At 34.9% G+C, this 969,303-nt stretch overlaps 41 protein-coding genes, 1 long non-coding RNA gene and 1 other non-coding gene across 91 annotated transcripts in view; 17 read left to right on the plus strand and 26 right to left on the minus strand.

The window, feature by feature from the left end:
• Positions 1 to 11,362: 11,362 nt before the first annotated feature.
• LOC106067283 (multiple epidermal growth factor-like domains protein 10) lies at positions 11,363 to 17,742 on the minus strand. Of its 6 annotated transcripts, none has more exons than XM_013226459.2 (6): positions 17,569 to 17,739; positions 16,154 to 16,279; positions 14,318 to 14,458; positions 14,007 to 14,147; positions 11,875 to 12,006; positions 11,367 to 11,684 (listed from the first exon to the last, which is right to left on the minus strand). In XM_013226459.2, the coding sequence occupies exons 1-6, from the start codon at positions 17,639 to 17,641 to the stop codon at positions 11,434 to 11,436; spliced, it is 864 nt and encodes a 287-aa protein (XP_013081913.2). In that variant the 5' UTR covers positions 17,642 to 17,739; the 3' UTR covers positions 11,367 to 11,433. The 6 variants fall into 6 exon arrangements, with proteins under 6 accessions (XP_055884849.1, XP_055884848.1, XP_055884847.1 ...); XM_013226467.2 differs by having other exon boundaries at positions 11,369 to 11,687; positions 16,154 to 16,210; positions 17,569 to 17,738; XM_013226452.2 differs by having other exon boundaries at positions 11,369 to 11,687; positions 17,569 to 17,738.
• An 8,163-nt stretch (positions 17,743 to 25,905) lies between these two features.
• On the plus strand, positions 25,906 to 33,142 carry LOC106067305 (galectin-7-like). 2 transcript variants are annotated; one of them, XM_056030876.1, is made up of 5 exons: positions 25,906 to 25,976; positions 26,194 to 26,205; positions 27,218 to 27,318; positions 29,784 to 30,003; positions 30,409 to 33,142. In XM_056030876.1, the coding sequence occupies exons 1-5, from the start codon at positions 25,962 to 25,964 to the stop codon at positions 30,517 to 30,519; spliced, it is 459 nt and encodes a 152-aa protein (XP_055886851.1). In that variant the 5' UTR covers positions 25,906 to 25,961; the 3' UTR covers positions 30,520 to 33,142. The 2 variants fall into 2 exon arrangements, with proteins under 2 accessions (XP_055886851.1, XP_055886852.1); XM_056030877.1 differs by lacking the exon at positions 26,194 to 26,205 and having other exon boundaries at positions 30,409 to 30,574.
• LOC106066780 (adhesion G protein-coupled receptor E5-like) lies at positions 30,313 to 50,577 on the minus strand. 2 transcript variants are annotated; one of them, XM_056030875.1, is made up of 21 exons: positions 50,337 to 50,577; positions 49,713 to 49,989; positions 48,533 to 48,814; positions 44,176 to 44,214; positions 42,590 to 42,687; positions 42,081 to 42,260; positions 41,248 to 41,419; positions 40,895 to 41,032; positions 40,628 to 40,700; positions 39,604 to 39,727; positions 38,998 to 39,047; positions 38,657 to 38,771; positions 37,880 to 37,980; positions 37,338 to 37,440; positions 34,371 to 34,518; positions 34,111 to 34,180; positions 33,731 to 33,797; positions 32,781 to 32,866; positions 32,387 to 32,513; positions 32,087 to 32,128; positions 30,313 to 31,938 (listed from the first exon to the last, which is right to left on the minus strand). In XM_056030875.1, the coding sequence occupies exons 2-21, from the start codon at positions 49,927 to 49,929 to the stop codon at positions 31,846 to 31,848; spliced, it is 2,325 nt and encodes a 774-aa protein (XP_055886850.1). In that variant the 5' UTR covers positions 49,930 to 49,989; positions 50,337 to 50,577; the 3' UTR covers positions 30,313 to 31,845. The 2 variants fall into 2 exon arrangements, with proteins under 2 accessions (XP_055886850.1, XP_055886849.1); XM_056030874.1 differs by having other exon boundaries at positions 30,313 to 32,128.
• Positions 50,578 to 56,882: 6,305 nt separating this feature from the next.
• On the minus strand, positions 56,883 to 108,764 carry LOC106064004 (adhesion G-protein coupled receptor F1-like). Its single transcript, XM_056031178.1, has 27 exons — positions 108,699 to 108,764; positions 105,982 to 106,279; positions 104,496 to 104,726; positions 101,997 to 102,035; positions 100,602 to 100,739; positions 98,416 to 98,592; positions 94,798 to 94,980; positions 90,198 to 90,386; positions 89,629 to 89,850; positions 77,931 to 78,035; positions 74,941 to 75,038; positions 73,689 to 73,874; positions 68,344 to 68,515; positions 68,050 to 68,187; positions 67,801 to 67,873; positions 67,326 to 67,443; positions 65,819 to 65,868; positions 65,585 to 65,699; positions 64,867 to 64,967; positions 64,165 to 64,267; positions 63,395 to 63,542; positions 62,517 to 62,586; positions 62,137 to 62,203; positions 59,876 to 59,961; positions 59,117 to 59,243; positions 58,321 to 58,362; positions 56,883 to 57,991 (listed from the first exon to the last, which is right to left on the minus strand). Exons 2-27 carry the CDS (start codon positions 106,196 to 106,198, stop codon positions 57,902 to 57,904), a joined length of 3,285 nt encoding a protein of 1,094 aa, XP_055887153.1. The 5' UTR covers positions 106,199 to 106,279; positions 108,699 to 108,764; the 3' UTR covers positions 56,883 to 57,901.
• A 4,539-nt stretch (positions 108,765 to 113,303) lies between these two features.
• On the minus strand, positions 113,304 to 128,712 carry LOC106066994 (uncharacterized). The gene is made up of 17 exons (XM_056028249.1): positions 128,311 to 128,712; positions 126,698 to 128,164; positions 124,763 to 124,931; positions 124,418 to 124,555; positions 124,170 to 124,242; positions 122,897 to 123,014; positions 121,877 to 121,929; positions 121,644 to 121,758; positions 120,826 to 120,926; positions 119,882 to 119,984; positions 119,044 to 119,191; positions 118,789 to 118,858; positions 117,705 to 117,771; positions 117,362 to 117,447; positions 116,971 to 117,097; positions 116,454 to 116,495; positions 113,304 to 115,712 (listed from the first exon to the last, which is right to left on the minus strand). Exons 1-17 carry the CDS (start codon positions 128,440 to 128,442, stop codon positions 115,620 to 115,622), a joined length of 3,102 nt encoding a protein of 1,033 aa, XP_055884224.1. The 5' UTR covers positions 128,443 to 128,712; the 3' UTR covers positions 113,304 to 115,619.
• A 158-nt stretch (positions 128,713 to 128,870) lies between these two features.
• On the minus strand, positions 128,871 to 133,389 carry LOC129926509 (dermatopontin-like). The gene is made up of 3 exons (XM_056031019.1): positions 133,044 to 133,389; positions 129,852 to 130,118; positions 128,871 to 129,135 (listed from the first exon to the last, which is right to left on the minus strand). The coding sequence occupies exons 1-3, from the start codon at positions 133,243 to 133,245 to the stop codon at positions 129,089 to 129,091; spliced, it is 516 nt and encodes a 171-aa protein (XP_055886994.1). The 5' UTR covers positions 133,246 to 133,389; the 3' UTR covers positions 128,871 to 129,088.
• An 8,809-nt stretch (positions 133,390 to 142,198) lies between these two features.
• LOC129926235 (uncharacterized) lies at positions 142,199 to 142,819 on the minus strand. The gene has a single exon (XM_056028819.1). The coding sequence runs from the start codon at positions 142,817 to 142,819 to the stop codon at positions 142,199 to 142,201; it is 621 nt and encodes a 206-aa protein (XP_055884794.1).
• A 447-nt stretch (positions 142,820 to 143,266) lies between these two features.
• Positions 143,267 to 160,947, minus strand: LOC129926146 (mucin-2-like). Its single transcript, XM_056028244.1, has 9 exons — positions 160,794 to 160,947; positions 156,705 to 156,859; positions 155,537 to 155,667; positions 150,493 to 150,620; positions 148,505 to 148,659; positions 147,408 to 147,541; positions 146,425 to 146,558; positions 143,670 to 144,578; positions 143,267 to 143,510 (listed from the first exon to the last, which is right to left on the minus strand). Exons 1-9 carry the CDS (start codon positions 160,849 to 160,851, stop codon positions 143,365 to 143,367), a joined length of 1,950 nt encoding a protein of 649 aa, XP_055884219.1. The 5' UTR covers positions 160,852 to 160,947; the 3' UTR covers positions 143,267 to 143,364.
• Positions 160,948 to 169,711: 8,764 nt separating this feature from the next.
• On the minus strand, positions 169,712 to 196,588 carry LOC106067003 (asialoglycoprotein receptor 1-like). Of its 3 annotated transcripts, XM_056029609.1 has the most exons (9): positions 195,778 to 196,588; positions 190,383 to 190,793; positions 182,913 to 183,067; positions 182,262 to 182,395; positions 177,081 to 177,214; positions 175,786 to 176,061; positions 174,395 to 174,531; positions 174,138 to 174,158; positions 171,106 to 171,202 (listed from the first exon to the last, which is right to left on the minus strand). In XM_056029609.1, exons 2-7 carry the CDS (start codon positions 190,441 to 190,443, stop codon positions 174,503 to 174,505), a joined length of 789 nt encoding a protein of 262 aa, XP_055885584.1. In that variant the 5' UTR covers positions 190,444 to 190,793; positions 195,778 to 196,588; the 3' UTR covers positions 171,106 to 171,202; positions 174,138 to 174,158; positions 174,395 to 174,502. The 3 variants fall into 3 exon arrangements, with proteins under 3 accessions (XP_055885583.1, XP_055885582.1, XP_055885584.1); XM_056029608.1 differs by lacking the exons at positions 171,106 to 171,202; positions 190,383 to 190,793 and adding an exon at positions 169,712 to 171,017; XM_056029607.1 differs by lacking the exon at positions 190,383 to 190,793 and having other exon boundaries at positions 171,105 to 171,202.
• Positions 194,036 to 201,697, plus strand: LOC106067017 (microtubule-associated proteins 1A/1B light chain 3A-like). The gene is made up of 4 exons (XM_013226124.2): positions 194,036 to 194,285; positions 196,581 to 196,636; positions 197,708 to 197,814; positions 198,385 to 201,697. Exons 1-4 carry the CDS (start codon positions 194,198 to 194,200, stop codon positions 198,548 to 198,550), a joined length of 417 nt encoding a protein of 138 aa, XP_013081578.1. The 5' UTR covers positions 194,036 to 194,197; the 3' UTR covers positions 198,551 to 201,697.
• A 1,771-nt stretch (positions 201,698 to 203,468) lies between these two features.
• Trnac-gca (transfer RNA cysteine (anticodon GCA)) lies at positions 203,469 to 203,540 on the minus strand. Its single transcript has one exon. It is a non-coding gene; the product is annotated as a tRNA-Cys (tRNA).
• Positions 203,541 to 203,797: 257 nt separating this feature from the next.
• On the plus strand, positions 203,798 to 215,670 carry LOC106067322 (cysteine-rich protein 2-binding protein-like). Of its 3 annotated transcripts, none has more exons than XM_056031002.1 (18): positions 203,798 to 203,890; positions 206,072 to 206,198; positions 206,352 to 206,466; positions 207,185 to 207,316; positions 207,469 to 207,611; positions 207,876 to 208,015; positions 208,612 to 208,909; positions 209,098 to 209,223; positions 209,458 to 209,740; positions 210,352 to 210,472; positions 210,702 to 210,782; positions 211,525 to 211,614; positions 212,163 to 212,275; positions 212,742 to 212,834; positions 212,958 to 213,076; positions 213,765 to 213,813; positions 214,319 to 214,451; positions 215,454 to 215,670. In XM_056031002.1, exons 2-18 carry the CDS (start codon positions 206,081 to 206,083, stop codon positions 215,625 to 215,627), a joined length of 2,328 nt encoding a protein of 775 aa, XP_055886977.1. In that variant the 5' UTR covers positions 203,798 to 203,890; positions 206,072 to 206,080; the 3' UTR covers positions 215,628 to 215,670. The 3 variants fall into 3 exon arrangements, with proteins under 3 accessions (XP_055886977.1, XP_055886975.1, XP_055886976.1); XM_056031000.1 differs by having other exon boundaries at positions 203,804 to 203,953; XM_056031001.1 differs by having other exon boundaries at positions 203,804 to 203,894.
• An 8,244-nt stretch (positions 215,671 to 223,914) lies between these two features.
• Positions 223,915 to 264,155, minus strand: LOC106066828 (uncharacterized). Of its 4 annotated transcripts, none has more exons than XM_056029319.1 (25): positions 263,914 to 264,153; positions 258,588 to 258,628; positions 247,995 to 248,072; positions 247,800 to 247,869; positions 247,049 to 247,186; positions 246,797 to 246,887; positions 246,257 to 246,351; positions 246,048 to 246,110; positions 245,531 to 245,586; positions 245,115 to 245,163; positions 244,821 to 244,923; positions 244,575 to 244,681; positions 244,372 to 244,413; positions 243,756 to 243,842; positions 242,387 to 242,644; positions 241,410 to 241,533; positions 240,873 to 241,136; positions 240,192 to 240,320; positions 239,845 to 239,936; positions 239,054 to 239,155; positions 238,004 to 238,141; positions 237,477 to 237,530; positions 235,425 to 237,147; positions 230,991 to 234,604; positions 223,915 to 228,361 (listed from the first exon to the last, which is right to left on the minus strand). In XM_056029319.1, exons 1-24 carry the CDS (start codon positions 263,986 to 263,988, stop codon positions 230,994 to 230,996), a joined length of 7,590 nt encoding a protein of 2,529 aa, XP_055885294.1. In that variant the 5' UTR covers positions 263,989 to 264,153; the 3' UTR covers positions 223,915 to 228,361; positions 230,991 to 230,993. The 4 variants fall into 4 exon arrangements, with proteins under 4 accessions (XP_055885294.1, XP_055885295.1, XP_055885296.1 ...); XM_056029320.1 differs by having other exon boundaries at positions 231,107 to 234,604; positions 263,914 to 264,152; XM_056029321.1 differs by lacking the exon at positions 238,004 to 238,141 and having other exon boundaries at positions 263,914 to 264,155.
• LOC106066848 (DNA repair and recombination protein RAD54-like) lies at positions 252,604 to 281,747 on the plus strand. 4 transcript variants are annotated; one of them, XM_056029324.1, is made up of 22 exons: positions 264,195 to 264,315; positions 265,227 to 265,299; positions 267,529 to 267,618; positions 268,665 to 268,784; positions 270,132 to 270,192; positions 270,645 to 270,780; positions 270,880 to 270,949; positions 271,943 to 272,020; positions 273,416 to 273,463; positions 273,873 to 273,941; positions 274,073 to 274,166; positions 274,810 to 274,934; positions 275,363 to 275,513; positions 275,774 to 275,880; positions 276,809 to 276,881; positions 278,440 to 278,589; positions 278,759 to 278,869; positions 279,075 to 279,198; positions 279,344 to 279,422; positions 280,057 to 280,236; positions 280,385 to 280,548; positions 281,397 to 281,747. In XM_056029324.1, the coding sequence occupies exons 2-22, from the start codon at positions 265,297 to 265,299 to the stop codon at positions 281,596 to 281,598; spliced, it is 2,235 nt and encodes a 744-aa protein (XP_055885299.1). In that variant the 5' UTR covers positions 264,195 to 264,315; positions 265,227 to 265,296; the 3' UTR covers positions 281,599 to 281,747. The 4 variants fall into 4 exon arrangements, with proteins under 4 accessions (XP_013081397.2, XP_055885299.1, XP_055885298.1 ...); XM_056029323.1 differs by lacking the exon at positions 264,195 to 264,315 and adding an exon at positions 264,451 to 264,586; XM_013225943.2 differs by lacking the exons at positions 264,195 to 264,315; positions 265,227 to 265,299 and adding an exon at positions 252,604 to 252,622.
• Positions 281,748 to 281,805: 58 nt separating this feature from the next.
• On the minus strand, positions 281,806 to 284,154 carry LOC106067035 (dnaJ homolog subfamily B member 1-like). Its single transcript, XM_013226142.2, has one exon. The coding sequence runs from the start codon at positions 283,773 to 283,775 to the stop codon at positions 282,738 to 282,740; it is 1,038 nt and encodes a 345-aa protein (XP_013081596.1). The 5' UTR covers positions 283,776 to 284,154; the 3' UTR covers positions 281,806 to 282,737.
• A 2,211-nt stretch (positions 284,155 to 286,365) lies between these two features.
• LOC106067046 (WD repeat domain-containing protein 83-like) lies at positions 286,366 to 334,387 on the minus strand. Of its 6 annotated transcripts, none has more exons than XM_056029331.1 (10): positions 296,268 to 296,793; positions 295,871 to 295,936; positions 295,626 to 295,746; positions 292,549 to 292,773; positions 291,860 to 291,972; positions 289,583 to 289,715; positions 289,199 to 289,307; positions 288,890 to 289,004; positions 288,520 to 288,656; positions 286,366 to 287,213 (listed from the first exon to the last, which is right to left on the minus strand). In XM_056029331.1, the coding sequence occupies exons 3-9, from the start codon at positions 295,696 to 295,698 to the stop codon at positions 288,528 to 288,530; spliced, it is 897 nt and encodes a 298-aa protein (XP_055885306.1). In that variant the 5' UTR covers positions 295,699 to 295,746; positions 295,871 to 295,936; positions 296,268 to 296,793; the 3' UTR covers positions 286,366 to 287,213; positions 288,520 to 288,527. The 6 variants fall into 6 exon arrangements, with proteins under 6 accessions (XP_055885306.1, XP_055885305.1, XP_055885302.1 ...); XM_056029330.1 differs by having other exon boundaries at positions 286,366 to 288,408; XM_056029327.1 differs by having other exon boundaries at positions 286,366 to 288,656.
• LOC106066854 (uncharacterized) lies at positions 330,091 to 333,737 on the plus strand. The gene has a single exon (XM_056029326.1). It carries the CDS (start codon positions 330,808 to 330,810, stop codon positions 332,716 to 332,718), a length of 1,911 nt encoding a protein of 636 aa, XP_055885301.1. The 5' UTR covers positions 330,091 to 330,807; the 3' UTR covers positions 332,719 to 333,737.
• A 2,704-nt stretch (positions 334,388 to 337,091) lies between the features above and the next one.
• Positions 337,092 to 361,562, minus strand: LOC106067063 (protein O-linked-mannose beta-1,2-N-acetylglucosaminyltransferase 1-like). Its single transcript, XM_013226168.2, has 18 exons — positions 361,410 to 361,562; positions 355,856 to 355,993; positions 354,733 to 354,829; positions 354,090 to 354,205; positions 353,912 to 353,977; positions 353,035 to 353,148; positions 352,420 to 352,537; positions 349,752 to 349,850; positions 348,109 to 348,236; positions 347,768 to 347,838; positions 347,234 to 347,309; positions 346,036 to 346,161; positions 345,382 to 345,440; positions 344,923 to 344,995; positions 344,714 to 344,842; positions 344,367 to 344,557; positions 343,743 to 343,857; positions 337,092 to 343,502 (listed from the first exon to the last, which is right to left on the minus strand). Exons 2-18 carry the CDS (start codon positions 355,982 to 355,984, stop codon positions 343,251 to 343,253), a joined length of 1,959 nt encoding a protein of 652 aa, XP_013081622.2. The 5' UTR covers positions 355,985 to 355,993; positions 361,410 to 361,562; the 3' UTR covers positions 337,092 to 343,250.
• A 65-nt stretch (positions 361,563 to 361,627) lies between these two features.
• LOC106066864 (nucleoprotein TPR-like) lies at positions 361,628 to 403,544 on the plus strand. 3 transcript variants are annotated; one of them, XM_056030197.1, is made up of 62 exons: positions 361,628 to 361,812; positions 373,387 to 373,491; positions 373,733 to 373,806; positions 373,899 to 373,995; positions 374,084 to 374,187; positions 374,346 to 374,459; positions 374,758 to 374,808; positions 375,605 to 375,697; positions 375,846 to 375,926; positions 376,087 to 376,174; positions 376,273 to 376,341; positions 376,495 to 376,563; positions 376,657 to 376,751; positions 377,467 to 377,559; positions 378,015 to 378,119; positions 378,235 to 378,342; positions 378,546 to 378,673; positions 378,898 to 378,999; positions 379,125 to 379,209; positions 379,325 to 379,390; positions 379,724 to 379,902; positions 380,000 to 380,078; positions 380,919 to 381,062; positions 381,321 to 381,494; positions 381,922 to 382,062; positions 383,418 to 383,528; positions 383,618 to 383,690; positions 384,061 to 384,153; positions 384,818 to 384,912; positions 385,262 to 385,414; positions 385,820 to 385,954; positions 386,079 to 386,153; positions 386,373 to 386,450; positions 386,991 to 387,101; positions 387,214 to 387,332; positions 387,449 to 387,596; positions 388,186 to 388,323; positions 388,886 to 389,070; positions 389,223 to 389,285; positions 389,395 to 389,436; positions 389,536 to 389,577; positions 389,750 to 389,951; positions 390,083 to 390,250; positions 392,135 to 392,408; positions 392,505 to 392,647; positions 392,958 to 393,055; positions 393,601 to 393,836; positions 394,285 to 394,386; positions 395,008 to 395,203; positions 395,300 to 395,351; positions 395,616 to 395,777; positions 396,415 to 396,453; positions 397,152 to 397,217; positions 397,464 to 397,590; positions 397,735 to 397,886; positions 398,209 to 398,306; positions 399,090 to 399,172; positions 399,279 to 399,374; positions 399,679 to 399,763; positions 401,512 to 401,579; positions 402,119 to 402,193; positions 402,584 to 403,544. In XM_056030197.1, the coding sequence occupies exons 1-62, from the start codon at positions 361,659 to 361,661 to the stop codon at positions 402,895 to 402,897; spliced, it is 7,095 nt and encodes a 2,364-aa protein (XP_055886172.1). In that variant the 5' UTR covers positions 361,628 to 361,658; the 3' UTR covers positions 402,898 to 403,544. The 3 variants fall into 3 exon arrangements, with proteins under 3 accessions (XP_055886172.1, XP_055886173.1, XP_055886174.1); XM_056030198.1 differs by having other exon boundaries at positions 395,616 to 395,768; XM_056030199.1 differs by having other exon boundaries at positions 394,297 to 394,386.
• A 2,233-nt stretch (positions 403,545 to 405,777) lies between these two features.
• On the minus strand, positions 405,778 to 461,268 carry LOC106067069 (inositol hexakisphosphate kinase 1-like). 6 transcript variants are annotated; one of them, XM_056030200.1, is made up of 6 exons: positions 461,140 to 461,268; positions 457,284 to 457,403; positions 428,625 to 428,849; positions 413,870 to 414,022; positions 412,734 to 412,909; positions 405,778 to 411,625 (listed from the first exon to the last, which is right to left on the minus strand). In XM_056030200.1, the coding sequence occupies exons 3-6, from the start codon at positions 428,839 to 428,841 to the stop codon at positions 411,134 to 411,136; spliced, it is 1,038 nt and encodes a 345-aa protein (XP_055886175.1). In that variant the 5' UTR covers positions 428,842 to 428,849; positions 457,284 to 457,403; positions 461,140 to 461,268; the 3' UTR covers positions 405,778 to 411,133. The 6 variants fall into 6 exon arrangements, with proteins under 6 accessions (XP_055886175.1, XP_013081641.2, XP_013081636.2 ...); XM_013226187.2 differs by lacking the exon at positions 461,140 to 461,268 and adding an exon at positions 458,742 to 459,037; XM_013226182.2 differs by lacking the exons at positions 457,284 to 457,403; positions 461,140 to 461,268 and adding an exon at positions 443,360 to 443,757.
• Positions 461,269 to 464,428: 3,160 nt separating this feature from the next.
• LOC106067122 (replication protein A 32 kDa subunit-like) lies at positions 464,429 to 471,245 on the plus strand. 2 transcript variants are annotated; one of them, XM_056030201.1, is made up of 9 exons: positions 464,429 to 464,538; positions 465,141 to 465,301; positions 467,367 to 467,428; positions 467,545 to 467,652; positions 468,378 to 468,491; positions 468,917 to 469,114; positions 469,310 to 469,405; positions 469,574 to 469,668; positions 470,286 to 471,245. In XM_056030201.1, the coding sequence occupies exons 2-9, from the start codon at positions 465,286 to 465,288 to the stop codon at positions 470,365 to 470,367; spliced, it is 771 nt and encodes a 256-aa protein (XP_055886176.1). In that variant the 5' UTR covers positions 464,429 to 464,538; positions 465,141 to 465,285; the 3' UTR covers positions 470,368 to 471,245. The 2 variants fall into 2 exon arrangements, with proteins under 2 accessions (XP_055886176.1, XP_013081715.2); XM_013226261.2 differs by lacking the exons at positions 464,429 to 464,538; positions 465,141 to 465,301 and adding an exon at positions 466,576 to 466,609.
• A 905-nt stretch (positions 471,246 to 472,150) lies between these two features.
• On the minus strand, positions 472,151 to 483,394 carry LOC106067114 (uncharacterized). Of its 2 annotated transcripts, XM_056030911.1 has the most exons (4): positions 483,075 to 483,394; positions 482,749 to 482,984; positions 477,026 to 477,394; positions 472,151 to 473,627 (listed from the first exon to the last, which is right to left on the minus strand). In XM_056030911.1, exons 3-4 carry the CDS (start codon positions 477,193 to 477,195, stop codon positions 472,772 to 472,774), a joined length of 1,026 nt encoding a protein of 341 aa, XP_055886886.1. In that variant the 5' UTR covers positions 477,196 to 477,394; positions 482,749 to 482,984; positions 483,075 to 483,394; the 3' UTR covers positions 472,151 to 472,771. The 2 variants fall into 2 exon arrangements, with proteins under 2 accessions (XP_055886886.1, XP_055886887.1); XM_056030912.1 differs by lacking the exons at positions 482,749 to 482,984; positions 483,075 to 483,394 and adding an exon at positions 477,970 to 478,184.
• Positions 483,395 to 493,223: 9,829 nt separating this feature from the next.
• LOC106071242 (U6 snRNA-associated Sm-like protein LSm4) lies at positions 493,224 to 498,482 on the minus strand. The gene is made up of 5 exons (XM_013231295.2): positions 498,263 to 498,482; positions 496,678 to 496,719; positions 496,479 to 496,577; positions 495,195 to 495,369; positions 493,224 to 494,489 (listed from the first exon to the last, which is right to left on the minus strand). Exons 1-5 carry the CDS (start codon positions 498,263 to 498,265, stop codon positions 494,377 to 494,379), a joined length of 432 nt encoding a protein of 143 aa, XP_013086749.1. The 5' UTR covers positions 498,266 to 498,482; the 3' UTR covers positions 493,224 to 494,376.
• A 263-nt stretch (positions 498,483 to 498,745) lies between these two features.
• Positions 498,746 to 505,252, plus strand: LOC106071240 (uncharacterized protein C8orf76-like). 3 transcript variants are annotated; one of them, XM_056029454.1, is made up of 10 exons: positions 498,746 to 498,899; positions 499,835 to 499,981; positions 500,289 to 500,448; positions 501,394 to 501,506; positions 501,786 to 501,876; positions 503,408 to 503,579; positions 504,084 to 504,156; positions 504,360 to 504,419; positions 504,587 to 504,628; positions 504,998 to 505,252. In XM_056029454.1, exons 2-10 carry the CDS (start codon positions 499,874 to 499,876, stop codon positions 505,160 to 505,162), a joined length of 984 nt encoding a protein of 327 aa, XP_055885429.1. In that variant the 5' UTR covers positions 498,746 to 498,899; positions 499,835 to 499,873; the 3' UTR covers positions 505,163 to 505,252. The 3 variants fall into 3 exon arrangements, with proteins under 3 accessions (XP_055885429.1, XP_013086741.2, XP_013086744.2); XM_013231287.2 differs by having other exon boundaries at positions 504,571 to 504,628; positions 504,998 to 505,139; XM_013231290.2 differs by having other exon boundaries at positions 498,748 to 498,899; positions 499,850 to 499,981.
• Positions 504,634 to 517,592, minus strand: LOC106071239 (trafficking protein particle complex subunit 12-like). Of its 3 annotated transcripts, none has more exons than XM_013231285.2 (14): positions 517,531 to 517,592; positions 514,646 to 514,813; positions 512,430 to 512,597; positions 511,824 to 512,301; positions 510,585 to 511,216; positions 510,346 to 510,462; positions 509,524 to 509,776; positions 509,200 to 509,312; positions 507,327 to 507,399; positions 506,866 to 506,939; positions 506,564 to 506,662; positions 506,369 to 506,466; positions 506,166 to 506,253; positions 504,634 to 505,738 (listed from the first exon to the last, which is right to left on the minus strand). In XM_013231285.2, exons 2-14 carry the CDS (start codon positions 514,808 to 514,810, stop codon positions 505,496 to 505,498), a joined length of 2,601 nt encoding a protein of 866 aa, XP_013086739.2. In that variant the 5' UTR covers positions 514,811 to 514,813; positions 517,531 to 517,592; the 3' UTR covers positions 504,634 to 505,495. The 3 variants fall into 3 exon arrangements, with proteins under 3 accessions (XP_013086739.2, XP_055885428.1, XP_013086738.2); XM_056029453.1 differs by having other exon boundaries at positions 514,655 to 514,813; positions 517,198 to 517,573; XM_013231284.2 differs by having other exon boundaries at positions 517,198 to 517,573.
• Positions 517,370 to 521,567, plus strand: LOC106071241 (protein mago nashi homolog 2). 3 transcript variants are annotated; one of them, XM_013231294.2, is made up of 5 exons: positions 517,370 to 517,394; positions 519,981 to 520,039; positions 520,166 to 520,276; positions 520,356 to 520,438; positions 521,397 to 521,567. In XM_013231294.2, the coding sequence occupies exons 1-5, from the start codon at positions 517,379 to 517,381 to the stop codon at positions 521,494 to 521,496; spliced, it is 369 nt and encodes a 122-aa protein (XP_013086748.1). In that variant the 5' UTR covers positions 517,370 to 517,378; the 3' UTR covers positions 521,497 to 521,567. The 3 variants fall into 3 exon arrangements, with proteins under 3 accessions (XP_013086748.1, XP_055885431.1, XP_013086746.1); XM_056029456.1 differs by lacking the exons at positions 517,370 to 517,394; positions 521,397 to 521,567 and adding exons at positions 517,784 to 517,941; positions 520,574 to 521,327; XM_013231292.2 differs by lacking the exon at positions 517,370 to 517,394 and adding an exon at positions 517,785 to 517,941.
• A 5,733-nt stretch (positions 521,568 to 527,300) lies between these two features.
• Positions 527,301 to 535,281, plus strand: LOC106066873 (translation initiation factor eIF-2B subunit beta-like). Its single transcript, XM_056029825.1, has 13 exons — positions 527,301 to 527,530; positions 529,394 to 529,480; positions 529,647 to 529,763; positions 530,389 to 530,422; positions 531,046 to 531,063; positions 531,299 to 531,348; positions 531,497 to 531,593; positions 531,746 to 531,808; positions 531,918 to 532,051; positions 532,877 to 532,937; positions 533,277 to 533,336; positions 533,488 to 533,624; positions 535,101 to 535,281. Exons 1-13 carry the CDS (start codon positions 527,454 to 527,456, stop codon positions 535,183 to 535,185), a joined length of 1,020 nt encoding a protein of 339 aa, XP_055885800.1. The 5' UTR covers positions 527,301 to 527,453; the 3' UTR covers positions 535,186 to 535,281.
• A 229-nt stretch (positions 535,282 to 535,510) lies between these two features.
• LOC106067136 (Krueppel homolog 1-like) lies at positions 535,511 to 553,333 on the minus strand. The gene is made up of 4 exons (XM_013226280.2): positions 552,951 to 553,333; positions 541,253 to 541,372; positions 540,205 to 540,349; positions 535,511 to 539,966 (listed from the first exon to the last, which is right to left on the minus strand). Exons 1-4 carry the CDS (start codon positions 553,252 to 553,254, stop codon positions 539,186 to 539,188), a joined length of 1,350 nt encoding a protein of 449 aa, XP_013081734.2. The 5' UTR covers positions 553,255 to 553,333; the 3' UTR covers positions 535,511 to 539,185.
• Positions 553,334 to 553,701: 368 nt separating this feature from the next.
• On the plus strand, positions 553,702 to 564,672 carry LOC106067153 (plasminogen activator inhibitor 1 RNA-binding protein-like). Its single transcript, XM_013226298.2, has 7 exons — positions 553,702 to 554,032; positions 559,215 to 559,389; positions 559,494 to 559,691; positions 559,795 to 559,866; positions 560,047 to 560,121; positions 560,216 to 560,444; positions 563,512 to 564,672. The coding sequence occupies exons 1-7, from the start codon at positions 553,819 to 553,821 to the stop codon at positions 563,746 to 563,748; spliced, it is 1,200 nt and encodes a 399-aa protein (XP_013081752.2). The 5' UTR covers positions 553,702 to 553,818; the 3' UTR covers positions 563,749 to 564,672.
• A 3,548-nt stretch (positions 564,673 to 568,220) lies between these two features.
• Positions 568,221 to 596,181, plus strand: LOC106067164 (UDP-sugar transporter UST74c-like). Of its 5 annotated transcripts, XM_056029973.1 has the most exons (15): positions 568,222 to 568,384; positions 573,000 to 573,067; positions 575,441 to 575,621; positions 576,071 to 576,104; positions 576,828 to 576,914; positions 577,191 to 577,258; positions 577,906 to 577,977; positions 581,017 to 581,085; positions 581,360 to 581,462; positions 581,823 to 581,915; positions 583,309 to 583,455; positions 585,845 to 585,927; positions 586,769 to 586,874; positions 586,969 to 587,004; positions 595,906 to 596,181. In XM_056029973.1, exons 3-14 carry the CDS (start codon positions 575,512 to 575,514, stop codon positions 586,981 to 586,983), a joined length of 987 nt encoding a protein of 328 aa, XP_055885948.1. In that variant the 5' UTR covers positions 568,222 to 568,384; positions 573,000 to 573,067; positions 575,441 to 575,511; the 3' UTR covers positions 586,984 to 587,004; positions 595,906 to 596,181. The 5 variants fall into 5 exon arrangements, with proteins under 5 accessions (XP_013081779.1, XP_055885948.1, XP_013081772.2 ...); XM_013226325.2 differs by lacking the exons at positions 586,969 to 587,004; positions 595,906 to 596,181 and adding an exon at positions 587,305 to 587,419 and having other exon boundaries at positions 568,221 to 568,384; XM_013226309.2 differs by lacking the exon at positions 586,969 to 587,004 and having other exon boundaries at positions 568,226 to 568,384.
• A 2,291-nt stretch (positions 596,182 to 598,472) lies between these two features.
• LOC106067185 (mesoderm induction early response protein 1-like) lies at positions 598,473 to 607,131 on the minus strand. Of its 5 annotated transcripts, none has more exons than XM_013226336.2 (11): positions 607,039 to 607,130; positions 605,437 to 605,467; positions 604,959 to 605,089; positions 604,186 to 604,432; positions 604,011 to 604,090; positions 603,775 to 603,901; positions 602,884 to 602,984; positions 600,597 to 600,678; positions 600,418 to 600,512; positions 599,904 to 600,031; positions 598,473 to 599,780 (listed from the first exon to the last, which is right to left on the minus strand). In XM_013226336.2, exons 1-11 carry the CDS (start codon positions 607,045 to 607,047, stop codon positions 599,111 to 599,113), a joined length of 1,701 nt encoding a protein of 566 aa, XP_013081790.2. In that variant the 5' UTR covers positions 607,048 to 607,130; the 3' UTR covers positions 598,473 to 599,110. The 5 variants fall into 5 exon arrangements, with proteins under 5 accessions (XP_013081790.2, XP_055886400.1, XP_055886399.1 ...); XM_056030425.1 differs by lacking the exon at positions 607,039 to 607,130 and adding an exon at positions 606,621 to 606,665; XM_056030424.1 differs by having other exon boundaries at positions 600,418 to 600,678; positions 607,039 to 607,131.
• A 255-nt stretch (positions 607,132 to 607,386) lies between these two features.
• Positions 607,387 to 638,656, plus strand: LOC106066883 (dynein axonemal intermediate chain 4-like). 4 transcript variants are annotated; one of them, XM_056029731.1, is made up of 25 exons: positions 607,387 to 607,601; positions 608,230 to 608,395; positions 609,734 to 609,844; positions 611,069 to 611,157; positions 613,309 to 613,388; positions 617,571 to 617,752; positions 618,632 to 618,739; positions 618,875 to 618,944; positions 620,079 to 620,138; positions 622,054 to 622,203; positions 624,514 to 624,635; positions 624,814 to 624,916; positions 625,152 to 625,184; positions 629,437 to 629,573; positions 629,740 to 629,826; positions 631,000 to 631,077; positions 631,729 to 631,802; positions 633,167 to 633,321; positions 633,564 to 633,690; positions 634,081 to 634,168; positions 634,534 to 634,662; positions 634,823 to 634,920; positions 635,179 to 635,254; positions 635,373 to 635,450; positions 637,967 to 638,656. In XM_056029731.1, the coding sequence occupies exons 1-25, from the start codon at positions 607,561 to 607,563 to the stop codon at positions 638,084 to 638,086; spliced, it is 2,562 nt and encodes an 853-aa protein (XP_055885706.1). In that variant the 5' UTR covers positions 607,387 to 607,560; the 3' UTR covers positions 638,087 to 638,656. The 4 variants fall into 4 exon arrangements, with proteins under 4 accessions (XP_055885706.1, XP_055885707.1, XP_055885708.1 ...); XM_056029732.1 differs by lacking the exon at positions 625,152 to 625,184; XM_056029733.1 differs by lacking the exon at positions 620,079 to 620,138.
• Positions 638,657 to 639,241: 585 nt separating this feature from the next.
• LOC106067202 (NADH dehydrogenase [ubiquinone] 1 alpha subcomplex subunit 7-like) lies at positions 639,242 to 644,985 on the minus strand. The gene is made up of 4 exons (XM_056029735.1): positions 644,828 to 644,985; positions 641,412 to 641,461; positions 641,124 to 641,261; positions 639,242 to 639,671 (listed from the first exon to the last, which is right to left on the minus strand). The coding sequence occupies exons 1-4, from the start codon at positions 644,897 to 644,899 to the stop codon at positions 639,587 to 639,589; spliced, it is 345 nt and encodes a 114-aa protein (XP_055885710.1). The 5' UTR covers positions 644,900 to 644,985; the 3' UTR covers positions 639,242 to 639,586.
• Positions 644,986 to 651,221: 6,236 nt separating this feature from the next.
• Positions 651,222 to 825,892, plus strand: LOC106067211 (glutamate receptor ionotropic, NMDA 2B-like). The gene is made up of 20 exons (XM_056030454.1): positions 651,222 to 651,536; positions 692,026 to 692,820; positions 776,911 to 777,125; positions 780,897 to 781,061; positions 785,748 to 786,005; positions 787,324 to 787,589; positions 788,399 to 788,535; positions 789,345 to 789,493; positions 790,300 to 790,546; positions 791,014 to 791,190; positions 792,349 to 792,495; positions 793,925 to 794,058; positions 799,122 to 799,272; positions 802,741 to 802,876; positions 803,785 to 803,936; positions 804,986 to 805,111; positions 805,417 to 805,487; positions 821,290 to 822,565; positions 823,096 to 823,260; positions 823,637 to 825,892. The coding sequence occupies exons 2-20, from the start codon at positions 692,167 to 692,169 to the stop codon at positions 823,718 to 823,720; spliced, it is 4,710 nt and encodes a 1,569-aa protein (XP_055886429.1). The 5' UTR covers positions 651,222 to 651,536; positions 692,026 to 692,166; the 3' UTR covers positions 823,721 to 825,892.
• On the plus strand, positions 665,960 to 676,607 carry LOC129926236 (uncharacterized). Its single transcript, XM_056028822.1, has 3 exons — positions 665,960 to 666,193; positions 670,787 to 671,494; positions 674,697 to 676,607. The coding sequence occupies exons 1-3, from the start codon at positions 665,960 to 665,962 to the stop codon at positions 676,605 to 676,607; spliced, it is 2,853 nt and encodes a 950-aa protein (XP_055884797.1).
• A 3,772-nt stretch (positions 825,893 to 829,664) lies between the features above and the next one.
• Positions 829,665 to 835,773, minus strand: LOC106067232 (fibrinolytic enzyme, isozyme C-like). Its single transcript, XM_013226383.2, has 6 exons — positions 835,648 to 835,773; positions 835,231 to 835,388; positions 833,459 to 833,677; positions 831,110 to 831,317; positions 829,964 to 830,080; positions 829,665 to 829,796 (listed from the first exon to the last, which is right to left on the minus strand). Exons 1-6 carry the CDS (start codon positions 835,679 to 835,681, stop codon positions 829,735 to 829,737), a joined length of 798 nt encoding a protein of 265 aa, XP_013081837.1. The 5' UTR covers positions 835,682 to 835,773; the 3' UTR covers positions 829,665 to 829,734.
• A 3,180-nt stretch (positions 835,774 to 838,953) lies between these two features.
• Positions 838,954 to 851,226, minus strand: LOC106066903 (chymotrypsin-like serine proteinase). The gene is made up of 6 exons (XM_056029571.1): positions 850,995 to 851,226; positions 850,044 to 850,189; positions 844,496 to 844,702; positions 842,686 to 842,896; positions 841,480 to 841,596; positions 838,954 to 839,079 (listed from the first exon to the last, which is right to left on the minus strand). Exons 1-6 carry the CDS (start codon positions 851,056 to 851,058, stop codon positions 839,027 to 839,029), a joined length of 798 nt encoding a protein of 265 aa, XP_055885546.1. The 5' UTR covers positions 851,059 to 851,226; the 3' UTR covers positions 838,954 to 839,026.
• A 3,166-nt stretch (positions 851,227 to 854,392) lies between these two features.
• LOC106066913 (fibrinolytic enzyme, isozyme C-like) lies at positions 854,393 to 861,214 on the minus strand. The gene is made up of 6 exons (XM_056029572.1): positions 861,062 to 861,214; positions 859,495 to 859,640; positions 858,952 to 859,173; positions 857,802 to 858,009; positions 856,051 to 856,167; positions 854,393 to 854,560 (listed from the first exon to the last, which is right to left on the minus strand). Exons 1-6 carry the CDS (start codon positions 861,090 to 861,092, stop codon positions 854,493 to 854,495), a joined length of 792 nt encoding a protein of 263 aa, XP_055885547.1. The 5' UTR covers positions 861,093 to 861,214; the 3' UTR covers positions 854,393 to 854,492.
• An 8,393-nt stretch (positions 861,215 to 869,607) lies between these two features.
• Positions 869,608 to 873,646, minus strand: LOC106066924 (fibrinolytic enzyme, isozyme C-like). Its single transcript, XM_056029570.1, has 6 exons — positions 873,501 to 873,646; positions 872,725 to 872,882; positions 872,036 to 872,257; positions 871,156 to 871,363; positions 870,657 to 870,773; positions 869,608 to 869,770 (listed from the first exon to the last, which is right to left on the minus strand). Exons 1-6 carry the CDS (start codon positions 873,532 to 873,534, stop codon positions 869,709 to 869,711), a joined length of 801 nt encoding a protein of 266 aa, XP_055885545.1. The 5' UTR covers positions 873,535 to 873,646; the 3' UTR covers positions 869,608 to 869,708.
• A 9,273-nt stretch (positions 873,647 to 882,919) lies between these two features.
• LOC106067220 (neurotrypsin-like) lies at positions 882,920 to 888,909 on the plus strand. Its single transcript, XM_013226373.2, has 6 exons — positions 882,920 to 883,043; positions 883,506 to 883,732; positions 884,962 to 885,183; positions 886,772 to 886,970; positions 887,653 to 887,766; positions 888,675 to 888,909. Exons 1-6 carry the CDS (start codon positions 883,004 to 883,006, stop codon positions 888,776 to 888,778), a joined length of 906 nt encoding a protein of 301 aa, XP_013081827.2. The 5' UTR covers positions 882,920 to 883,003; the 3' UTR covers positions 888,779 to 888,909.
• Positions 888,910 to 899,169: 10,260 nt separating this feature from the next.
• Positions 899,170 to 909,570, minus strand: LOC106067241 (chymotrypsin-like elastase family member 2B). The gene is made up of 6 exons (XM_056030298.1): positions 909,365 to 909,570; positions 907,584 to 907,732; positions 905,450 to 905,677; positions 903,237 to 903,471; positions 900,511 to 900,645; positions 899,170 to 899,271 (listed from the first exon to the last, which is right to left on the minus strand). The coding sequence occupies exons 1-6, from the start codon at positions 909,429 to 909,431 to the stop codon at positions 899,204 to 899,206; spliced, it is 882 nt and encodes a 293-aa protein (XP_055886273.1). The 5' UTR covers positions 909,432 to 909,570; the 3' UTR covers positions 899,170 to 899,203.
• Positions 909,571 to 930,522: 20,952 nt separating this feature from the next.
• Positions 930,523 to 938,825, plus strand: LOC106067263 (uncharacterized). Its single transcript, XR_001217701.2, has 3 exons — positions 930,523 to 931,412; positions 931,571 to 935,910; positions 937,916 to 938,825. It is a non-coding gene; the product is annotated as an uncharacterized LOC106067263 (long non-coding RNA).
• Positions 938,826 to 955,251: 16,426 nt separating this feature from the next.
• LOC106067250 (fibrinolytic enzyme, isozyme C-like) overlaps positions 955,252 to 969,303 on the minus strand; it is a 33,813-nt gene continuing 19,761 nt past the window's right edge. Inside the window, exons 6-7 of the mRNA XM_056028823.1 lie at positions 957,496 to 957,606; positions 955,252 to 955,316 (exon numbers count right to left, since the gene is read on the minus strand). Coding sequence (XP_055884798.1) covers positions 955,252 to 955,316; positions 957,496 to 957,606 — 176 coding nt within the window. The remainder of the gene's footprint in view (positions 955,317 to 957,495; positions 957,607 to 969,303) is intronic.

A 969,303-nucleotide genomic window follows, 5' to 3' on the forward strand; every position in this document is an offset into this window, starting at 1 on the left:
TGAGTCTTTGAACTGACCAGTGTATTTTGAACTAAATCTCTATAATGTTTAACTAATACTTGTGTTGTTGTTCTATTACTGAATTACTCAAGAGGAGTGTGCCACTGTTATGGGAAGAGTGCTTCGATAATGAGCTAAGTAGACTTTATTTATTTGTTATTAATAAGTTGGTTCATGTAAATATTATGTCTACTTAGTCTCTTATCCTTTCCTGTATGGTTTTTTTTTTTTTGTAAAAGACATCTTTTTTTTTGGATACGAGACAGTAGTGTGTCTCATGGATGACGTCATTTCATTGTTAGTGTATTTGTTGTATTATTGTAAACCATCGTTTTGGTTTTTGAAATAAGACACTACTGTACCTCTGTGATGGTGGTTCTTAAATTATTTTAACCTGAACCTGTTTTACTACTTTAATTTGTTTCATTATTTCATTTTCTTTTGTGAGCCTCTATTCCCATCCACACATTCCATGATCTTTTCTTTTGTTTCTAAATAAACTCTATTTTTTTTGTTGCAACTGAAATCTCAGTATTATTGTATATCTATAGGCTATAGTCAATAACCTAGATAATATAATTTGGGACCACAAAGTACCACTGGCCTAACTTGCCAGTACAGCAGAGGTCACTGGTCTTATGACCTATCCTAATACTAGGTCACACAAGCCCTTGGATTTTGACGCCTAGGTTAGTCTACTTATTTCTACTACTACATTAACCAGTGGAAGCACTACTTGTTCAGTTGCTACTTAGAAGTTAATTGATTTGATGGTGTGAAAAATGGCTATGATCCTATCACTTATCTGAACAAGTTGGGAAAGAAGTGAGAGGGGGAGGGAAGAAGGGGTTACTGGAGTGCGAAATTTATTTTTTTAATTTTTTCTTTAACTTAATAACTTTTGTTATATTATATCATATGACAACTCAATAAAAAATATATATATTGAATGTTGTCTAATGTTTGCGGGTTGCCATGGTAATGGCGGCCATCTTGAAAATAAACAAAAATTAGTTCATATAGGAAAATTCTAAAATTTTTCAAAATAGATAAATTTCAAAGCTAAAAATACGTACACCTTAAAGTATAAAGGTGGCTGGAAGGAGCTAGCTAGATTTTATACATTTTCCCTTAGTATTGTGCATTTTAAGTTTTTTTTAAAAAAGGGTGATTTTTTTTCCAGTAAAATGCATCCACATTTTTTTTTCCAAAAGATCATATATTAAAAACTTCTTCAGCTAAAGTCATTAAAACTAGCTGATTCTCTCTATTATTTATCTCTGAATATGTGTACCAAATTAGACACATTTATCTCTATTAGTTCTAGAGATTTTAGAAATATGTTACAGGGGGGTCACACAAAAATACATTCACTCAAAAACAGTGAATTTGTATAAAGAAAAATATGGAAAATAGTGTTCACCATGCATCATTAAAATGCTTTTTTTCAATAAAAAATGCTATTTTTTAGAAAATTTTTGGTGCCAGTTCATAAAATACATGTCCACCTATTTAATTACACCAAAATTGAAAAATCGATTTTTTACCCAAAATTGACTCCAGTAACCCCATATTATCTGAGTTAATTAAAAAGCTGAATGAACTGGATTCGAACTCGAGTGCTCTGACCTCTTCGAGTTTACATAGTAACCACTGTACGGAAGGGGTGCTATAGTGGGGCTTATATTAGATGTTTTTATAGTTATGAAAATAGATGGTTTTATAGATACCTATTGTTGGTTTCAAACTTTAAAGAAAAAGTATAAAGGGGAACTTATTCAACTTACACAACCACATCAATCAAGTAAAATTTCATTTCTTTACATTGTTCAATAACAAGCAAAATAATTAATTACCTATAGTTATTTAACTAATTTGTTACTTTTTTTATTGATTCTTGTGTTGTCAGGTACAAGAAATGAGCGTGCAAAGTTTCAACTTGATCCGAGATTGGGTGTGGTGGAATAACGAGTACAAACTTTTTACCAGACAGAGTGAGTTGGTAGAAGCTTTGTAAAAAAATTCATCCGATTAATAACTTTCAATATTATTCTCATATCGCGTGTTAAAAAATGAATTAAGATTAACTAAATCATCATTCAATATTGAGTCATGGATAAAATAATCTGTTGCTTCCAACGATGGAGTTACTTATAGCCTGGCGATATGATAGTGTTTATTACACTTGTAGCCTGGCGATATGATAGTGTTTATTACTTGTAGCCTGGCGATATGATAGTGTTTATTACTTGTAGCCTGGCGATATGATAGTGTTTATTACTTGTAGCCTGGCGATATGATAGTGTTTATTACTTGTAGCCTGGCGATATGATAGTGTTTATTACTTGTAGCCTGGCGATATGATAGTGTTTATTACTTATAGCCTGGCGATATGATAGTGTTTATTACTTGTAGCCTGGCGATATGATAATGTTTATTACTTGTAGCCTGGCGATATTATGGTGTTTATTACTTGTAGCCTGGCGATATTATGGTGTTTATTACTTGTAGCCTGGCGATATTATGGTGTTTATTACTTGTAGCCTGGCGATATTATGGTGTTTATTACTTGTAGCCTGGCGATATGATAGTGTTTATTACTTGTAGCCTGGCGATATGATAGTGTTTATTACTTGTAGCCTGGCGATATGATAGTGTTTATTACTTGTAGCCTGGAGATATGATAATGTTTATTAACAAGCAAAATATTTAAAAAATCTTTGTCAAAACAAAGCTTATCTAAGGTGAGAAAGACATGAAATCGTTTTGTCATCGACTATGAATATTTATGCGAAATTAAAGCTTCATCTGACATCAAACAAGGAACTTGAAGGAAATGAAAACTCGCAGGGAACTTGATAAATATAGTCTTCTACACATAGATCAGATCAGTTGTGTGTCTATGTCCTTGTTTATTCGTTTAGCAGCATTATACCAAATCTAAACATCCACTTCATTTTCTTAAAATTGCTATATTTGTTATATGTTGATTCGATTCATAACAAATATTCTGAGCAAAGCTGAGTATGTTATAACCAGGTATCTATCTGGAGCTGAATTAGTTCATAGACTTCGGTAAAGACATGATATTGCTTGTGAAGATACTAAAGTTTGACTTTTAAAAACGATTAACAATTTATACTTCGCTGTGGACTGTTTACGTGATGGCGTTCTCTAGTTATACAATTAGGCTTCAGTTGATTTATAAATTAAACATGTCTAGCATTCAAGGAGCTTGAACTCCGTATCTTCAGTTTGTCAGATAACCTTTTTTTTTATACACTTGGCTTCTTGGCCAGATACACGAGTCAAGACAAAGTCATTTGCTTCACTTTGTGTCGTTACTCTTCTCATATGTCTGGAACATTAAAATATTATTGCTGTGCCTGTACTAATGTTTATAATGGCCATCCAACTAAAATTCATCAGCTATTGTTTATGTATTATGGTGGAGAAAATCTGGTTAATAAAAGTCAAACAAATGTACACATTTTTAAACATTTCATTTGATGACTCGACAATTGAAACGAAGTACGTGAAAATTAACATCTTTTTTTAACACTGGCACTTTTTGTATATTTAGGTTCTTCAAGCATTGAACAGTGAAGTGGACACTTCAATGTACAGACATGAGTGCTTGTCATTGACAATGTCATTTTAAAACTCATTTTATTATGGAATGCAATAATTATCAAAAACTCTTACAAAGAGCATTGTGGTAGTGTGTAAGCCTCGTCATCAAGAAATGTTTAATTTAGTTTTAATCTGAAAGTAATTTCTCAGGGGTTTTTTTTAGAGCTTAACTGTAAAATATATAGCTATTTTTCAGAGGCAGTGGGCCAGCACACAAAAAGGCTACTAGTAATTGCAGCATTCCTATTTATAAAAGTTCTTTTGTCGAATTAACAGTATAAATAATAACTCAAAAATGTTTTCATAAATAATAGATTTTATCCATATATCATCTTCTGGCCAGCTTCGAGCACTTATCCAGAGAGTCTCTTAAGCAATTAACTGACAATATAAAGCCTTATCTTTCGTAAAATTGTATAAAATGTTTCACCCAGACAGACAGAAAGACGGAATTAGTGAACATAAACTTCATAAGAAAAAATTTAATATTTTTATTAGTGTCAATCTTTTGACAAAATTTAAATAGGATGAGATAAAATCAAAAAGAAATAAAAACAATTCAAATATTCCTAAAGATTTCTGTCGTAAGTCTGAAACTGAGCAGTTGATTAAGAGAAGAGAGTTGATGTGAAACATAATATTACAGCACGACCAAACCGAAAGATCAGTCCACGAGCTTACGTACAATCCTTTATTATCATGATTTTGTTATTGTAAGCAGTACGATTATGATTGTTTTGGTGTAAAATAAAGAACAACAAGGAAACAGATTGGGATTAAAAGTAAAAATTGTGTTCCTGCTTTTCCCTATGTATTCTCAGATTGTTACCTCTCTGCATCAGATGTGAAAAAATAAGCAGGTCGCAACATAGTCATGTGAAATACTGCACTCATCCTTAACCTTTGGAATCAAAGACATTGCCATTGTCAATATTATTATATATTACCTCACTTAAACTGTATTAGAATAAAGTGAGATCTTTATTTTATGGCCTATGCCATTTGTTTTGTGTTTATAAATAGTCATAAGGCAATGTAAAGGAAATGATTGGCTTATCGTGCTACTGCAAGGCGTCTGTCATGAGTAGAGAATCTTGATTAAAGTGATTACTCATTATCTCAGCAAACACATCTCATGAGTATCAGCAGGACCGGCCTTAGGCATAGGTGACCTCAGATTGGTGGGGGGTCTAGCACAGTGTAAAGCGATGTGTAAAGTGGTGTGTAAAGGGATGTGTAAAATGATGTGTAAAGCCAAAATAGCATAGCACTTCGCTTTCGCGAGCTGTGTTCCACCTGGTTAGAATTCAAAATTGAAATGCACATGTTAGAAATTAAGTAATTTTAAATAAGTATAAATTGATACGTGTATAAATGTTCTTGTTAATTAAGTTTTAAATTAATTGTCGAATCATAACTATATCTTTATACAAAGTTAATATCTGTCAGATAGTACTTTTAAACACGTCATTTCTCCTATTCTCGAATCAAGTTGAAACTTTGCCAAATTATTTCTTGGCAAAGACAATATATGAATAAATTTTAAAAAGTAACCAGTTAGTCAATTATTTATAGGTATTTATTTTTTTTTATCGAAAATGGTGAAATAATATTTACTTTATTGAGAGAGATATTTGTAAGTGTGGAGTTCTTCCCATTAGATAAGCTTTTGTTGTTGTTGTTTAAATACTTGTATATTTTTTTTAATTTGCTTGTTTTTTTTTTTAGGAGAGGGTCAAAAACTTAAGGGAAAATGTCATAAGATTTAAAAATATATGTAGACATTTATTATTATATTTTAATAACAAATTTAAACAAATACGTTGTGCAACTCTATAACTATAGTATTTTGACCCTAGTTCGTCTTAATCTGCTTCATACAGCGAGTTTTTTTTTTAAATATGTATGCCTGTCACTCTTCTTCTCTGGCACGGCGTTATCAAAGCCACTGTAGAATTATAATTTTAGAGCATCTGAGTTAAGAAACTCTTGAAAAATTGTAAGTAAGCTCACGAAATCGAATATTGTTTACAATCTTCGTCCTGTTGAGGCTTGGACTAGGAAGTAAACAATCTTTAACTCTTAAAGAACGTCCGAAACATGTAAAAAAAAAAACAAGGCAATATTGTGGTGATGTATGTTTCTATGTAGGATAAAAGTTATAAAAATGAATTAATAGGACATTCTGAATGAGCTCAATGATCTACTGGACATTTTTAGAGTTCGAAATTGTGTTTACACTAAATTTCAATCAGCAGACGCAAGAAGTAGTCAATCATAAAAATTCGTAATTTTATTAAATTAAATCTAATTGCACGTATTAAACAATTCAATATTTGCATTGTGAGGGAAATTGTTATTTTTAATTATTATTACAAAAAATGTGGCGGGTCGGATTAAAACCTTTCTGTGTGCCGGAGTTAGCCGGGGCCGTTTGTTTGCTCATCACTGGTCTACATTTTAGAAATTAAATTTGAAACTATCTTTAAGGAGTAAGCCATTTTAATAAGATACACATAGAGCGAGTAATTAAAATAGATTCTCAAAAGATTATATTCTGAAGTGATGCGGTCGTTGTTATAGCTTCATACTCAGAGCAAATCTTTATTTGAGATTAACTTTTTAATATGTTGTACATGTGTTATATGAAGGAGAACAATCACCATCAGATATTGTTGTCTTTACAGCCTCCCAATCCACTATGGAAGCACTTAACAGCAGCACCTCCAACAGTCCAAGAGAGTTGACAACACTCATTGTGATAATCCATCAGATGATGCCAGAATTAAATGTCGATATTGTCATTTCTCGTTTGGATCGTTAGGGGTTACTCAAATAAGAACACACTTATTGGTAGATAAACTTCAACTCCAACTCCAGCTCTCCATGAAAAAAAAAAAAACTTTAATATTCAATATAGCACACAATGACAGCAACACTCTCAGGAAATATTCATACACAAACACCAGTCCAGGAAGTAACCGTCCAACCTTCCTGGACCGGGAACAAGACCCCACTGCCTATAGCACTCTCTCTCACATTCAAAGAAGACTAAAACATTCAGTTCATAACACGTGCAAACAGAATCATCTATGGAACAACCAGATAGACCTGTTAACTACCTCACCCTAAGGTCAATATTAGTCAACAATCACAAAGAGGAGTGGCTCAACCAATGGGCTTCAGGAAACACAGGCAGAGTCATGTACAAAGACTATGCCTAACAAACTGGACAGTATTAACTTCCTCACCCGCAAAGAGCAATCTACAATCTTCCAACTAAGGACAGGGCACACACCTCTGTTAAATTACCATGTGAACAAAATAAATTCCACACAACTCCCCCTTTGCAGACACTGCGGCGCCCACCCTCATGAAACCGTAAACCATATCCTCTTTGAATGCCCCTTCCTAATTCACCTTAGGCAGACCCTACTTCCACTACAGCCCAACATAACCAACAGCCTGTATGGCAGTGCTGAACAACTGAAGAAAACAGCACACTTTTTTTCCTTGGCACAGTCTGCAAAAGAGCTGACAGCTCAGCAGCAATAAAGCTGGCTAGACGTAGAAGAAGAAGAAGCACATGTGTTAACAAGCAAAATAAAAAAAAATACTTAAAAAAAAAAGGTTATATTTAGTGTATCAATTAGTTTAGGCCAGTCATGTAATTAAATTTGTAATAGATCTAGACTAACATTAATAAATCTGTGTGATTAGAGATACTTTTTTACCAATTGTTTTTGTTTAGCGCAATTTCATTCTTTTAGCTTTCTCACTGTGCTACGATTCTGTCACTTATCTGGACCAGTTGGAAAGGGGTAGGAGAAAGAACGGGGTATCGCTTAATTATTAAATGTATTTTTTTAAAAAAGGGAACGACCTGAATTCGAATTTTTGGGCTAAAGCCTTCTCAGATTTCTTGAGCCAACACGGTAACCATTCTACTAGCGAAGAGTCTTGTAACATGGAAGTTTGTATATTTATTTATTGTTTCTATTTTATGTTTGTGTTTACTAAGCCTCAAATAATTTATTACCCATAGTTAATTAACTAATTGGTTAATTTTTTAAACTGATTCTTGTGTTGTCAGGTAAAAGATATAGTGCAAAATTTCAGCTTGATCCGAGATTGGGTGTCGGAGAAATAATGTGTACAAACTGTATAAATAGATCTAAAAGCATTGGATAACCAACTCGAGAAAAAAAAGTAACATTTTCATCGAAGCCTTTTCCTGTCCCAAGAAGTAAATAGATCGTGTGTCTGACTGATTCGAACAAACTGGTCAGTGTAAGGCTAGTCTAGACTACGTGTAGTCGGACATGATAAGACAACCAAGCGATAGTGTTTGTTGTGTGTTGAGTGGTCAGACGAGAAAATACACACTGCCGTGGTTGTAAATCTACTTTCAACACGCATTTTTTTCTTTGCATACAAGATCCTAGATATAACTGCATAGACGAAGATAATTTTTTTTTACGAGCATGTTAACTTTGTTGTATGGTTTCTCGTTATACAGAAGTCAAAAGATTAAATTAAGCGTATTTGTGACGTCACATAGAAACCCGGTGAAAGTCTGACTGTTTTGGATGCGCAGGAAAATTACGTTGGAAAAACATCAATTACTAAGTTAGTATTGCAAATAAAAAAAAAGAAGAATATATTCATTATCTGTCAATCAAAACATATATCAAAAATTGTCAAAACCATCAGAGTTTCCCTTTAGGCTTTGTAAAAAGATTATATTAGCATGTCTTGAATTTGATCTGTAAAGGGCCATATAGCACACTTGTTAAAACACAAATGAGAGTCGAAGTACAATCACATTTACTTGTTCCCTCTCCTCTATTCATCTTGATCCGAGAATGAGAAGTTGGAAAAATAATGTGTACAAGATTCCACCCAGACAGACAGACGGAGTGAGCTGATATAGGGTTCGTCAAACTAAAAACAAACATAAGAATCAAATATGACAGTAAAACAATTCGGAATAGCATACACGATTTGAATGGTAGTTTGTTGCGTACTGTGTTGGAATTTCTTTTATTACTTAGCTTTTATTATAGCTCCATATCACCCCTTGTTTCACATTAAGTAAACTTGAAAAGTAACACATAATATGAGCACTGGGGTACAATAAATAACTATATATATATTGATAATGTTGTCTCTTATTTTGTACATTTTAATAGCTATATTGGTAAATAGGAAATATATAGTAGCTAGGAGATTTATTGTTCCATTGGTCAAAATCAGTATATGTTCTTGTCATCTCTCGACATAAGTATTTCCCTAAAATGTGTTAAACTTGCGTTAAATAAATGGTAATATGCGAGATTTATCAGAATACAATCAAATCCAATCAACCGGAGCGCAGGTTATCGGGCAAGCCATTATTGAAAGTTAATCTAAATCCTAAAGCAGTGTTTCTCAAACTTTTACCTGTGGTGCACCTGAGAAACGGTGTAAGGTCTCACAGTGGGCCCAGGATGTTAAGCGTCCTAAAATAAGCCTTGTCTTTGGTTCTAGTATATGAAAGCTTGTAATGAAAAGAACATAAAACCTATAGACATATAATTATAAGACAATTTTTCAGTTTTTCTTACATTTTTATATTTATAATATATTTGGAGACCAAATGCACGTAATGAATCTTCACATTAAAGCTGGTCCGTTACGTCTATTGATTTTCATTAGCTATGAATGAAAAACTGTTATGAAATGTTTACACCTAGAAGTGGTAAGTTAACAATATGCGAAGAGGCTTATAGCATTTTTTTTCGTCGAATAAAATATCACTAGCTAAAAAAAAATTAAGTGTTTTGTACACTGTAGTATTTCGTAAACTCTGTCTTCTGTCTTCAATAGAATCTCTTTCAATGAAAAGTCCGTCCGTTCTTTGATTCTGTCTTTCCATCTCAGTCTACCTCTTCTTTTTCCTGGTACTGTTCCCTGCAAGAGTGTCTTTGCTAGCACTGACGACCTCATAATAGGACCATATACAGTTTCAGTTTTCGTTTCTTTTAACCGGTCAGCCCGCCATCTTGGGGCCCCATGTCTGTGGGGATCCTGTTTCTAACCACTTCAATTCCCTTTTCCTCTATATCAGTGATGCCCAAAATACGGCCTGTTGGCCAGATCCGGCACGCGACGTGCTTCCATCCGGCCCGCCGAATCGTCCGCACAAAAGATAGAAAATCCCCCCCCCCTAAAAAAAATTTTCAATATGTATCTTTACATACGTTTGATCCCTCGCTTTTTTTCTACTGGATTACTACCAAGGCATTTAACATTTGTGCGTTCATGAACTAGGACTATAGAAACTACTAGGAAAAGTGAACGGATCTTTACTTTTGTGTAGAACATGATACCATTTCTAGCCAACAAAATAGAAACAGAACTTACGCCATTTTTGGAAGTGTAAAGAGAAATTTCAACTCTCCCACTACTTCAATGTCGATCCTCGGGTTTTAAATAAAATAGTTTCAGGTCAATTTCATTAAGTTTTTGTATCTTTTCAATGCATCACTTCTCCATATCATCTATTTTAAAATGAGTTTCTGTAAATTCGAATCAAAGGCAGACAACTGTGAAGAAATTGTTTCTTTCTTTTTCTCTCTGTTACATCCCTTTGACCACTTATATCCGTCTGGGCTAAATGCTTTAATGAACCTGTGAGAGTATGAATGTCTATTTATATTGTAGTAACATTAGCGGCCCTAGGGGGTGGCAAATGGGGCAACCGCCCCAGACTCCGCGCCTGAGGAGTGCCCCGCGATCGTAGATTTCTTTGTCACCTTCAGCTTCTCAATCCAAATCAGTTCTCATGAATTAGACTAAGACTGCTTTATTGATCGTTATGGAAATTTGTTGTGCTGTTTATTTCTGTAATGAAGAAAGGGTATTATATATGAACTAAACCATTTTGTATTAGGTGATTTTTTTTCAAATTAATTTTACTTAAAAAATAAAAAAAAATAAAAAATCTAGTTAAAACCATTTAAAACCTAGAAGAAAGCTGTTTCTAACTATTTGCCGCTGACATTGACGTCCTGGCCCTACAAACCAATGCAAACAAACCTCAGAAGTGATCACGTTGAATATAAAATCCCATTAAAATATTTTGCAAACCAGCATTTATTATGTCTTACTTTTATTATACCTAAGCAGATATCACCATACTTTCATAGTTCTACTTTCACTATAGAAAGCCTATATCTCTCCAGCTGCAGGCTATTTGTTGTCTAGTATATGGGAAATAGCGTGCTGTTCTTATGAATGGAACTCATTCACCAAAACGAACGATCACGTGATAATATTGATAAAACAACGAAAAAAAACTGTCACGTGATAACCATTGTTAATTAAAATTATATCGTAATTTGTATAGAAAAGATAGGGAAGCACGTGGCTCAAAATTGTTTGTTTACGGTTGGAGAATGAGGTCTATTGTTCCACCATACCACGTAAAGTATTTTGTCATGCTGGCTTGTTGAGTTGATAGGGACCATTTATGTGGTGGAATCATTCAGGGCATTGTTTGAAAAAAAAGGATGTTTGACACATTCTAAAATGAGAAGGTGTGTCGTCAATTATTCTATAAAGAATAAAATATGTACCTTTCACACTTCAAACATAGGGATGGCACTCAAGTCCAATAACTCTGTTTAAAAAATACGGGGATAATTTAAGCCATTATTAATTCCCTTGAGATAACAAATAACAATTTTTTTTTATTAAAACAAGTATGTAAACATTTATTTTCTTCTATATCTAAAGACAATTCTGTAATATTCTTTCTCAATTTTGGTAAGGATGTTCTTCCAGTTCTGATTGATTCTGATTATTCACGTATTGATTCATGTCCGAACTGATCACATCTGGCTGATTATAAATGTTGCAAACTCTCGTTCGACGTCTTCCTAATAGACTGCGGCGTAACACGAGTATTCCAAACACAATAGCCACTGCTACAGCCAAGGATGCTACACCAATTCCAAAATGGACAAAATTAAAACTGTTAGATGTCTCTTCTTTTCTTCGTAAAGGTACTGCTAAAGGAAATAAAAAAAAAAAAGGACATTTTATCAGATAACATAAAATTAACATCTCAATATCATTTCTATTCACACTGTTTCACACTATTTATAGTTTTGTTTTTTACTTTCAAGATTGTAAACAAAACATGATCAAAAGAGACAAACTCGTGAGGTTAAAGTAGTGTAGAAATAGTGGACCTGCCTTTCTGACAACTTTCTCCTTCATATCCAGGTCTACAAGGTGAGCAGTGACCATCTGTACTATCACATGGATGTAAACAGTTTTCAGAACAATTGTCTTGACAGTCGAGTCCATACAGTCCAGGAGGACAAACTAAACAAATGTAGATATAAATATTTGCAGTTAAATTGAAACTTAACAAAATAGCACAGGTGGAAAGTTGTGACGAATTTTAAACCTATTTTACAATTTTTTTCCTTTTTTTTTTGTCTCTCACATGTGTGTCTGCATCATTGTGAGAAACTGCTAAGAATCTTCATTTGAAATAAAAAAAAATATCTCACATAATAAAACAAAAATTAAGTTTAAAATTACTAATCGGAAAAAATGATAAAAGTTATAATCTTTCTAGAAATGAACCGATTTAGCAATTGGAATCTTTTTTTTTCTCTGTCTCTCTTTCTCTGTATGCCTCTCACTATCTCTCTCCCTCTCTTTCTCTCTCTCGCTCTCATTAAGTTTTTTATAAGTTATATCTAGAGTGCCCTCAAATTATGTTACACGCCAACGTCTCTAGCAATGGCTAACGAAGACCATTCCCCGTTTGTGGTTTCAAGGGCCAGATGAGAGGGTTCGCAAAGTCCAGGACATCCAGCCCAGTGCGTGGGTGCCTGTGCATCAAAGTATACAGAGTATGCCGGTACGAAAGACGCGCTCAATAAGCGTCGTGGGATGTCGAACGTAAGTTTCCGGAGACAATGGTTCGCTGAGGGCGGGCGTACGGGAGCTGAGAATAACGGTCCCTGACCACCTCTCCAATACCTTCCAGGTATGCGCGGCAGTGTGACGAGAGCATAAGCTAGCCAAGAGAACGAGCTCTAGGTGGGTAGCAATGTCTCAAATGGTGAGACCCAAAGTCTAAATGCACCCCAGAACTCCCCCAGTTGGAGAACTAGTACAAAATTATCTTCGAAATGTGAATCTGGGCATGACTCGAAAAAGAAACCCCGATGCGACGTGGTTGTTGGGTCCATGGCCGGAAAATGTGCCACAAACAAAGAATGGATGTGTGCTTGCACCTACTCAGTTTGGCATATTCTTCTCCTGCCTACTGCATTAGGCTTACAACGACATCAACGAAGGTGTTTTTCCTCCTACAAAAACCTCTGAGTGGTTCTTAGGTGTGTCCAAATTAAGGTAAAAAAATATAAAGGTACTAATCAGGTAACTCCTCTATGCTGATAGAGCTAATATGTTTGCTGACATACATACATGGATACTCCTTATAATTAGCTTTATATATTAGATAATTGGGCTGTGTGGATGAGCGGTAAAGCGCCTGGCTTCTCTCCCGGGTGTCCTGGTTCGAATCCTGGTGGCGAATGGGATTATGGCGTTATGGTCGAATCTCATTTGTGGACCATTGGGGATGGCGCTCAGTAAACACAACTCTGCTCAAGTCGGGTGTCAAACCTCGTATGTAGCCATGCCAAGCCAAGTTTAAGCGTACTTAGCCTCTCGACCACGCTTCCCACTATGTTTGGGGATCTTTGGGCACCCCTGAGTCCAACCAGCTCAAATGGGTACCTGACATTAGTTGGGGAAAGGTAAAGGCGGTTGGTCGTTGTGCTGGCCACATGACACCCTCAAAAACAGAAACAGTTGACCTTCTTTACATCATCTGTCCCATAGATCTCAAGGTCGGAAAGAGGAACTTTACTTTACTTTATATTAGATAATGTAATGTATATAATAAACAAGAAAAATGTTTAAAAAATACTTTTAAAAAAACTAGGAAACTTATACGAAGTGTAATTGTATCAATCAGTTTGGCTCAGTCATCTAATTAAGTTTGTAATAGATCTAGACCAACAACAATTAGAAATATTTTTGACCAATTTGTTTTTGTCTATCGCGCTATCAGACTTTTAGCTTTCTCACTACGCGAATACACTATCACTGGTTTGGGGGGGGGGGGGAGGATATCTGGGTGAATTTTACCGTAATCGTTTTGTTGTTGTTGTTTCTCATGAACATAAAGCATGAATGATATAAACACAATACAATTAGTTTCATGGACATAGTGTGTCATTTTTTTTCTGCATTTCATCATTAAAAAAGAAAAGTACAGGTAAGATTGTGAACTATTTTACGTGTTTGACATTGAGGCCCAAGGTATCCAGCTTTACAAGCTCCCAGGCAATCTCCTGTTAGTATGTCACAACTTTGGTTTGAGTCGCAGTTTGGACTGCAGTTACTTAAACAATTCTTTCCCCATGTTCCTATTTTACATTCTGTATGAAACAAAGAAAACATGTTCTAGATAAAACTAACTTGGTAATACTTGGTATTGAAATTGAGTAGGAAAACAAAAGTTACAATAATTGAGATTTAGGTGTCAGTGATGTTTAATATAAACATTTTAAAAATATTTCAATAGAGTAAAATAGTTTTGCTATCATACTTGTTTCACATTTAGGTCCATAGAACCCAGCTCTGCAATCTCCCAGGCAATCTCCTGTTGTTACGTTACACCTTTTGTTGGAATCGCAGTTTGGACTGCAATAGTTTTTGCACTGCTCCCCCCACATGCCTTTTCTGCACGCTGTTAAAAATAAGTATTCAGATCTAATTAGATTAACTTTTAAAACCAAACAAATCCGTTGTGTTGAAGATTATATGCTACTAGAGTAACTAGAGTGAATGTAGCTTAATAACTAGAAGCCCAGTTTATTTTATTCAAAGCCTTTAGTATTATGGCAAAAAAATAAATAATGATCAATCAAATATAAAATATAGAATTTGATAACAACGCAGCCATGTGTATCTTAATTGTAATCAATTGCATTTCACTTAGTATCTAGTCTTTCAGTTTGTACTGTGTTGTTTAATTTCATATTTTTGTCACAAGTTTAATAAAGCCATAAATGTAATTTTAAACCTAGATCTAGTAGCTTAAAATGTGTTTCATAAGTTTCTCTCCAGCATAAATGTAGTTTTAAATATAAATCTACTAGAGATGAAGAAAAGTTATTGCAAAGTTAAAATAAAAACTATTTTTACAACTCTTGTTCTTGTGCATACAACAGCAAAAAGCTTCTACCAACATTTGACATAACTATACATTTAAAGTCCTCTATAACTAAAGCTTGGGTACAAGCTCGTTCTATACTGAAATAATATTTTTTAAAAGACATTTATCATCATCATCCTACTCCATTTGATGGACGACTTGAGAGGTTCAAATCCTCTCTTGCAAAAGCCACAAAAAGAAACTCTGCTGTTTTTCTTAGTGCATAAATGTCCCCATAAAGTTCGAGGATTTGTAGTTTCCCAGACCTGTCGAGACTATGATCGGAAGTCTGGGGCTGTTAAAAAGAATATGAAGCAAGGTTTCTTCTTTCTCCCACCAGTGGGGTGCTGTGAGTCAAATTTTGGCCTGAGTCTTGAGAAATATGAGCCCAAGGGGCAGTGGCCTGTCCTGTACTGTGCTATAATAGCTTTATCAGGTTTGGGAAGCCTCCACCGCGGGAAATGCTGTCAGGGCGCTTATGTGCCACAGACTCCCCGGGCTGTTTCGGACTTGATCCAGTACTCAAACCACTTTTTCATTTCTAATTTTTTGGATCGTTGCCTGTGCATGATGCAAACTCACAGCCTGCTCTTTAGGTGGTACTAGCTCTGCCTGGTTGTTGATGTAGTCTTCAGTGGTGTTGCCACTCACACCTATCATGTGTCGGCTGTCTACACACACCATTACCCCTATCTGTGTCACCACCAGGTATATTACAATATTTAAAAAAAAATAGCACTGGGCTTGGAGACATTGGTGGTCTCCATTGCTAGTACTTGAAGGTCATAAGATGAATGCCCTTAGTGAACACTTATGCTACAAGTTTCAGGTGAATGTCAGGGACAGTGGGGGAGACACCAAGCGATGAGGCGGTGAAAACGTTGATAGAGAGGCCAGCTTTATCAGCAAGTCTCTAGTGAACTGATGCATACAAGACTTCATTCGGATACGTCTGCTGCATCTCTATATTCATTGACTAGTTTTCTAACTAGATGGAATTCATTCAGTCTTTTGCATCGCTCAAAACAAGTTAGTACTGACCCTTCCCTCCTAAGGTTTAGTGGACCTTCATTAGCCATTATTTCAGCCGCGTTTACATAAAGGTTCCACAGACACATTTTAGTGCTTGGGACTGTATTTTAACAAACTGTTCAAGAGCTGAAAGATATTACAATAGCAACAAAAAGTGATGTCTAAAGAAACAAAAAAAAATAATATTCTACTTACCTTCTGTACAATATTGTCCAAGATATCCAGACTTGCACAACAGACATACACAAGAATCTGAATAACAACTTTTACAGTTAGTAAGACATTGATTATAACATTTTCCGAAGTATCCATACTCACACACTGAAATAAATTGACATCAATTATTTATTGTTCATGAAATATTTATGACCCTAAAATACAACGATTGGATATTAACATGAGGATGAAATGACGATCAATTAGAAGTAATTAATAAAGTGTCTGAAGTGAAAATGATAATCCTGAAATTGTCGCGTATAAATTAAAATATACCTAGTCAAGGGTAAAATAAACTTAGTATATTTATGTCCAGTACGGAAAAAACCGCACGTGCGAGTGTCAAGAAATACCCATGACGTCATAACATCCGGTGACATCTGGCGCGGAGTATTTGGATGGGCTATAGTAGGGGTTCTCAACCTGTGGTTCGCGACGATTTCCCAGGGGTCGCCAAAGACCATCGAAAAAAAAAGGATTTTTTTGTCTATTCTTCTATTGATGTGTATGTGAGCAAGGGGGGGGGGGGTCGCGGCAGACTTTGAGATTGTAAAAAGGGGTCGCCGAGCTTAAAAGGTTTAGAACCGCTGGGCTATAGCACTTGGCTGTGGTTGAGTTAAGAAGATGATTTGGAAGAAAGCGGGATTTATATTTACTTGTGGAGGAGATTTTATAGAGATAAGACGTATTTGAGTTTTGAGTTGTAACTTGAGGTGACAAGTCTTGTATTTGATTAGATCTAGTATTTATCTGAATATATTTTATTATTGAGCTTTGAAAGAAGATATTCATCTGCTACAGTTTTATTTCTGTACATACAGTATAGGCCTACTATTGTGATTCCAAGTCTTGAATTAAAGTTCTGTATTTGAATTTAAAAAAAGGATCTTCGTTCATTGAATCTCTAGAGCATATTTAGATCTAGAGATATATCTACAGAATCCTCGGCATCACAGTTACAATTTATTAGCACCCCAGACGAATCAACAACGAATTCAATTAACAAGAGAGAAACTTATAAACTGTGACATCTGGCACTGTAACTGTGATAGAAATAGTGTCAGATAAGTGTTACTGGGTTCCCTAACAGTTTCTATTTTGAAATGTTATAAAAGTGTGTTGAAAATAGTTCACATGTTTCGGCTGTACCTTCCTTCCTTATTTATTAACATTTCGTATTCTACTGTCTTTAGATTGAATTCAAGTTATATATGTTTGCTTAAGCCTTTCTTTGTAGTTACATTAGAGAACTTTGAACGTTTTTATCTAGTAACGACATTTACCTTTACTTCGACGTTAATCTTCAATTATACCGTGAAAGAGAAAATGTGTCATTTCATAAAGAAGTACCTAAAACAAAACAGCATTGATTTAAAAATAATAAAATGACATACTTCCTAAAGTGATTCCAAAGTAAAACCAGTGAAGCCTAAAAACCATGTAATATCCAGAGAAAAAAACTTTCATTTTGAGCAAGGTCTATTGAAAGAAATTGTCGACATTTAAAATTTTAACAACTATACGTTTAATTGGATTAGTTTCAAACAAGGAAGTAGATTATAAAGTGTGAATGCGACAACACATGCACCGGAAGCTCAAAATTGGAACCAGTGAAATCTGCCCATGTGGAGTGTCACAAGAGAATGCTGACCACGTCCTCCAAAACTGCTCTCTTTACCAAGAGGCCCGTATAAGACATTGGCCCCAAATCACTCCAATAGAAAGAAAACTATATGGAGAGCTCCCTGATTTGGAAACCACTGCGCAGTTCATCTCATGTATTGGTCTAGTCATATGAACACTCCAACATAACAATGAGAACGAGGAAGAAGAAGAAATATAATATTGATTTTATTTTTTTTAATCCCAATTTCTTAAATAAAAAAAAAAATTAAATTAAATAGAGCTCTATCTCCACTTTATAAAATTTAAAATATTTTGTATCAAGATGAAATCACTAGATAACTACTACTATTACTACTAAAAAAAACTACAAATTAAAGTCATTGAGTCCACTTACATAAGCTGTGTATCTACAAGTGACATGTGATTAAACACTGGTCACTGAAGTGGCCACTACACGTTTACATGCAATAATTATATATTTGCTATTATAATATTACTTCAGACTCTTTGCATAGTGTAAATGAGTAGCCCTAGTTACTTCAACATATCTATACATTCGCTTAAACAGGATTCTTTCACGAGAGAGGGGGGAGGATAGAGCGGGGTAAAAAATGTTCCATTGTTCTATAATCTAATATTTGTTAGTTATTTGAAAAAAAACAATCGCTCTCTAAGTTGTGTAAAGGAGGCATTGTCTTTTTTTAAAGTGTTGCAAATGTTTTTCTTGCCTAAATTCCTTTCAACAAGAGTAGTGCATGAAGTGAAACTAGTGTTTCCATGCAGGGATGGACGGGCTATACCACTATATGGGCAACGGTGCACAAAAAAATAATAAATGTCATTCCCAAATATAGCAGACGTCACGCAGACTGCCTGCTCCGGCTTGACCCAGCACCTTGCAACTGCACAAGCCTTCTCAGGACCTACAGCATTTCTAGCTAGTTTACTCTGAGGAACCTGAACTGACAACACAGTGGAACCATTCATTGATGTTGATCCATTTATAGAATCTATTTTGAAATGTTTCTGTGCATTCGAATCTGAGACAGACACTATGTGAGCATTTTCTTTGGTTACATCCCTTTGTGGGAGACACCTAATCTTTGTCGGGGCTAAAAACTTCTATAAATCTGTGAGACTATGAATGCATTTATAATAAACTTCTATAGTCAAGTGTATATATTATTTCATATTGCTAAATATCTTCCACATTCTAAATCAATTTTATCTAATTATAAAGGTCCTATTATAACAGCTGTTTTAATTGTATACTAAAAATTGTGCTTAATCTCATTCTTTAGACTAAGTTACTTATTTTCATGCTGAATGTTCCAACCGCAGACGATGTTTTCAGAAAAAAGCTTTGCCGATTTAAGAGAAAGAAGGCAGGACCATTTTTATAAAACTTATATCATCTCACTTTGTCTGCCTGTTTGTCTGTCTGTCTGGTAATTTGTTTTACACCTTATATCTCCCACACCCAATCTTGGATCAAGCTGACATTTTGCATAATTGTTTTTTGTACCTGACAAAACAAGAATAAAAAAAATAACGAGTTAGTTAATTAATTATTTATATTTAATTATTTTGTTTGGTATCGAACAAAGGAAACAATTTACTAGTCAGGTCGGCGGTTAATGTTGAATTAGTCCTGTCTATACTATATGTAGAGAAATAAGTCGTCTCTTTCAAGTTTGTAACTAATGACATAAAGCTAAGAAACCTTCTATTTTCATAAGTACCTCGCTGGCACAGTGGTTAATGTATTTTTCGTAAGAATCTTTACAGAAAAATAATCCACATTAAAAAATGGCATTAAGGTAAATTTGATTGCAAATATATGTCCGCCTTAAGGACAGTGTGTTTTTGGTAAATTATTTCTATTTTTTTCAAATATGTTTTCTTATTAGTTTGTCTCCATGTCGAAAAATAAATAAGAAGCAGTATATTGAATGGTAGACCCATGTGCCTGATGTTATAAAAACTACAAAAAAAAGTTTGAATACTTTTTTCAACAGTTATTAATGCCTTTAGACATCATTTAAAAAACTTTTCAGAAATTAAAAAAACAAAATCTTTTCTAAAATGTGTTTCTGTGGAAGTCAAATCAAGGGCACAGAACTATATTGAAAAAGTTTTTCTTTTCTTTGTTCTTGTTACATCCCTTTGTAAGAAACCAATACTCTCTGGACAAAATCTTCAAAGAACGTGCATGATTATGTATGTATTTATAATCTTGCTCCAGCTGGAATAACCTGCCCAGTGTGCAGCCGAACTTTCCTGGCTCACACATAGGTCTTACTAACCACATGAGGAGGCACAAAACCCCAGTGCAAAGCCCTCCGCCCCCTGGAGGACAAAAGTGGTCATCATCGAACCACGATGGACGAACTATATATATATATTTATAATTGAGATAAATGCAGGAAGACAACAGAGAACACATTTAAGACACAAAGAAAAGACATTGTAGAAGACAGGGACAGAAAACAAAGAAAATCATAGACCTCCGGCGGACAAAGGCTTTGGCTGCGTCAGCTGTGGAACAATTTGCAGGTCGTAACTGGGTTTGCGTGGCCACACCCTGCGCTCAACCTTCAATCTTCGGAATCGAAGAAATTGCCATTATTTTGAAGTTAGAGATAATGTACGTATCCGAAAAACAAATATTCACAAAGGTCAAAGTGACCAAATAATATTTTGCTGTTATTGTCAGAAACGTCTAGGGCAGTTTCTATAAGACAACTTTAGAAATTTTTAAGCAGTTTTATTTCAGAACCAAGTTTTCCATTCTACTGAGAAACTATGACCACTTGATTTCCTGTTCCACCGCTCTAACCATTGACCAAGAGCCACAGATAGATGAGATCTAACAAATCGCTGCAAATTCTAAATGTCACTAAATCTAAGCCTGGTGTAAGACGTGCGGTATTTAGAACAAAATTTAAGCCTGATGTAAGACGTGCGGTATTTAGAACAAAATTTAAGCCTGATGTAAGACGTGCGGTATTTAGAACAAAATTTAAGCCTGATGTAAGACGTGCGGTATTTAGAACAAAATTTAAGCCTGATGTAAGACGTGCGGTATTTAGAACAAAATTGAACTAAGCCATCAAATCGTACTAAACGTATTTTATACATACTTTGACTGATTCCCAAAAAAAGTTTTCGTCAACTGACCGGCCCATTTTCACAACAATAAAAAAAAACATTAGACATTTACAGGCATTCCTCAAGGGTTCATGGTTTGATCAGCAGAGAGAGATATAGAAAGAAAGAGAAAGAGAGAGAGATAGAGAGAGATAGAGAGAGAAAGAGAGAGATAGAGATAGAAAGAGAGAGATAGAGATCGTGTGGGGGGCCCTTAGCCGTATGGGTGGACGATTTATACCGTATCACATCACGCTAACGGGCTCGTCCGTCTCTAACGCTGTAACAACAACAGAACATGACGTAGGTGCTGTTGGTCTACTATTGGCCGCTTCACATTATATACTGTATTGCAGGGGTGGCCAACCTTTGGAGTTCGTGCGCCAATTTTGTTCAGTTATTCAGATGCGCCATACTCATTTTTACTTCCTGTAAGTCCTTAAAGTATTTAATGATTTGATTTGATTATTTCTAATTGTATTATGAAAAATATATGAACATGGCAGTTTTAAAGAATTTTATCTCTTACAGGCAAAATGACACAATTAAGGAGACTTTCGACTTTTCAGCAGATCTGTCATATTAAGATTGGAATGTATGTGACAGAGATTTCTTCCAATTGGAAGCTGACACTTGCGACCTCAGTTTAGTTTTGTTCATGTAGGGAAATGATTGCTTACATCTGTATCAATGGCGTAGCTATGGTGGAGTTGGTAGATGGGTGGGGGAGAATTTGAAAATCCCCCCCTCCCCCTCGCTTAAAGGGAGGCCCCAAATGAATGTTGGAAATTATTTTTGTTTTACATTAAATATTTAATATAACCCCGTTATCTCATGTCATCATGTCGACTATCAAAATGCAGGGTCCCCCTAAAGAGGTCAAGCTCACGGGCCCCCCCCAAATGTTGGGCAATACATAGCTACGCCACTGATTTGTATGTTGGTCCGAAATGGCAGGCATAGCTTGCAGCTCAATGTTCACAAGTTACGATTGTCAAACTTTAAGCATTAGAAAAACAGTTGAGAGTTAGGAACAGTTCATCAAATTTTTGGTCCATTTGTATATTACTAGACATCTTGGAAATATTTCTTTGAGTTTTAGTAAGTGAAAAAGGTGCCTTTTCTTGATTTTTTTTTTCTCGGTGGCATTAGTGCACTAATTGTAAATGTACGATGCGCCACTTTTGGCGCATGCTCCATAGGTTGGCCACCCCTGCTAGATTGTAGTTGTTCTCCAAGAACAGAAGCAAATAAAAAGGGACAAAACTCATGCACTACTTATATTATGTCTCCGCTCTTACTCTGAAAATTGAAGCCAATTGGACGTTCTTTAAAAACAAAGTGTCTTATAAGAGCTACAGTGGTACTTACACTTTCGCACACTCGACTTTTGCGGTTTTCAAAAGTTTTCAAAAATTAATTAAATTTGTTTTTAACAGGATGACGTGGTTTTTCTCACGGCCACAAGATCTGCATGCACAGTAGCCTACCGAACAAGCTGTACAAACACATCAACTGGTTCACTACAGGCTAGGTTACAGTACAAACACATCAACTGGTTCACTACAGGCTAGGTTACAGTACAAACACATCAACTGGTTCACTACAGGCTAGGTTACAGTACAAACACATCAAATGGTTCACTACAGGCTAGGTTACAGTACAAACACATCAACTGGTTCACTACAGGCTAGGTTACAGTACAAACACATCAACTGGTTCACTACAGGCTAGGTTACAGTACAAACACATCAAATGGTTCACTACAGGCTAGGTTACAGTACAAACACATCAACTGGTTCACTACAGGCTAGGTTACAGTACAAACACATCAACTGGTTCACTACAGGCCAGGTTACAGTACAAACACATCAACTGGTTCACTACAGACTAGAGGTTACAGTACAAACACATCAACTGGTTCACTACAGGCTAGGTTACAGTACAAACACATCAACTGGTTCACTACAGGCCAGGTTACAGTACAAACACATCAACTGGTTCACTACAGACTAGAGGTTACAGTACAAACACATCAACTGGTTCACTACAGGCCAGGTTACAGTACAAACACATCAACTGGTTCACTACAGGCTAGGTTACAGTACAAACACATCAACTGGTTCACTACAGGCTAGGTTACAGTACAAACACATCAACTGGTTCACTACAGGCTAGGTTACAGTACAAACACATCAACTGGTTCACTACAGGCTAGGTTACAGTACAAACACATCAACTGGTTCACTACAGGCTAGGTTACAGTACAAACACATCAACTGGTTCACTACAGGCCAGGTTACAGTACAAACACATCAACTGGTTCACTACAGGCTAGGTTACAGTACAAACACATCAACTGGTTCACTACAGGCTAGGTTACAGTACAAACACATCAACTGGTTCACTACAGGCTAGGTTACAGTACAAACACATCAACTGGTTCACTACAAGCTAGGTTACAGTACAAACACATCAACTGGTTCACTACAGGCTAGGTTACAGTACAAACACATCAACTGGTTCACTACAGGCTAGGTTACAGTATAAACACATCAACTGGTTCACTACAGGCTAGGTTACAGTATAAACACATCAACTGGTTCACTACAGGCCAGGTTACAGTACAAACACATCAACTGGTTCACTACAGGCTAGGTTACAGTATAAACACATCAACTGGTTCACTACAGGCTAGGTTACAGTACAAACACATCAAATGGTTCACTACAGGCTAGGTTACAGTACAAACACATCAACTGGTTCACTACAGGCTAGGTTACAGTACAAACACATCAACTGGTTCACTACAGGCTAGGTTACAGTATAAACACATCAACTGGTTCACTACAGGCTAGGTTACAGTACAAACACATCAACTGGTTCACTACAGGCTAGGTTACAGTACAAACACATCAACTGGTTCACTACAGGCTAGGTTACAGTACAAACACATCAACTGGTTCACTACAGGCCATGTTACAGTACAAACACATCAACTGGTTCACTACAGGCTAGAGGTTACAGTACAAACACATCAACTGGTTCACTACAGGCCAGGTTACAGTACAAACACATCAACTGGTTCACTACAGGCCATGTTACAGTACAAACACATCAACTGGTTCACTACAGGCTAGGTTACAGTACAAACACATCAACTGGTTCACTACAGGCCAGGTTACAGTACAAACACATCAACTGGTTCACTACAGGCTAGAGGTTACAGTACAAACACATCAACTGGTTCACTACAGGCCAGGTTACAGTACAAACACATCAACTGGTTCACTACAGGCCATGTTACAGTACAAACACATCAACTGGTTCACTACAGGCTAGGTTACAGTACAAACACATCAACTGGTTCACTACAGGCTAGGTTACAGTACAAACACATCAACTGGTTCACTACAGGCCAGGTTACAGTTCCAACTAAGGAATCCTTCTCATACACTCTCAACACTTTTATTGCAGACTAAAGTAACAGTATATTTAATGTATACGTACCAATTCTTTTTATACTGTAATGCGATATAACAGTACTGTATGACACCTTTATAAAATTACTGAACATTTAATGAGTTTTTAAAAGCATGTAAAAGTTATTAATGAAATGGGAAATGGTTATCTAGAGGTTTTAAGTGTTAGGGGATGTCCTAGGATACTGTTCATAACTGAAAATAGTGTACGTTTATGAAACTAAATACCGCGAAAATCTGACGTGCGGTCTAAGAACGTATCACCATAGGAAATAAACGATTTGGATTGGTTGCTTCCACCTAGGTGTTTTTATTGATGTTAAGTTGAACTGTCAAATGATGATAGCCTCTTAGAATCGGCAGTTCATAAGATGCTGTCTTTACCGAAACTGAACAGTATTTTGAAACCAAAAATGTATGCTAAGAGCTTACATGATAATTGGTATCATAAAGATAGTGGGAAAATATTGACTAACAAGTCCTAGTTTATGAGAACTGATTTGGTTTTTGAAGTTGGTGAAAATAAAATCTTCGATCGCGAGGCCCCCCTCTTGCGCGGGGCTGGGGCGGTTGCTCCACTTACCACCCCTAAGGCCGCTACTGGGGCAGATGATATAAAAAATTCATCTGTTTCTATGGCAGACGGTTAACGAGGGTGTCATGTGATCAGCACAACGCCCAACCGCCATTACTTTCCCCAACTCACGTTAAGTACCCGTTAAGGTTGGATAGATTCAGGATCGACTAAAAATTCCGAAATTCGAAATCTCAATTTTCACAACGATTCGAACCCCAGACCCCTTAGTTCGGAAGCCAAGCGCTATACCACTCAGCCACCATGTCCGAAGGCCGTGAAATTGTGGAAAAGAACTATTCATCTTGATCTGTTAATATTTTGTTTCAGCTTTTATTTTTTTCATGTTAAATACAATGACAAAACAGTCTGGGTTTTTTTTTTTACTTGTTAATCTCAGGTTCTAATGTAGCACTGTGTTCAACTCTCTCTGTACAGCATTGTCCTAAAAGAAATGTTTGCTACTTCCAAAGTGTAGAGACACAAGCTGATAAAGGTAATGGTTAAAACCTAATTATAGTTATAGAAGCATATAAAAGGCGTACGTGAGTACACATCCGTGTTGGTTGAACTTTTAATAATTAAAACATCGGTAATGAACCTTGACACAGTGCTACGTAGTTTCCTGGCTACTTGTATTCAGTTTTTAACCAATACCTGAAGACCGTTCACATATTTAACAACTGTCATAGTCACTGCCTGGTGACACTGCCATTGTTTCACACTGACACAATGACGTAGATGGTACACTTATCTAGCATTGACCCAAATTGCTTTAGGTGTAACCCCACTGGGCGTAGGAGAACTTAAGTGACCACTTGAAACACTGACTTAAAGACAAGTCAATGTCGGGTATAAAAGACTGTACTATTAGCAGGACTTTCAAGGTCTGGTCTAAAGATAAAATTCACACACACAAACACAAACTCATTATATACCATTTATTTTCTCTAGAATGAGCCATTTTACTGTAAGTAATAAATACATTAATGAATTAAACAACAACAAATAGAAATAATACATTATTTAGGTAGCCCAAATGTATGATTAATTATGTTATTGTGTTAATGGTAAATACAAATGTGTTATAATCTTGTATTCATTTATATTGTTTACATCTCGTAACCTGCTTCTTATAATTGTTATTACAACTTGTATAATTACAATTTCCCATGACTTTGTTTCAGTGCTGCAGCCCCGTGAGTACAAACAGTTTTTATTTTCTCAACATCTTATGAACTAAACCAATCATTCGTCTTTCAGTAAATAATAAACCAAATTTTTGAACTGGAATATTTTTTATATAAATAGGACTAAAAGGTGTTAGAATGCTGGAGGGACCGGAAATTTACACTTTCTTAAAATCGTACATTTTTTCTTTATTTCAATGATTTAATGTCAAACTCGTTTCGAAAACGATCTTCGGGTTGACTGTCATTCGAGTAAATATTAGGTCACACAAGAGGAGTGCAGTGCAAAATAATTATATTTTGATTTCATAGAACTATAGATTCCTTTTCTTATACATTGACTTTGCACAGTTGATATAGAAGCAAGGGTAAATACTTCGTTTTGTAGGTGGAATTATTCTCTCATGGAAAGTACTAGTACTTTTCGCCATGGACACATTGACACTAATTCGTTTGAAAGGTATTTTCTTTACTGCTGGCGATGGGCTGTTAAATTTTGCCACGTTCAAACATAGCCATTTGGAAATCCTAAAGATTTCTTATGCAGAAAGTCAAACGGAGGTAACTCTCAAATAACGAAATCAAATAACAGCTGAAAGGCCAACTCTATAAGTTTGTCGACGCTGATAGCGAATGTCGAACAAGAAGTTTAATAATAACGAATGGAACCGTCGAATGTCGTCAAGATAAACCTCTACGTCTATAAAACCTGCCTCTTGATGAAGCCGTCGAAAGTAGCTATTATCCCTAAAAACCTAGTCTCGTATTTACTAGTCGAGTTAGTGTCTCTATGTCAAAACTTTCCCTTGCTATGAAACAAATAACAAATTCCTAATCGTGACATAACAATAAGACGAATTTTTACAAATATCTATTCATTTATATTATGTATGTTAGTCTAAGAGCACGTATTTATCCATATGTGCATATATGGACCACATGAATGGCAACTGTAGCTTATATCTATATTATTTTAGACATTAACCCAATGTTATTTACTGTATTATCTTATTCCATGCAGTGTACACCATTGAACGTACCATACACCGCACCAATCAGCTGCACATTACAGAAAGGAAGATCTATAACAATCTGTGGAGTACCACGCTGTGGCGCTACCAGGCAAGTTCACTTGTACACTTCATTTTCATTTCTTTTAAATGTTAATAAAGATATTTTTTTACTTTTTTATTCTTTATCTGAATAAGTAGTTGAGTAACAGAGAACTATTGAGTCAGTCTAAACGAGTGCTTCTAAAATAGGGTTTAAATGATTGAAATAAGTTTCTAAAATTCCACAGATTTAAATTTTCAAGTTGTTTAATCATGTTTCACTATACTATACTCCGGTTATTGATTTGTAAGCGTAATAGGGCGCTAAATAAAAACAAAATCTTTGCGAAAAATGATGTTCTTATGACCTCGTACTAGGATTAAGCCATAAGACAAGTGACCACCGTAAGTTAGTCCAGTGGTACTTTGTGGTCCCATATTATATTACCTAGGGCATTAATTATAACCTCTAAATTTATAACGTACTGAGACATATAAGTAATGGACTTCACAAAGTCGCAACTAAACAAATTATATAGGATTTTATTTACAAACCAAAAAAAAACGAAAGATCATAAATAAATACGGAAATAAAGGTCGTATGATCATAAGCCAACTCAAACTAAATAAAACTACCCTTTTCAGACCTTGTGGCTGATGATGTCAAGGTCATCTGTGTTAGGCCAACAAAAGAATATAAAATATGGAAAATCCCAGTTAGTAGGCTAGGCAGCCTACTGGTCTAGGCTAGGCAGCCTACTGGTCTAGGCTAGGCGGCCTACTGGTCTAGGCTAGGCGGCCTACTGGTCTAGGCTAGGTGGCCTACTGGTCTAGGCTAGGCGGCCTACTGGTCTAGGCTAGGTGGCCTACTGGTCTAGGCAAGGTGGCCTACTGGTCTAGGCTAGGCGGCCTACTGGTCTAGGCTAGGTGGCCTACTGGTCTAGGCTAGGTGGCCTACTGGTCTAGGCTAGGCGGCCTACTGGTCTAGTCTAGGCTAGGTGGCCTACTGGTCTAGGCTAGGTGGCCTACTGGTCTAGGCTAGGTGGCCTACTGGTCTAGGCTAGGTGGCCTACTGGTCTAGGCTAGGCAGCCTACTGGTATAGGCTAGGTGGCCTACTGGTCTAGGCTAGGTGGCCTACTGGTCTAGGCTAGGCAGCCTACTGGTCTAGGCTAGGTGGCCTACTGGTCTAGGCTAGGTGGCCTACTGGTCTAGGCTAATTAGCCTACTGGTCATAAAAGTCAACGACCGTCCTCACTGAGTCATGCTATTGTCTCAATAACTTACATCTCATGATAACACTCAAACCTAATCTGGTCGTTAGAGTATACACCATACAACCTGTATGATTCATATAGGGGACAATATCTTTTTAACTAGAGACTAAGTAGATATATATTTAGAGTAACCAACTTATTAATAACATGAATAAATACAATTTACTTACCTCGATGTAGAAAAAAAAAACACATTTCTGACACAGTGGTGCACTCTTCTAGAGTACCAAATAATAAGGGCAGAGCACAACACAGAGAGATTTATATCAACATCGTTTAAAATCATATGCACTGGTCAGCTTACAGTCTTAAGAGAAAGTGGCAATTGAACACGTGAAATAGGGAGTTAAATCTCTTAACACAACATATAAATACAATTATTTCCCCTTTTTTCCCAATTCTCTTTATCCTTGCTGTAACAAAGTTTTATTCCTGCCCGGTATCTAGATCAAGAAATCAACGTGGGCACTGTGTGCACTACTATTTCTTGTACACATATGAACGTTTGGAACACTCTCTATAAAATAGTATTGTTAAGCAGCACTACTTTCGAATTAAAGATGACCGAAAATCTCCGTATTTTACGAGGCTGTGTCCTACATTTATCATGCGCCAGTGAATGATTGGTGTCATACAAAGTCTTAAATGTCAGATGAAACAATACAATTGTTGCTCGCCAGCATCATCTTTATTCAGAGAGCACTTACCAACAAATAATTACACAACAATTCAATAACTAGACCACAGGATTGAGTATAACATATCCGTACTATGCATAGTAGGTCTTACAGCTAGGAACAGGCTATCAGCAAAATATTCACGTTTCTCTTCTAGAGTCTAGATAAGGACACACTTATGCAGAGAAATTAAGTGAGTCTTACACCGACAAAAGGTAATCATTCATAAATTTTTGGAGAGCACTCTAGGCTGGACAGTTATCATTGAACGAAGCGGACTCCCCAATGTCTACATGTCTTTGCATAATTCGTGCTCGGCATCATCAGTTGATATGTTGATCAAATCCAGAAGATCAACATATTAAACTAAATTTTGTTCGTATGAAACAAATGGTGCAGCATAAGTCTAAGTTCCGCTAACCTGCGCCAAAATAAATAGATCAATTCCTATTATCATCTCACATGTCTATTAGAGCCTCCAGTGTTTCTTATGTTATTCACGCTCTAAAACCAGAATTGTGTCTCCCCCAATGCGACACAATAAAAAATTGTTGAATAACATTTGAATATATATATCCTTCAGGTTTAGCGTTAACCTTGTGTGTGGAAGCAGCTTTGACTGTGATGACGTGGCCTTCCATTTTGACGTCCGCTTCAACTATGGTCTAAGCCAGTGTACAGTGGTCAGAAACAGTCGTACATGTGGACACTGGGGGACAGAGGAAGTGTGTGCCCCTTGCTTCCCTTTCAATGTGAATGTCCCATTCGAGATGAGAATATGCACCAAGTCGGAAAAGTTGAAAGTAAGTTGTTCACATTCTAAACAGTTTCTAAAAAGCTATTTTTTGAACAACATTTTACGTACGATGGATATTATAATAATTGTTTCAGAATATTTATCGTTAAAAATATAATTGCTCTCATTTTTTTGATGATGTAATTCAAGCGTTAGAACTGTTTTTATTTTGTCTCAGAAGATCACTTGAAATAAGAAACGACAGTGTAGTGACAGCCTTTTTTCTAAGAGTTTTCAGACTGATTTCCATATAAGTATTCTAGAAGTCACAATTTGCTACTCCATAGTCAAAGTAACAACAAACAAGAGTGAAATATTTATTTACCAATCTATTTATTTTTAAAATATTTATATAAAGAAGTTATATGAAAATTTATGACTAATTTTAGAAAAAAAAATATGTGTGTTTCAGATATATATTAACAACAGCCATTTCATCGATTTCAAGTACCGCCTTCCTGTTCAGAGAGTCACGTTCTTGCATATTCAAGGAGATTTGAACCTGACACAAGTTGTTCTTTAGAAACATAGTACATAGATAGGAAACATATGCACATTATGGTGCACACGTGTGAATATGTTTTGATGTTTTTAATCAGACTGGATTGGTTGGAGATTATTGAGAAAGAGAGAGTATGTGTGTGTGAGTCAGACACTGAGGAGAGAAACTTGAAAAACAAAATAAGAGAGAGAGAGAGAGAGAGAGAGAGAGAGGAAAAGTTGCTTTTCTTAACAAAAGTATTGAATTCATATATTTAATATTTTTATTATTGTAAATTATGTAGAATCAAGTAAATTATAAATGCTAAAATAATTACTCAAACTTTGAAGTCAGTAGAAATTATTCCCATAAAATATATACATGCTATGAATACATAGTTCATTTCACACATATTTAACTATAAATTACAATAATATACTTTATGTCTATACACCTATATCAGTCATCTGTGCATTAATAGCATGAACTATTGGATTCATCACATTTATGTCTGTACATTCTAGTTGTCATATATATATATTTAGTAGTCATATATATATAAGGAGAAATCTGAATTAACAAAAAAAAAACAACTAATTAAATAGAATTTATAATAAAAGGTCATAGACCACATAGGATAAAGAAAAATACAACGTTGAATAATGTAATATCTATAATATAAAGCAAAAAGTAAGGCATATGTATGTAGGCCTATGTATCTTATCTTATCTTATAAAATACAGACGTTACTTCAAAAAAGATAATTACGTTCTACGCATTATGCATCTAGTCATGCATGTCAACCAATGACTTAAATTCTGCCAAGTCATTGGTTTTCCTGGCTGGCTCAGGCAACCCATTCCATGTTCTTAAAGCACTAGGGAAGAAGGAGTATTTGTATGAATTTGTCCTAGCATATGGAACGAGGAATGTGCCTGTTATGTATGTATGTATGAACGTTAGTATGTATTTGCCAATTCGATCAGTCTTGAAAAACCTTAGCTTAAATGTTCCTTGGATACTAACGGGAAATATAATGTATCCTTACAACAAACGGAAGACTCTCAACAACAAAAAGTTGCCCAACTTAATGAAAGTATTCATGGGAGCTTGGTCATATAGACATGTTTGGGTTACAAGAGATCACGCATGCGCAGAACAGAAAATCTCACAATAGTGTTTGTATATATGTACGATACATTCGTCTTCACTCTACAAATACATAAGTTTAATCTATAAAGCGTGGCTGTTTATGTGTAGAATGCCTAAAAAGGTTTGTTGCGTTAAGGGCAGAGACTTTTAAAACTTTGAAAGCGCTATACTCATCTTGTTTGTGTCTATTCAACTTAATACAAAAAAATGGACATTTCAAAAAGTAGAAGTCGTTAAAGCTTTTTTGTTGTCATTTTCCATATTTCTGGCTATTCTCTGTCTTCTGGTGTTTAAAATGGCCTCGAGTATCTGTTTAGAATTGAACAGTAATTGTATCTTAAATAATGACTAAATATAAAAGAGAACATGGTGACATAAGTGATATGGTACACTTCATAATATTTGTCCGAGGTCTGTGTACATTATAGTACTTGAATTTCTTAGAAGATTGAATTACCTGTTTATTTTTCACACAATAGATGACACAGATAAATAAACCCTGTTGGAAAAAAATAAAACTTTAATTAAACTTCCTAAGTCCGAATATTGCCAACTTCATAACATAATGAAATGATTTAATAACTTTTATACAAAAAAATCTCATGAATGTTTTTTTTTTCATTTTCCTGATATGTGTACCAATGTGTTGTACCGACGTTAAATGTCTCTCTATGGAGATCCCAGTGGGTTACAAACTTATACCAATATCATTAATAGCAAATTTTTTATCCATCGACATATACCAAACGTTACTCACCTGAAAAGTATTGAACATGACGAAAAGGTATTGTATTGGCAAGAGATCAGTCAGGAGAGACAATAGGCCGAATGTCCAGGTGAGGCCAAATAATGGAGTTAGAACCATAATGGTGCGAGCTGCTGACCTGAATTGAAAATAACTTGTGATTTCAAAAGTGTATTTCATTATACAGGTCATATGAAATGACAGTATGCTATTGTAACATTTTTGTCACCAAAATGTATTCCTTTGCTGCTTGTTAGCCTCAACATCAAACTAAAACATAAATAATGAAATATATTGATCTATTGGAATGTCACTATTATCCCTGCCATAATACGACACATAAGACTAGTATCTAAGACATGATTGTGTATAAAGAGTGCAGCGAAAACCAAAGAATTGAACTTACTGTGCTCTCTCAGCGTGTGTTTTGTCTGACATAGCTCGTGTGGATTGAATTGTCTTAATGATAACACTTAGAACAGCAGAGTTGACCTGTCAAGTACACAGTACGTAAAGAAGACTGCTTGGTCGAGTGGTGTATACGCTTTCGGACTGTCGATGGTGCCGTGTTTAAACCTTGTCCGCTGCCATAAATTGCGTGTCCTGCGGGAGGTTTTCGACTAGCAATGTCCGAAAATTATCCAATAAACAAAATGTCCATTGTCTTAGTATTCAAAATTAAGTAAAATTAGTTTTGTTCTCATTGACAAGAAAAGTTTTGAGAGTGTTGACTGATGAGTGCATAGTAAAAACAAGCAAAATAAAAAATATTTTTTTTATAAAAAAGCTTTTCTTAGGGGAAAAACTCCAGAGTTACAACTGTATTTCTCAATAATGTACAGTGTATTTCCCTTTTTGTATATCAAACAAAATAAAATATTTAATTACCAATAATTAATTTGGTTAATTGTTGTTGTTTTTTTTATTAATTCATAATACTTGCGTAAAGTTTCAACTTGATCCGAGAATGGGTGTGGGAGAAATAAGGTGTATGTTTTCTAAGGGGACAAAACCCCACGTATGTAGCCATATCTCTTAATGCCGAATGATTAATTTCACTTGTTGGTATCAAAGAAATAATTCATTACCAATAATTAATTTAATTGATTGATTAATCTTTAATTAATTTATGTTTTGTTAGATGCAATAAATAATTGTGTATAGTTTCAACTTGATCCGAGATTGGGTGTGGAAAAAAACGTGTTAAAACTTTTACAACACAGATATACTTGCATATATATATATATATATATATATATATATATATATATATATATATATATATATATATATATATAAGACTGTTGAAACAATATGTTACTTTATTTAATTACTTAAAGGCAACATAATACTTACAAGCAAGATCAATATGACTGGACCAAGGAATGACCAAATGAAACCTTTATTTACAGACAACCAGCAACTGGCAAAAATATAAATCATTTGAAATGCTTCAAGTATTTGAGAACATGAGAGGTGCATGCACATGAACCTTTAAAATAAACATTGACTAGAAAAACAATAAAACTTCCGTTTACAGAAGACCTGTACACCGTTGTCGAATGTGTCTTTAGCTATAAATGTAAATTTATTATGTTTCAAAAGAAGTGAATAAATAATGTATTACAATGCCACTAAAAGGTTCTGAATTAAACAAGATTACCTTAGTATAAAACGGAATAAATGCATACATCATATTTATTTTTGGAAAAAAAGCAATAGAATTAGTTACTTACTAATTAGACGTTCCATATCCTTCGGCTTTGTTCACTAGGGCTGTGACTCCAACGATTAGCAGAGGAGTCACTGAAATCATGAAATTTAAATGTTTGTACCAAGTTTCAAAATAGACATCTAGCCCCCATTCCTCTCTCTCTCTCTCTTTCTCTCTCTCTCTCTCTCTCTCTCTCTCTCTCTTACACACACACAAATTAATCTAGCGACACATGAAAGTTAAAAAATTCTAACTTTTTAAAATCTTTAAACTTAAACTAACTGTAAGTCACAGATAACAATATTTCCATGCGTGGCTGTCCTGACATATTGAATATATATTTATAGAGAGCCAGGCCTTGACTTAAGAAGTTGAAGAAAACACAAAGTAAACTGTAGTGAAGAAATATAGCGATAAACTGGCAGAGGTTCTGAAAAAAAAATGCAAAAAAAAAAATCTATGCCCATTGTTAATTTAAAAAAATATCATTATAAATAATAGAGGTTTACTTTTTTAAATCTAATTTTAATGAAGTCTTATTTCTTTGGACAAATCCTTATCTCTATAGTCACTCAAAGCAAATTGCCTTACAAATGACCTTTATGAATTATCCCAGAAATGAGATGAACACCTTGGCATTACCTATGGTTGGAGTGATGTCACCCACACAGCACTCTCGCCCCCCCCCCCCAGTCCAACTACTGGCTGATGTGCAAAGGAAAGCCAGGTTCTGTCAGAACAATAGTAAACCAATAAAACAGCACTGTGTGCTGGAAGTTGCCTGAGTATCATGTGAACTCACAGATTTGTATTCAGAGCATTCCTTCTACTAGGTCCTTATGGCTATTTGAAGCGAATAAACTATATTAAACTGAGATACCTTCTAGAATTATGTTACTTTATTATCAGTTGAATCAATTTAGAAATTGTACTTGCATTTCAAGTGTATCGGGGCTTGACTGAACTATGCGATAAAAATGTTGATTATAATTAAAACGTTTTAGCTCTTGTTATTTTTACATCCATTTTTAAGACTAAGACTAAGAATGCTTTATTGATCTTTTCTCATCGAAAAACAACACAAAAGAAACATACACATGAACAGACACAACATAAAGAGTTCATTCAGTGACTACACATAGACATCTTGGTCCTTTTCATGTTTCCTGATCAATAGAGTGGCGTTGATAGAGTCTGACCGAGTGAGGTACGAACGAGTTTTTGTACCGCTCTGTTCTTGTTTTGATTGACAGCAGTCGCGACGACCTGACATAGCTCTGATGGAGCGGGTGACCGTTGTCTTCCAAGATTTTTTCGATTTTTCTTAGACACTTTTGTTAAAAAAATTCTTCTAAATATGGTAATGTTATGAGAGTGATTTTAGATGCCCTTTTTTATGATGTTTTCTAGATTGCGCAACAGTTTAGATGAAGCGTTGCCTTGCCAACAAGTTATTCCGTATGTTAGCAGATTTTGTATAGTCGCGCCGTAAAAAGTATCTAGGATCTTCTTATTTAGTTTAAAGCTATTGAGTTTGTATTTAAAAAAAAAACAGTCGCTGGGCTGTTTTCTTTGTCAGAGTTCCAAGGTGGTCTTCTCACGAAAGCTTGTTATCAATGATAAAGCCTAGATATTTAAATGCCTTCCCTTGTTCTATACATGTAGTGTTTATGTATATGCCTTCACTTCTTCTATAGATGTAGTGTTTATGTATATGCCTTCACTTGTTCTACGGATGTAGTGTTTATGTATATGCCTTCCCTTGTTCTATAGATGTAGTGTTTATGTGTATGCCTTCCCTTGTTCTATAGATGTAGTGTTTATGTATATGCCTTCCCTTGTTCTACGGATGTAGTGTTTATGTGTATGCCTTCCCTTGTTCTATAGATGTAGTGTTTATGTATATGCATTCCCTTGTTCTATAGATGTAGTGTTTATGTATATGCATTCCCTTGTTCTATAGATGTAGTGTTTATGTATATGCCTTCCCTTGTTCTACGGATGTAGTGTTTATGTGTATGCCTTCCCTTGTTCTATAGATGTAGTGTTTATGTATATGCATTCCCTTGTTCTATAGATGTAGTGTTTATGTATATGCCTTCCCTTGTTCTATAGATGTAGTGTTTATTTATATGCCTTCCCTTGTTCTATAGATGTAGTGTTTATGTATATGCCTTCCCTTGTTCTATAGATGTAGTGTTTATGTATATGCCTTCCCTTGTTCTATAGATGTAGTGTTTATGTATATGCCTTCCCTTGTTCTATAGATGTAGTGTTTATGTATATGCCTTCCCTTGTTCTACGGATGTAGTGTTTATGTATATGCCTTCCCTTGTTCTACGGATGTAGTGTTTATGTGTATGCCTTCCCTTGTTCTATAGATGTAGTGTTTATGTATATGCCTTCCCTTGTTCTACGGATGTAGTGTTTATGTGTATGCATTCCCTTGTTCTATAGATGTAGTGTTTATGTATATGCCTTCCCTTGTTCTATAGATGTAGTGTTTATGTATATGCCTTCCCTTGTTCTATAGATGTAGTGTTTATGTATATGCCTTCACTTGTTTTATAGATGTAGTGTTTATCTGCAGTTTGTGTATCGTGTGTTTTTTCTTTCTGAAATCTATTAAAAGTTCTTTAGTTTTTGTTACATTCAGTTCTAGAAAGCTGTCATTGCACCAGTTTGTAAACTCTTCTATCGAGCTTCGATATATAACCCTTCTGAAATAAGACTATGGAGGTATTATTAGCAAATTTAATGAGTTTAACTGAGTCATAGATGCTTTTTATGTCATTATTTTAAGCTTTTCTTATCTAGTACTTCATTTTAAATCAATGTCTACCAAGCAATGGTTCTCTCAACCATCTTATACCGATCTTAGACATAGGTTCTATACAGAAAGCAACTAAGTCTACTTGAATACTTTCACCAAAGATGCTTGTGCTCCATCATGGACATACGGTGGCAAGACCGCACTACAAACAGCGATGTCCTTGCGAAAGCTGGTATGTACAGTATAGAGTACCCCAAACGAAACGCTTTACAGACCAGCTTAGGCGCCAAGTAGGGTGTATTAGAACGAGACAGATGGAGGTCGCTTACACGGATACACATTTGAGAACAAAAAGAAAATCTGCCTTATTATTATTATCATTTTCATTATTATTATAATTATATCATTAATATATTTGTATTTAAGTTTTCTCGATTCAAATTACTTATCTAATTAATTAGCTCTTCAAAGGTTACCTGATCATTAGTTTTGTCAATGCCGACCAAGAAGACCAAGTAACTAATCAGCATACAGACACACAGATTCACGAGTAAGACTGACCGCTCGCTTTTAACGTACCTAAAAAAAAATACCATAGCGACTTCAACGCCAGATACATACACCAAAGTAAAACTGTCAATAATATAATTTTAAAGATAGATGTTATTTTTAAATAATTTCATTAGTGCAATTTAACTTACGATATATTTCTTTAATAGTCATGAGTTCAAACAGATAATATTACACTAATAAGTCACTAATAAGTCACTAATAAGTGCTTTATTTTTTTAAGTAATGAAAGTAAATTACACCTTTCAGACCTTGCAATCTATGGGGCAGATGATGTACAGGTCATCTGTTTCTTTGGCTAATGGATAACGAGCAAGGTTGTCATGTGACCAGAACAACGACCAACCGCCTTTTCTTTCCCCAACGAATGTCAGGTACCCATTAGAGTTAGGTGGACTCACGAAAGCCCCAAAAATACAACTGAGTAACAGTATTGTAAAGAACATACCTCCAGAGATAAAGGTAGACAACTATGGTAATAATTAGACACAGTATGGACACAGAGCAGCCAGTGATGGTCAGTGCAGTCAACGCTTGATATTCAGCTAGCTGTATAGATTTAAAAAAAAAAGGGAGGGGGGGTAGAAGTCTTCAGAGAATGACAAAGAAACTAGTCACCGCATTGTTTTGTAATGAACACCATTAATGTGCCTCTATAGACATTGTCTACATGTGACACAGACATCTTAAGATATATTTTGACTTGTTTAACTTTATAATTTTAAGAACTAGAGAATTTGAACATCTTGAATCTATAGTTCATCGAATGTCTCAGTTATATTTTGATATCTATACTCAATTATGTTTCTATTATATTCAAGACTCCATCTAAGAGAACAAAGAATATTGGTCTCCTAATGAACCTCATTCACCAATCGTAAACAAACAACATTTAGCCACGTGATTCTATATATCTTCTATACAAATTATGTAATCCATAGTGACTGACACGTGATACGTATTTTTCATTGTTTTATCAATATTATGACGTTGCTAAATGTGTTTATTTACGATTGGTGAATGAGGTCCATTGTTGTGCTTTAAATACAAGCACGGAATGGAATGATAAATGCGACGTTTTATAAACTAAATCTCACAGGTCTGCGACAATTCTAGTCTCACTGTTCTAGCAAACAAGTAATAAGACCATTAAAAAAAACACTAGAAATACATTTTTAAGAAATTAAAGGGCCTCTAACCATATTCAGTTGTAAGAATGAATTACCTGCTTAGGTCCCATCAACACTGCAAAGGAGGTCAGGTGATTACATTTACATATAATTTGGTCATCTGTAAAGCTCTCCGTTAAACAACCTTTTCTTGACCAGGTCACATGACCACTGGAATTATAGTAACAAATTTGAATTTAGTCGTGCCTTATTAATTACTGTCTATTATTCAAAAAATAACTTTCTTTTTTTACGTCCGTATTTTTGCAACTAAAATCAAAGATTTGTTTCTATTTAATAAGCAGGGTCCGATTTTACAATACCAAAGAAATAGTTCTAAAAATAGCTCAATTCTCGGATGTTTATAGCTACCAAAATCAAAGATAGTTCAATTTACCTGACTGACGTGTGGAGATAGACACATGCTGGAGTCACGTGGCTCTCCAACTGAAATAGGGCAACGGGTCAAGGGTTATAAAACACAAAAGTAAATTAAAGTTTCTTTTTCAGATCTTTCTTCAACTAAAGCCAGGTACTCAGTCAGGCTCGAAAGCCACTCAGTCAACGCACCCCCTTTAGAAAAAAACACATTTTTTTAAAGTTCTTAGTTTTTCAAAAACCTTGCATAAAATAATTTAGGTCCTTTAACAAGACCATGCACTATGGGTAGTGGGTATAACCCAGTTTCTTCTGTCCTAACACTAATCGGATTTTGTTTTCATTAATAGATAAATAACCGTCCTTAGCGTGAACCACACAAAAAGATGACCTTTACATCATCTGCCCTATGAACCGCAAGGTGTCAAAGGGAAACTTTCTATAGATAAATAAACCTATCAATTATTTCGATTATGACCAAGACCCATCAGAATATATTATCGAGTAAAAAAAAAAGGTTATAAAGTTAAAATAAATATTAAAATGCTCAAGATCATGTACACTTGAGGAAATGTATATATCTTAACTGTCTTTTAACATGAGAGCCATCCAAAGTCCGGGTTACCTGTGTTAAATTGGAGACTCCAAATGTCAAAGTCAAGGGCGATTTTAAAGTTATGCCCTGATCAGCGTCCACAGACACTGCTATGATATCCGACACAATTTTTAGGGCTGAGATTGTCCTGCTTCTGTTGGTAGCAATCAAATTATATCATTAATTATTGACATAAAGTGTTCTAATTAGTTGAGAGTTAAACTAAGGTACATAATACTACATATTATATTGAGAGACTCAAGCAAGAAACTGGGCCCAAAACGTTCTTAAAGAAGAAAAACTATATGCAGAGCTGCCTGATCTAAATACTAATTCTGAAACATATAACTAGTTAGCTGAACCCTCAAACATGCTGAGAATGTACCAGATGAAGAGCAATAAAACAATGTTTTACGTTGTACTTGTTTTCGTATAATGAATAGACAAACTAATACTATTTGTTAGTGTTCTGGGATACACGAAGTAACTCTAACCGTCAAGTTTTTTAGTGAAAAATGTTGCAAGGCAGTAATTGTACTATATAAGTGAAGTCTAACTCTTTTCAGGACATGTCGAAAAATCCAATCGAATGTTTCAAAAGCGAGAAATTATTTTTATATAAAGTAAAATTCTTCAAGACAAGTTTTCATTTATTTCTGTTTAATTTTTTAATGTAATAAAAATATTCTATTTTCATGTATTTTCTCTCGGCTATGGCCAAATTTCGATTCACGTTGCCCCCGCTGCGGGAAAGAAGAGGAAACCGTGCCTCATATTCTGTTTGACTGCCCCAGACTTGCTGATCTCTGTCTCGACTGGTCTGGGAAACCAAAATTGTTCGACCTGTATAGTGACATGTACACACTACGCAAGACAGCAGGGTTTCTGTCCAGGGCTTTTGCAAGAGAAGATTTGAGCCTCTCAAGCCCTCACTCTAATGGAGTTTGATGATGATGATAATGATGATGATATGATGATGATGATGATGATGATGATGATGATTTTCATGTATTATTCCCATTCTGGCACTCAATAAATTCTCTAAATAACGTACGTGTTGGTCCTAGAGAGTTGAGGCTCACTAGACTCTTGACGTTTGATCACTAGGATTGAATAACTTGTAATCTCTGTAGGATTATAATTTGAGATTTCGGTTAAAATTGGACTGTTTAATAAGTACATACTATTGATAAGCATCATCACCCATGTCAGTGTGTGCATTTTATCCATTTATATTACTTTCAAAACATGCATATTTCAAGGACACTTATTTCTAAAATTATAACTAACTTCTGAATTCATATGCATTCTATAAACTTACCAGCTAAGTCATCAAAAGAATCTTTCGACAAAACGATTGTATTCTTAGTCTCACGTATCCAGTTATCAAACAGATTTGAGACAGAACGATTGGATGTTGGAAATTGTACATCTTGGCTTATGGTTCCTATTTTCACACCTAAAAATAGAGTTTTTGTAATTTTATTTGTCATCACAGTACTACATCTGTTTAAACAATGAGAGCTGTAAAGATTACGTAAATGTACCTAAACTTCTGGTCTGCTGTATAAGTATGTTCGTCTGCCCAACGTGAATTCAAACAAATGAAAGATTCAAGGGCAGTTGTAGAAAGATGTCAATTTGATCTCATAAAAAATTGCATCATCCACCTACCTATTGATTTCTTGACGGAGACGAAATCATTGGTTTGATTTGACCTCAGTGTGAAGACCACACTTTCCAATGATGTGACAATTGAGTTGATAGTGTCATAATCCTCGTCTGGAGTGTCTGTCATATTATCTTGCATACTAAATGTCACAATGTCAGCCAGAGTGACAAGTTGCTATACGAAGAGATATGAATTACTAAATGCCTGAATCGTGCAAATTGACAATATTTTTATAAGAATAATAATAACAATAAATATTATAACTGCCAGAGGGCACAACTGCTTAAAGAATGCCACACCAGATAATTCATAAGTAGACAAAGTTTCTCTCAGGCAAATCTTGAGCATCTATAATAATGAAAATAATAATCTTCAGATTTTAAAATATATTTCTAGCAAAATTCTTGCTATCAGACAGAGTCTTGTGTGTTGCCGCAAATCTTCTGTAGACCCTAAATGTTTCTCTATGGTGCATAGAGTTTGTCTATCAAAAATCTTCAGGAGGACAAACAGAAGGACAAAACTACAGTGAACGCAAACATGTACAGGGAGGTGGGGAAGTCAGTTATATAAAGCTATGATTATATTTGATGAAACATGTTAGTAAACCAAAGGCAGTAAAACTACTAAGCTGTTTTAAGAATCCTATTATTCAGAACAAGCGATATATATATATATATATTTATAGATAGATAGATAGATAGATAGATAGATAGATAGATAGATAGATAGATAGATAGATAGATAGATAGATAAGATAAGATAAGATAAGATAAGATAAGATAAGATAAGATAAGATTACATTGTTTTTTAAAACTATAATGTTGATATTTACATCAAATGTTGTATTGTCTACAGAGAAATCAGAGTCCGATGTTTTTGTTCTAAATGCAGAGAGAATGTCTACAATAGTGTTGGTAATATTCTTCGGAACTTTGATTCCGTTGTCCACAAAATACTCCATATAGTCTGCCACATAGGCAACTGTTTCCGTTAAATGGCTTGCCAGAGCATCCTGAAAAAAAATGTTTAGACAAAGAATATTTAAATATGTGAATAATTAATCCAATAGGCTCTAAATGTGATGAAATAAAAAAGTATCATGTTTAGCATAACTAGAATTAATAAGACTAAGACTAAGATTGTTTTATTGATCCATGTGGAAATTTTTGTTTTAGTTTAAAACACACTAAGACTATTTTCTCATATTAAGACAACACGTGGAAAGAAAGCGTTCGTAGTGTCGCCTTCTTCTGTTTCAGTAAACTTTACAAGAAAAGTGTATATAAATGTATGTATAACAGGTCTAATCTAATTATTCATAAATCAAAGTTTGTTACGTACCTTGTCAGAGAAGTTCTCTAACTGTGAAGAAACACAATGTTTTTGTTGAAATGTCAGTTCACTCCCTTGTTCTATTTCTGTCACATTACATTCCGACTCTGAGAATATTAAGAAATGACAAGATCATGTGAGTCTGTATCAATCAATGTAAGTCAGATTTTTTTTTATTTTCATTTTCAGATTTTTAGGGACATAAATGGCTTTACCTACTCAGATAGATCATAGACAAGTGATATATTTTGGGGGAGACACAAAATAGAGCAGTGAGATTCATAACAAACAAATATTCACACTTAACTAGAGTAACACCTTTAGTAAAATCACTAAATTTAGAAAGCCTTTAGGACAGAACGTTAGTAGGCAAAATGGCAGTTATACATAAAGCACTGAACGATAATCTTCAAATACAAAAACAAAATTTAATAAAATACTCTGAAAGACACAAAGATAAAGGCACATTCCTCGTCCCATATGCTAGGACAAATTTGTACAAATACTCCTTCTTCCCTGGTGCTATTAGAGCATGGAATGGGTTGCCTGAGCTAGCCAGGAAAACCAGTGATTTGACAGAATTTAAGTCATTGGTTAATATGTATGACGCGTAGGACGTAATCATCTTCTTTTTTGAAGTAACGTCTGTATTATATAAGATAAGAGAGGGGGGGGGCGATAAGATGTGATGACACAGAAAAATCGACCTTTACAATTGACCACATTAACTACATAGTCCTCAAAAAGTTATACTTGTTGCTTGGAAATAAAAAAAAAATGAACATAGATCTAATAACTTTTAATTTTACTTTAGGGTACAATATTTCGTCCGATTGTAATTAACAGATCAATAATTTTTAGAAATGTATTTACATTATATTTTTAAGAAATGTATTTTCTATTAGTGTCATTGCTGCATATATATTAAATCAAAGACCTACATTTCTATGGACGTTTATCTTTATTATTCTTTCCATTCTTCAGTTCTTGTACAGTGGGATCTATCAACCAATCAAATAGTAGGTACAGCTGTACTTCTGGCCTACTTATGTCAACAGCTAAAACTCTTGTCAACTCTCCAACTAATAAAGATTTCTTTCTTCACTCTGGAGTCTATCGTCAGTACTAGATGTTAATAAGTGGCAGTGGCGGACATAGGCAGAACTTTTGTGGAGGCCCTTCCCCTCTTCAAGTTTCAATATCAATGCACGTATTAATTTTAATCAATCTAAAAGAATGTCGTACAATGTTGGTGTAAACTGTTTCACATGTTTCGGATGTTCCTTCAGAGTTGAAGATAGTTTACTTCCTAGTCCAAACCTCCCGCAGGACGAAGGGTGATGGGAGCGGGCAGAGTTTGAACCCGTGACCATTGATAATCCAAATAACAGTCCAGCGCGCAAACCGTACGACCAGGCAGCCAGTTGTAAAGAAAGAACTAGAGTACTTGTACATTTAATTTCGTTTCCTTTACATTCTTATATTAAATATGCACATTTAGTTTAAAACACTATAATTTCTTAAATGTGGAGCTCCCTTTAAAGCCGAGGCCCGTGTCTATGGTGAATTGTATTTATTTAAATAGATTTACGTACTCAGTTTGTTCAAATTAGCTTGACGGGGTTCGTCTTCACCTGTAAGATAAAGATATAATGAAATGAGAACTGGACCAGACAACACAGACTGTACCAAAGAACTGGACCACACAACACAGACTGTACAAAAGAACTGGACCAGACAACACAGACTGTACAAAAGAACTGGACCACAAAACACAGACTGTACCAAAGAACTGGACCAGACAACACAGACTGTACAAAAGAACTGGACCACAAAACACAGACTGTACAAAAGAACTGGACCACACAACACAGACTGTACCAAAGAACTGGACCAGACAACACAGACTGTACCAAAGAACTGGACCAGACAACACAGACTGTACCAAAGAACTGGACCACACAACACAGACTGTACCAAAGAACTGGACCAGACAACACAGACTGTACCAAAGAACTGGACCAGACAACACAGACTGTACCAAAGAACTAGACCACACAACACAGACTGTACCAAAGAACTAGACCACACAACACAGACTGTACCAAAGAACTGGACCAGACAACACAGACTGTACCAAAGAACTGGACCACACCACACAGACTGTACCAAAGAACTAGACCACACAACACAGACTGTAACAAAGAACTAGACCACACAACACAGACTGTACCAAAGAACTGGACCACACAACACAGACTGTACCAAAGAACTGGACCAGACAACACAGACTGTACCAAAGAACTGGACCAGACAACACAGACTGTACCAAAGAACTGGACCACACAACACAGACTGTACCAAAGAACTGGACCACACCACACAGACTGTACAAAAGAACTGGACCAGACAACACAGACTGTACAAAAGAACTGGACCAGACAACACAGACTGTACCAAAGAACTGGACCACACCACACAGACTGTACAAAAGAACTGGACCAGACAACACAGACTGTACAAAAGAACTGGACCACACCACACAGACTGTACAAAAGAACTGGACCACACAACACAGAATGTACCAAAGAACTAGACCACACAACACAGACTGTACCAAAGAACTAGACCACACAACACAGACTGTACCAAAGAACTAGACCACACAACACAGACTGTACCAAAGAACTGGACCACACAACACAGACTGTACCAAAGAACTGGACCAGACAACACAGACTGTACCAAAGAACTGGACCACACAACACAGACTGTACCAAAGAACTGGACCAGACAACACAGACTGTACCAAAGAACTGGACCAGACAACACAGACTGTACCAAAGAACTGGACCACACAACACAGACTGTACCAAAGAACTAGACCACACAACACAGACTGTACCAAAGAACTAGACCACACAACACAGACTGTACCAAAGAACTAGACCACACAACACAGACTGTACCAAAGAACTAGACCACACAACACAGACTGTACCAAAGAACTGGACCAGACAACACAAACTGTACCAAAGAACTAGACCACACAACACAGACTGTACAAAAGAACTAGACCACACAACACAGACTATACAAAAGAACTAGACCACACAACACAGACTGTACAAAAGAACTAGACCACACAACACAGACTGTACAAAAGAACTAGACCACACAACACAGACTGTACAAAAGAACTAGACCACACAACACAGACTGTACAAAAGAACTAGATCACACAACACAGACTGTACAAAAGAACTAGACTCGTTAGGTTTAAACAAAAAGTCTGTAAACATTTGTAAGTAGCACTAGGAATCGATACCAATATAACAGTGTTGTATGTAATGCATTTCAAGACCAAAACGGAACCTTTCCATTTCAATTAACTATAAACAAAAAAAGTATTTGTATGATCAAAACTTTTGCTTTCATGCTTCAGAATTTCCTGATTCTCCCAAAGACTAAACAATATCAAAGTAAATAAATATGAAATTGTTAGGGCACGATGAGGAATTGGTTATTTGTTTCGTAAATAGGGGAAATTTTGACTTAGAGACAATGACGCGACTAATAAAAATAAGACTAGAATTTTATGGAATAGTGAAATATAAACAGACTACTTTTGACGGTCTTAGAGAGAGAGAGGCAGGTTTTAGGAGCGTAGAGATTTAGCTTGAAGACATTCGACAATTCACCATTGGTATTATTAAACTTCTTCGACATTCACTATCAGCGTCGACTAACTTATCTTTTCCTCTGTTATTTGATTACGTTATTTGAGTGTTACCTCCGTTTGACTTATACGTTATTTGAGTGTTACCTCCGTTTGACTTATCTGCATAATACACAGCGCTGAAGTACCTAACAAAATATATTTGTCTTTATTTGTTTTAGCAAATGCTAGACAATATATTTTCCCTTTAGTATCACATTTAATAAAAGTATGTTTTTCAAAACTCAATATTGTAAATCGATTTTTCTAACGACTGCTATATTCTTAAGTCATTAGGAAAATGTAAACTGCCAAATATTATATTGAAATATCGTGGCGACAATAGATAATTGTAAGTATTGCTAGTTCCAGTAAGTACGGTCTCTTCACCTAATGAAAACTTTCAACATATTTTTTTTTTATAAATAAATTTCATTAATCACTTTTTGTAATACGCAAAATCGCAAACGAAATGTAGTAGAGAAATTTTACATTTAAATTATCTATCTTCTATATTATAAAGTAGAATGTGTGGTGTATGTATGTATGTATGTATGGATGTATGTTACTTATAGACATCAAAACCGCTTGACCAATCTTGATAAAACTAGGCAGGAATGTTCCTTGGGTACCAACTTAGACCGTAGTGTATGTATTGTAGCCCTAAAACAAATTTAAGACCCTCAAAAAAAATAAAGTTGTCCAACTCTATTACAGCTATAGTATTTTATGGATCTAGGCCATGTCTACAATGTTGACATGAGAAAAGATAGAAAGGATTTAGACCTAGATCTAATTTTAAGAAATACACTTTGCGCAGATAGTTTTTTACTTTGACACATGAAAATACAAAAGAAGATCCATTGATTTCATTATATAATAAAATTAACCTTCAATTTTGTGTTTCAAAACATTTTTTACATTAATTAGTTCCTTATATCTGTGATTACAGATTTCCTGATGAACATTCTTTCATTAGACAATTCCGTAATGAATCGCGTACTAAATATTAATTCGTTTAATTGTTTACTTTATAATCCCATCCCTAGATCTAAAACTCTAATTCAACTCTAAGATGATAAAACTTCTCTTCGAACAGATAGTTTTATACTTTAACACATAAACATATTAATTAAAGTCCATTCATTTCATATTTTGATCAAATAAACATTCAAATTTGGTTTTCTAAAGCTACATTCGTTTACGAAAGCTGCGAAGCCGAGTTGAGATAGGCCTAGATCTATATTCATTCATGAATCGTGTACTAAAAATTATTTCGTTTAATTGTTCACTTTATAATCCCATCCATTTAACAAAGCTATCGCTCTTTTCGTTTTTAATAGATAAGAATGTATCGACTTCGGGTAAACCCATTTTCTCAAAACTAATTTTATTTTCGTAGCGAAAGAGAAATAACGTGAAAGGATCATTAGCTACGTTTAACATACATCTAAATCCAATCCACTAGATTATCCAAAAGCATTTTTTACATAAATTTGTTCCTGATATCTACAGATTTCCTGGCGAACATTATTTCATTAGACATTACCAAATGGTTACACATTAACACATCTCTCTACTGAGTCTATTCCTAGGCCTAGGTCTAAAACTCTTATTGAACTCTAAGATGATAAAACTTCTTTTCGCAAAGATAGTTTTATGCTTTAACACATAAACATACTAATTATTGTCCATTCATTTCATATTTTAATCAATTAACATTCAAATTTGTTTTTCTAAAGCATTTTTAATATATTCGTTCGCCGTTCGCTAAAGCTGCGTAGCCGTGTTGAGATAGGCCTATATTCATTCATGAAAAAAAGTTCACGCATGCGCAGCACAGAATGAACTCAATAGTCTATTAAAGCTCTAGATTAGTGTAGATTTAGATCTATGTCTACCTCAAGATCTACTTTATACTTTATACACATGAACATACAAAATTTAGTCTATTCATCTCAAATTTTAATCAAATATATGTAGGCCTACAAGCAAATGTTTTAATTTTTAAAAAAAAATGGATTTAAGCCTATTAGCTATTCTGATTTGATAGCTTCATTCACACTATTTTTACATAGACACATTCGCTTTACTTATTACATTATTATTTCGTTTAATTGTTTACTCTCACCCTCAGTGACTATATCGACAGTAATGCGCAAATAAAGACCCGCGGGTCGCGGGTAACATATGTCTAGTTACCTATAAAAAAAACAAAAACAAAGAAGACCTACATAATGTGAATGTCCATTGTCTGTCATTCGACTGATCTAAATGGTGGCTGTAGATATGCTTGATGGCCTGTCCTTCTTTTACATTTAATTTCATCTCTTGTTGAAAATCGTGGATGAAAAACGTTTCGTGACATCTTTGGAACTCGCTATCCTTGACCTTACAGCAGAAGAACTTGAACCTTCTGTCAGCTTTGTCATTGCTGTATTCACTTCCAACACCGGACAAAACTTGACTTCCTGGACATGTGTAATTTAGGAGCTTGTCAAAGATATTGACATAATCTGGACACAGAAGTATTTGACATGAGTTTAAGGTTGCTGTATTTCGAAAGGAAACAGCTTGTTAAGACTTAACCAGCTAAATATTAATATTTACATTTTATATTTTCCCAAAAATAATGAAGGCTTACTTATATTACAACAGAGTAATACAATTAGACAATTAATTACTGGTACCTCATTATTTTGTTAAATAGCAACAAGGGAAACTAATACTTCAGTATTCACAGATACGGCTAAATGTGTTGGGCTTAGCTCCCTTGAATAATTGTTAACGCTATTTCTCACTCACCACATTCTCCGATCAAGTTGATACTTTAAACAATTATTTATTACACCTAACAAAAAATGAAACATTAAACAAAAATACTCAATTAGTCAATTATATTTGGTAATTCAATATTTTGTTATAGAATAAGGAAGTTAACATGTACATTATTGGTAGATATAGTTTTAAGGATGGAGTTCTTACCCTTTTGATAAGCTTTGTTGTTTTTTGTTTTTAAAAATTATTTTTTTATATTTTGCTTTTTTTTACGCTCCTCCAGTTTCTAGAGTGACATTTAACACACAATTAGGTCTTCGCTATAATATATTATATAGTGGGGATCGGTTCTAATGGATTCAAGACACTGGCCTCTCAATGGAACCACGAGATCTTGACGAGATCATTTTATAAATAGTTTCCCTCTCACGTGCTAAAGTGTAATAGCAATGTATAAGTTCTGAAGGTACCGTGAGGAACCCAGGAACATACAACAGTTTTATTTCGAAATCATTCAACTGTATAAAGTGATCTTTGAATTTCATATAATCTACTGATTTTTTTAATTTGAAAAGAAAATGAAGAGGGAATAGAAATTCCAATTAATTCAAACATTTTTCAGCGTATTACACTTACCAGATGGCGTACAATCCATAGTAGATCTGACAGAGCGGCACCCTATCTCAAAACTCCTGTCTTTATGTCCACTGCTGTACACACTAGATATTTTATCAATAATGTGGTTTGCTGGGCAGATGAAGTTAAAATATGAATGAAACCCGCTGGCGAAGTTTTGACTGTCCACTATACTGACCAGTACGGCCAGATGAACCAGGAGCATGTTTATATTCATGTTTGACAATTGTTTGTTGTTGTTGTTGTTTCTTTGACAAGGAAAGATAACTGAATAAGTCTGAAAAAAGAAGTTAATCATTAAAATTATTTAACATAAGAATAAATATTTTTAAAATTTTTAAAAAAATCTGTTTAATTTCTGCCATTGCAAAAAAAATGCAACCAAAAGTTTATATTATCACTTCACAGGTGAAGAAACATAACATGTTGCTCCGACAAAGATTATTTCTCAACACCCCAATTATTAGAGTCAAATTTTAATCAAATGTTCTTCTACATATTAGCTATTATAATTAACATTTCAAGAATTGATAAAGGACCAAACTTTAACTAAATTAATATTCAATATATAAATATATCATCACCAGAAAGGTTATGTGTGTTCTAAGTGTTAACGAATCTTACCTTAAGATTAACACATTGAAAAATACGTTTTTAATGACACTTCCTTCACATACAGACACAAGTAGAATAGATGTCTTTATTGTAGAGGAGGGTCTTTATTTCGATGAATCTTTTCAATTATAAAATAAAAATAAGATTTCTTCACAGCCTTTCGTCACGTTGCACAAGCATAAGCCATTTATGGGCTGAGGTCTATTTGAGAGAAGCTACTGTAGCCATAGGGCACCAGGTCCTGGACACCCAGCCAGTCAATCCCAATGACACAAATACAATTTTGATTATCATCAGGTCAACCTAATTATAATAAAAATATGTCTCTATGGAGTATATATTAGGTCGATATTGTTCCGGCATTGTTATTGTCTATTGAAATGGGAATTGGGGAAACGCCTCATGTTGATGTCACTTGAATAGAATTCCAGACACAAAGCGATGAGAAGTAACATTTTTTAGTAGAGGGGAGAGAAGTGAGAGTCACAAACAATGAATACTCCCTAGGATCAATAGAATGTAACCACTCTCCTCTTTGTTTAATGTTTCATTGAAAAAAAATATTAATTAACTATAAGTCTGAAATTTTTTATCGCGATGTTACCACACTAACATTTATATGTTTATATGATTATAAAGATTACCATGTATACAATTCTTGGAATACAAATTAAACTTTATGAAAGTAAATAATTATATAGGCAATGAAAGGAATATATATTTATATATCCACCTATACATAGAGATGGGAATCGAACCCAACTTTTAAAGTTCGGGTTCGGTTCGGTTCGGTCAGATTTAAATTCGAGTTCGGTTCGGTTCGATGACGAGTATAGTTCGGGTTCGGTTCGGTTCGGTCAGGTCTAAAGTTCGGGTTCGGCTCGGTTCGATGTTATGATATAATGTAACAGCAAAATTAAGTTATAAGGTTTAATGCAATTTATTAGTTAAAACACTTTCTTTTGAATTTTTACATAAAACAAATACTTTACAACATATAATAGGCCTATGGGCAATACTTTTTCCAAAACAATGTTGCCTACATACATTTTAAGCGTTGTAAAAATTTCTTCATGGAAATAGAAATGAAGATGCTACAGGTTTTCACTCAAGTCGGCAAGTGGTTTAATTCCGGGCGTGACTCGGCGCTAAGCGTATTCTAACCTTTTTCTCTTTGTAAGAAGAGAGAATTTTTTAAAAAGGCTAATATCGATGTGCTTTCTTTCAGAACGCACTATTCATCATAATAAAAAAATAAAGTCGAGGGCCATATTAAATCTAATAATAAAGAGGCAGACCTGGCCAATAGAATTATGCAAGGGACATTCTAGGTAGGCCTACATATTGCGCACGTACTTCTATAATGGGCGTGATCTTTTTAAAATAAATATTCTTCGTGTAAAGATGTCTCTATCGAGGATTTTTTTTCACACATAAGTCGTCACTTTAATAAATTGCAATATACGGAAGAAACTCGACTATTCTGAGACAAAAAAAATGCAGAAGAATCACACTAGCGGAGATGTTTTAAAATGTTTTCTTTAAAATGTTTTGACCCACATTGTGCATACGCGCCTCGCAAAAAGCAGTCTACAGTTGACAAGGTCTTATTAGAAGATAAAATGACATCTCCACTTAATATATTTTAATTTTTAAACATGTAATTATACTAATATTCAGATAAGTTACACTGAAAATAAATCATTTTTTTCGACGCCCCTTTTCCTTGTTAGTTGGTCGTTGGTTTGTCGCTTACAAACAGCTAGTACAATTAAACCAATAAAGGCGTTTTATATTTTTACCGGTAAGGATAGTATAGAGGGACTTCTTACGCTGGGCAGGGAACGTATCCCGTATGGGAGACAAACGTATGCCAAAGGCAGTCTTTTTTGGTGAGCTAAAAGGTGGTCGACGTAACAGAGACGCCCCACGGAAACGCTTCAAAGATTAGCTCATGCGTCAACTTTCCTTAGCTGACATAGAAGATAGCACCTGGTTGCATGCAGTCTCAGAACGAGTCAGATGGAGTTCACTCCCGAAGGTCGCGGGATACACATTTGAGACTAAAAGAAAATCCGCTGCCGAGGACAGACGCAGACGCGAAAAGAAAAAACTAAATCGACCACCTGCGGACAGTGGTTATGCTTGTCCTGGTGTGGCAAAATATGTAGGTCACAGCTGGGACTACGCAGCCATGGGAAAACTGCATTCCTCACTAATCTTCGGACTCGAAGACACGCTTTATTATTATATTTTTAATTAATAAACTTTAAAATAAATTTCTTATGTGAACAACTCAATATAGCCTAACTGTTATTACAATAGTCACATATTGAACTTGAGATAGAGATGTAATATTAATGAAATATACTGATATTTAAACAAAATCTAGGTTACCACAAAACAACGTCTTTACTCTTTCATGTCTCAAGATTGTTTGCCGTTTCACATTTGCATTATGCTAATTTCATCATCTTCAATGCATAAACACAAATCAATCGCTTAACCTCTTCTTACCGCCACCAGGAAACACACACACACTCTACGACAACCCTTTTTGTCAGGATGTTGCGTCTCCCCATCTCCCAATTCAAGGTACTCGCCATCCCCACCCACGGGGGAAGACCCAAAGTTTGAGAAACGCTGCATTAAAAATACTGATCATTAATGCAAAACAGAATAATGGTACAAATATTCAGAGGCGTAGCTAGGAATGTTTCATCATTTGGGGGCCCGGGAGGGGCTTGACCTCTTTGGGGGCCCCTTCATTTTGCGTAATATTCAATATTTATTGTAAAATCCACTCATTTCGGGCCCCCCTTAAGTGAGGTCCAGTGTGATTTTCCATTTCTCCCCCTCCTCCCTTACCCTTGCTACGCCACTGATAATATTCCTAAATAAAATCACAATTTTGTAAAAATAAATCACTAAATAGAAGATAATTAAAATTTATTTTAAACTAGAAAACAAATGAACTTATTGTAGACTTATACATACACTCTCTAATCGGCGACAAATATTCTACTCTCAACTAACAACCAATATTACAAACAGCCCGCGAAAATTCAAGGCCAGAGGGGGAGTCGGCACGTAGGGAAAAACCCATGGGAATCTTAGCGCGCCGCTTTTTGTTCTTTTTAAAGTTTTCAAAATACCCCCCCCCCCTCCCACGTTTTCAAAGTATAATGGAATCATTAGAATTTAAATAAAATATGTAAATTTTTAAATTATTAATAATCCAAAAATATTATAAAAAAAAAGGATGTACAAATTGCAAAATTAGTTCGGTTAAGAAAAGGAGGGTTCGTTCGGTTCGGTTCGTACCGAGCAGTTTTAAAGTTCGGGTTCGGTTCGGTTCGGTCATAAGTGAGGTTCGAGTTCGGTTCGTTCGGTTCGGGTTCGGTTCGTTTCCCATCTCTACCTATACATAGCTTTTAAACTTCATACTGAAGGACTTGCATCTAAAAACATCAAATCAACTTTAAACTCACATTTTCTTGTGTTTGAGAATCACCGATGATTTATTTCACAAAGAGAGACTGCAGCTTTAAAGTTTCACAAATATTTGTACACCATTGACATATATCCATTAGCAAGGCAGGAAATGACTTCATCTTTTTAAAAAGTTCAACAAAATCAAACATCTTTCTAATTAATCAGCCCTAAGGTGAGGCTTGTATTCAAGAAGAATATAACAACAGACCTTATCAAAGACCAACGAAAAGGATTTCACCCAGAGTCCTTCAATGAGAGATTAGCTTTCCTACGAGCCCTGTAACAGAAAGTCTCTCCCTCATAAACTACATCATCGAACCGCCTCGAGGGAGTCATTCATAAAATTTACCTTACTCTAACCATGACAATGACAATGACGTAATCACAATGAGCGCTCTTCCTAAAGAACGACATTGCAGACAAGATTAGCGAGCCTTTCTTTCTTTATTTTAACGTGCAATTTACTCGTAATGTGTAATCCCACTTGAGGTTGTATCTTTATTCCAAAGTTGCCCATCCACATTCTTATGGAGATGCATATCCACGTTCTTATGGAGCTGCATATCCACGTTCTTATGGAGCTGCATATCCACGTTCTTATGGAGCTGCATATCCATGTTCTTATGGAGCTGCATATCCACGTTCTTATGGACTCTTTCCACCACCTTGTAAAGATATCTATACAAGTTTATAGCTTAAAATCCAATGAAAAATATCTATACTTACACTCCCGTTTCATAAAGTGTTTGAATGGATTTCTAAAAATTTAAAAACAAATGTTTTACCAAGTTTTTTACGACATACATAGATATATATGCAGACAGCCAGACCGACCGACAGACAGACAAACAGATAGATATAGATATAGATAGATAGATAGATAGATAGATAGATAGATAGATAGATAGATAGATAGATAGATAGATAGATATTTCGGCCTAAAAAGTTTCTATTAAAATCGTAATTAGTTCGATTTTCTCGGCCTGACCATGAGAAAGAATACTAAAATACCCATTCCTATTGATGAAATGTTACGGTGACATTTAGCATTGTTCTACGCGATTGACAATTTCCCACAGAGATAGAAAAAAAACACTTTATATATATTGAAGTGGTTTTTAGTTGAATGGGGTTGTGAATGCAATAAGCATGTAACATTCTATCTCACTATTCATCTATTAAGCATTATATCTATTGGGAAAGAGTGTATAGTTATTTATTTTTTGTTTCAAACGTACTTTAAACCGGCGAACTATAAAGGGGACTAGTTCAGATTATACCACCACTTCAGTTAAGTACGATTTCTTTCCCTTGTTAGAGATACCAAACAAAATATTTAATAACCAATAGTTAATTAAGTAATTGGTTTATTTTTGTTATTATTATTATTGATTTTGGTGTTGTAAAAGTAAAAAGTAAAAGTAATAATAGTGCGTAATTTCAGCTTGATGTACACACTTTTTACCAGACAGACAGAGTTGATAAAAGCTTTCTAAAAAGCAGACAGAGAACTCGGTGGGAGGACAAACTACAAGAGTGGACGGAACTGTTGAGATTCTGTTCAAGACAAAAGACGGAGAGGAATGGAGAAAGACGGTCGTCAGATCATATGTGGTACCCCAACCGTTCAAGAGACAAAAGGATGTGTGAAGATGAGGGTGACAATAAGATAAGAAAGATAAGATGATAATAATGTAACTGAATTAAAAGTGACCGAAGTAGGACTGCACCATGTCTAACAACATGTATTATTTGTTTACAAATTCTTTGAAGTCATAAGTTGAAAGGACAATGGAACAATGGACCTCATTCACCAACAGACAACATTGAGTCACGTGCTTCTCAATCTCTTCTGTACAAATTACGATCTAATTTTAATCAACAATAGTTATCACGTGACAGTTTTTAGCGTTGTTCTATCAATGTTATCACGTGACAGTTTTTAGCGTTGTTCTATCAATGTTATCACGTGACAGTTTTTAGCGTTGTTCTATCAATGTTATCACGTGACAGTTTTTAGCGTTGTTCTATCAATGTTATCACGCCATCGTTCGTTTTCGTGAATGAGGTCCACTTTTTTAATGTTTTGAAAATTTAAATCTCTTTATCAATAACAGGCTATTTGTTTGTTATTAACAGCAATGTTTTTCGATTACAATTTAAAACGCTAGCATTGTTTGTCTGGTTTATAGTAATAACAGTTCGCAATAGTTGTTAATTTTTACCATTGATTGTTAGTATCATTTTTAGACTTAGAAAGTCACTTTCACCTCCATCTCTCCTTAGTGTGTTGGATGGCGCGCTGATCTGTCCACCCTCTTTCTTATTTCCTGTCTTACGTCGTAACTAGTATGTCTTACAATGACAGGCCTGTCCATTCTTTGATGTCTACAGTATCTTTTTTTCCCTTGTACAGTTTTCTCCAGGAATGTTTTGGCCAGACCTGCTGGGGACTTCGTACAACGGCCATATAGTTTACGTTGGCATATTGTTGTTTTAACAGTGTCATCGTGAGGGCTGTTTGCCATTGTCGTCTGGTTATGAGTTTCTTACTTGTGACACGGTATTTATAGGTGATACTTAGGACTATGAGTAGCTTCTCGATTCCATGACTAAGATCTTCCTCTCTAATTCTCCAGTTAGCGTCCAAGCATACTAAATGTTTGAAAAAAGATAACCAAAATAAACATTTGATGAACGATGAACATTTCTCTTTCTTTGGAGCTTCAGAGAAGAAAAAAATGAGAATAAAAAAAAGTGAGAAAGAAATATTGACAATGAAATAGATAGTATAAAATAGAATGAAATTTAGAGAATGAAATATAGAGATTAAAATAGAATAAAATAGAATGAAATATAGAGAATAAAATGTAATGAAATAGACAGAATGAAATAGAATAAAATGGAATGGAATAGAATTACAAAAGAATGAAATATAGAGAATGAAATGGAATAAAATAATATTTTTTTTAAAGAAAGAAAATAGTTTTTGGTATTCAGTAAAACATTCAGAAGATTGATAAAAGCAGTTTTATACAATAAACTTTCAATTTTTTAAAAATCTCCACAAATACTAAAATACACGAGCATAAGCATGACAGTGTAATATTTATATAAGCATGTTTAGGAATACATGTAGACAATTATGAACAGATATTTTTTATTAACTTTTAAATACATTAATAACACATTTCTTGAAAATTGTATCCAAATATAACATATTATAAGTACAAAATGTCAGTTTAATGCTGAATTATTTCCAGATACAACATTTATGGAGTTTTTACATGAGACGGATCCATGGCATTGAAACAAACGTTGTCAACTTATACATTAACAATGGCATAGAATATTGAAAAGAGCATAAATGTTGGAAATTATTTCTTTAGTTTTATTTCATGCTATGCACATTTCTAAGATAAAAGGATTGTTGATATCTAAGACAAAAGAACAAGTGGTATCTAAGACAAAAGAACAAGTGATATCTAAGACAAAAGAACAAGTGATATCTAAATAAAAGTACAATTGATATCTAAGACAACAAAAAAGATGATATCTAATACAAAAGAATAAGGTGATATCTAAGATAAAAGAACAAGTGATATCTAAGATAAATGAAAAATTGATATCTAAATAAAAGAACAATTGATATCTGACAATAAAAAAGGTAATATCTAATACAAAAGAACAGGTGATATCTAAGATAAATGAACAATTGATATATAAATAAAAGAACTATTGATATCTAAGACAATAAAAAAAGTGATATCTAATACAAAAGAACATGTGATATCTAATACAAAAGAACAGGTGATATCTAAGACTAAAGAACAAGTGATATCTAAGACTAAAGAACAAGTGATATCTAAGACAAAAGAACAAGGGATATCTAAGACTAAATAACAAGCGATATCTAAGAAAAAAGAACAAGTGATATCTAAGACTAAATAACAAGCGATATCTAAGAAAAAAGAACAAGTGATATCTAAGAGCTTGGCTTTCAAAATGTAAAACTAAGTCGTTACAAAGTCAATGTTCATAAATTTGTTCTTATGTTTTGGAAGAGCAAATATTTTGCATCAATATGTTGAGGCTGTTTGAGGTTTGTTTGTTCTGTCCGTACTTTGGGCCTGTCTTTGTCTTTTGGTTTGTAGAATAGCCTCTATAATCTGTAACAAAAAAATTAAAAACTAGAATTGATTTTAACAAATGATATTTTTAAAACAAAATTCTCATTTTTACACATATTTATATAAATATAAATTCTTTTTTTTTTGTTGTCATTTCTTCTGTCATGTCTGTCTAGACTCATTAGGTTAAAAAAGAAAGGCTAAAATTGTTGGCAATTGTAAAGTTCAAAGCCCAGTCAAACTTTTTAGCACTCATTGTTTATTAAGAGCAAAATAATCACTCTATAAGTTGTAAGAGTTATTCTCTGCTAAATAAATATTTTCTTTCAAATGTAAAACTGTAGCGTAGACAAAGATGTGAAGTTTACCTGACGTTGTCGTAGGCAATAGAAAACAAAGATGAACAGCCCCTGTGGTAGAGAAAAAAAAACTGATTATATTTTAGTGCTCAATATAAAGTCCAAATATTGTTAAGTTAAAGAGCATTCAAAATATAAGGTAGGCCTAGTTCCCATATTAATGTTAAAAGAGAACATCTTAATGGCCAATGCACCAAAAAAAATGTTTCTTTCTGCATTGTGTTTAGAATGTACATTCTTTAAGATATTTCAATGGATGACTAAAAGTGTACAAGTTGTACAATAGATAGTTCTTTTTTTTTTTTACAATAAATAGATATCAGAAAATATTTGTAAAAACTTATCTTAGGAAATAAATATAAAAAGAAACTTAAAATTGTATTAATATTGTACAAATAATAACTAATACTATATTGTTATTATAAAATGGAGTAGTAACTGAAAGTCTAAAAGTAAGAAGTAAGGTTCCCCTTTCAGACCTTGTAGTCTATAGGGCGTTTGATGTTTCCTTTGGTCATCTGTTTATGTTCCCTATGGTTACCGAGGGTGTCATGTGACCAGCACAATGAACAACCGCCTTTATTTTTCCTCAACTAATGCCAGGTACTCATTAGAACTGGGTGGACTCAGAGGCGCCCGAAGATCCCAAAATTAAAAATCGCAGTCTTCACCAGGTTTTCCAAACCTGCACTCCGGTTTGGAGGTAAAGCGCTTTACCGCTAAGCCACCTTAAATGGTATCTTTGTAGGAAACTGGCATGTAAAAAATACATTGTGTAAAACGACATTATCTAAAAGTTACCCACCTGGAAAGTATTAAATATAACAAAAAGATACTGTAGCACTACCACATCAGTAAGTAGAGACACTATTCCAAAAGTCCAGGTGAGTCCAAATAATGGAGTTAGGACCACAATGGTACGAGCTGCTGACCTGAAGTAGATGGAGATGTTAATCATAATCCTCTCATAACTCTAAAAGTTCAATTCTTTTATAGAACATGACATGACAAGGCCAAAACTCTTTTTTTTTAATTATTTCCCCTGCCAATTTTAAACCCCTCAACTCAAGAAAACATTAAGAACAGACACAAAATAGAGAGCAGTGAGATTCATAACAAACGAATATTCACATTTGACTAGAGTAACACCTTTAGTAAAATCACTAAATTTAGAAAGCCTTCAGGACAGAAGACTAAAAGTAAAGTAGCAATTATCCATAAAACACTGAACCATAATCTTCAAATACAAAATTTTATAAAATACTCTGAAAGACACAAAGATAAAGGCGCACTCCTCGTTCCACATGCTAGGACAAATTTGTACAAATATTCCTTCTTCCCTAGTGCTATTTGAGCATGGAATGGGTTGCCTGAGCTAGCCAGGAAAACCAGTGACTTGGCATTATTTAAGTCATTGGTTAACATGCATGACTAAATGCATTACGCGTAAGATGTAATCATCTTCTTTTTTGAAGTAACGTCTGTATTATATAAGATAAGATAATACTTATATTTAATTTATAAATATTATTTTTAATGTAAAATGGTCAAGGTCCAAGCTTACATCGTTCTCTCAGCGTTTGATTTGTCTATCATAGAATGGGTTGACTGAATTGTCTTAATGACAGCAATAAGGACACCCGAGTTAACCTGTTTCATAGAAGAAATCATTTTTTTAATGAGTAACCATTTGACTAGTAAACCCAGTGACGTACCTAGGGTGCCAGGCGCCCGGGGCGGCATAGTCTGTTGGCGCATCCCCCCCCCTATTAGTATGCGTAATCTATATTTGCATTAAAACAATCACCAATCAATAAATTAATTTTTTTTATTGTAAACAAAGTTAATGAACAATCTGAAGCAACATTAGCCATTTCTTATAGAACTACTTTTCGTGATCTTGCACTAGCAAAGTTGCCAATGACATTATCAAAATTAATTGTTTCGACCAGCGCCTTTTCTATGCTTAGCAATGCCAAGTCTGACAGACGCTCCTGACCCATTGAAGCTCTCAAATAAGTTAAAATGATTTTTAGTTTACTAAAAGAACGCTCACAGCTAGCAACTGACACAGAGATTGTCAGCATAATTTGCAAAGCAATTCGCAAGTTTGGAAATATGTCATTGCCATATGAAATAATAAATGAAAGTAATTCGAATGGGCTGCTTGGGGTAGCATCTGGCCGGGTTTTCAGCAACATACTGCAGTCACTGATTTCTACGAACAGTTCAGTTCCATCGATATCAGTTTTATAAAAGTCAGCCAGCGTAGCACAGTGCTGTTGAATATCATTAGAGGTATCATTAGCAAACAATTTGCTGATGTTGAATAGAAATCCAAACTTTTCATCAAACGTCTTCAGACGACCAAATCGTGTTGTCATCTCCTGGATTAGTCTATCAATAACTGCTTTCATAATGCGAGTTATTTCTTCAACCGCAGCGAGTCCTGCATCACCAGCATTTTCACCAGGCATCTGTTTTCGACGTTTAATTCTTCCTTCTATCCTAATTCCCAATTTTTCACACAGAACTTTAGCTGCATTGGCTGCAGTGATGCAAACATCTTCTCGAATGCTACTTAGCCGTTGCTGCAGTCCTTCTAAGTCCAGTGCTGCGTCATGGAAATTCATTGATGGATCTTGCAGTCGTTTTTGAATCCGGTCAATTTTTGACAAAACTGCATGCCAGAAATCAAGTAGAGTGATGAAATAGAAATTCATCACATTTTGAAGCAAACTGTATGCATCATTCTGAGTCTCACTAGTTTGAGTACCATCTTCATACAGGTTTTCTAACAGCTGTAAAAATCCATCAAACTGTTCGTGGATTGCATTCACCGCATCTTGTCTTGCACTCCAGCGTGTTGGACATTCTCTCTTCAATGTAATTCCAAGCAATTCTTTCATTTTCTCCCATCGAACAGTTGAAGCACTGAAAAAAACGTAAATTTTCTCAACTGTACCAAAAAATGTATCAACAACTGGATCCTGTTTTGCAGCATGTAATCCAGCTAAATTCAAGCTATGGTTGTTACAATTAACAAACGATGCTTGAGGATTTCGAATGGCAATTCTTTGTTGGAGTCCGGACAGTTCTCCTGCCATTACAGCTGCGTTATCATAACACTGAGATCGACAGTCAGCTATAGGAAGGTTGTCTGCTTGCAACTGTTCAACAATAACATTTTCTAGTGTTGCTGCATCTTTTGCATGAAGCTGAATAAAACCAAGAAAAGATTCTTTGATGATCACTTTTTTGGTTTTGAAATTAACATCAACAAACCTAATAACTTCTGATAACTGTTCCCGGTGTGCTAGATCAGGTGTTGAATCTAGCATTAGTCCATAATATTTGTTTCGTCGAATATCACAGAGTATCTGCTTTCTGACAGTAGATGCAAGAAAACTGATAAATTCATTTTGAATTCTTGGTGACAGATATGAAACTGAACCCGGAACATTTTTAGAATGCTGTAGATGACTTTATAATAATGGATCAAACTGAGCAATTAGCTTCATTGTGGCCAGGAAATTTCCTATATTGTAACATCCCCCGCACCTGCCTAGTGACGCCAATGGTAATACCCATTTTGGCGCCCCCCACTCTCCGGCGCCCGGGGCGGATGCCCCCCCCTCGGTACGCCACTGAGTAAACCTATTGATAGTGTGTAGTATTAAACAACTTATTCTACTACATCTACTCATAAATTGAATAATTTAACCTCTTTACCATATATAGTTTTTGATTGCATTGATAGGGTTAGATAATTGGTGTTATAGAAGTGTATATTTGTTACTGAATAGACAACAATCTAATACTTACTAACAAAACACATATAACAGGACCAATGAAAGCCCATATGAAGCCTTTATTTACAGATAACCAGCAGCTGTGAAAATATAGATAAGTGTTTAAGATAATCACTAGTAGAAAGTTTAAGAATTGTTGGTTTCGTATTTAAAATGGTTAACGAGTAGGGTGGCCAGCACAACGACCAACCGTCTTTACTTTCCCCAACTAAAGTCAGGTACCCATCACAGTTGGATGGACTCAGGAGCGTCCTAAAACCCAAAATCTCAGTCTTCATCGAGATTCGAAACCAGAACCAATCATCCACCCCGCCCCCACTAGAGGAAAAATTAACTGGGATCATAATAAATCTATGCAAAAGAAAGTAAATAATTAATTGAAAAAATGATTACTAATTAGGTGTTCCATATCCTTCAGCTTGATTCACTAAGGCTGTGGCTCCAACAATTAGCAGAGGAGTAACTGAAAGAATAAACAGAAAGTCTTCGTATTAAGTAAGACACAGTGTGAATATAAAAGTGATCATCCATGAATTCTATTGCTCTCCCCTACCTACTCGTATGCAGTGAGGTGGATACGTCTTCAGACTATACCGGTAGCCGATAGCCATTTGACCTTTGCCCCGGAATAACACTCAAGTTTCGGAACATAATAAATGGCAAATAAATGTGAACACTGTCCGTCTTTCTGGTACCTTCATCGCTTTAATTTACTAAATCTCCTTTGCAACGATGTCATTTAGAATTGTGATTTTTTTTTCCTTTTGTGCCTGTTTCAAACCTATTGTATAATTGCAGATCTTAAATCAACAATAAAAGATTAGAATAAGCATTAGGCCAACAAGTTCTCTTCCTCAATTATGCCATTATTGTTCTGTGCTTAACCCACTACATATATATGTTAGTGAACTTCCTTTAAACCTGTACTATAAATATTTTAAGACTAGTCGTTGGCCTCCTTCAGTCGTAGAACGACTATGGTTCATCTCGAGCACTTTTATGGTTTATCTCGAGCACTTTTATGGTTTATCTCGAGCACTTTTATGGTTTATCTCGAGCACTTTTATGGTTTATCTCGAGCACTTTTATGGTTTATCTCGAGCACTTTTATGGTTTATCTCGAGCACTTTTATGGTTTATCTCGAGCACTTTTATGGTTTATCTCGAGCACTTTTTCGTGTAACTGAGGAGCCCTATTTTATTTTAGTATTTTAAGACTCCAATGTTCATTAAAGGATTTTTTGAAAAGTTCATTTAAATCTCTGACTCACTGTAAGTGACAGGTAAGAATAGTTCCAGCCGAACACGTCCGGATACACTGTATATTGATTTATACAGAGCCAGGCTTTGACTTAAGAAGTTGAAGAATACACACAGGAAACTGTAGTGAAGAAATATGCCGATGAACTGACAGAGTATCTGGAAATAAAACAAGGAAAAAAATGTCTTTTTAAATCAAAACATAAAATTTTAGAATAAAATAGGTAAAGAAGATTGAACTAGACTATGTTAATGGTGTTGTACTGTTAAATTCTAATAGCTATTTATAGTTTTATCGTCTTAATCATATTACATACATGAGATATTCTCTAATGAAGGTATTTCAATAGTTAAAGATGTTTTCTATACGTTGATATAAGTTAAATTTGAATCATGATTGAAATTGGGATATAAGGTTTACCTTAATACTATACGGACCGAATTTACTATCACAATAAAAAAATGTATATTAAAAAAGTGTAACAGTGTTGCTTTAACTATCGTATGAAGAATATGTCGTGGTACTGTAAGGCACATCTAAGATTTTGTTAGAGCAGAAAAAAAAGCAGAAAAGGTTCTATTTCGTTGGGAAAAGGTTTTAGACAATATAATATATTAAATCATGATCCAATATTTAAAAATATCAAGTCTAAAAATGACTACAATTCGAAAATTATCTCCAGTTTGGAAATGTAAATGTCCCTTTCACTATAATACACAAAAAACGGCTAACAATTTTCTAGACTAAAATGGGGTCTAATTTAATCCAATAAAACGTTACCTGGTTATCAGTTTTGTCAATGCCCAACAAGAAGACCAAGTAACTAATCAGCATACAGACACACAGATTTAAAAGTAAGACTGACCGCTCGTTTTTAACGTACCTAAAAATAAACAAGTGTGCCATGGACGTCTGATTAATACTTTCACAAAAATATCAGAAGTTTAAGCAAAACAAAAGAAAAAAAGCACACTTTAACAAGTCAATGTTTTAGCATTAAATAAGTTTGAGGAAAAAATAGGGATGGATTTAAGGGAGGGTAATCAGGGGCTACTGCCCCGTGGACTCCACAAGAGAGCGGCTCCAAATTGAGATTTTAAAAAACATCAAAATTTCGACGGGTCAGAAACTTAAGTGTTATTTTTTTCTAAAGAAACATCCGCTTGTAGCAATAATGGCAGTGCGACAACTTAGGGCTTTATAAGACCCTTCAGAAAGTTAAAAGTATATATTTTTATACCAAAATATGCTTATTAAATAATATTTTTAAAGGAGAAAAAGATGTGAAATTTACAAGTCCACTTTTCTTTCTTCTGAAATAGCTACAAGTATTATTATAAATAAGTAAATTTTTATTAAAGCTTTCACAAAACTGTAGGGGCCTCTGCAAATATATTGTGTCGGAGCTTCTCCTTACTTAAAACGGCCCTGCATAAAGTAAAAAATATAACTTCATTATCTTAATCTAGACTCTAGACCTACCTCCAGAAATAAAGGTAGATAACTATGGTTATGATTAGACATACTATAGATACAGAGCACCCAGTGATGGTTAGTGCAGTCATAGCTTGATGTTCAGCTAGCTGTATAGATTAAAAAGGGGGGGGGGATAAGTCATGCTTTAGAGAAAGAGCCATTCAATAACTTTATGGGAATATTTATATTGGAAAACTTTTAATAAAGATAAATTTCATTTTTTTGCAACCGATAAAGAATGAAACTATTTTTAATTTTTAAGCTATATAAACAACAAAATAATTTCAAACCAATCACTATATGCGTCGCAAAATGTAAAGCGACTAATCACAAAGACTAGTCCTTATTAATGTCTATCAATAACAATCAGATGTATGCACCAAAAGCGTAGTGAGGGAGAAATAAGGGGCACGATGCCCCGGGCGCCACCCTCTGGGTTAAAAATGAAGGGTGGCGCGCAAATAATGTACCTTGCGCCGTGCTCACGTTTTGCTCACTACGCCTCTGGAATACACCTACCTTTAAGAGAAAAAAAAATTGAGATGTCACGAATAGTGTAAAATTGTCTAAATATTATTTAAAAAAGTCTCACAAAAAGTTCCAAAAGATAGAACTTTAAAAGACAGATTATATGTGTCCAACATTTGGCCAGGATCAATGGCGTCGAAAGAAACGTTAAATATGAAACTTAATATTTTAAATGATATGTGGTAGAAGGCATTACCTGCTTAGGTCCCATCAACACTGCAAAGGAGGTCAGATGGTTACATTTACATATAATTTGGTCATCTGTAAAGCGCTCCGTTAAACAACCTTCTCTTGACCAGGTCACACGACCACTGGGATTATATGAACTAAAATTTAATTTGATACTAACACATTAATAACTTTCTGTTCTAAAGATAGATTATTTCTCGTTAGTTTATTTCTACCAAATCAAAGAATTTCTTCAATTTACCTCATCGATGTGTCGAGATATACACATTGTGGAGTCACGTGGCTGTCCAACTGAAATACAATAGGACAAACGTTTATAAAAGTTATTGAAAACTGTCCTTGAGGTGTTTGGTTTGAAGGGCCGATACTAAATATAAACTGTCCTTGAGATGTTTGGTTTGAAGGGCCGATACTAAATATAAACTGTCCTTGAGATGTTTGAAGGGCCGATACTAAATATAAACTGTCCTTGAGATGTTTGAAGGGCCGATACTAAATATAAACTGTCCTAGAGATGTTTGAAGGGCCGATACTAAATATAAACTGTCCTTGAGATGTTTGAAGGGCCGATACTAAATATAAACTGTCCTTGAGATGTTTGAAGGGCCGATACTAAATATAACAAGAAATTAGAGGCATATGTAGCGCATGTACTTTTTGAATCTGCTTTAGTGTTAAAGCTCTTGGCTTACGAAGAGAGAGGTCCCGAGTTCGACTACCGTTGAAGATTGAGATTTTAAACATCTGTATTTTATGAACTCCGCTGAATCTTTACAGCTCCATTGGGTACATGAAATATGTTAGGGAAATTAAAACGTCTCTGGATAATATGCTGGTCACATGACACTCTTGAAAGTAGAAAAAGATTGGCTTTACATCATTTGTCGACATAGATGGCTAGATCTGAAAGTGATACCTTAGTGTCGTAAGATCATCACCCTGTTCAGCAAAACTTATTGCAGCGCGACTGTTTAGTTCACACGTACGTCGACAGAACAAATGTACAATACAAAGGAAAATTCGACCGTCCTTCTGTGCGGGTCGGATCGCGTTGTCTGAGACGTAGTAAAATGTTTGCTAAACATTGACCGTTTTAGTCGGTCTTGAAAAAGTCTCAATCAAAAAAGTTGTGAAATGATTGCCCCTTTTTCAATTTAGTTTCTTTTAAGCTTTGATAATAATTTCTTTTTCTTTGACATATTAAAAATATGGCTACAACGGAGGCGCGGCGGCTGAGCGGTATAGCGCTTGGCTTCCGAACCGAGGGTCCCTGGTTCAAATCCTGGAGAAGACTGGGATTTTTAATTTCAGGACCTTTGGGCGCCTCTGAGTCCACCCAGCTCTAATGGGTACCTAAAATTAGTTGGGGAAAAGTAAATGCGGTTGGTCGTTGTGCGAGCCACATGACACCCTCGGGAACCGTAGGCCGCAGAAACAGATGACCTTTACATCATCTGCCCTATAGGACACAAGGTCATACAGGGGAATTTCTTCTTTCTATTCCTTACAACTACAACGCAAATAGTTTTCCAACGACTGAAGCTGGCCAACACATCAATAGATCTAGCAATTGTGTTCATGTCAACAAAAGTGGACACACTTCGATTAGAACACTTCCACAATATAATAAAATGTATAGTTAACAAACATATTACGAGGTCCAAAAACGCATGCAGTTACAAAAAAAAAATAATAATAAATGTGTTGTCTTCAACAAGTAACAAGGTAACCCATGCAGAGTGCTGTACCTTTGTTACATTGGGGACTCGAAATGTCAATGACACAGGCGATTTCAAAGTTACGCCACGACCAACAGACACTGCTAGGACATCAGACACAATGTGTGGTTTAGACGTAATACTACTTCTGGAGGTAGCAATAAAAGAAAAACTTATAGATGTTATAATGAAAAGTTAATTTAGCTGACATTTATCGAAGAAATAATTGGTACATGTTTTAAAATGAAATGGTCATGCATGATAATACTATAGTCTTCGATATCTTTAGTAGTTATTCTTTTGGTTTTCTCATAATAGACCTACTAGGATACCCAACAACATTGTTCAAAGTCATACGATTCCTTACATTTTAGAAATAAATAGTCTCCTTTTATTATTTGACATTATGAATATAATAAACCTTGTAATTTTGTTTTGGAAATATTTAATCTATTCTTTTAAAAAAAAATATCTATTTAAACACTATTTAACTTCTGTGACTCACTCATTAGTTTGAAAAGATTCAGTCTCATCATTTTCTTTACGTTTGATGGCAATGACTGAATAACTTCTCACTTCTGAAAACAAATCATTACATTTTACAGTTTAAGTACTTAGATACTTTAGGTACGCTGTGATACATTCTTATTCATTTCTGAACAATACGACCACAACCAGTTTTAAAAAAGTTAACATTTCCATAATTAGCAATGGCTAATAAATAAACGATTCTTATTATTTTCATAAAACCTACCAGTGTAGCCATCAAAAGCTTTTTTTGACAAAGATATTTCATTTTTAGAATTACGAAACCAATTATCGAATGGTTTCAATCCTGAATGGTTGGCCTCTGGAAAATTGATGCCTTGGGATACAGTTCCTATTTTTACAGCTGAAAATAAAATATTTGTGACAGCACACAGGAAAAATCTTATTTTAAATAAGCTGAGCTTGTATGTACTCAACGTGAATTTTAATTAAAAATAAAAATCGTAAGTAAGATAGATAAAGATGTCTGATTACATTAAAGGTGACACCGTCAACCAACCTATCGTATTCTTGACAAAGGCAAAATCTTTGGTTTCATTTGAACTCAGTCTGAGAACCACACTTTCCAAAGAAGTGACGAGAGAGTTAATAGTGACGTAATCTTCCTCTGGTGCGTCTGTCGTATTATCTTGCATACTAAATGTCACGACGTCTGCCAGAGTGACAAGTTTCTGTGTAAAGAGAGGAATCCCACAACGCCTGAGGCCTCTGGCTTCTAGGTATCAACATTTAACATTATTTATAATAATAATCTTTGGTGTTTTACATAAGGTTAAAGAGACATTTTTTACTAAACATATTGCTGCAGACCTTTCACATCATTTACTATATACATAATGCTACAATGAGTCTGACAATGCAATAAAATTATTTAAAACACAATCAGTTTTTATGACTCTGCTAATAGAATATAAATATTTTTAGTGGAAAAGTATATTTTGAAAACCCTGAATCTCAATAGAAAGCAGCTTATTTTTACTTAATATATATTGTTATAAACTTGGTGGTGGCACAGAGAGGGGTAATGGTGTGTGTGTAGTCAGCCGACGCAAATCGCCCCAGGCCAGCGCTAGACGAGCGGTCAACCGTGACGAGCCACGACTGTCAGCCGAGTCGTGTCAACAGGACGGTTCGGGAAGGATCGCAGCGTCACGAGAGTTGTAGTCACCTGACCACCTAGAAACTAGAGATGGGAATCGAACCCAACTTTTAAAGTTCGGGTTCGGTTCGGTTCGGTCAGATTTAAATTCGAGTTCGGTTCGGTTCGATGACGAGTATAGTTCGGGTTCGGTTCGGTTCGGTCAGGTCTAAAGTTCGGGTTCGGCTCGGTTCGATGTTATGATATAATGTAACAGCAAAATTAAGTTATAAGGTTTAATGCAATTTATTAGTTAAAACACTTTCTTTTGAATTTTTACATAAAACAAATACTTTACAACATATAATAGGCCTATGGGCAATACTTTTTCCAAAACAATGTTGCCTACATACATTTTAAGCGTTGTAAAAATTTCTTCATGGAAATAGAAATGAAGATGCTACAGGTTTTCACTCAAGTCGGCAAGTGGTTTAATTCCGGGCGTGACTCGGCGCTAAGCGTATTCTAACCTTTTTCTCTTTGTAAGAAGAGAGAATTTTTTAAAAAGGCTAATATCGATGTGCTTTCTTTCAGAACGCACTATTCATCATAATAAAAAAATAAAGTCGAGGGCCATATTAAATCTAATAATAAAGAGGCAGACCTGGCCAATAGAATTATGCAAGGGACATTCTAGGTAGGCCTACATATTGCGCACGTACTTCTATAATGGGCGTGATCTTTTTAAAATAAATATTCTTCGTGTAAAGATGTCTCTATCGAGGATTTTTTTTCACACATAAGTCGTCACTTTAATAAATTGCAATATACGGAAGAAACTCGACTATTCTGAGACAAAAAAAATGCAGAAGAATCACACTAGCGGAGATGTTTTAAAATGTTTTCTTTAAAATGTTTTGACCCACATTGTGCATACGCGCCTCGCAAAAAGCAGTCTACAGTTGACAAGGTCTTATTAGAAGATAAAATGACATCTCCACTTAATATATTTTAATTTTTAAACATGTAATTATACTAATATTCAGATAAGTTACACTGAAAATAAATCATTTTTTTCGACGCCCCTTTTCCTTGTTAGTTGGTCGTTGGTTTGTCGCTTACAAACAGCTAGTACAATTAAACCAATAAAGGCGTTTTATATTTTTACCGGTAAGGATAGTATAGAGGGACTTCTTACGCTGGGCAGGGAACGTATCCCGTATGGGAGACAAACGTATGCCAAAGGCAGTCTTTTTTGGTGAGCTAAAAGGTGGTCGACGTAACAGAGACGCCCCACGGAAACGCTTCAAAGACCAGCTCATGCGTCAACTTTCCTTAGCTGACATAGAAGATAGCACCTGGTTGCATGCAGTCTCAGAACGAGTCAGATGGAGTTCACTCCCGAAGGTCGCGGGATACACATTTGAGACTAAAAGAAAATCCGCTGCCGAGGACAGACGCAGACGCGAAAAGAAAAAACTAAATCGACCACCTGCGGACAGTGGTTATGCTTGTCCTGGTGTGGCAAAATATGTAGGTCACAGCTGGGACTACGCAGCCATGGGAAAACTGCATTCCTCACTAATCTTCGGACTCGAAGACACGCTTTATTATTATATTTTTAATTAATAAACTTTAAAATAAATTTCTTATGTGAACAACTCAATATAGCCTAACTGTTATTACAATAGTCACATATTGAACTTGAGATAGAGATGTAATATTAATGAAATATACTGATATTTAAACAAAATCTAGGTTACCACAAAACAACGTCTTTACTCTTTCATGTCTCAAGATTGTTTGCCGTTTCACATTTGCATTATGCTAATTTCATCATCTTCAATGCATAAACACAAATCAATCGCTTAACCTCTTCTTACCGCCACCAGGAAACACACACACACTCTACGACAACCCTTTTTGTCAGGATGTTGCGTCTCCCCATCTCCCAATTCAAGGTACTCGCCATCCCCACCCACGGGGGAAGACCCAAAGTTTGAGAAACGCTGCATTAAAAATACTGATCATTAATGCAAAACAGAATAATGGTACAAATATTCAGAGGCGTAGCTAGGAATGTTTCATCTTTTGGGGGTCCGGGAGGGGCTTGACCTCTTTGGGGGCCCCTTCATTTTGCGTAATATTCAATATTTATTGTAAAATCCACTCATTTCGGGCCCCCCTTAAGTGAGGTCCAGTGTGATTTTCCATTTCTCCCCCTCCTCCCTTACCCTTGCTACGCCACTGATAATATTCCTAAATAAAATCACAATTTTGTAAAAATAAATCACTAAATAGAAGATAATTAAAATTTATTTTAAACTAGAAAACAAATGAACTTATTGTAGACTTATACATACACTCTCTAATCGGCGACAAATATTCTACTCTCAACTAACAACCAATATTACAAACAGCCCGCGAAAATTCAAGGCCAGAGGGGGAGTCGGCACGTAGGGAAAAACCCATGGGAATCTTAGCGCGCCGCTTTTTGTTCTTTTTAAAGTTTTCAAAATACCCCCCCCCCCTCCCACGTTTTCAAAGTATAATGGAATCATTAGAATTTAAATAAAATATGTAAATTTTTAAATTATTAATAATCCAAAAATATTATTAAAAAAAGGATGTACAAATTGCAAAATTAGTTCGGTTAAGAAAAGGAGGGTTCGTTCGGTTCGGTTCGTACCGAGCAGTTTTAAAGTTCGGGTTCGGTTCGGTTCGGTCATAAGTGAGGTTCGAGTTCGGTTCGTTCGGTTCGGGTTCGGTTCGTTTCCCATCTCTACTAGAAACGTCCAGCGGGACCCTATATAAAGAGCGGAGGTGTCGCAGTCAAGACGGTTCAGAAAGCGGGTTCACGACAGGAGTTCAGAACACGGTCGACTACAGCACAGTTCAACGGTGTGGTTCTGTACGGAGCATTACGACGGTTCAGTGCGGAGTACTGTCAAGTACAGTTGAGACGAACGGCGTCTTGATCTTGGTCTGTGATCGAGTCCGACACAACGAGCCCAAGTGTGTGAAGTCAGTCCCGAACTGTTGAACCCAGTGCAAGCCCGGAACGAGACGGAGAGGCCAGTGCAAGACTTGATACGGCGGAACGGTGTTATCGGAGAGATATTTGTTATCGCAGAGCTATTTGTACTGTTCTACGTGCTGCCAATTGTACAGTATTGGCTGTTATTTATGGACATTAAACCTTTACGTTATTTTGGAGCCCTGACTTGTCAAGTTCTTTAAGTTGGTGGTGTATGGTGCAGTTTGCAGAGAGCCTGGATAGTGAGATTCGTAACAATATATACGTATATATTTATATTTATATATATATATATATATATATATATATATATATATATATATATATATATATATACATATATATATATATATATATATATATATATGTGTGTGTGTGTGTGTGTGTGTGTATATATGGTGACCCGACAAAATAGCGCGGACTTCTCTATGATGTGTATAAAAGTAGCGAATTTATGTATGTGAACCTCCTGGGCAGCATATTTGTTGAGATCTTTATCTTCTGGAAGTTTAATAGATCTAGAAGTATGCCATATTTGTTGAGAAAGAGAGTACATATTATTTTATCTCATTCTCTCAGGATTAGTTAATTTGGCGATCACTTATTTCGCCAAATGTTTGTTTAATCTCATTTGTTCCACCTGCGCAGATCTAGATTAGACACTTGGCCAGTTATTGTAGGGAATTAGTATGACTATTTGGTGGACAACTATATTGGTCGCCAGAGGCGAAACCGCAGAGTGAATCGAAGTGACAATCTACCACGAATAAACAATTCAGTGGGGGGATGACATCAAGCATTTCAGTTGTCCATTGACGGTTATCACCCCAATGTGTACAAGTTAATCTCTCACTCCCTCAGAGAACAGGAGAACACTGAGAACAAGATTCTGAGGTACAATGCTGGAGAACGAAGTAAAGCTGCAAGCAAGACAAAGTACCTCCAACTTAACAGACGTCTTGCAGCTATATTGCCAATGTACGGAAACAAGCCAGTGATGGAGTTTCTAAGTGACATTTCCTACAATTTAACTTTTGTAAAAGTGAGCGTGAGTGTATATATATATATATAAAATGACAAGTATCTTGGCTTTGTTTTCAAAGTACACTTTTGGAATGTAAATAAATGATATATTTTGAAATTATTCATTTTAGCTTATTATAATTGCTTACACTTAGCATATTTATGTTTTAAGATATCTAAAATGTTTATTGCAAAATGACTGAAAAATAATGAAAACATTTAGATGAAAAATATTGGCCCTATTCAAAGTTTTACGATATCTAAAGTATTTCTTTCAAAATGACTGAAATATATATTTTTCCTGCGCTATTTTGTTCGCGCTATTTTGTCCGAGCTATTTATATATATATATATATATATATATATATATATATATATATATATATATATATATATATATATATATATATATATATATATAAAGAGAGAGAGAGAGAGAGAGAGAGAGAGAGAGAGAGGGATAGATAGATAGATAGATAGATAGATAGATAGATAGATAGATAGATAGATAGATAGATAGATAGATAGATAGATAGATAGACAGACAGACAGACAGACAGACAGACAGACAGACAGACAGACAGACAGACAGACAGACAGATAGATAGATAGATAGATAGATAGATAGATAGATAGATAGATAGATAGATAGATAGATAGATAGATAGATAGAATTGTATTTTTAAGTATAATAAAGCATATTTACATCAAATGTTGTATCGTCTATAATGAAATCAGGATCTGATGCCTTGTTTCCAAAGGCAGAGAGAATGTCTACAATAGAGTTGGTAACATTCTTGGACACTTTGACTCCGTTGTCCACAAAGTGCTCCATAGTGTCGGCCACAGAGGCGATGGATTTTATGTCCGTTACATTCAAACTCAGTGCATTCTGTAGTTTGTAGAGAGAAAAGAGTTTGTACAAAAATAGTTTATTTTAAGAATTATTAATATTAAATAAAATAAAATAAGGAGTATTTGTGTTTTCACTTTTTAAACTCCGGACGGCCTCATTGGGTCCGCTTTTTTTTGGTAAGCATTATAAGCTACAAGGCAGATAACCCTTTTTCCATACGACTTATTCATTTGAAACATAACTAGCTAGGATCAACAACGTCCGATGCAATAAGGGGTTCTTCTTGTCACCTCTTGCAATATTTGGCAATAGGGTTTGAAATGCTGTTTGGGGTTTCTGTAGCTAGTTTTCTTGTTTTTTTGTTTTTTGTTGCAACTGGTTCAAACTTGATCACTACGCATTGTAATGGTAATTGGTATCATATAGATGCTAGTTAATGAGAACTGATCTGGATTGCGAAGCTGAAGGTGACAAGGAAACCTACGATCGCGGAGCCGCCTCAGGCGCGGGGCCTGGAGCGGTTGCCCCACTTGTTACCCCCTAGAGTCTCTACTGAATTCATATATGTATATAATTGATTTGAGGTTCCGGACTAAATTATTGTAACAACTGAAGGGAGACGACTCAACGAGCCATAAATGTTTATTTACATGGAGACATGACAAACACATAGGACATCTGCCTTGAGAAAAGAATCTTCATTTAGAATAGATTCTAGACTTGCACCTTCTGAACTATCTTGAATGGCGGTGTGCATGGCAAGGTTATAACATTATGTATGTTTGTAGGGAAGTTATGAAGTGGGCGTTTGATTCAAGTCACGATTCTATGTTGGATTGTATTACGATGGGAATAGTGCAAAAAGAAATGAAAAAGATAATATGTATAATTCAAGTGTCCATTAATAGATAGGGGGGGGGGAGAAGAGAATAATAGGACGTTAGAGAATGAGTGAGAAAGGTTTGAGAGAAATAGAGTATGAAAAGATAAAAAGTGTTTTTAAAAATTCTTTTCTACTTTACATTGCAAAAAAAAAAAAGATTTATTTTTTAAGACTATATACAATTATTGATTGTTTGGGCAAAGGTTATTACACACATACCTTATGAAACAAAGTCTCTAATTGTGAAGCAGCACAAAGTTTTTGTTGAGGTGATAATTCCCTCCCTTCTCCTTTTCCTTTCACATTACATTCAGACTCTGGGAACATGAGGAAACGTACAGGTAAGAATCATTATGTCAGACTTCGAGTAGGCATTAATTAATGCAAGACATTTTTATTTTAATTCGAAATCTAGTTTCATTCAACTCATATTTCCGAATGTATGGCATTTCTCTTTGCCAACGGTGTCTTGTATCTCTTTTGTGATGGTAAAATCACAAAATCCTGACCCAAAGGGTGATTTTTAATTCCTAGAATCTTTTTAGCTTTATTATAGATGTTTATCTCAAACAGCTGCCCAAATGGGTTTGTTTTTGCCAATGATTTTACCAGCAGCATTTAGGATTCTATGAAGTATATTTTTATTTTAAATACCCAGATTGCCATACCAGGCAGTGATACTAAAACTTAATATATTGTAAATGTGAGCTTGATAAAACATAGCCAAGGCCTTTTCGCTAACATTAAACGAGGACAGTTTTCTCAGTAATCGTAATCTTTGCTGCCCTTTTTTGCTGATATAATCAGTATTTGCATTAAAATTTAGTTTATTGTCTAAGATAGTACCAAGGTATTTAAAAATTTGCACTATTTCAATAGTCTCTCCAGCTACAGAAACAGTATCATTTTCCTTCTTTTCCCTACGAAAATCGATTATCATTTCTTTGTTGTTGTTTTTTTACATTTAATAATAAAAAATTTTCTTTACAGTATTTTTCAATGTGTTCTATTTCTCTGAAATACTCATTTACATCTGAGCTCTCTGAGAGCAGGGCACGAGGAGCCGCATCATCAGCGAATTTTGTGAAGGAGCAAAAAGGACTATCGGATTGAAAATCATTGGTGTACAAAATGAACCACAATGTCACAGCCCCCTGGGGCGCCCCTGTGTTAACTATGCGTGCATTTGATATAACATTGTTTACCCTAACCCTCTGAGATCTCTGGGTCAAAAATTCATTATGTATGGACTAATCTTCAACGCTTTCATCTTTTCAATGAGTAAATGAAGTTGTATAGTGTTAAAAGCTGATGAGAAATCAATAAAAAACAATCTTACATAAGTGTTCGGTAAGTCCAGATGTTTGTAGACACAGTTTAAAATATTTAGGATGGCATCGTCTACACCTTTACCCTTTTGGTAAGCAAATTGTAACTTGTAATTGTAATACTTACAACAAAGATCATTCAGAAGAAACATTTCGACCAATTTTTCTAAACATTTAGACACAATGGATGTAAGTGAAACATGTCTAAAGTCATTTATTTCCTTTGGTTTGGAAACCTTTTGCACAGATACAATTATGGATGACTTCCACACAGGTGGTATCTCATGGTTTAGTAATGAAGTGGAACAAATCTCTAGGAAAGGTTCAGCTAGTTGTTCAGCACTTTCTTTTAAGATTCGCCCTTTTATTCCATCAGACTCACCAGCTTTCGTTGGGTTGACGTTTTTGAAAATGTTGCAGACTTGCTCTTTAGTAATCGCTAATTCTAAACAATTGTTAACATTGTCAACCCCAAGGGCTTTGAGTCTTAGATAATTAAAATAGTTAGTGTCGAAACGACAATAGAAATCATTTAGCTCGTTGGATAATGTTTTGTCGTCTCCTGTAGCAAGATTATTTCTTCTTTTAACTTGTGCTCCTGCCATTTTGTTCATGATGCCCCGCGCCTGTCTCATGTCACTTGTATTAATTGAGTCTTCCAGCTTGGTGCGGTAGTTTCTCCTCCCTTCCTCAAGAACGACGTTTAGATTTCTTTTTGATGATTTCCCGTTTTATTTTTGCAGTGACCCATGGTTTATTGTTGGGATATATCTTGATACTCTTAGTACTGATACACATGTTTTCACAGAATTTGATGTAATTTGTCACTGCGTCGACCCATACTTCCAGATTTGAAGTGGTCTCTTTAAACAATTTCCAGTCGGTGCAGTCTAGACAACCCTGTAGTTTAAGAATGTTGTCTTGAGTCCACTCTTGTACAGTTTTTTGAATGATTTTGCCTTCTTTAAGTTTTATAAGTAATTAGGCAGCACTTGTACTGTTTAGTGGTCCGATGATCCTAGTGGTGGCTTTTCACGAGATGTGAATGCCCCTTTGATATTACAGTAACATAAGTTCAGAGTTCTGTTCTCTCTTGTCGGACAAGAGACGTGTTGGTAGAAGGTGAGTAGGTCAACCTTCAAGGTGCATGTATTAAAATCACCCACTATAACTACTGGTGCGTCCGGAGACCCTGTCTGAAACTCATGCACTACGTCAGCGATGATTGCAGCTGCGACTTCCGTTTTGGCTGTAGGCGGAACATAAACCAGGACTATGTAAATGACACCAAAGTCTCGTGGCAAAACAAATAGGTCTCAATGAGAGCGCCAATAGTTCTAGATCAGGACAGCACATTTTATCTTGTTTTGTCTTCTCTATCAGTGGACTTCTGTCGCCTCTCTCGCTAGCAATGTAAGCAATCGAAGCGAATGTTTGATCTTGGTCCAATTCTATTCTACAGTGCAAGATAGATTTACTCATACCAAAATACCAAAAAGATAATCTTAAAATTGTGCGTACATTTCTCGGCACCACGCAAACTTTATTTATCGGAGGGAAGAGTCGAATTTGATTTATACGGTTATGTAACATTGTAAGCAAAGGGAGATAACAAGGTTTTGTAAGATTGTAGGGAAAGGAAGATAACAATGCTATGTAACATTGAAGGGAAAGGGAGATAATAAGGCTATGTAACATTGAAGAGAAAGGGAGATAACGAGGTCATGTAACTTTGTAGGGAAAGGGGGTTAACAATAAGAAAATTGTAATAATTTAAGACGCTAAAAAATGCTCTGTGGGATGTTGTATGCAATCAACTTCCCTTTAATTTTTTGTTTTATTTACATTTTGTTGTGTACATCACTGGACTATATATCTCACCTTCACGGAGTAGATTACAAAGGCCATCTTCCTGTGTACAAGAGACTGGACACTTCGTTGGACACGACTGGTTACAGCTGAGTCCCCAGGTACCAGGTAGACATTCTATTATAAAGTTATAAAACTTTAAAACAACACAATGGGAGATGTTTAAACATGGCAGATATCTATAAATAGCTGGCTATTCAGATGTTTCTGGTGTACACAATATAGGAATTGTTGATTAAATTTGATAAACTCTGTGTACGATTATATCTGTGCACTTTTACAAGGTTAATATCAACTCTCACTGTATGTCTGAAAGTGGCGTCACTAGGGGTGTGCGAGGGATGAGGGCCGCACATGACGACACTTTTGCAAAAATAGACAACTTTAAAAAAAAATGACTCTAAAGTATAAGAAAGGTTGCATATAATTTTGCCAAATGAAGGAAATTAAATAGCAAGACGTATTAATTTTGTTGTTTTGATAAAAAAAAATGTATCACAAGAAGACTAAATTAGGAAAGTTGAGAAAAATCTTGGACAGACTTCTTGATATCTCAATGTCCAACACAACGGACTAGGACGTCTCTTTAAGGACATTTTACCCAACTATTGACCCAGTACTGAAATAATCAATCATAAAATTGCAAGGTAGCGATGCAAAAAAAAAAATAAATAATTGTCCAACCATTGACCAAATTTCAGAGAGTTTTGATATGTTGTAACAAACTACGTCAAGGAAACACTTTTCAGACACATAAATGTTGTAAGGCGGTGATGCATAATCTAATTCAATCTACGGGTCATTTTATTCTCCGACACTCGTGATGCAAAAAAAAAAAAACATGAAATGAAATTGAGTTGAAACCATTTTTATTAGAATCCTCAGAATCTAGTTCTTATTTATTATTTACTTGCTTTAATTTTACCCGTCTTTGCTCGGGTTTTTCTTTCTACAAATTGCATGCATTTATTCCGTTTGAATAATCAATAATGAAGTGAACAAAAGGTGATAATTTAAACAAATAAATCAATTCATCTAGTTTTTTATAATCAAATCGAACGCGTGAATGTAATTGTTTATATAACATAGTTAGTTTAATTGTATGTAGCTCTAGATTTAGAATCTAAACTATTTGAATGCCACAGTAGTCTAGTCAATAAATAAAAACTTTGAGCCAGGGGCGGACTGGGTATCAAAATCGGCCCGGGCATTACCATATAAACCGGCCAACAAATGAATGGCGTCATATCATGGGCGTTTTTCGGGGGGGGGGGGTTTATACCCCCCTCTGCAATGTATAAGTATGTAATTAATCTTAATTACATTCTGACTTTTCATTCTTTCGGGCGTTTTTGTTTAGCCTAGAGTAGGTTCTTCTTTTAATTAGTGGAAAGACAGTACACACCACCAAGAACAGCTAGGTTGTCTGGGGGAGCGCTGTGAGATCCAAGCATTATTTCCGTTATTTTAAGCTTTAAAAAAATGCATATTCTGAGGTAGCCTATCTACAGTGCAATTAGCTTGCTACTCTTCCGCAAAAAATTCATAAACCAAATCTGCTATTCACTGCACTTAATTAATGGAGTCCAGCGACTGGTAGAAAATGGTAACTATAGTTTTGCTTTAGTTTTTGTATTGGAGGGGGGGGATAACCACAAAACCCTTTTGGCTACGCTTTGGAAATTTGGTGACTGTAGTTTACTTAAGTTGGCTGCACTGGGGCAGTAAGTAAAGTTTCCTTTTCAGACTATGAGATCTGAGGCAAGTGATGATTTGAATCCCCCCTCCTCCCCGCTACGCCCATAGGTGTAAGCCTAATTCACTTCAAAATATATACAGTTTGATAGCGGATCGAAAGCTGGATGCATGCTTGCGTAGGATTAAATAATGTATTTTATATTTTATTTATACCTTCATGTAGTCTGTAGCCAGGAAAACCAGTGACTTGGCAGAATTTAAATCATTGGTTAATATGCATGACTAAATGCATGACGCGTAGGACGTAATCATCTTCCTTTTATTGAAGTAACGTCTGTATTATATAAGATAAGATAAGATAAGATAAGTCTGAAAACTAAAAACAATACAATAGCAGCCTTAATGAGTTTGAAACCTGTTTGGTATTACTTATAGATTACAGACGTTTCTTCAAAAAATAAGATAGTTAGGTCCTACGCATTTCATGTGTCAATCTAGTCATGCATGTTGATCTGTGACTTAAAATATGCTAAGTCATTGGTTTTTCTGGCTGACTCAGGCAACCCATTCCATTAAAAGAAGAGAATGCAGAACGGTTAGAGAGGCAATTACAAGTACATTCTCAAAAACGCGAATAGTATATGAATATATCATGATCCATTATTGAAAATATAAATCTCTTTTCATTAAATATCGGATGTGACATCGCTATAAGCCTATACATTTTTATAATTATTATAAGAATTTCCATCATTAATGACTTCATACTAAGCATAATAAGCATAAGTTTACCATTAATTATAAACATTAAAAAAATGATTTAGATCTAGATGTGTCTTTTTTTAATTGAATAATTAGTCTTCTGTCTTCTAAATCTTATGAATCACAGAAGCTTCTTCAAAAGAGAAGTCCGTTGTGTATTCTCGTGTCCTGGAGTGCGTGCTAGTAGAATTGTTCAGTAGTGGGGACCTAGTGATTATGAGCCTAGTGTTCCGTCTGTCTGTCTTCTATCTGTCTTCTAACTGTCCGTCTGTCTTCTATCGTGTCTGTCTTCTACCTTTCTGTCTGTTTTCCACCTGTCTGTCTGTCTTCTTTCTTTTTTTCTGTCTGTCTACTACCTGTCTGTCTGTGTCTACTAATATCTGTCTTCTACCTGTCTGTCTGTGTCTACTAATATCTGTCTTCTACCTGTCTTTCTTCTACCTGTCTGTCTGTCTGTGTTTTCTGCATGTCTGTCTTCTACCTGTCTGTCTGTCTGTGTTTTCTGCATGTCTGTCTTCTACCTGTCTGTCTGTGTCTACTAATATCTGTCTTCAACTATCTGTCTTCTACCTGAGTGTCTGTCTTCTACGTGTTTTCTACCTGTCTGTCTGTGTGTTCTACTGTCTGTCTTCTACATGTCTTTCTTCTTCATGTCTGTCTTCAACTGTCTTCTGCCTGTCTGTCTGTTTGTCTTCTACCTGTCTGTCTTCTACCTGTCTGTCTTCTACCTGTCTGTCCGTCTGTCTTGTCTTCTATCTGTCTGTCTGTCTTCTACCTGTCTGTCTGTCTTCTACCTGTCTGTCTTCTACATGTCTATCTTCTACCTGACTGTCTTCTACCGGTCTGTCTGTCTTCTACCTGTCTGTCTGTTCAAATAAGGGGCCTATGATGTTGTATTGACGCATGCGTGGAATCCTAAGTTGAGGACGTGTTTTGCGTGCATGTGCATGGCCTGTCTGAAACTGGAGTCTGTTTTGTCTTATGATGGCTACATATAATTGATGCATGACGTTGTAGCATATGGGTGGTTAGTGTCATTGTGGCCCCCTCCCCCCTACACTTTCTGTTCATGTTTGGACTCAAATAGTTTCACGAGAACCTCCGAGAAAACGTTCATGAAATTAGAATGCTTCAAATTAATATTCAATTGTATTTCTGCCCAACCCAATTGTTATTCATTTAGTGCGCACTCTAGGCCAGGGCGCAAATTCAAAATAGACTGGCCAAGAAAAAAAGTTTATTGTTTGTTTGTTTTAAAAATTCTTATTGTAAAATCATAACACTTTTTTTTTGTCGGTGAGGGTGTAACTGTAGAACAACGAAATCGGAGAATGTCGACTTACACCGGTGAATGTTCACGTGTACATAGTCGCTTGGTGGATGTCTACAGTACTCTCTACAGGAATATGAATGTTCACGTGTACATAGTCGCTTGGTGGATGTCTACAGTACTCTCTACAGGAATATGAATGTTCACGTGTACATAGTCGCTTGGTGGATGTCTACAGTACTCTCTACAGGAATATGAATGTTCACGTGTACATAGTCGCTTGGTGGATGTCTACAGTACTCTCTACAGGAATATGAATGTTCACGTGTACATAGTCGCTTGGTGGATGTCTACAGTACTCTCTATAGGAATATGAATGTTCACGTGTACATAGTCGCTTGGTGGATGTCTACAGTACTCTCTACAGGAATATGAATGTTCACGTGTACATAGTCGCTTGGTGGATGTCTACAGTACTCTCTACAGGAATATGAATGTTCACGTGTACATAGTCGCTTGGTGGATGTCTACAGTACTCTCTACAGGAATATGAATGTTCACGTGTACATAGTCGCTTGGTGGATGTCTACAGTACTCTCTACAGGAATATGAATGTTAACGTGTACATAGTCGCTTGGTGGATGTCTACAGTACTCTCTACAGGAATATGAATGTTAACGTGTACATAGTCGCTTGGTGGATGTCTACAGTACTCTCTACAGGAATATGAATGTTAACGTGTACATAGTCGCTTGGTGGATGTCTACAGTACTCTCTACAGGAATATGAATGTTAACGTGTACATAGTCGCTTGGTGGCTGTCTACAGTATTCTCTACAGGAATATGAATGTTAACGTGTACATAGTCGCTTGGTGGCTGTCTACAGTACTCTCTACAGGAATATGAATGTTCACGTGTACATAGTCGCTTGGTGGATGTCTACAGTACTCTCTACAAGAATATGAATGTTCACGTGTACATAGTCGCTTGGTGGATGTCTACAGTACTCTCTACAGGAATATGAATGTTCACGTGTACATAGTCGCTTGGTCAATGTCTACAGTACTCTCTACAGGAATATGAATGTTAACGTGTACATAGTCGCTTGGTGGCTGTCTACAGTATTCTCTACAGGAATATGAATGTTAACGTGTACATAGTCGCTTGGTGGCTGTCTACAGTACTCTCTACAGGAATATGAATGTTCACGTGTACATAGTCGCTTGGTGGATGTCTACAGTACTCTCTACAAGAATATGAATGTTCACGTGTACATAGTCGCTTGGTGGATGTCTACAGTACTCTCTACAGGAATATGAATGTTCACGTGTACATAGTCGCTTGGTGGATGTCTACAGTACTCTCTACAGGAATATGAATGTTCACGTGTACATAGTCTTTTGGTGGATGTCTACAGTACTCTCTATAGGAATATGAATGTTCACGTGTACATAGTCGCTTGGTGGATGTCTACAGTACTCTCTATAGGAATATGAATGTTCACGTGTACATAGTCGCTTGGTGGATGTCTACAGTACTCTCTACAGGAATATGAATGTTAACGTGTACATAGTCGCTTGGTGGATGTCTACAGTACTCTCTACAGGAATATGAATGTTAACGTGTACATAGTCGCTTGGTGGATGTCTACAGTACTCTCTACAGGAATATGAATGTTAACGTGTACATAGTCGCTTGGTGGATGTCTACAGTACTCTCTACAGGAATATGAATGTTAACGTGTACATAGTCGCTTGGTGGCTGTCTACAGTATTCTCTACAGGAATATGAATGTTAACGTGTACATAGTCGCTTGGTGGCTGTCTACAGTACTCTCTACAGGAATATGAATGTTCACGTGTACATAGTCGCTTGGTGGATGTCTACAATACTCTCTACAAGAATATGAATGTTCACGTGTACATAGTCGCTTGGTGGATGTCTACAGTACTCTCTACAGGAATATGAATGTTCACGTGTACATAGTCGCTTGGTGGATGTCTACAGTACTCTCTACAGGAATATGAATGTTAACGTGTACATAGTCGCTTGGTGGCTGTCTACAGTATTCTCTACAGGAATATGAATGTTAACGTGTACATAGTCGCTTGGTGGCTGTCTACAGTACTCTCTACAGGAATATGAATGTTCACGTGTACATAGTCGCTTGGTGGATGTCTACAGTACTCTCTACAAGAATATGAATGTTCACGTGTACATAGTCGCTTGGTGGATGTCTACAGTACTCTCTACAGGAATATGAATGTTCACGTGTACATAGTCGCTTGGTGGATGTCTACAGTACTCTCTACAGGAATATGAATGTTCACGTGTACATAGTCTTTTGGTGGATGTCTACAGTACTCTCTATAGGAATATGAATGTTCACGTGTACATAGTCGCTTGGTGGATGTCTACAGTACTCTCTATAGGAATATGAATGTTCACGTGTACATAGTCGCTTGGTGGATGTCTACAGTACTCTCTATAGGAATATGAATGTTAACGTGTACATAGTCGCTTGGTGGCTGTCTACAGTATTCTCTACAGGAATATGAATGTTAACGTGTACATAGTCGCTTGGTGGCTGTCTACAGTACTCTCTACAGGAATATGAATGTTCACGTGTACATAGTCGCTTGGTGGATGTCTACAGTACTCTCTACAAGAATATGAATGTTCACGTGTACATAGTCGCTTGGTGGATGTCTACAGTACTCTCTACAGGAATATGAATGTTCACGTGTACATAGTCGCTTGGTGGATGTCTACAGTACTCTCTACAGGAATATGAATGTTCACGTGTACATAGTCTTTTGGTGGATGTCTACAGTACTCTCTATAGGAATATGAATGTTCACGTGTACATAGTCGCTTGGTGGATGTCTACAGTACTCTCTATAGGAATATGAATGTTCACGTGTACATAGTCGCTTGGTGGATGTCTACAGTACTCTCTACAGGAATATGAATGTTAACGTGTACATAGTCGCTTGGTGGATGTCTACAGTACTCTCTACAGGAATATGAATGTTAACGTGTACATAGTCGCTTGGTGGATGTCTACAGTACTCTCTACAGGAATATGAATGTTAACGTGTACATAGTCGCTTGGTGGATGTCTACAGTACTCTCTACAGGAATATGAATGTTAACGTGTACATAGTCGCTTGGTGGCTGTCTACAGTATTCTCTACAGGAATATGAATGTTAACGTGTACATAGTCGCTTGGTGGCTGTCTACAGTACTCTCTACAGGAATATGAATGTTCACGTGTACATAGTCGCTTGGTGGATGTCTACAATACTCTCTACAAGAATATGAATGTTCACGTGTACATAGTCGCTTGGTGGATGTCTACAGTACTCTCTACAGGAATATGAATGTTCACGTGTACATAGTCGCTTGGTGGATGTCTACAGTACTCTCTACAGGAATATGAATGTTAACGTGTACATAGTCGCTTGGTGGCTGTCTACAGTATTCTCTACAGGAATATGAATGTTAACGTGTACATAGTCGCTTGGTGGCTGTCTACAGTACTCTCTACAGGAATATGAATGTTCACGTGTACATAGTCGCTTGGTGGATGTCTACAGTACTCTCTACAAGAATATGAATGTTCACGTGTACATAGTCGCTTGGTGGATGTCTACAGTACTCTCTACAGGAATATGAATGTTCACGTGTACATAGTCGCTTGGTGGATGTCTACAGTACTCTCTACAGGAATATGAATGTTCACGTGTACATAGTCTTTTGGTGGATGTCTACAGTACTCTCTATAGGAATATGAATGTTCACGTGTACATAGTCGCTTGGTGGATGTCTACAGTACTCTCTATAGGAATATGAATGTTCACGTGTACATAGTCGCTTGGTGGATGTCTACAGTACTCTCTATAGGAATATGAATGTTAACGTGTACATAGTCGCTTGGTGGATGTCTACAGTACTCTCTATAGGAATATGAATGTTCACGTGTACATAGTCGCTTGGTGGATGTCTACAGTACTCTCTATAGGAATATGAATGTTCACGTGTACATAGTCGCTTGGTGGATGTCTACAGTACTCTCTACAGGAATATGAATGTTCACGTGTACATAGTCGCTTGGTGGATGTCTACAGTACTCTCTACAGGAATATGAATGTTAACGTGTACATAGTCGCTTGGTGGATGTCTACAGTACTCTCTACAGGAATATGAATGTTAACGTGTACATAGTCGCTTGGTGGATGTCTACAGTACTCTCTACAGGAATATGAATGTTCACGTGTACATAGTGGCTTGGTGGATGTCTACAGTACTCTCTACAGGAATATGAATGTTCACGTGTACATAGTCGCTTGGTGGATGTCTACAGTACTCTCTACAGGAATATGAATGTTCACGTGTACATAGTCGCTTGGTGGATGTCTACAGTACTCTCTACAGGAATATGAATGTTCACGTGTACATAGTCGCTTGGTGGATGTCTACAGTACTCTCTACAGGAATATGAATGTTCACGTGTACATAGTCGCTTGGTGGATGTCTACAGTACTCTCTACAGGAATATGAATGTTCACGTGTACATAGTCGCTTGGTGGATGTCTACAGTACTCTCTACAGGAATATGAATGTTTGGTAAGTTGTCGTACAGAGAGTCATTATGTTAATCCTAGATAGATCTTTGGTGATACATCTGTCACTTTCTGTGGTGCATCAATGAGTAGCCTATAATTTTAACGAAGTCTACCAATACAGTTCAAAATTAAGTGTAATAAATACATTTTTAAAAACAACAAGAAAGCGTGTTCGAGCATCTGTGTCTCGCTGCTGTTACTTTTTTTTTTTTAAGTTATCTGCATTGAAAAAAAAATAATTTTTCTTTGGTCGCGCCAGACCGGCCCATTTGGTACCGGCCCACCGGGCATTTGCCCGTTTGCCCATATAGCCAGTCCGCCCCTGCTTTGAGCCTATTATAGTAAAAGACTATAAACACTGTGATGTGAGCTTGTGTCGACCTAGGTGTAATGTGTTGACCTAGATACACTAGCCGTGTTTCATTCATCATTTCGTAGCTGAGTTGCTAAGAGGTCTATATGGGTATAAGTAAATCTTAAAGAAAAAAGTAAATCAAAAATAAAGACTTAAAATTAAACCGAATCGGTAACTGTAGGCTTAAATGCTTAAAAAAAAACACATTGGAAAGTAAATTGTATTATGTAAGTAGTTTATTAGTTTAATAATTTGCCTTCATAATTTGCGATATTATGACCTCTGACGTTCATTTCATTTGTATCACTACGCGATATAATGGTGCCGCAAGTAATGGAAAAGTATGTCAACACGTTTAAAGCTATTTACATTTAGAGCGAACGATTTTGTGTAAAAAAAAAAAAAAAAACATACGGTCATAGAATTTGGTGATTGTAGTTTGTTTTAGAATAAAATTGAATGGAGAGATTTTCAGCCTCAAAACACTCTGTATGGGGGTATTTAAACTCAAAACCTTCAGGAGAGGTTTTAAACTTTAAAAAAACGTCCTCTGGAAGAGGGTCTAAGCTCAAAACCCCTTTTGCTACGCTCATAGAATTTTTAGTATGTAATTAGTGTTTTTTTTTATATTGAAGAGGTAGTTTTTAGCTATAAACCCCGCTGGAGGGGGTTTTTAAACACAAACCACTCTTGGCTATGCTCATAAAATCTGGTGACTGATGTGTGGATACTCTTATATTGAAGAGGGGTTTTAAAATCAAATTTTCTTTAGCTATTCTCTTGGAAATTAAGGATTCTCGTTTGCATTGTTTTTTTCCTGTTTTGTTTTATAGAAGAGGGGGATTTGACTGCTAAACCCCCTGGCAGAGGGTTTTAAACTGAAAACCCCATTGGCTGAGCTAGGGCAAGTGATGGTTTAGTATTAAAATCTCACCTAAAATAAACAGAATCAAAGCAAAAAATCAGTCACTAAATTCCGTTCCCCCCTCTGCGGGGGGGTGGGGGGATTTCATTTGGGGGGGGGGGGTTGAACCCCAACCCCACACACCTCTCTACGCCCATGGTTAGAAGAATAGAAGAATACATCTTTTTTTAGTATCTCTTTATTACATGTAACATGTTATTAATTTTGAATGTATGGATAAGGTTAATAATTATTTTAAAAAATATAAGTTTACGCTAGATGAATATATGGAGATGCTGTGGCTGAGTGGTAAAGCACTTGGAACCGGAAGTCCCGTGTACGAATCCTGGTGAAGACTCTAGGTGGACCACTACGGGGGCCGATTTTGAGTTTGTGTTTCACACAAACTTACTTTGTAACCTTGTTTAATTTTGTGTATTAAAGGTGAGATTTTAATATTAAAAAATGTATAAATATTTTTAAAAAAGCAAATTTACGCACTCAAACTGCTATTAGCGTAGCCAAAGAGGTTTTGAGTTTAAACCCTCCTCCTCCAGATGGCTTGTTTTTAAAGTTTAAAACTCCTCCAGGTGGTTTTAAGTTTAAAGCCCCCTTACAGCGCGTTTTTTGAGGTGGAAAACCTCTCCCTTCAATATTTTTCTAAAGCAAACTACAGTCACCAAATTCTATGATCGTAGATAAATGGGGTTTTGAATTTTTTTTTATTAGTTTAAAACCACCAACAGATGATTTTGACGATAAAATTTCCTTTTTCGATACAAAATCTAAAGCAAACTACAGTCACTAATTCCAAGAGCGTAGTCAAGAGAGGTTACACATTTCTACCAGTGGCTGGGCTCCATTAATAAAATGCAGTGAATAGTCGTTTGCCAAAATTGAAAACACTAGATGTGACTCAATAAAGATGGCTAGGACAGATTTTAGGAGTCAGTTTTAGTCAGTATAGAGATCGGGTCTAAATCAAGGAAATCCTAACTGGGAGTCGATCCCTCAGTAAGGTTATGAAAGAGCGTCGGATGAGGTTTGCGGGACATGTTCTCCGACAAAATGAATTACGTATAATAAGAGTTGCGATTAAAGTTAACATATTCTGAGGTATCTACAGTGCATTATTCTGCTATTAAAAAGAACAGAGAAAAAACAGTTGGGAAGAGGCTTCAGACATTGCCAGTGAGAGATTTTTGTGAAAACAGCTTGACGGCAAATGCGACGAACTGCATGGGAGGGTCTAAGTCAGTAAGAGTAACACAGGTTTTGAAATAAAACTTTTTGATAGCAGGATAATGCATGTAGATACCTTAAAATATGCTTTTTGTTGGCTTTCAATACCAGAAATAGTGCTTTTCCGGGGGGGGGGGGGGCTAACTCCAGGAAGAACCTATTCTAGGGCACAATAAAGTCTTCCGAAAGAATGTAGAGTCAGAATGTAATAAAGATTAAAGATCATTTTCACACACGCATACATAAAAAAAAATTTCGCGGAGGGGGGGGGGCGGTGGGGGGAGAAAAAATTCCCCCCCCCCCCCGAAAACAAATCCTGGCTACGCCCATGTATATATATATATATATATATATATATATATATATATATATATATATATATATATATATATATATATATATATATATATATATATATATACTTTATAAAGTAGATCGTGAGGCGTATGTATGTATGTATGTTAGGGGTAGAAATCAAAACCGTTTCACCAATCTTGATAAAACTTGGCAGAAATGTTCCTTGGGTGCTAACTTAGACCGTGGTGTATGCATTGTAGCCCTGAAACAAACTTAAGACCCTGAAAAAAAAATTTGACCATTTCTATGAGTCAATTAATTTCATTACGTAATAAAATTAACCTTCAAATTTGTGTTTCAAAAGTATTTTTACATAAATTCGTTCCATATATCTGCGAATTCAGACATCCTGACTTACTTATAATCCCAATCATTTAACAAATCGGGTAAACCCGTTTTAATTGTACTTTATATCCTTTTCATTTATCGCTCATTTCGTTTTTAATACATATGAATGTAAACCCATTAGTCAAGATGCTACTTGGTACTCACCTCCATATATTTCTACCTCACGTAACGTAACAGTTGGATCCCGCGTTTTAGTGACTTCAGTAGCATACACGAAGATTTTGTTCATCTTCTTCCCAGCTATCCCAATAGAGTAAATGTAAAAAGGCGCTGTGTTGTTATCTTTATAACTAAACTGAGTACAATTGTTCTCATCCAGTCCTTTTAGTTCAAAGTATTTAAGGTAATCCCTTAAAGTTTGGTCATCTAAGCAATAAATAAATGAATAAATAAATGAATAAATAAATGAATAAATAAATGAATAAATAAATGAATAAATAAATCTAGATAGATAGATAGATTAGATAGATAGATAGATAGATAGATAGATAGATAGATAGATAGATAGATAGATAGATTGATATAGATATAGATATAGATATAGATATAGATAGACAGACAGACAGACAGATAGATAGATAGATAGATAGATAGATAGATAGATAGATAGATAGATAGATAGATAGATAGATAGATAGATAGATAGATAGATAGATAGATAGATAGATAGATAGATAGATAGATAGATAGATAAAAGGTGATAAAATACATACTATACTTTCTGCAATGAAGAACAACGCGGTTCACTAGCCTTGGTTCCGGCAATGTCACCAACAAATATGGCCTTTTTTCGCGACGTGTAATTGAAGCCGTATTTAAATCACCATCAACAGCATTTGTTGCATAATAATTTTTAGCGACTGACGACATGGCGACCATTTGTTTTAACGCAAAGTTGACACCTGAAAATCCAAGATTAATGTTAAAGTTTTCTTGTAAGTGTTACTTTAAAAGAAAACATCATTTAAGTACCGGGCATCTTCATTAGGATTTAGAAAAGTTGATCGAGATTCTAGACGAAATTTGTACAAATGTGTACATTTTTATTATTTAGTGATGTGAGTATAAATGAATTGCCATGATCTTCACAAATACCATAAGCCCGCTAGCCACGCTTGGACTGCAAATAGAACAGTAATGTGATTATTTAATAAGATAATGAACAATTTAAACTTAAAATCACTTTTATCTTTACTTCGTTGGGGCACCACACATGATGACAGGCCCGTCCATTTATTGATTTCCTCCATTTTTTTGTTATCAAGCACTGTTCCACACAGAAGACTTTTTGCGAGCTCCGATAATTTCGTGCAATCGCCGAATAGTCCTAACCTGCACTTTTATTTTGGCAATAGTCGGTTGGTCATCATTGGGCCCAATTGCCATAGCGTTTCTGTTTAGAATGCCCTAATTTGTGATGCGGTCTCTAAAAGCGAAACTGAAAATACGTCTGTACAATGTATTTCAACTAACTTGCTGTATCCCGAGCTTCGCTTCAATGAACTCATTGGTAGACCTACATATTTAAACAATTAGCTTGCATACTTGCATACAGGGCACTGGCGGATCCAGGGGGGGCGGTAGGGGCGACCCCCCCCCCCGGGGGGGGCGGACGAATTTTAGTATAGAATTCACACAATTTGTATACGAATTTATTACTTATGTTAATAATATATACTAATTATTTATATTTCAACCTATTTTTAGATTATTTCGCCCCCCCCCCTTCTAGTATTTTGGCCGATTTGGTAGGGTCGGGAGGGGGCGATGACATCAATCCGCCCCCCCCACCATAAACCCACGAGTGGGGGGGGCGGTCCTATTTATTTGTATAAATCACAGCTTGCTAACAGAATCAATTAAATATCTATATGATTAAAACTTTTTATTGGTATTTAACAGGTCTTTATATTATGTCGTTCATCTTTGGCCGATTGGAAGGGGAGGAGCGAATACCTCTACTGCCCTTCCCATCTAAACCCTTTGAGTGGGTCGGCGGTCCTACTTTTATGGAGAAATCATAATATGTGAACAAAATTAGTCGAATATCTATATAATATAAACAGGTGGAAGGACGATACATGCAATCACCTTTCCCCCCCCCCCCCCCCATCGGACAAACCAATACTTTTTCTTTTTGTATTATAGTAAGAAATTACAAAATTAAAAAAAAATCTGTCACTAATATAATTTATATATGCTATAAAGTAGATTCTTATATCGAGTCGCCCAACCTCTATTCTTTAATGCAAAATGCAATCATTAGCAGAAATTATAAAAAGGAGGGAGGATTAATCATTTTCATTTTACCGCCCTTCCCCTATCCAGACAGAGTTTGTGTAATTTCACATGAATTTATCATAACTATTTTAAGAAAGACTGCTTTGGAAAAGTTATAATTCAAACGAAATTTTTCAATATAACAGTCACGGTTGAGATGAGTTCAAAAGCCAGATAATCTTTTCCTAGTCGACTTTTTCCAACCTTTACTCTATCTCATATTTTTCTAGTTAAATAAATTTAGGACTATAACTCACAATTTATGCTTACATTTTATTGAATATTATTAATCGAATTTTTTTTTTCGGCGGCGATCCTCAAAGCATTAATCTAAATATGTTGGGTATCTTATCTTTTCAAAGAACAAATCGGTTGTATTGCAATGTATTAAGGGACTATAAATTCATATTAGAATATTTTTCCACATTATTCAAAAGGTCCTTTATAATAGAATGAATAATGAGCTGTAGGTCAGGAGAATGCGTTACTGCAGTGAAGAATGCCAAAAAACGTAGCGTTGAGGCTTCGCCCTGAACCTCACTGATGAATAATAAGCTGTAGATGTCAGGAGAATGCGTTTCTGCAGTGAAGAATGCAAGAAAACGCTTTGGCGTCGCCCCGAACCCCACTAATAAGTAATAAGCTGTAGATGTCAGGAGAATGCGTTTCTGCAGTGAAAAATGCAAGAAAACGCTTTTGGCATCGCCCCGAACCCCACTAATAAGTAATAAGCTGTAGATGTCAGGAGAATGCGTTTCTGCGGTGAAAAATGCAAGAAAACGCTTTTGGCGTCGGGGCTTCACCCCGAACCCCACTGATAAATAATGAGCTGTAAATGTCAGGAGAATGCGTTTCTGCAGTGAAAAATGCAAGAAAGCCCGAACCCCACTGAGGAAACTTACAGCGCTTTCCCAGACCCCCAAGCGTGCAAGAGAAAGGCCTCAACATGACTGGTTTTTTTCCTGTTTTTTTTTCGCCGAATATTGAGAAACAGTCTTATTTTATTCTCATATATATATATATATATATATATATGCTGTACGCACGTTTATGCATAGGGTTAGGGTTTACTGGGCGTTAGGGTTAGGGTTTGGAAAAAAATCACCCCCCCCCACTCCAAAGTTCTGGATCCGCCAGTGATACAGGGCCGGACTTGGGCATAGGCAAACTAGGTAGCCGCCTTAGAGAAGAAATAGCAAAACCTGTCCTCAATGTTATTGTGGGAGTGCACAAAGTTGTTTTTTTATATATATGATTCTCTTCATGGGTCACGAGTTTGGACACGCAAGAAGAAGTAAAGGAAAGATCACTCTTTTATTTCTGCAAATCGGACGAACTAGAGTTACCCTACGAAAAGAAAAGAGGAGGGAGAACAAGTAGTATTCACCCGTCACAAAATAGCAGGGCTGGACCAAAGAAAATCACTCTTTTTATTCTACTTCAAGTAAATTAGCGGCTAAAAAAAGCGGGGGGGGGGGGGGGGGAGAACAAGTAATCTATTCACCCGTCACTAAAAAGCAGGGCCGGACTCAACTGTTGTGGGGTCCTATGCGAAACGGATTTCGCGGGAAAAGTTTAGGTAGGGATACGGATAATAAGTGAATTAAAGAGTTTGAATTAGAAAATAAATTCGTCTTTGCATTTTATTCATTCTTTACTACGTACAGAATTACTTTACGAGCCTTGCGTGTAGCGAAGTCATACAGTATATCATAAAAAATTTATTTCCTACATAGATCACGCTTAATAGCTAGAATTACCAAATGTTTCAATCTATCTTTGAGAATTGTTGACCTCAAGTAATTCTTCATTAGTTTGAGGTGCAAGAAGCTTCTTTCACCAGATTACACAATTACGAGTAGTGCATAATGCCGTTTTTATTTATCGCGCGTAGGATTGGCGTTTTCCATATTGAATAACATCCCAAAATGACAAATTTTTGTCTACATATTTCCTGAGATTTGTATGTTTTCAAAGATTTTAATAATTTCAGGAGATTTCCATAACTTTTCGTATATTTTGCAATTTCAGGAGATTTCCAGGAGCTCCTTGTAAATCAGGAGGCTGCGGGAATTCTGTTCTAAGTTATAAAATGGATTAATTTAATAATTTACACCTGGAATTAGCGAGGGTCCACTGGGGTCGCATAGGCTGTATTGGCCTAAGGCCGGCCCTGCAAAATAACGGCGTATATTACGCCGTTTGTCGACTAGTTAAGAATAAGCTATTTTTGTTTTGCTTCTTAAAACAGCTCAAAAGTGTTCACCCTTTCTACAATTCACTTTGTTCTCATCACAATTTTGGGGGCATGTGTTATTGTAACTGCACTACATGTAGATAATAAACTCACAAGAAGAGTGCTCAATATTGTTTTGACTTTGCAATAATCACGTGTTGATTTGATTTCTAACGTAAAACATAAGCCTCTGGTGGTAAGTCTTCTAAACCTAGTATTTCCAAACATAGAATTTCAATATAGGAGAGAGAAAGCTGAATCCAAACCTCTGCTACCATGGCTTCGGGAGTCACCACTAAGCAGTGACGTACATTGCGTGGGGGAGGAGGGGGAGAATTTGAAAATCCCCCAGGCTCCCACATGACGGGGGCCGCCAAATGAGTGTTTCTTACATTAAAGATTAAATATTACGCAAAATCCAGGGGCCACCAAAGAGACCAAGCCCCCCAGTCCCCCAAACGATGAAAAACTCCTTGCCTTTCAGCACACAGTGCTACACAGTCCTACACCCTGACAGAACCTGCGAGAGACGTTGATCCCATAATGTATCTGATTGAACGCGATCTTTTGGAAACTTCAGCAGCGTGGAAATGGAGGAACTGATGTGTGGGAGACATCGTTACCATCATAGCTGATGCCCAGGCTTTTATCTCATTCATATGATAGGTTGCTCCGCCTCTGAAGGAGGCCAATATTTCAAGGTATGCTTCACGAATAACGACATTAGGGTCAAATTAAAAGGTGACTCCTTTTTAGTGTGATGGGGGGGGGGTTAGAACCCTATGATTAGCACCCACCTCCACTAATGTAAATGTCGCACAAATCTGCCGCTGCTGTTATAGTTATCTGCCTTACAACGAACTCTAAACTGCAGTGAATCTCTAATGTAGGATTTGAGGTGTTCAAAATAAACTTGCTACAGTTTAACATCTGGCTTGTAAAGTGTTGGTTAAGTTGAATATCTATTGACTTCAAGTGTGCTGTAAAGAAAACAATACAGAACATCTTATAATACCAATGATTACTAGAAGATATTTGAACACAGTAAAAGGAAGTAGTCAAGGCTTACTAATGCCCAATATAAACATCTTTATCTGAAAATAATAGTCTGTATTATATAAACTAAGCTACTACTCACTAACAGACTGATCAGGAAATTTGTAAACTGTTGTAGGGATTCAAAATTTCGTACACATGTTTCATTTACCTCTTAAGCAGGCGCTCACTAAGAACCGGTTTAGACAGATTCGCAAGAAATGTAGTCATGTGATTAACCAGGGTCGAGCGACGTTCCGTCCGGTTTTAGAAGGTCAGTAGGGACCCTATATAAGAGGGAATGTGTCAGAGTCAAGTCGCTTCACGTTACATCGCAACTTCAGAAGTACGAGTCGATGTCGGAGTCAAGAACCCGTCTAGGTGAAGTCAGTTTGGAGCAGAGAATCAAGTGCAAGTCTAAGAAGAGGCGGAGAGTTATAGAACGGAAGTAACAAAGAAATTGAAGTAAAGATTTGTCTGACGAGCTTATATTGAAAAGTTTTCTTTGCAATTAGAGTACACGTACTCTAGTCATCCGAATTAGCAGCTAAAATAAAGCCTATTAAAAGAAGGAGGCAGCACTAGGCGCTTTACTATTATATCAGAAGAATTGATTCAACCTTTGTAGCTTCCAGGACGGTATCCTTACTGATACATATTCATCTCTAAGATATAGCGTTACAGAGTTGATACGTCTAAGTGTGAAGCTATTGTACAGTCCGTGTTACGTTGCTCAATGGCTGTGATTTATTGAACATTCAACTGTTGGAGCCCTGAGCAGTTTGCAGAAAGCCTGGATAGTGAGATTTTTGACAATATATAATAATAATAATAAGACTTTTTCTTCGAGTCCGAAAGATTAATGAGGAATACAGTACTTCCCGTGGCTACGCAGCCTCAGCTGTGACCTACATATTTTGCCACATCCAGGCCAGGGCAAGCTTAACCATTCTCAGCGAGTGGTCGATTAAGATTTTCGTTTCGCCGTCTGTGTCTGTTCTCGGCAGCGGATTTTCCTTTGGTCTCAAATGTGTGTCCCGCGGCCTTTGCGAGTGACCTCCAGCTGTCTCGTTCTAAGGCAACGAGGTGCTTTCTTCTATGTCACTTAAGACAAGTTGGCGCTTAAGCTGGTCTTTAAAGCGTTTCCGTAGGGCCGCTAATAATATATTTCAGTAAAAAAAATAAAAATTTAAATTCCCTTCCTTTACACTGTTTAATGGCTGAATTGACATTCTCCACGTCACGCGATAATAAAATAACTACTTATTAATTGTTGTTTAAAATTATGCCCCATATCTAAGTATACTAAATATATTTTTTCCTTCTTAAAAATAAAATAAAACTTTTTTTGTAAATGTAGTAGTTAGTATGACAGAACTTACATAACTTGGCAACAAGTATGTAAAAACATTTTTTTTTGACAAAAAATCTAAAACCGTTTGAACAAATGTGTTTAAATTATGGTAAATGGTCGTCTCTCTTACTAAATAGCCTCCCGTGTTTGTTACTATTAATAGTGAATAGTTGTAAAAAAAGGTGTATTTTATTAAAAAAACTGCTTACATAGCTGATTTTAAAAATTTAATTTTTCGCTTTCAGAAAAAGAAAGTAGCCGTTACATCAGAACTTGGAATAGTCTTAAATATCATGTGTCGGATTTTTAATATCTTTTCTAGTCTACGAGATCTAAACGGGACGGACGGACAAACTTACCACACAAAACTAATAGTGTCTATTCCCCTTTCGGGGGCCGCTAAAATTGGCAACATAATTTTTTTCATTGAGAAAGTGGGCGTGTCGACGAAGTGGTAACATCCCTATCCTTTACCGAATCTTTGTAGAAATTTGTCTTTTAAAATATACACTAGCATCGTATTTGAGTTTGTAAAATCTTAAAATAAATAATTAAAAGGATTTTAAACTTATGATATTTTATTTTAATTTGTAAACTAAAAATGTATTTTTTTAATCAACATAGTTAACCATATGCAACGCGTACACCCTTCAAACTCTTCACGTACCCCTGGGGGTACGCGTGCTCCACTTTGGGAAACACTGGTCTACAGAGATAGGCCTAGTAGCGGTGGATTAGTGAAAGTGATACTAGAATATCAGGCCAAACGCATGTTTGTTTGTGTGTGGTGTGTTTGTTGTTGTTGTTTGTTAGTGGGTTTTTTTATTCGGGGGGGGGCGTTATGGATCCGGTTGTTCCAAATCAAGTCATAAATCTATGTTAGAGAACATTATGATGCGCGGAGTGAAAAAACTAAAACAGATTCCAGAGAGAAAGAGAGAGAGAGACAAAGGTATGTATGCCTGTCTGTGTTTGTGTGTGGCATGGAATTGGTCATTATAAATCAAGGGAGAGAGAGAGAGTGAGAGAAGGAAAGAGAAAGAGAGCCAGCCGTTTTATTCCAATGAGACAGAAACAATATTTCACGGGCTAAATGTATGTTTAGAGATTAATAAAATATGACCTCTATGGAAATTTCAGAACCCTTAACCCTAAGAAAAACATAAATATATATATATGCATGCTATTAGAAATATATGTAGCAATTGTTCTACATAGGCTTTTCTCTCTATGCGCTATGATCCTTTCACTAATCTGAACCATTTGTGAAAGGGGGAGGGACTAAGAGGGTATCTTAGTGAACGTTTACATGATATTTTTTTTTTAAATGTTCTCTCAGGGCTCAATCCTCAAACGGACTAATTCAACTTATACCATCGCATTTGTCAAGTACGATTTCTCACCCTTGTTCGAGATAAACAGAATAATTAATTACAAATAGTTAATAAAATAATTACTAAGGATCAGCTTAGGCGCCAACTTGTCTTAGCTGACATAGAAGAGAGCACCTGGTTGCATACGGCTTCGGAACGAGACAGCTGGAGGTCACTCTCAAAGGCCGTGGGATACACATTCGAAACCAAAAGAAAATCCACTGCCAAGGACAGAAGCAGACAGCGAAAAGAAAATCTTAATCGACAACCTGCGGACAATGGTTATGCTTGCCTTGGATGCGGAAAAAATGTAAGTCACAGCTGGGGCTGCGTAGCCACGGGAAATACTGCATTCCTCATTAATCTTCGGACTCGAAGACAAGCCTTGGTATTATTACTAGCTGTTAATAGTGTTTATCATTTTACTTCAGTCAATGGAAAGAAACTATAGCAAACAAAGAGATTATTTGTGTATGTGTGTATTCTTCCTTCATAGAGTACAGAACGATATGTACACGAACATTGGCACAAAATCTGTTTAATAAATGTGGGTAGAACATACTATATAACATTTATTTGTAGGAAAACAAAAGAGCCACATGAAATATAAAAGAATGTATAGTCATAATTTAAACAAAATCAAGTCAACTTACCAGATTGTTTTAGTACAATTCTCATCCATGTAAACCAATACTCTGTATCCCAAACTATCGTAACAGTGTGTGAGTTTCGATCATTGTTGCAAGTTTGATGGTCTCTGTCTGTCAACCATTGAATGTTTTGCTTGACATTGGTAGTGATTTTAACTCCATCAATAGTGGCCAAGTCCTCTGTAAATATAAATTTTAAAACCTTTTTTAAAACCATTTGTCAGTGGCATGTATGGTGAGACAGAAATATTCTATGCGATATAGCTAATACAGAAGACACCTCTTTGTTCATGTATTCCCAGGGTGTGAATGTGAATAGTATGCACTATAGGTGGACTGGATGATGTTATGTTTTTTTCTATGCCAAGGGAAGTTCAGATAGTGATTCGAATTAATTGGTTTATGTGAGCGATGGTGCTGTTGCTGTCAACCATGTTTACCAATTTATACTAAATAATATTATAGACTAGGTGGATATGACCCGCGACCTGCGGGTTTGTCTGGGTATTACTGACATTACTGAGATTGAATTTAGATCTATGTCAAACATGGAGAATGTCCCCATCAGATTGAATTTAGATCTATGTCAAACATGGAGAATGTCCCCATCAGATTGAATTTAGATCTATGTCAAACATGGAGAATGTCCCCATCAGATTGAATTTAGATCTATGTCAAACATGGAGAATGTCCCCATCAGATTGAATTTAGATCTATGTCAAACATGGAGAATGTCCCCATCAGATTGAATTTAGATCTATGTCAAACATGGAGAATGTCCCCATCAGATTGAATTTAGATCTATGTCAAACATGGAGAATGTCCCCATCAGATTGAATTTAGATCTATGTCAAACATGGAGAATGTCCCCATCAGATTGAATTTAGATCTATGTCAAACATGGAGAATGTCCCCATCAGATTGGCCACGAATATAAAAGTCGAAAATAAAAGCAATGCTTTTCTATGTTTTAGACCTACCATCATAATATGTATAGAAAATAAAAGCAATACTTTTCTATGTTTTAGACATGTTATCATAATATGTATAGAAAATAAAAGTAATACTTTTCTATGTTTTAGACCTACTATCATAATATGTATAGAAAATAAAAGTAATACTTTTCTATGTTTTAGACATGTTATCATAATATGTATAGAAAATAAAAGTAATACTTTTCTATGTTTTAGACCTACTATCATAATATGTATAGAAAATAAAAGTAATACTTTTCTATGTTTTAGACATGTTTTCATAATATGTATAGAAAATAAAAGTAATACTTTTCTATGTTTTAGACCTACTATCATAATATGTATAGAAAATAAAAGTAATACTTTTCTATGTTTTAGACATGTTATCATAATATGTATAGAAAATAAAAGTAATACTCTTCTATGTTTTAGACCTACTATCATAATATGTATAGAAAATAAAAGTAATACTTTTCTATGTTTTAGACATGTTATCATAATATGTATAGAAAATAAAATTAATACTTTTCTATGTTTTAGACCTACTATCATAATATGTATAGAAAATAAAAGTAATACTTTTCTATGTTTTAGACATGTTATCATAATATATATAGAAAATAAAAGTAATACTTTTCTGTTTTAGACGTGTTATTATAGTGTATATAGTGTTCCCCCTTCTCTCTTCCTACTTCTTGAGAAATGAAAGAATATATATCAATAATTAGATATATTGATTTTGTATTTAGTTATATTGTTTTTGTTTGTTGAAGGGATGTCAATATTACCCTGCCCATATTGCGTGATGTAATAGTCAAAGTCCAAGGTGTGGTGGAAGTAGGGAACATCTTTTGAGAGATGAGAACGATTAGAATACTTGTCATGTAAATAAATATTAAAATTTAAAATATTGTTAATTTCATACTTTGTACAATAATTATTTGATGTATTAGAGGATAAAATGACCAGGGGATGAAGTGACAGGGGATAAAGTGACTGGAGCCACTTCTAGATAAAAACAAAATGAATTGATTAACAAATAGGTTAATTTTTTTAATGATTCGTGTGTTATTATCGACCATGAAAAAAATTTGATCTTGATTGGAGAGTACAAGAAAGGTACAGGACTAGTTAATTTAAGCGTAGTAACAAAAAAAAAGCTGAAATGCATTATCGTAAAGAAAAACACAATAATGACACAAAGAACAAACTTACGATATTGGCATTTAGTTCCAAACCATGAGGAATGACATCTTGGGACATTTCCTACACATAGCCCATCTTTGTCACATTTGGACTGACAGTGACATTTATATTGGCATCTTCCTCCAAACCAACCTTGGTCGCATACATCTGTTGATGAACCAAAACAAGAAATCATTAGATATCAAAAGTCAAATACCAGGACTACAAGTATTTATGTCCTGCACTGAAAATGGTCTATTGTTTGTAACTTAGGCCAATGTTCAGATTGGCTACGGTTTGTATTTTAAAAAATTCTTTTGTTATTGCGTAAAAATAAGATAATATAAGATAGCTTACAAGTGTTAGTGAAGAAGAAAATCTGAATTAATAGAAAGAATAAACCAAAGCCAGCGATTCGTCTGAGCCCTACATAAAGAAGGAGCCCTATATAAAGAAGGAGCCCTACATAAAGAAGGAGCCCTATATAAAGAAGGAGCCTTATATAAAGAGCCCTATATAAAGAAGGAGCCCTACATAAAGAAGGAGCCCTATATAAAGAAGGAGCCCTATATAAAGAAGGAGCCCTATATAAAGAATAACGAGTGTAGCACTAACTATACTTCAGTCCTGACGCTGACACAAGTTTTTCCTTGTGGCATTAGATTTTCATAGCGTCTGACTTTAATCAGAGAGCTTCTAAATTATTCCGTATCGACTTTGCGTGGATCGATTTCATTGTGTTACTAGTGAAAAGAATGAGAGAGACAGACACAGCAAGTGATAGGAAGACAACATTAAGGAATGGACAAAACTGTCTATGGAAGAAACTGTGTTCCCTTTCAGACCTTGCGATGCGAATGTTAAGATCATGTGTTTCTAAGGCCAACGCTTAACGAGGGTGTCATGCGGCCATCACAACGACCAATCGCCTTTACTTTACCCCGACTAATGTAGAGTTGGATGGACTTAGGGACGTCCTACAAATCCCGAATTTCGAAATGCCAGTCTGACAAATTCTAGACGCCCCTTTTCATCAATACAAGAAATGAGTAGAATGACAAATCATATACAAATCTCAACTTCATGAAGTACTGATTTTTTTAAAACTAGTTTACAAAGACAGTTTGTGTGGAAACGCAAACTCAAAATCGGCCCCCGAAGTGGTCCACCAAGGCAGGTAAAAAGGCAGGTTTCAATATTTTCAGAAAGAACATCAGAATGAAATTCTATCTAAGAAAAAGGACAGAGAAGAATGGACAGACATTCCACACAAAACTAATAGCGTCTTTTTCCCTTTGGGGGCCGCTAAAAATCATATTGCTTAGTACTTTCTGATTACAATAGATGTTTTTTTTTCTTTTCGGATAGAATCATGAAAACACAAAACCTATTGTTAAATAAGTGAAATGAAATAGATGTACTTACTACGTTTGTTTGTATTAGCTTGACTTTGTGCATTTGAACCTATAAGGTAAAGACATATCTTACATTGAAATATATATATATATATGACCCGTTTGGTCTGACTATCAACCCCCCAAAAAAAGAGGAGTTCATGCATCAGAAGTCCCCAAGGAGAACTAATTCAGATTTCAACGGTGTGGCCGTCTTTTTAATGTAGTTGACCAATTCACTTACAAAGACAGCTCAGTGTCTAATGCGCCTGTCCAGAGAAATAGACAACCGTCTTGCAGAGGCTAACAGCGCTTTTGGTGGCCTCAGACGGAGAGCATGGCGGACTATGTCTCTTCATCTAGCAACAAAATCAAATGTTTATAAAGCAGTGGTTCTCACCACACTTTTATAGGGCTCTGAGACATGTCGTGCTCTATCGAAGGCATTTAAGGCTCCTCGAATACTTCCATTAAAGATGTCTTCGCTTCATGATTGGCATACGCTGACAAGACCACATTATAAATAACTATTGTTACGTATCTCTCTACTGTCCAGGCTCTCATCAAACTGCACCACACGACACAACGAACTTAAAGAACCTCACAACTCAGGGCTCCAAAGTAACAGTAGCAATTAAATTTCAAATACATTACAACACTGTACAGTTGGCAACAACATTTCAAATACATTACAACACTGTACAGTTGGCAACAACATTTCAAATACATTACAACACTGTACAGTTGGCAACAACATTTCAAATACATTACAACACTGTACAGTTGGCAACAACATTTCAAATACATTACAACACTGTACAGTTGGCAACAACATTTCAAATACATTACAACACTGTACAGTTGGCAACAACATTTCAAATACATTACAACACTGTACAGTTGGCAACAACATTACTCTAAGTGTCCAAAAACCAAGCCTTGCTCCGTCTCACTTCACACACAGTGCCGTTTCTAACTTCGCCTTGTACTGGTCACATAGTGAGGTAACGTGAAGTGAAGTCTTGAGTCTTAACACACTGGCTTTTTTATATGGTCTCTACTGGCCTTCTAGAAACGCATGGAACGTCGCTTGACCACTCGCTTTATTACATTCGCCTTGACTTGCGTGCGTAATATTTACGACACAGGCCCTTGCCGAACTGGCGTGTAATGTCACTGGTCACGGCTGACCGCTCGTCTAGCGCTGGACTGGGGCGATTTTCGTAGGCCAAAAACACACACAGCACTACGACCATCTGTGTCACCACCAGGTTTATAACACAATGTTCTGCTGGAGGCCGCTGTGGATAGTATAGAATCACTCATTACCATTCGATAGCTGCGCTGGGTCAGATACTAACCCCGCATGGGAGATGATTGCATGCCAAAAGCGATCTTCTTTGGCGAGCTTAAAGGAGGACGGCGTAACCGAGGTGCACACCGCAAGTGCTATAAAGATCAAATAAGGAGCCATGTCGCCCTCACTGACATAGAGGAAAGTAGATGGCAGCAGATGACTTATGAGAGAGACAGTTGGAGAGCTCTCACAAAGGCTGCGGGACAAACATTTGAGACTCAAAGAAAAGACATTATTGAAGACGGAAAGAAAACTTAGACAGCCAGCGGACAACGGCGGCTTTGTCTTCACGAGTTGCTGGCAAAAATGCAGGTCGCAACTGGGTTTGCATAGACTTGTGAAACACTGCAATGATCCTTAATCTTCAGAATCGAAGACATAGTCGTTATCTTTAAAATTCACCTTGTATCGCACTCATATTCAATAATGTTAACTCTTTCTCTCCTAATTAACGATGCCAACGTTGATTGGAGCCCATTAAACTAAATAAATTTTTGGATTTATAAACATTTATTTGTGCTGTGTAACGAGAGCATGCATTCTCCTAGAATTCGATACCAAATATAACATTTTCTGAGAACTAACAAAAAATTATTTAAGATTAATCTGGAAAGGATAGTGAAATTCAAATGAGCAAAATGAATAATACTAGCGGAAGCAGGAAAATAATTACGGAATGAAAGAGTTAAGTACTATGAACACAAATGCACTAAGAGAATATTTCAATTCCGCTAAGACTATAAAGTAGCAATGACGTTGAAATATAATTGACATGTGAATGTTGAAATCTGAGCCTATCCCTCAACACTGTTTTTATTTATACATTTATACTTTCTGAACACAATTGAACCTAAATTTGTATTTTCGTTAATACAATGTAATGAATGTTTATTGTCTAGGGCAGTGTTTCCCAAAGTGGGGTGCACGTACACCCAGGGGTTCAGGAAGACCTTAGAGGGGGTACGCGTTGCACCTTGTTGACTGCTGATTTTGTTAAAATACCCATTTATTATGGTCATTTTTCTCATAGATGCAAAGTGAGGGGTTCTCTGCGTACTCAGCTTTACAAAAATTATACAAGGGTACACTTTAGTCAAAAGTTTGGGAAACACTTGTCTAGGGCAATTAATTATTTTTGTTTTAAGCTCAAAGTTAAAAAAAAAAATAACGTACAAACTTTGACTGTGTGCTCGAGACTTTTGTTTACTGTAGCGCTCCGAATAGACTGGATTGCCTCTCCATCCTTTAAGTGTACGTTAAGACTCTTAAAAATACGTTTATTGCAAATCTGAAATTTGCTGTCTTTGACATTACAGCAAAGGGTCCTACAGCAATGGGTCCTGGTATTATTTCTATGTTTTTCTACTCCAGACAAGGCTTGACCATCTGGACAATAGAGAAAATCTGAAGATATAAATATTTTATAGTCTGAATGTCTAACATATTACTGTAGATTAATGTGTTAGTACTAAAGCAATGAAATAATATTTTAAAACAAGGTTGCAAAGACAGTTTGTGTGGAGACACAAACTCAAACTCGGCCCCCGAAGTGGTCCACCCAGACAGCAGGCAGATAAAAAGGCAGGTTTCAATATTTTCAGAAAGAACATCAGAATGAAATTCTTTCAAAGCAAATGACAGAGAAGAATGGAGAAAAAGTAGCCTCTAAACAAAACAATTGTAATTCCATTTTGTAGGCCCTCATCGTAAAACAGCTCAGCAGTTTAAGGGTTAACTAAATAACGTGTTTTAAAATGTCTTCCAAACTAAAAAATCAGGCAACAATTCTTGACATGGTAATCAGTGGTTTAAAAAAATAGGAAACAGTTAAAGTAGCAGCAACCTCCAAGTAAAATGAAAACAGTATGCTTCGTCTATGGTCTTTGTACTTCTATATAGTTGTGAAAGTTGGACACTGAACGCTGAGACTGGAAGAAGTAAATGCCACAAAAATATGCAGGGTCTCAGAAACCAAGAAAAGAAGACAAATATAAGTTTGTACTTTTACAAGACAACAATAAGGCTGGTTAAATTGAATAGCCATTAAATGCTATTAAGGTTCGAATACTGGTTCGGTCAAATTATAGACATGATTGACTGATAAAATCATCCTTCATGGTACAGTGGAGGAAGCACAAAAAAGGGTCGTCCAAAAAAAAGCTAGCTGAATAATGTAAAAGAATGGACCGGCCTCTCCTCTTGATATCCTGCTAAGAACAGCTGCTGACTGTGAAAGTGTAGAAATTTGGTTACAGGATAAATAAAAAGCTAGAATTGTAGAATTTCAAATAGACAAGTATTTACCAAAATCCACGTGTAGACTCGCATGCTAATTTGTTTGCCATGCTTCCCTCGTGCATTATAAGTACTGCTTATTGGTTCTAAGTTCTAGCAGTACTAAGAACTTTTTTTTTAAAGTGCATTTAAGATTCATTAAAAAGTCAAAATAGCTGTAGAAAGAAGTAAAAGTAATTCAATAATAAAGTCTCAGAAGAATTGATAGAGCAATTTTTGAGAACCGTTATCTGGCTGGTTTTTAATTTCCATGATTAATTTGAAAGGTGAAAAGAGGAACTTAAAACAGAATATAAAAGAAATGGAAGGTGAAAATAAATCTTTATTCATGCTAAACACAATGTTTAGAGGGTACTAGCGTTACCTCTTCTCGAACAGTTGAGAGTAGATCGAACAGAATGGCACCCGAAGTTGTAGTTCCATTCTTGTTGTTTTTTGCCATAGTTAAAAGAAATTTCCCCAATAATGTGATTAGGTCGACAGGTGAAGTTAAATGTTGGACTAAAATTACTGCTGAATCGTTGACAGTCCACCAGATGAACTAGAACAGCCAGCTCAACCAGAAGTAAATGGAAAGTCATGGTTTTAACAATCGTGTTGTGTGGCTAAGAGATCATCAATGAGCGTTCAAGGCTAGTAGCAAGAGTACACATTGAATCTTTCTGAAACAAATGTTTATTTTAAATTAAACAGTCTATCGCTGAATGGAAGTTAGCTGTGAACTTATTCTATAAATTTCAGGTCAACGCATTAATCACAAACTAATAGATATTAAACGAATCAGATATTATGGTCAAATCAATTAGGTCGGGGACATAAGTTCTAGATAGCCATTGAAAGTACACGAATTTTCCTTTTTACTAAAGTTACGGTTCACCTTTGGGGCACCATATAAGATCTGTCAACCGTCTTTCTCCATTCCTCTCTGTTCCTCCTCTGCTTTCTTCGTAATTTCCTTCACTGACAGTCCTGTCCATTCTTTGATGTTGTCTTCCCATCGCTTCCTCTTTCTTCGTTTCTTTTCTTCTTCCTGGTACTGTTCCCTGAAGGAAGGTCTTTGCTAGCTTTTAGGGCCTTGTGATGAGTTTGAGTTTACGTTAGTGGTTAGCTGGTGGGGTACGATTGCTGTATGTTTCTAATCTCTTCATTCGTGATGCGGTTTTTGTACGTGACACCTAGTAGTATCTTTCCGTAGCATGTTAGATCCATTGCATAGTTGAAGATTTGAGTAATAAGATGGATAGAAAGTAGTGAGCTACAAAAGTGAGCTCAATTAAAATTTATTCAATTACTTTTTGCTATATTTTCTTCACTGACTTTGTATGGATACAAAGTAAAAATTCAATCATTATGGTGGATTTCTGAAGGAATCTTGAATTTAATATTTGTGTATGTGTTAAAAGGAACTTAAAGTAATAGTGTTTAAATGTTTAAAGTCTACGCTGACTGTTGTGAACTCCTTGGCGTATAACTTAGACATGGACACATAACGTATGCAACACTTCAAGAAGTCCAGGGATGCAATAACAATAACAACAATAACAAAACTTAAGGGCCGTCACCCCACTTTACCTAGTCAACCAATGAAATAATAATAAACAATAATACATAAACATAGAATTCGTCACACCTTACAACCAAGGTTCTATAAAGTACTGTCCACAAAAAGCGATTGCATATCTCAAGAAAATACGAAAAACATGCATATATGTAACCCTGCCGGACCGAGAAAACTAAAAAGTACAAAACGCAAAAAAAAAAAAGATGATAACACAGGTATCAATCAACAGATTGCCCTTCTTCTTCGTTCTCATTGTTATGTTGGAGCGTTCAGATGACTAGACCAATACATGAGATGAACTGCGGAGTGGTCTCCAAATCAGGGAGCTCTCCATATACGGGATTCTTGATAAAGAGAGCAGTTTTGGGGGACATGGTACTTTCTTATCCCTGCTCCTGGCTCCACAGGCAGAGATAGAAGAACCACCAGCTCGCTTGTGTGGGCTCCTTCGAGACGGAGAGCCCGGCCCCCTACCTGCGCGGCGTGATTCCACAAGCAGGACGCCACATCTATTAGAATCGTTACTGCTCCAACATTGATGAGCTTGCGTGTCAATGTGTTATGCGCCAGGAGGCCCATTGACTCCGACTTCAGCCTGCTTTTCTTTCTGGGTGTGCTCCCATAGCCTTTGATCATCCAAGATCATCTGCAAGGCAGCAGGTGTTTATTTTCGGAGTCTTCTCTCCTAGATGAACTACTATCCTTAGCTAACGAGTTTCATCTACCCGGGTTTAGAGTTAGAGCGCCCTGTACTCGCTTTTTATCAATCATTTCCCTGGATTTCTGTGATGCTTTTTTAAAATATTCTAACCACTGGAATACTCCACCTCATCCTCATTGACTGCAAACCAGTTGGTCTGTAGCTGTTTATTTGGTATTCACAGCTTACCCTTATATCTAAGGGTCCTTACCCTATCCATCACCTGGGGACGCGCTTGGTAGAAGGTGGTAGCTCCCTCCAAGAACAGATTGACCGATAAGTAAGTAGTATTATTTTCATGAAAAAAGTACTAAATTACAAATCAGTAGGTCAAGATAAATTTCAAACTAACAATAAAGCCTATTTTCATAAGTACTTTAATAACTCAGTGGGCTAAGACGTTGGTCTCTCACCATGGAGGCTCGAGTTTAAATTCCGTTTGGAGCACACCTTTTTTATAACAAAAAAAAAATTACATAATTGATTCAAAACTAATGACGTATTACATATGGGTAGACAAAATACATTTCTAAGTGCTTTAAGTTCTTCTGTGGACAGTTGGAGCCCCCCCCCCTTTTCCTCCCAGATTTCGTCCGATGGGTTAACAAACGATTTATAACACTCAGCCCCACATCTCAAAGGAAAATGGTGATGTAAAAAAAAAAAAGATCCTACATGTTACGTATATGTAGGTAGCAGGTTTAATGAAAGGAATTATCTATTTATATTGTTCTAATGAGAAGTTTTAGAGCTTTAAAACTATTTTGTATATCCTAGCTTAAAATATAATGTTAAAGTGATATGAGAAAACATATCTTACCTTCCGATGGACATACCAATCAAAGGGGGATAACAGCTAACAGGGTGTGGTGTTTCTAACTTGATTCGATGACATAACATATAAATCATTCATTCATTCATTCGAGACCAATGCTTCTCAAACTTTTACTAAGCGAAATCCAAAAGAACGTTATTTAGTTATTGCCCTTGTCACATGGCCAAGTGTTATTATTCCTGCTCAGACCTGCATTGTTCTTATAAGCACTGATTCCTCTAGTAAGGTGAGTGCAGATCCAATAACGTTATGGATGGGTGGGCAGAGGCTGATACTAAAGAAATGGAGCGTGTAGATTGTAATGGCTCAGCTGGTAATCGTAATGTCGTTAATGTGTTTATTAAAAAGACGTCTTGTAGTGTGCTTGGTTTGAACACGCCTCTGACACCAACAGAACGTTGGTACGTCAATCGTTGGAGATTTGACCATTCTGACTTAAGAAAGACGGGTACACTTTATAAACGCATTATTGTCTTCTTTGAACGAAGCTATACAGTCGAGTTTGATTGTCTATCGGGCAAACATGATGAAAAGTCTAATTTAAAATTATGTACTTTCAATCATCACCTTTATAATTACAACTTTAAACAGCGTAATGTAGTCGTTTTCTATTTATTAAAGATGGGGAATAAATTACCAACTACCAAGTAAGTAGAACATAGTTCCTTGAAAAATAAAAATCACCTTCCATTGTCTTTGTCAGCACATCGGGCTACTTTATGGATGCATGCACCACAGTTTGACAAAGCTATATTAAAACTAGGAAATGTGTAAACATACTAAAATTCTTTCCCTATTGATTAGCGGTAACTGCTACGTTCATATAGCGTTAGTGTTAATTCTGTGAAGACTTCCATTTCAATAGTCAATAGGAAAATTTCGAATAGGATAACACATTTACAACAAAATGATTTTTTTTGAAGACAGTAAAGATAAGAATGAAGAGATAAAAATACGAAAAGCATTCACTTAATTATAATTTTTCAATTACATTTTTTTTAAAGTTGACTGCGTGACTACACATGCCCTTTGGAAAACTACAGTAAAAGAAAGGCTAAAGTTACCCTTTCAGACCTTGTGATTTATGGGGCAGATGTTGTTAAGGTCTACCGTTTATATGGCCTACCTACGGTTTACGAGGGTGTCATGTGGCTAGCACAACGACCAACCGCCTTTACTTTTACCCAATTAATGTCAGGTATCCATTAGAGCTGGGTGGATTCAGAGGCGCCCGATAGATTCCGAAAGTAAAAATCCCAGTCGTCACCAGGATTAGAACCCTGGACTCCCGGTTTGGAAGCCTAGTGCTTTACCACTCAGCCACCGCGCCACAAAGCTACAGTGGTAAAAAGCTACATACTAACACTTGGATTAATGTAGCTGCGTTTTTTTCTACACGTACCACATTTCATTCATTTCTATCTACCTTTTATTTAGCATAAATACAGAAACGAGTTTACTTAATACATGTTTTCAAATAGTCCTTCACTTTTGTACATTAAAACTCTTTATGACCTCCAAGATGGTGGCGAGTAGGGTTTAAACCAGAGGACCATCTAAAGACTGTCGAAAGTGCATACCGTACCATCAGACTTTTGCCCGAACCCTCCGGCTCTTATGGATGTCGCTACGTAGTCGCCCTAAATTCATTCATATTAGATTAGCTGACAGAACTCGATAGGCAGACAGATACATACATAAATGCATAGATTCATAGACAGAAATAGTTAACAAGTGTAATATAGCTGCGCATTAGTTCTCTATAGAAACATTTCGACTCGCTTGCATTATTAATGATTTTGTAATGATTGAGTAGCTGATACATGGTATAATAAGTTCAAATTATATGATTCATTCTCTCCCTTTTTCCTATTTTGAAGGCTACTCCCCCTAATTTTAGTATAAATAAAAAATTGTTTTAAAATACTTTAATAATTCTCTATCAGCTGCAATCTTTGAGCTAGAAAGTAGGTCTGAAGCCTCGTTACTTTGAACTAGAAAGTAGGTCTGATGTCTTATACTTTGAACTAGAAAGTAGGTCTGATGTCTTATACTTTGAACTAGAACGTAGGTCTGATGCCTTATACTTTGAACTAGAAAGTAGGTCAGATGCCTCCTTACTTTGAACTAGAAAGTAGGTCTGATGTCCTGTACTTTGAACTAGAAAGTAGGTCAGATGCCTCCTTACTTTGAACTAGAAAGTAGGTCTGATGTCTTATACTTTGAACTAGAAAGTAGGTCAGATGCCTCCTTACTTTGAACTAGAAAGTAGGTCTGATGTCTTATACTTTGAACTAGAAAGTAAGTCTGATGTCTTATACTTTGAACTAGAACGTAGGTCTGATGCCTTATACTTTGAACTAGAAAGTAGGTCAGATGCCTCCTTACTTTGAACTAGAAAGTAGGTCTGATGCCTTATACTTTGAACTAGAAAGTAGGTCAGATGCCTCCTTACTTTGAACTAGAAAGTAGGTATGATGCCTTATACTTTGAACTAGAAAGTAGGTCAGATGCCTCCTTACTTTGAACTAGAAAGTAGGTCTGATGCCTCCTTACTTTGAACTAGAAAGTAGGTCTGATGCCTTATACTTTGAACTAGAAAGTAGGTCAGATGCCTCCTTACTTTGAACTAGAAAGTAGGTCAGATGCCACATATTTTGAACTAGAAAGTAGGTCAGATACTTCTTACTTTAAACTAGAAATTAGGTCAAATACTTCAATACCTCACATACCTCATACCTTGAACTAGAATACTTTTTTTTTAATTTTTCGATGTATTCTAAACTGACACAACAAAGAGAGAAAATAAAAGAAAAAGACCACACAAAAAAACTTTTTCAATCCACTAAATGTCATTTTGTTCATCATAATACTAAGTTATATAACACAGGGCAGACATTTGTTTTAAATTCACTTCCTCCTTTGTCACTTTCCCTGCAATAGAATCTCTTCATGCTTATTGCCTTCAACGTATATCCATCCATCCATCCATCCCAGTGGCGATACAGCCCATGGAGGGCTCTGGTCTGCTTCAACACATCCTTCCATTCAGATCTCTCCTGGGCCTTTTGTCTCCACGCCCTAACCCCAAGCTGTTGCAGATCTACTTCCACATCATCAATCCATCGCATTCGGGGTCTGCCTTTGGGTCGCCTGCCTTTTGGATATATCTGTCCTCTTATATATCTTTCTAAGCCTATCTATCTTTCTATGATATGACAATCTTTCTATCTAGGTCGATCTATCTTTCTATTATGAAGGCCTATCTTTCTATCTAAGCCTATCTATTTTTTTATGATATGGCTATCTTTCTATCTAGGCTATCTTTCTATGATATGCCTATATTTCTATCGAAGTCTATCTTTCTATGAAGGCCTATCTTTCTTTCTAGGCTTATCTAGCTTTCTATCTAAGCCTATCTTTCTATCTAGGCCTACCTATCTTTCAATCTAAGACTATCTGTCTTAATCTATCTATCTTTCTATGATATGCCTATCTTTTTATCTAGTCCTATCTATCTTTCTATCTAAGCCTATCTTTCTATCTAAGCATATCTTCCTGTTAGGCCTATCTATCTATCTATTTATCTATCCGTCTATCTATGTAGGTATATTTATCTTTCTATCTATCTAGGCGAATCCTTTATCTATCTATCTATCTATCTATCTATCTATCTATCTATTAACAACAGATATCTTTTTTTCTTCTAAATGCTAGTATCTTTCTTTATATTTATCTATCTATATATCTTTATAATTATCTATATATCTGTGTTTCTATTTATCTTCTTATCCATCTTCTTTCTATTAGATAGCTGTGTATTAGTCTTTCTATTCATCTCTGCTAAATTCATCTTTTTGTTCCTCTATGTTCACACAATTGTTCTAGTGCTCTTTTTCCAATTGAATATATGAACTACGATTCACCATGATTCACTGACTGCTCCATCACGAGATCTCCAAGACCGCCGAAAGGTTTTGCTTGAAATTTTATGCAATGGTCGTCTTACCTCTAGGTGCTCGGAAAGTTCAAGCTTTCTATTGAAAGTTAATTTCAAGTTGTTGTTGGCTGCAGTATATATATATATATATATAAACCCTATAACAATGTCTACATAAAAAATTGTAATTGTTAAAAAAAACTTTTGTTTAACATTCAATAGCTCTTTGTGGCTTAACTTGTCGTTACGACACTTTAAAAATCTAATATTTCCTTTTTTTTCAAAAAATTAAAAAATATAAAAAAAATAGCTGCATGAATGTGTGGGTTATGGGCTCAAAGTTCTAAAAACAAAAATAAAATGTATGTAGCATTTTTTGTTCTGTATGGGTTACTAAAATTCAGGTTGGGAAGGGAACATTTTAATGCGGGCCGTTCCATTTGTAGTAATACAAAAATAGGACAAGAGTGTTTTCTAGATCTAGCGACGTTGGGCTGAGCCCTTATGTTCCAATAACGTTGTGTTCTTTGAACGAGGCAGCTTTAATTTGGTTTGTTGTATCTTCATCTATTTAGTATACACTCTAGTATACTTGGAACGCCACGATGTAATTTAATCTACAACCAGCAACATAACATTCAACTCAACTCTTGTGTGTGTTCAATCTTTTCATGATTTTTACTTCTAAGGAAAGCTGTGTTCCCTAAACATGAATGAATTCACATACAATTTGAATATCAGTTCGTCAGAATTAACTTATGAAAACACATGGACATATTTACAGTTTGACTTTTCAAAAAATGAAAAAAATATATATTGTGCTTTTTAAATATAACTAGCCGAATATGACCCGCGGGCCTTTGTGTGTGTATCACTTATCTAGCGCCAAGTTCCCTTACATAGCTAATATAAAATACAATGAAAATGGGTTTACCTGATTTGTTAAAAAGCTTTTTTCTTCAATAGAAATAAATTTAGTTTTCTTCTTCTTGAGCCTTCTTGTGGTGGGAGAGACATTTAACGCCGTGATCTAAGGAACACCCAAGTCCAATTTTAACTAGAGTGGTCAATTGGTTTTGATTTCTATTCGGGGCATACATACATACATACATACTCCTTACATTGTGCTTTATATATTAGATTACAACATGATTTAAGAATGTCTCAGAAAAGCCAACATTACATTCCACATAAAAGTTTAGGTTGAAGATTCATGCAGTGGTAGGCATGTCGTGATTGTTCATATGTCAATGTGACTGGCATCAAATGTTGGAAATAATAAAACATATTGCTGCCATATCAACTTCTTTGATTTTGATTGTAATAACAAATTGACTTGTTCTATGAAATGTAAGCACAAAACTAATGTCACTTAATGGAAGAAAAGTCTATTGCAAACGTCCAAAACATACAAGAAAGATAAGAGTCAATGTGTTTATGACCTACAGAGTCAAAGAGTTAATGAGTTACAGAGTCAAAGAGTTAATGTAAGCCTTGTAAAAGGAGCCATGCTTCGATTGTTTTATCTCAGCATACATAGCATTATAAAGTGTCTACAGTCTATGTACGTTGTATGTTGTTAGCTCTATAGCGTTTAAAAATTACGATAATTTCCTTTGATAAATTCTTGTTAATCCCCTAAATGAACGTGTGTACAAGATTGTTACCATTATTTGAGTCCCCATCCTAGTGAAGGTAAACTTTCATTCTGAACCTACAATGTCTTGCAGCTAGGAAAAGACTTGAGAAAACTTCAGGTGTCACACGGGAAGAGTCTGGTCTATGTTGAACACAAACATTATCGGTGCATGGTGTCTCTTTGGATCCATCATGGAAAAGAAGAAACTAGGGGGGACAACGCTATAAGAACAACCCACGTTTTCATTTTCCATTTTAAAATAAATTTGTTCTACTTCTGGAAGTGTACAACTAACAAATCCAGTCGATGAAATGCCTCTAATTATCAACGCCACTGACTCAGAAAAAAAGAAAGTGTCCAACTAACAAACCAAGTCCATGAAATGCCTCTAATTATCAACGCCACTGACTCAGAAAAAAGAAAGTGTCCAACTAACAAACCAAGTCCATGAAATGCCTCTAATTATCAACGCCACTGACTCAGAAAAAAAGAAAGTGTCCAACTAACAAACCAAGTCCATGAAATGCCTCTAATTATCAACGCCACTGACTCAGAAAAAAAGAAAGTGTCCAACTAACAAACCAAGTCCATGAAATGCCTCTAATTATCAACGCCACTGACTCAGAAAAAAGAAAGTGTCCAACTAACAAACCAAGTCCATGAAATGCCTCTAATTATCAACGCCACTGACTCAGAAAAAAACGTGAAAGAAAGGCAGGACAGAAAGTTGAGTTTGTCCTTCACTTGTTAACTCTAAAAGTAAGAGACACTAAAACTAGACTTGACTATATCCTCACTCAGGAATATTTAGGAAGTAGGATTGGTAGGAAACTTTATTTTTAAAGTAAATGATAACGACCACCATACATAAAATGTCTAGTCTAACAACATCACTAAAACAGTGAAGTCTTTTATTTATTGTTCGTATGTACATCTGATAGAGAAACCAAGAACATGTTTAAGACAGGGAAAAACAGAATGACCAGAAAATTTAAGCCAGAAAATGGTCATAAAACAATATTAAAGAAAATACATTTAGAACATAATGAAAGCTCGTGATTGTTCCATTGCTTCACAGTGTGGGAATCACACAAAGTAGAGTCTTGGTCCGCAGCCTTTAACATTTTACATTGTATTTTGCTTTGAACCATGACTGTACGTTTTATTAGACTGTTGGCCAAGAGTTAATTGTATGGCTTTTAACACATATTAATGTAAAAAAAAGTTTTTAAATGCTATGGTTGAATTGTTCTGTGAAAAAGGTCTTGAATAAATTGAAGAACAACTAGTTAAAACACTCGATCAAACGTTTCATCACAAAATAATCTCAAAGACTAGTGGACGTTGTAGATCGCTTGTTTGTAGTTTCTATAGTTTGGGCCTGTCTCTGCCTTCTGAGAAGTTGAATAGCCTGTATAACCTGGAAAACATCAACATTTAACACCTTAAAATATAATTAATCCACTCTTTTCAAGTCCATCTTAATATATCGTATTTTAAACACGCGTTAATATGTCTTCATCATTTTTTTTCATTGTCTCCTTTCTTTTAAGTGTACACTTCTTTACGTAGCTTATGTTTGTCTGGTCAAAATGTTTTGCAAGTTATTCTCCCACTTCCCATTATTGGATCAAGTTTAAACTTTGCACAAACTGTTCCTTACCGATGACAATGCATGAATCAAAACAAATAACCAATTAATTTATCAATTAATCTTATTTTTTTTAATATGGAAAATGTTCTAAATCCTTGACAGCATTACTTTTTTTGTGACGGTACGCACCGGTACTGCGTACCTAATAACTGAGTACCGGCACCTAATCACTGAGTACCGGCACCTATTTTTTTTTTACAAAAAAGGCACTGTGAGACAGTAAGGTACAATTTAAGTTGTTCTTTAAAATCTTTTTAAAAAGTAACATTAGACTAAAAAAAAATATTTTTTGTATAAGTACTTGAATAGCTCAGTGACAAAACAAGTCGGCCTTCCAAAATAGATGTTTGAGTTTGAATTAAGATTCGAACAAGTTTTTTTTTAAACTTTTGTGCGTAGGCCTAACCAAAGGCATGATTGGTTTAAATATTGCGATATTAATAGACACTGCTTGTGTATGTTTAATTTGATATAAAAAAAAGGTGTAGACAATATGGTAAAGTTTACCTGACGTTGTCTTAGACAATAGAAAAGAAAGATGAACAGCCCCTGTGGTAGAGAACAAACGCAGAAACATATTAAACTTTCTAGGACGTCCATAGAGTGATGAGTTCATTCAAATACATTCGCCTTGGCTATATATTAATGCTAAAAGAATATAAGATATATGTGTGTGCCCTTTTACGAGTTCTTTATTGTGATGTGAATATATTTTCTTTTTTAAAGTATTTAAAGGGTTTACGTAATTTCAATTGATTTTAAATAATCTTACTCCAAATCTTGTCCAAAAAAAGTACACAGATACAGCTCTTAAAACTTTATAAATAATTACAAAATGGATCTTCAATATTTAGGAAAATACACGTTTATTTTTTTTATTTTTCTTTTGTAATTTTTTAAATGCATAAAATTAACACACTTTGTTTTTGTTTTATTTTAGATGTTCATAGATTTTTGCAATGTTTTATTTCAATGAAATCGATCTCACCTGTGTCACACGTCAACTGTGCCATACGTTACCTACCTGGAGAGTATTCAATACTACAAACAGGTACTGAAACACAATGAGATCAAACACCATAGACACTAATCCAAACACCCAAGTTAGTCCAAACATAGGAGTTAAAACAACAATAGTTCGAGCTGCTGACCTGAATTAGAAAATGTTTTCAATTCAGATTCCGTTCATAATTTTTACAAATCTCTTTTATTATCAATCTACTTGCCAGACCAACAAAATATAAAGTTATAACTTCATTTTATATGGAGGTCAAAGTTAATACACCTACAACTTGTTTCTAATGTAGTCTTTTTGTTGGTGAACTGTTTTAAATAGCAACATAAGACCAGCGTTAACATTTATATTCTAAAGCAATACAAGTCTTAGTATACATTTACACTATAACCAAACGTACATTGTCCTCTCAGCGTGTGTTTTGTCTAGTATAGAATGAGTTGACTGGACTGTCTTTATGATAGCAATCAGGACAGCCGCGTTGACCTGTCAAGTAAACACAAGACATATTGTCACATTTCGTCTCACTTTAAAGATGAAATATTTCTTACGTCAACGAGCACAGTAAACTATCCTATGGCTGTGTAGCGACATTACCGAATTCGAAACAAATACGTTGATTTTCTATTTTATTAAAGCGTTCTATGTTCATCATAGCATTGTGAACATTTAAGTATCATTATTGTTGCATATTCTTACTAGCGAGTTGACAGTGTAAAATATGCGAATGACAATATACTTACAAGCAAGATCAATATGACTGGACCAAGGAATGACCAAATGAAACCTTTATTTACAGACAACCAGCAACTAGAAGAAATATAAAGCAGCATAAGTTGAACACGTTTAAAATAATAAGGAAATTTTGGATGCTTACATTAAGCTAATTAAACTGGCGTCTTAATTGTGGCGCCTACTGTTTGGTCAAACAGTTCGGGGGGGGGGGGGAAGAAGTAAAAAGTCTTGGTGAATGTTAGCATTATCGCTTTTTTTTATAATGCATTAAAAAGGCTTAAGAGTCATCAAGGGAAATAATTCAACTTATACCACCATATCAGTTAAATACGATTTCTCTCCCTTGTACATGATACCAAACAAAATTATTAATTACCGATAATTAATTAACTACTTGATTAATTTTTAAATTAATTCTTGTGTTATCAAGTAAAAGAAATAATTGTGCAAAATTTCAGTTGGGTGTGGAAGAAATAACATGTACACATTTTTTACCGAGCAGACAGAGTGAGTTGAAATAAGTTTTGTACAAAATAGTTTGTATGTAACGGCGAAGGCGTAAGGTTAGCTTTACAATTACATTTCAATGACCACCGTGACACTCGGACCACACATCTCAGTCGAAGCTTGTGAACTGACCAGATAGAATCAAAGTGACAAATAAAGGAGAAAGATTGTATGTATGATAAAATAAGCATTACGTATTGACCAGAGCCATGTCGGTAATTCTCATGACACAAGCACATCTTTTATTACTCAATAGTGACGTAATCTAGAGATCAGACGATATCATCAGAAGAGATTCATGGATTCATTTTTTAACATTGGAGGAACTCTTGCCAAACAGTCTGAGACATTACAGAGTTTAATAGTCATTGGAATTTGATAATACACACACAATCACACACACACACACACACACACATACAACTCGACATATGTTCAGTTTACGGGACACAAAAATGGCAGTCACAATCTGAACTTTGACTCTAGTTAGTTTGAAAATAGAGGCACTGGACAAACTGGTTAATACTCAGGTTGCGACACATCTGTATCAAAAAGTTACAAGAATTGATATTAATGAAAGCTTACAAATTAGAAGTCCCATATCCTTCAGCTTTGTTCACCAGGGCTGTGGCTCCAACAATCAGCAGAGGAGTAACTGAAAGAATATACAATAATGTAGATTTAAAAGTATGATTGTCCGTTTACACCCCGCCACTTCTTTTTCAAATACACTCACATTTAAATGTATTTTTACCAGTGAGATCAAAATCGTTTATTGAAACTTTTGTATAAAAATTGTTTTATAAGTCTACAAATAAAAAAGCTCAGAATGGAACTTACTGTAAGTGACAGGTAAGAACATTTCCAGGCGTACACGCCCTGACTTATTAAATATTGATTTATAAAGAGCCAGGCTTTGAGTTAGGAAGTTGAAGAATACGCATAAGAAACTGTAGTGAAGAAATATAGCGATCAACTGGCAGAGTATCTGGGGAAAAATTGCCTAAGTTTAAACAATCTTAATAGTTTTTTTTTCCTCTAATACACAAATTATAAGAAACTTCAATTGGACAATTGATGTTAAGGTCATATGTTTCTATTGCCACGGTTAACGAGGGTGTCATGTAGGGAGCACATTGACCAACCGCCTTTACTTTTTTCTCAACTTATGTCAGGTATCCATTTGAGCCAAATGGACTAAAAATGTGTGCCCTAAAGATTCCGAAATTAAAAATATGATTGATATGATACATATTATTTTAATAGAGTTAGAATGTTTAACCCTTTAGATAATCAGCTATAAAACAAAACATGCTAATCTTTATTTTGCTGGTTCAAATGTTTTCTTCAATAGTCATATTTAAATGCGCTGGATTTGGCAAATGTTTTCTTCAATAGTCATATTTAAATGCGCTGGATGTGGCAAAATATGTAGGTCGCAGCTGGAGCCACAGGAAATGTTTTATTCCTCATTAATCTTCAGACTCAAAGACAACCTTCTTATAGTTCAACCATCATTTAAATTCTGAAAACAAAATGTATATCAATATTTCTATAAAAATAAGATTATATTATGTAAATATTTTAGATCTCAACTTCTACATTGTTCTTGTCTTACAAAGTATTGCTGATTTACAATTTTCTAAACACCAAACAATACATATATTTAAAAAATTACCTGATGATCAGTTTTGTCGATGCCCACCAAGAAGACCAAGTAACTAATCAGCATACAGACACAAATATTGATAAGTAAGACTGAGCGCTCGGATTTAACATATCTAAAAGCAACAACAAAAATTACAACAAAGCTTAGATTAAATTCATTAAAAAGTATAGAACCTTTTTTTACTAGGTTAGCTCAAACATTTTGGTAGTGAAAATTCAAATTTGGTGTGTAAACTTTTCTTTATAATTGATTATTACACATTGTCTTTGGTATAATCTTTACATTTGCATTTGAATAGTTGAAGTGATGAACGGAATTTTTTTTTTATAATCAGTATCGAAATCGTGTAATTAGTATGCAAACCTAACAATCCAAGTTTGAATGAACAACAGAATTCAATTTCAAAACTAAATCCACAGAAATATTTGAATACAAACTTCAGACCTAAGGAATGAGCCCGTTTCTTGCCTTCTACAGTTATTGATACCCTCTCTAACCCAGACTTGATCTACGTTTTAACATGTCAGGTAAACCACTAAGTCTCCACCTTATATGCACTTTACAAAACACCAGGGCTTCTGTTCAGGCCTTTCTCCCATAGAGGAGGGATTCTGTTCAGGCCTTTCTCCCAAATTGTGTTTGATGATAATGACGACGACGATAATTGATACGTTTTCTAACCCAGGCAGAACTAGAAAGTCGTAAAAATCTCCAGTAAAAGAAATTAAAATGTTGTTATTACATCCCCTGCCTACTTAGTACTTAAAGAAATGTCTAGGTTTAAATGTGTTTTAAAAAATTAAATTCTGGAACCTTAACACATTTGATTACGTGACAGAACTACATAGTATGAAAAGCAACTTGTTCTGATAAACTTCATTCTCATTGTTAAACCAAAACTTCATGTAATATGTTTCTATGGTAAGAATAATGATTTTTTTTCAAATACATACTTCCAGAGATAAAGGTAGACCACTGTGGTAATACTTAGACATACAATAGACACGCCACATCCGGTGATGGTTAGTACAGTCAACACTTGATGTTGAGGTAGCTGTATATAAACAAGGAAATTGCGATTCATTTAGCAAAGAAATTTCAAAAAGCCTTCTCATTGTGTTATATTGACATTTATTAGCTGCTAGCATTACACACCGGATACGCCCGTTGATTGGTTCGAAGGCTTTTTTTTTTAACCTTCAATCCATTAACATGCTTTTAGCCCGTGAATTAGTGTATTTGTTTCAATGGGATCATTTTTTCAAAAGACGCCTTTTGAATGTCCTTTTCCTGTTCCCAACACTACATTTATTTTGGCATTGTGTCCTCTAAAAGTTAGAACCTATTGCAGGACAATATCCGTGCCAGCTAAAATCCAGCAAAAGAAATGTGTAAGATACTTTACGAATGGGTTGGGCATTATATAGGTGCAATTCTACAAATGAATCTCCTGCTTAGGCCCCATCAACAATGCAAATAAATGAGGTTTATAACCCATTCAACACTGTGAATGAACTACCTGTTTATAACCCATTCAACACTGTGAATGAACTACCTGTTTATAACCCATTCAACACTGTGAATGAACTACCTGTTTATAACCCATTCAACATTGTGAATGAACTACCTGTTTATAACCCATTCAGCATTGTGAATGAACTACCTGTTTATAGCCCATTCAACATTGTGAATGAACTACCTGTTTATAACCCATTCAACACTGTGAATGAACCACCTGTTTATAACCCATTCAACACTGCGAATGAACTACCTGCTTAGAGCCCATCAGCACTGCAAAGGAGGTCAGATGATAACATTTACATATAATTTGGTCGTCTGAAGATTTCTCTGTAAAACAACCTTTATCTGTCCAGACTACACTGCCACTGGGATGAAATAAATTTTAAAAAGTGTCTCAAGTTTGATTCATTACATTTTTTTGGAAAAAGTGTACAAGTCTTGAGTTTATTGATACAATATATTAATATTTCAAATTGTATTTACCTTAATGACATTTCTAGATACACACATACAATCTTTACAGGCGCCATGTAAAACTGAAACAAAATTATGTTTGTTTCAGGGAATGTATTTTTACAAAAATGTCTTAATGTTTGTTTACAATTTTGTTAAATAAATGAAATATATGTTTTGAATGGAAGAAATAAATACTCTTTCTATAATTATCATTAAAGTTGAAGAGTTTTAGCACTGCTGTGTATTGTCCTGTGTGAGGCTGTATTGTCAATATGAGCACAGGTTTAACAATTAAAGACTATTATATAGGTTGGAATCATTTCTTGATGTAGTTAAGCCTTGTAAATCATTATTTTTCTTTGAAAAACATGCATTTAATTTCAAATGAAAATGACACTAAATCCCAGATTAACACGATCCTAGGCCAGAGATAAATGAGAACCCTGTATCTTATCTTATGAAAATACAGACGTTACTTCAAAATTAAAGGTGATTAGGACCTACACGTATTCCTAGGTAAATCTAGTTAGTCATATTCATCAATGACTTAAATTTTGCCAAGTCATAGGTATTCCTGTCTGGCTCAGGCAACCCATTCCATGCTCTAGTAGCACTAGGGAAGAAAAAGCTTTTGTCCATATTTGTCCTAGCATATGGGACGAGGAATGTGCCCTAATCTTCGTGTCTTTCTGAGTATTTTATTTTGTTTTTGTATTTGAAAATGATGGTTTAATGAGTTATGTATAATTGCTACTTCACTTTTAAGTCTTTATATCCTGTAAGTTTGATCAGATGTGAAGTAGTCAGACTATTGAAGCCGAGATTATTTCTGCACACTACAAACAGTTCATCTTTGCTGTGACTTATCCAAATCAGTAAGTCTGTCATATCGAGAAGTTGCAACATGAAAATCATGTCATATATTGTGATCAAGACCTACAATGACCTACCTACAAGACCTACCTACAATGAATTACACACAAATAAAGAAAAGGACTACTTTGTGTTTTTAAACAAAAGACTTGTTCAATCATTATTTTTTTTTACCTGCGTTACATTGGAAATTCCAAACGTCAAAGTCACAGGCGATTTCAACGTAACACTATGACCAACAGACACTGCTATGACATCAGACACAATTTTTGGCTTTGACATAATACTGCTTCTGTTGGTAGGATTTTTTTAAATTTAACGTTAAAACACTTGAATTTACTTCAAATATAACAAAAAAACAACAACAAAATAACAAAGAAACTTTGTGTTTCCACATAAACTCAGTGGAGGTTTCTGAATGGTCCACCCATGGGTCATCTATGTGGTAAGCAATGCAGGTAAAGAGGCAAGTTTGAAAAGTTTCAGCATCAATATCAGAAGCTGTCAAAAAACGCAAACTTAAACTCTATGGCCATATTACAAGTTCTTCAAGACCTCCCTTCAGGGATCAGCACCAGGCAAAAGAAGAAGAGGCAGAGAAAGCAATGGGAAGACTACATACAAACAATGAGGTTATGTTCAATGCAAGAGGACGGTCGACAGATCTTGTGTGGTGCCCCAACGGTCCAACAGTCTAAAGGATAGGTGAAGATGAATCAGAAGTTATGAAGTACAAACTATCAAGCATCACAACACTACCTCAGGCCATATAAAATAGACGAGTGGTGGGGGGGGGGGGCGACATTGTTTCCTTTATGTATAAACTATGTGTATATAAATACACTCTCCCTTTTCAGAACCTTAGGCTTATACGAGAGAGAAAATTTTTAATAAAATGGTTTCAATGAACAGCACTAAACTAACAAGCTACTTTGCAATAAACCAGACAGGTCAGCTATGAAATATAAAATGTTGCAAGTTACACAAATCTTCAAAACTAATATTAGATTATCAAAAACAAAACATGGATTGGAATCCATTATCGATTTTAGTCATAGACTATATATAATCTATGATTTTAGTCAATTGAAAAAATAATTTAACTAACCCTAAACCTAACCCTTCATACAAGCTAAATAAAAAAATAAAGTTTTTAAAGCAAAATAACACACACATGAAGATCCCCGCATGTTTGCCATATTTTTCAAAACTGTAAGATTTATTTCCGTATTTATATTTTAAAAAAAAACAATTATCACAAATTACTGAAATGGTTCCTTTTTTACTTGATTCATGTTTTGTTATGAACAATGAATATATGGGAAAATGTTCAATTTGATCTGAGCCTTGGAAGTAGACTAAATGATGTGGTGTACCAGACAGAGAGTTAGATCTAAGCTTTGTTCAAAGTACACCAAGACGCAGTGAATGCACCAATGACGCTTACCTGTTCATCTGTGAACAGTCAGTTGCATTGTGTTCTCCACGTTTGATGACGATAATTGTGTATCGTGACATGTCTGAAACGAAATTATCTTTAAATGAATAAAATAAGGTATGTATGGTGTATTTGATAAAAATACTGACATAAATGAAAATGTATTTTCAGCAACAGATAAAGAATGACGTTCAAAACTATTTTTGTCCTATAGACATTTCAAAAATGTCTGAATTTATGGTATAAATTAATTCCACATGTTAAGTCTTCTAAAGCATCTTTTGGTAAAAATATTCCATTCTTAGAATTACGTATCCAATTGTCAAATGGTTTTGAGGCAGATTGATTAACTTCTGGAATTCGAATGTCTTGAGTTATGGTTCCTAATTTTACGCCTGAAAAAAACAACAACATTTTCTTCTGATAGAACTATGTACTTCAATACAAGTTCATATAACGTATAGCATAGCAGATAATTGTATTATATTGTATAAAATGTAACCTAGAAATTAACAAAGATTTAAAGCCTAATATACTAAAATAATTGATTAACGGATGATGAACCTTTCAGTTGTGTCTACTGAACTTCCATTTACCCCTACCTACAGTATTCTTTATGGAAACGAAGTCTTTGGTTTGATTTGACAGTGCGTAGACCACACTCTCCAACGATGTGACTATAGAGTTTGTAGTCTCATAATCTTGGTCTGGTGTGTCTGTTAAATCATCTTGCATACTAATTGTCACAATATCAGCGAGAGTGACAAGCTGCTGTTTGAAAAGATATAGGAAAATATAAGCTAAATATTATCTCAATCTTGTGCATCTATATATATATAAGAAGTAAAGGAAAGATCGCTCTTTTATTTCTGCGGATAGAGTTACCCCACGAAAAGGGGAAGTAGCTAGGCTTACCGCTGGACTGTCGTTTGGATTTATTGATAGTCCCGGGTTCCCCTTTGTCCTGCGGGAGGTTTTGACTGGGAAGTAAACTATCTTCAACTCTGAAGGAACATCCGAAACATGTAAAACATTTTACAAACCCTAAATAGCAGCGCCGGACTTAACCATTGTGGGGCCCTATGCGAAATGGATTTCGCGGGGCCAAGTTTGGGTAGGGAAGCGGATAATAAGTGAAATTTAAGAGTTTGTTTTAGAAAATAAATGTATTTATGCATTTTATTCATTCTTTACTACGTACAGAATTACTTTACGAGCCTTGCGTGTTTCAAAGTCATACAGTATATCATAATAATTCTGTTTCCTACATAGATCACGCTCAATAGCAAGAATTACCAAATGTTTCAATCTATCTTTGAGAATTGTTGACCTCAAGTAATTCTTCATTAGTTTAAGGCGCTCCTGGTAAATCCACAGGAGGGCGCGGAAAATATGTTGTAAGTTATAAAATGGTTTAATTTAATAATTTATACACCTTGAATTAGCGCGGGTACTGTGAAAGTGCTGCCCACTTCGGTCGCATAGGTTGCGTGGCCTAAGGCAGGCCCTGCAAAATAGCGGTTTATGATACGCCTCCGGTCGATTATAAGTATATACCGTGATTCTGGTTGTCAATACTGAATTTAAAAAAAATAATTTTCGAAGCCTTTAATATTTCCAGACAGAGAGCAATAGTGCTTAATATCTTCCAGGTAATAAATGACACTAAATATAATGGACTGACGGAATTCGACTTTTTTTTTTACTTAAATATCCATCCTGACCAGAGAATGACAAATAGTTTACATTTGATGGAAACAAAAAAATATTTACAACCCATGGAGATCAGACATTATATAAAGCCCCTCCATTGTCAGTGATGAGCAGGGTCTCATTTCCTCTGAACTCAAAGTTGGCCACTAGGTTCCATCTTAACCTAAAAAAGTTAAACAAAGTTAAAGTCAATGTAGTTTCAGTCTAGTGCAGTATTGCCCAATTTCGGTTTAGTTTTCCGACTGCTCTTAAATCTTTACTGAAGTCTGCCCTCCTTACTGAGGTTTGCCCTCCTTGCTGAAGTCTGCCCGCCTTGTTGAAGTTTGTCTTCTTTGCTTAATTCTGCCCTCCTTGCTGAAGTCTGCCTTCCTTGTTGAAGTCTTCCTTCTTTGCTGAAGCATGCCCTACTTCCAGAAGTATCCCCTCTTGCTGAAGCCTGCCTTCTTTGCTAAAGTCTGCCCTCTTTGCTAAAGTCTGCCCTCTTTTCTGAAGTCTTTGCTGAGTGTTGACATCTTGTGTTCACATGCAGTAACAGATCTAGTATATTTTACATTTTTGCAGAAATCAGAGCGGGAGAATATGTTTAGTGATACATGTTTGTACAGTTGTTAACAAGATTATAAGGATCTAAATAGTTTTACTAGAACATGGTCGTTTAAGGAAAGCCTACAAACATATTTGCCTAATGAGAAGATAATTCGTGAAAACATCTTTCGTTATTCGACTCTCTACCGCTAAGAATCTTCGTACACATTTAATGTTGACGTTGCAATGAGGACATGAACACATTGTATTTATTACATAAATATTTCAAACTTATTTACATTAAATGTCGTAGTGTCTACAGAGAAATCAGAGTCCGATGTTCTGTTCCTAAATGCAGAGAAATCAGAGTCCGATGTTCTGTTCCTAAATGCAGAGAAATCAGAGTCCGATGTTCTGTTCCTAAATGCAGAGAAATCAGAGTCCGATGTTCTGTTCCTAAATGCAGAGAAATCAGAGTCCGATGTTCTGTTCCTAAATGCAGAGAAATCAGAGTCCGATGTTCTGTTCCTAAATGCAGAGAAATCAGAGTCCGATGTTCTGTTCCTAAATGCAGAGAAATCAGAGTCCGATGTTCTGTTCCTAAATGCAGAGAAATCAGAGTCCGATGTTCTGTTCCTAAATGCAGAGAAATCAGAGTCCGATGTTCTGTTCCTAAATGCAGAGAAATCAGAGTCCGATGTTCTGTTCCTAAATGCAGAGAAATCAGAGTCCGATGTTCTGTTCCTAAATGCAGAGAAATCAGAGTCCGATGTTCTGTTCCTAAATGCAGAGAAATCAGAGTCCGATGTTCTGTTCCTAAATGCAGAGAAATCAGAGTCCGATGTTCTGTTCCTAAATGCAGAGAAATCAGAGTCCGATGTTCTGTTCCTAAATGCAGAGAAATCAGAGTCCGATGTTCTGTTCCTAAATGCAGAGAAATCAGAGTCCGATGTTCTGTTCCTAAATGCAGAGAAATCAGAGTCCGATGTTCTGTTCCTAAATGCAGAGAAATCAGAGTCCGATGTTCTGTTCCTAAATGCAGAGAAATCAGAGTCCGATGTTCTGTTCCTAAATGCAGAGAAATCAGAGTCCGATGTTCTGTTCCTAAATGCAGAGAAATCAGAGTCCGATGTTCTGTTCCTAAATGCAGAGAAATCAGAGTCCGATGTTCTGTTCCTAAATGCAGAGAAATCAGAGTCCGATGTTCTGTTCCTAAATGCAGAGAAATCAGAGTCCGATGTTCTGTTCCTAAATGCAGAGAAATCAGAGTCCGATGTTCTGTTCCTAAATGCAGAGAAATCAGAGTCCGATGTTCTGTTCCTAAATGCAGAGAAATCAGAGTCCGATGTTCTGTTCCTAAATGCAGAGAAATCAGAGTCCGATGTTCTGTTCCTAAATGCAGAGAAATCAGAGTCCGATGTTCTGTTCCTAAATGCAGAGAAATCAGAGTCCGATGTTCTGTTCCTAAATGCAGAGAAATCAGAGTCCGATGTTCTGTTCCTAAATGCAGAGAAATCAGAGTCCGATGTTCTGTTCCTAAATGCAGAGAAATCAGAGTCCGATGTTCTGTTCCTAAATGCAGAGAAATCAGAGTCCGATGTTCTGTTCCTAAATGCAGAGAAATCAGAGTCCGATGTTCTGCTCCTAAATGCAGAGAAAATGTCTACAATATACTTGGTAATATTCTCCGAAATTTTGAATCCATGCTGTACCAAATACTCCATATAATCTGCCACAGAGTTGATTGTTTCCGTTAGATTCTTTGTCTGTAAATTGTACAGAAACAAATAATATCAATAGTAAATACGCTCACTATTTTGATAGATTCCTAATATTAAAATTTTTTTTTAATTGGTTGTTTAAAAAAAAAAATATTTTACTCAAAAATATTACCAAAAAAAAAATTAATTACCTTTTTAGATAGTGTCTTTATTTGTGAAATAACGCAAATTCTTTGTTGACCTGACAACTCATTGCCATGATCTATGTCCGTCACATTACATTTAGCTTCTGTAAATAGCATCTTGTTACGTTTACGTTTCATACGTAAATATAAAAAATAATTATGGAATTTATAGCAAATTTATATTTGGAAACTAACATTTAACAGTTGTTTGTTTGTGGGTTTTTTTAGGGGGGTGGGAGACTATATTTATTCTTTGAAGTCCTGTTGTCCAATTCTTAGTTTCCGAGGGGGGTGGGAGACTATATTTATTCTTTGAAGTCCTGTTGTCCAATTCTTAGTTTCCGAGGGGGGTGGGAGACTATATTTATTCTTTGAAGTCCTGTTGTCCAATTCTTAGTTTCCGAGGGGGGGGGGTGTTTGAATCGTTGTAGTGACTATACATTAGTTTGTTAATTGTTGGACGCGTTCTCGGCTGGGTATATGAAAGGTATTGCAGAGTGTATAGGTCAAAGGCCAATGTACTTGTGATTCTTGATAAGAGTAGTGACTTGTACAAATTTATACTAAAACTTGATTTCAAGTTGATATTTGCATTCATTTCTGAACGTTGCAGCTGTTTTGTTACTTCAGAGAAATTAAGTACTGTAGACTACCTAACATAAGAATGAATTCATAGAGATTTCTATAAAATGCGTTTTAATATTATATTTAGAATGTGTCATGATTTCACTGACCTCTGTTCTTTTTAAAAAATAAATAAATAACATCAAGAAACGAGGAAAGATTACGTACTCAGTCTGTTCAAGTTTGTATGGCGCTGGGACACTTCGCCTGTAAATTATTAATTAACCAACTTTTGTTTACAATAAATTAAACATGGGTTCACACAGAGTAGAAAAAAAAATTTATATCTTATACAATAAAACTTGAGTGTATTAGACTATCTTTTTTTTTTTCAAATAATCGTTGAAGATTTATACATTTTTATTTAAGATTAAAATTATGACAAAAAAAATAGACAAAGATGTATAAGCAGGCCAGTGAGACAATTTGTTCAATTTAAAACGTTATCTAGATCGATATTAACATCACAATGGACGATGTGGATAGTGTAAACGTGTGATCTACATTTTTAAGAATCTAAAAAAATAAATAATAATTCACATATTCAATCAATCCATCATATTGTATGTAGGGAATTCCGGGAACTTGTATGATCTAGATTTAAATTTTAGTCCATATTGGAGAATTGACAAGAGTGTCGTGTTGAGTGTCAAGAGCGCGAATGAGAAACTAAAACTATCAAAGAAATAACGTTTTTAAGATGTACATTTGAACACAAAATAGAGAGTCTAGATCTAGACATCTTATTTAGTAGAAGCTTTAATTTTACTTTTAATCTGTACCTTCACAAATATGAAAACATTGTATTTGTCATAAATTCGGATTTTTTAGCAACCATACACAAACCCACACAAAAGAGATAACATTAAAATACAAAATTTAACGGAGATATTTGATTTAAAGCACTGACAATCAAAACTTACACACTCTGAAGTGCCTTTTTGTTATATTTTTTGTTTCATAGTACCAGCGTGTTCTTTCGATGACCTGTCCTTCTTTCAATTTCACTTCTTTTGAATCCTGGTAAGGTGTATTGTAACAGTTAAAGTACTTACTATTCTTGACCTCACAGCAGTAAAATTTAAATTTTCTTTTATTTAATTTATCAATGTAGTCACTTTTCATTCCAGACCAGACTTCACCCCTTGGACAAGTGAAGTTAAGGGGATTGACGTAATGGCCCATATAATCTAGAGAAAACAAATTTTTTTACATTATATTGTAGCTTCAAGGAGACCACAAGAAGTTAGTACCTAATAAGCTTACCAAGTTAATGACGCATTAGCTCTAAACAAAAAGAGAAAAGCACCTAATGATTGTGTAGAGTATATCGGTCCCTCTATTAAGTTTAGATTATAAAAAGAGAAAAGCACCTAATGATTGTGTAGAGTATATCGGTCCCTCTATTAAGTTTAGATTATAAAAAGAGAAAAGCACCTAATGATTGTGTAGAGTATATCGGTCCCTCTATTAAGTTTAGATTATAAAAAGAGAAAAGCACCTAATGATTGTGTAGAGTATATCGGTCCCTCTATTAAGTTTAGATTATAAAAAGAGAAAAGCACCTAATGATGGTGTAGAGTATATCGGTCCCTCTATTAAGTTTAGATTATAAAAAGAGAAAAGCACCTAATGATTGTGTAGAGTATATCGGTCCCTCTATTAAGTTTTGATTATAAAAAGAGAAAAGCACCTAATGATTGTGTAGAGTATATCGGTCCCTCTATTAAGTTGAGATTATAAAAAGAGAAAAGCACCTAATGATTGTGTAGAGTATATCGGTCCCTCTATTAAGTTTAGATTATAAAAAGAGAAAAGCACCTAATGATTGTGTAGAGTATATCGGTCCCTCTATTAAGTTGAGATTATAAAAAGAGAAAAGCACCTAATGATGGTGTAGAGTATATCGGTCCCTCTATTAAGTTTAGATTATAAAAAGAGAAAAGCACCTAATGATTGTGTAGAGTATATCGGTCCCTCTATTAAGTTTAGATTATAAAAAGAGAAAAGCACCTAATGATTGTGTAGAGTATATCGGTCCCTCTATTAAGTTTAGATTATAAAAAGAGAAAAGCACCTAATGATTGTGTAGAGTATATCGGTCCCTCTATTAAGTTTAGATTATAAAAAGAGAAAAGCACCTAATGATTGTGTAGAGTATATCGGTCCCTCTATTAAGTTTAGATTATAAAAAGAGAAAAGCACCTAATGATTGTGTAGAGTATATCGGTCCCTCTATTAAGTTTAGATTATAAAAAGAGAAAAGCACCTAATGATTGTGTAGAGTATATCGGTCCCTCTATTAAGTTTAGATTATAAAAAGAGAAAAGCACCTAATGATTGTGTAGAGTATATCGGTCCCTCTATTAAGTTTAGATTATAAAAAGAGAAAAGCACCTAATGATTGTGTAGAGTATATCGGTCCCTCTATTAAGTTTAGATTATAAAAAGAGAAAAGCACCTAATGATTGTGTAGAGTATATCGGTCCCTCTATTCAGTTTAGATTATAAAAAGAGAAAAGCACCTAATGATTGTGTAGAGTATATCGGTCCCTCTATTAAGTTTAGATTATAAAAAGAGAAAAGCACCTAATGATTGTGTAGAGTATATCGGTCCCTCTATTCAGTTGAGATTATAAAAAGAGAAAAGCACCTAATGATTGTGTAGAGTATATCGGTCCCTCTATTAAGTTGAGATTATAAAAAGAGAAAAGCACCTAATGATTGTGTAGAGTATATCGGTCCCTCTATTCAGTTGAGATTATAAAAAGAGAAAAGCACCTAATGATTGTGTAGAGTATATCGGTCCCTCTATTAAGTTTAGATTATAAAAAGAGAAAAGCACCTAATGATTGTGTAGAGTATATCGGTCCCTCTATTCAGTTGAGATTATAAAAAGAGAAAAGCACCTAATGATTGTGTAGAGTATATCGGTCCCTCTATTCAGTTTAGATTATAAAAAGAGAAAAGCACCTAATGATTGTGTAGAGTATATCGGTCCCTCTATTCAGTTGAGATTATAAAAAGAGAAAAGCACCTAATGATTGTGTAGAGTATATCGGTCCCTCTATTAAGTTTAGATTATAAAAAGAGAAAAGCACCTAATGATTGTGTAGAGTATATCGGTCCCTCTATTAAGTTGAGATTATAAAAAGACCGTGCAATATTTACGACTCTACTTCATATAAAGTGTATCAATGAGTTTGGATCAGTCATGAGTTTGGATCAGTCATGAGTTTGGATCAGTCATGCGTTTGAATTTGTAATAAGCCTCAGACGACAATCTATTTAGGGGACTAGTTCAGCTTCTATCACCATTTTATTCGAGTACTTTTTCTTTCCGTTATTTAAGAAACCAAACAAACTAACTTATTACCAATAGTTAATAAAGTAATTAGTTGTTTGTTTGTTTTTTAATAGATTCTTGTGTTGTCAGTTAAAAGAAATAATTGTGTGAAGTCTCAGCTTGATCCGAGATTGGGTGTATGAGAAATAACATGTACACACTTTTTACCAGACAGACAGAATGATTTTATAGAAGCTTTGTCCAAACATTAAAAATACTTTTGTAAAAAAAAGACCATACCACCTTTATACAACTTATTGAGCGATGGTTAGATTGATAGGCTTTTCAATCGAGACTTAAAACTAAAGCCTTACAGTCGGAGATTCCCGAACGTGATAGTCCTTTCAAGAACCCTATAGTTCTTTCAAAACCGACGTTGGATCTAGATCTAGACCCGTTCTCTAGCCAAATTTATGGTTATTTTTTTACCTAAAAAATTATAACGGTCAAACTAGAATTTTCCCCTGAAGGCTAAAATCTAGAAATTCTTTTAACATCAACTGTTACATTTATATGAAAATCGTTAGAGCCGTTTTTTGAGATGTGTGGTTCCACACATGAAGTTATGACTTGAATAGAGGAATAGAGAAAATAAATGTTGATAGATCTAGGACTGTCGATTCAATGGTGAGACTGCTAGCGCTACGTCAGTGTTACACAGGAATGCATCATAATAATACCAAAGTAGTCAATCATTTATACTGGATGTTCATTGTTTCTAGGAGCATGCGAAATTACAAACTACAGTTTTGTGCATAATAATAATTACCTGTTAAAGCACATTTCAAAGTAGACTTTTCAAATTTGCACCAAATCTTAATCCCCGTGTCCTTTTGTTTAATAAAAGTAGTCATTCGTTTTATAGTGTGATTTGCAGGACAGTTGAAGTCAAATGATTTGCGCAATGGACTTGTAAAGTTTTGACAGTCCACCAGACTGACCAGACTGACCAGGACAGCCAGAACCTTCATGTTGAGCAAGAGAGCAGCGAGGCGTCACAAGGTCTAATTGGTCAATGATTCTGAAAAAAAACTGTTGAACCGTTCTAACGCTTTTAATTGGATCAAGACATGGGATAGGGGAAACCAACGTGTTGTCTTTAGGTACTAGAAAGACCCCCATGAGTTCTCTCCCTTTAATTTAAAAAAAAATATATTTAAAAAAATAATAAAAAATTGATGTAAGACAAATTTGTTTTACAATATATATTGCGTTTTGCCCTTACTGATGGAACTAAACATTATTTAAAATCACAATATAGTTTGATCATATTTTTTCACACGTGTTTTTTTTTTTATTTCTACGTTGGTTCAGAACTGAAACAGATGACCTTTACATCATCTGTCCTATAGATCGCAAGGTCTGAAGGGAGAACATTACTTTGTGTATGTTCAGGACAAGATGTGTACTCTCTACTAGACTTATACCTTTAGGTTACGTTGTGCACAAATGTTTTTAAAAAAAAGTAGATCAAGAAAATCTGAGGGAAGGGAAGAACTTAATACAATGAATGTAATTACAGAGTCAACAAGATCAAAGAACATCGGTATCAGTTTAGTTCACAGATACTAAAGAACAAGTGAAGTATCAAGAACAACTTCCATCTGAGGACATGCCATGAAACATGGCAGTACGTGCTATAATAAATAATGTCTATTTAGTCATCAGGTTTTGATTCTTAGAGAAGTTCCTCTAGTGTGGAAAAACTATTTTAAACATTTTTTTGATGTATCCGGTGTATAGAATCAAGTCAAGATTTGATCAGTTTCTAGTTGTCTGGTACATTGTTGGCTCATTGCCAAGCACCTTTTAACACTGCAAAAACAGCTTTTGTTAGTTCTTCCCTTTCAAATTTTTTTTATTTTGTGTAAAACTGGCAACACTGAAGTTCAATAAGTATTATTGTTTATCTTAACAATTAGCATTTTTTTTATGTTGAACACTTTAAAATCAGTTCCAAATTAAACTATTCCTTTGGAGAATGTAATTACAAATAAAAACCTTTCTAAAAAAAATATAAACTTCTCTCCCTGTAGGCTTAAAGTAAAAAAAAAATTACCTTTGGTGTAAAATGAAACTCGTTTAAACCTTCAAACCTAAACTAACCGTATGCTTTAAACATCCCTAGAAGATGTGGCTTGTTTTTAGAACGAAGTGATACCGTCAGATCAAACGTCAAAAGTTACTGACATCGAAATGGTTCGACCATCACACTGGAACCAAAATAGATTCAATGACGCCAACATTAAAATAGAGACCTACCAGCAAGTTAAACTACTCCATCCCTCAGCAAGATTTCCATTTTATCTAAACATGTTATTTTAACAATATTATTGTTATGGGTATTGGTGCCACAGTAAAGTCCCAGATCTTGGACACTGTCTCTCGGCCAGACCATACCCTGACACAAAAACGTGTTTGGCGATAATCGGCCTATAGTGTCATTGTTTTGGCTTTGTGTCTAGTGACATGTAAAACGGGGGACACGCCTCTTAAGGGGAGGATTCACCTCAATTATATCAATTTTCTTATTTTTTTTACATTTTTCAAATATGGTTTCAAATGATTATCTATCCATTTCTCTACAGTTTTTCAATATTTTTAGTTATATTAGATGTTTTAAAATATTTTAAAATAATTTTACAAAATATCAAGTGTTCACATTAATTTAGCTCATTAAATATGCAAAAAAATAAAAAATAACGTAACTTTTTTATTTTTTGTCCGATTTACAAAATTTTTTCACTACCATTCTCATCTGAAATGCTAGAATCCTATTTGAATCAACAGTATAATTAGTTGTAAAATGAATTACCATTGGTCGAATAAACACATTTCCTGTAAGTAACAATTATTCTGACCAATCAGCGAGCTCTTTGCAAAAGCTTAGGGTGGCCTTATCATAAACAGTTCCGGCGCATGCTTTTGTTTACATCGCTAGTCTAGTGTTTATTTCTTCAATATTATGGATATAATGATAAAGTGTGATCTAATAAAAGAAGGAAGAAGCCAATAAAAGCGTAAATTTAGAGGGAATAAATATAATGGGGAAGATGAAAACGATCTTAGACTTAGTGGCGATGCTATTACTAGTCCTAGATCTAGAATCTAGTACCGGTATGGAACCTAATGTTGAAGACACAGCTGAGACTACTAGTCTAGGTCTAATGAAGGAGACTATCGTGAAACTGATGTTATTGATGTATGTTTCTTTATCGAGTTAAAAACTAAAATATAGTGTATCTATAACTTAGGAGAGTAGACCTACTGAAGTTCTAATTAAAAGGATATCTATTTGTTGACATTCAAGCCCTTATTTATTTATTTCCTTGGTACAACTATTACAATATCACATACTCATGCTAATCAATTATAAAAATAAAATCAGGATGAAAACCACGTGTAAACTAGATCTAAATATCCCCAGACTATTCAGTAACTGAAAGAAAGTGAGGCTTGTCAAGTAAGATAGTTTTCATTGCCGCCATTCTTCAGATGAGTTTTTATTTGAAACTTCTCTCTATGAAATATAAATTGAGCTTTCAACTAGCTATCTATAGTGTAGTTATCAACAGAGTCACAGATCCCTAGCCCATATGAATATTGCAGCCCAACCCAACTGAAAGTACTGCTAATGAAAGCATGTTCTCAGCAGCTAATGGAGTGAAAAAAAACAAAACATGAACAGATAACCGCATCATGTGATGGTATATGGCAGAGAAGAGGCTTCATAAGCAAAAATGGAATAGCAACTGTTCTATCTGTCAATCCTCATAAAGCCAGTAAAGTTTTACATTCTTAGGTTATGTCTAACTAGTTATTACCAAACCTAAAAAAAATACTTTCATCAGAAATCTTCCTTGAAAGGGGTTTCATTTTTGGACACTATTGTAAATAGAGAAGTCACTTGTTGAACAAAAGGCAGAAAAAAGCCGGGGGGGGGGGAGTCCAAAACATAGAAAAATACACTAAGTAACAGCAAAAAGTCAGGATAAAAGAATGCAAGTGCAATAAAAGGCCATGGCTGATGATTCACATCTCTGGGGGGGGCTTTAAGTTAGTATTCATTGAAAAAAAAAGATTTTTTCCCTTTATATTTCATTTTTCTCCATTTTAATTTTTTTGACAAATTTCTTGACATGGATTCAAATTATTTCAAAAGTTGTTTATGTATCTTCATGAAAATTGGCACATATCAAGAGAGATATGTTTTGAACACACCCTACTACTTTGGTTTTGATTGAATGAAAAGTTTTAAAGTTATGGTCATTTATAAAATGTTATTTTGAGATTTTTGCTTACAAAAAAACACCCAAAAACAAAAAAATATTTTCAAAGGGTAATACACTTCAGAATATAATAATTTTAGTAGGGCATGTTGATAATATATGTATAAACATATTTGCAAAGTTTCAGCTCAAAATCTTTTATACTTTTTGAGAAATTTGTTCCCAAATGTTTGTTACTATTTATAGTAACACGCAGTGGTGACGTCATACTAAATGTCAAAATTGACATTTGACTTTTTTTTTACTCGTTTTATGTGTTTATCAAACTATTTGGAAACTTTCATGGCTGTAGTACCATTCTAAGACATACTTTGGTTTTAAGGTGAAACCTCCCCTTAATGTCACTTGTAGCGAATCGCAGTTACAAAGCAATTAGAATTAGTACAGAGAGAGATAGAGAGATAATTTGTTTAAATGTCAATGATCAGAAGAAAAAAAAAAGCGTAGCCAAGGCTAAACAGACGACATTAAATATCAACTATATTGAACATCATGTTACCACATTCAATTGTACAAATAGAAGGGGTGGGCGCTGAATAAGTTTATTTTAGTAAAGTTCCATAGAATATAAAATAAAGTTATTTTTTAATGCTATTTAAAAACCTCGCATATATTAAGTGAAAAGAAACAGCACTACTGATTAACTGTAGAGTCATTCTAAAACTGATTGTACTTTAGTACCAAAGGGGCAGTAACTATATTGTATTTTAAGAGTGATTGATGCCCATTTAAAGCAATATGTAAGTCCTTGTAAACAAAATTAATTAATTACAACTAATTGAATAATGTATTGTATTGTATATTGTCACTGGCAATGAATAATTATGCAAAGTTTCAACTTGATCCGAAAATGGGAAGGGGGAAGAAATAGCGTGTAAAATATTTTGACCAGACAGTAATCGGTAATCTTGGGGAAAGTAGTATTGAAAGGAGAATTTCGCTGCCTGGTCGTGCGGTATGAGCGCTGGACTGTTGTACGGGCCTCTCGATGGCCCCTAGGGAGTAGATTATCTTCATCTCAGCAGGAACATCAGAAACTTGTAAACGACTTTACAAACATCAAGTGGCTCGTGGTGATAGAAACTAATCACATCTAGAAGTCCGGCAACTAGTGGAACATCGAACTTACTTTCACTTGTCTTTGATAGCATCAAACTTAAGTTTCGATATCAGTATGCATGGGCGTATTTAGGGTCGTAGTTAGGGTCACAACACTATAATAAATGGATAATAAATGAAAAAATAAATTGGCATTTGCAAGTTTTCGCCTCTATAGTGTCATTAAACTTTAAAGCCAGTTTATTTATTTTTATATTATAAATTATAAACAAGGCGAAATATTTATAAAAATTGATTTTTTTTCATGGGGAACAACACTTTAAGAAATGAGTAGCTTATATAACTTCCTTCTTTAAACTTCTAAACTATTAGTAAATAATTTGTATGTAGTATTTTTTTCTTGTCTAAACATAAAAGATTATTTTCCAAGCGTAATTTTTGCCCAAGGTCATATATTGGTCTATAAAATAAGAACAGTATTTTATTCATTGAAGGCGCGGTGGCTGCGTGGTAAAGCGCTTGGCTTCTGAATCGGAGAGTCCGTGTTCAAATCTTGGTGAATACTGGGATTTTTCGGGATCTTTGGGCACCTTTGAGTCGACCCAGCTTTAATGGGTACCTGACATTAGTTGGGGAAAAGTAAAGGCGATTGATCGTTGTGCTGGCCTCATGACACCCTCGTTAACCATGGACCACAGAAACAGATGACCCTAACATCATCTGCCTTATATAGTGTATGTATTATAAGATCTGAAAGGGGTACTTTACTTAACATCTACAGAGGCGTCTTTTAATTCTGTGAGCATTGACTTGTAGCATTGAGTAAACGTGACCGAACATGTACAAAAACGAAATGAAATCGACCTGAAACTGGTTAGAAACATTCATTAATGAGCCACATTGGACGTTTTGAAGGGCCGGAAAGTGGCTTGATTTCTCTACTTGAAATGTGAGCAACATTGTAACTAGATTTACCACCGACGTATTTTCTTGTCTCTTTTTGGTAAATATTCTCATTAATCCTCCAATTCTAGGCATAGTTTAACAATCTTTTATTCGCGGCTTAAACCAAGAATGCCGTTATATGTGCTGTTTTTAAAAAGTCACACTTTCCAAAACAAATATATTATTTTATTATCATGTTCTACAAAAAAGTAAAGACCCGTTCATTTTTCCTGGTAGATTCTACATTCAGAGTCCCATTTCATAAACGCACAAACGTAGGAACAGATGCATTTTTCAAACTTTTTATAAGAAAGAGGGGGGGGGGAGATTTTCTACACTTTGTGCCGAGGTTTGTGATCCTGTAGTTGGCTGATAATGTTCTTGACCAAAGAATGTTTATAGCTTACAAAAAATGGTGATAAAATAGACTGCAGTATAGATTAGTAGAAACTGAAGAATACAAACATACCATTATAAGTTGTAGTACATAGATTCCATTTACTTAACCAAATTTCTTATTCTGACCACAATATAGTTTTAATCTATTAGTTTCGCTCTACTACTCATCCATACGGATATATACAACATAAAATGTAAAACCCTAAGAGCTTAAACTTATTTCTATCCCAGAAATACTTCACTCAGTCACAAATATTTTCGCCAAAGTCAAATGTCTCATACATCGAACTGAACATTTCTTTCCAGGACATTGGAAGTTTCACAAATCTATACTTACAGAATTAATTGCTTTTAGTTCTGTCATTTTGAATTGGTCACAAGTTTTATCACGCCGATAGAGAGTTTTAAAGATTCGAACTGTAGCAGATAATGGCTTCCTATGCTTTCGTAAAAAAAAAGTGTAAGTCACAGCTGGGTCCTTGTCGCCTTATGACATACAATATATCACTGCTAGGTCCTTGACGCCATGTGAAATACAGTAGGTCACAGCTGGGTCCTTGACGCAATATGACATACAGTAGGTCACAGTTAGATCCTCTGTCCCCATGTGACATAAGTAGGTCACAGCTGGGTCCTTGACTCCATCTGACATACTGCTCATCTGTTTATCTTGTTTATATTACCACTGCATTGAGTTGTACCTAAATGAAATTTCATTTTATAAATGTTAAATAGTTGACCTTACTTTCGTTTAAGATATTCTGAACTATGCTAATCTTATTTTAAAATTCTCAACATCTTTTTAAACTTAGAAAATAAAGAGTACTTGAGAGTTAACCCAAAGATCTATCCTATATTATGATCTATATCTTTGGTTGAACTTTATTGAAAGTGGATCAGCACAAGTCTGTGAGTCCTGTCCAATGGAGCTCAACGTTAACAAAAAAAAAAGATAACTAAAACTAAACGTATCTATATTTTGATGCAATTATTCTCAGAAACTTAAATAGTTCGAAATTACAATTTCAAAAGAGACATCTGATACTGAGTAAAACTGTAACATGGTGGATATTAACGACCTAAGAAAAACTCACCTTTACAACTGACCTTTGACCTCAATAGAGAATGTGCACGTCTTTTGATGATCACAAAATTTGAAACAAAGTTCGCTGACAATATATTGCCTAGATAGTTCTAGATCTCGCTGAATTGTTACGGGAAAACACGTTTCTCCCTCAAGATTATTCACGTTTAATATTAACTAGCGAAAGTATAAATCTAGAAAACGCCGTGTCAGTGAAGCAAAACGTTAAACTAACAAATGATAATGAACATAGTTGTTTTTTTTTATTTTCTATCTCACCAATGTTCGGATTCACAACGATTATGTCTTATGTCGCGCTGATAAAATGATAAAATAAAGACACTAGAGTAAATAGGAGTGTGATAAATATATATGTATATACAAAGAATTACAAATATTAAAATCGCAATCACTACACAAAATTAAATATATTTATTTTAAGAATCAGTCTCGTGTATCTCATGTGACTTGTGTATTTCATGTCACTTGTGTATTTCATGTCACTTGTGTATCTCATGTGACTTGTGTATCTCATGTGACTTGTGTATCTCATGTGACTTGTGTATCTCATGTGACTTGTGTATTTCATGTGTCTTGTGTATCTCATGTGACTTGTGAATCTCATGTGACTTGTGTATCTCAAGTGACTTGTGTATCTCATGTGACTTGTGTATCTCAAGTGACTTGTGTATCTCATGTGACTTGTGTATCTCATGTGACTTGTGTATCTCATGTGACTTGTGTATCTCATGTGACTTGTGTATCTCATGTGACTTGTGTATTTCATGTCACTTGTGTATCTCATGTGACTTGTGTATTTCATGTGACTTGTATATTTCATGTGACTTGTGTATCTCATGTGACTTGTGTATTTCATGTCACTTGTGTATCTCATGTGACTTGTGTATTTCATGTCACTTGTGTATCTCATGTGACTTGTGTATTTCATGTCACTTGTGTATCTCATGTGACTTGTGTATTTCATGTGACTTGTGTATCTCATGTGACTTGTGTATTTCATGTGACTTGTGTATCTCATGTGACTTGTGTATTTCATGTGACTTGTGTATTTCATGTGACTTGTATATTTCATGTGACTTGTGTATTTCATGTGACTTGTGTATCTCATGTGACTTGTGTATTTCATGTGACTTGTATATTTCATGTGACTTGTGTATCTCATGTGACTTGTGTATTTCATGTCACTTGTGTATCTCATGTGACTTGTGTATTTCATGTCACTTGTGTATCTCATGTGACTTGTGTATTTCATGTCACTTGTGTATTTCATGTCACTTGTGTATCTCATGTGACTTGTGTATTTCATGTGACTTGTGTATCTCATGTGACTTGTGTATTTCATGTCACTTGTGTATCTCATGTGACTTGTGTATTTCATGTGACTTGTATATTTCATGTGACTTGTGTATCTCATGTGACTTGTGTATTTCATGTGACTTGTATATTTCATGTCACTTGTGTATTTCATGTCACTTGTGTATCTCATGTGACTTGTGTATCTCAAGTGACTTGTGTATCTCATGTGACTTGTGTATCTCAAGTGACTTGTGTATCTCATGTGACTTGTGTATCTCATGTGACTTGTGTATCTCAAGTGACTTGTATATCTCATGTGACTTGTGTATCTCATGTGACTTGTGTATCTCATGTGACTTGTGTATTTCATGTCACTTGTGTATTTCATGTCACTTGTGTATCTCATGTGACTTGTGTATCTCATGTGACTTGTGTATTTCATGTGACTTGTGTATCTCATGTGACTTGTGTATCTCATGTGACTTGTGTATCTTATGTGACTTGTGTGTCTCAAGTGACTTGTGTATCTCAAGTGACTTGTGTATCTCATGTGGTTTGTGTATCTCAAGAGACTTGTGTGTCTCATGTGACTTGTGTATCTCAAGTGACTTGTGTATCTCATGTGGTTTGTGTATCTCAAGTGACTTGTGTGTCTCAAGTGACTTGTGTATCTCATGTGACTTGTGTATCTCAAGTGACTTGTGTATCTCATTTGACTTGTGTATCTCAAGTGGCTTGTGTATCTCATGTGGCTTGTGTATCTCATGTGACTTGTGTATCTCAATGACTTGTGTATCTCAAGTGACTAATATTTTTAGTTTATAAAACTACTTATTGCTTTCTATTGTATTGCTTTCTCAAAGTGTCTTCTCTAAGAGCGATTGGGCTCCATGATGAGCTCCTGGGCCCCATGATGAGCTCCTGGGCCCCATGATGAGCTCCTGGGCTCCATGATGAGCTCCTGGGCCCCATGATGAGCTCCTGGGCTCCATGATGAGCTCCTGGGCCCCATGATGAGCTCCTGGGCTCCATGATGAGCTCCTGGGCCCCATGATGAGCTCCTGGGCTCCATGATGAGCTCCTGGGCTCCATGATGAGCTCCTGGGCCCCATGATGAGCTCCTGGGCCCCATGATGAGCTCCTGGGCCCCATGATGAGCTCCTGGGCCCCATGATGAGCTCCTGGGCCCCATGATGAGCTCCTGGGCTCCATGATGAGCTCCTGGGCCCCATGATGAGCTCCTGGGCCCCATGATGAGCTCCTGGGCCCCATGATGAGCTCCTGGGCCCCATGATGAGCTCCTGGGCCCCATGATGAGCTCCTGGGCCCCATGATGAGCTCCTGGGCCCCATGATGAGCTCCTGGGCTCCATGATGAGCTCCTGGGCCCCATGATGAGCTCCTGGGCCCCATGATGAGCTCCTGGGCCCCATGATGAGCTCCTGGGCCCCATGATGAGCTCCTGGATGCTATTTTTTCAAAGCGAGTCAAGACTATACGGCCATATAACGAGATCCTCGCAAAGACTTTTCTGCAGGAGACAGTACCAGGGAAAATAAGGAGAGGCAGATAAAGGATGGGAGCCTGGGATGAAACATTAAGGAATGGATGGGTCTTTCGCTCTAATGCTAGCAAAAGAAAGAAATGGAAAAAGATTGTTGGCAGATCTTGCGTGGTGTCCCAAGAGACTAAGGTGATGTACGTCTCACAATATTAAACTGGATACAATTAGCAGTTTTTGTTTAGTTGCTCTTTCTAAAGCAGTTTTTCTTTAGTTGTTTAAAAAGCAGTTTTTCTATAATTGTCTTTCTAAAGCAGTCTTTCCATAGCTGTCTAGCTATCTTTCTATAGCTATCTTTCTACAGCTGTCTTTCTAAAGTGGTCCTTCTCTAGCGTCTTCTCTCTAGCGGTCTTTTTAAATAAATACATTTTGCAATTTTAAAAGATTTTTCTAATTGTCGAAATAAAAATCTTTCAAACCGTTGCAAGTTGAAATTGTTACCACAACCACAAAATGTTCTTACCAAGTGAAAATGTCGTCGGAGTGGTTGAGAATCGATGGTTGGTTATTGCTGGTGTGGTTGTTGTAGACATTGTAAATGAGGATGTTGAGGCTAGGGTTGTAGTTAAGGTACACCCCTGGTCTAGGAATAAAATTAAGAATGAAACAGATATTTAATTTATGGGAAAAAAATTGTAATTCATCTTTTTCAAATTTTTTAAAAACAAATGCTATTTTAGCAATTTCTTTCACATATAGTACAACTTAACGAAACAAAATAATTAAATGAGAAAATACTTACCTTGTAATGTTTTATTGAAAGACCTTTTAGTGGATGTTGACGTCGGTGAGGTTGTTATTGTACGTTTGGTTGTCATTGGTGTGGTTGTTATCTCTGGTGTGATTGTCATTACATAGGTGGTTGTCACTGGTGTGGTTGTTATATTTGATATGTCAGTCTCTGGTGTGGTTGCAATCTTTGATATCTTAGTTTCTGATGTGGTTTTTATCTTTGATATGTTTGTCTCTGGTGTGGTTGTATTTGATATGTGTGTCTTTGGTGTGGTTATTATTATTTGTGATGTGTTTGTCACTGGTATGGTTGTTATATTTGATGTGTTTGTTTCTGGTGTGGTTGTTATCTTTAATGTATTTGTCTCTTTTGTGGTTGTAATATTTGATGTGTTTGTCTCTTTTGTGGTTGTAATATTTGATGTGTTTGTCTCTTTTGTGGTTGTAATATTTGATGTGTTTGTCTCTGGTGTTGTTGTTATCTTTAATGTATTTGTCTCTTTTGTGGTTGTAATATTTGATGTATAAGTCTCTGGTGTGGTTGTTATATTTGATGTGTTAGTCTCTGGTGTGGTTGTTATACTTGATGTGTTAGTCTCTGGTGTGGTTGTTATATTTGATGTGTTAGTCTCTGGTGTGGTTGTTATATTTGATGTGTTAGTCTCTAGTGTGGTTGTTATATTTGATGTGTTTGTCTCTAGTTTGGTTGTTGACTCTGCTTGGCTTGTCGTGTTTGTCACTCTTGTACTTGTCGTCTCTGATTTGCTTGTTGTCACTGAAGTGGTTGTTGTCAAGGCTGTGGTTGTCTCTCGTGTACCTGTCGTCACTGAGATGATATTTGTGTCTAATGGGATTTTTCCTGATGATGTAGTCGCTTCTGTTGTTGCCGCCACTGTTGTGATTGTTGTAGTTTCCTGATCTAGACATTAAATAAAAGAAACAAACCTTGGTCCTGACCATTCATTCTTCAACTCAATAATTCGCCTACTTGCCTTGAATGTTTAATAGAAAAAATAATAATTTCACCTGTTCTTTCTTAAATTAAGCCTAGGACAACTAAGCCATTTGAAAGATCGAAACAGCATCGGTTTAATATACCAGAAAAGAATTTAATTTTCAGTCGCAATTTTAGCCATCGATGTAATAGAGGCAACATTTCATTGGCTTAAGTACAAAACAATAATTCCTACTAATTAAGAACTTATGAACACTTATTGGGTATGTCACTTTCGTTCCTTTTGTATAGTTTGTCACATCTAGATTTTTAATTTAATTATTCTCTAGGCGTAGATAATTGTTACAGTAAATTTGAGGAATTATCCTTAGATCAGTGTGATTATCAAATGTGTTTTTACATCTGTAGGAAAGTGTGTTTGTGGAGAAAGTTAATACAATTTGAAATGTAAAGACTTAAGTTCATGATAATGTATACAACAATTTTAAAACGACTACATCTAGATCTACAAATGGGCCTGTTCTAAAGCAAAAATCAAGTGTCCTAAAATCGTAATAGTGAATATAAGGGTCTTTTAAAAGTCATTATGTGTGCGTGTTTTTTTAGAGTGAGAGGGGTGATTCCTATTCTATAAGGTTTGTGACGATGAGGTGTTACATAGAGCCTCTTTAGCTCTAGACCCATAGCTAACATAATCAAATTAAAATATGTAAAGAATGAAGTTACGTATGGTCTTCTGTTTTGCCTTCAATCTGTTCTACGAGAAAGGGCATTTCTTGTGAAAATATTGTAGGTATATGTGGTGGGCATTATAGTGAAAATATTGTAGGTATATGTGGTGGGCATTTCTTGTGAAAATATTGTAGGTATATGTGGTGGGCATTATAGTGAAAATATTGTAGGTATATGTGGTGGGCATTATAGTGAAAATATTGTAGGTATATGTGGTGGGCATTATAGTGAAAATATTGTAGGTATATGTGGTGGGCATTATAAAGCATGGAGATGGAAGGTTGCAACGAATGGGCCCATGAAGTGTTTACGCATACTCCTATATTAGAGGGTTGCGGGGCCTTTCATGTGTAGAACGAAAGAAACAAATAAAGGACATAGAAGTTGAGAGATAATTGTGTTGGGAGGGAGTTGTAATGCGTGCCTTTCTATTGATGAGTTTACGGGTTTTCCGGGCAAAATGAACAAATAAACCATCAATTTCAATCTTAGCGTCGCTCGGGTATCAGCAAGTTTAACATATAAAGACATTCGCTTTTCAACCAAGCTGAAATAGAAATTGCTTTGTACACTATAATATCTGGTCAATAAAATGAGTTAATATATTATAAATTATATACGTAAGATGTGAACTTTATAATGGCCTAGAAAGTTTTACGATTCTAGGAAATGTATTACTCTACATAGTTGTACCGTTACTTAGAATGAATGAAGTTTTAAGGTTTACCAAGCTTTACTTTTTGGTAGAACATTTGAGCCAAATTAAACTGATTGCTGTGATGATTTCAAAGCCCCCACCTCCCTTTGGATGACAAACAAAACTCGTAAACGTTTCTTCAATTCTCTTTATGATTTACAACTTTACAAAGAGAAAATTTAAAATGTGAAACTTTTTTTTTTCAAAGATTTTATTGTAAGCTTCATGTGGACGTATTCTTCAGGGAAGTATGGTTTAGGGGACATGATTGTATGGTCGAATGATTGTATGTTCGAATGATTGTATGTTCGAATGATTGAATGTTTGCTAGTCAAGAATCATAAGGGTTCTTAAAAAAAAAAAGAAATGTTATTTTTTTACCCAGCGGACGTTGACAAATGAAATGTTCTAGTGATGTCATAGACTCTGTTCTCAAAAACAGTTTGTTTGACGTCATTTCAGCCAGTCCTGCCATTTGGCCTAGCCAGGCTGATTGTGACGGGTCAGTCCATGGTCTGAAACAAAAAAGTCAGATGAATAAGTGATACAATTCCATGAGTTATTTTTCTAGTGTCGCATATCGAGCTTGGATTTTATTCAACTGTGGATGTGAACTAGGCTTTGCATTGATTGAACTAGACATCTGGACTCTATAAAGTATTTAATGCAATTAGTCTTCATAGTTCAGTGACAGACCGGTTTCTTTTTTTTTTTAAGAGACACATTTCAAATCTTTTTTTTTATTTTTAATAAAGATTTCCTCATCTACTCATTTATTTAACATTGAGGGTACACTTAATGCTACTGCCTCTTCCTCTAATGCCAGATACCTCCATTACGGATGTTACTCAACAATGATTAGCCCAGTATTTCTTTTTGAATGAAGATCTCAATGTATTTTTGTTCTGATGCAAAACATTTTCAGACCCTGTGTCCTATACACGCATCGGTAAGCCCCGCAGACATCGTCAGCAACCGGAAGTAACTCACTGGTTCTTAAAAATAATAATTTAACTTCTGGTTAGATGTTACATGAACATATAGGTCAGTGTACAGAGACATAGAGACAAAGGACGTGAGACTTAAGGAAAGTGAGATAAAATAGAGACATGGGGGGATAAAAGGAACATGAAAATCCGAAATCTACTTTTAGATTCTTGTTCCTTATTTGTTTGTTTATATAGTTACGTAGCATTCACCTGAGTGGATGACATGCACGCCCCACCCATTTTTTAATAGACTTCAACAAAAATAAAGTCAAGTCGTTTTTTATACCACTTTAGAATGCATGCATTTGGACATATAATTGTGAACATGACTGAGTTGTTTTTTATCGCTCCATTATACAAACTTGAAGAACTCACGTTATTGAGGTATCCAAATCCGATCCATCCAGCCATTTCCAATTGCTGGGAGTTTGTGATTCATTCCAGCTTAGTCCAAGCCACCATCTCTTCAAATTAGAATATGTATGGACCAAATGTTTTTGTAGAGTTTCCTGTGTACCATAGAAATGAAGTTAAAAGTGTTTCCTTGTTGGTATCAACTGAGTTTAAAATCAGCATACGCGAGAAAATGTCTATTGTTTGACTATGTATAAGTACTAAACAGAGTTATCTGACCTGACGATGACTAAATGCTAGATGAGGTGAATCATAGTTTAACATCTTTGTAATATGGTGTAGTTAGACAGAGACACTCGGCAGGGATGGGAGGCGACAATACGCCAGTGGCAATACTTTTTGGTGAGATCAAAGGTAGTAGTAGTATCAGAGCTGTCCCGCCGGAAACGCTTTAATTAAAGACCAGCTTAGGCGCCATCTTGATTTAACTGACCTAGACGAGAACACTGGCAACATGTGGCTTCAGAATGAGAGACAACTGGAGATTTATTTCAAAGGCCTCGGGATGCATATGGTGAGACCACAAGGAAATGAACAGCTGAGGACAGGCGTAGACTGGAACAGAGAACCTAAACCGTTTACTGGCATACAATGGTTAGGTCTGCGCTGAAAGTGGCAAAATATGTAGATCACATCTAGGAATGCTTAGCCACGTGAAATATTTCACTCACGTATCTTTAATTTTCGGACTTCGAAGTCAAGCCTCATTATTATTATTTATAAACAAGTTAAAAAGCGAAGCCATATCAAGTTAAAAAGCGAAGCCATATAAAGTCTGATTAAATTATGTTTTTGTTTTCATTATGTAGATCTGACAAATGTGACTGGGTTCACCACATACACATGTATTTCTAAACATCCAAACTATTATTAGCTGAACTACAGTATCGTAAACTCTTTGAATTTAGGTTTTGACGATTGTGAGTCTTTAGAGTGCAATATATCTTAAGCATAACTCTCTCTCTCTCTCTCTCTCTCTCTTTCTCTCTCTCTCTCCCTCTCTCTCTCTCTCTCTCTCTCTCTCTCTCTCTCTCTCTCTCTCTCTCTCTCTCTCTTACGTATATAGCTGGGCTACTGATGCTGACAATCTCAGAGTTCATATCGTTGCAGAACTTTCGACCATTAAGCCAGGTCTTTTGTACCGGTACAAACAGATAACAGCGAGTGTCCAGTTTGGTCCAGCCTTCTGAGCAGGTGACGTCGGACAGTATAGCTAAATGTATAAACAATGTTAGGTTGCTTCAGCATGTATGCAAATTGGTCTGCTGTAAGTACAACTGTAAGTTTAGAAAATAAAAAAATTTTAGGGTCACAATAACAAGTCAACCGTCTACGTAAAGATAGCCTTCAAGATAGGCAAGAAGTCTAAGACAACTTGTTGACAACAAAAAGCCACATTGGATTATACTGACAATTTTGAAGGGAAATGAGTCAAAAGGTTTTATTATATTGCAAAGAAAAAAAATGTTTCGTCTCGTTTTTTTTTTGTCTAAAATTTCAAATAGCTTTACAATATGGAAAATACAATACTTATTTGACCGGTCGTACACTGACCTCTTAATAAAAGCTGCATCTTTCTAGGTCAGTGGTTCAAAACCATTTAGTGACTTAGTGACATATGTCAGAGTCCACATCATCACAAAAAAAAAAAAAAACAACTTTTAACCGATCTTTTGCGGCTTTGTCATGGAGGTAGGTGTTTCAGATGTCGACCGTAATGTGGGCATCACTGCTCTAGGTCATGACTTTCTGGCCTGAGATCCGTTACACATGTTTCATGAACTAACTCTGTCTGGTAAAAAGTTTGTACACGTTATTTCTCCCAAACCCAATCTCGGATCAAGCTTAAATTTTGCGCAATTATTTCTTTTACCTGACAACACAAGAATCAATTTTAAAAAATCAACCAACAAGTTAATTAACTATTGGTAATTCATTATTTTGTTTGATATTTTAAACATGGGAAAGAAATTATACTTAACTGAGGTGGTAGAATACGCAGAATTAGTCCCCTTTATAGGTCGATGTTTTAAAGTTAGTTTGAAACAAACAATAGATAACAAAACAATCTTTTATTTTCATATGCACTTCACTATCAGATTGGTTAGACTGTCGGCTGGAGGAGGCTTGAGTCATCAGTTCGAATTCATGTCGTTCATACTTTTTTTTATTTTATAAATGCTTTAAAAAAAAAGGATTACGGTAAAAATTCACCCAGATATTCCTTTCTCCCCCCCATCCCTTTTCCCCATGTTCCCAACTGGTCCAAGTGATAGGATCATAGCGAAGTGAGACAAGTGATAGGATCATAGCGAAGTGAGACAAGTGATAGGATCATAGCGAAGTGAGACAAGTGATAGGATCATAGCGAAGTGAGACAAGTGATAGGATCATAGCGAAGTGAGACAAGTGATAGGATCATAGCGAAGTGAGACAAGTGATAGGATCATAGCGAAGTGAGACAAGTGATAGGATCATAGCGAAGTGAGACAAGTGATAGGATCATAGCGAAGTGAGACAAGTGATAGGATCATAGTGAAGTGAGAAAGTTAAAAACATGAAAAATCGCTAAACAAAAGTAATTGGTAAAATTAATTCTAATCGAGCAGATTTATTATTGTTGGTATAGACTATTACAAGTTTAATTACATGACTGATTGATACAACTACACCTACAAGCTTTGTGCTTGTTTGATGTTGTTTCCTTGAGGGGGTGGGGGGTCGAAAGCATTCGATTGTTTTATAATCTAACATACATTTAGAGAAAAAAAAGTTGTATAAAGAAGATTGTTGGTTGTTGCTTTTTTTTTTTAAGTATTTTCAATGTTCTTTTTCTAAAACCTTTAATTGTTGTTGTTTTTTTTAATTATTACTAATGAAAACTATAGAACACTTTTGTTATTAAAACTTCAAAATAAAATGATCAATAATTACTTATTTTAAAACACACAATGACAAAAAAAAATAACTTCTCTACCTTTTATCGTCTTCTATTTTCAGATAATAATATCGATGTAAAATAAAATAAAAAGAAGATTGACGTAACTGTTCTTTAATTCACAAACAGACGGCACCTTTGTAGACATGAGCATTGAGGTTATGAATACTGGACTATAGGTCAAAATCAGAGCAGCAGCTAAATCTCCGAAGGCTGCCCTGGAATCAGTCCATTTCCTAAGGGCAAACAATAAGAACAAATGAAAGAGGTCAGGGTATATTAGAGAAACATAGTTAATAAGAGATACATAGTGTAGTACAATAAAAAAAAAAGACAATATCGTCACGATAAGCTTAAGAAACATGTTATGATAAGCTAGAGAAAAGAATCCTGATAATCTGTAGAAACATATCATGATAAAGTAGAGAAATCGATCATCCCATACAAATGAGATGAATACCTGGACATTGGCTATAGTCGAAACGATCTCGGCCACACAGCAGTTCCCCCTCTCCACGCAGCTGTCCAAAGGAATGGCAAGTGCCGATTCAGTTCAAAATCAGCGGCATCGCAGGGGCTGCCAGCGTGTAGCACAATTTAAATTTAAGTTTACAGCAAATGAATCTTTGAAACATTATTACTTTTGACCATCAAAATTAAATCACCTCTTGAATATTATTTGCGAATATGCAGATCCGACAGGGATCCGACTTCGACGGGGGCCGCCTCTGAGTTTGTGTAACACTACGTCACACGGCCTAGCTAGACTAAAAATCACCTTCATCATTACGAGCCATTTATCGAGTGTTCATAGACATTGGTGCACGGAGTGCGTTCTTTTAACATTACATTTAAAGAGTTCATTCATATGACGTCAAAGAAAAAAAGAATTCCATTACCTCACAATAGGCTAGTACCGGTACCCTAAAAATGTCTTTATTTACACGAGGGTTCATATACATTGGTGCACTGAGTTCTAATAGAATTTATTTAAAGAGGATCAAAGCCGCATTGTTTTTGCGTTTTGTCTGTCAGTCGGTCTGTCCGTCATCTTGATATAAAAAAAACAACTAAAAGTTATTAAAATTGATTAACCTTTATTTTACGTTTCAAAACATCGCAATAATTTTTAGGTATGAACACAATTGAAAAGTTTATATAATAGATTGTTCCGGATGTTTGTATAAATAGTAAAAGAAAAAGAGAATTTCAGATAAATGTAATACCGTTAATTACATTTTTTGGATGGTCTCGTATAAAAATTAGATGTACTACAGCCATGTGGAGAGATTTTCATACCTTACTTTGGTGTTTGGATTCTGTTTTCCTTAAAAATCGGAACATAATATTAACGATAATTAGATTTTTTAATGTTTTAGGTAGAAAGTTAAATTTACTGTAAGAGAGTAGTGAGTTAAAATATTTTTCATAAATATCCGAAAAAACATTATTTCGTAAATGAGAAGATTATTTGTTTATTAATTAGAAGAGAGGAGTTCAAACAATTATTTGGCGTTAGTAGATTTTAAAATAAATTCGGAAATTTCTTGCCACGATTTGTAAGAAACAAAATCCGGAACATTCTTTATCGATTACAAAACTTCTATGTTATGTTTCAGCAAGAAAATTAAATGTCTAAAAAGTAATTTTCAGTAATCAATTCTAGTAAATTACTTTTTTTTAAAGCCCTGAACAACCTATTGTCGATATTTTTAAAATTTGTTTAAAGATGAAAATACGGAACAATTTGATATTGATAACAAAATTATAGTGACGCATTGTCAAATAATATAAGTGTAATATTAGTAAATTATGCGATTTCAAATAATTATTAGGCATAATTCATGTTTTATAAAACAATATCGGAACATTTTTACACTTAATGAAATATAAGTCAGTATAGAGATTTTGATTTAGCATTATTATGCTATTTACATAAAAAACGGAACAACATATTATTGATAATGTGTTTTTGCAACGTTTAAGAATGGAAATTGAATGTAATATAAATTAGAAGAGCAAATACACATTTGTTGGGGTTGATTAGTTTTGTAAAAAAAAAATCCGGAACAATCAATTTTTAGATACTTAAAACTATTGAGATGATACGGGAGGAACATTAAAGGGTAAATCAGATTTTCAATAACTTTTAGAGTTCTAGTTTTTTTAATCTAATCGTGACGGACAGACCGACCAACAGACAAAACGCACAAAAATAATCTTCTTTTATTCGGATGGGGGCACTAAACAAAAAATAAATAAAATCTGATTTTTTTAAAAAGTTTAAGGAATTGGTTTAGCACCTGAACATGTTGCGACGTTACGCTACTGCACGAAAATCGCTGCATAAAAAGTCCATTTAAAAAAATGTGCGTGATATTTACATACAAAGTGCATTATTAGCCTTTATAAACAAACAGAAATGTTTTCTTTTAATTTTAGCAGCTAGTTGACCAGAAAAAACATCTTTAACTATTATTTATATTTGTTGTAAACATTTCCTGTACATTTTAAAAATATATTTGACTTTGTGATACTGAAAATACACAAAACTTTTCCATCTTTGTTAGCATATTGTGACTTTGCCTCCCTTACATTTACGTAATTGTTTTAGAATTGGTGTATTTTTACGAAAAAATCGCTTGCATAATTAATTTTATAAATTAAACGGTTTGCTTTTAGGAAACCAAAAGTAGCCGTTGCACCTTAACTTTTCAAGCCGCATTTAATGATGAAATAATATTTTTCATATCTCTTCTAGTTTTCGAGATCTGAGTGTGACAGACGGACAGACGGACAGACGGACATTTTGCACAAACCTAATAGCGGCTTTTCCCCTTACGGGGGCCGCTAAAAAACAAAAAATCCAGACCGAAAACTACGCAAAGAATTATAAACCGTCCTGTATCTATATCTAAATCAACAAATAAGTTAAATTCAAGTAGCGCTGATAGCACTAATGTTCTTCATGGATGATTCGTGATCACAAGAATAGAAATAAATATTCGACATTTCCCCAAAAGAAAGAAACAATGGCCCTCTAACATATGTAGTCTAACAAGTACATCTAAACATTCGCTAACAAATCTTGAATTATAGTAGAGACTTAGAGCTAGACTAATAGACATAGAGCCATAGAGTTCTGCTATGTTTGAGATTCGATTCATATTTTTGAAATTTTTTATCAAAAAACAATTCTTTGAGTGAGTCCTGTGCGAGGCCCACTCCAATCGGAGGTTCAAGACGGATGCCTAGCCCATGCCTAATGCCGGCCCTGTGTTTGCTCAAGCTGCCTAAGGGTAACTGGTTTATAATTTTTCCTCAGGGTTGACTTACAAAGTCTTATCCACGTTTTGGTAAAGCTGCAAGGCAGCAGAGGTTTAATTCAGAGTTTTCCTTCTACCAGGGTAGCCAGCCATGGCTAACGATCCCTTTCTGTCCGAAACTTAATGGTTTAGGCACCAGTTACTCGCTTCTCCTAGGGTAGCCAGCCATGGCTAACGATCCCTTTCTGTCCGAAACTTAATGGTTTAGGCACCAGTTACTCGCTTCTCCTAGGGTAGCCAGCCATGGCTAACGATCCCTTTCTGTCCGAAACTTAATGGTTTAGGCACCAGTTACTCGCTTCTCCTAGGGTAGCCAGCCATGGCTAACGATCCCTTTCTGTCCGAAACTTAATGGTTTAGGCACCAGTTACTCGCTTTGTCAGTGATAGTAGCTACGCAGGTCCAAATATCTTTAAAACACATGTGAAGGCCAAGAGTAGGACTGGTTGTCAGAGGCTAGTTGAGCCATTGGAAGCATTTTAGTGGAATGTTTATTACCATCAAGAACTTTGAGTCAATTAGTTTATTCATTTGTGCTTCAGTTCTTTTGTGCCTTTATACTTGCACAGTTGTGTGTGTTTATTTATAGATTTATTGGACGCTTTAAGTTCATTATATTAAAGTATTCAATTTTCCAAAGTCGTATAAGTGCTGTTTCAGGAAGAAATCTAGAAGATACTAATTTTTTATAACAAATAAACACACTATAATATCGAAACAAGTTTGTTATACATAATCAAATCTCAGATTGTGTCTTATGCAGGGTCCACAATCTATGTAGAGATATTGAATTAAATTTAGCTTTTATGCACCTTACTTCTGATAACAGAAAGACCACGCAAACAAGAGTTGTTGTTCTTTTATGTTTCTTTACGTTTCAAAAGTAAAAAGTTAAGGGCGACAATTAAAAAAATGGAGGATTTAAAAAGAATATAGTTTAGTTTTCATTTTCCTGCCGTAGCGGAGTTTTAAAGAAAAAAAATTGACCGTGAACTTAGTTGAAAGAAGCGGATATTACAACAGTAACAAGAGGGGGGAAAGAAGGTCATTGTTTGAAAGAGAACACCTGAAAGACAGGTCATTGTTTGAAAGAGAACACCTATAAAACAGGTCATTGTTTGAAAGAGAACACCTGAAAAACAGGTCATTGTTTGAAAGAGAACAGCTGAAAAACAGGTCATTGTTTGAAAGAGAACACCTGAAAAACAGGTCATTGTTTGAAAGAGAACACCTGAAAAACAGGTCATTGTTTGAAAGAGAACACCTGAAAAACAGGTCATTGTTTGAAAGAGAACACCTGAAAGACAGGTCATTGTTTGAAACAGAACACCTGAAAGACAGGTCATTGTTTGAAAGAGAACACCTATAAAACAGGTCATTGTTTGAAAGAGAACAGCTGAAAAACAGGTCATTGTTTGAAAGAGAACAGCTGAAAAACAGGTCATTGTTTGAAAGAGAACAGCTGAAAAACAGGTCATTGTTTGAAAGAGAACACCTATAAAACAGGTCATTGTTTGAAACAGAACACCTGAAAGACAGGTCATTGTTTGAAAGAGAACACCTATAAAACAGGTCATTGTTTGAAAGAGAACAGCTGAAAAACAGGTCATTGTTTGAAAGAGAACAGCTGAAAAACAGGTCATTGTTTGAAAGAGAACACCTGAAAAACAGGTCATTGTTTGAAAGAGAACACCTATAAAACAGGTCATTGTTTGAAGTGAAACATGTGAAATACACTAAATTGTACTTCCAACACTGCCGCACCACGTGACACCAGCACTATCAACGTGTTTGATTAGTTTGTTACCTTGACAACGTTTACTTACGTGACACTCTCATTGACGTCTGATCCATCCAGCCAGTTCCAGTTGTCACCAGTTAGTCCTTCCCTTTTCAACCCTGTCCACCATAAGGTAGTGGTGGAGTAAAGATGTTGCAAATAACTTCCTACGCTCAGCTGGTGAATAGAAGACAAAAAAACTATTTAAAAAACAGACCTGTTCCCACAGTAAACAATACAAATATGACTTGCATTGTATGCAAAGAACAAATTCGAGTCTCGGGAATGTAAAGTTTCATTGCACTTAGATATTTCCAGTACAAAGTGAAGACGCTTGTCAAAGAGAGACAACTCTTCTTGGACACCCACCTCTACGTTGTTAAAGCGCTTTATTTTTTTTTTTTGGGGGGGGGGGGCTCCAGGAAATATCAAAAGTCTTTCAACACTTACTGTAGATTAATCAAAAAGAAGAGCTGACTTCGTCAATGAATGGCATACCCATCGTAGATTTTCTGGGAACAAATGAAGGACCCAAACACGTAGCGAGAAGTTGTTCAAAACTGCTCCGTGGTGTCCTCACAATGTTACACCACGTATTTGGCTTGATAATAACAAAACAAAAACCTACTGCTTTCTAATAGGGTTAGGAGGTGGGATGGGTCATAGATGTAAAACGTGTGGGATGTCTGGATAAGTGGAATATGTGGGATGTGTGAAATGTGTGGGATTTGTGGTATATGTAGAATGTGAGGGATGTGTGGGACGTGTGGAATGTGTGGGATATGTAATGTGTGGGATATGTGGGATATGTAGAATGTGAGGGATGTGTGGGACGTGTGGAATGTGTGGGATATGTGGAATGTGTGGGATTTGTTACTAAACTTTGAAAAATGCCTGGCCTCTCAAGACGGCTCTAGTTCGAATCCCGACTAAAGGAAGCACGGAAACCTTCTCCCAGATACCCCCCCCCCCTCAACTGGACCACAAAAGAGGTTGGACCGTAGTGCACTGAGCATGCTTTAAAAACATGTAAAGTTGCGTTATACAAAAGTAATTAATTAAAAACTAAGATGAACCTAGAAAGTAGTTCAAGTCCATTTGAATGTTCTCAGTGCTAAGAAATGTCAGCTTCAAGATTTCATGACTAAGTTAAAACAAGTCAATGTTGTTGCTCACCCCTGAGCTCTTCATGACTTCAGAAAGTACTCACTCACCATTTCTTCTATGCTTTCTATGATAATAAGGTGAGCAGTCTGATTACTGCATTTCCTGGAGGCATCGGACCATTCATTCCATCCTGTATTAAATGTGTAACATTTTGAGTTCAGGAGTGTCCAGCCATCTGGACATGATCTGTAGGTAAATATTTCTGCAAAGAAACAAACGATTTTTCCAACTATTTTGTGTACGTCATGTATCTGGTGTCACTTCATCCCCGGTCATTTCATCCCCGGTCACTTCATCCCCGGTCATTTCATCCCCGGTCACTTCATCCCCGGTCACTTCATTCCCGGTCACTTCATCCCCGGTCACTTCATCCCCGGTCAATTCATCCCCGGTCACTTCATCCCCGGTCACTTCATCCCCCGGTCACTTCATCCCCTGGTCACTTCATTCCCGGTCACTTCATCCCCGGTCACTTCATCCCCGGTCACTTCATCCCCCGGTCACTTCATCCCCTGGTCACTTCATTCCCGGTCACTTCATCCCCGGTCACTTCATCCCCGGTCACTTCATCCCCGGTCACTTCATCCCTGGTCATTTTATCCCCTGGTCATTTTATCCCCTGGTCACTTCATCCCCCGGTCACTTCATCCCCCGGTCACTTCATCCCCCGGTCATTTCATCCCTAATTAAATATTTTATATATAAATATGATTATGTAGAATGCTTTCTTTTTGACATTTTATGACATATTATTAATGCGTTTATAGTGTTTCCTCTTCCACTTTGTATTCTTAATGAGAAATCTAATATTATATGGTAAATCTGGATGTGTACTTGTCTATGATCATAGGCCAAGGTGTGGTTCAAGTAGTGGGAATCTTTTGAGAGATAGAAGTGCGATTAGAATAATTATCACCATGCTTTACAAGAGAAGTTTCAGACATGCAGAGTAACGGGATGGTATTTTCACCTCTGTCAAGCTGTATAAAGTAAAGTCAATGAATTGGGCATGAAAAGTGACTATGACGGTTGTAATGAGTTACGTGGCATGGTAAGATGTCTTTCGGCTTTGGCCTATGTACGTGAAGAACACATTAGTGATTCCTTTGAATTACTCGCCGAATCTATGCCACAACAAGATCGGATGCCGGAACTGTTATCCTACTTCGAGCATACCTATGTACGTGGTCGCAGACAGCCTGGCAGAGGAGATAACTATGTACGTGGTCGCAGACAGCGTGGCAGAGGAGATAACTATGTACGTGGTCGCAGACAGCGTGGCAGAGGAGATAACTATGTACGTGGTCGCAGACAGAGTGGCAGAGGAGATAACTATGTACGTGGTCGCAGACAGCCTGGCAGAGGAGATAACTATGTACGTGGTCGCAGACAGCGTGGCAGAGGAGATAACTATGTACGTGGTCGCAGACAGCGTGGCAGAGGAGATAACTATGTACGTGGTCGCAGACAGCGTGGCAGAGGAGATAACTATGTACGTGGTCGCAGACAGCGTGGCAGAGGAGATAACTATGTACGTGGTCGCAGACAGCGTGGCAGAGGAGATAACTATGTACGTGGTCGCAGACAGCGTGGCAGAGGAGATAACTATGTACGTGGTCGCAGACAGCCTGGCAGAGGAGATAACTATGTACGTGGTCGCAGACAGCGTGGCAGAGGAGATAACTATGTACGTGGTCGCAGACAGCGTGGCAGAGGAGATAACTATGTACGTGGTCGCAGACAGCGTGGCAGAGGAGATAACTATGTACTTGGTCGCAGACAGCCTGGCAGAGGAGATAACTATGTACGTGGTCGCAGACAGCGTGGCAGAGGAGATAACTATGTACGTGGTCGCAGACAGCGTGGCAGAGGAGATAACTATGCTTCAGCTTTATTCCCTCCAAGTACATGGAATAAATACCTGGACGTAATCGGTGGTGTTGCGCGAACGAATAACGCTGTGGAGGGTTGGCATCATGCCCTCCAAGCTTTTCATGCCACCATCCAACTATGTGGACATTTCTAGATGGTCTACGTAAGGATAGTCAGTTGCACAAGGCATCAGTTATTACAGGCTAGCGCCGGCACTGAAGAACACCCAAGGAAGAAATATGCAACACTGGCTAAGAGAATAACAAACATTGTTCATCAATAGGAATCGATGGATCGTCTTCTGTACTTACAATCGATAGCTTATCTATCTTACTGATGTAGATGAACACAAAAACACTTTTTTTACATTACCTCTTTATTTTTACATGCTAATTTTTTTTTGGTTTTTAATGGCATTTATTTTTAATTCTATTCTAATCTAAAGTGTTACAATTTTATCATTTAAATAAAAAGGAATACATTAAATATTGCTCATTTAATGTTTTTTAAAATTACAATTTGTTAGATAAAATGATCAGATGATGAAAATATCAGGGGATGAAGTGACCGGGCGATGAAGTGACCAGGGGAAGAAATGACCGGGGGATGAAGTGACCGGGGATGAAGTGACCGGGGATGAAGTGACCGGTCACCAATTGATTTATGTATAACCTTGTTAAACGGAACAAGTCAATGTGTTGGTTACTATAATTATATTTAAAATAACTGCTGCCCGATTGGTCTATAATTATAATTATTCCTTTTTCTAAATATAACATCTAGCTTAAATTAAGTTTTCTATGGTTGGTTTGTACTGACCGAGAAAAAAATTAAATGGCACTGAATGAACTGTTTGTAAACATTCCAGAGAACGAATGAATGAACGAATTAATAAACTAATTTACCTAAACATGACATATGTCACATTCATTAAGCGGGTGTGGTTAGGTTTTGTATTCCTCCGCTTGAACGTGCTTCGTCTGTGCATAAAATCTGGTTTTGAAAACTAGGTTTGAGTCTAACAATTTGTTTTAATTTATTTTGATTTGAGATGTACCAGTGGTTATTAATTAGTCCGAGTCCTTTATTGTCAGAAAGATTAGGCACTCTTTCATTTACGTATACATTGTCTGAGTGAATTATTATGACTTATTGTAGTCAATTTAAACGTATTCAATGTATAGCCCTCTCTCATCATTATCATATGTCCCTTGGGTTGCCGTGACAGTTCGTCGTAGGATTGCTGTGACAGTTCGTCATAGGGCTGCCGTGACAGTTCGTCGAAGGGTTGCTGTGACAGTTCGTCGTAGGGTTGCCGGGACAGTTCGTCTTAGGGTTGCCGTGACAGTTCGTCGTAGGGGTGCTGTGACAGTTCGTCGTAGGGGTGCTGTGACAGTTCGTCGTAGGGGTGCTGTGACAGTTCGTCGTAGGGGTGCTGTGACAGTTCGTCGTAGGGTTGCTGTGACAGTTCGTCGTAGGGGTGCTGTGACAGTTCGTCGTAGGGGTGCTGTGACAGTTCGTCGTAGGGGTGCTGTACAGTTCGCCGTAGGGGTGCTGTGACAGTTCGTCGTAGGGGTGCTGTGACAGTTCGTCGTAGGGGTGCTGTGACAGTTCGCTTAATCAAATCTTTCCACTTTTTTCAGGTCAGCAGCTGTTCTGAGCAGGATGTCAAGAGAGAGAACTCTGCCCATTCTTTTCTTTGGACGACTCTTTCTTCGTGCTCCACTGTACCTTGAAAGATGACCAAAACAGATCCGCTTTCGTCTCTTCACAGTAACGAAGAGTCCTTTTTGCCTGAGTTTTGATTTGCACATGTGTAAATATCGTTTGTCTTCTTTTCTTGGTATCTGATACCCAGCATTTGTCTGTACTCTCAAAGCCTTGAATTCTTCTTTCCATATGAATGACCACTAACAAAGATTATAGTTTTAATTTTACTCGGACATAGACTCCAAAAAAACTTTTGACCAGGTTTGGCAAGATGGCATGTGCCCTCTAGGTATACGAAAATCATATCTTATCTTATATAATACAGACGTTACTTCAATTTGACATGGACATAAAAACTGGGTATTACGGGTCCCATTTCTCAAATAGCTTAGGAACGTATCAAATCTAAACCCGGTCCTGCAATTATCTCATGTAAATATTTTCATTAAAATACATTTTAGATCTACTGCGACATAAATTTTTTAATGCACTGTTTGTACGTCAGTCTAATTACCACAAAAATCTAGACAAACACCCAGCGTCAGTCTACTTACCACAACGAGTGAGGTAGATAAAAATCCAACTGAATAATACTGTGTCTCTTTTCATCATCAACGTCCAACCCTTGTTTATTAATTGCAGCAGGTAAGGAAAATGAACTGTTAATGCATTTCTTGTTGAGAAATACAGTGTTGTCCCCCTTTATTAATTTCTGTTAAAATACTTGTTTTTAAAAGGTAAGGTCACGTGAATTATGACGTCATTTTAGTTACAAGAATTTAAATGACTGTTTAGTTTTTGCATGTCTTTCTAATATTGTAATTAATTAAAACATTGCATGTTATTGGTTGTTATCTGGTCAGAGGCGTATTCATATCTTTTTTTTAAGGGCTGTTTCGAAAAACAGAAGAATGTAATCTTATAAAGCGTATATCTACTGACTCTATCTGCCTGTCTGGTACAAATCTTAGTACTCCCACTTCCCATTCTCGAGTGGATAAAGTCCACAATTATTCATCGTCAATGATATCAAACGAATAAATAAACAAAAGTAAACAGTAAAATAATTAATTAATGGTTATTTATTAATTAATTACGTTTTATATAGAAAAAGTAAAATAAATATTGCAGTATTGTGGCAGAAATTGTCGGGTTTTTTATATAAGCTTTGTTGTTTTTTTTAAAGAATTTTTACAAAGCTTATATCAATTCACTTTATCTGTCTCCTGTCTGTCTGTCTGGTAAAACGTTTTTACACGTTATATCCCCCACACCCAATCGCGGATCATGTTGACATTTTGAAAGATTATTTCTTTTCCCTGACAAAACAAGAATCAGTAAATAAAAAAAAAAAAGTTAATTGACTGTTGGTAATCAATTATTTTGTTTGGTATTAAACAAGGGAAAGATATTTTACTTAACTGATGTGGCGATATAAGTAGAGTCAGTCCTCTTTATGCGTTGTAGAGAGAAATAGGTCGACGCTTTAAAGTTTAAAAATAACAATAGATAACTATAAACATTCAATTTTCATAAGCCCTTCGCTGGCATAGTGGTTAATGTGTTGGCTTCAGGAGACTTGGGCCCTCGAATTCGAGTTCAACTTTTTATAACAACATTTAAAAAGCGAACAAGGTAACATTAAAAAAAAAATTAGGTATTTTAAAAATATTTTTCTTGTTCATATTTTGCTTTTTTTTTTTATTTTACAGAATCACATAAACTATTCCAAAGCAAGACATTTTGGCGCAGCCGTTTTGGCGCTCTGGTCGTTTTTGAGAAAAATGTTGTTATCACACTATAGAGGCTCATTTTATTATGTCTTTAAAAAGAATGATTCATATCGATGTACGTGTGTTTGTGTTCAAACGTAATTTTTTATGTAAAGCACAATAGTTATTTTCGTCCATTAGATTCGGAATTGAAGTTTGTTGTGCAATTATTGCCATGACACTAACATTATAATGTGTGAGTGGGTTTTAAAATTGTCCAAAACAGAATGAAATAATAATAGAAAAAAAATTTGTTTTGTTTAGTAGCTTACCTCCCAATAAACAAAGGCGAAAACTAGTGACTGTCATCATGTGCTATTTCGCACACCTCGCCTATTTATTTATGGGGTGTGGGGGTAAGCCTGTCATCACCATGGTATCAGGTAGAAATCTGACCTTTCAAAGTTTCTATGTCTTGGTTGTTTACATGTTTCAAATGGTCCCTCTGAACTAAAGATTATTGCATCCTAACCCTAACCCCCCACAGGATGGCCCCGAAATTTTGTGGGCAGGGTTCGTCGAACCCAAGACCATCGAGAACATATGTCCCGAGCACATACCACACGACCAGGCAGGAATCCATAGTTCACAGTATGAATAGACAAAATTGTTAAAATATGGAAAAATAGATAAAACGTGTACTGTTGTAAAGTAAAGAGAAAAAAAGAGATTAGGTCAGAGTCAATCTACTAAGTCACCTCACAGCATTCTGAGACCAGGTTAAACTTAATCTACTAAGTCACCTCACAGCATTCTGAGACCAGGTCAAACTCAATCTACTAAGTCACCTCACAGCATTCTGAGACCAGGTCAAACTTAATCTACTAAGTCACCTCACAGCATTCTGAGACCAGGTTAAACTTAATCTACTAAGTCACCTCACAGCATTCTGAGACCAGGTCAAACTCAATCTACTAAGTCACCTCACAGCATTCTGAGACCAGGTCAAACTTAATCTACTAAGTCACCTCACAGCATTCTGAGACCAGGTCAAACTTAATCTACTAAGTCACCTCACAGCATTCTGAGACCAGGTCAAACTCAATCTACTAAATCACCTCACAGCATTCTGAGACCAGGTCAAACTTAATCTACTAAGTCACCTCACAGCATTCTGAGACCAGGTCAAACTCAATCTACTAAATCACCTCACAGCATTCTGAGACCAGGTTAAACTTAATCTACTAAGTCACCTCACAGCATTCTGAGACCAGGTCAAACTCAATCTACTAAATCACCTCACAGCATTCTGAGACCAGGTTAAACTTAATCTACTAAATCACCTCACAGCATTCTGAGACCAGGTCAAACTTAATCTACTAAGTCACTTCACAGCATTCTGAGACCAGGTCAAACTTAATCTACTAAGTCACCTCACAGCATTCTGAGATTAGGTCAAACTTAATCTACTAAGTCACTTCACAGCATTCTGAGACCAGGTCAAACTTAATCTACTAAGTCACCTCACAGCATTCTGAGACCAGGTCAAACTTAATCTACTAAGTCACCTCACAGCATTCTGAGACCAGGTCAAACTTAATCTACTAAGTCACCTCACAGCATTCTGAGACCAGGTCAAACTCAATCTACTAAGTTACCACACAGCATTCTGAGACCAGGTCAAACTCAATCTACTAAGTCACCTCACAGCATTCTGAGACCAGGTCAAACTTAATCTACTAAGTCACCTCACAGCATTCTGAGACCAGGTTAAACTCAATCTACTAAGTCACCTCACAGCATTCTGAGACCAGGTCAAACTTAATCTACTAAGTCACCTCACAGCATTCTGAGAGTAGGTCAAAAACTACTAAGTCACCTCACAGCATCAGACGTAATTCCTAAATTATAAGGTCAAAGTAAACTTCTAATGTAAAGTTAATGTTGTCCAAAAAAGTAATTTTAAACTCATAATTAAAACGAAAAAAGTACTTTTGTTAAGTCAATTATAATGTAAACTCAAATATGAAACTAACAGATTGTCCAGAAATAGCGACAGATTAAAAAACACATTAGCATATTGTAAACACTAGTTTATAAATAGAACCCATCTAAATGATTCACACAAATGGAGTTTGAATTTAAATAAACTATACAATCCGATAATTTAGAAGGCAAATAATTTTTAAGTAAATAGTTAAAATTAGTTTCATGACAAATTTTTACACATAAAGCAAAAGACTTGGTTTTAATTTGAACAAGTCATAACATCAACATTCTAATTATAAATGTGTCACAATATACACATGTCATAACGTGGATATGTCACAACATACACATGTCATAACGTGGATATGTCACAATATACAAATGTCATCACGTGGATAAGTCACCACATACACTTGTCATAACGTAGATGTCACAGCATACACTTGTCATAGCGTGGATATGTCACAACATACACATGTCATAACGTGGATATGTCACAACATACACGTGTCATAACGAGGATATGTCACAATATACAAATGTCATCACGTGAATATGTCACAACATACACATGTCATAACGACGATATGTCACTACATACACTTGTCATAACGTGGATATGTCACAACATACACATGTCATAACGTGGATATGTCACAACATACACGTGTCATAACGAGGATATGTCACAATATACAAATGTCATCACGTGAATATGTCACAACATACACATGTCATAACGACGATATGTCACTACATACACTTGTCATAACGTGGATTTCACAGCATACATTTGTCATAACGTGGCTATGTCACAACAGACACATGTTATAACGAGGATATGTCACAACAGACACTTGTCATAACGTGGAAATGTCACAACATACACTTGTCATAACGTGGAAATGTCACAACAGACACTTGTCATAACGTGGATATGTCACAACAGACACATCTCATAACGAGGATATGTCACAACAGACACTTGTCATAACGTGGAAATGTCACAACAGACACTAGTCATAACGAGGATATGTCACAACAGACACTTGTCATAACGTGGATATGTCACAACATACACTTGTCATAATGTTAATGTCATATGCCATAAAGTGAACATATTTGTTTTAATTTACATTAATATAGAATATGACATGATATTTTAAAATTATTCTAATTACATAGGTGTATCCTAAATCCTATATCGCCCCCCAATTTATTCAATTATGATACAAGCGAAAAAGAGAGTCCAAAAATGTTCTAGGAAGAGACACAGTGAGAATCGTATTGTTACTGAGGACCACAAATATATGCTGTTCTGCCATCGTTGTTGGTAAGACCCTCTTGTGACGTCAAATAAGGGAGCGTCTGAGGTCTGGGTAAAACATTTCTGAGATTGAACAGATAGATTTAGACCCAGCATGCTAAGCAGCAAACAGGGCATGCTATAGAAACTTGGAAGTCTGACCATTTCTTTTAACACATTTATTCTAAGACAGTCAGTTGTTTTCAGTGTATCTGGTATACTGAGGATTTTACCATTTGATAGTATTAGCAAAGTTTCTAGAAAAGGCACCATGAAGAGTATAAGACAATATATACTCTTTTTTATTAAATTACAAATCATTTATATGTCCATATACGTTTGCTAAGCCTATTTTGTTTGTTCAATCGATTAATTAGGATTAAACAGGTTTGGAAAGAACTGTCCAGCCACAATTTTAAGTTTGTAAAACAAAGAGACTAGTCATGGAACACCTAACAAATACAGTTCATTTACTATTTCCTCTGACTCGTGGTCTCTAGTGTGTAGAGTGTTGTTGTTGTTTTACAAGGCTTATATCAACTTACTCTGTTCTGTTAAAAACTTGGTTCACGTTATTTCTCTGACACCCAATTTTGGATCAATTTGAAATTTTTCACAATTATTTCTTGTACGTGACAAAAAAAGGAGCAATTAAAAAAAACAATTAGTTAATTGGTAATTAATTATTTTGTTTGGTAACGAACAAGGGAAAGACATTGTACTAGACTTAACTAGACAGATGTGATGGTATAAGTTTAATTAGTCCCCTTTATACTTAGTGTGCTTAAAAGTTTGAAACTAACCAGATAAAGATAAAACCTTCTATTTTCAATAGTTCTTTGCTGGTACAGCTCTTGCCTTTAGGAGATCTTAAGCCCACGAGTTTGAATTGCAGTCGTAGACTTTTTTTTATTAAAAAAATCATTTCAAAAGTGATCAAGGTAACATTCACCCAGATATCCTCCCTTCTTTCTCCCCCCCCCCCTCCTTCGAACCAGACATATGATTTGACCATTACGCATTGAGCAAGCTAAAATCGTGTAATCGAGCTAAAAAAAAACATTGGTAAACCTATTTCTAATCGCAAAGATTTATTGTTGTTGGTCTAGAACTCTAGACTATTACAAATGTGACTGATCCAAGCTAATTGATACAATTACACTTAGTATAAGTTTTATTTTTAAAAAGTATTTTTTTTCCTCTTCTTTTATATTCTACATTATCTATTCTTGTTTTTTTTTGTTTTTTTATCATTGTTGAGTACCCATTATAGTGTAAACACATTTCATACCACGTGATCGTCTGACGTCTGCTCGGTTATGTCATTAATTGTTTATTTGTCTTACCCTTGATTTCTTTCCTATCTATGTTATTGCAAACGTAGCTCTTGTATCAGTGCAGACATCTGGGTCTAACAAGTCAGCAGGAGCTGTTTACTCAAAACATAAGGCAGCATCTCATTCAGCTTGTATTTTATTTTTACAAAGCTCATATCAACTCACTCTGCCTGTCTGTCTGGTACAAAGCTCATATCAACTCACTCTGCCTGTCTGTCTGGTACAAAGCTCATATCAACTCACTCTGCCTGTCTGTCTGGTACAAAGCTCATATCAACTTACTCTGCCTGTCTGTCTGGTAGAAAGCTCATATCAACTCACTCTGCCTGTCTGTCTGTTACAAAGATCATATCAACTCACTCTGCCTGTCTGTCTGGTACAAAGCTCATATCAACTCACTCTGCCTGTCTGTACAAAGCTCATATCAACTCACTCTGCCTGTCTGTCTGGTACAAAGCTCATATCAACTCACTCTGCCTGTCTGTCTGGTACAAAGCTCATATCAACTCACTCTGCCTGTCTGTCTGGTACAAAGCTCATATCAACTCACTCTGCCTGTCTGTCTGGTACAAAGCTCATATCAACTCACTCTGCCTGTCTGTCTGGTACAAAGCTCATATCAACTCACTCTGCCTGTCTGTCTGGTACAAAGCTCATATCAACTCACTCTGCCTGTCTGTCTGGTACAAAGCTCATATCAACTCACTCTGCCTGTCTGTCTGGTAGAAAGCTCATATCAACTCACTCTGCCTGTCTGTCTGTTACAAAGATCATATCAACTCACTCTGCCTGTCTGTCTGGTACAAAGCTCATATCAACTCACTCTGCCTGTCTGTACAAAGCTCATATCAACTCACTCTGCCTGTCTGTCTGGTACAAAGCTCATATCAACTCACTCTGCCTGTCTGTCTGGTACAAAGCTCATATCAACTCACTCTGCCTGTCTGTCTGGTACAAAGCTCATATCAACTCACTCTGCCTGTCTGTCTGGTACAAAGCTCATATCAACTCACTCTGCCTGTCTGTCTGGTACAAAGCTCATATCAACTCACTCTGCCTGTCTGTCTGGTACAAAGCTCATATCAACTCACTCTGCCTGTCTGTCTGGTACAAAGCTCATATCAACTCACTCTGCCTGTCTGTCTGGTACAAAGCTCATATCAACTCACTCTGCCTGTCTGTCTGGTACAAAGCTCATATCAACTCACTCTGCCTGTCTGTCTGGTACAAAGCTCATATCAACTCACTCTGCCTGTCTGTCTGGTAGAAAGCTCATATCAACTCACTCTGCCTGTCTGTCTGGTACAAAGCTCATATCAACTCACTCTGCCTGTCTGTCTGGTACAAAGCACATATCAACTCACTCTGCCTGTCTGTCTGGTACAAAGCTCAAATCAACTCACTCTGCCTGTCTGTCTGGTACAAAGCTCATATCAACTCACTCTGCCTGTCTGTCTGGTACAAAGCTCATATCAACTTACTCTGCCTGTCTGGTACAAAGTTTAAACATGTCTTTTCTCCCGCTCCCCACTGACGGATCAAGTTAAAACTTTGCACAATTATTTTTCATTGAACTGAATCAGCCAGGAAAACAAACAACTTAGCAGAGCATTAACAAGAATAATTGACACATGAAATGCATAGTACATAATTATCTTTTATTTTGAAGTAACGTCGGTAATTTATAAGATAAGATCAAATGCGACACAGGGCCAGCCCTAACATTTGCGAGGCCTTATGTGAAATGGATTGCGCGAGACCCAGTCAGATAGGGATAAGGATAACAAGTCAAAATTAAGATTTTGTATTAGAAAAAAAAATTCGTCTTTGCATGACATTTTATTAAATGAAAGCTGAAAATGTCGCGAGTAGCATTTGCGTTCATTATATTGAATGACACCCAAAAATGACAATTTTGTCTATTTTTACGATTTATATGAGTTTCCGGGAGATTTTAATACTTTCAGGAGATTATCAGGAATTTTTCGTATATTTTGAAGTTTCCAAAGATTTCCAAGATTTCTTGGAAAATCAAGAGGCTGCGGGAACCCTTATTATAAGTTATAATGGTTTAATTCAATAATTGACACCTAGAAAGTGTGGGGCTCACTGCGGCGCATAGGTTGCAGTGGCCTAAGGCCGGCCCTGAAGCGACAGGTAAACTAATTGTATTTCTGGACAAAAAGTAGCCCTTACACTCTATTCAGTTGTTTGCCGTCATACCCAGAAGGAAACTGTTCACATTCGTTCGATTTCAATAAATATGGTCACATTTACACTTGTGTGTTTTTCAGAGGCACAAAGTAATCTCAGATCATCAAGTCTGAGTACAGCGCAGTCAAAACTTGGGAGGAGGCGGGGCAGTATCCAGGACGGGGACATTGTGGTTGTAACGTAATTTAATTTGTACTTTTCAACGCTTGGCCATTGGAGATTTTCAGCTAAACAATGTCAAGGACGCTCAATTGACCCTCAACGTTTAAAAATAAATATTTAAAAAGTTATAAAATTTGTAGTGTTTTTTTTATCACTACACTAGCCTATAATTCTATAATATAAACCTGTGTGTAACTTTCTATCTGTGAGCCAAAATATGTGAGATGTAACCCATATATTTTTTTTATGTTATTTGCTGATAGTATTTCAAAAATCATCAAAGGGACACCACCAATTTTTAACTTTTTATATTTCTTCTTATTCTTCTTATATAATACAGACGTTACTTCAAAAAAGAAGATGATTACGTCCTACGCGTCATGCATTTAGTCATGCATATTAACCAATGACTTAAATTCTGCCAAGTCACTGGTTTTCCTGGCTAGCTCATGTAACCCATTCCATGCTCTAATAGCACTAGTATTTGTACAAATTTGTCCTAGCATATGGGACGAGGAATGTGCCTTTATCTTTGTGTCCTTCAGAGTATTTTATTAAATTTTGTTTTTGTATTTGAAGATTATGGTTCAGTGTTTTATGTATAATTGCTACTTTACTTTTGAGTCTTCTGTCCTGAAGGCTTTCTAAATTTAGTGATTTTACTAAACGTGTTACTCTAGTCAAATGTGAATATTCGTTTGTTATGAATCTCACTGCTCTATTTTGTGTCTGTTCCAGTTTCTTAATGTTTTCTTCAGTTGAGGGGTCCCAAACGGAGGATGCATATTCTATTATTGGCCTAACTTTTCGTCTTTCTCTCTCTCTCTTTCTCTCTCTCTTTCTTTCTCTCTCTCTCTCTATCTCTCTCTCCCATAATTGTCTTCATCTTTTGTCATAGGCCTATATTTATTGTTTCCCTTTATCTGCATCTTACTTTATCTCTCTTTTTTCTCCAGCTCTCTTTCTCTCTCCTTCTCTCTCCATTACTCTCTCAACACCGCCAATCTCATCTTTCTTTTCATCTTTCTATTGCTTTGAGATCGACTTGTTTTGGTCTTTAAAAAACACTTTGGCTCAACTGGATTTTTTTCTTTAATAATCAGTTAGAAATTAATACAATCTAGTTTTCTGTGGATCTTTTTTTTTCTAAAATTAAAAATAAAATAATTGCAAACATTTTAATCGCTAACATTAATAAATACTAATTAAAATTAAGTACGAGTACTAGAGATGTACCAATAACTTTCAAAGCCTCACATGGCAAGTTTTGCTTATGTTAACTTGTTCTGAAAGTATCAAGATCTATTTGCTTCTTTCTCGGCGTGAGCACTAGGTCCGTAGAAATGAACCAACTCTAGTAGTGTGCATTTGTTGATCTTTTTGTTGATACGATGAAATTATAAACTTAGAAATGAAAACCTTAAGTGTCCTATCGTGTCATCCTCACTCAATGGTTGGGGACATCTCTTATCATTGACAAAATGGCGTATCGACGTTGTTTATAAACACCAAACTGCTGGTAGACAACTAAACCGCTGTAGGTGTAAAATGTCTTAAGTAATAAAACTTGAAATAACTTGAGTGACTTCCTTGTGATCAATACTAAATATAACTTTAATTATAGTATAGACTAAATCAAGTTGATATCAGATTTTAAAAAATTACTAGACTTTAAAAATAATATTCTTTAACAAAATCTAAACTCACTACAATAGCATGGCCTTTCAGTCTCACGTTCTGGGAGTCGTCTCCTCTAAGACCAAATGACGACAATGCCACCTATGTTGCATCATTCACAACTAATTGCTAACCTCTTCCCACCGTCACCATAGAAAAACACAAACATGAAAACACTCCATAACAAGGAACCTTCAAATTTCTAGTCTAAGGCTCTTGCAAGACGATGTCAGAGGGCAGGGTTTCAACTCGGGACCATCGATACCACTTGAGGACAGTCCAGAGTGCAGACCACACGACTAGAAGTCCATCATTTCAAGGATCTATATACTTCTGTACTATAGCATATTACTTAAATCAGTCACTCTTGTTCAAATATTCCTGAAACATGCAATTGGTGTATGAAATGTTCGTATGACGTTTTTTTAACAAGAAAATGAAAAGTATTTTGAACGAATAATTTAATGTAATACAAGACCATGTGATAACATTCTATTTAATTGAAGACCAATTACATGTAATTATTCTGTACTCATAAGTAATTATTTTCCTTTTTGAACGAGTGCCTGCAATTAAGAAGATAAATTAAAAGATAATTTAAAAGATAACATTTGTCGAATGCAGTATTCTCTCAGGTCAACAATGTTGTAAAGTTACTGTAAATAAACTTTCTTCCGTCGTTTCTAAACTACTGGTAATTGATCTATATGTAAATGACTTCGATTGTTGCAGACTATTTGATAAACCTGGCTTACAACACATTTTTGTTCTCAAGGTGAAAACACTTTAGAATATTTGGATATTTTATTATTATTATTTATATGTATGTGAGCTTGCGCTTCCAGAGCTATGTATTTTTTTACTATTACAGGCTAGAGCTAATTTTATATATTTTCATAAATTCTTTTATTCTTTTAAAGGCTAGTGCCAGATTTTATACTTGTAATTCCGCCTATTTTTATATAGGTTAAGACGGGGTAGTATAAATAGTTGAGTCCATGCCGTTTCCTGCACAACTGACCAGTGTCCAGCATCTGTCTTTGTGACAAGTGATCTTTGTCATCGCTAAAAACAGTGCATTGCTTTTTTAATATTTCTGGGACTGCCTGCTGCTGCGGTGTTTGTTACTGCTGCCCTAGTCTGTTCTTAGTCTGTAGTAAAGCGTATTTTAGTTTTAGTGTTACGGTTTCATTTTAGAACATTGTAGATCTAGACTATTTTATTGTTGGGATGTTAGTATAGATCTAGATCTAGATTTAGTGTAGTAGGCTGGTGTAATTTAGTTAGATAGTTGGTTTGGTTAGTTTGTGTTTGTAGTAGTAGGCCTATAGCGATATAGTAGGGTTGATTAGTTGTTGGGTACAGTAGTTAAGTGTACATTTATTATAATTTATTATTGATTTATTTTTGCTATATGTAAATAAAGTCTTTTTTTTTTTTCAATCAAAGTTTCGTCGTTGCTTTCTTGTAGCTAGTTTAGTTAGTTAAGTTTAGTTGTGCTTTCTGGTTGCTTAGGCGACTCCAGCCTCTTGGTCACAGACTGAGGTGCACAGATAGAGCCCCCCAGTAGCGTTACCATCTTGCTACTGTTAAAATTCTGGTTACCACGAGGCCTAGACCTGACAGGGACCCTACCACGCTAACATATATATATATATATATATATATATATATATATATATATATATATATATATATATATATATATATATATATATAGGACAGGTTATGTATTTTATAAGATAAGATAAGTTATCATTGTAAATATTTAAAGATGAATGCTTGTATTCAAGTTGTGTAAAACAATAACTTTAAACTAATTTTAGTGACTAACTTCTTTCCCTATGTGAGGATAACCATCTTAGTCTACTATGTGAGGATAACCATCTTAGTCTACTATGTGAGGATAACCATCTTAGTCTACTATGTGAGGATAACCATCTTAGTCTACTATGTGAGGATAACCATCTTAGTCTACTATGTGAGGATAACCATCTTAGTCTACTATGTGAGGATAACCATCTTAGTCTACTATGTGAGGATAACCATCTTAGTCTACTATGTGAGGATAACCATCTTAGTCTACTATGTGAGGATAACCATCTTAGTCTACTATTAAAATAAAAATTAAAAAATTTTTAAAAAATTAAAATTAAAATATTTTGGCATTAATGGTCCACTGCATCAGTGGATTAAAGACTTTCTGATAGGGAGAGAACAAACTGTAATAATAAATGGCTCTAAATCAACACCGATAACAGTAAACTCAGGTGTACCTCAAGGAACAGTCTTGGGTCCACTACTATTTTTAATTTACATAAATGATTTACCAAATTGCATTACTTCAGGAACAAAAGTCAGATTATTTGCAGACGATTGCATAATATATAGAACAATAAAAACAACACAAGACACAGATATTTTACAAAGAGAATTAGATGAATTACAGAAATGGGAATCAAATTGGAGCATGTCTTTCCACCCAGAAAAATGTCAGTTGTTAAGAGTAACAAAAAAACTAAAACAAATTAATTCCACTTATCTTATTCATGGCAAACCAGTAACACAGACTAAAAACGCAAAATACCTAGGTGTTATAATAAATGAAAAACTGTCATGGAATCCACATATTGATGAAACTACAAAAAAATCAAACAAAGCATTAGGATTTATTAAAAGAAATTTCTATAAATCAAATAAGAACATAAAACTAAAATGTTATTTAACCTTGGTTAGGCCAATAATAGAATATGCATCCTCTGTTTGGGACCCTTCAACTCAAGAAAACATTAAGAAACTAGAACAGACACAAAATAGAGCAGTGCGATTCATAACAAACGAATATTCACATTTGACTAGAGTAACACGTTTAGTAAAATCACTAAATTTAGAAAGTCTTCAGGACAGAAGACTCAAAAGTAAAGTAGCAATAATACATAAAACACTGAACCATAATCTTCAAATACAAAAACAAAATTTAATAAAATACTCTGAAAGACACAAAGATAAAGGCACATTCCTCGTCCCATATGCTAGGACAAATTTGTACAAATACTCCTTCTTTCCTAGTGCTATTAGAGCATGGAATGGGTTGCCTGAGCTAGCCAGGAAAACCAGAGACTTGGCAGAATTTAAGTCATTGGTTAATATGCATGACTAAATGCATGACGCGTAGGACGTAATCATCTTCTTTTTTGAAGTAACGTCTGTATTATATAAGAAGATAAGATGTGAGGATAACCATCTTAGTCTACTATGTGAGGATAACCATCTTAGTCTACTATGTGAGGATAACCATCTTAGTCTACTATGTGAGGATAACCATCTTAGTCTACTATGTGAGGATAACCATCTTAGTCTACTATGTGAGGATAACCATCTTAGTCTACTATGTGAGGATAACCATCTTAGTCTACTATGTGAGGATAACCATCTTAGTCTACTATATGAGGATAACTATCTTAGTCTACTATGTGAGGATAACTATCTTAGTCTACTCACAGTGCCATCCGTCAGTTGCACCTAGTAAGATACAGGAAAAAAATATCTATTAATAATTATTTACAAATAAAAGTGTAAATGCATTGTAATGAAATTATTTTTGTAGCTTTAAAGTTTATAATAGTATTTTAAACAAAAAAGAAATGTCAACAAACTAAGCAGATATTTTTAAAACTAAGAATTTAAACATATCAATATTTTTAGCACTTCACAAATTAAAAGAGTGTAACACAAAATAGTGCTTCAACAACACATACCTGTCGTGATAGAATAAATGAAAGTTTGTCGTCTGGATGTAAAACTGTGAACGAAATTCTAGGCGCTATGAAATTAAACGATTCGCTCATTTGGCTCGTGTCTGCATGTTAAAAGTAGGAACGAAGTTCAAGGCGCACTGAAATTAAACAATCTGATCATTTGGTTCGTTTCTTTCTTATTTTGTGAAACAATTTTTTTAAGTTTTTTTTTCATGGTCATCAGTTCAAAGTTTAGAGTTTAACTGTGTGATAGTTAAACATGACTAATTTATTGGGGTAGAGAGTTATCTCAGACTGTAACATGTTGAAATATATATATTATACACAAGGGGTTGTAAGGTTGTTTTGCTGGAAGTTTTAATGGATATAAGCACACCTATAAAATGCTTCCAACGACATGCGTCACTAAAAGCCTCTGACACCAGTCCTATGCCTTGCCTTCACTTGCGGCTCAGATATTGGGTCTGGCGGAGGCGTCGGAAAAATTATCACAGACAGAAGGGGCAAAGGCAAGCAACTGGTGCCTAAACCAATAAGCTTCGAACAGAAGGGACTTGTCGGCCTTGGCTGGCTACCCACATAGGGGTAGAAAAACTCTAAATCCAAGCCTCTGCTGCCTTGCGGCTATACCCAAACATGGAAAAAACTTGGAGAGTCCACCCTTTAGGCAGCTTACAGCACACAGTGCTACACCCTGGCAGAAGCCGCGATGTCACTCATCCCACACTTTATCGGCACCTGCCGTTTCTTGGGACATACCAGCTGTGAAAGGGGCCATAGATTATACATAGGAATAGATCTAGAAGACCATTGTTAATTAGAAAATAAGTTTTGACATAAGAGAAAATATAAATTAAAAAACTTAAAGTTCAATCTAACAATTACCACTATTTATAACAACACTCAAATAAAATTAACCTCCAGAACAAAATGGATAACCAGTGAATATAATGTTAAAAATAAAGCAAATTAAATTTAAATTTGATTAGAGTAACACCATTAATAAAATCACTAAACTTAAAGACACTACGGGACAGAAAAATATAAAGTAAAGTAGCTATAATACATAAAACACTAAACCATAAACTACAGATAGAAAAACAAAACCTAATGAAATACTCGGAAATATAAAAGATATAAGCACATTTCTTATTCCATACGCTAGAACAAATTCGTATAAGTGCTCCTTCTTCCCTAGTGCCATTATATTATTGAATGGGTTGCCTGAATCAGCCAGGAAAACCAACGACTTAGCAGAGTTAAAGTCATTGAATAACATGCATGACTAGATTGACACATGAAATACTTAGGACGTAATTATCTTCTTTTTTGAAGTCACGTCTGTAATCTATAAGAAGGAGAAGAAGATAAGCACTACATCCAGACGTTACCTTTTAATGTTGTCGTCCTCATGGCATCTATTATTGTCCTTGTCACTGAAGAAGTTAACGTCTTTGGTGTGCTTGTTGTTGCTGAGGTAACAGTTGTCACTGGTGTGGATGGTGTCGCTGGTATGGTTGTCGCTGCTGTTGTGATATTTGTTGTTGCTGAGGTAGTTGTAATCACTTGCGAAGTTGTTATCTCTAAGGATGTTGTAGTAATTGCGACTGCTGTAGTTGTAGAACTAGTTGCAGGTGACGTTGAGGCTGTTGTCGTTGTTACGTTCTCTTTCCATGAAATAAAATAAAAGCAAACCCAATCAATTTTATAAACACGCAACATTCGCAAACGTAGCACTCGTCAGACAGGGCTATTTCGTAGTAATATGTCAATGTATAACAAGATTACAAAGAAATCATCAAAACTAGATTAGATTTGTATCTTCATCATCATCAGTCACATGACATGTGTCGTAAGGCTTGAAATAGTTTGCAGAACCAAATCCTTCCACTCTTCCGGTTCAACATAGCAGAATAGACACTGGTCAATTCTTTCACTTTGTCCAGTTGGCTTTTGTTTCTCCACTTAAATTGAAGTAAGATTATTGATTTATAGCTTTAGTTATCCTACAGGTGGAGTTAGAGTTAGGGTTTCTATAACAAAGTAATTTTTGTTGTCTTCTGTAGTAAAAGTGTGGTGGAGTTTCTTATCTCTGTTCAAAAGTTAATGTAAGTGTTCATTCTAACAAAATGGCAAATAAATACATAAGCCCCGGGAAGGACTCGAACCACGGACCCCGACCCGGCGCTTTCACCCAGTAGCGACTAGTAGCGAGCAGGTAGGCCCTACCAGTGTAAAATCTGTCAAGTCAGTATTGTTATTTGTTATTGTTATTCCTTCCAACACACTTAAGTTAGTACCTCATAGTTTTTAAACAATGTCTAATGCATAGATGGGATGGCATTGCAATATTCTCATTCAAACAACGCAAGAGAATTGTAGGCTTTTATGTCTTGGACATTTTCTTATACACACACACACAGTGGTATTTTAATACGTTTGTACATTTCAAAAGAATTTCGGTGACTGCAATTGCAGTAAGAATATGTAATTCTAACAAATTATGTGCTGACTAATTTTGCAATGTCGATCATTCTAACGAGTATTGTGCTGACTAATTTGAAATTTCTATTATTCTAATAAATATTTCGTTGTTGATGAGCCAATGGTCAGGAAACACTTGCGTATTTTGTTGATTGAAGCTGTGTTCAATCAATAATTGAAGATCTCGATGAGTATAACTTACCCAGTGGACGTTCACAAATCAAGTTTTCCGGGGAGTCCATGTTCTCGGCACTTACACGAATTTTGTTGGACGTTATCTCTGCCAGCCCTGCCCTTTGACCTGTCAAGGACGGCTGTGAAGAATCTGACCATGGCCTGAAAGGAAATTTAAAAACAAAAAATGTTGTTTCGAATCAGTTTGAAACCAGAAGGACAGCTGAAGTTCTCTATGTTTCAGGTGTTTTTGTCTTAAGTCTAGTGCCCTACTATTTCCATAGCTCTAGTTTTACTTCAGTAGACCTCTGCGTGCATGGCTCAATAAAATTTGAGATCTGGACTCACTTGGCTAGATAATTGATGCCTCCGCCTTTAAAACTATATCTATCAATAATGTACAAGATATTTCCCTTATTTGAGTGGTACAAGCCGCTCGGATACCAAGCAATGAGGTGTGTAGGGGAGTTCAAGGTCGAATTAACATAACGAATATATAATTGATGTTTGACTCGATCTGTGTTTGCTGAGCTGTCCAAAAGCCAGAACGAACAAGCAAATTATAAAAATTCTTTAAAAAATAAAAAGGCTTATCTAAAGAGGAAGAAATCCGCCTTTAAAGCTATATCTATCAATAATGTACAAGATATTTCCCTTATTTGATATCAAAGAAAGCAATGAATTACAATTTTTGTTTATTGATTCGTCTTTTGTTAGGTACAATAAGTAATTATTTAAAGTATCAACTAGGTCGGAGAATGTTCGGGGGAGAAATTGCGTTAAAAATTATTTAAGGGAACTAAACCCAACAAATGTAGCCATATCTATGAATACTGAATAATTAGTTTCCCTTGTTGGCATCAAGCAAAATTATTAATTACCAGTAATTAATTGACTAATTAGTTACTTTTTAGCGGCCCCCGTAAGGGGAAAAAGCCGCTATTAGGTTTGTGCAAAATGTCCGTCTGTCCGTCTGTCCGTCTGTCCGTCTGTCACACTCAGATCTCGAAAACTAGAAGAGATATGAAAAATATTATTTCATCATTAAATCCGGCTTGAAAAGTTTAGGTGCAACGGCTACTTTTGGTTTTCTAAAAGCAAACCGTTTAATTTATAAAATTAATTATGCAAGCGATTTTTTCATAAAAATACACCAATTCTAAAACAATTACGTAAATGTAAGGGAGGCAATGTTACAATATGCTAACAAAGATGGACAATTTTTGTGTATTTTCAGTATCACTAAGTCAAATATATTTTTAAAATGTACAGAAAATGTTTACAACAAATACAAATAATAGTTAAAGACGTTTTTTCTGGTCAACTAGCTGCTAAAATTAAAAGAAAACATTTCTGTTTGTTTATAAAGGCTAATAATGCACTTTGTATGTAAATATCACGCACATTTTTTTAAATGGACTTTTTATGCAGCGATTTTCGTGCAGTAGCGTAACGTCGCAACATGATCAGGTGCTAAACCAATTCCTTAAACTTTTTTTAAAAATCAGATTTTATTTATTTTTTGTTTAGTGCCCCCATCCGAATAAAAGAAGCTTATTTTTGTGCGTTTTGTCTGTTGGTCGGTCTGTCCGTCACGATTAGATTTAAAAAACTAGAACTCTAAAAGCTATTGAAAATCTGATTTACCCTTTAATGTTCCTCCCATAACATCTCAATAGTTTTAAGTATCTAAAATTGATTGTTCCGGATTTTTGTGTGCAAAACTAATCAACGCCAACAAATGTTTGTTTGCTCTTCTAACTTATATTACATTCAATTTCCATGCTTAAACGTTGCAAAAACACATTATCAATAATATGTTGTTCCGTTTTTTATGTAAATAGCATATTAATGCTAAATCATAATCTCTATACTGACTTATATTTCATTAAGTGTAAAAATGTTCCGGATATTGTTTTATAAAACATGAATTATGCCTAATGATTGTTTGAAATCGCATAAGGCTTTTAAAAAAAGTAATTTACTAGAATTGATTACTGAAAATTACTTTTTAGACATTTAATTTTCTTGTAAAACATAACATAGAATTTTTGTAATCGATAAAGAAAGTTCCGGATTTTGTTTCTTACAAATCGTCGTCAGAAATTTCCGAATTTATTTAAAAATCTACTAACGCGAAATAATTGTTTGAACTCCCTCTTCTAATTAATAAACAAATAATCTTCTCATTTACGAAATAATGTTTTTACGGATTTTTATGAAAAATATTTTAACTCACTACTCTCTTACAGTACATTTAACTTTCTACCTAAAACATTAAAAAATCTAATTATCGTTAATATTATGTTCCGATTTTTAAGGAAAACAGAATCCAAACACCAAAGTAAGGTATGAAAATCTCTCCACGTGGCTGTAGTACATCTAATTTTTATACGAGACCATCCAAAAAATTTAATTAACGGTATTACATTTATCTGAAATTCTCTTTTTCTTTTACTATTTATACAAACATCCGGAACAATCTATTATATAAACTTTTCAATTGTGTTCATACCTAAAAATTATTGCGATGTTTTGAAACGTAAAATAAAGGTTAATCAATTTTTAATAACTTTTAGTTGTTTTTTTTTTATATCAAGATAACGGACAGACCGACTGACAGACAAATCGCAAAAACAATGTGGCTTTGATCTTTTTTAAATAATATCTATTAGAACTCAGTGCACCAATGTCTATGAACCCTCGTTAAATATCTCGTGTAAATAAAGACATTTTTTTTTATGGTACCGGTACTAGCCTATTGTGAGGAAATGGAATTTTTTTTCTTTGACGTCATATGAATGGACTCTTTAAATGTAATGTTAAAAGAACGCACTCGGTGCACCAATGTCTATTAACCCTCGAAAAAATTGCTTGTATTAATGAAAACATATTTTAGTCTAACTAAGCCGTGTGACGTAGTGTTTTTTTTTCCTTTGACGTCACATGGAATGAATTCTTTAAATGAAATGCTAAAAGAACGCACTCGGTGCACCAATGTCTATGAACACTCGAGAAATGGCTCGTGTTGATAAAGGTGATTTTTAGTCTAGCTAGGCCTTGTGACGTAGTGTTTTTTTTCCTTTGACGTCATATGGAATGAATTCTTTAAATGAAATGCTAAAAGAACGCACTCTGTGCACCAATGTCTATGAACACTCGATAAAAGGCTCGTAATGATGAAGGCGATTTTTATTCTAGCTAGGCCGTGTGACGTGGTGTTTTTTTTCCTTTGACGTCATATGGAATGAATTCTTTAAATGAAATGCTTAAAGAACGCACTCGGTGCACCAAAGTCTATGAACACTCGATAAAAGGCTCGTAATGATGAAGGCGATTTTTATTCTAGCTAGGCCGTGTGACGTAGTGTTTTTTTTCCTTTGACGTCATATGGAATGAATTCTTTAAATGAAATGCTTAAAGAACGCACTCGGTGCACCAAAGTCTATGAACACTCGATAAAAGGCTCTTATAGATGAAGGCGATTTTTAGTCTAGCTAGGCCGTGTGACGTAGTGTTTTTTTTTCCCTCTGACGTTATATGGAATTAATTCTTCAAATGAAAAAAGAACTCGGTATAGTAATGTTTATTAAGCCTCGTTATGTGACTCGAGTTTAAAAAAGGAATGATATCTTGATTTAGATCTAATCTAGATTTTTTTAAAACTAGATCTAGATTTTTATTACAGTATATCTAGATCTGGATTTATATTCTAATTAAAATTATTTTGGAGTCTAGATCTAGAATTTCTAGATCTAGTTTAGACTAAAATAGACTAGATTAAGATGTAGAATTTCAATTTCTAAACTTAAAGTGAAAAAAAAAAGTGTAGATTTTCATTTCCAAACGTTTTGATCAATATTGTAATGTTTTAATATACTAAAACTAATCTACTATTTTTTTTATTAAATTTAAATTTAAATTTACGGCAAATGAATCTTTGAAACATTATTACTTTTGACCATCTGATGGCTGCCTGGTCCTGCCGTTTGCGCGCTGGACTGTCGTTCAGATTTATGGACGGCCCAGGGTTCAAACCCTGCCCGCTCCCATCCCCCGTCGTCCTGCGGGAGGTTTGGACTAGGAAGTAATTATCTTCAACTCTGAAGGAACATCCGAAACGTGTAAAACATTTTACATCAAAATTAAATCACCTCTTGAATATTATTTGCGAATATGCAGATCCGACAGGGATCCGACTTCGACGGGGGCCGCCTCTGAGTTTGTGTAACACAAACTCTCTTTGTAATCTTGTTTTTATTGATTTATGTCTTGTCTATGCCAATGAATAATTGTGCGAAATTTCAACTACATCCGAGAATGGGTGTGGGAGTAACATCGTGTACACACTTTGTACCAGACAGACAGAGTGAGTTGATAAAAGCTTTGTAGAAATGTGTCCCAGATTCCCCCAATATGTCCGCTAATAAATTGGACCACTGATCATTCTAAAGCAGAATGAAAGAAGCTTTATACAATAACAATAATAATAGTATAGATATCAACTTCAATAGCTCCATACAACATCTCGTAAAAGAAATTATGTTTACTTTTGTTTAGTTGGAATGTTATTTCTAGTGTCTATGTTTTATTTGTGCAATTTTTGTAATTATTGGATTACATTAACTAATGACACAGCCTGGTACAAGTTGACAGCCCAATAAAAAATGACCTCTTACATAGGCCAGATGTGGGCTTGAAAACGTGTCCAGAAGGTATGTCCTACCTGTAACTGGTGCGACAACATAAATAACAGAATGTCGTCTGCTCGTAAGGTAACATTCAAGGGTAATTCAGATGCACGCTAGAGTGACGAGAACATGTGTCAAGTGCGATTACCTTGGTGTTACTACATGATTGTGTGTTAATGTGTCATTATTTATTGTTTGTCTGTTTAGGTGTGTATGTGTTGTGTGTTCATGATGTTACACATTTTAAATAGAGACAAGAAACATGACAAGGGCTAAGAGAACTAGAAGCAAAAAAAAGGGGGATAACAAAAGTACTTTATTTCCAGTTTTTTTTTTAATTCCGTTGAAATATGAAACTTACTTTGAAAACATTGAAAATTATTATTTAGTACTTTATTCTTTTAATCTAAACAAAATCTAGCTAAAACAGCTTAGAATAAGTCATGTCTGGCCAGTGTGGGCTACTGATATTGTATAATCAAAGTATGTAAATAAGAAAATGTATGGACAAAACTCACGTTATTTCATTATCAAACTCTGACCCATCCAGCCATTTCCAGGCATGAATTGTTTCAGTGACATCCCTGCTCAGTCCAAGCCACCATCTCTTTAGAACAGGATAGGTTTTAAATAAATGATCTTGCAACAATTCCTTTATCAAAGGAGAAAAAATATTGTGTCATTATAAATGTTATTCGTTTTTTTTTTTATAATCCTAAATAGCCTTGACATCTGATTTGATTGAGAAAAATGCATCTACTTACTACAAATACTAGCTACTATGGAAGTTATCTAAAATAACAATATGCCATGTTCTTACATCAACCGAGGGGATAATGACAACTGATCTCGCAAACACCTTCGTCAGAGGGCAGTACTCCTGCAGATCTACCGCATCAGCAGAAAATTTATGTTTGAATGGACTACAATGAATTTTGTTTCTCTCTAATGAATTTCGATCCTGGCAGTGCCAGAGAATGAATAATTATCTGTCTTAAATAAGAATGATACTTTTTAAACGCATAGGACATTTTTGAAGCCCTCTAGTGTGGTTTCTATACGTTTCTCATAAGGTCTCTGTGTTCAGTTCTTTATAATCATGTATAATTCGCCTTTTGATTTGACAATACCCAATACCGCCTCCCTTCTGTATCATTTTGTCCACTTACGTATTCCTTTTCGTTGCTAATGCTGACCAGTTCTGCGTCTGTCTCTCTACAGGACTGTTGACCATCTTGCCAGGAATTCTGCGTTGCTACAAAGAGGTAACAACGTGTGTCCAGTTTGGTCCAGCCCTTCCTACACGTCAGCTCGGATGGTACCTCTATATAGACATAGAGTTTTACAGTTTTGAAAGATGCATGAATGTTTTAAATGGGCAAACTTTTTTTACAAGGGGGACAACAAGCTTCTTTACCTTCATATCGCGGCGTTCCAGTACCACCTCATCGTGGTCGCCGCCTGAACACCCTGCTCTTAAGGGTGTTAAGGGTCTTAAAGGTCTGGGTTTTTTTTATACAAACTCAATAGTTTTAAACTAAATAAGAAGATCCTAGATACTTTTTACGGCGCGACTATGCAAAATCTGCTAACATATGGAATAAAATGTTGGCAAGGCAACGCTTCATCTAAACCATTGCGACGTCTAAAAAACATCATAAAAAGGGCATCAAAAATTACACTCACAACATTACCATATTTAAAAGTATTTTTTTGAATAAAAGTGTCTAAGAAAAATCGAAAACATCTTGGAAGACAACGGCCACCCGCTCCATCAGAACTACGTCAGGTCGTCGCGAAGTGGGCGACAGCTGTCAATCAAAACAAGAACGTAGCGGTACAAAAACTAGTTCGTACCTCACTCGGTCAGACTATATCAATGCCACTCATTGATCAGGGAACATGAAATGCACCAAGATACCTGTGTGTAGTCGCTGAATGAACTCCTTATGTTGTGTCTGTTGTATTTATGTGTATTTTTCTGTTGTGTTGTCTTTATATGAGAAAAGAGTCCTTGTAATCACAACAAATTTCCGTAAGGATCAATAAAGCAGTCTTAGTCTTAGGCTTATAAGGGTGGCAGGCAGGAGTGTAAAATGACACTAAAGGGGTTATAGTCCAGCACCCCCCCCCCCCAGTGGTGCCCCGGGGCAACGGTTAGTAAGAGACCTCACGGGATCTCCGATAAGTGGATAGCGCTGGACACCAACTCGAGGGTTGGTCGGGATCTCCTGGGTCCTGGCTGATTCGCGGGTCTCTCAAATGGGCAAAACTGGGCTGACTGGTGCGGCCTTCTTGGGCTGAGTCGGACTGCTCTTTTGTGCTCATGAGCTAGGCCTTTCCCCGACGTCGTAGTAGAGGAACGCGTCGACCCAGTGACAGTTCTAATGCTGGGGATAGCGAGAAAGCTTCGTTTCAAACCACTTCCCATCGTGGAAAACTCTAGCCCTCTCCTTCACATCATAAAGTGAATTTCAGATGGTGGAATGTGACATGTCACTTTTAGCTAGCTGAATGCTAGATAGAAAAAGTTGTTGCAGGAAATATTGAGTGTAAAAAAAAAAAAGAGTCTTCTCCTTGTATCTAAACATTTACAAAAGATCGTGAAAAATGGAAAAATTCGTAACCATATTGAATCTTTAAATATTTCATTCTCAGCAGACCCATTTTTTCAAGGATGAAATTTTTAGAATATATTTTTTTTTATTTTAACAAAGACGTGGCCTGCACTAAATCATGTTATCACCGTGTAGTAAAGCGCACCTGAGAATGCAGAGTACATGGAATTAAGGAACTCTAGACATTGTTTGCTACTAAGCCAACTGGAACAGAGAGTATTGGCAAGCATTACTAACATTCATATTTCAACCGTGGGCCACAGAAACAGATGACTTTTACATTATCTGCCCCATAGATCGCAAGGTCTGAAAGGGAACTTTACTTTACTAACAATTACATTGACTAATTGTTTTATAATTATGACAGTTTCAGTTTTAAACACAAAATCAGTCACTGATTGAGGCATATTTAACCTTCACCGAGAGTTTGTACGAAACAAGTCTTGCATCATAAAATTTAAATTAATATAAGTTTGAATTTTACACAATGAGTGAAACTTTTTATTTTTAATCATTTTCACAAAACTTATAGCGGGCAGGATTAAACCTTTCTGCTGGCTGAAGTTGCCTGCTGGCTGTAATTTGCCCGTCAGTGTTTTGAAGTTTTAGTGCTTTGTGTAACGGTAATGTCTTTGCCTTCGTATCGTAGTAATTACAGACGTCCATTCCAAGAGAAGCTAAAATGTCCTGCCAGTATCTATGTGTCAATCTAGTCGTACATAGTAGAGATTCCAGGCACAACTAAAATGTCCTGCCAGTATCTATGTGTCAATCTAGTCGTACATAGTAGAGATTCCACGCACAACTAAAATGTCCTGCCAGTATCTATGTGTCAATCTAGTCGTACATAGTAGAGATTCCAGGCACAACTAAAATGTCCTGCCAGTATCTATGTGTCAATCTAGTCGTACATAGTAGAGATTCCAGGCACAACTAAAATGTCCTGCCAGTATCTATGTGTCAATCTAGTCGTACATAGTAGAGATTCCACGCACAACTAAAATGTCCTGCCAGTATCTATGTGTCAATCTAGTCGTACATAGTAGAGATTCCACGCACAACTAAAATGTCCTGCCAGTATCTATGTGTCAATCTAGTCGTACATAGTAGAGATTCCACGCACAACTAAAATGTCCTGCCAGTATCTATGTGTCAATCTAGTCGTACATAGTAGAGATTCCACGCACAACTAAAATGTCCTGCCAGTATCTATGTGTCAATCTAGTCGTACATAGTAGAGATTCCACGCACAACTAAAATGTCCTGCCAGTATCTATGTGTCAATCTAGTCGTACATAGTAGAGATTCCACGCACAACTAAAATGTCCTGCCAGTATCTATGTGTCAATCTAGTCGTACATAGTAGAGATTCCAGGCACAACTAAAATGTCCTGCCAGTATCTATGTGTCAATCTAGTCGTACATAGTAGAGATTCCAGGCACAACTAAAATGTCCTGCCAGTATCTATGTGTCAATCTAGTCGTACATAGTAGAGATTCCAGGCACAACTAAAATGTCCTGCCAGTATCTATGTGTCAATCTAGTCGTACATAGTAGAGATTCCAGGCACAACTAAAATGTCCTGCCAGTATCTATGTGTCAATCTAGTCGTACATAGTAGAGATTCCAGGCACAACTAAAATGTCCTGCCAGTATCTATGTGTCAATCTAGTCGTACATAGTAGAGATTCCAGGCACAACTAAAATGTCCTGCCAGTATCTATGTGTCAATCTAGTCGTACATAGTAGAGATTCCACGCACAACTAAAATGTCCTGCCAGTATCTATGTGTCAATCTAGTCGTACATAGTAGAGATTCCAGGCACAACTAAAATGTCCTGCCAGTATCTATGTGTCAATCTAGTCGTACATAGTAGAGATTCCACGCACAACTAAAATGTCCTGCCAGTATCTATGTGTCAATCTAGTCGTACATAGTAGAGATTCCAGGCAAAACTAAAATGTCCTGCCAGTATCTATGTGTCAATCTAGTCGTACATAGTAGAGATTCCAGGCACAACTAAAATGCATGACTCTAAGACAACACGGGAATAGAAGGCAGACAAAAATAATTGGAAAGTTATTATTCAAAAACACGATCTGTTTCGGTTTATTTTCTTCTCGTATACATGACATTAGGGAAGAAGGAGCACTTGTAGGAATTTGTTCTAGCCTATGGAAAAAGAAATGTGCCTCTATCATTGTGTGTCTTTCATTAGGTTTTTGTTTTTCTATTTGTAAATTATGGTTTGACACAAGTCACTTTCAAGGTTACAATGCATTTTTTTAGTTGCATATAAGTAATCCATTTTATTTATACATAGGCATTTAATAAAGATAGTTATTTTCTTAACAATATTTTCATTGTCATTTTAAATCATATTTAGACAATAATAATAAATAATAATAATAGCTTTGATATACTTTCATGCTTAAAGCATGCTCGGAGAACTAGCGTCCAATCTCATTCGTGGACCAGTCGTGAGAGGGGGTATCTGGAGTCGGGTGTCGAACCTCGAGCCAGCCAAGCCAGGCCAAGTTCAAGCGTAGCCTCTCGACTACGCTTACCACATAGTATTAATATAGTTATTTAAATACTGACACTAAAAAATAATCCACTCAAAGTGATTTTACTACTTGCATAACTCTAGGAGCCTCTTCGTTCGAGATTTCGTACAGACAAAAATGCTACATATATTTTCACCTGTTTTGGCTTATTCAGCCTTAATATGGTCTCAATACAGTAACCACAAAAAGTTCTGTTTAGTCGAGATTATTGTTTAAATGTAAACAAATACACATTATTGGTTTATTTACAGTAGCAAAATAATATATAAAACTTGGAGCAACCAAGCAGACACCTTTGTGTAACATTGAACTTTAAAAGTTCGGCTAAGCGTCTTCTTTATTTTGATTTAAGATTAGAAACAATTTTTACAAATACTCCTTCTTCCCTAGTGCTATTAGAGCATGGAATGGGTTGCCTGAGCTAGCCAGGAAAACTAGTGACTTGGCAGAATTTAGGTCATTGGTTAATATGCATGACTAAATGCATGACGCGTAGGACGTGATCATCTTCTTTTTTGAAGTAACGTCTGTATTATATAAGATAAGAAGATAAGATTGACACAATCACTTTCACAAGCTTCCCCATCATGCCCATGTTTCCCATAAGTCAGCGCTTCTCATCCGGTTCATGAAAATGTATGAACATAAATCCCGCATGTCTTCTCCTGAAATGTTTATAAACCTATTAATGGTGTCATTTAAATGGATTAAGCTATTCGAGTAACTAACTGTTTCGCAGAGTACAACATATATTTGTGGCTTAGTTCAGGTAAGTTTTTACTAGGGCATACAAATGTCGGATGAAATGTCTGAATTTCAAGGGGGATAACTGTCTCACGATTCGCGTGAGTAGGAGTTGTGAGCCTTATATTTCATGGGGGGCCTATTGCAACATGGATAATTATTAAAATTCCGTGCACATAAGTTAATTAGTTGATTCTACTTTGGTAAGTGAACAATGGAGGGAAATTTTGAGACGTCAAAAGCGTTAGAACAAAAAAAGTTAGGTAATGGAAAATACATTTCATTTAAGACTCTTATCATACTAGCGACTCTCACTCTATCACTCCATCCTTACGTTTATTTCTGTAACGATATTCTGTTTCAGTTTAAAGTGATCAGATTGATATAGCTTGATCATGTACTTAGAACATCCTAGTTCATACCACTGAAATCATTTACTTCAGTATAACGTTATAGACAGGGCCGGTCCTAGAGATTGCGGGGCCCTATGCGAAACGGATAGCGCGGGGCCTATTCTGGGTTGTGATAAGGTTAATAAGTGAAAATTAAGATTTTGTATTAGAAAATTAATTCGTCTTTGCATTTGTATTCATACTTTATTAAATACTAAATACAAAATCACTGACAAATTAGCTTTACGAGCCATCTAAAGTAGATATATATAGTAGTTTTTTCAACATAAAGCTGATAAACATTCAGATCTGTCTTTTAGATTAACTATCGACTAATAAAATATCGCCTTTTTATACGAGGTCAAAATAGATTTAGATCTATTTTTGTATGTCAGTGTCTGTTAAAGTAAATTAGGAATTTGAACTTCTTGTTTGGGTTACAATTCGCCTAATTATTACAATTTTATTAAATGAAAGCTGACAATGCATTTTTTTTTTGCTAGTAGGATTGGCGTTTTCCATATTGAATGACACCCAGAAATGACAATTTTGTCTGTTTTTAAGGAGATTTGCATCGGTTTTTAGAAGATTTTTAATAATTTTCAGGAGATTTTCATTAATTTTTTATACATTTTACAATTTCAGGAGAATTCCAGAAACCCCTTAATAATAAGTTAAAATGGTTTATGTTAATAATTTACACCAAGAATTCGCGCGGGGCCTATGAAAGTGCGAGGCCCACTGCGGCCGCATAGGTTGCAGTGGCTTAAGAGTACGTCGGACTTCTTATGACTCTAGGAGGCATGATGAGGACATTGAGAATTTTGAAACACCTTGTGCTTCTTGTGATAAGGAAAAAACGTAGGGTTACGCTAATTTGCATATCTAGAATGAATGTAGCAGCTAGATCTATAAATGCATATATTTATTATCTGTAAATGGGTTAAAAAAACAGAGACTGACAACGCTGTACAAAAGATAGAAGTGGAGTCAGACTTCAAACAAACAATGTATGAGCTTGGGAAGAAACTTGAACAAAATCTTTCAAGTTTCACATTTGTCTTGTATTACTAACAGAAATATGAGCCACTTGGTGGTCGAGTAGTAAAGCACTCGGCTTCCGAATCTCGAGTTCGAATCCCGATGAACTTGATTTTGAACTTTTGGATTTTTAGGTCGCCCCACAGTCCACTCAGGTTTGATGACGTGCCTGACGTACGTTGGAAAAGTGAACGGCGGTTGGTTGTTGTGCTGGTCACGTGATACCCTCATCAACCTTTGGCCATAGAACTCTACTTCATCGACCCCCAATAGATCGCAAGGTCTGAAGAAGTTGCCTTGACCTACTTTCTTTCAACTTGCTATAGATGTGGAAACAAGTATTCATTGAGTTTTTGGAAGATGCAATAAGTTGTTATTCATATTCTTGAAAGAGAGATACCCTTGTCAAAACTTAGGATTTCCAACATTTATGCAAACATGATCAAAATGATTATTTCCATTTTAAAAATGTCTAAAGCTAAAAAAAAAAAAAAAAAAAGCCAATATAAATGGTAAAGTTATAATTTTTGCAAATCGAACTGGATTAACAGTTCTCCAATCTCCGATATCGATATCTTATCTTATATAATACAGACGTTACTTCAAAAAAGAAGATGATTACGTCCTACGCGTCATGCATTTAGTCATGCATATTAACCAATGACTTAAATTCTGCCAAGTCACTGGTTTTCCTGGCTAGCTCAGGCAACCCATTCCATGCTCTAATAGCACTAGGGAAGAAGGAGTATTTGTTTAACTCATCTCTTATAACAGTAAACAGGGAGCAGCCATCTTGCCAAGAGCGCGATATGCACACATGTTGAAAGACTGTATTCTCTGTGTTGCAAAAGATATATATATAATTGTCTGTATATTTATATGTTATTTACTTCACTTAAAAAAGAATAGGACATAGATGCATGTGCCTTTAAAGACCTATGGATACGCTGGCATAAATAATAAAGACACCGTTGCTATTCGGAAAACTTTCCTGAAGTAGCGCTAAACAAAATAAAAAAACAAGTGATAAAAATATTTCTAATCGCACAGATTTATTGTTGTTAGTCTAGATCTATTTACAACTATATTTCATATAGTTTTGGCAGCTTGTTTAAAAAATAATAGACAAATTAACATTTTTCTTATCGTGTTGTTTTTAACATAACATTAATTAGTTATTTAGAGAACAATAATCTCTCCACAAGTTGTATAATGAATGTATTTTTTTAAAAGTATTTTGTAATGTTTTTCTTGTGTATGTGTCAGTCTACTTACCGCAACGAGTGAAAAAAATTAACATACAACAGAATAAAACAACATCGACTTTCATTGTCATCGTGACAGTGTTTCCTTAACTGAAGCTGGCAAGAGAAGTAAACTTTCCATGGACAGACACTTTTCTTTTGAATACAGTATTTCAAATGAAGGAACAACACAAATTTATTCCCCTTTAGAATATCAATAAGTCCCTCCCAGTTACCTATAGTTGCAGGTAAAGTCAGGTGAATAGGCCCGTTGAATTAAAAATGCTAAACAACAGACAGCATTTCATTATCCTAAATGTGTAATGAATGTAATTAATTCTGAACACAAGAACGTGATGTTTGGTAGCAGGATAGAAAAAACAAGTGTTTCCACGGAGATGTAAACAAATATCTTTTTTCATTCACTTTTCTGTTCCTGATTCTTAGGAAGAGAAGAAAAAAAAAAGAATATTTGTTTGTCAATATTGTTTAGTTTGCTTCTATAGTAAACATAACTACAATGCTACTCTAATGAAAGAACGTCTTTACAAAGCTTGTATCAACTCACTCTGTCTGTCTGTCTGTCTGTTTGTACATGTTATTTCTTCCTACCCCAATCTCGGATTTAGGTGAAGTTTTGCTTAATTTTTTCTTTTACCAACAACACAAGAATCAATAAAAAAAATAAACCAATTAGTTAATGAATTAATTAATTATTTTGTTTGGCATTGTGCATTTAAAAAAAAACGATCATGTAAACATGTACCAATATACCCCCTTCTTCCCTCCTCATTTTACAACTGGTCCAGACAAGTGATAGGATCATAGCGTATTGAGAACGTTAAAAGCTAAACAAAAACAATTGGTAAAAATATTTCCAACCGAACAAATTTATTATGTCAGCTCTGCAAGGGTCTTTATCTGCAGCTGCGAAGATTTGACCAGATCCGACCATATTTAACAACGGAGTCAACAAAAACGCTAGCTGTGGCATTCATACTCTCCCGCCTTGACTACTGCAACGCCGTGCTAGCAGGTATACCTGATGACAAAATAGCCAAACTGCAACGTATTCAGAACAATGCTGCACGAATAGTCCTTAGAAAAACAAGACAAGATTCTGCTACTACGCCCTTGCGCACGCTCCATTGGCTTCCCATGAAAGCGAGAATCGATGTCATCAGTGTCAGTGTATATATAACAATGAGATGCCCTTGTACCTTAGCGAACTGATTACTCCATATGTCCCCCAGAGAGCCCTGCGCTCAATGGACGTTTTTTCAGTGCACGGACCAAAGGTTTTGAACTCACTCCCCATTGATCTCAGACAGACAACATGCTACACCACTTTTAAGAAGAACATTAAGACCTATCTGTTTAAAAATTTTCTAGATTAATTGTCATTTTAGCTGTCGTGTTTGTGTTTGTAATGTTATTGCAGCGCCTTGAGCCTACATTTTGTTTGTTAACAGCGCTTTATAAATAAAATTATTATTATTATTATGTCTAGGTCAATTGTATATACAAGTAGGTCTACATGACTGATCCCAACTAATTGATACACAATTACACTTAATATAAGCTTCTTTTTTTTTTTTAAAGTAGGCCTACTTATTGCACTTCATATGTTTAGGCTTCTCATAGTTTCATATTTAATAGACTAAAAAACTTGTTCTCTATGCAACCTCGAGTACGATAAGATATCTACTTCCATGTTTAGAGATTTTGCGTTAGATTGGACCTGGCTCAGATAGGTTTGATTTAGCTCTGAGTTTCTCTATGTGTCTTTTGCCATCCTCGCCTTTAACAAACCACGTGGCGGAATACATTGCATAAGCCTATTTAGGGCTAAGTCTAAATTTCCTTTAGAGAAAGATGTCTTGTAAAATAAATAAAACGCTTAGAACGTCAGAGAATAAGTGTGTGTAAAAACTTTGATAGGCAATGCCTGTTATTAATGTTTAGTTAATATTCACACATCCAACACTATAATTAATATGAGCGCAGATTTGAAGTTTGTATTTATTGTTTCATACGTAAACACACTGCACATTCTTCATTTTTATTTGACCTCATACTAGGCTTCCTTCATTAAAGACTTAACATTAGAAAGTGACACCCAAGTAAAAAAAAAAAGCACTTTGTGAATAACTGACAATTTTAAAAAAAATGACAGTGGCTAAATATTGGAACGTGGTATTCACAATTAATAAACAGATCTATATTTTATATATATATTTCGACTAAACATATTTTAATTTTTTTATGAAATTCTATCATAAAAGTTTAAAATGTTATATCATACTCAATGTCACAAGGAAAACGTGAAGCCTTTTTTTTTTTCATCTGTATACCAGATCAGAATGACTGTAAGCCCCTTTGTATTTTATTTGACAACACACCTGACATAGCACACCTAACATAGCACACACTTATCAGATTCAGAAGTTATACGATTTTAAGGGAGACAAAAAAAAACCTGATGAGATTAACTTAATATCTTAAATTGTCAAGAAAAGGTTGGAGCTCAAAGATGAGGTTAGAGCTCAAAGATGAGGTTGGAGCTCAAAGATGAGGTTGGAGCTCAAAGATGAGGTTGGAGCTCAAAGATGAGGTTGGAGCTAAAAGATGAGGTTGGAGCTCAAAGATGAGGTTGGAGCTCAAAGATGAGGTTGGAGTTCAAAGAGGAAAAAATTTAAAAAAAAGAAGAAAATGTCAAGCGAGCAATCCCAAGATGCCGGACTTACTATTTAAGAAGAGAAAAAGAGGTTCATTCTTATGTGCGTTGATTGCTTTTTAACTTTGAGCTTCAACTCCTACTGGAAGCAATCATTGATGTCGCAGATAAATTTGGAGCAATCCAACCGAAAAAACGAGTGAAAAAAGGATTTTTTTTAAGGGGGGGGGTGACACCCTGAGATGACCGCACCGGGTGACACCCACCCTAGTGACGCCACTGAGTACGACATTGTGCGACATGACATGATTACTTGTAGGAAGTGGTTACTGAATTGGCTGTAAGGGCATCACTAGGCCTACTTGTAAATATTGGTACCAAAAATTGATAATGTCCTAATTTATAAGTATTTTAAATATTTATTGTCGTAAAAACAGAATAATAAAAAAATCACACACTGGGGTCCCTGTCCTCCAACATCCTAATTATATCATATAAAATAACATACGTAGATGCACCATATTTACCTTGGATGGCCCTCACATATATAATTATAATAGTTTTGGCCAGCGCTTTATTGATCCTTTTAAATGGGTTTTAGCGGCCCTCTCACCCTTTTAAACATAACTTTTTTTTTTACATGAACTCTAATAACTATAGGAAAAGTGCATTGCAGATGCCAAGAGGATAAAGCCTAGCTCAGAAAGCGGGAAATTGCTTAGCTGATGGGGTTCGTCCCAGACCCGCTGTGGGAGTTACAATACTGCTGCCTTTCCAATACGATCTCTAGAAAGAATCTAAAACGCGTTCCCGATCAACTAACAAAAAGACTAAACGCCTAAACAGCTTTACTTTTAACATTCATTACGAAAATTTGGATTCCTAAAATTATTAAATAACTGCAAACAAAATCTGAACCCAGCTGGTTAGTGGCAGATTTAGATTCCAAATACCTTTTAAGTGTTGCTCTACGTCATGGTCTAAATTTAGATCTTGTGACCTTAAGTGTGATTTCCGGTTCTTCACAACCCAAATATTGATGAAAACAAACAAAAGTAGCAGTAGATAGGGACTTTATAGTCACTATATTAGTAAATAGATCGAGTAGATCTACTAAAGTGTCACTGAAGTAATTAAAGTTAAAGTAAATCAAGATTCAAGAATTAAAAATGAATATTACACAATCTGAAGATTCTTTTCAAAGAACAAGTTTGCAGTCGGAAAGAAAATTGTCTTTTAAAGAAAGGAGATCATTTTGTAAGCCTGAATTAGATTTTAGATCTATAATTCTAGATCTAGATACATCTTTCTTGTCATCTTATTCTTAGTGAATTGAAAATCAAAACAAAATGATCATCAAAATCGAAACTTAGCCTTCTCCTTCTTCTTGCGTAGCTTGTAATATGATAAATATCATATGTAAAGTCTACTAAAGTTGTATGATATTGAATTGTATCAGACTAGTCACTAGTAGTCTATAACTATTACCACTATACATACTGTCTATACTATTAGTATTATATAGATTATCATATAGCTACTAAGCTAGATCTATAAATTAAATTATAGAATTATAACTAGATCTAGAATTCTAGAGTAGACCTAGAATCTAGATAGACTGATTATAGATCTATCATCTAGTCCTAGTTTAGTCTAATGTCCTAGAGTCAAATTACATATTTTGCATTTACATAAGATTTATTTATAATATTATAATAGGTCTAGACTAGACTCTTGATATTTATTATATTTTATATACATATATTATAGATCTAGTTGATCTAGATCTATATTTCTATATATATATTGTCTATGACTATAGAGTATAGAGAGAGAGTTGAGTAAATTTCAATATTTGTAATCTGCAATTTTTAAATTTGAATACGAATTCTTAAAATAATCTAATCTTATAATTTTTCTTATCAATATATCAGACTTAAACTTAATGAAAGAGATCTAATCACTAAATCTATTTACCTAAATAGATCTAAATAATCTCATTTTAATTGAAGTTCAGGTGAAGTAGCCCTTTACAACTTTAGAGTTTAGATCTATACTGTCTTAGTAGTGTCTGTAGTCTATATTCTAGATCAGTGTTTCTCAAACTTCTTCCTTAACGGAACACTTTACACATTCTTGGTATTTAGTGGAGTATTTTGCTTATTTTTTTTAATAGATTAATTCACGTTGTAGACTAGGCCTACAAGTCCATGAATTAGATTTATAAACTTTATATAGCTAACATACTACTAGATATAGATCAATGAGATCATGTCACATGTTCTCATTGTGTTTTTGTTGCATGTTGATTTCAATATTGTAGACTACATTTGTAATCTTTTTAGTAACTGCACATCAACATTACTCAAACAATGAGGAGTAAGCTTTCCTAATAACATGCTGACAAAGTGACAAGGAGGGTGCAACAGTGACCTTTTTTTTTTTTTGAAAGACAAAAATCTTCTGTGTTTTCATTGTAGCTATATGTCCATGCTTGAGTACTTATCAAATATCTAGTAAAAAAGACATTTTTTACCAATGTGCAAAAAGTAAAATTTTTAGATAAATTGAAGTAATTTATCTTATAAGTAGGACCTTGCACTTTGTTGTTGCCAGAGGCTTCTGCAGCAAAAACTACTTAAAACATTCTTGTGAAGAAGACACATTTTTGTGATTTATTTGTGTCAGCCGTCCAACAGACTAATGGATAGGTGAAGGTGAAAACAAACATCAAGATTAAAATACATACCATACTCTTTTCCCTTACTTCTGGGGTTGAAAAAAACGGCATTGCCTTGACATGACATATTTCTGTCCACATCAAATATTTCTATTGTAAATTGATTAGAAAAACACCATATGATTAGATAGTTAAAATGAACTATGCTCATTCTGCTGTTACATAAGCCTCTATGTACAGAAGATGGAGAAGGCTAGTGTTAGGCGTTTCCATGCTGTGCATTATGAAGCTGAGTCAAACGGAAGTAACACTCAAATAACGAAATCCAATAACACATGCGAAAGGCCAATAATATAAGTTAATTGACACTAAAAGCGAATGTTAAATAACTTTAATAATAACAAAGGGAACTGCTGAATGTTGTCAAGCTAAATCTCTATGTTCATAAATAGCTGCCCCTCTCTAAAGCCGTCAAAAGTAGTCTGTTTACATTTCACTATTCCTTCTCAAAACCTAGTCCAGTTTTTACTAGTCGCCATATTGTCTCTAAGTCAAACTTCCCCTATTTACAAAACAAATAACTAATTCCTAGTCATGCCATAACACTAGACAATTTGATCACATTAAGAACATGTATTGGCTAAGACCTCACTGAGCAAGAGCAAGTGGGGCTAAGGGAATCATGGAAAGAAGAGGAACTAAAGAAGAGTGCCATTTCAGGCATACACTATGGAAACATCACTCATTCATTGATGTTTCTTGCACCACTTACTGCATGAGTGATAATATAATATAATAATATTTTTAGAAAGTAGGATTCTATAAAAACTTTACTCATCTGAATGTTTTATTTTGTTGTTGTTTTTTTTCAGCTGAAAGACAAAAAGATGTTGAATCTGTTCGTAGTGCTCATCAAAACAAAATACCTGTAAGTGTTTGATATGTAGGATATTATTTATTGAGTTATAATTAAAAATTGTTCACATATGACTTCCTAGTGCTTACAGGTTTGAGCTCTTCTAAGAAGCTGCGACACCATGTTAGACATGGACTGCTCTCTTTTCTCTTTCCTTTTTTTGGCCTCCATGTTATGGCTGTCTTTGGTAATTATTTGTTTATAAGGTGTGCATTTTGGGACTAGCATGTCAACCTGAAGCTTTATATTCCTCAGTTTTTTAGAGTAGTTAAATAGATTTGTGTAGATAATGGTGCCACTAGACAGCTCTACTAGGAACAACTCAAAGTTAATGTCCTGTTCAAATTTTTGCTAGCCCAAAAACATATGGTATTGTCAGTCATCATAACTTTGTCTGGGGAAATTTCATTTTGCCTGGAGCAACAAGACAGATCTAAATATATGCCCAGCTTGTTTAAGCCTGCATTTGAATGCTCAGACCCACATTTTGTATTATTGTTTGATTGCCCTTAAATTATATACAAAACTTGAAATTTTTCTTTTCTCTGTTGTTTGCTAAGCATTATAACAGATTTCAAACTTGGAATAATAGTACATAGCATCAGAGAAGAAATCTTTTCAGCAGTTTTGAATTTTGGTTTGAAAGCTATCTAGATAAGTATTTCCCAAGAAATTAATGTCATTCCTGTGTGTTTTTTTTTTTTATTAAAGCTATCCTATCCTAGTAGGCTACATCATGCAAGGATAGTTGCCAGGTCTTGAGATATGAACTTTGGACTGATGCCATTATATCCTTCTCTTCCAGCCTCCTCTACTTTCCTGCATGAAAGTTAGAGTTGATCATATTAATCTTCATTTCTGACTTGTGATTCTATGACCACTCAAATCTTTTACTATATTAGAAACTATTGATCTCAATGATTGGCATATCAAGTATCTTGTACTATTTATTGTGGAGACTAGTTTGATTCCTCTAATTTTTGCGAGCCACTATTTTATTTATTTTAGGGGAAAAAAAAGACTTTATTAAGTACACTGCATTTTTCTTTGTTTTTAAAGTCCCATATGACTTTATTGTTTCAGGTAATAATAGAGCGCTATGGAAAAGAGAAAAACCTGCCCCTGTTGGACAAATGCAAATTTTTAATTCCTGATAATCTCAACATGAGTGATATTGTCAAAATTATAAGGTTAGATAATAAAGACATGTTTTACTAATTAATACTGTTTTAAATATTTTATAAAATTATAATGTAATATGTTGTTGTTTTTTAATGAATATAACTTTTTTTTTTACTTTTAAAGCTTGTTATATCTCTCACAAGGCCACATTAAATATCTAATTTTCAGTATAGCCATAGGAAAAAAAAGAAAAATGCATCTATTCTATAATTGTAGAGCTCAGGAAGACTGACTTTGATAGCAGTCTGTATATGAATGTTTTGCTTAAAATCACAATTTGATTTAGATTAATTTTTTAAGTTTGCCAACTAAAAAAAGGTTTGTTTTTTTTTATTTAACAAAATTATATCACTAACAGTAATATTATTTTTAACTTGGTAAAAATATTTAAAGAAAAAGAAAAAAAAAACATTTAAAAGAAGTTACCTATAGTTTTTTTTATCAAAAGTAAAATTTAGATGCACTTTTTATTTTCATATATATTTATTTCAATAATTAAAATTACAAAACTGCTTTTTTTTTTTTGTAATTGCATCTTTTAAGAAATATCTATAAAAATTATTTCTTTCACTCACTAGACGCAGGCTACAGTTGACTCCCTCTCAAGCTTTCTTTCTCCTTGTCAACAACCGGAGCATGGTAAGCAACACAACTCCTCTTGCAGATGTCTATGAGAGAGAAAAAGATGAGGACGGCTTCCTGTACATTGTGTATGCATCCCAAGAAACATTTGGTTCTTTTTGAAGTATTTAGAATGAAAATTTTAAGGGAGGGGGAGTCTTATTAAATCAATCCCTGAGTGTCAGAAGTATAAATTGTGTATGTGTGAGACTGGTGTAAATATAAATTGTTTACAGTCAGACCTTTTTACAAGCCTAGCAAATCCTCTTAAAAAATTGTTTACAGTCAAACTTTTTTACAAGACATTGACCTAGCACATAATCTTAAAAAAAAAGTCTGCGTAATATTTTATTTGATTAATATCATGTCTTGGCATAACACACTTGCTCTTAAAAATTACCTGTTGAGACAGGTCACATTATTGATGTTCCACTGTATCATAAAGAGTCGAGCAAATTAGTGCAAGTAATGGGAACTTTTGCTCTGAAAGAAAGTTTTAAAAAATGGTGGCAGCTATTTGATTGAAAGGTTTTCATCATTCTTGAAGTCTTTCCTAGCCTTTTTAAAATTGTATGCATTCATTTGTTATTACAATCTCTTGCCTGACAGGTATGCAAAATAGTTAATTCATGAAACTCTTTGTTGAATTTAAGATAATTGATTATATGATGATTGATTTTCTTAGTGCTATGTCTAGTCATAAACAATGCTGCAGTTCTGTGTAAAATACAATAAGCAATCTTTGCAATAAAGTATTTGGTCACATACAATTTGACATTTCTCAGAACTGTTTTGACATTTTTCCTGTTGTTGTTTTTTTTTGTATTGGGTTAATTTATTTTTTTTTATTATTATTGGCCTCTATGTTTAAGAAATACTTTGAATTGTTTCTCATGGTACAGGTTTTATTCTAATTTTAAGTTGTTTTTTTGTTTTTGTTTTTTTCTAAAACATTTCCCAATTACTGTGTAAAGAATGTGAGAAGTAGAGTCCTAGGCTGCGTAGATACATTTCATAGACATATAGCTTATCTCTCAATCTTGGCATTGAGTCTTAAAGAGAAACATAAAGACTTTGTCATGTTGAGAGAATCCTGTTCTGGTTTAAATAATGTCCTGGGCTTCTGCATAATACATGTGCAATTTTGCTCTTGAGGCACACTATGATATTTGTGTGTGAATTTTTTGTAATTATATATTGTTGCTTTTTTTTTTCTTTGTATATTTATTTACATGGATACAAATCTACTCTTTTTGTATTTCTGGTAGCATTTTGTTTATGAAGCATAAGGAAAAGATAATGAAATAAAAAGAAACTGTACTAATAAAGAATAAATAAATTAAAATGAAATATTTTCATTCTTAGACAAAAATATTAAGAGTCTATTAGTTTATGGTAGTCATCAAACATTGACAATTTCCTTATTCTAATATAATGATTTTAAAAGGGAATGTTTAGCAATATCAAGTCAAGTTCTTTAGAAGACAAATTTAAAGAAGATAACGTGTTAAACATTTTTTTTAACATAATTATTATTATATATTGAGAGAAATTATTTAATAATTTTTTTTTAGATTATTAATTTTGAAAAAAGGAATGTATTTAAATTATTTCATTATTCAGAAAAAGTAACCTAAATATTCAGTTCTTCAAAATATTTTCAAATATTTCATCAATCTCTTCATTTATTCCTTATCTTTTCATGTAATTTCTTATTTTAAAAATTTTCTGAGAAACATTTGTTAAAGCATGATGTTCACTTTTTTTCTCCTAATTATGCAATTGAATCAACATGCTCAAAACACATGAAACATTATGCATGCACTCTGAGCTGGCACTAAACATGACATTATTGTATTCACCCTTTTTTTTTTTTTGCTCTTTACATCAGAGTTACACTATAATTTGTGTTCTGGAAATCTGTAGTCTTAATAAATTTACATTATGGTAATAATCTGAACAAGTCATTCTAAATGTTTCCATTTCTAGTGTAACTTTATACTTTGACATAGTCATTCATTTATTTCTCTTGCATTGTTTTTAATCTTCAAGCATTGAATTGTATGCTGAGTGACACTGTGTTGAAATCTCTGCTATTTTCATCCAAAATCTGTGAAACTCAGAATCGTTTTTTTTTTAATAGATTAATCTTCCCACCCAGTTTTTGTTTCAAACATTCACACATGCACAATATTTTCTTTTGAAAAACCTGCTGCAATAATATGAGAATCATTGAATGAAATGGCAATTTCTTTTTTGTCAATAGTAGACACTGCAAGTGTACACAACACTTAGTTGTATACTCATAACTCATCAAACCACCAGATGTAGCCATCATATAAAAACAGAAAAGGAAGTTACTATTTTATAATTGTAATTCAATATTTCTTTGCATAGTTAATAGTTTTTACATTTATATATTATTATCAAACCATTATCATAATTTGATGTTTTTTAATTATTCATGGGGAATTCTTATCATCTGGGTATATTGGAAACTCAGAAGGTTGGAAAACTGTTATAGGGAATTTTATTCTCAGGGCTTCCAGCAAGCACACCCTCCCCCACCCCAAAGAAAAGTTTGAGCTGATTTGTTACAACCATTAATATAAAGTATACGCTTTTGATTTCCACCTTACTCTTTTAATCTTGTATGTTAGGGTAAAACATTTTTATTTAATTCAAATTTTGTTTTGAAGCTTGAAAACTTTGCTAGTTGACTTACATTTCTTGTTGAACTATGAATCTGTCTGTGGCATTTTATGTCTCTAGAGATGATATCTTTACTTTGCGACTTCTCATGTGACTTAAATCCTCGATACACAACTGTGGTTGAACTGTGAATGGCTTACAATTAAAGCCTACAATAAAAATATAATTTTAAGTATTGCGTTTTTTTGTAGTAGCAAGTAGTAACAGCCTTTTTTTTTTCTATGAAATTACTTCTTCTAGTAGTTCTATTTATAAATTTTCATTTTTAATGCAGATTCTCTTTCAATTCTACTTAGTAAAGATTTTTAAAAAGTACTAAAAAGTTTGTTTGCTTACTTTTTAAAACTCAAATTAATGTTTTGTAAATGTATTTTTATTGTATAGAGTTACATTGTATTTTCATTTCTGAACATATTAGTAGTTTTTTTTTGTAAACTGTTGGTGTTGGAGACATTCTACATATGCTCATTCTAAATAAATAATGTAAACCAGGACTTGTATGGTTTATATTTATCTTATTAATAAAAAGAAAACAAATATGACAGTAAGAATAACATATTTATTTGTTTTTGTTTTTATTTTTTTCAATTTCTTTCCTACAGAGACACAATTTAACTGCAAAAGGGGTTAAGTCATCCAGTTACGAGTTAAACTTATTTCTTATTAAAGTTTGACGTGAATTTAATGAAAAAAAAATAGTGATTTGACAGTAATACGTGGAGAATAAATCTATATTCTAAACTCAGTTAATTCTTATAGCCTAGCATAACAAGATAAAGTTGTTACATAACACCTTATACATTACCAATATTATGTTACTTTGGTAAATTAAATGTCTCCTTCTTTATTAGACTCAACCTCAGCAACCATATCGTCTATTGGGCTGAAAAGTGCACTCAAATTCCAAGAAAATATTTAATCATCGGAAAGTCCCACTCCGTTATACTTAAACATTGGCATGGGCTCTTACTACGGGAAGAAAAATGTGTTGTAGACACCAGAGAAAGAATTTGTGAAGCTCAGAACGCAGAAAAACGCTTGGCGGAGATAACGACGCTTCCCTAGACTACCTTGCTGGATGGAGAGGGAACTCTCTAATAGGCCTACTATCTTCAGAAAGTTTTTTCTGTTATACAAAACGCTTAAATGTTATCTACAAAGCATTATTTCGAAACAGAAAAAGACTTAACGTTTAGCGAGGCGCCAGCGGTAATCGTTTAAAAAAAAACACTGCTCATTTGTTTCTGATGAAGTCGGATGTCTCTCACACTTCATTTTCGGCCAGCCCCATCCTTTCTTAATAAAATTTTATGTGACCTGAATTCTTACTAGAAATAGTACAAACTAGACTTATAGAGAATGAGTTTCTGAAGCTCAGAAATGCTAAGAAAAAAAGCACGTGGCGCAAAGGGTTCCGATCCGGAATCCGCTGTGGGAGCTGTAAGCTAACTAAGTGGGGCAGCAAAAAGTACATTTTCTGGCCTAGATGGTAGTCGAAGTTTGAAAAATACAGCATTATTTTATACTGTCTCCGTTTAAACGTCTAACCGAGGAAACATGTTTAGGTGATGTTAAGCCTGTTTCTAAATTGTATAAAGCTGCACTGTAAAATATGCAATAAATACTGAATACATAATATGAACAAAGGGATTTTATAAAGGAAATGACACTCATTTGAAATGTGTAACAATCAATGAAAGTAGGTAATCAGCTCATTTTGTTTTTGGGTTTAACAAAAAGAACAAACTAACGATAGTGTTTATTGGAAAATGTTTGGAGAACGTTGATTGGGAGGGGGAGGTTGACATACTGAGTTAACCACACCGGGTGACTTCGACCCTAGTGACGCCACTAGTGTCATTGTTAATAATTTCATATTGAAAGTCTTGCGCTTTTCTTTCATGAGAGTTGTTACATTTGTGACCCGCTAATAAAGTAGTTTAACCCCAGGGCACAAGACATAGAGGAAGACCAAAAAGAACTGGCGACGCAGTGAACTAGATGAAGCCGAGAGGACAGGAAAGAGCTGGGAAGCCATTAATAAACTAGCAAGAGACCGTGGAGAGTGGCGCGATTTTAGTGAGGTCATATGTTCCATGAGGAACGTAAAGGAAAGATGAAAGGGCTGCTTACAATATAAATATAATAATTTTGATTTTAATTTTGATGACTTAAGACTTGGGGGCAGGTGACATAGCTGCTTACTCGTACAGTTATGTATTAGCTGCTTACTCGTAGTTATGTTTTCGTTGTAATTTATCCACAAATATGGTTATTTTCCTATGCTTTTAACAAAAAAGAAACCAAAAATTAATTGAAAAAAAAAATCAGGGGACACCCGGGTTTGAACCGGGGACCTCTCGATCTGCAGTCGAATGCTCTACCACTGAGCTATATCCCCATGTTAAATTGGCAGCCATTATTATTATATAGATTAACTTAATAAATGTATATGTTGATGTTAATAAAAATTATGCTAGTATTTTATTCAAATTATCAAAGAGACTTATATGTATATATTAATGTTTAATATAAATATAGACTCCATATCAATCGCATCTAATCTATAGATCTATTTATATCTATAATTCTTTATTCGTATAAACAGCTTTATATTTACATAGGCATTTGAGGTTTATGTTTTTAACTTGCTCACATTTAACACAAAAGTTGTACGTAGATTAGTTACGAAAATGGAATCGAAATTTGTATATATATAACTTTGATGACTACCACTGTACTGTACGAGTAGTAGGTATAGATCTAGAATTCTAGAACCAGATCTAACTACAAGTATAATTCTATATTGCAAAGGTTTATAGATGCTTAGATTAATACGGAGAAATTTTCATGCTTCATTTTCTAGATCTACATTAAATTAAATGATTAAACTTTAATTTTAATTAAATAATTAAACTTAAGTCTTACTCTATAAAATTAAAGTAGGGATGTTAGAATATCCGGTGACACGCCCCTTTTATTAAGTCAAAAAACTGTTTCGACTTTTTTCTGACATTTTTTTTACATACCTTAAAGGTGCACTTTGTTAACCTATTAATTGAATACTTCTCTGTAAAAGAGTTATAGTTTTTGATTGACCAATAAAAATGGCTTCCGGGAATGAAATTACGCTTTCCCACGTGGAGTAGAAGGTTTCGTTTTATTAGACTTAAATAAAGGTTCGATTTCCCTTGTGTATAGTTTAAAAAGCTCAACATTCCCACGCCTTTTGACTCTCCAGTATTGTAGAGCATTTTTCTGGCTAAATTTCAGTGCTTTACTTTTCACATAATACTGTGCACTTTGGATGCTATTAATTTTTTAATATTTAGCAGTTGAATCTAATGCTGGAGGCCATTGTTAACCTTTGTAATTTTAGCCTTCTTGTTTACATGCCAAGATAACAGTGATTGGTCAGATTGGTCATGTGACATCAAACAATTTTCTGATAGGTTGAATTATTATAGCAGTTTAAAAAAAATTTAGACTGAAATGATGTCAAAATGGCTGACATTGATTTATTTCTGCAGTTACTCATTTTGAAATAGATGTAGAATTAGATCTAATGAGTATATAATATGCAGCTTAGTGTTCAGATATTTTAATAACAATAAACTTTCATTTGAAACATGTTTTTGGACTAGTTGATTAATATATAAGAAATGGCAAGCATATTTATTCAACACATTCAAATCTCCTCACATCGTGCCCATTGGTTGCTATGATAAGGACAAGCACACATAGAAAATTTATTTTCTTTCAACCAGGAATCATACATACATAATTCATATAAATTTAGAAGGCTCTTTCAAATCTACAACATATCAGACAACAAGATTCTTAAAATAATTTTTCTGAAAAAAATTGTAACATCCCTAATTAAAGATTTAAACTTTAAATTAAAGTCACAAATCAGACTAATCAGAGTCAGATTGTCACTGATGGTGATAGTACTGATACACACTGATACTGATTGTGGCTGTGGAATAACAATCTTGAATCATTAAAAAAATTGAATCATTAAGTAAGCTTGGACTTGGGTTAATGACGGCTAATCTCGATTAAATCAAAAATGAATTATTAGCAGCCTCACTCATGACTCATGTGTAGTCACTGAAGTGTATGTATTATTTATATTGTATACTGTGTGCTGATATAGATTAAACTTATTAAAGTAATTAAACTAACTGTTGGCTGGCTAGATTTACAAAAAGTACTTGAACCAGAGATATCTTGTACGGTACTACTAGATTCTATCTAGATCTAGTAAGACTTGAAATTGACAAAATCAAATGTATTTGCAGCCTTAAATTAAACTTAAACCCAATATTGAATATAATCTTATATGTGAATATTCATCAACTTAGTGGATGTGTACAAAGAGGATCTTTAGGATACTTCTTTGGGTAATTTGTAGCTCTAGGGTAATTTTGGTACCATCCACCCACATGTTCTCTATTTAGTATTCTGATGTCTCTTTCTGTCAACTATTTTATTCTATAGCCTTGTGGCTTGACTATACCTCATCAGCCATTTGTCTTATGCAATATATATTCTTGAGGTAACATTTGACTCTTGTTTCTTATTTGTTTTATAAGTTTAACTCTTACTCTTACAGACCTTGTCATTTGTTCAGCATAGAGTTTGTTGAACCCAAATTATTTTAAGCCGAGGAAAAGAATGCTAAGGACAGCTTCAGTCAGATATAGTTGCTATGTCACAGCTGATTATAGGACAAATGATACATGGATGTTTTATTCAATGGCATTTAGATCTTTTTTTATTCTTCAAATGCAAGAGATTCTAGAGTTAAATAATAATATAGCTTAGTCATGTTTTTTTTTCTATACATTTTATCAGTTTTGCTCTTAATCATGCTTTTTTTTTTACATCTGAAACTTTAAAACTAATTATTAATATTGAATTATTTAGCAACTTAAAATGGAGGAAAGCGATAAAACACTTTCATCGTCTTGTGCATATTGTGAAGAAAATGTTGCTGATTGGAATGAAATCCTTTGCTACAAGTGTGATATTTGTGAGAAATATGTGCACTATGGTAATGTTTTATAATACCAACACATAAAAGTATTTAATTATATATAGCTTTAAATATTTTTAACCTTTTTGATAACTTTCTACAAAGATTATTTATATTGAATTGCTACGCAAATAAATTGATAACATTCTCTGCTGGTTATTTCTTTTTCAGGCTGTATTCGGAGTAGCCAGCCATCTCCTCTCTTGGGGGACACTTTTTTCAGTTTTAAATGTGAAAACTGTGGAGATGAAAAGAAAGAAGAATTTGAGCGCATCAACATTTCTTGGTACTATTTCTAATTTTTACACATTTTTATTACAATTATTTAAAATGTTAACACAACTGTCTGCCTATTCATCCTCTGGATTATTTGTCATTAAGTTATGCCACTTTTAACATAAGCTAAGAAGAAACAAGTTTTATTAAGCATTTTTCAATTGTCATTTAAAACTACACTGAAGAATTTTAAATAGATCAAATCATATCCATGATTTAAAATATATATTGTTTCATTTTCAATGTTAAAAGAAGTTGAGCATATAGCATCCCTTAATCAGTCTATAGAGCTTGCCCTAAGTATATTGAGCAGATAGTGTATCTTGCCCACCGGGTTAGCTTTAGATGTGCATTTTACTGTATTATTAAACCCATCATTAGCTAATTCAGACAATTCATCTTATGCTCAGATTCCACTTTATTTTTATTTATTCATTATTTTTGCAACTTGGATTGTTAGAACTGCAAAATCTTCTTAAATCATTGACAGCATTAACTAAATGATCCACAGTAGACAAATACTAGAAACAAATGAAGGCCAACTAAATTGCTGAACTTAAAATTACAGCCCTGGACAATGAACAAAATGCATTCCTTATTTTTCAGTTTTCACTTTTAATGTGCAATGACTCTGACTGTTTTTTGCACAGATTTACTTTTAATATATTGTGATTTTGACTGTTTGTGCACAGATTTATATTTGATGTGTACTGACTCTCCTTTTTCAGGCTCAACGTTGTCCTGTTAACACTTTATAATCTTCAGAAAACTGGGCAAGGAAAATGTGGTTTCTTTCATTGGAAAAACCATATCTGTGTTTTTATTGAAACACATTGGACAACATTCTTTGGTTTCTCAAGGTAATTCTATTTAAATTAATGTTATGGACAATCCACTGGAAACATACTATAATTATATCAAATGGCAGTTAGAAGCTAAAGATTCATCATTAAGTTATGTAACAGAGGCAAATTTTAATTTTTTTGGTCTTACTTTTTTTTTTCTGTTCTAGGAAGAGAACAACATTATGGATGGGAACTGTAGCTGGAACTTTGTCTTCTGGCTGTCCACATCATTTCATTTCAGGGGCAAAAGTTTTGGAACAGGGCTATTGGCAGTTAGCAGTATTTAAGCCCCCTTTGCCTCGTTCTGAAAGTAAGACTGATGATGTGTCACATTAATTTGTGAAAAATTCTAATATGTGTTAATTTTTTTTTTTAATGCTTTTGTATAGTGCATCTTCCATAATTAGTGATCTATTGTCCAATCTCTTTTGTGGACCTGATGCTGTATCTTAGAGAAGGTTTCTGTGATGTCTTTAAGCGCTCAGCAGACAAAACTAAGTTTAAGTTATGGTTCGTTTATGCCATTCACCCACACATCCCACTGTTAAATCTTTTTTGTTATGCTATCATGCAGAGAAGAAAACTTGTAAAAAGAAAAGCCATATCACAGAGACTCCGGTGGAACTATTTCCTGAAAGCAGAAGGTGCAAGCGAGCTGCTGAGAATTCATTGGTGGCAGCTATTCAGTTAAAAGAGAAAAGAACAACTTTAACAGTGGGTGTTTTTATTTTGTACAATATTATAGTTCCCTTAATTCACTGCATGCATTCAAAATAATTTGAATTCAAACACAGTATAATCCACAAGATTTATTAACAAGCTAGAAGGACTAAGTCAATCAAAGACTTTTCTAATTTAAAATATTTTCTTTTTTTTTAATACGATTCTCTTGGTGTTTTGAAGTGTTACACCATTACATCATTAGAAATTGAGATGATGAATTAAAGATTACTAAACAAAAAGCTTTATAGTCAACTGTAGTTCACTGGATTTGGGTGATTTTGGGATTGATAGAAAGTTATATCCAAATAGTTCAGCTACCATCTGATACAATTGACTTTGGGGTTAGCATAATATTTTACAACCAAGCATTAATATTCTTGAGTATTCTTCACTATAGATTAACATAGAGAAAAGCTTTTGAAACCAGGTTAACTAACTTTTGTTTAACATTATTAATTTTAAAAGAGAACAAAGTTGCAGTGGAAAGAGGTGAAGAATTACAAGGAAGCCTATATCTTTATTTAGTTCTCATTCGTATTCCATTCATTTTAATTGTTTTTTTAGTATGTTTTCTTTTGTTCTCTCAGGCTCCTAACAAGAAAAACTCCAATGTTTCAAAAGATGATCAGTCATCTCTGTCTTCCCCATCTCACCAAAAAAAGGAGAAAGTTGGCAAAAGAAAGAAAGTTTCTCAAATGTCTACCTCATTTGTGAGTAATAGTGTTAGCACAACAGATCTCAACTCTTCACTGGAAGGCCTTGGTGGATTGTGCACCTCAGATGACAGTAACAGCATGCCATCCTCTGAGTTGTCCATCACTACATCCTCTTCTTTCTCCTCATTGCAACACTCACCGAGAAATTTCAGAAACACTCAAGATCTTGGTAAGATTCAACAATCAATATTAAACTCTGTGTCAAAGATTAAGCAGAATAACTTAAATTTTAGTTGTTTTTTTTTTTTTTTTAAGAGTCAAACAGTGATATAAGTTGATGAATAGTGTTCTTAAAATATACATATATGAAGATACATTTATGTTCTAATAATATATAATTTATTTATTGTCTTGAAGTGGATGTGGCAGTAGATGAATATGATGACCTTGACATTGATATAGGCTCAACGACTATGTCAGATGGTATATTTGATTTGAGGCCTCAAAGTCCTGACATTTCAGATATTTTTTATATGGAAAGCGGTATGTAGTTGGTATTTTTTAATTTTTTTGTTACTGTATTTAAAAAAACAACTTTATTTACTCTATTGTCACACTCTTCTTTCTTTAAGTGAAATGATACTGAAATAGAAAATTATTGTCAAATACAAAATTTTGTTTACATTTAATAAATTAATAGCTTTAAAAATTAACATTTATTTGTATTTAAGTAATAAAGAGACAATTTTGAAATAATACAGATGATAATTTTTCTAGATTCTGCAAGTTTTTCAAGCAATGCTCCATCCTGTTCAATAAAACATTCAGGAACCCCCCTTCAAGAGAGAGATGAAGAAGTGATCAAACAGGAGCCCCAGTCTGATACAGAGTCTGAAGACCCTAGTGAAGAGGATGGAGAGGACTCACAAATTGATGGTTCTGGGGAGAATGTGTCCAAGACTGGTTCAGCGTCAAATGTTGAACAAGAGAAGAGCACAAACAAAGGAAGGCCACGTAAAAGAAGGCGCCTGGATGATGCTCAGCCTATTGAGCCACCTAGGTATTTAAAAAGATTATTTTTTTTTACTTTTGTGCATTTATCCTCTTTTTTTCATCCCAAATAAACTTGAAATACATTATACAATTATTTAAGGAGTTTTTTTTCTATTTTGCTCTGCCTACATTGCTAATGCTTGGAACAATTTTTTTTTTGTTTCTTCAATGTAAGGGCTTTTTTTTTTTAGATCATTATGGGCTGGCTTCTAAACTGAGTTCAAATTTATGTGAAGACTTGGATTTTGGATCTAGATTTTAGGATGCCCCTGGGTCCACCTAACTCTGATGAGTACCTGACATACATTGAGGAAGTAAGGGTTTTTGGTCAATGTTCTAGCCAAATGACACTCTTGTTAACTCATGAAACAGATGACCTTTACTTCATCTGCACCCATAAATCCCAAGGTCTCAAAGGGGTACTTTTTTTTTTGGCATCATTCCATTTTGTTCGTGGCATGCCAGACCTAAACAGATTGTGTAATTGTAAGGGTAAAATTAACTTAATATTTCATTGATCACAAGCAAGTATCAGTATCAAGTACATTTGTTTTCTTTCCTATTTTGTTACTTGTAAGTACCATAACTTAATGTTATAGATTTTTTTTTCTTATTTAGATTAAAACGAGTCAGTGTTTTTGAGGAAGGGGAACTTCTTCAAAAGCTCAATTTGTTGGCATCAAAGCAAACCTTGAAACCTGAACTTGCACAACTCAGGCGAAAACTTATTTGTAATCAGGTCAGCTACCTGCGTTGGATTTTGGATTTAACATTTTTTGAAATAATTAGCTTCAAAGAAACAAAGTCTGCTTGAATTTTTTTTTTAATGGGTTTTGAAAGCTAGATTTTCTTTTTATTTAATACCGCTATTTTATTATAATAATGAAGTATGCAATAGAACATGTTTATAAAATTTAATAAGAAATGTCTTTTGTATAACTATTTTCTTTTTTTTTAATTTTTGGTAGACCAATCGTGAGTATGGTTTACCTGTGTTTGATTTGGAGATCCAAATGGAAAAATTAGCTAAAATGGAGTCTCTGCCTAAGGTAACTTTGATCTTTTTTTAAATATTAACATTCAATGTTTTGTTTTGTTTTTAAGGAAAGCTTGATTCCAGATGCCAGTTGTTTTAAATTGTGTATAATGACTTAAAATTCTAGAAAGATTTCTTTTAACAGGATTTTGTTTAAGAACAGATTTTTTAAAACTGGTTTTATTGTCATTCTCTTCTCTATCTGTTTTTGTTTCAAAAAACATCAACTCACCCTGGTTATTCATGAAATAGATCTACAAGATCATAGATATTTTTACTTATTCACTTGTTAAATATTATTTATTTTTATTTTATAAAAGCATAATGCAATTACAAAATATTTTTATTAAAAAAACATTTTTTGACAACTTTCACCTTGTTGTGGTAATGACATGAAATTAATTGCTGTGGATTTCTAATTTCTTTGTTGTTGTTTTTTTTTCTAAATGTTTTGTTTATTCTTTTTGACATCTTGTATAAAGCTCATTAGAGGAATATTTGAATTGATATAAAAAAAAATTAGGCATATCTTGGTAGAATAATGTAAACAGGAAAACTGAATTATTCTTTGAATGAGAAATTAATTAACTAAATAGAAATGAATGAACCCAAAGACTTATTAGGTTCTTGTCACAAAAGCTTTTTTTTTAAAACAGAATACAATAATTGGCACATTTTCTTCTATTTGTTTGGAAAAGTTTAAGATTTAGTCTCAGCAGCAATTGTCAAACATTTTCATTTCTTCCATTCTCCAGGCTCCTGAAAGTGATGCTAAATCTTTTTTCCCAAAGCTTTCAATCAAGTCAGATCAATTCAAGGAGACTCGAGACTTAGATAGATTTATGGTAAGACAGCAAACTTTTTTTCTTAATATGTAATTTACAACATTGTCTGATTTACAGTAAAGTAGTGAAATACTTTTAGTGCAGTTCTAATAAAGAATAAAGTAGTGGATAGCACACAAAAAAAATATAAACTTTTTTTTGTTGTTTTTTGCTTTCTGTTTTGTTTTAAAAAAAATGTTTTTCATGTAGTTCTAGACATCTAGAATGTGTGGCTGATTGGCATAAAACACTTGGCTACCTAATAAAAGGGCTTGAGCTTGAATCCCTATGTTAACCAGAAGTTAGAAATTGAGATTTGACTCAAGCTACGCTGTGTTTGCTGAGCAGCCAAAGTAATGTCAAGTCCACAAAAGAGTTTGGACCAGTGGGAATGCCATTGGAGCATGAAAGAAAAGCTGAACAAATAATCTAGAAAGCATGTATAGTTAAATGCACTCATTACAGTGGCCTAGGAAAATATGGGATATCATGTGGCCAAACTTGAATCAAAAAGCTTTAAAATAATTGTAATACAAATCATACGCAATCGTTTTGCTTTTGTCTTACAGATGCATTCTAGTGATAAAAGAAATGAGCATAGGACCTACACCAGTTTTCAACAAAGACTTGTTGGTCTTGCAGACCATGAGTTAAAGCCAGTTGTCAGTCCTTACACCACCAGGTATACCTTTTACTTACAATAGTTCTCACAATTTAACTTTTTTTTTTTCAACACAATTATTGTGTTGTTGTTGTTTTTTTACTTGTAATATAGAGAGACATTTATTTTAAAATGTGTGTATATATGCTGAACTAGTGATAGATTAGTGTTTTCTTTATTTCTAGAGTAAAGATAGATTTGATATTTTATACACATACTATTGGGTGTTTCCCTCCTTGACACGATTCATATATATAGGCCTAAATTTGAAGAGTTCTTTGTCCCTTTAATAGTGTCAATTCTAATTTAGACTTGTGTCACTGTAACTGAGTTACAGTTGGGATTCTTTTTTTTTTTTTAATCATTTGTAAAGTACTTCAGTAACTGTTTTTCAATTCCATTTTAAGTTTTTTAGTTTGTCATTATTCTTGCCTCCTTTTTTTTTTCTTTTTGTGTGACTTAGTTTCATTCTTTTCTTTTTTGTCAGGGTTCTTTTGCCATTTATTTGGCGCAATTATAATGCCAGCAGAAAGCCATTAAAGATGAGATTATTACAAGAAATTCAAGCTTATCCCCACAAGTAATTGAACATTTTGATGATTAATTTTCATCTTAAAAATGTTACATTTTTTTACTGTTTTGTAATCAACTTATTTAAGATGAAATATTCGATACGCTAATATGACACTTTTAACTTCTGCAGACATGATCCGTCCTGGGTTGCTCCGCCTTGTCCCCCTATAGACTACTGTTATGTCAGAGCAGAGCACATTCCATCTGTCAATGCACTGTGTAGGGAACATTTTTGGCCTGGAATTGACAGTAAGTAGATTAAATGTTACAGTAGTAGAGAAGATAATAAAATTATAAAGGTTGCCTGAGAAATCATTACTATGTTGGGTGTAAAAAGTAGTCCACTAAAATCTTCTGTGTCTATGACCAATGTCTAACCAGGATGTCATGTGGTCAACATAATGACCAACCGCCTTTACTTTTCCTAACAATTGTCATGTACCCATTTGTATGCATGCTGAAATCCTAAAATTCATATTTTCCATGTTTTGGATGTTCCTTCAGAGTTGAAGATAATTTACTTCCTAGTTCAAACCTCCTGCAGGATGACAGGGGATGGGAGCGGGCAGGGTTTGAACCCGGGACCATCGATAAGTACGGATGACAGACCAGTGCGCAAACCGTACGACCAGGCAACCACCAAACTGACCAGGATTTGAGCCCAAGACCTCTCCCTTTGGAAGCCAATCACTTAACCATTCGGCCACCATGCCCCCTTAAGAGTAATTAAAAAATGACAGATTTTCAAGATCAACTTTTTGTGCACTAGAACACTTGATAACTTATTGTTATCTATGAAATATTTGGTTGACAAGTATTTCTTCCAGTATGTGTATCTATACAACTCAATATTATTACAACTAAATATTTATACAACTTAATATTCTCATTTTTACAAATCTAAATCTGATTTGTATGTTAAAATGTTTTCTTTCAGTGTCAGAGTGTCTTCAGTACCCAGACTTTAGTTGTGTTGTTCTCTACAGGTAAATAATGGCTCCTGTTTACTAAACTCATTGTTTTATCTAATATATTGAAATAAAAATAGAAACTTCCCCTAGGCCCAATTAGCAGGTCAAGTTTAAGCTTACAAGTTTCTAAAGCTGACAGTTGATATAAATGTTTATATGATTAGCACTACTGCTATTTCTACATTCAAAATTATCAGTTTTTTTTTGTTTTTTCAAATTTACTACTAGTTTTAAATATTTTTTTTTTCAAAGTATCAAATATCTCTTATTTGATAAAGTATCTTAGTAAGGTTTTGGTAATTTTAGATACATATTAAGAATTTGGTTTTTGGGCTTTAACGTTACCTAATAATATTACAATGAATGTGGCATAAAGAATTACTGTAGACAAAATTGAATTTAATGACTCCCTATATGCAAATCTTGGAATGTGTTTACATTTAGGTATCTTTCCTTTTTTAATCAAAACTACTGCAGTGTTTTAAGCCTAATATTCTAATAGTACTTTTATGTTTCACAGGAAAATTGTGATAGCCTTTGCTTTCATGGTTCCGGATCGAGGCTACAATGAAGCCTACATATCCTTTATTTTTACACATCCAGAGTGGAGGGGTGCAGGAATTGCCAAGTTTATGTTGTATCACCTTATTCAGGTTAGTTAAAAAAATACAGTCCTATTTAGGGAGAAATATAGAAGTAGGATTGACAAGATTCTAATAAAATGCTAAATCTGGACACATACATTCGTAAGTCATGTATTCCCTGATCTAATTAAAACAAACACAAAGATTTTATAGGTTTTTCTGAAAATTGTGTAAGCTTAATTTTAACCTTTTCCACATTGACTAATTTTTGTAACAAGTTCCAAACATTAGAAAGTTTATCTTTAGGTCAGATATTAGGTCAATTTTTTTTTTGTCTTGAATAAACACACTTGTTATTATATATAGCTAACCATTTTTTTTTTTTTTTGTATTGTGAATTTCTTCAACTTAATAATACAAAAGCTGTGCAGGATATATACTTTTACTTTTTTATTCAAAAATCACTGCAAATGTGCTGCCTTGACATGTTTTGTTTTCTTATGTAGTTACATTAAGACTTTTAAAACTTTTTTTTTTGCCTTAAGAAAACAAATTGTCGACTTTAAACTTAAACTGTAAACTTAATTTAAAAGTAATTATCTTGACTTTTTGAATATCTATTAGCAAGTAATAATATCATATTACACATGCTTATTATTTTATTCTTTTTAATAATATGGTATAGCAAATTTGTTTTGACATTTTCTTGAAATCTTAGAATATGAAGTGTTTTTTTCATTACATAATTTACATTTAGCATGCTAAAAAATGTTACTTTAGAAAATGTAAAAAAAACAATAATATGATCAAAAAAAATATATTTCACTTAACAAATTAATGTAAAGGTTTCGAGTTAGACATTAATAAGCAAGTTTACTTTATTTTTTAAAATTATATTTCATTAGTGGCCAACTTTGTGTCAGAATCAACCCTGGCATACCAACCAATCCAGCCCACATACTGTGTGCCACATGATTGTATCTTTTCTTAAAATCTTTATGTCAACTTGTATTTCATGGCCTTGTGTCAGTTAATTTCATGAAGAGATGAGACTCTTTCTTTCTATTTCAGACTTGTATGGGTAAAGATGTCCTGCTTCATGTCTCTGTCACCAATCCTGCAATGTTGCTGTATCAAGAGTTTGGTTTCAAGTGCCAAGAATTAATACTCAACTTTTACTATAAATATTTCCCACTCAATTGTAAAGACTCAACACACGCATTTCTTATGAGGCTCAGTAGATGATATTTGTACAGTTTTAACACAATAAACTATTTTGTTAACAATTGTTAGATGGTTTTGTTTATGTCGTCTTCTCATAGACATCCATCAGATGTTGAAACTCATTTTTAATTCACATTTGACTTCGTAAATTAGTTTTAAATACAAAAAAAAATATTTCCTGCTGAATTCTCAAGATCATAACAGCATCAGTTCTGCATCAATAGACTTCTTAGGAAATGATAATTAGAATCAGTTGATAAATAGTTCTTAAAGTTACTATAGCAGGAAGCAAACTGAACCATCTGCAAGCACATAATGAGGGACTCAATAGTGACATTTAGACATTTTAGTCCAGTGTTGCTTTTTCTTTGACTTCAGAGACTTAAGCAGAACACTTGGCATAGTTATTAGGCTGGATTATTTATTATTTGTATAATGTAAACCAAAAAAAAATTAAACCACTTTATAAATTTAGCATTTCTATTTAAATGAAATATAAAACTATAATGAAATATGTTAGAATGAGAACCAATTTCAGAAAGAATAATTAAAGTTAAAAATGTTCACATCATTACGGCATGCTCTATGCTCTGACTAACCCTGCAAGTGATACTGATAAAAATACATTCTAAGACCAACTGCAAAGTATAGATCTAAAAGACAAAATACCCATAAGATATATTTTGGTCGTCATGGGGGGAATTGAATGCTGAAAAGGGAAGTGACAATAAAGAAAAGTTTTGGGCGTCCATGGACTTACTATGCAAAGCTCGTTGGCTGTACGAAGTAGAAGAGCAGATATTGGCTTGAACCACTACCTTCTTGTCAAACTAAAAATGCAGCTGGCCAACAATACAACAAGAACAAGGTTACAAAGACAGTTTGTGTGGAAACAAACCCAAAATCTGCCCCCGAAGTGGTACACCCAGAAAGATAAAAAGGCAGGTTTCAATATTTTCAGAAATAATATCAGAATGAAATTCTATGAAAGGCAAATGAAAGAGAAGAATGGAGAAAGAAGGTTGACAGATCCTGTGTGGTGCCCCAACGGTCTTGCAGACATAGGGATAGATGAAGGTGAAGTTAGATGTGAACCTGGCCTAACTGATGTCAAATAATAATTATCTTATTGATTAAATTGTTTTGTATAGGGTCAAAATCTTATTCAAAGATCATAAAAAAAAAAAAAATTTTCGTAAAAAAAAATATTAATAAAATCTTTAGCTAAGTGTCTTGTAGATGCAGACCCGCCCTGCAGTTCACGCGATAATATGAAAAACTACTTATTAATTGTTGTTTTAAATTATGTTCCACTTATTTGCATATTAAATAGATTTTTCCATTTTTAGCGGCCCCCGTAAGAAGAAAAAGCGCCATTAGGTTTGTACAAAATGTCCGTCTGTCCGTCTGTCACACTCAGATCTCAAAAACTAGAAGAGATATGAAAAATATTATTTCATCATTAAATCATTTATATGCTATTTACATTTTAAAAAACGGAACAATATATTAAAGATTATGTGTTTTTTGCAACGTTTAAGCATGGAAATAAAATATAATATAAGTTAGGAGAGCAAACAAATATTCATTGGCATTGATTTGTTTTTCACAAAACATCAGGAACAATGTATTATAGATACTTAAAACTATTGCAATATTTCTGAATTAAAAAGTAAAGGTTAAATCAGATTTACAATAGCCGCTCCGATTTTCAAGGAAAAAAACTTCCTAATACCAAAGTATGGTTTGAAAAAATCTCCATAAGGCTATGGTACATCTAATTTTCATAACAGACCATCCCACAAATTTAATTAACGGCATTTGATTAATCTGGGATTCTTATTTTCTCTCACTATAAATATATAAACATCCGGAACAATCTATTATAGAAACTTGTAAAACTAATGCGATGTTTCGGAAGGGAAATTAAATTTTAATCAGATTTTCAATAGCTTTTAGTCTCTTTTTTTTCTCGCTATTAACATAACGGCCAGACAGACTGACAGACAAAACAAAACAAAAAAAGCGTCTTTAATCCTTATATATAGGCCTATATATATTAAGTCTAACTAGCCCATCAAATGAAATGCTAAAAGAACAAGCTCGGTGCACCAATGTCTATGATCCCTCCAGAAGCTTCTCGTATAGATGACATTTTTTAGTCTAACTAGGACGTGTGACGTAATGGAATTTTTTTCCTTTGACGTCATATGGAGTTAATTCTTTAAATGAAATGCTAAAAGATTTCACTCGGTGCACCAATGTCTATGAACTCTCAACAAGCTGCTCGTATAGATGATATTTTTTAGTCTAACTAGGCCGTGTGACGTAGTGGATTTTTTTCCTTTGACGTCATATGGAATACATTCTTTAAATGAAATGCTAAAACAACTCGGTATAGTAATGTTTATTAAACCTCGTAATGTGACTCGCATTTTAAAGACATAATAGCTAGATTTAGATCTAATCTAGATTTTTTACACCAGATCTAGATTTTTTTTTACGCTAGAGCTAGATTTTTCACACTAGATCTAGATTTTTTTTCTTACACTAGATCTAGATTTTTAAAACTAGATTTAGATTTAAGTTCTAATTAAAATCATTATAGAATCTAGATCTAGAATTACTTGGTCTAGTTTAGAATGTTTGTTGTTTTACATGTTTCGGATGTTCCTTCAGAGTTGTAGTCCAAACCTCCCGTAGGACGACTGGGGATGGGAGCGGGCAGGGTTTGAACCTGGGACCATCAATGAATCCAAACGACAGTCCAGCGCGCTAAACCGCACTACCACGGGGGCCGCCTCTCTTTGTAATCTTGTTTTGTAAATGTAGTGGTTATATATATGGCTCCTTCTGTCTCGGAACACAATGGATGCACCCAAATGAGTCACTGGCTTTGGTTACGTCTTGAGATGGGGCAGGCCCGGCAGGCTCTGGAGTGACTGATTAAGACAATTCTAGAGAGGCAGAGTTTGCCACATTTTGTGCATGTATATTAATCTATCCTAGGGCTAGCTGACAGGGCAGATTTCTTTTTCTTTCTCTTGGCTGACGCAGCTTCCTTTATCTTGCGTTCGGCGAAGCTTGTACCAGCACGTACAGTCTGTCTCCATGCAGTCCGGTCTTGGGCTATCTCCTCCCACATACTTTGGTCGATGCCCGTGGCTCTCATATCTCGCTTGTAGACATCTCTGTAGGTTAGTCTTGGGCGGTCCTTGGGTCTGACTCCCTCTGCAATCTCAGCGTATAGAATGTCTTTAGGGATTCTTCATGTGATTGACATGACCGACCCAGCGTAGTCTTCTCTGTTGAAGGAGAGCATAGATGCTGTGCATGTTGGCCCGTGTCAAAACTTCCTGGTTAGTGACACGATCCCTCCAGGAGATGCACATAGGCAGCGTAGGTGGAAGCTATTTAATCTGTGTTCTTGACGCATGTAAGTTGCCCAGCTCTCACTGCCATAAAAAAAAGTGTGCTCAGAACGCTGGCATTGTAGACCAGGATTTTTGTTGCCGTAGTCAATTTTTTTTATTTTCACTCTCACGCTTCGAGAGTTTGCCATAGCTATTCCATATTCCTATTCTTTTTGTCAGCTCAGTGTCTAAATATAGGCAACTGGCTATTGTTGTTCCCAAATATGTGAATTCCTGCACCACATTCCAATATGTATCACTGGTATTTCTGCGACATCTTGTGACAGGATTTCAGTCTTGGGGAGGCTGTCATCTCTTGGAAGGCTAAACTCTTGACAAGCAGCTGCCAGAGCATTCACAAGCCCTGCAATCCTTCTTGTGAATGACACATGAGTGCGGCATCATCGGCGAACAGCAATTCCCTAATCAAGATACCCCGTCTTTTTGTTTTGGCTTTAAGGCGTGCCAGGTTAAATAGCTTTCCATCGGATCTATTGTGAATATATACTCCATCTTCCAGAAATTTAAAAAGTGTTGGAGCCAGAACACATCCTTGTTTTACTCCGCTTTTGGTGGAGAATGGCCTAGAGGCGGAACTGTCAAATAGTACGGTGCTCTGCATATTTTCATAAAAAGCTGACACTAGTTTCCGTTGTTTGTTTGGACAGCCGATTCTCTCTAATACGGCAAACAAGCCAGTTCTGCTGACAAGGCCAAACGCCTTGGTCAAGTCAATAATAGCTATAAAGAGGGACTGCCTTTGTTCTCTGCTTTTCTTCTGTAGCTGCCGCAGGGAGAATATCATATCTGTTGTGGATCTACCGGCCCTAAAGCCACACTGCGATTCTGGATAAACTCGTTCTGCCAAGATCTGCAGCTGCTTCAGTATTACTCTGGCATAAGCCTTCCCAACTATGCTAAGAAGTGAAATGCCTCTATAACTGTTATAACTGTTACAATCGGAGCGGTCGCCCTTATTTTTGTAAATTGTTACCATGTTGGCATCCTTCAATTCCCGTGGGGACTATTCCTTGCTCCCAGCACAAACTTAGCAGTTCTTGGATTGGCTTGATTAGGACATGCTTTCCAGCCTGAATGGCTTCTGCAGGAATACCGTCTCCTCCGGGTTCTTTCCCGTGTGCAAGCATGTCAATGGCTGTGCCCAGTTCCTTTACAGAGGGTGTTTCATCTAATTCTCTCAAAACTGAAAGTGTTGGAAAGTTAGACAAAGCAGTTGGTGAGGATCTGAGCGCTTGTAAATTGTTTGGGGTGGGCTCCTTCTTGTATTTTAGCATGGCTACTCTCTTGTTTCTAGTGGCATTTTCCATTTCTGTCAGACTTGCTTCAAACCAGTCTTCATTTTTCTTTGTTTTGTTCCCAAAGACCAGTGATGATGTTTGGCACATAGCATCACGCATGAACGTCCACGTTTTTTCTACCTCACTCACTGACAAGTTTTTAAAAGCTTCCTCTAATTTCTTTGTGAATTCGATGCGTTGGGGAAAAATAAAGGCGGTTGGTCATTGTGCTGGCCTCATGGCTTTTGACAGTATTCACAGAGAAACTATGTGGCCAGTAATGAGACACAACGGAATCTCAAAATAATAACAATCATCAACAAATCTTCATGTACATTCAAACAACAGAGTTAGACAGGCCTTTGAGTGGACCCCCCCCCCCCTTACCTCCCCCAGAGGCCGGAGCACAAGACGCAGAGGAAGACAAACAAACAAAAAAACAGAAAAACAACTGGTGACGCAATGTACTTCTTTAAAGCTAATAGGACAGGAAAGAGATGGAAAGCCAATAAGTGACTAACAAGAGACCGTGGCGGGTGGCGTATTTTTACTGTGGTCCTTGATGGACACAATTTTAAAGTAGGCCTACAGATGATGATTTAAAAAAAAAAATTCGAGTAATTAAGGACAGCATTAAAAATCCCAAATAGAAATTACATGATTTAATAATAAGAAAATGCTTTTTTTTGTATAGTGTAGGCATGCAAATAAGAAGAAAATAAACAGTTTTTCTTTATATCTTATCAACTTTTTTAGAAAAAAAATTGGGGGGGGGGGGGGGGGGGGCTATTTTAAGCTAAAATGATTAAAAAATAGTTAAATTTCACGTCAAGATTTCTTGAAAACTACTGAATCTAGTTTAATAAAACTTCAGCTGTTGATTATTCAATACTAGTAGAAGGTCGTGAAGCAGAATTAACCATATTCATTGAATAGATAAAAAGTTACAGCTCTGAACATCGTTGTGGCCCATTATTTCATGTTTTTATAGGGGGGTAGGCATAGAAGAAAATTAATTACTCTAAAAATTTTCAACGTTTTGTATTTATTCTGCTTCATTTTCATACTTGTATATAGAACATTATTTGTACCAATTTTCAAGGTGAAATATTCATATATAAATTTTTTATCACGCCATCTCTGAACAAAAAAAAAAAATGAAAATGGCTAATAGGAAAAAAAAAATCGATATATATATATATATGTATAATATATATAAAATTACAAAATAAAAAAAAATATTTAAAATACTTCCACTTTGAATTTGTTCAGAAATGAATGCTGTATAATATTCAGTTATAAAAAAAAATCAATAATTTTGTCCCATAGGGGGGTCGCAAAACACCTATTCAGGTGTACCTCGGAAAATAGTAACGAAAACTCTGGTAGAGCTGACGTGTGTGGGTCAAAAGACCTAGATGACTCAAAGAAAACTCCAATATTACAAACTACATGGTCAAACGGAACCTGATGAATAGTGAATCTGTAGTCTTCACTTTTGTAAGATTGTTTCGAGTGCCCTCTTTTCATTAAGCTTGAGTTAACATATAAAAAAAAAGATATTACGTCCCGTTCATGTGTCAATCTAGTCATGCATGTTCACCAATGACTTAAACTCTGCTTAGTCGTTGGTTTTCCTGGCTGATTCAGGCAACCCATTCCATTCTCTAATGGCACTAGGGAAGAAGGAGCACTTGTACGAATTTGTTCTAGTGTATGGAATAAGAAATGTCTTTCTCAGTATTTCATTAGGTTTTGTTTTTCTATTTGTAAGTTATGGTTTAGTGTTTTATCTATTATAGCTTCTTTATTTTGTATTCTTCTGTAAGTTTAGTGATTTTACTTCGATGGGCGGGAAATGTAGTCCGCATGCCAGACAATCGCCTTCCCAAACGACTTCTGTACGGAGAGTTGTGTGCAGGAAAGCGCTCCCATGGAGGTCAATACAAGCGTTATAAAGACACTCTTAAGAGCTCCTTCAAGGAATGGGATATCGACATTTACGGCTGGGAAGCACTAGCTCTCGATCGCTCCTCATGGCGTGAAGCTGTGAGTCTCGAGATTTGAAGCAAGAAGAATAGCCAAGGTGAAAGAGCTCCGACCAACAAAAAGCTGAGAGAAGAAGCAGGCCTATCTGCAGCTTTTTAAAGCGAGGATTGGACTTAACAGTCATCTTCAAATAAGAAATGTGCTCATCTTCGATCACGAAGGAGGAGCTATATATATACTCTAATCAAATTGGAATACTCTTCTGTTATAAATCTCAGTGCTCTATTTTGTATTTGTTTTAGTTTCTTTGTTTTCTTGAGTTGAGGTATCCTATACAAAGGATGCGCCATTCTAATATTGGCCTAATTAAAGTTAAATATCATTTTAACTTTATGTTTCATTTGTAAAAATTTCTTTTAAAGCCCTAATGTTTTGCTTGATTTTTTAATAATTTCATCGACATGGAGATCCCATGATAACTTTTCACACCACCACTGAGTGAGAGAATGTGTACATACATTTGTAAGTTATGGTAGTGTTTTAAGTGACTATCATTTTAGAATGTAGATCTCTATTTGTAACACAATATCATATGGTTCAGTCTCAAGAGAACTTTGTGATTTTAATTTGCTGGTAATCACTATTAGCTTTCCAGAATTTATACTACCGGTGCTTATTTTCTACTAAAAGAACCATTTAATACCAGACTTTAGAACTTTTTTTATTGATCAATGGTATACAAATACTTTTTAAATGTGAAGGAAATTATAATTGGTTATTTAGATACTTGAAACTATTTTTGCTTCCATACTTTTAAGTCAAAGAACTTTAGTACAAAGTTATGGTAAAAGAATCCATTCGATCTACTAATACTATCTCAAAGAAGGGCTCAATTTCAGATTTTTCCTAGCTTATCTAGGTTAAATTCTCTATGATCAGATCTATGCTAACTCACATGTCTAATATTACAAATGAATGAACATTTATATTTAATTACTAAGCAGTTGTTAATAACACTATTCAATATGATCGTTGTTTAGTTAAGGACATAGGAATGATTTGAGACAAGGTGGACAGGATATGGCCCATTTAAAAACAAACTATATGAATCTCATCTAATTCTTAAACTTTGCCACAAAGAACCATGATTTAACTGCATATATGAATCCTATATTATTCTTGAACCTGTGCCATACAGAACTATGATCTAACTATATGAACCTCTGCCACACAGAAATGTTCTTATTGAGTAGCAATTTCTCTCAAAAACAAAGGCTTTTTTTAAAGCACTTTCAGATGATATGATAATTAAGACATTCAGTATTTTAGACCAGAAATGTATTACTGTCCAAGAATGGTCAGAATTAAATACTAAATTGTGTTATTTCAAAATGATTATCTTGCCTGACAGTATTGTAAAACCTTAATCCCTGTCCATTGGTCTTTTATTTCAACATAATCTATTGTTTTGCCCTGATGACTCTTATATTTTCAATAGTTGTCTTAAAAGAATGGATTTTGCAAGCCTGACAAATACATATTGTCATACAAAATAAAACAGAATCATTCAGTCACATTTGTTCAAAGTAAAAAAATAACACAAAAATGCTCCAGTGGAAAATTTTTTTTTTTTTTCTGAAACATAAAACATACATCTAGCCACCACAGAAAAAAAAAAGTTCCATTTAATGTTACATCTGCTTCAACAAATGGAAAGAGTCATGAAAGAAAAAAAAAAAAAATTGGTTTATGGTCAGAAAAACATAAAAGTACACACAAAAATAAGTGTCAAAAGTTCAAAGTACACAAATTGTTCATTTTGAATATAAATTTGACCTAGTTTTTTTATGTTGCTTTTTTTAAAAATAGTTTCTCAGAAATGTTTAGATTGCAAATTATATGTAGGTCAGTGTAGAAAAAAAAAAACATTAAGTTACAATGCTTATGACTTCACAGTTATACTCGCACTAGCAGAGCTATGATGAGGCTCAGAGGGGACAAAGATGTAACAGCAACCCCACAACAATTGCCTCAGTTATTAGGAACAGATGAGTAAAGATGAAGAGTGCAGCAATAATCAAATGAAGATGTTCTCAATGCTGCATTGAGGTAGGTTAGCATTGGCCTTGCTTTAGACATTATTAAAAAAAACATATGTATGGCCCCTCACAGAACAGATTTAAATAAGTCTCAAGTGTCCCATGATCTCTGGCCATAGTGTATCTACTGCATCTCTTCCACAGATGCCAAGTCGCTAGATAAAATATAAGTAAATGCTTAGCATTTACTAGAACAGAAAAAGTAATTAAATAAAAATATATGTATTTGCCTGCTTGGCTAATGGCAATGGTGAGTGTTATAGTCATGATTCAATATCATTGTTGTTTGATCACAGTTGCATTGATTTGGCCACAAATGGCAGATGTTGGATGGTGAAGTATGTATTATGATTCAATATCAATGCTGTATGTCTTAAGACTCAAGGCAACAATATGCTTTGCTTAATTATTTTTTCCTCTGCAGTTCTTACTTTATTTAAAAAAAAAAAGTTTTATAAAGAATATATATACCATTATATAAACATATCATTACTTTTCAATTATATACTAACAAGTGCAGATTAAATAAAACTCCATTTAAAAAATTTCATTTTCGACACTTTAGCATAAATTAAAATGTTTTTGTTTTAAAATATTTAAAAAACAAACAAGTGTATGATCAAAATGAAAAAAAAAAAAGGTTTTGACAGGACACAGTAACTAGTACTAGAACTCCACTGTGTTGATATAAGAATTGTTAGATGACTAATAGTGATACATATCAACCAAAGCAACAGGACAAAAGCGAAGGACAATCTGAATAAGCAATTGGGGTGACAACCAAGTCTAAATTGTACTAACAGATCAAAAGAAGCAGAGACCAAGTTAAGGCTAACAAAAAAATGGAGACACTAGAGTTACAAGACAACAAATCATTTTTTTTTTAAACATTTGAAACCAAGAATTTTTTTTTTGAAGTGCACTAGCAAAAAATATGTTTTTTTAATTATATTAAATGATACATTTTAATTGAATAATTTAATAATAAAATTTTATATTTTTCTGTGTTTAAATTGGCGACTGCAAGAGGGACATGCTGTCCAATATCAACACAAGTTACAATAGCCCTGGCGTGTTTGTATCACAGGACGAGGCTCAAGCCTAGAGCCTCCACACAACACAAACAATACTGACTGGATCACATCTGTCCAACACCTTCAGATAATGCTGTCATCAAGGAATAAACAAGCTAAGTTCTAGCAGACGGATACAAGCCAACCTGTCCCAGCCTTTATTCCTTCCAACAATTCCAAGCCTAGGGAGTAGCAGTGTCTAAAGAGAGACTACACACAAAAAAACAGGAAGTGATTCCACAAGAATCTTTTCTAGACCAACAACATTTAAGTATGTTGTGAACACTAAACATTATGTAATGTACACAGCTAATAGTAATAGAGTTGTGTATGTACAAAACCTAGACACATTCAAAGGATATTTGCTCAAGTTTATAGAACATTATCATCTGTAATTTATGTACAATATTTAAACATCAGGCTACATAGGGGAAGAAATGACCAAGAAATTACCAATGTTTACATTAAAATTAATAATAATAGATACAATCCTCTTAAAAAGTCTTTTTTTTTAATATAACATTTTTGAAAAATTTGTTTTTTTAATTTGACAATATTTTCAACAGGCTTGAAGTTGTTTCACTCAAACAAAGCAATTTTTTTTTTTTGTTTTCTCAAAACCCAACAAGAGGACATTACAAACAGAGTAAGCAAAATTTTAACAAATTGAATTATCCACAATCTGTCCCTGCTAACTGTTTGTTATGAAGCCACTGAAATACACACCTGAGGTGTGTTTGTAACTACATTCATCACACATTTATTAACATAATAAATATCTGGATAGATAGAAACATTCAGAAAGAAATCCCGTAATTACAACTTCTTTCAGTTACTAAACATAAAAAACAATTGGAAAAAAAAAAAAATATTTCGCTTGCCATTCATCAAAAAGTAATTTAAAAAAAAACATTGTAAAATTTTTCAAGGTGATAAAAATTTAAACAAAACCTGACACCAGGGGCACTGAAAGCAATAAATAACATTGATATCAAATATACACATTATTTCAAGCCTACAATTTAAAACATGTATTGGACGTTGGTATTTCAACTACATTGGAAATAAAATAAAATGTTAACTTACAGCCTAGTAAAACCTGCTTTCAAAGTCATCTATACACAACATCTAAGTAAAAAAAGATGCAAACAGTGTCTTGGGACCATACACAAATGTACTGAATATTAGTTAACCTTTCACTTTTGAGACACCACAAAGTTTTGGTTTCATCGTGATTTAGAGTAGCTAGATATTAATGTGGTCTATTTACTGGGTCCACAATCATATAAAATGTTTAAAGATTATTAAATTATAGGTATCTTGATTTAAACACTATAAAGTTTATAGTTATCCTTTGGTGTGAAGCAAAATCATTATGACTTTAAAAAAAAAAGTCTAATGTTTTAACTTCTTTTTGATAGCAACATAAGGAAACTAACCAATTACATTGAGGAGTTGAAAGGACACGTTTATTACCCAAAACAATTTTCATTCATCCCCACCCCATAATAGAAAGAAACATTGTTCTTTCTAATGTAGGTGGGTCTATCTCTCACATACTCAGCATAACAGATAGATGTGGTCTCATTAATAACATGCTTTATCTAATCTCAAACACTCAACAGTTCATGCAGTATCTCTATTTGATACACATAAATAAATACAATTGAAATATCCTAGACTCTAGAGATGATGGGGAAATATATGAATGAGTCATTCACTGCTACCCTATAAGGGCAATACAATAATCACTTCAAACCAAATCAATGGATTAAGTACAGCTATTTGGAATTAGGGCTGTCCTCAGCAACTGCCTGACCTATCACCATTTACCCGGCATTGCTGTTTTGTTATTTCATGGCATAGTATTAGCATTCTTATTATTCATAAAGATGGGGGAAGAGGAAGTACTTTTAGGACAATGTGATTCATTGATGTGTTTTATTGAAAACAAAACAATAGGACGATATAAATTGTAACTCAAGGATGCCATTTGAGTACACATGCATTTCTTGAACAGGCTGCCTTTAGAAAAGTAACAAATAAATGAAACAACTCTAACCATACAAGGGTCTACCACTGTGCTAGTTGAAAGTGGCCATACAAAAACTCATCACATTAACTTCTCTTGGATAAAAAAAACCGTACAAATACTCTCAATGTGTTTTGAAATGAACACATCAGCAAAGTCATGAACTCACTGGATAACACTCAACACAAACTATTGTTGCAGCTTGCCCTTGTCCCAGTGTTAAAGACTACATCAGGTCAACATGCTCACTGACATCATCCTTTCAGCCCATATAAATTACATATAATACTGCCTTTGAAGCAGTAAGCAAAAAAAAAAATAAAAGAATAAAACTCAACTAACTGGAATATTGTACTGTAAAGTGTACAACTGTATAAAGGGGACAGAGGGAAGGAGGTCTGGGCAGAGGGGGAGGGTTAATGCTATCATAGACACATCTTGTAATTTTCGAAAGATATGGTTCAAGGGGGAATATTCTATTAAGTATAACAAGACACAGATACTCTATGTGTGTGTGCCTCTCTTGTTTACACATACTAACACACTAATCTACTCAAGCACACAAGTTCAGTTTTTTTGTTGGCAATAATAGAAAAAATTTCTCAATAAAAAAAAAATCAATACATTTTAAAAAGTTTTTTTTTTGGGAGATGGGGGGTGAGGGACAAGTTTGTACAGTGGTTAAAATACAAAACCCAAGTATTCTATCAAAGGAAAAAAAAAAGCTACAATAACAGAGCGTAAATGTGTCTGATTGAAACACAGCCATCATTGTGGGTTTGTCATAGTACTGCTCACTGCTATCTGCCCATTCTTTGTTGGCTTTGGCATGACGACAATCCATCGCAAATCTGGGAGGAGAGTAAAAAAAAATATTACCAATAAAGATTTCCAGTTTAACTACATTGATATTTAGCTCCATGGCTTATATATATGTATTCATATATAATGAAAATAAGACTATTTATACAACACTGCTTACAAAAATACTCTAGGCTTTAGCTGTTTTTTTTTTGTTTTTTTAAGATTGGTTTGGAATTGATTTTTTTTCTTACATTTATACATATCTCTATCTACACAATGGTAGAAAGTTTAATTAAGAATAGGAGAAAAAAACAAAAAAAAAAACAACGTGCATTATAAAGACATGTAACTGAAACATTGGCAAGTTCTATATCAATGGAGGGTTTCAGCTCTAACTCATGCCATTGAGTAGGACAACAGTCGCTGTGTGCTCATGAGAAGAGTTGGACTAAGAAACAGACAACACCAAGTCTAAGTGTCACAGTGAACAGATGAAAGACATTTTTAGTTCACTTTTAGTTTTTAATACACACACAAAAAAAAAATGTTGAAATACTCCAAACATGTGTCACTTGTCATCTGAAACATTTGGTTTCTAAAACTACTCCTCTATTCACATTAACTGATGAGATTGTTATTGAAATAAAATACATGCAGCTGATTAAGGATGGTAAAAAAAAACATAACTGAAATAGTAAGATTTGATTGATTTTTTGATTTGTGATTTGAGGCACATCTGCACAATTTAGGCCATGTCGTGCCTGTAGTAAGATTTGAAACAAACTTTTTAAACAGTTATCTTTTTTTTTTAAACTTCAAAAAAATGTTTTTTTAATATAAAAATTGTGAAACTGTTGACTCATGCAATTTGATTAGCTAAGATCCAAGTTTAAAACTGTGCACATGGAGAGAGACTACTAAATTAACATTCATAAGAAAACAATCATAAGAAATTGACAGAAATAATAATAAACAAAAAAAAAAGTGAGACATGGATTATTGAGGTTATATATATATATATAGTTAATCCCTCTAAAAACAAGAAACAGGATAGAATGAAATCTACATAGTTATTTAAATCTAAGGGTAAAGCATTCTTAAATTTGAAACTGTTTTTGCTGGTGTAGGCCTACAGCTATAAACTTTAATCCTTGACAAGTTTACTATTTACTAACTACACTAATTGGTGGGGGAAAAAAGTGCAGTATTATATGTTGCAACATCTTATGCTTATCTAACCCTTTCCTTAAAGTATTAATAATTTAACAAAAACATACATGTTTATTTTTATATATATTTGGTTTATTGACTGTTAATAGTAACTTAATTTACAACTCATTAAAATGTTCATTTTAAACTGAACTATAAATAGAATAATAAATCTAAGTTTAGTGTAAGAATATTTAGGAATTTACATACATGACAACAAGTTAGTAATTTAGAAATAGAACATGTTAATTTTTTTTTTTTATAATAAGAAATATTATAGAGATATTAACTACTTGTCTTTAAAGTACTCTTACATATCATGTTATAGATAGTCATAATACTATGTAAAATGAATATCAACCAGGCATCAAGCCCAGATAGTTCTTAACTTAAGAAACAGAGAAAATAAATTATCTGAAGGCTTAATTTTTTTCAAGGAACTATATTATTTCTCAATCCAGTATATGTATTGAAGATATCTACTATTATTATAAAAAGCTGTCCAGTAAGATAAAAAAGTCCTAAAATATTTGTTCACATGCATTCTAGAGTGAGATAAGCTTTAATTGAGAAACTAAGTTCTTGAACATTTGATTTCATCTAATTGTGCAGAGATACAAAATAGTGACATTAAAAAAGCAAAGAATAAGTTCATTTTCTTCTTTTTATTTTGTACACAAACTTTAGAAATGATGGTGGTATGCGTAAAGAACTTTAGCTATATATTTGTAAATATTTATGATTATTCAAAGCCTACAAAATGAAATGCTGTGTTACTATTTGAAAACCCTAGTATTATTCAAAGCCTACAAAATTAAATGCTTTGTTACTATTTGAACATTTAGATTAGAAAAAGCAGGACTTTTAGATGTCTTGACAAATAGGGAGATCAGTTTGAAACACTGGGCTGACTTTGAAGCAATGTTTAGATTAATTTGCAATAGTTTTGGATGGAACAGCTAAAGTCTTTGCAGCTTCATGATTACATCAGAAAATTGTTAGCATACAATTCAAGCCAGTGAACAGTTTTGCAAGAATAGAGAAAAAAAATGAATGAAGAGGGTCTTTCATAGGATAAAAACAGTACATGTCAATGCTTATGTTCTTTTCTGAGGATGTAGGTATTTGTTTCTTTCACTATAAGTATACAATCACTGAATGTTACTGAGACACAAGAAAAATAACCAGAAATATAAATAACTTTAAAAACAAAAATATATAATATATATATAAATATATGCAAAGTTAAAGCACCACTGCCAGCAATACAAATAATAGTACTACACAGAGAACATTAAAGCTGATCAAACTACATAGTGAGAAGGGGGAAGGCGACTCTAGCAAGGGAGTACTGAAAGTTAAATAAAAACAAAAAAATTTGCAAAAAAATATACTGATTATGTCAACAAAGACTAAAGCTGGTGAATATAGACAGATGCCATGAAAGACCATAGAGAAAAACCATACCCATTAATGATGAGGGTGGATTTTGTTGTGATAGTAGTGCTTGTGCTGGTAGACACGACCCAAACCACAAGATGATCCTAAACCTATGCGATAAGGGGGATGATGGTCCCACTGACCTGGCCCATACGACTGGTCCACTGCTCCATGAGGGTTAAAGTCCTTGCCAGTGTGGGAATGCTCAGCCAGGCTTGGATCACGAAATCCAGTAGGATGCCCTGGAGGACGAAGCGGATGCCTGGTCTTGTTGAAGCGCGGCAGTCCACCATGGGGGTATGGTGTGTGACCATGAGGGCCAATGGAGTTCCATTGTGGCAGGTGGTGTCCTGAGCGAGGTGCAAACCCTAGCCTACTGGTGTTGGGTGGCTGCAGGCCATGAGAATGAAAGTGATGAGGCATTCCATGGGAGGGGGGTAACTGAGTTCGCTGAACTGGCAAGATCTTAGATGGCTGGTGGTGATTATAAGAAGGTTGCAGATGCTGCTGTTGCTGGTGATTGCAAGACTGCTGGGAGAATGAATAAAACTGAGGTTCAATTAAATCCACATTTTTCACTTCTTTGACATCTTTTGTGCATAAACTATCAACACCTGAATGCTTGCTGAATGATTTCATATGTGTCATCACTGATGGAGTTTGCTGTGGGCTGCATGGCTCAACAAATCCAGCTGCAACACTCATTTTTTCACAAGTAGTTGCACAAAAGGTGGACTCCACCACAGGACTTACTGTGTTATACTTCCTGTTCTTGACTGAGCACGGTGATAACAAAGCAGTGGTTGTACTCGAGTTGGATGTTATTAGGGATGTGTGGTTGGCATTATGATCTTTAACTATAGTCTCAAAATCTCTCACTGCCACATTCTTTACTTTATAGACTGAAGAATGCTCTTCTTTAATAGTACTGGTAACCAAATCCAAAGAATTTGGTCTAGACAATGACACATTGGTAATTCTTTTTAAGGAATCCTCTAGATTCTCTGAGTTAAGATCTGGTTCAAAGTCTGGGTTATTTTTAGTATCGAGGCTGGTTTTGGTGTCATTACTATGGATATTTCCTGAATGAGTTATATGCGCTGTTGATGAGCTTACAGCTGAGTTAGGAGAGAGTAGAGGAGTATGTAAAGAAGGAAACTGCTTCTGAGTACAACTGCTATTTGGGCTTTTTAACAAGTTAGGACTGCGCATTGTATCACTAGTAACCATCTGATACCCTGAGCTCTGTTGTGTGCAAACTGACAGAGGAGATAATGCACATCCCGGGCCCATCCTGAGTTGGTTGTAATTAAAGCCAGTCACACTTGGATTTGGCATAGGAGAATATTGCACAGTTGCTATAGGTGGAGAGCCAATGCTCAAATTGATAGGGGGATTCAATGTAGATAGTTTTCTGGGTGGCGTCTTCTTTACTTTATCCTGGCAACGTCTGCGTTTTCTTTTCTTGGTATCATCAGAGCTGCTATCTGAGTATGAACTACTGCTGCTGCTGGAATCATAGCTTGACCCACGAGATGATGAACTGCTGATACTTGGGTACCTTGATCTACTCTGATGGTTGAACAGTGGCGAGCCTGGGGGGGTATGAGGGCCTTTTTTAATATTTTGTGATGGAGGCTCCTCTACAGCTACCTCCATTGCCTTTGTAGTTTGATGACTTTCTTGTTGAGACAATGTAGTGTCTTCTGATATTTTATCAGTTGACATCAAAGAGGTATCTGTAAAAGGAGAATTAGGGCAAGAGTTGGGTGTTTTTTGAGGAGTTAAGGGCAAGGAGAATTGCTCCACATCAGGGAATGTATGAGTAACAACCTCCTTGTTCAAACATGCATCTAAAATATCATCAGGACACTGTTTAGAGCTGCCATCCTCAGTACAGAATGTCATGACATCTGCACTATCAGTGTCCCCATTGGCAGACATTGAATTAGGAGTCAACATGCTATCAGGGCTATCTAAATGGCTTAACTGTATCAAAGGATGATCTAAATTTTCCTGATTTGATTTGATAAACTCTGATGGACATACCTGTTGAGATGAAGACATGCCTGGACTGTGCTCAACTTTTAAAGCCTGACTGTTGTTACACATCATGGCAGAGATTGATTTCTCTTTAGAATATGCTGGTTCTTCATTATGTGAGTCTAATTTGGGGGATTTTTTCTTCTTATTTTTTTTCTTATCGGCATTGTAGTTCTTAGCATTGGATCTCTTTTTAGAACGAAAGGAACTGCTTGAAGAATGTCTACTGTTAGACTTAATGGCAGTTTTATCACTTGACTTTGATGAGCTTCTCACTGACTCTGTGGACATATGACTACCTTTATGAAATAATGAGTCTATGGTGTGCCTTTTGTTATGGTTAGGGGACACTGAACCTCTTTCTTTGACTCTGGGAGATCTAGACTTTCTCACTGGGCTGGATGATCTGTGTTTCTTAGAATGAGATCTACTGTTACACCTTTGTACAGAGCGATGGGAATGTTTTTTAGATTCTTGGTTGTTATGGAAATTTGAGTTGACCTTTTCATTGCTCAAGTCTGTAGTCTTTTCATTTTTGTCTGTAACTGATCGTCTCCTTAAAACTGGAGGAGATATAGCTCTTTCTAGTTTTGGTGGTCCAGGAGATAAATCTCTTTCTTTTGAATGTCTTGCATGACTTTTAGAAACCTTTGAGACTGTTTGTTTTTTCACAGATGTAGAAGACCAATCTCTTCTTTTGGGCTGGTCAACTTTTGTAATGGAACTTTCAGGAGTCTTGCTTTGTCTTAGTTTAGCTTTGAGATCATTAGCATAAGTTTTCTCAAGTTTTTGTGGTTGACTGGAATCTTGATTCATTTGATGGGCACTATCATTTAGAGCCCTGGACTTGGAATGAAATACTCCAGACTTGTGATGCAGAGAGACAGAAGTTGAACTTTTTTTGTGCTTGTCATCTTCAAGTAAAGTCTGACTAGTTTGTGACCCTAATGTCTTTTCAATGTTCCCGTTCTTAGAATTGACAGCACAGTCCACATGATCATTACATTGCTCCAGTGGTTCATCACTTTCAAGTGAATCTTTTGTATTGTTTTGTGTCTCCATACAAACTACATTTTGTGCGCCAGAGGCACCTGCATCCAGCACATGTTCACACTGTGACGTTGGTAGAGTCACATCTATTAAACTTGTATTGCACTTTTTATTATTAATACTATTTAAAGAATGGTTCTTTAAAATTTCAATTTCACTCTTGGTTTCTGCCATTTTTTCAAGCTTTGCCTCACGCTTCAATAGCACTGCCAAACTTTTCCTAGATTTGTAGGTGCAACCTTCCATTTCCATGTCATTATGAAGTGAATCAGAGTAAATGAAGTTGTTCTCATCAGTTTTACCTCCCTCCAAAAATGTCAATATTTTGGCATAGGGTTCACAAGCTCTACTAGTTGAGGCATGAAAGGATCGAGTCTGTCGTCTCCCCACATATAGCTTTGAATCTAATATGTCAACTTCTGACGGGTCCTCATTTAAACACTTATATGTGCTTGGTGCCAAGCTACATTGCTCGTCCTGTGCCATACCTACATCTACATCCAATTCAGTAACCACTAGCGAGTTATGCAGCGGTGACTGCAAGCAACCTGAAGGAGAAGAAGGAAAGAAACAAGAAAGAGGAGCTACTATTACAAGACTCCTTACAAAAAAAGGTAGAAAAATAGCCAGGAATTATCATTGGACTCAAAACAAAAAAAATGAAAATACACAAGGTTAACATTTTTTTTTAAATTTCTTTAACAAAAAAAATGGTCTAAAATATTTTATATTTTGAGCAAGGTGCATGGAACAGATGTCAGCCATTTGTGAGATGCTGAATGGGGAAAAACTCTAGATGCTGTGTATATTATGTGATATGAAAAGTCAAAGATACCATGGTACATGATTATATGTATACAGGTTTTAATGAATAATTTGTTTGGTTGGAGTAAATAAAATTGGTTGAAAGGGTACATTGTTAATTAATCAGTACATGAATAGAGGAGAAAATCATACAAAAAGTAAATCATTATGTCTGCAAACTATCTCAAAGAAATAGTTTCATCTAATTTTGTCTATCTGTCAACAATGTCATCATGGGATAGCTATGGGACAGTTAAAAAAATAAATAAAGGACTTGTCTTTTATTTAAAAAAAAACAACCTACTGATTCATTAGTACTGATAACAATAATAATTATTTCAAAGTATAATTTAATGTTACGCTAACTTTTAAGTTACATACATCTTTACATAGTTTTTTATGACAACATACATTGACATCTTAATTAGTATTAAAACGTATTCAAGTAAATTTTGCCAATATCATTGCAAAATGACCCAAGATCACTGCTTACATTAAAAATTGAGTGTGTTATTTAACAAATTAAACTAGACGCAAACAAAACTTGAGCTCTAAAAGACTCACCTTTTCCATCCAATAATTTGACAGTATGTCCCAATGATTCAGAAGAGTTCTGCTGCACTTGGCTTGTTAGAGAGAGTGATGCTCCAGTTACTCCATTTGTAAGGCTGCCATGACTCCCAGTTGAGGGTTTGGGAGGTAATAACAATGGCTGCTGCAAGATTTTAAGCAAAGCAGGCTGTAAGCCATTTGTAGTCTGAGTAGAGGGCACAGCATTCACATGTGGGGACTGAATAGTGACAAATGGAACAGAGCCACCACCACGGGAAACACTGCTAACTATGTGCCCAAGACTTGAGCTCAGGATTGACCCACCAGTGGCTCCACGGCTTTGCTCTGCACTAGTGGTCAATATCTGAGCCAGGCTGGACATTGGGGTCTGCATCGATTGAAAAACTTGGCCTAACTGCAAAGGGGTTGATGATGATGATGTTTTGACATCATTTCTGGAATCAATACTTCGGATTTTTGCTGGTGTGTTAATTGCCACCTCAGAGCTTTTATGCTTAAGGTATCCATTGGCCAATGGCATATTGCACATAACACTCATTTGAGAAACTGCTCTCTCTGAGCTTGTAGTGGCCACATTCAAGCTCTGTTTTAAAAATCCCTGAGAGAGAATGCTACCACTGGGTGGATGGCTGATTCTGGAAGCATTAACCATCCCTTCAGGTGAGGAAGTTATTGCACTCTTTGCAGAGTCATTTAAATTGTTACTGCTACTGCTGCTATAGATACTGCTGCCTTTCTTTTGGGTTGAGACTATGATTTCTCTTTGGGAATGTATCCTATGAACTGGGGTTATAACAGTTGCATTGTGATTGAGCGTAGCTTTGTCTTTACTTGGACTAGAAATGCTTTCTTTCAAGGATATCAAGTCCTCAGCTGCTGATTTTTCTATATCAGTGTACAGAAGTGATGTAGAGGAGACTGAGCTGGCAAGGGCATTACTTTTACTGATGTGAGAGATAACAGACTCCGAGTTTTGTAGCTGAGTAAAGTTTATATTTTCTGTGATTTTACCCCTGAGCAAATTCTTCACCCCATTAGGCTTGGGTGCTTTTTTTATATCAATTTTGGTACCAGGGGGAAGAATACGTGAATTACAGTTTGGAACTGAAGCTACCTCCATTGTATCTGGGATCCAGGGAGAGGATACATGTAATGATGTTTTAGATTCATCTGCCACTTCCTTGACAGATGTGCTAGGTTTCTTGAATGGCTGCCCTACACTCTTCTTGGGCTTTGGCTCAAACTCTCTCACACCAACAATTGGCTTTTGTGATATCTCCACACTTAATGGGAGTTGCAAACAATTGCCTTTGATCAGTCTGTCAGATTCTTGCTTTGGGATTGAATCAATCTTTCCCCTGACAGCTGAACTTCGGGTCATGCCATTGTGCAAGGCAGTGGTCACTTCTCTTTTCAGTGTAACCAAAACCTCATCAAAAGTATCATAATTCTCTTTCATGTCTTTCTTTTCTTTCATTAAGTGAGTTATGCCAGCAGACTTGCTCACTCCATTAGGCAATGGCTGCTTGTTGCTGTGATTGAGATTGTGATCTAGCTGAGAATAACCACCAAAATCCATTTTAGAAGTGTATTTCCTATTGACATCCTGTAAAAATTGCAGCTCTGTGTAGAGACGATCCACATCAGCCAGTAGCTTGCGTTGTTCATACTGATCTTTGTCCATCACCATGTTGGAGTGGCTGGTCAATCCATTCTGGATAATAGAATATAAGACACAAAACATTAACCTGAGAAATATATAAGTTTCTATCTATTAGCTATAGTCAAACTACTCTCAAGATAGAAACAGCTCTAGGCAATAAAAATTATTTACTAATCTAGCAACTATCAAGTTCTAAAAGGCTGTTTCTATAAGATGGTAAATATTAAAAGATTAGCATTGCTGGTATCTCAAAGCCTGAGGTCAGAACAGAATACATTTTGACTTAATGTATTCACTTATAACTAATTTCATAATGAATACATTATTACAATGTAAATAATTAACATTATCAGTTTAACTAATTTTTGTTTATTTCTCACTTTGTTTGGATGCATGCAAGATTTTCTGTCCATAACATTTTTATATGCAGTAATCTGTGGAAAAAATACATTCTATGTTAAAATACATTATACAAATAAAGATAGAAGGAATGCTAAATGACTCAATGTGCATGAAGTGATTCTGAAAACAATATGAATGATTATTAGCCTTGTTGGAAGTAATAAATGGTTATAAGTTATATTGTTATATGTTTTGTTTTTAATTTACAAATATTTGAAATGAAATCCTGGATAATATTGAAGTCTCTCAATAAATTTCAAAAAACGAAAAAAATGTGCTAATGTCAAAAACAATGTCTTGCATAATCTTTAAAAAAAATGTTTTTGTTACCAGTGTTTTTGATTTGTTTTAGTAGAGTAGTAATAGAACTTTTCAAAAAAACTTTTTATATTAAATAAGAACAGTTCAAATTGTTTCATGCAATGGAGAATTGAAAAGATGGCAAAACAAAAAAGGTAAAACCAAAACAAAACAAAACAAAAAACAATAATGAACAGGCAAAGACCTTTTGATTATGTTCTGCTTGGAGAGCATTTATCTGTGCCCCAAGCGAGGCAGTCTGGGACTTAAGCTCATGGTGTTGTAACACAATGTCTTTAGCCTGACTGATAAGTTCTCGCGGAGTATCCGCTTTAATCCCCATCTGAACAGAGAAGAAAAAAGTGAGAAACTAGAAGTGGAAGAGAAAGATCACCCGTATGCTTGATCTTTAATTCACAGACAAACATCTATCTTCTTTCATATTAAAGGTTCCAGAATTCTTTTAAAATTGAAAATTCAGTTTTAACAGTTGATGCTCTACATGTTAACTACAAACAAATATTCATAATTTAAAAAGTTAAAGTTCATCACCCTTACCCATTTTCCCCAAAAGTTAATATGCTAAATCTCTTCTAATACCAAATTATCAGTTTTATCTTCTAGATCTAGTTACTTTGAAAGTGAAAAAATTACATTGGCTGAAAAATATGTTTTAACTTTATCTGTCATTAAGAAAATGACTAAGACAATATATAAATAGGAGTTGTTTTTTTTAAACATTTTACAAAATTTGCGTTCTGCAAATGGATTACCAGAGAAAAATTTGTTGTTAAAAGACCATATTGTAGCACAAATGTGTAAAATCACAGACCAAAAAGATGTTCAAAAAATAAATAATTTCTTTTAAAAAACTTAAACCATATCATTGGTATGACCAGTACATTTTTATGCCATTTATTTCATTGCTCCTTTGTTACGTTTACTTAGCAAATAAACATCATAAAATTGAGTAGGAAATCAGTAGGGTGTGCTGTGAACCTCTTGTAGACCCAGCACTATAATGCTTCTAGCTTGCAAAGCCAAAACAGTGAAAAAACTAACTTAATTTTAAGTTCAGCTGAGAAATATTACTAATGCTAAGGGACAAGAGTATGGCGTTCCAGGTCTATCGATTTTCTATTTCCATTTCTTAATGTCATCAGTATGTTTTACCAAAACTACTAGGATAAATACACTATAGATTATAAGGTCAAAGTTGCTGAGATTTTAAATCTAAACTAGGAAGTATACTTACTTCTTTTAAGCGATCTTTAATCAGTTTCACACCATCTCTTTGTAACATGGAGATTTCTTTTTCCAGACCTTCAGTTTTAGCAAGCAACTCTGCATTTTTGCACTAGATAATATTTTTGATAAAAATAAATAATTCTTATACACAATCTGATACAATGAACTAATAACATTTATATTCAGCCAAACCTCAATAACACAAACTAGTAAACATTTGATAAAGCTGCCTCATTAAAAGTTAAGCTACTAATATTTATATTGAACAAATAAATTTAACTATAATTAAGTAATCAAATAAATACAACTATAATGAAGTAATCTTATAAATACAACTATAAAAAAAAAAGAATCAAATAAATACAATTATAATAAAGTCACCAAAGCTGTCCCATAAAGTGTGACACAATGAGACTCCAGTGCAAAACTATGAAACAGACTAATCAATATATGATTATGCCATACAGCATCCTTCAGTTGCGAAGAGACTATGAAATGTATGGGCGTTAGCTATGGTCGCAATGATGTCACCAACACACCAGTTTCCCCTTCTCCATGCCGCTGATGTATCCAAAAGAATGCCAAATGCAGATGACAAGCTCTACCGTAAACTGCTTAAGGGTTGCTGGCTCCTGATTCTTCCATCAGGGTTGACTTCCAAAGCCTTTCCAATGTTTGGGTAAAATTGCAAGGCAGCTGAAGTTTGAATTCAGCCAAGGCTAATGAGCCCCTCCTTCCCAAAGCTTAAGGGTTTAAGTGCCTTTATATATAGTTTTAAAAAAAAAAAGGTCTATGTACTTTTTCTTGTTCAATCTGCAACAACAATATTGCCTTGTACTGGGGTGTCTGCATGAAAGCCAAAAATGACAAGAGACTCTGTTTAAATGATTCTGAAAAAAAAAAAAAGCAATGAGTTAATCAAACTTTGAACAATAGTAGTTTTGTAAACATTGTTTTAAGTTACATCAATTAAATAGATAAAAAATTTTGCAATAAGAAAACTTAATTTTACTGTATTCAATTTGGGAAATTTTTCAAATTTATTTAATATTATAGCAAACATGATTCAATCAAGCATAATTTTAGATCAGTCAGATCACCTATTCTATTTACATTGCTTTTAAACAAAAGCAAGCATTTCTTACCAAAATACTGTAAAACTCCAGCCTGTTTCTCCAACATGGATACAGTCTGTTGTTGAACTGTGGGCTTGAAGTAAGCACTGGATGTTTCTGTCATTCGCTTATCATTGTAACAAACCTGCTCAGTTGGATCTGCAATAATCAGGCCAAATCAAAAATATTTGAATATTTGAATCTGTGCCAATAACTGTCTCCAGAAAATATTAAACAGAAATATTTTTTTCTGGAGCATCAAAACTTGAAGAACTGGTACAAATGAGATATTTGTATGTTTAAACATCTAATAAATCAATGAGAATCGATTTGTGAAACTATCAAGAGCTGCAGAGTTTCAAAATAGCAGCAGAAATTTTAGACTTTTGTTGAACATGGTAATGAATATTTTAAAAAGAGACCTTATGATTAATAAGGCAAATAATAATCCTTGTTATGGCCATTAGTTTGGCAGGACAGCTATTTTTTCAGAACAGTGTCATACAAGGTTTACTTTCTGAAATAGATATGTTTTGGTGCCCATCAAAGCTGGACAGGCTCAGAAACATTCAGAGTTCATGTCTTAAAATTACTGTCTATTAAAAAACATAAAAAAACAAACATTCAGAGTTCATGTCTTAAAATTACTGTCTATTAAAAAACATAACTGCTGGCATGTTACTATAAAAATACATGAATAGAAAGACAAACCTTTTCCAGAAGTAGACATGATGGTATGGGCGTGTAGTAAATTCAAACTGTCCAGTGGCTGTGATGAGGCAACACTGCTGGCCATACTGACTGGACTGCTGGAAATGGTATGAGTTACAGGGCTCTGGTTTCCACTTGTGGCCAGAATTGGTGCAGGTCCATTGGGACTACCCTTTTTAGCTACATTTCTGTTCAATCTGGGACGGAGTTTCACTGCTGCCTTACTTTTCACTGCTGATGTCTCTGCTGGGGGTTTCTTACCCACTGAAAGGTTTAAAAAAAAAAAATCAGAGTAGAAAGGTATCAGAAACTGAGTCAACAAAATTCCTTAATATGCTAGCCATAAGTTTATTTCAAAATTATGTTTATAAAACTATGCTATTATACTTTGTACCAGTCCAGAAGACAAACTAACAAACAATACTCAATTTGAAAAAGATTACAATTTACAAAACTAAGGAATAAAGTTAGATACAATTTGTATATGTTCCTCCTTAAATGGAAGGAACCCAATAGAGTAGGAGTTAATACTGTTACCTTGCATCTGTCTCATGCCCAGTGCACCATTATTGAGTCTTTTCACAGTCTTCATTCTCTTCTTTTTCTGCTTTAACTGTTTACTGACCTCTTTGACTTTAGTCTCAGTCACTGCATCTGCAGTCTGTCGAGTACATCAATGCATACACATTTTAAACTTTGAAATAGAACTTTCAAGACATATTTTTTTAAAGCAAAATCTCGAAAACAAAATATTTTAAGCCAAAGTAGAACTCATGTAATGAATTACTTGACTAATTAAGCGTGCCCTGTATAAACTCAGATTTGAGCAACCAAATTAAAAGATAACAATATGCATCCATGCTCGTCAATTTGAACAAAAAATTTAAACCCAAGTAGAATTTATGTAATAGATTATATTAGATACATTATTGGACTAGAACAAAACTGTGGTAACTCATTGTTTAACGATAATATATGTATTCATGTTTTGTCTTGATTTAACAGAAGGGAATATTAAAAAAAGGGACATTAAAACTTATACAATTAGATCTAGTATAAATTTAAGATGATTTAAATGGATAAGAAATACAAGAAAAAAAATAAATAAATTTTAGAAAAAAAAATACTGAATTGTAAAACCTCAAAAAATGGAATGACAAGAAATGTTTGAACTGTAAAATGTCTTATATTATAAATATAAGATTAATAATGGCAAACTATCAACTAAAGCAACAAGCAGGGCAGGCCATAGGCAAATGCAAATTAGGCATCTGCCTAGAGCCTCCGATTGGTGGGGGCCACGCAGAGGACTCAAACCAATTTATTAAATAGAAGAAATAGTGAAACTTGCCCTCATTGTTAATGCTGGAGTCACTAGCCTGACTAGGTTTTAATAACATTGTGTTATTTGTTTTCACTGTTTAATTTTCTATTTCATTTGGGGCCAACGAATTCACTTTGCCTAGGGCCTCCAATTATTCAAGGCCAGCCCTGCAATAAGGAGGAAAACTTACAGAACTATCATTATCGTTCTCTGTGCCAGACTGAGATTGTGGCTTTTTGACATACTCATTCCACTGACGTCGTGTTGTTGGTCCAAATATAACAGTACCACTGTCCTCTGTCACAGCACTGTTGGTTGTGGAATTAGTGAAACTGGAGTTAGAGTTACTGTCAAAGTCCAAAACTTTAGCTGCGGTCACTGAAGGAGGAGAGTCATTTTCACGCTGACTTCCTCGAACACGCCGCCAGCGCCCATTAGAATTGGAATCCTGTTTGTTTAAAGAAGATTACATTAACACTTTGTGTCTTCTTCTTTCTTGGACTAAATACAAGCATTGGAGGTATGACAGGGGTTCAACCAAACCCATAGAAGAGATTAAATATGCAGTTCAGCCTATTCTCCAAAAATTGTGCTTTTAGAGAAGTTTATCAGGGCCAGTGTTTTAATCCAGCATGTTGGACCAATGCACTGATTTGAATGGCAAAATCATTTTCCTTAACCATATAAGGGCATGTAAAAATTTTTCTGTTCAAGACACGCGAAGCCTCAAGTTGTAAAATTTATTTTGACAGAATAATTTTTCTTGTGATTAGCTGACAGTATGGAGCTAAATGAAACAGTGTACACACCAACCTTAAAATTATCAAAAGAAAACAGGCTGTTTTCATATATAGTGAACATTTTAAATTACAATTATCTCAGATAAAGTAAAAGTAAAGTATCCTTTTCAGACCTTGTAATCTATAAGGAAAATGTAAAGATAATTTTTTTTTTGGCATATGGTCTAGGGAGCCATGTGGCCAGTTCAATGACCAATCACCTTTACTTTCCACAACTAGGGTCGGGTATCCATTGGGTGGACTCAGGAATGTCCTAAAACCCACAAATTCAAAAGACTAAGATTTCACAGACATCTGAACCCACGATCCCTCGATTCAGAACGCAAGCGCTTAGCCAATCAGTCACCACTATCCCTAACTATGATCAATTATTTTCTTGAGAAAAGATGATGATGTAGTGGAGAGAGAACACATGTGGACAATATGGCTTCTAAAATTAATAATTGCCATGTAAACATGATCAGTGTGTTTGGGTGAATGAAGAATGAATGTGGTAAAGCTTATAGAGAATTTTTTAAAAAATATACAATGAACATTAGGAAGTGGTTAAAAATCTGTTTGCCAAAATAGATGTGTTCTTCATGAGCTTGCCACTTGAGATGATTTAGGTTAAAATATTATCAATGTGTAGTAAATGTGTTTCTATAGTTGTGAATATTTTTATTTATTCAGAATGACCTAAGATTTATATATTAGAAAAGATGATGGTCATTTCAATATAATTTAAAAACATTTGTGAAAACAAAAATGTAGACTTACAGATCCAGCAGATAGGGCTCCATTAATTTTTTCTTTTATTGATAACACTGGTCTTCCTTTTCTGTCCTTCCTGGGTTCTAACTCATCCTTCAAGAAAAACATACAAAATACTTAAAAAAAAAAAGACATCTCCTTTAAACAACTTTTGGATAGACATATTATTTTGATTCTAAATCACTAATGAAAGATTTTAAAAAACAATGAAACATTTTTCATCCCTCCTCCCAAAAAAAAAATCCTTGTTACGCCAATGTATCTAGGCTTTATAATATTTAATTTATTAAACTCTTCAATGAATAGGGCCAACATGCAGAAATATTTACTAGTCCCATATTCAAATTTAAATTAATTTTTTTTTATACTTTGAAAAATTATAAAGGCCAATAGAGTTTTCCAGTTTGGCAAACGAGCTAGTAATTCTTTTCCTGATATATATCAACTGTCAAATTTCTAGGAAAATCGTTAGAGCCATTTTTGAGATTTGAGTCCATGAAGGAGTGACTTGAATTGTAAAAATAAAAAATATAATACCTCTTCATCAGTCTTAACTATACATACATATATATGATATAAATTTATACTTAAATAAAGACTTGATTTAAACTAGTTTACTTACACGTTTGGCAGGATTCTTTAAACGTATGAAATATTTTTCTAACTGGAATATAAAACAAACAATTTTAATACAACTGCATTTAAGTCTTTTAATAAATACAAGCTTTAATAATTTTTTAATTATATTATACAAATGTTTTTATTACTATTTAGTTTATTCATAACTAGACAACAAATTGTATGATATCAAATAAGGTTACCAACCAGAGTTCTATCAATAGTGTGGACATAGTAAGCAAAAGGTTTCCCTGTCCAAGACACAGCTCCACATAAAGGGGACAGCTCTTCCACGGTCATTATAGTACCAATATCTAGGGAACACACATTTATCATCATTTGATATGAAATAGTTTGAATGAATCAATATATGCCTAACAGAATATTAAATGCTCATAACTTGTTAATAATGCAGATTACTAACATAAAGAACAGCAATAAAAAAAAATTTACCACTCAGGTTTCTTTCAGTGATTCTAAAATTTAAAGGACAGAAAGCTTTAGAAGAAACTATTCTTGCACCTTCTTTCAGACAATTGGCAAACCTTTGTTTCAACTGTTAAATAAAATGTATACTCTTTCATATAAGACCATGAATAAGAAACTGATTACCAACTATAGCAAACTAATGATTAAAAAACTGATTACCAACTATAGTAAACTATAAGAAAATGTTTACTAATCAACAAATGAAGAAAACAATTTTAATAACTAAAGTTATTTTTTGCTATAGCATTAAATAATTACCTCATGATCCACAACAGGGCCGAAAGCAAAATTGTTGACAAAAACTATCCTGTGAAGTTGCATGGTGAAATAATTTATTGATAATGTAAAGAAAAACAGTGTCAGCAGGAAGTTGTGTAAATAGAAAACTTAAAGACCAAGTGGCAAAGTAACATAATGATGGAAAGAAAAGTTAATGTACTAGTGAGATTTAAAAAACAACTTATAACATAGTAGTAGTATTCAGGTCTATGACAACAAGTTGTGTAGCAATACAATAGTCAAATTTAATTATTAAACTAATTTAACAAAACATAGAGAAAAAAGGGAGTACAGCATAAAAACAAATGAAGAGAGAGACACGTTATCACAGTATCTTACTGGTCCAGTAGATATCACAGAGGACACTGCCATTTTAACAGTAACAATATACTTACGTAGCCTTATTTAGTTTTTCTTTTACATCATCATGAAGGAAGTCCCCCTTTTCAATCTGATTAACAAATTGCGGTAAGAAAAGACATTTTAAAAAAAGGAACCAATAGATTAACAACACATCGACCTGGACAAAAAGTATCTTGCCAACAGGAAGAAATGTTCTTACATGAGATATCTTTTACTTTAAAAAAAAAAAACATACATAATTTTAAAAAATGAAGTCATTTGTTATTCTTTGTATTTTCTTAACAACCAAAATCTGTTTTTGTTTCATTGAGTCAGAGGATCATATTTAAATACAATGTCTTCCGGAAGTAACATGTCAATAAACAAATATCCCAGAAGTGTAGAGACATGTTGGCTACATGTTCAAACCAGTGATGCTCTGAATAAACAGCATAAAGCATTGTCACATATCACAACTTGAAGTGATTAATGTTCCAGCAATCAACAATAAAACTCCTTAAAGTTGAATCTTAGGACCCATTACTATACAATTTAAGAAATAATTCTTACCAGAAAGTCTCCATGCTCTTTTCCATACCACTTCATCCATCTGTGAAACTCTCTTTCCATTCCCTTCACAGAAATGCAAAGCGATAGCATTAACATAACATATTCAAGGTAATATTGTAATAAAGTAAAACATTAGAGTTTCAATAAAAAAATGTAAGCAGCTGAAAACTACTACTTAAACAGCATGAGCTACTTTCATTGCAACTAACCACGGCATACTCTGCAGGCCACTCAGCCTTTTCAACACCGTAACAAAACTTGCAGTTGGTAGCAGCAGAGACTTGAAGTATAACTTGACCTACTCCTGAATGACAAAAGATACATATTATATAACATATTATATCATAGGGTTCTTCAATATGTCATAATAAAAAAAAAATGTTAACTAAGTTACTTTTAATCTTAAAGCAATCAACATTGATTATTTTTAAGTCATTTCTTGAAAATTAGAATTGCATTAAAACAGATTTCTCCATAATGTAAATGAGTCAATATTTTTTTTCATAGCAATATTCGACAACTGTTTTTTTAATTTTATTTGTAACATATATATTGCTTTCTAGTGTTGTTTATTTTTAATATTGATAAAATAACAAGCTTCCATCAAAACTGCAAAGATCCATGGGGCAGGTGATAAAAGTGTGACCAGTGACCCTCAGCCAAGTTAGTGCTACAACTAAGCCCATAGGTTTGAAAGGGATAGTGTTTTAATTGGTTGACTAAGAGGTAAGCTAATATCAATTGCTTACCACTGCCAAGGTCTATAAAGTAATCTGACTCTGTGAACTTGACTGATTTGATCATTTGCTCAACTAACTCAAAGCTGGTTTCTCCATACACCTGGTGAAGTCAATGACAAAATATTCACACATTAATAAACAATAATAACATTTCTAGTTGCAACAGTACTTTAAACAACAACATCTTGTAATGATGGAAGATCTACAAAATCATCTGAAATATTACAATGCCTAAAACAAAAATCCTAGTAATTTTTCTACCTCTGGTGAGAAAGGTTCATAGTGGTTCAACTTTTCTGGGTCAGTGACTGAATGGTTGTAACACTGCTGAAGTATATGCTTGAGCTGCATCATGGAGGCTCGTTTGTTGAACTGTCTTTGTTTGGCAGAACCTTTCATCTGAGGACAAGGACAAATCAAGTCACATGATATTGAATAGAGACAGATTTTAAGATGGGCTGCCAAGTTAGCATTAGAAGTAACCGAGGCCACAGCAGAGCTTGTAACTAAATAAACCAAATCCAATTTAGACCATAAATTCCCACATCTGTATCTACCCCATTAACTGAAAGTTCTAGCTTATGCTCTATTGGATGAAAAATGCTATAGCAGCAATTCTGTAGGGCGTCCCTTTAGAGGTATATTGTGCAGAACACTGCTTTGCTAGGGCAAGAACTACATTTTTTTCTGGCAGCAGGAAAGGAGTGAGGTGGTGTCAATAGAAAAAGACAAAAACACTGTGTTACAGACTCTCCAGCCCTGTATCAAACAAATTATTATAATAGTTTGTGTGTGTGTCTCTGCATGTTTTAACTGTAATTTATGACTTTTTAACTTAATTTAAAATAGCAAATATGTATATTTCAGCAACAGTAAAATTGGCAATTGTTACAATTTAAAATATTGTATAATTTATAAAGATAAACCAGTTTTAAAACGTAAAAAAAAATAATATTAAACAGGCCCCACACAACAAAGTTTGAACAGAAACTAATGTTAAAAAAATACTTACCAACTGCCTGATGCCTTCTATTGCTTTGTTGTACCTTTCACACAGGCTTTTTGTCTGTTCATAGTCATAACTGTTAGACAAACAACAAATATATTTGAGAAATTTTACCTAAATTATTATGTTGGTCTAGATCTAATAACTAATGCAGATTTCGGTAAATAACAAAGAAGAATACAACAGGTCAAACTAATTTACCTTGAGACATCCTCCCCAGGCTTCAGTATCTTTGTTTCCAGTGCTGTCTTAAGCTCGGAGAAATCATCACAAACCAATCTGGCAGGACAAAAAAACAAAAACAACAACCTTTAAAGTGAGTCAATTGCTTAAAATGAAATTTACTTTTGGGAAAGTTCTGTGACAAATAAGATAATTATTCTATATCACTACCTATAAAACTAAGATAATCATCATAGGATGAAGTTCTTGCTTGGACCAAAACAAGAGGGCTTCAAAGATACTATAAACTATTTTTTGAAAAAATAAAATTCAAAATATTTTGACTTCATACTATGTCAAATATTCATGTAGGTTTTCTTTTTTAATATTTAATGAACACAAATGACACCCCCCCCCCCCCCCCCCTGTCCCAGAGAGATAGACATTCAGGGGGCAGGTTCAATTATTGAATTGAATATGTGGTCTGCAGTATGATATTTATATATTATAGCCAGAATATCTAGGACTACGACTGAACCACCTGAACCCTGCACAACAAATGGTAACTCCAAGTAAAGTTGGTTGACCTATCAGCTTCAGTGTGAAATGAACAGAAGGATGGCAGCCAACTGCTTTACAGGTAATGGACATAGGAACATTTAATCTGATTTTAACAACCTGGTAACTAGAGCAGCCAGACTTACTCACTGCTGTGTGTGATAAGCTTTAAGCTCACTCCAACCCCAAAATACATTTCTAATAGAATTTTAACACCTATGTCTCTCTCTCACTCTTCCAACTAAACTGTTAAATAAGATCATAAAAGTCTCAACCCAGGTGGGAAAGCTGTAACCATCATTATAGATAAACCAATGCTATATCTTCTTCTCTCCCCCCCCCCTCCCTTCCAGACTTGTACAACACACATTGTAATGCTCTTAAGAAATAACAAACTATTAATGGAACTATTCATTTTACTGTCCACAAATTGAATGATTTTTTTTTAAAGCAATTAATCATTGCATGTTTTCAAATAACTGATTTATGTATCCTAATTAAAAATAAATATCAATGTTTTTCAGGGGGGAAATTGAGACTCTCATTTCATAAAAATTGTTTACTTTTCCTTCTCCTTTCTTTTAAAAATATCACATCTTGTTTCTTCATGATTTTATCTTTAAAGATTTGCACCTATTTCAGCCTAATTTTCAATCAAAATTTTAATAGTCCCTTAAAGTTTTCAACATGATGGTGGGATTACATTAAAACGATTTGCACTTTTCCCTATGGAGGACACTTAAAAAAGCTAACATTTTAATCTTGATTAATTCCTGTTAATATGCCACCAGATATTTATAATTCTGCTGACATATTATTTTAACAATAATTGGTTACAAAAAAACATTAAACTTCAGTGGTGACTTTAATGCTTTTTGTTTCTTCTTAAAGAAACATTGCTTTGAAATAGCTACTAATCATAGTGAGCCAATAGATGGTTGAGATATTTGAATCAAAGCACTCCAGTCATATGTATCACTCCATAATGCATAGTAAGTAACAGTCAAGTTCCCCTTTCAGACCTCGCGATCTATAGGGCAGATGGCGCTAAGGTCATCTGTTTTTGGCCAATGGTTAACGAGCAGGGTGTCATGTGCCCAGCACAATAACCAACTGCCTTTACTTTCCCAACTTAAGTCAGGTACCCATTAGAGCTGGCTGGACTCAGGGCTGCATTTAAATCCCGATATTCAAAATCATATTCTTCACCGAGATTCAAACCAACTGCCTTTGTCTACTTGACAACATTTTTGTTAATTTCTTGAGGTCTCAAAGGCCTGCTGGAATTTTGAAAGTGAAACCATGCAAAGTAAATTGTTCTTCTTCCGCACCCCCCCCCCCCCCCCATGTTTTTAGTAGCAGCCCAACAACAACAACAACAACAAAAAATCCTAAGAATTAGATTGCAGGCAAGCAACATTTTTTTTAAACAGAAAAAAAGTAGAAATCTACAATCATTTATAAAACTGTTTGGCCTAAAGAGAAAATGTCTAGTGATTGTCCTCTCGTTCACAAAGCTAGCAATACATAGACCTAGAGTTGTTTTCTCTATCCCGCCACCCCTTTCCCAGTCTTTCAAAGTATTTAAGCCAAGACTATGAGCTAGAGCACACAATGACTAGTAGAAACTAAGCACGTGTAGGGCTGAGCCTGAATGCGACCCGTCATCGCATGATAGTAGCAACAATAAACTTCATTTTATTCTTATTAAAAGTCAACTGACGTAGGTTTCCCGCTCGCGCCTCTCTTTCTTCCTAGTCCCACGCGATGTCACCGAGACTAACCTGTCGCATATGGGGGGAAAAAATGACCTCGCGACTCTGACGTAAGAAGCACACACACACACACTTACAAAGCTGGAGCGCGCTGCCACGGACAAGAGATCAATTTCCAAAAGAAAAGGGAAGAGAGGAGCGCAGGGGGGTTTGAACACTAAACAAAGAAAAAAAAAGGCGCTCACTAAAAGAAATAAATGCCAGTTAATTTGTAGTTGTCCTGACAAACAAAAAACTATGCCCCAAATAGTACCATAACAAGTGAGACCATTCTTTGAAAACATATTGACATGGTAACAAAAAATATGTGTTGTTACATCGTTAGTTCCTTTGTTTTGTAGGAACAGGTTTCCCCAATTGGAATGATTCATTTGATTGAAGTGTGCTAAGTTTTGAAACAAGTTTACACGAATATTGTGGACAATGACGCATTGAGTGATTTGAAGTAGTAGATGACGAGTATGGACGTTATAAATAGAACTCAGTGGACGCTAATTGTCCAAATTATTGAGTTTTTAAAATGACGACACATGGTCAAAGAGCGCCACGAGCACAGAATGCAACTTCAGAAAAAACAACAACACATCTATTCCAATAACTCAATATAGGTTTGGTTAAACAGGCAACCCGCGCATAAATCTTTGGTAACGTAGAACACATCAATCATACATGCCATTCATTTGATGACATAAACAGACATGATGTCACACATCAATCATACATGCCATTCATTTGATGACATAAACAGACATGATGTCACACATCAATCATACATGCCATTCATTTGATGACATAAACAGACATGATGTCACACATCAATCATACATGCCATTAATTTGATGACATAAACAGACATGATGTCACATTAATCATACATATCATTACTTTTCGTCACTTAGACTCTGGACACAAGCAAGTCAGGCATCAAACTTGTAATCGATTGCTTTGATCAAACAGAACAGACATGTCAATGATTATTTTTGGTCACAAAACGGGCATGTTGCCACGCATTGCACACCTAATCAAGATTTATTGACTTTTTCAAAGAGTATATTTTGCTGATCACTTTAAAGTCACAACTTTACAGTGAAGTTCAACTACTTACTAGGTATTACAATTGTTGAAAGGTTAGATCTAGGGCTAAACAAAGCAACGATGACCAGTTGACTAGTAGATTGTGCTATGTATATAAAACAAATTCTAAGCCCCTTCAAACTCTGCCGTTGTAGGAGTATATAAAGAGATGGGTAATTCTATTTTTTCAACCTTGCTAGGGACAATCATTTCTTGCTTGTTCTGTAGTCCAAGTTGTTCAGTAGAATTAGCACTATTTGACAGCAGTGCCCAGGACGACACTCGAAATAGTACAAGACTAAAAAAAAAAAACAATCTGCGAACTATTACAAGCACATTCATGTATCAGTGAGGACCTTTTGTAATGAAAAACCTCTTAGTCAAATTTTGTTTTCAAAGAAAACCTTACTATAGCTATTTATAACGTATACGCTAAGCTTTATATGTAGATCTAGAGAAAATATTTTGAAAAGGGTATCAGGAAAAAGTATATAAATAACTGCTATGAATAACTATTTTCGTTCAGTGACTGTTTGTGTAAATCTAGATCTACGTGTGGTAGCAACTAATGATTTGCCTTAAAAGTGGCTACTAGAACTTCAAAGGTTTTAACGAATCAAACTGGAGGTAGAACCTACACACATGGCAATGTCTACATGTAGGTCACGTCCCTCTAACCCTAAGCCTACAACAGTAAGGAAAATGCGGTTACCGCTCGATAACTCCCCCCCCCCCCCGGACAGACAGCCCGTGTCATGAAAGTATGTCACAAGTATGTCTGCCACGAGACTTACCTTACAGCAGCAAAAAAAAAATGTTCCTGCTCTAGTACCAAAACTTTGGAGATAGCGGGGAGGGGGAGGATGACAAGCCCTGACACGACACCTAACGGACACCATAGATATATATAGTCTATATAAAACAAATATAGAAATGTGTACAAATCCCTACGACTTTAACTTTAGTGCATAAAGTCTGTGGTACATGAACAATTCAAAGACAAATACAATGCCATTGCTGAAAGAACTTCAAATCTTATAACCGGTGCCTTATTCTCTTTCAATCTAGTACACACCAGATATAAAATCCCTAGATCAGCAAGCTAGTGCACAAGTACACGGTTTGAAACTCTAGCTGCACTCATTTACATTAGCTTTATGTTAGCAACCTGATGTCTCTTATTTGCCAGAAGCGTAGAGTTCTAATGGAGTACCTAGATCTAGTTGACCGTGGCCACTATGAAGTGTGCTGAAAGATATGGTCAGTATGGTTTTCAGTACGTTTACCTAGTGCATTGATGTCTCTAAATAGTTAAGAGCTGAACTCAGTCTACAGACAATTCTAACCAAATGGTATCTCCGTTGCAATGAGCAAGTAGCTCACCTGTTCCGCTCAACAGAACGGTGTGTGTGTGTGTGTGTGTGCGTGCGTGTTTGTGTGAAAGGGGAATCCCAAACTAGCTGCCACTAGGATAACGTCAGGGACGAATAAAGCCACTTTTTTTTTGGTGCTGGCGACGACGATGCAGCCAGCAGCACTCTGTTTAGTCTACAGTTGTATGAGCTAGCTGGAGTGTAATGTCACTGTTGCCTAGTTGCCATACAGGTAACTTGCTCCAACTGCCATAAGCAGTCATTCACAAGGTGGGAATTCATAGCTCAATTCAGCACTAACATATTAATATTGCTTTTTTTTTTTTGAACGTCATCAGAGAACAATTGACTCTAGAGTTACACAGATCACGTCCTCTTAGATTGCAATACAACAACAAGGCCACAGTCCGAATATAACAATCCAATAAACGTGTTGTATTACACCCAAATGGTATCATTGAACATAATAATGTAAAAAAAAAAAGACCCTCCCCCCACACACACACAAACTACCATTTAGTAACAACCTTTTTGTCCTGACAACCACGTGTGTAAGGAGACCACTTCCATTTAAAAAGAAGATTTGTTCGGTTCATCTCTGTGTAGATAAATATTAAATGCACATAATCTCCAGTGGCATTGTGAGGTACCTTCTAGATAGGCCTCAAGATAAGACAAAAGGGGCAGACAACCAGCCAAGCGTCACCGCTAACACACCTGACCCCCCCCCCCCCCCCACTTGGAAGATACAGCCCGATCATAATTAGAACCAGCCCATCTTTCATTTCCTCAACACCCCACCCCCAATGAATGGGATCGATAAACTATCGAATTAAAGCTATTCTAAAGTTGGCATAGGATGACAATGAGCTGCTGTGGGAGATAATTGACGCCTTCCAACCAAAGCCGCACCTAGACGCCATCTGTGCTCGTGCCGTTACAACAAAGAACAGTAGAGTTGAGACAAGAACTCCCCAAAACTTCTAAACAGCATACAGCTCTCCCAGACAAACAACCAAAACATTTCCAGCTACACCGGGGGAGTATCCAACAAAGGTTAAGAAGGACAAAAAGTTGTCATCGACCTGCCTGCACAGCACTAATTAGAAAAACAACATAACGTTTAGAAATCACTTTCATGTCCTGGACATTCATTCATTCAACTGGGCTTTTGCAACATAAATAATTTAAAAAAAAAAAAAAAAAAAAAAAAAAAAAGCGAAAAGCGGAAAAATTAGCAGGAAATGTGTGAGAACATTTGAGGATATGGTTTGGTACTCCAGTCTCCTTGTACCACAAGGATGTCCTTTTTCGGGACTTTATGACCACTTCCTGTAATTTTGCCCATAACACTCTACGGTCTCCTGGAGGAGGATCCTATCAATGGAATTGAGATGCTGCAGAAAGATCCTAGGTAACACATACTAAGAACGCATCATACAGAAATAGGATTACAAACAGAAATAGGGCCCCACGATGACCTGCTAACTACTGTTAAAACGCAAAGTAAAACTTCATGGCCCTATCAAAAGGTCCCCAGGGCTTGCAAAGGGAACAGTACCAGGAGAAATATGCCGACAGAGAAAACTAAGGGAAGACAAGAGAAAAGAATGGAAGGGCCAGTCATTGAGAGATAAAGGCAAAAGACAGAGGAATAGAGAAAGGCGGTCAACAGATCCTATGTATGACCCAAAGGTTCAACAGACTATAGGACAGGTGAAGGTGGGTGAGAAAATTCGAGGATACGGTGGGTTCATGAACAATCACTCACAATAAATGAATAAATACAGAGCGGAAGATATGGGCCTTGTATCTGAATAAGTTACCTAAGGTTTTCTTTGTTTTTTTTTACAGCAGTGTTATCACCCCCCTCCCACGTATGGTTATGTCAATTAGTTCCTGTACTTACTAATGTTATCTAGACACGACGTTTGAACAAAAGCCAACAGTAAATCTAGAACTGACATCCACCAGTCTCCTAAGGACAAGATAGTATCTCTTCACGAGGGTGACGTCCAACGGGAGTGCTGATAATCCACTTCAAACTCACAGTCAACCAACCATCTTCCTCAGTCCTTTTTTTTTTATGGAAAAGGGAGGGGTGGGGCTTAAAACCACAGATTATCCAATCTTTTAGTCTTGATCTATTCTTAACTTTAAACCGTGCTTGTGTTAGCGAGGTTGTGATGCCAAGAGTTTACACAGATGAATGGGAAGGAGCAGGTATCTGCCTGAAAGTGAAGTAGGTCATCCACCCCCAGCGTCTGCATGCGATACTCTTGTCAGAGATCAAAAAGATCACTTGCCAACCGACTGGTCAATGCAGATACCGGCGGCGATAAAACTGCTGACGTAGGACGTTGATGTCAGGTTAAAAAAAAAAAAGGAAAAAGCCAGGCTAGGCTTTCAGTCGCCCCTCCCATCACACATGCCATTCCGCCCTTTCCCTGCGCCTTAGCCCAATCGATTAGTTCTTCCCAGCACTGGTCCCGCGTATAATCAATTCACAGCGTTACTGGGTCAGTTCTACCACAGTGCAGCTAGAGCACCCTCCTCAACTCACCCCAGATGGGGGAAATAGCTTCACTTTGGTTGGGACTGACCCAAATCCCCAAGTCTACGCAAAAAAAATGTTTTTTAAATCAAAGCTATTCGTTGATGGTTGAAAACTCACCAGGCACTTGATAACCCCCATCCCCCTTTTTTTTCTTTCAATTCTGGTTCCGTTATACTTTTTTTTTTCAATTGACCGACTTCTGTTTGATTGGCGTGTCACAAGAGTACATTATCTAGGCCACAATGGTTCTTAGAATTCCAGCCAACGTGCATCAATTGAGTTAATATCTTTCAAGCCCTTTACATTTCGACCAGAACAAGACGACAAAATGCAGGTGTTTGCGACATTATGAAACCACACTAAACCTGTCAACTCGATAGAATGTAACTGGAGAGTGGAAGCCCCTCCCCTGCCACTAGGTTAATAGATTAAATGCTCACAGGAATGTTTCATTACATAAGTGCCTGCTGTTAGTCTCAACACTGCCACAATTTGATCAAATTGATTCACATTGCACTTGGAGGTCTCTAGTTTTGAACAATTCTGTCCAATACGCAAGAGATTTCCTGAAGTCCAGAATCCATTTCTGAAGGGAATGAGAAAGGCACTGACCAATGTAACTTCCGACCACATTGTTAGGCGTTTTTATTTTTAGGTATATTTATATCCTTGTACATGGAGCTCAATTAGCAGTCGTCGCCTTTCAAAAGTTGGCCTTGTAATTGTTTCTTCTGAATCAGCTAACACTAGATACTTAAGATAAACAACAAAACAGATAAGAAATGAACAATACAGTTAAACATGTACAAGACAGCGGTCCACCATGACCCAGCTTCAGTTGTATGCCTATGACAGTCCAATATCTAGATTTGTTAACTCGCTCTTTTTTTTTCTTTGTATATACACGCCAATAGACCATTTGAATGGTTGGAAAACCGGATCAATCTTTAGTAGAAATACAAGGAACTACTACACTAGAGATTTTTTTTTATTTTAACAATAGACAAGACGGAATACAATGTATCAACCTTTTCTGCATTTTTCTTCTTTTCACAGAAAAAGTTTCATTCTATGAAACCTGCTAAGCATAAGTAAACATACATGAACATGATCACACTATTCAAATATGAATTGATGCCAAGCATAGTTTAGTTGTATGTGACTGATATGTATGCGCATCTGTAGATCAGATTTCAATGAAGTATGTCAGTGATGCCCAAAATACAAACCGCAGGCCAGATCCAGGCCCACCGAAACGTCGGCACAAAGAGTAGAAAATCTACCCTTCATAAAAAAAGAGGTTGAAAAATAAATGTATCTTTATACTTACGTTAGGGCCCTCACTATTTCTATTATTAGTACCATGACTTTTAACATTTGTGCGTTAATGACAAGGGTTTCTGAATGTAGAATCTACCAGGAAAAGTAGATGGATCTTTTTTTTTTTTTTTTGGTGGAACATGATAATAACCCAACAAATTTGTTTTATTAAGAAATTTTAGCTGTTTTTTTTTAAAGATAAACGCATTATGAAACAAATATGACCGCATTAAGAAACAAATATGACGGCATTCTTGGTTTGAGCGGCAAATATTAAACTACGGCTATAGATTGAAGGATTTGCCAAAAAGAGACATGAAAATGAGTCGGTAATAAAGCTTGCTACAATTTAGCTCACATAAATACATAAATTAAGTCGTTTTCAGTACAAAAAATAAGCTTCCAACATCCCAATTATTATTGTAAGTTTCTAATCAAATAGTTTCAGGTCGATTTCATTTCGTTTTAGTTCCTTTTCGTAGATGTGGCCAGCAACATTAAAATGGCCCGAAAGCCCGAATTAGGATGGGCATCTATGAAGTACGTAATATGTATATTTAACTGGTAAGAATATATTCATACATGTTCTGACTTATTTTTAAACATTTATTTTTATTAATATTTGTGCATGTGAGCATTGTTTTTACTGAAAAATAATGGTAGTGGCAAAACATGCCAGTTTCAGTGGGGAAAAAATCAAAGGAAGATGTCTGAGGTGGTAAAGTAAGTGAGGAGTAAATCAAAGGAAGATGTCTGAGGTGGTAAAGTAAGTGAGGAGTAAATCAAAGGAAGATGTCTGAGGTGGTAAAGTAAGTGAGGAGAAAATCAAAGGAAGATGTCTGAGGTGGTAAAGTAAGTGAGGAGTAAATCAAAGGAAGATGTCTGAGGTGGTAAAGTAAGTGAGGAGTAAATCAAAGGAAGATGTCTGAGGTGGTAAAGTAAGTGAGGAGAAAATCAAAGGAAGATGTCTGAGGTGGTAAAGTAAGTGAGGAGAAAATCAAAGGAAGATGTCTGAGGTGGTAAAGTAAGTAAGGAGAAAATCAAAGGAAGATGTCTGAGGTGGTAAAGTAAGTGAGGAGAAAATCAAAGGAAGATGTCTGAGGTGGTAAAGTAAGTGAGGAGAAAATCAAAGGAAGATGTCTGAGGTGGTAAAGTAAGTGAGGAGAAAATCAAAGGAAGATGTCTGAGGTGGTAAAGTAAGTGAGGAGAAAATCAAAGGAAGATGTCTGAGGTGGTAAAGTAAGTGAGGAGAAAATCAAAGGAAGATGTCTGAGGTGGTAAAGTAAGTGAGGAGTAAATCAAAGGAAGATGTCTGAGGTGGTAAAGTAAGTGAGGAGAAAATCAAAGGAAGATGTCTGAGGTGGTAAAGTAAGTGAGGAGAAAATCAAAGGAAGATGTCTGAGGTGGTAAAGTAAGTGAGGAGAAAATCATAGGAAGATGTCTGAGGTGGTAAAGTAAGTGAGGAGTAAATCAAAGGAAGATGTCTGAGGTGGTAAAGTAAGTGAGGAGAAAATCAAAGGAAGATGTCTGAGGTGGTAAAATAAGGGAGGAGAAAATCAAAGGAAGATGTCTGAGGTGGTAAAGTATGCCAGTTTCACTGGGGGAAAGATGTCTGAGGTGGTAAAGTATGCCAGTTTCACTGGGGGAAAGCTGTCTGAGGTGGTAAAGTATGCCAGTTTCACTGGGGGAAAGATGTCTGAGGTGGTAAAGTATGCCAGTTTCACTGGGGGAAAGATGTCTGAAATGGTAAAGTTTCAAAGAAAAAAAGGAGCAAGATTTCTGAGGTGGTAAAATATGCTTGTTTCAGTGGGGTTGGAGGGGGGTGGAGTATGGAGCCAGTTTCAATGGGAGAGGAAAAACAAAAGAGGAAGGAGGGTGTCTGATGTGGTAGAATGCAATTCAGTGTACACTAGATTTTGACTATCTCAGCAGTGACAATTTCACTTAAATGCTAGTAGTTAAGAAAATAACCTACCTTATGGTGTCAACAATTTCTTCGGGTCCCTCCTTGCCTTCCTGAAAAAAAAAAAAGACCGAATTAGCACAATCTTTTTTATGGTGCAATTGAATGCAGCATACAAAAATTTCCACATTTAATAAAAATTGTGTTACAAATATCACTATGTTATTAGCATGGAAATTGCTACAATATTTCATCTTCATTTCCATTTACTTCAAAGCAGCTTCTAAAAAAAACAACAAAAAACAAAAGTAATATCCGAAAAATTATTAAAATTTTTTTTCGTAACAATTCATGAAATTTTATCTGTAAAAAAAATATATATATATGTTTATAAAGTTAGACTATGCCAAAGGCTTTCTAAGTGCAACACAAAAATATTTAAAGCTAGAGCAACATATGTTTTTTTTAATCACCATTAAATGCTTCTTGATATGTTTTAAGTGCTGCGCCATCAATAAACAAAATATTTATCTTTCAAGCCACTTCATCAGCAATAAAAATGAAACAAGAACAAAAATATTGTTTCGCCCTGTGTGCAAACAATGGTTTAAATTATTTTTTTTGTGCTCATTTGTTTAGGACCAGTAAGTAGAGTGCTGAAAGTAGAAGCTGATGTACAATGGAGACATTGAGCTCCAAATCTCAATCTTGAAAACAAACTGTAAGGCATAATAACTGATAAGTTCACCATATAATTCATGAATCAATTAGCAATGACATAGTACCATACAGTACAAAAATGACGAAAAAATATACCATTGCAAACTTTTTGTATACTTATGTATTCTTTTTTTTAATTTGATGCTTAAAAAAATTCTGTTTCAACATAATGACAAGAAATATCTGCTTTATCTACAAATATTCCTTACCATTATTCGTGTATATAACTATTTAAATAAAGTATTTTGCATTTCTAGCATTTATTATAGCTCTCTACAGCTGTTAAACCACTAGTCTTAGAACACGATAATGTACAAGATATGATAGACATTACATTTAAGTCCAAGTTAAACAAAATTAAAAGGCAGATGTTCAGTTAAATTACAGCTCATAGAAAAAAAAATAAAAATAGATGTATACAATTATTTACAGCCTGTTTGAAATGTATGATCATTAAAAACATTCTACAAGAACAACTATCTTCTCAGAACAAATATCTTTTCAATATCTTTTTAAATTGTATCTGAAAAGGATCCTTCACTGACACTATAACTAGATCTAAAATAAACTGAAGAAGACTTTGATTGACAATGACAGTTGCAGTGAGGCGTAAGAAAATGCACTGCTAATAAAGCTATTCTTTGATATATATATACATATTTATTAAAATGGGGGATTCTGCCACCTGAGATAAATCGACAGCTATTAATTAGTACAGTACAGATGATGAATTTAAAAAATTATTTAGTCTACTCTAGGTTCTAGACCTATATGAAGACTAATTGCTATCTATGGACCATTTTTTTCTGATCTAAGTTTAGTTAGTAGAATTATACTCTTAAGAGAGATTTATTTATAGATTCTAGATCTGGTCTTATAATTATAGATAGGCCTAACAGCAAGTTTGAACAAAGGTAAGAGAAAAAAAAATGTGTTTCAGGTGAGATGGAATTTTCAGTTGAGACCTTGAACAGTTGCTTTGTAAATTAGTACCTGGCTGGCAGGAAAGAATATTCAAAGAAGGGTCAATAATTAGTTTCTACAATAGTAAATAATACAAAACAAATTTAAATGCAGACATCTAGATCTAGTGGCAGGGCAAATACAACAACCTCAATTCTTTGTGCAAGTTGTTACAAAAAAGTACCCCCCCCCCCCCCAAACTATCATCATCATTAATAATGTAGATTGTATCATGAATATCCACGAGCAGAGATCTCCTCTTTTTATTGTAACTGCTGTCAATGCAGACAAGTGAGATCTCATCTGTAGACAACCATTCTAAAATGAAGATCTTAGTGAATTCTAATCTTTGTTTTATTATAAACTTGAATCTCAAATCTATAGTAGGTTTATACAATACTTAAATACAGTAGAGCAGAGTTTCCCATTGTGGGGTACGCTACCTCCAGGGATACGAAAGAAGTTTGGAGGGGTATGCGTTGCTACTCACTTACTATGCTGATTTCTTTTTTAAATGCTGATCTATTATGTTCTGTTAAATAATTTAAGGTAAATTATTAACAAATTTTAATTCACATTAGGAGGCGCTGTGGCTGCGTGGTAAACTTTTTAAGCCCCAGGTTCAAATCCTGGTGAAGACAGGGATTTTTAATTTCCGGATCTTTGAGTCCACCCAGCTCTAATGAGTACCTTACATTAGTCAGGAAAACGTAAAGGCGGTTGGTTATTGTGCTGGTCACATAACACCCCAGTTAACCGTGGGCCACAGAAACAGATGACCTTTATATCATCTGCCCTATAGATCGCAAGGTCTGAAAAGGGAACTTTACTTTTTAATTCAAGTTATTTAATATTATTTTATATTTATGCAAACTCAAGAGCGGTGTTTTTCAATGTCAAAATTTTTTCCAGAACATTCTAGATACACTTTAGAAGCACATAAAATAAGCCCAAATAAGTTAACACAGAATTGTATGAGATTTAGAGCAATAAAAAAGGAATTAGAGATATTTTAAAATCTTCGCCACATGGAGTGGAAGGTCATTTATTACGTGTCCTAAAATACATGTTTCAATTCCATATGTGTGGGTTAAAAAGGTTGGGATCGCTATGTATTGTCACTGAGACTAGCTAGTATTGTAGAGTATTGGGAGGTTTCAAGACGATGCTGACATTGTGAAATTTGCATAGCTATGGCTTTTGTTTGGTTTGAAAAAAAAAATCAAGAAATTCATAACGAATTTTTATTTTGTCAGCCTTTAGTTGTTCATGCATACCTTTAATGTTTTGAAAAAAAAAAAAAATTATGTATAGAAAGTTCTAGATCTATCAGTATCATCTAGAGTAAAGCTGCCTTATTGAACATATTAAGCCATGTTGTGATGATTTTTTTTTTTTTGCATTTTAATTTTTATAGGTTTAATGGTTAGGCCTAGAAAAAAAAATTATATAAATATAAATATAAATATATATATATATACTCGTCATTCATTGGTCTGTAAAAATAGATATTATTATATGTTGTAATTTTCACTACCCTTTGTTAAAAAACATCTGATATCAAAGCAGTGTGGGGCATGTATGCTAAAGTGTCTCCTCAGCAAAAAAAATTTTTTTCCTGACTACGATATCGTTTTAAATTGTCTTTTAGCTACTGAGAATTTACTGAATAATCTTGTATTTACTTTAAAAATTTAAAATACATTGCAAGAAAATAGATGAGCACTCAAAATAAAATTTTCTATGTGGGGAAATTTTCAGAACAGTAAACCTTAAGAACACCCCTCGGTATAAATCATAGGTTTCAAAATGGATAGCAAGGGAACTGATATATATATATATATGCTCCCCTTTCAATCCTGAAGCCAAACATGTTTATAGGTCTTGCTCAGCTGTTGCATCATGGGGCTTTACAAAAGCCTAAGCACCAGAAGCACCATCATTTACGTGTATGAGATAAAAAAAAAAAAAAAACACTTTCATACCTCTGAATATCTGTGTACTTTGACACCAAATAGAATTAAAATCTTCCATAGAAATGCAAAACTAAGTACTACATGTTAAATATTAAAAAATGAATCATGCATGTACTACCACAGTATTTCTGTAATACCATTAAAGTAAAGACACATTGATGAAAATAGGATGATGGCATCAAAATATGGGAGACAAAAAAGGGTGATTCGATATATATGGCAGCTTTACCCTAGATATAGATAGATTATGTCTAGACTCTCTTTATATATCTGATCCATAATTATATTCTCAGCCTCAAGATTAGATATTACTAGTCTCTCTCTCTCTCTCTCTCTCTCTCTCTCTCTCTCTCTCTCTCTATATATATATATATATATATATATATATATATATATATATATATATATATATATATAAAGAAAAAGTAAAGTTCAGACCTTGTGATCTATATCTAGGGCAGATAATGTAAAGGTAATCTGTTTCTGTGGCCTATGGTTAATGAGGGTGTCATGTGAGCAGAACAATGACCATTTGCATTTACTGTCCTAAATTTGTCAGGTATCCATTAGAGCTGGGTGGACTCAGAAGCACCCAAAGATCTCAAAAATAAAAATCCCAGCCTTCACCAGGACTCACCAGCATAGGATTTGAACCTAAGTACTATAGAGTCAAAATCTAGAATGTCCTATACTGCCTATCTATAGATTATAGATATCAAAGTCTATAATATATCTAGACAGTTAACATAATCTGTCATAATAACTATTAACTAAGATAATGAAAAATTATAATAATCAAGACTAAAGTAAATACATAATCATAATCTACTAGATTAAATACTAATAGATCTATATAGACATAGATCTCTAGATAAAAATAGATTTAACTAGATCTATAGTAATTAGTAAAGTATAGTATATCATAATCATGTCATACTCAATACTCATAGTCATAGTAATAGACACAGACTTCACAGAGGAGTTCACAGACTTAACTGAGACTAGTACTGGTTCAGTGGTTACTAGACTAGAATGACTAGATTGGTCACTAGATCTATCCTCTAGTAGAGTCTCTAGTCTAGATTCTAGATCTAGCCTAGAGTCAATCTAGCATTAAAAGCATTATCTGGCATTATCATGATTACAATATATATTATATAATAATCATTCGTGCTCTCATTAGCTTGGTCATGGTAATAATAAATATCAATAACAATATTAAAATAAATTATTGAATAATTAAGTTTAAGTTATGAATGATATGAATAATGAAATAATGAATACATTTTATATTTATACATTGTTTCATCATTGAATATAATAATAAATATGAATAAAAATAATGAATACCATGATAAAATGATGATTGAGTTGAGTCTATTAGTTTAGACAGTTTAGTATTAGATCTAGATCTAGTAATAGACTTTAAATAGATGAGTAATGTCAATGTATTAGATCTAGACTTTTAGTCACTATAATTAATAATTATAATACTTAAATACTCAGATTACTGACAGACAGTGAGTCTGAGTGACTGAACAGTGAATTAGATCTACTAGTAAACTAGTACTAGTCTAGCAATAGATCTACTAGATTCTAGTTAAATTCTAGTACTAGTCTAGTACTTTTACTAGATCTAGTTCTAGTAGTTAAGTAGTACTTACTACTAGTAGTACTAGTACTAGTTAACTAGTAGTCGTATAGATTATATTATATAGAATATATATAAGCCTACTTACCGAAGTTGCAACTGGCCATTTCAATATCAAAGGCTCTGCACCAACCGGACTATGCAACTTCAATTTTTGTGCCATTATTCCACTTTTCAGCTAGGCCTAACACGTCCATGAAATGGTCAAATTCTGAAATAACATTTCCACAACTTGACCATTTCTTCTCTCACTCAATGACCCACATTTAGCGTCGGAAGTCTCGTAAAAACTCGCACAGATAGGTTGGCTAGTCTCAAAATATTTTATGGTCACACACTTTCAATTCCAATGCGATTGGCCAAAAAAAATATAGAGTCTATCGACTTTTCCTCATTCAAACCGGCTGCAATATTAAGAAAACATAGATATTTAACTAGAATATAATTCACCGTTGTTGTTTCAAGAACAATTATACAATAGTAGATCTAGGTCTAAAAGCTAAATAATTCAAATAGATCTACACAAAATTATAAATTAGGATCTAGATCTAGATTCTAGACAACATAGACATCTAGAATTAGTAGAATGGTGTTTGGGCTTTTTTTCCCTCCCTGTTACAAATGTATAATGACCCGGAAAAGAATAAAAACATAAATATAGAATGGCGGCTATTTACAATTTTGCAGCAAAAAATAAATAACTTTCCTTAAAATTTAAGGATGTTGACGTCGAATAAGCACTGTTTCGGCGTTTATTTCCAGTAAAGACTACTTCATCGTGATCATAATTCATGACTTTGTTTGACACTGCCACTATATGATATTAAAAAAATATAATGATATTATCATTTGTTATGATAATTTTAATAGACTTGTAACTTGTAGTAAATTATAGTTAAAAAATACTAAAAATAGCCTTAAATTTAAATAGGCGAATAGTCACATTCATAATATAAATATTTTATAGTCTAAATATGATTTATATAGACTAAATTGTCGAAATATAGATTCTAATGATTGATTTGATATCACATATATGATATTGAATAATTGATCATTATTATAGTAATTTTAAATTTATAGATCTAGACTAGACTCTAGATCTATATTACTATATAACTATATAATTATTATTATATTCATATTCAATATTTTAAAATATTTATATTGATCATCCATGAATTGATGATTGGATTCCAATTCAAGTCAATTTGATGATAGAATCATAGATCTAAATTCTAATTATAATTATCTAGATCTAGACAATCTAGACTAATTCTAGACTGATCCACAAAGTGACAATTCAATCAATTGGCACAAATAGCATTACTAGAGTATATTTGATCTAGTGATCTAGAATTAGAAAATTATTAGAATCTAAGTCATCTATCTCCAATCTAGTGACTCTAGACCTAGGACCTAGTCATCATAGAGTTGATAGAGAGTCTATCATTTATACTCTGTCTTTAATATGGTGAGCAAATCTCAATTATCATTCTCAATCTTAGACTTAGATTACTTACTTACTAAGTTACTTTAAATGAATTTAAATACAAATCTGTCAAATCAACAAATTTTGAAATATTCTAGATCTAGAATCTATATCATCTTTCTAGATCTAGAAAGTCTGTCATTTTAATTTTATGGTGAGCAAATCACAATTTAATAATTCACACTCTTAGATTATTTTGACTCTACCTATATAGATTTAGATCTAGGAAAATCTAGATTCTAGAATCTAAACAAAAATCTATACTCAAAATGAAAATCTAGACCAGCTAATTAGTTACAATCTCTAGACTCTAGTTTATACTCTAACTTTGATTATCTAATATGGGCCCACATAGTGAGACTCATTCTCTCTACCCAGGAGTCAGGAGCTGACTTTTTGATCTGCCTCAGAAAAATACTGAATGACAAGACAAAATACCTGACTCTGAAGTCCTCAGTCTCAGAAGAGTGAAACTGCCATGCATCCACACAATCCCAATGCAGTATCAAATGGGGTAAAACAAGGTTGGGCTGGAACCCATGCTGTTCATTATACATAGAGTCTATATGTTCTCCACTATGCTGAGAGATGCATTGAGAGATAGTGACAGTAACAGAATACATACATTTAACTTATTCAACCTGAGGCAGCTCAAAGCAAATCAAAAACAAAATCAGCAACAATTGGGGACCTGTTATTTGCATACAAGTGTGCCCTTAATACCTGCTCCAAAACTGATCTGCAGAGCTTTGTCTGTAAATTTTCAAGAGCAGGTTCAGACTTCTGCATCACTATAAACACAAAAAAGAATGAAGTCTTTTACTTGCCAGCTCCAGGGAAAACTGGGATCTAAACAAAATAAATGGACAGGAAAAATAAATGCACTGAACAGTTTCATCTACCTTGGCAGCTCACTCTCTCAGAACAGAAACATCAATAATGAAATTGACTTGAGAATACCGAAGGCCAGACTGTCTAAAAAATGTGTGAAATAGACGAGGCATTACCACAAGCACTAATCTAAGGGTCTATCAGGTTGTTACCCTCCCCTATGCCTCAGAAAAATTGAGTTTACAGAATACATGCACAAAAACTGAACCAGTTTCACATGATCTGCCCCCAAAAATACTGTATGCAAAATGGCAAGACAAAATATCTGACTTTAAAGTCCCCAGAAGAGTTGAACTGCAAAGCATCCACACTATCCTGATGCAGTCTCAATTGCTATGGGCAGGTTACTTCTGCAGGATAGAAGACTCTCATATCCTTTAAAGACTCCTAAGTAATCTAAGAAAAGAACAGGCTGGACAAAGAAAATGCTTCAGGGGCACCCTCAAAGCATCTCTAAGCCCACAACATTGACTCGGCCACCTGAGAGAGGGAAGCATATGATAGAGCATCATTCTGCATCATGTAGCCACACAGTATAACTGGCTTAAAAGAAAAATCATGGCATCCGTCACCACGATATATATACATCAAGTAATGTGGGAAGAATCTCCACAAACAAATAATTTTATTAAATAAAAATCTAGTCTGGCTACGTAGATAGAAAGATCCATTTTCTTGTACATTTTTTAAATAAACCACTCCCAATTAAGGTAAATTCTAAAGGCTTAGTGGACTTATATTTGTCATAGTTTTTTTTAGCTATTACTTTAAAATGGGATTTTAGCTTGTCTGCTTGGGCTTCTTACTTTTTGGGTACTAGCTTTGACCTCATGGAGGGGTGGTGGCTGAGTGGTAGAGCGCTTGGCTTCCGAACCAGGGACTGAGGTTTGAATCCTGGTGAAGACTGGGATTTTTAATTTCGGGATCTTCGGGCGCCTCTGAGTCCACCCAGCTCTAATGGGTACCTGACAATAGTTAGAGAAAAGTAAAGGCGGTTGGTCGTTGTGCTGGCCACGTGACACCCTTGTTAACCCTAGGCCACAGAAACAGATGACCTTTACATCATCTGCCCTATAGACCACATGGTCTGAAACGGGAACTTTACTTTTTTTTTTGACCTCATGCAAAGTTTTAACATTCAACTAATAAGCAACTAATTTAACTATGTAATGTTATAAAATGCAGACATTAATTCAAAAAAGATGATTGCATATTAGTAGTAAAGAAAATAAGAAGACCAGCAAATTCTGCCATTCACTGATAGAATTTCACAATGTCTTGCTATGCCTCAGACTTATACAATTATTATCATTTTAACAGAGAAGAAGTCAAGCACCAAGCCAAAGGGGCCTAGATATTATAAAAAGGAACAGAGACTTGGAAGAAGATGAACATAAAAGAAAAAGTCAGGTATTTTATTTATTTTTTTTTTTTTAAATACAATTTAGGACAAATTGACAGATCCTATGAACAATTAGGATCCTCAAAAGGTCATAATTAGTCAAAAGAAAAAAAAACTTCCAATTTAGTTGAGACAAATATTGTTGGAACTTGTAGAAAAGCACTAAATTGTGATAAAATCAGCTTTATAAAAGGCTTCTCCTTATAATAAAGCTTGTATCGTTTTATTCAGTTACATTTTTTGGGGAAAGTTGAGCAACTTTTGTTGGTCTGACCACACTGCATTCTCGTTAACCTATACCCACAGAAACAGAAGTCCTTTTGCTTTAGGGAAACTTATTTGCACCTATCCCTTGAGCTAGATCTAATGCCCATTATGAGGTTAGGCTCATTTCATCACCACCTTCCAATCTGAGATATGATGAATTTCAATTATTATTGTTGATTTTAACATAAGATAGAAGGTCCACAAACCAATTTTTGAAAATGGTACTTACTCATAATTATGCCAGATTTTAAACATTTTTATCACCTGGACATTTACATAAAAAATCTCCACTTTTGAACCTTGCTAAAAGCATACACCTACACAATATGATTTCTTGAATGTATTAGCTGTGCTATTAGTTATTGAACATTTCAAAAGGGAGGTACAAAAAGCAAATATTTTGCATTTTTAGCAAAGTTGACAAAACTACAAGAAAGTAGAATGTCCTAAACCTAATAAAGTTAATAGAATGTCTGACTTACATTTGAAACAAATTCAGGAACTACACAAAAGTTGAATAAAAATTATTGGTTTACTTGAATAAATTGAATAAACTAAGAAGGTAAAAAAAAATGATCACTGCCATGTACAGCATCAATCAGCACTTCTACTTTTTAAACCCCCCACCCCACAAAATTGTGTACTTTGAATAAACTTCACCATAAAATGGTGAATTACATGTTCCAATCATATTAACAGCTTTTGATGACCTTTCCAGTTGTAATCATTTTATATCTTTATTCCTATTTTGATGGCTGCTTCTTGATTAAAAATAAATTCTTTATAGATCAAGCGACATAAAACTGAGTCACCTTTCAGCCCAAATGAGCATATGTCTCCCTACAGGCAACCGTTAACCCTCCTAAAGCCATATAACAGTAAGGAGGAAAACCTTTTATTAACACATGTGAGTACTGGTAACCACAGAAGCAATTCAAAAAAATTATTTATTAAAATTTTTTTTTTTACAGATTATTCTTTATGATTCATCTTATGTGCTTTGTTTGTAAATGTTCTACATGTTTCTTATGTTCCTGAACACAATTACATCCTAGCCCAAATCCACAAGATGAGAGAGAATGGCAGTGGGAAAGGTTCGAACCTGGAGCGCATACCACACAATTAGGCAGAAATTAGTGATCTCACTATTGTGACTGTTTAAAACAAAATAAGTCAAGTCCAATGTGTCAGTTTATCATGAGCTCTGCTGATCATGTGATACTAAGACAGCTTTTTTAAAAAATATATCAGTAACTATATTAAGAATCATCTATCTGTGACTTGTTACTTTCACATCTTTGCAGGAGAAAGGGATCAGACAGAATAGCAATTGATTAGGGAGGGGTGTTTGGTGAAGTGTATTTAGGAATTCAAATGAAAAGGCTATCATCATCATCTGTCCTTTGACTTTTGTCGTAGGGGTGCTGTGACAGTTTGTGTAACCAAATCCCTCCATTTTTCCTGGTCGGCAGCTTTTTTTTTGGATGACCCTTTCTTCATGCACTGTACCTTGAAGAATGACTTTTGATAATGAGTTATGTCTTACAATATGACATAACCAGCTCAGCTAGATGTAAAATAGAAAGTAATGGAATGTTCAATTGATATATATAAGTGTGTGTAGTGAAAAAGTTGGTATAGAAATTTTTATTTCATGCAAGTTGAAAATAAAATGTGACAACTTTTAAATTGTTGCTTGTTTTGAATGGAATCCTGGTACAAATGTATTAGTGCTTCAAACTTATCATTAAAGAATTAAATTCAAGCATAATTCATGTTTAATTTTTGTTACCAAGACTTCATTAAAAAACAACAAAACATTTTATCTGAATATATGTTTTGGAGCATAGACTAATTTCTTCTATCTAAAAACATTAAGAACATATAGAAGTCTTTATTCATTTTTGTTTGAAAATATGTGGTTTTTTGTTGAAGCACTTAACAAGCATTAGAAGCAAACTGAAGAATAATTAATTTCAAAATTATTTCATTATTTTAGGGGTATTTTTTAATATATGAACTGACAAAAAAATAGTATAGGATATTGTCTAACTGCATTGGTAATATACCAATATAGCTATATTTTAATGGCCATTAAATGATTTTTCATACTCTAATTATGAAAATATATTATATATATTATTACTATATTTACAAACATTAATCTTAATTAACTGTGATATTTGGAAGATTTAAGATTTTGCTACATTCTTAGATTATAAAATATTTTACTTTTCAATATTTCTTATTTAAGGAGGAGCTAATTAAGAAGATACTTTCTAAGCCATTCAAAGTGCCCTTGCCAAATTATCAAGGTTAGCCCAATTTAGTTTTCAACTTAGGTGTTTGTTTTTTTCATAAACACAATAAAATGGTATTTAGGGCAAAGAGTTGAACAAAACTGTTATAACCCTTTCATTTTGTAACTAAAAGAAAAAAATATGTGCTTTCAATTTTCTGTATACATGGTACCAGTAACTAACTGTCAACACTATTTTATTTTAATGCTGTACTTCAATTAAAATAAACAAAATAAAAAACCTTCTCCTACTTTGTTCACAAATTTAGAAAAATTTTAAATCGTTTTTCAAATGAACGTTATAAAAATACAGAAAATTGTGAGTATTTTTTCTACCGAAAAAACTTTGTCAACATCTTTAAAACAACATCACATACAACAACAAAAGAACTATTATTACTTGCATTTTTATATTCTTAAATGTAAGGAATTTCCTTGGTTGAATTTTAAACATCTACTTCTGTTTAGGTGGTGGTTTAAACAGGGCTTTGGGAGTGCGGAGACAAGGTGCTCGTCAACCACTTCATGACCCCTTTGAAGAAGGTGCACTGGTCCTATATTCCCCTCCAGAGTTATCTGCACATGAACAGATGAAAATGGACATGTAAGATTTACTTTAATAATTGTTTTATTGCTTAGAAGTATATCAAACAATAAGAAAGTTGTTGTTTTTAAATTGTGTGCACAAATTTTGCTTTTTCAGTGAAAAGTTACCTGTTCATGTTGTTGTTGATCCTATTTTGACCAAAGTGCTACGTCCTCATCAGAGAGAGGTATGATCATTTTTTGTTCATTTATTTCTTTAGTATGCATGAAAATGATCTCTTTTCTAACTAAATGTTTTGTGACTTAGCAAAAATCAACAAATTCATGTTTAAAAAAATATAAAAATGACCGCCTGTGAACAATAATTATTGTTAAACATTTGCATCAGCCTTTTATAATATTTAATAAAATACTAGATACAAAAAATTACATGTATAGGACCTTTTTATGATTATAAAACCAAACCTTAATTCATAAAGATTTATTGAACACGTCTGAATCAGTCAAGAAAACTTACTTTGTAATATCTGATTAACAGAAAGAGATCTGTGTAACTCATAGTGTAAAACACAATAATCTTCTTTTTTTAATGAATGTCCATAATATAAAACTGATAAAAATGATCAGAACAGTATGTTGAGAATGACCTACGAAATAAAGGTATTAATTTCTGGAAATTCTGTTGTATAACAGATTTAAGTAAAGGGTAAAGTACCCCTTTCAGACCTTGCAATCCATTGGGCAGTTGATGTAAAGGTCATCTGTTTCTATGACTGATGGTTAAAGAGGAGACCATGTGGCCAGCACCAACTGCCTTTACTTTCACCAACTAAATTCAGGTTCCCAAAAATTTAAATCCCATTCTTCACAGAGCTTCAAACCCTGGACCCTAGGTTCATAAGCCAAGCGCTTTACCACTCATCAACCACATAAATTACTTGCACCAATTTAAGTTGCTTTTAAATTAGTAAAAAAAAATTTAAAAAAAAAATTCATTCAAATGGTATTTTCAAAAATCTCTATTTGGCTGGGTTTGGTATTTTTTCTTGATAAACAAAATGAGATTAATTTAAATGTTGAGACATTAAAAAATATTATTATACAAATAATTTACTGTTTTAAGTGTATAGATATTAATATTAGAAAACAAACAAAAAAATTGAGTTTTAATTTTTGTGTTCTTATTGGTGGAGAATAATATCACTGTGTTTCTTTGTCAGGGAGTCAAGTTTATGTATGATTGTGTCACTGGTCAACAAATTGAAAATAATTATGGCTGTATTATGGCAGATGAAATGGTAAGTCAACAAGGCTTTTCATATGCACTCAAGCATGCGATTTAATTGTTGACCTTTTAGCTATTACACCTTGGCAGCAGTTATAAGATGATTATTAAATTATTTTTATTTTTATTCTTATTTTTTTAATACAGTGTCTTACTATTACAGTCTAGCTAGTAAATGCATGGTATTTGCAGTTGACTATTAGGGCAGTAGATAAATACATATGCTTATTCTTTTGGCCTCACCATAACAACCCTTCTATACTTACACACACACAAAAATAATTTTAAACAAGGTTACAAAAGACAGTTTGTGTGGAAACACAAACTCAAAATCGGCCTCCGAAGTAAAATGTTTTACATAATTCGGATAATCCTTCAGAGTTGAAGATAGTTTACTTCCTAGTCCAAACCTCCCGCAGGACGACGGGGGATGGGAGCAGGAAGGGTTTGAACCTTCGATCGTCGATAAATCCAAACGACAGTCCAGCGCACAAACCGCACGACCAGTGGTCCACCCAGGTAGGCTTAAATATTTTCAGAAAGAACATCCGAATGAAATTATATCAAAGACAAATGAGAGATAAAAATGGAGAAAGAAGGTTAACAGATCTTGTATAGTGCCCCAACCGTCCCGTAGATCAAAGGATACGTGAAAGTGAATGTAAAGTTAGATGTGAACCTGGCCTAACTAGTTTGTGGTCTATAGGGCAGATGATGTAAAGTTCATCTGTCGTTGTGGCCTACGGTTAACGAGGGTGTCATGTAGCCAGCACAACGACCAACCGCCTTTGCTTTTCCCCAACTAATGTCAGGTACCTATTAGAGCTGGGTAGACTCAGAAGTTGAAAATCCCAGTCTTCACCAGGATTCGAACCCGGGACCCTCGGTTCGAACTAAATAAGTTAATTTCTTTGAAAAGGCTCAATCTCATTTTCGAATTCTCAAAAAAAAAAAAAAAAAAAAAATTTCCGCTATATAGAAAAATGTTCACGAAAATGATGTTTATAAGATTACTATTCGTCTTAAATTAGTTATAACATATAATGCATACTAATTAGCTTTTTCTTATAAAAAACTGCTTGCATAATTGATTTTAAAAAATTAGAATTTTCGCTTTCAGGAAAAAAAAAAAGTAGCCGTTGCATCAGAACTTTGAATGGTCTAAAATATTGTGAAGTCGGATTTTCAATATCTCTTCTAGTTTACGAGATCTAAACGGGACAGATGGACAGACATTTCGCACAAAACTAATAGCGTCTTTTCCCCTTTCGGGGGCCGCTAAAAATTATATATTATTTAGTATATAAGTTTTTTTTATCACATAAGAAATTCTTATTGTATTGTTAAGGTTATTTATTTTGTATTTCTAGTAATGTTGTTTGTATACATGTGTAAAATCTCTTCACAGGGTCTTGGTAAAACACTTCAATGTGTAACTTTGATATGGACACTACTGGTAATTTAAGTAAAATTCTTTTCATTTTTTTGTTAAGGCTACGACCAAAAGTATCGTGAAGGGGTAGTTTGTTCTATGTTTACATAAAAAGTGTTTCTTCTGATAAATTTATGAAGAAAGTTTGTTTCACTTTCAATTTTTTTCCCCCTTGAAATGCTTCATGCTATAATTTTGAGAATGGGTCAATAAAGTAATATAACAATCAAGAGATTAACCAAATTGATATATTTATACTCCTCATATATAAGAGAAAATGAATAAATATGAATATTTTTGTGTCAATGATAACTTGATTTTATTTTTCATCTTTTTATTTTTGTTTTTACATTTTTTTTAATTTAATTTGGATTTTACCTCCTATTTTTTTACAATCTGGTTTTAATCAAATTTTTAAAATACATTTTTTCAGCGTCAAAGTCCTGAGTGTAGTCCCACTGTCACTAAAGTGATCATTGTGTGTCCAAGCAGTTTAGTCAAGGTAACTCTCCAACCATGGTTTCCAAGTATTCATAGCGATAGATATAAATGTGCAATTTGTTTTATTCCAGATTGATTGAGATTGTTCTACAAAATCTTTTTAAACTTAAACCTTTACATTTGTTTGTTTAGAATTGGTACAATGAGCTGGACAAATGGTTGGGAAAAAGAGTGCAAGCCTTAGCAATTGACACAGGGACAAAAAATGAAATAGACAAAAATTTAGGTATAAACAAATAATTTTATCACAACTAGTAGTATGATGTTTGTAATAATATGAATGAGTCATTTGTATTCATTAATACACATAAACATTCAACTTCAATATCACTTTAATAAAATGTAATTTATGTTCAACATAAATGTGTTCATCATTAGGAAAACTTATTCCATTATGAGTTATGGACCTTAGATCATGGGGTTTTTTTTTTTTTTAGTCTTTTGTTTATTTCAAAGTTGATGTGATGATATATTTAAGAATTTTTTTTATGCAAATAGTCATCATCAAATGAGCATGGCTTAGTGGTAAAGCACTTGGCTTCATGTACCAGGGGTCTCAAGTTTGAAAACCAGTTAAGACTGGGATTTTAAAACTTCAAGATTTTTAGGATGCCCTTGAGTCCTCCCAATTCTAATGTATACTGGACATTGTGGAAGTAAAGGTGATTGGTCATATCTACAGATGAGCTTTACATCATCTGCCCCTATAGATAACAGGGTCTGTAAGAGTTAAAGTTACCTTTGTCATCATCAGGACTGATTCTACTTGCATCCTTATTCTGCAAAATAAAGAGACATACAAAAATATCTAGACTCATTTTATTTCATACTGTTTTGTTTTTTTAATGTAATTGTTTTATTCTCTTCAGTTCACTTTATGCAGCAACACAACAGAAGGACACAGTTCCCTGTGCTTATCATATCTTATGAGACATTTCGACTGCATGCTGCTGTACTCCATAGAGGTGAAGTGGGTTTAGTCATCTGTGATGAGGTACGTAATGTAACTTCGATACATTTCATTGCTATATTTTGTTTAGCAGTTATAAACTCTGTGGATCATTTCAAAATATTTTATTTTCATCAGTATCATACTTCATTAGTCTTCATTACAGTTTTTGGTCTGGCCAATTAGTTCTGCTTTTGAATAAAAGACCTTTTCTTTGACTTAACTAATGGTGAATTTTTTTCACACGAACAAAAATACATACATATTTCTTAAATGCAGCTGGACAGATATTCCCTTTCAAATGTACTAGTCCTTTGTGTTGCTTCATTATTTTAAGATAAACAAAATAATTAAGAGGATACTACATTCAAAGTTGTACATGATCTTTAAAGTTCACTATAGGGTTTGTATTCTAGGTTGTTAAAATTCTATCATGTATTTTATAATACCTGTACTTAACATTATCTTTACAGGGTCACAGGTTAAAGAACTCAGAAAATCAAACTTACCAAGCTTTAACAAATCTCAATGCCAAACGAAGAATTCTTTTATCTGGAACACCTATACAGAATGATTTATTGGAATATTTCAGTCTTCTACATTTTGTCAACAAGGGCATATTAGGTTAGAATGAATGTGGAACATTAATGTGTTGCTGTTGTTGTTTTTTTTTTTTTAAATGATTGAAATGTATTAATCTTTATTTCTAAAGGAACTTCTGACACTTACAAATGAAAGTTAATAAATTTTATAGTAATTAGACAATGGTGATTTTTTTTAGATAAGCATATTTTGTATTTTTAAGTGGGTTAGATATGGTAAACTTTGAAATATTATTTACTTCATTCCTACATATGTCTGACTTTAATTTAAACAAATTGCAGGAACGGCACAAGAGTTTAAAAGAAGATTTGAGACACCCATTCTCAGAGGAAGAGATGCTGATGCAACAGATGAGGATCATAAAAAGGGGGAAGAAAAATTACAAGAGGTTGGTTTACAATAAATTTTGTATTAAAACTTCTTCAATATCAATTAAATTGTAAACTAGTTAGCTTTCTTTAAGATGTGATGTCCTTAGGCTGATTTTTAAAAATATGTGCTTAAATTCTTGAGCTCTTGCAAGGATTCTTATGCTCTACTCAGTAAATACAAACGGTGTAGAAATATGTTAGATTTCATTTAATTTATATCTGTTCACAAGTTTTTAAAGCATCTGTTAAATTATGCACTGATGGACCAGTGCCTGACACAAAACTGCAGCTACTTCTCTACTTGCGATCTATAGGGCAGATGATGTAAAGGTCATTTCTGTGGCCCACGTTAGAGAGGGTAGGTATTATTTGGCCCTGATTAACAAGCACACCTAATATTGACCATTGTGACTGAGTAACCACATTAAACTGAAAATATTTTCTTCCCAACTTTCATATACATCATTGTCTTTTCACTCATACCCTTGAGAACAAAATAGCCAATGAGTTAATGATAGGAACCACTACGTCTGCTGGTGCAGTCCCTTTCTATATTCTATTTTTAATAATGCATTTTTGTTTTTGTTTTAATCATGGGCTCTTGATCATCTTGCTGCTTCATGAGCTGCCTAAATAAGCTGTGCTAACTAGTGCTGGAAATGTACCTGTATTGCCTCTCTAGCTATTATGTTAGATGTTTGTCCATATAAAATTGAATTAGGCTTTTTGGCATAACTGGAAGGGTTTATATGACAAAAACATTAACAGTTATCAAATTGTTCTGCTGTTTCTAAAGGGTATCACAATTGATTGAAGCTACAAAAATAGTCAGTTTATTAAGAGATACAGCTTTAGGCTCAGAAATATATTTTTCTTTTACAACTATTTAACTGTCTAAAAATTGATCTTAAACATAATGCAAACTTCTATATTTCCCATGTCTAGTTGCTATCAATTGTTAACAAGTGCATTATTAGAAGAACTCAAGCTCTCCTGACCAAGTATTTACCTGTCAAAAGTAAGATTAGTAAAATTATTTACTGGTATTTAAAACTTTATGATGGGTGAATTCAGGCTTGTCATATGTAATATTAAATATCCCAGCCTCCACCTGCAATCTAAATCAGTCTTAGCATCTTTCTTGGCATTGGTGGAATGTGGTAGATGAGGAGTGAAGCATTTGGATGCTAGAGCAGATAGTCACATATTTAAATATGGTCTGAGTTGTAATTTCATAGCATCCTCTAAAATCCATTCAGCTTTAATGTGAACCTCATAACTGTGGCTACCAGTCACATAAAATTATGAACAGCAAAACTACAACTGCTAAATAGGAATTTTACTTTGTAGTTAACAGCTTTAGTATAATAATGTGATGAGTCATAGTTGCCAATTTTATCTGTTCTAATTAAGCTATCAGCTATTATCTTTCTAATAAATTTTGTAATACTCTATTCCTAGCAAACAGTACTTAAAAGGATTTTTTAAATATATAAATGTTCTGATTAACTGTGTTGTCCATAAATAATTTATATTAGAAGAATGAAATTATAGTCAACTTAGCAACAAAGCTTGAGGTCATACCCTTCGCAAGCCTGCATCCAACATAACAAGAGGCAAGCCTTAACCTGGAACCCTCAAGGAAAGAGGAAGAGGGGACGGCCCAGGAATACATGGGGCCTTGATCTGGAAGCAGATGTCAAGCAGATGGGCAAGACGTGAGGACATTTGGAGAGACTCGCCCAGAACCAAGATTCCTGGAAGAAGCTAGTTGGTGGCCTATCCCCCGAAGGGACCACAGGCAGAAATGAGATGATGAGCAACAAAGCTAATACCCAGTAGATTTTATTTTAATAGGATAAAGTTTAGTAGTAATAAAATATAAATGATTTGGATATTCTACAAAATGATTTACTCTCCACTACATTTTTTATGGCAGCCAGCATCTCTAATACATATATCCATGTAGCTTTCTAAAATGTCAAGCTAATTATTTTGGCCTCTGTCAATTCTATTTGTCTCCTCTCTATACAATTATCTCATTGATTTTTGTTTTGTGTTATTATATCTACTGGAGAAATTGGCTGACATCATGGTGCTAGTCATATTACACACAGGATTTTTCAAAATGCTACACTTTTGTTGTATAATAACTTGTTATCAATAATTGGCCTCTGGAATCTTCTAGTAAAAGCAGGGAGATAATGAAGTAGGTCATGGGCCAAAGCAAACAAACAAAAAAACATTTAGAAGACTTTTTTTTTATCTTTTGAAACTACAATAAAATAAGTTTCCTTATTTTTTTTTTACTGAATTTAAACCATTCAGGGGAAAAAATGAGATTCTTTTTTTTTTCTTAAAAAAGATTAAATTTTGAAAGGTAAAATATGTAAGTTACTAAAGCGTTTGTTAAAGACAATTTTCAGAGGTGTTGTAAGTCATATATATACAATTAAACTTGTTTACATTGTTTTTTTTAAATTTCTTTATTAACAATATTTTAAGAATATTCTTCATCAAAGTACAATTTTGGCAATGCTATTAAAATAGTGTACTGGTATTCTGTTTGTTTTCAGTTGAGCATGTAATCTGCTGTAAATTGGGCTCTTTGCAACAGACACTCTACAAGAAGTTTGTCTCCTCCAAAATTGCTGAGAACTTGGTGTCAGGGAAAGATTCTGTCAGCAGTTTGTCAGCCATAACACAGTTGAAGAAACTTTGCAATCGTAGGTTTCTATGAATATTTCTTTATTATTACTAGTATTTTAGTAATCCTTAATTTACATTGGTTTCAATTAATATTAGTCGCCAAAGATTTAAAAAAAATTATTCCTTTGGAAATTTCATGGTTTCATAAAAGAAATATGTTAACAAATATTTTTTTTTCAATCTCAGATCCTGATCTAGTTTATGATAAATGCTTAGAAGGAAAAGATGGATTTGAGGATACACTTGGTTATTTCCCCTCAAACTACTCTACCAAATCTGTGAATCCTGAATTGTCTGGTATGTAGTCATAAATACCATAGTGGTAATCTATTTTTTTTTAAATGTGTCTTGAACTGTGCACAACTACCTATGTGCTTAATATTTATATGGTTTAAATTTTCTTTTAAGACAGGGACTTAAGATTGACAGCATTTTAAAATCTTTTTTTTTTTCTATAGAAATTATTGGCATCATGAACATTTTTTACTTGATTGCTCTACAGGAAAAGTTGTGATTTTAGATACATTGCTGGCTTTGATCAAATCTACAACAAATGACAAAGTCATTTTGGTGTCAAACTATACACAGACACTAGATCTTTTTGAAAAGTTGTGTCAGCAAAGAGGGTAAGTTTTTGATTGTTGGATATTTTACAGAATTACCATTTCAGTTTAAACAAAATTATAGCTATTATACTTCTAATGAGATGATATTTATAAAGTATTAAATTACAAAACTGTAGATGTATTTAATGAAATCTTGATGTTCTAGCTATGGAAATGTACGGCTTGATGGATCCATGACAATTAAGAAACGTGCTAAAGTAGTGGACAGATTTAATGACCCAACAGTAAGTTGTATGATTTGATGAAATGTTTGAGCATCTCTCATCTTTATAAACCTAAACTTCATCAATCTCAAACAACCTTTTACATCAAATTGATGCTTCCATTGTTGATGCTTCATGACTTTTTTTTTTCTTCCCAAAATGTATTTATAATTTAATCTTCAATTGTTTACTACTTACCCAGTTATTTTCTCTCTCAGTGTTGTTACCAAGTAGAATGTGCTTAAAGTGGGTTGCTTGAATTTCATTTTTTTTTTTAGCATGTTTTTTTTCTGATGGTAGTGACTTAAGCTCAGGATTTTCATTTCATGTTTTTATATAATTCTTGCTGGCAATTGATAAATTTCATGTTTTCATTTTTAAATTCGTAGTCCAGAAAATAAAATAATCTTTAGTTTTATAAAAAAAAACTAATTAAAAGAATATATGTATTTCCTTTTAATTTTATTACCTAATTTCACAATGTATTGAATTTTAAAAACAACATATTAGTGCACAACAAAGAGCAAAGTAAATAATTCCATCAGAACAAGGAATTATGATAGAGTTAAACTTCTTGTTCTATTTGTTACTTTAAAAAAAAAAAAAAGCGGTGACACTTTAATTTGTGTTTAATGTTTTGTTTTACTATGTTTAGAGCCCAGAATTTATCTTCATGCTGAGCAGCAAGGCTGGTGGTTGTGGCTTAAACCTAATTGGTGCCAACCGATTAGTCATGTTTGATCCAGATTGGAACCCAGCCAATGATGAACAGGCTATGGCTAGGTGTTGGAGAGATGGGCAAAAAAAACAATGCTACATTTACAGGCTGATAGCAGTAGGCATCATTTGTACCTTTTAATCATGCATGCAATTCTTTTAATATTTTTTTTTCAATCAAGTTGTAATTATAATTTTGTGTAAAGACTTTAATATAATATTTCTCAACCATTGCTAAATCTTATTATTTTAATTTTTTGTTTCAGACTGGAACCATTGAGGAGAAAATATTTCAACGTCAAGCCCACAAGAAAGCACTGAGCAGTTGTGTAGTTGACAATGAGCAGGATGTTGAAAGACATTTCAGTCTAGGAGAGCTGAGGGAACTATTTACTCTAAATGAGAACACTATTAGTGATACACATGATAAGTATGTTTGTTCTTATTACATTCTTGAGCACTGGTGAGACTGAATGTAATCTGGATGGGTTGAATGTAATCTGGATGTGTATGAGAGTTAAAGAAAATTTCCTTTCTGTATATATTCCCAAGGTTTGAAACAGTAGGCATGTTTGTGGATATAATTTTTTAATTTTGTTGTACAACATGGGGAGTTTTGTGAATTGTTTTCTGTGAGTGTATCAGTTTTTATATAATATTAGACTTTTTCTTTCCTGGATAGCTAAGGTTTTGTAGATTCATTTAGTAGTATTGTTGGATGTTAATTAGTGTATATTATTGATCTCCAGTGAAGTCCAGGTAACATTTCAGCAGTGTAAAAATACTGACTAGTTATACAAATGTTTGTGGATATAATTTTTTAAGTTTATCCTACGACAAGGGGAGTTTTGTGAATTGTTCTGTGATTGGAAGAGGACAGATATTTTCTTCTGTTCTATCAGTTTTTTTAACTCTTTCTCTCCATAATTATTTTTCCATGTTGCGACGGATTTCTTCATTTTACTCAGTACTACTTCCCTACCTTATTATGATTAAGCTTCAATAGCGTTGTCCATTGTTATCAGAAAATGTTTTATCTGGTATATGATTAAAGGGGAATGCATGCTCTATGCTCTTTTTATATAACACAAAAAAGTTTTAAAAAATTAATATTTTATTTAATGAGGTCAAATCTGGTATCGTCATTTAGGAGAGAAAGAATTAATACAAATTCAACAAAACGTAAATAGTGGATATTTTAGTTTGAAATTCTTAAAAAGCTATTGCATTGCATAAAAATTGCTATTTGCACATGTAATGGCTAAAAATTAATTGCAGGTTCAAGTGTCGAAGGTGTGTCAACAACATACAAGTCAAACCACCACCAGATGACAGTGATTGTACGTGTGACCTGTCTCAGTGGAATCACTCTGCAGATAAAAAAGGACTTAATGACATTATTCTGAAAAGTGCATGGGAATCTTCTGTGACATTTGTTTTCCACCACAAGTCTCATGATGAACAAAGGAAGACTGTTTGAAATTTTATGTAATTCTATACAATAGTAGTATTTCTCTTGTACATATATTAAATATTTCTTGTACCAGTATTTAAAAAAAAGAAAAGTTTTTTTTTTTTTTTGTCACCTTTGACTGGAAATATTTTCAGCTAAGATTTAACATAAATATCACTTCACATATCATTCATACTAACAATAAAACAAACTCAATGCATCAACAAAACCAAGTAAAATGCTATAATTTTATTCATCAATGTTTTAAGAACACTGGAAGAAAGATCTATAAACAAACTTGATTTCAATTTTAAAAAATAGTCTAAATTTAAAATGACTTAAAACTGACAAAATTGTGAAGATCATTGTCAAACAAACATTTTAAAGTCATGCCTTAAAGCTAAAAAAAAAAAAGAAATAATACATTTTAGAGATATTAACTAGACTAGTAGTATTGGCTCACAAAAAAAAAAAAAATTTCATTTTGTGCCATTAAATCTATAACTTTGAATTAAGGGAAATATTTAGTAACAAGTAAATTAATATATATATATACAACAATTTTTAGTTAATGATGTTTAACTGATAAGTTTATCATTATTTTATGGCATGGAAAAAAAAATGAAAGACAAAGGACAATCAGTTTTTGCTCGATTCCTTATCACCTTTACCAGTGGTTAAAGTCTAATTATACAGATTTTAATAGGAAAGGAGAGAAAAAACAAAGCAAAAACTCTGGAGCTTAATTTTATATATATATTGCATACACTCAAGTGGATCCACATTCAACCATTCATTTCTATTTACAAATGAGCTACTATAATTCAACTAAGACTAGGACACACAATATGTTCAGAGATTTAGGTTATGTTAAACCTGTATCTGATCTAAGTCTCACAAGCCTAAATGATAAATTAATTGTGCTTTACTTTTAAACTTTTCAACTAAAATCTACAAGTATGAATTTCAGGTTGCACAATAATTAAACATTTCAAACTTACTAAAGAATTCTGGATTTAAACTATTCAATAGAGATACAGATTATTTATATAAATAGCGCCTAAGATGTTTTGCAAATAAATACAAGTATTTGGTTACATAATGTACTCACATTCTTAGGAAAATATGTACAATATCATACAGAATTCAGCTAATATCTCTGAACACTACGATTGAGGCATACAGTCTCTTAAGATCTCCTTGGTTGCTTGTGGTATACTGTTAGGGAAGACAACATTGAATTCAACTATGAGATCTCCTCGTTGGGATGGCGACTTCGGTATCGGAAGTCCTTCACCCTGAATTCTCTTGACAGAGTTGGGCTTTATCACTTCATTCAGTGCAAGAGGAATTTTCCTAGCACTACCCAATGTTGGTACCTGTATTGTTGTACCACACAGAGCGTCTCTGAGAGAAATACGAGCCTTATAGCGAATGTCACTTCCATCTCTGGTAAACACTGGGTGTGGTTTGTCTTTGATGACGAAGACAACATCTGCTGCCACATTATGTGGTGTCTGATCACCTTCTTTGGGGAAGGTGATTTTGGTACCAGCTTTCCACCCAGGTTTAACGTCTATGGTTAAAATTTTGTCTTCAGATCTAGTAGTGCGGCCATCAGGGTTCAAAACTTTGCGAGTGATTTTAAGTTTTTTCGTGGTTCCTGATAGCACTTCTTCTAAAGACACTTGGAGCTCTCGTACAACTGCAGGATCTTGGTGTTTTCGTCTTCTCTGTTGACCCATTTGAGCAAAGGGGTCATCAACATCCATATCATCGTCCATTCGGCCACCTGTTTGAAACTGAAAGAAAGGTGACCTGCCGCCCATACTACCCATACCTGGGCCTCCTGAACTGAAGAAGCTTTCAAATGGGTTTTCGTTGCCGAAAAACATTCTAAATGTTTCATGAGGATCGCCGTGGAAAGTGTATGTGAAGTTTCCACTTCTGCCTCCACCGCCGTTCGAACCGCCTCCCATTCCTCCTTTCAGTCCGTCTTCACCATACTTATCAAATATTTCTTTCTTCTGTGGATCACTGAGAACATCGTAGGCTTCTGCGATCTCTTTGAATTTCTCTTCAGCACCAGGAGACTTGTTTTTGTCTGGATGATATTTCAGTGCCATTTTACGATACGCTTTTTTAATTTCATCATCAGATGCACCTTTCGCAATACCAAGAATTTTATAATAATCCTTTGCCATTGTCAATGTTCACTTTTGAATTTGCAACACAATAACAAATGGTTAAGTTACAATGTACACTTCCAACGATAGTACACGTTCAATTGCGTTTCAAGACTAACGACTTTTCTCTTACCCAGATGTTTTATAGTCTTGGCAAACTTGACCGTGAAATAACACGAAGAATGGCGAATATAGTCGACTACACCCGAACATTCGAGAACATTACTCACTTCCGCTACGACAAATTAAAGTTTCTACGTTGTCTTACCTATTTTATAATTACATTTGCTTTGTCGAACAGGTCTCTATGCGATCATTAACTAGATATCTTCAAACTTACTGTATTTTGTTGGTGGTTTTATAATTTAATTGCAAATATTCAATTTTCTTGTTAGATCTTTTTTTTTTTAAATAAACAAACCAAAAGCCTCCGCAAAGTATGGCTAAAAATAGCCATAACTAAATATAGATCTGACCCACTTAATGCTTATTGGTTGTGTATTTTTTTTTTTTCCATGGTAAAAATCCAGGTTTCTGAGTTGCTAGCAAAGCTTAGGCTGACATCTAGATCTAGAACTTTCATCTTATAGCGCAATAAGATATAGGCTAGGGTGGTTGTTTTTTTCAAGACCTAGATCTATTATTTTGCCCCCTCGTTTTTTTTTTTTAAAGTTGCTTCATTTATTTTTTTAAACTTTGTAACTATATATATAGAATTATTATAGATCTAAATCTATATACATATTATATTGTCTGTATGCTATTAACAGAACACTTAATTGGCACATTCTGAGTATTTAGTTGAGCACTTATATCTAGCTTTTTTTTAAAAAAAAGATATTAATTTATGTGGTGGCCTACTAGTTCATGGAACACCTATTCAAGCCTCGCGGAACACTGACGATTCGGATAGGGTTCTGTGGATCTTAGTCTGGGAAGCACTACTCCACTAGTCTATATATCTAGCTACTACATAGATCTAGAAAATTACCTATAAAATAATAGAATCTAGCCTTAGACAACTTATTAGGCCTATGACTACCTAGATAAGATCTGTTAATTAGTAGCCTAAACCAGAAATAGTTTCCAGGTTAACATCTATGTCGATCTACGCAAACATTTGGATTAATTAAGATACTTCAAGTGTATTACACTTTTAACGATCTAAATTAGTGTTGTCGTTACTAAAGATAATTTAGCCATTTAAAAAATAAATAGTAAGATAGCTGTGTACATTATAGCCAAGGCTACCTGCTGTGCTGTGACCTAGTCATGAACATAGACATAGCGTAGAAGGCTGGACCACGCGATTAATCGAGAAGGGCTAAAAATATACGTAATAAAAGTGGGTCATTGCGAACTTAGAAACCTGTTTATTGTAAGGGCGAAAAGTTGAAGCAATATATATTGGAGAAACTAAGCTACAATTGATTATTATAGGCTTACGTAGGACTATATATTTTTGTGCAATTTTCAATTTATACATTTTGCGCTAAAATACCTTAGACCTACATTTGGTTTCTAAATTTTAAATAATTATATTATTTAAAAAAGGTCAATAAATTAAAAAAAAAAAGATTCTGTTCTAAAGCTAATCGAGGTGGATGCCACAATGAATGTTATACGGACTCTTCAATGCCAAGATTTGGATTCCCAAGTCATCTCAAAATGTATGCCTACATATGTTGTTATCATCTGAAATTACGAAATATGGTTTAGTCAACGTTAAGTTTTAAAATCTCTTTTAAAAAATCTCATTTGATTGAGGTTTCATTCCAGATATTAAAAGTGGAGTCTTGCATGAATTGGTTTAAAAGTTTACACTAATGAAATTAAACACTGATTCCCGTTTGAGGCTGGTGATTGTCTAAAGATTGCAAATGCATTTTATTTTTCTAGAGGGTGTATATTAGTCCTATTTCAACGCTTATTTGAAACGCCCACATCCTAACAAAAAAGAAAATATGTTGATATAAGGAAGTCCAAGGGCGAACTACCGTTGCAGCCTTAAAATATGCTCCACTGGGAGTCATAGGTCTGGGCTGCATAAATCACTCCTGGGTGGCTGTAGTTTGTCCACCCTTGGTTTAATTTGTGGACTTGGAATGAGGTTATAGCTTAGCCTTTTGAGTAGTATAATCCACCCTTGGTTTAATTTGTGGACTTGGAATGAGGTTATAGCTTAGCCTTTTGAGTAGTATAATCATGTAAGCACAACAGGATGATGAGGCAAAGCAATAAGGGCTGAGAAAGGTCTTCAAAATCTGATTAATTATGGCATGTATGTAGTTTATTTTCAAATATCCGTTTTTCTTAGAGACTGCTCAGACATTTATTTTTACTCTAGCAGCTTAGTGGTTTTTTTTTAAACAATAAACATTTTTTTAAAAAAAGCTTACATGAAGATGTTTACCATATATATAAAAAAAAAAAGAGAAAAAAAAAAACAAATGCATTAAGTTTTAAAAGTACAAATTATTAGCTTTTTTTAATCTTGTTGTAAAAAAAATTCCATTATGTTCTGAAATCGTAGTCATCAAAAAATATGTTCTTTTTTTAAAGTAAAGACATATATTTGCTATGAATTAAAGTTAAAGTATTTAGAAAAGACTTTACCAAGAAAATTTATTAACAAAATAACATGTAATTTTATGCAAATATTAATCAATACAGCATATCTTCTTTCAAGCAAGTTAATATTTAGTTATAATACTTATTAATATTCTTTCACATAAATCTATCACAAAAGGTTAAAGTCAGCAAAATATATTTTCTAACATACAAAATCTTTCATTCTCATATGGCAACATCCAAAAATATTTACAATTTTCCATGTTAAATTCTTATCTTCAATTATGGTCACATATAAGACAAATATTCATATTTATATATATACATATATATGGTTACAGTGATGATTATTAATGGTAAAATATCTATTGGACTACAAACATCAAACCAAATAATTTGTATAGTTTCATATAAAATATACAGCACTTCATCAAACTAGCATTAACATGGATAACTGGACCACATACTGTAAGCTAGATTTCTGACCTTGACACTGAAGTAGCTATGTCCCCTTTAACCAAAGGATATGCACATTAATTTAACTCATTCATTACATAACAATCACACATACCAAGATTGCATTTAGAAAAGAAACCTTTGTAGTATTAACTTTTTTCCAATTAAAAACTGTTCAATTCAGATAGGTAGCTTTCAGTAGCATAAGAGCTATAATATAATAATACTATTTGACCGTTGGTGTAGCATACACCGCTTTTTGCAGGGCCGGCCTTAGGGCACTACAATCTATGTGACCACAGTGGGCCCGCACTTTCAAAGGACCCACACTAATTCTAGGTGTATAAATTATTAAATTAAACCATTTTATAACTTCTAACAGATTTCCCGCAGCCTCCTGTCAATTTACCAGGAGCTCCTGGAAATCTCCTGAAATTGCAAAATATATGAAAAAGTCCTGGAAATATTGGGAAATTATTAAAATATTTTGAAAACACATACAAATGTCCTAAAATATATAGACAAAAATTGTCATTTTGGGGTGTCATTCAATGGAAAACACCAATCCTACGCGCGATAAAAAAAAAACAGCATTAAGCAATACCCGTAATTGTGGAATCTGGTGAAAGTCGCTTCCCGCGCCTCAAACTAATGAAGAATTACTTGAGGTCAACAATTTTCGTAGATAGATTGAAACATTTGGTAATTCTTGCTATTGAGCGTGATCTATGTAGGAAATAAAACTTTTATGATATACTGTATGACTTCGCTACACGCAAGGTTCTTAAACTAGCTCTGTACATAGTAAAGAATGAATAAAATGCAAAGACGAATTTATTTTCTAATAAGAACTCTTTAAATTTCACTTATTATCTGTATCCCTAACCAAACTTGACCCTGGTAAGACTGTTTCGCATAGGGCCCCAAAATGGTTGAGTCCGGCCCTACTACTTAGTAACAGGTGAATACAGAGTAGATTACTTGTTCTCCTCCCCCCTTCTTTTTTTCACTGCTAAAACTATGTGGGGTAGAAAGAAAAAAAAAAGAGTGATCTTTCCATGACTTTTTGGTCACAACGGTTAAGTCCGGCCCTGCTATTTTGTGATGGGTGAATACTACTTGTTATCCCCCACCCCCCCTCTTTTTTTTTTTTTTCGTAGGGTAACTCTAGTCCGTCCAACTTGCAGAAATAAAAGAGTAATCTTTCCTTCACTACTTGTCCAAACTCTTGAGCCACGAAGAGAATTATATATATAGATGTGGTGACAGTGAATTTTACAACAATTTTTTATTTGGTCTGCCAGCAATGACATTTTTTCTCACACCACTAGCCTGAAATCAAATTTCAGGCTTAAAATTGACACTATTAGGAGCAAATGTACAATCTTTCATTAAGTAAGTTTACTGTTAATAAGGGTGTCATTTGGCAAGCACAACGACCAATCACCTTTACTTTTCCCCAACTAATATCAGGTAACCTTTAGAGTTGGGTGGACTCAGAGGCACCCTAATGATCCTGAAAGTAAAACTTCCAGTCTTCTCCAGGATTCGGAAACCAAGTGAACCGCTCAGCCACAGCGCCTCTACTTATCCCTTGCAACAATAATTTTTTTAAGCTTTTTGGCTGTAAAACAAATTTCAGACAGAATGAAAACATAGCAGTTGTCTTGAGTCTTTTTTTTATTTTTTTAAATCTTTTCAATGAACTATTGAGATTTCACTTTGAATTATATACCTAGTCCACTAGTGGTTACTCTCCCAAACAAAAACCTTGTCAGCACAAGCAGTTAGTAGCAATGGTTCAGATGGGTGGAATGAAAGAGAGTGAATCGTTCTGCTAGTTTCATGGTCCAGTGTGTCTACAAGTTTGGCCTGTTAAATTAATATTCAGTATTTGAAATGTAATAAAGCAGATGATTTCATTAAATAATCATTACACTTGATTAAATTGTTCACCATTAAGTATAATTAAAAAAGTGAATCAAATACAATTAAAATTGAGAATTTCATCAAAGACTCATTTAAATGACAGATACTGGTACAACTATTTAGAGCCTTTTTGTTTGTGTATCAATCAATTTAACAATTCTTGCATCACAACTCACCTCTACCAAATCCCAAATAAAAACTTTGCCATCTTCTGAGCCACTCAAAACCTGAGTATCTTGATGATTCAAACAGCAGTCAATTTTGTAGCTGACATTTTTGTGACCTTGATATCTACAAACAAAACATTTTCAATTAATCATGAATCTTTAGGACATAGTCATTTGTTACTTTGACAATGATTTTTTTCAAATAGCACAAAAATTAAACACAAGCTCATTAATCATGCATCTTTATGACAGTCATTTGTTAATTTAACAATGATTTTTTTTTCAAATTGCACAATTAAAAGCCTGGCAAAGTCTTACTGGTTTAGCATTTCTCCAGAATCTTTATCTATTAACTTGACAGTTGTATCTGTCGAGCTGACCAGAACACATTGACCATCTCTCGTAAATCTCACGCATGAAATAGGCTCTATAGAAAAAACATGAGAAACAATAATGTATGAACACACAATTGCTAGACCAAAGTAAACGATCTCCTCTCAGATATAAAAAAAAAACTATAAAAGAATTATTTTAAGTACTATAGAAATATTTTCTTCAATTTTTTAAATTTAGATCCTCCACAATATAGAAAAAACATTTCCAGCATACCACAGCAAACCAAAGGCCTTTCAGCATACAGTGGATGGTAAATATTTTATCAATCAACCATGGCCGTTAGAAAAATGATCTAGATGTACTCACTTCCAACATAATCTGAAAACATTTTCCCCATTCTTAAATCATATCTTCGCACTTTGCTGTCTGCAGATCCTGTAAGAATTTCATGATCAGAGACCTGAACAGAAGTCACACTGTCTTTAGCTTCATTCAATATCTGATCAGAATATAGAGAGAACATGCACATTAAGATATGTATATGAGCATAAATAAATAAGCGTTTTCTAAAGGCATCTACATCATACATTTCATCATAGAAAAGTAGAAAATAGAACACAGGTGTAATAAAAGAAGGGATTGGAATAAGTGTTGAGACATCCAAGACACATGTAGTCCACAAACATCTGTAATGTGCTTGATCCTAATAAGATCATCTCTGTGTAAAGAAATAGATATTGTAGTAGATGTCTCTTTATTTTAGTAATTTTATTATTTAAACATTAGCAGCAATGTCCTTTTTTTTATCTGAACAATGCTCAAATATAGAAATGTAATGACAATGCCAATAGAACAGAATTTGTATCACTTAAAAAAAAAAAAGACTTGTAACCAGAAAGAGATCTAATGATCAATTTCATTTCAACCAATTATGTGTTGACATAGATGTGAAGGGATTATTAAAGAATCTTACTTAGTGGACATTCTTAGAGAATAGCACAACCTGAATCGGATACCTTCAAAAAAGGATTATTGAATATGTTTATCGGATACCTTCAAAAAAAATTTATTGAATATGTTTGTTTTGTTTTTTTCAGTCGAATTAAGAAAAAACAAAATCACCATGATTGAGATACAAAATAAAAATAGATAAATTTCATAAATAAAGTTCCAACAATAATTGACCATCTTCTACAATATCTCATTATAGTTTAAGCCCACAGAGAGACCAAATGCTTTCTACAAAATTTATCTGATTTTATCATAACAACTTCAACATTTCATCAAATGCTAATTTACTAGTTTAAAAAAAAAAAATTTCAAGAGGGGAGATAACTTAGTTTTATTTTTTAAAGTCTATAATAATTTGTGGGACTTTTCTTTTTATTCATAAACCAAATTGTGCTCAATAAAACAAAACAAAAAAAAATGCTACCATAGAAAAGGTAATGTCAGTCATCAGAAGCTGACATACATAAAGAAAAACAAACTTATTCCAGACTGAATGCAAAAGATCCAAGAAATCTGATAAGAAACAATAACTATGTCCTGAGTATTGAGACAGAAAATAAACACAAATCAATCAGTGTACCATCAAAAATTATCTTTAACTTGACTTTTGAAATATCTGCAAAAATATTTACTCATAATGTTATTTATTATTATAATATTAATTATAATATATTCAAATATACATATCAGCAATGCTTATTAGCCTCACTGTGACTCTCAGGTGGAAACAGTTTTAGAGGAGATGATTAGGCCAAAAAAAGAAGCAAAAAAGAACCCCTGCTATGGTGCCTAAGAGCCGAGTCCATTGCAATGGTGGGGATTGAGAAAGTCAAATCATTTATGTCACTATTCACACACTGTTTCCCATGGGGCCGTTTATTTTATGGTGGACACCGGCATGGCTGATGTGGTAAAGAGAAGAAATATGCTAGAGTTACCTAGGGTGCTTATCCTTTGCCTCACTTCTAATCTTCTTGGGATACAAGCCATCGGTAATAGGGATGTAATTATTTACATCTGCTTGTAAGTTTCCCAAACAGAAATTTGTTCTGACAGACAGATGGAGGCAGAGTTCAATGGGCCTAAAGTTCCGAAAATTTGAGGGAGATACCAATAATAGCTTTATCTTGAGTCTTACAAATTGAAAGTGTCTGTAGATATTGCAAATATGTCAATATTGTTTTCTGTTTGAATCAGCTTTTGATTTGTTTTTTTATTCGTTTATTATCAATGAACACAATTCTTGTAGAATTTCAAATTTATATTTCAGTCTAATAATGAACATAGCTATTATGGAACTTTTTAAGTTATGGAAATGTTATTCACTCCTATATATATATATGTTTGAAAATCTGATGGTTTTAAAAACTGATTATAGTGTGCTGTTGATGGCTTATTTCCATCACAAGTTAAAAGTGTTTATTTTACAAATCTCTTTTATTCCCTGTTTCTAAGATTTAGATTTAGAAGAAAATTATTCAAGAGTAGCTTTAATTATTCCATATCATAACTTTAATAGTTTTTTAGTTAAAAAAGTTGTCATGGCATTTTAAAAAGTACAGTAACCAAAATTTCTTTTAGCAGCACCAGCTTATAAGGTTAAGCATGTTATAAGCTGTTGTGGCTTTACACCTGAACTGGTTCATGCTTTTTACTCCTTATATCCCAAGCTCTGACTGAACAGTCGATAGATCCAGACAAAATGACAGTTGATTCCTCATTGAAGCATACAGTGTTTACTGTTCCTGGAGAAGATATAAAATGGAAATATAAAATATCTAAATCTGTGATTTCCAACTGTTCAAGAAAGAAGGCAAGAATACAATGTTTGATCCTTCCCTTTTTTTCAGCTTAATGATACAAAACAAAATAAAGTATCAGATATCAGATTTTAAAATAGTTGTAATGGTCTCAATCTCAAATTTAGTAGAGGCTAGGGTTGTGATTTAGGATTTGAAATGGTCCATTCAGTTTTTGTATTTATAAAGCTTATCAACTTTGTCTGTCTGTATGGTAAAAAATATGAACATGTTTTCTCTCATTTCCCATTCACAGAAAAAGTTAAAACTTTGTACAATTATTCAATGAACCTAATTCACTATGTCAACGAGCACCTTAACTAATTAACTCTTAAGTAGGATTGAGATAATTACCAGTATTCTATGCACACAGTATTTTAAAGGGCTGCTTAACTATCTAAAACTATGCTGTGTGAATTATTCTGTTACCTGGTGTTGCATTAACATAATACCCACCGGTAACTTATAAACATTAGAACCTATAACTTGAAGTTTGAATCTACCATACATTAGCCAGCTTACCAGCATGATCCCTAAACTTCCGCACAGTTTTCCCGGTGGATACATCAAATAGCACAACAGCTTTATCCATGCCACCAGAACAGATATGGGCATTATCTCCAGAGCTGTGAGCATCCAAGACCTCGTATCCATGGCCTATGTAAGCCTTCAGAAGTAAATTCTTGTGCGGGTTCCACAACTTGACAGTTTTATCACTTCCACAAGTCAAACAGTAATTGCCATCAACTAAAAAAAAATATTACTAACAATTTAAATTTTGGCAAAAAAAATATATATATATACCTGATATATATATATATATTTCAATTAAAGTACCATTATCAGACAAAGGCGTTACATAAAGCCTATCAGACAACCCACATTATTATTATTAAATAGTCTAATTTTAATGTTTACAACTAAATTTTCATATAGGTACTGCACATGTACCATCTTTTTCACACTTCCTACATGTGTAGCTTCCTTTTTCATTGAGAGAAGACAATTTTAGCGGGGTCAAAGTTCACTAGTATAAAATTAAACTTTTTTTATATTAACTTTTTTTCCTTGGGAAAAAGAAGATGGGTCTGAGCTTAACAAGATGTTTTAGCCCCAAGATGCATCAGCTAAACAAAACCCAGATAGAAGGGAAACATATATTTCACAACCCTGGCTATCCTTGGCAAACTAAAACATGTAAATAGGGGGTTATAACTTTTACCTTTCTCGATATTTGCAAAAGAATATATATAAGTTATGTAAGTGTTCTTGTGTGCATTAGTTACACATGTTTTACTGGGGGAAAAAAAGCTTAAAAATATTTTTTCTTTAAAAAGCTAATACAGGTACAATGTATGCAAAAAAGTATAAATACTTTTTAAAACCATTTAACAGTCAGCTTACAAGAAATTTTTACAGATGTATTTTTTAACATATACACAGTTTCAATAGTTGTTAGTTGTATCACTTTTAGTGTAAACCATATAATATTTTATAGTTGTATCTGACCTACTGTCATAGCAATTTATTAATGTGTCCATCTATATGTCTACATATCACTGTCCTACTGAGGGACAAACTAAAACAGTGATGCCCAAAATACAGACAGTGCGGCCTGCCGAAATGTCTTCACAATAACAAAAAAAGGTTGAAAAATGTTTCTTTACCTACGTTAGGGGATAAGGGCCCTCAATTTTTCTTAGATGGATTGGTGCCATGATATTTAACATGGGACTCTGAATGTAGAATCTACCAGGAAAAGTGAACAGATCTTTACTTTTTTGTGGAGCAACATATTTGCTTTGTAAAGAAAGTGGCTGTTTTAAAAAAACAACAACATATAAACAGCATAATAACACAAATATTACGACATTCTTGGTCTGAACTGCAATTAAAAGATTGTTACACTATGTCTAAAAAGAGACAAGAAAATGAGTTGATGGTAAAAGTAACTACAATGTTTCTGATATTTTAAGTAGAGAAATGAAGCCATTTTCCGGCACCTGAAAAATTTTGAATATCCCATTATTTATGAAGCACTGTATCTACGTGCTTCTAATCAAACTGTTTCAGGTCAATGTCATTTAGTTTTTTGAAGGCCTACATTTTCGTTCATGTGGCCCGTGACACGAGTGTCGAAAATTAAAATGGCCTGTAGGTCGAATTATGCTGGGCATCACTGAACTAAAACAATGTTAGAAAAAAATCTATAGTCCATAAAGTCTAAAAGATTGTGAAAATCAGAAAAGGGTGTGAAGCATTCCCTCCCTCCATGTCCACTAAGCATACTAGAAGAGTGGGATGCTCTAAAAAAAAAACACCACTGGTGAGAGAGCACAAGCGCAAAATTATCGATCAACCAGGTAGCTGTACCAAAAAAGGCTTAGTTGTGATTGATACATGCACTGAGCTTGTGGAGTTGTGCTACAAAATAAATTGCCTCCTTAGTGACAGTAAGATAGAATGGAGAGAAGACTACAAATGACTTCTCATCTCCCCTGCAAAAAAAGGTGATTTTTTACCTAGCGCAACCAGCTACAGGTAAAACTGTAGTGACTATGGTAAGATGCCACCTATAAGCCAAGTTAAAAGCCAAGAAGGGAGTTACGGAGCAATAACTATCAATCGACCAGGTACTGTTGTGTCTAACAGGAGCGATCCTAAAAAACACAGGATGGGGAAAAGTAGACTAACAATTATTGATTGACCAAGTACTGTACCAAAAATAGGTGCGATGTCAGTTATACAGCCTGTGCTAAGTTTGTGGAGTTATGTTTCGGAAAAATAAAATGCCTCTGTTGCCAATATTTGAGTGTAAAGAGTACGAGAACACCAATCACTCCTCCTTCACTTCCGCTCTAAATTATTCTCGCAATGAAGGAATTTTTATTTTAATAACATGGCCAGCTACAGGTAGGGCATATAACAGTAACAACCTTGGTCTGACATCAGTTACAAGCTGACAAAGATAATGTGGAGCATGGGAAAAGGATAATGGTTTGTGTCTTAGCTTGGAAATGACCTAACAAACTGGACAGTATTAACTTTCTCCTCTCGACATGTATGGCGACATTTATGCACTACGCAAGACAGCAGGGTTTCTGTCCAGGGGGGTTTTGCAAGAGAGGATTTGAGCCTCTCAAGCCCTCACTCAAATGGAGTTTGATGATGATGAACTTCCTCCCCCACACAGAGCAATCTACAATCTTCTAAGAATAGGACAAACACCCCTGTTAAATTACCATCTTAACAAAATAAATTCCACACAAGTCCACCCTTATGAAAACGCAAACCATATCATCTTTGAATGCCTCTTCTTAATGCAACTTAGGCAGACCCTAATACCACTACAGCTCAACGTAACCAACACCCTGTACGGCAGTGCTGAACAACTGAAGAGAAAAGCACACTATTTTTCTTTGGCCAAGTCTGCAAAAGAGCTCACAGCTCAGTAGCAAAAAGCTGGCTAGAAGAACAAGAAGTGTCCTAGCTTTCTCTGGTGTAAAAAGAAAATGATTAAAAATAAAAATATGTTTATTAAATAGTTCCTTTTAAACTTCCTTTTTCCTAGTTCCTTATTAAACTTTAAAAAAAATTACCATTAAATTTTACGCATCGCACAGCTCCTTGTTTACAGTCAATAATTTGAGTTCTCTTATTTGGCCAAGCCATGATGATGATTAGATGATCTATCTTAATAGAACTTGTGTTATTAGAGATCTGTTGATTGAAAATCAATTGACATAGAATGATAATTTTTTGATAGATCCGAACTAGAGATTTTGAATCCATAGGCTGAGTAGTACTAAAACTAGTAGTGTAGTCACTGTAGTAGTGTAGTTACCTGGCTGTAGTAGGCTACTGACAGGACTGTAGTATACTACTACTCTAGACTCTAACTCCATTATAACTGTATATATATATATATATATATATATCTTATATATATAGATCTATGATATATATTTAGATTTCTAGATCTAGATTTTAGTACTAGTAGATAATGTCTAGATCTAGACTCTATCATCACTCTATGATACTCTATCTCTATCTATCTATTTATATATATATATATATATCAAATATAAGTAGACAATGTAGTTACTAGGTCTACTAGGTACTAGTAAGTAAGAAACTAGTTAGTGACTTTTAGTCTATTTAAAGTTATAACGATCTAGAAAATTCTAGATCTAGTATAATCTATGAGTAGTGAAGTATTTTATTTTGTCACTCTCGTAGACCTCTTCAGGCTCTTGTCTTGTCCTTGTCACCCTTGTGAGGCTTGTGACAGAAGCCTTGTGTTGCTCTTCAGCCTCTTGGTCTTGGAACTAACTGGTTACTAGATCTAACTCATTTACTAAACTAAGGAAATCGTCGTAGACCCCTTCAGTTCAGGCCCTTGTCGTCACTTGCCCTGGCCTGCCGCCTACCCTCCCTAGCCCTAGGTAGATCTAGATAGATCTAGTACTCACTCAGTCAGTAGTACTCAGTAACTCAGCCTGACTCAGGTCTAGGAATCAATCACAGTGACAGTCACTCACTGAATCAGTGATTTGAGTGATCTAGTCTAGATTCAATCTAGCTAGATTCTAGATCTACTCTAGATCTAGATAAATCTTATGAATCTAATCTAGATATAAGAGATAGATCGTAGATCTAGATCTATAGATTTTTTAGTCTAGATTTAGATCTATGAAACTATGATTTTATTAAATCTAGATTATTCTAGATCTATGCATCTTTATATCAAATAGGCCGCTACAAAAAAAAAAGTTTATAAATATCCCACTTTTTAATATTCCGCTATTTACACGGAGAACGTTACACACACAGACCTATATTATATATAGTTATATCTACAGACTACAGCACCGCTAAGATCATTCGATGGTTCTACCCTATTAACTAACAAGGCGGACATACTAAATCGCTGGACAGAACACTACAGTATGCTGTTTGGTGATAAAAGGCACGTATCGGAGGAATCGCTGGCAAATGTCCCCCACTAAACTATGAGAGAGGAGCTCGATGATCCACCGACATCTGAGGAAATTGAGACAGCAATATCTAAACTAAAAAAAACACAAGGCACCTGGCTCTGATGGACTTGCGATCCATCACGAACATACGGTGGCGACCGCACTACAAACAGCGATGTCCTTGCGAACGCCGGTATGGACAGTATAGAGGGACTTCTTTTGGTCCGACAGTTGCGCTGGGCAGGGCACGTATCCCGTATGGGAGACGAACGTATGCCAAAGGCAGTCTTTTTTGGTGAGCTAAAAGGTGGTCGACGTAACAGAGGCGCCCCACGGAAACGCTTCAAAGACCAGCTTAGGCGTCAACTTTCCTTGGCTGACATAGAAGAGAGCACCTGGTTGCATGCGGCCTCAGAACGAGACAGCTGGAGGTCACTCACGAAGGCCGCGGGATACACATTTGAGACCAAAAGAAAATCTGCTGCCGAGGACAAACGAAGACGGCGAAAAGAAAATCTAAATCGACCGCCTGCGGACAATGGTTATGCTTGCCCTGGATGTGGCAAAATATGTAGGTCACAGCTGGGACTGCGCAGCCATGGGAAATACTGCATTCCTCACTAATCTTCGGACTCGAAGACTAGCCTTATTATTATTATTATATATTAAAGTCATTATTGCAAAACAGTTTGCTGCTACTTTTAGTTTTCATTTTTTGTGTGCTCCGTCATGGTTAGATCATAGACTTAGGCCTATATATATTATTCGTATAATATATAAGTCTATGGGTTAGACCTATGGAAAAAAATAAAAATATCTAGGCATTGCCCATCCATTTCCGATCAAAAATAGATGCATTGTTTAGTTTTGCAACACATATTTAAATTCTATATTCAAATCGACCCTGATAGAGTCAGTCAGGATTTTAAAGAAGTCACAATTGCGGAATACCGTAAAAATGTCGGAACGGGGAACAAAGCATAAATAAAGCACCTTTTTATTATTCTTATATAATACTTGAACTCCTTCCTTTAAAATAATTTTACTTTTATTAAAGCTTAAGACATCCATTGTCCCTGTAATTTCTTCACCTCCTCTTTACCTCTTCTTTCATTGTAATTGACGTCACACTTCCCTGATTTTCCTTACAATGTTTTATTTTCCACAATTCTTTATTTCTTTTTTTTTTATTATATTTATATTATTTCTTCCTCGTTCTCACTTTTATGTTGGAGCGTTCAGATGACTAGACCAATATATGAGATGAACGGCGCAGTGTTTTCCAAATCAGTGAGCTCTCCATATAGTTTTCTTTATATTGGGGTGTTTAGGGGCCAGTGCCTTAAAATTATATATTTGATATTATGATTCAACTGTTAAAAAAGCAATAATATTAACAATTAAACCAACAAACTAAAAAATAAAAAAAAGTAAGAACTTACTAACACAAATTTATGAGATCTATATATTTAGATACAGCGGATGGGTTAGGGTTACATAATTATATAAAAAAATATTTATACACACATAATAATTTGTTTGGTTAAAGGAATTGTTTCTCGCAGTCCTATAGCAGCCTGAAGCTATCTCTGATGCTGCCACTTTACTCCAGACTTTCTTCAAAACCCCTCCAAAGGACTCTCTAGATTAATCCAATCGCTGATCATGGCAACATAATATATTATGCTTGTTGAGGGCGTTTGTCCAATAGAGCGCGCTTTTCATATGACTCTAAATCAGTGTTTCTCAAACTTTTTTGTCTGGCGGCACAGTAAAAAAAACTACAAAAATTTCGCGGCACACCACGAAGAGCAACAGTTGTTTTATAATAAAAAAGAAAAAAGATTTTACCCGTTTTTAAGTATCACATTTAATGTGAAGGGTGTGCCTGTTTTTGAGAGCAAATTCGATCTAATCGAGACTCCAGAGCCGACAAACAAATCGCATTTCATCGTCTATTGTAAGAAGTCTTTCTCTTTTCTTAGACTTGATTTCAGTCAGTGCTGAAAATCCAAACTCACAAAACCATGAAGATGCAAATGGAAGAATTATTTTGATTGCTTTTAAACTGATTGCAGGATATAACTTGTTGATTGAAATCCAAAAGACATCCAGGCTTTTCTCGGCAAAACTTGACTTAAGAACTGCATCGTTTTTTAAATCTATGAGCTGTTCTGCTTCTTCAGTTGTCAGATTTGTAGCTTCATTGTTTCCAAACGGATAGCTGACCCATCCATATTCATTACTTCCAATTGTTGGAAAGTAATGCTGCAATGCTGACTGCAGGTGTGTCAAAGTGTCCAGAATTTGGGGGTGATTTCTTCATTTGAAGCACATTCATTGTAAGTAGGAAAGCAGTCGAAGACTCCTTTCGAGATCTTACTTTGCCACAAAGACAATTTTTCCCCAAATGACTTCAGTTTTGAGGATGCAGTGATGATGGTTTCCGATGGTCCTTGAAGACTTAAATTCAATGAATTTAATTTATCAAATAAATCAGAGAGAGATGTCACCTTAACCCACCAGATCTCGTCATGAATTGAAAATCCAAAGTCTTTTTTTTCAGCCTCCAAGAATGATATCAACTCGGCCTTGAGTTGGACGACACGTTTTAACACTTTTCCACTGGAGAGCCAACGAACGTTGGTATGATACAGCAGACATTTGTAGTCTGAGTCCATTGCTTCACAGAGCTGAGAGACAAGTCGGGATGCAAGCGGTCGAGATTTGATAAAGTTTACAACTTCAATCACTTGATCCAGAACAGACATAAAATTTTTCGGCAAAGATTTGAAGGCAAGAGCTTCTCTGTGAATCATGCAGTGAACAACTAATACATTTGGATTTTCTTGACGCACAAGAGTGACGAATCTCTTTCTATTTCCTTTCATGGAAGGACAGCCATCGGTGCAAACGCTGACACAGTTTCTCCACTGTAGTTTGAATAGCAAAATGTTTTCGTTCACCACTTTGAAAATATCTTCGCCTTTGGTCGTAGTTTGTAAGTCTTTTCAAAATAAGAATTTGTTGACACATTTTTCATCCTTTATGAACCGAATAAAAGCTAGCAGCTGGGCTTTGTCGCTAACGTCTGTGGATTCATCAACTTGAAGAGACCACAGCAGAGACACTTCATCGTCAGTCACGTCGAAGTGTTCGCAGATTTGATCTTGTAAATCTGACGATAAGTCTTCAATTCTGCGCGAGATAGTATCATTTGACAAAGGAACTTTTTTATTTTTTTCGGCGGCATCGGGTCCAAGAATAGTTTCAACAACTATTGCTAAAGCTGGTGCAATGACTGATTCAGCCTCTGTGTGTGCTTTCTTGCGTTTTGCTAATAACTGAGCTATATTATAACTTGCAATTAATCCCTTTTCTGGCAGCTTTAGGTAGTTCGTAAGTTTCTTAGCTTGTTTATTTTGTTGAACCCTGATGTTTTCAAAGTATTCCTTCGGTTGCGCTTTTACAGCTGGATGTTTTGTTTCCATGTGTCTCTTCAATTTGCTTGGAACAAGCGCTTCATTCGACAGAGTTGCATTGCAGATCAGACAGAATGGCAATGGAGCATCTTCAGGTCCCGAAGATATGAAACCATATCCGATGTAATCTTCTTTGTACCTTCGTTTGGTTCCTTGCTTTTCATTTAACGCTTGCGCAGTTTCATTCTTGCTAACGTATTTCTCCATGGATAACAATGAATAATGCTTATTGATAATTTTTTATTATTAAAATTCACCTAAACAATTTACATGAAACACATCGCTTATTATTTGTAATAGTAGGCTAGTACAGACTAACAAACACTTTCTTGTCTGTTTAAAGTTTAAATGCTGGTTTATTCAAGTTAGATCGTCCATATATATAGGCTTAAAAGGAATTCAATTATCCCCCCCCCCTATCTGTTAATGAGCACATTCTTTCAACATGCCAGCATTGTGGGTTACTGGGTTACACTAACAGGACGGGGCTGACAAAACAATAACATTTACTATCACATTATTATCGTAACCAATTCAAGAACTGACGTGAGTCTGCTAAGGCGGCCTACATTTGAGTCATTATAATAATATTTGTATAGTGGACAATGCCATAACGGCCATAACCTGAAGAGCTAACAACCCTTTCCGTCAATATGGAGCGACCCACTACTATTACTGGTCATTGCAAATGGGGATGTCATCGCAACGTAAAAAAAAAATTAATAGTAGGCAGACTTGTGTAACGCTGCACTTGTGGCTTTCTGAAAACTCCCGCGGCACACCTGCAAATCTTCGGCGGCACACTAGTGTGCCGCGGCACACAGTTTGAGAAACACTGCTCTAAATGAAAGCATGGTCAAGAGGCTTTACCGAGGTGTATAGCGTGAGACATGATACAGTATTATAAACTGTTTTCTACTCAAGGTACAGGCCTTTTGAGAATGGACGTATATGGCTTTCATGACTAATAGGTTTTGGGATAAGGATGGTAGCAGGAATAAAGGTGTCTCTAGTATTAAGCCATGAATAGAATATGTAAATTGTTAACCAACTCTTTTCTGAAATTTGTAAGGCATCAGGGAAGTGTAAGTCTTTCAGTACATATTATGTTTACAGGGATTACTTTTGTAGGTATACATTAATAAAAGATGGGTAGACGCTACACGTACGTCTTGCTGAGCTTATAGGCCTACACGTTAGCAGGCCGTTACCTGTTTTACAGACTGATGTAACCGTGTATAGGCCTACACGTTAGCACCGTTACCTGTTTTACAGACTGAGGTAACCGTGTATAGGCCTACACGTTAGCAGGCCGTTACCTGTTTTACAGACTGAGGTAACCGTGTATAGGCCTACACGTTAGCAGGCCGTTACCTGTTTTACAGACTGAGGTAACCGTGTATAGGCTTACACGTTAGCAGGCCGTTACCTGTTTTACAGACTGAGGTAACCGTGTATAGGCCTACACGTTAGCAGGCCGTTACCTGTTTTACAGACTGATGTAACCGTGTATAGGCCTACACGTTAGCACCGTTACCTGTTTTACAGCCTGAGGTAACCGTGTATAGGCTTACATGTTTACTGCCTTACACGCAATAATACCGCCCGTCTTTTCGGGTCAAATATAAATCCGCTTTCATCAGCGATGAAAATGCGGGTTGGATAATTTAATAGACAAGGGTCAATCTATAATGCTGTTGATATAGTCTTGAAGCTCTATGAACCATTTTTCTACATCAGAACGTGAAATAGCGGCTCTTTTCTTGCCTAAACTAAATTAAAGGGTTCGTAAAACTAGTCTGTGTGTCTTTTTATAAAAACCATACAGCCATTGTTTTGTGGGTGTCATAGTATGGCTTTGAACTGTAGGATCTCTGGAAGCTATTATAAAGACCTTTAGTGTCTCTCGAACTTCAGAATTTGTTTTTCCAAACGCATGGTGATATAAGACAGATATATAAGCCATTTAAAAAAAAATTCTCTTCCTCATCACTGATATAAAGTTTCTTTCATGAAATGATGGGATGCTTCCTACAAAGCTTAAATTATTAGGGAGGGTGGCGTCTGGTATTTTGAAGTTCCTAGATGCTTGTCTAAGGGAAATTTCCTTACAAGACATGAAGCCTAAATGGCTAAAACAGGATAGATTAGGAGAGAAAAGCCTCTTTTTAAAAAAAGACAAAGAACTTTATTTAAACTTAAAAGTAATTGATTAAAAATATATTTAAATCTTTCTCTGTAAAAAAAAAACAAAAACATAGGCCTATATTTTATACCAATAGCTAGGATCTTTAAAATATCTACCGGACAGAGGACACGCCCTAAAAAGGAGGACATGTCCTCTTTTCACCGGAAGTAATCATAAATTCTATATCATATGTAGTATTATTCTCTAAATGTTTTCAATTTAGATCTATGTATACTAATACAAACTCATAGTAAAATTCCGATAATCTAAATCACTATGTAAATTAAACTAAAAGTGCAGGTGAAATAAAAAAAAAAAAACACAGTTGTGACTGCCTTTAAATAGGTAAAAACTGGGTAAACACCTCCCAGTTTTTTTTTTATTCAATTCTCGGTAAGTTGCTATGTAATTGCGTTTTTTTTTCACATTTATTTATAAACTGAAAAAATATGTGTCTCATGCAGGTGATGGGTCATCATCATTTTTAAAAAGCCTTAAGCCCTGACCTATGCGGTTCTCCTGGAACGTGAAAAATAATGGACGATTCCATACCTGTCAACTATTTAACCTGGAGTCAAAATTAATATTCTGCTGTGAAAGGAAAACCAATATAATATAGATACAGGGCCGCCGCTACCTATTGTGCAATGTGTGCATTGCACGCAGGCGGTCGACTTTAGGGGGCGGCCAAATCATTATTCCAAGGTTTCCTTTTTTTTTTTTTTAAATTAAAAATTTTAAATAAATTCGAACTATTCCATTATTCTTTGAAAATATAAACGATATTCGTACTTAAGAAATTATTTTGAAAACTAGAACAAATAAAATATAACAGCGGCCCAGGGATTCCCACGGGTTTTTTTCCAAAAGCGCCTACTCATTTCTAGCGACCAAACTGTTCAAATGTTAACTTTAACACACACACAAAATAAATCTTTTAATTAAAAAAAAAGAGTTTTTAATTTTTTCGTTCTGTTTCTATGTGAAACAATATAAAATCGAATCATAAAAATATTTTATAGACCTAAGATCTGATAAAAAACAACTTCCTGAACAAAAAAAAAACCAACAAAAAATGGCTTGCATTCAACCGGAGTCTATGGAATCTTTGAGATGAAATGCTAAAACTGCTGAATATTAAATATCAGGAAAAAAAACAACAAAAGAATATGTTAACATTCTTGCTGGAAATCAAGAAGAAATCCATAATACTGTAAACAAACGAAAGCTGATGAGTGTTTTTCTGTCATATTGTTAGACACGACTCACTTTGAAAATAACTCTTCAATATACAGAAGTAATGAGATTACAAATAAAAGCTAAATGGTCAACGTAAAACAAGGGAACAACCTCTCTCAAAAATTATTTTTTTTTGGCGCTTCTTGAGTCCATCAACTCTAATGGGTACCTGACTTGGGGAAAGCAAAAGCAGTTGGCCGTTGTGCTGGCCACATGACATCCTGATCGTTAACTTTTGGCCAAAGAAACAGATGACCTTAACATCATCTGCCCTATAGATCGCAAGGACTGAAAGGGTACTTTTAGCCTTTCTCTTGATTTTCTGCTAAAGATAGCTGCTGATTGAAAAGAGTTGAGAAATTTGGTAATGCAAATTATTTCAGCATTCTACAACTGCATTTTATTTTATTTTAATTTATCTTGACACAGGCTCTTCATATAGAAAGACAAAATACAAGACAAAAAATGACATGATGGAAAATTGAACTTCGTACTCTAGGCATTGTTAGCCAATGGTATACCACACAGCCATACTGTTCATATAAATATATTAGGATTTGCTCCTAACTTCAACATAAACGGGCGGTAGAGTTGCCATCTTAGGTTTGCACACGAGGTAGATCTCATAAGAGAAAATGCATATCAGGTAAAGGAACTCACACCAAAACTGAATTTTGCAATTTAAGCAGTAAGCATCGAATCGAAATTATTGCTCAAAAACATAATACTATTTTGTTCGGCGCTATTTTGTCGGGGTACCGATCTTAACAATGAGGCGCGGTGGCTAAGCGGTAAAGCGCTTGGCTACCGAACCGGGGTCCGAATCCTGGTGAGGACTGGGATTTTTAACGCCTCTGAGTCCACCCAGCTCTAATGGGTACCTAACGTTAGTTTGGGAAAAGTAAAGGCGGTTGGTCGTTGTGTTGGCCACATGACACCCTCGTTAACCGGTTAATTTCTTTGAAAATTGTACATTTCAGTTACAAACCAATTTTGTTTTTAATCTTGTGTGCTATACAAGTAGAAAACATTGCGGAAAAGTGTAGGCCGGTTACTCTGCACATTTCAAATATCCTGCTACATTACCTTTTTTTTTTGGTTTGATTCGTTATTTTTATTTTTATTTAAAAAAAGAGCATTATGACATATATTAAAAACGTAGTATAATTTATTCTTATACATTCAAAATAAAGACTGAAAAAAAAATTAAACATACACTCATAACATCTGTTTGGAAGGCTATTCGTACATAACAGTTTCCTCTTTATAGGTTGTTCAAATATGTGTGTTACTGATTTAAAAAAAAAAACCTATGTAGACTTGCCAACTAATCTAAGATTGATCCAATTTAAAATTGCCTAGTATTTGTGTTGCAAGAATGTATTCTCTCTTCAGTTTATTATGATATTTTCTCAAAGCAAATCATAATAGAAACTCTAGAAGGATTCGCTCTTAAATTCAACATAAACGTGCGGTAAAGTTGCCATCTTAGGTTTGCACACGATGTAGATCTCATAAGAGAAAATGCATATCAGGTAAAGGAACTCACACCAAAACTGAATTTTGCAATTTAAGCAGTAAGCATCGAATCGAAATTATTGCTCAAAAACATAATACTATTTTGTTCGGCGCTATTTTGTCGGGGTACCGATCTTAACAATGAGGCGCGGTGGCTGAGCGGTAAAGCGCTTGGCTACCGAACCGGGGTCCGAATCCTGGTGAGGACTGGGATTTTTAACGCCTCTGAGTCCACCCAGCTCTAATGGGTACCTAACGTTAGTTTGGGAAAAGTAAAGGCGGTTGGTCGTTGTGTTGGCCACATGACACCCTCGTTAACCGTAGGACACAGAAACAGATGACCTTTACATCATCTGCCCTATAGACAACAAGGTCTGAAAAGGGGAACTTTACTTTTTTAACCGATCTTAACATAATCTGCCCTACAGATCGCAAGGTCTGAAAGAGGTGTTTTTAGCCTCTTTCTAGATTTTCTGCTAAGGATAGCTGCTGATGACAGGAGTTGAGAAATTTGTTTATTGAAATTGTTACAGCATAAAATTTTATTTTTAATTTATCTGAATACAGGTTCTTCATATAAAAAAAAACAAGAAAAAAAAGTGACATGATGGAGGGTGGAACTCTGTACTCTTGGCATTGTTAACCAATGATATACCACACATCCATACTGTTCATATTTATTTGTCAACATAGAGCTTAATAATGCATAGTTTGAAATACAGCTCATTCAGAAGATAATTCTACACATTTTGTATGCTTTTTTTCAAATATTGCATCGAAATTTTGATTTTTATATGAACTAAAATATTTCATATAGTTTAAAAATCATTAAATAAATAAAAAATCCTTTTAAATACTGGAAGTATTGTTGTCCTTTCAAATTCTAAATTTAGTAACACTTATTAAAAAAAAAGAAAAGATTGCCCCTTTTTCCAACAGTTATCTCCCTTCGAAGAAATGATTTTTGATTTTGTATTTTCGTTATATAATGACATAGAGAACTCTATAGAAGTTTTATGAACAAAAATGTGCATGTTTTGATTTCAAAAAATAATTTTTCTAATTAAATAGTCAAAATGACTTACAATTATTTAAAACATTTTAAGCTTCTATATTTTTAAAAATGTACAAAAGAAAAATTGTATTTCTATTGCCATTTAAAAAAAATTAAAGTCTTTGAAAATTGTACATTTCAGTTACAAACCAATTTTGTTTTTAATCTTGTGTGCTATACAAGTAGAAAACATTGCGGAAAAGTGTCGGGCGATTCTCCACACATTTCAAATATCCTGCTACATTACCTTTTTTTTTTTTGGTTTGATTCGTTATTTTTATTTTTATTTTAAAAAATAGCAGTTTGACATATATTAAAAACGTAGTATAATTTATTCTTATACATTCAAAATAAAGACTGAAAAAAAAAATTAAACATACACTCATAACATCTGTTTGGAAGGCAATTCGTACATAACAGTTTCCTCTTTATAGGTTGTTCAAATATGTGTGTTACTGATTTAAAAAAAACAACCTATGTAGACTTTCCAACTAATCTAAGATTGATCCAATTTAAAATTGCCTAGTATTCGTGTTGCAAGAATGCATTCTCTCTTCAGTTTATTATGATATTTTCTCAAAGCAAATCATAATAGAAACTCTAGAAGGATTCGCTCTTAAATTCAACATAAACGTGCGGTAAAGTTGCCATCTTAGGTTTGCACACGATGTAGATCTCATAAGAGAAAATGCATATCAGGTAAAGGAACTCACACCAAAACTGAATTTTGCAATTTAAGCAGTAAGCATCGAATCGAAATTATTGCTCAAAAACATAATACTATTTTGTTCGGCGCTATTTTTTTCGGCGCTTTTTTGTCGGGGTACCGATCTTAACAATGAGGCGCGGTGGCTGAGCGGTAAAGCGCTTGGCTACCGAACCGGGGTCCGAATCCTGGTGAGGACTGGGATTTTTAACGCCTCTGAGTCCACCCAGCTCTAATGGGTACCTAACGTTAGTTTGGGAAAAGTAAAGGCGGTTGGTCGTTGTGATGACCACATGACACCCTCGTTAACCGTAGGACACAGAAACAGATGACCTTTACATCATCTGCCCTATAGACAACAAGGTCTGAAAGGGAAACTTTACTTTTTTAACCGATCTTAACATCATTTGCCCTACAGATCGCAAGGTTTGAAAGAGGTGTTTTTAGCCTCTTTCTAGATTTTCTGCTAAGGATAGCTGCTGATGACAGGAGTTGAGAAATTTGTTTATTGAAATTGTTACAGCATAAAATTTTATTTTTAATTTATCTGAATACAGGTTCTTCATATAAAAAAAAAACAAGAAAAAAAAGTGACATGATGAAGGGTTGAACTCTGTACTCTTGGCATTGTTAACCAATGATATACCACACATCCATACTGTTCATATTTATTTGTCAACATAGAGCTTAATAATGCATAGTTTGAAATACAGCTCATTCAGAAGATAATTCTACACATTTTGTATGCTTTTTTTCAAATATTGCATCGAAATTTTGATTTTTATATGAACTAAAATATTTCATATAGTTTAAAAATCATTAAATAAATAAAATATCCTTTTAAATACTGGAAGTATTGTTGTCCTTTCAAATTCTAAATTTAGTAACACTTATAAAAAAAAAAAGAATACATTGCCCCTTTTTCCAACAGTTATCTCCCTTCGAAGAAATGATTTTTGATTTTGTATTTTCGTTATATAATGACATAGAGAACTCTATAGAAGTTTTATGAACAAAAATGTGCATGTTTCGATTTAAAAAAATAATTTTTCTAATTAAATAGTCAAAATGACTTACAATTATTTAAAACATTTTAAGCTTCTATATTTAAAAAAATATACAAAAGAATAATTGTATTTCTATTACCATTTTAAAAAGGTTAAAGTCTTTGAAAATTGTACATTTCAGTTACAAACAAATTTTGTTTTTAATCTTGTGTGCTATACAAGTAGAAAACATTGTGTTGAAGTACAGGCCGGATATGCTGCATATTTCAAATATCCTGCTACATTACCTTTTTTTTTTTGGTTTGATTCGTTATTTTTTTTTATTTAAAAAAAGAGCAGTTTGACATAGGCCTATATTAAAAACGTAGTATAATTTATTCTTATACATTCAAAATAAAGACTGAAAAAAAAAAATTAAACATACACTCATAACATCTGTTTGGAAGGCAATTCGTACATAACAGTTTCCTCTTTATAGGTTGTTCAAATATGTGTGTTACTGATTTAAAAAAAACAACCTATGTAGACTTTCCAACTAATCTAAGATTGATCCAATTTAAAATTGCCTAGTATTCGTGTTGCAAGAATGCATTCTCTCTTCAGTTTATTATGATATTTTCTCAAAGCAAATCATAATAGAAAATCTAGAAGGATTCGCTTTTAAATTCAACATAAACGTGCGGTAAAGTTGCCATCTTAGGTTTGCACACGATGTAGATCTCACAAGAGAAAATGCATATCAGGTAAAGGAACTCACACCAAAACTGAATTTTGCAATTTAAGCAGTAAGCATCGAATCGAAATTATTGCTCAAAAACATAATACTATTTTGTTCGGCGCTATTTTGTTCGGCGCTATTTTGTCGGGGTACCGATCTTAACAATGAGGCGCGGTGGCTGAGCGGTAAAGCGCTTGGCTACCGAACCGGGGTCCGAATCCTGGTGAGGACTGGGATTTTTAACGCCTCTGAGTCCACCCAGCTCTAATGGGTACCTAACGTTAGTTTGGGAAAAGTAAAGGCGGTTGGTCGTTGTGTTGGCCACATGACACCCTCGTTAACCGTAGGACACAGAAACAGATGACCTTTACATCATCTGCCCTATAGACAACAAGGTCTGAAAAGGGGAACTTTACTTTTTTAACCGATCTTAACATCATCTGCCCTACAGATCGCAAGGTCTGAAAGAGGTGTTTTTAGCCTCTTTCTAGATTTTCTGCTAAGGATAGCTGCTGATGACAGGAGTTGAGAAATTTGTTTATTGAAATTGTTACAGCATAAAATTTTATTTTTAATTTATCTGAATACAGGTTCTTCATATAAAAAAAAATAAGAAAAAAAAGTGACATGATGGAGGGTTGTACTCTGTACTCTTGGCATTGTTAACCAATGATATACCACACATCCATACTGTTCATAATTTGTCAACATAGAGCTTAATAATGCATAGTTTGAAATACAGCTCATTCAGAAGATAATTCTACACATTTTGTATGCTTTTTTTCAAATATTGCATCGAAATTTTGATTTTTATATGAACTAAAATATTTCATATAGTTTAAAAAAATCATTAAATAAATAAAATATCCTTTTAAATACTGGAAGTATTGTTGTCCTTTCAAATTCTAAATTTAGTAACACTTTTAAAAAAAAAGAATAGATTGCCCCTTTTTCTAACAGTTATCTCCCTTCGAAGAAATGATTTTTGATTTTGTATTTTCGTTATATAATGACATAGAGAACTCTATAGAAGTTTTATGAAGAAAAATGTGCATGTTTCGATTTCAAAAAATAATTTTTCTAATTAAATAGTCAAAATGACTTACAATTATTTAATTCATTTTAAGCTTCTATATTTTTAAAAATGTACAAAAGAAAAATTGTATTTCTATTACCATTTTAAAAAGGTTAAAGTCTTTGAAAATTGTACATTTCAGTTACAAACCAATTTTGTTTTTAATCTTGTGTGCTATACAAGTGGAAAACATTGCGGAAGAGTGTATGCGGTCATTCTTCACAATTCAAATATCCTGCTACATTACCTTTTTTTTTTTGGTTTGATTCGTTATTTTTATTTTTATTTTAAAAAGTAGCAGTTTGACATATATTAAAAACGTAGTATAATTTATTCTTATACATTCAAAATAAAGACTGAAAAAAAAAATTAAACATACACTCATAACATCTGTTTGGAAGGCAATTCGTACATAACAGTTTCCTCTTTATAGGTTGTTCAAATATGTGTGTTACTGATTTAAAAAAACAACCTATGTAGACTTTCCAACTAATCTAAGATTGATCCAATTTAAAATTGCCTAGTATTCGTGTTGCAAGAATGCAGTCTCTCTTCACTTTATTATGATATTTTCTCAAAGCAAATCATAATAGAAACTCTAGAAGGATTCGCTCTTAAATTCAACATAAACGTGCGGTAAAGTTGCCATCTTAGGTTTGCACACGATGTAGATCTCATAAGAGAAAATGCATATCAGGTAAAGGAACTCACACCAAAACTGAATTTTGCAATTTAAGCAGTAAGCATCGAATCGAAATTATTGCTCAAAAACATAATACTATTTTGTTCGGCGCTATTTTGTTCGGCGCTATTTTGTCGGGGTACCGATCTTAACAATGAGGCGCGGTGGCTGAGCGGTAAAGCGCTTGGCTACCGAACCGGGGTCCGAATCCTGGTGAGGACTGGGATTTTTAACGCCTCTGAGTCCACCCAGCTCTAATGGGTACCTAACGTTAGTTTGGGAAAAGTAAAGGCGGTTGGTCGTTGTGATGACCACATGACACCCTCGTTAACCGTAGGACACAGAAACAGATGACCTTTACATCATCTGCCCTATAGACAACAAGGTCTGAAAGGGAAACTTTACTTTTTTAACCGATCTTAACATCATTTGCCCTACAGATCGCAAGGTTTGAAAGAGGTGTTTTTAGCCTCTTTCTAGATTTTCTGCTAAGGATAGCTGCTGATGACAGGAGTTGAGAAATTTGTTTATTGAAATTGTTACAGCATAAAATTTTATTTTTAATTTATCTGAATACAGGTTCTTCATATAAAAAAAAAACAAGAAAAAAAAGTGACATGATGAAGGGTTGAACTCTGTACTCTTGGCATTGTTAACCAATGATATACCACACATCCATACTGTTCATATTTATTTGTCAACATAGAGCTTAATAATGCATAGTTTGAAATACAGCTCATTCAGAAGATAATTCTACACATTTTGTATGCTTTTTTTCAAATATTGCATCGAAATTTTGATTTTTATATGAACTAAAATATTTCATATAGTTTAAAAATCATTAAATAAATAAAATATCCTTTTAAATACTGGAAGTATTGTTGTCCTTTCAAATTCTAAATTTAGTAACACTTATAAAAAAAAAAAGAATACATTGCCCCTTTTTCCAACAGTTATCTCCCTTCGAAGAAATGATTTTTGATTTTGTATTTTCGTTATATAATGACATAGAGAACTCTATAGAAGTTTTATGAACAAAAATGTGCATGTTTCGATTTAAAAAAATAATTTTTCTAATTAAATAGTCAAAATGACTTACAATTATTTAAAACATTTTAAGCTTCTATATTTAAAAAAATATACAAAAGAAAAATTGTATTTCTATTACCATTTTAAAAAGGTTAAAGTCTTTGAAAATTGTACATTTCAGTTACAAACCAATTTTGTTTTTAATCTTGTGTGCTATACAAGTAGAAAACATTGTGTTGAAGTACAGGCCGGATATGCTGCATATTTCAAATATCCTGCTACATTACCTTTTTTTTTTTGGTTTGATTCGTTATTTTTTTTTATTTAAAAAAAGAGCAGTTTGACATAGGCCTATATTAAAAACGTAGTATAATTTATTCTTATACATTCAAAATAAAGACTGAAAAAAAAAAATTAAACATACACTCATAACATCTGTTTGGAAGGCAATTCGTACATAACAGTTTCCTCTTTATATGTTGTTCAAATATGTGTGTTACTGATTTAAAAAAAACAACCTATGTAGACTTTCCAACTAATCTAAGATTGATCCAATTTAAAATTGCCTAGTATTCGTGTTGCAAGAATGCATTCTCTCTTCAGTTTATTATGATATTTTCTCAAAGCAAATCATAATAGAAACTCTAGAAGGATTCGCTCTTAAATTCAACATAAACGTGCGGTAAAGTTGCCATCTTAGGTTTGCACACGATGTAGATCTCATAAGAGAAAATGCATATCAGGTAAAGGAACTCACACCAAAACTGAATTTTGCAATTTAAGCAGTAAGCATCGAATCGAAATTATTGCTCAAAAACATAATACTATTTTGTTCGGCGCTATTTTTTTCGGCGCTTTTTTGTCGGGGTACCGATCTTAACAATGAGGCGCGGTGGCTGAGCGGTAAAGCGCTTGGCTACCGAACCGGGGTCCGAATCCTGGTGAGGACTGGGATTTTTAACGCCTCTGAGTCCACCCAGCTCTAATGGGTACCTAACGTTAGTTTGGGAAAAGTAAAGGCGGTTGGTCGTTGTGATGACCACATGACACCCTCGTTAACCGTAGGACACAGAAACAGATGACCTTTACATCATCTGCCCTATAGACAACAAGGTCTGAAAGGGAAACTTTACTTTTTTAACCGATCTTAACATCATTTGCCCTACAGATCGCAAGGTCTGAAAGAGGTGTTTTTAGCCTCTTTCTAGATTTTCTGCTAAGGATAGCTGCTGATGACAGGAGTTGAGAAATTTGTTTATTGAAATTGTTACAGCATAAAATTTTATTTTTAATTTATCTGAATACAGGTTCTTCATATAAAAAAAAAACAAGAAAAAAAAGTGACATGATGGAGGGTGGAACTCTGTACTCTTGGCATTGTTAACCAATGATATACCACACATCCATACTGTTCATATTTATTTGTCAACATAGAGCTTAATAATGCATAGTTTGAAATACAGCTCATTCAGAAGATAATTCTACACATTTTGTATGCTTTTTTTCAAATATTGCATCGAAATTTTGATTTTTATATGAACTAAAATATTTCATATAGTTTAAAAATCATTAAATAAATAAAATATCCTTTTAAATACTGGAAGTATTGTTGTCCTTTCAAATTCTAAATTTAGTAACACTTATAAAAAAAAAAAGAATACATTGCCCCTTTTTCCAACAGTTATCTCCCTTCGAAGAAATGATTTTTGATTTTGTATTTTCGTTATATAATGACATAGAGAACTCTATAGAAGTTTTATGAACAAAAATGTGCATGTTTCGATTTAAAAAAATAATTTTTCTAATTAAATAGTCAAAATGACTTACAATTATTTAAAACATTTTAAGCTTCTATATTTAAAAAAATATACAAAAGAAAAATTGTATTTCTAATACCATATTAAAAAGGTTAAAGTCTTTGAAAATTGTACATTTCAGTTACAAACCAATTTTGTTTTTAATCTTGTGTGCTATACAAGTAGAAAACATTGTGTTGAAGTACAGGCCGATAACGCTGCATATTTCAAATATCCTGCTACATTACCTTTTTTTTTTTGGTTTGATTCGTTATTTTTTTTTATTTAAAAAAAGAGCAGTTTGACATAGGCCTATATTAAAAACGTAGTATAATTTATTCTTATACATTCAAAATAAAGACTGAAAAAAAAAAATTAAACATACACTCATAACATCTGTTTGGAAGGCAATTCGTACATAACAGTTTCCTCTTTATAGGTTGTTCAAATATGTGTGTTACTGATTTAAAAAAAACAACCTATGTAGACTTTCCAACTAATCTAAGATTGATCCAATTTAAAATTGCCTAGTATTCGTGTTGCAAGAATGCATTCTCTCTTCAGTTTATTATGATATTTTCTCAAAGCAAATCATAATAGAAAATCTAGAAGGATTCGCTTTTAAATTCAACATAAACGTGCGGTAAAGTTGCCATCTTAGGTTTGCACACGATGTAGATCTCACAAGAGAAAATGCATATCAGGTAAAGGAACTCACACCAAAACTGAATTTTGCAATTTAAGCAGTAAGCATCGAATCGAAATTATTGCTCAAAAACATAATACTATTTTGTTCGGCGCTATTTTGTTCGGCGCTATTTTGTCGGGGTACCGATCTTAACAATGAGGCGCTGTGCCTAAGCGGTAAAGCGCTTGGCTACCGAACCGGGGTCCGAATCCTGGTGAGGACTGGGATTTTTAACGCCTCTGAGTCCACCCAGCTCTAATGGGTACCTAACGTTAGTTTGGGAAAAGTAAAGGCGGTTGGTCGTTGTGTTGGCCACATGACACCCTCGTTAACCGTAGGACACAGAAACAGATGACCTTTACATCATCTGCCCTATAGACAACAAGGTCTGAAAAGGGGAACTTTACTTTTTTAACCGATCTTAACATCATCTGCCCTACAGATCGCAAGGTCTGAAAGAGGTGTTTTTAGCCTCTTTCTAGATTTTCTGCTAAGGATAGCTGCTGATGACAGGAGTTGAGAAATTTGTTTATTGAAATTGTTACAGCATAAAATTTTATTTTTAATTTATCTGAATACAGGTTCTTCATATAAAAAAAAATAAGAAAAAAAAGTGACATGATGAAGGGTTGTACTCTGTACTCTTGGCATTGTTAACCAATGATATACCACACATCCATACTGTTCATATTTATTTGTCAACATAGAGCTTAATAATGCATAGTTTGAAATACAGCTCATTCAGAAGATAATTCTACACATTTTGTATGCTTTTTTTCAAATATTGCATCGAAATTTTGATTTTTATATGAACTAAAATATTTCATATAGTTTAAAAAAATCATTAAATAAATAAAATATCCTTTTAAATACTGGAAGTATTGTTGTCCTTTCAAATTCTAAATTTAGTAACACTTTTAAAAAAAAAGAATAGATTGCCCCTTTTTCTAACAGTTATCTCCCTTCGAAGAAATGATTTTTGATTTTGTATTTTCGTTATATAATGACATAGAGAACTCTATAGAAGTTTTATGAAGAAAAATGTGCATGTTTCGATTTCAAAAAATAATTTTTCTAATTAAATAGTCAAAATGACTTACAATTATTTAATTCATTTTAAGCTTCTATATTTTTAAAAATGTACAAAAGAAAAATTGTATTTCTATTACCATTTTAAAAAGGTTAAAGTCTTTGAAAATTGTACATTTCAGTTACAAACCAATTTTGTTTTTAATCTTGTGTGCTATACAAGTGGAAAACATTGCGGAAGAGTGTATGCGGTCATTCTTCACATTTCAAATATCCTGCTACATTACCTTTTTTTTTTTGGTTTGATTCGTTATTTTTATTTTTATTTTAAAAAGTAGCAGTTTGACATATATTAAAAACGTAGTATAATTTATTCTTATACATTCAAAATAAAGACTGAAAAAAAAAATTAAACATACACTCATAACATCTGTTTGGAAGGCAATTCGTACATAACAGTTTCCTCTTTATAGGTTGTTCAAATATGTGTGTTACTGATTTAAAAAAACAACCTATGTAGACTTTCCAACTAATCTAAGATTGATCCAATTTAAAATTGCCTAGTATTCGTGTTGCAAGAATGCAGTCTCTCTTCACTTTATTATGATATTTTCTCAAAGCAAATCATAATAGAAACTCTAGAAGGATTCGCTCTTAAATTCAACATAAACGTGCGGTAAAGTTGCCATCTTAGGTTTGCACACGATGTAGATCTCATAAGAGAAAATGCATATCAGGTAAAGGAACTCACACCAAAACTGAATTTTGCAATTTAAGCAGTAAGCATCGAATCGAAATTATTGCTCAAAAACATAATACTATTTTGTTCGGCGCTATTTTGTTCGGCGCTATTTTGTCGGGGTACCGATCTTAACAATGAGGCGCGGTGGCTGAGCGGTAAAGCGCTTGGCTACCGAACCGGGGTCCGAATCCTGGTGAGGACTGGGATTTTTAACGCCTCTGAGTCCACCCAGCTCTAATGGGTACCTAACGTTAGTTTGGGAAAAGTAAAGGCGGTTGGTCGTTGTGATGACCACATGACACCCTCGTTAACCGTAGGACACAGAAACAGATGACCTTTACATCATCTGCCCTATAGACAACAAGGTCTGAAAGGGAAACTTTACTTTTTTAACCGATCTTAACATCATTTGCCCTACAGATCGCAAGGTTTGAAAGAGGTGTTTTTAGCCTCTTTCTAGATTTTCTGCTAAGGATAGCTGCTGATGACAGGAGTTGAGAAATTTGTTTATTGAAATTGTTACAGCATAAAATTTTATTTTTAATTTATCTGAATACAGGTTCTTCATATAAAAAAAAAACAAGAAAAAAAAGTGACATGATGAAGGGTTGAACTCTGTACTCTTGGCATTGTTAACCAATGATATACCACACATCCATACTGTTCATATTTATTTGTCAACATAGAGCTTAATAATGCATAGTTTGAAATACAGCTCATTCAGAAGATAATTCTACACATTTTGTATGCTTTTTTTCAAATATTGCATCGAAATTTTGATTTTTATATGAACTAAAATATTTCATATAGTTTAAAAATCATTAAATAAATAAAATATCCTTTTAAATACTGGAAGTATTGTTGTCCTTTCAAATTCTAAATTTAGTAACACTTATAAAAAAAAAAAGAATACATTGCCCCTTTTTCCAACAGTTATCTCCCTTCGAAGAAATGATTTTTGATTTTGTATTTTCGTTATATAATGACATAGAGAACTCTATAGAAGTTTTATGAACAAAAATGTGCATGTTTCGATTTAAAAAAATAATTTTTCTAATTAAATAGTCAAAATGACTTACAATTATTTAAAACATTTTAAGCTTCTATATTTAAAAAAATATACAAAAGAAAAATTGTATTTCTATTACCATTTTAAAAAGGTTAAAGTCTTTGAAAATTGTACATTTCAGTTACAAACCAATTTTGTTTTTAATCTTGTGTGCTATACAAGTAGAAAACATTGTGTTGAAGTACAGGCCGGATATGCTGCATATTTCAAATATCCTGCTACATTACCTTTTTTTTTTTGGTTTGATTCGTTATTTTTTTTTATTTAAAAAAAGAGCAGTTTGACATAGGCCTATATTAAAAACGTAGTATAATTTATTCTTATACATTCAAAATAAAGACTGAAAAAAAAAAATTAAACATACACTCATAACATCTGTTTGGAAGGCAATTCGTACATAACAGTTTCCTCTTTATATGTTGTTCAAATATGTGTGTTACTGATTTAAAAAAAACAACCTATGTAGACTTTCCAACTAATCTAAGATTGATCCAATTTAAAATTGCCTAGTATTCGTGTTGCAAGAATGCATTCTCTCTTCAGTTTATTATGATATTTTCTCAAAGCAAATCATAATAGAAACTCTAGAAGGATTCGCTCTTAAATTCAACATAAACGTGCGGTAAAGTTGCCATCTTAGGTTTGCACACGATGTAGATCTCATAAGAGAAAATGCATATCAGGTAAAGGAACTCACACCAAAACTGAATTTTGCAATTTAAGCAGTAAGCATCGAATCGAAATTATTGCTCAAAAACATAATACTATTTTGTTCGGCGCTATTTTTTTCGGCGCTATTTTGTCGGGGTACCGATCTTAACAATGAGGCGCGGTGGCTGAGCGGTAAAGCGCTTGGCTACCGAACCGGGGTCCGAATCCTGGTGAGGACTGGGATTTTTAACGCCTCTGAGTCCACCCAGCTCTAATGGGTACCTAACGTTAGTTTGGGAAAAGTAAAGGCGGTTGGTCGTTGTGATGACCACATGACACCCTCGTTAACCGTAGGACACAGAAACAGATGACCTTTACATCATCTGCCCTATAGACAACAAGGTCTGAAAGGGAAACTTTACTTTTTTAACCGATCTTAACATCATTTGCCCTACAGATCGCAAGGTTTGAAAGAGGTGTTTTTAGCCTCTTTCTAGATTTTCTGCTAAGGATAGCTGCTGATGACAGGAGTTGAGAAATTTGTTTATTGAAATTGTTACAGCATAAAATTTTATTTTTAATTTATCTGAATACAGGTTCTTCATATAAAAAAAAAACAAGAAAAAAAAGTGACATGATGAAGGGTTGAACTCTGTACTCTTGGCATTGTTAACCAATGATATACCACACATCCATACTGTTCATATTTATTTGTCAACATAGAGCTTAATAATGCATAGTTTGAAATACAGCTCATTCAGAAGATAATTCTACACATTTTGTATGCTTTTTTTCAAATATTGCATCGAAATTTTGATTTTTATATGAACTAAAATATTTCATATAGTTTAAAAATCATTAAATAAATAAAATATCCTTTTAAATACTGGAAGTATTGTTGTCCTTTCAAATTCTAAATTTAGTAACACTTATAAAAAAAAAAGAATACATTGCCCCTTTTTCCAACAGTTATCTCCCTTCGAAGAAATGATTTTTGATTTTGTATTTTCGTTATATAATGACATAGAGAACTCTATAGAAGTTTTATGAACAAAAATGTGCATGTTTCGATTTAAAAAAATAATTTTTCTAATTAAATAGTCAAAATGACTTACAATTATTTAAAACATTTTAAGCTTCTATATTTAAAAAAATATACAAAAGAAAAATTGTATTTCTATTACCATTTTAAAAAGGTTAAAGTCTTTGAAAATTGTACATTTCAGTTACAAACCAATTTTGTTTTTAATCTTGTGTGCTATACAAGTAGAAAACATTGTGGTGAAGTACAGGCCGGTCATGCTGCATATTTCAAATATCCTGCTACATTACCTTTTTTTTTTTGGTTTGATTCGTTATTTTTTTTTATTTAAAAAAAGAGCAGTTTGACATAGGCCTATATTAAAAACGTAGTATAATTTATTCTTATACATTCAAAATAAAGACTGAAAAAAAAAAATTAAACATACACTCATAACATCTGTTTGGAAGGCAATTCGTACATAACAGTTTCCTCTTTATAGGTTGTTCAAATATGTGTGTTACTGATTTAAAAAAAACAACCTATGTAGACTTTCCAACTAATCTAAGATTGATCCAATTTAAAATTGCCTAGTATTCGTGTTGCAAGAATGCATTCTCTCTTCAGTTTATTATGATATTTTCTCAAAGCAAATCATAATAGAAACTCTAGAAGGATTCGCTCTTAAATTCAACATAAACGTGCGGTAAAGTTGCCATCTTAGGTTTGCACACGATGTAGATCTCATAAGAGAAAATGCATATCAGGTAAAGGAACTCACACCAAAACTGAATTTTGCAATTTAAGCAGTAAGCATCGAATCGAAATTATTGCTCAAAAACATAATACTATTTTGTTCGGCGCTATTTTTTACGGCGCTTTTTTGTCGGGGTACCGATCTTAACAATGAGGCGCGGTGGCTGAGCGGTAAAGCGCTTGGCTACCGAACCGGGGTCCGAATCCTGGTGAGGACTGGGATTTTTAACGCCTCTGAGTCCACCCAGCTCTAATGGGTACCTAACGTTAGTTTGGGAAAAGTAAAGGCGGTTGGTCGTTGTGATGACCACATGACACCCTCGTTAACCGTAGGACACAGAAACAGATGACCTTTACATCATCTGCCCTATAGACAACAAGGTCTGAAAGGGAAACTTTACTTTTTTAACCGATCTTAACATCATTTGCCCTACAGATCGCAAGGTCTGAAAGAGGTGTTTTTAGCCTCTTTCTAGATTTTCTGCTAAGGATAGCTGCTGATGACAGGAGTTGAGAAATTTGTTTATTGAAATTGTTACAGCATAAAATTTTATTTTTAATTTATCTGAATACAAGTTCTTCATATAAAAAAAAAACAAGAAAAAAAAGTGACATGATGGAGAGTTGAACTCTGTACTCTTGGCATTGTTAACCAATGATATACCACACATCCATACTGTTCATATTTATTTGTCAACATAGAGCTTAATAATGCATAGTTTGAAATACAGCTCATTCAGAAGATAATTCTACACATTTTGTATGCTTTTTTTCAAATATTGCATCGAAATTTTGATTTTTATATGAACTAAAATATTTCATATAGTTTAAAAATCATTAAATAAATAAAATATCCTTTTAAATACTGGAAGTATTGTTGTCCTTTCAAATTCTAAATTTAGTAACACTTATAAAAAAAAAAGAATACATTGCCCCTTTTTCCAACAGTTATCTCCCTTCGAAGAAATGATTTTTGATTTTGTATTTTCGTTATATAATGACATAGAGAACTCTATAGAAGTTTTATGAACAAAAATGTGCATGTTTCGATTTAAAAAAATAATTTTTCTAATTAAATAGTCAAAATGACTTACAATTATTTAAAACATTTTAAGCTTCTATATTTAAAAAAATATACAAAAGAAAAATTGTATTTCTATTACCATTTTAAAAAGGTTAAAGTCTTTGAAAATTGTACATTTCAGTTACAAACCAATTTTGTTTTTAATCTTGTGTGCTATACAAGTAGAAAACATTGTGGTGAAGTACAGGCCGGTCATGCTGCATATTTCAAATATCCTGCTACATTACCTTTTTTTTTTTGGTTTGATTCGTTATTTTTTTTTATTTAAAAAAAGAGCAGTTTGACATAGGCCTATATTAAAAACGTAGTATAATTTATTCTTATACATTCAAAATAAAGACTGAAAAAAAAAAATTAAACATACACTCATAACATCTGTTTGGAAGGCAATTCGTACATAACAGTTTCCTCTTTATAGGTTGTTCAAATATGTGTGTTACTGATTTAAAAAAAACAACCTATGTAGACTTTCCAACTAATCTAAGATTGATCCAATTTAAAATTGCCTAGTATTCGTGTTGCAAGAATGCATTCTCTCTTCAGTTTATTATGATATTTTCTCAAAGCAAATCATAATAGAAACTCTAGAAGGATTCGCTCTTAAATTCAACATAAACGTGCGGTAAAGTTGCCATCTTAGGTTTGCACACGATGTAGATCTCATAAGAGAAAATGCATATCAGGTAAAGGAACTCACACCAAAACTGAATTTTGCAATTTAAGCAGTAAGCATCGAATCGAAATTATTGCTCAAAAACATAATACTATTTTGTTCGGCGCTATTTTTTTCGGCGCTTTTTTGTCGGGGTACCGATCTTAACAATGAGGCGCGGTGGCTGAGCGGTAAAGCGCTTGGCTACCGAACCGGGGTCCGAATCCTGGTGAGGACTGGGATTTTTAACGCCTCTGAGTCCACCCAGCTCTAATGGGTACCTAACGTTAGTTTGGGAAAAGTAAAGGCGGTTGGTCGTTGTGATGACCACATGACACCCTCGTTAACCGTAGGACACAGAAACAGATGACCTTTACATCATCTGCCCTATAGACAACAAGGTCTGAAAGGGAAACTTTACTTTTTTAACCGATCTTAACATCATTTGCCCTACAGATCGCAAGGTCTGAAAGAGGTGTTTTTAGCCTCTTTCTAGATTTTCTGCTAAGGATAGCTGCTGATGACAGGAGTTGAGAAATTTGTTTATTGAAATTGTTACAGCATAAAATTTTATTTTTAATTTATCTGAATACAAGTTCTTCATATAAAAAAAAAACAAGAAAAAAAAGTGACATGATGGAGAGTTGAACTCTGTACTCTTGGCATTGTTAACCAATGATATACCACACATCCATACTGTTCATATTTATTTGTCAACATAGAGCTTAATAATGCATAGTTTGAAATACAGCTCATTCAGAAGATAATTCTACACATTTTGTATGCTTTTTTTCAAATATTGCATCGAAATTTTGATTTTTATATGAACTAAAATATTTCATATAGTTTAAAAATCATTAAATAAATAAAATATCCTTTTAAATACTGGAAGTATTGTTGTCCTTTCAAATTCTAAATTTAGTAACACTTATAAAAAAAAAAGAATACATTGCCCCTTTTTCCAACAGTTATCTCCCTTCGAAGAAATGATTTTTGATTTTGTATTTTCGTTATATAATGACATAGAGAACTCTATAGAAGTTTTATGAACAAAAATGTGCATGTTTCGATTTAAAAAAATAATTTTTCTAATTAAATAGTCAAAATGACTTACAATTATTTAAAACATTTTAAGCTTCTATATTTAAAAAAATATACAAAAGAAAAATTGTATTTCTATTACCATTTTAAAAAGGTTAAAGTCTTTGAAAATTGTACATTTCAGTTACAAACCAATTTTGTTTTTAATCTTGTGTGCTATACAAGTAGAAAACATTGTGGTGAAGTACAGGCCGGTCATACTGCATATTTCAAATATCCTGCTACATTACCTTTTTTTTTTTGGTTTGATTCGTTATTTTTTTTTATTTAAAAAAAGAGCAGTTTGACATAGGCCTATATTAAAAACGTAGTATAATTTATTCTTATACATTCAAAATAAAGACTGAAAAAAAAAAATTAAACATACACTCATAACATCTGTTTGGAAGGCAATTCGTACATAACAGTTTCCTCTTTATAGGTTGTTCAAATATGTGTGTTACTGATTTAAAAAAAACAACCTATGTAGACTTTCCAACTAATCTAAGATTGATCCAATTTAAAATTGCCTAGTATTCGTGTTGCAAGAATGCATTCTCTCTTCAGTTTATTATGATATTTTCTCAAAGCAAATCATAATAGAAACTCTAGAAGGATTCGCTCTTAAATTCAACATAAACGTGCGGTAAAGTTGCCATCTTAGGTTTGCACACGATGTAGATCTCATAAGAGAAAATGCATATCAGGTAAAGGAACTCACACCAAAACTGAATTTTGCAATTTAAGCAGTAAGCATCGAATCGAAATTATTGCTCAAAAACATAATACTATTTTGTTCGGCGCTATTTTTTTCGGCGCTATTTTGTCGGGGTACCGATCTTAACAATGAGGCGCGGTGGCTGAGCGGTAAAGCGCTTGGCTACCGAACCGGGGTCCGAATCCTGGTGAGGACTGGGATTTTTAACGCCTCTGAGTCCACCCAGCTCTAATGGGTACCTAACGTTAGTTTGGGAAAAGTAAAGGCGGTTGGTCGTTGTGATGACCACATGACACCCTCGTTAACCGTAGGACACAGAAACAGATGACCTTTACATCATCTGCCCTATAGACAACAAGGTCTGAAAGGGAAACTTTACTTTTTTAACCGATCTTAACATCATTTGCCCTACAGATCGCAAGGTTTGAAAGAGGTGTTTTTAGCCTCTTTCTAGATTTTCTGCTAAGGATAGCTGCTGATGACAGGAGTTGAGAAATTTGTTTATTGAAATTGTTACAGCATAAAATTTTATTTTTAATTTATCTGAATACAGGTTCTTCATATAAAAAAAAAACAAGAAAAAAAAGTGACATGATGAAGGGTTGAACTCTGTACTCTTGGCATTGTTAACCAATGATATACCACACATCCATACTGTTCATATTTATTTGTCAACATAGAGCTTAATAATGCATAGTTTGAAATACAGCTCATTCAGAAGATAATTCTACACATTTTGTATGCTTTTTTTCAAATATTGCATCGAAATTTTGATTTTTATATGAACTAAAATATTTCATATAGTTTAAAAATCATTAAATAAATAAAATATCCTTTTAAATACTGGAAGTATTGTTGTCCTTTCAAATTCTAAATTTAGTAACACTTATAAAAAAAAAAGAATACATTGCCCCTTTTTCCAACAGTTATCTCCCTTCGAAGAAATGATTTTTGATTTTGTATTTTCGTTATATAATGACATAGAGAACTCTATAGAAGTTTTATGAACAAAAATGTGCATGTTTCGATTTAAAAAAATAATTTTTCTAATTAAATAGTCAAAATGACTTACAATTATTTAAAACATTTTAAGCTTCTATATTTAAAAAAATATACAAAAGAAAAATTGTATTTCTATTACCATTTTAAAAAGGTTAAAGTCTTTGAAAATTGTACATTTCAGTTACAAACCAATTTTGTTTTTAATCTTGTGTGCTATACAAGTAGAAAACATTGTGGTGAAGTACAGGCCAGTCATGCTGCATATTTCAAATATCCTGCTACATTACCTTTTTTTTTTGGTTTGATTCGTTATTTTTTTTTATTTAAAAAAAGAGCAGTTTGACATAGGCCTATATTAAAAACGTAGTATAATTTATTCTTATACATTCAAAATAAAGACTGAAAAAAAAAATTAAACATACACTCATAACATCTGTTTGGAAGGCAATTCGTACATAACAGTTTCCTCTTTATAGGTTGTTCAAATATGTGTGTTACTGATTTAAAAAAAACAACCTATGTAGACTTTCCAACTAATCTAAGATTGATCCAATTTAAAATTGCCTAGTATTCGTGTTGCAAGAATGCATTCTCTCTTCAGTTTATTATGATATTTTCTCAAAGCAAATCATAATAGAAACTCTAGAAGGATTCGCTCTTAAATTCAACATAAACGTGCGGTAAAGTTGCCATCTTAGGTTTGCACACGATGTAGATCTCATAAGAGAAAATGCATATCAGGTAAAGGAACTCACACCAAAACTGAATTTTGCAATTTAAGCAGTAAGCATCGAATCGAAATTATTGCTCAAAAACATAATACTATTTTGTTCGGCGCTATTTTTTTCGGCGCTATTTTGTCGGGGTACCGATCTTAACAATGAGGCGCGGTGGCTGAGCGGTAAAGCGCTTGGCTACCGAACCGGGGTCCGAATCCTGGTGAGGACTGGGATTTTTAACGCCTCTGAGTCCACCCAGCTCTAATGGGTACCTAACGTTAGTTTGGGAAAAGTAAAGGCGGTTGGTCGTTGTGATGACCACATGACACCCTCGTTAACCGTAGGACACAGAAACAGATGACCTTTACATCATCTGCCCTATAGACAACAAGGTCTGAAAGGGAAACTTTACTTTTTTAACCGATCTTAACATCATTTGCCCTACAGATCGCAAGGTTTGAAAGAGGTGTTTTTAGCCTCTTTCTAGATTTTCTGCTAAGGATAGCTGCTGATGACAGGAGTTGAGAAATTTGTTTATTGAAATTGTTACAGCATAAAATTTTATTTTTAATTTATCTGAATACAGGTTCTTCATATAAAAAAAAAACAAGAAAAAAAAGTGACATGATGAAGGGTTGAACTCTGTACTCTTGGCATTGTTAACCAATGATATACCACACATCCATACTGTTCATATTTATTTGTCAACATAGAGCTTAATAATGCATAGTTTGAAATACAGCTCATTCAGAAGATAATTCTACACATTTTGTATGCTTTTTTTCAAATATTGCATCGAAATTTTGATTTTTATATGAACTAAAATATTTCATATAGTTTAAAAATCATTAAATAAATAAAATATCCTTTTAAATACTGGAAGTATTGTTGTCCTTTCAAATTCTAAATTTAGTAACACTTATAAAAAAAAAAAGAATACATTGCCCCTTTTTCCAACAGTTATCTCCCTTCGAAGAAATGATTTTTGATTTTGTATTTTCGTTATATAATGACATAGAGAACTCTATAGAAGTTTTATGAACAAAAATGTGCATGTTTCGATTTAAAAAAATAATTTTTCTAATTAAATAGTCAAAATGACTTACAATTATTTAAAACATTTTAAGCTTCTATATTTAAAAAAATATACAAAAGAAAAATTGTATTTCTATCAACATTTTAAAAAGGTTAAAGTCTTTGAAAATTGTACATTTCAGTTACAAACCAATTTTGTTTTTAATCTTGTGTGCTATACAAGTAGAAAACATTGTGGTGAAGTACAGGCAATACACGCTGCATATTTCAAATATCCTGCTACATTACCTTTTTTTTTTTGGTTTGATTCGTTATTTTTTTTTATTTAAAAAAAGAGCAGTTTGACATAGGCCTATATTAAAAACGTAGTATAATTTATTCTTATACATTCAAAATAAAGACTGAAAAAAAAAATTAAACATACACTCATAACATCTGTTTGGAAGGCAATTCGTACATAACAGTTTCCTCTTTATAGGTTGTTCAAATATGTGTGTTACTGATTTAAAAAAAACAACCTATGTAGACTTTCCAACTAATCTAAGATTGATCCAATTTAAAATTGCCTAGTATTCGTGTTGCAAGAATGCATTCTCTCTTCAGTTTATTATGATATTTTCTCAAAGCAAATCATAATAGAAACTCTAGAAGGATTCGCTCTTAAATTCAACATAAACGTGCGGTAAAGTTGCCATCTTAGGTTTGCACACGATGTAGATCTCATAAGAGAAAATGCATATCAGGTAAAGGAACTCACACCAAAACTGAATTTTGCAATTTAAGCAGTAAGCATCGAATCGAAATTATTGCTCAAAAACATAATACTATTTTGTTCGGCGCTATTTTTTTCGGCGCTATTTTGTCGGGGTACCGATCTTAACAATGAGGCGCGGTGGCTGAGCGGTAAAGCGCTTGGCTACCGAACCGGGGTCCGAATCCTGGTGAGGACTGGGATTTTTAACGCCTCTGAGTCCACCCAGCTCTAATGGGTACCTAACGTTAGTTTGGGAAAAGTAAAGGCGGTTGGTCGTTGTGATGACCACATGACACCCTCGTTAACCGTAGGACACAGAAACAGATGACCTTTACATCATCTGCCCTATAGACAACAAGGTCTGAAAGGGAAACTTTACTTTTTTAACCGATCTTAACATCATTTGCCCTACAGATCGCAAGGTTTGAAAGAGGTGTTTTTAGCCTCTTTCTAGATTTTCTGCTAAGGATAGCTGCTGATGACAGGAGTTGAGAAATTTGTTTATTGAAATTGTTACAGCATAAAATTTTATTTTTAATTTATCTGAATACAGGTTCTTCATATAAAAAAAAAACAAGAAAAAAAAGTGACATGATGGAGGGTTGAACTCTGTACTCTTGGCATTGTTAACCAATGATATACCACACATCCATACTGTTCATATTTATTTGTCAACATAGAGCTTAATAATGCATAGTTTGAAATACAGCTCATTCAGAAGATAATTCTACACATTTTGTATGCTTTTTTTCAAATATTGCATCGAAATTTTGATTTTTATATGAACTAAAATATTTCATATAGTTTAAAAATCATTAAATAAATAAAATATCCTTTTAAATACTGGAAGTATTGTTGTCCTTTCAAATTCTAAATTTAGTAACACTTATAAAAAAAAAAGAATACATTGCCCCTTTTTCCAACAGTTATCTCCCTTCGAAGAAATGATTTTTGATTTTGTATTTTCGTTATATAATGACATAGAGAACTCTATAGAAGTTTTATGAACAAAAATGTGCATGTTTCGATTACAAAAAATCATAGGTCTAGCAATGTTTTTAAATAAAATACTCAAAGCAAAAATTAAAAAACTTAAAGATATGAACTTGATTTTATTAGCAGAGTATAGAATACTTATATGGAACATGTATTTAAAAGCTACTTATGACAACGGGATCCTAAATAGAATATAAGTACATCATATATATAGAAGGATTATACAATGTAGGATAGAAAAGTTTTAAATAAAATATAAAATTAAAAAAAAAAGTCAAATGTACATTAATTAAATGAAAATTGAAATGTATAAAAATTTAAAGACTATATTTTTTTTTTTTGTATTAAAAAATTACAAAGAAAAATGTGTAAATATATATAAGGAGATAGATGTGCTTTTCTTTAGCATATAATAATGTGACTAAAACAGAAGATTTCACCTAAGCATTACAAAGAAACATGTAAATGTATAGAAAATAGAAAAACAGCACTACGGCTACGTTCTGAACACGCCTTTCCCTTCTGACTCATACAGTCTACGTAGATCTACCTATACAATCCGGAACTAGCATTCTGCGACGGGGAAAGTTGAGACATCTTCAACAACCAAGTCACCTTGATGAAGTCTCCCACCGCTAGTGCACCCAACAAACGAACTCGCAAGTGCTTACAATCCTCTTCTATAAGAGGCAGTACATCAGTAGCACACAGTTACCGGAAGTCGGAGTCTTACAACACCGACAAGGAATTCCTTTTTCATGGAACTCACACAACTACAAACTTGAAAAAATGAAGGGAAAACTGAGACAACGCCAAGAATACAATTTAATGCTAAGCATAAAGAGAAATAAGACACCCAGTGCTTCATCCCAAGGGAGATTATAAGGATTAACAAACCACTGAAATATTTTGATCCATCAATTGTTTCATAAACAAGGAACTCCAATGGTATTCTCACATTAAGGCTCAGAAAAAATACCCAAAAAGTAGTGAAGGAGATCTACATTCTTGTCACCCTTGAGGAGGTGGAACTGAGTACAGTGCTTTCTGCTCTGTACTGCCATGTTTGTTAACATTTTGACAATCATTCCAGTATTTTGCCTAATTTATAGATTCTGTAATTATGTTTTGTAAGAAAATGCTCTTACACCTTGCTCCTAGCTTCATGTTGTTCACAATTCTTATATTTATATTTAACGCAACTAAGATATTGCCACGTTACATGTCATATGTCAAATAAATACTTTTCAGTTGGTATTTAAAAATTTTTTTAAAAAAATTTAATAAAAAAAATATTTTAAAAAAGTTTTATCAGTACGACTCTAATAGACCCCTGTGACTAAAAGTCAGTCACAGAGAAATTGTCGCAAGCAGAGACTCCCCGTATTCTGACTCTACCAGACATGATTGCCAGCTTGACGATAGGAAGTAATGTTCCAGGTCCCAAGGGAGGCAATCAAAAAGTGTCAAATGAAGGGAAGATAAAAAGAAAAAAAAATTTAAAAAAATAATAAAAAATTATTACATTAACCTTGCCCTTTCTTTAGAAACGCTTGCTGCAGTCTTATCCACAAACATACAGAAAGTGCTGGGATATAGGTCTTTGAAATGTTTCTTGTTCATAAGGACGTGTTGTTGTTGTTTTTTTGTTGTTTTTTTTAATTTATTAATCTATAATATCTATATTATCATTAGTATCAAATAATATATGTTAATTTATAGAAATAAAATCCCCCACTTGATGATGCCTCCAAATGAGTGTCCTAAATTTGTTTTTACATTGAACATGAAGCCATTAAGCCTATGTCATGATGTCGAAATGCAGGGGCTCTAAAGAGATCAAGCCCCCCCCCCCTCCTCCCAGGGCCCCCTAATCCCTAGCTACCCGACTGTGTTGAAGTTTTGTTTTGTTTTAAACACGACGCTCAGGGGGCCCCTTTCACCACAGGATACTATAAAATCTTAAACAATCAATACTTTCTATAGCGACATTCACGAGGCCCCACCGGCCCATATAGCTAGTCCGCCCCTGCATTTACTGTTACAATTTTAGGACATATCAATTTAAGATAACTCGAAGAAACTTAAATCCAGAGCGAATTTGTAGGATTTTATGACCAGTGCATTGGGAAAAGATTTAGATATTTTCAGAGTTTCTTCATTGGGGGTGACACATATTTTGCTGACGGCTAGGTATGTGTATGTTACGTAAACCAATTAAGGTAGGCCTACTTTTTATTTTATTTTCCGACTGCGAAAAAAAAAATCCTTATAATCATAACATTATTAGAAGGCCTGCTGCATATCAGTGAAACAAACAGGAGCTATTCCATTTAAATATTGTCTGACCCGTTTGATCGCCTATGAAGGATCTAATTAATAGGCCTATATGTCAATATTCCATTTTTTTTTAATTAAAAAGACACATAAGGTTTTCACACACGAAAGGGCCCTTGAGAGTGTGCAAACGTTTGAGAAACTCCGTCACATTATTACACAGCTAAACAAAAGAAATATTCTAACTGCGAGGATCTGTGCTTCGAAAATTCATGTCTTTCTTGTGTTATTTTTAGAAACCGGTCTGACGGGTAATGGGCGCTTGTTTTCAGTCGAAAGTCATTCACGTTTAACATATGTGTTGTTCAGAGGCAGACTCTTCTCCACACACGAACTATTGAACTATTTATTCTGCTGTAGACGCCCATCACGGACACACTTATGAATGGGCCGTTGGAAATAAAATAAAGGTGTGTTGCAGATGTCACTGCGGTAGTAGTTTCACTTTGTATCATATGTTTATGGTAGACGTAATTGACACGCCTTCGCGATTTCCTTACAGTCTAGTTCGCAATAGTAACGCGTGTAACGAGGACTTACTGAACACAGTGTTTATCAGTGGATATAAGTAGATCAGTTATTATTGGTTCAGATCGTGACATTTAATGCTCGTCATCTACATTTTCACTGGTCGACACTTTGTCAGAAGCTTGGATTACTGAAATAATTTCTTACTAAGTGGTGTTAGACACCTTAGTTCTGAATATTATTCTATAGATTATTGGTCTGGATTATTTGTCTCACCACTACATTGTTTTATTGCTTTACTTAGCAGTAAGATATTTTAAAATCAATGTGATTTTTAAGTAGGCTAATAATGGGCAGTGCAGGTCTGTTCAAATTTAATGGATTAGTAAAATGTTTAGGCCGATCGAAAAACATAAAACAATGTTTCAAGAACATTCATTTTAGATTTTATTGATTCCCAATAGGCCTGATTATTTTAAAAGTGATTTGAACAAATTCAAAATTGGCATGGCAACACAAGAACATATCGCTTCTTCGCATCCTCCGCCGCCATCACCGACTCCAGAATGGGGCACAGATTCTGTGGCACTGAAAGACTATGCCTCCAAATTTCCTGTTCCTGGATTTGCCAAAGTTGTTAAAGGGAATTACATGACCCTTGGGTCTAACAAATTCTCATTCCAGAAACAATACCACGAGGTGTTCATTCATTCTGTTAAGGTAGGAGTCAAAGTTCTAGCCCACTGCTTGAGACGAATGGACGCCACAACGCTGACTCGACGCGGTAACCACAACATCTTTACTGCCACCAAGCTCTACGCTGTTGACCAGCGCCTGGCTATTCCCATTTCTTACCAAGGCTGGTTCGAGCTGTTGTCCGAAGACGGAAAATCGGCCAGGCCCATCGTAAGCGTCCACGAATTGGCCAAAGTCAAGCCAGATCGTTGTCTAGTCAGAGAGAACATTAAGGCATACATCCTCAGTGAAGATAGTAGCACCAGCTTCGATAAATCAAAGATTGTCATCGCTGGAGAACAACTTTTACTTGCTGGTGAAATTGAGCTGCCATCGGCCATCGAAAATAAAAAGATAAAACTACTCAAATGTTTTGATTCTGAAGGTAAAAGCATTTACCTTAGCTTTGACCAAAAAGGAACATTCACACCCATAGCAGCGGAAGATGGGTTCACAGGTGTATTTAACATCAGGGACATTGTCCGAAGATTCAGACTTCCCTTGACCGTCAAGCTTGTGCAGGGAGTGCGGCCGAAGGTCGACCCGGCGAGATTCACTGGCTTAATTCGTTTGGACTGGGTCTACACGGATGACACCGCCTTCGTTTGTCCAGTGGATAAAAACGTCGTCCGCCTCCTTCCCGTCCCCATTGATGTCAACTTACAGCTGGTGGCTGCCACAAACCAAAAGGCTATGAAAGCCAGCGAGCTCTACCGTAATATGATGACCAAATGCAATCGCATGATAGCTAACTACAACAACACTCTCCATCTGATCGTTCAGGTGCCGGACGGTGTGACCAAAGGTAAAGGACGCACAAATCCCAACGTGTTTTCCCAACAGCTTGACATTCCCGTCCATTCGCACAGATCGAAGTCGAAAGAACACTTGCTAATGGACGAAATAGACGATCTTTACGCTTATGTTCGAGACGGAGGACCCCCTCCGAATCTGAAAAAATTTGCATACGACTCCGACGAGGAGAGCTACTGGGAAGAACCGGCTTACGAACCTCTGGACGAGTTTCGAGCTAGGCTTCAGGCTATAGAAGCGGGTCATCGGGTCAACTACCACGAAAAATATCGCCCTCAAGATCCTAGTAAACTCAACCTGGATAGCGAATTGAGAAAAAGTCGAGAAAATTTACTGGACAGTTCGAGCGCTGAACACGTGGTCCAGCAAAGTAAGCCGATGTCACCACCACCTCTCCCTCCTCGTCTTTTCAACTTTCAACCAGATAATTTCGGTACGGATGCAGAACACTCTACCAACACATTACCCCAGAGTGTTCCCATCAAGACATTTTCACAGAGTACCCACAACATAACAACTGTGTCCAATTTAGGATTAGTATCTTCTAATCATTCCTCGTCTTCCTCATTACTCAATCAAAAGATTTCACAGAAGGAGGCAAAACTTGGCGGCGGACATTTTTTCAGTCGATCCAAGAGCAACGCCGAGGCAATCGTCAATAAAGATCGTCTGAACATTCCAAAACGAGGGCAAGGAGGCAGCCAGGAGTCCACTTCGACTTCCGGAAGCAGCGGTAACGGTCACCGAAATCATATTGCCAGGGATTTTAAAGACTCCGACATTAGTTCCATGACCAAAGGCGGTTCTTCGGGATCATCTGGTGGTCCTTCGTCAAATATTAGGAAAAAGATGCAAACTTTATATTTGTGATTTCTTTGAAACAACCATGACTGGTTAATTATTTAAAAACCATTGTCGCGAATAAGAGTTGTTACCATTGTGTTGTTTTTTTTTTTTTTGGCTAGACCATAAGTAATATATAGATCTAGACTCTGCTACAAGAAGAACATGTAGGTTTATTCTGTAGTCTTCACTTTTTTTTTTTTAGATAATTAGCTAGTGGGTAGAGTAAAAATCGCGATTTGATAATATAGACTAGATAGCAGAGATGTCCTTAGAAGTAGGGCTTGGGCGGAAACTTGGGCCAGTGTATGATGTTCACCCAAAAACAAAATCTTTATCTCAGGACTACCCTCAAGCGCGGGTTCTTGGGCTAGTATAAGACTTTGAAAAATCTCTGCAAGGGCTCATTCAGGCGCTGGTCCTTTGGGCATTTGTCCCACTCGCCATTCCAAAGGCGCCTCTGAATAAAGATATTCTAATGCAAAACCTGTTCACCTTACACATTTTTTCCCCTCGGGTTGAATATCTAAAGGATGGGTGAATGTATTAATGTTTATATAGTTTTTCCCTTGTAATGCGTTATCTTAAAGTCAAGTTTTCACAGTTATTTAGAACAAGCTTGTCATTTTGCATACGATATTCAAACAAACAAACAAAAAAAGCAGACATCTAAATCTCCTCACGTGAAGTAAAAAAAAAAATCATTAAAGTATCCATTTAAATTTAACAAAGGAATAAATAGGCAGTCAAGTCATTATGTTAGCGCCACCCCCCACCCCCTTTATAGACCTTATATATATATAGATCTAATTAGCATTATCTTTATATCTGTATTTAATTCGATAAGAAGATAAAAAGTTTCATAACTCTATTATAGATCTAGATATAGTTACTAGGCCTATACGTAAAAGCGCGTAGTTCCAGCGTCGCCGGATCAGGCGTTGGAAATTCTTATTTCATAGAATTATGAAACATTTGTGGGCTTTAGAATAAGTCAACTCAAAAGAAAGAGACATTCAAAGACGGAATAAAAAGTCAACCCACCTACATACAAGTCTTCAAAGCCGCGCCTGAAGCAGTTGGCCTACTATGAATTAACATTCAGCATTCAATCTCTGTTGCTGTAATCTTCGATCTCTGTATAAATTTGAGTCACATAAGTTTCATAATTTAAGCTGTGCATTTTTTAAAATTATTTTTTGCTTAACATACTTTAAATTATTTGGCTAAAAAAATGTACCTGTCTGTTTTCAAACGAAGACTTGGGTAGTTTCATTATATAAAGTTAGGTACGCTTTTAATTTTGTTTAAAATTACATTTTTTAAAAAGTTTTATTTCAACAACAATCATGTGACCTAATTAAAAAGTGGAGGCCCTGGGCAGGATTTATGTGGAGACCTCGACATTCAACATTAATAATTGTTGGCTCAATCTAAAAATTTGTGAAGAAAGAAATAGAAAATTTAATCTCATTTCCCTTCCCCCCCCCCCTATAAATTTAATATGCGTATTTTGTTAAAAAATTATTAAAAATGAGGCTCTGCCGCTGCAGTCGTATATTGTCATAAATATAGCACTAATTAGTGTACTCCGTGATACCCGACTAGTTCATGTCAAACAATGTTGTGACAGATGTAAGAGGTGGATTGATAAGGCTAGTTATTATTTTCTTTGTAATGTCTTCAGGGACTTAAATGTTACCCATAACTTTTTAACTCTAGTAAGTTATTGTATCTTTTTGTAAGACCTTATTAAAAAAGTGATTACAAAGAAACAATTAGCTGATTCTAAAAATACTTGATTTGACATGAACTAATTATAAGTCATCCCAGAATCAAATTACTCAATGCCCTGTATTTTATGTTGTATAATATATTTATATATAAATTGTATTATAGCATTATTTTATAATTTTGTAGTTTTAAAGAAAAGCATTAGCAAGTATTATTTGTTCTGAAGTCTGAAGCACATGAGAACAAATTAATTGCATTCAACTATATTAAAGCTGTGAAATGATGTGAATATTATTGAATATAACTAAAATGACCATTTCAATCATTTAAATATGTATGATAAATATTTTAGTGTAAATAAGGCTAGTCTATTTATACTTTACATAAGACTGTTTTAAAGTTTACTAAGTAAGCTTACACCATTTATTTTAATGTCACTTTTCTAATATAAATATTAGTTTTATACAATCAAATGAGATGGCAATTTGGGTTGAAATCAAATGAGATGGCACATTGTTTTAATTTATTTTGTTCTTGATTGTTTGTGATTAAAGTTGTACATATTTTGGTTATATTATGTTTTAGTGTGAAAACATATTTTTTAGCATTCCTATAATATTGATGTAAATTTTCAGAAGAAATGAATATGTTATGGGAGTGAATATTTTTATTTAAAAATGATAAGTTTAAGGTACCTTGTTTCTCTTCTGTTTGAGTTCTAAAGTCTTTTGACTCTTCTATACAAAATAAAGCATAGTTGTTTTTTAAACATCAACTATCAAACTTAAACCTTGACTTGGCTTGTTTTTAATTACAACATTTTCAATTTACAAACACACATATCCATATTCCATACATAAAGATAACAAATTTTCAATTAACATAAGTTTTATTGTATTCATAATGAAATACATGTTCATTAGGTGATATCATATAAATTATGACTAAAATGTCTGTATTACATGAGATATAGAAAGATCATTGTAAGTACTAGCAGAAAAAAAACAACAAGACATAAATGTATAACATGGTTGTATTATTTGATATTATTTACACTTTAAAATCTGATCCATGCAAATCTAAACTATGAACCCAGAATATTCAATAGTAAACAGTAAGACTTCACTAATGATTGTTTTATTATCATGGAGACATGAATTGACAGAGCAAGTCTGCAGTCAACAAATAGATTGTGAGCAGACAGTTGAAACAATTCTTAAGAAGAACTAGAAAATGTTAACAGGAAATAATTTGGTTCCTTTTCCTTGTACATTTATTTCAAGAACTTACAAAATTATTTCCTATTAAAAAAATATATAATTTATATCCAATTAATTTTCAGGGGTTGACTTGCTGGTGACTAGCTTAAAACTGTCAACTTTTAAGTTCATCACATATCCTAATTAGAAAGGACTAATTTTGTAATTTGAAAGCTAAGATTCCTACAAATCTTTATTTTAAAGTATTTATTTTCTGCACTTTCATGTCTTACTTTAAAAATGATTACAGCAGCTAGTGAAAAGAAAAAAAACAACTGTATATCAAGTTATTAAAAATAGAAAATTGGTTAACGCCATGGTAAGAAGTTTAAAAAGTCATTCTTATCAGAAATGCAAACATTTTATTTGAAGAATGTTTCTTGAAATACAAATCTTGTTGTTTTTTTCATGAATGCATAACATAATTTAATTCCAGCAAAAAGATGTATCTGATTTCCTAACCACACTAGCCAAGTAGTGCCTTAAAAAATATAGAGTTTAATTCCACATACAGCTGTTGTAGACCATAAATGAACACTGAAACAAATATATATTTTGTCTAGCTGATATTAATAATTACTTAATATGCTCATACTTTAATTGGATTTCACCATGTAAAACTTTAGACCAAAGATAAAATATTTATTATTTATTATATATAAATAAATACACACACACACTTGCTCTGTTTAAAAATGTAAAGCAAAGGAGCAAATTTATACTTTGAAACATAAAAAAGTGATGACAAAACAAAAAAGGCAAAAAAATCTGGCAATTTATCCCCAGGAAGGAGAGTAAACAGAAGCTGTATCTCTCTTCAAATAAACTTAGAGCTAATATTTCCTTAGGAACTGGTCAGGAATCTGGCTTGTCAATACAGCCTTATTTATCTTTGCTTGCTGGGCTCTATAGCAGCCTTAGGCATCCTTCCTTTTTTTTTTCAAACATTTGTCTACAGTTTCACAACTCTTGCCACATTGAAACATAAGTCATAGAAAATGCAAGATTTTGTGCTCAACACATAGGTACAAAATAAAAGAGCATAATGAGATAATATTGAAAAATGTAAAAACTTGACATAAAGAGAATCAAATTTGGATGACTACATTCCAAGAATCAAATGTAAATTAATAAATCTAAAAATAATTTTTAAAAAATTGTCAATAGTAAAGTTTGTATTTTAAATAAAGAAATTCAAATTTGAATAAATAAATCTAAAATGAATTTTTAAAAATTTGTCAATTGTAAATTGTGATGTTGCTAGTTCAGGCTGTCTTGAAGTCAACCAATTACTCTGCAATCGTTTGGGTGTAATTGTTCGGGTGTATTACGTGTAGTTGACCAACAACACAAACAAGAACTGGCACATCGATTGTAACAGGTGAAGAGATGTAGTCAACGATGATGAACAAGTTAATATATATTTATTATGATAAAAGGCCACAGTAGAAGTCTCTGTCACTAAACACGTCGTTACCCTGGAGTGTTCTATCGCTAACTGATTTTCCGGTCTCTAACCCAACATATCCCAAACGTCACTAGTCCCGTTCAATATGCGTCTACTATGGTGCGTCGCTAAATAACTAAAATAACTAACCTATATAAATAAGGTGTCTAACAGATTCCTCCCCCCCTTGAAAAAAAAATATGTCAATATTTTTCCACTACTGTCAAGTCTTACAAGGGCATTTTCAATTTAAGGGGAAGACCACAAACATAAAATCTTGATCTCTTCATCTTGACATCTTCATCTTGACAGTTCCTCATATTCATGTCAATGTTCATAACAGTTCATAACATTCCAGAATCATCTTCATTGGTATACAGTTCATCATAGAGGAAAATGTGGCATCCTATGGGCATGTCCTACACATCTCAAATGTTCTTCACTGGCAGTAATCTGATAAAATACAATATTTCAAAAAACAATTACAGACTTTATTTACACATTCAATACATTTTTTCTTACCACCCTTTTATACGCTTTTGTCCATTTTTCTTTTATACTCACCCTTTTCCATAGAACTAACTTTCGTCAATGATATATGAAATGATTCACACAAAAAAAATATCCATACTTACTTTTAAATGCTTAACATCAACTTTACTTATCTCCCTTTTCATAACATATAAATGGTGTCAATATATTAATATATTTTACATACTCAATATAATCATAGTTTATTTACAAAATTATTTCACTTCAATGTCATTCTATCTATAGATTTAGTAAATGTATAAATCTAGTCTGAGTTACTGTGATGTTGCTAGTTCAGGCTGTCTTGAAGTCAACCAATTACTCTGCAATCGTTTGGGTGTAATTGTTCGGGTGTATTACGTGTAGTTGACCAACAACACATACAAGAACTGGCACATCGATTGTAACAGGTGAAGAGATGTAGTCAACGATGATGAACAAGTTAATATATATTTATTATGATAAAAGGCCACAGTAGAAGTCTCTGTCACTAAACACGTCGTTACCCTGGAGTGTTCTATCGCTAACTGATTTTCCGGTCTCTAACCCAACATATCCCAAACGTCACTAGTCCCGTTCAATATGCGTCTACTATGGTGCGTCGCTAAATAACTAAAATAACTAACCTATATAAATAAGGTGTCTAACAAAATTTTATATGTGATAATATAGAAAAACTAAATTGAGCTCATTTATTTATTTGGTAGAAAAGTTAAGATAAGTTTATTTTTGCATTTGAAAAAAATATATAGTTTCATACATTTTGGGCATTGAGAATGTTATAATATAATTGATATGGTTATTAGAATAACAAAGAAATCATCAAGAAATGTCACTTTGACTCTTAAAATGAAATCAAGTAAAATAGTATTTGCTAGTGAAAACTGACTGCATTTTACTTGGCACATACATATTTGAATGCTAACTTTTCTTTCTTGATTCACCCATGTTGCCTTGAACAAGACAGTAACACGGATGTGGACAAATCTCAAACAAAGTGATAGCTTTAAAAAATAGCTCTAGTGTATAACATTCACAGCTCAAACTTCCCAAAGCCCTACTATCTTAAGACAGTGCTAGGAGAGATTAAGGCTATAAGGTAATAGACCATTTCTTGTTCTAATCTTATTCAAATGATATTCATCAAAACACTAAGGAATGTATATGACTGAACGAGCAAGGTTTGAATTAGGTGATTACTGTCAGATATTATAATTATTCCTCCTGGCCAAAATATCGAATAGGGACAATTTTTGATGATAAATACTTTTTAAGCTTTAATTCTTAGCATTTAAAAAATAATTGTTTTTCTTTATATATCCTTAGTGTTTATTTAATACAAATGAATGAACATTTTAAAATTTATTCAGTTTCAGAATTATAAATTTCTCTTTCTTTTAATGCAACTCTATCATTACTTCAGTCTTAGTTTAGATTTCTGAAAAAATGAAGTAAGTAATGTTCTTCAGTTTTGGTTTTTAAAATTTAATTTGAACAATACAAAAATTTTTTGTTTTACTTCATAAAATTGTATTTTCCATACTTGAACTAATTTTCTTTCACTTAATTATTTTTCTCTTCTTTTTATTATTTACTTAGACAAATATTTGTATCTCCATTAAATATCAACATTAATCTCTGGTATCAGCAATGACACTACAACTACTAATCAATAAATACAAGAGTCCCAATCTTTTCTTTTAAAATGGCATGTGACAAATTTACCAGAGTAACCATTCTTGACTGTATGAAAGTTAATTATTACTTTTTATTTTGAAGAACAATTTTGTGTTCACATAACATTTCTTGTTGTAAGGATCAATGAACATTATTTTATCATGTTAATCAATGCAGAATATGTTTTCCGATATTGTTGAAAGCCCCACCATATTGACAAGCATAAATTAATAAAATAAATACATAAAATAAATGAAAATGAATCACTAGAAACTATTTTCATGTAAAATTTCTCTCTCTCTCTATATATATATATAATATAAACAAGTAGAAGCGTTAAGTTTTACAAATCAACATTCATTTGAGAAAATCTGTTATCAAACATTACCCATATCAAGGTACAAAAACAAAGACAGTTTCACTTATTTCAAGCCTGAGTGTATACAAGTAAGTCTATTAGAAAAGATCACAAGGATATCTGATATCTATGAAAGTACACATGAAATTATTAAAGCTTTATGTAGAGGATCATTGTTGAAACATTAAAATTTAGTCAGCAGTTTTCACTAAATGCCAACTTTTCAGCATCTGATAATTGAACATTTATATAAAAAAACACATAAATATTATTTGGCTAAGAGTTACAAGATTCCTACAACCAGCATGTGTGAAAGTGTCGAGCTTAACATTTTACTTATATACATCAATCCAATTCATTCCTTCATATCTTATGGTTTAATCACACTAACTTACTTATTAATGGCAGAAGGATCCTCTCCATTATGATCAGATCTGTATATTTACATGGCTGTTCAAAAGAAACCTGTAACACTGCGCTCCTCAAGATATGTACATTTTTGGGGGGGCATCACCAGACTTACTTTTCACCTTGTAACCAGAATGGGTTGTCAGTCCATGCACACTAGTACTGAGTTTGAACCCCTAAGGACATCCTCCTCTGCCACAATAATCTTCATTTCGAAAGGAATGTTTGAAACTTATAAGCCAAATCACAGTTGAAAAAAAACAACAGATTTTGGCTGATCAATGCACATGAGATAAGAAATAAACCCTCCATTGACTCTTTGAGAGACATATCTGAGAAAGTGGGATATTTTAGTTAAACAGCCTATGACACTGACATATTTCATCAAATACATTGAAGACAGAAATCAAGATATTAAATAGTACTAAGTGTTTTTTTTTTGTCCTAATTTGTAAGATTTCCTCCTCCTGTGGGTGTGCAGTTATCTGGTAACCCTAATTTTGTTTACCATATGTATACATATACATTAGCAACTTTCATGAAAACACTTTCTTTATAAAAAAAACTAGCACTTAAAAAAATTTCTTTAAAATTTAAATGATCAAACCTATAATTCTTTATGTTCACATTTAAGGAAACATGTTTCAAACTAGTTAAATCCATATATTAAGACAAATGATCAATGACCCATTAAGTATTTCAACCAAACTAAATCATTGCTTGTCTCACATTCAAACATAAGACAGTGACAGAAGACCTGACATTGATGACCTTAAAAAGTTGGTGCACAAGACAGTAACAGAAGACCTGACATTGATGACCCTAATATGTTGGTGCATGTCAGAATATGCACTGATACTTTTATGCAGGAGGGAAAGCAAAAAATAACATTGCTGCCATTGATGCTTGTGAGAATTTTAAAACTTGCTGCACAGAAATGATTGCCTCCTCAACTGGTCAAATTTACTGAAATAGACTGCATGGACTATGAAATCTAGAACATTGGTTTTGTACATCATGAAAGGCATCTAAAGAACTATTAAGCAGAACTAATAATTCATATTTTTAGTAACATTCCTTTTAATATAAGCAATCAGCTGCTTAAGTAAAGAGAAGCATGGTGGCAAGTGGTAAACTGAAACAAGGGTCATAAAATTGAATCTCTGTGAAGACTAGAATTTGAACATTGGGATTTTTAGGACAGCCCTGAGTCCACACGTTAGTTTGGGAAAGTAAAGGGTATTGGATAATGTGCAGGCCACTTGACATCAGACAACCATAATGTATATTTTTATTTATATAAATTTTTTATATGAATGGCATGACAACATTAATAAATAAAATATGCTAGTTGAAGAAAAAAAAATTACATTTCATTCAAAAAAAAAAAAAAGTGTACAAATAAATGTTTGCACAATTATATTATTTCATACCAACAGATAAAAAATTGGTATCAGTTTATTAATGAAGGTGGTCAAGACACCTAATCTTTCTCAATACAAACACACTTATGTGAACTGTTTATACCTTTTCATACTTTACAAATAGCTTATATTTATATAGATATACATTATAAATATATATATATTAGGCTCAATATAAAGGAACATTTTTTTTCAATCTTAACTTTGTCATTTACAGTCATAGTACATTTTCTGTACAATATTATATTACATCCCAGGCACCAATATTTCTTTTGAAAACTTTGATTACATCAAAAGTAGCAAGTATTATATACTCACATTGACATCTTGATGAAATGGTCAAAAATAGGTTTTCCAGTTTGTTTCTCCTAACTTCTAGCTCTATGACTAGTCAAACATATAACACTTTCTATGGTTCTTATAAGCCAGGTTTATAAGGGCTTCATGAAGAAACATGTGCTGCTATTCACAGTGGCCAAATCGAACAAGTATAAAATGAACTATTATTTCAATAATGTTCATTGTGTGTATTCTAAATTGTTCACATGAAACATCTCAACAGATTCATATTAAATGGTCTACAGCAGTTCATACAACTGAACTAGGCTGCAATCTGAATATCAGACTAAACTTTCAATAAATCACAAATGCTATCAAAGAATAAGAATAACAATAGGTTTAAAATGATCATTCAATTGAAAATGTATCAAGAAAACCATATGTACAATAAGTGAGTAACAAAAATGACACAACTTTTCATGGAAATTGAATGACATTTGTTTTAGTTTATAAAGCTTTAAATTAAATGGAAGTCATTTTTTAACACTGAAGAATTATCAGTAAATTGCAGAAAACAATGTATAATACACAAATATATAGCTAAACAAATATATGAACTAATGGAAAAAGTAAAACGCTTTATGTGATAAAAATGTTATTTTTTATGCTTAGAAATAAAGTCATATAAAAAATCTCAATTGTGCAGATTTTTCCAAATTGATCAAAAGTGTCATCTTGATAACATTCATTTCTTTTGACCAACTTCAGCAGGATGTAATACTAGAGTGAGCGTATTCATCTTTGTTAACTTGAAAGGCTTTAATTGAGACGAAAGAAGTAAGTGTTTTATACCAAGAATTGTTATAAAAGGTTACTGCAGTTCCAGTGTACTTCTTATTAGTAGTTTACTAAGTTTAATTAGAATAAAATAAGTACAGAGCATTGAATTATGCATATTTGTAAGTATAAAAAACTGAACATTTAACTGTATCACAGACTCACTATAAAGTACATATTGGTTGTTTCCTATCAGAATCATTAGTAAAGTGTGACCTATTCTGACCAATGGAATCTTAATGGAAACTGGTCAAATGAGATAAACAATTTTTAAAAAAGCCATTGGGGTACATGAATGAAGGTAAAGTATTTGTATGCCTGTTCCAAAAGCTATCAATATATGTGATAGGTTATCTTTCCTTTCATTTTTATGCAAGGCATAGTGTAAACTAAAATCAAGAAATTAACTTAAGATTTACAAATAAACACAAATTTCTTGAAAACTTTTCATTATGAACAAACTAGAGTACATCAAAACATGAAAAAAAAAAAAGCAATATCAGAATAAAATAAATTTTGCCAGAATGAGTCATACTTGATCACAAAAACAAATATTTTTGTAAACAGGTTAACATTCAAGAATTGTTTTTAAATGTAAGTTCTTACTAGCTCTTTGTTTTAACTACTGGCTCTGGAGTTGGTGTGATTGGCTCAATGCTGGAAGGTTTAGATGTTGAGTATGGGGATGCAGGACTACCAATTATGATGATGTGATATTTTTTCAGGAACAGGCGCCACATACTTTTGTGAAACCCTCTAACATCCAAGTCCCACAAATGTAGACACTTAGCTATCATTTTCCATGAGGCAAAGTCTGTGGCTTTCTCCATTTTGATGTAGACCGATAGAATGGTGCCCTAAAGGAAAAATATTATTTAGTCATGTTTAAGTCGGCAATCGTAAGATGTTAAAAATTTATTTTTTTTTTACATAGAAGTTCACATTGAAAATTAGTAACCCATGAGAAATACAAAGTGGTCTACTGGTAGCTTAAGTAGTCATTAAACATCTTTTATTCCAAATATTAACAAAAAGAAATTTCATTCATTTTATTTCAAAACAAGTTTCATCTTGACATTATTCTCTTAACTTCCTACCTCTGGCAAATCATTAGGAATAAAGTCTTCATTGCATGGATTTTTACTATGATCTATTGGTCGAGCTTGTCCAATCAGTTCAAGTAACAATTTCTCATACTCATCTTTCTTCATCCTGTAAAGAGAGTGAAATGGATTCTTTTACAATCAAGAATAATATGTTAACAAGTTCTATCTGATTCCAATGTTCAGTCATAAAATAAAGGAGATTTTCATGACTAGGAGATATACATTCAATTAATAACTTCAATCAGATGTTCTAACACTAATGCATATGTTTATGAACTCTGATCAGGGTTTGAATAAATATGTGAGAACCTTAGAGGAATGGTATTGAATTATACATTTTTAACAAAAGAAATTACTTTAAAACAATGTTAACTTATGTATGGGAGACAACATGAAATTAATATCTAATTCATAACAGATTTCAAAAGGTAACAGAAAGGAAACATGAAAGAAATTTTTTAACTCAGGAATAAAACATGTTTGAAAAAATAAATTACTTTCTTTAGTATATAATTTTAATTTTAATAATTTAATTAACAACTTGAATAAAATGATGACAAGTGTTGTTTTTTAAACTAGTACTAATTTTAAAACTAAACAAAAATTAACTCTAACCTATCAACATCTTTCAACTGGACCAAACCTTCTGTTAGCAAGGAGTGTTTCTTAAAGTACATTTCTTGGAAGTAAGGGTTCATGTTGAGTCCCTTGGAACCAAAGTGGTATGTTCTACTTATATCTGGGATGACACACTCCCTGTCCTTTCTGACTCCTGCACTCCTCATCCACATGTCCCAGTCCCATTGCTGGGGAACAGAGATGTTTTCAAGATGTACTAGATAAAAGTAAGTCATCTATTGATGGTAATTGCTATTTGATTTTTTAACATTTATTTATAAATAATGATTATGTTGTTATTTTTTTAGTTTTAAAAGAGATATAAATAAATAAATTATAAATACCTTTTCTGGGGTTGGCCACTGTGGTTCTAATTCATCTTTATAAAGAGATCTTTTTAGCAGCCAACCAAGACCTGGCATGGTCTCAATTCTATACAGCATTTTTGGATCCTTGCTTGAATGTTCATAGCCCTTAATGGAAATCAGTCACATAAAAAACAAAACTCAAAAGAGAATTGAAGATTATGATAGAAATTGTTATGCAATAATACCTGGTCATTCCAAGCAGAAATGCAATATAAACTAGGGTCCTCGTCAAGCAAGTGTTTCGTCTGACTAAAAAAACTAAACAAATAAAAAATAATTATTATTAGCAAGCTGACATTTAAATAAATAATACTAAGTATTTAAAAACTTAAACTGTGCAGTTGTTTCAAGTGATCACAAGAGAAAGGAAAAGGCATCTTTTATTTCCGATTGGAACATTCAACAATCTGAAATTTACAGAAAGTCTCAATTAGGTATGGAGCTGATCCCTAGATAATAACAACACTAGAATTGGACATGATTTGAACCTCTTTTATTTCACAAAAATCCTGGCTAAATGGCAGCTGATCAGAATTGAAAATCAAAACTCCATATTACAAAATAAGTTAATGGAAAAAAAGCAATGTCAAGTTTTTTTTTTAAATGTCGGTAATCTTTAAAAACAGTAGAACAACTTTCCTTACTTAAAAAAATCTGGTGACACAGTTAGGTCTTCCTCCACAACTATAGCATATTGAGCTTTCTGAGGAAAATATATTGTAATATATACATTGTTTACATGAATGTACTAAATCTAAAGACATAACATCTTGAAAATAAAAGTTACTCACTGATCCTGTAAAGAAAGAAAGTGAAAGAAAAAGTAAAGTAACCCCATTCACACTGTAATGAAACAACAAATACTAGTATACCAATAATATGGCTATTCGACAAAATTAGACTACAGTAAACAGTGAATGAAACCAGCACGTCTCACATACATAACACTGATGAAGTACTATATACACACACACAGTGGACATGAAATGCTGGACGCACGCAGAAAATCAACTCAGTTACACTACACACACATTGTGACTGCAACCGCCTTTATTTGCATAATCACAACTTTCTTATTGAAATATTACTTATGCCAGCAGTTTTTTTTAAACAGTATTGTTCCATTCTCAACAAGGTAAAATCTCAAATATTCCTCACTTGTAAGAGAGAACTATATAAAAAAAGGATCAAATAAGAAAAAATTAAAGGGGAAACAGACAAATTCAGCTCTGTCAAATCTACCTCCAAGCAACTTTTCTGTATACATGGTAAAAATAGTAAATGATTAGACTACCTACAGGGTGTAAATTAAATGTTGCTGTCAAGCTAGCTTTGTAGTGTTGTGAAATGCGAGCATTCTTCAGTCCCAGTGGTGTGTGCTGAATTCCTCTCAATCCAAATAGCTTAGTAATGGCGTAGGGCTCCTGCAGATAGAAAAAAAAAATAGGTGGCTAAAATAGTATTTTTCTAGTAGTGACATATTAGTCTCAACCCTGTAAAGAAAATTATTAATTGGTGAAAATTTCTTTAGTTAAATGAAAGGTTTTTGTAAATGAAGGGGAGCAAAGTGGTTGAGTGGTAAAGCGCTTGGTTTCCAAACCAAGAGGACTCAAGTTCCAATCTCAGTGACTAGGAGTTTGAATTTCAGAATTTTTAGGATGCCCCTTAGTTCAACAAATTCTAACATATGTCTGTCGGTGTGTAGATTATGGCATTCCAGCACCAATGTGTATTAAGTGCATAATTTTTGAACGCACTTTCTTTTTGTTGCCTTGCTTGTAAGCTGATGGAGTGTTTTTGTTATTATGCTGGTGAAACGTTTTCTTTGAGATTCTTCTGTATTCCCCTGTTTAGGGTGAGTATTTAAGGCATTACTGCATTTCGCAGTTGTTTCGCTGCCTTGGTGTTTAGGGACTAGAACTTTTAATTTGTCTTTTCTTATGTCTCTACAGGGAGTTAGTATGGGATTGGAGTTCTACACTAAATACTAGATTCAGCAGTGTTTTGTTGTGATTGCGAGCATTTATGTGTCACGTTGTCGGACAGCAAGGTGTAGAATTACTGTTCAATTAATATATCCACAATATTAGAATGTTTCAAATGCAATGTCATTACTCCATCAGTTGTCATCATAACTTATATTCTTATCATTATTACATTGTTAACAGTGAATCACTTATTTATTTGTAAGCACAAAGGTGCCTGTTGAATGTCAGGTGCCCGGGTAAACGAGCTAAGGCCTTAACACAATCCTGACAATGTCTAACAGACATTACTTGGGGAAAGTAAAGGCGGTAGGTCGTTAACCATTGGTCATAGATTGAGATGAGTTTTACAACATTTACACTATAGGTCTGAAAAGGGTACTTTAATAAAAGAACTATTATTTAACAAAGCAGTACGAAATATAAACATTAGCTAGCATTTTGTTATTCTAAAACCAAAACTTACTTCATATTAATTATCCTTTTTTTTTAATACAGACCCCAAACTTACTTCAAAGTATCCATCAATAAATACAGTCACCATTTTGGGATTGGCACCAGGAACTGAAAGTAAAGTCTGTAACATTCTGAAAAAAAAAAAATGTTACAAGATGTTTTATAAATATTTAGTTGAACAAACATGGCTCAAATATGGCTTGCATCAAACAACTAACTAAATTGTAAGTCAAATATTTAATAAAGCAAATTCTCAAGGTGTGGATGGATGGCATAACCCCAATTGGCTACCTGTCAATGAGCCTTGAGTTTGAATCCCAAATCAAACTGAGCTAAAGGCAGCACAAAATTCCTTTTCCCAGATACTTCATTTCCTCAAATGTCCATGAAAGTGATTGGATCATAATGCATTGAGTATACTTTAACATCGAAATTGCACTACACAAAAGTAATTAAAAAAAAAACACTCAGACTTTTAAAAACATTTTACATGCTCACAAAAGTTCACATTTATTCAAATTTTCCATAACTTTTAAGTATAATTATCAATAAATCATAGCTTCAAAGAAGTATTCAACATCAACATTACCTATATAAATAATGAGGTCTGTCACTGGCTATGACAGCTACTGGAATGTCTGAGATTTCATTATTATGCAGCTGTAGAGTAAAACACAAAATTGCTAATCCAAACTAAAAATGACAAAATTCTTTTTTTTTTAATTTATTTCTGCAGCTACCTTAGCAATTGTCCAATTTTATAAAGTAGAAAAATGAAGAAAAGTTTAAATAGATCTTGTCTCAAATGTATTGCCATGCTATTATGTCACTGTCATTATTCTCTGTGTTGTTCAATGTTCCACAATAATTGGTGAAAACATTTGATAATATATCACTTGGCTATGAAAAATAACAATTGTGTGTTCTCACTGTTTCTGGCTTGAAAGAGATTGGTGCTGGACCATCACAACTGCAGACACTGCCGTAACCTTCCACCTTACTACAAAAAGTTTTTCGGCGTTGACCTTCATCATTATCTAGCCAAGGGCATTCATTCTCTAATTTTTTTTTTTTGAGGAAAAAAATAAAATTTTAGTGGATTAATATTCAAAATCATTCTGTGAAGTAGATTTTGAAATAAAATATTTAAATATGTACAATAATATATTGTTTATGATATCTAACCTAAACTAATTAAAATTGTATTAGAAAATATTTAGATTGTCAGTATTATACATTAAAAGTTTTATAATCTTAATGATCAAACACCCATGCCGTGCTAAAGTCTAAATAGCTAGTATATGCTTATTGTGCCTGGAACACTTTTTTATCCTTCAATACACGGCCCACATTACAACTATTCCCCACTCCTAATACAACTTTTTTTTCTGGTCCTCATATTCTATATACCCCTTTTTGTCTCTTTCACCCTTAAATCAAACATCCCACAACCCCCTAAGATAGAGAATACACACAAACTTTTTAGGCCCATCAGTTGTAGCCTTCTTGTCTGCCTGCATTATAACGTCCCCACCCCATACCAACTCAATGCACACACTATTAATAAATGAAATTTCTCTTCACCCAGCAACACACTTCTTAAGCCCTTGTGTCTTCTAATGAAACAGACACAACCAAACAAAACACTTCTTAAGCCCTTGTGTCTTCTAATGAAACAGACACAACCAAACAAAACACTTCTTAAGCACTTGTGTCTTCTAATGAAACAGACACAACCAAACAAAACACTTCTTAAGCCCTTGTGTCTTCTAATGAAACAGACACAACCAAACAAAACACTTCTTAAGCTCTTGAATTCCAAAAGCACATAACCATATTGCATCACAAATGTTATAGATATGTTACAGGTGACTAAGCTCACTTTTGATTGCATCTTTTCGATCTCTAATTGGGTCATAGAAATAATTTAAGAATTTCAAAATCTTGGTCATTGCACCTAATTTGAGCACAATATACAAGGCAATGGTGAGAACAGATTTGCAGTATTTTTAGAACTAAGCCTGACAGCCAGGACAAAACTTATTTTGATCTGTTAAAAATGAAAAAAATCTTTAGAAAAAAAAAAGGTAAACACATCTGGTTTTCCCTAAAATTAGCTAAGTTTTTCTTCTTGTTCTAATCAAGATATGAAGAGCTCTTCACAAACTAGTTTTTTTTAAACAACTGGTAACTTCTTATAACGTTGTGCCGCATAAATACTATAATGTGTAAGCATATAAAATACTCTACTTAAGCATACTCTATTGCAATATTGGTTTATATATATATATATATGTAATGTGTTAAATGATATATGCACTAAATATTGGTTTATGTGTTAAGTAAATTTTGATAAACATTAGTTTATATGTGTTAAATATTATACATGCACTGAATATTAATTTATATAATATGTTAAATATGATAAATGCACTGAACATTGCTTTATATAATGTATTTAATATAATACATGCTCTAAATATTGCTTTATATGTGTTAAATATATACATGCACTGAATATTGGTTTGTACACTGTCATAACTATGATACATGCTCTGAATATTGGTCTGTACCTCTTGCAGCCATAAGTGGGACTTCTACTTTCAACTCCACTTTTTCTGCCCAAACATCTATACTGGCAGCTTTGTTGTGTTTCTCTCCCAATTTTTTACCTGAAACATTTAAAGTTAATGAGACATTGTACAGAGAACAAACATTATTAATAATAAAATGAAATGAATGTGTTAAGACACAAAACTCTTGACAAATAAGCGGACACTCTCAGGTTCTAATTTTAGAAACACTGTTAATATTCTTACAACTAATATTATCAGAATATTTTCAATTCACTTCATTTCCATATTTTCCGGTCTACTCTTTTTAACATCTCTTCCATTCAATAACCACATTCGCACCATTTGTCATTCACACCATGCTGTGCTACGACCGTAACACCCTCCCAATCTGACAAGTTCGAAATATATATCGAATGCCCATCAAATAACCTCTACCAATTCCTAAATGGCCATTTCTCAAATAAATTAGCATTCCCTTATATGGACAACCAAATAAGATCCAACAAATACATATAATTTTTCAAGCATCAAATATAACACTTTCAATAATATTTTAATACTTTCCGTTTTCCTGTGCTATCAATACTTTTAACAATCTTTATAAAACTGATAGTGTACTCCATAACCAATAATTACATTATAAACATACAAAACAATGTCTGTTTAAAAATACTAATAATCTCAACTGACAATTCACAATTAAAATTTATAATTGAAAAACATACACCATGATACCTATTTAGATTTCAATCAATGATATGATGATTGTACCCCTATCCTATTCCTCTTGTTCCCTTTATCCAAATTATTACATGCACCTTCTGCATTAACCCATAATAATAAGCATCACTCAAACTATTGATTACTTCTTTAGCCCTCTATGGCTCAACAGTTTAATTTTCTAAATATAGTAACCTGAATGTTTCTTTCTATATCCCTTTTAATTGTATTATTTCCCTATGTACACACTACCACACTCCTCAATGTATTCCTTTTCTAACCACATATCTCTGTAGCGCTAACATTACTTTTACACCTTTTTATGTTCCTTACTTTGTACAGATCTCATTTCTGATCATTATGTTGCATTGTTCTTCAGTTCTGCTTCCCTTATTCTCTTCATTTTTTTATTTTCCAATTCTTCTCTCTTGCAAAACGCTCCACCACTGCCATGTAAATCATTACCTCTGATCAACTGACAACATTGTCTACAATATGTCCCATTCTTCCACAGTTAAAACAAAGAATGTAAGGATTCTTAGGCCTGTGATGATATTTACGTTGTTTTCCCCATGTCTCAGGTCGCCTTGCTTCCTCTTGTTTAACTAATGTTTTTGTTAACCTTTCTTCCCTTATATTGTCTGGTTCATTGTTCTCATGATCACCTAATAGCTGTACTGTATCATTTCTTTCAGTATCTCTACTTTTACATTGACCAACACTTTTCCCATAAGACTTTTGCCAATGTTCTAACTCCATATATGCATATATGAACACCTTTTCACCCCTGGAATGTTACCTATAACTGAATCAATATGTGACTTATCTATGACACTTACATCCATCATCCCAGTAAAATAAGGTGTATTGATGTTTATCCTAGCGACGGGTAAATGAACAGTCCTCTCGTCAAATGTGACACAACTTCTGGTTTTGCCAACTTACTCGCAGCTTTCCACCAATCTTCTGCTAACTCCAACAATTGTACCACCAGTATCTTGTACTGTCTTAACTGGTGTGCGCTGTTTCTCCTTCATAGTCAACAACCAGTATTGTTACCCAAAGCCGTCCAACTAATTGTACAAGTTTTCATAGAGTTGGACTGTTGAAGGCTAGTGTTGAGAAGTATGACTAGCTAGTATCTTGAACAATGAGCATGTAATTCAGCAACCAATGTTAGGATTCCTTATTATTAGCAATAAATTCATGACACATGAAGATATAGTTGCCAGCCTCCAACCCGTAAATGTTGTACAAAAAAATTTGCCTTCATTAACAATTAGTAAGTAATAGTATAAATCCAGATTTAAACTGTTAAATCGAGTAGTCCACTCAGCAAAACAATGGACTTGTTAAACAATTAGACTTTATAGTTAACTTTCAACTATGAGTCCACGTTTACCAATGATTGGATCATGTAGGTCTCGATGAGGCTCACTCAGTTAATAGATCTAGAGATCTAGTCATTTTGTAGTAATGGTACTAAATCTAATACCTCGACTGTCAGTAGGCAGGAGTTTAGTACTCATAAAACGTAGGTCTTGCCTTTTCATTGGGTGCCACAAGACTCTTGACAAATAAGCAAACACTCTCAGGTTCTAATTTTAGAAACACTTTAATATTCTTACAACTAATGTCATCATCCATTTAATAATCACATTCGCACCATTAGTCATTCACACCATGCTGTGCTATGACCATAACAGAATGGAAGAACTCACTGCCAGATTCCAAAGAAATACTTTGATAACATAGTGAAATAACACCATAAATGTACTAAAATGCCTTAAAGTGGGTATTTGTGATTAGATTCCAAACGAAAAACACATTCTGCAAAGAGTGAGAAAATGTATAGAAGACCCTTTGGAAATATACCTTCTGTCAGGGGCAGGTAAGGCGAGAATGAATATTTTATTTCCTTGTTGATATTTTGGTAAATACATACCTTTCTTGATGGCCACAAATGCCCAAGTATCTCTATAACCAAGGACAGAAGCATTATCACTTTTTAGTGACTTGAGCAAATCTCTAGCAGGCTTTTTCAGCTGAAATGTTCCCTCATCCTGTAGAAAAATAAAATTCATTACCAAATAGAACTGGTAAGGAGCTCTCTATTCTAAATGTTAATAAAACAAATGTGTATTTTTAGGTATTTCATTTTTACACTAGAAAGTATTTATAACTAATATGCACTGACACATTCTTTTAGAAAGCCTTTAACAAATTCACAAATATCTTTTGCAGATCTTGGACTCACAGTGGCATACAATAACAGCAAAGTTTGTATGCATTCCGCATCACACTGTGTTGTGATAAGAACCAATTTTGAAAGGAAATCATCACTTTTCTAATCTTTAAATGAGCTATCTTATCTTTTCTTACATGAGCTATCTTATCTTTTCTTATCTGAGTTAATGGTGTATTGGTCAAAAAAAGTAAATAATACTATGTTTAGACAATAGGAATTTGTTTCATTTCTTTATGATTTGGTAAAAATCTACTTTCAGGTATAAAAATGCAATTGCAATCACAATTATTTTCAATTAATATCACAAATTACCTTAATAGCAAAAACAAGAATTCTTCCATCAGACACCATGTTCAGAAATAGTACCATGGCATCATCTTCTTGCTGACTGTAGGTATCAAAAACTCTTTTAGCCATGACACTGCCCTGTAAAAGTTGAATAAAACCCCTCAACATTAATAGTTTGATTATTATGACAAAGTAACTTTTAGTCAGAATGCTTGTTATATTTATGTTTATGGATGCAAAACAAAAAAAACAGGGGGAGGGGAGTTGGCAATGCCAAAAAAAAGCCAGCCATTTTGAAAAGCCTGTGTTTTCATCATATATTTTTCATGTTCATTAAAATTAAGATGTATGTACATATCAGTAAGCCTATATTTACAGAACACTGACCTCAAATCTTTCTGCTATAAATAGTTTCTACTTATGATATCAATTTGAACCTTCCAAGTGCATAGAATAAATCAGTAAAAACAATTAACTACTATGTGTAGAGACAAAAGTAACTAGTTTAAGCCTTACTAGATTCAATTCAATTGATTTAATTCTTATTGTGATTTAGTTTCAATTAATAAATAAAACAATCTTCAGAATAGAAGACAATGCTATTATTGTATAACAAAATCTACAGATCAGACTAAACCAGACAAGTTTCTCTTATGATTTTGAAAGGTGCAATGGTCATTAAAATTGGTAAATTCCTGTCTCAGTCCAAATTTATACAATTAATACATTTTAAGAAAACTGGCAAAGCCATTTTTTATTCCATTTAATTAAATTTGATTTTGGTTCAAAATTCAAAAGTTAGCTAAAAGGCATAAATAAGACAATTTGATAAAACCACTTTACTGGCAATCTTGTATCCATGTATATTACAGAAATAAAAAGGTATTAGTTGATCTCTTACAGTGTACTGGCTAAGAATGATAACATGAATCCCTCTGTTCTTATCAAAGCCTTCATCTTCAAGAACCTATAAATTAAGTGAAAGGAAAAAAAAGCATGACAACACTGAATGTTATATCATAATATATCTATCACTTCATACACCATCAATGATAATAGCTTGAAATAACTAAGCTTACAGTTGTTCCATCCACTGCCACAAATACAGTTTCTCTGCTAGATGTTACATCAATGACGATTGAACGTAGTTGATTATTATATGTATTGTCTTTTGAACCATCTTGAAGTAAATTATCTGAAAAAAAATCAATAGAAAAAAAAAATTAAAAATGAATACAGAGCAAATTTGTTAGTACATTTTATAGATAACCTTTTTTTTAAGCATTTATTTAAATTATAATCTTTTTTTAATACTCTTTTCAAAATAAAGCAAGCTTAAATATTGAGTATTCATTGAGAAAATGGAGTAGATGTGCAGAGTGTTGGAAGCTCACGACAAATAGGTTCTTTTTCTATATGAATTTAGGATATTATAAACCTGGGGAAAATTACAGCACATGGCATCTGTATGAGTAGCACATTTTTTTTTGTTTTTTGTTTTAGATAATCCTTTTGCAAAGAACCTTAAATTTCTAGAGCAAACTTTCTGATGGTTGACAATGAATTGTAGAAAGAACGTGTTAACCATCAAACAGTCTGAAATGTATACCAGAGAAACTGCCTACAAGACCTATTTCAATGATCTAGCACAAAAGTCTTTGTTAAAGCTCTAGCAATGATTAGACTACTCATATCAAGCAATTTGGTATAAAGATGACTTACTTTCTGTGGAGACATTGCGATTCAGTTTTGTACTTGTGTCAAAAATATACAAAAGATTGATGCCAATAGTCAGAAGTAATACCACAAGAAGACCAGCCTAAGAAAAAGATGCCAAAAGTAGAAGTGTTAAGAAACAATACAATGGTTTATAGTAATGTAATTACAAAAATGGATGAAATAAAGGTCCTTTGTTTTGTACAATGTAAATATAACATTTTGTTGACATTACATGTACATTTGTTAGAATGTTTAAACAAAATGATGCTTCTTCTTTTTTTTTTTTTGATTTTATATTTGTTACAAATTATAGCTGAATTTTATCTCTGCATAAGTATGTTTTGAGCATTCCTGTGATTTAATTTTTTCAGAAATTTGCTGTTGTTTTATTTAAAACATTTTCTACTTTTATTCCCCTTTATCTTCGTCTATATTTTATATAGTTGATAATTTAAAACACTTTAATGTGTACAATAAGGAAATGAGCTCTTATAAGCAGAAATATATTTCCTTACTGTCTGGAAATATATCTGCCTCGCAGAGTGGCTATTCTTATCCTTTTCTTGTCCAGCATGTACAACTACTACAAGGTCTGTGATCCTTATAGCCATTTCCTCAAGAGTTATTAGTGATTGATAGCTGTGTTCCTTGGGCACAATGGGTGTGATTTCTATTTAAAACTGTAAAGGATGTCTTTCTGTAATTCTTCCATCTGGAACGTGGGTGATATGTTTATACCAAAGTATTTTTTTTAATGATAATGGCTTATTCATTCTGGCTTGAGAAGATCTTTCCAAAAGATACCCATGATGTGTTGTACACAGCTCATATAAAAGCTGTACTATACATATTGGTGCATTTATGTTCACTAACTCTCTCTGATATGCTAAAAAGGTAAGCACTAAACATACCAATAGTCAAACAGACATTTTACTACACTTGCTTAAGTAAGTTAATCCACAACTATAGAATATTTTCCATTTCTTTTTGTGATGTTTAAATAAATGACAATAGTGAAGCCTAACTAATCTAAGTTCCTATGTAACTCTTATATTTTTTGTTCTGTGTAAGAATTTTAGTTTAGAGAAGCTACTTGTAACTCTTGGCATGCAGCTGTTAAACCTACCTTACAAAATTTACCAACACATCGCCTTCCTGTCAGAATTCCTATTGTAATACCTCGCTGGTGGCTCAGCTTATACTTAAACTTGGGAACAAATGGTTTGGCTCTAGGGTTGGGCACCCAGTTCTCCATGGTAGCACACTGAAAAAGAAACTTAAATAGTTTTAACTAGCACTTCCACTCATTTTTTTTTATTCCCAGAATCTAGGTATTTAAGACTTTATATTGAATTTCACATATCAATGTAGACTGTCTATATTGTTGTGCAAGTATTTCATAATTTAATAGTTTTCAAAGAAAAAACTACCAAATTTTTTAAAAACTATTTTTTTTTTTCATTCTATGTTTTATGCTAGTACAGGCAGTCTATTCCCAGAACTGAACAATAAGACCAGAAGTACTGGTTTTAACACACATTATAACGCACCTTTCTAAAATGTGTATATAAAAAAACTGTATAACTGAACAAGCAAAAGCTTAATCTATAGATATAGCTGAATAAGTAGCTATTTCAAATAATTCAAACTACACTAAGTGTTTAAACTTTGTAAGTGAGGTAGTCAGTTTTATTCTTCCTATATGTAGAGAGCATTCACCTGTTTTTTGACCTTTTCTGACATGCAAACAAAATGTCACAGCCACATCAAGTCCAATAAATGTAGAACAATGGAAGACCAATAAATGTTTCTAAAATTTGAACTGCACAATTTGAATGAGTTTTACAAAGTATTCTAGATATCCCAGAATGTATGCCTAGTGATGGGGAAGGGGGGAATGTGTTGATTCAATGCCACAACTCAGACCACTCTTTTATTAAGCAAACTGGCCTAACAACAACCGAGTGAAGCAAGACCAATCAAGTTTGTAGTAGCAAGACAAATCAAGTTTGTAGTGAAATGACATTAGCTACAACCATTCCCTCACTCAGTGTCACTGACATTCACTTCATCTGCTCCACCGACTAAGTACAAGCAACACAGGTGATGTTTCACAAAACTGACCAAAAGTTTCACCTTAGTTAAGAAAAAGGCTAATAATCAAACTTAATCCTGTGACATACAATTAAATACATTTCCATTTCCTTGACCCACTCATTAGTTATGTTCATACTGTAGGCAAAAGAGTTAATAAGTAAACACCTTCAAACATAAACTTATTTAATTAATAATAATATTTATAATGAGTATTGGGAAAAAAAGGTAGGGAATGGAAGGGGTTGGAGGAGAGCAAAGCCATACAACATATATAGCTAATAAAAGAGATTTCAGATTTAATCTTGTTGAACCTTACTGCTTCTTTTTATTCTCATTTCTAGAAGAGTGGGATTAAAACAAGTGACATGTGACATGGTCAGATAAAAAATAAGAAATCCAGCCAGAGCAGGACCCGAATACCGTACATGTCTAGTAAATAGTTATATACAGAACATTTGCAAAAACTTCTTAATAGCATACCTATGTTATATTTTTATTTTACTTTTTGTTCACCTATTGTTATAAAATCTATCACTCCTTGATGAATTTAAGTTGATCAGCATTTATTAACAGATATTACAAATAAATCTTTATAACTTGTTTGTCAATGTAGAATATATACATGTATATTGTACTAATTTTTAAGCTAAAGTAAAGTACAATCTGGGTTGCATAGTGGGTAGATATATGTGTGCATGTCTTTCAGGCCATCAACTGGTCAACAGGATCATGTTTAAAAGGCCACATACTGCTTCTAGCCCTAGTGTCAATGGCCTGATCCATAGTGGCTAAGTACATATCGTAAGTAATAACAGTAAAAATGAGGAGTTACTTGACACTCCAAAATTATTAAGAATATCAGTATCAAATCAAGAAACTCAATGCTGGAGTAAGAAGTTAACACATTAAGAAAAGTAATTCATAATTAATATTTATTTACAGTGTCAGCATCTTATCTTCTTATCTTATAAAATACAGACATTGCTTCAAAAAAGATGATTATGTCGTATGCGTGTCCCTAGGTCAAACTAGTCATGCATGTTAATCAATGACTTAAACTCTGCCAAGTCACTGGTTTTCCTGCATATCTCAGACAACCCATTCCATGCTATAAAAGCATTAGGGAAGAAGGAGCATTTGTACAAATTTGTCCTAGCATATGGGACAAGGAATTTGCCTTTATCTTTGTGTCTTTCTGAGTATTTTATAAGTTGTTTTTTTTTTTGTATTTGAAAATTATGGTTCAGTATTTTATGTATAATTGCTACTTTACTTCTTTCCTGAAGGCTTTCTAAATTTAATTTAGTGATTTTACTAAAAGTGTTACTCTAGTCGAATGTGAATATTCATTTGTAATGAATCTCACTGCTCTATTTTTTATCTATTTCAGTTTCTTAATGTTTTTTTTTAAGTTGAGGGGTCCCAAACAGAGGATGCATGTTCTATTATTGGCCCAACCAAGGTTAAATAAGATTTTAGTTTTTTGTTCTTATTTGATTTGTAGAAATTTCTTTTATTAAACCCTATAATGCTGTGTTTTATTTTTTAATAGTTTCTACAATATGGGGATTCCATGACAGTTCTTCATTTATTATAACACCTAGGTATTTAGTCTGTGTTACTGGTTTACTATGAATAAGATAAGTGGAATTTATTTAAGTTTTTTTGTTACATTTTTCTAGTTGGAAAGACATGCTCCAATTTGATTCCCATTTCTATAATTCATATAATTCTCATTGTAAAATTCTGTATATTGTGTTGTTTTTATTGTTCTATATATTATGCAATCATCTGCAAATAATCTGACTTTTGTTCCTGAACTAATGCAATTTGGTAAATCATTTATGTAAATTAAAAATAGTAGTAGACTTAAGACTATTCCTTGAGGTACACTTATGTTTACTGTTATTGGTGTTGATTTAGAGCCATTTATTATTACAGTTTGTTCTCTCCTTATCAAAAAATCTTGAATCCACTGATGCAATGAACCATCAATGCCAAAATATTGTAACTTTTTAGTATGCTCTCTTGGCTTATTGTGTAAATCTATTCTGTCTTAAAAATGGTCTATGTCTATCAATAAATTCAGTGTCATGGACTAAACAAAAAAGGAGTAGAAGGTGTTTAGCTCTCCCTTTAAAGATAGCCCTGATAAGCATATTTTAGGCTAATATGCACAAATCTAAGCCTTGTACTTTTATCTACATTAAATTTAGTTACTGGCTTACTGTGCTATGAAAATAGTAATATACTCATGGTGTTACTTAAGGTCACTCCTGTAGGTGTGTATCTACTTTCCAGCCTCCTAATTGACATTTATCTCTAAATAAGCTCACCCGTTTAGAGGTACGTGTGGCTGGTAGTCCAGCCCCTAATTGAGATTTATCTCTAAAAAAAGCTAACTCAGCACTTGTTTAGAGATGTGGCTGGTAGTCCAGCCCCTAATTGAGATTTATTTCCAAGTAAGCTAACTCATTACCCAGTTACCCATGTAGATGTGTTGCTTGAAGTCCAACCCACTAACCTAATAAAGATTTACATACATTAAACAAACTCTAGGCAGGGTCAATATGTTGATATAACGTCCACCCCATCTGAATTAATATGGTCAAGGGTCCATATTATGTGAATGACTAAACAAATTAAAGGGGATGGAAGTTGTTCATCCCTACCTCTGGAGATATACTATCCGGTCAACTATCCTTTTAGTTAAGGAAAATTGCTGTTCATCCCATCGCAACTTGGAAATGAAACCTCATCATTCTAAGTCCAAGTCTCCCGAACCTAGAGCAGTCAAATGGATAATGTATACTAGAGAAGGGAAGACATCTGACCAACAGCATTGGCAAGACATCAGTTACAAGCAGAGAAGGGAGAAAGAGTGATTACAAGATGTCATAATTAAACTGGTGGTGGTGGAAAAAGAAAACAATATAAAATAGGAAGAGAAAAAAAGATTTTTAAAAATCTAAGTCTAGATACTATAGAATCTAGATCTATCTATAATAATACTGGGATTGGGATCTAATTGTTTTTAGATCTAGAATAGTTTGTGCTATTCTGACACCTATAGGCCAAAATTTCAAAGTTTGACTTTGACAGCGCATTATTTGATAATGGTTTGACATAGAGAAAATGAAGTATCAAAATATTCTTTAGTTTAAGGAGAATAAGGATGACTACTTATATTAGTACCCTTAACCTATAGTTGTTATTATATTTACTGTCAAAGAGGCCATGCAGGTGTTTTCATTTAATTCAGACAAATTTGACACACATTATTTGATTCCAGACACTATAATTTATTTTGAACAGTCTCTATATTTTGGCATCAATAAACTCAGATTTTAATTCTATATTGATATTAACAAATTTTAAGATCCCCAGGCATAGCCCCTCACATGAAATTATTAAGATGTTTTCAAATTATGCATGATTAGATGTGTGTTGAATGTTTGTGTTTTTTGTTTATTCATTTAATAAATTTCTAATACAGATGATCTTTTGTAGTATAGTACAGGCTAGGATGGCCATTCTTGCTTAAATAGCTGAATCCTCTATATTCTCTCTATATAAATCTAGATCTATCTAGTAGGTCTAGATCTAGGCATTTAACTTCATTCAATGAATCAAGCTCACTCCAAACATTTGCACATTTATTCTCTATAAAAAAACAACAACAAACAAACAAATATAATATAATATCATTAACATTGATGTCCAAAACTGGCTGTTTGAAATAAATTTTGGTAAGAAAATCGTAATTTAATACAAACACCCTATTACATTTTTTTTTTATGGAATCAAACAACTTGGCTTATGAATCAAATAAATCAGCTCCAAAAACAGAATAAATATTGCTGGGCTTATTAGCATAGACTTAGCCAACCAAAAAATATAGTCTTAACCCTAGGAAGAGGTAAAGTCATCCTGGTAACATAGGAAAAAACAACAACCTGACTTACACATTTGAAATTCTGTTTTCTTACATAAAAAGACAGCTAAATGGAAGGAAATTGGGTCTGAATCATTGGAAAATGGACAAGCACATTATACAGCACGCTAGTTTCATATTAAATATCGAAATAAAGATTTAATGACCACAAAAACAGTGAGTGTTCGAATTCATGTAATCTCCGGATTAAATAAAGTACTCAATATTTATATAAAATAAATATATACAGATATACTAGAGATCTTTAGCTTTATAATATAATGTATATCTATTGTAGTAACTATAGTTATATAGTAATTATAACTGTAATAGTAAAAAAAATAGTTATTAAATGTGATAGCAACCAGTGGCGATTGGTAAATAAATGACCTGAAATAGGAAATAAATCCTAAAATATTATACATCTATAGATCTATATATCTAGATCTAATTAATTATTTTAAATAAATCTAATTTAAATAATAAATAATAATACTGAATACTGACAGTGACAATATCATCAATATGAATAAAATAAGTTTTAATAAGCTAAGACTAACTTACTAATAGAATATTATATTATTATTAATTATTATAATTTAATATATATATAGAGAGAGAGATCTAAATCTAGATCTAATACAGTTACCAGCACAACTAATCTAAATCTTCTTTAGAATTCAGACGTTTACATTGACTACAATCTACAAAGTTAGTTTGGATTGTGACATATTTTAATTTTGGCCATTTCTGCTTGTCTGTCTGCTGTTTTTTTTTCCTCCTCCACTTTAACGTGCAATCAAATAAGCAGCAACGGAGATCTAGAGCTACGATTGTATCAGACAATCTGTTGGTGGAAATAACATCCCTGTTTTATTTTATCTGTGTATGCGGTGTAATGGCGGGTACTATGCTTTCAAACGCGCTTGATGGTCCTGAAATAGATCTAATTCCTAATGAATTGACACATAAAATAGAAGATCTTTTAAAGTCTAAAGCAGATGAAATTAATCAACTGAAATCTAAATATGAAAAGCTTAGAGTAAATTCAGGTAAAATTATATATTATATAAATCTAGATTTAGTGTGATTTAGAATAATTTAGATCTAGAATAATAATAGATCTAGATCTAGTAGTTACTGTAGGGAGGTGAAATAAAAAATTGATCTTTGAAAAAACAATTTTTCGTTAGTACATCATTAAAATACTTGGTATTAGTATACGACACTAGAAACGCTAAATTAGGTTTCTCTTATATTTTCACAATATGCAGAAAAAACTGCAGATTACAAATATGTAATTTGATTTCCTCGGATAGGGAGTTCAGTGATAAAATAGTTATTTACTTATATGCAATGAAACCACTATAGCTAGATGGATAATTTTGAGATATAAATGACACAAAAAGAATTTTGAAAATCGGATAATTAGTTCAAAAGTTATAAATTTTTTAGTTAATTATTTTGACCTCTTCTTTGCCTTTGTATTTTACTTATTTGTTTGTCCCACTTTTGGTTGTCTTGTCCTACATTGTCACTTTGAATTATTTTTTTTATCTATATAGATCTAATTATTATTTAGCTTTTAAATATATATTTTAAGATACATTAAAATTAATATTCCTGTGATTTTTTAATGTTATTTAACTTTTAATTAACATTATGAAATAATATTTTAAGTGAGAAAATACGTTCATCTGACATGGCATTCATTCATTTGACCCATTTATACAGCCGGTAAGCACAAGGTGATTGGCTGGGCCCAGTCACGTGACCTACTTTTGACATCGCGATTGACGCGTAGGGAAAAAAAAAGAGGGCTGCGCGAGTGATTTGATTGGACCAAAATAAAAAATTACTTTCAATCAAAAGCCGCTGGAATTGTCAATACTTACAAAAAAACTAATTACACACATAGAATCGGCAAATGATGAGCTTTAAAACGATGTTTGAAATTTTCTTAAGGGTCAACAGAATACGAAGATATTACAAAGAGAAAACTTCAACCTGCAACAGTTTCGTACACACTTAAGCTATCTTAATATTTCAAACAGTAATGGAAACGTCATCCATTTCTGCGTACAACGGTGTATCACATGACTATATACGACTTATATTTACAAGAGGCTTTTAAAAAGAAAATGGGATACCCTAACCTCGTTTCGTGGCGAAGTGGGACAAAAAAAATACGGACGATTTTTCAGGCGGACTGAACGGCCTACCTCGGAGATAAATAGTTTTTAAAATATATATTTTTAAGTTTTATTTCTTATTACCATATATTGTCATTGGAAATACGCCATTTTGGTTTTAAGGCTTAGTACTAGACTATCTCCCTTGAATTACTTGCCAACTTTTTTCTGTTGCTGCTTTGTCTTTCTTTCTAGCAGCTATTAGATCTAATATTAAAATTCATTTAAAATGCAAACAATCTTTTGTACTTTGAAAAATAACTAAAAATCGAAATTAAAATCATGTAGTTAAAGTAATAACAACAGACAAAAAAAATTAATAGAAAAATAAAAAAATAACTCTAAGCCTAACAAAATATCTTTTATTGGCAAAATAAAAGTAATTAAATAAATAGATACCGGTACCCTGACTTTAAATACATGAAAATAATAGACATTAAATGTTATTTAAGATATTAAAAGCATGCAAGAAAAAATCAAATAGCCAAATAGATCTAATCTGAATAGATTGTAAGATGAAATATTAATCAACACTTAAAAATTTAGGCTAAAGCATCATACTCCAAGCAGTGGATTTGGCAAAAAACAGTTACATGTGGCCTCTTGTGGTACAACCACATCAAAGTGATTACCATTTGTATGCAATAGTGTTATGTTGCAGCATATATGGTTGTCTGTGTGAGATAGTATGTATGTGTTTGCATCATGAAATAAAGGTTTTAATAATAGCCATGAGTATTTTGTTTTGTTGTGGTTTGGTGAGAATGTATAGGTGTCTCTTTGCAGTAGTGTAGCAGCTGCAAGCATTTCTGCAGTTGTGGCCCATGTTGTATCTTTTTTCATCAGCTCCATATGCTGCTGTTAAAAAAAATATGGTAGCTATAAGTACAAGTTCTTTATCCTTCTCTTATTATGTACGGTAACTTATAATCATATTGAATGAAAAACAATGCACAATATAAGAACAAGCAATATCTACAACAAGGTAGAGAAAGTAATGATAGGACTGAAGAGTGGAAGGGAACTCCTTTTATAACAGATTCGGGAAATGTTACAATGGCATCACAGTTAGTAACCTTGTGATGGCTCCAAATAGGGATGGGGCGATGAAAATCAAAGGCTTTATCAAATCTCTTTAATGAGATGAAAGAGCTTCAAGATAAAAATACTATGTCACTACTTTTGTGGACCAAATAGGGGAGGGGGACTAGAATCTATGACAATCAGTGTGTATTTGTCATACGTAACTACTTCTTGATGTAACTACTTATAGACTGCCGGCCAACACGATATGATCCAACCACGGGAGTTTTTGTCGTACATAACTATCTGTAGAAGCTGGCCGACATTATAGGATACAACCAATAGAGTTTTGATCGTGACATCGTTATGTTGCGTCACGTTTCAGTCTTAGTCTCATCCGACTAGACCTCAGTTGAACTGCATGTCGGTGAAACGAACCGACAAAGAAAGCGAAGAAGGATAAATTTTGACCAAGTAAAACACCGTACCGTGCCCTTCTCCCTTTATGAGCATACCAGCGATCCTAGCAGTAGATGACCTAATATGACCACGGCGCCGGCGAAGCTCCGAGCAGGGGAAGGTGAAGTTACATCACACCTAGTTCTGCCATAAAGACAAAGATCGCGTGTGACGGCCGGCGCAGCGAAGCTCCGCACAGGGGAAGATGATTACATCACATCTAGTTTTGCCGTAAAGACAAAGATCGCGTGTGACGGCCGGCGCAGCGAGGGTTTAAAGGTACGTAAGAATAAATGGAGACAATCGCCACCTGTACGGTACGGCGGGAGAGAAAAACTTGCTTTGGACTCCGTAACGGAATGTAATACATGGGCGCTAGTGGATCCATGTGAAGAGAAGGGTTGGTAGGTGGAGTCGCTAAACCCCCCCCCCCCCCCCCCCCCCCCAACTACACATCTTAAACAAATTTAGTGTAATAGGTGAGGAGTTGTTTTTTTTTTTAATGAACTCCGAAAGTAAAGATGCATAAATTATCTAAATAGTAGTGTATATGCTTCTTACCTGTTTCTTTATACATTGGCTTTTGTTCCCCACTCTACGCAAAGTAAATTTCAGATTGTGAAACGTAACGTTTAACAAAGACGTTCGTGATCTAGTTACACTCGACCTATCCTCCCTCCAAGAGAGGTGGAGCCAGAGGTAGTGGTAAGAGTTATAAACACAGACATTAGTCCTATCTGATCATAAAACACACGCCAAAAAATCTCTGGTAGACAGTAGACTCCACTCAGAAGACCTCACGGCGAAAGAGAAAGGGACACTGATCTGTGTCAGCTTCATAAAATTCTTTCTCTTCGTGGTGTGATTTTACGAAAATAGAGAGCGCTCAAAATTCGTTAGAAATGTATAGATCAAACTGTAGTCTTAATCATCAACAGATAAACATAAAAGTATTATTTCTTATAATAATAAGTTTCCCGTACTAGATCTATATCATTTATTGTCATTGCTCTAAAAAGATCACTAAGTCATAATGCATAATTTTGTTAAAAAAAAAATAATAATTAAACATAACATGTATATCTAGATGCGTGTTTCATTCAATTTAATTCATGCATATTTGTTATCATTATTTCGCTTTGCTTGGTGAGTTAATATATTAATTATAGATCTAATTGTTAACATATATTTTTTAATTAATAATTTCATAAGTAGAAAAAAAAGAAGAAACAACAAGTTCATCAATTTATTAATAACATTTTATTTAGACCTTCATTTCAGTAAATACACTTAAAAAATCATAAGTTGACAGCATAAGAACAAAAACTCTCTATAAAAAAAGTTATTGAAAGTTCAATATAGGTAAGGGAGATAAATATTGTTAACAAACAACACTGGTCGGCAAAGGTATCTGCGTATCTAAACTATTACCAAATACTTATAAAGAACTTTCCAATGGTGTTTAAATTATGACTGTATGTCTAATAGTTACAAAACAGCAGACTTAGAAATTTTATTAGAATGTGAGAAACCAGACATAATTGCAGGCACAGAAACTTGGCTACATCCTGAAATTTATAATGCAGAAATTTTCAATAGTAATTATGAAATTTTTAGAAAAGATAGGGCTGATAATCATGGAGGAGTTCTTTTAGCAATAAAAAACACTCTTATAGCAGAAGAAATTATCTTACCTAACTCAAAAAATATAGAATCAACATTTTGTAAAATTAATACCACCTCAACATCCCTAATAATAGGCAGCATTTACAGACCACCAAATTCTAGTTTAGAATACATGCAGGAACTATGTAATCAGATTACTACACTTAAAGAGACAAATAAAAATGCAGTTTTTTGGATTATGGGTGATTTCAACCTACCTGATATAAATTGGAAAACACTAACCATAGATAAACACCAAAACCTTAAGGACATAAATGAGCTTTTCATAGAAACCTTACACAACCTAAGTTTAGATCAAATCATTAAAAAGCCAACTAGATTAAACAACACATTAGATCTCTTCTTAACCAACAGACCTGGATTAGTAGTTGATTATGATATTATCCCTAGTCTATCAGACCATGAGATCATAAAAATACACAGTCAGATAAAAGCAGTAGCCAATACAAAACCCAAAAGAAAAATCTTACTCTGGAATAAATGTAACCTAACACAACTACACCAAGCTGCATTAAACTTTCAACAAACATTCTTATTAGAAAAAGACATTAACCAACCAGTTGATGACCTCTGGAATTTCATTAAAAACCATCTTAAAAGCATTATAGAAAATCATATACCAACTAAATACACATCAAACAAAATAAATAAATGCTGGTTTAATAATAGACTAAAGAAGCTTTGTAAACAGAAGGAAAACCTATATAGAAAACTTAAAGAAACTAATGCAGAAAGAGTTTACAAAAAGTATATAAAAATTAAACACTTAACCCAAAAAGTAAGCAGACAGCTGCAGAGTGAATACATAAACAATGTAATATCTAAAGATAACAACAAAAACCTATGGTCATACATTAATTCTAAGAAAATGGAAACAACAGGCGTAGCGCCATTAAAAGATGAACATAACATAATACATAATGATAATGAAACTAAAGCAAACATTCTAAACAAATACTTTGCATCAGCATTCTCAGCCCCAGGAGACAAAGACATATTACTGAATTTGAACCAAGTAGACAACATAGAAGATATAGTAGTACAAGAAAATGGAATTCAAAAACTATTAGCCAACACTAAACCAAATAAAGCTTCTGGACCTGATGGTATTCCAGCTAGATTACTCAAAGAACTAAGTAATGAGCTAGCCCCAGTGTTCAAAATACTCTTTCAGGCTTCACTTAACCAGGGCAGAGTACCAAAGGACTGGAAAGAAGCTAATGTCACCCCCCTATTTAAAAAAGGAGAAAAATCTGACCCAGGAAACTACAGACCAGTATCACTTACCAGCATCACATGTAAAATCCTAGAACACATAATATGTAGCAACATCATAAACCACTTAGACAAACATAATGTCTTCACACCATACCAACATGGCTTTAGGAAATATAGATCATGTGAAACACAACTAATAGGACTAATTGATGATTTTTCAAAAGGTTTAGATAATAGTGAACAAATAGATGCTATCTTACTAGATTTTTCTAAGGCTTTTGACAAAGTTCACCACCATAGTTTGCTTAAAAAATTAAAATATTTCGGCATTAATGGTCCACTGCATCAGTGGATTAAAGACTTTCTGATAGGGAGAGAACAAACTGTAATAATAAATGGTTCTAAATCAACACCGATAACAGTAAACTCAGGTGTACCTCAAGGAACAGTCTTGGGTCCACTACTATTTTTAATTTACATAAATGATTTACCAAATTGCATTACTTCAGGAACAAAAGTCAGATTATTTGCAGACGATTGCATAATATATAGAACAATAAAAACAACACAAGACACAGATATTTTACAAAGAGAATTAGATGAATTACAGAAATGGGAATCAAATTGGAGCATGTCTTTCCACCCAGAAAAATGTCAGTTGTTAAGAGTAACAAAAAAACTAAAACAAATTAATTCCACTTATCTTATTCATGGCAAACCAGTAACACAGACTAAAAACGCAAAATACTTAGGTGTTATAATAAATGAAAAACTGTCATGGAATCCACATATTGATGAAACTACAAAAAAATCAAACAAAGCATTAGGATTTATTAAAAGAAATTTCTATAAATCAAATAAGAACATAAAACTAAAATGTTATTTAACCTTGGTTAGGCCAATAATAGAATATGCATCCTCTGTTTGGGACCCCTCAACTCAAGAAAACATTAAGAAACTAGAACAGACACAAAATAGAGCAGTGCGATTCATAACAAACGAATATTCACATTTGACTAGAGTAACACCTTTAGTAAAATCACTAAATTTAGAAAGCCTTCAGGACAGAAGGCTCAAAAGTAAAGTAGCAATAATACATAAAACACTGAACCATAATCTTCAAATACAAAAACAAAATTTAATAAAATACTCTGAAAGACACAAAGATAAAGGCACATTCCTCGTCCCATATGCTAGGACAAATTTGTACAAATACTCCTTCTTCCCTAGTGCTATTAGAGCATGGAATGGGTTGCCTGAGCTAGCCAGGAAAACCAGTGACTTGGCAGAATTTAAGTCATTGGTTAATATGCATGACTAAATGCATGACGCGTAGGACGTAATCATCTTCTTTTTTGAAGTAACGTCTGTATTAGATAAGATAAGATAAGCTAGAAAGTTATGATTTTTTTTGTGCCGTTTGACGTTTTGGCCTAACATTGTTGACATGGAACAAGTAAGATGAGTCATCATGAAAGCGTCTCTCTCGCTAAGCCAGCGAGACACACCCACCGCTCAAAAAGTTAAAAAGTTGGAATTGAGTTTCGTAGAGGATAAATCTACTTATTAAATAAGAAATTTAATAGTAGATTTAGAGTAACTTACATCTATCGAACACCTTCGTTTTAAGGTACTTATCAAACACCCCATTGTATTTTTTAAAATTCTCCTTTATTTCGATGATTATGACGAAACTAGTCCATTCCTATTGTGCATCGTCCATTTCTTTATAGTTTAGTTATATTTAGTTTCATTTTCACCCGAGGATAATTTTTTTACTTATATTCAAAGTGCATTGGTAATATTGGTATAAAAATTTCACTTTTTTTGACCTCTTGGGAAGAGTGAAGTGAGTCTCGGGTTAAGGGTATTTTTTAATGCCAATGATGTTCAGCTCAACAAAACCTATATAATACGCTTCTAATTAGGCTGAGAAATATTTGCAACAATTATCTTTAAAGTGTCCTTTGCTACCTAAACATGAAAATTGAGGTTTAAAAAGGGGGTGTTCGATAATAGCAGTTTTTATATAAGCAATCTCAGCTTCGTAAGATATCGAACGCCATTTTAATGTTAAAAATAAACATCAAAGGGATATAACCCAAAGAACACAAAATATTTAAATTATATATTTTTTAATTGTTATTTTTAGAAATAATGTAATGCAAAGTACATATATAAATTACCCATGTGTTACAATTTGTATCAGCTATTTGTGGTTTACCGTAAATGTGCTATATTTTTCTAAGTAAATAGATTTACATCGATATGCACTAATTGTACCCATTTTAAAAGCTTGATTTTATGACACATATAGTTTGATGCTATTATCATCGTTGTGCTACCACAAGTGCAAGAAATATAGAATACAAACAGGAACAATGAATTTAGAATTATCCAGTTGTGTTTTTTTTTCAGATGCCCCATTCTATTAACTTCTGAATTATGTTTTATAAACCAATACCCAGCGCATGTGCTTGATGTGAAGAGATATTAATAAAACGAATGGGCTAAGGGGGAGGTATAGAATGTAGATATGGTATTTTGAAATAAAAATGTCTTTGGTAGGTAAAAAAAAAGGGGGGGGGGAGAAACAGTCCAGACACTGTATCAAGAGATCATCAATAATTGATCGACCATTAAAATGTGACGTCAGCCTCAAATACATAGTCAGTTGTGCTTCTCGATCTAGACGTGTGGCGCAGGGTATAAAAAAATTATATATAAAGTACCATATACCATAAAGTATGATAAAGCTCATAATGCGCTACAAAGACACTCCTTTGAAACATCACAAATACTCAAAATAATAAAAATAACACATTTAACCAATCTCTTATTCTGCCTACACCCCCTTACCCGCGCTTTCTTCTTACGCAATTCCACTCTCCAACATTCACACTTTTTCAGTGCAAAGTAACAACGTAAATTTCAAGACTCAATCTAAACGCAGCCACCAGACTAACACACAACAAAAAAAAATGGTCAGTGACAGCCCAACACACAGGTGTAAACCAGGCCACCAACGCAGCCCCAAAACATTGTTCAAGTTGTAGTAAGAACAATGTTGAGGGGAAAGGGGGAGGAGCCATCATTCGAGTACCTAAGGTCAAGCCGCTAATTAGGTCACAAACACTGGGCGTGATAGATATATAGATATGTTGTTTGTGTGTGTGTGACAAATACTAAGCGTGCTCTAAAATGCGGTGTTTTTTTTTGGTCAACCAGGTGGTTTAGGGAGGGCGGATCTATCTACATCTATAGGTAACACAGCTCGCAAGCTACCATAGCTTTTCAGTGACACCCCCCCCCCCCATACCCCATCCCTGCCCAGATCGAAAAATATCTAGCACTGACTTATGGGCTGTTACATACACTGAGCGTGCTAGATCGGCAGCTAGTTACGTAGGGCCGCGTACCGTAGGTTTTGTTTTTAGGTCAATCAAGTAAACTGTTGTGTCCTGCAATGACTTGGGGAGGATAATCTATTGGCTACCAAAGCTTATTAGGCTCTCCCTCAAATAGATAATATCTGGATTTAATTTATTAATGGCCTTATGTCTCAAAATAGCTTAGACCTAAATAAGTTCTACGGTAATGCATTACTGGGCCTAGCACCGTCAGTTTCTAATCAGAGCTGATCAGTGATAGATTATAGATTCCTTCGATGTGGACCATGTGAAAATGACTAAAATCTGTCTGTCTTGACATGGCGTAAAAAGAAAATGATATAAATAAAAAAAAATATAGATTATAACACTTTTGAAACACCATACTTTTCACAAAATTTTAAGATTATAACACTTTTAAAACACCATACTTTTCATGTGTTCGATAAGTTCTTAATATGTTCGATAAGATAAGATAAAGGTAAAAAAGTGTTCGATAATTTAAGCTTTTGAAATCATCGACCTGACTCACTTTAACATCAAATATAAGTTTAACTTTGAGTAGTAATAGAATAAACACATGTCTACTTTTAAAGAAAAATGGATGAGGAGTTCACAGATACAATCAGTTTTTTTCTAGGTCTAATTTTTACGGAGATACACAAATTCAAACATAAAAAATGTCGGCGAATGAGCTTAACTTGTTCGATAAACGTAAGTTACTGTAGTATTCATAGCTAGCTCACAAATCTGATTTCATTTATATTTATGAACTTTACTTGTTTAAAATGTAAATATTGATGAAATAAACAAATTATCGGGTCTAGATCTACAAGAATTGTCAGAGAGGCGGAGACAAAATGGCGGCGTTCTGATGGCAGAAAATAACAAAATATTTTAAAATATTTAAAAAGTGGGATCAAAATCGTCTGAAACAATTATTTTTCAAATGCGCTTTATAATTCATGCGACGACAATTAATACATAAAATCTATTTGAATATATCCAGAATATTAGGCCTTACATGTCCTCCAGTGGTTTTACATTGATGACGAAATTTTCTTATCAAAATTCAGTAAATTCTGAAAATCCCATAGCCCCCAATGGTAAACCGTATTTTCAAGTTTTTGAGCGATGCGACGGAGATATCGCGATAAAACTTGGTAGAATTATAGCCAGGCATGATATCTACCGTGGAAAAAAAAATGAATCATTGATCATTTTCCTAGACCCTGTATTGCTAAAAACAAAAAATGAGTATTTTTTATAATAAATGTAAAAATGACAAATAACTTTTTAAAAAAGCCGTAATTAAGCTTTATATAGGCCATTGTCTAAAGTAATCGATAACACAAGTTTAAAACTTTTCTTATTTCATTCAAAAGTGTACTAAATTTGCAAGTGTGGTTTATGTGAAAAAAAGTCAAAAACGCAATCTCAAGTTTATCGGTCATTTTTTACTTTCACACTTCCGCGTTTTTTGGCCTTTGAAAGAACTTTCCAATGGTGTATAAATTATGAATGTAAGTTAAACAGTTAGTTGTGAGTTAGAAAGTTATGTTTTTTTTTGTGTGGTGTTTTGACCTAACATTATTACATTGGGTCATTGGTAACTGGTTGACATGGAATATGATGGAACAATGGAGATGAGAGCGTCTAGCTGGCTCAGCCCAGGAGACAAGCCCTCACTCTAATGGAGTTTGATGATGATGATGATGATGAAGGGCCTATGTACAGAAAGTAAGAAAAACAGATCTCAAAATTTGACGCCTATTTAAACTTCTGGTCTTACGGATTTTCTCATATCTAGATCTAGTCCTAGATAGATCTAGAGTCTAGTCTAAGTTTATAAGTTAGGCTAGTTAAGTTAGGGAGGTGAAATAAAAAAATTATCATTGAAAAAATAATTTTTCATTACTAGATCTACATCATTAAAATACTTTAAAAGAACTTTTCAATGGTGTATAAATTATGCCTGTATGTTAATTGTTTAATAGTTAGAAAGTTATGTGGGTTTTTTATTTTGTGTCGTTTTGACTTAACAATACATTGATTGTATGATTGTTGACATGGAGCAAGTGAGCTGAGAGCTTGTCGCTGGCTCAGCCGGCAAGGCACACTCCCAATTCAAAAGTGAAAAAGTTGGAATTGAGTTTTGTAGACAATAGATCTACTTATTAAATACGAAATTTAATAGTAGATCTTGTATTGGCATTGGTAGTAAATTTTAGGGAGGTGAAATTGCGGAAGTTCCGGTGTCCAAAAATGACGTAAAATCTTGAAACAGAGTTTTCCTTACTGCTACGTAGGTATTTGTTTGAAATCGATTATGCTCAGTTTATGTAAAGATATCATTGCTAAAAAGAGTGAATTCGGTTACTTTTGATGATAGAGAACATTTTTGTCTTTGACAATTTTTTGAAAAAAAAAAATATTTTAATATTTTGCATTGAAAGTATATATACATTTTTATTTTTGCTGATACTCATCACAGAAAAGTCGTACCATGTTGATTTTTTCCCTGCTAATAGTACATGTGTCTGGCTATATTCCTACCTGCAAACTAGTTCTAAATATAGCTAGACTATAAACTGCATATATTATAATTTTAAAAGCTATCACTTTTGTTCATTAGTGGAAACATTTTTTTTTATTGCAGAGCAACAATATTTTGATATTGAAAAACAGCTGATTACAAGTAATGGAAAACTTGAAGCAGAAACCAAAGTGAGGCAAGATTTGCAAGAGAAGTACAACAACCTTGGTATGCTTTTTTTTCAATCTTTATTTCCATACCATACATTTGTTTGCTGTACCAAATTAAGGCATTGTCTTCAAGTCTGAAGATTATTTTACAAATTGTATTTTGCCTTGTTTGTCTCATTCAAAACTTCATGGTAGCCTGCTGGATTTATCACAGATATCAATGTAAGTCATATAGTTTGTTTTTTTATTGCTTTTTTTTTTAACATAAATTTTTACAACTGTTTGTTTTGATTTTCTAGAATGTAAATATGCTGAAACTAGTAGAAAGTTACTGGAGCTCCAAGAAAGTAGAGATACATTTCTTGCTTCAGAGGTACACATATTTCTTACACTTTCAACGTATCATTTTTATTAGATTTAGCATCATTGTTTGAAATACCATAATTTTTTATTATTTTTTTATAGCATGAATATAAAACTGCACTCCAAAGTTTGGAAAATGAAAACAGAGATTTACTTTTGATTTCCAACAAGAAAAGTAAAGAAATTGAAAGTTTAAATGGTATGTATTTGTTAATTTAATACGATATCTAACACTGCTATAAAATATCAAAAACATATTCAAATTTTTTTTTAATGGATTTTTTTAGGGGAAATTACTGAGTTAAGGAAAAAATTAAGTATTGCTAACAATGACAAATGTGAAGCACAAGCCAAACTTAACAGTATTCAGTCAGAAGAAGTCTCTCGAGAAGTAAGAGTTTTTTTTTTTTCTTAAAATTTATTGTTTTCACAAAAAAGTTTACCTTTTCTTTTAAGACATTTATGCATCCATATTTTAAATGCATTTTTTTACCTTTAAATTATTCTAGATTATTTGTATACATACTTGTCAACTCCTCACTATTTCAGTTTCGAGAGAAGCGTCTGGAACAGGAGAAAGAGCAACTAGAGAAACAGGTGGAATGGTTAAACAATCAGCTAACAGAGAAGACAAATCAACTTTGTCATGTTCGAAAAGAAAAGGTTTTTGATGATGTTCTCTTAAATTAGGATTAGATTGCTTAATATGTCAGCTTTTACAATTTTGTTTTTAGTAAAAAATCCACAAGAACCAATATGATTAGAGATTAAGTTATTTAAATGTGTTGATTGGTAGTTAGTATAGCTTTGAAAGTTATATTGATATTTAAAACAAAACTCATTTTGTGGTGTTATCTTAAACATTTTACAATCACATCTAATTTAACATTACAATTAGATCTAAAAGATCTCAACTATATTTAAAAAACTGTCTCAATGTCTATTGTATATGCTGTGACAGATGAGTAATATATTGGAAGTGCAGTCACAACTGGAAGAGAAAGTGCAAGAGGTGAGGAGAAAAAATATTCTGAACTATTAATTAGAACTTAATATACTTACAATATCAATAGCGATCGTTAAAATGTTTGCACTTTTATAGAAAATATATTATGGTTATTAACTAGCCTCAAAAATCTTAAACTTTGCTGAGTTTGTTTCTAAATTCTGCTCTGACTTTATTCTATGAGTACTTTGTTATAAATACATTTTTAATCAATATGAAGAATTTGAAAAATAAGGAAAGATGCATAAACTCTTAAACCAGGATTTTGCATTAGTGTAGGCATAGCCTAGGTAATTTATTTAACATATGGAATAATAATAAAGTGTTTATATAACTGTCATAAGTAATATTAAGAAATAGTAAAGAATTTTAAGATTGTAATTTTTGTGAAAAATGTTAAAAATTAAAACCCAATATTTTCCTTTTCTACCTTCTCATTTATTATGTTGGAGGGTTCAGATGACCAGTATCTGAGATGAACTGCACAGTAGTTTCCAGATCAAGCAGCTCTCTCTATAGTTTTTTCTTTTGGTGCCTCTGTCTTGTTTTGGGCCTCTCAATTGGAGAATTCAGTTTTAAGGACAAAAACCAATTTTTATTTTAAGATATAAAATTGCAACTATATTTTTATGAAAAAGCTATTGCTAACCAACTAAATTGTCTTTTGAAAGTTATATTTGTTACACTTAGATATGTAAGAACATTCTTGTGGTTTAAATTTAATGATTAGAGAGGCAGTAGATTAAGCCAAGTGAGACAAACTCTTTGACATCTTACATAATTTTGTATATGTGTGTTTCAGCTGTCACATTTACAGTCTGTGGTGGAGTCAATGAAAGCTGCTGCTGAGGAGCAGAGTGCCAAAATAGATGGCCTTGTGAAGAAACTGAAGGAGGTAAGCTTTGTGACGTTTTAAAGAAAGATTTAATGTCATGTTTTACTCAATTGTATATTTCCCTCTTATAGTACTGCTTTTTAACATATATATTTGAAGTGGAATTATTCTTTTAATATTTAGTTTATAAATATTCATGTTTTGCTAGGAAAGAGATGAGCAAGTTCAATTAGAGGAACAGTTCAGACAGGAACTTGCTGTACAAAAGAGGCTTACAGACCTATACAAGGTTGGTACTTGCTCAATTATTCTAACAATTTCTATGGGCATACTCCCAACCGTTGCTACATTTGAGCTAAATACCAAGCAAGCATCACAAAAAATGTGAGGATGTATATGATTTTAAAGTAATTGTTTTTGAGCTAATGTATATATGTTTATTTCTGTAGGTGTCTGCAGAAGAGAATGATGAAAAGGTAACTGAGTTGACAGGTGCAGTAGAAGAACTGAGAAATTTACTTAAAGCTGCTTCTAAAGGTAGGAAAACAGATTTTAATAATTTTTTTTTCTAAATAATTTTAAACATTATCACTTAAGTAAATAAAATAAAATAATTTTTTTTTGTCAAATGATAGCTTATGAAGAATTAGAAACAGAAAAGTTGAATGAAATCAACAAACTTCAAGCTTTAGTCACAGAAAAAGGTTAGTTCAATTTTTTTATTTCTTTTCATTGTAATATCCAAAACTTCTCAATTTATTTTTTGCAACATTATCCTTGATACTTGATGCAAAATTATTTTATTTTTTATATTTGCTTAGTTTGCTAAAGCATTTGAATACATTTTTGTATCCTAGATGAAACTATTCAAAAGTTGCAACAGGAATTAAAAAATGCTAATGAATTAATGACTGCTTTCAAGAGAGGTTAGTAGTATGGCTTTGTATTTAATTCTAATATTATTTTATTGCACAGTTCTTTATATCAAGTGGTACAATCAAATGATTCCTATTCACTAGGTGCTGCCACATTAACACAAGAAGCTGTAGAAAGTCTTTCTCCATCTGCTGCTGCCATAAGCAAGCTTTTGAAATCTGGCATGTCTCTAACTCAGGTAAAAATAGTACTTTTTGTTCTGGGAAATAGAACTTAATAATAGGATACTATATAAAGTATTCAGAGAAGCTGCTAGTATTCAAGATTTAATCTTAAACAAAGTGTTATAATCATATTGTATTCTTGATCTTTCTGTGCTGACGAGTAGATTATTTTATAGAAAAATATTTGTATCCATATTACAAATCAATGCTATTAAATCTTGGTGCTGACTTCACATGGAATTTTTGGGCGATAAATAAATAGGAACCTAAGAGACTGATAGATATGGTTTTAAACATGCTGATGTTTTCAATAACATAACTTGACTAAAGTAATTCCTTCTCTAATTATTACACTAGCCTACAAAATAATACAATAACATAACTTGACTAAAGGAATTCCTTCTTTAATTAAACTAGCCTTCAAAATAATGCATCTCACTACCATTCAGTGACATTAAAATATTATTATGTCCTAGAACTAAATTCAGAAACTTGTAGACTATTACTTGTAAGGCGCCCCTTGCATTCCCATTTTAAAGATTCTACTCTGCTGCTTCCAAGAGTTTCAATCTACTTACAGAGCCCATTCCATTTTTGTTGTTTCATTCGAATTACTAAAGGTCCTTCACTTCATTTTATTACATTGTACCATTAATTAAATGTGATAAAAAGAACATTTTCAAGATGTAACATTATATGTTTTTTCAAGCTCCTTTTCCTTTATTTCAGATCTACAATGAATATGTGCAAGCCACTGAGGCTTTGAGTGAGGAGAGAGAGGAAAATAAAAGATTGAACTCTTACCTTGAACAGATTCTTCAGGTCAGTCTTTACTGCACACAAAACTTAATAGCCGTTAGACATTGTGTCTTCAGGTCAGTCTTTACTGCACACAAAACTTAATAGCCGTTAGACATTGTGTCTTCAGGTCAGTCTTTACTGCACACAAAACTTAATAGCCGTTAGACATTGTGTCTTCAGATCAGTCTTTACTACACACAAACCTTAATAGCCGTTAGCTATTGTGTCTTCAGGTCAGTCTTTACTACACACAAAACTTAATAGCCATTAGCTATTGTGTAATCAGACATTGAAAGTTGACATACCTTTTTTTTTTATTTAAGTAAAAATTTCCTAAATACAGCTTTTTATATTTTTGTTTATTTCAATAGCTGTGAAAAACAACTTGCCAAATTTAACCAATAATTGTATAATTTGGCAATTTTATAATTAATTTCCGCCATGGATGTTATTATTTTTAAATCATATTTGTTTAGGAGATAGAAGAGAAGGCTCCTTTACTGAAGAAACAGAGAGAAGATTATGAGACTACATTGAACAATTTGGACCAGCTGACATCACAATTAGATTCAGCCATGCTGGTAAGACAACAAAATTATATTGTCAACATTCCATTGTATTATTTTCTGTATGAAACTAATGCTTTGAAAAAATAAATGAATGAAATAATTATTGTTGTGTGTATTCATCTGATAGGAATGTGAAAAATTACGAGCTGATGCTGATGATATGAGGAGACGCTATGGGCACATACAGAGAGAATGTACTAAATATCAGCAAACATCTAATGACCTTTCAAAGCAGGTATATTTCATTTCATATACTAATGAAGAACATAAAATTATCTTCATTGCTTTGCATATATAATTATTACAGGGTAAGCTAAAAGAGGCTTTTATTATTTGAATGAAATGAAAGTTTAAACATTTATAGAGTAAAAGATACAGTTTCCCTTAGCTGGCATTTTAGTTATTTCAGACAGATCATTTTCTTTAATATTATGTTAGGTTCATCACCTGCTGAAGGAAGTGGAAGAGCTGAAAGGTGGCCGAGTGGTCAGAGATGAGTTGGATGTGTCATCGTCTGAGGTCTCTAGCTCATCAAACATTATCTCTGAAAAACTTGTGACTTTCAGGTCTGTTTGACTTTCAGCTTGCTTTAGTAATTCTACTTCTGCAACTGTAGTAGCCACTAGGAGTGCTTTTAATTGTTTTATAATTGGATATATGTTTTCTTATTTGAACTAGTTGACTACCCATGCATGGAGCATAAATATAACAAGCTTTGTACCATGTTAAATAGTTTGTTTTTTTTTTAATCCATTAATTGTGTATAGAAAATGTTTCCAATTCTTTGTAGGAGTATTGAAGAGTTGCAACAACAAAACCAACGTTTGATAGAGGTCTGTAGGGAACTTAGTGAAAAGAAAGAGTTAGAAGAAAATGAAATGACTTCAGAAAAGTATGTTTGTCTAGTCTGGTGATCTTTAGTCCAGATAAGTGATTATTTTACCCAGCAAAATATATACGAGACACTATAGATTTAAAGATAAGAAAATTCTATTTTAATTTGTAATATTTTCCCAGAACTAAAGAATTGAAAGAACAGTTAGACTTTGCTCTGTCAGAGTTAGAACAATTAAAAGATGCTAGAGCTAGACAGACAGAGCTGGTATGTATTTGTAGCTCTAATTATTTCTTTCTAACAAGTTTTAGATTGACATACAGGTTTATATGGAACATAGCTGTTTATTTTAACTTGATTTTTGTGTGTGCTCCATGATTAGGTTGAATCCATTGTTCGTCAGAGGGATATGTACAGAGTTCTGTTACAGCAAGGACCTAATGCTGAAGTAAGTTATAGGCTTTTGATTTACATTAGACTTTGTTATAAGCCTGTGAACACTATTTAAACTACTGGTCGCACACATAACTTCCTACAGTTCTTAAAAAAAAAAAAAAATGTCTACACTGTAATTGTATAAGGTGCATTTTATCCAACTTTTTAATCTTATTTCTGCAATTATTTTTTTTTGTGTGGTCATCATTTCCCAAATGTTTGAAAACTGTGTTCTTGTAGAAATTTGACAGTGAGTTCCATCTATTACCTCTTACTAGTCTCTTTATATTTGCTACTATTTCACTTCCACTTGTAGTATGTATCTGATGAAAAACTGATTGTTCAGGTTCTGAATGTGACCCCTGTGACCTCCACCCCAGTGACTAGCAATGTCAGGTCTGTGACCAGCCAGGACACAAAGGCTTATGATGCTGCTCGCAAGGAGTTGGAAGACACTAAGAATGCTCTAAAAGAACTGAAATCTGAGTTTGAAGCATACAAAAAGGAGAAAGCAGAAAATGAAAAGTGGGTCTCATAGTTAAACAATGCGGAATTTTCTGTACCTAAAAGTAACATTTTAATAGGCCAAAAAAAATTTAATGAATTTTTTTTTTAATTACAGACTTCAGAATGAGACAGTAGAGAAACTGCGTCAGAATGTGTCTGATATGAGAGTTACAAATACTAAACTATCAACTCAGGTAAAAGATATCTCAATGTGTTTATAGTCCTACATGTGTGTTTGTCGGTTTCAGCAGCCCTTCAATGTTGTGTTAGATTAAATCTAACCCTCTCTGTATCTACCCCTTAGACTGTTGGGGCACCACACAAGATCTGTTGACCATCTTTCTCCATTGCCTTGACTAGAATTTCTTTCAATGACAGACCCTTCCATTCTTTTATGTTGTCTTTCCATCACTTGTCTGCATTTTCTTCTTTTTCCTGGTTCTGTTCCCTTAGGATCTTGTGATATGGCCGTAGAGTTTTAGTTGGCATTTTTTTTTAGTAGTTGGCAGGTAATTGTGGGGTCCAATGGCTATATTAATACTTTTTTAATCTCTTCGTTTGTGATGTGGCCCTTGTATGTGATACTTAGGATCTTTCTGTAGCATCCTCCTCTCTAGCTCTGCAGTCAGCATCCAAGATATTGCAAACATATAAGAATGTGGCCAATATCAGGGAGTACATCAGTCTGATTTTAGTGTTGAGGGCTATGCCTTTGTCTTTCCAGATTATTTTGAGTATTTGGAAGTGCTGCTGATGACTTCTGGCCAATAGTTAAGGTTTGGTTCCTTCATCAGAGACTTGGTGGCCTGCTTGTAGAGGTTCTGGTTCTTTTATTGTGTTATTAGATGGCACTTTCCATCGTCACCCAGAGTGGCCCATGCCATACTCAGTCTTTCAACATCCATTTATAAAAGTGTGTTTTATTTTTATTAAAACAATTTATCTCATGGTTCACTTTTCAAATGAAAACTAATCTTAATTTGATTGTTCTCATGCATTCATACTTTTGTTTGTTGGTTGTCTTATTTTTATAGTTGGACTTTGCCACTGAGCGCTATAAAATCATTCAGAACAATGCTGCTGGCTTCAAGAAAGAAATAGATCTTCTACAGGAGAGGAACCACCAGTCAGCCGCCATCATACTTAGACACGAGTCAGCAGTGGCTCACCTTAAAGAGGTTGAGATATTAATTTTAAAAAATTTTATACATATTTATATAGAATATTTATTGCTGTGTTATAAGTAGGGAGAAGTTAAAGTATGTTACCATTCAACAAACTGCAAGTTGTCCCTTGATATACAAATATATTTTTTTTTAAGTAATACAGGTTTTCTGGGTTTTTTTTTTAAGAGTTAATTGTTACCATTGGAAAGTTATAAGGAAAGTGTCAGTATTTCTCTTTAAAAAATTTTTTGTTTTCTTATGCACAAGCAGGAATTGATGAGTGCTCAGGAGAATGTGGCTAGATGGCAAGTGCAAGTAGAAAATCTGAAAACAGAAAAAGAACTTTTGAAAAACTCAGAGAAACGTCTTCGACTAGAGCTGGAGAGTAAAGAAAGAGAAAAGAACTCCCAGGCTATGTTGATGGCTAGCTTACAGGCCATACAGGTGGGTACATCTACTACTGTGAGTGATGTTTATGAACTTATGGGTATCTGTAATTATCTCATTTCTGTTGTTTAATTTGTTGTTTTTTTAAATTGTTATTCAGTAGTAAGTTGTCTGTTGTTCTTGTTTTTCTTGTACAGACTAAAACATTTTTCATTACCTGCTTGTTCATTTTTTCCCCACATTTTTAAATATCCAAATTTTGAGTATGCTTAGAATGTTATTGTTCTAAGTGTAATTAAACTTTGGGACATTAATTCTCTATTGAGTTTTTGCTTTAAAATTATTATTTTTTTATAAGGCTCAATGGATAAACATTCAATACAAATATCTGCTATGCATTATGGTGAATAATTTATTTATTTAAAATAATTTCAGCATTTTGTTGATAGCAAAACTCCAAACTATATTGTTTTCAATTTTCTAGAATAATTTAGAAAGAGCTGAGTTTGAAGCCAACACTAGACATAGTAATCAGATTGAAGGTCTGGAAAGAGAGCTGGCCAACCTCAGGAGACGACTGGAGCAATCTCTGGAGGAGAAAGCCAACCAGGCCACTCAATGGGAGGTAATAAAAGCACAACTTTTCTCAATTCATTATCATACACTCTTGGCAATATATCTGGCAGTTCTTAACTCATTAGCTACTAAGCCATTCCTAAGCAGCATCTCTCCAAATACTAAGCAAAGGGAGGTAACTCCAAAACATCAATAGACTGACTTTACAAAATATATTTAAAAAAACATAAAACAACATCTATCAATAACAAAAAATACTTCTTAAAAAAGAGAAATGGATGACCTTTAAAATGATGTATAACTTGAATAGGTTTTACAAGATTAAAACAATAAAAACAACAGGTAAAGACGAAAATTTGTTCGAGTGCCTGATTTTTTGAAGACTGGTGGACCCCCCCCCCCCCCCAATCAGATCTGTAATTTTTGGTAATATTTAAATTTTACCCAAAGACCAGTAATGTTTTTAAGTAGGAATTTAGTAGGCCTATACAATAAACATTATGCTTTTATATAAAATCTTTATATGTCTTGAGTATTTACTGACTTTCACTGGGTACGCGTGAGGCCCTTAGTTGCCTGAACATGGCATCATGCTGATGTGGTTCTGCATGTGTCTCAGATTTCATGACTTCTAGCATAACAAAGTAAAAGTAATCAAACCATTGTCCAAACCAACGTTGTGAACACCCCCAACTAGATCTATTTCATCTAAAGTTTTCATGTGGTAAATAAAAACTATTCAAAATATCAGTCAAAGATGTTGAAGATTCATTGACGCTAGATCCAGAATAGTCTAGATTTAGGCTAGATGATCGATCTAATGTTTCCTTCACTCTATCTCTGAATCGGACTAGATGTAAGTCTAAATGTAGCGCTAAATTCTAATGATCAATGTCTAGATCAATATCAAGTTCATTATTAGCTGTATTTAGTGTATTATTTGCGATAACGGGTCTAAAAATTGAAAGGTCATTGAGAAAATGGCCTGTGCAGCTAAGAAAAATCGAAAAAAAAAATCAACAAACTTCGAAGGCCCATAGAAACTGAAGCGAAAGACGTAAAAACATCCGTTTTTTTTTAACGAAACGATCTATATTTCTACTTTTTAAAAAACCCAGCCAGCTCAAAATAACACCACGCGACGCGCAGGAAAACGAGAGCTACGCAAGTCACGCTGTATGTGTGCTGTGGCGGGCGCATTTGGGCGCATTAGTACTGAGGGGGGAAGGGCGCATTTGGGCGCATTAGTAGCTAATGAGTTAATTAATTTTCTTTGTTGAAGGATTAGTTTTGATTTACAGGCATTAAACTTAGTAGTTCTATTTCATTGTAAATTTTTTTGTTTGCTTGACATTTTTTCAATAAATTGTTTTTCTTTCTCCAAATCCAATCCAATATTTTCAGGACATTGTGAAGAAATTCCAACTGGAAATGGATCATGAAAAAGAGAAGCAAGCCTCACTGCAAATCAAAGCAGACAATGCAGCAGTGGAAATAGACACATTGAAACAAGAAGTAAGGAAACCATGGTCAGCTTAGGCTGTTTACCGTTATCTTGAACTAAATAGGAAAATATTCAAACTCATTTTATATTTTCTTTTCAGCTGGCAACTTGTGAAAGTAAGTTGGCAGCAGCTGAACAGAAGTTAGAGAACCTGTCCAAACAGTCAGTGGATGGTAAGTAGATCTAATACTTTGTTTTCTGTTTGTTTTTTTAAATCAAGTTCAAATGGAAAGGAACTGCCAATGAAAAATGATAGCTCAATCAGGCATCAACAAATAGTAGACAAAATATATTTATGAAGCTTTCATTATATCTAACAAATAGTTTATTCAAAAGTGTATACATTAAGGAATCATGAAAGAAACATTGAAAGTCTTTCTTTTGTGTAAAGAAATAAGTTTACTAACTGACACAGGCTTCTGACAATTCATTCAGGAAAAATTATTTTTGGTACATGTTTTTTTTTTAATTGTTTGATACTATAACACTACAAAGCTTATATCTATTTTCTGTGGTATAGAATCAATGTATTTTGTTTACCAGATGATGGAAGTTTATCTCTGGAGGCCAGAATAGAGAGTGAAGCTGTGAAGGATTTGAAGAACCAACTGCTGCAACAAAACAACTTGATCAGAAGTAAATTGTCTACTATTAGCAGTTTGCAAATATCACTCTATTTTTTCCTATGTTAAAGGAGATAAGTCTTTTAAAAAAAAGTTTTTAAAAAAATAGGACTTAAGTTTAGTTTTTAAAAATATATACAATCAATAGCTTAGGAATGATGTTTGAGCACTTTGAAAAATGTACAAAATAAAAAGAAAACATCTCTGAACAGGTTTAGTTTTTACAGCGTACACAACACAGTCTTGGTGTAGACAGACAAAGCTTTTCTTATACACAAAACAATTAAAAATAAATAGCTGGTAGGTTTGTTTCACATTCTAGTACGTCAATAAATAGAGCAATAGGAACTAATGGGTTAAGTATTTCTAATTTGTTCTTTTCTCATTTTTATCAGATAAATAATGAATGTCCCTAACCTAGAAGGTCCTTCCAAACATTGGTAGTTGAGCAAAACAGTTGACATTAAACAAACAAAATATTTAGAAAAAGTCCATGTACAATTAGTCTACTTCAAGCTTGACAGAAATCATGCTCAATACACTTGGAGTCATTGATCTCTTTATAATAAAAACATTCACTGATACAAAAAAAAACCCTAATGGAATATTGCACTCCTTCTCAATTGCAAAATTATTGTAGTTGAATCATGATTCATGTTGAATCTCTCCCCTAACAGGCTTGCGACAGCAACTTGAAGCAGCCAAGAAACATGTCAACCAATACAAGACGATAGCCAACAGTGTGGAGCAGAGTCTGAAGGAACAATCCAAGGTAACTTTTAGTATCTTAGTACAAGGTTGAAATATTCAGTGGGATTTTTGTTTGTTTGTTGTTGTTTTTTTAGAATATTTGCAGTTAATTTCTTAGTTTCAAATAATTAGTGATTTATTGTTGAGTGCTTTTCTCAACATTGATAATATAATTATTTACAAGAACAAATATGGAAAAAAAAATTCATTATCAGACTTGAAAGATTATTTAGGATACATTTTAGTGTTTGTCTAAAGAGAGAAATTTAAGCAGTAAATGTGTATTGTAAAAATAAAATTTAATGTGACTTGTTTGATGGCAAACGAAATTGTGTTGCTAGGTATTTACTTTTGATCCTTTTCATTGACAGACTAGCCAAGAACTTCAAGCCTCTTGTGAAAAGAAAGTCCAGGATATAAAACTTGAAAAGGAGACACTTGCTAAGCGTCTTGAGCTATTAGAGAAAGACCATGAGGCTGCACTTGCTGAAAATGTTAGATTGACTAGTGAGAGTAGCTCTTTGGTGAGTCTCACATCATACACAGACATTCAATCTTAAATTATTTTATCCATATTTTGACTAGTTGTAATCTTGCATTTGATTCTCATTTTTTTTTATCATTTATAATTTAATAGCTGTAGTGATACAAAATCATACAACACACTATTTTATTTGATTCACATAACATCCTTCTTAACCATTGGCCACAGAAACAAAATTACTTTTGACATCAACTAATCCATACATCAAAGAGAAATTATATTTACTTAATACAGCAACCTGACATTTATTTCATTTGTATGTCAGTTTAGAGAAATTTAATGTGCAGAACTATTCAAATGTAGAGAATGTGATGGGAAGCCTTATATTTGTATTTATCCCAAAATATACATTGTGAATTCTTTTTGTTTCAATTCTTGGTCACAGCATGGAGACTTGAGGAAGCAGATAGCATCACTACAGAATGAACTAGAGGAAGCTCTGAGTCAGAAAGAGTCTGCCATGTCTAATTGTGAGGCTGCCCAGCAAGAATTGAAGCAACAAGCAGAAATAGCCTCACAGGTGTGTGCACTGTAACATCCCTTTATGCTTCTTGCCTGTTTTGATCAAATGTTATTGTAATCAGTAAATTGATGAAACAATATTTTGTTCTATTTATTTGACTTTGCCATTTTTGTTGCTTTAGGCGCAAGACAAGTACCAGAGGGAACTAATGTTGCACGCTGCTGATGTTGAAGCTTTATCTGTTGTCAAGAAACAGGTACACTCATTTTTTTATTAGTAGGATCAAATTACATTGTCATACAGTGAAGCCATGTTGAACAAAACCTGTTATTATCTAAGTCTAGTTATTTTCAAGTACATTTGTGTGTCTCAGTTGAAATTCCATTAATTTAAAAGAAAGACTGTTTATATCTGAAATAAAGTATTATTTGAATGACTGTTCATGTTTTGTGTGGTTTCTCCATACTTCATTTAGCTGGAAGACCTTCAAGAACATCTTCTGCAGTCTCAGGAGGAAACTGTTATGTATGAGAAACAGTTTACTGAATCTAAGGTAGGCACAAAGTTTTTTTTTTTTTGTCAGTTACTTTCCAATAGGTTAACTAACAGTTTGTGCTGCCTAAGGCAGATCTTTATTGTCCTTAGACATATTCTTCTGAATTACTTCCTTACATGAAATCAAGGCCTTTTGCAGATAGTTGTTAAAAATGTGGGTGGCCAACAGTTCTAAACATTTCATTAAATAGCTCTTTAAATTTTAAAGGTTTTCTTTTTCATATATATATTTTTTTCATTTAGCATTCATAGATGTGTATTCATTTAGCATTCAGAGATTTGTATAACTTTGAACTAATGATGCCCGATAAAAAGTGGCACACAACTGACATTTCTCTGTTAACAGTAATGCTAAATATTATTTAGAAATTATGTTAGCCAAAAAAAAAAAAATACAAATTTTTAATAGCAGTTATCTTTTGAATAAACACTTTCTATTGGCTTGGCATGGTATAGAGGTGCAGGTGTAATTTAAGGAGAAATCCTTCACAAAAATGAAAGTTATCTTAGTAACAAATGTATTCTTGCTCACTACTAGACTTCCTGGACGGAACAAGAACGTATATACAAGGAAGAGATCAAAATGTTAGAGTCTAGGTGTGAGGAATTGACTAATCAGAACTCTGTACTTCATGACCAGATGTCTAAAGTAAGTACCACTGTGTGTTATAGTCTCAGTGACTCAAAATTATGTCCACATATTAATTGATTTGTCTTAACATTGTGTATTATGTATTAATTTCATGAATCATATATTTCAGTTAAGTTCACAAGTCATCAGCATTCAGCAACAGGCTCGACGTGAATCAGGTCAGGGTTTGAATACATCTTTCAGTGATGAGCAAGGGAAGTCCTCAGAGCAGCTTCTGGAAGTCATCAAGTAAGTAGTAGAGCCAGAGCTCTTCTTTTTTTAGACAAATATATTCAACTAAACTGTTTTCAGAATCTTTTAATGGGATGTCTCATTTGTTTTTTCCTTTCTCTATGTGACCACAGATTTTTGAGACGAGAGAAAGAAATAGCAGAGGCTAAACTTCAAGTGGTGGACACAGAATGTATACGTGTGAAACAAAGATTTGCACACCTAGAGAAGCAACTAGAAGAAACAAATAAAGTATTGTCAGAAGAGAGGAAAAATACTCAGGTAAAAAATGGTGTCTCTGAAGTAGAACATGGCAGTTGTCTAGAACAATTATGTAAACATTTCTATATGTAGAACATGATGCACAATTCTGACATAACTACTTATTGACAGCTATGTTTATGTTATTTTATTTTTTTTCTTAGTTTGTAATACACACAAATTATTTCTTTTGTGTATAATTTAACATTGTAATACTGTGCTGACTTTTATCAAACCCAAATTTTGAGTACGCTTACAATTTATATTGTTCTAAGTGTAATTAAATTTTGGGACATTAATTCTCTTTTGAGTTTTTGACATTTTGAAAAACTTTTGTTTTCAACAAGGCTCAATAGGTAAACATTGAATACAAATGCTAACTATTATCTGTTAAATGATTGGGTCAGATATCCAAGCCAAATGTTATCTATTCACATGCAATTTAATTAGCTTAAGTAAATAGCATTTGGTTTTGGCATATGGTCCAAAATTATCAATGTTCATGAACTATTCTCAAACTGGTTTGTTTGTCACCATATATTATTAAATTAATCATATTTGTGTAAAGGTCAAAGACCAACCAACTCCATGAAGTCTCTTTATGTATTAGGTACATGCTGAGACAGTAGCCAACCAAGTGGAACTGATGAGGAAAGTCAGCAACTTAAATGTCTTGACTGACAGCAACAAACTCTTACGAGATGAGAGAGACCAGTTGCTTAATATAAAACAAGAGCTAGAATCAAAGGTAAGGTGTCACAGAAATGCTTTTAGAGCAAGATATTTTTTAGTATAGAGTATATTTTAATAATAGAAATAAAATTACAACTGTTGTTTGTTTTTTTTTTTGTTTTAGACCTATTACTTTATACTGCATGTAGCATTGAGTTGACTGCTTTTTATAGCTGTTCCTTAGCTAGTTTGTTGTATATTGTATAACCACCCCATAACCTACTTACTTGACTTTAATCTTAAATGTCCATTAGTGTTTACTGTTTGAGGAATGTTCAGTACACATTTAAAGCAGGATCTGAATTTAATCTTAAATGTCCATTAGTGTTTACTGTTTGAGGAATGTTCAGTACACATTTAAAGCAGGATCTGAATGTTAAGTACACATTTAAAGCAGGATCTGAATTTAATCTTAAATGTCCATTAGTGTTTACTGTTTGAGGAATGTTTAGTACACATTTAAAGCAGGATCTGTGGCCTACCTCTTAATTTTCATGCTCCATCACTCAGCCCCTATCAACCTATCATGTCTTAGGATGATAATGTAAAGACTAAAGTCAACTTTCCCTGCTCCTCAGGTTGGCAAGTTGGAATGTGACATTGAACCCCTTCAGAACAGGTTGAGAGAACTAGAGTCAGAGAAGGAAACAGTAATGTTAGAGAAAAGTAGCTTGCAAGAGGAACTGAGTCGTTGGAAGAATCGCACATCTAGTCTAATTGAACAGAGCAACAAGACTGACCCAGAAGAACATAAGAGATTACTGTTAGTAGATCTATTCATCTATTGTATCATACTTAATAATAAATAGCTAGTTACTTGGTGACAGTGCTCCCTAGAATTATATATATGTATAATAATATTAAATCTATGTCTACAGTCATCATTTATATTTTATAATGTCTCATATTTCACAGACAGGAAAAGGAAAACTTGAGGAAACAGTTGATTCAGATTAAGGAAGAAAATTTTAAACTGAAGTAAGATTTTCACATTAGACTATTTCACATTTATATGTATGTATGTATTTCTAGTTATTTTTTTTTATTTTTTTGTAACCATATGTATAACATGTTTGTATTTGACCAGAACTGAAATCAACAGGTTGACATCAAGCAATAGCTCACTACAGTAAGTAGCAGTATTTACATCTGTAAAGAATATGTTCAAAATCATCACATTGAAAAAAAAAATAAATTGAGTTAATAAGTTGTTAAAATAATATTTCAGGACAGAATTAAATAACTTGAAACAAGACCTGGCTAAAGTGAGGTAGGTTTCTAAGTACACATTTAGTCATTCAGATTTTTTTGAAGTTATATTCAGAAAGACTTATCAAAAACTTTTCTTTTAAAACTGCTCCAAGTGAAAAAAAAAATAAATAAAAACTGAACACTATTAGCTTTGAGTTTCACAATGGGTTTAAACTGCCTTTTACTTTCAGTCAAGAGCTGGCCAGTGTTAAAAAGCAGCTTGAGGACAAATTAAAAGAATCTGAGGAGTCCAAGACAACCATAAATCGCTTGAAGCAGATTGGTCGCAAGTACAAAGAGCAGTCTGAAAAGGCAATGAAAGAATTGGATGATGTGAAGGTCAAGGCTGCTGGACAGGAGTCTGAGAAAGTCAACTTGGCTTCCCTGGAACAAGTGAGTTTATTTTAAACCATTCTCAAACTTCTAATTTTAAACTACTACGTTGCCAGTAAATTAAAAATTGTTCATTTCTGTTAGAATCATCTTCTATATAGTATTTAGTTTTGTTTTGTTTGCTCCACTAGACTATAGCAGAGCTTCGTCGCACTCTCGTAGCTAACAGTAGTCAGATCAGCTCACTAGAGGCCCAGTTGACTGAGTCTCAGAAAGAAAGCCAGGCAGCGCGAAAGATGGCAGAGCAATCTCAAGCAGAAGTCAACTCATTAAAAGAAACAGTCAGCCTCAAAGAGCAGGTATAACTTCATATACATAAGTGAACAAAGAGCAGATATAATTTCATTCACATAAGTGAACAAGAGCAGGTATAACTTCATACACATAAGTGAACAAGAGCAGGTATAACTTCATCATACACATAAGTGAACAAAGAGGTATAATTTCATTCACATAAGTGAACAAGAACAGGTATAACTTCACACACATAAGTGAACAAAGAGTAGATATAATTTCATACACATAAGTGAACAAAGAGTAGATATAATTTCATTCACATAAGTGAACAAGAGCAGGTATAACTTCATACACATAAGTGAACAAAGAGTAGATATAATTTCATTCACATAAGTGAACAAGAGCAGGTATAACTTCATACACATATATATAGTTCGTCCATCGTGGTTCGATGATGACCACTTTGTCATCCAGGGGGCTGAGGGCTTTGCACTGGGGTTTTATGCCTCCTCATGTGGCTGGTGAGACCTATGTGAGCCCGGAATGTTCGGCCGCACACTGGGCAGGTTATTCCAGCTGGAGCTAGTGTCGTTTGCCTTGCTTTTCTTTTCTGGCGTTTTTCTTCTGCCAGCGTTGTTCTTTTTTCCTCAGCAACCTGTGCGCCAGTTTTCACAGCGTGACGCCATGATGCTCTGTCATGTGCCTCTGTCTCCCAGGTGCCTGGGTCTATGCTGAACGCCTTCAGAGAAGCTTTGAGGGTGTCCCTGAAGCACTTTCTTTGGCCACCTTGCGAGGGCTTTCCTTCGCTTAGTTGGCCATACAAGAGTCGTTTAGGGATGCAGTGGTCTTCCATTCTGTAGACGTGACCTGCCCATCGCAGCTGGGACTGCATCAGGATTGTGTGGATGCTTTGCGGACACGCTCTTCGAAGAACTTCTGTATCTGGTATTTTGTCTTGCCATTTGCCATTTAGTATTTTTCTCAGACATGTCATGTGGAAGTGGTTCAGTTTCTTTGCATGTTTACTGTACACTGTCCATGTTTCTGAGGCATAGAGCAATGTAGGGAGGATGACAGCTCTATAGACCCCTAGCTTTGTGTTTGTGGTGATACCACGTCTGTTCCAGACAGTTTTAGACAGTCTGCCATAGGATGCACTGGCCTTGGCGATACGCAGGTCTATTTCACTATCGATTTTTCCATTTCTGGAGAGTGTGCTGCCAGGATATGTGAATTTGTCCACTGCGTTTATATCCTGTCCATTTATAGTGATGCTTGGATCCGAGTAGGCTTTCCCAGGAGCAGGTAGATATAAGACTTCCATACACATAAATGAACAAAGAGTAGATATAATTTCATACACATAAGTGAACAAAGAGCAGGTATAACTTCATACACATAAGTGAACAAAAAGTAGATATAATTTCATACACATACATGAACAAGAGCAGGTATAACTTCACACACATAAGTGAACAAGGAGTAGATATAATTTCATACACATAAGTGAACAAAGAGTAGATATAACTTCATACACATAAGTGAACAAGAGCAGGTATAACTTCACACACATAAGTGAACAAAGAGCAGGTATAACTTCATACACATAAGTGAACAAAGAGTAGATATAATTTCATACACATACATGAACAAGAGCAGGTATAACTTCACACACATAAGTGAACAAAGAGCAGGTATAACTTCATACACATAAGTGATATTTACTTCTGCTTTGAAGCATTTATTTTTACTTTTTTTTCCCCCAAGAAATAAACATTTTATTTATGTTATTTAGAAAAAACACTAAATGCAAATTCAGCCAATTTCTTATTAGTCCATTTTTTTTTAAATAACAGTATTTTTAATAACTATACTATTATTGTGAACTAAAAAATATAAGAATATTTGAAAGCATGATTATACAGTTTTTACATTTTTACCCACAGGAAATGCTGCGTACCCAAGAGGAGAATGCACGCTTCAGGGAAGAGAACAAAGTTTTAGCTCGTACACAGGAAGAAAGCTCACGCTTGAGAGATGAGAACAGAGATCTGATCCAAAAGAATCAAGATGGAGACAAGAAGTTAGGCCAGTCAAGACAAGTTTTGCAGCAAGCTAGATCAAAGATGATGATACAAAAATCCCAAATGGAAAAACTGGAGAACGAGAACAAAGAACTTAAAGCTGCTATAGCTGATTTGCAGGGCACAACTGGAAGTGGTAGGGCATATATTTACTACTGTTTTAAAGTTAGTATTAAAGGGAATGACTGGTCATGGATGTATTCCAAAATAATTTTCTTTCTACATCGTGTAGATGCTGGTGAAACACTCAGAGCACAGTATGAGACCAGACTCTCTAACCTCCAGAGGGAAGTGGATGAGCTGAGAAGTGCTGCTAGTTCATCAGAAGCACAATTGGAAAGGTTACAGTCAGAGAACATTGAATTAGTCACCAAGGTACTTGTATAAATAGGACATTCTGTGAGATAATAGAAAGTATTTAAAAGTAGTCAAATAATGCAGGTATCCTAACAAAGACTAATAATTAAATTTCTACAAGCACATTAAAGCATTTTAAAGGTTATGATTTAAGTAGTTACAGATTTTTGGTCCTACCATTTTTAAACTACTCAGTTTTATAATTTTAGGTCTTAATTTGGTTTTCTAGATTTATAAATAATGCCACTCTTTCCATGGAAGACCCTGCCTTATTGATAAAGAATACAATATTGTGCAACATTGTGAAACTTTTTTATTTGTTTAACAGACCCAACAGTTGACACGACAACTTGATGCCGCCCAACACAAGATTTCTCCTCCACAGCAAACTGTGCCAGCAAGACCAGCTAGTTCCGTTGGACCTAGGTATGTACAGTTAGCAATGACCTTCTTTTTTTTAGCTCAAAATGCAAAATGAAACACCTTCCTTTAGTGAGAAATAACCCTGGGTTAATCAGTTGTCTGAGAATAAGTCCTTTTTTAGTTAGGGACCTTTTTAATGCATTTCTTTTTTTTAGTGCTTGGTTGTTTGGGGTAGAGAATTAAAAGTAAGACTTTGGGATCCATAGGGCAGATGATGTAAAAATCATCTGTTTCTGTAGCACACCGCATAGTTAACAAGGTTGCCATGTAGCCAGCATCTTTACTTTTCCCCAACTTATGTCAGGTACCCATTAGAATTGGGTGGACTCAGGGGCACCCTAAAAATCCCAATGAGATTCAAACCCGACATCCCTTGGTTCATAAGACAAATGCTTTATCAGACAGCCACCACATCCCCATTTGGAGTCTAGTTCCATAGCATTGTTTAATATAGGTGGTGTTTAGTAAGGATATGTATAGAATTGGTGGCTTCAAATCTCATTGTAATAGTAATCTTTTAAAATTCAATTTGTATTACCATTCTGTAGCAACACCTCTTCCATTGATGCTCCCAAGACAGCTAATATCAAACCTATGGCTACAGGGCCGTCCACTTCCAGACAGACTGTTGCCATTACTTCTCATAGTCCTGCAGCAGTCAAAGCCACAGCAAGTATTCGTCCCATGGCCATCTCACCCACCACGCCATCTCTGCCCATGTCTGGTACTCCCCCAACTGCTACAGTGATGCCAACAACGGCCAATCAACATGATTCTTCTGAAGGTAATTAGTTTCAGGTTATCTACATTCTATACATAGTGCCTTGTAGCAAAATATTGACATTAAACTTAGCTTAATAAATGTACTCTAGTGTCTTGAAGCAAGCTACAGACATTTAACCTAGTGCAATAAATGTACTTAAGATAAATTGTTAGTAAAAAAAAAAATGGACAGGCTGGATCTAACAATGTGATCTCAGGAAACTTAAACATAATAAATGTGCCTTTAATTAGATTTATATTTCCAGTTAAGATTTTGCTTTGTATTTAAACATTTTTATTCAACCTAGATTGTATAAGAAACTTTGTAAAGTTAAGTAGATTGAAGCCTCCAATAATAACCTCAATTCTTCAATTCTTACCACAAGTTCTACCACTCTGCATCACTTTAGAAATGCTTTATAGTTCAATTGTGAAACTTGTTTTATACTTAGTATTATTTTATGGATCAGATAACCTTCCAGGTCCCTCTGGCACACAGTCTAACATCCCATCATCCCGTATTCAAATTGTTGAACCTCAAGTAGTGACAGACAGAAACCAGGACAATACAGGTAAATTCAGAAATTAGATAGGATCTTTTCTAAATGGGAATATGAGATTGTAGCATTTATTTCTCTGTAAGTTATTTACAAAATTACTCAAAATGTAAAAGTATTAAGTGGAAATGTAGTTGTTGGCCATCAGATTGACTGTTAACCAACGAATCTTAAGAACAAAAGGAAGTCACTCTGCAATATCTTTGATTCTGAAACTATGATTTTATACATTTTGTTTAAAGAAGGGAATAGATATCCTTGGTTAAACAGTTGATAGATACCAGAGCATTATTTCTAGTTGCTTATATTCTTAAGTATTAAATGTGTTTCCAATTATCATTTTTAAAAAGTATTTGATGTTTTCTGGTACTAAAGGTAGAGGCTAAAATTTCATTACTTGTGTAAAATTATTACCTTTAGAAGTTAATATTTATAATCTTGTTATCACTTTGATTAAAAAAGAATAGTAAAATTGAAAAAAAAAGTAAAGTAATCCTTTCAGATCTTGCGATCTATAAGACAGATAATGTAAAGGTTATCTGTTTCTATAGCCAATGACAAATGAGGGTGTCATGTGGCCAGCACAATAACCAAAGCAGGATTGATGGAATCAAAAATGTTTCTTATTGCTCACAGGTCAGTCTGACATGTCTGAAGATGGAGCCACCAACCAGGCTGTCGTTACCCCAAGCCTCCAGGAACCAGTTCCTCAGGTTGCCAGTGTTACTGCTCACATAGCCTCCACATCCTCTTCCAGTGAAGGTGTACAACCTCCACATACACAGCACACCACTGGCGTGGCATTGGGCAAGCGTAACAGAGATGATGACAGGTAGAGCATTAGAATTCAATGTGTTCATAGAGCAATGTCAAAATATTTAAACATTCACATTTTGTTGATTGCTGCTTTCTATGTTTATATTCTCAGCTATCACACAGAAGAGGCCGACTCTAAAAGATCAAGAATAACAACTCAACAGGTAAGATAAGTACACAAGATATGTTTGGATCAGTTACTAGGCAAGTTATTATCTATACTGGCTTTAACATAACTCTGCTACAAAAGCAAATGCTATTGCTAATCAGATAGTTGTTCTAATTCTAAGTGATTTCTTTAAATTGGAAATGCTTGAGGACTTTCTCAGAGAGAAAAATTAACTAATAAATACTACTAAATCATTATCTGTATTTTATAGAGAAAACTGAAACTTTAAAATAAACACCTCATGATTTTGTCTGATTAGGAACATTCTATCCCCACCATAACAGTCATTGATGAGAACCAGCAGGTGGTCACACAGATTCAGCCATCTAGTGGTCACACACATGGGCAAGTTAGGTCAGGGGGGATAAGTCAGGCTGCAGCAGCGACTGTCCGTCCTGTAGAACCTAGCAAGGTGAGTCATGTGAGTTTTAATTTTGAAATTTGAGGGGAAAAATGTTAAATAGAATACAGGATTAGCTTTAGTTTCTAAGTTTTAGATGTTCGTAATATTGATACAAGACTTAGCTTTCTCAATCACTGTTGTCAACCTTCTGTTGTCAAAAGACTAGACTTAATCTCCTTATATTTAAGAATTTTTTTGATCAATACAACCTAAAGTGACAGTCTCTCTTGTAACTGACACTTTCAAACATTTTGTTATTGCTCTCACAAGAGCCATTCAGTTTTTTTATTTCTTCTTCTCTCTTTGTACATACCCAGCCCAGCATTCTCAAAATAATCACTTAAATCTAAGGCCCAATCAAATGGCCACGTGATGTTTATTTTAACACTAGCTATACTACAGATCTTCATGTATTTGTCTGGGCTCTTTTGCATAACAATTTCAAGTCTGAGAATGGCAAATATGTACACAGAACAAAAAATGTGTATATATTAAGTTTGTCATAGTCAGACCTCATTACGGCTCAACAATCCTTTGGAAACAGGGAAGCTGTTTTTTAAAAATACAATTAATTTATCAATTATTTAGTAGTATTTATGACCAATTGAACTTCTTTTGTTGTTTTTAAATATTTTTTTTATAAACTTCACTACAGAGTCAAGAGCAGACTGAAACACAGAAAGATGACATGCAGGTAAGTGATGAATTACATTATCCTGTACCCTAAATCTGTCTTAGCAAATGTTATTTAGGGTTTTCTTGAGTTTAAAAAAAAAAATTAAAAATTTTAAAAAATTCTATTTATGTTAAAAAGTGATTAAAGTAGGTTTAGACGAAGTCACAAGCCTTTACTTTAACTTTATATTCATTTAAGCTAATAATAGAATTACATTTAGTAACATTAACCAATTTTGAATACCCCAAAAATATTTTTCATATTGCACAAAGGTTGTTTGAATTAAATATATGTATATCTGCTGATTTTCTTTACAAAAAATATTCTGTCCTGACTTTGGTAGATGACAAGAGCTAATAGTTGCATGATATTTAAATTGAATATTTCACCTAGAGCCATTGATTTGGAATCAAATGTTCAATTTCATTTATTAAGTTCATTAATAATTAAGATAGAATATAATGTTGTTTTTTGTTTGTTTTTGTTTTTTTTTTGCATCAAGTAAAAAAATCAACCTATGATGACTTTTTAAATGTTCACTGAAGTTATTACATAACTGAGATTAGTAACTTCAATGTAGATAATCTAAATGTGTCAGTTTAGGCTCATGATATCCACCTATGACATGCAGTGATAGCTACAATTTTTATTATTGTGACATCAACAAAAGTACATTTGATAGTTTGATAATGTGTAACATTTCTATTTCTGATCAGGCTGAAGCTGCCCCTGCTGCCTCAGATGATGTCATCATGGTACTTAGTGATGAGGAAGATCAAAGGGTAAACCTTAGTTCATGGGCACACTGGATGTCATATATAAAATGTTGCTATTTGTGGCTCAGTTAAACAAAACAGTAACAATAAAAAAATTATAAAAAAAAACAAATTTTTTTTAAATAGTTGGAATGTTTTCTATTTCAATTTAGAAAGGAAAGTTTTTCACTTCTCTAATGCTAACAATTAAATATTGCTTTCTTATATCTGCTTTGTTTGTCTTACTCATTGTAGCTCTCACTTTCTTGTCAGGTGGACAGCACAGAGCAGCTTGGTGATGAGGACGAAGAAGACTATGAAGATGATGATGACGATGAAGACGACGAGGAAGAAGATGACATTGATGAAGAGCCAGAATGTGATGATGTTGTTATTATTGGTAGGACTTTTTTTTTTTTAATTTACATTCCACTGGATGTTTTTTTTTTTAATTTATGTTCCACTTGATGTTAAACTGCATTAAGCATCACTTAAAACTAAACAAAAGTTAAAGCCATTCAATTTTGTTTGCTTCTGTTTGCAGACATGGAAGAGACTCAGCAAGCTAACTCTCAACCTACTAGTGCAAGTGGCCCAGCTGCCTCACCTCGACCTCCCCCTCCTCTCCTGCCAATCCCTCATGACAGGTTACCTTCAGTTGGGCGATCACAACAGCTGACACCATTCCTTCTGGCGGTAGGTAGCAATCTATTACATTGTATTGTATATTTATTGTATGCACATTTTTTATGTGAAGAAAGATAATCATTCCTACAAAAAAAACAACTCTAAAATAGCTTTCAGTTGGACCTCTTTTTTTTTTTAATTATAATTACTATTGTGATTAACACATGAATTAATGACAATACATCTTTAGTTCTATTTATTTTGTTCTTTGTAACTGATTAAATCTGAATCTCTCAGTTAACAACTCACTTATGAAGTGTTATTTCCTTGTAATGACAAATGTATAAAAAAAAGAGAAAGATTAAGAGCTACTGATTGCTTTGTTGTTCAGGGACCAGGCAATGTTTTTGAAGATGATGATTGTACAGTACCCAGTACACCAACTTTGTCTCAACCAAGACGTGCTGATGGATTTGCTGAAGCCCTTAAGTAGGACATTATTTTGATCAGATCATTCATTTGTCATTACATGTCTTTTGATTCAATCCAAGTTTTTGTAAACATAGTCATGTAGGAGCTATTCAGGACTTATTTCATATAGTAGATATGTCATTAAGGAATTAATTCTAGCTGCTTAGTGGTAAATTTATTTCCTAAGTGGAGGACTTTTAAGAAAATAAAAACTTCACTACTTGTGGGCTATCACATTGTGGGTGGTTCGGTTCATTGTGCCATTCTTCCCAGGGACCATCCTTTTAGTAGTAGTCTACCTACTGAGTGGTGCTTGGCTTCCAGGTCCCAGGTTCAGATCCTGGTGAAGGCTGGGATTTTTTTTATTTCTGTATCTTTAGGGCACATTTGAGTCGACCCAGCTCTTATGGGTACCTAACATTATTTGGGGAAAAGTAAAGGCAGTTGGTCATTGTGCTGGCCACATGATACCCTCATTAACTGTGGGCCACAGAAACAGATGATCTTTACATCATCTGCCCCATATATCGCAAGGTCTGAAAGGGAAACTTTTTTTTTTACTTTACCTACTTTCTAGACCTTTGAGAACTTCATGGGATCATGTCATCTAGGCTTAGAGAAAAGAAGGAAGAATGAGACCTCTAGACCATTTTTATTGAATGGTTTTCTTAGAGCCATTCAGAAGTAACTGTGCATTCTGAGTGAAAGATTTTGTGGTTGAAGATTGTCTAGGTATTTATCTGTTTCTTACTTTACAGCTGTTATATAAATACATAGATGTTGTTGTTTTTTCTGTCACAGTTCCCCTGCAGTCCCTCAACATTTTGTGTTTGGTTCTGAAGGTGGCAACAACCCTGACCTCGCTCAGCTGGAGTCACAGAGAGGTTAGTACTTGTGCATACAAAGAATGTTGGTTTGGTAGGTGTTAATAGTTTAGATGACTCTCTATCATCTCAGCTGCTAGAATCAACTACACTATATTCTCCTTAGCTCTGGGTGTTGATGACACAAGAATGGACTTGTCCCAGTATGATGAGACAGGAACAAGGAGCATGCCAACCACACCACTGCCTCACCAAGTAACAGGTACGTAGAGAATCCACTAGATGGACTTCCTATTGGTTTTCTCCAACTTTTAATATCCTGAAATCTATTTTTAAGATATTGCTTTAAATATCATTTCATATATATAAACGTTTGGTTGACACTATTTTGTATACAAGCCTATTCTATTCTATATATTCTGTGTGGTTTTTTTTTGTTTTTTTTTTTTAGATCTTGCTCTTTTTGTTACCTTCAAATTTTCTCAATAACAAAAAAAATTCTATTCCCATAATGTTTGTATCTATCATTTCCTATTCCATTATTGACATTTCTATTCTTCCTTTAGCTGCTGAGACAAGTCAAGAAACAGGTGAAACAGTGTCTGAAGGAGTAGACAGGCCTGATGAGACTGCTGGTCAGGAAGTAGTTAGGTAAGTTCACTTAAGTGTGTCTGCATTATGTAGTGGTGAAAAACTTTAGTCTTTAGAGTTTACATGTGAAATTTTAGTCAAACAAGAAGTCTAACTGTTGCTTATCTCTTTAAAATATAGTCCACGCAATCCTAACACTTTTCCAATTAGGTTCAATAAAGTACTTTAAGTCTCTTTTAGTGTTAGGATATTTTGTTAGTTGCTATTAGAATGTGATAATTCCAAGTCTATCTTTGTCTAACAGTACAGTACAGTGTTAGGATATTTTGTTAGTTGCTATTATGTTTGTACAGTACAGTGTTAGGATATATTGTTAATTGCTATTATGTTTGTACAGTACAGCATTAGGATATTTTGTTAGTTGCTATTAGAATGTGATAATTCCAAGTCTATCTTTGTCTAACAGTACAGTACAGTGTTAGGATATTTTGTTAGTTGCTATTATGTTTGTACAGTACAGTGTTAGGATATATTGTTAGTTGCTATTATGTTTGTACAGTACAGTGTTAGGATATATTGTTAATTGCTATTATGTTTGTACAGTACAGCATTAGGATATTTTGTTAGTTGCTATTAGAATGTGATAATTCCAAGTCTATCTTTGTCTAACAGTACAGTACAGTGTTAGGATATTTTGTTAGTTGCTATTATGTTTGTCTTATCTTATCTTATATAATACAGACGTTACTTCAAAAAAGAAGATGATTACGTCCTACGCGTCATGCATTTAGTCATGCATATTAACCAATGACTTAAATTCTGCCAAGTCACTGGTTTTCCTGGCTAGCTCAGGCAACCCATTCCATGCTCTAATAGCACTAGGGAAGAAGGAGTATTTGTACAAATTTGTCCTAGCATATGGGACGAGGAATGTGCCTTTATCTTTGTGTCTTTCAGAGTATTTTATTAAATTTTGTTTTTGTATTTGAAGATTATGGTTCAGTGTTTTATGTATTATTGCTACTTTACTTTTGAGCCTTCTGTCCTGAAGGCTTTCTAAATTTAGTGATTTTACTAAAGGTGTTACTCTAGTCAAATGTGAATATTCGTTTGTTATGAATCGCACTGCTCTATTTTGTGTCTGTACAGTACAGTGTTAGGATATATTGTTAGTTGCTATTATGTTTGTACAGTACAGTGTTAGGATATTTTGTTAGTTGCTATTAGAATGTGATAATTCCAAGTCTATCTTTGTCTAACAGTACAGTACAGTGTTAGGATATTTTGTTAGTTGCTATTATGTTTGTACAGTACAGTGTTAGGATATATTGTTAGTTGCTATTAGAATGTGATAATTCCAAGTCTATCTTTGTCTAACAGTACAGTACAGTGTTAGGATATTTTGTTAGTTGCTATTATGTTTGTACAGTACAGTGTTAGGATATTTTGTTAGTTGCTATTAGAATGTGATAATTCCAAGTCTATCTTTGTCTAACAGTACAGTACAGTGTTAGGATATTTTGTTAGTTGCTATTATGTTTGTACAGTACAGTGTTAGGATATATTGTTAGTTGCTATTAGAATGTGATAATTCCAAGTCTATCTTTGTCTAACAGTACAGTACAGTGTTAGGATATTTTGTTAGTTGCTATTATGTTTGTACAGTACAGTGTTAGGATATATTGTTAGTTGCTATTAGAATGTGATAATTCCAAGTCTATCTTTGTCTAACAGTACAGTACAGTGTTAGGATATTTTGTTAGTTGCTATTAGAACCTGTTAATTCCAAGTCTATGTTTGTCTAACAGTACAGAGACTGGGGAAGCAGAGGAAGATGATGCCTTGTTAGAAGAAGATGGAGGTCACACAGAGGAAGGTAAAAAAAAAAAAAAAAAAAAACTTGCTTGATTTGTGAATTCTTCATTTTTCATGTCAAAGTAGTCTGAACTATTGATGTGATTTCTGAGAAAGGGATGTCAGTGTGAACTAAATCTATGTTCTACTCAAAATGAAATAATCATATATATATATATATTCAGTCACACTTTTTTAAAAATATGAATAAAAAAAAGATTGCTGAACAAGTTCTTTAATTGTGTACTGATTTAACAATTTGTTCACATTGCCAAGAGGGTTGCTGTCCTATGTTAGCTTTGCTGATAAAAATAAATTCTGCTTGAAGATAGAATGCTTTGACTAGAACTATCAAAACAAAAAATTGAGTTTTTCCCATATCTTAGGATAATCAAATCTGTACATGTGCTATGTGATAAGTCACATTTCATGACCAGAAAATTTGTGTGTAACATAATCCAAAATCATCTTCTACATCCTTGATTACTTTTTTTTTTTTAAATCTTTTCTGACAAAAATTTTTTTATATACTTTCAAATTTGATATTTGAATTATTTTCAGATTCCCAAAGTGAAAGTCAAGCAGGAACTAGCAAAGATGAAGGGGAAACAGCCCAGGATAAATCTGATAATGCTGGTATGAAATAGCAGACACCAAACTAGATAATAGGCTAGTTTGGATTAGCTATCTAGAGCTACATCCCAAAACAAAAGCTTTACTATTGCTTTTATATATGCTTGTTCTCTACTTTCTTGAATTTTAGATGCATTGTAGTAATAAATTAAATGAACCATGTGAAATGACAATTGGTTAGCATGAAACACTGCGAAAAGTTTTTAGGACTATTATATGTGGGTATTGTTTATGTATGAATAAGTCTTTCACAATGTTCTAGATTCCAACACTATCTTGATCAATTTATAATTGACTTTAAAATTCAACAATTAAAATATATGCAATATATTTTTCTTGGCTTCAAGGGCTTTTTTTTTTTCTGATTTTAAATTAAGGCTTTTTTCTTTCCAGCCAAACCACAGATTAAAAAGATTGTCTGGGATGCAAGTGAACCAGCTACTTCAACATCGCAACCTAGTTCCTCTGTTGTAGCAACACCTGTTAGTGGAAGCGTCATTCCTTCACATGTATCCCAGACGCCATTGATGCCTCGTCAGCCCCAAAGGCGCGCACAGGGACTGCGCAGTGGAGGACCCACACGTGGTGGCAGAGGTGGAGCTGCCCAGTTCTGGTCTCCAGGAGGTGCTTCTCAGGTTCGAGGAAGCATTCCATTTTCACCAAGAGGAGGCAGAGGCCATAGGGGAGGTGCCTACAGAGGGGTTTGAAGACACAGCCCATAAAAAACTTATTCTTTAGAAAGAAGGAATCAATTTGTCTTTCCATCAATTGAAAAATGTCTCCATTATAGACTTGACATTATAGAAGCTGTTTAATGCAACACCTGACAAGGTCTTTATTTCAATAAATGGACTTGATTCAGCTGCTTGCACATTGGTCCCTGGAGAGAGATTTACTTCAAGTGTCAAGAGATTGAACTTATGCTCAGTTATGCTGGACTTTGATTGATGGGATCAATTGAAGAATCAACATTGCTATAAGAAGAAAGCTTGTTTATCACAATTAAGGATTTTTGTTTTTTCCAGGGACCATAACAAGTCTTGTAATATTTTGTGTTCTCTGAAATGTATTGAATCTTGTGTCCATTATTGTTGCTCATGATAGACACTCACCATCACTTCTTTTTTTTTCCACTAGATGAAAAGTTGTAGAAAACTGAACATAGTTTGAAAGTTGTTTGAGACAGTGAACATATTATGTTCAGTAGAACCTGAGCTGACTAGGAATGTAGACAAACTGAAGACAATTCATTGCTGACTGTGTACTTCACTTATCCTCTGCTGTGAGACTTAGGACCATGTCATAGACTTTATATTTTTGTCATTTTTAACCAAATAAAATGTTCAGATATTGAGTGATCATTGTTATTGCTTTATTTACAGTTTGATATGACCTAAACTTATAAAAAGTGAATCAAATGAAAAAAGGCAATTTTTTTTTTTTTTTAAATCTTAATCTTGTGAAACTATCCAGGCATTATTTCAATTATCTTATGTTAATTAAACATTTTAAATATCTGCCTGGAGCAGAAATAGACAATATACTAAATATTTATCTTTATTATAAAATACTTAATGAAAAGTGCCTTCAACTTATACAAAACCTATACATCTTTCAAAAAAGCAACAGTTCAATATCAGGTTACAAGGACTTATATATAACCTCACTTCCTATGAGAAAGTTGCATTTTACTCACTTACCTATAAAGAAACTGAACAACTGTAATATTCATTTGAAGTAATTACTTACCACATTAAAATAATTTAATTTGTGACTGAATAATTTCAGTAATGATATTTGGTTAACATCTACCAGTATATAGAGTAGAGTCACTATTGCGAAACAGTTTGCAGCTACTTTTAGTTTTCAATTTTTTGCTCCGTAATGGTTAGACCTATGGAAAAACTAAAAGTATCTAGGCATTGCCCATCCATTTTCCGATAAAAATAGACGCTTTGTTTAGTTTTTCAACAGATATTTAAATTTTACATTCAATTCGACTGAGATATGGGTAGTCACAATTACGGAACAGGATTTTTTAAGAAGTCACAATTGCGGAACAGGGTAAAAATGTCGGAACAAAGCCTATATTTTATTAGTCTAATACTTGAACTCCTTATCCTTTACATTAATTTTATTTTCATTAAAGCTAAAGACACACATTGTCACTTTTTGATTCTTTACCTCTTCTTTAATTGTAATTGACATCATACTACTCTGATTTTCCTTACAAGGTTTTTTTCCCACTATTCTTTAATTCTTTTTTGTTATATTAATATTATATATAGGCCTATATAATAGGGTATTATGATTTTTTCTTTTTTCTGGACGTCTGGTAATCATAAATTATATATATGTAATATTATTCTCTAAATGTTTTTAAATTTATGTATACTAATACAAACTCATATTTAAATTCCGATACCTAAATCACTATGTAAATATTAAGCTAAATGACAGTGAATGCGCAGGTCAAATAACATCTATAGTGTTCCACAATTGTGACTATCTTTAAAAAGGTAAAAACAGGATAAACACCTCCTAATTTTTAAAAAATTGAATTCCTGGTAGATAGCTATGAAATTAAGCTTTTTCTCATCCATTTATAAACCGAAAAATATGTGTATCATGCAGGTGATGTGTCATTATCATTTTTAAAAAGCCTTAAGCCATGGCCTATGCGGTTCTCCTGGTACGTGAAAAATAATGGACGATTCCACACCTGTCAACTTTAACCTGGAGTCAAAATTAATTTTCTGCTGTGAAAGGAAAACCCTTATATTGGAAATGTAGAGAAATGGACCATGCGCAGTACCATTACAGTAGTTTAGCAGAACATTTCAAAATAAAGTAGATTTTAACTAATTTCAATGAGCTGTTCCGCAAACATGCCTGCTCCGCAATAGTGACTTTACTATACATTGGAACCCATTTTGCTCTTAAATTAAGGCACTACGCTAAGGATTTGTATGTTCATTCTTAGATACTTCCAGAACTGTTTAAGTCATGAAGTTGTAATACTACAATTTGTGGAGTTTAGTCTTAAGGGATGTGTGTGTTTGTTATTTTTAAGTAAGGTCATCAATATAAACACATTTTTGTTTAAGATAAAATGTTTATTGTGAATTTGAACTCTCAAATAGTAAATACAGATAATTCATTCAATCTTAGAAAATGCATTTTTTTAAAAATTAAACAAATGCATTTTAAATTAAAAAGAAAACGCGTCAACATTCATTGTTCCACACATTCACAGAAGAGTATAATTGTAAAGAATCATATTATAAAAATTCTCCCATCAGAAGTTTAAATAAAAGTATTAAAGATAAGTATAACAAATAGAAGCACCAGTTAAAAAAAACCACAAACTATATATATTTTTAGAAATTGTTCTCAATTTGTGAATTTGTTTCTTTAGCTAAATATCAAATAAAATTATATTTCTATATCTTAATCATTAACAATTAAAATGCTCTGTTATTTGAATATACAAACTACTTGCAGTTTAATAAAAAAGCAAAAATCTGATTTATAGTTTGTGGTTTTTCTATTTCACAGCCTCAGAAAAAAAACAACTAACACATAGATTGGTCCAAAGAAAAAAAAAAAAGATTCAAAATAAAAAAACTGGAATTAATGCAACACCTGAGTGTGCAATCAGAAAAATAAAACAAAGTGAACACTAAAAACATGAGCACAAGGTATTGGCTGTGGAGGGACACATGTCATCACCTGGTATAAAAAGGTCAAGGTGTTCTTAATGTAACATAAGTCCTTCCTGAGCACTTCCAAAATGAGCTAATATTTCTTTGAAAGTACTCACACTTAGTGGTCCAATTATATATCTCTGATATTTCAAGTACTCTTGTGAGTGGTGCAAATTATTTGATATTTTTTTCACTGTCATATAACACTGTGCACATGATATGTCATTCAATATATGAGTCCCAATCTGATTCCAAATGTATTTCTTTCTCATATAAGGAATGATTATTAAGATTAGGATGCAAACAAAATTGCTTTTATTTATTTCATCTATTCTAGACTATTTCTATTTCCACTACAGTCACCTTCCCAAGATTGATGAAAATACTCTTAGCAAAATACTTTGCCTAATGTAGTCTATCAAAATGATGGCTTTAATTTTATTACTTTCATTGATCCAATTGAAAAGGAATGCTATACATTTATATACATTAAATATCTTTTCTATGTATTGGCTTTACAAAATGAGCATGTCACACAAAACAGATTCAATAAATCTATGAAACCTCCACAGTAAAAGAGTAGTACAGTAATCAAATTGAATTGAACAAAATCTGAGCTCCACAAACTGTTAGCTGAAAATGGCAACAAATATAATCAAATATTTTTTTTAAAAAGCCTAATATTTATACATGAAGCAATATTTTACTGATACATTTTTAGCCTTCATTTCTATTTGAATCATCACGGTCATCAGACATGAAAATGAAGATATACAAATAAATACAAACTATTATTTTAAAATTCTAAAACAGAAATTTAGGAATTGTCAACTCATAATTGCTGAAATATATCTAGTATAAATTACATATTATATAAATAAAAATATAGGAAAAATACAATAACTATTTATGGTTTTCCCATTTAACATTCATTGAGACATGGCAGGCTTTATTTTTTTTCACTATGCAATCTGAACGAAAATCATTCTTTTATATTTTTTTAAGTCTAGAAAAGACAAACTCTGAAAATTAATTACAAATTTGTAAATTAATCTTTTAATCAAAGTCTACTGCTGAAATTTAGCCAAAACGGGAAAGGGGGAGGGGGGCATCTGTAAAAAAAAGCTATCAATATAAGAAAACATGTTCAAGAAATGTTCCAGAATATGTTGACAGGTATTTCTGTCCTTGGTCCATTCACAATGAATTGAATGACTTGTATACAAACTTGATTTCTCATTGCACAGAGTAAATGGATGGCTCAAGTTATGATTTACCAGCTTCCTTTCTCCCACTACACTACCAGGATGGGAGGACATGCAACAAGCAACATTCCAAATCATTTTATTAATACATGTCTTATATAGGTCAGGTGTCAAACAAAAGTCATGGTCATAAGAAGAAAATATTTTTACAAAAATGTTTTTTTGTTCACCTCAGTCAATAAATATAGGATAAACAATCTTCAAAATAAATTACAGTAAATACATGAAAGCAAAACAAATATGAACTGGTGTCAGTGTAAATATCTAAATCTATACAACATATGTAAACTGAATCACTTACATAGAAAGATGTATACAGTATATATAAGCTCAATCACTTACAGTTCTATATATCTATACAAACTGTTTACAAAATATTTACATTAAAAACAAAAGTTCTGTTGGTCATAAGGGAGGATGGGAATGGGAGGAGAGTGCACTGAAATGTTTTCAATACTATGATTTCACCCTGATAGTTGAGCAGTAAGCCTAACACACAAATACTTCTCATTTAACAAGGACAAATCATTGGAACATCCACATACAAAAAAAAAGGAGAGAGAGAGAGAGCTTATCATTCTTAAAAATAGAATTTTTAAAACATCTATCAGTTCATAAAAAATATGACGAATTAATGCACAGAAAATATATTTACAGTAGCACCTGGGCTAACAAGAAGTTTATTTTAAGCTCATTATTTGTTGACTGAGCATCAAGTGACTTAACAGTCTAGCAGTAGAAGAAGTCAAAATAATCAAATAGACTATGCTCAATTCACAATACTGATGCTTAGTAAAAAGAAAACTATTGTATGCATATTGTTAATGTAGCAGTGGTGTTGTCTTTTAAAAGTGACTTAAGTTTGTAATTTGTTTGTTAATAGTTTGAGCTAAAATTGTTGTTAATTTATTATTACTACATATTACTAGTGCTGAAAAGGGAGGTAAAGCAACCCTTTCAGACCTTGCCATCCATAGGGGCAGATGATATAGAGCTCATCAGCTTCTATGGCTGATGGTTATCGAGGGTGACGTATGGCCAGCAAAATTACCAACAGTCTTTACTTCTCCTACACGTATGTCAGGTACCCATTCAAGTTGGGTGGACTCAGGAGTGTATTGAAACTCTAGAATCAAGTCCCGAGATTCAAACTCAAGATCCCTAGGTTCAGAAGTCAAGTGCTTTACCACTCAACCACTACACCTCCATAATATTATAAAGTACCCCTTTCAGACCTTGCAATCTATAGGGCAGATGATGTAAAGGTCACCTGTTTCTATGGCCAACAGTCAAGGAGCAGGGTGTCATGCAGCCAGCACAACGACCAACTGCCTTTACTTTTCCCAACTAAAGTCAGGTACCCATTAAAGTTTGGTGGACTCCGAAGTGTCCTAAAAATCAGAGATTTGAACCCGGGACTTCTCAGTTCTGAAGCCAAGCACTTTACCACTCAGCCACCAAGCACCCTATTATTATTATAAGCAGACAAACAAATTCTTTTATTGCTAGTTGGTTGGATAGCATGAATAGTGAAGAATAATGATTTTAAGGATTAAGGTTGTTTCCTAAAAAAATGTTTCACTATTTGTATTTATTGTTTTCTCAGTTTCAACACTTTGTTTTTCAGAGCTCTACACTATTTCAGTAGCCTTCATAAGCATATATGATAGATGCCAGGAACAATATCTACTATTTCAAAAATAAGCAATGGTGGCAGAAATAAGATACACTTAAGGGGTAATGTTTATGTGAAAATAAATCTAGCATCAAGTTAAAGGCACACTTTGATGAATAGTTGGATCACGAGGATGCAAATCAAGAAAAGGACAAGATCTAAGAATAGAACAGAAGGGCATACATTTCCTAAGTGACGTATTTTACTACAAGGCCATTACTGCATCTAATCTTACAAAGAGAAAGGCTTATCTGGAAAAAAAAATAAAACTGCATCTTTGTTAGCCGAAGTGCTGATAGACAAGCATATCCAAATATCAAATATACTTTTACAGCAAGTAAGTTTGCCATAAATACTTTTGAGTTAACAAGTAACATCTAGAACTAGAACATTGAGCATCAAGAGTTTGAACCAACAAAACAAAACATGAACACAAATAAATATATGGCAGAGAAGAAACAGTCAAGAAAACAAAATATCTTTTAAAAAAATGGGTGGAAAAGTGATACAAAAATATCTTCATTATGATATACACTGTTGGCAAAGATGGAGGCACTTTGAACAAGTTGCTGCACTCCTTATGTTGTGCAAGCAGTAAACCAACAAAAAACATAAGTCCTAGTGGATCAAGATTTACACTTCAAAAGTTTTTAATGTTAACTTATACTGCAACTTTTACACAATTTGATAAAATTGTGGTGTTGTTTTTTTTTAAGATTTCAATGCAAAGAAATTTTTTCCATGGTTTTAAGATTTACTGACCAAAACTAATGAGCCGAAAATAAATTAATACAATTTCAAACAAGATATTGTCATCAAACATCTAACTGTACAATATTTAAATTCATTCATTATATATATATCTCAAAACACAACCTTACATAAAGAAATGCTGTCAAGAGATCAGTCAATAATAGAATTCAAATCTTGAACAAACAAAAAAAAAACAATACAAAAATTTACCCAATTGGAAATAACTGGAAGCACTGTTACCATTATGGGTTAACAGATTTATAGTCTCACTGATACCAGAAGTTCTATAAAACCTCTTCCCCCAGCATCATCTCTAAAACATCCAAAGCTAAGCTGGAACAGGAGCGAGCTGTTCAATGACTTATTAACAAGTCCAACTGCCATTATATCAAATATTTGTAAGTCAACAAAACCAAGAGAAATGTATTTATGTTGATAGGATATTTTATCCAAAACAAAAAAAAAAAAAAAGGAACGCAGTACATTTTTATGATGAAAACATAACATAAAGTTTCTTAACAAAAATCTGACATGAAACCCTTTCCAAAACCTGATAATCACTGTTTTATATTCTAGTCATTTCAATAATACAGACTGAAGTGGATTCTTAGCTTTATAGAAATATTTTTGACTATAAAAGATGAAAGATAAAATTATTTTTTTTAATTAGATTTTTTTTTAAAATTAGATTTTTGAAATAAGACTTTAACAAGCTTTTTATGTCAATTCAATATTTCCTTTATGCTCAAGAAAAGTCCATTGTTAAACACTATCTGACAGAAGACCTATTCAGAATAGTTAAAAACCAGAGAGAAAAAAACAAAACATGTCAATGAGAGCAAACTATTCAAAGAAATTTGTTTCTGACCTCTAAGATATGGATGAGATCCACTGGCTTGCATTACTTTAAATGAGATACAAGAAATGTTCTTGGGGTCCTGATGTTGGCTAACAGAACTTTACTACTTACAAATCTCAGAAAAGTGGTTTGAATATGAAAAATCTTAAGGAAACATTTATATAGTGGTTATGTGAACCATTATCAAGAGCAGGGAGATAATATTTTAAAAGAACCATGTCAACTGGAAATGATCAATGCAGGCTAAAAGGCAATACAGAGCTTTTATAGACTTGGTATATTATGCTCAGAAAAAAAAAAACAAAGAATGGATGAAACCACTGAACTGTACCACAAACAACTTACCCAATGCTTTCCTGATAATATTGTGCATTATGACCTAGACCTACAGGTTAAAAAGTTGAAACAATTTGAATTTCTTTGCCTTGCACAGAGCTTGAAGACACTGGAAAATGTGTTTTACATCATAAAATGTCCTCTCATATGCAAAATTTAGTTAAGAGTTTGCCATTGTCTGTAAGACAAAGAACCTTTTAGGCCACATATATTTTATACAAAACATCTAAAATGCTGAAGCTACTTTGTGCAATGTCTGCTTCTGTTATCTTACAGAGGACTTGGAGAAATTTGTATAATGAGATCAACACAATGTTCTGAGGAAATAGGAGATATCATCACTCAACATTACAAACTTTGTTTTTTAAACTCATTGAATACTTCTAGTAGAGTGCTGAGCCCTAGTAGAAAACCATGGTCTGGTCCAATGTGTCTCACTGAGTCCTTTTCAAACCCATCATACGTTGCATGAGCAAAGTCAACAATGCGTGCCTTCACTAAATCATTCACAGAGTTTGCATTACTCGTCTGTTGTGGTGGCACCTCTGGGACATTGTTGTTCATGCTATTTGGATCCACAGAGTCTCCCACCGCATTATTTTCAATTTCACCATCGTAAATGATAACCAGAGAGCAAGAGTAAAAACGATAACCTTCTAATGTCCGAATCACAGCTTCCAGCTTCTGAAGCTGAGAGATGATTGGATCAACCAAATCAAAGCGGTATTCTTCTCCATTGTGAAGAAAGTTGATGATCTCATTCTTCAGTTCATCGTCTCCGATCTGTCTACCATAAAACTTGTCTTTCTTTTCATACGTTTGTTCTCGAATCAGGTAACGCTGAAATCAAAAATTGTTTTGAGAAGCTATGAGTTTGACAAAATTTATTTACAGCAATTTCTACAGTTTATTTCAGGCCATGATTATAAAGTTTAAAATTTGTTTTTTTAGTGGCATTGTCTACAGATTTGAGAAGTTAGGTCAGAGTGGTTGAAAACTGCATAAAACTGCATAATTGCAGTAGTAGTAATTGCTGCATAACTTTCTTTTAACTTTAAAAGAAAATTAAGGGCTGGTATATTTTCTGATTTCATATCCTGTTCCATGGAGGAATTTATTTGTAAGGGTACAAATCTCTCAAGAACCAATTGGCAGCATGTATTAAGGACCATAATGTATTTAAAGATTACTCCAATTTATTTTAACCAGGATTGTAGAATAATTTTTAAAAATTTTTGCATCCAAATTTATAAATATAAAATAAAATGTTTATCAATTCTTGCATATCCACCAGAAGAGCTTTACAGTCAGAACAAGATCAATATTAAACATGAAAAACATTAAAAAAATAATTAAAAAAAACAAAAAAACAAAGCTTATGTTAAGTGTAATTGTATCAATTAGTTCAGATCAGTCATATAATTAAATTTGAAATAACATATAGACTAACAATAATAATTCTGTCTGATTAGAAATATTTTTACCAATTAGTAGAGCTTTTAGCTCTCTCAATGTGCTATGATCTTATCACTTGTCTGGACCAGTCGGGAAAGGAGGCCAAGGGGGGGGGGGGGGGGGGGGGGGGAGGGGAGTACCTGGGTCAATGGATCACTTTTTAAATTATTTTTTTTTTAAAGTTGTATGACTTGAATTCAAATCAAGGGCTCAAGCCTCCACAAGGGGACTAGTTCAACTTATACCACAACATCTTTCAAGTACAATTTCTTTCCCTTGTTTGATACCAAAGAAAATAATAAACAACAGTTACTTAATTAATTGATTAATTTTGTTTTTTAATTGATTCTTGTTTTGTTGGTACATAAAATAATTGTGCAAAATTCAACTTGAACCATAATTGGGTGTGGGAGAAATAAGGTGTACAAACTTTTTAACAGACAGACAGTGATTTGATAATAAGCTTTGTAAAAAAAAAAAAAAGTGTCCTTACTTTCATTCCACACAGTCTAAGTCCTAGAGAGTGAGAGGTTGTATTTAAACATTTTTGAGTTTGATAATCCACTTTTTCCTGTGGGGCATCATCTCCGTGTTGCCTGACTCCAACTTTCAGGTCAAGTATGCACGGTTGTCTATAGGGATACATTAAGTCTTCAAGTTTCATGAATTCTGATATTTCACTTAAGGAAAACAATTATGACTTTCATGAGTACTGACTTATAGATAAGAAACCAATAAACAACAGCTAAACATGGTTAGTATGATCCACATTGGAGAACTCACTAAAATTAAATACATTTACTGTGGAAACTAAGTCTGACTGTGATTTTGAAGTGAATTAGCTTTTAGAGGATTGACTGAATGTTTGTTAAAAAGTGAATTAGCTATTAGAGGCTTATCTGTTCTTTAATAAGTACAATTTATTTGAAACCATTACTGAAACTTGGGTAAGGAGAGGGTAAGTTTCAGGAGAATAGATATCAGATTATTTGGCAGCTAGATACAAAGTACAAACACTAAGAAATCAGAGCAAGGCTTGTGAACAAAACAAGTACAGAAAGACAAGATGTAGTGAATGATTTCCAGAGGACACTATTCTGAATGAATTAAATGCACAGATTGACAGGTTTTCTTTACGCTAAAGACAAACAAGATAAACTGTGAAAATGTACACAATGCAAAGCAATAAGTAATGCTAATGAGTGATAATGAAGTCCTTCATCACTAGATGATAATTTTTGTAATGACATAAATTTAAAAAAAAAGATAATTGCTTCTATAATTCATCTCATTGCTAGATTATTTCATAGGAATGTGATTAGCAACTTGATTGCATTGCTGATGTTACTTTCAGATCGCTTTAGAATTGTTTTCTTACGACAGTTATACACTTGAGAAATCAATGAGAAAGGTCAATTGTATTAATTTAAATGAATTATATTAACAAGAATAATACTATAGTACAAGAGTTTTAGTAAAATCATTAAAAATCTTTACCCTCTCAAAAAAAAAAACTCGGACAGGTGTCTATGAAACATAAGATATTGAAATGTTGTTCCACAAGAATATGGCATAGAATTATGTAGTAGAACTCTAATATATTCTTATGACTGCACTCAAAAAGGATACGATAAATTTCTTCATCTTCATTGTTGTAGATCCTATCAGTTTTTTGGAGAGCTCTGTACCGACTGGGATCAACCTTGAATCCTCTGGTGTTGTGCTGCAAGCTGCCATTCTCTTGACTTGCTTCTCCAATAGATATTTTGACTGGTGTTGTACCTATGTGATTCAAACAAGAGAAGTTTCATCATTTTCCTTGTTGACATGGGCTGGGTATGACTGCATCAATTACATACATTATATTTAAGTGGTTGAAAACAAAAGCATGTCATTTATATGAAAATGTTAAAACTGTTAAAATTCTTATAGTACATTTCAAGCTGGAAGTAGTTGTAAACAATGTATGGAAATAATAATAATAATAACTCAATGATAATATTTGGTGATTCTCTGTGACAACTCAATGATAATATTTGGTGATTCTCTGTGACAACTCAATGATAATATTTGGTGATTCTCTGTGACAACTCAATGATAATATTTGGTGATTCTCTGTGACAACTCAATAATAATATTTGGTGATTCTCTGTGACAACTCAATGATAATATTTGGTGATTCTCTGTGACAACTCAATAATAATATTTGGTGATTCTCTGTGACAACTCAATGATAATATTTGGTGATTCTCTGTGACAACTCAATGATAATATTTGGTGATTCTCTGTGACAACTCAATGATAATATTTGGTGATTCTCTGTGACAACTCAATGATAATATTTGGTGATTCTCTGTGACAACTCAATAATAATATTTGGTGATTCTCTGTGACAACTCAATGATAATATTTGGTGATTCTCTGTGACAACTCAATAATAATATTTGGTGATTCTCTGTGACAACTCAATGATAATATTTGGTGATTCTCTGTGACAACTCAATGATAATATTTGGTGATTCTCTGTGACAACTCAATAATAATATTTGGTGATTCTCTGTGACAACTCAATGATAATATTTGGTGATTCTCTGTGACAACTCAATGATAATATTTGGTGATTCTCTGTGACAACTCAATGATAATATCTGGCGATTCCGTGTACTGTTAAGAATTTATTAATTAACATTTATATGTGCTTGTGTGTGTTGGTGTGTGTATTTTGCTTTAGCATAGACTAATGTGCACACAGGCCTACTTGATATTCCTAATTTCAATGGGCCTGTCTATTGACATACAAAGAATAACCTCAATACAAGGCAAGTTTTTTTTTCTTCTTACTGAAATATTTCTTTTCTGAATCTCAAAGAGTAAAGGAGTCAGTGTCAGTGTAGGATCTCTCCTTATATAGATTTCAATACACCAGAAAATGGATTTACATAGCTCAGCAAGGGAAATAACTGTATGTGTATGGCCTGGGTAAATGGTTCACAGCTTAATCAAGCTGTAGGTCTTAACAGAAAATTATTAGAAGCCCTATTATAACAACATTGTTGGTTGTTTTTTTTTTAAAACAAGAAACTTATGACTCTCGATTAGTGCTGAATTCAAAATTGAATCTAAGCCTCCATTGCACTCTGGAACAATCTGTTCAACTCTATAGCAAAGAAACCAAAAACTACACAGGCTAAATAAATAGGACTACCCTTTCAATGGGCGGGGGGAGAGGGAGTTTAGGAAAGGGAGGTAAACACAGGATTTAATTTCAGTATTCTTCACTGCCCCCTGTAAAAAAAAAAATTCCCCTTTTTGTTTTCCCTTAGAAATATGGAGAATAATATTAGCATTACTAAGTAATAATCATTGACAGGTAACTTTTTTTGTTTTGTTTTTTTAAATTGATAGACCTGGGAAGAACAGCTTATTAGGAGAGAGTCGTTTACTTTTGAATGAGTATGCTTGGTGCTTGGTAAAGTGTATTTTTTAAATATTTCTTATATCGACCTGTATAAAAACAAAACAAAAGATGAAGGATATTATCATAGATCAGTAAAATGGCGGGAAAATGCAGAGTGTGTTCTGCCAGCCAGCAGCCACGTGGAAGAATACATTTCCAGTTATAGAAACTTTGTTTCGTTTATTATGTAGAATTTCCACAATTCATACATTTCAAGCCTGCGTTTTGGAATGAAGGGTAGTTTGTTGTTTTTCAAGCACACGATAGTCGTGTGGCCTGCTTTCTGGCCTAGTGATGACAGGAATGGCACACACACGCACGCACACAGCGTGTGTTGACTGACAGGCTGTCACGTGGAGCCATGAACAGCGCGTGCAAGAAGAGACTCTCCCACATATTACTCACAACTCAAGACTGCGATGATTTCTCTTCAAACAAAGAGAAGTGCACAGTACTTCGTTCAGAAATGGAGTCTGATAAGCATGGTGTATAGATGGATGTGGTCGGAAGTAGTACCGTAAAACTTAGCTTTGATAAGCATGGTGTATAGATGGATGTGGTCGGAAGTAGTACCGTAAAACTTAGCTTTGATAAGCATGGTGTATAGATGGATGTGGTCGGAAGTAGTACCGTAAAACTTAGCTTATTTGAATGTGCATCGCTAGAGTGCCAAGAGAAATCTGGGGCTGATTTAAGAGTATCTTATCTCATTTTTATGATAGATGGCAGATTGAATTAGGCATGTATTGCTTTACCAAATGTCAATCACAAGTAGATCTAGACATGATCTAGATAGTAGAGAGAGAGAGAGAGAGAGAGATTGAGTTAAGTTAGAAATTAGTTACACTCAGCATATATATACGATTTCTTAAACTGTTCTACCCACTTCTTAAGAATACCCATTTTACCCACTTCTAAAGAATACCCATTTTACCCACTTCTAAAGAATACCCATTTTACCCACTTCTAAAGAATACCCATTTTACCCACTTCTAAAGTTGAAACTCTTCCTTCTGTCTGTCAACTATTGTCCAATGAAACAGTAGGGCAACACTAAAAACACGAATGGTGACGTCTGCGGAGCTTCACATTTTAACTTAGTCATTGCTGCCACCTCGAAGATCAAGCATTGGTTGGACTAAATGTCATTCGATTATCGGCTACGACCGAGACTAAAAGAATAGGCTACCTTTTTTTTTTAAGTCAATGGAAACCTCTAGCCCTGGGTAAATTAATTATGCTTGAAGTCTTATACTGACAGAAACCCATCGATTGAAAATCTTATAAAATATTTTTTTTTTAACTTTCCCGACTTTTGGAACTCATCGTAAAAGATGTAAACAAGAAATGAAATGGCTATTATTCAAGTGAATACATTTAAATCTAGATAAGAATTTAGCATTCTACATGCTACAATTGCCAATGGAGGCTACTTAGTTTATACAAATTAGTGTGAGTCCTACACAATTTTACAGATAAGTGAAGTGAATATAAATATGCATTCAGTTGGGGGGGGGGGAGAGAGAGAGAGAGAAAGTAGCCAATTGTGGGTCTATGTATTCATCATTCATCAGCTCAACATTTCTCTTGTATTTATGTTCGGATCAGAACAAGTAAGTGTAAGACAAACATTTTACTGCACCGGTGATTGTTGTCTATTAACTCCCCTTCCACCTCTCTAGAATAGGAGACTACTCGGAGATTTGTAGATACGAACAATTGTGTGAAGAAAAATATGAAGGTTACAAAAGTCCAGGTTTTGTAAGGAACTATGGACAGCTTCGAACAGGCCAACCAGACGTGTGAGAGTTTGAGTTCAGGTTTAAATACCGTTGTGTGCTGTTCCGACTTCACGAGTCACGTCTTGGCACGTAGAAAAGTTATTTCCCTATTAAATATTTGGTAGCAAGAAAGTACACTACATTCAAGTGTCAGTCTTTGGCGTTGTTGAGTTTTCATTCAATGTTGCACAATGTCAAGGTCATTAACGACGCTTTCAAAAAAAAGTATACAAACTACTACTAGCACGAGCTGAAAGGAAGGCTAGTACCATAGTGCGCCTAAACGTAATGCCCCAATAAGTCAAACTAACTGTATCAAGTAATCCATGGCAAGCAAGTTTGTGACTGCATCCCATGGTACACCCAGTTCCACCGTGGGTCTTTAAACAAATGTAACACGGTATGTATATCTACTTAATGGAGTTCATTTCCATTACCCAGATGGTTTGGGGGGGGGGGGGGGGTAAATAATGTACTAAGGCGCATGCATTAGTATGTCAAATACTATACAGATACAGCCACCAACTGACTTTCTCAATGTAGACACCGCTTCAAAGAAAGGGGAGGAGGAAAGAAAGACAATGGAGGATTGAAAGCAGAGGAGATCTGGACAGAAGTGACAGGCGGTCAGTTGGATAGTGGACGAGCAGCCGTATCTACCAGATGGATAATCAACAAGCACAATTTTAAAACAAATATCTAAAAACAACAACAAAAAAAAAAGATTATCTAATGTGAATAACTCCACATTTACAGCCATAATCTCAATAGTAAAGTAAAGTTCCCCTTTCAGACCTTGTGGTCTATAGGGCACAAGATGTAAAGGTCATCTGTTTCTGTGGCCTACGTATAACAAGGGTGACATGTGGCCAGCACACCAACCAACCGTCTTTACTTCTCCCTAACTAATGTCAGGTACCCATTAGAGCTGGGTGGACTCAGCCGAAGATACCGAAACAATCTCAATACTGTACGGATTATTTCCCCTTTTGTGTTTAACACAATTAATTAATTACCACTATTTGTTTTTTTTTTGCAGTTTTTTCTTTTGATTGATGAATGTGTTGTCTTCAAGCTTAAATCATTGTGCAAAGTTTCAAGTGGATCCGAGAAGTGGAAGAAAGAACGGGTTCAAATTCTGTATCAGAGTGCAACCTTTGTAAAAATGAATGGATGGACTCAACAAGAACAAACAGAAAAGGTCTTCTGTTGACTAACGAGCAATTTAGACGCTATATTAGATCACCAAGAAATGAGCAATACTAGACCTATGCAATGCAAGGAAGCTAGAAAAGCGAAAAGATGGTAATTATCAAATGTGGGAGAGGTAAGGTAAGTCCTCTTGACTCCGCCCTTCTGACAAAGCGGTTAACCAATCGATAATGTAATTGTCAGCGGGTTTGGATTACGCAGTCACACACAAAATGGCTGACTCGTGGACAATTATGTGGGTCAAGTAATCCATCAAAATATTTCTGGACTAAGAGATGGGAAAGAGAGAGGGGGCGGGTGAAATAAAGTAGGAAGATTATAGAACGTTTGTTTTTAAATGTTGGGTAAAGCACTACTAGAGTGCTTGACCCCTATCAACTGTACACACACACACACACACACTACATTTACTTGCGTTTTTTCAACATATCCGGAAGTCGGTCCAGAGCGAAGTCTGTTTACTTTTTTTTTAAACCGATAAACTAATGACGTCATTATCCTCGCTTTGACTTGGGAGCACTTGATAGTGGTCACGTTTTGCTCAGGGAAGAGGAGACAACTGTGAACGTTTTCTTAGATTTATATTTTGAAATCCCAAGTGGCCGTTAAAAGCAGACTTTGTATGTCAAAAGTACACTTCACCCTACAACATTTAAAAATATATTTATTCACACGAAGATGCGCAATCACACCTACACGCGCACAACTATCCCAAACCAGTGATCCATAGCTTCTGGTAGCAGACAGCTAGAGACTCCCTGATTACTAAAACAAACAAGGGAGCCTACTAATTCTAGCAAATACTCCACGGATTATAGACGCCCACTTATTCTAGCAGATACTCCACGGATTATTGATGTAGACTGTACCACGTTTTTATTCTGGACTTGTAGAACCACTCAATAGATCCATATAGAGTTAATAACTTCATGAGGATTCAACTTTATGTTGATTCTAAATCTATGTTGTTCATTGAAAAAAGGCTTATTATTTTTTCTTTCAAAATAACTTAACTATATTGTAACAAATTAAACAGGGAAATATACAGCCTTAATTTTTATTAGATCTAACCGTGACTGTCGGACTTACAGACAAACAACACAAAACCTATAGCATCTTTTCATAATCGGTGCCTCTAAAAATGTTTCACAATATGAGGGTGCAACGGCGTATAATAACTTAAAAAATATTTACATTTCCCTGTTTGTTTTTCGGAGTTTAATTTTAAATGTACTCTTAATAACATATAGAAGAAGAAAAAAGATCTAAATCTACATAAGTTGATTAATGTTTCAATCACTTGGTGTTGCCTTTTTATGTTAGTTGTTTTTTTTTTATTATTGTTGGTGACCCGGAAGACGAGCCAGCTCTAGAGCAGACACTGTAATAGTGGCTTGTGTTGTTTGCTCTCTTGACGATGTATTATGTACGTGAGAAGAAGGTGACGGCCTGACATACTTTCTAAAAATAAAACAAGCACATGACAAGCCGAGTTCTCATTCTTTTTTTTTTTTTGAATAGAAGGACTTTGTTCATCAACATACTTAATAGTGTTTTCTTTGAATATGGAGGGGAGAATGTTTGCTTTCGAAGAATGCATCTATTTCTATTATCTCTTTCTATTCATTCTTATCCCTAACAAAATTCAAACCAAACAAATAGACAGATACTTTAGGATTCTAAACTCTTAGTATCATCATCATCATTATCATAAAACTATTTGAGTGAGGGCTTGAGAGGCTTAAATCCTCTCTTGCAAAAGCCCTGGACAGAAACCCTGCTGTCTTGCGTAGTGCATAAATGTCGCCATACAGGTCAAGAATTTTTTGTTTCCCAGACCTGTCGAGACAGAGATCAGCAAGTCTGGGGCAGTCAAACAGAATATGAGGCACGGTTTCCTCTTCACCGCAGCGGGGGCACCGTGAATCAGTTTAGTACTAAGTGTAAATGTATTTATTGGATGAGTGCCTGGTAGTTTAGTGTGCGGACTGTTGTCACGATCAAAGGCGGCCTTAGCAGTGGGCCAGTGACCTGTGTCCTGAGAATAGATTATCTTTATCGTTCCCCACCCCATTCTAACTTCTCTCTATATGTAGTTAGGTCATTTGAACTTCTCTGTATATGTAGTATTTGAACTTCTCTGTATATGTAGTTATGTCATTCTAACTTCTCTCTATATGTAGTATTTGAACTTCTCTGTATATGTAGTTATGTCATTCTAACTTCTCTCTATATGTAGTATTTGAACTTCTCTCTATATGTAGTTATGTCATTCTAACTTCTCTCTATATGTAGTATTTGAACTTCTCTGTATATGTAGTTATGTCATTCTAACTTCTCTCTATATGTAATATTTGAACTTCTCTGTATATGTAGTTATGTCATTCTAACTTCTATGTATATGTAGTTATGTCATTCTAACTTCTCTGTATCTATGTCATTCTAACTTCTCTATATATGTAGTTATGTCATTTGAACTTCTCTGTATATATGTCATTCTAACTTCTCTATATATGTAGTTATGTCATTCGAACTTCTCTGTACATGTAGTTATGTCATTCTAACTTCTCTGTATATGTAATTATGTCTTTTGAACTTCTCTGTACATGTAGTTATGTCATTCTAACTTCTCTGTACATGTAGTTATGTCTTTTGAACTTCTCTGTACATGTAGCTATGTCATTTGAACTTCTCTGTACATGTAGTTATGTCATTCTAACTTCTCTGTATACGTAGTTATGTCTTTTGAACTTCTCTGTATATATAGTTATGTCATTTGAACTTCTCTGTACATGTAGTTATGTCATTCTAACTTCTCTGTATATGTAGTTATGTCATTTGAACTTCTCTGTACATGTAGTTATGTCATTCTAACTTCTCTGTACATGTAGATATGTCATTTGAACTTCTCTGTATATGTAGTTATGTCATTTGAACTTCTCTGTATATGTAGTTATGTCATTTGAACTTCTCTGTACATGTAGTTATGTCATTCTAACTTCTCTGTATATGTAGTTATGTCATTTGAACTTCTCTGTACATGTAGTTATGTCATTCTAACTTCTCTGTACATGTAGTTATGTCTTTTGAACTTCTCTGTACATGTAGCTATGTCATTTGAACTTCTCTGTACATGTAGTTATGTCATTCTAACTTCTCTGTATACGTAGTTATGTCTTTTGAACTTCTCTGTATATGTAGTTATGTCATTTGAACTTCTCTGTACATGTAGTTATGTCATTCTAACTTCTCTGTATATGTAGTTATGTCATTTGAACTTCTCTGTATATGTAGTTATGTCTTTTGAACTTCTCTAAATATGTAGTTATGACATTTGAACCTCTCTGTAAATGTATCTATGTCATTTGAACTTCTCTGTATATGTACTTATGTCATTTGAACTTGTCTAAATATGCATGAAATTCAATCTCTCAGTATATGTGTAAGTCGTTCTTATGATGGCGGTAACTTTTGTTTCATTGATCTGAGTGATATGATGGCGAATTGCGTCATTAGGCCCACACATATTATTGACTTATCGATTCTTAAGTTGATCATTGATCTTTATTTAATATTTATATTTAATATTTAGCTGTTTTGAACTGAATAAATCGTTAGTTGTAATTTTAACAAAAATAAACCCTTCAAACTTTTTAAAGATACATTTCCAAAGGTTTGATACACCACAAAGTAGGCTAGATACATTCCCAAAGGTTGGATACACCACAAAGTAGGCTAGATACATTCCCAAAGGTTTGATACACAACAAAGTATGCTAGATACATTTCCAAAGGTTTGATACACCACAAAGTAGGCTAGATACATTCCCAAAGGTTGGATACACCACAAAGTAGGCTAGATACATTCCCAAAGGTTGGATACACCACAAAGTAGGCTAGATACATTCCCAAAGGTTTGATACACCACAAAGTAGGCTAGATACATTTCCAAAGGTTTGATACACCACAAAGTATGCTAGATACATTTCCAAAGGTTTGATACACCACAAAGTATGCTAGATACATTTCCCAAAGGTTGGATACACCACAAAGTATGCTAGATACATTCCCAAAGGTTTGATACACCACAAAGTAGGCTAGATACATTTCCAAAGGTTTGATACACCACAAAGTAGGCTAGATACATTTCCAAAGGTTTGATACACCACAAAGTAGGCTAGATACATTTCCAAAGGTTGGATACACCACAAAGTAGGCTAGATACATTCCCAAAGGTTGGATACACCACAAAGTAGGCTAGATACATTTCCAAAGGTTTGATACACAACAAAGTAGGCTAGATACATTCCCAAAGGTTTGATACACCACAAAGTAGGCTAGATACATTTCCAAAGGTTTGATACACAACAAAGTAGGCTAGATACATTCCCAAAGGTTGGATACACCACAAAGTAGGCTAGATACATTCCCAAAGGTTTGATACACCACAAAGTAGGCTAGATACATTTCCAAAGGTTTGATACACCACAAAGTAGGCTAGATACATTTCCAAAGGTTGGATACACCACAAAGTAGGCTAGATACATTCCCAAAGGTTTGATACACCACAAAGTAGGCTAGATACATTCTCAAAGGTTTGATACACCACAAAGTAGGCTAGATACATTCCCAAAGGTTGGATACACCACAAAGTAGGCTAGATACATTCCCAAAGGTTGGATACACCACTAAGCCTACGCTCTATGGAAAAGATCGCAATCACACTTTCAAGCTAAGGTTAAAATAAAAGGAATTCAACGCAGGATAATGGAATACAGAGATCATCATCATCATTGGTCTCCTTGAGCTGTGAAACGACTATTGTGAAACGACTATTGTCCAACTCGCGGAGCACTTGTACTGTAGAACCCTTCCCATCCACATCCAACCAGGGCTTTGAACGAGAGGAGGGCCTACACATTAAATATAGGCGCCACACAGCAGTTCCCCCTGTTGGGTCCAACCGAACGGTAAATAGCCGATACAGCAGCGTCACAGGGTCGGCAGAGTGACCTTCGCAGTCCCCTGGAATGTTTGGGCTAGGATGTAATTCTCTTCAAATCTGATGGAACATCCGAAACAAAACAAAACCAACTTACAAAACAGAAATCACTCAAAACGACATGTTTTAGGTTCTGTGAGGATGAGAAATCTCTCATAACGACATGTTTTAGTTCTGGGAAGATGAGAAATCTCTCATAACGACATTTTTTAGTTCTGGGAAGATGAGAAATCTCTCATAACGACATTTTTTAGTTCTGGGAAGATGAGAAATCTCTCATAACGACATGTTTTAGTTCTGGGAAGATGAGAAATCTCTCATAACGACATTTTTTAGTTCTGGGAAGATGAGAAATCTCTCAAAACGACATGTTTTAGTTCTGGGAAGATGAGAAATCTCTCAAAACGACATGTTTTAGTTCTGGGAAGATGAGAAATCTCTCAAAACGACATGTTTTAGTTCTGGGAAGATGAGAAATCTCTCAAAACGACATGTTTTAGTTCTGGGAAGATGAGAAATCTCTCATAACGACATTTTTTAGTTCTGGGAAGATGAGAAATCTCTCAAAACGACATGTTTTAGTTCTGGGAAGATGAGAAATCTCTCATAACGACATGTTTTAGTTCTGGGAAGATGAGAAATCTCTCAAAACGACATGTTTTAGTTCTGGGAAGATGAGAATCTCTCATAACGACATGTTTTAGTTCTGGGAAGATGAGAAATCTCTCATAACGACATGTTTTAGTTCTGGGAAGATGAGAAATCTCTCAAAACGACAAGTCTTTAGGTTCTGGGAAGATGAGAAATCTCTCAAAACGACAAGTCTTTAGGTTCTGGGAAGATGAGAAATCTCTCAAAACGACATTTTTTAGTTCTGGGAAGATGAGAATCTCTCATAACGACATGTTTTAGTTCTGGGAAGATGAGAAATCTCTCAAAACGACAAGTCTTTAGGTTCTGGGAAGATGAGAAATCTCTCAAAACGACAAGTCTTTAGGTTCTGGGAAGATGAGAAATCTCTCAAAACGACATGTTTTAGTTCTGGGAAGATGAGAAATCTCTCAAAACGACATGTTTTAGTTCTGGGAAGATGAGAAATCTCTCAAAACGACATTTTTTAGTTCTGGGAAGATGAGAAATCTCTCAAAACGACATGTTTTAGTTCTGGGGTGAGAAATCTCTCCAAACGACAAGTCTTTAGGTTCTGGGAAGATGAGGAGGAGGAAAGAACGTGGGTACTAGGAACGACAAACATTTTAATACACCGGTGATTGTTGTCTATTAACTCAACTTCTTCTTCTCTAGAACAGGAGACTCTCTCTAGAACAGGAGACTCTCTAGAACAGGAGACTACTCGGAGATTTGTAGATATGAACAATTGTGTGAGAATTCTAAATATGACGACAAATATAAACGTTACGAAAAGGCATTGTGATTACAACTTCTTAGGAAATAATGAGAGAACAGTTCTAATTATCAGTAGGGAGACGTCACGTGACACACCACGCTGGAGTCCAGTTAATGAGATCGGTAAGTGAAGAAAAAGTCTAAGACCGTTCTCACGCCTGGGCTTCACGTGACCGCGAAAAGTGACATCGTGGTCAGCCAGTCTCCCCTTCCTATTTCATCAGAACCAAGTGATTAAGTCAATTAAAGATGTTTTATCTAACCCAGCTTCTCTGACATTACATCAGAACCAAGTGATTAAGTCAATTAAAGATGTTTTATCTAACCCAGCTTCTCTGACATTACATCAGAACCAAGTGATTAAGTCAATTAAAGATGTTTTATCTAACCCAGCTTCTCTGACATTACATCAGAACCAAGTGATTAAGTCAATTAAAGATGTTTTATCTAACCCAGCTTCTCTGACATTACATCAGAACCAAGTGATTAAGTCAATTAAAGATGTTTTATCTAACCCAGCTTCTCTGACATTACATCAGAACCAAGTGATTAAGTCAATTAAAGATGTTTTATCTAACCCAGCTTCTCTGACATTACATCAGAACCAAGTGATTAAGTCAATTAAAGATGTTTTATCTAACCCAGCTTCTCTGACATTACATCAGAACCAAGTGATTAAGTCAATTAAAGTTGTTTTATCTAACCCAGCTTCTCTGACATTACATCAGAACCAAGTGATTAAGTCAATTAAAGATGTTTTATCTAACCCAGCTTCTCTGACATTTCATCAGAACCAAGTGATTAAGTCAATTAAAGATGTTTTATCTAACCCAGCTTCTCTGACATTACATCAGAATCAAGTGATTAAGTCAATTAAAGATGTTTTATCTAACCCAGCTTCTCTGACATTACATCAGAATCAAGTGATTAAGTCAATTAAAGTTGTTTTATCTAACCCAGCTTCTCTGACATTACATCAGAACCAAGTGATTAAGTCAATTAAAGATGTTTTATCTAACCCAGCTTCTCTGACATTACACACACGGAGACTTAAAAGGTCCTTATAGACCATTACGTAGTGTCGCCTTCACATCTCAAAAAGAAAAAGAACACAAACCTACCCCCCCCCACACACACATACACACACACACACAATCACAGTATTTAAATTAATAACAAAGTTGTTTTTCCTAAAAGTCAATAGAGGCACTTCAAATTCTCTCAAATGAGAGACTTGAGGGTTATAATTTTAAAACATAGAGCATGAAACAAAAAGAAGGGTGGAGGTATCAATCTAAATTCTACAATCAAAATAGATCTAGATCTAACAATCAAAACAGATCTAAATCTAACAAACAAAACAGATCTAAATCTAACAATCAAAACAGATCTAAATCTAACAAACAAAACAGATCTAAATCTAACAATCAAAACAGATCTAAATCTAACAAACAAAACAGATCTAAATCTAACAAACAAAACAGATCTAAATCTAACAAACAAAACAGATCTAAATCTAACAATCAAAACAGATCTAAATCTAACAAACAAAACAGATCTAAATCTAACAAACAAAACAGATCTAAATCTAACAAACAAAACAGATCTAAATCTAACAATCAAAACAGATCTAAATCTAACAAACAAAACAGATCTAAATCTAACAAACAAAACAGATCTAAATCTAACAAACAAAACAGATCTAAATCTAACAAACAAAACAGATCTAAATCTAACAAACAAAACAGATCTAAATCTAACAAACAAAACAGATCTAAATCTAACAAACAAAACAGATCTAAATCTAACAAACAAAACAGATCTAAATCTAACAAACAAAACAGATCTAAATCTAACAAACAAAACAGATCTAAATCTAACAAACAAAACAGATGTGAACACAAGTCAAGATTATACGATCAAAACATCTGAATTCTTCAATTAAACACAAATCTAGATATTTGACAAAGCTCTTTGAAGAAAATCACAGCAAATGTTATGACTATTTCTTTTTTTGTTACGAAAATGTTTTTGGTATCTTTAACTTTTTTTTGATCGACTTTATATTCTTTTCCCCCTCTTCTCAAGAGTTGGGGGAGGGGGCTGGGACAAATCAATCTGCTATGCTGTAATGTCTCCAGTGTGAGCCAATCACACACCTACACTTGACTACTGGCCGATGCTATCAATAACAACGACCTATGAACTCAGCAGATGTGGCTAGTCAAGTTGTTACTTCAACTTCTCCATCTAGCTCATAGGAGATTGGTATACATTTATTATAACCAAGACATTGCTTCACCGGAGAGACACTTGACACAATCCCTTCACCAAATATCAAAATGAAGCCGGTTGGACAGAATATAACCTCTGACTTGGCCGTTCATTTAACTTCCTGTTTCACGACACTAATTGAATTTCGGCACTCGGAAACTATTGTTTGTTAATGACATATGGTGTTGCCGGTTGTTGACTTGTAGCACCAAACTACTGGTTGTCAAGTCACATATTCATTCTCGCCATACCTCCCCCCCTGACACTGGTAGACAACTAAACCGCTGTAGGCGTACTCTATCTTAACTAATAAAACTTCAAATAACTTGAATAACTTCCGTGTGTACAATATTAAATAGAATAGAATACAAACCAAAATCAAGTTAATATGAGATCAAATAAATGTAGTAGACTTTAGTAATAATATTTCTTAAGAAAATCTTAATTACTACAAAAACACAATCTTTCAGTCTGACGTTCTGGAGTCGTCTGCCCTAACTAAGACCAAATGACGACAATGCAACCTATGTTGCATCATTCACACAGTCACCATAGAAACGCACACGCACACTCCATAACAACATGCTACTTCCAATTCACGACAATGTGTATGATGATGATAATGCATTCATAACTCCCAATGATAATTGTCTTCATGACTATGTTAACTCTCCAATGCCTATGGTAATGCAGCCACTGCAGACAAGCCTTACCTTTGAACGTGGACACAAAGGGACTATGTTAACTCTCCAATGCCTATGGTAATGCAGCCACTGCAGACAAGCCTTACCTTTGAACGTGGCCACAAAGGGACTATGTTAACTCTCCAATGCCTATGGTAATGCAGCCACTGCAGACAAGCCTTACCTTTGAAAGTGGCCACAAAGGGACTATGTTAACTCTCCAATGCCTATGGTAATGCAGCCACTGCAGACAAGCCTTACCTTTGAACGTGGCCACAAAGGGACTATGTTAACTCTCCAATGCCTATGGTAATGCAGCCACTGCAGACAAGCCTTACCTTTGAACGTGGCCACAAAGGGACTATGTTAACTCTCCAATGCCTATGGTAATGCAGCCACTGCAGACAAGCCTTACCTTTGAACGTGGCCACAAAGGGACTATGTTAACTCTCCAATGCCTATGGTAATGCAGCCACTGCAGACAAGCCTTACCTTTGAACGTGGCCACAAAGGGACTATGTTAACTCTCCAATGCCTATGGTAATGCAGCCACTGCAGACAAGCCTTACCTTTGAACGTGGCCACATGGGGACGGAGGGCATCGGGCATATGCTGATAAAACACGTACTCTCTGTGGACCAGACATTTGCAGATGGTGGTTGGGTCATAGCGCAGAATCAGGGACTGGCCTGCCACCTGGTGGTCGAAGGATGAAACGTGGTTGTTTTCGGTGTGGTGTCTTTCTTGTGTCTCTGGCATCTTGTCAGGTGTGTCACTACTGGACATAGCCTGGGCTGAAAAAGGAAAACAACTTGAATGTCAGATAAAAAACATTTTCTTTTCAAATGTTTACATTTGGCAACATAACAAACTTAAGACCTCTCTTTAAGACATGCGTACACATTAGTTCAAGGTTTAGGCCGGTGGGACATAAAATAAACGCATGACTTGGTACTATTCTAGTATGAAATTATACTAAGCTAATGTAACATGATACTGTTACATCATGACATGATATTATAAAATCACAACGCATAATACCACTGTATCATTATAGTGATTATACACTTTCAGTAAGAAATGATAAAAGCTTCTTTTCCAACAGGATATGGTACTATAACGTTTAGTCCACTAGGCACCCAGTCTAGATATTAGTCAGAGAACTTCACACCAGTTTTATTGAGTGGCAGGAAGAGATCCATTTTATTTGGCTACTGTTAGGGGTATATTCAGTTTGTTTGTTTGTTTCACTACTACACTTTTAACAGTACAGACCGTAGTGTCAAATAGTGAGACTGAAGTATATGTGAGAACAATCTTCTATATATAAAATTCTCGTCATGGCTCAAGAGTTTGGACAAGAAGTAAAGGAAAGATCACTTATTTATCTATATATATAAATCTCTTCATGGCTCAAGAGTTTGGACAAGAAGTAAAGGAAAATCACTCTTTTAGAGAGAACAAGTAGTATTCACCCGTCACAAAATAGCAGGGCCGGACTTAACCGTTGTGACCAAGAAGTCATGGAAAGATCACTCTTTTTTATTTCTACCCCACGTAGTTTTAAAGGCGAAAAAAGAGGGGGGGGGGGAGAACAAGTAATCTACTCTGTATTCACCCGTCACTAAAAAGCAGGGCCGGAATCAACCGTTGTGGGCCCTATGCGAAACGGATTTCGCGGGGCCAATTTTGGGTAGGGATACGTATAATAAGTGAAATTTAAGAGTTTGTATTAGAAAATAAATTCGTCTTTGCATTTTATTCATTCTTTACTACGTACAGAACTACCGCGGGAAATCTGTTAGAAGTTATAAAATGGTTTAATTTAACATTTTACACTTGGAAGAATTAGCGGGTCCTATAGTAGCCCACTGGGGTCGCATAGGTTGCAGTGGCCTAAGGCCGGCCCTGGGTCGACTAGTGTTGTATAAATCTAAAAAAGTGAATGACTTTAAATGGATTCTTGTATTACATGCCGAATTCAAAGTTAAAATCTATAAGAGAATAGGAAGTCTTGTGGTAAATGCCGATGTCAGTAATGAGTATATTCCAGAAGGAAGTGACTGCATTTTGTTTTCAAAACCAATCCATTCCAATCGAGTTCCATTCTACCACATCCATTTGTAGGAAACACTGGGACCAGTTGCGAGACTAAAGGCAATTCTTTTTGGGCGATCAACGTAACACCAGGAGTTAGGGTTCTTGAGAGGAAGAGAATAAACATTTCTAAAGCCAGTGATTCTAAAGCTATTACAAACGAGGTGCAATACTTCTGGTAAAGTGGTGTGGCTCACAAGAAAAGAAACTAAATGGAACTTTGATTCATTACATACAGCTGGTTCACACATTGCAGCTGGTTCACATACTGCACACAGCTGATCCACATGTTACACATAGCTGGTTCACACAGCTGGTTCACACATTGCAGCTGGTTCACACATTGCAGCTGATCCACATGTTACACATAGCTGGTTCACATAGCTGGTTTACACATTCAATTACTTTCAACGCTTGTTAAATCAAGAATAAGCCGTTAGCTCATCTTGTTCAACAACAACCGAACACACATTTCTTCCAGTCATTACATTGTGTACACTTTGCATATAACGCAATAGTTTAACAGATTTGATGCACGGACATCATGTGCCCTGGTCACTTTGAACTATAACGGCTAGATAAAGACCCTGTCTAGTTTACCAGCCAGCCATATACTATCCAATCAAAACAAACTAATGTCTAATTCAGATATACCTACCAACCACATAAATGTACTATTCAACTCAATGCTACAATTCATGTTGAGACTCAAACAAGATTGAACTGAAACACTGTATATCGCTGACAATGTAGGACTACAGGACATTGAACTACGTATTTGTTTCCCCACCAGAAGATCTCATCAATGGATTAAATAAACAGACACTAAATTAACTAACACACACACACAGGGACATTTCGTGTATTAACTAATACAATTCAATAGTTCTCTTTAAAGAAAACAAAACAATAACATAAATAAGACTCAAAACTACACAAGTCTATTACCTGGCTTGCACTGTGTTGTGTGATATAGCGTGACTCAAGTTCAAGGAAACGAGGATATATAATCATATTGTGTGCAATCTAACAACCAGGACACCTGCCCATTCAACGCGCCGCTATGCCTGGCATATTTTTTTTTATCCTCGCTTTCAGCTATTTAAAAAGAAAGTATCATGTGGGTGCTATAAATAGACTAGATTATAGGCATAGCTTATCAGTGGGGAAAAAAAACTGTAAGTAACAAAACTGTCATAATAGCTATTTGTAATTATGTGTGCCCTCAATTGTAGAGTAACGAAGCACTAAGAAAATACCTTATACAATATATACTTACAAGCTGGTTATATATCTTTAAACCTCTAATTGATTTTGACTCTCAGGTCACAAGAACATTGAGGATGTAAATCGGTGTCCCGACATACCTGTAATTGTTTGAGTCGTAGTCTTAAGTCACAAGAAAGATGAGAGTGTCACTAATGATTGAAACCAATACATTTCAGTGGTCAGAACGTTCGGTCAGGTCGTAACAATGTTTCATGAGTGATGTTGAAGGGTGGGATTTATCCAGTGCCTTCACTCGTGTGGACATCCCTAGTACAGGTCAGGGGTCACATCAACAAGAGATAGGTAAGCAGAAGTCTACGAGCTGGAATTGAGGACACTTAAAACATAGCGGAACAAATAGTATGTCAGGCGGTAATGAACTGTTAACATCAAACTTAAATTGATAACATTACCTTAACATGTCAAAATGATTAGAAAGTCTTTTTTTTTTAGTTTAATGCGATAGAAAGAGGAAGATATGGCAAAAGAAAGTTTTGACGGACATTCATTATCAACTCATTGTCTACGTCTTATGTTTTCGGTCAGACAAATGTGTCTCTCCTATGGGAATTATGTTCAATGGGACTCTGGAACAGTGCAGTGTCAAGTTTCACGTCCATGTTCACTTGTGTGTAGACACCCACTGATGAGATGACAAGAACAAAGACAAAGTATCACCCACTGATGAGATGACAAGAACAAAGACAAAGTATCACCCACTGGGATGAGATGACAAGAACAAAGACAAAGTATCACCCACTGATGAGATGACAAGAACAAAGACAAAGTATCACCCACTGATGAGATGACAAGAACAAAGACAAAGTATCACCCACTGATGAGATGACAAGAACAAAGACAAAGTATCACCCACTGATGAGATGACAAGAACAAAGACAAAGTATCACCCACTGGGATGAAATGACAAGAATAAAGACAAAGTATCACCCACTGATGAGATGACAAGAACAAAGACAAAGTATCACCCACTGATGAGATGACAAGAACAAAGACAAAGTATCACCCACTGATGAGATGACAGGAACAAAGACAAAGTATCACCCACTGATGAAATGACAAGAACAAAGACAAAGTATCACCCACTGGGATGAGATGACAAGAACAAAGACAAAGTATCACCCACTGATGAGATGACAAGAACAAAGACAAAGTATCACCCACTGATGAGATGACAAGAACAAAGACAAAGTATCACCCACTGATGAGATGACAAGAACAAAGACAAAGTATCACCCACTGATGAGATGACAAGAACAAAGACAAAGTATCACCCACTGGGATGAAATGACAAGAACAAAGACAAAGTATCACCCACTGATGAAATGACAAGAACAAAGACAAAGTATCACAAACTGATGAAATGACAAGAACAAAGACAAAGTATCACCCACTGGGATGAGATGACAAGAACAAAGACAAAGTATCACAAACTGATGAAATGACAAGAACAAAGACAAAGTATCACCCACTGGGATGAGATGACAAGAACAAAGACAAAGTATCACCCACTGATGAAATGACAAGAACAAAGACAAAGTATCACCCACTGGGATGAGATGACAAGAACAAAGACAAAGTATCACCCACTGATGAGATGACAAGAACAAAGACAAAGTATCACCCACTGATGAGATGACAAGAACAAAGACAAAGTATCACCCACTGATGAGATGACAAGAACAAAGACAAAGTATCACCCACTGATGAAATGACAAGAACAAAGACAAAGTATCACAAACTGATGAAATGACAAGAACAAAGACAAAGTATCACCCACTGATGAAATGACAAGAACAAAGACAAAGTATCACCCACTGATGAGATGACAAGAACAAAGACAAAGTATCACCCACTGATGAAATGACAAGAACAAAGACAAAGTATCACCCACTGATGAGATGACAAGAACAAAGACAAAGTAGATGTTGTTTCGATACAGATAGAAAGTTTATGTAGAGTGTGGTTGGTAAATGTAAAGAGATTGGTTGTTTTTTAGAACTTTTCAATGTATAGACATTGATGGTACCTTCAGACATTAAATGTTGATCATTGATATTATCAAACATACTTATACCCCCACGCACAAATTTAAAAAAAAAAAGGAATATTAATGGAGTTTTTTTGAAAAAAAGAAAAACGAATAGTATACCTTTTGCCGCAAATGTTTAGTTTCCAGAACAAATAACAAAAAAAATGATAGCAACTGTTCAACTTTGTACCTATCTACAAGTGACGTCCCTTGCTACTCGCTCTTCCAATATTCATAGCTAAACCTATGGACTTAGATATTATATCTAGACTGGAAATTGGAAACAAATTCTTATCCGCGATTGATCGATTCACAGACCTAAATATATATATAGATAGATAGATAGATAGATAGACTTTTATGTACGTAAACTCTTTTTTTTCAGGCTCTACGGGGAGTGGCCCCAATCAATTTTTTCTGTCTTAGAAAAGTAATGATCTTTAGTTTTCAAAGTTTAGAAATAATGCAAAATCATTTGTCGGATTCACGCAAATAGAATGTATAGGAAAGGCCCATCAGCGAAATGGCATATAAAGCGAACACCTCCCCGTAATTTTTAACCATTCTTATTTATTTCAAAAGTAACTGCAGAACTAATAGAATGGTATAACAAAGACTCCATTTTTCTACATTTCCCACATATTCACTTTCGTTTTCCCTCATAAAATAAAGCATAGCTGAAGGTCAAAGTTGACATGTATGGAAATTTCATTCTCAAAACGTTTCCGGATAAACGAGAATAGGTCCGAACTTAAGGCGATTTTAAAGCACCAATGGACATCGGCCGAAAAAAATTGCATATTGTACTTCTAAATAGATGTGGAAATAGTTAGCTATAATAGTTAAGGCTATTAATTCCGTTGAAAAATATATATTATGGGGTGTTCGCTCAAAATTACCTTTTTAACTGAAAACCTATTCAGCGAAAGCCCCTATAATAAGCTTAAAAGGCCATTTAATGATAATTTAGTGACTGATTTAATCTGTTTTTCTTTTTGTCTTATCTATTGTTATAAACTGAAATATTAAAATAATAGGCATACTTTTAACCTTAACCCATGTCTTCAATTTCGAAGATTAAGGATGAGTGCATCACTACGTGTTTCACATGACTACGCCCAGATACGACCAGCATATTTTCCCGCATTTTCTTTCCGTCTAAAAAGTTTGAATCGCAGCTCTCCAGCAGTCTCTCAGAGGTCATATGCTGGCAGTTACTTTCCTCTGTGCCAGTGAGGGTGAAATGACGCTTCAGTTGATCTTAACAGCGCTTAGGCCTATACGGCTTATACCGGGGGGGGGGGGGCATGAGGGGGGACCACTGTTTTGCCTTTTTTTAACTAGCTGGTTAACCTCTTGATTAATTATATTAATATGTGTATAAATGTTTAAAAGAAGTGCAGAATTCATTTTCATAGGGTTCCCCCACCATTCTGAGATTAGGATTTCGGGAGATTTCCAAGAGTTTTCCAGGAGAAAATATTCAATTTCAGGATGGGAAAAAACGCGAACTATATATTTAGTAATAAATATAAGAATTACCATATACTATACATGTATAAAATTACAAGATCTCTCCTGAGCCTTTCGTCTCCATGCCCGAAACCCAAGCTGTTGTAGATCTGTCTCCGTACATCATCAATCCATCGCATTCGGGATCTGCCTTTGGGTCAATCAGCGTGTGTGAGGGGGGGGGGGGGAGATCGAGCTGATTAAGTGCACTGAACATAAGTTCTTTAAAAAAAAATAGTTGCAGTAACGAGAGTTTATGAAATGGAGAGTAGTACGACGTGGACTAGCCTATAGGAAGGTGGCGATATAGAATTTTGTAGTTTCTTTCTTTTTTAAAAAAAAAATAATTGATCGCAAGTTTCGTAGGCTATATATAGACATCAGTTACAAGCATAGAAAGATGTGGAGCACAAGAAAAGTGAAAAAAATTTTAGGCCTATTGCCACAAGGAGAACAATAGTTATACTGCTTCATGGAAGAAGTTAGATGATAGAACTAATTGAAGCATAATTTCCTATATTTTAACATGCTATTTCGCTATTTTTTACGGCCTTTCGCTCATTATGACTCCCGCGAAAATTGCGTTCGCTGATTAGGTCAGACCCCTACCGCAAGTTCACTTGAATTATAAAATTAATAGCTGATATGGAAAAAAGAGTCAAATTTAGTTTCATCGCCCAATAGCTGAGGAGTCCGCAGATGTTTTCATTTTTTAAATTAGTTTAACCATTGCGGAGTTATAAATTCTAAACTAAAAACTGGCACAAAACCGTTCGCTGTTGGTCCTTTCCCATATATGAAACAAAGCTATTTCGTGTTGGTTTCCATTGAGATAATGTTTTAAAAATCCTAGATGGAAATAATTCATGTTACATAGGTTAGGGTTGAAAAAAACAACAACTTTTCTTCTTGTAACTGCTTTACAAAACAACGCCTTGTTTCAACTTTCTAAAAACATTTCACGACATTTTTGTAGTGTTAAAAAATCTCCATGTTTAGTCTAGATATAATATATAAGTCTATGGATAAGCCTATAGATCTAGACTTAGAAGACGGTACACCAAATGTTCCTGAACATTCATTTAGTCAACTCTTTAAGGAATAGGGTACAAGCGGAAATACCCGAAGACGAAACCTGTTCAAGATACTTTAAAAAATAACGGTCAAACTAGAGTTTTCCCAGGTTGGCCAACGAGCTAGTCATTCTGTTCCCAACGATATATATCAACTGTCAAAGTTTTAGGAAAATCGTTTGAGCCATTTTAGAGAACGTGTTCACCCAGGATCCATTAGTTTCTATGAATGTGCGATCTGAATAGAGGAATAGTAAAAATACGTTTAAACTTGTAAATATAGACTGTGTAATTATCTTATATGATTAAATGACAAGGCCTGAATCTATAACTTAATGTTATCACAGACGTTCAATGAATTATTGTTTCAAGTGTCATATCAGTTGGCGTCTGTAAAGTAAGTAGATTAGACTTCAGAGATATAGTGTAAAGCAAGTCAACTCAAACTAATGAAACATTGTCAACAAAGAAAAGCGTAAATAAACCGCTTGACTAGAGTCTCGTTACGTAACAGAAAACAAAAGAATAAGCATTGAAACGAGCTAGTAATTCTTTTAACATCGATATACATCAACTGTTAAATTTCTAGGAAAATCGTTAGAGCCGTTTTCGATAAACGTCTTCACCCATCCAGCTTCCCCACCCTCCACGAAGCTGTGACTTGAATAGAGGTGCACAAAAAGTATTCTATAAATCGCGCGATTCGATGCACGTCAGAGCAACCATTCACACCCTTTTAAAGATTGGTAGGTTGACAATGTCAACATACATTCTATTCAGCATGGTGGTGTAGCAGAACAATATGATTGAGCTAAGACAAATCAGCTCTGTTCAATAACCGAGAGTTAGCTTGTACAGTTGTGGGTTTGACATATGTCAGTAATTGCCCACCAACTTTCCTTAAGAATGCCCATAGCCAACATGCCTAAAGAGATGTCTTAAGACTATAATATATAGGCCAGCCCAAGTCTAACCACTTTCAGGTCACTGAGCACAGTGACCCACTGACCTAAACATTCGATCCCTCACAGATTTCAAGCTGATTACGACACACTAACTAAAGAGAAGAACTAACTCCGTTACTTGTAACCCTCCAATAAATCCAATACGTTGATCCAGGTCTAAATAGAGAGATCCAACGATCAGTGGCTGCTTCAAACACAGTTTGTATAGAGAACAGAATTAACTCCGAGAAGCACAGATATGCATGAGAGGAACGTGTCAATATGACTCAAGGGACAGCACATCTGTTTGTGTACACAACTGACACTCTCGTAGCCACCGCTTGTCAATCAACTCACGCGACACAACAGATTCCAAGCTGGCAACGGTGCGCGAAACTATGCGCGCGGGCAACGCGTGCGTTTCCACCTTCTATTGAATTCATTTTTCACATTTATTGTTGCGGGCGGGAGGGGGGGGGGCAGTCCCTACATTTACTATATCAGCTTGTGTTTAGTACCGAGAGAATATAAATGATAGCAGCACTGCGTGACACAATGAATGGACTTGGCCCTGGAAACCAACTGGAAGAGAGAAACATGACCGGCTTTGTTGGCACGCGAGTACATCCAGTTGTCTGGTAACCAGGCAAGTAATAGCAAGGCTCTAGTGATGTGTCCGCATCGGGAGCACTCCGCGCGGCTGAGTTATATTTGTATTGTATACTTTAAGGCGCTGACCTTTTGTTGATATTTAAATTGATATGATCTAGGAAAGTGGCTCGGTCTCAAGGGAAACAAACAGCAAATTCTTCAGAATCTAGACCATATATAATCAATAAGTCAACATAACTCTTTTTTTATTCAATACACTGAGTTACAGCTACAGGTGGTTTATACGTGGCTTTGAGTTATCGTTCATAGTACCTTTTGAATTGATACATTGATCGAGTGATGGACATAGACATAAAGGAGTGGGAGGGAAGTGTACAGTCGAGCAGTAAAAAAAAAAGTGCCAAATACAAACAGTTTTTAGCATTAAGTAGCTGAGTTAGCTAAAAGCTATACATTTAGAACTCAACAAAGAATGACATCACCACACCAAATATTAGATGGATGAAAACGTTAGAACTGTCACCAATACAAAGGGGCATTAAAAACATTTTCATTTCCATAACAATGAGCCTGTCATTTTGTTTTCTTTGAAATGTCCACCATTGTCATAGATACAATCCATTACGTTAGAAAGTTCATCGCCGATACTTAGACATTGTGTATTGTGTGGCCTTGATTCAAAGTCTAAATCTAAAGGCAATGACAAATCCTAAAAGAAAAGGCAAGGCCAAAGGCTTGTCACCCAGCTCTGTTATACACATAAATAGCCCTTTGGTCTTGGTCTCTCTGGGGGAGGGGTGCACTAGAGATTACACATTTTTATTTTTTAAATCCCTTTACAAAGCGTTTTTGTAGCTTCGTTCTTGTTAATTTTTATTTTTTTTTCATGGTCTGGTCTATCAGAGGAACGTTCTTTTGTCTTTGTGCGTTGTTCAAATAAGCCTATAATTAGTCAGTGTTGATCATCTCTTTTGTAATACACAAGATTCTCAGCTTTGATTACACGGCGCAAAGACTGAACATATTTCTATGTTTACATCTGCATTTATTTCATTAAACCTCAATTCATTATAAATATTTTAATGTCAAAGATACATGTTTGACTTACTAAACACAACAATCGAAATCCACTGACTGTTGAGCTACGAGCAGCGGATTATCGAAAGCTTAGCGACTTGCGTTCTGTTTAGATCTCTACTTTGTGTCTCAAAGACTCGAACCCAAACAAGCGATGCCTCAATGAATGTTTAAGCTGTAACACTAGTTCTAGTTCCATTTCATAAACAGAACCTATAAATAGCACTAAGAAATTAATCAGCATTTTATCTTGTCTAAACTTAGGAGGCGCGCTGGCTGAGCGGTAAAGCACTTGACTTCCGAACCGGGATTTTTAGTTTCGAGATCTTTGGGCGCCTCTGAGTACACCCAGCTCTAAAGGGTACTTGACATGAGTTGGGGAAAAGTAAAGGCGGTTGGTCGTTGTGCTTGCCACATGACAGCCTCGTTAACAATACGCCACAGAAACAGATCACCTTTACATCATCTGCCCTATAGATCACAAGGTCTAAAAGATAAACTTTACTTACTTAAACTTATAGGTTCAACTGTATTCTTTAAGAGTGAAGACTAAAAAGTAAAGTAGAAAATAGTCACAAATTACTGTGAACCCTAAGCTTTAGATACAAAAACAAAACGTAATCATCTTTTTTATTGAAGTAACGTTTGTAGCTTTTAAGAGTGAGACGAAGAAAGGGACATAACAAAGGAAAGTAGTAGGAATGGATAACCCTAACCATAACGGGTTTTTTTTTTTACTATAGTTAAAACAACAATGCAGATAACATTTGTATTTCCAGTGAAGATCTAGTTCTATAATTCCCAGGAGCACACAGAGATATGGAATATGCCCAATGGAGACGTGCTGTGTGTGTGTGTATGTGTGCTTATACAATTCTTGTCAACATACGGCGAGATGTTTATAGAAGATGTTGTAAGGGACTGCGCCAGACATACAACAGACATATCCATTGATAGCTGTTCAGGTCAGAATGACATTGTCTTTTAGAGACCAGCATGTCACTTCTAGTTCAAGCCTTTAAAAAAAAACGCATTAGATTTCACATGTATTGCGTGTCAGTGGATTCAGTTTTAGAAAACCCAGCGACGTCTTTATTTATTTTTTGTTTGTTTACTACGAGCCTAAAGTAAACGTCAGGTCCAACACAGAATGTAGACATTAGCAGGCAATGTTTGATCAAGAAGAAGAGCTGTGAAATACATATGGCAATGTTTGGTGGTGATGGAATGACTTCTGCTTGAATACAATACAACTGGTTGAAACATTCTACGTCAGGTGTAGACTGGGTGACGATGTTGGTGAACAACTATCAACGGGACTGAAAACCACCGTTTCAAAAATATGTGTATCGTGACGTCTGGAACGTCAAGGTTGTTTTTAGCTCCCTTGGGCTTTCATAAGATATTTTTAGCTATACACACACTTTCTGTAGTTTCCAGACTAAATACCGGTACAGAACAAAACGACTTCGGTTTTTATTGGCGACCATTTCATCACGTGATACGACCAAACAGATTTTCTTTGTAAGCTTTTTTAAACGCCCTAATCTTCTTAGATGACAAAAAAGTAAGCAAAGTGTCTTCGTTTAGATGACGCTCGTTTAGATAATATGTAGATAGCATGAAATTATTTACGTTAAGACTTCCTTGAAATATATGAGCTGTTGTATTTTACTAGGTGAACAAGTCCTTGTATATATTGTTGACTAGTAAAATATTTTACTAGGTGAACAAGCCCTTGTATATATTGTTGACTGGTAAAACATTTTACTAGGTGAACAAGCCCTTGAATATATTGTTGACAAACAGGTCCACATTGACTTTCGGTGAGTACCATCCCCTTGCACATTGCCACGAAATATAAATAATGCTAAGTCTTGAATATAAATATATCGATCTCATCAACGGGTATTTCTTTCACAGGTTATGTGACACATAGGGGACATTCCTAGCAGCAGAAACTAAACGATGCGCCTTCTCTCTGGGAATATTTAAATATGTGACTTATTTATCAAACGTTATCTATATTTAGCTATTTTTTGTCATTGTTCCAGACTTTTCAGACCTTTTCCAAATTTCAACTCGCTTATGGCTGACTTCATCAAGTCTGCATGTCATTTAAACACACACCTTCACACAAATGGAGAGAAGGGCTATTTGGCATACATTCTTTTAGTCCCACTGTCTAATCTGACGTTCTGCTCCTCCAACACTGTTCATTCAATTTGAGCCAATTAAAAAAACAAACAAACAACAAAATAATTCCTTCTTAAATTATGGCAATAAAAACAAAAAAAGTTGCTAAACTTGGTTATTTTCATTTTGCTCTATTTCTTGGGCCAATGTTAACGTGTCCTTCAGATGTGTGTACAGTGATTTTCTAGAGCGAAACGCAGGCAGTCGATAACTAGAGCGGCAATGCACACCCTAAGAAGGGAACTAGTTCTCTCGCACAGTTGTGTCATGGCGGCAACAAACAGTGAACTAGATGGCAGAGTAACCTGGAGATCTAGATGTAGGGCAAAAGACAGAGTAAGGACTATTTATAAATCCATTTTTTTTTTGCATGTGCCTAGTCCAATAGAACAGTTGTTGTTTTTTCTTATTCAATATTTTCTCTTACAAATAGCTTCATTATGGTTTGAATGAAAAGGCACAAGACCCTCAATTGAAATATCAATCAGAAAAAGGTTAAGCCACTAATTTTTTAAAGTGTCTAAATTTGATTTAAAACAGCTTAGGCATAGAATCGAACAATTACTGCCATATATCTCATCACTGCAAGATGTATCTCCTTTTTTTTATAAATCAAAAGTACTTAATAACCACTAGTTAATCAACTAACTGGTTAATGATTTGATTGATTCATGTGCTATCATCAACAATGGATAGGTGAGCAAAGTTTCAATTTGATACGAGAATGGGACATGGGAGACTCAGGAAATAACGTGTACAAACAGAGCTGATATAAGCCTTGTGGTAATATTTCATTAAATGCCTGAATAAACTGTAAATATTTACAAGAAAAAAGTTTGAAGAATACTGTGGCATTTGTCTGATGCAAGCCCACAAGTACATGTGTCTCTGGTTTCAATTTCTATCAGGTTTCTTTGACCTCTTCCACAATGAGCTACATTTCTAGCAGTACATTCATGTCCCCGAGTTTAGGTTAGTTGACAACTTGAACTTCTGTTACCAAACCTTCTTTTTTATAGTGAGAGATTTCATTTGATTTGTATTATCAGTAATACATTTGACAAAGCTTCTATCAGCTCACTCTGTCTGTCTGTCTGGTAAAAGTGTGTACACGTTATTACTCCCACACCAGTTCTCGGATCAAGCTGAAACCTCGCATAATTATTCATTGACATAGACAAGACATGAATCTTTTTTTTAAAAAGTAACCAATTTGACAATTAATTACTGGTAATTCATTATGTTGTTTAATACCAACAAGGGAAACTAATACTTCAGTATTCAAAGATATGGCTACATTTGTTGGGCTTAGTCCCCTTGAATAATTGTAAACGCTCCTTATCCCGCACGCATTCTCCGATCACGTTTAAACAATTATTTATTGTAGCTAACAAAATATGAATCAATAAACAAAAATACTCAATTAGTGAATTAATTATTGGTAATTAATTATTTTGTTTGATATCGAATAAGGGAAATATAGTAGATATAGTTTTAAAGACGGAGTTCTTCCCCTTTAGATAAGCTTTGTTTTTTATATATATATATATATTTTATTTTGCTTGTTGTCTTTCTCCATTAGACACTTTCTAACAGAACGCCAGCTCCACTGTTTTGCAATGGCTTCGTTTAGATAAAAGGTACCGTATGTTAATACGCTAACCCAGTTAATATTACCGCGGGAGGGGAAGGGGTATGTTTATTTACATTTTACTGCTATTCATTACTATGAACTATTTGGGTAAGCTTTTTTTCAGTGTAAAGCTAACAGAAAGCTAATAGAATTTTATTTGTATAACCACACTAGTGCTTCTTGTTTTTTTTTCATCTTTTAAAATGATTAGAAAAATATATTTTTCATTATAAACAATTAAATTGCATTTTTAATTTTTAGCTGAAAAAAAATCTCTTTAAATAATCAGATTTTAAAAAATTGACTGTAGTGGAATGTGAACATCTATAATATGAGGGATCATAAACATCTGTACATCTAAAGCATGAGGGATCATTAACATCTGAACATCTATAATATGAGGTATCATTAACATCTGAACATCTATAATATGAGGTATCATTAACATCTGAACATCTATAATATGAGGTATCATTAACATCTGAACATCTATAATATGAGGAATCAGCAAAGTAAAAAAAGGACTCCTCACAAAATGACTCATCCTATAGGATTCTACAGGAGAGCCGAAGTATACTAGGGGAAAAGTTTTAATAGTTCCGACAACTATAGAACCTAAACTCATCAATTGATAGTAGTGGGGTTGTAATAGACATGAATGAGCATTATTTGATCCCGCCGCATGTTACTGCTTGTTTGTAGTACAAGCCTTGGCAATACGCTTTCTAATTCACATACAAAAAATTGAACAAAAGAGTGGAGAACGCCACTAGTGTACAGTAGAATGATCGCATGTATTCATGAATAATCTACAGGACACTGTGGGCACATTTCTACTTACGTTCAATCATTTTAACAAGAAACTGTTTGCTTTCAAAGTCCGATGTCTGCAGAGGAATTGGTTCAGTCCAACTTACTGCGCTAGCTTCAAGACAAGGAACTCGTCTGAAAGTTCCCAAACCAAACAACAAGTGTCTAGTAAAAAAACCCTGTGGCTGTGAGGTAATCCTAACCCACCCTCATGGTCGTGAACTGCATGAACCGATGTCTTTGAGACACTGATAAGAACGCCAGAAAGACGGAAAGGTTCAATGGGCTAGAAGTAAGTTGTCAAGTTAGTCAGAGCGTGGGTAGAAATGATTTCAATACAAACACAAAGAGTCTCACACTGTTGCGCGGGAGTCAAAAATGCGGTACTGTGTACATCTAAAGGAAATAAAATCACCAAACTCCATGAACTAACCCAGGCGAGATCGCATTTATCAATCTCAACAAGAAAAGAGTTTCACGTTCTAATGAACACAGTTGGAGATAGAAATACTTAGAGGACAGCTGCATCAAATATGTTCGAGTGGCCTGCTATATGACAGATTCGACATTTTCGGACAAGTCTTGCAGTGGCCAATTAATAGAATGGTGAAGAACGCCTTTAAAAAAAAAGAAATGTTAGCTACTAATAAAACACAGAAAAGACGGAATGGGGAAAATATATTTTAGCAATTACTTTCCAAAATTCTATACATTAATAAACAAAAAAGCTGGAACTATCTTACAACAACTTCAGATGATTTTTTTTTCAAGTCTGAGATTTTCACTGCAAACATTCCAACCCAAACCGTTGTTGTTTTTTTTCATGCCAACCAACATGATACTACATCTAAATGCCAACCCAAAAGTATTTTAAGGCCATTCTTTCCTGGCCTAAATAGTGTGAAAAACAAATACGCTGGCAACAATAGACTAGGAACAAAAAACATTTTTTTAAAAAGCTGATCGATGGAAACACGGTAATATTATAATATAGTCCTATTGGTTCGAGAGTATTACCTGTTGCTAGGTAACTAAACGGTGTACCCGACGCCAGAGCTGACGATTTGACAGTCGAAAAGAATAATATATGGGGAGGGGGTTGTTAAAGAATCAATATCTGGGTGAAGGTTGCCAACTGTCAATGAACAATTACACGTGCATGAAAACAGTACACACGTCGATACAGCCACGGTCAAAGGCGCTGTTGACAAAGGTCAACGCTGACAAAAAATGACGTCATAGAAAAGCGACGTTGTGTCTCATCAAATACAATAAACTATGAGACAGAGTAAATACGAGTCAGCACTGCAGTTCTGCATAAACTTCAGATGACAACAAAATAATATATATAAATAAAAAAATAAAAAGGGGAGGGGGGAGACATTAATACACTTTTTACAACAACACAAAAGAGGGGGGGGGGGAATGAGTGACAACAACTTGGCATGCTATTAATAATGATTAGTATTTAGACGATCACACAAATAAATACAATTTTAAAACCAATGATTGATTTAGAAGGTTCGAAAGAAAAAATTAGAAACGTGTATAGATCTAGTCCCAGCTCTGAGTACCTCTCCAGTAACGATACACAGGAAGGAATGAAGCCTAATGGGAGACTGGGAAACACAGACCTATATATCTGTGACTTGGAGGCACAATTACTTCACAATTACTCGTGAATAAACTTTTTTTTTTTGTTATACTATACCCATAGACATACATAAATATAGACTGGAAAAAGGAAATAACTCCATGTAACTTGAAAACATGTATATCTATTGTTGTCGGATTTCCGAATTCTGAAAAGTTGCATGATCTTCAGTCTTAGAGATTAAACAAAACTACACTGCTGTATAATAAAGTACACAAAATTGCAAGTCACACATTTTCGTTTCATAAAAGTCATTTATTGGCCAGTCTATATTTATTTATGTCTATGACTATACCACCTAATATTAATATTTCTAAGAATACACCAGAAAATATTCTAGCTTCTGATTATTGGGAAATTAAAGTTTATTATCAGCTCCCGTTGGGTTTTTATGAGCTATTTTTAGCTTTACCATACGCTTTCAGTGACTTCGAGAACACAATGCAATAAAACAACTTTCGTTATTATTGGCGGCCATTGACTACCCATGAGTCCATCCTCCAATCTTTTTCGGTCTTCACGCTGAGATTGTGCATTGGGAAACTATCTCACAATTTGTAGTTACTTCTGCATTGTTCTTAAATACTGCTACAACTAAACAATAATCGGGACAGCAACCTTTTGAACTAGAAGACATCGTCAGCATAAAAATTTTTTTATCATGATACTAAAATTGTACAATAAATACTGACTTATTCTACTAAATTATGTCAGTGGGTCAAACTACTCGTTTCTTTAAAGTTTTACAGCTTAAAAAAAAACAACAACGTGTCCCCTTGCTGACAAACCTATGTTCACTCAAGTGTGACTCCATCAAGCTATTGATGAAATTGTAAGCATAATTCACATCAAGGTACGCACTGCAAGACTAGCGGGCACATTCCTTACATCCCCCATTCCAAGTGTTATCCTTACCCTAGCCACTCATAAATGTTCGCCAGTTAACCAGCGCAATACATTATTATGTTGCACCGATACAGAACATTTACCAAGTACACAAGAAGAGTCCAAGAGATCGTGTTTCTAGCAATCGTTCAGGTCTATCCGATACATACAGGTGCATGTTAAAGTAGCACAAACAGTTCGTCTACACATTCTCTAGGTACAACGCCCAATATGTACGCTGTACAGAAGTACTAGCAAGGCACATCTGAAAACTAATAATCCCAAGCTAAAACTAATGTCGGCCACGTATTAGCTTGTAAATTACAGATGCACCTTCAAAAAAGATTATACGCATAGTAACGCGTACCCGTGTGTCAATCTAATCGTGAATGTAAATTAGAAACCTAAAATTTAGCTAAGTCATTAGTTTTCCTGCCTGGTTCGGCAACCCTTTTCATGATTGAATGGCACTAGGAAAGGAGGAGCGAGTGTACGACTACCTTAAGGAAAAGAAATGAGTCTCATGTAATGATCAATATGAATGTAATGAAAAGAGGCAATCACAATCTCAAACTTTGTATGTTAATATTGTTTTCATTGAACTTCCTTAAAAGCTTCACATTAGATGTTTTCAAAATTTGAGAAGAAGAGCTGTCAAATAACTTTGAAAATATTTTCTCTTTTTAAAAACCCCTCTCCGGCTCCATGTAGTATTTAGATAAGTTTTTATTTTCGCTTATTTAGCAGCTGCCGTAAGAAAACGTCTCTCAAAAAAAAAAAAAAACTGCGTCTTAAACATATTGAGAACTTGGAACAACAAGGCAAGCAAAAACCTCCATCCAATAGTTATAAGATTTCAGCGGTCTAATTACTGCAGTCAGAAGATGTAATGAAAGTCAAATTACTGCAGTCAGAAGATGTAATGAAAGTCAAATTACTACAGTCAGAAGATGTCATAAACGTCCAATGACTGCACCTGAAGCTTTGATGCAATTAAAAAACAAACTACCCTAACAGCATCTTGGGTCAAATTCACACTGAACTTAGAAAATGGCTTCCAGTTAGGACAAGATCTGTCCATATTTGAGAAATTCATCAACAGTGATTTGGGGTCGTGTAAATGTGGCAAAGGTGTTATTTTGTGTTATATAGAGAATGCTTTTAGGAAATAAATGTAAATACATTTTTTAAAAGACCTGACAACAATTCATGACGGTTATGTGAGTGAACCTGAATTTAAATGCATAAGCATCGTATATAAAATGTCTCACTACAAAACATCAGACTTCTATCACAGAAACTGGACTTATGGGCGAAATCTTTTTTTATTTAATCTCAAAGGCCATAAATATTTGAAATTGTGTTGTGTTTTTATTATATACATAAATGTAGAAATTCAATTTAAATGGCTACATTTTACACGTATTTAGCAGTGGTTTTAGACACACTTTGAGTTGTGTGATTCCATTAAGAGATGAATTAATATCGTGACATAAGCCGAGTTTCCATTTTTAAATAGGTCATTCTTAGAAGTGACTCAATAACTGTTATCTTTAATCAGAAACCAAACAACCAAAAGTGTACATCATTAGACACCTACCAATCAAAAGTGTATATCATCAGAGACCAAACAACCAAAAGTGTATATCATCAGAGACCAAACAACCCAAAGTGTATATCATCAGAGACCAAACAACCCAAAGTGTATATCATCAGAGACCAAACAACCAAAAGTGTATATCATCAGAGACCAAACAACCGAAAGTGTACATCATCAGAGACCAAACAACTAAAGTGTATATCATCAGAGACCAAACAACTAAAGTGTATATCATCAGAGACCAAACAACTAAAGTGTATATCATCAGAGACCAAACAACTAAAGTGTATATCATCAGAGACCAAACAACTAAAGTGTATATCATCAGAGACCAAACAACTAAAGTGTATATCATCAGAGACCAAACAACTAAAGTGTATATCATCAGAGACCAAACAACTAAAGTGTACATCATCAGAGAGCAACGCATCAAGTGTACATCTACAGAGAAAGTTAAGAAATGTCCGGGGACAATCTCAGCGAAACCAATTTGTGAATTGAATGTTGAGAGAGAAACTGAACTTAGTCAATGCAGTTTAGTTCAACCATCTGTGCGCTAAATACACTTATGTTCCTTGCTCAATGGAGACTCGGCGACTAGCTCTACTTTACCAACTGTGATACAAGTATATGCATAAACAGAACAGTAGCTCTCAATATGGCGAACAATACTTTACTGTACTAGATACCAGAGGGAAATATTGTGTCGCGTAGAACAATGGCCTGAATATAGTTTTTAATATTTTCCTAAGTGCCCTCTCATTTTTAATACGTTTACTTAGAAATACAAATGTAATGCGTCAGCCAAATGGAGGAGGGAGCACGGTTTGACAACTACAGGACTAGACAATCTAACTACAGGACTAGACAATCTAACTACAGGACTAGACAATCTAAGATTGATCGCTGATCAACATAAAGGTCTGAGAGTGACATTTCAATACAGTCATTTTTTAGTTGGCCATGTGTGTTGCAGTTAGAGATGTATTTACTTGGTTAAACACCACCACATCTAGAAAGTTTGTGTAGAGTCGAGAGAGAGAGAGAAAGAGAGAGAAAGAGAGAGCCTGTTTAAGTTAACTAATTGTAAATGAACCGAACGCCTCATCATAAAGTCATTAGTAACAACTGTTTATCTAGAAGTAGTGACCGAAGGAAACCACTATTTCAATTTTTGTATAGATCCCGAACCTTCGCTTCACTGATTTCGTTAGAAACAACAATCAACAACAGGCTTTGGAAAAGGAAAGGTATCGCTAGCGCGCAGTCGCGTACTCTGCCTAGGAATGTTGTGCTAACAACAGAGTTGTGTGTTAGTGACAAGTCAATATCAACAAGTTGTAGGCAAAGGAAGTCTTGACTCATTGATCAACAACCTACTTGCAACATGTCACAAAAAGTTGTATTGGGATGGAGCCATGGTGGTGACACAGAAGCAAGACATTCTTTTCAGCGTAAAATGACAATGGATTTAAAGTGGGGGTTTTGTTCAGCGTTCTATTTCTTTTAGCTGTTCTTTTTAATTGTCTTGTTGACTGATGTTTACATAACGTGATCTTGAATACCTACCCTCTTAAAACTTGTGTGTTTTTAGATATAAATCCAAGTCTCTCAAGTTGTTTTTTTCAAAGCTTAGATTAATCCACTTCGTGGCTCTGTCTGGCACAATTATTTTTACAAGGATGATGTGGAAATTTTGTACAATTATTTATAATCGATTACAATACATGAATCAATAAAACAGAACAATTAATTAATCAATTAGTGGTAATTAATTTTTGTTTTACATAGAAAAAGGAGTTATCCTTGCAGTATTGAGAGATTTGGCAGTGATTTAGCGGTTCTTCTCCCTAGATGAGCTTTGTTTTTAAAAGTATTTTTTTTTACCAGCAGCGAGTAAATTTATTTGTAAAGCCAATTTTTCAAAACACCACGCCCACGCGAGCACCCAGCTTTGAATTCTAAGTGAAATCTATCACTATCAGTTGACCTGATAAGTAATCCACTTTCCAGTTACAAGCAGAGCAAAAAACATAAATTATGAGAAAAATATAATCAAGAAAACAAACAATAACATAAGCTGGAATCATAGATACATGACACATATGCTGGAATTAGAGAAACATGACACATAAGCTTGGATCAGATAAACATGACACATAAGCTTGAATTAGAGAAACATGACACATAAGCTTGGATCAGATAAACATGACACATAAGCTTGAATTAGAGAAACATGACACATAAGCTTGAATTAGAGAAACATGACACATAAGCTTGAATTAGAGAAACATGACACATAAGCTTGAATTAGAGAAACATGAAACATAAGCTTGGATTAGAGAAACATGACACATAAGCTTGAATTAGAGAAACATGACACATAAGCTTGGATTAGAGAAACATGACACATAAGCTTGAATTAGAGAAACATGACACATAAGCTTGGATCAGATAACCATGACACATAAGCTTGGATCAGATAACCATGACACATAAGCTTGGATCAGATAAACATGACACATAAGCTTGGATCAAATAACCATGACACATAAGCTGGAATCAGAGACACCTGACACTCAAGCATCAGGAACTCATGAAGCATCGCACCACTAAAAGTCAAGCCTGTCACAAACAAATGTTAGCCATTGTTCTGTGATTTATTTTTCATGTGGAAAGTAATGAGCTACTAACATTGTTGTTTAAAACACGGAAAAGGTTCTCTAATTCTAACATATAAAGCAAACTTTAAGATGACTAGGTATATATTAACGTCTGCCATTTAATGAGATCAAAACCGTTTGACCAATATTGACTATTCTTGAGATTCTCGCGGAGGCGGTAGGATATGGTGCGACGACCCTCTTGAAAATAAAATAAAATGTATTGGTTTTCACTTGGAATGTATTGGTTTTCACTTGGAATGTACTTGGTTTTCACTTGGAATGTATTGGTTTTCACTTGGAATGTATTGGTTTTCACTTGGAATGTATTGGTTTTCACTTGGAATGTATTGGTTTTCACTTGGAATGTATAGGTTTTCACTTGGAATGTATTGGTTTTCACTTGGAATGTATTGGTTTTCACTTGGAATGTATTGGTTTTCACTTGGAATGTATAGGTTTTCACTTGGAATGTATTGGTTTTCACTTGGAATGTATAGGTTTTCACTTGGAATGTATAGGTTTTCACTTGGAATGTATTGGTTTTCACTTGGAATGTATAGGTTTTCACTTGGAATGTATAGGTTTTCACTTGGAATGTATTGGTTTTCACTTGGAATGTATTGGTTTTCACTTGGAATGTATTGGTTTTCACTTGGAATGTATTGGTTTTCACTTGGAATGTATTGGTTTTCACTTGGAATGTATTGGTTTTCACTTGGAATGTATAGGTTTTCACTTGGAATGTATTGGTTTTCACTTGGAATGTATTGGTTTTCACTTGGAATGTATTGGTTTTCACTTGGAATGTATTGGTTTTCACTTGGAATGTATTGGTTTTCACTTGGAATGTATTGGTTTTCACTTGGAATGTATTGGTTTTCACTTGGAATGTATAGGTTTTCACTTGGAATGTATAGGTTTTCACTTGGAATGTATAGGTTTTCACTTGGAATGTATTGGTTTTCACTTGGAATGTATAGGTTTTCACTTGGAATGTATAGGTTTTCACTTGGAATGTATTGGTTTTCACTTGGAATGTATTGGTTTTCACTTGGAATGTATTGGTTTTCACTTGGAATGTATAGGTTTTCACTTGGAATGTATAGGTTTTCACTTGGAATGTATAGGTTTTCACTTGGAATGTATAGGTTTTCACTTGGAATGTATAGGTTTTCACTTGGAATGTATTGGTTTTCACTTGGAATGTATTGGTTTTCACTTGGAATGTATAGGTTTTCACTTGGAATGTATAGGTTTTCACTTGGAATGTATAGGTTTTCACTTGGAATGTATAGGTTTTCACTTGGAATGTATAGGTTTTCACTTGGAATGTATAGGTTTTCACTTGGAATGTATTGGTTTTCACTTGGAATGTATAGGTTTTCACTTGGAATGTATAGGTTTTCACTTGGAATGTATAGGTTTTCACTTGGAATGTATAGGTTTTCACTTGGAATGTATAGGTTTTCACTTGGAATGTATAGGTTTTCACTTGGAATGTATAGGTTTTCACTTGGAATGTATAGGTTTTCACTTGGAATGTATTGGTTTTCACTTGGAATGTATTGGTTTTCACTTGGAATGTATAGGTTTTCACTTGGAATGTATAGGTTTTCACTTGGAATGTATAGGTTTTCACTTGGAATGTATAGGTTTTCACTTGGAATGTATAGGTTTTCACTTGGAATGTATAGGTTTTCACTTGGAATGTATAGGTTTTCACTTGGAATGTATAGGTTTTCACTTGGAATGTATAGGTTTTCACTTGGAATGTATAGGTTTTCGTGTTACCTTTTAGAAGAAACACGAGCCAAGACGCGCAACTCTGCAAGTATTTAATAAAAATGGGATTTTAAACACGGAAAATACATTCTCAGTTATCGTGTAATAATAATCTTAGGCCTACTGTACATGGTGTGATAGGCCTACTGTACATGGTGTGACATGATTCTGTTCAAAGTTTTTGCTGTTCTAATCTTTAAAATGTCACTCTGACCGACATGGTCAAATCGTGTTTACTCCTGATGCCACGGCAGGTTTGGAATAAACGATTCTGGGTAGGGCTAATGGTGCACAGTGAAGGGGACCAGAGGGGGGGGGGGTCTGCACCGGCAGATAATGAAGCTCAGTGAGTCACCAAGTAGATCACATCCTTTGTTTAGCTGTACTAACATTTCCTTTTGGATGGTAATCTGATTTCAGTGGATCAGACGTTTAGTTATGAATAATAACTAAATAAACATTTACTTGTATTAAAAACACGTGTTGATACTTATTATCTGTATAGTTTCACGTATCTCCGGGAGTATCTCTCCAAAATAGGGCTCCACAGTCACATGAAAAAGTGTTCGAGATGAACAATAGTCGTTCTACGACTGAATGAAGCAAAGTTATCTCCGTGATTAAGTGGTGTATAATAGAACTGTAAATAAACAGGTCTCCTAAAGAATAGTAAATTCAAGCCGTGAATCTAAGACTCTGAAGGACAGGAATGTCCCAAACTTGATGGCTGGATACCAACACAGAAGTGTGTGTGTGTGTAGGGATGATGCAGAATATGAGAGCACATGAATAGCAGTTACCGTTAGTGTTAGAAATGGAAGGGGCGTCTATGATGAATTTCCCATTCCCTATTGTAGGCCTGCCTATCTTACAAAGTCCTATTACCTCCAGAGTCAATAGTTAGTTTTGTCTTAATCTAGAGTCCATTATCAGTATTTAATATTGTTTAGCCCTGACTTTTTTGTCCTGCCCCTAAATCGAAAAACATAGTTATTTGCCCCTATGTTTTTTAGAAGCACTCGGCCCTATCCTTCCTTAGTCAAATTCCCATCAAGTACCCCTGACTGGTCTCTTAGTACCCCAGGGGGAAGCCTTTCTAGAATTGATATTCGCTGCTAGAAATGAACTCAAAGCAATCTAAAAGTAAACCTGTGTGTGTGACTTACAGTAGTCTATAGTCTAAAGAATCTAGATCTATGTGTAGTAAAGTACCTAGATCTAGATATACTTATTTGTAATTTAGGAATTGAGCTTAACTACGTTTATCTAGGTAAATTATATATGTATGACTTTAAGGGGCTTTAGCTTTAACTCCAAAACATTGACAATGTCAACAAATCATCAAAACATTTGGAAGGAAACAACAAACATTACAAACAGGCGAGTGACCTTAATATCATGTATTGGATCTAAAACAGACTGTGAGCAGAAACCTATTTTTAGTATCATTATTATACTTCAACATATCCTATACTCTTAAGCGAGCAATTCTTGTATGTATGTATATATATTTATATATATATATATATATATATATATATATATATATATATATATATATATAATTTTATTTCGAAAACGGCTCTAACGATTTTCTTTAAAATTTCACGGTATGTGCATAATAGTGAGAAAAAAATTCTCAACTCATTGGCCACATTGGGAAAACTCGAGATCGACCGTTATATCGGTTTGAAAATGCCTCATTATCGAAAAATTAAGTTTGGCTAGAATGTTTTATGAATAAAAATTTTCCATGACGTAAACGGGAAAAACGCTGCTTACGTCACTAGGCTTACCGCAGTACACTAAAATATTTCTTTGCAAACAAGAACAAGTTTTAAAGAATCAATAGACCTAATTAAACATTTGCGCACCATCTTACTGTAGATTGATTTATTATAGAACTATGAAAGAAAAGTAATGTAATTAAATGTGCCGATATATGATTAGTTATTGTGTTTTAAGTGCTTAATAAGTTGTTTACACTTTAATTGTGTAGAGCGGTGTAGATACCTTTTACTTTGTTGTTTATTTTGCTGGTGACCTCCAGCTGTCTCGTTCTGAGGTTGCATGCAACCATGTGCTCTCTTCTATGTCAGCTAAGTCAAGTTTGCGCCATAAGCTGGTCTTTTAAGGGTTTCGGTGTTACGTCGACCACTTTTTAGCTCACCAAAAAAGACTGCCTTTGGCATGCGTTCGTCTGCGATTCGTCTCCTATACAGGATACTGCTCTGTCCAGCGTAACTGTCGGACTTAAAGAATTCCCTCTATACAAAGGCCGCGGATACACATTTGAGACCAAAAGAAAATTTGCTGCCGAGGACAGACAAAGACGCTAAAAGAAAATCTTAATCGAGCATCGCGGACAATGGTTATGCTTGCCCTGGATGTGGCAAGATATGTAGGTCACAGCTGCAATCCTCATTAATTTTCGGACTCTAAGACAAGCCTTATTATTATTATTATTTTGCTGGTGAATTATTACCATGTGTTCATGCTTCAGTGTCTACCTCTCCTGTACCAAAACAAAGGAAATGGTCATAACACAGCTTCTTTACGCCTTACTTGCTCACACTAAACATGATATCCATCTAGCGGTCAACGAGTTTGCGTACACTGCAGCCTCTTTTGATTCAACTATAAACCTCGGTAAAAAGCTTGGAGTTAGGGCCAGGAGAGATCTGAATGGATGGATGTGTAAAAGCAGGCCATAGCACCACTAGGATGGATGGATGGCAAAAGCCGGTATGAACTTCCTATAGTCCGACAGTCAGGCTGGGCAGGGCACGTATCCCGTATGGGTAACGAGCATATTGTTTGGCGTAACAGAGGTGCCCCGCGGAAACGTTTCTTTAGAAAACTAATGCCATGATTTAAGTTTAATAAGAAAAAATGCGCCATTTTACTTTGTCACTAAGTGCATGTTTTACCCTATAACGTAGAGAAGTTACATTGCAAAGACTTTCTTCCAAGCCAATAATAGTAAGCCTACAATAGTTTTACGCAAAAGATGGATTGTAAAACTATAAATCGGACGTGAGCTGTAGTTTGTCTAGACTGTAGGAGGACTTAAAAGACTTTAAATTTAATCGACATGTACAATTAGGCCTACAATTAGAACTAACAGAACACTAAAGCAACTCTTCAGATTAGTAGTCTTTATCCGATCGTTCATTTTCGTAATTACAAGAATATTCCCAAAATGACTTCGGGTATATAACCTTCCGAAATTATTTAACAGAGCGAGGTTCGGCCACCTGGTACAAAAATATTCTCAAAATGACTTCGGGTATATATCCTTCCTTAACAAATTATTCATCCGAGCAAGGCTCGGTGACCTGATATTTTACTTATATTTGACTTAAGAAGGGAATTGAAATGTTTGTAACAAGATAATAATAGTAAATAATATTCACACACACAAAATCAATTTTAAAAATTTTTAGTAAGCTAAATAGATCTACCTAATGAACCCAATGAAAAAGTAAGACTCTATGCTAAACAATGTGTCATCAAGACAGGCTCAGGACAATGTCACCATGTCCCAGAATGATATAATCTAAAGGTCTATGATGAAGTGTCTCAAGTGATGTGCTTGTCAACTGTTGCACAATTCTACATAACAGATTTTTTTTCCCTTTTGTTAAAAGAAGATTACACAGTGAAAGAACTGAGCAATAAATCAATTTAATTTAATGAATGCTCATAGATGTCAAAGATTTTATATTGAAGAATGAGCATGTAGCTATTTTGCTTTTAATCTAACAACAACAACAACAAAAATAACAAGTTTGTGTAAATTGTTAAAAGTTTGGGAAAGTAAAGGCAGTTGGTCATTGTGCTAGTCACATAACACCTTTGTTAACCATCAGCCATAGTAACTGATGACCCTAACAGCATCTGTCCTATAGATTGCAAGGTCTGAAAGGGGTAGTTTACTTTACTTAATATAAATTGTTAAAATTGTACTTTTCATAAGTGTGAAGATAACTAGGCCAGTGTAGCCAGCAATGACATTCAGATTTATCTTTCACTAATACACCTTGAACTTATTGTCATCATTTTCTGATAAGAAATGAATATTTATCTTTCAAGGATTTTTACATTAATCAACATTTCCCAATCTAGTATAGGAGAACTCTAAGTGTTAATTATGAGTTTAGATACTTAACAAAAATAGGTAATGGGAACAAAAGATTTTAATAAATAATAATTTGATAGAGTGCTGTTAACAAACAAAATATAGGCTCAAGGCGCTGTGATAACATTACAAAAATAAAAATGGGAGCTAAAATGACAACTAATCTAAAAATGTTTCAAACAGATAGACTTTCCAAAACTCTATACATTAATAAACAAAGCAAAAAATGTGAAATGTAAATGATGGTATTGGGGACTTGGAGATGAAACAATAAATTATAACTCTTTAGAACTTAGTTAAGAAGACTTAATAGTGTAATCAATACTGATATTGTAATAACAACGTCAGTGCAGATATATGTCCAGATTAGGTATGCGGGAGCTCAACCAATTAGAAATAATATTTATAGTGTTAATACAATTCAAAGTTGCATAAGGTTTAACTAGAAAGTATATATATAAGGACCACATTATAGTGTACAGAATAATTTCTTAGTCAAATGAAGAAATTTTATGTAAGAATATAAAAGAACTAGAGTGCTATTGCCATGTGAAGATTGAGAATTGTACAGAATGGCTCACAATAATCCAATAGAAAATTAAACAAAAATAAAAATATATTGATATGTACTGCACAATCTTTGTGAAATTAGAGAAGTTAGAAATCTATCACTTAGGAAATACAATATATAATGTATTGGAGTACTGTTTACCATAAGTTTGTCAAGAGATCATTTGACACACTTAAGAAAGGTGTCAGGAAAATCCTAATAATACATATCCCATGCCATTTTTCTTTAGAAAGATATTATATTTAGCATTATCTTCAGTATCAATTACTGAAGATATGCTTACAAAATACCCTAATAGGCAATATGTGTGGGACATCTTGAAAGTTTGACCAATCAAACCATAGTGAATTAATGATGAAAAATTAAGTGGAAACAATTGTAAGCACATTGGCCTTCAATCAGTTGCAACTTGAAGATTGAGAGAGGGATAGAAATAAACAGTTGAGTTCACTTCACTTTCCTCATTTTCTTGATACTTAAGCCGGGATACACTAAAAAAAAAATTAATTAAATCTAGTGCGAACTACAAACCATAATTTAAAACAATTGTAGCATTTGATTCAGTTTGTTAACTTAGATATATTTAACTATTTACAACTAATATACACAGAAAACATAAACCCATAAATAGGGTCATAGTATAAGAGAATACTTACAGTCAAAGATATTGAGGTTTATGAATTTAATCTTTCAAAATGTGACTTCTCTGTGACTCTGAGGCTTATTAATAGTCTGATGTCAATGGCCCGTATAGACTTTATGTTACTGTTTAAAATCTAAAAAAAAAAGTATTCCAAATACAATTTGAAAGTCTGAATATAAATACCAAATTTATATTTATACTAAGATTTCAAAGACACACTAATTATCATTGATGCTTAAAAAAGTCAGTTGTTTTGTTTTCCTTTCTCCCAAAATGTTTTTAATTGCTTATAATTAAAACTTGAATAGTCTCCCTTTTGAAAACATGCTGATTATTTTTTATTTTCAATTTGTTTTTATCAAATATGATATTTTTTAAAAATAATGCCTCAAGACCATTCAGAAAATATTCATATGTCATAAAGAATAATTTTAGTTCAATTTGGATCATACATATTGCCTAGATCTAATGAGACTTGTTCACAGTCTGTAAGGTTTTATTTTTTAAATTCCTTTATCCAAAATAAAATGATTTAAATTTCATTTTGGTTCATTTTTGTTTTAGCTAAAAGGGGCATAAATTATCCTTTTATCCTATACAAAACATAACATTTTCTGATCACAAACAAAAACTTTATTGAAGTTTAATCATAACGTAGTAGTTAAATAGATATTAGCAAAATGGTTAATTCCATTGGATGGGGAAAATAATTATGGAGAGAAAGAGTTAAGTTATCTCAAGCCTTCTTGAACATAACATGGAATAGAAATTCGGTATACATAGTCATACTAGGTCTAGATGTAGAAATGCTGTATTATAGACAGCCTAGTAACCTTAGAAAGAGAAAAGGAAATCTCTTCATAAAACAAGACAATAACAAAGAAAAAAATCACTGACTGACAGATTCTATGGTTTACACTTAACACTAGAGTAACAGTACAGTACAGAGTAGAAATCTTCTGGTCTTAGTCTTTTGACCTAAACTTCTAAACTCTAAAGTTAACTGATTTTCCTAGATGAAAAGATCTAATCTAAAATTAGAATTTAAATTTAGATCTATTCTAATTATTCTATGACTATAATTATAATATTCATACATAGACTATCACTATAGACTATAGACAGTATAGACTATAGAGGTATACTATAAGCTTTCTAGAATCTAGATCTAGATCATCTGATCTACTCTACTTACTCTATCTAGTAGACTCTACTGTACTCACTCTAGATAGTAACTCACTAGTATAGTCTAGATAGATCTAGAATCTAGTCTAGATTCTAGATCTAATCTATAATTTTATAATAAATAATAATAATACTAATACTAGATCTAGTATTAACTAACTAGATCTATATTCTAATACTAATAGTGATTATTAGTTATCCAGTATAAATAGACTTTAAGACATTTAAGTTAAGTCACTTAAGTAGATCACTACTCAGTTAGGAGTAGGACTATTCTACTACTCACACTAGACTCCCAGTCTCAATATTTTAACTTTTTCAGTGAAGTGTTTGCCGTGTACGAAAGAATGCGGCCTACCTAGATCTAGATCTATACACCAACATCATAATGTAATCAGAGATTAAAAAGAGAAGGGAAAAAAAGCTAGGCTTGGTTCGATGTTGGATGATTGTGCCTGCTTAAAAAGTATGAATACGGCGCCGTTCACTTTTATTCTATTCAGATAATGAACAAACAAAAACTTTAATACAAAAACTACACTTTATAATATTATATCTATCCATGACAAACGGCTTTTGTTGTTTTTCAAATAAAAACAAGGATTAGTATTATGATTTTCAACCTTTGACCTCAAAATATGTAGGCCAAGATATACTTAGCAACATAGTCGGTAACCGGTCTTTGATAACTATAAGACTTAATTTTTTAAAAGAATGATAGGCCTAAATAAAGCATCTGTGAATAAAAGACTGTCCTATTGGAAGACAGCTAATCATAGTAAAATTAATTTGCCTAGATTCCTGAATTAGATTCTATTTAAGACTTGAACATTTGTATGCTGGCAAAAGTCAATTTTAGGCTTGCAACGCAAATAAAACTCCACCCAAAAGTATATTTTATGATTATAAGTGTGAAATGCTTACTTCTAGGATGACAATATAGAATATAGATCTACAACTTATAATTTAACATATAAGGCGACATGCACAATGCAACATTTTTATCAGAAATCACAGCATCTATGGCAACGTTTGAATTCTCATTGCATTCTCCGGGCAAAAGGGGGCAAGCCAGTCATTTATTTTTCAAAAGGCATTATATATATCTTATCTTCTTCTTCTTATCTTATATAATTCAGACGTTACTTCAAAAAAGAAGATGATTACGTCCTACCCGTCATGCATTTAGTCATGCATATTAACCAATGACTTAAATTCTGCCAAGTCACTGATTTTCCTGGCTAGCTCAGGCCCCATTCCATGCTCTAATAGCACTAGGGAAGAAGGAGTATTTGTACAAGTTTGTCCTAGCATATGGGACGAGGAATGTGCCTTTATCTTTGTGTCTTTCAGAGTATTTTATTAAATTTTGTTTTTGTATTTGAAGATTATGGTTCAGTGTTTTATGTATGATTGCTACTTTACTTTTGAGCCTTCTATCCTGAAGGCTTTCTAAATTTAGTGATTTTACTAAAGGTGTTACTCTAGTCAAATGTGAATATTCGTTTGTTATGAATCTCACTGCTCTATTTTGTGTCTGTTCCAGTTTCTTAATGTTTTCTTGAGTTGAGGGGTCCCAATATATATATATTTAGTTGTAATAATTAATCTATGTTTGAATATGAAACAAGTAAAATGATATTATAATAAAATATAATTAAAATATTTTAAGTAAAAGACGTTGTTTCTTCATATTTAAAATGTATAGGCCTACAGTTTTTTTTGTTTTGTTTTGTTTTGTTTTTTTTTTTGCGAGAGGCGTCTGTAACAATATCGACTCAAAACTTTTTAAAGAAGACATTTCAAAACGTCCACACTAAAGAGCTTCTTCGCAAATTCATAAGTCAGAATATTGATCGAAATTCTGTTGTAGGCCTACATCTTTATGGTGACAATTTTTGTGAAGTAAAAAAAAATATAGTCCGCGACAAGACCTCTAACTTAACACAAAGAAATCTTGCGATGAAAACGCCTATAATGAACGTACGTGCTCTAGCTACATTACCTCGAGTGTTCCTCGCAAAATAATATTGGCCCGTGCTGCCTCATTATTTATTTGACTTTTTTAACAGGACGAATAGAACGATCTGATTGCAAGAAAACACTTTAATGTCGGTATCCCTTTTTACTTAAACATTTTTATGTACTCTTCTTACTTTCAGAAAATGACATTGTAGACACCAGGAGAAAGAATTTCTGAAGCTCAAAGCACAGGAATACGTTTGGTGCCGGGGTAGCTTGCAGCACTTCCCCAGACACACTTGCTGGATGAAGGGAAAACCTGCTGCAACTCCAATACTATATTCATTGAGACATTTTTCTAGTATTTGTTTTCATTTAGGGGTGAAACCACCGGTAAAAGTTTGAGAAACACTGATTTATTGTTAGTAGGCTAATTCAACTTCATTTGTCTTAGAAAAGGAAAAGTATGCGGGTCCTATTCTTTAGGCATTCAATGCCAGAATAAGACTTCTCTGACTTTTATTTTTTAAACAATGTAATTTTAGTTAGCTGTGAAGTCCAGTACACAAATAAATCGGATAAAGGCCTTATTAGGTAGTACCTGAAACAAAACAAAAATACCCATCTATAGTAGAACTGATTACATTGAAAAACTGATTTAAATGGGCTGTTATGGAGTAGAAAAGGGAGATACAGAAACACTACTTAGCCTATAGGCTTACCAGACATCCTATCTCCTGTTTGGATCTGTGTCACCGTCCGGCAGGCTTTGGCCTTAAGTGTAAAATGTGAGGCATTCACTGTTTTTAGCGGCCCCCGAAGGGGAAAAGACGCTATTAGTTTTGTGTGGTCTGTCTGTCCGTCCGTCCCGTTTAGATCTCGTAAACTGGAAAAGATATTGAAAATCCGACATCATGATATTTTAGACCATTCAAAGTTCTGATGCAATGAAAACGTTAAATTCATTTTTTTAAATCAATTATGCAAGCATTTTTTTTCCATAAAAATACACCATTTTTACAACTATTCACTATTAGTAGTCACAAACATTGGAGGCTATTTAGTAAGGGAGATGCCCATTTACCATATTTTCAACACATTTATGCTAACGGTTTTAGACTTTTTGAAGCAAATATATTTTTTTTTACAATTGTATTGCCAAGTTTAGTAAGTTTTGTCATACTTACTAAATATTTACACAACAAAAATGTTTACTTTTATTTTTAAAGATAACTAGATAACAAATCTATTTAGAATGCATATAAGTGGAACATATTTTAAAACAACAATTAGAATGTAATTCTAATTTATATCATTGCGTGAACTGCAGTGGGACTAGAAAAATCATAGACATGAAACACTTAACTCAAGGATATATATTTTTTTTAAGCATTTTTTCTAGGGAAATGTTTTTGTTTTTCCTTGAGGCGTTTAATAAGAGATTGATCCTTTACAAAACAATTAGATCAATTAGATAATCTTTAGTATATGACCTCAGTTAGGCCAGGTTCATATACAACTTCACCTTCACTTTCACCTATCCCTTGGTCTGCTGGACCGTTGGGACACCACACAAGATCTGTCAACCTTCTTTCTCCATTCTTCTTGTTATATGCCTTTGATAGAATTTTAATCTGATATTCTTTCTGAAAATATTGAAATCTGCCTTTTTACCTGCCTGGGTGGACCAATTCAGTGGCCGATTTTGAGTTTGTGTTTCCACACAAACTGTCTTTGTAACCTTGTCTTAATTGCAATAACAATTTTTCCCCCAATCGAATTCATTCCTTCATATGTTCTGGTTTAAATTCACAAACTCACTCATAAACATGAACGCATTTTGGGCTGTTTAAAAGAAACCTGTTATTCAGAGCTTCTCAAATCTGTGATTGTTTCTTTTACATTCTCAGCAGGCATTTTTTTAATTACCCCTCGGGTTAAGTGAATAGTCTACACTGTCACAACTCAGATAGAAGGCCTGCAATGTCACAACTTTTGGGCAGTTTAGACCAATAGCTCGTTGCCACGTCACAGGTCTGTACGAAGTGGTCACTAGGCAGTGTTCAGGCCTTCTATAAGGAAGAGTCTCGCACAGCTACACTTTCATTCACAGCTACACTTTCATTCACAGCTACACTTTCATTCAAACTAGTTGTAGCAACAACAAACAATCGCACGTGTGCCTCATTGTAGCCACACTATCATATCTCTGATTTCGTCACTTCAGAACATCAAGCTCATCCTAAGTCCAAGTCCAGAAACCAATTTAAGGCCCTTTATTTAATTAATACTCATCATCAATGTGGTTATGAATTAGTATGAATGTCTAAATTCTTTGTTGGAACCAGTGTGATACTAGTGTGCATGATGTCCAAGATGTCACAACATTTTTTTTTAACTCAATCATAGCAGTGACTTACCTTTAGTGGCTCCCTAAAGGGAATAGCCGATAACCCGGTATTAGTTTTGTGGGGCTAGCTACCAGTACGTCTGTCTTTTAGTAAGCATTATTTCATAAAAATACAGCTTTTTTTTTTCAATTATTCACTATTAGTTAAAAAAAAACAACAACAGGGAAGACCATGCTCTTATTAAATAAGGGATGAGATTTTTCTGTATATGTATAAAACATTTATGTAAACGTTGTTGTTTTTCTAAACAAATGTTATAAACATATTTTTATAACTAAATTAAATGTTGTTTTTTTTTGTTTTTTTTTGTTATATAAGTTACTTTTATTGTGAATAAGATATTCATTTTTATTTTAAAAGAAAAAAATGCATTTCGTATGCATATAATTCGAATATAATTAAACATTCTAATTTATTTTAAAAAGCAATCACTGTTACATTCATCCAGTCCTACATACATTCCCTCCAACTTTCCCAACTGTCCAGACAAGTGATATGATCGTGGCGCATTGAGAAAGCTAAAAGCATGAAAATCGCGCTAAACAAAAACAACTGGTAACACTATTTCTAATCGCACAGATTTATTATTGTTAGTCTAGATCTATTACATATTTAAATAAATAAATGATCCAAATTAATGAATACAATTACACTTAATATAAGCCTTTTTAAAAAGTAATTTTAATGTTGTTTTTTTGTTTTTTTTTTGTTAGTAGCAAAGTTCAGCTACCTATGCTTTCAACTTTTCAAATGTTAATAATTTTTCATCAATTTTGTATTCAACACTATTGCACATAGTGATTAGGCCTAGTCTACATTAAAATAGGTAACGATCGATTCTTTGTTATAATGCAGATTTGAAATACATGTCGCTTGTAGGCCTACATAGGTGACTGCATGGTCTAACGTGTTGCGGGTGATATATATGATCTCGACATTTAGTTATAATTTTTACGTATGAATGCATCTAGGATAATCTACTTCCATTTTTTTTTAAAAAAGGTTGTTTGCTTTTCTTGACGAAAAATAAAAACTTTTTTTTTTTTCATTTGGACGTCACCACTCCTAGGAACGAATTGGCTTGATATGGGAGTTCATGCTAAATCCCAGTGGGCCGATGGTCTAGTCATCGTCGAATGTGCGCTTTGAATGACAGTTAAATTATGATCATATAATAAAAGATATTTTTTAAAGGGCACACAGATAGTCGTGATTGAATTAACCTTTTATATATTTTACTATCCAATAACAAATTTTCTATAGCCTAATTATGGAATACATAGTCTACCTACTAAAATACAATAGTTTATGTATAAATAGTGTAGTGTGTGGTACCTGCAAGGTACAGCGCGTCTTAATAATTAGGCCTAATAATGAATTACATATAGTAGGCCTACAATTACATAGATGTCTAGATCTATAGATCTAGGTGTTTTTGCCATAAATGCGCGCGTTCAGTTTCTATAATTATCAAACTTTGCAAATGTGGAAAAGTATGAATGGATGCCTATCATGCGGCCTATTGTAAAAAAAATGTTTCGGATGTTGTTTCAGAGTTGAAGATAATCTACTGTCTAGTCCAAAACTCCCGCAGAACGACGGGGGGTGCCTGGATGGCAAGGGGTGGGTATGAACCTTGGACCAACGAGACAACCGAACGACAGTCTAGCATGCATACAGCACGACCAGGCAGCCATCCAAGATTGTAAGGTAATGCAATCACAGGGTCTATTTTCACATCCAGTCGCCTTTGGTTACCCCTATGGAGCCGATAAAAAAGTATTGTAATTTTTTAATTTTAAAAAAATTCTTATCAAGTTATCATGTTTGTAGACCTAGATATATATCGCTTCTATATCCGTATTTTTTTAAGGGGGCAAATATTACAAGTAAGATAGACCGAATTTAATAACAAATAAAGAGAGTTTATGACTATGTTACGAACCTAATCGAAAGCAAAATAAGGTTGCATAGTTTGTGTTTTTTTTTAACAAAATAATATCTAGAATATTATACATAACAAAGCCACATGATAGTGTGAATAGACGAAATAGCTGTCAACTTGGTTCACCACCACAATAAATAAATCACATACCTAGATAGCTCTATATATCTATTCTATATGAGAGAGAGATCTAAATCTTTTAGATCTAGATAGTAGATCTACTTCCTACGATTACACAAAATGTTTTGTATTTGTTCTATTGTCACATCCATTTTTTACATTATAGATAGGTTCATTGTAGAAATTACATTTATATAATAAATTTTCAATAAAAAAATTAGGCTGTCTCATTTACTATGATTTACAGATGTAGATCGAGATGTCTTTTTATGTTCACAAAATGTACAAGCTTGTCAACATGAACTCCCGCCATTTCTAGACCAAAAAGTTAAAAAACATTGACAAGAATTAATAGGAGCTGTGGACTGATATTAGATCTAGTCTAGATCATTATGTGGAATAATTCAGGTAATTGTTTTAAATCGATCTATATAATCTAGTCTTAGATTATAACCTTGGTTAGGCCAATAATAGAATATCATCAGATCAATATGCATCCTCATATGATCCTCTTTTTCAGTTTTTGGAACCCTTATACTTACACTTATAATTATAAGGCTTATTACCCTTCAAGTTCATTGGCTTCATAATCATTGCTTCAACTAGAAAGTTACTAGATCTAGATCTAGATTAGATCTAACTTCAACACAAGAAGTGAAGAAGTTCAACTCAAGCAAACATTAATTTTAATTCAAGTCATTAAATTCATTGATTAAGAATCTAATATTGTAATAAGTTATAAATAAGAACAGACACAAAATTCAAAATACTTTAAAATAGAGCAGCAGTGAGATTCATAACAAACCAATAATATTCTCATTTGACTAGAGTTTAAAACACAATTTTACACACAAACAAGCTTTAGTCTAGTCTAAGACTTAGACTTAAGACACTTTTAAGTAGTTTTAAGTCACTTTAGTTTTAGACTTTAACTCAGCATTTTTAAAAATCACTAAATTTAGAAAGCCTCCAGGAAAAGTAAAGTAGCTTGTAGCTCTTATAATTAGACTATACACATAAATGTCATAAAACACTGAACCATAATCGTCAAATACTGAAATTGAAATACAAAGTTAACAGAATCTAATAAGAAATACTCAGACAAAAGCAGACACATTCCTCATTTCATACTATTTACTATATGATAGTATATGCCAGGAAAAATGTTTACAAATGCTCCTTTTTCCCTAGTGCTTTTAGACTTATTAGAGCATGGAATGGGTTGCCTGAGCTAGCCAGGAAAGCCAATCTCCAAATGACTTGGCAGAATTTAAGTCATTGGTTAATAAGCATGACATAATCATCTTCTTTTTTGAAGTAATGTCTAAATTTGATAAGATAAGATTAATCTCTACTACATCTATAATCTATTTTCTTAGACTACATTGACTTTGAATTTTTTATGTTGACAGTGTGAGTGAACATGATTAATTAACATCATTTATTCATTAACATGGACTTTTTTTTTTACATGTCATTTGATTGTGAGATTGTGACTGTCTTGCTACGAAATTGAAACTGAAACAGAAAGATAAACAGTTAAAATAGATCTAGATCACCTGGTGACATCTGTCTAGTCAACTCTAGTCTAACTTTGCTTAGGGTCAACTAAGTAAAGTATCTAGATCTAGATCTCTAGATTGAGACTCTAGACTAGAGCAGGTGTGGCCAGTGAGGCAACAGCCCATGTGTGTATCATGTATGACACTCGCCCAGGTGATAAAAAAAAATGTGCCTGTCTACTAGATAGATTTATTTTTAGTTCTATATAGATAGATCTAGATCTAAAGTATTCTAAAGACTGAGGAGCTTTTTGCAAGGATAAACGAAGTTTTCCTTCCTAATTAATCATGACTTTGATTAATTTGTGTACGATTAATTTGTATACCTTCATCTTGTAAGGCTTGTAACAGCACACAAGGTATATAATATTGTCTAGAGTCTGTTTAGAGTAGCTAGATTTTATAGGCTTAGAATAGAAGCACTTCTTACTATTTGACAGCAGCTGGGTGTGACACTTATAGCTAGAGATTAATCTAAATCTGTCATTATATATGGTGAGGGGAGGGGGCTACACTGGCAAAGCATGCCAAAGGGGATCTTTTTTTTTTTTTGGCAAGCTTAAAGGAGGATGGTGTGACCATGGTACCTCCCAAAAGTGCTATAAAAGATCAATGCAGGCACCATTTTGACTTCACTTATATATAGAGGAAAGTAGCTGGCAGCAGATAGCCTCTGAAAGAGAGATGACCGAATAACTCTTACAAAGGGAGTTGGGCATGATTTGAGGCCCAAAGAAAAACCCTTGCAGAAGAAATGTGCAGTAGAAAACTTTAATAGACCCCTGGCAAACAATGCCAACAATGGACTTGATAAAGTCTTATGGTGTTGGAAAATGCCTCGTTTTGCTGATTTTCTATTTAATTTTATATATCCTTAGCCCATACAACAAAATTGATATATTGTTTCACAGATTTCAGCCAGACAGGGTTTCATGGTGGAGGTTTCAGTACCCCACAAGCAGATGAAAAGAAGGTGGGTTTAAGATAACATTTTTCTTTGAAGATGGAAGTAGTACACTACGTCACTTTAAAAAAATGTCAAAGTGAGTCATGTTTATAAATATATATTATTTTTTTTTCAACTTTTAGAAAGGGAGTAAGCGAAGCAACAACCTAGTTCCTGTGACAGTGGCTCAGATGTTCACAGCAAAGCATGAAGATGATGTTTTTATTTCAGGAAATTTAGAGCTAGCACAAGTATGTAAAATATATAAATTTGTTATTATTAATATTATATTTTAAAAAGTAGATGTCATGTTTCTTATCAAGCCTTTAGTGTAATATGTTTCAGTGAGGTATGTCTGTACAATAAGTAAATATTTCAAATAAATGGTATATACAAAAAAGAGGTAAAACAAAAAAAAAAAACTCATAGAAATATTCAATATGTTGAATTTTAATGTATTTGCAACAAAAAGTTTTCTTCAAATAATAATCATTAGGAATCAAGCGGAAATACTTCACCCATATACTCTACCCTCATAATATGATCAGAATTGATAAAAAAAAATTTAAAAGAGAAAACATTGTTTAAAAAAAAGAAGAATAAATAAAGGGAGCATGGTGCTTAATGTAGTTAAGAGTGCTTGGCTTCCCAGCTGAGTGGTAGAGTACAACTCCTGCTGAAGATAGTCATTTTTTGTTGGGCTTATTAGGATGCCCCCAGTCCACTCAGCGGCTACCTGACATATATATGTTGAGGAAATAAAGGTGGTTGGTCTTTGTGTTGGCCATGTCTCTCTTGTTACCCAGTGGCCAAAGAAACATGAGCTTTACATCATTTGTCCCCATAGATCACAAATAGATACTATCATTATAGTTGGCAACTTGTTGAAAATGTTAAAGTGTGTTAGTATTTTGCTCACATTTTTATATTAGTAATTAGGATTAGATGTTTTCATTTCTTTTCCTTTAATTTACAGGTGACTTTTATTGGTTTAATCAAATCAGTAAATTCTACGCCAACGAGATTAGATTATTTTGTTGATGACATGACTGGACCTCCCATTGAGGTTCGCCATTTTAACGATTCTGATGTAAGTTTCTTGTCTTCATAATTTGTTTTAACAAATTACTATAAAGCTTTGATAGAAATTACTCTGCACAATTTTTCTGCTTCCTTTATACTATTGAAATATTGAATTTGGCATCCTGCTTATTTGAATAAATTACATATTATATGTTTGTATTTTTTTAAATTTTTTTTTCAAATAAACAAATTTTTGGGTATTAGGATAATTTTTTTCCAGCTTATCCTTCTTTTTAGAACTATCATATTCTTAGGAATGGGGGGAAGGGGGGGTTCCCAGAATGATTGCTTTTTAACAATTTTTCCAGCCTTGTGTTTAAAAAAAAATTTGTTTCATAATGCTTACTGTGGGGTGTAGCAGGTGAGTGGTAAAGTGCTTGGCTTCAAGCCTAGTGAATTTAATTATTTTCAAAAGAATTTTTTTCCATGCAGGAAAATGAACAGTCTGAGGATACTACACAGAACACATTATCAGTGAATACATATGTCAGGATTTGTGGAATGCTCAGATCATTTGGTGGCAAGCGTTCAGTTCATGCTCATAAAATTACACCTATCACTGACATGAATGAGCTTTCTTGTCATCTACTTGAAGTAGTCTATGCTTCCGCCTCTGCAAGCTTACAGCAGGTAATTTTCTTCTTAGTTTGTAAATCAATTTGCTGTCTGTACTAGCTAGTAAATTTCTAATAGTTAGAGTAACATAAATTTGCTTTTGAATGTTAACACTCTTTTCAACTAAAGCCTTTAAGTAAGATTGATTATATATTTCTAAATATGATCATCTTTTAAAGCAGGTGAATATTTTATTTTTTACCTTTTCAGACTTCATCTATCATGGGTGGTGGAGACAATAAAGGATTTAGTACAAACTCTTCAGGCATGAATCAGATAGCTGGATTAACTCCATTACAGTCTCAGGTATGTATCCAAGTCTTGATTATTTAAGAAGTATAGTTTGTTACTTCGGTTTTTATATATTTATATTTTTTAATTTAATGTTACTCTTTTTGGGTAAAGGCTGCATTTTATACTTTGAGAATAATTTATAGACTTTTTATAAACTTTTTTTTTAACCTTTTGGAATAGATCCAGAATATTGTCAGAAGTAACCAATCAGAGAGAGGATGCAGTATTGATGAAATTTGTCAACAACTCAAAAGTGTAGCCCCTAAAGCTATCAGGTTGAGTATATATTGCTAGAGTCTATGTATAGAAAATGTATTTTAACATTCATGTGCTTGAAGATAAAAATTTTTAGAAAGATTTTATCAAAATCTGCTGCTCTATTTGTGTTTTATACTAGCCAGAACATATATAATTTTCAGCATTTCTAGATATGCAAGGCGCAGTAAATACACAACAGTTTAAATCTATTTTTTCTAATTCTCTCCTTTTAGTTGCCATTATTTACTATTGTGATCTAAATTATTAGTCATTTTCGGGGGTTTATTTGACCAGGTTGGTGACTTGTGTATTTACTCCTGAGCAAATTCTGTCATATCTTCATACCTTCAATATTATGCATTAGATTTAACTACGAACATTTTGGTAGCGAGTGTTCTATGGCTTCTGTCATAACTGATTCTTCTGGCTGTGCTGCCCTTTAAAATGTACCACTCTTAGCCTTTGTCTCACTATATACCTCTCAGTCTGTTTAGGGCTGCATCTTGTTCTCACAGTTCCTGGCTATTTCTCTGTCTTGGTGGAATTTGTTTTAAGTTTGAGGCAAACTATTTTGTAACATCAACTTAGATACTTAGTGTACTTTCTTGATTTACTTGTGTTTTTGTATTGTTAGGGACACCATTGACTTCCTAAGCAGTGAAGGATTGATCTATTCAACCATTGATGAAGAGCATTACCAAGCAACAGATGCTTAATTCAAGCTTCATTTTTTGTTTTTGTTAAATAAATATGTGAGAAAGATTTCATCTTTAATAAATTTAATAATCAACAAAACAATTGTTTTAAAATATTTCAATTGAAAGGCTGCTACACTCAAACTATTTCTATAAGACCCCAGAGCTGTTTGATCTTGGTGTTATTGGTAGACTTTAAATAAAATACATTACTTTGTAATTATTCAATTGGAATATCTATATACTTGCCTAAATGAGACTTTTTATAATTTTTTTTTTGTAAGGGTTAATACATTTTCTGTTCTTTGTGTGTGTGTGTATGTGATTTTCTTTGAACCATTGAGTCAAGAATGTTTCTCTGTTGGCCAAGATGTACCAAGTGTGTGGAGTGAAATTGTGATCACTGTATATTATTATGTTGTATAAAAGTTTGTCGCATTCTGTTGATTGAAATTAAACATATTCTGTGGAATGTGATGCATTACTGTTGGTCAATACATTTCTGGAATTCATTAAGAACTTTTGTTATGACTCATGTGTTTTACATTCATGTTTTCATTGCATAATTTATTATGTGGGCTAGATCTAAACATTTATCATGCACAACCGAGTGTAGTTTTATGAATCATTTTTTAAACACTCAATTTTCATTGTGAGATGTAGATATCCTGTTTTTCTATACATTAGAAAAATCTTTAACATGTTTGTTTTAGTGAATAAAATGTAGGATTTTATATTTCACAACTACAATAATAGCACATTCTGGAGTTGTTTTAAGCATGAGTTGGCGGCTTGTTAAGTTTTAAGTGAATAAAGCTAGAGAAAAATGTCTTGTATATATTTATGTGGGACATGATTTGATTTTTGAACAATTAAATTGGATTAAAAGATTGACTGAAGTTCTATTATAAAATGTTTAAATCTGTTTTGTTATTGAAAATCGTACATTAGTACATTATCTATAAGTCCTTATCAAAGCCTTCTTTGTTACCACTTTGATTTCACATCTGTAAGGGGGGGGGGGGTCCATAGTTCATTAAATTAAAATAAATTCTATTATTAAAACTAATTATTTTACCAGACACATTATGGAGAATTTAAAATAAACTGAACAAAACAGACTTGTATCAACATATATAACTACACGTATTCTTTAAGTAGAAATTAATTTATTTAAACAAAGCAATACAGATTCTGTATTATAACCTTAAAGCAGCTTGAAACAACATAATATGGTTTATGTACCATGACCTTAAGCAGCACAGTTCAGATAGTGTATCAACAACAAAACAATTCTTTACATATAACTTTAGGCTCATAAAGTTTTACTTTTGAAGTGCTATTTTTGTTGTTGGCTGGTTGATAATACATCATTATCTAACAGACCTTACACGAGTCCTCCTACCAGACCTACCTACATCATTATCTAACAGACCTTACACGAGTCCTCCTACCAGACCTATCTACATCATTATCTAACAGACCTTACACGAGTCCTCCTACCAGACCTATCTACATCATTATCTAACAGACCTTACACGAGTCCTCCTACCAGACCTATCTACATCATTATCTAACAGACCTTACACGAGTCCTCCTACCAGACCTACCTACATCATTATCTAACAGACCTTACACGAGTCCTCCTACCAGACCTACCTACATTTTCATCATCTAACAGACCTTACATCAACCATTGAAGTCTCCTACATCATTATATTAATAACAGATCTTATGTCAACCATTGAAGTCTTCTGCGCCTCTTTACTCAACATTCAAACTAGAATGTGGTCGATAAGCTCTATTCTTTTTTTTTTTTTACCCTTATGTAAATGTTACGATTAATGAGAATCATTGTGCCATATCTATGGTCTATTTAATTTCTATCAATCCTTAAGGCTAACGAAGTCAAGATATTTGCTTTTGGTGTAGGGCCAGCCAAAAAAAAAAAATCCTTTTTTCCCCTTTCAACCAATCTTTGGTGTCTATTAGAAATGGGGGAAAGTCCAGGATAATTACATTTCTCCATACAGGGATTCGAACCTGAATCATGATTGTAAATGTAACAATATAGTTTACTGTAAAATGGGGGGTGGGGGGGGCGTATGCCTTTATGCAGTGAATTATTTACGCATCGCATGGTTTGTATAGAGCTGAACACGTCTCAAGATATTAATCTTTTAGAAACGAGTTTATCTATGTAGTGGCATGGTGCCAAAATATCTGGATTATTTTTGTTGTCATGAAGCTCTTTTATCTTGGATCTTATTAATTGTTTTATTATTCAGGCTTGGCTTGCCGAGTAGGTCAACATGAACACAATTAACGGGAGTTTGTAATGTTGTGTCGAATACCAGGTTGTTTCCCTTATTGCTGCAATAGTTCTTATTCTTATAATGTGAAACTAAAAACATTTCAAGCCCAGCTAACTTTGGTTGGGCATCCGAAGATATCGGCACGATTTAAGATTTTCCCACTCTTCTGGAGATAATGGCGGTATGCGATTATTATTGTGATGTATACCTAAATGATCGATACCCCTTGAAAGGTCGTGAATGAAGTGCTCCACGGCTATCGATGACCTTCTGTAAGGACCTCGGTATTCTGAAGCTCTGCTCTGCACGGAGTTCCGTCTTGCAAAAGTTTTTGATAAAGATTCAGATGGGAAAGAAATACTGCTACTTCTTGGGCGCATCGATGGATTTCCAGAATCGGAAAGTATTGGATTGACTTGAACAGGAGGAGGAACAATCAAAGGAACAGATGAACTTCGACCTCTCTTTACAGGAAGGGATAAAGATTCTTTGGATGAGTCCAGGGTTACATCGGAGGTCAATCGAGGCAGAGTGATGTTACCAACATCTTCGGTACTAATGATTATTTGAGGGATCTGCCCACTTCCAGAAATAGCCCTAGGAGATTTGACTGAGGTAGATCCAAGAGTGTCATAGAAAGATGCTGGTCTTTGCAGGTTAGCATTACTTTGCCTTCGTTTTGCCTCTGGCGAAGAAGCAGGCGAGGAGTCTGATGATGTCACGCTAGTTTCACGCCGGATACTTCTCGGAGAAATAGATCTGGTTCTCTGAGATGCTAACTCTCTAGGTGAGGACAAGGTCTCGTAGGATTTTGCTAACTTATGACTTTGTCCAAGTGGGACAATGTAGTCTTGAATGTCAGCCCTTCCATTGATAAAAGCTTTTCTGAAGCCAGGTTTTGGCGAGGTTGATGACACAAGTCTAGGACTCGTAACTGTAGTCATAAGGTCAAGATTTTTTGTTGGGCTGTAAAAAAAAAGTTACAGTTGAATTTTATAAAATGATGTCATGAAATATTAATAGTGTTAGACTTTACAAGATCACCAAATAAAATTTTCAATCATTGATTTGTTTACTAAGCGTGATACACAAAAGACATGCACGAGAGCACAACATTCTATCATTGCTTTTAACGTTCAGTCCTGTGCCTGGGCATCACTAAGGTGTCTGGCCAGAGTTGAGATCTCACTAGCTGATAACAATCTGGTTTTCAATTTCACATTCTACACCATCTGTGGTATCACTTTTTCTTCCAACTTAGACCATAGTCTTAATTTTTTACTCTCTCTCTCTCTCTTTTCTCTCTCTCCCTCTCTTTTCTCTTGTTGTGGGCTAACAATTAATTTTATAGTTTAAAGCACTTCGCTGGAACAGTTGTTAGGGAGGTGGCTTAAGGAGGTTTGAGCTCTCGAGTTCGAATTCAGGTCGTTCAATAAAGTTTTTTTTTCTTTTTAAGGATTATTTTGTAATCCAATTTTTAAAATACTTTGTCTAACGCATTGAAATGAATTTTATACCAAGTATCAGTATCATTAAATCAAAATTACAGTTAAGAATGTATCAATGCAAGAATGCTGAACAAATTTCAAAGCTACACCAGCACACTTTGGTAAAGGACAATAAACAGAAAGTGGAGTTTCTCGGAGTATAAAGAAATGACCACACTTGGCAACCTTTTCCGACACTTTCCGGCAGACAAAAGAAGAGAAAAAAAAAAAGCATTGTCCGTAACAAAAAGAGCAGAACACTCCAAATGCTGGGCGAAAGTGATTTGTGGAGATTTTAATGGATATTTGGAACACTCAATAGCTTTTCAAGTCTCGCTGCTATCAATGAATGCCCGCGCCTGTTCATAACACGAGGTGCTTTTTTCCCCCTTTCAAACAGATCTTTTAAGCCAGTTAACTTATGCCAGAATAAATAGGGCAGAAAGGTCCAAACTACGTCCCGCAGACTTGATTCGGCCTGTGACATTGACCTGCCCAACAAAATTTCTGACCACTGTGCATAGTTCAACCACAGAGTCTTAGTTCAACCACAGTCTCAATTCAACCGCAGAGTCTCAGTTCAACCAGAATCTCAGTTCAACCAGAGTCTCAGTTCTACCAGAATCTCAGTTCAACCAGAGTCTCAGTTCAACCGCAGAGTCTCAGTTCAACCACAGAGTCTCAGTTCAACTGCAGAGTCTTAGTTCAACCAGAGTCTTAGTTCAACAAGAGTCTCAGTTCAACCGCAGAGTCTCAGTTCAACCACAGAGTCTCAGTTCAACCAGAATCTCAGTTCAACTACAGAGTCTCAGTTCAACCGCAGAGTCTCAGTTCAACCAGAATCTCAGTTCAACCGCAGAGTCTCAGTTCAACCGCAGAGTCTCAGTTCAACCAGAGTCTCAGTTCAACCAGTCTCAGTTCAACAGCAGAGTCTCAGTTCAACCGCAGAGTCTCAGTTCAACCAGAATCTCAGTTCAACTACAGAGTCTCAGTTCAACCAGAGTCTCAGTTCAACTACAGAATCTCAGTTCAACCGCAGAGTCTCAGTTCAACCACAGAGTCTCAGTTCAACCAGAGTCTCAGTTCAACCACAGTCTCAGTTCAACCGCAGAGTCTCAGTTCAACCGCAGAGTCTCAGTTCAACCAGAATCTCAGTTCAACTACAGAGTCTCAGTTCAACCACAGAGTCTCAGTTCAACCAGAGTCTCAGTTCAACCATAGTCTCAGTTCAACCATAGCCTCAGTTCAACCAGAGTCTCAGTTCAACCACAGAGTCTCAGTTCAACCAGAATCTCAGTTCAACTAGAATCTCAGTTCAACTACAGAGTCTCAGTTCAACTACAGAGTCTCAGTTCAACCAGAATCTCAGTTCAACCAGAATCTCAGTTCAACCACAGAGTCTCAGTTCAACCAGAGTCTCAGTTCAACTACAGAGTCTCAGTTCAACCACAGTCTCAGTTCAACCACAGAGTCTCAGTTCAACCTCAGTCTCAGTTCAACCAGAGTCTCAGTTCAACCGCAGAATCTCAGTTCAATCACAGTCTCAGTTCAACCAGAGTCTCAGTTCAACCAGAGTCTCAGTTCAACCGCAGAATCTCAGTTCAACCACAGAGTCTCAGTTCAACCACAGTCTCAGTTCAACCTCAGAGTCTCAGTTCAACCACAGTCTCAGTTCAACCTGAGTCTCAGTTCAACCAGAATCTCAGTTCAACCACACACAGTTCAACCACAGAGTCTCAGTTCAACCAGAGTCTCAGTTCAACCACAGTCTCAGTTCAACCACAGAGTCTCAGTTCAACCTCAGTCTCAGTTCAACCAGAGTCTCAGTTCAACCGCAGAATCTCAGTTCAATCACAGTCTCAGTTCAACCACAGTCTCAGTTCAACCACAGTCTCAGTTCAACCAGAGTCTCAGTTCAACCACAGTCTCAGTTCAACCTGAGTCTCAGTTCAACCAGAATCTCAGTTCAACCACACACAGTTCAACCACAGAGTCTCAGTTCAACCAGAGTCTCAGTTCAACCACAGTCTCAGTTCAACCACAGAGTCTCAGTTCAACCTCAGTCTCAGTTCAACCAGAGTCTCAGTTCAACCGCAGAATCTCAGTTCAATCACAGTCTCAGTTCAACCACAGTCTCAGTTCAACCACAGTCTCAGTTCAACCAGAGTCTTAGTTCAACCACAGAGTCTCAGTTCAACCACAGTCTCAGTTCAACCACAGTCTCAGTTCAACCAGAATATCAGTTCAACCACAGAGTCTCAGTTCAACCACAGAGTCTCAGTTCAACCACAGAGTCTCAGTTCAACCAGAATCTCAGTTCAACCAGAATCTCAGTTCAACCACAGAGTCTCAGTTCAACCGCAGAGTCTCAGTTCAACCGCAGAGTCTTAGTTCAACCAGAGTCTCAGTTCAACCACAGTGTCTCAGTTCAACCACAGTGTCTCAGTTTAACCGCTGAGTCTCAGTTCAATCACAGTATCAGTTCAACCACAGTGTCTCAGTTTAACTGCTGAGTCTCAGTTTAACCACAGTTCCATTGAACTCCATAACGTGATGCGTGTCGGGTGGTCCCCGGGCCGGGCAGTACAATGTTGGGCACTGATTTAACGCTTAAGTCCGGATGATATTTCATCAGCTGGATGTGACCGTCCGACTGTGTCGAGCATTTCAATCTACGGCGTCATTAAAGGGTTATCTTAAGGTTTATTTCTATGCGGTGTTGCGGTTCTTTTCAGTATATGGACCAAAGAATCGAACTCGCTCCTCATTGAATTAGACAAAGCACATGTTTCACTACTCGAGAAGAACTTCAAGATTTAGGCCTACCTGTTTATAACTTATTTCGACATTTAGCGCATCATTTTCTAATTAGCTTACCTGGAAGAATTCAAACAAAATAATTTTGTTTCGTTTTCAAGTTCTTTAAGAGTTGCCGCTCTTTCCTTTTCCAGACGGCTAAGTTCTTTCTCGAGCTCGAGCTCCGAACGATTGTTCTCATGAACCAGCCTCCTCGTGTTCGTCGTGGTGGGGCGTCGTTTGTGTGACATGCTGTGCTAATTGTTTTAAAGGGGTCTTAAAACTGCATTCAGCTGATATCATGAATATTGGCAGTGCGAAGATTCAGGTCTTTTTGAAAAGGCATTTCTTTTTATCTTTTTGAGATGTTTGATGCAAATTCAATCCAAAGCTTGGCGTCTCATGTGCTGGAGTTAGGTCTACCGTTTCAATCAAATGTGCATATCCAACCTAACAATAAAAGAAAGTAAACTGCTCCATGAAGGGACACACTAAAAGAGTAAACATTAGTTAAATGTGCGAATGAAACGTGAACAAATAATATTTTTTTTTCGTTTGGAACAATTAAATCCTCCTTGAAAAAGTGAAAGCATTGCCAGGCCAGCCTTAAGCCGATTGCTCCAATTGGGCCCCGCGCCTGACAGGGGCCCTCCAATTTACATTAAGCATATCACTATCAGTCATGGCTCTTGTTACAGGCTTTTAAAGATGTAAGACTTAAAGGCTTAACATATTTAGTATAGGCCTATGGTACGATTGACGTAACTTTAATCATCTCATAGGCACATATTGCGGTTGAGCTGCTTCGTACAGGCTGCATGTTGTATAACAAATGTTGGTATAATGCTGTAGTTAAAAGTAATAATTGTTGCAAAAAAAAAAAAAAAAAGAAGGCCCCGCAAACATCCATTAAATCGGGCCACGCAAGTCGTAAGGCCCTGAGCATAGCCCATGGCAAAAGGATTCAAGATACATTTTTCATGACAATGTATTTACATATAGGCCATTAAGTCCAGCCCTCTGACCTGATTGTCTAACGATCGTTTTTGACGATAAATGGGATACGCGCTTTCAACACGTTTGTTTGAATCTCAGTTCTGTCCCTTAGCCTCTTGAATAATGAGTTTTGATGACCTGTACTTTTTTCACGGACTATGAAAACACATTATAAAGTGTCCCATCGAATGAGACTTACAAATATTACTACATAATTATGTCTTTCCAACTCTTGCACTATCGTATTAGGTAACTAAAGATGGATTACCCACCCATCCATGTGCCAAAAGTGCTTGGAGCTACTTATATACATCAGAACTATGTTGTCCAGACTCCCATTGATGGTAGGTCTGTCTCTACGTCGCTTCCATCTACACGTAGGCATTTACATAGGACTACCTTTAAAGTCGTTCTCCTTTCGAGTTTTGTTTCATACCACCTGGCACCTTCCCACACCCCTAAAAGATTTGACGTTCTAAACAATGGATAAACGAAAATACTTATGTAAAGCTTGAACAGACAACGAAGACTAGCTGAATTAACACAAGGAAATCTAGTCACAAGAATTCGTTAGTTCGGAATTATAACGAGTTATTGCCCTTTAGTTTATAAATTATATTAGCTGTTCAAAATTATCATTAGATATATCTTTTCTACTTTTGTGTGTGTGTGTGTCTGCGTGCTAACGTGAGACTGTTTAATACATCACTGCACTGTAGAGCGTTGAACCGTGATATCATACCGACAGGCAATTGTTCATTCAATAAAGCAAGCAGGAGCTCTCTAGGTTCGACTACCGCTGTTAGGCCTAATATATTTGGTCCTCTTATAATGAGGGTGAATCTCAAATTACGTTTTATCAATAAGCAATCTTTTTAGCGGAATTACTGGCATTGTTTTTAATTATTATTTTCATAGGCGTTGGGATATAAAGCGCTTAGCCGTGTTTCACATTGGATCGATGTTTGCAGGAGGGAACAAAAGCCCAAAATGGATATCTGAACGGATCAATGCCTAACTACTACTAAACGACAAACATACATGGCCAGGTACAAGTCAGTGTACAATGCCATAAATAGATGCCTCGGCATGTCGCAATAAAGATTGATATGGTTCGGCCATACCCAAAGTCCAAACAACTTGTCAACAAGAAGATATTACAAATTGGTGAATGATTTAGTGTTGACCAGGTCAAATAATAAAAAAAATATTTTTTTAAATACCGGTATGTTTTGATTCACGATAACCAATAAGAGTAAAAAAAAAAAAAGCCTTTAAGACTCGATATAGGAATATAAACAAAAATGTCAAATTTATAGTTCTGTTTAAAATTCTTATTTTGTAGCCCGACATAGTACGGAAGTCTTCATAGCTAAAGAAATAAATCACCGAAAATTCAGAGTAAGATCACAAAGTTTTTATTTAATTTAGTATTTAAATTGCTGTTAAGTGACGAATTTTTAAATTATAGTGGGGTTCTTTTTTTATGGTACATGACTCATCATAAGTCACCAAAAGTTGTTTGTGTTTTTTTATGTTAATATGTTAGATTGATACACTTGTGAGCTTGCGCTCCCAGAGCTAGTTTTATATGCAATTTTAGCTATTTTTTAAAATGTATTTTTGTTGTATAGGTTAGATCTATTTTTATATATTTTATTTTTATAGGTTAGTGTCAGATTTTATAATTGTACTTCCGCATATTTATATAGGTTAGTGCGGGATAGTATAAAAGGGACGTACTACATGCTGTCTAAAAACAGTTCAGTGTACATTTGACCAGTGGTCAGTACCATATCTGTCCGTGTGACAGCTGAAGATTTTTGTGGTCTGTCGTCTAATTATATTTTTATTCCTGTACCTGGGACGGCCTGCTATTGTTACTGCTTTTAGCTGCTGCAATTACTCTGCTGAAATAGCTGCTGTTGTAGATCTATTCTAATTCTAGGGAATCTAGAATCTAGTGAAATCTAGTGTTATTTTGTTTCTGCTATTGATAGATCTAGTTTTAAAGTTTTGTTATTGTTTCTGTAGATCTATTCTAGATCTAATTCTAGGGAAGCTAGTGTTATTTTGTTTCTGTAGTGTTGCCTTATTAGTGGTTTAGTTATAGTCTGTTTCTGTTCTTAGTGAATACTAGATGTTCTTGTTTTAGTTTTAGTTACGGGTTGGTTGTAGTAGTAGGATATTGTAGATCTAGACTAGTTTATTGTAGTTTGTCGATCTAGGTCTATGGTAGTAGTTGTAGTGATTTAGTTAGATAGTTGGTTTGGTTAGTTTGTTAGTGTTTGTAGTGGTGTAGATTTAGAGGGTTTTAGTTAGTTGATGGGTCCAGTAGTAGTGATTATTCAAGTTAGTGTATATATTATATTTTATTATTGATTTATTTTTGTATGTAAATAAAGTTTCTTTTTGTTTAATTTATCGTAAACTAAAGTTTATCTTGTTTTCATTTAGTTAAGTTAGTATAGTTAGTTGTCTGGTTACTTAGGTGACTCTAGCCCCTTGGTCACCATACCGAGGTGCATAGATTGAGCCCACCCAGTAGTGCAAACATCTGCCTACTGTTGGTAAATTTTAATGTTGAGCAGCAGAGAATAGGTCTTTCCCACTCGCGCCTGCCTGACCTGCTCACACACATAAGCCTACATTATGATTAGCTATAGGCCTAATTGTTTAATAATTCAACAATCACAAAAACAGACAAGCATTGTTCCCCTGGTAGTCAAAGCATTAGCCGATAGAGCACTACAATTCAACTTTCTTTCTTTAAAAATGCTTTTCTTCTCTCCTATATTGAAAACTTGATATTGATGCTCACAAATTATTAAATGTTATTAATCTTGAACTACTTTTGTTTTTTCAAAACACTAGCATAGGCTACTTGGTGGACCAGGAGAAGTCAAGCTCAAAGACTTAAATCATGGAACTTCACAAAAGCATTAGAGATGACAAATTATGGCCCAAATGCCTATCATTTACTACGTATGAACTAATTCAATACTGAATGATAGAAGTGGCTGGTATGTCAGAGTTACATTGGGATATTATCTGCTTTAGATGCAAAGCCAACAAAGGGGGAGAACGTGCACCAACAAAGGAAAGATAACCGGAGGATTAGTTAATTATCCTATTATGTTTAAGTATGATGTTTGGGACAATGCTGGTGTAATCCAGTTTCTCTGCCCTACTTGCAAATGAGGTTGATAGGTTGGGGGTGAAAGTGGGCTTATGTTGTGTAATGATATGATGAGATATTCTTAAAACAATGTGTCTAAATTTAAACATACATTTGCAATAATAATGAACATCAAATCGTGACATTCGTTTACAATCAAAAGATATAGAAGGAATATGGAAATAAATGAACATGATACTAAAAGGAAATGAAAAAGAGCGTGGATAGAAGAGAGAGAGAGAGGAGACTGAAAAAAAAGTACCAAGAGTATAAAGAAAAACGGAATGTAAAAAGGCAAGACAAAGTAAATTGAGCTTACCAATACTAATTTTAGGTCGAAATAGTAATAATGGGCCTATTTAATTTGTAATTGAATCTGTATAGGAATTTCACTCTATCAATCAATTCACACAAAACAAGGTAGGGAAGTCAGGCCAGCGTTGAATCGCTTGAGAGCAAGAATCACTTCAATCTAAAAAATCTGACTTCAAAAAGTTTTCATGTTTGTTATCACCAGTAGGGTTACGTTTCTTGAACAGCTCCTAAGACACTGCGATAGAATTTTTTTTAAAAAAAGGTCCTCTGACTAGCCTTTTAAAATAAATACAAAAATTAAAGTAAAATGAAAGTGGCCCTTTCAGACCTGCGATCTATTGGGCAGATGCAGTAAAGTGCATCTATATTGATATGCCTGACTATTAACGAGGGTGTCATGTGGCCAGCAACACCGACCACAATTATTTTAAATTGTTGTTTGGACTTATCGATTTTTAAAGAGTATTTCCAATCTGATGGCAAAGTACCATAGAAGTACATGTAGCCTAGGCTGATTATGATTGTTTATTCAAAATATGCATTTAATAATCCGTTTGAAATTCACATACAGCGGACTTTCCGTTATGTTAAAAAATGTTCTAAGAAGTTTGTTTTTTTTAATCGAAAAAATCTCTGGTTTCTTGAAGCCTACTTCCAACTAGAATTGTTCAAAGTAAATTCAGACTTCCGTAGAAATTGTTTTATTTTATAAAGTAGTCCGTCACAAAATTTTACTTTAGATCAAAGTCCATTGGAAAACAATGTCAAGTGCACAACACCTTTTTGGCTTTGGAGCATTTCAATACGAGAAACAGAGTGCATCTACAATTTATGCGAGAACAACTTAAGTTCTACTTTGATGGGATTCATTTTTGTTTAGGCTACTAGTCTACATTAAAACACTTCTATGAAAATTAGCATATTATTATTATTCTGAAGACGAGGAATGTTTAAAACCTAAACACCCAACGAGACAATAAAACATTATCAAATTAAAAGCATTCATAGATGACTTTTTTTTTTTATTTTGTATGTTTCGCTTGTGGTGTTCCTTTAGCACACTGAAGATTATTACATCTTAGCCCAAACCTTCCACTGGACGACGACGGATGACGAAGAGCAGGGTTTGAACCCTGGACCATCGAGAAGACAATCTTGAGCGGATACTACACGACCATCCAAAGCCTTAACCACTTGTTTAAATGAATAAAAGTATATTTAAAATCTTTTAATATATATTTGCTCTATTATTAGTCAACATATATTATGTAATAGTTTTCATAATTATTTAGAATATGCAAAAATATGTGCTTACCTATAGTCTGCTCACATTAAAAAAAAAGAGTACACCGCTAAGACTATAATACAATTCAAATATCTGCGTTTTCTTGAGAAGGATTCCAATGTGGCAAGTGGTCATCTGAACTTTGTGTAGTAGCTGTCAGGTCGGCAACAAATCATTGGATGGCACGGCAATGGAAGAGTTTTATCAGCTTTGGCACACAATGTCTACTATTTTTAGGCAACGAAAATTACAGTCGCAATCATAACCTTTAAAGAAAAAAAGTCACATTAAATGGTGATAATAAATTCACCGCTTGTTCTGGGCATCAGCAAAGTACACTAAACGAGCAAAAATACTGGAGATTACGAAAGCCCTTCTGGACGTGTGAAGTCAGCCACCTTGCATTTCATTTTTATTCATCATAATTGAAAAACAAAACAAAAAATCAAAGACTTGTTATTCGCCAACTCCATTTTTTAGTGAATGCCGGCTTGATCAAAAAGTGCTGTATTTAATCGAAGACTGGTGTTGGACCGCAAACAAAGGGGCCCAAGCAGTTGTACAGATTAAAACTTTAATAACTGCTTCCCTCCCATATAAAGAATCTATACATTTTTATTCTAAAGGTTAACGTGAACTGATCAATAAAGTCTCCTAGTGCGGTGTCTACAAATGTAAGTGTCAGTGCTTTTTATACTTGGTTGCGCTGGTCACATGCTCGTGAGCTCAGTCGCGCGTGATTTAGGTTTCGTTTGAATACAAACTATGTAAATCATCGATTATAACAAAATAATACTATTACTATATAGTCGTTTCACAGTAGTCGATTAAAGATGTTTAAATCGAAGAAAAAATGTAAACCAATTGCGCAATCTTTATAAATAAAACTAAACAATAAGATATCTAATATCAGGCTTAATTTGCAATAATACCTGTAGGCCTATATGTTTAAGGACTTCTAAGGCTACAACATAGGTACATTATTAGAGTAGTCTTATAAGCCCAATAATATTGTAAAAATTAGAGTATATCATCTTTTATATTAATGGTGCGTATTAGCGCACTGTCTAATGCATGACAAAGACATGACTGTTTGTAGGCCTACAAAAGAGACATTGATAGAGAGAAACTTTTTTCACCTAAAGCGTCAAGAAGTAGGCCTAATTATTCATTAAAAAGGGAACAGAGAATTAAAGAAAGAGAGGCGCGTCTGAATCGAAGGTTTTAACGTCCTATTCAATTACAACAAGTAGGCCTACATTACCACGAGATCTTGTTTACTCTGCAGGACTGATGCTCCCATTGAAACTCTTTATTACAAGTACATTACCACGTGATCTTGTTTACTCTGCAGGACTGATGCTCCCATTGAAACTCTTTATTACAAGTACATTACCATGATCTTGTTTACTCTGCAGGACTGATGCTCCCATTGAAACTCTTTATTACAAGTACATTACCATGATCTTGTTTACTCTGCAGGACTGATGCTCCCATTGAAACTCTTTATTACAAGTACATTACCATGATCTTGTTTACTCTGCAGGACTGATGCTCCCATTGAAACTCTTTATTACAAGTACATTACCATGATCTTGTTTACTCTGCAGGACTGATGCTCCCATTGAAACTCTTTAGTACAAGTACATTACCACGTGATCTTGTTTACTCTGCAGGACTGATGCTCCCATTGAAACTCTTTATTACAAGTACATTACCACGTGATCTTGTTTACTCTGCAGGACTGATGCTCCCATTGAAACTCTTTATTACAAGTACATTACCATGATCTTGTTTACTCTGCAGGACTGATGCTCCCATTGAAACTCTTGACCAAAGCGCAAAGTGAAGCCACAGGGGCTCAGTTCTATTGGACTCGGCCATTATTTGCAGTGCTGTGGCCCGTGACACTCTAATGTCCTGGGCAGAACTAAAGCTGTGCACCACTTTCTTCTAGATACTCAAAAGTAGGCCCATTAACACCAGACCTACAGACCCGAAGTAAGCTTTAAATATAAAATCACTTAAAACAGTCGTGCTGTATGTGCGCTAGACCATTGTTCTTAAAGATTACAGACGTTACTTCAAGAAGATAATTACGTCTTACTACGGTCTTAAGTTCAGTCGTGTCGATGGTCCCAGGTTCATGCCCTGTCCTCTCCCATCCCCAGTCGTCCAGTGGGAGGTTTGGACTAAGAAGTAGATGATCTTCAACTCTGAAGGAACATCCGAAACATACAGATCTAAAACATTTTACAAACATTTTTACAAAACAAAGCAACACTATTTCAATGTGTTTTCAATTTGTTTTTGCTTTTTTTTTTTAAAGATGTAGGCCTAGGCCTACAACGTTTAGTTTGAAAAAAAACAACAACAACAACGAATTCACTGAAACCCAATTGTAGCCCTTAGTCATAACAAAATGTGACAGTCATTATCGATTTTCCTTCCAAATAGTTTTAATGCAATTATTTCTTATCATTTTTACAGCTGGAAGAGTAGGCCTAGGCCCATAAGAAACGTCATAATCTGTTCTTTTAAAGTACACTCTGTAAATTATACGAACAAATCATGTGTGTGTGTGTAATACAAAGATAACTGTGTTTTATAAAAGTCGTTTGCATGTTTCAAGCTATGACAAAGCCATCATTGTTTTCCCACTGTCTTTGAAGTTGATCCTATGTTCACCTACCGTTGTCTTTACGTTCAGCAGGTGTTTTATCTTGGTTCCTCGCAGAGACCAACGTTTCTTTGCTAGTTAAACAAATGCATGCTATAAACCATTCGGTTTTATCATTCATTCATATAAATCGTGTGCAACAAACATTCAACAAACATGCAGCAACAACGCGTACGTTAAGTACAGAACATGTCTGTTGCTTTGTTTACACACCAGCCCCGCTTTTTTTTGTTGTGCTTCTCTGATAGCAATCATAAAAGAATGCATTTCACTGCATATTTCCGTGATCATACAACATTGACATGGTACATCATACAACATTGACAATGTACACCATACAACATTGACATGGTACATCATACAACATTGACATGGTACATCATACAACATTGACATGGTACATCATACAACATTGACATGGTACATCATACAACATTGACAAGGTACATCATACAACATTGACATGGTACATCATACAACATTGACATGGTACATCATACAACATTGACAAGGTACATCATACAACATTGACATGGTACATCATACAACATTGACATGGTACATCATACAACATTGACATGGTACATCATACAACATTGACAAGGTACATGATACAACATTGACATGGTACAGTTTTCAAGTCAGAATGTAAATGTGCAGTATATGACGTGGTTACGCAGACCCGGTTGTGACCTGACCTGCATATTTCATTCAAAGACGTTGATTTATCTGTGGTATTTTTTTTTTTGAGGGGAGGGGGGAGAGATCTCAAATCTCTTTGGAAACAATAATGATTTGCAATTCAATGTAAATGACAGCGAAAATTAGCATGATGTCTAGATTGTACACCAATGCTTCGAGCCTAATAGAGCCCATTAAAGAAATAATAGGCGTTAAACATACTTTTCATTGTTTTCATGTTTAGACTAAACTGGATTTGGACATTAATTAATCAATTATGCAAGCTGTGAATTCCATACATTTTATGCATTTGACTTTAACACCTTTTCTGGCATGCTCTATATGTTGACAACCACAAATGACATTGGTTCAACTTTGTATTTACATACAAAAAGAGCATAAATCTATTGCCAACGTTACATTGTGAAATTCAGTTTTGTGGTGTTTTTTTGTGTTTTGTTGTTTCTAATGAGGTATAGACTACACGGCGAGACGGAGAGAAGATAATGTTCTCCATACCAGGAACAGTTGAAGATAGTCTGTTAACATTGTTAAAGAAATTGAGAGCGGTTATGTTTAAGATTACCAGACCAATGTCACCAGCGTGATAAAATCGATGCTTGACTCTTTAATACCTGAAGGGAACTACACAGTTAAAATGAGTGCAGTTGAATAGAAGGACTACATCTAAATTAAAAATGACTGCATTTTGAATTTGTACGAAATGATTTCATGGAGGGTGATTAGGCCTACAACATTAAAATGAAATTATTCCCCTTTTGAAGAAATTATTCCACCTGAGGGTATTGACGTTACTGACATGAATGGGGGATGTTTGAGAGAAGCAACTACATTTGAAAGAGGTATCTACACGTGATCTGGGATAAGCTTCGTTTGGTAAATGAAGAGTTTAAATGATTTCATACGGTATCATGAGAGCACCTTTAAAAAAATATTTTGCTAAATTATGTAAGATTTTTTTTAAACTATAAGAACAGGCAGGAATCATTGAACAATCAATTAATCAATAAACACTCAAACACCCTTCACCTTGTACTCTGTCCCCTGAGGGCGCCCTTTATGTGGCACCAATGAAATACGGTAAATGCACACTTTAAAGTGGAGTAAATGAAAGCCTTGCGTCCTGTGTGTGCGTCCTGTGTGTGAGTTGGGCAGAGGGTGCGCATAATATCTGTGTGCAATAACAAGCACTTTTCATGCATGGAATACATGTGCATGTTTGCGTTTAATGCACTTTAAGACATAACATTCACAATATCGATTCCAAAGCAAAAAGAATAATTATAATATACAAATACAGAGATGTCTACACGCACGCACACATAGTGATAAATATGTTCAAGATAATTTGAATAGAACATTTTTACCTCCATTTATCTCTTAGTCTGTTGGACGGCAAGACCTTCTCCATTCCTCTTTGTCTTTTACTTGGATAGAACTTCTTTCAATGTCCATTCTTTTATGTTGTCTTACCGTCGCTTTCTCTGTCTGCCTGTTCTTCTATTTCCTGGTACTGTTCCCTGAAGGAAGGTCCTTGCGAGCCCCGAAGGCCTTATTATATGGCCGCATTTTTTTAGTTGGCGTCTTTTTACAATAGTTAGCAGGTCACCATAGGGTCCAATCGCTGCAGTATCACTGTATCTAATCTCTTTGTAATGCGGTCTTTAAATGTGATACCTAGGATCCGTCTGTAGTATCTCAATTCCATTGCTAGAATCTTCTCTAGCTATGCAGTCAGCTTCAACTACTCGCAAGAATATAAAAATGTGGCCAAGACCAGGGAGCACATCAGTCTGACTTTGGTGTCGAGAGCTTTGCCTTTCCATATTGTTTTGAGTTTTGCAAGTGCTGCTGTAGACTGTGCAATTCGGACCAGTAGTAAGGGTTTTGTTTCTTTATCTGAGACAATAGCTCCAATGTATTTGAACTACTGACACTTGTCAGCTTTTCACCTCTAATGCTGATGCCCCTTTTAAAGCCCTGTTGGCTATTGGTCACAATTTGAGTTTTTTTTTTTTTTTTGACATTTATTTGCATACCATATGCTGCGGAAGTCTTGTCTATGCGCATCACCAAGTCAGCTAGTTCTTCTTCTGTCCCTTCTAGACCATCTAAGCCATCAGCGAAACCAAAGTAAGTAATTGTGCTAATAATATTAATAATAATATGACTTTGTTGGCTCGTAGGCCCTAGCCTTAGTTGCGCAAATTATCATAGCATTCATCGACCCAAGAGAATTAAAGGTTATTTAGTGCTGAGAGTATTTATTACAAATAAATAAAAATGATAAAATTCAGTCCTTTATTAAAAATATAGTTATTGATTCTTAAACAATATAAAACATTTTAACACGCACATTCTGGATTTTGACCGTCTACTACCGAACAAAAACAAAACACAATTTCTGAGTGTCAATCATTTATCTGATCAGATTCTTATCAGCCAGACGTTCTTAGCAGTGCCTGATTGAAATAAAGGGTTTTCTGGATGTTTACCAACACCTCAATACTGTGATTAGCATAAACTGTTTGGAGATTGCCATAAAATATGTTATATATACATTCAAAAAGAATTTTTAATCCATAGGCTACATTAGTTGTTTTTTTTTTTTTATTCTACATTTATGCGTTTCTTAACATGGGCACGATATGGCCTAAATTGTGCCGAAAACCCAAAATATCATATCACAAACTGTATACATTAATACATAGGTGTGTTACAAGTTCCATGTGGATAAGTTCCACGTCAGTTACATGCGTGTATGTAACATTAATGTATGTTACACGTGTATATAATAGAGTAGATTGAGATCAAAGATTATAGAAGAGTTTAGCCTTCCGCATGGCTCCTGAGACCCACCAGTGTCCTACATATTTTGTCAAATGAGACACGGACGAAGTGATTGGAATCAATACTGGGACAACAAGACTCCAACAAGGTGCCTCTATGCACTCTATATTGGCTGTATTTAAGTCAGGTACACGTACAGTCAAAGAAACAGCTTTTGCCAACTCTTTCATTCATTTATTGAAGTCAATTTGTCTTTACAAGTTACAATAACTTAGTCCAGGCGGTGTAGTCTCTCACTAACCATTGTGATTGTCTCCCATTACAATTGTTGTTATCTTTCATTAATAATTTTAGTAATCTCTTAGTGATCGCAGGCAATCTTATATAATACAGACGTTACTTCAAAAAAAGATGATTACGTCCTACGCGTCACGCGTTAGTAGTCATGCCTATTAACCAATGACCTAAATTCTGCCAAGTCACTGGTTTTCTGGCTAGCTCAGGCAACCCATTACATGCTCTAAAAGCGCTAAGGAAAAATGAGCATTTTTACAAATTTGTCCTAGCATATGGAACGAGGAATGTGCCTTTATCTTTGTGTCTTTCTGTGTATTTTATTAAATTTTGATTTAAGATATCTACAAATGTAAGCTTTACCCAAATTTAGCTTCGCTATGCAAAAATGTACAAAAGCATTTATCTCTTATTTAGACTTTAGTATAAACATTAATCTTAATTAAGTGGCGTGGCAGCCATTGAGTGAAAGGGCTTGTTTCGCCCATGAAAACAGCTTATCATGTTTACAAGAAACATTGAAAGATAGTCGGAAACGGGAAATAATCAAAAAGAAAAGAGCATATATGAGTGGCGATGGACAGACAAGGAAAATAGCTCAACGAAATCTCAACGTCGTTCTTGAGAAAGGGAGGAGAAACTACCGCACCAAGCTGGAAGACTCAATTAATACAAGTGACATGAGACAGGCGTGGGGCATCATGAACAAAATGGCAGGAGCACAAGTCAAAATTAAAAATAATCTTGCTACAAGAGACGAAAAAACATTAGCCAACGAGTTAAATGATTTCTATTGTCGCTTCGACACGAAAGATTTTAATTATCTAAGACTCAAAGCCCTTGATGATGTCAATGTTAACAACTGTTTAGAATTAGCGATTACTAAAGAGCAAGTTTGTAACATTTTCAAAAACGTCAAGCCAATGAAAGCTGGTGGGCCTGATGGAATAAAAGGGCGAATCTTAAAAGAATGTGCTGAACAACTAGTTGAACCTTTCCAAGATATTTTTTCTACTTCATTACTAAACCATGAGATACCACCTGTGTGGAAGTCATCTATAATTGTACCTGTGCCAAAGGTTTCCAAACCAAAAGAAATGAATGAATATAGACCTGTTTCACTTACTTCCATTGTGTCTAAATGTTTAGAAAAATTGGTTAAAATGTTTCCTCTGAATGATCTTTGTAATAAGTTAGACCCTTTACAATTTGCTTACCAAAAGGGTAAAGGTGTACACGATGCCATCCTAAATATTTTAAATTGTGTCTACAAACATCTGGACTTACCGAACACTTATGTAAGATTGTTCTTTATTAATTTCTCATCTTCTTTTAACACTATACAACTTCATTTACTCATTGAAAAGATGAAAGCGTTGAAGATTAATCCATACATAATACTATGGGCTAATGAATTTTTGACCCAGAGATCTCAGAGGGTTAGGGTAAACAATGTTATATCAAATGAACGCATACACAGGGGCGCCCCAGGGGGCTGTGACATCGCCATTGTGGTTCATTTTGTACACCAATGATTTTCAATCCGATAGTCCTTTTTGCTCCTTCACAAAATTCGCTGATGATGCGGCTATTCTTGCCCTGCTCTCTGAGAGCTAAGACGTAAATGAGTATTTCAAAGAAATAGAACACATTGAAAAATACTGTAAAGATAATTTTTTAGTATTAAATGTAAAAAAAACAACAAAGAAATGATAATCGATTTTCGTAGGGAAAAGAAGGAAAATGATATTGTTTCTGTAGCTGGAGAGACTATTGAAATTGTGCAAACCTTTAAATACCTTGGTACTATCCTAGACAATAAACTAAATTTTACTGCAAATACTGATTATATCAGCAAAAAAGGGCAGCAAAGATTACGATGTCTAAGAAAACTGTTCTCGTTTAATGTTAGCGAAAAGGCCTTGGCTATGTTTTATCACGCTCATATCTGCAATATTTTAAGTTTCAATATCACTGCCTGGTATGGCAATCTGAGCATTAAAAATAAACTTTATAGAATCCTAAATGCTGCTGGTAAAATCATTGGCAAAAAACAAACCCCATTTGGGCAGTTGTTTGAGACAAACATCTATAAAAAAGCTAACAAGATCCTCGAAATAAAGAATCACCCTTTGTGTCTGGATTTTGTGATTTTACCATCACAAAAGAGATACGAGACAACGATAGCAAAGACAGACACAAACACTATTTTGTTCCCCTGGCAATCAAATCATTAAATAAGAACAATCTGGTATAAACTTTGTCACATGTAAATTATGAGTGAGTCTGGTGTGAATGTACACTTTGGTTTCTTATAGTTATAATGTTTTTTTTTGTTTGGTGTAATGCACAAATTGTAAGACAAATTTCCATATGGCAATAAAGATTATTATTATTATTACTCTAAATATGACAAACGAGATTCAAGCATCGTCATGACATTGTTACATGTAAGATTATTCCTTTCAAATGATGTTACTGTTAAGACGATAGACTTTCTACTTGTAAATCAACATACAGCAATTTACTTCTTAGCCTATCTTTATAATTACCGGTACTTGCATAGTGTTAAAAGAATACACAATGATTATACTATTTTCATGTCCATACAATTTCTCGGCATTTTCTTCTCTGCCATCATGGCCGTTCAATACAAGCATTCCCATTTTTCATTCACACCATGTTGCGCTCCAACCGTAACAGTTACCTACATTAGAATGTCCTGATACAGGATGACTTTAGTTGTTTGTTTTTTTTTATCCCACACAACATTCTAGTTTTGATAAGAGAAAGGAACAATCCTTTTCTTTAAATTGGACAATTGCTTGATTATGTTTTATCTCAAAAAAAAGTTCCTGTGGTACAAACCCAAGAACTGCAGACCATTATTCTTATCAAAATTAAATGTTAAGGTCAGAAGGCATATATTAAACCATGAAGCATGTCATAATGTCTACTTAGAAACAAAAAAAAAATAAAAAAATGAAGATGCTATATAAGAAATAGTTTAGGGAACAATATTTAGAACAGCTAAACTAATTTCAATAGTAATTTCTAAAAGAAGGGAAAACTTAACTATCTGATGTGGACCCTCCCAGCCTCCTGAATAAACCAAAAGGAAAGTTTGGAGAGACACAACAACCAACTAGCAACAAAGCACACGTTGGATGAATGTATATGTGCAATCTAGAAATGTTAATATGAGTTGCTCTAATCTTATATATTACAGAAGTTATTTTAAAAGAAAAGATTGCATTCTATGTATATCCATGTCAGTCTATCCAGGCATGTTAATTACAGTCTTAAACTGTGCTATGACATAGGTTGTTGTTTTTTTTTGCTGATTCAGGTAAGTCAATGCTCTGATGACACTAGGGAAGAATATGTCCGAATATTGTCCTAGCATATGAAATAAGAAATGTGCCTTGATCTTTGTGTCTTCCTGATTGTCTATTTGTAAGTTAGGTTTGAAAGTTTTATTAATTTCTCATAGTATAAAATGGCCAAATGAGTTAAAAATAGAATTTTACCTTTTTCTTTATGTTAGAGAGGCTATTTAAGACAAAGTGTATATATACACACACATATACTAACACAAATACAGGGGTCAAGTAAACTAGTTTCCTACTTCATGATCAGTGAATCTATTACCAGTGTGTTTATAGTGTGTGTTCATGATTTCAACTTCAGGGTTCAAATTATTTCTTCCCTTTAACAAATATCTCCGGCAACAAAAGGTATTTGGGTCATCACACATAGTTAACTGCCACTAATACAGCGATTACAAATTGAATTATAGAAAGGATGCGTATTGTATTTTTAAAAAAAAAATGGTCTTGCTTTCACAAATGTAAAAGTAGCAATTACATTACACCAACTTCAAGCATAATGAAGGCAATAGTGAAACTAGATTTTGAAAAGCTATTCACTTTTTAAAATAACAGACAAATGGATGGATGGATATATTGACAATCAGCATACACACAATAGTGACTTTTTCCTATGGGAGGTTGAAAAAAATGAAGAGACTCATTTCAAATATCATAGCAACAGTAGTATTGTAATGTATATTCCAATGTTTGACAATCATACAGTTACAATATAACAAACATCCAAATAATTACAGAAATGTTTGTCAAACATGAATACTCAATCAGTAATGATAGCCTAATGTTTGGCTGAAAAAGGACAAAAACAAATACAAAGAAATGTAAATGATCAAATACATCCTTTAGTCATGTACTTCAGAACATAAGGTTAGGAAGTAAAGATAAATGGTTGGATAGCAATCAAGTATACTGAACAGTTAGTACAAGGCATTCCCAAATGTATACAAAGAGTGTGACAGAGCATACTTTTTTTTCATTCCTTTTTGTATTGCGACATTAGCAGCTGCCCTAGTTCTAAATAGGTCGCATTAAAAAAAAAATATGGATGAATTCTAAAATTCCAACAACTTTCAGGTCTGCAAACATTGTTATTGCAACTAAATTAAACTTCATTGAAGTGTTATTTTTTTAACCTATATATTCAATACAACTTCATAACAGTTTTTATGATATCAATGAAGCTACAAAGATGAGATGTGACATGTATTTACATAGAAAGTCTAGTTACTTCAACATTTGGCTTACATTCATGCTACATATTTTATTCTTTTATCTCTTTCTTGAACAAAAACAAAAGTTGTACAAATCTGCTAATAGCTCAAACAATGAAACTGTCGTCAGCAAAAAAAAACAAAAAAAAACATGAAGTAGAAAGTATTTTCCAAGCCCTTTCAAGTAATTGATGAAGGTAAAAATAATTAACTAGGTTCAAATGTAATAAAAATTCATGAAAGAGAATTAGGAATAGTTATTTTCAAGTAACATCACAGTACTAAAAATTATCCCTTATGCTATTATGGTTGTTTAAAAAATGTTTTTAGAAATATTTTTTTTTCAATTAAGTGATTTTTTTGTGAGCCTTTTATGCTTAAGTCAATTAAATCTCATTATTCTGACTTATTCTGATATTTTAAAAAAAATGGAGAAATGGAATTATTTGTACAATTTTTTTTCTTAAAAAAAAAACAAAAAAACCCAGCTATTTTTTACATTTCTAATTATTAAATGTATAAAAAAAAAAAAATACAATCATAATCATAACAAAAGACATTATCAAACAATAATATACAGTTATTACAATTATTAATTTCCTCGTCCTTTTCCTGGTTTGTTTCCAGGTCCGCCACCGCCGCCACCTCTTCCACCACCACCACCACCACCCCTACCTCCTCCACGGCCACCTGGTTGGAAAGCTCCTGAAAGTAAAGAGATGTAAAAGTATAATAGAAAATTAAATATCAATGAAGTCAACAAATAAAAGAATCTTTCAAGAAAAAAATAGAGAAATTAATATTTAGTTGATGAAAATAACAAATAATTTAGTTTTTTTTAAATATAATTTAACATTTGAACAATCCCAAAAATTTCAAGTCTCAAAAAAAAATTATGTATATGTATATATATATATATACAGTGCTTTTTTTTTGTAAAAAAAAATTAGGTGCCGGTACTCAGTAAAGATTGCCTAACTTTTAACTACTAAAAATTAATAATATACGTTAAAATAAAATAAAAGTAATAATTTTTTCAAAAAGGTGCTGGTACCCCTTTTTTAGTTTTTAATGAGACTGATCTCATTAGAAAAGAAGGTCTCTTATTAATACTAATAAAACTAACTATTTATATAGTGCTGTTAACAAACAGCATTGACAAACATAATGTCAGCTCATGGTGCTATGAGAACATGACAAACCAACAAAAAAAAAAAAAACATTATAAAGACCTAATTTAAATAAGTTTTAAAGAGGTAAGTCTTAATCTGTTCTTCTTGAATGTAGTAAAGCATGTGATTTGTCTGTGCTCAATGGAGAGCAATTTTTTTTAAACCTTTGGGATATTCTGAAATAATTATGGAGAATTATTTTAAGTCGTTAATCTACTTTAAGCACTCAAATTCTTACCTCTACCTCTCCCTCTTTGTCCAGCACCTCGACCTCCTTTAAAGTCACCCCTGCCTTTAGACTTCTGAACAACCTCTTCCTTTACCATATCAATGACCTCATCAGGAATCCGCAAATATTTTATGGTGCTTCCTCTGATGTAGCATTCTGGCATCCTCCAAAACCTGTCACCATCCTATAAAAATGTGAAAAAAAAATAGAATTTAGAATTATAAACCTTAATTAATTTTTTAAAAAAATTTTTCAACTAAATACAAACAAAATTATATATACATATGGAGTGTTGAATGATGATTATATCACTCTGCTTCTGAATCAAAAGTCTTTAGTTTGAAAAAAAAAAAAAGAAAAATTATGTCTTCTGGCTTAGATGTAGAGAGTTGCTAATGTCACTCATTTCTAGCAGATATGTGATAGTAGTTGGGTAGACAGGTGCTTATAGGCCAGAATGCACTGTCAAAGAAACAGGTGAATTGAAATGGCAAATAAAATTGCAGATAATATTAGTAAAACTGATGAACTAAGCATAGGCCTAAGTTTAATTAATTACAATCAACTAACATTTGAAAGTCTACTTCAAAGCAAATTTCTTCTTCTAGCCAGCTTTTTGCTGCTGAGCTTTGAGCTCTTTGCAGACTGTGCCAAGGAAAAATAGTGTGTTGTTTTCTTCAGTTGTTCAGCACTGCCGTAAAGGCTGTTGGTTATGTTGGGCTGTAGTGGTAGTAGGGTCTGCCTAAGGTGGATTAGGAAGGGGCATTCAAAGATGACTTCAAAGCAAACAAGAAATGAGAAAGATATACAATTCATGTTGATCGCATATCAAATCATGAAAGATATTTGTCTGCCTCAAGAACTGAACACATCTTTCAGCAAAATATTCACAATTTCACTCTACTTATAATAGTCATTGTTCTTTCACTGTTGCCAAGTCTGGTCAACATGAGCATGCAAACATGGTTTGCATTGTAGGCATTCTAGAATGTGGAAAAATACATGCCCACAGAATGGATGCTTCTCTGTCATGACATCTTTGAAGCCAATGATGGGAATCTGACAACTAATTAATAGTTTAGGTTTTCTAGCTATATCCTTCACTGAATAAGTTATTTCAATTATGATAATTACTACAGCATGACTTGATCAATGTGTGCTTGGATGTTCTGGTTCAGACTGGCAAAAAACACGGAAATGTATTTTCAAAGACAGAAGATGCAACTAAAAGACTTTATTACTGTGGTGATTCTTGTATGAATTCAGTAACATAAAGATGAGAAAGCAATTTACCCTTGATGTGCAAATGACTTCACGAAGATTAATATTCATCCAGTTGTCACAACTCACAAGATGACCATTGTATGTTTCCCCATTTTTCAATTCAACCAACTGAAAAAACAAAACAAAAACCATTAGTAATAAATTCCCTTAAATGCTATTATTATTATTATTAATACACAGATCTTGATTTTAATACATTAATACTTACCATGGGATGATTAACAGCTGTCCGCAATAATGAAAGGGGCAGCTAAAAATAAAAGTGGCAATAGATTAGAAATAAAAAATGTACTAGTTCTAGAAACAAAAAAGAGATGAGAATAGAAACTTAAATGTTTGCATTCAAATTCATATTGACAGGTAAGACCATAATATAGCTTACATCTTGAGAAACTTACAAAAGAATATATAAAGTTTTCATTGTTTTATTAATATATTGATCATCAGAGGACTGACAATGCATTCTCTATAACACTTGTTAATAAAATCTATAAGTGAATAATCACTTCATTTCCTTTAAAATTCTAAATTAATTGATAATTTTTGCATAATATTTTTGTTACTTTATTATATTATTGCTATCTTATTTGTTAGAAATAGCTGATTCAAAATATTAAAGATTTTAAATAGTATCAACAATGAAATAGACTCTCTAGAGATCTAGATTTAAATAATAAATGTCGAAGTGGAAAAGCATCTCTAATAGTTGGTATAAATGATGATTATTTAATTATGATAATATATTAATTACTAATATATTTAGATATTTTAGTACTAATCAGACTAGTACAGATCTAGATTTATAATATTTATTTTTATAGCTACAGATAATAGAGTAGTAAGTATATTTGTAGTACTTTTAGTATTATAGTAGAGTAGTACATATATCTGTGAGTGTATAGACTTTGTAGTAGTAAAGTACATATATCTGTGAGTGTATAGACCAAGTCTTTAATTATTTATAGGCTGTCACTAGAAGCTAGATCTATAATCTATAATTAGTATAATTATAATCATAATCTGTATGTGAACTAGATCTGTATATTAATTTTACTATGACTACAAGCTGTTTTACTATAAGTTACAAGTAGATATATAACTTTAATAACCTTTATTCCTTTATATATTTAACATAAAATTTAATATATTATAACTACTCATAACTACTGTATTTATAGACATTGGCTATGTCATAGCATAGATTAAATGATAGATCATATTATCATATCCTCATAGAGCATTATGATTATCTAATAATAATATAAAAAAACAGAGGTTACTTCAAAAAAAAAAAAAAAGATGATTATGTCTTTTTTTTTATGTAGTATGACCTAGTCCTAGACTGGCTAGACCTATGTCATGGGGCCTATGATTCTTGCTCTATCATTAGTTTAGTATTGTAACAGTATTGTTGATGTCCATTGATGATGTACTTATGATCTTATTAGAGATCTTAGATTCTAGAAGTAGAGTAAGAGTTACAGTAGAGTCTAGAAGACCTATTCACTTAATTCACTAAGACTAAACTCCTAAAAGTAAAGCCTAAGCCTGCTAAGAAGATCAAGACAAATAAATTATGTCTTGGAATTATTATTATCATTTGATTTAATAAATCTTTCTTCTTTCTACTAGATTAGTAGATGATATATTTCTAGATTATTTACAAAATGAATCATTTTATTTAAAATTTTAAAGAAAAAATAAAATATAAAAAATAAAATTAAAATTGCATGCACTGATCATCTGATGATGACTGATGCAGCATAGCTTCATAGCTGACTAGTGACTAGTACCATTTTGAAAGAATTGCAGATCTAGATTTATAGGACCACTTCTTAGATCTTGATCTAAAATCTTAGTCTGGATTTTATCACAATACTTGAATAAAAGAAGTATAAAGTATCATAGACTTAAGTTAAACTGTCTTAAGAGTTCATATTCATAGTCATAGAGTGAAAACAAAACGTAGTCTTTCCATTGATGCGATTTACGAGTTTAATTGTGATAGCGAAGTGCAATGTGGGAAATTGTTCAATTTACGATTATGAATTTAAATTAAAAAGAATAGAGAATAGCAAAATTAAAAACAACTGAATTTTAGAACTAGATCTAGATCTAGATTCTAAATACTAAGTAGTCTATTCAGGCCTAGTCGAGTAAACATAGACAGATAGATATATATCTAGAATTATTCTAGATCTCTATGTTTTTGTTTTACGACATTAAAATCATATTGTGCAAATTTTTTTTTTACACACACACACACACACAACAAAATAAGTGAGTTTTAACAGAACAATAAATAAATATTTCGTATTAGTAATAGTTTAGAGTTTAGATGCCCAGAAACTTGAGAAACCTATCACTTCTTATTAGAAAAATTACTCTAAATTAGATCTATCAAATCTAAATTATCTAATCAATCACTATGTATGATTATGATTTTATCATTTTTAGTATTAGATTATAGATCTATATTTAAAATATTTTATACTAATATATAATTATACTATATTTATTATTTATATTACTATATATAAAATATAGAATATTATAGTGTCTAGATCCAATCTAGATTATAGATCTAGATCTATAATAGTCTATATATATAATATATATTAAACCTAATATAGATCTAATTATTATTATTTATATTAAATTATAGTTATATATATAATATATAGATTATAATAATATATATAATTAGTATAATAATAATAATAAGGCTTGTCTTTGAATCCAAAGATTAGTGAGGAGTGCAGTATTTCCTGTGGTTGCGCAGCCCCAGATGTGAATTAAATATTTTGCCACATCCAGGGCAAGCATAAAACCATTGTCCGCAGGTGGTCGATTTAGATTTTCTTTTCGCCGTCTGTGTTTGTCCTCGGCAACGGATTTTCTTTTGGTCTCAAATGTGTATCCCGCGGCCTAGTATAATAAATAATACTAATCTAGCTAATCTATAGTTATAATATATTATCTCTTTCTAGTTTACTAAACTATATTTAATAAGTAAGACTAAAGTCTAAAGTAAAATATAAAAATAAAAGTGTAGATTTAGAATAATTTAGTGACAATTTTAAATTTAGTCTAAAGATTAATTAGATCTTACTCTTACAAATAATCTACTCATTATATATGTATACTGAGTACTTCTCTGAGCTAGGTATAGACTTAAAACTAAAACATCTAATAAATTCGGACTATAAGTAGACTCTGATTGACTATTATAGCTATAGTCTAGATCTATATATTATAGTCTTTAGAAGTAGTCCTATATAATATTACATTCTATAATGATCAGATTGATTCATAAAAATCAATTACTAGAATATAAACTACATTATATTATCAATATGATTAAGATTTAAAAGTATCAGATCTAGATAAAAAAAGAAAAGACTATGGACCTCGGGCTTGGCTTTGATGATGAAGACCTTCAAGTACCACACAGGCCTTCCAAAAAGAACTGTGAGGGTCTGTGTTACACAGTGAAAATATACCAACCAGAGGTAAATCTAGAACCCATGGCACCAAATTTACAACTATATGCTATATCAATTTTAATTTTATTGTCAGTGTATGTAGTCAGTAGAGTCTATATAGTACATTTGGAATATTTAATCACAACTGATCCAAAATAATTGATACAATTACACTTAATATAATTTTTAAGCTTTTTTTAAAAAATATTTTTAAAATGTTTTTTAATGTTTTGGTCTGCTTGCTCTGTTGAAGTATAATCTTTGTCAAATGCTTTATCCTCACAAAGTATCTAAATTATCACAGTTTTGGTAACAATGTGCATTTATTTTCCAGTGGTTTGAATTAGCACTTGCTAAAATTAATGAAGAAAATCAACAATCTACATTCAAGCTAGAGACTGACCAGGTGCCTCATGTTTATAAAATGAGTGGGGACATTCATTACTTCAAACGGAATTATAAAAAAGCTTCAGAACAGTATCTCACTGCTTTAGGTATGTGAAAAAAAAAATTCATTTGAATCATTGCGATCTATGAGGGAAATGGTGAATTCTTTGGTTTCTGTGGTCAATGGCTCACATACGACAACTGCCCTCACTTTCACCAAAAAATAACTAAACATGGTTCAGAAACATAGTTCATGCTTACAATCAAAGTAAATGGTACAGGAAAAATATATATCTTTAACAAAGAAAATTCATAACTAACACTAGAATGCTGAAAAAGTCTGAAAAAATATCGACACATGTGCAACTTAAACATACATGATTACATTTTTCCAGCATATATGTTTTGCCCTCACAATCCAGTTTGGGAAGTAAAAGGGATGATGTTGGGGGTAGGGGACTACATCCTAGTTAGCTTGGATACTTCTTAGTATAGGTTTTGGTACAGAGAGTTTCTATGAAGGTGTTTAATTCATACCTATCAAGTACTCATTGAGTACCTTGGTAAAGAACAATACAATTATGGATGCTTTGTGTTTATGGGGTTGTGAAATATAAAGAATAGATGCGGCAATGTAGGGGAATGTAAACATGTGTATCGCTAGTCTTGAGCCATGTATTGAAAAGTATGGAAATTCTTTGTATTTTATTTTTATGTGATTTTTTATTGCCTTTTTGTTAAAATGGTGGAAAGGTTCTTCTTAGCTAATTATTAACTAATAAATTTTGAGTTTCCTCTGATATTATCAGTGTAGAAAGCTACTAAACCTTTGTGGGATCCACCTGTATAAAGTACTCTTTTCTTTCCTTAAAATATTAATTTGTTAATGATAACCTTAATTCTACAAAACAGTTTTCATTCCTGATGTAATAATTAACTAAAATAAAATTTAAAAAGCTACTCCCATTGAGTATTAGAAAAGTGTTATTAAAATATTTTTTTTTAAACTTGTATGCATGCTGATGATTTTTTTTTCTTACATTTCTCTACAGCATTACTGCCAGAAAATAATGTTTGTGTGAGACAAGATTTAATAGAATCCTTGTCCAGAAGTTATATGTATCTTGGCAAGATGGATGAAAGTTATGCACTTGCAAAAAATCTGGTAAAATCATATTTTGTATCACCTTACAATAATCTTTTTATTTTAAATTTTTTTTTTTTTAAATGCAATCAAAATATACCTTTTATACAAATTATTGTCATTTGAATTTCATTTGTTAGAAAAGAGGTGGGCTAAACAAGTTATGGATAACTGAGAATGTCATAGCCTGGTTTAAATGCTTATGCTCTAAACTGTTTAAAAGGTCTATTTTTTTATATTTTTTTACAGTTGTTGTAAAGCATTTGTATAAACCTTGGGTGCAACAATTTATTTTTTCAGGTTGAAGAAATGTCTACACTTGATGAAGCTAGACAAAGACAGTCATTGATTTTGTTAAGTTTCATTTGCAGCAGTTCTAGAAAGTGGGCAGGTGAGAAAAAGTTTCTAGGTATTGGTAGATATCTTATTGATTTTGTATTTGTATTTTGTATTAAGGTATAAATCAAAGTTGAAACAGTAGGCTGTTAATATTATTAACACAAGTTACATATTTAATTTTAAAACTTTATATATATATATATATATATGTCTTGGCCAAGCCTGTTTGTGTGGTATGCACTCTGCATGCAATGTTGTCTTGACGGTCCTGGGTTTGATCCCTGCCATTCTGCTAGGATGCAACAATCTTCAGTTTTGAAAGATCATCCAAAACATTAATCAAACAAACAAAGCCTGTAAATGGAAGATTTCACACTAAGATAAGCTCTAAAAGTAAACATCATATGATAAAATGTGGACAGCATTAAAGGTTGCTCTAAAAGTAAACATAAAACAAAATGTGGACAACACTCTGATAAAAACTTGTGACTTGAATATATTGTTACGTATTTCTGAATCTTCTGGCTAGAAGTATTAGTAGGCACACAAATAAAAACACTGTAAAGAACTTGACGACTAAACTTTCAGTTTCATATAACTTTAATGACTATTAACTCTAACAATTCGTCACTGTAACATGTAGCGTAGAAGAATGTACAATATCTGTCAGTTTACAGTTAGCTATACTTCGTTGCAATTCGTCTCTTCACTTCGTTGCAATTCATCTCTTCTCAACTTTCCTCGAGCCGTATTCCACAGAACAGACCAACGACACACTTCCCAGTGTCGCTCCAGGTCTCCCAAAGCTGAACCAAGTCGTACTCAAGTCTACCGAATCAGAGCCGCACACGTCTTACATCGACTGTATCGACTGTAACGGCTCAAGTCCACTGTAGTACGCTGTATAGACTTTAACGACAGTAGTCCACTCCAGTTAACTCTACCCTAGTTAACTTGCATCGAGTCGTACACATTTCTCTTCCACAGAGCCGCACACGTCTTACGTCGTCTGTATCGACTGTAACAGCTCACTCACGACTCCATACGACTGACTTTCACATTAACTTTCTGGCTTATATAGAGTCCATAATCGCTTCTCCAAAGTTGCACAAACACTCCTAGTATCCTCTGGAATAACATGTCAGGAAACGTCACATCCTGTCTTTATTTATACACGTAGATTCCAGAAAACACTCGCTGCAGTGTCATCAAGTCGGGGTCACACGTAGTGACCTTTATCTGTCACTGTTCATTAGTAACTGTCCCCCTACTTAGATCTGTTCGTCCCCTGGAACAACACGTGTGGACACGTCACATCCTGTCTTTGTTTGTACATGTAGATTCCAGGGAACACTAGCTGCTGTGTCATCTCGCCGGGGTCATACGTTGACCTCTACCTATCACTGTTCATTTGTAACAATATGCTGCACATCTTCTGCATTCCATACCTAACTTAACAGAATTTATTGTCTAATAAATATGTTTATTATACTAAGTATTTCTCATTACAATAATAAACAGAGAACTTAATGTGAATTAGTTGGAGTGATGTATTTTCTGTGTTTAACTTAATATTCCCCCAGAATGTGTTGATTGTCTTGAGAAGTTGTGCTACCTTCAACCCTACTATGCACACAACTGGAGTCAGCTGGGGCACAGCTATGAACAACTGTACAATACTGAAAGCAATTTCTGTGATGAAAATGTGACTCTTCAATGTCAAATAAAGACACTCACATGCTACATTAGAGCAAAGTAAGTAATATTTTGCACATTTGATACATATGTTTAACTATAATTAGGATATTACACCATTCTGTGTTTTATTTATAAGTTACCAATCTATAGATTAAGTGGTAATATTATTGTATGAATTATACTCTATTTTTGAGTATGATGCTGGAGAAAACACTGGAACTCCGGCAGTAAAACGATAAATTGAACTTTAATCAGTTTGAACACAATGTGTAATATATAAACAAGAATAATATCTTCTTAAAGTTCAGTGATTCTATGTAATAAGAGTGTATTTATTGAAAGAATTGAGTAATGAGCCGACTGCCTCACAATTAAAACTTGATACCTCCTAGTTTCATCCATGCTTTATATAGCTATCTTGCATCCCTTCAAGAAAACATTAGCACTTTCTAGTGTGCTATATTTAGTTTTTGGAAATTCTCATTTACAACTTAGTGACATTAGATTTGTGTCCACCTTAACATCAGTTTCACAACCTTTTACCTCTTTACATTTATTTAGGTTGTTACATCAATCTGTTCTGGGTACTGCTTCCTCTTTCATCAGAAACAGAAACCTGGGATTGATACAACAGGTAGCCATTTTAATGAGTTAATTAATTTCTTTAAATTAAAAATATAGTCAATTCTATGGGTTTTTTTTGGTTTGCCATGAATAAGATAAGTGGAATTAATTTGTTTTAGTTTTTTTGTTACTCTTAACAACTGACATTTTTCTGGGTGTTTCCAAATTACCTAGATAACAATATAATGATTTGTTCTTTTGACTGATTTTCAGATACAACAAAAAATAGATAGTAATTCATTGTCTCAGATTTATAAGAATATAGCCATGGAGGTAAAACTAATGAGCTATTTCTGTTGTTTAGTTTACACACCTCTAGCATGTACAGATATTTGAGATAGAATTTAGATAGTAGCAAATGATGAATTTTAAGTTGCTTTATTTGTAATAATTTTTTTAGTTTGTATGTAACCTGAAAAGTAAGACTGACTTTATTTCAGAGCATGCAGGGTGAAATAGAAAATCAATCAAATGAAGTCTCAGTAAGTAAAGAAATCAATATTTTAAATTTATTCCCGACTTTTACATTTCAACATGTCAAAGAGCACAATGTTACAGAAAATACTTAACATTATTTTGTTTTGTTCAACTGATATTGGTTTATTGTATTGAAATATACCAACTTAATATTAGGTCTTATACCTTGTTCATGTGACTTGATATACTAATTAATGAATTTATAGTTACATATGATAAGTATAAAAATGTTTCAAAATATTCAAATATATTTATAAATTAAGTGTATAAAACAATTTCATGTTATGTTATATTTGAATTAAGTACCAGCACTACTTCTCAAAAAGCCAACTATGACTCAAAATATTTATAATAAACTTGATCTTCCCCAACAGGACTCCAGTAATAACTCTGTATCATCAGAATCTCAAAACATATCTAGCTTGCATACCAATCCCAAGACAACACAGCAAGATCTGTTTTTTCAAAAATATTTCTCTTGGCATCCAGAGTTCAACATGAGTAAAAAATCAATGTCATCAATAGAGGATGAAAAATGATCAATAAACCAAGATGAAGTTGATAACTGTAAATAACTTTGACAATACATTTTAGTTTTGTTTTACACAAATAAATATTTATTGACTAACTGAATGGCGTAACATTTTTCTTGTCAAATAAAAAAAAATAAAGCTTTTTGACTACAACTAAAATCACATATATTGCACAAAAATATATTTATCTGGAAATGAAAAATTGAGCATTTGAGTTCAAGACCTCATTCAGCAACTCCTTTTCTTTTTTCATTGATTTTTCTTCAATAATTTGTCTGACATTTTTCAATTTCAACATAAGGTATTTAATGAACAGAAACATAAATTTGTATAGGTGACTTAGGTCATCTTTAAGCAAGCCACAGGAAAGCCATCTCCCTTATGTTTGCTGACAAGGTCAAGGATGGCTTGTTTCTTGTGTAATGCCCTTGAGGTTTCAAGTTCATATAATGTACAAAGGTTGAAAAGCACACCCTCATGCAGTGTATTGGCTGGGTCACTATGCACAAGCTGTTCCAGGGTGTTGAGGGCATCTTTCAGGCGCCCAAGGTATAAGGAACAGACTGCCATGTTATTAACAGCCTGAAAATTATATAAGTAATAAAATACAATACAATTTTAATTATATCCCCTCCCCTACCAACTAAAAAATAAAACAAAAATTAAACCAGTGACACTTTTTGTGCAACACCAGAATCTAGAAAAGCTATCACAGTCAAGCCCTGTTAAGGAAAGAGCACTAAGCCTAGATGACACCAGCATAAGAAATGTCACTACTTATTTAAACCTCTTTAATTGAGGATTATCAGAAAGAGAATGCATTTCTGTTCATAAAATGATACAAAATATTTTCTTATTCACACAAAAACTCAGAATTCAATGTTATTCTAATATATTACTATATACATTCTTAAAGCCAGTGAGGTACCTTACCAAATTTACTCCCAGGAAATTTTTAAATTGTGGTACACCAACTTAAGTTAACAAATCATATTCTTATGGAACTTACACAAGTATTATGAGGCTGCATCTGTACAGCTGACTTGAAGTGTTGGTAGGCATCATAGAAGTTGGCAGCACACATGGCTAGCAAACCCCTGTCATGTAAACAAAGGTTAGTGTTGCTAAATAAACAATTCATTTGAAACAATATTAATATAACAATTACTAAGAAAAATAAGCTTCTTTTCAAGTGTATTAACAAAAAGATACCTGCTTATAAGTGTATGACATGTCACAGAACTATCAATTTTGGAGGATTCAGTTTCTACTTCTTTCAAAATTCTTGTGGCTTCTGTGATGTTACCCATCTGTTATTATTTTTTAATAAGCCAAATATAAAGTTAGGATAGTATTGTTAAAAAAAATTGTTAATTATTGTAACAAAACTAATTCTCTATTACATACCTGTAAATGTATTCGCCCAATGCCAGCCAAAAGTTCCAAGTGTGAGTTCTTATCTTTGTCCAGCAGTGTGTTGTAAATAGCAAGTGCACCTTCATAGTCCTAGAAATAAGTCACACGTAATTTATAGTAAATATCGTTTCTTTTGTGACCAAGCGATTCAATGTGCATTTGATAGTGTTCTTCAGTTTCATAAGAGTTAATGATTAAAGAACGAATTAAGCATGTGATTGATCCCTTTCAATACTCTCCCCAACATTAGGACATTAGGATGCAAAATAAAAAAACAATTTCTTCATACTTACTTTAACAGACAACATAGTAGAAGCAATTTTATATGTTACATCTGTTTCTCGTTTGGTCCACAATTCAAGAGAAACTATGAAACAATAAAAAATTAAATACAAACAGTGACAATTTAGTCAATGTAAAAATTTGATGATGATAAGAAAATTGGTCAACTGATTTCTAATGGCTTGTAAATAAATAACAAAAAAAGATATTTTGATTTATTTGATTAAACTTATAAAAACATTTTGTTTTCTAATTTTTGTTAAAAAAAAAAGTTCTTTAAAAAATGTGTTAAGTTTTTTTTTTCATAATTTATTTTGAAAAAAAGTTTCTTGACTAAACTTGTTCAAACTTTGTGAGAATTATTGAGAAATCTAAAACAAAGGCTTCAGCATTTTTATTTCAACACAAATTTTTTTTGTACTAAAATTATTGTTTTGTGTTAGGGCTAACAAAAAAAAAATTTTAAACAAACCTTTTCTAGCTTCATAGGTCATATGAGTTGCACTGCCATCTTCACTTAAATCTGACGAGAGATTTGTTCTTATCTGAAAAAAAAAAATAATTTGTATAAGATATATATATTTTAATTTCTGTGACTTTTTAAATTAATTAACCCATCACCAACATATTTTAAAATCTTTATTCTATCTGTATTGCTTTAAAGTAAGTATGTAATACAGTAGAGTACAGAAAACTGCCTTTCAGTATTTTGAAACAACAAGTGTGTAACAGACTTACTGTTCCTACAACATCTTTGTGATAAAGCAGTAAAATGCAGAATGCAGTTGAGATGAACAAGAAAAGAAAAAAGTACCAGATTTTAGCAGTATATTTTCATTACAGACAGCTTCATGCCATTGTTAAGTGCATACAGTACACCCGGACTAAACTACAAACAACCAACCATCAAAACACATTTACTAAATAAAACCTTAACAAAAGAATCAAATCCACTGGAGCTCAAAGTAGGCACGCTTGAAACAATCGAAAGCTATCAAAAAACAGCTATCCATATTTATACAGATCGGCTTTCAAAGCTACCATCAATGCTGGTCTTGGTGCCTTCCTGGTTTGAGATAAGCGCACCCTGTGGTGATTACTGCTCAAACTTCCAAGCCGAAATTGAGGCAATTACCATAGCACTCCAGACAGTGGAAAACAAATTATATGAAGGAGTGCAACCACCATCAGATATTGTTGTCTTTACAGACTCCCAATCTACTCTGCAAGCACTTAACAGCAGCACCTCAAACAGCCCAAGAGAGTTGACAACACTCATTGTGATAATCCACCAGATTATATCAAAATTAAATATCAATATTACACTACAGTGAATCCCTGGACACATTGGCATCATGGGAAATGAAAAGGCAGATAAGCTATCAAAGGCAGGTTCATCTATGGAACAACCAGACCTGTTAACTACCTCACCCTAAGGTCAATGCTAGTCAACAATCACAAAGAGGAGTGGCTCAACCAATGGGCATCAGGAAACACAGGCAGAGCCATGTACGGAGAAAAGACTACGCCTAACAAACTGGACAGTATTAACTTCCTCCCCCACAAAGAACAATCTACAATCTTCCAACTAAGAACAGGACACACACCACTATTAAATTACCACCTGAACAAAATAAACTCCACACAACTACCCCTTTGCAGACACTGCGCCCACCCCTTTAAAACCGTAAACCATATCCTCTTTGAATGACCCTCCCTAATCCACCTTAGGCAGAACCTACTTCCACTACAGCCCAACATAACCAACACCCTGTACGGCAGAGCTGAACAACTGAAGAAAACAGCACACTTTTTTTCCTTGGCACAGTCTGCAAAAGAGCTCACAGCTCAGCAGCAATAAAGCTGGCTAGAAGAAGAAGAAGAAGCAGTATATTTTCATTACAGACAGCTTCATGCCATTGTTAAGTGCATACTTTTCCTTTGTTTATTCTTTTGTATTATAAGTCAAACAATGCAAGCAAATACAGTACAGTATTTTTTAATTTTAAATCCATTCCCAATAACACAGCATTTTCACTAACTCTAGCTTCCTCCTGTCCACACATTAGGCTGAGTTTTCAGGACTGCACAATACAATCTACTTTATAATGGCCATGTCTTCAATTTCAAAGATTAAGGATGAGTGCAGTGCTTCACATGACTTAGCAAGCCCAGTTGCGACCTGCAGTATGTCACAAATCCTATGTGATGTGGAAACTATTTTATACTAGATGCATATAGCCAAATTGTGATCCGTCTCATGTTTCACTTATTGTAAACAGTCAACATGTAATAAATTTAATTCTTACCATATTGTAAACAAATTGTAATAAATAAATTTTTACCCTATTGCAAACAGCCAACATATAATACAATCTGTCTAAGCTTTCCTGACTTCTGCCGCACAATAAAGGTAGCTCTGCATGTAACAAGCGCATTGAAAAAGATACCATTGAACCTAAGAAGTGATTTCAAGCAAGAAAAAAAAGTTTCATTATGAATCGCTGCAAGAAATAAAGACTGTAAATTGCATGTAGTAGCAGAATTATAATCAATTAATAAATTTAGTTTTAAAATTGTAATCTGCATTGCATTTACAAGTAAAGAAAAATTGTAAAGCATCTAAGAATCATATTTAGTCAAGAGATGAACATTAGAAATTCTTCTACCTCTTCTTCCAGGATATGTGTTGGCATAAAACTGAAAATATAAATCTGGTGTGTCAAGTGTCTGGAAAGCTCTCATCTCAGCCTCAGCCTGCTCATACATTCGAAGTTTCACCATTAAAGCTAGGCGACAGAACCACAGCTGCAATGAATGTGGTGTATGCACTGTCACACATCCCAATTTACCATAACCTTGACCAACTTGTTCTAAAAGTCGACCTGTCAGGTCAACAGCAGCCCTGAGACATCCAGCTTCCTAGATAAAGCAAAATTAAAGTTTGATCAAATAAATATTTATGCTTTATGAAATAAACAATGCAAAAGTTTCTCTTTATTGTTACCAATTACAAAAGAGTAACAATTAATAAAATGTTTATTTTTTGTTTGTGTTCAAGTCAATTATCTTGTATAATTATTGACCTGTTTAAGACTACCAGTAATATTTTTCATGTCTCTTAATAGACTTAAAAAAAAATACCATAATATAATTTAGCAGTTTTCAATTTAAAAAAACAAATGATGAGCCTAAAAAAATTAATCAAAGACAGGTATAGATACCAGTGTTTAATGACATTACTAATTGCTTAGTGTTACAAAAACAACATCTCTTCAATATTTGATGATGAAAGAGTACCCAGTTCATTTTTTACTCTTTCACAAACACTAGTCTAGAGCTTTAAAGTAATTATGCAAATATTAATGAATAAAATTATCATTTTCTTTTTTAAAAAAAAAATCAATTTAGAATAAACTGGACATTAATTCTAGTTCATTATAAATTGTTGTTTCCTTTTGGTAGTCCTACTCCTACGGTTATTAACTCACTATAAGTTTCTTGAGGCCATCAGCATCTTGAGTCACACTACTACATGTTAGGACTGATCTTTTCACAGCTTCCTGTTCACCCATATAGCGTAACACCAAATCTTTCACTGGATCACCCTAGCAGTTTAAATAAAAATTGAAAAAAAAAAAGGATATTTAAATAATAAACTAAGTTGATGCTTTTGTATTCAAGATATAATTTACCATAAGTGTGTCCTATAATAAGAACGAATTCTTACCATTGGCTCATTGCTGATAATACCAGGAGTACTAAGATGTTCAGTTGCAGGTATGTAAGAGCCTATAGCACTGGTTGCCATCAGCTTCAAAACATGACTTGTTGCATCTGATGGAATCCATGCATCATGACGCCTGTCTGCATCACTCATGCTCAGGATGGATGTAAAAGCATCATCTGATGTTCCACTAGGGCCAAACTGGGAAAACACTGCACCACTTTTGATTTCTGGACTTGGCAAATGGAAGGGACTGCCCTGTGGGACAGGATGGGAATCAAAAACTGGTGGGTTTATTGGCATCAAGGGAGGACTGGAAGTGAGGATGTCTGTGTTTGAATCTGATGCCTGATGAACTGGGGTGCCCATTGGAGATAACTGGGATGGTGTTGTGCCCACTACAGGACCATGATGCTTGCCAAGTGATGACTCGACTGGAGGGTTAAGAATGCTTGTAGGTTGTTGGGGAATCTGGCAGCTATTCTGGGATACATCTGTATTTGGTTCAGAACTCCGTGAAATTTGGGACATAAAGCCAGGCTTGTCATCATTTTGAGTGAATTCTTCAATATCTTCTTCTGCTAAATCAGCAATTTCAAGGTCAACTTGTTTATTTTCTCCCAATTCTAACTCTCCTGCAAAATACAAACGCAAATGTCTATAGAGTATCAAAGTATCATATGTTCATATTGGGTACAAACTCATGGTGGTTGATAGGTAAAAAAAAGTCACTGAACCAAGGCAGGTGAAGACTGACATTATTTTGGAGACATCTAGAATAAGCTAACAATAGTTATTGGGTAAGATAATATTAGTAAGAACGATTAATTAGATCCTCAACCCAAAACAAAACCAATAAAAGTAATACAGCTATACATTAATAACATTCATGTTCCCTTTCTTTTGGTTTGTTTGCTTGTATTTATTTTCTAACATAAATGATACATTGTAACATGAAGATGTTATACAAAATTAAATATTAATAATAAATTCACTATACCAAAATCTACATATTATACTGACTAGTATGAAATATAGACTTTCTAAAGAAAACATAAGAATTTGTAATTTTTTTTAACAGAAATTAATGAGATAAAACTGAATATACCAGGATTTTATTTGTTAGTAATAAGAATAACAATAAGAATTTGTAAGTTTTTTAAACAGAAATTAATGAGATAAAACTGAATATACCAGGTTTTTATTTACCGGGTTTTTATTTGTTAGTAATTTTGTTTTTACCTTCAAATGCAATAGTTTCAGGTTCACAAGTTGAAGACTTGTGCTCTCTTTGATAAGGAGTATGAATTACATCAACTGCTTCAATCTCTGTATCACCAAAAGCATCTTCATCAGAAATTTTCACTGCAGAAGTGCCTATTTCAATGAACTGTTCTGCTTCTCTGTCTTTTAACTCTTCATTTTCCACCAACTTGAATTCATCTTCATCCACATACTTTCGCATAAAAGAGTTTTGACGAGGGAACCCTTCATCATTGTCAGGAGAAAGGCAGGACACTACATCAGAGTCTTTTATTTCAATGGCATTCATTTCCGAGGTCCTGATATCCTCTTCTGACTTGGATATGGCTATGGACAGGAAAAGATCACTTCCAAGACTGCTATCATCATGCACAGTAGCTATAGTATCAAATATATCATCTCCAGAGTTAGCAAAGTAACTGCTTAAACTAGAAGGTTGGACATTAGCAGCAGGTTTCTAAATGTAAAGAAAAAAAAAGTAATGTAGCATAAGCTCTTGTTAAAGTTGTTTCATATCAAAATAAATTAGAAATCAGTATGAGTCTGAATGTATTTCAGATAATTAAAAAATCCAATTATGTGTACCTGTTCAAATGAGTGGAAGTTATTTATCCCTTGGTCAATGATAGAAGCAGACATTACTTTTTCTTTATTATTTTCCCCAAAGCCAGTTTTTGAAATGTTTATTCCCTCATCAGGTGGGCCTAGGTCAACTGTTTCTTCTAAAGAAAGTTGGTCATTGCCATCCTGATGCTTAAAAAGTAAAACAGCCAATTTCATTTTAAACTACACATTATAAGTACATTGTACAAAAAAACTTTTTTTTACACCAAAAAATATAAAAGTTATATTCAAAGATCACAGGGGTTGAAATATCATACAATGATTTTGTTACCTATAAGAAAATGTAAGATTAAAACCCTGGAGATTTTATTATTCACTGCATGTCAAGCAAGTTTTTTGTTTTAATTTGGATCTAACTTCACTGTGAGGGATCAGCTACCTTTTCCTGGTTGGAATGGCTGTCTGATCATGTGGTAAGTGCTCTGGACTATTGGCCAGATGGACCCATGTTCAAACTCTGCCAGCTGCCATCTTCCATCATCTTGCAGGAGGTTTGGGCTAAGATGTAATAATCTTCAAATCTGAAGCAACATCCGAAATATGTGAAACAAACAGTTTATATTTTTTAAATACTTAAAATCTCTTCAGATTATTGCAAAACTTATTGCTGACATCTTTTTCATGAAAATAGATATTTTATTAAATCTATCTACATCGTTAATTAAATCAATGCTATTTTTAGCTGCCCCCTAAAGGGGAAAAGACACTATTAGTTTTGTGTGGCCTGTCTGTCCGTCCATCCCGTTTAGATCTCAGAAACTAAAAGAGAATGAAAATTGGACATCATGATATTTTAGAACATTAAAAGTTCTGATGCAATGGCTACTTTTTTCTTTTCTGAAAGTGAACCATCTAATTTTTTAAATTATACATGCAAGCAGATTTTTCAAAATTACATCACTTTTCAATGAAAAAACTTCAGGGGAGGTAATTTTTTTAAAGGTCATGGACTTCTTCATTAATAACTCAAGCTTCATTCATAGATTCAAGCATTGGTAAAAAAATTTGCATCTAAGGTCACAATGGTAAAAGTGTCAATGGATCATTATAAAATATATTTTCCATTTATTAACTAACTAATTGAATAGAATACTGATTCCAATGTTGTTTTTAGAAAAGAATTTTGATACGAACTTCGTTTTAGTTATAAGTTTAAAAAATAACGAACTACTTTTATAGCGCGCAGGTTTGACATATCATAATTATAGTGGCCTACACTTGACAATCTAAATAAGACTAAATAGAGCCCAGATCTAGATTTATTTATAATATATATAATATAAATGTATTGATAATTTGAACAAAATTGTAATTATTAAGGCAATAACTTATCTTCTGACAGATTAGGGGTGCTGATTTATTTATTATGTAAACTATATTATCACATTAAAAAATGAATCGGATACGAACAACATAGTGTACCATTACACTGTAACAAAAGGCCTACAATTCATGATCATAACATTGGCCTAGGTCTAGTAATTCTAAAATTAATCGTGTAAATTCATAAGAGTTCTAGTCTAGATATAGTAGATTCTATATCAAGATTCTATATCTAGTTCTAGACCTACATAAAGAATTAGATCTAACTCTAGATTCTAGATCTAGACTTAATTTTTAGATCTAGTTCTAGACCTAGACTTAGATCTTGAATCTTTTATCTAGATTTAGATCTAAAACTAGGTCTAGATCTAGCTAGATCTATGTCTAGTTTGTATGACAAATAACAATGGAGATATAATTTTTATTTGCAAGGGGAAAGTCTTAATGTTAAGTCATTTGTACACAATTGTAGCTTAAAGTAGGTCAAGAATTTTTTTTTTTCGTGTTGCCAAATTATCTAATTTTGTTAGAAGAATAAATCTTTTTTAGTTTCTCTTTTTACATGTAACATGTTATTAATTTTGAATGTATGGATAAGGTTAATAATTATTTTTAAAAATATAAGTATACGCTAAATGAATATGGAGATGCTGTGGCTGAGGGGTAAAGCACTTGGAACTGGAAGTCCTGTGTCCGAATCCTGGTGAAGACTCTAGGTGGACCACTTCAGAGGCCGATTTTGAGTTTGTGTTTCCACACAAACTGTGTTTGTAACCTTGTTTATGTATATTTTAGTGTAACTGTTGAAATAAAAAAAAAAATAAAAGAATAAGCACAACCTTACTATAAAATACCTTAATTACTTCATCAAAGGCTGAAGCTTCTAGAATAACTGAATCCAAAGTATCAGTTGTTGGTGAACTGACCATTGCAGAGCTTAAACTGCTGAAAGGTGGCTGAAGATGTCCAGAATCATCTTCATCATCTTCTAACATACAGTCATCCACTGGACTAGACATTATCTAAATAAATAAAACAAGGTCAATGGTAATATGATGTAATACAAGAATATAAATGAGGAGAAATATAATCTATGTCTGTATCTAAGACTATCTGTCTCGCCTAGATCTAATAAAAAGCATTACCCAAAATCAAATTTTACCATATTCTCTGAGCGCTATAATAGGTGCAATGTCTACTTGGGGACCCTTTAGTTTTTTAAATTAAATTTACTAGCACTTTATATTCATACAATTACACCATTTTAAAAACACTTTAAAAAAAAAAAATATATATATAGTATGTACAAGTAATAGTAATGTTAGCGATGCAAGTAAACAGAAATGTGGAAATAATCACTTTTTCTTTTATGTAACATTTATATAAAGTGTTGTTATTTACTTGTCCAAAATGTGTTGTATATTTAATAAATAAAAACCCTCAAAACATACCCACTAAGCCCTAACCTAAGTGAAAAAGCTGCTAAATACATAGTAGGTCTACAAAAGTTACAAATGTAAAAAAAAAACATTTTGTGGGGAGAATGGTTTATTAAGAATATAACTTTTGCTTAAAATTAAATATTAAAAATTAATGACATGGATGAGGTTGGTGAGATTTTACGATTTTATTAAAGTCCAGCGCAATGTTTGTAAGTAGCAACTGCAAATCTCCACGAACACCAATTTCTAGTCAGTTTCTTTTTTTATGTGATGAGGTTCATTACGGCTATGAATCCCAAGTTATACAGAATAAGAAGATGGAAAATCAGTCAACAATTTCTGTACAATGGCCCATAATGCAGGATATAAAATTGGAATCTATTTTGGTAACCTGAATTTGTGGCATATTTGTTCAAACTTTGATTACAAGTTCTTCATTTTTAGATATTTCATAATAAGCTGCTCCTAAGTATGGATTCATCTGTGATTAAGATTTGAATCTGACTTAAATGGTCTTAAAAAGGGTTCGATAACCAGTTGTGAATATTCATTAAAAAAACTTCTTCAAATCTATGGTAGATTCTAGTCTTTAAAGGGAAACTCCGATAGTTTTTCAAATTTTAGTTATTGACATATTTAAATTCTGCGTAAAAAGTTGTAATAGTAAACATTATATCATTTTTTATTTAAATGCTCGGAAAATTTTATATTTAATAAATTAGACAGAAAATTCTCCACGCCCCCAAAAAAACGGGGTTCTGCGAGATGTTTTTAGTTTTTAAAAACGTGACGTCACGAAGGTGCTGGCTAAATATAGATCTAGACCTATATAACCGATAAACTCTCTAGTCTAGATCTAGACCTATCGGATCGCATTTATTGTTACGCTTCACAGCTAGATCTAGTCTACACGTTGATTTATAATCGGTCATTGTTTATAAACCTCTATTTCTACTTGAAGAAAATTAAATATTGTTCTTCAGCTTGTTGCAGTAGTTCCAATCACAAAGATAAAATCAGCAAGTATGCTGATACAGAAATTAGTGTCTCTTTTCATTTGTTTTCAAGAGATGAAGTTTTAAAGGGAAAATGGGGAAAATTTATTCGCCTGAAGAGCAAATATTTTACAAAGGCATTAGCTAATTCCTGTTTATGCTCAAACCATTTTGAGAGAAGCTGTTTCAGCAACTTCACTGCTGTGGAAATGGGATTTTAAAAAAAAATTGAAGTTAATACCAGGTGCAGTACCAACAATACATTGGATTTCCAGGCCAAAGAATTCAATTAATGATACTACTGAGACATTTTAAACAACTGAAGTTCATAAATATAAATGAAATCAGATTTGTGAGCTAGAAATTTACTACGAATACTAGATCTACTATTAAATTTCTTATTTAATAAGTAGATCTATCGTCTACGAAACTCAATTCCAACTTTTTAACTTTTGACCTTGGGGGTGTGTCTCGCCGGCTGAGCCAGCGTCAAGCTCTCTCATCACTTTTTCCATGTCAACCAATGTTAGGTCGAAACAGCACAAAAAAATTTTCTTACGGTCAAACATACAGTCATAGTTTATACACCATTAGAAATTTCTTTTAAAGTATTTTAATGATGTAATAACGAAAATTTTTTTTATCAAAGATAATTTCTTTTTCGCCTCCCTATCAATGAGTATCAACAGGATTTGAGTGCACCGTCGTGACGTCACACAGAAATTCAGTGAAAATCTGACTGTTTTGGATGCGCAGAAAAATTATGTCACAAAAACATCAATTACTAAGTTATTCTTGCAAATAAAAAAAAAAGAATAATATATTCATTATCTATAAATCAAAACACATATTATATCAAAAATTGTCAAAACCATCGGAGTTACCCTTTAACTTTTGGCTACATGAACTAGATCTTGATCTATTCCTACTCTTATATCTAGATAATAATAATAATATCAATTAGATAACCTGATGATGATGCTGAGCCAACCAATCTCGTTTGTAGAACAGGTTACAGTTTAATAGTATTAGTAACTATTACTCATTAGTAGTATTAGGTAGCCGATTAGCCTTGATTAGGCTTAGTAGCCTGATTACAGATATTAACAGATTACTGATTAGGTCAGGGCAGTGGCTGTCAAGAGTGTCAATGACAATGCCAAATGGTATTCAGCTTTTATTCTTTAATAACTTTGTCTAGATATAGAATATCATCTGCACTACGATTTATAATATAGACTCTAGGGTACTATCTAGTCTAGATCTATATAAGTATATTCTAGACTTTTAGAAAAGTATTACTGTATTAGATCTAGATTAGATCTAGTCTATGTATAAAATAACAGTATATTCTAATGTTTTTATTTTGGTTCTTACAATGTGATTGAGATCATACTTACGTATTTGACACACACACACACACCATAACAAATGAATATGTTTATTTTTCATATTTAAATGAAAAATACACTAATTTTGCCTAACTTAAGCTTAAGATCTACAATCTAGTCTAGGTGAAATAAAAGATTTTAAAAATTTGAAGTTTTATAGATCTAATAGTTATTCGAAAATGAGACTATTTCAAAATAAGATATAGATTACTAGACACAGTTTTCAAAATGGCCGCATCCACAGACTTTTATCTTAGATATTATGTTGGTCATAAAGGAAAATTTGGACACGAGTTCTTAGAGTTTGAATTTAGACCAGATGGTAGATATAATCACTTAAAACTTTCTATGTTCACATTAAAGACAGTTTTGTATACTCACTTTAGCTACCGTAATAAAAAAACAAAATAATCTTTTTTGAACACTGACGGCAGTGACTCAGGACTGTCACTCAGTCACTCACTGTTCACTGTACTCTGTACTGGTACTGTAATAAATAACTGTAGTGTGTGTGAAGTGAAGGAACATCACAATTCAAATGATCAACATGATGATGATGATGTTTAACTTTGAACATGCTCAATTTAGAGACTAGACGACTTAGTCGTCTTGAGTCTTAGTGACTTAGACTCTTAGGTCTTAGGCTTAGGTCTTAGAGTGACTTAGTCTTAGACACTTAGTTTAGTGACGACTTTTTTAGACTTAGTAGTTAGTACTTAGACACTTAGTTGGTCATAGATTATTTATACTATTTTAACATTACTAATAATAACTAATAGTATACACTTGATTTAAATGGATTAGATAGATTACATCAATATACTTTATCAGTTAAAGTTAAAGATAATATAATAAGTTAGTATATATATTCTAATCTAATCTGATACTGATTCAGTGTTTGATCTGACTCTGACTTTCTAAACAGAGTTGTACATTGACTGACAAAAAAAAATAAAAGTGTCTTAAGTGACTGATACTACTTAAATACTACTTATTATCTTATAGTCTAAACTTATCTTATATTGAACTTATATATATAATAGTTACATACTAACATAGTATAGGCTCCTTTGTCTCTATTTTTTTAATCAATTCTAATATTTCATTCTTAGTTGGATTTTAATAATAATACTAAGGACATTAAGGTAGTATATAAAGCAGAAAGTAAGGCTGAACGGGTGAACCCATTTTCACACTCGACTTTTATTTTCATGGCAAATAAAAAAAAAGTGAAGGGAACATTCACCATGTTAGACATAGATCTAAATTCAATCAAGTAGATCAGTTACAGTAATATATACAAGAATCATTTTTATATCTATCTAGATGTCTAGTTATAATAATTTATAAGCACATATTACATTGTGTCATTATAAGCGAATATTAAATCATTACAAGATATGGTATAATTGTTAAGATTTAAATTTTCTTGACCTGTCACTTTCAGAAATGAAGATTATTATGACCTTGCCCAAAATCGCGCAGGGGATGATAGCTGGTGGGTTCAAATTGGGGAAAATGTGCCAACAGTCTGAAGCACATACTGCTCTGCTAGGGCAACATTCTCTATATAAGAAGTTAGAAATTGGTGTAAAAATGATCCTTTAAAAAGTATTTAAAAATTCAATTTCATTGATACATAACTATGCATTTTCTTTTAGGTCTATTTCCTGCAATTTCAGCTATCACTTGAAAAATTACATTTTCTTTTTTTTTTTTCATTAAGATTTTAAAGTTATTTGATTAGTTATTTTTCAGATTGCTAAAAGACTGACTAAAGCCATTAATACTATATCAGGACCTACCAAAAAAAATTACCAAGATTTTAAATGTAAAACATCATTAAACTTGATATCAGTTTAATCAAATAGTAATTCTATTTAAAAAAAACTTTTTTTTTATGTTCTAGGTTGATGTAAAAAAAACAACATGCAGATTTGTAAAAAAAATATTTAAAAAATTCACTATACTTGTATGCCAGGGTCTTCGGCCTAGTCATATATGGATAATTTATTTTAGTGTTGGTCTAATCCAGAGATGTTAATTTTTTTTTTCCTAAGTATAAAAGTTTTGATTATAAAAAAAAAAAATCCCTCAATTGCATGATAGCATTGTGCTACTGACGTGAAAAGTATATAATTGTAGTCTGTTTGTAGAGTAGTATTGTTATTTTTCGTTTTAATACTGATAATTAAAAAATATTGTGATTGAAATCATGTTTAATGCAGATCATCTCATATTTATTTAAAAACCTTATAAAGGCCTCAAATGTGAATGTTTTCTTTCGCTATAAACTGCTCAATATGGTTGTTTCTAAATGTAAACAAATTTTTTATTAATGATTCATAAATTATGTTTCAGGCAAGCTGCGATATGCAAACAACTCCAACTACAAAAATGACACTATGATCAGAAAAGAGGTAATTTTAAAAGTTTTATTTTTAATTAAAAGTAATTGTAACCAAAGAAGTCTTTTAGAAAATTGTTAGAAGATATCTTTTGTGGGTATTCTTAATTGAAAGTATTTTAACTTTTATTCATGACAGGCTTTTGTACATAAATCAGTAATGGAGGAACTGAAAAGAATCATTGAAGACTCAGAGATCATGCAAGAAGATGACAGTGCATGGCCTTCCCCAGACAGAGTTGGAAGACAAGTGAGTATTTTTTCTCATATTTAAGCCAAAGAAAATATGTTTGTAACAAAATAAGAATGCTTGTTATCATTTCTTTCAGGAGCTGGAAATAGTTATAGGTGATGAGCACATCTCCTTCACTACCTCAAAAATTGGCTCTTTACTTGATGTGAATCAGAGCAAGTAAGTTCATTCAGTACCTGTTTTTTTAAGTTACATATCACATTTTGGATATGAGTGTAGAACCGATATTTTCTTAGGCTATGATTATATAGTCTGAATGAATCGTATTCATATTCCACTATATCTGGTTGTCAGGTTTGAAAAACACATCTGACTGGTGAAACATAAGCCTACTACAGCTGCAGTAGCAACACATCACCTCTATTTTAAACTATAGTTATCTATCATGGTACATGGTATTTGTATTTTTATGTTTTTTTATTTGCATTTAAAAACTACAACCTAAAAGAGCAGTAGAGAAATTACTTTATGCTTTATTGTATACAATTTTTATTGCATGTTATTTATATTCTTTATATTGTGTACAGCTGTAAATAAGAATTTTACTATTCCCTCATTGTTTAAAATATATTCCAAAGTGCGAAACTTTTTATATTAATTAAGTCTATGCATACTTATATGCTAAAGGGGTAAATTGTGTTATAGTAGTCCAGTCAATTCAAAATTGCTATTAATGATTGCTTTAAAATCTATTTTGTCACTGGCCTGAGAAATGTGACCCTAATAGTGATAATTTGGCTTTCACATCTGGAACCTAATTTAATTGCAAACATTTTGGAGTTCTGTTCTGCTGACAAAGTTGAAGCTGGCTACCTTGTTATGGGGAAAGCCCATCATTTTCTAATACTGTAGCATAACTGATATAGAAATACTGCCTTAGGCAATGGCCCACTTTGAGGGAGGAGGTGGTTGTTGGCTTGGGGTTAACAACTCTACCAAGTTCATTTTAGTCTTCACTGTTGTAGTCCATGAGTTTGTATTATTTGTTCCCTGTTTACTTTTTCTCTTTATCTTAAGGAGTGTTTTCATGAAAATGCCACTCTTAAGAACCTGCTCTAGCTTCAAAAATATGTAGTGTAATCTTATATATTTTTGTGTATCTCTATGTATTTCACAGGGACCCTGATGGCCTTCGGACCTTCTATTACCTAGTTCAAGACTTAAAGTGTCTTGTCTTCTCTTTAATTGGGCTTCATTTCAAGATCAAGCCAATCTAACTTTCAATATTGACATTGTCATTTTGTTTTAATGTCACTACATTAGTTGTTCAATAAATCATTTTTTTTTTTTAATCCACACTTCATGCAATGTAAATTAAAATGTTTGATTTTAGAAAAAAATATTTTTTCTTCACTTTTTTTAAAAATAGATTTGTCACCTAGTGCAATAAATACCAATGTTGGTGGTATCCATCTGTGCCAAAGAAATATTAGAGCAAAACCAAAACTATTAATCAAACAATTTAGGCTATTTGTTATCTTAAAAATAATGTGTCAGTGTCATAAAAATAAAATTTGAATGCACAATCTTGGGTTTAGTAGAGGTAAATATATATTTATTTATATGAAATCTACATTACACTTTCAAAATATTTACAATTATAATTTTCTCTGTTTTAAATTATTTACTGGTACAATATGAATGAAGAAATAGGCTGAATACTTTTAAGTTATGTCTGAAAAAAGAAAGTTGGAGAAAAATGTACATTATTTATATTAAGTTTGTGTTAAACATTAAAATAAAGGAACAAAAAAAAAAAAAAAGATACCAAAACTAGATGTAATCCTGTGAGTAAGGCTCTGATAAGTCTTATAACCAATAATTGACTAGTCTGAATATATATAGAAAATGACCAACATATTCAGCAGCGCATTATTTTTAGTTTCATTTCTTATTTGCTTCTGTGCTTGGAAGAGTTCTTCAGCCATATCTTTGGATAATCTAAGGGAATGTTTATTTTAATGGTTTATTTACTTTTAAAAGTGTTTCCATTTCAAAATGGCTTAAATCACTGTTATAAGAAGTTTAAGAGTCAATGATGCGTCTGAAGTTTGCAACTGGATCGAACGCCGATGATACGCTTTTAAGAAAGCTTCATGACTATTGTAACTCTCAAGTAGATGACATGTCTGAGAGCTTGGAATGATTCTTTGTATGATTTTTAATAACATTCATCTTGTTTTTTGTTATGTGACCGCCTCTCGGTAATTAAGAAAAAATAATAATTAGACCAACATAGTTTTTTAGGATATTTGGAGACGCTAGGCTATAGAGGAGTGGTCGCTAAACTATGGAGCTAGCGCCAAAAGTGCGCATTGCTCTATTATAATTACTATTATGTCAGCAACTTGGTTGAAAAAGTTCACTCTAAATTCTGTCTTGGGATCTGAAATGGGTTCTCGAGACGATTCACAAATAAGCATTCTATTTTTCTTGTGTCCTCGCTTCTGTTGAAACACGTGGTCAACTTCTAACTCATAGGCAGGGGCGTAGCAAGGGGCCCAGGGGGATTGACCTCTTTGGGGGCCCGTTGCATTGTGACATGAGATAACTTACTTAATAAATATATAACCCTACATTCCAATTGATACAGTATATCAGTAAAATTAACAAGAAATAATCATTAAGACTCTTAAGAAATAATACCGTTGTTTATTGGCGAAATAATGCATAAGTCACAAATCTCAATTCATATCGCTTCACGTCGTGCTTTCTGTGCGGCAAAGGCGTTTATAACATCATCCACATCGATCTAGTATTTTTGACTCCACTGACATTAAAGCCATGCTGCTAAGTCCTTCTTGCGTCATTGTGCTCCTGATAAAGTATTTGATTTAACTTGAGCTTTGAGAATGATCTTTTACATGACACAATGGAAGTGGCCTGAGTTAGCAGTATTCGAATGCATGTTGCTAGGTTTGAGCACACATCATTACCATATGAAGCGTGATTGTAGCACTGGTTTGTTGATGAAAAGTGCTCGTGCATCAATGACATCATTGAACAAGCGATTTGCCTGTATTTCATCAAACAGAAAAAAAAGTCACGCAGTTTTTCATCAGCGTGTCATCATCCAAGGACTCCAAGAGGTGTCTTGGTTCAAGAAGAAACTCAAAGGTGTCCACGTGGTTTTCCAGCCTTTGGAATCTGTCCTTCATCTCCATCTCTCCAGCACTTCTATCGCAACATGATTGAATGGCAGTTCCATTCACAGTACTACATCATAACTCAACTTCCCATCAAGTGTTTTCTTTATTCTAGTTGTTTTGATTACAGGAAATCCATAGCATTCACTACCTTTTTTTTGCTCTTTCGATGGATTGGGTGATCATCTCTCATCTTTTTGCAGAAAGCATGAAAGGGTTTTAATTTCTTCAGCAGCTTCCCATATGTACAGTCCAGACTTTTGTAGTTTCTTCTGAACTATGCTATATTGATTTGGCGCAGGAGATTTGACCAGAATTCCAGAAAAGCAAAAAATTCATAATTTTCCACTGCATGAAGAAGATTCTGTGCATTGCTTCTAGTGTCCATTCTTTCAGTTGTTGATTCAGAAAGTTTCTCCAACAGCTTGATGATTTTGTCGAGATGCAAGGAAACCGCCGACGTAGCTTATTCTCTTGCGGACCACCTTGTATTACTCTCCTTTTTTAAACTCCGGGGACCAGCTTCTTTCAGTTTGGCCTATCTCTGGGGTGAATTGGGGAAAAAAAGCTGAACCATTCATGTACAGTTCCAAAAAAGGTGACAATTGCTGGATCTGAGTAGAATGAAGAACTGCCAGGTTCAGAGAGTGATTATCACAATTCAGAAATGTTGCCTTTGAATTTATGACTAAGAGACAGACGGCCACTCATTGTGGCTGCGTTATTATAGGTTTTATAGATCAAAGTCCAGTCCAATGTCTTTAAGAGTTTTCAGAACAAGTTCTTCATAATATTGTCCATCAGGTTTCAAAATTTCAAAGTAACCAATGAATGAGTCTTTTATTTCGAAATTATCAACATCCAAGTAACGAACTATTAAGATACCTGTTCTTTATGAGAAACATCAGAGAAAAGTAACAAACTTGCTTGACTTTCCCCACAATTGATTCCTTAACTTTATTGCCCATAATAATACAAATAATAATTTTATTTATAAAGCACTGTTAACAAACAAATTGTAGGCTCAAGGCGCTGTAATAACATTACAGACACAAACACAACAGTTAAAATGACTGTCACCTCTGTATTTTTGACATCATAACTGTCACTGTGGTTATGTTTTGATACTGTGATGTTATTGTTGGTTTATCTATGTAGGCGTGGTGGTGACATTGGGTTCATATTATAATTCACAGAATAAGGAAATGACACTTGATGTAGCAGACACAAATACGTTAAATATAAGTAATAACACCACATAGTGAATATGATACACAATTCAATTCAGGAATGATCAGCATTAATCCTCTACAGAAATATGGCGAATATAATGACAACTTAGTAACTAATCTATAACCAACTTCTTTAAACAACTAACTCAACTGACTATATTAAGTGACTCTCTCAAGTGCTTGCTACCAACTCCCTATATTGACTGACTGCTCTTAACCCTGGTTCACTTAAGGTCAAAAGTGTTCACCTTAGGGCAACATGAGTTGTGAATAACATTCACAATATAGAAATAACATTCACAATATTGAAATAGGGTTTCTACACTATTGCACCAACTTTGAGGTGGTGACAATGACAATTAATCTAAAAAAGTATTAAACAGATAGGTCTTAATGTTCTTCTTAAAAGTGGTGTAGCATGTTGTCTGTCTGAGATCAATGGGGAGTGAGTTCCAAACCTTTGGTCCGTGCACTGAAAAAGCCCGCAGCTTTTGAGGGAGAAACGTGGCACCACTAAAAGCGTTGAGTCCATTGAGCCCAGGGCTCTCTGGGGGACATATGAAGTACCGGTAATCAGTTCGCTAAGGTACAAGGGCATCTCATTGTTATGTATACACTGATGACAAAGTGTGGCGACCTTGTAATCGATTCTCACTTTCTGCTCATGGGCATCAATAAAAGTAGCTCAAAGCTGCTATATATGTCTTTAACCAATCACACAATTTTTCAAATGATGTCAGCCCTGAGGCAATTATCCATGGTGCTACTTTGACATTCCTTGCTAGTAAAATATACTTGAAATAGTAGAGAGTGCCAGAAAGTGCAACCAAAAACCTAGGCCTATAGTTTCTCATTTAACTTACTAAGGATTCAGCCTCACTTTTTTCCATGAGCATCATTTGTGCTTCCTGCTGGCTCTTTTGCAGCATCACACACTTCTACAGCCAGGAATCTTACAGCTTAAACACTTTCCATTCTACATTTTCATCGTGTTTTGATAATAGTTTGACAGACCTTTCACGTGGTTTTTAAAAACAGTCTATCTTTTCATTGCCGTCGTCGTTGACGGCTTCAGCAGTCTGTAGATGAAAGGCTCAGAGAAGAACAAGCAGGCTTCCAAAGAGGCTCGAGTACCAACAACGGCTAACTATCAGTTTCGTAGACTTTAAGAAAGCGTTTGACAGTGTCCACCGAGAATCACTATGGAAAATAGTAAGAGAATACGCCATCCTAGAAAAATTCGTCCAGATCATACGACACCTATACAGTCAATCTAGTTGCTACATTAAAACAGAAGATGGAACAACCGAGTTTTTTTAGCATCGAGACAGGTGTGAGACACGGGTGCATCTTATCTCCCTTCCTCTTCCTCCTAGCCATCGACTACATAATGAGGAGAGCAATGAACCAGTCTGCCTTTGGTATTCCATGGCGTGAACAAAACCGAATGATGGACTAGGACTTTGCCTAACATAATGTATCGTGCCGAATAGGAAAGGCAGGGAGCATTTTTCAAAGGCTGCCGTGTTCGAATTCTAGTGAAGACTTAGATATGAGGTTATTTTTTTTATTTCAGGATCTTTAGGGTAACTGACATTAGTTGGGAAAAGTAAAAGTCGGTCGGTCATTGTGTTGGCCACATGACATCCTCGTTAACTTTGTGCCACAGAAACAGATTAACTTTACATAATGTGTCTTATAGATCGCAAGGTCTGAAAGGGGATATTTTACAGACGTTTTCCTTGATGTTGTATGGCGTGGACGCCTTGAACTCAGGGATAGTGGTATATAGTTAAGCCAACACCAGCTTTTCGCCTTTCTTTTCTGTATTTATGATTTAAAAAGGTAAGCCTAATGCCTGCTCCGACTTCTGTAATATGACCTTCATCTGCAAAGCCGCGTTTTTCTCAGAGCAGCATTACTTACATTGTAAAGCTCCCTTGTCACAAAGACAGTACGATGGTCTGGATGATTTTTTTTTCTTTTTTTTTTTGTGCTGAATTTTTTGGTGAATTTTGTTATAAACCACTTATAATGTTAATTTATTGTTTTACATATCACTTTTTAAAAAACTTACTACGCATTAGTTACAGATTAATTTTTTTTCCAGCTCAGCCCAATTAAATGTTCTGGAAATTATTGCGGACAAGTTATCACACAGGGTGGAGTAATAGCCTATAATAGGGGCCTACTATAATAATATACATAACAATCTAAAAAGCGATTTTATTTATTTTTTTTGTTTTTCTTGCTAAAATATACAAAAACATCTGCATATGAAAAAATTTAATAGGTTCTTAGTAAACTGTTGGAGTGTTGTTGGTAAGTGGTATAGATTTGAGTCTGGCAGATCTAATATAGGCCTATTTCAACAAGATGTAGTTGCTGGCTTGCTGCTACTACTGTTTCTTAGGTTCATTATGGCTAAAAAAATATCTTGAAAAATTATTTCTATATCAAACTTCAAATAGTTTTTAAAAATATAAATCTAGATTATTAAATATTATAGATCTGGATCTAGATGTGGATTACTTAACTTACAAATTGACCCGCGAAATGACGGGTAATTTAGTAAGGAAACAACAACATATATATATAGGTCTGTGAGCTGACATGACCACAGACCTATATATTAGTTTACATAGAACTAGGTAGCCGACTTCCGTAATAAACAAACCATATGCAACCGTCACAAAAGTTACACAGTCTACTTTACTCCTTTAATTTAGATCTACAGTACTGAATTACCAGATCTAGACATATAGATCTAGATCTATCTCATTTGTTTAAAAAAAAATGCCCGCAGGTGATGGTGATAAGGCGAATGATTTGAAGGAAAGAATCGCTCTTTTTGTAGATGAACTTAAAAAAGGGTAAGATTAGTTACGATTAGTAGGAAGAGTACCAGTAGTTGAGTAAGACTCTACTCTCTAGTGACACTCTAGCTAGTCTAAGACTAACTGTTTATGTTGACTAACAGTACACTAGTAACAGTACTAACACTAACTAACAGTAGTAACACTACTAACAGTAACAGTCACTAAGTCTGACTAAGATCACTAAGACTAGTAAGAGTAATATTAATTTTTTTTTTTTACTACTAATACTAATACTAAGGACTTAGACTAGCCCACTAGTCACTAAGAAAACTAAATTTATTTTATTTAAAAGATAATCATGATAATTACTAAATTAGATCTATTAATAGTCTAGTATTAAATAATCATTAATCTATAAATTATAATAATCTTCCATTCTACGTTCTAGTTTCTAGATCTAGAATCAGAATGTCTAGATCTAGATTTAGATATAATAATTAATAATGAATATGTTGAATATATGGTAAATAATATTGTCTTATCTTCTTAGTCTTATTTATATTATAATTATTATAATACTATTTGATACTGACATTACTTCAGTTACTTCAGAAAAGAAGATGATTACGTATAAGTATAGAGTATAGTAAAATATATGGTATAGAGAATTGACTCTTTACCTTTACCTATCCCTTAGTCTGTTGGACCGTTGGGGCACCAAACAAGACTTGTCGGCTGTCTTTCTCCATTCCTCCCTGTCTTTTGCCTTGTTTAAAACCTCTATCATTGGTAGGCCCGTCCATTCTTTTATGTTGTCCTCCCATCGCTTTCTTTGTAAAAAAGAATTGACTAGATTATACTAAATCATGATTATCATCATTAACATAGTAATAATAGTTATTAGATCTAGATACTCAGTAGATAGTAGTACTACTAGTAGAGTACTACTAGATCTAAATAGTAACTTAGTTTACTTAGTAACTAGAGTCAAGACTAGAGTGTAACTGTGTAACTAGAGTCTAGATAGATTCGTAGATCTAGAATAGTCTAGATAGATCTCTCTTATCTTAGACTTAAATTCTAGATCCAGCCATTTAGTTTAGACACTTAGAAAGCTTAAGATAAGACTGAAGACTTAGTAAAAAAAGTCTTGGTTAATAAGTTAGTAAAAGGGATAAAATGATATTGAATAGTAATATAGATTAGATTTAGATCTAGATCCAAAGATATAGTAATATTTATTTGTTTGTTTTATGTGTTTCAATGTTCCTTCAGTGTTGAAGATAATCTCCTGCAGGAGATGGCAGCTGGCAGTGCATGATCAACAAGATGACAGAACTATAGTCCAGCATGCATGCCGCATGACCAGCAAGCTATAGTAGTAGTTAGATACCTTATTGCTTGACACTTGTTTGAGTCAGAGATGAAAGCCTATTATTATAGAGTTACTCAGAGTCTAGTAAAGATTAGTCTTGTCTAAATCTAGAGTCTAGAGCAAAAAGAGTAGAGTACTAGATCAAAAATCAGATCTAGATGATAATAAAATTTCACATATTGACCCTTTTTTTCTACCAGTTGTTGGGGTCATTTATAAAGTAAATCTATGAGAAATACCCCCCCCCCCCACTTCCACCTTTCCAGTACACAAAGCTGTTTTCCTACCAATCATTGGGCTCTATTAATAAAAGGCAGTGAATAGTGGATAAGATATTTGACTTGCACTTTTCTTTTTTTGCTAGAAGAATAGCTGAATATTGCAAGGTAGACACCTCAGAAAAGGAATTTCTAAAGCTCAGAAAATAGGGGGGAAAAAGGCTTGGCCTCAGATCCTTCTGGAGGAGCTAACATTAAATGCATTTTACTTTTACTTGTTCACTTGTTTCATTTTTAACTTTTAAATTTTTCTACACAATACAGCACCTCACAAGGCTCCTGTGACGTTGCTATAAAAACCATCAATTTATTAATTAGAATCATTTCACAGACTAAATTTTCCACAGAAAAGTAAGTTCTAGCATAGAGCACACATATGTAATCTATCTTACTAATTACATTTATGTTTTAAAATATGGCAAATATGTAAATCTTTTTTAAAAATGTTCATGTTTATTTATATTTTTACGACCAAGTAATAGCTTGCTTACCAATATCTTTTTTTTTTTTATTGCAGGGATTTAATTAGGCATGTAGCAGCTGAAGGGTCAAAGATTCAGGCTGGAGATCCATCAGAAAATATTATTGGCAATATAATTTTTAGAGTTTTGAAAATAATCAGGGATGAATGGAGGTGGGATATTTTTTTCCATTATAGTGTATGCTTGTATATACTAGGTCTGTAAAGTGTAGGATAAATTTCTTCCTAAGTGGTGTAACCCTAAATAAGGGCTTGGATATTTTATACTAATTGATAGTACATCTGTACTAGAGTATGAAATTCTATTTTTAAGTATGGCAAAAGAAAAGCATCATAACAGTAAATTATGCCCCAGCTGCAATAGCATTCCTAGTATGCAGCCAAACATTCCAGGTTCAGATAGGCCTCTCTAGCCACATGTGGGTCCATTTATAAAGTAAATCTTTGAGAAATGAAGCCTGAGAAAAACTAAAGCAAAATACAATCACCAAGCCACAAGCTCCTGAATGACATAAGTAGTGTCATCAAATTTGATATACATCTAGTAATGGAACCTACAAAACTATATTGAATGCAGTTTATTTATTTATTTATTTTTTTTTTGAGATAAAACAATGTCTTATGTCATCAATGTTAATAAGTGAATCTTAAAAAAATTATTATTTTTTGCACATTGTAAGTAAAAAATATAATATTGTATAATATTTGTAATATTGTCAACATTGAAACTGATATTTAAGTTACATTTTAATGCTTTTCATTTATTCACACTTATTAGGGAGATTTCTCAAGCAAATGATACAGAAGCACAGGTACTATAAATGTTGTTATATTTTTATCTATTTCCCAAAGTTTGACTTTGTTTTTTATTGTATTTTAGACAACTTAAAATTAAGACTGTATTAAAAATAAAGGCTTCTTAAATTTCATTCAAAAGTTATTTTTACAAAAGCTATTTTACGCATTCAAAAGTTATTTTTACAAAAGTTGTTGTACACATTTAAAAGTTATTTGTACACCTGTTGTATACATTCAAAAGTTATTTTTACATCTGGTGTACACATTCAAAAGTTATTTTTACCAAAGTAGTTGTACATATTTAAAGGTTATTTTTACAACACCTGTTGTATACATTCAAAAGTTATTTTTACAACTGGTGTACACATTTAAAAGTTATTTTTACATCTGGTGTACACATTCAAAAGTTATTTTTACCAAAGTAGTTGTACACATTTAAACATTATTTTTACAACACCTGTTGTATACATTCAAAAGTTATTTTTACAACTGGTGTACACATTTAAAAGTTATTTTAACAACTGGTGTACACATTCAAAAGTTATTTTTACAAAAGCTGTTGTATACAGGTTTTTATTTGATGTTTTAGTTATTCATTTTTGTTGTCTTCTACATTTCTTATACTTTTTTTTCACAGATAAGTCATACCTTAAAGGTAACCAATTCATTCAAATTGAATGTAGAGATTTACATCAGAAAATTAGATTGTTCTCATCTTTGACTGAAAGTGGATCTTTATTATTTTTATTTCAAATCTGTTTTTAGTAGTATAATTCATTGTTTGAACTCAAAAGCATTTATTATTTAGTAAACAAAATAATTATACCTTCACTACATGTTTGGATTTACTGAAGTACTCGTTTTTTTTTTTTTTATCTAAATGTTCTTAGGCATCAATCATTGAAGCAGTATCTGAATTTAAGACTGAAATTGAAGGATGGTGCGTTTTTTATTTTATTTTTACATCTAAATATAGCATATTGAAATATTTGTATCACTTATTCTTAGATGAATTAACTTGGACTAAATATGTTGAATTTTATAACACCTTTTTTGTAAACCCTGTATGTCATGGTTAAATATTTTAGTGTGGACAATATTGCTGCCCTCGCTCCTAATTATATCAATGAAAATGATGTTGTTTTGACTATTGGGAGGTCCAGAACTGTTGAAGCTTTATTTAAGGTAGTCCATTTTTTTATTTGTTTAACTTGTTTGGTATATGTCCTTGTCACTGAGCTACAACAATATAGAAGATACTGTTATATTGAAAGTTACTTTTCATTTATTTCCTTTTAAAATGAAATAATATAACTTATTCTTTTTTTTCATTAAAGCATGCAGCATCAAAGGGCATCAAATTTCAAGTTCTTGTTTCTGAATGTGCACCTTTTTACAAGGTTTGTTTTAGTATATATTCAAAATATAAAGATTTTGATATAAAATTACTATTATGATGTGTGAAATACTTTAAATAATAACAATTGTCTTAATCTCTGATTTACATAGGGTCATGAAATGGCCAAAAATTTGGCTCAGGCAAAGATCAATACAACTTTAATTACTGAATGCCAGATTGGAATAGTTATGCCTCGAGTTAACAAGGTTGTTATTGGCACTCATTCTATTATGGCCAATGGGGGGTAAGCATTGTTGTTTTAAAACTTTATTCTATGAATAATTTTTACTATAGTTTCAAACTTTATTGTATTATGCCAATAATGTGGGGAAGCCAAACTTTAATATTAACCACTTGACTTTATTATTATTATTATATTGCATAAAAACTCTTCCTATTTTGGAGAGGGAGGGGTGAGGGGCAAATACATGTTAGAAAGTGTAGAATAATTTTTAAAAAACATTATAAAAAGTATACAATAAAATGAAAAAAAAAAAGTATGGAATAGTATGTACAAAATAAATTGATATTTACTTTTATTTTTGAGATAAATAGTAAGAATTTTTATGACATATTCATTTATGCATCTAATGATTTTCAATGAATCTAATGATTTTCAAGTAAAACCATTTTAACTTACCTCAACCTATATTAGCTGAATAGGCTGTTAAAAAATAAAACAGTATGGTCCCTTATGTAAAATGGAGCATTTAAAGAAACTTAATGATAGATTGACTTTTGAACCTATTCCCATCTATATCCTAAAATAATACCAAATAGGATGTGTCCTAGCAAAAGTAACAAATAATATTCTTGCTACATATCACAGTATGATAAAGTAGCACTCTAACCTGTAATATCAAGTACAACTAGCCTTACACTTGAATGACTGTTGGAAAATATTAATGCAGCCATTTTTAGGTCTATCCTCGTAGTATGCTCACTAACCACTGGCCTTTAGAATTTTGAATAATATGTTTTCTACTGGTCTGTTTAACACAGAATCTTAATTTTTACCTTCAGTTAAAAATATGTGTGTAAATGATTATTATTATTTTTATTGTTTAAGATTAAAAGCTGTCACTGGAACAAATATATTATCAGTTTTGGCTAAGGAAACTAACAAACCTGTAAGCAATTTTTTACCTTTTTTTTTAAACTTTATTTCATGAAAGCAAAAATGAGGCAAATTAAACCTCATCATTTTATAATTAGCATTATAGCATTATCAGCATGAATTAATTCATTTGTTCTTTAATCTATAGGAACTATATTTAGAGCATGGAACTAAGGAAAACCTATCACTCGAGTTTAAGTCTCTAATTTATATGCATGGCTATTAATACAAGGATATTCGTTGGACATAATTATCTTATCTTACAAAGTCTTCTGTAATTTATTAGATATATTTCTATGAGAGAACTATAATCATTGTGATACAAGTTTTTATTATGATTCCTTTTCTTTAGGTAATTGTCTGCTCCAGTATGTATAAATTGTCCCCTCTCTTTCACAGCACTCCAAAACATGTAAGTCTTGTCAATTTAGAGCTTAACAATTATTTTTTTTTGTCCAGAGTCTATAAATAGTAAAAATTCAGCTTGCAGTATGGAAATGAAAAAACAATTTATTAATGCTCACAATCACACATATTAAATGCTAATTTGTTTTTCTTTTTAGGCTTCTTTCAACAAATTTGCCACCCCTAGTGAGATTCTGGATTATGAAGATGCAGAACTGTTGTCTAAAGTAGAAGTCATGGCACCGATCTTTGATTATGTGCCACCACATCTTGTTTATATGATTCTTAGTAATAAGTAAGTTGTTATGTGAGCATGGTTAATATTTTAGATAATTTTCTAATTGCTTTTACTTAGACAGTTCATGTTATAATTACAAAATGAAAAGCATTCTATTGCTTATTTGAATACTTAGTTACTGGGTAGATTTGTGGTAATAATTAGGCTTATTACATGCTTACAATTTTTTGAAATTTAAAAAAATAAAAGATTTCTTAAGAAATGATAAAACAAAACACTTTTTAGGGCAACTTTATTTCTGTAAGTTTGTTTTATAAATTTCTGATGTTTCTTCGGAATAAAGATTATTAGATCCTAGCCAAAACTTCCTGCAAGAGATGGTTAGAACTCAGGATCATTATCATAGCAGTCTGAAGCTCATACCTTTCAACCTATTTTTTTTTTTTGATTCTCTATCAATTTCAATACTAAATTTTAGTCCGGTTTCATAACAGCGAGTAATCAATGAAAATTTCAATAATGTTTCATTATTGCTACCAGAGTATCACAGTACTGTTAACATAGCCTATCTCAACCTTTACTTCTATATCACAGTACTGTTTACATAGCTTCTCAACCTTTATATCACAGTACTGTTAACATTGCCTATCTCAACCTTTAGTTCTATATTGAGATGAAGACACTAAATTTATTTAATTGTTGCCAAGTCTTAAAAACTTTAGAACAACTCATTTGTAGTCTAGGTTTCAGGACTGTTAAGTAACTTGGACCATATTGGTCAACTTTTTGATTTACCTTTGCTTAAAATCTGTGTTGTAATGCTTAGCTTGTAGACCTCTTTTTTTTGCTTTACAAAGTCAATCTCATAGATTATATATATATATATATATATATACATATATATATATATATATATATATATATCTCAAAACTTGTATTTTTGGTAGTAATAATCAAAGAAAATGTTATATTCAACCTTTTTTTTTTTTTTTTTTTTTTAAATTCTTATAAATCTAAAAAAAAATGTTATGAAATTATTTGTACTGATTATTTACAAACACATTGCTAAACATGTTTTTTGAACACCAAGCATATCAAAAGAATAAAATAAGAACTAGAAATTGGAGGGTGTAGGATCATGATAAAAAATTATTATGGATGCCTTAGAGTTTTTTTTTTAAAGTTGGGTTTAGGGTTATAAAAGTGAAAGTAAAGTTCCCCTTTCAGACCTTGCAATCTTAAGAGCAGATGATGATACTGTTTCTTTGGCCAATGGTTAATGAAAAGGGTGTCATGTGGCCATCACAACAACTAACTGCCTTTACTTTCCCTAACTAAAGTCAGGTATCCATTAGAGTTGGGTGGACTCAGGGGTGCCCTAAAAATCCCAGCCTTAACTGAGATTTGAACTCAGGTTCCGAAGCCAAGTGCTTAACCACTCAGCCCCACCAAAGAAATATACCATGTTAAAAAGAAATTGTGTACATTTAAAATACTAATTTTGATTATTACTGGTTTTTTTTTTTCCTGCAGTGGTGCACAGCCTGTCTCCTATGTCTATCGTTTAGTGAAAGATTTTTACCATCCTGATGATGTTGAACAACCAACTAATTCGTAATAAATATATATATATATATATATATATAAATTTCTTTTGTGGAAATTGCTGAAGTTTTCATTGTAATGTAATATAATAAATGTTAACTAAATTGTTTTGAGGTTTTTGTAGTTGTATTTGAAGTTGATTTTGTACACTTGATGTATACAATTATCTTTTGTGCAATAGTTTGCAATATATTCAACATTCATATTGGAAGAATAATAACTGCAATCAGAGGTAAACATAAGATGAAGTATCCCACAATAGCTAGGTTGATTAGCTAAAAATTTATATCTTAAGTTTTCTCTGCATCATATAAAAGAAACTATTTTTAAAAATGAGCAACACTTTAAATTTTATTGGTTTGCTGTAATGAAAAATAAAAACATAAGTATAAAAACAGTTTTTGGGCAGTTTTCTTGTGAACCTCAAAAAAAGGCTAAATTAAGTAATTGCTGATAAAATGATTTACAATGCTCACACTATATATATATATATATATTTATCTAACAAATTAAACTTATGAAAAATAATTCACTTCACTTCTATATGTAACAAAAGCGACAGCAAAAATATCACACTATTTACATTTATTGATAAATATTTCAGCAAAAAAAATATTTAAACATTGAAATAGCTTTTTATGTTATGTTTTTTTTTAGCATTACATTAATACATTACTTACTTTAGTAAAACAACTTTAAAAAAATAAATAAAGCTTTATATTTTGAAATGGACATAATAAAAAATATTTTATCGCAACAAATTCCATATTTTAATAGCAGTTTCAATTAGCTTTGGGCATAACCCTTGTTTAGAGATAACGTTTCTGCTGTAAACAATGTGCTTATGTTTGGATATTTGTGAAATAAAAGAGAAGAGAATTGGAGTGATAAGATATTTGGCACAGTTTAGGCCATATTGTGCCCTTATTTAAGAAATAGCACATTTTTTAAGAAACAATTTTAATATTTTTGTGCTTTAAACAAGAGTGAATGAAAATTTAAAAAAAAGAAAGATTCACTCATCAATGAATTACATATATTTAAAATATATAAATACAACAAAAAGACTACTGTTGTATAAATAATTAAAAAAACAGTCTAGATTACATTAAATTGTTAATAGAACAAAAGGACGGTAATTGATAATTAAAATTTGTCCATGCCATTTCACATGTTTGTTAAATTATTGAAATAAATATATCTTTATACAATTAAACATTCTTGTATAAAGAAAAAAATGGTGTAAAAACATCTTAAAAATGATTAATAACAAATTTTTAAATTGAAACAATATCAAATTAAGCATTCAACAATGTTTATACATACTTTAAGTTCAAATTATTAATAGTACTTTCTTCAAGCTACTAGCTTTATGGTAAAAAATATAGTTGCACTGATTAATACATTGAAAAAAAAAAGCAACATTTGAACTAGGCAACAAAGTTTATTTACATTTTTGTACAAATAATACATTTGTATAGAAAAAAAAATTAAAATATTTAAAGTTACTGAACAATCTTTCTTCATTTTATTTTATAACACATAAAATGTACAAAGAATTGAACCTTTTCTTTGCTGCCTAATTGAACATTTGTATATTTTTCTACAAAATAAATGAACACAGTCTTATTGCTAATTAAAATGAAATTATTGATGAATGAAGTTTTTGATGAAATTTACTTTATGGTACGCAAAGGGAATGTTCAGCTGGAAGATTGGTTTATTGACGTGTGCTCAAGTTTTAACTGACAGAAGTGCATAGAATCTTTTACTACTAAACAATATAGGATAAAAAAAAAAGACATGCCAACATGCTCTTGTAACCCTCACAATAGTTTATTCCATCATAATAAGGCATTTTGTTTCATTTCAAAGATAAAGAATAAGTGCAGCATTTCAAGCGACCATGCAAATCCAGTTGTAACAAGCAAATTTTGCCACATCTGATGCAGACAAAGTTGTTGGTCACTGGAGGTCTATTTAATGTCTGTTTTAAATTATTTACCACTGAATATATTTCATTCAAATTTATTTACAATGTAAATAAATACCAACTGTTTAAATAAAAAAGATAGTTAGAATAAATAATTATCACATCAATTAACAATGGGGTGGGCCAACACATAGAGTAAATAAATAGAAATTCCTTTCTATTTGAACTATGAAAAATCATGTGAAACAAAAAGCAAAAGTGAAAAGCAAGTCAAACAAAATGCTGCCAAAGCAAAAGCCATAAATGGCACTCAAAGAAACAAATATTATTAACCGTTTGAACAATAAATGTATTTTATAAATTATAAAATTCGGACAAGCGTTTACATTTACATGAAGCTTATGATTGCAAGCTGCACTTACATAGCTATTAATCAAAGGTAGCTATGTGGAATATCATAAAAAAATTACTAATCAATGCCTAGATAGGGATGCTTGCATAGAGTTCTAAGGGCGGAAAAAAGAAACGCTCACATTATATCCTGTGGACAGCAGCAGTCTAATACTACTAAATGAAAATACAAATAGGAGTATTTCAACAAGCAAATGATATGAATATGATATGTATTAACAAAGATTTGTTAGTAATACATTTTTTAAAAAATAATTTGTATTAATTATTTGGTAATGTTACAAAAACAAATTCTTTTTATTCTAAATGCCAATATTTCAATAAAAGAAAAAAAAAATTAACCTACTAAGCTAAACATGGCAAGAGGAGGAGGGCATAAGAAACACAAAGTTTATCATTAACTAGTTTTGAACAAAATATTGATGTCCATTATTTCATACTTATAGTCAGTGCTTTTTTTGTAAAACAATAGGTGCTGGTACTCGGTGATGGATTGCCTAACTTTTTAACTAATAATAAATTAATAATAAAAGTTAAAATACAAGAAAAGTATTAATTTTTTCACCACATTGAAAAAGGTGCCGATATAGCTGTACCGGTGCGTACTGTCACAAAAAAAGCACTGCTTATAGTATATAAAAAACTATTACAATGATGCTACAAAATATGAATAAAAAACAAATACATAAACAATTTTACATATATGATAAGATATTTTTATAATTTTCAGTATAATGTTTTCTTAAGCAATCATTTTTTTTTGTAATTGACAAAATGATAAAAAAAACTTCAAATATATTAGATACAAAAAAAAATTACTATCAAATCTCATTGTCTGAAAACAACAAAAATAAACAAAGTAATGCTAGCCTATGTTAATGTACAAAGAAAAGCTTATGCTAAGTAGTAGAACAAGTTTTTTTTTTGTTATTGGCTTCATTAATTTGACAAAGTATTGCTAAGTAAAGATGAAGGAAAGATAGTCTTTGTTTAGTTCCAACTTTTGGCTTCACAATAATTTGTGAAAAGTTCTGAAAGAAGATTCTGAAAACATAATGTGATCTTCAATTTTTTTCCAAACATAATTTTTATTTATTTTCATAGTGAATTCAACATCAATGTATTGCTTTGCCATTAAAAAAAAGTAAGTAAATGCTCAAATGGAACAAGCATTTTTTTTTTCATTTTTTGTAGGTAATTCTAAAATGTATTTCCCATGAATAGTTACATACAATAGACACAAATATAGGAAACTATGCTGGATCAAAGTAAGACATGGAATGTTTGGGTCATCAGCTATAAACAAATGACAGCGACAACACAAGGTAGGCTCATAGTTAAAGCTTTTCTGTTTCAAGTTTTTATTGGCTAAAAAAAGTAACGAGTGTTTGCTGGAAGAGGTGGTTGGACTAATGAGTGGGAGTGAAAAAAGCATGATATGTAAATTATTAGTTTTTTTTTTTGGTCACTGCAATTTTGAACATTTATGATGAGCAGATCTCGCATATCCTATGTCGTTATTAAAAATAATCAAAACAGACCTAGTTTCATGCGTTCAGATGTCTGTTAGGTGTTTTTTTTTTAGTCATGTTTTTTACACCTTACATGTGTTACCAATACAAGTCATTTGGCAATTTGACTATTTTCAAACAAAAGCTATCCTCTGAAATTAACCTTTTGATAGTTCAATTAGTGCAAGTGCAGAAAGATAACGATCCTTTTCTCTATACTTTGGTGGCATTTTGTATCTCAAGGAGCTCGTGACTGAGCTTGATATAGTCGATGGGGAAGAAAGATTTTTTGAAGATATAGGAATGGGTTTGTGTAAAGGAGGACTTTGAGAGCCTCCAATATTCTTGCATGGAAAAGTTGGCAAGGCTCTGCTGAAAGAGGGAGAGAGAATACCTGTGGGGGAAGGTGGTGATGGAGATTTAGAGAAAATTAAAACGGGTGAACTTCTAAGTTTATAAGCAGATTGGTTCATGTCTGCATTCCTTGGGCCTGAAGTTTCAGAAACCATTGCTGGATAAACCTCATTATACTGTCCTTGCAATATCATTTGGCTGCTGTAGATGAAATTACTTGATTCTGGCCTAGAATCAGTGGAAAATAGCATTGGGGATGTTGATGCAGTGGATAATGGAGAAAAAGATGACATGGAGTAAACTCCAGACGATGATGATCCACTTGATGAAGCTGACAACTGGCGTGGAATGTAATGTGTAAAAGCAGAACCAAAATAAGGTGGTGATGCTATCTCTGGTGGTTTAATTGCTTTTGTTAAAGCAGGCAAAATGTGAGGGTTCGGAATCCTTGGCAAGGAACAGCTTCTTGCAGAATTTTCAGTCATTGTGGGAGCTTCAAAGATTTTGTCCTCTACACTTTCTAAAGATGAACTTCGTTTGATTACTGACTTTGGCAGTATACGCTCATTATATTGCTTAAGGTATCTGAAATTAAGAAAAATTATATATCCAATTATTGTAATTAAAAATAAGCTAACTTACAATTAAAACATTGTATATCAATGCTTTTTTGCAATTTACTACCATAAAGGATGATTAAAAACATGCTGGTATTGCTAAAAAGATACTTACGAAATGTTCATATATTTAAGAACTTGTAATCTAAAGAGTAAATAAACAGATTTGTTTACTTAACTTGTGTCCCTATTAATATTCAACTTACTTTGAAAGCCAAGTTTTAATCTCAGGATTGAGCTCCTCTGATAGTATTCTTGCAACATGTTCTAAATCCATTTCAAGACGTTTTAGTCCAGCATAAGGATGTTGCCCACAATGACGGTTAGCATGGGTAAAACGGCTGTGGCATCCTTAGAAATAATAATTCAAAAACAATTAGGCTATAAATAGAATCTAGCAAAATTTTGTTTTATTAAACAACTTAGAAAAGAACATCTTTGAATGAAGGAAAGAAAAAATCCTAACTTAAAATGATATAAAGAACATTTTGAGAATATATTACAATAAAATAACAAAAATGGATTTTATGAGCACATTGATTCATATATATATAAAAACAAAATACATGTAATTTTAACAAGTTGATTAACTGATAATTTATCTTTTTATATTATTATCAGCAGTTGTTCTCTAACAGGGCATCTCTTCAAAATATAATAGTTTACTAAAACTCACTGAATTACAATAAATAAATAAATGATTTAAAAAGCAAAAGGCTATGCTTTCAGTAGAACAAAAAAACAACAACAGTTGTGACTATTTCCAGCATGAAATTTTAAAGACCTAAACATGACTGGCAAACAGCACAACAAAATAATTTTTCCCTATAAGGGCCACTAAAAATAAGCAGCTCCCTAAGAGGTTTAATTGTTCTTAAATTAATTCCTCGTAGGAGATGGATTCTTTTAGGTAATGAAGGAGAAAGAATGATTCTTTTAGGTAATAAAGGAGATGGATTCTTTTAGGTAATAAATATATCTTTCCAATTTAGCTTTTTAACACCATAATTTGGAGGCATATAAGAATGTGGCAAATATCCTTATCTTTGCTTTAAGGCTTATGTTGCAAGACATGAAAAGAATCAACAAGGTGACACTCAGTAAACAGAGAAATAGAAGCAAATAATGAACATTTTTCCTGTGGTCCCAATATTACACTGAACTAAGGTCAACTGGAAAAAAAAAAGCTATATAAATCATTTTTAGTGACCTGCTTATCAGCTAATGAAAATCTGAAAAATAAATCAGACTAACCTTCAACAACACATGCAAAGGGTTTCTCTCCAGTATGTAGACGTTGATGAGTTTTAAGTTGCCCACTTTGACAGAAAGCCTTGGAACAGCTAGGATAGTCACATGCATAAGGACGTTCACCTGCAAAAATACAAATAATTATTTTAATGTTAACTGAAATAGTGGCATTCAAAAATAAAGGACATCTGAATGAGGCAGTTGTAAGTCCTATTAATTTAAAGCTTCAATAACTTGAATATATTTTTTTTTTCAGGCCATATATTTATAGGCCTACAACTAAGCCAAAGGCTACAAGACTATTTAATTCATGGCACAATAGCTAACTTTATTTCTCAAGGCACCCTATAGTCAGTTTAAAAAGAAGAAAAGAAACCATGTCATTGTTGATAATTTACACAAACTGCATTTTAAATTCTGCTTTAAAAAAATGTTAACAAGTAAGTGCATACTGCATGCATTCTTGCAAAAGTGTGCCATTTCAGAAGACCATAAGTAGTTTGAAAACAAATTTAGCATTTTAAATTGAAAAAAGTAAAGTTCCCCTTACAGATCATGCAAACTATAGGGCAGTTGATGTAAAGGTCATCTGTTTCTGTGGCCTAAAGTTAATGAGGGTGTCATGTGGCCAGCAGAATGACCAACTGCCTTTACTTTTCCCCAACTAATGTAAAGTACCCATTAGATATTGAGGCACCTTCTTCTTCTTCTTCTAGCCAGCTTTATTGCTGCTGAGCTGTGAGCTCTTTTGCAGACTGTGCCAAGGAAAAAAAGTGTGCTGTTTTCTTCAGTTGTTCAGCACTGCCGTACAGGGTGTTGGTTATGTTGGGCTGTAGTGGAAGTAGGGTCTGCCTAAGGTGGATTAGGGAGGGGCATTCAAAGAGGATATGGTTTACGGTTTCAAAGGGGTGGGCGCAATGTCTGAAAAGGGGTAGTTGTGTGGAGTTTATTTTGTTCAGGTGGTAATTTAATAGTGATGTGTGTCCTGTTCTTAGTTGGAAGATTGTAGATTGTTCTTTGCGGGGGAGGAAGTTAATACTGTCCAGTTTGTTAGGCGTAGTCATTTCTTTGTACATGGCTCTGCCTGTGTTTCCTGATGCCCATTGGTTGAGCCACTCCTCTTTGTGATTGTTGATTAACATTGACCTTAGGGTGAGGTAGTTAACAGGTCTATCTGGTTGTTCCATAGTTGAACCTGCCTTTGATAGCTTATCTGCCTTTTCATTTCCAATGATGCCAATGTGTCCAGGGATCCACTGTAGTGTAATATTGATATTTAATTTTGATATCATCTGGTGGATTATCACACTGAGTGTTGTCAACTCTCTTGGGCTGTTTGAGGTGCTGCTGTTAAGTGCTTGCAGAGTAGATTGGGAGTCTGTAAAGACAACAATATCTGATGGTGGTTGCACTCCTTCATATAATTTGTTTTCCACTGTCTGGAGTGCTATGGTAATTGCCTCAATTTCGGCTTGGAAGTTTGAGCAGTAATCACCACAGGGTGCGCTTATCTCAAAGTGTTTATTTTTAGGGAAGACCAGGAAGGCACCAAGACCAGCATTGATGGTAGCTTTGAAAGCCAATCCATCTGTATAAATATGGATAGCTGTTTTTTGATAGCTTTCGATTGTTTCAAGCGTGCCTACTTTGAGCTCCAGTGGATTTGATTCTTTTGTTAAGGTGTTATTTAGTAAATGTGTTTTGATGGTTGGTTGTTTGTAGTTTAGTCAGGGTGTACTGTATGCACTTAACAATGGCATGAAGCTGTCTGTAATGAAAATATACTGCTAAAATCTGGTACTTTTTTCTTTTCTTGTTCATCTCAACTGCATTCTGCATTTTACTGCTTTATCACAAAGATGTTGTAGGAACAGTAAGTCTGTTACACACTTGTTGTTTCAAAATACTGAAAGGCAGTTTTCTGTACTCTACTGTATTACATACTTACTTTAAAGCAATACAGATAGAATAAAGATTTTAAAATGTTCCTGCTAGGTGTTTTATTATGTTTAATCTTTGTGATGCCTTTTCTTTTAAATCTGCCATAAAGTGTTTTAGAGACAGTCTTTGGTCTAGTTTTACACCAAGATATGTTGGATTTTCTTCTTTATTTATTGGCTGAGAGTCTATTTTTAGGATGTAGTTTCTTTTTGCTGTTTTGTTGCTGTGGCTAAAGATTGAATAAACTGACTTTTCTTTGTTTATTTCCATTTTCCATAATTTTGAATATGTGGAGATAGTTGTGAGGGCTCTATTTAGTTTGGATCTAGTCAGCACTGGATATTTCTCTGTAGTCCAAATTAAAAGGTCGTCTGCATAAAGTGCCTTATTGACCGAAATGAGGTCCGGGAGGTCATTCATGAAGATTAGAAAGAGAGTGCAGCTAAGGGCTGAACCTTGTGGTAGTCCTTCTTCCAAACTTTTTTGACTAGAGATGGCACCTTCGAATCGGGTTTGGATGGTTCTGTTTTTTAAGAATGCTCTGATCCAGCTGTACATTTTTCCATGGATGCCCATTTTTTTTCATCTTCAAAAATAGACCTTTTCTCCACACTCTATCATAGGCTTGCTGCAAATCTATAAATACTGCTGTAGTGTGCTTGTTTTCATGAAACCCTTCTACTGTGTCCTGGATAAAACGAAAGAGGTGGTCTTCTGTTCTACTTGCTTTCCTGAAGCCAGCTTGTGCATTGTGGAGTGAGCAAGTACTTTCTAGCCACCAATAAAGTCGGTTATTGATCATTTTTTCTGCCATTTTGCCAATGTTGGATGTTAGAGATATTGGTCTATAACTTTTTGGGTCTCCAGGTGGTTTATTTTTCTTTAAGATGGGTATTATGTTTGCGGTTCTCCATTCCTGTGGTATGTCTCCAGTTTTCCATGTATGGTTGATAAAGTTAAGTATACAGTTTTGGGCCTGTGGTCCTAGTCCCCGAATCATTTCATTTGTTATTTTATCGGGTCCAGGGGATTTTCTTGACTTGAGGCTTTTTAGGGCAGTATTGAGCTCATGTAGAGTGAAGGGAGTGTCAAAGATCTGACAGTTGACTGTTGGAGCTTTTTCTTCTTTCTTTAAGATATTACTGAAGGCCTGGTCCAATTGTTTTCTTGGCTTTGACTTGTTAATGCTGGCAAACTATTTATTGAAGGTTTCAGCCTTTTTAAGGTTTTCTGTTATTATGTTGTCAGTGTCTTTTATAGGTTGGGGGTTTGTTATTTGTTTCTTTCCTGCTAGCTGGTGCAGAAGGGTCCAGGCCTTTCGACCATCCTTGTTTAGATCTAGTTGTTTGCATGTTGTGGTCCACTTTTTCTTTTTTTCTGTTTTAATTTTGTATCTTATAAGCCCTGTCAATTTGTGTACGTTGTCTTGTTCTCTCTAGTAGGTTTTTTTTCTATAGTCTTCCTGGCCATGTTTCTTTCTTTTACTAATTTATCTAATTCAGGTGTCCAAAAAGGTTTGTATTTCTTAACTTGGCCTCGAGGGATGTATTTTTTTGCTGCTTGTAAGATGTTGGAGACTATAGTTGTGTAGGTTGAATTGACGTCTGTCTCAATTACGCTTGATAGTCTTGTGTCTGTTTCTTGTGAAAAAGCTGCCCAGTTAGCTTTTTTATAGTTCCATCTAGTTGTTTTGTTGGATTGGTATCTACCTGGCATTCCAATATTGAGGAGTATAGGCCTGTGGTCACTACCTATGTCTTCAAGTACTGTTATTTTAGAAGAGTCGGTAATGTCTGTAGAGATAAAAGTTAGGTCAGGTCTGCTAGTTGTGTTGTGTGCTCTGTGGAGGAAAGTTGGAGGTGTAGTTTTGTTTTGCAGAAGGTGTAGGTTAGAGGCATTTGTTACATCCTCTATTTCTTTGCCACACTTGTTGTAGTGTGGGTAGCCTAGGGAAGGTGTGTGTGCATTGAAGTCGCCAGCTATTATTGTCCTTGTGTAGTGTGGTAGTTGTATGTCTATTTCTGCTGTTGATGATGGTGGGCAATAGTAGTTTTTGATGGTGTACTTTGTTCCTCCTCTCCAAAGAAGTATTTCCTGCGTGTCGATGTCTGTATTGTTCTGTATTTGTTTTACTGTGGCTTGTGTGTCGTTTCTTATGAGGGTCATAATTCCCTGGCATTTGGTGCAAAGGCATCTGTACTGTGTGTAGCCTGTGATGTTTATTTTTTTCTTGGGCAGTAGTGTTTCTTGCAATAGCGCTATGTGTATATCATGCTTCTTGAGTATGTGTTGGAGTTCTGTTGTCTTGTTTTGTAGGCCTAAGATGTTGAGTTGCAAAAGGTTTAGGTGTTTGCTGCTAGTCTGTTTTTTATTTCCAGTAGCTGACTTATCACAGGCAGTCCTGGAAGAAACTGCCATGCGCAGACCTTTTACGAGGCGACGTCTGAGCTCGTATGGATTTTTCATTAAATTCCTTGGCATTTAGTGTAGGCTGGGTGTTTCCTCAGGCTTTTTTAAAATATATAAATATATAGTCCCCGCATTTTAAGGGAGTTTTCGGTCTTGGCAATTTTCTCCAATACTGACATAAAAGGAAACATCTAGGTCTGAAGACTGTAACCGGAATATCCATGGGACAAGGTGGGGTTGGCCAATGGTCCATTCTCCGCCATCCATAGAGCTCTCCAAATGGAACTTTTCTGCAGTAGAAAGCTTAAGGTGGACTGTGCCCTGGGTATGCTCTGTGGAATCGTCACATCCTGGATCCAGGCCCCTTCACGATATCACATTCACCAGATTTAGAAAAAAAACACTTCATGTTGGGTTTATGTCTAGTATTAGAATGTAGTGAGACAAGGACCTCCGTCTGGTGTGTGCAATCCAGACCTCTGTCAAAAAGCACCTAGAGGGGGGGAAGGTCCACTATTATTCACTTAGTGAAATGCAAGTGGAAAGGCAGTGGGGTTATTTATTTCTCTTGGTCATTTCCAAGCCCCGATACCCACACGGGGGAGTATCGCCACAGAGTGGAGGTTTGGAGTCAGAGTTTTCCTTCTCCTAGATGGGTTGCGTTATTTAGGCTGACGTGCCCCATCAACACGAAGCTAAACTGGTTTTGAGGCGCCAGTGTTCCGCCTTTCATCCCTTCTCCTGTCAGTTTGTAAGAACAGGTTCCGCCGGATTTTTGAGAAAATCACACGTGAAGGCCAGGAGCTGGATTTGACTGTCAGAGGCATTTAGAGACGCAAGCCATGGGAGCATTTCTTGGAAAGTGGGTGCTTATCCCCACTTTCACCCCCGGCATTGACAGTCCTTTGGAACCCATTGAGGCACCTTAAAGATCCCAAAATTTAAAAATCCCATTCTTCACCAGGATTCAAGCCTGAGACTCCTGGTTCAAAAGCCAAGTGCTTTACCACTCAGCCACCTTAGGCAGACCCTACTTCCACTACAGCCCAACATAACCAACACCCTGTATGGCAGTGCTGAACAACTGAAGAAAATAGCACACTGCAAAAGAGCTCACAGCTCAGCAGCAATAAAGCTGGCTAGAAGAAGAAGAAGAAGTTGAACACATACTATGAATTGAAGTTGTGTTATTTTTTTTTTACAGGTCATAGGTGACATCACAATGCTTCTAAAGGGGGAGATAGCTCTGGCTAAAATTGATGGTGTTCCAGGAGTGACAACTCATTTTTTTTGTTTTGTTTGTTGCTTTCAAAAACATTCAAAATGCTAAACCTAATCATTTATATGTTAAAAAAACCTGAACAGTTTGATTACTTCAGAATATACCGGAGTATTATATAGTAGTATTACTTTATAAAACTTATTAATGTTGTTTTGAAAATGGTGTATGTGTACATAAAACTATTGCATATTTAATTTACAAAACAAAATAGTTTGCTTTCATGAGATCAAAAACTAGCCTCTTATACTTATTTTGAGCTTGATACTTGTGATGGTGGAATATTTCTTTTAAACTTTGAGATTTAAATGTGAAAGAGAGATGGATGGACAGACAGACTAAACAAAACTAATAGAGGCTTTTCAATCCCAGGCTGGTAAAAAATATTTTTTTTGCAGAGCAAGTCAAAACATTTTAAGGACATCTTTTTATATAATAAAGTTATCTATTAAGTCACTTTTGTATTTTCTAAGAAATTATATCTGTGCACTTACAATATTCTATGGATTAACTTTAAGTGTATTTTTTAATCAGAAAATATAAAGCACAAGTCATCACAAATAAAATACTGAAGCATACAAACTTCACCTACATCTAGATAAAACTAATGTTCTAACCCTGATATCAATATGACTTTTAAAGACAAAAGATAAATGCAACATCCAAATAAATAAATAAATAAAAATATATTTTGAAACATAGCCGTAACTTAATTTCGATCTAAAATTTAATCCTCAAATTCTCGTAAACAACTTAGAATCTATATGAAATCTACAAATTATTTGAGGCAAAGCCTTGAAGTGGTCGGAGCTACCGTAGTACTCATATATTACTTACTAATATTAGTTATTATGCTCATAATTATAACTGTCTCTAGGCTAGTTTTCATTGTCATTGTACACTAGTACTAGTGTAATAAGGGGTAATTAATTATAAAATTATATCTTCTACAATCCCATCTCACCAATTTCAATTTGTCTCTTGAGTCTAGCTGTCTCTCACCCACCTCTCCTCTGCCTCTAGTCACACTCTAGTGCGGTCTAGGGCTAGGGGCTAGGCTCCAGACTACACGCGGTAACACTAACACGTCTCTCTCATCACGCTAGTCTATCAACTAGATATAACTGATGAACATGTCTGTTAACAAAACCTATTATTATTCTATTATGATTAATTATTCAAATAAATAATTTAAAAAAAGACCTATTTTAAATTAAAAAAGGTATATGGTACTGTGACTGACTATGACAAGGGTTTTCCGATAGACCTATATCTCTGGTCATTCTATTAGGCCTACAGTGTACCTTACTAAATAGTCAGTAGATCTATTTAGATCTCTACTAGTACATGCCGTGTAAACATTCAACACAGACTCTTGGGAAAAAAACACACTCGTCACGTGGGAATGTTTACTATAACAAAGGGTCCGGTAAGGAATCCCCTTCATGACCCAAACAAATTTGTGTTTAATCGACATGAACTTTAAATTAACACATCATTAAGACTTAATTAAATAAAATAATTTAATATTGATGTTGATGAATTGTTAATTGTACTTAATCAATTGGCACATTAAGTACACCTTTGATTAAATGGAACTATTTCTTTCCTCGACCTTACACAAAAGAGTTATTACATTTTGCTACAGCTAATAAAACGAGGTTGTAGGCGTGGTTAAATGACCCGTAATTTTTTTTCCTCGCCATCGACCTCATCAAATTGATTGGTCCAAGCGCGACGGTACACGTTAGATCACGAAGGATTTTCTTTGCAACGTATGGTCGATAAATCCGCTGATCGATTTCCATGAATAATTGGAAATCTTAGGCCTTCTTTTTAAATTTCAGGTCCTGACAAGCCTCAAACGTTAAATGTCAGATTAAAAAAAAAACTTTGCCTATTTGTATTTAAAAAGCAAGTTTAAGCTGATAATTAGCCAATATAGAAAGTAAATGCCTTTAACTATATAGTCATTTGGGACTGCGAAGTCAATCTGACTTCGTATATAGATAGATCTAAAATGCCTTTAACTAGTCATTTGGGACTGCGAAGTCAATCCGATTTCGTATATAGATAATCTAAATTGACATATGTTTTGAAACAGAACATTATGTTCTCGTAACTAAGCTTTGCCAATAGTTTTATAATACTAGTAAGAAGAAGAATAGAAAACAAACGTAGAACAAAGGCAATAGATGGTTGTCTTGTAGTATACGTAGTGTGTGTGTGCTCTGGGCTGTCGTCTCGGTGGTCCCAGGTCAAACCACAAGCTATCATCCCCGATGTCCTGCGGAAGGTTTGGGCTAGGATGAAATCACCTTAAATTCTGAATCAGATGTCCTTTATGGTTCGAAATGACCGCATCCCTTTTATGAACCATGTGACCCGGGAAAGGCTTTTATCCCGTGGCCAGGATGTGAAATTGGCTCTTCACCAACTCCTCTGTCAGGAGTCCCCCGGCAGCTAGGTGATCACGTAATCGCACCCGGCTTGTCATGTTGCACGGTCCTCCAAGCCTCGACACGAGTTCTCTTCTCATGCGGGGCCGGAGGCCCTATCCCCACGTGGGGGCCCTCCTTATGTCTATACTGTCCCATCGCACCCGTGAGGGGACCATCACCACTCGTATGGGCCCCGTTGGGGAACAGGGAGATGGAGGTTTCGGACAGGTTAGCAAGCCTTTTTCACATCCCCACCGAGTGCAGGTACACTCGATAGAGCATACAGTGGTAGCTCACTGGGAGCCATGCTAGCTCTTGTTCTTGGCCTATCCACTTCCCCGGGCGGACATTTCCACGGAGGTGCCACGATGAGGCGACGGGAGCTGGTAATCCTCCGCATTCAATTCTGAAGGAGCATCTGAAACTTGTAGAACAGAACAAAGACCCAACCTACCCATGCCTTTTCAAAGCAAATATTTTAATATCAGACTTCACAGCTGTCTTCGAGTTCCTGTCAAAGATCTAATAACCTAATCTAATCTTAGTGCTTGGGTAGGAGAGGGGGACATAAAAGAAAAATGTATACAAATCCGACTGCCTTCATGGGATTTATTTATTTTTTTAGTGTGGGGATACAATTTCTTAATTAATTCATTAACCATTCAAATGGAATTTTTTTTTCAAAACACGATGAACTCTCTCTCTCTCTCTCCCTCGCTCTCTCTCTCTCTCTCTCTCTCTCTATATATATATATATATATATATATATTTACCTATAAACATATATATATATATATATATATATATATATATATATATATATATATATATATATATATATACATAAACATATATATAAACATATCACTTTGAGAAGGAAAAATATTTTTGTTGTTATGATTTAAATCTTTGTATATTTAATCAATTTGTAGGAATATTATAAAGAGCATATGTATGCCTATTAAGATATACAGAAGGCTAAAAATTTGCCGCTACACAGCGTAGACCTAGGGTTGTCATAGGCCTACACTTATTGATGATTAGTAAATTGTGTGATCATGTTATTAAAAGTATAAAAAAAATATAAGTAAATGGCTTCAATGTGATATCGTAAGATAAAAATCTTGAGCTTTGTATTTGTGCTACATTATTGTGTCGTCTGACAAAATCACTAAGGCCTATCTTTAAGTGTTAACACAAAAATTTAAACATCCTGAAGTATTGGTATACTAAACGTTGATAACAATAAGATCTACACAGATGAATCATTCACGTATCTGAGATAGTGCAGACCTTTTTTTTTTACTTAGCCTAGCGAAAACAATTCAATAGATTTATTCCAAGTATAAATTTAAATCAAAATATTACAACTGAAGGTAAAAATAAGTCCACTTAACTTTAACCTCGGTTATCAAAGACTCAGCTAAACTTTGAAAACAACGATCGGGATACTATTGTACTATTGGCACGATTGTCAAACATTATAAATTTGAGAAATGGTCAGGATACGTAAAAATGTCTGCCTCCTACCCCTCAATACCTTACTAATATTAATCGAAAGTATTCGGGAATGAAACTGTACAGTAGGATTAATTTTAAAAAAAAGCATCTTCATTAATTTGAAATATTTTCAATCATAAGACAAACATGCGATAGTTTCCAAAAGCATTCCACTACGCGTAAAAAAATGGATAGATTGCAAGAACAACAAGAAGTAGAGCCCAAAGTGAAAGACCAATGTCTTGTAAGAACACAAATGATGTTAAGCACTCACTGTTGTAGGCCTACTTCTACTTGTAGATACTGCAGACTCGAGTTTCAGTTCATTTTTAACAAAAAATATTAACATTGATTAACAAAAAAAAAAAGATCAAGAATAGGCCTGTAACTATAGAGTCAAGTAGAAAAACCTAAAACAAATTGATGTGGTTATACAGTCATGTATAAATAGAAGACAAGGCGCGAAATACGTAAAGAAAACGTTGGCTGCATTAGATGTGATGAAATATGCTGGTCGCAACTGGGTTTGCTTGGCCAAGTAAAACACTGCACTCATCGTTAATCTTCGGAGTCGAAGGCATTGCCATTCATAGGCTTTTTAGAAAAACTAATCAGGTTAAGAACCATTTCACTTGAAGCCTAGAAGTTTAGAAGTTAGTACGATTAATCTAAAAAAAAATCAAATCTCAAGACATCTTTTCTGAAAGACATTGTGGAAACAGATTTCTGCTATTGGGAAAGATGATGACAATTTTTGGTTGAAACCAAGAAGATGCAAATAGTTTGAAATGACCAATTTATATGAAAACAAAATACAATAAACATAAACATTCGAATCTGCATGTATTGGAAAAAGAAAGAGGTGCTATGATTCCATGGATTTGTTCTTTCTCTCCTTCTCTCTCTCTCTCTAAACAAATCAATAACACATTGTCATCGTGGGAAAAAAACTATTAAAAACAAAAGCAATATATATCCTACAAGGTTGACATCTATTATTGAACATCATCATAGTCTTTATTTTCTTCGAAGGTACCATATTTTTTTGCATTAGAAAAAAAATATTCACAATTTGGATAAACTTTAAAAAGAAAAAAAAAAGTCCTCAAACATCATGACGTGATGGTCTTTTGGTACTCTTAACTGTTCCCCAGACATCATGACGTGATGGACTTTTGGTACTCTTAACTGTTCCCCAGACATCATGACGTGATGGTCTTTTGGTACTCTTAACTGTTCACCAGACATCATAACAGTCCTGCATTAAAGTCTCTGGCCGTAAGGACTAAAATAGTACACAAGCTTTTTTGTTTAAAAAAACAACATTACCCGGTGAATGGAACTGTTAATTCTTAAAGCTCTTTGAAAACTTTCATTCCGTGACTAACTGGACTAGATAGAGTTTTAGATTTCTATAAGAAACAAAAGGTTGAAATAATTCTTTGTGTTGTTTGGCTTATACTTTTCAGATGTTTCTCCAGAAAGAAAGTTCACTAAATTGCGTCCTAGCCACGGCAGGTGATCATCGTGACGACGGACGTATACCAAACTTAAACAAACAAACAGAACCAAATAAAATACTCAGAAAGACGCAAAGATAAAGGCACATTCCTCGTTCCATATGCTAGGGCATTACATATACCAATGGTTTTTCTTTTCTAGTGCTATTAGAGCATGGAATGGGTTGCCTGAGCCAGCCAGGAAAACCAGTGATTAGGCAGAATTTAAGTCATTGGTTAACATGCATGACGCGTAGGACGTAATCGTCATCTTTTTTGAAGTAACGTCTGTATTATATAAGTTAAGATAAAGAAGACAGTGATTAGCTATTTCAAAACGTTTTAAAATAAATTTGTGTGAGTATGTTGAAAGAGAAAGAGAAACAGAGAGAGAGAGAGAGAGAGAGAAAGAGAAAGAGAGAGAATGAGGGAAGGAGGGGAATACAGCTATAAACAAAGAATAAGAAAAGAGTACCAATTGTACCTTTTTAATAGGTATTTAATATTGGTAATGCAAATTTAAAAAAAGATAAATTACAACAATGCAAATAAATAAATAGATAACAAACAAAAATTACCAAAACAAAAAGAGCAAACATGCATTAACTAAGTTTTTTAAACAAGGTTCTTACCTGTGTGAGTTCTCAAATGAGCCTGTAGAGATTTTTCTCGTGGAAAAACACGACTACATTTATTGCATCGAATTCTTGATCTGGACGATGATCCTTCAACCATTAGAGTCGTCAAAAGATCAGCACGAGGACGACCACGTTTTCCCTGGTCCTTTTCACGTTTATTTATATATGTTGCTTTATTTCCAATGAGACTGGTAGTTCCAGTCAATTGAGAAAAATTACCATGTGATTCAAGACTCAAAGCCTTCGATGCAAAAATTGACCCCGTGGGACTTAAATCAAGAGGATGCATTTTAAACATGAAAACTTAACCCTAGTGTTAGGAACATATGCACGCAACTAAATGATTTTCAGTTCTTCCTACGTCCATACCATTATATATATATATATATATATAAAAACTTCTTTTATTATAACGTACATGCCTCAGCATGAATTTTGGTCATTTTAAGAAAAAGTATAAATAGATTTGGAAAACACCTCTGTTTACTAAGACTGAAATAGATTTAGGTCAAATAAGCTTACATGGAAGGCCAGATAAAAATGACTGCTTAGTTAAAAACACAAACTATTTGATAAAATAAACCTTTAATTATGCTAATGTTTTTTCTTATTTTTTTTTTATATACTGGCATAAAAAAATCGTCAATTTCTCTCTGTAAAGTATTAATAAAGTAAATTACATTAATATCAATCCGCATTTGCCAAATTTGGTTGAATTACATCACCGGAAGTAGTTTTGGTACATTCACCTTGCATGCGCATTATTTTGTGCGCGAAGCACGCCATTTTGCTGAACTGAAGTCTAATCGGGAAAAGGCCGTAAGGTCCTAATCTAATAACATCCTCTCAGCTACAGAGGAAAATGGACCATCAATACGGCATAGCTGTAAATAACAAATTTGCGCTCTTCCTAGACGAAGAGGAAGACCCATTAGAAGTTTTATCAAGGCAGGAGGAGCAAACTAAGAACAAGAAAAAAGATGGAGAAAAGAAGACCACGAAATCGAAACAGAAAAAAACACCTGTCGTCGAGACGAAAGCTAAAGTGCCTGAGCCGCCAGTTGTGAAAAAAGAAGGTAAATACTTCATATATATATGCATTTTACAAAGTATTCCATGCTCTGTTTTTGCCATGAAATGTAATAAATAAAGATGAGTTATGCATAGTGCACACAAAGTTTAGTCTAATCCGTTTCCTGCTAACTGCAAGCATGTCTGCCATGTGCTAGATCTAGGTAAAACAACCGTATGGTGATCAGCATGGCTCGAATGCTACGATCTGGGTGTCATTATCATTTAGATCTAGTTTTCTAGTGTAATCTAGATTATACTAATTATAGATCTAGAACTAGATCACTAGATCTAATTGAGAGGTGAGACATGGACATGTCACAATCTAGATCAAGTTGACTCATGTCAGTAGGTAGTTCGATAAAAAATTCAAACTCACAATATACTAATAAAACCTATATGGTTGAATAGGGCTTGAAAAAATATTTCCAACCATACTAAATTTATCATTGTATGACAAGTGGAAGGGGAGATATTAATTTTTATTTGAGAGGGGGAAAGTCTTGATTTTTTAGATCCATGTCATTTCTGTTCACTACCGGAAGTTGAATCAAACTGGGAAATAGGTCAAGAGTATTTTTTTGTTTGTGCTGCCAATTTATCTAATTTTGTGACAAGAATGATCCTCAATTTTTTTCTAATTTTGTTTTGAGTTTCTCTTTATTGCATGTAACATTGAATCAATTTTGAATGTATTGATAGGTTTAATAATTATTATTTAAAGAAATATAAGTGTACTCTTAATGAATATATAGTAAAACACTATTTGTAATTGAAAAGTACTTATGTTTGTTAAAAATTCATTTTGAAAGATTTAAATCTTGAAAGAGAATTTTTTTTTATTTAAGTGTCTGGTATCTATACTTTTAAAGTATGAATTAATTATTATGCTGAAAATATTATTTAAAAAATTGAAAAGTAATGCTTTGATTTTAAGTAATTTTTGAAGAATGAAGTAAATAATTTTTAAATCTATATCAAATCTGCAACACAAGTTAATGAAGAACATAATTAATATTATGAAAAGAATAGATGCATTCTAAATATTAATACCTAATGCATGATTGTATATAAGAAAAATGTCTAGATATTCTATTTTATGGGTTGATTATTAATCAAAATAGATTTTTTTTATTGCAACAAATGTTTGTTGTTGTTTTTTTGGAAATAAAATAGCATATTTACAATCATCACTTAGACATCAGCAAATCAATCAAATAAAATTAAAATACATTTAAGGAAATGTAAAATAGTATCACAGTTAAAGAATAATTATAATCTCAGCATCATCCATAATTCCATAATTTTTCTAATAGGCTATGGGTAATCTCACAGATTCTTAGATTATTTGCTGTTGTAAACAATATATTTTCTTTAACAATAGGCACACCAACATCTTTCAAAGCAGCTTTTATTCATTTGCCATTTCATTTCTTGCTCATCTGTCCACACTAAATAAATTAATCCAAAATAATTTCCCCACATCTTTTTCTTGGTAAACAAAAAGAAAATTTATCTCTTGCTCATCTCTTTTTTAGTGCAATAATAATTTCCCCACATCTTTTTCTTGGTAAACAAAAAGAAAATTTATCTCTTGCTCATTTCTTTTTTAGTGCAAAGATAATGCAAGCGTTGTTGCCATTGACTTTTGTCTTACCATCTAAAAATAGCCATTTTAGCATTTGGTGCTTTTCATGATAATAAATTAAAAAACCTAAGATTCTTTCAGCCCAAGTATTGTGGTGAAGCACATTTTTTTATACATACTAATGGGCCTGATAAATCCCTTTGTAATGAGAAACTCATTAATATGCCCATTGTAGACTGAGGTATAGTTTGATTTAAAAATTGAGTGGAGTTTACTAACAGTAGAGATATCATGGTTTGATAATTAATTTAGAGGACAACTAAAAGCATTAATCTGAGAGTTAAATAGAAACTCTGGTGCATCTAGCAATTTTTAATGCAGTGTAAAGTGTCCTTGATGTTTCACCTAAATGTGAAAAACAAACCATAGTATTGCCTTTAAAAATGTAATTCAATTTCTTATATTTTTGTATTTAACAATAATAGCTATATAATATTTTAATCAAAAAATCTTAAAATTAATAGTAATAAAATATAATAATAATAATAGTAAAAAAAAATTATAGTGAAATAATAATAACCTAACTAGAGTAGTTGATAATTATATGATGCAAACAAAGCTTAAATTCTATGAACACTACAAATGACTAGTGGTACAAACTTATTTAAAAGATAACTAAGAATTTTTTAAAATTGTATAGATTACATTAAATCATATATTGTATTGAATTGGAATAATTAGAAAATTATTTAACCTTATGTAAAAATAATTAATTTTATATTTAGATTAATCAATTGCTTTTAAAAAGAAATTATTCAAATCATAGATGGTTATAAATAGGGGGCCGATTGAGATGGATTTAAATACGTACTGACAGTGATGGATGTATATATGTTTTAGCAAAGCTCTTGTTTTCATGGATAATTTTGTTTCTGCCAACTTGTCCAAAAATATAGTGTTCAGTGCTGAAAAATGTCAACTATCGATAATTGGTCACATATTTGAGTGAATCGAGAGGACTTCACTCGAAGACGTTTTTCTAATTAAATCTGATTGAAAATATGCTTCTAAGTTATCAATTACGAATCTTTAAGTAATTACCCAGATGAGCCTTTTTAAAAAAGGTTGAAACTCGGATTATTTCAATTGACAAACATAAAAACAAAAATATGCAGTCATTTGATCTTCATTTTAATAAAAACAAGCCAACACTGGAATAATCGGGACATGACATTTGAAAATATTAACATTCTAGAGCACATTGAGCACAAATTTTGTACAAAAAAAAATAAAAATGTAATTTTACTATGAAATTCAAAATACCAACGTTTATGGACCTATGCAGGTTTTATATGATAAATGGAATACTACTTCCGGTGTTTATACGCGGATTTCGAACTCACTAATGTCAGTCATGTTTAAGTCTAGATCATTTTTATTTTTGTCTGCAATAAATGAATAATAATTTAGATCTAGATTAGGCCTCAGCCCTTCATCTTATGCTCAATCTAAAAATCTTGGTAGAACAATAGCGGATATAACCTACATTTCTCACAAGCTTAGTGACTTTTAGTGTAAGTAACTGTTTTTAGTGCACCTTGACCTAGTCAATCAATAAATGTACAGTCATTGGTTTTGTGATATTTTTAAAATTGTTAATAATTTATTGTGCGTTCTAATAAGCATGATGCTAAATCTACCAATTTGTTGCTAGTTGCATAAACAGTAAAAAAAAAAATTTTGGCCACCCATGTTCGGTAATAGTTTAGATGCCCAGAGACATTTAGTGACCACCATGTTGTTTTTAAGCATATTTATATCGCTTATCTATATTAAACTTTTTTTAAAGAGATTTTTCTTCTTATGCTGTCAACTTATGCATTTTTAAGTGTATTTACTGAAATGAAGGTCTAAAAAAATGTTAATAATAAATTGATGAAGTTGTTTCTTCATTTTTTCAATAACTTTTTTAAAGAGAGTTTTTTGTTCTTATGCTATTATTTTAAATGAATTTTAAAGGGAAACTCCGATAGTTTTTCAAATTTTAGTTATTGACATATTTAAATTCTGCGTAAAAAGTTGTAATAGTAAACATTATATCATTTTTTATTTAAATGCTCGGAAAATTTTATATTTAATAAATTAGACAGAAAATTCTCCACGCCCCAAAAAAAAAACGGGGTTCTGCGAGATGTTTTTAGTTTTTAAAAACGTGACGTCACGAGGGTGCTGGCTAAATATAGATCTAGACCTATATAACCGATAAACTCTATAGTCTAGATCTAGACCTATCGGATCGCATTTATTGTTACGCTTCACAGCTAGATCTAGTCTCCACGTTGATTTATAATCGGTCATTGTTTATAAACCTCTATTTCTACTTGAAGAAAATTAAATATTGTTCTTCAGCTTGTTGCAGTAGTTCCAATCACAAAGATAAAATCAGCAAGTATGCTGATACAGAAATTAGTTGTCTCTTTTCATTTGTTTCCAAGAGATGAAGTTTTAAAGGGAAAATGGGGAAAATTTATTCGCCTGAAGAGCAAATATTTTACAAAGGCATTAGCTAATTCCTGTTTATGCTCAAACCATTTTGAGAGAAGCTGTTTCAGCAACTTCATTGCTGTGGAAATGGGATTTAAAAAAAAAATTGAAGTTAATACCAGGTGCAGTACCAACAATACATTGGATTTCCAGGCCAAAGAATTCAATTAATGATACTACTGAGACATTTTAAACAACTGAAGTTCATAAATATAAATGAAATCAGATTTGTGAGCTAGAAATTTACTACGAATACTAGATCTACTATTAAATTTCTTATTTAATAAGTAGATCTATCGTCTACGAAACTCAATTCCAACTTTTTAACTTTTGACCTTGGGGGTGTGTCTCGCCGGCTGAGCCAGCGTCAAGCTCTCTCATCACTTTTTCCATGTCAACCAATGTTAGGTCGAAACAGCACACAAAAATCATAATTTTCTTACGGTCAAACATACAGTCATAATTTATACACCATTAGAAATTTCTTTTAAAGTATTTTAATGATGTAATAACGAAACATTTTTTTTATCAAAGATAATTTCTTTTTCGCCTCCCTATCAATGAGTATCAATAGGATTTGAGTGCACCGTCGTGACGTCACACAGAAATTCAGTGAAAATCTGACTGTTTTGGATGCGCAGAAAAATTATGTCACAAAAACATCAATTACTAAGTTATTCTTGCAAATAAAAAAAAAAGAATAATATATTCATTATCTATAAATCAAAACACATATTATATCAAAAATTGTCAAAACCATCGGAGTTACCCTTTAATATTAGATCTAATAGCTGCTAGACAGAAAGACAAAACAGCAACAGAAAAATGTTGGCAAGTAATTCAAGGGAGATAGTCTAGTATTAAGCCTTAAAACCAAAATGGTTATTTCCAATGACAATATATGGTAATAAGAAATAAAACTTAAAAATTTATATTTTAAAAACTAATTATCTCAGAGGAAATCAAATTACATATTTGTAATCTGCATTTTTTTCTGCATATTCTTAAAATATAAGAGAAACCTGGAAAAATAGTAAATTGATATATTTTCCCAGAGAAAACAGTACCTCCTAGGCAAAGTGACAGGGGTGGTAGAGGTTCAGCAAACAGGAATAGGGAGCCTAGAGAAATCCGTGATAATGATGGAGAAAAGCGCCCTCCACGAAGACAGGGACCAAAAGAGAACCGTGAGGCCAGGGTAGGAGATGAGAATGTACCTCCAGAGTTCAGGTAATTATCTCATTACTATTTTTCTAGTATTATCCTAGACCATATTACTTTTGAATTTTCTTTTTTTCTTCTCGAAATAAATGTACTTATGTTTAATTTTTCAGGGAACGACCTGAAGGTTTTAGGCGAAGAGAAGATAGAGGTGATCGTGAAGGTGGTTTTGGTGGTGAAAGGGCTAGGGGCAGAGGAAGAGGTAGGGGGAGAGGACGTGGTGACAGGGGAGGCTTTGGCCCAAGAGGAGGTTTTGGTGAGCGCAGTGATAGAAAGCGCGAGTTTGACCGTCACAGCGCCTCTGATAAAACGTAAGTTGTTTTTTTTCTTCCCTTTGTAAAATTAATATTCCTGAGCTTATTAATTTATCACAATGTTCTAGTTTAACTAAGAAAATTAATTACAAAATTTCAGAGGTGTCAAGCCTGTTGAAAAGAAAGAAGGGGGTGGCTCATACAATTGGGGCAATTTCAAGGATGATCTTGAGTAAGTAAACATTCTTAAAAAGTTAAATTGCTTGGTATGATGAAAAAATTTGAATAAGACACCAGTGGTTACATTTACCGGATACTGACCAAGCATTTATTTATATTTATTGATTTGTTTTAAGACAAATGTAATGATAATGGTTGTATGATAATTCCTTTATTTTTATTTGTTCTGTAGAGAACCAACCCCCCAGAATGAATCTACTGAGTGGGCAAATCAAACAGAGCCTGGAACTGAAAACCCTGAGCTTAAGTAAGTTTTGGGTTATTTGTGCTGATATGCATTTAAATCATATCTTGTAATTGTTACAGAGATGATCTTACAATGTCTTAATCAATCCTTTTAGTGAAAGTGCTGAGGGTGAACAAGCTCCCGAAGAGGATCCTCAACCACAGGAAATGACCTTGGATGAATGGAAAGCGTTACAGACACAAAACAAACCCAAGGCAGACTTCAACATTCGCCAAGCTGGTGAAGGTGAAGATACCACCAAGTGGACTAAAGGTCGTGAATACCACAAGAAGCATGAAGAGGAAGATGATGAAGAAGAAGAATCTGAGGAAGAGGAAGATGAGGTTAGTTCAGAACCAAAATTAAAATATCTTTATGGGCTTCTTATCTCACTAGATGGAATGACATACATTAGGTGACTTGTGATGTGAACATTGGCTCTTACATTAACTGAAACTGTCATAAGCTGATTAATATTGCTGCCATTTTGGTTCTGTGGTGTCCAGATATTTTCTATTCCAATCTGTTTTTAAATGTCTACCCAAATTAGGTGACTAATATATGATTAATATTATTCCTTTTTCCTACGACATGGCCAAAATTGTGCCTAAACTCAAACTCCTATTCCTTTTTCCAATTATCTTTCAGAATATAGTTTTAAGGATATTAAACTTCATTTTAAGGCAGTTTTAGATTTCTAACATACACATTTAAAGCTGAAAATAAAAACCTGAATTCCACAATAAGTTTACAGTTTGTGTTGGAAGACATTCCTATAGTCATGTTTCCTCTGCCTTTAAATCTTGGGGAAAATTATCTTAACTCATTAGCTACTAATGCGCCCATCCCCCCTCTCTAATGCACCCGCCACAGCACACACACACAGTGTGACTTGCATAGCTCTTGTTTTCCTGCGCGATGCGTGGTATTTTGAGCTGGCTGGGTTTTTTAAAAAGTAGATATATAGATCCTTTCGTTTAAAAAAACAGATGTTTTTACGTCTTTCGCTTCAGTTTCTATGGGCCTTCAAAGTTCGGTGATTTTTTTTTATAGATTTTCCTTAGCTGCGCAGGCCATTTTCTCAATGACATTTCAATTTTTAGACACATTATCGCAAATAATACACAAAATACAGCTAATAATGAACTTGATATTGATCATTAGAATTAAGCGCTACATTTTGACTTAGAATCTGGTCCGATTCAATGAGAGAGTGAAGTAAGCATTAGATCTATCATCTAGTCTAGATCTAGACTATTCTGGATCTAGCGTCATTCTTTGACTGATATTTTGAACAGTTTTTATTTACCACATGAAAACTTTTAATGAAATAGATCTAGTTGGGGGTGTTGACAACGTTGGTTTGGACAATGGTTTGATTACTTTTACTTTGTTATGCTAGAAGTAATGAAATCTGAGACATATGCAGAACCACATCAGCATGATGCCATGTTCAGGAAACTTAGGGCCTCACGCGCACCCAGTGACCCAAGTCAGTAAATACTCAAGACATATTCAGTTTTTATATATAAGCATAATGTTTATTGTATAGGCCTAAATTCCTACTTATCAACATTACTGGTCTTTGGATAAATGTTAAAGGTTACCAAAAATTACAGATCTGATGGGGGGGGGGTCCACTAGTCTTTAAAAAATCAGTCACTCAAACAAATTTTCGTCTTTACCTGTTGTTTTTATTGTTTTAATCTTGTAAAAACTATTCAAATTATACATCATTTTAAAGGTCATCCATTTCTTTTTTTAGAAGTATTTTTTGTTATTGATAGATGTTGTTTTATGTTTTTTTTTAAATATATTTTGTAAAGTCAGTCTATTTCTGTTTTGGAGCTACCTCCCTTAGCTTAGTATTTAGAGAGATGCTGCTTAAGTATGGGCAGACCTGCCTTTCGTTACGCAAAATGTCCCAAAAAAATTACCGTCAGTAAGCAAATACGCATTTAACCCGTTTCGTATCCTTTTTCCCCCCTTCTCTTGACTAACTTACGAGCGGCCACGGAGGTCACGCTAAGCCGTCCTGTTGGGGGTCGGGGGAACACATTGTGTCCAGATCTATACGTTGATTGGTTCTTTAAAAGCAATTAGATTTAGTCTAGAAATGAAGAACGCGAGAGTGCGGGAGTGGCAGGTTGGTACTGTCAGTTAGCTGATACACCCTGACTTTTTTTTGTGTAAGTTCATTAGTAGAAATTAATTATGTTGAATCCCTGATTCCCGTATTCATTTGTATAGAAAAAATATCGAAGTGCTATAGATTCTAAACACATTGAGTGACGTTGTAGATATCTAGTCTAGATCTGGATTCTAGAATCTAGATAACTTGTTATACAGGAATAGAGTCTAGCTAGTCATTACGTTATGTCATGATTCTCTATATTACTCTACAATCTAGATCCAATTTAGTTTTAGTATGATTTAGATTGTCTAGATCAATAACATCTACTACCATCTAGACTAGATTCTTAGTATAGAATTGATCAAGGATGAAGGTAGGTCGAAGAAAGTTTGGAGTAGACCTACGTTTGTAGCGGATCCACGGCATCGGTAACAGCTTAGATCTAGAGTAGATTATATTCATTATATAGACATAGATCCAAGATTATATTCATTATATAGACATAGATCCAGATCTAGTCTAGATATCATCTCTATTGTCGTATTGATCTAGATTTAGATTGTAGATCTAATCATGACATCTAGATCTACTATCATACATATGACAAAATAGTGTTATGCATTCTGGTGCCAAAATACGCATTTTGACCATCAGCATTACGCATTTGGACTTTTTTTGGTAGGCAGGTCTGTATGGGCTTAGTAGCTATTGAGTCAATGAGATTCCAAGTTGGGGCACATAATTAGATTTCTAGATGTTCGTTCGCAAGACAGTTATGCAACATTATGTGGGTTTTGCACAATTCATCACTGAAAAGGTTTTTCCTCACAAATAAGAGCTTGTAATTATTGTGATCAACCTTAATGCCTGTTTTCTGAGATAGTTTATGCAAGCAAGATGAAGTAGAGTGTGCATCATTTGTACTTGTCGGTAGACTGCGGCAGCATTAGTACAAAATTTTGAAGTGTTTTAGTTTTGAATGGAGATATTTACAAATCTTTCATCCACCATGTAATTGTCATGAGAAATGTTAAAAGCATTCTTCTTTTCAGCCTAAATATGTTGCATTTTTGTAGGCTAGCAAAAAGAAAATGTAACATTTTCATACAAAGTTTGATTTATACTTATAAAGTATCAGTGTGCATATTATGAAAAGAAAAATGAAAGTAAATGTACATTAGTGGTTTAAGTAAAAGCATAGTATTTATTGAAAAGATGTGCATATATTTGTTCATACATATGCGGTAAATGGTTTACAATTTTATTTCTCTTTTTAGGAAGATCGTCATGCTCGTGGCAAACAGTTGGTAACTGACATCCGCATTACCTTCAATGATAATCCAAGACGTGGCAGAGGCAGGCGTGGTGGCCGTGGAGGTGCTGAAAGAGGTGGATTGGAGCGTGGACGTGGTTCCCGTGGTGGTCCACGAGGAATGGGTGGCAAGCCCAGAGAGTCTGCTCCTCGCTTTGATGATGAGGCAGATTTTCCCTCACTTGTCAAGTCTGCTGCTTAACCAGACTAGCACATTCAATTTGCTTAGTTTGATAACTAAGATCTTATCAAGATATTTTATTTTTCACAACCTGGAGAATCCAGCTTAATTTGGAAATATCTACAAGTTCTTGAAAAACTTTTTGTACATATGTGACGACTGCCACTGGAATTTAATAATTGTTGAGACTTTACTGAGAATGTTTTTCACTTTAATATGTTGCAAGAAAGTTTTGCAGATAGTACATTACCTCTTCATGCGTGGTGGGCTGATTTTATGGATTAGTTGTGTGGGTCATCAAAGGTCATATACTAAGTACATGACCTGGTATTTTTTGGCCAAGACTGACCTAGTAGAGACTAGACTGTTTACCACTGATGACATAATTATTTAAAGTGTTCTTTGCTATTACTAAAGAACAGTCTGTCCATAAATTTGCTTATTCCATACATCATGTACATTTTGCTCCCACGTTGACAAAGGTATGTTAGTGTGATTTTCAGTACTGGTACAAATGCTGTATGACTTGTTCATCTCATGGGTCAGATTAATCATTAGACATTTCCTGCATTCATTTTTTTTTAACATGGATAGATGTATTTTTTTAATGTGGAAAAGTATTCTAAATAATGTATTCATTATTGAAAGGTGGTAGATTTAATACTTTTTAAGGCTGTATTTGTAAGGTCAGGAATGGTTGTATTATATTGTTTTAAAATAGCATGGGACTAGCCATTTTATTTTAGACTTCATTTTCTACTTCAATTTGGTTTTTAAACATAACTTGCTGAAACAAATTGTTATACAAGTAAGATATGGAGCTTGAGTGTGAAGCAAATGTGTTCTGCAAATATTGTGTTATGTTGAGTGTTGCATTTGAGATTGTCCAGTGTAATTTGTGTGATTTGTTTTTGACAGAAAATTAAATTAATAAATATCCCTTTACTAATGTTTTTTGTTTTTGCTATTATGATTTTCACTTGTCTGTTGTTAGAGGTTGAAACTAGTAAGGCTATTAAAGTTATTTTGCTGTAGAAACATAAGCACACCTCTACTAATTTTACTTGTATTATGTGCTTTGTCATGTTTGTATTTACATTTTTTTTTTTTTTCATGGTGGTTCACCAGAAGCTTTTGAATCTGAGAACTAGTCATTTAACAAAAGGCTACTTAAGTGGCTTTACTATAAATGAACTTTTAATGCTGTATTGGTATACTTTTACACAATACAGAGTTGAACTATGTAATTGAGGAGATTAAAGAGTACTGATACAGTGATACCGGTACTCATTTTAAGCATTTAGTTGGGCCGTTTTTAATAAACCTTTTCATGTAAAGTCAATTTTTTCAAGATACTGGATTTCATAGGAAATCTCCAGTACCGGTAGGTGAAAGTTTCATATAGGCCTCGTTTGGGTTAGAAACAAATACTGCATGGGGTAGTAGTTATGCCTCCGCTCACAACACATGAAGTGATAGATCCGTTGGTTAGTTTGGTTTAATCCTATGAAATATTTTATGGATAAACTAACCTCTTGAGAGATGGAGGTTACTAAAATGAACAAAAAAAAAATTTATCTATTGGTAATTAATAATTTTGTGTAAAGCTGCCTGATCTGGAAGCCACTGAGAAATAGAACTAGTTATGTGAACCATTCAACACAATATTTTAAGAACGCAGCAGAAAGAAGTACTAGATCTAGATTTTTTTTCCCCATGCAATCATACATTTTAGTCATATTTATTTTGTTTTTGTCTTTTTGCGAAACAAACCTGTTCTGATAATTTTCACATTGAAATATTTTGATGCGAATAGGTCTACCAGCCATTGTGAGCATCAGAGTTGGAGTGAGGGGGGAAGGGGCACCAATATAGTAACTTGCCCAGGCGCACGTTTTGCTCACCACGCTACTGCAAATGATGGATTTCATGTGTCCTATTTTTTCGTGAGAGGGTCGTCACCAATTCAGGAACGGCGAAGCCTTTCTACACACGGGCCCTATAATATCCATTAAATTTCTTCTTGTGGTCATTTACACCACGAGGATGTTAGTAGATGTAACCTTTAGATTACATTCTAGCCCAAACGTCCTGCTGGATGACGGGATGGCAGGGTTCGGACTCGGGACTTTCGAGGCCGTCGAACTACAGTTGAGGAGCATACCACACGAAAAGGCAGCCATCTAGGTTGCCAAGATGAGGTCGGGAAAGCATAGACCAGATATTAGATATGTTGTCAATCAGTGCCCTAGCTAGGGATTTGGGACCCGGGGAATTGGCCTCTTTAGGGTCCCCTGCTTTTGACATGAAATAACACCCAAGTAAAAAAAGAATGCACTTTGTGAATATCTGACAATGAAATAAAAAAAAAAACAGTGGCCAAATATTGGAACATGTTATTCACAATTAATAAATAGATCTATATAGGCTACTTTTTTGTTTTCATTTCAACTAAACATATAATTATTTAATGAAATTCTATCAAAAGGTTTCAAATGCGATATTAAACTTAATATATTTTTCTGTGAAAGAAGTTGTAGCCAAGATGAAGGAATTGGTACAATGTGTCAGTCGAATGTTATACTTGAATATTGTAGGGGATTTTTCTTCATGGCTAGGGCTAAGAATGGTTCTGATGCTTCCTAATGGGGACGACTTAGTCACTTAATAGCAAAAAAAAAAACTCTGTTCTTTTGTTGTCGACTATTTTCAACTAATTGTATTGAAATGAAATAGAAATTTCCAACTTAATTTAATGTGTGGCTGAAGATTGGAAAATTGGAAAACAAGTACATCCGGCTACAAATACAATTGACATTGTCGTTGCTATGATTGATGTAAAGAAGAAAAACAATGGAAAAAAAATTGCACGGACTGTTTCTTTAAAAGCAGAATATTTGACATTTTGTGACTATATTAACAACGAGTCTTTGTTGAATAAAGAATTTCCATGAGATGATGGAAATGTTATGTAGATAAAACCCATAGCTGAAAGTAGATCTGTAATGTTAAAAAGTTTATAAATGTTTTAGCAAACGACATAAACGATTTTTAAGTCAGAATGATTTTAAACACCTTTGTATTTTTTGACAACATATATATATATATACCTGACATAGCACAGCTAACATATATATAGCACACACTGATCAGATTCAGAAGTTATACGATTTTAAGGGAGACCAAAAAAAGCTGAAGAGATCAACTTAATTTCTTAAAATGTCTAGAAAAGGTTGAGCTTGAATTTATATGTGGAGCTCAAAGATATGAAAATGCAGCTTTAATGTTTAGAATCATGGAGGAGTACAGGAAATTTATTAAGAACCAACAGAATAGCTATTTAATAGATGTGTATAAAATTTCCTCAATCTATGTGGTCAACATACTTCTTCAGAAATGAGCTTATTGCCTAGCATTTTTTTTTATACGATTGAAATATTTTTTTAATTCTGAAATTATTGCCGCTAGAGGCGAAGCTTAAGACCTTTATTTTACACGTCTTTCCTTTTCTTTTTTTTTTGGGGGGGGGGGGGGATATGTATTAACTATAACTATTAACAAAAGCATAACACATTAGGGCAAAGTGTTATACAAAAAAGGCTCTTCTGAAAAAAAAAAAAAGCACTGATTCAGAAAAAAAAAAACGAGAAGAAAATGTCAGGCGAGCAATCACAAGATGCCGGACTCACTAGATCTATTTAAGAAGAGAAAAAGAGGTTCATTCTTATATGCATTGGTAGTTGTTTTTTTTTTTTTTAACTCTGAGCGTCTACTCTTACTGGAAGCAATAATTGATGTAGCAAATACATATGGAGCAATCCAACCGAAAAATTCTTAAGTTCAACAACCAACAAAGTATTGTAAAAATGTCAGTTTCAAAATATTGGCGTATATGATGATTTTTCAAAAGACGACATTCAAACAGAAATACCATGACTGAGAATGGATCTAAATTTAAGGCCACAAAGGTTATTCTTAAAGAAAATAAAATTTGACATAGCATGATTCATATGCCACTAAGACCCTACAAAATAGGCCTCTCTCTAAATCATGTAACAAAGCCTTCAACCGTTTCTTACCATCTGCTTATCTATGTCGTCTCATGTGAATAAGGATTTTTTAAATTAAGAACTGTAGATATATTGTATCAAACAACTGAATTAAAAAAAATAGACACTCATTTTATAGTTTTTTTTTTTTGTTGAACAATCAAATTGCGTAGGTAATTATAAACTATATGTATTACAGCGCAACAAACCAACGAAAAAAAAAAAGGATTGGGGGGTGGCGACACCCACCCTAGTGACGCCACTGATAAAGGCCTACTCTATTTGTTTCACATTATATTTGAGTGAAGGCCTTTATCGACCAAATAAAATTAACGACAATAATAAAAAAAAATGTTGCACAGATATGATGTGGGTGACCCACCCCACCACTATTGTGCAGCAGTAGGCGACATGCAAAATAAAATAACTGCTTGAAGCAAGCTGTGACAGTATGAGACACTTTAAAGAGACTGACCTAGATATTGTAATGAAATTATTGACAATCCCCTCAGTCCTCAGGATTTAGATAGATCTATCGGTAAAACTTTTTCTACATCAAAACAGGATTATTATACGATATAGTCAGTGAGTTGATAGATCTAGACCAAGTGAGTACCTAAGCCTAAGAGTACTAAGACGGTATTAAGACAGTCAATTAAGTATAGTTATACGTATACTTAAAAATATAGTCATTAAAAGACATTATACTTATAGACAGTATGAGTATCATGAGTCGAATAACTGCAGTAACTAGACTAGTAATCTACTCTTGTAAGACTGTAACACTGTAAATTCACTGTATTAATTAACTGTATTGTATAACTTTACTAAGTAGAGTAGTAGATCTATACAATCGTCATACCGTACTATTAACTTTATTAACTATAATAGAGTTAATATTAGAGTAGCGTACTTACAGTATAGACACACATAGTGAGGACATAGTGACATACTTTACTATGAATTATGAATCTATCTAGATCTTGTCGCTATGAATCTAGATCTTGTCGAATCTTGGTGATGTAGATTAAAAAAAAATCATTATTGTAGATCTGAGACATTGTAAGATTATTTCAATATTTGTAGACCTTTTTCTATATTTTATAGTCTGTGTCTAGACCTAATTCTAATTCTAGACTACTTAGAATACTATAATTTACTATAAATACTTAGTCTGACTTAGATAATAAGAATAAGATAATAATTATATAATATACTGATAGACTATAGTAGACATACTTGACATAGTGACATAGATCTACAATAATTAGTTATTACTAAGTAATACTAGACTCTATAGTAATAGTCAGATGTCTAGAATTAGATTCTAGAATACTAGGAGAGTGGAGTCAGCGGAGATCTAAGTCTAAGTCTCAGATTAGTCATTAGTGACTGATTAGTCAGATTCAATGTCTCTAGTACTAGACTAGTCTCTACTAGAGTCCTAGAGTCTTGTAGAGTCATCAGTCTAGAAGTAGAATCGTGATCTTTATAGGTTTCGCATCATAGTTGTTGCTTGCTTGGTCAAAGACGAAACACCGAAATTGTAGAAATTAGTTATTACTATCTAACCATTGAACTGTATATAATTTTAAGAGTTTACCAACATTTATTATTTATTAAAACATATTCTGTGGGATTATATGTCTTGAGAGACTATCTTTTCCATTTGCAACTTCTTGTGTGACTAAAGAGGCCAATCCTTGATACACAGCTGCGGTCACAGGTTGGGCATATTTGTAATCACCAGGCGCTGTTACATTTTCACCTTTCTTTCTACTTCTGGTTTATAAGCCATACTGCATTCCCTAACCCTGCTGATAACAACGCACATTACTCTTCGCAGCACTTCCTCATTGGTTTATTTTATCTTGCCATCTTATTTTTAAAATTTGCCTTAAGCATCACAGCTAGAATATATTCAGCTTTTTTTCCTGTCAAGATTAGGGTTGACCATGTTTCACTTCCATATAGCAGTGTGCTCATCTCATAGGTCAGGTAGACTAGGGCCTTAGTATTGGTAGTCAGCAAGGTATTGTCCCACACTCTTCTCTGCAGCCTTGACATGGTGCCCATTGCCTTGGCTACCAGTATCCTGTTGTTTATGTCTGTCAGGCATATGAATAATAATTTAATACAATAATAATTTTAACTGACACCTTGAGGTCTTTTTATGTGCACAACACTAAAGATTTTATTTACATGAAAGTAATGAATCATATAAAGCAGTAATAATAAATAATGAAAGTTACAAAGTAGTATCTTCAATTTGATGACTTCAATCTGACATTCATTCCATACTTCCTATTGGTGATATGCAAAACAAAGGGTCTATACATAGTAAGGCACCACATCATCAAACTACTATTGAAAAATCAGAGCAGGAAGGACTCAATCCTCCCTGGCAAGAAACTGGGCTAATGCCTCGTAGCTACCATACAAGTCAAGTGACTGCTCAGACACGTCCCCCACTACAGTAGTTGCTCTAGTTTCATTTTGGGTCATTCGGGCTCTAAAAGCCTCCAATGCCTGAGTTATCCCTGTTAATTCAGCGTCCATGGAGCATGCAGCGAAGCCGCATGGACCAGAGAGCTGATCTGGTTCTGTCCGGTCTGGGTAGACTATAAGGGCCCCATACCCAGATCTATCGGGGTCCCACAATACCACCCCAGCATTATAGCAGAAAATGGCATCTGATGGGTAGGACATTTGTGTAGCTGATGCCAAATTTTGGAGTATGGCAGGTGTTAATCGCCTCTTGGTGGCTCCCTCCTGCCCTATAAGGGACAGGTTAATCTGTGGGGCTGGCAATCTCCTCCATGGAGGGCAAGTACTAATCCTTCTAATGGGAATTCTATCAGTGGAGAGCCCAGCTGTTTTAGACAAATTGGCCCGCAATATGTAGGAATGAACACATTTTAATACGGTTCCTCTCTCTCCACTGGTTTACACACCATCAACAGATTTCTTCATTCTTGAAAAAGGTACAAGATCTAGATTGTTTTACCATTCAGTTAAACACTTAATGTATCTCTTATCATTGGTACAGGTAAAACAGTTCTCAATTCACATAGGCACTGTCGCCACTAAAGTGGATATAAACCCAACTAACAAGGGTTAGAAACATCTAGCATCATGATTAAGACCAATATACAACAACAGCCAACACCATGGCCACCTGTTACTTTACAGGGCTGCTACAAACTTGTCATTCTCGCAAAATGAAAACATTGAGGGGTCATCCATGACAATGGTCGAATGGAGTCATCCATACAATAATTGACATTTAATAAAATAAGATAATATTTAAGTATAAAAAAGATACAATGTTTTTATCCAGTAGCACATTGTTGGCCAAGATAAAAAAAATGTTCAACAATTTCCAGTGGTTGGCCATTAATGGTCACAAGAAGTGCAGTGCTAGTGTTATGGACTAGTATTTTGGTCTTGCTTTAAGCCAAACCTCTGGCATGCAGCAGATAGTTTGTTAACCAGGGTCTGAAGCTGAGTAGCAGATTCAGCAGTAACAGCTGCATCATCAGCATAGAGGAGTTCCCTGATTACTACCTTCCTAACTTTGGTTTTAGCCCTCAACTTTGATAGAGAAATACACCTTTGTTTATGTTGCTGTAAGCATAAAGGAGTAGGCAATAAAAGAATATATGCCAAACAGAGTATGTGCGAGTACACATCCCTGCTTGACACCACTGCTGACCTCAAAAGGTGCTGATTGGGCTCCTTTAAATTTCACTGTGCATGTTGTTTCCTCAAGAAAACACTCAATGAATTTTAGTAGTTTGGGAGAGCATCCTATTTCTCTAAAGAGTTTTAAAAGGCCACTTCTGCTGACCATGTCAAGGCTTTCATTAGATCAACAAGTTTAATGTATAGGGGTCTGTCTGTCTCTCAGAATTTCTCCTGCAGTAGTCTTAGAGAGGATATCATGTCTATAGTGGATTTACATGTCTGTCTAAATAATAAATTCCTACAATGTACTAATTAGACTCTATTTCCTTGATATATCTTTTTTGCTTGTTTTACAAGTTTATATTTATTTATTAATTTTTCAATAGTGTCTCTGATAAAAGGGAGAACATTTGAGTTCAATTTTTATTCCAGATTGTTTTTTCTCATTCGCATTTCTATTTAAGTTTCAGGTCTTTTTGAATAAAATGAATTCTATTAAGTTGATTCACAGTGCCAGGCTTGTAGATTTTGGTTTTATGTGAACTCCTTGTTTTGTTTTGAAAGGTTTTGACTTTCACTTCTAACATATCAGGTTATGCCAAGCGTCTTGATGGTTTATTCAGATGGCTTACTAGTACTTAAACTTTTTTTTTTTTTAACAACTGTTTTTTTAATCCTTTGTTCTGTTTTTTTTTAATCACCCTTTCATCATAACAATTTATACATTGGACCAAAAGACAAGGTACCTTAAGTCTGAAATAAACCAGTGATGACAAAAAAAAAATAATTAAAAAATTAGGGATCATAAGCAATTGCAGTCTCCTTGAATTTTTGCATGATAGAGGATAAAAAAATGGGATAGAAAAAAAACCTTGAATTTGGCCCATAAATCATTTAGAAATTAAAAAAAAAGGATCTTTGAGATAAATAGTTAAGATGATTATCACATTTTGTTATTTCTGTTTAGTTGGCTCAGGATGAGCATATATTGCAATATAACTTACTACAGAAACACCAGTAAACTAAATAAAGTAGTAAACCTTCTATATGACATGCAAACAGAGTAAACATTATTATAAAAAAACAAACAAATCTGTAATTTTAATGTTACGAGGAATATACATTACATGATTGAATATCCGAAACATGCACAACAAAACTTGGACTATCCTCATTAGTTCATCATCTTCAAGTTTTATTTATCCAGTAAGTAGTAATTAAAAGTGAAGACTGGGATTTTTATTTCGGGATCCTTGGGTGCTTCTGAGTCCACCCAGTTCTAATGGGTACCTGACATTAGTTGGGGAAAAGTATAGGCGGTTGGTTGTTGTACTGGCCACATGACACTCTCATTAACCCTAGGCCACAGAATCAGATGACCTTAACATCATCTGCCCTATAGACCACAAGGTCTGAAAGGGGAACTTTACTTTTTTACTTAGTTATTTAAAAAAAATGTCTTTGTTATTTAAAAAAATGTCTTTGTTTAATTTTTTTCTTTGTTTAATAAGTGTAATTTTTTTTCTGTAATTTCAGAACCAAAAATGTACTTATGGCAAAGATACACAAATAATATGTATATATATTTGTTCTGACATAAAAAAGTAAGTGCTAGTCATATGGAATGTTTTTTATGAAATGCATTTTTACAAGTTTGTTGATGCTGTTGCTAACAGCATTAAGTAGTTCAACATTTTCATAAAAGACTACTTAGTGTTAATGGTTATAATTCTACAAGGTTATGATTCTACAATTTAGCTAAATATAAAATATCTAGGCTAGTGGCTCATAATAACTAAGTAGATTGAAGTCTTTCTTTACAGGGATTTTTTATTGGTTCATTAATGGTTTTTGAAAGATTGAAAGATTGACATATGTGGTCATGGATTTAAGTGATTGATATAAGCACTCTGCTAACTATAAAATCCTTCCAATGGCATTCATCTTAAATAGCCCCTACAACCAGTCTAACTCTGGCTCATATATTGGTTCCAGCTGACAGGCTATACCCAAACAGGTGCAAGAATTCAGGAGTCAACCCTGAAGAAAAATCAGTAGCTGGTGACACTTAGGTAGCTTGCAGCACAGTGCTACACCGTGACAGAACCTGCCATGCCTCTGATCCCAAACTGTATTGGTTCGTGCTGTTCTTTTGGACACATCAGCTGAAGAAGTGAGAAGGGAGAAGTGCTGTGTGGGAAATATTGTTCGTACCATAGTTAATGCCCAGGCTTTTATCTCATTTCTATGAGATTATTGATGGTCACTTCATGACTGAAGGAGGCCCTTAGGACAGGCTTATTAATACAAAGTATGTTTATGTCTACACAGTTTTAAGACTACTTGTTCATTAACACTAAGTAGTCTTAAGTTTTATCTTAATGGCTCATTAATGCTAAGTAGTCTTAAGTCTTATTTTTACAGGGTATGTAGGCTAGAGCTTATGGTTCATTAACACTAAGTAGTCTTTCTATACAGGTATGAAAAAGGCTTGTGGCTCATTAACATTATATAGGCTAAAATTTATTTCTACCCCATTTCATGCTAGTGGTTTACTAACAAACATTAAGTAGGCTAAAGCCTTTCCAGGGGTATCTAGGCTAGTGGCCTAGATTTAATTTTTAGTGGTTTCAAATTGTGGCTTTTTTTGCAATTCCTTTTTCCAGATTGCAAACTCTTCAACTGGTCAAAAAAAACAAAAGGGTGGAACCTGGGTGGGTGGACACGGTTCTCAAAAATGGCTCTAATGATTTTCCTAGAAGTTTGACAGTTGATGTATATCTTTGACAAAAGAATTACTACTTAACTGGGGTAAAAAATGGTCCATTTTTTTAGCAGCCCCCGAAAGGGGAAAAGATGATATTAGTTTTGTATGGCCTGTCTCTCCATCTGTCCATCTGTCCCGTTTCGATCTCAGAAACTAGAAGAGAAAATGAAAATCGGACACCATGATATTTTAGATCATTCAAAGTTGTGATGCAACGGCTAATTTTTACTTTTCCGAATGTGACCATCTAATTTTAAAAATTATCTATGCAAGCAGATTTTTCATAAAAATACACCACTTTTACAACTATTCACTATTAATAGTAATAAACAAGGGAGGCTCTTTAGGAGGGGAGACAGGTATTTACCATATTTTAACACATTTATGCAAACGGTTTTAGATTTTTCGTGTACAATAATTTCTTTTACATTTGTATTGCTAAGTTAAGTAAGTTCTGTCATACTAACTACTACAATTACACAAAAAAATCTATTTAGTATGCATATAAGTTGGACATAATTTAAAACAACAATTAAGAAGTAGTTTTTCATATTATCGTGTGAACTGTTGTGTTACACTGTAGCTATAGAACACTCAATCAAAGGGAATTTTTTTTTTTTTTTTTTTTTTTTTTTAACGGAAATGTTTTTTCTTGAGGATTTGAATAATAGATTGACCCTTTACAAAACAATTAGATCAATTAGATATTCATTATAAGACATCAGTTAGGCCAAGTTCACATTCACTTTCACCTATCTATCCTTTGGTCTGCTGGACCACTGGGGCACCACACAAGATCTGTCAACCCTTTTTCTCAATTTTTCTCTGTCATTTGTCTTTGATAGAATTTCATTTTGATGTCCCTTCTGAAAATATTGAAACTTGCCTTTTTACCTGCCTGGGTGGACCACTTCGGGGGCCGATTTTGAGTTTGTTTCCACACAAACTGTCTTTGTAACCTTGTTAAATCTATAATATCATTCATTAGTTATAAAGAGCAAAAGCAAAATAAATACTCTTACAAAGGTTGTTCAGTTGTATAAAGGAAAAATTGTCTTTTTTTTTTTTAAAAGTATTTTTTTCATACTCTACTTGTTGTCATTTTAAGTCTACACACATATACAGTAACAGCATTCAGAAACATTGAACTTTAAAGAACTATATTTATCACGCACCCTTTATATAAAAAAAATATTAAAATATTTTTCAGATAAACTGAACTGCAGTTGAGATTATATCTCTCCATGAACGTATTCTAGAGCAACAACACAAGTAGCTTCAATGGCTCCCGGGCTTTCACTTGTGACTAAGAGGATTCTCTCTGCCCTTTTCTATGGGTTGTCTTCCATGCTTATTGTTATTGTCAACAAACTTGTCCTCACTTCCTATGGGTAAGCCTACACAGCCATATATACTATCACTTGGAAATGTCATGACATGTCTATAGAATGACATGAGATACTCAGGTATTTTTACTTGCATGCATCTATTTCATTCTGTCAAAAATGGGGAAAGAAAAAAAATCTAGAATCTATAAGTTGGGTAAAAAGAATTAGGGTAAAAAATTATATCATGACTCACACAATTTTCTAAGCAAATTCAGAATGAAAGTAATCCTCATAACTTTGCATAAAAGCACATCTAATTGAATAAGAAAAAATTCAATATAATGGAGGCAATTTTAAATATTTTATGCTGCAAAACTTAAAAGCCACATCAGACTCTTTTTCTAAGATTATTTTGCTTCAAATTGTTGTTTTATGTGCTATTTTTATATTTGATTTGAATTATGTTAAATATCCAAATGTATCATTTTTTTTTTTTTTTTTATTTGTTTTAGTTTTCCATCATTCCAAGTTCTTGGACTTGGACAGGTATGTAATTACATTATGTAATAATAATATAAGAAGTCTATTATCTTCTGCATTGATTGTATAGTTCAGGGATATTATTAATGTGTTGGTAACAGAAACCCAGGGGTATTCCAGCTCTCATGGCCTCAAAATGAACAGATAGCAAAAGTCACCTCCAGTAGATTAACTAAATCTTCTGGGAACAAATGCATTCAATGCACCTGTATCCAAGACCCAGAGAATCAACTAGTCCAGTCCAAAAAACAGCTAAGCCATTCCATGCAGTTGCTGTCAGGGAAAGAAGCTTTTGACAGTTCTCCCAGGGAATTGAGAATTTGATCTCCCCAGGTAGTGGGTTGTTTCTTCAATATGTGAACTGACCCAAACAAAGAATGGCTTCACCCAGTGAGGAACCATCAGGTAGAAGTGGTGTACTGTTTCAATCCTGGACACAAGGAGAAATCATTTTCAGGTCACAGAAACAACTCTTTTTGTCTACTTTTTATCTCTGGATGATAGTCAATTTTTCTTTTCCTGTTGATTCTTGTTATGATGCCATAGTAGCTACATTGGTCTGATTTCAATTATTTAAATGCTTATTCATGCTGAAAATTTGAATAGAAATGTCGAACTTTTTTTTTCTTTTGAACAAGAATTAAGAGGACTTCAATGTCTTTAAAAAAGAATTATTTCAGTAGCAGTAGACTCCCAACAAAACTGGCTTCTTATTGATGTATTTTACAGGTTGTGTCTGGGATTGTTGTGTTATATTTAGCTAAATTGTTCAGATTGATCAGCTTTCCAGATTTATCTGTGGACACAGTTTGGAAAGTGAGTACATTTTATATTTAGTAAGTATATATATATATTGTTTGTTATAAATTATAATATAGTCAATCCTTTAGCTAAACTTCATTAGAGAAGTTATCTTTACAGCAATAAAGATATACTCCATTGCATCAGTATTTTATCATTTTATAATCTTCACTATATTAAGGAATCCTCTTCTGTATATAAATGAATGCTCCCTTCCATTCAAACTCGAGCCTCATTATAATACTCCCTTGTACTTTACCTTTAACCATATTATTTTTAATCTACAAACAGGTCTGGCCTTTGCCTCTGATATACATCTCAAATTTAATATTTGGCCTTGGTGGAACTAAAAAGTTAAGGTAATAGCTAGTTCAACAAGTTACAAATATTATGATGGCTTTGAAATACGAATAACATAATGGGAGTGAAATATTGAAAAAAAACTTTTTTTTTTAATACTTGTTTTTTAAGGAGCCTAATTGTCTTTTTCAAACTGTATTTGACTAGTTTGTGTAGGTTTCTCTTTCTGTCCTTCCATTTCTTTCATGTTTTCTTTCTTTAAGAATATATAAGAATTTACAGTGACTTGAAGCATTTTGCCTCCAAAGGGCATTTAAGTATGTTGAAGAAAATTTAGAGAATTCCTATAGATATAACTGATTACTAAAACTGGATGGATTACATGCTAAATTTTTGATAAAGCACAGGACACTTTTTTGTGTTTCCTTATATTTCTATAGTTTTTACAAAGCCAATACAATGTTATTTATTGCTAAGCAATTATTTTGAAACTTTTTTTTTTCTTTCAATTCTTTTTTCTTTCTTTAAATTAAAACTTAGGAAGTTGTTAGGATGATATAAAACTACTTAGCAAGCTGTTGTACGGAAGTGTATCTAAGAAATATATTGCTTGATATTGATTTTTTTTTATTAAGATATATGAGTCAGTTATTGAAGCTCTGTAGCATTTATCATTAAGAGCTTTTTTTTTATGTTTATATTTCAGTCTTCCAATGTTTACAGTTTTACGCAGATTTTCTATTTTATTTACAATGATAGCAGAGTATTATATATTGAGGTAAGAAAAGTATTGATTTCGATAAATGAAACTAATTCTTGTTTTCTAAACCTGTAAAGATCTAAATATCATGTACTGTGGAATATGATGATTGCATTTAGTAAATAAAGCATTTGAAACCTTTTGATTTTGCAATGCTACACTGACCAGTATGTCAAAGGCACTGTTGGTGTTTCTTTCCTACTTTTTTTTTTTTTTTTTTTTTTTTTGTAGGTGTTTCTTTTTTTCCATTCCTTTCTTTTTCTAGCTACAATTTATCTATAAAATACAAGATATGAAAAACAAAACCAGAGAATAGGCTTCTAATGGATACTTTGTTAATATTATTGATTGCAGTATTACATGCATAATTATGCATTATTGCAGTCAGAGTCATTATAACTTGACTTAAACTATCAAAATAACAAACTGAAAAATTACTTGCTACCATGGACAAATAAAAATATGCTCACTTCAAATTCCTTTTTCTGTTGGACCATTGTGGCATCACACATGATCTGTTGACCATTTTTTTTTCCTTTCCTCTGTGTCTTTCACCTATCATTAAAAGAGATTCTTGTGAAAATGTTTGTAACACGCCATTAAACAGATTGATTGATAGATTTAAGTTGAAGAAACATTGATCATCATCATCATCATCAAACTCCATTAGAGTGAGGGCTTGAGAGGCTCAAATCCTCTCTTGCAAAAGCCATCGACAGAAACCCTGCTGTCTTGTGTAGTGCATAAATGTTGCCATACATGTCGAGAATTTAGGGTTTCCCAGACCTGTCGAGACAGAGATCAGCAAGTCAGGGGCAGTCAAACAGAATATGAGGCACGGTTTCCTCTTCTTCCCCGCAGTGGGGGCACCGCAAATCAAAATTTGGCCATAGCCGCGAGAAATATGAGCCAACAGGACAATGGCCTGTCCTGCACTGTGCTATAACAGCTTGCTCAGGCCTGGACAGCCTCCACCACGGAGAAGTGTGGTCAGGGCGCCTCATCCCCTCCCAGACTCCACAGGCTTTTTGGGACTTGTCCCAGCACTCAAACCACTTTTCCATTTCTGTTTTTTGTATTATAGCCAGGGCTTGATGAAAGCTTACAGCCTGATCAGTGGGTGGAATTTGCCCTCCCTGGTGGGCCAAAGAGTCTGCAATTGTGTTGCCAGTCACACCTATGTGACTCTGTACCCACTGCATTATTACAGGGGTGCCATAGCGTTGTTTAATGTTATGTGAAGCCATGATGACAGTGTTGATATTGGGGGGCCATGGTCCGGGGCTTTGCAAAGCCTGTAGTACAGATTTTGAGTCAGTGACCACAACAATCTGTGTTGCCCTCAAATGTCCCTCGCCGAGTTGAGAGTCAATGACTTTTAAGGCTTCACAGACTGCCATGGTCTCCGCATCAAAACTGCAAACATTGATAGAAGTAATCTATTGTAATGCCTTGAATAAAATATTTGTGGAAAACAATTTCAATCAAAAGTTATTCACCTAATTGAATTTCATCCAACATTGTAAACAACTTTCTTGTTATTCTTGCCTTTTACTCTTTTCTAAATTTCATTCTTAATTTTTCCCTCTTACTAACAGACTTCTTTTACAAAGATAGAATGTATACCAGACTAACTGTTCATGAAGTCAACCTAGTGACTATATGATTTCTTATAGGATGTATACCAGACTAACTGTTCATGAAGTCAACCTAGTGACTATATGATTTAATGTTTCTTATAGGATGTATATGTTAAGGCCTCCGCACGGTGTTGATTCTTGACAATATGTCTAGTGTAGATCTGACTGGAAGTAACGCTGAACTCAACTAATTCAGTAACACCGGTGAAATGCCGAAACAATCAAATATGTAGTCAACGCTGATGTTGTTCTATAAAGATATTTAATAATCAAGAAGGGAATCGTCCGATGTCAGCTATGTCCGTAAATCCGTATCTATTCTATTGTACTCAAGTCTACTGCTCTACAAGAAGCATCTTCCTTTTTGCGTCGCCTAGAGCGTTCTTATTTTTTAAAGATCTGTCACGTCACTTGTCGCTAATTAAAACTTTCCCCTTATTCCCGAAACAAGTAACTAATTCCTAATCATGTCATAACAGTATACCAGACTAACTGTTCATGAAGTAAACCTAGTGACTATATGATTTAATGTTTCTTATAGGATGTATACCAGATTAACTGTTCATGAAGTAAACCTAGTGACTATATGATTTAATGTTGCATTAATATTTCTTTCCTTATTATATTTAATCAAAAATGTTTAGTTTGGTTGAGTACCTATTAAAGTTTTTACATTAAAAAAAAATGTGACCACTATTGCTGCATGCTCAGAATTTAGTTTTTTTTTTTTTTACAAAGCTTGTATCAACTGACTGGGTGGAATCCTCTCACTTCCCATTCACAGATAGAATTGCAAGTTGAAACTTTGCACTAATAGTCATTGTTGATGACAACACATGAATCAATAAATAAAATTGACTAATTATTACATCATTTAATTAATTTTGTTTTGTAAAGAAATGTACTAAGCTAAGGCAGGGGTGGGGTGGGTTGGGGGGGTGAAGAGCTTGTGTAGAGAATTAAGCCAAAAAGTTTAAACTAGACTTTTTTTTTTAGACAATGAAAACCTTTTTTTATAAATACTTTTATAGCTCATTGGCTAACATGTCTGACTTCCAGCATGGAGGCTCGAAACCCTGAGTTTGAATTCAGACTTGAACAACAAAATTTTTACACATAGCTTTTAAAAAACACAGAAAACTGTTTTCCCAGATACCACCTCCTCCTCCCACCTCCCCCTCCCACCTCCCTAACGTTCACAAAAGTGATTGGACTATAGTGCACTAACATTCTATAAGCATGAATGTTGCGCTAAACAAAAACAATTCATACAGATATTTCCAATCACACACATTTATTAGTCTAGATCTATTAAAATCTATTACATCATTGATGTAATTTCACTCAATATAAGTTTTGCTTTTAAAAAAGGGTTTTTCAAAATTTTACTTATTTTAATCTGTGAATACTTTTTCAGTGTCAGGGCCAGTCGTTTTGTACAGTTTACTGTATACCTCATGATCCTAGGAGCTATGATAGCTGCAAGGTAAGTTGTTACAATACTCTCTCATTTTGATTAGTGGTGGTCATCTGTTTCCTAAATTTATAATGAAGGGAAAAAATTACCTTATCACTGGCCAAATGTGAACTATTTAAATAATTCCTAACTAGTAATTTAGTTTTGAAAAGTTTTTATTTGTTATTTTGAGATGTTCCTTATTATAAATACATAATAGTGATCATTTTCCTGGGCTTTCATTATAGTTAAAAAAAAGATAAAAACAAATGAATTAATAACATTAATTATGTGCATTTTACAGTGATGATTTGTCCTTTGATTTGAGTGGTTATACATTTATTTTGCTGAATGATCTGACCACTGCTGCCAATGGTGTTTACACAAAACAAAAGTTGGAAGCCAAGGTAGACAATATACATTTATCCTTCAAAGTAAATCTAATTGAGAAGTTCATAGAAATCTAATTCATAAAGGGCTGTGTGTGAATGTTGTTCATATTTGCATCTATAATGTTATTGCTACAGTAGTTACACTGAGTTTGTCAATTGTTGTCAAACTGAATTTCCATTTGATTGGATCAATAAAAATCTTATCTTATCATATTTAATAGAAAACCAATAGAACAATTTCAAGGTTATCTTTGTTGAAAATTGTTGTTGTAACCTATTTATTATTGAATAATCATTGCATTATCCATTGTTAGCATTGTGTAATTGAAAAAAAAAAAACAATTATATTCATTGAGTCTTTAACTTTCTTTGCAGTCACTTGGGAAGTATGGTCTTTTGTATTATAATTCTCTCATAATGGTTCTTCCAATATTTGTACTAACTGTAAGTTCTGGAGAACTGGCTCAGGTAAATCATCATTCTTATTAATTTCCTTTTTTTTTATATTATTTAAATTTGCTAAAAAAATTGAAATTCATTAGTTTTAAAAATATTTTTCATATTTTTGTAACATAAAAGCCTAAATGGTTCTATCTCATTATGCTTGACTAAATATAAAATAAAAAAAACAACAACTTTAATGTATGTATAGTAATTCTCTATCCTACTAGGCTGCATTCAAAACATACTGCTATTTAGATTTAAGATAAGAACAACTAAAACCTGATTTAGATAAATTTATTAATTAATTGTCTCAGCAAAAAAGAGAAAGCTTAATTAGTAAGCCTACTGAGTTGCTTTTCACTTTTTGGTAGAATTGAACTGTATCAGTTATTACTTTTGTTTAGTACCAGTTAGTATTTCATTTAAATAAATAAGTTTATTTTGTCCTAATGCTACAAAATAATAGTGTGATCCTTAATAATTGTTGTAAACAATATTCTACTCAGTAAGTTGACTGATGGCATAAATATTGCATGGACTTGCCATACTTTTATTCCCAACTGTAGGGATGGATGTTCTTTATGCTTTATGACTTAACTTTTAAATTTTAAACTCTCCTTGATGTTTATGATGTTTTTTATGCTCCATAACTCCACACTAAACTCTCCATGATGTTGTACTCTCTTCAATCTCATTTATATATAATATATATATCCTCATATATATATAATATATCCTCACTTACACTCTCAATCATGTCATACTAATTATAATCTTGATAATCTTATTTCCTGTGATGTCTATAAAGATATGAAATTTCTTAAGATCTGACAGTATACTGAACCTTTACATGATTCAGAAGATTTCCTGTAAAAAAAAAGTTTATGTAAATCTAACAGTTTTAGCATAATGATCTGTAAAAAATATTTGAATTGTGGCTCAGATAAAAAGCATTCAATTTTAACCAACTCAGAATCTCATTCTTTTTATGCATGACTGTGCCATTTTACGTCCTGAGAAACAATCTTTTCCCTATGCAACTTCTTGTGTGACCAAAGAGGCCAATCCTTGATACACAGCTGAGGTCACTTGTTGGGCATATGTAATCACCAGGCGTCATTGCATCTTTTATGTATAGCACAACCATAACTGTCAAAACTCAAAATGACAGGAATTGAAATATGTGTTTGATATAATATGGTGTGATAGAAACAAGCAAATACTTGGTAGACAGAAGTTGCTAATGTGATCAGTTAAGTTGGCACAAAATTTTTGTTCAGCCCTTGCTCTGGGCTGTTTCTCTTAAAATTTTTTTTCTTTTCTTTTACTTGCTGATAGATATTTGAGGTAATTGATTAATGAACCATATTTTTTTTGGTTTACTTTGAATGAGCCCTTACTTTGTGATTATTTTCAGGCTATGATGTTCAAAGACTGGTTAGATCCCGTGTTTCTAATACAGTTTCTTTTATCCTGCTTTATGGGATTTGTGTTAAATTACTCCATCATTCTGTGCACATTGTACAACTCTGCTCTCACTACTACCATTGTAGGTGTTTTAAAGGTATGAGCTCAATCTATTGTTTATTTAATAACTCCTTCTATTAGTTATGTTTCAATTGACTTTATTTAGATTTATCTTGATATGAATAGAATATAGAAAGAGGATTTATTATAACACTTAACACTTTCTTAGCATATTCTTGGCCCATGAATTCTTGTATTTATAATAGTCATGCTTGCTGCATTGAAATAGTTGATAGGCTATATATTAAATTTTTATTTTTTTTTGCCAGCACCCTCTTGCACTTCAGGATGTGGTGGCTGAGTGGTAAAGCACTTGGCTTCCGAACTGAATGGAATCAAATCTTGGTGAAGACTGGGACTTTGAATTTTTTCATTTTTTAGGACACCCCTGAGTTTACCCAATGCTAATGGGTACCTGACATTAGTTGGGGACAGTAAAGGTGATTGGTCATTGTGCTGGCCACATGACTCCCCTCATTAACCTTCAGCCATAGAAACAGATGACTTTTACACCATCTGTGCTATAGATTGCAAGGTCTGAAAGGGGTATTACTTTTATTTTACTCTTACTCTTTCAATGGAGCCACCAGGCTTAATAACTCCCCACCCCCCCCCACCCCCATACATTCAGCCTGCGAATTATAGTATCCCTTACCTCAACCCTCGACAAAAAAAAAATATTTCTATAGACATTTTAGTTATCTTTTTTAATTTGTTAAATATATATACCTGCATTCTTATAGCTATTTTATATTTTTTGAGAAAAAAAAGAGTTTTATCGGGTGCCTAAAAATACAAGGGAAATAACATTTTGTGCTATTAAATATTTTCATGTTAAAAACCAGTACAAATGGTAAAAATAGATTTCTGTTTTTTTTTGTTTTTTTTTTTCTAATTTCAGTGTAGATAGTGAATCTTTCAAAACCATTTTTAATGACAACCTAAGAGTTAAGGCCAACCTGTACAAAATTTCATATAAATCCATTTGGTGGTTTGATGAGTCAGAGGGTATTCTATTTTATATTTCATTGGAAAGGCCTGGTTTAAAACGTCCCGTCAAACACAATCACTTTTGGCCTGTACATTCTAGTATCACTCCTCCTCCCCCTCTAACCAAAAGAAAACAAAACATGAACTTTAGTATCTATTACTTCAAATAGCAATTTGCCTGTTTCAGAATGCTCTCCTCCCATACATATGATATTTGCCAGTGAATTTCATTACCAGTATCACTCCCACCATACATCTTTGTTCTACATAGAAACTTTGAGTATTCTGTATCAAAATATTTGAAAAGCTCTTTGATGCTTTACCGCTGGAGCCCTTTATTATTTTTGCATCCTGCACACCAAATGCTCACATAATATTTTGGCAGAACTTCCCCTCTTTATTTTAATGCTCCCCAACATAATTTTTTTTCTGTTGTGTTTTCTTTATATGAGAAAAGAGTCCTTGTAATCACAACAAATATCCGTAAGGATCAATAAAGAAGTCTTAGTCTTTGTCTTTTGGGTCATGAATTATAATATTTTACCTTGAATTAGAACAGCCTGCTTAAATCAACCTCCGACATACAGATCTATACTTCTGACCTGAGAATTCTACCATAACTTTTCTTACTTCTTCCTGTACCATCAACGAAAAAAAATAATTCTACATCCATTCACTGACTATGTTTTCAGCTCTTAATTCAATATCAAAGTATTTCATAACCTCTATGTTGCTTTTTGGTCAGATCCCTTTTTGTATCACTCTGGTGTTCTTTTCCCATAAATTTTATTACCTTTTTTTTTTCTCCACCCTCAACAAACAAAATAATATAGTTATACTTACATTTCATTTTGTTTTGATACGTTTTTACACACAAAAACTTGTATGCAGTCGGTTTATAGTACAAAAAAAAAAGATTGTTTTTAATTTGTCTACAAAAGCACATTACAGGCCAAGCAGTGCTATTGATAGAGTTACACATGAGTTTCAATTTTCCTTAAAAATAAAAGAAAGTAAAATGTTTTACTTTTTGATTTGCCAGCTTTAAAAAAAAAAAATTGGTTAAAAATTTTTTATAAAAAAATCATATTTGGTAAATTTAACTGCTGCAGTTTTGATGAAAATGACTTTGTTTTTTATGTCCTTGGTAAGTAATACCAGGTTAAATTATCATAATTTTTGTCTACCACAAGTTGGAGGATTAGTGATGAGCCAGTTAGGGCCTTTTGGAATATATTGTATATCTTATATTTCTGCAAAAACCATTAACAGTTATAAAAGATGAAATGGTAAATAATGTTAGTATGACAATGAAAATTCTGTGGGAAAAAAAATGTGTGTGTGCAAATTGTAGCTTGAATGTATTTACTTTACTCAAATGTTTACAAATGATTCATATCTAAACCTTTTAATGTTTTAAACAATTTTGTTCACAGAATCTCCTAGTAACCTATCTGGGAATGTTTTTGGGGGGAGATTATGTTTACTCAGCAACAAACTTCATTGGCATCAACATCAGGTAAGAATGTAGACTTTGTTTTATCTTTAAACCATTGTATTGTATGGCTGTCTGGTCGTGTAGTTTGTGCTCTGAATTGTTGTGTCAATCATCCTAGGATCGAATCCTGCCCACCACCATCCACCACTATCCTGCTGAAGGTTTGGACTAGGATGTAGTAATCTTCAATTCTGAAAGAATATCTGAAACATGTTAAGCAAACAAACAGCTTATTGAATAACATGTTTATCAATCCTAAACCATGTAAATATAATATTCCAAAACCTTGGCAATATGGCCTTCAGAAAGTTTTTTTCATTAATGAATATGTTTAATTGATTAATTTGTCCAAATTGGGAAATCAGATACTTTAAAAAAATAATTAAACTTTTAAATAGACATTATTAGCTTACTTATGCATTTTTGTTTGACATCAGTGACATCAGAATTTCGTAACAATTTCTTATTCTTAATTAGTTTTGAATGGTAATCATAAATGGTTTTAAATATATATTGGTAATTTAAAAATCAAATAAAAAATCTTCGATCCTCATTATGTGCAAGTACACTTGCTAGAGCCTAACTGTGGTAGCCTACTGGAGGCTATGTTCGCTCTCGTTATTAGCCTTTCCACTTCCCCAGGCGGACATTTCCATGTAGGGGCTACACTGGACAATGGGAGCTGGAATCCTCCATCCTATCCCCTCTCCCCTTCCTAAAAATGTTGTTGGTTGAGAAAACTGGCAGAAGTATAATTTTCAGTTAAAAAAAAATGGTAGAAAAGACTATTTCAAATGTTCAAATGATTAAATACACATTGCCAATTGAAATAATTGCTATTTTTCTATTTTAATACCTCTAGTGTACTGGGCAGTATTATGTACACATATGTGACCTTTCGTCAACGCCCGACCTCGAGCCCTATAACAAATGTTGTGAAAGAAGATACAGAGCTAGGCCAGCATAGTGTGAGGATTATTCATCTTTGATGTTTGGCTTTCTTTTTTGTTTTTGTAGTAGTTTTTGGTTCACATTTTAAAATATCTTTTTTTTTACCTGTAGGAGGTTACTTTTTAAAAAAAGCTCTTATTCAGCAGGGTGAGGACAATTTATCTTTTTTTTTTGTTTTGTTATAATTTTTATTTGTTTCAATTTTTAATGCACACCCCCCCCCCCTCAGTTCCTTTTTTTTCCCCAAAAAAATTGCCTGAAGAGAAATAGCTGATAAAGAAATGTTCATTCATTTACTAAAAATAATGTGTTCCTTTAATTCATTTTAATAGTATACTACTATGTACTTCAAAACATAAGTGTATTAGAAAAAAGAAAATTAAACAGTAAACTTGAAAACTAAGTTTGGCTATTGATATTGTTCTAAATGTTTCCTATTACTTTCAGGCTATGACTTTTCAGAGATCAACAAAAGCTATATAATACACTTGTTAGAAGTTTATTTTAAAATCAAAATAAAACAGCTTCTACTAAGTAGATATACCTTGTCTTTAGCATGGACTAATCAACAAGTTTTTTAAAAAATTTAGTTGCTACTAAAGTGTTATTATGGTTAAGGCAAGTCTTTGCAATTAGGAAGCCATGTCATAAGAATGGTTGTCCATTTTTTTTAAAGTTATTAATTGATATATATAATTCATACAGTAATTTTTAAAACATTTTCTAAACACTTGATGTAATTTTTAGGGCTATTGTGTTAAAAAAAGTACCTTGCAATGCTTGAAATGTTTTGTTGTTATAGTTTAAGGTTGTGGTGCTTTAACTTGCTTTGTAGTTGAACCTGATGACTGATTGGTTGTTACTCAGCACATTTTACTTGTTGAAACAATTTTATATTTGACACTGTCACTTGAAGCATGTCATTGTATTTCTTTATGAACCTGTACACAAAGAGACGCCAACTTACTGGGAAGAATGTAAATATGTACATACAGTTGCAATGAACAAGATACTTACTTTTTATAAAGTTTTCTTGTGATAATCATGAAAGATGTTGCACAGTTGGATGACTAGGGTGTCTTATGGCAAGCATAATATCCAATTCATTTAACTTTCAAAAAAACTGGTATAAACATTTCTGTTTGTATTCTACATTCAAAATTAATTTGTACATATTGAACTGAAATTATTTTATAAACTTTACAAATAATATAATGACTTTTTTAATATTGTAAACTTTGATTAGTCATTTATTCATTTCTTGGTGTTTTTTATTTTTTTTTAACTTTATCCTTTAATGAATGTTAAAACAGATATATCTGGATTTTTTTTTTTTAGCTTTTGTGGTTAACTTGATAATTTACAAAGGAAAATACATTGTCCATTGTCTATTATTTTCATTGTCATATGATTGCATGAACTGTAATATGTCTAGGAGACTGGTTTTATAAATAAATATAATATTGATTTAAAAAAAAAATGAAATCATAAGCAGAAAAAGAAAGGAAATGTTTCTTTCTAGACTACAATGGAAACTCAAGACTTAAATGTCAAGTGTCTGCCATTTTCCTTTTTTTATTGGACTGGCTCCCATACAAGAAATAAGTTACTTAGGATTTGTTTTCTCCCTTTCACTCTGTTTGACTGGTATATAAAATATAATTCCAAAAGTTGAACTGCTATTCATTTTTCTGATAGTAAATGTTACACTTAAGAATTAATGAACACTTTTTAAAATAATTTTGAAAAAATATTTTCTTATATACAGTTATTTAGTTTTCTATTTCACACTAAGTAACAAAAATATTCAGAAAAGATTAGTAACACAATAAGGATTGCATTTTTGATATTGACATTTTTTTCTCTAGACTTCATTTCCTCAATTTGTTTTTCAAGTCTTAATTCTGAAATAGCAATTGTCTTTCAATCAATTCTCACAGCATAGATAAAATGATTTTATTACTATAGGGTTTAAATGTATAGTTTACTTTTGAATGTCAAATTTGTGGGATTTTTTTGGTTCCAGATTTATTTTTTTTGCTACATATTAATCACCAACACCAAAGTTAGTTTTATTATTTTAAGAAAATATTGAAATTGTAGACATTGAAAATGAAAATCTTATGTATTCCACTATCTTTACTATATTTCAATTACCCACTGAGTACTAATTGAAAATGAAAGTGCCATATTAATTAAAAAATGGGTCTGAATTGAGTATTTAGTGATTCTAAATGCAAAAATGAAACTTTTTTTAGGGGGGGGGGAGGGTGTTCATATTGTTATAAACTTGGTGGTGGCACAGATGGGGGTAGTGGTGTGAGTGTAGTCAGCCGACGCAATTCGCCCCAGGCCAGCGCTAGACGAGCGGTCAACCGTGACGAGCTACGATGGTCAACCGAGACGAGTGTCAACAAGAGAGTTCGGGAAGGATCGCCGACGTGAACAGAGCTCAGGGGCGTCACGAGAGTTGTAGTCATCTGACCACCTAGAAACGTCGAGCGGCGTTCTGTCCGGTTCGAGAAGGCCAGTAGGGACCCTATATAAGAGCGGAGGTGACGCAGTCAAGACGGTTCAGAAAGCGGGTTCACAACAGGAGTTCAGAACACGGTCGACTACAGCACAGTTCAGCGGTGTGGTTCTGTACGGAGCATTACGACGGTTCAGTGCGGAGTACTGTCAAGTACAGTTGAGACGAACGGCGTCTTGATCTTGGTCTGTGATCGAGTCCGACACAACGAGCCCAAGTGTGTGAAGTCAGTCCCGAACTGTTGAACCCAGTGCAAGCCCGGAACGAGACGGAGAGGCCAGTGCAAGACTTGATACGGCGGAACGGTGTTATCGGAGAGATATTTGTTATCGCAGAGCTATTTGTACTGTTCTACGTGCTGCCAATTGTACAGTATTGGCTGTTATTTATGGACATTAAACCTTTACGTTATTTTGGAGCCCTGACTTGTCAAGTTCTTACAGTTGGTGGTGTCGTTTGGTGCCATTTGCAGCGAGCCTGGATAGGGAGATTTGTAACACTGGTGTCAGAAGTGGGATCGGATCGGAATCGGATTGGATCGGATCTACTATGGCTCGTCTGAAACTGCTGTACGAACTTGAATTTAGAGAACTGAAAGAAGAACTCCGTGGACGAAGGCTGAAGACATATGGAAACAAGGAAACTTTGCAAGCACGCCTCCGAGAAGACATGTTGGAAGAAAAAGAAGATCCGGACACATATCTTTTTGAAGTCGAACCTAACTTGCTGGAACAGCTCACCAGTAGCATGCAGCAACAGATCACCAGTACCCGTATCATGCTAGACGAGATGAGTGCGACATTGAAGAAGAACACCGAGGAGTTCTGTAGAGAGATTAAAAAGATGGGTACCTCAGTGAAGGAAATGACGAGCCCCGTGGTGAAAACGATGGACGTGGTGGAAGAAACCCTGTACGACCAAAGAGACTTGAAAGATAAAGGAGCTGCGCCATCGTTAAACAATGAACTACTACCCACCCAAAGCTTTGAAGAAATATGCAGTGACAACGGCAATGCTGATGAATGTGGTGCTGCCTGTGAATCTGAAAACAAGGAGTACAGACCTGTGGAGCCGAAAGAGACAGATGAAGAGACAATAAGAGCTGCCCATAGTTCGAACGAATCTTGTGCTGAAGCTTTACCTGATATGAGCACCTCAAACAGCAAAACAGATCAAGAGAGCGCTGATTCTGCCTACAAGCCTGTTGACGAGGGACGTTTACATGATGAAAGCTACCAGCGAGGCTTGGACCCTACAGACGTTCGTCCAGATGCTAAGCTCAGCGAGAGAAGCCCTGGTGGTGACAATGAGGACCCATTGAAACCTGACGAAGCCGTTGAGAGACATACGCAAGTCGAGAGATACCAGCCAGGTCCGAAACTAACAGACGTTGGTCAAGCTGCCAAGACTGGAGAGGAAAGTCCTTATGGTGGTGAAGAGAATCCAAGAAAGCTTGACGTTGAAGTTGATGGACATTTGCACGATGAAAGTCATCGACCAGGTCTGAAACCAACAGGTGATTGGCCCGATACTGAGACGAGAGAGAAAGGTCCTGATGGTGATGAAGAAAGCCGAATGGAGCCTGAAGCCGAAGACGAGGGACATTTGCACGAGAAGTGTTACCAACCTGCCCCACGAGCATGCCCTCCAGACAAGGCTGAAAATGATGACATGTCCCACAATTCCCTGTCCTGTGGATTTGAAGCCCATCCCAGTCCTTCTTCGCAAAGCCCTATGAAGTCACCTCTTTGGCCAACGATCTTGGTATCCCCAGCCCTTAAATCCTATACCTTTCCATGTGCCAAACGGCTGCCCTCAATACCGAACGACAAGAGAGCGATGCGACCACGACATCACTGCAGTCACATGAAGACTAACTGGCGGAGAAGAAGAAGGCTACTTTTGTTGAATGCAAGATGGATGACGATGCAACCTCGATATCACTGCAGCCACATGAAGACCAACTGGCGGAGAAGAAGAAGAAGGCGACTTTTGCTGAGTGCAATATGGATGACCATGCGATCACGAGGTCGATACAACCAGATGAAGGCTAACTGGAGGAAAAGAAGAAAACGTTTTCTGAACTCAACGTGGATGGCGATGAAACCACGACGGCGAAGCAACCAGGTTAAGGCCAACTGGAGGAAGAGAAGGAAACGACCATTGCTGACTGCAACATGGAAGGCTCCATCAAGCTCAAGAGGCAAGCCAACTGCCACTGATCGACCCCCGCCTGCAGCGATGAAACTTTACAGCCAATGGCATGATGTTGATTCTGTCCGGGACGGACAGATCTAAGGAGGGGGCAGTGTTATAAACTTGGTGGTGGCACAGATGGGGGTAGTGGTGTGAGTGTAGTCAGCCGACGCAATTCGCCCCAGGCCAGCGCTAGACGAGCGGTCAACCGTGACGAGCTACGATGGTCAACCGAGACGAGTGTCAACAAGAGAGTTCGGGAAGGATCGCCGACGTGAACAGAGCTCAGGGGCGTCACGAGAGTTGTAGTCATCTGACCACCTAGAAACGTCGAGCGGCGTTCTGTCCGGTTCGAGAAGGCCAGTAGGGACCCTATATAAGAGCGGAGGTGACGCAGTCAAGACGGTTCAGAAAGCGGGTTCACAACAGGAGTTCAGAACACGGTCGACTACAGCACAGTTCAGCGGTGTGGTTCTGTACGGAGCATTACGACGGTTCAGTGCGGAGTACTGTCAAGTACAGTTGAGACGAACGGCGTCTTGATCTTGGTCTGTGATCGAGTCCGACACAACGAGCCCAAGTGTGTGAAGTCAGTCCCGAACTGTTGAACCCAGTGCAAGCCCGGAACGAGACGGAGAGGCCAGTGCAAGACTTGATACGGCGGAACGGTGTTATCGGAGAGATATTTGTTATCGCAGAGCTATTTGTACTGTTCTACGTGCTGCCAATTGTACAGTATTGGCTGTTATTTATGGACATTAAACCTTTACGTTATTTTGGAGCCCTGACTTGTCAAGTTCTTTAAGTTGGTGGTGTATGGTGCAGTTTGCAGAGAGCCTGGATAGTGAGATTCGTAACAATATTTAGAATATTAGCTTTAAGCTGTTCCTTGAAGCTACTTATTAGGTTATTTGCTGTTATCAGTTTTTTAAGGTCAACTAAAGATCAACAAAATTAAACAATATTTTTTAGCAACTTTCAATGTAGACAGTTTTAAAAGCCAACATTTTCAAAACTTTTCTCAAGTAAAAAAATTATTACAATCACATGATGATGAGACTCACTGAGGCACACAAAGGCTGATCTTAATTGTTCTCTGGCAACTTGAAAGACTAATTAAACACATATAGTTTAGTGCACTGATGGATCACTTGGTAGAGCCTACTAACATAAATAAATGTAACAGTTCACACCTTAGCCTCTCTAGCATGAGAACAGCTTAAGTTAATTAGTCTGATAGGCGCTGTGTTCAACTTAGCATAACATCCTAATACTCATTACCTGGCGAAATCATTATAGAGCATGGGAATGACTAAAAGTACTTAATGGGCAATGATGAGTTTCATTAAATCAGATATTTACCATAAATATATTCAATGAATGTTAACAGTTAAGGGCCTGGAGTTAGTACATTCCTAAATATCTTGTTCATTATATCAATTTTCTACTTTCATGGTACTTACTACTTAATGTTGCTTATGTATGGATGTTTCTTCTTTATTATTTTTTTTTAAATGATGTGGCTTTTAGTTTGATTCTGGGTATTTTTTTTTAATGTGTATAAGTATGATTGTTTCTCTCCAAAGGTTGTTGATTTTACTACAGGTTTTTTTCTTTTCTCATACTTCAGACTGTTGTCCTTAATTCAAGTCTATTTAACATATTTCTGGGTTGTTTGTCTTACTACAGGTTGTCACTCTTATTTGTTTTATTTGTAAATATTAGATTTATAACACATTTTTATTGTGGTCTCTTAGTTTCCCTTTCATTGCCAAGTATTGTATTGTGCCATGATACTGTTGATATTATTTGTTTTTTGGTTCATCTTGAAATGTGGTTATTTTTCTTTCACTAAATTGATAATAATATTATAATATAATAATAATATTGATTAAAAAAAATAGTTAAAAAAAAAAAGTTACTTTTTTTTTGTTCTCTAAATGAAAAATATTGCTGTGATCTGTCGGTCATTTTGAGTTTCTTATAGTATTTTGGATTTCCTCTTTTTTAAAATGTATTTTTAATTCTCTTAGGTAAGTATGGAATGAAAAAAGTCTTCAGCCTTACAAAATTTTCTATAGAAGATATTGTTAGACTCAGTATTCTACCAGACACTATTTGGAACCTAAGAAACTGAGCATGCAGCTTGCTTGCACAACAGTGAAATAGTTACGAAATTGTCTTAGTTCTTTCATTGATTTTTGTCTTAGTGGAACATATGCCTATAATGTCTTTGTTAAAATTAGCTGTTTCTTCTTCTTCTAGCCAGCTTTATTGCTGCTGAGCTGTGAGCTCTTTTGCAGACTGTGCCAAGGAAAAAAGTGTGCTGTTTTCTTCAGTTGTTCAGCACTTCCGTACAGGGTGTTGGTTATGTTGGGCTGTAGTGGAAGTAGGAAAATTAGCTGTTAAAATCATGCCTTTTCTTCTTGTGCATTCCACTTTAAAAAATAAATTTTCCTGTGTTGTATCAGACCATTAAATAATCTATGAAGTTGGTTTGTTCTATTGCGCTTATTTTGAGCCCTGAATATTCTTTTCTAGTAAACCTCCTTTCAGCAAGATTGTGTTTCAAGAGTACTGATAGAAAATGCACTTTTGTAGGTTACATTAAATATTTTGAAGTCACTTCCATAGAGTCAGTCGAGAGTGTGGCTTGCTAAGTCCTGTTCTATACATACAAGTTGTAATTTTTTTCACTTCTTGAGAAGACAATTGACCAGGCATCTATTTCTGTCAGGATGGGATGTATTCATGTATCATTCAGCATAGCTATTCACTCTTGTTTCTAAGTGCCTCTAATTTCTCATCCATAGCTGTTCAATAATATTGATCAAATTTTGGCTGACTGGATTAAATGAGACAACCTGTTATTATGATTGTGTTCTGATGTTAATACCTATCTCAGTATTAAGAGGTCACTACTTAAAAATACTCTTTGGTCTTAGTTTACTTATTCTCTTATTGAATGTAAAAACATTGACACATTTTTATGACAAGTTGACATTTACTGTTTTAGATAGTTTATTGAAAACACATTTTTGTCAACATTTGTTAGGGGCTATAAAAATTTAATTTTAATTTGTATTATTTTATGCACTATTTATGTTTTGGTAAATGTTTTTTTTTTAAAATTATGTTGCAAGAAATGTAACATTTTCATTACACAATTATATAATCAGACAAAACATTATATACTTTATGTAGATAAAATAAAGGAATGTGTTTATCATTTTAAATATAAGCTATAAATATCATGTGCTTCTTGAAGCAATCTAGAAATCCATTTTGTTTAAATCAAAACTTTGTTGTGACTAGAATATTACCCACTTTCTACATCTGTTATCACCAAGATCCTCTTGGGGATGCAGTGGATGCTACCCTCTTTATTGATTTAAGTCATTTTAATACATTTCCTCTAACCACTATACCAAATCAAAAATTTTAGAAATGAATGTACCACTTATTTGGTATGATTTGTGAGTAATGTGAAAAAGTAAATCTATCTAAGGTGACTTATAATCTGCTATGTAGAGAATACTGTACCTTATTATTTATTTTATTACATTTTCTCTATTGTAATATAGTTGATGTCATCTGCCTTGGTATATATTTCATCATCATCATCATCCTAATGGCACTACAGCTCATGGAGGGCCCTGGCCTGCTTTACCACATCTCTCCATTCTGATCTATCCTGTGCTTTACGTCTCCATTCCTAGATGTTTAGCTGCTGTAGATCTGCTTCTACATCATCAAGCCACCGTACTTCTGCCTTTGGGACGCCTACTCTTTTGTTTTTGCCAGTGAACAATCTTTGCTCCTCTGTTCTCTAGCATTCTTTTGAGGTGACCTGCCCAACGTCATCTGTTCCCTTTTATTTCCGTCACTATGGAGTGGTCTTCATATAGCTGGTATATTTCTTGGTTTGGTATATATTTCACAGGTAGCTATTATGACATCAATATGTATGGCATGACTTTAATAGAAAGGATTTGCCTAATTTAAAAGAGAGAAAAAAACATTACAAAAATTGCAGATCATGCTGCAAATTTAAGCCTATTTTTTTTTCTTTTTCATTTATTGCTTCTTCATTTTTACATCATAATATAAATTATGTTTTTTTAATTATAGGTCTTCCTCTTGATATGCTGTATCTCAACCTGTAAATTTATGGCTATAGCTATTGTGTAAAGTTTATAATCTTCTATCATTTATGTTTATTTAGAATCTTCAAGTTTTTATAATTCTATATTTTTTCAACTAATTCCTGCCCTTCAACTGAGTTAGATTGTTTCTAAATGAGGCTTTACTGTGGTCAACAGGATCAGCCTGATGGAAAAGAAAAAGAACTCAGCAATGTATCTAGTTCTGCTCCTACTGACCCAGGCCTGATTCCACACAATTTGATATCTCAGAGCTAATGGGAATTTTTCCATTAACTAGAAACAATCAGTGCCTCACTTGCATATAGTACAATTATTCTTTATATTTTATAATATATATATTTATTGCACATCCTTGTTTTGTATACTAGTCATGTCTTAAAGATTGACTTAAAAAAGGTTGACTGCTAAAAATAAAAATTGGGGAACTACTAATTGCCTTTTTTTTTTTACTTTACATATATTTAATGAACTTAAATTAAAAGGAATAAAATGTATTGTTTCAAAGGTTATATCAACTCTCTCTGTCTTGTCTGGTACAAGTTTTCTACACCTTATTTTTCCCAAACTCAAGATGAAATTTTGCACAATTATTTCTTGTGCCTGACAAAACAAGAATCAATTAAAAAACAAGGTTACAAAGACACTTTGTGTGGAATAATAAAGTCAGAATCTGCCCCGAAGTGGTCCGCTCAGGTAGGTAAAAGGGCAGGGTTCAATATTTTCTGAAAGAATATCAGAAACTATGAACTATCAACACTACAACACTATCTCGTGTTGAAAGTGTTGCAATACTGTTGTATTGTTAGTTGGACTAACAACTTGATACCACAGGATATGGAGATATATTAATATTATTATTATTACATTGTTAATATTCATATAAATTTAATGAACTGATAATTATGTAGATATAAATAAATCCTAGGTGTGACTTACAAAGACTGCATCACAAATGAAGAGATTAGAAACAGGATTAATACAGCAATTGGACCCCACTATGACCTACCTGCTAACCACTGTCAAAAAATGTAAACTCAAACTCAATGGCCACATCACAAGGTCCTCAAGGCTCGCTAAGACCTTCTTACAGGGAACAGTACCAGAAGAAGATGAAAACAGTGAAAGCGATGCGAAGACAACACTAAAGAATGGACAGGCTTGTCAGTGAATGAAATTCTATCAAAGACAAAGACAGAGAGGAATGGAGAAAGATGGTGGACAGATCTTGTGTGGTGCCCCAATGGTCCAACAGACTAAGGGATAGGGGAAGTTAAATGTGAACCTGGCTTAACTGATGTTATTGAAGGATTATCTCATTGTTTTGTAATGGGCAAATCTCCAATTCAAAGGCTCAACAATTACAAACTTTTCCCTTAAGTTGTTTTAAATTACATTCCACTTATATGCATACTAAAGAGTTTTTTCTCTTTAAAAAAAAAATAAACCTACGTAGTTAGTATGATCAAAGCACATAAAAACCTAAAAACATGAAATAGCACTATAATTGTTAGTCTAGATCTATTACAAATTTAATTAGGTGACTGATCCAAACTAATTAATACAATTACACTTAATAAAAGCTTTTTTTTTTATAAAGTAATTTTTATGTTCTTATTTAAAAAATTTAATTATAGTGGTAATATGAATTGTTCACAGATACAATTAATAGGCCAAGACCTACTTCAAACCTTGTAAAAATATATTTCTTGTGATTAATAAGACAAGTTCATGTCCAGGCATTTAGTATATAAACAAACAGTATTTTAACACATATGAAGTAGTGCTGAACAAAAAAAAATTTTTTTTTTTATCATCCCAGGTTGGTAAAAACAAATGTTATATTTTAAAATTTGCTTCATTATTAAGCTACCATTAATTAGATTAGGTCATATACCTCTGAGATAAGTTATTACCAATACTAAATATTAGTGAAAAAAAAAATTGACCTTGCATAACATAATACTGAGGTTGAGATCTATAATTTTGGTATTGGTGTTTTCTTTTGGATAAAGTAAAAAAAAAAAATCATTGACAATTTACATTAATGTGTTCAACATTTTCTTTTCACCTTTACCTATCCCTTAGTCTGTGGGAACGTTGGGGCACCAAGCAAGATTTGTCGACCATCTTTCTCTTTTCCTCCCTGTCTTTTGCCTTGTTTAAAACCTCTATCAATGGTAGGCCCATCCATTTTTTTTATGTTGTCCTCCCATCGCTTTCTGTCTGCCTCTTCTTTTTCCTGGTACTGTTCCCCGAAGGAAGGTCTTTGCGAGCCCCGTGGAATATGGTCATATATTTTAAGCTTGCGTTTCTTTATAATAGTTAGCAGGTCATCATGGGGTCCTATCGCTGCAGTAACCCTGTCTCTTATCTCTTGGTTTGCGAAGCAGTCATTGAAAGTCATGCCTAGGATCCTTCTGTAGCATCTCAATTCCATTGCTAGGATCCTCCTCTCTAGCTCTGCAGTCAGCGTCCAAGACTCGCAAGCATATAAAAAATGTGGCCATGACCAGGGAGCGCATCTATCTAATTTTGGTGCTGAAGGCCAAGCCCATGTCTTTCCAAATTATTTTGAGTTTTGAAAGGGCTGCTGTGGACTGTGCTATTCGGGCCTGTAGTTCGGGTTATGTTCCCTCATCTCATCCCTATTGTTTCAACATTTTCTATTTTTGCTAAACTATTTTAATAAGAATATGAAGACAGCATAACAAAGGCAAGCAAAGTTATATTTCAAAATTTTAATAGCCAGGGTACTTTCCAGAAATAATTTCATAATTCTATAAAACATAGTTCAACATGAACAACTCCAATCCGAAATGGCTAATCACTTCTTATAGCAACAATGTATAGGTCAATCTAATGGAATATATATTTATATAATGGAGATGTGAGACATTACATATCAGAAAAACAAAACAAAAACATGTATTCTCAATAGCACAGACATGTTATAGAGAAAGAGGAAGGGTAAACAATATGGAAGGCACCAAAAAAAAAAAAAAACCCTCTCATTCACAGTGGCGAGAAGAAATTAATGGAACATAATAATGTTTGGCAAGTTAGTTCCAATGATTGAATGTAAACACACATACCATACTCATTGAAATGTACAGAGAGATGATCATCTAGCAAAATATAAAAAAAATGGCCTGCAGTGCCACAACAAAACAAGTGAGAAAAAAACAAAAAAAATGATTTTATGAGCAATGAGAGAGACTCCAACAATTCAGTATGCTTGATTAATTACACATCATCATCTAGTACATTTAGTCATTCAAAAACATCAGCACAAATTATTCCTGTGCATTACATAGTATAAATGCAATCCTCAAATATACACAAGGTCTGACCTTTTCATCTATTATTGCACAACTGGTTCAGACAGCATTGGCTTGAGGTTACAGTTTGTTATGTCAGGATTGGTAGTGTCCCCTGCAGTATTTGTTTGTTTGCCAGTCTGAAGCAAGGCCCCACTGGGAGACTTACAAGGAGAGATGGTAGGTAAAGGTAAATGTTCAACCACACAGTGCTTCTCCATGGAAGGACTCTTCTTGCCATAGTCATCCACCACTACAGGCAAGGAAGTTGAGCTGCTGTCCACATGGTTGGGCTGAGCCATCAGCTCAGAGTTCCTCTCCAATATTTTGTCACTAGGTGCAGATGATAAACATGGTGATAACCTAGAGGTATCCTCAGGTAATTTTTGCCTCCTAGGTGAGAGCTGATCATTTGGAGATACAGTTTCCAGCTTCAGCCGTTTAGGAGCAAGGTGATCAGGTGAGCTATGGCTGCTACCGTTATGATCAGAATGATGGTGATAGTTTGGCCGTTTTGATGGCGTCAGGTGATCAGCTTTGGCAAGGCCCCTATCAGAATGACGTGAGGGCGACATAATAGTTGTTTTACCAGTACTAAAGATACCCATGGACTTTTCATCATCATTGGTATCTATCTTGACTTCTGAGTTTTGTGGCACCATCAACTGATGTAGTTCCACCTCTTGTTCTTCAAGAAATCGATCCATATGATCACTGTAAAATGAAGAGAAAAGTGGTTTGTGAATAAAAGATTAACCATTAAATTTTAAATCAACTAAGTTTTGAGGACTTATAAAGTCAGAATTTTGTTTAATGTAAAGATTAACATTGACTTACGTCACACCCGGATTTAAGGAATATTTTCTTTTCTCAGCTCTAGTTTTGGCAGCAAATATATCATGCCGCTCTGTTTTCTTCCAAAGGTAATAAAAATGAACTAATTCAAAAACAGAACGAGTTCGAACCTGAAAATAAGAATGAAGAAATTTAAAGTCAAATTAACATTCACCCAAAATGAAAAGACAAATAATGACATTCTACAACATTAGTTAGTAAAACTATCAAATTTTGAGGTAAATATCAAAGTTGATATTGCTTTATAAATTATTTTTTCTAATTAGTAGTTTTTTATTCTCATTTGCTTTATTTTATTAATAAAAAAACCCAACAAAAACACACACAAAAAAACAAAAAAAAAAAATCTAAGAAAATATAATTTGTTAACATATTGTATGCAGAATCATTTTTCATATCTTTTTATTTACTTTCTTCAATCGTGTCAAAGTATCTCCTCAAATCACAGGTTATAAGTCATTCATAACTCAATAAATGCTTCCAAATAGCAAAATACCTTATTGTGATGAATTTCATGGAAGTTTTTCCCATATAATCTCAGACCATCTTCAAAATTACGACATTCATCTTCAGACCACAAACTCATCACATCTAAACAAAGATGAAAAATATAGATTTTAAGATATTTCTTTAATATGAAAAAAAAAATGTTTAAACAAAATCTCAAATGCTTACCAGTAGGAGGTACAGCTTGCATCTTGCGCCTTCTCTCTGCTTCTTCAATATTATTGTCACATTGAAGCAATAAAAACAATGCCTGAAATTTACATCATTAAAACTGTATTCCAAATGCAAAGTAAATATCATACATTTTGGCTAAAAATAAGTCAGAACTGAATTGTTAATACAGGGTTAGCAGCACTATATCAATATAAAATTTGATGATTTGAATGAATGAAAGACAAATCAAGGTTAAGAATGACTAGAAAACAATGAAGGAGTGTGACTACATTATGAGAATAATGCAAGGTCACCACATGGCAAAGAAATGGCAAGATTAACGAAAAAAAAAAGACATGATGAAACAACAAAATATATATATAAAAAAAAAAACTGCCACACACAAATAAGCTAAATGAGCTGTTTCTAATGTTTTGTGAACTAAATGATGCTAAAACTTTTTTTTTTTACGACAGCACCATGTTATTTAATTTTCTGACCATTTAAATGACAACACATAATTATCACATTATCTCCTTTTAATTGTTCTTGTCTTCCAATAAAAAAAACAACAAGTGACTGTGAAGAAACAAGTCCTTTTACGTTTAAAGTGTCTTTTAATTGTGGAACATTTTAATAAAACACATATACACGGCAACGTTATGTACAGATCTCCTGCTTCACTCGCTGACCTTTCTTTCACTCTCTCGTGTTTACACACTAGTCACTTCCCCCAAGTCCCCTAACTCTCGATACTCAACACTTGACCGTGTGTCACGGTTGACCACACAGCAACCGTGTCACCACAGTCCTCCCAGGGCAGAGAAAAATTTTGATCGTATCAAAATTTCATGAACCCAATAGTTTGGGTGTACATTAATAATGTTTAACATCGACAAGAAGAAAAAAAATAATGACATGTAATACAATGGCATCTTCAATTATGAGAGAACTGATAATGCCTATGACGACAAATAAATTTTCAATAATATGTTATTGCAAGGAACATTTCCAATTGAACTATCGTAGAAAGCTTTCCTGTTATATTATACAACTTATATACAAAAAAAAATACACGCATTTAGTTTTTTTCTATGTAACAATAATCTTTTGAATGCCAACATTGTCATGTGAAAAATGCACTATTAGTTAATACTTTATGTTACATCAAAACATCTTCCAAATTAAGGGAATTGTTTACTTTGTGTTTCTTTCATATTAGTTTCTAAAAGTACATTTATGACTACAATCAATGCAACAAACTTTAAAAAACTAAATAGTAGTACAACTTTCACATCTCTGAATGAAATTAAAAAAAAAATAAATTCAGAAGCGTAATGTTCATTCAATTTTGACAAGACAAATTTTAAAGTTATCATACAAGTTATTTGTTAATTTTTCTCATCATCTGATTAATGAATGAACCTAAGTCCAGCGGTCCCTAGACACATCTTGTCAACACGTCAGCAATCACGTTGATTTGTCCCGGAATAGCTTGAGCTGTAAAGCTGAAGTCTTGAAGTTTTAAAGCCCATCTAGTAATCCTCTGGTTAGCTAGCTTATTTGTATTGATATAAGCTAGTGGGGCGTGATCTGTTAACAAGATGAATGATTTCCCAAGCAAGTAACGGGATAGTTTCGTTATGCAGAACACAATAGCTAGAGCTTCACGCTCTATCGTGGAATATTTCTGTTCTGCTGCGTTCAGCTTTCTGCTAATGTAGTAGACTGGTCTTAGCGTTGCATCACACTTCTGCACCAAAGTGCCTCCCACTGCTGTGGAGGATGCATCTGTTGCCAAGTAGAAAGGGTTTCTGATGTCTGGAAGCTGGAGTACTATGTCGTCTGAGAAGACATTTTTAATGCTTTGCAGGCATTCCTGTAGTCTGGAGCTCCATGTGATCTTGTTTGGCATGCCTTTTTTTGTCAGTTCAATTAGAGGTTGTGTAATACCTGTGAAATCAGAAGATTGCGAGTTCGAATCTCGTCGGGGTCGCCAGTTGTGAAGAAACAAGTCCTTTTACGTTTAAAGTGTCTTTTAATTGTGGAACATTTTAATAAAACACATATACACGGCAACGTTATGTACAGATCTCCTGCTTCACTCGCTGACCTTTCTTTCACTCTCTCGTGTTTACACACTAGTCACTTCCCCCAAGTCCCCTAACTCTCGATACTCAACACTTGACCGTGTGTCACGGTTGACCACACAGCAACCGTGTCACCACAGTGACCAACAAAAAAGTGTATTACACAAACATACATACTGAAAACCCAACACTTAAGAAATATTTCTACCTACCTGCTCATCATCACGTATATGTTTACCTCTAGGGATACTAGAGACTGCATATAGTTTTCTGTCCACTTCTCTTTGCACATTGCACAGATAATCATTGAGTGCTTTATTAAATGATAGAAAATTATAGTTCATTAGACATGATATGTTTGCTACTAGTAGATTTATGCATAGAGTATTTTACAATCTAGAACCAAAATAGTTATGTTGAGTCAGAAACTGATGAGGACAGTTTGAAGGTAAACAGTAAATAAAAGATTGCTTCTATATAGACTGAGAAGACTTAATTTCCAGATAGTAAACAAACCTTATTATTTAGTTAAAAGGAATATTTAGAGAATTATGTTTAGTGATTAATCAGCAGATGTTTGACCTCGCTAGTGTTTTAAATTATATCACAACAATAGGTATGGGAAGTAAATGCCCCCCCCCCCCCCAATTGTTACAAAAACATTAATACAATAAAAAAAATGTGTTTATATATATATATATATATAAATATATATGTATATGGTCAAGTAACAAATTGTGCACATTTCGCAAAATGGTAGGCAGGTCTGATATATTATGACTGAATAAAAAAAAAAAAAAAAAGAGTACCCTCTCTTTAGAGCTTAGATGATAGTTTCCATCCACAAGAATTAGATGAAGAACTTAATAGTTGGTGGAAGTAACTAACATAATTGATATTTATTAACTGTCTAGGTAGTTCTTATATCTATTAAAATACTTTTGACTTTAATCATTATGGTCAGAATATTAGACGCAAATATACATAAAGTACTACATTATTGACCAAAAAAAAAATAATATTTCAATTCTCTAATTGAGCCTTCAAACAAACATAGGGATCTAAAAAAACATGATCGTAATTAGAACAATATTTTAAAATACCTGCTTCATCTTTTATTTTTGAAGGATCCCACAACAGACGATCTTCATTTTCATAAGCTGGGGCATCCCCATAAACAGAGAGACCCACTGGAATAACTGCCTGGAAGTCAGAACCTACTTGTATAGTCTGTGAAAAAAAAAGAGTCTTAGTATTAATTTCTTGAGAATCAACAAGAATTTAAGTGTTAAGTAATACAAAATAAAACCTAAATTAAAAAAAAAAAAAAAATATACACCTTCTTATGTTCCTCAATAGGTTCATAATTTTCATCATCAGAAGATGACTCAGAATCACCACTCTCAGGGTGACTGGTGGCTGGGAAAAAAAAAAAAAGTAGAACAGTTAAATTTTTCGCATAAAAAGCACAACATTTAGGGTTAGGGTTATTCAATTTTATTGTTTCAACTCACATCTAAGCAATCGACCAGTTTGTGATCTTGAAGCACTTGGGACTAGATCAATATCATCACCCCCTATGTTGCTGTGTAAACCACTCTGTGAGTTACTACCCTTGTGCAAACTCACATGGTGGTCATTGTCTACAATCTCTTCATCGTCACTTGATGATGATGCAGATGGAGAGTTGTCAGCCACATCTGCAGTGACTGCCCCTGCAGCATACTGGGCCATCAGCTCTTCAATTGGCATTTCACTTTCCTGTAATATAAAGACCACTATGTAAATGCAAAGTGTACAAACATGAGACTAAAGCTAATATACTAGTGCGAGCCAAATTTTTTTGTGCTACCATATTTGTTGGAAATGGGATCTAGATGCTAAAATAACATTTCAGAATAATTGGAAAAACTTAAATTTGTTCAACCTTATTTTGAAACTTCGTTTTGATCTAAATATATATATTGTTTATGCCTATTAATTCTTTTTTTTTCTAGTCAATTTATGCACAAACTACATAAAAAAAGAATAAGAAGGGTGCTTTAAGCTTTTCAGTTCAATACTTATAATAATAATAAAAAATACATATATTTAGAAGCTTATAATAATTATATTGCTAAGAATCTTTTACCCCATTTTTGGGACACAGAAGTAACTAATAAACATAAAATTAATCAGAAAAGGCTGTTGTTGAACTTTACTTGCATGATTAAGCATACTGAAGTCAATATATACAGGTGTATATATATAATTATAAAAACATGTTAGTGTTAAGTATTAAGTCTACTTTTTGTAAATCATCCAATTCTCCAGTGCAGCTTTCTCCACTTGTCATGGCTTCTTCTTCATCTAAAGTTCTTTCATCATCATAATCATGAACCATCATATCAGCTGAAGGATCAAAGTCTTTATCTGTATCTGAAAAACATTATTATAACATAAGTATAGTTAATATAAAAGACACAAGACAATGAAAAATGTGATCCAGTTTTATAAAGATGAAAAACATTAACAAAGAACTATATTTACAAACTTATCAACTGAAAGTTTATATTTCTAATCTTTCACACAGTTTGTAAAGAAAAAAAGGAAACTCAGTGAGATCATTCACATACAATTGATACATCTTTTGTTACCCAATTTCATAGGAAACTACTAGCACAAATAAACACATTTAATACATTTGCTTAGGCTTATGTACTAGATTGAGGGCATTTTGAAAAAAAAAAGTGCTCTTTCAAATTGAAATATAAAAAGATAGTTACCAGGGCTGCTTGTTTCATCTGACTGTACAACCTAATTAAAGAAATATATAAAATATTGCTACTTGTGATTTTCAATATATTATATATTAATTATCTATATGATGGATAGAGCTAGAAACTTCTTAATCTAGATAGAGATCTAGTTGGAGTTTTAAAATTTTTTTTTTTACTTTCATTATCATTAGTATAGCAAAAAATAAAAAAAAAAATTTTTTTTTAAATTTGAAAGAAATTTTTTTTTTTAATGATCTTCATAAATTAAGATTTGACTTAGATTCTATAAAATGATAGGATAGATATAGACTTTATCTAGACTGAAATATTTAGGTCAGCAAGTTTGTTTATATAAAATTTAGCAATATAAAAAACTAGACTAAAATTTAGCCTACACTTCACTAGGAGACTAGCCCACTAGCTCAAGCTTGGTTCTAGCTAGACAGATTCTAGAACAAGTAGATCTCTATAAATAAGTATAAAAAGTATCTAGACTAAGTCACTAATAGATGGGGGTCTACCATTCATATATAAAGTTAAGTTAGAAGTTTAGCTATAGATCTAGAATCTACACTACTAGAATAGTTTTCTAGAATATTTTTTAAAAACAAATTTTGATAATTAACTGAAAAAAAAAATAGAGAGCTAAAATTTAGATCTCTAGTATTTTACTAACATCATTAACTATTGACATAACTATTGATATATTTTTGTGTAGCAATATTGAATATATTTATTATATTAATATATCTTTATAGATTTTAGATCTAGTCATAGACATAGTCATGTCAAATGTGACAATACTAACAATACACATAGTCACATAGATCGACATAGATTTATAGATCTAGATCTAGACCTAATCTAGATTCTAGATCCTGAATTCTATCATGAATCATGATCATCAAGAATCTAGACTTCTCAGTCTTCTGTAGATCCAGTAACTGTAAGAGTGTAAGTGTAGATTTAGAATTTAGATATTTATTTAATCTAGATCTAAAATACTGTCTTAGTGTCTCTTAGTTACTTAAGTTATACAGTTATAGACTAGTAATTTAGACTTAGGACTTAGTCTTAGAGAAAAAGAGTAGGTCTAGATGGAAAAAAAAGTATTTAGATCTAATTATTTTAATCTTCTTTTCTAGAATCTAGACTAGATTAATTTATGTAATAAAAATAATAAAATAGACATTAGTCAAATTTCTAACACTAGTACTCATAGTGTCACTAGGTATATTTTTAAATTAGTCTTTTTTTTTTTTAGATCTTGATCTAATCTTAATCTAGATCTATATTATTATTATCTTTTATTGTTAGATACCTATTTTCGATAACTCCTAACTTACAACCTTAGTTCCATGTTACAACAAAAGACCAAGCCCACTTTTACGGCTCAAAAAACATAACTTGCAAAGTGTAGCGAAATAGGAGATAACGAGATATAAAAAAAACTTGTCAAATCTAGTAGATCTAATTTACTTAAAAAATAGATCGTGCATAGATCTATATTCTGCAAAGATAATAATTAACAACTGCAAGAATTAAAATAACAAAGATTAAAGTTTTATTGACAGAAAAAAAAAGTTGAAATTTGACAACTGTTACAACCTCCGCCATTCTTTGACAAAAAATTGTCTAACCACATCCAAAACGAGGCTGTCTCTGACAGTTTCTTGATATTATTATTTTCTGCGCTTCAAATTTATGTTATGGAAGATTGCATTGGGTGAAAATGAACTTTACCCAAAGTAATATATAGCAGCTGCCAACGTTTAAAACATATATGTAGAAATTACAGAGGAATCAAAAATATTTCATATAAAGTATTCTTGCTGTTTTGTAAAATTTCTTCTTCCTTTTTTTTTTTTGAACTAATTATTTAATCCAAGCATTTGGCTGATTGTCCAATGAAAAAATGGAATACTTTAAAGTGATCGTTTCTACTGACAACAAGAGCACGCTAAAAGGGAGCTAACTAAATGTTATGTTTTCAAAAGCATTGACCAAGAAATGAAACATTAGAGAGAGCTTATTCATTTTGATCTAGTCTAGATCATCTAGAATATTGAAAAAGATCTAGAATTTGTATCATTATTTTTAGCAGACTTTGAATCTATAACTTGCCAAAAAATGTCGACATCCAAGTCAAAAATTAAACCTGTTGCTCCAAAGTATAAACTAGATCTTTATAAACTTTATTATTCTATAAATAATAACTTATAAATCTAGATTATTTAAAAAAATATATATTATAAGTCTAATAAGTACTATAAGTCATAACAACTTATATTATAAGTCTATATAAATTAAAAAAAAAATATAAACTAGCTTCTAGATTTAGAAGTAGATCTAGAATGTTACTAGATTAAAAGTACTATAAGTATAACTTACTGTCTTACTAAGTTAGTAAGTATAAGTATTAATTAAAGTATATTGTATACTAATGACTAATGTATACTATTATTTTATTACTATAACTTAGTTATAGTTACTAATTATACTTATGTATGACGGTACTATGAGTAATTATGATAACTATGATATATCATAATATATGTGATATAAATATAGAATGAGTATGATAAGTAACGAATAGAATATGATATGAATAATATAATATTAGGCTATAGTCTACATAGACATACTATAGAATCCAGAGCATGCCGAATCCAGATCTAACTAAAAAGGTCCATAGTCCATACTATAATAGTCCATTCATATTATATTATAATTATTAAGTTTAATTTAAAAAAAATGAAATATAGATATTGTTATTAAAAAGTTTATTTCATTCAACAGAACAGTTGAGTCTAATCATACCAAAAGCAGCACAATGTCACAAAAAAATGTTAAAGCTTCTGCTATCCGAAATCCACCATTTGCCAGCTCAAGAAGTGCAGCTTCTGCATCTGCTTTAAAAAAAGGGATTATTCAAGAAAAAACACCTTTGCAAAAAATTATACAGGTACTAAATAATGATTTTTTTTTCACAATGCATTTTGTGTCTCTTTAAGTGAGTATTATTAAGGAATCAAAATTTTTTATTTGGCCTATATAAACCTTTGAGGAACAACATCTTAGGTTTATTATAAATTTCATGTAACTGTAATGTTCTCACAGAGTTTACCAGCTACTCAAAGCACAAATCATAAAGGCATAACGGTGGTAAAATAAACATTTCTGTTTTCATCAAAAGTCAATGAATATTAATATCAAAACTGAAAATATACATATTTATAAAATATTTTATAATACTTTTTGAATTAGTATCAGCAAAGTACCTTAGAAAATTCATAACAGCACTATATTAAATTATATAAACTTGTCAAAGCTGTTAACTCATAGATGAAGTAAATTTAAGATTTAAAAAAAATCCAAAGTCCTAAACTTCTGAATGATGGGAAGAGCACTAGCCAATATGGAACTTTTGAGAGGGGGGGGGGCGATTTTTTCCAAACCCTAACGTTCAGTAAACCCTATGTATAAATGCATACACAAGGCACACACATAAGTAAAAAAAGGTGATCTATATTACAATTAAAGCAGTGTTTTTCAACCTTTGTCACCCCCCACCCTCGAAAAAAAAGTTGTTGATGCCACTTCTCTTGACAGCTAGGTGGTTTGGGGGAGCGCTGTAAGTTCTCCAGGCAGGGTTTGGGGTCGAGCTCCGGGGACAGAGTTTTCTTGCATTTTTAAATGTTGAAACACATTTTCCTGACATCTAAAGCTCATTATTCATCCAATTAAAAACGTCAGGCCAAATTAATTAAATTAAGTACTGAAGTGTAACTGATAATCAAGGCACGAGTAGCAAAAGTATGTCTTTGTTAGGTGTACTTATCCTAATATTATCTTCATGTCAAGCAAGACCTCTTGTAGTAGGCCTGTTTTGGTCAGAATAAGAAGCCAACAGGATGAAGGTTAAATGCTCACTTTGACAGTTTTGACTTGCCCAAATGTCTAATTTTAAATTTTTAAATATTTTTTACTTTAGAAAAGATTCTAATATGAATTTATAGGCCCTAGCTTTATTGCACATACAACCGATCTGTTCCTTGAAAATAAAAGATATCCTACTACTTCCACCCAGAAAAACATGAAGAAACTGAGTCTAAATAGAAATGGTAGTGCAAGTCTTTTCACTTACAACACCTAAGTAAACATAGATGCTAATCTTAAGTAGCACATACAACTAAGTCTACCTAGGTATTGTACCACAGCAACTCTTTCCAACTAGTTTCTAAATTTAGTTTGAATATTGGTACTTGGTGGTTTCTCATTGTGTTTTTTTTTTTCTTTACAGATTTTTGATGATGCTGGAAATGATGTCACTCCTTTGCCATTAGTTCAGTTAGATTCAGTCAATGCCAAAAAAAACCAAACCAATATTTTAGGAGATGGCTCTATTGGAACTGTAAGCAAATTTTAATTACATGAAAGTTAAATTTTTTTTTAGAAAAAAAAAACATATTATTAACATTTTAATCTTATGTTTTAAAACATTACTGATAATATTATAAATTATCGTATGACTTTCAAAATAAAGGGATTCTAGTTATGTCCTATGTTATTATAGTCAATTAAAGATTTTTTTCTTCTGTAATATTTGTTTAATGTTACTATTATGACTTTCTTCGTCTCTTCCGATTGGAAGAAAATGTCTGACTGCATGATTTTTTACCCGACTTTTTGACAGCTGTCTTCCATTTCATCTCCTTGGTTTTGTGTGTGTACTAGGAGCCATTGTGGGTTTGGTGGCTGAGTGTTAAAGTGCTTGGCTTCTAAACTGAGAAGTCCTGGGCTCAAATCTTGGTGAAGATTGGGTTTTTTATTTTTGGATTTTAAAGATGCCCCTGAGTCCACCCAACTCTAATAGGTACCTGACTTAAGTTGAGAAAAGTAAGAGTTGGTCATTGTGCTGGCCACATGGCACCTTGCTTGTTAACCATTGGCGAAAGAAACAGATGACTTTTACATCATCCATAGATTGCAAGGTCTGAAAGTGGATACTTTAGTTTTTATTTTTAGAAGCCATTAAACACGAAGAACATTTTGCATTTTTAAGATTGTTTTATGCTGTCTAAAGTGTTTTGATATAGGAGGAATTTATGATTTGTTAATTGTTCAGGAATTTTAACAATTACTAAAAGCCCATTTGGTAAAAAAACAAAAAACTTAAATGTGTGAAAACTTAAATGTGTTTATTTTTTAAAATTGTCAAGAAATTTGTTTTTATCTTTGTGCCTTTCTTCTGAGAATATTTTTTTTATTGTTTCTGGGTTTTTTTAATTATTAAATATATTGCTTCCATTAAGCCTTAGAACAAAACAAGTACCTAATTAACAGCATTAAACAATAAATTCAGAATATCAACTTAAGTGTGAGGTGATGGGGAATCCATGATCTTTATGTGTTTTATATGGAGCTCACACTTTTGTCTAGAAAGAAAGCTAGTTATTTATTATGTTGATTAACACTGGTATTAATCCTTGTTTAGCTAAATTGGTGAGCTCATGCAACTCCACAACAATTTAATATTGCTAAATAACATAAAAAGACATGCATGCATGAAATTGCTTTTAAAGTTCTTTGTAGCTAGACAATTAAGAAAGTCATTATAGTAAATGTTTGTTCATAGCCAACAGATTTGATGTCCCAGACTACAGCCTCAATCTATGGACAAGGTACTCAAGGAACAAGTGTTTTTGGTGGTGGGCCTTTTACAAGGTGAATGCTTTTTAGATTTTCATACTTTAAAATAAAAAAAAAGGCTTTTACATTTAACTGCCTCAGAACTGGACACAACAGAATGAGACAGCACATGTTCTGGAAGCTGAAAATTGAGACCAGTGAAGTTTGCCCTTGTGGTTACCTGAGATGAACTCCAATTGGTGACAAGGCAGTTGCATAGAAGTCGAAGACCATTGGCGGCCTTAGTTATTGCCGATTAGAAAGTAGTGTACACAGGGCCTGCAAGAGGGTCCGAGGTCTTTGGGTGCGGGAAGTCCGCACCACTGGTCACCACCTCCGTATGGCAAGATCTCACCTACAGGAGGAGTGGTTGTGTAAGGATTGTTCGATATCCCCAGTATCGAAACTGCTTATTGGGCTAGATAGAGCCTAACTCGTGGACGCCGACCAGTCCACCCGACGCAGCCCGCTAAGGCCGCGCCAGTCAGTCCAGTCTTTGCCCAATGGGAGACTCGCGAATCAGCCGAGTCCCAGGAGAACCCGACCAACCCTCGAGTTGGTGTCCAGCGCTATCCGCTTTTCGGAGAACCCGTTAGGTCTCTTACTCACCGTTGCCCTGGGGCCCCACAGGGGGGGGGGGGGGCTGGACATAACCCCTTTGAGTTCCTTTTACACTTGCCGGCTGCTCATTCATCAGCGGCAAGCAACCAGTACCCTTGGCCACTCCTAAGCGAGCAGTAGTGTTCACCCGGCGACCACGATGAGGTGGTACTGGAACGCCGAGCTTGTGGTTACCAGAGAATGCGACCATGTCTTTCAAAACTGCATTCTCCATTGAACGGCCTGATTAAGACACTGGTTCTTAGACACCCATGTAGAAGAAAAACTATATAGAGAACTGGCTTATATGGAAACTACTGCACAGTTTATCTTAGATATTGGGCTAGTCATCAGAACTCTCCAACATTATAAAGAGAATGTAGAAGAAAAAGAAGAAGATGGTACATTACAATGGACTATGTTAGCTGCATAATTGAAGTGTTTTGATTTTAAATGAGTCTGTAATGAGAATCCTGGTGGAGACAATATGACATCTGTTGGGTAAATTAAAGCTGTTGCTCATTATCTATCCCCATAAATTCATTATAACCATTTTCTGCTGAAATAATTGAATTTAGATTTAGCCTAATGTATGTACTACAAAGTGTGAGACCAATATTTAGACTCATTGAAATCAACATGTAATAAGAATTACTAGGTAAAGATTAACAACAAGACAGAAAAAAACTAACCCTAAGCTTTATAATTGTCCTTGCACAAGACTAGTAAAAATTGTTAAGAACATATTCTGATGTTACACAAACATAAAAAAGAAAAACATAAATACCTTTTTAAAGAAACAAGGCTTACATGAAGTATAACTGTATCAATTTGTTTGTATCAGTAATGTAATTAAATTAGTAATAGATCTACACTAATAATAATACATCTGGGTGATTATAAATATTTTTACTAATTGATTTTTGTTTAGCGCAATTTCATGCTTTTAGCTCTCTCAATGTGCTATGATCCTATCACTCGTCTGGACCAGTTGGGAAAAGAAGGGGGTAACTATATGAATGTTATCATAATCACTTTTAAAATGCATACAAAATAACTAGTTCACTTGGGGCTCAAACCTCCTCAATGGGAATAACTGAACTTGTGCCACCACTTCTGTCAAAGCATGATTTCTTTCCCTTGTTTGATACCAAAAAAAATATATATTACGGTACCATAGTTAATTAACTTATTGGTTATTTTTTTATATTGATTCTTGTTTTCTCAGGTACAAGAAATAATCGTGCAAAATTTCAACTTGGCTGTGGGAGAAATAACATACAAACTTTTTACCAGACAAACAAACAGATATAAGCTTTGTAAAAGAGTATCAACAATATCACTACACAGCATCTATTTTATATACATATTTTCTTTTAATGAAAGGGTATTTCAAATATACTATGTCTTTTATTGATTGTGTAGATAATTTAATGAATTAAAAGCAAACTATATTAGTCATTATTTTTTAAATGTATATTTTATTTTATTATTTTTTTTTTACATTTTTATTGACCAATCTTATAAGGTTGGATATTATTTACAGCATCATGAATCAGATGTTTTTTAGTTTGTTTTTATTGTTAGATCTGTGTTTACACAGTCTTATGAGGCTGGGTCTGATTCACTACCTGATGATTCTGGCCCTGGGGATACACCTTTTACAGGTAACATTTTATCATACTTTTATCTTACAAATGACAACACAAAACTTAATATTAGATAACTTAAAATTTTAGTTCAGTGAAACTTAGCTTAGTCGGTCAATAAAACTGAATACATTTGTATATAATTTATACTGGTCGATGAGCGTGTCACACGACCACCATCAATTCATCTTTATCAGTGAACAGTGCACAAGAAGCAACATTTGCAGCTTAAATAAATCCTGACCAGTTTAAAACAGCTGACAGATGTGCGAGACATCCTTGGTACATTCTTGGTCAATACCTACCAAAATAGTGTAAATGTTTGAGACATTCTTGGTCGGTACCTACCAAAATAATTTAAATATGTGAGACATTCTTGGTCAATACCTACCAAAGTAATTTCACCCCAGCCATAATCACTTTTCTACTGAGGCAAAACAGACCTGATTTGCTTTTCTTGGTATAATTAAGAAAATAAAGCTAGCAGCTAAGCCACTGTTAATAATAATGCACACAGCCAATAACTATGAAATCAAAAGAAAACTACACACTGCCAATAACTATGAAATCAAAAGAAAACTACACACTGCCAATAACTATGAAATCAAAAGAAAACTACACACTGCCAATAACTATGAAATCAAAAGAAAACTACACACTGCCAATAAGTATGAAATAAAAGAAAACTACACACTGCCAATAACTATGAAATTAAAAGAAAACTACACACTGCCAATAAGTATGAAATCAAAAGAAAACTACACACTGCCAATAAGTATGAAATCAAAAGAAAACTACACACTGCCAATAAGTATGAAATAAAAGAAAACTACACACTGCCAATAAGTATGAAATCAAAAGAAAACTACACACTGCCAATAACTATGAAATCAAAAGAAAACTACACACTGCCAATAAGTATGAAATAAAAGAAAACTACACACTGCCAATAAGTATGAAATCAAAAGAAAACTACACACTGCCAATAAGTATGAAATCAAAAGAAAACTACACACTGCCAATAACTATGAAATCAAAAGAAAACAACACACTGCCAATAACTATAAAATCAAAAGAAAACTACACACTGCCAATAAGTATGAAATCAAAAGAAAACTACACACTGCCAATAACTATGAAATCAAAAGAAAACTACACACTGCCAATAACTATGAAATCAAAAGAAAACTACACACTGCCAATAACTATGAAATCAAAAGAAAACTACACACTGCCAATAACTATGAAATCAAAAGAAAACTACACACTGCCAATAACTATGAAATCAAAAGAAAACTACACACTGCCAATAACTATGAAATCAAAAGAAAACTACACACTGCCAATAACTATGAAATCAAAAGAAAACTACACACTGCCAATAACTATGAAATCAAAAGAAAACTACACACAGCCAATAACTATGAAATCGAAAGAAAACTACACACTGCCAATAAGTATGAAATCAAAAGAAAACTACACACTGCCAATAACTATGAAATCAAAAGAAAACTACACACTGCCAATAACTATGAAATCAAAAGAAAACTACACACTGCCAATAACTATGAAATCAAAAGAAAACAACACACTGCCAATAACTATAAAATCAAAAGAAAACTACACACTGCCAATAAGTATGAAATCAAAAGAAAACTACACACTGCCAATAACTATGAAATCAAAAGAAAACTACACACTGCCAATAACTATGAAATCAAAAGAAAACTACACACTGCCAATAACTATGAAATCAAAAGAAAACTACACACTGCCAATAACTATGAAATCAAAAGAAAACTACACACTGCCAATAACTATGAAATCAAAAGAAAACTACACACTGCCAATAACTATGAAATCAAAAGAAAACTACACACTGCCAATAACTATGAAATCAAAAGAAAACTACACACTGCCAATAACTATGAAATCAAAAGAAAACTACACACTGCCAATAACTATGAAATCAAAAGAAAACTACACACTGCCAATAAGTATGAAATAAAAGAAAACTACACACTGCCAATAAGTATGAAATCAAAAGAAAACTACACACTGCCAATAAGTATGAAATCAAAAGAAAACTACACACTGCCAATAACTATGAAATCAAAAGAAAACAACACACTGCCAATAACTATAAAATCAAAAGAAAACTACACACTGCCAATAAGTATGAAATCAAAAGAAAACTACACACTGCCAATAACTATGAAATCAAAAGAAAACTACACACTGCCAATAACTATGAAATCAAAAGAAAACTACACACTGCCAATAACTATGAAATCAAAAGAAAACTACACACTGCCAATAACTATGAAATCAAAAGAAAACTACACACTGCCAATAACTATGAAATCAAAAGAAAACTACACACTGCCAATAACTATGAAATCAAAAGAAAACTACACACTGCCAATAACTATGAAATCAAAAGAAAACTACACACTGCCAATAACTATGAAATCAAAAGAAAACTACACACTGCCAATAACTATGAAATCAAAAGAAAACTACACACAGCCAATAACTATGAAATCAAAAGAAAACTACACACTGCCAATAAGTATGAAATCAAAAGAAAACTACACACTGCCAATAACTATGAAATCAAAAGAAAACTACACACTGCCAATAACTATGAAATCAAAAGAAAACTACACACTGCCAATAACTATGAAATCAAAAGAAAACTACACACTGCCAATAACTATGAAATCAAAAGAAAACTACACACTGCCAATAACTATGAAATCAAAAGAAAACTACACACTGCCAATAACTATGAAATCAAAAGAAAACTACACACTGCCAATAACTATGAAATCAAAAGAAAACTACACACTGCCAATAACTATGAAATCAAAAGAAAACTACACACTGCCAATAACTATGAAATCAAAAGAAAACTACACACTGCCAATAACTATGAAATCAAAAGAAAACTACACACTGCCAATAACTATGAAATCAAAAGAAAACTACACACTGCCAATAACTATGAAATCAAAAGAAAACTACACACTGCCAATAACTATGAAATCAAAAGAAAACTACACACTGCCAATAAGTATGAAATCAAAAGAAAACTACACACTGCCAATAACTATGAAATCAAAAGAAAACTACACACTGCCAATAAGTATGAAATAAAAGAAAACTACACACTGCCAATAACTATGAAATTAAAAGAAAACTACACACTGCCAATAAGTATGAAATCAAAAGAAAACTACACACTGCCAATAAGTATGAAATCAAAAGAAAACTACACACTGCCAATAAGTATGAAATAAAAGAAAACTACACACTGCCAATAAGTATGATATCAAAAGAAAACTACACACTGCCAATAAGTATGAAATAAAAGAAAACTACACACTGCCAATAAGTATGAAATCAAAAGAAAACTACACACTGCCAATAACTATGAAATCAAAAGAAAACTACACACTGCCAATAACTATGAAATCAAAAGAAAACTACACACTGCCAATAACTATGAAATCAAAAGAAAACTACACACTACCAATAACTATGAAATCAAAAGAAAACTACACACTGCCAATAACTATGAAATCAAAAGAAAACTACACACTGCCAATAACTATGAAATCAAAAGAAAACTACACACTGCCAATAACTATGAAATCAAAAGAAAACTACACACTGCCAATAACTATGAAATCAAAAGAAAACTACACACAGCCAATAACTATGAAATCAAAAGAAAACTACACACTGCCAATAACTATGAAATCAAAAGAAAACTACACACTGCCAATAACTATGAAATCCAAAGAAAACTACACACTGCCAATAACTATGAAATCCAAAGAAAACTACACACTGCCAATGCTATGAAAACAAAAGTAAAGAATCATTCAAGTGAGACAACTCTACATGCTGTTTTAGAACTCTAGTTGTCTGGTTGTTTTTCATAAATTTAAAAACAGTCATATCAGATTCATTCAGTTTAAATGAGCTGGCCATTCTAAGTGTACATGAATCACTTTATTGTAAATAAAAAATTACATTTAAATTTTGATAAGATCATCTACTGATTCATAAGAAATAGATTTAATAGAAATAAACTTATAACACAACAAATCTTTACTTTTTTCAAGAATATTTAAAATTACATTCTCTCTACTAAAGCTGGTTAGTAACAGATGCTTGTAATCCATTCAACAGAAATAAGACACAAGCGTCAAGAAATACAAGAAGTGCCAACAGAAGCAGATCTAGAGAAGATTGTAGACATAACTCTCACTGAAACTGAAACAATTTGGATGTTTGATTTGCCTGATGTGAAAATTTCTACAGAAAGTGAAGAGGTGCATGATATAGAAAAAAGAAACAAAAGCTATGCAGAGGTAAATTACAACCACAGAATCATGTCTGTAGACCATTACTATTTATGTCAAATTAGATTAAGATTTCAGGTATTTATGATTTCAAATTACAGTGATACTTTTTAACAAAATATTTTACTATTTCTATTAAATATTTCACAAGCTTTGAAAATTAGTTAAAATATATTTGGCTTAGATCATGTTTCTAGCTAATCAGAAATTATATTTTTAGCATTATAAACCATTAGTGAAATCATTTGTCCTTTGAATTCTGATAACTCTAATGCGTTACTAAATATGTGATGCTTAAAAATTATAAGCTGGAGGATGAGCAAGTTACTGATTTTTTTCCCAACAGAGAAAAAAAGATGGCTGCTGGCTGTTGGGCTGTTTGTCTTGTCTGCACTGCTTTCATTAAAACTTAATCTCAAAGAAGAGCTTCTTAATCTCAAAGAAGAGCTTCTTCTTCTCTCTTCTTCTTTGAATAAAAAAAAAAAGGATCAGGAACCAGTCATATACTATTGTTGAACTATGCTGTATCCTTCTTTAGATTAGCAAGCTCTATTTGAGTTTTGCTTTGTATTCTTACTGGGTTGAATACTTGGCTGACATCTTCTGCGACCATTTCACAAGTGTATATGTTGATGGTTCAGACTTTTATTTTTAGAGCTTGATTTATTTCATTCTATTGCATAATGTTTTAGATAGACTATTAATCTTTGGTTTAACTAAACTTAGAAGTAATCTTTACTCTTGATTGATCTAGAAATTAACAAAAAGCTACATAACCCGAAATTAAATTTTAAAAGGGGAAGTATTGTACCATTATTTTTCTAAATTAAGTTAAATAAAAACACTCAATTTCTCTGGGTGTTCTATAAATAGTAAAATTATTTTCAGCTCTTAAAAAGCCGTGTTGGCAATGACTTATATGTTGAGAGAGGAATGAATACATTTAATGAGCCTCCAAAACTGAAGAGTGTACAGACCAACAAAATAGAGCTTATTGTAAGTATAGCATTAGTATATCAGCATATTTACTTTTTGATGCTATGTTATACATCAATCTTTAATTGAAAGTCTTTAGAAAAAGTTTAATTACATAATTCATAATTCATGCATAAATATTGATCTTTTTCTAAGCATACTGGAGTTGAATGCACTTACTGGGATATGTATGATACCTATTCAGTAATTGAAAAAGAAAAACAAGGTATGTTGCCTGTTAATTTTTGTATAAGATAGTTATCTATGAAAGAAAATTGAGTATTGTGCCTCAAAAATTCAGGTTCATAACAGAAGAAGAAATCTGTCATGATATAAACTTAAACAAAAAAAAATTACATTCTGCATCATCTATGTTATGTGTACAAGATTTGTAGATCAGAAACACAGCTGGGTCTAAGTAGTCAACAAACAATGCAATATTCCTGAAACCAGAGGCTCAAAGTCAATGTCATTTTATTATCATTATAGTCAGGGGGCTTTTTTTTTGGCAAGGTTTTCTTTTCCTTGTTAAACTAATTATAGAAATCTGAAAATATTTTTTTGTGGCACTCTTGTATTCAGCGCATGGTATAAATGTAACATGTTTGACAGAAATACTAATGAACAAAGTTAAACTATTTTCTTGCATGTGTTTGTCAAACATGGCATCTACTTTGATAACTTGAAATAGTGAATAAAGCTCATTACATAATCATTTTAATTTGTTTATTACTATATACAGTTTTGATGAGCATTTTGTAATTTGTTTTTAATACACATTGAATGAAAATGTGCAACTTAATTGGTTTAGCAATCATTTTCTCTTTTGACTTTTTAGCTGTTTTTATAGGAATGCTTAGTTAATGAAGATCTGCTCTTTTAACAAATTGCCATCTAACTGGGCTTTATTGCTCTTGTTAACATAAATAGCACTTGCTTCAGTAACAATGAGCTCTATAATGGTCTGAACAACTTGAGATGATCTAAAATAGATTTCTAGCATGTAAGGAATACTCCTCTTATGCTTTGTCAAGAAACTGACATTTTGCGGATAAATTTATCACTTCCATTCAGGTTCAGTGAATGGACAAACATGTCCCCTCCTGCGGGTGGGACTGCCACTTCTGTTTCCTCCAAGAAAATATAACAAGATATCTCAACTTTTGTACATATCAATCTGTTTTTTTTTAAAATTAACTTGTTTATGACTGTTTGAAACTTTAAGTACAACAAAGGAACATATTTTTTTTTAATGTAACCTATTCAGTTCAGAAAGATAAAAAATGCTCTAAATAGCTATACATTTTCAATTTAGTTTTATAAAAAAAATACTTTGTGACTTGTCACATGTCACTTAAAGCTAAAGTAGTTGCAGAGAATGAAGTATCATCTGATCAAGACTTGACTGATATACTTGAGGGTAAAATTTTATGTTGACCATTAAAAAAGTTGGTGTTTTGTTTTTTGTTTTTTTCAGATTACATTTTTGTATAATTAGACTTTTACCTTTTTTTTTTTTTCAACAAGCACTAATGTTCTGTTATAAAATCAATTTAATTTGTTTCTTTCCTATCCTAGGTTTTAGTTTCTCATGAAAAAAAAAATTTAAAAAATGTAGCCTACATTTAAATATCCATGTTTGTAATGCAATGCTATAGAGATATTTTTAAAGGGTATAGAAATGTATGTTTATAAAGAGTGATTCTGTATTTATAGAGATGGTGTAGGTTTAGAGAGTAATAGTTTGGTATATAGATGGTTAGGCTTTGTGATGGTTTGGATATAGAGATTGGTAGGCTTAGTGATGGTTTAGGTACAGAAATTGGTAGGCTTAATAATGATTTGAATTTAGAAATTGGTAGGCTTAGAGATGGTTTAGGTATAGAAATTGGTAGGCTTCTATTAGGTATAGAAATTGGTAGGCTTAGAGACATAATTTGGGAATCAAGAAAATTAAAAGAATAAATAAGACACTGCACAATATTAAATTAATTAAACTTACAATAATTAAAAAAAAAAATCATCTCTTACAAGTATTTTGTACAAGAAATTATTGTTAAGCTTATCCACATACAGCAGAATCCAGATAATACAAACTCATGTTAATCAAAGTTCTGCTTTATTCAAATTCACTTCATTGCTTTTTCTTTCTTTTTTTATTATTTAAAAAAAAATGCCTCCTCATTTCTGCCTGTGGTCCCATCAGCTCTGTCTAGTTTATGATAATTCAAATAAACATTCCAAAATGTCTTAACACTTTACACAGACTTCTTACACTCACAAGAAAGTGGTCCCCTCTGGCTCTCACCAATCCTTTAAAATGCTAATGATTGCCTACACTCACAAGACAGTTGTCCTCTCTGGCACTCACCAATCCTTTAAAATGCTAATGATTGCCTACACTCACAAGACAGTTGTCCCCTCTGGCTCTCACCAATCCTTCAAAATGCTAATGATTGCCTACACTCACAAGACAGTGGTCCCCTATGGCACTCACCAATCCTTCAAAATGCTAATGATTGACTTCTAACATCTTATAATCTTCTTAGGAGAAACAGTGAGTTGTGGAGCTAAGAAGAATGAATTTCTAAAGCTCAGAATGCTTGAAAAAGGTTGATGCTGGGACTACACCTGGGAGCCCTTCTTAATTTTTTATTTCACCTGCGCTTTTTTTATTAGGAGGTAGAGCCAAAGTGAATCATTTTTTTAAAGCTCAGAATGCAGAAAAATACTTGGCACTGTCACTACGTCTCGAACCCTGCTGGGGGAGCTTAAAAGTTTGAGAAACACTGATGTATACTGTTTAATCACAGGAACCAAAAACTAAAGGAGACCACTAAACACACTTTTTCTGTTTGGGACAGTGTGGTAGCTTTTGCTATTTTCTAAGTTCTAAACAGAATATCATCACCAGATTTTTTCAAAGAAAAACTACACATTTCAAACATAAAACAGAAACACCCTCATGTATTTCATTATCAAGGGAGGTAACTGTAGGAGATCTATATTTGTTACGTGCACATGCGTGAAAAAGGGAGAACCAAAATGGAGGAATAGAAGCAAAATGGTGGTTTTAGTGTTCATGAAGATTTTGTGTTTTGTGTTGTTGTATTATTAAAAGAGTCTCATCATATAACAAAACATAACAATATTATTCAGCTTTTTCCTTTTTGAAGTGTAAATCAATGTCTTCTAATTCACAGTCACTGCCTGTTGCTTTTTGCTTCAAATCAAGCAGTTTCCACTATAATTTATCATAAGTGTGGTGTTAATTAGAAAATCACAGATTCTGCCTTCTGAACATAAGAAAATAAGATAAATACTTTTGCCTACAGATATTGAGGAAGGGGAAGATGATGAAGGTACAATTAGTCGACCAGGCAGCGCCAAGATCTTGGCAGTGGATGTATCTGCAGATAAGGTGGAAGCTGATCATCCCTTGATAAGCAAATCATCTGCTAAAATAGATGCAGAAGATGGAAGAGGTAATTTGTTCAACTTGTCATTACATCAGACATGGATGGGTTACATAACATTCCAAGGAATAAATAAAAAAAAACTCATCATAATTTAAATCCTAATTAAATGAATAACTAATTTTATTATCTGTGACAAGTCAAAAACTCGCTGTCAGAGTCACTCAAATTTATCACAGCATTAATTATTATTTTTCATTATTTATTTATTTTATTTTAATTATTTCCCCATCCTACCCCTAAATTCTCCACCCGCGCCACCTTTTCCTCTCCAGGCTAGACTTAGTTGACCACATTGGAGATAGCTAGGCCACGTCTTTCGATTTATCTTCCCTTGACTGGGGCAAAGATACGCACAGACTCTTTGATCTTATCGGCAGGATGTCTGACAGCCACAGTGGACACCACCTTGTGTGGAATGCAAGTCACTCCTCCCCCCCCCCTTTCTCCTACGTCTCTCTTTGATCTAGGAGATTACTCGAGTCAAAGCGCCTCTCGACGCTTCCATCTTAAGTCTAATTCACCCACGTGTAAGATAATTCTTAGCCTAGGACATTTCCTGTTTCCGCCCACATTTTCCAGGCCTATATAAAGTAGATCCAAATCAAATCAGACCCTCTTATTTCTCTATCGCTGAGCAATCGAGTCTGGACTACTTCATTTATTCTCACTCCTAGAGGAATACCTGGTGGTAAGCCGAACTTAATCACAAGTTCCATCTTAATTACTTTTGTGCTATTTCTCACTGGATATTATCATGTGTATTTTGCTTAGTTCATTTATATTTAATTAGTGCATTGTGTATTTCTCACTGGCGTAAGTAGAAAACATAAACATGTCCTATGTATGTATTTAAGTATTGCATTAATCTATTAATGCTACGTTGCTCAATTGATCGTTGATGCAACCATGTATATATTTGTACATCGTATTTTATTTCCTTTATCTCGGTTGGCTGCCTTGATAATGTTACTAGCGCACTGATACTGCGTCTAGAAAGGAGATATGAAATATCTCCCCTGTATTGAATTATCTCCCATGTAGTCATTTCACTCTAACGAGAGTTGCGCCGCCTGAATGGACACCCTCTCCATTCAAGCGCACTCCATTGTTCTCGACCGACGGTCGTATGTAAACAAACCGTCATGGTCGCTGACCACCGCTCATTCCCCCCCCCCCCTTTTCTCTTCCAACTTGTGTTGTCTATTTGAGTTTATTATTCCCCTTATATGTACATTTTTATATTGCTACTATCAGCCATCTGTTTTTCAAATCCCATTTGTCATCATCTCCTTATTGTGCTCTAAAGCAATTTCACCAATCTGACGAATGCACCTCAGTCGAGGGCATTGATAAGATGCATGAGAGACATGTCCTAACTTATCTTTATTTATCCGCAGCCTCCCTCAGGTGTCTGCCTATTTAGGTGCTTAGTGCTATTCAGCACTGTATTTGCTACCGAGAATCACCTACTGCCTATTTGCCGCTTAGTGTCTACTCGACACTACTCAACTATTTGCCATTTGCTGTTCAGTGTCTACACGACACTACTCAACTCTACTACTTGGCGCTATCGGCCTTGCCCACCTATTCGACAGCCCACCTGTCAACTTGTTAGGTGCGACGTCCCTATAGACCCAGATCTCTGTGAGACGTCATAGCTACGCCAAACCCTCTGCAACTCACTGGACTTATCCTGTTCACTACGCTGCCCACGGCAGATCCGCTCTGCCCGCAGTAACCTTGTGCCCACGGCAGCCGGCCACCCGCCCTACTGTGCCCACTACAGATATCAGAACTTTGGATTGAAACTCCACAAGAACTGAATCACCGGCGTCCCTCTATCCGCTAGAGCGCCACCTCCAGCTGCAGAACCTCAAGCCAGGACACAGCCAGCTGCGACATCAACAGAAAAACCAGCTAAGTCAGAGGACAAAGTGACATACTCTCTTATTAGGTGCAAGAGTGATGATTAAATCTAGTATTATTCAGAGATAGATGCAAACCCTCCCCCTTTTTATTCTTATATGTATATTTATGTAAATAAATATTCTTCATTTTTAACTTTTGTATCTATCTTTCATTGCTTGTCTCGTTGCATGTCTGCTCCCGATTCATATGCTGATAGGTTTGTGTGATAGCTTTAAAAATAATCATCCCCTAGACATTAAACGCGCCAAACACACGTCACATTTCCCCACCTGTCACATTATCTTTTTTTTAATAAAAATATTTTGAAGAATATCTCTATCTAATGCTATAATGTTTCATAACATGGCTTCAAAGTAACATATTTAAGTATTTAATCAATTATATCAGTTGAAAGCCGTGCAACAGGAGTTTCCTCTACATACGGCTCTGAACTCCAGTTATCTCTTGAAATAGCAGTAGAACTTACAGAAAAAGAGAAACTCTCAGCAGAATGGGAAGAGATCCTTAATGTAAGTTGACCTAATAAAAAAAGTAACATTCTTTTTATTTTAATTTCATCTATATCGTAATAGCTAAAAGTTTGGAGTAACTATGAAATTAGTTACCTAGTTGTAGTCTTTTTAAGAGAAACAGATATATTTATATTTTTTATTGTAAAAAAAATTCTGAAAAAATTTTATTTTCTAGTCAGAAAAATTTCATCAACATTTATTTCTTCTGGAGCGTGTCGTAAACTTAAACACTTATCAAACCAAGCAAGCTTTGTACCGAGGATTTCAGCCAGTTGTTGGTAAATATGAATATTTGTTCAGATAATTTCACATATTATTGACAAAAATTATATTAATGATTTAAAAGAAGATATTGAAAAATATGTAATTTTGTTTTTGAGAGACATTTTTATATTATAAACCCATTAAGAGAAATAAAAAAATATGGTTTCATCTTAATTTGTTCAATTTAACAGTCATATTAAAAAAAACGTAATAAACTTAATTATTTATCTCTTATATCTTTTAACAAAGAAATTGTGCGTGCAGAGAAGAAACGACATAAAGGTTTTGCTAATTTCTTTATAATTCAAAGTTTAAGGAAAATTCCTGCTTAATAATAAAATGTTGCAAATTTTTTTTTTGAAAGCTTATTAAAAGTAAGCATACTAGTTCTTTAATGTATGTTATTTAAAGGTAAAGTTTTATATATATATATAAAATAAACACCAATAAACACAAAAAGTTTAAAAAATTTGATTTCAATTAACTGCAAATAGCCACCATCAAGCCCCATTATCTTATGGCTAACAAAGACCTAATGTTAACCATACAAAGCACCAATTGTTGCTTAGTAGTTTATTTAACACTAAACTAACAGGGCATTGTTACTGAACTTCTCAATACTGATGTTTGTGCTTTACTTATTCATATATTGAACATGAGATTCACAACACAATGGCCAAATTTGGTTAGCTTGTGGACTATCTGTAGATAGAAGTTATTTACCAGAAATCTCCAAATCCTAACATAATTTACTTTGTCCCTCAAATAACTGTTAAGGGCCATTCTCTTAACATAGCAGATCAAATGATGCATCACTGTTGAGAGAAATAACTAAATAACTGCTGTACTAAAGAATGTGGCTGCCTCCAAATGACAGTGGGGCAGCCACATTTCATTTTTCAAAAAGCCAATTGCGTCCTAAGGGCTAAATACAAGACATCTAAAGCTTCCAAAATGAATCAATCAAACCAAAGATAATATGGAAAGTTTACACAACAGATAGTGATGCTGTGAATGTCAATGGGGAAAGTATATCGGCAATGCTAATTGTTTGACAGCTGCACTGGTTGGAACATTTATCCTTTTACTCTTACTAGCATAGAAAGGAACCCTTATTAGTTACTCACTTTAAAAAGGGATCTCAGAATAATTCTAACAAAGACTGTGGCATAAAGACTTTCAGATTGAAATAATAGCTACTGTTGAAGAATGAATGAAAGTATAGATGTGGAATGAAGAAATTGAACCTTCACCAGACTTCTTCATGTTTTTGTATTGTTTTACATGTTTTCGGATGTTTCTTCAAAGCTGTAGATAATATACTTCCTAGGCCATATTACCGCAAGATGATGAGGTATGGCCACAGTATGAATTTGGCACAATTGAGATGACTGAAGAACTAATTAGCATGTATATTGTATGACCATGTAGCCATCTGTGTCAGATGTGCACAATATTTAGTTCACAGTTGATCTTTGTAGCAAACTACAGTCATCAACTTTTTCCTTCAATAGATCAATAGCAAGATTAGGTTGTTTCTATAATATGGAATTTGATTTTATGAATAAAATATATTTTTATCCACTGTAAAAATTAAATTTTCAGGACTAGAAAAAAATAATCAGGAGTTTTCCTAGACAATCAATTACTTATTCAAAGAATTCCTTAATTTTTTTAAATTTATTTATTTCTTTTACAAAATTTGTTTCATATTACAACTAGTTCCATTTCCATTTTGTTTGTTTATTTATTTATTTGTAACATGAAATAAATGAAAAGAAAAATTGAAACAATTTTGAATAATCTTATATTACTGATGTTTTTTAAAAACAAAAGTGGATGAGAAAGTGCAAGCCAAGCAAATACATTTTTCTTTGTTCAAACTCATCGATGTACACATTGTAAAAAAAATAAATATAGTTTATCAGTTTCTTGTGAAAGTTTGTCTGGGCAAACTGTCTAATTACATGCCTCTCACACTAACAAAAAAATATTTTTAGAATGTTTTTAGTTAAAGACACAATGTTAAAAGGGTGGGAAAATCTACTATACAAGTGCAAGGTTTAGGTCTGGAGCTCATTACCCTTCACAACTATATGACAGCATCTGTGGCATTTTATGTCTTTTCCCTTTGCAACTTCTTGTGTGACTAATGAGGCCAATCCTTGATACAAAGCTGCGATCGCAGGTTGAGCATATATAATCACCAGGCACGAAGCAGGACGTTTTGGCCCCGCCGTTTTGGCGCGAAGGTCGTTTTGGCGCGAGCCGTTTTGGCGACGGGACGTTTTCGCGCGAAATACATTATGTACGTTTATTGTATTATTTCTTTTAAAAGAATTATTCATATCTATGTTTTGCATGAGTGTTTGTGTTAAGACATATTTTTCAAGTATTAAATGTAAATGTGTGTTTGTTTTTCACAACATTTTCTATACTAAACATTTTGGCTTGTGTATGTGTGTTTATTAAGAGGCACACTTTTATTTTCAAAAAAGTTTTTTTCAGATATTACTTTAAAATTAAAAACAAAATGAAACGATGATAGACTAAAAATTGATGCAATTATTTGTTTACATTAACATTAGTTTATTTAATAACTGTATGGTATCTCCAACTATACTATACACACTTGCTAATATAAGTAAAAATATAATACATGTACTATGTTTCTCAAAATACTGTAAGTTAATTATACATAGACACCATGGTTATTTGCCTAAGTCGCTGGAATTCAAGGGTTCATTAAAAAAAAGCTACGTGCTTATTAAATTATCGTCAAATGATATCTCGCGCCAAAACGTCCCGTCGCCAAAACGGCTCGCGCCAAAACGTCCCGTCGCCAAAACGGCGGGGCCAAAACGGCGGCGCCAAAACGTCACGTACCGCACCAGGCACCATTGCATTTTCACCTTTCTTTCTGCTTCTGTTGTGTATGACATCTGCAATCCATGACCCTTCCTTTATGCTCTCTCTCTCCATGTGGATCTATCCAGTGCCACCTCTTCCCAGCTGCTAGTGTCAATTTTGAAGAGCTTCATGTTGCATGTTTCTCCTTACAAGATCCTCTGGAAAACTATTTAATGTATCAAGGCTGCAGGCAAAAACCAAGGTTAGGAAGTTACTCATCAGGGAACTCCTGTATGCTGATGATGCAGCTATTGTGGCTGATTCTGATATTCAGCTACAGTCCCTGGTTGACAAACTATCTGCTGCTGGCCAGAAGTTCGGCTTAAACATCAGTCAAAGCAAGACTAAGATACTTGTCCAAAACACAAACACTGCACCTCAAGTAAGCATTAATGGCCAACCACTAGAAATTGTTGATCACTTTTGTTACCTTGGCTCCATCATATCCAACAACACTCTACTGGATAAAGACACTAACAACAGGATAGCCAAGGCAATGGCCACCATGTCATGTTGCAGAAAAAAAGTCTGGGACAACATATTGCTTACTAACAGTACTAAAGCCCTAGTCTACCAGACTTGTGTGTTGAGCACCTTGCTGTATGGAAGTGAAACATGGTCAACCTACTCATGGCAGGAAAAATAGCTGAATGTCTTCCACCTCCGATGCCTAAGGCGGATCTTTAAAATAAGGTGGCAAGATAAGATAACCAATGAGGAAGTGCTACAAAGAGCAGGGTGCCAGGACATCCACTCTGTTATCAGTAGCAGACGCCTTGGCTGGCTTAGCCATGTTTGCCAACTCCTCTCTTTTTAACATCTACTTTATAACATGCCATATTACCTCACTGCCATAAAGGAAAGTAGCTGGCAGCAGATGGCTATTGAAAAAGACAGAGAGCTCTCACAAAAGCATCTAGACACACATTTGAGGTCCAAAGAAAAGTCATTATCGAAGACAGGTGCAGAAAACAAAAAGAAAACTTAAATAGACACCTGGTGGACAATTGCTTTGTATGCATGAGATGCAGGTCACAACTATGTTTGCATAGTCATATGAAACACTACACTCATCTTTAATCTTAGGAATCGAAGACATTGCCTTTATTATTTACAAGATAAGATAAGAAGATAATTTGTATTGATTTGACTACAGCTGAAAACCTCAGTGTAGCTACTGTACAATAACAATATAGATGAAAATTTGAACAACATTCACACACGAAAACACATACACACTCATTACCAGCGCTTTATAAATTAGACTTCTATGTACTTCTCGATGACAACAGATGATCTTGTAACACTATGACCGAAATTTGGGATGAAGGAGTTTTTAAATCTTTCTGTTTTAGTTCTAATGGAAAGGAGATGACCACTTTGTTCAGATCTTATGTAACAGTGGTTTAATGGGTGCAGGTTATCTTTAAGAATCGTGTTTTGGAAAGGCATCTTTAATGTTCATAACATGAACAGAATACTTCTTGAAAGGCTCATTTTTGGTAGCGATGGTCAAGATGCTCCATGAAAAGCCTATTTCTAGTTCTCAGGAATTCTAAGGTGTCTGCAAATGATATGCTTGCACATAAAGAAAAATAAAGTGCATCCTTTTTTTTTTCTGCAGATTCAGACAAACTAAAAGCAACGGCAACAGTTTCTGTCCTTGACATGGGCCCCAACTTGGATCGTTTGTGGTCATACACATGTCATCTGACAAAAGATAAAAATGTTAGCTGTATGGCATGGAACAGAGTGAATCAAGTGAGTCATTCTTCTTTACAAAGTCTGAAAAAATAAATAAATTTTTAAGTTAGTGTAAAACAATGTCGCTCGACACATTTTTAAATGCCGTTTCATTTCTGTTTTTGTGTGTGGTCTGCTTGTTCAAATCAAAATATCTTTAGTTGTATTCTTTCTGCTACACCAGGATCTCCTGGCTGTTGGATATGGCCAGTGGGAATTCAGTGCTCAAAAGTCAGGATTAGTTTGCTGCTGGTGTATCAAGAATCCAGAGGTAGGGGTTTTAACTATGTAGGTTTAATATCATGTATTATAAAATACCAATACTTTGAATAGTCAGTAATGCTCTGTCCAGGTAAACTTATGTTTGAAGAGTAGTTTAAAATCAAAACCAAATGTGGGCCTCCTTCAGTCTATGGTTCATCTCATAGAATACTTTTTCATGTGACTCTGGAGCCCTATTTTGGAAAGACATTCTTGTCCACATATATTGCAGGCTAAGGTGGCTTTCACTTTGGTGGTAGAGGCCTCAGCTAGTTTTCGTTTAACACGTTTTTCCTCCACTGCTTTGAGGACCTGTTTTACATCTACATAATGGAGGTGGGTAAAAAGTAAAGTTCCCCTTTCAGACCTTGTGATCGATGGGGAAGATGATGTAAAGTTCATCTGTTTCTGTGGCCCACAGTTAATGAGGGTGTCATGTGGCCAGCACAAAGATCAACCGCCTTTACTTTTCCTTAACTAATGTCAGGTACCCATTAGAACTGGGTAGACTCAGAGGCGCCTAAAGTTCCCGAAATTAAAAATCCCAGTCTTCACCAGGATTCAAACCCTGGACCACTGGTTGGGAAGCCAAGCACTTTACCCTCAGTATGACTAGTTTTTCTTGAGCCATTTGCGAGGATGACAAATGTATTGTCTGCTGCCTCTGTGTCCTCAGCACTTTAAAACAAACATGTGCATATTATGAAATTTTTATAATTTAATTTTATTCATTCTAGTGTTCTTTTCTTAACGTTTTTTAGTTTACAAAACTTATATTAACTCACTTCATCTGTCTGTCTGTCTGGGTGTTTTTTTCTCCCACTGCCTATTGTCAGGTCATTGAAATTTTGGACTATTATTCATTGTCAATCAGTAGTAATTTAATTTTGTTATATATAGAAAAAGGGGAAATAAAACTTGCAACATTTAGAGATATAACAGTGATTGAACAGTGCTCTCTCTTCACTCAATTAGCTTTGCTTTTAAAAAGTATTTTTTATATTTTGCTTGTTTAAAAAAATCGAAAAATAATTTAATTATTGATAAAAATTTTTAAATATTCATGAATGCTGGTTATATAAAAAAGAACATCATTAATGTATAATGCGTTTTAAATTCTTATCAGACAGACAGAAGACAGACAGACAGAGTTGGTATAAGCTTTATAAAAAATATATTTCAGTACCCAGAGAGAGTATTTATGTCTAAAGAAGGAGTTACAGCTGTTGATTTCTCCACAGCTAATCCAAACCTGCTAGCAGTAAGTACTTAAAATAGTAATATTGTTCACATTCATTTAGCAAAATGTAATATGTGCAATCTATCCTCTCAAACTAATATATTCCAAGAAAAATAAGACTTTGTAATATATATTGTCTCAAAGTACAATCTACTTGAATATATGACATAATAAAAAAAATATGATGCCATGCATTCATGTAGTTTAGTACTAACTTATGAATCATTTTCTGTTTTTATTTAGTAGTTGGAGCAATTTAGACAATTGGTTGGTTAAGTGTATATTAATAGCTTGGCTTTATAAAATTTTTGATTTTCAATATTGAGATTCTATTTTATTCAATTTTAATGGATTTATTGATTTAAGTGTTTGGAATTTTATTCTTGGATTTTTTCATTTCTGAGTATAGTTGTTTTACTGGAGAACAAAGGATCTACAGAAACCTAAAAAACTACTAAAGATACTCTTTGTGAAATATGCCAACATAACTTAACATATAGCAACAACTAAAAAGTTTAAAATTGAGTTGTTTGAGAACTGAACTCAGAGGCGAATAAATTTAAACCTTTTGTACTTGTTGGTTGTTTTGAACCTCTAAACTTTATGCTGCTACCATTAAAACTAATGAATTTTTTGGTTGGTAGTGATACTAGTTTTTCGTCTATTCACCAGGTAGGCTACTATGATGGTGGTATTGCTGTGTACAATGTAAGAAAATCAGTAGATGAGCCAGTATTGGACAACTTGTAAGCTTTATTTATTTTAGTAACTGGGTAAACATTACGAAGGGAATTAAGTAAGAGGTAGAAGTTATAACTCTTGCATAAAAATCTAACATTTAGCTATAATTAATCAAACCCTGCATAATAAGGTTAATTTCATCCTTTTTAAAGCCATGGATAAAAACCTTGCAGTAGTGCTGATTGCCCTGCTGGTCTTGAGCTGGTGGTTTGCCTGATTTGTTGAAGAGAGATTATGCACATCTAGGGCAAACATAGACTGCTTGAGGGTTTTAGAGATCATTGCTGTAGGCCTATTTAAACCACATTTTCTCTTCCAGCCTATGGATGATTGTTAGGGCTGGATGAAAGCTGCCAGTTAGCTCAAGAGTTGGTTTGATTTTTTTTGTATGTGGCTTATTGCTATAAGACCAGAATATGCCATCAAATGTTCAGTTTGTTAAATCTTTTCTGTCAAGTTTTTTGTTTGTTAGATGATGACTTACCCTGGTACTATTTGTATTTGTGGGAGTCTTCTATTCATTCTGCAGATGTGACCTGCCCATTGCAGAATGGAAGATTCCTGCATTTCTAAATGACTCCTTTATGATCAGTTAAAGAAAGGGAAGTGCACACAAGATGGACAAAGAAAATGCTTCAGGTACACCCTCAAGGCTTCTCTAAAAGATTTCATGATTGACCCTGCCACCTGGGAGCTGAAAGCACAGGATGGAGGATCAAAGCTTCATGCTGTGAAAACTGGCACACAAATTGCAGAGGACAAGTGAACAGCGCTGGCAGAAGAAAACAATCAGAGAAAAAAAGCAAGGCCTATGACACTAGCTACAGCTGCCATTAGCTACCCAGAGTGCACCAGACACATTAGGAGGCACAAAATCCCAGTGCAAAGGCCTTAGTTCCCCTGGGTGACAAAAGTGCTCATCATTAAATCACGATGGACGAACTATATATATATATGTATAAGATATGATAAGATAATTTTTATTGATCCAATCAAATGGAAATTCAGTTTGACTATAATAGACAACCTCAGCGTAACTACTGTACAATAACAATATAGATGAAAAATTTGAACAACATTCACACATGAAACACATACACATTCACAACCTGTGCTTTATGAATTTGATGATCTTGTAACACTCTGACCGAAAGTGGGATAAAGGAGTTTTTAAATCTTTCTGTTTTAGTCCTAATGGAAAGGAGAGACGACCGCTTCGTTCAGGTCTTATGTAACAGTGGTTTAATGGGTGCAGGTTGTCTTTAAGAATCGTGACTATATTGAGGAATCGCCCAGGTCAATAAAAAAAGTTTGAGAACCAATGATATAATGTATAATGATAACATGTTTTTATTTTCACATTTCAAAGCACTGCTCCAGGAAAACATTTAGCTCCCATTTGGCAACTCAAGTGGGTAGAGAAAGAGAGAGGTGCTGGTGAGGACAAAATTGAGGTGCTCATTTCTATCTCCACTGATGGGAGAGTAACACAGTGGTCTATTAGGAAAGGCTTTGAAAGTTATGGTATGGAACAATCATATATCTTGAAATAGAACCTATATGCCATAGAGTAGATTCAAGAAGATTTCTGTTTTGTTGCTACCCTATTACTTTTTTTTAAAAATGTTTACAAAATAAATTAGGATTCTGTCAACAAAAATATAACATTTTTAAGGTTTAGTTTTTATCATAAAAGATATTTTGTATTTACTGTAGTTATAGAATTGAATCACTCCTAATATTATGAATGCAATTAAAAACAACAGATGTAATGAAACTGAAGAAGATGCCAACTAGAATGGCTGGACGCAAAGGGGAGAAAAAAGGAGAAGCTTTTATTTCAAGATATGCAGGTGGCATGTGCTTTGACTTCCATACTAAGGATTCAAACATGTATGTCATTTTTAAAGTAGGCTTTATTCCTTTTGAAACATAACTTTTTTTTTTAGCTGTATAATTAGCTGTTATGTCATTTATATCCTTGAAATATAGATGGAAGTTTTCTGAAACTGCACTGCAAGAAATTGTGCAATTCTCTATCTAAGACTGTTATCTGTTACTATATTTTTAATTTATAAGTCCAAAATTAGCTCAGGCTAAGTGCCTTTGAAAATCATTTTGTGAGAAAATATGTGGATTTCATAATGTTGCATTAGTCCTTGCTTTGTTAGTTGTATTTGTTTTAAAACTCATTCTTTATAATTATAATAAATAAACTATCAATGGTTTCATTAATAATATATATAAATTCATTTAACTCATCTTTTTGCTAAACTTTCACAGTTATTTAGCAGGAACTGAAGATGGCTACGTTCACAGATGTTCTTGTTCTCACAACGAGCAGTATTTGGAAAGCTATCAAGGTCACACTGTAGGTTTTAAAACTAAATTATACAGAGTAATGAAAACTCTATTTTTCAGTGGTTTTTAATACTCAAAAACCACTTTTATATTAATCTACATGTCATTGTACTATTAGAATTGCATGTGATGGGGATGCATGTTTTTCATTGTATGTGAAGTTTAATCAGGAGTTCACATCATAAAAAAAGCTGATAGACCTTCAAAGAACAGTTTTTTTTAAATCAATATATTAGATATTTCAGATGCTATAGATTGCTATTAAAATAATTTAACTCTAGGCTCTTTTTATAAATTTATTAAATGAAAACCTTACAAGCAACCAAAATTTTTTTTTTCTTTCTCACAACTGAACTTATTTTCCTTCTGTATCAGGGGCCAGTTTATTCAATACAGTGGTCCCCCTTTGCTCCAGATATATTTCTAACCTGTAGCGCTGACTGGACAATTAAATTATGGCACCAAGACAAAACCAAGCATGTTCTTTCATTCCATTCCAGTACTGTAAGTAATCTCTCTCTATCATATTCACTTCCATTACAAATAATTATCAATTATTGTTCTTCAAGGAAAAAAAACAACAAAACATTGTATAAAGTAAACTTTACAATAAGAAGAATTGAGTTTAATTAAACATTTTCACTCACATTGTCTTTGTGTGCAGAAAGCAGTTAATGACATCTGTTGGTCACCCTGGTCTAGTACTGTCTTTGCATGTGTCAATGAAGCAGCTGTAGAGGTATGGGATCTTGCCCAAAGCACGTAAGATTTTATTATTTTTAAGTTATTTGATTATGTTTTGTTCTCTATAAGTAAAACAGAAATTGTAATATTGTATTCAGGATTTTTATTGTATGAATTGACAATTATTAAAATAATTCTCATATTACTTAAATACAAAATAAATGTAATATCTGTTGAGATATTATACATCAAAAAAAAAAATATTTGGGTAATTTGTATAACTTCTATTGTTCTGCTTTCTTAGATATTGTTAATTCCAACATATTTTCCATTTAGACTTGATCCTGTCTACAACCTTGTCCCTACATCTTGTGCTAAGCAGACTACCCTGTCTTTCAGCAAGAACTCTCAAGTAAGCAGAACTACAATAGTTTTATTCTTGTTTTCCCACCCAATGAAAAGTTTTGATAAATACTGTTACTTTACTTTTCAATATAAGCTCAGTATTATACACTGTTTTTTTTCTCAAGTGTCTGATGGTTGGCGACAGTGAAGGTCAGGTAACAGTTTACCAGCTGCGTTGCATGCCAGACCCTCCCAATGCTCAGGTGAGAATATTTTCACATGTTTAAAAGGTAGGATGTGTGGCCGAGTGGCTAAGTACACTTGTACTTGGCTTGGCTACCTGTCAAGAAAGCTCGAGGTTTGATGCCCAACTCAAGCATGAAAAATCTCCTAGATACCCCCTCCCTCCACTGGTCCACAAATCAGGTTGGACCATAGTGCTCTGAGCATGCTATAAGCATGAAAATTGCGCTGTATAAAAGCTATTTAAAAAAAGAGTTTAATTTTCAATATATATATCAACCATTATCATTAGTAGTTGAATTGTTGGTGTAGTATTTATGAATCTAGTTTTAGAATCTCTAGTCATGGCACAGTTAATGCAAACATTTTTTTTTAAAGTTGTCATCTTTTCACAAACTTATTATCCCAGATGATACCATCACTTTGCCAGGCTTAAAAAGTTATTAATTGTATTTCATCCAATAGTTTAAAGCTTTTATTTCGGTATGTTTTAATAAAACACTTTTTTTTTTGCTATTATAAAGTCTGCTCTAAAAAAAATCTAAATCAACACCAATAACAGTAAACTCAGGTGTACCTCATGGAACACTCTTAGGTCCACTATTCTTTCTAATTTACATAAATGATCACATTAGATCAGGAACAAAAGTCAGATTATTTGCAGATGATTGCATTATATATAGAACACAACTCAAGATACAGAAATTTTACAAAGAGAATTAGATGAATTCCAGAAATGGGAGTTGAATTGGAGCACGTCTTTCCACTCAGAAAAAAAAAGTCAATTGTTAAGAGTAACAAAAAACTTAAACCAATAAATACTACTTAAACCAGATACACGGCCTAAAAACTCAAAATACCCTGGTATCTAAGTGTTATAATAAATGAAAATCCCTGCATTGATGAAAACATTTTAAAACTAAAATGTTATTTAACCTTTGTTAGGTCAATATTAGAATATGAATCCTCTGTTTGGGATCCCTCAATTCCAGAAAACATAAAGAAACTAGATAAACAGATATTCACATTTTATTAGAATAACACCTTTAGTAAAATCACTAAATCTAGAAAGCCTTCTGGATAGAAGGCTAAAAAGTAAAGTAGCAAATATACATAAAACACTGAATTATAATCTACAAATACACAAAACTTAACAAAATACTCAGAAGAAAGCCACAAAAATAAAGTTACATTTCTTATTCTATAAGCTAGGACAATTTTGTACAAAAACTGCTATTAGAGCAGGGATGGGGGTTGCTTTAATCAGCCAGAAAAACCAATGACATGGCAGAGTTTAAGTCACTGATTAACATGCATGAGTAAATTGACACAGGGACATGCATAGAACGTAATCATCTTTCCTTTTAAAGTAACGTCTTAATTTGTAAGAAGAAGAAATTTTATGTTTAAAAATTGTGTTTTTATACTTGCAACTAAGAAATAGAAATAAATGTGTGAAAGTGAGGCCATTGCCTGTGCACAACTAGAACATTTGTAAAGTTATTTGAAGGACATAGTTGGGATGTACTGGGGAAACATTTGTTTAAAGTCATTTGAAGGACATAGTTGGGATGTACTGGGGAAACATTTTTGTAAAGTCCTAGTTGGATTATTTGTGAGTAGGTTAGTCAGTGAACTTTTTGAATTATATATAGATCTATATTGTATGTCTACCATTCAGACAAGATTTAGCTGTACAGAATGTATGTGTGTATATTCCTACTATCCTAAACATCCAGTCTAGAAGTAATACACATTCACATTACTTTGTAGTTTTAAATAAAATAACATAAAAAGTAAGTTGTAGAGTTTCATGTGTAAATTAAAATTTTCAAATGGTATATTATTGGAAAAAAACTTGAATTTTTAGGATCATTAAAAGTATTTATTAACAATTAAAAATAAGAATTGACACAGGTTGAATTCAATTTGTTTTGTTTGTTTTACAAAGGCCCAAATGATCATTCAGATTTACATTTTACTGTAATTTGAATTGACGTAATATTATTTAATCTAGAGATTCTATATGTATTGGACTTAAAAAACTTTATTGTCAGTTAATGTCTACTTATTATTGTGACACATTCACAATTTAGCTTTCTCTGGCTCAAACCACCTCTTTAACCGCAGCATTTCCATTTGTGATATTGAGTATGTATTTTCTGTTCAATTTATTTGAAATAATAAAAATATGTTGTTAGGGATTCTAGTTGTGCATGAGAGGTGTGGTGTTAGCCAGTCCAAGGGACAAAGTGTTTGTGATGCCCCTACATTTGATCAGGTCACATGTGCATAGAAACAAGTCAGTGGCATGTATCTATATACATAATCAGTGCATCTGTTTACACAATTCCCATTGACCCATCAGCTGTTGGCAACACCATTCCTACCTTATGGAATGCCCAGGCTCTCAGTCTGTAAAATGAGCCCTAGTTTCTCTACAACTTTTAATGGCTATTGATTTGGTATGTTCTATTCAATTTATTTAAAATAATATTTACATATTTTCAACTAATTGATGACTTCATTTTCATAGGAACAAGAATCTGCCTTACTCAATGTCATCAAATCATCATTAGCCAGTCAGCTGACTCCATCTAAGGAAGAAAATGTGGAACAAGAAGGAACAGAAGATGATGATGAAATTGATGTATGAAACATCTTTTACTCTCTACAATCAATTGCTTAGGGTTGTGCTGTCTGTATTCATTTGTTTCATATTTAGAATTTTATTTCTAAAGTTGTATTAACAAACATACTGTTAACTCATGCATCAGTATAAGAAAGAGATTCATTATTGGGTATAATTAGTTGGCTTTACGCAGCAGTGGTTATTAAATAACTAGGGAAAGGTATGCATTATTTATATGTATTGTTTCTCTTTACACTAGAGATCAGTTCACAGCCCCATAGCAGCATTTGGAATCATTGTGGTCTTAATGTTGACTGTTGTAAATCTTATAATAAAATCCCGACAGCTTTATAAACCCACAACTATTTCTACCCCCCCCCAAAAAAAATTGTTTGAACATTTATATAAAAGTAATAATTTTTCACATACATGATTTAAAAAAATATATAAAGTTAGTCTTGTTATCCTAGCAAAAAGAACATCTTTTAAAAGCAACTCCACTAGTTCTAGAGAAATTTCACCTATTGAATGTCTGAGCGAACTATAAGCATAACTTTCAGATTGTAGTGATAATAAATATTTTATAAAATACAATGTTTTAATGTTTTGTGTTGTTTAAATTAGAAAAACATTTTCTTATTTAAATTAAGTCATATCTAGACTTAAATGAATTTATACAAGCTATTTTTTTTTGTCAATATAAATTATCACAAAGTTATTGTTTCACAGTTGTTGTTTTGTTATATTTGTTACTTAATTTAGACTACTGCCTTAAAGTGTTGGTTTTAAATGAAAAATAGTTTCACACAATCATTTAATGATGCTCCAACAACCCAGTAACTAAATATTATTTGAAACTGTTTCATAAAAAAAAAAAAGAAAGATTAAAAAAATGAATATTGGGAAATGTTGAGCAGACCACCTAATCAAAATGTTAACTTGTATATTCTCAATAGAAATGAGTTGTTAGCTTAATTTATTGTCTATAAATTAATTTTTGTAGTGGTGTTAAATCAATGGTTATGTTTGCTATGTGGCAAAATATGTAGGTCACAGCTTGGTCTGTGTAGCCATGTGAAATACTGCACTGATCATTAAACTTTGTACATAAGGACAAGCCTTTTTATTATTGTTAAATCAATTTATTTAAGAAAATAATGTAACAGCAAAACAAGAACATTATAATTTGTCTCTTTTATTACCAGATTTATCTGCATGGGCTCAATAAGTTAACACAAAAGCCATACAAAACAAACTCATGTATGCAGAATTGTAGCAACCAAAATGTTCAGCACTCACTATGCTTCTTTTCTACAAACTTTTTTTTATTCTAAACATTTATGATAAACAAGATAAACAGTTATTTATTCTTCTCTGCAACGTGAAAAACACTTTCACAAGATAATAAAAAGATGTTTTCCTATTAATAAACATACATAAAAGAAATGTTTATATTTGAAAAAGTTGCAAACAAAGTCTTCACTGATTCAAAGAAATCTTGAAAAAACTAATTAAGTAAAGTGCTTATTTATATTCCTCAAACTTTCCACTTGTCCAGTTGAATGGGATGCCAGGAACTACAGGCTTGGGTAGAGATACTTGAGTTGAGCTGAAATAGAATTAAATACACATATATATCATTGATAACTTTGACAAGGATTTAAGTGACTGAACAACAACAAAAATCTACTTGAAACACAAAAAATTTAAGCAAAACAAAATATTCATTTTTTAAGCAAAATACAAATAGTCATTGTTTTAAATTTGTTTTTGCTCATGGTTGACCTAATGAAGAAATCTAAAAACTCCATGTATACCCGATGAATGGTTTTTCTCACAACACTTCTGTATGGCTCTGAGAAAGCAGCAACTTTGGCTACTCAAACTTGAAGGCACAAATGTAATGCTCAAAAGAAAACTGTTGCTGGAGAGGACAGACACACAGAGAGAAAAGATAATTCAAATAGACCCACAGCAGACATTGACTTTGTGTTAGTGTAGCAAATTATAGAGGTTACAGTTGGGTCTGCATGTGTAATACTGCATTCTTCTCAATATTTGGACTTGACGACAAGTCTTTGTAATTAGTAAATCTAAAAATTAAGCATGTCCTGTTACAGTTTTGAGTAAAAATAAATAAAATTGTTCAGCAAAAAAGGGCAGCAAAGATTACGATTACTGAGAAAACTGTCCTTGTTTAATGTTACCAAAATGGACTTGGCTATGTTCTATCACGCTCACATCTGCAAAATTTTAAGTTTCAATATCACTGCCTGGTATGGCAATCTGAGCATTAAAAATAAACTACATAGAATCCTAAATGCTGCTGGTAAAATCCTTGGCAAAAAACAAACCCCATTTAGGCAGCTGTTTGAGACAAACATCCATAAAAAAGCTAAAAAGATAACAGAAATAAAAAATCCCCCTATGTGTCAGGATTTGTGATTTTACCATCAGCAAGACAAACAGACACAAACACTCTTTTGTTCCCCTGGCAATCAAATCATTAAATAGAAACAATCTGATATAAATTTTTCGCAGGTAAATTATGAGTGAGTCTGGTGTGAATGTACATTTTGTTTTTTTTATAGTTATAATGTTTTGTTTGGTGTAATGCGCAAATTGTAAGACAAATTTCCTTACGGACAATAAAGATTATTATTATTATTAATAAAAGTTTAGTTTTGTACACTGTTTTTTTTCTCAAGTGTCTGATGGGTTGGCAACCAAGAAACGGTGTTACTGCAGATCAGTGATAATAAAAAAAAAAAAAACTCCAGCTATCACAAGAAAGAACATGCTTTATAAAGAACCCCCCCCCCCCCCCCAAGCTATAGCAAAAACAGCCATTCTCTTTGACTCATGTTATTGACAGTCTCCATATAATGATATTAGATTGCCACAAGAAATGATGCATTGAATCATTTTGAAAGTAACTGGTACAAGCTGGTTTCTTTACTTACAAAAAATAAATAAGGCACTGAAATACTTTTTATGTCAATCTTTACAACAAAGTATTTCAAGTCTCCAAGCTTTAATAGTATTATTATTCATTACTTACCCTCCTTCCAATTGCTTCTGTGCAGCATCATATATTTTTGTTGGTGGTTGAACTAGCCGGCGACCATCCCGTGTGAAGTAATAGTTATTTGAAAGCTTCTCTGACACACCAGGAGGAATATTGGGTAATGGCTGTGTTCTGACAAAAGACATGAAAAATACAAATATAATTCTTGTGACATAAAAAATTACTGTAAAACTAAATAATGTAAATCACAGTTGAGTAAGTAATATGATTGATAAACACAAGATATTTTGGGAACTAAAAAAAATATTTTGGAAGAATTACCTTTTAGCAATGTATCCATCATATCTGTGTGCTGTTCTGAATTCATCATGCTAAAAAATAAATAAATGAGCAATAAAATATTTTCAGAGAAAAAAAACCCAACAAACTTTCAATCTGCCTTCTCCATCATTTTGTTTTGGTCCTCTCAACCCATTGCTCTCTAGGCTCAAATATAAAATCTAAGATCTGTTGGCAAATGTATTTGAAGTGCTATAACTCTTCTAAAATACTTAATTGTAAGCAAAAGATGTATAGAAATAGGTAGATTTATCTCATTACTAGCAGTTAATTGGTAGGATAGGTACAAACAAATTTATCAATATATACAAATCTCAGGAGAAAGCTGCACAAAATAAGTTAGCAATAGGAATACATATCCAACCTCAAAAGGGGGCTGGGTAAAGTAAGAATAAATGAAATAAATGAATGGATGAGACCCCTGCCATGCCACAGTGAATGGGTGGATACTATTACATTTTTTCAGGATGATAAAATGAAATTATTTTGAGGAGTTAATATGCAAGCAAAACGAGCATGATATTCTGGAGTAATGATAGAAATAAAATAAAATGGATCAGCAAAATGAAGGGATGGAGAAGTAAGTGTCAGGACATATTAATAGCTCCAATATAATTGTTATTAATTCAATCATAACATTACATCTGCTACTCTTCAACAAATTAGCTCCTATACAGCATTGGGCACCTTCATGCTTGGCCTCAAGGTGGGAGTCAAGGGTCATTTGTGTAAATGCCTCTGCCAAACAATTCTTTTTCCCATCAGTTATAGTAGAAGAAATGCATTATATATACACTTCTTTCTACAATGTATCTTATCTTATCTTATATAATACAGACGTTACTTCAAAAAAGAAGATGATTACGTCCTTTGCATCATGCATATTAACCAATGACTTAAATTCTGCCAAGTCACTGGTTTTCCTAGCCAGCTCAGGCAACCCATTCCATGCTCTAATAGCACTAGGTAAGAAGGAGCAATTGTACAAATTTGTCCTAGCATATGGAATGAGGAATGTGCCTTTATCTTTGTGTCTTTTTGAGTATTTTATAATTTTGTTTTTGTATTTGAAGATTATGGTTCAGTGTTTTATGTATTATAGCTACTTTACTTTTGAGTTTTCTATCCTGAAGGCTTTCTAAATTTAGTGATTTTACCAAAGGTGTTACTCTAGCCAAATGTGAATATTCGTTTGTTATGAATCTCACTGCTCTATTTTGTGTCTGATCCAGTTTCTTAATGTTTTCTTGAGTTGAGGGGTCCCAAATAGAGGATTCATATTCTATTATTGGCCTAACCAAGGTTAAATAACATTTTAGTTTTATGTTCTTATTTTATTTATAGAAATTTCTTTTAATAAACCCTAATGCTTTGTTTGATTTTTTGATAGTTTCATCAATATGGTGATTCCATGACAGTTTTTCCTTTATTATAATAGACATTTTGCGTTTTTAGTTAGTGTTACTGGTTTACCATGAATAAGATAAGTGGAATTGATTTGTTTTAGTTTTTTTGTTACTCTTAATAACTGACATCTTTCTGGATGGAAAGATATGCTCCAATTTGTGTAGATTTAAATCTACTCTATATTTCAATTTATATGTAAATCTAGTTTTGGATCTTGTTCTTAAATATATATCATTATCACAGTAATGATTAAAACATAGATATATACTATCTAGAAGTATAGATAATAAAATAGATCTGTAAATATACTACGATTATGATATATCATATACTATAGTCATACAGTTCTAGATTTCTAGATATATCTAGATTCTAAATAAATTAATTAATTCTGATAGATCTAGAATTCTACTAAATCTACAAGTTACACATAGTAGACTGACTTAGTGAAGTCTTAATTAGATTTTAGATAGATTTATCTAGTCTTTCTAGATCTACTATATAGACATACTAGATATATATATATATATATATTTAAGTTGTAAGTACATATATATATATTCCCCCAATTTTTTTTATGCGGCCCTCGATAGAAAAAGGTTGCCCACCTCTGATCTAGTTTATACTCATATTAGTCACATATATAAATTATATTATACCTAGTATTTATATACTATTATAATATATATAAATATGTTTGCTTGTTAACAGATATATGTGGACCAAAATAATGTGAAATTTTAGCAACAATGTTTTTTAAGTGTGGAAATGCAGTTTTTAGTAAAGCTCCCATGGAAGAACTGACTTAAACTTCTCTTTCAGGTCATAATTTGCTTGGAGGTGTGTCCTCTGGAGTTGAATCAGCTTCTGTACTAAATGGTGAATAGATGATATTGAAAACTGGTTCTAAGTTTTTGACCTTTTAAAATTTGCTTTCCAATTCCACAATCAAGGGATAAGTCTTGTACTTCTCAATCATTTTACAAGAAATAGTTTCACCTTTCAGCAAATGATAAAACCTGTCCTTACTTGCTTGCCTGGAGAAATGGGATAACTTTGAAAATATTTAACATGCACATACTTTTCATATGTGCAAGCAACCCATTGTAGTACTTTCAATGAAAAACATGAAGTCTCTGTTCAACTCTTCAATAGAAATATTACTAACAAAGTCACAGGAACAAAACGATTTCTTCCTTGAGATTTCAAGTTTTTCTCATTACCTTGAACATGTTAAGCCAGCGGATAATACTGTAGTACTGAACATCGGAATGTTATGTTTTCAAATATTCAAGTAGTTCTCTAAACTGCCTGTGGTCAAGACCCCTAGCTCTGATAAGTTTGATCTCTGAGATAATTTGATCAATAACATGTTTAATATTAAGTTCAGATCTTCACAAACTTTCCAGTGTAGAAATATTAATGGTTGGGATATTGTTTGTTATTTTATTAAGACAGCTATGTTTTTTTCTGGCAAAGCACAGGCACCAACAGTTGTTACACTTGTCTTCTTGTTCCAAGCCAACCCAACACTTTCAAAACAGTTCTTCATAGCATTGAATAAATACTGGCCTGAGTTTGTGTCTGACTAAATGTTTCGACATATTGCTAATTACAAAAATCCTTGTTTACTTTAAACTTTTTAGAATGACATGCAAAGGCAATGTTTCTTTAGCCTCTTTGTCATAAGAAATATAAGTTTCAATAATTTAAATAGATATTTAAAATAATTTATTTTTAATATACAAGCATTATATATTTACATAATATGTGGGCATTTAAAATGTTTGTGGCCGCATGTGGCCTGCGAGCTGTAACTGTAAGTACAGTGTAAGTAATTTGCCCACCCCTGAACTAGACTGATGATACTGATAGCATTAGCAAAGACTTGAAATCAAGTTGAAATAGATCACCGTCACAATATAATATAGACTAGATTGTACTACAATCTAGTAATCTATATTATATATATTATATAGTCATTAACTTACACTTAGCAGCCAGTTTCTAAACTTATATAAAATCGTAGTAATATCACGAATGTTTTTAGGCCTTTGATACATTTTTATAAACAACAGTTTCCAAGATCAAGGGTACACTGGTATTCGAACACTTAATTTCAACTGAGATACTCAAAATAGTGTCGATACCATTTGTTTTAAACGCTTATTTAAATTATTTTTTCAACAAACAGTTTTAAAAGATTTAGATTTGTACAAGTAGATTATACTGAACTTTAACAATATTTTAAAGTAGGAAAAGCACTAAAATTAAGGTTTAAATAGATTGAAAGCAGGATCTAGAATCTAGACCTTTTTATGATTTGTTAAAACAATATTCTCAGTTACGATCCATATAACATTTTCTTATCTTTGTAGACAAAAGATTTTTTTGTTGTGAAAAGAACACAGACATATATAAATAAATATTGATATAAGTTCTTGTTTTATGCTCTAGTACCAGGTGACCGAGCCTCGCTCGGTCCGCTCGGTTGAATAATTTGTTAAGGAAGGATATATAGCCTACACGAAGTCATTTTGACAATATTTTTGTAATTACGAAAATGAACGATCGGGTAAAGACTATCAATCTGAAGAGTTGCTTTTTCGTTGTCAGTTCTCAATGTAATTGTACATGGCGATTACGTAAAACTATTGGGCTATTATTGGCTTGGAAGAAAGTCTTTGCATTTTAACTTCTAAAATGGTTACGTTCTGACATTTAATATTGCAATTATTAGTACATTCATTAAAATTAAGTCCTTAGTACGAAGCATCAAGTGATGCAAAATCTCTACGTCATATGGTAAAATAGCGCATTTTTTCCTAAGAGGCTTAAAAAGATCGCCTTAGTATTCTAAAGAAGCGTTATGGTGGGGCATCTCTGTTACACCAACCACCTTTCAGCTCAATTTAAAAAAAAAAAAGATTGCCTTTGGCATATGTTCTTCCCCCATACGAGATAAGTGTCCAGCGTGACTGTCGGACTATAAGAAGTTCATACCATTTTGCAAGAATATCGCTGTTTGTAGTGCGGTCTTGCCACCGTATGTCCATGATGGTGTTCAAATATCTTTGGTGAAGGCGTTCAAGAAGTCTTAGTTGTTTTCTAGAAAGTACTCATGTCTCAGATCCACAAAGAGGGGTTGAGAGAACCACTACTTGGTACACACTGATTTTTATTGACAGGCGGAGCGATTTATTTCGCCACACTCTCGCTAGGAGGCGTCCAAAAGCACGACCATCCCTGATCACATATCAAAACCTACCTTTAAAGCAATGCGTCATTTGATAATATGCTTCCCAGATAATGTGAAGTTATCTACCACTTTAAGGGATGTCTATGCGCGGTGATCTTTGGGCTGAGTAGGTTTTATTGGGTGACTTATGGAACATGACTTCTGTTTTACCGCTAATTCTATGAGTAAATTATTAAATTAAACCATTATAACTTATAATAGGGTTCCCTGGTTTCTTTGTTTTCAAGAAGCTCCTGGAAATGTCCTGAAACTCAAGTCCTAAAAATAGAAAAAAAAATGTAATTTTGGGGTGTCAATCAATATGGTAAACGCCAATCCTACGCTTGATAAAAAATCGGCATCGCCAGCTTTCATTTAATGAAAATGTAATGCAAAGACGAAATTATTTTGTAATACAAAATCTTAATTTTCACTTATTATCCTTATCCCTACCCTGACTGGGCCACGCGCAATCCATTCCACACAGGGCCCCGCAAATGTTAATGACAGTGAGTCATGTCTAACAGCTCAAAGTTACAGTATTGAGGAGTTTCATCTTGTTTGCTAGCCAGTCTTAACTTGTAAAAGTACAAACCAACCTATTTGCTTTTTTTAATGATATCTAATAGCAGACTTAGGATTCAATCTGAAAGGCTCCATTAGATCCCCGTAAAAGCAAGGATCGACTACAAGGTGGACACACTTGACCACTTTCCGCGCTTCATATATTCAACGCCTTTAGCTGTCTTTCTAACCGTTTTGTTACTCTGTCTTTCTGGTAAAAAATGTGTTCCCCATTTTACTATCACGACCCATTTTCGAATCACGTTGAAACTTCGTACAATTATTCATTGACATAGATCAATACAAAAGTAACCAATTAGACAATTAATTACTGGTCATTGAATATTTCGTTTAAAAGCAACAAGGGTAAAGAACACTTCAGTATATATATATATATAAATATATACACACACACACATATACATACATACATACATACACACACACACACGGCTAAATTAGTTGGGTTTAGTCCCTTTAAATAATTGTTTACGCTATTTTTAAACAATAATTTATTGTACCTAAGAAAACATGAATCGATAAACAAAAATACTCCCGTATCTAGTCTTATAAATAATTATTCTGTTTGATATCAAATAAGGGAAATAACTTGGACAATATTGGTAAATATAGTGTGAAGGACGGAGTTCTTCCCCTTTAGATAAGCTTTAGTTGAGGAAAGTAAAAGGTAAAGGCGGTTGGTCGTTGTGCTGGTCACATGACACCCTCGTTAACTGTAGGCCACTACATAACCCTATACTTTGCAAGGTCTGAAAAGAGAAATTAACTTTATTTTCAGTGTAGGTCGCTCTTTTTCGGGAAAATCTAAAAATTAAAAAAAAAATAACAATAATCCTTTTTCAATGAGAAAAAAAAATGGATTTACTGAATAGGAATGTTTGAAGATTTGGTATGGTCTTGAAATTTCTATTTATTCGCAGATCCTATGTCAAATGAATAAATTAAATGTTCAGATACTTGGGAACTACAAGGAAAAAAGATAAATTTGCTGATGATATTATACTTAAGATTTCAAGTAAGAACTTCTACTATTTGTCAATCAGGTAGCTATGGATGACCTTTCGCATCTCTCTAGAATAAATACACTGACTGATGTGAAGGAAGACTCTCTTAGTGATTTTGATTTGAGGGCATTTTGCTCCAGCTTTCCAATTTTCGCAATGTTTACATCTTCATAAATTTGAAAGCACTTTTATTAGTTGTATCTATAATGTTTAATTTCAGCTTTTGTTCCCATAGTTCTCTGGGGTCTCTTAGCTTCATTTTTTTTTCCTTTTTTTAACATTTTCTTTTTAAATTACAGTATCTCTTGGTCTATACACGCTTGCCTTCTAAATAGCCTCCACGGTTACTTCATTATTTATTTTCTGTGCTTAATTCTCATATCTTATAATATAGAGACGTTACTTGAAACACGAAGATGAATTACTTTCATAATAGAAGGAATATTTTCAGGAGGCTTACAGTAAACAAAAAGTTAGTTTTAATCTTTTTTTTTCTCTATCTTGATCTCATTCCTACTCTCTCCCTGCCCCCTCTTTCTATCTCCCTCTTTTTCCAGCTCAATGTCTTTCCCTCCCTTTCCCTACTATATATTTTACGTCTCTCTCGTTCTCCATCTTTCTCTGTCCACTCCTGCCTTCTCTCCATCTTTCTTTGTCCACTCCTCCCTTCTCTCCATCTTTCTCTGTCCACTCCTCCCTTCTCTACATCTTTCTTTGTCCACTCCTCCCCTCTCTCCATCTTTCTCTTCCCACTCCTGCCTTCTCTCCATCTTTCTCTGTCCACTCCTCCCCTCTCTCCATCTTTCTCTTTCCACTCCTCCCTTCTCTCCATCTTTCTCTTCACACTCCTCCCCTCTCTCCATCTTTCTCTTTCCACTCCTCCCTTCTCTCCATCTTTCTCTTCCCACTCCTCCCTTCTCTCCATCTTTCTCTTCCCACTCCTCCCTTCTCTCCATCTTTCTCTTTCCACTCCCTCCCTCTCTCCCTCGCTCTCTCTCTCTATCTCTCTTTCTAATTCAATAAAACAAAATTGATTTCAATACAGATAAAACTATAAATAGTAAAATAAAAAGGAAACCAATACTAATGTTATTTGTAAGAACACTAAAGTAAATAGAGCGATCCTGACACAGCACTATCTCTCTATGAGCAATGAACTTGACGTCAACATTTCTTGTATGAAAAATTATTTCAAAGTTATTTCCCTTGGCTCATTTTCCATGACGACGAATGTATAGACATTGGAAACTATTTTTGTGTTTGTTTGTGTGTGTGTGTGGATGGTGTTTGTGTGTGTTTGACTGTGCGCATTATATGTGTGTAGGCGTGTGAAGGGTGTGTCAGTAGGCCGAGCTTATTTTCAGCATCTTTCCAATGTTGAACTGAATGAATACAGAAAACAGCTCAGCACTATGTGAATGCACACAAAATGACAACAAACACAAGGTGATAAGAAAAGTGTGGACGAATGCACACTGATATTACACTCGTTTGTGTATTAATTGTAAATCGTGATGCTTACATCTTTACAGCTTACATCTTTACAGCTTACATCTTTACAGCTTACGCATCAACGAAAGGAATTCTATAGTACACTAACATTTCTTTTTCAAAGCACAACTGATATAACTCTAAATCATCTCTACATGGTATTTGGCACTATTAACTTTATATAAGAAATAATGATCTTGAGCTTTTAAAATATTTGGTAACTTATTTAGTATTTGTAAACTGAACTATATCAAAGATAATTGATTGAATCAGCACGATGTTTAGAAGGCTCATATCAACTCTGTCTGTCTGGTTAAATGTTTGTACACGTTATTTCTCCCACACCAAATCTCGGAGAAAAGGTGAAATTTTGCACAATTATTTATTTTACATGACAACAAAAGAATAAAAAAAAAAATTTGTTAATTAACTATTGGTAATTACTTATTTGTTTGGTATCTCAAACAAGGGAAATACATTTTACTTGACATATAAGGTTGTATAAGTTGAATTATTCCCCTTTATTGTTTGTAGAAAGAAAAGTTGTAAATAACTATAAATAACAATAAAACCTACTTTTCATAAGTAGCTCTCTGGCAAAGTGGTTGCTGTTTTGGCTTGAGGAGGCTGAGGAGGCTTTAGCCCCGATTTCGAACCCTGATCGCTCGCTTTTTAAAAAGTAAATACATTTAAAAAGCGATCACCAGATACCCCCTTCTTTCTCCCCCTTACCTCTTTCCAACTGGTCCAGACAAGTGATAGGATCATAGCGCATTGAGGAAGCTAAAAGCATGAAATTGCGCTTAACAAAAAAAATTGGTAAAAATATTTCAAATCGCACACATTTATATTAATAGTCTAGATCTGTTACAAATTTAACTACATGACTGATACAAATTGAAAGAACTACACTTCGTATAAATTTTATTTTGCTTGTATAATCATTGCACTTCTTTATTGAAACTTTTGAATATCCACCCCTTTGCTCAAGTTGAGTCTGACGAAGGGGAGACTATCGGCGCCACTTACTGTGAGTTTGAATGTGTGGGTGCTATAAGAAAGAGCGTAAGTCGGTCGCCTATTATTTAACAGGAAAAACATTTAAATGTAACATTCTTCAAAAGACAATAGCTCCTTTATCTAACTTTTAGAGCGTTTGTTTTTCTCTTAAGAAACTAATGAGTATAAGAATAAAAAAACAATGGAACATTTTTGTTACACCGCTTCATTCACCCCCCCCCCTTTCTCCTCGAGAAAGAATCCTGGATAAGAGAATGTATAGATCTACTAGACCTTATAATAATCCAATGACAGGCCTTTAGATCTTTTAACTCTTCAATGAATGCGGACATATCCAAAGACGTTTTGTCATTTCCAGTTTGGCCAAAGAGATTTTCTTTCTAATTCTTTTCTCAGCAAAATACACCAACTTTAAAATTTCTAGGAAAATCGTTAGAGCCGTTTTCTAGATGTCCAGGCAGGTTCCAGGTGCCACGAAGATACGAGTTAAAACCAGGTATTGAAATAGAATACAAACCACACTACTATTTGGACAACTATTGCACAAAGAGGTAGAGAGAAATGTGGTTTCCATTTACCAGATTAGCATACAATGATTTACGTGAGCAAAGAAATCTAATATTTTCTTCTTTTTAGCTTTTTTTTTTTTTGTTCTAGGAGATCAAGCACTATTTCTTTTTAACCAGGTCTCACAAAATTGGAACGGCAGATGGGGAAATGAATGAAAGTTGTTGTGTTTGAGATGGTTGTAGAAATAATTCAAATGTTTGTGTTGTAAGGAGTATAGAGAACAAACAAAAGCTTAATAGCAACAGTCAGGGAACCCACAATGCCCTTTCTCTGCCTCCTGTTTCTGTCGTTCATTATCCAAGAGTACGACCAATAATACTAAGTATTAAAAACACAAAACTAAAGAACCCAACCTTTGATTTTGTATGACTTCACCGGACCTCGCCGGCTTCACGGGGTCTTTCATTGCGCACCACTCACCAACTTTCGTCTTTTCCTCTCGTTCAATCGCTGATCCCCTACGGGCCAAACTCTTGTCGATACTCGGATCGATCTCGCAGACGCCGCCGCCGTCTCGTCCATTCTTATAAGAAGATGAAGTTAAAAAAATATGAAAATAAACAGAAGCTGGATTAAAGGAAACATTCCTAGCAGGCTGTTATATCCTGTTACTGAATCGACGTTCTGGTTTTAGGAAGAGAATGCTCTGATATAGACATTTCATTTTTTAAATCTATTATCAACTGTTGATATTTTGAAGTGTTGACACACAGATTCACGTGGACAGTGGAGCATGTTATTCTTTCAGTTCTTGGATATCAACAAAGTTTTAAGTCTTCTTTTCTCTTTGCGGTAAGGACATTTGCTCTTTTTTTCTTGTCATGTGTTTCTTATTGTCCCGTGTTAATTAAAAAATGTCTATCCCGTTCATTTTTATTGGCACTTTTGAAATACGATTTCATTGGCTACATGTTAACATTTATATATGCAGTTGGTATGGGCATATACTTTTAGCCTGACCTTACAGTAAACGCTTCCGTTTGTCGTAACGGGAGGTCACAAGTTCAAATCCCGATCGCCTTATGTCTCGAGGTTTGGAGAAGAGCTGATGTATGACGTAGTAGACATTTAAAACTGTTTGAACTTTACAAATTCAAGTCTGCTGTTAGTCTTCTAACTAAAACTGTTTGAACTTTACACATTCAAGTCTGCTGTTAGTCTTCTAACTAAAACTGTTTGAACTTTTCAAATTCAAGTCTGCTGTTAGTCTTCTAACTAAAACTGTTTGAACTTTACAAATTCAAGTCTGCTGTTAGTCTTCCAACTCCGTGCCATTCAAATACAAACTAAGTTTAAAAATGACCCATTTCAGAAGTGAATGAAAATTCAAAAAAAAAAAAAAAAAGGCCACAATAAAATACTATAAAAAACTATAATGGAAAATAATTTGTTTAATGAAACCAATAATAAAGTAATGTAGGCTATAGATCGACGTCCTGCAATTCATTAGCGGTATAATAATGAGTTGTACGGTGATTAGCATGTTAATTTTTATTGATATAAGTATTTAGAAGATGCCGCCAAAATAATCTCACTGACGTCTGCTAATGTGTTTTAGAACACTCTGTGCACACATATTTGAATCCAGACTTGGTCTAGCATTTTTTACTCTCAATAACAAACGGACATCAAGCTATAACCTTGTGTGTTTGTTTTTGTGTTAGTGAAGAATGCTTGGCGCCTAAACATAAACATTTTGTGTGGCTATTAGTGAAGAATGCTAGACGCCATAACATAAAACATTTTTGTGTGACTGTAAGTGAAGAATGCTAGGCACCATAATATAAACATTTGTGTGTGAACTAAGACTGCTATCGATGTATTGTTGCTATCGAAAAGTGTTTCTGATCTGATTATAGAATGCGCGCAAGATACTGAACACACATTAAGATAACGACTTTTGAGTTGATCATTTTACCTGCGGCTCTATGGCTTTTGATCTGTGAAAATTAGCTCGTGGATAAAAACAATAAACATTTCGTTAAAACAACAACAACAACAACACTCCTCCCCCCAAAACAACAACAACACTCCCACCAAAAAAACAGCAACAAATATTTAGATAAGTCCAACTGTGATGTAACAAATTACTACATACACAAATGTGATATATAGGCCTACTATTATATCATATATTAGTAGTGATTTTTATTTTTGCTTGGGGACTGAGTAGATTGTCTTAGCGTCATTGGCTGTACATTTCATTCAGAATTGTAAACTATATATTGAAAAAAATGGTTGGATGCGTGGCAGAGTAACAAAATACCGCTAAGCTAACTATCAAGGGGGGCTCCAGTTCGAATACCGACTTGAGATGAGTTGTTTTTGCTGAACGCTACAAGGCAGAAGAGAAATCTTCTCCCAGATCCGTCCCTCAACTGGTTCACAAAGAGAATGTGCGCGGTATAAGCATGAAAGTTACTCGATACAAAAGCAATATATATATATATGTATTTAAGTTATGTGGGATATACTCAAGCCGTCTCAAGCATGAAGAAAATTCTCGCATTCAAAGTTCAGACCGAACTAGCATAGACCTTGGTCCATAATCCTAATCACTTGCCGAGATGAATACAGAAAAATCTTGGACAACCTCTTGCACATCCATTACTTGAAGTCGTAATCAATACCCCGTGTCTCTATGGTTACCAAAAACAAAGCTCAATTATGAACAATAAAACTTTAATTATTACAAGTAACATCTGCTTTTCTACAGAGCGTCGAGTAATCTTTGTTAGGAGAATTGAACTATTCCAGTCTGTGACTTCTCGCTGCTCTTACACAGATCTAGATGAAGTCTGGACTGTCTAGTGTGTTATTGGTTGACGAAACGAACACACGCTGAACGCTCTGTGTGGTCGTGTCACATCAAAACCTCCTAACTTGGACTTAGTTATTTCTGATAAAGAAAATCTATACAATAAGAAATTTTACTTCGAATGTATAGAGGAGACCAACGTTATTCTACGAGTTGGAAATAAACTTTCAAATATCGAATAAATTGAGAATTGAATACCAAAGAAATTTGCACTTTGGCATGTTAGAAACTTTTAAAACTTCACATTGATTGGCTTTATTCACTAGTTTAAAAGTATAAGTAAAGTCCCTCTTTCAGGTTAATGAGCAGAGTGTCATGTGGCCAGCACAACGACCAAGCGCCTTTACTTTTCAACTAAGGTCAAGTACCCATTAGAGTTGGGTGGACACAGGGGCGCCCTAAAAATATCGAAATTCAAAATCTTTACCGAGATTCAAATCCAGGACCTCAGGTTCACTAGTTTGCTTGGTTGAACAACAACAACTACAAAAAAAACAACAAGTAAAAAAAAACAACGTTTCCAAACAACTATTAAATGAAACAGTCCGCTGTTGATCATTTTAAAGTCATTCGGATAATCAGAACATTTCAAGACTAGAAACGAAATTGCGCTAAAACTACAAATACACTTTTGTTTGACGTGGCCAAGTGGTAAGACACTCTAATCCCAAAGCTACTGTACTGAGTTAGTACCGCTCCGCCCCCCCCCCACTTTAATAACTGCACGTCGTCCATCTTTGACAGGTCCACATCTAGTTGTCCATCTTTGACAAGTCCACATCTAGTTGTCCATCTTTGACAGGTCCACATTTAGTAGTCCATCTTTGACAGGTCCACATCTAGTTGTCCATCTTTGACAGGTCCACATCTAGTTGTCCATCTTTGACAGGTCCACATCTAGTTGTCCATCATTGACAGGTCCACATCTAGGTGTCGATCTGGCGCTACCTTGACCTTGTAGTCACGCAAACATGTGCGAGCCAAACGAAATGTTTGTCAGCACCAAATATGTTCTAGACATGAGAGTTGACAGTAAATCAATGAACCTAAATCTTCACTTCCATAGTGTCTAAGATTATACAAAACTCTGCAACAGCCAAATGAAATTCCATTCCAAATTTTTGGATTTGTTATTTTGATGCAATATAGGCCTCTGTTTCTTTGCTTATTTACATTTGAATTTTGTTCCTAGCAATGACTCATTCACACATGAGTTAAATACCTGCTTGTTAATAGAATAAACAATATGTAGGCAAGTATTCACAGTATCATCACTACCAGTTTCCTATCCCCAGATTCTATCAGTCGCTTAATCTTTCTTTTACTGTAAGTCATTAATTAATTCTGAGAAACAACAACAATCTAAGTATTGTAGTCGTGGCCCCCACACAATTTGAGTTAAATGAAAAGACAATGATCCAGACTCCAGCGCTCTGTAGAAACGATAGCTGCATTGATACTGACTTCTCTTAACAGTAATTGGAAAGACAAAAAAAAAAAAACAAGACTAAAACAGATTGTCTAAGTGCTAGCCCCGTTTGATTATCTCTTACTGATAGAGGAACTCTTTTCTTATCTTACAGCCAAGCAGTTACGAAGATCGATGTTGGCTGAAACAGAGATCAATAGGTCTACCAATACCATGCCAGCTGTTAATTAACCTGTTACGCTGGGCCATCAATTAGAGCGCTCAGCTGTATCGGAGCGCCACCTATACTCCCAGATATTCAATAAAACTGGCTGTAATTCTGTGATCCTAAAACATAGCCTATATTTTTACGTACCAATGTACCTTACTCAGGCCTGTTGATACCGCCACGCTCCCATAGGATATTGCTTAAATCTCATTTACAATTGTTAACTTCGTGGACACTTTAAAAACCTAAAACCTGGAAGGGTGGACACGGATCTCAAAAACGGCTCTAATGATTTTCCTAGAAATATGAAAATTTATCGTTGGACACACAAACTCTAGTTTGCCCGTTACAATGTTTGGAAGTAAAAAAATAAATTTAAATTTGGCAAGAGAGCTAGAAAATAATTCCGCATTCCTTAAAGAGTTTTTAATAAATTAATGTTTATGGAAAAAATGTGCATCTAATGGCCTATCATTGGAATATTATACATATTATAGTAGATATACATTCGCTTAACCAGGATTCTTTCTCAGTAGGAGGAGGGGGAATGTGGCGGGGTAAACAAATGTTCCATTGTTTTTTAATCTAGCATTCATTAGTTATTAAAAGAAAAACAATCTAAAAGGAGGTATTGTCTTTTTTTAAAAAGTATTTTTATTTTTTTGTTTGATTTTGCTGATGAATGCATCTAGAATCTAGATCATTAGTTACTAACTAGACGCGCTCTGTCTACTGAAGTGTCTATTGGTTTACAAAGTGAAAAGGGGGGGGGGGGAGGAGAATGGAGAGGATGATCAGTATAAATACATACATAGATTTATGAAAGGTTTTACCGATATTCAGATGGTTGAGATTGCTTTTGAAGACAGTGAGGACACCTAATTTGTTGATTGGAAATATGTCATTGTTTAGTTGTATAACTGGAATTGATGAATAAATATATTGTTCGACATAATAACACACTAGTGACTCTATAGATACATTGTATGAGCCACAGTTCTAACACTTGAATAAAGAAACACGATAGATGAAATGACTGATCTCACTTTGTTATTTCCCTTTATATACGGGATAGTTAAAATGCTGTACTTGTCAGCTGTCTTGGAACAGTATTATTAAAATAATTTATCAGCTTGCTGTTAATTTTTTTTTAACTTCAATGTTGTCATGTGACAATATAGTTATTTAAAGTTATTGAAGCGTGCCCTTCTCTAGATGATAATTTGTCAGTTTTCACCTATAGATTTCTTTACAGGAAACATAATCACCATGACCCATAGAGCCTGCTGCCTCGCAATACGCATTGAAACAAAACATGATATTAATTACATACTATGCAACTTCAATAAATACTAGGTCAGGTTCTTAACATTGTTTGGGTGGCAGGTAGACAGTAAATGTTGATGTGTGTGTGTGGTGAGCGGTAGATAGCCTAGAAGTAAAAGTGTGTGTGTTTGTGTGTGCTTGTGTATTTGTGATACATCAAATATATTGAAGAACTTAAAGAGTGTGTGGGAGAGGGAAGTAACATTAAGATTCTGTAAACGTAGCAGCATGTAGCAGTATGTAGCAGCATGTAGCAGTATGTAGCAGCATGTAGCAGCATGTAGCAGCATGTAGCAGTATGTAGCAGCATGTAGCAGTATGTAGCAGTATGTAGCAGTATGTAGCAGCATGTAGCAGCATGTAGCAGTATGTAGCAGCATGTAGCAGCATGTAGCAGCATGTAGCAGTATGTAGCAGTATGTAGCAGTATGTAGCAGCATGTAGCAGCATGTAGCAGTATGTAGCCTCAAATAACTAGCAAGAATGTAAAAGCATGATTATCAAGACTAGCAGTACACACCGGCCGTGAATGTGTTCCCCACCTCCTTCTTTTGTTTTTCCATTGGTCATTTAAAAGAGCCAAATTTTAACGGTCAACCAAAAATACTTTTTTTAGCCCGTGAATTAGTGTATCTGTTACAATGACATTTTACGTCACTCTCTCTATTTCTTTTTCTGTGTGTCTTACTGTCTCTCTCTCTCTCTCTCTTCACGCTCTGGTACCCCCACTCTGTTTTCTTTTAACCTGCGCATCGTCATTTCTCCAACATAAACTTGTGACTTGGAAACACCAGCTCCACTATGCACCCCCCGCAACACATATCAATACACGAGCTAATATGACTTTTTTTCTCACTTCAATCCATATTATATTTCTTTTTGGTTTGTTTTACTTTGTTTCTCTCAACCTTTTATCTGAATGCAAGCAATGTACGGAATTAGACAGCGCAGACATTTGATCCTACCATCAGTTCCAGGTCTAGAGAAACAAATACATTTTCTCGAAGGCCCCAATAAAATGCAACATTCACATCTCCCTTTCTACATTTACGTTGGTATTTTGTTCTATAACTAATAAGAAATATCAATTTGGTTTTATTTACTGTAATCGTTTATCTCACTGCTTGTGATTGTAGCGAAATGACAATAGATCTAGATTGATCTATCTACATACCTGCTGACATCTAGAGCTTAACTCACATAATATTTGTCCTTAAGTGAAGTTCCCCTTTCAGACCTTGTGGTCTATGTTAGGCAGATGATGTAAAGGTCATCTGTTTTTGTCCTTAACCGTTTTTTTTCAAAAAAAAAAAGGTCATTAATAATAATAAAAAAAAGCGTGAATGAGTTAATGTTAAGAAATGTTTTTTGTTTGGTGTACTAAAACATCTATCGCATTTTTCATAAAAACATTTTTAAAAGAGGCAAAAAAAAAAAAAAAAAGAAGAGAGAGAGAGAGAGAGAGATTACCAAGATGCTCGAGTAAAAGTTCAGACAACTCTCATGCCTCGTTAGGTTGAAGAACTACCTGTTCAAGACTTATTTTGATTAGTTTAACCTTTTGAGTTCCGTTTTTATATCTGTTTGTGTGTTTTTGTAAAGCACCTTGGTCTCACCTTTATACTTAGTATCAAGCTGTTGGAAAAACAAAGAGAGGGGAACTAATGAGGCAAGTGTTATGGAAAAGATAAAACCCTAACTCTTCATGAATTAAATGCTTCTGCCCAGGCTTTCATCTTATTTCTGTTCCCGGATCTATAGTCTCTTTCTGCCAAAGGACTTCATTGATTCAGACAGAATGTAGAATGAATTAAAATCTAGTTTCAAACACGTCTCCCTCCAAAACAACAACACGTATCCATGAGCCTGTTTTTCTCTTGGTAGGTTCTAGTCTCATGGGAAGGGAGATCATTTCAACATTTTCTCTTGTGCTATAGACTAATAAGAGACTTTTCCTTCATTTGACTAAGTCCTAGCTACACTAATCCGTTAATGTGCTTGTCAAACAAGGTCATTCGAGGGCTGCCCTGGTCAATTACTTCTGCAGCCCTTCAACAAGTCTAATGGGGTTGAATTTGTTATACTCTCAGACCACTATCTTTGCTTTTCCTGAACAATATTTAAAGATCAAATATGCAATTTTTGCACAGAGAGTATACCATATTGTGACTCATTACTCCACTGCTGTTAAAAGACATTAATTAAGATTCGATTCTTATGTCTATTAAAACCTTTATCCAAGAGTTGCTCATATGTCATTTCTTACATCAGCCCAAAGATTACAAATGCCAGAATATTTTGTTACTTCAATTCATGGTTGTGACAAAAACACAACAGATTTTCAAAGCGTTCTTAAGTACTATACTACAATCGACTTGTCAACTAATATCACACCACAAAAAATTAACATGGGGCAGGCCAAGTCTATAATCGTTCCTGGAGAGTGTGGTCTTAATAGGTCACTAGCGGATCCAGAACTTTGGAGTGTTGGGGGGGGGGCTATTTTTTTCCAAACCCCAATCCTAACGCCCAGTAAACCCCTACCCTATGCATAAACGTGCGTACAGCATATATATATATATATATATGAGAATTAAAAAAGCAGTGTTTCTCAACCTTCGGCGAAAAACAACAACAACAAAACATTCATGTTGAGGCCTTTCTCTTGATAATATCAGGGTCTGGGGGGGGGGGGGCGCTACAAGCCTACCCAGTTGAGTTCGGGGTGAAGCTCCGACGCCAAAAACGTTTTCTTGCATTCTTCTCTACAGAAACGCGTTCTCCTGACATCTACAGCTCATTATTCATCATTGGGGTTCGGGGCGAAGACCCAACTTCAAAAGCGTTTTCTTGCATTTTTCACTGCAGAAACGCATTCTCCTGACATCTACCCCTCATTATTCATCCTATTAAAAAGGACCCTTTGAATGATGTTTTACTTAAAAGATATTCTAATATCAATTTATAGGCCCTTACTACATTGCAAAAAAAAAAAAACAACAAAAAAACGATTTGAAGTTATCCCACATATTTAGATTAAGGCTTTGAGGATCGCAGCCGTAAAAAAAATATTCGAAAAATAATATAAAAAAAAAAGCTAACTTGTAAGTTATACATTTTGTTCAATAGGCATGTTTGTAACTTTGTTTTGTTACAGAACTAGAATTTGAAGCTCTAAACAAAAACTAAAAAATCGGAAGTGGGACGACAAATGAAGCGGACTAATTACATTCTACTCTAATTTTTTTTTTTTTCATTTTGAGGATTCAAGCATAAATTGTGAGCTATAGTCCCAACTTTATTTAACTAGAAAAATATCAGATTGAGGTAAAGGTTGGGAAAAGTCGACTTGTAAAAGAATATTTGGGTTCAGAACTCGTCTCAATCGTTACTTGATACATTTCGTATGAATTCTAAATGTTCCAAAGCAAAGTCTTTCTGAAAAAAATGATGATAAATTCAATGTGAAATCACATAAACTCTGTCGTCCTATTTGACTCTTCTGTTTTAAAACGTCATGGTTTCGTCTGGAAAGGGGAGGGCTAGTAGAGTGAAAACGATTAATATTCGCTCGTTTGAGATCTCCGCTTGTGTAGTTGTTTATTTTTAAATTACCTTTTTACTCAATACAAGCATACCTTAGGAACTCTTCATTGTCATCAATTCAAGCATAACTACAGAAATCACATTTCTATTCCAATTAGACATAAGTTTTGAAACTAAATACGTAAAATGCAGATGTAGCATTCACAGCAAAACAATTGTCATCACCTCATTTCCCAAACTAACTACATGTACAGAAAATACACACACACACACACACACATTATAAAGCTCCCAGCTAATGGCTTTAAGAAAGTAAAAAAAAAAAGAAATCAACAACTTGATTTTCTTCAACCAATATTTTTAAGAGATCTTACACCTATTATAATGTTGCATTGAAGAATACAATCTTGATGCAGCTGCTAAGTCTGTAGATTTATAAATATAATATTAGATGCTTTAGTTTCTTAATACATTTTAGATGAGTTAGTTTCTTAATATAATATTAGATGGGTTATTTCATGATATAATGTTGCATGGGATACTGAATGCTTAATTCAGAATTCATTCTTGATTGTTAAGACAAATGTCCAATTAAAAACGTTTTGTCTATCATATTAGTATTTTTTTTAAAGCAATAAAAGAAAAACACCAGAACAGAAAACCATTTTACTAGATCAAACCATTTTACTAGATCAAACCATTTTACTAGATCAAACCATTTTACTAGATCAAACCATTTTACTAGATCAAACCATTCTCATACTAAATGGAAATACCTAAATAGAGAAGAAAAAAACCCAAGCAAAGTTTGAGAATATTCAACTGCTTATGAAAGTTTAATGTTTAGTTCCCTCCTTTTAAATGTCAGTACATCTAGGTCAGGGTCTTAGTTGGACCATTACGTGTAGAATTATAAATGTGATGACCATAATGGACATCTTAACAGTGGTTAGTGACAATAAGGGTGGTGGGGTAGGGGGAGAGAAAGAGAGACACATGGTAGACAATTACGATAATGTAAGTTGTACTTAAGAACTAATACATCCAGATTAGAAAAACATAAAATCGATAAGGATACCTCATAAACACTTATTCCTAGATTGAACATTTATTTCCGTTACAGATCTATAACCAATAATTCTAAATCCTTGAAAAGATTTTAAAACTAACAACAATTATGCTAAAGAAACAAAAAGACAATCTAGATAATTACACACACAAATAACATTATAAGTTAAGTTGTTAAACAGATTTATAATTGGAGCAGTATTCACCCTTAAGGATATGAATATTGACACCACCAATGCTGACTCTTTCACAACTTTACGCAATCAGCCTCTGCCCACAGGTCAGTGAAATGTCCAATGTTTGATATCTACCAACCCATTTCTTTGTACAGTTTTCCCATTCTTACTCCAGGCTTTCCTTTGTAGACTTCCTCTAGTGACACGTGTAGTGTCACGTGTAGTGTCAATTGTCGAAATATTTCTATGACCTTGACAGGTATAGGGAGGTCGTTGATAAATGCATACATTTCTTAACTTTACAGGAATGTCTAAAATACATGAAATTGGCATAATCAGAACACTTAAGGTGGTTTTAACTGAAAACATAAACACTAAATAAATACATTTATATAAAATAACTTTAGAAACTGCTTACCCAACAAAATAAAAATAAAAGCCTAGGTCATAACTAATATATATATTTTTTAAACTTTTACTTTTTCTAGTGATGTAAATATTTATAACAATGTTACAAAACAGTTTGTGTGGAAACAGAAACTCAAAATCGGCCCCTGAAGTGGTCCACCCAGTATGGTAAAAAGGCTGGTTTCAATATTTTCAGAAATAATATCAGAATGAAATTCTATCAAAGGCAAATGACAGAGAAAAATGGAGAAAAAAGGTTGACAGATCTTGTGTGGTGCCCCAGCAGACCAAAGGATAGGTGAAAGTGAATGTGAAGTTCGATGTGAACTTGGCGTAACTGATGTCTTATAATGAATATCTAATTGAACTAATTGTTTTGTAAAGGGTCAATCTCTTATTCAAATCCTAAAAAAACAAAACTTTTCCCGTGTTTGTTACTATTAATAGTGAATAGTTGTAAAAGTGATGTACACATCATTTTTATGAAAAAACTGTTTGCATTAGCGATTTTAAAAATTAGATTTTTCGTTTTCAGAAAAGAAAAAAGTAGCCGTTACATCAGAACTTTAAATGGTCTAAAATATAAAGATGTAGGACTTTCACTAGCTTTTCTAGTTTACGAAATCTAAACGGGAAGGACAAATAGACGGACGGACGGACGGACAGACATTCCACACAAAACTAATAGCGTCTTTTCCCCTTTCAGGGACCGCTAAAAATGTGCAGGTTCTAATTCTTTTGTGTATTTTCAAGAACAATTTACTTACATCAAACAGTTTCAATAACTACACTCCGATATCCTCTTAATAAAACTTGTTTATATCATTGTTTGTTTATTATTACAATAACTGAAATAATTGTTTTCAAGTCTTATAACTGTCATAAAATATGACAGATCTAATCGATCTCCTCTTGACTATCTCAACCAAAATCCTAATGAATCGAAAATTCAGAGCTAAGAGCCACGACCATATGCCGGACGCCAACTCAATCATTGGTCGTATGTAAAGCCTTGTTCTGTATTTAGATTGAGATATCATCTTTCTATCAACATTAGCCAACTGCTGTGGCCAAGTCTAGTAGTTGTTTGTTTGCCAGCTCACATTAAGTCAGCGGTCAAGTTGGCCACATCACACAGTGTAGACTGTTCTGGCTCCCTGTACTCTGAGAGACTCATTGCTGAAGCAACATTACGTTTTTCAATGTTATAAAACTCAACCCTAGAATAGCATCGATCGGTTTCTTTGTTTCTGTATGATTGCTTGAAATTGAATTGTAGGGTAAATATTTACTGCTATGAACACTTTTTTCTAGAACATTGGAGTTTCTCTTTCTCCCTATAAAAACTTCGTCTCTATATCATTCATCTGTTTCTTTGTTTTATTATGATTGCTTGAAATTGAATTGAAGAATAAATATTTACTGCTCTGGACACGTTATTCTAATGTAATTATTTTTTCCAATGTTCTTATTTGGATAGCGTTTTATCACGTGGTGTAAATATCACGTGGATCTAAATATACAGGCACATTTATTTCTTCATGTAAGCTGTTTAGAGGAAAATGCCACATTTCCCTAGCTTTGTATGTGTAAGTTTAACACAAAACAATTGTTCCAAATAAATTAAAGCTGTCTCAGGGGACGTAACATTAGGACATTTCAATTTCTATATAAATCTCAAAATATATTTGAACTTATTGATTTGCGAATTTACGCATTGTAAACGAAATTCGAAATGCTTTTCTATCAGCGTCAGGCGTTATATATATCCTTAACATCAACACGCAGACACACATTCTCTCACCAAGGCATTGTCTTAAACACACACATTACACACATACACAAAGTACTTTGAATATTTCCACACTACAAAACTCAACTTCTAACAATTCAAACCATCATAAGTAGCATACAGTGTGCTGGGTAGTGGTGGGCTGCTAATAACTATTTAGTGGGGTTTGAAGCCATGGACCAGGTGACGACACGGCTAGTCTTTCCTTTCTTCGGCACATTTGACAATGATTCCTCAAGGTCTTTTGAAACATAATGAAAAGTGTCATTTCAGTGTACCAGCTCCGACAGAGAAGAGTATCAATTCAGTGTACCAGCTCCGACAGAGAAGAGTATCAATTCAGTGTACCAGCTCCGACAGAGAACAGTATCAATTCAGTGTACCAGCTCCGACAGAGAACAGTATCAATTCAGTGTACCAGCTCCGACAGAGAAGCGTATCAATTCAGTGTACCAGCTCCGACAGAGAACAGTATCAATTCAGTGTACCAACTCCGACAGAGGAGAATATCAATTCAGTGTACCAGCTCCGACAGAGGAGAGTATCAATTCAGTGTACCAGCTCCGACAGAGAACAGTATCAATTCAGTGTACCAGCTCCGACAGAGGAGAATATCAATTCAGTGTACCAGCTCCGACAGAGAAGCGTATCAATTCAGTGTACCAGCTCCGACAGAGAACAGTATCAATTCAGTGTACCAGCTCCGACAGAGGAGAATATCAATTCAGTGTACCAGCTCCGACAGAGGAGAATATCAATTCAGTGTACCAGCTCCGACAGAGAAGATTGTCAATTCAATGTACCAGCTCCGACAGAGAAGAGTATCAATTCAGTGTACCAGCTCCGACAGAGAAGATTGTCAATTCAGTGTACCAGCTCCGACAGAGGAGAATATCAATTCAGTGTACCAGCTCCGACAGAGGAGAATATCAACTCAGTGTACCAGCTCCGATAGAGAAGAGTGTCAATTCAGTGTAACGGCTTCGCGATTCAGTGTACCAGATCCAACAGAGAAGAATATCAATTCAGTGTACCAGCTCCGACAGAGAAGATTGTCAATTCAATGTACCAGCTCCGACAGAGAAGAGTATCAATTCAGTGTACCAGCTCCGACAGAGAAGATTGTCAATTCAGTGTACCAGCTCCGACAGAGGAGAATATCAATTCAGTGTACCAGCTCCGACAGAGGAGAATATCAATTCAGTGTACCAGCTCCGACAGAGGAGAATATCAATTCAGTGTACCAGCTCCGATAGAGAAGAGTGTCAATTCAGTGTAACGGCTTCGCGATTCAGTGTACCAGATCCAACAGAGAAGAATATCAATTCAGTGTACCAGCTCCGACAGAGGAGAATATCAATTCAGTGTACCAGCTCCGACAGAGGAGAATATCAATTCAGTGTACCAGCTCCGACAGAGAAGAGTATCAATTCAGTGTACCAGCTCCGACAGAGAAGGTTGTCAATTCAGTGTACCAGCTCCGACAGAGGAGAATATCTCAATTCAGTGTACCAGCTCCGACAGAGGAGAATAACAATTCAGTGTACCAGCTCCGATAGAGAAGAGTGTCAATTCAGTGTAATGGCTTCGCGATTCAGTGTACCAGCTCCAACAGAGAAGAATATCAATTCAGTGTACCAGCTCCGACAGAGAAGAGTATCAATTCAATGTACCAGCTCCGACAGAGAACAGTATCAATTCAGTGTACCAGCTCCGACAGAGAAGAGTATCAATTCAGTGTACCAGCTCCGACAGAGAACAGTATCAATTCAGTGTACCAGCTCCGACAGAGAAGCGTATCAATTCAATGTACCAGCTCCGACAGAGAAGAGTGTCAATTCAGTGTACCAGCTCGGACAGAGGAGAATATCAATTCAGTGTACCAGCTCCGACAGAGGAGAATATCAATTCAGTGTACCAGCTCCGATAGAGAAGAGTGTCAATTCAGTGTAATGGCTTCGCGATTCAGTGTACCAGCTGCGACAGAGAAGATTGTCAATTCAATGTACCAGCTCCGACAGAGAAGAGTGTCAATTCAGTGTACCAGCTCCGACAGAGAAGAGTATCAATTCAATGTACCAGCTCCGACAGAGAACAGTATCAATTCAGTGTACCAGCTCCGACAGAGAACAGTATCAATTCAGTGTACCAGCTCCGACAGAGAACAGTATCAATTCAGTGTACCAGCTCCGACAGAGAAGCGTATCAATTCAATGTACCAGCTCCGACAGAGAAGAGTGTCAATTCAGTGTACCAGCTCCGACAGAGGAGAATATCAATTCAGTGTACCAGCTCCGACAGAGGAGAATATCAATTCAGTGTACCAGCTCCGATAGAGAAGAGTGTCAATTCAGTGTAACGGCTTCGCGATTCAGATTACCAGCTCGAACAGAGAAGAATATCAATTCAGTGTACCAGCTCCGACAGAGAAAATTGTCAATTCAATGTATCAGCTCCGACAGAGAAGAGTGTCAATTCAGTGTACCAGCTCCGACAGAGAACAGTATCAATTCAGTGTACCAGCTCCGACAGAGAAGAGTATCAATTCAGTGTACCAGCTCCGACAGAGAACAGTATCAATTCAGTGTACCAGCTCCGACAGAGAAGCGTATCAATTCAATGTACCAGCTCCGACAGAGAAGAGTATCAATTTAATGTACCAGCTCCGACAGAGAAGAGTATCAATTTAATGTACCCACTCTGACAGATAAGCTCACGGAAAGTCCATGGCTATTTCTCGTTGCGTAAATCAGACGAACTAAGCATTTCATCTTAAAACACAAACATTAGTATCACTTTCTTTCTAAATAGTGAAACACAAACATTAGTCTCACTTTCTTTCTAAATAGTGAAACATGCCTTTGTAAAAAAACTGTAAAATGGTTTCCATGTTTCGTATGTTTTTTGATAGATGAAGATAATTTACTTCCTAGTTCAAACCTCCCGCAGGACGACGGGTATGGCAGCGGACAGAAAATGAACCCTGGACCATCAAGATAACTGTATGACTGTCAAGCGCGCATATAGCACTACCAGCCAGCCCTCGTGGAAAGTCACCAGAGAATGCCGATCACGTCCTCGAAACCTGCATACTTTATCGAAAGGCCCGTATAAGATACTGGCTCTAAAATACCCCTATAAAAGTAAAACTGTAGGGCGAGCTGTCTGATCTGGAAAGCATTGAGCAGTTAATATTCTCAGATATTCCAACTTCCAACATGGTAATGAGAACACAGAGTTCAAAGTCTTACTTCTCTCTCTGTGTGTGTGTGTGTGTGTGTGTGTGTGTGTGTGTGAGTGCGTGTGTGTGAGTGCGTGTGTGTGTGAGTGCGTGTGTGTGTGTGTGTATGCATCTCTGATGAATTTAGGCTTAAGTGATCAGGGATAGGATCCAGTGAACAAATTTAAATGTTCCATAGTGAAACAACAGTTCACTTCACAATATATTTGTGATTTTAACATCCATTATGGCTGCATGCAAGAAATGCTCCTCTAGCACACAGGAAAAGATTTAGGTCAACTATTTTTTGTAAACCAACTATATTTAAAAAAAAAAAAATTTCTAAGGAAAGGCGGTTAGTCGTTGTGCTGGCCACATGGCACCGCCGTTAATAGTAGGCCACAGAAACAAAATGACCGTTACACTATCCTTATACATTGCAAGGTCCGAAAGGGAAACTATACCTTTTATTTTACAAAGTTCTGTCTGTCTGTCTGTCTGTCTGGTAAAAATGTTTTTGTACATTTGTTATTTCTCCTACACCCAATCTCAGATCATGTTGAAATTTCGCACAATTATTTCTTTTACCTGACGACACAAGAATTTTTAAAATGTTAACCAATTAGTTAATAAATTATAGTTTTTTTTTGTTTGTTATCTCGGACAAAGGAAAGAGAATTGTTATTGACTGAAGTGATGGCATAGGTCGTCGACTGAGTCTTAGTGAACACAAACTTGAACAAAAATAGGACGAGACTATAGAAACAATAGAGAACTCTACAATCTTCTATGTTCATAAGCTCTCCACTAGCAGAGTGGTTACAGTGTTGGCTTGAGAATCCTGAGAAGGCTTGAGCCATGAGTTTGATTGCAGGTCGTACCCCTTTTATTTTTATACCTGCTTTTTATTGTTAGTCAACATCTATGGTATGACAGATCCAAACTAATTGATACAAGCATGCTTAATATAGGGCCTACGTTTTTTTTTTTTAAAGTTTCCTTTTTATTTTCTTGTTTTTGTTTTAATGAGTTTTTTTAATTTGAATTTTTACGTCTATTATTAATTTAAATGACGACATACATCTGTTGACTATTTGCTCTCTCAACTCAAGAGCCATTGATAAGAGTGACTAAAGCGAAAACTATTTCTTGCAGAAATTTCTTTACGAAACAATCCAAATGAATAGATTTAGAGAAACTAGATTCATTTTCATTATTTTTTTGTAGGAAAAAAACAACAAGTACACACACACACACTTAAAAGCATTAACAAGCTGATTGTATTGTAGAGCTCCTTCTAAATGTTCATTCATAATTTATTGCAGGCATTTCCCATTAATAGACACTCCCCCCTGATAGTCCTTTTTCTTTTTCTGTCTCATTGATCGATTTCATTGTTGACATTTCTAAGGGTCGTCCAAATGTGACGTTCATTTATATGTAGTGTAAACTATATTCTGTATTAAGAGAATGTATCAACTAGATTCCCTACATTCTCCTAATGTCTTACCATCTAAGTGTCCTCTAAACAATAACGCAATCAATTAGTGAACAAGTACTGTGAAAAAGTAACATATCTATATTATAAAGTAGAATGTGAGGGGTATGTATGTATGTATGTATGTATGTATGTTACTTATAGACATCAAAACCGCTTGACCAATCTTGATAAAACTAGGCAGGAATGTTCCTTGGGTACCAACTTAGACCTTAGTGTATGTATTGTAGCCCTAAAACAAATGTAAGACCCTCAAAAAAAAAATAAAGTTGTCCGACTCTATTACAGCTATAGTATTTTATGGATCTAGGCCATGTCTACAATGTTGACATGAGAAAAGATAGAAAGGATTTAGACCTAGATCTAATTTTAAGAAATACACTTTGCGCAGATAGTTTTTTACTTTGACACATGAAAAGACAAAAGAAGATCCATTGATTTCATTATATAATAAAATTAACCTTCAATTTTGTGTTTCAAAAGCATTTTTTACATTAATTAGTTCCTTATATCTGTGATTACAGATTTCCTGACGAACATTCTTTCATTAGACAATTCAGTAATGAATCGCTTACTAAATATTAATTCGTTTAATTGTTTACTTTATAATCCCATCCCTAGATCTAAAACTCTAATTCAACTCTAAGATGATAAAACTTCTCTTCGCACAGATAGTTTTATACTTTAACACATAAACATATTAATTAAAGTCCATTCATTTCATATTTTGATCAAATAAACATTCAAATTTGGTTTTCTAAAGCTACATTCGTTTACGAAAGCTGCGAAGCCGAGTTAAAGGCCTAGATCTATATTCATTCATGAATCGCGTACTAAAAATTATTTCGTTTTATTGTTACTTTATAATCCCATCCCTAGATCTAAAACTCTAATTCAACACTAAGATGATAAAACTTCTCTTCGCACAGATAGTCTTATACTTTAACACATAAACATATTAATTAAAGTCCATTCATTTCATATTTTGATCAAATAAACATTCAAATTTGGTTTTCTAAAGCTACATTCGTTTACGAAAGCTGCGAAGCCGAGTTGAGATCTAGATCTATATTCATTCATGAATCGCGTACTAAATATAATTTCGTTTAATTGTTCACTTTATAATCCCATTTATTTAACAAAGCTATCGCTCTTTTCGTTTTTAATAGATAAGAATGTACCGACTTCGGGTAAACCCATTTTCGCAAACCTAATTTTATTTTCGTAGCGAAAGAGAAATAACGTGAAAGGATCATTAGCTACGTTTAACATACATCTAAATCCAATCCACTAGATTATTCAAAAGCAAATGTTTTAATTTAAAAAAATGGATTTAAGCCTATTAGCTATTTTGATTTGATAGCTTCATTCACACTATTTTTACATTGACACATTCGCTTTACTTATTACATTATTATTTCGTTTAATTGTTTACAAACACTCTCAGTAACTATATCGACAGTAATGCGCAAATAAAGACCCGCGGGTCGCGGGTAACATATGTCTAGTATATTATAAAGGTCTAATAACATATTTTGGCAAATAAAGTTCTATATAAGACATATAAAGATGGATAAATACCAATAAAGACATATATGGGAATATAATGGCTTATAGAAATATAACGACCTACAAATTGTAACTGACATGTAAATATTTCAAAATGTTTTTTTTGAATTGAAATCTTATTTTGCTATTGTCTTTACATTTAGATTGTCTTTACATTTAGATCTATTAGAAATTGTTATTATGTGGAGATACATCCATAAATTACAAACGTTTTAGTGTATTTGTTATTACCATGTTAAAATGCAGTTAGTCTATGGTATTATTGCAGGATCATCTTCTTGAAGTAACGTCTGTATTGTATAAGATAAGATAAGAAGGATAAAAAATTCAATTTTATTATTTTTTTCTCTAAATATAAACATCGAAACTAAATAATGACTTACATTATTCATAATCTTTATATTTTTAACATTAGTTAAATAAAAAAAAGGTTCTCGATGCCAACACCAGTCTTGTTATGAAAGCCTACGTCCTACATATGTAATTACAATGTACCTTAGGATTTGGTTTCTCAGCTTTTGTTTTTGTTTAAATGTTTCGAATGTTTCTTCACATTAGCTCTTTAAAAAGAGCTTTTATAGAGCTCTACTTTCCTGCTTATAGCATGCTCAGAGCGCTATTGTCCATTCTCTTTTGTGGATCAGCCGGGTGGGGGGGGCGGGAGGGGGTATCTGGATCGAAGGATTTCTGGCTGCATTTAGGCGCTTAGTAAACAAAACTCTGCTCAAGCCAGGTGTCGAACTCAAGCCTCCTAGGCCAGACATCCCACGATCAGTACACCCTTGACCACTTGTAAGTTTCCATGTACTGAAACTCCGTGCTGAGATTATTCTCTTGTAGCACGGTCCAGGTATCAGGCAGTATTCTGTGAGGTTTGCCTGTCTCCGTACAGGGCAAGATCCCGGCATGACCAGTTGTACCTACAAAATAGTTTCTAAGCACCCTGTACTCGTTGAGAATGTGTTCTACTGTCTCGTCTTCTAGGTAGCAGTGTCAACATCTGGGAGCCTGGTTCTCACTGATCTAAGCGAAGTAGGCTCCTATTGGACAGTGTCAACATCTGGGAGCCTGGTTCTCACTGATCTAAGCGAAGTAGGCTCCTATTGGACAGTGTCAACATCTGGGAGCCTGGTTCTCACTGATCTAAGCGAAGTAGGCTCCTATTGGACAGTGTCAACATCTGGGAGCCTGGTTCTCACTGATCTAAGCGAAGTAGGCTCCTATTGGACAGTGTCAACATCTGGGAGCCTGGTTCTCACTGATCTAAGCGAAGTAGGCTCCTATTGGACAGTGTCAACATCTGGGAGCCTGGTTCTCACTGATCTAAGCGAAGTAGGCTCCTATTGGACAGTGTCAACATCTGGGAGCCTGGTTCTCACTGATCTAAGCGAAGTAGGCTCCTATTGGACAGTGTCAACATCTGGGAGCCTGGTTCTCACTGATCTAAGCGAAGTAGGCTCCTATTGGACAGTGTCAACATCTGGGAGCCTGGTTCTCACTGATCTAAGCGAAGTAGGCTCCTATTGGACAGTGTCAACATCTGGGAGCCTGGTTCTCACTGATCTAAGCGAAGTAGGCTCCTATTGGACAGTGTCAACATCTGGGAGCCTGGTTCTCACTGATCTAAGCGAAGTAGGCTCCTATTGGACAGTGTCGACATCTGGGAGCCTGGTTCTCACTGATCTAAGCGAAGTAGGCTCCTATTGGACAAGGTGTCCCGTGCGTAAACGTGCTCAAATAACTTGACCTTTAACCTTTCTGTCTAGTTGCCACCACTTGTCTTTCCTAATCCAAACCTCCCGCAAATCGACGGAAGATGGCAGAAAGCGGGGTTCAAACCTGGGATCATCGAGACAACATTTAAAATCGCATACCACACGACCAGGCAGCCATCCTTTGAGTTATTTGGTAATACGATCTAAGGTGATTGTGTAAAACATAACTATTCCTCGGACGTCAAAAATGGATGAATCCTACCACGCTTTGTACTCATTCTTCAAGTATGACATCTAGAGCAAACACCTTTCTTACAAGTTAAGAAAGCACGCCGATCAAATCTATTATCTATTAGATGGATCAGGTTTCCAGCAGCGCTCAATCCATACCTGGCTCCTGGTCTGACAGGATTGCAGTGAACACGACAACTTCGCTGGCTTGGCATTCCGAGCCCCATTCTGACATGCAATAAACTCAATAACTCTCGGCGCTCAGAGATAGTCCGTAACCAGGGGTATTAAAAACAAATAACTCTAAACTCTATCAGCGTGTCCAGAATAGACGCCATCCAGTGACGCCATTACTTTACGCAAACCTTGTGACCCGGATGTACTTTCTTCTACTGCTATCTCAGGAATGTGTGGATAATAGTGCAAGTGCTGCGTTCCCCCCCCCCCCCACCCCATCCATATTGTTCAGATCTAGATCTAGTCAATATTATGAAGAGCCTATCCCATGTTAAATGTGTGTTGTTTATTTGAGTTCTTTAAAAAACTGAGGACAGCTTCTCACTTTCTTATTGGCTTTTATTTGTTCAATCCCTACTATCAGCTTACACCTGTTGCATAGTAAAAAACAAAGTGGTCGGTGGTTAAAACTGGAAAGTGGTCGGTGGTTAAAACTGGAAAGTGGTAGGTGGTTAAAACTGGAAAGTGGTAGGTGGTTAAAACTGGAAAGTGGTAGGTGATTAAAACTGGAAAGTGGTCGGTGGTTAAAACTGGAAAGTGGTAGGTGGTTAAAACTGGAAAGTGGTAGGTGGTTAAAACTGGAAAGTGGTAGGTGGTTAAAACTGGAAAGTGGTAGGTGGTTAAAACTGGAAAGTGGTAGGTGGTTAAAACTGGAAAGTGGTAGGTGGTTAAAACTGGAAAGTGCTAAAACAAACATAAGTAAAACATTGAGGGATGTTGTAGTATGACTGGATAGCTAAGTTGATAGAGCCTCACGCTGCTAATAACGCTAATGTCGTGGGTTCGATCTTCATATTGGTCAGATGTTTTCCATTTATTTTTCAATTACCAAAAAAAAATAACAATGATTAATTTATTATTTGAACATACAGTGCTCATTGATTAACCCAACTATTTAAATTACCGTATGTTACTGTTACCTTACAAACAGTGGAGCTTTAGATTTTTTTGGAGAAATAAGTTAGATGATAGTGAAAGTTTATACAAAAATGTAATATATCATTTTTAAAAGAATCTTCAATTTTACTGAATAAACTATTTTAAACATACAAATGATATTTACCAGTTCCTTTTAAATTTTAAAATGAAATTTGTCCAAAAGATGTTTTTATGACATGATTCTATGAAATGTTTCTATAACATAGTTCTAGGACAGGGTTTTATGGCAGGGTTCTATGACATGGTTCTATGGCATCTCTCTTTAACATGGCTCTATCAAAGGGTTTTATGACAGGGTTCTATGACATGGTTCTATGGCATCTCTCTTTAACAGGGCTGTATGGAAGGATTCTATGACATCGCTCTATCACAGGGTTCAATGACACGGTTCAATGACATGGTTCAATGACAGGGTTATATGACACGATTCTAAGCGTATCTTACATGGCATGGATGGAAACTAATTGTATCTTTATAGCCAAATACGTTTTACATTGACATGTGTGCAAATTATATAATAATTAAATTATGAAACAAAAATAAAAGTGAATCACGTCAATGCGTGCATGACCAACACAAAAACGTAAATCTTAACATCATGTCTGGAACTCACAGACCACTATGTCGTCTCTCCCCATCCCATGATGTCATTCCAGAATTGAATCACCTGTTGAGGTCAATACCACACACTCCCTTCCACGTTTCTAGGAAGAAACACATTTCTATTCTTTTAAAAAAATGGTAGTAAAACTGTTCGGTTTATAAATTTCATTGTACACCTGATTACTTTTTATCTCCGTGCGCTCCTGCCTTTTAGGAAAAAAAAGGGTAGCTTCAGACATATTTTAATCAACTGTTCTGATGTTGTTTTTTAATTGTCAAATATTGGAGTATTTTTTATTTTCTATTGTATAATAAAGTTTATAAAAATAACAAAATATTTTGCCAACACCTCGGCAAAAGAACTGACTGTAAATGTAAATATAACAAGACACTTGTTTTTCTATTATGCAGTACACGAATCTTTTGTGGTTCTAATTATCTCCCTTAATTTACAGGGCATGGTGTAGTAAATTACATTCTTTATAGGAAAGTGATGTTTGCTTATAAATATTTTATGAATTCTGAAGACTACAAAACATTGAATGTGATGATTTTAAATTTCTTAAAGAAATGTAAGTATTTAATGTTTCATAACAAAATTGAAAGTTTCTTCGATTCCACATAAAACAATTTCATAGAATAATACCAAAAAAAAATAATTTTTGTTTCCTAACAATATTTTATTTGTGAGCTATGCGATCAAAAGTCCTATTTTCATTTCATTTTAAAAATGTTTGATAGATTTTGAAAAAGTGAATGGATGGCTGTTGAACGTTAATCTAAATAGAGACATCCCAAGACTGGTTTCAGTGTAGCTCTTCAAAGAAGAAATTAGTTTTTCGCTTTTTGTTTTTGTGCTTTTTATAGACGCTCACCACCTTCACTTCACTTTCTTCACTACAGCACTTTCACTTCGTCACCTTCACTTCATCACCTTCACTTCAGCACTTTCACTTCATCACATTCACTTTATCACCTTCACTTCAGCACTTTCACTTCAGCACTTTCACTTCATCACCTTCACTTCAGCACTTTCACTTCATCACTTTCACTTCATCACCTTCACTTCATCACCTTCACTTCAGCACTTTCACTTCATCTCATTCACTTCATAACCTTCACTTCATCACTTTCACTTCGGCACTTTCACTTCATCACCTTCACTTCAGCACATTCACTTCAGCACTTTCACTTCATCACTTTCACATCATCACTTTCACATCATCACCTTCACTTCAGCACTTTCACTTCATCACCTTCACTTCAGCACATTCACTTCATCACATTCACTTCAGCACATTCACTTCAGCACTTTCACTTCATCACTTTCACATCATCACTTTCACATCATCACCTTCACTTCAGCACTTTCACTTCATCACCTTCACTTCAGCACATTCACTTCAGCACTTTCACTTCATCACTTTCACATCATCACTTTCACATCATCACCTTCACTTCAGCACTTTCACTTCATAACCTTCACTTCATCACCTTCACTTCAGCACTTTCACTTCATCACATTCACCAGCACTTTCACTTCAGCACTTTCACTTCGGCACTTTCACATCATCACCTTCACTTCAGCAATTCACTTCAGCACTTTCACTTCATCACTTTCACATCATCACCTTCACTTCAGCACTTTCACTTCATCACTTTCACTTCATCACCTTCACTTTATCACTTTCACATCATCACCTTCACTTCAGCACTTTCACTTCATCACTTTCACTTCATCACCTTCACTTTATCACTTTCACTTCATCACTTTCACTTCATCACCTTCTCTTCAGCACATTCACTTCAGCACTTTCACTTCAGCACTTTCACTTCAGCACTTTCACTTCATCACTTTCACTTCAGCACTTTCACTTTATCACCTTCACTTTATCACCTTCACTTCAGCACTTTCTCTTCAGCACTTTCACTTCATCACCTTCACTTCATCACTTTCACTTCATCACCTTCACTTCATCACCTTCACTTCAGCACTTTCACTTCATCTCATTCACTTCATAACCTTCACTTCATCACTTTCACTTCGGCACTTTCACTTCATCACCTTCACTTCAGCACATTCACTTCAGCACTTTCACTTCATCACTTTCACATCATCACTTTCACATCATCACCTTCACTTCAGCACTTTCACTTCATCACCTTCACTTCAGCACATTCACTTCATCACATTCACTTCAGCACATTCACTTCAGCACTTTCACTTCATCACTTTCACATCATCACTTTCACATCATCACCTTCACTTCAGCACTTTCACTTCATCACCTTCACTTCAGCACATTCACTTCAGCACTTTCACTTCATCACTTTCACATCATCACTTTCACATCATCACCTTCACTTCAGCACTTTCACTTCATCACATTCACTTCATAACCTTCACTTCATCACTTTCACTTCATCACCTTCACTTCAGCACTTTCACTTCATCACTTTCACTTCATCACCTTCACTTCAGCACATTCACTTCAGCACTTTCACTTCATAACCTTCACTTCATCACCTTCACTTCAGCACTTTCACTTCATCACATTCACCAGCACTTTCACTTCAGCACTTTCACTTCGGCACTTTCACATCATCACCTTCACTTCAGCAATTCACTTCAGCACTTTCACTTCATCACTTTCACATCATCACCTTCACTTCAGCACTTTCACTTCATCACTTTCACTTCATCACCTTCACTTTATCACTTTCACATCATCACCTTCACTTCAGCACTTTCACTTCATCACTTTCACTTCATCACCTTCACTTTATCACTTTCACTTCATCACTTTCACTTCATCACCTTCTCTTCAGCACATTCACTTCAGCACTTTCACTTCAGCACTTTCACTTCAGCACTTTCACTTCATCACTTTCACTTCAGCACTTTCACTTTATCACCTTCACTTTATCACCTTCACTTCAGCACTTTCACTTCATCACCTTCACTTCAGCACTTTCTCTTCAGCACTTTCACTTCATCACCTTCACTTCAGCACTTTCACTTCATCACCTTCACTTCAGCACTTTCACTTCATCACCTTCATTTCAGCACTTTCACTTAACCCCCTCACTTCATCACCCTCATCACTTTCACTTCATCACCTTCACTTCATCACTTTCACATCATCACCTTCACTTCATCACTTTCACTTCATCACCTTCACTTCATCACTTTCACTTCATCACCTTCACTTTATCACTTTCACTTAACTTTCACTTCATCACCTTCACTTCATCACTTTCACTTTATGAGTAAATCCTTTTTTTTTAAATTTGCGACAAGACAAATACAAGGAATAACAAGATTGTGTTATCACAGAAACTCAGAAGCGGCCCCTTTAAGATCCGCCTATTTGTATGGAATATAAAAGGCATGATGATGTTTTGATTGTCCAAAGTAATAAGATTTCAAAGATTCTTTTGGAGTTGTAAAGGATGTTTTTTTTTTGTCAAATGTTTGACATGTTTCGGATGTTCCTTCAAAGTTGAAGGTAATCTACTTCCAGTACAAACTTCCTGCTGGACAATTATTTTCTTCTTTTCTTTATCAAGTGATCGCTAAACGAATGAAATAGTTTACTAGACACCAAAACATTTTGTTACTCAGGTTTAACACGTGACTAGTTTGTGCTTTCAAATAGTTTGTTGGTTTCAATGTAATCTCGGTCTGAAAACAATGTAAGCTTAAAACTGATTGGTAGATCCGCAGGTGCATTGTCTAGAGTTGTCCCGTGTTCAAGTCAATATGTCTGAAGCATGTATTGGGCTAATTGAACAACATTGATTCTAGTGTCATCACAAAGTCTAGTCACTGGGAGTACAGTCTCAACAAAACTACAGCTTACATTTCACTTCGACCAGTTCAGGTATTTCTTTGATCAGCAGCAACATCTGGATTATTTCCACCTTCTCCCTTTCTCTTGAACCGTGTGTCAATGACAACATTTCCTGGTAGGAACAACACCACCAACCCATACCGTTATCTCTGGTGGTGAATTGATCTTAAAGTGCAAATCTTTCAAATATCTTTTACAAAATAAAGGAAAAAAAATCACGAGGAATCCAAGTAGTAAAAAAAAAGAAAGTTAGTGGATAATTAGCTGGTAAAGTAGGTCATTGCAGGACGAAGGTTCTCAAGTTTAGAAGTCTATTAGATCTGCTCACCTTACGGCACCAAACTTCAATCAAAGTTTCATGTTGTGTTCGCTGATTGACCTACTTGTAAATCAGTGACCATTGAAAGAGGTGTACCTCGCACGTCATTGGCTCTGAAAGATGTTGAAGAATACTTTCTAAGCATTGTTTGGTCCAGTTACTTCCTAAACCTACCAATGGGACAATATATTCATTGGATGGAATTAAACATACATATCGTTTCGTCAATCTAGGGGTGAGTAAGTGGACTCTGCTAGACACCAGCCACTATCAGTATAAGGCAGTATAAGCAGACCATCCTCTAGAAGCCATGTCAAATCTTTCTTTAGAGTTTCTTTACATTCCGTCAGTCCATCTTTGTTTTAATCTTCCCATTGCTTTGAAGATAAAGCTATTTGATTTCAGCCCTAGTTGGTTTACTTGCATTCTTACAAGTTTTTGAAACCATAGCTGTGTACACATTTTAGCATGTAATAAGATAAGATAATCTGATTGGTCTAAACAATTGAAAGCCAAACTGCAGCCATCAAGCCAACCACTGCCTTCGGAAATGTTTAATCCGGCCCGCGACATGTTTTGTAAAAATACTTAAAATTAATATTTAAAAAAAATCATTTTTTTAGACCATTTCTTTCTACAAAGTTTGTATCGACTCACTTTTTGTTTGTCTGGTCGAAATCTTGTTATTTCTCCCAGTTCCCATTTTCGGATCAAGTTGAATTTTAGATAAACTATAAACTACAAAACCTTCTACTTTGACGTTGTATAAATCCTTTGGTTAGCGCAATGTCTAACAATGGCGGAGGATCCAGTTATGACTCAGACTTGAGCAACTTTTTCATTGTATGATGTAAGTCATGTAACTATAATGAAATTGTGATGAAACTTGACAAATAGAAGTACTTTTTACTTGTAGACTTTTATCCGCTGTAGAGAGACAGGTAGATTCTTTTTCAGTTTTGTTTAAGTAGCGTGCCTACTATCTGCTCTCGTGAATCTTGACATTAAAAACCCAAAAGAACAGGAAATCTTAGGGTTCAGCCATACTATACACAGTATACACAATGTTCTAAAAATTCTCAACTACAAATTTGCTTTTTTTTTTCTAAAATAGAAGTTTTCATGTGCCACTTCCCAAATGTTCTGACCTGTAAGAATGATGCAAAGTGCTTAAAAACATCAAACTGCTGACATAGTTATCTCCCATATCTGTGGGTGCACGGTTTATGTTCTTTTTATAATGGCCGTATTCACGTTGGTCCCGATACAAAGAAAGTTTTCAATAGTGTAAAAGACCGACGGAAAGACGAACATTCAGACAGGCCACACAGAAGTGAGATCTGGGGAGGGGAGATAGCACAATGCATACAGGTGATTGTGATCACTATTGGAAATCATCTGGGAGGGGAAGAGGGAAAGTGAAGTAAGTGAATAACAGAGAAAAAAAGATAGAAAAAAAAGAGAGAGTAAAGAGAGTGAAAGATAGAGAGAGAGAAAATGAAAGAGAGTGAAGTGAAAGATAGAGAGAGAGAGAGTGAAGTAGTGAAAAGAGAGATATAGAAAGAGAGTAAGTGAAAAAGAGAATGAAAGAGTGAAAGAGGGACTGAAAGAGGATGCAAAAGAGAGAGAATAAAAGAGAAAAAAAAAAGACAGAATGAAAGAGAGACAATGAAAGAGAGTGAATCAAGACAGTGTCAAGGAGCAGTTTAAAGTTCAGCATATTCATGACTTCTCGACACCCTATCTTTCCCGTCTTACTCCTGAGAGAGTTCAGTCAGATAAATCTAAGGCAACGATAGCAGCCCAGCCTTTCAAATCTTGATTTAAACCTTTGGACTCCATCGACTTCCCCCCCCCCCCCCTTAACCTAAGGGTTCATCAATAGTACCTTCTCTGTTGAGTCTAAGCACTGACTTCATCAAAGGGACATGACACATGTTTAAAAATACTTCATCAATCTCGGCAGTTTTATCTATGGAGAAAAAGAGAAAAACTTTTTAGTGGAAATTCCCAATTCTCTTATTTGAAACAGGAAAAAAAAAAGTAGCGGTTAGCATTAAGGTCTTTTGTTACGCAGAAAGCGGTCGTCATCCAGTCTCTTGACTTTAACGTGTTGGGAGAGAGAGAGTCATCTCGACATCACACGCCCCTCGGGTAATGTTCATGGCTGCGCCATCTCATGTTCCATCCCCCTACCCCACTTTGACTTCCATTTCGGTTAGTTACCGAGTTGGTCGTTACAGTCACTGGCGTCTGTTTTTTGTTTCGGTTTGGAAACAAACACACAAACAAACACAAACCTGTCTGAAGGATTTTATATTTATAAAAAAAAAGGATTGCACAGAATTGCACTAGGTTCAAACATTGCATTAAGTCTGCGCAAAATTTAAACGTGGGCTCGTTTGTAAGAGATCATTTAGGTAACTTCTAAATCTAAATAAATGTCGTTTTTAAGTTGGCAACAGCGACGTCTAGAATCTAGATATTCTAGTATGTAGTATAAACGCGTGATGGTAGGAACCTAGCCGAGAGCAAAAATAACAAAGCTGCCTTAGTCAAGAAAAAGAAAGCTGCCATATTAGCTAGCCCTAAAACAGATGCATATTCATGCACAAACTGTGGCAAAATCGGCTCCAGAATTGGCTTGATCAGTTTCTCCAGATTCTGCCCCGTCTCTCTCTCTGTATATTATAAATGATGATCCAATAGTTATAATTTCAAACGTTCCACGCATGTTACCACGCACTAACACACACACAAACACTCCAGGGTACCCAGTGGTTCTAAACCTGGGTCAAACAACACACACACAAACACTTCAGGGTACCCAGTGGTTCTAAGCCTGGGTCAAACAACACACAGGCAAAGCAAGAAAAGGGGAGGAGCTGCAACTGCGGTCGTAAAAAACACCACAACTTTCTCCTAACTGACATCAGAAGTAGTCACATTAATTGACATTGTAAATAGGACAAACTAGAATCGAGCCTTCATTTATATTGTTATAAATTATAAAGGTGTATGTATATGTGTGTGTGTGTAAAGTAACTGAGATGCTAATTTCAGACCAGAATGAATGACATATAGTTGATCGCAACGCTTCTATCCCCTCTGTCTGTCTGGTACAAATCTTGTACACGTTATTTCTCTCACTTCCCAGTCTCGGATCAAGTGACAACATTTATTCAATTAGTCAATTAATTAGTGGAAAGCAATTTTTTTTGTTTTATATAGAATAAAGGAGCTCAATTTTGCAGCTCTAAGGCATATTGCAGTAATTTTTGCGGTTCTCTCCCTTATATAAGCTTTGTATTTACAAAAGTATGCTATATATATATATATATTGCTTGTTTGAAATCTGTACTCATAGTGTTAAAAACGGAGGGGACAGCTGATGAAAAAGAAGACTCGCGTGAAGATTGTTGGGTGATGCAGTGAATGGAAAGAGAATTGAAAATCCTGTGACCACTTATGTTTACATTGATCTTTAAGTTGTACTTCACTATGAACACACATTTATTTTGAAAGTTGGGCAGAGATGTCAAGCTTCAATTGAAAGATGTGTCTTACGAAAGTATCCATGCGCTGACATGGGAGATTGGATTTAACTGTTTGGAGTTACATCACAACTCATACCTGGAAAATGAGTTTTCAAAACATTCCCTTGCAGAAAACAGATCAAAGAATCTATGTCTTTCTCACATCAGAATGGACTGTATCGCTACGTGATTTGTGCGCATGTTGACGTCTTGTGAGTGACCCAACCAGATCCGTTACAAGATGTCAAGCTTGACATTAGGACGATTCTATGACGATATATGGGCGCTATATGCTCTCCACGCTTCAGTATCAGATTTCGAACACATCTTTATGGAGATTCATTTTTGCAAAGTTTATATCAACTCACTCTGTCTGTCTGTTTGTCTGTCTGGTAAAAAGTTATTTCTCCCACAACCATTCTAGTACCAAGTTGAAACTTCGCTCAATTATTCATTGGCATGAATCAATAAAATAAAAGTAACCAATAAGTAAATTAATTACTGGTAATTAATTATTTTATTTGATACCAACCAAGGAAAATAAGCCTTCAGTATTCAGAGTATGGCTAAATTTGTTGGGTTTAGTCCCCTTAAATAATTGTGAACGCTGTTTCTCTCTCACGCATTCTCCGATCAATTTGATACTTGAAACAATTACTTACAAAACATGAATCAATAACAAATATACCCAATTAGTTAATTAATTATTGGTAACTAATTATTTTGTTTGATATCGAATAATGGAAATAGCTTGTACACTACTGAAAGATATAGTTCTATATAGGGGAAGAGTTCTTCTCCTTTTGATAAGCTTTGTTTTTTTTAAAGGATTTTTTTAAATATTTAAGTTTTTATATTTTGGAATGAAGTTTGTAAACGCCCATAGAATTCATTTCTCCTACAAATTACACGGGGGAATGGTTTAGATTAGAGATCTCCTCCTGCAACTTGTACCGGAAGGTGGCCTTAGCAGTGCGCGAAGCCCTTGGCGAGTGTCATATCAGGGCCACGAATATTTGTACTACGGGCTGACGGTTACAAAATATTCTTTTTATCGCGCCCGTGGGCGGTTGCCCACTCGACACCCCAAAGTCCTTCCCTGCTGTACCTCTTAGTTCTACTAGGGTCACCAGTAAAAGGTTGAGATTAGCTGGTATTCACATTTTCCCCCTTCTCCAGGACACCCTGACCTAGACTAAATAGATATTGAACAGACAGAAGTATGAATCAAAGTGGGCTGTCTGAATCGTGTGTCAACATTTTCTTGTTGCAGAGAATGAGAGACCTTCAATTCTAACCTACTGCATTATCTCTAAGATCGGAGTTATTTATGTGGGTCCAGAGACAGAGCGTGCTGCAAGTTTCTGTGTTTTAACGTTTACCTATAACATTTACCTACAGGTTTACTGTAAACCATTTACAATTAAACACTTGAAATAAAAATGTATTTTAATTACAATGTTATTCTCATAATATTATTCAAAACCGCTGCGACTAATACTAAATTGAAATGAAGTTCATGCAACACATTTTTTAGACCACTGCCAAGTCTGCCCTAAACCTAGCTAGCAAGACTAGCACTTATATCCATGACACAACCTGTGAGATAAGCTCTGACCCAACTTCTGACCTAACCATTGGTATTACACTGTTCACAGGACACATCACATGCACAACACCTGTCCGAGGGAGACCCAAAACGTGAGCTAACTTGTAGGTAATATCAGAGAGATACTCCCCGGAAGATAAGGATACAGATGAAAATCTTTTACGCTCCTGAAATAAATTTAAATCCGTTCGAAATTTCGTTTTTATTTCTCTGTACATGAAGCACCAGCTGGAACTTTCAGGAAAATCTAGAGTGTAAATGAAAGTTTAGCCAAGTCTTACGTGTGGGCGGCTCTTATCTTTTTAGTGGAAGTATAAACTCAAGTGAATACATTTCTGAATACCTTCTTTAAATAAACTATAAACCGAACTATTAGGTCTACATTTCATCCTTCTCTACAATGTCATACAGGAACACACACACACACACACACACACACACGCGCACTGTTCCAGTACGATGTGATCAAGGCTTCCACACTTTATGTACTCATATGCATTGGAATACTATTTTCTTATTTTATCTGAAAGATTCAACAAGAAAAACACTGAAAAAACATAAAAAAAAACGTATACGAAGTGTGATTAGTTTGGGTCAGTCATGTCATTAAATTTGTAATAGATATGGACCAACAACAATAATCATTTCTAGAAAAAAAAACTGTTGGGAGGGGGGTGGAGAACGGCTTGACTTGGAACTCCTGACTAAAGCCGACATTCTAACCGTTCTGCTAGTGTGAAGTGTATGAAAGGAAGATAGTATAGTTATATAATGTTTTTTTCAAACTTACTTTAAAGCGACGACCTATAAAGGGGACTAATTCAGCTTATAACACCACATCAGTCAAGTACAGTTTCTTTCCCTTGTTCGTGAAACCAAACAAAATAATTAATTACCTATAGTTAATTAACTTTTTGGTTAATTACTTTCATGGATTCTTGGGTTGTCAAGTAAAAGAATATAGTGGTGCAAATTTTCAGCATAATCCAAGATTGGGTGTTTGAGAAATAACGCGTAGAAACCTTTTACCACACACAAAGTCAGTTGATATAAGTTTTGTCAAAAAATAGAAACTTTTGCATCTGGCCATCAGGAAGTTTTCATTGAAAGCCAGTGACTAATACAAATGCTAGTAGACAAGATGTCAGAAAATGTCAATTTTGTTTTATTTTGCAAAGCGTGACGTCAGTCGTCTTCTGAAACGTCTGCTAACTCTTGTAGTCCCTGACCACAGGCAACGAGGCGATGTCGACGTATACGATGTAAAAAAACCAAAATGAGCCCTGCTAAGTTGAAAGAGCGAGGGGTGAAGAGAAAACCACTATTGTCAGCCCATTGTCTTGGTGTCCCAAGATGTAGATCAGATAGTCTGTTTAGAATTATGTTCTGTAGTACACAGCCACAAAGCTAAAACACACATATATATATCAGTACTTTGTTCTTTTTTTTTGTTTACAAAACTCATATTAACTCAATCCGTCTGTCTGTTTGTCTGTCTGGTAAAAATTGTGCATAGTTTTTTCTTCCACTTTCCATTCTAGGATCTAGTTAAAATTGTTAATTATTCGTAGTACACGAATCAATAGAAAATTAACCAATTAGTAAATCAATTAAAATACCACAAAGTAATTTGATTTGTTTTAAGAATGTAGGACATTTTTAAAACAATAACTAAACAAAATCAAAGACTTAAACAAGAAAAATTAAATAGGGGAATAAAATACTTCAAAAATAAAAATAAAGCTTATTTGATGTGTAATTGTAACAATTAGTTTGGATCAGTCATGTAATCAAGTTTGTAATAGATTTAGATCAACAGTAATACATCTGTGTGATTAGAAATATTTTTACTAACTGTTTTTGTTTAACTCTATCTCCTACTTTAAGCTTTCCCACTACTCTATTATCCTATGACTTGTCTGGACCACTTGAAAAGATGGAAGGGGGAAGAAGAAAGAAAGCGATATCTTGATGAATTTTAACGTAATCACTTTTTCAAAGCATTTATTCAAACTCATGGCTCACGCCTCCTCAAGCCGGCATACTAACCACTCTGCTAGTGAAGTGAATATGAAAATAGAAGATTGCATAGTTATCTATTGTTTGTTTCAAACGTACCTTAAGGCGGCGACACATAAAGGGATACATTCAGCTTATACCATCATTTCAGTCAAGTACAATTTGTTGTCCTTGTTCTAGATACCAAACAAAATAATTAATTACCTGGCAAACTCTGTTGTACCATACTATGGGTAAAGCGAATTTGTGGTGAAAACTTTCATGGGCTACTAACAAACGAAGAATACAAAAGGTGTATGTAACAAACATTTTGTTGTTGACTTTTGTTCAGAAAATGAGACCAAAATGCCATCAACATATTGACAAAATTGTAAATAATACTGGATAAATACCCAGAATCTTTTACATTTGCGCCATTTTTACAAGACAACATACTGGACACAGATATCACAAACCACTTCCTAGCGCCACCTAGTGTTTCTAAGCATCCAAGACAATCATCTCCCTTTACTGTAAGGGAAATCAGCAAATGAAAAATCGCAGTTGTATCCCCTTAGGACACCGGTCCACGTCTGCCACTGAGACCACGTGACGGATAAGCCATGATAGAAACTGAAACTAAATTCCTCTAATCCCACATGCTGACAGCGAGAGGACGGCGCTGGCTAGCGACTACACGAACTTTTATTCTATACAAGTTGAACCTGAAAATGGTTATACTACAAACTGGAGCTTACATTAATTCGTTGTGTTCGCTATGTAAGGCGCTGCTGGGAAGAGGTTAAAGATTAAAATCTAGACAGAGGCGGCCTTAGCAGTGCGCGGGGCTCTGGGCGAATGACAAATGCGGGGCCTTGTGCTGTAAGGTGTCACAGTCTTAGTTGACATTGCATGATCTAAAGCTCACGTCATGTTAAGAGTTTAAAAGACACGTGGAATTCCTGATGTAGAAAACAGGAAGTAGAATGAAAAGTTGACTTTGAGTTCAGTCAAGTCAAGTCAAGTAAGTAAGGTCTTGCTCCCGGTACAGGAAGGTTGGACGTTCCCTCCTGGACTGGTGGATATGTATGCATATAGCATGAGAGTCGAAGGACTAGTCATTGTTGATTAATAATATTTGAGAGTTGACTTCATTATGTGCTTATTGAATATTAAGGTATTATTCGTATTTCAATGGATATCTATAGTTGAAGCTCCAGTGTCACTAGTAGTAATTGTTCTTATTGTTACCCGCTGAGATGCGGACGTGACTTGTTGTTAACGTATTGGATACTTTTGATACCGCTGTTATGCGGATATGATTATTATTTCTTGACTTGTAGCACTAACAAGGAGTGCAGTATATTATTATTATGTTGTAAATAAAATCTTCATGTTGTCTGCTGAACGGACTTGAGTCAGTCGTATAGTGTTTGTCTCGTCAGGTGTCTAGAGCACTTCAGGAAGTAAGAACCCAGTATTACACCATTCAATCAGTCTCTGGTATTCGTCTTGTCATTCATTTACATTTTTGGTGGACAGTATGTTGTGTGCTAGACACGCACGGACTCAACTCAAACACCACTCAAGCGAAACCAGTCACAAGTATTCAAGTAGATCATCATTGAACTAACCTGAACTAACCTGAGCCTGCACTTTTTCACCGGTTGACCTGACCCGTATTTACTAGAGTCCACTTTATCATTGACCAATTCGAACTTAACATCTATAGCTTGTATATTTAAACCTGGTCAATGCCTATTTCTCCACTATTGTCGACAACTTGAGATTTAGCACGGCGTGACATCACCATCGGCAGAAACCGAAGACAGTTGATACATTTGTGTGGATGAAAAACTGAAGGCGTCGCTCGAAGACAGCTGATACATTTGTGTGGGTGAAAAACTCAAGGCGTCGCTCGAAGACAGCTGATACATTTGTGTGGGTGAAAAACTCAAGGCGACGCTCGAAGACAGCTGATACATTTGTGTGGGTGAAAAATTCAAGGCGTCGCCTGAAGACAGATGATACATCGTTTCCACGTGAGCGCTCGTCCCCAACGTTTGACACGCTCTTGCATTGTCGAGGTCTCACCTTACATTGCTATACAGAAGGTCCTCCATTTAGACCTCTGTTCACTTATGGTCATTCTGTTTTTTCAGAGACTTTACATATTTGGATTATCTAAGCTGAAGTTTTCATTTTAAGTACTGTTGGATTATTTGAATTATTTATACGAATGTTCAAGTACTTTTGGATTATTGATCTTTGACGTTGAAGTTGGACTAACTTGTACCTATTGGCGCTCTCCTAGTCATCGTTGTACGCCGAAGAAACACGTGCCTGCATTACTACACTTAACTCTTGGATTATCTTATTGGATTATTTGGATTACCCGTTGGACTTGTGTTAATTGTAAAGGTCAAGCGGAAATATTTTTTGACATTACTTGAGCATTTGAGCTATCTTATGGCATATGACTGGATTACTTTACTACTACTTTGATGCTCACATTGATGTGTATTCTCAATCGGATTACTTAGTTACCTTACCCATGGATTATTACTGAACTACTAAAGCTGTATTTGTATTTGACAAGCTACAAGAGAGAAGGGGATGAATCTACACTAGTCTACAAAAGAAAAATTCTGTAAGTAGTAATTAAGAATTGGATATATGATTAATAAAGTACATTGATTTTGCTGTGGTATAGCAGTAATTGAAGTTGATTATATAGAGAGTTAGTGATAGATAACTCTTGGAACCATATTAATCTGATTTTCATTTTTTATATTTGTTACCTTAAAGGGCGGTCGGCGTGGGTCTGTCTTATGTTTTGAGACTGAAGCGGCACAATTTATTTGTTCCGTTCCATTTCACTTCATCTGATAGGGATCTTTAGGGATTTTCTTTTTGTTCTCCTAGTCCTAATAAGGTCCAGAGTAGACCAGCCTTGTTCGGTAGGGACTTCTAGATCGCTTAGAATTTTTTTGTTTAGTCGTATATAGTTTTGTTTGTACAATCGTAGTGTAATTTCTCTTCGTATCCATATTGTTTGTTTGTGTAAGTCTTGTATTTACATATTTGTGATTCTCCTGTCAAAGTCTTCTATTTATTGATTTCTTTTAAAGCAGACTGTATTGTTATCTATATTGTTTTTGTGTTCGTCACTTATCCTTTAATTTATCTCTTTATTCTCTTACTAATTTAATTTATTTTTTTTTCATTTTTTCACTGCACATATAACATGTTACAAAAATATATTTGATATGTGTCGTAGACACTGATTTTTTTAGAAGATTGTATTTAATATGAGAAATTTATTGGAGCATTATTGATGGCTCGTGAAGCAATATATATTTGATGTGTGATGTAGACACTGAATTTTTGAGGAGAAGATTGTATTTAATATGAGAAACTAATGGAGCATTATTGATGGCTCGTGAAGTAATATATTTGATGTGTGTCGTAGACACTGACTTTTTGAGAAGATTGTATTTAATATGAGAAAATTATTGGAGCATTATTGATGGCTCGTGAAGTAATATATTTGATGATGTGTGATGTAGACACTGATATTTTTTTAGGAGAAGATTGCATTTAATGACAAAACTTTTGGAGCATTATTGATGGCTCAAGCAGTATATTTTATATTATGTGATGATAACACTAATTTTGAGAAGAATATTGTATGGATATGAGAAAACTATCGAAGCATGATTAATGGCTCGAAGTAATATACTTGATTTTTGAAAGAACATTGTACTTGATTCATGAAGACTATTGGAGCAATATTAATGGCTCAAAGTAATATATTTGATTTTTGAAAGAACATTGTATTTGATTGATGAAGACTATTAGAGCACTATTAATGGCTCGAAGTAACATATTTGATGTTACATAATGTGAAAAGCTGATTCATTTTTTGAGAGAAGATTGTAACTTATACATATGTTAAAGCAACTTGAGTTCACAGTAAGACATATGAACCAAATGAATATCATGATAACGACCTTCATGCTTTAATATGCTTATGACTTTGATGATTTAAATATGTTCCTCATAAATCATCATTAAAGAATATATTTTCTTGACTTTCATGATTTGTCAAAACATTGTCATTATTTTCGTACACAAACCATTGAGACAACATAAATGTTTAAGATAGATATATTTCACTTGCATTGATTTATTTTAAAGACCATTGTCAATATTTTTCATTTGATTATGTAACCTGATTGGATAAACTAAGTATATTAGTATACGAGCATTTTTCACGGCTGCTCTCACTCTGTTGTAAAATTAATATTGAAAGCATTCTATTGATGAATTGAGAATTTACTTTGAAATTTTGTGTAAAAAAAAACAAAAACAAGACAACTTGCTTTTTTCAAATAATGTTGACAACTATAGTATAGTCTACACAGACAAATATTTTTTTTCAAATATTGTAAAGCCAAATGAGACCACAAATAGTCTCATCAAAATTTTTGATAGCATGATAAGACATGTGCAAGAGATTATAGCACATATTGTACATTTGTATATATTATTTTTTCTCTCAAAAGATGTGACTATACATTTAATAGTATTATTACTTAAATTTTTTAAAAGATTTTTACAAAATCTTTTTTTGAGGGAAAGGGCGTAATGTCACAGTCTTAGTTGACATTGCATGATCTAAAGCTCACGTCATGTTAAGAGTTTAAAAGACACGTGGAATTCCTGATGTAGAAAACAGGAAGTAGAATGAAAAGTTGACTTTGAGTTCAGTCAAGTCAAGTCAAGTAAGTAAGGTCTTGCTCCCGGTACAGGAAGGTTGGACGTTCCCTCCTGGACTGGTGGATATGTATGCATATAGCATGAGAGTCGAAGGACTAGTCATTGTTGATTAATAATATTTGAGAGTTGACTTCATTATGTGCTTATTGAATATTAAGGTATTATTCGTATTTCAATGGATATCTATAGTTGAAGCTCCAGTGTCACTAGTAGTAATTGTTCTTATTGTTACCCGCTGAGATGCGGACGTGACTTGTTGTTAACGTATTGGATACTTTTGATACCGCTGTTATGCGGATATGATTATTATTTCTTGACTTGTAGCACTAACAAGGAGTGCAGTATATTATTATTATGTTGTAAATAAAATCTTCATGTTGTCTGCTGAACGGACTTGAGTCAGTCGTATAGTGTTTGTCTCGTCACGTGTCTAGAGCACTTCAGGAAGTAAGAACCCAGTATTACACCATTTAATCAGTCTCTAATATTCAACGTTCATTGACATTCAACGTTCATTTACATAAGGGTAGACTAGATATATATAGTACCACGTCAGGCTAACGGGCTCGTCCGCCTCTAAAGCTGTAGGCCTAATTTTTTGTTACAAAACAAACTATCTTACGTAAGTACTGTCTTATTGGCCTTTTAACTACATAAACTCAAAGTGTTCTCCACCTTCTGGATCTGGTAAGTCCACAAAATGCTCTGTAAAAGACATCTGCTCTATGTGGCTAACACCAAGCGTGCAGTTAAGCTCGTTTTGAATCCGAGGTACTGGTTGTAAGCCTTGGCGTTTTAATTCGTCTAGGAAGTTCAGTCTTTATAGAAACTGAACGCTATTTTGAAACCAAGAATGTCATGTTAAGAGCTTACATGGTCATTAGTATCATACATATGTATGAGAATATTGAGCAACAAGTTGTAGTTTATAAGAGCTGGTCTGGTTTTCAAGCCTGTTGGTGACAAGGGAATCTCCTATCGCAGGGCCACCTCAGGCGCGGGGCCTCAGGGCAGTTGACCCACTTGCCGTCCCCTAAGGCCTCTACTGAATCTACAGACATAAAGAGATAAGTTTGGTTTTAAACTAAGTTCATAAGACAGGACTAACTTCTTTACGACCGATTAGTCTAACACAATGGACGTGTACCTCGTCAAATTAATCAAGTTACAGGTTGAAAGCTAGTCTTTAGATTTAACAAATAAAAACAACAACACCAAACAAGCAGACTAAAAAAAAAACCACCATAAAAACAAATCTTATATAAAAGGAAGAACTTCACAATTACTGTCACATACTTCAATACTGCAACATTTACATTCCCTTTGCTTTACCTATCAAAATTAACATTACTACTGCAAGGTCTGAAAGGGTGCTTTACTTTTTACTATTTAATGAAATAATTGGTTAATTATTTTTTTTCATTGATTCATGTGTTATCCTCGACAATGAATAATTGTGCAAAGTTTCAACTTGATCAGAAAAATGGGAAATAGGAGAAATAACGTGTACACGACTTGTTGCAGACTGAGGCGATATAAGCTTGGTAGAAAGGATGAAGCAGAGATATGATGATATAGTTTTAGCGTTGTCACAGAGTTGACACAAAATGAACACATTCTAAATGAATTTTTAAAAATTAACTTATTTCATTTTCTTTTATTGTTATAAAAAATATATAAATTTATGGGTATTCAAAAAAATTAAAAACTATATTAAAAAAAGAAGTAGAGATAGAAAGAGATAGAAAGAGAGAGAGAAAGAGAGAGAAAGAGAGAGAGAGAGAAAGAGAGAGAGAGAAAGAGAGAGAGAGAAAGAGAGAGAGAGAAAGAGAGAGAAAGAGAGAGAGAGAGAGAGAGAAAGAGAGAGAGAGAAAGAGAGAGAGAGAGAGAGAGGACCGACAAGAAGGGAGTGAAATGAAGACAAAGAAGACGATTTTTTCTGTGACTGTTTTCACAAATTCCGACACATTGTAAGTAAAGTAAAGAATTTGTTTTTATAACGTGATAATCTCGTCCATCTAGTTTTGATCACGTGATACATTTATTACCTTTGTATGCACATTTTTGACACACTTACTAGCATTTAACAATATATTTTTTTTACTATAATAGATTCTAAAACTGTTTTTAACAAATAAAACTGTTTCCTTGTGAATCAACAAAACATTGAAATCTGGCTTACATTTTGTAGCCATAGTAACATTATACAAGTTTATCTGGTGTTTAAATTTCATTGAAAAGTTAAAAAAAAGAGTCAAAATGTAAAATTTCATAATATTATGAGAACTAGAAACATTTTATTGACCTTTATTTTCTGATGGCTATTTATGTCTTCTATTATGATGATGTCCCCTAAACACCATATTGGGTTTAAAAAATATTTTACACATTTTGTTTCAGTAAGATCTCTTTGAGAGTACCTTCTGTCAATCAAACATGAGAACTGCCTCTTGACTTATTTAACATTTCTTCACTCACGAGATCGGCCAACGATGATATGTCATGACTGGACGTCACCCACTTCCGGTGTAACCCTCAGACATGCGCGTGGCTGCGGATGACTTCATCCGAACGCCGTACACAGCATTCGTCGCCTATCTTATGGCCAACGCCTTGATGGGCGCTATATTTGCTTCGCCATTGCCCTTGAAGCGAACCAAGAATCCAAAAGAACGAAACTTCACAGTGGAAAGTTCGACGATCCAGCAGCAACCGGAAAACAGACCTGGTGTCTTCAACCTTTACAATTTGAGAGTCTCTGTCGTCTGTGACGACACGTCCTCAGAATTCTGCAATGTTAACGCTACGGGCTGCGCCATCTTGAAACATTTCAAAGACGACCTGGATTACGGAAGCGGTTTCTTCAACGGGTGCAACAACGGCACCACCTGCGAGATGGCTGTCGAGGATCCCCACCGCGAGACCCTCGACTACCAAGTCCACGGCTTTGGTGTTGTTTTAACCAAGCGCTTGTTCTCCAATGCGTCTCTGCGCTTGAATGTCACCTTCTGCGTAACTAAAAGTCGCAGCCTACGCGAAAAGATCCTCGCCATTGATTCCTGCGCCACTTCAGAGGCTATCGACGTGATAGTGGCCATAGGAGACGTGTCTACCGTTCAGACCGCGGTCATTGTGGCAGAGGGTCAAGGCTTGCCAAGTCTTGGATATATAACAGAGTATGGACACGGACAGAAGGTAGGCATTAGTTTATTTAAACTTTGATCCACAGCTTTTAAGGCATTAGTTTCAAATGAATAAGGTTGATGTTATTGTTGATGTTATTGTTGATGTTATTTTGTCTTTCATGATCTACTGCATGACATCTTTTGTCATCAACTTTTTAAATTCTTTCTGTTGAAATCTTAAACTCACAAACTAGTTTTCAATACATAGATTGTAATTGTAAGCGTACGTTTCTTGATGTCGTATTTTGGATGGTTAAAACCACCAACTCCCAGATGATATATTTTTTTTTCAAATCCTTTCTGTTGAAATCTTAAACTCACAAATTATTTTGCAAGATATAAACAAAAGCTGTATTTATAAGTTGACGTCTTTTGATGTTGTATTTTTGATGGTTAGTATCACCTACTCTCTGAAGATTTGTTTTTAATACCATAATAAGCTAGATGGAAAACCGAGTCTCTTTTCGAATAATCCCGATCTTTAAAGGAATGTTTCAAGTCTTGATTTATGCTCCTCCTTGAAGAGTGTTACGTTCTATACCCAACCTCCTGAAGACGGCAATACTTGAGTTCGAATCATCGTGTTAACCATAGACCACATACCATACGGCCAGCCAGCCATTCAGGTCTTGTAGTAGGCATACCATACGGCCAGCCAGCCATTCAGGTCTTGTAGTAGGCACACCATACGGCCAGCCAGCCATTCAGGTCTTGTAGTAGGCACACCATACGGCCAGCCAGCCATTCAGGTCTTGTAGTAGGCACACCATACGGCCAGCCAGCCATTCAGGTCTTGTAGTAGGCACACCATACGGCCAGCCAGCCATTCAGGTCTTGTAGTAGGCATACCATACGGCCAGCCAGCCATTCAGGTCTTGTAGTAGGCATACCATACGGCCAGCCAGCCATTCAGGTCTTGTAGTAGGCACACCATACGGCCAGCCAGCCATTCAGGTCTTGTAGTAGGCATACCATACGGCCAGCCAGCCATTCAGGTCTTGTAGCAGGCATACCATACGGCCAGCCAGCCATTCAGGTCTTGTAGCAGGCATACCATACGGCCAGCCAGCCATTCAGGTCTTGTAGCAGGCATACCATACGGCCAGCCAGCCATTCAGGTCTTGTAGCAGGCATACCATACGGCCAGCCAGCCATTCAGGTCTTGTAGCAGGCATACCATACGACCAGCCAGCCATTCAGGTCTTGTAGCAGGCACATCATACGGCCAGCCAGCCATTCAGGTCTTGTAGCAGGCATACCATACGGCCAGCCAGCCATTCAGGTCTTGTAGCAGGCACATCATACGGCCAGCCAGCCATTCAGGTCTTGTAGCAGGCATACCATACGGCCAGCCAGCCATTCAGGTCTTGTAGCAGGCACATCATACGGCCAGCCAGCCATTCAGGTCTTGTAGCAGGCACATCATACGCCATTCAGGTCTTGTAGTAGGCACACCATACGGCCAGCCAGCCATTCAGGTCTTGTAGTAGGCACACCATACGGCCAGCCAGCCATTCAGGTCTTGTAGTAGGCACACCATACGGCCAGCCAGCCATTCAGGTCTTGTAGCAGGCACATCATACGCCATTCAGGTCTTGTAGTAGGCATACCATACGCCATTCAGGTCTTGTAGCAGGCATACCATACGGCCAGCCAGCCATTCAGGTCTTGTAGCAGGCACATCATACGCCATTCAGGTCTTGTAGTAGGCATACCATACGCCATTCAGGTCTTGTAGTAGGCACACCATACGGCCAGCCAGCCATTCAGGTCTTGTAGCAGGCACATCATACGGCCAGCCAGCCATTCAGGTCTTGTAGCAGGCATACCATACGGCCAGCCAGCCATTCAGGTCTTGTAGCAGGCATACCATACGGCCAGCCAGCCATTCAGGTCTTGTAGCAGGCACATCATACGGCCAGCCAGCCATTCAGGTCTTGTAGCAGGCACATCATACGCCATTCAGGTCTTGTAGTAGGCACACCATACGGCCAGCCAGCCATTCAGGTCTTGTAGTAGGCACACCATACGGCCAGCCAGCCATTCAGGTCTTGTAGCAGGCACATCATACGCCATTCAGGTCTTGTAGTAGGCACACCATACGGCCAGCCAGCCATTCAGGTCTTGTAGTAGGCACACCATACGGCCAGCCAGCCATTCAGGTCTTGTAGTAGGCACACCATACGGCCAGCCAGCCATTCAGGTCTTGTAGTAGGCATACCATACGGCCAGCCAGCCATTCAGGTCTTCAGGCATAATATTTGTATGTGATTTCTGGGGTTTGATACTAAGGGTCAAGATGAAGATAAACAAATTAGTAATTAAAATACACTTTAATACACATCCATCATCACCCATTACTTTAATACACACATCCACTATTTTAATACACACATCATTAACATCAATAATTTTAATAAACTGGTCCTTAACATCCTCTACAATACTCTACATCAATACACACATCATTAGCATGCACTACATCAATACACACATCATTAGCATGCACTACATCAATACACACATCATTAGCATGCACTACATCAATACACACATCATTAGCATGCACTACATCAATACACACATCATTAGCATGCACTACATCAATACACACATCATTAGCCTGCACTACATCAATACACACATCATTAGCATGCACTACATCAATACACACATCATTAGCATGCACTACATCAATACACACATCATTAGCATGCACTACTTTAAACTAGTTTAGACGAAATACAACTCACAGTAATTAAACAACAAAGATAGTTTGGCTTCAAGTTTCTGTAGTTTTATAAAATAAATTCATTTTCTTCATTTTTGTCCTATCAAGAATAGTCAATATACGTGTGTGTGTGTTTGGAAGAAAAAAAGTGGCACTAATGGAATGTTTTAAAATGTCTAAACCAATCGATCACCTGGCTCTAGTTGTTGAAAGCTTTCCAAATGACTGATAGTATCCTGAACTATTGTCGGAACTATGACTATTTGGACGGTGTACATCACATTTGGTAATACTTAAAAGAGAAACAAAAAAAGACAATCTTGTCGCTCTGATCGCTATTAAAAAGTCTAGCAACGGAAGTTGTGTAATACAATTCCTATAACTTTACACACATACAATAAAATGAGGGAACGTTTTTGTATTTGATTAAGTGCCCCACCTTCATTTTACAATCAATAAACTGTCCGAATGTCTAGTTCAGTAGCGAGAGAAAGAAAGTTTTTGGTTTAAAGAGCTGCTAGGACGATGATTTACTTATTTTTTTTAGTCTAGTAAATAAAGATTAAGTAAATCAACAAACAATTTCTTGCATACAAGACCATAGGACATAAGACATGATCTGTTTTCTGAGAGTTGCCAAGAAAAGTGGGAAGAGAAAGAGAGACAAAAAAAGAGAGAGAGAGAGAGAAAGACTGAGAGAGAATAAGAGAGAAAGATAGATAGAGAAAGGGAAAGAGAAAGACAGAGAAATAGAGAGAGAGAGATACAGAGAAAGACAGAGAAAGTTAATAGAAAGTCTAGAAAGTTAATACAAATAACTCACACACATGAAGAGATGCATGTTTGGGCTATTGCTTGGTCATACAAGTGAGACATCAAATAACTCACACACATGAAGAGATGCATGTTTGGGCTATTGCTTGGTCATACAAGTGAGACACTTCAATCTTTCCAGAAGCATTCATGTAAAACTTTCATTTTTGTGTCTGACACTATCACTAGATTGATATTTATTTATTTCTTTGATCATAAGCCTATCGACGACGCGTTTTCTATGTATCTGTATCTTCACCATTCCATACAAACATATATCTGCACATCTAGGTAGTACAGATGAGACCCTCTAAATACAATTATGATGACAGCTTTCGATGCTGCTATTTACAATTGAAAGCTCTCATTCCGTGCTAGTTCATAAATAAACAAACTAGAAGTATTAGAAATAAACACAGGACCGCTTCCTAACATTTCCTGTCTTCTGTTTAGAAATATTGGAACGTAAAGACGGTAAATAAAACGCTTGTTGTCTCCCATTAGACTGGAACTCTTCATAAAAAAAATATACACAGTCTGGAACAAATCCAGGTATTTAACAATTAAATTTCAATCTCGCGAGTTTAAATAAATACAGTAAAACCTAGGATTGTAGAAATGTTGTTTTTTTTCGAGCTCAGGTTTATAAAAATTATTTTACATTTGCACTACAATTGTAGTCTTAGTTTACGTCTTGATTCACAAGTACAGTATTTGGATTTACAAGCGAAATTAATATAGTTACTTACTGTTTAGAATACCACTAAATGATAGTTTCCAAGAAATTCAAAATAATCAGATGATATAATTATAGTACTTGTCATTGCTGTGTCCAGTGACTTCACTTTTTATATTGCTGCCTCTCTTCCTAAGTAGAGATTTGTTCAAATCTTATACCAACAATGTCTGACTTCTACAATTTTTTTCACGTTTATAAATTAATGGGAACATGGACATTTTAAAGAGAAGTAAGAGATTTAAAAAGTAAGTAATTGCAAGTAGATTGAAAAATAAATAGAATCAATGCGAGGTGCTGAAGGATTTAGTTTGTAATCGACATGGTCAACTCTGGTATCTACATTTTATTTTGTTTTCTACAAACTTGACACTAAAGTTCAATTTTTCAGTTGTACAATTTGGGCAGTGGGTTATTTACATTTCTGAGTAGGTTTTCTTTTTGGATTAAACATAGATCCACATTTGAAACTCATCTATTTATACCTCTAGTTCTGCTTAAAAGTAAATAAATGAAGCAGAAGATGCTAATACTAGATATTTTTTTTTCCATAACAAGTTCTACATTTGTTATTCTGGGGGCTTGACTTCATTGATAAATTGTCTGCGCCTACTGCAATCAGTATAATACTTCATCTAATAGTTTAAAACGCAATCTTTGATGACGTCATACTATTTCTTTTTCCGACACCAAACCAAAGCAATGAGAGAAAAAGTGACAAGAACATTAGCTTATAAATTGTATACATGTCAGGTCATTGAATGTTGTACGTCCGATGTAAGACTGTCAATATGTTGACTCTGTAGTTTGATCAAAGTCTGATTTGTTCACTCCATGTATTGTGTTGTGTCTGCCTTCCATCAAATTGAGAAAATAAAATGCTGAAGTTAATTATCTCAAACATTAAAAAAAAACTCACTTCCATAAAACAGCGCAATAGATAATTGTTTAATCATGACTTTCAATCTCTCTCTCTCTCTCTCTCTCTCTCTCTCACACACACACAGACAAACAAACAAACTAATACTAATAAAAATTGCGCAGGAAAAAGAAACTGAATTGGTTTTTTTTTTGCTCCTGTTCATGAAATGGAAAAAAAATAAATGAATTGGTCCATTGTCATTGCCATTATTATTTTTTTTGAAAGTAAAGAAAAAACTTTTGACATTTGACACATAATGGCGTTTTGAGAGACTGAATGGCCCGTTCAATACAATCGATGAAACGCATGTTGTTTTTAACACTTCTATTAGAAAGTAAGTGACAAACATTTCATAGTCTATTCAGAATAGCCGCGCCAAGGAACCGACTGTTACAGCGTTGGAATGAAATCAATGACAAACATGAATCAATAGTGAACAAAGTTTAGACACCAAATGTTTCCCTGCAGTTTGCTGTCCTGTTACAAGACTTTTTAATGGACCTGTACATTGATGGCGTACAAAATTATGGCCAAAGTACATTTTTTAATAATTTTTTTTGATACATATGTTGAGCACCTTGATAAAGCTTGTTTCCCGGGGAACGTGGGTTCGAATCCCGCCACAATTTTCTCCTGTCTGGTTGAGTAAAGAAGATATATCAGATATATTATGTTCAGTGAGTGATGATAGATGTTGGGGTTGGGGGTGGGTAGGTAAGGACATATAGATACTATTTCATCTATTAAATTATAAATTAATTGTCCTCATTTTGCGAGCAGTTTCAGTGTTACTGTCACAAAATAATATCAACAGGACTATCCGACAGAAAGCAGAGATGTTCTCCATTGTTAGATCTAGGGAGGCTCTGGCATTGTAAAATATTATTAAGTCTGATCATTAATGCATAAGAATAAGAATAGAGCAGGCAACAGCTACAGTCTCACCGCCCAGTCCTTCAATCTACTGATTGATTCCGTTGTCACTGTTTCAACATGTCAGAACTGAAACCATCTCCCTGGAGGATGCACTAAGCTAAACACATTACTTAATGAGATACCTAGGCGGTTCTAAAATATTAAAATAGACAGCTAAGTGATTCTCAAAATACTAAATGGTTCTAAAAAAATGCCTTAGCTATACAGCCAAGTGGTTTTCAACATACTAAGCAGGATTGCTCGGATTGCAAAGAGAGACAATTTAAAGTACTCTAAAAAACTAAATGAGACTACTCAATGGTTCTAAAAATGTACTAAATGAGAAATTTTAAGTGATTTTCAAATTGCTAAGTGAGACTACTTAATTTGGTTCTAAAATACTTATTGAGACAACTCAATGTTTCTAAAAAAAAAGTACTAAATGAGAAACTAATTGGCTCAAACATATCCAGCGCATTTCGATGACTTTTGCTATCTAGTACAAAACGTTATACAAGAACATGAATCCGCCAAATAGTTGAACTGTAGAGTTCATGCCCTTGCTAGATATACTGACTTGAATCCTGAACCTATTAGCCTTCAGCAAGCTCTTTCTAAACATTCCCTACTCCATTGTTTAGAAACAGATGTCAAAGCTTTGATGGCATAATGCAGATCAACTTGGCATTCATTTAGACCAACTTGGCATTAATTTAGAGTCAATTTAGACCCTCTTGGCATTCATTTAAACCTAAAGGGTCTAATTCTACTCTATAACGTGCTCTCCCATCCCCTGAGAATCCAAATATTTGATTGGCTCCATTTCGTTCTTTGTCTACATGTTTCCCCCACTGCTTTAGACATTTTAAATATACTGCAATAAACAAACAATCTGACACAGCGCATGTTTCTATGATTCTGTTGGCTAAACAATTAAGCTGAAAATGTTTATTAAAATATTTTCTTGGCCCTTAAAACAATTTTTTGTCCTTGAGAATTGATTTGCATCGTTAGAGCCTTTGTAACTCTTGGCCGCCATCTTTCATTGACTTCCCGATGCAGGTCTTCATCTTTCATTGACTTCCCGATGTAGGTCTTCATCTTTCATTGACTTCCCGATGTAGGTCTTCATCTTTCATTGACTTCCCGATGTAGGTCTTCATCTTTCATTGACTTCCCGATGTAGGTCTTCATCTTTCATTGACTTCCCGATGTAGGTCTTCATCTTTCATTGACTTCCCGATGTAGGTCTTTATCTTTCATTGACTTCCCGATGTAGGTCTTTATCTTTCATTGACTTCCCGATGCAGGTCTTCATCTTTCATTGACTTCCCGATGCAGGTCTTCATCTTTCATTGACTTCCCGATGTAGGTCTTCATCTTTCATTGATTTCCCGATGCAGGTCTTTATCTTTCATTGACTTCCCGATGTAGGTCTTTATCTTTCATTGACTTCCCGATGCAGGTCTTTATCTTTCATTGACTTCCCGATGTAGGTCTTCATCTTTCATTGACTTCCCGATGTAGGTCTTTATCTTTCATTGACTTCCCGATGCAGGTCTTCATCTTTCATTGACTTCCCGATGTAGGTCTTTATCTTTCATTGACTTCCCGATGTAGGTCTTTATCTTTCATTGACTTCCCGATGTAGGTCTTTATCTTTCATTGACTTCCCGATGCAGGTCTTCATCTTTCATTGACTTCCCGATGTAGGTCTTTTTCTTTCATTGACTTCCCGATGCAGGTCTTTATCTTTCATTGACTTCCCGATGTAGGTCTTTTTCTTTCATTGACTTCCCGATGCAGGTCTTCATCTTTCATTGACTTCCCGATGTAGGTCTTTATCTTTCATTAACTTCCCGATGTAGGTCTTTATCTTTCATTGACTTCCCGATGTAGGTCTTTATCTTTCATTGACTTCCCGATGCAGGTCTTCATCTTTCATTGATTTCCCGATGCAGGTCTTCATCTTTCATTGACTTCCCGATGTAGGTCTTTATCTTTCATTGACTTCCCGATGCAGGTCTTTATCTTTCATTGACTTCCCGATGTAGGTCTTTTTCTTTCATTGACTTCCCGATGCAGGTCTTCATCTTTCATTGACTTCCCGATGTAGGTCTTTATCTTTCATTGACTTCCCGATGCAGGTCTTTATCTTTCATTGACTTCCCGATGTAGGTCTTTATCTTTCATTGACTTCCCGATGCAGGTCTTTATCTTTCATTGACTTCCCGATGTAGGTCTTTATCTTTCATTGACTTCCCGATGCAGGTCTTTATCTTTCATTGACTTCCCGATGCAGGTCTTTATCTTTCATTGACTTCCCGATGTAGGTCTTTATCTTTCATTGACTTCCCGGATGTAGGTCTTTATCTTTCATTGACTTCCCGATGTAGGTCTTTATCTTTCATTTACTTCCCGATGTAGGTCTTTATCTTTCATTGACTTCCCGATGCAGGTCTTCAGAATGGAAAAAAACAGAATCGTCAAATTAGGTCAACATTTCATTCAGACCGACTTCTCATTTAGGTCATTCCTTTTATCTCGTGAACATTCTTTCAAATACACTTCTTTTTTTCTTCTTCTTCTTCGTCTTTTCAAAAAATCACTACACTTCTTTTTCTTTCTTAGTTTTTTTTTTTTTTAAATTGAAGCGTTGTGTACAATTATTGGAATCTTCAATGCCGTCAAGGCAGAGTACAAGTTAACACAAAGGAATAGGGGCCACACTGGTCATTGATTTCCTGGCGTTGTCTATGTAATTTAGTTAATGCAAATAGGGACATTTCTCAGAGTTTTAAACTAATTGTATTCTGGCCAATTCAGTCGAAGGCTTAATGCAATAAGTAAATACTCTATAGAGCCATGAGGATACAAGAGAATATAACACAAGCTAACTTGTTTTCTCCCTTGTTGAAGGTGAACTTTGTAAGAGTTTATAGTTTTTGTTTTGTAAACATTTGAAAACAAAGACAATTATTATCATTTTTTTAAGTACAGTTGAAATCTCCAAATTGAAATTGTGGGTTCCAATAAGAAAGCGTGTGTTTTTATTGTGTTTCAGAGAATAAGGAGAACAAAAAAAGATTTTGCTTAAAATATTGTTTAGTTTTTGAACAAACAAAAATGCTTAAAGATAGGCGCTACAGCGCTGTGCCGTATGCAGATGTCAAACGCAAGTAACTCTCCAATAAAGAGGTCAAATAACACAGGTGAAAGGTCAACAATTTACGTTAGTGGAACAAGAAGTTGAATAACAACGAAGGAAACCGTCGAATGTCGAATCAAGCTACAATACAAATTATATAAACGAATGAAAATTCTTCTCAGTTAAATGTTAACATGATTTATCCACCAAATTGCTTAGAAATGCACACTATGCACTTACACTATTATTGTGTGATAATAATAGCGCAAAATGGAGTTTAACCTTTCCTGAAGTGAAGGTTTAGGTTAGGGTTAGTTACATCAAAATATCAAAGTTGAGTTTGTCCATTAGGCAGAGCGCTTGTCTATCTTACCAAAGGAAAAGGGTTTAAATTTAAGCTCATAGAAAGAATGTTATTGATTCTAGTTTCAAAGAGGACTTAACATCATTTAAAGAAACATTAAGGAAATTGGTCTTTGAGTAAACCATAAAGGTAACACTCTCGCTTCCAACTCATGAATCTTCAAGGCACTATTTCTCGCGCATTAGTTTCGCTTAAGGCTAGATCTATTATAAGATACAAAAGAATCCAATCAACACACATGAGGATTATATTTCGTCTCTTGTAATAAATAATAACTTTCACTTGTGATCAATGAATGCATTTTATTTTATATCACAAAGTCCGCAAGGAATACATTTAAGACAAAAAGACCGAGGACTTACGTATAGGGCAGAAAAAGAACCTGAACAGACCACCGGAAGACAACGATTATGTCTGCACTGGATGTAGATCACAGCTAGACTCTAAATACTGTATCCTTCGTTGGTCTTCGGACTTTAAAAAAGTCTTATCATGACTATTATTTGTAATACCAAGTCCATTAAACAGCGGATATAAAGACGTTTACATGTATATATCAACTGCAATTTTTTTAAACAAAAAAATCGTATAAACAGCTCCTAAAGTACACATTTTTTTTACTAAGCAATACAATCATCACATCAATCAAACACTAAATTATCACACTAGATAAACCATGCAATCACACCGGATAATTTAGCCTACTTATCCAACCAAGTAGGTACTGATATGAGGAACCGACTAAAACACATCTAAACAAGAAAATCTTGAAACAAAACTACATGTAGATGGTTTTACTTTTCGTTTTATTTTTGTCATGAAAGCTAAGGTAAATCGAAGATAACAAAGGTAGCTGGTAGCGTCATTAGATAACCAAGGTAGCTGGTAGCGACATTACTTCCCTTGTTTATCTTAGAAGGTCTGCATCACCGACACACCTCTTATACCTGCAGGCCTAATCAATATTATTTTGTATACTTCCAGTCCGCGCTTTACACATAAACAGTGGGAAGAAAATGTAGCCCGAAACAGCAAGGGCTCTAAACGTCTCAGTTACAGTAGGACCGCAGCAAGTGGAATTTCTGGATTATTGGTCTTTATTTCAAAATGTGGAAATGTAGCTTTCCTGAACGTCCTGGAGCGTAGTGAACGTTGACATTGTGTGTAGACACGTGTTGATTTCTGAATGTCTGCGTTTACCTGACAACTTCATTCACTCTCACGCTGATCTGATAATTAGATTTTATTTTTTAAATTTCAAGTTGTGCTCCTACGGAATCGTCAAAATTCATAGCTAGACTGAAGGATTCAAAAGTCGGTTGATTGTGTTTGTGTGTGCTTACAGCCTTCACAATTTTACTTTAATTTCAATCTAGGAGGGCACCGTATAAAAAAATTTGAGACTCACTGAATGAGTGATAAATACGTAAAGACTGAAGACTTCCACCAAGAGGACTGAACGTTTTAATTCCATTCTCAACAAAACAACAACAACAATAAAAATAACAACAAAACAACAACCAACAACAAAGCAACAAGCAACACAAAACAACAACCAACAACAAATCAACAACAACAACAGCAACAATAACAACTACCAACAACAAAACAACTACCAACAACAAAACAACTACCAACAACAAAACAACAACAAAACAACAACCAACAACAAAACAACAACAAAACAACAACCAACAACAAAACAACAACCAACAATGAAACAAAAACAAAACAATAATCAACAACAATCAACAACAAAACAACAACCAACAACAAAACAACAACAAAACAACAACCAACAACAAAACAACAACCAACAATGAAACAAAAACTAAACAACAATCAACAACAAAAGAACAACAAAACAACAACCAACAACAAAACAACAACAAAACAACAACAAAACAACAAAAATACAATAACCAACAACAAAACAACAACAAAACAACAACCAACAACAAAACAACAACCAACAATGAAACAAAAACTAAACAACAATCAACAACAAAAGAACAACAAAACAACAACCAACAACAAAACAACAACAAAACAACAAAAATACAATAACCAACAACAAAACAACAACAAAACAACAACAAAACAATAACCAACAACAACAAAACAATAAAACAACAACATCATCAATAACAACAAAACAAATCAACAACAAAGCAACAACCAACAACAAAACAACAACATTAACCAAGAACGACAAAGACATTTTGTTTGTCTTTCAATACTTTTGAATCATTAGCCCCTTGAAAGCGAACATTGTGTGTGAAGGTTTGTGTAGACCAGGAGGTTACGTGTCTTGCAGTCTACAGTGTTACCCACACAGAACTTTCTGCACGGAGAGGAAACTCCCACCATGCACAACAAGGGGATCAGTTCCACGTGGATTCAATCTCACCCCCACACATTCTTGGTGACCCTCTTCAAGGGGTACGATTCCCCCTTCCCCCAACTACCTGCTGAATGTCCACTGACCATATTAACCTGCTAAATGTCAGCGTCAACCAATAGGTAGTACATCTGCCTGTCCTTAAGTACGTGTCAAATATTTGTAAAAATAACTTTCATTTGTTGGTGAATGTGACTTTTATTCCAGCGGTTCTCAGCGGAATGTTTTTCATCAACAACAGATGTAATTTGTTTTAAGCAGTTTCTAAAATTACTTCCGAAAAAAAAAAAGGTTGCTTAATGACATTGTGAGGGAAAAATGTGAATTTGTTCAGTCACTAAAGTGTAATAAAAAATACAAACAGCTTCAGCACACGATACGTAGATTAAATATGTTTTATTCATATTCTTAAAAGTTTTTATGTTTCTGATATGACACGAAACTGAGCTTAATTTAATCAAGGCTTTAAGAGTTCAACTCCTCTAATATTTACATTGTTTCTGCTCTTTGAATTATTTGATAGAATTTTAAGAAGTCATGGAATTAAAAAAACAACGTTCGGGTATCATGTTTCTAAAGGGATTATTTTATTTGAGTTTTTAAAAACAAATCTGTAAAAGTAAATTCCATACATATAAAATATGTTATAACTTAACCAGGTAGAGTTATGCAATAGACTTGCATTTAAACCAGAACTTACTTTGAAATAACCAAACCAATGCATAATAATACCCAATTAAACCTTCAAAGCGTTGGTTAGTAGAGGGTCACTTCTTTTTAGTACATTAGTTCAGAGTCAAGATTACGTTGCTTAAGTCAAGATTACGTTGATTAAGACAAGATTACGTTGCTTAAGTCAAGATTACGTTGCTTAAGTCAAGATTACGTTGCTTAAGTCAAGATTACGTTGATTGAGCCAAGATTACGTTGATTGAGCCAAGATTACGTTGATTGAGACAAGATTACGTTGCTTAAGTCAAGATTACGTTGATTGAGCCAAGATTACGTTGCTTAAGTCAAGATTACGTTGCTTAAGTCAGATTACGTTGCTTAAGTCAAGATTACGTTGCTTAAGTCAAGATTACGTTGATTGAGACAAGATTACGTTGATTGAGCCAAGATTACGTTGCTTAAGTCAAGATTACCTTGCTTAAGTCAAGATTACGTTGCTTGAGTCAAGATTACGTTGCTTCAGTCAGATTACGTTGCTTAAGTCAAGATTACGTTGCTTAAGTCACGATCACATTGCTTAAGCCAAGATTACGTTGCTTGAGTCAAGATTACCTTGCTTAAGTCAAGATTACGTTGATTGAGCCAAGATTACGTTGCTTAAGTCAAGATTACGTTGCTTAAGTCAAGATTACGTTGCTTAAGTCAAGATTACGTTGCTTAAGTCAAGATTACGTTGCTTGCGATAAGATTACGTTGCTTAAGTCAAGATTACGTTGCTTGAGCCAAGATTACGTTGATTGAGCCAAGATTACGTTGCTCAAGTCAAGATTACGTTGCTTAAGCCAAGATTACTTTGCTTGAGATAAGATTACGTTGCTTAAGTCAAGATTACGTTGCTTGAGATAAGATTACGTTGCTTAAGTCAAGATTACGTTGCTTAAGCCAAGATTACGTTGCTTGAGATAAGATTACGTTGCTTAAGTCAAGATTACGTTGCTTAAGCCAAGATTACGTTGCTTGAGATAAGATTACGTTGCTTAAGTCAAGATTACGTTGCTTAAGCCAAGATTACATTGCTTAAGTCAAGATTACGTTGCTTGAGATAAGATTACGTTGCTTAAGTCAAGATTACGTTGCTTAAGTCAAGATTACGTTGCTTGAGATAAGATTACGTTGCTTAAGTCAAGATTACGTTGCTTAAGCCAAGATTACGTTGCTTGAGTCAAGATTACGTTGCTTAAGTCAAGATTACGTTGCTTGAGACAAGATTACGTTGCTTGAGATAAGATTACGTTGCTTAAGTCAAGATTACGTTGCTTAAGTCAAGATTACGTTGCTTAAGTCAAGATTACGTTGCTTAAGTCAAGATTACGTTGCTTGAGACAAGATTACGTTGCTTGAGATAAGATTACGTTGCTTAAGTCAAGATTACGTTGCTTAAGTCAAGATTACGTTGCTTAAGTCAAGATTACGTTGCTTAAGTCAAGATTACGTTGCTTAAGTCAAGATTACGTTGCTTGAGATAAGATTACGTTGCTTATGTCAAGATTACGTTGCTTGAGACAAGATTACGTTGCTTGAGTCAAGATTACGTTGCTTAAGTCAAGATTACCTTGCTTGAGACAAGATTACGCTGCTTGAGATAAGATTACGTTGCTTAAGTCAAGATTACGTTGCTTAAGTCAAGATTACGTTGCTTAAGTCAATATTACGTTGCTTGAGACAAGATGACGTTGCTTAAGTCAAGATTACGTTGCTTGAGTCAAGATTACGTTGCTTAAGTCAAGATTATGTTGCTTAAGTCAAGATTACGTTGCTTAAGTCAAGATTACGTTGCTTAAGTCAAGATTACGTTGCCTAAGTCAGATTACGTTGCTTGAGCCAAGATTACGCTGCTTAAGTCAAGATTACGTTACTTAAGTCAGATTACGTTACTTAAGTCAGATTACGTTGCTTAAGCCAAGATTACGTTGTGCAGATTATGTTCTTCAGTCTCAGGATTACATTTCTTCAGATTCAAGATTACGCGCGTCAGAGTCCAATGACATGGTCTAGTTAACATTATAGATTTTGTGACATATTTCTCAAATCTATGAACATCTAGAAGCTTAGACCGAAATGTATTTGAAAGAAGATCTATAAAAAAACAGCAACAAACCTTTAAAGATCTATCGAAAGTGCTGCTGAAACGGCCATTCATGAATAAACTCTTAGCAATAAAGGCAGAACCTCATCTTGAAACTGTGACATTGTCTCTCTCAAGAAAGGTAAAAAAAAAACAAAAAAAACCTTTCTTTTATTTTTCGTATTGTTTTGTTATGACAATCTCAGCTAGCATATCAACTTCCGCATGAGAATTCTGGGTTGATGTCTTCATCATTCTTGACACTTTTTTTTGGCTCCTTTAATGAACACGTGATCACCATAACGTGTTTATTTTTAGACACAGTCTTTCTAATCATAATACAAACCAAAAAAAAAAAAACGATGAGAGAAAGAGAGGAACAGAAAGGAAGAAAGAGAGAGTGTGAGGGAGAGAGAGACAGATAGAGAGAGTAGCAGAGAATAAGAGAGAGAGAGAGAGAGAGAGAAGAGGGACAAATGAAGAGAGAGAGCAAGTTCTGTGATTCTAGCAATGTTGATACATTGTTTCATATTCCCGTGATATGATTTCATTAACTCTCCTGTGTATCATACAATCTGGCTATTCCATTAACAAGATTAAAATATCTCTTACACTTTATCGTGTGGACATTTTCCTTGGCGCATTAATGACTCCAACAGCTGGAAGAATGAATAGAGTGAATAGAAAGAAACAAATATCACAAGAGCCTTTTCTTTTATGGTGTAATATGCGGTAATATTATGCTGTAATATTTTGATATTATATTATGCTGTAATATTATAATGTAATATAATGATACTGAATGTTAAATGGTAAGAAAAAAAACACACCTTTATACTGAAGTTCTTCCAAGAGCGGGCCTGCAAAGCATCCACACAATCTTGATACTGTCTCAGCTGCGATGTGTCTGCAGAATGGGAGACGACTCCTTTAGGGACAATTAAAGAAAGAGGTCGGAGAAAAAAACGCTTTAAAGACACCCTGAAAGCATCTTCCTGAAAGCCTCCAGCATTGAACCTGCCACCTGCGAAGGTAAGCACGTGATACAGCTTGATGGCGTCTTTCTGTGAAAACTGGCGCACACATTGCAGAGGACAAGGGAACAGCGCTGGCACGACAAAAGCGTAAAACAAAATCAAGGCTAACGACACAAGCTCCAGCTGGACCTGCCCAGTGTTCAGACAAACATTCCGGGCTCACATTGGTCTTACCAGCCTCATGAGATGGCACAGGACCCCAGTGCAAAGCCCTCAGCTCCCTGGATGACAAAAGTGGTCATCATTGAACCACAATGGACGAACTATATAATATCATGATTTAATATGATTTAATGCTATGATGTAATATTATGATTTAATATCATGGAAATAGTACCTCATTCAGACCTTGTGATCTATAGGGCAGATGATGTAAAGGTCTTTCTATGACCGACGGTTAACGAGGGTGTCATGTGACCAGCACAACGACCAACTTCATTTACTTTCACGAACTTATTTCAGGTAACCATGTTATACCGAAAATGAAAAATCCTGGTATTCACTGTGATTTTAACCCGAGAACAACCACATATACTTCCACAAAGTCGTGACAAAGTATGTCATTCATCCGGAATCTGATGTAATATTATGATATGATGTCTTGATGTAATGATACTCTGTGCTGTGATTGTATGTGTTTATATTATTTGTATACTTTTGAGTGATTTTATCACTTCGTCTATATGCAAAACGTACATTCTCGCTCACATTATGCACAGACTATTAGAAAGGTCAGTTGCTAAGCAACAACTCATTCCGATTCAAAGAGAACAGGGCTCTACAAAAAGAAAAAGGGAGATAACATTCTCGAAAAGTGCTTTTGTTTGTCAAAAATCAAGATCGGAGACGAAACGAAGCACGTCTATCTCTGGTGTATTCATTCATTCAATTGCATGACAAGCTTAGAGATTGGAAGAGCGAGCCTTGAAACATTGGGTCAAAGGTCAATGGCATACTTTTTTTTTCTTAATTCCCCTACAGTCTACTTCGTACAGTTTTGAATATATATTGTTACAATGGAATAGGGTGTTGATTGCGACATTACCAAAATTTCAATCCGACTACCCAATGTCTAATGCATGCCGGGAATCATTGTGTAGACCAGTGTTTTCCACACTTTTGATCTATGCGTACCACTTCTAGGATTACACTGAGTACCCCTCGCCTCCCCGTCCCCTAAAAAATAGTTTTAATAACAATCGAATTGGTTTTGTAGCCCTGCATACACACAAAATAACTCTATTACAATTAAGTATTGATTATTGAGTTTTTTGTATGCTTCAAAGACACATCAAATACATTCTTGAAAAATAGTTTTTACATTGAAAAAGTGGGCGTGTCGACGTAAGTTGTTACATCCCTATATATTTCCTAATCTTTGTAGTAATTCATTTTAAAATCTAAAATGAGACTGTATTTCAGTTTGTAAAAACTTAAAATAAATAATAAAAAAGGATTTAACACTTTTGATACTTCACTGTAATTTATAAACTATAAGGGTATTTTTAAAAAATCAGCATAATTAACTATGTGCAACTCGTATAAATCTAAATGTAAATAAATATGATCGGTTGCAGACTGTTTGAAATAACGGAGCAAAACTCTTTATTCAAGACGCTTGCTAGTTATTCCTCTTGTAGCACGCTTACCTTGACATCAAAAGTCTTCGCCCACTACACAGGAATGTTAAATCCGGCTCTGTTATCAAAGTTATCATCCCCGCATGTCACGGCATGTCTAAGGGGGCAATAATAATCAAAGGGGAGAACACCATTGCATCCGGATATTTATTTTATAGCCATCACTTTAGATTATCTTTTCCTTATCAATATCTTTTCTAATTTCACTGACCAGCGGCGCATCTCACACCATTCCGGTGCCGGCTCACGGCCTGTGAAAGTGCCCATCATCACACATCATCTTTTTTTCGACCGGCCAATCTTTTAGGCAGATCTCTAGGAGGCTTCTGGAGGCTGGTTGACCCCGGGGCTGTGTGAATCAATCCCGTCTGACAAGTGGTCGTTTCGCGGGTTACTCAGATCTGGGTCAGGATAAGCAAACGATCCATCCGCCGGAAGTTCATGTTGTTTGCGGCAGATGTAACGGAGAAAAAGTCTTCTCTTTGATACAAGATAGTCTCATTCGATAGCTTATCATAGGATATATCTTATCATAGTCGCCAATCACTGCGCTTTGATGTGGAAATTCATCTGAAGTCAATGTTATTAAACTTTAGCGTGCTCATTTTAAACAACCGGCAAAAGAGTTTTGTAACATTCAATGCCCTAGAATTAAAATTTTTAAGATCTGTTTTTCTTTTTATCTTTCTTAGTTTCATCTTTTTAGTTTACTCTCGGTACATTGGACTTTCGTTGTCTTTATGTCTTTTGAGCCATTCAAGAATCGATGAGTCAATCTTTAGTCCAAGTTTTGTAAATACTTGTCTGTTTCTATGTTTGCGACTGCTTATGGTTTCTCCTCTCTCTGTTTGTCCATGTGGATGATTCTAATTTCCCCATTGTTAGTTTTAGTTGATAAAAAAAAATTAAATTAAGTTTCAAAAGTAGAAGAAAACAATATTATTTTTTTTCCCTAATTGAAGATGTTCCTAGTTGGTGAAAAATGAAATGATTAGCTGCAGTCTATCCGGTGTGCAGCATGAAATGATTGGCTGCAGTCTATCCGGCGTGCAGCATGAAATGATTGGCTGCAGTCTATCCGGTGTGCAGCATGAAATGATTGGCTGCAGTCTATCCGGTGTGCAGCATGAAATGATTGGCTGCAGTCTATCCGGTGTGCAGCATGAAATGATTGGCTGCAGTCTATCCGGTGTGCAGCATGTTTCAAGTTCTTTGGTTTCTAACTTTTATTTAGCGAGTAATTTCCACAGCTGCATTGAGCGTCCTTGACATTGTTTAGTTGATTGTTCCAGTCAAGCTGACCTCACCAGGTTTAAAATGTGTAACAAAAATGGATTGTTTGTTACCTTGGAAAAAAAAATGGAAATAGATTTCATTCTATTCTATTGTCGATATAACAATTCAAACCCCATTATAAGCCCTACTATTTGAAGAGTCCCAAATCTATTTGAAACTAAGATGAACCAAAGTTTGCCTTTCTTGTTTTCCCTTTCTGTCTATGTGCTCACATCCAAGGACATTCGGGCACACTTTGAAAATTGTCATTTCTGCTCCTTACGCATATGGAAAAATTACAATTTCGCCACACCGTTAAAATCTCAAATGGGGCAAGATGGCTGAGTGGAAAACCGTTTGACTTTCAAACCAAGGGATCCCGGTTTCAAATCTTAGTGAAGACTGCGATTTCTGGAAGCCTTTGAATCCCACCAACTCTAATGGGTACCTGACATTTGTTAGGGTGGTTGGTCGTTGTACTGGTCATATTATACCCTCGCTAACCCTCGGCTAAGAAAGACATCATCTACATATGGATCACTAGGTCTGAAAGTGTGATGAAATCCATTTTTCCTACTCTGTAATAGTAGATGATTGTATGTCTCACACTATTCCCCTGTTATTAAAAAACATTCTGCGTTTCGTAAAGTTCTTTGTCTTCAAAGTTACAGTTAAAATAATGTATTAATGCATTTAGCGTTAACATTCAAGGAAGATAGAAACCTAATCGAATTAATAAGCTTATCTAATGTCTAACCTATTTTATCAGGTGATATAATAAACGCAGCTCAAATTATCAAAAGATGCTTGCGATAATACAGACAACTCTTTTCTCTGAGTTTATTCTTCATATCAAATTTTGTCTTCTATTTTTGGCATTGTGTGAGTCAGTACTCCACAAGAAATATGTAAAATTTTAAGAATAAAAATCATTGTGCTAATGCAACTAGTATTAAACAATATCAACGTTGTATGTTTTTATTTATTTAGGCAGAAACCCCACAAGCTGTTATTAGTTTGGCGTATGATAAGATAAATTAGATTACTGTACAATTGTTTTCTTATTAGTAACACTATGGAGCCTGCCAATGTGTGGTCTCTTTCAAATCTTGGGCTTACACTGTTTATCAAACGTTGACATTTTCACGTCAAAATGTTGGTTTTGAAGCAAATAAAAATAAAACCTTCCCTTGAAACAATAACTTCTCTATACGGGTGCTCTTAGTGACATGAGCTCAGTACTCGGATACCTCTATCTCCCCTATCCAAAACTTACCTTATGCTATTTCCAAGGTCCAATCTGCCCATCCCAAAGTCTATCTCTGATTTCTTCAAGATTTCTCACTCAACCCTCTTCCAACCCTCTCTCTATCCTTTCCAAGGTCCCTGTCTGCCCAAAGACTCTCTCTATCCTTTCCAAGGTCCCTGTCTGCCCAAAGACTCTCTCTATCCTTTCCAAGGTCCCTGTCTGCCCAAAGACTCTCTCTATCCTCTCCAAGGTCCCTGTCTGCCCAAATACTCTCTCTATCCTTTCCAAGGTCCCTGTCTGCCCAAAGACTCTCTCTATCCTCTCCAAGGTCTCATCCAGTTTAAAGTACTTCATCTGTAAATCGTTTCTTGCGACTGCATCTTTTCCTATTGCAAAGTTTAATGTGAGCTGTGGGACAATTCTTGGAAGACCTGACGATCTTTGTCTCCTGGCACCACTATCTTTGTCAGTGTTTTGATATGAACCCAGGGGTCAATGGGTAACTAAAATAAAAACAAAACTAAAACGTGTCTACCGCTCTACTGGACTAGTCACAAAGTCCACTCAATGTCACTTTCTTAAACATTTCTGGAATTGATTGTTGATAGCACTTCACTGGACTTCATCTCGACGGTTTGTAGGTCAAGGACACATTTGGCAGACATCTCATTGTTCTGACTTCGAACTGGACTGCGAAGCTTCACCTGATTTTAAAATTGACCACTGAATGTCAAGTGGCTCAGTACATCTTCATTGGGACATCCATTGGAAGGAATCAGTAAGGCATCAAGTGCAAGAAACAAATCATTGACTACTAGATGATTGGGAAGTCTGCACAACGAGGAAGACGGTCCATTGGAAACATTCGTGATTCATTATTGTCTTTGTCAAGATGGACAACTTGATCTTTCTATTTGGTGGGACTCAACGACTTTCTGAAGCATTCACTGTGTGTGTGTGTGTGCATGTGTACATAGACTGACTGTGTGTACATAGACTGACTGTGTGGACATAGACTGACTGTGTGGACATAGACTGACTGTGTGGACATAGAGTCTAGTTTTCTTCCAGCTTTGTCTAGTCACTCGCTTCATTCAAGTTTTGTCTTCGCTTCTTCAGTCAGTACAAAAGTGTGTGTGTGTGTGTTAGTTTCTGCTTCAGTCAATAACATAAGTAAGTACAAAGTGTGTGTGTGTGTGTTAATTTCTACTCTTTAGTAATTAAGATATGGAATGTAACAAAGTGTGTGTGTATGTGTTGATGTGAAAAAGAAAAGCTGAAAACATTGTGCTGACATCGAATGACACATTGCTAAGATCTTGTGCTGTGGATGGACTTTTAGATTTCTTTCACTCAATACAAACTTCTGGTGCATCTGTGAATTAAAAAATTCTATGTTTTGATAGGCAAAAAAACAACAACACATTCTTTGTAATCCATTTAAAACAAACTCTTTCAATTGTTTTCCACTGAAAGGAAACTTTGTTATTATTGGAAGGAGACTTTGTCAATATTTGTCTATTACAAACTAAGGTCAATGACGTGAGGATTTTGAATTTAAAATACAAGTGAGAATCTACTAAACTACAGGTTTTCAATTCTAACTATAGCATCAAGTTTTCTTCATTGCTAAATGGTGGTAAAGAAACTGAGAGTAGTAAGCAGAAAACTTATAAAATAAAATTAAAAAATTATTTCAAGTTGTATTTCCACAAAGAAGTATGGCTGGATAGCGAATGGATAGATCGTCGCGCTTGTAACGCAGATGTCGTAGGTTCGATCCCCATACCGCTATTTTTTTTTCTTTTAATTTTTCGTTAACAAAATAGGAATGATAAGTTTAATATAGTATTTAAACATAGAGTAGGAATTCATAAAAAAATATTTTATTTGTATCGAGAATCTATTAATTTAAAATATACAAGCTTGAACGCACATTGAATTGAATAAATATATTAGACTTACTTCTTGGGCAAATGTTGCATTTTGAATATCAAGGATATTGAAAAAATGGTTTTGGTATTTCAAGCTCAGGAAATTGTTCAATCAATTATTCACATAGTTCAATTTAAATAATAATGTATTGTACATTTATTATTAGTACCACATTTTTTTATATAGCGCTAAATTGACTGTACTGCTAGTACATGTATAAAAGAAACAGAATTTTTAAATTATAAAACTTCGTAAGAGACTAACCATTGTGTGGCATTTGTGGAAAAACAAACAATACACTAAATCTGCTTATGACGTCATTGTGTAAGGTCACCGTATTGAATACCACACAAGGTCAATGCTACATGGCCGGCCATTATTTAACCCACTTTTCTGTTGTACCATTCATTCTAGCACTGATTCCTAATCTTTTGGTCCAAAGTTGTCCAGTGTTATCTTTTCCTTGTGGGAATAGTGGCCACGGGTTATCTGGAAAGATTAAAGACGTCAAAGCTTTCTGGCGCTAACCCGTATTGCAACAGCTTAATTTCCGGTCAGTTTGGCATCTGCCTCTGAAGTCTTGGTTGCACTCAGATCCTGTGGGTGTTTATTATCACTGGCGATCTCTTTGGATGGTTTCTTTAGATATTAAGTAGCAAAAAAGGTCAACAGAACCAGACATCTTGACTGTCTTAGAATGATGAAAAGTTTCTTTGTCAAATATTTTGATTCAAAACAAAAGATAAAACAATTCGTGCTCGGGCTTCACGTTCCGAGTGAAGATTTGAACTACTTACGTTCCGAGTGAAGACCTGAACTACTTACGTCCCGAGTGAAGACCTGAACTACTTACGTCCCGAGTGAAGACCTGAACTACTTACGTCCCGAGTGAAGACCTGAACTACTTACGTCCCGAGTGAAGACCTGAATTACTTACGTCCCGAGTGAAGACCTGAACTACTCACGTCCCGAGTGAAGACCTGAACTACTTACGTCCCGAGTGAAGACCTGAACTACTTACGTCCCGAGTGAAGACCTGAACTACTCACGTCCCGAGTGAAGACATGAACTACTTACGTCCCGAGTGAAGACCTGAACTACTCACGTCCCGTGTGAAGACCTGAACTACTTACGTCCCGAGTGAAGACCTGAACTACTCACGTCCCGAGTGAAGACCTGAACTACTTACGTCCCGAGTGAAGACCTGAACTACTTACGTCCCGAGTGAAGACCTGAACTACTCACGTCCCGAGTGAAGACATGAACTACTTAGGTCCCGAGTGAAGACCTGAACTACTCACGTCCCGAGTGAAGACCTGAACTACTTACGTCCCAAGTGAAGACCTGAACTACTTACGTCCCGAGTGAAGACCTGAACTACTCACGTCCCGAGTGAAGACATGAACTACTTACGTCCCGAGTGAAGACCTGAACTACTTACGTCCCGAGTGAAGACCTGAACTACTCACGTCCCGAGTGAAGACCTGAACTACTCACGTCCCGAGTGAAGACCTGAACTACTTACGTCCCAAGTGAAGACCTGAACTACTTACGTCCCGAGTGAAGACCTGAACTACTCACGTCCCGAGTGAAGACATGAACTACTTACGTCCCGAGTGAAGACCTGAACTACTCACGTCCCGAGTGAAGACCTGAACTACTCACGTCCCGAGTAAAGACCTGAACTACTCACGTCCCGAGTAAAGACCTGAACTACTCACGTCCCGAGTGAAGATACGAACTACTCACGTCCCGAGTGAAAATATGAACTACTCACGTCCCGAGTGAAGACCCGAACTACTCACGTCCCGAGTGAAGACCTGAACTACTCACGTCCCGAGTGAAGAACTGAACTACTCACGTCCCGAGTGAAGACCTGAACTACTCACGTCCCGAGTGAAGAACTGAACTACTCACGTCCCGAGTGAAGACCTGAACTACTCACGTCCCGAGTGAAGAACTGAACTACTGACTCTTTCTTTATACACTTGATATTGTTACGTTGTGTACACGTCAAGGTTCTCTGGGAAGTCTGTTATGAAGTGTATGTGTGTGTGTTTCTGATGTAACTCTGAGAAAAGTCGGGCGGATGTTTTGGTTGTATAGGCGGAAGACTTTCTGATGAAACTGCGAGGTGGTCTGTCGTAATTGAAGTTAATGAATACTGGTGTGAAAGTGAGACAGATTAGAAGTGAATCCTTTGATGAGTTATGTTCTCTTTAAATCATCATTTCACTTTGTGTTTCTACAAACATATCATTTTAAGGTGAACGATCACAACGATGTCTTAACTCGCCTACATCGGTTTAGTTCTACAAGCTCTTTGGAGTTACATACCAACGACCCGACATTAACAAAGTAAAACCTATATTTTGTTACACATTGGCTTCTAGTAGCTTCCAGTTTCTACATAGAAGAGAAAGAACCATAACAACGGTTAGGAAAGAAAAATTGTATTCTGTCTCCTCTACCAGAACATTTTCGATTTCAGGACTCTTCATCAGTTCATTGATTCAATAAGTTTTAAGTCTCATGTTCAGTTTACTCATTTATTTCTACAAAATGTGATATCTGTTGTGACTTATGACAACGTATATTCTCTTGTTTTATACTTTCAACTTGTTAAATCAAATTATTTTATCTCGAAAATAGGAATTCTGTTTGTTCTTCACCAATTCTAGAATCTCTGGGATACGATTATAAATAACAGGTCATCCGATTTGACTTTCATGTAGATATGCACTTTTGTATTAGTAGTATATATCATTGTAGTAGCTAAATTAAAAACTTTGGGTAGGACATGTATTATGTATAGAGAAATACCTTCATTTAACTTCTATCTGGGTACATACCACATGGCAAAATAATGTAAATGTGTATGGTACACACTAATACGTACTAGCCTAAATTTAGCAGACGTCACAATTTGAATGTAGTGTAAATCAATCAACAGACATTTTTGTTTCCTTCAGTCTTGTATTGAAGAACAAATTCCATAAGGTTCCATAACTCGTCTAGCTCACCGGTTCACTTCAGCTTCTACATGAGATACATCTCTGATCCTATACAGACAATGGCTAAGTATTTCAGACAATGGCTAAGTATTTCAGACAATGGCTAAGTATTTCAGACAATGGCTAAGTATTTCAGACAATGGCTAAGTATTTCAGACAATGGCTAGGTATTTCAGACAATGGCTAAGTATTTCAGACAATGGCTAAGTCTTTCAGACAATGGCTAAGTCTTTCAGACAATGGCTAAGTATTTCAGACAATGGCTAAGTATTTCAGACAATGGCTAAGTCTTTCAGATAATGGATCTCAGTTTTAATTATTTTTTTTACATTTTTTATTGAATGTTTACAAAATCTACTGAGCTGAAGGTAATGCAATTATTTATTTTTGGACTCCGTAGTCACGTGAGCTACTGTACTCCTCCCTATACCTGGGACTAGAAGACAAGCTTCATTGTGAGATTAATTTAGTCAAACCAAAACATCGACATCAGTAAGGAAACCAAAAATCAGAATCAACTAATTTCAAAAACGTCATAAACAGAATTTGGAAAAAAATTGCAAAACATCTAAGGTGTAGATTGGTGATGAAAAAGCGTAAAGTTTAAAAACTTGGTTTTTATGTATGTCGGTGTTTGTCCTGCAAAATAAGTAAATAAGAATATATTTTATTATTTACATACAAACCTATCATTACGAAAATTAATTTAATCTAGTTCTATCATAGGCATATTAATATTAATAAACAAGAATAAAGACTTTTAGATCTCGTAATATATATATAATACAATACATATATATCAACTTTTATTGTTGTCTTGCTCTCAAAGTCTTACACTTGATACCAGTTACCTATAATTATCAATAATGCAACTAGTTCGTATTTAATTTTAATTACAATTATCAACATTCTTTACATTGACTGGGCTTGTCTTTGGATCTTCAAAGGTTTAAGAACAAAACAATTTCTAAGGGGGCATCTGACGTTAAAAAAAAATGTTTTTGCACCTCACTTCACCACACTTCACCACACTTCACCTGCCTGCCTGTCTCTTGCTATATTATGGGGTTGCACTACTCAACTGTCCGCTGTCTTAGTCCAATTTTTTTCTGTCTTGTAAAAATGTTTTCCATGTTTCGGATGTTCCAGATAATTTACTTCCTAGTCCGAGCTCTCGCAGGGGGATGGGAGCGGGCAGGGTTTGAACTCGGGACCATTGATAAGTCCGAACGACAGTCCAGCGCGCAAACCGCACGACCAGGCAGCAATCTTTTCTGTCTTTGCTTTGACTAGAATCTTTTTCATTGACAAATAAATCTATTCTTTGATGCTGTCTTCGCATCGCTTCTTTTGTCTGCATCTCTTCCTTTTTCCTGGCTCTGTTCAACAAAGAATCGCTTAATATGGTCGTACAGCCTCTTTTCGTAATAATGGTCAACAGGTCATCGTGAGGTCAATTCGTCGCCAGTGTGATCCTATTTTGGATTATGAATCTACTTAAATGGAAGTGTACATTTAATTGGATAAGAAGGGATTAATATTGTGTTACATTCTTTCTAACCCATGGCGTTGAATTAAATTAGTTATTAATAATAGGATCCTATTATCCCTTTGGCCTATGACATTATTACATTTATCAAACTGATATTTTTTGTAAACACATGCAACATAAAAGAATGTTCAATTTTGAAGTTGAAGCTATAACAATAAAGAAAAGATTGAGATCCAAAGGGACAACAAATGTTTACCGGAGATGAAGAAGAAAGACAACAACGGGTATTCACGTCATGAGAATGCCACTGTTGTTCTCATTCAGGTTTGAGGGTTGCAGTCAGAACTGGTGTGTGAGTGTATGAGAGTGTGTGTGTGTGCTTGTGTTGGGTAGTATTTGTTGCTTCTTGAGTTTCTGAGATTAACATTTTTTTCCATGAGTTTTTTTTTTTTTTTTTGGCAGCTTGAATGAATGACTTAGTGTTCTAGTTTAGATTGGAAAGAGACAAAAGCCTTTCAATTGTAAACAAAATGAAATGATTACCTCATATTCTTACCTTTCTTCACTTTCCTCTCACTCCCACAGTACTGACTCCCACAGTAATGGCTCATACGGTACTGACTTCCACAGTACTGACTCCCACAGTAATGGCTCATACGGTACTGACTTCCACAGTACTGACTCCCACAGTACTGACTCCCACAGTAATGGCTCATACGGTACTGACTTCCACAGTACTGACTCCCACAGTACTGACTCCCACAGTACTGACTCCCCCCAACAAATGAATCTAACAGTACTGACTCCCACAGTACTGACTCCCACAGTACTGACACCCACAGTACTGACTCACACAATACTGACTCCCACAGTGATTTAACCAACAATGCTGACACTCATAGTGTTAACTTCTTCAATGTCAAATCACATAGTGTTAACATATTGAATCTAAATCTTTAATCAAATTTTCACTTGAACTGTCAATGAGGTCCACGTAATTAAAAAAAAAAAAGAAAAACCAACAATGTAACAAAATAATTAATGAAAATAATTTTGTATCTCACTTTGTATTTGTACGCCCTTTAGTGACTGGTGAACAGTTAGACAATTTATTGATCAACAGAAAAATAAGGAATTAGTCAATAGTAAACATACGAGTAAAAAGAAAGCGAATTATTGGTCAGTATTGGTAAAACATACGACATTGTTATACTAAAATACTAGTTGACTTGGTAACGATGCTATCCTAGGATTCATCTTTGAGCTGTGTATAGCAGAACTAGAGATGGGAAACGAACCGAACCCGAACCGAACGAACCGAACTCGAACCTCACTTATGACCGAACCGAACCCGAACTTTGAAACTGCTTGGTACGAACCGAACCGAACGAACCCTCCTTTTCTTAACCGAACTAATTTTGCAATTTGTACATCCTTTTTTTTTAATTTTTGGTTTTAAAAAAAATTACTTAAATATTTTATTTAAATTCTAATGATTCCATTATACTTTGAAAACTTGGGAGGGTGGGGGGGGGGATTTTGAAAACTTTAAAAAGAAAAAAAAGCGGCGCGCTTGGATTCCCATGGGTTTTTCCGTATGTGCCGACTCCCCCCTGGTCTTGAATTTTCGCGGGCTGTTTGCAATATTGGTTTTGAGTTGAATAGGCGCCCTCTAATTAGAATAATTAGATCTAGATGTAGACTCTAGTTCCTAGTAAGTAGAAAGTCAACATTAAAATATTGTCACTTTTATTTGAGATGGCTGTTAGTTGAGAGTAGAATATTTTTTGCTGATTATAGAGTGTAGATATAAATCTACAATAAGTTCATTTGTTTTCTAGTTTAAAATAAATTTTAATTATCTTCTATTAAGTGAATTAATTTTACAAAATTGTGACGTATTCCATATTGGAATATTATCAGTGGCGCAGCAAGGGTGGGGGAGGAGGGGGAGAAATGGAAAATCTCCCCGGACCCCCACTTGAGGGGGCCCCAAATTAGTGTTTTTTTTTACAATATTCAATATTACGCAAAATGCAGGGGCCCCCAAAGAGGTCCAGCCCCTCCTGGGCCCCCAAATGATTTGTTTTGCATTATTGATCATCAGTATTTTTAATGTAGCGTTTCTCAAACTTTGGGTCCTCCCCCGTGGGTGGGGATGGCGAGTATCTTGAATTGGGGGATGGGGAGACGCAACTTCCTGACAAAAAGGGGTGTCATAGAGTGTGTGTGTGTGTGGTGTCTGGTGGCGATAAGAAGAGGTTAAGCGACTGATATGATAAGGCTTGTCTTCGAGTCCGAAGATTAGTGAGGAATGTTTTTCCCATGGCTGCGCAGTCCCAGATGTGACCTACATATTTTGCCACATCCAGAGCAAGCATAACCACTGTCTGCAGGTGGTCCATTTAGTTTTTCTTTTCGCGTCTGCTGATTTTTGTTTGGTCTCAAATGTGTATCCCGCGGCCTTCGGGAGTGAACTCCAACTGACTCGTTCTGAGGCCGCATGTAACCAGGTGCTCTCTTCTATGTCAGCTAAGCAAAGTTGACTCCTAAGCTGGTCTTTGAAGCGTTTCCGTGGGGCGCCTCTGTTATGGCGGCCATCCTTTAGCTCACAAAAAAAAAAATAAGACTGTCTTTGGCATACGTTCGTCTCCCATATGGGATACGTGCCCTGCCCAGCGTAACTGACGGACCATAAGAAGTCCCTCTATACTATCCCTACAGGTAAAAATATAAAACGCCTTTATTGGTTCAATTGTACTAGCTGTTTGTAAGTGACAAACCAACGACCGACTAACAAGGAGAGGGGGCGTCGGAAAAAAAGTTTTATTTTCAGTTTAACTTATCTGAATATTAGTATAATTACATGTTTAAAAATTAAAATATATTAAGTAGGAGATGTCATTTTATCTTCTAATAAGACCTTGTCAACTGTAGACTGCTTTTTGCGAGGCGCGTATGCACAATATGGGTCAAAACATTTTGAAGAAAACATTTTAAAACATCTCCGCTATTGAGATTCTTCCGTATATTGCAATTTATTATAGTGACGACTTATGTGCGAAAACAAATCCTCGATAGAGACGTCTTTACACGAAGAATATTTGTTTTTTTATTATGATGAATAGTGCGTTCTGAAAGAATGCACATCGATATTAGCCTTTTAAAAAAATATCTCTTCTTACTAAGAGAAAAAGGTTAGAATACGCTTAGCGCCGAGTCATGCCCAGAATTAAACCACTTGCCGACTTGAGCAAAAACCTGCCGCATCTTTAATTCTATCTCCATTAAGAAATTTTTACAATGCTTAAAATGTGTGTAGGCAACATTATTTTGGAAAAAGTATTGCCCAAAGGCCTATTATATGTTGCAAAGTATTTGTTTTATGTAAAAATTAAACTTAAAGTGTTTTATCTGATAAATTGTATTAAACCTTATAACTTAATTTTGCTATTACATAATTTCATAACATCGAACCGAGCCGAACTTTAGACCTGACCGAACCGAACTCGAACTCTACTCGTCATCGAACCGAACCGAACTCGAACTTAAATCTGACCGAACCGAACCGAACCCGAACTTTAAAAGTTAGGTTCGATTCCTGCCTCCAAGCAGAACAATGTAGCTTACTCGAGGAACTATTATTGGATAAACATGAAAAAACAGGTGTGTGTATTTAAGCATAAAATCTCACAGCAAACCATGATAGGGAAGTAGAATTCACGATGCAATAGTTGGGAACTTATAACATCAAAGTAAACCCAGAGACAAACTAATGTCAGTCTTTTGTAGTAGTACTTGTGTGTTACTTCTAGTTACATATGGAAGTGTGCGATAGATTCAATAAACATTTTTTTAATGAAGAAACATTTTTAAATTAACGAGTTTAAGTGTTATCAAACAGTATCTTCTTCAAAGACTATTTCCTCCTCAAAGACGTTATTTTATTTAAAATTGTTATTTTAGTACATACCTCAATCAGTCAATCTTTCAATCAATCAGTTCCATCTATCTATCTATCTATCTATCTATCTATCTATCTATCTATCTATCTATCTATCTATCTATCTATCTATCTATCTATCTATCTATCTATCTATCTTTATCTATCTATCTATCTTTATCTATCTATCTATCTATCTATCTATCTATCTATCTATCTATCTATCTATCTATCTATCTATCTATCTATCTATCTATCTATCTATCTAACCCTACTTACCTACTTACCTACCTACCTACCTACCTATCTATCTATCTATCTATCTATCTATCTATCTATCTATCTATCTATCTATCTATCTATCTATCTATCTATCTATCTATCTATCTATCTATCTATCTATCTATCTATCTATCTATCTATCTATCTATCTATCTATCTATCTATCTATCTATCTACGTGTCTGTCTGTCTGTCACCTCTTTATGACTCAGTCTAAGACCTGTGTGTTATAATGGTGACAAGACAGAGATAAAAACCAAGCTAATTAAGTTCCTATCAACACAGAGTTGAAGAAGTCACTAAGTGAGTGGTATCACCGCTGTAACGGACTCTATTATTCTGATCAGGAAGTCTGGTCTCATCTACAGCAATCAGTCCTGATAGCTAAAAGCAATTATCTGAAGCTAAACTCAAGGCCGATGAGAACAAACAACCTCCGTAGAATTCCACTCTGTTTCCGACTTAATGCTTCAGGGGCGGCACATTGTTTTCGTAAATAGAAATGCTTTTATACAGATAAAGTCATTAGTGGGTAATTAAAAATGCATTTCTACAGATAAGGTCATTAGTGGGTGATTAAAAATGCATTTCTAGCAATGACGACTTCAACAGGGCGCGGTAGATATAAGCCATTGTAATGTACGTCCTGAAATTAAATCACCTAGTTTGAACTCTGGCTTTGATTCATCAGATCTACAATTTCTTAAATAGATATTTAGTGTCATGTACTGCTATGTAGGTCTGAAAATTAAAAATTAAATCTTTCAAAGTAAAAACATGCGTAAGGTAATGATAATTCCCACCACCTGTCAATAAAAATTAATTCTTCTATTAAAGTTACCATTTCTATGAAACAGACAGAGGCTGGCTGACACCCCCAGTACTGGCTCCGACAGGAATGATTCCCACAGTACTGATTTCCACATTCTTCGAAAAATGTCTGCTTTTGTCATGGGTGTCACGTCGTGTGGTCCGCTCCTCTTTAGCGTCGCCACTGACTTGACCGTTTTATTGTCAAAAGAGTTGAGCCGAAAGCTCTTCGAACTCTAGGCTTGTAATCCTGCTTGAACAAACCGCACTGTCTTGAAGAGGTCCAAGTCAATGTCTAAATTAAACACTTCTATTTCCAATGTGTCAGACACTCCGGGCGCACGGACTAGAATACGAGGCAAAAGGCCGAGCACACCGGGAACCCCCGCCATTTTCCTTTAGTTTACCAAGCTAACCGTGCAGGACTCGCCATTGATGAAACGGTACCTTGAGATACGACTCCTGGATTATCGACAAAGTCGAGGAAGCTCTGTTTACAGCTCCACTTGTGCAATGGGAAAGCTCTTGCATTTCCTGAGACACTCCCACTCCCGATCGTTTCCCAGTGCCACGTTGAAGCAGAGCAGCATAACCTGGACTGCCTTGACCTATAAGTCACGTCGTTTCTTTTACTCTTTTAAGAGACACTAGGATATTGTATGAGAAGCACAAACAGCCCATCACGTGACTTTCTTAAACTGTGATATGACTTGACTCATATGACTTCTCAGCAGTCATTTCTTCAATCTGACTTTTGTCTTAATGAAGGTGATACGTTTCTGATTTGTGTGCAAGATGAACTAATTTCTCACCAGGAAAGTACTTATGATATATGTGATACATGTGATATATGTACAAGAACAAGAAAGCGGCGTTTTGAACAGAAAAGTTGATACCGAAACAACATTGAAATAGCCACCAAAAATAAAGAGCAAATGGAAAGTACAACTTTAGGAATGAAGTATGTCAAACCAGTGTATGAAGCCCCCGCATTGAGGTGCTGTCAAACCAGTTTATAAAGACATCCTTCCTTCAGCGGTATATTGTTCACTAAGCAGATGGTTCATAAAAAAAAAACTGCCATTTTTTTTGGTCAGAGGAAAGATGGAGATGTTGAGAAAAGCGATTGTGTCTGTCCACTGTTGTCTGACTGCTGAGTTGCCAGGTGTTAAGGTGGCTCGTCGTATCTATGTTGCAAGACCTTTTCTTTTATGACAAGTCAAATAATAATAAGGCTTGTCTTCGAGAAACTAACAAACTGTTTCAATATGGAACATGACCCTTAAGGTCTATTTAAACACACTTTCTCCACGGATGCAAGACACGAGGGCAAAGAAGCTTGTTTTACGGGAAACAGTAAGAATGAACTTATACACGTGATACAGTACTTTACATTTCAAATAGGTTAGACTTTTCAAACTCTTCTGCTGAGCGAGAATCTGATGTAAAATAATCGCGCGACTTTTCAGTCGTTTGACATTTATACAGCTTCCATTTTAATATTCTTAAATAATTAAACTCTCATTAGTCTCATATCACTTATCATTAAGTCATGATGAGTTTCTTTTCAAATGAACACGAGCGACAAGTGAACGCTTCATTGAGAGTGGTACCTTAGTTTATTGCTTGTCACAGAGGGATTCGTTGCTCAAGTTTGAGAACCACTTATTTAATTAACAGACTATCGCTACCAACCAATCTCTACGTTCATAGATATTTAAAATAACAAAAAACAAACTCTAAGCGCCAACGATTCCGCAAGTTTTTTTTTTTTTTCTTCACTCACCAAAAAAAAAAATGCCATCAAAGTCCGACAAGCCCAGGATTCCTCAATGACATATCGATTCTCAAGCCGTTCTCTGCCAGCAGACTCGATTTCTCGCCCCCCCCCCTTCCCCTGACCTACTAAAAAAAAAAACGCACGTAGAACGTAGCAAAACATCAAAACCAGTTTAATAACTTAGGAACTATGCACTTCCCTCTCCACCCCCCCCCCCACTTTTTTCCCAAGCCAATTTAGCGGTGCACGCGTCGGGCTGTAAGACCCCAATCATACCCTCGCTGAAGTAAAGCCTATTAGCACGCTATGTTATGGTGTTGATGGGACACTGCCTGGAATACTTGAGGAACAGAATGCACACTCAATTGAGATCCAAAAAATATTAAAGTCAAGCTCAACATTTTTTTAATTTTTTTTGTTTGCAAAGGAAATAAAATGGAACATAAGAAATATAAACCGCGGTAAATGTTTATCTTATCTTATCTTATAAAATACAGACGTTACTTCAAAAAAGAAGATGATTACGTCCTTTGCATCATGCATATTAACCAAAGACTTAAATTCAGCCAAGTCACTGGTTTTCCTGGCTAGCTCAGGCAACCCATTCCATGCTCTAATAGCACTAGGGAAGAAGGAGTATTTGTACAAATTTATCCTAGCATATGGGACGAGGAATGTGCCTTTATCTTTGTGTATTTCAGAGTATTTTATTAAATTTTGTTTTTGTATTTGAAGATTAAGGTTCAGTGTTTTATGTATAATTGCTACCATGGGCGTAGCCAGGATTTTTTTTCGGGGGGGGGGGGTTTTGGGGGGGTGAATTTTTTTCTCCCCCCCCCGACCCCCCCCCCCCCGCGAAAAAAAAATTATATGTATTTATGTGTGTGTGTGTGTGTGTGTACATAATCTTTATTACATTCTGACCCTTCATTCTTTCGGAAGACGTTTATTGTGCCCTAGAATAGGTTCTTCCATGAGTTAATGAAAAAAATGTAGATTCCCCGACATTACTAGAAAAAAGGGTCTAGCGCTCCCTCAGCGCGGGGCGAAGCCCCGCCGCCAAGCACTATTTCTGATATTGAAAACCAACAAAATGCATATTCTGAGGTATCTACAGTGCATTTTCCTGCTATTAAAAAGTTCTATTTAAAAAACCTAATGTGCTATTCTTACTGATTTAGACCCTCCCTCGTCGTTCGGCGCATTTGCCATCAAGCTGTTTCCATAAAATTGTGGACTCCCCGCCATTACTAGCAAGGGGGTCTGGGGGAGCGGCAGGAGCTCCCCAGCGCGGGGCGAAGCCCCGCCGCCAAGCACTATTTCTGGTATTGAAAACCAACAAAATGCATATTCTGAGGTATCTACAGTGCATTTTCCTGCTATTAAAAAGTTTTATTTCAAAAACCTAATGTGCTATTCTTACTGACTTAGACCCTCCCACGCCATTCGGAGCATTTGACGTCAAGCAGTTTCCATAAAAATCTGTCACTGGTAATGTCTGAAGCCTCTTCCCACCTGCCATGAGGACCTCCATGAATGAGTGGCGTCAAGTTGTACTACGATATCATTGCAACTCTTCTTATGCGTAATTCATTTTGTCGGAGAACATGTCCCGCAAATTTCATGCGTCGTTCTCTCACAATCTTACTAAGGGGTCGACTTCCAGTTCGGCATAGGATTTCCTTGATTTAGAGCCGATCTCTATAACTGACTCCTGAAATCTGTCTTAGCCATCTTTGTTGAGCTATATTTAGTGTTTTTCGATTTCGGTAGATAACTATTCACTGCAGTTTATTAATGGAGCCCTGCCACTGGTAAAAATGTGTAACCTCTCTTGAATACGCTCTTGGAATTAAGTGACTGTAGTTTGCATTTAGATTTTATATCAAAAAGAGAAGTTTTATCGTCAAAATCTTCTGTTGGGGGTTTTCCACCTCAAAATGCTCTGTAGGGGGATCTTAGACTCAAAACCATCTGGAGGGGTTTTAAAACTTTAAAAAAAAAAGCCATCTGTAGAAGAAACTCAAAACCCCCGATTGGCTTGGCTACGCTCAAATAATTTTAGTGTGTAATTTGCTTTTTTTTTATATTGAAGATGTATTTTTAGCACCAAACCCCTCTGAATAAGGTTTTAAACTCAAAACCCCTTTCGGCAACGCTCATAGCATTTTGAGTGCGTAATTTGCTTTTTTTCTTACACTGAAGATGAGGGGGGTTTAAACTCAAAACCCCTTTGACTACGCTCATAGATTTTAGAGTGAGTAATTTTCTTTTATTTATATTGAAGAGGTATTTTTTAGCTTCAAACTCCACTGGAGGGGAGTTTAAACTCAAAACCCCATAGACTACACTCATAACATTTTTAGTGTATAATTTGCTTTTTTTTATTATTAAAAAGAGGTATTTTTTACAAGTGGGGTTTAAACTCAAAACTGAGTCAAAACCCATTTAGCTACGCTCATAACATTTTGAGTGCGTAATTAGCTTTTTTTTATATTAAAGAGGGGGTTTATCGTAAATTTTAGACGGGGTTTTAAAATCAAAATCTTCCTTAACTGTGCTCTTGGAATTAGGGGATTTTCGTTTGCATTTTTTTTTTGTTTTGTTTTATAGAAGAGGGGGAGTTAACTGCAAAAAACCCAGGTAGGGGGTTTCAAACTCAAAACCCCTAGTAGGGGTTTTTAAACTCGAACCGCTTTGGTAGGGGTTTTAAACTCGAACCCCCCTGGTAGGGGGTTTTAAACTCAAAACCCTTTTGGTTGTACTAGGGCAAGTGATGGTTTAGTATTAAAATCTCACCTAAAATAAACAAAATCAAAGCAAAAAATCAGTCACTAAATTCCGACCCCCCCCCCCCCCAGGGGGGGGATTTCATTTCGGGGGGGGGGTTTGAACCCCAAGAACCCCCCCCCCCCTGGCTACGCCCATGATTGCTACTTTACTTTTGAGTCTTCTGTCCTGAAGGCTTTCTAAATTTAGTGATTTTACTAAAGGTGTTACTCTAGTCAAATGTGAATATTCGTTTGTTATGAATCTCACTGCTCTATTTTGTGTCTGTTCCAGTTTCTTAATGTTTTCTTGAGTTGAGGGGTCCCAAATGGAGGATGCATATTCTATTATTGGCCTAACCAAGGTTAAATAACATTTTAGTTTTATGTTCTTATTTGATTTATAGAAATTTCTTTTAATAAATCCTAATGCTTTGTTTGATTTTTTATAGTTTCATCAATATGTTTCTTCTTTTATAGACATACATGCAAACACATATCATGCACAGCATACACATCTTAACATTACAAACACGTACATATATATATATAACCGTTTGGCTTCCAAACCGAGGACTCACGAGTTCAAATCTCTGCAAGGACTTGGTCTATGAATATGAACAGCGGAATCCTTAGGACGTCCTTGAGCCCACACATGGGTATCAGATTTGTAAATGTTACGACTCTGGGCCCAACGGAGTTCCCCTTCACAGGCCTATATGAACATTATTGTCTGGGAGGGAGAGATACAGTCAGATGTAAATATTTAGACCCCTTGTTCCCCTTGTTCCCATGGGTACCTGACAATTGCTAGGGAAAGAAGGGCGATCAGTCCATGACACCCTTTCGAACATCAGGCTTCAGAAACAGTTAAGTATTTACATATGTTCATTACATTGTTTACTTACAGTTTATTCAGTAAAACTATTAGCAGACTAAGTAGCACTAGTATTGAAGTAATATATTAACATTAATGTATGTGACAAAGGCACAAAGACAAAGGCACATTCCTCGTTCCATATGCTAAGAAACATTTGTACATATGTTCCTTCTTCCCTAGCGCTATTAGAGCATGAAATTGCGTTGCCTGAGCTAGCCAGGAAAACCATTTGCTTCGCAGAATTTGGGTCATTGGTTATAATAATAATAATAATAATAATAATAATCTTTATTGTCCGTATGGAAATTTGTCTTACAATTTGTGCATTACACCAAACAAAAACATTATAACTATAAGAAACCAAAGTGTACATTCACACCAGACTCACTCATAATTTACATGTGACAAAGTTTATACCAGATTGTTCTTATTTAATGATTTGATTGCCAGGGGAACAAAAGATTGTTTGTGTCTGTTTGTCTTTGCTATCGGTGTGTCTTGTATCTCTTTTGTGATGGTAAAATCACAAAATCCTGACACAATAGGTGATTCTTTATTTCGAGGATCTTGTTAGCTTTTTTATAGATGTTTGTCTCAAACAACTGCCCAAATGGGGTTTGTTTTTTGCCAATGATTTTACCAGCAGCATTTAGGATTCTATATATGCATGACTAAATGCATGACGCGTAGGACGTAATCATCTTTTTGAAGTAACGTCTGTATTATATAAGATAAGATAAGAATTGAAAAATGAATTTTTTTTTTTACAGAAAGACTTTTATTTAAAATAATCCGTAGAATAATTCTTGTTAGCTGCGTAAAACTAAACTTCAATGAGTTTGAATCTTGGACTTTGAGAGTGCTTTCAAGAAACCAATGTTTGCTAACAAAACCTCTCTAGTCTTGTGTTTTTTTATGCTCATGTCTTGGAAAGGCAAAAGATGGGAGAGAAGTAGACCATATAAAAAAAAGGGTCTGGGAGGTTGTAAGTACGGGGAAGTTGAAGTGAGACTGGTGTATTTGTTTGGGGGAACAATCCTGTGGATCATTCAGACTACGGGTGGGAAAGGGTCCGTGAAAGGGCCCTAGACAAATATGCCTGGGTCTCATTTGAAGAGGTTGCTGCCCGTTGGCCATGGATGCTGACACAGCGGTAAAGCGGACAAAAGATGAAACCGGAAGTGCTTCTGGGAAGATTTCTGTGTGGAGACAAAGTGTAAAAAAAAAAAGAGAATTATAAAGGGACACAGAGAGAGAGAGGCAGAGACTGATATATATATATAAAGAGAGAGAGAAAGAGAGAAATAAATAAATAGAGAGAGAGACAGACAGGCAGAGAGAAAGTAAGAGGTACCAGAGAGGAAGAGTGATATGGAGAGAAAAAAAGAAATATTTAGAGAAAGAGACGTAGACAGAGAGAGAGAGAGAGAGAGAGAGAGACAGACAGAGGGAGACAAGAGAGACAGGGAAAAAAAAATTCAGATTTAATAAAAATTAAACATTAAAGTTAAATTTTAAAAAGGTGGATTCGTTTGTTTTGGGATTACTCTTTTGTATACTCTGAAACAACTGGATTAATTTTTTTTTACAGATAAATCCATGTTTTAAAACTGGTGAACTCTTTTAATGTATCTTATCTTTTCTTTTTCAAGGAGAAATCTTTTTAAAATCAAATTTTGATTTTTGCACTTCGTAGTACACCAAGTCAGTGACATACCAGAAATCAAATACTGACCGATATCTGCTGTCATTCCGTGCATACAAATCTACCAGAAATCAAATATTGACCGATATCTGCTGTCATTCCGTGCATACAAATCTACCAGAAATCAAATATTGACCGATATCTGCTGTCATTCCGTGCATACAAATCTACCAGAAATCAAATATTGACCGATATCTGCTGTCATTCCGTGCGTACAAATCTACCAGAAATCAAATACTGACCGATATCTGCTGTCATTCCGTGCATACAAATCTACCAGAAATCAAATATTGACCGATATCTGCTGTCATTCCGTGCGTACAAATCTACCAGAAATCAAATACTGACCAATATCTGCTGTCATTCCGTGCGTACAAATCTACCAGAAATCAAATACTGACCGATATCTGCTGTCATTCCGTGCGTACAAATCTAACAAAACGCACTACATCAGTGGCAATGAAACGTAGAAAACAAAATGCGATTCCTTTCCATCCCACTCGGTCGAAATCTTCTATTGTTCTCGTATAAAAATCGATTTTCTAAGAACTAGCATGGTGCCAATAAATCCTTCTGCAAAGTAAAATCTGCATCTTTTTGGCTGGATGAGATTTATCTCAGGGCTGCAGAAGATATGAGCATTTATCTCAGGGCTGCAGAAGATATGAGCATTTAAACACAGTTCTTGCTTGTCCAGGCATTTGAAGGAACTAATACCGACACTGGTATTGAAGACATTAGGTGCTGATACAGGCATTTAAGATAGTTCGTGATTTGGTGTTGACATTTTAATATAGTTGATGGTGATATAACCAGCCTATTTAAAGCGATAATACAACTAGCCTATTTAAAGCGATAATACAACTAACCTATTTAAAGCGATAATACAACTAGCCTATTTAAAGCGATAATACAACTAGCCTATTTAAAGCGATAATACAACTAGCCTATTTAAAGCGATAATACAACTAGCCTATTTAAAGCGATTGCGAAAAGAATATCTAAATCGACCACCTGGACAATGGTTATGCTTGCCCTGAATGTGGCAAAATATGTAGGTCACAGCTGGTGCTGCGCAGCCACGGGAAATACTGCATTCCTCACTAATCTTCGGACTCGAAGACAAGCCTTATTATTTAAAGCTATAATACAACTAGCCTATTTAAAAGCGATAATACAACTAGCCTATTTAAAAGCGATAATACAACTAGCCTATATAAAAGCGATAATACAACTAGCCTATATAAAAGCGATAATACAACTAGCCTATTTAAAAGCGATAATACAACTAGCCTATTTAAAAGCGACAATACAACTAGCCTATTGAAACAGTTGAATGATGTGTCCCACTTCTAGATACAGTCTTATGATCTGGGCGACAATTTATAACGATCAATTATTTTTGGCAGCTTACAAATGTGGTGTAAAGAAATGCTCTCTCCGTATCTTTTTAAATCTAGAATCCTAAATGTTACACACAGACTCTGTTTCATTATATCTAAACATTAAGGATGGGAAAAAAGTGGAAACTAACAAAACAAACAATGAATAAATAAAAAAGAGTATGTATTTATATGGCGCCGCGATTTGGAAGCAGATGCCAAACAGATGGGCAAGACCTGGGGACAGTTGGAGAGATTCGCCCAGAGCTAGATGCCTGAAGGAAGCTGGTTGGTGGACTATGCCCCAGAAGGGACCACAGGCAAAGATGAGATGCCTGGAGGAAGCTGGTTGGTGGCCTATGCCCCAGAAGGGACCACAGGCAAAGATGAGATGCCTGGAGGAAGCTGGTTGGTGGTCTATGCCCCAGAAGGGACCACAGGCAAAGATGAGATGCCTGGAGGAAGCTGGTTGGTGGCCTATGCCCCAGAAGGGACCACAGGCAAAGATGAGATGCCTGGAGGAAGCTGGTTGGTGGCCTATGCCCCAGAAGGGACCACAGGCAAAGATGAGATGCCTGGAGGAAGCTGGTTGGTGGTCTATGCTCCAGAAGGGACCACAGGCAAAGATGAGATGCCTGAAGGAAGCTGGTTGGTGGCCTATGCCCCAGAAGGGACCACAGGCAAAGATGAGATGCCTGGAGGAAGCTGGTTGGTGGCCTATGCCCCAGAAGGGACCACAGGCAAAGATGAGATGCCTAGAGGAAGCTGGTTGGTGGCCTATGCCACAGAAGGGACCACAGGCAAAGATGAGATGCCTGGAGGAAGCTGGTTGGTGGCCTATGCCCCAGAAGGGACCGCAGGCAAAGATGAGATGCCTGGAGGAAGCTGGTTGGTGGCCTATGCCCCAGAAGGGACCACAGGCAAAGATGAGATGCCTGGAGGAAGCTGGTTGGTGGCCTATGCCCCAGAAGGGACCACAGGCAAAGATGAGATGCCTAGAGGAAGCTGGTTGGTGGCCTATGCCCCAGAAGGGACCACAGGCAAAGATGAGATGCCTGGAGGAAGCTGGTTGGTGGCCTATGCCCCAGAAGGGACCACAGGCAAAGATGAGATGCCTGGAGGAAGCTGGTTGGTGGCCTATGCCCCAGAAGGGACCACAGGCAAAGATGAGATGCCTGGAGGAAGCTGGTTGGTGGCCTATGCCCCAGAAGGGACCACAGGCAAAGATGAGAGGCCTGGAGGAAGCTGGTTGGTGGTATATGCTCCAGAAGGGACCACAGGCAAAGATGAGATGCCTGAAGGAAGCTGGTTGGTGGCCTATGCCCCAGAAGGGACCACAGGCAAAGATGAGATGCCTAGAGGAAGCTGGTTGGTGGCCTATGCTCCAGAAGGGACCACAGGAAAAGATGAGATGCCTGGAGGAAGCTGGTTGGTGGACTATGCCTCAGGAGTGACCACAGGCAAAGATGAGATGCCTGAAGGAAACTGGTTGATGGACTATGCTTCAGGAGGAACGACATGCAAAGATGATGTATTTATATAAACACTCAATCACTCTTCAACTTTATCCGACAAATGGGAAGTGGAAGAAATAAGGTGGAAAGTCACGTGTTGTAGACACATCTGTCAAGTCATATGAAATTCATTTGTATTTGCATCCTGATGTCTCTGTCACATATAGTGTCGCCAGAGATAATGACAGATAATAAAAAAGTAACAAACTCAAACCATTTGTTCTGAATTGTAAAACTCTTTCTGTTAAGCTGATGTTAAAAGTGTTGTCCCTGTGTGGAGGGGGGATAATAGACTTTTTAAAATTGCCCCCTACACATAAAAAAAAATCGGATCTTATAGAAGGGACTTAGTTTAACGACATCCGACCTTTCCAGACAGATCGCCATCTAAACCAGTTTTCCCCCTTTTTATATTGCACACGTATTGCCTCCCCCTGTTACACCTCCTTTTTTTTCCCCTCTTTCCAGTGACGAGCATTACTTCCCCTTGCCTTGGTCCCGAAGCGTTAACATCGTCGTCCAAAGTAAGACACCAGATTTCAATACAAATTAAAGAGAATTGATCGGCGCAAGGGGAGAGAAGTGAGAGATTGAGATTTAGAGAGAGAGAGAGAGAGAGAGAGAGAGAGAGAGAAGAGGGAAATATAAGTGGAAATAAAATTTATTAGAAGCAGGAAAAGAAAGTAACAAGGAAAGACATATTGAGTGAGAGAGACAGAGAGAGAGAGAGATGCACAGATTGAGAAAGTAAAAAAAAAAAACTAAGAGAGAGAGAGAGAGATAGAGAGAGAGAGAGAGAGAGAGAGAGAGAGCTTAAGCTCTTTGACTTCTAATGAGCACTTCCTTGGCGACTTTCAAGAAAGATAAAAGCCAGGATTTTCTGGAACAAATTTGAAACGAGGGAGGAAATCACTGCAATTTCTCGGGTCTGCGATCTTCGGGTTCTACGGGAAGTGACCTAGATAAACATCAAGTTACACCAGATGTATCGCGGCTAAACTTGAGTCTACACCAGATGTATCGCGGCTAAACTTGAGTCTACACCAGATGTATCGCGGCTAAACTTGAGTCTACACCAGTTGTATCCCAGTGTCACGTAGCGTCAAGCAGCTGTGGCGTAAAGTTTATTTTTAGTTTTTTGCGCAAGTGTCTACAGACCAAGGTCAGCGTTGATTGCCGATGGGTTCTTGGAACAAGCATGCTTTCTGGCAAGTGGGCAAGTTAATGAAATAAAAGGAGCGAGAAGTTGTTTCCAAAGTTAGAGATTAATCAAGACTTTTGGTAAGGACGGGGAAGGTTAATTGCAGTTATGAGCTTGAGCGAAGAGAATTAACTTGTTACATTATATTGTACAGTGTGTCATGGCCGTAACCAGGATTTTTTCCGCCCAAACCCCCCGTTTTGAATGAATTTTTCTCCGCCCCCTCCCAATATATATATATATATATATATATATATATGTTTGTGTGTGTATATAATTAATCTTTATTACAATCTGACCCTTCATTCTTTCGGAAGATGTTTATTGTACCCTAGAATAGGTTCTTCCTGGAGTTAATGGAAAAGTTGTAGACTTCCCCTTGCCAGCAAGGAGTTCTGGGGGAGCGCTGAGAGCTCCCCCAGCGCGGCCCCGCCGCCAAGCACTATTTCCGGAATTGAAAGCCAACAAAATACATATTCTGAGGTATCTACATGCATTATCCTGCTATTAAAAAGTTCAATTTCAAAAACCTAATGTGCTACTCTTACTGACTTAGAACCTCCCGCGCCGTTCGGCGCATTGGGCAGAAAGCACTTTCCACAAAAATCTGTCACTGGCAATGCCTGATGCCTTCACACCTGCTCTGAGGACCACCATGAAAGTGTGGCTTGAAGTTGTACAAGGATGTCCCTGTTCGCGCTTTCCTCGTAATGGCGTCTATGTCATCGCTACTCTTGGAATGCGTAATTCATTTTGGTGGAGAACATGTCCCGCAAACCTCATTTCTGCGTTATGTTACAACTTTACTACTAAGGTGTCAACTCCCAGTTCGGCATAGGAATGCCTGATTGAGACCCGATCTCTATAACTGACTCCTAAAATCCGTATTAGCCATCTTTGTTGAGCCACATTTAGTCTTTTTCAATTTTGGCAAATGATTATTCACTGCACTTTATTAATGGAGCCCCGCCACTGGTAGAAATGTGTAACCTCTCTTGACTACGCTCTTGGAATTAGGTGACTGTAGTTTGCTTTAGATTTTATATCGAAAAGGAAAGTTGTAAGCGTCAAAATCATCTGTTGAGGGGTTTTAAACTAACAAATCTCTGGAGTTTTTTTTAACAACTTCAAAACCCCATTTAGCTACGCTCATAGATATTGGTGAGAGTAGTTTGCTTTAGAATAATATTGAAGAGGGGGTTTGTTTTCAACCTCAAAACTCTCTGTAGGGGTATGTGTAGCTCAAAACCATTTGGAGGGGTTTTAAACTTAAAAAAAAAGCCATCTGGAGGAGGGGGTTTAAACTAAAAAAAAAACTTGGCTTAGCTACGCTCAAAGAATTTTAGTGTGTAATTTACTTTATTTTAATTTTGAAGAGGTATTTTTTAGCATCGAACCCCACTGAAGGGGGGTTTAAACTCAAAACTCCTTTGGCTACTCTCATAGCATTTTGAGTGCGTAATTTGCTTTTATTATATTGAATTTGTATTTTTTAGCATCAAACCCAGCAGAAAGGGTATGGGGGCGGGGTAAAACTCAAACTCCTTTGGCTACTCTCATAGAAGTGTATACTTTGCTTTTTTTTATTGAAGAGGTGGTTTTATAGTAAATTTCGGAGGGGGTTTTAAAATGTGATTCTTCATTAACTATTCTCTTGGAATTTGGAATTGTCGTTTGCATTATTATTTTTGTTTTGTTTTATAGAAGTTGGAGGTTTAATTGCAAAACCCCCTAGTAGGGCGGTTTAAACTTAAAACCCACTTGGCTGCGCAAGTGATGGTTTAGTATTAAAATCTTACCTAAAATAAACAAAATCAAAGCAAAAAATCAATCACTAAATCAATTATCTTTTTACACCGATTTAAAGAGCATTAACCAAATCAATACATTTAATTTACAGTGAATCATACATAGGTTCACACACTATTAAATATTAAACGTATGGCCGATATATTTAACATAACAAGAACTAAATCTCAAAGGAAACCCAGACATCGAAGAAAACTACTAGAACTAACAAAAAACAAAAAAACTACCCACTTAGCCTCTGTAGTAGTAGACAAGTTTTCACACGCAGCACGACATATCACGTGATTTTCTTTACGTCATAGGTCAACTGTTGAAAAGAGAGCGTACATTAAAATAAATGCTGTCTCTCAGAGATTGTACTGCCTGCTGTTAAATGGAAAGTCAAAGGATGGCTCTAGATGTACATCTTTAGAAACCTTGTGGGTTTTATCTAATACATTCGCTTTTATGTGATTGAACTTCTGAAAATGCCAAGACCATTATTTATTTATCAAATTAGTTGGTAATTAACTTATATTCTTTTAGTGGTACAATTAGCTAAGGATAGGAAAATCATAGATACTAACAGGACCGGCCCTAGCAATTGTGGGGCCCTATGTGAAACGGATTGGCGGGGCCTAGTCTGGGTAGGGATAAGCAAAATGTCAAAATTAAGATTTTTTATTAGAAAATACTTTCGTCTTTGCAACAAATTTTTATTAAATGAAAGCTTGTAATGCCATTTTTATTTATCGGCACCCCAAAATGACAATCGTATGTATTTTTCAAATTTTAATAATTTCCGAAAATGTTCAGGACTTTTTCGTATATTTTGCCTTTTCATGAGATCTCCTGGAGGCCCTGGAAAATCAGCAGGTCGCGTAAAACCTGTTTTTATATATAATGATTAATTCAATAATTTTCACCTAGAATTAGCGCGGGGCCAATGAAATTGTGGGGCCCACTGCGACCGCTAAGGAAAAGTTAAACATGGATACCAATAAGACATCGTATTCGAGGTAAAACCTAAGATAAATTCCCCCCTTCTTACAACATATTTCCGGTAAGAGGCATGCTGGTAGACGTGCACTAACGAATGACCTGACGATTATAAGATCCCATGTTCTGCCATTTATTGAAGAGATATTAGCCTGTGGGAAGTATTGAACAAAAACGCCAATGGGCTGTTGGCCCAGACGGATAAATGACATGATACCAGGTCTAGTTTCATATATCGTTGTCTAATAAACCTTTTAAAAACAATGCATCTGGTCATCAGCATGGGGCCTTCCCAACACTTCGTCTACTAGGAGTCTGTATTAGAGTTCATCATTGAGTATGGTCCCAAAATAAATGCACAAAGAATGTGTATACTTTTTAATCACTGGATATGGTCGTGTACACCGGCACTAGGACAATTAATAATTAATATGTGTACCATTTAACACACACACACGAACACAATATCCAATGCTTTTTAAGGAGGACTTATTTCGTTACGAATCTGACCTATTTCATAATTATGTTAATTAATTATCTTCTACAATATCTCTTCATTCTACAGATTTAATCTCTTGCTTCATTTGTTTAAGGTTTACTTTGTACGAGTGGTCATTGGTTTTCATTGGTCAGTAGGCGAAATGGCTACGTTGTATGGTGGTCCAGTTCCTAATTAAAAATGATAATCCTTGGTGATTATGTTAGTATCAAAAGTCGCTATCAATGTCACAAATGACATTAATGTCACAAAGTAAATTTTTGAATTTATTTCAATGTTAGTTGAAATTTGGGATATTGACTACCGAGTCATATAAAGCTGTATGATTGTGATATGAACTGTATATGGAATGATTTTAAACTAAAACTTTGTCACATGTAAATTATGAGTGAGTCTGGTGTGAATGTACACTTTGGTTTCTTATAGTTATAATGTTTTTTGTTTGGTGTAATGCACAAATTGTAAGACAAATTTCCATACGGACAATAAATATTATTATTATTATTATTATTATTAAAACATAATAGGCTTAGAGAGAGAGGAGTTTGTAAAACTCTATTAGGAATTTGAACCCATTCCCCAATGATACGTGTGACGACACGGAAGTGTTTAAGGTCATAAGAGACATAAGCTTGTTGATTATTTCCACTGTTTGTTTTGAACAGAATACTTACTCTTCCTTTCTCTTTCTTTACTTTTTGCTTCTTTTAGTTCCTCCTGCCATTTTTACTTTTCGCCAGTCAATACAAATATTTGGTCTGTCACTAAACCAACTAATAGTGCGAACTATTTCTGTCCACAGTTTAATCTTCCATCAGATCTGTGGTTTTATTTTTAACCACTAGAAAGAAGAAATTCTCTGTCTACATCTGTCTAGATCTAGAACATTGTCGCTCTGTGTCTAGATTGTCGAGACATCAAAGTGTCACTAGATTAGGCTTGACAGCAAAACAAAACAAAAAATGTTAACATCTTTGTGTCCTCTGGATGTCACTCATACATCTATATTTAGATGTTACTGAAATATCTTTATTTGATCTAGATGTCATGTTAAGTAAGATCAAAACTATACAAGAAAAAAAAAGTTTTAATTATTTTCGTGTTTTTGCTCTAAAATGTCTGTACTAAGATGTCTTTACTAAAATGTCTGTACTAAGATGTCTTTACTAAAATGTCTGTACTAAGATGTCTTTACTAAAATGTCTGTACTAAGATGTCTTTACTAAAATGTCTGTACTAAGATGTCTTACTAAAATGTCTGTACTAAGATGTCTTTACTAAAATGTCTGTACTAAGATGTCTTTACTAAAATGTCTGTACTAAGATGTCTTACTAAAATGTCTGTACTAAGATGTCTTTACTAAAATGTCTGTACTAAGATGTCTTTACTAAAATGTCTGTACTAAGATGTCTTACTAAAATGTCTGTACTAAGATGTCTTTACTAAAATGTCTGTACTAAGATGTCTTTACTAAAATGTCTGTACTAAGATGTCTTTACTAAAATGTCTGTACTAAGATGTCTTTACTAAAATGTCTGTACTAAGATGTCTTTACTAAAATGTCTGTACTAAGATGTCTTTACTAAAATGTCTGTACTAAGATGTCTTTACTAAAATGTCTGTACTAAGATGTCTTTACTAAAATGTCTGTACTAAGATGTCTTTACTAAAATGTCTGTACTAAGATGTCTTTACTAAAATGTCTGTACTAAGATGTCTTTACTAAAATGTCTGTACTAAGATGTCTTTACTAAAATGTCTGTACTAAGATGTCTTTACTAAAATGTCTGTACTAAGATGTCTTTACTAAAATGTCTGTACTAAGATGTCTTTACTAAAATGTCTGTACTAAGATGTCTTTACTAAAATGTCTGTACTAAGATGTCTTTACTAAAATGTCTGTACTAAGATGTCTTTACTAAAATGTCTGTACTAAGATGTCTTTACTAAAATGTCTGTACTAAGATGTCTTACTAAAATGTCTGTACTAAGATGTCTTTACTAAAATGTCTGTACTAAGATGTCTTTACTAAAATGTCTGTACTAAGATGTCTTTACTAAAATGTCTGTACTAAGATGTCTTTACTAAAATGTCTGTACTAAGATGTCTTTACTAAAATGTCTGTACTAAGATGTCTTTACTAAAATGTCTGTACTAAGATGTCTTTACTAAAATGTCTGTACTAAGATGTCTTTACTAAAATGTCTGTACTAAGATGTCTTACTAAAATGTCTGTACTAAGATGTCTTTACTAAAATGTCTGTACTAAGATGTCTTTACTAAAATGTCTGTACTAAGATGTCTTACTAAAATGTCTGTACTAAGATGTCTTTACTAAAATGTCTGTACTAAGATGTCTTTACTAAAATGTCTGTACTAAGATGTCTTACTAAAATGTCTGTACTAAGATGTCTTACTAAAATGTCTGTACTAAGATGTCTTACTAAAATGTCTGTACTAAGATGTCTTACTAAAATGTCTGTACTAAGATGTCTTACTAAAATGTCTGTACTAAGATGTCTTACTAAAATGTCTGTACTAAGATGTCTTACTAAAATGTCTGTACTAAGATGTCTTTACTAAAATGTCTGTACTAAGATGTCTTTACTAAAATGTCTGTACTAAGATGTCTTACTAAAATGTCTGTACTAAGATGTCTTACTAAAATGTCTGTACTAAGATGTCTTTACTAAAATGTCTGTACTAAGATGTCTTACTAAATGTCTGTATAAAAATCATATGTCCATACTAAAAATCTCTGAACTAAAATCTATGTGCTAAAATCTCTTATCTAAAATGTCTACTTTGAAATGTCTGCACAAAAATATCTGTACTAAAACTACTGCATTTAAATGTCTGCTTTAAAATGTCTGCACTAAAATCTCTGTACTAAAATTACTGCATTTAAATGTCTGCTTGGAAATATCTACACTAAAATGTCTGTCACGTGAAACTTCCCTTCAACCTCTTACATTTAGTTTCAATCTCTAATAAACAAAACTAGCCATGAAAGTTGACATAGAAACATGTCTCCCTGCCACCTTCACGTCTTGCTGTGCTGGGCCTTGTAGGATGAGGGAGATGAAAGACCATTCTGTACTTTGATTCAAAGTGAAACTTCAATGCCATAAAAGCACTTTCAGAATGTCGTCTGCCGGGATGTCGTCTGCCTCTTGCATGTCACGTGACAGGGACGAGATCAATGCCTACTTTGATTCTGCAAAAGTTTACGTATTTATGTTCTGGATTTTAAAGGGACGCAACTTTTTATTTTTTGGTATATAATACGTCCTTGTGATACAACATAGATTTATGCCTTAAACTAATTATTTCCTTGCATTCGTCTAACTTTTACTAATTATATTTCTTTGAATTAAAAGTGTAATTGTACTTTTAACAAAAGCGTCAATATGTTTTTTACTAAATGTTTACCGAATCAACACAAAACAATATATTTATAGCTTTTATATAGCGCTACTTTCATGCTTATAGCTTGTTCAGAGCTCTTTGATCTCATCATACTAGCGGACCAGTGGGGGGAGGGGGTATCTAGAAGTTGGTTTTCCGTGCTGCCTTTAGGCGTTCAGTAAACGCAACTCTGCCCGAACCTCGAGCCTTCTAGGTAGCCAAGCCAAGCCAAGTTCAAGCGCACTTAGCCTCTCGACCACGCTTCTATATCGATATATAGACTCTTCCTGCAGTAGTCAGTCTGTATTACAAGCATTTAGTTCTATTGCTCATGTTTTATACACTGATACTCTGATAGTTAATTTAAAAGACTACCATTACGATGCCTAACTTACAAACTTAAACGAAGCCTTCAGTTGTAGGACTTTATTGGTGTGACTAATACATGTACAGTTTCAATGTCTTCTTCTCGTGTGCTGAAGTACATCTAGTACCGCATATCAAAAGTACTGTGACTTTGCACTTTGCACTGCACTTTGACAATTTTCTCTTATGTCCCCTCCTCTCTATGAGTCTGTCTCTTGAGAGTCATCAGTTGTGCCCATCAACTAGGCATCTAGCTGACATTACCTGACATTTGCTCGGAGTCTATCAGGGGCTAGAGGCGTCAGTGTCATTGCTAAGGTAGTGACTGTCAGGGCCGCCGCTACCTATTGTGCAATGTGTGCATTGCACGAAGGCTGCCGACTTTAGGGCACAGCCAAATCATTATTCCAAGTTTTACTTTTTTTTTATTTAGTTAAATTTTTACTTAAAAATATTTTATATAAATTCCTATTATTCCATTATCCTTTGAATATATAAACAATATTCGTACTTAAGAAATAGAAACTATTTTGAAAACTAGATTTAAAAAATAGAGCAGAGTGCTCGGGATTACGCGGGTTGTTTGTAATATTTGTTTAGAGTCGAATAGCTCACCCGGTAATTAAAAAGTTGATTTTAAAACATTTCACTGGGGGGCGCAAGTTCCTCTTATGAGGCGGGGAAGCACGCAACGTCCTGACAAAAAAAAGGTGATTTGGAGTGTGTGTGTTTCCTCAGATGTGGTGAGAAAAGGTGAAGCGATTGATTGGTTGGTTGTGCAGTGACAATGATGAACTTAAAGTACCTAGTGCAAATGTGAGACGATCTTAAGACTTTTTTTGTTGTGAGCTGGATTTTTGTTTAAATCTCCAGTTTATTTCATGACTATTAGATCTATATCAGTTTATTTCATGACTCTTAGATCTATATCAGTTTATTTCATGACTCTTAGATCTAGATCTTATGTCAAGTTAAATCGTGAATACTAACAGTTCTATGGAGTTTTTCTTCACAAAGAAGATTGTTCAAGTTATTTAAAGGCGGCGAAATAATGTTCAGACCTGCTGTCGACCTGAGCAGAAACGTTTTAGTGAACTTTCGTGACGTCACTTTGGATGCTAGACACAGTGTTGGAGTAATATAAATGAACAATAAAACCTGAACATTGTGACTAAGTTTCTTTTCTTTTTATTCGATCTTTAAAAAACAAACTCAGGGACCTCACAGTGGAAGCCTACATCGCTCTTCTGAGCTCCAGCTTCTAAAGGAAGCTCGAACGAAAATGTTGTTAGGGAGTCGCCACCAGGGAATGTGAGAATCATTGCCTTTCTATGTTTTATTTCTAGTCATTGTATAAGTGACTTGTACTTTGGATTATATACTTTGTATTAGACTCATGAAAATACTTAGCGCTGAGTTGCTTCATTTGTTGGATAAATTTGTAGGCAACTCTGACTCCGTGTATGTCAGAGGATTGTGGATACAATGCACATCTCGCCAAGATACAATGGTGATAATTATTATGAACATCTACGGAACGTTGAAAAAGTTCCACTGTCACTGGCTTTTGTATTTCAAGCTTTTTTTTCGGATTATTGTTTTATTTAAAACAAAAAAACAAAGGAAGTTATCCTATCCCCGTCCAGACCATAATATGTAGGCTAACATTGTTGAGCAGTCAAAGGTATCGAGAAGCTGTATGTAGATCATGCTCAGTTACGTTGTTCATTGTAATATACCAGCAGAAGTTCATCAATTAAAATCGTCACAAATACAGGAGCATAACTGAGTGGTCAGAACGAGATCAGTTGGTAGTGTTTATCACAAAGAAACTAAATGTCAGATTTCTGTAGGCATGTATATACGAAATTGTTCTTAGTGCATGATTCACATTCATAGTTGTACTTCAGGGGTACAACAACGGTGCGAATATGATAGGAAAAAATACATCTAAATTAAAGTGTCCAGCTTAGTCTTATTGGAATTTTTTTTTCAAGAAAATAAAAAAGGGGGGGGGGGCGGCATTTTTTAAATTCCGCACGCAGGCGGCCACAACCCTCGCGGCGGCCCTAGTGACTGTGATCAAATTTCAATCCTCTATGCTGAAATTCGATCTGGACAAGTAAGACTAATCAAGCTAGACCTATGTCCATGTATATCTTACATGCAAAGTATAATTAATGCTTCCTCAAGGCTTTTATCTAAGCATACACTATGCCACTGAAATCTAAGTACTATAACTCGTTCAACACACACTTAAATTTGTGTTCGCTAAACGTCGCAACAACTCCCCCTCTCCCCCCACTCCCCACCCAAAAAAAAAAAATCCTCCCCTTTTTCTTTCAGTCCCCTGAAAGACATAATTAGCTGATTTTTTTTTTCAAAAATTTTCCATTTTGGCTGTCATCAGAACTACTTAACAGGTCGCCCGCCATGACATCAGAAACCGTCATACAAACCAGGCTCCTCTTGAGACCTGGACATATTATTCCCCCCTCCCCCCCCCCCCCCCATGACCAGTGGACGTAAAAAAAATGTTTGTGCTGTGAAACTCATCAAAACCTTAGCTCTCGGTTGCGTCCCCTGAGAAGCTCTGCACGCTCCACGCACTCTGCAATCTCCATTGAAAGAGACCAGAGACCGACGTCCTGTCTAGTTAAGTGGGTCATGCCCACATTAGGACGTTCTGTAGGACAACAAATATGATGCTTACATGCAAAAACGTGTTGGTCAAAATTAACATTAGCAATTCTTTTGACCAAATGCTAAATATTGAAGAAATAGGACTTCGCCAGGACAGTCGCCATTAGCGCTTGTAAGTGTAGGACTTTTGGCGGGAACTTTTTAGAACACTTCCCTTGAGCCCTTAACGAGCACACCACGCGACAGGCCTATAAGAAGAACATGAACTTATCGAGACGGCATAGATCTAGAGATGTCAATCAGCTGGTATCTTTTTTTTTTAAATTGTTCTTGAAGCTCTTCATTAGAATTTATTCCAATCAGTTCATTTTGTAATGTTACGTGCGTCTCTTTTCTGTCACCATCATAGGAGTTGATGATCAAATTACCCTAGTCATAGTCTTCTCAAAACGTGTGACACAATCAGACTTGAGTTTATTTAAAAGCTCAACGTAAGTCAAAACATAATTCAAAATATTAGTCAACACGCCATCCATTACGTGTTAGTTTGACTGTTTTAAATTTGGAAATTTGACCTACATATTTTGCCATACCAAGAGCAAGCATAACCATTGTCCGACGGTGGTCCATTAAAGACCAGCTTAGGCTCCAACTTGCATTAGCTGACATAGAAGAGAGCACCTGGTTGCATCTGGCTTCAGAACAATACAGCTGGATACACATTTGAGACCAAAAGAAAATCCGCTGCCGAGGACAGACGCAGACAGCGAAAAGAAAATCGTAATACTTTCCTATTATCTACAACAAAATAGCACCAACAGTGTACATCAATCATTCGTAAAACATCAAGATCCCCCCCCCCTTTTCCCCGGCCTAAAACATACAACTTAACGAGGAGACAGTTCATTTAACCCCTGTACCAGAAACATCTAAATGTACCCCCCCTCCCCCATTCCCTCTTTTCCCATCGCACTTTTATCAGACCCATATTTTATGTCTCAATTATGGGGTCTCAACTGCGTCTCCATGTCTGCCATGGACGTAACGTCCCCATCCCTCTTCACATGGAGCCCCGGGAACTGCTCGATTATATTCTACGTGTATTCGTCACGTTATGTTCTAAAAGCGATACCACGGAATGGTGATTGAATCGTCATAATCGATCACATGGGAGTCGGAATCGCCCAGGCTTCGGCGCTGACTGAAGTTATAAATTTGTCTAGGATTACATTCATAGTTGTGAAGAAAAAAAAAAGAATTGAACTCTGACCTCGATCAATGACATAGACAGCGAGAAAACGTTAATGGACAGATGTGGGAAGTACTTAATTTTGTACTGGGCTAATGTTGGTAGTATAACTGTATGTCGTACTGGGCTAATGTTGGTAGTATAACTGTATGTCGTACTGGGCTAATGTTGGTAGTATAACTGTATGTCGTACTGGGCTAATGTTGGTAGGATAGGAACTGTATGTCGTACTGGGCTAATGTTGGTAGTACTTTAGGGTATGTCTTATTTGGCTTATGCTGGTAGTACTTTAGGGTATCTTGTATTTAGATTATGTTGGAAGTTGGAAGTACTTTAGAGTATGTCTTATGTAGATTATGTTGTAAGTTGGAAGTACTTTAGAGTATGTCGTATGTAGATTATGTTGTAAGTTGGAAGTACTTTAGAGTATGTCGTATGTAGATTATGTTGGAAGTTGGAAGTACTTTAGAGTATGTCGTATGTAGATTATGTTGGAAGTTGGAATTACTTTAGAGTATGTCGTATGTAGATTATGTTGGAAGTTGGAAGTACTTTAGAGTATGTCGTATGTAGATTATGTTGGAAGTTGGAAGTACTTTAGAGTATGTCGTATGTAGATTATGTTGGAAGTTGGAAGTACTTTAGAGTATGTCGTATGTAGATTATGTTGGAAGTTGGAAGTACTTTAGAGTATGTCGTATGTAGATTATGTTGGAAGTTGGAAGTACTTTAGAGTATGTCTTATGTAGATTATGTTGGAAGTTGGAAGTACTTTAGAGTATGTCGTATGTAGATTATGTTGGAAGTTGGAAGTACTTTAGAGTATGTCGTATGTAGATTATGTTGGAAGTTGGAAGTACTTTAGAGTATGTCGTATGTAGATTATGTTGGAAGTTGGAAGTACTTTAGAGTATGTCGTATGTAGATTATGTTGGAAGTTGGAAGTACTTTAGAATGTGTAGTATTAGGTTTAAGAAGGAAATAAGTTTAAGTATGTAGTACAAACGTCGGATGGCTGCCTGGTCATGCGGTTTGTGCACTGGACTGCCGTAAAACAAAATAATGCAATTTATGAAAAAGCTACTTGAATCTAAATCTAAGCCAATACTTAAACTTTGCATAGAGCAATTACTGTAGCATGTGACCAAGGTTCTGTATAAGCTTCTTAAACATATTGTGCAGATGTCTTTAAACCTTCAACAAACTCAGAGTCGAAATAAAGTTTAGACATTTTCACCAAAATGAAACAAAAAGAGTACTCTAGCTTATGTAGTCTAAAGAGTGTATAAACCTAAGCCTAAGGCGGCAGCCTAATTGGTCATTTTTAGCGACCACCGAAAGGGGAAAAGACGCTATTAGTTTTATGTAGAATGTCTGCCGTTTAGATCTCGTAAACTAAAAAAGATAGTGAAAATCCAACATCATAATATTTTAGACCATTCAAAGTTCTGATGCAACGGCTACTTTTTTATTTTCTTTTTCTTTCTTTAAAATCACATATGCAAGCGTTTTTTCATAAAAATAAAAAAAATTTTTACAACTATTAACTATTAATAGTAACAAACACCTAATTAAAGGGAATATTTTTTTTTTTTTTTACGGACACGTTATTTTTTTTTATTGAGACTTTTAATGAGAGAATGACCTTTTACAAAACAATTAGACCAATTAGATAATCTTTATAAGACATCAGTTAGGCCAGGTTCACATCTAACTTCACATTCACTTTCACATATCCCACACAAAATCTGTCCACCTTCTTTTTCCATTCTTCTCTTTCATTTGCCTTTGATAGAATTTCATTTTGATATTTTTTCTGAAAATATTGAAACCTGCCTTTTTACCTGCCTGGGTGGACCACTTCGGGGGCCAATTTTGAGTTTGTGTTTCCACACAAACTTGGTAACCTTTTTTAAATTTTTTAGGGTTGTCAGGTAAAAGAAATATTTGTGCAAAATTTCATCTTTATCCGAGATTGGGTAACGTGTACAAATGTTTTGCCAGCCAGACACACAGACAGAGTGAGTTGATATAAGCTATCATGGGCGTAGCCAGGGGGGGTTCTTGGGGTTCAAACCCCCCCCGAAATGAAATCCCCCCCGCAGGGGGGGGGGGGAACGGAATTAAGTGACTGATTTTTTGCTTTCATTTTGTTTATTTTAGGTGAGATTTTAATACTAAATCATCACTTACCACAGCACAGCCGAGGCAGTCTTGAGTTAAAAACCCTCTACTTGAGTTAAAAACCCTCTACCAGGGGGTTTTGAGTTTAAATCCCCCTACCAGGGGGTTTTGAGATTTAAAAAACCCCTATCAGGGGGTTTTGAGATACAAATCCCTCTACCAGGGGGCTTTCAGTTTAAAACCCCTTACCAGAGGTTTTTGCAGTTAAATCCCCCTCTGCTATAATACAAAACAAAAAAAAAATGCAAACAACAATCCCCACATTCCAACAGCACAGTTGAGGAAGATTTTGATTTTAAAACCCCCTCCAAAATTTACGATAAACCCATCTTCAATATAAAAAAAAAGCAAATTACACACTCAAAATTCTATTAGCGTAGCCAAAGGGGTTTTGAAGCTAAAAAGTACCTCTTCAATATAAAAAAAAAGCAAATTACACACTATAAAATCTATGAGCGTAGCCAAAGGGGTTTTGAGTTTAAAACCCCTCCAGATGATTTTGAGTTTAAAATTCCCCTACAGAGAGTTTAGAGTTGAAAACCTCTCTCTTCAATATTATTTTAAAGGAAACTACAGTCACCAAATTCTATGATCGTAGCTAAATGGGGTTTTGAATTAAAAACAAAACAAAAAAACTCCAGAGATTTCTTAGTTTAAAACCCCTCAACAGATGATTTGACGAAAAAACCTTCCTTTTCGATATAAAATATAAAGCGAATTACAGGCATGTAATTCCAAGAGCGTAGTCAAGAAAGGTTACAAATTTCTACCAGTGGCTTGGGCTCCATTAATACAATGTGAATAGTCTTCTGACGAAATTGAAAATCATTAAATGTGTCTCAACAAAGATGGCTAAGACAGATTTTAGGAGTCAGTCATAGAGATCAGGTCTAAATCAAAGAAATCAAATGCCGAACTAGGAGTCGAATCCTTAGTAAGGTTGTGACAGAGCGTAGCATGAGGTTTTGCGGGACATGTCCTCCGACAAAATGAATTACGCAAAATAAGAGTTGCGGAAACAGCTTGCCGGAAAATGCGCCGAACGGCGCGAGAGGGTCTAAGTTAGTAAGAGTAGCACATTAGGTTTTTGAAATAAAACTTTTTAATAGCAAGATAATGCACTGTAGATACCTCAGAATATGCATTTTGTTGGCTTTCAATACCAGAAATAGTGCTCGGCGGCGGGGCTTCGCCCCACGCTGGGGGAGCGCTGTGAACTCCCCCAGACCCCCTTGCTAGCAAGGGCGGGGAGTCTACAATAAACAATAAACGTCTTTCGAAAGGGTCAGAATGTAATAAAGCTTAATTATGTACACAAACACACACACATATATATATATATATATAATATTTTTCCGCGGGGGGGGGGGGGGGGTCGGGGGGATCCCCCCCAAAAACCCTCCCCGAAAAAAAATCCTGGCTACGCCCATGTAAGCTATATAAAAATAGCTCGAATTAGAAATGACTTCTTCAACTGTTACAATCACTTTTACTTGTAGCCTCCATAAAGTGAAATGTTAGGAATGTCCATATTGTCCCCATTCTTAGACCGCGATATTAAATCCTTAAACCAGTTGATAAAAAGATAAACCATTTTGATAGAGCCTTCATTTTATATCTGGAGAGAGGAGCTTTTTACCTTCGCTACTTCTGTGACTTAAGAGGCCAATCCTTGCTACACAGCTGTGTTCACAGGTTGGGCATCTCTAGACAACAGACACTGCAGCACTTTCACCCTTCTTTCTACTTCTGGGGTGTACGCCATCTTCAATCGAGGACCCTTCCGTTATGCTCGCTCTCCATCTGAATCTATCAGGTGCCTCATTTTACCAACCCTTTAATGCCCGTATAATGAAACAACTTTAGGTGTGTGCAATATTTGTTTCATCTCAGATATTGAGACAATTTTGTCCGGAACATCCGGTCAATGACCAGCTCCCCCTCTCCCACAGTATCGTCCACTCAATTTGACAGATCCAATTTTCCTTCATCGTGTCAGCAGCGTAGTCCGTAAATTAAATCCAACGCCTCCTATCCCCTTCTTTTTTTTCTATATGATGTGCACGATGTCAAAGTTCAGAGGTCAGTGGTCATTTGTACTTCACGTTTCGAGATCCTCTTGATAAGGAAAAACTGTCTTCCTCCCAAAGAAAGAAATGCAAGGTGACGGTTATCTCTGTGTTCAACTTTTATATTTTAAGTTTCTACCACCATTTCGTCCTAGGGGTGGTCCAGTCGGGGCCCGCCTAAGTTTGTGTAATAATACAATCTATCTTTGTAATCTGTGTTTTTTCCCCCTGTTTTTCTTGACACCGACTCTTTCTTGTTGTTCTAAAGTGTCTGTCCAACAACATCTCTTGGTAGAAGTGTCTGTCCAACAACATCTCTTGGTAGAAGTGTCTGTCCAACAACATCTCTTGGTAGAAGTGTCTGTCCAACAACATCTCTTGGTAGAAGTGTATTAGATTTAGAAGTGTCCATGTTTGGCCGAACTATGGTCATAGTTTTTCTTGGGTGGCCGAAGCGCACTCAGAACAACAGAACTTTTTTTCTAGCAATCTTACGGAAGTAGATTTCTTCTGGTCAGTTGAGACTTCAACCTTTTCTACATAGTTGGTGGCAACAGAGGTTTGTAAAGATTCAAGGCTAATTATACATTGATATTAAAATAAACACAACAACCGGAGAAATAAATAAAGAGATAGTAAGACTACATTCTAATTGGGCTCAATCTTGACTCCACAATCTTGACTTTCACAATAATTGGATTGTTTTTATTTTATTTGACATCACTGCTTCAGTTTGTGATGTCCGTGCTTGGGGTTATTATCATTTCTTTTGGCTTCTGTTTTCAATTGTTTTCATTTTCCTTGTTTCTGTTTCTTACCTTCAAGACACTTACATGTAGACTGTTAGACATGTGGGGGAGTCTCTAGATTGGGGGGGGGGGGGAAACACGCAGCGAAAAAAAATGAAAAAGAGGCCAGCCTAGACATACAATGCGAAGAAAACAAACAAGCAACTAGAAAAAAGGAATACTTTAAAAAAAATAAGCTTATTTAAGGGAAGGAAACACTAAGTACTACCATTTATCTGAAAATTATGGGGTTTAATTATTTAACTTTTTTATTGATTCATGGCATGTCAGGTTTAATGAGTAATTGTGGAAATTTTTAACTTGTTCAGAGAATGGGAAATAGGAGAAAAAAAAATCATGTTCAAACTTTTGACCAGACAGACAGTGAGTTGTTGATATAGGATTTGTAATAAATACTGCAAAACAGGCTCCTGGGTGGAACCAACAAGGACAAGAAAGGCTGGAAGACCAAAAGTGAACATGGAGGAAATTAGCAGACCAAGAAGTAGAGACAGTAAGATGGACACGGACACAACGAAGGGCGATTCCCCAGAACAGAGATCAATGGCGTAGTACTGTTGAGGCCCATCACTGGAAGTTAAAAAGAGAAGACAAATTTTAATCTACGCAGGTTACAGTCACTGGCTGCGTGCATCAGTGGCAGACATTGAGAAGTAACTAGAATGTAAACACAGGCGTCAAGACAGTCTGACGTCCCCTGGGGCGGGTTAAGAAGTAAAGGTTTAAATATATGACGTAATCTTTCACCCCCCCCCCTCCTGTTTTCAACAAAGACCCGCTCCTTCTCTATAACCTATTCCATTCCCCAAGGCCACGACGTCAGCATTATGACCAATACAACATGTTAATTACGTGTGCTTAGGGTCGGATTTACACATGACTATGCCCTAAGCTATTTGTATATGTCCAGATATCATATGTCAGTATTGCATACAGTTTTCTGATATTCAGAGGGTTTAACTGACATAGAATTAAGAAGTATAATAAATCTTTTAAAGAAAGTTTATATTTCTTAAACAATTCTAAAGAAAAAAAAGGTCAATCGCTGCACTGCCAACAAGATTCAGAGAACGACCAGCACACGGACTATATCTAATATAGTTATGATACTTGTTAATCTTCAACATTATTTCCTGCATACCTTCTATTTGATAGACATTATAGGCCTGCACGTTTACTAAAATCTATTTTGTACACGCTTGTAGTTGAGCTGTGCACAATGGACCTCATTCACCAATCGTAAACAAGCAACATTTAGTCACGTGATAATATTGATAAAACAACGAAAAAAACTGTCACATGATAGCAATAGTGTATTAAAAATTAGATCGTAATTTGTATAGGGGACCGGGGTTCGAATCCTGGTGAAGACTGGAATTTTTAATTTCGGGATCTTCGGGCACCTCTGAGTCCACCCAGCTCTAATGGGTACCTGACATTAGTTAGGGAAAAGTAAAGGCGGTTGGTCGTTGTGCTGGCCACATGACACCCTTGTTAACCGTAAGCCACAGAAACAGATGACCTTTACATCATCTGCCCTATAGACCACAAGGTCTGAAAGGGGAACTTACTTGTATAGAAGAGATAGAGAATCACCTGGCTAAATGTTGTCTGTTTGCGACTTTTCCCTGTGTAGTTTATTATCTCCAGGAAAGTTAGAAAACTTTTCAATTAAGAGCCCATTATCTGGTGGAACATACCTTACACTAACAGTGAGCTGATCAATATGGGACCGGTCTGGGGTAGAATCTACAGTTAAAGTACCCTGCAGTTCTTAAACAGTCCAAGATGAAGTCTCTTACTTAATTTGACATACTTTTGATAAATTCATAGCAGAAGATTTAGAAAGGCAAAATATGACACGTTATTCCCATTCACATTTTAAAAAAATATGGTTTGGTAAAAAGAAGAACCAATTTGTTACAAGTTCGATTGATCCAAGCAGGTTGCCACTGTGAGCAGAACCAAGTAGATCACACTCTGCCAGAGTAAATACGACTTTCACAATTCGTTCATGAACATTTTTACTAGAACTGTTATTTATTACAAATGTTCTGCTAGAGGCCGGTGTGGACAGTATAGAAGCACTAATTACCATTGGACATCTGCGCACGGGAGACGACCGCATGACAAATTCGATCTTTTTGGCGAGCTTAAAGGAAGTCGGCGTAAAAGAGGTGCACCCCGTAGGCGCTATAAAGATCAACTTAGGCGCCATTTTGCCCTCACTGGCATAGAGGAAAGTAGCTGGCAGCAGATGGCCTCTGCGATTGACAGTTGGAGGGCTCTCACAAAGGCCGCGGGACCCAAAAGAAAGCTCTTATTGAAGACAGGCGCAGAAGACGAATAGAAAACGTTAACAAACCTCCGATAGACAACATCTGTGTGTCTGCTATAATTGCGGAAAAATATGTCGGTCACAGATGATTCATATAGTCACGTGAAACACTGCAGTCATCTTTAATCTTCGGAATCGCCAAATTATTTATTAATTTTCTGCTCCTAATGAATTCGAGTTATATAGCTGTTGCGCCAATCAGTAAATTCATTGCTTTTATTTGTCTGTAAAAAGAATTTGAAAATAGTTAACACATGACACGTGACCACTTCTGGCGAATATCCATTCTTAGCACTTAAGGAAGGGGGCTGAAACTATCGGGGCCCCAAGCTAAGGCTTAGTTTGCCTATATGTAAATGCAACACAGTGCTTGGAAAAGCGGCATTGGTTTAACTAGACCATTAACACACACACACACACACACATACACACACACACACACACATATATATAATAATAATGATAATAATAATTTTTTTTATTATTATTATTAAATATACATCTGTCTAATTAGTCTCTAGTTAGAATAAACAGTTTCCCATTTCTATTCTGTGTATTTAATGCAAAGTACTTTTAGAGTCTAAGCGATACATTCCCATGGGGCTTGATGCTGATCTTCAAAGGAAACTTTTCTTGTAACTAAGACTCACTGGCAGGACACTACGCAGTACAGACGAGTAAGTTATTGATCCTTAAGTTATTGATTACAAATGTGGAAAAACAACAAGCCGAACAAAGTAGTTGGTGCACTGCTGTTCTTTGGAGAAAGTTAATATTGAATTAAGACACGCCTTTGGTGTAGAAGATGTCATTAATGGGAAGTTTTTGTGTTCTTTCTGTATTTATAGATTCTGTCATACGCCGAACAAACATTTAAATAGACTGATCATTTTAGAGCGTTATTACGAGTTTTTTCTTCTATTCTGGTCCATCTTTCACACATTCACGCAATCTTACTTTTTAATTAACAAATTTACAAGCATATTGATTTAGCTTGTTTGATGAACACCAAAGTTTGACTGGAATCAGTGCTTGATTTGATATTATTGCTTGATTGGATGTCAATGCTGGATTGGATGTCAATACTGGATTGGATGTCAGTGCTGGATTGGATGTCAGTGCTGGATTGGATGTCAGTGCTGGATTGGATGTCAATACTGGATTGGATGTCAGTGCTGGATTGGATGTCAGTGCTGGATTGGATGTTAGTGCTGGATTGGATGTCTGTGCAGGATTGGATGTCATTACTTGATTTGATGTCAGTGGATGTCATTCGTAATAAAGCTCTAGAATTATCCATTAGTTCAGATGGATGTCAGTACTGGATTGGATGTCAGTGCTGGATTGGATGTCAGTGCTGGATTGAATTCATCTCGAAAACATCTTCAACGATTTCCCCAGAAATTTGACACTTGATGTAAAATGTTGTGAAAATGATTACTAGCTTAACTGCCACACATTGTGAACATTCTTTGTTAATTTGTTCAAACTATACTAAGAAATACATTTACATTTGGCAAGAGAACCAGAAACTTTTTCTCATGAACAGCCTACATGTCTTCGGGTATTTCCGCATTTAGTTCATATTCATTCTAGAGTTGAATAAAATAATGTTCATGAACATTTTGTGAACTCCATCACAACTTCAAAGATGAGACTTGAAAATGTTTAAATAAATCACAACTATCAAATATCAGTCTAAGAAAAAAAAAGTAATTAGCGTAAAGGTTAATTGGAACCTCTGTTGTCCACATTGTTAAATAGAACAAAATGAACTCACATTTTATGAGCATCGCAAATTGATCACTAAACTCTAAAGGGTTGAATTTCTTCTCGGGCTAGATAGTTTTGTTGAAAATAATTGCGCGTAGGCCTCAATTTTGTTTTTACAATGTATTGTTTGAGTTGACGCGATGGAAAGTGCCCCCCTGTTCTTAATGTTTCAACAAAGTGTTAACTTCAAACAAAGAGAAGTGTTTTGTTTAGGAGAAACGTACAACTAGAGTGAAAGTTATGTCCAAGCAGCCACTGAGGAGACACATCTTCAAGATGTTAAAACTAGTTCTTCAGTACATGTTTTTTGTAGCTGTCTCTTTAAAGATGTTGTTGTTATTGTGTCTTCAAGAGACCTGGCTGTTGATGTGTCTTCCAGTGTCGTAGATGTAGCTGTGTCTTCAATATATGGCGTTGTAGCTTTATATGATGTGTAATGTGTCTGTATCACCACGCAAACGACTTTGAAATTTACTTTAGCTATTGCCTTAGCCTATGAGTTCTTTTGGTTTGAGAAACTTTAATAATAAATGTTTTTCTAAGGGTCAGTATCATGATTTCCTAAAAAATAAATGACCAACATCTAAGGAGAGGTCAAAGTCCAAGAGAAAACTTAACAGAAGTTTGGGAAACACCGGAACATTTTGTTTCACCTGGCTTTGAACTCTGACATTTTGACATTCGATCAGACTTCTTTGTTGTTAGCAACAAATGTATACACAGCAAGGATTACTACGAGGGGGAGACTTAGGAAAATATACTAAGGGTTACCAGACGTCTGGCAAAAGAAAATGTTTTCCTTTTCTGGGCCCTCTTCTTTTGGGCCCTGTCCTTCTTTTTGGGACCCTGTCCTTCTCTTTGGGACCCTGTCCTCCGTCTTGGCAGGCATTAATTCAAAGTATGAAGATTTCTTACTTTCATTGTATTACCTAACCCAACGACATTTTATCCATCAAAAGAAATCAATCTTCAAATATCATTATTAAACAAATAAACACAATCACAAAACCAGAAAGATGACAAAGTTGTATGTGAATAACTTCCACGTTAACAGATGTTCTTATGTTTAGGTAGCCATTGAAAACTGAAAACTTTTACTCGTAGCTCCCAGACAATGTAAAGTTACTTGTGAAATTCCAACAAAACAGTTCATAGTTTAGATGTTAGCTGATCAACGCACAACTTGGACACAAGTGAGGATTAGACTCTCATTACATTAGTCAGAGGCAAAACTCTCAGACAGTAAAATGTCAGAAAAATCGTACATAAAGTTCCAGATGTACGTTTGGGCGAAAGGTTAACTATTTGTAAAAGTCGCTACACAGGTTACATGGTATTGTAGTTTTAGGGTTTGATGAGCTGACTTGTTTCAACAAATATAGAATTAACTTATCTTATACATTACAGACGTTCTTAACAGAAGATACTTTTAAGCTACGTGTAGCCATATGTCATTGTATTCGTGCATGCTAATTAGAGACTTATACTCTGCTTAGTCATTGGTTTTCCTGACTGATTCAAGCCATCCGTTCCAAGTTCTAATAGCAGAAGCTAAAATAAATAAATAAAACTTGAACGAATTAACCTAGCTTTTAAAGTTTACGTTTTTTTTATTCTTATTTGTCCTCCTATTTGTCCTCCTATTTGTCCTCCTATTTGTCCTCCTATTTGTCCTATTTTTTTCTGTTTTCATTTGTCCTCATATTTGTCCTCCTTTAGTGTGCAAGTGTCTAAGAGCCCTAAATATACATGACTTCATATTGCCAACTAGTAAGACTCTTGTCAATTCTGCGCCGTCCCCAGCGCCTGCCACCGTTTGTATGCCAGACTGACTCACAGAGTTTAATGGGAGAAATGAGAAACTCTCGTGACGTCTGCTATAACAGGACGGAGGTCAGTTTGTTGACATTGGAAGCACGCTACTCAGCACTGAGTAGGATATGTCTCAGAGGCGTATCCGATCAGCCCAATGTTCTAGCCTGGTCATCATAGTGGGTGACAATTTTTTTTCTGCTTTTACTTAATTGTAATCCACACACACACACACATAAAGATATCCTCATGGACTTCTACAACCCACTTTGTAAAGTAACTCTCTATTCTGAGACAGTTATTCCATGCAATCATTCTATGAGATCTTTGGCTTTGGTGAGAACGAACGTAAGATGTAGCTCTCTTCTTTTAGACCAGAGGACAGTATGTATTAATGTTTATTTATTCTGACTTACCACCATGGATGAAATGGCTGCCTGGTCGTACGGTTTGCGCGCTGGACTGTCTTTTGAACTTATCGATGGTCCCGGGTTCAAACCCTGCCCGCTCCCACCCCCCGTCGTCCTGCGGGAGGTTAGGACTAGGAAGTAAACTATCTTCAACTCTGAAGGAACATCCGAAACTTGGAAAACAAACAAACAAACAAACAAACAAACAAATGTTCATCCAGTAATAAGAGATAATAGCCTTATCCTGTCTCGCTCTCTCCACACACTTACACACACACACACACACGCACCCACCCATATATATATATATATATATTATGGACGATCTATATCGTCCAATAAGAAATGAGCTCCCAGTGAAAAGTGAGATGTGTTGGAGCAAATATTCCACAAATACTTTTAAAGTTTCAATCAACCTTTTCTCAGGGATGTGAACTCTAGATATTAAGTTAAGAAGCCAAACGCTCTATCTTTAGATCCACACATATCCTTATTACATTTGTAAAAACAAGCAAGAGAAAAATAGCTTTTAATTAAAAAAGAAAGTTTATCTAAGGGAAAGAACCGATAATTACTGTCATTTATCTGAAAATTGCAGAGCTTAGCTCCCTTTCTGCTATTTAAAATAAAATCAATTAATTTATTCTAATTGATTAACTATTGGGTTGTTTTTTTTATTGATTCGTATATTGTCATTAACTATGAATAATTATACAAAATTTCAAGTTGATCTGAGAATGGGAAGTCGTAGAAAAAAAGGTGTCAAACACAATATTGGGATTAAATCCATATATACATCAACATCTCTCATTAAGTAGCATTTCCCCCCCCCCTTATTTTGATATCAAACAAACTAATTTTATTGTACTGACTCATGTTTTGTCAGGTACAATGAATAAGTGTGCAAAGTTTCAACTTGATCCGACAATGGGAAATGGGAGAAAATAAAATGTTCACACTTTTTACCAGACAGAGTAGAAAGTTGATATAAACTTTGTAATAATGTTACGAGTTGGCTACTATATATTCGAGGACTTTGTCGGCAAAAAATATTTACATGTACTTCTTTACTTAAAATCCGCTTGCTTGATTCCGTTCTGTCGGCACCCTATGGTGGATAGTTCAAATACCCAATCACGACTCCACCATCAGTAACATACAAGAGCTCCCCCCCCCCCCAGGAAATCTAAAAATAGCAGGCCGTCAATTCACCACGAAGTCAAGAAACTAAAAGGGAAGTGTAGTCCAACTTGAGCGTCTGCAGCGGACACAAGGAGGAAAAAAATCTGGACAACGTCCACGGTGACTAGAAACCCCATCTGTTTCCCGGGGAAACCTGATCGCAAGTACCAGATGACGTTTCGCATGGTCAACATTCAACAACTATCTAGCGGTATCGATTCCAGTCTGTAGTAACCCCCCCTACCCCCAGTAGTCAGTAGTCTCTCCTCTCTCTCCATTACGACGGTCTTCGTTTCCGAAATATTCAGTCCACAATGACCAAGAAGAGCTCTGTCTTGTCACAGCATGTTTACAGCTGGAGACATTTGTAGACATCTTCTGCGTCTTAAAGAACGTGTTCAACTCATAGGTCAGAGGGAAAGTTAGATGTGCCTGGGGATCTGTGGGGCCTGAATCCTAGTAGAATACAGAAACTACGTATTCTTAAAAGCAGTCAATAGTTTTTGAGCACATTTTAGCACTGCATCAATATCTTAGTTCTTAGGATTGTAGCGAGAGAAAAAAAATGTAAATACCGATATAATAATGATATTGGTTCTGAATTATTTTGTTGAAATTGAATCGTTTAGTCGATACATTTTTTTGATGTACAAATACTCTTGGTTTAGGTCTGCATAGGTCTACACAATGAAAAACTTATTCTGTTGGTTTATGCTTACAGAGTTGGCAATTCTTGTTTCAATGAGAAATATTTGGTTGCACATTTAAGTTTCAGTGAAAATGACATATTTCTTTGCCATTATTCTTTATAAATAATTGATTTATCCAATTAATATTTCCTTTTTAAATAAATAAAAATATTAAAACAATGCTTTTTGAAGTCACTTCCTGACAAAATTGTTAGCTTACAGCTAGAAAACTGCCAAAATAGTATGACAATTACGTGTAGTGCCCCTCAGGCTCAACAGACTAGGAGACAGGTGAGGTCCAAGAAAACTGACCAATATTTATTTTAAGTTTGTACAACTTCGTGAGTCTGAATTGAAAAAAAAAATCGTATTTTAAGAGATTTCATTTTTGGCCCTATTTGACATCTATATTGTTTAGAGACGTCCAGTCTTTTCAGCCAGAGTGTTGGACGCTTGGTTCTACTGCACTTCAGTAGTCACAGGGGTATTGGGTTAAGTCCCCTGTAAACACGCCATTTCTCCCTCACGCATTCTCCGATCCAGTTGATCCTTGAAACAATTGTTTAGTGTACTTATAGAAAACATGAATCAATGAACAAAATACGCAATTGATCAATTAATTATTGGTAATTAATCATTTATTTTTGATATCGAATAAGAGAAATAGCTTGTACATTATTGGTAGATATAATTTTTAAGGACGGAGCTCTTCCCCTTTAGATATTTTTTAAAAGGATTTTTTAAATATTTTGCTTGTATTTCTCTTTTGTTGTGTTGTAGCTGATGAAGGTCTCGTGGTCCAATTCTCTTTTGTTGTGTTGTAGCTGATGAAGGTCTCGTGGTCCAATTCTCTTTTGTTTTGTTGTAGCTGATGAAGGTCTCGTGGTCCAATTCTCTTTTGTTGTGTTGTAGCTGATGAAGGTCTCGTGGTCCAATTCTCTTTTGTTGTGTTGTAGTTGATGAAGGTCTCGTGGTCCAATTCTCTTTTGTTTTGTTGTAGCTGATGAAGGTCTCGTGGTCCAATTCTCTTTTGTTGTGTTGTAGCTGATGAAGGTCTCGTGGTCCAATTCTCTTTTGTTTTGTTGTAGCTGATGAAGGTCTCGTGGTCCAATTCTCTTTTGTTTTGTTGTAGCTGATGAAGGTCTCGTGGTCCAATTCTTTTTTGTTGTGTTGTAGCTGATGAAGGTCTCGTGGTCCAATTCTCTTTTGTTTTGTTGTAGCTGATGAAGGTCTCGTGGTCCAATTCTCTTTTGTTGTGTTGTAGCTGATGAAGGTCTCGTGGTCCAATTCTCTTTTGTTGTGTTGTAGCTGATGAAGGTCTCGTGGTCCAATTCTCTTTTGTTTTGTTGTAGCTGATGAAGGTCTCGTGGTCCAATTCTCTTTTGTTGTGTTGTAGCTGATGAAGGTCTCGTGGTCCAATTCTCTTTTGTTTTGTTGTAGCTGATGAAGGTCTCGTGGTCCAATTCTCTTTTGTTTTGTTGTAGCTGATGAAGGTCTCGTGGTCCAATTCTTTTTTGTTGTGTTGTAGCTGATGAAGGTCTCGTGGTCCAAATTTCTTTACTTTAGTCCAGGCAGTTTTCTGCAACAAAAGGGAATTAATGTGCAAACGAGCTCATGATAACAGTGTTAGATCGCTAAGGGAATCAATGAAAACTAGAGAAATGATAAACTTTATTACCTGACACATTTCTTGAGCTATGAAGAGTTTACATGGCACGAAAACGTGAATGATAGATTCCCAGTTGACCAGACAATTAACAGGGAAACGTAGCCAGTGTGTAGCCAGGGTGTAGCCAGGGTGTAGAACTGCTTGTCCTGAAGTGTCCTGAGAGGATTTAGGGTGTTTGCATGGGATAAGCTTAAATTGGGTGGGATATAGTCCGCCCTTAGGATGGCGTGAGGGGTGGAAGTCTATGTGTATAGTGAAAGTATAAAGTTTTTGCTTGCAGTTGCAGAGAAGATGGCGCCTAGACTATGTATATACTAAACGACCAGATACACTTCAAGAATGTTGTAGTCTAATGTATATATTAAACGACCAGATACACTTCAAGAATGTTGTAGTCTAATGTATATATTAAACGACCAGATACACTTCAAGAATGTTGTAGTCTAATGTATATATTAAACGACCAGATACACTTCAAGAATTTTGTAGTCTAATGTATATATTAAACGACCAGAAACACTTCAAGAATGTTGTAGTCTAATGTATATATTAAACGACCAGATACACTTCAAGAATGTTGTAGTCTAATGTATAATATCAGGTGACCGAGCCTCGCTCGGATGAATAATTTGATAAGGAAGGATATATACCCGAAGTCATTTTGAGAATATTTTTGTACCAGGTGGCCGAACCTCGCTCGGTTAAATAATTTCGGAAGGTTATATACCCGAAGTCATTTTGGGAATATTCTTGTAATTACGAAAATGAACGATCGGATAAAGACTACTAATCTGAAGAGTTGTTTTAGTGTTCTGTTAGTTCTAATTGTAGGCCTAATTGAACATGTCGATTAAATTTAAAGTCTTTTAAGTCCTCCTACAGTCTAGACAAACTACAGCTCAAGTCCGTCTTAAAGTTTTGCAATCCATCTTTTGAGTAAAACTATTGTAGGCTTACTATTATTGGCTTGGAAGAAGTCTTTGCAGTGTAACTTCTCTACGTTATAGGGTAACACATGCACTTAGTGACAAACTTAAATGGCTCATTTTTTCTTATTAGACTTAAATCATTGCATTAGTTTTTTAAAGAAACGTTTCCGTAGGGCATCTCTGTTACGCCGAATAATATGCTCGTTACCCATACGGGATACGTGCCCTGCTCAGCCTGACTGTCGGACTATAAGAAGTTCATACCGGCTTTTGCCATCCATCCATCCCAGTGGTGCTATGACCTGCTTTTACACATCCCTCCATTCAGATCTCTCCTGGGCTTTCCGTCAACACGCCCTAACTCCAAGCTTTTTACCGAGGTTTATAGTTAAATCAAAAGAGGCTGCAGCGTAAGCAAACTCGTTGACCGCTAGATGGATATCATGTTTAGTGTGAGCTAGTAAGGCGTAGAGAAGTTGTGTTATGACCATTTCCTTTGTTTTCGTACAGGAGAGGTAGACACTGAAGCATGAACACATGGTAATAATTCACCAGCAAAATAATAATAATAATAAGGCTTGTCTTAGAGTCCGAAAATTAATGAGGATTGCAGCTGTGACCTACATATCTTGCCACATCCAAGGCAAGCATAACCATTGTCCGCGGTGCTCGATTAAGATTTTCTTTTAGCGTCTGAGTCTGTCCACGGCAGCAAATTTTCTTTTGGTCTCAAATGTGTATCCGCGGCTTTGTATAGAGGGAATTCTTTAAGTCCGAAAGTTACGCTGGACAGAGCAGTATCCTGTATGGGAGACGAATCTCAGACGAACGAATGCCAAAGGCAGTCTTTTTTGGTGAGCTAAAAAGTGGGCGACGTAACACCGAGACGCTTAAAACACCAGCTTATGGCGCAAACTTGACTTAGCTGACATAGAAGAGAGCACATGGTTGCATGCAACCTCAGAACGAGACAGCTGGAGGTCAGCAGCAAAATAAACAACAAAGTAAAAGGTATCTACACCGCTCTACACAATTAAAGTGTAAACAACTTATTAAGCACTTAAAACACAATAACTAATCATACATCGGCACATTTATTTCATTACTTTTATTTCATAAATCAATCTACAGCAACATGGTGCGCAAATGTTTAATAAGGTCTATTGATTCTTTAAAACTTGTTCTTGTTTGCAAAGAAATATTTTAGTGTACTGCGGTAAGCCTAGTGACGTAAGCAGCGTTTTTCCCGTTTACGTCATGGAAAATTTTCATTCATAAAACATTCTAGCCAAACTTTATTTTTCGATAATGAGGCATTTTCAAACCAATATAACGGTCGATCTCGAGTTTTCCCAATGTGGCCAATGAGTTGAGAATTTTTTTCTCACTATTATGCACATACCGTGAACTTTTAAAGAAAATCGTTAGAGCCGTTTTCGAAATAAAATTTATATATATATATAAATATAAATATATATACATACATACATACAAGAATTGCTCGCTTAAGAGTATAGGATATTAAACGACCAGATACACTTCAAGAATGTTGTAGTCTAATGTATATATTAAACGACCAGATACACTTCAAGAATGTTGTAGTCTAATGTATATATTAAACGACCAGATACACTTCAAGAATGTTGTAGTCTAATGTATATATTAAACGACCAGATACACTTCAAGAATGTTGTAGTCTAATGTATATATTAAACGACCAGATACACTTCAAGAATGTTGTAGTCTAATGTATATATTAAACGACCAGATACACTTCAAGAATGTTGTAGTCTAATGTATATATTAAACGACCAGATACACTTCAAGAATGTTGTAGTCTAATGTATATATTAAACGACCAGATACACTTCAAGAATGTTGTAGTCTAATGTATATATTAAACGACCAGATACACTTCAAGAATGTTGTAGTCTAATGTATATATTAAACGACCAGATACACTTCAAGAATGTTGTAGTCTAATGTATATATTAAACGACCAGATACACTTCAAGAATGTTGTAGTCTAATGTATATATTAAACGACCAGATACACTTCAAGAATGTTGTAGTCTAATGTATATATTAAACGACCAGATACACTTCAAGAATGTTGTAGTCTAATGTATATATTAAACGACCAGATACACTTCAAGAATGTTGTAGTCTAATGTATATATTAAACGACCAGATACACTTCAAGAATGTTGTAGTCTAATGTATATATTAAACGACCAGATACACTTCAAGAATGTTGTAGTCTAATGTATATATTAAACGACCAGATACACTTCAAGAATGTTGTAGTCTAATGCATTGTTATTTTTTGTACGACTCACTCTACACTTAACTTGTAGGTTTAGATTTTTTCTATCGATTTTTCCACCACATCAAATTATGTTTGTAAGCTCATTCTGGACGACAACACATGAATCAATACAAATTAATTAAATTAGTTAATCAGTTAGTCGTAATTCTTTAATTTTATATATAGAGAAAATCTAACGGGCGATAATCCGTGTGTAGATAATAAGGCAAATAGATTTGAAAGATAGAGCAAAATAAAATAGTCAAATGTAATGATTATATTAAAGGCTACATCTTAATGTAAAGATTACATCAAACAGTGAATGTACATTAATCAATTCTAAAAAAAACTACCATTTTCACATAGAATTTTTCTTTCTATTAGAATAATACCGTATTAATTGGTGAAATGAATATAAACTTTTCATATATATATATATCTATAACTAATAACAAACTGTAAAGCTATAAGGCCAAAAATAAAGAGCTAAAATAATAAAACTTGATCAGAGAATGGGCAGTGGGAGAATGAATGTGTCAATAGATTCAGCCCTGACAGAAAGAACTGTGTAATAACAAACTACAGAGGTGTAATAATGTCAGTTTTAAAGTTGGCGTAGAATCAAAAGAGAATGAAACACAAGCAACATAAACACACACTCATCTTTAACAAGTTTGGGATGTTAAATTAGATTTGAAGATAATTACATAGTAGCCGAAACATCCCACTGGACGAGGCAGTGTTCGAACCTGGGACCATCGAAACCACCGAACGGCAGACCATATAGAATACCACACGTTCATGCAGCTATCCTTAAACTTAGTGAATCTCCTATAAAACGTTTGTAGGGCCTCATTCACATTCACATTCACTTCGGCGTCTTTATGAAACCATTTTTAAAACTGTTCATTCCAACGTTTTGACTATAACACACAGAAATAGTGGTGAGGGGGGGTGTTCTGGAAAGCACGAAACACTTTGAATGAACAAACAAAACAACAGAAGCTTATGTTAAGAGAGAAGGAGTGAAGTGTAATTGTATCAATTGGTTTGGATCAGTCATGTGATTACATTTCTTATAGATCTAGAATCTAGAGTAACAATACGTCTGTGTGATTAGAAATATTTTTACCTTTTTTTGTTGATCGCTATTTCATTCTTTTAGCTTTCTCAATGCGCTAAGATCCTATCACTTGTGTAGACCAATGGGAAGGGGGGCGGGGAGAACGAAGGGGTATCGGGCTGATCCTTTTTTAAAGTCATTTATATAATAAGGTGAACGCCCTGAATTCGAATATATCAAATAGGACACACAACATTCTGAGCTAAGGCATTGCTTATGAAAATAGAATGTTTTATTGTTATCTATAATTAGTTTCAGACTTTTCTATCTACAAAGTATAAAGGGGACTAACTCAATTTAAACCACATTATCAGCGAAGTACTATTTTTTCCCTTGTTTGAGATACCAAACAAAATAATTAAATGCCAATACTTAACCAACTAGTTGATTATTGTTTTTATTGACTCTAGTTTTGTCAGGTAAAAGAAATAATTGTGCGAAATTACAGCTTGATCCGAGATTGGGTGTGGGAGAAATAACGTGTACAAACTTTTTACCATACTGACAGATTGAGTTGATATAAGCTTTAAAAAAAAAAGAAGTCTAGACATGGTCCACTGAAAGATTGATTCTGCTGTGAATTCCATCTACCACGTCATTTACTGGACCAGATTTTCTGCTAAACATGTCTTTGCTAGATTTTTAATAAACTTCCCATAAGAGGTCTAACATGGAAGTTAATCTTATATTTCATCTAAATGACTTTAGAACATATCTCCATGTCTTTTTTATTTAATAACTTTCATTTGATCGCTGCCTGGTAGTGTAAAAAAATATGACGTTTAATTTGAGCTTATTTCCTGGTAGATACGTTTTTTTTCTTGTCAATCGACCAGGTTAATGTGTATGTCCATCCAAAGGTTTCGTCAGTCTGCATGTATGCAGAATGTGTTTAAAGATAAGATCAGCGTGTATCACAACTCTCTGAGAGTGCGTCTCAAAATGTAGACATTACGATAAACTAAAACAAAAATAACCAACAAGTCAAACTTTTAAATTTGCTGTAATGTTACTCTCCTGATGTCAGTCAGATTCCAGTTTTTTTTAAAGATAGTTCTCGTGCTCTGTACATGTGCTAACAGTTTCACATAGTTCTGTGCTCTGTACATGTGCTAACAGTTTCATATAGTTCTCGTGCTCTGTACATGTGCTAACAGTTTCACATAGTTCTGTGGGGTCTGTACATGTGCTAACAGTTTCATATAGTTCTGTGGGGTCTGTACATGTGCTAACAGTTTCATATAGTTCTGTGGGGTCTGTACATGTGCTAACAGTTTCATATAGTTCTGTGGGGTCTGTACATGTGCTAACAGTTTCATATAGTTCTGTGGGGTCTGTACATGTGCTAACAGTTTTATATAGTTCTGTGCTCTGTACATGTGCTAACAGTTTCACATAGTTCTGTGGTTCAAATGATACAAAACACAGGCACGAATGAGGCAAAGCCACAGACCTACATATATTTATTGAGTAAGGTTTAGAGATATTTACGGCATTTCGGACACGTTTCAAAATGTTATTGTTTCAGATGAACTTTATGTAGGCTACACAAATGTGGCTACTAGATCGAACTATCTATATGCTAATTTTAGCTCTAATATTGTTTGATTTAAACACATATATGTTATCTTAATGGTGTTTATATGTTATCTTAATGGTGTTTATATGTTATCTTAATGGTGTTTATATGTTATCTTAATGGTGTTTATATGTTATCTTAATGGTGTTTATATGTTATCTTAATGGTGTTTATATGTTATCTTAATGGTGTTTATATGTTATCTTAATGGTGTTTATATGTTATCTTAATGGTGTTTATATGTTATCTTAATGGTGTTTATATGTTATCTTAATGGTGTTAATATGTTATCTTAATGGTGTTTATATGTTATCTTAATGGTGTTTATATGTTATCTTAATGGTGTTTATATGTTATCTTAATGGTGTTTATATGTTATCTTAATGGTGTTTATATGTTATCTTAATGGTGTTTATATGTTATCTTAATGGTGTTTATATGTTATCTTAATGGTGTTTATATGTTATCTTAATGGTGTTTATATGTTATCTTAATGGTGTTTATATGTTATCTTAATGGTGTTTATATGTTATCTTAATGGTGTTTATATGTTATCTTAATGGTGTTTATATGTTATCTTAATGGTGTTTTAATTCATGACAAACATGAATGCGCTCTCTAAAATTGTCTGATAGATTCCGACCACAATGGAGATCTAACAAAACGAAACGTACAATTTAAAGATTGCTAAAAAAAAGATCTTGGACTATGCGAATTGTTTAGGATTTAGGTTCTGTCAGATGAAGTTTGACTTGCTGAATTGTCTTTATTTTCTTTTGCTAGCTTGGCCATTTTTTCTTCATGTTCTTTTAATTTTATTTCATGCTGGCGTTCTTTTTCTTTCTCTAAGTTTTCTTGTTCTTTCTCTCTCAGTCTTCTTTCATGTAGCCTTTCTTCCCGTTGCTTGTCTTTTTCTACTCTAATTCTATCTATTTCAATTTTAATGAATGCAGCTCTATCATCTTCTTTTAACTTTAGTTTATCCACTATCTCTATTAGTTTTTCATACTCAGCCATTTTCAAAGATTCAAATTAGTAATATAGTTTATTAATAGATATGTGTACACAAAAAGGTAGTTGTAAATGAATATTGTACAATAAATACTTATTATTGCTCAAATAGTAATTACAGGTAATAGTAGATATATATTTTGTGCGAAACAATTGAGGTTATGAGGTATCTTAAGTTATTCTTGGTACTTTGTCTAGTTCGTAATGTAATACTTTACTGATCAATTATGTGATTATGTATTTTTAGTATCTCCACTTGCAATGTAAAAATTGATTGCAACAAATAATTCACAATTATATGAGCCTTATTAGTCTGGTAAATAGTGATCAATGTATCAATAGTATCAAAATAGTTCAATGTGCTCAAAGTATATATTATATACAATCAATCTTGTCACAATCTCAAATCAAAATATATCCCATATTGTATCAAGTGTGTAGTGTAGTGTTGATAATAATAAAAATAGGTTGAAATAAGAAGTAAAATAAATATATATATTAATAAGTAAATAATTAGACAAACATAAATACACTATAGATACTAAACAGTCTGCTTTAAAGAGACATTACAAGATAGTAGAAATAGTAGACAAAAGAATTACAATGAGAAATAACAATGACGCAAAAGAAAATTCAACAGATGTAAACAAGACAATATCAATACAAGAGTTTAACAATATGATAGATACTTGACGAAATACAAACTTAACTAATACAGCTATACGATCAAGTATTTACTTTATCTAAAGAGTCCCTACCAATACCTGGATGCTTACTTGAAAAAAAATATAAATGCTCAGACTCAATAGATAATTAAATTTAGTCCCTAAAGTCAAATGTATATATAAATACAAATGTAAACAATGAAAAAAATTGTGGTGTAGTTCAAAGAGAACTAATCAATATTCATTAATACTAAAGGGTAATTAAAGTTACTTCCCTTAAATATTCACTTGATGCTTGACTTGTACATAAAGTTCCGGTGATGCTCCACATAAAATATGTCCACGGTACAGTTCATAAGTAATCCACTTGCTAAATCCGCAGCACAACGGTACAGTTCATAAGTAATCCACTTGTTAAATCCACAGCACAATGGTACAGTTCATAAGTAATCCACTTGTTAAATCCACAGTACAATGTTACAGTTCATAAGTAATCCACTTGTTAAATCCACAGTACAATGTTACAGTTCATAAGTAATCCAATAAATACTTCATATGTTTGACAGATAATCCATTAAACAATTCATATAGTTGACAAGTAATCCAATAAATAATTCATGTGCTTGATAGGTAATCCACTGTTTCGTACAGTTGCTGAAACAAATATAAATAACTAAAAATGACCATAAGTAGTGACGACAAGAGAGGTCTAAGAGTGAGAGCGCTTTCTTATTAAATGTGCTGTTAGACAGCGACAATAGGAGTGTGTCATTAGAATTATGACGAGCACTCGATGTAGATGATTCTTGAATATGTCAGCTACTTCGACTGACCATATATCAGCTGTCTTCAAACGATGACTTGAATGACTTGTAGTACTAGATTTTCACCCACATCGGTTGTAGTATCACGGTTGTCTAGTTTCACCCACACAGGTTGTAAGATCAGGTTGTCTCAGCATATCATGTTTGATCTCTTTCGCTTAGGATGTTAAAATAACTTTGAACAATGCTGTGCTCCTAAAGCTATCTCAACTGGTGTAAAAGTACAACCACATAAATCAGGCTTCCAGATAAATGACACTTAGGACAGTAGTCAACTGGAAAAGTTGAAAATACAGCTCAGACAGGAACAGTTCAAATTGTTCAGTTCATCACAGATGAAAAAAAAAAATAGCTTGCTAATGGTAACTGTGTCATGGCAGGTCAACATGACATGTAGTAGTAGATCTAGATACCAAGTGTGTAGTCAAAAAAAATTAATAAATTCTGGATTAGTTGCAATTCATGTAAAGTTCAATCTTGAAGTACAAGTTAAAATAGTAGGCACCGTTAACTTTCAATTTCAGCTCTGTTTTTTGTTAGTAGTGTTAGACTAGCTGAAGATAATAATAATGTCACTCTTGGATCACGTGAATCTCACTTGAAAAATTGTGTGCTGGTCTCAATAAATGTAGATCTAGGTCATCTCTATCATGTTGAATGTGTCGCTGAACGACCAAATGAGAAAAATAGTAGAGTCTATAATAATCAGGTTTTAGCTTTCTTGCTCGTTGAGTGGCGTCATGATTTGTGTAAAAAAATATTTTAGAGTTACTTTTTCCTGTGTTTACTAAATAGTTCACTTGCCAACTTCAAAAAAATATCCGTATAAATGTTACTGTAAGTAACTGTAGTATTAAAATACTTCTGACAGCAATAGGAAAAAATTCTTGACTTGTTCCTCTGGTGCTCATAAATCCTTTAAGTTAGCAGTTCTGACTTCTGACATCATAAATGTTTGCTGGTACTTCTGACACTATAAATGTTGTTTGCTGACACTTCTGACAGTATTAATAGTCATTTTCTGACACTTCTGACACCAAAAATGTCACCGTGTTATTTTTATATGTTATGAATGTGGCTGTGGTTATCAATGTAGGCGTGGTGGTGACATTGGGTTCTTGTTACAAATCACTGAATAATGAAATGACGCTGGGTGTAGCAGATACAATAAGTTTAATATAACACCACATAGTGAATACACCATACAATTCGACCCAGGAATGGTCAGTATTAATCCAACAGTAATATACGAATATCACAACTTAGTACTTATTCTATAACCAACTACTTTAAACATCTAACTCTACTGCTTATATCTTAAGTGACTCAATACAAGTGCTTGCTACAAGATCTCTATGTGGACTGACTGCCTTTAACTCTCTGGTTCACCTAAGGTCAAAAGTGTTCACCTTAGTGCAACATGGGTTGTGAATAAGATTCACAATATGGAATTAACATACACAATACAGAATTAGGGTTTCTACTCTATGGCACCAACTTTGAGGTGGTGACAGGTTCTCAAAACTAAAGCGTTTTTTTTTATCATCGATATTTCATAAAAAAATACGCGAATGAAAATTATCCATTTGCCAGTCTATATATTTTTTGTCACGCGTTCAATCTACTATAGCATGTGTTTTACTAAAACATTTTTCTTTGCTTGTTGGTTCGTCAGTTGTTGTTTTTCTTCACTAGTTCGGAGTTTAAAAAACAAGCTCATTAAGCAGAAAGGAGTTAGTTAAAACGAGTTTTAAGTCTGGAAAAGTAATCAAGCTCTCAATTAAAATCTTCTCACTAATGTATCCCTTGGCATTGATACACAGGCAGCTGTCGCACAGGGTTAGAGAAAATCTATACAGTAATATTACCCACATAAACACACAGTTCAGCACAAAAACACGCTGGCCTGTCTCGCGCTAAAACTGGACATTAATTGACCACCAGACTGACCCATGTCCATTTCGACGTGTGGACACTTTAAGATAAAAAGGTTAAAGCGACGCGTTGAGATGGGCTAGAAGGTGGCGTCACATGAGCCTGGCGGGGGCTGATCTAAACAGTTAATTTACTTCGTGCTTGCGTTATCACAGCGTTGAGTCTAGGAGATGTATTGTTTTCTTTTGACTGGGGCGTTCAATTGGAATCTACATAATACGACTCTGTTTACGTTTCTTTGTTCTTTGTATACGTTCTTTCACTGATTTGGCCACAATATATGACCACCGTCCAGCATGGCCACCCACTGGACCAGCCATAGCCACCAGCAAAGTGGATATACTTTGCTTCGGATCATTAGAGCCGGTCCAATGTATTAATAGTTTACTATGCTTCGAACACTGGACACAACTTCCGAATTAGAACCAAGAAGGTGACCATCCACTGCCATAATACAGGAGATTAAAGAATATCAGCCACTTTTTGGTTTCAAAAACAACACACACACGCACACCTACATACACACAACTTTGTCCATAGGGTTGATGAAGCAACAAATATCGAGAATCAATTTCTATGGTCAATATTAAATGAAGGCGATATGTGTCTTGCAGTGTCAATGCTGAAAATGTAAAAGACTTGACGCGTTAACCGCATGAAGTCCATTAACAACATAACCATTCAACTGGTCTTGCGGTATGCGCGCTGGACAGTCGTTTGGTCGTCTTGATGATCCAGGGTTCATAACCTATCCGCTGCGTTCTGCGGGAGGCCTGGCGTCAGTTTGGACCAGGAAATAGATTATTTTCAATTCTGAAGGAACATTCGAAACATTGGAAACAGGTAAATCGTTTTAAAAACAAACCAACTCGAGATTTTTAATTTTAACTGATAAACGATCTACACAACTTGGCCAATACCTGGAAGTTTAAATACAATTCTACATCGTGATAATGAAACACCAGGTTTTCAACCGGAGGTGCTCTAAGATGAAATGCGTGGGACGTAATTATCTTTTTTTACAATGCTTTTTACAAAGCTTATATCAACTCACTCTGTCTGTCTGTCTGTGTGTCTGGCCGAACGTACAGGTTAAGCTGAAAATTAACAAATTAAATTATTATTTTTATTATTGGTAATAAATTACTTTGTTAGGTATCTGAATCACGGGAAATAAATAGTACTTGACTGAAGTGGTGGTATAAGCTGAATTAGTCCCCTTTATATTAGGCTACTGTATTGGGCTTAGTGAACACAAACATGAAATAGAAACAATAGAAAACTCTACAATCTTCCATGTTCATAGACTCTTCGGTATTAGAGTGGTCTCCGCGTTGACTTGAGAAGCCTGAGAAGGATTGACCAATGAGTTCGATTTCTGGTCGATCCGGTTTATTTTTTATAAATGCTTTTTGATTGTTAGTCTAGATCTATTACAAATTTGATTATACGACTAATCCAAACTAATTGATACAAGTGCGCTTAATATACGATTTGCTTTTTTTTCAAAAAGTATTTCTAAATATTTTTCTTGTTTGAAGTAACGTCTGTATTCTATAAGATGTAATGAACATTTCATTCGTCCTATCATTAAAGCCAAAGCTTCGCTTGATATAAGCTTTGTTTATTTTCATGTGTTCATGGTATTTTCTTTCTTTTAACTTCAATCTAATTTCACTAATGTGGAAATTGATTATGTTTTTCTAAAGTTAAATAGTAAATGTTAATTATTTTCCAAAATCAGGTTTAACTAATCCATTATTTTAACTTTTTTTCCCCATCAAATTAATCTAATTTATCATCTCTTCAAATGTTGTAAGAAATTTCTACTATGTTTATCCTCTCTAATTATAGAAGTCACTACTTTCTTTATAGATCAATTTCCTGTTTTAGGATTGGTTTGATCTTTTCCCCCCTAACTTCTAACAAAAGAAAACGTTCACTAGACCTGACGCCAAACATCTCCTCCCAAATATTTTCTCTCGTCTATTGCATCTTAACTAGCAGAACAAGTTTATTATCTCAGGGGAGGATAGCGCCCTTTTCCTTCCCCCAAAAAATATTTCCCGCTTAAAATGAGACTCTGTTCCTCCAGTTGTCTTAATGTCCAGGGCAGGAGTTTTTTTTTTGTTTTCGGGTTATGTCTTTTCTCGATCGCCAGTGTATCCGGTCCACTGGCGTCCAGAAGATCTGGCGCATCCTTGAGCTATATTGGAATGGATCAATACGGAAATAGGAGGGGGGATTAGATATTGCGTGTGTGTGTGTGTATGTGTCATGAGAGAGAGGGAGGGAGGTCATTACTCTTGAAATATATATTTTTAACTGTCTGTAGGTCTTCTTTAAAAATATATTAATATCGCAGCAATAGTGCTGTCTTTTAGAGTTATTTTCTAAGTGTCTTAAGGATGTTGTGATGATAACGTCAATTATAGTACTTTACAAGTTTAACTCGGTGTTAATAAAGCACTTTTGCTGGAACACCAACAGATAAACATGACGCGATGTCACAGTTGAACTCCGTGTTAATAAAGCACTTTTCCCGGAACGATAAACACGACGCCTCTTCTTCACAATCAAAAATCCCCCCCCCCTCTGTGAAAATCTAAGAGGGAAGACGACAATATTTGTTTTCAAACAGAGCTGATGCTTACTAAACCAATAGTGTACACAGTACAAGAGATTCTTTGCTTAAAATAAAACTTTCTATACTATATGCTACACATCTCGTTTCTATCTTTAAAGAACCCGTTAGTCAATTTGTATCAATGTATAACTCGTAGGATGCAACGTCTAATTGTATTAGGGGAGCGGTGGCTGAGTGGTAAGGGGCTTGAAATCCGAACCGAGGAGTCTAGAGTTCAAGTCCTGGAGAAGACAGAGGTAATATCGGGATTGTTAGGGCGCCTAATTCTAGTGGGAACTGGACCAAACGATGGGGAAGTAAAAACGATTGGTCGTGCAGGTCACATGTTAGCCGTCGTCTTTACATCACCTGCCTCCTATAGATGGCAAGGTCATTTACATTTGCCCTTACTTTTGTATTGTTCCAAGGTCATCACGGCCCTTTTTAGGGAGTAGGAAAAACATTTTTTTTAAATATATTTTTAGCTTTTATATAGTGACTAATGCTTTAGAGAGTCCTCTAGCTTCAAAGGAGTACGTGGGGCGTGATAAAAGTTCCACATCCATTCACGTTGCTCATAACTTAAATTTAAAGGAGATTTCCGAAACTGATCCGAATCAAACTTTTATACTTAAAAGAACTATGAAATGTTTCAATCATAGACATAAATAAATATAGACTGGCCAATTCAAGAGTTTTATGAAACGAAAATTTGTGACTTGCAATTTTGTGTACTTTATTATAAAGCATTTATGAGCAGTATAAAAGTTAAGTATTCATATCTATTTCAGCCACACACCTATATATATTGTAAATAAGGAGGCAGTGTAGTTTTGTTTAATCTCTAGTAATGAAGATCATACAACTTTTCATAATTCGGAAATCCGAATACAATAGATGTACATGTTTTCAAGTTACATGAAGTTACTTCCTTTTTCCAGTCTATATTTATTTATGTCTATGGTTTCAATGTATTATTTCCACATTTCCTTGTAGTATTTATTATGTTTACGCTAGAATTTGTTTTCGCAGTATTGTTCTGACTGATGGGGATGCGTAAGTTAGTAAGATTTACTTTTTAAAACAAGCAATGTAGAAAAAAAAGGTTTGGTTAATACAAATAAATTCCCTGTGAAAATGGTATCATACTTCTATTGATGTGAAATCTGGAAATCCCTAGATGAAAAGAATGAAATAATAAAGTGAACATAAAATGATAAACAAAGTACACATTTTTCTAATATTTGTATCTTCAAAGCACATTTTGTGGGGGGACATGAGGGATCTCTTAATTAAATAAAGACTCTTGAGTCCTTTGAGATCATTGTTTGTCTGGCTTTTCTGTGTTGTTGTTTTTAAATATAGGTTAAGTTACATAATAATAAATGATAAGCATGTTGATAGCACAGCAACATATGCCAATGAAAGAGGAAGATCAGATGAGCAATAAAAGAGTTGATTTAAGAATGTTTCCGCCCTGAGCAATTTGCCCCATCATTAACTTGTATACATTGTTTGTACTTTATGTCTTCGGTAAACAAAAAATTGCAAGTTCTCTTATGGCTGATTCGGACGATCTTGACAATAATTCTAACTCTCTATTTCTACACGTCTGACTGTAATGCCGGTATGGTGCGACTAGTCTTTAATTCTTGGTGACATTTGTGCCTGAACATTTTGCATGAGTTGAACTGGACTACCAATGACCTAGCAGAACTAAAGAAAATATTTGCATTAAAAAAGTTAAAATAAAAACTATTGTGACTTTTAAAGAATTAGACATTTTATTGGATGCTGTTAAAAAAAATGATGTCGACGTCGTGAAGAACGATAGCTGCAACAAGGAGTCTTCTGAAATTATGTCCCCTTGTATTGCGTCTGACACCATCTAGGCTAGATAAAAAATAAAAATAAATTATTAAATACAGTTTTATGATCACAAAATATTCTCTTGTTAATTGATTTAATGTCACTTCTCGAAGCTCTGAGATCATGAGGGTTCATTTAAAGAAAATTTCAAAATAATAATATATGATACATTTGCACAAATAAGTGAAGACTTCATTTCACTTAACCATTTTTAACATTATACGAAGCTTATACTAACTCCTTCCGTCAGTCTGTCTGGTACACTTCCCATGTTCGAATCAAAAAGAAATATTTTGCACAATTATTTGTAGTCGATAAGAATTCATGAATCAATCAAAAAATTAACTAATTAATTAATCACATTGTAGTAATTAACAAATTATTTTTATATCAAAAAGATGTTAAATTTGCAGTATTAAGAGTTATGGTAGTGCTATGTTTATCTTTAAAATATATTCTATATTTTGCCTGTCAGTTATCTACAAGAAAATCTAGCCACAGTAATTTCCCTGATTAATTTTGAATAGTAGAATCAATGTGATCGCATTCAAAAGTTCCATGTGAAGCCTACAATTGATTTGTTCTATTATATTTTTTTCCCTCTTGTAGTTTATACAAGGCGACAACTTTGTCCAGCTTAATCCCAGCCCTGAAGCCCAGGGGAAAGCACTGACCCAGATAATTGGCCAGTTCAACATGAAGCAGACAGCGGTAATTGTCGAGGACACCCGGATGGCTGACGGCTTTCTCTTCGGCGTCCGGCACGCCATAAATGTCCGCAGTCAGGATGTCTTCAACGTGGTACCTATGGACAAAATGATTCAGTAAGTGTGTATGTTCGCATGACATCATTAGTGTTAGGAATGCATAGTGTATGTGTGTTTTGTCTACACTCTGAATAGAGAAAATGAGATAGTAATGTTTTCAATATAGTAACGCATAGAACTTTAGGAATTGAATCTATCAGCAATTGTTTTCAATATAGTAACGCATAGAACTTTAGGAATTAAATCTGTCATCAATTATGTAATTATGTTACAGAAGACCTGAACACTGACCTGCTACGTCGCCACCTGTGGTCAGTTTAGACCAATAGCTCGTTGCTACGTCACATTTAAGTGTTAAGGCCTTCTATGACGCTTGCTCTCGGTATTTAGGCATAGGCACGTTCAACATCAAAGACTATACATACCGCAATTTGTGTAGCCTCCGAAGATGACTTAATACTAGTCTACAAGAAACAGCTTATAAGGTGTAGAATATAAAGCTTATCAAATAAAAGGATATGAATAATAATAATAATTAACTAATTAAAAGATAATATATTAATTCATTAATATAGGTTTAAATGCATCTCTATGCGCGTTATTCTTAATATTATGAAATTATGGACTATTGTAAAAACGATTTGTCTCAATACATTTCTGCACAATGTCTCTCCAATAGGTACCTAAAATATCGTTGAGATGTATCTTTTAGAATATCTGTTAGATGTATTTTTGGGAGGTTTCTGTTAAGGGTTTTTCGGAGTAGTTTGAGAGTATTCGAGAGAGGTACCTGTGAGAGTTATCTGTTAAAGGTATTAGAGTTTCCTTGCTGTAATACAAAGCATTGGGACCCCACTCGACAAGCGTTTAATTCCACGCATCCATGCTTTTTTTTCAATGTTACAGAATAATTTACTTGTACAATAATATATATTATTATATATTATAATTAAGAGTAGTGTTAATTTTAAAAACAAACTAACAACTGTTTTCGATCTAGAAAGAAAAACAAAGGGAAATAATTTCTCCTCAAAGGTATTTCTAACCACATCCATTGAACTTTGTCAATGAACTCCATGAAGAACTCTGATTTCATGGTATCACTGATTATTTGAATTGACTTCTTCTGTTATCGCTCCTGCCATCTCTCCAATGCTAATCCTTCCACTTCAGATTGACGACTTGGGCTCAAAGAGTTCTTCCCTCGCGCTAAAATAGCACCCGATGACGTCATCAACACCTCCTCTTCCCCCCCCCCCCCACTCCTCTATTGAACTATCGCCGCCTTGAAATCTGCATAAAAGAGTCATTGTGCTTGTGCGCGCCTGTTTGCTGTTTTGTTTTCATTGCTATCCGTCTCTCGGCTGTATGCGCTCGTGCCTGCCAGTAGTAGGGCTGCTAGACGCGGAGGACTATCAAAGGCAGCACTCACCGGGGCGTCGTGACGCTGCCAATTCCGCCATAAACTCGAGTGACCTCTAGCGGTCAATACGTATGAAGTCATAAGAGTCCAGCTGAAGACTCACTGCTGTCGCGCGATGTTGTGAGTTTCATTTCGAAATTAAACCTGGAACCAAAAGTTATTTTAGTTTGTAGTAGAGAGCTGGAGTACATTAAGAGTAGGGTCAAGGAAACTAGGTCACGAGATTTCAGAGAAAAAGGGCGAGTGAGGAATGGTTTCATTAAACGCATAGAGCAGTGTTTCCGAATAGTGTGGTACAAGTACCTCCGAGGTACGGGAAGACTTTGGAGCGGGTACGCGTTGCACCTCATTTACTTTACTGATTTTTTATAATACCAGGGATGCGACGGGCCGCCTCTGAGTTTGTGTGATAACATAAACTCTCTTTGTAATTTTGTTATAATACCCATTTATAATGTTTCTAAATAAATTAAAGTGTGGTGGTGGTGGTAGGGTTAGGGGGGTACTCAGCATTATAAAAATTATAAAAAAGGCCTACACTTACGTCAAACGTTTGGGAAACACTAGCATAGAGTATTAGGTACTAATTACACTCAGCCAGTGACCAACAGTATATGAGTATACTCACTACTATTTAAAAGATGGTCCCTTTTTTTAGATCTAGATTGAATTTACCACTCAGCACTGTTAGCATGCCATTCTGTCCGGAGTCTATATACATTTTGTAGTGGTCATCAAATAAATTTTACTTTTGAAATTTTGTTCAAAATAAAGTCTCTTACTTTGACATTTCATAATCATGTATTATATTATACAGCAATACAAAACATTTAATAATATTCACCAGTTTAATAAGAGAGAGAAAGAGACACCCAGAAAGACAGAGAGAAACCAATAATGAGCATATTATAGTAGTGTATAACAAAGAGTACTCGTACATTTCATTTTATTTTCCATTTTACATTTAATATACATTTTTGGTTAAAAATGTTTTGTTTTTTTTCAATGTGAAGGGACAATTTTTAAAGGGGAGAACCTAGGCGATAGCACAGTCTTGAACGTAAATCCGACTTTGATAATCTATATTATAAAGTAGAATGTGAGGGGTATGTATGTATGTATGTATGTATGTATGTTACTTATAGACATCAAAACCGCTTGACCAATCTTGATAAAACTAGGCAGGAATGTTCCTTGGGTACCAACTTAGACCGTAGTGTATGTATTGTAGCCCTAAAACAAACTTAAGACCCTCAAAAAAAATAAAGTTGTCCGACTCTATTACAGCTATAGTATTTTATGGATCTAGGCCATGTCTACAATGTTGACATGAGAAAAGATAGAAAGGATTTAGACCTAGATCTAATTTTAAGAAATACACTTTGCGCAGATAGTTTTTTACTTTGACACATGAAAATACAAAAGAAGATCCATTGATTTCATTATATAATAAAATTAACCTTCAATTTTGTGTTTCAAAAGCATTTTTTTACATTAATTAGTTCCTTATATCTGTGACTACAGATTTCCTGACGAACATTCTTTCATTAGACAATACGTAATGAATCGCGTACTAAAAATTATTTCGTTTAATTGTTCACTTTATAATACCATCCCTAGATCTAAAACTCTAATCCAACTCTAAGATGATAAAACTTCTCTTCGCACAGATAGTTTTATACTTTAACACATAAATATATTAATTAAAGTCCATTCATTTCATATTTTGATCAAATAAACATTCAAAATTGGTTTTCTAAAGTTACATTCGTTTACGAAAGCTGCGAAGCCGAGTTGAGATAGGCCTAGATCTATATTCATTCATGAATCACGTACTAAAAATTATTTTGTTTAATTGTTCACTTTATAATCCCATTTATTTAACAAAGCTATCGCTCTTTTCGTTTTTAATAGATAAGAATGTATCGACTTTGGGTAAACCATTTTCGCAAAACTAATTTTATTTTCGTAGCGAAACTGAAATAACGTGAAAGGATCATTAGCTACGTTTAACATACATTTAAATCCAATCCACTAGATTATTCAAAAGCAAATGTTTTAATTTAAATAAAAATGGATTTAAGCCTATTAGCTATTTTGATTTGATAGCATTATTCACACTATTTTTACATTGACACATTCGCTTTACCTATTACATTATTATTTCGTTTAATTGTTTACAAAACACTCTCAGTGACTATATCGAAAGTAATGCGCAAATAAAGACCCGCGGGTCGCGGGTAACATATGTCTAGTTTTATATATTATTAACTTGTGTGTTTATAATTTGTATTTTTGTTTTCACAATTTCGTGACCTCATTTTGTGTCATTAAGTCCGCTACACTCTATTTAGTTACTACATTGTACTCAGTATGATAAAACGTCATCATTCCCTCTTTTCTAGGAACAAGGCTCTCTTTTTAAAACTGACCGAATTGTCTAACGTTGGCCTCAAAGTCTTTGTGCTTCACTGCTCTCCGGAACTAATGCTGAAGGTGGTCAAAGCTGCACTGACCACGCGGCTCTACAATACCGGACATGCTTGGTTTCTGAGTGAAATGGCTTTCAGGTATATTAACTGCATGATTGGTAGTCTTTACCATATATTTAGAGATCTAGTTATACTGAACAACTCTTTATTTGTTGCTAGTTTTTACACGTTATTTCTCCCACACCCATTCTCGGATCAAGTTGAAACTTCGCACAATTGTTCATTGACATAGACAAGACATAATCACTAAAAAAAAAGTAACCAATTAGATAATTAATTACTGGTAATACATTATTTTGTTTAATAGCAACAAGGGAAACTAATACTTCATTATTCAGAGATATGGCTAAATTTGTTGGGTTTGCTCCCCTTTAACAATTATTAATGCTATTTTCACCTCACTCGTCCTCTGATAAAGTGGACACTTTTAAACAAGTATTTATTGTACCTAACAAAACATAAATCAATAAACAAAAATACCTAATTAGTTATTGGTAATTAATTTTATTTTGTTTGATATCGATTAAGAGAAATAGCTTGTACATTATTGGTAGATAAAGTTTTAAGGAGTGAATTCGTCCCCTTTAAATAAGCTTTTTTTTTTTAAAGGAGTTTTGAAAATATTTTACTTGTTCCTAATGGATTGTCTTTCTTTAGTACTTGACCGGAATGAGAAATACAGCTAAACGTATTCCAGAGAATGGCTTTGGTGAAAGTTGACCACCTGACCGCTTTTTAAAGGAATGTTTTAAAATGCATACTAATTAAACAAAGGTAACCCTTGTCCAACCTGGCAGAACTTCCACTAACTTTTTCTGTCTACAAACGTGTGTAGTCTGATACAAAAATAAAGACAAAACTATATCAACAACAAAACGGAAGACAACAAATTCTATTACTTTCCAAACATCTTTCAAGATGTCAAGACCCTAGTAGAAATGTCAGTGATTCAACGAACCTAAAAGCTTGTCTAGATGTTAACTCTTATACACCCAATATATATTCACGAGAGGCAGCTGGGAGCATAAAAGTCTACTTTTAATACTTTAAGCTAGTGACGTCACGTTTTCTGTCGCTATAGGTCGAAGAAGCAGCCACGTGACCTCTCTAAGAGGATGACATCTGCCAATCACAATGTAATTTCAATGTTGCAGGACTGGAGATAAATGATTGACCTCATTTTTTTTTCTTGGCAATATGTTCTGGCCAGGGAATAAATGTTGATAGAAAAAACAATCAAGAGATAAACCATGTTAACATAAAAGAGCAAGTTTCTCGCGCGTACATTGCCTTTCAAATTTAGACTTTTGGATTTTTTTTTGGATTGATTTTTTAGTTAATTTTGAATACACACTCCAAAGACCTTTTCTAAGTAGTGTATATGAGATTAATTTAGAAACTTTCAGACACATTTATTAATCCGCTCTATATGTATTAAAAACTAAAACATATAGGAGCATTTCTTATTACATATAATATAACGAATTCCCTATGGCCAGTAAAGAATGGAATTGGTTGCCTGAATTATTCAGGAAGACCAATGACTTTTTGTTAGGCGCGCTGTGACTTATGCAGATAAACCAAACGAAGGTAACGCTCAAATAACGACATCTAATAACAAAGGTGAAGGCCAACAATATAAGATATTAAACAAGACGTTTAATAATAACGAATGGAACCGTCGAATGTCGTCAATCTAAATCTCTACGCTCCTAAAACCTGCCTCTTGATGAATCCGTCTAAAAGTCGTCTGTTTATATTTCACATTCCCTAAAATTCTAGTCTTCTTTTTACTAGTCGCGTCATTGTCTCTAAGTCACATCTTCCACTTTCTATGTGGTGTGACACGGTTACTGTGTGAGGTCAACCGTGACACACGGTCAAGTGTTGGGTAGAGTTAGTAGACTTGGGGGAAGTGACGATTGTGTAAACAAGAAGAGAGAAAGTCAGCGAGTAAAGTTGGGTATCTGTCTATAACGTTGCCGTGTATATATATTTTGTTAAAATGTTCCACAATTAAAAGGCACTTTAAACGTAAAAGGACTTGTTTCTTCACACTAGGAAACTAAAGAACTACTTCCTCATCGTGCCATAACACTTAGCAAAGGTTCTCTCAATAGTAGGCAAGACTAGACTAACACATAGTCTATACAAATAGAACGTAACTACCATCTCTTATGAAAGAACGTCTGTAATTTATTATAAGATAATACCATTATAAGATAAGTGGTCCTTTACAATGGCTGACAAAACTTTCAATGACCCAAATCAGGGACTGAATCGATGAAACCTTTTGGACTCTCAACTTCAGAGAGTTCCTTTACGCACGGTCTAGACAAGGTTCCTTATAGGCCTAAAGACTTTATCGCCGCATGTTACTCTACATATGAGCTTTTTAAGTTTTTAATAAATGAGCGCTTTGTAAGTTATTGAATGAACGGTGTGTCAGGTCTTTGTATTTTGATTATATTATTGAGTTATTATTAAGTATTATTGTGTATAGATATTACAATAAATATTATTTCAATGTTTATTAGGCTATTATATAATAAATTTTTTAATTGTAAAAATTTTAGGCCCAAGTTCAGCCCGACAGTCACACAATACACATCCAGTTGTACATAAACTAATAAACTACGTGTATGATGATTTCAAATTAAAAAAAATATTAAATATAATGAAATATTTACAATGATAATGACATCTGATCTATGAGATGATAATCAAATATAAGTGCATATAGTATGATATGAAATATCAATACTTATAATAACATTGTAGTCCCAATTTAAAACATATTCAACTTAACTCATAAAGTTTAATAAGAATGTCCATTCAATCTTCTGGTACAACAACTGGCAATACAAGTCGATTTATCTTCTAGCCAGGATACTGTTCACTAACGACCATTCATCAAAAGTTCATAGTTTAAGTTTACATTGTTTACATCCTAGAACCTATGGTTCATATCAAATGTTGAATTCTTTATCTGTGGCCCAGGGCTCAGGAACAGCCTCAGCATTCATACTCGCCCAAAGACGCTTCTGTTACTTTCACTAGTGCTGTGTTTCTACCATTTATTTCAGCTATACATTGATAAAAACTTTTCCAGAAAATATTCGATGTCTTTATTTGCTTAAGTTCTGTCGTGCCAATACGAATCAGAAAATTGTACACACTAGTGTCCAGAATGTAAACACTAATGTCCAGATTGTAAACACTAATGTCCAGAATGTACACACTAATGTCCAGAATGTACACACTAATGTCCAGAATGTACACACTAATGTCCAGAATGTACACACTAATGTCCAGCATGTACACAGTGCCCTACACACTAATGTCCAGAATGTACACACTAATGTCCAGAATGTACACACTAATGTCCAGAATGTACACACTAATGTCCAGAATGTACACACTAATGTCCAGAATGTACACACCAATGTCCAGAATGTACATCCTTATGTCCAGAATGTACACACTTATAATGTACACGAAATAAAAACAAATACATAAGTTAAAAAACGAATCTAAGGGGAAGAACACCACAATTACAACCATGTTTTTCAATAATGTAGAGTTTATTTACCCTTATCAAAATGAAACAAAATAACTAATTACCAGTAATTAATTGACTAATTGGTTACTTTCTTTTATTGATTCGTGTAGGTTTGTTAGGTACAGTGAAGAATTGTGAAAAGTTTCAACGTGATCCGAGAATGAATGTAGGAGAAATAACGTGTTTAAAATTTTTACAAGACAGACAGACAGACAGAGTGAGTTGATAAACTTTGTAAAAAAAAAAAAAGCAGACACCAAGTAGCTTATACTGACCTACATAGAGATAACAACACCATGTGATGGTCTGTTCAGTGAAGCCCCAAAAGAACATCACAACACATCCACTTCCAGGCCTATCCTTATCTCAACCTGCTCCTCCCCAACTCTGACCTCGGTCCACTACAGACTTGTCAGTCAGGGAACACTTTAGGGCAAATATCACTTAATGAAAAAAAATATGATTGACAGGTGGGTGGGGATAAGCAAGAGGCATTGAGGGATAGGAAAGAGTTGAAGAAATGAAAACAAAACAATGTAATAGGAAAATGACAGCCAGACAGAAGTCACAGAATCAAGGCAGAGTTATGGCAAGCAATCTGTTCTACAAGTCTATCAGTTTGCAATTCAGACCTATGCAAGACTTAATTCAACAGAACATAAACTTACCATGACCACCAATCATTCAGCAACAGGGTTTGCATTTATTATTAGCAATTCCTTTAGTGTTGACTGTATATGTGATTAAAGATGCGTACCTCAGAAATGTGTTACAGAACAGTTTGCAATAAGTAACAAGGAAAATAAATAAAAAAGTACTTCACAAAAAAAAGCAAAGCTTATCAAAGGGGAAGAACTCAACATTTACAGTCATATATCTCAATACTGTAAAATTTATTTTCTTTTTGATATCAAGAAAAAGTATTAAGTACCAATTTTTTATTAGCTAATTGGATATTTTTCTTTTTAACCGAGTCATATTTTGTTTGAAAGAAAGAATAATTGTGCAAAGTTTCAACTGGATCCGAGAAAAAAATTGTTTAATATTTGGACCAGACAGAGAGAGACAGGCAGAGTGAGTTGATATAAGCTTTGTAAAGCTTTGTAACAACTTACATCATTATGATTCTGGTTAGAATATTTTAAAAGGCTTATCTTTGGAACGTCTGGCGATTCAAGCACCATTTCTTTTTTTTTTAACAGCCGTGACCCAGAAATCATTGCCCAGTTGCCCGAGGGTCTACTCGCCATTGACAACTTCTGGCTGGGAGGATTACCCGACGCCATCGTCAGCTTTCTGGACAACGTACTTACGGCCACGTCGTATGTGACCAACAACATCTACATCAGCACAGACAGCATGGTGTCTCTGCATCAAGCTCCACCAGTCCTCGCGGAGAATGGTACAGCAGTACTGGAAGGCTTTCGTGACATTCACAACTTTCCATCTTCTTTCAAGAGGTGATCTCATCAACGTATTGTTTCGTTTTATTGTTTGTTGAGTGCGATATTTTAATTAACTCTTTTCCTCCTATCCGTCTTGTTGATTTTTAAAATGTCATGTCACGTGTTTGGGCTATTAATAGAACGAATGTAGTGGATGTGATGTCCTAATGACACTGTGGTTACACCTTGAACAAATGACCTTACTGGACTTATTTCTGTGTACATATCAGAGGCACATCGTCAGCTCTCACAGAAGTAATTTGATTCGCAAGTCTGAGAGGTCGAGATCTCACTGGTGTGCTCACCTTTTGCTTTTACTATCACCAGTTCTTCTCTTAGAGTCACTTCCACTAACAGAACCTTTCCTCTCGGGCATTAAAATCCTGATTATAGACTTAGTTTAATTTCAGCTTTGGGTCAGTGGCAATCTCTCACTGTCCGACATCGCGCGCGTGCTTGTCTGAAACATTGGTTCATTTCTTAGGTTGAGCACAAACTTAACACTTGTTCTATCTTGACCACACCATTGACCATTTGGAATGAGAGTTAGGACCAGGCGTGCTTTAAACCTTGACCTGGGAGTTAAAACAAATGGGAGACTTCGAAACTAACTTAATTGAGAGCTTTGTCTAACTCTTTGTCTAACACGTCCACATTTCTGGCAAATAGAACTTTGTCCAGATAAAGCGCTGTCTTCATTGAAATGTCACAAAAGAAAAATTTATTTTTAATACTTAGCTTCTATGTAGGCTAGATAAAGAAGACCTTGAAACTCAAGGTAGTGTAGTGATAAGTTCAAGAGTTAAATGGTTTTGATAATTTTTTAAAAAGATTTTTAAATATAATTTCAGATAATGAACGTATAATTCTTTTTATTTTATAAAAAAAAGATAACTTAGTTATGGATGTTTTTCTGATGTAATTTTTCTGCGCATCGAAAAAAGTCATATTTTTATTGGATCTCTGTGTAACCTCAGACATTTACAACCAGGGAACCAAATGAAAGGATCTGTCATATCAGCAAATAGCTGCAAGTACATAGAGAGGGTGGGACAATGGGCTACTCAGCTTTACGAAAATTATAAAAGGGGTACACATAGGTCAAACACTGACTCTACAGTTTCATAGTTTCGATAACGCATTTTATTTTCATTTTACGGACTTCTTTATTTGAGTCTAGTTCAAGACAAGTGACAGATCTTTGTGGGGACAGCCTGTCGTCCAATTCGATGAACGGCGGGAGATGATCTAAGTCTAGGTCTAGCTCCCAATATTTAGTCCAAATTGCTTTATCCAGAATTGTTAAAGGTATTTTGCATGTTCTCCAATGTAGATATCTGCAAACTGTGGTAGACTGCTGCACCAATCACTCAGATCACTTTGAAGAAGACAAAGCTGAGAACTCATTCGATGACAAGAGGTCAGAGTACATCGGCGGACGGAATGTAGAAGAGTTTTTCGACGGAACAAACCCCAACCAGGGAGCCGCCTTCTACTTGCTGAATACCGTTGAAGACGGCACTGGGACACGCATGTGGGCCAAGGTGGGCTACGTGGCATCCAGCGGCAGACGAGACCTGAAGACTGTCTTGTGGCCAGGTATGTTTACAAATCTGCGGCTAACGCTAACGGAGTGTTAGATATTTTGACGCAATTTGGTCAGAATCCTTTATAAACTCCCAAACTTCCAACTTCATTTCATCATGTCATTTAGCAGATACACCTTGACTGAAAGCATCACATTTGGATGCAATACTGTACATATTTAAACAATATTTAATGTAGGATTGCTGTGTGGAATGTGTAATTGAATAATTGAAGAATTTTATATACTTTATTTTTCTTTTTAAATTTTATAGAGGTTTTGGATTTTTAAAAATTCATATATTTATATTAAATTTCTTTTGTATTTATGTATGCCAAAAAAAATAATACAATAGCTAAAGAATGGGTTTGATCTCGTTTGTATAAGAATGAAATATATAGTAATTCTTAGATTTGTTTTAGATAAACACAAAGAAGTTTTTCATGCACTCCCCGTGTATTCCCCTTCCCCTTTTTTTTTTCTCTCAATCTTCCAAGTTTCCATCATTGGCGTAGCGGGCGCCAGGTGTCACAACCCCCCCCCCCCTCAAATGTACACGTGGGTTCTGAGATTGGAGAGAGACGCGTACAATTAGCAATTTAGTAAACCATTGAGCTATTTCATTAATTGTATTTCATTTTTGCCCACCCTACCCATAATTTTGTTACCCCATAAGGCGGCTCACTCTTTTCCAATGAAGGAGAACGCCCATGAATTCTAAAGCTTTAAGGGTGTCACTTAATTTTGAGATGTTCCTCTTTCTCTTACCTAAAAGTCACTTAACTCTACAAATATCTTAAAATAACATTATCTGCAACCGCAGGTCATAATATCTATGGGCCTTCCTCCAGTACAGTTAGGACCTACCGGGTGGTAACACGTCCAGCTGAACCTTTTGTTTTTGTTGGTGACCAGGTGTGGAGGAAAGAAGAATGTTTTGGAGATGTCCCTTGTCTGAAGGTAAGTAAGGGCTAGGAGCTAGGAGAGTCTTGCAATGTCAAGGGAAGTAGAAGAAACTGTCAGTCACAACAAAACAAACAAATAAAGTCAGCAATCTAGAGTGAAACAGTAGAGAATGTGTGTGAGTTTTTGTGAGGGAGAGAGGGAGGAAGTGGGTTTGTTACTGTGATAAAAATGTGTTTTTAGAGGTTGATGTTAGGGGGAAGCTAGCACGAAAGTGTCTAGATGTCACAAATAATTTCACAAAACAAACTTAGGAGCTAGCCGTTGTCATAATGGCGTAGAAAAAAAAAGAAAGGAAGTCCTTGAGAAGCCATATAAAAAATAGAAGTTTAAAGCAAGAGACACAGAGCCATAAATTAAATAAATCTAAGATTTTGTCCTGCTTTTGGTTTTGATTAGCATACTTCAATGATCATAATAAATATGTATCCTTGCGTTTTGAAGAAGTTTGAGATATTCAAATACCATTCGATTTGTAGAATAAGATTTGATCCAAATTGAAAAGCTGTGTGTTTGTGAGGTAATCAGTGAATGATATACTTAATTTTTTTTTTATTTCGTTCACTAAATAAATATCAAAGTTCTTGATAGACTGTCTTCTGTATTGACTCCTTAAAATATGTAAACACAAATAAAAGTCAAACTAAGTCTCAATATCATTCACATTGGCTAGTCTTGAAATCACAAATATTGACAAGGAAAATGCTAAAAAGGAAAGGGCAGAAACTCTTCATGTTGTTTTTCTCTTGTTAGTCTATAAATTAAAAAAAAAATAGTTCCATCTTTAATCCTGACGTCTTCCTCAGGTAGAGAACAGTTCCCACAGCTTGTTGGCCGCTGTGGTTGATGACTTCCAGTCTGAGATGAAGTCTATAGGCCAGCTGTACACAGTCCACTGTTGTAAGGGGCTGACACTGGAGATGTTAAACACATTGGCACAAAACTTAAACTTCAGGTAGCCCTTTGACTTTACCTGTACATCCTCATGCCATGATCACGTGTTTCTTACAGCCAAAGACAGCACTTACAAGTTTCATTGTGCTAGTTGTCCATATTTTTGTTCTCACCTGTAATCTTACTGTTCTGCATTATCCAGTAATGTGTGTTGTTACTGTATCGTTTACCGTGTCCGACATTAATTATTTTCACTGTTAGGTCATTCTTATAATACATTGTTTACCGTCACTGTCAGATTCAGGTACTTCGTATTGTCACTGGCAGCTATGCCGTATTCTAAACGGCAGTTATGTCGTAGGTCAATGGTATTGTCATTGACAGTTATGTCGTATTGTCATTGACAGTTATGTCGTATTGTCATTGACAGTTATGTCGTATTGTCATTGACAGTTATGTCGTATTGTCATTGACAGTTATGTCGTATTGTCATTGACAGTTATGTCGTAGTGTCATTGACAGTTATGTCGTAGTGTCATTGACAGTTATGTCGTAGTGTCATTGACAGTTATGTCGTAGTGTCATTGACAGTTATGTCGTATTGTCATTGACAGTTATGTCGTAGTGTCATTGACAGTTATGTCGTAGTGTCATTGACAGTTATGTCGTAGTGTCATTGACAGTTATGTCGTAGTGTTACTGATAACTACATCGTATTTTCAATGGATGTTATTTCATATTGTCATTGACTGTCATTTCGTATTGTCATCGACAGTTATGTCATATCATCACTGAAGTTAATAACAAATTGGCACTGACAAATACTCTCTTTTGTCATTTACTGGTATATTGTCTTGTCACTGACAGGTATGTTGTTTACTTTGTCAACGACACCAACTACGGCACTGTCAAAGACGGAAACTGGACCGGCATGGTCGGTGACGTCATCGATGGCACCGCTGACATCATTGCGGGCGCCTTCAGCATGACCTCAGAGCGGATGGCTGTCTTAGACTTCACAGAACCCTACTACCAGAACGAGTACGCCTTGGTCACCGGAGAGGACGCCCACTACGTGTCCATTTGGGCCTTCATGAGTCCGTTTTCTGGCCAGGTCAGATTTCAAAGATTTCTTTTTTCTGACCCACTATATAGCATATTACCTTATCAGGATCTTTAAGATGATTACTATGACATTAACGTTAAACATCAGATCCCAATATATAGGGTTATAGTTCAGTTCTGTTTCAAATAGTAAAAGTAAAGTTTCCCCTTTCAGACCTTGCGATCTATGGGGATATATATATAGATCTGCTTCAGATACTTCATCAATACACCAAATCACTAGTTAAACTTTAACCATGGTCGAATATGTTTAAATATCTACTATTATCATACATTCTTTTTAACAAAACTAACTTTTTATAACTGTCTTTCCTGTCTCCTCAACAAATCCATTTTCAATCTCCACAAATCTATTTCCTGTCTCCACAAATCTATTTCCTGTCTCCACAAATCTATTTCCTATCTCTACAAATCTATTTCCTGTCTCCACTAATCTATTTCCTATGTCGACGCCAGGTGTGGCTGTGTATCATGGTCAGTTCTATAGTTGCTGGAATCGCAACGGCTTTTTTGGAATGGCGGAGCCCTTTCGGCCTCAATCCTAGGGGCCGGAAGAGAACGAAGAACTACGGCCTTGGGTCTGGGCTTTTGATGGTCATGGTGCTCTTGACCGGACATACAATTAACATCAAGGTAATAAGTAATTAGTAATGGTATACATTTTGTTTTTGAGTCAATGAAACAACAATTATTACGGTTGCTAGAACACAAGGTCTTTCAATGAAAACACCTGTGAGTCCTAAAGCGTAAAGGGGTGCAACTACGACTGTCTAGACTCGAGACAATCTTTCTGGATTTCTTTGTTTATATTCTAATTAGAAGCTGCGTTGTGAGGACATGAGAACATTTGGTATCTGGGAATCGGTGGAGCATTTGAAGATGTTATGACACTACTCCAGACACATAAGGAATTGGTGCTGAACCTTTTTGAGGATTTAAGTTAATTTATGGAGATAAAAAAAGAAATATCAAACTTGAGTTGAAATAGTTGTACTGATTAGTGGCTAATGTAGGATTTGATTGAAATCAACCAACCTCTTCAGAGAAAATTGAGACTAATTGACTTTATGTTGGGTACACTCAGTCATGTTTATACTAGAGATAGCTAAAGAAACAGTGAATATTTCTTATAGTTCTTTTTTGTTACATTTATGCAAACATTTCTGACCGAAACAGAAAAGTCTAGTTACAAAGTAAAAAGAAGGGATTACTTTCTAGTATGATGCGCCCATATATCTCTGAACTAAAAAATTATTTTTATACTTTGTTCATAGTTTATAACGATACATACATTATTTTACTTAACGTAATTTTTAAAAAGCACACAGACAACAGCCTCCCACCCACGCACACACACAGAACACAGACAAGCCGTAGACTCCGTAGACAGGCACACATTTACCTGATCGACATATCCCACAGCACCATACTTTCCCATCTCAGCCTCCTACACAATAATACAAACAAAAACGGTAACAAAAACAAAAACAACATCAACAAGTTGTTCTAGCATGTCTGAATAGGAAAAACCAAAATGAAACAAAAGAAAATTTCTTTTGTTTGTTTCACATGGCTTCTTGTGCTTGTATATTGTGATTCGATGACAATTGTGTCTTACTTTAGTGTCTCTGTGTGTGTGTGTCTATAGAAACAGATGTACATGACACGTTTTAGTTATTCCGTTTTGTTAGCGTTGTTTGAAATTGTTTGAAATGGTATCTTTGGAAACTAAGCCTCTAATGGACGCAAGTCACTAAATACATATTTATAGTTAAATTTCTTTTTTCAAAGGCACCAAAAAGTTGGCCAGGTAAAGTGATCCAGAATGTATGGGCCGGCTTGGCCATCTTCATCATGACCAGTTACACGGCCAATCTAGCAGCCTATCTTGCTGGTCAGTCAGCGGTGTCTTCTGTCAAGAACGTGTTCGACCCAGAGGTAAGGAAATTAGGTCAACCTGGTTGAAAACTTCTAGTGATGCTCTGACATTCTTTTTTTAAAATGTATGTTTTATATTTTTATCACGGAAGTTCGACACGCAGCATATTCACTGTTAGAAACTTACAAACATCTAACTGAAGGGCCACCTAAGTTTTCTTTAACAAATATGTTCTACACAGAGGGCAGACCATGCGATCTTGGGCTCAGATAATGGGAAGCTGTTCAGTTTCTGTGACCGACGTTTAACCAGGGCGTCACGTTTCCATGGCAACGGCCTCTACTTCCCCAGTGTATGTCTAGAAAAAAATAGAGTTGGCTGCAGTCAGGGACGTCTTTAAAATCACAGTTTTCACCGAGATTCGAACTCAGAAACATTCAGTTCGGAAGTAAAGTGCTTTACTATTCGGCTACAACTCTCCCGTTCTGCGCAACAGTAGAAAATTAGAATGACCCTACTGATGACCCTACTTGCTAACACGGTTTAAGTAAATTTGAAGCTATGTAGCTTTTCTAACCCAATCTGCTCTGGTTGGATCATACATTTTCCAAAATTATTTTAAAAAATTGATAACAAAACTATTTCGACATGATTGCTCATCAAAATTGATAGATAGGTAAATCAAATAAGATACAAAAAAAATATTTTGCTTTGTCTGTAACTTTATTGAGAAGTTTGTTAACCTCTTCACAACATATATCTTTATCGAATTCAGTCTCTCTAACTCACACATTCTCTCAATCTCTCTCTGTCAGTCAAATGTACAAATTATCTCAGTACTCACTCTTTCTATCTCTCTCTGCCTCTCTCTCTCTCCGCCTATCTCTCTCTTTGCCTCCTGGTGTCTCTCAGACAGACACATTTTCTCAATCTCACTCTTTTTATCTGTGACAAACTCATTCTCTCAACTTTCTGTCTCTCTGACCCAAACTTTCTTTTAATATTTCTCTCTTTCCTCCTAGTATTTATTCACTTTTTCCTTTTCTTTCAAAAAATGTAATACCTGTTTTATTCAGATTTTACTGTGTACACAAACACGCACACACACACATACACAAACACAAACATTGATGCGAAAAATCTAATATGTTTATCGTTTCGTCCCCCCCCCCCCCGTCACATCTCTAAACTTACGTATTGTTTTTTTTTTGTTTGTAAAAACATTGATTGAGACATTTTCCAGAGTTGTGGCTTATAGATGTTTAGAGACTTTCGTCTTCCCACTGACATGCAGATTTCAATAAACACAGAGAAGAAACACGTGAATTCCATACATTAAAACAAAAAATCATTTTCAGAAAAAAAAAGGAAAATGTATATTTTGTTCAATGGAGCTATCGTAGAATGCATCAAAAAAAAAAGACATGCAAACAAACAAACAGACACCAAACACATTTCTAACATCCTTCCCAATCTGTTCACTCTCAGCTTCTGACCAAACGTGTGGCCGTCATGAAGTCCAGCGCTGTGGAGAATTACCTGTCTAAAATTAACCCATCCTTAAGCAAAAGGGCCAAGATTAATTACGTCACCTCCACTGTCATGGCTATAAATAAACTCAGGTGAGTCAATCTTGCAATGGTTTGTTACTAAGGTAAATCTCTATAGCGCTATGCACCATTACCATACATAATTTAATGAATTATTGCTCTAATCAATGCATGATCATTAACTTAGGAAGGTCATCAAGGTCACTGAAATAGCTAATGTTTGAAATATGTTACAACTTGTAATAAATGATATGTTACAAGTAACATGTAAAGAACTACAACAAAAAGAAACTCAAACATCAACATATTTTAATTTAAAAAAGGAATCAATCAACTTGTGAGCACTAAAGTGTTACCAAATACCTGCACAGGAGGACAGGGAAGGGGAAACTACTGTGTAACTGTGTAAAAGAAATATATCAGTCACATTAAAAGAAAGGCTTAGCCCTTCACTGTATTTAATAAAACATGTCTTTAAATCAAAAGCTGTTAAACAACTAGATCAGTGTTGACCAAACTGTGTTCCGCCAAATCCTAGTGTTCCGCGACGCCTCAATAGGTGCTACACGAACTATTGAATAATTAACTCGTAGACCACCTTCAATGAATCTCGAAAAAAGAAACTTCGAAGCGTTCCACCAGATACTCAGAATGTGCAGAGTGTTTCGTTTAAGAAAAAGGTTTGGGAAACACTGCACCAGATCATAATGTCTCATATAAAGCCGGACATTTTCACACATTAGTCCAATGCCCCACACAAAAGGACATGTCCTCCCTTTACCGGACGACAGGTAATCTCGTAGCGATCACATTTACTATCATCAGATTGCATTAAAACATACAATAAAACCCATTACAAACATATCAACGCGTTAAAAGTCATACAAACATATCAAGGCGTTAAAAGTCATACAAACATATCAACGCGTTAAATGTCATACAAACATATCAAAAGGTTAAAAGTCATACAAACATAAATGCGTTAAAAGTCATAGAAACATATCAAAAGGTTAAAAGTCATAGAAACTTATCAAGGCGTTAGAAAGTCATAGAAACATATCAAGGCGTTAGAAAGTCATTACCAAAACAAGGCGTTGGAAAGGGAATGAAAACAAAACAAAGCGTAAAAAAAGAAATGATAAAAGAATTGAGCTGTACAACAAATTGCTAGACAAAAATTGATTACTAACAAAAAAATGTTTCCTTAACAAATGTTTATCTTTGTAAATGTTTATCTAGCACAAACATTAAATGACCTCTTGGTACAGGATCTGATCCAGTGGCTGCACTTGAAATCTCAGTACATCTAAATGATGACACTATTCCCATGGCGATGTCTTGTGCCTTGATTCCTTGTGCTAATGAATGTTTCCGAACTGTGTCATGTCTGTTCTGGCACCCTAGACATTAGAGAGCCTACACTAGCCTTGATGTGAAATACGGAGAGTGAAAAATGAATTTAAAATTAAGACTATTAGATTTAGGATATTTTAAAGAAAAATGCTTCAAAGATTTTTCAAGATTTAAAATTAAAAAGATTTTTATGGAAATCAAGTCATAGTAAAGTTCACCTTTTAGACCTTTGCGATATATAGGGCAGATGATGTTCTAGCTCTGTGACCAACAGTAACGAGGGTGTCATGTGTCCAGCACAACGACCCATTAGAGCTGGGTGGATTCCCGGTTCGGAAGCCAAGTGCTTTACCACTCAGCCACCGCGCCTTCCTAGAGTATGTCTAGATATCCACTTCTGTTACACATTGACACATTACATGTGTGTGTGTGTGTGTGTGTTGTTATAGGTTTAGTTTTATCGGGGATTTCCTTTTGAGCGACGTGACTTTAAATAGAACTTTATTTGGACGGAAGTAGGAATTATGAGAAGATGACGGTTAAGTAACGACTTATGGCGTAACAAGACGTGAACTTATTAGGACTGTTGACATATGGACTGTGCCCCTTCATTTAATGGATTAAATTATAATTTCATGTTGAAGAATCGTTATCAAGTTATTTCTGAAGTTGAATATATGTTGGGTGAATGAACCGCAATCCAGACTGTGAGTGATTAATAGTTTATATTAGATCAAGTAATCTACATTGAATTGTAACATGTATTACTCAAACACCACAACAGTGTATGTGAATTAATATATATTATCTATCACAATTGAGGTTTACGTATTTATTCCATTACACAATTTCTGTTTTTAACTAGCGAACAGCCTGTTTCTGACAACAGCCGCTTGTAAAAAAAAAATCTTCATTATCGAATCTTATAGATCTAGGTCTAATAAACCAAGTTTTTTCCCTCTAAACAACCCAGCCCGCTAACCTGATATGTTTTTTTCCCACTTCAAATGCTCGGATAAGGTTTATCTTTCCTTATATACCGGTTCGGACAGGAACTTCCGGTGTTTCTGATTGACACACAAAAAAAAAGCTGTGACGTAAATGTCTGTGGCTTTTGGCGGCAAACAAGCCGGTTTACCCTGATGGAAGTTTTGAATTCACGTGGGGGCGTCTATTAGATCTACATGGTTAAGTACATCAAACAAAAATTTTAGTTTAAAAAAAAAAAGTAAATCTTTATGTTTTCACAATGGTTGGAATATTTTCAGTGTCGTAGCAGAAGATAACCGAAGAATAGTGAGATTTGTTTTGGAGATAGCAGACGATAATGGAAGTTTGGGGGAGGGCTAAAAGGGGGGGGGGGAGATAGACAATGTTATATCTTATTTCATATCCACAATATCTTTGGTACACCACCCTCCCCTGTTAATGTCTAAACATCGCGATGTCTTCAAACTTTATCCACGATGAATGAGAGATTTAAAAAAAAAAAATCAACATGCAACCAACACAACTATTAGAGAAAGTTATTTACTTTGAGAAAACGTGTACTAGAGTAGACCTGCAAATATCCAGGTACATTGACACCTATACTAGCTAAGATACCTATAGACTCTACTCACAAACACAAATGAAGACAAACATTGGTGTGACTTTTAGATGCAATACATCTGTTAAAACCAAACCCTGCGCCATTGTTGGAGTCCTGACGAAATGTGTGCTTAGCTCGACACTGACTGTCAAATGTCTCAATCTTCAGCCTTTTTTTCACCGCAGTTTTTTTTTTAATCTGCTTATTGAAATAGAAAATAAAGTGGGGGGGGGGGGAGATTAGGGGAAAGTGAGGAGTACGCCAGAAAGAGAAACAGGAAGAGAAAAAAAGGTGGGGGGGGGGTGCAAGGGAGGGAATGGAGAATGTTGACGTTACTTTATGATTGAATTATTCCGCTTAACGCCATACATATCAGGCGCTGATTTGATTGGCTGCTATTTATCATCTTTATCAACATTTTTTTTCTTTTATTTTACGATCTTACAAGCAACTTTTTTTTTTTTTAATTCTATTAGGGAAAATAATTAAATTCTAGCAATGTTGAAGATATATAAAGTATCTAGTTCAATATCTGCCTGGAACTATCTATCTATCACTCGTCATTGCTGTCAGGATCTGGGGGAGCAGGTCTCTCTACGATCTGGATCATTACTTCTCTCACCTCGCTCTCTCCCTCTCCCCAAAACACTCCATATCGACCTTTTGCTCAGGAGGAGTTCCCTGTCCCTGAGCTAGCAACGTTTTTATTAAGTCATTTGGAAACAAAAAATGTTTTGGATTTCATCTTTTTATTTCCTCTCTTCTTCCTTGATCTGTAGAGTTCGCATTGGCTGTATAGTCTGACAGCCCATCTGTACAGTTAGCATTAGTTGTATAGACTGACAGCCCATCTGTACAGTTCGCATTGGCTGTATAGACAGACAGCCCATCTGTACAGTTAGCATTAGTTGTATAGACTGACAGCCCATCTGTACAGTTAGCATTAGTTGTATAGACAGACAGCCCATCTGTACAGTTAGCATTAGTTGTATAGACAGACAGCCCATCTGTACAGTTAGCATTAGTTGTATAGTCTGACAGCCCATCTGTACAGTTAGCATTAGTTGTATAGACAGACAACCCATCTGTACAGTTAGCATTAGTTGTATAGACAGACAGCCAGTCTTTGTATACAGTAATAGATGAAAAAAAAAATAGATCAGGCGAAGTAGTGTGAAGATCGCCTTGAGAAAATGTTGTGTAGTGCTTAGAGTTATACATCTTGTATCTTGTCCACAGGGATGATTTGATGACGTTACATGGCTATTCCTAGCTGGCTAGACATGGCTTAACTAAATGTAATCCTCTATACTCAGAGACCTCGTAACATTTCGGGGTCATGTGTACTATTAACTTCATCGTCTCATTAATTCAGGGACATCTTGAATGTTCTCTAACTTGAAAGGTCAAATCTCTTCCTTTTTCAGGTCCACAGCAGAGATTGGACCACAATATACTGAGTAAGCTATAACATGAAATTAAAAAAAAACAAGCTCTGTTGAGTTTATTTTGGAAGTGCAAGAACATCCTTTTGTTTTCTCGGGCCAATACTGATGTGTTTGGTTGTTCTCTCTTCTATTGTCGGAGCTTCACAAGTTGCTTGATACGAAACAAAATCCTTGTTACGTCCATATATAGATGTACATGTAACTGAACCATAATCTTCAAATACAAAAACAAAATTTAATAAAATACTCTGAAAGACACAAAGATAAAGGTACATTCCTCGTTCCATATGCTAGGACAAATTTGTACAACTACTTCTTCTTCTCTAGCGCTATTAGAGCATGGAATGGGTTGCCTGAGCTAGCCACGAAAACCAGTGACTTGGCGGAGTTTAGGTCATTGGTTAATATGCATGAGTAAATGCATGACGCGTAGGACGTAATCATCTTCTTTTTTGAAGTAACATCTGTATTATATAAGATATGATAAGATGTAAATATTTAGTTTGTTCGTAAAAGAAAATTATTCAAGTTTTTTCAAGTTTTATTAGTTAAGATATATTACGTCTACATTGGTTTAGCTGTCTACCAGCAGTTTGGTGCTTCAAGTCAACGACCGCCAGCACCACTGGCTTGCGGTGCTGTTCCTAATCTAAGAGCATAATACAAGGACCTTAACGTTAGTCTGCTAGGTCTAAACCTTATTCTTCACTGTTTCCTAATAGAACGTTGTTCTGTTGTTACAGGGACCGAACTATTGACGTCTACCTAGATGATTCGCCCTTGTTGCAATACGGGCTCGTTAAAAACGACAAAGACTGCCGGATTAGATTTGCCGGGAAAGGATTCGGCGCTGATGGATACGCCTTTGGATTGTCACGACATTCTTGGCTGAAGGTAATGATACATTCTGTTACTCTAGAGAGTTTAGACCATGGACACATTAGACTAGGATCAAGGACTACATCAACTGTAGGCTGTAGTAAAGTATTGGCTTAGTGTGTGTTGGGGTGGTGGGCGTCAAACATCTATTTCATTATCTACCAGCACTTCTAAATCATTATATGATATTAAAGCAAGATGTAGCGAAATGTGACTACTCTTCAAATATTTGTGTAGCCTTAAGGTAGCTCGTTAGAACGGTGATAATTAGAAAGGCTGGTTATTGGTATTAACTACACTTGTCTAGACATGGCGGAATAGCTGATGGCTAGAATATGTGTTGTGAAATATTGTTATTTTGTGCTTCTTTCGTAGTTAGTCTAAATTAATCACTACGACAGACATTTGAATGACTATTTTTATGAAGTATACTAAAAGATACACACATTTAGTCCTGCATTGCATAATACATATTTTGTAATATTCATTTTGTCTTCATCATGAAATGATATAACTAATCGTTATCTGGTGTTATGTCTCAAGTTCACCACAGATTCTATAGAATGGATATTGTAAGACATGGCTCACTGTCAAATCAGCTGCTGACCTGGCAAAAATTGAGGAATTTGATTACGCGAAATGTCACAGCACTCCTACGACGAAAGTCAAGGGACAGACGACTAGTCAAGGGACAGACGACTAGTCAAGGGACAGACGACTAGTCAAGGGACAGACGACTAGTCAAGGGACAGACGACTAGTCAAGGGACAGACGACTAGTCAAGGGACAGACGACTAGTCATTCAGATATTCGGACATTTTGATTATTTCAAATAATTTAAATGAAATCAAACAGCATCTGAGTGATGTTGGAACTACTTACTGATGGACAGAATCTACTTAGTACATGGAAATAGTTCGCAATGCTTCAGTACACACTAATAGACATGAGACGCAGTGACAATGCTGTGTTATAATCCCGAATTCCTGCTGACCTTTCGACTTGGGAGGGGGGAGACCTTTCTGGATAGCGGTCATCATTAATCACATGGGCTGTTCCCTTCACATGGCATGCATGTAATTCAGGCATAGAACTGTCTCTCTGGCACTATGTGAATTGTTTCCCTTTTTTTTGTTGGCGTGTTGAAAACTGCAGAACACTGTAAAGTATTAGCAGTATTGGTAGAAGTGGTAGAAGCAGTGTTGGTAGTAGTGATGTTAGCAGTATTGGTAAAAGTGGTAGAAGCAGTGTTGGTAGAAGTGGTTGATCTGTCAGCAGATTTGTCCGTAGAGATAGCAATAGTTGCATTAAATGGGCCGTGTGAAATAATTCCACTATACAACGAAACGAAATATTTTAGCCTGACTTATTGTTCAGTTGATTGTTGAAAGGCCTAGGACATGAGATTATGTAGATGTACTTTTGTCTGACCTATGTTCCACAAGGGGGGATGGAATGTACGTTGTTGTTGAAAAAAATGAAAAAAAAATTACGTTTTACTTAGATAAAAAATAAAAATCCATTATTATTTCATTATAAACATAAATAATTTGTAAAATAAATACAAAGAGCAAGATTTTCTTACAAATATTTCATTCCATTTTTTATCTACGTATTTCCTAACAAAAATTATCTAAGACTTTTAGAACATCTACTGTGGGCAATAAACTGAAGCATTTTGTAATTATAGAACATCAACTGTGGGCTATAAACTGAAGCATTATGTAATTATAGAACATCAACTGTGGGCAATAAACTGAAGCATTATGTAATTATAGAACATCAACTGTGGGCAATAAACTGAAGCATTATGTAATTATAGAACATCAACTGTGGGCAATAAACTGAAGCATTATGTAATTATAGAACATATACTGTGGGAAATAAACTGAAGCATTTTGTAATTATAGAACATTTCTCCACTTTTTTCCCTTGAGCTTTATAAATGGTTAATTCTGTAAGGAAACTAAGCAATGTACCACTGAAGGTTCCTGTTTATATGTGTAAAAAACAACAACACTATTTCAATACTAAAACCAAAGTTTTAGAGATTGATAAATACAATAATAATCTTTGTTTCAATAGGAAGTCCATCGACTTTCATTATTTATACTCTAGTTTAAGATTTAAAAAATTGTAACTAAACCTTAGCCATCCAATTTGTTGGTTTAATCCTTAAACACGATTTTATGTTTCCAGTTATTCAATTTACCACTTAGATCTGAATACCCTACATGTACCTCCACTTAGATCTGAATACCTTACATGTACCTCCACTTAGATCTGAATACCTTACATGTACCTCCACTTAGATCTGAATACCTTACATGTACCTCCACTTAGATCTGAATACCTTACATGTACCTCCACTTAGATCTGAATACCTTACATGTACCTCCACTTAGATCTGAATACCTTACATGTACCTCCACTTAGATCTGAATACCTTACATGTACCTCCACTTAGATCTGAATACCTTACATGTACCTCCACTTAGATCTGAATACCTTACATGCACCTCCACTTAGATCTGAATACCCTACATGTACCTCCACTTAGATCTGAATACCCTACATGCACCTCCACTTAGATCTGAATACCTTACATGTACCTCCACTTAGATCTGAATACCCTACATGTACCTCCACTTAGATCTGAATACCCTACATGCACCTCCACTTAGATCTGAATACCCTACATGCACCTCCACTTAGATCTGAATACCTTACATGTACCTCCACTTAGATCTGAATACCTTACATGTACCTCCACTTAGATCTGAATACCCTACATGTACCTCCACTTAGATCTGAATACCCTACATGCACCTCCACTTAGATCTGAATACCTTACATGTACCTCCACTTAGATCTGAATACCCTACATGTACCTCCACTTAGATCTGAATACCCTACATGTACCTCCACTTAGATCTGAATACCCTACATGTACCTCCACTTAGATCTGAATACCCTACATGTACCTCCACTTAGATCTGAATACCTTACATGTACCTCCACTTAGATCTGAATACCTTACATGTACCTCCACTTAGATCTGAATACCTTACATGTACCTCCACTTAGATCTGAATACCTTACATGTACCTCCACTTAGATCTGAATACCTTACATGCACCTCCACTTAGATCTGAATACCTTACATGCACCTCCACTACGATCTGAATACCGTACATGTACCTCCACTTAGATCTGAATACCCTACATGTACCTCCACTTAGATCTGAATACCCTACATGTACCTCCACTTAGATCTGAATACCTTACATGCACCTCCACTACGATCTGAATACCGTACATGTAACTCCACTAAAATCTGAATACCGTACATGTACCTCCACTAAGATCTGAATACCGTACATGTACCTCCCTAAGATCTGAATACCTTACATGTACTTCCACTTAGATCTGAATACCTTACATGTACTGACTATTGTATGCCTAATAATTCTCTATCCTTAGATTCCAATGTCCAATGAGATCATGAAATACACTCAAAGTGAGAAGTTCCATGAGCTAGGAAAGAAGTACCTGTCAAGACCTCAATGTGAGCACTTTCTCTCTGGCACTGCAAACCCTTACGGGCTGGAGCACACAGGTGAGTCAAGCAGACAAGTAAACACGTGCTCACTCAGTTTCATGGGACAAACAAGTCTCTCGGGCATCAGTTTGTACATCACTAACTTGACTTGCGTCGATGTGCAGACCATCTTCCAGTCCTCACTCTATGCCTTTAACCTGGTGATTTATTTCTGTTTCAAAAACATGTTTTTAAACATGCAGCCAGGAATCTGCATAAAGCTTATGTCAACTGTGGTCTGTGTGGTCAAAAGTTTGTACCATTTAATTCCTCCAACACTCAATCTCGGATTAGGCTGTAAGATATAATTATTTTACTTGCTAATACAAGATTAAATACAAAAATAAATTTGATAATTAAATATTGGTAATTAATTTTTGTTTATTGTATCACGAATAAAGGAAGGACATTTTAATTGGCTGATAAGGTGGTATTAGTTGAATTAGTCCCCTGTATTGTTTGTTGAAAGAAAAGTTTGTAAATAACTTTAAAGCCTAGCACAGTGGTTACATTTATTTTCTTGAGGATGCTGAGGCCTTAGACCTCGAGTTCAAATTCAAGTCGCTCAGTTTTTTTTTATAAATACATGTAAAAGCGATCACCCAGATACCCCATGATTTCTTCCCCCTACCCCTTTCCAACTGGTCGAGACAAGGGAGAGAATTATTGAGAAAGCTAAAAGCATGAAATTGTGCTAAACAAAAACAACTGGTACAAATATTTCTAATCGCACAGATTTATTTTTGTTAGTCTAGATCTATTACATATTTAATTACATGACTGGTCCAAACTAATTGATACAACTACACTTAATAAAAGCTTTTTTTTTTTTAAACAGTATTTTTGTGTCTAATTCTCTTGTCTGTTTGTTTACATGTAAAAGTTGTCTAACTCTGTGATTTTTTTTGTTCACCTCTGTTTGCCAGGAGGGCTGTTCATCATTCTCAGTTCTGCTATCCTGATTGCGGTGTTGTTTTTAATCTTGGAGCACCTGGCCTATCATTTCGTGGTGCCCTGGCTCAGAAAGCAGCCGGCCGAGTCATTCTGGAAGACAGAAAATCTGGCCTTTATCTCACAGGTTGGTGTCTCAGAGTGTTTTGTTTTCTTTTTCATTGACATAAAGCAAATGTACCCGCTCCACAAATGTCTAAAATGGGAAACTTTTTTAATCCAACTTCAACAATATATTTATAACGAAGGGAAAACACTTTCTCTCCATCTCTCATAGAAATAACATTAACCGTTGAAAGGATCAGCCCGTCAATCTCCTGTCATTGGAGAAATACACATCTTTGAGCACCTCAAACAAATAATGGCCTTGAAAAATAATAGTCTCTCTAGCACTCTGTTCCCTGCCGATAAAAGTTTCAAGAAAGTAGCTGATAGTTGAGACTAAACTAGTTTTACATGCTAACTGAGAAGTTCAATGGTAATGTTTAACAAGTTTGAACTAACCATATTTGTCCTTTTTTACAATTCACAAAGCAGGCAAAACAACAACAACAATAACAACAACAACAACAACAACAACAAAATAAATTGTATATGAAGACCACTAAAATAAATAAATTTCAAAAGTATGGTATAGTTTCGAGTCACTGTTAAAACTTACCTCCATGCTTTCTTAAATATGTGAACTTCTTGACTATCGCTCAAGTCTGAATCTACATGTACTCATATTTCTACTTCTTGGAGTATATAATTATTACATGTATACTTCTATAGTCACAATGTACATTCAGTGGCCTAGCTAGGAATCTGCCATCATTTGGGGACCTGACCTCTTTGGGGGCCCCTACATTTTGTGTAATATTTAATATTTAATGTAAAAACAACAACACTCATTTGGAGGCCCCCCTCAAGTGGGGGCCAGGGGGATTTTCAATTCTTCCCCCTCCTCCCCTACAATAGCTACGCCACTGTGTACATTTTTATATACCAATGTATTTTCTATGTATGGAAATGTTCCACATTTTGGCTGTTCTTCTGTTATCCTGTTGTGTCAATGATACAGCACCAGGAACCATGCCTGATCTTCTTAGTTCTGCTCTTTATCTCTTGAGAGTCAATACTCTGACAGGTACTAGTTGACTAAGCCCGTCTTCTCTCAATGTTGACTTTCCCCAGCGAGTGTTTCGTGTGGTCCGCAGTGAACGGCTGTACAGCCAGAAGCAGGCGGCCCAGGAGATGATCTCAATAGTCAGACAGAGGGACTTCACCAGGATTATACAGAAGAATGAATTACAGAAACGGGTCAGTTTTAATGACTGTCTAGTCTTGGTATCACTCGGTCAAGTAACTGCACTATATCTAAAAATGATTTATACTACTTATCGATGCAATTTTTTAAAGGCGTTTAACTGATTGCTTTATTAAACAGTATACTTTACATAACGATAGCAGCTTATGATATAGGATGGCCTTCAAAGAATTAATTTAAAATTTGAACTTCAAAGAGTTAATTTAAACTTTGTCCAATATATAGTTTTTAATATTTTCTTTTTCAAAATGACCAAATGACTATCGGGTTTAATTAAGACTCGAACATTTGTTTCCAGAGAGCTACTGCTCAGAGAAGAGTGAAATCAAAAGCCGAAGTGTTTCAAGAAATCACGGCCAACATTGTCAGGTAAATCAGAGACACCTAGAAACATTTGCTGCTTTAGACCTTCACCTTGTGATTAGGCTGAAATACACAATACAACACGATGATATAGTTGAGTTAGTAAAAAAAAAAAAAAGAAAACAAAAACACCAGCAAAAAAATAAAATAAAAATAAAAGCCCTTCCCCACTCAAAACAAAACAAAACAAACCCAAACAAACCACTTATTTACTTAGTTCACCCGTCATCTAAAGCAATCAATCTACAGTCTATGTTTGTTCTCTAGAGTTTTGAATCAAGTAACAGTTACTTTTGGATTCTGTGAATCTAGTCTATTTTTTATTTTATACAATCTAATTAGAGAAACTCTAAATTTAACACCCTGTCCAATAGCATCTTGAAGACAATAAAGATCTTGTTAGGGGATCTTTTCAATAAAACCACTTAGTGCTTCTGGCTACAATGTTGACTTGAATTTCTTGGGGACTCCAATCAACCGCCTGGTTTACTAATTGTACTAGTCACTAACCCTAATCACTTGTACCATAGGTTGCTATACATGTTCATCTTTGATGTCGTTAAAGCATTGAAAACATAGAGTGCTCAAATGTTTGATAAAGTTCTATTATAAAGTCGTTATTTAAGTCTAGTTATATCTGAGAACAGGTGACTTTTCCATCATCTGCCCTGAAAGGGAAGCTTTAATTTTTACTTTTATATCTGAGAATCCTAAAAATTAGTTTAGGTCTGTTTTTTTTAAAAGCTTAAGGGTTAGGAATCATAACAAACGAATATTCACATTTGACAAGAGTAACACCTTTAGTAAAATCACTAAATTTAGAAAGCCTTCAAGATAGAAGACTCAAAAGTAAAGAAGCAATTATACATAAAACACTGAACCATAATCTTCAAATACAAAAACAAAATTTAATAAAATACTCAGAAAGACACAAAAATAAAGGCACATTTCTCGTTCCATATGCTAGGAAAAATTTGTACAAATGCTCCTTCTTCCCTAGTGCTATTAGAACATGGAATGGGTTGCCTGAGCTAGCCAGACAAATTAGTGACTTCGCTGAATTTAGGTAATTGGTTAATAGACATGGCTAAATGCATCACGCGTAGTATGTTATCATCTTCTTTTTTGAAGTAACGTCTGTATTATATAAGATAAGATAACTTTTAGATAAATGGCAGTAATTAGCGGCTCTTTCATTTAGATATGTTTTTTTTTTTTTTAAATTATTCTCTTTTTTTATTGCTTGTTTTTTTTAATTCTCCATGAGATCTGTAAAATATTTAGCTTTTCAGTTTTTGTCAGTTGTAAAATTTCTATAGAATTGTTTTTTTAAAACGTAAGATGTATTTGAAAACGCAGTAGAGAGAAATAAAATACCAAGAATAAAACATATGCAAAGGAAATTGTTCACTTTCTACAATGTCACCTCATCTTACAACTTGCCTTGATTGCTGTCTTGCTGTGTGCTGCACTCTCGGACTGTTATCAGGACGTCTCACCATTCAAGCCCTGCCTACTGACATTCCATGTTGTCTCAAGTCATCTAATGAGATCGTCTTCAATTTTGAAGGAATACTTCAAGTCAGATGACTTAAATGGCCTAAGCTGTGGTAGACTGAACGTTCACCATTGACCCATCCTTTCTGTAGAAATAGCGATTTATTTTGTATTGATGTTCTGTTCCCTGCTCCTCGAGTTCCCAATGCCTCAGATATGGCCACCTCCTTTCCATAGAGTAGTGTGACACAAACCTTATCAGATCAAACAATCATTAGACAATGACCAGACAATGATCTCTATTGATCGAGCTTCTTATTAACCAAATAATGAACTCTTGGACCATTTAGGTGTCTGTTGTCTCGTGTTTCAAAGTTATCCATCTCAATGAGAATTAGTTCATATTTGCTTTAGCCATTGCTGATAGCAACACATTGATACGTGATGGATGACTATGTTCAGGTTTATGTCATTAGGGAGGCGGTTGAAAACTAATGATGCTAAATACAAGAAATAAAGCAAGTCATGAGAAGTGTCCGTATCAGATCAATGGGGCAAATGATGTAAAGGTCATCTGTTTCTGTGGCCCACGGTTAACGAGGGTGTCATGCAAGAAATACTAACACATCAGGTTTTTTTTTTTAAAGAGTTGTGCGATTCTTTCCCCTCCCCTAAATAATGTGTGTGTGTGTATTTGTGCTAACGTGCATGTGTATGTGTTTGTGCTAACGTGCATGTGTGTGTGTTTGTGCTAATGTGCATGTGTTTGTGTTTGTGTTAGTGCTAACGTACATGCGTATGTGTTTGTGCTAACGTGCATGTGTATGTGTGTGCTAACGTGCATGTGTATGTGTGTGTGCTAACGTGCATGTGTATGTGTGTGCTAACGTGCATGTGTATGTGTGTGCTAACGTGCATGTGTATGTGTGTGCTAACGTGCATGTGTATGTGTGTTTGTCCTAACGTGATGTGTGTGTGTTTGTGCTAACGTGCATGTGTGTGTGTTTGTGCTAATGTGCATGTGTTTGTGTTTGTGTTAGTGCTAACGTACATGCGTATGTGTTTGTGCTAACGTGCATGTGTATGTGTGTGCTAACGTGCATGTGTATGTGTGTGTGCTAACGTGCATGTGTATGTGTGTGCTAACGTGCATGTGTATGTGTGTGCTAACGTGCATGTGTATGTGTGTGCTAACGTGCATGTGTATGTGTGTTTGTGCTAACGTGCATGTGTGTGTGTTTGTGCTAATGTGCATGTGTTTGTGTTTGTGTTAGTGCTAACGTACATGCGTATGTGTTTGTGCTAACGTGCATGTGTATGTGTGTGCTAACGTGCATGTGTATGTGTGTGTGCTAACGTGCATGTGTATGTGTGTGCTAACGTGCATGTGTATGTGTGTGCTAACGTGCATGTGTATGTATGTGTGTGCTAACGTGCATGTGTATGTGTGTGCTAACGTGCATGTGTATGTATGTGTGTGCTAACGTGCATGTGTATGTGTGTGTGTGCTAACGTGCATGTGTATGTGTGTGTGCTAACGTGCATGTGTATTTGTGTGTGTGCTAACGTGCATGTGTATGTGTGTGTGCTAACGTGCATGTGTATGTGTGTGCTAACGTGCATGTGTATGTGTGTGCTAACGTGCATGTGTATGTATGTGTGTGCTAACGTGCATGTGTATGTGTGTGCTAACGTACATGTGTATGTATGTGTGTGCTAACGTGCATGTGTATGTGTGTGTGTGCTAACGTGCATGTGTATGTGTGTGTGCTAACGTGCATGTGTATTTGTGTGTGTGCTAACGTGCATGTGTATGTGTGTGTGTGCTAATGTGTATGTGTGTGTGTGTGTGTGTGTGCTAACGTGCATGTGTATGTGTGTGTGTGCTAACGTGCATGTGTATGTTTGTGTGTTTGTGCTAACATGCATGTGTGTGTGTGGCACTGTGAACATCGTATAATCTCTCTTGTTTAGCTCCCCTTACCTCCCCTGTTTCAAGCTGGGTGTGCAAGTAGACGCGAGCCCGATGCTCACGTGACCTAATGTTTCTGCGATGTATGTTCTCCCATCAGTTCGAAATATTTCACTCCCCTGAAAGTGGCAGGTGAAATCAGGGGACATAATTTAAACTGATGGTGTTTTGGTAGACTGGTGGCTACTAGTCCGATACTCTGAGGACTTGAGCACCAAGAAGGTGAAGACCGTGCTGGTCCGGGATCAATAAATGGGCTTTCTGCCATGGACCTCAAGGCATAGTAGATATTTGTTAGGGCTAAGATAAAACACTTCCAAGTACTTCAGAGTTAACAGAGTATCGCACTAGTGACTAATGTTCAAATATTTCAAAATAGATGTACACTGGCTCTTTCAGATCTATAGTGTTATAATTTGGATCTGTCATACTCCTATGTCATATTGATGTTTGTTTGTTTGTTTGTTTGTTTGTTCAATCCAATATTTCACTCTGGCTGCTAACGAACTTCTAGATCAATCTAACACACACTTCTGAAGAAAAAACATAGTCTTGATAGAAATGTGTGTGTGTGTATTTGATGGATAGTGTCAGTTCATTTTTGGTCATTTCATCCACTGGTCATTTCTTCATCGGATCAGGGGCGTAACTAGGGATTTGGGGGCCCGGGGGGATTGACCTCTTTGGGGGCCCCTTGCATTTTGACATTCGACATATGACATGGAATAATGTAGGCAAAAATATATAAGCCCCAAATCAAATTGGTTCAGTATATCAGTAAACTTAACAAAAAGTAAGCAAGACTCTTTTAATGAAAAATACCTTTGTTTATTTGTTAAATAATGCACAAGTGACAAATCTCAATTGATATCGCTTCACGTCGTGCATTAGTGCAGCAAAGACATCTATAACATCAACTACATCGATACTTTCTAGTATTTGTGACTTCACTAACATTAAAGCCATGATAAGCCTTTCTTGTGTCATTGTGCTCCTGAGATAGCTTTTGATGAACTTGAGCTTTGAGAATGATCTCTCACATGACGTAATGGAAGTGGCCTGAGTTAGCGGTATTCGGAGGAGGTGGCAAAGTTTGAGCACACGTAATTCCCATATGAAGCCTGTTTCCTCAATATGTCTATTGGTGATTGCATTACTGGTTTGTTGATGAAAAGTGCTCGTGCATCAATGACATCATTGAAAAAGCGATTTTCCATTTATTTCATCATACAAACAGGAAAAGTAGCACAGTTTGTCATAAGCGGGTCTTCATCTAACAGGTGTCTTGGTTCAAGAAGAAACCCAAAGGTATCCATTGCAATCTGCCCTTCATCTCCATATGAAATCTGTCCAGCAATTCTGTCGCAACACGTTTGAATTGCAGTTCTATTGACATTCCAACATTAGAACTCAACTTCCCATCAAGTCTTTTCTTTCTTCTGGTTGTTTTGATTACTGGGAATCCATAGCATTCACTATCTTCTTTTGCTTTTTTGATGGATTGGGTTTTTGTCAGTTTCTCATCATTTTGCAGAAAGCATGAAAGGGTACTAATTTCTTTAGCAGCTTCCCGTATATGCAGTCCAGACTTTTGTAGTTTCTTCTGAACTATATTAATTGTGAGCAAGAGCTTTGACCAGAATTCAAGATAGGCAAAAAATTCTTAATTTTCCACTGCATGAAGAAGATTCTGTCCTAATATTATATGGTATTACGTCATTGTTGGTTGTTTATGTTTTGTGCGCAAGCAAAAGGATTCAGAGCATACAAAAGTGGAAAAGATCCATATCTCGTTATGCTCGAGTATAGTAATACTCCGATAAGCGGATTGCCGTATTCACCATCACAACTGATGACGAGTAGAAGACTCAGGGAATCATTCCAACTGATCCTAAACTATTGAAACCATCGGTAGCTGAAAATGCAGAGACATTACTCAACGAACGACAGATGAAAAGCAAAGTGAATTACAATGCAAAAGCAAAACTACCTAAAGATTATTCTGTCGGAGAGTTCGTCTAGGTCAAACATGGCAGAAAGCAGTTGTCATAAAAAACATTCAGCACCCAGATCTTACAACATAAAGACAAACGGAAAAACATACAGAAGAAATCAACGCTTTTTGAATAAGAGTTTCGATGAAGACATCTCTGGGTACTATGATACCGATGGAGACAATGAACTGCAAAATGTTGGAACAAACGAAACAGACAGTTATAGACCAACGTCTAGAGAACTTGTTGTGCCAGTCAAGACAACCAGAAGTGGACGAATTGTTAAAGTTCCTAGTAGACAGGGCCGGCCTTAGGCCATTGCAGCCTATGCGGTCGCAGTGGGCCCCGCACTTTCATAGGATGCGCGCTAATTCTAAGTGTACATTATTAAATTAAACCATTATAACGTATATAAAATAACAGGGTTTTCGCGACCTCCTGATTTTCCAGGGCCTCCAGGAAATCTCATGAAAAGGCAAAATATACGATAAAGTCCTGAACTTTTTTGAATTTATTCAAATCTCCTGAAGAATAGACGAAATTGACATTTTGGGGTGCCTATAAATAAAAAGTGGCATTGCGAGCTTTCATTTGATAAAAATGTATTGCAAAGACGAAAGTAGGCCAATTTCTAATTTAAAAAAAATAATATTGACATTATGCTTATCCCTACCCGTTTCGCATAGGGCCCCGCAAATGCTAGGGCCGGCCCTGCTAGTAGATATCACTCTTAAGAACTTTAAAATGAAGGGTGTGATAATAACTTCAAAAGGAAGGATGTGCTAATATTATATGATATTACGTCATTGTTTTTTGTTTATGTTTTGTGCGAAAGCAAAAGGATTAGATGGAAATAAAAATAGAGTTTCCATTGGATTGAGGAAAGATGAATAGAGGGGTAATAACTCGAGAGTGAAGTTTAATTCTGAAATTATAGACGCCAAACCCGAATAATGGACTATTCTAGCATTATTAAGAATAACTTTTGGATCTGTTATACTCGATTCTGTAAATTTTGCTTCAAGGTTAATTAGTGTAGCCATAAAATACTCGCCATTTAGATCTATTATTAGTAAAGGTAACAAGATACCTGGAATTCGCTGTATATCGTGCAGTTTTATTCGTGGCAACAAAGTTTAAAATGTAAAACTAACTTTAAAAAAAACTTTGATCTCTGTGGGAAAAAATATTTTTAAAATGTCAACAAAGTCAACGTACTGATAGACCTAGATTTAGGTTTAGTCTTTGTGATAAATTTGTAATCCGTAAATGTTGAAAAAAAAAGACATCCGTTGACACTATTTGTCAATCAAATATATTAATTTATATATTTACAAATAAATTTCGGACACCCATTTGGGGGCCCCCCCTGGGTGGGGGCCCGGGGGGATTTTAAATTTCTCCCCCCCCTCCCCCCCCTTAGTTACGCCACTGCATCGGATCTTTTTATCCAAGAAATAGTAATTGTAAAAATGATGAAATCAGCAATATTTCAAATATATATTTATATTTACAGGACACAAAGTGTGACACTTTAAAAAGAATAAAATTTAATGTCATAAAAAGGTACATCTATTGATAGAGAGTTAACGCAAACATCGTTTTTATGTGTTCATCTAAATCCATCAGATAGATAGGCTATTGATTGTAAGTACAGAAGATGATCCATTGATTTGTATTGCTGTAAAATGTTTGTAATTCTCTTGAACAGTGTTACTTATTTCTTTCTTGGACTTTCTTCAGTGCCGGCGTTAGCCTGTAAAACTGATGCCTTGTGCAACTGTCCATACGTAGATCATCTACATTGTCCACATTGTTGGATGAAGGAATGAAAACAGAGATTGGAGGGCGTGATGCCAACCCTTTACAGCATTGTTTGTTCGCGTAGGCCAAAGCTGGAAGACCATTCCACGTAGCTCTGCCGTGCTAGTCACTTCTCATGTACAATTCCTTGACTTTACGTACTACAGCTTGGCAGAGGTGAAAATAACATCCCGTTACTCTGTCTGAAACATCTCTTGAAAAGCTCTCACGGCGGCTTTCTCAAAGTCTGTCACAATCATTTCTAGAGTTGCAAATGGTAAAAGCAGCTTTCTCAAAGTCTGTCACAATAATCTCTGGAGTTTCAAATGGTAAAAGCAGCTTTCTCAAAGTCTGTCACAATAATTTCTGGAGTTGCAAATGGTAAAAGCAGCTTTCTCAAAGTCTGTCACAATAATCTCTGGAGTTTCAAATGGTAAAAGCAGCTTTCTCAAAGTCTGTCACAATAATTTCTGTAGTTGCAAATGGTAAAAGTTCTTTAATGGATAAAGATCAAGTGAAAAATGGCCGTCTGAAGATAAATTCGAAGTAGGATAATCATAAGTTTTCTAATCTTTCTCATTTCTGAAAAGATTTTCACTATTTCCACTACACCATAGCCTTAGATGATTAGCTATCATCGGCATAATCATGATTATTGTAATCATTCTTTATCTCTCAAAATATTTTTACTACTTCCACCACACCTGGGCCTTTGATCATTACGTCATGCGGTTTGCGCAGGAATATAGTGACATTCCCTACAGCAAATAGAAGGAATATAAATAAGTACACACCCAGATCTACAAACTATTCACTTATTTACATATATTATTACATTTCTCAACAAGACTGAAGAGTAGAGGAGCAAACACTAGAAACACTAGTAACATGACTGGGTATGAGATGACCGGGATGAAGTGACCAAAAATAAAATGTCCTGGGATGAAATGGCCAGTCACCATTTGTCATATAGACTGCTACTGTTCTATATATATCTACAATTTGTATATATAAAACTGCAAAGCTATTCACTACGGCACTGGACCCACCAAAACTGTGATGAAATGTTTGCTATATGGAATCACATTCCCTTCTTAGGGCCAGTTTTCATTATCGGCAAAACACTCGTGAACTCTCTCCCTGGCGCCCCCTAACTCCCACGGTACCCCAATCTCTCTCTCTCTCTCTCTCTTTCGTTTCTGAAAGTGATGGAAAACTTCGGTAATTCCCGCAGGGTAATCCAACTCTCGGAGCGCTCCTCTCGCGAGGCGAGACGATTAATCTGGACCTGTTTATATTTTCCTTGGTCCGGGGGTCGATAGGTACCTAACGAGGTAATGCTAATCTGATTTATCATGTTTAACGGTATAGGTCCCCCATAATAAACATTCCCCTGTGGTTGGACTAAATTTACCTACGTTTAAGGAAATTGGAATCGACCCTGGAAAGAAGTCTCGATTTTTAGCGTTGGGGAAATCACGCGAACGTGATCCGGAGGTGGGCTTGTTCATTTCAACAAAGTGAGGTTGTTTTTTTCTAGGGCGGGTGTTTGTTGACCATTCACTACGTGTTACTTGTGGGTAGGGAGGGTTGTATTAGAGAGGGGATTATGAAAGAAAGATAGAGTGAGAGAGAGAGAGAGAGAGAAAGTGATAGATAGAGAAAGAAAAAGAGAGAGAGAAAGAGAGAGATAAATAGAAAGAGAGATCTATAGAGAATATAGAGAGATAGAGAGAAAAAGATAGAGAGATAGAGAGAGATAGAAAGAGAGAGAAAGAAAGAGAGAGATAGAAAGAGAGAGTTATATAGAGAGATATATAGAGAGATAGAGAGAGATAGAGAGAGATAGAAAGAGAGAGAAAGAAAGAGAAAGAGAGAGAAATAGATAGATAGAAAGAGAGAAAAAGAAAGAGAAAGAGAGAGAAATAGATAGATAGAAAGAGAGAGTTATATAGAGATATATAGAGAGAGATAGAGAGAAAAAGATTGAGAGAGATAGACAGAGATAGAAAGAGATAGAAAGAAAGAGATAGAAAGAGAGAGAGATAGAGAGAGATAAAGACAGAAGGGAGAGCATCTATCAACCAAACGAATATCTCAGGGAGCAAAGTGTCCTAACGGTTTGGTTCGGGTTTGATAAATGATACTTTGACCAAAAGTTTATTCATTAGCTACTTCTCCATTGTGCTACCAGGGAGACTTAGGACTTTTCTTATGGTAGCACGAGATATTGGTACTCGATACACTCTCATAGGTACTTACTAAAATATCTTCTTGTCTTTTTAAAGAGAAGATGGCTCCGTTGTTTGAATAAGTGTTACAGTATTGGACAGTTTTGCGATAAGTGTTCGATTCTCCACATTGTCAACGACTTTAAATTCTCCACATTGTCAACGACTTTAGATTCTCCACATTGTCAACGACTTTAGATTCTCCACATTGTCAACGACTCGAGATTCTCCACATTGTCAACGACTTTAGATTCTCCACATTGTCAACGACTTTAGATTCTGCACATTGTCAACGACTTTAGATTCTCCACATTGTCAACGACACAAGATTCTCCACATTGTCAACGACTTTAGATTCTACACATTGTCAACGACTTTAGATTCTCCACATTGTCAACGACTTTAGATTCTCCACATTGTCAACGACTTTAGATTCTGCACATTGTCAACGACTTTAGATTCTCCACATTGTCAACGACACAAGATTCTCCACATTGTCAACGACTTTAGATTCTACACATTGTCAACGACTTTAGATTCTCCACATTGTCAACGACTTTAGATTCTACACATTGTCAACGACTTTAGATTCTACACATAGTCAACGACTTTAGATTCTCCACATTGTCAACGACTTTAGATTCTGCACATTGTCAACGACTTTAGATTCTCCACATTGTCAACGACACAAGATTCTCCACATTGTCAACGACTTTAGATTCTACACATTGTCAACGACTTTAGATTCTCCACATTGTCAACGACTTTAGATTCTCCACATTGTCAACGACTTTAGATTCTGCACATTGTCAACGACTTTAGATTCTCCACATTGTCAACGACACAAGATTCTCCACATTGTCAACGACTTTAGATTCTACACATTGTCAACGACTTTAGATTCTCCACATTGTCAACGACTTTAGATTCTACACATTGTCAACGACTTTAGATTCTACACATAGTCAACGACTTTAGATTCTCCACATTGTCAACGACTTTAGATTCTGCACATTGTCAACGACTTTAGATTCTACACATTGTCAACGACTTTAGATTCTCCACATTGTCAACGACTTTAGATTCTCCACATTGTCAACGACTTTAGATTCTCCACATTGTCAACGACTTTAGATTCTCCACATTGTCAACGACTTTAGATTCTGCACATTGTCAACGACTTTAGATTCTCCACATTGTCAACGACTTTAGATTCTCCACATTGTCAACGACTTTAGATTCTCCACATTGTCAACGACTTTAGATTCTCCACATTGTCAACGACTTTAGATTCTCCACATAGTCAACGACTTTAGATTCTCCACATTGTCAACGACTTTAGATTCTTCACATTGTCAACGACTTTAGATTCTCCACATAGTCAACGACTTTAGATTCTCCACATTGTCAACGACTTTAGATTCTCCACATTGTCAACGACTTTAGATTCTGCACATTGTCAACGACTTTAGATTCTCCACATTGTCAACGACTTTAGATTCTTCACATTGTCAACGACTTTAGATTCTACACATTGTCAACGACTTTAGATTCTCCACATTGTCAACGACTCGAGATTCTCCACATTGTCAACGACTTTAGATTCTCCACATTGTCAACGACTTTAGATTCTCCACATTGTCAACGACTTTAGATTCTCCACATTGTCAACGACTCGAGATTCTCCACATTGTCAACGACTTTAGATTCTCCACATTGTCAACGACTTTAGATTCTCCACATTGTCAACGACTTTAGATTCTGCACATTGTCAACGACTTTAGATTCTCCACATTGTCAACGACTTTAGATTCTCCACATAGTCAACGACTTTAGATTCTCCACATTGTCAACGACTTTAGATTCTGCACATTGTCAACGACTTTAGATTCTCCACATTGTCAACGACACAAGATTCTCCACATTGTCAACGACTTTAGATTCTCCACATTGTCAACGACACAAGATTCTCCACATTGTCAACGACACAAGATTCTCCACATTGTCAACGACACAAGATTCTCCACATTGTCAACGACTTTAGATTCTCCACATTGTCAACGACACAAGATTCTCCACATTGTCAACGACTTTAGATTCTCCACATTGTCAACGACTTTAGATTCTCCACATTGTCAACGACTTTAGATTCTCCACATTGTCAACGACTTTAGATTCTGCACATTGTCAACGACTTTAGATTCTCCACATTGTCAACGACTTTAGATTCTCCACATTGTCAACGACTTTAGATTCTGCACATATTCAACGACACAAGATTCTCCACATTGTCAACGACACAAGATTCTCCACATTGTCAACGACACAACATTCTCCACATTGTCAACGACTTTAGATTCTCCACATTGTCAACGACTTTAGATTCTCCACATTGTCAACGACTTTAGATTCTCCACATTGTCAACGACTTTAGATTCTCCACATTGTCAACGACTTTAGATTCTCCACATTGTCAACGACTTTAGATTCTCCACATTGTCAACGACTTTAGATTCTGCACATTGTCAACGACTTTAGATTCTCCACATTGTCAACGACACAAGATTCTCCACATTGTCAACGACACAAGATTCTCCACATTGTCAACGACACAAGATTCTCCACATTGTCAACGACTTTAGATTCTCCACATTGTCAACGACACAAGATTCTCCACATTGTCAACGACTTTAGATTCTCCACATTGTCAACGACTTTAGATTCTCCACATTGTCAACGACTTTAGATTCTCCACATTGTCAACGACTTTAGATTCTCCACATTGTCAACGACTTTAGATTCTTCACATTGTCAACGACTTTAGATTCTCCACATTGTCAACGACTTTAGATTCTCCACATTGTCAACGACTTTAGATTCTCCACATAGTCAACGACTTTAGATTCTTCACATTGTCAACGACTTTAGATTCTCCACATAGTCAACGACTTTAGATTCTCCACATAGTCAACGACTTTAGATTCTCCACATTGTCAACGACTTTAGATTCTATACATTGTCAACGACTTTAGATTCTGCACATTGTCAACGACTTTAGATTCTCCACATAGTCAACGACTTTAGATTCTCCACATTGTCAACGACTTTAGATTCTGCACATTGTCAACGACTTTAGATTCTCCACATTGTGAACGACTTTAGATTCTCCACATTGTCAACGACTTTAGATTCTCCACATTGTCAACGACTTTAGATTCTTCACATTGTCAACGACTTTAGATTCTCCACATTGTCAACGACTTTAGATTCTGCACATTGTCAACGACTTTAGATTCTCCACATTGTCAACGACTTTAGATTCTGCACATTGTCAACGACTTTAGATTCTGCACATTGTCAACGACTTTAGATTCTCCACATTGTCAACGACTTTAGATTCTCCACATTGTCAACGACTTTAGATTCTCCACATAGTCAACGACTTTAGATTCTCCACATAGTCAACGACTTTAGATTCTCCACATTGTCAACGACTTTAGATTCTGCACATTGTCAACGACTTTAGATTCTCCACATTGTCAACGACTTTAGATTCTCCACATTGTCAACGACTTTAGATTCTGCACATTGTCAACGACTTTAGATTCTCCACATTGTCAACGACTTTAGATTCTGCACATTGTCAACGACTTTAGATTCTCCACATAGTCAACGACTTTAGATTCTCCACATTGTCAACGACTTTAGATTCTGCACATTGTCAACGACTTTAGATTCTCCACATTGTCAACGACTTTAGATTCTGCACATTGTCAACGACTTTAGATTCTCCACATAGTCAACGACTTTAGATTCTTCACATTGTCAACGACTTTAGATTCTGCACATTGTCAACGACTTTAGATTCTCCACATTGTCAACGACTTTAGATTCTTCACATTGTCAACGACTTTAGATTCTCCACATTGTCAACGACTTTAGATTCTGCACATTGTCAACGACTTTAGATTCTCCACATTGTCAACGACTTTAGATTCTGCACATTGTCAACGACTTTAGATTCTGCACATTGTCAACGACTTTAGATTCTCCACATTGTCAACGACTTTAGATTCTCCACATTGTCAACGACTTTAGATTCTCCACATTGTCAACGACTTTAGATTCTCCACATTGTCAACGACTTTAGATTCTCCACATTGTCAACGACTTTAGATTCTGCACATTGTCAACGACTTTAGATTCTTCACATTGTCAACGACTTTAGATTCTGCACATTGTCAACGACTTTAGATTCTGCACATTGTCAACGACTTTAGATTCTCCACATTGTCAACGACTTTAGATTCTCCACATTGTCAACGACTTTAGATTCTCCACATTGTCAACGACTTTAGATTCTCCACATTGTCAACGACTTTAGATTCTGCACATTGTCAACGACTTTAGATTCTGCACATTGTCAACGACGTTAGATTCTCCACATTGTCAACGACTTTAGATTCTCCACATTGTCAACGACTTTAGATTCTCCACATTGTCAACGACTTTAGATTCTGCACATTGTCAACGACTTTAGATTCTCCACATTGTCAACGACTTTAGATTCTCCACATTGTCAACGACTTTAGATTCTCCACATTGTCAACGACTTTAGATTCTCCACATTGTCAACGACTTTAGATTCTCCACATTGTCAACGACTTTAGATTCTCCACATTGTCAACGACTTTAGATTCTTCACATTGTCAACGACTTTAGATTCTCCACATTGTCAACGACTTTAGATTCTCCACATTGTCAACGACACAAAATTCTTTCGTCACGAGATATAAAGCAAGGAGGGTGAGCAGCTGAAAGAGCGCCGAGCCAACAAAAAGCTGAGACTACAACTGACCTAAACCACCCATGCCACGTATGCAGCCGGCTTTTTAAATCGAGGATTGGACTTTACAGTCATCTTCGAGTCTCTAGGATCTGAGAAATGTGCTCATCATCAACCACGAAGGAGGATAATATATATATATATATATATATATATATATATATATATAATATCACTTTCTATAGACTTAATAAAAACTATTTTGTGATACAAATGAATAAATTTAGAAATTTGATTTTGCAGTGCTAAAAAAGGGCACACAATGTCTCCTTATAGCTTGTAAATTGTATAGCTAATGAACACTTGCTGTTTTCTGTACACTGGAGACACAGTGAAGCTCATAGTAGTTTTCCACTATCAATGAAACTCTCCAATGCAAAGCTCATTCAGTGAGGGAAAAAAAACAAGGTCTCCAGTTGTAAAACGAATTCATTTTTTTTTCAAAAAAAAAACACAAAAAAAACAAACAAACAAAAGAACCCCCAACAAACGAACTCACTGTCTGTCTTGGTACAAATTGTGTACATCATATTTCTTCCGATTCTCATTTTCAGATTAAGTTAAAATTTTGCACCATTATTCAAAGTCGATGACAATACTTGAATAAAAAAACCCAACTTATTAATTAATCAATTAGTGGTAATTTATTAATTTTCTTTTATATAGATAAAGGGAGTTAAACATTGCAGTATTGAGATATGGTGGCGATTTTGCAGTTTTTTTCCGTATTTAAGTTTTGTTGTTCTAAAGTATTTTTTATATTTTGCTTGTTTAAAGAATGTATTCGAAGAGGAAGACACCGAGTCATGACAATGAAAGACTTCCTTCCATCTGTTTTAACATTTTCCACATACGGTGTCAAACTTCATTTGTGATTACAATTTAAAAAATGAATGATGTAATTACTAAGTTCGACAGCCTAAATGGCAGTCAACACTTTTGTTCAAAATTAAATAGTCTTATTATCATTGACAGCATTGTCACCTTCACCTTAGTCTGTTGGAAAGCTGGGGCACCACACACGATTTGTTTGTTTCTCCATTCGTGTCTGTCTTTGGCCTTTGACGGAATCTTGTTCAATGACCTGTGTCCATTCTTTTATTTGTTCCCATCACTTTCTTTTCCTCTTTTTCTTTTTTTGGTCTGGTTCTGTTCCCCGAGGCAAGAGACGTTGTTGTTGTCTTTGCGAGACTTGAGAACCATTTGGCCATAGAGTTTTAGTTTGCGTTTTTCGACAGTAGTTAGCAGGTCATCTTGCGGTCCGATCGCTGAACTAATCCAGCCTCTAATCACTTCGTATTATGATGCACAGCATATTATTGTATCAAAAAAGTCTTTTGTTAAATCACATAAAACTCTTAGTCATATTACATTTTTTGTTTCACATTACTTCAAGCCTTACATTTTGTTGTATCCATTAAACAGAACATGAACATGTATTCCTTTACAATTTTCTCAATTACAGCTATCACCGGCAGCTCCAGTCCGCCTCTGAAACTGCTGACAACTCCGAGGCCGAGATTGACTTCGAGGGCCTCCAAGACTACGGGGACGAAGGCCTCCAGGACTACGGAGACGAGGGCTCTAGATCAGATCTCGACGGCGCAACCTCTGGAGTCAATAACGACGCTTACGACGCCACTGACAGCTCGGACGCGGCGATGAATCGATTCCACCTGAGACGTGCCTCGAGTGTGAGTAATGACATGACGAGAGTCTCCAGTGACGAGGCCGTGTTTCAGCGGGACAGCGGGCACTTTCAGGACGTTTCCGACAATAATGTGGGCAGGAAAGTGTCGTCCCGGTCTCTAGGGTATGGAATCTCCTCAGACTTTAGTCCACGATTCCGGAAGCGGTCAGATTCCTACTTTGTTTTCCCTTCGGTCTCCAAGTGTAAAGAAAGAACAATGTCGGATGCAAACAATCGTGCCTCTGGACACATAGAACAAAGACAAGTTCACAAACAGACAGACCTTGATAAGAAAAAGGATTCTATATTAAAACTATCAACCGACCATTCAGAACTGATGGACGCACACATAATGACCACACCTCCCCCCGATAGTAAAGGGAGCGTGTATTATAATTCTCCATCTTCTTCCTCAGGGAGATCACCCAGCGAAGAAAACCGTGAATTTTCACCCTTACCTTCACTTACCTCCCCTAGCATAGATGATTTTCCGGACTGTAGAGAATTGTCTGGTAGTTTTTCCCCATTGCCACCAAACAGCAGCCCTTCTTTAATGTCTGCTGACCCGGACTTTCCAGCAAACAACGAACCGGGCATAGCGAGTGAACTTGCTCACAGTAACAAGGCAGCTAATGTTTCACCGGAACCAGCGCAGCTAAAAGATTCTCCGACAAAGATCGGCCTCCATTCTTTCAACCAACTGCCTAGGCGAGAGCCACGCAATAACGAGCTCCCTCGCTCTGCCTCGGTAGACTCCGTCCCACTTTCACTTGTGTCAGTGCCAAACAATGACATACTGGTCTCTAGCTTCACACCAAGTGAACCCGAAGAGAACAGAGCCGCCGCTGAGATATCAAAGCTGCCGAACGTGAAACCGGAAGCTCAAGGCAACTGTAATAAAAAGAAAATCCCCGCCAAACCACTGCGGAAATTTTCTAGTGGACATTCCCCCGAGAACACCGGCCAGTGCCAGGTTAGCAAAAACAACAAGAAGAAACCTATGTTTGACAATCAGGGGCGTGATTATTTTCAGCGGAATTTGAAACTGAAGGTGAGGCATTAGATTTAGAGTTTATGCACAAGTTCATTTAAAAACACCGCCATAGGCATCCCATTAAACCATTGAGTACTCTGATGATAGTGTTCACTGATAATACAGTGTTTATCTAATTATACAATGTTTCTCTGATTATATATTGTTTCTCTTATTATTCGGTGTTTCTGTAGCCATATAAAACAATCGTTTCTTAATAACAAGATTTGGATTGTCAGGGGTCACATAAGACCTCGGGAAATAAGGATTTTATTTGTCTATTGAGTAAAATTTGAAATTGTGCACAGTTTAATGGTGCTGTCCTTTGTTGTCCTCATTATGGCTGACAAGATGGTGTATACTCACCCACTGTATTTCTCATTCTCACTCATTTGATGATCTTATGTTGTCATCCTTACCCTGAATTATTGATCATGTTATCAACGCTCTGCATCACAGCATCAAATTTAACAAAAATATTCTTGTTACTTTTTCTTAAATACTCAAATGGTCATCACTACTAAAGCCAATACTTTCTTGCTGTGTAGGACAATCGCGTGAAGTCCACACTGAGGCAGCATGCCATGTCTGGCTATCAAAGTCATCTCCCTGCTGATTTGATAGATGACTGCACCCTGGAGGCGCTGTCCAAGGAGGATGTGTTGATATTGTGGAGGAAGTCAGAGATTGATTTGGAGAGTAGACTTCAAGAGGTACCTTAGTTCTAGCTCTAACTTTAGATATAGCTCTAGCAACGAATGCAGCATCATTTTGTGCCCTAGCTCTAACATTAGCTTACTATAGCTATGACTCTAGCTATACCTTCAGCCATAACTTAAAGTATTACTATAACTATTGCTTTAACTATTCATCCACATAATCATACTTATTTCGGTGCTTTGAAAAGTCTTTATATCTACTTGTCGTTTCAAGATTGGAATTGATAAGGAAACAGTTCTAAGACACAGCGTTGTACATTCCTCAAAGAGACATTTTCTTATATTGTCCTACTTCAAACTCTCCCCATTTCAATTAGTCTCTGTCCATTCAATAAAATATTAACTCTAATATTTTGTATATTCCAAACAGGTTTTGGCAAAGAATCGACGTCTGAGCCTGGCCATTGATTATCTGACGAGACAAGAATTTTCTGGTGAGCCGGAGGAAGTCTGAGAGAATTTGAACTGGACAAAAAGACATCAGCATCTTCACTACAAGGAAGAAATTCGTAAAGCCTCTAGCTTTCAATCTGAGAGACTTCGGTCTTCACATCAATGCTACACTGTGCAGTCTTCAATTCTGTGCTACACTGGGCTGCTTCACGGAACCTGTAGAAGAGAATTTGAAAAATAGACCCTCGTGTGTTTTCCGTCCGCGTCTCTTATGTTTTTCCTTTTTTCAGACTATGTTGCGGCATGTCTATACACTGCTACTACCATCAGTGACTCCATATATCATGTTTGCCTTTACCTTTAAACAATTCTACATTTCTTCCCCGAAACTCCCAATCGAGAAGTGCTGACAATTTCAACCCGTGATTCATTAACGCACAAAACTCTGATCGCTCTTAATGTACTTGTCTGATTGGGCAAACATTTTACATGAAATGATTCATTTGAATAGCTGAGATTTTGAGATCAGGATGCAGGGAACCAATGACTTAAAAGTAAACAATCTGTTATTCCTGCAAATGCAAGACACCTTTTGAAAACAATAGGGCTGAGGACAAGCCTTTCTTATAAGCTAACTTTTTAAAAATGTAAATATTTTGTAACTAGTTTTGTGGAAATATTATTCCATTCAAAATGAAATCTGTTTTATGTGCAATAATGTTATAGTAACCAAAAGTATGATGCCAACTACAACTATTTGCAATAATTGTCACATATTTGAGAGGGATATTTCATATTTCAGAAAGTCTTCTCTCTTGAATAATGAAAAAAATCCTATAAAAACCCATTTTGGTTTCTATGGTAATAGGGAGTGTATTCACAGTGTTTCTGTGTCAAATTATTGATTCATGTTATGTTGTTTTATTAGTTAAGAATCTTGGTTTGATCACTCCATGAAGAAGATATTATCTGTACACGTAGCTCGTAGTTGGATGTATAAATTTTGTATTGGATCAGGAGAGTTTTGTCAGTCAGTTGACTAGCAATTATTCTGGTGAGTTTTGGTTGTCCAAATTGTATGTTAATGTTTATACAAACACTAAGACTGTAAATAGTGTTTTCATGTATTGTAAATGTTGATTGTCAAAGGTGATATAGTTTTTTTTATGGTGATACTATGCAATATATATTTCCTTTTTTAAAAAATATTTGTATACTAAAACATATAATGAGTACATATGTTTGAGACCGGGGAGAGGATACTCCATCTTAAAATTAGTATAAAATCTGCCGCATTTTATTTTTACAAAGTAAATCATTTCGTTGTGCCAATAGAATGAACTTATAACAGGTGATAACAAGAAAACAAGTCCACTGTTCTAGGATTCTAGAGCTATTACCAAAACATGTCAGGGGATTTTGTTCTCCTTCTGTGTCTACACACATGAAACACAACGCCCATGGGTCAGTTGGGGTTCAGTCCAATGATGGTCTAGAACAGTATTTTCCCTTCACTTGTTGTAACTAAGTATTACTGGTTTGGGCTTTGTATTTCCAACTATTTATGTTTGACCACACAACAAACACACACACGCAGAATAGAGACAGGGAGTTAATCTATTAGTAAAATCCCCTTATATATAATTTTTGTTTATTCTAGAACTTGCTAAATCCTTATGGTCCCTGTCGAGAACCTATAAAAAAAAGGATCCTGTTAGTACATAAGATCTTATATCACTGCCACTGATCCTGTTAGTACATAAGGTCTTATATCACTGCCACTGATCCTGTTAGTACATAAGGTCTTATATCACTGCCACTGATCCTGTTAGTACATAAGGTCTTATATCACTGCCACTGATCCTGTTAGTACATAAGGTCTTATATCACTGCCACTGATCCTGTTAGTACATAAGGTCTTATATCACTGCCACTGATCCTGTTAGTACATAAGGTCTTATATCACTGCCACTGATCCTGTTAGTACATAAGGTCTTATATCACTGCCACTCTTCCTGTTAGTACATAAGGTCTTATATCACTGCCACTCTTCCTGTTAGTACATAAGGTCTTATATCACTGCCATTGTTCCTGGTCTGGTGAACTCTAAGTTATTGAAATTGTTTTTGAGCGATGTGAATTTTTTAATGTAATGTTTTCAATTATTTGTAGGAAAATTTGTATTATTATTATTAGTCTGAATGATTAAATTTAAATTATTATTCTAATTCTTTATGAAGCGTTGGTTGTTTCGTTTTGTCCTGTCTTGCACTAGAATTGATCGAACTTCTTGGTATTCGAATCTAAAATATATTGGTATTGTAATTTCACGAACTTCTTGGTATTCGAATCTAAAATATATTGGTATTGTAATTTCACGAACTTCTTGGTATTCGAATCTAAAATATATTGGTATTGTAATTTCACGAAGTTCTTGGTATTCGATGATAATATATATTGTCTTCTTTGGCATTACACGCCTCGAGAGACGATCTTTTCTCGTCTGCAATGTCGTACGTGACTAAAGAGGTCGATCCTTGTCATTCCTTGATATGTAACTGCATTGAAAGGTTGTTTGTAACTACGCGCGTGGCAGCTTTCTTTGCCTTTTTTCTACTTCTATTGTGTACACCATCTACGAAACAGGATCCATTCTTTATACAGGAGAGCTGCAGGTCTTCTTCTAAGATATACTGATGTATGCAAGCGTGCCAGTAAGCAGAAAGAGGCACATGAAAGTCTCCTGCCTGTTTCTTTGTTTCAGAGATTCATTGGGCATGAAAACACAATGCTAATTTCATTTATTTGTACACGTATGACCAGTGTGCTAAGTATTACCTTCATTTGTACACGTATGACCAGTGGGCCAAGTATTAACTTCATTTGTACACGTATGACCAGTGTGCTAAGTATGACATTCATTTGTACACGTATGACCAGTGGGCCAATAATTACATTTATTTGTACACGTATGACCAGTAGGCCAAGTATTACATTTATTTGTACACGTATGACCAGTGGGCTAAGTAATACATTTATTTGTACACGTATGACCATTGGGCTAAGTAATACATTTATTTGTACACGTATGACCAGTGGGCCAAGTATTACATTTATTTGTACACGTATGACCAGTGGGCCAAGTATTACATTTATTTGTACACGTATGACCAGTGGGCCAAGTATTACATTTATTTGTACACGTATGACCAGTGGGCCAAGTATTACATTTATTTGTACACGTATGACCAGTGGGCCAAGTATTACATTTTTTTGTACACGTATGACCAGTGGGCCAAGTATTACATTTATTTGTACACGTATGACCAGTGGGCCAAGTATTACATTTATTTGTACACGTATGACCAGTGGGCCAAGTATTACATTTATTTGTACACGTATGACCAGTGGGCCAAGTATTACATTTATTTGTACACGTATGACCAGTGGGCCAAGTATTACATTTATTTGTACACGTATGACCAGTGGTCCAAGTATTACATTTATTTGTACACGTATGACCAGTGGGCTAAGTATTACATTTATTTGTACACGTATGACCAGTGGGCTATGTAATACATTTAAATAAACGCATTGATTTCTTACGTTCAAGTTTAAACATTGAAATACTGAACAGAGAGATCAATAGTCAGTAGTATCTCGCTCTGGTACGTCAGCACGCTACAGCTTCTTGGTCATAGAGGAAGTAGAAGGAACGGAATTAATGCAAATATATGCAAATCTATTGCAAATACATGTAATGGCTGTTTTGATACTGCTGATAATTGCCGTATAATGCTCTATCATCCAAAACTTTGCGTTTGACAAAGTCTGTAAGTTGTGCCAGTCTAGAGGTCAATGACATTTCCTTATCAAGGTAGGAAACCCATAGGAAACTGTCAAACATCATTTAGAATGTGCTATAACTATATTACTTCATAGAGACAGTATGACCACAACAGTATAACCAGCACCTTGTATGACAGTACACATGAGAAGTATAGCAAGATTTAGTTCCATGGCACTGACAGCTCATCATCAACACAGCTGGCGACAAGAATACACTTTCTACCTTTTCACGTGAAAATAGCAACGGCGTAGCTAGAATGTCTAGTTAATACAGTTATTTCTAGAACATTCTAAACTGATCTACGTATTTGTTTACAAAAGATGTTTCTATAAGACTTTTTTAATACAATCCAGAACAATGATAGACTTTAAATGAGAAATGGAAAGTAATCCTGAAAAATGTGTATATTCAGTTTTGTTTAGCATTACGTCCCTTGAACAAAAAAAAATCTTAGCCAGACTTAAAAATCGGTAAAATGACAATGAATAGTCCTAATGAAGCTCTAGATCACAATAGTTTTTTAAGACAACAGTCACCCACTCCATCATAACTAGGTCAAGTCGTTACGAATCAGGTGACTTCTGTCTGTTAACAACCGAATGGTACAAAAAGCTCGTTCGCTCCTTAAGTCGGTCAGGCTGTATCAGCGCTACTCGTAGACTACGAAACGTGAAAAGGATCAAGGTGTCTGTGTCTAGTCAGTCACCAAATAAATGTTGTGTCTGTTCTAGATTTGAATTTTTGTGTTGTTTTTATTTGTGCAAAGTGTCTCTGTAATGACTAAGAATGTAGTAGCGATCAATAAAGCAGTGTAAGTTTTAAGTTATTGATTACTGTAAACTTGCTTATTGTTTAGTTGCTATTCATGCGAGTTGAAATGATACCATCGATTATTTACACATTTCATGAACCAAAAAATTAAACCATTTTATATATTAAAAACATAAAGAAAACTTTTCCTTTCAGATCTTGTGATCTATGGGGCAGATGATATCAAGGTCATCAGTTTCTGTGGCCCACGGTTAACGAGGATGTCATGTGGTCATCACAACGACCAGCCGCCTTTACTTTTCTCCAACTCACGTTAGAGCTGGGTGTTGCCCTAAAAAAATAAAAAAATCATAGTCATCACCAGGATCCGAACCCGGGACCCCTCGGTTCGGAAGTCAAGCGCCTTACCTCTCATCCCCCACGCCTCTTATACTAAAGATATAGGTTATTACATTTCTACAGAGTCATTTATTTGTAGTTGCACTTTCGATGCACTTTGGATGCTCACTGAGGTTTTTGAAAAACAAAGTTTTTTGTTTGTATTTTACTACGACTTGAGTCCTGCATGTGATGGGACCACTTATTAAAACGTAAAAATACAATTGAACTTTCAAATAAGTTTACTACTCATTTTGTTGCTATGGTAACAACGAGGCACATATGTGCTCTCTAATCATAGAAGAGGGAGAGTTGTTTTATTCTTTTTCAATGCTTTCCAGAATGTGTTTTTCTCGTCCTTCTATACTAATTATACATTTTATAGTCAAGACATTTCTATCGAGTACGAAGATTTAGAAGGATTGCTGTATTTCAAGTAACGACACAGATCCAACTGTGACCTACTTATTTCATCACATTCTTCTCCATTCCTCTCTGTCTTTTGCCGTGGACAGAATCTCACTCAATGGAAGGCCCGTCCATTCCTTTATATTGCCTTTCCATCACTTTCTCTGTCCGCCTCTTCTTCTTTTTCCTGGTATTGTTTTCTGAAGGAGTGTCTTAGCGAGCGCTGAAGACTTTGTAATATGGCTATAGAATTTTATTTTGCGTTTTTTGACAGTAGTTAGCAGGTCATCGCGGGGTTCAATCGTTGTACTAATACTATCTCTAATCTATTCGTTTGTGACGCCGTCATGTATGTGATACCTAGGATTTGTCAGTAGCTTCTCAATTCCATTTCGTCACATCTGGAGCAGACAAAGCCGATATCGGCCTGGAGACGATTTTAATTACCTTTCTCCATGTGCTATGTATATATATATATATTTCCCGTGGCTATGTAGCCCCAGCTGTGAGCTACATATTTTGACATATACATAGTGTTGCAGTGGATGTGATAGTTCTACAATATAACCAATGAAATAAATGAACATTTACAAAAATACAACAAAAAGAATTTTTTATTTAAATGAAACTCAAAAATTTATTTATTAAGTGAACTTTGACCTCAGCTATTAATTGACTGTAATCCAATTGATGTAGGCAGATGTACGTGTGTACACACTGGGCAAGTCACCTGGAGAAGGATCAAAGGTTTAGTACACACTCACACAATCACTGGTTACAATAAGAATGCTTTGGCTCACAAATGAACCTAGATCTGAATTTTTCATTGTTCCATTTGAATCTGATAAGATGTGGAAGTACCGATAACTCAAGACGTAACAACCGCTAAAAACTTACCGCTGCAGGTACTAACACCCCAAGAGGTAACACCAGCCAAGTACTGGAAGTTGGTTCCACACATCATGGGGCCGCCACTGTCTCCGTTGCAAGCACTGGGACGAGTACCAGCTGGATCTGAAATGATGACAAAATATTAATTATACAAATTAACAAAATTGTTTTCTTAAGTCTCTTTCTGGTATCTCACGTCTCGTTTTCAAATTGATTCCTAAATAACATATCTAATTACCTATATATTTAGCCGTATATGTGATTACTGGAGGATCAATGTCCCTTGTTGATATCAAACAAAATAAATAATTACCTTCAATTAATTGACTAATTGCTTATTTTTAAATTGATTTATGTCTTGTCTAGGCCAATGAATATATGTTCGACGTTTCAACTTGATCCGAGAATGGGTGTGGGGAAAATAACGTATACAAACTTTTTAGCAGACAGAAAATGTAAGTTAATATAAGCTTTGTAAAAAGAGAGCCAGAGGGGTGAGAAATATTGTGACAAAAAAAAAAGAATAAATGAGATAGTCTTTTTAAACAAAAAGTGATAGTCTTTGTACGATCTAGATGACCACTTTGTACGATCTAGATGACCACTTTGTACGATCTAGATGACCACTTTGTACGATCTAGATGACCTGTTTCTAATTCTCTCTCCTAAAAGTTATCGATTAATTTTTTTAAATTTCATAAACTTTGATCAGTCACAATCATCTTTTTTAAAAACAAATATCCAATATCAGTTTCAGTCTAGTAACTAAAATACTAAGAAAGACTTCTGGTCTAAGATGTAGTCGTAATTGAGCTGGGCAGGTCTTAGGCTAATTGAACGAGATAGAGAGCTTGACGTTCGTTGACTCAATACTGCTTTTCGTACCATGTTTTCCCGTCTGTTTGAGAACCTTTTCAATGCAAGGACCACTGGTTTGAAATTCACTTGCCACAGAGCACTGATACACCTCATCCATCTACTTACTTCCGATACTTCTTCAATGATGATTTACCTACCTGATATTTTAAAGACACAGGTGGTTTCAGTGAAGATCTACCTACCTGAAACTTCAAAGACACAAAATATGGTTTCAGTGAAAATCTTCTTACCTGATACTTCAAAGACACAGTGTTTCAGCGATAATCTACTTACCTGATGCCTCAAAGACACAGATGTGGTTGTCTGTGATGATCTGCCCGTATCTAAGCCAATAGCTGTTGCAGGTGCTCTTGGAAATCTTGGTAATGTAAGCCTGTTTCAGGTGTCTTGCAGTGGGTCCACCACCAACGGTGCGGCCCCAGCCGGTGATGACACATTGGGTGTTGGCAAAGCTTGACCCGGCTGGAGCTATGGTGGCGGGCTGAAAGATAAAATGAGCAGGTGCAATGTGCACATAGAAATGCATGAAGATTTAATCTAAAATGTTACGGTACAACGTACAGATTGAATTTCAGGTAGAATGTACAGATAGAACTACAAGCAGCATATACAGATATAATTAAGGTAAAATATTCCGGTACAGCAGCATATACAGATATAATTAAGGTAAAATATTCCGGTACAGCAGCATATACAGATATAATTAAGGTAAAATATTCCGGTACAGCAGCATATACAGATATAATTAAGGTAAAATATTCCGGTACAGCAGCATATACAGATATAATTAAGGTAAAATATTCCGGTACAGCAGCATACACAGATATAATTAAGGTAAAATATTCCGGTACAGCAGCATACACAGATATAATTAAGGTAAAATATTCCGGTACAGCAGCATACACAGATATAATTAAGGTAAAATATTCCGGTACAGCAGCATACACAGATATAATTAAGGTAAAATATTCCGGTACAGCAGCATACACAGATATAATTAAGGTAAAATATTCCGGTACAGCAGCATACACAGATATAATTAAGGTAAAATATTCCGGTACAGCAGCATACACAGATATAATTAAGGTAAAATATTCCGGTACAGCAGCATACACAGATATAATTAAGGTAAAATATTCCGGTACAGCAGCATACACAGATATAATTAAGGTAAACTATTCCGGTACATATCTAAAATGCTAGCATCCCTCACCGGAAATGTCCGTGTATTTGTTCCCTGGCTATTGCTATATATTGTTTATTTTGCGATGGATCCTCTCATATTTTCTTACTTATAAAAATATAATGGTCTCTCCCTTTGTTATTACTTATAACAATAGAATGATATAAAGTGAAAAGTCCTCCGTATATTCCTTTGGCCAGCTATCTATAACACAGGCTCTACTTTTTAGAAAATAATCCTGCGTACAATAGGAATGTTCTTGAGACTTTTCCGCTTTTAATCGAAATATTTGAAATTCTCCCTGATGCTTTCAAAACGTTTTGAAAATCATCTTGGACTCGAGCTTATAAACTCCGTTTAAACTTTTATGTAGATCGAAATATGAAAATTAAACTGTGCGTAAAAGGTTTCTTAAAAAGTATTAAAAATATAAAAAAAATTCGCGCGAGAATTTGTTGGATTTCTAGTTTTAGTTCTTTGATACATGTTCATCTTGATTTTTTGATGTAATCTATTTTTATAAATTACAGTGTTTTTTTTTAAACTGAAAATAATCTTAATAAAATAGTACTTCACATGCCAAAGACTTTTGTCTAGGTCTACATGTGTAGAAACAAAAAATAGGTTGATACGCTTGGGTGAACAGGATGCCGTCTTTCAACAAATAATTGGGTTGAAATCGTTTGGGGCAAATTGAAGAGCTTCGTTTCGATCCTAAAAAGTGCTTAGTTGTCCTAGGCGCAATGCAAATATAACTGCTTCAAGTGAAGTGAAGTGGGAGAAGTAGTGATAGGTGAAAAAACATAGAGATACACACAGTGCTTTTTTGTAAAAAAAAAAAAATAGGTGCCGTTACACAGTGATGGGTTGCCTAACTTTTAACTAGTAATTAATTAATAATAAACGTTAAAATACAAGAAAAGTAATACTTTGAAAAAAGTGACAGTGAAAGTGATATATAAATATATATATATTGTTGTACCCCAGTTCTTCCGTGACTAACTACCTGGTGATTTGTGTTGATGCTGTTGGGCCTAAATGACCTTGACTAGTGTGTCAATGTGTTCAGAAACTTGAGTGATGATTTTTTGGGATTTCTTGACTGAGGATTGAGGATTGTTTTCTATTGTGTTAGTGAGTCTGGATATATAAATTTGATTTGAAGATTGTGACATTATTTTTTTTTTATCTGGGATATTGATTGATCATAGTTGGATTGTGTTTCTGCAATCGAAGAGATACCAGCGATCTGAGAATCGGTGAGTTATTTTCTTTAGTTCACCCCCACGTCTTAACACTATATATATATATCATGGCATCAGTTCTTGAGGTGTTTTTGTTATTGTTAAGATGATGTACAAGCCATCTGATTGCCAAGTGTGGTCACCTTAATGGTATTTGTTTAAAAGGTAAAATAAAGGAATTGAATGTTTGCTGACCTGTACATTCTTGTTGTAGGTGACAGATATTGCCAGGTAGATGATGCCAATGTCATTGGGGATTCCATTTCCGTTGCCGTTGTACTGTGGGTGGATGACGATAGAGGCCACGGCCACTGTCTGTTGGTAGGGGGTGGGATCGTCTAGGTTCAAGGCTCCCACCACGATACGTAGGTTGTTTGGGTTTTGACCATCAAGACAGTGGGCTGCAGTCACTAACTGAAAGGAAGAATTCGATCACACATTGAGTGTCTACATAAGGGTTAATGTTATGTAATGTAAGAGTACTCTAACTTAAGAGAATGGAAGACCACTGCTCATGCGCGCTGGACTCTCATTTGATCGCGTCGTTGATCCCCGGTTCATGCCCTGCCCTCTGCCCATTTCAGTCGGCCTGCGGGAGGTTTGGACTAGGATGAAGATTATCTTCAACTCTGAAGGAACATCCGATACATGTCAAACAAACATCCGATACATGTCAAACAAACATCCGATACATGTCAAACAAACATCCGATACATGTCAAACAAACATCAGATACATGTCAAACAAACATCTGATACATGTCAAACAAACACAAAATAAAGAGAAGAAACTAAAATCCTGTTAAAAAATAAATTTATAGATAATTTAGTTGACCACTATAGGAAAAAAAAAGAATGACATTTGAATAGTCTTAAAATCGCCAAATTATCTTTATTAAAAACAAATATCCAATATTACTTTTAGTCTAGTTACTAAAATGATAAGACTTCTAGTCTAAGATAAAGTCTTGAGCTATCGATCCAGACAGCTGTGGTCAAGCGGACATTTTCTGTATGTCAAAGATCAAACGCCTTGACGTTGTTAGGTAGTTATTAAAGACTGTCGGAACGATAAATGCAAAGATATCATTTATGGAACTCTTTTCTCACGGGAATCAAACCCCAGACGCTGGATTTGGCATTTTATCTCATCTTATCTTATAAAATAAAGACTTGACTTCCAAAGAAGAAGATGATTACGTCCTCTGCACATCCCTAAGTCAATCTAGTCAAACACGTTAATTAATGATTAAAACTCTGAGCCATGTCATTGTTTTTTTTGGGGCTGACAGGCAGCCCATTCCATCATTGTTTTTTTTGGCTGACAGGCAGCCCATTCCATCATTGGTTTTCTTGGCTGATAGGCAGCCCATTCCATCATTGTTTTTTTTGGCTGACAGTCAGCCCATTCCATCATTGGTTTTTTTGACTGACAGTCAGCCCATTCCATCATTGGTTTTTTGGCTGACAGGCAGCCCATTCCATCATTGTTTTTTTGGCTGACAGGCAGCCCATTCCATCATTGTTTTTTTTGGCTGACAGGCAGCCCCATTCCATCATTGGTTTTCTTGGCTGACAGGCAGCCCATTCCATCATTGGTTTTCTTGGCTGACAGTCAGCCCATTCCATCATTGGTTTTCTTGGCTGATAGGCAGCCCCATTCCATCATTGGTTTTCTTGGCTGATAGGCAGCCCCATTCCATCATTAATAAGTCATTGTCAGCAATAGAATACAAACTGTCATGCATTTCATTATTTTGCTGTGTATGAGCACAATAGCCATTGCCCAATTGTATTCAATGTTTAGTTCTCAATAAAGTCTTCTTATCAATCTGCTTATAGTTAAAGTAAATAGTCCAGCTATTAATAAATAAGTGTTTGGTATAAACTATCTAGATACGTGTACATCAGTACTATTAGAAACTATAGAAGAACACATTTCTAGGTAGCATGAATCAGACAACCTACCTTATTTGGTCCAATGAGCACAGCGCCACAGATGTGGTACCATCCGTAAGTAGCATGGTAGAGTTGAAGCGAAGCCTGGTGGGGGTGAGCATAGAGCTCGCTCTTTTCACCGTTGACTATTCTCTTGTCCAGGTCATCTTCCTCGGCGAAGACAATGGCTTGGGAAAGGAACGAAGTCTGATTAAAACTAACATTTGAAAAGTATGACAAAAGTTTATTCTATTCTTGTGAAACTGAAATATCGTTCACAAATACATTTACAGTATTCAACTGGTGTACAGCAAGACTTCAAGCTATCACTTGGGTAAATATAAAACAAGGAGTGTTTGCAGCTATAAAATGATGAACTATAGAATTCCATTTTTTGCGAGCTGAATGGCTAAATCAAACCAAACAAAGATATATAGATTTATTTACCAACAAAAGCAAGACAAGCGAGAATGAACTTCATCTTGAAGACTCTCTAGCCAGTTACAGACTCCAGCCAAACGTATATGCTGTGTGAGTCATTGGAATAGGTCTTATTATAGGTGTCTCCTAGTATATGACCACTAGACTGGACATGGCATTGAACGCAACACTTGAAGCACTTAATGGATCACGACACACACGCGCCATCAAGTTCAATAGAGTGATCAGCTTTATGATAGGACTTCAGCATATGGAGCACTCGTTAGGCTCTCACGCTCTCCAGTGTCGGAGTCCAAGAAACTGTCATCAGATTAGAAATAAATAAAAACGTCACAAATATCTGGTTGAAGTGATTCAAAGAATAAAACAACAACAACAACACACAAACAGACTTGTTAGTACATAACTTTTAAGCTGATGTCCCCCTCCCCTTCCCGAGATCTCGTTAATTGAGATATCTCTGCACATTTTTAAGTTCCTATAACTGAGGTCAGTAAAGTGGGTCTCCTTTCAGACCTTGGGACCTATGATGTCTGTTTCTGTGGCTGACGGTTCACAAGAATATTATGTAAACAGCTCAACGACCAATCACAATGTCAGGTACCCTTTAAAGCTGGGTGGACTCAGAGGTGCCTTGAAGAAATTAAATATTCCAGTCTTCACCAGGATTCGAACCCGGGACCCCGACTGACCGCGGTTCGGAAGCCAATTGTTTTACCACATCGTCTACGCAGACTCTAATTGATGTTAAGTGTGATGTACAAATCAAGAAGTAATATTTTGCTAATGTTATGAATATTATTATAATCATTTTAAAATTCTGTTGTTAATTTATTATTAATATTAATGTTATTAATTGATATTGACTATGATGACATATAAAGAACTTTGTTTAAAACTACATATTGCTTGAGTTGAATAAGTTTTGTTTTATATTTATTTATTTTATCTAAGACAGCAATTGTCCATTTCAGCAATTGTCCATTTCAGCAATTGTCCATTTCAGCAATTGTCCATTTCAGCAATTGTCCATTTCTTTTTGACAAGAAGAATTTGTTCTTTTGTAGAAACGTTACGATATTAATTCAAACTCTCGTTCTCCTTTCAGACCTTGCAATCTATAAGGCAGGGGGGTGTCAAGGTTTTTGTTTTTGTGGCACACGGTTAACAAAGGTGCCAGCACATCGACTAATCGTCTTTACTTTGCCCCACCTCTATATCATGTCGTTCCCTGTTAGCCGATTGGGTGGATTTGGGGGGGGGGGCGATACATCTACTGCCCTTCCCACCTAAACTAATTGAGTGGGGGGCGGTCCTAATTTTATTTAGAAATCATAGTTTGTGAACAAAATCAGTTGAATATCTATATAATATAAGCTAAATATTGATGTTTAACCCATTTTTATACTATGTCGTACACACACTCTAATCTCAAATTTTATCATTAGTAAATATAAAATGAAAAAGGGTTGTACCAGGTCGGAGGGGCGATACATGCAAAACCCGTCGGACAAACCAATACTTTTTTCTTTTTGTATTTTAGTTAAGAAATAACAAAATGTTAAAAAATGTCATTAATATAATTAATATATGCTTTAAATTAAAGTCTTATATCGAGTCGCCCCACCCCCTATTCTTTAATGCCAAATGCAATCATTAGCAGAAATAATAAAAAGGAGGAGGATTGACGTTTTCACTATACAGCCCTCTCCCCTTTCCAGACGAAAACATGACGTTTTAAAACAGAATCGTCAAATATGTCGACAGAGTTTATGTAATTGCAAACGAATTTATCTTAGTTTTTTTATAAGAATAACTTTTTGGGGAAAATTTAGAATTCATACGAAATGTTTCATTATAAGAGTAACTATTGAGATGAGTTCTGAACTGAAATATTATTTTCCTAGTCAACTTTTCCAAACTTTTCTCATAATGATATTTTTCTATTGTATAAAAAAATTGGGACTATAACTCACAAAATATGCCAAATCCTAAAAATGCAAACAATTTAGAGTAGAATCTAATTGGTCCACTTCATTTATCCTCCCTCTTCCGATTTTTGTTTGTTTAGAGCTTTCAATTAAAGTTCTGTAACAAAACAAAGTGACAAACAAGCCTATTGAACAAAATATTTCACATACAATGAGCTTTTTTTTTTATATTATTTTTCTAATATTTTTTTTTTCGGCGGCGATCCTCAGAGTTTTAATCTCAATATGTGGGCTATCTTATCACTTATCTTTTCAAGGAACAAATCTATTGTATTTGCAATTTATTAAGGGCCTGTAAATTCATATTAGAATATTTTTTTAGTAAAACATTATTTAAAAGGTCTTTTTTAATAGGATGAATAATGAGCTGTAGATGTCAGGAGAATGCGTTTCTACGGTGAAGAATTCAAGAAAACGCTTTTGGCGTATCTATCTATCTATCTATCTATCTATCTATCTATCTATCTATCTATCTATCTATCTATCTCTCTCTATATATATATATATATATATATGTATATATGTATATATGTATGTATGTATGTATATATGTATGTATGTGTGTATGTATGTATGTGTGTGTGTGTGTGTGTGTGTGTGTGTGTGTGTGCAGAGCCTTATTAACCAAATATGAGCCATATCTCGTGTCCTTCACACAATTGTGCTGATCTTACTCTGTTGGTGATGTCAACATGTCAGTATTTCATTCGAACTCAATACGTTTGCTTGTAGTAGCGACAGAATGTAAACTTCATGCTCTCAAACTTCCTACACTTACCATGACCAGTTACTAAAAGTGCTGCAAAAGGACTCCTAGGGAACAACTAGTTACCACGTCGAATGGTCTCCAGGGTGTCTCAATGTATTCATTGGATGGTGATTTTATTAATTTGTACAAAATATTTGTTACTTCTGACTAGATGTAATAATTTTATAGCAATCTCAACTACATGCAGATTCCTTGATATCTTTTCATGGTTTATAACACTTACAGATTATGAGTTTTTTCAGACTGTGTAAACGCTTTACCACAAACAATACTTTTAATTTGTTTTAGTTTTTTCTTTAAGCTTAATAATAAGCATAATTAGCTCAACTGTATTCCTATTTCTGTAACTGATAAATTCTCTTTGAAAATTTTCAGTATCTTTGGTTGTTTATGGTATATACATTATTATGGCTCAATATTGGTTCAGTAGTAACTGTTGCAAATGTGATTTAGTTGCAAGTTTGTGACGTATTGAATGAGTCTGAATGACTCTCAGGGGCCGCCAACAAGTTCGCCATCTCGATACAACTCAAATAAACACAAACAAAATCAAAGGATTTTCTTTCATTTTGTATGCGATGCACATTGAGCAACAAAATCTGGAGATACAAGCTGTCCATCTCTTTTAGAGCCACTTTTTGTAATCATGCATACTTAAGTAGATGCTGAGTTGATCACCTGAAACATTGATAATACAGTTTATTAAAACATTGTTTAGATTTTAACAAATAGCTTTTCAGTTTAAATATTTTTTTTAATATATCACTTGTCCATTCTATCTATCCACTTTTCAGTCCAACAACACAGTGTGGCTGCAGGTCCACTCGCCATTTATCTGCAGGGCGAAGGGCGTTTCTCTTTATCTTCGTCTCTTGATTCCATAATTTCCTTCTTGTTGCTTTTGGGCGGAAGAGGTCCTCTGTATCAACACTGTGTTCTTGTCCCGTTCTAAGTAGGACATTGCACTAGCAATAATAAATCTGTGCTATTAGAAACAGTCTTGCCAACTATTTTTGCTGAGCGCCATTTCATGCTTTTCGTTTGCACAATGCGCTATTTTTCTGGAACAGTTGACAAAACGGGGTGGGGAAAGGAAGAAGGAATATCTATGTGAATGCCACGGTGATCGCTTTTTAAAAGCAATTATTGAAAAAAGGGGGCGGGGTAATGAGTTGTTAAGCGCTCGGCTTGAAAACCTGAGGTCCTGGGTTCGAATCTCGAAGAAGACTGATATTTCAAAAATGATTTTGAGGGTGTCCATGAGTTTAACTCTAATGGGTACCTGATTTTTGTTGGGGAAAATAAGGGCGGTTGGTCGTTGTGCTGGCCACATGAAGTCCTGCTCATTAACCGTTGGCCAACGAAACAGATGCCCTATAGACCGCATGGTCTGAAAGAGAAACTTAATTTTTAAAATTTTTAATATTTTTTTTAATTAAAAAAAAGTTGAATGGCCTGAATTCAAACTCAGGGGTCAAGGCTCCTCAACCTATCAGGCTCCTGTGGCATTTTACGTCTCGAGAGACGATATTTTCCCTTTGCAACTTCTTGTGTGACTAAAGAGGCCAATCCTTGATACACAGCTGCGATCGCAGGTTGGGCATATATAATCACCAGGCGCAGTTGCATTTTCACCCTTCTTTCTGTTTCTGTGTGTATGATATCTGCAATCCGTGACCCTTCCTTTATGCTCTCTCTCCATGTGGATCTGTCCAGTGCCACCTCTTCCCAGCTGCTAGTGTCGATTTCAAAGAGCTTCATGTCGCGTTTGCATACATCAGTATAACGTAAAAGTGGGCGACCAGCGGCTCTCCTGCCTTCTATTAGATCGCCATACAGGATGTACTGTGGAAGTCGACCTACTGGCATTCTACTAACGTGGCCAAGCCAGCCAAGGCGTCTGCTGCTGATAACAGCGCGGATGTCCTGGCACCCTGCTTTTCGTAGCACTTCCTCATTGGTTATCTTATCTTTCCACCTTATTTTAAGGATCCGTCTTAGGCATCGCAGGTGGAAGACATTCAGCTTTTTTTCCTGCCATGAGTAGGTTGACCATGTTTCATTTCCGTACAGCAAGGTGCTCAACACACAGGTCCGGTAGGCTAGGGCTTTAGTACTGTTAGTACACACAAGTCCGGTAGGCTAGGGCTTTAGTACTGTTAGTACACACAGGTCCGGTAGGCTAGGGCTTTAGTACTGTTAGTACACACAAGTCCGGTAGGCTAGGGCTTTAGTACTGTTAGTGCGCACAAGTCCGGTAGGCTAGGGCTTTAGTACTGTTAGTACACACAGGTCCGGTAGACTAGGGCTTTAGTACTGTTAGTACACACAGGTCCAGTAGACTAGGGCTTTAGTACTGTTAGTACACACAAGTCCGGTAGGCTAGGGTTTTAGTACTGTTAGTACACACAGGTCCGGTAGACTAGGGCTTTAGTACTGTTAGTACACACAGGTCCGGTAGACTAGGGCTTTAGTACTGTTACCTAACACGCTAACACTGTGCAAACCAAATGCTTACGAAAAATTCTTTGTTTTAGTTATCAATAATTAGTTCAAACTAACTCTACACAAAGTCTAAAGGGAACTAGTTTAGCTTACACCGCCACATCTGTCTAGTACAATTTCTTTCCCATGTTCTTTACCAAACAAAGTAATTATTTACCAATAGTCTATTTTATTATATTTTATTATATATAGTAAATTCTATTTTTAAAAACGTCAATTCTATTTTTAAAAACGTCAATTCTATTAGGCCTATATATAGTCAATTCTATTATATATAGTCAATTCTATTATATATAGTCAAACCTATTATATATAGTCAATTCTCTTACATATAGTCAAATCTATTATATATAGTCAATTCTCTTGTATATAGTCAATTATATATTATAAATTATATATGCAAATATATGTAATATTTGGATATCTTTCTTTATTGATTTTACAACTTGGCAGGTAAAAAGAATAATTGTGCCAACTTTGAAGTTCCACCGAGAATTGGCGAGCGAGAAATAACGTGTTCCAACTTTGGACAAGAGTTGCTCTAAGCTTTGTGACAAGAAATGTGAAACTCACCATCACAATTTTGTGGTTGGAGTAGTAAGAGTCCGATGAGAACGTTTTTTTGTTGTCCACACAACAAGGGGGCGCCCTCGTCATTCGCACAGACAGCGTTCTGACCTCCTGGTCTACCTAGGAGTTTAAGGCGATGCATCAGAACTTGAAAATATCTAAATATCATGATATCGGACTTTCAATATTTGTTCTAGTTCAATGGTTCTCATACTTTTTTGACCCGGGGACGCTTTTATATAGTCAAAATTTGATCAAGGACCCTTAAGTCAAAAAGCTACATTTTTATGCAAAGAATATAAGTTACAAAAGTAAAAAAAGAAACATGATTATTGAGTTTATAACTTTTGATAAAATAGAATTGTAAAACATGAAAGACTTGCATGAGGATGATGAAATTTTATGAGTGGATTTTATGTCCCATTCAATGTTTGCAACCGCAAATCGCACACAATTCTAAGTTGGTTTCTTTTATTTGTGAGGATGCTTATTATGGTTATGAATCCATAGTGTACTAAAATTAGACAACAGTTCACAGCGTCTTGACCATGACCCAGAATGCAGGATAGAACAACGTCTTGACTATGACCCATAATGCAGGATAGAACTTTTGAATCGGATTTTCTAACCACAATTTGTGGTATCCATGTTGAGACGTTGATTTCAGATTCTCGTTTGCGGCTATGTCACTAAGCTGCTGATGTATAAGTATGGATTTAATCTGTGATTGGTACCTGAGTTTGGCCACACGCTAAAGGGTTCAATACCCAGTTGTGAAGATCCAAGTGAAGAATGTCTTCAATTATTTTGTTTAGATCGTCATAAAATAGTTCAAAACAGACATTTTAAGCAGGACTGAGAAGCAAGTAGATCATTATTCAAATTATTCGGTTCTATAAAGTGGCTTTTATTGAAGACGTTTGTTAATTGTATACAATTTGTATTATTCTGTAGACCCCTACCTCAGGGGTCCGTGGACCAAAGTTTGACAACCACTGTTCTAGTTTATGAGATCTAAACGGGAGGGACGGACAGACCACACAAAAACAATAGCGGCTATTCCCCGTTCGGGGATCAGCTAAAAGAAAGCGTCGTATTTGTCAAAACAAGCATGTCAGAGAGAGAGAGAGAGAGAGAGAGAGAGAGAGAAAGAGAGAGAGAGAGAGAGAGAGAGGTATACAATTGCAACTCGATGTAAAATTCATTTACCCAATCTATCATAGGCACAAATGTACCTTGGGTTTCTCAGGTAATACGCTTCCTCAGGCCACCTACTGATACACTCTTCTTTGGAGATGACATATAAAGAGGCCGTTTGGAGTGTTGAAAGCATTTGTGGATCATCCGCATTGGTTTGACCCAAGCCAATAGTTACACAACTGGTATTGATATAACTTGACCAAGTGTCTACTCTAGGAATCTATTATTCAAATATGAAATCCACAATCAGTTTATGTCTTTAGAAATGCGGGAGTTAACAACTTTTGTATTTGACTAGAGTGTACAACGTTCATCTTTTATGTACTTAGAATCATTACAATATCAAAATAGGTTCCCGCAATAAAGTATAGTAGAAATACGTAATGACTGTTAATCGTAGACATTTATCAAAGGCATTGGCTATACCAATGGTCAGTGAAAATAAATGCTTACTTTATGTTCTAATTATATTTTAACCTCAAACATTTTATATGCCATTGAGAAGTTAGAAATACCAGTAGGGGAATCGAACACACAACTTTCGAAGTTTTAGCGATACTCTCTACTAATTTCGCTAGCCAGACTGACTAGTTTCAAATAATAATTCTAAAAAAAACAAATGCAGCACATTTATACTTTCATGTGCAAAATTTTAGTTTGAACTTAATCCTCCCTTTCATACAGCACAGGCCTCTTTTACTCTGTATTCTTCTAAAAGGATAACAAGGCTTGTTTTCAAGTCCGAAGATCAGTGAGGAATGCAGTAGTTCCCGTGGTTGCGCAGCCTCATCTGTGACCTACATATTTTGCCACACCCAGGGGCAAGTATAACCATTGTCCGCAGGTGGTCGAATTATATTTTCTTTTCGCCGTCTGCGTCTGTCCTCGGCAGCGGATTTTCTTTTCTAAAAGGATAAATTAATTACAAATGCTGTCTTTGACTTATATTACTTTCATTTCCAAATATCTTCATTATATCACTAAATACAAAACATATCCATGGTATGTCAACTTCCTCTCTTTTGTCTCCCTTTTTTTAAAGCAATGCGTTGGAGAATGATTTGACCAAAGCCGATATATTAATTAGAGTATATAGGAACCACGAGACGTTTAATGGACTGAAACATTCTAATTATTGCATAGCGCTATGACAGGGGTTCTCAACCTGTGGATCGCGACCCCCTTAGGGGTCGATTGACGATTTGCCAGGGTCGCCTAAGACCATCGAAAATATGGATTATTTTTGTATATTATTCTATTGCTGTGTGGATGGGGGTCACCGAAGAGTGAGATTGTAAAAAGGGGGTCGCCGACCTTAAATGGTTGAGAACTGCTATGTATCCATACGGGCTTGTGAATCTGAAGTGCAAGCTTATTTATACACTTTAAAAAATATTATTCAGTTTAGGTCTGAACTATTTTGCATAATGTTAGAGAATGTTTAGATTTTCATACAATATTGACACAATATTGACTTTATGCTTAGAGAAAGTTTACAGAATATTGACTGAATGTTGACAAAATATGGGCATAATGTTGACAGACCGTGGATAAAATGTTAATTTCTTAAGAGGACTTTGCAATCCACATTTCTAAAGGAAAAGTCTCTTTAAAATAAATTGTATCAGTAATCTGTACAACTGATCAGTGTTTTACCTAAACCTTTTACCTGTGATCTCAACTTGTACATTTTATTGAGGACCTCTACCTACTTGAACATTGCTTGGGGGACCTTGTTTCATGTGGCCCGGACTTACCTGTAACTGGACGTTTGATTTAGAACAGTGACTTATTTATGTGACCTAGAGGCTTGACCTACCTGAATATTTTTATTAAGTCTGACGTTAGTGGCCAGAGTGAGCACGGCAATACCGTCCTTTATTTCGTTCTTATTGGGCAGTTTGTTTCTCGTGACGCGAAGAGTTTGCTGGAAAGCGTTGGCAGGTCCGTTCACGCTGTCCCAACCGAGTATCACCTTCAGCTGGCTGGCAGTATCGTGCACCACGCAGAAGGACAACGTCATGAACTGATAGTCACAACAAAACAAACAGAAAGTTCAAACCAAAGGAAAGTTTGTGTTTTAACTCATGGGCGCTTATGTTAGTTCTTTGTGTGTGTGTTTGTTGTTTGTGTCTAAGCCCTAAGCTATCTGGATAAATGTCTTTTTTTTTTTAAATATAAAAAGACAACAATCAAAGAGGGCAATTTAGTGGCGGAGTGGCAGAGTGGCAGAGTGGCAGAGTGGCAGAGTGGCAGAGTGGCAGAGTGGCAGAGTGGCAGAGTGGTAATGCGTTAGCGTGATGTGGTGCGGCATCTGTATATATAATTCTCTTCGGGGCCAACAATTCGGGAAAAGTCATGGAAAGATCACTCTTTTAATTCTGAAAGTCAGACTAGAGTTACCCCACGTATAATTTTCGCGGAGAGCGAGGCTCAGAAAAAAAGAGGAGGGCATATGCTACGCCGCGAGTCGGCTCGTACAGTATAAAAGTCTACGCTTATGTCTCAGAAGCCCGCGTATGACACTCGCCTTGGGCTACGCGTAATGCTAGGGCCAACTCTTGAAGATAAGTCTCCAAGTGTTTTAATCCTTGTGTAGATTTCCTTTGAACCTAATCACCTAGTAATACAATTAATTACAAAGCTTATATCAACAACATTTTAACATTTTTTTTCTCACATCAAGTTGAAATTTTACTTAATTATTCATAGTCGATAACAATACACGAATCGATTTCAAAATTTAAGCGAATAATCAATAATTTAGTACTAATTAAGTTTGCTTGATATAGGGAGCTAAACCCTGTAATTTACAGATGACAGTAATTAGCAGTTCTTTCCCTTAGATAAGCTTTGTTTTCTTTTTTTTATTTGTTTGTTTTGCATTTATGGAGGGCGGTGACATCTATTATGTATGTGCGAGTTTCTGGTGTAACCGCGATGAAAGAAGAGCGCATGTTTTGATTGTATAGGCTGAAACATTTCTGATGAAATCACTAGCTGGTCTGGCGTAATGGAAGTAAATAAATATTGGTGTGAGAAGTGAAGAGAGGCAGAGAGAACACTTGTAAAAGACGTACGACTGAAAGGACGTTTATTTTAGAGTAAACTAGATTTGGTCTCCATTATCACTTCATTTGTGACTCTACCTAGATCTGTTTTCAAACTGAATCTCTGCAGATTTATAAATAAAAGATTTTTTAAACGTTTTTTATGTATATTTCAAGTTCTACACTGAGTATGTAATACACCTACATCAGTTTAGTTGTACTCGTTGTTGATAGCTACAAACCAATGATCCTGTTTTAATAACATGTACATCTAGTAGGCCTGGCGCCAACAATATAAAGTATTTCTTTAAGACCTTGTGATCTATAGGGCAGATGATGTACAGGCCAACTGTTAACAGGCAGCGTGTCACGTATGAAGCGCATTAACCAACCGCCTTTACTTTTCACTATTGGTGTCAGAGTTCAAGTTTTGGATTTTCAGGTACCCAGTACAGTTGGCTAGACTAAAAATCCCGAAATTATAAATCCCAGACTTCACCAGGATTTGAACCTGAGAGCTAATCGGTTCCGAAGGGTAGCACTTTACCACTTAGCCACCACCAACCTTGGTTCGAAGCATATGTACTCTCAGGAGTGATCGTACTTGGCTAGTATATTATCCAACTCTAAGATTGCTCAGATTTTATCATTGGAATTATTTTTCACATTATTCGTAGTGACAGATAACTTACCATGGTAAGGTGATCGAGACAGATAACTTACCATGGTAAGGTGATCGAGACAGATAACTTACCATGGTAAGGTGATCGAGACAGATAACTTACCATGGTAAGGTGATCGAGACAGATAACTTACCATGGTAGGTGATCGAGACAGATAACTTACCATGGTAAGGTGATTGAGACAGATAAATCAGACTAACAAGGTCAAGGTCTTTTGACATACAGACCCATGGAAAAATGACGATTTCGGGTTCAAAAAGTTATAACATGCGGGCGAAAATTTGATGCCTCTCACCACTTGATACCCTGTGGAGTCCGCAACACCCGCACATTGTTAGGTACGCCGCTGGTTAATTATATTAATGTCATATTAAGGGGAGGATTACTTTTGGAAATAGAAATTTTGGACCTAAAAATCGATTTTTAGATTTAAACATATTTAGATAGTTTATCCATTTATTTACTTCGTAAGTCATTTCATTTTTTGAAAATAATTCTCCAAAATATATATATATATATTTACATTTTTTTGGTGCATATTAATCACGATTTTATAAGAAAATCCAAAAATTCCCCATAGTATAATAACTTTTGTGCATTGCAAATAAAATAGTCATATTAATATTTTCAGCGTCCAAATGTCTTTTAGGATTTGACATCACTTTCTAATCTTTTATTAGCACATTCTCGCTAAGTTTAGAAACTTGCGTTCTCTTTTAGATTAGTTTTGGTGTAAATATAGCCAAGTTTATAAATCCTGCGTCCTGATTGGTCTTTTCGTAGGATTCCCCTAGCGACTTAAGAGTATCTCAGGTTATCGAAAAGAAATTGTTGAACTGCCTACAGCGTGTTGAAATGATCTTAATATTAACATTTACTTTCTAAACAGTTTTAATCTCTTAAAAAAACGTTTTATAGGTTCTGTGCTAGCTTTTGTTACATCTTGTAAGTAGAATTATCAACAGTTGACTAAGTTGTAAATCTAATTCAAGAACTTGTCAGACTAGTCTCTCTAGATATTCTAGATTTATCTAGATATAGAATATAGATCTAGATCCATATTGATAATATTATACAGTTTACTTCTAGAGTTTAGACTCAACTAATCTCTACGATTGTGACTCATTCAGTGATTGTCTTCAAGTTAATTCTTATTTGAGCTTGACTAGATCTAAGTTTTATTCATAATTATCATACATCTAGATTCTAGCTCTAGTGTTACTACTGCTAGCCATGGGAAGTTAACAAAAAAAGAAGTGAACAATTTCTAGAGTCTCTCAAGATTGCCAAGATGAAGAACACTGTAGGCCTATGTCGAAAAGATCATATACTAGATCTAGACAATGTAACACCAGCTCCTTCAACTCCAACTCGTCAGTGTTGTTGTCTACGCAAACAAGTTCTAAAAAAAATTGTTGATATTCCTGCTATGGACATTGGAAGCTCTAGCTCTCTATGTAATGACCAGCCAATCAGCATATAAAACAATTATTGATATTTGTCAAATTGAAAAAATGTTTTCACCTCTTCTGTGTCCTTATTGTAATGCTGATGGTCTAACTTTGCATTCAGATGACAACAGTCGTTTTGGACTTGTATTAAAACTTAAACTTTACTATGATAGTTGTGGCACTGTGGCGAATGATGTTTTTACATCTGAACGCTCATTAAATGATAAAAATGTTTCCATCAACATATCTGCTGTTGTTGCCTCCTCGTCATGAAGTTTCAACAATTTTTGTGAACATTTAGACCTACCGGGTCTATCAGCAAAACATTTCTAGAACATAACAAAGCTCATTTATAAGGAAGATGTTCGCCAGGCTTTACATAATAAAACTACTCATCTTGTAAGAAAGGAGCATGCACAAAATAGTAATTCCACTCTAAGTGACGATGACATTTTCATTTGATGGTACTTGGATGACCAGAGGACACAAATCAACGATAGGTGTTAGCTGTGTCATAGATGTATTGACAGGTTAGGTCATTTGATTTTCAAGTCCGAAATAAATCGATCCGCCTGCCTACAAAAATCAGTGTCTACCAAGCAGTGGTCCTCTCAAACCCGTATTGTGGACCTGAGACATGGGTACTTTATGGAAAGGAAATAAGACTTCTTGAACGCCTTCACCAAAGATATTTGCACACCATCATGGACATACGGTGACAAGACAGCAATACAAAGAGCGATGTTCTTGCGAAATGGTATGAACTTCTTATAGTCCGACAGTCACGCTGGGCAGGGCACCAATCCAGTATGGGGGATGAACATATGCCCAAGGCAATCTTCTTTTTTGTGAGCTGAAAGGTGGTCGGCGAAACAGAGATGCCACAAAGTAACGCTTTTTTTTTAGAATACAAACGCGAAATTTTCAAGTCTCTTAGGGAAAACTATGCTATTTTACTTTGTTACAAGGTGCACGTTTTACCAATGAAAAAACAAACAAAAAAAAAAACGTAGAGCTTTTTCATCACTTGCTGCTTTGTACTAAAGCCATAATGATTATACTAATTGCAATACATTGCAAAGACTTTCTTCCAAGCCAATAACAGCCTAATAGTTTTACGCAAAAGATGAAATGTAAAACGCAACGACGTGAGCTGTGATTTTCTATACTGTTGGGGGACCTTAGACTTTCTGTTCTAATGTTCATGTTAATTGACATTTAAAACTAAAGGAACACAAAAAGCAACTCTTCAGATTGGTCGTCTTTACCTGATCGTTCATTGTCGTCTTTACCTGATCGTTCATTGTCGTCTTTACCTGATCGTTCATTGTCGTCTTTACCTGATCGTTCATTGTCGTCTTTACCTGATCGTTCATTGTCGTCTTTACCTGATCGTTCATTGTCGTCTTTACCTGATCGTTCATTGTCGTCTTTACCTGATCGTTCATTGTCGTCTTTACCTGATCGTTCATTGTCGTCTTTACCTGATCGTTCATTGTCGTCTTTACCTGATCGTTCATTGTCGTCTTTACCTGATCGTTCATTGTCGTCTTTACCTGATCGTTCATTGTCGTCTTTACCCAATCGTTCATTGTCGTCTTTACTTGATCGTTCATTGTCGTCTTTACCCAATCGTTCATTGTCGTCTTTACCTGATCGTTCATTGTCGCCTTTACCTGATCGTTCATTGTCGTCTTTACCTGATCGTTCATTGTCGTCTTTACCTGATCGTTCATTGTCGTCTTTACCTGATCGTTCATTGTCGTCTTTACCTGATCGTTCATTGTCGTCTTTACCTGATCGTTCATTGTCGTCTTTACCTGATCGTTCATTGTCGTCTTTACCCGATCGTTCATTGTCGTCTTTACCTGATCGTTCATTGTCGTCTTTACCCAATCGTTCATTGTCGTCTTTACCTGATCGTTCATTGTCGTCTTTACCTGATCGTTCATTGTCGTCTTTACCTGATCGTTCATTGTCGTCTTTACCCGATCGTTTATTGTCGTCATTACAAACATATTTCCGAAATGACTTCGGTATATCTCCTTCCTTAATAAATTAATCAACCGAGCGAGGCCTGGTACAATCACATTAAAGCGCTAATAATGTTAATGTCATATTAAAGCGCTAATTATATTAACGTAAAATTAAAGCCCTAATTATATTATAAAGAAATCTTTTACCTGATTTGGGGAGATTAAGACGCCATTACATATTAAGAAAAAATCTTTGGTGTTTGATACTACTGCAGCCTGATATGGATGCTCATACAGTTGGGCCTCTCGGCCATTTATAAGACGTTTTTGTAACTTAGATTCAACTGGTAAAACTAAACATATTAAAGAAGAGATACATTTAAATATGAAAAGACAAGATAATATAGGTCATGGTAAAATTTTCTGATTTGTAATAAAATGTATACTCCTTTATAGTCCTTTTGTTTACAAAAAAAAAAATAAAAAATTAAGCATTTTGTATGCATTCTTTCTATTATTCTTATCTAATCATTCCAATGTTCTGAACTAGTCATTTCAATGTCTTTACCTAGTCATTCCAATGTTCTTACCTTGTCATTCCAATGTTCTGACCTAGTCATTCCAAAGTTCTGACCTTGTCATTCCAATGTTCTGACCTAGTCATTCCAATGTTATGACCTAGTCATTCTAATGTTCTGACCTTGTCATTCCAATGTACTTACCTTATATTCGAATGTTCTGACCTATGATTCTAGTGTTCTGTCATAGCCATTCTAATGTTCTGACCTAGTCATTCTAATGTTCTGACCTAGTCATTTCAATGTCTTTACCTAGTCATTCCAATATTCTGACCATGTCTTTCTAATGTTATGACCTAGTCATTCTAATGTTCTGACCTTGTCACTCCAATGTACTTACCTTATATTCGAATGTTCTGACCTATGATTCTAGTGTTCTGTCATAGCCATTCTAATGTTCTGACCTAGTCATTCTAATGTTCTGACCTAGTCATTTCAATGTCTTTACCTAGTCATTCCAATATTCTGACCATGTCTTTCTAATGTTCTGACCTAGTCAGTCCAATGTTCTTACCTTGTCATTTCAGTGTTCTGAATTAGTCAGTCTAATGTTCTGACCTTGTCATTCCAAAGTTCTTACCTAGTCCACAGCTCAAGTGGATACAAAGGGAGCTCAGCAAGCTGACCCAACAAAACAAGTTCATGTCTGCAGTCTTGTGTTGATGATTACGTCGTTTGCTCCAAGGAAGCTCCCAGTTAGTGTAGATACAGTATCAGTACAGTCATGCTGGACTAGAACAAAAGAGGCTGTTATTGTTCTTTGAAACGACTTGATCTGTACATAACGTGACATTTGCCTATCAGTTAGCTCATTTACTTCTTCCCATGGTATAATCTAGTTCTAGTCATTTATTTAGGGTACTATTGATGTAACCTCAGTAAATGAGAGGTTCTAAAACTAGTCTATTTAAACCCGTTTCTTAAGCTTTTCACGGTATACTTACGTCATCATTAGATGACCTGTGGAACTCTGTACATGGCACTTTCTTTGGAGTTTAGGTCCCTATTTAGACGAAAATGTCTCTCTGTGAGTCAATGGAAAGTCTTTGTCTATTTTGTATATTGTCCGTTGGTCAAAAAATTTCACACATTCACATCATTAAATCATGGAATGCAAAAAAGAATAAAATAAAAATAAATATTAACAGATCTTAAGGAACTCTGAATAACTTTTTAAAAAATATACAGTCCACTCTTTATGAAGGAAGTTATAAAAATAATTTAATTTACTTCTATGTATAAGTGAGTTTTATTCTAATTTACCGATTTTGTTGTCAAAGGCTACATGATGCGCATGCCATTTTGGAGTACTTAATAAACTACGGAGCTTATTTCCATCTGCTCAAGTTTAAAACGTATCTCTCTACTAGTGGGGGCTGTTAATGTCTGCCTTGTAGCAGTTTCCTGATTTATAGCACATTGTAGGAGGTAACGTTAAAAGAGAGGTAGGATAGTGTCTTTGAATCCAAGGATGAAGTATTTGATGCAGTATCTGATGCGATCATGCAAACCCAGTTGCGACCTGAATATTTACTTACCACTAATGCAGACAAAGCCGTTGTCCGCAGGGGACTAATTAAGTCTTTTTTTTTAATGTCCACCTGCAGGAGGCCTGCCATAGGAAATGGCTTTTCTTTGTCCCGCAACCTTTGTGAGGAATTCTGCTGCCAGCTACCTTCCTCTAGGCCTAAATGGCGTGGGGGGGGGGGGGGGCTGTACTTTAATAAGCGCGTCATAAAAAGATCGCCTATGTGAGATATGTGCCCCCCTCCATTCAGCAGAATTGATTATTCGTAAAGTATCTATCTATCTATCTGTCTGTCTGTCTGTCTGTGTAAAAATTGTATTTGTATTATTTGAGATGTATACTCTTTCTTTACATAATTATTTGTAATCACCAATCCTCTAATCAATCCTATAGCACACAAATGCATTCATTTTTTTTTCGATAATCCTAAGCTTTGTATTACTGCATTCCATTTGATCTCTTGTAAATCTTAACACTAACATTCCAACTGTAACGCCTTCTTTTATTTCGTTAAGCTCTACAATCACTGGTCCTCATGAGTCTCAGTATTTAATAAATACTTTACAAATCAAGATTCCAACAAACTTAGGTTTGGGAATCAATCAATTGAACAAATGCTCTTTTTGAAAGAAGTTGTTGAAATATCCATTTTCAAAATAATTTCATGTATCAGAAGAAATTCCCGAAGCATTATAGAGCTGTCTAATTAAACTATTTAACTAATTTCAATCTGTTCCGATGGATCAAGCTAACAATCAAATAGAGCTACTTCTATGACTCATAACGAAACACTATAATGTCATTTAATGGACACATGGTTTATGATGGCTACTCAAATCTTTTCTATAAGGTCAGGCTGACATTTTAATGAAGACCCAATATTAAGCTCCAGAACAAAAACTAACAAGCAAAATAATGAAAAAAAAGCTTATTTAATGGACAAAAACACCACAATTACAATCATATATCTCAATACTGTAAGATATATTTACATTTTCATTAACAAACAAAATTAGACACCATAATTTAATGAGGTAATTTGTTTTTTTTTTTGTTTTTTTTTTATTGATTCATGTTTGTGAGAGGCAACGTGTGCCAAGATTCAACTTGATCCGAGATTGGGAAATGGGAGAAATCATGTGCTCAAAGTTTGTACCAGACAGACAGACAGACAGAGTGGGTTGATTTTTTTTTTCTACAATGTATAATTGAAAGTTATCTTGTTTACTCTACAGTTATTCTGATTAGCTAAGCATACACAATAACTGTCTTTGAACATGTTGCACTAATACTTAAGAATCCCTAAGAAATGGAACATGTTGTACCACAAGCTACACGCATGACAAGACCTTTATCACACAGGTATTGTTATTGATCTTATTGATTTTTTATAATGTTTTTCCTAAGCTGACTAGCTGAGAGCAATTAAAATCGGTTTTAATGTCCGAAGCAGACATAATTATCACTATAGTAAATCCCTCGCTGACAGACAACTGCTTGGTGTGTGTTAGATGTGACAATAGATGTAGATAAGAGTTGTGTGTGTGTTAGATGTGACAATAAATGTAGATAAGAGTTGTGTGTGTGTTAGATGTGACAATAGATGTAGATAAGAGTTGTGTGTGTGTTAGATGTGACAATAGATGTAGATAAGAGTTGTGTGTGTGTGTGTTAGATGTGACAATAGATGTAGATAAGAGTTATGTGTGTGTGTTAGATGTGACAATAGATGTAGATAAGAGTTGTGTGTGTGTGTGTTAGATGTGACAATAGATGTAGATAAGAGTTATGTGTGTGTGTTAGATGTGACAATAGATGTAGATAAGAGTTGTGTGTGTGTGTTAGATGTAACAATAGATGTAGATAAGAGTTGTGTGTGTGTTAGATGTGACAATAGATGTAGATAAGAGTTATGTGTGTGTGTTAGATGTGACAATAGATGTAGATAAGAGTTGTGTGTGTGTTAGATGTGACAATAGATGTAGATAAGAGTTGTGTGTGTGTTAGATGTGACAATAGATGTAGATAAAGAGTTGTGTGTGTGTGTTAGATGTGATAATAGATGTAGATAAGAGTTGTGTGTGTGTTAGATGTGATAATAGATGTAGATAAGAGATAAGAGTTGTGTGTGTGTTAGATGTGACAATAGATGTAGATAAGAGTTGTGTGTGTGTTAGATGTGACAATAGATGTAGATAAAGAGTTGTGTGTGTGTGTTAGATGTGATAATAGATGTAGATAAGAGTTGTGTGTGTGTTAGATGTGATAATAGATGTAGATAAGAGTTGTGTGTGTGTTAGATGTGACAATGGATGTAGATAAGAGTTGTGTGTGTGTGTTAGATGTGACAATAGATGTAGATAAGAGTTGTGTGTGTGTAAAGTCCTGCTCTTAACATTGGCTGGTGGAGGCGGTGACACACTCTAACATAATAACAAAAGATTTTCAAATTATATTTGTTTGAAATTTTTTATTGTCTCAAAAACTTATATCTGACAGTGTTTCTTGCAGGTCTGGGATTTTTTTATTTCTTAAACACTCAGAGATATTTTAGTAGATCTGAGGATCTAGCCATGTGCGGTACTCAGAAATACGAGTGTAGACACTAGGGAGGTCACCTGAAACAATACACACAGTGGTCAGTTTAATTACTTACACTACATAATGCAATTTATTCACAATGAAATGTCATATCACCTAGCCACTTCAAATGAATAGCTCTATGGATACAGCTACAATTTTTCATAAACATAACACTCGTTGTAGGGTGGTAAGAAAAAAAAATATAATGGTAAAATCGCACATGACTTCCATTGCTGTCGGATGTTACCCCCCCCCTTCCCACATCTAATGGTTGATACCACACAATTAGAATAGAACAGTAACATTTAGAATAAAACAGTAACAATTAGAATAGAACAGTAACATTTAGAATAAAACAGTAACAATTAGAATAGAACAGTAACATTTAGAATAGAACAGTAACAATTAGAATAGAACAGTAACATTTAGAATAGAACAGTAACATTTAGAATAGAACAGTAACAATTAGAATAGAACAGTAACATTTAGAATAGAACAGTAACATTTAGAATAGAACAGTAACAATTAGAATAGAACAGTAACATTTAGAATAGAACAGTAACATTTAGAATAGAACAGTAACAATTAGAATAGAACAGTAACATTTAGAATAGAACAGTAACATTTAGAATAGAACAGTAACAATTAGAATAGAACAGTAACATTTAGAATAGAACAGTTACATTTAGAATAGAACAGTAACATTTAGAATAGAACAGTAACATTTAGAATAGAACAGTAACATTTAGAATAGAACAGTAACATTTAGAATAGAACAGTAACAATTAGAATAGAACAGTAACATTTAGAATAGAACAGTAACATTTAGAATAGAACAGTAACAATTAGAATAGAACAGTAACAATTAGAATAGAACAGTAACATTTAGAATAGAACAGTTACATTTAGAATAGAACAGTAACATTTAGAATAGAACAGTAACATTTAGAATAGAACAGTAACATTTAGAATAGAACAGTAACATTTAGAATAGAACAGTAACATGATGTTGAAATGGAAAACCTCAAGCATCGTTTCTTCACATAGAGAGACGGACTGGGTGTAAGAAAGACTCTAGTATTGAACATCTGAAACAGACGTGAGAACACTCAGGTACCCCGAGATACGAGAGCCAGGTCATACAGCATGTATGTAAGCATGATCAGAATAGGGTACCGAGTTAGTTCAGTCTCAGTTGCATGTACTTTCTGATTAGTATCTCAGTATTTGTAAATATAAACTAGGGATGTATGTCTTTCCTATGTATTGTCTCATTTATCAAGCTCAAGAAGTGTGTACAGTCTCATTTTAGGTGAAGTGCCTTTCCCCTTTTTTTTACATGAATCTTCGTTCTCAATATTTTGTTCAAACCTAAACTAGAGTTGTATCTCGTATTTCCATCAATAATAATTGAACTTTTTTTGTCGACAACTTCAAAGACAAGACTATGTTCTTGTTTGTGTGTGCCTCCCTACGTATGGAGATGAGTACCCACGTTCTCTTCACATTTTGTGGAGGTACTTACCACTGCAGGTGCTGACTCCCCAAGAGGTAACTCCGGCCAATTCATCTTTTTTGTTTCCACACATCATTGGACCCCCGCTGTCTCCCATGCAAGAGCTTGGACGTCCACCGGTCTCACCTGGACGGAAGAATGAGAGAGAATGGAGATATTTGATTGGTTAATTGTAACTTTCATTTGACTTCTGAAGGAACAGAAACATTGTTAGCCTGTTTTGTGGCTTCGAACTGTCGTGACGATGACAACGAGAATGAACACATACCACTACCATTTTATGTTCTCATACAGGAGATTCATACTTGAAAGTTATAAGCACTATTACTTTTGTGATATGTAGCGGCTTAAGGACATATAGATTTCGATCTTAATAAGGAAATGAATGTTGTTTCTAAAAGTGGTCACGTGTGGGGTAATTAAATTCAATTAGTTCAACCAGACTATTATATACTTAGATTATTTTTTCTTTGAATATTTTTAAAATGAAAACCAACTAAAGCCTGTTGTGACAGCTTGAAAAATACTTCAATTTGTAAATTGTGACATCTTTTTGAAATAGAACGATTTGTCGGCCAGAATATTCCATTGTCTCAATAAGGATATTCAATAAGGATATGCATGTCTCAATTTTTTCTGATGAATATTGAGAAATATTATAAACTAATATCTCTATGTGTTATCCACTATACATTCCATTTGTATTTTTTAATAATTATTTAAGCATATTCAATGACTGGTATCCATTATTACTAAAAAAAAGCCTTGTTTTATTAATTACTTTGAAAATATTTTTCTTGTTTTTTATATACATGTATTTATTATTATTTTAAGATACCATTGAAAACATTTTCATATGCAAAGCGATGGTTAAAATTGCAGGGGAGTTAACTCAATATAACAAATACTTTAGTCAAAATTGCAATCGCTGCGTTGATTACGTATCTTGTTCGGTGTACTAGGTTAATGTATTTCAACAATATGTCTTCATTGCAATTGCTTAAGATTTGTGTGTAACATCTGAAAGACTGTCTACAAAATCAAATTAGTTTTGGTTTCGTTTTTACAGAACTGCGGCCAGTAAGGGAGACAATCTGGTGATTTTTTAAAATACATTTGACCAGAGGGACCTCAAGACCTGTTGGATAGATTGTTTTATATACTTCTCTGTTCATGTCTGATAGTTTACTGCAATATATCTTTTTTCTAGTTTCTCTCCATTTGACTGTCTTATTATAAGACCATCAATTTTGGAACAAAACTTCTCACTGCAAGATCTGAAAAATCTTAGAAAACGGCCCCCACCCGTGAAGTCGACGCGAAGTGGGTCACTTCTGTCCCTTAAGGCCAAAGTCGAACGCTACAAAAACTTTCTGTCTGTCCGAGTGTATCAGTATTACTCTTTGACTATGGAAAGTGAAAACCAAAAGTTCAAGACGTCTGTGTGTAGTCACTCAATGAACTTCTTTGTATTATATAAGTAGTTGCAATGCTCTAAGACGTTTTATTTGTTTTTACCATCAAAACAACTTGTGTTCCACCCCGTATTTTTTTTTTCCTTTTTAATAATCTTGACCAGTCATATCTTTATCAACAATGAGTGAAATGTTGTCTGTAATATAATAAATATATTTATGTAATGTTGTGACTAATATGTCATTTAAAATTAGTGAAAGATGTCAATGAAACACATACGTTTCAATTAGTGAAATACATAAGTTTCAACATTGTAGTAGCATTGAGTGAAATGTGATCATTACCATCTCTCTCATAAACGCAGATGTGCTTGTCTGTGATGGTCACTCCATATCTGCTCCACAGAGCGTTACATTCAGCTCTGGAGATTTTCAAAATGTAAGCCTGTTGGAGGGTGTTGGGGCTGCCGCCGGAGCCGGATGTCTGACCCCATCCAGAAATGATGCAAGATGTATTAGCGTAGCTTACGCCTTCGTTAGCCAGTTTAGCAGGCTAGGAGGGGAGGATAAAAATCACATGACGTCAAAATGAGTTTGTAAACAAAAAGAGCATAAACAAATAGATTACAATAAATGTTAAGTCAGTTCACATTTCAAAACAAATGTGTCAACAAACCAAGTTTACTTTTGAATCTTTTCAATATTTTTGTAAAAATAAGGCTAGATTTGGACGAGAAACATTAGTTGTGGTAATAACTTTTTATCTTATCTTTCTGTTGTACGCTCTCCATATTTGTATCATGAGTATAGTCATTGTTTCACTTGAAACCAAGTTTAAGATAAAATTCCTTTTATTTCAATGACTAGGTTCCAATAATAAAAACTACTCAACTCGAGTTTAATGGTAGTAGATAAATGTTAAACTCGAGGATTATATATAGAAATTATCAACAAAACTTATGTTTGTTGGAACCAATGTTAATCAATAACTGATACAAAACATGATCTTCATCTTGTTGGGTAACACTCTAGGAGAAACCATCAGCCCAAAACCAGACATGAAGAAGCAGACAGTTCTACCCTCTAGACTTAGCCTCTACCAATGTCTTGACTGGAATCAGCTTTTCAAACCGAAGGAAAGAACAAAAGGCAACGTTAAGTTTTGACCACGAAGGAGGAACTTAGTTGCACCAGTCGAGGGCGTTAGAAATGTAGATTGGAAATAGTGGCGTAGCTAGGCATTTGCCATCATTTAGGGGGCCCAGGGGGGGGGCTTGGCTTGACCTCTTTAGGAGGCCCAGGGGGGCTTGGCTTGACCTCTTTAGGGGCATCAGCATTTTGACATTCGATATCAGGACATAATGGCGTAATATTTTATGTAAAAAAAAGTGGGGGCCCGGGGGAGATTTTCAAGTTATCCCCCATCCCCCCACACCATAGCCACGCCACTGGTTGTAAATCAGCCTAGCAGACGTCTCGTCCAGGCACAACTTACCTGAACGTTTCTGTTGTAGGTGACTGGGGTGAACAAAGTGATGACGGCGATGTCGTTGGGGTATCCGTTTCCATTACCGTTGTAGTTCTCATGCATGCGGAAGCTGGCCACAGCCACAGTCTGCTGGTACTCGTTGGGTGGGTCGAACAAGTTGTGGACGCCGACCACTACACGGAGATTTCTGGCCTGCTTCTTGTCCACGCAGTGGGCAGCAGTGACGACCTGTCCGTCAAACAGGAAATAAAACATATCATAAGAGAGACAGAGAAATATTTAATTAAAACCCAAGACCACCCCATGACGTATAATTAAAACCCATGACCACACCATGGCGTATAATGAACGAATTTTATTATAAGAAACAACAGAGACCATTTTTTTTTCTTTTGTTCTTGAGGACATGTTATTATTTCATATTAGTATTAGATTATTATGGGAGTATTTCAGAAAATCGTAAAGGCTGGCAATCTGGCAAAAATAGAATTTGACAGCGATTAATTAAAAAAGAAAACAAAAATTAAAATAAAATAAAATTATTTTGACCTTATCAGGGGCGACCAGGACAGCTCCGCAAGTGTGGTACCATGAATTGAAGCTGTAAGCTTGCAGCGAGACTTGGTAAGGATGGTCGAACAGTTGGGCATTATCGCCGTTAACAATTCGTGTACTAGGGGCCGCCAGGCCAGTTGCTAAAAAAAAACAAAAAAAGAGTTTGAGTTTGAGTTTTGAGTTCTTTTGGCACATCGGCACACGTTAGGCTATGTCGTGCCCTGATCCCTAAAAGGTTACTCTCCCTTAATACTACAAGGGCTAAATTTTATTTAGTTAAGCCATTAAAAACAAGGTCTATTCACAGTTAAAATAGTAAAGGTAGTGAAAATTTAATAATTTAGTAAAAATCTTTTGTAAATATTATATGTTCACAATTTCACAAATCAAATCTTCGTAGACAACCCCACCTCCCGGACAAAGCCTAGTACCTTCCCAGGGTCGACACTATCGAACAGTGTTTTTAAGTTGTGGGCTCTAAAAAATTGTCCAAAAAAACAATGTCTGCAACCACAAAATTTGTTAGATGAAACTATATATCTAATTTGTATCAAGTTTTACAGAAACGTAGACAAGTAAAGCAAAGTTTTCCCTTTCAGACCTTACGATCTACTGGGCTGGTGATGTTTCTATGGCCAACGGTTAAGGAGCAGGGTGTCATGTGGCCAGCACAATGACCAACCGCCTTTACTTTCCCATACTAAAGTCGGGTACTCATTAGAGTTGGGTGAACTCAGGGTCGCCCTTAGAATCCCAAAAATACAAATCCCAGTCTTTGAACCCAGGACCCCAGGTTCTGAATCCGAGCTCTTAATTTGAGAAACTGTCTGAAACAAATAAATAATTGTAAACTGCTTTTAGAAGGCAAAAATAAGAGCACCAGTGGAAACTTGAATTGTGTAAGGTCGCAGCGTAACTCACAGGTAGAGAATAGAATATAGATGAAATGGATCTTACGTAAATAATAAACAATGTCGCTGGTAACCTTCTACCGTCTACCAACTTCTAGTCTGATTCTTTACAAACTAAACATTTCACACTTGTTCTAAATATGTTGCTCTCTTTGATTGAGATGAAAAATTGTTTTTTGTAGTCTCAAATCCTGCACTTTTACCCAAACAAATGTATAGTGTCTGTATGTTGCTGAATGGTGATACATTTTACCTTCAGAACCAAGAAGTCTCGGGTTCCAATCTCGGTAAAGATTGGGAGTTTTGGGATTTTTAGGACACCAAGTCCAACCAACTCTAAAGGGTCCTTGACATTAGTTGTGGAAATCAAAGACGGTTGGTCGTTGTTCTGGCCACATGACACGCTTGTTGACCGTCATCATCTAACCTATAGATCGCAAGATCTAAAATGGGTACTTTTATCCACCTTGTATATCTATATTAGCTGGAAGATGGATTTGTATCTTATACGCTATTAATACATTTAAAATATATATATATATATATTGAAATGCAATGATAATTTAATATCTTACAGCAATTTCCAAAGATCTTTCAACATTTTAATTAAAATTCGTGTTTTTAAGTCTAAACACGCATTTGGAACTTACCGAGAAGACATAGAAAGACAATGAGTTCCATTGTTCACTTCGGTCAGAACGTTGTCCTCATACAGCCGGGGAGAAAGACGGGTGAAAGACTTAAATATGGAAAGCTGTTCTATACAAGGGCACGAGAACTTCAGCAGTCGGGACACTTAAACAGTTTATTACCCCAAATATCCCGGTGGTCACTAAGTATCGTGATGTTCTTCTCCGAAGCTCTACAGCTCGAAAGGTAAATGAGACTTGAACATGACAGTGCTCTATAAATCTTCACTAAATGTATCATGGAATATTTCACTTCGGAGTGTCTGGTGTTGGAAAAATAAATTACTTAAAGATTCACGTTTTTTCCCATCATGCAATCAATAACAACGTCATCAGACATGTTGAAATAAACAGTACTTTAGTACTTTTATGCTGAATACAGTCATGCTTTTATTTTATTGCAATCACTTTGTTTTTAATCTAGTGTGGGGGGTTTTAGGTATCTTTCCGTTCCGCCTTTATGAGTTAAGAAACAAAACTCAGCGCAAGTCGGGATTCGAACTGTATTCCCCTTGGTAGGTAACTAATGTCACTGAACTACACATATCCCGCATCTTTAATTAATGCATTCTTTTGTTTTACCTAAACTCAAACAAGATATCAAGGCTTCAAGAAAAGTTTTTTTTTTCACTCTCGTAAATACTCCTTTTAATGCATAGATTATATAGATTGAAGACAATATAAAAACAATTGAAAAAAAAGTACAATGTATATGTATGTAGTATTATTTGTTTAGCCATCACATTGAGTTCATTGATTGACAGGTGACCCTTTTCAAGTGTGCCGAGTTACTTGAACATAAATCTCAATTAGTAAGCTGGACTAAAGATCACACGCAACTTAACGAGTGACCTTTAGCTACACAGAACACAAACCGCGAGATTATATAGCCCAGTAAGCCAGTAACTAATTATTTTGTAGAAGACACGACCAGGGCTATCTTTAAATGGAGAGCTAAACATCCCTTACTCTTTATTTTATTTCTTTGGTCATTGACACCCAATTTATTGATAGACATTGACCATTTATAAGCCAGAATGAAAAAAAAACACAACGTGCTAACAAAGGATATTACACTGTCAATAAATATTATGGTTAAATAATTTTTCTAACGTGTTAACTTGAATATTACTCCTGCAGTTAAGTGTCTTGATTTGATAACAATATTCTTAATAGGCTTACTATCGTTCCCTTTTCTAACGGTTACTGAAACCAGGAATAAAATAATTAATCAGTAATAATTAAGGAAGATGTTTCTAACATACGTTCTTTGCATTTAATGTTTCTTAGGTACGTTCTTTGCACTATAAAATAAAACAAAGATGTGCATGTTTGCGTGTGTGTATTTTTTTGCCTTGTATTAAAATCATTGGAAAGAAAGCTAATTTCATTGTTTAATTCTTTTGACTTAATAAATAACGGAAAACCTTACAGTAAAATTTAAAATCACATAGAATAAATTGAATAAATGTACCGCAGTTAGATCTAGCAAACAAAGAAACAATATGCTGGAGTGTAAAACAAAAAAAAACAACAACCCTTGACCTCTAACTAGTGGACGGGTATAATGTATCTATATGCTTGACTGACCATGCCAATGTGTTATCTTTATTGACTGACCACCCAACTCTATTGCGTGCGTATGCTCAAGGAAAAAACAATGCTTGATGGTTAACACAAACAACTATACACACTACACTAGGACTACATGTGTAGCCTGTAGACTCACTAGGTATATCTGACCAGGTTGTTGGTCAGAAAATCATGAACACATACATCCGACCACTATACAAGGCAGATTGCACTTTACTTATGAGATTTACATTAGTAACTAGTTAAATATATACTAACATTATTTACATTGACCTTCCTACAAACATCCTTTACAGTTGGTGGCATCGTACATACACACAGACACACTCATGCTATACAGATTTTTAGAAATACTGTTAAGCTTGAATAAATCTATCAGTAACAGAGTTTAAAACAATAAGGTATATAAAAGGAAACAAAATAAAACCAACCAATAAAGGTTTGTTATTTAACAGTTTCGTAAAATGTTCAGCAACACAAGATATTAACAAGACACTTAGGTATCCGGCTCCGGCACCGGCCCCGGCCGAATATCAAATTTTACTATCCGGTCATATCCGGCCCCGGCCGGATATCAAAAAGTACTATCCGGTGCACCCCTAGTATGTACAAATATTTCTCTGCGCTGTAATTTTTTGCAGGTTTAATTTTTTTTTGTTTAGAGCGTCTTCCTGGTACTGTAGCAGACTAAGGACGCACTGATACATCTCTATTTTGCAGGATTACAATTTTAACGGTGAGAGGACAAAATAGCGCTGACAAAATAGTGCCTAAAATAGCACGAAAAAAATAGCGCTGACAAAATAGAGCCTAAAATAGCACGAACAAACTAGCGCTGACAAAATTACTAACTTATATTTCAATTTTAATTTTATCATTATTTTATCGTCATTTTGCAGTAAGCAGTTCAGGTTTCGTAAAATATTAATACGCAAACATAATAGAATAATCAAAAATAAATAATTTCCATATAGGCCCTATATCATGTTTATTTATTTTATAAAATGCACTTCAAAAGCACGTAGATATACTTCCATACTTGTCAGACTTACAAACAAAAAAAAAAAACCTTTTATAAAGTCAAATTCTTTGCAATGTGAAGTAGAGACTGTATTAGTGGCTTGTTTCGTACATTGGCAATATAGCAGCAAGACGTCTGTTAAGTTGGAGGTACTTTGTCTTGCTTGCAGTTTTACTTCGTTCTCCAGCATTCTATCTAAGAATCCTGTTCTCAGAGGAGGAATTGAGTGTACAACTAAAAAAAAAATAGCATTATATCTAAGAATCCTGTTCTAGGAATACTCCTCAGTGAGGAATTAAGTTTACGAGATCTAAACGGGACGGACAGACGGACAGACAGACATTTTACATAAAACTAATAGCGTCTTTTCCCCTTTCGGGGGCCGCTAAAAAAAGTTTAATTTTTAATTAACAAAATGTTTTAAAAAATTGAAACCAGTAGCCCGTGACCCCTCTGTTAGGAAGCCAATCACTTTACCAGTCAGCCGCGCCTCCAGCTTATGTCCTCGTCATAGCAAATGTTCACGTTTTCTCTGGTCTCAGACATAATGTCTCGGTGTCTTATTGAAACACATCGAAACAGATTTAAGTTCAAGTCAATGGTAGTTTCACTTACTGAGCGCTTCTACCAACACAAAGAGAGCGAGAGAGAGAGAGAGAGAATTACAAAGGACGAAATAGAAACAATGAGATATCGAATAAAAGAGAGACAGAGACAGAGAGAGAAAGAGAGCAGGACAGATAAGAAGATAGACATATAACGGGATGAAGGTAGAGAGATGTGGTAGATAGAAAGTGCAGCGGGATAGAGAGAAGGAGTCAAAAAAGGAAAAAGAGAGGTGGAGAAAGAAAAAAGGACAAACGGAGAGAGAAAAGAGAGAGGAGAGAGAGAGAGATAGTAAGAGAGATAGTAAGAGAGAAAAAATATATACTCTGACACAGCATACAATTGATCCATACTCTTATAAAGTTATAAACCAATGGTGTGATGGTTACTGCTGACCTGACTACCGGTTCTGTACTATTTCTAATTTATTATTGTCTTGTACTACTTACCTTTATCAGGTTTCTATTGATTGCCATGACATATGCAAAGGAACAAGAGAATCTTGTAAGTTAAACAAACTCACCTGTTGTTTCTTATTTGTATCATTTAACAAGCCAAATATACACAAATGGTTGTTTGAAAAGAGAGCTGATATTGAGTCAAGGGAGAGCACTGTTCAAATGCTGCCATATCATTGCATATAGCACATTTTAACTCACCTTCTTATATAAAACACAATTAGTTAATGGCCCAAAGTGTGAGTGAGTAAACTAAACGTAAAACCCCTTTCAGACCTTGCGATCTACAGGGCAGATGATGTTAAGGTCATCTGTTTGTTTGGTCAAAGGTTAACGAGCAGGGCGACATACGACCAGCTCAAGGACCAACCGCCACAGGTCGAGACGTCAGAATCAGTTGGCATGTAAAGGTTATTGAGAGAATGGGAAATAGTTACCTAGGAGATGAAAGTGTTTAGGGGATGTCTTGTGACACTGTTCGTATCCAAAAATTATGAAGAATAGAATAGCGAAAATTGGTGAACAATATGAAATTAAATACCGCGGAAATTTTAATTTCTTAGAAAATACCCACTTTGAAAGTCAAGAACATGGTATATTTTTTTAAAAATTAATGTTCCTTAAAAAATAAATTTTTCAAGTTACATTATGCTACAACAATATAAATGACCTATAACTCTATCATGTAGAAATAACCACAGTACCTTCACACTGTTTAAACTTGATCGCTATGTGTTTTAATATTCAAATCCGATTGGATGTCGATTTTACGAAATAATTGATGTTTATAGGTCGCTTCCGGTTACTTTTTCCTTGATACCAAGGTGAACAGTTAAACAATGATAGCCTCATAGAATCGACAGGTCATAAGATGTTGTCTTTACCGAAACTGAACTGTATTTGAAACCAACAAAAAACAACATATGTTAAAAGTTTGGTACAGAGATGCTGGGGAGGCTTCCAAAATATTGAGTAACAAGTCGTAGTCAATACGAAATTATCTGGATTGGGAAGCTGAAAGTGACAAGGAAATCTACTAGCGAGGGACCCGCCTCAGGCTCGGAGTCTGGAGCTGTTGCCCTACTTGCCACCCCCGAGGGCTGCTACTGACCACCATAACCTTCCCCAAATTAAGTCAGGTACCTATTAGAGTTCGGTGGATTCAGGAGTGTCCTAAAAATCCCGAAATTGAAAATCCAAGACTTCAATGAGATTGAAACCCAGGACCCCAAGCGTTTAACCCCTAAGCCATCGCGCCTTCTGAGGTCTATGAGTTTACGTTATAAAAGTTTGATTTATTTAGTGATGCTCTTCTTACATACAATCACTTCTTTGGTTTCTCTGTTACAACTTTCACATTTAGAAGCTTGACACTAAAAGATCGCTTGACAAATAGGTCTAAGTATGGTTCGCTCTCTGGTCTATCAATGTGCTTGTCGTAGTTTTTAGTTCTAATAAATCTATCTTGTATTGCCCTGACAAACCCTCCGTTTCGTGCCATAGGTTTCAACTTTTACCTTGTTATAATGCAATCTGGACACAATGCAACAAAGCTGGAAACGTTCCATAAAGTTCTTTTTTCCCCATTGGCCAATCTCATGACTGCGTCATCCCAACCAATAGAACATAACATCTGTAGGTTCAAAGGGTCGGTTCAGTCCAATTTCTGGAGGAAACAAACTAAATCGTTCCAGTGGCGTGGGGTTTGGGTTTTATTACAAAGCTTATATCAACTCCCTCTATCTGTCTTTCTGTCTGTCTGTCTGGCCAAAAGTTTGTAGGCTACATGTTATTTCTCTGACACCCTATCTCGGATCAAGTTGAAATTTTGCACAACTATTTCTTTACTTAACAATACAAGAATCAATAAAATTAGTTAATTAACTATTGGTAACAAATGACTTTGTTTAGAACCTTAAGCAAGGGAAAGAAATAGTACTTGACTGAAGTGGTAATATAAGCTGAATAAGTCCCCTTTATATTAGGCTGCGTCTTAGTCTTAGTAAACACACATGAAATAGAAGCAATAAATAACAATACAATCTTCCATGTTAATAGACTCTTCACTAGTAGAGTGGTTACCGTGTTGGCCCCAGAAGCCTGAGAAGGTTTGAGCTACGAGTCCGAATTCAGTTCATTACACCTTTTTTTTTATTATCTATTACAAATTTAATTGCACGACTGATCCAAAATAATTGATACAAGTACGCTTAAAACAAGTTTTTTTTAATAAAGTATTTTAAAATATTTTTTTTAAATAGTTTCTTACACAGATTAAAAACGCTCACAGTCCAAGGGCTCTCTCATTTCTGGGCAGGTATTAGCTCATGATGGAAGACTTAAGGACGAAACGTAACGAGATTTCGCATGGAAATATCATGGAGGTCAATGTCACTGCGTCTTTTGACACGGAAAGTGTAAACCAGAACTGGGACATCCCAGAGACGCACTTTGATGATGACGTTCTGGGTAGACTATGTACCGTTCACTATTTTAGTTTCTCTTTGCTTTTACTCAGAAATTTCTGTAACTTTTTTTTTGTCAGTGTATCGAGACATTCTGATTAATACCAAAGTATTTATAAAGAAAAGTTTTATCTAGAGTATTAAAGTTAGAGTTTAATTCATCAAGGCCTTGAAGTGTATTATTATTATGGACTCTTTCTGCATTTTTGAAAGACTAATTATGCCACACTTATTCAGACAAAAAAATAAACAATATGTAATTATTATCTCTGTATTATTGTTTTGTCAAAGATATTTACCCTGTTCCAGTATACACTTCTATGGAGTCATTTTGACGAAAAGCTTCATTGCAATATATAACCAGAAAGTTGAGAGAATGAATTCCTCTAGAATATCGTCCATCTTATATGTCACCATTTATTTGCAGATGTATCTTCCAATCACTCATATATGTTTCTAACAATATTTATTTTTGATGCTGTATATGTCTAGTGCGTCAAATAGTGGAAAAGAGTCAAATGCCATTTTTTTAGTCAATATATGCAAATTTCTCTATTTTTTACTAGCTTGGTTTAACAAAATATCATCAATAGTTAGCTGTACTTAATAATCACTTCTCAATACAACCTTGTTTCACTTTTGATATGAATTATTTCAAGATAAAATTATGTATATCGTTTTTTTTTATTTCTGAAGGTAAAGGTTTGTATTCAACGGATGAGCAAGTGATGGGGCAGTTTTTTGAAAGTATGGTTTATTATTTTGTTGTTATTATTTTATTATTATTATTATTGATTTTATGGAAATGAATTAATTTTCATTCTCTGGCACTGCTAGGTTTGAGCTTCTTTAAAAAGAAACAAAATTCATTGTAGTCTTTTTAACAGTGCCCACTGAGACATTTTCTGGTGATGTGACAGGTCTGCAACAGTACTACCCTTTGACATGTATAAGGATCCTCTTAGGAATGCTTAGAGCTTCGAATGTGTTTGGGAGGTCAGTTGTCTATATCCCTTAGGTTGATATGACAATAGAGTGTATTATTAATATAGATAGATTCCACATTCATTAAATCTTTTAAGCTTAATTTTTTTTTATTTTCTTCTTTTCAATTTCTGTTTTCCATATAATAATAATAGTAATAATAATAATAATAATAATAATAATAATAATAATAATAATAATAATAATAATAATAATAGAAAGCTTTGTTACAGCAATACAGGACAGAGTAATCAGGACAAAAAATTACGAGAAGCATATCCTGAAACTCAATGTTGTCGACAAATGCCGAAAATGTGGAAATGTGGGCGAGTCGATTGAACACATTATGGCAGGATGTCCAGCCCTATCAGAATCAGCCTACCTAGGTCGCCATAACCAAGTTGCAAAGTTAATACACCAACACTTGGCTTTGACGTACAAATTGATCGGTAAGGACACTCCCCCTTATTATAAATACTCTCCGCAAGAGGTTCTCGAGTCTACTGATCATCTGCTGTACTGGGATAGGCCTATTCTGACCGACAAAACGGTAGATTTCAATCGCCCGGATCTGCTGTTCATCGATAAAAAAGAAAAAACCGCTACCATTATCGATATCGCCGTACCACTGTCTCATAATTTAAGAAAAACTGAGATAGAAAAACAAAGAAAATATGGGAACCTAGGCTTGGAGATTAAGCGTCTATGGAAATTGTCCAAATTAACAATATACCCCATTGTTATATCAACCGAGGGGATAATAACAACCAACCTCACAGATACCTTCAAGGCCCTTAACATTCCTAGGAACATCTTCGTTGCCTGTCAGAGGGCGGTACTGCTGCAGACCTGCCACATCACCAGAAAATTCCTCAGTGGAAACTGTTAAAGGGACTACGATGAATTTTGTTTCTCTTTAGCGAAACTCGACCCTGGCAGCGCCAGAGAATGACTACTCGTTCATTTCTAACATAATAATAATAATAATCATTATTATACTATTTAGCATACATATTTGAGAAGTATTCTTTTATTGTTTTGTTTAATCTGTATAGGTCTCACAGGTGAGGACTGAGGCGCTGTACCAGTTTTACGTCTTAAATCAGGCACTGTTCAAATATTTTTTTAAATTACTAACAAAGAAATGCTCCATTGCTAAAGGTATGACTTGGACTTGAACAAATGTGTTTTTGTTGATTTCTTGTCAGTGCTTTATTGATTTTTTTTCTGCTTTAACTCTCATTATTGGCTGACATATTAAAGATGCGAAAGGCGCCTGAGTTTGTGTGATAACACAAACTCTCTTTTTAATCTTGTTTTTTTCTGCTTTAAACTATCATTATTGGCTGACATTATAATAAAGATGCGAAAGGCAAGAAGTCTGAGTTCCTAATGACTTTATTGAGCTTTAAGTAGACAAAACATAATTGGTTGACATTTATTAATTTGCTCTCTTGTCATTTCCCATTGAGACGCTTCCATTAGTTGCTGGCAATCCAAGTGTTGTAGGCAGATGTACGTGTGTACACACTGGGCATGTCACCTGGAGAGAGAAAGGAAGTGATGTGAAATGTACATCTAGAAAACTGGGCTTGTAAAACAATGAAGCATTTTGGGGTGTTGGGTCTAGCTGTAGTTTAGTAAGGATAACACAGTAACTAGCCTATCTAGCTGTAGTTTAGTAAGGATAACACAGTAACTAGCCTATCTAGCTGTAGCTTAGTAAGGATAACACAGTAACTAGCCTATCTAGCTGTAGTTTAGTAAGGATAACACAGTAACTAGCCTATCTAGCTGTAGCTTAGTAAGGATAACACAGTAACTAGCCTATCTAGCTGTAGCTTAGTAAGGATAACACAGTAACTAGCCTATCTAGCTGTAGTTTAGTAAGGATAACACAGTAACTAGCCTATCTAGCTGTAGTTTAGTAAGGATAACACAGTAACTAGCCTATCTAGCTGTAGCTTAGTAAGGATAACACAGTAACTAGCCTAGCGTTAGTTGCATTTTAAATTTAAGTTTATGTTGTTCAAAGATCTATTTTATGTATTGGTTTTGGATACAAAGGAACGACTTAAGATATTTAGATTTCTTAGAGTGTAATAAGAAAAACAGGAGATTCGAACTTTTTAGCCTTTTGGCTTTTATTGGTTCAAACTACAGAACAAAGGTTCACCCGGGAGCAGAAGACCGATTTAAAATGAAGAGTACGCTTTTTATTTAATGCCTAACTTGTACTTCTTAAGGAAATATACAAGTCTATAACGTAGCAGCTTCGTTTTGTGCTATTAAAATAATGCAGTCGTCACTTGAACACATTACTTATTACTAGAGTTAGGACAAAGCGAGAAGATAAAGGTTTACCATGAAAGCTATGTTCTGTAGAAAGATCTTATGGTAACTTTTGTAAAACCAGTTTCCTGACTTACCGCTGCAGGTACTAACACCCCAAGAGGTAACACCAGCCAAGTACTGGAAGTTGGTTCCACACATCATGGGGCCGCCACTGTCACCGTTGCAAGCACTGGGACGAGTACCAGCTGGATCTGTGAATGAAACAAAAGTTCAATATGTTATCCCCGCACACAATTATTTAATTCTGAGCTAGTTTTTCTTGCCTGTTTAACATGCTAATATCTGTACCATAGAAGCAGAAAATATTCTGTATATGAATAATAAAACTAAACGGGATCTACCTAATAATTATGTTCAATGGGATAAGCTCCATGAATTTACTTTTAAAGGCTGAAACTTGTGAACTATAGAAAACTAGTTAGATGGTTCACATCGGTTATCAGATGTATATATTTAATGAAATGATTGCTAGATTATTATCTTACAAAGAAACATTAATAAATGCTAACTTTGTTTTCTTTTTACATTGCTTACGGACAAACTAGAAGCTAATTCAATGTTTTTCAAACCCACCAGAAGCCTCAAAGACACAGATGTGGTTGTCTGTGATGGTCTGGCCGTATCGGTTCCAGTAGCTGTTGCAAGCTGTTCTGGTGATCTTGGTGATGTAAGCTTGTTTCAAGTGCTGAGCGGCGGATCCACCTCCAGTGGTGCGTCCCCACCCGGTAATGACGCACTGAGTGTTGGCAAAGCTTGATCCAGTTGGAGCTAGAGTAGCGGGCTGAAAGGTGCAAGATCGAAACCCTAGTGCTAGCCATCATTCACATTTAGAAATAAATTCTCTCTATATATATATCTATAAATTACTGTGTTGAGAACTAATTGACCTTTCAATTGCTATTTTAAATTTTATTTGTTTTTTTACAGCTAAGTATTAAGGAAGGATAATAATGTATGAACTTTTGACATTAAATAAATATAACAGAAGTACATTTTCTGATCATCTTAGTGCACCGTTAGTTCTTGGTAGTAAATTATATTATATTTGTTTGTATCGTGTGCAGTAATACATTTGATGGTATAACTTTCTAGACTAGTGTCTTCTAGACTAGTGTCTTCTAGACTAGTGTCTTCTAGACTAGTGTCTTCTAGACTACTGTCTTCTAGACTAGTGTCTTCTAGACTACTGTCTTCTAGACTAGTGTTTTCTAGACTAGTGTCTTCTAGACTAGTGTCTTCTAGACTAGTGTCTTCTAGACTAGTGTCTTCTAGACTAGTGTCTTCTAGATTAGTGTCTTCTAGACTAGTGTCTTCTAGATTAGTGTCTTCTAGACTAGTGTCTTCTAGACTAGTGTCTTCTAGACTAGTGTCTTCTAGACTAGTGTCTTCTAGACTACTGTCTTCTAGACTAGTGTCTTCTAGACTAGTTGAGTGAGCTGGACAACTCGGTTACCTGGACGTTTTTGTTGTAGGTGACGGGGCTGACCAGGTAGATGGTGGCAATGTCGTTGGGAATGCCGTTGCCGTTACCGTTGTATTGTGGGTGAATGTGGAAGGCAGCAACTGCAACAGTCTGCTCGTAGGCATTGGGGGGCTCAAACAGGTTCAGGGCGCCGACCTCAATACGGAGATTGCGGTAGTTTTGACCTTCAACACAATGTGCAGCTGTCACAAGCTGAAATACAATAAGAAAGTAGTGTATGTTAAGATAAAGACAGACAGACAGACAGATATATATATATATAGATAGATATATAAATAGATAGATAGATAGATAGATAGATAGATAGATAGATAGATAGATAGATAGATAAATAGATAGATAGATAGATAGATAGATAGATAGATAAATAGATAGATAGATAGATAGATAGATAGATAGTTAGATAGATAGATAGATAGATAGATAGATAGATAGATAGATAGATAGATAGATAGATAGGCAGTTAGATAGATAGATAGATAGATAGATAGATAGATAGATAGATAGATAGATAGGCAGTTAGATAGATAGGCAGTTAGATAGATAGATAGATAGATAGATAGATAGATAGATAGATAGATAGATAGATAGATAGATAGATAGATAGATAGATAGATTTGCTTGTGACTTTCCAATTGAACTAGAACTGATGCACTCACTTTGTTTGGTCCGATAAGTACAGCGCCACAGATGTGGTACCATCCATAGGGAGCCTGGTACAGCTGGAGAGAAGCCTGGTGGGGATGGGCGTACAGAGCCGCCTTCTCACCATTGACGATTCTCTTGTCCAACTCTTCCTCCTCAGCCAAGGCGAGGACTACAGACCAACAAGTCATTCAAACAATGAACTAACAAAAATTTTCAAAAATACATTTGTGAAGATTTAGCTGTATCTCTGCACAACAACTAACGAGGGTGCCGTATGATCAGTAAACTGAACGAATTCTGAACAAGTTACAGATAAAGTCTCTACAGTCAAAAATGTTTCTATTTCTTAGGAAAATGAAACAGAAACAAGCTGTATTCTATTCCTAAATCTTTTTTGTTCTACGTATATTTTTATGGAACAAAGAAAGATGCTCATTTAGAGAAACCATTTTTAACATTGAAACATCTATTTGCCAAAATGTTTGAACATTTAGATAATAATAATAATGATAAACCTTATTGCATTCCTACAATCCTTCAATTAAAAGGTAATTGATAAAGATTGATTTTTTTGTTTGTTTTGGATAAAGCTAATTTTTTTAAAGGTCAATTTCTCTTTTTTTTTTTTTAACTGGAAAGGACCTTTTGATTATAAATTAAAAAGGTTTTACTAAAACTACAAAGGATAAGAAAGAGACATTTCTGTTCACGCAATAAAAGAAAATATTTACCAGCTGTAACTTAAAGTAAACCTAATTATGTGACCTAACCCTACAGTAAGACCTACCAAACAGACACAAAACGGCTACAGCGAGCTTCATCGTGAAAGTCTTGATACACCGGTAGGGAGCAGGGTGTGATGTTAGAACTGGTCTCTAACTGGATATTTTATACTATTAGAGCTGTGACTTAGAGGACAATGAATACTCACGTTTGGTGGTCATCGAGTTGACACAGAGAGCGTTTTATGACCACTCCAGGAGCTCCAAGTGGGTCACGATGTAGACTCGCATCACGAATGAGCCTAAAATGTCTGAATCTGTCTTACCTACTTTATTTCGAGACAGGTGGTCTTAGTTCACAAACCATCATGGACTTACATGTTTAGCATTCTCCAGTGAATTCTTTTTTATTAATTTCATATTTTGTACTATTATATTTTTGTGTGTGTAAATTTAGTACTGTAATCTTTGTGTGTAAATTTAGTACTGTAATCTTTGTGTGTAAATTTAGTACTGTAATCTTTGTGTGAAAATGTAGTACTGTAATCTTTGTGTGTAAATTTAGTACTGTAATCTTTGTGTGTAAATTTAGTACTGTAATCTTTGAGTGAAAATTTAGTATTGTAATCTCTGTGTGTAAATTTAGTACTGTAATCTTTGAGTGAAAATTTAGTATTGTAATCTCTGTGTGTAAATTTAGTACTGTAATCTTTGTGTGTAAATTTAGTACTGTAATCTTTGAGTGAAAATTTAGTATTGTAATCTCTGTGTGTAAATTTAGTACTGTAATCTTTGTGTGTAAATTTAGTACTGTAATCTTTGTGTGTAAATTTAGTACTGTAATCTCTGTGTGTAAATTTAGTACTGTAATCTTTGTGTGTAAATTTAGTACTGTAATCTTTGAGTGAAAATTTAGTACTGTAATCTCTGTGTGTAAATTTAGTACTGTAATCTTTGTGTGTAAATTTAGTACTGTCATACTTTCCTTACTTAAAGAGCATTGCGTTAAGCTTTTATTTTACATAATATATATTTTTTTTGCAAGCTTTAGACTTTTGCTTGAATTATTAATTTAGGATTAGTGATGAAATGTGCATGGTGCCATTTATTTGTTAATATATCTCAAAAGTTTATGTAACAAAGCAAGCACTTAAAATACAATTATTAGAGTCAAGCTATCTTTGAAGATAGATGTAGAATGTGTGTCAAAGATACTAACCCCGCTAGAGAAAGAGAAAGCAGATAGCTTCATTGTAATTTGTTCAGAAGATGTTCACATAATAGCTCTATTGAAGAAACACCAAACTCAAACTTTAATGTTTACGCAAAGCTTGTGTTCAAATAACAGGAGGCAACATAGTAGTTTAGAGCACTCATCATTTACTTTAGAGCAAAACAATATCAAGGCAAACCAAGAAAATAATATACCAAAGCATAATAAGACCAGCAGCAATGTATGCAAGACAAACGAAAATCTACTGTTAATAGTTGGGAACGAAAAATTCTTAGGAGAATCAATGGCGCTATACAACATGAAGACACGCACTAACCATGAGATATATCAATTGTATGAAGACACGCACTAACCATGAGATATATCAATTGTATGAACACACGCACTAACCATGAGATATATCAATTGTATGAACACACGCACTAACCATGAGATTTATCAATTGTATGAAGACACGCACTAACCATGAGATATATCAATTGTATGAAGACACGCACTAACCATGAGATATATCAATTGTATGAAGACACGCACTAACCATGAGATATATCAATTGTATGAAGACACGCACTAACCATGAGATATATCAATTGTATGAAGACACGCACTAACCATGAGATTTATCAATTGTATGAAGACACGCACTAACCATGAGATTTATCAATTGTATGAAGACACGCACTAACCATGAGATTTATCAATTGTATGAACACACGCACCAACCATGAGATTTATTAATTGTATGAAGACACGCACTAACCATGAGATTTATCAATTGTATGAAGACATGCACTAACCATGAGATTTATCAATTGTATGAAGACACGCACTAACCATGAGATTTATCAATTGTATGAAGACATGCACTAACCATGAGATTTATCAATTGTATGAAGACATGCACTAACCATGAGATTTATCAATTGTATGAAGACATGCACTAACCATGAGATTTATCAATTGTATGAAGACACGCACTAACCATGAGATTTATCAATTGTATGAAGACATGCACTAACCATGAGATTTATCAATTGTATGAAGACACGCACTAACCATGAGATTTATCAATTGTATGAAGACACGCACTAACCATGAGATTTATCAATTGTATGAAGACACGCACTAACCATGAGATTTATCAATTGTATGAAGACACGCACTAACCATGAGATTTATCAATTGTATGAAGACACGCACTAACCATGAGATTTATCAATTGTATGAAGACACGCACTAACCATGAGATTTATCAATTGTATGAAGACACGCACTAACCATGAGATTTATCAATTGTATGAAGACACGCACTAACCATGAGATTTATCAATTGTATGAGGACATGCACTAACCATGAGATTTATCAATTGTATGAAGACACGCACTAACCATGAGATTTATCAATTGTATGAAGACACGCACTAACCATGAGATTTATCAATTGTATGAAGACACGCACTAACCATGAGATTTATCAATTGTATGAAGACACGCACTAACCATGAGATTTATCAATTGTATGAGGACATGCACTAACCATGAGATTTATCAATTGTATGAAGACACGCACTAACCATGAGATTTATCAATTGTATGAAGACACGCACTAACCATGAGATTTATCAATTGTATGAAGACACGCACTAACCATGAGATTTATCAATTGTATGAGGACCCACCGATAGTGACTGAAATAAAATGAACAGTCTACGTTGGGCAGGTCACCTTGAAAGAATGTCAGATAACAGAGGAGCGAAAAGTATATACAGGCAAAAACCAAAATCTTGGGGTTAGGGCTTAGAGAGGAAAGACTAAGGAGAGATCTAAATGGAGGTATGTGTTGATGCAGGCCAGAGCCCTCCATGGACTGTTGAGCTACTGGGATGGATGGTGTATTTAATACCATAAATAATTTTAATAACTCAATAAAAGTTCCATAAACTTTACTAAAATGCTTCGTTCATTTAACAAATTAGGAACTACTTACAAATGTTAATAGAAACTTTTAACGGATTCATTTGAAAGAAGGTTGGGTGTTACATAATTCTGCGGACATAATATCAATAATTCACTTCAAAGTGCTATGGATATATGGATTGAAAAGTTACAGATATAACAAGGAAACGTGAATTGTTGTCTTCAAACACATGTTTTGCAAGTCACTCCTTCATGGAGGGTGGACGCTGATCTCGAATACTTCTCTAAAGATTGTCCTCGAAATGTAACAGTGGATGTATATCAGTGAAAAGAATGACTAGCTCGTTGGCTACATGGGGAACAACTCTAGTTTGACGTTATCATTTTTCAAAGTCAAAAAATAAATAAATGTAAATTTGTTATAGACTTACAAATCTATCTAGGTCTAGAGCCAACTTGCGCAGTCATCCGTATTACCGTAATTATGCCGTAATAGTACATTTAAAGTTGTTTCAACTCAATTGAAGTGTATAAGCGTTGCTTAGATTTGTACATAATGACATGTACATTCTTGATCTAAACATATTTATATCTAGACTAGATCTTAAGAGTTCTAACTCACAATTTTAGCTCTTGTGTTAGACCAAGAGGTTCATATAATAAACATATCAATAAATAATTGCATAAATATGTCTTCATTGCTGGTCGTTTCGGAGAATGCGGACCCCTAACTTAGACGCTATAAAGCAGCTTACGGTATAATGGGTTCGATACCGATTAGTATCAAATATTTTTAAATTATTTTATTTTTTTATAATATTTAAAGCTTAAAAATAGAGGTATTGTCTTTTTGAAAAATATATTTTGTAAATATTTTCTTGTTTTTCTTTACTTTAGTCTTTATAGATCTATACACTTCCACTTTGCAATCCATCGATCCCGTTTAAACCTGCTGCCTATTTTACGTAGGATAGAGATTTGTATTTAAGAATGAATCATATTCCTTATCAAAAGTTATTTTATGTCGAAGGATGCTAAAATAAGAGAAATAACATGAAGTGTCTTCAACTAATCAGTCGTAAGAAAATACAAAAGACAAAGTTTGTGTCACTTCAAACACACGCATACATTGAACATCATGCCACAATATTGTCTGCAGACACTTGGAGTTATTAACAAAATTAAATCTGATTCTAATTCTTACAGCACTGTTCAATTGAAGATCAACATTATCTCTTTCAATGATTATAATTATTTCCTTGTACATAAATTACCTTCGCAAGTTGGACTAAAGCTATGTCATTGAACATGTTTTATTGCCTAGTAAAATTTACAAGATACGAATGTTGAAGTCTGCATCATAATGTTAACGACAAAGCCAACAGGCGATCTGTTTTAAAAAAAAACAAAAACAAAAAAACGAGATAACTATAAAGGGAGATTATCATTTTTTCCGTCTAACATGTAACAGGCAAGGTTATCGTTCGTAGGACGTGGATGCTGTGATCGACATACTTTGCCATCTCCAACGCCGACAGAACTGTTGTATTCCAGTGGACAAACATTTTCTTAGTAGCCGTCTTTGACATAATTTATTAATTGGTTTCAAATCTAGAATTGCATTTAAGTTTAAATCTCTCAGGGGCGCGGTGGCTCAGTGGCAAGGTGCTTGGCTTCCTAACCAAGAGGACCTGGGTTCAAATCTTGGTAAAAGTTGCAACTTTAAATGTCGGAATCTTTACAGCGCATGTGAGTCCACCCAACTCTAATGGGTACCTAACATAAGTTGGGGAAGTAAGGCGGTTAGTCGTTGTGCTGGCCACATGACACTCTCGTTTGCCGAGCGCCACAGAAACAGAGAACCTTTTACATCATTTGCCCCATAGATTGCAAGGTCAGAAAGGGGAACTATTTTTAAATCTGCCACTCGTCTCGTTAGAACTACTATACACTAATGACCGTAGAAAGACTAAATGATACTTCTGGTCACTGTTTAAAGAGAAAGTTATATTTGTTGTCACATAGTTTCCTCTCTACGTTAGTAGGCACAACTTGACAGTGTCATGCTTAAACTATTTCTTCTTCTTCTTCTAGCCAGCTTTTGGCTGCTGAGCTGTTAGCTCTTTTGCAGACTGTACCAAGTTTTCTTATGCTTTCCTGGCATTTAGTGTAGGCTGGGTGTTTCCCTAGGCTTTTTTTCTTGTATAATCCCCGCATGTTAATGAAGTTTTCAGTATCCACAGATCTCTCCATGTGTATCTATTTTGAAGTAGAAAGCTTAAAGTGGACTGTGCCCTGTGTATGACCTGTGGAATCGTAACTTCCTGAATCCAGGTCCTTTCACTCTATCAGAATCACTAGTTCCACAAACAAAATATTGGTTTATATCCTATTGTAGAGCGTAGTGAAACAGACCTCCGTCTGGAGTAGTGCAATCCAGACATCCGTCTGGAGGTCCAATATTATTTGCCTTAGTGAAATGCAGGTGGAAAGGCAGTGGGGTTATTATTAATCTTGTTCATTTCCAAGTCCAGACACCCACACGCTGGAGCTTTGGAGTCAGATGGGTTGCATAATTAAGGCTGACGTGTCCCATCAACACGAAGCTAATCTGGTTTTGAGGCGCCAGTGTTTCGCCTTTCATTCCTTCACCTGTCAGTTTGTAAGAACAGGTTCCGCCGGATTTTTTGCGAAAATCACAAGTGAAAGTTTAGAGCTGGATTTGACTGTCAGAGGCATTTAGAGACGCAAGCCATGGAAACATTTCTTGGAAAGTGGGAGTTTATCCCCACTTTCACCCACTAGCGGATCCAGAACTTTGAAGTGGGGGGGGGCGATTTTTTTCCAAACCCTAACCCTAACGCCCAGTAAACCCTAACCCTATGCATAAACGTGCGTAGAGCGCGCGCGCGCACACACACACAAACATATATATATATATATATTGTTACGTATTTTTGAATCTTCTGGCTAAATGTATTAGTTGGCACACAAATAAAAACACAGCAAAGAACTTGACGACTAAACTTTCAGTTTAATATAACTTTAATGACTATTAACTCTAACAATTCGTCACTGTAACATGTAGCGTAGAAGACTGTACAATATCTGTCAGTTTACAGTTAGCTATACTTCGTTGCAATTCATCTCTTCACTCCGTTGCAATTCATCTCTTCTCAACTTGCATCGAGCCGTATTCCACAGAACAGACCAACGACACACTTCCCAGTGTCGCTCCAGGTCTCCTAAAGCTGAACCAAGTCGCACTCAAGTCTACCGAATCAGAGCCGCACACGTCTTACATCGACTGTATCGACTGTAACGGCTCAAGTCCACTGTAGTTCGCTGTATAGACTTTAACTTTAACGACAGTAGTCCACTCCAGTTAACTCTACCCTAGTTAACTTGCATCGAGTCGTACACATTTCTCTTCCACAGAGCCGCACACGTCTTACACCGTCTGTATCGACTGTAACGGCTCACTCACGACTCCATACGACTCCATACGACTGACTTTCACATTAACTTTCTGGCTTATATAGAGTCCCTAATCGCTTCTCCAAAGTTGCACAAACACTCCTAGTATTCTCTGGAATAACATGTCAGGAAACGTCACATCCTGTCTTTATTTATACACGTAGATTCCAGAAAACACTCGCTGCAGTGTCATCAAGTCGGGGTCACACGTAGTGACCTTTATCTGTCACTGTTCATTAGTAACTGTCCCCCTACTTAGATCTGTTCGTCCCCTGGAACAACACGTGTGGACACGTCACATCCTGTCTTTGTTTGTACATGTAGATTGCAGGGAACACTAGCTGCTGTGTCATCTCGCCGGGGTCATACGTTGACCTCTACCTATCACTGTTCATTTGTAACAATATATATCATTTCTCAACTTTCGGCGAAAACAAAACAACTGGGGCAGCGCTATAAGGTTCTCTTGTGGGGTTCGGGGCAAAGCCCCGACGACAAAAGCGTTTTCTTGCTTTTTTCACTGTAGAAACGTATTCTCCTGACATCTGCAGCTCATTATTCACCAATGGAGTTTGGGGCGAAGCCCCGACGCCAAAAGCATTTTCTAGCATTTTTCATTGCAGAAACGCATTCTCCTGACATCTGCAGCTCATCATTCATCAATGGAGTTTGGGGCGAAGCCCCGACGCCAAAAGCATTTTCTTGCATTCTTCATTGCAGAAACGCATTCTCCTGACAAGTACAGCTCATTATTCACCAATGTAGTTCGGGGCGAAGCCCCGACGCCAAAAGCATTTTCTAGCATTCTTCATTGCAGAAACGCATTCTCCTGACATCTACAGCTCATTATTCATCAATGGAGTTCGGGGCGAAGCCCCGACGCTAAAAGCATTTTCTTGCATTCTTCATTGCAGAAACGCATTCTCCTGACAAGTATAGCTCATTATTGACCAATGGAGTTCGGGGCGAAGCCCCGACTACAAAAGCGTTTTCTTGCTTTTTTCACTGTAGAAACGCATTCTCCTGACATCTGCAACTCATTATTCATTAATGGAGTTCGGGGCGAAGCCCCGACGCAAAAAGCGTTTTCTTTCATTCTTCACTGCAGAAACGCATTCTCCTGACCTAAAGCTCATTAACTTTTCCAATGCATAGTCTTTCTTAAAATAATTATGATAAATTCATGTGAAATTACATAAACTCTGGTCTGGAAATGGGAGGGGCGGTAGAGTGAAAACGATTAATCCTCGCTCCTTTAATAATTTCTGCTAAAGATTGCATTTGTCATTAAAGAATAGGGGTGGAAGTATATATAAATTATATTAATTATATAAATTATATTAGTGACAGATTTTTTTAAAATTTTGTAATTTCTTAACTATAATACAAAAAGAAAAAGTATTGATTTGTCCTATGGGGGAAATGCGATTGCATGTATCGCCCCTCCAACCTGGTACAACCCTTTTTCATTTAGGCTACTAATGATACAATTTGAGATTAGAGTGTGGTACGACATAATATACAATGGGTCACATATCAATACGTAGTTTATATTATATAGATATTCAACTAATTTTGTTCACAAACTATGATTCTCCACAAAAATAGGACCGCCCCCCCCAGCACTCAGAGGGCTAGAGTGGGGAGGGCAGTACATGCAATCGCCCCCCCCCCCTCACCCCACCGAATCGGCCAAGATACCAGAAAGGGAGCGACATAATATACAATTTATATATTAATTCAATTAATTTTGTTCACAAACTATGATTTCTCCATAAAAACGGACCGCCCCCCCCACTCAAAGGGTTTAGGTGGGAAAGGCAGTAGAGGTATTCACCCCCCCCCCCACAGACACACCAATCGGCCAACAGGGAACGACATAATATAAAGATCGCTTAAAATATCAATAACAAGTTTTAAAAATATAGATATTTAATTGATTTTGTTAGCAAGCTGTGATTTCTACAAACAATTTGGACCGCCCCCCCCACTCGAAAGTGTAGGGGGGGGGGGCGGGATTGATACCATCGCCCCCTCCCGACCCCACCAAATCAGCCAACATACTAGAGGGGGGGGTGAAATAATCTAAAAATAGGTTGAAATATAAATAATTAGTATATATTTTTAACATAAGTAATAAATTCGTATACCAATTGTGTGAATCCTATACTAAAGTTCGTCCGGGGGTTGGCCGAGTGGGGGGGGGCGATCGCCCCTACCGCCCCCCCCCCTGGATCCGCCAGTGCTTTCACCTCCCGCATTGACAGTCCTTGGAAGTCATAATGAAACTACAAGATACTACTCGATGTGATACCTACGTCATATAGAATTAAAACGTCACATACCTACGTCATATAGAATTAAAACGTCACATCTACGTGTCTGTGCTATGTAGTGTTTGTGTGTGTGTGTGTGTGATTATCAACAGCAGCATAACGTTCAATTAAGTAGGTCAAACAATCCAAACAAAAGAAATGTTTCATATCTAATAAAAATACTTGATGTCTATTTATAAATGTGTGTATAATATACTGCTCTCCATTTTAAACTGTAACATTGATCAACACTGAGTGTAACACCTTGCCACCTTCGAAATAAGACATTGAAAAAAATCTTGATATTAATTACCTAAACATTAAAAGAAACCATGGGTCTTAAAAATTTTCCTTTCTCCGTTTTATAATGCTTCTAATGGGGCAATCACTCCTATCTCTTTTTGAAAGTCCTTTAATCGAAAACTTCAAGATGAAAAAAAAATCCCTTTGCTTTCGTTGTATATGACTATTGATTTCAAGTTATGAAAAAAAAAAAACGTCAATTTTAAGTGCGATAGGTTTACAGGTAGTCAATTTTTATCTGGTCTCAAAGGTGTTAAGCTTAATTTCATCGAGACTTTTTGGACCATTTGGAGAAAGCTCTCAGGATAACGTGAAATCTAAAATGAGCCGACTACTCACACTGCTGCTGTTGTTATTGAAAGGTACGTATGTGTTCCATATATCGCTGTGTGGACTACTACTTAGCAGAGATAATTGAGTGAGCTAATCTAATTCCAGTCTCAACATCAAAAGTACCAACAATAAATGAGGAGGAAATACCATTATAAACCCATTTTTTGATCTACACAAATATCTAGATTTGGATGACTTACACGACCAACAATGAAGTTATGAAACATCACACGTATCAGGACTTGTTGATTTTTATGTTTTATTGGGTTTTGTTCGAGCAAGGAATCTGGAAGTTATTTTGCTTTTTTTTTAAATTTTCAAGATTCTTTGTTTTTCCTGTCTGATTAAGGCAACCCGTTCCATGCTCTAATGGCACAAAGGAAGAATTTGTTGTAGCATATGAAATAAATTGTCCTTTATCTTTCTTTCTCTCTGATCATTTTGTGTGTACGCTGTGTACGTAAGTCGTATATATATCTTTATCTTTATAGGAACCATCCTCCTTGCTGAAGATGGGGAGAGTATCCATTACATAGGTAGAGACTATCGCCTGTTTCCTGTCTCGCCTGAAGGGATTCATTCTAATGTATACTCTGATGAGTCGGATGACGAAGCCTTGCAGACAGGCGCGCGTCCCTTTGAAGCGTCTTTGCAGGTGTTTGTCCCAGCTTACGGCTGGCGCCACTACTGCACAGCTGCAATCGTAGATGACTGCAAGGTAAGTTGGTAACTAGGTTTTACAATTTCGAAATTATTGGACAGTTGTAGGTCTCAGCAGATGAAATATAGAGTTAGCCCCCCCATAATTCATTTTTAATGGGTAGAAGGCTGGGGGTGGGGGGGGAGTCAAGATATTTTGTTTCACTCCTTGAAGTGTTTCTTTTAGAATGACTAATGTTTGTCAATGATTGTACATGATTAGATAATCTTCAATATATCAGTCGGTTTTCAATATAAGAAATTATGCCTACTTATAATTAGAGCTCCACCCAGGACCACCCCACCCCCTCCACACAAAACAATACATACAGAAACAAAAAACAAAAAATCATTGAAAACTAGAAGCACAATTGGTTGCATTGTTTAACTCTCAAAGCTTTATTTGTGTTTCTGTCAAGTCTCGATTTTTGTCTCTGTTAATTTTGTGCACAGTACACTGATTTTAACATCACCATTTCTAATAGTGAACTTAGTTAGACTTAGGTCCTTCATCGACAGCAGTGCATAGGTCTAGAAGCTCTCTCCACAGAGATCGATCGTAGGCGACTTTCACAAAAACTCTTCCCAAGGTTTTTAGAACTTCTAAGAAAGTGCGGCGTCATGTTAATTAAAGTAAAAATGGTAAGACATTCCACTATAAAGAAGACAATGTTATGAAAATAAAGTTTGCAAAATTTTTTTCTGCTGTGTACTGCTTAAGATCCTGGCTAGAATGGTCAGCAGTATTTTTTTTTAAAATTAAAGTGTCGACCAACATAAGGACATTTTATTTGAAGTTAAAGTGTCGACCAACATAAGGACATTTTATTTGAAGTTAAAGTGTCGACCAACATAAGGACATTTTATTTGAAGTTAAAGCAATGAATGAATAAATAAATTTGAAGTTCCCGTTCACACTTTGTGATGTATCGGGCTAATGATGTCAAGGTCATCTGTTTCTGTGACCTAAAGTGAACGAGAATGTTATTTTGCCAGCACAACGACCAACCGCCTTTACTTTCCCCAATCTAGGTCCGGCACCCATTAGATTTGGTGGAACTCAGGGGTATCCTGAACATCACGAAATTGAAAATCCAAGTCTTCACTAAGATTCGAACCCTTGGTTTCGGAAGTCAAGCGCTTTACCACTTTGTCATCACAACCCGGGATAAGGAATTGAACCATATTTATCAATTTCAAATTATGTCGATACCTTACTGAGAATTGACCCTATCTTATTATTTCCAGGTCCTTGCCCCAGCGCACTGTCTAACGCTGTTTCCAGAGTTTTCTCTGCGTGTTCAAGTCGGCGTCCTGGATTTTAAAACCACACCTGAAGATTTCAGCCAGTTCATTAACATATCAGATGTGTATCTCCATGAAGATTACGAAGAGGGAATCAGAAGTATCGTCAACGATATTGGGTTTGGTTTTTTGTCCCAAACCTTGGTTTTTAACGAGCACGTGCAGGTAAATCAAAAATTCGGATTTAAATCCTCAGGCTTTAATTATTGTTTGAATCTTCAAACTTGGATTTTTTTTTTCAATTTCATTATTAGAATTGAAATTTGTATCTTAACACACGATGTAAAAGTGTGTACAGGCCTCATTCTTGATCTCCTACTAACAATAGTTTGATGAGCGGGAAAAGTGGAGGGATTTGGTTACGTGAACTGTCGCATGGACCATACGTCACAGCACCCCTACGTCACAGCGACCATACGTCACAGCACCCCTACGTCACAGCGACCCTACGACGAAAGTCAAGGGACTGGAATGAAATAGATTATTAAAATATTGTTGTGTATTGTTTCTGATAGCTAGACCTATTTTTGTAATGTACTTTAAATATCTACATCAAAATTAATTGTAGTTATTATACTAGGATTTGTCGACTCATAGCTCAATTTTGTTTGTACTTTTTTTCTGAAGAAGCTTTTGACCTTTTATGGTACAAATAGGCCTTTAAAAAAAACATTGACATTCAATTTTTACGCTGTCTTAAAATAAACACTATTGAGATAAGAATTTTCGGATTAAGTTTACAGACTAAGGAAATTAGTTAATGTATAGTAGGTCTATACATACAACTAGAAGAAGCATCTCGACCGGCAGGACTCGAGGTCAATGACAGTAAAACCAAGTACATCACAATGACAAGAGACAATCAAACAGAGGGACAAAATATCAAAATCAAAGACCACGAATTTGAAAACGTCCAAACTTTCAAATATCTAGAAAGTACTATTAATTTCAAAAATGACCTACTAACAGAAATAAAGGAAAGAATAGCAGCAGGCAACAGGGCATTTTATAGCACCCAACATTTACTTAAGAGAAAAATGATTTCAAGTAAAACCAAGAAAATAATATACAAAACTATAATAAGACCAGGAGCAATGTATGGAAGTGAGACCTGGACACTGACAAAGACATCTGAAAATTTACTTAACACTTGGGAAAGAAAAATTCTTAGGAAAATCTATGGTGCCATACAGGATGAAACAGGGTGGAGGACACGCACTAACCATGAGTTATATCAATTATATGAAGACCCACCAATAGTGAACGAAATAAAAAAGAACAGACTACGTTGGGCAGGTCACCTTGAAAGAATGTCAGACAACAGAGGGGCGAAAATCGTATACAGGCAAAAACCAAAAGGCAGGCGACCCAAAGGCAGACCCCGAATGCGATGGATAGATGACGTGGAAGCAGATCTGAAGCAGCTTGGGGTTAGGGCGTGGAGACGAAAGGCCCAGGAGAGATCTGAATGGAAGGATGTGTTAAAGCAGGCCAGAGCCCTCCATGGGCTGTAGCGCCACTGGGATGGATGGATGGATAGTAGGTCTATACACTTTAGGGACTATGTTATACAATACACATATAGTAATGGTCTATTTTTATACTTAAAACTATTAATGAAAAAAGTATAAAATTACTAAGGCTTAAGTTCGAAATATATAGATGTGGCTTAGAACACCATTTTTGACACCATTTAAAAACTAATGAAATTGATTTTAAATTAATGGATTTTGATTTCTTTATTCTGAAACAGCCTGCTAAAATCACATTATCAAGGAAGGTTATGAGGAACTGCCTTATGTACGGACGAGGATCTGTTATTGTTGATGGACCTTTATATTCGGTGCCTCTGGAGACAGAAGTTCGTATTAAGTCCTATAAGATCTGTCAACCAGTACACCAACAGCTAGGCTTTGAAATGACTTATAAACAAGTTTGTCTTGAGAGAAACAGTACGTAGAGTGAAATCAAATATTAGTCTTGTTACAAATAAATATAACACTTTATCATATATACACTCGGTGAGTCTTCGAGTATTGAAGGCAAGCCTTTAAGCAATCTATAGGTAGCTATGACAGTACATTGTAATTGTATTTTTTTTTATTGCTCTCGTATAGCTCATCTTTCATGCTTATATGGTCGTTGCTCTGTAGTACAATCTCCAGTGAGCCAGTGGGGGCAGGGGATCTGAGGTTACAGCTAGGTATAGGTTACAGCTGGGTATAGGTTACAGCTGGGTATAGGTTACAGCTGGGTATAGGTTACAGCTGGGTATAGGTTACTTCGTGAGGTCTTGCACCCTGCCTCTATTTCACCACTTCGAGCTAACGTATAAATTAAGTAAAAAACAAACAAACATCCCAGGATTCTCAGAGTACATTTAGTTTTGTTAGGTTCATAAGTTTCGAACATTTCTTCAGAAATGAAATTTATGACGCTTTCGCCCATAATTCCTTCAGAACTGCAAAAAATGGCAGCGAACAAAGGAAAAAATCGTGACGATCATGACGAAACTCCGAAAAACATGTCACATGACCACGCAGTTGAATTATGTTAAAAGTACTAACAAATGTACGTTTGAAGACAAAATGTTGGCGCAAAAGTTTATGCCTCCAATGACTTGTCTATTTCTAGGTTCCAACTATCTCGATGTGTTGCCTTGTTTAGCTGATGGTGGAGGTCTGCTCTTGTGCGGAAGAGAGCACGATTATCTGGCTGGCATTGCATCCTATACGTTCTTTTGTCAAGGTAAGGGACCACTGGAGTTGTCTCAGATAGTCTGGCCAAGTTATCAGTCTGGCCAAGTTATCAGTCTGGCCAAGTTATTATGGCCAAGTTATCAGTCTGGCCAAGTTATCAGTCTGGCCAAGTTATCAGTCTGGCCAAGTTTTTATGGCCAAGTTATCAGTCTGGCCAGGTTATTATTATTGCCAAGTTATCAGTCTGGTTAAGTTATTATTTCCAAGTTATCAGTCTGGCCAAGTTATTATTGCCAAGTTATCAGTCTGGCCAGGTTATTATTGCCAAGTTATCAGTCTGGGCAAGTTATTATTTCCAAGTTTTCAGTCTGGTCAAGTTTTTATAGCCAAGTTATTAGTCTGGCCAAGTTGTTATAACCAAGTTATTAGTCTGGCTAAGTTATCCTAAAATACTAAAGTAGAGGAGGGCCACAATTAATCTGTCAGAGTTAGTTTCTACCTGATGTTTACTTATCATATTTTGTTTATTGTGTGCTGTGATTATTCTAGCTGTGAAACACATTTTAAATGAATCATCAATAACTATGCGATTGTTGGCAGTCTTTTTTTTTGTTGCTGTGGTCGGGACGGTAAGGCAACACATTATCCTATCCACATGTCACCTCATTTCATTGAATCTCTGCGGGTCATTAAGGCTAATTAATCTTGTATAGTCATTGTTTTTTTTTTATTATTTTAATTTTGCAAACAATATTTTTTCCTTGCTATTTTTAGATGTCGATCTATTCATTAAATATTTCCTTTAAAATGTACATTCATTTCATTAATGAAATATTAATGTGTATATTCTACTTGATTGTTATTACAGAACAACTTCCTGCTGTCTATACACAGTTAAGATGTACATTCATTGCATTGAAATATTAATGTGTATATTCTACTTGTTTGTTATGACAGAACACCTTCCTGCTGTCTATACACAGTTGGTTTCCTACTTCGCTTGGATCAAAGATCATAAAAATGACAACTGTAGACTGAAAGTTCACTATGAGGACAACTAAGGGAGAATACCAAAAGAATAAGATAAGGACAAATAAGGGAGAGAAGTAGCAAAATATGACGAATAATGAAAGATGTTTCTTTATATACATTAGAAATGAATCGAAACTTCGAAATACATTTTAAAAATACATTTTGAATTCTAAATTCTCTGTATATAAATTGTACCTGTCTAGTTCTCTGTCTGTTTTTACTCTATTTTTGATTTATCGGAAAGAAAATAATTATGCTTACGTATCATGATGAATTTTTATTATTATTAAGGGATTATCATTTCCAACATCCTCTACTATGAAACATCATTGCACACTCAGCATGTCTCATACGCCTAGTAGTGCAGCATATAAACAATCTGTATCATATGCTAAGGGAAACAATCATTTAAACGTGTTGTATAGTATGAATCGTTTGATGGTTACTGCGCTTTATAGTAAAACTAGTCACATAGAAGTGGAGAAGCCATTGAACTTTATGTTGACCAACAAAAGAAGGGAACTATAGATGCACCCTTTCTGTTCTCCATCATCTACTAACGAATATTCAACTTACCATTGCGGTCATCTTTGTTGACATTGTAGGCTTCTGAGTTTATAAAAAAAAAAATACAAAAAAAAAACAAAAACAAACAAAAAATAACTAATGTTTAACCTCTATTTACAATCGTAGATAACGTAGACTATTTTATTAGGCATGTTTTCTACCGTTGTTTTAGTTACAGAGACTATGTTGAATGTGTTCCATATCACCTGAGAGACACTATGTTCAATGTGTTCCATATCACCTGAGAGACACTATGTTCAATGTGTTCCATATCACCTGAGAGACACTATCTTGATGGTTGACAAATTAGTATTAAAAGGAAGAGAAAGCATTAATGATTCCTAGAGAGGATGGAGGGGGGGGGGGAGAGAAAGAGAGAGAAGTAAAAAAGTGAAAGGAGAAAGAAAAAGAAAGTCAAAAAGGAAAGACAGTTTGAGAGAAAGATAGAGGGAGAGAGAGAGAGAAATAGAGCGAGCTGGAAGCTAGAGAGAGACAGAGAGTGAGAGAGAGATCTAAGAGATACGGCTGTAAATGTTCTTTCCTAAATTAGCTTTGTTTTGTTTTTTTAAGTATTTCTATTTTCTTTGATTGTATTTCTTTTTTCTTTTTTCTTTTTTTTTTTGAAGTCACAAAAACTATTATTTGTCTACAGTATACATATCAACTCATTTTGTTTGTCTGTCTGGTCAAACGTTCGTACCTAGTATTTCCCCGACACCCAATGTGGGATCAGGCTGAACATTTTCAACAGTATTTCTTTGACTTGACATAACAAGAATCAATTCATAAATTCTTTTGTTTGATAGCGAACACTGGATAGAAATTGTACTTAACTGATGCTAAGCTTCTGGTTTTCCCTATGCGTTTTTTGATCTCCTCTTCTAGTGACAAGTCACCTTGAATTGTACATCCAAGGTAGCAGTATTCGTTTTCGGCATCTAGCTAGTTATCGTCAATGAGGATGGATGATGGTGCTGTAGCATCTAGCTAGTTATGGTCAATGAGGATGGATGATGGTGCTGTAGCATCTAGCTAGTTATGGTCAATGAGGATGGATGATGGTGCTGTAGCATCTAGCTAGTTATGGTCAATGAGGATGGATGATGGTGCTGTAGCATCTAGCTAGTTATGGTCAATGAGGATGGATGATGGTGCTGTAGCATCTAGCTAGTTATGGTCAATGAGGTTGGATGATGGTGCTGTAGCATCTAGCTAGTTATGGTCAATGAGGATGGATGATGGTGCTGTAGCATCTAGCTAGTTATGGTCAATGAGGATGGATGATGGTGCTGTAGCATCTAGCTAGTTATGGTCAATGAGGATGGATGATGGTGCTGTAGCATCTAGCTAGTTATGGTCAATGAGGATGGATGATGGTGCTGTAGCATCTAGCTAGTTATGGTCAATGAGGATGGATGATGGTGCTGTAGCATCTAGCTAGTTATGGTCAATGAGGTTGGATGATGGTGCTGTAGCATCTAGCTAGTTATGGTCAATGAGGATGGATGATGGTGCTGTAGCATCTAGCTAGTTATGGTCAATGAGGATGGATGATGGTGCTGTAGCATCTAGCTAGTTATGGTCAATGAGGATGGATGATGGTGCTGTAGCATCTAGCTAGTTATGGTCAATGAGGATGGATGATGGTGCTGTAGCATCTAGCTAGTTATGGTCAATGAGGATGGATGATGGTGCTGTAGCATCTAGCTAGTTATGGTCAATGAGGATGGATGATGGTGCTGTAGCATCTAGCTAGTTATGGTCAATGAGGATGGATGATGGTGCTGTAGCATCTAGCTAGTTATGGTCAATGAGGATGGATGATGGTGCTGTAGCATCTAGCTAGTTATGGTCAATGAGGATGGATGATGGTGCTGTAGCATCTAGCTAGTTATGGTCAATGAGGATGGATGATGGTGCTGTAGCATCTAGCTAGTTATGGTCAATGAGGATGGATGATGGTGCTGTAGCATCTAGCTAGTTATGGTCAATGAGGATGGATGATGGTGCTGTAGCATCTAGCTAGTTATGGTCAATGAGGATGGATGATGGTGCTGTAGCATCTAGCTAGTTATGGTCAATGAGGATGGATGATGGTGCTGTAGCATCTAGCTAGTTATCGTCAATGAGGATGGATGATGGTGCTGTAGCATCTAGCTAGTTATGGTCAATGAGGATGGATGATGGTGCTGTAGCATCTAGCTAGTTATCGTCAATGAGGATGGATGATGGTGCTGTAGCATCTAGCTAGTTATGGTCAATGAGGATAAATGATGGTGCTGTAGCATCTAGCTAGTTATGGTCAATGAGGATGGATGATGGTGCTGTAGCATCTAGCTAGTTATGGTCAATGAGGATGGATGATGGTGCTGTAGCATCTAGCTAGTTATGGTCAATGAGGATGGATGATGGTGCTGTAGCATCTAGCTAGTTATGGTCAATGAGGATGAATGATGGTGCTGTAGCATCTAGCTAGTTATGGTCAATGAGGATGGATGATGGTGCTGTAGCATCTAGCTAGTTATGGTCAATGAGGATGGATGATGGTGCTGTAGCATCTAGCTAGTTATGGTCAATGAGGATGGATGATGGTGCTGTAGCATCTAGCTAGTTATGGTCAATGAGGATGGATGATGGTGCTGTAGCAGGTTGTCCCATTACATTAGTTTTCTTCGTTTGCTACGCAAGGGAAACTGGAGTTTGACCATTATAATTATAATAAAAGAATAAAAAGAATTTATAAATTTAGCTAGAGAACGAGAAAATATTTACCAGCCAACGGGACACTGGCCTGTGTTTTAACAGCTTGCTCAGGTCCACCACAGGAAAGCGCTGTCAGGGCCCCTGATGTTCTCAAAGACACCTCGGGACGTCCTATAACTCAAACCATTTCTATTTTTACATTGTTGCCAGAGCATGATGGGAACTCACAGCCTGCTCGGTAGGTGGAGTTAGTCGTCCCTGGTGGGCCAAATAGTCAGTAATAGTGTTGTCAGTCACACCTATGTGGCTCGGTACCCACTAAATCATTACTGGGGTGCCTTAGCGTTGGCTTATATTATGTGAAGCCATGATGACAATGTCAATATTGGGTGATTGGGGGGGGGGCATTTTCCAAGGCTTCGTAAAGCCTGTAGTACGGGTTTTGAGCCACATTTAGCCTTTTCTCAACTTTGGCAGATGACTTTCATGTCTCACATGCATATGTTACTGTTGGGATGACGATTGTGTAAAGTAGGTGTATTTTTTTCAATTCCATTTGCTTGGCATGTTCAAATAGGTCGTAGCCTTTGGAAAATGCTCCCTTCCTTTGTATCTTTTGTAAAACGAAGATCTGCTCCGCACATGATCTGCCACTTCGGCAGCCTGCTTCCTCTTCTCTGAGCCTCTCGTCTGCCGTCTGTTGATGTGGTCTCTACAGAACAATGCGGAAAACTTTGCCTAGGACAGAGAGGAGTTTAATGCCCCTCCAGACGTTGCTATCGATCTAGTTGCCCATTTAGGAAGTTTTACAATCACTCCTTTTGTTAGTCCTCAGGGATTTCAGAAATCAGTCATTCTGTTAACAATGTACTGCCCCCCCCCCCCCATGTTTTAGCGTTTCCGCTGACACCATGTCTAGGCTTCGTGCTTTGTTGTTCTTTAGGACTGTAATGGCCATGGTAACCTTTTCCGTTGTAATTGAATCTGTCTTGATGAATCAATAAATAACACACAAAAAAAAACAACAACAACAACATCTGCTTAACAGAAGTGTCTATCCAGAATCGCTATTAGTCAACAATTTGCCTTTACTAAAATAAAGGAAAGTAACCCATTGTATGGAAGAAAGTAACCCATTATCGATTGGCGATTAATAAAGAAAATGGCGCCTTCCGATTCTCTACAAGACTTTAGCGAAGGGGAATTGTGTTTTTGTATTTCAGATTTATGTCCGACAACCCCGCAATCTACAATGTTGTAGGAGTTCCTTTTATATATGACAGGAATCCTATTTACGAAATCAAACACATTCAAAACTCGAAATGAAGCATACAAATATTGAACACAAATCTTATCTTATCTTCTTTTATCTTATCTTACATAATACATAAAGTGACATTAATAATAAAACAAGATGTAGATTTATTTGTCACTGCTGATATAAACTTGAGAACCTCTAGATCCATATAATGTATTTGTAGATGGTAATTGAATATGAATATGTCATTTAGATTTTTCTATTCAATTACTAAACAAATCTCCCTATAAGTATGTCAACTTATGATGAGAACTCTATTACCACAAATACATCAATAGATTACACACTGAGTTTGAATGATTTATACGTTCATTAAAGCTATTTATTTTCTGTCACTTGACATGATGGACGACATTGGGTAAAAACGAAGGATAAAGCTTTGCTCTGTTGTATATTCTCTGTCTCTGCGTTCATCTTTAAAGTCTGCAATCTTTAGTATCTCTCAGATAGAGAGCTTACGAAAGGAAAAAAAAAGTACTTTACACGAATTTGTTCATTTTGATGAGTCAGCTGATTTTACTTCATTTCATCACAATGAATAGCTGTAAGAGCATTAGCCTATTGCTTTCTAAAAAAAAAACAATAAACAAAAACAAAATTTTAAATAAATATTTAATTTTTGCTTAAGCTGTAAACAGCTTTTTTTTTGTTCACTTGAATTCGTAATGGTTTTTGTTTACAAAGAAAGAAAGAAGGAAAGAAAGAAAGAAAGATAGATAGATAGATAGATAGATAGATAGATAGATAGATAGATAGATAGATAGACAGATAGATAGATAGATAGATAGACAGACAGACAGACAGACAGACAGACAGACAGACAGACAGACAGACAGACAGACAGATAGATAGATAGATAGATAGATAGATAGATAGATAGATAGATAGACAGTTAGATAGATACATATAGATAGATAGATAGATAGATAGATAGATAGATAGATAGATAGATAGATAGACAGACAGACAGACAGACAGACAGACAGACAGACAGATAGATAGATAGATAGATAGATAGATAGATAGATAGATAGATAGATAGATAGATAGACAGTTAGATAGATAGATAGACAGTTAGATAGATAGATAGATAGATAGATAGATAGATAGATAGATAGATAGATAGATAGATAGATAGATAGATAGATAGATAGATAGATAGAAAGAAAGATAGATAGATAGATAGATAGATAGATAGATAGATAGATAGATAGATAGATAGATAGATAGAAATCAGACTAATGCGTTCCCTGGTAATGGACACATTCTTATATCCTTGTGAGTCTTGGATGATGACTACATAGCCAAAGATGAGGACTAAGCAATGGAATTGAGATGCTACAGAATTATCCTAGGTATCACATTTAAAGACCATGAGATTAGAGATATGATAACTACAGCAAGCTAAAACTCAATGGTCATATTACAAGGTCTTCGGGGCTCGTAAATTGGAATTCACATAACATAGGTTTTGTTTTTAAAATGTATTTTTAAAAATTTAAATACAAAGTAATTATGAGCTGGTTACGTGCAGACCGGGCGGTGCTGTGACTGAGCGGCAAAGTGCTTGACTTTCAAACTGAAGGTGCCAGGTTCGAATTCTGTTAAAGACTGTGATTTTAAATTATGTGATCTTTGGAAGCCTTTGAGTTCACCCAGCTGTAATGAGTGCCTGACATTAGTTGGGGGGAAAGTCAAGGTCGTTGTGCTGCTCCCATGACACCCTCGTTGACCCGGGGCTACAGAAAGAGATGACCTTGACATCATCTGACCTAGAGATCGCAAGATCTAAAAGGGAATTTTGCTTTCTTTTGACGTGCATACCAAAAAGGAGGCCTTTAAAATTAATTTTTCATTCTAATGGGTCATTGCTGTCTGAGTATTTAGAGATCATGCATAGTTTAAACTCGCAATCTAGTCACTTATTTTAGAAGAAAAAAGATTCTCTGTTTAAAAAGAATATTTCCTAAGATTATTTTGTAATATTAATCGAAGAATATAGTAGTAATATAAATATTGTAAATTTAAGTGTTTGGGCAGTCTTTAATGTGCTATATAATGTTTAGTTGATTGAAAAGATTGTAAGTTGCCTTAGGTGGAAAATACGATATAAAATTAAGTAATGCAAGTGTACATTATTTGTTTCAACGCTGCGAACGGCTCAGGCAGTGGATACCGAAGACCATCCTCCGCTCGTGGCTTCAAAGGAAAAACGAATGGAGTCCTGGACGTCCAGCCCAACGAGTCGGGACCTGTACTTTCAAATGGATAGGCGCACTCAATAAGGGTCGTGGGGTTTTGAAAGTACGTTTCCACCTCACTGACTGCGAGCTTTTGGGTGCTGAGATTAGCGGTCCCTGACAATACCTTCCATAGCGGTCCCTGACAATACCTTCCATAGCGGTCCCTGACAATACCTTCCATAGCGGTCCATGACAATACCTTCCATAGCGGTCCCTGACAATACCTTCCAGGTATGCGAGACAGTGCGACGAGGGTATAAGCTAGGCAAGAGCACGAGCTCTAGGTGGGTAGCACTGTCTCAACTGGTGAGACCCCTTAGTCTTACATGCACCCTAGTCCGATGAAACTGTCGCTATCACAAATGGTTTTACTCGAATCAAATTAGAATATTCGTTTGTTATCAATTTCACTGCTTTATTTTGTATTTATTCTAGTTCTTTATGTTTTCTTGAGTTGAGGGATCCCAAACTGATGATGCGTCATTCTAATAGTGTCCAAACTCAAGTTTAATAGCATTTTAGTTTTATGATCTTGTTTGATTAGTAAAAAAAATTTTCTTTTAATTAACCCTAATATTCTGCTCGATTTTTAAATAATTTCATCAATATGAAGATTTCGTGATAACACGAGATTAAAATTGATTCTTGTTGTGTCAGGGTACAAGAAAACAATGTGTGAAATTATAACAATATTCGAGATTTGGTGTGGGAGAAATAACGTTTACAAACTTTTTATTAGACAGAGTGAGTCGATGAAATCCTTGTAAAAAAAAAAAAAAGCTAGATATCTTCCACCTACGATCATTTTATATTAAAAAAATGTTTTAACATAAAATAACCAATTATATGAATTACGAAGACTACAAGAGGACGCGTTGACACATGTTTACAGGTTATGACAACTCCAATTCCCATTAGATAATTTGTATGTAGATCTGTATTAAGGCTGGAGAGACTCAGGTCATCCACTTTCAATGTATATTGATGTATGCGAGCGCGACATGAAACTCTTCCAATCTGACTTGACGGTTGAACAAAGAAGCACTGGATAGATCCCCATGGAGAGCAAGATCAATACAACAGTCATCGATTTCAGGATTGTACAGGCCAGATTAAGAACAAATAAGAATGAATATGCTTCACTTTCTGGTGATTATAGATGCCCAGCCTGTGTCCAGGGTTGTGTTTCAAGGACTAACCACTTTAGCCACATGATAAGTTGTAATGTAAAGAGTCTATCTCCTGAGATATCCTGTATTACATGGCCATCCTCATTGTTCAGGTGTTTACCATAGACTTTTACGACATGATTGAATCTATAAAGGGAGTAAGAATCTTGTAACATTATTCAGTAGAATCGAAAGCTAAACTTTTTTTTACAGCGCAGAGATATGGAGGCCTAATAGTTTCTATGAATTTGACTAATAGCGTGCACTATTTTAGGGGTTGAATGAAAACGAAACTTAAGAAGAAATTGTGAATAGTGAAAAATGTAAGAGTTTAGATTTAATTTCTTAGTCAGTGCACATAGCTTAAATATAGGACTACACTATCCAGAATAAAATAATGTCTAGCTTAAATATAGGACTACACTATCCAGAATAAAATAATGTCTAGCTTAAATATAGGACTGCACTAACCAGAATAAAATAATGTCTAGCTTAAATCCATTATCACTTCCTGATGATAGAGCTACACTCGTCACTGGCCACCAATCATATATAAATATGTCACTATGACACCTCCCATTTGAAACATACTCTGTCAGGGCTCACTGTCTAACTCTAAACCAGTCACGCTCATCCTTCTTCAGCCCGAGGGCCAAATAACTTCCTCACACTCTAATCGCGATCCACATCATTGCTAAAATGGAAATGCAGAAGAGCAGACGACATTTTGAATAAAAACAAGTTGTATCTAACAACTAGATTGATGGTCCTATTTGTTTTACCGTAATGACAGGCTGCAATGCAAATACTCCATTCAAACAGACATGCTTTATGTATGTTGTACGAAAAGTAAAAATCTGTCGACATTTCTTTTCTTATTGTGTCCACTGAAAGCCAAGTTTTTGTTCAGCATTGCCATTTCATCAAGACTCCAATGTTGAACAGCAAGCTACGACTCGCATTGATACCAAAAGGAAACATCTTGAAATGGCAAGGACACGGTTCAGTTTTTTTTTCAAAGCTTATATCAACTCACTATGTTTGTCTGTCTGTCTGTTTGTCTGTCTGTCTGGTAAAACGTTTGTACACGTTTTTTCTCCCGCACACAATCTCGGATCGTGCTTAATTATTTCTTTTACATGTCAACGCAAGAACAAATAATAAAAATATAGTTAATTAACTATTGGTGATTAATTATTTTGTTTGGTATCTCTAGCGCGGTGGCTGAGCGGTAAAGCGCTTGGCTTCCGAACCGGGGACCGGGGTTCGAATCCTGGTGAAGACTGGGATTTTTAATTGTGGGATCTTCGGGCGCCTCTGAGTCCACCCAGCTCTAATGGGTACCTGACATTAGTTGGGGAAAAGTAAATGCGGTTGGTCGTTGTGCTTGCCACATGACACCCTCGTTAACCGTAGGCCACAGAAACAGATGACCTTTACATCACCTGCCTGACATCACAAGGTCTGAAAGGGGAATTTTACTTTACTTTACTATCTCCGACAAGGGAAATATATTTTCCTTGACTAATAAGCCTTTGGTATAAGTTGAATTAGTCCCATTTATTGTTTGTAAAAGAAAAGTTTTTAAATAATTATAAAACCTGTTTTCTTAAACAGCTCGCTGGCACAGTTGATACCGTGTTGGCTTGAGGAGGTCTTACATCTCGAGCTCAAAATCTGGTCACTCAGTATTTTTCTTATTTTATAATTACATTTAGAAAGCGATCACCCAGATACCCACTTCTTTCTCCCCACCCCCAACCCTTTTCCAACTGGCCAAGAAAAGTTGAGAAAGCTAAAAGCATGACATTGCGCTAAACAATAAGTACAATTTTTTCAATCTCACAGATTTATTATTGTTAGTCTAGATCTATTACAAATCAATTAATTTTATGACGGTTCCAAACTAATTAATACAACTGACTACACTTAATATAAGCCTTGTTTTTTTTATATATATTTTGCTTGTTTATCGTATATTTCACATTCCCATTGTTCAGAAGTCTTGACGGGCCGGATCGCAACTCACATGTAGTCCGAGGGCCGTATTTTGGGCAACACTGCTGTAAACGATGATAAATCAAAAGCCATAGGGCATTTAACAAAAGGCATCTGAAGCATCAAACGCTTAGCTTTGCTTTAACAGAACCAAGAGTCAAAGGTCAGAGTGGTCGTTCTAAAATTAATTATTGGCAAAATGACAAGGACTATAATAAGAACCTTTTCTGATTTGTAGTCGTGTATGTACAAGAGTTAAACAATTGTATTGAATAGTATAACTGACTTGAGCTAAAGGAGATGGATTGACCCTAACTGGTGATGGTCGTGCCATCGCCTGCTGCCGTATATTTCCCTATTCAAAGTAGAGAACTCTAAATCAACTAGAAACACATTCGATAAACAACAACAATGTTTCTTGAGGGGGGCAAGTTTATTCAATGTTCTGGTAAAAGTTTACAACTTGTCTGACAACCAATCGCGGTACATTGAAAGATTTAGGTACAGAACAGGGAGGTAACTCTCTGAAATATATAAATACAATTATTTTTTATATATTTTTCAATAACATTTTTATACAGTTAAGTGTGTTACCTTTCATAAAGAAAAAGACTAAACAAATTTACAAAGACAGTTTGTGTGGAAACACAACTCAAAATCGGTCACCGAAGTGGTCCACTTATTGTGCTAAAAATGTAAATTTCAATATTTTCAAAATATCAAAAATATTTACAGCTTCAAAACCTTAACAACTATGAATGTATCAACAGTAATACAGTAACGCATATTATACACAGTGAATGGAACTACGCCATATCAACACAACGACATGATAACAAACAATACAGTACACCACCGGCTACGGTCGTTGATTTGATCTCATGGCCAAAGCTTTATTTCCATTAAACGGGCCCCCGTATTTAACGATCTCCCCCCCCCCCCTTAAACGTACCTTAGGCCTCATCAATTAGTGAATCGGTTCGAATGAAATTTAACATCCGCCCTGTCTCCATCTCTGTCTGGAACCAATATTTTTTTTTAATTAATTTTTCACCCTCAACATCATAATATCTCCGACATGGACGCTCTATAACGCCCCCTCCAGAACAACATACGCACATATGCTTTAGCCCTTAACATTTTAGCATCCACCGAGTTATCGACCCTTCAACACACACTTACTTCTCAGATTTGAAATATATAAATAGCATCTATGCTTAGTTTCTATAGTTTGACATACCCTTTAGTCATAAGAAAAAGACTCTAGGTCTATCTTTTAATTAATGTTGTTATTAGTGGGTTTTTTTTATATACATATATATTTAAATATAAATATAATAAATATAGTAAAATGTAAAGAAATGGATAGATTTAGGAAAAAAGAAAAAAAAATTGCTTTCAAATTATGTTGCTGAAAGCTCAGCTAGCTCAATAGATAGATACAATTAAGGATAGGATATGGGTTAGTGTAATAGAAGATAGTTAACTCGAAATACACTATTAAATCATAAATCTTAATAGCTCTTAATAAGTACAAGGCATTTCTTTTATTTATTTACTTTGTAAATGGAAACTAGCAAACTACACGAGAAACATAAATACCTTTGAAAGTAATCATCCTATACACAAATAACCTAACCTCAGATACATAAACAGCATCTCCAAAAACAAAAAAAAAAAAGAAAATATACGAAAAAAGACAGAAAATAGAGTAAGGAAACAGCAACATAAAGTTATATTTGGTTATTGAAACGAAAGCTTGCCTGAACAGTCAATAGTTCCACTGATACCCAATCCAACCAGCTCAAGTTTGTCATTGTTAGGTGCACACAGTAAAGGGGTGCCACCATCTCCAAAACAAGGTCCCCTTAAAGTGGGTTTCTGCGACGATTCGTACACTGAGCAAAAATAATATATCTCATTAAATAATCCACAAGTAGTGGTATTAAAATTAAAAACATTAAAATGTCACGTACAATAAACAAAAAATCAAGCAAAAAAAAAAAAACAGTCACAAGATTCTCTCCCCGGGGCAAACCAACATCCCCCCAGGCTACCCTACATATATATCGTCATGCAGCTTGTCAATGGTATCATTGATAAACACAATGCTACTCTCGACCTGTATGGTGACATGTATACACTATGCAATACAGCAGGTTTTCTGTCCAGGGCTTTTACAAGAGATGATTTGAGTCTCTCAAATGGAGTTTGATGATGATGATGATGATAATGACTCTTGTTTAGGAAAAAAAGGATGTCTTTCATGGACATTTAGTTGCTCCATTTCAAGAGCAGCAGGATCTTACGGACCTGTCATTTATGCTAAGACTGCGAATTCTAGCCTGTGACTGTGACTTGAAAGAAGTAACTACAGAACAGAAGAGACATTTGTATAAGAAGCGCGATCCTAACTGGATACATACTACTCTATTGGGCAGCGGCTACTAAAAAAGACGATTCAAAATGGTTAGAAACGGCCACGTGGTCTGTCTTATCACTTGGCAGATAAAATGTCTGCGAAAATGTCTTCTACCCCCCTCCTCTAGCATATTCAATTTCTTGTGAAGACCATGAATGAAATGGCAATACGGTTCAATTGTACTTCAATAGTAGAAAGAGACATCCTAGTTTGAAATGCACTGCTCGAGATGCATAATACACAGGTATTGAGCAAATAGCACTTTTAAATGGTTTGTGAAACGACTAAAACAACAGCCACTCAGTTTGCAAAGGAAAATAAAACATCACTGATCAACCTCTAGTACAGTGTACACTGTCATCAAGGCATCTCTCTTAATTAGCACAGTGTAAAGTCTAAGTGGCCCGGGCATGGCTTAGTGATGCCAGATCTCATACATAAGCTGTGAAAGCTATATATCGGAAGCCATCATTCATAAAAAGCAATGTTAATTGTGCCCTTCCGAAAATAAAATATTGGTTATTACACTTCTTTTTCTTTTCTGAAAAACTCCAGGACATTTATTGGCTGATCTCTAGTACCAGGGTAAACACTACTTTCAATACTTGAATGCGATGGTAGCAGGATTAGACTTTGGAACTGATTCAAAGAGTAGGATCTCCTCGACTAGTCTGGAGACTTCAGATAGAGAGCGTCGAGTCCTATTTAGTTATCAGCGCGGTGGCTGAGAGGTAAAGAGATTGGCTTCCGAACTGGGGGTCCAGGGTTTGCATCCTGGCAAAGATTGGGATTTTATATTTCGGGATCTTTGGTCGCCTCTGAGTCCACCCGACTCTAATAGGTACCTTGCATTAGTTGGGGAAAAGTAAAGGAGGTTGGTCGTTGTACTGGCCACATGATATCCTACTAGACCGTGGGCCACAGAAACAGATGACCTTTACATCATCCGGCTTATAGATCGCAATGGCTGAAAGGGAAAAATATTTTTTGGTCATCTAACCTGTAATATCTTTTCATGTTTGTATGATGTCATACAGGCAAATCGCTTGTTCTATGATGTCATTGATGCACGAACACTTTGCATCAACAAACCAGTACCACAATCACTAATTGACATATTGAGAAAGATGGCTTCATATGGTAGATGATGTGTGCTCAAATCTTGCAACCTCCTTCCTAATACTGCTAAGTCTGGCCACTTCCAATGCAGCATTTGAGAGATCATTATTAAAACTCAAGTTGATCAAAACTTAGGAAAACTTAGCAGCAGGACTTTAATGTCAGGGGAGTCAAAAACACTAGACAGCATTGATCTAAATGATGTTATAGATACATTTGCTACACAGGAGACATAATGTTTGGCGATACGAAATTTGTCATTTGTGCATTATCTCGCAGATAAACAACAGTATTATTCATTCAAAGCTTCTTAATGATTATTTCTTGTTAGTTTTACTAATATACTGTACCAATTTTGAATTAAGAAATATATATTATTTAACTAAAATATCTCATGATGTCGAATGTTAAAATGCAGGGTCCCATACCGATGCCAAGCAGGGGCCCCTACTGATGCCAAGCAAGGGCCCCTACCGATGCCAAGCAGGGCCCCTACTGATGCCAAGTGGCCCCTACTGATGCCAAGCCCTATCTACGTCAAGCACCTGTACGTTTGTCTTTTCTCCGGTCGCACGATGATTCAAGAGAGACAGCATATCATGTCCGCCACCCTCCTCTCCCACATTACAGGAGATTCAGCACAGCGCACTTTTTTTTGGTCTGTTGCCTGACACTCCAAAACATCACACAGCAAGCCATCAACCTCATAAGTAGGGATCACTTTTTTTTTTTTAAATCGTTGACTGTAACATTTTTTTTTAGTTCTTTGCACGCTAATAAACTACACTGTGAAAAAGATCGTTTAAAAAATTAACTCAGTGAACAGATTTTTGAGGAAATAATGAGTAAAATGTAAATCAATTCTACATTTGTATGGTTTATTTAAACGTTTTATTGCACACAAAATACTTTACTTAGCAGTTAATTATAAATTCTATTCTACATCACCATTCATGTCCATGGTACAAAGGTACATCCCTTCCTCAAGAGCTACTTTGACCATTGGCCACCATTGCTGGCACAATTTATTATCAACGATTCGTGTGGATGCTTTCTGTAGCGTGTTTGGTACAAGATTTCTTCTATCTGTGTAACCCCAGCCACTCATTTTACAGCGTGGTTCCATTTCCATTGTTTCGTAAGTTTCCAAATATTTAGAAACATTTTCTGCTAATCTGGCAATCTATTTTTTTTTAAAGAAATACTTGTAACAGATACTTGGACAATTAAACCAGGAAAAAAAACTTACAAAGGAAGGCACAAAAAACAACAACAAGGTTACAAAGAGAGTTTTTGTGAAACACGGACTCAAAATCGGGTCCCGAAGTTGTCCACTTAGAGTCTTCACCAGGACTCGAACACGGGACTTCCAGTTCCAAGTGGTTTACCCTCAGCCACAGCATCTCTATATTTTCATTTAGCCTACACTTATTTTTTAAAATAATTATTAACCTTATCCATACATTCAAAATTAATAACATGTTAAATTGTAATAAAGAGAAACTAAAAAAAGATTTATTCTTCTAACAAAATTAGATAAATTGGCAACACGAAAAAAAATATTCTTGAACTTCTTTAAGCTACAATTGTGTACAGATGACAAGACTTTCCTCTCGCAAATAAAAATTAATATCTTCATTGTAATTTGTCTAAAAACTAGACATTGATCTAGCTAGATCTAGACCTAGTTTTAGATCTAAATCTAGATTAATGAAGAAGCTTGTGAACTTTTTAATAAGACTTACTTTCCCTGAAGTTTTTCATTGAAAAGTGGTGTAATTTTTTGGAAAATCTGCTTGCATAGATAATTTTAAAAATTAGATGGTGCACTTTCGGAAAAGAAAAAAGTAGCCGTTGCAACAGAACTACGAAGTGTAATTGTATCACTATATACAACTGTGTAACGTGTATACATTTGTTACCAGACAGACAGAGTGAGTAAATATAAGCTTTGTAAAACAAGACTTGGTAAGCAACACAGCTTACATACAGATCTCTTTGATTTACGATGCACCTCATTCACCAATCGTAAACAAACAACATTTAGTCACATGCTTCTCTTTCTCTTCTATACAAACTACAATCTAATTGTTATCAGTAATGGTTAAAAAGCTTTTTTCCATGTTTTTTAAAAATATCACGTGACCGTTCATTTTGGCGAATGAGGTCAATGTCGTCTGCTTACTAATGGCAGTGTGTGCTGTCAGTAGCAAAAAAAAAATATATTATTATTAAATCTCATTCTGAGTTGCTGGAATACTTTCGAACAGGCCCCAAAGGCTGACACCTAATTATATAGGATGGTATATCCATCCCAAACATTTGATGACCCTTACTAAAGCCAGATGGAGGCGCATTGGCTGAGCGGTAAAGCGCTTGGCTTCCAAACTGGGTTTCGAATCCAGGTGTAGACTTGGATTTTTAATTTCGGGATCTTTGGACGTCCAGCCAGCTCTAATGGGTATGTGACATTAGTTGGGGACAAGGAAAGGCGGTTGGTCGTTGTGCGGCCACATGACATCCTTAGGCCACAGAAACAGATGACCTTTACATACAACTATAGAACACCAGGTCTGAAAGGGGCACTTTACTCTTTTTACATTTATCGTTGACTTTAATAATTAACCAGGGGCGTGGTGGATCAGTGGTTAAGTGCTCGGCTTCTGAACCTGGGGTCCTCGGTTCGAATCTCGGTGAATGCTGGGATTTAAACTTCGGGATTTTTAGGGCGCCCCTGAGTCCACCCAACTCTAATGGGTACTTGACTTTAGATGGGGAAAGTAAAGGCGGCTGGTCGTTGTGCTGGCCACATGACACCCTGCTCGTTAACCGTTGACCTCAGAAACAGATGACCTTTACATTATTGCCCTATAGATTGCATGGTCTGAAAGTGAAACTTTACTTTACTTTTACGCAAATAGACTACTCTGTGATAATGTTGTTTAAAAAATTAATGAACACATTTTTAAAGGAAAATTATTTTGTTTGATTTCAAAATAAGGAGAATAAATGCTAGTCAATGAAATATATATATATATATATATATATATATATATTTCATTGATATATATATGGATTTAATCCCCTTATTACGTTTTGACAAAAAAACAACAACAACATGTTTACGTAAGCATGCTTAGAAATGTTCTACATTAACTCACCTGCACATTCTGGTTAAGTTTGGCTGGAGTTATTAGTGTTAGTACGGCAATATTATGGGACCCTAATACTTCAAATTGATCATCCTTGATACTTTCATGCCTGTAGATTTTGGAAACGTAAATAGTTTGTTCGTACTGGTTTGGTGGCCCAAACATATTGAGTACCCCGACAGACACACGGACATTGTTGGGTTTCGTTCGAGTTACGCAACTGTATGTTGTCAAAACCTAGTTGACAAGAAAAAAAAAAGAAAACAACCCGCAGATCTTAAGCATTTTATTGCATAAATTTATAGAAGATATAAATAATAGACATACATTATATTTACTGAATGTTAATATTTATAGGATGTCAATAAGCTTAAACGATGATAAGCTCAAATGCTCAATTAACTCTGAGATAAGCGATAGGAGTCCCTTTCGTTGGTGGGAGCTGGACAGTGAGAGACCGCCTTTTCCATTTCATTATTGGATTGTTGCCAGAAAATAATGGAATCTCACAGCCTTCTGGGTAAGTGGTATTAACTCTCCCTGGAGAGCCAAGGAGTCACCAATGGTGTTGTCGGCCCAAGCTTTGTGGCTCGGTACCCACCGGATTATTAAAGGGGTGCCATGGCATTGATTAATATTGTGTGAAGCGTTTGTAGAACGAGTTTATATTGGGAAGAGGGGCATGGTCCAGAGATTTATATTAGGAAGGGGTGCATGGTCCAGAGATTTATATTGGGAAGGGGGGCATGGTCCAGAGATTTATATTGGGAAGGGGGGGCATGGTCCAGATATTTATATGGGAAAGGGGGCATGGTCCAGAGATTTATATTCGGAAGAAGGCATGGTCCAGAGATTTATATTGGGAAGGGGGCATGGTCCAGAGATTTATATTGGGAAGGGGGAATGGTCCAGAGTTTTGCAAAGAATGTAGTACAGGTTTTGAGTCAGTGACCACAACAAATGCCCATCGACGTGTTGAGACTTAGTGACTTTTAAGGCTTCACTGATTGCCATGGCTTCTGAATCAAAACTGCAAACACTACCACTTGGACCAAAGATTTTAACTGAGTCAGAGACAAATAACTCAATGAAGGCACCATAGCATGCTCTTCCAAAGTCTATTGATGCCGACCCATCAGTATTTGCAAAATTGGCATTGTTGGTCTTTTGTGCTTGTATTTAAGATACATGAATGATTTAGCTTATTGGCGTTAGGGTCTACGTCTACTTCTATCAAGCGTATGTCTGGGGCCGTTGGACGACACCAAGGGGGAAGGGGGTGAAAACGTTGAATGTTTTGTCGGTTGGTGGAGAGGCCAGATTTATCAGATAGTCTCAGACATAATGCAAAAAAGACTCCATCTGGATACGTCTTATATATCTCCAACCATCCACTAGTTTTCTAGCTGGGAGGTATTCATCCAGCCTTTTGTAGATGAACTAAGTTCACCCGCTTTCACTCGGGGAGTTCAGAAAAGAGTTAACATTACGAGAACCTGCAACTTTTCTGGCGACTCTTACGCTCGCCAAGCAGAGCGTCTGCTGGTGAAGGTTTAGGGAAAATGCTGAGCTCTGACTGACATAGCTATTTCCCGCTCGTCTGGTGCCTGACTTATGCTGAAACTGATCAGCGTAATCAGACTAATAAAAGTTCAAGCCGTTAAAATTGTCTGGCTCTAAACTGGTGGTTACAATAAAACATCTCCGCCCTCACTCTACTTTCATGGGTTCAAACCCTGCCCACAGGAGTGAGTGGCTGGGGTAACCGGTCATTGTTAATGTCTGGACTGTATTCACTGATCAATCTAAGGGGCAACCCAAATCTCCGACCCTTGAAGGAACCCATACGTATTTCAAGACAAATTTGGTAGAACTAGCGAATAAAAAGTTTGGTAAATTTAACCGCTGCGGTTTCGATCTTGAGAATAGCTTGGTTGTCCAAGTCTTTAGTTAAGTAAGAATAGTAAAAGTTTCGTATTTCATCGTCCACAGCAAGTGGGAGAATTAGTGATTGAATGAATGAATTGGTAAAACAGTGTTATCTCAATATCGTTTATTAATTAGCTCAAGAAATGAAGTTTTAATCTAACAATGATTTAGCCATGTGTTTTTAAAGAATGAAGAATTTTAAAAAAAAAATTACTTTATCTGGAGCAACCAATACACCTCCACATTCAAGATACCAGCTGCCGTCATAGTTTTTCCTTATTGCAACTTGGAAAGGGAATTCGAACAATTGAGCCTCCTCGCCATTCGCAATACGTTTTCTTAACGTTCCAATAGAATCAATTGCTTGAAACAAAATCATTTGAAAACATTTGCTGTAACAAATGTATTTTTACAAAAGTTAGAAAAAAAAAATATATTAAACTGTCATATGGAAAGAAAGTGCTTGTTATGTCGGCAAAGCGGTTACTAGCACTGCTATGAATTTCTTTCTTACACAATATGAATAGCCTAAGTGTAAATGTCAAAGTAAAACAGGTTAACTGTCTCTAGCAGCATAAGTGTCAGTAGTAGACATTGGAGAATGAATGTTGTGAACTCCTGGTAAACCTTTGACATGGAAACATCAACTAAGTATTTCAACACTGGAAAGAAGCACAATTACAAACAGAATATATATAGATTTAATAAAGCAATCAGAAAATACACAGTAACTGTAAACAACGCCATTAAATGTCACCTATTAAATAAACAACAAACTATGTAAACTGTCATATACTGTACTTCTACCATAAGTCTTAAATTTCCAAAAAATAACAATGTCTCAAGGGATGTACTCTACTTTAACTAATAGACCAATGACATAGTAAAAAATAAACCTAGAATTCTTTATATATTACAACCAAGATTCTATCAAGTGCAATTCCCAATCTATATTATAAAGTAGAATGTGAGGTGTATGTATGTATGTATGTTACTTATAGACATCAAAACCGCTTAACCAATCTTGATAAAACTAGGCAGGAATATTCCTTGGGTACTAACTTAGACCGTAGTGTATGTATTGTAGCCCTAAAACAAACTTAAGACCCTAAAAAAAAAATAAAGTTGTCCGACTCTATTACAGCTATAGTATTTTATGGATCTAGGCCATGTCTACAATGTTGACATGAGAAAAGATAGAAAGGATTTAGACCTAGATCTAATTTTAAGAAATACACTTTGCGCAGATAGTTTTTTACTTTGACACACGAAAATACAAAAGAAGATCCATTGATTTCATTATATAATAAAATTAACCTTTAATTTTGTGTTTCAAAAGCATTTTTTACATAAATTAGTTCCTTATAGATTTCCTGACGAAGATTCTTTCATTAGACAATACCGTAACGAATCGCGTACTAAATATTAATTCGTTTAATTATTTACTTTATAATCCCATCCCTAGATCTAAAACTCTAATTCAACTCTAAGATGATAAAACTTCTCTTCGCACAGATAATTTTATACTTTAACACATGAACATAATAATTATAGTCCATTCATTTTATATTTTGATCAAAAAAACATTCAAATTTCGTTTTCTAAAGCATTTTTAATAGACTGCATTCGTTTACGAAAGCTGCGAAGCCGAGTTTCGATAGGCCTAGATCTATATTCATTCATGAATCGCGTACTAAAAATTATTTCGTTTAATTGTTCATTTTATAATCCCATTCATTTAACAAAGCTAACGCTCTTTTCGTTTTTAATAGATATGAAAGTATCGGCTTCGGGTAAACCCATTTTCGCAAAACTAATTTTATTTTCGTAGCGAAAGAGAAATAACGTGAAAGGATCATTAGCTAAGTTTAACATACATCTAAATCCAATCCACTACATTAGTAAACACAAACTTAGACCCGCAGGCCGCGGGTAATGCCAGGCTAGTACTATATACAAATACAATCATTACAAAGAATATTTTACTTGTCTTACCTTGTCCGTTGTTCAGAAGAATGTCATGAAGTAAAATAAGGAAATTGATCAGAGTCAGCCACAACATTGTATTTTTATTTCAATAAATATCTCTGAGCATTTTATTCTCTCGTGAATGTTTGGACTTAAGAAAACTACAAAGTATGTTCTTATATGCACAATTTCTATTAACTGCAAAACAGCCAAGGAATTAGATATTGATTTAATCTGACGGTTTGCAATTGCTTTAATTTCAGACAACAGTTTACTTCACTACATTAAGAAAGAAGATAAAGACTTAACAAATTTTTTGATTAGTATGTCATTAAATGTTCGTATTTAGGATAACTATTTTATCTAGCACCTTGTGGCTACATCCAAAGTAAGGCGGGGTCTCTCTAGTGGCTACATCCAAAGTAAGGCGAGGTATTCTTTAGTTGCTATATCCAAAGTGAGGCGGGGTCTCTCTAGTGGCTACATCCAAAGTAAGGCGAGGTATTCTTTAGTTTCTACATCCACGGTAAGGCGAAGTCTTCTCTAGTGGCTACATCCAAAGTAAGGCGAGGTCTCCTCTAGTAGCTACATCCAAAGTAAGGCAAGGTCTCGTCTAGTGGCTATATCCAAAGTGAGGCTGGGTCTCTCTAGTGGCTACATCCAAAGTAAGGCGAGGTATTCTTTAGTTTCTACATCCAAAGTGAGGCGGGGTCTCTCTAGTGGCTACATCCAAAGTAAGGCAAGGTCTCGTCTAGTGGCTATATCCAAAGTGAGGCGATGTCTCCTTAGTGGCTACATCCAAAGTAAGGCGAGGTCTCCTCTAGTGGCTATATCCAAAGTGAGGCGGGGTCTCTCTAGTGGCTACATCCAAAGTAAGGCGAGGTCTCCTCTAGTGGCTATATCCAAAGTGAGGCGGGGTCTCTCTAGTGGCTACATCCAAAGTAAGGCAAGGTATTCTTTAGTTTCTACATCCAAGGTAAGGCGAAGTCTTCTCTAGTGGCTACATCCAAAGTAAGGCGAGGTCTCCTCTAGTAGCTACATCCAAAGTAAGGCGAGGTATTCTTTAGTTTCTACATCCAAGGTAAGGCGAAGTCTTCTCTAGTGGCTACATCCAAAGTAAGGCGAGGTCTCCTCTAGTAGCTACATCCAAAGTAAGGCGGGGTCTCTCTAGTGGCTACATCCAAGGTAAGGTGAGGTCTCCTCAAGTGGCTACATACAAAGTAAGGCGATGTCTCCTTAGTGGCTACATCCAAGGTAAGGCGAGGTCTCCTCTAGTGGCTACATCCAAAGTAAGGCGGGGTCTCTCTAGTGGCTACATCTAAAGTAAGGCGAGGTATTCTTTAGTTGCTACATCCAAGGTAAGGCGAGGTCTCCTCTAGTGGCTACATCCAAAGTGAGGCGGGGTCTCTCTAGTGGCTACATCCAAAGTAAGGCGGGGTCTCCTCAAGTGGCTACATACAAAGTAAGGCGATGTCTCCTTAGTGGCTACATCCAAGGTAAGGCGAGGTCTCATCTAGTGGCTACATCCAAAGTAAGGCGGGGTCTCTCTAGTGGCTACATCCAAAGTAAGGCGAGGTATTCTTTAGTTGCTACATCCAAGGTAAGGCGAGGTCTCCTCTAGTGGCTATATCCAAAGTAAGGCGGGGTCTCTCTAGTGGCTACATTCAAAGTAAGGCGGGGTCTCTCTTTAGGCTACATCCAAAGTAAGGTGAAGTCTCCTCTAGTGGCTACATCCAAAGTAAGGCGAAGTCTTCTCTAGTGGCTATATCCAAAGTGAGGCGGGGTCTCTCTAGTGGCTACATCCAAAGTAAGGCGGGGTCTCTCTAGTGGCTACATCCAAAGTAAGGCGGGGTCTCTCTAGTGGCTACATCCAAAGTAAGGCGAGGTATTCTTTAGTTGCTACATCAAAGGTAAGGCGAGATCTCCTCTAGTGGCTATATCCAAAGTGAGGCGGGGTCTCTCTAGTGGCTACATCCAAAGTAAGGCGAGGTCTCCTCTAGTGGCTACATCCAAAGTGAGGGGGGTCTCTCTAGCTGCTACATCCAAAGTAAGGCGAGGTCTCGTCTAGTGGCTATATCCAAAGTGAGGCGGGGTCTCTCTAGTGGCTACATCCAAAGTAAGGCGAGGTTTCCTCTAGTGGCTATATCCAAAGTGAGGCGGGGTCTCTCTAGTGGCTACATCCAAAGTAAGGCGAGGTCTCCTCTAGTGGCTATATCCAAAGTGAGGCGGGGTCTCTCTAGTGGCTACATCCAAAGTAAGGCGAGGTATTCTTTAGTTTCTACATCCAAGGTAAGGCGAAGTCTTCTCTAGTAGCTACATCCAAAGTAAGGCAAGGTCTCGTCTAGTGGCTATATCCAAAGTGAGGCGGGGTCTCTCTAGTGGCTACATCCAAAGTAAGGCGAGGTCTCCTCTAGTGGCTATATCCAAAGTGAGGCGGGGTCTCTCTAGTGGCTACATCCAAAGTAAGGCGAGGTCTCCTCTAGTGGCTATATCCAAAGTGAGGCGGGGTCTCTCTAGTGGCTACATCCAAAGTAAGGCAAGGTATTCTTTAGTTTCTACATCCAAGGTAAGGCGAAGTCTTCTCTAGTGGCTACATCCAAAGTAAGGCGAGGTCTCCTCTAGTAGCTACATCCAAAGTAAGGCGAGGTATTCTTTAGTTTCTACATCCAAGGTAAGGCGAAGTCTTCTCTAGTGGCTACATCCAAAGTAAGGCGAGGTCTCCTCTAGTAGCTACATCCAAAGTAAGGCGGGGTCTCTCTAGTGGCTACATCCAAGGTAAGGTGAGGTCTCCTCAAGTGGCTACATACAAAGTAAGGCGATGTCTCCTTAGTGGCTACATCCAAGGTAAGGCGAGGTCTCCTCTAGTGGCTACATCCAAAGTAAGGCGGGGTCTCTCTAGTGGCTACATCTAAAGTAAGGCGAGGTATTCTTTAGTTGCTACATCCAAGGTAAGGCGAGGTCTCCTCTAGTGGCTACATCCAAAGTGAGGCGGGGTCTCTCTAGTGGCTACATCCAAAGTAAGGCGGGGTCTCCTCAAGTGGCTACATACAAAGTAAGGCGATGTCTCCTTAGTGGCTACATCCAAGATAAGGCGAGGTCTCATCTAGTGGCTACATCCAAAGTAAGGCGGGGTCTCTCTAGTGGCTACATCCAAAGTAAGGCGAGGTATTCTTTAGTTGCTACATCCAAGGTAAGGCGAGGTCTCCTCTAGTGGCTATATCCAAAGTAAGGCGGGGTCTCTCTAGTGGCTACATTCAAAGTAAGGCGGGGTCTCTCTATAGGCTACATCCAAAGTAAGGTGAAGTCTCCTCTAGTGGCTACATCCAAAGTAAGGCGAAGTCTTCTCTAGTGGCTATATCCAAAGTGAGGCGGGGTCTCTCTAGTGGCTACATCCAAAGTAAGGCGAGGTCTCCTCTAGTGGCTACATCCTACGTAAGGCGAGGTCTCCTCTAGTAGCTACATCCAAATTAAGGCGAGGTCTCCTCTAGTGGCTACATCCAAAGTAAGGCGAGGTATTCTTTAGTTGCTATATCAAAGGTAAGGCGAGGTCTCCTTTAGTTGCTACATCCAAGGTAAGGCGGGGTCTCTCTAGTGGCTACATCCAAGGTAAGGCGAGGTCTCCTCTAGTGGCTACATCCAAAGTAAGGCGGGGTCTCTCTAGTGGCTACATCCAAAGTAAGGCGAGGTATTCTTTAGTTGCTACATCAAAGGTAAGGCGAGGTCTCCTCTAGTGGCTATATCCAAAGTGAGGCGGGGTCTCTCTAGTGGCTACATCCAAAGTAAGGCGAGGTCTCCTCTAGTGGCTACATCCAAAGTGAGGGGGGTCTCTCTAGCTGCTACATCCAAAGTAAGGTGAGGTCTCGTCTAGTGGCTATATCCAAAGTGAGGCGGGGTCTCTCTAGTGGCTACATCCAAAGTAAGGCGAGGTTTCCTCTAGTGGCTATATCCAAAGTGAGGCGGGGTCTCTCTAGTGGCTACATCCAAAGTAAGGCGAGGTCTCCTCTAGTGGCTATATCCAAAGTGAGGCGGGGTCTCTCTAGTGGCTACATCCAAAGTAAGGCGAGGTATTCTTTAGTTTCTACATCCAAGGTAAGGCGAAGTCTTCTCTAGTGGCTACATCCAAAGTAAGGCGAGGTCTCCTCTAGTAGCTACATCCAAAGTAAGGCTAGGTATTCTTTAGTTTCTACATCCAAGGTAAGGCGAAGTCTTCTCTAGTGGCTACATCCAAAGTAAGGTGAGGTCTCCTCTAGTGGCTACATCCAAAGTAAGGCGGGGTCTCTCTAGTGGCTACATCCAAAGTAAGGCGAGGTATTCTTTAGTTGCTACATCAAAGGTAAGGCGAGGTCTCCTCTAGTGGCTATATCCAAAGTGAGGCGGGGTCTCTCTAGTGGCTACATCCAAAGTAAGGCGAGGTCTCCTCTAGTGGCTACATCCAAAGTGAGGGGGGTCTCTCTAGCTGCTACATCCAAAGTAAGGTGAGGTCTCGTCTAGTGGCTATATCCAAAGTGAGGCGGGGTCTCTCTAGTGGCTACATCCAAAGTAAGGCGAGGTTTCCTCTAGTGGCTATATCCAAAGTGAGGCGGGGTCTCTCTAGTGGCTACATCCAAAGTAAGGCGAGGTCTCCTCTAGTGGCTATATCCAAAGTGAGGCGGGGTCTCTCTAGTGGCTACATCCAAAGTAAGGCGAGGTATTCTTTAGTTTCTACATCCAAGGTAAGGCGAAGTCTTCTCTAGTGGCTACATCCAAAGTAAGGCGAGGTCTCCTCTAGTAGCTACATCCAAAGTAAGGCGAGGTATTCTTTAGTTTCTACATCCAAGGTAAGGCGAAGTCTTCTCTAGTGGCTACATCCAAAGTAAGGTGAGGTCTCCTCAAGTGGCTACATACAAAGTAAGGCGATGTCTCCTTAGTGGCTACATCCAAGGTAAGGCGAGGTCTCCTCTAGTGGCTACATCCAAAGTAAGGCGGGGTCTCTCTAGTGGCTACATCCAAAGTAAGGCGGGGTCTCCTCAAGTGGCTACATACAAAGTAAGGCGATGTCTCCTTAGTGGCTACATCCAAGGTAAGGCGAGGTCTCCTCTAGTGGCTACATCCAAAGTAAGGCGGGGTCTCTCTAGTGGCTACATCCAAAGTAAGGCGAGGTATTCTTTAGTTGCTACATCCAAGTAAGGCGAGGTCTCCTATAGTGGCTATATCCAAAGTGAGGCGGGGTCTCTCTAGTGGCTACATCCAAAGTAAGGCGGGGTCTCTCTATAGGCTACATCCAAAGTAAGGTGAGGTCTCCTCTAGTGGCTACATCCAAGGTAAGGCGAAGTCTTCTCTAGTGGCTATATCCAAAGTGAGGCAGGGTCTCTCTAGTGGCTACATCCAAAGTAAGGCGAGGTCTCCTCTAGTGGCTACATCCAAAGTAAGGCGAGGTCTCCTCTAGTAGCTACATCCAAAGTAAGGCGGGGTCTCTCTATAGGCTACATCCAAAGTAAGGTGAGGTCTCCTCAAGTGGCTACATACAAAGTAAGGCGATGTCTCCTTAGTGGCTTCATCCAAAGTAAGGCGGGGTCTCTCTAGTGGCTACATCCAAAGTAATGCGAGGTCTCCTCAATTGGCTACATCCAAAGTAAGGTGAGGTCTCCTCTAGGTTTACATCCAAAGTAAGGCGAGGTCTCCTCAAGTGGCTACATCCAAGGTAAGGCGAAGTCTTCTCTAGTGGCTATATCCAAGGTAAGGCGAAGTCTTCTCAAGTGGCTACATCCAAAGTAAGGCGAGGTCTCCTCTAGTGGCTACATCCAAAGTAAGGCGAGGTCTCCTCTAGTAGCTACATCCAAAGTAAGGCGGGGTCTCTCTATAGGCTACATCCAAAGTAAGGTGAGGTCTCCTCAAGTGGCTACATACAAAGTAAGGCGATGTCTCCTTAGTGGCTTCATCCAAAGTAAGGCGGGGTCTCTCTAGTGGCTACATCCAAAGTAATGCGAGGTCTCCTCAATTGGCTACATCCAAAGTAAGGTGAGGTCTCCTCTAGGTTTACATCCAAAGTAAGGCGAGGTCTCCTCAAGTGGCTACATCCAAAGTAAGGTGAGATTTCCTTAGTGGCTACATCCAAAGTAAGGCGGGGTCTCTCTAGTGGCTACATCCAAAGTAAGGCGAGGTCTCCTCAAGTGGCTACATCCAAAGTAAGGTGAGGTCTCCTCTACTGGCTACATCTAAAGTAAGGCGAGGTCTTCTCTAGTGGCTACGTCCAAAGTAAAGCGAGGTCTCCTCAAGTGGCTACATCCAAAGTAAGGCGAGGTCTTCTCTAGTGGCTACATCCAGTCTATTTCTTTGCTTACTGATTAAGTTTGTTTGGCACTAAATTGACTTGAACATTCTATGTTGAGGGAGAAGCTAAAACTAATTCCATTTTCGACCACAATTTTGGAATTTTACAGGAACATTCAAGTGCAGCCATAACTTTGATGTGCCTCCTAGGTTAACATTCATTTTACAGGAACATTCAAGTGCAGCCATAACTTTGATGTGCCTCCTAGGTTAACATTCATTTTACAGGAACATTCAAGTGCAGCCATAACTTTGATGTGCCTCCTAGGTTAACATTCATTTTACAGGAACATTCAAGTGCAGCCATAACTTTGATGTGCCTCCTATGTTAACATTCATTTTACAGGAACATTCAAGTGCAGCCATAACTTTGATGTGCCTCCTATGTTAACATTCATTTTACAGGAACATTCAAGTGCAGCCATAACTTTGATGTGCCTCCTAGGTTAACATTCATTTTACAGGAACATTCAAGTGCAGCCATAACTTTGATGTGCCTCCTAGGTTAACATTCATTTTACAGGAACATTCAAGTGCAGCCATAACTTTGATGTGCCTCCTATGTTAACATTCATTTTACAGGAACATTCAAGTGCAGCCATAACTTTGATGTGCCTCCTAGGTTAACATTCATTTTACAGAGGACATCATAATTTTGTCAAACTATCTTTTTTTCCTGCAACTCAATGTGAGCATCAGTAGCACATATGTAAAATTATAATACATTTTGTAACACGTTACAACCAAGAAGCGAAAAGGTCATTCCTTTATAAAGCATTGTTAAGTGAATTGCATAGGCATCGAGGTCCTTAGACTTTCATTCCTTTGTCAAAAATCAGGTTATATGAGATTGTTAATCCTTTTCAAATAGATAAAATATCTCAAGGAAAGAGAAAATGATTAAATCAATGAAAGATGAAAGTTAATTTCTATCCCTGCAGTCGAGATTGGTTTCCTCCAGTTGCATTAGATATCTACAACGTAAAACACATCTCTTTTGTTTAAGCCTGTTTTAAATCATCACCAACCGAGGGATCTTCCTGGTTTTCTAACAAAAAAAAATTAAATACGACTCCCTTTCGTAATCCAGAGAATCTCAGTTTATAATAAGAGTTGAACTTGTTTCTTAACGGAGGCGCGGTAGCTGAGCGGAAACGTGCTTGGCTTCCGAACCGGGGACCGGGGTTCGAATCCTGGTGAAGACTGGGATTTTTTATTTCGGTATCTTCGAGTCTACCCAGCTCTAATGGGTACCTGACATTAGAAAAGGCGATTGTTCGTTGTGCTGGCCACATGACACCCTTGTTAACCGTGGGCCACAGAAAAAGATGACATTTACATCATCTGCCCTATAGACCACAAGGTCTGAAAGGGGAACTTTACTTTTTTTTTTTTTGTTGCTTAACATATGTCTCACAAAACTGTTAAAAGATGAGCTTAATCTCGGTTTTATTTTACTATTTTTGTAACTATATTCAAATAGAAATGAAATGTAAGTGTGTGTCACAACTTACTAGGTCAATAGTGGATAGATCAGAATTTTTCTTTATTCTAATTTACTTATAAAGCCTTTGTAGCGTCCAACCACTGTCGGTGCCCCATAAGCCCTTAAGTCGAAATAAGCTAAACAACTATACAAGTTTGAAATACTATTTTAGTATTAACTAAAAAAAAAAGTCTTTTTGTGTTGCAGATACGTTGTTAACAATTAAATGTTAGTTTGAATCCATTTTAAAATAGCAACAGACTTCATTTTTGTTTTTTGTTTTGTAAAAATTTTTTCTTGATGTGGGGGCGGGGGGGGGGGGGCGGGCAAAAAAAAAATCTATGCATTTTTCTAAGAGGCTCTGCCGTTTTTTTAATAAATATTTAAATATTGTTTGAATTATACAAGGTCTTAAAATGGCTCATGACTATTCTTACATTACTTTTGGGATATAGCTATATGTTCGTTAAGCCGATTTGAGAAATAGCTATATGTTCGTTAAGCCAATCTGAGAAATAGCAATATGTTCGTTAAGCCGATTTGAGAAATAGCTATATGTTCGTTAAGACGATTTGAGAAATAGCTATATGTTCGTTAAGACGATTTGAGAAATAGCTATATGTTCGTTAAGCCGATTTGAGAAATAGCTATATGTTTGTTAAGCCGATTTGAGAAATAGCTATATGTTCGTTAAGCTGATTTGAGAAATAGCTATAGGCTATGTTTGTTAAGCCGATTTGAGAAATAGCCATATGTTCGTTAAGCCGATTTGAGAAATAGCTATATGTTCGTTAAGCCGATTTGAGAAATAGCTATATGTTCGTTAAGCCGATTTGAGAAATAGCCATATGTTCGTTAAGCCGATTTGAGAAATAGCTATATGTTCGTTAAGACGATTTGAGAAATAGCTATATGTTCGTTAAGCCGATTTGAGAAATAGCTATATGTTCGTTAAGCCGATTTGAGAAATAGCTATATGTTCGTTAAGACGATTTTAGAAATAGCTATATGTTCGTTAAGCCGATTTGAGAAATAGCTATATGTTCGTTAAGACGATTTTAGAAATAGCTATATGTTCGTTAAGCTGATTTGAGAAATAGCTATATGTTCGTTAAGCCGATTTGAGAAATAGCTATATGTTCGTTAAGACGATTTTAGAAATAGCTATATGTTTGTTAAGCCGATTTGAGAAATAGCTATATGTTCGTTAAGACGATTTTAGAAATAGCTATATGTTCGTTAAGCTGATTTGAGAAATAGCTATATGTTCGTTAAGCCGATTTGAGAAATAGCTATATGTTCGTTAAGCCGATTTGAGAAATAGCTATATGTTTGTTAAGCCGATTTGAGAAATAGCTATAGGCTATGTTTGTTAAGCCGATTTGAGAAATAGCCATATGTTCGTTAAGCCGATTTGAGAAATAGCCATATGTTCGTTAAGCCGATTTGAGAAATAGCTATATGTTCGTTAAGCCGATTTGAGAAATAGCTATATGTTCGTTAAGCCGATATGAGAAATAGCCATATGTTCGTTAAGCCGATATGAGAAATAGCTATATGTTCGTTAAGCCGATATGAGAAATAGCTATATGTTCGTTAAGCCGATTTGGTTTCATGACCTCATTTGAAACTATTCAAAGTAAAACATTACACTACTTTTTGATTTGGTGGCAATTCAATCAAACATTCGAAGAGATGTACATTTACATGATAGCGAGTTTTCCACACGATTGGGATTTTTAAATTGATTATATATTGACCTATGTAGATAATAGAACTCGTCAACTAAAAAAGAGTATTACCTACTTTGTTGAACTAATCACAAACATTTACTCGTGTACGCGCGAAAGAACTAAAGACAATATGTATCCTACGACTACAGCAACAGAATAAGAATTTAATCCTAGAAAAAAAGGGGATTCTGTTCTTAAATTAGAAGCAAGCTAACAATAATTTGTCTCTATTAAATAGTCAGCGTTAATTTTGATGAATTTTGTTTCATTTGTTTTGTTTATTTGTTTTGTTTCATTTGTTTTGTTTCATTTGTTTTGTTTCATTTGTTTTGTTTCATTTGTTTTGTTTCATTTGTTTTGTTTCATTGCACCTGTAGTTTCTATTTAATCTCTACGTCTACCGTTATGTTCAGGTCCCCCCCTCCCAACACAGCCCACCATTGTGCCCAGCACCCCCTACCTCTCCTTTGGCTCCCAGCGCCCACAATTTCACGAGATCGCCTCTCAGAACGCTAGTGCCCCCGTTAAAGTCTGCTGATCTAAAGGAACTGCAGTGACGATAAAGTTTGTGGTCAGCGGCGTCGCAGGTTCAGCCAGGGTGTAGCCCTGGGTGCTCCAAACTGCTTGAGGGTCGCCAGCTTCTGATTTTTTCTCAGGGTTGACACCCGAAGCAAGGCATTAGGGTTTGAATTAAGAGTTTTCCTTCTCCAAGGTGGGTAGCCAGCCAAGGCCTACAAGTCTCTCCTTCTACTGGTTTAGGTGCCAGTTGCTTGCCTTTGCCTCTTCTCCTGTTTGTTAACAGCGCATTATAAATATAATTATTACTATCATAAGATTCCCAAATCCATCAATCTGTGTAAAAGTTATATAAAAAAAAATAATTTATGTAATCTGTTAAGTTAAATCAATCAGTTCCGTTGGAGATAAAGCTCTGATGATAATGTGACATTCTAATTTCGATATTTAAATAAGTCAATCTACATGGAAATTAATCATGTCATTACAGCGACAAAATAGCATAGACAGGTTTAAATGATACAATTAAATATAAATAGCGTAATAAAAAAAAAAAACTTTAAAAAAATATTACAGAGTTTGTGTTATTACATAAACTCAGAGGCGGCCCCTACCGGATCCTCCTATGGACAAGGTTTGTTCATTCCATTGTCTTGTTTTTATTGTTAGAGATAATACATTTTGAAAGAATTATTAGATGTTGTTTTTAATTAAAAACAAACTGGAAAACTTATTTTCTTAAAAAAAGACTTTTAACCTTTTGACAAACAAACAAAAAAAAAAGTGTATACTATTATAAGCCAGAAGAACGATATTTCAAAGAAACTTTTTGGCATTTGTTTTACTGAAAAGAAAAACTTAATAATGCCTCTTGAAAAATTAGTTTTTTTACTTAGAGAAATCCTCTTTCAAATTTCTTTTCTTTTTATTGTAACGTGGAATACCGATAGAAAGATGACAAAACTAGTAGCGGCTTAAGATTGTAAAGGAAGGGGGGGGGGGGTTTGGATTACCACAAACCCTCTTCAGAGTTTAAGACTGTGTGATAACAGACTTGTGTTTCCTGACGGGCTTAAGACTGCACTTAAGATTATTATAAAATAAATTATTGTCATTAAACAAATTTACTGATTCTTTATTTTATAATTTATATAACTCTAGATTTGGAGTTCGATCTACATTTTCTTTTGTTGTTTTTAGTTAATTTATTAGCTGATAGATTTTCTAGATCTAGTTTTATATTTCGAGTTTAAGAGGGGCAGCCATTTTGACCTCGCCTTGGAAGATCAATTAGAAAAAGCCCCCAATACATCTATCTTGATATAACTAATAACATACTTAGCTTATCTCGTCTCGATCTGTTTTTTTTCCTTCTTTAAATTATTCAGTTATCATTCTTTAGATCTAAAAATTGATATTGAGTGGGCTCATGGGCGTAGCCAGAATATTTTGGGGGAGTGGGTTTGATGGGTATTTTTTTCATTTTCACACTCACGAACACGCTTCATGCTATAAACTAGTTTCCTACCTCAGCCACTACAAGCCCCAGCCAGCCCCTCCTCCTAATACATGCCTAACGGTTGTCTGTGTCGGCACTATTGAAGTTGTTAGTGAACGGATGTTGCGGGGGTGGGAGAGGGGCTGGCTGGGGCTTGTGACCTTTGACCACTGGGGTGGTAATTCGCATACGGGCGAAATGACTCTGGATCAGATGAATGTATTTTTGGACATTCCGATGGTCTAGAGGTTAATTTCGCTTGGTGCGTTATCGCTAGGCGGTGGTGTCGAAGCCGGAGTCACAGTTTCGAGCCTCGGTCGGCGCATGCCCTTATTTTCGTAGCATTTTAATTCACTACTTTCTTAAAAACTTGGACCCTGGTGCTGTTATTCATTTATGTTTAATATATGTATATTCAATTAGAAACAAGCAAAAGACAAAAAAATCTTTAAAAAAAAATCAACAAAGTTTAACAAAAGTAAAGAACCGTTAATGACTGTCATTTCCTGGTTTAGCTCCCTTTCTGCCATATACAACAAAAATTAATGAGTACTAATTGGTTAATTTTTGGATTGATTCGTGTATTGCCAACGACTACGAATAATTTTGCCATATTAATACTTGATCCGAAAAGCGTGACCAAACTTAGTTAAGGGATTAAAGCCATATATACATCTACATTTCTCATTAAGTAGCAGTTTTTTCACTTATTTTTGTTTAATAAACGTCTGCGGTAAATCAAAACATAATTTAGATTTTGATTTCAGGAAATAATCTTCACACATGTTATTGACAGGGTTCATTAAAGAAAAACATTTCATTATTCAAAAACATTATCCAGCATTTGACAATAATACTCTCAAATCGCATTAAAATATTGCCGAATTTTTCAATAAATTTTAGGCGCACTTTTTGGATTTTTACTAATCTTATATTAACTTCATCTGTCTTTCTTTATGGAATCGTTTTCAAGTTGTTGTTGTTGTTGTTTCACCCACTTGACATTCTGTAATACAGATGACGTGGATGACGACACATGAATCAACAACAAAAAATGATAATAAAACAAAACAAGGTTACAAAGACAGTTAGTATGGAAACACAAATTGAAAATCGACCCCCGATGTGGTCCACCCAGGCAGGTAAAAGACAGGTTTCAAAATTATCCGAATGATATTCAATCAAAGACAAATGACAGAGAAGAATGGAGAAAAAAGGTTAACAGATCTTTTGTGGTGCCCCAGCGGTCCAGCAGACTTAAGGTTAGGTTAAAGAGAATGTGAAGCTAGATGTAAACCTGGCCTAACTTTTGTCTTATAATGAATATCTGATTGATCTAATTGTTTTGTAAAAGGTCAAGCTCTGATTCCTCAAAAACATTTACGTTAAAAAAAAAATCCTTTGGCTAAGTGTTCCACTGTTCCGCGGCCACTGCAGTTCACGCGATAATATGAAAAACTACTTACAAATTGTTGTTTTAAATTATGCCCAACATATATGCATACATTTCTTCTTTTAAAAAAATAATATACTTTTTTATGTAAATATAGTATATAGTATAATAGAACTTTTATAATTTAACAATACAAATTAAATTTTTTTTTTGACCAAATATCTACAACCGTTTGCATAAATATGTTAATATATGTTTCATAAAATCTTTCCCTAATAAAGAGCCTACAATGTTTGTTACTATTAATAGTGAATAGTTGTAAAAAAAGATGTATTTTATGAAAAAAAAACTGCATGCATAAGTAATTTAAAAAATTTGATTTTTCGCTTTCAGAAAAGAAAAAAAGTAGCCGTTGCATCATAATTTTGAATGTTCTAAAACAGTGTTATAACCATATTGGCGGCGCGATAGAGTTAACTGTAGTTTCAGCTGACACACTTGAACTCAGGCAAATCACTCAGGCTGTCGATGGACAAGGGACAGTACTGCTAGTACATGCAAATATGACCGGTGTAATGGTGATGTGATCGAAAGCCTTCTCGGACAAGAGACAGTGTGTAGAAAAGGACAGCAGGGCAGTAAGGACGGTGCGGTACAAAGTGAGTCCTTGAAAATGTAGCTGTACGAGTCTAGAAGTAGACAGAGAAAGACTTGTAGATCTAGTGTTTAGTAGGCGGTTCTATTGTGTTAAAGCATTTGAAGTTAGTGTAGCCAATAGTGTTTTAGTGGCTGTTGATGTATTTGTCATTAAACCGCCACATTGTTACTGGAAACTCTTGTTGTCAAGTTCTTGTGTTGATGTGTTTTCTGTCTAACAGTGCTTACAGAACACCTGATAGAGAAGAACGTAACAATATAATGATGTCGGATTTTCACTATCTTTTCTAGTTTATGAGATTTAAACCGGACGGACGGACGGACAGAAATTCCACGCAAAACTAATAGCGATGTCTATGAAAAACTGCATAGACACATCTTTTTGGCCAGATTATTACATGGTCCGTCCGAAAGATAATAATTTTTTGAGCACTCACCCATCTAGCCAACAATTCTTCAACAATTGTTCTCTCACCAAAAGCAGTGAATCTGTTGTATTCCCTCCTGGTTTTCGCATTTCTTTTTGTCTGACCAGCTTCCCCCAAGCAGCCCGTCAATGTTTAACAAGACTTGATTTGTTAGTCTTTCAGATCTTTTCGCTGTTAATGCCTTATTTTACCAAGAGCCTAACCGTTAAATTTCAGAAAACACACAAATTTGCCTTCACAGTCACCAACTTCCCGCTTTACTTTTCTGAGGTCAACAGTTGTCAGCAGTAGCAGGTGATCGCTACAGACGTTCTCGAGCACATCTACTCTACTTTGCGCAATAATGTCTGCGGGTATGAGATCTAAATCAACTCCTCTCTGTGGCCGACCCGTATGAATGAGTGATGTAGAGAAATCTGGGTATAGTAGGAGATAATATTGGACCCGTTGCAGATTGCCAGCAGTATTGTCCAAGAGGACTCGTTTGATTCAAACTTGAGACTCAGCATTCAAATCTCCAATCATGATGGTACTAACATATGAGCTGACTTCTAAGTGGATAAATTAGATCCTTGTAGGATTGTCAACGTTCGTGCATACAAAATGTAAACCACTTTTTGAGCCCCTAAATCGTTAGCGTGTCGGTCCTTCTAGGCATTTTTGAAACGGTTTTCACTACACAGACCACTAGTCGATTCCTGACAAATGCATGTCTTGCAGGGTGACAGGAATATTCGTAAATTTTAAGAGCAATGGGACACTGCTTTTGGGTATAACAGCTTGCTGTATTGTTACAGCTTTGATTTCGTATATAGTAATAAAATAATAATAAGTCTACGAATCATTTGCTGTACTGGGATAGGCATATTCTGATCGACAAAACGGAAGATTTCAATCGCCCGGATCTTCTGTTTGTTGATAAAAAAGAAAAAACGCTACCATTATCGACATTGTCGTACCACTGTCTCATAATTTAACAAAAACTTAGATAGAAAAACAAAGAAAATATGTGAGGCTAGGCTTGGAGATTAAGCGTCTATGGAAATTGTCCAAAATAACAATATACCCCATTGTTATATCAACCGAGGGGATAATAACAACTGACCTCACAGACACCTTCAAGGCCCTTAACATTCCTAGGAACATCCTCGTTGCCTGTCTGAGGGCGGTACTGCTGCAGACCTGCCACATCACCAGAAAATTCCTCAGTGGAAACTGTTAAAGGGACTACGATGAATTTTGTTTCTCTTAAGCGAAACTCGACCCTGGCAGCGCCAGAGAATGACTATTCGTTCATTTCTAACATAATAATAATAATAATAATAATAATCTGCATTGTCCGTAAAGAAAGTTGTCTTATAATTTGTGCATAAAACCAAACAAAATATTATAAGGCTAGTCTTCGAGTCCGAAGACTAGTGAGGAATGCAGTATTTCCCTTGGCTTCTCAGTCCCAGCCATGACCTACATATCTTGCCACATCCAGGGCAAGCACAACCATTGTCCGCAGGCGGTCGATTTAAATTTTCTTTTCGCCGTGTGCGTTTGTCCTCGTTACAATAGATAACTATAAGATGTTATATTTTCATAAGCAATTTCTTTTCACAGTTGTTAGTGTCTTGGTTTGAGGAGGTTTGATCCCTCGAGTTCAAATTAGGATCGTCCAACTTTTGTTGTTAATATATGTATTTAAAAAGCGATCACTGTAAAATGTACAAGTACTTCCTTTCTTTCTCTGCCCACCCTTTTTGCAACTGGTCCAGACAAAGGAACATAGAGTAGTTAAAACATGGCTATTTCTAACTATGTCAGCTGATCATTTGACTACCCTATTAAATATCCCGATCCGTTGGAACCTTGACATCTTTATTTTACATACCGTAGAGTCTATATCTAAAAATAATTAGCAAATTAAATTAAGAGTACAAAATGAATAATATTAAAAGAAAGAATTCGTTTTATTTTATTTCATGGTCTCAAAGAAAAGTGTTTTTACAATTGGTCAGCCAGCCAGTCTCGGTATAATTCGACATTGACGTACATAGAAGGGCTATCAGCTGAAATAGAAACATACTTTTAAAATAGGTTAGTGTATATATATATATATATTTAACAAACATTTGAAGCCCTTACACTTAAAAATAGCATGCTTTACATTATGATCTCGTTTCCTACAAATGTACTGTTAGAGAACTTCTACTCTTTACGTTAAGTTAGCAACAAACATTAGGCATTATGGAACAACATAACAAAGAAATATCACATTTGATAGGCCACAATTGCTTAGGTAAGTCGCAGAGGAGGAGATTTTGATACATAATTATTTTCTATATATAATTTCAGTCATTTTGATATAGTTACAATGACTAGAATAATCATACGAAGAAATATATTCATGCAGATTTATAAATTGTAGCACAGATTTGTATATAGCTGACCTAGACAAGAATACTGTGATACAGACCTTGCAATACTAAGATAAACTAAAAGAAAGACACGCAGATTTCAATACAGAAAAACGTTATTCTACAAACAAAAAACAGACTAAGATTTTTAAAGAGACTAAGGTTTTCAAATCGTACAAGAATTTCTGCTTCCACTTGTGATTTTCTAGGGATTGGAACTGCAAATCAAAAACCAAAGTACTAAATGTCTTTTAAAACTGTATCTGGGCTACTTCTTCACTGCACACGCGACTGTAAGGCATTTCCTGTCAACGGTGATGCATTGTTGTTATTCTTTCAAATTTTTTTTAGACAAAACTTCATTATTAGCATACTATGCCCTGCGTTACTTGTGCTAAGCATCCCCCGATATTAAAATTGCATGTGTCGGTAGTCAGTATGAGTAGCTTCGGGCATTTAGGTAGCCAGCTATATATGCTACAAATGTGTCTACTCTTCGGGCATTTAAGTAGCCAGCTATATATGCTACAAATGTGTCTACTCTTCGGGCATTTAAGTAGCCAGCTATATATGCTACAAATGTGTCTACTCTTTATAATATTGACCTAGAAAGATATTTCAATAATGAAAAGATTTTGGCATGACTGGCCCGTTACAAATATGGATTTAGGATCTCTTCATAGTTAGATAGCAAAGTATAATAAATGTCTCCATATCTCCTTAAAAAAAAGTTAACTCATGGGCACCTCAAGGAGACGTCGTCTATCCGATATTTTTTTTTACCTTTACCTATCGCTTGGCCTGTTGAACTTTTGGGGCACCATACAAGAATCATTTTCGTTTTTCTCTATTCTTCCCTGTCTTTTACTTTGGATAGAATTTAAGTGTCAGGCGTGTCCATTAATTTATGTTTTCTTCCAATGATTTCCTCTATCTGCCTCTTTTTCTTTTTCCTAATACTTTTACGTGAAGGAAGGTCTTTGTGAGCCCTGATGACCTTATGATATAGCAATATATTTTAATTTTTTAAAGTAGTTAGTAGGTCAATGCTTTATAAATCTTTTTTTTTTTCTAATCTCTGCCAAATTTTTTTGTCCAGGTCTAAATGTATCTAATTTAAATTAGGCCTATAAGCTGAAGCAAACAGGAGTGCTAAGTTTGTATCAAGTCGATATTGCGAATGAATTATCGTTTAACGTAAATTGCGGTTTCGATGGTGAAAGGAGCTTAGTGGACTTATGCAAACAAAAATTACTTAATAATATTTTGTATTTTGTTCGTCTATGGTATTTGTGGAAGAATTATTGAAAAGTGATCAGTCAGGTGCCTTACAAATATAATATTGATATGATTGTATACGTTCGTTAGCTAAGAATTTTCATGTTAATTTGTTTTAAATATAATTGTTTTTTATTTTAATTAAATCTAGAATATGAGTTCGTTTCTCTGCCAAAGCAGCGTAAGAATGTAATAATTTAATTAACTAAAACAAAATCTGTTGATATTGCATTTGTCTGCTTCATTTATCATTATAAAAGAAAATTAAGTACATGTAAAACTAAGAAGACTATTCTAAAAACATTTTAATAAAAAAAAAATATAAATCCTAATTATATCTCAACAGATCTGTAAAAGAAATGAACACATTTAATAAAAGTAGAATATCTTGTTTATACGTGACCAGGATATAATTAAAACCTCCACTTGCCGTAACACATAGAAGATCCACTACTCAGTATTCCAACGAGCTCGTTCTTTTCTGGTCCACACACTAAGGGGCCACCACTATCTCCGTCACAAATTGAAGAGGGTTGTGACTCTTAGAAAATATAATAGTTCACTCAAAAGGAATAACTCAGCCAATGTATTATTTACAGAACTGTATTCAATATGTTTTACTGTAGATCTAAGGATAGATCTAAATAATAAACCTACAGACTACAACGTAATCTATGCTTCGGTGTTATCTAAGGTTTAATCTATAAATAGGTATAATCCCGAAGTTAATAAAATATCGATTGGCCCATATTAATTATTTTATGATAATTAATAGGCCCCTATTAACCAATCACACTTCAGATTCTAACTATTAACTAACAGCTGCTATCAGAATTAAGCCATTGAACCCATAACCAGAAGCATTTCTTGGTTTTTAAATAACAAGCCTTTACAGGGGCGTCACTAGGGTCGGTGTCCCAGTGCGATAAGCTCAGGATGTCATCCCCCTTCCAAGGAAAAATAATCTCCCGCTAAAAAAACAAATAACTATTGTTGTTGTTGTTGTTGTTGTTGTTTTCTTTATGTTAAATAATACAATTGTAATCTAATTAATTAATTGGTTACACCAGAAAATGTTTTTCAATTCTATTTTAAAATGTTGTTTTTTTAAATGTAATCAAAAGTGATGACATTAATTTTAAATGTACAATTAATTGAGACATAGTGAGTTGAACATTTTTATTAGAAGATATTTAAGAGCTCCTCATGGAAAAGACCGCAAGGGACATAAGTGTTCGTCAGCTGCTTCCGAAAAGGCAAATCAAGGCAAATCAAACACCGAACAACTTTACATCATGAAAAACAGTGAAGACCTAACTGAACAAACAAGCCATTAGCCTGGAGATAAAAATCCACCTACTCAATAAAATCATTGTCCCAACGGCCACCTACGTGGAAGGTTGAAAAGAGGCTGAGCAGTGATGGCTGAGTAGGATTCTACGAATAACGTATCGAGATAATGTTACCGATAGAGAAATCTTTTTCCGCACAGGCATTCGCCGTCTAATGAATGTGCCGACTAAACGTCGATTGACATTTGTGAGACATTTCATTATACAACTAGTTTACCAAAGTCAGCCGAAAATAGGAACGCAAAAATTATGTAACGTTCGCCACTCAGCTCGTCAGATAAGATGTTTGGGGGAGCGCCTTAAGCTCAATTGGAGTTGTCCGGGGGCGGAATCCCAGGCTCCAAGCATTTTTCTACATTTCTCAGTTTTAGAAACTCTGTCTTCTACAAAGTAGTATTTTTCTCAGAATAGGAAGATTACAAGTCAAATAGAATTAAATTTAAAAAGTTTTGGACATGTTGATACTTAACTGTGAGAGACATTCGAGGTGGTAATTTTTATTTTTAAAAGTTTCATTTAGGGAAAGTGAAATTTTCCGACTTAAGTGTCACCCGCTGTGGCACAATTTCCCCCCCCCCAAACCCCCCCAAGTGCGCCTGGTTAATACCTGTTGGTTTGAAATTTATAAAAACATACATTTGCTCACTATACCACGCAGATTGCACTTTACTTTTAAGAGACTTACATTAGTAACTATTTTAATATATATCTACATATTTTACATTGACCATCCCGTGCACCCCTTTACAGTTGGTGGCTTCGTACACACACACACATACTCATTCACGTTAAACAGATTAGTTTGTGATAGGCCTATTTGTTTGTAAATACTGTAATAACTGAAAAGAGGCAACTTAACGAGGCATTGATATTTATTTACATAAGGACATCATACCTACATAAGAGAACGCCTGCCTTGAGCACAGCATCATCATTAGCTATAGGCTTGGGCGGAAATCGTTCTCTTCCTTCTACTGTCATTATCCTTCTTAGTCAAGTCTCTAATTGTACGCATCTTCTGCACTATCTTGCATGGCGGTGTGCATGACATAATTTTAACGTTGCCTCCTTCTTTGCACTTTTTGTCGGAAAAGAAACAGTGCAGTAGAGGTTTAACAGTTCAGGTGGAGGTCGATTTGTGGAAGCCACAGACGGCATAGAGCGTGTTACACACAAAGTCATCGGCACTGTTCTCTGCGGCCGTCCCCCGTCGCTTTCTCTTCTACCAGTTGGCCAGTCTGTTCTTGGGACTAGCACGTGATCGTTTGACACACAAAGAGATAGTGCCGAGCACTGTTTTCGTCAACACAGCTGTTGATTGAGCTCGCTGTTTCAGGAGACCCTTCCGACAGACGCCTCTCAAGAGAGCTGGAGGTTCACATTCAACCACGTTGCAAACAAAGTCCAATTCGCCGCAGTTATCCTCAGATAACAGTCTCACGTCCAGAAGATAGGTCTCTTCAAGTTCAAGTTGAAGATATCTCCCTCTTGACAGCTCAGATTTAGCCTGGGTTGATTGACATTCGTTTATGCCAGTGTCGATGACATACTTTTTGTTGGTGATTTTCTTGATATCTAAATTCTCTGTGTGATACGCCGCACGTAACCTACAGATCATACTCAACTTCTGAAAGCATTTGTTAAGCTTTAAATTAAGGGGAGGTATCCCTAGAGAAAATCGAGTTTTAGGTCTAGGATATCGATTTTTAACTAATAACATAATTAAGTAGATCAATCATTTTTCATTACATTACAATCATTTGTATTGCTTAAATATGTATCTAAAACATGTTTTATGCTGTTTTTGTAAGGCCTATGAGACAAAATTTGCATAAAATTTCTTGAAAAGTACAAAAATGGCCTTTGGTTACGTCATCTCTATAATAAGCAAATCATTGTTTGACTATCGATGTTTGGTATGATTTTTTTTCCCCACAGTCTCTAGTTTTAAAAAACGCCTCGTTTTCGCTCTATGTTTCATTTAATTTCGGTAATGATCGGAAATCTTCGGTCAACTTTTGAAGCGAATTAGATTATTTTTAGCCATGCTAATAAATAAAGAAACGCCATTGGTTGATTGTGCCCCCGTGGTCGGAAACCCCGTAAATACATTTGTTATTTTTGCCTATCGATAATAGAACTCTAGATCTATTTCAATGGCGAAAGTCTACACGTTGACTTTCTTTTCTGTTTGTGTACATTTTCTTATTTATTCAACAGTTACAGTATTGATCTATTTATTTCTTGTTTTATTCATCAAATATTCTAAATCTAGATCTACTTCACCTTGTTTTTTTATAAATCATTAAATGGCTAGACCAAATAAAAGGCTAGTTCAATTGAAACAAGCTCGAATGAGTCGCAAATTAGATCTATAATCTATATCTAGAAATAGATACCGGTAAATCTAAGACTCTAGTCAATCTAGATCTAGATAAATCTAGTACTTCCACAACAAGTTCTAGATCTATATGTATATCTTCATCAACATCTAGCCCAACTAGACTCTAGTCACTCTAGAATCTAGATCTAGATGAGATTCATCTTCTGGACATAATATTAATAATACGTTCCTACACATTTAACAAACTGTGTGAACATATACTTTTAGACATTAATGATAATCTACCTGGAATGTGTAGAAAAAAACTTTCTAAATATTACTAAACTAGTTTACAAAAAAAAGCTGATATTCGACAGGCTTTAGAACATAAAACTGTTGACCTTATTCATCGGAAGCATGCGGAGGAAAGTGGAGTTTCTATTTAACAAAGAAGATATCATTGATATTGATGTCTCGTATGATGGTTCGTGGCTAACCAGAGACCACACATCATTTCACATATTGGAATTGGATGTGTTATTGATGTCTTAACATGATATGTTCTGGATTTCCACATTGTTTCAACATTTTGTTAGGTCTGTCAAACCACTGGCAGAAAGATTAAAGAAATTCCCAATCACAGTGGATGCAGAATGGTTTGAAACACACAAGTCTTTTTGTGAAATCAACTACACAGGTGAGGGTCTATTAAATATAATTAGCACTTCTATCAAGTCTTTGTGTATAGTTTTTAATAATTCTCTTTGCTACATTTCTATTAGTTTTGCTTTTTTGCAGATTCACTAAATAATATTTATAAGTTTTTAAATTATTTGATTTTCTTTATATTTACAGGCTCATCAGCAATGATGGAAACACTTGCTGAGGTCAGTTACAAAATTTCGCTACACATCTATGTTATCTGATGGAGATGCTAAATCTTTTAAAAGAATAACTGAGCTTAAACCTTATGGTGACATTCCCATAGTAAAAGAAGAATGTGTCAACCATGTAGGTAAAAGAATGGGGTCTGCACTTTGAAATTTAGTTGGTGATTGTAGCAAAAAAGGTACTTCTCTTGGAGGCAAAGGGCATGGTCAACTAACACAAAACACTACAAAAAAGTTAACACTTTATTATTCTAGAGCCATAAGAAAGCACAAAAATGTTTCTGATATGCAGAAAGCTATAATGGTATCTCTTTATCATTGCTTGTCAACTGACAAATCACCAAAACATCAATTGTGTCCAACTGGATCTGGTTCGTGGTGCTTCTACAATGCTGCTGTTGCTAAAAATAAGACTCCTGGTCCACATAGCAAGCTTCTCTGCACTCCTCTAAATTATAAACTACAAGCTGACTACTTGAAACCAATATATAAATGCCTCTCCGAGCCAGCCCTCTTACAACGTTGTTTGCTAGGTGCTACCCAAAACGCCAACGAGTCATAGCATTCCAAGATTTGGAGTACTTGGGATAAAAAGAAATTTTCTTCTTTGAACAAAGTCACATTTTCAGTCATATCTTCTATTTGTGACTTTCACTTTGGATTTGCTGCTTCAAAGATAATGAAAAACATTCTGTTCTGCAAAAACACGTTTCATGCCCATCGTCTTGGTTTGAGTCGATAGAACCAACGATTAAGTGGGTCTGTATATAAAAAAAGTAAGGTGGTCATGAGACAACTCAAGATAAGGAGAGATGCAGAGGGGCCTACTTCTGAAGCAGGACAGTTTTAGATTTTAACTGTGTTTTTTTTTTTCTGCTTTTTCTTCTTTTTTCAGAAATCAACCAATGTAAATTTCATGTAGGTCATTTAGCTGTACATATGATTTCTCCTAAACTAATTGTTTGATTTTAATGAAATTTGAAACACTTGTTCTAGACATGATATACCTTACTTGTATAATGAATTTTTGTGAAACTTTTTAATACTTTTTTCTAAGCTTTCAAATCTATACTTTAAACTCATTTTTCTCAAAATGTTACTAAAATGTCATTATGCCTTACTAGGAATTTCTCCTAAACTACTTGATAGATTTTGATGAAATTTTAAAACGCTTCTTAAGGACATCATTTACTTTACTGGTACAATGTTTTTTTTTTCAAAATTTTATTTACTTTTTAAAAAAAAAGTAATTTTAAATAATATTTATCATGTTTTTTTATGTCAAAAATATACTAAAAATTCAAAAATTTGTAAAAAAATTAAACATATTTAAATCATTAATTCTAGCTTTGTAGCCATTTAGAGGATCCTTTTCTCTTATGTTTTAATTCAACTTCATGTAATTCTGATCAATAGTTTTTACAAAATTCTGACTTTTAATTTGTATACAATAAACAATATGGCCGCCGTTACCATGGCAACCATCAATCAAAAACATTTCCTTTTAGCATTATTTATTTTAAAATATCATTATATGTTACCATAACAAATTTCAAAGGCCTAGCTTTAGAAATAACAAAAATAAGATTTTCAGGGATACCTCTTCTTAAGCTCGTAAGCACCGGTAGATAGTCAGAGTTCTCTAAGGTTCACAGTGAAAGGCTTGGACGCAGACTCAACATTGTCTTGATCTGTCCGGCTCGTTGAGGTACTCGTGGCGGGTATATCAGGATCAAAAGCTTCAGGCACATAACAGATTTCCATTGTTCCTTCACTTATCTCTATCCTTTCAATTCGTTACTTCCCGTTGAGATCGTCGCATCTATCGTTGTTACGTTTCTCGTCTTAAAAGTCAGACAACCAAGACTTACACACAACATAGTCACAGACATCGCTCCATCCCCAGCGACCCATTCATCACTGTTTGTGCAGCCACATTCATGACCATGCAACTTCTCCTTTACCAACGAGTCTAAGGGCAACAGCTCCTACACCCACGTTTCTATTCCTCGTTTTGCTTGCGACACAATTTATCACTTGAGTCTATGTGTCCTTCCATTTACAGTACACTGTCATCTACCTAGTTCCCCAGCATGCTAATTTGTTCACGCATTGCATCAATATCTTTCTGTATCTTGTCAATAAGCTCAACAATCTCCGGCTAAATTTCAAATAGGTAGGTCTCTAGATCTTCTTCTTCGTCGATCTTGCCTCCTAATTACCATCAAGTTGGTAGCGAAGTTCTTTCTTAAGATCTTTAATTGTGAATTGGTCTAGTTGTTTAAAGGATGCCATTAAGTACGAATACTATCTCATCTCGTTGAATCGCCTATAATACCACTTCGGACACAAATGTAATAACTGAAAATAGGCAACTTAACGACGCAACTCTATTTATTTACATAAGGACATCACACATACATGAGACAACTTCTGCCTTAAGCATATAACTCTACTTTGGCGGAACTTGTTCTCTCTTCCTTTTAATATCAACATCCTTTTTAGTCTCATCTCTAATAGTGCGCACCTTCTGCACTATCTTGGATGGCGGTGTGCATGGGAAAGTTATAACAATTCTGTTCAGCTTTAATTCATCAGCAGCTTCAGACACATTTTTAAGGTAAATAAAAGGAAACCACTGCTTGGTAGACACTAATTTTTATAGGCAGGCGGGGTTATTTATTCGGCCAACTCACTCCTAGAGACGTCCAAAACCACTAATGGCCCCGGCAAGACGTTTATCAACCTTGAAAAACGATGCATCTTTCGATACCAAGCATCCTAGCTATGTGAAGTAGTCTACCACGTTAAGGGTTTGTTTATTTACGGGGATCTCTTTGGGGCTGAGTAGGTTTTATTGGGTGAATAACATGACTTTTTCTTTTAAATAAATGCAACAAAAGAAGCGGCGGCGTATGCAAATTCGTTGACTGCTCCAACTTTTTTTCTCCGAAAATAATTGAATGTATTCTTCTTTAGAATACTAACGCAGTGTTTTTAAGTCTTTCTGACATTTTATTTTGTTTTCACCTACAGATATTGCATTACTCAATGTTTTGTTCCAAAGTCTTAACGAATAAACTAATTGCAGTTTTTAAAGTCTGAACGTAACCATTTCAGAAGTTACAAAGCAAAAACATTCTTCCAAGCCAATAATAGCCCTCTAGTTTTAGGCAAAAGATACAATGTAATCGACTCGACCTGAGCTGCGATTTTCTAGACTGTATCTTGGCTATCTTATGAAATACAGACGTTACTTTAAAAAAAGAAGTTGATTACGTCCTACGCGTGTTCTTTATGGGGACTTTCTTTTCTAATCGCCCTGTAGATTAACATTTAGAACTAAAACACACGTAAGCAACTCTTTGGATTTGGAGTCTTTACACGATGTCTCATTTTTGTCTTTACACAAATGTGTTCCAAACTAAATATATTTCCTCAGCAAATGATTCACCCGAGCAAGGGTCGCTCACCTAGTACTAAAGCATAAAGTAAGGCGTGCGTATGTATGTATGTGTGCATGTGTGTATGTGTGTGTTTGTGTGCGTGCGTGCATGCATGCGTGTATGTATGTATGTCCCACATAGAAAATCAAAACCGTTTGACCAATCTTGATAACACTTGGCATAAATGTTCCTTGTGAACTAACTGGAACCGTAATGTATGTACAGTAGCCCAAAAAAAAAAAGACCCTAAAAAAAAAAATGTACCCAACTCTATGAAAGTATTATTATTTCGTGGATATAGGCCATAAAGCCATGTCTACATTAGGCTAGAAAGACCACGCATGCGTAGAGATGAAAATCTCTAGAACCTTAGATCTAATTCAATAAGACATAATTGTTTACTTACACATTAACATACAAAATAGTGTCGATTCATTACATTATTAAATGAAAATTATCCTTAAAATTTGAGTTTTCAAAACATTTTTTACTTAAATTCGTTCGCTCTAAATGTGAATAACTTTAGCCGTGTTGATACAAATGTAATCAAAGCCAGAGGTCATAATATTTCGCGTTATAAAGGCATATTATTAAACTACTTACACAATACAATTTATCTTATCTAAAGCATTTAAGCCTACAACTACCGATTCGGTTTACTTTTAAGTCTTTTTTTTTTTCAATTTACTTCTTTTTTCAGATTGACTTATGCGCTCTTTAAAACATAGTTACATATATACATTAGCCGTGGTCACAAACATGTTTATTTATCATATGGCGTACCAGAAAGTCATGAATGCTCGTGACCTAACATCTCGCAATTCTGCATCTATTTGTCGCAAACATAATTCTAAATAAAGTTAGTTGTTGTTTTTTTACTTTTTACTTTTTTTACACACGTGTATGTGGATGAAATATTGTCTATTGATTTCATAACTTAATAAAATTAACCTTTAATTTTGTGATTTAAAACCATTTCTACATAAATACGTTTCGCAATAAATGTGATTTAGTTGGAACTAGGTCAACACAATTTCAAAGTGTTTAGTCATTGAATAAGCTCAAAATTTTAGTTATTGACTAGACTACTATGGTATTCAAATTTTTAGATTCTAGATCTAGATCTACATAAAAATAAACTAACAAGGTTTTATTAACAATTAAATTCACGAGTTCACTTTAATATATATTTTATCGCTTTTTTTGTCACCTACTGTATTCACCATGAACAAACATTACCTGCATAGTCTAAAACACAGGTGTAATTAGCTTGTTCTATTCTCTCCTTAGATTTCGGATATTCTTGGGTGCACACAAAAAGAGGCACAATTTTAGTGAATGCTTTCTTCAGTGTGTTTGATAGTGGCTCATTGTTGTTGGTGCGACCCCATCCACTGATCTGGCACTCCTTAAATAAATATTGTCCAACATTTTCTGCTATTCTGACAGGCTAAAAAAAAAAAAACAATGAATAAAGAATCATGTAGAGCTGGGTGGGTGGGGGCGTGGCTTCTAATTCAGTTGCGCCTAAGTAACTTTAACCCATATTTAGTCATTTGGACATATTTGACATTTTTACATACCCAGTAAAATCAGCAGTTGCAGTTGCAGAGAAAAAAGTAGTAATCTTATCTTACTTTGCATTGATATTTTAATTCATTATTTCTAAATATACTGGTCAACAAATAAGAATGAACCATAACACTCTGAGCATGCTATAAGATTGAACGTAGCGCTATATAAAAGCTATAATTTATTGTTTTTAATATAATTTAAACCTCTCAGAATGAGTACAAATAGCACGATGTGAATTCGTTGCCACCACACAAAGTCCTTTGGCATATAATGCTATGATATTTAAGAGAAGTATGGTATATAAAAAAGTTTCAAGCAACTTCTTATATAATACAGACGTTACTTCAAATAAGAAGATAATTGCGTCCTAAGCGTTATGCATTACTCTATAAGTAATTGACGGTACACCAACAGTGCTGGTACTTCAGAGTGTACTAAAAAACTAACATTTAATTTAATGATTTTTAAGCTCATTAAAGTCGTATTAATAGCTAGATACAAAATTCCCGAATGTTGACAGTTTTCAACTCCCTGGAAAAGTGGCTACGGAAGTTTTCATGTTTATTTTATGTAAAAGTACGGGCGCTATTGATTTCAACTTCAGAATGAAGAAGTCAGTATATGAAACACTTTGAACTATATTTTATTTGTGAATCATTTTTTCCAATAGTTAAAAATAAATAATGAAATAAAAAAAAAAGTATTAATTTTTTTTTTATTTAGCCAAACATTCGTATAAAAGTCGTTATTTAGTTGATCTAATATTATTAAAGAGATCTATATCTAGATGATAGATCTACAATAGTTTATTTTTTCAATAAATTAACTTTAAAAGTAGTGGCGTAACTAGGGTGGGGGAAGAGGGGGGAGAATTTTAAAATCCCCCACTTGAGGGGACCCAAATGAGTGTTTTTTTACATTAAAAATTAAATATTACACATAATGCAGGGGTTCACAAAGAGGTCAGGCCCCCGGGTCCCTAAACGATGGAAAATTCCTAGCTACGCCGCTGTTTAAAGGTAGATGCAGTACGTTTTTTCACTTAGATCTAGAAACCTTGTGAGTCTTTTTTTATTAGCTAAATTATTTGAATACGTTTAGCTTTAAAATATATTTTAAAAATAGTTTTAGATCATTTCCCTGCACATTGTAGATCTACATGATCTAGACCTTTTTTTTTTTTAGAGAATCGTTATCTATAATCTAGATGTAAATAATAAATTTAATAATTTCTAAATATAGGCCTTATATTAAATCATTATTTTCAATTTTATATTTTTAATTTTCAGATCTAAAGATTGTCATTAGGGTCTCTGAATCTCAATACCTAAGTTTTATGGGAGTAAAAACAGTAATTTAGAGGAAATCCAACAGCGCGAGACGACAGCGAACTCTCAAATTGTGTCGAAGATGCAGACATTAAAAATAAGGAAGACCACTCGGGTAAAAACAAAATATTGAATAAAGAATATAGATGTATATAAAATTCTTTTGACATTTATGAATATTTAATGATTAACTATAGAAATCATCATTGACATTTATTTTTAATTTTTAAGGTAGGTATGGTAGGTAACTTCAAAAAAATCTTTTACTGATATAGATGAGCCATCAGCACCTACCTATGGATTAAATATATCTTTGTAGATAGAATACCGACATAAAAACTAAAGAACCTATTGATGGCTTCCTGGTTATGCTATTTGTACTTCGGAGTGCCATTGCAATAGTGCTAGTTCGTACTAGCCTATCAATGTCCTCTGTTAAACTGCAGGAAGTATAAGCTTGATGGATTAACAATTTCTGAAGTAACTTCAGAAATAAGCTTATAAAACAGAAAAAAAGATTTGTTTTACACTGAAAATCAACCAGGCCAGTAAGATTTATTGATTTTTTTTTTTGGAGATTTAAAAAAAAAATATTTTCATCATGCAGGCGGATTCATCAGTGATGCACAATCTACATCTCACAAGCCATATACCAGGCTTTAATGGGTTAGTATCTGGCCTCTCAAAACTCTTGCCCATGTTGTATAATGAAGCCATACACCAGGCTTTAATGGGTTAGTATCTGGCCTCTCAAAACTCTTGCCCATGTTGTATAATGAAGCCATACACCAGGCTTTAATGGGTTAGTATCTGGCCACTCAAAAACTCTTGCCCATGTTGTATAATGAAGCCATACACCAGGCTTTAATGGGTTAGTATCTGGCCACTCAAAAACTCTTGCCCATGTTGTATAATGAAGCCATACACCAGGCTTTAATGGGTTAGTATCTGGCCACTCAAAAACTCTTGCCCATGTTGTATAATGAAGCCATACACCAGGCTTTAATGGGTTAGTATCTGGCCTCTCAAAACTCATGCCCATGTTGTATAATGAAGCCATGGAGACTCTGTTCACCAAATTTATTGCAGCCTTTGGTTCACATTTTGGAAATTCATACATTTCCTTATGTTCGAACAAGGTTGCTGCCACTGGAATACATTGATCATTGAAAATAAAGGTTTGGATGGAAATGAAAATTATGAAAACTATGTAACTCTTGTGAGTACATTTGATGCTCTACAGAAATTTCAAAATCTATTTAACACTTGTGTCATATATATATATATATATATATATATAATCACAAATGACTTTATATATAAATGTTACATAGATGAATTTTTTTCCAAAATTAGATTTTAATTTTTTTTTTCATTATTTTGTAATGATTTTTTGTCACTAAATAAATATCTTTGAATTTAATTCATTTTATATATTTTAAACTAAATCTGTGACATTCAATTTTTCATTGTGTATAAATATATGTATATCTAATACAAACCTGCACATTCCTATTGAGTCTAGCTGAAGTGGCAAGTGTGATGACAGCGATGTCATGACGATATCTTCTCTCAATTGGATCACTTTCATACACGTCGATTTTGGAGACATAGATAGTTTGTTCGAATTCGTTTGGTGGTCCATATAAGTTCAACAGTCCAACAAGCACGCGAAAATCGTTAGCCGTCGAGCCATCCACGCAATGGGCAGCAGTAAGAACCTTTTTACCAAAACAAACATTTGAACTCAGTCTTACATTACTTTTATAAAATTTACAAAATGCAAAATTTCTTAACAAAAGTATCTCTATCAAATTTTTGGGGTATTTTTAAACTTTCAACAATTTTTTGCTTCCTTTTAACTACCCATCTTTTTAAATTGCTTTTATATAGCAATAGAGTAAAATTCAATATAAGAGTGCAAGCTAAAATTGGGAATTTAATTAATTATTTTCTAATATATTAGATTATGTCGATCTAAAGTCTTGTTTAAAAAAAGAATTTATATAGTCTAAGGCATTATGTGAGTTCTGGGCAAGTTACCAAATGGCGGCCTCCCCCCATTCACGAACCCTTTCATAAACATTACATTGAATTGGCTTCCATCATTTGTCTTCTAAGACCTAGGAAGCGTATACATAGAAATATAGGTCTTTAAATAAAACACATAGAAATATAGACTTGTAAATAATATGTATTTAATAATAAGAATAGAATATAAATAACATAAGAGTGTATTACTTAACTCAAATATCTACAATAATTTCGTTATTACAAAATGCTAGACTGCTTTACGTGTGAAAAAGAACTCGGAGGCTCCGTAGTGTTTCTAAATTTTTTAAAATCGATTTTTCTAAAATTATATTATGCATTAGTAGCAAAAATATTTATATGTAAGGCTAGTCCGAGAAAAAAATATAACAACTAATGTTAACCTGAAAAAGGTTTATGATTATGCCCGAGATTTAGTGAAGAGGGCATGGGGGCATAATGCCTCGGGCGCCACACTAAGAGGGGAGTCAAAATATTTATAAAGACAAATACGATTTTCTGTAAATTTTGAATAAATAAAATATTTTAACTAACAAAGTTGTTCACATCGATCCAATTTCTTATTTCTTTACTTGATCTGTCTTATAAAGTATCGTCATGCATATTTCAATTTTATAAGACACTTCAACTCGCGTTAAATTATTGAAAAAAAGAGGGTGCCAATAACACACTTTGTTCCGGGTGCCAGCTAGGCTCTCTACGCCTCTGGGTTATACCTATTCGACCTCTATATGGATTTGTAAAACCTCAAGTTGGTATACCTAAAAATGCTAAAAAAAAAAGAAACAACAATTATTGTTATTTAAACGTGTTACTATTATCAATGTATTTTGTAAATGTCCTGGTATCACCAGGAACTAGACATACCTATCACCACAATTTCAAATGTTTTCTTGTTATTCTGGGATCCACATAGAAAATCAACTAATGACTGCATTAAACGAATAAATATTAAGAACTTTATTTGACTTGACTTAATCTCTCATCGAAAGCAAAAGTGTTTAGCTATGTAGATATTGCTTTTACCAATAGAATATATTAATCAGGAAAACTTATTGATTTACACGCTAAAGATATATATCATTAATTTTAGACAAAAATAATTTCCAATTACAATGGTAATGTCTCAGGTTCAGAAAATTTAGGATAAATGCAGTGCTTCACATGGTTACGCAGACCAAATAGCGACCTTCATATTTTCCCACACTAATACTGACAAAAACATAGTCTTGCGTGGTTCTATTTAAAATAAAGTTTAGCCATTTTGCGCATGTGTTGATATAGTGCTTCTCAGATTGACAAACTTTTTGACGTTTACTGATATAGGGCTTCTTAGATTGACAAACTTTTTGACGTTTACTGATATAGTGCTTCTTAGATTGGCAAACTCTTTGACGTTTACTGATATAGTGCTTCTCAGATTGACAAACTCTTTGACGTTTACTGATATAGTGCTTCTTAGATTGACAAACTTTTTGATGTTTACTAATATAGTGCTTCTCAGATTGACAAACTCTTTGACGTTTACTGATATAGTGCTTCTCAGATTGACAAACTTTTTGACGTTTACTGATATAGTGCTTCTTAGATTGACAAACTCTTTAACGTTTACTGATATAGTGCTTCTCAGATTGACAAACTCTTTGACGTTTACTGGTATAGTGCTTCTTAGATTGACAAACTTTTTGACGTTTACTAATATAGTGCTTCTCAGATTGACAAAATTTTGACGTTTACTGATATAGGGCTTCTCAGATTGACAAACTCTTTGACGTTTACTGGTATAGTGCTTCTTAGATTGACAAACTTTTTGACGTTTACTAATATAGTGCTTCTCAGATTGACAAACTTTTTGACGTTTACTGATATAGGGCTTCTCAGATTGACAAACTTTTTGACGTTTACTAATATAGTGCTTCTAAGATTGACAAACTTTTTGACGTTTGCTAATTTCTGGCCATCTATGAAAATATCTGCAATAATAGTCTATGGTTTTAATGTATTAGTTATTTAGAGGTAAAACGCATGACAGTGTTTTTGGAGGAGAGTATGTTTTAATATTTATAATACTGTTATAATAATGTTGGTTTAAAATGTGTAAATTTCTAGTTGTAAGATACAATTTCTTAACACATACATTGCGCTTGTTATACAAATATCTTTTTACAAATGAAATAAAATGTATAAAGCGAAAATTTTACTTTATTAGTAGAGATTAGAACTCCTGAACACCAATAGCCCCAACCGCTCCCTATTCTTACTTGAAGTACAATTTGATAAGGAATCTCAAACATCATAGCATTCTGGCCATTAACAATACGTTTTACAGACTTATCAGTAGAATTAATTGCTGAAAAAAAAAACAGATTATATTAGCGTATCAATTAGTTTGGATCAGTCATGGAACTAAATTTGTAATAGATCTAGACTAACAATATTAAATTTGTGCGCTAAGAAATATTTTCCCCAATTGTTTGTGTTTATTGCAATTTCATTCTTGTAGCTTTATCTATACGCTATGATACTATCACTTGTCTGAAGCAGTTGGAAATGGGTGTGATGAGGAGAAAAAAACGAGGTATCTGGGTGATCGCTTTTTAAAATGTAATTATATATTTAAACAAAAAAACAAAAAAAAAAAAAAAAACAAAAAAAAAAAAAAGATGAACGACCTGAATTAGAAGTCGTGGGCCAAAGCATTATATGCTTTCTGAAGCCAACATGGTAACTAAGCCTTAGATGACAACCTATAAAGAGGACTAATTCAGTTTATACAACTATTTCATTTAAGTACACTTTAGTTCCTTTTTCATTTAAGTACACTTTCGTTCCCATTTAATTTAAGTACACTTTCATTCCCTTGTTCGAGATACAAACAAACATAATTAAGTATCAATAGTTAAAACGCTAATTTGCAATTTGTTTTCTACTGACACCTGTGTTGTCTGGTAAAAAAATTATTGTGCGAAATTTCAGCTTAATCCGACATCTCGATGTGTATGATTCGTTGCTATTCTAGATTGTTGGTGTGGTAATTCAGCATTAGCTTTTGTCATTTTATATCTTCTGGAAAACTCTATATTACGTATTCCTCAATCCTGGTCGTGCGGTTTGCGCGCTGGATTGTCGTTTGGATTTATCGATGGTCCCGGGTTCAAACCCTGCCCGCTCCCATCCCCCGTCGTCCTGCGGGAGGTTTGGACTAGGAAGTAAACTATCTTCAACTCTGAAGGAACATCCGAAATATGTAAAACATTTTACAAACATCATTACTAAAAAAAAAAACAGTAGTTTTAGCCCACTGGTCAAATGCATCCCTTTTTTTCTGTGGGATTCCATTCTCTGATTATACAAAAGATTACTTTTTCAAAACTTTCTTATCTTATCGTATGTAATACAGATGTTACTTCAAAAAAGAAGATGATTAAGTCCTACGTATCATGCATTTAGTCATGTCTATTAACCAATAACCTAAATTCAGCGAAGTCACTGGTTTTCCTGGCTAGCTCAGGCAACCCATTCCACGCTCTAATAGCACTAGGGAAGAAAGAGCATCTGTACAAATTTGTCCTAGCATATGGAACGAGAAATGTGCCTTTATCTTTGTGTCTTTCAGAGTATTTTATTAAATTTTATTTTTCTATTACGAGATTATGGTTCAGTGTTTTATGTATAATTGCTACTTTACTTATGAGTATTATATCTTGAAGGCTTTCTAAATTAAGTGATTTTACTGAAGATGCTACTTTAGTCAAATGTGAATATTCATTTTTAATGAATCTCACTGCTCTATTTTGTGTCTGTTCCAGTTTCTTAATGTTTTCTTGAGTTGAGGGGTCCCAAACGGAGGATGAATATTTTATTATTGACCTAACCAAGGTTAAATAACATTTTGGTTTTATGTTCTTTTTTTATTAATAGTAATTTCTTTTAACAATCCCTAATGCTTTGTTGATTTTTTTATAGTTTCATCGATGTGTGGATTTCATGAAAGTTTTTCATTTATAATAACACCTATATATTTTGCGTTTTTAGTCTGTGTTACTGGTTTGCCATGAATAAGATAAGTGGAATTAATTTGTTTTAGTTTTTTTGTTACTCTTAACAACTGACATTTTTCTGGGTGGAAAGACATGCTCCAATTTGATTCCCATTTCTGTAATTCATCTAATTCTCTTTGTAAAATATCTGTGTCTTGTGTTGTTTTTATTGTTCTATATATTATGCAATTGTCTGCAAATTATCTGACTTTTTCCTGAACTAATGCAATTTGGTAAATTTTTATGTAAATTAAAAATATTAGTGGACCAAAGACTGTTCCTTGAGGTACACCTAAGTTTACTGTTATCAGTGTTGATTTAGAGCCATTTATTATTAAATTTGTTCTCTCCCTAACAGAAAATCTTTAATCCACTGATGCAATGGACCATTAATGCCGTAAAATTTTAATTTTTTAAGCAAACTATAGAAGTGAACTTTGTCCAAAGTCTTGGAAAAATCTAGTAATATAGCATCTATTTGTTCACTGTTTTTGTAAACCTTTAGAAAAATCATCAATTAGTCCTATTAGTTGTGTTTCATGTAATCTATATTTCCTAAAGCCATGTTGGTATGGAGTAAGGACATTCTGTTTGTCTAAGTGTTTAGCTTTCGTGCAGTTGTCTATGTTAATGAAAGAACTCTACTACCTCGTCTTTATAAATGGATGTTGGACATACACTGGAATAATTGTTATATTAAAAGGTTAAGCTCCGACCTGAATGACGGTTATTCTGCTGTTAACAGGTTCACAACTTTTAATGCTATTAGCTTTCTTTTTGTGGACTGTAAAATCAAACCAACACTGTGTTGATGGTTCCTTTTGTCACCACTGCACCCGATCTTGTGACCTTCTTCTAATGTAGTTTCTCTACAACCTTCCTAGCTTTCTAGAGTTTAAGATTGCCCCATTGATATCATGTTTGTGTGTGAGTTCGTTTAATTGGTCAATTTAAAGTTAAATGCAAAAGTCAGCGTTTACTTAGACCAGAGCACTATTTCTGATATTGAAAGCCAACAAAATGCATATTCAAAGGTATCTACAGTGCATTTTCCTGCTATTAAAAAGTTTTATTTCAAAAACCTAATGTGCTATTCTTACTGACTTAGACCCTACCGCGCCGTTCAGAGCATTTGACGTCAGGCTGTTTCCATAAAAATCTGTCACTGGTAATGTCTGAAGCCTCTTGCGTCGCTCTCTCACAATCTTACTAAAGGGTCGACTCCCAGTTCGGCATAGGATTTCCTTGATTTAAACCCGATCTCTATAACTGACTACTAAAATCTGTCTTAGCCATCTTTGTTGAGCCACATTTAGTGTTTTCAATTTCACTGCAGTTTATTAAGGGAGCCCTGCCACTGGTAAAAATGTGTAACCTCTCTTGAATCCGCTCTTGGAATTAAGTGACTGTAGTTTGCTTTAGATTTTATATCGAAAAGAGAAGTTTTATCGTCAAAATCATCTGTTGGGGGTTTTTCCAACTCAAAATGCTCTGTAGGGGGATCTTAAACTCAAAACCATCTGGAGGGGTTTTAAACTTTAAACAAACTCCGTAGAAGAGGGGTTTAAACTCAAAACCCCCGATTGGATTGGCTACGCTCAAATAATTTTAGTGTGTAATTTGCTTTTTTTTTTTTAAAATTGAATAGGTATTTTTTAGCATTAAACCCATCTGAATGGGGGTTTAAACTCAAATTCTTTTGGCAACGCTCATAGCATTTTGAGTTCGTAATTTGCTTTTTTCTTACACTGAAGATGTATTTTTTAGCCTCAAACCCCCCTAGAGGGGGGTTTAAACTCAAAACTTCTTTGGCTGCGCTCACAGATTTTAGAGTGAGTAATTTGCTTTTATTTATATTGAAGAGGTACTTTTTAGCTTCAAACTCCACTGGAGGGGAGTTTAAACTTAAAACCCCTTTGACTACACTCATATCATTTTGAGTGTATAATTTGCTTTGTTTTTATTATTAAAGAGGTATTTTTTACCTTCAAACCCCGCTGAAGTGGGGTTTAAACTCAAAACTATGTCAAAACCCATTTAGCTACGCTCATAACATTTTGAGTGCCTAATTAGCTTTTTTTTATATTGAAGAGGGGGTTTATCGTAAATTTTGGAGGGGGTTTTAAAATGAAAAACTCCCTTAACTGTGCTCTTGAAATTAGGGGATTTTCGTTTGCATTTTTTTTTGTTTTGTTGTATAGAAGAGGGGGAGTTAACTGCTAAAAACCCAAGTAAGCGGTTTAAAACTCAAAACCCCTAGTAGGGGGTTTTAAACTCAAAACTTCTGGTAGGGGGTTTTAAACTCGAACCCCCCCTGGCAGGGGGTTTTAAACTCAAAACCCCCTGGGAGGGGGTTTTAAACTCAAAACCCCCTGGGAGGGGGTTTTAAAATCAAAACCCCATTGGTTGTGCTGGGGCAAGTGATGGTTTAGTATTAAAATCTCACCTAAAATAAACAAAATCAAAGCAAAAAATCATTTACCAAATACCGATCCCCCCCCCCTTTGACCCCCCCCCCCCCGGCTACGCTCATGTGTGTAGTGTTTATTTGCATGTTGTTTTTCTGTGATGGGAGGACGAGACATTAAAGGAATTAATGAGTTCTTGTATAGTGCGACAATAGATCTGGATATAGACATGGAAGATTGGACGCACGTTTTTGAAGGCTTATGTACTCATTTCATGGCCTTAATGTGTCAGCCTCTTTGAGATTTTCAAAAGGAAATGGATAGACGAACAGTGAGAAATGAAACGCAACCCCAATAGACTTTTGAAATACCGAACATTTTTCACATAGTGATTAGGAAAGTATTTATGAAACAGGCCATAGGGTTTACAATAGAGACCAAAAGGAAGTCTGCTACCAGAGACAGACGTAGGTTAGACAGACAAAAGAGAACGTAACCAACCATAGGCAGACAACTTTTTTGTCTGAGCTGGATAAGGCTAAATATGTAGATCATAGCTAGGCGTCAGGGTAGCCAGTGAAAATAATAAACTTCTCATTAAACTTTAGAAAGAAGAAAATTCTTATTAAAAAATAATAAATATTACTATTATATATTACTTAATTTTATTTTATCTATTGAAGTGATAGGTCAACTTTTTAAGAAGCAGGACAAAAACTCAAAGGGAAAAATTAGCGAGAAATATTTTTTTTTTGTCCATAAAAAAATAGAGAAAATTTTGTATTAGATTTCATGGTACCAAAAAAAAAACAAATTTGAGGTAATGTTTTTCATAACAGTTCGTTATAATTATTCAAACTTAAACGTAATTAGCTAGGGTGGGTTAATTTATCACAGAGTTTTCTCAGTATCATTACTAAAAATGAATCTGTTTTCAAATGTATGAAGATACAAACATTGCACAAATTCTCCGACAATGACATTCTAAATTTGGAAAATTTGATTTTGCCAGCAAAATGCCTAAAACTATCTTCATAATTCTTAAGATAGTCTTCCTTCAAATCTTTTTTCTCGTGCGATGTCACTTTATTTGATTGTTGCTTACAATCTTTAGTGTAATATCATCAACAAACTGTTGTTGTTTTTGTCATTGTATCTTTACATTCAATTTGTTCATTTGACAGAATATCTGTTCTGTAGACTATTTGAGACAATGCAGAATCTTCAAACAATTCATATTCAGAAGACTAGTGGACGAATTATTTTTTGACTTTCTTTGATTTTCGGTTTCCAAATCCTTTCGATACTGCTGCCATCACTTAGTCATCTTATTTGTGTAGTAAATAAAAAACGTTATTCAATTTGCAACTAAGCCCACTAGAACAAGTCGTGTTTGACAAGCCTTGCTCTGATATTGAAGACTGGTTTTAGAATTTGGAGAATTTTACAGAGTCAATTGAGGCACATTTTACGTGCACCGAAGTTTTGCGTTCCTCCTTCCCGCCACCCTGTCTGACCTGGGGGGGGGGGGGGGTGAGACTCGGGGTTAATTTTGCGTTCACTTCCAGTGGACACGGACACTCACGTCTCGCGGACTAGAGACGCGGCCGAAGGCGACACCACTGGGACCCCGGTCGTTTTCCTATACTATGCCAGGCTAACCGTGAAGGACACGTCATTTATGTAAATGCCCCTTGTGGGATGGTGCCTGGGCGTTGACAGCTTTTTTACATCTCCGCGCAGTGCAACGAAGATGTTCTCGCACCCTCTTAGATACCCCCGCGGGAGCCTTGCTTCGCCACCCTTGGGCCTAGTTACCTCTCACGACCGTTTCCACCCGGGCGCCACAATGAGGCAGGGTAGCAAGCTTTGGAATGGCGCTTGACTATTTAATCATTTAATGATCTATTTAAAAAGAACGTTTATGTATATATGTATTTCTTTATCCATTTTTGTGACATCTATTCTTTAAAAGTATAATTTAATATTATTTGTAAAAATGTATTCCATAACTTAGTAAAAAAAAAACTTTCACTCTCTATGTAGGACAATATAGGTACAAAAAAAATAAAGTCTGTTGTATAATTTAACAAATTTAAACATTTTCAAGGTATATACAGCTGGACGAGAAATGAGAAAGATGATCTTGGATTTATTGCATCATGGCATCTCAACCGACGCACAGCGCCATTATTTAAAGCTTTTTGTTCATTATATGAACAGCAATTGATCAAGCACGTGGTATTAAAGAGATTGAGTGGCCACTTGTAAGTCCACCGAGGTATATTTTATTTGAGGTATTAGAGGGATTTAGTGGCCACTTGTAATTCCACCGAGGCATTATTTATTGAAAGTGAAATATTGACATTATTGTAAGTCGCCTACAGTTTATTAAAGTAAAGTTTAGTGGCTAATGTTATGTAAGTCCACTGACATAATAAGGTTATCTGAAGATAAATGTAAAGTAAAGTGGCTGATTGAAGTTTTAGTGGATACAGTAATGTTTCTGAACTTTGGATTGGATGCAGTATTATTGTTATAAACTTTCTATTCAAGAATGAACTGTTGTTTATGAACAATGGGAAGAAATGATGAAATTTTGTTCAATGGACTTTTAATGAATTATTATGGATGGAAGAATTGGTACATCACACAGCACAAGATATATATTTGTATTGTCTTCCCCTTGGCCATGTAAATTGTATAGACTCAGACAGTAGGAAAGTCTGGACTGAAAATGAAAATTGACTGACAATTTTTTTTTTTATAAGTTGGGGGGGGGGGAGGGAATCTTTTATAGGTTTAGAACGTTTAGAATAGGGGTAATGTGATCGAGAATTTCATTGGAGTGACGAGACTATAAATAGACTATTTTGGATGGAATTAGGAAATTATGGGATATTAACAAAATAAGGAATTATGGGAAGATGAAAGTTAAGTAACGAACTCACTCATTTAGCAAGCAAGATGTTAGTTTTGTTTTAGAACTGTGACATTAGGACTGTGCCCTATTATTGTGTATTAAATAATATTTCTCACGTTTATAAAGTCTTATCAAGTTATTCATAGACTTTAATATATGTTGTGTGGTTTGAATCTAACTCCAGTTAGTAAACTCTAAGAAAGTACATAAAATATATAGATCTACAGTTTCAACACAACACCACATTCAACATATTCAATCTATAGTCTCGTCACTCCAATGAAATTTCCGATCACATTACCCTTATTCTAAAGAATCTAAACCTATAACATTAGTAATTCTTCTTCCTCCAATGCTAACAGTACCTTCATATCCCTCGAGGGCATCTTCTATTATCCTTTCAAAAAAGATATTGATGATTGTTGGTGAAACTAGGCAGCCTTGTCTTACTCCAACAGTGGTTTTGAACCAGTCCCCAATATTATTGTTGAAGTACACCGCACTGGTGGCATCCTTGTAGAGGTTCTGGATAACTTTAATTATGTTTTTATTGATGTTGTACCTTTCCATTGTCGCCCATAGTGCCCCGTGCCATACTCGATCGAAAGCTTTCTTAAAATCAATAAAGACATGGAAAAGATTCTCTTGGTGTTGGAGATATTTTTCACAGAGTATTCTGTGGCTTAGGATTTGTTCAGTTGTGCTGCGACCTTGTCTAAAAGCCGCTTGTTCTTCTGATACAATGTTGTCTGCTATCGGTTTTAGCCGGTTTAATATAATTTTTAACAGTACTTTGCTGGGATGGCTTATGATGCTGATGGTGCGATATACATTTGACAGAGTTGTAAGTTGCCTTTCTTTGGAAGGGTTATGATGAGTGATTGGGTCCAGGGTTTGGACCATTCTCCTGATTGCCAGATCTTGTTGCAAATCGTGTAGTGTGCGTTTATCATAGTTTCTCCTCCCGCCTGTAGAAGTTCACCAGGAATGTTGTCAACTCCGGTCGATTTTCCCTTTTTCAGGGCTTTTATTGCTGCTGCTACCTCCGAGCAAAGAATCGGATAGTCGTCAATGTTGGAAACTGCCGGGACATTTAGTATCTCTGTATCTCCTGAAATTTCAAAGTTATACAACTCGGAACAGTATTCCGTCCATCTTTTCAACACATCTTTGTCCTCCGTTAAACATCTGTTGTTTTTGTCTTGTATTGTGTTGGTTCTTGCTTTGAGGTAGTCAGGTCATTCCCGAGTTGGTACGCTTTTTTACTGTTTTTTCTGTTAAGTCCCTGTTCAATGTCTTGACATTTATTCTCTATCCCCTATTTCTTCGATTCTTTTATTCCCTTTCTAATCCGTTTGTTGACGCTTTTGTATTCGTGGACATTTTTTGGGTGGGGCATTTTTTTTCCATTTAAGCTCCCGTCGCTTGTCACTACACTCTACTATTGTAAATTATATACATTTAACCTCACCCCCAGAAATTTTTAAAAATAATTTTGACAATATATTGAGAGCTGTGGATGGCTGTCAGGTTTTACAGCTTGGGCCATATCGTATTGATGTCCTCAGGTGCCAACACTGTGGGCAAAAATCCACCGTTACACACGCATTAAAATGTTCTTACATAACTAAGTTAACTCCCATTTTAAAAAAATATCGTTGTTTTATTTTTACATAAATAACTGCAATCAAACACAAACACACATACATTCTTATTAAGAACATAACAAAATCGCGTGTTTAATAATTACAGCCTAGGCATCTACCTACATGTCATGCCATTCAATTGTTTCAATACCTCTTCTGGTATTACTAGTATGTGTGCTGTGTTGATTAAATGCTCCATTTCACGCCCTACTTGTTGTTGCGCATGTTCACTCTAAATCTACTTAGTAATTATACCATAATGTGTAGAATGACGAATAAACTCCAGTTCAGCAGACAACACATTTATGTTCCATGAAATACAAGAACAGTTTGCTGGCTATTCCAGCCATCAAGAAATACAAGAACAGTTTGCTGACTATTCCAGCCATCAAGAAATACAAGAACAGTTTGCTGGCTGTTCCAGTCATCAAGAAATACAAGAACAGTTTGCTGGCTGTTCCAGCCATCAAGAAATACAAGAACAGTTTGCTGGCTATTCCAGCCATCAAGAAATACAAGAACAGTTTGCTGGCTATTCCAGCCATCAAGAAATACAAGAACAGTTTGCTGGCTATTCCAGCCATCAAGAAATACAAGAACAGTTTGCTGGCTATTCCAGCCATCAAGAAATACAAGAACAGTTTGCTGGCTATTCCAGCCATCAAGAAATACAAGAACAGTTTGCTGGCTATTCCAGCCATCAAGAAATACAAGAACAGTTTGCTGGCTATTCAAGCCATCAAGAAATACAAGAACAGTTTGCTGGCTATTCCAGCCATCAAGAAATACAAGAACAGTTTGCTGGCTATTCCAGCCATCAAGAAATATAAGAACAGTTTGCTGGCTATTCCAGCCATCAAGAAATACAAGAACAGTTTGCTGGCTATTCCAGCCATCAAGAAATATAAGAACAGTTTGCTGGCTATTCCAGCCATCAAGAAATACAAGAACAGTTTGCTGGCTATTCCAGCCATCAAGAAATACAAGAACAGTTTGCTGGCTATTCCAGCCATCAAGAAATATAAGAACAGTTTGCTGGCTATTCCAGCCATCAAGAAATATAAGAACAGTTTGCTGGCTATTTTAGCCATCAAGAAATACAAGAACAGTTTGCTGGCTATTCCAGCCATCAAGAAATATAAGAACAGTTTGCTGGCTATTCCAGCCATCAAGAAATACAAGAACAGTTTGCTGGCTATTCCAGCCATCAAGAAATACAAGAACAGTTTGCTGGCTATTCCAGCCATCAAGAAATACAAGAACAGTTTGCTGGCTATTCCAGCCATCAAGAAATACAAGAACAGTTTGCTGGCTATTCCAGCCATCAAGAAATACAAGAACAGTTTGCTGGCTATTCCAGTCATCAAGAAATATAAGAACAGTTTTCTGGCTATTCCAGCCATCAAGAAATACAAGAACAGTTTGCTGGCTATTCCAGCCATCAAGAAATACCAGAACAGTTTGCTGGCTATTCCAGCCATCAAGAAATACCAGAACAGTTTGCTGGCTATTCCAGCCATCAAGAAATACAAGAACAGTTTGCTGGCTATTCCAGCCATCAAGAAATACAAGAACAGTTTGCTGGCTATTCCAGCCATCAAGAAATACAAGAACAGTTTGCTGGCTATTCCAGCCATCAAGAAATACAAGAACAGTTTGCTGGCTATTCCAGCCATCAAGAAATACAAGAACAGTTTGCTGGCTATTCCAGCCATCAAGAAATACAAGAACAGTTTGCTGGCTATTCCAGTCATCAAGAAATATAAGAACAGTTTTCTGGCTATTCCAGCCATCAAGAAATACAAGAACAGTTTGCTGGCTATTCCAGCCATCAAGAAATACCAGAACAGTTTGCTGGCTATTCCAGCCATCAAGAAATACCAGAACAGTTTTCTGGCTATTCCAGCCATCAAGAAATACAAGAACAGTTTGCTGGCTATTCCAGCCATCAAGAAATACAAGAACAGTTTGCTGGCTATTCCAGCCATCAAGAAATACAAGAACAGTTTGCTGGCTATTCCAGCCATCAAGAAATACAAGAACAGTTTGCTGGCTGTTCCAGCCATCAAGAAATACAAGAACAGTTTGCTGGCTGTTTCAGCCATCAAGAAATACAAGAACAGTTTGCTGGCTGTTCCAGTCATCAAGAAATACAAGAACAGTTTGCTGGCTGTTCCAGCCATCAAGAAATACAAGAACAGTTTGCTGGCTATTCCAGCCATCAAGAAATACAAGAACAGTTTGCTGGCTATTCCAGCCATCAAGAAATACAAGAACAGTTTGCTGGCTATTCCAGCCATCAAGAAATACAAGAACAGTTTGCTGGCTATTCCAGCCATCAAGAAATACAAGAACAGTTTGCTGGCTATTCCAGCCATCAAGAAATACAAGAACAGTTTGCTGGCTATTCCAGCCATCAAGAAATACATATCTTGCTCCATAGGAAGTCCAGTGAAGTATACTAAGTACACAATCAATATTAAATCTCTGAATCAATTTGACAGTTCAGATGGAGGTCGATTGGTGGGAGTCACAGGCGGCAGAAAACGTGTTTCCCACGAAGCCATCCGCAGTTTTCCTCCGGTGCCGCTTTCTCTTTTATCCAGTTGACCAAGCTGTTGTTGAGTCGATGACGTGGCCTTTTGACACAACGAGATACTGTCGAGCAGTGTTTTCTTCAGCACAGCCATTAATCGGACACGCTGTTTCAGCAGAGCCTCCCGACAGACGCCTCTCATGGGAGCTGCAGGTTCCCATGCAGCCAATTGCAAACAAAGTCCAATGCGCCGCAGTCATCCTCAGCTAACAGTGTCACTTCTAGGAGATGGTTTCTTCAAGTTCAATTTTCAGAAGTCTTCTTGACAGCTGGATTTGATGAAAATGGATTTGGTGAAAATGGATTTGGTGAAAATGGATTTGGTGAAAATGGATTTGGTGAAAATGGATTTGGTGAAAATGGATTTGGTGAAAATGGATTTTTGTGAAACCTTCTTAAGATGACTAGCGCTGTTTTATCAGTCAGTCATTGTTGCATAGTCCATGATCTACCATATAACCTAGATTTTGTATCACTTAATCTTACGTACTAAACCCATAATGAATATACTAACTACAATATAAATGTCAGAACGTAACCATTTGAAAAGTTACACTGAATAGACTTTCCTCCAGCCCAATAGATGCCAGATGCTTTGCCGTGATTTTTCTAGACTGTAGGAAGACTTAAATGATTTTCTATTCTAAGCGCAATGTACAAAATGGCAATTAGAGGTAACACAGCGTAATAGCAATTCTTCGCATTGGTAGTCATTAGTAATTTCCCAATAACTCATTTTCGTTATTGCTTTCGTAATTTGATTTTTTTTATATTGAATAGAAGGTTATAAAATCAACATCTTCCTGAACTGTGCTCTTGGAATTTGGGGATAGTCGTTTGCTTTTTTTTCTGTTTAGTTTTTGGAAGAGAGGGATTTAACTGCAAAAACCCCTGATAGGGGTTTTAAACTCAAACCCCCCTGGTAGGGGATTTTAAAACCAAACCCCCCTGGTAAGGGTTTAAAACTCAAAACCCCTTGGCTGCGCTGGGGCAAGTGATGGTATAATATTAAAATGTCACCCAAAATAAACAAAATCAAAGCAAAAAATCGATTACTGAATTCCGAATTCCGATCCCACCCCCCTGCAGGGGGGGGGGATTTCATTTCAGAGGGGGAGGGGGTTTGAATCCCAACATCCCCCCCTGGCTTCGCCCATGCAGTGGATAATAGACTGAGACAAAACTGAATAGGGAACAATGATTTATTTTCGATAACGGTTGAATGTGGAAGTTTTGAGTCACTAATTTATTGCTTATTTGATGTGATGCACCCAGTTTGTGTCTCCTTATCTGCCTTCTTTCTACAAGTGTTTATTTTATCATAAATGTTAACAAAGCTAGTTTTCTTTGTGCGATGCGCGAATGTACTTTAGTTATATCCAGTGGCTTCACTGGGAATGTGCGTGCTGCACCTGATGACACTGACCCTAGTAATGTCACCGGTTATAAATAACCAACTAAAGTTTCCATTGGCCACCTTGAACTGAAAGTCGGCTGATCATCCGCTAGACATCCTTATTTCGCATACCGTATCTCTAACAATAATCATCAAATTAAATTAATTACAAAATCAATAATATTAAAAGAATGAATTCGTTTTATTTTATTTCATGGTCTCAAAGAAAAGTGTTTTTACAACTTGTCAGCCAGCCAGTCTCGGTATAAAGAAAGATTGACGTACATAGATGGGCTATCAGCTGAAATAGAAACATACTTTTTTTAAAATGTTATTTTATACTTTAAAGAAACATTTGAAGCCCTTGCACTTAAAAATAACATGCTTTACATTATGGACTTTTTTTTTTTGCAACATTACTGTTAGAGAACTTCTACTCTTTACGTTAAGTTAGCAACAAACATTAGACACTATGGAACAACGCAACAAAGAACTATCACATTTGATAGGCTACAAAAGATAAGGTAAGAAAGGTATGGATTTGGTCACACCAAGATAAAGTTACTACGAATTCTTTGCGCCAACATTCGCGGAAAATCTTTACGAAAAAAATGCAAATTCGTCGATTTAAACTTTAGCAGAGTTTTGGGCCATAGAGAAACCGGTTCCCCGACAAAATAGCGCGTAAAAATATTGTTTTCAGTCATTTCGCAAAAACTACATTAGATATTGTAAAACATTAATAGAACCAATATTTGTTATTTAAATGTAAATATCAATCCCAGTCATTTCACAGGAATTACTTTAGAAATCTTAAAATATAAATGCAAAATTTATAGTAAGCTAAAATGAAAAATTTCCAAATATAGCAATAATTAACAATTCCAAAAGGGAATTTCAAAACACGCTAATATACTTCCACATTTTTCAGATTTACACACACACATACACACATAAACTTTCGTAAAATTAAATAGTATGCTATTCACTTAGAAACTCATAGGAGTCACTTTGTTATTTCGTCCATGGTGACCAATATAGTTTTCCTCCCAATAGTCTCTCAAATGCCCTACGATATCTGGCTGCGCGTCATTATGTTTTTCGAAGGCAAGTATTCGCAGATAAAAAATGGGATCGCCAGCTTCTTTAAGTCTATATCTAAGTTTATCAATGTTGCGGCAAGAGACGCCCTGGTTTCATCAAAGTGTTACTATTACATACATGTGCAACACACACTTCAACGAATACCTAACCCTTGAATGGGGTCACCAAGTTTCAAAACAATTTTTAGCATGTTATCCATTTTAATGGTTATTGAGAAAAGAAGAATGAGCTCTGAAGCCATCATTGAGAAACTAGTTAAAGTATATAACCAGTTTTGAAATAATATTTCTTTTATTAAAAGATCTGTTTTCTTTCCATCCCCTGAGCTATAGTGTGGCTACATTTTGTACATAACATCCTATCAATTTTCCATGCAGAAGTTTTGCTTATTAAAGGACAAATTGTAAGTGTTCTTTAAGTATCCTCAAATATTGACGAAGTGGTTCAGAAATGTACGAAAAGAAGCATGAAAACGTGAAAAGATTCTTAAAGCAGTACGCATACCACTTGTTATTTTAAATGACGCGAGTTGCTAAGAAAAAGTGATGTAGCAGCGACAATCTTAATTTTTTACGAAAATTGTGCCGAGTATTTCTGAGAAGTGGCCTAATCAACAAGTCAACACTATGAGATGCGTTTTTTTTTTAATCCTGGAAAAATTTTCTGAAAGCCAGCAATTATTGAAATTATTGTGTGCATCGACCAATATTGTGTGTGTGTTTGTGTGTGTATTGTAATAACGTCTATGTGGGGCGTCACACACATTTTGTTGACCGTCTCTCTCCATTACTCTGTCTTTTACTTTGGATAGAATTTCTTTGCGTGGCAGCTGAGTATATTCTTTTATATTTTCTTCCAATCATTTTATCCGTTTCCCTCTTTGTTCTTTTTCCACGTACTTTTACCCGAAGGAAGGTTTTTCCGAGCTCTGTTTGACTTTTTGATATGTTTATAGTGTTTACTATTTTTAAAGTAGTTAGCAGGTCAATAGCTATAGAAATTATTCTCATGTATTATAATTGTCAAAGAATTTGTGTCTAGGTCTAAATGTAAGAATTATTGATTAGTGATAAATCAATCTGAGCCCTTACGCATGCTATATAGTTATAATTGTTCACGTTCGTTAGCTAAAGGTTTAGTTTCTTGCTAAAATCACGTTACAATGTAACACTCTATTTTATTAAACAAAATCTGTTAATATTGCATTTGTTTGTTTCCTTTACCATTATAAAAGAAAAGCATACGTAAACATATTTTAAAAACATTTAAATAAAATATTTTAAATACAGATACTTTTTTAATGATCTGTAAACTAATGAATACAAAAAAGGCATATCTTGTTTATACTAGACCAGGATATTTTTAAAACCACTTGCCTTCACACCTAGATTGTCCACTCTTAAGTATTCCAACCAGCTCGTTCTTTTCTGGCCCGCACAGTAAGGGGCTACCACTATCTCCAAGACAAGTTGAAGAGGGGGGTGAACCTTAGAAAATAGAATAGTGAACACATAAGGGAATTAAGTAGGCAATGCATCTTTATAAACGATGGTATTCAATTTGTTAAAACAGAATAATTTTTCATTATTATTCGTAGTAGATGATATTTTCTTTTTTAGAATATTATATAAACTAGAAAATTTAAAGATCATATATATGTATGTATGTATGTATGTATGTATGTATGTATGTATGTATGTATGTATGTATGTATGTATGTATGCATATATTGTTGTAACTCCGCTCCCTCGCCACTCTGATAGTATGCATCAGAGGGCCATTCAACACAAGTAGTGGAAGACATGTTTAGACAGGGAGAACGACTGTTGTGAGCCGGCTAAAGTCATGGGAGTCTGAACAGTCTGGGGCTGAGTGCGTCCTTTGTACTACTTAAAAATTGTTGGGGAGATCTGGAGCGACACTGGGAAGTGTGTCGGTGGTCTGTTCTGTGTTCTGGTATGAAGTAGGACTCTAAGAATTTAAGACATATTTCTCCCTGTGACTTTATAGCAGAAGTCCAAGTCTAACTAGTAACTATTATAATTTGTTGAAGCTTATACTAAATAAATACATCGTTTAATGTTGCCATCCTGCCTTTCGTTGAAGGCCTGCCTTAGAGTTACAACAGTATGTATGTTTGTTTGTATGTATGCATGTATATATGTATGTATGTATGTATATATGTATGTATGCAGTGGCGTCACTAGGAGGTGCGGTCCGCACCGGGTGACACCCGTTAGGGTGAAAAAATGAGTGAAAAAAAGAAAAAAAATTCAATTTTGGAAAAACTGTCAAATTTTTTAAAAAAAGTGTCTAAATATTGAACATGTTTCTCACAATGGATAAATACATCTAGATATATATTTTTAAAAATATTTCGGCTAAACATATTTTTTTTTTATGAAAATCTACTAAATGTCCAAAACGTTACAACATACTTTATATCAAAAGCCGATGTGAAAACGTACCTTCAGCTGTATATCACCTACATGTAAATAAACACTGTTTTGATTTTTAAAAATGTTTTTATCGAATTTATTGAAATAGTAGCTAGTATCATGATATGATATTAGGATGCAAACCATTAGTTACTGTTTAACAAATGACGACATTTTTCAGACATAATATATTGCTGTAACTTAGCCAAATAACCCCAACAAAAGGATTATAAAATAATAAAATAGAATATTTAATAATCAAAAAGAAACTAGATCTAGATCCACACTAATCGCATCACAAGCGTCCTTGTTTTCATCTCTAATCATCGGCCATCTTGCTTACTCTATCCTCTCGTGTCACTGCCCTGTGTCTCATGGTGCACAGTCTCGCACCTAATGAAAGTGCGTAACTTAGAGTCATTTCTAAAGAAGATGATGTACTTTCAGAAGTTGAATTTTAAAGAAACTCTAGTGAAGATGAAGGAAATGTTACAATGATTCAGTTGAATGATCTAGGTTTCAATTGTTTATGGGATAGTTTCTTCTTGCCGTGTGCCTATTTCACATGAATAGCGCAGAAACTTATCCATAGCAAAAAGAAAAGTACGCCAGTTGTTAAAAGAAGATTTCTGATGCCTCCTATTTGGGATGATTTAGTCACTTAAATAGCAAGCGATTGTATGTTTTTTGTTGTCAACTATTTTCAACTAATTCTATAGAAATGAAATATAAATTAGTAACTAAATAAGTGGTGGAAACAAGGTCCGACATTGGAATATCAAAAGACGTAATAAGAAAAGTCATCAGGATAGAAAAATCGGAAAACAACAGCATCCGGATACAAATACAACTGACAAGGAAGTCGTTGCTCTGATTGATGTAAAGAAGAAAACAATGGAAGGAGATATTCCACGGGCTGTTTGTATAAAAGCACAAATTTTTTAAAATTCGTTACCATATTAACGAGTTTTTTATTGAATATAGAATTACCATCAGATGATGGAAATGTGTGGATAAAATCCATAACTGAAAGTGTATTGTTATAACTCTGTCATGCGCACTGCCAGCTAAGCTAGTGCAGAAGGTGCGCACTGTTATAAACCAGACTAGAAAGGATGTTCACATTAGGAAAGAACGATTTCCGCCCAGGTCAGAGCCAATGTGAAAAGACTGTGTTCAGGGTAGTTGTTGTTCAAATGTACTTGTGATGTCCCCGTGAATAAACATCGTTGCCTCGTTGAATTGTCTCCTTAATTTATTACAGTATTTATAATGTTAAAGCTTATAAACGTTTTAGAAAACCAAGTAAAAGATAAACTTATAAGAGTAAGTATTACTGTATTCTGATCAGATTCATAAGTTTTAACATTTTAAGGGAGAAAAAGCTGGTGAGAATGGCTTAATATTTGTATATATAATATAATATGTGTATATCTACTTAATGTCTAGAAATAAGTGAGCTTCAAGTTATGATGTGTCGAGATCAGGAATAAAAAAATGCATCTACGGTGTATGGATGTGCGGTGACAGAGTGGTAACGCGTTTTGCTTCCGAACCTAGGGTTCAGGGTTCAAATCCTGGTGAAGACTCGGAGTTTGAATTTCAGGATTTTAGGGCGCCTCTAAGTCCAAACAGCTCTAATGGATACCTGACGTTAGTTGGGGAAAAGTAAACGCTGTTGGTCATCGTGCTGGCTTCATGACACCCTCGTTAATAGTGGGCCACGGAAACAGATGACTGTTACATCATCTGCCCCATAGATCGCAAGGTCTGAAAGGGAAACTTTACTTTTTTTTTACCTTTGGTGTATGGAACCATAAAGGATTACACGAAAATTTAAGAACCAACAGAAAAGCTATTTAATAGATGTGTCAAACATTCACTTAATCTATGTGTTCAACATTCTATTTCAGAAAATTGTTCTTACCTAAAATGTTTGGTACAATGGTAATCATTGTTTCTTTCTAAAATTACAGCCTTTAGAGGTGCAGCTAAAGATCTATCTTTTTGCGGAGAAGATGTACTAGAAAGCCAGAGATACATAAGAGTTTGCCTACCTTTAAACTATTGACAAAGTGGTGGCTAATCCAACTTATTTTTTACCAAAAGCATAACGCGTTAGACAATGGAACAAACGACATTTTCAAAACGTGCAAATTTTTAAAAAATGAAATCGTTAAAGACATTAATTTTGCATGATCGATACGTTTTCAAGTTTGAAATCCAGAAAAGAAAAGAAACATTGTAATTTACTTAAGGTTGCATTGTTGCAAAATTGAACAACAGATAAAACAACTAAATTTTAAAATTTAATTGACACTCATTTTATAGTTGTTTAACAATCAATAAACTAGTTAATTATAAATATGTGTATTATGGCTCAACAAACAAACAAAAAAAAAAGAAATTTTTTGAAGGAAAAGGGGGGGGGGGCAGTGGGGGTGACACCCGCAATTGACTGCACCGGGTGACACCCACCCTAGTGACGCCACTGCATGTATGTATGTATGTATGAACGTATTTATGTATGTATGTGTGTATGTATGTATATATGTATGTATGTATGTATGTATGTATGTATGTATGTATGTATGTATGTATGTATGTCTGTATGTATGTATGTGTGTGTAGAGAGATAGAGAGTGAGAGAAAAAATGACAACAGTTTTAAGTGTAAAGACTTCGATTAATGATCAAGTGTAGAACATTTTTTAAAAGACTTGACCTTGATCTAGTTTGTTTTACAACATCAACTCAGAGGCGGCCCCCATCGAATTCGCCTATTTGCAAGTATTATTTATGACATTTTTTGTTTGTTTTTATTGTCCAAAATAATAATATTTTAAAGAATTTTTGACGTTGCAAAAAAAAAAAAGGATTTGGCAAAATGTTTTACATGTTTTGGATTTTCCAACACAGTTACCAACACAATAATTGGCATTTTCATTTTAATATAACTTCTGATATATTTCTCTTTCGATCTTTATTTTCGAGATTTTCATCTAGAATCTAAATTTGAAGTAAGTAATATGTTATTTAGATGGCGTTTCTTTGAAAACAAAAACCTTGCTAATAAATCAATAGATTGAAAGCAACATTAAATTTTAAAATAGTAGTTAAGTTTTAATAGTTTCCCAAAAAAATATTTAAAAAAATTATAGATATAGACATTTAGAAATCATTATCTACACCTAAGTCTTGATTTAGATCTAGCTGTTTAAATTCTAGATCTTGATCTAGTATTTATAATTCTAGACTACACCCAGAAATTCTAGATCTGAAATCTACAATGACTATATATAGATATAGATCTATACTTGAAAAATCTAGATCGGATCTAATGTAAAAAATCGAGATCAGATCTGGCCTAAAAATCTAAATAAGATCTAAATCTAGTTAGTAGATCTAGTAAGATGGTTGAATGGTTGTGCGGTATGCGCGCTGGGTTAACGTTTTCATTTCTCGATGCTCCCCCCTCGCTCATAACCTGCCCGCTGCCAGTTTTCGTCGTCCCACAGAGAGTTGGACTAGGAAGTTCATTGTCATCAACTCTGAAGGAGTTGAAGGAACATCCGAAACATGTCAAACTAAAGCAGGTATATAATTAATGTAGAAATTAAAATCAGATAACATAATAACTCCATAGCGCCACCACATCGTGTTTCTTACGCCATCTTTTTTTTGGATGTGCGTTTTATTTTATTAAAAAATCCAAAACAATCTACTTTCGACAAAAAAAATTTGTTTCCACATTTCAAAAAAAAAAAAAATAAATAAATATTTCAAATAAAGAATTTAAAACAGTCGTTTAAAGTTTCTGTGTTTTTTTTTTTAATTTTAAATGATCAATTAAAAAAAAAAGATTATCGATAAAACAATTTTTTTTTTAAGTTTTGGCAAAAATATAAAATTTAAATAAGTCAAATTATGAATTTTCAACAGCCATTTTTTAAATTAATAAAACTTAAAACAACATATTATAGATAATAAAAATGTTCGACCTCTTGGCGAAAACCAAATGTAAATTTGTCAAAAAAACAAAAAACAACGATTTAAAAAAATCAATTAAGGCTTATATTTTATAAATTAAAAAATTATAAATTACCTAATATTGATAATAAGAATTTTAAAATTATTAGCAACAACAAAGATAATAATACGTCAAATAAGCAATTTACAATAATCAATTTCATCAATTTTTTTTTTTTAATAAACAATGATTTCCAAAAATACCTGTTAACTATCTAAAGTTTTTATCGACCTTTTGACAATTGTTTGTAATAATTTAAGGGAGGCAACACCAGAAGGCAAGGATGTTTATTTACAGGGACATCACAAGTACATGATAACAATAACTGCCTTGAACACAGTCTCTACATGTCGGTTCTAGACTTGGGCGGAAATCGTTCTCTTCTTCTAATGTGAACATCCTTTCTAGTCTGGTCTATAACAATGCGCACCCTCTCATGGCGGTGCGCATGTAAGAGTTATATTATTGCCCCCTTCTTAGAGCTTTTCGTCCCGAAAGAAAAAGTGATGTAGAGGTTTGACAGTTCAGGTGGAGGTCAATCGGTGGGAACCACAGAAGGTAGGTGCCTGTTGCCTACGAAGCCATCTGCACAGTTTTCCGCAGTCGTCGCTTCTTCTTCTTCCAGTTGGCCAAGTCTACGCTTGAGACGATATTGTGGTCGCTGATTCGATTTCATGACGATAGTCGCTGATGCCAGCCAGCATGGAGAGTTAGTGGAGGTCAGGGTTGCCAGCCATTTAACACAAATGAAGGCTGTGGCGATCACTGTAGATTCCAGGGTTGTTGTTCTAAGACGCCAAATCAGTGGCCATTTTCCATGGACGTCTCGTAACACAGCTGTAGGCCCACAGGTAGCTATGGTTTCAAATACATAGTCTTTCTCAGCTTCATCTGTAAGGTATGTCCATGAGGTACTCTTGTAATGTTCCATAAGCAAATGTTCATCCACCACTGCATCAGGTTCCGCTGGAATTAATTCACCATCGTTTAAGTCACTCTCACTGATGTAGGCAGAAGTACTAATGCCTTCCAAGTTCAGAACTTGTTGCTGGGTTTCTAGACATGGGTACTGTCCCCGCAGGGCGCCGCATATACCGTTCTTATCAATTTCCTGGATGCAGTTGCCAAGCAACGAGTTCTTTCTCATGCCGCAGGTCAAATTAGTTGTTTCTGTCTCGGCGGCCGTTGTTGGGGCCCGTATTTACAATTTCACCAGATGAAATCAAAGCAACGAATCATAAACGGTCTTCAGGCTTTCATGGTTTGAGTTCTAGTCATAGATACTGGCATATTAACAGAGGTCTTTAAGGTCCACAGCAGAAAGCTTGGACGCAGACCCAACGTTGTCTTGATCTGTCTGGCTCATTAAGGCACTCGTTTTACGTACACCAGGAACAAAAGCTTCAGGTACATAAAAGACTTTTCTTTTTCTTCATTAGTTTCTTTTCTTTCGATTCGCTACATCCCGTTGAGATCGTCGCAGAAATCGTGATCACGTTTCTCGTCTTGAAACTAACACCCGCAAGACTTTCCCACAACACAGTCACAGGCGGCACTATTATCCCCACCGCCTCCATCACCCCTGTTTGTGCAGCCACAGTCCTGACCAGGTAACTGTTCCTTCATTTACGAGTCTATTCCTTCTTTAGCTTGCGACACCATTTGATCACTTTGGTCTATTTTGCCTTCTTTTTTTCAAAATACTCTCATCCACCTTGTTTCTCTTCATGTTCACTTTCATTTTCATTTCTTCACGCATCGAGTCGTACATGTCTTTTAGCGAATCGTTCATAGCTTTTAGAAGTTCACCGATATCTAGGTCCACCTCAAACAAGTATGTTTCCAAAAAGTGCGCTGAGAATGTCTTTATTCTTTTCATAGCGTTTCAGACGCCGCCACTCGAGCTCTACTTTCAGTTCCTTTAATTTCAGCTCGTCGAGCCGTTTCATTGAAGTCATTTAAATTAAGATCCTACCTAATGCCTCCGTTGAGTCGCCTAATCCCACTTCTGACACCAATGTAAAAACTTAAGGGAGGCAAGGATGTTTACTCACAGGACATCACAAGCACATAAAACATCTGTCTTTAGCAGTCTTTTCACTTTGGCTCTAGACTTGGATGGAACTCGTTCTCTTCTTCTAATGTCACAATCCATTTCAGTCTGGTCCATAACAGTGCATACCTTCTGCACTAGCTTAGATGGCAGAGCGCATGGCAGAGTTATAACAGTGCACACCTTCTGCACTGGCTTAGTTGGCAGAGCGCATGGCAGAGTTATAACAGTGCACACCTTCTGCACTGGCTTAGATGGCAGAGCGCATGGCAGAGTTATAACAGTGCACACCTTCTGCACTGGCTTAGATGGCAGAGCGCATGGCAGAGTTATAACAGTGCACACCTTCTGCACTGGCTTAGATGGCAGAGCGCATGGCAGAGTTATAACAGTGCACACCTTCTGCACTAGCTTAGATGGCAGAGCGCATGGCAGAGTTATAACAGTGCACACCTTCTGCACTAGCTTAGATGGCAGAGCGCATGGCAGAGTTATAACAGTGCACACCTTCTGCACTGGCTTAGATGGCAGAGCGCATGGCAGAGTTATAACAGTGCGCACCTTCTGCACTAGCTTAGATGGCAGAGCGCATGGCAGAGTTATAACAGTGCGCACCTTCTGCACTAGCTTAGATGGCAGAGCGCATGGCAGAGTTATAACAGTGCACACCTTCTGCACTAGCTTAGATGGCGGAGCGCATGGCAGAGTTATAACAGTGCACACCTTCTGCACTAGCTTAGATGGCGGAGCGCATGGCAGAGTTATAACAGTGTGTTAAAAAAAACATGAAACAACCTACAAATAATAATTACAAGTTTTCGATATTTTTAAAGGAAAATGAAAGATGATGGACAGACTACACAAAATTCATAGCGTTTTTCTTTTCCTTTATGGCTCCCAATAAAATTTCTTGTTTAAAATACGTTCAAGTTTTCAATGTTTAATAAATATTGATGCATCAAGTTTTTAAAACATCTCATTGATGAAATCCTTTCGTATGACGTCAAAGGAGAAACAATTTAACCTCGTTACATAGACTTGTTAGAGTTAAAAATGTTTTTATTAAAACGAGAGAGAGTTTACAAGGGTTCCTAGACATTGGTTCATTGAGTTATTAGGGCGTTTCATTCACAAAATATATTCCATTTGACGTCAAAGGAAACACAAATTCACAGCGTCACATTTATGTCGTTTAATGAGTGAACTCTAAACTAAATTCACAGCGTCACATTTATGTCGTTTAATGAGTGAACTCTAAACTAAATTCACAGCGTCACATTTATGTCGTTTAATGAGTGAACTCTAAACTTCGATTATATTTGAACGTGTTCCATTCACTTCGACTGTTTTACACATTCATCAAATCAAAACAGTTTTTAGCTTTATCAATATCTAGTCCAATGTTTCTTTCTGAGTTGTCATATTTCCCTTGATTACATAGTAGGTTAGGGTTATTAAAATCAATTAATTATTAAAACAATTTAGTTTTGGTGACGTTAGGTCTATTGGTGTAGAATATTTGCATTACACAAATAACAAACTAGTGTTTAAGAGGGAAGACATATTAGGAACTCCATTTATTACGTAAACACAAGCGGTGTTGCACTGACGCGCTAGTGTGCAAATGTACAAATACTATTATGTTACATCTCTCTTCTTTAATTCAGAAAATCTATCTATCAGAATAACTAACAAACTAGTTAACTAAAAAGTCAATTCACAAATCAAGTCTCTTGGGTTTGTTAACTATTCTGCCTGAGCGTGTTACATAAGATTCATGTGGTCTAGATGTGTTAGAAGAAGCAGTGTGTAGTGGCGGCTCAAAATCTAGTGTAGTTTGTAATCTTGGACTCTCTAGATCTAATGGTTCTGGTTGTTCTGAGATGTCTTCTGGAAAGTCATAATTATTGTCAAATCTGTTTGCTTTCTCAGAAGACTTTCTGATGTGTTTTCTGTTTCTTGTAGACCTTATTTCCACTTTTGACATTATATGATCTAGGCTTAGAATGCTTCGAAACTACTGTTCCTGGTTTCCACTTAGAATTAAGTTGCATTCTGACTGCCGTTCCGTCTTGTAGTGGATTATGACTCTTAACTCCATTCCTCTTATCATAATAATGTTTCTGAGACTGTTTCTCGGAGTCAAAGTGTTTCTTCACCACCTTGTAGAATATTCGTGTTACACAAATAACAAACTAGTGTTTAAGAGGGAAGACATATTAGGAACTCCATTTATTACGTAAACACAAGCGGTGTTGCACTGACGCGCTAGTGTGCAAATGTACATATAATACTATTATGTTACAATTGGGTTTCTAACTCCACCATAGACCAGCGTGCGTTACAGATTGGAAACAGAACACACAGGTTGTATACAAGAGAGAAAAGTATCCCTTTAGTTAACAAGATAAAAATGTTGGATTAATGTAGCTAAAGATGAAAGGGGGAGGGATTACAAAGGTGAGGAGTATAATAATATATCCTAAAGTAACATATCTATAAGTAAAGACAAATGAGATTATTAAATCATCATATTGACTGCTGACAGTAGAATCATGTATATGTCCTATTTACTGCTGACAGTAGAATCATGTATATGTCCTATTGACTGCTGACAGTAGAATCATGTATATGTCCTATTGTTTGTATGACTTAGCCCTTAGGTTTCTTCATTTTGTCGTTGTCTCAGAAGCTTATTCCAATACTTGGAGCTGTAGGCAGTTTTAGTCTGCTTGCAGCGGCATAAGCTTGGGAGGTGCCAGCTCCAGCAGAAATACTGTAGTTGAGCTAGGAATATCCTGATCACTGTTTTGTGTCCTGGAAGTGGAAGTGACAATACAACTACATATATAACTGCGACATTGGGGTTGGGGCCGAATCAACGATGAATATGTAGACTGAGGATGCTGAGAATGGACTTTAGACGTAGAACATGGTATTCAGTGTTCTCTCATGTTGAGCTTCCTTCCTTCAGTCTATGCGTTAAAAGTGGGTTCAACAGGATTAGCAGGCGTGTGACTTCTGGAAATCGTTGTTTTGAGCCGGAGGGGGGAGGCTGTTGGAGGTTCAGATATAGTAGCTGGGAGGAATCAAGGGTTCGAATCCAGTAGCAGGCTGTAATTCCACGAAACAAAAAGTATGGGATTGAGCAATGGGCATGAATTCTGCATTAGACAGGAAGTATGGAGATTCAGCAATTGCATGAATTCCGCGTACTAGGAACCAGTCGGTGTCTCCAGTCGCAATCTGGCTCAAATAAAACACCGAGCAAAATAGATTCAATACATAAAAGGGTATCGGGTTCTCCTCGGGCATAAGCCGTCAATCAGAGAATCACCTAAGTTTAATTGACACTTACAACCTATGCAGATAAATGAGATCAGGTCAATACAACGGGTATTTTACACATAGCAGTCAGCCATGAACACTATATCGAAACGTAACTGTTGAGAGTGCCGTCAAGGGGTGCAACTCTTGTCTAAGCAATTTGACAAGGGGAAATTATTAACTTATCGCCAAATGCGTTAAAAAGACCATCAAGACGATCAACCGAGATAAAAGAAATAAAGTTAAATGTACAACTATGAAATATACACAAGGTTAAATCAATGGTCAATTGAGCAATGTAGCAATAATACTGTCAACAAATGGTGGACATAAGTTAATGTAATAAATAAATACGTGCCACAAAAGTAATTATGTTTCTTACTTATGACAGTGACAGACACACATAATGTATATGTTTAGTATGAATGTGATAAGTAAATACCAAATTATAAAAGTCCAGTAATGAACATAATCTGACCCCAAGGTCCAAGTGAATAGAATAAGAATAAGGGAGCACAATGAATGGAACCTGTAGATGAACGCCCCTCAACGTCGTAAGTAAAATGGAGCGACAGCTTGCGATTTAAGGGGTTTAAGCCTTATATGTTTTTGGCAAGAAATAGGAATTGGGCACGACAGCATGTGATAGATCAGGTGATAGGCATCGATAGACTAAGTGACATGTGATAGATCAGGTGATAGGCATCGATAGACTAAGTGACATGTGATAGATCAGGTGATAGGCATCGATAGACTAAGTGACATGTGATAGATCAGGTGATAGGCATCGATAGACTCAGTGACATGTGATAGATCAGGTGATAGGCATCGATAGACTAAGTGACATGTGATAGATCAGGTGATAGGCATCGATAGACTAAGTGACATGTGATAGATCAGGTGATAGGCATCGATAGACTAAGTGACATGTGATAGATCAGGTGATAGGCATCGATAGACTAAGTGACATGTGATAGATCAGGTGATAGGCATCGATAGACTAAGTGACATGTGATAGATCAGGTGATAGGCATCGATAGACTAAGTGACATGTGATAGATCAGGTGATAGGCATCGATAGACTCAGTGACATGTGATAGATCAGGTGATAGGCATCGATAGACTAAGTGACATGTGATAGATCAGGTGATAGGCATCGATAGACTAAGTGACATGTGATAGATCAGGTGATAGGCATCGATAGACTAAGTGACATGTGATAGATCAGGTGATAGGCATCGATAGACTAAGTGACATGTGATAGATCAGGTGATAGGCATCGATAGACTAAGTGACATGTGATAGATCAGGTGATAGACATCGATAGACTAAGTGAC

This window comes from Biomphalaria glabrata, chromosome 5 (genome assembly GCF_947242115.1).
Source record: "Biomphalaria glabrata chromosome 5, xgBioGlab47.1, whole genome shotgun sequence".
Classification (NCBI taxonomy): Eukaryota; Metazoa; Mollusca; class Gastropoda; family Planorbidae; genus Biomphalaria; species Biomphalaria glabrata.

What these genes read in the sequence shown, in the direction of transcription:
- LOC106067283 (XM_013226452.2), bottom strand. Translation starts at nt 17,641, where the DNA reads ATGAAAGTTTTTTTCTCTGGATATTACATGGTTTTTAGGCTTCACTGG. An exon ending in TGGACAATATTGTACAGAAG is followed by an intron (nt 14,459 to 16,153) that starts GTAAGTAGAATA and finishes TATTTTTAACAG; the next exon opens with CGTGCAGAAAAGGCATGTGG. An exon ending in TGGACCTAAATGTGAAACAA is followed by an intron (nt 14,148 to 14,317) that starts GTATGATAGCAA and finishes TGTTTCATACAG; the next exon opens with AATGTAAAATAGGAACATGG.
- LOC106067305 (XM_056030876.1), top strand. An exon ending in CCACGCTGTGGCGCTACCAG is followed by an intron (nt 27,319 to 29,783) that starts GCAAGTTCACTT and finishes TATATCCTTCAG; the next exon opens with GTTTAGCGTTAACCTTGTGT. An exon ending in CCAAGTCGGAAAAGTTGAAA is followed by an intron (nt 30,004 to 30,408) that starts GTAAGTTGTTCA and finishes TGTGTGTTTCAG; the next exon opens with ATATATATTAACAACAGCCA.
- LOC106066780 (XM_056030874.1), bottom strand. Translation starts at nt 49,929, where the DNA reads ATGAATATAAACATGCTCCTGGTTCATCTGGCCGTACTGGTCAGTATA. An exon ending in CTCCGTCAAGAAATCAATAG is followed by an intron (nt 41,033 to 41,247) that starts GTAGGTGGATGA and finishes CTCTATTTTTAG; the next exon opens with GTGTGAAAATAGGAACCATA. An exon ending in CAGTCATATTGATCTTGCTT is followed by an intron (nt 32,867 to 33,730) that starts GTAAGTATTATG and finishes TGTACTTGACAG; the next exon opens with GTCAACTCTGCTGTTCTAAG.
- LOC106064004 (XM_056031178.1), bottom strand. Translation starts at nt 106,198, where the DNA reads ATGACTTTCCATTTACTTCTGGTTGAGCTGGCTGTTCTAGTTCATCTG. An exon ending in TCTCAACTGTTCGAGAAGAG is followed by an intron (nt 104,727 to 105,981) that starts GTAACGCTAGTA and finishes TTATATCTTCAG; the next exon opens with ATTTTCTCTATTGTCCAGAT. An exon ending in TCTTCATTGCAGAAAGTATA is followed by an intron (nt 89,851 to 90,197) that starts GTATGTATTTTA and finishes TTTATTGCTTAG; the next exon opens with ATGACCAAACTTTAAGGGAT.
- LOC106066994 (XM_056028249.1), bottom strand. Translation starts at nt 128,442, where the DNA reads ATGAAACGTAAACGTAACAAGATGCTATTTACAGAAGCTAAATGTAAT. An exon ending in TTCCATAAAGAATACTGTAG is followed by an intron (nt 124,556 to 124,762) that starts GTAGGGGTAAAT and finishes TGTTTTTTTCAG; the next exon opens with GCGTAAAATTAGGAACCATA. An exon ending in TGCTTTAGAAGACTTAACAT is followed by an intron (nt 124,243 to 124,417) that starts GTGGAATTAATT and finishes ATTTCGTTTCAG; the next exon opens with ACATGTCACGATACACAATT.
- LOC129926509 (XM_056031019.1), bottom strand. Translation starts at nt 133,245, where the DNA reads ATGAAGGTTCTGGCTGTCCTGGTCAGTCTGGTCAGTCTGGTGGACTGT. An exon ending in TTTGAAATGTGCTTTAACAG is followed by an intron (nt 130,119 to 133,043) that starts GTAATTATTATT and finishes TGTTTTCTCTAG; the next exon opens with ATTATATGGGCCATTACGTC. An exon ending in AAAAAGGCACTTCAGAGTGT is followed by an intron (nt 129,136 to 129,851) that starts GTAAGTTTTGAT and finishes AATAATTTACAG; the next exon opens with GCGAAGTGTCCCAGCGCCAT.
- LOC129926235 (XM_056028819.1), bottom strand. Translation starts at nt 142,819, where the DNA reads ATGGGGCCCAGGAGCTCATCATGGGGCCCAGGAGCTCATCATGGGGCC.
- LOC129926146 (XM_056028244.1), bottom strand. Translation starts at nt 160,851, where the DNA reads ATGATGAAAAGAGACACAGTATTATTCAGTTGGATTTTTATCTACCTC. An exon ending in TCAGTAGCCCAGCTATATAC is followed by an intron (nt 147,542 to 148,504) that starts GTAAGAGAGAGA and finishes TATGGTACACAG; the next exon opens with GAAACTCTACAAAAACATTT. An exon ending in TTTCAATAAAACATTACAAG is followed by an intron (nt 143,511 to 143,669) that starts GTAAGTATTTTC and finishes TTTTATTCCTAG; the next exon opens with ACCAGGGGTGTACCTTAACT.
- LOC106067017 (XM_013226124.2), top strand. Translation starts at nt 194,198, where the DNA reads ATGAATATTACACAATCTGAAGATTCTTTTCAAAGAACAAGTTTGCAG. An exon ending in TAAAGAAAGGAGATCATTTT is followed by an intron (nt 194,286 to 196,580) that starts GTAAGCCTGAAT and finishes GTTTTTTTTCAG; the next exon opens with CTGAAAGACAAAAAGATGTT. An exon ending in CTCATCAAAACAAAATACCT is followed by an intron (nt 196,637 to 197,707) that starts GTAAGTGTTTGA and finishes TTATTGTTTCAG; the next exon opens with GTAATAATAGAGCGCTATGG.
- LOC106067003 (XM_056029608.1), bottom strand. Translation starts at nt 195,919, where the DNA reads ATGAGCATAGTTCATTTTAACTATCTAATCATATGGTGTTTTTCTAAT. An exon ending in AAGTAAGGGAAAAGAGTATG is followed by an intron (nt 183,068 to 195,777) that starts GTATGTATTTTA and finishes ATGTCTATATAG; the next exon opens with AGGTACCATCCGAGCTGACG. An exon ending in GAGTTTGATAATGAAATAAC is followed by an intron (nt 177,215 to 182,261) that starts GTGAGTTTTGTC and finishes ATTTCCTTTCAG; the next exon opens with GCCATGGTCAGATTCTTCAC.
- LOC106067322 (XM_056031002.1), top strand. Translation starts at nt 206,081, where the DNA reads ATGGAGGAAAGCGATAAAACACTTTCATCGTCTTGTGCATATTGTGAA. An exon ending in AAATGGAGTCTCTGCCTAAG is followed by an intron (nt 210,783 to 211,524) that starts GTAACTTTGATC and finishes TCCATTCTCCAG; the next exon opens with GCTCCTGAAAGTGATGCTAA. An exon ending in GAGACTTAGATAGATTTATG is followed by an intron (nt 211,615 to 212,162) that starts GTAAGACAGCAA and finishes TTTGTCTTACAG; the next exon opens with ATGCATTCTAGTGATAAAAG.
- LOC106066848 (XM_013225943.2), top strand. An exon ending in GGGAAGAAAAATTACAAGAG is followed by an intron (nt 275,881 to 276,808) that starts GTTGGTTTACAA and finishes TCCCATGTCTAG; the next exon opens with TTGCTATCAATTGTTAACAA. An exon ending in AAGTTGTGTCAGCAAAGAGG is followed by an intron (nt 279,199 to 279,343) that starts GTAAGTTTTTGA and finishes TTGATGTTCTAG; the next exon opens with CTATGGAAATGTACGGCTTG.
- LOC106066828 (XM_056029319.1), bottom strand. Translation starts at nt 263,988, where the DNA reads ATGGCACAAAAATTGAAGTTGCATAGTCCGGTTGGTGCAGAGCCTTTG. An exon ending in TGCAGATTGAACAAGAAAAA is followed by an intron (nt 239,156 to 239,844) that starts GTACATAGACCT and finishes AATATTATCTAG; the next exon opens with TGCAAAAATGCAGAGTTGCT. An exon ending in TTAAAGATCGCTTAAAAGAA is followed by an intron (nt 238,142 to 239,053) that starts GTAAGTATACTT and finishes TTCTCTGTTCAG; the next exon opens with ATGGGGATTAAAGCGGATAC.
- LOC106067035 (XM_013226142.2), bottom strand. Translation starts at nt 283,775, where the DNA reads ATGGCAAAGGATTATTATAAAATTCTTGGTATTGCGAAAGGTGCATCT.
- LOC106067046 (XM_013226156.2), bottom strand. Translation starts at nt 295,698, where the DNA reads ATGGCTTGGCCAAATAAGAGAACTCAAATTATTGACTGTAAACAAGGA. An exon ending in AAAAGCATGAACCAGTTCAG is followed by an intron (nt 289,716 to 291,859) that starts GTGTAAAGCCAC and finishes TATTCTGATCAG; the next exon opens with ATATTGAATGAAGCTAAAGA. An exon ending in GTTTTCAGATTATGTTGGAA is followed by an intron (nt 289,308 to 289,582) that starts GTGAGTACATCT and finishes TTTTTTCTATAG; the next exon opens with AGCCTATTTCATGCGTGAGA.
- LOC106066854 (XM_056029326.1), top strand. Translation starts at nt 330,808, where the DNA reads ATGGCAACACAAGAACATATCGCTTCTTCGCATCCTCCGCCGCCATCA.
- LOC106067063 (XM_013226168.2), bottom strand. Translation starts at nt 355,984, where the DNA reads ATGGAGAACTGGGTGCCCAACCCTAGAGCCAAACCATTTGTTCCCAAG. An exon ending in TCATTCTTAGCCAGTACACT is followed by an intron (nt 353,149 to 353,911) that starts GTAAGAGATCAA and finishes CAACTTTTACAG; the next exon opens with GGCAGTGTCATGGCTAAAAG. An exon ending in AGTGGCCAACCCCAGAAAAG is followed by an intron (nt 344,558 to 344,713) that starts GTATTTATAATT and finishes TCTGTTCCCCAG; the next exon opens with CAATGGGACTGGGACATGTG.
- LOC106066864 (XM_056030197.1), top strand. Translation starts at nt 361,659, where the DNA reads ATGGCGGGTACTATGCTTTCAAACGCGCTTGATGGTCCTGAAATAGAT. An exon ending in CAGAAACCAGGACAATACAG is followed by an intron (nt 394,387 to 395,007) that starts GTAAATTCAGAA and finishes TATTGCTCACAG; the next exon opens with GTCAGTCTGACATGTCTGAA. An exon ending in TGATGATGTTGTTATTATTG is followed by an intron (nt 397,591 to 397,734) that starts GTAGGACTTTTT and finishes TTCTGTTTGCAG; the next exon opens with ACATGGAAGAGACTCAGCAA.
- LOC106067069 (XM_013226182.2), bottom strand. An exon ending in CCATGTGGCCACGTTCAAAG is followed by an intron (nt 414,023 to 428,624) that starts GTAAGGCTTGTC and finishes TGAATCACATAG; the next exon opens with GTACAACACCAGTCAAAATA. An exon ending in TTAGACTGTGTGGAATGAAA is followed by an intron (nt 411,626 to 412,733) that starts GTAAGGACACTT and finishes TTTTGATTTCAG; the next exon opens with CGTTACCTGATTCGAGAACA.
- LOC106067122 (XM_013226261.2), top strand. An exon ending in CACAAGCAGATGAAAAGAAG is followed by an intron (nt 467,429 to 467,544) that starts GTGGGTTTAAGA and finishes TTCAACTTTTAG; the next exon opens with AAAGGGAGTAAGCGAAGCAA. An exon ending in TAACTCCATTACAGTCTCAG is followed by an intron (nt 469,406 to 469,573) that starts GTATGTATCCAA and finishes CTTTTGGAATAG; the next exon opens with ATCCAGAATATTGTCAGAAG.
- LOC106067114 (XM_056030911.1), bottom strand. Translation starts at nt 477,195, where the DNA reads ATGTCACACAAACGACGCCCCACCACGACGAACACGAGGAGGCTGGTT. An exon ending in TTTTGTTTGAATTCTTCCAG is followed by an intron (nt 473,628 to 477,025) that starts GTAAGCTAATTA and finishes TTTTTTTTACAG; the next exon opens with CCCAACAAAAAATCTTGACC.
- LOC106071242 (XM_013231295.2), bottom strand. An exon ending in CAGCTGTTAATCATCCCATG is followed by an intron (nt 496,578 to 496,677) that starts GTAAGTATTAAT and finishes TTGTTTTTTCAG; the next exon opens with TTGGTTGAATTGAAAAATGG. An exon ending in ACAAAGAGGGAGAGGTAGAG is followed by an intron (nt 494,490 to 495,194) that starts GTAAGAATTTGA and finishes CTTTACTTTCAG; the next exon opens with GAGCTTTCCAACCAGGTGGC.
- LOC106071240 (XM_056029454.1), top strand. Translation starts at nt 499,874, where the DNA reads ATGGACCTCGGGCTTGGCTTTGATGATGAAGACCTTCAAGTACCACAC. An exon ending in ACATGCTACATTAGAGCAAA is followed by an intron (nt 503,580 to 504,083) that starts GTAAGTAATATT and finishes ACATTTATTTAG; the next exon opens with GTTGTTACATCAATCTGTTC. An exon ending in ATAAGAATATAGCCATGGAG is followed by an intron (nt 504,420 to 504,586) that starts GTAAAACTAATG and finishes ACTTTATTTCAG; the next exon opens with AGCATGCAGGGTGAAATAGA.
- LOC106071239 (XM_013231285.2), bottom strand. Translation starts at nt 514,810, where the DNA reads ATGTCTAGTCCAGTGGATGACTGTATGTTAGAAGATGATGAAGATGAT. An exon ending in TGAAACTATTGCATTTGAAG is followed by an intron (nt 511,217 to 511,823) that starts GTAAAAACAAAA and finishes TGTATTTTGCAG; the next exon opens with GAGAGTTAGAATTGGGAGAA. An exon ending in ATGGCCTCAAGAAACTTATA is followed by an intron (nt 509,777 to 510,345) that starts GTGAGTTAATAA and finishes TGCTTTATCTAG; the next exon opens with GAAGCTGGATGTCTCAGGGC.
- LOC106071241 (XM_013231292.2), top strand. Translation starts at nt 517,848, where the DNA reads ATGGCCGCATCCACAGACTTTTATCTTAGATATTATGTTGGTCATAAA. An exon ending in ACACTATGATCAGAAAAGAG is followed by an intron (nt 520,040 to 520,165) that starts GTAATTTTAAAA and finishes TATTCATGACAG; the next exon opens with GCTTTTGTACATAAATCAGT. An exon ending in CAGACAGAGTTGGAAGACAA is followed by an intron (nt 520,277 to 520,355) that starts GTGAGTATTTTT and finishes CATTTCTTTCAG; the next exon opens with GAGCTGGAAATAGTTATAGG.
- LOC106066873 (XM_056029825.1), top strand. Translation starts at nt 527,454, where the DNA reads ATGCCCGCAGGTGATGGTGATAAGGCGAATGATTTGAAGGAAAGAATC. An exon ending in GTAGATGAACTTAAAAAAGG is followed by an intron (nt 527,531 to 529,393) that starts GTAAGATTAGTT and finishes TACACAATACAG; the next exon opens with CACCTCACAAGGCTCCTGTG. An exon ending in ACTAAATTTTCCACAGAAAA is followed by an intron (nt 529,481 to 529,646) that starts GTAAGTTCTAGC and finishes TTTTTATTGCAG; the next exon opens with GGATTTAATTAGGCATGTAG.
- LOC106067136 (XM_013226280.2), bottom strand. Translation starts at nt 553,254, where the DNA reads ATGTTTAAAATGCATCCTCTTGATTTAAGTCCCACGGGGTCAATTTTT. An exon ending in TCATTTGAGAACTCACACAG is followed by an intron (nt 541,373 to 552,950) that starts GTAAGAACCTTG and finishes GTATTTTTGCAG; the next exon opens with GTGAACGTCCTTATGCATGT. An exon ending in ATTAAAACTTGGCTTTCAAA is followed by an intron (nt 539,967 to 540,204) that starts GTAAGTTGAATA and finishes TCTTAATTTCAG; the next exon opens with ATACCTTAAGCAATATAATG.
- LOC106067153 (XM_013226298.2), top strand. Translation starts at nt 553,819, where the DNA reads ATGGACCATCAATACGGCATAGCTGTAAATAACAAATTTGCGCTCTTC. An exon ending in AATGTACCTCCAGAGTTCAG is followed by an intron (nt 559,390 to 559,493) that starts GTAATTATCTCA and finishes TTAATTTTTCAG; the next exon opens with GGAACGACCTGAAGGTTTTA. An exon ending in CTGAGGAAGAGGAAGATGAG is followed by an intron (nt 560,445 to 563,511) that starts GTTAGTTCAGAA and finishes TTCTCTTTTTAG; the next exon opens with GAAGATCGTCATGCTCGTGG.
- LOC106067164 (XM_013226318.2), top strand. Translation starts at nt 575,512, where the DNA reads ATGGCTCCCGGGCTTTCACTTGTGACTAAGAGGATTCTCTCTGCCCTT. An exon ending in GGTGGAACTAAAAAGTTAAG is followed by an intron (nt 577,259 to 577,905) that starts GTAATAGCTAGT and finishes TTTATATTTCAG; the next exon opens with TCTTCCAATGTTTACAGTTT. An exon ending in GGAGCTATGATAGCTGCAAG is followed by an intron (nt 581,086 to 581,359) that starts GTAAGTTGTTAC and finishes TGCATTTTACAG; the next exon opens with TGATGATTTGTCCTTTGATT.
- LOC106067185 (XM_056030423.1), bottom strand. Translation starts at nt 606,650, where the DNA reads ATGAGTACTAGTGTTAGAAATTTGACTAAT. An exon ending in AGATGAAACAAGCAGCCCTG is followed by an intron (nt 605,090 to 605,436) that starts GTAACTATCTTT and finishes AATGTTTTTCAG; the next exon opens with ATACAGATAAAGACTTTGAT. An exon ending in AATTGGATGATTTACAAAAA is followed by an intron (nt 604,433 to 604,958) that starts GTAGACTTAATA and finishes TTTATATTACAG; the next exon opens with GAAAGTGAAATGCCAATTGA.
- LOC106066883 (XM_056029731.1), top strand. Translation starts at nt 607,561, where the DNA reads ATGTCGACATCCAAGTCAAAAATTAAACCTGTTGCTCCAAA. An exon ending in AATGGGAAGAGATCCTTAAT is followed by an intron (nt 624,636 to 624,813) that starts GTAAGTTGACCT and finishes TTTATTTTCTAG; the next exon opens with TCAGAAAAATTTCATCAACA. An exon ending in AGGATTTCAGCCAGTTGTTG is followed by an intron (nt 624,917 to 625,151) that starts GTAAATATGAAT and finishes CTTTTAACAAAG; the next exon opens with AAATTGTGCGTGCAGAGAAG.
- LOC106067202 (XM_056029735.1), bottom strand. Translation starts at nt 644,899, where the DNA reads ATGTATCAAAGGCCTAAAAACATTCGTGATATTACTACGATTTTATAT. An exon ending in GATGGATACATTGCTAAAAG is followed by an intron (nt 641,262 to 641,411) that starts GTAATTCTTCCA and finishes GTCTTTTGTCAG; the next exon opens with AACACAGCCATTACCCAATA. An exon ending in CAGAAGCAATTGGAAGGAGG is followed by an intron (nt 639,672 to 641,123) that starts GTAAGTAATGAA and finishes ATTCTATTTCAG; the next exon opens with CTCAACTCAAGTATCTCTAC.
- LOC129926236 (XM_056028822.1), top strand. Translation starts at nt 665,960, where the DNA reads ATGTATCAGCTCCGACAGAGAAGAGTGTCAATTCAGTGTACCAGCTCC. An exon ending in ACCAGCTCCGACAGAGAAGA is followed by an intron (nt 666,194 to 670,786) that starts GTATCAATTTAA and finishes CTCGTCTTCTAG; the next exon opens with GTAGCAGTGTCAACATCTGG. An exon ending in TTCTCACTGATCTAAGCGAA is followed by an intron (nt 671,495 to 674,696) that starts GTAGGCTCCTAT and finishes CCTTCACTTCAG; the next exon opens with CACATTCACTTCAGCACTTT.
- LOC106067211 (XM_056030454.1), top strand. Translation starts at nt 692,167, where the DNA reads ATGCGCGTGGCTGCGGATGACTTCATCCGAACGCCGTACACAGCATTC. An exon ending in TTTCCATCTTCTTTCAAGAG is followed by an intron (nt 786,006 to 787,323) that starts GTGATCTCATCA and finishes TCTCCAATGTAG; the next exon opens with ATATCTGCAAACTGTGGTAG. An exon ending in ATCACGGCCAACATTGTCAG is followed by an intron (nt 805,488 to 821,289) that starts GTAAATCAGAGA and finishes TCTCAATTACAG; the next exon opens with CTATCACCGGCAGCTCCAGT.
- LOC106067232 (XM_013226383.2), bottom strand. Translation starts at nt 835,681, where the DNA reads ATGAAGTTCATTCTCGCTTGTCTTGCTTTTGTTG. An exon ending in CTGTGTCTTTGAGGCATCAG is followed by an intron (nt 830,081 to 831,109) that starts GTAAGTAGATTA and finishes TCATCATTTCAG; the next exon opens with ATCCAGCTGGTACTCGTCCC. An exon ending in GGGTGTTAGTACCTGCAGCG is followed by an intron (nt 829,797 to 829,963) that starts GTAAGTTTTTAG and finishes ATCCTTCTCCAG; the next exon opens with GTGACTTGCCCAGTGTGTAC.
- LOC106066903 (XM_056029571.1), bottom strand. Translation starts at nt 851,058, where the DNA reads ATGAACTTGTTTTGTTGGGTCAGCTTGCTGAGCTCCCTTTGTATCCAC. An exon ending in CCACTTGAGCTGTGGACTAG is followed by an intron (nt 850,190 to 850,994) that starts GTAAGAACTTTG and finishes TAATATGTTTAG; the next exon opens with TTTTACCAGTTGAATCTAAG. An exon ending in GACTTAATAAAAATATTCAG is followed by an intron (nt 842,897 to 844,495) that starts GTAGGTCAAGCC and finishes TTTGAATAATAG; the next exon opens with ATTCCTAGAGTAGACACTTG.
- LOC106066913 (XM_056029572.1), bottom strand. Translation starts at nt 861,092, where the DNA reads ATGGAACTCATTGTCTTTCTATGTCTTCTCG. An exon ending in TGTCTTTCTATGTCTTCTCG is followed by an intron (nt 859,641 to 861,061) that starts GTAAGTTCCAAA and finishes GTTTTTTTTTAG; the next exon opens with CAACTGGCCTGGCGGCCCCT. An exon ending in GGGAGTCAGCACCTGCAGTG is followed by an intron (nt 854,561 to 856,050) that starts GTAAGTACCTCC and finishes GTATTGTTTCAG; the next exon opens with GTGACCTCCCTAGTGTCTAC.
- LOC106066924 (XM_056029570.1), bottom strand. Translation starts at nt 873,534, where the DNA reads ATGAAGCTCGCTGTAGCCGTTTTGTGTCTGTTTG. An exon ending in AGCCGTTTTGTGTCTGTTTG is followed by an intron (nt 872,883 to 873,500) that starts GTAGGTCTTACT and finishes GTTGGTCTGTAG; the next exon opens with TCCTCGCCTTGGCTGAGGAG. An exon ending in CTGTGTCTTTGAGGCTTCTG is followed by an intron (nt 870,774 to 871,155) that starts GTGGGTTTGAAA and finishes TTTCATTCACAG; the next exon opens with ATCCAGCTGGTACTCGTCCC.
- LOC106067220 (XM_013226373.2), top strand. Translation starts at nt 883,004, where the DNA reads ATGAGCCGACTACTCACACTGCTGCTGTTGTTATTGAAAG. An exon ending in TTTTTAACGAGCACGTGCAG is followed by an intron (nt 885,184 to 886,771) that starts GTAAATCAAAAA and finishes ATTCTGAAACAG; the next exon opens with CCTGCTAAAATCACATTATC. An exon ending in AGTTTGTCTTGAGAGAAACA is followed by an intron (nt 886,971 to 887,652) that starts GTACGTAGAGTG and finishes GTCTATTTCTAG; the next exon opens with GTTCCAACTATCTCGATGTG.
- LOC106067241 (XM_056030298.1), bottom strand. Translation starts at nt 909,431, where the DNA reads ATGTTGTGGCTGACTCTGATCAATTTCCTTATTTTACTTCATGACATT. An exon ending in AACTTAACCAGAATGTGCAG is followed by an intron (nt 903,472 to 905,449) that starts GTGAGTTAATGT and finishes AAAAAAAAATAG; the next exon opens with ATTGCCAGATTAGCAGAAAA. An exon ending in TTGTACCATGGACATGAATG is followed by an intron (nt 900,646 to 903,236) that starts GTGATGTAGAAT and finishes ATTTTTGCTCAG; the next exon opens with TGTACGAATCGTCGCAGAAA.